Source organism: Narcine bancroftii, chromosome 1 (assembly GCF_036971445.1).
Source record: "Narcine bancroftii isolate sNarBan1 chromosome 1, sNarBan1.hap1, whole genome shotgun sequence".
Classification (NCBI taxonomy): domain Eukaryota; kingdom Metazoa; phylum Chordata; class Chondrichthyes; order Torpediniformes; family Narcinidae; genus Narcine; species Narcine bancroftii.
In genome coordinates this window covers 249,039,186-250,123,796 of record NC_091469.1, presented here as the reverse complement: position 1 = coordinate 250,123,796, position 1,084,611 = coordinate 249,039,186, and the positions used below count along the sequence as shown (strand labels likewise).

The window sequence follows — 1,084,611 nt, the reverse complement described above, 5'->3', positions numbered from 1 at the left end:
CTCGCACCTTGATCATTCCAATTATGAAAGTAATCTATAAATGGAGCCCAAGTCTTATTAAAAGAGATCGTAATCTTCCTAACATTATTTCTGATTGTTTTTTCAAACTTAGAAAGGACATTATATCAATATTCCACTTCTCGCCAGTAATATAGAAAATGATAAGACCTATTTTTGGTTCGACATTAAATATGCATTAACATCACTGGAAACATTGGTTCTAGATCAATCCCAAAAATAGCCAAAAATATTCTGCTAAATTGGGACAAAACCAAAACATTTGTATTGTTACAAGATCAAACCAGCAACCACAAAGAAGGCATATCACACAGGGGTAAAGATGAACAATTACTTTATTAACAAAAAATCACCTTCAAACTTTAATTCAAAATCCCCCCTTTTATAACAATGCCCACTGGTGACTATGCAAATCTCTATAACAGTGTAAAACTAATACATTCTCCAGCCTAACTCTAACATATGTAATTAAAGTCTAAGTTATATTTCCAACCAGCCCACAGATAAAAACTTAGACACAAAACACACAAGACTCACAAAACTTCGATCTCAACTGAAGCAAATATCATAAACAAAATTCAGTTTGTTTGGTAAACTGAAGCCAAAAGATCTTTGAGCGAGAGAGAGCACAAAATTCGAAGTTGTCTGATGTTGCTTGCAGAGAGACGAACCACTGGCTTGGTCCGGATCTTTCTGGCTGCCTTCAGAATGTTCATCCTTTTTGAAATTCCAACATTCTAAACTTTCTTCCAGACCATGACTCATGCTCTGGGCCTTCTTCCACTCCACAGCACCCCCAGTGGTGGTTTATCATCCAAGTCCAGAAATTTTTAGATCATTTTCTGCACATGCCCAGTCTGTCTCCCACTCTCTCAGCAGTCCACCTTCACCCTGGCTCTCTCAGGCAAACTGTCACTTTTTAACAGAAAACTACACAACCCATAGGCAATACACAACACAGAACTCTGTAATACCTCCCCTGCTTAAAAAATTGGTCCACAAGAACAAATTTTTAACAATGAATGAAAGTATTACATAAAAATAATAAAATAAACACTCCATTTTTTTTTACAATAAGTATGTGATTAGATTCATATCTATCCAGATTAACATCTTGACAAACAATCTGGTATTACATTATGTGTGTAATAATTAAATCATACTCTTGTAATAGTAAGCTCCAATTCAATAACCGTCTGTTCTTATTTTTCATTTTAGACAGAAAAACTAATGGATTATGATCAGTATATATTATTAATGGTTTTTGAGCAGTACAAATATACACATCAAAATGTTGCAATGCTGGGGAGGAGTCACGTGATGGAGTAGTGGCCAGACGGTGAACTCCAGCCCTCTCCAGAAAAGTCGGGAAAAACAAGAGAAAATACAAAGGCACAGAAATACAAGTTAAAGAAAAGTGAGTATAAAGGTGGAAAGAAGATGGAGACAAAAGGAGAAAAATCAAAATCAACGGAAAGAAGAGAGGAAGAGAAGACAACGGAGGAAAAAGGTGAAGGCCTTACCTGTCCGAAGAGGCCCGCTGTGGTGAGAAGACCCCACTACCTCAGGTTGGTAGAAAGAGAACTACAACAATGGCTCACAGAGCCGAGTAAAAGTGCGCAACCGCGCATGAAAAAAAACACACCGACGGGAGGGGGGACCAGCTGGGGAGTCGATCTCCACAGCCGGCAACGACAGCTGCAGAACACCTGCAGCAAGAAGAGACCACAGAAGACAATGGAAACAAGAAAGAAGAGGAGGAAAGGGCAGCAAAGAAACAACAGATGGTCAACCTAGAGGAAGAAGAAGAGGAAGAATACAGTGAAATAGATAAAGGGAAAGGCAAGGTAAAGGATATACTTGCTCTTGTTAGAGGATACATGGAGTCATTTAAAGAATGGCAAACACAGGAATTCAATGATTTAAGAAGAAGAATAAACAACACAGAAAAGAAAATAAATAAAATGGATATGACCTTAACAGAAATGGGGAAAAAAATGGACAAGATGGAAGAACGGGCAATAGCAGCAGAAATGGAGGTAGAAGACTTAAAAAAGAAATTGGAGGAATCTAATAAAAAAACTAAAGAGACACAAGAATTACTAGCCCAAAAAATAGATATAATGGAAAATTATAACAGAAGAAATAACATAAAGATAGTGGGCCTTAAGGAAGATGTAGAAGGCAAGAATATGAGGGAGTTTATAAAAGAATGGATCCCTAAGGCCCTAGGATGTCCAGAACTACAGCAAGAAATGGAAATAGAAAGGGCACATAGAGCATTGGCCCCTAAACCACAACCACAACAAAAACCAAGATCTATTGTAGTAAAATTCCTAAGATATACTACAAGAGAAAAGGTACTGGAGAAGACAATGGAAAAAGTAAGAGAGGGCAACAAACCACTGGAGTATAAAGGGCAAAAAATCTTCATTTATCCAGATATAAGCTTTGAACTCCTAAAGAAGAGAAAAGAGTTCAATGCAGCAAAAGCGATTTTATGGAAGAAAGGATATAAATTTACACTGAAGCATCCTGCGGTATTGAAAATATTTATTCCAGGACAACAAAACAGACTATTCTCGGATCCAGAAGAAGCACGAAAATTTGCAGAACAATTACAAAAATAGACTGAGGGATGAAGACGGGTAATGAGAGCAAAAATCATCACGATTGATATGTATGTGGGTAAAGACAAAAATAGACTGAGGGATGAAGACGGGTAAGGAGGGTAAAAATGACCACGATTGATATGTATGCGGGTAAAGAGGTATAAGAGTGAATAGAGACAATGGGCATATGTGAAAGTATCTGTAATTAGAGGAAAACATAGAGAGTATAGACAAGAATTAATAAGGGAAGGTAATGGAATAGAGAGAATAAAGAGGGAATTAAAAGAGTGACCTTTGTGACATATAAAAAGCGAAATCTTTTCTGGGGGGGGCTGGGTGGGGGAAAAGAGCGGTCACTGCAAAATCAGTTGACGCTTGCGAGGGGATTCGCAAATCCAAATGGAGAGGGGAGATGTGGTTGTCCGACAAGGGATAAAGGGCAACTCAGGAGGGGAAGGGGAGATTGGGGATAAAGAAGATAGAAATAGGAGAATAAGGAAAATGTTGGATGTTGTAGGAATGTTGTCTGGTAAAGAGTTGAAAATAAGAAAACAGAAATGGAAAAGGAGGAAAGGTAATGATGGAAAAACGGAAAGAGAAGATAAACAAAATATAAAATGGCTACGCTGAACTATATGACTCTAAATATTAATGGAATACATAACCAAATTAAAAGGAAGAAACTACTAAATTTACTGAAAAAGGAAAAAATAGATATAGCATTTGTCCAAGAAACACACTTAACTGAATTGGAGCACAAGGAATTAAAGAGAGATTGGGTAGGACATGTAACAGCAGCATCGTATAATTCAAAAGCAAGAGGAGTGGCTATATTAATTAGCAAAAATGTGCCATTTAAAATAGAAGAGGAAATAATAGATCCAGCAGGGAGATATGTTATGATAAAATGTCAGATATATTCAGAGCTTTGGAATCTACTTAATATATATTCACCTAACGAAGAAGATCAAAAGTTTATGCAAGATATCTTTTTGAAGGTAGCTAATACGCAAGGGAACATACTAATAGGAGGGGATTTCAATCTGAATTTGGATCCAAATATGGATAAAACGGGGAAAAAAATTAACAGGAAGAACAAAGTAACCAAATTTATAATTAAATCAATGCAAGAAATGAAACTTGTGGACATATGGAGGAAACAAAACCCAAAAGAAAAGGAATACTCATACTACTCGACTAGACATAAAACATACTCAAGGATAGACCTATTCCTGTTATCAGCCCACATTCAAGGGAGAGTTAGGAAAACGGAATATAAAGCTAGACTATTATCGGACCACTCACCCCTGTTATTGGCAATAGAGCTAGAGGACATCCCTCCAAGAATGTATAGATGGAGATTAAACCCCATGCTACTTAAAAGACAGGATTTTAGAGAATTTATTGAAAAACAATTAAAAATGTACTTTGAAGTAAATACGGAATCAGTGGAAGATAAGTTTATACTATGGGACGCAATGAAAGCATTCATTAGAGGGCAAATAATAAGTTATGCAACCAAGATGAAGAAGGACTATAATCAGGAAACAGAGCAGTTGGAAAGGGAAATAATAAACATAGAAAAAAAATTAGCAATAAAGGAAGATACAACCAAAAGAAGAGAATTGGCAGATAAAAAAATAAAATATGAAACATTACAAACATATAAGGTGGAGAAGAATATAATGAAGACAAAACAGAAATATTATGAACTAGGGGAAAAAACACACAAAATCCTAGCATGGCAGCTTAAGACAGAGCAAACTAAGAAAATGGTATTGGCAACAAGGAAAAAAGACAAACAAATTACATATAATCCAAAAGAAATTAAGGAAAACTTCAGAGAATTCTATGAACAATTATACCGAACCGAAAACGAAGGGAAAGAAGGGAAAATAGATGAATTTTTGACTAAAATTGAACTACCAAAACTACAAATAGAGGAACAAAATAAATTAACAGAACCATTTGGAACAGTAGAAATACAAGAGATAATAAAAAATTTACCAAATAATAAGACACCAGGAGAGGATGGACTCCCAATAGAATTCTACAAAACATTTAAAGACCTAATAATACCGCCCCTCCTGGATGTAATCAACCAGATTGATGAGACACAAAACTTACCAGATTCATGTAAAACAGCAATAATTACAGTGATACTAAAACAAGGGAAAGATCCACTCTCACCAGCGTCATACAGACCAATATCTCTGCTAAACACAGATTATAAGATAATAGCTAAACTATTAGCGAACAGATTAGCAGAACAGGTACCGAAAATGGTAAATTTAGACCAAACTGGATTTATCAAAAAAAGACGCACAACAGACAATATTTGTAAATTTATTAACTTAATTCATGCAGTAGAAGGAAATAAAGCACCGGCAGTAGCAGTTGCTTTAGACGCAGAGAAGGCCTTCGACAGAGTAGAATGGAATTACTTGTTCAAAGTATTGCAAAAATTCAGTTTACCGGAGAAGTATATTAATTGGATTAAAGCATTATATAAGGGACCGTTAGCGAAAGTGACAGTAAATGGACATGTATCAAAGCAATTTAACTTAAGCAGGTCAACGCGGCAGGGATGTCCACTATCACCATTATTGTTTGCGCTAGCTATAGAACCACTAGCAGAATCGATAAGAAGAGATAATAATATAAAAGGAATAAAAATAAAAGACAGGGAATATAAAATCAGTCTGTTTGCGGATGATGTGATAGTGTACTTAACAGAACCAGAACTATCAATAAAAGAACTATATAAGAAATTGAAGGAATATGGAGAAGTGTCGGGATACAAGATAAACGTAAATAAAAGTGAAGCAATGCCTATGAATAACGCGGATTTCTCAAAATTTAAGGAGGAATCCCCATTCAGATGGCAAACGCAGGCAATAAGATACCTAGGTGTGCAAATAAACAAAAATCTAGACCAATTATATAAACTCAATTACAATCCACTAATGAAAAAATTACAGGACGATTTAGAGCATTGGAAAGAGCTACCACTAACACTGATAGGAAGGATAAACTGTATTAAAATGAACATTTTTCCAAGGATACTATACTTATTTCAGGCATTGCCAATACAACTGACAGAAAAATTCTTCAAAGAGTTAAAGAAAATAATAAGGAGATTTTTATGGAGAGGGGGGAAACCGAGGATAGCACTAGATAAATTAACAGAATGGTATAAACAAGGAGGCTTACAATTGCCAAACTTCAAAAATTATTATAGAGCCGCACAATTAAGGTACCTATCAGATTTTTATCAAACAAGGGAAAAACCAGACTGGACGAGACTAGAATTAGATAAAATAGGGGAAAAGATACCTGAACACATATTATATAAATGGGACGAAAAATTGGTACAACATAGAACTTCTCCAGTATTACACCATCTCCTCAATATATGGAAGAAGATTCATGTAGAAAGAAATAAAATAAATTACCAAATACCAAAACTAATATTGACGCAAAATAAGCTACTCCCTTTTACAATAGACAACCTTGCCTTTAGAAAATGGGAAAAAAAAGGGATTAAAAGAATAGAAAATTGTTTTTCAGGAAGTAGATTCTTATCCTTTGAACAAATGAGAGATAAGTACAATATAACTGGAGATACAGCACTGGCATATTACCAACTGAGATCCTACTTGAAAGATAAATTAGGAAGCAACTTGAGTTTACCAGAGGGAAGTAACCTTGAATATGTGATTACAGATACAATGTTAATCAAAAGATTTATAAAAAATATGTATATTAAACTGCAAGAAAAGGAAAATGAGGAAACAAATGGTAAAACTAAACAAAAATGGGAACAAGATTTAAATATAAAGATAAAAAAGGAAACATGGGAGAAGTTATGCTCTGGAACGATGAGAAATACAATAAATACGAGGCTGCGTATGATACAATATAATTGGTTACACAGACTATACATTACACCGCAAAAGTTAAATAAATGGGACCCAACAGTATCTGATAGATGTTTTCGATGTAAAAAAGAAAGGGGAACAACAATTCATGCAATCTGGACATGTGAGAGAGTAGAAAAATTTTGGGATGATCTCAATCAGATATTAAATAAAATAACAGAAAACAATATACCAAAGAATCCAGAGATCTTTCTCCTAAGTAACATAAAAAATAAAGAATTTGGAATTGACTTGGAAGATGCACAAAAAAGATTTGTCAAGATAGCCCTAGCCGTAGCAAAAAAATGTATTATGTCAACCTGGAAATTGGAAGATAATTTGAAAATACAACAATGGTATATAGAAATGAATAAATGTATTCCATTAGAAAAAATAACATATAGTTTAAGAAATAATATTGAAATATTCGAACAAGTATGGGAGCCTTACATTAAATACAATAGCGAAAACCTACCGGGAACAAACATTACCTAAGTTGATGGAAGGAGAAGAAAAGAAAAGAATGGACTCAGTAGAATTTCTGGTGTATTTTTGTTGAATGACAACATTGTCTAACTGAATTAATGCAACCTAGATTGTATACCTAAAATGGATGAGAGGGGGGGGGGGGGTGGGGGGGTGGCTTGGGAGGAGGGAGAAAAAGTCACTGTAAATGTGTGGAAAAGAAAAAGTGTATATCATGGCTATTGTGATTTATGGTGTGAAAAATAAAAAATTTTAAAAAAAAAATGTTGCAATGCTAAAACAAGTGATAATAACTCCTTCTCAATGGTCGAGTAATTTCGTTGATGGTCATTAAAACTTTTTGAGAAGTACGAAATAGGATGTTCTACTCCATCACTATCCTTCTTCTGTAACAGTACAGCACCAACCGCTTCGTCACTGGCGTCCATGGCTAAAAAGAATGGCTTTTCAAAGTTAGGGGACAAAAGTACAGGCTGATGGCATAAAATGGCCTTTAACTTCAGAAATGCTTCCTGGCATGCATCTGACCAGAAAAATTTTTCTTTCTTTCCAAGTAGTTTTGTTAATGGGAGTGCAATTTCTGCAAAGTTTTTTCAAAATCTACGATAGTAGCCAATCATACCTAGAAATCTCCGAAGAGCTTTCTTATTACCTGGGATAGGGAACGCAGTGATAGCCAATACTTTCACTCCAACCAGTACCACATGTCCCTGTCCTACAACATAACCCAGATAAATTACAGTGGTATGTCCAAACTCACTCTTGTGCAAATTCACTGTGAGGTGTGCTTCCAACAGTTTCTGAAATAACTCCTGTAATTAGTGCTCTGTACTAATTACTAAATCATCGATATAAGATCCTGTGTGCTCTAAACCCCGAATTACTGCATTAATTATTCTCTGAAATGTGCCAGGTGCATTTTTCATACAATCCCGAAGGTGTAACAAATGCAGAAATCTCCCTGCCTTTTTCTGTCAAAGGAACACACCAGTATCCTTTTAAGAGATCAATCTTTGTAAGAAACTTAGCCTTCCCCACCTTATCGATACAATCATCTATTCTGGGAATAGGGAACGGATCAGTCTTTGTCACCATGTTTACCTTTTGATAATCTGTACAAAACCTAATTGAGCCATCTGGCTTAGGCACCAGAACACAGGGTGAACTCCAATTTGAACTTGATTTTCGTTAATGAATTTATGGACAAGTAAATTACATAAAATGGGACTGAAAAATAAGTGGTCGGGAAGATTACCATTATATAATAATCAACTTGTTCCTTTCACGGTATCTAATACTATTTTGAAACAATGGGAGGAGAAAGGAATACATAATTTATCTGACTGTTTTTTAGAAGGTCATTTTTGTTCTTTTGTAGAATTGCAAAAGAGATTTGATATAAGTGGTTATTCTATATTTGTGTATTATCAGTTAAGATCTTTTGTAAAACAGGTATGCGGTCGTCAAATGAATTTACTGTCTGAAACTGATTTTGAGAAATATGTGCTCTCATTTCCAAAAAAGGGTTATATATCAGGTTTGTATCGTATTTTGTTGGAAAGTGAAAGTAAAATAGATTGGGATAAAGATAAAATGAAATGGGAAAAAGATTTAAGTTTAACAATAACTGAAGAAGATTGGTCTGAAATCTGCCGTAATAGTGTTCGAAAATTGATTAATGCTAGATTGGCAATGATTAATTATAGTTTTATACATCAATTATATTTAACACCTGAAAAATTAAAAAAATTTGGTTTTAGTAAGTCAGATCTTTGTTTTCGTTGTGATCAGGTTTCTGGTACTTTTTTTACATGCTGTTTGGTTGTGTGATCGGTTACAACAATTTTGGAAAGATATTCAATCTGTATTTAATAATCTATATAATCTTCATATTGTATTAGACCCTGATATATTTTTATTAGCGAATATGCAACCGTTGATTGATTTAGAATTAGATAATTACCAATTCTCTTTTATTTACTTAGCGCTGGCAGTGGCCAAGAAATGAATAGCGATTACTTGGAAGAATAGAAATGTATTGTCTTTAGAAAGGTGGTATTCAGAGATGAAGTTTTGTTTGGTTATGGAAAGAATATCTTTTTCTATACAAGATAAGATGTCTTTTTATGAGTTAAAGTCGACCCCATTTATTGATTATATACAATTTAAATAAGTTTGAATTAATCATTTTTATTTCTTTAAAAAAACTTTTTTTAATTATATATTTTTTCCATATATATGTTTTCTTTTTTCTTTTTTTTCTTTTTCTTAGTTTTTTTTATTATTAGTTTTTTTTCATTTAAGTTCTTTTTGTTTTTGTTTTTTCATATATTATATAATAAAATTTTTTTGGATTAATAATTAATACTTAATTAATTTTTTGTTTTTTTATATATATATCAATCTTTTTTTAAGATATATTTTTTATTTTTTTTATTATACTAATAATATTAATTCTTCACTCTTTATCGTGGGGGTGGGGGGGGTTTAGGGGTTAAAAATATTTTTTTTTTAGTCTTCGTTTTTAGTTGTTAGGGGGAGATGCCGAGATTGGTATTGTATTAACTATGTTACTTTGTACTTGTATTACTTTATTTTGTATTTTTTCTGTACGTGAATTACTTACTTTCTTCATATGTTAAAATTAATAAATAAAGTTTCGAAAAAAAAAAAAAAGAACTTGATTTTCGGATGATGTCATTTTTGAGCATATAATCCACCTCTTGATCCAATAATCTGCTCTTTTCCTGAGTAACTCAGTAAGTATGCTGCTTAATAGGTTTAGCATCACTGACCACATCATGACAAGCCAAGGTAGTTCTTCTTGGAACATCTGGGAATATATCCTTAAATTTCATAAGTAATGTCTTCATTTCTTCCCTTTCTGATTTATTCAAATGCATTAACTTGGTGTCTAAGTTTTGCAAAACTATAGAATTTTCCAGCCTGGGGCTTATCACTTTCTGTGCTCCATGACCTTCCACAAAACTTATCTCCTCCTTACTTTCCTCTATAACTAGCACCTTGGTTGGAATTCTAGTCTCCTCCTCAGTCATTTTCTCAAAGTAAGGTTCAAGCATGTTCACATGACAGACCTGTGTTTCTCTTCGTATATCAGGCATTTCAATGACATAAAACTACACAACCCATAGGCAATACACAACACAGAACTCTGTAATACCTCCCCTGCTTAAAAATTGGTCAACAAGAACAAATTTTTAACAATTAATGAAAGTATTACATAAAAATAATAAAATAAACACTCCATTGGAGTTCACCCTGTGTTCTGTTGCCTAAGCCAGATGGTTCAATTAGGTTTTGTACAGATTATCAAAAGGTAAACCAGGTAACCTGGTTAATTTTTGATTTCACCTTATATGGTCCTGAAAACTGACCTTTCAAAGGGTTTGACTGCATTGGAAACAAAACCAATACTTTGTCGCCAGGTTTAATGTCCCTAATTTTTGCTTTTTGATCATACCGAATTTTCATTTTTCTCTGAGCAGTTTTTAAATTTTTCCTTCCCATCTCGCAATTCTGATGTAATCTGTTTTTAAATTTGAAAACATAATCCAACAGATTTAATTGTATATCATTATGTATCCACTGTTCCTTCAACAATAGTAATGGACCCCTGACTTCATGATCAAACACCAACTCAAATGGACCAAAGCCAAGAGATTCCTGAGTTGCCTCTCTAACAGCAAACATTAACAAATAGATTCCTTCATCACAATCCTTATTATTTTCCATGCAATAAGCCCTCATCATATTTTTCACAGTTAAATGGAACCTTTCCATGGCCCCTTGACTTTGAGGATGATAGGTTTGATGGGTTTCCAATTCATACATCATCTGTTGAAATATTCCAGACATTAAATTACTCCCTTGGTCCGATTGAATTTCCCTTGGTAGGCCAAGCAGTGTGAAAAATTTTAGCATAGCCTTCACAATCGTCTTCGCTTTAATGTTTCTCAGGGGAATAGCCTCTGGAATCCTTGAGGCCGTACACGTGAGTGTTAACAAATATTCATTTCCTGCTTTGGTTTTTGGCAATGGGCCAACACAATCCACTATCACTTTTAAGAAGGGCTCCCCGAAAGCAGGGATGGGTTGTAAAGGTTCCACTGGTGGTCCTTGATTAGGCTTGCCCACTAGTTGACAAGTGTGACAGGTTCTACAAATTTCAGCCAATAAAACTGTTTCCTTATCTTTTCTACTGTCTTCTTCACTCCAAGATGACCTCCTAAAGGTGTACTATGAGCCAACTTTAATATTTCATTCCTGTAAATTTTGGGAATTACAACTTGCCATACTACTGCGCAGTTTTCACTGGCAGGATTCATTTGTGGTCTCCACTTTCTCATCAATATTCCATCTTGAACAAAGTAACCTACTGGCATTGTTTCAATTTCCAGGTTAGACAGAATCTTATCTCTTATCCCAGCAAGATCAAGATCATGCTTTCGTCTACCTATTAATTCTTCTCTTGACAACAGCAAAGGTGGATCCTTAGGTTTGTCCTCAATGCTTGCCTCCATTACAGGATCATCACAGACTTTGTCTACCTCTACCTTTTTTCTAGACATGGCTCTAGTAATGGCACATGGAGGGTAGATTTCCAAATCCTTTTCGGACTCATAAACCAATGTCTTACTTGTGAGTTTCACCGCAGGTATGACTTTAACCTCTGCTAAATCATTCCCTAACAAAAGAGAAACTCCATCCACCGGTAGACTTGATCTTATCCCTATTGTAACCGGGCCATTAACTAAGTCTGATTTCATCACTATTCTAAGCAAAGGTATAGTCTCTGGTTCACCACCAATCCCTTTAATTAAATTTACATCTCCAGTATCGGCCTCCTCATCAAAATTCAAAACTTTGCTTAATACAAGCAATTGGGCTGCTCCGGTATCCTGCAGGATTTTTACTGGCACTTGATTGGATCCTTCTTTAACCGAAATGAAACCTTCAGTCATGAATGGTTTAAAAATATCCCTAACTTTCTCACTCTGAGCACAAGCAGTTGGTACCACCCCTTTCTCTTTCTTCCTTTTCAGTACAGGACAATTTGCTATTATATGCCCTGGCTTCTTACAGTAGTGGCAAATAACACTCAAAAATTTTTCCTTCACCCATTTCTCTTCCACTCTTCCTTTAACCTCACTTCTCGATTTTCTGTCTACTCTACTTGGATTATCAGCAGTATTCCTTTGAAAGGTTTTCCCTGGTGTCCACTTAGGCTTGCGAATTTAGCCAATTCTTGCCAAGTTTTTATATTTTTCTCTGCTGAGTACAATTGAATATCATCAGGAACACAATTTTTAATCTCAGTCAGAATGATTTCCCTCAATTAATCAAAGTTATTTTCTACTTTCATTGCGACACACCACTGATCAAAACACACAACCTTCCTATAAGCAAAATCCAGGTCAAATTGGGTTGCTGCTTTTTTAAACTCCTGAACTTTTGTCTATAAGCCTCTGGAACTCGTTCATAAGATTGGAGTATAGTCTGCTTTACAAATTCGTAATCAGCTGCTTGTTGTTCAGTGAGACATGAGTACACCTGTTGGGCTTTCCCTTTAAGAACACTTTGTAGCAGGAGTGACCACTAGTCTGGTGGCCATTTTAAATTTACAGCTACTTTCTCAAAATGCTGAAAATACTGGACTATTTCAGTTTCCTCAAATGGAGGAACTAACCTCACTTCTCTACTGACCAGAAACCTCTCCTCCTGACCAGCACATGGGTTTTGGGCTTCTCGCTCTCCTTGCATTAGGGTCAGCTTTAGTTTAGCTAGTTCTAACTCATGCTTCCGTTCTTTCTCTCTCTCCTCCATTTCTGCCTGCCTTACTGCTTCCTATTTGGCTTTCCTTTCTGCCTCTCTTTTATCCTCTCTCTTCCCTTTCTGCCTGCCTTACTGCTTCCCGTTCGGCTTTCCTTTCTACCTCTCTTTTTTCCTCTAACTCTCGTTTTCTCAAAGCCAACTTTACTTCCTCTGAAGTTTTCTCCTTTGGAAACTGTTCTAATGCAGCTTTTTCAAATACCTCCTTTCTTACATAGTGCTTAATAATCTTTAGGGTAATTTCCTTTTTTTTCATCCCAGTTCTTACTGTAAGAAGTTTTAACTTGCCAACTATAACCATCAGTTCTAACTTTTTAGCCATTTTTAAATTAACCACTGAAGGGTTAGCGATGAACTGGTCAATATTCATAGTTGCTGTTTTTTCTGCTGGTGATTTATACACTCACCGTTTATTTTTTATTTCAAGCTGGAGGTTGAGTCAAACTCAGATGACCGATAACTAAGCTCCAGTCAATCGCCCCTAAAGTTTCCAAATTGGTGGTTGTCCGACAAGGGATAAAGGACAACTCAGGAGGTGAAGGGGAGGTTGGGGATAAATAAGATAGAAATAGGAGAATAAGGAAAATGTTAGATGTTGTAGGAATGTTGTCTTATAAAGAGTTGAAAATAAGAAAACAGAAATGGAAAAGGAGGAAAGGTAATGATGGAAAAACGGAAAGAGAAGATAAACAAAATATAAAAGGGCTACGCTGAACTATATGTCTTTAAATATTAATGGAATACATAACCAAATTAAAAGGAAGAAACTACCAAATTTAAATGAATAAATGTATTCCATTAGAAAGAATAACATATTGGTTAAGAAATAATATTGAAATATTCGAACAAGTATAGGAGCCTTACATTAAATACAATAGCGAAAACCTACCGGGGACAAACATTACCTAAGTTGATGGAAGGAGAAGGAAAGAAAAGAATGGACTCAGTAGAATTTCTGGTGTAATTTTGTTGAATGACAACATTGTCTGACTGGCTTAATGCAACCTAGATTGTATACCTAAAATGGATGAGAGGGGGGGGTGGGGGGGTGGTTTGGGAGGAAAGGGGGGGGGGAGAAAAAGTCACTGTATATGTGTGAAAAGAAATAGTGTATATCATGGCTAATGTGATTTATGGTGTGAAAAATAAAAAAAATTAAAAAAAAAAAAAAAGTTTCCAAATTGGTTTGATCTTGGACGATGTCCCCAAATTATGTTACAAGATCAAACCAGCAACCACAAAGAAGGGATATCACACAGGAGTAAAAATGAACAATTACTTTATTAACAAAAAATCACCTTCAAACTTTAATTCAAAATCCCCCCTATTATAACAATGCCCACTGGTTACTATGCAAATCTCTATACATTCTCCAGCCTAAATATAACATATGCAATTAAAGTCTAAGTTATATTTATAACCATCCCACAGAAAAAACTTAGACACAAAACACACAAGACTCACAAAACTTCGATCTCAACTGAAGCAAAGATCATAAACAAAATTCAGTTTGTTTGGTAAACTGAAGCCAAAAGATCTTTGAGCGAAAGAGAGCACAAAATTCGAAGTTGCTTTATGTTGCTTGCAGAGAGATGAACCACTGGCTTGGTCCGGATCCTTCTGGCTGCCTTCGGAATGTTCATCCCTTTTGAAATCCCAACATTCTAAACTGTCCTCCAGACCATGACTCATGCTCTGGGCCTTCTTCCACTTTACTCCACAGCACCCCCAGTGATGGTTTATCATCCAAGTCCAGAAATGTTTTGATCATTTTTCTGCACATGCACAGTCTGTCTCCCACTCTCTCAGCAGTCCACCTTCACCTTGGCTCTCTAAGGCAAACTGTCACTTTTTAACATAAAACCACACAACACATAGGCCAATACACAACACAGAACTCTGTTGCGGTATCAAAGAGGCTTCAAATCTTTTGTCACACAGTTGATATCTGGGAAGATTCAAGCGAGCTTAACTTTAGAAAATGTATTCTAAGCACCACTTTAAATTGAATCAAACTGTGCTGAGCACATAGAGATGAGTCATGGATAAGAGCCAAAATTGAAATCCAATCTTCTTCTGAAATAGACATATTCAGATCATTGTCCCATTCGGTTTTTAAATTCAATATTTTATAATATAAGGCAGATATTATACCTTTATGTACAATTTGTAATTTAAAAAGTTTGTCGATGAAATTCAGATCCAGAAGATATGGAAATACTGAAAGTTTAAAATGAATAAAATGTCTAATTTGATAATATCTAAAAAAATGTCTGCTTGGCATTTAAATTTCAGCATCAATTGTTGTAAAGATGGGGGAGTCATGTGATGCAGAGGACGTAGGATATGGGATCCTAAAACTCCTAGGAAAATAGAAAATGAATATTTAGCTAAAGTGAACAGAGATTAAAATACGAAGGAAGAAGATAAGAATAGTCCATTTACTTTTTTAAATGCCTTTGAAGAAAGGAATTGTTGTTGCTGGAGTGGATGAAGGTGTTGTTCCTTGATATGAAAAGAGGCCTCTAACGCAGAGAAATCCCAGATCTGGAGTGACAACTAAGGCCCGTCAGAGAGTTGAGTTGCTGGGAGTAGCAGTGAGCGTGACCAGCCTTTTGGCTGGCGAAGATGGCATCGGGCCAAAGAAAACAGATTCTTTAAGCAAACTCAGAATGTTGAGTTCGAGTGAAATGATTTATTTCAGTGGTGAATTAGCAAGTGTTTGTCTTGGGTAAACTTGTACCTCTCACTTTGTTCATTTTAGATTGATCACAGTGTTTGAGCTACCGAAAGAAAATAGACACACACACACCGAGAGCAGTTCAGTTTATACAAATGTTTATTACAAATTCAAAAGCTGATTTCACACTACAATATGCAAGCCCTTCCCAACGCTTGGACTGTTCCCAACTGCCGAAGCGAGGCAACGACTGCACACTTGTAGTTGGTTGTCAGGGCGCCGGTAGCAGCTTCTCCACCTCCCCTGACCGGGACGTTGGCTGGACTCTAGAAGTTCTTCTTCTTGCTGAGAGATGTTGCCACCTCTCGGAAAGTCTCTCTCTTCAGCAGAGGGACCATGGCTTATATTACCCAAAAACTGCTTACCCAAGCACCTATTCCCAGCACAGCAAGAAAGATAAGCAAGCAAGCTAGCATGCTAGGCTATTAACGAATAACATAATTTTCAGCTTATCACTTTGAATACAATGATTTATTTTGCATCAAGGCTAGGTCTCTGACAGTCTGTGATCAAAACAAGCAGGAAGATTAAATGTTCTTGATACACAGATGTCCTTTCTTCAGATAACAGCATCTCTGGCCCCTTGGTGGAATTTAGCTTATGTCTGCTGATTCTAAAACATAAGCAGGTTCTCAGCCTTGCAAAACCAAGAGCAGCAAATTAAAAAACAGGTTAGAATCTTCCATTACAGTGTTGTAGAACAAAGACAGACAAGATTTAGAGAAGTTACTTCAGTCTATGAATATGTTAAGTTAAATATAAAACTAAGGCTATACAAAAGGATAAAGAGAACTCTGATGGTGAACTGCAACAAATAGTATGGGAAATGTGGGATTATATTAAAATAATGTGAAAAGAAATAAATTATTTTAGATTTGAAGTTAAAGATATGAATGAAAAATACAAGCAGTTATCAACAAATATGGAAGTACAAGAACAACAGAATGAGGAAAATCAGAATATTATGAAAGTTTATGAATTTAAGGTCCAATTGAAATTGATAAAGCACATACAGCCCTCAGACAATGACCTCAGTCAAATGAGAAACCTTGCTCTATAGTAATTAAGTATTCAAAATATCAAGACAGGAAAAGCAAAAAAAGTCCACCTGAATATCATGGTTCAAAGGTTTTTTTTTAACCTGGATATTACTGTACAGCAGTTGGCAAAGAGGAGACAGTTTAATGAAGTCAAGAGAAGTCTTTGGGAAAAGGTATACAAGTTTACATTACGTTATCCAGCAATGATGAAGATTGTATTACCGGATGGCAAAAATAATTTTTTTATGGATTACAAACAAGCATCAGATTTTGTGGAAACTTTGCCTTCTAATAGGTCGAATAAATGTGAAGGAATTATTTGCAATGAAACAATGGACGAGTAAATCAGAGACTGTTTTGATGTAACCCCTGGGAGGTGGAGGGTGACGGAGTCCATCGGCTGCTGTTCATAGGCTCATTTGTGGCAATGAGCCACATCCCGTACAATAGAGGGGGGTGGTGCTTTTTTCCTTATTGTAAATGGGGAGAGGGAAGGGGAGGAAGTTCCACTATTATATATAGATATATATATAGATAGATAGATAGATATATATAGATATCTATATCTATATATATATAGATATATATATATCTATATATATAGATATATAGATATCTATATAGATATCTATATAGATATCTATCTATATATCTAGATATATCTAGATATATATCTAGATATATATGTCCATGAGTGGAGTTGTATTGATATTTTATTTTACTTTACTTTAGAGAATTGATTCAATATGGAATTTAAATTGGATGTTGGAGAGATGTGAGATTTTTAATGGATATATGATTAATTAGGATTATTGTTAGATATATTGGAATATAACATTTAGAACTGATTTAAAATATAAGAGGTCCAATTGAAATGGAAAAGCACATAGAACTCTCAGACCACGGCTGTAATCAAATAAGATTTGGTGGAAACTTTGCCTTTTAATAGGCTGAGTAAATGAGAAGGAAATATTTGGAATGGGGCAATGGACTAGTAAATTAGAGACTTTGTTCTAATGTAATATTTGGGAGGTGAAAGGTGCCGGAGTCCATCGGACACTGTTTAAGGGCTTGTTTGTGGCAATGAGCCACATCTCGTATGATGGGGGGGTTGGGGGGAGTGGTGCTATGGAGGGAGTTGGGGGGAGTGGTGCTTAGTGCCATGGAGGGAGTTCTATTATTATTAAATATATGTTTATGAATGGAGTTATATTGATACATTGATGTTTTATTTTACTTTAGAGAATTGATTTAATATAGAATTTAAATTGGATGTTGGAAGAGATATGAGATTCTTAATAAATATATGATTAATTAGGAGTAATGTTAGATATTTTGATATTTAACATTTAGAATTGATTTAAAATATAAGATTTATGTGTTTGGATATGTTACAATATGTTGGTTAATGTAATCTCTAAAAAAAATCCACTCCATTTTTTTTTTTCTTTTGTGCTTTCTTTCTTCCTTTTTGGGTGGAAGGGGGAATAAAAACAAAATTATGCATAATTTTGCATTGCTTCTATTGTATTGTTCAAGACGAAGAAATATATGTTTATGTTTGAAAAAAATTGTAAAGATGCAAAATTTTGTTGGATAAAAAGATCGTTTAAAGTTTTAATTTTCCATTCTTCATAGTTTGCTTCTAAAATGGCGGGTTGGAATAAATGATCGAATAGGACTGGTAAATATTAATCCCATTATTCAAAAAAAATCCTAAATTGAGTCCAAATCTTTTCTCTATGTCTCATTATTAAATTCGTTGTTAGTTTTGGAATAGAGAGAGGTAAAGGTAAGTCGAATACTGCCCGTAAGAAAGTATTCTTAAGAGATTTCAATTCTATTTCCATCTAATTGGGGCAGACATCCCTATTATCAAATTGTAAGAACAGTAACATATTCCTTATATTCATTGCCCAATGGTAAAATCTATAATGAGGTTATGACGGTCCTTCATTATTTCTTGTGTTCTGAGATAACTTATTTATTCATGGTTTCTTTCCTTGCTATATATATATATATATATATATATGTGTGTGTGTGTGTGTGTGTGTGTGTGTGTGTATATATATATATATATATATATATACATTTGATATAATGGATGATTCCAATGTGTCAAAGAAAGACTTGGAAAGAAAAATTGGTAATGATTGAAATAAATATAAAAACTTTGGTAAAATATTTATTTTAATTGAATTAATACCCTCGTTATGTTTTTTAATTGCCTTCTACAGTTTTTAAAAACTTCACAATCCTCTATCTTCCCTCGAATTTTTGCTTCCTTCTATGCCCTCTCTTTTGCTTTTACATTGGCTTTGACTTCCCTTGACAGCCACAGTTGAAACATTTTTCCACTTGAATATTTCCTCTTTTTTGGTCTGTATTTATCCTGCATCTTCCTCATTTCTTGTAGAAACTCCACCCATTGCTGCTCTGCCATTGTTGCTAGTGCCAATCAACTTTGGCCATTTCCTCTCTCATGCCACTGTAATCTCCTTTACTCCACTGAATAGTTTTTACTTGTTACATCTCAAATTGAGCTCAATTATAATGTGATCAGCTGGAGGTCATGGTACAGTGACATAGGCAGGAGTGGGGAATAGATCCTTCAAAGTAGGTTTAGGGAGTTAGGAAAGAGGCTCAAGAGCAGGACCTCCAAGTTAATCATCTCTGGATTCTCCCAGTACCATGAATTAGGGAAGGTCAGAACAGGAAGATAGCGCTGACAAATGAGTGGCTGAAGAGATGGTGTAGGGGTCATGGTTTCAAGTTCTTGGATTATTGGAACCTTTTCTGGAGAAGGGTGACTTGTACAAGTGACATGGGTTGCACCTGAACTGGAGGGGAAAAAATATCCTGGCAGGGAGGTTGGTTCATCCCTTTGGGCAGAGTAGGGGAGGGGGATTAAACTAGATTCGCAGGGGGGTGGGAACCAAAGTGGAGACGAAGGAAGAGGTGGTTGACGCACAAGTATAGATCAGCTGGTAGGGAGTTTATGTGGAGGATAGACAGACCTTATTCTAAGGTCTCCAATCCCCTATGGTGCATTATATAACACCCAATCCAGTACAGCCGATCACCTCAGAATCAGAATCAGAATATATTGTCACGAACAAGTTACAAAATTCTGTGTTTTGTGGCAGCATCATTGTGCAAACGTTCATATTATAAACCACCTTACAACAAAATTAAAAAATATATAATAATAGTGATTATTCAGGAATCTGATGGCAGCGGGGAAGAAGCTGTTCTTGTGCCGTTGAGTGCTCATCTTTAGGCTCCTGTACCTTTTCCCTAATGGTAGTAGAATGAAGAGGGGCTGGCCTGGATTGTGGGGGTGTTTGAGGATAGAGGCTACTCATGGGTTCATCAACAAGCTGCTATAAGGGAGTCACGTGATGGAGTAGTGGCCGGTAGGGGAACTCCAGCCCTCTCCAGAAAAGTTAAAAAAAAGATAGAGAAAAAGCAAAGGCACAAACTTAAAAACCAAAACAAAGTGAAAGTAAAAGTGTGAAGAAAATGGCAGCAAAGAAAGAAAAACCAAAAATAACGGGAAGAAAAGAAAAAGGAAAGACGTCGGAAGAAGAAGGTGAAGGCCTTACCTGTCTGAAGAGGCCCGCTGCGGAGAGAGAGGCCCGCTCCCACAGGTCAGTGGAGGTCCCGGGCTCGGGACTACAAAAATGGCTCGCAGAGCCGAGTAAAAGTGAGCAACCGCGCATGAAAAAAAACACACTGACGGGAGGGGGGAACAGCTGCGGAGTCGATCTCCACAGCTGAGAGAGACACCTGCAGCACAGCAGCAGGTGCAGAACACAGACAATAATGACAACAAGAAAGAAGAGGGTTCTTTTTTTAAAGAATATATGGAATCAGTGAAAGAATGGCAATTACAAGAATTTAATGAGATAAAAAGAATTAAGAATGCAGAAGAAAGAATGAATAAAATGGAAGTGGCCATATCAGAATTGGCAAAAAGAGTGGAAAATATGGAAAAACGAGAAACATTTGTAGATATGGAAGTAAAAGACTTAAAAGAGAAATTAGAAGAATCTAATAAAAAAGCTAAAGAGGCACAGGAGCTGTTAGCTCAGAAGATAGATATAATAGAAAACTATAATAGAAGAAATAATATAAAGATAGTGGGCCTTAAGGAAGATGAAGAAGGCAAGAATATGAGAGAATTTATAAAAGATTGGATCCCCAGGGTCCTAGGAAGACCAGAATTACAGGAAGAAATGGAAATAGAGAGGGCACATAGAACTTTAGCCCCGAAACCACAACCGCAGCAAAAACCAAGATCCATTTTAGTAAAATTCTTAAGATATACAACAAGAGAAAATATATTGGAGAAAGCAATGAAAAAAGTAAGAGAGGACAAAAAGCCACTGGAATATAAGGTCAAAAAATTTTTTTCTATCCAGACATAAGTTTTGAATTCCTGAAGAAGAGGAAGGAGTTCAATACAGCAAAAATGATCTTATGGAAAAAAGGATATAAATTTATGTTAAGGTACCCAGCGGTACTTAAAATAATTATTCCAGGGAAACAAAACAGACTATTCTCGGATCCAGAGGAAGCAAGGAAATTTGCAGAACAACTACAAAACAAGCAGAGATGAAGACATGTAATAAGAGTAAAAATGACCATGATCTATATGTATGTGTGTAAAGGGGTATACGTGTGTATATATATAGTGTGCATATATGAATGTATCCGTATTTAGAGGAAAATATATAGAGTATAGACAAGAATTAATAAGGGAGGGAAATGGAATAGAGGGAATAAGGAGGGAATTAAAAGAGTGACCTTTGTTACATATGAAAATTGAAATCTTTTCTGCGGGGGGCTGGGTGGGGAGGAGTTACGGTCACTGCAAAATCAGCTGACGTTTGCGAGTGAATTCGCAAATCCAAATGGAGAGGGGAGATGAGGTTGTCCGACAAGGGATAAAGGACAACTCAGGAGGGGGAGGGGAGAATGGGGTTAAAGAAGTTTTAAATAGGAGAATAGGGAAAATGTTTGATGTTTTAGAAATGTTGTCTTATAAAGTGTTCAAAACAAGAAAGCAGAAATGGATAAGAAGGAAAGGTAATGATGGAGAAACGGAAAGGGAAGATAAACAAAGTATAAAATGGCTACGCTGAACTATATGACTTTAAATATTAACGGAATACATAACCAAATTAAAAGGAAGAAACTGCTAAATTTACTGAAAAAAGAAAAAATTGATATAGCATTTGTGCAAGAAACACATTTAACTGAATTGGAGCACAAGAAATTAAAGAGAGATTGGGTAGGACACGTAACAGCAGCGTCGTATAATTCAAAAGCAAGAGGAGTAGCTATATTAATTAGTAAAAATGTGCCAATTAAAATAGAAGAGGAAATAATAGATCCAGCAGGGAGATATGTAATGATAAAATGTCAGATATATTCGGAGTTTTGGAATCTACTCAATGTATATTCACCTAACGAAGAAGATCAAAAGTTTATGCAAGATATTTTTTTGAAGATAGCAGATACGCAAGGGAACATATTAATAGGAGGGGATTTCAACCTGAATTTGGATTCAAACATGGACAAAACTGGGAAAAAAATTAACAGAAAGAACAAAGTAACCAAATTTATAATTAAATCGATGGAAGAAATGCAACTTTTGGATATATGGAGGAAACAACACCCAAAGGAAAAGGAATATTCATATTACTCGGCTAGACATAAAACATACTCAAGAATAGACCTATTTTTGTTATCAGCTCGTATGCAAGATAGAGTAAGAAAAACAGAATATAAAGCTAGAATATTATCGGACCATTCACCCTTAATATTGACAATAAAGTTAGAGGACATCCCTCCAAGAATGTATAGATGGAGATTAAACTCCATGTTACTCAAAAGGCAGGATTTTAGAGAATTCATTGAAAGACAAATTAAAATGTATTTTGAAATAAACACGGAATCAGTGAAAGATAAGTTTATACTATGGGATGCAATGAAAGCGTTCATTAGAGGGCAAATAATAAGTTATATAACCAAGATGAAGAAGGACTATAATCAGGAAACAGAGCAGTTGGAAAGGGAAATAGTAAATATAGAAAAAGAATTAGCAATGAAGGAAGATACAACTAAAAGAAGAGAATTGGCAGATAAAAAAATAAAATATGAAACACTACAAACATATAAGGTGGAGAAGAATATAATGAAGACAAAACAGAAAAATTATGAACTGGGGAAAAAAACGCACAAAATTCTAGCATGGCTGCTTAAGACAGAACAAGCTAAGAAAATGGTATTGGCATCAAGGAAAAAAGACAAACAAATCACATATAATCCAAAGGAGATCAAGGAAAACGTTAGAGAATTCCATGAACAATTATACCAAACTGAAAACGAAGGGAAAGAAGGGAAAATAGATGAATTTCTAACTATTGAACTACCAAAACTACAAATAGAGAATCAAAATAAATTAACAGAACCATTTGGAATAGTAGAAATACAAGAGATAATAAAAAAATTACCAAATAATAAAACACCAGGAGAGGATGGATTCCCAATAGAATTCTATAAAACATTTAAAGATTTATTAATTCCTCCCCTCCTGGAAGTAATCAACCAGATTGATAAAACACAAAGCTTACCAGATTCATGTAAAACAGCAATAATTACAGTAATACTAAAGCAAGGGAAAGATCCACGTGCACCAGCGTCATAGAGACCAATATCTTTACTTAACACAGATTATAAGATAATAGCTAAACTATTAGCAAACAGATTAGCAGAGTATGTACCGAAAATGGTAAATCTAGACCAAACTAGATTTATTAAAAAAAGACGCACAACAGACAATATTTGTAAATTTATTAACTTAATTCATGCAGTAGAAGGGAGTAAAGCGCCTACAGTAGCAGTTGCTTTAAACGCAGAGAAGGCCTTTGACAGAGTAGAATGGAATTATTTATTCAAAGTATTGCAAAAATTCAGTTTACCAGAAAAGTATATTAATTGGATTAAAGCATTATATAAGGGACCATTGGTGAAAGTGACAGTAAATGGATATATATCAAAGCAATTTAACTTAAGCAGGTCAACACGGCAGGGATGCCCACTATCACCTTTATTGTTCGCGTTCAGCATGATGCTGAACCAAGCCATGAAAGACCCCAACAATGAAGACCCTGTTTACATCCGGTACCGCACGGATGGCAGTCTCTTCAATCTGAGGCGCCTGCAAGCTCACACCAAGACACAAGAGAAACTTGTCCGTGAACTACTCTTTGCAGACGATGCCGCTTTAGTTGCCCATTCAGAGCCAGCTCTTCAGCGCTTGACGTCCTGCTTTGCGGAAACTGCCAAAATGTTTGGGCTGGAAGTCAGCCTGAAGAAAACTGAGGTCCTCCATCAGCCAGCTCCCCACCATGATTACCAGCCCCCCCACATCTCCATCGGGCACACAAAACTCAAAACGGTCAACCAGTTTACCTATCTCGGCTGCACCATTTCATCAGATGCAAGGATCGACAATGAGATAGACAACAGACTCGCCAAGGCAAATAGCGCCTTTGGAAGACTACACAAAAGAGTCTGGAAAAACAACCAACTGAAAAACCTCACAAAGATAAGCGTATACAGAGCCGTTGTCATACCCACACTCCTGTTCGGCTCCGAATCATGGTTCTCTACCGGCACCACCTACGGCTCCTAGAACGCTTCCACCAGCGTTGTCTCCGCTCCATCCTCAACATCCATTGGAGCGCTCACATCCCTAACGTCGAAGTACTCGAGATGGCAGAGGTCGACAGCATCGAGTCCACGCTGCTGAAGATCCAGCTGCGCTGGATGGGTCACGTCTCCAGAATGGAGGACCATCGCCTTCCCAAAATTGTGTTATATGGCGAGCTCTCCACTGGCCACCGTGACAGAGGTGCACCAAAGAAAAGGTACAAGGACTGCCTAAAGAAATCTCTTGGTGCCTGCCACATTGACCACCGCCAGTGGACTGATATCGCCTCAAACCGTGCATCTTGGCGCCTCACAGTTTGGCGGGCAGCAACCTCCTTTGAAGAAGACCGCAGAGCCTACCTCACTGACAAAAGGCAAAGGAGGAAAAACCCAACACCCATCCCCAACCAACCAATTTTCCCCTGCAACCGCTGCAATCGTGTCTGCCTGTCCCGCATCGGACTTGTCAGCCACAAACGAGTCTGCAGCTGACGTGGACTTTTTACCCCCTCCATAAATCTTCGTCCGCGAAGCCAAGCCAAAGAAGAAGAGCTATAGAACCACTAGCAGAATTGATAAGAACAGAAAATAATATAAAAGGGATAAAAATAAAAGGCAAGGAATATAAAATCAGTTTATTTGCGGATGATGTTATAGTATACTTAACAGAACCATAACTATCAATAAAAGAATTATATAAGAAATTGAAGGAATATGGAGAAGTGTCGGGTTACAAGATTAACGTAAATAAAAGTGAAGCAATGCCTATGAATAATGCGGATTTCTCAAAATTTAAGAAGGAATCACCATTCAGATGGCAAATGCAAGCAATAAAATACCTAGGTATACAAATAAATAAAAATCTTGGCCAACTATATAAACTCAATTATTATCCACTAATGAAAAAATTACAGGACGATTTAGAGCATTGGAAAGATTTACCACTAACACTAATAGGAAGGATAAACTGTATTAAAATGAACATTTTCCCAAGGATATTATACCTATTTCAGGCATTGCCAATACACTTGACAGAGAAATTCTTCAAGGAGTTAAAGAAAATAATAAGGAAATTTTTATGGAAAGGGGGGAAACCGAGGATAGCACTAGATAAATTAACAGAATGGTATAAACAAGGAGGCTTACAACTGCCAAACTTTAAAAATTATTATAGAGCCACACAATTAAGATACCTATCAGATTTTTATCAAACAAGGGAAAAGCCAGATTGGACTAGATTAGAACTAGATAAAATAGGGGAAAAGATACCTGAACACATATAAATGGGATGAAAAATTGGTACAACATAGAACTTCTCCAGTATTACATCATCTACTCAATATTTGGAAGAAGGTTCATGTAGAAAGAAATAAAACAAATTATCAATTACCAAAACTAATATTGACACAAAATAAGTTACTCCCTTTTACAATAGATAACCTTTCCTTTAGAGAATGGGAGAAAAAAGGGATCAAAAGAATAGAAAATTGTTTTTCAGGAAATAGATTATTATCCTTTGAACAAATGAAAGATAAATACAATATAACTCAAGATACAGTGCTGGCATATTACCAATTGGGATCCTACTTGAAGGACAAATTAGGAAGCAGTCTGAGTTTACCAGAGGGAAGTAACTTTGAATATGTGATTACAGATACAATGATAATTAAAAGATTTATAACAAATATGTATATTAAACTGCAAGAAAAGGAGAATGAGGAAACAAATGGTAAAACTAAACAAAAATGGGAACAAGATTTAAATATAAAGATAAAAAAGGAAACATGGGAGAAGTTATGTTCTGGAACAATGAGAAATACAATAAATACGAGGTTACGTATGATACAATATAACTGGATACACAGGCTATACATTACACCTCAAAAGTTAAATAAATGGGACCCAACAGTATCTGATAGATGTTTTCGATGTAAAAAAGAAATGGGAACAACAATTCATGCAATCTGGACATGTGAGAAAGTAGAAAAATTTTGGGAAGACCTAAACCAAATATTAAATAAAATTACAGAAAACAATATACCAAAGAATCCAGAGATCTTCCTCCTAAGTAACATTAAAAACAAAGAATTTGGAATTGATTTGGATGATGCACAAAAAAGATTTGTTAAGATAGCGCTAGCCGTAGCAAAAAAATGTATTATGTCAACCTGGAAATCGGAAGATAATTTGAAAATACAACAATGGTATATAGAAATGAATAAATGTATTCCATTAGAAAAAATAACATATAGTTTAAGAAATAATATTGAAATATTTGAACAAATATGGGAGCCTTACATGAAACACAATAGCGAAAACCTACCGGGGACATTCACTACCTAAATTAACAAAAGGAGAAGGAAATGAAAAGAATTGACTCAGTGGAATTTCTTGTTTATTTTTATTGAATGACAACATTGTTTGACTGGTTTAATGTATCCTAGATTTTGTACTTTAAATGGACGGGAGGGGGGAGGTATGGAGGGTGGGATGGGAGGAGGGGGGGGGGAAGAAAATGGCACTGTATATATTTGAAAAGGAAAAAGTATGTATCATGGTTAATGTGGTTTATGGTGTGAAAAAAAAAAAATAAAAAAAAAAACAAGCTGCTATAAAAAGCCATTTTGTTGGCATTCTAAAAATTCTATCCCTTGAGATCCAGTCCCAACCAGGTTTCCCAATCTACTTGCATGTTAAAATCCTCCGTGACTACCAAAACATTTCCCTTCTGAATCACCTTTTCTATTTGCTGTTGTAATTTGTTGTCCACATCCTGGCTTCTGTTTGGAGGTCTATTTACAACTGCCAATAGTGTTTTTTTTTTACCCTTGCCATTTCTTAACTCAACCCACAATTGTTCTATATCCTCAGAGCCTATGTCACCTCTTTCTAATGATTTAATGTTATTCCTTAACCAACAGAGCCACACCCTCTCACACTCCCTTGGCTTACCTGCTTAACTTTTAGGTACACTGTGTATTCTTGGACATTTAGTTCCAAATAATATCCATCCTTTAGCCACAACTCTGTGATAGCCACAACATCATACCTGCCAATCAGTGGCTGGACAACAAGGTCATCCACTCTATTTCTTAAGCTGAATGCATTTAAATATTAAACTTTTACTTTTTTATTTGATACTTTTTTTTGACTCTGTGTCCCTGTTGCATTGCAACACATCCCAATGGCTGCAATTTTGCCCGATCTGTCTGTCCTCCACACAAACTCCCTACCAGCTGATCTATAGTTATGCACCAACCACCTCTTCCTTTGTCTCCACTTTGGTTCCCACCCCCCTGCGAATCTAGTTTAATCCCCCTCCCCTTCTCTGCCCAAAGTGATTAACCAACCTCCCTGCCAGGATATTTTTTCCCCTCCAGTTCAGGTGCAACCCATGTCACTTGTACAAGTCACCCTTCTCCAGAAAAGGTTCCAATAATCCAAGAACTTGAAACCCTGACCCCTACACCATCTCTTCAGCCACTCATTTGTCAGCGCTATCTTCCTGTTCTGACCTTCCCTAATTCATGGTACTGGGAGTAATCCAGAGATGACCACCTTGGAGGTCCTGCTCTTGAGCCTCTTTCCTAACTCCCTAAACCTACTTTGAAGGATCTATTCCCCACTCCTACCTATGTCACTGTACCATGACCTCCAGCTGAACCAGCTGACATGAGCACCCATGAGGCCAAATACTATCCTAGAGTCTCTTTAGCCACCACAAAATCTCCTTTATATGTTCCCTATGACTATTGCTGTACCTGCCTCCACCCTTCCCTTCTGGGGCACAGAGCTGACTACGGTGCTATTGGTCTGTGTAAGGGTTTAAATTGATTGCAAATTTGCAAACGTTTCTGTTTGTGGCTTTCAAGATGTTGTTTACATATTTTTTCAGTCTTCTAGCAACATCTTCGAGCCAAGGTGTCGGCAATGTTAAAGATTACATGTTCTTAGTTTAGTTCCTTTCTTCTATGAAATGGTAAGGAATTAGAATGTTCCAACAACTTCTATTGATTGTTTAACAAAGTTTTAGCACCATCTAATAATGTTTAATGGCTTGTAATAATGTATAGCAACTGATAATAATGTTAACAATGTTTACTAAACTTTGGAAAACTCAACTTTAGTATGGATTTTTTTGAACGAGTCATAGACACTAAAACATTCTGATATCCTCCAAGTAATTATAAAGGAAAATAGTTGCTACAATTTTAGTCAATAAAATATGGGAATTTAAGACAATAGAAAGTTGGAAATCAGATTTGGAATTTGGATTGGATTGATTGGGCTCTGTTTTGAGCATTTCAAACTCAAGGAGGCACAATTGTCAACAGCCCCACCAAGGCCATTGAAAAAGCTGTAAATCTTGCTAAAGGATTCCTTCTGTGTGTTTATTTCAAGTTAGAACACAACTTGGAAAAACTACTGCTTGTCCTTTGAGGACTGTTTGGTTTTGGCGTTATTGTTGTGCATGTTTGATGTCTGAGTGCGATGGTTGGCTGAATGGATAATCTGGCAGCCGCCACTGAAGCTGCTGCCCCTGAGGTCACAGAATTTAAAGAAGAATTACAATTTCAGGGATTAGATTCAAATGGAGCCAAACTACTCCAAGTAAAAAACCAATAGAAACTAAGATCAGCCACATGGAAATGGCTGAAAATGTACCACAAGATGGTGGTGAAGGAGGATGGTCAATTGAGAGTGGAGACAAAGTCAGATATTAAGACGACATCTGACATACAGGATGACATATGACCAGAAGATAGTACATCAAATACTGGTAGCAGGAGAAGCAAGAGGAGTTCCAGAGCAAGCTCCAGTGTTTCAAGTACTGCATGTACAGGTGTAAAAGTTCAGAGTGAAAAGGCCACTCTTAAAGCAGAACAAGAATGGCTTTAGCATAAATATTGCCTGAGAAGAACTAGAGGAAGAGCAGGAGGAGCAGCTACAAAGAGAAGAGAAGCAGCTATGGAGAGAAGAGGAGCTGAAACGGGAGCAGCTAAGGAAGAAAGAGCAGCAGCTAAGAAGGAAAAAGGAGCAACAGGAACTGAGAGAAAAAAATAGCTGTAAATGAGTCCAAGTCGAGGGTACTAGAAGGTGTCTGGTGCTCAAAGTAAATTATCTAAAGCATCTAATGTTTTGGAGTCATGTTTTGAGGAAGGACAACATAAAAATAAAATATTTAATACCAAAGAAAAGCCAGTGATACGGTTACGAGACTTGTATGGACCTGACCAAGCCATGTTAAGGCACGGTGCTTCCAAATCTCAAACCCCAATAGTGACCCCAGTGGACAGAGATGTGAACCTACTGCCATCTTACGAAGCAGAATACTACCTGTTCCCAACAGGTAATAGAAATCCAGGTCAACAAAGTAATTTACGACCAGGCATGAGAAGACCAGATGAAATGGCTGCACCGTTAATTCAATTACAGACATTCTCTTCCCTGTCCAAGAGAAAGATTCCAGTTTTTGATGGTGACCAACTTCAATTCCAAGTGTTGCGATAAACTTTGAATGCAGTATTGAAATTAAGAACCAAAATTTGGAGGATTGTCTATATTATTTGAAACTGTTCATGAGTGGACAACCACAAGAACTTGTAAAGACTTGCCTTCATTTAAGGATGAAGGATTCAAAAAGACTAAGTTTTTACTAAAGAAGTATTTTGGCAACAAGCATAAAAATGCAACTTCCATGGTTGTCAATAAAACTGGATGACACAAAGAGATTACAAGCTTACTCCCTCTTTGTCCTGTAATAATAAGCATGATTTGGAAAAAGTGTGCACAGTTGGAAAAGAAGACGCATAATGAGAAAATTGCCTTTTTTGAAGGAAAATAGAGTAAAGGACACATCAGCAAAAACTGCAAAAAGTGACTCAGCTGTGACTTATGTAGTCAAAAACATCTCAAAATGCTACATATCTTCCAGGAAAAGAAGAATATGGAAAAGGAACAAACGGAAGGAAAGAAGCAGATGTAAACAGAGCTGAAGCCCAGTGGCATATCAAGAGAAAATAGTGCCCATGGCAAGCACTGAAATTGTGCCTCCCATTAAAACTTACTTCAACCTTTCACCCCTCAACCATCTCTTGCTGCCACCACCCCATCTATTTCACCTTCCCTACCTGTCCTTGCTGCAGTAGAATCCTAAAATAGTCATATCCAACATTGTGATGGATATTTTGAGATATTGGAAAACAATCTACACCTTAAAAAAATTATGACAGTTTCAATTAAAAAAGTCCTCTGCCTACTTCAAAGGCCAGCCTTTTCTGAATGAAAGAAGTGAATGGAGCGGAATAGCCAAAATTAAAGGTGTTGAGTGATTGTCACCGTCCCCACGAGCGACTTGTCTTACCTTTCGTGGAAAGGTGACTCTCGGTGCTGAGCACCCGGTGGGCGAGAAGCAGGATGATCCCAAAGTCCATGCTGAAACTCATCCTTCAGCGCATACCCCTCCTCAGCCCTGGCTCCAAGACAAGTGACTGGGCTCCACTCACTCTGGCTGAGACAGGAAGGCACCAGGTCAGCCTGCCAACTGTCAAAAATTAAAAAAAATACGAGAGGAATAACCAAAGAAGTGAATTAATGTTGCTGCCCTCCTCTAGTCATCAGCTCACATCCAGAGTGAGAGAGCCATCCTCTGGGAATTGTAGTCACCATTCACACCTCTGTTCATCCAGTGAGTGCCTTCTTCATTTACATTAGCTACAAGCCACTGAACAAACGCTTCAAACCAACAACATGCTGCTCTCGTGAACAATACAAATAATTTTTTTCATGTTCATTTTACAAGTGTTTAGAGGATAGTGGCAGAAGGTGTATTCAATGTCCTTATGATTTTCGCAGTTAAATAAAACTTCATTTGGAACAACATTTTTTCGCAAGTTGTCACATTGATGCTGTGTCACAGACTTGTAAAACAAGGCAGTGTATTAATGCTGGATCAGGATGGTTTATCGCCAGTCATTTAGCTAGCTACCTTTTGTGCAGGAGATGACATCGTTGAGCAGATGAAATGGAAACTTTCGAGGGGGGTGGGTCACGTGATACTCTGGGTCTCCTCAGAAGAATTCAGTTAAACACCATTAAAAAAAACACTCAAAAGTGCCTTTAAACTAGCTGAACAGCTAAACCAAGAGCAAGAAATGAAGAATCAAGCAAAGAAATACAGGTACTGACCAGAATTCAACCGAAATAGTGAAGTTCAACTCGGCAACGGGATGTCGGCAAAACAGCAAAATCTCCTTTAAACTAATTACATACCTAGAGTGTGAGCAAAAAAATGAGAACTTAAACAAAGAATCCAACCTTGATAGTGGAATCCTTCTCAGCAAAGAGACTTCGGCAAAACAGCAAGATGGTAGCTGCAAACAAGGTCTGCAGAGAGATCCATCCCTGGTACAGGGCCAGCTCAGGAGGAACCACTGAAGGAGGGAGATTGACATGACCTCCTTCAGGAGGTTCAAGGAGGTAACAAAGCCCCCTCTAATAAGTTACAGGAGGAGATTAACAAGTCCAACTCAGGACCTAAAGTCATATTCAATCAGTTGGCCACCCGAGTGGCTGCACGGACGGTAGAGGACCAAGTAACAGAGATGGACTCCTCCCTTGAGATGATAAGGAAGGAAACTGACTTTCTGCTTGGAAAGATAGACCAACTGGAAAATTACAGTAGGGAGGTTATGATGAAATTGTACAAGGCATTGGTGAGGCCAAATTTGGAGTAAAGATATAAACAAAATAGAGAGAGTGCAGAGAAGGTTCACGAGAATGTTGACAGGATTTCAGGGTCTGAGTTACAGGGAAAGGTTGTGCAGACTGGGGCTTTTTTCTCTGGAGCGTAGAAGATTGAGAGGGGACTTGATAGAGGTGTTTAAGATTTTAAAAGGGACAGACAGAGTAAATGTGGATAGGCTTTTTCAATTAAGAAAGGGGGAGATTCAAACTAGAGGACATGGTTTAAGATTGAAGGGGGAACATGAGGGGAAATTTCTTTACGCAGAGGGTGGTGGGGATGTGGAATGAGCTTCCGGCAGACGTGGTCGAGGCGGGATCATTGGAAAGACTGGATCGTTTAATGGATAGGAGGGGACTAGAGGGGTATGGACCAGGTGCTGGTCAGTGGGACTAGGAGGGTGGGGATTTGCTACGGCATGGACTAGTAGGGCCGAACTGGCCTGTTCTGTGCTGTAAGTGGTTATATGGTTATATGTCGATATTTTTAACCTGAAGGAAGGCTCTGAGGGAAAGGATTCCACAGAATTTTTTAAAGGCTGGATCCCAGACATTCTGGGATGAGAACACTTTAGTGAACCAATAGTGATTGAAAGGGCCCATTGAGTCTCTGTCTGTGGATCAGAGATCACGACATGTCCTGATACATCTGGTTTGGTATCAGGACTGGGATAAAATCCTGCACACTGCTGCGTGGCGAGTGAGAGAGGACAAGGATCCTGTGGTGATACACCACTAACCTACTCCAGGGGACAACCTGTGTACCTGAAGGAAGAGCACTGGAGGACAAGGCAACACCTGAATGGACCAAGCCCCACCCGGTCGGCTGCCAATCACCCTTCGGGATATAAGCTATATCCGGCCCTAGAGGTCAGTCTCAGAGCCAGCACGGCTACTCTCACAGCCAGCTCTGTGGACATTTGTGTGGAATATAGCCTGTTGAACAGTCTTTATGATTTGTGTCTGCTTTTCTGGTTGATAGTGCATCACAATTTATTCCACACAAAATTTGAAGCTGTAATGGAGAAGCTCCCAAGCGCCAGGAACTCGAAGTCGACCCACGTCATCCGGAAGCACAGGCACACTTCGAAATCTGGAAGCACACGGATGAAGCGACCATCGAGGCACACGCCGATGACATCCTAGATTCCAACAGGAAAAGGCTCATCTTACTCCACTCGAAGCTGGGTCCCCAAGCCTTCCAGGCCCTCAAAGACTGCACTGTGTATTCTGAAGCAATGAACACCCTAGAAACCATGTACAAACCTCCCACAAACGTGGTCTTCGCGAGTATTCGTGTCCAGCAGCCCAGAGAAACAGCTGAGTCCTAACTGGGAGCGCTACATGAATTAGCCCAACCATGCTTGGTAAAACTCGGGGTGACCGAAAGGGAGATCAGGGACGCCTGCATCTGGGGTCTACACTCGAGAGCCATCAGGCAGAAGCTGCTGGAGGATCATATTTACTCCCTGGCCAAACAAGTGGAGGTAGTCCGAGCCCTGGAGGCAGCAGTCCTGCACACCAAAGCCTTTGACTCCAGCCTTCCCCAGATCTTCACGTGGTTAGCACAAACCGCAGCTGTGGCCCAAAATCAGATGGTGGACGAGAACATTACTGCTGTGGGTGCCACAAGCCCTTGTAAGTATTGTGGGTCCCGGTGTGGGTCAGATCGACGATCACGCCAAAACTGCCCAGCCAGAAATCAGTACTGCTCAAGATGTGGCAAGAAAGGTCATTTCAATAAAGTATGCCTTTCGAAGCCTGTCGGTAGCTCAGTGGCCCTCTATGACCTGCCCCCCTCCCACCTGTTCCTGGCCACATGTGATTGCCGGGCGACACCATTGCCCCTGCACCAACTTCCGACCTCCCCAACCTTGGCAGCCCTACTTCTGGCCTCGCCGGCAATGATCGCTGCGTGCTCACCATGCGCCCGGACCAGCCCTTGACCACGCCAGCGCCACCCCGCTAAGACGCCATGTCCACGGACTACAATGACATCACTTCCAGTCCACAGAGTGACATCACTTATGCTGCCCACGATGACGTCACCAGCACTGTCGGCCAACGGCGTGACGTCACTTCTCCTGACATAACCAGCGCAACCGGGGAGGAAGGCCAGCCATGCCACCACCACGCACCCCCACGTGGCGCTGCCATCTTGTGCCGGGCAGACTCAGGCACCACAGCCACACGGGCCCTCCCATGCCTACAATGAGCACAGCACCAATGACGATTATGACGTGGTCAACACGGGCACTGAGCAGGTTGCCCTACTGAAGCACCCCATGCCTCCTGCACCACCAATTGCCACCTGATACACCCCAAGCCTCCGGACACCGTCGATCGCCACCCACCGCACCCCACACCTATGGAAGCACCTCCGGCCCACATTCACCTCTCGCGACACAGCCCATGCTTGCACTCTTCTCACACCTCACGCCAGACTGCAAGCTGATAGCCACCAGAAGTAGGCTCTATTGTGCCGCAGACAGAGACTTCATCAGGGCAGAGGTGCAGAGGCTTCTGACGGAAGGTGTCATAGAGCCCAGCAATAGCCCATGGAGAGCCCAAGTCCTGGTAGTCAAGGGGGGGAAAACAAGCCAAGGATGGCCATGGATTAGTCAGACCATCAACCAGTACACCCAGCTGGATGCCTACCCCTTACTGAGGATAGCCAAGATGGTCAACGAGGTAGCCCGCTACAGGGTCTTCTCCACGAATGACCTGAAGTCAGCCTATCACCAACTCCCCATCCACCCGCGGGACAAGCTTTACACGGCCTTCGAGGTGGATGGGCACCTCTACCAGTTCCTCCGAGTTCCATGTGAGGCGACTTTCCCATTTCTGGATAATGTCATCACCTGAGGCCACGACCAGCAGGACTACGATGCCAACCTGGAGAAATTTCTCCAGAAGGCCAAGGAGCTGAACCTCAGAACAAAGAGAAGTGGGTGTTCAGCACTACCCGCCTCGCCATCCTGGGGATGTGGTACATTGTGGCACATGGTGTCATCGGCCCAGATCCAGAACAGATGTGCCCATTAATGGAGATGCCCCACCTCCCCACGTTCAAAGCCCTCCACAGGTGCCTTGGCTTATTCTCTTATTCACAGTGGGTTTCCCGCTTCTCAGATAAGGTCCACCCACCGGCCCAGGCCACAACTTTCCCTCTCCCACCTGAGGCGCAGGCAGCCTTCACACGCATCAGACAGGATATCACAGACATCACGATGCATGCCATGGATAAGGACTTCCCCTTCCAGGTGGAGACGATGCCTCCGATATAGCCCTCGCCGCTACCCTCAACCAAGGGGGAGGGGGGCGCCCAGTCGCCTTCTTCTCCAGGACTCTCCACGGTTCCAAGCTAGGGCACTCCGCCGTTGAAAAGGAGGCCCAGGTGATCGTGGAAGCAGTCTGTCTCTGGCACCACTACCTGGCTGGTAGGAGGTTCACCCTCCTCACCAACCAGCCAGTGGCATTCATGTTTAGCACCACCCACAAAGGCAAGATCAGGAGTGATAAGATCTTGCACTGGAGATTCGAGCTGCCAACATACAGCTTATGACATCCAGTACCAACCAGGGAAATTTAACGACTCACCTCTCCCAGACCTGTGCGTTGTTCCACGCCCTGCACGAGTCCCTCTGCCACCCGGGCGTCACCCGCTTCAACCACTTTATCATGTCCCAAAGCCTCCCGTACACCGTCAGGGACATCAGGACCATGACTGAGGTGTGCTGGGTCTGCACGGAATGCAAGCCCCGCTTCTTCCTCCCATTGCAAGCCCACGTCGTAAAGATCATTTGGCCCTTCAAGCACCTCAGCATAGACTTCAAGGCCCCCCACCTTACACGAATCGGAATGTCTATTTTCTTGCAGTCATAGACGAATACTCCCACTTCCTTTTCGCCATCCCATGCCTAGACACCTCTACGGCCACTGTCATCAGGGCACTGATGCAGATCTTCACCATGTTTGGCTACCCAACATTCATCTACAGTGACCAGGGGGTTGAGCTTCATGAGTGAGGAACTGCGCCAGTACTTGACAGCAAGGGACATTGAAACTAGTCGCATGACAAGTTACATCCTGAGAGGTAATGGACAGGTGGAGCATGAAAACAGGGTAATCTGGAAGGCAGTCCTTCTGGCCCTTAAGCCTAAAGAGTGGTCCGTAGAGTACTCTCAGGACACCCTCCCCAAGGCGCTCCATGCCACTCCTGAGCATGGCTACCAAGAAGACTCCTCACGAACACCTGTTTTCGTTCCCCAGAAAATAGGCAATGGGAACATCCCTCTCAGCATGGCTCACGTCCCTGGGACTGGTGCTCCTCCATAGACACATGCAGGCCCACAAGGCCAATCCCCTGGTTGAGCAGGTGTTCCTCCTACACTCAAACCATAACTACACCTACATTATGTTTAGCAGCGGCAGGGAGGACACTGTCTCAACTAGGGACCTGGCATCAGCAGGAGCACTCACCTCAACACAACAGCATCCTTCATCCCCCAACCCTGGACAGCAGTGGGCACCCAAGACCATGCTGGCCTGCGCGCCTTCCCCATCCTGCTCCAACCGTGGGGGATGAACCCGCCCCCCCCCCCCACACATCCAATGCCTCACATGCACTGCACCACGCCAGCCGCTCTGGCCCCCACCCCTGCTCCCCCCTGATTATCCCCCGCTTACCCTCGCCAACCTTTGACCAGGAGCCAACCTTGCAATGGTTGCAGAAACTCCAACGGCTGCCGGACTGTCTAAACTTTTAAATAATGTACATATATTTGGGGCTTTGTAGAATATGGAATGTAACCTCCCCGCCCGCCCCCCCCCCCCCGGGACAATTTTAAAGAAGGGGGTGAATGTGGTGATATACCACTAGCCTACTGCAGGGGGAAACCTGTGTACTTGCAGGAAGAGTACTGGAGGACACCTGGCTGGCTGTCAATCACCCTCCGGGATATAAGCTACATCTGGCCCCTCAAGGTTAGTCTCAGAGCCAGCACAGCTACTCTCACAGCCGTTTATGTGGAATAAAGTCTGTTGAACAGTCTTTATTTTTGTGTCTGCTTTTCTGCTCTCAGGTCCCATTACGTATGACAGTTATTTTTTTCCTGACTTGAGTGCAGGTCGAATGAAGAATAGGAAGAATATGGAGGGAGTTCGATCAGGTAAAGAAGGAACTCTAGTCTAAGAATATCCCATTTGCCTTGCTTCACCCAGCAACACTGACGGTTGTACTCCTTGATGGAAGGAAGAGTTTCTCCAAGGTGCCCAGGGAAGTGATGACACTCTCGTGCAATTGGCCAGGAGGAAAATTAAATCTCAAGCAAGAGAAGGTGGAGGAAAATGGGATAAACAGTCATGGTCTTCATGAACCTCTGAGGATGTGTGCCTTAAACACTGGTCACTTTTTCCACCTATAATAGATAAGCGAGTTCCTATTTAAACTGTCTAGTTTTTTATGACCACTAGTTTTCACAGTTACTGTTTCTGAGCTGAGCATTTTTTAAAAACAAACCATGTTGCATTCAAAATTGAATAATCTTATATGATAGTTTATATTTGTTTTGAATATATTATTTAAAATTTTTAAAAAGCACAATTGCATTCAATTAACAACCCCCCTCCCTCCTATCTACTCCCTAAAAAGAAAGAGATTATTAAAATAGAAATACAAATTCAAATCAATTGCTGTGAAACCGAGAACCACCACCAAGATGAGTTATTGAGAGCTTAAATTTTCAGACCAACATATTGTAAATATGGGCTCCATATTTTCAGAAAAAAAAATATTTATCACATAAACTATATTTTTACATAGGAGCCCTGGACCAGGAAAATGTTTGAGTTAGTTAAATATGAGGTACTTAGTGAGAGCAGGATGTACATCTCAGCTTAATGAGGGAGGTAATGCAGAATGTTCAGAGGTTGGCATTGGGAGGGGGGAGGGAGGGCTCTTTATATTTATTTTTATTCTTAGTCTTATTTTTAAATTTGTCAACTATGTCAGTGCCTTATTCAATTTTTTTGCTTCTTTGTCACTGGAGACACATTTTTACTTGTATGTTGATTTTACATGCCATAGCAATTCAGTGTATATATATTATATATATATGATTATTATTAATGAATAAGGTAGTGAAATATGTTAACGTTAATGTGAATGGGCGGAATGGTCTGGTTAAAAGGAAATGAGTCTTGGCACACTTGTAATCCACAGAACATTAGAATCTGAATACCTATCTAGAACCCTGTTGGATCCCTCACCTCTGACTCTATTCTGCTGCCAGAAAAATTAACTTTGTAAAGATGGAGTCTGAATCCTACCCTACTCTGAAAACCATTAGAGACTAGATAAAGCTGTTTTGTGAGATAAACTATCCTTCTGCTCCCAAAAGTTTTATTTTATGGGATGCTAAAAGCCTGCCTTATGGGACAGATAATCTCATATACAAAAAGTGTTAAGAAGAAATACATGGCAGACATAGAAGGACTGGAAACAGAAATTCTGAAATTGGAAAAAGAGTTACACAGTCCAGCTCCAAAGAAACATATAAAGTGCTTGTAAACAAAAAACTCAAGTATAGCACACTGCACACTTATAAAACTGATTCTAAGAACTAAACAAAGATATTATGAACTGGGAGAAAAAAACACATAAAATCTTTGTTCTGACAATTGAGGGCACAGGAGAGTTCGAGAACAATAAATTAAAACCAGACTGAAATGGGCTCAATTTCACATAATCCAACATAAATCAATAATACGTTTAAACAGTTTTATACAAACCTATATACATCGGAATCCCCAGAAGACCTGACTAAGATTGATGAATTTTTATCCACTGTTGAACTGTCCAAACTTGACCAAGATATGAAAAAAATTTGGACCTCTCTTTACTTCAAAAGAAATTGAAAAAGCCTTTGGCTCACTGCAGTCCAATAAATCACCAAGGGAGGATGGTTTCCCACCAGAATTTTACCAAGAATTTAAGGATCATCTTATACCCCTGTGGTGATCCTTGGTATTGCATGCATGTATGTAGAATGTAGTTGCTTGTAGTTGCTCACTGCTAGCTGGTATGGAGGACCAGCGCTATAGGCTGATGAGCGGCAAGTAGCCCCCTTGCTTGCACATAAGTGTTCCCGTCCACTGCTCTCAGCTCAAATTGGGACTAGCCTTGTAGATGGCCAAAACTGCCATGCTCTTGCTAATAATAGCCTATGTTATTCATATAACTCCTGTCTCATGAGTTATTGCCTGCGGTTCAATTTTATTAGTAATGTTTGTTTGAGATGACTTCAAAAGCAGTGCCCGATCCGAAAACAGAGTCGGGGGATGAAGACAGTGGGGTAGTCAGAGGAGCATGGGCTCACTGATTGGAGGCTCAATAACCACCTCCTCTGCCTCTGCTCCCTCCTCTGGAGGCTGCAGGACTGGTGCATGTTTAAGCCCCACAGCCAATGCAGCCTCCTGAACTGCCAGAACAGATACCTGACCTCTGGTAAGAATGGAACAAATTATTAAACCTGACAGGCTTGAGCTCGACCCATGAGCCATGGAGGCTGCGACTCACTTTGAGTATTGGCTGTGGTTCCTGGAAACATTTTTAAATGTGGCTGGGATAGTGGAAAATGAGCAGAAGCTACTCCTACTTCTCTCCCGGATGGGCACCAAGGCTGATAAGAGACAAAGGGACTTATTCGGCTACTATCGCTGCTCTGAGAGAAAAACTATATGAGCTGGCGGAAAGAAATGCATGCCAGACACTTGGTGGCTACACGCAAGCAGCAGCCAGGGGAGTCGATCAGTGGCTTTATCCTGACCCTTCATGATCTGGGGAGAGGATGCTTAAGGAAAGTGGAGTCTGCTGAAGAATTTGTTGATATACTGGTCCTGGACTCATTGGTCTCAAGTGAAATCAAACTCTGTGAGACTGCGGCTGCTAGAGACAGACAAGCTGGATTTAAATCAAGCTATAAGAATCGTTGAGTCCCTAAACCTTGCGCTTAGAAGGGGGACATCTACTCGTCTGAACCAGCAGCTGAATCATGGCCACGTGCCCCTACTCTACTTGATACTCTGCTGAACCGCCTGAACGGCTGGACTCAAGACTCGGCTGTTGACCCTGTCGTGGCTGCAGCACCACAAAATCAGTTGAAATGCTACTTCTGTGGATGAGCAAAGCATCCGAGATCCCGATGCGCTATTAGAGAGGCCATGTGCATTAAATGTGGTAAGAGGGGTCATTACAGAAAGGTCTGCAGAGGGCTCTCTAAAAGGACTGCCCAAACTGCTGTTATCTCAGGCAAAGAGTGGGAACAGCCATCAATCCCTCCTACCTGCTTATCTCAAAATCTTCCACTGGCTCACAATGCTTTGTGTGAGTCTTGTTGGACAGCGCCCCCTGGAGACGAGTGACGTGAAGAACAGGATGATGCAACACTGACAACGCTGGCCTCGCTGGAACTAAATCAAGCAAGTAGCCATGATTTAACCTGTTCCATGCTGAATGTAAATGGACACTCTACGAACTGCCTGTTCGACAGTGGAAGCATCAAGAATTTTAACCACCCTCGTGTGGCTGCCCTCTGCGCTCTCAAAGAGTGAAACATGGATCGTAAAATTCGCCTAGACTCTTGCTCTCACACTGCAGAGGTACATGGCTACTGTCTTGCCGACCTGTCAATCAAGGGCACTGAATATAAAGATTTCCGATTGCTCATCCTACCCAATCTCTGCACCAGCACAAAAGTGTAACCCTAGATTCCAATGGACCTCATCCACCTCTGGGAGTCGGACAACCCTCCTCCAATCTCTCGATGCTGAGAGTGTCCCTGTTGCGACTATTCACCAATCTCTCGCCCGATTGCAGACCCATAGCAACCAAGAGCCAGCTCTACTCTGCTGCCGACTGGTCATCCATCAAATTAGAGGTACAACGACTACTACAGGAAGACGTTATTGAACTCAGCACCAGTCCCTGGCGTACTCAAGTCGTGGTCTTAAAACAAGGGACAAAGAATCGGATGGTTGTCGATTACAGCCAAACTATAAACAAATTCACTCAATTGGATGCTTATCCCTTACCAAGAATAAATGACATGTTGAACAAAATAGCCCACTACAAGGTTTTCTCCACCATAGACCAATCAGCAGCTGCCATCCATGAAAGTGACTGTATTTATATGGCTTTCGAAGCTGATGGTAGGCGGTATCAATTTATCCATGTCCTTTTTGGGGTCACTAACAGAGTGCCTGCATTCCAGAGAGAGATGGACTGCATGGTGATGGTGGATAACAATAACCTAACCACCAGCTATCCCTACTTAAACAACGTCACAATATGCAGTCACAACCTATAGGACCACATTGCTAACCTTGACAAATTTCTCAAAGTTTCCCAGAATCTAAATCTCACGTACAATAAGCAAAAGTGCATTTTCCATGCAATCAAATTTTCCATCCTGGGCGATGTGGTCAAAAGGGGTATGATCAGCCCAGATCCAGGCCAGATGCACCCTCTCACGGAACAACTGGTCCCTACAACTCATAAAGCCGTTAAAAGATGTCTGGGATTTTTCTCCTACTCTGCCCAGTCGGTACCTCGCTATGACGACAAAGCCCAACCTCTTATCAAAACTTCCTCTTTCCCCTCTCAGAACAAACTCTTGCTGCTTTCACTAATATCAAGCAAGATATTGCCTGAGCCTCCATGCATGCTATCGACAACTCTAAGCTATTCTAAGTTGAAAGCGACACCTCAGATTTTGCCCTGGCCGCTACCTTGAATCAAGTGGACAGACCCATTGCTGCCTTCTCCTGCACCCTGCAGGGCCCTGAAATATGACACTCCTCAGTTGAGAAAGAGGCTCAGGCAATTGTCGAAGCTATTAGGCACTGACGACATTATCTAGCAGGAAGACGATTCACCGTAGTCACTGACCAACAACAAAATACTTCGCTGGAGATCAGAACTATCCACCTTCAACTACAACATTCTATACCACCTGGGCAAACTCAATGAACCCTCTGATGCCCTATCCAGAGGTACTTGTGCCTCTGTAAATTGCGCTCAACTCCAAACATTATACAACCAATTATGCCACCCTGGGATAATAAAGTACCACTTTGTAAAATCCCGCAACTTCCCTTACTCTGTTGATGAGGTTCGCAAAGTCACTTGCAATTGCCAAACCTGCACAAAGTGCAAACCACAGTTTTAATGACCACCATCCACCAACCTCATCAAATCCACCTGTCTCTTCGAACGCCTCAGTATTGACTTCAAAGGGCTTCTACCTTCCACTAATCCCAACATATACATCCTCACCATTATTGATGAATTCTCCTGTTTCCCTTTCATAATTCCCTGCAAAGACACTTCCTCCTCTGTAGTGATCACCTGTTCTCCCTCTTTGGTTATCCAGTGACAGGGGAATCCTCCTTCATGAGTGATGAACTCTGCCAGTACCTACTGGCCAGAGGCATTGTCAGCAGCCAGACTACTAGCTACAACCCACAAGGTAATGGACAAGTAAAGAAATAAAACTTCACAATCTGGAAGCCCATACTCCTTACTCTCAAAACTAAACGCCTTCCTGTCTCCCACTGACAGGAATTTCTCCCAACCGTCCTATGTTCCATCCGCTCCCTCCTTTACATGGCCACCAATGTAACGCCCCACAAACATATGTTTTCTTTCCCAAGGAAATCGACTACTGGAACAAGTATGCCCAGCTGGCTCACTACCCCTGGAACTGTGCTGCTCAAGCGTCATATCAGACCCCACAAATCAGATCCATTAGTCGATCCAGTTCAACGCCTTCATGCTAACCCACATTATGCTTTTGTCATTTTCCCAGACAGATGGAGGACACCATGTCTGTCCAATACCTTGCATCAGCTGGGGCCAAGGGGATGAACAATTGTCGACCCCACTGAAGGGCCCTTCACCCCACCAAGAATCTTCCACAAGAATCTAACCATACTCCTACAGATGGCGGCACTGGACATCCACCTATGACACCATAATTTCCACTATCCCCTATGACACTGACCATTGGACCTTCTCCAATCACCACCACAAGAGTCTCCAACTCCAATCTCACCACAGCAGGAGGTGAGATAGTCCAAATGTCACATCAAGCCTCCGGACAGACTCAACTTGTTGATGTAACTACTAATACTCCACTTGTGTTTAGCCTTTAGCCCATTATTTTACTAGTCTGTCATGGCTGAGTTTTGTTTTTTTTTTAAAAATGGGGGGGGGTGAGGGGGAGTGATCCTTGGTGTTGCATGCTTGTATGTAGAATGTAGTTGCTTGCTGCTAGCTGGTATGGAGGACCAGTGCTACAGGCTGACTAGGAGTAGCCCCTTTCCTTGCACATAAGTGTTCCCGTCCACTGCTCTCAGCTCAGATTGGGGCTAGCCTTGTAGATGGCCAACATTGTCATGTTCTTGCAAATAATAGCCGATGTTATTCACATAATGCCTGTCGCATGAGTTAATGACTACGGTTCAACACCTCACCATGGATGTAATTAACCCAAACTCTCCCTGAATCATTTTCTACTGCCACAATTACTGTAATTCATAAAAAGAACAGGGACCCATTGAATTGCTCCTCATTTCGGCCATTTCTTTACTAAACTCAGATTACAAATTGATTTCAAGGCCTTACCTAACAGGCTTGGCCAGTACTTGCTGAAATTAAGAAATCCAGAGCAGAGTGGCTTTATTTTGAAACACTGGTCAGCCAACGACCTCTCTCGGCTCTTCATTATTATCCACTATGCAAAGTATAAGGCTGAACTGAGTGTCATTGTGTCCCTGGAAGCTGAGAAAGTCTTTGACAGGCTGGAATGGCTATATTTATTTAGCAACTTGGCCAAGCTTAGATTTGGGGAACTGTTTGTTAATTGGGCAAAAACTTTTTATTACAGACCCAAAGCTAGGGTTGCCAGTAATGGACACATCTCAGCAGGGTTTCCATTGAGCAAATTGAGCTGACAGGGTTGCCCCTTGTCTCCGGGACCTTTTGTCTTGTCTATTGAGCTCTTGGCAGAGGCAATTAGACAAGACCTGAAGATAAAGGGTTTTATGGTGGGTCAGACAAGCCACAAAATTAATCTAAAAGCAGACAATATAATCCTATATTTAACATCTGATCAATTCCCTTACTAAATTACAGACCTTATTAAAAGCTTATGGCCAATTTTCAGGATACAAGGTAAACTGGGGAAAAAGTAAAATCATCCCACTAACAAATTTTGATCACACTGAGCACCAGCAAACAAGTTCATTCAATGGTCTTTGTGTGGCATTCAATACCTTGGAATAATGGTGGATAATCGTCTTCAGAATTTATACAAACTTAATTACCTCCCACTACTTAATAAAATTGAGGAAGACTTAAATAGGTGGCTGAACCTGCCCATCACTCTAATTGGTAGAGTCAACTGTGTAAAGATGAATATATTGCTGAGACTGCAGTACTTTTTCCAGTCCTTGTCAATTCCACTACCTCAAACCTTTTCTAAAACCCTTAATACACTGCTGGAATCATGTGGGGGATTATGGGTAAGAAAGATGGCCATTGCTCCCGCACTTCCATGTTAAGCCATCACCGTGAACAGGACTGATGTTCACAGCAGCGGCACATCGCAGCTCCCCCACTCTCACCCTGATCACAGTAGTGACCATTTCCCCCCCTTCAATTGTGGCAGTGACCTCTCTCCCCCTGATCACAGCAACAACCACTCTCCCCCATTGCAGTAGCGACCTCTCCCCCCCCCCCCCCCGATCACGGCAGTGACCTCTCCCTCCAATCATGGCAGTAATCTCTCTTTCCCCCCCGATCACAGCAGCGACCTCTCTCCCATGATTACAGCAGTGACCTCTCTCTCCCCCACACCCCCCCCTGATTGCAGCAGCGACCTCTCTCCCCCAATCATGGCAGTGACCTCCCTACCCCTGATTGCAGCAATGACCTCTCCCTGATCGCGGCAGTGACCTCTCCCCTGATCATGGCAGTGACCCTCCTATCCCCGATCGCAGCATTGACCTCTCTCCCACCTATTGCAGCAGCAGTCTTTCTTTTCCTAATTGTGGCAGCGGCCACTATTCCTCCCCTCACCCCCGGTTGAAGCAGCAACATCTCTTCCCCCAATCGCGGCAGTGGCACTTCAGCCCTGTGACGCGTGGACGCAAGCACTGATGTCACCAGAGTACCTGGGTCAGCCATTTCCCCTTTCAAATCACCACAACAGGACGCCTGGGTAAGTTTAACTGGGTTCAAGAAACGCTTTCAAGTTGCCATGTAACTGGGTCGCTAACCATGAAATTTGCAGTTTGAAAGGGCCTTCTGTGGTGGTGAACTGCAAGCTTGTATCTCATTAAATTTAAGGAATGCCATGGACTGAAATCATTTAAAAAAATGTTTTTTCTGTACAGTATGTGGAGTGACAGCTTCACATCCTTCCTGTATTCTCTGCCTACCTGCAGTCTGAAAGACCTGGGGACTGGAAGTGATTGAGTTTATGCGCCAAGAGCTTTTAAGGACGTCTGAGTTAATCACCTCTATTCTCAGGTAACCACGAAACCAGAGAGGTGGAGACAGGAAGTTTCTTGTTCACATTACTGACTTCCCCATTGATTTGGGTTTATCGTGAAGTTCAAGCAAATCCCATTTGTGGGGGGTGGGCACTTGTCAAGTAAGAATGATGCAGGGCCTGTCTAAGGGTGGACATGGGAAGGTACAGGATGGTGAAGTATGCCTTCTGTCTATGCAGGATGCAGTGTACATATAGAGTGGAAACAAGCTCTAGGACTCATTTACACAGAGTGGTGTGGAGATTCTGTCTCAAAGTGGGGAAGAACATAGCTGTCAAAGAGCCACATGCAGGTGGCCAATCAGAAAGAGATCTGGTGGAAAGGTCTGGAGAGTCACATGGGAAAGAACCTTCTATCCGTTGCAGACATCCATGTGAGGTGCTACCTCAAGAAGACAGCCAACCTCATCAAGTACCCTCATCACCCTGGTCACAACTTCTTCTCACTGTGAACTTTGGGGAGAAGGTACAGGGGTGGCATGGTTGGTATAGCAGTTAGTGTAATGCCTTTACAATGCCAGTGATCAGGACCAAGGTTTAAATCCCATGCTGTCTGTAAGGAGCTTATATGTTCTCCCTGGGTCTGCTTGGGTCTGCTTGGGTTTTCGCCGGTGGGAGGGCTCCAGTTTCTTCCCACCAGTCAAAATGTACCTGGAGTTAATTGGGTGTAAATTAGGTGTCATGGACTCGTGGACTGAAATGACCTGTTACCGTGCTGTAAAATAGGTTCTGTGTATGTGTGATAGAGAGAGAGATTAGGACAGCCATAGAGGATGCTATTGCCCTTTCTGTCTCTGGGCCTGTGAATCACAATGGGACAGACAATGAACAGATGTTTCTTGGTGAGTTCATGATAGACATGTGCCCTAAATGAAAGTTGTGCCATTCAAGGCAAGAAGTGCAGTAGCCGGCTGATTTGGTTATGACATCAGTGAGCTAAACCCCTGCACATAATCTGCAGATTTGAGGTCAAATCCAAAGGTGGGGGGGGGATTTCTGAAAATGTTCAATTCAGTTCATTTAATCTTTTAAAATAAAGGTAAGCACCACTAAAAAGTATCAACTGATTCACCAATACCATTTAGAGATGGAAATATATCACTTGCAAATGGGCTAGTCCAGCCATTCACAATGTTTTTATGGTTATGCCCCCCCTCCTTTAGGACTCTGTTTCAAGTTTATGGGCCCCCTTCCCTGTGAAGCAGTCAAGTTTAGTTTGTTTTCTGTACTTCTCTCCTACTGATTATAGAAAAAACAATTTTTTAAATGATTTCAGTCCATGGCACTCCTTAAATTTGTTGTAACATAAGCCTACAGAACATCATGGCCTGAAGGCCTGTACTATATTGGAATGATGTACTGTGACAGATTATAGATATGTTTTTTGGGAGATAGATTTTGGGCAGGTTTTTTTAGTGTAGGTCACATAAAAACTCTTCAAAAACGATCTCATTTAAAATGCTGAAACTCTGCTCAAACCAGACAGGCCGGATCCAAGAGCCTTTGCAAAAGCTTTGGATTGTTATTTTGAAAAGCAACAGATAAAAGAACTTGGAGCTGCAGGCTGTCTGGGAGTGCTGCTTGCACTAAGAGGGTCATGTGGTTTTAGCAGCAGAGAGGGAGTAAAACTGTTTTTCTCACAGAGAGGGAGAAAGAGAGAGAGAGAGAGAGATTAGTTCTACAGTGTTACAGTCAGTAGCAGCAGCAGCTGGGACTGGAACAGGACAAACTGGCAAGCTTGTGGAAAAAACCCCATTTGGAAGACAGTTTGTGATTGCATAGTTCAGGCTGGTCAAAAGCCCTTGAGGTCCATACAAGAAGAAAGGACTGGCTGTCTAATGTTTCACTTGAAATAAGACCTGAAAGAAAGTAGTTATCATCTGGAGAACCCTGAAGAGGCAGGTTTCTTCGGCAAGACACTGAAGTGGCTAATTAAAAAGAATCAGTGTTGGGTGTCTAGCAAACAACCAATCTCTCTCTGACAACTGACAAGAACCTTCCTGAGCGGTAACCATTTGCCTTTCAAGCACCAAAGCCTGGTGAAATTCATAAATGTTAAATTCTGTGCACAGTATAAGAATTGCCTGCAACCAGTAAACTCGGAGGATTGAGAAGTGAGATTGGTCTGTGAATCTAACACACACACATTAAATACACCTGCGCTTAGAATTAGAAGGGGTTTAAGTAAGTTGAGAGTAATAAGTTAAAGTTTGATCCTGTTTTCATGTTTAAAGATCATTAAAAGTAACTTTGTTTAAGTAATTATCTGTCTTGGTAAATATCTATTGCTGCTGGGTTTTGAGGTCTTCTGGACTCATAAAAATTTTGGGGTCTCGTATTGAAAATCAGGGTTTTGGGACCTAAAAACTTTTGGAGTTTTTGTAATTTATTAATTAATTGGTTTTTTCCAAGCTAATTTAAAGCTTGTGTGTGTGGAAAAAGAGCAGCAATGGATGTTGATAGATTTTTGTCACAACCATCACCTGCAGAGCTGCAGAGCAAAAGAGGAACTGATGATTATTTCTAAAGCATTAAAGTTGACTGAAGTCAAGCATTGGTTGGGGAAAATACAAATACAGAGGATTATAGTGAAATATTATATAGGTGAGGGAAAATTTGTTGAGAAAGGCTTAGATAATTTTCCAGAGAATAGATCTTTTGAATTGCATTGGAATTGGAGAAATTGAGGGAGTTGGAGGCTGAGAAACAGAGAGAAGAGGCTGAGAAACAGAGAGAAGAGGCTGAAAAACAAAGAGAAGAGGCTGAAAAACAAGGATGAGGCTGAAAAACAGGAAATATAATGCAGAGGAAACTGAAAAATAGAGGAAATATGAGTCAGATGAAGCTGATAAATGGAGGGAGGATGATGAAAGACAAAGAAAATATGACTTGGAAAAGATTGAAAGAGACAGACGGTTTCAATTAGTGAAGTTAAAAATTGAGATGGAGGGAGGTAAGAGAATTGAGGCTGTAACTCCTGGGGAGAGATTTTTGGCTAGTAGAGAGGTACATCTAGTTCCTCCTTTTGATAAAGGAGATATAGATACCTATTTCAGCTTTTTGAAAAGGTTGCTTTTTGCAAGGTGGCCAAACAAAAACAAAGTCTATTGCTCCAAAGTCTATTGAAAGGAAAAGCACAATTTTCATACTTTAGTTTGAATTCAGAGCAAGTGATAAGAGCAAGTGATACTGATAAACAAGCAGTATTGAAAGCATATGAGTTGGTTCCAGAAACATTTAGGCAAAAATTTAGGAGTCTGGTGAAATCATGGAACCAAACTTATATGGATTTTCCTCATGGAAAATCTGTATATTTTCACCATTGATGCGCCTCAAAAGGAATAAATAATGTTTTGACAGATTGAGAGAATTGATATTAATTGAAAAGATTAAAAGGTGTGTTCCAAATGAGATTAAATTATATCTGGATGAGAGATGTGGGGACGTGGCAGCAAATGGCAAGATTAGTGGACAAATTTGCCCTAATATACAAAAATAAAATTCAGAATAATAATCATTTTCAGAGAATTAATGCGGAACAGATTAGTCAGACTGATCAGAGGGTTAATCTGGGGCAGACGAGTGAGCCTGATATTAAGTCTGGGGAGAATGTTAAGAGAAAAGATGAAGCTAAGGTGGGAAAGGATGGCATGTCTGGATTTGTATGTTATTTTTTAAGAATCGGTCATTTTATTGCGAATTGTCAAGTGTTGAAAAAGAGATGAGAAAAGAAGACAGTTTTACATTCAGACAGTTGAATTTAAGGAGAGCAGGTGTTCCAAACCTGGTAAGGGTGACATTGATGTTTCTAATCCTTTTGTGTCAGAGGGCTTGGTTTCAGTAAAGGAGGGAGAATCATAGGTACCAGTTAAAATTCTTAGAGATACTGGGACTGCTCAGTCACTTTTGTTGGAAAATGTTTTAATTCTTGCTCAAAAGACTGACATAGGGAAGATGACTTTAAAGATTTTGGAGGTGAGATAGAGTCAATATATCTTCACAACATAGTGCTGAATTCAGAATTAGTTAAAGAACCTGTTGTAGTTGGAGTAATTTCAAAGTTACCCATGCAAGATGTCTCATATTTATTAGGGAATAATTTGGCAAGGATAAAGTTGGGTCAGTTTTGTGATTAACAAATTGACCTAATAAGGATGAGGTTGAAGAGGGTTGTGAGATATATCCTGGATGTGCTGTAACAAGGTCTTTGTCTAAGAAAATGATGAGAGCTGAGGAATATCCAGTTGACAGAGACTTGCCCAGTGCTTCTGAAATAGTTATGAAAGAGTAGGGTAATTGTGAGAGGAAGGATTTCTCTTTGTCAAGGAAAGAGTCAATTCAGCAACAGAAAACAGATACAGATCTTAGTGACTTAAGGGACAAAGCAGTAAGTGAACAGGAAATTAAAGAAATGGCTGGTGGATATTACTTGAAGGGTGAATTGTTAATGAAACTTTATTATGAGGATAAGGGTAGTGGAGAACAATCTGTGTCAGAGGTGTTAGTTGTTGACAGGGTTGAGGAAGTTATGGGTCATAAGATTATGGAAACAGAATCTTGTGAGGGTAACCTTAAAGAAACCATGGTTCCTGAGAGCCTGTCTAACTCAGCAATTTTGAAATATCTGGAGGAAAATTTAAACCATCGTAAGTCACAAGAACAGATGCAGTTGAAAGAATTAATTTTGAAATATACAAATTTGTTTCCTGATCTGTCAAAAAGTGCATCAGTGACATGGGAGCAGCAAGTCCCATAAAAGAACACCCATATAGAATAAACATTCAGAAGAGTAAAATCATGGATCAGGAGGTTATTATTCAACCTTCGAACTCAGATTGGAGTTCTCCTTGTGTTCTGGTACCTAAACCAGATGGAACTGTTAGGTTCTGTACAGATTACAGGAAGGTTAATTCAGTAACTCAAACAGATGCTTATCCTACTCTGAGAATAGATGACTGTATTGATAAAATTGAGAAAGCAAAATTTCTTACTAAGTTGGATTTGTTGAAGGGTTACTGGTGTGTGCCTTTAACTGAGAGAGGAAGGAATATTTCAGCTTTTGTAACTCCATCCGGTTTATACAAGTATAATGTGTTATCTTTTGGCATGAAAAATGCTCCTGCAACATTCCAAAGGATGATTAATTTGGTAATCCAAGGGTTAACTCATACAGATGCTTATATTGATGACTTGGTCAAAAAAGTGACATATGGGAAGAACGTCTAAGGGAATTGAACAAATTGTTTGCAAGATTATCCAAAACAAACTTAACTGTAAAGTTAGCAAAAAGTCAATTTACAAATGCAACTGTAACATATAGTTGGCCATGGCAAAGTTGCACTTATTCAAGCTAAGGTGAATGCAATTTCTGAGTTTGCTATTCCTAATGGCAAGAAAGCAGTGAGATGGTTTTTAGGAATAGCAGGATATTATAGGAAATTTTGCTGAGTTTGCTCTTCCTTTAACCAATCTTTTGAAGAAGGGGGAGAAATCTTTGTGGACTAAAGTTTGTCAGACAGCTTTTGAAAATTTAAAGGAGATGCCATGCCATTACCCTGTGTTTAAAATCTCCTGATTTTGACAGACCTTTTTTTTTTAGCAGTGGATGCCAGTGAGAGAGCTGCAGGTGCAGTTTTATTACAAAAACACAATGAAATTGACCATCTATTTGCCTACTTTTCAAAAAATTTCAATGTTCATCAAGGAAATATTCCACTATTGAGAAGGAACTGTTGTCTATAATACTTGCTCTGCAGAATTTTGATATATATCTCGGTTCCTCTCATGAACCAATTGTGATATTTACTTACCACAATCCTCTGGTGTTTTGAATAAAATGAAGCATAAAAATAGAAGATTGTTAAACTGGAGTTTAATATTGCAAGAATATAATCTGCAAATTAATATATCAGAGGTGCAAATAATGTGATAGCAGATTGTTTGTCAAGATGTTAAAATTGATCATGTATAGAATATATACACTCAACATTGAGGTACATTATTATAACATGTTATATATTATGTATTGTTATCACTTTACAAAAAGGCAACAGATGAAAGAACTCGTTGGAGCCACAGGCTGTCTGGAGTGGAACTTGCTGTTCTAAGAGGGTCATGTGATTTTTGCAAGCAGAGAGAGTAAAACAGGCTTTTCTCTGAGAGAGAGAGAGATCAGTTCTGCAGTTTTACAGTCAGCAACAGCAGCTGGGACTGGAACAGGACAAGCTGGAAAGCTTGTGGAAAAACCCTATTTGGAAGGTGGGTTGTGAGTGCTTAGTTCAGCCTGGTCAAAGCCCTGTGGTTCATACAAGAGGAGAGGACTGGCTGGCTAATGTTTCCCTTGAAATAAGAGAAACAAAAAGGAACTCTGTGGTGACCTGAAAGAAAGTGGTTATCACCTGGAAAACCCTGATGGGGCAATTTCTTTGGCATCAGTTGTGGGTGTCCAGTGAAATCTCTCTCTGAAAACCAACAAGAACCTTCCTGAGCAGTAAAATTCATAAATGTTAAATTCTGTGCACAGTGTAAGAATTGCCTGCAACCAGTAAACTTGGAGGAATGAGAAGTGAGATTGGACTGTGAATCAAAGAACATTTCTAAACTTGCACACACACATTACATACATGTGTGCTTAGAATTAGAAGGGGGTTAAGTGAGGTTAAGTAAGTTAATAGTGATAAGTTAAAGTGTGATTCCATTTTCATGTTTAAAGATAATTAAAAGCAACTTTTGTTTAAGTAACCATTTGTCTGGGTGCTAGGTTTTGGGGTCTTATGGGCTCGTAACTACGTTTAATGTATCATCAAAGCACTGACATTTCCACATGCTTTCAGGATGATGCAGGCCTGCTGGAGACCAGATTGCTCCTTCTCTGTAAGTGCTGAGGAAGGCCAGACCATGAGGGAAAGAAAAGAACCCTTCATTTCCAGTAGTTCACCTTTGGTTTTAAATGTTCTGTGAGGTGGAGTGGCCATCGTGTGAATGGGCCAGAGTTGTTGGGAAGGGGGGGGGGAGGGTGGTGGGGGAAACCAGGCACTGAGCCGGGTCCTGTGGCACTAAAGGGAAGGAGAAAAGGTAGTGTGATAGTGATAGGAAATTCAGTAGATAGAAGGTCTGTGCCAAATGAAAACTCTGCTACTAGCTTGTGATCCATATGCCTCCATCTCCTACATATTCATGGGTCTATCTGGAAGCCTCTAAACATTACTATTATATCTGCTTCCACCACTGCTCCTGGCAGCCCATTCCAATCACCCAGCACTCTTTGTGTAAAAGCCCTACCCGTCCCCCCCCCACCTTAAATGCATATCCTCTAATATGTATTCCGATCAACCCATAGTACCACCGAACATACAAACAGGCCCTTTGACCCATCAATTCTACCATGATCTGCAGCCACGTTTTGACACTAAGTCATTTTATTTATTTATTTTATAATTTTAGAGACAACACGGTAACAAGCCCTTCTAGTCCTGAGCTCGTGCTGCCCAAATACACCCCTGTGACCAATTAAACCTACAAACCCCGTATGTGTTTGGAATGCGGGGGGGGGGGGGGGGGCGGAACTGGAGCACTTGGAGAAAACCTATGCACGTCATGGGAAAAAGGTACAAACCCCTTGCAGCCAGCAGTGGATTTTAACCTGGGTAGCTAGCACTGTTATAACATTGCACTAAGCTTTATGGTAACCATGCCAACCCAAATTCCCTCATCCCCATATTCCTATCAACTCCCTCTAGGCTCTACGTCTCATCAATACACAGCAGCCAATTAATCAACCAACCCTTGAGGAAATCCATGCAGACACAGGGAGAAGATGCAAACTAGATGCAGAGGTTGGAAATGAAGCTAGATAGCTGGACCTGTGAGGAGGAGTCCCTGCTAGCTGCTCTATGTGTTTGTAGCGTTGATAAAAGCTCTCATGACTGGAGGGGGAGCATATGCTTTTATTAGCTTATAACTGAGGGTCTTCAGAGGGGCTCAGGGTTTAGATGGGAACCAGTGTGATATATGGGTAGATGGGGGCGAGCCAGCCATCAGTGTAACACACCACCAGTGAATCTCAGTTCATTGCAGTGTTGTAACACACCAGGAATCTGCCCTATCCTTTCTCCCATTGCTCCCAAACCATCACTGCAGAATTCCCTTGGCACTGCCACTTGTTCCTGTGATGACAGAATTTTATCTGCAGGATGGTCATTGGTTCACCTGGAAGCTGATCTGACATTTTGAGTGCCAGTCTCCCCCTGATGCCGAACCCCAGATGGGCAGACGTGCCTTTATGATCCATCCTGTACCCCTCACCAGGTGTCAGACGCTGATGGTGTGCCTGGCAGGGTACGGAAAATCTGTGCCAACCAGTTAGCCAGAGTCCTCACATACATCTTCATTCTCTCATTGCTTCAGTTGGGCATTCCCATCTGCTTCAAAAGGGCATTAATTCTCCCAGTGCTGAAGAAGAACAGAGTGAGCTGCCTCAGTAGCTCTCACACCCCCTGTGATGAAATGCTTTGAGAGGCTGGTCATAGCCAGAATTAACTCGTACCTAAGTAAAGATCTAAACCCACTACAATTCACCCACCGTCACAATTGCTCCACAGTAGATGCCATCTCACAGGACCTCCACTCAGCTCTGGATCATCAAGACAGCAGCAACACATACATCAGCTGGCCTCTGTCCTCAAAGACCCTCACCATCTAGGCCATGCCTTCTGCACTCTGCTACCAACAGGAAGGAGCCTGAAGGTGAACACCCAATGGTACAAAAACAGCCTCTTGCCCTCCTCCTTCAGATCCCTGAATGGACCATGAACCACAGACACTGCCTCACTTTCTTTGCACTCGTTTTTTAATTGTAACTTATGGCAATTTTGCACGTGCAATGCTGCCACAACAATGAATTTCATAACACATGCACTTGATAATAACTTCTGAGTTTACCGATTACATACTCATTAAACTGGTCTGTCTGGGGGAGAATGTTGCTAGGTCAGACTTCAAAACCATAAGCAGTCAAAGAATTACTGGAGGAACTCAGCAGGACAGGCGGAATCCATGGGTGGAAATGGCCACTTAATTTCTGGGTCATTTCTCCCTGTGGATGTTGCCTGACTTGCTGAGCTCCTCCAGTAACTTGTTGGTTCAGACCAGATCCAGAATCCCCCTGCCAGTTCTCAAGCTGCAGTACAATTAATGGTGAGTAACCTTCATTCTCCCAAAATGGTGATTTCTCTATTTATATACAAAGGAAGCAAACGAAGGCTAGAGTGCTGCTTGAGCTCAGACTGTGTGGTTAGTGATTTAATCACAGCTGCAGGGAAAATCTGAGGACAATTCTGGAGCTTAAATTCACCACTTAAATCCCAGGATATCCTGTGGTTTGATTTCAACAGGAGAGTGATCAAGAACACCAAGATCAGAGCAAGAATGAGGGAGTGCGAGATAGAGGGGGGGGGGGGGGGGGAGAGAGAGAGAGAGAGAGAGAGGAAAAAGAGGGAGGACTGTGGGTGTGATGGAGAGAGAGAGAAAGAGGGAGAGATGAAGCGAGAGATAGAGGAGGAGAGGGGGGACTGTGGGTGTGATGGAGAGAGAAAGAGGGAGAGAAGAAGGAAGAGATAGAGGAGGAGAGGGGGGACTGTGGGTGTGATGGAGAGAGAGAGAGGGAGAGATGAAGCGAGAGATAGAGTAGGAGAGGGGAGACTGTGGGTGTGATGGAGAGAGGGAGAGATGAAGCGAGAGATAGAGGAGGAGAGGGGGGACTGTGGGTGAAGGAGAGAGAGAAAAAGAGGGAAAGAAGAAGCGAGAGATAGAGGAGGAGTGGGAGGAATGTGGGTATGATGGAGAGAGAGAGAAAGAGGGAGAGATGAAGCGAGAGATAGAGGAGGAAATGGGGGACTGTGGGTGTGACGGAGAGAGAGAGAAAGAGGGAGAGATGAAGTGAGAGATAGAGTAGGAGAGGGGAGACTGTGGGTGTGATGGAGAGAGAGAGAAAGAGTGAGAGATGAAGCGACAGATAGAGGAGGAGAGGGGGACCGTGGGTGTGATGGAGAAAGAGAGAAAGGGAGAGATGAAGCGAGAGATAGAGGAGGAGAGGGGGACTGGGTATGATGGAGAGATGAAGTGAGAGAGAGGAGGAGAGGGGATACTGTGGGTGTGATGTAGAGAGAGAAAAAGAGGGAGAGATGAAGAAAGAGATAGAGGAGGAGAGGGGGACTGTGGGTGTGATGGAGAGAGAGAGAAAGAGGGAGAGATGAAGGAAGAGATAGAGGAGGAGAATGGGGGCCTGTGGGTGTGATGGAGATTGAGAGGGAGAGATGAAGCGAGAGATAGAGGAGGAGGGGGGGACTGCGTGTGATGGAGAGAGAGAGAGAAAGAGGGAGACAGCAAGCGAGAGATAGAGGAGGAGAGGGAGGACTGTGGGTGTGATGGAGAGAGAGAGAAAGACAGAGAGATGAAGCGAGAGATGGAGGAGAGGGGTGACTGTGGGTGTGATGGAGAGAAAGAGGGAGAGATGAAGTGAAAGATAGAGGAGGAGAGGGGGGGACTGTGGGTGTGATGGAAAGAGGGAGAGATGAAGAGAGAGATAGGGGAGGAGACGGGAGACTGGGTGTGATGGAGAGAGAGAGAGTAACAGGGAGAGAAGGAGCGAGAGATTGAGGAGGAGAGGGAACTGTGGGTGTGATGGAGAAAGAGAGAAAGAGGGAGAGATGAAGCGACAGATAGAGGAGGAGAGGGGGACTGTGGTTTTGATGGAGAGAAAGAAAAAGAGGGAGAGATGAAGTGAGAGATAGAGGAGGAGAGGGGGGACTGTGGGTGTGATGGAGAGATGAAATGAGTGATAGAGGAGGAGAGGGGGGGTGTGATGGAAAGAGAAAGAGTGAGAGATGAAGCGACAGATAGAGGATGAGAGGGGGACTGTGGGTGTGATGGAGAAAGAGAGAAAGGGAGAGATGAAGCGAGAGATAGAGGAGGAGAGGGGGGACTGTGGGTGTATTGGAGAGAGAAAAAGAGGGAGAGATGAAGTGAGAGATAGAGGAGGAGAGGGGGGATGATGGGAGTGATTTAGAGAGAGAGAGTGGCAGAGATGAAGCGAGAGATAGAGGAGGAGAGGGGGGACAGTGGGTGTGATGGAGAGAGAGAGGGAGAGATGAAGCGAGAGATAGAGTAGGAGAGGGGAGACTGTGGGTGTGATGGAGAGAGGGAGAGATGAAGCGAGAGATAGAGGAGGAGAGGGGGGGATTGTGGACGTGATGGAGAGAGAGAGAAAGAGGGAGAGATGAAGCGAGAGATAGAGGAGGAGTGGGGGACTTGGAATGATGGAGAGAGAGAGAAAGGGAGAGATGAAGCGAGAGATAGAGGAGGAGAGGGGGGACTGTGGGTGTGATGGAGAGAGAAAAAGAGGGAGAGATGAAGTGAGAGAGAGGAGGAGAGTGGGGACTGTTGGTGTGATGGAGAGAGAGAGAGGGACAGATGAAATGAGTGATTAAGGAGGAGGGGGGACTGTGGGTGTGATGGAGAGACAGAGAAAGAGGGAGAGATGAAGCGAGAGAGAGGAGGAGAGGGGAGTCTGTGGGTGTGATGGAGAGAGAGAGGGAGAGATGAAGCGAGAGATAGAGGAGGAGAGGGGGGACTGTGGGTGTGATGGAGAGAGAGAGAGGGAGAGATGATGTGAGATAGAGACGGAGAGGGGTACTGTGGGTGTGATGGAGAGAGAGAAAGAGGGAGAGATAAAGCGAGAGATAGAGGAGGAGAGGGGGACTGTGGGTGTGATGGAGAGAGAGAGGGAGAGATAAAGCGAGAGATGGAGGAGGAGAAGGGGGACTGTGAGTGTGATGGGGAGAGGGAGAGATGAAGCGAGAGATAGAGGAGGAGAGGGGGGCCTGTGGGTGTGATGGAGAGTGAGAGGGAGAGATGAAGCGAGAGATAGAGGAGGAGAGGGGGACTGGGTGTGATGGAGAGATGAATCGAGAGATAGAGGAGGAGAGGGGGAACTGCGTGTGATGGAGAGAGAGAGAGAAAGAGGGAGACAGGAAGCGAGAGATAGAGGAGGAGAGGGGGGACTGTGGGTGTGATGGAGAGATGAAATGAGTGATAGAGGAGGAGAGGGCGGGTGTGATGGAAAGAGAAAGAGTGAGAGATGAAGCGACAGATAGAGGATGAGAGGGGGACTGTGGGTGTGATGGAGAAAGAGAGAAAGGGAGAGATGAAGCGAGAGATAGTGGAGGAAAGTGGTGACTGTGGGTGTGACAGAGAGAGAGAGAAATTGGGAGAGATGAAGCGAGACATAGAGGAGGAGAGGGAGGATTGTTGGTGTGATGGAGAGAGAGTGAAAAACGGAGTGTAGAAGCAAGAGATAGAGGAGGAGAGGGGGTCTGTGGGTGTGATGGAGAGACAGAGGAAGAGGGAGAGATGAAGCGAGAGATAGAGGAGGAGAGGGCGGAGTGTGGGTGTGATGGAGAGACAGAGAGAGAGGGAGAGATGAAGCAAGAGATTGAAGAGGAGACGGGGACTGTGGGTGTGATGGAGAGAGACACAAAAGGGAGAGATGAAGCGAGAGAGAGGAGGAGTGTGTAGACTGTAGGTGTGATGGAGAGATAGAATGAGGGAGAGATGAAGCGAGAGATAGAGGAGGAGAGTTGGAACTGTGGGTGTGATGGAGAGAGAGAATGAGGGAGAGATGAAGCGAGAGATAGAGGACGGGAGGAGGAACTGTTTGTGTGATGGAAAGAAGGAAAGAGGGAGAGATGAAGTGAGACATAGAGGAGGTGAGGGAGGATTGTTGGTGTGATGGAGAGAGAGAGAAGGACGGAGTGTAGAAGCAAGAGATAGAGGAGGAGAGGGGGTCTGTGGGTGTGATGGAGAGACAGAGGAAGAGGGAGAGATGAAGCAAGAGATTGAAGAGGAGACGGGGACTGTGGGTGTGATGGAGAGAGACACAAAAAGGGAGAGAGGATGCGAGAGAGAGGAGGAGTGTGGAGACTGTGGGTGTGATGGAGGGATAGAATGAGGGAGAGATGAAGCGAGAGATAGAGGAGGAGAGTTGGAACTGTGGGTGTGATGGAGAGAGAGAATGAGGGAGAGATGAAGCGAGAGATAGAGGAGGGGAGGAGGAACTGTTTGTGTGATGGAAAGAAGGAAAGAGGGAGAGATGAAGCGAGACATAGAGGAGGTGAGGGGGGATTGTTGGTGTGATGGAGAGAGAGAGAAGGACGGAGTGTGGAAGCGAGAGATAGAGGAGGAGATGGGGTCTGTGGGTGTGATGGAGAGGGAGAGAAAGAGAGAGATGAAGTGAGAGTTATAGGAGGAGAGTGGGGACTGTGTGTGTGACAGAGAGAGAGAGAGAAAGAGTGAGAGAGGAAGTGAGAGATAGAGGAGGAGAGGGGGGACAGTGGGTGTGATGGAGAGAGTGAAAAGAGGGAGAGATGAAGCGAGAGATAGAGGAGGAGAGGGCGGAGTGTGGGTGTGATGGAGAGACAGAGAGAGAGGGAGAGATGAAGCAAGAGATTGAAGAGGAGACGGGGACTGTGGGTGTGATGGAGAGAGACACAAAAGGGAGAGATGAAGCGAGAGAGAGGAGGAGTGTGTAGACTGTAGGTGTGATGGAGAGATAGAATGAGGGAGAGATGAAGCGAGAGATAGAGGAGGAGAGTTGGAACTGTGGGTGTGATGGAGAGAGAGAATGAGGGAGAGATGAAGCGAGAGATAGAGGACGGGAGGAGGAACTGTTTGTGTGATGGAAAGAAGGAAAGAGGGAGAGATGAAGTGAGACATAGAGGAGGTGAGGGAGGATTGTTGGTGTGATGGAGAGAGAGAGAAGGACGTAGTGTAGAAGCGAGAGATAGAGGAGGAGAGGGGGTCTGTGGGTGTGATGGAGAGGGAGAGAAAGAGAGAGATGAAGCGAGAGTTATAGGAGGAGAGTGGGGACTGTGTGTGTGACAGAGAGAGAGAGAGAAAGAGGGAGAGAGGAAGTGAGAGATAGAGGAGGAGAGGGGGGACAGTGGGTGTGATGGAGAGAGAGAAAAAGAAGGAGAGATGAAGCGAGAGATGGAGGAGGAGAGGGGGGACTGTGGGTGTGATGGAGAGAGACACAAAAAGGGAGAGATGAAGGGAGAGAGAGGAGGAGTGTGGAGACTGTGGGTGTGATGGAGAGATAGAATGAGGGAGAGATGAAGCGAGAGATAGAGGAGGAGAGGGGGGACTGTGGGTGTGATGGAGAGAGAGAGAGAAATTGGGAGAGAGGAAGTGAGAGATAGAGGAGGAGAGGGGGGACAGTGGGTGTGATGGAGAGAGAGAAAAAGAGGGAGAGATGAAGCAAGAGATTGAAGAGGAGACGGGGACTGTGGGTGTGATGGAGAGAGACACAAAAAGGGAGAGAGGATGCGAGAGAGAGGAGGAGTGTGGAGACTGTGGGTGTGATGGAGGGATAGAATGAGGGAGAGATGAAGCGAGAGATAGAGGAGGAGAGTTGGAACTGTGGGTGTGATGGAGAGAGAGAATGAGGGAGAGATGAAGCGAGAGATAGAGGAGGGGAGGAGGAACTGTTTGTGTGATGGAAAGAAGGAAAGAGGGAGAGATGAAGCGAGACATAGAGGAGGTGAGGGGGGATTGTTGGTGTGATGGAGAGAGAGAGAAGGATGGAGTGTAGAAGCGAGAGATAGAGGAGGAGATGGGGTCTGTGGGTGTGATGGAGAGGGAGAGAAAGAGAGAGATGAAGCGAGAGTTATAGGAGGAGAGTGGGGACTGTGTGTGTGACAGAGAGAGAGAGAGAAAGAGTGAGAGAGGAAGTGAGAGATAGAGGAGGAGAGGGGGGACAGTGGGTGTGATGGAGAGAGTGAAAAGAGGGAGAGATGAAGCGAGAGATAGAGGAGGAGAGGGCGGAGTGTGGGTGTGATGGAGAGACAGAGAGAGAGGGAGAGATGAAGCAAGAGATTGAAGAGGAGACGGGGACTGTGGGTGTGATGGAGAGAGACACAAAAGGGAGAGATGAAGCGAGAGAGAGGAGGAGTGTGTAGACTGTAGGTGTGATGGAGAGATAGAATGAGGGAGAGATGAAGCGAGAGATAGAGGAGGAGAGTTGGAACTGTGGGTGTGATGGAGAGAGAGAATGAGGGAGAGATGAAGCGAGAGATAGAGGACGGGAGGAGGAACTGTTTGTGTGATGGAAAGAAGGAAAGAGGGAGAGATGAAGTGAGACATAGAGGAGGTGAGGGAGGATTGTTGGTGTGATGGAGAGAGAGAGAAGGACGGAGTGTAGAAGCAAGAGATAGAGGAGGAGAGGGGGTCTGTGGGTGTGATGGAGAGACAGAGGAAGAGGGAGAGATGAAGCAAGAGATTGAAGAGGAGACGGGGACTGTGGGTGTGATGAAGAGAGACACAAAAAGGGAGAGAGGATGCGAGAGAGAGGAGGAGTGTGGAGACTGTGGGTGTGATGGAGGGATAGAATGAGGGAGAGATGAAGCGAGAGATAGAGGAGGAGAGTTGGAACTGTGGGTGTGATGGAGAGAGAGAATGAGGGAGAGATGAAGCGAGAGATAGAGGAGGGGAGGAGGAACTGTTTGTGTGATGGAAAGAAGGAAAGAGGGAGAGATGAAGCGAGACATAGAGGAGGTGAGGGGGGATTGTTGGTGTGATGGAGAGAGAGAGAAGGATGGAGTGTAGAAGCGAGAGATAGAGGAGGAGATGGGGTCTGTGGGTGTGATGGAGAGGGAGAGAAAGAGAGAGATGAAGCGAGAGTTATAGGAGGAGAGTGGGGACTGTGTGTGTGACAGAGAGAGAGAGAGAAAGAGTGAGAGATGAAGCGAGAGATAGAGGAGGAGAGGGGGGACTGTGGGTGTGATGGAGAGAGAGAGAGAAATTGGGAGAGAGGAAGTGAGAGATAGAGGAGGAGAGGGGGGACAGTGGGTGTGATGGAGAGAGAAAAAAAGAGGGAGAGATGAAGCGAGAGATGGAGGAGGAGAGGGGGGACTGTGGGTGTGATGGAGAGAGACACAAAAAGGGAGAGATGAAGGGAGAGAGAGGAGGAGTGTGGAGACTGTGGGTGTGATGGAGAGATAGAATGAGGGAGAGATGAAGCGAGAGATAGAGGAGGAGAGGGGGGACTGTGGGTGTGATGGAGAGAGAGAGAGCCGGAGAGATGAATCGAGAGATAGAGGAGGAGAGGGGTGTCTGTGGGTGTGATGGAGATAGGTGGGAGAGATGAAGTGAGAGATAGAGGAGGAGAGGGGGGACAGTGGGTGTGATGGAGAGAGAGAAAAAGAGGGAGAGATGAAGCGAGAGATGGAGGAGGAGAGGGGGGACTGTGGGTGTGATGGAGAGAGACACAAAAAGGGAGAGATGAAGGGAGAGAGAGGAGGAGTGTGGAGACTGTGGGTGTGATGGAGAGATAGAATGAGGGAGAGATGAAGCGAGAGATAGAGGAGGAGAGGGGGGACTGTGGGTGTGATGGAGAGAGAGAGAGCCGGAGAGATGAATCGAGAGATAGAGGAGGAGAGGGGTGTCTGTGGGTGTGATGGAGATAGGTGGGAGAGATGAAGTGAGAGATAGAGGAGGAGAGGGGGGACAGTGGGTGTGATGGAAAGAAGGAAAGAGGGAGAGATGAAGCGAGACATAGAGGAGGAGAGGGAGGATTGTTGGTGTGATGGAGAGAGAGAGAAAGACGGAGTGTAGAAGCGAGAGATAGAGGAGGAGAGGGGGTCTGTTGGTGTGATGGAGAGGGAGAGAAAGAGGGAGAGATGAAGCAAGAGATTGAAGAGGAGATGGGGACTGTGGGTGTGATGAAGAGAGACACAAAAAGGGAGAGATGAAGCGAGAGAGAGGAGGAGTGTGGAGTCTGTGGGTGTGATGGAGAGATAGAATGAGGGAGAGTTGAAGCGAGAGATAGAGGAGGAGAGTTGGAACTGTGGGTGTGATGGAGAGAGAGGAAGAGGGAGAGAGGAAGTGAGAGATAGAGGAGGAGAGGGGGGACAGTGGGTGTGATGGAAAGAAGGAAAGAGGAAGAGATGAAGCGAGAGATAGAGGAGGAGAGGGGGGCCTGTGGGTGTGATGGAGAGTGAGAGGGAGAGATGAAGCGAGAGATAGAGGAGGAGAGGGGGGACTGTGGGTGTGATTGAGAGAGAGAGAAAGAGGGTGATATGAATCGAGAGAGTGGAGGAAAGGGGGTCTGGGTGCGATGGAGAGAGAGAGAAAGAGGAAGAGATGAAGTGAGAGATAGAGGGGGACTGGGTGTGATGGAGAGATGAATCGAGAGATAGAGGAGGAGAGGGGGGACTGCGTGTGATGGAGAGAGAGAGAGAAAGAGGGAGACAGGAAGCGAGAGATAGAGGAGGAGAGGGGGGACTGTGGGTGTGATGGAGAGATGAAATGAGTGATAGAGGAGGAGAGGGCGGGTGTGATGGAAAGAGAAAGTGTGAGAGATGAAGCGACAGATAGAGGATGAGAGGGGGACTGTGGGTGTGATGGAGAAAGAAAGAAAGGGAGAGATGAAGCGAGAGATAGAGGAGGAGAGGTGGGACTGTGGGTGTGATGGAGAGAGAGAAAAAGAGGGAGAGATGAAGCGACAGATAGAGGAGGAGAGGGGGACCGTGTGTGTGATGGAGAAAGAGAGAAAGGGAGAGATGAAGCGAGAGATAGTGGAGGAAAGTGGTGACTGTGGGTGTGACAGAGAGAGAGAGAAATTGGGAGAGATAAAGCGAGACATAGAGGAGGAGAGGGAGGATTGTTGGTGTGATGGAGAGAGAGTGAAAAACGGAGTGTAGAAGCGAGAGATAGAGGAGGAGAGGGGGTCTGTGGGTGTGATGGAGAGACAGAGGAAGAGGGAGAGATGAAGCAAGAGATTGAAGAGGAGACGGGGACTGTGGGTGTGATGGAGAGAGACACAAAAAGGGAGAGAGGATGCGAGAGAGAGGAGGAGTGTGGAGACTGTGGGTGTGATGGAGGGATAGAATGAGGGAGAGATGAAGCGAGAGATAGAGGAGGAGAGTTGGAACTGTGGGTGTGATGGAGAGAGAGAATGAGGGAGAGATGAAGCGAGAGATAGAGGAGGGGAGGAGGAACTGTTTGTGTGATGGAAAGAAGGAAAGAGGGAGAGATGAAGCGAGACATAGAGGAGGTGAGGGGGGATTGTTGGTGTGATGGAGAGAGAGAGAAGGATGGAGTGTAGAAGCGAGAGATAGAGGAGGAGATGGGGTCTGTGGGTGTGATGGAGAGGGAGAGAAAGAGAGAGATGAAGCGAGAGTTATAGGAGGAGAGTGGGGACTGTGTGTGTGACAGAGAGAGAGAGAGAAAGAGTGAGAGAGGAAGTGAGAGATAGAGGAGGAGAGGGGGACAGTGGGTGTGATGGAGAGAGTGAAAAGAGGGAGAGATGAAGCGAGAGATAGAGGAGGAGAGGGCGGAGTGTGGGTGTGATGGAGATACAGAGAGAGAGGGAGAGATGAAGCAAGAGATTGAAGAGGAGACGGGGACTGTGGGTGTGATGTAGAGAGACACAAAAAGGGAGAGATCAAGCGAGAGAGAGGAGGAGTGTGTAGACTGTGGGTGTGATGGAGAGATAGAATGAGGGAGAGATGAAGTGAGAGATAGAGGAGGAGAGTTGGAACTGTGGGTGTGATGGAGAGAGAGAATGAGGGAGAGATGAAGCGAGAGATAGAGGACGGGAGGAGAAACTGTTTGTGTGATGGAAAGAAGGAAAGAGGGAGAGATGAAGTGAGACATAGAGGAGGTGAGGGAGGATTGTTGGTGTGATGGAGAGAGAGAGAAGGACGGAGTGTAGAAGCGAGAGATAGAGGAGGAGAGGGGGGGTCTGTGGGTGTGATGGAGAGGGAGAGAAAGAGAGAGATGAAGCGAGAGTTATAGGAGGAGAGTGGGGACTGTGTGTGTGACAGAGAGAGAGAGAGAAAGAGGGAGAGAGGAAGTGAGAGATAGAGGAGGAGAGGGGGGACAGTGGGTGTGATGGAGAGAGTGAAAAGAGGGAGAGATGAAGCGAGAGATAGAGGAGGAGAGGGCGGAGTGTGGTTGTAATGGAGAGACAGAGAAAGAGGGAGAGATGAAGCAAGAGATTGAAGAGGAGACGGGGACTGTGGGTGTGATGGAGAGAGACACAAAAAGGGAGAGATGAAGCGAGAGAGGAGGAGTGTGGAGACTGTGGGTGTGATGGAGAGATAGAATGAGGGAGAGATGAAGCAAGAGATAGAGGAGGAGAGTTGGAACTGTGGGTGTGATGGAGAGAGAGAATGAGGGAGAGATGAAGCGAGAGATAGAGGAGGGGAGGAGAACTGTTTGTGTGATGGAAAGAAGGAATGAGGGAGAGATGAAGCAAGACATAGAGGAGGAGTGGGAGGATTGTAGGTGTGATGGAGAGAGAGAGAAAGACGAGTGTAGAAGCGAGATATAGAGGAGGAGAGGGGGTCTGTGTGTGTGATGGAGAGGGAGAGAAAGAGGGAGAGATGAAGTGAGAGATAGAGGAGGAGAGGGGGGGACTGGGTGTGATGGAGAGAGAGAGAAAGAGGGAGTGAAGAAGTGTGAGATAGAGGAGGAGAGGGGGACTGTGTGTGTGATGGAGAGGGAGAGAAAGAGGGAGAGATGAAACGAGAGATAGTGGAGGAAAGTGGTGACTGTGGGTGTGACAGAGAGAGAGAGAGAAATTGGGAGAGAGGAAGTGAGAGATAGAGGAGGAGAGGGGGGACAGTGGGTGTGATGGAGAGAGAGAAAAAGAGGGAGAGATGAAGCAAGAGATTGAAGAGGAGACGGGGACTGTGGGTGTGATGAAGAGAGACACAAAAAGGGAGAGATGAAGCGAGAGAGAGGAGGAGTGTGGAGACTGTGGGTGTGATGGAGAGATAGAATGAGGGAGAGTTGAAGCGAGAGATAGAGGAGGAGAGTTGGAACTGTGGGTGTGATGGAGAGAGAGAAAGAGGGAGAGAGGAAGTGAGAGATAGAGGAGGAGAGGGGGGACAGTGGGTGTGATGGAAAGAAGGAAAGAGGAAGAGATGAAGCGAGAGATAGAGGAGGAGAGGTGGGCCTGTGGGTGTGATGGAGAGTGAGAGGGAGAGATGAAGCGAGAGATAGAGGAGGAGAGGGGGGACTGTGGGTGTGATTGAGAGAGAGAGAAAGAGGGTGATATGAATCGAGAGAGTGGAGGAAAGGGCGTCTGGGTGCGATGGAGAGAGAGAGAAAGAGGAAGAGATGAAGCGAGAGATAGAGGAGGAGAGGGGGACTGGGTGTGATGGAGAGATGAATCGAGAGATAGAGGAGGAGAGGGGGGACTGCGTGTGATGGAGAGAGAGAGAGAAAGAGGGAGACAGGAAGCGAGAGATAGAGGAGGAGAGGGGGGACTGTGGGTGTGATGGAGAGATGAAATGAGTGATAGAGGAGGAGAGGGCGGGTGTGATGGAAAGAGAAAGTGTGAGAGATGAAGCGACAGATAGAGGATGAGAGGGGGACTGTGGGTGTGATGGAGAAAGAGAGAAAGGGAGAGATGAAGCGAGAGATAGAGGAGGAGAGGTGGGACTGTGGGTGTGATGGAGAGAGAGAAAAAGAGGGAGAGATGAAGCGACAGATAGAGGAGGAGAGGGGGACCGTGTGTGTGATGGAGAAAGAGAGAAAGGGAGAGATGAAGCGAGAGATAGTGGAGGAAAGTGGTGACTGTGGGTGTGACAGAGAGAGAGAGAGAAATTGGGAGAGATGAAGCGAGACATAGAGGAGGAGAGGGAGGATTGTTGGTGTGATGGAGAGAGAGTGAAAAACGGAGTGTAGAAGCGAGAGATAGAGGAGGAGAGGGGGTCTGTGGGTGTGATGGAGAGACAGAGGAAGAGGGAGAGATGAAGCAAGAGATTGAAGAGGAGACGGGGACTGTGGGTGTGATGGAGAGAGACACAAAAAGGGAGAGAGGATGCGAGAGAGAAGAGGAGTGTGGAGACTGTGGGTGTGATGGAGGGATAGAATGAGGGAGAGATGAAGCGAGAGATAGAGGAGGAGAGTTGGAACTGTGGGTGTGATGGAGAGAGAGAATGAGGGAGAGATGAAGCGAGAGATAGACGGGAGGAGGAACTGTTTGTGTGATGGAAAGAAGGAAAGAGGGAGAGATGAAGTGAGACATAGAGGAGGTGAGGGAGGATTGTTGGTGTGATGGAGAGAGAGAGAAGGACGGAGTGTAGAAGCGAGAGATAGAAGAGGAGAGGGGGGTTTGTGGGTGTGATGGAGGGAGAGAAAGAGAGAGATGAAGCGAGAGTTATAGGAGGAGAGTGGGGACTGTGTGTGTGACAGAGAGAGAGAGAGAAAGAGGGAGAGAGGAAGTGAGAGATAGAGGAGGAGAGTGGGGACAGTGGGTGTGATGGAGAGAGTGAAAAGAGGGAGAGATGAAGCGAGAGATAGAGGAGGAGAGGGCGGAGTGTGGTTGTAATGGAGAGACAGAGAAAGAGGGAGAGATGAAGCAAGAGATTGAAGAGGAGACGGGGACTGTGGGTGTGATGGAGAGAGACACAAAAAGGGAGAGATGAAGCGAGAGAGGAGGAGTGTGGAGACTGTGGGTGTGATGGAGAGATAGAATAAGGGAGAGATGAAGCAAGAGATAGAGGAGGAGAGTTGGAACTGTGGGTGTGATGGAGAGAGAGAATGAGGGAGAGATGAAGCGAGAGATAGAGGAGGGGAGGAGAACTGTTTGTGTGATGGAAAGAAGGAATGAGGGAGAGATGAAGCGAGACATAGAGGAGGTGAGGGGGGATTGTTGGTGTGATGGAGAGAGAGAGAAGGATGGAGTGTAGAAGCGAGAGATAGAGGAGGAGATGGGGTCTGTGGGTGTGATGGAGAGGGAGAGAAAGAGAGAGATGAAGCGAGAGTTATAGGAGGAGAGTGGGGACTGTGTGTGTGACAGAGAGAGAGAGAGAAAGAGTGAGAGATGAAGCGAGAGATAGAGGAGGAGAGGGGGGACTGTGGGTGTGATGGAGAGAGAGAGAGAAATTGGGAGAGAGGAAGTGAGAGATAGAGGAGGAGAGGGGGGACAGTGGGTGTGATGGAGAGAGAGAAAAAGAGGGAGAGATGAAGCGAGAGATGGAGGAGGAGAGGGGGGACTGTGGGTGTGATGGAGAGAGACACAAAAAGGGAGAGATGAAGGGAGAGAGAGGAGGAGTGTGGAGACTGTGGGTGTGATGGAGAGATAGAATGAGGGAGAGATGAAGCGAGAGATAGAGGAGGAGAGGGGGGACTGTGGGTGTGATGGAGAGAGAGAGAGCCGGAGAGATGAATCGAGAGATAGAGGAGGAGAGGGGTGTCTGTGGGTGTGATGGAGATAGGTGGGAGAGATGAAGTGAGAGATAGAGGAGGAGAGGGGGGACAGTGGGTGTGATGGAGAGAGAGAAAAAGAGGGAGAGATGAAGCGAGAGATGGAGGAGGAGAGGGGGGACTGTGGGTGTGATGGAGAGAGACACAAAAAGGGAGAGATGAAGGGAGAGAGAGGAGGAGTGTGGAGACTGTGGGTGTGATGGAGAGATAGAATGAGGGAGAGATGAAGCGAGAGATAGAGGAGGAGAGGGGGGACTGTGGGTGTGATGGAGAGAGAGAGAGCCGGAGAGATGAATCGAGAGATAGAGGAGGAGAGGGGTGTCTGTGGGTGTGATGGAGATAGGTGGGAGAGATGAAGTGAGAGATAGAGGAGGAGAGGGGGGACAGTGGGTGTGATGGAAAGAAGGAAAGAGGGAGAGATGAAGCGAGACATAGAGGAGGAGAGGGAGGATTGTTGGTGTGATGGAGAGAGAGAGAAAGACGGAGTGTAGAAGCGAGAGATAGAGGAGGAGAGGGGGTCTGTTGGTGTGATGGAGAGGGAGAGAAAGAGGGAGAGATGAAGCAAGAGATTGAAGAGGAGATGGGGACTGTGGGTGTGATGAAGAGAGACACAAAAAGGGAGAGATGAAGCGAGAGAGAGGAGGAGTGTGGAGACTGTGGGTGTGATGGAGAGATAGAATGAGGGAGAGTTGAAGCGAGAGATAGAGGAGGAGAGTTGGAACTGTGGGTGTGATGGAGAGAGAGGAAGAGGGAGAGAGGAAGTGAGAGATAGAGGAGGAGAGGGGGGACAGTGGGTGTGATGGAAAGAAGGAAAGAGGAAGAGATGAAGCGAGAGATAGAGGAGGAGAGGGGGGCCTGTGGGTGTGATGGAGAGTGAGAGGGAGAGATGAAGCGAGAGATAGAGGAGGAGAGGGGGGACTGTGGGTGTGATTGAGAGAGAGAGAAAGAGGGTGATATGAATCGAGAGAGTGGAGGAAAGGGGGTCTGGGTGCGATGGAGAGAGAGAGAAAGAGGAAGGGATGAAGCGAGAGATAGAGGAGGAGAGGGGGACTGGGTGTGATGGAGAGATGAATCGAGAGAGGAGGAGAGGGGGGACTGCGTGTGATGGAGAGAGAGAGAGAAAGAGGGAGACAGGAAGCGAGAGATAGAGGAGGAGAGGGGGGACTGTGGGTGTGATGGAGAGATGAAATGAGTGATAGAGGAGGAAAGGGCGGGTGTGATGGAAAGAGAAAGTGTGAGAGATGAAGCGACAGATAGAGGATGAGAGGGGGACTGTGGGTGTGATGGAGAAAGAAAGAAAGGGAGAGATGAAGCGAGAGATAGAGGAGGAGAGGTGGGACTGTGGGTGTGATGGAGAGAGAGAAAAAGAGGGAGAGATGAAGCGACAGATAGAGGAGGAGAGGGGGACCGTGTGTGTGATGGAGAAAGAGAGAAAGGGAGAGATGAAGCGAGAGATAGTGGAGGAAAGTGGTGACTGTGGGTGTGACAGAGAGAGAGAGAAATTGGGAGAGATGAAGCGAGACATAGAGGAGGAGAGGGAGGATTGTTGGTGTGATGGAGAGAGAGTGAAAAACGGAGTGTAGAAGCGAGAGATAGAGGAGGAGAGGGGGTCTGTGGGTGTGATGGAGAGACAGAGGAAGAGGGAGAGATGAAGCAAGAGATTGAAGAGGAGACGGGGACTGTGGGTGTGATGGAGAGAGACACAAAAAGGGAGAGAGGATGCGAGAGAGAGGAGGAGTGTGGAGACTGTGGGTGTGATGGAGGGATAGAATGAGGGAGAGATGAAGCGAGAGATAGAGGAGGAGAGTTGGAACTGTGGGTGTGATGGAGAGAGAGAATGAGGGAGAGATGAAGCGAGAGATAGAGGAGGGGAGGAGGAACTGTTTGTGTGATGGAAAGAAGGAAAGAGGGAGAGATGAAGCGAGACATAGAGGAGGTGAGGGGGGATTGTTGGTGTGATGGAGAGAGAGAGAAGGATGGAGTGTAGAAGCGAGAGATAGAGGAGGAGATGGGGTCTGTGGGTGTGATGGAGAGGGAGAGAAAGAGAGAGATGAAGCGAGAGTTATAGGAGGAGAGTGGGGACTGTGTGTGTGACAGAGAGAGAGAGAGAAAGAGTGAGAGAGGAAGTGAGAGATAGAGGAGGAGAGGGGGGACAGTGGGTGTGATGGAGAGAGTGAAAAGAGGGAGAGATGAAGCGAGAGATAGAGGAGGAGAGGGCGGAGTGTGGGTGTGATGGAGATACAGAGAGAGAGGGAGAGATGAAGCAAGAGATTGAAGAGGAGACGGGGACTGTGGGTGTGATGGAGAGAGACACAAAAAGGGAGAGATGAAGCGAGAGAGAGGAGGAGTGTGTAGACTGTGGGTGTGATGGAGAGATAGAATGAGGGAGAGATGAAGCGAGAGATAGAGGAGGAGAGTTGGAACTGTGGGTGTGATGGAGAGAGAGAATGAGGGAGAGATGAAGCGAGAGATAGACGGGAGGAGGAACTGTTTGTGTGATGGAAAGAAGGAAAGAGGGAGAGATGAAGTGAGACATAGAGGAGGTGAGGGAGGATTGTTGGTGTGATGGAGAGAGAGAGAAGGACGGAGTGTAGAAGCGAGAGATAGAAGAGGAGAGGGGGGTTTGTGGGTGTGATGGAGGGAGAGAAAGAGAGAGATGAAGCGAGAGTTATAGGAGGATAGTGGGGACTGTGTGTGTGACAGAGAGAGAGAGAGAGAAAGAGGGAGAGAGGAAGTGAGAGATAGAGGAGGAGAGTGGGGACAGTGGGTGTGATGGAGAGAGTGAAAAGAGGGAGAGATGAAGCGAGAGATAGAGGAGGAGAGGGCGGAGTGTGGTTGTAATGGAGAGACAGAGAAAGAGGGAGAGATGAAGCAAGAGATTGAAGAGGAGACGGGGACTGTGGGTGTGATGGAGAGAGACACAAAAAGGGAGAGATGAAGCGAGAGAGGAGGAGTGTGGAGACTGTGGGTGTGATGGAGAGATAGAATAAGGGAGAGATGAAGCAAGAGATAGAGGAGGAGAGTTGGAACTGTGGGTGTGATGGAGAGAGAGAATGAGGGAGAGATGAAGCGAGAGATAGAGGAGGGGAGGAGAACTGTTTGTGTGATGGAAAGAAGGAATGAGGGAGAGATGAAGCGAGACATAGAGGAGGTGAGGGGGGATTGTTGGTGTGATGGAGAGAGAGAGAAGGATGGAGTGTAGAAGCGAGAGATAGAGGAGGAGATGGGGTCTGTGGGTGTGATGGAGAGGGAGAGAAAGAGAGAGATGAAGCGAGAGTTATAGGAGGAGAGTGGGGACTGTGTGTGTGACAGAGAGAGAGAGAGAAAGAGTGAGAGATGAAGCGAGAGATAGAGGAGGAGAGGGGGGACTGTGGGTGTGATGGAGAGAGAGAGAGAAATTGGGAGAGAGGAAGTGAGAGATAGAGGAGGAGAGGGGGGACAGTGGGTGTGATGGAGAGAGAGAAAAAGAGGGAGAGATGAAGCGAGAGATGGAGGAGGAGAGGGGGGAATGTGGGTGTGATGGAGAGAGACACAAAAAGGGAGAGATGAAGGGAGAGAGAGGAGGAGTGTGGAGACTGTGGGTGTGATGGAGAGATAGAATGAGGGAGAGATGAAGCGAGAGATAGAGGAGGAGAGGGGGGACTGTGGGTGTGATGGAGAGAGAGAGAGCCGGAGAGATGAATCGAGAGATAGAGGAGGAGAGGGGTGTCTGTGGGTGTGATGGAGATAGGTGGGAGAGATGAAGTGAGAGATAGAGGAGGAGAGGGGGGACAGTGGGTGTGATGGAGAGAGAGAAAAAGAGGGAGAGATGAAGCGAGAGATGGAGGAGGAGAGGGGGGACTGTGGGTGTGATGGAGAGAGACACAAAAAGGGAGAGATGAAGGGAGAGAGAGGAGGAGTGTGGAGACTGTGGGTGTGATGGAGAGATAGAATGAGGGAGAGATGAAGCGAGAGATAGAGGAGGAGAGGGGGGACTGTGGGTGTGATGGAGAGAGAGAGAGCCGGAGAGATGAATCGAGAGATAGAGGAGGAGAGGGGTGTCTGTGGGTGTGATGGAGATAGGTGGGAGAGATGAAGTGAGAGATAGAGGAGGAGAGGGGGGACAGTGGGTGTGATGGAAAGAAGGAAAGAGGGAGAGATGAAGCGAGACATAGAGGAGGAGAGGGAGATTGTTGGTGTGATGGAGAGAGAGAGAAAGACGGAGTGTAGAAGCGAGAGATAGAGGAGGAGAGGGGGTCTGTTGGTGTGATGGAGAGGGAGAGAAAGAGGGAGAGATGAAGCAAGAGATTGAAGAGGAGATGGGGACTGTGGGTGTGATGAAGAGAGACACAAAAAGGGAGAGATGAAGCGAGAGAGAGGAGGAGTGTGGAGACTGTGGGTGTGATGGAGAGATAGAATGAGGGAGAGTTGAAGCGAGAGATAGAGGAGGAGAGTTGGAACTGTGGGTGTGATGGAGAGAGAGGAAGAGGGAGAGAGGAAGTGAGAGATAGAGGAGGAGAGGGGGGACAGTGGGTGTGATGGAAAGAAGGAAAGAGGAAGAGATGAAGCGAGAGATAGAGGAGGAGAGGGGGGCCTGTGGGTGTGATGGAGAGTGAGAGGGAGAGATGAAGCGAGAGATAGAGGAGGAGAGGGGGGACTGTGGGTGTGATTGAGAGAGAGAGAAAGAGGGTGATATGAATCGAGAGAGTGGAGGAAAGGGGGTCTGGGTGCGATGGAGAGAGAGAGAAAGAGGAAGAGATGAAGCGAGAGATAGAGGAGGAGAGGGGGACTGGGTGTGATGGAGAGATGAATCGAGAGATAGAGGAGGAGAGGGGGGACTGCGTGTGATGGAGAGAGAGAGAGAAAGAGGGAGACAGGAAGCGAGAGATAGAGGAGGAGAGGGGGGACTGTGGGTGTGATGGAGAGATGAAATGAGTGATAGAGGAGGAGAGGGCGGGTGTGATGGAAAGAGAAAGTGTGAGAGATGAAGCGACAGATAGAGGATGAGAGGGGGACTGTGGGTGTGATGGAGAAAGAAAGAAAGGGAGAGATGAAGCGAGAGATAGAGGAGGAGAGGTGGGACTGTGGGTGTGATGGAGAGAGAGAGAAAGGGAGAGATGAAGCGAGAGATAGTGGAGGAAAGTGGTGACTGTGGGTGTGACAGAGAGAGAGAGAAATTGGGAGAGATAAAGCGAGACATAGAGGAGGAGAGGGAGGATTGTTGGTGTGATGGAGAGAGAGTGAAAAACGGAGTGTAGAAGCGAGAGATAGAGGAGGAGAGGGGGTCTGTGGGTGTGATGGAGAGACAGAGGAAGAGGGAGAGATGAAGCAAGAGATTGAAGAGGAGACGGGGACTGTGGGTGTGATGGAGAGAGACACAAAAAGGGAGAGAGGATGCGAGAGAGAGGAGGAGTGTGGAGACTGTGGGTGTGATGGAGGGATAGAATGAGGGAGAGATGAAGCGAGAGATAGAGGAGGAGAGTTGGAACTGTGGGTGTGATGGAGAGAGAGAATGAGGGAGAGATGAAGCGAGAGATAGAGGAGGGGAGGAGGAACTGTTTGTGTGATGGAAAGAAGGAAAGAGGGAGAGATGAAGCGAGACATAGAGGAGGTGAGGGGGGATTGTTGGTGTGATGGAGAGAGAGAGAAGGATGGAGTGTAGAAGCGAGAGATAGAGGAGGAGATGGGGTCTGTGGGTGTGATGGAGAGGGAGAGAAAGAGAGAGATGAAGCGAGAGTTATAGGAGGAGAGTGGGGACTGTGTGTGTGACAGAGAGAGAGAGAGAAAGAGTGAGAGAGGAAGTGAGAGATAGAGGAGGAGAGGGGGACAGTGGGTGTGATGGAGAGAGTGAAAAGAGGGAGAGATGAAGCGAGAGATAGAGGAGGAGAGGGCGGAGTGTGGGTGTGATGGAGATACAGAGAGAGAGGGAGAGATGAAGCAAGAGATTGAAGAGGAGACGGGGACTGTGGGTGTGATGTAGAGAGACACAAAAAGGGAGAGATCAAGCGAGAGAGAGGAGGAGTGTGTAGACTGTGGGTGTGATGGAGAGATAGAATGAGGGAGAGATGAAGTGAGAGATAGAGGAGGAGAGTTGGAACTGTGGGTGTGATGGAGAGAGAGAATGAGGGAGAGATGAAGCGAGAGATAGAGGACGGGAGGAGGAACTGTTTGTGTGATGGAATGAAGGAAAGAGGGAGAGATGAAGTGAGACATAGAGGAGGTGAGGGAGGATTGTTGGTGTGATGGAGAGAGAGAGAAGGACGGAGTGTAGAAGCGAGAGATAGAGGAGGAGAGGGGGGGTCTGTGGGTGTGATGGAGAGGGAGAGAAAGAGAGAGATGAAGCGAGAGTTATAGGAGGAGAGTGGGGACTGTGTGTGTGACAGAGAGAGAGAGAGAAAGAGGGAGAGAGGAAGTGAGAGATAGAGGAGGAGAGGGGGGACAGTGGGTGTGATGGAGAGAGAGAAAAAGAGGGAGAGATGAAGCGAGAGATGGAGGAGGAGAGGGGGGACTGTGGGTGTGATGGAGAGAGACACAAAAAGGGAGAGATGAAGGGAGAGAGAGGAGGAGTGTGGAGACTGTGGGTGTGATGGAGAGATAGAATGAGGGAGAGATGAAGCGAGAGATAGAGGAGGAGAGGGGGGACTGTGGGTGTGATGGAGAGAGAGAGAGCCGGAGAGATGAATCGAGAGATAGAGGAGGAGAGGGGGGACAGTGGGTGTGATGGAAAGAAGGAAAGAGGGAGAGATGAAGCGAGAGATAGAGGAGGAGAGGGGGTCTGTTGGTGTGATGGAGAGGGAGAGAAAGAGGGAGAGATGAAGCAAGAGATTGAAGAGGAGACGGGGACTGTGGGTGTGATGAAGAGAGACACAAAAAGGGAGAGATGAAGCGAGAGAGAGGAGGAGTGTGGAGACTGTGGGTGTGATGGAGAGATAGAATGAGGGAGAGTTGAAGCGAGAGATAGAGGAGGAGAGTTGGAACTGTGGGTGTGATGGAGAGAGAGAAAGAGGGAGAGAGGAAGTGAGAGATAGAGGAGGAGAGGGGGGACAGTGGGTGTGATGGAAAGAAGGAAAGAGGAAGAGATGAAGCGAGAGATAGAGGAGGAGAGGTGGGCCTGTGGGTGTGATGGAGAGTGAGAGGGAGAGATGAAGCGAGAGATAGAGGAGGAGAGGGGGGACTGTGGGTGTGATTGAGAGAGAGAGAAAGAGGGTGATATGAATCGAGAGAGTGGAGGAAAGGGGGTCTGGGTGCGATGGAGAGAGAGAGAAAGAGGAAGAGATGAAGCGAGAGATAGAGGAGGAGAGGGGGACTGGGTGTGATGGAGAGATGAATCGAGAGATAGAGGAGGAGAGGGGGGACTGCGTGTGATGGAGAGAGAGAGAGAAAGAGGGAGACAGGAAGCGAGAGATAGAGGAGGAGAGGGGGGACTGTGGGTGTGATGGAGAGATGAAATGAGTGATAGAGGAGGAGAGGGCGGGTGTGATGGAAAGAGAAAGTGTGAGAGATGAAGCGACAGATAGAGGATGAGAGGGGGACTGTGGGTGTGATGGAGAAAGAGAGAAAGGGAGAGATGAAGCGAGAGATAGAGGAGGAGAGGTGGGACTGTGGGTGTGATGGAGAGAGAGAAAAAGAGGGAGAGATGAAGCGACAGATAGAGGAGGAGAGGGGGACCGTGGTGTGATGGAGAAAGAGAGAAAGGGAGAGATGAAGCGAGAGATAGTGGAGGAAAGTGGTGACTGTGGGTGTGACAGAGAGAGAGAGAGAAATTGGGAGAGATGAAGCGAGACATAGAGGAGGAGAGGGAGGATTGTTGGTGTGATGGAGAGAGAGTGAAAAACGGAGTGTAGAAGCGAGAGATAGAGGAGGAGAGGGGGTCTGTGGGTGTGATGGAGAGACAGAGGAAGAGGGAGAGATGAAGCAAGAGATTGAAGAGGAGACGGGGACTGTGGGTGTGATGGAGAGAGACACAAAAAGGGAGAGAGGATGCGAGAGAGAAGAGGAGTGTGGAGACTGTGGGTGTGATGGAGGGATAGAATGAGGGAGAGATGAAGCGAGAGATAGAGGAGGAGAGTTGGAACTGTGGGTGTGATGGAGAGAGAGAATGAGGGAGAGATGAAGCGAGAGATAGAGGAGGGGAGGAGGAACTGTTTGTGTGATGGAAAGAAGGAAAGAGGGAGAGATGAAGCGAGACATAGAGGAGGTGAGGGGGGATTGTTGGTGTGATGGAGAGAGAGAGAAGGATGGAGTGTAGAAGCGAGAGATAGAGGAGGAGATGGGGTCTGTGGGTGTGATGGAGAGGGAGAGAAAGAGAGAGATGAAGCGAGAGTTATAGGAGGAGAGTGGGGACTGTGTGTGTGACAGAGAGAGAGAGAGAAAGAGTGAGAGAGGAAGTGAGAGATAGAGGAGGAGAGGGGGGACAGTGGGTGTGATGGAGAGAGTGAAAAGAGGGAGAGATGAAGCGAGAGATAGAGGAGGAGAGGGCGGAGTGTGGGTGTGATGGAGATACAGAGAGAGAGGGAGAGATGAAGCAAGAGATTGAAGAGGAGACGGGGACTGTGGGTGTGATGGAGAGAGACACAAAAAGGGAGAGATGAAGCGAGAGAGAGGAGGAGTGTGTAGACTGTGGGTGTGATGGAGAGATAGAATGAGGGAGAGATGAAGCGAGAGATAGAGGAGGAGAGTTGGAACTGTGGGTGTGATGGAGAGAGAGAATGAGGGAGAGATGAAGCGAGAGATAGACGGGAGGAGGAACTGTTTGTGTGATGGAAAGAAGGAAAGAGGGAGAGATGAAGTGAGACATAGAGGAGGTGAGGGAGGATTGTTGGTGTGATGGAGAGAGAGAGAAGGACGGAGTGTAGAAGCGAGAGATACAAGAGGAGAGGGGGGTTTGTGGGTGTGATGGAGGGAGAGAAAGAGAGAGATGAAGCGAGAGTTATAGGAGGAGAGTGGGGACTGTGTGTGTGACAGAGAGAGAGAGAGAAAGAGGGAGAGAGGAAGTGGGAGATAGAGGAGGAGAGTGGGGACAGTGGGTGTGATGGAGAGAGTGAAAAGAGGGAGAGATGAAGCGAGAGATAGAGGAGGAGAGGGCGGAGTGTGGTTGTAATGGAGAGACAGAGAAAGAGGGAGAGATGAAGCAAGAGATTGAAGAGGAGACGGGGACTGTGGGTGTGATGGAGAGAGACACAAAAAGGGAGAGATGAAGCGAGAGAGGAGGAGTGTGGAGACTGTGGGTGTGATGGAGAGATAGAATAAGGGAGAGATGAAGCAAGAGATAGAGGAGGAGAGTTGGAACTGTGGGTGTGATGGAGAGAGAGAATGAGGGAGAGATGAAGCGAGAGATAGAGGAGGGGAGGAGAACTGTTTGTGTGATGGAAAGAAGGAATGAGGGAGAGATGAAGCGAGACATAGAGGAGGTGAGGGGGGATTGTTGGTGTGATGGAGAGAGAGAGAAGGATGGAGTGTAGAAGCGAGAGATAGAGGAGGAGATGGGGTCTGTGGGTGTGATGGAGAGGGAGAGAAAGAGAGAGATGAAGCGAGAGTTATAGGAGGAGAATGGGGACTGTGTGTGTGACAGAGAGAGAGAGAGAAAGAGTGAGAGAGGAAGTGAGAGGTAGAGGAGGAGAGGGGGGACAGTGGGTGTGATGGAGAGAGTGAAAAGAGGGAGAGATGAAGCGAGAGATAGAGGAGGAGAGGGCGGAGTGTGGGTGTGATGGAGAGACAGAGAGAGAGGGAGAGATGAAGCAAGAGATTGAAGAGGAGACGGGGACTGTGGGTGTGATGGAGAGAGACACAAAAAGGGAGAGAGGATGCGAGAGAGAGGAGGAGTGTGGAGACTGTGGGTGTGATGGAGGGATAGAATGAGGGAGAGATGAAGCGAGAGATAGAGGAGGAGAGTTGGAACTGTGGGTGTGATGGAGAGAGAGAATGAGGGAGAGATGAAGCCAGAGATAGAGGAGGGGAGGAGGAACTGTTTGTGTGATGGAAAGAAGGAAAGAGGGAGAGATGAAGCGAGACATAGAGGAGGTGAGGGGGGATTGTTGGTGTGATGGAGAGAGAGAGAAGGATGGAGTGTAGAAGCGATAGATTGAGGAGGAGATGGGGTCTGTGGGTGTGATGGAGAGGGAGAGAAAGAGAGAGATGAAGCGAGAGTTATAGGAGGAGAGTGGGGACTGTGTGTGTGACAGAGAGAGAGAGAGAAAGAGTGAGAGAGGAAGCGAGAGATAGAGGAGGAGAGGGGGGACTGTGGGTGTGATGGAGAGAGAGAGAGAAATTGGGAGAGAGGAAGTGAGAGATAGAGGAGGAGAGGGGGGACAGTGGGTGTGATGGAGAGAGAGAAAAAGAGGGAGAGATGAAGCGAGAGATGGAGGAGGAGAGGGGGGACTGTGGGTGTGATGGAGAGAGACACAAAAAGGGAGAGATGAAGGGAGAGAGAGGAGGAGTGTGGAGACTGTGGGTGTGATGGAGAGATAGAATGAGGGAGAGATGAAGCGAGAGATAGAGGAGGAGAGGGGGGACTGTGGGTGTGATGGAGAGAGAGAGAGCCGGAGAGATGAATCGAGAGATAGAGGAGGAGAGGGGTGTCTGTGGGTGTGATGGAGATAGGTGGGAGAGATGAAGTGAGAGATAGAGGAGGAGAGGGGGGACAGTGGGTGTGATGGAGAGAGAGAAAAAGAGGGAGAGATGAAGCGAGAGATGGAGGAGGAGAGGGGGGACTGTGGGTGTGATGGAGAGAGACACAAAAAGGGAGAGATGAAGGGAGAGAGAGGAGGAGTGTGGAGACTGTGGGTGTGATGGAGAGATAGAATGAGGGAGAGATGAAGCGAGAGATAGAGGAGGAGAGGGGGGACTGTGGGTGTGATGGAGAGAGAGAGAGCCGGAGAGATGAATCGAGAGATAGAGGAGGAGAGGGGTGTCTGTGGGTGTGATGGAGATAGGTGGGAGAGATGAAGTGAGAGATAGAGGAGGAGAGGGGGGACAGTGGGTGTGATGGAAAGAAGGAAAGAGGGAGAGATGAAGCGAGACATAGAGGAGGAGAGGGAGGATTGTTGGTGTGATGGAGAGAGAGAGAAAGACGGAGTGTAGAAGCGAGAGATAGAGGAGGAGAGGGGGTCTGTTGGTGTGATGGAGAGGGAGAGAAAGAGGGAGAGATGAAGCAAGAGATTGAAGAGGAGATGGGGACTGTGGGTGTGATGAAGAGAGACACAAAAAGGGAGAGATGAAGCGAGAGAGAGGAGGAGTGTGGAGACTGTGGGTGTGATGGAGAGATAGAATGAGGGAGAGTTGAAGCGAGAGATAGAGGAGGAGAGTTGGAACTGTGGGTGTGATGGAGAGAGAGGAAGAGGGAGAGAGGAAGTGAGAGATAGAGGAGGAGAGGGGGGACAGTGGGTGTGATGGAAAGAAGGAAAGAGGAAGAGATGAAGCGAGAGATAGAGGAGGAGAGGGGGGCCTGTGGGTGTGATGGAGAGTGAGAGGGAGAGATGAAGCGAGAGATAGAGGAGGAGAGGGGGGACTGTGGGTGTGATTGAGAGAGAGAGAAAGAGGGTGATATGAATCGAGAGAGTGGAGGAAAGGGGGTCTGGGTGCGATGGAGAGAGAGAGAAAGAGGAAGAGATGAAGCGAGAGATAGAGGAGGAGAGGGGGACTGGGTGTGATGGAGAGATGAATCGAGAGATAGAGGAGGAGAGGGGGGACTGCGTGTGATGGAGAGAGAGAGAGAAAGAGGGAGACAGGAAGCGAGAGATAGAGGAGGAGAGGGGGGAACTGTGGGTGTGATGGAGAGATGAAATGAGTGATAGAGGAGGAGAGGGCGGGTGTGATGGAAAGAGAAAGTGTGAGAGATGAAGCGACAGATAGAGGATGAGAGGGGGACTGTGGGTGTGATGGAGAAAGAAAGAAAGGGAGAGATGAAGCGAGAGATAGAGGAGGAGAGGTGGGACTGTGGGTGTGATGGAGGGATAGAATGAGGGAGAGATGAAGCGAGAGATAGAGGAGGAGAGTTGGAACTGTGGGTGTGATGGAGAGAGAGAATGAGGGAGAGATGAAGCGAGAGATAGAGGAGGGGAGGAGGAACTGTTTGTGTGATGGAAAGAAGGAAAGAGGGAGAGATGAAGCGAGACATAGAGGAGGTGAGGGGGGATTGTTGGTGTGATGGAGAGAGAGAGAAGGATGGAGTGTAGAAGCGAGAGATAGAGGAGGAGATGGGGTCTGTGGGTGTGATGGAGAGGGAGAGAAAGAGAGAGATGAAGCGAGAGTTATAGGAGGAGAGTGGGGACTGTGTGTGTGACAGAGAGAGAGAGAGAAAGAGTGAGAGAGGAAGTGAGAGATAGAGGAGGAGAGGGGGGACAGTGGGTGTGATGGAGAGAGTGAAAAGAGGGAGAGATGAAGCGAGAGATAGAGGAGGAGAGGGCGGAGTGTGGGTGTGATGGAGATACAGAGAGAGAGGGAGAGATGAAGCAAGAGATTGAAGAGGAGACGGGGACTGTGGGTGTGATGGAGAGAGACACAAAAAGGGAGAGATGAAGCGAGAGAGAGGAGGAGTGTGTAGACTGTGGGTGTGATGGAGAGATAGAATGAGGGAGAGATGAAGCGAGAGATAGAGGAGGAGAGTTGGAACTGTGGGTGTGATGGAGAGAGAGAATGAGGGAGAGATGAAGCGAGAGATAGACGGGAGGAGGAACTGTTTGTGTGATGGAAAGAAGGAAAGAGGGAGAGATGAAGTGAGACATAGAGGAGGTGAGGGAGGATTGTTGGTGTGATGGAGAGAGAGAGAAGGACGGAGTGTAGAAGCGAGAGATACAAGAGGAGAGGGGGGTTTGTGGGTGTGATGGAGGGAGAGAAAGAGAGAGATGAAGCGAGAGTTATAGGAGGAGAGTGGGGACTGTGTGTGTAACAGAGAGAGAGAGAGAAAGAGGGAGAGAGGAAGTGGGAGATAGAGGAGGAGAGTGGGGACAGTGGGTGTGATGGAGAGAGTGAAAAGAGGGAGAGATGAAGCGAGAGATAGAGGAGGAGAGGGCGGAGTGTGGTTGTAATGGAGAGACAGAGAAAGAGGGAGAGATGAAGCAAGAGATTGAAGAGGAGACGGGGACTGTGGGTGTGATGGAGAGAGACACAAAAAGGGAGAGATGAAGCGAGAGAGGAGGAGTGTGGAGACTGTGGGTGTGATGGAGAGATAGAATAAGGGAGAGATGAAGCAAGAGATAGAGGAGGAGAGTTGGAACTGTGGGTGTGATGGAGAGAGAGAATGAGGGAGAGATGAAGCGAGAGATAGAGGAGGGGAGGAGAACTGTTTGTGTGATGGAAAGAAGGAATGAGGGAGAGATGAAGCGAGACATAGAGGAGGTGAGGGGGGATTGTTGGTGTGATGGAGAGAGAGAGAAGGATGGAGTGTAGAAGCGAGAGATAGAGGAGGAGATGGGGTCTGTGGGTGTGATGGAGAGGGAGAGAAAGAGAGAGATGAAGCGAGAGTTATAGGAGGAGAATGGGGACTGTGTGTGTGACAGAGAGAGAGAGAGAAAGAGTGAGAGAGGAAGTGAGAGGTAGAGGAGGAGAGGGGGGACAGTGGGTGTGATGGAGAGAGTGAAAAGAGGGAGAGATGAAGCGAGAGATAGAGGAGGAGAGGGCGGAGTGTGGGTGTGATGGAGAGACAGAGAGAGAGGGAGAGATGAAGCAAGAGATTGAAGAGGAGACGGGGACTGTGGGTGTGATGGAGAGAGACACAAAAGGGAGAGATGAAGCGAGAGAGAGGAGGAGTGTGTAGACTGTAGGTGTGATGGAGAGATAGAATGAGGGAGAGATGAAGCGAGAGATAGAGGAGGAGAGTTGGAACTGTGGGTGTGATGGAGAGAGAGAATGAGGGAGAGATGAAGCGAGAGATAGAGGACGGGAGGAGGAACTGTTTGTGTGATGGAAAGAAGGAAAGAGGGAGAGATGAAGTGAGACATAGAGGAGGTGAGGGAGGATTGTTGGTGTGATGGAGAGAGAGAGAAGGACGGAGTGTAGAAGCAAGAGATAGAGGAGGAGAGGGGGTCTGTGGGTGTGATGGAGAGACAGAGGAAGAGGGAGAGATGAAGCAAGAGATTGAAGAGGAGACGGGGACTGTGGGTGTGATGGAGAGAGACACAAAAAGGGAGAGAGGATGCGAGAGAGAGGAGGAGTGTGGAGACTGTGGGTGTGATGGAGGGATAGAATGAGGGAGAGATGAAGCGAGAGATAGAGGAGGAGAGTTGGAACTGTGGGTGTGATGGAGAGAGAGAATGAGGGAGAGATGAAGCGAGAGATAGAGGAGGGGAGGAGGAACTGTTTGTGTGATGGAAAGAAGGAAAGAGGGAGAGATGAAGCGAGACATAGAGGAGGTGAGGGGGGATTGTTGGTGTGATGGAGAGAGAGAGAAGGATGGAGTGTAGAAGCGAGAGATAGAGGAGGAGATGGGGTCTGTGGGTGTGATGGAGAGGGAGAGAAAGAGAGAGATGAAGCGAGAGTTATAGGAGGAGAGTGGGGACTGTGTGTGTGACAGAGAGAGAGAGAGAAAGAGTGAGAGAGGAAGCGAGAGATAGAGGAGGAGAGGGGGGACTGTGGGTGTGATGGAGAGAGAGAGAGAAATTGGGAGAGAGGAAGTGAGAGATAGAGGAGGAGAGGGGGGACAGTGGGTGTGATGGAGAGAGAGAAAAAGAGGGAGAGATGAAGCGAGAGATGGAGGAGGAGAGGGGGGACTGTGGGTGTGATGGAGAGAGACACAAAAAGGGAGAGATGAAGGGAGAGAGAGGAGGAGTGTGGAGACTGTGGGTGTGATGGAGAGATAGAATGAGGGAGAGATGAAGCGAGAGATAGAGGAGGAGAGGGGGGACTGTGGGTGTGATGGAGAGAGAGAGAGCCGGAGAGATGAATCGAGAGATAGAGGAGGAGAGGGGTGTCTGTGGGTGTGATGGAGATAGGTGGGAGAGATGAAGTGAGAGATAGAGGAGGAGAGGGGGGACAGTGGGTGTGATGGAGAGAGAGAAAAAGAGGGAGAGATGAAGCGAGAGATGGAGGAGGAGAGGGGGGACTGTGGGTGTGATGGAGAGAGACACAAAAAGGGAATGAAGGGAGAGAGAGGAGGAGTGTGGAGACTGTGGGTGTGATGGAGAGATAGAATGAGGGAGAGATGAAGCGAGAGATAGAGGAGGAGAGGGGGGACTGTGGGTGTGATGGAGAGAGAGAGAGCCGGAGAGATGAATCGAGAGATAGAGGAGGAGAGGGGTGTCTGTGGGTGTGATGGAGATAGGTGGGAGAGATGAAGTGAGAGATAGAGGAGGAGAGGGGGGACAGTGGGTGTGATGGAAAGAAGGAAAGAGGGAGAGATGAAGCGAGACATAGAGGAGGAGAGGGAGGATTGTTGGTGTGATGGAGAGAGAGAGAAAGACGGAGTGTAGAAGCGAGAGATAGAGGAGGAGAGGGGGTCTGTTGGTGTGATGGAGAGGGAGAGAAAGAGGGAGAGATGAAGCAAGAGATTGAAGAGGAGATGGGGACTGTGGGTGTGATGAAGAGAGACACAAAAAGGGAGAGATGAAGCGAGAGAGAGGAGGAGTGTGGAGTCTGTGGGTGTGATGGAGAGATAGAATGAGGGAGAGTTGAAGCGAGAGATAGAGGAGGAGAGTTGGAACTGTGGGTGTGATGGAGAGAGAGGAAGAGGGAGAGAGGAAGTGAGAGATAGAGGAGGAGAGGGGGGACAGTGGGTGTGATGGAAAGAAGGAAAGAGGAAGAGATGAAGCGAGAGATAGAGGAGGAGAGGGGGGCCTGTGGGTGTGATGGAGAGTGAGAGGGAGAGATGAAGCGAGAGATAGAGGAGGAGAGGGGGGACTGTGGGTGTGATTGAGAGAGAGAGAAAGAGGGTGATATGAATCGAGAGAGTGGAGGAAAGGGGGTCTGGGTGCGATGGAGAGAGAGAGAAAGAGGAAGAGATGAAGCGAGAGATAGAGGAGGAGAGGGGGACTGGGTGTGATGGAGAGATGAATCGAGAGATAGAGGAGGAGAGGGGGGACTGCGTGTGATGGAGAGAGAGAGAGAAAGAGGGAGACAGGAAGCGAGAGATAGAGGAGGAGAGGGGGGAACTGTGGGTGTGATGGAGAGATGAAATGAGTGATAGAGGAGGAGAGGGCGGGTGTGATGGAAAGAGAAAGTGTGAGAGATGAAGCGACAGATAGAGGATGAGAGGGGGACTGTGGGTGTGATGGAGAAAGAAAGAAAGGGAGAGATGAAGCGAGAGATGGAGGAGGAGAGGTGGGACTGTGGGTGTGATGGAGAGAGAGAAAAAGAGGGAGAGATGAAGCGACAGATAGAGGAGGAGAGGGGGACCGTGTGTGTGATGGAGAAAGAGAGAAAGGGAGAGATGAAGCGAGAGATAGTGGAGGAAAGTGGTGACTGTGGGTGTGACAGAGAGAGAGAGAAATTGGGAGAGATAAAGCGAGACATAGAGGAGGAGAGGGAGGATTGTTGGTGTGATGGAGAGAGAGTGAAAAACGGAGTGTAGAAGCGAGAGATAGAGGAGGAGAGGGGGTCTGTGGGTGTGATGGAGAGACAGAGGAAGAGGGAGAGATGAAGCAAGAGATTGAAGAGGAGACGGGGACTGTGGGTGTGATGGAGAGAGACACAAAAAGGGAGAGAGGATGCGAGAGAGAGGAGGAGTGTGGAGACTGTGGGTGTGATGGAGGGATAGAATGAGGGAGAGATGAAGCGAGAGATAGAGGAGGAGAGTTGGAACTGTGGGTGTGATGGAGAGAGAGAATGAGGGAGAGATGAAGCGAGAGATAGAGGAGGGGAGGAGGAACTGTTTGTGTGATGGAAAGAAGGAAAGAGGGAGAGATGAAGCGAGACATAGAGGAGGTGAGGGGGGATTGTTGGTGTGATGGAGAGAGAGAGAAGGATGGAGTGTAGAAGCGAGAGATAGAGGAGGAGATGGGGTCTGTGGGTGTGATGGAGAGGGAGAGAAAGAGAGAGATGAAGCGAGAGTTATAGGAGGAGAGTGGGGACTGTGTGTGTGACAGAGAGAGAGAGAGAAAGAGTGAGAGAGGAAGTGAGAGATAGAGGAGGAGAGGGGGACAGTGGGTGTGATGGAGAGAGTGAAAAGAGGGAGAGATGAAGCGAGAGATAGAGGAGGAGAGGGCGGAGTGTGGGTGTGATGGAGATACAGAGAGAGAGGGAGAGATGAAGCAAGAGATTGAAGAGGAGACGGGGACTGTGGGTGTGATGTAGAGAGACACAAAAAGGGAGAGATCAAGCGAGAGAGAGGAGGAGTGTGTAGACTGTGGGTGTGATGGAGAGATAGAATGAGGGAGAGATGAAGTGAGAGATAGAGGAGGAGAGTTGGAACTGTGGGTGTGATGGAGAGAGAGAATGAGGGAGAGATGAAGCGAGAGATAGACGGGAGGAGGAACTGTTTGTGTGATGGAAAGAAGGAAAGAGGGAGAGATGAAGTGAGACATAGAGGAGGTGAGGGAGGATTGTTGGTGTGATGGAGAGAGAGAGAAGGACAGAGTGTAGAAGCGAGAGATAGAGGAGGAGAGGGGGGTCTGTGGGTGTGATGGAGAGGGAGAGAAAGAGAGAGATGAAGCGAGAGTTATAGGAGGAGAGTGGGGACTGTGTGTGTGACAGAGAGAGAGAGAGAAAGAGGGAGAGAGGAAGTGAGAGATAGAGGAGGAGAGGGGGGACAGTGGGTGTGATGGAGAGAGTGAAAAGAGGGAGAGATGAAGCGAGAGATAGAGGAGGAGAGGGCGGAGTGTGGTTGTAATGGAGAGACAGAGAAAGAGGGAGAGATGAAGCAAGAGATTGAAGAGGAGACGGGGACTGTGGGTGTGATGGAGAGAGACACAAAAAGGGAGAGATGAAGCGAGAGAGGAGGAGTGTGGAGACTGTGGGTGTGATGGAGAGATAGAATGAGGGAGAGATGAAGCAAGAGATAGAGGAGGAGAGTTGGAACTGTGGGTGTGATGGAGAGAGAGAATGAGGGAGAGATGAAGCGAGAGATAGAGGAGGGGAGGAGAACTGTTTGTGTGATGGAAAGAAGGAATGAGGGAGAGATGAAGCAAGACATAGAGGAGGAGTGGGAGGATTGTAGGTGTGATGGAGAGAGAGAGAAAGACGAGTGTAGAAGCGAGATATAGAGGAGGAGAGGGGGTCTGTGTGTGTGATGGAGAGGGAGAGAAAGAGGGAGAGATGAAGTGAGAGATAGAGGAGGAGAGGGGGGGACTGGGTGTGATGGAGAGAGAGAGAAAGAGGGAGTGAAGAAGTGTGAGATAGAGGAGGAGAGGGGGACTGTGTGTGTGATGGAGAGGGAGAGAAAGAGGGAGAGATGAAACGAGAGATAGTGGAGGAAAGTGGTGACTGTGGGTGTGACAGAGAGAGAGAGAGAAATTGGGAGAGAGGAAGTGAGAGATAGAGGAGGAGAGGGGGGACAGTGGGTGTGATGGAGAGAGAGAAAAAGAGGGAGAGATGAAGCGAGAGATGGAGGAGGAGAGGGGGGACTGTGGGTGTGATGGAGAGAGACACAAAAAGGGAGAGATGAAGGGAGAGAGAGGAGGAGTGTGGAGACTGTGGGTGTGATGGAGAGATAGAATGAGGGAGAGATGAAGCGAGAGATAGAGGAGGAGAGGGGGGACTGTGGGTGTGATGGAGAGAGAGAGAGCCGGAGAGATGAATCTAGAGATAGAGGAGGAGAGGGGGGACAGTGGGTGTGATGGAAAGAAGGAAAGAGGGAGAGATGAAGCGAGACATAGAGGAGGAGAGGGAGGATTGTTGGTGTGATGGAGAGAGAGAGAATGACGGAGTGTAGAAGCGAGAGATAAAGGAGGAGAGGGGGTCTGTTGGTGTGATGGAGAGGGAGAGAAAGAGGGAGAGATGAAGCAAGAGATTGAAGAGGAGACGGGGACTGTGGGTGTGATGAAGAGAGACACAAAAAGGGAGAGATGAAGCGAGAGAGAGGAGGAGTGTGGAGACTGTGGGTGTGATGGAGAGATAGAATGAGGGAGAGTTGAAGCGAGAGATGGAGGAGGAGAGTTGGAACTGTGGGTGTGATGGAGAGAGAGAAAGAGGGAGAGAGGAAGTGAGAGATAGAGGAGGAGAGGGGGACAGTGGGTGTGATGGAAAGAAGGAAAGAGGAAGAGATGAAGCGAGAGATAGAGGAGGAGAGGTGGGCCTGTGGGTGTGATGGAGAGTGAGAGGGAGAGATGAAGCGAGAGATAGAGGAGGAGAGGGGGGACTGTGGGTGTGATTGAGAGAGAGAGAAAGAGGGTGATATGAATCGAGAGAGTGGAGGAAAGGGGGTCTGGGTGCGATGGAGAGAGAGAGAAAGAGGAAGAGATGAAGCGAGAGATAGAGGAGGAGAGGGGGACTGGGTGTGATGGAGAGATGAATCGAGAGATAGAGGAGGAGAGGGGGGACTGCGTGTGATGGAGAGAGAGAGAGAAAGAGGGAGACAGGAAGCGAGAGATAGAGGAGGAGAGGGGGGACTGTGGGTGTGATGGAGAGATGAAATGAGTGATAGAGGAGGAGAGGGCGGGTGTGATGGAAAGAGAAAGTGTGAGAGATGAAGCGACAGATAGAGGATGAGAGGGGGACTGTGGGTGTGATGGAGAAAGAGAGAAAGGGAGAGATGAAGCGAGAGATAGAGGAGGAGAGGTGGGACTGTGGGTGTGATGGAGAGAGAGAAAAAGAGGGAGAGATGAAGCGACAGATAGAGGAGGAGAGGGGGACCGTGTGTGTGATGGAGAAAGAGAGAAAGGGAGAGATGAAGCGAGAGATAGTGGAGGAAAGTGGTGACTGTGGGTGTGACAGAGAGAGAGAGAGAAATTGGGAGAGATGAAGCGAGACATAGAGGAGGAGAGGGAGGATTGTTAGTGTGATGGAGAGAGAGTGAAAAACGGAGTGTAGAAGCGAGAGATAGAGGAGGAGAGGGGGTCTGTGGGTGTGATGGAGAGACAGAGGAAGAGGGAGAGATGAAGCAAGAGATTGAAGAGGAGACGGGGACTGTGGGTGTGATGGAGAGAGACACAAAAAGGGAGAGAGGATGCGAGAGAGAAGAGGAGTGTGGAGACTGTGGGTGTGATGGAGGGATAGAATGAGGGAGAGATGAAGCGAGAGATAGAGGAGGAGAGTTGGAACTGTGGGTGTGATGGAGAGAGAGAATGAGGGAGAGATGAAGCGAGAGATAGAGGAGGGGAGGAGGAACTGTTTGTGTGATGGAAAGAAGGAAAGAGGGAGAGATGAAGCGAGACATAGAGGAGGTGAGGGGGGATTGTTGGTGTGATGGAGAGAGAGAGAAGGATGGAGTGTAGAAGCGAGAGATAGAGGAGGAGATGGGGTCTTTGGGTGTGATGGAGAGGGAGAGAAAGAGAGAGATGAAGCGAGAGTTATAGGAGGAGAGTGGGGACTGTGTGTGTGACAGAGAGAGAGAGAGAAAGAGTGAGAGAGGAAGTGAGAGATAGAGGAGGAGAGGGGGACAGTGGGTGTGATGGAGAGAGTGAAAAGAGGGAGAGATGAAGCGAGAGATAGAGGAGGAGAGGGCGGAGTGTGGGTGTGATGGAGATACAGAGAGAGAGGGAGAGATGAAGCAAGAGATTGAAGAGGAGACGGGGACTGTGGGTGTGATGGAGAGAGACACAAAAAGGGAGAGATGAAGCGAGAGAGAGGAGGAGTGTGTAGACTGTGGGTGTGATGGAGAGATAGAATGAGGGAGAGATGAAGCGAGAGATAGAGGAGGAGAGTTGGAACTGTGGGTGTGATGGAGAGAGAGAATGAGGGAGAGATGAAGCGAGAGATAGACGGGAGGAGGAACTGTTTGTGTGATGGAAAGAAGGAAAGAGGGAGAGATGAAGTGAGACATAGAGGAGGTGAGGGAGGATTGTTGGTGTGATGGAGAGAGAGAGAAGGACGGAGTGTAGAAGCGAGAGATAGAAGAGGAGAGGGGGGTTTGTGGGTGTGATGGAGGGAGAGAAAGAGAGAGATGAAGCGAGAGTTATAGGAGGAGAGTAGGAGGAGAGTGGGGACTGTGTGTGTGACAGAGAGAGAGAGAGAAAGAGGGAGAGAGGAAGTGAGAGATAGAGGAGGAGAGTGGGGACAGTGGGTGTGATGGAGAGAGTGAAAAGAGGGAGAGATGAAGCGAGAGATAGAGGAGGAGAGGGCGGAGTGTGGTTGTAATGGAGAGACAGAGAAAGAGGGAGAGATGAAGCAAGAGATTGGAGAGGAGACGGGGACTGTGGGTGTGATGGAGAGAGACACAAAAAGGGAGAGATGAAGCGAGAGAGGAGGAGTGTGGAGACTGTGGGTGTGATGGAGAGATAGAATAAGGGAGAGATGAAGCAAGAGATAGAGGAGGAGAGTTGGAACTGTGGGTGTGATGGAGAGAGAGAATGAGGGAGAGATGAAGCGAGAGATAGAGGAGGGGAGGAGAACTGTTTGTGTGATGGAAAGAAGGAATGAGGGAGAGATGAAGCAAGACATAGAGGAGGAGTGGGAGGATTGTAGGTGTGATGGAGAGAGAGAGAAAGACGAGTGTAGAAGCGAGATATAGAGGAGGAGAGGGGGTCTGTGTGTGTGATGGAGAGGGAGAGAAAGAGGGAGAGATGAAGTGAGAGATAGAGGAGGAGAGGGGGGGGACTGGGTGTGATGGAGAGAGAGAGAAAGAGGGAGTGAAGAAGCGTGAGATAGAGGAGGAGAGGGGGACTGTGGGTGTGATGGAGAGGGAGAGAAAGAGGGAGAGATGAAACGAGAGATAGTGGAGGAAAGTGGTGACTGTGGGTGTGACAGAGAGAGAGAGAGAAATTGGGAGAGAGGAAGTGAGAGATAGAGGAGGAGAGGTGGGACTGTGGGTGTGATGGAGAGAGAGAAAAAGAGGGAGAGATGAAACGAGAGATAGTGGAGGAAAGTGGTGACTGTGGGTGTGACAGAGAGAGAGAGAGAAATTGGGAGAGAGGAAGTGAGAGATAGAGGAGGAGAGGGGGGACAGTGGGTGTGATGGAGAGAGAGAAAAAGAGGGAGAGATGAAGCGAGAGATGGAGGAGGATAGGGGGGACTGTGGGTGTGATGGAGAGAGACACAAAAAGGGAGTGATGAAGGGAGAGAGAGGAGGAGTTTGGAGACTGTGGGTGTGATGGAGAGATAGAATGAGGGAGAGATGAAGCGAGAGATAGAGGAGGAGAGGTGGGACTGTGGGTGTGATGGAGAGAGAGAGAGCCGGAGAGATGAATCGAGAGATAGAGGAGGAGAGGGGTGTCTGTGGGTGTGATGGAGATAGGTGGGAGAGATGAAGTGAGAGATAGAGGAGGAGAGGGGGGACAGTGGGTGTGATGGAAAGAAGGAAAGAGGGAGAGATGAAGCGAGACATAGAGGAGGAGAGGGAGGATTGTTGGTGTGATGGAGAGAGAGAGAAAGACGGAGTGTAGAAGCGAGAGATAGAGGAGGAGAGGGGGTCTGTTGGTGTGATGGAGAGGGAGAGAAAGAGGGAGAGATGAAGCAAGAGATTGAAGAGGAGACGGGGACTGTGGGTGTGATGAAGAGAGACACAAAAAGGGAGAGATGAAGCGAGAGAGTGGAGGAGTGTGGAGACTGTGGGTGTGATGGAGAGATAGAATGAGGGAGAGTTGAAGCGAGAGATAGAGGAGGAGAGTTGGAACTCTGGGTGTGATGGAGAGAGAGAAAGAGGGAGAGAGGAAGTGAGAGATAGAGGAGGAGAGGGGGGACAGTGGGTGTGATGGAAAGAAGGAAAGAGGAAGAGATGAAGCGAGACAGAGGAGAGAGGGAGGATTGTTGGTGTGATGGAGAGAGAAAAAGACGGAGTGCAGAAGTGAGAGATAGAGGAGGAGAGGGGGGACAGTGGGTGTGATAGAGAGAGAGAGAGGGAGCGAAGAAGCAAGAGATTGATGAGGAGAGGGGACTGTGGGTGTGATGGAGAGAGAGAGAAAGAGGGAGAGATGAAGTGAGAGATAGAGGAGGAGAGGGGTGTCTGGGTGTGATGGAGAGAGAGAAAGTGGGAGATATGAAGCGAGAGATAGAGAGGGAGAGGGGGACTGTGGGTGTGATGGAGAGAGAGTGGGTCGGATGAAGCGAGAGATGGAGGAGGAGAGGGAGGACTGTGGGTGTGATGGAGAGAGAGAGCAGGAGAGATGAAGCGAGAGATTGAAGAGGAGAGGGGGGACTGTGGGTGTGATGGAGAGAGAGAGAGAAAGAGGGACAGATGAAGTTAGAGACAGAGGAGGAGAGGGGGTCCGTATGTGTGATGGAGAGACGAAGCGAGAGATAGAAGAGGAGAGGGGTACTGTGGGTAAGATGGAGAGAGAGGGACAGATGAAGTGAGAGAGAGTGGTGCGGAGGGGGGGGGACTGTGGGTGTGATGAAGAGAGAGAGAAAGAGGGAGAGATAAAGCAAGAGAGATGAGGAGAGGGTGACTGTGGGTGTGATGGAGAGAGAGAGGGAGAGATGAAGCGATAGATAAAGGAGGAGAGGCGGGACCGTGGGTGTGATGGAGAGAGATAGAGCGGGAGAGATGAAGCGAGAGATAGAGGAGGAGAGAGGTGACTGAGGGTGTGATGGTGAGAGAGAGGGAGAGATGAAGCGAGAGATAGAGGAAGAGTGGGGGTTCTGTGGGTGTGATGGAGAGAGAGAGGGAGAGATGTATCGAGAGATACAGGAGGAGAGGAGGACTGTGGGTGTGATGGAGAGAGAGAGAGGGTGAGATGAAGGAAGAGATCGAGGAGGAGAGGGGGGACTGTGAGTGTGATGGAGAGAGAGAGAGAGAAAGAGGGACAGATCAAGTGAGAGAGAGGAGGAGAGGGGGGAAAGTAGGTGTGATGCAGAGATGAAGCGAGAGATAGGAGAGGAGAGGGGTACTGTGGGAGAGATGGAGAGAGAGAGGGACAGATGAAATGAGAGATAGAGGAGGAGAGGACGGACTGTGGGTGTGATGGAGAGAGAGAGAGTGGGAGAGATGTAGCGAGAGAGAGGGGTGGAGAGGGGGGACTGTGGGTGTGATGTAGAGAGAGAGAAAGAGGGAGAGATAAAGCGAGAGATAGAGGAGGAGAAGGGGACTGTGGGTGTGATGGAGAGAGAGGGAAAGAGGGAGAGATAAAGTGAGAGATAGAGGAGGAGAGGGGGACTGTGAGTGTGATGGAGAGAGATAGGGAGAGATGAAGCGAGAGATAGAGGAGGAGAGGGGGGACTGTGGGTTTGATGGAGTAAGAGAGCGGGAGAGATGAAGCGAGAGATAGAAGAGGAGAGAGGCGCCTGTGGGTGCGATGGTGAGAGAGAGGGAGAGATGAAGCGAGAGATAGAGAAGGAGTGGGGGGTCTGTGGGTGTGATGGAGAGAGAGAGGGAGAGATGAGGCTAGAGATAGAGGAGAGGGCGGACTGTTGGTGTGATGGAGAGAGAGAAAAAGAGTGAGAGATGAAGCGACAGATAGAGGAGGAGAGGGGGACCGTGTGTGTGATGGAGAAAGAGAGATAGGGAGAGATGAAGCGAGAGATAGTGGAGGAAAGTGGTGACTGTGGGTGTGACAGAGAGAGAGAGAAATTGGGAGAGAGGAAGTGAGAGATAGAGGAGGAGAGGGGGGACAGTGGGTGTGATGGAGAGAGAGAAAAAGAGGGAGAGATGAAGCGACAGATAGAGGAGGAGAGGGGGACCGTGTGTGTGATGGAGAAAGAGAGAAAGGGAGAGATGAAGCGAGAGATAGTGGAGGAAAGTGGTGACTGTGGGTGTGACAGAGAGAGAGAGAAATTGGGAGAGATGAAGCGAGACATAGAGGAGGAGAGGGAGGATTGTTGGTGTGATGGAGAGAGAGTGAAAAACGGAGTGTAGAAGCGAGAGATAAAGGAGGAGAGGGGGTCTGTGGGTGTGATGGAGAGACAGAGGAAGAGGGAGAGATGAAGCAAGAGATTGAAGAGGAGACGGGGACTGTGGGTGTGATGGAGAGAGACACAAAAAGGGAGAGAGGATGCGAGAGAGAGGAGGAGTGTGGAGACCGTGGGTGTGATGGAGGGATAGAATGAGGGAGAGATGAAGCGAGAGATAGAGGAGGAGAGTTGGAACTGTGGGTGTGATGGAGAGAGAGAATGAGGGAGAGATGAAGCGAGAGATAGAGGAGGGGAGGAGGAACTGTTTGTGTGATGGAAAGAAGGAAAGAAGGAGAGATGAAGCGAGACATAGAGGAGGTGAGGGGGGATTGTTGGTGTGATGGAGAGAGAGAGAAGGACGGAGTGTAGAAGCGAGAGATAGAGGAGGAGATGGGGTCTGTGGGTGTGATGGAGAGGGAGAGAAAGAGAGAGATGAAGCGAGAGTTATAGGAGGAGAGTGGGGACTGTGTGTGTGACAGAGAGAGAGAGAGAAAGAGTGAGAGAGGAAGTGAGAGATAGAGGAGGAGAGGGGGGACGGTGGGTGTGATGGAGAGAGTGAAAAGAGGGAGAGATGAAGCGAGAGATAGAGGAGGTGAGGGCGGAGTGTGGGTGTGATGGAGAGACAGAGAGAGAGGGAGAGATGAAGCAAGAGATTGAAGAAGAGACGGGGACTGTGGGTGTGATGGAGAGAGACACAAAAAGGGAGAGATGAAGCGAGAGAGAGGAGGAGTGTGTAGACTGTGGGTGTGATGGAGAGATAGAATGAGGGAGAGATGAAGCGAGAGATAGAGGAGGAGAGTTGGAACTGTGGGTGTGATGGAGAGAGAGAATGAGGGAGAGATGAAGCGAGAGATAGAGGACGGGAGGAGGAACTGTTTGTGTGATGGAAAGAAGGAAAGAGGGAGAGATGAAGTGAGACATAGAGGAGGTGAGGGAGGATTGTTGATGTGATGGAGAGAGAGAGAAGGACGGTGTGTAGAAGCGAGAGATAGAGGAGGAGAGGGGGTCTGTGGGTGTGATGGAGAGGGAGAGAAAGAGAGAGATGAAGCGAGAGTTATAGGAGGAGAGTGGGGACTGTGTGTGTGACAGAGAGAGAGAGAGAAAGAGGGAGAGAGGAAGTGAGAGATAGAGGAGGAGAGGGGGGACAGTGGGTGTGATGGAGAGAGTGAAAAGAGGGAGAGATGAAGCGAGAGATAGAGGAGGAGAGGGCGGAGTGTGGTTGTAATGGAGAGACAGAGAAAGAGGGAGAGATGAAGCAAGAGATTGAAGAGGAGACGGGGACTGTGGGTGTGATGGAGAGAGACACAAAAAGGGAGAGATGAAGCGAGAGAGGAGGAGTGTGGAGACTGTGGGTGTGATGGAGAGATAGAATGAGGGAGAGATGAAGCAAGAGATAGAGGAGGAGAGTTGGAACTGTGGGTGTGATGGAGAGAGAGAATGAGGGAGAGATGAAGCGAGAGATAGAGGAGGGGTGGAGAACTGTTTGTGTGATGGAAAGAAGGAATGAGGGAGAGATGAAGCAAGACATAGAGGAGGAGAGGGAGGATTGTTGGTGTGATGGAGAGAGAGAGAAAGACGGAGTGTAGAAGCGAGATATAGAGGAGGAGAGGGGGTCTGTGTGTGTGATGGAGAGGGAGAGAAAGAGGGAGAGATGAAGTGAGAGATAGAGGAGGAGAGGGGGGGACTGGGTGTGATGGAGAGAGAGAGAAAGAGGGAGTGAAGAAGCGTGAGATAGAGGAGGAGAGGGGGACTGTGGGTGTGATGGAGAGGGAGAGAAAGAGGGAGAGATGAAGCGAGAGATAGTGGAGGAAAGTGGTGACTGTGGGTGTGACAGAGAGAGAGAGAGAAATTGGGAGAGAGGAAGTGAGAGATAGAGGGGGGACAGTGGGTGTGATGGAGAGAGAGAAAAAGAGGGAGAGATGAAGTGAGAGATGGAGGAGGAGAGGGGGGACTGTGGGTGTGATGGAGAGAGACACAAAAAGGGAGAGATGAAGGGAGAGAGAGGAGGAGTGTGGAGACTGTGGGTGTGATGGAGAGATAGAATGAGGGAGAGATGAAGCAAGAGATAGAGGAGGAGAGGGGGGACAGTGGGTGTGATAGAGAGAGAGAGAGGGAGCGAAGAAGCAAGAGATTGATGAGGAGAGGGGACTGTGGGTGTGATGGAGAGAGAGAGAAAGAGGGAGAGATGAAGTGAGAGATAGAGGAGGAGAGGGGTGTCTGGGTGTGATGGAGAGAGAGAAAGTGGGAGATATGAAGCGAGAGATAGAGAGGGAGAGGGGGACTGTGGGTGTGATGGAGAGAGAGGGGGTCGGATGAAGCGAGAGATGGAGGAGGAGAGGGAGGACTGTGGGTGTGATGGAGAGAGAGAGCAGGAGAGATGAAGCGAGAGATTGAAGAGGAGAGTGGGGACTGTGGGTGTGATGGAGAGAGAGAGAGAAAGAGGGACAGATGAAGTTAGAGACAGAGGAGGAGAGGGGGGACCGTATGTGTGATGGAGAGACGAAGCGAGAGATAGAAGAGGAGAGGGGTACTGTGGGTAAGATGGAGAGAGAGGGACAGATGAAGTGAGAGAGAGTGGTGCGGAGGGGGGGGGGACTGTGGGTGTGATGAAGAGAGAGAGAAAGAGGGAGAGATAAAGCAAGAGAGATGAGGAGAGGGTGACTGTGGGTGTGATGGAGAGAGAGAGGGAGAGATGAAGCGATAGATAAAGGAGGAGAGGCGGGACCGTGGGTGTGATGGAGAGAGATAGAGCGGGAGAGATGAAGCGAGAGATAGAGGAGGAGAGAGGTGACTGAGGGTGTGATGGTGAGAGAGAGGGAGAGATGAAGCGAGAGATAGAGGAAGAGTGGGGGTTCTGTGGGTGTGATGGAGAGAGAGAGGGAGAGATGTATCGAGAGATACAGGAGGAGAGGAGGACTGTGGGTGTGATGGAGAGAGAGAGAGGGTGAGATGAAGGAAGAGATCGAGGAGGAGAGGGGGGACTGTGAGTGTGATGGAGAGAGAGAGAGAGAAAGAGGGACAGATCAAGTGAGAGAGAGGAGGAGAGGGGGGAAAGTAGGTGTGATGCAGAGATGAAGCGAGAGATAGGAGAGGAGAGGGGTACTGTGGGAGAGATGGAGAGAGAGAGGGACAGATGAAATGAGAGATAGAGGAGGAGAGGACGGACTGTGGGTGTGATGGAGAGAGAGAGAGTGGGAGAGATGTAGCGAGAGAGAGGGGTGGAGAGGGGGGACTGTGGGTGTGATGTAGAGAGAGAGAAAGAGGGAGAGATAAAGCGAGAGATAGAGGAGGAGAAGGGGACTGTGGGTGTGATGGAGAGAGAGGGAAAGAGGGAGAGATAAAGTGAGAGATAGAGGAGGAGAGGGGGACTGTGAGTGTGATGGAGAGAGATAGGGAGAGATGAAGCGAGAGATAGAGGAGGAGAGGGGGGACTGTGGGTTTGATGGAGTAAGAGAGCGGGAGAGATGAAGCGAGAGATAGAAGAGGAGAGAGGCGCCTGTGGGTGCGATGGCGAGAGAGAGGGAGAGATGAAGCGAGAGATAGAGAAGGAGTGGGGGGTCTGTGGGTGTGATGGAGAGAGAGAGGGAGAGATGAGGCTAGAGATAGAGGAGAGGGGGGACTGTTGGTGTGATGGAGAGAGAGAAAAAGAGTGAGAGATGAAGCGACAGATAGAGGAGGAGAGGGGGACCGTGTGTGTGATGGAGAAAGAGAGATAGGGAGAGATGAAGCGAGAGATAGTGGAGGAAAGTGGTGACTGTGGGTGTGACAGAGAGAGAGAGAAATTGGGAGAGAGGAAGTGAGAGATAGAGGAGGAGAGGGGGGAAAGTGGGTGTGATGGAGAGAGAGAAAAAGAGGGAGAGATGAAGCGACAGATAGAGGAGGAGAGGGGGACCGTGTGTGTGATGGAGAAAGAGAGAAAGGGAGAGATGAAGCGAGAGATAGTGGAGGAAAGTGGTGACTGTGGGTGTGACAGAGAGAGAGAGAAATTGGGAGAGATGAAGCGAGACATAGAGGAGGAGAGGGAGGATTGTTGGTGTGATGGAGAGAGAGTGAAAAACGGAGTGTAGAAGCGAGAGATAGAGGAGGAGAGGGGGTCTGTGGGTGTGATGGAGAGACAGAGGAAGAGGGAGAGATGAAGCAAGAGATTGAAGAGGAGACGGGGACTGTGGGTGTGATGGAGAGAGACACAAAAAGGGAGAGAGGATGCGAGAGAGAGGAGGAGTGTGGAGACTGTGGGTGTGATGGAGGGATAGAATGAGGGAGAGATGAAGCGAGAGATAGAGGAGGAGAGTTGGAACTGTGGGTGTGATGGAGAGAGAGAATGAGGGAGAGATGAAGCGAGAGATAGAGGAGGGGAGGAGGAACTGTTTGTGTGATGGAAAGAAGGAAAGAGGGAGAGATGAAGCGAGACATAGAGGAGGTGAGGGGGGATTGTTGGTGTGATGGAGAGAGAGAGAAGGATGGAGTGTAGAAGCGAGAGATAGAGGAGGAGATGGGGTCTGTGGGTGTGATGGAGAGACAGAGGAAGAGGGAGAGATGAAGCAAGAGATTGAAGAGGAGACGGGGACTGTGGGTGTGATGGAGAGAGACACAAAAAGGGAGAGAGGATGCGAGAGAGAGGAGGAGTGTGGAGACTGTGGGTGTGATGGAGGGATAGAATGAGGGAGAGATGAAGCGAGAGATAGAGGAGGAGAGTTGGAACTGTGGGTGTGATGGAAAGAAGGAAAGAAGGAGAGATGAAGCGAGACATAGAGGAGGTGAGGGGGGATTGTTGGTGTGATGGAGAGAGAGAGAAGGACGGAGTGTAGAAGCGAGAGATAGAGGAGGAGATGGGGTCTGTGGGTGTGATGGAGAGGGAGAGAAAGAGAGACATGAAGCGAGAGTTATAGGAGGAGAGTGGGGACTGTGTGTGTGACAGAGAGAGAGAGAGAAAGAGTGAGAGAGGAAGTGAGAGATAGAGGAGGAGAGGGGGGACGGTGGGTGTGATGGAGAGAGTGAAAAGAGGGAGAGATGAAGCGAGAGATAGAGGAGGAGAGGGCGGAGTGTGGGTGTGATGGAGAGACAGAGAGAGAGGGAGAGATGAAGCAAGAGATTGAAGAAGAGACGGGGACTGTGGGTGTGATGGAGAGAGACACAAAAAGGGAGAGATGAAGCGAGAGAGAGGAGGAGTGTGTAGACTGTGGGTGTGATGGAGAGATAGAATGAGGGAGAGATGAAGCGAGAGATAGAGGAGGAGAGTTGGAACTGTGGGTGTGATGAAGAGAGAGAATGAGGGAGAGATGAAGCGAGAGATAGAGGACGGGAGGAGGAACTGTTTGTGTGATGGAAAGAAGGAAAGAGGGAGAGATGAAGTGAGACATAGAGGAGGTGAGGGAGGATTGTTGATGTGATGGAGAGAGAGAGAAGGACGGTGTGTAGAAGCGAGAGATAGAGGAGGAGAGGGGGTCTGTGGGTGTGATGGAGAGGGAGAGAAAGAGAGAGATGAAGCGAGAGTTATAGGAGGAGAGTGGGGACTGTGTGTGTGACAGAGAGAGAGAGAGAAAGAGGGAGAGAGGAAGTGAGAGATAGAGGAGGAGAGGGGGGACAGTGGGTGTGATGGAGAGAGTGAAAAGAGGGAGAGATGAAGCGAGAGATAGAGGAGGAGAGGGCGGAGTGTGGTTGTAATGGAGAGACAGAGAAAGAGGGAGAGATGAAGCAAGAGATTGAAGAGGAGACGGGGACTGTGGGTGTGATGGAGAGAGACACAAAAAGGGAGAGATGAAGCGAGAGAGGAGGAGTGTGGAGACTGTGGGTGTGATGGAGAGATAGAATGAGGGAGAGATGAAGCAAGAGATAGAGGAGGAGAGTTGGAACTGTGGGTGTGATGGAGAGAGAGAATGAGGGAGAGATGAAGCGAGAGATAGAGGAGGGGTGGAGAACTGTTTGTGTGATGGAAAGAAGGAATGAGGGAGAGATGAAGCAAGACATAGAGGAGGAGAGGGAGGATTGTTGGTGTGATGGAGATAGAGAGAAAGACGGAGTGTAGAAGCGAGATATAGAGGAGGAGAGGGGGTCTGGGTGTGTGATGGAGAGGGAGAGAAAGAGGGAGAGATGAAGTGAGAGATAGAGGAGGAGAGGGGGGGACTGGGTGTGATGGAGAGAGAGAGAAAGAGGGAGTGAAGAAGCGTGAGATAGAGGAGGAGAGGGGGACTGTGGGTGTGATGGAGAGGGAGAGAAAGAGGGAGAGATGAAGCGAGAGATAGTGGAGGAAAGTGGTGACTGTGGGTGTGACAGAGAGAGAGAGAGAAATTGGGAGAGAGGAAGTGAGAGATAGAGGGGGGACAGTGGGTGTGATGGAGAGAGAGAAAAAGAGGGAGAGATGAAGTGAGAGATGGAGGAGGAGAGGGGGGACTGTGGGTGTGATGGAGAGAGAGAGAGCCGGAGAGATGAATCGAGAGATAGAGGAGGAGAGGGGTGTCTGTGGGTGTGATAGAGATAGGTGGGAGTGATGAAGTGAGAGATAGAGGAGAAGAGGGGGGACAGTGGGTGTGATGGAAAGAAGGAAAGAGGGAGAGATGAAGCGAGACATAGAGGAGGAGAGGGAGGATTGTTGGTGTGATGGAGAGAGAGAGAAAGACGGAGTGTAGAAGCGAGAGATAGAGGAGGAGAGGGGGTCTGTTGGTGTGATGGAGAGGGAGAGAAAGAGGGAGAGATGAAGCAAGAGATTGAAGAGGAGACGGGGACTGTGGGTGTGATGAAGAGAGACACAAAAAGGGAGAGATGAAGCGAGAGAGAGGAGGAGTGTGGAGACTGTGGGTGTGATGGAGAGATAGAATGAGGGAGAGTTGAAGCGAGAGATAGAGGAGGAGAGTTGGAACTGTGGGTGTGATGGAGAGAGAGAAAGAGGGAGAGAGGAAGTGAGAGATAGAGGAGGAGAGGGGGGACAGTGGGTGTGATGGAAAGAAGGAAAGAGGGAGAGATGAAGCGAGACATAGAGGAGGAGAGGGAGGATTGTTGGTGTGATGGAGAGAGAGAAAGACGGAGTGCAGAAGCGAGAGATAGAGGAGGAGAGGCGGGACCGTGGGTGTGATGGAGAGAGATAGAGCGGGAGAGATGAAGCGAGAGATAGAGGAGGAGAGAGGTGACTGAGGGTGTGATGGTGAGAGAGAGGGAGAGATGAAGCGAGAGATAGAGGAAGAGTGGGGGTTCTGTGGGTGTGATGGAGAGATAGAATGAGGGAGAGTTGAAGCGAGAGATAGAGGAGGAGAGTTGGAACTGTGGGTGTGATGGAGAGAGAGAAAGAGGGAGAGAGGAAGTGAGAGATAGAGGAGGAGAGGGGGGACAGTGGGTGTGATGGAAAGAAGGAAAGAGGGAGAGATGAAGCGAGACATAGAGGAGGAGAGGGAGGATTGTTGGTGTGATGGAGAGAGAGAAAGACGGAGTGCAGAAGCGAGAGATAGAGGAGGAGAGGGGGGACAGTGGGTGTGATAGAGAGAGAGAGAGGGAGCGAAGAAGCAAGAGATTGATGAGGAGAGGGGACTGTGGGTGTGATGGAGAGAGAGAGAAAGAGGGAGAGATGAAGTGAGAGATAGAGGAGGAGAGGGGTGTCTGGGTGTGATGGAGAGAGAGAAAGTGGGAGATATGAAGCGAGAGATAGAGAGGGAGAGGGGGACTGTGGGTGTGATGGAGAGAGAGGGGGTCGGATGAAGCGAGAGATAGAGGAGGAGAGGGAGGACTGTGGGTGTGATGGAGAGAGAGAGCAGGAGAGATGAAGCGAGAGATTGAAGAGGAGAGGGGGGACTGTGGGTGTGATGGAGAGAGAGAGAGAAAGAGGGACAGATGAAGTTAGAGATAGAGGAGGAGAGGGGGGACCGTATGTGTGATGGAGAGACAAAGCGAGAGATAGAAGAGGAGAGGGGTACTGTGGGTAAGATGGAGAGAGAGCGACAGATGAAGTGAGAGAGAGTGGTGCGGAGGGGGGGGGACTGTGGGTGTGAAGAAGAGAGAGAGAAAGAGGGAGAGATAAAGCAAGAGAGATGAGGAGAGGGGGACTGTGGGTGTGATGGAGAGAGAGAGGGAGAGATGAAGCGAGAGATAAAGGAGGAGAGGCGGGACCGTGGGTGTGATGGAGAGAGATAGAGCGGGAGAGATGAAGCGAGAGATAGAGGAGGAGAGAGGTGACTGAGGGTGTGATGGTGAGAGAGAGGGAGAGATGAAGCGAGAGATAGAGGAAGAGTGGGGGTTCAGTGGGTGTGATGGAGAGAGAGAGGGAGAGATGTATCGAGAGATAGAGGAGGAGAGGGGGACTGTGGGTGTGATGGAGAGAGAGAGAGGGTGAGATGAAGGAAGAGATCGAGGAGGAGAGGGGGGACTGTGAGTGTGATGGAGAGAGAGAGAGAAAGAGGGACAGATCAAGTGAGAGAGAGGAGGAGAGGGGGGAAAGTAGGTGTGATGCAGAGATGAAGCGAGAGATAGGAGAGGACAGGGGTACTGTGGGAGAGATGGAGAGAGAGAGGGACAGATGAAATGAGAGATAGAGGAGGAGAGGTCGGACTGTGGGTGTGATGGAGAGAGAGAGAGAGTGGGAGAGATGTAGCGCGAGAGAGTGGTGGAGAGGGGGGACTGTGGGTGTGATGTAGAGAGAGAGAAAGAGGGAGAGATAAAGCGAGAGATAGAGGAGGAGAAGGGGACTGTGGGTGTGATGGAGAGAGAGGGAAAGAGGGAGAGATAAAGTGAGAGATAGAGGAGGAGAGGGGGACTGTGAGTGTGATGGAGAGAGATAGGGAGAGATGAAGCGAGAGATAGAGGAGGAGAGGGGGGACTGTGGGTTTGATGGAGTAAGAGAGCGGGAGAGATGAAGCGAGAGATAGAAGAGGAGAGAGGGGCCTGTGGGTGCGATGGCGAGAGAGAGGGAGAGATGAAGCGAGAGATAGAGAAGGAGTGGGGGGTCTGTGGGTGTGATGGAGAGAGAGAGGGAGAGATGAGGCTAGAGATAGAGGAGAGGGGGGACTGTTGGTGTGATGGAGAGAGAGAAAAGAGGGAGAGATGAAGCGAGAGATAGAGGAGGAGAGGGGGGACAGTGGGTGTGATGGAGAGAGTGAAAAGAGGGAGAGATGAAGCGAGAGATAGAGGAGGAGAGGGCGGAGTGTGGGTGTGATGGAGATACAGAGAGAGAGGGAGAGATGAAGCAAGAGATTGAAGAGGAGACGGGGACTGTGGGTGTGATGGAGAGAGACACAAAAAGGGAGAGATGAAGCGAGAGAGAGGAGGAGTGTGTAGACTGTGGGTGTGATGGAGAGATAGAATGAGGGAGAGATGAAGCGAGAGATAGAGGAGGAGAGTTGGAACTGTGGGTGTGATGGAGAGAGAGAATGAGGGAGAGATGAAGCGAGAGATAGACGGGTGGAGGAACTGTTTGTGTGATGGAAAGAAGGAAAGAGGGAGAGATGAAGTGAGACATAGAGGAGGTGAGGGAGGATTGTTGGTGTGATGGAGAGAGAGAGAAGGACGGAGTGTAGAAGCGAGAGATAGAAGAGGAGAGGGGGGTTTGTGGGTGTGATGGAGGGAGAGAAAGAGAGAGATGAAGCGAGAGTTATAGGAGGAGAGTAGGAGGAGAGTGGGGACTGTGTGTGTGACAGAGAGAGAGAGAGAAAGAGGGAGAGAGGAAGTGAGAGATAGAGGAGGAGAGTGGGGACAGTGGGTGTGATGGAGAGAGTGAAAAGAGGGAGAGATGAAGCGAGAGATAGAGGAGGAGAGGGCGGAGTGTGGTTGTAATGGAGAGACAGAGAAAGAGGGAGAGATGAAGCAAGAGATTGGAGAGGAGACGGGGACTGTGGGTGTGATGGAGAGAGACACAAAAAGGGAGAGATGAAGCGAGAGAGGAGGAGTGTGGAGACTGTGGGTGTGATGGAGAGATAGAATAAGGGAGAGATGAAGCAAGAGATAGAGGAGGAGAGTTGGAACTGTGGGTGTGATGGAGAGAGAGAATGAGGGAGAGATGAAGCGAGAGATAGAGGAGGGGAGGAGAACTGTTTGTGTGATGGAAAGAAGGAATGAGGGAGAGATGAAGCAAGACATAGAGGAGGAGTGGGAGGATTGTAGGTGTGATGGAGAGAGAGAGAAAGACGAGTGTAGAAGCGAGATATAGAGGAGGAGAGGGGGTCTGTGTGTGTGATGGAGAGGGAGAGAAAGAGGGAGAGATGAAGTGAGAGATAGAGGAGGAGAGGGGGGGGACTGGGTGTGATGGAGAGAGAGAGAAAGAGGGAGTGAAGAAGCGTGAGATAGAGGAGGAGAGGGGGACTGTGGGTGTGATGGAGAGGGAGAGAAAGAGGGAGAGATGAAACGAGAGATAGTGGAGGAAAGTGGTGACTGTGGGTGTGACAGAGAGAGAGAGAGAAATTGGGAGAGAGGAAGTGAGAGATAGAGGAGGAGAGGGGGGACAGTGGGTGTGATGGAGAGAGAGAAAAAGAGGGAGAGATGAAGCGAGAGATGGAGGAGGATAGGGGGGACTGTGGGTGTGATGGAGAGAGACACAAAAAGGGAGTGATGAAGGGAGAGAGAGGAGGAGTGTGGAGACTGTGGGTGTGATGGAGAGATAGAATGAGGGAGAGATGAAGCGAGAGATAGAGGAGGAGAGGTGGGACTGTGGGTGTGATGGAGAGAGAGAGAGCCGGAGAGATGAATCGAGAGATAGAGGAGGAGAGGGGTGTCTGTGGGTGTGATGGAGATAGGTGGGAGAGATGAAGTGAGAGATAGAGGAGGAGAGGGGGGACAGTGGGTGTGATGGAAAGAAGGAAAGAGGGAGAGATGAAGCGAGACATAGAGGAGGAGAGGGAGGATTGTTGGTGTGATGGAGAGAGAGAGAAAGACGGAGTGTAGAAGCGAGAGATAGAGGAGGAGAGGGGGTCTGTTGGTGTGATGGAGAGGGAGAGAAAGAGGGAGAGATGAAGCAAGAGATTGAAGAGGAGACGGGGACTGTGGGTGTGATGAAGAGAGACACAAAAAGGGAGAGATGAAGCGAGAGAGTGGAGGAGTGTGGAGACTGTGGGTGTGATGGAGAGATAGAATGAGGGAGAGTTGAAGCGAGAGATAGAGGAGGAGAGTTGGAACTCTGGGTGTGATGGAGAGAGAGAAAGAGGGAGAGAGGAAGTGAGAGATAGAGGAGGAGAGGGGGGACAGTGGGTGTGATGGAAAGAAGGAAAGAGGAAGAGATGAAGCGAGACATAGAGGAGAGAGGGAGGATTGTTGGTGTGATGGAGAGAGAAAAAGACGGAGTGCAGAAGTGAGAGATAGAGGAGGAGAGGGGGGACAGTGGGTGTGATAGAGAGAGAGAGAGGGAGCGAAGAAGCAAGAGATTGATGAGGAGAGGGGACTGTGGGTGTGATGGAGAGAGAGAGAAAGAGGGAGAGATGAAGTGAGAGATAGAGGAGGAGAGGGGTGTCTGGGTGTGATGGAGAGAGAGAAAGTGGGAGATATGAAGCGAGAGATAGAGAGGGAGAGGGGGACTGTGGGTGTGATGGAGAGAGAGTGGGTCGGATGAAGCGAGAGATGGAGGAGGAGAGGGAGGACTGTGGGTGTGATGGAGAGAGAGAGCAGGAGAGATGAAGCGAGAGATTGAAGAGGAGAGGGGGGACTGTGGGTGTGATGGAGAGAGAGAGAGAAAGAGGGACAGATGAAGTTAGAGACAGAGGAGGAGAGGGGGTCCGTATGTGTGATGGAGAGACGAAGCGAGAGATAGAAGAGGAGAGGGGTACTGTGGGTAAGATGGAGAGAGAGGGACAGATGAAGTGAGAGAGAGTGGTGCGGAGGGGGGGGGGACTGTGGGTGTGATGAAGAGAGAGAGAAAGAGGGAGAGATAAAGCAAGAGAGATTAGGAGAGGGTGACTGTGGGTGTGATGGAGAGAGAGAGGGAGAGATGAAGCGATAGATAAAGGAGGAGAGGCGGGACCGTGGGTGTGATGGAGAGAGATAGAGCGGGAGAGATGAAGCGAGAGATAGAGGAGGAGAGAGGTGACTGAGGGTGTGATGGTGAGAGAGAGGGAGAGATGAAGCGAGAGATAGAGGAAGAGTGGGGGTTCTGTGGGTGTGATGGAGAGAGAGAGGGAGAGATGTATCGAGAGATACAGGAGGAGAGGAGGACTGTGGGTGTGATGGAGAGAGAGAGAGGGTGAGATGAAGGAAGAGATCGAGGAGGAGAGGGGGGACTGTGAGTGTGATGGAGAGAGAGAGAGAGAAAGAGGGACAGATCAAGTGAGAGAGAGGAGGAGAGGGGGGAAAGTAGGTGTGATGCAGAGATGAAGCGAGAGATAGGAGAGGAGAGGGGTACTGTGGGAGAGATGGAGAGAGAGAGGGACAGATGAAATGAGAGATAGAGGAGGAGAGGACGGACTGTGGGTGTGATGGAGAGAGAGAGAGTGGGAGAGATGTAGCGAGAGAGGGGTGGAGAGGGGGGACTGTGGGTGTGATGTAGAGAGAGAGAAAGAGGGAGAGATAAAGCGAGAGATAGAGGAGGAGAAGGGGACTGTGGGTGTGATGGAGAGAGAGGGAAAGAGGGAGAGATAAAGTGAGAGATAGAGGAGGAGAGGGGGACTGTGAGTGTGATGGAGAGAGATAGGGAGAGATGAAGCGAGAGATAGAGGAGGAGAGGGGGGACTGTGGGTTTGATGGAGTAAGAGAGCGGGAGAGATGAAGCGAGAGATAGAAGAGGAGAGAGGCGCCTGTGGGTGCGATGGCGAGAGAGAGGGAGAGATGAAGCGAGAGATAGAGAAGGAGTGGGGGGTCTGTGGGTGTGATGGAGAGAGAGAGGGAGAGATGAGGCTAGAGATAGAGGAGAGGGGGGACTGTTGGTGTGATGGAGAGAGAGAAAAAGAGTGAGAGATGAAGCGACAGATAGAGGAGGAGAGGGGGACCGTGTGTGTGATGGAGAAAGAGAGATAGGGAGAGATGAAGCGAGAGATAGTGGAGGAAAGTGGTGACTGTGGGTGTGACAGAGAGAGAGAGAAATTGGGAGAGAGGAAGTGAGAGATAGAGGAGGAGAGGGGGGACAGTGGGTGTGATGGAGAGAGAGAAAAAGAGGGAGAGATGAAGCGACAGATAGAGGAGGAGAGGGGGACCGTGTGTGTGATGGAGAAAGAGAGAAAGGGAGAGATGAAGCGAGAGATAGTGGAGGAAAGTGGTGACTGTGGGTGTGACAGAGAGAGAGAGAAATTGGGAGAGATGAAGCGAGACATAGAGGAGGAGAGGGAGGATTGTTGGTGTGATGGAGAGAGAGTGAAAAACGGAGTGTAGAAGCGAGAGATAAAGGAGGAGAGGGGGTCTGTGGGTGTGATGGAGAGACAGAGGAAGAGGGAGAGATGAAGCAAGAGATTGAAGAGGAGACGGGGACTGTGGGTGTGATGGAGAGAGACACAAAAAGGGAGAGAGGATGCGAGAGAGAGGAGGAGTGTGGAGACTGTGGGTGTGATGGAGGGATAGAATGAGGGAGAGATGAAGCGAGAGATAGAGGAGGAGAGTTGGAACTGTGGGTGTGATGGAGAGAGTGAAAAGAGGGAGAGATGAAGCGAGAGATAGAGGAGGTGAGGGCGGAGTGTGGGTGTGATGGAGAGACAGAGAGAGAGGGAGAGATGAAGCAAGAGATTGAAGAAGAGACGGGGACTGTGGGTGTGATGGAGAGAGACACAAAAAGGGAGAGATGAAGCGAGAGAGAGGAGGAGTGTGTAGACTGTGGGTGTGATGGAGAGATAGAATGAGGGAGAGATGAAGCGAGAGATAGAGGAGGAGAGTTGGAACTGTGGGTGTGATGGAGAGAGAGAATGAGGGAGAGATGAAGCGAGAGATAGAGGACGGGAGGTGGAACTGTTTGTGTGATGGAAAGAAGGAAAGAGGGAGAGATGAAGTGAGACATAGAGGAGGTGAGGGAGGATTGTTGATGTGATGGAGAGAGAGAGAAGGACGGTGTGTAGAAGCGAGAGATAGAGGAGGAGAGGGGGTCTGTGGGTGTGATGGAGAGGGAGAGAAAGAGAGAGATGAAGCGAGAGTTATAGGAGGAGAGTGGGGACTGTGTGTGTGACAGAGAGAGAGAGAAAGAGGGAGAGAGGAAGTGAGAGATAGAGGAGGAGAGGGGGGACAGTGGGTGTGATGGAGAGAGTGAAAAGAGGGAGAGATGAAGCGAGAGATAGAGGAGGAGAGGGCGGAGTGTGGTTGTAATGGAGAGACAGAGAAAGAGGGAGAGATGAAGCAAGAGATTGAAGAGGAGACGGGGACTGTGGGTGTGATGGAGAGAGACACAAAAAGGGAGAGATGAAGCGAGAGAGGAGGAGTGTGGAGACTGTGGGTGTGATGGAGAGATAGAATGAGGGAGAGATGAAGCAAGAGATAGAGGAGGAGAGTTGGAACTGTGGGTGTGATGGAGAGAGAGAATGAGGGAGAGATGAAGCGAGAGATAGAGGAGGGGTGGAGAACTGTTTGTCTGATGGAAAGAAGGAATGAGGGAGAGATGAAGCAAGACATAGAGGAGGAGAGGGAGGATTGTTGGTGTGATGGAGAGAGAGAGAAAGACGGAGTGTAGAAGCGAGATATAGAGGAGGAGAGGGGGTCTGTGTGTGTGATGGAGAGGGAGAGAAAGAGGGAGAGATGAAGTGAGAGATAGAGGAGGAGAGGGGGGGACTGGGTGTGATGGAGAGAGAGAGAAAGAGGGAGTGAAGAAGCGTGAGATAGAGGAGGAGAGGGGGACTGTGGGTGTGATGGAGAGGGAGAGAAAGAGGGAGAGATGAAGCGAGAGATAGTGGAGGAAAGTGGTGACTGTGGGTGTGACAGAGAGAGAGAGAGAAATTGGGAGAGAGGAAGTGAGAGATAGAGGGGGGACAGTGGGTGTGATGGAGAGAGAGAAAAAGAGGGAGAGATGAAGTGAGAGATGGAGGAGGAGAGGGGGGACTGTGGGTGTGATGGAGAGAGACACAAAAAGGGAGAGATGAAGGGAGAGAGAGGAGGAGTGTGGAGACTGTGGGTGTGATGGAGAGATAGAATGAGGGAGAGATGAAGCAAGAGATAGAGGAGGAGAGGGGGGACAGTGGGTGTGATAGAGAGAGAGAGAGGGAGCGAAGAAGCAAGAGATTGATGAGGAGAGGGGACTGTGGGTGTGATGGAGAGAGAGAGAAAGAGGGAGAGATGAAGTGAGAGATAGAGGAGGAGAGGGGTGTCTGGGTGTGATGGAGAGAGAGAAAGTGGGAGATATGAAGCGAGAGATAGAGAGGGAGAGGGGGACTGTGGGTGTGATGGAGAGAGAGGGGGTCGGATGAAGCGAGAGATGGAGGAGGAGAGTGAGGACTGTGGGTGTGATGGAGAGAGAGAGCAGGAGAGATGAAGCGAGAGATTGAAGAGGAGAGGGGGGACTGTGGGTGTGATGGAGAGAGAGAGAGAAAGAGGGACAGATGAAGTTAGAGACAGAGGAGGAGAGGGGGGACCGTATGTGTGATGGAGAGACGAAGCGAGAGATAGAAGAGGAGAGGGGTACTGTGGGTAAGATGGAGAGAGAGGGACAGATGAAGTGAGAGAGAGTGGTGCGGAGGGGGGGGGGACTGTGGGTGTGATGAAGAGAGAGAGAAAGAGGGAGAGATAAAGCAAGAGAGATGAGGAGAGGGTGACTGTGGGTGTGATGGAGAGAGAGAGGGAGAGATGAAGCGATAGATAAAGGAGGAGAGGCGGGACCGTGGGTGTGATGGAGAGAGATAGAGCGGGAGAGATGAAGTGAGAGATAGAGGAGGAGAGAGGTGACTGAGGGTGTGATGGTGAGAGAGAGGGAGAGATGAAGCGAGAGATAGAGGAAGAGTGGGGGTTCTGTGGGTGTGATGGAGAGAGAGAGGGAGAGATGTATCGAGAGATACAGGAGGAGAGGAGGACTGTGGGTGTGATGGAGAGAGAGAGAGGGTGAGATGAAGGAAGAGATCGAGGAGGAGAGGGGGGACTGTGAGTGTGATGGAGAGAGAGAGAGAGAAAGAGGGACAGATCAAGTGAGAGAGAGGAGGAGAGGGGGGAAAGTAGGTGTGATGCAGAGATGAAGCGAGAGATAGGAGAGGAGAGGGGTACTGTGGGAGAGATGGAGAGAGAGAGGGACAGATGAAATGAGAGATAGAGGAGGAGAGGACGGACTGTGGGTGTGATGGAGAGAGAGAGAGTGGGAGAGATGTAGCGAGAGAGAGGGGTGGAGAGGGGGGACTGTGGGTGTGATGTAGAGAGAGAGAAAGAGGGAGAGATAAAGCGAGAGATAGAGGAGGAGAAGGGGACTGTGGGTGTGATGGAGAGAGAGGGAAAGAGGGAGAGATAAAGTGAGAGATAGAGGAGGAGAGGGGGACTGTGAGTGTGATGGAGAGAGATAGGGAGAGATGAAGCGAGAGATAGAGGAGGAGAGGGGGGACTGTGGGTTTGATGGAGTAAGAGAGCGGGAGAGATGAAGCGAGAGATAGAAGAGGAGAGAGGCGCCTGTGGGTGCGATGGCGAGAGAGAGGGAGAGATGAAGCGAGAGATAGAGAAGGAGTGGGGGGTCTGTGGGTGTGATGGAGAGAGAGAGGGAGAGATGAGGCTAGAGATAGAGGAGAGGGGGGACTGTTGGTGTGATGGAGAGAGAGAAAAAGAGTGAGAGATGAAGCGACAGATAGAGGAGGAGAGGGGGACCGTGTGTGTGATGGAGAAAGAGAGATAGGGAGAGATGAAGCGAGAGATAGTGGAGGAAAGTGGTGACTGTGGGTGTGACAGAGAGAGAGAGAAATTGGGAGAGAGGAAGTGAGAGATAGAGGAGGAGAGGGGGGAAAGTGGGTGTGATGGAGAGAGAGAAAAAGAGGGAGAGATGAAGCGACAGATAGAGGAGGAGAGGGGGACCGTGTGTGTGATGGAGAAAGAGAGAAAGGGAGAGATGAAGCGAGAGATAGTGGAGGAAAGTGGTGACTGTGGGTGTGACAGAGAGAGAGAGAAATTGGGAGAGATGAAGCGAGACATAGAGGAGGAGAGGGAGGATTGTTGGTGTGATGGAGAGAGAGTGAAAAACGGAGTGTAGAAGCGAGAGATAGAGGAGGAGAGGGGGTCTGTGGGTGTGATGGAGAGACAGAGGAAGAGGGAGAGATGAAGCAAGAGATTGAAGAGGAGACGGGGACTGTGGGTGTGATGGAGAGAGACACAAAAAGGGAGAGAGGATGCGAGATAGAGGAGGAGAGGGGGGAAAGTGGGTGTGATGGAGAGAGAGAAAAAGAGGGAGAGATGAAGCGACAGATAGAGGAGGAGAGGGGGACCGTGTGTGTGATGGAGAAAGAGAGAAAGGGAGAGATGAAGCGAGAGATAGTGGAGGAAAGTGGTGACTGTGGGTGTGACAGAGAGAGAGAGAAATTGGGAGAGATGAAGCGAGACATAGAGGAGGAGAGGGAGGATTGTTGGTGTGATGGAGAGAGAGTGAAAAACGGAGTGTAGAAGCGAGAGATAGAGGAGGAGAGGGGGTCTGTGGGTGTGATGGAGAGACAGAGGAAGAGGGAGAGATGAAGCAAGAGATTGAAGAGGAGACGGGGACTGTGGGTGTGATGGAGAGAGACACAAAAAGGGAGAGAGGATGCGAGAGAGAGGAGGAGTGTGGAGACTGTGGGTGTGATGGAGGGATAGAATGAGGGAGAGATGAAGCGAGAGATAGAGGAGGAGAGTTGGAACTGTGGGTGTGATGGAGAGAGAGAATGAGGGAGAGATGAAGCGAGAGATAGAGGAGGGGAGGAGGAACTGTTTGTGTGATGGAAAGAAGGAAAGAAGGAGAGATGAAGCGAGACATAGAGGAGGTGAGGGGGGATTGTTGGTGTGATGGAGAGAGAGAGAAGGACGGAGTGTAGAAGCGAGAGATAGAGGAGGAGATGGGGTCTGTGGGTGTGATGGAGAGGGAGAGAAAGAGAGAGATGAAGCGAGAGTTATAGGAGGAGAGTGGGGACTGTGTGTGTGACAGAGAGAGAGAGAGAAAGAGTGAGAGAGGAAGTGAGAGATAGAGGAGGAGAGGGGGGACGGTGGGTGTGATGGAGAGAGTGAAAAGAGGGAGAGATGAAGCGAGAGATAGAGGAGGAGAGGGCGGAGTGTGGGTGTGATGGAGAGACAGAGAGAGAGGGAGAGATGAAGCAAGAGATTGAAGAAGAGACGGGGACTGTGGGTGTGATGGAGAGAGACACAAAAAGGGAGAGATGAAGCGAGAGAGAGGAGGAGTGTGTAGACTGTGGGTGTGATGGAGAGATAGAATGAGGGAGAGATGAAGCGAGAGATAGAGGAGGAGAGTTGGAACTGTGGGTGTGATGAAGAGAGAGAATGAGGGAGAGATGAAGCGAGAGATAGAGGACGGGAGGAGGAACTGTTTGTGTGATGGAAAGAAGGAAAGAGGGAGAGATGAAGTGAGACATAGAGGAGGTGAGGGAGGATTGTTGATGTGATGGAGAGAGAGAGAAGGACGGTGTGTAGAAGCGAGAGATAGAGGAGGAGAGGGGGTCTGTGGGTGTGATGGAGAGGGAGAGAAAGAGAGAGATGAAGCGAGAGTTATAGGAGGAGAGTGGGGACTGTGTGTGTGACAGAGAGAGAGAGAGAAAGAGGGAGAGAGGAAGTGAGAGATAGAGGAGGAGAGGGGGGACAGTGGGTGTGATGGAGAGAGTGAAAAGAGGGAGAGATGAAGCGAGAGATAGAGGAGGAGAGGGCGGAGTGTGGTTGTAATGGAGAGACAGAGAAAGAGGGAGAGATGAAGCAAGAGATTGAAGAGGAGACGGGGACTGTGGGTGTGATGGAGAGAGACACAAAAAGGGAGAGATGAAGCGAGAGAGGAGGAGTGTGGAGACTGTGGGTGTGATGGAGAGATAGAATGAGGGAGAGATGAAGCAAGAGATAGAGGAGGAGAGTTGGAACTGTGGGTGTGATGGAGAGAGAGAATGAGGGAGAGATGAAGCGAGAGATAGAGGAGGGGTGGAGAACTGTTTGTGTGATGGAAAGAAGGAATGAGGGAGAGATGAAGCAAGACATAGAGGAGGAGAGGGAGGATTGTTGGTGTGATGGAGAGAGAGAGAAAGACGGAGTGTAGAAGCGAGATATAGAGGAGGAGAGGGGGTCTGTGTGTGTGATGGAGAGGGAGAGAAAGAGGGAGAGATGAAGTGAGAGATAGAGGAGGAGAGGGGGGGACTGGGTGTGATGGAGAGAGAGAGAAAGAGGGAGTGAAGAAGCGTGAGATAGAGGAGGAGAGGGGGACTGTGGGTGTGATGGAGAGGGAGAGAAAGAGGGAGAGATGAAGCGAGAGATAGTGGAGGAAAGTGGTGACTGTGGGTGTGACAGAGAGAGAGAGAGAAATTGGGAGAGAGGAAGTGAGAGATAGAGGGGGGACAGTGGGTGTGATGGAGAGAGAGAAAAAGAGGGAGAGATGAAGTGAGAGATGGAGGAGGAGAGGGGGGACTGTGGGTGTGATGGAGAGAGAGAGAGCCGGAGAGATGAATCGAGAGATAGAGGAGGAGAGGGGTGTCTGTGGGTGTGATAGAGATAGGTGGGAGTGATGAAGTGAGAGATAGAGGAGAAGAGGGGGCACAGTGGGTGTGATGGAAAGAAGGAAAGAGGGAGAGATGAAGCGAGACATAGAGGAGGAGAGGGAGGATTGTTGGTGTGATGGAGAGAGAGAGAAAGACGGAGTGTAGAAGCGAGAGATAGAGGAGGAGAGGGGGTCTGTTGGTGTGATGGAGAGGGAGAGAAAGAGGGAGAGATGAAGCAAGAGATTGAAGAGGAGACGGGGACTGTGGGTGTGATGAAGAGAGACACAAAAAGGGAGAGATGAAGCGAGAGAGAGGAGGAGTGTGGAGACTGTGGGTGTGATGGAGAGATAGAATGAGGGAGAGTTGAAGCGAGAGATAGAGGAGGAGAGTTGGAACTGTGGGTGTGATGGAGAGAGAGAAAGAGGGAGAGTGGAAGTGAGAGATAGAGGAGGAGAGGGGGGACAGTGGGTGTGATGGAAAGAAGGAAAGAGGGAGAGATGAAGCGAGACATAGAGGAGGAGAGGGAGGATTGTTGGTGTGATGGAGAGAGAGAAAGACGGAGTGCAGAAGCGAGAGATAGAGGAGGAGAGGGGGGACAGTGGGTGTGATAGAGAGAGAGAGAGGGAGCGAAGAAGCAAGAGATTGATGAGGAGAGGGGACTGTGGGTGTGATGGAGAGAGAGAGAAAGAGGGAGAGATGAAGTGAGAGATAGAGGAGGAGAGGGGTGTCTGGGTGTGATGGAGAGAGAGAAAGTGGGAGATATGAAGCGAGAGATAGAGAGGGAGAGGGGGACTGTGGGTGTGATGGAGAGAGAGGGGGTCGGATGAAGCGAGAGATAGAGGAGGAGAGGGAGGACTGTGGGTGTGATGGAGAGAGAGAGCAGGAGAGATGAAGCGAGAGATTGAAGAGGAGAGGGGGGACTGTGGGTGTGATGGAGAGAGAGAGAGAAAGAGGGACAGATGAAGTTAGAGATAGAGGAGGAGAGGGGGGACCGTATGTGTGATGGAGAGACAAAGCGAGAGATAGAAGAGGAGAGGGGTACTGTGGGTAAGATGGAGAGAGAGCGACAGATGAAGTGAGAGAGAGTGGTGCGGAGGGGGGGGGGACTGTGGGTGTGAAGAAGAGAGAGAGAAAGAGGGAGAGATAAAGCAAGAGAGATGAGGAGAGGGGGACTGTGGGTGTGATGGAGAGAGAGAGGGAGAGATGAAGCGAGAGATAAAGGAGGAGAGGCGGGACCGTGGGTGTGATGGAGAGAGATAGAGCGGGAGAGATGAAGCGAGAGATAGAGGAGGAGAGAGGTGACTGAGGGTGTGATGGTGAGAGAGAGGGAGAGATGAAGCGAGAGATAGAGGAAGAGTGGGGGTTCAGTGGGTGTGATGGAGAGATAGAATGAGGGAGAGTTGAAGCGAGAGATAGAGGAGGAGAGTTGGAACTGTGGGTGTGATGGAGAGAGAGAAAGAGGGAGAGAGGAAGTGAGAGATAGAGGAGGAGAGGGGGGACAGTGGGTGTGATGGAAAGAAGGAAAGAGGGAGAGATGAAGCGAGACATAGAGGAGGAGAGGGAGGATTGTTGGTGTGATGGAGAGAGAGAAAGACGGAGTGCAGAAGCGAGAGATAGAGGAGGAGAGGGGGGACAGTGGGTGTGATAGAGAGAGAGAGAGGGAGCGAAGAAGCAAGAGATTGATGAGGAGAGGGGACTGTGGGTGTGATGGAGAGAGAGAGAAAGAGGGAGAGATGAAGTGAGAGATAGAGGAGGAGAGGGGTGTCTGGGTGTGATGGAGAGAGAGAAAGTGGGAGATATGAAGCGAGAGATAGAGAGGGAGAGGGGGACTGTGGGTGTGATGGAGAGAGAGGGGGTCGGATGAAGCGAGAGATAGAGGAGGAGAGGGAGGACTGTGGGTGTGATGGAGAGAGAGAGCAGGAGAGATGAAGCGAGAGATTGAAGAGGAGAGGGGGGACTGTGGGTGTGATGGAGAGAGAGAGCAGGAGAGATGAAGCGAGAGATTGAAGAGGAGAGGGGGGACTGTGGGTGTGATGGAGAGAGAGAGAGAAAGAGGGACAGATGAAGTTAGAGATAGAGGAGGAGAGGGGGGACCGTATGTGTGATGGAGAGACAAAGCGAGAGATAGAAGAGGAGAGGGGTACTGTGGGTAAGATGGAGAGAGAGCGACAGATGAAGTGAGAGAGAGTGGTGCGGAGGGGGGGGACTGTGGGTGTGAAGAAGAGAGAGAGAAAGAGGGAGAGATAAAGCAAGAGAGATGAGGAGAGGGGGACTGTGGGTGTGATGGAGAGAGAGAGGGAGAGATGAAGCGAGAGATAAAGGAGGAGAGGCGGGACCGTGGGTGTGATGGAGAGAGATAGAGCGGGAGAGATGAAGCGAGAGATAGAGGAGGAGAGAGGTGACTGAGGGTGTGATGGTGAGAGAGAGGGAGAGATGAAGCGAGAGATAGAGGAAGAGTGGGGGTTCAGTGGGTGTGATGGAGAGAGAGAGGGAGAGATGTATCGAGAGATAGAGGAGGAGAGGGGGACTGTGGGTGTGATGGAGAGAGAGAGAGGGTGAGATGAAGGAAGAGATCGAGGAGGAGAGGGGGGACTGTGAGTGTGATGGAGAGAGAGAGAGAAAGAGGGACAGATCAAGTGAGAGAGAGGAGGAGAGGGGGGAAAGTAGGTGTGATGCAGAGATGAAGCGAGAGATAGGAGAGGACAGGGGTACTGTGGGAGAGATGGAGAGATAGAGGGACAGATGAAATGAGAGATAGAGGAGGAGAGGACGGACTGTGGGTGTGATGGAGAGAGAGAGAGAGTGGGAGAGATGTAGCGCGAGAGAGTGGTGGAGAGGGGGGACTGTGGGTGTGATGTAGAGAGAGAGAAAGAGGGAGAGATAAAGCGAGAGATAGAGGAGGAGAAGGGGACTGTGGGTGTGATGGAGAGAGAGGGAAAGAGGGAGAGATAAAGTGAGAGATAGAGGAGGAGAGGGGGACTGTGAGTGTGATGGAGAGAGATAGGGAGAGATGAAGCGAGAGATAGAGGAGGAGAGGGGGGACTGTGGGTTTGATGGAGTAAGAGAGCGGGAGAGATGAAGCGAGAGATAGAAGAGGAGAGAGGGGCCTGTGGGTGCGATGGCGAGAGAGAGGGAGAGATGAAGCGAGAGATAGAGAAGGAGTGGGGGGTCTGTGGGTGTGATGGAGAGAGAGAGGGAGAGATGAGGCTAGAGATAGAGGAGAGGGGGGACTGTTGGTGTGATGGAGAGAGAGAAAAAGAGTGAGAGATGAAGCGACAGATAGAGGAGGAGAGGGGGACCGTGTGTGTGATGGAGAAAGAGAGAAAGGGAGAGATGAAGCGAGAGATAGTGGAGGAAAGTGGTGACTGTGGGTGTGACAGAGAGAGAGAGAAATTGGGAGAGAGGAAGTGAGAGATAGAGGAGGAGAGGGGGGACAGTGGGTGTGATGGAGAGAGAGAAAAAGAGGGAGAGATGAAGCAAGAGATTGAAGAGGAGACGGGGACTGTGGGTGTGATGGAGAGAGACACAAAAAGGGAGAGAGGATGCGAGAGAGAGGAGGAGTGTGGAGACTGTGGGTGTGATGGAGGGATAGAATGAGGGAGAGATGAAGCGAGAGATAGAGGAGGAGAGTTGGAACTGTGGGTGTGATGGAGAGAGAGAATGAGGGAGAGATGAAGCGAGAGATAGAGGAGGGGAGGAGGAACTGTTTGTGTGATGGATAGAAGGAAAGAGGGAGAGATGAAGCGAGACATAGAGGAGGTGAGGGGGGATTGTTGGTGTGATGGAGAGAGAGAGAAGGACGGAGTGTAGAAGCGAGAGATAGAGGAGGAGATGGGGTCTGTGGGTGTGATGGAGAGGGAGAGAAAGAGAGAGATGAAGCGAGAGTTATAGGAGGAGAGTGGGGACTGTGTGTGTGACAGAGAGAGAGAGAAAGAGTGAGAGAGGAAGTGAGAGATAGAGGAGGAGAGGGGGGACAGTGGGTGTGATGGAGAGAGTGAAAAGAGGGAGAGATGAAGCGAGAGATAGAGGAGGAGAGGGCGGAGTGTGGGTGTGATGGAGAGACAGAGAGAGAGGGAGAGATGAAGCAAGAGATTGAAGAGGAGACGGGGACTGTGGGTGTGATGGAGAGAGACACAAAAAGGGAGAGATGAAGCGAGAGAGAGGAGGAGTGTGTAGACTGTGGGTGTGATGGAGAGATAGAATGAGGGAGAGATGAAGCGAGAGATAGAGGAGGAGAGTTGGAACTGTGGGTGTGATGTAGAGAGAAAATGAGGGAGAGATGAAGCGAGAGATAGAGGACGGGAGGAGGAACTGTTTGTGTGATGGAAAGAAGGAAAGAGGGAGAGATGAAGTGAGACATAGAGGAGGTGAGGGAGGATTGTTGGTGTGATGGAGAGGGAGAGAAGGACGGAGTGTAGAAGCGAGAGATAGAGGAGGAGAGGGGGTCTGTGGGTGTGATGGAGAGGGAGAGAAAGAGAGAGATGAAGCGAGAGTTATAGGAGGAGAGTGGGGACTGTGTGTGTGACAGAGAGAGAGAGAGAAAGAGAGAGAGAGGAAGTGAGAGATAGAGGAGGAGAGGGGGACAGTGGGTGTGATGGAGAGAGTGAAAAGAGGGAGAGATGAAGCGAGAGATAGAGGAGGAGAGGGCGGAGTGTGGTTGTAATGGAGAGAAAGAGAAAGAGGGAGAGATGAAGCAAGAGATTGAAGAGGAGACGGGGACTGTGGGTGTGATGGAGAGAGACACAAAAAGGGAGAGATGAAGCGAGAGAGGAGGAGTGTGGAGACTGTGGGTGTGATGGAGAGATAGAATGAGGGAGAGATGAAGCAAGAGATAGAGGAGGAGAGTTGGAACTGTGGGTGTGATGGAGAGAGAGAATGAGGGAGAGATGAAGCGAGAGATAGAGGAGGGGTGGAGAACTGTTTGTGTGATGGAAAGAAGGAATGAGGGAGAGATGAAGCAAGACATAGAGGAGGAGAGGGAGGATTGTTGGTGTGATGGAGAGAGAGAGAAAGACGGAGTGTAGAAGCGAGATATAGAGGAGGAGAGGGGGTCTGTGTGTGTGATGGAGAGGGAGAGAAAGAGGTAGAGATGAAGTGAGAGATAGAGGAGGGGGGGGACTGGGTGTGATGGAGAGAGAGAGAAAGAGGGAGTGAAGAAGTGTGAGATAGAGGAGGAGAGGGGGACTGTGGGTGTGATGGAGAGGGAGAGAAAGATGGAGAGATGAAGCGAGAGATAGTGGAGGAAAGTGGTGACTGTGGGTGTGACAGAGAGAGAGAGAGAAATTGGGAGAGAGGAAGTGAGAGATAGAGGGGGGACAGTGGGTGTGATGGAGAGAGAGAAAAAGAGGGAGAGATGAAGCGAAAGATGGAGGAGGAGAGGGGGGACTGTGGGTGTGATGGAGAGAGACACAAAAAGGGAGAGATGAAGGGAGAGAGAGGAGGAGTGTGGAGACTGTGGGTGTGATGGAGAGATAGAATGAGGGAGAGATGAAGCAAGAGATAGAGGAGGAGAGGGGGGACTGTGGGTGTGATGGAGAGAGAGAGAGCCGGAGAGATGAATCGAGAGATAGAGGAGGAGAGGGGTGTCTGTGGGTGTGATGGAGATAGGTGGGAGAGATGAAGTGAGAGATAGAGGAGAAGAGGGGGGACAGTGGGTGTGATGGAAAGAATGAAAGAGGGAGAGATGAAGCGAGACATAGAGGAGGAGAGGGAGGATTGTTGGTGTGATGGAGAGAGAGAGAAAGACGGAGTGTAGAAGCGAGAGATAGAGGAGGAGAGGGGGTCTGTTGGTGTGATGGAGAGGGAGAGAAAGAGGGAGAGATGAAGCAAGAGATTGAAGAGGAGACGGGGACTGTGGGTGTGATGAAGAGATACACAAAAAGGGAGAGATGAAGCGAGAGAGAGGAGGAGTGTGGAGACTGTGGGTGTGATGGAGAGATAGAATGAGGGAGAGTTGAAGCGAGAGATAGAGGAGGAGAGTTGGAACTGTGGGTGTGATGGAGAGAGAGAAAGAGGGAGAGAGGAAGTGAGAGATAGAGGAGGAGAGGGGGGACAGTGGGTGTGATGGAAAGAAGGAAAGAGGGAGAGATGAAGCGAGACATAGAGGAGGAGAGGGAGGATTGTTGGTGTGATGGAGAGAGAGAAAGACGGAGTGCAGAAGCGAGAGATAGAGGAGGAGAGGGGGGACAGTGGGTGTGATAGAGAGAGAGAGAGGGAGCGAAGAAGCAAGAGATTGATGAGGAGAGGGGACTGTGGGTGTGATGGAGAGAGAGAAAGAGGGAGAGATGAAGTGAGAGATAGAGGTGGAGAGGGGTGTCTGGGTGTGATGGAGAGAGAGAAAGTGGGAGATATGAAGCGAGAGATAGAGAGGGAGAGGGGGACTGTGGGTGTGATGGAGAGAGAGGGGGTCGGATGAAGCGAGAGATAGAGGAGGAGAGGGAGGACTGTGGGTGTGATGGAGAGAGAGAGCAGGAGAGATGAAGCGAGAGATTGAAGAGGAGAGGGGGGACTGTGGGTGTGATGGAGAGAGAGAGAGAAAGAGGGACAGATGAAGTTAGAGATAGAGGAGGAGAGGGGGGACCGTATGTGTGATGGAGATACGAAGCGAGAGATAGAAGAGGAGAGGGGTACTGTGGGTAAGATGGAGAGAGAGGGACAGATGAAGTGAGAGAGAGTGGTGCGGAGGGGGGGGGACTGTGGGTGTGAAGAAGAGAGAGAGAAAGAGGGAGAGATAAAGCAAGAGAGATGAGGAGAGGGGAACTGTGGGTGTGATGGAGAGAGAGAGGGAGAGATGAAGCGAGAGATAAAGGAGGAGAGGCGGGACGGTGGGTGTGATGGAGAGAGATAGAGCGGGAGAGATGAAGCGAGAGATAGAGGAGGAGAGAGGTGACTGAGGGTGTGATGGTGAGAGAGAGGGAGAGATGAAGCGAGAGATAGAGGAAGAGTGGTGGTTCTGTGGGTGTGATGGAGAGAGAGAGGGAGAGATGTATCGAGAGATAGAGGAGGAGAGGGGGACTGTGGGTGTGATGGAGAGAGAGAGAGGGTGAGATGAAGGAAGAGATTGAGGAGGAGAGGGGGGACTGTGAGTGTGATGGAGAGAGAGAGAGAAAGAGGGACAGATCAAGTGAGAGAGAGGAGGAGAGGGGGGAAAGTAGGTGTGATGCAGAGATGAAGCGAGAGATAGGAGAGGAGAGGGGTACTGTGGGAGAGATGGAGAGAGAGAGGGACAGATCAAATGAGAGATAGAGGAGGAGAGGACGGACTGTGGGTGTGATGGAGAGAGAGAGAGTGGGAGAGATGTAGCGAGAGAGAGTGGTGGAGAGGGGGGACTGTGGGTGTGATGTAGAGAGAGAGAAAGAGGGAGAGATAAAGCGAGAGATAGAGGAGGAGAAGGGGACTGTGGGTGTGATGGAGAGAGAGGGAAAGAGGGAGAGATAAAGTGAGAGATAGAGGAGGAGAGGGGGACTGTGAGTGTGATGGAGAGAGATAGGGAGAGATGAAGAGAGAGATAGAGGAGGAGAGGGTGGACTGTGGGTTTGATGGAGTAAGAGAGCGGGAGAGATGAAGCGAGAGATAGAAGAGGAGAGAGGCGCCTGTGGGTGCGATGGCGAGAGAGAGGGAGAGATGAAGCGAGAGATAGAGAAGGAGTGGGGGGTCTGTGGGTGTGATGGAGAGAGAGAGGGAGAGATGAGGCTAGAGATAGAGGAGAGGGGGGACTGTTGGTGTGATGGAGAGAGAGAAAAAGAGTGAGCGATGAAGCGACAGATAGAGGAGGAGAGGGGGACCGTGTGTGTGCTGGAGAAAGAGAGAAAGGGAGAGATGAAGCGAGAGATAGTGGAGGAAAGTGGTGACTGTGGGTGTGACAGAGAGAGAGAGAAATTGGGGGAGAGGAAGTGAGAGATAAAGGAGGAGAGGGGGGACAGTGGGTGTGATGGAGAGAGAAAAAGAGGGAGAGATGAAGCGACAGATAGAGGAGAAGAGGGGGACCATGTGTGTGATGGAGAAAGAGAGAAAGGGAGAGATGAAGCGAGAGATAGTGGAGGAAAGTGGTGACTGTGGGTGTGACAGAGAGAGAGAGAAATTGGCAGAGATGAAGCGCGACATAGAGGAGGAGAGGGAGGATTGTTGGTGTGATGGAGAGAGAGTGAAAAACGGAGTGTAGAAGTGAGAGATAGAGGAGGAGAGGGGGTCTGTGGGTGTGATGGAGAGACAGAGGAAGCGGGAGAGATGAAGCAAGAGATTGAAGAGGAGACGGGGACTGTGGGTGTGATGGAGAGAGACACAAAAAGGGAGAGATGAAGCGAGAGAGAGGAGGAGTGTGTAGACTGTGGGTGTGATGGACAGATAGAATGAGGTAGAGATGAAGCGAGAGATAGAGGAGGAGAGTTGGAATTGTGGGTGTGATGGAGAAGAGAGAATGAGGGAGAGATGAAGCGAGAGATAGAGGACGGGAGGAAGAACTGTTTGTGTGATGGAAAGAAGGAAAGAGGGAGAGATGAAGTGAGACATAGAGGAGGTGAGGGAGGATTCTTGGTGTGATGGAGAGAGAGAGAAGGACGGAGTGTAGAAGCGAGAGATAGAGGAGGAGAGGGGGTCTGTGGGTGTGATGGAGAGGGAGAGAAAGAGAGAGATGAAGCGAGAGTTATAGGAGGAGAGTGGGGACTGTGTGTGTGACAGAGAGAGAGAGAGAAAGAGTGAGAGAGGAAGTGAGAGATAGAGGAGGAGAGGGGGGACAGTGGGTGTGATGGAGAGAGTGAAAAGAGGGAGAGATGAAGCGAGGGATAGAGGAGGAGAGGGCGGAGTGTGGTTGTAATGGAGAGACAGAGAGAGGGAGAGATGAAGCAAGAGATTGAAGAGGACACGGGGACTGTGGGTGTGATGGAGAGAGACACAAAAAGGGAGAGATGAAGCGAGAGAGGAGGAGTGTGGAGACTGTGGGTGTGATGGAGAGATAGAATGAGGGAGAGATGAAGCAAGAGATAGAGGAGGAGAGTTGGAACTGTGGGTGTGATGGAGAGAGAGAATGAGGGAGAGATGAAGCGAGAGATAGAGGAGGGGAGGAGAACTGTTTGTGTGATGGAAAGAAGGAATGAGGGAGAGATGAAGCAAGACATAGAGGAGGAGAGGGAGGATTGTTGGTGTGATGGAGAGAGAGAGAAAGACGGAGTGTAGAAGCGAGATATAGAGGAGGAGAGGGGGTCTGTGTGTGTGATGGAGAGGGAGAGAAAGAGGGAGAGATGAAGTGAGAGATAGAGGAGGAGAGGGGGGACTGGGTGTGATGGAGAGAGAGAGAAAGAGGGAGTGAAGAAGTGTGAGATAGGAGGAGAGGGGGACTGTGGGTGTGATGGAGAGGGAGAGAAAGAGGGAGAGATGAAGCGAGAGATAGTGGAGGAAAGTGGTGACTGTGGGTGTGACAGAGAGAGAGAGAGAAATTGGGAGAGAGGAAGTGAGAGATAGAGGAGGAGAGGGGGGACAGTGGGTGTGATGGAGAGAGAGAAAAAGAGGGAGAATGAAGCGAGAGATGGAGCAGGAGAGGGGGGACTGTGGGTGTGATGGAGAGAGACACAAAAAGGGAGAGATGAAGGGAGAGAGAGGAGGAGTGTGGAGACTGTGGGTGTGATGGAGAGATAGAATGAGTGAGAGATGAATCGAGAGATAGAGGAGGAGAGGGGGGACTGTGGGTGTGATGGAGAGAGAGAGAGCCGGACAGATGAATCGAGAGATAGAGGAGGAGAGGGGTGTCTGTGGGTGTGATGGAGATAGGTGGGAGAGATGAAGTGAGAGATAGAGGAGGAGTGGGGGGACAGTGGGTGTGATGGAAAGAAGGAAAGAGGGAGAGATGAAGCGAGACATAGAGGAGGAGAGGGAGGATTGTTGGTGTGATGGAGAGAGTGAAAAGAGGGAGAGATGAAGCGAGAGATAGAGGAGGAGAGTGCGGAGTGTGGGTGTGATGGAGAGACTGAGAAAGAGGGAGAGATGAAGCAAGAGATTGAAGAGGAGACGGGGACTGTGGGTGTGATGGAGAGAGACACAAAAAGGGAGAGATGAAGCGAGAGAGAGGAGGAGTGTGGAGACTGTGGGTGTGATGGAGAGATAGAATGAGGGAGAGATGAAGCGAGAGATAGAGGAGGAGAGTTGGAACTGTGGGTGTGATGGAGAGAGAGAATGAGGGAGAGATGAAGCGAGAGATAGAGGAGGGGAGGAGGAACTGTTTGTGTGATGGAAAGAAGGAAAGAGGGAGAGATGAAGCGAGACAGAGGAGGTGAGGGAGGATTGTTGGTGTGATGGAGAGAGAGAGAAAGACGGAGTGTAGAAGCGAGAGATAGAGGAGGAGAGGGGGTATGTGGGTGTGATGGAGAGGGAGAGAAAGAGAGAGATGAAGCGAGAGTTATAGGAGGAGAGTGGGGACTGTGTGTGTGACAGAGAGAGAGAGAGAAAGAGGGAGAGAGGAAGTGAGAGATAGAGGAGGAGAGGGGGGACAGTGGGTGTGATGGAGAGAGTGAAAAGAGGGAGAGATGAAGCGAGAGATAGAGGAGGAGAGGGCGGAGTGTGGGTGTGATGGAGAGACAGAGGAAGAGGGAGAGATGAAGCAAGAGATTGAAGAGGAGACGGGGACTGTGGGTGTGATGGAGAGAGACACAAAAAGGGAGAGATGAAGCGAGAGAGAGGAGGAGTGTGGAGACTGTGGGTGTGATGGAGAGATAGAATGAGGGAGAGATGAAGCGAGAGATAGAGGAGGAGAGTTGGAACTGTGGTCGTGATGGAGAGAGAGAATGAGGGAGAGATGAAGCGAGAGATAGAGGAGGGGAGGAGGAACTGTTTGTGTGATGGAAAGAGGGAAAGAGGGAGAGATGAAGCGAGACATAGAGGAGGAGAGGGAGGATTGTTGGTGTGATGGAGAGAGAGAGAAAGACGGAGTGTAGAATCGAGAGATAGAGGAGGAGAGGGGGTCTGTGTGTGTGATGGAGAGGGAGAGTGGGAGAGATGAAGTGAGAGATAGAGGAGGAGAGGGGGGGACGGTGTGATGGAGAGAGAGAGAAAGAGGGAGTGAAGAAGCGTGAGATAGAGGAGGAGAGGGGGACTGTGGGTGTGATGGAGAGGGAGAGAAAGAGGGAGAGATTAAGCGAGAGATAGTGGAGGAAAGTGGTGACTGTGGGTGTGATGGAGAGAGAGAGAGCCGGAGAGATGAATCGAGAGATAGAGGAGGAGAGGGGTGTCTGTGGGTGTGATGGAGAGTTGTGGGAGAGATGAAGTGAGAGATAGAAGGGGAGAGGGGGGACTGTGTGTGTGATGGAGAGAGAGCAAGAATGAGGGTGAGATTAAGCGAGAGATAGAGGAGGAGAGGGGGACTGTGGGTGTGATCAAGAGAGAGAGAGGGAGAGATGAAGGACGAGATAGAGGAGGAGAGGGGTGACTGTGGGTGTGATAGAGAGAGAGAGGGAGAGATGAAGTGAGAGATAGAGGAGGAGAGGGGTGACTGTGGGTGTGATGGAGATTAAGAGAAAGAGGGAGAGATGAAGTGAGAGATAGAGGAGGAGAGGGGGGGACTGTGGGTGTGATGGTAAGAGGGAGAGATGAAACAAGTGATAGAGGAGGAGAGGGGGGACTGGGTGTGATGGAGAGAGAGAGAACGAGGGAGTGAAGAAGCGAGAGATAGAGGAGGAGAGTGGGACTGTGGGTGTGATGGAGAGGGAGAGATGAAGTGAGAGATAGAGGAGGAGAGGGGAGACTCTGGGTGTGATGGAAAGAGGGAGAGATGAAACGAGAGATAGAGGAGGAGAGGGGGGACTGGGTGTAATGGAGTGAGAGAGAAAGAGGGAGTGAAGAAGCGAGAGATAGAGGAGGAGATGGGGACTGTGGGTGTGATGGAGAGGGAGGGAAAGAGGGAGAGATGAAGTGAGAGATAGAGTAGGAGAGGGGAGACTGTGGGTGTGATGGAGAGAGTGAGAAAGAGTGAGAGATGAAGCGACAGATAGAGGAGGAGAGGGGGACCGTAGGTGTGATGGAGAAAGAGAGAAAGGGAGAGATGAAGCGAGAGATAGAGGAGGAGAGTGGGGACTGTGGGTGTGTCAGAGAGAGAGAGATAGAGGGAGAGAGGAAGTTAGAGATAGAGGAGGAGAGGGGGGACTGTGGGTGTGATGGAGAGAGAAAAGAGGGAGAGATGAAGTGAGAGATAGAGGAGGAGGGGGGACTGTGGGTGTGATGGAGAGAGAGAATGAGGGAGAGATGAAGCGAGAGATAGAGGAGGGGAGGAGGAACTGTGGGTGTGATGGAAAGAAGGAAAGAGGGAGAGATGAAGCGAGACATAGAGGAGGAGAGGGAGGATTGTTGGTGTGATGGAGAGAGAGAGAAAGTGGGAGAGAGTAAGTGAGAGATAGAGGAGGAGAGGGGGGACAGTGGGTGTGATGGAGAGAGAGAAAAAGAGGGAGAGATGAAGCGAGAGATAGAGGAGGAGAGGGGTGACTGTGGGTGTGATGGAGAGAGAGAGAGCCGGAGAGATGAATCGAGAAATAGAGGAGGAGAGGTGGACTGCGGGTGTGATGGAGAGGGAGACAAAGAGGGAGAGATGAAGTGAGAGATAGAGGAGGAGAGGGGGGACTGGGTGTGATGGAGAGGGAGAGAAAGAGTGAGAGATGAAGCGATAGATAGAGGAGGAGAGGGGGACCGTGGGTGTGATGGAGAACGAGAGAAAGGGAGAGATGAAGTGAAGGATAGAGGAGGAGAGTGGAGAATGTGGGTGTGACAGAGAGAGAGAATAAGAGTGAGAGATGAAGCGACAGATAGAGGTGGAGAGGGGGGACTGTGGGTGTGATGGAGAGAAAGAGGGAGAAAGGAAGTGAGAGATAGAGTATGAGAGGGGAGACTGTGGGTGTGATGGAGAGTGAGAGAAACAGTGAGAGATGAAGCGACAGATAGAGGAGGAGAGGGGGACCGTGGGTGTGATGGAGAATGAGAGAAAGGGAGAGATGAAGCGAGAGATAGAGGAGGAGAGTGGAGACTGTGGGTGTGACAGAGAGAGAGAGTAAGAGTGAGAGATGAAGTGACAGATAGAGGAGGAGAGGGGGGACTGTGGGTGTGATGGAAAGAGGGAGAGATGAAACGAGAGATAGAGGAGGAGAGGGGGGACTGGGTGGAATGGAGTGAGAGAGAAAGAGGGAGTGAAGAAGCGAGAGATAGAGGAGGAGATGGGGACTGTGGGTGTGATGGAGAGGGAGACAAAGAGGGAGAGATGAAGTGAGAGATAGAGGAGGAGAGGGGGGACAGTGGGTGTGATGGAGAGAGAGAAAAAGAGGGAGAGATGAAGCGAGAGATAGAGGAGGAGAGGTGGACTGCGGGTGTGATGGAGAGGGATACAAAGAGGGAGAGATGAAGTGAGAGATAGAGGAGGAGAGGGGGGGACTGTTGGTGTGATGGAGAGAGAGAGAAAGAGGGAGAGATGAAGTGAGAGATACAGTAGGAGAGGGGAGACTGGGTGTGATGGAGAGGGAGAGAAGGAGTGAGAGATGAAGCGACAGATAGAGGAGGAGAGGGGGACCGTGGGTGTGATGGAGAACGAGAGAAAGGGAGAGATGTAGCGAGAGATAGAGGAGGAGAGTGGGGACTGTGGGTGTGACAGAGAGAGAGAGAAAGATGGAGAGAGGAAGTGAGAGATAGAGGAGGAGAGGGGGGACTCTGGGTGTGATGGAAAGAGGGAGAGATGAAACGGGAGATAGAGGAGGAGAGGGGGGACTGGGTGGAATGGAGTGAGAGAGAAAGAGGGAGTGAAGAAGCGAGAGATAGAGGAGGAGATGGGGACTGTGGGTGTGATGGAGAGGGAGAGAAAGAGGGAGAGATGAAGTGAGAGATAGAGGAGGAGAGGGTGATACTGTTGGTGTGATGGAGTGAGAGAGAAAGAGGGAGAGATGAAGTGAGAGATAGAGTAGGAGAGGGGAGACTGTGGGTGTGATGGAGAGAGTGAGAAAGAGTGAGAGATGAAGCGACAGATAGAGGAGGAGAGGGGGACCGTAGGTGTGATGGAGAAAGGGAGAGATGAAGCGAGAGATAGAGGAGGAGAGTGGGGACTGTGGGTGTGTCAGAGAGAGAGAGATAGAGGGAGAGAGGAAGTTAGAGATAGAGGAGGAGAGGGGGGACTGTGGGTGTGATGGAGAGAGAAAAGAGGGAGAGATGAAGTGAGAGATAGAGGAGGAGGGGGGACTGTGGGTGTGATGGAGAGAGAGAATGAGGGAGAGATGAAGCGAGAGATAGAGGAGGGGAGGAGGAACTGTGGGTGTGATGGAAAGAAGGAAAGAGGGAGAGATGAAGCGAGACATATAGGAGGAGAGGGAGGATTGTTGGTGTGATGGAGAGAGAGAGAAAGTGGGAGAGAGTAAGTGAGAGATAGAGGAGGAGAGGGGGGACAGTGGGTGTGATGGAGAGAGAGAAAAAGAGGGAGAGATGAAGTGAAAGATAGAAGAGGAGACGGGGGACTCTGGGTGTGATGGAGATAGACACAAAAAGGGAGAGATGAAGCGAGAGAGAGGAGGAGTATGGAGACTGTGGGTGTGATGGAGGGATAGAATGAGGGAGAGATGAAGTGAGAGATAGCGGAGGAGGGGGGTACTGTGGGTGTGATGGAGAGAGAGAGGGATAGATGAAGCGAGAGTTAGAGGAGGAGAGGGGGGACTGGGTGTGATGGAGAGATGAAGCAAGAGATAGAGGAGGAGAGTGGGAACTGTGGGTGTGATGGAGAGAGCGAGAGAGAGGGAGAGATGAAGTGAGAGACAGAGAAGGAGAGGGGGACTGTGGGTGTTATGGAAAGACAGAGAAAGAATGAGAAATGATGCGAGAGATGGAAGAGGAGATGGTCCACTCTGGGTGTGATGGAGAGAGTGACAAAAAGGGAGAGATGAAATGAGAGAGAGGAGGAGAGGGGGACTGTGGGTGTGATGGAGAGAAAGAGAAAGAAGGAGAGAAGAAGCGTGTGATAGAGGAGGAGAGGGGGGACTGGGTGTGATGGAGTGGGAGAGAAAGAGGGAAAGATGAATGAGAGATAGAGGAGGAGAGGGGGGACTGTGGGTGTGATGGAGAGAGAGAGGGGGAGAGATGAGGCAAGAGCTAGAGGAGGAGCAGGGGGACTGTGGGTGTGATGGAGAGAGAGAGAAAGAGGGAGAGATGAAGTGAGAGATAGAGGAGGAGAGGGGGACTGTGGGTGTTATGGAAAGACAGAGAATGAATGAGAAATGATGCGAGAGATGGAAGAGGAGATGGTCCACTCTGGGTGTGATGGAGAGAGTGACAAAAAGGGAGAGATGAAATGAGAGAGAGGAGGAGAGGGGGACTGTGGGTGTGATAGAGAGAAAGAGAAAGAAGGAGAGAAGAAGCGTGTGATAGAGGAGGAGAGGGGGGACTGGGTGTGATGGAGTGGGAGAGAAAGAGGGAAAGATGAACGAGAGATAGAGGAGGAGAGGGGGGACTGTGGGTGTGATGTAGAGGAGAATGTGGGAGAGATGAAGCGAGAGATAGAGGAGGGGAGGAGGAACTGTGGGTGTGATGGAAAGAAGGAAAGAGGGAGAGATGAAGCGAGACATAGCGGAGGAGAGGGAGGATTGTTGGTGTGATGGAGAGAGAGAAAGAGGGAGTGAAGAAGCGAGAGATAGAGGAGGAGAGGGGAGAATGTGGGTGTGATGGAGAGAGAGAGAAAGAGTGAGAGATGAAGCGACAGATAGAGGAGGAGACGGGGACTGTGGGTGTGATGGAGAAAGAGAGTAAAGGAGAGATGAAGCGAGAGATAGAAGAGTAGACGAGGGATTGTTGGTGTGATGGAGAGAGACACAAAAAGGGAGAGATGAAGCGAGAGAGAAGAGGAGTGTGGAGACTGTGGGTGTGATGGAGAGATAGAATGAGGGAGATAAGAAGCGAGAGATAGAGGAGGAGAGGGGGGACTGTGGGTGTGATGGAGAGAGAGAATGAGGGAGAGATGAAGCGAGAGATAGAGGAGGGGAGGAGGAACTGTGGGTGTGATGGAAAGAAGGAAAGAGGGAGAGATGAAGCGAGACATTGAGGAGGAGAAGGAGGATTGTTGGTGTGATGGATAGAGAGAGAAAGAGGGAGAGATGAGGCAAGAGATAGAGGAGGAGCGGGGGGACTGTGGGTGTGATGGAGAGAGAGAGAAAGAGGGAGAGATGAAGTTAGAGATAGAGGAGGAGAGGGGGGACTGTGGGTGTTATGGGGAGACAGAGAAAGAATGAGAAATGATGCGAGAGATGGTAGAGGAGAGGGGCGACTCTGGGTGTGATGGAGAGAGTGACAAAAAGGGAGAGATGAAATGAGAGAGAGGAGGAGAGGGGGACTGTGGGTGTGATGGAGAGAAAGAGAAAGAAGGAGTGAAGATGCGAGTGATAGAGGAGGAGAGGGGGGACTGGGTGTGATGGAGTGGGAGAGAAAGAGGTAAAGATGAACGAGAGATAGAGGAGGAGAGGGGGGACTGTGGGTGTGATGGAGAGAGAGAATGAGGCAGAAATGAAGCAAGAGAGAGGAGGATAGAGGTGACTGTGGGTGTGATGGAAAGAGAGAGAAAGAGGGCGAGATGAAGCAAGAGATAGAGGTGGAGACGGGGGCCTATGGGTGTGATGTAGAGAGAGAGAGAGAGGGAGAGATGAATCTGGAGATAGAGGAAGATAGGGGGTACTGTGTGTGTGATGGAGAGAGAGGGAAAGAGGGAGAAATGAAGTGAGAGATAGAGGAAGAGAGGGGGACTGTGGGTGTGATGGAGAGAGAGAGGGACAGATGAAGCGAGAGATAGCGGAGGATGGGGGAACTGTGGGTGTGATGGAGAGAGAGAGAGAGAGGGATAGATGAAGCGAGAGTTCGAGGAGGAGAGGGGGGACTGGGTGTGATGGAGAGAGATAGAGTGGCAGTGATGAAGCGAGAGATAGAGGAGGAGAGGGGGATTTGGTGTGATGGAGAGATGAAGCAAGAGATAGAGGAGGAGAGGGGGAACTGTGGGTGTGATGGAGAGAGAGAGAGGGAGAGATGAAGCAAGAGATAGAGGAGGAGAGGGGGACTGTGGCTTCGATGGAGAGGGAGAGAAAGAGGGAGAGATGAAGTGAGAGATAGCGGAGGAGAGGGGTGACTGTGGGTGTGATGGAGAGAGCGTGAAAGAGAGAGACACAGTGAGAGATAGAGGAGGAGAGGGGGACTGTGGGTGTGATGGAGAGAGAGAGGGACAGATGAAGTGAGAGATACAGGAGGAGAGGGGGGACTGTGGGTTTGATGGAGAGAGAGAGAGCGGGAGAGATGAAGCGAGAGATAGAGGAGGAGAGGGGTGACTGTGGGTGTGATGGAAAGAGAGAGAAAGAGGGGGAGATGAAGCGAGAGATAGAGGAGGAATTGGGGGCTGTGGCTGTGATGGAGAGAGAGAGAGAGAGGGAGGGTAATAGAAATCTGAGATAGAATGAAAGATTGAGAGAAGGGAAAATAACGGGGGGGGGGAGTGAGAGGGAGAGAGCGAGCAGAGAGCGCAAAATGATCAGAAAGAAAGAACAGTGAGAAATTGAGTGAGAGAACTACAGGAGAAGTTAAAAACAATGGTGGAGAAGTTCTGCTGGTCAAACAGTGCTTTATATTAAGGTACATGATGCACCATCATTCACGACAAAAGAGTGAGGTGGTGAAACTGATCGGCCGCAGCGTAGATAAAAGCCCACCCTCAACTGGAGGGACAACTAACACTTTTATCAGCTCACAACACAGGTCGGTTTCATGAACAGGCTTCAGAGGGGCTCAGGTCTTAGGCAGGAAACCAGGGTTATTTATGGGCTTCCGGGGGAGGAGCCAGCAGGCGGGGCCAGTCGTCATTACAGCACACTTCAAGTGAATCCCAGTTCACTTTGTTTACCCCTTCCTTCAGAATTAAGGGTCTGTGGATAAAGAGAGCAAGGATCAGAAGCCGGTAATTGACTCAGAAGGGGAATATTTACAATTCTATTTATAGATTCAAGTGGTCTGGGGATCTGGAGATCCTGGTGGAGTGCCTTAACTCCGGGGGGCCTAGGGCTCCTTGATTCTCCTGGTCCACCTGTGATAGAAGGTTAGTGGGCTGGTGTTTCGGGTTGACGATAGAGGGGGATTCACTCTCCTCCTGAACCAGGTCCCCTGAGACCCTGAGCAGGGGTGGGGTAAAAAACCTCAGTAGCTTGTGGGGCACATGAGGCAACAGATCCTCTGTTGTGGTGGGTTCCAGGTCACTGATGGAGACGATGTCCTCCCTGCCATCTGGGTACTCCAGGTAGGCGTATGTGGGTTTGGCATGAAGCAATTTCACCCTTTCCACCAGGGTGTCAGTCTTACTCCTTGTCACATGCTTCTTGTGAGCCAGGCTGGTTATGTAGTTCCTGATGCTGATCTTCTGTTGAATGTAAACATGAGCTCATGAAGAGTAGCATTGGTCGCTGTGCAGAGTAGCGACTAAATTGAGTGGAGCGTGATGGGGAGGACATCCTGCCAGCGAGAGACTGGAAGGCCTTTTGCTTCAGTGCAAGTTTGACAGCCTTCTTGTTCTCTTTTTCAACCTGTCCATTCCCCCGGGGGTTGTAGTTAGTAGTCCTGCTGGATGCGATGCCCCTCACCAGCAGGTACTGACGCAGCTCGTCATTCATGAAGGAAGGTCACTATGAATATAGCTGGGATACCCGAACGGGGTTAAAGTAGAGTCTAGGGCCTTCATAACGAATGAGGCAGATGTGTCTGGGCACGGGATGGCAAAAGGGAAGCAGGAGTGCTCATCAATGACCGAGAGAAAGTAGATGTTCCTGTTCGTGGAGAGGAGAGGTCCCTTAAAATCGACGCTGAGCCATTCAAAGGGCCTGGATGATTTAATCAGATGCGCTTCTGCGGGACAAAAATAGTGCAGCTTGCACTCAGCGCAGACCTGACATGACCTGGTCATTTCCCTGACGTTTTCTATTGAGTAGGGCAAATTGCAGAACTTGACAAAATGAGCCATGTGGGTGATACCTGGATGGCAGAGCTCATTATGTACGGACCGCAGTTGGCTGGTGAGTGCGAGACACAGCATCCCCTGGACAAGGCATCTGGAGGGTGATTGAGGGCTTATAGCTGATGTCATAATTGTAGGTGGCGAGTTCAATCCTCCACCTAGCAATTTTGTCATTCTTGATTTTGCCCTTCTTGGCATTGCTGAACATGAATGCGACCGAGCGCTGGTCCATGAGGAGCATAAATCTTCTACCACCCAGGTAGTGCCTCCAGTTCCTTACGGCTTCTACAATGGCCTGAGCTTCCTTTTCTGGAGCTCGTGGCCTTGACGCATATGTGAGAAAAAGGCTACCGGCCTACCTGCCTGATTGAAGGTAGCTGACAGGGCTTTGTCCAAAGTGTCAATTTCCACTTGGAAAGGTACATTCTAGTCTACAGCTGCATGGCGGCTTCGGAGGTAATTGAAAGCCGTCTGGGCTTCAGCCGAGAGGGAGAAAGTAGTGGCCTTTAAAAATGGGCGAACCTTGTCTGTTTATTGGGCGTAATATGAGAAAAATCCCAGGCATCTCCTCAAAGTGTTTGTGTTCCCAGGGAGGGGGCACTCTAACAGGGGATGCATCCTATTGGGATCGGGGCCAATCATGCCATTCTGCACCACTTAGCCAAGGATAGCCAGTTGTGTAGTCCTGAATACACACTTGGAATTGTTGGTGAGATTCAGGGCTCTTGCTGTGTGGAAAAAGCTCTGGAGATTGTCATCATGGTCTTCCATGGTGTGGCCATAGATGGTGACATTATCGAGGTCAGGGAAGGTAGCCTTCAACCCATACTCGCCCACCATCCTGTCCATCTGCTGCTGGAAGATAGACACCCCCGTTGGTAACACCAAAAGGGACCCTCCAGAACTGATAGAGTCGACCGCTAGCCTCAAATGCCGTATACAGGTGGTCCTCAGAATGGATTGGCAGCTGGTGATAGGCAGCTTTCAGGTTGATGGTCGAATAGACCTGATACTGTGCGATATCATTCACCATATCCGAAATACGAGGGAGGGGGTATGCGTCCAGGAGTGTGTATCGGTTATATAGTCAATTACTAGCCCGGACTTGTTTTCCCCCTTTACTACCACCACGTGCTCTCCACGGGCTGGTGCTCTGGTCGATGATCCTCTCCTCCAGTAGGCACTGGGACTCCATCTTTATGAACTCCCTATCTGCCGTGCTGAACCTCCTGCTCTTGGTGGTGATGGGCTTACAATCGGCAGACAGGTTTGGGAACAAAAGGTGGGGGGGGGGGTCGATGTTCAGCGTGGAGAGGCTACAAGTGGGTTCTTGTTTTGAGGGCCCTCTGTTCCGAACCGTTACAGGGGGAAGGGGACCAGAAAACTCCAAGGTCATGTTTTTAAGGTGACACAGGACATCCAGACCCAACAATACTGGAGCACACAATTAATCTAAAATGTACATGTGAAATTTACAAACCCTCCCCCCTTAAAATGACAGATGAACTGTACAATGTTTCTGTACATGCACTGAATAGAACTCGGACGCTAGGAAGATTCAGTAATTAGATGGGTACATTTATAGGTTATATTTTTGCAGAGCCCATGAAGCTATGAAACTTTCCGTGGAGCCTGTGTCAATCAGGCACTTGGTTGAATGTCCGTTTACCTTCACGGTCACCATCAAGTTGCTGAGCTGGTGAGGTCTATTCTGGTCAAGGACCAGCGATGCCTGGTCGCCGTAGGCACCATGTTCTTCCCTTGAGTGGCCCTCTCCATTCTGAGTCGACCTGTGCAGGTAAGATGGTGCCAACCTTGCGGCACAGCAAGATGACCGCCCTCCTTCCTCCTCTGACGATGGCGCTGAATTCAAAATCAGGCTGCTGCAAGATGGCAACCGAGCCTTTATGCACCGTTTCTGGAGGCAGCGGGTTGCACAGCAATCGATATCGGGTGAGTCCAGCACAGATGACTTGAGGCTGGAATCAGATCCAGGAGCAATACAGGCCATAGACTTCCCCAGTCCTCCCTTCATGCGGCAGATCCTTGGCCAATGCCCCTTCTTCTCACAGCTGGAGCATGTAGTGTCTTTGGCTGGGGAATGGGCACAGGGGTGCTGTGCCTTGCCGCAGATAAAGCACTCCTGGGAAGCGGCAGCCATTAGAGTGGGGGCCACTGTAGCGAGATCAGCTGGTCCTTGGAGGTGCTCACCCGAGAGCGTGAGTTCACTGGCCTCAAGGTCGTCATTCTGAGACTGGCCTGTTCCAGCAATTTGGCCAGCTCGATGTGACTAGCGAGGTCCTTCCTTCCCAACTCGTGCAGTCACTGCCTCACGAACCTCAAGCGGACCCCTGCAACTAGGGTGTCCCAGATCTGTTCACCTTCCTGGACGTGGCCCAAAGCGGCCTCATACCTGCCCTGAGCCAGTGTCCGCAGATCAGCAGATAGTTTCAATCGACTCTCCAGGCCATTGGTGGCGTAGGGTGAGCCGTGCCTCATTAGGACCTCATTCAGGGCCTTTATGTAGCCGGCCTTCAGCACCTCGATGGGGGCTTTGTATGTCAGGCAGTCTCAGACGACTGCGTACCCCTTCGTCTCTACCCTGGAGATGAGCACCAACCTCCAGAACTCATCTGTATGGAAGATGTCCCTGGTCGCATGTAGATAGGTCTGGAAGCAGAACTTCCATGAAGTTCAGATTAAATATGTGGGGAAGGGGGTATTGGTTAACTAGATCAAATACACGGGGGAGGGGCTACTAGTTAACCAGATTGGATATGCAGGGCAGAGGTACTAGTCTTAGTTGGTTAACTAGATCAAATACACGGGGGAGGGGCTACTAGTTAACCAGATCGGATATGCAGGGCAGAGGTTCAATGCGAACTCCTCAGCCGCATTGGGGGACTGGGGGGAGGGGGTCTATGAACAGCAAACTGGGCTTGAGCAACACCTCCATCCTTGTTTGTAAGCTAATAAAATTATAGCATAGATAAAAGCTCACACTCGACTGGAGGGAGAACTAACACTTTTATTAGCTTACAACACAGGTAGGATTCACGAACAGGCTTCAGATGGGTTCAGGGTTTAAGTGGGAAACCAGGGTTATGCAGGTCAGTGGGACCAGGCAAAAAAAAATTGTTTGACACAGACTGGAGGGGCCAAGGTGGCCTGTTTCTGTGTTGTAATTGTAATATGGTTTGTAATATATGAACCCCCAGGAGAGGATCTGGGAGGCGGGACCAGTCATCACTTCTAGTGAATCCGTTCACTACACAGGCTTTTTAGTGACTGTAGACTGGGGCAGTAACCAACCCTATCGACTGATCGTGGCGGGAAGAGTGGGGAGCTGCAAAGGGTTATGGGTAGGATCAGCCTTGGGAGGCATGTTCAGGTGGCAGTAGCCAATCCAGTATCACAATGGTTTACCACATTCGCCCCTCCTTTTTAAGAAGAGTCCTGCGGGGTGAGAGACGCCTCTGCCGCAGCGAATGATGTGGTAATGGTTGGGGTGTTGCCCATGATGCCCCAGGCAGCTTGTGTGGCTGGTTTGTCATCACTAGTTACAGTTCACCGGTGGTGGGGGGAGGGACAGGTGAAGGGAGTATGGTGCTGCTGCATTATGGGTGACAACAGTTGCTGAGAGTGGAGTGTGGTGGGCAGCAGGTTCAGGGACTCCCAAAATGGCAGTGGAGGAGTGTTTGTTGGTGGTTGATAGCGGTCAGAAGGGCTCCTGATAGTGCCAAATCCTGGATGGAGACCGTGTTCTCGCACCCATCAGTGAAGGCCACGTAGGCACGTTGAGGATTTGTGTGGAGAAGGTGGACCCTCTCGACCAGTGAGTCAGTCTTAGATGGCCTGGCCTGCTTCTGAAGAAGGACCAGTCCTAGGGAGGCCAGCCAGGAAGGCAGCATAGGCCCTGATGTTGACATCCTAGGGAAGGGAAACATTTCATGAGGCATATTGTTAGTGGTCGTACATAAGAGCGACTGTACAGAGTGGAGCGTGTCTGGGAGGACCTCCTGCCAGCAGGAAATAGGGAGGCTTGTGACCTCAGGGCCAGGAGGATAGTGTTCCAGACTGTGGCATTCTCCCTTTCTACCCGCCCATTTCCTATGGGATTGTAGCTGGTGGTCCTGCTCATGGCGATGCCCCTGGCCAGCAGGTCACTCGTGAATGAGGTACCCCAGTCGCTGTGGATGAAACAGGGTTACCCAAAGAGTGGGCAGACTTTGTGGGTGGCTTTGATACCTGTAGCTGTGGTCATGTCCGGGGAGGGGATGGTGAAAGGGAAGCGAGAATACTCATTGACAATGATGAGGAAGTAGACGTTCTGATTCGAGGAAGGGAGAGGCCCCTTGAAGTTGATGCTCAGGTGCTCGACGGGGCGAGCAGCTTTGATCAGGTGCACCTTGTCCAAAAGGTAGAAATGTGGTTTGCACTCAGTGCCGACCTGGCATTTTTCGGTCATTGTTCCAACTTCCTCGATGGAGTACGGTAGGTTTCAGGCTTAACTAAAATGGGAGAACCTCATCCCCCCGGGGTGGCAGAGGTTGTTGTGGAAGGTCTGAAATCTGTCCATTTGGATGCTGGCATGTCCTGTGGGAGAAGGTGTCTGAGGGCTCTTGAGTTTGCCAGGCTGGTACAGGATATCGTAGTTACAGGTGGACAGTTCGATTCGCCACCTGAGGATTTTATCATTCTTGATTTTCACCCTCTTCTTGTTGTTGAACATGAAGTTGACCGCCCACTGGCCCGTGAGGAGGGTGAAGTGTTTGCCAGCGAGGTAGTGCTTTCAGTGATGTACTGCCTCCACGATGGCCTGGGGCTCCTTTCTGACTGAGGAATGGTGGACTTCAGGGCTTTGGAAGGTGCGTGAGAAGAAGACGATGGGTCTGTCCACTTGACAGGTGGCTTTACTAATAGACGAGCCTTGTCCATAAGGTTAGGGAGCCACTGAGCGTAGTACAAGAAGAAACCCAGGCATTTTTTCAGGGCTCTGAGGGTGTGGGGGAGGGAGAGCTCCAGTAGAGGGTGCATACGGTCAGGGTCAGGCCCATTGACACCATTTACAACCACGCAGCCAAGAATGGCTCTTTGAGTAATCTGGAGCACACATTTCTCTTTGTAATAAGTAAGGTTTAGGAGCATCGCAGCCCAGAGGAATTTTCAAAGGTTGGCATCATGGCCCTGCAGGTCTTGGCCACTAATGATCACATTGTCAAGCTATGGAAAAGTGGCCTGCAGGTTATAGCGGTCCATCTCCCACTGGCAAACGGAGACCCCGTTGGTGACACCAAAGGAGACCTGGAGGAAATTGTAGAGAATACTATCTGCCTCAAATGCAGTGTATTGGTGGTCCTCAGGGCAGATCAGGAGCTGAAGATAGGCTGACTTCAGGTCAATCATGGAGAATACCCGATGTTGCACAATCTGGTTAACCAGATCAGATATGCGGGGGAGGGGGTACTGGTTAACCAGATTGGATACGTGGGGGAGGGATATTAGTTAACCAGATTGGATACGAAGGGAAGGGGTACTGGTTAACCAGATCAAATACACGGGGGAGGGGCTACTAGTTAACCAGATCGGATATGCGGGGATGTGTCGGAAGGGGGTACTGGTTAATCAGATTGAATATGTGGGGAAGGGGGTATTGGTTAACTAGATCAAATACACGGGGGAGGGGCTACTAGTTAACCAGATCGGATATGCGGGGAAGGGGGTACTGGTTAACCAGATTGGATATGCGGGGAAGGGGTACTGGTTAACCAGATTGGATGTGTGGGAAGGGGGTACTGGTTAATCAGATTAAATATGTGGGGAAGGGGGTATTGGTTAACTAGATCAAATATACGGGGGAGGGGCTACTAGTTAACCAGATCGGATATGCAGGGCAGAGGTACTAGTTAACCAGATCAGATACTCGGGGATGGGGTACTGGTTAACCAGATTGGATATGTGGGGGAGGGTGTACTGGTTAACCAGATTGGATATGCGGGGGAGGGGGTACTGGTTAACCAGATTGGATACGTGGGGGAGGGATATTAGTTAACCAGATTGGATACGAAGGGAAAGGGTACTGGTTAACCAGATCAAATACACGGGGGAGGGGCTACTAGTTAACCAGATCGGATATGCGGGGAAGGGGTACTGGTTAACCAGATTGGATGTGTGGGAAGGGGGTACTGGTTAATCAGATTGAATATGTAGGGAAGGGGGTATTGGTTAACTAGATCAAATACACGGGGGAGGTGCTACTAGTTAACCAGATCGGATATGCGGGGAAGGGGGTACTGGTTAACCAGATTGGATACGTGGGGCGAGGGTACTGGTTAACTAGATTGGATATTCGGGGAGGGGGTACTAGTTAACCAGATTGGATACGCGGGGAAGGGGTTACCTGTTAACCAGATCGGATATTGTGGAGGGGTTACTGGTTAACCAGATTGGATATGCGGGGAAGGGGGTACTGGTTAACTAGATCGGATATGTGGGGAGGGGGTACTGGTTAACCAGATTGGATACATAGGGAAGGAGTACACCTCGAGGTGCATTTACTGGTTTATGATCTGACTCTAATCTATGACCATTCTGTTCTTTTTCCCGCTTTTCACTACGACCACCTGGGCCCTCGAGGATCTATTGCTGACCTCGATGATGAGCCTCTGACTTGATGAATACTCTGTCTGTGGTGCAGTATCACCTGTTCCTGGTGAGATTCATGAACAGCAGTGGAGGGGTGATCTTTAGGGTCAAGAGCCCTCAGTTCATGTGCAGAGGGCCATCTGTGAACTGCTCATTACAAACGGTGAGGAGGGATGAGGCCCATCGAACTCCAATGTAACATTTGTAAGTTGGCCCTGGAAGGCCAGCCCCAGCAGCGAGGGGGCACAGAGCGGTGGCACAACAAGGAACTGGAAGTGTTTGTAACCCATGCCTCCAATGGTCAAAGTCACTATACAGGACCCGTGAACGTCTGTTGTGTGGGATTTGGACGTGAGTGATATCTTGTGGCTGACTGGCTGCACTCCGAGGGATAGGCGCTTAGTGGTATTGGGGTGACTAAAGCCTTCCGTACTCCTGCTATCAAACAAACAGTTCGTTATGCGCCCGTTCACCTGGACGTCCATCTTTGGCCTGGTGAGTTCGTGTGGACCCTCTTGCTTCAGGGTGATGGAGTCCAGTATAGACTCTCTGTCCGTGTTTCCCCATGGTGATGCAGGCCCGAAAAGATGATGCCTTTGCGTGGTCCAAAATGGTGGCCCCCATGATTTGCATGTGGCATTGCTGGTCCACAGAGGAGATGGTGCCAATCATGCTGCCCGGATGGCAGTTATCCACATGCAGTGCTGCTAGGTTTTGAGGGTGAGCTAGATTGGCAGACTCTTGTGTGATGTCCTCATTTCCCACATCTAGTGTATACTGCCATCTTGGCAGGGCAGTGTTTCCTCTAGTGCTTGCCATGCCCGCAGAAGTAACATTTGATGCGATCACCTGCTATGGCAGCCAAGGTCATATCACTAGAGGAGTGCGATGATGCCTGTGACCATTTGCTCACAGTGCGAGTCCCCTGTCCCAAGATAGCAGTGCCCACGGTGGCTAAGAGGTGGTCGAGTAGTCGTTCAAGTTTTGGACGGCCACCTCCCATGTCTCCTGCTCCAGGAGTTGCTGTTTCATGTATTCAGACCAGATGCCGGCCACGTTGGCATCCTGGATGAGGTTCTCCGCATTCTGGGTAGCCCACACAGCTTTACAGTTGCACGCCCCGTAGAGGGCCCATAAGTACTCAGCTCACCAGGTGGCTGCTTCCTGGTGGGCAGGAAGTGCCTTGCGTGGACCTCATTCACCCTTCTGGCATATTGGACTTTCAGTGTAGCCATGGCCTCCACATACGGTTTGGCATCGTTGATCATTGGGAAGACCAGGGTCCGATGTGAAAAGCGGAGCTTCAGCCTGTCCTTGTCCACATTAACAACATTCACGGTCACCATCAGGAAGTCCTCAAAGCAGTGTAGCCAGAGTTCGAATGTGTTTGGGGTGTCAGATGATTGAGGGTCGACATTGAGTCTCTCTGTTTTCAGATATTGGTCCATTTTATTTGAAAAATATAGTCAATAAAATTGATGCACCATCGATTACCATAAAAGACTGAGGTGGTGAAACTGACAGGCTTTTAGTGACTGTAGACTGAAGCCACAACCAACTTTATTGACTGATCATGGCGGGAAGATTGGGGAACATGTAAGGGGTTATGGATAGGATTGGTCTCATGTGGTGTGTCCAGCCGGCAGTAGCCAATCACAGTATCACAGTGGTTTACCACAATACATAACCAATGTTTTGGGATTGAGCCCTCCATTAAGGTATGGAAAAATGTTGGCAGGCTCCCGAAAAAAAGGTTAAGGGGGAGGGGATAGATGGGGGAGGAGCACAGGCCTAAAGGCAGGAGGTAATAGGTGGAGAAGGGAGGGAGGACATAGCAGCAAGAGGGGGAGGAGGGGGAACAACAGGAGAAAAAGAGAGAGGGAAGAAATATCAGAGGAGGAGAGCACGTCAGAGGGAGTGAGAGACGTCAGTAGGAGAGAGCTGTGAGCTGACATCTCTGCAGATTCATCCCAGGGTCCCAGCAGATGTGGTTGTATTGGTTTTAATTTTTCAAAACTCCCTTGATTCAGGGAACGTTTCATTAGGTTAAAAATAGTCAATGTTGCTGCTTTATTCAGGAAACCTCAGACCGAATAGCTTGACATCTTTGAGGGGTGGGGGAGGGGAGTTGATTGAAGGAAGTGATAGTGATGTTGTAGGGGACACAGACAAATAGCAAGATTATGAGAGCAGGCCAAAGTGAATTTGTGAAAAGGAAGCCATGCTGGACCAATTGAATTGAATTCTGAAGAAGAAGGTGGTGGGGCAGCTCAGTGGTGCAATGGGTTGAGGTGCTGCCACAGAGCTCCAGGGACCCAGGTCCGATCCTGACCTCAGGCATTGTCCTTGAGGAGTTTGCACATCCTTGCTGAGTTTCAACTCTGGGTGGTCTGGTTTCCTTCCACATCCTAAATCTGGGTAGGTTGGTAGGTTAGCAGGCTGTTGTAACATCTCTTGGTGGTTAGTGGAACCTGGTGGGGGGGGTGGGGTGGTGGGGGGAGTTGGTGCAAGTGCGAGAAAAATAAATTGGGAGTCGTGTAGGACGTGTGTAAATGGAGAAACACAATAGCTGCAACGGCTGGAAAGTTGAACAAAGAGTCACTGGAGGAACTCAGTAGGTCCCACAGAATCCATGGATAGAAATGGCCAGTCAATGTTACGAGTTGAAAGGTTTCAACTGTAAACATTGATGGATAATTTCTACCCATAGTTATTGTCTGACCTGCTGAGTTCCTCTGGCGATTCTTCGTTTTTGAATATTGTTACGGGTTATATTATTATGGTTATGGATAAATATGTATTTAAAGAAGATAGATTATGGGGGGTTTAGTGTAGGTCACTTCACAAAAGCTATCTCATTTAAAATGCAAGAGCTTTGCTGAAGCCAGGCATTCAGGCTCTGGTTGGCCTTGCAAAAGACCATTGCAAATGGAAAGGTCCGGGCTCAAGTGCTGATAAGATCATTCAAGATTGAGTTTGGAGCTTTGGGGGAGAGGTTTTGGTTTTTACAAGCAGAGAAAGGAAAGAACAAACAGGGTTCTTCTCTGAGAGAGGGAGAGAGAGGAGTCAGTTCTACAATAGCAGTTGAGTCTGTAACATGTCAAGCTGGCAGGTTTGTTGAAAGACCCCATTTTGAAGACAGGTTGTGAGTTCTGAGTTCAGCCTGTTGAAAAACCCTTGTAGTCCTTACAAGAGGAAATATCTGACTGGAGTGTTTCTCCTGAAATAAGGGAAACAAGAGGAACTTTGTGATGCCCTGGAAGAAAAGGGTATTTGGAAAACCCATGTTGGGGGAAGTTTCTCCAGCAAGACACTGAAGTGACTGATCATGGGAAATTAGTTTGTGTGTGTCCAATGAGCAACAAATTTCTCTATGAAAACAACAAGAAACTTCCTGAGTGGTATCCATTTAACTTTAAACACCAGTGCCTGGTGAAGATTCATAAATGTTAAATTCTGCGCACAGTATAAAAATTGTCTGATACAAGTGAACTCGGAGGAGTAAGAAGTGACATCGGACTGTGAATCAAATAACTTGCTGAACATATACACATTACATACACATGCGCTTAGAATTAGAAGGGGGTGTTAGGTTAAATTAAGTTAATAGTAATAAGTTAAAGTTTGATTTTTGTTTTTATGTTTAATGAAAATTAAAAGCAACTTTGTTTAAGTAAATATTTGTCTTAGTTAATTTCTATTGCTGCTAGGTTTTGGAGTCCACTGGGCTTGTAACAAAGTGGGGGATCATCTTTTTGGATTGAAATATTTGGAATTTTGGGATCTTAAACTCTTAGAGTTTTTGAGGTTAGAGAGGATTGTGATATATATCTTGCATGTGCTGTAACAAGGTCTTTGTCTCAGAAAATGATGAGAATAGAGGAAGATCCAGTTGATAGAGACTTGCCCAGTAATTCTGAAATAGTTCAGAAGGAGCAGGTTAAATTTGAGTGTCAGGATTTGTCTTAATCAAGGAAAGAGTTAATTGAGCAGCAAAAGACAGTTAATTGTTTTTTCAAGCTAATTTTAAGCTTGTGTGTGGAAAATACCACCAATGGATGTTAGTACATTTTTGTTGCAACCATTACCTGCAGATCTGCAGAGCAAGAGAAAAGAGGAACTGATGGTTATTTCCAAGGCATTAAAGCTGACTGAAGTCAAGCATTGGTTGGGGAAAATACAAATACAGAGAATTATAGTGAAATATTATATAGGTGAGGGAAAATTTGTTGAGAAAGACAGACAATTTTCTGGAGGACAGATCTTTTGAATTGCAATTGGAGTTGGAGAAACTGAGGGTGGAAGAAGAAAGAGAGAAATGGAATTTTTGGAGTTGCAGAGACAACAAAATGATGCAGATGAAGCTGAAAAATGGAGAGAGGATGATGAAAGACAAAGGAAATATGATTTGGAAAAGATTGAAAGGAACAGACGGTTTCAATTAGAGAAGTTAAAAATTGAGATGGAGGGAGGTAAGAGAATTGAGGCTGTAACTCCTGGAGAGAGGTTTTTGGCTAGTAGAAAGGTAAATCTAGTTCCTCCTTTTGATAAAGGAGATATAGATACCTACTTTCAACTTTTTGAAGTTGCTGAGAGCTCAAGATGGCCAAAAAAAATGGCCTCTTATGCTCCAAAGTGTATTGAAGGAAAAAGTACAAATTGCATACTCTAGCTTGACTGCAGAGCAAGTGGCAAATTATAATGCTGTTAAACAAGCACTATTAAAAATCTTATGAGTTGTTTCCAGAAGCATATAGACAAAAAATTAAGAGTTTGGTGAAAACATGGAACCAATCTTATATGGATTTTGCTCGAGGAAAATCTGTATGTTTTGACCATTGGTGCGCCTCAGAAGGAATAAATAATGATTTTGACAGATTAAGAGAATTGATATTGAGGAAATTAAAAGGTGTGTTCCCAATGAGATTAAATTATAACTAGATGAGAAAAACGTGGGGATATAGCAACAAATGGCTAGGTTAGCAGATGAATATGCCCTGATTCACAAAAGCAAATTTCAGTATAGGAAGCCTTTTCAGAAGGTTAATGTGGAGCAGACTAGTAAACCTGAAATTAAGTCTGGGGAGAATATTAATAAAAAGATGAAGGTAATGTGGGAAAGGACAGAACTTCTGGATTTGTATGTCATTTTTGTGGGAAACCTGGTCATCTTATTGCGAATTGTCTAGTATTGAAAAATAGATGGAAAAACGTTTTACCAGAAATGGGGTTTCAGACAGTTGAATTGAATGAGAGCAGATGTTCTAAACCTGGTAAGGGTGCTATGGATGTTTTCAAATCTTTTGTGTCAGAGGGCTTGGCTTTAGTAAAGGATGGACATTTCCAGGTTCCATTTAAAATTCTTAGAGATACTGGGGCTGCTCAGTTATTGTTGTTGGAGAATGTTTTAACATGATCAAAAGACGGACCCAGGGGAGACAATTTTGATTAAAGGTGTTGGAGGTGAGGTGGAGTCAATATCTCTTCACAACATAGTGCTAAATTCAGAATTAGTTGGAGTAATTTCAAAGTTACCCATGCAGGGTGTCTCATTTTTATTAGGGAATGATTTGGCAGAAGATAAAGTTGGGTCAGTTTTGAGATGAAAAAATCGGCCTAGTAAGGATGAGGTAAGAGAGGATTGTGATATATATCTTGCATGTGCTATAACAAGGTCTTTGTCTAAGAAAATGATGAGAATAGAGGAAGATCCAGTTGATAGAGACTTGCCCAGTAATTCTGAAATAGTTCAGAAGGAGCAGGTTAAATTTGAGTGTCTGGATTTGTCTTCATCAAGGAAAGAGTTAATTGAGCAGCAAAAGACAGATTCTGATCTTGTAGACATAAGGGAGAAAGCTGTGAATAAGGAGATTAAGGAAATGCCCTGTGGATATTACTTGAAGGGTGAATTGTTAATGAGGAAATGGAGGCCTCGTGATGTTCCTGCAAATGAAGAGTGGGAAGAGATTCATCAGGTGGTCATTCCTAGAATTTACTAGAATGACATTTTAAATTTGGCCCATTGTACAACTTTGGGTGGTCATCTTGGTGTAAAGAAAACCATGAATAAAATTTTGAAACAATTTTTTGGCCTGGTTTGAGGAAGGATGTTGTAAATTGGTGCCAGACATATCACCTTTGTCAGGTTGTGGGGAAACCTAACCAGGGTCCTCCAGTAGCTCCATTACCATATAAACATATAACCATATAACCGTTTATGATGCGGAAACAGGCCATGTCAGCCCTTCAAGTCCGCACCGGTTCACTAGAACAACTCCTTTAGCTCAACCCTCTACCTATAACCTGCCAACCCCCTCACCTCCATGAGGTTCACTAGAACAACTCCTTTAGCTCAACCCTCTACCTATAACCTGCCAACCCCCTCACCTCCATGAGGTTTATTTGACTAACCTTCTCTTAAATGACAGAAGGGACCCTGCTACAACTATCTCATTTGGAAGATTATTCCATTCTGCCACCACTCGCTGAGTGAAAGAGCATCCTCTAATATTTCTCCTAAAGTTTTTCCCCCTTACCCTTAACTCATGCCCTCTTGTTTCAACCTCCCCTGACCTCAGGGGAAAGAGTCTGTTTATGTCTAGTCTATCTATTCCTTTCATAATTTTAAATACATCTATCAAGTCCCCTCTCAGTTGTCTACATTCCAAAGAATAAAGTCCCAGTCTCCTTAATCTCTCCCAGATGCTGCAAGCCAGGCAACATCCTTGTAATCCTTCTCTGCACCCTCTCCACTTTTTCTATATCCTTTCTATAATTTGGAAACCAGAAATGAGCACAGTACTCCAATCCTGGCCTCACCAACAGCTGCAGCATCACTTCCCAGCTCCTATACGCTATACTATGATTTATGAAGGCCAGCATACCATATGCCTTCTTAACCACCCAGTCTACATGGGAATCCACCTTCAGTGAACTCTGTATCATAACCCCCAGGCCCTTCTGCTCCTCTGCGTGCCCCAATGCCCTCCCCATAACTGCATATGTCCTATTCTGGTTATTTTTACCAAAATGCAGCACCTTGCATTTGTCTACATTGCATTCCATCTGCCATCTTTCAGCCCACTCTTCCAAACAAACCAAATCCTTCTGTAATCCAAGAAAACCTTCCTCACTATACACCACTCCCCCTATTTTCATATTATCCGCATATTTGCTTACCCAGTTAACCACATCCTCCTCTAAATCATTAATATAAATTATAAACAACAAGGGACCCAGCACCAATCCCTGAGGCACCCCGCTTGTAACAGGCTTCCAACCTGACAGACAGTTTTCCACCATGACTCTCTGCTGTCTATCTCCCAGCCACCTCTGAACCCATGTCACAATCTCTCTACTAATTCCTAGTGACTGAACCTTCCTTATTAATCTTCCATGCGGAACCTTATCAAAAGCCTTACTAAAATCCAACCTATTCCTGTTGTTGGTGAACCTTTCATAAGGGTTATTGTGGATTGTGTAGGTCCCCTGCCAAAAACTAAGACTGGGAATCAGTACTTATTAACAATTATGTGTACAGCGTCGAGATTTCCAGAAGCTGTACCTTTGCGGAATATTAAAACAAAAATTGTGGTAAGGGCTTTGTAAAAATTTTCACAGTTTTTGGATTACCTAAAGCGATCCAGAGTGATCAAGGATCTAACTTTATGTCTAGATTGTTTCAACAGTTGATCTATGAGTTGGGAATAAAACAGATCACTTCATCTGCGTACCATCCTGAAACTCAGGGAGCTTTGGAAAGATTTCATTCTACTCTTAAAAATATGATGATGATTTATTGTCTGGAGAATGGAAAAGATTGGGATGAAGGTATTCATTTATTGTTATTTGCACCAAGGGAGGCTGTGCAGGAGTCATTAGGTTTCAGCCCCTTTGAAATTGTGTTTGGACATCAGTTTAGAGGACCGTTAATGTTGATAAAAGAACATTAGGTTAATGAGGATGTGGAGTTAAATTTGCTGGATTATGTTTCTAAATTTAAAGATAGGTTTTAAAAAGTGGGGACTTTGGCTCAAGAGGATTTAGAAATGGCGCAGGGTAAAATGAAGCGTTTATTTGACAGGAAAGCTCAAGTGAGGAATTTTAAGACAGGAAGTAAAGTGTTAATTTTGTTCCCAACACATGACAATCCTCTTAGAGCAAAGTTTTCTGGACAATACGAAGTGAAATCAAAATTGAATGATGTTAACTATGTTGTTAACGGTCCAGATCATAGGAATAAAACTCAGGTTTGTCGCATAAATATGTTGAAATCTTATTATGAGGAAAAAAGTAGTAGAGAACAGTTTATATCAGAGGTGTTAGTTGTTGATCGGGTTGAGAAATTTATGGATCATAAGATTATGGAAACAGAATCTTGTGAGGGTAATCAATGAAACCATGATTCCTGTGCACCTGTCTAACTCAGCAATTTTGGAAAATCTGAAGGAACAGATGGGTCATCTTAAATCACAAGAACAGAACCAGTTGAAGCAGTTGCATTTGAAATATGCAAATTTGTTTCCTGATGTGCCAAAAAGGACATCAGTGATTTATCACAATGTGGATGTGGGAGAAGCAAGTCCCATAAAACAACACCCCTATCTCAAAAACATTCAGAAAAGTAAAATCATTGATCAGGAGGTAGAATATATGTTGAAAAATGATATTATTAGACCTTCAAACTCAGATTGGAGTTCTCCTTGTGTTCTGGTACCTAAACCAGATGAAACTGTTAGCTTTTGTACAGATTACAGGAAGGTTAATTCAGTAACTAAATCAGATGCTTATCCTATTCCTACAATAGATGACTGTATTGATAAAATTGAGAAAGCTACATTTCTTACTAAAATGAATTTGTTGAAGGGTTACTGGTGTTGTCACTAACAGACAGAGGAAGGATTATTTCTGCTTTTGTGACACCATCTGGTTTATATGAGCATAATGAGTTGCCTTTTGGCATGAAAAATGCCCCTGCAACATTCCAAAGGATATTTAATTCGGTAATCCAAGGGTTAACACATACAGATGCTTATATTGATGACTTGGTCACAGAAAGTGACACATGGGAAGAACATCTGAAGGAATTGGACAAATTGTTTGCAAGATTATCCAAAGCAAACATAATTAGCTAAAAGTGAGTTTGGACATGTTACTGTGACATACTTAGGTCATATAGTTGGTCATGGCAAAGTTGCACCTATTCAAGCTAAGGTGAATGCAATTTCTGAGTTTGCTATTCCTAATAGCAAGAAAGCAGTGAGATGGTTTTGCAAAATTTTCCTTTAACCAATCTTTTGAAGAAAGGGGAGAAATTTGTGTGGACTAAAGTTTGCCAGACAGATTTAGAAAATTTAAAGGAGATGCTAAGCCCTGTGTTAAAATCTCCTGATTTTTACAGACCATTTTGTTTAGCAGTGGATGCCAGTGAAGGAGCTTCAGGTGCAGTTTTGTTACAGAAACATGATGAAATTGACCATCCAGTTGCCTACTTTTCAAAAAAAAATTCAATGTTCATCAAAGGAACTGTTCCACCATTGAAAAAGAATTGTTGTCTATACTATTTGCTCTGCAGTATTTTGATGTGTATCTTGGTACCTCTCATGAACCAATTGTGATATTTACTGACCACAATCCTTTGGTGTTTTTGAATAAAATGAAGAATAAAAACAGAAGATTGTAAAAATGGATTTAATTGTACAAGAATATAATCTGCAAATTTATCATATCAGAGATACAAATAATGTAATAGCAGATTGTTTGTCAAGATGTTAAATTTGATCATGTATAGAAATATAACAATGTAATCCAATGTTGAGAGTGTAGCGGCTGCTACACACACAGAAACACACCACAGGACATGGTTTAGGTTTCAGTTGAACTGTATATTCAAACTACGTGCGCGCCCTTTAAGGGCGGTGTGAGCTCCGCCCCTGCACTGGCGGTGACATCATCATGTTCATCCAGGCACGCACTTTGGCCTAAGCCATGAGGCACTGAGGTCACCTGATGGTGCCATCTTCTCGTGGCTGCCCCGCCGGTGCGGCAATACAAGTGGGACCGATTCACCACAAGCAATGTGTGCCGCCACACAACCCTCCTCCCCCAGAACCGCCTCGTGTGTCTCGCCGCTTGGGCAACTGACCTCGTCATTTTAGTTGGGCCATCAGTATTGTGCTGTGTTGAGTCTGTCAACTGTGAATATCTTCTCCCTGCCCCCAATGTTCAAAGTGAATGTCTTGTCTGAGCATTTCAGGACTTTGTAGAGGCTCTTGTAGGAGCGCTGCAGGAGCGCAGGATGTGGGCCTCGCCAGACTATAATGAAGTCAGTTATGGTCAGTTCCTTGGAGATGCAAGATGGACAGTTGCCATGGTGGGTTGGTAGTGGGGGTGCTAGTGAGTTGAGCTTACGCCACAAGTCTGCCAGTAAGGACCGATTCTTGGTCGCGGAACCAGGTAGTGACAACGGTGCACCGTAGACCAACGCCGTGGATGATATCTGTAGATGTTCCTTTGGAGCCATTCTGTTGCCGAGCAGGTCCCAGGGTAATTCGTCCATCCATTTGGGGCTGGTGAGGTGAGCCATGTGTGCTGACTTGAAGTGCTGGTGGAAACACTCCACTAGACTGTTAGCCTGCGGATGTTATGTGGTAGTTTGGTGGAGCTTTATCCCCAAGAGGGCACCCCTGTCACCATGTGTGCTGGGACTCTGAATCTGGTGATCCAGTGGGCAAGTAAATTTCTGGTTCAGGACTCAGCAGAAGTGTCTTTCAGTGGGATGGCTTCCAGCCACCTCATTGTGTAGTTGACCACAGTCAACAAGTAGCGGGCATCCCTGGACACCGGTAGGGGGCCTACGATGATGATGTGTATGTGCTCGAACCTCTTGGCCGTGGAGTCAAACTGCTGTACTGGGGTCTTAACACAGCACTGGACTTTGGAGGCCTGGCACCGCATGCAGTTTCTCGCCATCTGGGTTACCTGCTTCTTGAGGCTGTGCCACATGAATCATTCTGCCACCATGAGCACTGAGCCAAGTCGTGGACCATGCTAAAAACCTGCGGCTTCCATTGCTGTGGGACTACTGGGTGCGGTGAGCCGGTGGAGATGTCACAGAGCAACATGTCGGGGCTGTCTGGCAATTTGAGGACCTTAAGTCGGAGGCCCGTGATAGCGGTGTAGAAAGCTTATGTTTCTGTGTCCCCCTTCTGCACCTGTGCAGGCTAGGCATAGTCCAGGTCGTGGGTGAGGCTGTGGATGGTGGATCTTGAGAGCGCGTCTGTAACGACATTGTCCTTACCTGCTCGGTGTCAGATGTTGGTGGTGATCCGATACGTAGGACAGATGCCACTGCTGGCGTGCTGACCAGGGATCCCTGGACATGGCGAGGGCCTAAGTGAGCAGTTTGTGGTCAGTGTAAACCATGAATGACCTGCCCTCCAGGAAGTACTGGAAGTATCTGATGGCCAGATACAGGGCCAGAAGCTTCTTGTCGAAGGCGCTGTACTTTTGTTCCGGGGGGCAGAGGAGCTTGATAAAGAATGCAAGTGGGCGCCACTGGCCATTGACTGATTGCTCCAGGACGCCCCCGACGGCCGTGGCCAAAGCATCGACTGAGAGTGCAGTGTGGGCGTCAGGCTACGGGTGGGTCAGTAGGGTCATGCTCACCAGGGGATCCTTCATCACGGCAAAAGCATTCTCAGCCTCTTCCGTCCACTCCAGGGTCTTGTTTTTGGTGGCAATCACTGTGAACAACAGTCGGATGATGCAAGCTGCCCTAGGGATGAAACAGTGGTAGAAATTGACCGTCCTGTGAATTCTTGTAGACCCTTGAGGGTGTCAGGCTTCGGGAACTGGTGTATGGCTGCAACCTTCTTGTGTGATGGGGTAGCTCCATCCACAGAGATGGTTCGCAAGAACTGCAGGGACTCCTTGCTGAACTGGCACTTGGCTACATTGATGGTGAGGCTGAATTCTGCCAGGCGAATGAATAGTACAAGGAGATGAACTTTGTGTTCATCGTGGTCCCAACTGGCAATGAGGATGTCTTTGAGATAGATAAACACAAAATTCAGGTCCATCACCCGTTGAAATGTGTTTTTAAGGCCGAAAGGCATCCGCAGGAACTCAAACAGGCCAAAAGGGGTGATGATGGTGGTCTTGCCAATGTCGTCAGGATGGACTGGGATTTGATGGCACCCCCATATCAGGTTGACCTTTGAGAACACTCGGGCACCATGCAAGTTGGCCGTAAAGTCCTGTATATGTGGGTTGGGGTATTGGTTCGGTTTGGTTGCATCATTGAGACAACAGTAGTCCCCGCATGGGTGCCAACCCCTGGAAGCCTTCGGGATCATGTGGAGGGGGGCGTCCCAAGGGCTATCCAACCTGCGGATGATCCCCAGCTCCTGTAGTTAGGAAAACGTTTCCTTTGCCAGTTGTAGCTTCTCAAGGGGCAAATGCCTGGCTTTGGCATGGAGTTGTGGGGGGGCCTTGGGTCAAAATGTGGTGGTGGACGCCTTGTTGGGACATGGCGGAAGTGAAATGTGGCTGCAGGATGGTGGGGAATTCATTGAGTATGTGAGAATACTCATCCTTGGGGGCACTGATGGAAGCTATTCCTGGGTTGCATGTGTCTGTTGAATTGAGGTGGATGGATTAGAAAGTGCGGGCATGTACCAACTGCTTGCCTTTGATGTCCACCAACAGGCTGTGCGCCGGAGGAAATCAGCTCCCAGCAGCGCTGTGCCCACCGAGGCCAGTATGAACTTCCAGTGAAACTTGTCCTTGCCAAGCTGAATCTGTGCGCTGCGTGTGCCAAAAGTCTTGATGGAGGATCCATTGCCTGCCCGTAGAGTTGGGCCTCCTGCATGGGTGCGGGTCTCGAGGGTGGTTGGGGGAAGCACACATAGCTCTGCTCTGGTGTTTTCCAGGAAACATTAGCCACTGGACTTCTCAATCACGTGCTGGAGGCCGTTTGTGCGGCCAGCCATTGCACCCATTAACAGTAGCTGGCCGGGTCATTTTCCTGAAACAAACAGGGCTGCCTTCACTTGTGGGCTTGGGTCCCCAGCATTGATGGTAGAAACACCAGGTGGGGTGGTGCTCTTCTGGTTTGTGCTTGGTGGGCACCTGCAACTGGCTGGATCCCGGGTGGATAACCTGGCTGAGGGCGGCCTTGTTTTCTCACTTGGTCTGCCAGAGCACATCCGTGCGAGCCGTGACTGTCAATGGATTTGAGAAATCCTCATCTGCCAGCAGGAGTTGGATGTCTTCAGGCATCTGCTAGAGGAAGGCCTGTTCGAACTTAAAGCAGGGCCTGTGGCCCTCTGCCAGCATGAGCATCTCATCCATGAGGGCAAATGTGGTTCTGTCACCCAGGCTGTCCAGGTGTAGGAGTCTGGCGGCTCGCTGCTGACAGGAGAGGCCAAAGGTCCCGAGGAGGAGGCTTTTAAGAGAGAGGTATTTAACTTCCTCCGGTGGGTTGTGGATCAAGTCATCCACCCAAGCTGAAGTTACTTCATCGAGTGTGTTCACGACTTGGTAGTACATCGTGGTGTCTGAGGTGAAACTGTGCCTCCACCTGTCTGAACCAAGTGATGTGTCCGAGGGGCAGGGGTGGGGGGAGTTTCACCACGACCATGTTGACTGCTGTGGATATCTTGAGGCCAGAAAACCATCTGGGCTTGCTGAGTTCACCAATGTAGCAGCTGCCACACACGCAGAAACACACCACAGGAGCCAGGTGGAGGTTTCAGTTGAACTGTTTCGTCAAACTTCGCGCGTGCCATTTAAGGGCAGCGTGAGCTCTGCCCTGCACTGGTGGTGACATCATCATGTTTGCCCGAGGCACATGCTTTGGCCTAAGCCATGAGGCGTTGACGTTCCCTGTCAGTGCTATCTTCTTGCTGCTGCCCCGCAGAAATACAAACGGGGCCAGTTCACCATAAGCGATGTGTGCCACCACAAGAGTATATATTGTGTATTGTTATCACTGTAGTGATTATAAAGGCAGGTTAGTTATATGACAAGTTATATTACTATGGTTATGGATAAACATCTCTTTAAAAGAGATAGATTTGGGGGGTTTAATGTAGGTTACTTCTCAAGCAGACTTACACATCTCATTTAAAATGCAAGAGCTTTGCTGAAGCGAAAGGTTCAGGCTCTGGCTGGCTTTGCAAAAGACAATGGAACTGCTTTGGAAAGAACTTCAAAAGAAGGAGCAAATAAAAAGGTCTGATAAGGATATGTCCAAGATAAGGTTTGGACCATTTGGAGAGGTTTTGGTTTTTACAAGCAGAGAGAGGAAAGAACAAACAGGATTCTACTCTGTCAGAGAGAGAGAGAGGAGTCAATTCTACAACAGCAGTTGAGGCTGTAACATGACAAGATGGCAGCTTCTTGAAAGACCCCATTTTGAAGAGAGGTTGTGAGTTCTTAGTTCAGCCTGTTCAAAACCCTTGTAGTCCTTACAAGAGGAAATATCTGGCTAGAATGTTTCTCAGGAAATGAGGAACTCTGTGGTGACCTGGAAGAGGAGGTTATCATTTGGAAAACCCATGATAGGGAAGTTTCTTTGGCAAGAAGCTGAAGTGACTGATTGGAGGAAATCAGTTTGTGTGTGTCCAATAAGCAACAAATTTCTCTCTGAAACCAACAAGATCTTTCCTGAATGGTAACCATTTATCATTAAGCACCAGAGCCTGATGAAAATTTAACATTTATAAATTATGTGCAGAGTGTAAGAATTTCCTGATACCTGGTGAACTTGGAGAAGTGAGATTGGACTGTGAAACAAAGAACGTTCCTGAACTTACACACACATTACATACACATGTGCTTAGAATTAGAAGGGGGTTAAGTTAGTTAAGTTGTTAATAGTAATAAGTTAAAGTTTGATTCTGTTTTTATGTTTAAAGAAAATCAAAAACAACTTTTGTTTAAGTAACCATTTGTCTTGGTGAATATCTATTGCTGCTGGGTTTTGGGGTCCTCTGGGCTTGTAACAGGACAAACAACTGCTGCTGGATAAAAATTATCATGGAAAACTTTAGCAGAAGGACCCCTCTCCAAATCATTGGGCTAAAAGAAGGGACTAAAGGGAATGACCTGGCGGGGTCACTGAAGAATGGATTCAACAAATGTTGGGAACAGAAAAATTCAAAAACAACTTCTGGAGAGAGCCAACCTGACCCTTGGCCCCAGAAGACCAGATGATCAAAGATCACGACTGGTATTAGTAAGGTTTCTGTGCTACTGGGATCAGGAAGCAACATTAAGAGCCGCAGTTGATTATGCCTGGGAACATAATGGCCCAGTCAAGTTGGATGGTGGAAAAGTGCTGTTTTATCAAGACCTTAGTGAGAACTTGGGCGAACTAAGAAAGGAGTCTGATGGTATCAAGCAACAATTGTGAACATAAATACTCAATGTTTTACCCAACAATATTGAGGATTGATGTGTTGGAGGGACCCTGAAGAGATATTTACAAGGACAATATGGGTGACTTCAAGATGGATTTGAGGGGGGGCGTGGCAAGATGGCGTAAGTAACAGACATGCCTTCCAGTCCTCTCCTGACTCTGAGTTATTGTTTTGTTTATAAGTGCCCGTTAAAATTCTTTAAAAAGTCTATAAATAGTAAGAGGTGCTGAATTAATATCTAATGGTACATTTGCTAAAAACAAGTGAAAGAAAACGCCAACAGATCGTTAAAAAATTACATTTCCCGAAATTATCTGAGCCTACCTGTTTACAAGAAGTCAGGACTCAGCGTGGAATGGATCCAGGAGAAGAAGTGCAGGATTCGGCATTGGAACTTCGTTCTGTACCAGTAGGGCTCTTTAAAGATGACGCCCGGCAGCCTTTGGAACAAAGGGCTGGCCGGGCGCGTGTATTTCAAACAACGCCCGCTGTGAGCGCTGTCACTGAGAGTTTGACAGCTGAATCAGCTGGGACACCACCAGCTGGAGAGTTAAAGAGCTGACCTCCGATTGATATAGCGGTGGCGCTGCGAAATGCACCACCAGTTATGACGGTTTCTCCAGGTTTAGATATAATGAAGGCTTTTGCTGAGATATGGCTTAAAGATAACCCTGACTATCAGCCTCCTGATATTGTTGAGGGGGCTGTGGCAGGGGTTTCTACAAGGAGCCATACTGCAAGAAAAGCTGCTAAACCAAGGGAAGGGACAGAAGATCCTTTGGTCTCTCAGAAACAGCAGGATCCTACTATGTCTGAATCTACTTTTGCTGATATGCTTATCAAGAATCTTGAATTTAAGTTATATTCTTCAATGAAACAGCTAGACCCAGGTCTATTCCAAGCTTAATACATTGGTGGATATTAACACTCAACAGATGGCTGACTATGGAGCTTTTAAACTTGAAACTAATGAAAGACTTGATATGTGTGATCAAGGTTTAGTCGATGTACAAGATCAATTGCAAGATGTAAACAAAACAATTGAAACATTGCAGATTCAGAATAAAAATTTAGCAAAAAAGGTTGATTATTTGGAGAATCAATCTAGATGGAACAACGTAAAAATTGTTGGTTTGCCAGAAGACATAGAAGGGCCAGATCCAAGAAAATTTTTTACTGAATGGATTCCACAAGTTCCCCGAAGGTTTAATATTGGAACGTGCTCATAGAGCTTTGAGAAGGAAACCTTTTTCAGGACAGAATCCAAGACCTGTTCTGGTCCGTTGTTTAAACTATTGTGATAGAGAGACAATTTTACGTGTGGCTATTAGAAACGCACAGCAAAATAGATCTCCTTTGATGGTTCAGAACAATTGTGTTTTTTTTAATCCGGATCTGAGTCAAGAAATTATGTTTCAATGACGTGTATTTAATTCCGTGAAAGAGTTGTTGTGGAAAAAAGGATATAAGGCAAAATTTAGGTATTGAAGATTTTTCAGGATGGATATCAGCCAAAGTTTTTTGATAATCCTAAATAAGCTATGGACTTTGCTCAATCTTTACCGATTATGCAATTTCAGGAACGACATAGTCCTCCACAGTCTCCAAACAGAGTGGAGATACAAGATGGGAATCAGATTTCAAGAAGAAATGGAAGCAATGGTGGTTGAAGTGGCAAAGTTGATTAAAAAAAAACAAATCTTTTACTATTTTTTTGAGAAGATTTCAGATAATGTTGATAGTTTAATACGAAATGGGAGTTGGGAGAGGGAACTGGGTGGGCACTATTTTCCAGAAGTCATCAGCTACGTGTGAGTTATCTCACACCCTGTACTTTGTGGGAGTTACCGCATTGTGCGGTTTAAACAGGAGGAGGTAGTTGACCTATTGCCTGTTTTTTTTTTCCTTAATATTTGGGTTAAGGAGTGAAGTTTTTTTTTCTATTACTTTTTTTTAAATATTTTTTTTCTTTTCCTTTTTTTTGTGTTTGATTGTAGTTTTAAGAGGGAATACGGCGAGGGGTTTTTCCTTTATTTTTCTTTTTTTTGGGGGTTTCTTTTTTTTTCTCTTTTTCTTTTTTTTCTTTTTTCTTTTTTTTGTTGAGTTGTTGTAAGGAATGTCTAAATTGAAGTTTGTTTCTTTTAATGTCCAGGGTTTAAATAATCCTATTAAGCATAAGAAAGTACTTGCTTACTGAAAAAAATTAAAAGTTGATGTGGCTTTTTTGCAGGAAACTCATTTAACAGATAAGGAACATTTGAAACTCAAACGTGAATGGGTTGGACAAGTTTTTTATTCTTCATTTAATTCAAAGGCAAAAGGAGTGGCAATTTTGGTGCACAAGAATTTACCATTTCAGTTACAGAATGAAGAGAAAAATGTTGGAAGATTATTAAAATTGAACTGTACAATTTTTAATGAAGCTTGGACTTTGCTTGATGTTTATGCTCCGAATGTTGAGGATACAGCTTTTGTTGTGGATATGTCTTTATTACTTAGACAATCAAATTCTAATGTGATGATTGGGAGAGATTTAAACGTGGTATTGGAGCCTTTATTGGACAAGTATCCAAGAGTAATTAAGAAATCTAAGATGGCAGGTCAAGTAACTAATATGATGTCAGATTTGAATTTAGTTGATATTTGGCGAAGATTTAATCCTACAGAGAAAGATTTTTCTTTTTATTCTTCGTTCCATAATTATTTTTCTAGAATTGATTATTTTTTAATTTCAACACATTTGCAGGTTAGGGTTATATCAGTGGATTATAAGGCAAGACTGGTTTCGGACCATTCTTTATTATTATTAGAATATCAGAGTTCACAAGATGTTCAGAGAGCTCCAAGATGGAGATTTAATACTATGTTATTACAAAAACCAGAATTTATTAGTTATTTAAAACAACAAGTTGAAGTTTTTATTAGTAATAATACTAATTCTGTTTCTAGTCATTTTGTTTTATGGGATGCAATGAAAGCTTTTTTACGAGGTCAAATTATTAGTTATGCTTCTAAAGTAAAGAGAGAGAGAATTAAAGAGATTGAAGATTTAGAGAAAAAGATAACTGCTACTGAAAAAGAATTTCAAAAAAGCGCTACTGAAATGCAAAAGAATCGGTTAACTAATTTAAAATTTAAATATAATGAATTACAAACTTATCGGTTGGAATGTTTAATGAACCGAACTAAACATAAGTTTTATGAATGGGGTGAGAAAGCCCATAAAGTTTTGTCATGGCAGTTAAAAAAGGAACAATTATCCAGGATTATAGCAGCAATTAGAAAGAAATCGGGTATTACTTTTAGCCAAAAGGAAATTAATGAGGAATTTTTAAATTTCTATAAAAAATTATATACTTCGGAATGTAAAGATGTTATTGAAGATGTTATAGATTCTTTTTTGAAAAATATTAAATTGCCACAATTGAATCAAGAAGACAGACAAGAGTTAGATAAATCCTTTACAGAAAATGAAATAGAAATGGCGATAAGAGATATGCCAAATGGAAAGGCACCTGGTGAAGATGGGTTTTCTATAGTTTTATAAAACTTTTTATGCTGATATATCTCTTATTTATAAGGATGTATTACAACAAATTTATAATACTTTTCAATTACCTGAGTCTTGCTCTAATGCAATAATTACAGTTATACCAAAAAAAGATATAGATCCTTTATAGGTTTCTTCTTATAGACCAATATCGCTGTTAAATGTAGATTATAAAATTGTAGCTAAAGTTATGGCTAATCAATTAGCTCAATATTTGCCAAAAATAATACATAGTGACCAAACGGGATTTATAAAAAATAGATATGCGTCAGATAACATTTTGCATTTAATAACTTTGATAAACAAATCTAAATCTCAGATGAATTATCCAATAGTGGTTTCATTGGATGCAGAGAAGGTTTTTGATAGAGTGGAATGGAAGTTTTTGTTTAAAGTACATGAGAAATTTTGTTTTGGTTCTTCATTTATTGGATTGATAAAGGCTTTATATAATAGTCCGAAGGCTAGAATTGCTGTCAATGGGCGGATTTCAGAATCTTTTAATTTACCAAGGTCTACTAGACAAGGATGCCCATTGTCACCTGCTTTATTCGCTATAGTTATTGAGCCTTTGGCACAATTAATACGCCAAAACGAAAATGTTAAAGGTATGAGAGTTTTGAATGAGGAATATAAGATTAATTTATTTGCTGATGATGTTTTATTATACTTGGTGGATCCGGGTATTTCTTTACCAGCAATTCAAGAATGTGTAGAAAATTATGGTCAATTATCTGGTTATAAAGTAAATTGGGCCAAAAGTGAAATTCTATCAATTTGTAAAGATGATTATTCAATATATAAAAGTATTACCAATTTGAAGTGGACTACACAAATTAAATATTTAGGAATTAATGTTAATACGGAATTTCAAGATTTATATTCAATTAGTTATCTTCCTTTAATAAAAAGGATTAAATTAGATTTGATTAGGTGGAAGGATTTACCTTTGGGTTTATTAGGGAGGATTAATACTATAAAAATGAATATCTTTCCTCGAATGCAATATTTGTTTCAATCAATTCCTTATTTTTTAAACAAAAGTTTTTTTAAGGATTTATATAAAGCAATTCGAGACTTCTTATGGAAGGGAAAATTTCCGAGGGTAGCAATGAGAAAGTTGATGTGGGATTTCCAATTTGGAGGTTTAAGATTACCGAATTTTCAGCATTATTATGAAGCAGCTCAATTTAAATTTCTTAGTGCATTAATGAATATGGATGATCCGCCCAGCTGGGCAAAGGTAGAAATGGCGGTTATTTTAGAAAAATTTCCTCATGAGTTTTTGTTTCGATGGAATAAAAATTTATTACGAACTTATGATGTACCAATATTGAAGCATTTATTGAATCTATGGACAAGTAAACTTAACAAATTGGGGCTCAAAAATAAATGGTCTGGATGATTGCCATTATATAATGTTGTTCCTTTTAAACTTGATTAAACTTGTTGATTTAAACTTGTTCCTTTTACAGTCTCCAATATCACCTTGAAACAATGGGAAAGGAAGGGAATAAAAAAATTATCTGATTGTTTTTCTGAGGGATGTTTTTGTTCTTTTGATGAATTACAAAGGAAATTCAGTATTAGTGGAAATTAAGATGTTTTGTAAAACAGATATGTGATCGTCATATGATCTTACTGCCTGATTCTAATTTTGAGGAATATGTACTTTCAATACCACAAAAGGGATATATATCTGATTTGTATTGTATTTTACAAGAAACTGAAAGTAAAAAAGATTGGGATAAAGATAAGTTGAAATGGGAAAAAGATTTAGGTTTTACAATAGCTGAAGAAGCCTGGATGGAAATTTGCCAGAATAGTATTCGGAAATTGATTAATGCTAGATTAGCGATGATTAATTATAATTTTATACATCAGTTATATTTAACACCGGAGAAACTAAAAAAGTTTGGCCTTAGTAAGTCGGATTGCTGTTTTCGTTGTGACCAGATGGCTAATACTTTTTTGCACACTGACAAGTGCGAACCTGACAAGTGTTCACGTATGGTGTGTTGCCTCCCAGGAGCCAGGGTGCGAGACGTCTCGGATAGGGTTCAGAGTATCCTGGGGGGGGGGGAAGGTGAACAGCCAGAAGTCCTGATACACGTGGGTACAAATGACGTGGATAAGATGAAGGAGGAGATTCTGAAGAGGGACTACCGTGAGCTCGGAAGGAGGTTAAGTAGCAGGACCTCCAGGATTGTAATCTCGAGGCTGCTACCTGTGCGTGGGTGGGGGCAAAAATAATAAAATCAGGAGGTTAAATGTGTGGCTGGAGGAATGGTGCAGAGTGCAGGGATTCAGGTTCATTGACCATTGGGATTTCTTCTGGGGAAGACAAGACCTCTACAGGAGGGATGGTTTACACCTGAATGCAACGGGGGCCAATATACTGGCAGTTAGGTTTAATAATGTTGTCGGATTTGATTTAAACTAATTTGGCAGGGGGAAGGGAACAGGACTGATAGGGAAGCAGATAGGAGAGTGAATATAGGGGTGGCTCCGTTAGACGGTGAAACAATAAGGAAAAAGGGAACTATAAGTGATAGGAGAGTCGGGGCAAGTGCATCGAGAACAAAGGTGGAGGGAGAAAGGAGATATGGTATCAAGGTATTGTGTATGAATGCATGGAGTGTAAGGAATAAAATGGATGAGCTTGAGGCGCAAATGGCAATGGGAGGTTATGAAATTGTCGGAGTAATGGAGACATGGCTGCGGGAAGGGCAGGATTGGGAAATAAATGTTCCCGGGTACACGTCCTATAGAAAAGATAGAAAGTTAGGAAGAGGAGGTGGGGTAGCTCTGTTGGTAAGAAATAAAATTCAAGTGTTTGAAAGGAAAAACATTGAAACAGGTGGGGTAGAGTCTGTTTGGATAGAATTAAGAAATTTTAAAGGCATGAGGACCATAATGGGGGTCATTTACAGGCCTCCGAAAAGTAGCTCAGATATTGGTAGAAGTATAAATCAGGAATTAAGAGTGGCATGTCAAAGTGGTAGCAATACAGTAGTTATGGGGGACTTCAACATGAAGGTGGACTGGGATAATCAGACGGGGGCAGGAACACAAGAGAGTGAGTTTATTGAATGTCTACGAGATACTTTCTTGGAGCAGCTAGTGGAGGAACCTACCAGGGGGAAGTCGATTCTGTGCAGCGACGCAGAGTTAATAAGTGACCTCGATGTAGGGGAGCCATTAGGGAATAGTGACCATGGTATGGTTACTTTTGAGCTGCAATTAGAAAGGGAAAAAGAAAGGAAGTCGGAAGGATCTGTACTGCAGTTAAATAAAGGGGATTATGCAGCTATGAGGGAGGAGTTAGCCAAAATAAAATGGAAAGATACATTAGCTGGGAGGACAACTGGAGAAAAATGGCAGGTATTTTTGGACATTTTTCACAGGATTCAGGACAAATTTATTCCAAAGTGGAGGAAAGGCTCTAGGAGACGCAAATGGCAGCCGTGGCTAACTAATGAAATCAAGTGTAATATCAAATCCAAAGGGAGTAAGTATAAGATAGCGAAGCGGAGTGGGAAGTTGGAGGATTGGGAAACCTTCAAAGAGCATTAGAGGGTAACTAAGAAAGTCATAAGAGAGGGGAAAATGAAGTACGAGAGGAAATTAGCAAATAATATAATGGAGGATAGCAAAAATTTTTTTAAATATGTGAAGAGGAAGAAATTGGTTCGGTCTAAAATTGGTCCATTAAGAATGGAAAAGGGTGGAATTATTACCGGAAACAAAGGAGGATGGCTGAGGAATTTAACAAATACTTTGCAACTGTCTTCACCAAGGAGGATATAGGTTATGGTCAGTTAGGGGGTAGTGGTCATGCGGTATCAATAGACTTGGGGAACTTTACTGGGGAAGTAGGGGATCTAATGGATATCCAGATCCAGAAGCAGGAGGTTGTGAGTAAATTGTTGGGACTGAGGGCTGATAAATCCCCAGGGCCTGATGGGCTGCATCCCAGGGTGCTTAAAGAAGTTGCTATGGAAATTGTGGAGGCCCTGGTCGACATTTTCCAAAGTTCCATAGATTCGGGGGAGGTTCCTGAGGATTGGAGAGTGGCTGATGTGGTGCCGACTTTTAAGAAGGGAGGGAGGGAGAAAACGGGAAATTATAGACCGGTCAGCCTGACGTCAGTGGTGGGGAAGATATTGGAATCTATCATAAAAGGAGTAATAGCAGAACACTTAGGCAGAAATAATAGTATAAGGGCTAGTCAGCATGGATTCCTTAAGGGTAAGTCATGCTTGACTAACCTTCTGGAATTTTTTGAGGATGTGACAAAGAGGGTGGACTTGGGAGAGCCAGTGGATGTGGTGTATTTGGACTTCCAGAAGGCCTTTAATAAGGTACCGCACGAGAGAAGAGTGGGCAAGATCAGGGAGCATGGTATTGGAGGTAAGGTGCTGACATGGATAGGAAATTGGTTAAGAAATAGGAATCAAAGGGTTGGAGTAAGCGGGTCTTTTTCAGGATGGCATGATGTGACGAGTGGAGTGCCGTAGGGATCGGTATTGGGTCCTCAGTTGTTTGTAATTTATGTAAATAATTTGGATGAGGGGATTATTAATAACATGAGCAAATTTGCAGATGACACTAAACTGGGTGGCGGTGTGGGGTGTGAGGAGGATGTCAGGAAAATGCAGAGGGACCTGGACAGGTTGGGGGAGTGGGCTGCTGAATGGAAGATGACGTTCAATGTGAGCAAATGTGAGGTTATCCATTTTGGGGGCAATAATAGGAAAGCTGAGTATTATTTAAATGGAGACAAACTAGGGAGTGGGGAGGTGCAAATGGATCTGGGTGTACTTGTTCACCGGTCACTGAAGGCTAACATGCAGGTTCAGAAAGCTGTGAAGAAGGCAAATGACATGTTGGCTTTCATAAAGAGGGGATTGGTGTATAGGAATAGAGACGCCCTTCTGCAGTTGTACAGGGCCCTGGTGAGACCCCAACTGGAATATTGCATCCAGTTCTGGTCTCCAATTTTGAGGAAGGACATACTAGCTATAGAGGGTGTGCAGCGCAGATTTACAAGGTTAGTTCCAGGGATGGCGGGGTTGACATATGCTGAAAGGCTAGAAAAACTGGACTTGTATCCGATGAAGTTTAGAAGGATGAGGGAGGACATGATTGAGGTATACAAAATTATCAGGGGGATAGACAGGGTGAAGTTGGATTACTTGTTCCCAATGATGGGGGAGACGAGGACTAGAGGGCATAGTTTATGAATACAGGGTAGGCCCTTTAGGACGGAGATGACAAAACATTTTTTTTACCCAGAGAAGTGTGAATCTGTGGAATGCTCTGCCACAGAGGGTGGTAGAGGCAGATTCGCTGATTATGTTCAAAAGAAAGTTAGATAAGACTCTAGTGGGCAAAGGAGTTAAGGGTTATGGGGATGGCTGGAAAGGGGTACTGATAGTAGTGATCAGCCACGATCTGTAAAATGGCGGTGCTGGCTCGACGGTCCGAAGGGCCTACTCCAGCTCCTATTGTCTATTGTCTATTGTCTGGCTTTGTGATCGATTGCAACAGTTTTGGAAAGGTATTCAATCTATACTTAATAGTTTATATAATATCTGTCTTGTATTAGATCCTGATATATTTTTATTAGGGAATATGCAATCACTATTTGATTTAGTTTTAAAGGATTATCAGATTTCTTTTATCTATTTAGCTTTAGCTGTGGCCAAGAAATGTATAGCACTTACTTGGAAAGACAGAAATATATTAACTTTAGATAGGTGGCATTTGGAGATGAAATCCTGTTTGACCATGGAAAGGATATCTTTTTCAATTCAGGATAGGATGTCTTTTTATAGGTTAAAGTGGACTCCGTTTGTTAAATATTTGCATTTAAGTTTGATTTGAATATGTTTTTAAGTGTGATATTTTAGTATTGATAACTTTTTTTTTGTTAGTATCTTTACTTGTTATGTTTTATCTTTTTTTTGTAAGTGGGCTTTTTTTTCTTATATATAATATTTTTCACTTTATTAACTCTTCACTCTTTATTTTGGGGGGGTTAGACTAATTTTAAGTTAGGTTATTAATGTTGTGTAATAATTATTGGGGGGTGGTTAGTTTATTTAGTTTACCGATGTGGTACTGTAATTTTATTATCTTACTTTTATTCTTTTTAAATGTAATCTTTTATTTTATTCATGTTATAAAATCTTAAATAAAGTTTAAAAAAAAGATGGATTTGAGGAAGAAGAATGAGGAAAAAGAAGTGAACTGTGAATTTTAAAAATCTGGATAAAAGTAAAAACAGTAATATTTTGAATCATCTTTCATCAGCTTAATTAAAGTAGTATTGAAATGTATAAGGAAAGCTCGAGAGAGAGGGCTAATACTTAGTAAAACAGTAGCAGGGCATATACCCAGGTTTAAGGGGGTCAATGGCACTGGAGAAGAAGATATTTTTACAAAATGGCGCTGAAGTTAAGGGGAAGATTCTCAGATAATACTGCAGGCTTTTTTCAGGCTTTCGGGGTTTCTTGTTTACATCACCATCCATGTAGGGGCATCATGTGTGATTTTTAAAAGGGAAAAATCACTGTATTGTATGAATAAGCAGAAGGGTCATAGGTTAGAGCTTGATATGTGTAAATATGAATACGAGTAAAATGTTAAAATTAATTAGTTATAATATTAATAGTATAAATGGAATTATAAAGAGGAAAATAGTCTTTGGCACACTTAAAAATTTTAAAGGCAGTCATAGTTTTCCTACAGGAAACACACATCACTCTTAATCAAAGATGAGCTCCAGGCAGTAGTGAGGAATGATATAAGATCTAAAGAGCATAATGTTGAGTCCATTTGGGTAGAGATAAAGAATAACAAAGGGAAAAAATTATTGGTGGGTGTTATCTATCGCCCATCAAATAACAGCTTAGTCGAAGCCAAGCCAAACAAAAGAAAGAAGTGGCACAGGAAATAAATAGAGAGATAAGTGAGGCATGTAATAATGATACGGCAGTAGTCATGGGGGACTTTAACTTCCACATAGATTGAGAAAATCAAGTTGGTCGTGGGAGTCTAGAAGAGGACTTCAAAGAATGCATCCACGATAGCTTTCTTGAGCAGCATGTTAAGGAACCCATAAGAGAAAATGCTCTCCTGGATCTGGTGTTGTGCAATGAGATAGGTAGAGTAAATGATGTAATAGTCAGAGACCATCTGGGAAATAGCGATCATAGTATGATTGAATTTCTCATTCAGATGGAAGGGGAAATAGTTAGATCTAAAACTAATATATCATGCTTAAACAGGGGTGACTACCATAGGATGAGGGAGGAATTGGGCAGAGTGGACTGGGAGCACAGACTAATTGATGAAACAGTTGAGGAACAGTGGAAGATTTTCAAAGAAATATTTTGTAATGCTCAACAAAAATATATTCCAGTCAGGAAAAAGGGCAGCAAGGGAGGGAAAAATCAACCAAGGTTAACAAAGGAAATAAAGGAGAGTATAAAATTGAAGGCGCAGGTGTACAAAGCTGCAAAGAGCAGTGGGAAACTGGAAGATTGGGAAAACTTTAAGAGACAACAAGGGGTTACAAAGCGGGTAATAAGAAATGGGAAAAAGGATTATGAAAGTAAATTGGCACAAAATATAAAAACAGAAAGCAAAAAATTTTATAAATATATAAAACGGAAGAGGGTGGCCAAGTTAACATTGGATCCTTGGAGGATGAGAAAGGAAAACTGGTAGCAAAAAATGAGGAAATGGCCGAGGCATTAAACAAATATTTTGTGTCAGTCTTCATGGTGGAAGACACGTCCAGCATTCCCAAGTGCGGAGTTAAGGATGCGAATGTTGGGGAGGGCCTTGATAAAATAGTTGTTACAAAGGAAGTAGTGATGGAGAAACTAATGGGACTAAAGCCAGACAAATCACCTGGTCCTGATGATATGCATCCAAGGGTTCTGAAGGAAATGGCAGAAGTTATAGTTGATGCATTGGTGGTCATATACCAAAATTCCTTGGATTCTGGGCAGGTCCCGGCAGACTGGAAGACAGCAAATGGTCACGCCACTTTTTAAGAAGGGATGTAGGGAGAAGACTGGAAATTATCGGCCAATTAGCTTGGCATCTGTAGTTGGAAAAATGCTTGAAGCCGTCATTAAAGATGAAATAGTGAAACTTTTGGAACGTAAGGGTTCAATCAGGCAGACGCAGCATGGTTTTAGAAAGGGAAGATCTTATTTGACAAACTTGTTAGGATTCTTTGAGGATATAATGGTTGCGGTGGATAGAGGGGAACAGGTTGATGTATATTTGGATTTCCAGAAAGAGTTTGATAAGGTGCCACACTAGAGACTTCTCAGTAAGTTACAGGAAAGTGGAGTCCGTGGAAGTATATTGGCCTGGATTGAAAATTGGTTGTCTGACTGGAGGCAGAGAGTCGGGATAAATGGGAGTTTTTCAGGTTGGCAGAGAGTGGTAAGTGGGGTGCTGCAGGGGTCAGTGTTAGGCCCACAACTGTTCATTATTTACATTGATGACTTGGAGGAGTGGACAAAATGTGGTGTAGCCAAGTTTGCAGATGACACCAAATTGAGTGGAAGAGCAAATTGTAATGAGGATGTGGAGAGTCTGCAGAGGGATATAGTTAAGCTGGATGAGTGGGCAAAAGTCTGGCAGATGGAGTACAATGTTAGTAAGTGTGAGGTTATCCACTTTGGCAAAAAAAATAAAAGAGTTGAATATTATTTAAAGGGTGAAAAACTACAGCATGCTGTTGTGCAGAGGGACTTGGGAGTGCTTGTGCATGAATCGCAAAAAGTTAGGTTGCAGGTGCAGCAGGTTATTAAAAAGGCAAATGGAATGTTGGCCTTCATCGCTAGAGGAATTGAATTCAGGAGTAGGGAGGTAATGTTGCAACTGTATAAGGTACTAGTGAGACCGCACCTGGAGTACTGTGTCCAGTTCTGGACTCCATATTTGAAGAAGGATATACTGGCTTTGGAGACAGTCCAAAGGAGGTTTACTAAGTTGATCCCTGGGATGAAGGGGTTGACTTATGTTGAAAGATTAAATCATCTAGGATTGTATTCGCTTGAGTTCAGAAGAATGAGAGGAGATCTTATAGAAACATATAGGATTATGAAGGGTATGGATAGGATAGATGTAGGAAGGTTTTTTTAGCTGGCCGGGGAAACTAAAATGAGAGGACACAGTCTCAAGATTCGGGGGAATAGATTTGGGATAGAGATGAGGAAAAATAGTTTTTCCCAGAGAGTAGTGAATGTTTGGAATTCTCTAACCAGGGAAATGGTTGAGGCTGCCTCATTAAACATATTTAAAATTCGGTTAGATAAATTTTTACATGATAGAGGAATTAGGGGATATGGGGAGAAGGCAGGTAGGTGGAGTTAGGTCATAAACTAGATCAGCCATGATCGTATTGAATGGCAGAGCAGGCTCGATGGGCCATTTTTGGCCTACTCCTGTTCCTACTTCCTATGTTCCTATGTTCTTATGGAACATAATAAATTAAAAAGGGACTGCATTGGACAAGTTATTTCATCTTATTTCCATTCCAAACTAAAGGAGGAGGGGTAGTAATTTTAATTAATAAAAATATGCTGGTGTAGGTCAAAGACATCCATTGATCCAGCAAGAAGGTTTATAATGTTGGGATATATGCAGAATCCTGGATACCTTTGAATATTTATGTTCCAAATTTTGATGATGAATCCTTTATGCAGAATGTCTTCTTAAAAACAGTGGAAGGAAGACAAAATATATTGGTTGGGGGAGATTATAACTTTTGCATGGACCCCATCCTTGATAAATCAGTGAATACAGTGACAAAAGCTAAGAGCTGCAAAAGTAACTTTATCTTTTATGAAGGATTTAAATCTGATAGATGTATGGAGACAGTCACATGCCAGGGTGAGAGATTATTCATTCTACTCAAAGGTTCACAACTCTTATACGAGAACTGATCTTTTTTTTAAATGTCTGCACAATTAAAAAACACAGTGGTTTCAATGGAGTATCTGATCGTGTACTGCTGACTTTAATGATAGCAATTCCAGAAAAACAAGACAGTGTTTATAGATGGTGTCTTAATTTTAATCTGTTGAGAAGGACAGAGTTCTGTTAGTAGGGGACAAATAGAATTGTTTTGTGAAACGAACTTCCCCTCTACTAATGATAGGTTTTTTTAAAATATGGATATTATCAATGTTTATCTAAGGGGACAGATAATTTCATATACTAAAAAAATAAAGAAGGTATACACGGCAGAGACCAATGGTCTGGAGAAAGAAATAATAGAGCTGGGAAAAGAGTATCAGAGAATGGGAGAGAAAGATAAATACAAAAAAAAAATTGAAATACAATATATTGCAAACATATAAAATAGAAAAAAATTAAAAATCAAAAGAGAAATATTATGAATTGGGAGATAAAGCGCATGAAGTTCTATCATGACAATTAAAAGTGGAGGAGACACCAAGAATAATTATTGCAATCCAAACAGAGCCTAACAAATTAACATATAATTAGAAAAATTAACAAAACGTATAACAATATTATACAAGACTGTATAAAACAGAACTGCTAGGGGATTCTTGTAAGATAGATGAATTTCTCTCAGAGATTGAATTTCCAGAATTGGAAAATAACAATCAGATGGAATTGGATGCCCCATTTTGAAAAATCCTTGAATATATTACAAGCAAATAAATAACCAGGGGAAGATGGTGTCCCACCTGAGGTTTACAGAAAATTTAAAGACCTTCTGATGCCTCTTATTATGGATGTGCTAAACCAGGCGGCAGAAACCCAGACTCTCCTGGAATCCTTCTCAACAGCTATTGTCATGGTGCTACCGAAAAAGAACAAAGATCCACTAAAACTATCCTCATATAGGCTTATTTCCTTGTTAAATGCAGATGATAAGATTCTGGCTAAAATGTTAGCTGATCAACTAGGGCAATATTTACCTAAATTGATAAATCCAGACCTGATAGGCTTCATTACAAAAAGACACTCTGTGCATAATTAAGACACATTATTCATCTGGCTAAATCTAGAGTTTAACTGTATCTTTGGATGCAGAAAAGGCTCTTGAACAGTTTGAGTGGCCATTTCTATTTAAAGTATTAGAAAAGTTTGGAATGGGCTGAAATGGATAAAACCCCCTCTATTATAAACATGAGCTAAAATTATGACTAATGGTTTTATGTTGTTGATGTTTCCTTTGAGTAGATCCAGCAGACAAAGGTGACCATTGTCTCCAGGTCAATTTAATTTGGTGATTGAACCACTAGCAGAGGTTATAAGGAGGGATCTAGACATAAAGGGATTCGGAGTTGATCAAGAAGAGATAAAAATCAAGCTGTTTGCAGACAAAGTGCTGTTGCATTAATCAGATCCTGATGAGTCTTTGGCCAAACTACAGACCACACTGGAGAAATATGGAAGGGTCTCTGGTTACAAAATTAAGTTGGAAAAAAGCAAAATTATGCCACTAACAAATTTTGATTATGGAAGATATCAAAAAGAAAGTCGATTTAAATGGAAACTGGAAGAAATTAAATATTTAGGAAAAAGGTTATATTATCTCCCTTTGCTTGAAGAGATAGAAGGGAAGGAGTCACGTGATGGAGTAGTGGCTGGACGGTGAACTCCAGCCCTCTCCAGAAAAGTCGGGAAAAACAAAGGAAAATACAAAGGTACAAAAATAAAAATTAAAGAAAAGTGAGTATAAAGGTGGAAAGAAGATAGCGACGAAAAAAGAAAAATTGAAGTCAACGGTAAGAAGAGAGGAAGAGAAGACAACGGAAGAAGAAGGAGAAGGCCTTACCTGCTCGAAGAGGCCCGCGGTGGAGAGAGAAACCCGCTCCCTCAGGTCGGTAAAAAGTGGACTACAAAAATGGCTCGCTGAGCCGAGTAAAAGTGCGCAACCGCGCATGCAAAAAAACACACTGTCGGGAGGGGTGACCAGCTGGGGAGTCGATCTCCACAGCCGGCAATGACACCTGCAGAACACCTGCAGCAAGAGGAGAACATAGAAGACAACGGAAACAAGAAAGAAGAGAGGAACAGGGCAACAAAGAAACAACAGATGGCCAACCCAGAGGAAGAAGAAGAGGAAGAGGAAGAGTACAGTGAAATAGAAGAAGAAGGGAAAGGCAAGATAAAGGATATACTTTCTCTTATTAAAGAATACATGGAGTCATTTAAAGAATGGCAAACGCAGGAATTTAATGATTTAAGAAAAAGAATAAACAACACAGAAGAGAAAATGAATAAAATAGATATGACCTTAACAGAAATGGGAAAGAAAATGGACAAGATGGAAGAGCGGGAAGCAGCAGTAGAAATGGAGGTAGAGGACTTAAAAAAGAAATTAGAGGAATCTAATAAAAAAGTTATAGAGACACAAGAACTGTTAGCTCAGAAAATAGATATAATGGAAAATTATAACAGAAGAAATAACATAAAGATAGTGGGCCTTAAAGAAGATGAAGAAGGCAAGAATATGAGAGAGTTTATAAAAGATTGGATCCCCAGGATCCTTGGATGTCCAGAACTACAGCAAGATATGGAAATAGAAAGGGCACATAGAGCATTGGCATTTAAACCACAACCACAACAAAGGCCAAGATCTATTTTAGTAAAATTCCTAAGATATACTACAAGAGAAAAGGTACTGGAGAAGACAATGGAAAAAGTAAGAGAGGGCAACAAGCCACTGGAGTACAAAGGGCAAAAAATCTTCATTTATCCAGATATAAGTTTTGAACTCCTGAAGAGGAGAAAGGAGTTCAATACAGCAAAGGCGATTTTATGGAAGAAAGGGTATAAATTTATACTAAAGCATCTAGCGGTATTGAAAATATTTATTCCAGGACAACAAAACAGACTATTCTCGGATCCAGAGGAAGCACGAAAATTTGCAGAACAATTACAAAATAGACTGAGGGTTGAAGACGTGTAACGAGAGTACAAAAGACTGAGAACTAAAAAGACACATAAGTTTTGAACTCCTGAAGAAGAGAAAGGAGTTCAATACATCGAAAACGACCTTATGGGAAGAAAAAAAACTATTCTCGGATCCAGAGGAAGCAAGGAAATTTGCAGAACAACTACAAAACAACCAGAGACATGAAGATATGTAATAAGAGTAAAAATGACCACGATTTATATGTATGTGGGTAAAGAGGTATTTGTGTGTATATGTACAATGTGCATACATGAATGTATCCGTATTTAGAGGAAAATATAGATAGTATAGACAAGAATTAATAAGGGAAGGAAATGGAATAGAGGGAATAAAGAGGGAAATAAAAGAGTGACCTTTGTTATATATGAAAAGTGAAATCTTTTCTGGGGGGGGTCTGGGTGGGGAGGAGTTGCGGTCACTGCAAAATCAGCTGACGCTTGCGAGTGAATTCGCAAATCCAAATGGAGAGGGGAGATGTGGTTGTCCGACAAGGGATAAAGGACAACTCAGGAGGGGAAGGGGAGATTGGGGCTAAAGAAGTTTTAAATAGGAGAATAAGGAAAATGTTTGATGTTTTAGGAATGTTGTCTTATAAAGGGTTCAAAACAAGAAAACAGAAATGGATAAGAAGGAAAGGTAATGATGGAGAAACGGAAAGGGAAGATAAACAAAGTATAAAATGGCTACGTTGAACTATATGACTTTAAATATTAATGGAATACATAACCAAATTAAAAGGAAGAAACTGCTAAATTTACTGAAAAAAGAAAAAATTGATATAGCATTTGTGCAAGAAACACACTTAACTGAATTGGAGCACAAGAAATTAAAGAGAGATTGGGTAGGACATGTAACAGCAGCATCGTATAATTCAAAAGCAAGAGGAGTAGCTATATTAATTAGTAAAAATGTGCCATTTAAAATAGAAGAGGAAATAATAGATCCAGCAGGGAGATATGTAATGATAAAATGTCAGATATATTCGGAGTTTTGGAATCTACTCAATGTATATTCACCTAACGAAGAAGATCAAAAGTTTATGCAAGGTATCTTTTTGAAGGTAGCAGATACGCAAGGGAACATATTAATAGGAGGGGACTTCAACCTGAATTTGGATTCAAATATGGACAAAACTGGGAAAAAAATTAACAGAAAGAACAAAGTAACCAAATTTATAATTAAATCGATGGAAGAAATGCAACTTTTGGATATATGGAGGAAGCAACACCCAAAGGAAAAGGAATATTCATATTACTCGGCTAGACATAAAACATACTCAAGAATAGACCTATTTTTGTTATCAGCTCGTATGCAAGATAGAGTAAGAAAAACAGAATATAAAGCTAGAATACTATCGGACCATTCACCCTTAATATTGACAGTAAAGTTAGAAGACATCCCTCCAAGAATGTATAGATGGAGATTAAACCCCATGTTACTTAAAAGGCAGGATTTTAGAGAATTTATTGAAAAACAAATAAAAATGTATTTTGAAATAAATACGGAATCAGTGGAAGATAAGTTTATACTATGGGATGCAATGAAAGCATTCATTAGAGGGCAAATAATAAGTTATGTAACCAAGATGAAGAAGGACTATAACCAGGAAACAGAGCAGTTGGAAAGGGAAATAGTAAATATAGAAAAAGAATTAGCAATGAAGGAAGATACAACTAAAAGAAGAGAATTGGCGGATAAAAAAATAAAATATGAAACACTACAAACATATAAGGTGGAGAAGAATATAATGAAGACAAAACAGAAATATTATGAACAAGGGGAAAAAACGCACAAAATCCTAGCATGGCAGCTTAGGACAGAACAAGCTAAGAAAATGGTATTGGCATCAAGGAAAAAAGACAAACAAATTACATATAATCCAAAAGAAATTAAGGAAAACTTTAGAGAATTCTATGAACAATTATACCGAACTGAAAACGAAGGGAAAGAAGGGAAAATAGATGAATTTCTGACTAAAATTGAACTACCAAAACTACAAATAGGGGAACAAAATAAATTAACAGAGCCATTTGGAATAGTAGAAATACAAGAGATAATAAAAAAATTACCAAATAATAAGACACCAGGAGAGGATGGATTCCCAATAGAATTCTATAAAACATTTAAAGACTTATTAATTCCGCCCCTCCTGGAAGTAATCAACCAGATTGATAAAACACAAAGCTTACCAGATTCATGTAAAACAGCAATAATTACAGTAATACTAAAGCAAGGGAAAGATCCACTCTCACCAGCGTCATATAGACTAATATCTTTACTTAACACAGAGTATAAGATAATAGCTAAACTATTGGCAAACAGATTAGCAGAGTATGTACCAAAAATGGCAAATTTAGACCAAACTGGATTTATCAAAAAAAGACGCACAACAGACAATATTTGTAAATTTATTAACTTAATTCATGCAGTAGAAGGGAATACTGTACTGTATTAGCAGTTGCTTTAGATGCAGAGAAGGCCTTTGACAGAGTAGAATGGAATTATTTGTTCAAAGTATTGCAAAAATTCAGTTTACCGGATAAGTATATTAATTGGATTAAAGCATTATATAAGGGACCGTTAGTGAAAGTGACAGTAAATGGACATGTATCAAAGCAATTTAACTTTAGCAGGTCAACACGGCAGGGATGCCCACTATCACCTTTATTGTTTGTGTTAGCTATAGAACCACAAGCAGAATTGATAAGAACAGATAATAATATAAAAGGAATAAAAATAAAAGACAAGGAATATAAAATCAGTTTATTTGCGGATGATGTTATAGTGTACTTAACAGAACCAGAACTATCAATAAAAGAATTATATAAGAAATTGAAGGAATATGGAGAAGTGTCGGGTTACAAGATAAACGTAAATAAAAGTGAAGCAATGCCTATGAATAATGCGGATTTCTCAAAATTTAAGAAGGAATCACCATTTAGATGGGAAATGCAAGCAATAAGATACCTAGGTGTACAAATAAACAAAAATCTCGGCCAACTATATAAACTCAATTATTATCCACTAATGAAAAAAATTACAGGACGATTTAGAGCATTGGAAAGATTTACCACTAACACTAATAGGAAGGATAAACTGTATTAAAATGAACATTTTTCCAAGGATATTATACTTATTTCAGGCATTGCCAATACAACTGACAGAGAAATTCTTCAAGGAGTTAAAGAAAATAATAAGGAAATTTTTATGGAGAGGGGGGAAACCGAGGATAGCACTAGATAAATTAACAGAATGGTATAAACAAGGAGGCTTACAACTGCCAAACTTTAAGAATTATTATAGAGCAGCACAATTAAGATACCTATCAGATTTTTATCAAACAAGTGAAAAACCAGATTGGACCAGATTAGAGCTAGATAAAATAGGGGAGAAGATACCTGAGCATATACTAGGAGAGTAGGGAGAGTGGGATGGGAGGAGGGGGGGGGGGATGAAAATGGCACTGTATATGTGTGAAAAGTAAAAAGTGTGTACCATGGTTAATGTGATTTATGGTGTGAAAAATAAAAAAATAAAAAATAAAATAAAAAAAAAGAGATAGAAGAAGATTAACAAAGATGGAAGAACTTGTCTATTACCTTAATTGGGAGACTTAAATGTGTGAAAATGAAATTGATGCTGAGACTGCAACACCTCTTTTCCAGTCGTTGCCGATTCCTTTGTCCTTGAATATTTTAAAAGTTACTCAATGGACATATAAGACAGTTTCTTTGGAATAATGAAGTGCCTAGGATCTCCATTGAGAAACTGAAGTGGGAATATAAATGGGGGGATTAAGACTGCCAGATTAAAAAAAAATATTATCTAGCAGCCCATGTCAAGTTCCTTTCATCCTTCTTTGAAGAGGAAAGCTCTCCCTCATGGATCCAAGTAGGATCACATACAGTGAGTGAGGGGGCAGCAAAGAATTTTATTTACAAATAGAATGTTAAATTAATAACAAAAAATCAGGATAACCCCATTTTAATACATATGATTAAAATTTTGCATGAGATTAATGAGTGTATTGGGGGAAAATAAGTGGGGATATCATTAAAACACCACTGTGTCAAAATGAATTATTGCCCATGAATTTGGGTAATAAAATTCTTGGTATTAGACATAATGAAGACTTTGAACAATTAAAACAGAAATATGATTTGTCTAATGGAACCTTCACTGCTTCCTTCAATTAAGATCCTTCTTGTGAGAAAGTTCAGGTTCACAATGGCCCCATCCTGAGGTGGAAGGAATGCTTCGGCTGGGAAATGCACCCAAATTTATAACTAGCATATATTTTGTCCTCCAAGGTGAAAGTGCTAAGCCAGGCCTAAAAAGATTGAGAGAGAGATGAGAGTTGGGCCTCTGGGGTGTTGGTCTGACTGGCGTTTGGACAGTACTACATCAATGATCGTTGCGAGATATGGATTGGTTCAATACAATTTTCGACATCAGTTATATCTCACACCACAAAAACTACATAAATCAAAATCTGAAATATCTGAAATGTGTTTTAGATGTGGCATTGAAATAGGAACCTTTTTACATTCTATCTGGTTACGTGCAAAGGTAAGACCATTCTAGCAAGATATCGCTGAAACACTAACAGGAGTGACCTTTCCATGCGACCAGAGCTGTATATGGACGTGAGCTACAAATTTGCTTTGTTAAAGTAGCTCTGGCTGTGGCCAAGAATTTTTTAGCAATCACCTGGAAATCCGACTCTCCCCTTCTTATTGCCCATCAGACTTGGAGTTACGTAGTTTTTTACCCATGGAGAAAATTACTTACAATTTAAAGAATAAATATGATATATTCATCAAGATATGGCAACTGTACATGGATTATGTAGGGGTCCAATTATAAATTTGACCCTTCAATGGCTGTAACAATGTGATATCCCCAAAAAAGAATTTTGAAAAATGAGAGCTCTGATGGTACGCAAAGTTATATTTTTGTATTTGTGGGAGAGGGAGGGAAGGGGGGATCTTTGGAAACATAATATATTTGATGTGTGTAAATGTGTAAAGATTGTATGGAAAATGAAAAATAAAATCTATTTTTTAAAAATAAAATCTATTTTTTAAAAACCTGGCTGGAGTTTTTGCAGACCTTTTCAACCTCTCACTGCAGTGGAATGAGGTCCACATCGACTTAAAAAGTCTACCCATTGTTCCATGTCCAAGAAGAGCAAGGGGATATGCTTCGTTAACTATCGCCGGGTGCTACTGATGTCTCACGAGATGAAGAGCTTAGAGGAGGGAAGACCAAACTATTTTTAAGTGGCCCAGGGTGAGTTTTAAAAATAAAATGGAATATGGCCTGTTAAAATGTAGTCTCTAACAATAAATTGCATTGTATGTAAATTTAGATGTACAGCACAGTAACACAAGTCCATGCCATCCAATTTATGTCCAATTAACCTACACCCCTGGTGCATTTCAAATGGTGGGAGGAAACTGGAGAAATCCCACAGAGACATGGGGAGAACATGCAAACTCCTTACGGACAGCGCGGGATTCTAACCCCGGTGCTGATGGCTGGCACTGTTAAGGCATTGCACTAATCGCTATGCCAATCGTGTCACCCAGTTTCAACACTAGATGCCATTGGCATTTTGAACAACTACTAAACTGGCCGTTGAAATGTTACTCATCGATAAAAATGTGTACCTCGGTTTAAAAAAAACTTTTTACCTCAGTCAACTAAACATGGCAGAACTTAAAACAGAACATAGCAAGGGAGTGCTGAAAATTTTAGATGCAGTGGGAAAATGAATACTTTTTCACAGAAGTCAAGGAGAAGGGAGTTTGTTTGATTGGCTTGAACAGCCCATCGACAGATTTACACATTGCATCATAATCATTAAGGTGGACACTTGAACTGTATTCTTCGGAGGGTTGCAGAGGGATGATGGAGATGGCCTTGTCCCTTTCTTGATCTTTTCTCCTATTCTTATTTTGCACCTAGATTTTTATTTTGTACTATTTTTGAATGAGATTTAAAGAGTTTTATTGTATTCATTTGAATTAAATTTAAGAGCAGCAGATACAGAAATGCTGACTGTAATATGTGAACATATTAATAAATAGCTGTAATGCCAACAGTAAAATATGTAATTTTCCCAGTCTGGATCAAAGGAAAGGCTGGAAGTCATAGGGAGGCTTGGTTTTCGAGGAATATTGGAAATTTTGTTAGGAGAAAAAGGGAGGTGTATAAGAGGTATAAAGAGCAGGGAGGTGAGAAGTTGAAGGAGGACTACAGGGAGCGTAGAAGGAATCTTAAGAAAGAAATTAGAAAGGCCAAAAAAAGGCATGAAGAGGCTTTGGCTGACAGAGTAAAAATAAATCCAAAGGGTTTCTATAAGTACATTAAAAGTAAAAGATTAGTGAGAGATAAAATTGGACCCCTTGTAGATAGCGAGGGTAGGCTGAGTGAGAAGTCTGAGGAAATGGGGGAAATTTTGAATGATTTCTTTGCCTTGGTATTCACTAGGGAAAAAAATGTTGAACCAGTTGAAGTAAAGAAAAATAGTGGGGAGGTCATGAAGCATATAAGGATAACCGAGGAGGTAGTGATGGCTGTGTTAAAAAAGATAAAGGTGGATAAATCTTCCGGAACGGACAAAATATTCCCTAGGACACTCAGGGAGGCTAATGGACAGTTAGTGGGGCCATTAACAGAGATATTTAGGATGTCACTGGCCACGGGGGTGGTACCAAAGGATTGGAGGGTGGCGCATGTGGTTCCTCTGTTTAAGAAAGGGTCCAAATGCAAACCTGGGAATTTAAGTCTGACGTCTGTGGTGGGCAAGTTGATGGAAAGTGTTCTGAGGGATTCTATTTACAAATTTTTGGAGGTACAAGGATTGATAGGGAATAATCAGCATGGTTTTGTCAGGGGTAGATCATGCTTGACAAACCTGATTGAGTTCTTCGAGGGGGTTACAAAAAAGGTTGATGAAGGGAAAGCTGTGGATGTTGTCTATTTGGACTTTAGTAAAGCTTTTGACAAAGTTCCCCACAGGAGGTTAGGAAAAAAGGTGGAGGCATTAGGTATAAATAAGGAGGTAGTGAAATGGATTCAGCAGTGGTTGGATGGAAGGTGTCAGAGAGTAGTGGTAGAGAATTGTTTGTCCAATTGGAGGCCGGTGACTAGTGGAGTTCCTCGGGGTTCGGTCCTGGGTCCACTATTATTTCTTATATATATTAACGATCTGGATGTAGGGGTAGAGAATTGGATAAGCAAGTTTGCGGATGACACAAAGATTGGTGGTGTTGTGGACAGTGAGGTAGATTACTGTAGATTAAAAGGTGATTTAGGAAGGCTGGAGGTGTGGGCTGAGAAATGGCTGATGGAATTTAATACAGATAAGTGTGAGGTGTTACATTTTGGAAAGGCAAATCTAAATAGGTCATATGCATTGAATGGTAGACAATTGAGGAGTGCAGAGCAACAAAGTGATTTAGGAGTTATGGTAAATAGTACCCTCAAGGCTGATACTCAGGTAGATAGTGTGGTGAAGAAGGCATTTGGAATGTTGGCCTTCATAAATCGGAGTATTGAATTCAAGAGTAGGGATGTTATGATGAAATTGTACAAGGCATTGGTGAGGCCAAATCTGGAGTACTGTGTACAGTTTTGGTCACCAAATTATAGGAATGATATAAACAAAACAGAGAGAGGTTCACGAGAATGTTGACAGGATTTCAGGGTCTGAGTTACAGGGAAAGGTTGTGCAGACTGGGGCTTTTTTCTCTGGAGCGTAGAAGATTGAGAGGGGACTTGATAGAGGTGTTTAAGATTTTAAAAGGGACAGACAGAGTAAATGTGGATAGGCTTTTTCAATTAAGAAAGGGGGAGATTCAAACTAGAGGACATGGTTTAAGATTGAAGGGGGAACATGAGGGGAAATTTCTTTACGCAGAGGGTGGTGGGGATGTGGAATGAGCTTCCGGCAGACGTGGTCAAGGCGGGATCATTGGTTACATTTAAGGAAAGACTGGATCGTTACATGGATAGGAGGGGACTAGAGGGGTATGGACCGGGTGCTGGTCAATGGGACTAGGAGGGTGGGGATTTGCTACGGAATGGACTAGTAGGGCCGAACTGGCCTGTTCTGTGCTGTAAGTGGTTATATGGTTATATGGTTATATGGTTAAAACTGTTCAGTAGTGTCAGATAGTTATTTTGATAGAAAATGAATTTTCAATAGCACAGGGGAGTTTTGGTTTAACTGGTTGAAAACTGTCGGGTTTGGTATTATTCGGCCCTCGACTCCTTATATTTTTCTGTATAACAAAACAAGTTTGGTTTTGGAGGGGAAATAACTTCTGTCTCATGAAGAACCTGGACCCATTTTAGTTCCCTTAACATCACAACAGGTAAAGGACAGACACAAGCTCTTCATTTCATTGACCACACTTTGGCCTTCTACAGCATCATTATCAGCTGGACATGACCAAGCTAAAGGACTTCTGCAGCATCCTCGACTTCCTCACTGGCAGACCCTGATCAGTGCAGACCAGCAACACCGCCTGCCCTTTGCTGACCATCAGCACAGGAACATACTGAGGTTCCGGCCCCTACTCCACTCCCTGTACGTTCATGACTGCGTAGCCAGATTCAGCTCCAACTCATTCTTGAAACTCACTGATGACACCACTGCATACATACCTGGAAATTTTGAGTCAGAATACAGAATGCAGATCAAGAACCTGGCTGGGGGGGGGTGGGGGTGACAGAACAACAATCTTGCTTGCAATGTCACCAAGTCCAAGAACCCAGTCACAACCTCTTCTCACTGCTACCTTTGGGCAGAAGGTATCAAGTCCTGAAGACCAACACCTCAGGAAGAATTTCTTTCCATCAGTGATCAGGCTTTTGTTGGTCCAACACCACAAAGGATGGCCTGCACTATTGCAAAGTCACTATTTTGCACTTAGATAATGGAGAATATTTATTATCTATCTTTTGTTGTATTTATTGCCTCATTGTAATTGAATTAAGTATACGATTGTAGTTATTTACATTGTGGATTTATTTTACAAAGACCTGTTTGGCTGCAGCAAATAAGAATTCACATCCCTGTCTATATTAATGGGATTGAAGTCAAAAGAGTAGATCGCTTCAAGTTCTTAGGAATAAATATCTCCAGTGACCTGACCTGGGACAAGGAAATCGATGTGACAGCCAAGAAAGCACCAGCACCACTACTTCTGTGGAAGATGGCGGAGCATGTGCCTCAACAACTTCTGCAGGGGGACACGCCGGATGCATCACAGTGTGGAACCGGAGCTGCCCTGCTCAAGAAGCTTCGGGTGACAGCAAATGCAGCTCAGAGCATAATACAAACTTCCACCTACTCCACCTACATCCCCCGCTGCCCAGGAAAGGAAGGCACCCCAGGCAGACGCTCTTCCCTTTCCTCCTTCAGGGAGAAGGCTGAAGGTGTACAGTAATGGCAGTTTCTTCCCCATGGCCATCAGGCTCCAGGATGAACCCCACAACAATGTTCTCCTGCTGCCCTTGCTTGGTGCTCATTGGTCTTCCTTTTCATAACAATCCCACACTCTGAAAAATGCTCTTTACACGGCTGTCAGAGATAACCTTGCAGAACCCTTTGCAGTGGACTGGGTATTTTGTTACAAGTAAAGATTACAGAGAAATCCTGATGGTTAAGTGAGTGGGCACAGCTCTGGCACAGGGAAAAATATGTAATTATCCATTTTAGCTGAAACAATAAAAAGAATTAAAAAGCAAGAGATTACAGACTTCCGAGGAGCAGAGGGATCAAGCAACCTTTATGGGAACTGAACCCATGTTCTCATTTATTGGTGAGAGCTTGGATGCAAAAGACGGGAGAGTCCACTTCTATTGTACAGTCCCGCATCAGTTGGAGTTTGGGAGAGGGCACTTGATTAAAACATATAATATCCTGAGGGGTCTTGACATGTTGGGAGAATCTAGAACTAGATTAAACAGAAGGGGGGGTCACCTAGTTAAGGTGGAGAAGGAGTGAAAGTATTTATCTTCAAGTCTTCTGAGTTTACTGGGAAGTCACATGATGGAGTAGTGACCGGTAAAAAAATACCAGCCCTCTCCAGAAAAGTTTTTAAAAAGTAAAGAAAAAGCAAAGCTACAAACACAGAAACCATAACAAATTAAAAATAAAAGTGTGGAGAAAATGGCAGCAAAGAAAGAAAAATCAAAAACAACAGGAAGAAAAGAAGAAGGAAAGACGTCAGCAGAGAAAGGTGAAGGCCTTACCTGTACGAGTTGGCCTGCCGTGGAGAGAGAAGCCCGCTCCCTGAGGTCAGTGGAAACCCCGAATCAGGACTACAAAAATGGGTCACGGAGCCAAACAAAAGTGCGCAACTGCAAGACAAAAACAACACCTATGGGAGGGGGGACCAGCTGAGGAGTAAATCTTCACAGCTTAAACAGACAACTACAACACAACAGGAAGACTCTCAACAGGAAAACATAGAAAATAACGGGAACAAGAAGGAAGAGAATAAAAATAAGAAATCAAAGAAACAACAGATGACCAACCCAGAGGAAGAGGACCAACACCAAGACACCTTTAATAAAAATAAGAAGAACAAAAATACCCAACAAAATAAGATAAACAACCCAACAAGAAAATCAGATGAGACAGAGGTTAAGGACACAGATCCTGGAGTGGACTCAGAAGGAGAGGAGGGAGAACATCAAACTCTACACAGAGAAATGGAAGATGAAGGGAGGGGACAGTACATGGATAAAAAATTCTTTAAAGAATATATGGAAACATTAAAAGAATGGCTGACACAAGAATTCAATGAAATAAAAAGAAGAATAAAAGGTACAGAAGAAAAAGTGAGTAGATTAGAGATGGTCATGACAGAAATAGGGAAAAGAATAGACAAGGTGGAAGAGCGAGAAACAGCCATAGAAATGGAGGTAGATGACTTAAAAAATAAATTAGAAGAATCTGATAAAAAAGAAAGAAACACAGGAACTGTTAGCTCAGAAGATAGATATAATGGAAAACTATAATAGAAGAAACAATATAAAGATAGTAGGCCTTAAGGAAGATGAAAAAGGCAAAGATATGAAAGAATTTATAAAAGAATGGATCCCCAGGGTCCTAGGAAGACCAGAATTACAGGAAGGAATGGAAATAGAAAGGGCACACAGAACATTAGCCCCTAAACCACAACCACAACAAAAACCAAGATCCATTCTAGTAAAATTCCTAAGTTATACGACAAGAGAAAATATATTGGAGAAAGCAATGAAAAAAATAAGAGAAGACAAAAAGCCACTGGAATACAAAGGTCAAAAAATTTTTTTCTATCCAGATATAAGTTTTGAACTCCTGAAGAAGAGGAAGGAGTTTAACACAGCAAAAACGACCCTATGGAAAAAAGGTTATAAATTTATGTTAAAATATCCAGCGGTGCTTAAAATAGTTATCCTGGGGCAGCAAAGCAGACTGTTCTCGGATCCGGAAAAAAATCACGAAAATTTGCAGAACACCTACAAAACAGACAGAGAGATGAAGAGATATAACAAGAACAAAAATGACAACAAACTATATATAAAGAAGAATAAAGTATAAGTAAGAACTAAGAAAAGAAAGAAAGGGAAGAAAGGAAGTAAGGAGGGAATTAAGAGAGTGAGCTTTATTATATATGAAAATTAAAATCTTTTCTGGGGGGGCTGGGTGGGGAAAAATAATAGTACTGCGAAATCAGTTGATGCTTGCGAGCAGGTTCGCAAATCCAAATGAAGAGGGGAGATGTGGTTGCCCGACAAGGGACAAAGGGCAACTCAGAGAGGGGAGGGACTATTGGGGTTAAAGGAACTTTAGATATGGGAATAGTGGAAATATTTTATGTTTTAGAAATGTTGTCTTACAATGTGTTCAAAAAAAGAAAACAGAAATGGATAAGAAGGGAAGATGGTGATGAGGAAATGGAAAGGAAAGATAAACAAAGTATGAAATGGCCATGTTGAACGATATGACTTTAAATATTAATGGAATACATAACCAAATCAAAAGGAAGAAGCTGTTAAATTTATTGAAGAAAGAAAAAATTGATATAGCATTCGTGCAATAAACACATTTAACTGAAGTGGAACAGAAGAAATTAAAGAGAGATTGGACAGGACATGTAACAGCAGCATCATATAATTCAAAAGCCAGAGGAGTAGCTATATTAATCAATAAAAATGTACCAATCAAAATAGAAGAGGAAATAATAGATCCAGCAGGGAGGTATGTAATGTTAAAATGTCAGATATATTCAGAATTTCGGAATTTACTCAATGTATACATACCTAATGAAGAAGATCAAAAATTTATGCAAGATATCTTTTTGAAGATCACAGATACGCAAGGGAATATACTAATAGGAGGGGATTTTAACCTTAATTTGGACTCAAAGATGGATAAAACTGGAAAAAAGACTAACAGAAAGAACAAAGTAATCAAATTTATAATTAAATCGATGCAGGAAATGCATCTTTTGGATATATGGAGGAAACAACACCCAAAGGAAAAGGAATATTCATATTATTCGAGTAGACATAAAACATACTCAAGGATAGACCTATTCCTGTTATCAGCCCACATTCAAAGAAGAGTTAAGAAAACGGAATATAAAGCTAGATTGTTATCAGATCACTCACCCCTGTTATTGGCAATAAAGCTAGAGGACATCCCACCAAGAATGTATAGATGGAGATTCAACTCCATGCTACTTAAAAGACAGGATTTTAGAAAATTCATTGAGCGACAAATTAAAATGTACTTTGAAATAAATATGGAATCAGTGAAAAATAAATTTATACTATGGGATGCAATGAAAGCATTAATCAGAGGACAGATAATAAGTTACGTAACTAAAATGAAGAAGAACTAAAATTGAGAAATTGAACAGTTGGAAAGGGAAATAACAAATACAGAAAAAGAATTAGCAATAAAGGAAGATACAACTAAAAGAAGAGAATTGACAGACAAGAAAATAAAATATGAAACACTACAAACATATAAGGTGGAGAAGAACATAATGAAGACAAAACAGAAATATTATGAGCTAGGAGAAAAAACGCACAAAATACTAACGTGGCAGCTTAAGACAGAACAAACTAAAAGAACGCTATTGGCATCAAGGAAAAAGCACAAACAAATTACATATAACCCAACGGAGATCAATGAAAACTTCAGGGAATTCTACGATCAATTATATCAAACTGAAAACGAAGGGAAAGAAGACAAAGTAGATGAATTTCTAACTAAAATTGAACTACCGAAATTACAAACAGAGGAGCAAAATAAATTAATAAAACCATTTGAAATAGAAGAAATACAAGAGATATTAAAAAAAACTACCGAACGATAAAACACCGGGAGAGGATGGACTCCCAATAGAATTCTATAAAACATTCAAAGACTTATTAATTCCTCCTCTCCTGGAAGTAATGAACCAGATTGAAAAAACACAAAACATACCAGATTCATGCAAAACAGCAATAATTACAGTAATACCAAAGACAGGGAAAGATCCATTAACACCAGCATTGTATAGACCAATATCTCTACTTAACACAGATTATAAGGTAATAGCTAAACTATTAGCAAACAGATTAGCCGACTGTGTACCAAAAATAGTAAAACTAGACCAAACTGGATTTAATAAAAGATGAACAATGGACAATATCTGTAAATTCATTAACTTAATCCATGCAGTACAAGGAAACAAAACTCCAACAGTAGCGGTTGCTTTAGACACAGAGAAAGCCTTTTACAGAGTAGAATGGAATTATTTATTCAAAGTACTACAAAAATTCAACCAACCAGAGAAATATATTAATTGGATTAAAGCATTATATAAGGGACCATTGGCGAAAGTGACAGTAAATGGATATATATCAAACCAATTTAAATTAAGCAGATCAACAAGGCAGGGATGTCCACTATCTCCCTCACTGTTCGTGTTAGCTATAGAACCACTAGCAGAACTGATAAGAACAGAAAATAAAATATGAGGGATAAAAATAAAAGAGAAGGAATATAAAATCAGTCTATTTGCAGATGACGTTATAATATACTTAACAGAACCAGAAATATCAATAAAAGAATTACATAAGAAATTGAAGGAATATGGAGAAGTATCGGGGTACAAGATCAACGCAAATAAAAGTGAAGCAATGCCAATGAATAATGCGGATTTCACAAAGTTTAAGGAAGAATCACCATTTAAATGGCAAACACAAGCAATTCGATACCTAGGTATACAACTAAATAATAATCTCGGCCATCTATATAAACTAAATTATCAGCCATTAATGAAAGAATTACAAAATTACAAATTGGAAAGACTTACCCCTAACACTGATAGGAAGGATAAACTGTATTAAAATGAACATCTTCCCAAGGATACAATACCTATTTCAATCATTACCAATTCACCTAACAGAGAAATTCTTCAAGGAGCTAAAGAAAATAATAAGGAAATTCTTATGGAAAGGGGGGAAACCGAGGATAGCACTAGATAAATTAACAGAATGGTACAAACAAGGAGGCTTACAACTACCAAACTTTAAGAATTATTATAGAGCAGCACAATTAAGATACCTATCAGATTTTTATCAAACAAGTGAAAAACCAGATTGGACCAGATTAGAGCTAGATAAAATAGGGGAGAAGATACCTGAGCATATACCCTATAAGTGGGATGAAAAATTGGTGCAACATAGGAATTCACCAGTATTACACCATCTGCTCAACATTTGGAAGAAGATTCACGTAGAAAGGAATAAAATAAATTACCAATTACCAAAATTAATATTGACACAAGATCAACTAATCCCTTTTACAATAAATAACCTTTCCTTCAGTGAATGGGAGAGAAAAGGGATCAAAAGAATAGAAAATTGTTTTTCGAGAAATAAATTATTATCTTTTGAACAAATGAAGGATAAATATAATATAACTCACGATACAAGGTTTACATACCACCAACTGAAAACCTACTTGAAGGACAAATTGGGAAACAGTCTGAGGTTACCAGAAGGAAGCAATTTTGAATATGTAATTACAGACACAATGATAATTAAAAAATTTATAACAAACATGTACATCAAACTGCAAGAAAAGGAGAACGAGAAAACAAACTGAAAACCTAAACAAAAATGGGAACAAGATCTAAACATAAAGATAAAGAATGAAACATGGGAAAAGCTATGCTCCGGAACTATGATAAATACAATAAACACGAGGTTACGCATGATACAATATAATTGGTTACACAGGCCCAAAAGTTAAATAAATGGGACCCCAAAAGTTAAATAAATGGGACCCAACAGTATCAGACAGATGTTTTCGCTGTAAAAAGGAAATGGGAACAACAATACATGCAATTTGGACATGTGAGAAAGTGGAAAAATTTGGGAAGATCTAAACCAGATATTAAATAAAATCACAAAAAGCAATATACCAAAAAAACCCAGAGATCTTCCTCCTAAGTAATATAAGAAACAAAGAATTTGGACTCAATTTGGATGGAGCACAAAAAAGATTTGTTATGATAGCCCTAGCTGTAGCAAAAAAATGTATTATGTCAACCTGGAAATTAGAAGACAACTTGAGAATACAACAATGGTACATAGAAATAAATAAATGTATTCCATTAGAAAAAATAACATATAATTTAAGAAATAACATCACAATATTCGAACAAATATGGGAACCATACATGAAATATAATAAGGAAATCCTACCATGAACCTCCACCACCTAAAATGACAGAAGAGGAAGACAACGAAATGAACTGACTCAGTATATAAAAGTTAAATATAAAAAATTCTTGTTTATTTTATTAAGTGACAACATTGTTTACTGGATTTAATGTATCTTATAGATTCAACTTTGAATAAATGGGAAGGGGAAGAGGGAGGGAGGGAAGGGAGGGGGGAAAAGGGGAGAAAATGACACTATATATTCAAGAGAAAAATGTCTGTATGTATTTTGGTCAGTATGGTTTATTGTGTGAAAAATTTAAAAAAATTAAAAAAATGTCTTCTGAGTTTTCAGATCTCTTCCTCAGAACGGTGGTGGAAGCTGAGTATATGAATATTTATTTGGCAGAGGTTGATGGATTTGCAAGGGGGTGGAAGGTTACCGTGTGTCAGAGGAGTCAGTAAATGGAGGAATAGGTTTGAGGGGATAAATGGCCTCCTGCTAATTCACATCTTCAATAACACTATCAGTGGGTGGGGGAGGGGGAGAGAACATCAGAGGAAGAAACAAAGAGAGGGAGATAGAGAGGGAGAGAGGTATAGAGAGAGAGGAAGAGAGAAATAGAGATAGAGAGGGAAATAGAGGAGAGAGGGGGTAGAGGGAGAGAGAGAGAGAGAAAAAAGGGAGAGAGAGAGACAGGGTGGGAGAAAGAGAAAGAGAAAGAGAGAGAGAGAGAGAGAGAGAGAGAGAGAGAGAGAGAGAGAGAGAGAGAGATCATCAGCTTGAATAAAAGAAGAAAGGCCTGAGGAAAAGAGGGAAAATTAGATTTAAACCAGTCATGGGGGAAAATCAAGATGTCAGAGGAAGGGAGAGAGAGAGTGGTGTGTGTGCGGGGGGGGGGGGGAGAGAGAGAGAGAGAGAGAGAGAGAGAGAGTGGTGTGGGGAGAGAGAGAGTGGTGTGGGGAGTGAGAGAGAGTGGTGTGGGGAGAGAGAGTGATGTGGGGAGTGTGGGGGAGTGAGAGAGAGTGGTGTGAGGAGAGAGAGAGAGAGTGGCGTGGGAGGAGAGAGAGAGAGAGTGGTGTGGGGGGAGAGAGAGTGGTGTAGGGAGAGAGTGGTGTGGGGAGAGAGTGGTGTGGGGAGAGAGTGGTGTGGGGAGAGAGAGAGAGTGGTGTGGAGAGAGAGAGAGTGGTGTGGGGAGTAAGAGTGGTGTGGGGAGTGATTAAGAGTGGTGTGGGGAGAGAGAGAGAGAGTGGTGTGGGGAGTAAGAGTGGTGTGGGGAGTGATTAAGAGTGGTGTGGGGAAAGAGAGAGTGGTGTGGGGAGAGAACACGAGAGGGAGGGAGTGTGCCAATGAGGAAACTTCAAAGGGCCTGAGAAATATAGAGTGGGGGGGGGGGGCAAAATGGAGATAAAAGGGAAAGAGAGGGAAATGTAAAGAATGAGTGGAAAGAGGTGGAGGGAGGGAGCAGGAGAGGTAAAAGGAGAGCAAGGAAGGATGAAAGAGAAAATGGAGAAAGAGAGCAGGGCCAATGGAAAGGGAGGAGCACCGAGGTCAAGAGAGGCAGTGTGTAACAGAAAGGGGATAGATAGAGAGATTGAACAGAGAGAATGATAGATGGGTGTGAGGAAAAGGTAATATTGAGGAAGATGGAGGAGAGAGGGAGAGAGAAAAATGAGGGAGAGAGCAGAGACATGTCTAAAAGGGATGAAGGCAGAGAGCAATGGGGGGGGTGGGAAGGGAGGTAAATGTGGAAAAAGATCATTGAAAGTGGTTGAGCAGGTTGATAAAGGGATTAAAGAACAAGGCTAAGCTTTATCAACAGAGTGCAGAACTGTGATAATGCTTCTGCCACAAGTGGAGTTTTGTCTCCAGCTCTGACTCCAAACCTTGTGAAGGAATCCAACACAGAGAGGCTGGAGGGGCTCAATGGGTCAGGCACCACCGATGGTCAATCAGTGTTTCGGGTTTGGACCTTTTCTGAAGGATATGAAGACTTTGGAGAAGGTGGAGAGAGATTTACTACAATAATCCCAGGGACAATGGACCTCAGATTTGTATAGGGGCAGGATAAGCTCAGTTCAGAGATGGCAGTGAGGGGATCCAATAGGTAGAGTTAAAATCATGAAGGGAACGGACATAGAGAGTGTGCTTGCACTGGGGGAGTGGAACGGAAGGGATTGGAAGGAGTTACTTTATTTGGTAAGCTATCCTGTGACATTTAAAAGGGAGCTGTGTCCAACACAACATTGTTTGCTGGGCCATGGAAAGAAGGTGGGCTTTCTGGTTTGCTCTCACGTGGAGTTGTTACAGACTCAATGAGCTGAATTTCTCTAGCCACTCTGTGATGGGATGAGAAACCACCAGAGACAGGAAAAGGAAGAGGGAACTTAGCTCAGCAAATCCATTGGATTCTGGATTGAGTGAACTTGGAGAAGATGTTTCCAATCGTGGCACAGCCTCAGAGTAAAAGGATGTCCCTTTGGAACAGAGCTGAGGAGAATTTTCTTAGCCAGAGGATGGTGAATCTTTTGCCATATGTGCAGGACATCGTTGGGTAAATAGATTTAAAGCAGAGATGGATCGCTTTTTGATCAGAAAGGGTGTCAAACAGAGAGACGGCAGAAGAGTGCAGTTGGAAGGGAAAATACATCAGCCATGATTCGAATGGTGGAGCAGAGTTGATGGGCTGAATGGCCTAATTCTGCCCTGAGGGGTCAGATTTGGAGAGTGAGTGGACCAAATGACAGCAGATTGGAGTGGAGGGCACCAGCAGAGGATGCCTCAGAGTTGCCAATGGCAACCTGGGGAAACATCACCACCTTCTGTCATCCCTTCCCTCCAGTCCCTAAATCAAGGGCAGATCCACCCGTCTAATCCTTTGTGTACATTATCTTTCCACCTTGTTCGCAAACAGGCCCTTCAGCTCACTGACACTGTGTTGACCAAAAACTCCCATTTTCATCTGTCCCTCTTTATTCCCTCCCTCCCTACTTTCCAGTTAACTCACCTCCCCCCCCCACAACCCCCAATTCTATCCCTTAAAGCACACACACGCAATTCACAGTGGCCAATTAAAGCTCTCCACACGCACACCTTTGGGACACGGGAAGAAACCGGGCTGCTCAGGCAGAGTGTGCAAACTCCACACAGACAACACCAGAAGTTGGGGAATGGACCGAGGCATTTGGGGCAGTGAGGCAGCTTCCCTGTCCAAAATGAACCTTGTGCAGCCCATGGCTTCAGAAAGCATTTGCTGAAGGTTGGTGCCGTGAAGGTTGAACACGGAGCAGAGTCATTGGTCCAGGTGAAGACCTCAGCAAAAAGGCCGTGGCTGGGGCAGAGGGCGACATGACTTAGGCACCATGCATTCTGGGGGGGGCTTTTAATGAACAGGAAGATGAGAGACTAAGAGACCCAAACCCACTGTAGATGGAACACAATGCTGTCCTGGCGAAAAATACCAGAAGCTTAAATGTCAAATCTAATGGGTGCAGGAAAATCAGGGATCAGAACTTAAAAGGATAAAACAGAGCAATTGAGTTTGAGAACAGAGACTATTCCAGCACAGTACACCTCCTTCCGTTCACAATGAGCCCACATTATCCTACTCTACAACCCTTCCCCACCTCACACCTACAACCCTCCATGTGCCTGCCTAAGAGTCTTTGACTGTCCCTGTGGTACCAGCCACCACCACCACCCCCTGGCAATGCATTCCAGGCCCCCACCCCTCTCTGAGTAAAAGGTCTATCTCTGACATCTCCCCTAAATTTTCCTTCACTCAGTTCTGCTATTTGCTATTATTGCCCCGGGATGAAAGGTGCTGGCTATCCAACTGAACTAAGTCCCTTAACATTAAAGCAATTCCATTGTTGGATTGGATGAGGAGAACCAGACTCTGAAATGGTTATGGCTGGCTCAACTAAAGACCGTCGACCTGAAATGTTTGCGCTGATACCTTCCCCTCAGATGCTCCCCTGACCTGCTGAGTATTCTCAATTTGTTTTCAATTTGCAGCAGCTGGAATGTTTTTTTTTAGTTTCCTTGTTTCTGGAGCTGGCTTTGATGAGAAGGATGTGACTCAACGTGTCCTTTTCCCTTCATTCGGGTTATAATGGCACCCACTACAGGCTTTGCACCATGCAGAAAGGTTCCCCGAAGCCACCACCTTAGTATTTTTGGACAAACTTCTGCTTTCTTTGGAAGTACAAGGTTTGGCTCAGACCCTGCAGTCACTGGGGGGAAGGACTGAGACCTGTTCTCTCTGATCCAGCTCCCACTCTGAGAGTGGAAGACGCCAGCGGTGGAGTCCAGGCCGTCCAACCTGCAGAAGGCATTCCCTCTGCCCCGAACCAGTGAGCTGCTCCTTCACCCTTCATCACAGGGGAGGAAGGAAGAAAGACCATGGTGCTCAGAGTGCCAGCACTGGCTTCTGTCTGTGTGGAGTATGCATGCTCTCTCTGTGACTCCCCCATGGACCCCAGTTTCCTCCTATGTATGCGTGCGGGGTGCTGGGTTAGTTGTTATCCTCCCAGTGTGTAGGTGAGTGTTGGGGGGAGTTAGTATGCTTGTGGGAAAATAAAATGGAATCAGTGTGGGGTCACCAGAGGGTATGAGGTCACGAGGTCGAGGGGCCTCTTTTTTGAGACTCTATGGTTGGAGGGGGTCCCGTTGAAATAGATCCAGATAACGATGAGTTTCCTCTGGGGTGCAGTGGGGTCAAGGGTGATATTTAAATGCTGTGTGGGAGGAGGCTCCCTGATGTTACTTACAGTCAACTTCTAGAGTCATCAGACTTATTTTGAGGTGATTGGGGATCGATAAGGAAGGAGGTTAGGGTCATAGAGCGAGCTCACAGCTCTGGGCCCAGGCACCAGATCACCAGGTCATTGGGTCATCAGGTCATCAAGTCATGGGGCATCATGTCACCAGTTTAGCAGGCCATCCAGTCATCAGGACATCTGAATCATCAGGTCACTAGATCATCAAATCACTTGGTCCCCAGGTCACTAGGTTACTAGGTCAAGTAGTCACCAGGTCATAAAGTCACCCAGTCATCTTGTCATCAGGACACCTGGTCACCTGGTCATCTGGTCCTCAGGACATTTGGTAATTAGGACACCTGGTCAACTGATCACCCAGTCATCTGGTCATCAGGGCACCTGGTCATTGGGTCACCTGGTCATCTGATCACCCAGACATCTGGTCATCAGGACACCTGGTCATATGGTCACCTGGTCTTCAGGACATGTGGTCATCAGGTCATCTGGTTATTAGGACACCTGGTCATCTGGTCATCAGGACACCTGGTCATATGGTCACCTGGTCATCAGGACATGTGGTCATCAGGTCACCTGGTCATCAGGACACCTGGTCATCAGGTCATTAGGTTACCAAGTCACCTGGTAATCAGATCAGATTTCAGATTTATTGTCAGAGTGTATACTTGACATAACATACAACCCTGAGTTTCTTTTACTGAATTTCTACATATCGGTAGTGAAAAAAAATCAAGCCTGTATTAATTGAACATGTAAACAAATAAAGAATGTAAAGAACCTTCAATAAAGAGAGAAAAAAACAAAACTGTGCAAAAGTCAGAGTCCTTAAACGAGCCCCTGATTGAGTTTGTTCTTGAGGAGTCTGCTGGTGGAAGGAGAGCAGCTGTTCCTAAACCTGGTGGTGCAAGTCTTGTTTGCAAACCTCTTTCTGCAAACTGGAGTGGCAGTTCATGTCCCTCCCACACTCACCCCTGCAGTAACGAACTCTTCCCCCCAACCCCCAGCAATGTCCCTTCCCCCCCCATGGCAGTGACCCTCTCCCCACCATGACAGTGACCCCTCTCCCCACTGTGGCAGTGATCCCTCTCCCATTGTGGCAGCAACCCCTCTCCCCCACCCCCAGCAGTGACCCCTCCCCCCACGTCAGTGACACCCCTCTCCCTGTGGCAGCGACCCCGCTCTTCCAATGCAGCAACTCCTCTGCCTCCCGTGGCAGTGACCCCTACCCCCCCTGCAGCAGCGACCCCTCTTTCTCTCTCTCCCATCGTGGCAGGCACTTCTGCCAGGGGTTTCCCTGTGATGCCAGCGTGCAAGCCCTAATGTCACCGGAATAACCGGGTTGGCCATTATCCTGTTCAAGTCACTGGTCGACGCAACCTAGGTAAGTTTAACTTGGTTTCCTGACTACCTCTGAGGTAGGTCAGGGAATCAGTTGGATTCCGACGGGGTTGACCTGGTCTGACCCTTTCTAGCTGCAGTGCAACTGGAGCACAAACCAGGAAAATTGCCCGGTTACCCCATTTACATGGCAGTTTGAAAGGGCCTAGTGACTGATGTGTGTGTGTGTGTGTGTGTGTGTGTGTGTGTGTGTGTGTGTGTGTGTGTGTGTGTGTGTGTGTGTGTGTGTGTGTGTGTGTGTGTGTGTGTGTGTGTGTGTAGGATTGCTGTTTCCCAGCCACAAGAACCTGAAGTCAACTGGGACGGAAGGTGCTGAAGAGAGAGAGGAACTAACTGCTTTTAATAATCCCGATTTCAAAGTCTCTGGCTTCCAGCAAAGCCACAGGGGCTGGAGACATCCTGCTGAGAGCAGAACTTTGGGTGCGGGCGATTCAGCAAAGGGGAAGAGTCAGTGAGCATGAGGTTCTCCCAGGGAGAGAATGGCTGGGAATGTGGTGAGGCCAGGTTGTCAGTGGACCACTGGAAGCCAGAGACTTTGAAATCGGGATTATTAAAAGCAGTTAGTTCCTCTCTCTCTTCAGCACCTTCCGTCCCAGTTGACTTCAGGTTCTTGTGGCTGGGAAACAGCAATCCTGGTCAGGGATGGGTATTTGTGCTGACGCCTTTAGCCCAGCCCTTCCACCTATGCTCCAACACTGCTATTCCTCTCAGACACGTCCAGTACAAGCTCTCGAAGCAGGTGGAAGCTGTTTGGCCCCTCATGCTTATTCCATTGATCAATGATCATAGCTGACCTTTAACCTCTACCCTCTTTCCTAACTCTTGAGCCTGAAAAGAATCTCTCCCTCTCTCTCCTTCATGTAGTGACTCTGGGTGAGGGAATTATGTCTCCTCTCTGAATGTCCATTATCAGGCTGTGCCTCATGGTTCAAAGCTTCGTTGACATGTGGTTAGCAGAAGATCGCTGAACGAAAGACTGTGGGCTCAGGGCATTGAACCTTTGCTCATTGCACCACCCCGCGGTGCCGTGTTACTCGCACAAGTGAAGTATTACTTGGAACTCTTTATTGCCATCATCATCATTATGGCCCATCCCTTCGTGAGCGAAGATGAACACGGTGCCTTGTACCTCTTCTTCCCTCACAGAACTTTTTGTAGTTGTTGGGACATTGTGATGTGCCACTGCAAATCGCGCAACGCCATGCAGTGTGATTTTTTGTGGGGACCTTCCAGTCAGTATGGTTGACATGGAATGACTGGAGATCGCACTTGATTACATCCCTGTAGTGAAGACGTGGACGGCCAACAGGGCAGGGAGCATTTGGAAGCCCACTGTAGAGGGCAATTGGCCGTCCTCCATACGGACAATGTGGCCAGCTCACCGCAGGGGACGAGTGCGGATTATTGAGTAGAGGTCCGTACTTCCAGTCTTCTCCAAGACTTGGACGTTTGTGACGGTGTCGTGCCATGAGTAGCCTAGGATGGATCTGAGGCAGAGGAAATGGAATGCGTTAAGGCGGTGTCTTTGCTTTTTGTATGTGACCCAGGATTCACAGCCATAGAGAAGAGTATTCAGCAGACAGGCCTCATAGACTCAGATCTTAAAATTGGTGGAGAGGTGGCAGTTATCCCATACGTGTACACAGAGGTGTCCGAAGGTAGTGAATGCTTTAACAGGCGTCTGTCCAGTTCTGCCTCGAGTGAGTTCGTTGTTGTCATGGTGGAGCCCAAGTAGCAGAATTTCTCTATGTTGGCGAGCACTGACCCATTGATGGGAATTGATGGAGTGTCGTGAGTTTGTTGGCTAAAGACGACTGTCTTGCTCAGGTTGATTTTCAGACCAAATTCACTGCAGGCAGATGCAAATGCATGGATAGGTACATGGATGGGAAGGATATAAAGGGTTAGGGTCCAGGTACAGGTCAAGGACACTGATTCAGCACAAACTAGATGGGCTGAAGGGCCTGTTTCTGTGCTGCAGTATTCTGTGGTTCTAACAGTATAAATAATTGAGTTAAAAAGAGATGATTGGTGTGCACAGTTAACATATTAGAGTGCCAGCAACCTGGGGTTTGAACTCAATGCTGCCAGTTTGTACCTCCTCCCTATGACCCACGTAGGGTTTTCCCAATGCTCTGGTTTCCTCCAAAATCATACAGGGTTTGAAGGTTCATTGGGTGTAATTGGGCTGCCCAAATTTTGTGGGCCGGAAAGGCTTCTGCTGCACCGGGTCTAATAAGAAATATTCGTGTTCATCCTAATTCAGGAAAGAAAAGTGACAGCAATAGTGCAGACAGACCTTTTGTGGTATTGGAGCAGTTCCTAATTATGCATCAAGGGGAGATTCAAGGAATTGCTCTTGAACCTTGAGGTTTCGGTAGCTTCTTCCCAAAGGTAGCAGTGAGACGAGGTGGTGATCTGGGAGATTGGGGTGCTTTGGGATGTTGGCTGCCTTCTTGAGGCAGCGCCTCACAGAGATGTCTGCTGAGACGGAAGGTCAGAGCCTGTGATGGACCTGGCTATGTTTGCAACCTTCTGCATTCCTGTGCACTTGAATTCCCAAACTAGGCTGAGATGCAACCAATCAGTATTCTGCATTGGTGGACATTTGATGGAGACGTGTCAAATCTCCACAGACACTTTAGAGGTGTTTGTGTGCCTTCTTCCCAGTTGCCTTGATGTGTTGGCTCCAGGAGAGGTCCTCTGACTTGTGGACTCCCAGCATCTTGAAGGTTTTAGCTCTCTCCATTAATTTAGGGAGGGACATAATCCCCCAGACTTCCCTTCCACAAATCGAGAAGAAGATCCTTGGCCTTGGTAACGTTGAGAGTGAGATTGATGTTCTGGGATGACCCAACCAGGTTCTCGATCTCCATCCTGTATTCTGATTCATTATTTTCAGTTATTTGGTCAGCGGATTTATGATAGAAGTTGGTGATGCAGTCCTGGGGGCAGAAGGAGTAGATCAGGGGACGAAGCACACAGCAATGATGGCAGCGAGGAGTGTCCACCACCAGCACTGTTTCCCTGAGGATCTACCCTTTTCTTGTTCTTCTCCACGATGAACCTTGCTCTGGAAACACAGCGCGGGTTTTAACGGGGACAGCAGTCCTCACCCTTAACTCTTCAGGCACAGTGGGACCAAATGATGGAGATGTCTGGCGGCGATGCCAGTAATTCCAGACACCAGCGACAGTCCATCTCTTTGCACTGACTCTACCTCCCTTCCCACTCACTGCCTGACATTGGACCAGACCTAGAGCCAGCGATGAATTCTGCAACTCTAGACCGTGCTTTGAATGTCTGCCTGCTTCACTTCCCATCACACCAACCTCTCCCCCTCTGAAAATGATGAATCTTCTGAGAAAATCCTCCTGGCACTCTCCAACAGTCAGCTGGTATATTACTGCAGCTAATGCCAAGTTCCTGCCCGATCACTTTCACTATCAACGCCTATAATAACCATGAACCATGTTGCACCCTTCATTAACCGTGCCAATCTGACATTAACCGTGGCCATCTTAAAATAACAGTGGGACTGACATTAACTGTTCTGCCTCCTGCACTAACCATGTCCCCGACATTAACTGTGTCTCCCTATGGTAACTTTGTCCCCTACATTATCTGTGTCCCCTACAATAACCATGTCCCCTACACTAACTGTGTCCCCTTCACTAACCGTGTCCCCTACACTAACCATGTCCACCTACACTAACCGTTTCCCCTACAATAACCGTGTCCCCTTACACTAACCGTGTCCCCTACACTAACCATGTCCCCGACATTCACCATGCAGTGTCCCCGACACTAACCGTGTCCCCCTTACACTAACTGTGTCCACTACACTAACCATATCCCCTACAATAACTGTGTCCACTACACTAACTGTGTCCACATACACTAACCGTGTCCCCTACACTAACCGTATCCCATACAATAATCGTGTCCACTACACTAACTGTGTCCCCATACACTAACAGTGTCCCATGCACTAACCGTGTCCGCCTACACTAACTGATTCTCCTACACTAACCGTGTTCCCCTTACACTAACCGTGTCACCTACACGAACCGTGTCCCCTACACTAACCGTGTCCACCCTACACTAACCATGTCCCTGACACTAACCATCACCCCGTACACTAACGATATGCCGTACACAAATTGTGTCCCCCCATTACAATAACCGTGACCACCTACACCAGGGGTGTCAAACTCAAATTCACGGAGGGCCAAAATTTAAAACTTGGACTAAGTCGAGGGCCGAACTAAATATTTATTGAAAATTTTCAACAACATCTGCATCTTTTCTCTTCTTTCAACATATGTAATGTTAAACTTTAGGATATAACTTTAGGAGGATAATGTTACAGGTCAGGAGTAGGTAGCTCAAGTTCACCCCTTGCTTGACCTGAGGGGAACCTATTTGGTCCCTGTGGAGATGTAGTCAGCATTCACAGGCTGTGTCCATTTTGGCCTGCATCAGGACTCAGCATTTCCTGCTCACTCCTCAGGCTCTAGGCCTCTATTCACCCTCGACCCACCATCCCTCTACCTGACCAGTCCTTTACCCAACCTCTACTCACCCCTCACTCCACTCGCTCTGCCTCTACCCACCCCATCCTATACACGCCCCTCTACTGCCTCTCCCCTCAACCTGTTCCTCCCTCTACCCGTCTCTCACCCTCTAATCACCCCTCCCCTACTCGCCCTGGCCCTTCCCTTTTACCTCTTCCCTATCCACCCCTCCTTCTACTCATCCCTCCCTCTAACTGCCCCTCGCACCACCATAACTTCCCCTGCCCATTACTCCTCACCTACATCCTCTGCCCACCCCTGCTTACTCACCCACTCAGGCCCAGCGCACTGCCGATCAGCCTTTGTGGAACAGCGGGGGCCGTGCGCAGCCTGCCATGTCCGTCGCGCCGACAGGAAATCACAGGCGCTCGCCAATCCGCCGCACCGCTCGACAGGTGGGAGAAGTGACTGGTTGTGCGGGGAGCCTTCTAACTGGCTTGCCGGCTGATGACATCGACAGACTTCTTGTGTTACAATTTTGTTTTCCCCATTCTCAAAGTTTGCACGGTCAACCTGCAACACTCTTGCTCCCTCCGCGTCCCGTGGATCTGATGCCCGGGTGTTGTTAGGATTCCCAGCAGAAGGTTTGTGGAACTTTACCATTCTGGATTCCTTTTTGAGAATATTCTGGCCATCTTTTAAGGGGGGTGGTTTTAGGGGGGAGGGGATAGTTAGGGGGTGGGGAAGGATGTGCAATGAAGGGGGAGGATGGTGGGGGTGACATTACCAAAAAACAGCATCAGCTCTCGCTTCAGGGCGGGCCACCTCTAGTACATTTTTGAAATGATCTGTGGGCCAAATTTAATTATATCTGGGCCAGAGTTTGACATGTGTGACCTACACGAACCGCGTCCCCTACACTAACCATGTCCCCCTTACACTAACCGTGTCCCCATACACTAACCATATCCCAAACATTAACCGTGTCCCCTACATTAACAGTGTCCCCTACACTAACCGTGTCCCCTACACTAACTGTATGCCCGTACAGTAACCATGTCCCCTACACTAACTGTGTCCTCCTAACAATAACATTGAGCCCTTACACTAACCGTGTCCCCTACACTAATCGTGTCACCATTAAACTAATTGTGTCCCCTACAACAACTGTGTCCGCTACACTAAACATGTCCACCTACACTAACCGTTACCCCCACACTAACCATGTGCCCCATACACTAACCGTGTCCCCTACACTAACAGTGTCCCCTACACTAACCGTGACCCCCTACACTAACTGTGTCCCCATTACACTAACTTTGTCCCCATTACACTAACCATGTTCCCCTGCACTAACAGTGTTCCATACACTAAATGTGTCCCCTACACTAACTGTATCTCCATTACACTAACCGGATCCACCTAATGTCCCCGACATTAGCCGTGTCCCCACTACACTAACTGTGTCCCCCTACGCTAACCATGTCCCCTACACTAATCATGTACACCCTACACCACACATGTCAAACTCAGGCCCTTGGGCCAAATTTGGCCCGTGATATAATTATATTTGGCCCGCAAGATCATATCAAATATGTATTAGAGCTGGTCCACTAACCGCTGCGCCAGTATAGCGTATGCACAGCAAATACTACAAATCCCAGAATGCATTGCAAATGCATTGGCGTCAGCCCGCTAATCGCCCCCACCTCCTCTCTTTACTTTCATTTGCATCTGCGGCCTGTCGCCTCACTCACATGTAATAAACCCCTTACGAAAAATGGCCAAACCAAAGACAGAAAACAGGACCTTTCAAGACAGGTGGGAGGCAGACTATATGTTCATCATTTTAAAAGACAAACCAGTTTGTCATTGAAGCAAGTTGGTATTTTTTTGACTTGTTGGCTTGTGAAAAAAAACTACATTTAAAAGGAGCTTAAAGGCTATAGAGAAATATTATTTATTAAATATTTTATTTCTTATTTGTTAATGCTTCTTCTGGAAAGAGTTTAACCAAAACTATTATTAAACATTTATTTTAATAAGAAAAAGTTTAACATTACATATGTTGAAAGAAGAGAAAACATGCAGATGTTGTTGAAAATTTTCAATAAATATTTAGTTTGGCCCACGACTTAGTCCAAGTTTTGAATTTTGGCCCTCCGTGTATTTGAGTTTGACACCCCTGGTGTAGAGAGTCACATTTAGTAGATGGGGACATGGTTAGTGAAGTGGGACATGGTTAGTGCAGGGGGACACGGTTAGTGTAGGGGACATGGTTAGTGTATTCCAACTCGGTTAGTGTAGGGGGACAGTTAGTGTAGTGGGTCATGGTTAGTGTAGGGGACATGGTTAATAGACAGGAACAATGTTAGTATAGGGGGACATGGTTAGTGTAGGTGGACACAGTTATTGTAGGGGACACGGTTAGTGTAGTGCGACTTGGTTAGTGTAGGGGGACACGATTAGTGCAGTGGGACACGTTTAGGGTAAGGGGGCACAGTTAGTGTCGGTGACAAGGTTAGTGTATAGGACACAGTTAGTGTAGGGGGCATGGTTAGTAGACATGGACAATGTTAGTGTAGCAGGGACAGGGTTATTGTATTTGGACATGGTTAGTGTAGGAGACACGTTTTGTGTTGTGCGACACGGTTAATGTAGGGAGTACACGGTAATTGGAGGGGGACATGGCTAGTCTAGGGGCACTTGGTTAGTGTAAGGGGGACACAGTTAGTGTAGGCGACATGGTTAGTGTAGGGGACACAGTTATTGTAGAGAACACAGTTAGTGTAGCGGACAAGGTTATTGTAGAGGACATGGTTAGTGTAGGGGGATGGGTATTGTAGGGGACATGGTTAGTGTAGGGGACATGGTTAATGTAGGGACATGGTTGGTGTAGGGGGACACTGTTAGTGTAGGGGTACACAGTTAGTGTAGAGGACATGGTTAGTGTAGGGGACATGGTTAGTGTAGGGAACATGGTTAGTGTAATGGGGACACGGCTAATGAAGGAGACATGGATAATGTAGGGGATCACGGTTATTGTTAGGAGGACTCAGTTAGTGTAGGGGATATGGTTACCATACGGGAACATGGTTAGTGTAGGGGACACGGTTAGTGTAGGGGACACGTTTTGTGTAGTGCGACACGGTTAGTGTAGCGAGTACATGGTAAATGGAGGGGGTCATGGCTAGTGTAGGGGCACATGGTTAGTAAGGGGGACACAGTTATTGTAGAGAACACAGTTAGTGTAGCGGACAAGGTTATTGTAGAGGACATGGTTAGTGTAGGGGGATGGGTATTGTAGGGGACATGGTTAGTGTAGGGGACACGGTTAATGTAGGGACATGGTTGGTGTAGGGGGACACTGTTAGTGTAGGGGTACACAGTTAGTGTAGAGGACATGGTTAGTGTAGGGGACATGGTTAGTGTAGGGAACATGGTTAGTGTAATGGGGACACGGCTAATGAAGGAGACATGGATAATGTAGGGGATCACGGTTATTGTTAGGAGGACTCAGTTAGTGTAGGGGATATGGTTACCACACGGGAACATGGTTAGTGTAGGGGACACGGTTAGTGTAGGGGACACGTTTTGTGTAGTGCGACACGGTTAGTGTAGCGAGTACATGGTAAATGGAGGGGGTCATGGCTAGTGTAGGGGCACATGGTTAGTAAGGGGGACACAGTTAGTGTAGGTGACACGGTTAGTTTAGGGGACATGGTTAGTTTAGGGGACACGGTTCATGTAGGGGACATGGTTAGTGTAGGGGGACACTGTTAGTGTAGGGGTACACAGTTAGTGTAGGGGATGTGGTTAATGTAGGTGACACGGTTAGTCTAATGGGGACACGGCTAATGTAGGGGACATGGTTAGTGTAGGGGGGTCACGGTTAGTGTAGGGGTCACAGTTAGTGTAGGGGACAAGGTTAGTGTAGGGGACAAGTTAGTGTATGGGGACACGGATAGTGTGGGGACACGGTTGTTGTAGGGGACACAGTTAGTGTAGGGGATCACGGTTATTGTTAGGAGGACTCAGTTAGTGTAGGGGATATGGTTACCATACGGGGACGTGGTTAGTGTTGGGGACACAGTTAGTGTAATGGGGGGCAAGGTTAGTGTAGGGGACACAGTTAGTGTAGGGGACACAGTTAGTATAGGGTACACAGTTAATGTAGGGGACACACTTATTGTAAGGGCACATGGTTAGTGTAAGGGGGACACAGTTAGTGTAGGGGACATGGTTATGTAGGGGATATGGTTAGGAGAGGGGGACACTGTAAATGTTGGTGACATGGGTAGTGAAGGGGATATGGTTAGTGTAGGGGACACGGTTAGTGTAAGGGGACACCGTTAGTGTAGGGGACAGAGTTAATGTAAGGGGACATGGTTAGTGTAACGGACATGATTAGTGTAGGGGACACTGTTAGTGTAGGTGGAACCAGTTAGTGTAGGGGACACGGTTAGTGTCAGGGGTCATGGTTAGTGTAGGGGTACTGATTTAGTATAGGAGACACGGTTTGAGTAGGGGACACAGTTAGTTTTAGAGGACATGGTTAGTATGGAGGTACACAGTTAGTGTAGAGTACACGGTTAGTGTACTTGACACTGTTAGTGTAGTCGCTCACAGTTATTGTAGGGGACAGGGTTAGTGTAGGGGATATGGTTGGTGTAGTGGGGACACAGTTAATGTAGGATGTGCATGGTTAGTGTAGGGGACATGGTTAGTGAAGGTGACACAGTTAATGACGAGGTCAGAGGTAGTGTAGGGGGACATGATTCGTGTAGGAGGAGAGTGTTAGCATAAAGGACATGGTTAGTATAGGAGACAAAAGCTTAGTTCGGGGAACATGGTTAGTCTAGGGAACACAGATAGTGTAGGGGACATGCTTAATGTATTAGGACACAGTTAGTGCAGTTGGAAATGGTTATTGTAGGGTAAAAGGTTAATGAAGGATAAGGTTAGTGTAGAGGGAAACAGATAGTGTAAGGGTTATTGATAGTGTAGGGGCAAGGATTATTGTAGTGGGACACAGTTAGTCTTAGGGACATGGTGAGTGTAGGGGAAAAGGTTAGAGTAAGGGAAATGGATAGTCTAGGGAATACAGTTAGTGTAGGGGGAAATGGTTAATGTAGGGGACATGATAAGTGCCGGGGAAAATGGTTAGTGTAGGGGTGACATGGTTAGTGTAGGGGAAAAAGGTTAGTGTAGGTGGTACACGGTTAGTGTAGGTGAAATCAATTAGTGTAGGGGACATGATTAGTGTAGGGGACATGGTTGGTGTAGTGGGGACACAGTTAATGTCGGATGTACATGGTTAGTGTAGGGGAAATGCTTAGTGTAGAGGGGACATGGTTAGTGGAGGAGATATGGTCAGTGTAGGGGAAATGGTTAGTGCAGAGGATACCTTGTTAGTTTAGGTGTAAAAGGTTAGTGTAAGAGGGCATGGTTAATGTAGGGGAAAGCGGTTAGTGTAGGGGTACACAGGTAGTGTAGGGGACACAGTTAGTGAAGGGGAACACTGTTAGTGTAGGGGACATGGTTGTTGTGGGTGAAATGGTTAGTGTAGGCATACACTTTTATTGTAGGGGACGCAGTTGTTGCACGGGACACGGTTAGTGTAGAGGGACTCGGTTAGTGTAATTGGGACACGGTTAGTGTAAGGGACATGGTTAGTGTAGGGGTCATGGTTATGGTAAGGGGGACACAGTTAGTGTCGGGCACATCGTTAGTGTATGGGATCATGGTTAGTGCTGGGGACATGGTTAGTGTATGGTGGACACCGTTAGAGTAGGGGACATGGTTAATGTAGGGACTCACAGTTAGTGTATGGAGGATACGGTTAGTGAAGGGTTCACTTTTAGTGTAGGGGGGTCACAGTTATTGTAAGGGGAACACTGTTAATGTATGGGATCATGGTTAGTGCTGGGGACATGATTAGTGTATGGTGGACACCGTTAGAGTAGGGGACATGGTTAATGTAGGGACTCACAGTCAGTGTAAGGAGGATACGGTTAGTGCAGGGGTCACTTTTAGTGTAGGGGGTCACGGTTATTGTAAGGGGAACACTGTTAATGTACGGGACATGGTTTGTGTAGTGGACATGGTTAGTGTCAGGGACATGGTTAGTGTAGAGTGTCACTGTTATTGTAAGGGTGACACAGTTAGTTTAGGGGACATGGTTAGTCTACGGGGACAATGTTAGTATCAAGGACATGGTTAGAGTAGGGTGTACATGGTTAATGTAGGTGACATGGTTAGTATAGGGGTCATGGGTAGTGGAGGTGACCCGGCTAGTGTCGGGGACACGGTTAGTGTAAGGAGGACACGGTTAGTGTAGGGGACATGGTTAGTGTAGGGGTCACGGTTATGGTAAGGGGGACACAGTTAGTGTAGGGTAAATTGTTAGTGTATGGGATCATGGTTAGTGCCGGGGACATGGTTAGTGTAGGCTGTCACAGTTATTGTCAGGGTGACACAGTTAGTTTTGGGGACATGGTTTGTCTACAAGGACAATGTTAGTGTCCAGGACATGGTTACTGTAGGGTGTACATGGTTATGCAACTGTACGAAAACCAACAAGGTCGGGTCAGATACAGCAATGAGCTCTCTGAACCCTTCTCCATTAACAATGGCGTGAAGCAAGGCTGCGTTCTCCCACCAACCCTCTTTTCAATCTTCTTCAGCATGATGCTGAACCAAGCCATGAAAGACCTCAACAATGAAAACGCTGTTTACATCCAGTACCGCACGGATGGCAGTCTCTTCAATCTGAGGCGCCTGCAAGCTCACAGCATCGAATCCACCCTGCTGAAGATCCAACTGTGCTGGGTAGGTCACATCTCCAGAATGGAGGACCATCGCCTTCCCAAGACCGTGTTATATGGCGAGCTCTCCACTGGCCACCGTGACAGAGGTGCACCAAAAAAGAGGTACAAGGACTGCCTAAAGAAATCTCTTGGTGCCTGCCACATTTTCCACCGCCAGTGGGCTGATATCACCACAAACCGTGCATCTTGGCGCCTCACAGTTCGGCGGGCAGCAACCTCCTTTGAAGAAGACCACAGAGCCCACCTCACTGACAAAAGACAAAGGAGGAAAAACCCAACCCCAACCAACCAATTTTCCCTTCCATCCGCTGCAACCGTGCCTGCCTTTCCCACATCGGACTTGTCAGCCACAAACGAGCCTGCAGCTGACGTGGACATTACCCCTCCATAAATCTTCATCTGCAAAGCCAAGCCAAAGAAAGACATGGTTAATGTAGGTGACATGGTTAGTATAGGGGACATGGGTAGTGTAGGGGACACGGTTAGTCTCAGGAACACGGTTAGTGTACGGAGGACATGGTTAGTTTTGGGGACATGGTTAGTGTAGGGGGGGCCACGGTTATTGTAAGGGGCACACAATTAGTGTAGGGGACCCCGTTACTGTATGTTGACACATTTAGTATCGGGGACATGGTTAGTGTCGGGGGGACCCGGTTAGTGTAGTTGACACAATTAGTTTAGGGGACACATTTAGTATAAATAGATATGGTTACTGTAGGAGATGCAGTTAATTTATGGGTACAGTGTTAGTAGAGGGCTGCACAGTATAGTGTAGCAGGACAATGTTGGTGTATGGTGACACGTTAAGTGTAGGGATATATGGTTGGTGTAGGCCGACAATTTTAGTGTAGGGGGAACACGGAGAGTAGAGATGGGTATCGTTAGTAGAGGGGGGACACAGTTAGTGTAGAGGTGCACAGTTAGTGTAATGGACACGGTTAGTGTAGGAAGACACGTTTGGTGTAGTGCGACACGGTTAGTGTTGGGGGACACAGTTCGTTTAGAGGTACACAGTTAGTGTAGTGGTCACGGTTAGTGTAGGAAGACATGTTTGGTGTAGTGCAACACGGTTAGTGTAGGGGACAAGTTAGTATATGGGGGACACAGTTAGTGTAGGGGACATGGTTAGTGTATGGAACACGGTTAGTGTAATGGGGACACGGTTAGTGTTGGGGGACTCAGTTTGTTTAGAGGTACACAGTTAGTGTAGTGCGACACGGTTAGTGTAGGGGCCAAGTTAGTATATGAGGGACACATTTAATGCGGGGGACATGGTTAGTGTAGGGTGGACACCGTTAGAGTAGGGGACATGGTTAATGTAGGGACTCAAAGTTAGTGTAAGGAGGATACGGTTAGTGCAGGGGTCAATTTTAGTGTAGGGGGGTCACAATTATTGTAAGGGGAACACAGTTAATGTAGGGGACATGGTTTGTGTAGTGGAAACGGTTAGTGTCTGGGACATGGTTAGTGTAAAGTGTCACAGTTATTGTCAGGGTGACACAGTTAGTTTTGGGGACATGGTTTGTCTACGAGGACAATGTTAGTGTCCAGGACATGGTTACTGTAGGGTGTACATGGTTAATGTACATGGTTATGCAACTGTACGAAAACCAACAAGGTCGGGTCAGATACAGCAATGAGCTCTCTGAACCCTTCTCCATTAACAATGGCGTGAAGGAAGGCTGTGTTCTCGCACCAACCCTCTTTTCAATCTTCTTCAGCATGATGCTGAACCAAGCCATGAAAAACCTCAACAATGAAGACGCTGTTTACATCCGGTACCGCACGGATGGCAGTTTCTTCAATCTGAGGCGCCTGCAAGCTCACACCAAGACACAAGAGCAACTTGTCCGTGAACTACTCTTTGCAGACGATGCCGCTTTAGTTGCCCATTCAGAGCCAGCTCTTCAGCGCTTGATGTCCTGTTTTGCGGTAACTGCCAAAATGTTTGGCCTGGAAGTCAGCCTGAAGAAAACTGAGGTCCTCCATCAGCCGGCTATCCACCATGACTACCAGCCCCCCCACATCTCCAACCCCAACCAACCAATTTTCCCTTGCAACCACTGCAACCATGTCTGCCTTTCCCGTATCGGACTTGTCAGCCACAAACGAGGCTTCAGCTGACGTGGACATTACCCCTCCATAAATCTTCATCCGCAAAGCCAAGCCAAAGAAAGACATGGTTAATGTAGGTGACATGGATAGTGTAGGGGACATGTGTAGTGTAGGGGACACGGTTAGTGTCGGGAACACTGTTAGTGTATGTGGGACATGGTTAGTGTTGGGGACATGGTTAGTGTAGTGGGGGCCACGGTTATTGTAAGGGACACACAATTAGTGTAGGGGACCCCGTTACTGTATGGTGACACATTTAGTATCGGGGACATGGTTAGTGTCGGGGGGACCCGGTTAGTGTAGTTGACACGATTAGTTTAGCGAACACGGTTAGTGTCGGGGAAATATTTAGTATAAATAGATATGGTTACTGTAGGAGATGCAGTTAATTTATGGATACAGTGTTAGTAGAGGGCTGCACAGTTAGTGTAGCGGGACACGATTGGTGTAGGGTGGCACGGTTAGTGTAGGGGGATACGGTTGTTGTAGGCCGACAAGTGTAGTGAAGGGGGAACACAGAGAGTAGAAATGGGTATCGTTAGTAAAGGGTGGACACAGTTAGTGTAGAGGTGAACAGTTAGTGTAGTGGACACGGTTAGTATATGGAACACGGTTAGTGTAATGGGGACACGGTTAGTGTTGGGGGACTCAGTTTGTTTGGAGGTACACAGTTAGTGTAGTGGTCACGGTGATTGTAGGAAGACACGTTTGGTGTAGTGTGACACGGTTAGTGTAGGGGACAAGTTAGTGTAGGGGGGACAAGGTTAGTGTAGGGGACACGGTTAGTATATGGAACACGGTTAGTGTAATGGGGACACGGTTAGTGTTGGGGGACTCAGTTTGTTTGGAGGTACACAGTTAGTGTAGTGGTCACGGTGATTGTAGGAAGACACGTTTGGTGTAGTGTGACACGGTTAGTGTAGGGGACAAGTTAGTGTAGGGGGGACAAGGTTAGTGTAGGGGACATGTTTAGTGTAGGGAGACTCGGTTAATGTAGGGGACATGGTTAGTGTAGGGGGTCATGGTAATTGTTAGTAGGGCACAGTTAGTGTTGTGGACCTGGTTACCGTACAGGGACATGGCTAGCGTCGGGGACACGGTTAGTGTAGGGGGGACAAGGTTAGTGTAGGGGTCACGGTTGGTGTAGGTGGACGCAGTTAGTGTAGGGTACAAAGTTAACGTAAGGGACACAGTTAGAGTCGGGTACTCAGTTTTTGTAGGGGACACGGTTAATGTATGGGGACACGGTTAGTGTAAGGGGGTCACGGTTAGTGTAGGGGAAATGGTTGTTGTGTGTGAAATGGTTAGTGTAGGCGTGCACTTTTAGTGTAGGGGATGCAGTTGTTGCACGGGACATGGTTAGTGTAGGGGACTCGGTTAGTGTAATTGAGTCACTGTTAATGTAGGGGACATGGTTAGTGAATGGGTTCACGTTTATTGTTAGGAGGACACAGTTAGTGTTGGGGACCTGGTTACCGTACGGGGACATGGTTAGTGTAGGGTACACGGTTGGTGTAGGTGGACACAGTTAGTGTAGGGTACACAGTTAATCTAGGGGACACAGTTAGAGTAGGGGACACAGTTTTAGAAGGGGACATGGTTAGTGTATGGTGACACAGTTAGTGTAAGGGGGACATGGTTAGTGTTGGTTAAATGGTTACTGTAGGGGTCACATGTTATTGTTAGGGGGACACAGTTAGTGTAGGGCACATCATTAGTGTAATGCACACATGTCAAATTCCGGCCCACGGGCCAAATTTGACCCACGATAAAATTATATTTGGCCCGCAAGATCATATTAAATATATATTAGATTTGGCCCGCTGGCCGCTACGCCAGTATAGCGCATGCACACTGAAGGTGAAAATGAAGATGCCGGAGGTGTGGAGGGATCTTAGAGTCCCGAATCCCGGGGATCGGAGCGCCGCACTCAGCCCGCCCGGCTCCCGGACACACAAACGCGGCTGGAGTTGTGGACTATCCTCATTGGGTCTGCGCTTCAGCAGCGACGCCAGACCGAACGTCTCATTGGCGATGCCTTCCCCCTCGCTCCGTGCGCGGTGGACTGTGCCTCCCGCTCCTTTTGTTGGAGACGAGCCCGGCGCCGTGAGATCGGTGTTTAATCCCTCTCCAACATGGGAGGGGGGTGGGAGCAATGCGCTCTTCTCAGCCAATTCCTCCACCGTCCTGGATGCCGGCGTTTCAACGAGGGGTTCGGGTGCCTTCGTCAGGCGACCAACCTGTTGGTCCAAGACAAGGGGAGAGTGTACAAACTCCACACAGACAGCACCTGAACTCGGGTGAACGTTGAGCTGCGACCCCACATTCCACATCAGGACTGTGTGTAAGATTGGGAGCAGTGAGATGGAAGCTTATTTTGTTCCTGTGATTTAAGCCTTTCTTGGGGTGTGGGGGGGGGGTCCTTCTCTGACCACTTGCCTAACAATAGTTTCATGTCACAGTGATAAATATATTCCTGGTTAAAAATGGTCCTGCACCTGGATACAAGCTCATTAGGCATAAAACTTGAAAAGTGTGTAAATCAAAGGATATCTGTACCAATGGAAAAAGGGCATGGCAAATAACCCTGCTAGAGTTCATGCCCACAATCAGTCACCCATTTGATTGTTTCAGGAATCATGTTATTCTCCCACATTCTCAATAGCCCTCAGATTTTACTATTCGACAGCACACCAGCAACATTTGACAAATCCTCTATAGAGAAATATTATTTATTGAATATTTTATTTCTCATTTGTTAATGCTTCTGGAAAGAGTTTATCCAAAACTATTATTAAACATTTATTTTAATAAGAAAAAATTTAACATTACATATGTTGAAAGAAGAGAAAACATGCAGATGTTGTTGAAAATTTTCAATAAATATTTAGTTCGGCCCTCGACTTAGTCCAAGTTTTAAATTTTGGCCCTCCGTGAATTTGAGTTTGACACCCCTGGTGTAATGGATCATGGTTAGTGCCGGGGACATGGTTAGTGTCGAGTGGACACTGTTAGAGTAGGGGACATGGTTAATGTAGGGGCTCACAGTTAGTGTAAGGGGGATACGGTTGTGTAGCGGTCATTTTTAGTGTAGGGGTCACGGTTCTTGTAAGGGTGACACAGTTAGTTTAGGGGACGTGGTTAGTCTACAGGGACAAGGTTAGTGTCCAGGACATGGTTAGTGTAGGGGGTACATGGTTCATGTAGGGGACATGGTTGGTATAGGGGACATGTTTAGTGTAGTGGACATGGTTTGTGTAGGGGTCACTGTTAGTGTAGGGGGACAAATTTATTGTAAGGGGGACACAATTAGTGTAGGGGTCACTGTTACTGTATGGTGACACATTTAGTGTCGGGGACATGGTTATTGTAGGGTGGACACCGTTAGAGTAGGGGACATGGTTAATGTAGGGACTCACAGTTAGTGTAAGGAGGATACGGTTAGTGTAGGGTCAATTTTAATATAGGGGGTCATGTTTATTGTAAAGGGAACACAGTTAGTGTAGGGGACATGGTTAGTGTAGGGTGTCACGGTTATTGTTAAGGGTGACACAGTTAGTTTAGGGGACATGGTTAGTCTACGGGGACAAGGTTTGTGTCCAGGACATAGTTAGTGTAGGGGGGACATGGTTAATGTAGGTGACATGGTTAGTATAGCGGACATGGGTAGTGTAGGGGCCACGGTTAGTGTAGGGTCCTCGGTTAGTGTACGGGGAACATGGTTAGTGTTGGGTACACGGTTAATGTAGGGGAGGTGCTACAGTAATTGTAAGGGGGACACAATTAGTGTAGGGGACACCGTTACTTTATGGTGACACATTTAGTATCGGGGACATGGTTAGTGTAGGGGGGGCCCGGTTAGTGTAGTTGACATGGTTAGTTTAGGGGACACGGTTAGTGTAGTGGACACAGTTAGTATAAATAGATATGGTTACTGTAGGAGATGCCGTTAGTTTATTGGTACACTGTTAGTAGAGGGCTGCACAGTTAGTGTAGCGGGACACAATTGGTGTAGGGTGACACGGTTAGTGTAGGGGGATACGGTTGGTGTAGGCTGACAATTTTAGTGTAGCGGGAACACGGAGAGTAGAGGTGGATATCAATAGTAGAGTGGGGACACAGTTAGTGTAGAGGTGCACAGTTAGTGTAGGGAACATTGCTCGTGTAGGTGGACATATTTAGTGTAGGAGACACGGTTAGTGTTGGGGGACACAGTTACTTTAGAGGAACACAGTTAGTGTAGTGGATACGGTTAGTGTAGGTGGACACGTTTGGTGTAGTGTGACACAGTTAGTGTAGGGGACAAGTTAGTATTGGGGACAGTTAGTGTAGGGGACACAGTTAGTGTAGGGAACACGGTTAGTGTAATGGGGACACGGTTAATGTTGGGGGACACCGTTAGTTTAGAGGTACACAGTTAGTGTAGTGGTCACGGTTAGTGAAGGAAGACACATTTGGTGTAGTGCGACACGATTAGTGTAGGGGACAAGTTAGTACATGGGATCAGAGTTAGTGTAGGGGACATGGTTAGTGTAGGGGACTTAGTTAGTTTAATTGGGACACGGTTAATGTATGGGACATGGTTAGTGTAGGGGTAATGGTTATTGTAAAGGCGACAGAGTTAGTTTAGGGGACATGGTTAGTCTACGGGGACAAGGTTAGTGTCCAGGACATGGTTAGTGAAGGGTACTTGGTTAATGTAGGGGACATGGTTAGTATAGGGGACATGGTTAGTGTAGTGGACACGGGTCGTGGAGAGGACACTGTTAGTGTAAGGGGGAAATGGTTAGTGTTGGGGACACTGTTAGTGTAGGGGACACGTTTATTTTAAGGGGGACACAATTAATGTAGGGGACACTGTTACTGTATGGTGACACATTTAGTGTTGGGGACATGGGTAGTGTAGGGGGAACTGGTTAGTGTAGTTGACAAGATTAGTTTTGGGGACACGGTCCGTGTAGGGGACACAGTTAGTATAGGTGGATCTGGTTACTGTGGGAGAGGCAGTTAGTTTATGGGTACTGGGTTAGGCGAGGGCTGCTCAGTTAGTGCAGCGGGACACGGTTGGTGTAAGGTGACACGGTTAGTGTAGGGGGATACGGTTGGTGTAGGCCGACAATTTTAGTGTAGAGGAACACGAAGGGCAGAGGTGGATATCGTTAGTAGAGGGGGGACACAGTTAGTGTAGAGGTGCACAGTTAGTGTAGGGAACATTGTTAGTGTAGGTGGGCATATTTAGCGTAGGGGACAAGTTAGTATATGGGGGACACAATGAGTGTAGGGTAGGGGACACAGTTAGTGTAATGTGGACACGGTTAGTGTTGGGGGACACAGTTAGTTTAGAAGTACACAGTTAGTGTAGTGGTCACGGTTAGTGTAGGAAGACACATTTGGTGTAGTGCGACACGTTTAGTGTAGGGGACAAGTTAGTATATGGGGTCACAATGATTGTAGGGGACACGGTTAGTGTAGGGGGATGCAGTTAGTGTAGGGTACACAGTTAATGTAGGGGACACAGTTAGAGTCGGGGACACAGCTTTTGATGGAGACACTGTTAGTGTATGGGGACACGGTTAGTGTAAGGGGGTCACGGTTTGTGTAGGCGGATATGGTTGGTGTAGTGAGACAATTTTAGTGTAGGGGAACACGGAGAGTAGAGGCGGATATCGTTAGTAGAGGGGGACACAGTTAGTGTAGGGGTGCACAGTTAGCGTAGGGAACACTGTTAGTGTAGGTGGACACATTTAGTGTAGGCGACACGGTTCATGGAGGGCACATGGTTAAGGTGGGTGAAATGGTTAGTGTAGGTGTACACTTTTAGTGTAGGGGACACGGTTGTTGCAGGGGACACAGTAGTGTAGGGGGACTCGGTTAGTGTAATTGGGACACTGTTAATGTAGGGGACATGGTTAGTGTAGGTGTTCACGGTTATTTCTAGGAGGACACAGTTAGTGTTGGGGACCAGGTTACCGTACGGGGACATGGTTAGTGTCGGGGACACGGTTAGTGTAGGGCGGACAAGGTTAGTGTAGGGTACACGGTTGGTGTAGGAGGACACAGTTAGTATAGGGTACCCAGTTAATCTAGGGGACACAGTTAGAGTAGGGGACACAGTTTTTGATGGAGACACGGTTAGTGTATGGGGACACGGTTAGTGTAAGGGGGTCACGGTTTGTGTAGGGGAAATGGTTGTTGTGGGTGGAATGGTTAGTGTAGGTGAACACTTTTAGTGTAGGGGACGCAGTTGCTGCACGGGACATGCTTAGTGCAGGGGGACTCGGTTAGTGTAATTGGGACACGGTTAATGTCGGGGACATGGTTAGTCTAGTGGTTCAAGTTTATTGTTAGGAGGACACAGTTAGTGTTGGGGACCTGGTTACCATACGGGGACATGGTTAGTGTCGGGGACACGGGCTCGTCTCCAACAAAAGGAGCGGGAGGCAGGGTCCGCCGCGCATGGAGTGAGGGGGAAGGCATCGCCAACGAGACGTTCGGTCCGGCGTTGCCGCTGAAGCGCAGACCCAGCGAGGATGGTCCCCAACTCCAGACGCGTCTGTGTGTCCGGGAGCTAGGCGGGCTGAGGGCGGCGCTCCGATCCCCGGGGTTCGGGATTCTGAGATCCCTCTACACCCCTTGGCGTCTTCATTTTCACCTTCAGTGTGCATGCGCTATACCGGCGCGGCGGCCAGTGAGCCAACTCAAATATATATTTAATATGATCTTGCGGCCAAATATAATTATATCGCGGGCCAAATTATCAGAGTTTGACATGTGTGGTCTACGGGGACAAGGTTAGTGTCCAGGACATGGTTAGTGTAGGGGGTACATGGTCCATGTAGGGGACATGGTTAGATTAGGGGACATGGGTAGTGCAGAGGACACGGTTAGTGTTGGGGACATGGTTAGTGTAGGGGGGCCATGGTTATTGTAAGGGGGACACAATTAGTGTAGGATGATGACACATTACTGCATGATGACACATTTAGTGTCGGAGGCACGGTTTGTGTAGTGGGGACCCGGTTAGTATAGTTGACACGGTTACTTTAGGTGACATGTTTAGTGTAGGGGACACAGTTAGTATAAATAGATATGGTTACTTGAGGAGTTGCAGTTAGTTTCTGGGTAGAGGGTTAGTAGAGGGCTGCACAATTAGTGTGGCGGGACACGGTTGGTGTAGTGTGACATGGTTAGATAAGGGGATACGGTTGGTGTCGGCTGACAATTTTAGAGTAGGGGAACACGGAGAGTAGAGGTGGATATCGATATTAGAGGGGGACACAGTTAGTCTAGAGGTGCACAGTTAGTGTAGGGAACATTGTTAGTGTAGGTGGACATATTTAATGTAGGAGACATAGTCAGTGTTGGGGACACAGTTAGTTTAGAGGTACACAGTTAGTGTAATGGACACGGTTAGTGTAGGAAGACACATTTGGTGTAGTGCGACATGGTTAGTGTAGGGGACAAGTTGGTACATGGGGGACACAGTTAGTGTAGGGGACATGGTTAGTACAGGGAACACGGTTAGTGTAATGGGAACACGGTTAATGTCGAGGACATATTTAGTGTAGGGGGTCATGGTTATTATTAGGAGGGCTCAGTTAGTGCTGTGGACCTTGTTACTGTACGGGGACATGGTTAATGTCAAGGTCACGGTTAGTGTCATGGGGACAAGGTTAGTGTAGGGGGGACAAGGTTAGTGTAGGGTACACAGTTAATCTAGGGGACACAGTTTGAGTAGGGGACACAGTTTTTGAAGGGGACATGGTTAGTGTATGGGGACACAGTTAGTGTAAGGGGGACATGGATAAGTGTAGGGGACATGGTTAGTGTAGGGGTCACAGTTATGGTAAGGGGGACACAGTTAGTGTAGGGCACATCATTAGTGTATGGGATCATGGTTAGTATCAGGGACATGGTTAGTGGAGAGTGGACACCGTTAGAGTAAGGGACATGGTTAATGTAGGGGCATACAGTTAGTGTAAGGGGGATACGGTTAGTGTAGGGGTCACTTTTCGTGTAGGGGGTCATGGTTCTTGTAAGGGGAACACAGTTAGTGTAGGGGACATGGTTTGTGTAGTGGACACGGTTAGTGTCAGGGACATGGTTAGAGTAGGGTGTCACGGTTATTGTAAAGGCGACACAGGTAGTGTAGGGGACATGGTTAGTCTATGGGGACAAGGTTAGTGTCCAGGACATGGTTAGTGTAGGGGTACATGGTTAATGTAGGGGACATGGTTAGTATAGGGGACATGGTTAATGTAGGGGACATTGTTAGTGTAGGGGGTCACGGTTATTTCTAGGAGGACACAGTTAGTGTTGGGGACCTGGTTACCATACGGGGACATGGTTAGAGTAGGGGACATGGTTAGTGTAGGGAACACGGTTAGTTTAATGGGGACACGGTTAATGTAGGGGACATGGTTAGTGTAGCGGATAAGTTAGTATATGGGGACAAAGCTAATGTAGGGTACATGGTTAGTGTAGGTGGTCACGGTTATTGTTAGGAGGGCACAGATAGTGTTGTGGACCTGGTTACCATACAGGGACATGGTTAGTATCGGGGACACGATTAGTGTAGGGGGGGGGACAAGGTTAGTGTAGGGGGGACACAGTTAGAGTCGGGGACACAGTTTTTGTAGGGGACACGGTTAGTGTATGGGGCCATGATTAGTGTAAGGGGGACACGGTTAGTGTTGGGGAAATGCTTATTGTGGGTGAAATGGTTAGTGTAGGTGCACACTTTTAGAGTAGGGGACGCAGTTGTTGCACGGGACATGCTTAGTTCAGGGGGACTCGGTTAGTGTAATTGGGACACGGTTAATGTAGGGGACATGGTTAGTGTAGGAGGTTATGGTTATTGTTAGGAGGGCACAGTTAGTTTTGTGGACTTGGTTTACTGTACAGGGACATGGTTAGTGTCGGGGACACGGTTAGTGTAGGGGGACAAGGTTAGTGTAGGGGGGACACAGTTAGAGTCGGGGACACGGTTAGTGTATGGGGCCACGTTTAGTGTAAGGGGGTAACGGTTAGTGTAGGGGAAATGCTTATTGTGGGTGAAATGGTTAGTGTAGGTGCACACTTTTAGTGTAGGGGATGCAGTTGTTGCACGGGACATGCTTAGTGCAGGGGGACTCGGTTAGTGTGATTGGGACAAGGTTAATGTAGGGGACACGGTTAGTGTAGGGGTTCAAGTTTATTGTTAGGAGGACACAGTTAGTGTTGGGTAACCATGTTACTGTATGGGGAAATGGTTAGTGTCGGGGACACGGTTAGTGTAGAGGGGACAAGGTTAGTGTTGGGTACACAGTTAATCGAGGGGACACAGTTTGAGTAGGGGACACGGTTTTTGAAGGGGACATGGTTTGTATATGGGGACACAGTTAGTGTAAGGGGGACACGGATAGTGTAGGGGTCATGGTTAGTTTTGGGTCAGGTTTAGTGTAGGGTGGACACCATTAGAGTAGGGGACACAGTTAACGTAGGGGCACACAGTTTGTGTAAGGGGGATATGGTTAGTGTAGGGGTCACTTTTAGTGTAGGGGGGTCACAGTTATTGTCAGGGGAACACAGTTAGTATAGGGGATATGGTTTGTGCAGTCGATGAGGTTAATGTTGGAGACATGGTTAGTGTAGGGTGTCACGGTTATTGTAAGGGCGACACAGTTAGTTTAGGGGACATGGTTAATCTTCAGGGAAAAGGCTAATGTCCGGGACACAGTTAGTGCAGGGTGGACACGGTTAATGTAGTTGACACGGTTAGTGTAGGGGACATGTTTAGTGTAGGGGAAACGGTTAGTGTACGGGGAAGGGTTAGTGTAGGGGGCATAGTTAATGTAGGGGACATAGTTAGTGTAGGGGGTCACGGTTATTGTTAGGAGGGCACAGTTAGTGTTTTGGACCTGGTTACCGTACGGGGACATGGTTAGTATCGAGGACACGGTTAGTGTCGGGGGGACAAGGTTAGTGTAGGGTACACAGTTAATCTAGGGGACACAGTTAGTGTAGAGGGCACGGTTAGTGTTGGGGGACACAGTTAGTTTAGAGGTACACAGTTAGTGTAGGGGACACATCTAGTGCAGGGGGATACGTTTGGTGTAGGGCAACATGGTTAGTGTAGGGGACAAGTTAGTATCTGGGGGATAAAGTTAGTGTAGGGAACACGGTTAGTTTAATGGGGACACGCTTAGTGTGGGAAAAACGGTTGCATAGGCAGACACATTTAATATATGGGGCATGGTTATTGTAGGGGACACGGTTAGTGTAGGGGACACATTTAGTGTAAAGGGAACACAATTAATGTAGGGGACATGGTTATTGAAGGGGTTCACAGTTATTTCTAGGAGGACACAGTTAGTGTTGGGGACATGGTTACCATACGGGTACATGGCTAGTGTCGGGGACATGGCTGGTGTAGAGGGTCACGGTTAGTTTTGGGGACGTTAGTATATGGGGGACAAAGTTAATGTAGGGGACATGGTTAGTGTAGGGGACACGGTTAGTGTAGGGAACACAGTTAGTTTAATGGGGACACGGTTAATGTAGGGGACATGGTTAGTGTACAGAAAACAGTTAGTGTAGGGGGACATATTTAAGGTAGGGGACATTGTTAGTATAGGTGACATAATTAGTGTAGGGGACACCATTACTGTACAGTGACACAGTTAGTGTTGGGGTCACGGATAGTGTAGGGGGTTCCCAGTTAGTGTAGTGGTCATGGTTAGTCTAGGGGACACGGTTAGTTTATGGTACACGGTTAGTGTAGGGGAAACAGTTAGTATAGGTGGACATGGTTACTCTAGGAAATGTAGTTAGTTTATGGATACAAGGTTAGTGGAGGGGTACACGGTTAGTGTAGAGGGACACGGTTGATGTAGGGTGACACGGTTAATGTAGCAGGATACGGTTGGTGTAGGGCAACAATTTCAGTGTAGGGGAACACGGTTAGTAGGGGCAGATATCGTTAGGAGAGAGGGACACAGTTAGTGTAGGGGTGCACAGTTATTGTAGGGAACACTATTAGTTTAGGTGGACACAGTTAGTGTAGGGGGCACGGTTAGTTTTGGGGATACAGTTAGTTTAGAGGTACACAGTTAGTGTAGGGGTCACGTCTAGTGTAGGTGGACACATTTGGTGTAGGGCGACGTGTTAGTGTAGGGGACAAGTTAGTATATGTGGGACAAAGTTAGTGTTGGGAACACGGTTAGTTTAATGGGGACATGGTTAGTATGTGAAAAATGGTTGTTTAGGCAAACCCATTTAATATAGGGGACATGTTTGTTGTAGGGGACACGGTTAGTGTAGGGGGACACATTTAGTGTAATGGGAACACAGTTAATGTAGGAGACATGGTTAGTGGAGGGGTTCACGGTTATTTCTAGGAGGACACAGTTAGTGTTGGGGACCTGGTTACCGTTTGGGGACATGATTAGTGTCGGGGACACGGTTAGTGTAGGGGGTCACGGTTAGTTTTGGGGACAAGTTAGCGTATGGGGGACAAATTTAATGTTGGGGATGTGGTTAGTGTAGGGGACACGGTTAGTGTAGGTTGGAAACCGTTAGAGTAGGGGACATAGTTAATGTAGGGACTCACAGTTAGTGTAAGGAGGATACGGTTAATGTAGGGGTCAATTTTAGGGTAGTGTGTCAAGGTTATTGTAAGTGGAACACAGTTAGTGTAGGGGACATGGTTTGTGTAGTGGACAAGGTTAGTGTCAGGGACATGGTTAGTGTAGGGCATCACGGTTATTGTAAGGGTGACACAGTTAGTTTAGAGGACATGGTTAGTCTACGGGGACAAGATTAGTGTCCAGGACATGGTTAGTGTAGGGGGTACATGGTCCATGTAGGGGACATGGTTAGTATAGGGAACATGGGTATTGGAGGGGACACGGTTAATGTAGGGTCCACGGTTAGTGTATGGGGAACATGGTTAGTGTTGGGTACACGGTTAATGTGGGGGGGGGGTGTGCTACGGTTATTGTAAGAGGGACACAATTAGTGTAGGAGACACCGTTACTGCATGACGACACATTTAGTGTCGGAGGCACGGTTTGTGTAGGGGGGACCCAGTTAGTGTAGTTGACACGGTTACTTTAGGTGACATGTTTAGTGTAGGGGACACAGTTAGTATAAATAGATATGGTTACTCTAGGAGTTGCAGTTAGTTTCTGGGTAGAGGGTTAGTAGAGGGCTGCACAGTTAGTGTAGAGGGACACGGTTGGTGTAGGGTGACACGGTTAGTGTAGGGGATACGGTTGGTGTACGCCGACAATTTTAGTGTAGGTGGAACTCGGAGAGTAGTGGTGGATATGGTTATTCGAGGGGGGACACAGTTAGTGTAGAGGTGCACAGTTAGTGTAGGGAACATTGCTAGTGTAGGTGGACATATTTAGTGTAGGGGACATGGTTATTGTTGGGGGACACAGTTAGTTTAGAGGTACCCAGTTAGGGTAGTGGACACGGTTAGTGTAGGGGACACGGATAGTGTAGGGAACACGGTTAGTGTAATGTGGACACGGTTAGTGTTGGGGGACACAGTTAGTTTAGAGGTACACAGTTAGTTTAATGGGGACACGGTTAATGTAGGGGACATGGTTAGTGTAGGGGACAAGTTAGTATATGGGGGATAAAGTTAGTGTAGGGAACATGGTTAGTTTAATGGGGACACGGTTAGTGTTTGGAAAAACGGTTGTATAGGCAGACACATTTAATATAGGGGACATGGTTGTTGTAGGGGACACGGTTAGTGTAGGGAACACGGTTAGTTTAATGGGGACACGGTTAATGTAGGGGACATGGTTAGTGTACGGGAAACAGTTAGTGTAGGGGGACATATTTAAGGTAGGGGACATTGTTAGTATAGGTGACATAATTAGTGTAGGGGACACCCTTACTGTAAAGTGACACAGTTAGTGTTGGGTTCACAGTTAGTGTAGGGGGTTCCCAGTTAGTGTAGTGGACATGGTTAGTCTAGGGGACATGGTTAATTTATGGTACCCGGTTAGTGTAGGGGACACAGTTAGTATAGGTGGATATGGTTACTCTAGGAAATGTAGTTAGTTTATGGGTACAAGGTTAGTGGAGGGGTACACGGTTAGTGTAGAGGGACATGGTTGATGTAGGGTGACACGGTTAATGTAGCAGGATATGGTTGATGTAGGGCAACAATTTCAGTGTAGGGGAACACGGTTAGTAGGGGCAGATATCGTTAGGAGAGAGGGACACAGTTAGTGTAGGGGTGCACAGTTATTGTAGGGAACACTATTAGTTTAGGTGGACACAGTTAGTGTAAGGGGCACGGTTAGTGTTGGGGATACAGTTAGTTTAGAGCCACACAGTTAGTGTAGAGGACACGTCTAGTGTAGGGGGACACGTTTGATGTAGGGCGACATGATTAGTGTAGGGGACAAGTTAGTATATGTGGGACAAAGTTAGTGTAGGGAACGGTTAATTTAATGGGGACATGGTTAGTGTGGGAAAAATAGTTGTGTAGGGAGACACATTTAATATAGGGGACATGGTTGTTGTAGGGGACACGGTAAGTGTAGGGGGACACATTTAGTGTAATGGGGACACAGTTAATGTAGGGGACATGGTTAGTGGAGGGGTTCACGGTTATTTCTAGGAGGACACAGTTAGTGTTGGGGACCTGGTTACCGTATGGGGACATGGTTAGTGTCGGGGACATGGTTAGTGTAGGGGGTCACAGTTAGTTTTGGGGACAAGTTAGTATATAGGGGACAAAGTTAATGTAGGGGACATGGTTAGTGTAGGGGACACAGTTAGTGTAGGGGACATGGTTAGTGTAGGGGGTCTCGGTTAGTGTAGCAGACAAGTTAGTATATAAGGACAAAGTTAATGTAGGGGACATGGTTAGTGTAGTGCAAACGGTTAGTGTAGGGGGTCATAGTTAATGTACGGGACATGGTTAGTATAGGGGACACAGTTAGTGTAGGGTGACACATTTAGTGCATTGGGAAGACAGTTAATGTAGAGGAAATGGTTAGTGTAGGGGACACAGTTAGTGTAGGGAACACGGTTAGAGTAGGGGACAAGTTAGTATATGGGGACAAAGTTAATGTTGGGTACATGGTTAGTGTACGGGGTCACAGTTATTGTTAGGAGGGCACAGTTAGTGTTGTGGACCTGGTTACCATACAGGGACATGGTTAGTGTCAGGGACACGATTAGTGTAGGGGGGACAAGGTTAGTGCAGGGGGGACAAGGTTAGTGTAGGGTACACAGTTCATGTAGGGGACACAGTTCGATTAGGGGACACAGTTTTTGAAGGGGACATGATTAGTGTATGGGGACATGGTTAGTGTAAGAGGGACACGAATAGTGTAGGGGTCATGTTTAGTGTTGGGGTCAGGTTTAGTGTAGGGTGGACACCGTTAGAGTAGGGGACACAGTTAATGTAGGGGCACTCAGTTAGTGTAAGGGGGATACGGTTAGTGTAGGGGTCACTTTTAGTGTAGGGAATCACAGTTATTGTCAGTGGAACTCAATTAGTATAGGGGATATGGTTTGTGCAGTCGATGCGGTTAATGTTGGGGACATGGTTAGTGTAGGGTGCCACGGTTATTGTAAGGGCGACACAGTTAGTTTAGGGAACATGGTTAATCTTCAGGGAATAGGCTAATGTCCGGGACACAGTTAGTGCAGGGGGGACACGGTTAATGTAGGGGACACGGTTAGTGTCGGGGACAATTTTTTGTAGGGGGGATCTGGTTAGTGTAGTTGACATGGTTAGTGTAGGGGACATGTTTAGTGTAAGGGAAATGGTCAGTGTACAGGAAACGGTTAGTTTAGGGGGACATAGTTAAGGTAGGGGACATTGTTAGTATAGGTGACATAATTAGTGTAGATGACACCGTTATTGTACAGTGACATAGTTAGTGTTTGGGTGACGGTTAGTGTAGGGGGTTCTCCGTTAGTGTAGTGGACACGGTTAGTGTAGGGGACGTGGTTAGTTTATGGTACACGGTTAGTTTAGTGGACATAGTTAGTATAGGTGGATATTCTTACTGTAGGAAATTCAGTTAATTTATGGGTACAAGGTTAGTGGAAGTGTACACGGTTAGTGTAGAGGGACACGGTTGATGTAGGGTGACATGGTTAATGTAGCAGGATACGGTTGGTGTAGGGCAACAATTTCAGTGTAGGGGAACACGGTTAGTTAAGGCAGATATCATTAGGAGAGAAGGACACATTTAGTGTAGGGGTGCACAATTATTGTAGGGAACACTGTTAGTTTTGGTGGACACTGTTAGTGTAGGCGGCACGATTAGTTTTGGGGGATACAGTTAGTTTAGAGGTACACAGTTAGTGTAGGGGACACATCTAGTGTACGGGGACAAGTTAGTAAAAGTGGGACAAAGTCAGTGTAGGTAACACGGTTAGTTTAATGGGGACACGGTTAGTGTGGGAAAACAGTTGTGTAAGCAGACACATTTAATATAGGGGAAATGGTTGTTGTAGGGGACACAGTTTGTGTAGGGGGACACATTTAGTGTAATGGGAACACAGTTAATGTAGCGGACATGGTTAGTGTAGGGGTTCACGGTTATTTCTAGGAGTACACAGTTAGTGTTGGGGATCTGGTTACTGTACGGGGATATGGTTAGTGTCGGGGACACGGTTAGTGTAGCAGACAAGTTAGTATATGAGAACAAAGTTAATGTAGGGGACGTGGTTGGTGTAGTGCAAACGGTTAGTGTAGGGGGTCATAGTTAATGTTGGGGACATTGTTAGTATAGGGACACAGTTAGTGTAGGGTGACACATTTAGTGCAATGGGAAGACAGTTAATGTAGGGGAAATGGTTAGTGCAGGGGACACGGTTAGTGTAGGGAACACGGTTAGTGTAGGGGAGAAGTTAGTATATGGGGACAAAGTTAATGTAGGGTACATGGTTAATGTAGGGGGTCACGGTTATTGTTAGGAGGGCACAGTTAGTGTTGTGGACCTGGTTACCATACGGGGAGATGGTTAGTGTCGAGGACACAGTTAGTGTTGTGGGGAAAATGTTGATGTAGGGGACACGGTTGGTGTAGGAGGACGCAGTTAGTGTAGGGTACACAGTTCTTGTAGGGGACACAGTTAGAGTCGGTGACACAGTTTTTGTAGGGACGACGGTTAGTGCATGGGGACACGGTTAGTGTAAGGGGGTCACGGTTAGTGTAGGGGAAATGCTTATTGTGGGTGAAATGGTTAGTGTAGGTGCACACTTTTAGTGTAGGGGACGCAGTTGTTGCACGGGACATGGTTAGTGTAGGGGGACTCGGTTAGTGTAATTGGGACACTGTGTAACAACTGCGTCCCCTACACTAAAAGTGTGCACCTACAAGTTAGTATATGGGGGACAAAGTTAATGTAGGGGACATCGTTAGTGTAGGGGACACGTTTAGTGTAGGGAACACGGTTAGTTTAATGGGGACACGGTTAATGTTGGGAACATGATTAGTGAAGGGGAGAAGTTAGTATATGGGAACAAAGTTAATATAGGGGACATGGTTAGTGTAGAGGACACGGTTAGTGTAGGGGACATGTTACTATGTGGGACAAAGTTAATGTAGGGGACATGGTTAGTGTAGGGGATATGGTTAGTATAGGGAACACGGTTAATTAATGGGAACACAGTTAATGTAGGGGAAATGGTTAGTGTATTGGACACAGTTAATGTAGGGAACATGGTTAGTGTAGGGGAGAAGTTAATATATGGGGACAAAGTTAACGTAGGGGACATTGTTAGTGTATGGGACACAGTTAGTGTAGGGAACACGGTTAGTTTAATGGGGACACGGTTAATATAGGGGACATGATTAGTGTAGGGCAGGGGTGTCAAACTCAAATTCACGGAGGGCCAAATTTAAAAACTTGGACTAATTCGAGGGACGAACTAAATATTTATTGAAAATTTTCAACAACATCTGCATGTTTTCTCTTCTTTCAACATATGTAATGTTAAACCATGTCCCTGACACTAACCGTGTCCACTACACAAACCATGTCCCCTACACTAACTGTGTTCCCCTTACAATAACCTTGACACCCTACACTAAAAGTGATCCCTACACTAACCGTATTCTCCTTACACTAACTGTGAGCCCCTACATTAACTATGTCCCCTACTCTAACGGTGTCCACCCTACACTAAACATGACCCCGGCACTAACCATGATCCCATACTCTAACGATGTGCCCGACACTAACTGTGTCCCCCTTACCATAACCCTGACCCCTACACTAACCGTGTCCCCCTTACACTAACCGTGTCTCCATCAAAAACTGTGTCCCCTACTCTAACTGTGTCCCCTAAATTAACTGTGTATCCTACACTAACTGTGTCCTCCTACACCAACCATTTACCCTACACTAACCTTGTCCCCCCTACACTAACCATGTCCCCATCCAGTAACCAGATCCCCAACACTAACTGTGTTCTCCTAGAAATAACCGGGAACCCCTACACTAACCATGTCCACTATATTAACAGTGTCCCAATTACACTAACCGAGTCCCCCTACACTAACCATGTCCCCTACACTAAAAGTGTACACCTACACTAACCATTTCACCCACAATAAGCATTTCCCCTACACTAACCGTGACCCCCTTACACTAACCCTGTCCTCATACACTAACCGTGTCCCCTACAAAAACTGTGTCCCCGACTCTAACTGTGTCCCCTACATGAACTGTGTACCCTACACTAACTGCGTCCCCCTACACCAAACGTGTCCTCTACACTAACCTTTTCCCCCCAACACTAACTGTGTACTCGACACTAACCATGTCCCTGTACGGTAACCAGATCCACAACACTAAATGTGCCCTCCTAACAATAACTGTGACCCCCTACACTAACCATTTCCCCTACGTTAACTGTCTTCCCATTGCACTAAATCTGTCACCCTACACTAACCATGACCCCAGCACTAACCATGATCCCATACACTAATGATGTGCCCTACACTAACTGTGTCCCCTTACCATAACCGTGAACCCTACATTAAACATGTCCCCTACACCATCCGTGTCCCCCTTACACTAACCGTGTCCCCATACACTAACCATTTCCCCTTCAAAAACTGTGTCCCCTACTCTAACTGTGTCCCCTAGATTAACTGTGTACCCTACACTAACCTTGTCCCCCCTACACTAACCTTGTCCCCCCGACACTAACCGTGTCCTCGACACTAATCATGTCCCCGTACGGTAACCTGATCCACAACACTAACTGTGCCCTCCCAACAATAACCATGACGCCCTGCACTAACCATGTCCTCTACATTAATCGTGTCGCCATAACACTAACCAAGTCCCCCTACACTAACCATATCCCCTACACTAACCATGTCCCTGTACGGTAACCAGATCCACAACACTAACTGTGCCCTCCTAACAATAACTGTGACTCCCTACACTAACCATTTCCCCTACGTTAACTGTCTTCCCATTGCACTAAATGTGTCACCCTACACTAACCATGACCCCAGCACTAACCATGATCCCATACACTAATGATGTGCCCTACACTAACTGTGTCCCCTTACCATAACCGTGAACCCTACACTAAACATGTCCCCTACACCATCTGTGTCCCCCTTACACTAACCGTGTCCCCATACACTAACCATTTCCCCTTCAAAAACTGTGTCCCCTACTCTAACTGTGTCCCCTAGATTAACTGTGTACCCTACACTAACCTTGTCCCCCCTACACTAACCTTGTCCCCCCGACACTAACCGTGTCCTCGACACTAACCATGTCCCCGTACGGTAACCTGGTCCACAACACTAACTGTGCCCTCCTAACAATAACCATGACGCCCTAAACTAACCATGTCCTCTACATTAACCGTGTCACCATAACACTAACCAAGTCCCCCTACACTAACCATATCCCCTACACTAACTGTGTTCCCTATATACTAACTTGTCCCCTACACTAACCGTGTCGCTCTACACCAAACGTGTCTTCCTACATTAACTGTGACCACTAGTCTAACTGTGTACCTCTAAACTAATTGTGACCCCCAACACTAACCGTGTCCACATTACACTAACCGTGTTCTCTATACTAACCATGTCCCTAACTCTAACAGTCCCCAATACTAACTTGTCCGCTACACTAACCGTTTTGCACTACACTAAACGTGTCTTCCTACACTAACTGTGTCCCCTACACTAACCGTGTCCCCTACACTAAATATGTCCACCTTCACTAACAATGTTCCCTACACTAACTGTGCACCTCTACACTAACTGCCCCCTCTACTAACAATATCCACCTCTACTCTCCGTGTTCCCCCTACACTAAAATTGTTGGCCTACACCAACCGTATCCCCTACACTAACCGTGACCCCCTTACACTAACCGTGTCCCCATGCACTAACCGTCATCCCTACAAAAACTGTGTCACCGACTCTAACTGTGTCCCCTACATGAACTGTGTACCCTACACTAACTGCGTCCTCCTACACCAACCGTGTCCCCTACATCAACATTTTCCCCACAACACTAACTGTGTCCTCGACACTAACCATCTCCCCATATGGTAACCAGGTCCACAACACTAACTGTGCCCTCCTAACAATAACCGTGACCCCCTACATTAACCATGTACCCTACATTAAATTTGTCCCCCATATACTAACTTCTCCCCTACACTAACTGTGTCCCCTACACTAACCGTGTCCCCGACACTAAATATGTCCACCTTCACTAACAATGTTCCCTACACTAACTGTGCACCTCTACACTAACTGCCCCCTCTACTAACGATATCCACCTCTACTCTCCGTGTTCCCCCTACACTAAAATTGTTGGGCTACACCAACCGTATCCCCTACACTAACCGTGCCACCCTACACCAACCGTGTCCCGCTACACTAACTGTGCAGCCCTCTACTAAGCCTCTACCCTAGAAATTAACTGCATCTCCTAGAGTAACCATATCTATTTATACTAACTATTTCCCCTACACTAAACATGTCACCTAAAGTAACCATGTCAACTACACTAATTGTGTCCCCCTACACAAACCGTGCCTCCGACACTAAATGTGTCACCATACAGTAATGGAGTCCCCTACACTAATTGTGTCCCCCTTACAATAACCGTGTCCCCCCAACACTAACCGTGTCCCCAACACTAACCTTGTTCCCCATACACTAACCGTGTCCCCTACACTAACCATGTCCCCTACACTAACCGTGTCCCTTCCACTACCCATGTCCCCTATACTAACCATGTCCCCTACATGGACCATGTACTCCCTACACTAACCATCTCCTGGACACTAAACTTGTCGCCGTAGACTAACCATGTCCCCTAAACAAACAGTGTCACCCTTACAATACCCGTGACGCCCTACACTAACCATGTCCCTGACACTAACATTGTCCACTACACAAACCATGTCCCCTACACTAACTGTGTTCCCCTTACAATAACCTTGACTCCCTACACTAAAAGTGATCCCTACACTAACCGTATTCTCCTTACACTAACTGTGAGCCCCTACATTAACTATGTCCCCTACTCTAACGGTGTCCACCCTACACTAACCATGACCCCGGCACTAACCATGATTCCATACACTGACAATGTGCCCTACACTAACTGTGTCCCCCTTACCATAACTGTGACCCCCTACACTAACCGTGTCCCCCTTACATTAACCGTGTCCCCATACACTAACCGTGTCTCCATCAAAAACTGTGTCCCCTACTCTAACTGTGTCCACTAGATTAACCGTGTATCCTACACTAACTGTGTCCTCCTACACCAACCGTGTACCCTACACTAACCTTGTCCAACCTACACTAACCATGTCCCCATACGGTAACCCGATCCCCAACACTAACTGTGTCCTCCTAGAAATAACCGGGATCCCCTACACTAACCATGTCCCCTATATTAACAGTGTCCCAATTGCACTAACCGAGTCCCCCTACACTAACTGTATCCCCTGCAACAACCGTGTCCCCTACACTAAAAGTGTACGCCTGCACTAACCATTTCACCCACACTAACCGTGTGCCCTCCACTAACCGTGTCCACTACACTAAAAGTGTACACCTACACTAACCATTTCACCCACAATAAGCATTTCCCCTACACTAACCGTGTCCCCCTTACACTAACCATGTCCCCATACACTAACCATGTCCCCTTCAGAAACTTTATCCCCTACTCTAACTGTGTCCCCTAGATTAACTGGGTACCCTATACTAACTGTGTCCTCCTACACCAACCGTGTACCCTACACTAACCTTGTCCCCCCCTACACTAACCGTGTCCCCGACACTAACCATGTCCCCGTACGGTAACCAGGTCCCCAACACTAACTGTGTCCTCCTAGAAATAACCATGAACCCCTACACTAACCATGTCCCCTACATTAACAGTGTCCCAATTACACTAACCGAGTCCCCCTACACTACTGTGTCCCCTGCAACAACCGTGTCCCCTACACCAAAAGTGTACGCCTACACTAACCATTTCACCCACCTTAACCGTGTGCCCTTCACGAACCGTGTCACCTACACTAAATGTGTCCACCTACACTAGCAGTGTTCCCTACGCTAACTGTGCACCCCTGCACTAACTGTGTCCCCCTCTACTAACAATATCCGCCTCTACACTAAAATTGTCTTACTACACCAACCATAGCCGCCTACACAAACCGTGACCCCCTTACGCTAACCGTGTCCCCATACACTAACCGTGTCTCCATCAAAAATTGTGTCCCTGACTCTAACTGTGTTCCCTACATGAACTGTGTACCCTAAACTAACTGCATCCCCCTACACTAACTGTGTCCCCTACACTCATTGTGACCCCATATACTAACTTGTCCCCTACACTAAACATGTCACACTACACCAAACGTGTCTTCCTACACTAACCGTGACCACTACACTAACTGTGTACCTCTAAACTAATTGTGTCCCCCAACACTAAGCATGTCCACATTACACTAACCGTGTTCCCTACACTAACTGTGTCCCCTACACTCATTGTGTCCCCCATATACTAACTTGTCCCCTACACTAAATATGCCCACCTACACTAACAATGTTCCCTACACTAACTGTGCACCTCTACACTAACTGTGTCCCCCCTCTACTAACGATATCCACCTCTGCTCTTCGTGTTCCTCTACACTAAAATTGTCGGCCTACACCAACCGTATCCCCCTACATTAACCGTGTCACCCTACACCAACCATGTCCCGCTACACTAACTGAACAGCCCTCGACTAACCCAGTACCTATAAACTAACTGCATCTCCCACAGTAACCATATCTATTTATATTAACTGTGTCTACTACACTAACCGTGTCCCCTAAACTAACCATGTCAACTACACTAACTGGATCCCCCCTACACTAACAGTGTCCCCGATACTAAATGTGTCACCATAAAGTAACGGTGTCCCCTACACTAATTGTGTCCCCCTTACAATAACCGGGGCACCCCCCTACATTAACCGTGTACCCAACACTAACCATGTTCCCCGTACACTAACTGTGGACCCTACACTAACCGTGGCCCCTACACTACCCATGTCCGCTATACTAACCATGTCACCTACATTAACCATGTACCCCCTACACGAACTATGTCCTGGACACAAACCTTGTCCCCGTAGACTAACCATGTTCCCTAAACTAACTGTGTCACCCTTACTATAACCGTGACACCCTACACTAACCATGTCCCTGACACTAACCGTGTCCACTACACTAACCATGTCCCATACACTAACTGTGTTCCCTTTACAATAAACGTGACCCCCTATATTAAAATTGACCCTACACTAACCGTATCCTCCTAATACTAACTGTGAGTCCCTACATTAACCATGTCCACTACTCTAACGGTGTCCACCCTACACTAACCATATCCCTGGCACTAACCATGATCCCATACACTAACGATGTTCCCTACACTAACTGTGTCCCCCTTACCATAACCGTGACCCCTACACTAACCGTATCCTCCTTACACTAACTGTGAGCCCTTACATTAACTATGTCCCCTACTCTAACGGTGTAGGGAACATGGTTAGTTAATGGGGACATGGTTAATGTAGAGGACATCATTAGTGTAGGGGGACACATTTAGTGCAATGGGAACGCAGTTAATGTAGGGGACATGGTTAGTGTAGAGATTCACAGTTAGTGTAGGGGACACTGTTAGTGTTGGGTACAAGTTAGTGTATGGGAGACATGGTTAGTGTGGGGGAAACAGTTAGTGTAGGGGGACACATTTAGTGTAATGGGGACATGGTTAATGTAGGGGACATGGTTAGTGTAGAGATTCACAGTTAGTGTAGGGGACACTGTTAGTGTTGGGTACAAGTTAGTGTATGGGAGACATGGTTAGTGTGGGGGAAACAGTTAGTGTAGGGGGACACATTTAGTGTAATGGGGACACAGTTAATGTAGGGGACATGGTTAGTGTAGAGATTCACAGTTAGTGTAGGGGACACTGTTAGTGTTGGGTACAAGTTAGTGTATGGGAGACATGGTTAGTGTGGGGGAAACAGTTAGTGTAGGGGACACATTTAGTGTAATGGGGACACAGTTAATGTAGGGGACATGGTTGGTGTAGGAGGTCACGGTTAGTGACGTGTACATGGTTAGTGTGGGTGAAATGGTTAGTGTAGGTGTACAATTTTAGCGTAGGGGGCACGGTTGTTGCAGGGGACACGGTTAGTGTAGGGGGACTCAGTGTAATTGGGACACGGTTAATGTAGGGGACATGGTTAGTGTAGGGGTTCACGGTTATTTCTAGGAGGACACATTTAGTGTTGGGGACCTGGTTACTGTACGGGGACATGGTTAGTGTCTGGGACATGGTTAGTGTAGGGGGAAAAGGTTAGTGTAGGGTACACATTTGGTGTAGGGGAAACAGTTACCTTAGAGTACACAGTTAATCTAGGGGACACAGTTAGAGTAGGGGACACAGTTTTTGAAGGGGACATGGTTAATGTATGGGGACACAGTTAGTGTAAGAGGGACATGGTTAGTGTAGGAGACATGGTTAGTGTAGGGGTCACTTTTAGTGCAGTGGGTCACAGTTATTGTAAGGGGAGCACAGTTAGTGTAGGGGACATGGTTTGTCTAGTGGTCATGGTTAGTGTCAGGGACATTAATGTAGGGTGTCACGGTTATTGTAAGGGCGACACAGTTCGTTTCGGGTATACGGTTAGTCTACGGCGACAAGGTTAGTGTCCAGCAAATGGTTAGTGCTGGGGGTACATGGTTAATGTAGGGGACGTGGTTGGTATAGGGGACATGGTTAGTGTTGGGGACATAGTTAGTGTAGGGGGGCCACGGTCATTGTAGATGGGCCACGGTCATTGTAAGGGGTACACACTTAGTGTAGGGGACACTGTTACTGTATGGTGACACATTTAGTGCCGGGGACATGGTTAGTTTAGGGGGGACACGGTTTGTTTAGGGTAAACGGTAGTGTAGGGGACACAGTTAGTATCGGTGTATATGGTTACTGTAGGAGATACAGTTAGTTTTTGGGTACAGGGTTAGTAGTGGGTTACATGGTTACTGCAGGAGGACATGGTTGGTGTAGGGCGACACGGTTAGTGTAGGGGGTACGGTTGGTGTAGGGTGACAATTTAAGTGTTGGGGGAACTCGTTGAGTAGAGGTGTATATTGTTAGTAGAGGGGGAACACAGATAGTGTAGAGGTGCACAGTTAGTGTAGGGAACAATGTTAGTGTAGGTGGGCATATTTAGTGTAGTGGACACGGTTAGTGTAGGAAGACATGTTTGGTGTAGTGCGACACGTTTAGTGTAGGGGACAAGTTAGTACATGGGGAACACAGTTAGTGTAGTGGACATGGTTAGTGTAGTGAACAAAGTTAGTGTTATGGGGACACGGTTGGTGTAGGGGACATAGTTAGTGTAGGGGGTCACAGTTAGTGTAGGGGACACTGTTAGTGTTGGGGACAATTTAGTGTATAGGGAAACGGTTAATGTGGGGGAAACAGTTAGTGTTGGGGGACACATTTAGTGTAATGGGGACACAGATAATGTAGGGGACATAGTTAGTGTAGAGGGTCATGGTTAGTGTGGGGGAAACGGTTATTGTGGGTGAAATGGTTAGTGTAGGCGTACACTTTTAGTGTAGGGGACGCAGTTGTTGCACGGGACTCGGTTAGTGTAGGGCGACTCGGTTAGTGCAATGTGGACACAGTTTATGTAGGTTTACATGGTTAGTGAAGGCGTTCACGGTTATTGTTAGGAAGACACAGTTAGTTTTGGGGACTTGGTTAGTGTTGGGCACATGGATAGTGTAGGGGACACGGTTAGTGTAGGGGTGACAAGGTTAGTGTAGGGGACACAGTTAAAGCAGGGTACACAGTTAGTGTAGGGGACACAGTTAAAGCAGGGTACACAGTTAGTGTAGGGGACACAGTTTTTGTAGGGGACATAGTTAGTGTATGGGGAAGTGGTTAGTGTAATGGGGACACGGTTAGAGTAGGGGATGTGCTTAGTTTAGGTGACACGGTTATTGTAGGGGGCCACTGTTAGTGTAGTGGTAAACGGTTAGTTTAGTGGACACGTTTAGTGTAGGGGACACGGTTAGTATTGGTGGATATGGTTACTCTAAGGGATGCCGTTAGTTTATGAGTACAGGTTTATTGGAGGGGTACAAGATTAGTGTAGAGGGACACAGTTGGTTTAGGGTGACACGGTTAGTGTAGGGGGATCCGGTTGGTGTCGGGTGACAATTTTAGTGTCGCAGGAACATGGTTAGTAGAGGCAGATATCATTAGTAGAGTGGGACACAGTTAGTGAAGAGGTGCACAGTTGGTGTAGGAAACACTGTTAGTGTAGGGGATATGGTCAGTTTTGTGGGACACAGTTAGTTTTGAGGTACACAGTTAGTGTAGGGGACACGTCTAGTGTAGGGGGACACGTTTGATGTAAGGCAACATGGTTAGTGTAGGGGACAAGTTAGTATATGGGGACACAGTTAGTGTAGGGAACACGGTTAGTTTAATCAGGACACGGTTAATGTAGGGGACATGGTTAGTGTCGGGAGTCATGGTTAGTGTAGGGGACATGTTCCTATATGGGGGACAAAGTTAATGTAGGGGACATGGTTAGTGTAGGGGACATGGTTAGTATAGGGAACACGGTTAGTTTAATGGGGACACAGTTAGTGTAGGGCATATCATTAATGTATGCGATCATGGTTAGTGCTGGGGACATGGTTAGTGTAGGGAACACGGTTAGTTTAATGGGGACACACTTAATGTAGGGGACATGATTAGTGTAGGGGGGTCACGTTTAGTGTAGCGGACAAGTTAGTATATGGGGACAATGTCAATGTAGGGGACATAGTTAGTGTAGGGGACATGGTTAGTGTAGGGAACATGGTTAGTTTAATGGGGACATGGTTAATGTAGAGGACATCGTTAGTGTAGCGGGACACATTTAGTGCAATGGGAACACAGTTAGTGTAGGGGACACTGTTAGTGTTGTGTACAGTTTAGTGTATGGGGGACATGGTTAGTATGGGGGAAACAGTTAGTGTAGGGGGACACATTTAGTGTAATGGAGACACAGTTAATGTAGGGGACATGGTTGGTGTAGGAGGTCACGGTTAGTGTAGTGTACACGGTTAGTGTGGGTGATATGGTTAGTGTAGGCGTACAATTTTAGCACAGGGGACACAGTTGTTGCAGGGGACACGGTTAGTGTAGGGGGACTCAGTGTAATTGGGACACGGTTAATGTAGGGGACATGGTTAGTGTAGGGGTTCATGGTTATTTCTAGGAGGACACATTTAGTGTTGGGGACCTGGTTACCATATGGGGACATGGTTAGTGTCGGGGACATGGTTAGTGTAGAGGGGACAAGGTTAGTGTAGGGTACATGTTTGGTGCAGGGGGACACATAGAAACATAGAAACATAGAAGATAGGAGCAGGAGTAGGTCATTCGACCCTTCGAGCCTGCTCCGCCATTCAACGAGATCATGGCTGATCTTAAAGTTCAGTACCCCGTCCCCGCCTTCTCTCCGTAACCTTTAATACCCTTGTACTGAAGAAATAGATCTAATTCCCTCTTAAATATATTTAAAGAACCTGCCTCTACTGCCCTCTGTGGCAATGAATTCCACAGATTCACCACCCTCTGGGTATAGAAATTCCTCCTCATCTCGGTCCTAAATGGTTTGCCTATTATCCTCAAACCATGGCCCCGGGTTCTGGATTTTCCCATCCTTGGAAACATCCCATCTACATCCATTCTGTCCAGTCCTGCCAGAATTTTATATGTCTCTATGAGATCCCCTCTCTATCTTCTAAACTCCAGCGAGTACAATCCCAATTTGCGCAATCTTTCCTCATAAGTCATTCCTGCCATTCCAGGTATCAGCCTGGTGAATCGCCTCTGCATTCCCTCCATTGCAAGAACATCCTTCCTTAGATCAAGTGACCAAAACTGCACACAATACTCCAGGTGGGGTCTCACCAAGGCCCTGTACAGCTGCAGTAAGGTATCCTTGTTCCTATACTCAAACCCTCTTGATATGAAGGCCAACATACCATTTGCCTTTTTAACCGCCTGCTGTACCTGCATGCTCGCCATCAGTGACTGGTGCACAAGTACCCCTAGGTCTCTCTGCACTTCCCCATCTCTTAATCTATTGCCATTCAAATAGTAATCTGCCCTCCGGTTTGTATTACCAAAGTGGATAACCTCACATTTATCCACATTGTAGTGCATTTGCCATGTATCTGCCCAGTCCCTCAATTTATCCAAATCACACTGGAGCTTCCTGACCCCCTCTTCTGTGGACACAACCCCTCCTAGCTTAGTGTCATCTGCAAATTTGGAGATATTACATCCAATCCCCTCATCCAGATCATTAATGTAAATTGTGAACAGCTGGGGTCCCAGTACAGATCCCTGTGGCATCCCACTAGTCACCACCTGCCACTCAGAAAATGAGCCATTTATCCCAACTCTCTGTCTTCTACCTGCCAGCCAGTTCTCAATCCACATCAATACTTTGCCCCCAATCCCATGAGCCTTGATTTTGGAAGCCAGTTATTTATGCGGGACCTTATCAAAGGCCTTTTGGAAGTCCAGGTACACCATATTCACTGGCTCTCCCCCATCTATTTTACCTGTCACCATCTCAAAGAATTCCAATAGATTTGTCAAGCACGATTTACCTTTTGTAAATCCATGTTGACTCCGTCCGATCCCTTCTCTGCTAGTCATATGCTCCGCTATTACATCCTTAATAATGGATTCCATCATTTTTCCCACTACTGATGTAAGGCTCACCGGCCGATAATTCCCCGCTTTTTCTCTACCCCCCTTTTTAAATCGTGGGGTAACATTAACTACCCTCCAATCCATGGGTACTGATCCTGAGTCTATCGAGTACTGGAAAATAATTCTTAAAGCATCTGCTATCTGAATGGCCACTTCCTTGAGTACCCTAGGATGTAGATTATCAGGCCCTTGGGATTTATCTGCCTTCAATCCCATCAATTTCCCCAAGACCATGTCCTGAGAGATACTGATTTCTTTCAGTTCCTCCCTTGCATTAGTCTCTACCTTAACTCACAGTTACTTTAGGGTACACAGTTAATCAAGGGGGACACAGTTAGAGTAGGGGACAAAGTTTTTGAAGGGGACATGGTTGGTATAGGGGATATGGTTAGTGTTGGGGACACAGTTAGTGTAGGAGACAAGTTAGTATATGAGGGACACAGTTAGTGTAGGGGATATGGTTAGTGTAGGAGGACTGGGTTAGTGTAATGGGGACACGGTTAATGTAGAGGACATGGTTAGTGTAGGGGGGTCACGGTTATTGTTAGGAGGGCACAGTTAGTGTTGTGGACCTGGTTACCATATGGGGACATGGTTAGTGTCGAGGACACGGTTAGTGTCGGGGGGCAAGGTTAGTGTAGGGGGAACAAGGTTAGTGTAGGGTACACAGTTAATCTAGGGGATACATTTAGAGTAGGGGACACAGTTTTTGAAGGGGACATGGTTAGTTTATGGGGACATGGTTAGTGTAAGGGGGACACGGATAGTGTAGGGGACATGGTTAGTGTCAGGGACATGGTTAGTCTAGGGTGTCATGGTTATTGTTCGGGCAACACTGTTAGTTTAGGGAACATGGTTAGTCTACGGGGACAAGGTTAGTGTCCAGGACGTGGTTGGTGTAGGGGTACATGGTTAATGTAGGGGCTCACATTTAGTGTAAGGGAGATACGGTTAGTGTAGTGGTCACTTTTAGTGTAGGGGGTACATGGTTATTGTAAGGGGAGCACAGTTAGTGTAGGGGACATGGTTTGTGAAGTGGACATGGTTAGTGTGAGGGACATGGTTAGTGTAGGGTGTCACGGTTATTGTAAGGGCGACAAAGTTAGTTTCAGGGACATGGTTAGTCTACGGGGACAGGGTGAGTGTCCAGGAAATGGTTAGTGTAGGGGGTACATGGTTAATGTAGCGGACATGGTTGGTATAAGGGACATGGTTAGTGTTTTGGGACACAGTTAGTGTAGGGGACACGGTTAGTGCATGGGGGACATAGTTAATGTTGGGGACATGGTTAGTGTAGGGGGGCCACAGTCATTGTAAGGGGTACACACTTAGTGTAAGGGACACTGTTACTCTATGGTGACACATTTAGTGTCGGGGACACGGTTAGTTTAGGGGGGACCCAGTTAGTGTATTTGACATGGTTTGTTTAGGAGACACGGTTAGTGTAGGGGTCACAGTTAGTATCGGTGTATATGGTTACTGTAGGAGATGCAGTTAGTTTATGGGTACAGGGTTAGTATTGGGTTACCTGGTTAGTGCAGTAGGACACGGTTGGTGTAGGGTGACATGGTTAGTGTAGGGGCTACGGTTGGAGTAGGGTGACAATTTTAGTGTAGGGGAACTCGTTGAGTAGAGGTGTATATTGTTAGTAGAGGGGGGACACAGTTAGTGTAGAGGTGCACAGTTAGTGGAAGTTTAATCGGGACATTGTTAGCGTAGGTGGGCATATTTAGTGTAGGGGACACGGTCAGTGTTGGGGACACAGTTAGTTTAGAGGTACACAGTTAGTTTAGTGGACACGGTTAGTGTAGGAAGACACGTTTGGTGTAGTGCGACACGTTTAGTGTAGGGGACAAGTTAGTACATGGGGAACACAGTTAGTGTAGGGGACATGGTTAGTGTAGTGAACACAATTAGTGTAGGGGACACTGTTAGTGTTGGGGACAATTTAGTGTATAGGGACATGGTTAGTGTGGGGGAAACAGTTAGTGTTGGGGGACACATTCAGTGTAATGGGGACACAGATAATGTAGGGGACATAGTTAGTGTAGAGGGTCACGGTTAGTGTAGGGGAAACGGTTATTGTGGGTGAAATGGTTAGTGTAGGTGTACACTTTTAGTGTAGGGGACACAGTTGTTGCACGGGACACTGTTAGTGTAGCGCAACTCCGTTAGTGCAATGTGGACACGGTTTATGTAGGGGACATGGTTAGTGTAGGGGTTCACGGTTATTGTTAGGAAGATACAGTTAGTTTTGGGGACTTGGTTACCGTACAGGGACATGGTTAGTGTCGGGGACACGCTTAGTGTAGGGGACATGGTTAGTGTAGGGTACACAGTTAGTGTAGGGTACACAGTTAAAGCAGGGGACAAGGTTAGTTTAGGGGACATGGTTAGTATAGGTGGATATAGTTACTCTAAGGGATGCACTTAATTTATGAGTACAGGTTTAGTGGAGGGGTACACGGTTGGTGTAGATTCACACAGTTGGTGTAGGGTGACAATTTTAGTGTCGCAGGAACATGGTTAGTAGAGGCAGATATCGTTAGTAGAGAGGGACACAGTTAGTGTAGAGGAGAACAGTTGGTGTAGGGAACACTGTTAGTGTAAGGGACATGGTCAGTGTTGGGGGACACAGTTAGTTTTGAGGTACACAGTTAGTGTAGGCGACACGTCTAGTGTAGGGGGTCACATTTGGTGTAGGGCGACATGGTTAGTGTAGGGGACAAGTTAGTATATGGGGACACAGTTAATGTAGGGAACACGGTTAGTTTAATCGGGACATGGTTAGTATGGGGAAAACGGTTGTGTAGGCAGACACATTTAGTATAGGGGACATGGTTGTTGTAGGTGACACGGTTAGTGTAGGAGGACATATTTAGTGTAATGGGAACACAGTTAATGTAGGGGACATGGTTAGTGTAGGGGTTCACGGTTATTTGTAGGAGGACACAGTTAGTGTTGGGGACCTGCTTAACGTACGGGGACATGGTTAGTGCTGGGGACACGGTTAGTGTAGGGGGTCACGTTTAGTTTAGGGGACAAGTTAGTAAATGGGGGACAAAGTTAATGTAGGGGATATGGTTAGTATAGGGGTTCACGGTTATTTGTAGGAGGACACAGTTAGTGTTGGGGACCTGCTTATTGTACGGGACATGGTTAGTGCTGGGGACATGGTTAGTGTAGGGGGTCACATTTAGTTTAGGGGACAAGTTAGTATATGGGGGACAAAGTTAATGTAGGGGACATGGTTAGTGTAGGGGACACGGTTAGTGCAGCGAACATAGTTAGTTTAATGGGGACACAGTTAATTTAGGGGACATGGTTAGTGTCGGGGGTCACGGTTAGTGTAGGGGACAAGTTAGTATATGGGGGACAAAGTTAATGTAGGAGACATGGTTAGTGTAGGGGACATGGTTAGTGTAGGGAACACGGTTAGTTTAATGGGGGCATGGTTAATGTAGGGGACATCGTTAGTGTCGGGTGACACATTTAGTGCAATGGGAAGACAGTTAATGTAGGGGAAATGGTTAGTGTAGGGGACACGGTTAGTGTAGAGAACACGGTTAGTTTAATGGGGACACGGTTAATGTAGGGAACATGGTTAGTGTAGGGCAAACGGTTAGTGTAGGGGGTCATAGTTAATGTTGGGGACATTGTTAGTATTGGAGACACAGTTAGTGTAGGGGACACAGTTAGTGTTGGGGACATGGTTAGTGTAGGGCAAACGGTTAGAGTAGGGTGGCATAGTTAATGTAGGGGTCATTGTTAGAATAGGGGACACAATTGGTATAGGGGACACCGTTACTGTACAGTGACAAAGTTAGTGTTGGTGTCATGGTTAGTGTAGGGGGTTCCCAGTTAGTGTAGTGTGACACGGTTAGTGTAGGGGGATACGGTTGGTGTAGGCCGACAATTTTAGTGTAGTGGAAACACCGAGAGTAGAGGTGTATATCATTATTAGAGGGGGGACACAGTTAGTTTAGAGCTATACAGTTAGTGTAGTTGTCACGGTTAGTGTAGGAAGACACGTTTGGTGTAGTGCGACATGTTTAGTGTAGGGGACAAGTTAGTATTAGGGTCAGAGTTAGTGTAGGGGACATGGTTAATGTAGGGAACATGGTTAGTGTAATGGGGACACAGTTAGTGTTGTGGGACACAGTTAGTTTAGAGGTACACAATTAGACTAGTGGTCGCGGTTAGTGTAGGAAGACACGTTTGGTGTAGTGCGACACCTTTAGTGTATGGGACAAGTTAGTACATGGGGAACACAGTTAGTGTAGTGGACATGGTTAGTGTAGTGAACACAGTTAGTGTAATGGGGACACGGTTAATGTAGGAGACATAGTTAGTGTAGGGGGTCACACTTAGTGCAGGGGACACTGTTAGTGTTGGGAACAATTTAGTGTATAGGGACACAGTTAGTGTGGGGGAAACAGTTCATGTTGGGGGACACATTTAGTATAATGGGGACACAGATATTGTAGGGACATAGGTAGTGTAGAGGGTCACGGTTAATGTAGGGGAAACGGTTATTGTGGGTGAAATGGTTAGTGTAGGCATACACTTTTAGTGTAGGGGACGCAGTTGTTGCACGGGACACGGTTAGTGTAGGGCGACTCGGTTAGTGCAATGTGGACACGGTTTATGTAGGGGACATGGTTAGTGTAGGGGTTCACGGTTATTGTTAGGAAGACACGGTTAGTTTTGCGGACTTTGTTACCATACAGGGACATGGTTAGTGTCGGGGACACGGTTAGTGTAGGGGACACGGTTAGTGTAGGGGGCCAAGGTTAGTGTAGGAGACACGGTTTGCGTAGTGGGACACAGTTAGTGTAGGGTAGACAGTTAGTGTACGGGACACAGTTAAAGCAGGGGACACAGTTAGTGTAGGGGACACAGTTTTTGTAGAGGACATGGTTAGTGTATGGGGAAATGGTTAGTGTAATGGGGACACGGTTAGAGTAGGGGATGCGCTTAGTTTAGGTGACATGGTTATTGTACGGGGCCACTGTTAGTGTAGGGGTAAATGGTTAGTTTAGTGGACACGTTTAATGTAGGGGACACGGTTAGTATTGGTGAATATGGTTACTCTAAGTGATGCAGTTAGTTTATGAGTACAGGTTTAGTGGAGGGGTACATGGTTAGTGTAGAGGGACACAGTTGGTTTAGGGTGACACGGTTAGTGTAGGGGATACGGTTGGTGTCGGGTGACAATTTTAGTGTCACAGGAACATGGTTAATAGAGGCAGATATCGTTAGTAGAGTGGGACACAGTTTGTGTAGAGGTGCACAGTTGGTGTAGGGAACACTGTTAGTGTAGGGGACATGGTCAGTGTTGGGGGAAACAGTTAGTTTTGAGGTACACAAGTTAGTGTAGGGGACACGTCTAGTGTAGGGGGACACGTTTGGTTTAGGGTGACATGGTTAGTGTAGGCGACAAGTTAGTATATGGGGACACAGTTAGTGTAGGGAACACGGTTAGTTTAATCGGGACACGGTTAGTGTGGGGAAAATGGTTGTGTAGGCAGACACATTTAGTATAGGGGACATGGTTGTTGTAGGGGACACGGTTAGTGTAGGAGGACATATTTAGTGTAATGGGTACACAGTTAGTGTAGGGGATGTGCATAGTGTGGGTCACACGGTTAGTATAGGTGAATATGGTTACTGTAGGGGATGCAGTTAGTTTATGGGTACAGAGTTAGTGGAGGGGTACACAGTTAGTGTAGAGGGACACAGTTGGTGTAGGGCGACATTGTTAGTGTTGGTGTAGGGTGACAATTTTAGTGTAGGGAGAACATGGTTAGTAGAGGTGGATATTGTTAGTAGAGGGGGACACAGTTAGTGTTGGGGTGCACAGTTGGTGTAGGGGACACAGTTAGTGTAGGGGGACACGTTTGGTGTAGGACGACACGGTTAGTGTAGGGGACAATTTAGTATATGGGGACACAGTTAGTGTAGGGAACACCGTTAGTGTAGGGGACATGGATAGTGTAGGGGGTCATGGTTAGTGTAGGGGACCCGGTTAGTGTGGAGGAAACGTTTAGTGTAAGCGTACACTTTTATTGTAGGGGACACGGTTGTTGCAGGGTTCACAGTTAGTGTTGGGGGACTCGGTTAGTATAATGGGGACCTGGTTAGTATAGTTGACATGGTTAGTGTCGGGGACACGGTTAGTGTAGGGGAAACATTTAGTCTAGGGGGACATGGTTAATGTCGAGGACTTTGTTAGTATAGGGGACACGATTAGTGTAGGGGACACGGTTAGTTCAGGCTACTCGGTTAGTGTAGGGGTCATGGTTAATTTAATGGGGACATGGTTATTGTTGAGGACACGGTTAGTGTATGGTACACGGTTAGTTTAGTGGGTCACAGTTATTGTAAGGTGAACACAGTTAGTGTAGTGGGTCATGGTTAGTGTTGGGGACACGGTTATTGTAGGGGGACATGGTTAGTGTACGGGTCACGGTTAGTATAAGGGAGACGGTTAGTGTAAGGGGACATGGTTTGTGTAGGGGAATCGGTTAGTGTTAGGAGACACAGTTAGTGTAGGGGACATGGTTAATGTATGGGACATAGTTAGTGTAGGGGCATGGTAATTGTTGGGGACACTGTGTGCATGGGGACATGGTTAGTGTAGGGGACATGGTTAGTGTACAGGGTCATGGTTAGTGTTGGGGACATGGTTATTGTAAGGGGACATGGTTTGTGTAGGGAAATCGGTTAGTGTAGGGAGACACAGTTAATGTAGGGGACACGGTTATTGTAAGGGACACAGTTAGTGAAGGGGTACATGGTTTGTGTATGGGACATGGTTAGTAGAGTGAGACACAGTTAGTCTAGGTGCCCACGGTTAGTGTAGTGTGACAGTTATTTTAGGGGGTTCACGTTTAGTAGAGGGTGACATGTTTAGTGTAGGGCAACACAGTTATTGTAGGGGGTACACAGTTACTGTAGGGGACACGGTTCTTGTAGGGAGACTCGGTTATTGTAGGAGACATGGTTAGTGTAGGAGGTAAATGTATGGGACATGGTTAGTGTAGGGGAAATGGTTAGTCTTAGGGACCTGGTTAGTGTAGGGCAGGGGTGTCAAACTCAAATTCACAGAGGGCCAAAATTATAAACTTGGACTGAGTCGTGGGCCAAACTAAATATTTATTGAAAACTTTCAACAACATCTGCATGTTTTCTCTTCTTTCAACATATGTAATGTTAAACTTTTTCTTATTAAAATAAATGTTTAATAATAGTTTTGGTTAAACTCTTTCCAGAAGAAGCATTAACAAATGAGAAATAAAATATTCAATAAATAATATTTCTCTATAGCCTTTAAGCTCCTTTTAAATGTATTTTTTTTCAAAAGCCAATAAGTCAAAATAATACCGACTTGCTTCAATGACAAACAGGTTTGACTTTTAAAATGATGAACATATAGTCTGCCTCCCACCTGTCTTGAAAGGTGCTGTTTTCTGTCTTTGGTTTGGCCATTTTTCGTAAGGGGTTTATGACACGTGAGTTAGGCGACAGATGCCTAATGAAAGTAAAGAGAGGAGGTGGGGGCGATTAGCGGGCTGACGGGCCGGCGCCAACGCATTTGCAAAGCATTCTGGGATTTGTAGTATTAGCTGTGCATTTGCTATACTGGTGCGGCGGCCAGCGGGCCAGCTCTAATACATATTTGATATGATTTTGCGGGCCAAATATAATTATATCACGGGCCAAATTTGGCCTGCGGGCCTGAGTTTGACATGTGTGTCCTACACTATCTGTATTCCCCTACACTAACCATTTCCCCATACACTAATCATGTCCTGCTACACTAACCATCTCCCACTACACTAACCATGTCCTCCTACATTAACCATGTCTCCTATGCTATCCATGCCCTCCTACATTAACCATATCTCCTACACTAACCGTGTCCTCCCACATTAACTAAGTCACCTCCAATAAACATGTCCCCCATACTAACCATGTGTCCCCTACACTAACCATGTCCCCGATGCTAACCGTGTCCTCCTACATTAAGCACATGTCCCCTACACTAAGTGCATGACCCCTACACTAAGCGTGTCCTCCTACATTAACCAAGTCCCTTGCAATAACCATGTCCCCATGCACTAACCGTGTCCTCTACACTAACCATATCCCCCTACATTCACCAGGTCCCTAAGACTAACCATGTCCCACTACACTAATCATTGCCCCCTACACTAACAATGACCCCATACACTAACTGTTTCCCTCTACACTAATCTTGTTCTTCATTAATCTTTTCCCCTCTAATAACCTTTTCCAACTAGACTAACAATATCCTCATACATAAACCATGTCCCCTACACTAACTGTGTCCCCTAGACTAACCATGTCCCCCTTCACTAAGCTTGGGTCTCGTACTCTAACCGTGACCCTTACACTAAACATATCCTCCTACACGAATCATGTCCTCCCTACAATAACTGGGTCCCCTACACTACCCGTGTCCCCTTCACTAACCATGTCCACTTCACTAACCATGTCCTCCTATACAAACAGTGTCCTCCTACACTAACCATGTCCTCTACAATAACTGCGTCCTCCCTACACTAACCATTCCCCTACACTAATTGTGTTCCCTACACGAACCATGTTCCCTACACTAAGTGTCCTCCTACAATAAACATGTCCTCTACAATAAATGTGTTCCCCTATACTAACCGTGTTCCCTTAACTAACTTTGTCCATTACACTAACCTTGTCCCTTACACTAACTGTTTTCCCTTACACTAACCGTGTACCCACTACACTAAATATTTTCCCCTACACTAATCTTTTACACCTACACTAACTGTGTACCCTCTATATTAACCGTTTCCCCTAAATAAACCATGTCCCCTACATTAACCATGTCCCCTCTACACTAACCATTTTCCCTACACTAACCTTCCCCCTACACTAACCGTGTTTCCCCTACACTAAACATTTCCCCTACACTAACTCTGTCCCCTACACTACCCATGTCCCCCTAACATTATCCATCCCCCTACACTAACCTTTTATCCTACACTCACCGTATCCCTGTCTACTAACCATTTCCTCCTACACTAATTGTGCACCAACACTTACCATGTCCCCTCTACTAACCATGTACCCCCCTCTACTAACCATGTTGCCCTACATCAACAGTGACCCCTACACTAACTGTGTACTCTTACACTAACTGTTTCCCCTACACTAACCGTGTCTTCCTACACCAACTGTCTCCCTATACAACAACCGTGTACCCCTACACCAACTGTGACCCCTACACTCACTGTCCCTGAGACTAACCATGTCCCACTACACGAATTGTTGCCCCTACACTAACAATGACCCCAGCACTAACTGTTTCGTGCTGCACTAACTTGGTCCTTCATTAACTTTTACAATAACCATTTCCAACTACACTACAATGTCCTCAGACATTACCCATGTCTCCTACACTAACCTCGTCCCCTAGACTAACCATGTCCCCCTTCACTAAGCTTGTGTCTCCTACACTAACTGTGGCCCGTATGCTAACCCTATCCTCCTACATGAATCATGTCCCCCTACACTAACCATGTGGCCTACACTACCCGTGTTCCCTTCACTAATCGTGTCCCCTTCACTAACCATGCCCTCCTACACTAACCTTGTTCTCATTCATTAACCAAGTCGGCTAAAATAGCCATGTCCTCAACACTAACCTTTTTCCCCTACACTAACCTTTTACCCCTACACTAACAATGTATCCTCTGCACTAACCATATCCCCTACACTAACTATGCCCCTACACTAACCGTGTGCCCTCTACACTAAGCAATTCTCTCTACACGAACCATGTACACCCTACATTAACTGTGTCCTCACTCCACTAACGATGTCCCCCTGCACTAATTGTGTCCCCTACACTAATCTTTTCCCCTACATTAACCATTTCCCCTACACTAACTCTGTCCCCTGCACTAACCGTGCCCCTAAACTAACAAATCCCCAAAATCTAACAATATCCCCTACACAAACTGTCTACCCCTACACTAACCATGTCCACTTACACTAACTGTATCCTACTACTCTAGCCATGCCCCTATCTACTAACCATACGCACCCTATACTAACTGTGTACCCTACACTAGTTGTGTGCCCCAACACTAACCGTGTCCCGCTCTACTAACCATATATCCCCTCTACTAACTGTGTCATCCTACACTAACCTTTTACCCCTACACTAACCGTTTCCCAGTCTACTAACTGTGTCCTCCTACACTAACCGTGCCCAACACTTACCGTGTCCCCAAAACTAACCGTTTACCCTACACTAACCATTTCCCGTACACTACCCATATCTCCTACACTAACCGTGTCCCCTACACTAATCATTTTCCACTACACTAACCGTGTCTCCCTACACTGACTGTGACCTTCCACAATAACCATGTGCCTACATTAACCATGTCCCCAACACTAACTGTGTCCCCTAGACTATCCATGTCACCTACACTAACCTTTACCCCCTGCACTAACCATATCCTTCTATACTAACCATGCCCCCTACACTCACCATGTCCCTAAGACTAACCATATCCCGCTACTCTAATCGTTGCCCCTACACTAACAATGACCCCTACACTAACTGTTCCCTTTACACTAACCTTGTTCTTTATTAACCTTTTCCCCTACAATAACTATTTCCTACTACACTAACCATGTACATTAACTGTGACTCCCTACACTAACCATGTCCTCTACCATTATTAGTGTCGGGGAAAAGGTTAGTGTTGGGAAGATGGTTAGTATAGGGGGATGGATATTGTTAGGGAGACACGGGTAGTTTAGTGGACACGGTTAGTGTAGGGGACATGGCTAGTATAGGGGGGACTCAGTTATTGTAGAGGACATGGTTATTGTAGGAGGACACATTTAGTGTAGGGGACACGGTTAGTAAAGGGGACGTGGTAAGTGAAAGGGACACGGGTTGTGTAGGGAACACGGTTATTGTTGAAGACAACGTTAGTAGAGGGGGACATGGTTAGTGTAGGGGTACACAGTTTGTGTAGGGGACATGGTTAGTGTAGGGGGACATGGTTAGTTTAAGGGACACGGTTAGTGTAGTGGGACACAGTTAGTGTAGGGGATACAGTTAGTGGACACAGTAAGTAGACTGTGTAGGGGAAACGGTTAATGTAGGGGGGACACGGTTAATGTAGGGGGATGGTTACTGTAGGGAAAATGGTTAGTGAGAGGGGACACAGTTAGTGTAGGCGACACGGTTAGTAAAGGGGGACATGGTTAGTGTTGGGGGACACGGTTAGTGTCTGGGATATGGTAAGCAGAAGGGGTCATGGGTAGTGTTGGGACATGGGTAGTGTTGGGGACATGGTTAGTGTTGGGGAAATGGTTGGTGTAGGGGTACACGGTTGATGTAGGGGAGACAGTTGATGTAGGGGGACAGGGTTAGTATAGGAGACACGGCTAGTGTAGGGGGACACAGTTAGTGTAGGGGACATGTTAGGGTAGGGGAACATGGTTGGTGTAGGGCGACACGGTTATTAGAGGGGATACACAGTTAGTAGAGGGGAACATGGTTAGTGTAGAGGACACGGTTAGTGTCAAAGATAAGGTTAGTAGAGGGGGTCACGGTTAGTGTAGGTGACACTGTTAGTATAGGGGGTGTACGGTTAGTAGATGGGGGCACGGTTAGTGCAGTGCGATACAGTTCTTGTAGGGGGACATGGTTAGTATAGGGGTACACATTTTGTGTAGGGTACATGGTTAGTGTTGGGAAACGGTTAGTTTAGGGGATATGGTAAGTGTAGGGGAAAATGGTTAGTATAGGGGTGACATGGTTAGTGTAGGGGAAAATAGTTAGTGAAGGGGGACACGGGGAGTGTAGGGGAGACAGTTAGTGAAGGGAACATGATTAGTGTAGGGGTGGTTATTTTTAGGGAGATATGGGTAGTTTATGGGGACATGGTTAGTGTAGGGGACATGGTTAGTGTATGAGAAACGGTTAGTTTAGGGGACACGGTTAGTGTAGGGGAAAATGGTTAGTGTAGTAGGAAATGCTTATTGTAGGGGAAAAGGTTAATGAAGGAGAGGGTTAGTGTATAGGGAACAGTTAGTGTAGGTGTCAATGTTAGTGTAGGGGGCACTGATTAGTGTAGCGGGACATGGTTAGTCTTAGGGACATGGTGAGTGTAGGGGGCACGATTAGTGTAGAAGGACACTGTTAATGCAGGGGGTAAAGGTTAGTCCTGAGGCAGCTTTCCTTGGTCCCAGCAGAGCATGAAAAACTCATGCAGTTTGTTATGCAGAGCTTTGCCGCCAGCCTTCCAGACCTCTGGGGGGGGGGGGGGGGGGATTCCTTCCATACCTGCTGCTTTGCCACTTTTCAGTTGTTCAATTGCCTTGTATGTCTCTTCCCGGGTAAGGACCTCATCCAGCTCTAGCCTCAAGGGTTGTTGAGGGAGCTGGAGCAGGGCGGATTCTTGGACTGAGTGGTTGGGACTGAAAAGGGATTGGAAGTGTTCTGACCATCGATTGAGGATGGAGATCTTGTCGCTGAGGAGGAATTCACCATCTGAGCTGCGCAGAGGGCTTTGGACTTGGGGTGTTTGGCCTGGAAGTCAGCCTGAAGAAAACTGAGGTCCTCCATCAGCCAGCTCCCGACCATGACCACCAGCCCCCCCCCCCCACATCTCCATCAGGCATACTGAACTCAAAACAGTCAGCCAGTTTACCTACCTCGGCTGCACCATTTCATCTGATGCAAGGAATGACAAAGAGGTAGACAACAGACTTTCCAAGGCAAATAGCGCCTTTGGAAGACTACACAAAAGAGTCTGGAAAAACAACCACCTGAAGAAACACAAAAAGATCAGCGTGTACAGATCCGTTGTCGTACCCACGCTCCTGTTCGACTCCGAATCATGGGTCCTCTACCGGCATCACCTATGGCTCCTAGAACGCTTCTATCAGCCCTGTCTCTGCTCCATCCTCAACATTCATTGGAATGACTTCATCACCAACATCGAAGTACTCGAGCTGGCAGAGTCCGCAAGCATCGAATCCATGCTGCTGAAGACCAAACTACACTGGGTGGGTCACATCTCCAGAATGTACGACCATCGCCATCCCAAGATAGTGTTCTATGGCGAGCTCTCCACTGGCCACCAAGACAGAGGTGCACCAAAGAAGAGGTACAAGGACTGCTTAAAGAAATCTCTTGATGCCTGCCACATTGACCACCGCCAGTGGGCTGATATCACCTCCAACCGTGCATCTTGGCGCCTCACAGTTTGGCGGGCAGCAACCTCCTTTGAAGAAGACCGCAGAGCCAACCTCACAGACAAAAGACAAAGGAGGAAATACCCAACACCCAACCCCAACCAACCAATTTTCCCTTGCAACCGCTGCAACCATCCCTGCCTGTCTCGCATCGGACTTGTCAGTCACCAACGAGCCTGCAGCAGATATGGACATACCCCTCCATAAATCTTCGTCTGCGAAGCCAAGCCAAAGAAGAAGAAAGGTTAGTGTAAGGGACATGGATAGTCTAGGGGTCACAGATAGCATTGGGGGACACAGTTAATGTAGAGGGTACAATAACATGGTTATTGTGGACACTACCCATTACCCCCTAAACTAAATGTGTGCCCTAGACTAACCATGTCCCTTACACTATCTGTATCCTCCTACATTAACCATGTCCCCTACACTAACCATGTCCTCCTGCACTAATCGTGTCCTCCTACATTAAGCACGTGCCCTCCTACACTAAGCATTCCCCTACACTAACCATGTTACACCTACATAAACTCTCCCCACTACATTATCCATGTCCCCCTACACTAACTGTGTCTGCTACACTACCAGTGTCCCCTTAACACTATCCATCACCCTACACTTACCATTTCCCCCTACACTACGCATGTCCCCTACACTAATCGTCTCCCCCTAAACTACTCGTGTCTTCTTAACAATAACCATCCCCCTACACTAACAGTTTTCCCTACACTAATCATGTCCCCTACACTACCCATGTCCAGCTACACTAAACATGTCCCCTAGACAAACCATGTTCCCTAGACCATCCTTGACCCCTATACTAACCATGTCCCCGTACACTAACCGTTTTCCCCTACACTTACCATGTCCTCTTACATTAACCTTATCCTCCTTCAATAACCAAGTCCCCTACAATAACCATGTCCCTTACACTAACCTTTTACATTTGCACTAACCGTGTATCATCTGCATTAACTGTTTCCCCAACACTAATAATGTACCATAAACTAATCGTGTCCCCTCTACTCTAACCGTGTCCCCTACACTAACCATGTCCCCCTCTACTAACCATTTCCTCCTACACTAACCGTGTCAACCTACATGAAATGTATCCCACTACATTAATCATGCCCCCATCTACTAACCGTACACCCTCTGTACTAACCGTGTCCTCCTACACTAACTGTATCCTCCTACAGTAAGCGTGTGTCCCCTACAATAAGCAATTCTCCTACACGAATCATGTACCCCATACATTAACTGTGTCCCCACTACACTAACCACATCCCCGTTCATTAACCATGTTCCCTACACTAACCATTTCCCCTACACTCACTCTGTCCCCTACACTACCAGTCTCCCCTTAACAATGACCATCACTCTACACTTACCATTTCCCCCTACACGAACCATGTCTCATACACTAACCATGTCCCCTACACTACCCATGTCCCCTACACTAACCATTTTCCCTAAACTACCCGTGTCTCCTTAACAATAACCATCCCCTACACTAACCATTTTCCCTACACTAATCCTGTCCCCTACTCTACCCATGTCCTCTACACGTGTCCCTAGACTAACCATGTCCCCTAGACTATCCATGTCCCCCTATACTAACTGTGTCACCCTCTTCTAACCGTGTAACCCCTCTACTAACCATGTCACCTACACCAACCATGTCCCCCTACACTAACTGTGTTCCCTACACTAACCGTGTCCACTACAATAACCGTGTACCCTACACCAACCATCGTGCCTACAACTGTGTACCCCTACACCACTGTGACCCCTACACTAAACTAGTGTCCCCTACACCAACCGTTCCCCAAACACTAACCGTGTCCCCTACACTAACCGTGTCCCTCTACACCAACCGTGTACCCTAACACTAACCTTTTTCCCTACACTAAACTTTTATATCTACACTAACCATGTATCCTCTATACTAACCGTTTCCCCTAAACTAACCATGTCCCCTACACTAACTGTATTCCCTCTACACTAACCGTTTTCCCCACACTAAATGTTCCCCCTACACTAACCATGTACCCCCTACACTAACCGTGTTCCTTCTACACTTACCATGTCCTCTTACATTAACCTTATCCCCCTTCAATAACCAAGTCCCCTACAATAACCATGTCCCTTACACCATCCTTTTACATTTACACTAACCGTGTATCATCTGCATTAACCATTTCCCCTACACTATGTACCATACACTTACCGAGTCCCCTCTACACTAACCGTGTCCCCCTACACTAACCATATTCCTTACACTAACTGTCTCCCCTACACTACCCTTGTCCCCATACACTATCTGTATTCCCCTACACTAAACGTTTCCCCATACACTAACCATGTCCTGCTACACTAACCGTCTCCAATACACTAATTGTGTCCTCCTATATTAACTGTGTCCCCTACACTATCCATGTCCTCCTACATTAACTATGTCTCCTACACTAACCGTGTCCCCATACACTAACCGTGTCCTCCCACATTAACCAAGACCACCCCAATAACCATGTCCCCCTATACTAACTGTGTGGACCCTACACTAACTGTGTCCCCTACGCTAACCGTTTCCTCCTACATTAACAGTGTCCTCCTACACTAAGCGCGTGTCCCCTACACTAAGCATTTCCCCTACACTAACCATATAACACCTACATTAATTGTGTCCCCACGACACTAACCATGTCCCCCTACACTAACATGTCCCCTACACTAACCGTTTTCTCTACACTAACCATCCCCTACACTAACCATGTCCACCTATGCTAACTGTGTCCCCTAGACTATCCACGTCCACTACACTAATCTTTTCCCCTACACTCACCATGTCCTTAAGACTAACCATGTCCCGCTACACTAATCGTTGCCCCCTACACTAACAATGACCCCTACACTAACTGTTTCCCTCTATACTAATCTTGTCCTTCATTAACCTTTTCCTTACAATAACCATTTCCAACTATAGTAACCATGTCTTTGTACATTAACTATTTCCCCTACACTAGCTGTGTCCCCTAGACTAACCATGTCCCCTTTCACTAAGATTTTGTCTTCTTCACTAACCATGTCCCCTATGCCAGATCGTTAATATATATAATGAACACTATCTGTGTCCTCCTACATTAACCATGTCTCCTACACTAACCATGTCCCCATACACTAACCATATCCTCCCACATTAAACAAGTCCCATATAACCATATACAGCACAGAACAGGGCAGTTTGGCCCGACTAGTACATGCCGGAACAAATCCCCACCCTGCTAGTCCCACTGACCAGCACCTGGTCCATACCCCTCCAATCCTCTCCCCTCCATGTAATTATCCAATCTTTCCTTAAATGTTAATAACATTCTTGCTTGAACCACCTCTGCCGGAAGCTTATTCCACATCACAACCACCATTTGCATGAAAGAATTTTCCCTCATGTTCCCCTTATAATTTTCCTCCTGCAATCTGAAACCATGGCCTCTGGTTTGAATAACTCTCACTCTTAATTGAAAAAGCCTATCCACATTGACTCTCTCTGTTCCTTTTAAAATCTTGAACATCTCCATCAAATCCACCCTCAATCTTCTACGCTCCAGAGAAAAAATCCCCAGGCTGGTTAACCTTTCTCTGTAGCTCAAACCCTGACATCCTGTCAACATTCTCGTGAACCTTCTCTGCACTCTCTCTATTTTTTTATATATCCTTCCTATAATTTGATCACCAAAACTGCACACAGTATTCCAAACATGGCCTCACCAATGTGTTGTACAATTCCATCATAACATCCCAACTCTTGAATTCAATACTCCGATTTATGAAGGCCAATGTTCCAAATGCCTTCTTCACCACTCTATCTACCTGAGTATCAACTTTGAGGGTACTATTTACCATAAATCCTAAATCCCTTTGCTGCTCTGCACTCCTCAATTGTCTATCATTCAATGTATATGACCGATTTAGATTTGCCTTTCCAAAATGCAACACTTCACACTTATCTGTATTAAATTCCATCAGCCATTTCTCAGACCACTCCTCTAGCTTTCCTATATCTCTTTTTAAGCTAAGGTAATCTTGCTCACTGTCCACAATACCAACCATCTTTGTATCATCTGCAAATTTACTTACCCAATTCATCACCCCTTCTTCCAGATCGTTAATATATATAATGAACAATAATGGACCCAGGACCGATCACTGAGGAACTCCACTAATCACCGGCCTCCAATTTGACAAACAATTTTCTACCAGTACTCTCTGACATCTCCCATCCAACCATTGCTGAATCCATTTAACTACCTCCTTATTTATACCTAATTCCTTCACCTTTTTTCCTATCCTCCTGTGGGCAACTTTGTCAAAAGCTTTACTAAAGTCTAAATAGACAACATCCACAGCCTTCTCTTCATCAATCTTTTTTGTAACCCCCTCAAAAAACTCTATAAGGTTTGTTAAGCATGATCTACCCCTGAAAAAACCATGCTGACTACTACCTATCAATCCCTGTTCTTCCAAATATTTGTAAATGCCATCCCTCAGAACACTTACCCACCGCAGATGTCAGACTCACAGGTCTATAATTTCCAGGCTTACATTTGGACCCTTTCTTAAACAGTAGAACAACATGAGCCACCCTCCAATCTTCTGGCACTACCCCATGACCAGTGACATCCTAAATATCTCTGTTAATGGCCCCACTATCTGTATACTAGCCTCCCTGAGTGTCCTTGGGAATACTTTGTCCAGACCTGGAGATTTGTCCACCTTTATCTTTTTTAACACTGCCATCACTACCTCCTCGGTCATCCTTATATGATTCATGACCTCTCCACTATTTTTATTTACATCAACTGGTACAATATATTTTCCCTAGTGAATTCCGAGGAAAAGAAATCATTTAAAAATTCCCCCATCTCATCTGACTTTTCACATACCCTACCCTCCCTATCTACAAGGGGTCCAATTCTATCCCTCACTAATCTTTTACTTTTAATATACCTATAGAAACCCTTTGGATTTATTCTTACTCTGTCTGCCAAAGCCTCTTCGTGCCTCTTATTGGCCTTTCTAATTTCTTTCTTAAGATTTTATCTCCACTCCTTGTAGTCCTCTTTCAATTTCTCAGCACCCTGCTGTTTATACCTCTTGTACACCTCCCTCTTTCTCCTAACCTCCCTCTTTTCAATCTTCTTCAGCATGATGCTGAACCAAGCCATGAAAGACCCCAACAATGAAGACGCTGTTTACATCCGGTACCGCACGGATGGCAGTCTCTTCAATCTGAGGCGCCTGCAAGCTCACACCAAGACACAAGAGAAACTTGTCCGTGAACTACTCTTTGCAGATGATGCTGCTTTAGTTGCCCATTCAGAGCCAGCTCTTCAGCGCTTGACGTCCTGCTTTGCGGAAACTGCCAAAGTGTTTGGCCTGGAAGTCAGCCTGAAGAAAACTGAGGTCCTCCATCAGCCAGCTCCCCACCATGACTACCAGCCCCCCCACATCTCCATCGGGCACACAAAACTCAAAACGGTCAACCAGTTTACCTATCTCGGCTGCACCATATCATCAGATGCAAGGATCGACAATGAGATAGACAACAGACTCGCCAAGGCAAATAGTGCCTTTGGAAGACTACACAAAAGAGTCTGGAAAAACAACCAACTGAAAAACCTCACAAAGATAAGCGTATACAGAGCCGTTGTCATACCCACACTCCTGTTCGGCTCCGAATCATGGGTCCTCTACCGGCATCACCTACGGCTCCTAGAACGCTTCCACCAGCGTTGTCTCCGCTCCATCCTCAACATCCATTGGAGCGCTTTCATCCCTAACGTCGAAGTACTCGAGATGGCAGAGGTCGACAGCATCGAGTCCACGCTGCTGAAGATCCAGCTGCGCTGGGTGGGTCACGTCTCCAGAATGGAGGACCATTGCCTTCCCAAGATCGTGTTATATGGCGAGCTCTCCACTGGCCACCGTGACAGAGGTGCATCAAAGAAAAGGTACAAGGACTGCCTAAAGAAATCTCTTGGTGCCTGCCACATTGACCACCGCCAGTGGGCTGATATCGCCTCAAACCGTGCATCTTGGCGCCTCACAGTTTGGCGGGCAGCAACCTCCTTTGAAGAAGACCGCAGAGCCCACCTCACTGACAAAAGGCAAAGGAGGAAAAACCCAACACCCAACCCCAACCAACCATTTTTCCCCTGCAGCCGCTGCAACCGTGTCTGCCTGTCCCGCATCGGACTTGTCAGCCACAAATGAGCCTGCAGCTGACGTGGACTTTTACCCCCTCCATAAATCTTCGTCCGTGAAGCCAAGCCAAAAGACACCTCCCTCTTTCTCCTAACCAAATTTCTAATATTCCTCAAAAACCAAGCCTCCCTATGACTTCCAGCCTTTCCTTTGATCCTCACTGGGACATATCTACTCTGTACTCTCAAAATTTCTTTGAATATTCTCCATTTTTCATTTACATCCTTTCCTGAAAAAAATCAGGTCCCACTCAATACTCCCCAAATCCATTCTCATTCCTTCGAAATTTGCTTTTCTCCAATCCAGAACCTCAACTTTAGGCCCTTCTTTGTTATTCCCTAAAACTACCCTAAAACTAATAGAGTTGTGATCACTAGACCCAATTTGTTCTCCAACATTAACCTCAGACACCTGACCTATCTCGTTCCCTTACAGGAGATCCAGTATTACACCGTCCTGAGTCAGTTCCTCTATGTATTGATTAAGAAAACTATCTTGCACACATATGACAAACTCTAGCCCATCTAGCCCTCTTACTGTATGGGTATCCCAATCAATGTGAGGGAAGTTAAAATCTCCCATGATCACTAGCTTATGTTTATTACACATATATGCTATCTCCTTACAGATTTGTTCTTCCAATTTTCTTGGCCCATTTGGTGGTCAATACCCCTCAATTCCACCCAAACAGCCTCACTGAACGATCCCTCCAAACCATCCTGCCACCTCATGGCAGTAATGTCCTCCTTAAAAAGCAGAGCAACTCCTCCCCCTTTTTTACCCCCTGTTCTATCACATCTAAAACATTTGTATTCTGGAATATTTAGTTGCCAGTCCTGATTCTCCTGTAACCTCTCCAATAAACATGTCCCCCATACTAACCATGTGTCCCCTACACTAACCATGTCCTCTACACTAACCGTGTCCCCTACATTCACCATGTCCCAAAGACTAACCATTTCCCGCTACACTAATCATTGCTCCCTACACTAACACTGACCCCTAAACTAACTGTTTCCCTCTACACTAACCTTGTCCTTCATTAACCTTTTCCCCTACAATAACCATTTCCAACTATACTAACCATGTACTCATACATAAACCATGTCCCCTACACTAATCGCATCCCCTAGACTAACCTGCACTAACAGTGTCCTCCTACAGTAAACATGTCCTCTACAATAACTGTGTCCTCCTTCACTATCCGTGTTCCCTTTACTAACTTTGTCCCTTACACTAACCGTGTCCCCTACACTAACTGTTTTCCCCTACATTAACCGTGTATCCCCTATATTAAATTATTTCCCCTACACTAACCTTTTACCCCTACACTAACTGTGTATCCTCTATACTAACAGTTTCCCCTTAACTAACCATGTCCCCTACACTAACTGTGTCCCCTCTACACTAACCATTTTCCTAACACTAACCTTCCCCCCTACATTAACCATGTCCTCCTACACCAGGGGTGTCAAACTCAAATTCGCAGAGGGCCAAAATTAAAAACTTGGACTGAGTCGTGGGCCAAACTAAATATTTATTGAAAATTTTCAACAACATCTGCATGTTTTCTCTTCTTTCAACATATGTAATGTTAAACTTTTTCTTATTAAAGTAAATGTTTAATAATAGTTTTGGTTAAACTCTTTCCAGAAGAAGCATTAACAAATGAGAAATAAAATATTCAATAAATAATATTTCTCTATAGCCTTTAAGCTCCTTTTAAATGTATTTTTTTTCACAAGCCAACAAGTCAAAAAAATACCAACTTGCTTCAATGACAAACAGGTTTGTCTTTTAAAATGATGAACATATAGTCTGCCTCCCACCTGTCTTGAAAGGTGCTGTTTTCTGTCTTTCGTTTGGCCATTTTTTGTAAGGGGTTTATTACACGTGAGTTAGGCGACAGGGCACAGATGCAAATGAAAGTAAAGAGAGGAAGTGGGGGCGATAGCGGGCTGATGGGCCGGCGCCAATGCATTTGCAAAGCATTCTGGGATTTATCGTATTAGCTGTGCATGGGCTATACTGCCATGGCAGCCAGTGGGCCAGCTCTAGTATATATTTGATATGATTTTGCGGGCCAAATATAACTATATCATGGGCCAAATTTGGCCCGCAGGCCTGAGTTTGACATGTGTGTCCTACACTAACCGTGTCCCCTACACTAAACATTATCCACTACACTAACAATGTCTCCCTACACTGACTGTAAACCTCCACAATAACCATGTCCCCTACATTAACCATGTCCCCCAACACTAACTGTGTCCCCTAGACTATCCATGTCCCCTACACTAACCTTTACCCTCTGGACTAACTGTGTCCTTCTACATTAACCGTGCCCCCTACACTCACCATGTCCCTAAGACTAACCATGTCCTGCTACACTAATGGTTGCCTCCTACACTTACAATGACCCCTACACTAACCTTGTCCTTCATTAACCTTTTCCCCTACAATAACCATTTCCAAATACACTAACCATGTCCTCGTACGTTACCCATGTCCCCTACATTAACTGTGTCCCCTATGCTAACCCTATCCTCCTACATGAATCAAGTCCCCCTACACTAACCATATTCACTACACTACCCGTGTCCCCTTCACTATGTTCCCTTCAGTAACCGTGTCCTCCTACAATAACCATGTCCTCTACAATAACTGCGTCCCCCCTACACTAGCCATATCCCCTACACTAACTGTTCCCTTCACTAACTTTATCCCGTACACTACCCGTGTCCCCTACACTAACCATTGTCCCCTACACTAACTATGTCACCCCTATACTAACCATTTTCCCCTACACTTACCATGTTGTCTTACACTAACCTTGTCCTCCTTCATTAGTAAAGTCGCCTACAATAACGATGTACCCTAAACTAACCATTTTCCCCTACACTAACCATGTCCCCTACACTAACCATGTCCCCTAAACTAACCATTTCTTGTACACTAACCATGTCCGCTACACTACCCATGTCCACTACACTAACCGTGTCCCCTAAACTACCTATGTCTCCCTAACAATGACCACCTCCCTACAGTAACCATTTTCCCTACACTAATCATGTCGCCTACACTACCCATGTTCCCCTACACTAAATGTGTCCTGCTAGACTAACCGCCCCTATAATATCCTTGTCCCCTACATTAATCATGTTCCCTTCACTAACTGTGTCCTATACACTACCCGTGTTCCCTACACTACAAATGTCCCCCTACACTATCCATATCACCCCCTACACTAACCCTTTTCCCCTACACTTACCGTGACCTCTTACATTAACCTTATCCTCCTTCAATAACCAAGTCCCCTACAATAACCATGTCCCTTACACCAACCTTTTACATTTACACTAACCATGTATCATCTGCATTAACCGTTTCCTCTACACTAACAATGTACCCTACACTAATCGTGTCCCCTCTACACTAACCGTGTATCCCCTCTACTAACCATGTTGCCCTACACCAACCATGTCCCCCTACACTACCGTTATCCCTACACTAACCATCCCCCTATTCTAACCGTGTTCACTACAGTACCCATGTCCCCTACACTAAACATGTAACCCCTACACTAACCATTTTCCCCTTCACTTCCCGTGTCCTCTTACACTAACCTTATCCTCCTTCATTAATCAAGTCCCGTCCAATAACCATGTCCCCGACACTAAACGTTTCCCCTGCACTAACTGTGTCCTCCTACATTAATCATGTCCCCTACCCTACCCGTGTCCTCTACACTAAATGTGTCCCCTAGACTAACCATGTTCCCTAGACTATCCTTGTCCCCCTACACTAACCATGTTCCCTTCACTAACTGTGTCCTATACACTACCCGTGTTCCCTACACTACCAATGTCCCCCTACACTATCCATATCACTAACCCTTTTTCCCTATACTTACCGTGTCCTCATACATTATCCTCCTTCAATAACCAAGTCCCCTAATAACCATGACCCCGACACTAAACTTTTCCCCCTGCACTAACCGTGTCCTCCTACACTAATCATGTCCCCCTACACTTCCCGTGTCCTCTTACACTAACCTTATCCTACTTCATTAACCAAGTCCTCTCCAATAACCATGTCCCCGACACTAAACTTTGTCCCCTGTACTAACCATGTCCCCCTACACTAACCGTGTCCTCCCACATTAACGAAGTCCCCTCCAGTGACTATGTCCCCCTATACTAACTGTGTGGACCCTACACTAACCGTGTCCCCTACGCTAACTGTGTCCTCCTACACTAACGTGTCCTGCTACACTAAGCGCATGTCCCCCTACACTAAGCATTTCCCCTACACTAACCATGTAATGCCTACATTAACTGTGTCTCCACTACACTAACCATGTCCCCCTACACTAACTCTGTCCCCTACACTACCTGTGTTCCCTTAACTCTAACCATCTGTGCTGGGTAAACCTGTACCTTTCACTTTGTTCGTTTTAGATTGGTCACAGTGTTTGAGCTACCAAAAGAAAATAGACACACACACCGAGAGCAGTTCAGTTTATACAAATGTTTATTACAAATTCAAAAGCTGATTTCAAACTACAATATACAAGCCCTTTCTAATTATACTTATAAATGCCTGGACTGGTCCCAACTGCCGAAGCGAGGCAACGACCACACATTTGTAGATTGTTGTCGGGGCGCTGGTAGCAGCTTCTCCACCTCCCTCGACCGGGATGTTGGCTGGACTCTAGAAGTTCTTCTTCTTCCCCCTATGCTAACCATATCCAGGTACACTAACCATGTCTCCCTACTCTACCTGTGTCCCCTACACTAACCGTGTCCCCTACGCTACCCATGTCCCCAACACTACTTGTGTCCCCCTCTACTAACCATATCCCCTACACTAACCGAGTCCCCTACACTACACTTGTCTCCTACACTACCCGTGTCCCGCTCCAATAACTGTGTACCCCTACACTAACCTTTTTTCTCTACACTAACCTTTTACCCCTACACTAACCATGTATCCTCTATGCTAACCGTTTCTCCTATACTATCCATGTCCCCTAAACTAACCGTGTACCCTCTACACTAACCATGTCCCTCTACACTAAACATGTCCCCTACACTACCCATGTCCCCAGCACTACCTGTGTCCCCCTCTACTAACCATATCCCCTACACTAACCATGTTTCCTCTACACCAACCATGTCCCCCTACACTAATAGTTTAACCTACACTAATGGTTTGCCCCTCGACTGACTGTGTCCCCTACACTAATCATTTCCAATACACTAAACATTGCCCCTACACTAACCATGACCCATACACTACTCATGTCCCCCTCAACTAAACATGTCCCCTACACTAACCATTTTCCCCTACACTAACCATGTCCCCTACACTGAACATGTTCCCTACACTACCCATTTCCCCTAGACTAACCATGTCCCCCTACACTAACCATTTTCCCCTACACATCCCGTGTCCTCTTACACTAACCTCCTCCTCCTTCATTAATCAAGTCCACTCCAATAACCATGTCCCCAACACTAACCATGTCCCCTACACCAACCGTCTCCCCTACAATAACCATGTACCCCTACACCAACTGTGACCCCTACACTAAACATGTGTCATCCAACACCAACCGTTTCCCCAACACTAACCATGTCCCCTACGCTACCCATGTCCCCAACACTACTTGTGTCCCCCTCTACTAACCATATCCCCCACACTAACCGAGTCCCCTACACTACCCTTGTCTCCTACACTACCGTGTCCCACTCCAATAACTGTGTACCCCTATATTAACCGTATCCCCTACACTAACCATTTACCCCTACACTAACCTTTTTTCTCTACACTAACTTTTACCCCTACACTAACCATGTATCCTCTATGCTAACCGTTTCTCCCATACTATCTGTCCCCTAAACTAGCCATGTCCCCTCTACACTAACCATGTCCCTCTACACTAACCATGTCCCCTACACTACTCATGTCCCTAGCACTACCCATGTTCCCCACTATTAACCATATCCCCTACACTAACCATGTCCCTCAACACCAACCATGTCCACCACTATGAACAGTGTACCCCCTACACTAACCATGTCCCCCTACACTAATAGTTTAACCTACACTAATGGTTTGCACCTTGACTGAATGTGTCCCCTACACTAATCATTTCCAATACACTAAACATTGCCCCTACACTAACCATGACCCACACACTACTCATGCCCCCCTCAACTAAACATGTCCCCTACACTAACCATTTTCCCCTACACTAACCATGTCCCCTACATGAACCATGTCCCCTATACTGAACATGTACCCTACACTACCCATTTCCCCTAGACTATGCATGTCCCCTACACTAACCGTTTCCCCCTACACTTCCCATGTCCTCTTACACTAACCTTATCCTCCTTCATTAACCAAATCCCCTCAAATAACCATGTCCCTGACTCTAAACTTTTCCCCTACACTAACCATGTCCCCTACACTAACCGTGTTCCCCCTCACCAACTGTCTCCCCTACAATAACAGTGTACCCCTACACCAACTGTGACCCTTACACTAAATGTGTGTCACCCTACACCAACCATTTCCCCAACACTAACAATGTCCCCTACACTAACCGTGTCCATGTACATTAACCTTGTCCCCCAACACTAACTGTATCCCCCTACACTATCCATGTTCCCTATGCTACCCATGTCCCCAACACTACTTGTGTCCCCCTGTACTAACATATCCCCTACACTACCCTGGTCTCCTACACTACCCGTGTCCCCCTCCAAATACCGTGTTCCCTACATTAACCGTATCCCCCTACACCAACCGTGTACCCCTACACTAATCTATTTTCTCTACACTAACCTTTTCCCCTACACTAACCATGTCCCACTACAGTAAACGTGTCCCCCTGTACTAATCGTGTCCCCTACACCAACCATTTCCCCTACACTAACAATTTCCCCCTACACTGACCATGTCCTCTACACTTACCATTTCCCCAACACTAACTCTTTCCCTTACACTACCCATGTCCCCATAACACTAACCATCCCCTACACTAAATGTGTTCCCTACACTAATCGTGTTGCATTCTACTAACCATTTCCTCCTCCACTAATCGTGTCCCCAACACTTAGAGTGTCCTCCTACAGTAACCATGACCTCTGCAATAAGTGTGTCCCCTTTCACTAATCATGTCCCCATTACTAACTGTGTCACCTACATTAACCATGTCCCCTACACTAACAGTTTTCCCCTACACTAAACATTGCACCCCAACACTAACCATTTTCCCCTACACTTACCATGTCATCTTACACTAACCTTATCCTCCTTCATTCACCAAGACCCCTACAATAACCATGTTCCCATCATTAACCTTTTTCCCCTACACTAACCTTTTACCCTTACACTAACTGTGTATCCTCCATACTAACCATTTCCCCTAAACTAACCATGTCCCCTACACTAACTTTGTCCCCTCTACACTAACCGTGTCCCGTCTACACTAACCGTGTCCCCTGACATGAACCATTTCCCCTACACTAATGGGTTCCCCTACATTGACCTTGTCCCCTACACCAACTGTTTCCCCTACACCAACCGTTTCCCCTACACTAATTCTTTCCCCTACACTAATTCTTGCCCCTACACAACCTCTGTCCCCTACACAGTTAGTGTCCCCGTCTACTAACAATGTTCCCCTACACTAACCATTTACCCGACACTATATGTATCCCCCTATTAACAGTGTTCCCCTACACTTTTCTTGTCCCCCCCATAGAAACCATTTGTCCTACACTAACCATGTCACCCTAAACATATCATGTCCCCCAACACTAACTGTAGCCCCTCCACTACCCGTGACCCCTACACTAACCTTGTCCCCTACACTAACCATGTCCTCCTACACTAATCATGTCCTCTACAGTAACTGCGTCCCCCTTCATTAGCCATGTCCCTTACACTAACTGTGTTGCCTTCACTAACTGTGTCCCCTACACTACCCGTGTTACCCAACACTAACCGTTTTCCCCTACACTATCCACTATCCGTCACAACTACACTAACTCTGTACCCCCTACACTAACCTTTTACCCCTACACTAACCATGTATCCTGTAGACTAACCATTTACCCTAAACTAACCATCTCCCCATTGAACTCTGTCCCCAACACTACCTGTGTCCCCTTAATACTAACCATCCACCTACACCAACCATATCCCCAACACTTACCGTGTCCCCCTACACTAACCGTTTCTCAAACACTAACCATGTCCCCGACACTACCTATGTCTCCCTACACTAAACGTGTCCCCTACGCTAACTGTGTTCCCTACACTAACCGTGTCCCCCACTACTAATCATGTCCTCCTACACTACCCCGGTCCCCAACACTTAGCTTCCCCTACACTAACCGTTGCTCCACACACTAACCATGTCCTGCTGCACTAACCATCTCCCCTACACTAACATGTCCTCCCACATTAACTGTCCCACTACACTAACCGTGTCCTCATACATTAATCATGTCCCCTACACTAACCGTGTCCTCCCACATTAACCAAGTCCCCTCCAATAACCATGTCCCCATATACTAACCGTGTGTCCCCTACACTAACCATGTCCCCAATGCTAATTATGTCCTCCTACACTAACCGTGTCCTCCTACACTATGCGTGTGTACCCCAACACTAAGTGTGTGTCCCTTACACTAAGCGTGTCCTCCTACATTAACCAAGACCCCTGCAATAAACATGTCCCCTGCACTAACTGTGTCCCCTACACTAACCGTGTCCTCTACACTAACTATTTTTCCCTACACTAACCGCGTCTCCCTACACTGACTGTGACCCCCCCACAATAAACATGTCCCCTATGTTAACCATGTCCCCCTACACTAGCTGTGTCCCCAAGACTATCTGTGTCCCCTACAAATACCATTTCCCCCCCTGCACTAACCGTGTCTGCCTACAACAACTGTGCCACCCTACATCCACCATGTCCCTACGACTAATTGTGTCCCGCTATACTAATCGTTGCTCCCTACACTAACAATGACACCTACACTAACGGTTTCCCTCTACACTAACCTTGTCCTTCATACACCTTTTCCCCTACAATAACCATTTCCAACTACACTAACCATGTTCTCATACATTACTCATGACCCCTACACTAACCTCGTCCCTAGACTAACCATGTCCCCCTTCACTAAACGTGTCCCCTATGCTAAGCCTATCCTCATAAATGAATCATGTCCCCTCTACACTAACCATGTCCCCTACACTACCAGTGTCCTAATGACCAAATGTGTCCACTACACTAACCGTGTCCTCCTACACTAACTGTGTTCACCTACACTAACCATGTCCTCTACAATAACTGCACCCCCTACACTAGCCATGTCCCCTTCACTAACTTTTTCCCCTACAATAACCATTTCCCCTACACTAACTCTGTCCCCTATACTACTTGTGACCCCTTAACACTAACCATCCCCCTACACTAACTGTGTTCCCTACAGTAACCATGTCCCACTCTACTAACCATCCTAACCAATTCCCCAACACTTACTAACCATTTCTCAAATGCTAACGATGTCCCCTACACTACCCATTTCCCCCTACATTAACTGTGTCCCCTAAACTATCCATGTCCCCTAACAATAACAATCCCCCTACACAAACTGTTTTCCCTTAGACTAACCATGTTCTCTACACTATCCGTGTCCCCTACACTAACCATTTTCCATTCATTAACCATGTCCCCTACGTATCCATGTCCCCTTCTCCAACAGTGGCCCATTCACTAAATGTGTCCTGCTACAATAACAGTGTCCACCTACACTAACCATGTCCTCTACAATAACTGCGTCCTTCCTACACTAACCACCCCCTACACTAATTGTGTTCCCTACACTAACCGTCCCCCCTACACTAACCGTGTCCCCACAACACTAACCTTGTTCCCTCTACACTAAACATGTCCCCCTACACCACACATGTCAAACTCTGGCCCGCGGGCCAAATTTGGCCCGCGATATAATTATATTTGGCCCGCAAGATCATATCAAAAATGAATTAGAAGTGGCCCGCTGGCCGCCGCGCCAGTATAGCGCATGGACAGTAACCGCTGTGTCCCAGAGTGAGAGAGAGAGAGAAAAATCCTGGTCCTTGAAAAGTAGTGGTGGGTGGTTTTATAAACACCCTGTCATGTCCCCCCGCCCACGCCCCCACCGCAGCGCGGCCTGGCCGGTGTCAGGTGAAGCCAAGGCTGCTTCCCAGCGCCCGGAACTCCAGTGGCACAGCGTTTCTTGGAGCTGTAGATGGAGTAGGGACGCCGGAGGGAAGATTGGGGCTCCCCGCTGGGCGATGGGGGCGCCGGCCACCGGCCACCCTGCGCTTTCCCACCGGACCAGCGGCAGGTGCCCTGAGTACATGTGGAGAGCGAGGCTGGTCGGGCAGGTAGGGTGGAACCCCCCCGCCAATCTCGGGAGTGGCATGGGCTGGATCGGGATTAGCCGCGCTCACCTGCTCCTCCACCGCTGACCGGGATCCCAGCGCGGTCCTGAGCGCGGAGACTGCCCTGGAAAGGTCCTGGGACACCGGCACGGAAAGAAAAGGGGGTCTGGGAGAAACTCAGCAGGTCAAGGGAGGTCCGGGAGAAACTCAGCAGGTCAAGGGGGGTCTGGGAGAAACTCAGCAGTCAAAAGGGGATCCGGGAGAAACTCAGCAGGTCAAAGGGGGATCCGGGAGAAACTCAGCAGGTCAAAGAGGGGTCTGGGAGAAATTCAGCAGGTCAAAGGAGGTCCGGGAGAACCTCAGCAGGTCAAAGGGGAATCCGGGAGAAACTCAGCAGGTCAAGGGAGGTCCGAGAGAAACTCAGCAGGTCAAGGGGGGTCCGGCAGAAACTCGGGGGGGGGCCTGACCTCGCCAGGACCGTTGCCCACTCCCCCTCCCTGCTGCAGGCCGACCCGCGACTCATAGTGACGGGGCCGCTGATCTGCCGAGATGCCGCCCTGCAGCGAGAGCCGATGCCCCCGCACTGTCGTTGTCCAACCCGATCGCCTGCAAACCCCGCCCTCCTGTACACAGGCCTGAGTAAGGATTATGAACTTTAATCTCAGGATAAAACGATCTTCCAATAGTTTCATGTCACAGTGATAAATATATTCCTGGTTAAAAATGGTCCTGCACCTGGATACAAGCTCATTAGGCATAAAACTTGAAAAGTGTTACCCCCTCCATAAATCTTCGTCCGCGAAGCCAAGCCAAAGATCTGTACCAATGGAAAAAGGGCATGGCAAATAACCCTGCTAGAGTTCATGCCCACAATCAGTCACCCATTTGATTGTTTCAGGAATCATGTTATTCTCCCACATTCTCAATAGCCCTCAGATTTTACTATTCGACAGCACACTAGCAACATTTGACAAATCCTCTATAGAGAAATATTATTTATTGAATATTTTATTTCTCATTTGTTAATGCTTCTGGAAAGAATTTATACAAAACTATTATTAAACATTTATTTTAATAAGAAAAAGTTTAACATTATATATGTTGAAAGAAGAGAAAACATGCAGATGTTGTTGAAAAGTTTCAATAAATATTTAGTTCGGCCCTCGACTTAGTCCAAGTTTTAAATTTTGGCCCTCCGTGAATTTGAGTTTGACACCCCTGCCCTACACTAACCTTGTATCTTCTACACTAACTGTGTCCCCTATCCTCCTACATGAATCATGTCCCACCTACACTATCCATGTCCCCTACACTAACTGTGTTCCCTTCAGTAACTGTGTCTCCTAAACTACCCGTGTCCTCTACACTAACTGTTTTTCCCTACACTAACCATGTCACCCCTACTCTAACCGTTTTCCCCTATGCCATGTCCTCTTACACTAACCTTATCCTTCATTAACCAAGTCGCCTACAATAACCATGTCTCTGACACTAAACTTTTTCCCCTACACTAACCTTTTACCCCTACACTAACAATGTAAACTCTGCAATAACCAGTTCCCCTACACTAACCATGTCCCCTCTACACTAAGCATTTCCACTACACTAACCATATACCCCTACATTAATTGTGTCCCCACTACATTACCCCTCCATAAATCTTCGTCCATGAAGCCAAGCCAAAAAGAACTACACTAAGTGTGCCCCCTACACTCGCCGTCCCTAATACTAACCGTGTCCTGCTACATTAATCGTTGCACCCTACACTAATAATGATCCCTACACTAGCTGTTTCCCTCTACACTAACCTTGTCCTTCATTAACCTTTTCCCCTACACTAACCATTTCCCTTACACTAACCATGTCCTGTATACTACCTCTATCCCCTACACTAACCGTGTCTCCCTACAGTGACTGTGACCCTCCACAATACCATGTCCCCTACATAAACAGTGTCCCCTTATATTAACTGTCTCCCCTAGACTATCCATGACCCCTACACTAACCTTTTCCCCCTGCACTAACCATGTCCTCCTGCACTAACCATGCCACCAACACTCACCATGTCGCTAAGACTAACCATGTCCCACTACACTAATCATTGCCATTACACTATGACCCCTAAACTGTTTCCCTCTACACTAACCTTGTACTTCATTAACCTTTTCCCCTACAATAACCATTTCCAACTACACTAACCATGTCCTTGTACATTAACCATCTCCACTACACTAACCATGTCCCCTAGACTAACCATATCCCCCTTCACTAAGCTTGTGCCTCCTACACTAACCATGTCCCCTATCCTAACAGTTTTTCCCTACACTAACCATGTCCCCCCTACATTAACCGTGTCCCCCTCTACTAATCTTGTCCTCCTGCACTAACACTGTCCCCAACACTTAGTGTCTCCATAAATTAACCTTTTCCCCTACACTAACCGTCTCCCCTACACCACCCTTGTACCTGCACACTATCTGTGTTCCCCTACACTAACTGTTTCCCCATACACTAACCATGTCCTGCTACACTAACCATCTCCCCTACACTATCCATGTCCTCCTACATTAACTGTGTCCCCTAAACCATCCATGTCCTCCAACATTAACCATGTCCCCTACACTAACCGTGTCCCCTCTAAACTAAGCATTTCCCATACACTAACCCTATAGCCCTACATTAACTATGTCCTCACTACACTAACCGTGCCCCCTACACTCACCGTCCCGAAGACTAACTGTGTCCTGTACACTAAGCTTGTACTCCTACATTAACCAAGTCCCCTGCACTAACCGTGTCCTCCTACATTAACCTAGTTCCCTATAATAATCGTGTTCTCCTACATTAACCCAGTCCACTACAATAACCCTGCTGTCACCTATATGTAATGTACTGTCCCTACAAAAAACTGTTCCCTTCTACCAACTCTGTTACCTCAGCTGTTCTGACACTAGTGTCCCGTGTGTTAACCATGCTGCTCCCTGCACATGATGTGCTCTCCCTCCCCTTCGTACAGCCCTTCACTGACTGTCATTCCCTTTGTCTGGTGATAGTCTGAATCCACCCAGTACTGAACAAAGGTTAGTTCTTTCCGTACATATGAGTCCTTCAGAAACTGTGGCTGGGGATTTGGCGATGAGGAATAAGGAAATGGCATGATATGAACCATATCCTTTTCTTGACTTTGCGGCTGAAGGCACGATGAAACATCTAAAATAGCAGTTTAATAAAATGCAAAATAAAATGAGGAACTTTAAACCCAATCTCATCAGAAATAGAGCTAGGCAAACTCATGGCTGAACAAGGGGCAACAAAAAACATGTTGCCTCGTTTCAAATTTCATTCCTTCTGGAATGCTGCATCTGGCTGGAAAAAAGTAAATGCAACACCTGTATGTTTATAAACCTAAATGTTTATAAGGGCTCATTCAATCAAGATGGAGACAGAGACAATGTTCTTCTCTTTTTCTGTGAGACTCCAACTCTGTTGATCAAGGGCAATGGAAGCAGAGTCTTTGGATGTTTTCTAAGACAGACATGGACATTTAGGCCAAAGGTAACCTGGAAGATGGGAGGGATGCAGAGTTGAGGTTACATTCTACTGAGAACTGATCCTATCAAAATGAAATGTTGCACCATGAGACCAGTTGGGCCAGATAATCTATTTCCGAGCTCTGAAATGAACTGGTGATCTGTCGAACTTGGAGTGATTCTATTCATTTCGGGGCATCTGAAGGAAGGGAATATAGGTGACAGACCAAATGTCCTCAGCCTTCTGATGAAGTAGAGGTGCTGGTGCCCTATCAGTTGGGAAGGTATGTAGGTGAAGAAGTAGCAGAAGGAATTTCACTCTGACCAGTGCGATGTGACGGTGAGTCAAACGAGGGCAGAGCTGACACGGTGAATGGTATGGCCCTGTGGTAGAACAGAGAGGCCTCAGGATACAGGTCATATTTCCTTCAAATTGGCATCTCAGGTGGACAAGGTGGTGAAGAAGTCATCTGGCCTTCATTGGGCAAGGTATTGAATACAGATGTTGGGAATTCATAATCCAGCTGTGAAGGATTGGTGAGACAACACTTGTAAGAGGACTATGTATATTTCTGGTCACCCAGTTACAGGAAGGGCAGCATTAAATTTGAAGAGTTGCAGAGGACATTCACCAGGATATTGCTAGGTCTGGAGGGCTTGAGTTATTGTAGGGAGAGATTGAGTAAGTTGTGTCTTTATTACCAAGAGTGAAGGAGGCTGACAGGTGATCTTATAGATGTTTATGAAATCACAAGGCATGTGGACCAAGCATATGCTCACAGTCTTTTTCTTCCCTAGTGTGGATGAATCTGGAACTGGAGGGCATGGGTTTAAGGTGAGAGGAGTGAAGTTTAAGAGGGACCTGACCACCCAGAGAGTCATCCATATCTGGAAACTATAGAATTTTGATGTTCAATTGACATTTGAATAGATTTATAGGTTAGAAAGGTTAGAACAGTATGAGCCAAATGCACTGGCCCAAAAAGGCAATGTGGCTGCCGTGGTTAAGTTGGGCTGAAGCCGTGTCTGATGCTACATGGTGGTGAGATTCATGGCGATGTTGTTGGGATGGAGGCCCGAGGGAGAGATTGGATAGGTTGGCAACTCAGAGGTTATTGGGGCATCGAACAGAGGTTTATGAAATGATGAGGGGCACAGAGAAGGTGAATGGTCAAAGCCTTTTCCTTGGGAGAAGGGAGTCGAGAACTGGAGGAAATAGATTTGAGGTGAGAGGGAAAAGATTAAAAGGGGGGACCTTCAATACACAGGGTGTGGAATGAGCTGCCAGAGGAAGCGTGAGAGATGGGGACTATTGTAACGTTCAAAAAACATTTAGACTGGTACATGAGGTTTGGAGGGACATGGGCTACATGCAGGCAAATGGGACGAGTTTGGTCAGCATTGATGAGATAGGCTAAGTAGAACTCAGTGACGATCACCCTCTGCTTTGTGCCACTGAGCTCATTTCTGCCCTGAGTTGCCTCTTCAGTGGATCCTACACACTGCTTTGACCAGCCTGCCTAGTCCCACCCCTTGAATAAATCCAGAAGGAGAAATAGAAGCAGTGGGAGGCCATTTGACCATTCATACCTGTCCAGCATCCAACAAAATCACAGTTAACCTTTTACCCGGCTCCATTTCTTGCACTAACCTCAAGTCCCACAATTCCCCTAGTACTAAATATTCATCCATTTTTAAAAATGTAGACATACAGCCATTTCAGCCCATGGTCCATGCTGCCCAACCTTCAACCTCTGGTATGCTTTGAACAGTGGGAGGAAACCGGAGCCCCAGTGGAAAACCCATGCAGACAAGGGGAGAGTGTACAAACTCCTTATAGACAGTGCAGGATTCAAACCCAGGTCACGATCGCTGGCGCTGTGAAGGCGTTGCGCTAACTGCTGCACCAACCGTGCCACCTGCCTGAAACATACTCAGTGACTGAGCCTCCACAGCCCTGGGTTCACAAGGTTTGCGGTGAAAACGTATCTTCTCATCCCTGCCCTGAACGGCCAATCCCTTATTCTGATGCCAGACCTCCCCAGCGTATGACTACACTCTGGAGACATGTGGTGTCTTCAACCAGGGGAACCCTCATCCCTGCATCTGCAGAGCCAAACCCTGTAAGAATTTGGCACATTAATCCTGCCCCAGCACTCTCCAACCAGGTAGCATTACCAGACTACTCCAATCCTGGTGAACCCTCCCTTCCCATTTCACTTTATTCTCTCCCTCCTTGCTTTCTCTCACCCATCTAATTTCCTTCTCTTTCTCCTGCCTATCACCCATACCTTCCTCCACCCCTCTTTCCCCTTCACCTCTCAGTGCCCTTCTTTCCCCAGTCTGCTCGCCTGAGCTCCTCCCCCTTCTCCCTTTTCCCTCCAATTGGCTGCTCGATCTTTGGCATCTCTAAGGGCTCAGGCCTGAAATGTTGACTGTCTCGGTTTCCACGGGACCTGTTTGCCCTGCTGAGCTCCTCCAGCAATTGTGTTAACTTTCACTGGGTAACTGTCAAATTCAGATCTGAAACCCTGAGTAAAACATGCTCACACTAGTCATGGGAACCCCTCAGTACTAAAGGACATGCAGGGTGCTCCCTCCACAGCCTGACTCAAAGCAAAACTTTCAGTTCCCATCTGTGGGATTGGGGGATGAGTTATTCAGTGGATGAAACTCGCTGGTGGAGGTTCAGGCAGTTTCTTTTTAGGACAGAGTGCATCTCCTGCCCCCACAATTCCTGTCAGCAGCCCAGATCATGGGGGAAGAGCAGCTTGCTACCAAAAAGCCAAGGAAACTCAACAGGTCTCACAGGCCATGCTATCAGAAGTGCCTGGCCTCCAGTTCAAAGGTCAAGCCCTGTGGACCTCACTGGGAGAGTGCAGCCAGGAACCAACTCAGTGAATAGTCACCGGTGACTGTCATGAGATTGCAAGTTTGACTACAATAATGGGAACACTGTAATAACAGCCAGATTAGAACAGCTGGAGGACAGTTACAGGTGGGGATGTAACAAGTTAAAAGTAAAACACAAAACTCCGCACACACTGTGGTTGAAGTTAAAAACTCAGTGCTGGAGAAACACAGCAGGTCAAAGGTGTCCTTTAGATAAAGACACATACCCAACGTCTCGCCTTGAGCCCATACCTTGATGAAGGGCTCAAGCCCAAAATGTTGGTTCTGTATCTTTATCTTTGCTGCATAAAGGGCACCGTTTGACCTGCTGTGTTTCTCCAGCACTGAGTTTTTATGTAACAACAGGTTGACTGCAGTAAGGGAAAGGTTGTAGTAACTGGATTAGTGCCTGTAATAAAAGGGAACTTTAAGCATTAACAGGATGTTAAACATCAGGATTGTAATAAGAGCTCATTTATAGCATCACAATTACAATAACCGAATGAAGGTGAGTGTCGGTAATACAACCGTGACGAGAAGTGGAGGCAACAGCAGGATGAGAGCAGTTTAAGGAATCTGTCACAATAGCTGGTGGCTTGTAACAGTGGACAGGGGTGAGACACCTGATCATGATAGCAAATTGTAAAGTGTTGCAGCAGAAAGGTTGAGATGATCTTAATATCAGGAACACAGGAATGAGATGGGAATAATAAAAGTGCAGCATAACCAGACTCAGAACAAGCAGGAAAGGGTGATTTTGCAAAACGGCAGCAATTAGCAATCAGAGGAATAAAAGCGGGAGGAGTAATAACCATGGCCATTTGGCCCATCAATCAGAGGGTGGCAAAATTGCAATGCTCAAGCTGTTGTCCAATAGGTGGATGGTAAAGCGAAAGGCAACAGTCAGCCATGTGTCACTGGTCAGAATGGTATGATGCAGAACAGCATCCTGAAACAGAAGGGAGATAACAGCAGCAACGGGGGAGGGAAAATAACAATAGGGAGAAATAGTGACAATGGGGAAGGAGAGTAACAATGGGGATGGGAGAGTAACAATAGGGAGACACAGTAACAATTGAGAAGGGAGAGTAACAATGGGGAAGGGAGAGTAACAATGGGGAAGGGAGAGTAACAATGGGGATGGGAGAGTAACAATGGGGAAGGGAGAGTGACAATGTGGAAGGGAGAGTGACAATGTGGAAGGGAGAGTAACAATGTGGAAGGAAGAGGAACAATGGGGAGACATAGTAAAATGGGGAAGGGAGATTAACAATGGGGAGACATTGTAACATTGGGGAAGGAGAGTAACAATGGGGAGACATAGTAACATTGGGGAAGGGAGAGTAACATTGGAGAAGGGAGAGTAACATTGGGGAAGGGAGAGTAACAATGGGAAGACATAGTAACAATGGGGAAGGAGAGTAACAATGGGGAAGGGAGAGTAACAATGGGGAAGAGTAACAATGGGGAGTCATAGTAACCATGAGGAAGGGAGGGTAACAATGGGGAGACATAGTGACATTGGGGAAGGAGAGTAACAATGGGGAGACATAGTAACATTGGGGAAGGTAGAGTAACATTGGGGAAGGGAGAGAAACAATGGGGAGACATAGTGACATTGGGGAAGGGAGAGTAACAATGGGGAGACAGTAACATTGGGGAAGGTAGAGTAACATTGGGGAAGGGAGAGAAACAATGGGGAGACATAGTAACAATGGGGAAGGAGAGTAACAATGGGAAGACATACTAACAATGGGGAAGGGAGAGTAACAATAGGGAGACATAGTAACATTGGGGAAGGTAGAGTAACATTGGGGAAGGGAGAGAAACAATGGGGAGACATAGTGACATTGGGGAAGGGAGAGTAACAATGGGGAGACATAGTAACAATGGGGAAGGAGAGTAACAATGGGAAGACATACTAACAATGGGGAAGGGAGAGTAACAATAGGGAGACATAGTAACATTGGGGAAGCGAGAGTAACATTGCAGAAGGGAGAGAAACAATGGGGAGACATAGTGACATTGGGGAAGGGAGAGTAACAATGGGGAGACATAGTAACAATGGGGAAGGAGAGTAACAATGGGAAGACATACTAACAATGGGGAAGGGAGAGTAACAATAGGGAGACATAGTAACATTGGGGAAGCGAGAGTAACATTGCAGAAGGGAGAGTAACAATGGGAAAACATAGTAACATTGGGGAAGGGAGACTAACAATGAGGAGACAGTAACAATGGGGAGGGAGAGTAACAATAGGGAGACATAATATCATTGGGGAAGGGAGAGTAACAATAGGGAGACATAGTAACATTGGGGAAGGGAGAGTAACAATGAGGAGACATAGTAACAATGGGGAAGGGAGAGTAACAATAGGGAGACATAGTAACATTGGGGAAGGGAGAGTAACAATAGGGAGGCATAGTAACATTGGGGAAGCAAGAGTAACATTGCGGAAGGGAGAGTAACAATGGGAAAACATAGTAACATTGGGAAGGGAGACTAACAATGAGGAGACAGTAACAATGGGGAGGGAGAGTAACAATAGGGAGACACAGTAACAATGGGGAAGGGAGAGTAACAATAGGGAGACATAATATCATTGGGGAAGGGAGAGTAACAATAGGGAGACAGCAACTTTGGGGAAGGGAGTGTAACAATGGGGAGACATAGTAACATTGTGGAAGGGAGAGTAACAATAAGAGAGGTATACTGTAATGGGAGAGATAAAAATGGGGATGTATAGTAACATCGGAAAGGAAGAGTAACAAGGATGGCAGAGTAATAAATGGGAGGGAGAGTAAAGATGTGGAAGAGTAACAATAGGTGAGAAAAGCCACCAGGAAGGGTGGGGGCAGAAGAGGGAGGATATCCAGGGCCGGGGTGGGTTGCGGGCGGCTGCAGCAACCCGCCGGAGGAAGACCCTCGCCAGTGTGAACGACCCCGGTGTGTCTGTCCCACCTGGCGCCTGGGCCACGTGGCGAGGACTCTCCCTGCCGGCGCCGTCCTGACTCCCCCATCTCCGTCCCGGTCTGCTGCCAAAAATGTATCCGTCCATAGGTCTGCACGTCAGCAGCGGGGTCCCCGCAAACCCAGAGGGAAGCGGTACCTGGCTCATCGAGATGGTAAAGCGGCGCTACAGAAATGCAGCCCGCTGCGTGTCCCGGGGGACAAGCACCAGGTGTATCACGCACCGCTGTCAAATGCCAAACTTTCCCGAGGGTCCTGTCCGTCGGGGCGAGTCCCGAGTCCTGGACTGGCTGCGCTTAGGGGTGGAGTCCGGGGCAGAAACTCCGATCAGGAGGTTCCTGTTTATCTGCCGGTCGGTGCTGACCCAAGTGTCAGACGCACCCAAGCCCCGTGCCTGCCTCGACTCGTCCGCTCCTTCCACGGTAGGACGTTGGGGATGTTCTCGGTGGCCTGAACTAGCCCGACCCCTGCCCCGTCCGCCCTGCGATCGGGAAGAGCTATGGAAGGTTATCTCATCGCGCCGGTAAGCAAGGGCTGCTTTGGCTCGGTGGCATTCTTCAAGACTTGTCCTGGCACAGCGCTGGTTTTGAGTGTGTCTCTTCCCACTTGCAGTACCCCGAGGAAATTGTCAGCGACGTGTACAGGCAGCCGGAGTACTACACCTACCTGGGCAGCGATGGAGAGAGCCGCGGCGGTGAGTTGCGATCCAGCGGGCGGAGGCGGCCAACTTTCCCAACCATGTGCGGGGAGAGAGAAGGTCCAGGGATCCTTCCTGGAGACAACTGAGCCCACTCTTCCCGCTCGACCTGCTGACTTCCTCCAACAAACTGGGGGCTGCATCTTAGTAATGAATGGTTACATTGCCCAGGGCCAGGGAATTATTCACGACGGGAACACTCTCACTTCCAAAAACAGTATTGTTGGCTTTCAAGGGGAGAGGACTCTGATCAGTGTGGTCAGGATGGGCAGGTGGGCGGCAAGGGGAGAGAACTCTGATCAGTGTGGCCAGGAGGGGCAAGTGGGCAGTAAGGGGAGAGGACTCTGATCAGTGTGGTCAGGATGGGCAGGTGGGCGGCAAGGGGAGAGAACTCTGATCAGTGTGGCCAGGAGGGGCAAGTGGGTGGTAAGGGGAGAGGACTCTGATCAGTGTGGCCAGGAGGGGCAAGTGGGTGGTAAGGGGAGAGGACTCTGATCAGTGTGGCCAGGAGGGGCAAGTCGGTGGTAAGGGGAGAGGACTCTGATCAGTGTGGCCAGGAGGGGCAAGTGGGCGGTAAGGGGAGAGGACTCTGATCAGTGTGGTCAGGACGGGCAGGTAGGCGGCAAGGAGAGAGGACTCTGATCAGTGTGGTCAGGACGGGCAGGTGGGCTGCAAGGGGAAGGGTTTAGTGGGAGAGAGATGGAGAAGGCGAAGGAGAATGATGGGGAGAGAGAGGAAGATAGAAAGGGGAGAGAGGAGAGGGAAGAGAAGCAGAGAGGGAGGGAGAGGGAGACACAATAGGAGAGGGGAGTGATGGGGAGAGAAAGGGGAGGGGAAAGGAAAAAAAGGGTAGGAAACAAAAAGGAGGGAAGGAAGGAGATGGAAAGAAAGAAAAGGGTAGGATATAGGGTGTGAGAGAGGCAGAGAGAGGGAGAGATAGAGATGGGGAGAGAGGGGAAAAGAAAGAGAGATTGAGACAGAGGGAGAGAGATGGGGAGAGAGAGAAAGCAGAGGGATCTGGGGGTCCCTGTCTATTGTTCATTGATAATGGTCACACAAGTAGATCAGGTGGCAAAAAAGGTGCATGGTGCACTGGGCAGGGCATTGAGTTAAGAGCTCCTGTGCAGATCTATAAATATTTGGTTAAGCCACACTTGGAATACTGTTTGCAATTGTGATTGCCCCATCACAGGAAGGATGTGGAGGCTTTAGAAAGAGGGGAAAAGAGGTTTACTAGGATGTTGCCTGGTTTGGAGGGTACGAGTTATGGGGAAAAATTGAACAGTTGGGTTGTTTTCTCTGGAGTGCAGTAGGTTGAGGGGAGACCTGAGAGAGGTGGATAAAATCATGAGGGGCAGCAATAGGGTGGACAGTCAGGATTTTTTCCCCAGGTAGAAAGAATTGCACACTTTTCTTTTAATGGGGTAGGAAGTTTAAAAGAGAAGCATCGGGCAACTATTTTACATGAAAAGTGGTGGGTGCGAGGATTGGGGTGCCAGGAGGAGTGGTGGAAGCAGATTAATAGTGCCATTGAAAATAGACACATGGAAATGAGATTAGAGGAATATCTATCAGCTGCATAAAACATAGTTTTAGTTTAATTTGGAAGCTATAGAGGGATGGGGGCGGGGGGCAGGGGTAGAGAAGGAGAGAGAGAGAGAGAGAGCTTCCGCAGACATCCAGGCATCACAACAATCTCCATAAGATGATGACAAACAACTCCCCTGAAGTGGTAGGAAGCAGACTGTCCTATCCAGCTCAGAGGACATGAGGAAAAAGAGTGGTGGACCCTACCTCCACCATCATAGCATCCCTTCCAAGTGTGCACATAAAGATGAGACCCTCTGCACCAGATGCGAGACTCAGAGCCTAGGAGAGGAGGGGACAAACTCACAAAGAGGAATCGGAAGGAACGTTAAAGGCAGCCACTTACGGAACAGGATTGGGGGCGGCGAGAGAAGTGGGAGATGAAGCTTTGCCAGTCGACAGAGGTTGACCTCACCAAGATAGGGCCCACTGGAGAGATGGCTGGTGTCTCAAAGAGGCACTGAAAAAGTCAGGATGGCTGACAATTCCACCGCTGAAGCTGATGAGGCTACCGGAGTTCTGTTTCCCTTACATATGTGTTGGTAAATTTTGCAAGTCAAAGCTGCTGATTGGATTACAGGCCAGAGGTGTACACAGCTGACTTGGAAGGTGTGTGGGGGGAGGGTGGTAAATACAGAGGAACCTGCCTCCAAGAAGTAAACTGTTATCCTCTGAAACCAGCCTGCTGCAGAGAGGTCTGGCCACATGCTGGTGAACAACAAAAGGGCTCAGCAACATCGATCCCACCATCACATATCCCACCAGCACCGATCCCACCAACACTGATCCTACCAACATCAATCCCACCAGCACTGATCTCACCAACACCGATCCTACCAACACTGATCCCACCAAAACTAATCCCACCAACACTGATCCCACCAACACCGATCTCACCAACACCGATCCCAGCAGCATTGATGTTACCAACACCGATCTCATAAACACCGATCCCATGAACACCGATCACACAAATACTGATCCTACCAATACTGATCCCACCAGCACCAATCTCAGCAACACTGATCTCACCAACCGATCTCACCAACAATAATCCCACCAAAACTGTTTGCACCAACACTGATCCCACCAACACTCATCTCACCAACACTGATTCCACCTGCACTGATCCCACCAACATCAATCAGACCACACTCTTCCCACCAACACTGATCCCACTCAAACCGATCCCACCAACACTGATCCCACCAACACCAATCCCACAAACACCTATCCCACAAACACCTATCTCAACAACACTTATTTCACCAACACCGATCACAGCAACACTCATCTCACCACCACTCATCTCACCAACACTTATCCCTCCAACATCAATCCTTCCAACACCGATCCCACCAACATTGATCCCACAAACACCGATCTCACCAACACTGATCCCACCAACACCGATCTCACCAACGCTCATCCCACCAACACCAATCTCACCAACACTGTTCCCACCAACACCAATCCCACTAACACTGATTTCGCCAACACTGATACCTCCAACAACGATCCCTCAAACACTGATCCCACAAATATCGATCCCACCATTCGCACAAATACCTATCTCAACAACACTAATCCCACTAACACTAATCCCACACAAACCAATCCCACAAACTCTGATCCCACCAGCACCGATCCTACCAACACCAATCCAACTAACACCATTCCCACCAATAGTGCTCCCACCAACTTCGATCTCACCAACACAGATCCCAAAAACACCATTCTCACCGATCCCACCAACACTGAATCCACCAGCAATTATCATACCAACACTGATTCCACAAATCCTAATTCCACCAACATTGATCCCTCCAACACCGATCATACCAACACTCATCTCACCACCACTCATCTCACCAACACACATCTAACCAACACTTATCCCTCCAACATCAATCCCTCCAACACTGATCCCACAAACACCGATCTCACCAACACTGATCCCACCCACACTGATCTCACCAATGCTCATCTCACCAACACTGATCCCAACAACACCAATCTCACCAACACTGTTCCCACCAACACCAATCCCACTAACACTGATTTCACCAACATTAATACCTCCAACATCAATCCCTCAAACACTGATCCCACACTCATCTCACCAACACCGATCCCACAAACACCAATCTAATCAACACTGATCCCACCAATACTGTTCCATAAACACCGAACATACCAACATCCCTCCATCCAGCTCAGATCCTAACACCACCGATCCCTCCAGCACTAATTCCACCAGCACCGATCCCACCAAAACTGTTGCCACCAGCACCGATACCACAATCAATAATCCCACTAGGCCTGTTCTCACCAGCACGGATCCTACCAGCAATGATCCCACCAACACCGATCCCACCTGCACCAATCCCACCAACACCATTTCCACCAACACTGATCTCACTAACACCAATCTCACTAACAATGATCCTACCAACATCGATTCCACCAACACAGACCTAACCAGCACCGATCCCACCAACACTGATCCCACCAACTCCAATCCCACCAACACCAATCCTATCAAAACCAATCCCACGAACACTGATCCCACCAACAATGATCCCACCAACACCGTTCCCACCAACACAAATCCCACTAACACTAATCCCACCCAAACCAATCCCACCAACACTGATCCCACCAACACCAATCCCACCAACACCAATCCCAGCAACACCAATCCTATCAAAACCAATCCCACGAACTCTGATCCAACCAACAATGATCCCACCAACACCGATCCCACCAACACTATTCCCACTAACACTAATCCCACCCAAACCAATCCCACCAACACTGATCCCACCAACACCATTCCCACCAACAGTGCTCCCACCAACTTCGATCTCACCACCACAGATCTCACCAACACTGATCCCAAAAAACACCATTTCCACAAACACTAAATCCATCAGCAACTATCATACCAACACTGATTCCACAATCCCCAATTCCACCAACATCAATCCCTCCAACACCGATTCCACCAACACACATCCCACCAACACTGATCCCACAAACACTGATCTCACCCGCATTCATCTCACCAACACTGATCCGATGAACGTTGATTCCACCAACATTGATCTCTCCAACACTGAGCCCACCAATACCAATCCCACCAACAATGATCCCACCAACACCAATCCCATCAAAATGAATCCCACAAACTCTGATCCCATCAACAATGATCCCACCAACACCGATCCCACCAACACTAATCCCACTAACACTAATCCCACCCAAACCAATCCCACGAACTCTGATCCCACCAGCACCAATCCCATCAACACCGATCCCACCCAAACCAATCCCACAAACTCTGATCCCACCAACACCATTTCCCACCAACACCGATCCCACCAACACTAATCCCAGTAACACTAATCCCACCCAAACCAATCCCACAATCTCTGATCCAACCAACACCATTTCCCACCAACACTGATCTCACCAACCCGCATATTACCAACACCAATACCAACACTGATCCCACCAGCATTGATCTCACCAACACTGATGCCACCAACACCGATCTCACCAACATTGGTCCCATCAACACCATCACACCAGCTCTGATCCTAACAGCACCGATCCCAACTGCACCAATTCTTCCACCATTAATGATCCAAGTAGGACTGATCTCACCAGCACCGATCCCACCAGCAACAATCCTACCAACACTGATACCTCCTGAACTGATCCCACCAGAACCAGTCTCACCAACACTGATCCTACCAACACTGATCCCACCAACACTGTTCCCACCAACAGTGCTCCCACCAACTTTGATCTCACCAATACCGATCTCACCAACACTGATCCCAAAAACACCATTCCCACCAACACCGATCCCACCAACACTGAATCCACCAGCAACTATCATAACAACAGTGATTCCACAAACCCCAATTTCACCAACATCGATCCCTCCATCACCGATTCCACCAACACACATCCCACCAAAACTGATCCCATAAACACTGATCTCACCCGCACTCATCTCACCAACACTGATCCTACGAACCTTGATTCCACCAACATCAATCTCTCCAACACTGAGCCCACCAATACCAAACCCACCAACAATGATCCCACCAACACCAATCCCACCAACACCAATCCCATCAAAGCGAATCCCACGAACTCCGATCCCACCAAAAATGATCCCACCAACACTAATCCCACTGACACTAATCCCACCCAAACCTATCCCATGAACTCTGATCCCACCAGCACCAATCCTACCAACACCAATCCCACCAACATTATTCCCATCAACAGTGCTCCCACCAACTTCAATCTCACCAACACCGATCTCACCAACACTGATCCCAAAAACACCATTCCCACCAACACCGATCCCACCAACACTGAATCAACCAGCAACTATCATACCAACACTGATTCCACAAACCCTAATTCCACCAACATTGAACCCTCCAACACTGATTCCACCAACACACATCCCACCAACACTGATCCCACAAACAATGATCTCACCCACACTCATCTCACCAACACTGATCCCACGAACATTGATTCCACCAACATTGATCTCTCCAATACTGAGCCCACCAATATCAATCCCACCAACAATGGTCCCACCAACAATAATCCCACTAACACTAATCCCACCCAAACCAATCCCTCGAACTCTGATCCCACCAACACCATTTCCCACCAACACCGATCCCTTCAACATGGATTCCACCAACACCAATCCCTCCAGCACTGATCCCACCAGCACTGATCTCACCAACACTGATCCCACCAGCACCAATCCCACCAGCACTGATCCCTTGTGCACCGATCCCAACAGCACCGATCACACCATCACTGATCCCATAAGCACCGATCTCACTAACAGCAATTCTGACAGCACCAAACCCACCAGCAATGATCCCTTGAGCACTGATCCCACCAGCACTGATCTCACCAACACCGATCCCACTTACACTGATCACAACCCTATTCTCACCAAAACTGATCCCAGCAACACTGAATTTACCAACAACGATCATACCAACTCTGATTCCACAAACCCCAATTCCACTAACATCGATCCCTCCAACACCAATTTCACAAACACACATCCCACCAACACCGATCCCACAAACACTTACCTCACTTGCACTCATCTAACCAACACTGATCCCATGAACAATGATTCCACCAACATCAATCTCTCCAACTCTGATCCCACCAACACCAATTCCACCAACACCGATCCCACCAGCACCAAACCCACCAACACTGATCCCACTAACACTGATCCCACCCAAACCAATCTCACAAACACTGATCACATCAACCATGAGCCCACTAACACTGATTGCACCAAGACCATTTCCCACCAACACTGAACCCTCCAACATGGATCCCACCAACACCAATCCCTCCTGTCTGATCGCATCAGCACTCATCTCACCAACACTGATGTCACCTGCACCTATTACATCAGCATCATTTCCACCAACATTGATCCCACCAAAACCAATCCCATCAAAACCAATCCAACCTATATCAATCCCACTAGCACTGAACCCACCAACATCAATGCCACCAACACTGATCCCACCAACATTGATCTCACCAACACTGATCTCACCAACACCGATCCCATCAACACTGATCCAAAAAATGCCGTTCCCAACATCAACAATCCCAGCAACACCGATCCCTCCAACATGGATTCCACCAACACCAATCCCTCCAGCACTGATCCCTTGAGCACCAATCCCAACAGCACCGATCCCAACAGCACCAATCACACCAGCACTGATCCCATAAGTACCGATCTCACTAACACCAATTCCGACAGCACCAAACCCACCAGCAATGATCCCTTGAGCACCGATTCCTTGAGCACCGATCACACCATTACTGATCTCACCAACACCGATCCCACTTACACTGATCACAACCCCATTCCCACCAAAACTAATCCCAGCAACACTGAATTTACCAACAACGATCATACCAACTCTGATTTCACAAACCCCAATTCCACTAACATCGATCCCTCCAACACCGATTTCACAAACACACATCCCACCAACACTGATCCCACAAACACTTACCTCACTTGCACTCATCTAACCAACACTGATCCCATGAACAATGATTCCACCAACATCAATCTCTCCAAATCTGATCCCACCAACACCAATTCCACCAACACCGATCTCACCAGCACCAAACCCACCAACACTGATCCCACTAACACTGATCCCACCCAAACCAATCTCACAAACACTGATCACATCAACCATGAGCCCAATAACACTGATTGCAACAACACCATTTCCCACCAACACTGATCCCTCCAACATGGATCCCACCAACAACAATCCCTCCTGTCCGATCGCATCAGCACTCATCTCACCAACACTGATGTCACCTGCACCTATTACATCAGCATCATTTCCACCAACATTGATCCCACCAAAACCAATCCCATCAAAACCAATCCAACCTATATCAATCCCACTAGCACTGAACCCACCAACATCAATGCCACCAACACTGATCCCACCAACATTGATCTCACCAACACTGATCTCACCAACACCGATTCCACCAACACTGATCCAAAAAATGCCGATCCCAACATCACCAATCCCACCAACACCGATCCCTCTTACATGGATTCCACCGACACCAATCCCTCCAGCACTGATCCCTTGAGCACTGATCCCAACAGCACCGATCACACCAGCACTGATCCCATAAGTACCGATCTCACTAACACCAATTCCGACAGCACCAAACCCACCAGCAATGATCCCTTGAGCACCGATCCCTTGAGCACCGATCACACCATTACTGATCTCACCAACACCGATCCCACTTACACTGATCACAACCCCATTCCCACCAAAACTAATCCCAGCAACACTGAATTTACCAACAACGATCATACCAACTCTGATTCCACAAACCCCAATTCCACTAACATCGATCCCTCCAACACCGATTTCACAAACACACATCCCACCAACACTGATCCCACAAACACTTACCTCACTTGCACTCATCTAACCAACACTGATCCCATGAACAATGATTCCACCAACATCAATATCTACAACTCTGATCCCACCAACACCAATTCCACCAACACCGATCCCACCAGCACCAAACCCACCAACACTGATCCCACTAACACTGATCCCACCCAAACCAATCTCACAAACACTGATCACATCAACCATGAGCCCAATAACACTGATTGCAACAACACCATTTCCCACCAACACTGATCCCTCCAACATGGATCCCACCAACACCAATCCCTCCTGTCCGATCGCATCAGCACTCATCTCACCAACACTGATGTCACCTGCACCTATTACATCAGCATCATTTCCACCAACATTGATCCCACCAAAACCAATCCCATCAAAACCAATCCAACCTATATCAATCCCACTAGCACTGAACCCACAAACATCAATGCCACCAACACTGATCCCATCAACAATGATCCCACCAACATTGATCCCACCAACATTGATCCCACCAACACTGATCTCACCAACACCGATCCCACTAACACTGATCCAAAAAATGTTGATCCTAACGTCACCAATCCCACCAACAGCGTTCCTACCAACTCCGATATCACCAAAACCGATCGCACCAACACCGATTTTACCAACACAAATCTCATCAAAAATGATCCCACCAGCACTGATCCCACAAAACCTGATGCTACAAACACCAATTCCATCAACACTGTTCCCACAAACACTAATCTCACCAACTCCGATCTCACCAACAATGAACCAACCAACACTGATCACAAAAACACCAATCCCAGGTACACTGTTCCTACCATCACCAATCTAACCAACAACAATCTAACCAACACAAATCTCATTAACAATTATCCCACCAGCACAGATCCCACCAACACTGATGCTACGAACACGATCCCTCCAACATGGCAGCCACCAACACTGATCCCACAAGGACTGAACCCACCATCGTCGATCCCACCAACACTCTTCCCACCAACACTGATCCCACCAACACAAATCCCACAACACTCATCCTTCAAAAACTGTTTCCACCAGAATTGATCCCACCAAAACCAATACCATCAAAACCAATCCAACCTATATCAATCCCACTAGCACTGAACTCACAAACATCAATGCCACCAACATTGATCCCACCAACACTGATCTCAGCAACACTGATCCCACCAACACTGATCCAAAAAATGCTGTTCCCAAAATCACCAATCCCACCAACACCGGTCCTACCAACTCCAATATCACCAACTCCGATTTCACCAACACAAATCTCATCAAAAATGATCCCACCAGCACTGATCCCACAAAACCTGATGCTACCAACACTGATTCCACCAACACTGTTCCCACCAACACTAATCTCACCAACTCCGATCTCACCAACAATGAACCAACTAACACTGATCCCACAAACACTAATCCCAGCTACAATGTTCCTATCAACACCAATATCACCAAAAACGATCTAACCAACACAATCTCATTAACAATGATCCCACCAGCACCGATCTCACCAACAATGATGCTACCAGCACCGATCCCATCAACACCAATCCCACCAAAACTGATCCTTCAAAAACTGTTTCCACCAGCATTGATCCCACCAAAACCAATCCCATCAAAACCAATCCAACCTATATCAATCCCACTAGCAAAGAACTCACCAACAACATTGCCACCAACACTGATCCCACCAACATTGATCCCACCAACATTGATCCCACCAACACTGATCCAAACAATGCTGATCCCAACATCACGAATCCCACCAACACCATTCCTACCAACTCCAATATCACCAACACCGTTCTCACCAACACTGAGTTTACCAACACAAATCTCATCAAAAATGATCCCTCCAGCACTGATCCCACAAAACCTGATGCTACTAACACCGTTTCCACCAACACTGTTCCCAACAAGCTTAATCTCACTAACTCCGATCTCATAAAACAATGAACCAACCAACACTGATCCCACAAACACCAATCCCAGCTACACTGTAACTACCATCACCAATCTCACCACCAACGATCTAACCAACACAAATCTCATTAACAATGATCCCACCAGCACCGATCCCACCAACACTGATGCTACCAACATCAATCCCTCCAACATGGCTGCCACCAACACTTATCCCACAAGGACTGATCCCACCAACACCAATCCCACCAACACTGATCCTTCAAAAACTGTTTCCACCAGAATTGATCCCACCAACACCAATCACACCAGCACTGATCCTTCAAAAACTGTTTCCACCAGAATTGATCCCACCAAAACCAATTCCATCAAAACCAATACAACCTATATAAATCCCACTAGCACTGAACTCACCAACATCAATGCCACCAACACTGATCCCACCAACATTGATCCCACCAACAATGATCCCACCAACATTGATCCCTCCAACACTGATCCAAAAAATACTGATCCCAATATCACCAATCCCACCAACACCGTTCCTACCAACTCCGATATCACCAACCCTGATCTCACCAACACCGATTTCACCAACACAAATCTCATCAAAAATGATCCCACCAGCACTGATCCCACAAAATCTGATGCTACCAACACCGATTCTACCAACACTGCTCCCACCAACACTAATCTCACCAACTCCGATCTCACCAACAATGAACCAACCAACACTGAGCCCACAAACACCAATCCCAGCTACACTGTTCCTACCATCACCAATCTCACCAACAACGATGTAACCAATACAAATCTCATTAACAATGATCCCACCAGCACCGATCCCACCAACACTGATGCTACCAACACCGATCTCTCCAACATGGCTGACACCAACACTGATCCCACAAGGACTGATCCCACCAACTTCGATCCCACCCACACTCTTCCCACCAACACTGATCCCACCAACACATATCCCACCAACACTGATCCTTCAAAAACTGTTTCCACCAGAATTGATCCCATCAAAACCAATCCCATCAAAACCAATCCAACCTATATCAATCCCACTAACACTGAACTCACCAACATTAATGCCACGAACAATGATCCCACCAACATTGATCCCACTAAAATTGATCCCATCAACACTGATCTCACCAACACCGATCCCACCAACACTCATCCAAAAAATGCTGATCCCAACACAAATTTCATTAACAATGATCCCACCAACAATGATCCCACTAAAATTGATCCCATCAACACTGATCCCACCAGCACCGATCCCACCAACACTGATGCTACCAACACCGATCCCTCCAACATGGCTGCCACCAACACTGCCACCACATGACTGATCCCACCACAAGGACTGATCCCACCAACATCGATCCCACCAACACTCTTCCCACCAACACTGATCCCACCAACACCAATCCCACCAACACTGATCCTTCAAAAACTGTTTCCACCAGAATTGATCCCACCAAAACCAATCCCATCAAAACCAATCCAACCTATATCAATCCCTCTAGCACTGAACTCACCAACATCAATGCCACCAACACTGATCCCACCAACAGTATTCCCACCAACATTGATCCCACCAACATTGATCCCACCAACATTGATCCCACCAACACCAATCCCACCAACACTGATCCTTCAAAAACTGTTTCCACCAGAATTGATCCCACCAAAACCAATCCCATCAAAACCAATCCAACCTATATCAATCCCTCTAGCACTGAACTCACCAACATCAATGCCACCAACACTGATCCCACCAACAGTGATCCCACCAACATTGATCCCACCAACATTGATCCCACCAACATTGATCCCACCAACACTGATCTCACCAACACCAATCCCACCAACACTGATCCTTCAAAAACTGTTTCCACCAGAATTGATCCCATCAAAACCAATCCTATAAAACCAATCCAACCTATATCAATCCAACTAGCACTGAACTCAACAACATCATTGCCACCAACACTGATCCCACCAACATTGATCCCACCAACACTGATCACACCAACACTGATCCCACCAACACTGATCCAAAAAATGCTGATCCCAACATCACCAATCCCACCAATACTGTTCCTACCAACTCCGATATCACTAACACCGATCTCACCAACACCGATTTCACCAACACAAATCTCATCAAAAATGATCCCACCAGCAATGATCCCACAAAACCTGATGCTACCTACACCAATTCCAACAACACTATTCCCACCAACACTAATCTCACCAACACCGATCCCACCAACACTGATCCAAAAAACGTTGATCCCAACATCACCAATCCCACCACCACCGTTCCTACCAACTCCGATATCACCAACACCGATCTCATCAACACCGATTTCACCAACACAAATCTCATCAAAAATGATCCCACCTGCACTGATCCCACAAAACCTGATGCTACCAACAGTGATTCCACCAGCACTGTTCCCACCAACACTAATCTCACCAACTCCGATCTCACCAACAATGAACCAACCAACACTGATCCCACAAACACCAATCCCAGCTACACTGTTCCTACCATCACCAATCTCACCAACAAAGATCTAACCTACACAAATCTCATTAACAATGATCCCACCAGCACACATCCCACCAACACTGATGCTACCAACACCGATCCCTCCAACATGAATGCCACCAACAGTGATCCCACAAGGACTGATCCCACCAACATCGATCTCACCAACACTCTTCCCACCAACACTGATCCCACCAACACCAATCCCACCAACACTGATCCTTCAAAAACTGTTTCCATCAGAATTGATCCCACCAAAACCAATCCAACCTATATCAATCCCACTAGCACTGAACTCACCAACATCAATGCAACCAACACTGATCCCAACAACATTGATCCCACCAACATTGATTCCACCAACACTGATCTCACCAACACCGATCCCACCAACACTGATCCAAAAAACGTTGATCCCAACATCACCAATCCCACCACCACCGTTCCTACCAACTCCGATATCACCAACACCGATCTCATCAACACCGATTTCACCAACACAAATCTCATCAAAAATGATCCCACCTGCACTGATCCCACAAAACCTGATGCTACCAACAGTGATTCCACCAGCACTGTTCCCACCAACACTAATCTCACCAACTCCGATCTCTCCAACAATGAACCAACCAACACTGATCCGACTAACACCAATCCCAGCTACACTGTTCCTACCATCACCAATCTCACCAACAACGATCTAACCAACACAAATCTCATTAACAATGATCCCACCAGCACCGATCCCACCAACACTGATGCTACCAACACCGATCCCTCCAACATGGCTGACACCAACACTGATCCCACAAGGACTGATCCCACCAACATCGATCCCACCAACACGCTTCCCACCAACACTGATCCCACCAACACCAATCCCACCAACACTGATCCTTCAAAAACTGTTTCAACCAGAATTCATCCCACCAAAACCAATCCCATAAAATCAATCCAATCTATATCAATCCAACTAGCACTGAACTCACCAACATCAATGCCACCAACACTGATCCCACCAACATTGATCCCACCAACACTGATCACACCAACACTGATCCCACCAACACTGATCCAAAAAATGCTGATCCCAACATCACCAATCCCACCAATACTGTTCCTACCAACTCCGATATCACTAACACCGATCTCACCAACACCGATTTCACCAACACAAATCTCATCAAAAATGATCCCACCAGCAATGATCCCACAAAACCTGATGCTACCTACACCGATTCCAACAACACTATTCCCACCAACACTAATCTCACCAACACCGATCCCACCAACACTGATCCAAAAAACGTTGATCCCAACATCACCAATCCCACAACCACCGTTCCTACCAACTCCGATATCACCAACACCGATCTCATCAACACCGATTTCACCAACACAAATCTCATCAAAAATGATCCCACCTGCACTGATCCCACAAAACCTGATGCTACCAACAGTGATTCCACCAGCACTGTTCCCACCAACACTAATCTCACCAACTCCGATCTCACCAACAATGAACCAACCAACACTGATCCCACAAACACCAATCCCAGCTACACTGTTCCTACCATCACCAATCTCACCAACAAAGATCTAACCTACACAAATCTCATTAACAATGATCCCACCAGCACACATCCCACCAACACTGATGCTACCAACACCGATCCCTCCAACATGAATGCCACCAACAGTGATCCCACAAGGACTGATCCCACCAACATCGATCTCACCAACACTCTTCCCACCAACACTGATCCCACCAACACCAATCCCACCAACACTGATCCTTCAAAAACTGTTTCCATCAGAATTGATCCCACCAAAACCAATCCAACCTATATCAATCCCACTAGCACTGAACTCACCAACATCAATGCAACCAACACTGATCCCAACAACATTGATCCCACCAACATTGATTCCACCAACACTGATCTCACCAACACCGATCCCACCAACACTGATCCAAAAAACGTTGATCCCAACATCACCAATCCCACCACCACCGTTCCTACCAACTCCGATATCACCAACACCGATCTCATCAACACCGATTTCACCAACACAAATCTCATCAAAAATGATCCCACCTGCACTGATCCCACAAAACCTGATGCTACCAACAGTGATTCCACCAGCACTGTTCCCACCAACACTAATCTCACCAACTCCGATCTCTCCAACAATGAACCAACCAACACTGATCCGACTAACACCAATCCCAGCTACACTGTTCCTACCATCACCAATCTCACCAACAACGATCTAACCAACACAAATCTCATTAACAATGATCCCACCAGCACCGATCCCACCAACACTGATGCTACCAACACCGATCCCTCCAACATGGCTGACACCAACACTGATCCCACAAGGACTGATCCCACCAACATCGATCCCACCAACACGCTTCCCACCAACACTGATCCCACCAACACCAATCCCACCAACACTGATCCTTCAAAAACTGTTTCAACCAGAATTCATCCCACCAAAACCAATCCCATAAAATCAATCCAATCTATATCAATCCAACTAGCACTGAACTCACCAACATCAATGCCACCAACACTGATCCCACCAACATTGATCCCACCAACACTGATCTCACCTACACTGATCCCACCAACACCAATCCCACCAACACTGATCCTTCAAAAACTGTTTCCATCAGAATTGATCCCACCAAAACCAATCCAACCTATATCAATCCCACTAGCACTGAATTCACCAACATCAATGCAACCAATACTGATCCCAACAACATTGATCCCACCAACATTGATCCCACCAACACTGATCTCACCAACACCGATCCCACCAACACTGATCCAAAAAACGTTGATCCCAACATCACCAATCCCACCACCACCGTTCCTACCAACTCCGATATCACCAACACCGATCTCACCAGCACCGATTTCACCAACACAAATCTCATCAAAAATGATCCCACCAGCACTGATCCCACAAAACCTGATGTTACCAACAGTGATTCCACCAGCACTGTTCCCACCAACACTAATCTCACCAACTCCGATCTCACCAACAATGAACCAACCAACACTGATCCGACAAACACCAATCCCAGCTACACTGTTCCTACCATCACCAATCTCACCAACAACGATCTAACCAACACAAATCTCATTAACAATGATCCCACCAGCACCGATCCCACCAACGCTGATGCTACCAACACCGATCCCTCCAACATGGCTGACACCAACACTGATCCCACAAGGACTGATCCCACCAACTTCGATCCCACCCACACTCTTTCCACCAACACTGATCCCACCAACATTGATCCCACCAAAACTGATCTCACCAACACCGATCCCACCAACACTGATCCAAAAAACGCTGATCCCAACATCACCAATACCACCAACACCATTCCTACCAACTCCGATATCACCAACACCGATCTCACCAACACCGATTTCACCAACACAAATCTCATCAAAAATGATCCCACCAGCACTGATCGCACAAAACCTGATGTTACCAACACCGATTCCACCAACACTGTTCCCTGCAACACTAATCTCACCAACTCCGATCTCGCCAACAATGAACCAACCAACATTGATCCCACAAACACCAATCCCAGCTACACTGTTCCTACCATCACCAATCTCACCAACAATGATCTAACCAACACAAATCTCATTAACAATGATCCCACCATCACCGATCCCACCAACACTGATGCTACCAACACCGATCTCTCCAACACGGCTGACACCAACACTGATCCCACAAGGACTGATCCCACCAACTTCGATCCCACCACACTCTTCCCACCAACACTGATCCCACCAACATTGATCCCACCAAAACTGATCTCACCAACACCGATCCCACCAACACTGATCCAAAAAACGCTGATCCCAACATCACCAATACCACCAACACCATTCCTACCAACTCCGATATCACCAACACCGATCTCACCAACACCGATTTCACCAACACAAATCTCATCAAAAATGATCCCACCAGCACTGATCCCACAAAACCTGATGTTACCAACACCGATTCCACCAACACTGTTCCCTGCAACACTAATCTCACCAACTCCGATCTCGCCAACAATGAACCAACCAACATTGATCCCACAAACACCAATCCCAGGTACACTGTTCCTACCATCACCAATCTCACCAACAATGATCTAACCAACACAAATCTCATTAACAATGATCCCACCAGCACCGATCCCACCAACACTGATGCTACCAACACCGATCTCTCCAACACGGCTGACACCAGCACTGATCCCACAAGGACTGATCCCACCAACTTCGATCCCACCCACACTCTTCCCACCAACACTGATCCCACCAACACCAATCCCACCAACACTGATCCTTCAAAAACTGTTTCCACCAGAATTGATCCCATCAAAACCAATCCAACCTATATCAATCCAACTAGCACTGAACTCACCAACATCAATGCCACCAACAATGATCCCATCAACATTGATCCCACCAACATTGATCCCACCAACATTGATCCCACCAACACTGATCCAACAAACGCTGATCCCAACATCACCAATCCAACCAACACCGTTCCTACCAACTCCTATATCACCAACACCGATCTCACCAACACCGATTTCACCAACACAATTCTCATCAAAAATGATCCCACCAGCACTGATCCCACAAAACCTGATGCTACCAACACCGATTCCACCAACACTGTTCCCTGCAACACTAATCTCACCAACTCCGATCTCACCAACAATGAACCAACCAACATTGATCCCACAAACACCAATCCCAGCTACACTGTTCCTACCATCACCAATCTCACCAACAATGATCTAACCAACACAAATCTCATTAACAATGATCCCACCAGCACCGATCCCACCAACACTGATGCTACCAACACCGATCCCTCCAACATTGATCCCACCCACACCGATCCCTCCTGTCTGATCACACCAGCATTCATCCCACCAGTACCGACCTCACCAGCACCGATCTGAACAGCACCAATGCCACCAACACTGTTCTCACCAATGCTGATCTCATGAATACTGATCTCACCAACAATGAATCAGCCAACACTGATTCCACCAACAATGAATCAACCAACACTGTTTCCACCAACATAGATCCAACCAACACTGTTCCTATCAACACCGATCACACCAACACTGATCCCAACAACACCAATCCCACCTACACTGTTCCTTCTAATTCCAATCTCACCAAAACAAATCTCATCATCAATGATCCCACCAACACTGATCTCACCAACACCGATCCCACCAACACTGATCCAAAAAATGCTGATCCCAACATCACCAATCCCACCAACACTGTTCCTACCAACTCCGATATCACCAACACCGATCTCACCAACACCGATTTCACCAACACAAATCTCATCAAAAATAATCCCACCAGCACTGATCCCACAAAACCTGATGCTACCAACACCGATTCCAACTACACTGTTCCCACCAACACTAATCTCACCAACTCCGATCTCACCAACAATGAACCAACTAACACTGATCCCACAAACACCAATCCAAGCTACACTGTTCCTACCATCACCAATCTCACCAACAAAGATCTAACCTACACAAATCTCATTAACAATGATCCCACCAGCACCGATCGCACCAACACTGATGCTACCATCCCTCCAACATGAATGCCACCAACACTGATCCCACAAGGACTGATCCCACCAACATCGATCCCACCAACACTCTTCCCACCAACACTGATCCCACCAACACCAATCCCACCAACACTGATCCTTCAAAAACTGTTTCCACCAGAATTGATCCCACCAGAACCAATCCCATCAAAACCAATCCAACCTATATCAATCCCTCTAGCACTGAACTCACCAACATCAATGCCACCAACACTGATCCCACCAACATTGATCCTACCAACATTGATCCCACCAACACTGATCTCTCCAACACCGATCCCACCAACACTGATCCAAAAAATGCTTATCCCAACATCACCAATCCCACCAACACCGTTCCTACCAACTCCGATATCACCAACACCAATTTTACCAACACCGATTTCACCAACACAAATCTCATTAAAAATGATCCCACCAGCACTGATCCCACAAAACCTGATGCTACCAACACCAATCCCTCCAACATGGATCGCACCAACACCGATCCCTCCTGTCTGATCACACCAGCATTCATCCCACCAACACCGATCCCACCAACACTGATCCAACCAACATCAATCCCACCAGCACCGACACCACCAGCACCAATCCCACCAGCACCGATCCCACCAACACTGATCCCACCAGCACCAATGCCACCAACACTGTTCTCACCATTGCCGATCTCATGAACACTGATCTCACCAACAATGAATCAGCCAACACTGATTCTACCAACAATGAATCAACCAACACTGATTCCACCAACATAGATCCAACCAACACTGTTCCCATCAACACCGATCACACCAACACTGATCCCAACAACACCAATCCCACCTACACTGTTCCTACCAATTCCAATCTCACCAAAACAAATCTCATCATCAATGATCACACCAACATCGATCCCACCAGCACTGATCTCACCAAAACCAATCTCACTAATAATGATCCCACCAGCACCGATCCTACCAATAAAAATGCTACCAACACCATTCCCACCAACACCAATCACACCAAAACCGATCTCACCAACACTGATCACACCAACCATGATCCCATCAGCACCGATCCCACCAACACAAATTCCACCAACCTCGAACTCTCCAACACCGATCCTACCAAAGTTGATCCAACTACACCGATGTCACCATCACTGGTCCCACCAACACTGATCTCACCAACACTCATCAAGTCTGATCCCATGAACACCGAGCAAACAAACACCAAACCTACCATCACTGTTCAAATCAACACCGATTCCACCAACGTTGATCTCACTTGCACAGATACCACCAGCACCAATCTCATCAACACCGATCTCACAAACACTGATCCCACCAACACCATTCCCACCAATATCGATCCCACCAACACCGATCCCTCCAACATGGATCCCACCAACACCGATCCCTCCAGTCCCAACCTACCAGCACTCATCTCACCATCACCAATGCCAACTGCACCAATCGCATTAGCACCGATCCCATCAACACCGTTCCCACAAACACTGATCTCATTGACACCGATCTGACCAACTCCAATCCTAACAACACTGATCACACCAACATCAATCCATCCAGCACTGATCCCACCTACATCAATCTCATCAACACTGATCCTACCAACACCAATCCCACCAACACCGATCTCAGCAAATCCTATCCCACCAACTCTAATCCCACCAACAATGATCCCTCCAACACTATTAATGAGTAAGAGACTTTATTGACAAACAACATAAAGATGCACCAAAATTCTTACTTGCTGCAGGTACACATCTACAACAGTTAAATTGCCACAAGAGTGAAAAAGAGAAAAAATATAATGAAAGAGAAATAATTATTCACAGTTGCAGTTGACAAAAGAAAAAAAAGATCTTTCAATAATTAAAAATAGTTTGGGGATTGCAGTTAAGTTTATGTTTAGGTAAGAGTCATACATGGAGGTACAAGGGCCTGCCAGCTGTTAGAAAAAAACTATTCTTGAACGTCAAAGTGATGGACCAGGCTTCTACACTTCCTGCCTGAAGTTAGCAGAGAGAAGAGGTTGCAACCAGAGTCTTTGGGGTTCCTAATGATGTTGGCTTCTTTGAGGCAGCGTCTCACCTGAATGTCTGAAATGGATGTGAAGTCAGAGCCTGTATTGGATGTGGCTACATTTGCCACTTAGTTACCACTCCAGTCTGTGATGCAACTAGTCCATCCACATTCTACAGTGCAGCTGGAGGTTTGATAGAATATTGGATGATGCCAAATTTGCTCAGACCCCTGAAAATGTAGAGGAATGGTTGCTTGGACGTGTTGCCACCAGGAGAGGGCCTGGCTGTTGGTGCAGTGCTGATTGTGGGATCCTGCTGTACACCTTAACTGGCACCTTTCTCACACAACATAGACCACAATCATCAATGGATCAACAGACGCATCAGAGGGAAGGAATGGTCACTGATTGCGGCCACAACTTTGCATCAGTTCCCACAATGAACTATGGGATGAGGTGAGAGTAAACACAAGAAAATGCAGCCCTTTCTTTCCTAGGGATCAGAGACTGGGGAATTATTTCCCACACTAATGTGGTGATTGAATTTTAAAACATTGTACTACAGAATTGACAAAGGTTCAGGGTCAGAAGTAAAAGGTCTAGTTGGGAGAAGAGGAAGATTAATTTTAACTCATTGGGTACAGGTCTAGCCTCCTCATGTGGATAATGAGTCTGCACCGTCTTAAATCCCAGGATGGGAGATTGTCAAATCGAGGGAGATTAAACTGACTGATCCTGCCATCTCCAACACTGGAATAAAGGAGTGGATCACATGTAAAAGAGCATGGAATTGAAGATGAAGATAGTCCCATGGTTGATGAACCCACAAAAGATGTTTCAAAACAAGGTGAAGGGTAGGACAGTGGTGTAGGACAGGACAGTGGTGTGGGACTGGTCACTGGTGTGGGACAGATCAGTGGTGTAGGACATGTCAGTGGTGTGGGACAGGTCAGAATAGGACTAGCTAGTGGTGTGAAACTGGTCAGTGGTGTGGAATTGGTCAATGGAATAGGACAGGTCAGTGGAGTGGGACAGGTCAGTGTAGGACAAGTCAGAGGTGCTGGATGGGTCAATTGTGTGGGAGAGATCAGTGCTGTTTTACTGGTCAGTTGTGTGGGACTGTTCAGATGTGAAGGACATGTCAGTGTGGCACTGGTCAATGGAGTAGGAAAGTGGTGTGGGCCAGGTAAGTGGTGTAGGACAGGACAGTATGGGACTGGTCAGGGGTTTGGAACTAGTCAGTGGTGTGAGACAAGTCAGTGGCGTGGCACTGGTCAGTGTATGATAGGTCATTGGTGTGGGGCAGGTCAGTGGTGTGGGACAGGTTAGTGGTGTGGACCAGATAAGTGGGGTAGGACAGGACAGTGTGGAACTGGTCAGGGGTTTGGAACTAGTCAGTGGTGTGAGAAAACTCAGTGATGTCAGACTGGTTAGTGTAGTATGTCTGTCCAGTGATGTGGGACAGGTCAATGGTGTGGTACAGATCAGTGGTGTGCGACATGTCAGTGGTGTGGAACTGGTCAGTGTGGGAATGGTCAATGGTGTGGTGCAGGTCATTGGTGCATGACAGGTCATTGGTGCGGGACAGCTCAGTGGTGTTGGATGGTTCATTGGTGTGGGACTGATCATTGGTGTGGGACTGGTCATTGGTGTGGGACTGGTCATTGGTGTAGGAAAGGTCAGTGGTGTGGGACTGGTCAGTGTTGTAGGACAGGTCAGTGTGGGGCTGGTCAATCAAGTAGGACTGGTCAGTGGTGTGAGATTGGTCAATGGTGTAGGACATGTCAGAGTTGCTGGACAGGTCAATGGTGTGGGACGGATCAGTGCTGATGGACTGATCAGTGGTGTGAAACTGTACAGTGGTGTTGGACAGTTCAGTATGGGACTGTCAATCAAGTAGGACAGGTCAGTGGTGTGGGTCTGGTCAGTGGTGTGAAACTGGTCAGTGATGTGGGATAGGTCAGTTGTATGTGACACGGTAATGGTGTGGAATAGGTCAGTGGTGTGGCACTGGTCATTGTATGATAGGTCATTTGTGTGGGGCAGGGCAGTGGTGTGGGACAGGTTAGTGGTGTGCAACAGATCAGTGGTGTAGGACACGTCAGTGTGGTTCTGGTCAGGTGTGTGGAATTATCCAGTGGTGTGCGGCAAGTCAATGGTGTGAGATAGCTCACTGGTGTCGGTCTTGTCAGTGTTGTACAGTGATGTGGGACAGGTCAATGAAGTGGGAAAGATCAGTGTTGTGGGACTTGTCAGTGGTGTGGGACTGGTCAGTGTGGGATAGGTCAGTGGTGTTGGACTTGTTAGTGATGTGGGACAGGTCAGTGTGAGACAGGTTAATGGTGGGCGACTGGTCAGTGTGGGACAGGTCATTGATGCGGTACTGGTCAATGGAGTCGGACAGGTCATTGATGCGGGTCTGGTCATTGGTGCGGGACTGGTCATTGGTGTAGGACGTCATTGGTGCAGGACAAGTCAGTGGTGTGGGAATGGTCATTGGTGTGTGACTGGTTATTGGTGTGGTACTGGTCAGTGTATGATAGGTCATTGGTGTGGGGCATGTCAGTGGTATTGGACAGGACAGTGTGGGACTGGTCAGGGTTTTGGAACTAGTCAGTGGTGTGCGACAAGTCAGTGGTGTGAGAAAACTCAGTGTTGTCAGACTGGTTAGTGTAGTATGTCTGTACAGTGATGTGGGACAGGTCAATGGTGTGGTACAGATCAGTGGTGTGGGATTTGTCAATGGTGTGGTACAGGTCAGTAGTGTGCTACTGGTCAGTGTGGGATAGGTCAGTGGTGTTGGAGTTTTTACTGGTGTGTGAAGGTCAGTATGGGACAGGTCAGAGTTGTGGGACTGGTCAGTGGTGTGGGACATGACTGTATAGGGTAGGTCAGTAGTGCGGGCTTTGTAAGGTGGGACTAGTCAGGGGTGTTGAACTGGGTAGTGGTGTGGGACTGGTCAATGGAGTAGGACAAGTCAGTGATGTGGGACAGTTCAGTTTTGTGGAACTTGTCAGTGTGGGATGGATAGTGTGTGATTGGTCAGTGTTGTCGGACAGTTCAGTGTTGGATTGCTCGATGTAGTAGGTTAGGTCAGTGGTGAGGCACTGGTCAGTGGTGTGGGTCTGGTCAGTGGTGCGATACTGGTCAGTGATTTGGGACATGTCAGTGGTGTGGAACTGGTCAGTGAGGGAAAGGTAAAAGGTGTGGTGCAGGTTATTGGTGCATGAAAGGTCATTGGAGCGGGACAGATGAGTGGTGTTGGATGATTCATTGGTGTGGGTATGATCATTGGTGCGGGACTGGTCATTGGTGTAGGAAAGGTCAGTGGTGTGCGACTGGTCCGTGGTGTAGGACAGGTCAGTGTGGAGCTGGTCAATCATGTAGGACAGGTCAGTGGTGTGAGACTGGTCAATGGTGTAGAACAAGTCTCTGGTGTTGGACTGGTCAAAGGTGTGGGACTGATCAGTGGAGTGGGACAGGTCAGTCGTGTGGAAATGGTCAATAGTGTAGGACAGGTCAGTTTGGGAGAGGTCATTGTAGGAGGATAGGTCAGTGGTATGGGACTGGTCAGTGGTGTAGGACATGTCAGAGGTGCTGGACAGGTCAATGGTATGGGACTGATCAGTGTTGATGGACTGGTCAGTGGTGTGGAACTGTACAGTGGTTTTGGACTGGTCAGTGTAGTAATTCCATTCAGTGATTTTGGACAGGTTAATGGTGTGGGGCAGATCAGTGGTGTGGGATTGGTCAGTGATGTTGGACTTGATAGTAGTGTGACACAGGTCAGTGGTGTGGATCATGTCAGTATAGGATAATTCAGTGGTGAAAGACTTGTAAGTGTGGGACTGTCAGGGTGTGGAACTGGGTAGTGGTGTGGGACTGGTCAATGGTGTAGGACATGTCAGAGATTTTGTACAGGTCAGTGGTGTAGGACTGATCAGAGCAGGATGGTCAGTGATGTGGGACAGGTCAGTGGTGTGGAACTGGTCAATGTTGTGGGATAGATCAGTTGTATGTGACAGGAGATGGTGTGGGATAGGTCAGTGGTGTGGGACAGGGCAGTGGTGTGAGATAGCTCAGTGATGTCAGACTGGTCAGTGTATTAGGCCTGTTCAGTTATGTGGGACCGGTCAATTGTGTGCGAAAGGTAATTGGTGTGGGATGTCAGTGGTGTTGGACAGGTCAGTGTGGGACCGGTCATTGATGCGGTACTGGTCAATGGAGTAGGACAGGTCAGTGGTGTGGAACTGTTCATTGGTGCATGACTGGTCATTGGTGCGAGACAGGTCAGTGGTGTGGGATGGTTTGTTGATGTGGAACTGGTCATTGGTGCGGGTATGGTCAATGTTGTGGGAAAGGTCTGTGGTGTGCGACTGGTCAGTGGTGTGAGTCTGGTCAATGGAGTAAGAAAAGTCAGTGGTGCTGGACTGGTCAGTTATGGGGATAAGGCTGGAAAGGGGTACTGATGGTAATGATTAGCCATGATCTAAAATGGCGGTGCTGGCCCGACGGGCCAAATGGCCTACTCCAGCTCCTATTGTCTATTGTCTATTGTCTATTGTGTGGGACTGATCAGTGGAGTGGGACAGGTAAGTGGTGTGGAACAGGTCAGTGGTGTAGGGTAGGTCAAGGTGGGACTGGTCAATGTAGTAGGATTGGTCAGTGGTGTGGGAATGGTCAGTGGTGTAGGACAAGTCAGAGGTGTCAGACGGGTCAATGGTGTGGGACAGATCATTGATGTTGGACTGGCCAATGTAGTGGGACTGTTCAGTGGTGTAGGGCAGGTCAGTGTGGGACTGGTCAATGGAGTAGGACAGGTCAGTGGTATGGAACTGGTCAGTGATGTGGGACTGGTAAGTAGTGTGGAAATGGTCCATGGAGTAGGACACGTTAGTGGCGTGGGAGAGGTAAATTGTGTATGACAGGTCAGTGGTGTGGGATAGGTCAGTGGTGTGAGACAGGGTAGAGGTGTGGGACTAGTCAGTGTATGATAGGTCATTTGTTTGGGGCATGTCAGTGGTGTGGGACTGGTTAGTGGTGTGCAACAGGTCAATGGTGTAGGACAGGTCAGTGTGGTTCTGGTCAAATGTGTGGAATTATCCAGTGGTGTGCGGCAAGTCAATGGTGTGAGATAGCTCACTGCTGTCGGTCTTGTCAGTGTTGTAGGTCTGTACAGTGATGTGGGACAGGTCAGTGTGGGATAGATCAGTGGTGTGGGACTTGTTAGTGGTGTGGGACAGGTCTGTGTGATATAGGTCATTGGTGTGGGACTGGTCATTGGTGCAGGATGTCATTGGTGAGGGACAGGTCAGTGGTGTGGGAATGTTCATTGGTGTGGGACTGGTTATTGGTGTGGAACTTGGTCAATGGTGTAGGTCAGGTCATTGGTGTGCCACTGGTCAGTGTATGATAGGTCATTGGTGTGGGGCAGGTCAGTGGTGTGGGACAGGACAGTGTTGGACTGGTCAGGTGTTTGGAACTAGTCAGTGGTGTGCGACAAGTCAGTGGTGTGAGAAAACTGAGTGTTGTCAGACTGGTTAGTGTAGAATGTCTGTACAGTCATGTGGGACAGGTCATTGGTGTTGTACATATCAGTGGTGTTGGTCTTTTCAATGGTGTGGTACAGGTCAGTGGTGTGCTACTTGTCAGTGTGGGATAGGTCAGTGGTGTTGGAATTTTTACTGGTGTGTGAAGGTCAGTATGGGACAGGTCAGTGGTGTGGGACTGTTTAGTGGTGTGTGACATGTCTGTATAGGGTAGGTGAGTAGTGGTGGATTCGTAAGGTTGGACTCATCAGGGGTGTTGAACTGGGTCGTGGTGTGGGACTGGTGAATGGAGTAGGACAAGTCAGTGATGTGGGACAGGTCAGTGTTGTTGGAACTGGTCAGTGTGGGATGGATAGTGTTGTGTGACTGGTCAGTATTGTAGGACAGTTCAGTGTTGGACTGGTTGATGTAGTAGGTTAGGCCAGTGGTGTGGCACTGGTAAGTGGTGTGGGTCTGGTTAGTGGTGTGAGACTGGTCAGTGATTTGGGACATGTCAGTGGTGTAGAACTGGTCAGTGAGGTAAAGGTCAAAGGTGCAGGACTGGTCATTGGTGTGGGATTGGTTATTGGTGTGGTACTTGTTTAATTGAGTAGGACAGGTCAGTGGTTGGCACTGGTCAGTGTATATAGGTTATTGGTGTGGGGCAGGTCAGTGGTGTGGGACAGGTTAGTGGTGTGGCCCAGGTAAGTGGTGTAGGACAGGACAGTGTAGGATTGGTCAGGGGTTTGGAACTAGTCAGTGGTGTGCGACAAGTTAGTGGTGTGAGAAAACTCAGTGTTGTCAGACTGGTTAGTGTAGTATGTCTGTCCAGTGATGTGGGACAGGTCAATGGTGTGGTACAGATTAGTGGTGTGCGACATGTCAGAGGTGTGGAACTGGTCAGTGTGGGAATGGTCAATGGTGTGGTGCAGGTCATTGGTGCATGACAGGTCATTCATGCGGGAAAGCTCAGTGGTGTTGGATGGTTCATTGATGTGGGACTGATCATTTGTGCAGGACTGGTCATTAGTGTTGGAAGGGTCAGTGGTGTGGGACTGGTCAGTGGTATAGGACAGGTCAGTGTGGGGCTGGTCAATCAAGTAGGACTGGTAAGTGGTGTGAGATTGGTCAATGGTGTAGGACATGTCAGAGTTGCTGGACAGGTCAATGGTGTGGGACGGATCAGTGCTGATGGACTGATCAGTGGTGTGGAACAGTACAGTGGTGTCGGACAGTTCAGTATGGGACAGTGAATGGAGTAGGACAGGTCAGTGGTGTGGGTCTGGTCAGTGTATGATAGGTCATTTGTGTGGGGCAGGGCAGTAGTGTGGGACAAGTTAGTGGTGTGCGCCATGTCAGTTGTGTAGGACAGGTCAGTGTGGTTCTGGTCAGGTGTGTGAAATTAGCCAGTGGTGCGGGACAAGTTAGTGGTGTCAGATAGCTCTCTGGTGTAGGTTTTGTCAGTGCAGTAACTCTGTACAGTGATGTGGGACAGGTCAATGAAGTGGGAAAGATCAGTGGTGTGGAACTGATCAGTGTGGGATAGGTCAGTGGTGTTGGACTTGTTAGTGATGTGTGACAGGTCAGTGTGGGATAGATCAGTGGTGTAGGATTTGTTAGTGGTGTAGGACAGGTCAGTGTGGGGCTGGTCAATCAAGTAGGACTGGTCAGTGGTGTGAGATTGGTCAATGGTGTAGGACATGTCAGAGTTGCTGGACAGGTCAACGGTGTGGAACGGATCAGTGCTGATGGACTGATCAGTGGTGTGGAACTGTACAGTGGTGTTGGACAGTTCAGTATGGGACTGTCAATCGAGTAGGACAGGTCAGTGGTGTGGGTCTGGTCAGTGGTGTGAAACTGGTCAGTGATGTGGGATAGGTCAGTTGTATGTGACAGGGTAATGGTGTGGAATAGGTCAGTGGTGTGGCACTGGTCAGTGTATGATAGGTCATTTGTGTGGCGCAGGGCAGTGGTGTGGGACAGGTTAGTGGTGTGCAACAGATCAGTGGTGTAGGACACGTCAGTGTGGTTCTGGTCAGATGTGTGGAATTATCCAGTGGTGTGCGGCAAGCCAATGGTGTGAGATAGATCACTGGTGTCGGTTTTGTCAGTGTTGTACAGTGATGTGGGACAGGTCAATGAAGTGGGAAAGATCAGTGTTGTGGGACTTGTCAGTGGTGTGGGGCTGGTCAGTGTGGGATAGGTCAGTGGTGTTGGACTTGTTAGTGATGTGGGACAGGTCAGTGTGGGATAGATCAGTGGTGTGGGACTTGTTAGTGGCATGGGACAGGTCGGTGTGAGACAGGTTAGTGGTGGGCGACTGGTCAGTGTGGGACAGGTCATTGATGCGGTACTGGTCAATGGAGTCGGACAGGTCATTGGTGCGGGTCTGGTCATTGGTGCGGGACTGGTCATTGGTGTAGGACGTCATTGGTGCAGGACAAGTCAGTGGTGTGGGAATGGTCATTGGTGTGTGACTGGTTATTGGTGTGGTACTGGTCAGTGTATGATAGGTCATTGGTGTGGGGCATGTCAGTGGTATTGGACAGGACAGTGTGGGACTTGTCAGGGTTTTGGAACTAGTCAGTGGTGTGCGACAAGTCAGTGGTGTGAGAAAACTCAGTGTTGTCAGACTGGTTAGTGTAGTATGTCTGTACAGTGATGTGGGACAGGTCAATGGTGTGGTACAGATCAGTGGTGTGGGATTTGTCAATGGTGTGGTACAGGTCAGTAGTGTGCTACTGGTCAGTGTGGGATAGGTCAGTGGTGTTGGAGTTTTTACTGGTGTGTGAAGGTCAGTATGGGACAGGTCAGAGTTGTGGGACTGGTCAGTGGTGTGGGACATGACTGTATAGGGTAGGTCAGTAGTGCGGGCTTTGTAAGGTGGGACTAGTCAGGGGTGTTGAACTGGGTAGTGGTGTGGGACTGGTCAATGGAGTAGGACAAGTCAGTGATGTGGGACAGTTCAGTTTTGTGGAACTTGTCAGTGTGGGATGGATAGTGTGTGATTGGTCAGTGTTGTCGGACAGTTCAGTGTTGGATTGCTCGATGTAGTAGGTTAGGTCAGTGGTGAGGCACTGGTCAGTGGTGTGGGTCTGGTCAGTGGTGCGATACTGGTCAGTGATTTGGGACATGTCAGTGGTGTGGAACTGGTCAGTGAGGGAAAGGTAAAAGGTGTGGTGCAGGTTATTGGTGCATGAAAGGTCATTGGAGCGGGACAGATGAGTGGTGTTGGATGATTCATTGGTGTGGGTATGATCATTGGTGCGGGACTGGTCATTGGTGTAGGAAAGGTCAGTGGTGTGCGACTGGTCCGTGGTGTAGGACAGGTCAGTGTGGAGCTGGTCAATCATGTAGGACAGGTCAGTGGTGTGAGACTGGTCAATGGTGTAGAACAAGTCTCTGGTGTTGGACTGGTCAAAGGTGTGGGACTGATCAGTGGAGTGGGACAGGTCAGTCGTGTGGAAATGGTCAATAGTGTAGGACAGGTCAGTTTGGGAGAGGTCATTGTAGGAGGATAGGTCAGTGGTATGGGACTGGTCAGTGGTGTAGGACATGTCAGAGGTGCTGGACAGGTCAATGGTATGGGACTGATCAGTGTTGATGGACTGGTCAGTGGTGTGGAACTGTACAGTGGTTTTGGACTGGTCAGTGTAGTAATTCCATTCAGTGATTTTGGACAGGTTAATGGTGTGGGGCAGATCAGTGGTGTGGGATTGGTCAGTGATGTTGGACTTGATAGTAGTGTGACACAGGTCAGTGGTGTGGATCATGTCAGTATAGGATAATTCAGTGGTGAAAGACTTGTAAGTGTGGGACTGTCAGGGTGTGGAACTGGGTAGTGGTGTGGGACTGGTCAATGGTGTAGGACATGTCAGAGATTTTGTACAGGTCAGTGGTGTAGGACTGATCAGAGCAGGATGGTCAGTGATGTGGGACAGGTCAGTGGTGTGGAACTGGTCAATGTTGTGGGATAGATCAGTTGTATGTGACAGGAGATGGTGTGGGATAGGTCAGTGGTGTGGGACAGGGCAGTGGTGTGAGATAGCTCAGTGATGTCAGACTGGTCAGTGTATTAGGCCTGTTCAGTTATGTGGGACCGGTCAATTGTGTGCGAAAGGTAATTGGTGTGGGATGTCAGTGGTGTTGGACAGGTCAGTGTGGGACCGGTCATTGATGCGGTACTGGTCAATGGAGTAGGACAGGTCAGTGGTGTGGAACTGTTCATTGGTGCATGACTGGTCATTGGTGCGAGACAGGTCAGTGGTGTGGGATGGTTTGTTGATGTGGAACTGGTCATTGGTGCGGGTATGGTCAATGTTGTGGGAAAGGTCTGTGGTGTGCGACTGGTCAGTGGTGTGAGTCTGGTCAATGGAGTAAGAAAAGTCAGTGGTGCTGGACTGGTCAGTTATGGGGATAAGGCTGGAAAGGGGTACTGATGGTAATGATTAGCCATGATCTAAAATGGCGGTGCTGGCCCGACGGGCCAAATGGCCTACTCCAGCTCCTATTGTCTATTGTCTATTGTCTATTGTGTGGGACTGATCAGTGGAGTGGGACAGGTAAGTGGTGTGGAACAGGTCAGTGGTGTAGGGTAGGTCAAGGTGGGACTGGTCAATGTAGTAGGATTGGTCAGTGGTGTGGGAATGGTCAGTGGTGTAGGACAAGTCAGAGGTGTCAGACGGGTCAATGGTGTGGGACAGATCATTGATGTTGGACTGGCCAATGTAGTGGGACTGTTCAGTGGTGTAGGGCAGGTCAGTGTGGGACTGGTCAATGGAGTAGGACAGGTCAGTGGTATGGAACTGGTCAGTGATGTGGGACTGGTAAGTAGTGTGGAAATGGTCCATGGAGTAGGACACGTTAGTGGCGTGGGAGAGGTAAATTGTGTATGACAGGTCAGTGGTGTGGGATAGGTCAGTGGTGTGAGACAGGGTAGAGGTGTGGGACTAGTCAGTGTATGATAGGTCATTTGTTTGGGGCATGTCAGTGGTGTGGGACTGGTTAGTGGTGTGCAACAGGTCAATGGTGTAGGACAGGTCAGTGTGGTTCTGGTCAAATGTGTGGAATTATCCAGTGGTGTGCGGCAAGTCAATGGTGTGAGATAGCTCACTGCTGTCGGTCTTGTCAGTGTTGTAGGTCTGTACAGTGATGTGGGACAGGTCAGTGTGGGATAGATCAGTGGTGTGGGACTTGTTAGTGGTGTGGGACAGGTCTGTGTGATATAGGTCATTGGTGTGGGACTGGTCATTGGTGCAGGATGTCATTGGTGAGGGACAGGTCAGTGGTGTGGGAATGTTCATTGGTGTGGGACTGGTTATTGGTGTGGAACTTGGTCAATGGTGTAGGTCAGGTCATTGGTGTGCCACTGGTCAGTGTATGATAGGTCATTGGTGTGGGGCAGGTCAGTGGTGTGGGACAGGACAGTGTTGGACTGGTCAGGTGTTTGGAACTAGTCAGTGGTGTGCGACAAGTCAGTGGTGTGAGAAAACTGAGTGTTGTCAGACTGGTTAGTGTAGAATGTCTGTACAGTCATGTGGGACAGGTCATTGGTGTTGTACATATCAGTGGTGTTGGTCTTTTCAATGGTGTGGTACAGGTCAGTGGTGTGCTACTTGTCAGTGTGGGATAGGTCAGTGGTGTTGGAATTTTTACTGGTGTGTGAAGGTCAGTATGGGACAGGTCAGTGGTGTGGGACTGTTTAGTGGTGTGTGACATGTCTGTATAGGGTAGGTGAGTAGTGGTGGATTCGTAAGGTTGGACTCATCAGGGGTGTTGAACTGGGTCGTGGTGTGGGACTGGTGAATGGAGTAGGACAAGTCAGTGATGTGGGACAGGTCAGTGTTGTTGGAACTGGTCAGTGTGGGATGGATAGTGTTGTGTGACTGGTCAGTATTGTAGGACAGTTCAGTGTTGGACTGGTTGATGTAGTAGGTTAGGCCAGTGGTGTGGCACTGGTAAGTGGTGTGGGTCTGGTTAGTGGTGTGAGACTGGTCAGTGATTTGGGACATGTCAGTGGTGTAGAACTGGTCAGTGAGGTAAAGGTCAAAGGTGCAGGACTGGTCATTGGTGTGGGATTGGTTATTGGTGTGGTACTTGTTTAATTGAGTAGGACAGGTCAGTGGTTGGCACTGGTCAGTGTATATAGGTTATTGGTGTGGGGCAGGTCAGTGGTGTGGGACAGGTTAGTGGTGTGGCCCAGGTAAGTGGTGTAGGACAGGACAGTGTAGGATTGGTCAGGGGTTTGGAACTAGTCAGTGGTGTGCGACAAGTTAGTGGTGTGAGAAAACTCAGTGTTGTCAGACTGGTTAGTGTAGTATGTCTGTCCAGTGATGTGGGACAGGTCAATGGTGTGGTACAGATTAGTGGTGTGCGACATGTCAGAGGTGTGGAACTGGTCAGTGTGGGAATGGTCAATGGTGTGGTGCAGGTCATTGGTGCATGACAGGTCATTCATGCGGGAAAGCTCAGTGGTGTTGGATGGTTCATTGATGTGGGACTGATCATTTGTGCAGGACTGGTCATTAGTGTTGGAAGGGTCAGTGGTGTGGGACTGGTCAGTGGTATAGGACAGGTCAGTGTGGGGCTGGTCAATCAAGTAGGACTGGTAAGTGGTGTGAGATTGGTCAATGGTGTAGGACATGTCAGAGTTGCTGGACAGGTCAATGGTGTGGGACGGATCAGTGCTGATGGACTGATCAGTGGTGTGGAACAGTACAGTGGTGTCGGACAGTTCAGTATGGGACAGTGAATGGAGTAGGACAGGTCAGTGGTGTGGGTCTGGTCAGTGTATGATAGGTCATTTGTGTGGGGCAGGGCAGTAGTGTGGGACAAGTTAGTGGTGTGCGCCATGTCAGTTGTGTAGGACAGGTCAGTGTGGTTCTGGTCAGGTGTGTGAAATTAGCCAGTGGTGCGGGACAAGTTAGTGGTGTCAGATAGCTCTCTGGTGTAGGTTTTGTCAGTGCAGTAACTCTGTACAGTGATGTGGGACAGGTCAATGAAGTGGGAAAGATCAGTGGTGTGGAACTGATCAGTGTGGGATAGGTCAGTGGTGTTGGACTTGTTAGTGATGTGTGACAGGTCAGTGTGGGATAGATCAGTGGTGTAGGATTTGTTAGTGGTGTAGGACAGGTCAGTGTGGGGCTGGTCAATCAAGTAGGACTGGTCAGTGGTGTGAGATTGGTCAATGGTGTAGGACATGTCAGAGTTGCTGGACAGGTCAACGGTGTGGAACGGATCAGTGCTGATGGACTGATCAGTGGTGTGGAACTGTACAGTGGTGTTGGACAGTTCAGTATGGGACTGTCAATCGAGTAGGACAGGTCAGTGGTGTGGGTCTGGTCAGTGGTGTGAAACTGGTCAGTGATGTGGGATAGGTCAGTTGTATGTGACAGGGTAATGGTGTGGAATAGGTCAGTGGTGTGGCACTGGTCAGTGTATGATAGGTCATTTGTGTGGCGCAGGGCAGTGGTGTGGGACAGGTTAGTGGTGTGCAACAGATCAGTGGTGTAGGACACGTCAGTGTGGTTCTGGTCAGATGTGTGGAATTATCCAGTGGTGTGCGGCAAGCCAATGGTGTGAGATAGATCACTGGTGTCGGTTTTGTCAGTGTTGTACAGTGATGTGGGACAGGTCAATGAAGTGGGAAAGATCAGTGTTGTGGGACTTGTCAGTGGTGTGGGGCTGGTCAGTGTGGGATAGGTCAGTGGTGTTGGACTTGTTAGTGATGTGGGACAGGTCAGTGTGGGATAGATCAGTGGTGTGGGACTTGTTAGTGGCATGGGACAGGTCGGTGTGAGACAGGTTAGTGGTGGGCGACTGGTCAGTGTGGGACAGGTCATTGATGCGGTACTGGTCAATGGAGTCGGACAGGTCATTGGTGCGGGTCTGGTCATTGGTGCGGGACTGGTCATTGGTGTAGGACGTCATTGGTGCAGGACAAGTCAGTGGTGTGGGAATGGTCATTGGTGTGTGACTGGTTATTGGTGTGGTACTGGTCAGTGTATGATAGGTCATTGGTGTGGGGCATGTCAGTGGTATTGGACAGGACAGTGTGGGACTTGTCAGGGTTTTGGAACTAGTCAGTGGTGTGCGACAAGTCAGTGGTGTGAGAAAACTCAGTGTTGTCAGACTGGTTAGTGTAGTATGTCTGTACAGTGATGTGGGACAGGTCAATGGTGTGGTACAGATCAGTGGTGTGGGATTTGTCAATGGTGTGGTACAGGTCAGTAGTGTGCTACTGGTCAGTGTGGGATAGGTCAGTGGTGTTGGAGATTTTACTGGTGTGTGAAGGTCAGTATGGGACAGGTCAGAGTTGTGGGACTGGTCAGTGGTGTGGGACATGACTGTATAGGGTAGGTCAGTAGTGCGGGCTTTGTAAGGTGGGACGAGTCAGGGGTGTTGAACTGGGTAGTGGTGTGGGACTGGTCAATGGAGTATGACAAGTCAGTGATGTGGGACAGTTCAGTTTTGTGGAACTTGTCAGTGTGGGATGGATAGTGTTGTGTGACTGGTCAGTGTTGTCGGACAGTTCAGTGTTGGATTGCTCGATGTAGTAGGTTAGGTCAGTGGTGAGGCACTGGTCAGTGGTGTGGGTCTGGTCAGTGGTGTGATACTGGTCAGTGATTTGGGACATGTCAGTGGTGTGGAACTGGTCAGTGAGGGAAAGGTAAAAGGTGTGGTGCAGGTTATTGGTGCATGAAAGGTCATTGGAGCGGGACAGATGAGTGGTGTTGGATGATTCATTGGTGTGGGTATGATCATTGGTGCGGGACTGGTCATTGGTGTAGGAAAGGTAAGTGGTGTGCGACTGGTCCGTGGTGTAGGACAGGTCAGTGTGGAGCTGGTCAATCATGTAGGACAGGTCAGTGGTGTGAGACTGGTCAATGGTGTAGAACAAGTCTCTGGTGTTGGACTGGTCAAAGGTGTGGGACTGATCAGTGGAGTGGGACAGGTCAGTCGTGTGGAAATGGTCAATAGTGTAGGACAGGTCAGTTTGGGAGAGGTCATTGTAGGAGGATAGGTCAGTGGTATGGGACTGGTCAGTGGTGTAGGACATGTCAGAGGTGCTGGACAGGTCAATGGTATGGGACTGATCAGTGTTGATGGACTGGTCAGTGGTGTGGAACTGTACAGTGGTTTTGGACTGGTCAGTGTAGTAATTCCATTCAGTGATTTTGGACAGGTTAATGGTGTGGGGCAGATCAGTGGTGTGGGATTGGTCAGTGATGTTGGACTTGATAGTAGTGTGACATAGGTCAGTGGTGTGGATCATGTCAGTATAGGATAATTCAGTGGTGTGAGACTTGTAAGTGTGGGACTGGTCAGGGTGTGGATCTGGGTAGTGGTGTGGGACTGGTCAATGGTGTAGGACATGTCAGAGATTTTGTACAGGTCAGTGGTGTAGGACTGATCAGTGCAGGATGGTCAGTGATGTGGGACAGGTCAGTGGTGTGGAACTGGTCAATGTTGTGGGATAGATCAGTTGTATGTGACAGGAGATGGTGTGGGATAGGTCAGTGGTGTGGGACAGGGCAGTGGTGTGGGACTGGTCAGTTTATGATAGGTTATTGGTGTGGGGCTAGTCAGTGGTATGGGACAGATTAGTGGTGTGGGCCAGGTCAGTGGTGTTGGACAGGTCATTGTGGAACTGGTCGGGTGTGTGGAATTAGTCAGTTGTGTGGGACAGGTCAGTGTTGTGAGATAGCTCAGTGATGTCGAACTGGTCAGTGTATTAGGCCTGTTCAGTTATGTGGGACCGGTCAATTGTGTGCGAAAGGTAATTGGTGTGGGATGTCAGTGGTGTTGGACAAGTCAGTGTGGGACCGGTCATTGATGCGGTACTGGTCAATGGAGTAGGACAGGTCAGTGGTGTGGAACTGTTCATTGGTGCATGACTGGTCATTGGTGCGAGACAGGCCAGTGGTGTGGGATGGTTTGTTGATGTGGAACTGGTCATTGGTGCGGGTATGGTCAATGTTGTGGGAAAGGTCTGTGGTGTGCGACTGGTCAGTGGTGTGAGTCTGGTCAATGGAGTAAGAAAAGTCAGTGGTGCTGGACTGGTCAGTTATGGGGATAAGGCTGGAAAGGGGTACTGATGGTAATGATTAGCCATGATCTAAAATGGCGGTGCTGGCCCGACGGGCCAAATGGCCTACTCCAGCTCCTATTGTCTATTGTCTATTGTCTATTGTGTGGGACTGATCAGTGGAGTGGGACAGGTAAGTGGTGTGGAACAGGTCAGTGGTGTAGGGTAGGTCAAGGTGGGACTGGTCAATGTAGTAGGATTGGTCAGTGGTGTGGGAATGGTCAGTGGTGTAGGACAAGTCAGAGGTGTCAGACGGGTCAATGGTGTGGGACAGATCATTGATGTTGGACTGGTCAATGTGGTGGGACTGTTCAGTGGTGTAGGGCAGGTCAGTGTGGGACTGGTCAGGTGTGTGAAATTAGCCAGTGGTGCGGGACAAGTCAGTGGTGTGAGATAGCTCACTGGTGTAGGTTTTGTCAGTGCAGTAACTCTGTACAGTGATGTGGGACAGGTCAATGAAGTGGGAAAGATCAGTGGTGTGGAACTGATCAGTGTGGGATAGGTCAGTGGTGTCGGACTTGTTAGTGATGTGTGACAGCTCAGTGTGGGATAGATCAGTGGTGTAGGATTTGTTAGTGGTGTTGGACAGGTCAGTGTGGTACTAGTTAATGGAGTAGGATAGGTCAGTTGTGTGGGATTAGTCAGTGATGTAGGAATGGTCAGTGGTTTGGAAATAGTCCATGGAGTAGGACACGTCAGTGGCGTGGGAGAGGTAAATTGTGTATGACATGTCAGTGGTGTGGGTTAGGTCAGTGGTGTGAGACAGGGCAGATGTGTGGGACTGGTCAGTGGTGTGCAACAGGTCAGTGGTGTAGGACAGGTCAGTGTGGTTCTGGTCAGGTGTGTGGAATTAGCCAGTGGTGCGGGACAAGCCAGTGGTGTGAGATAGCTCACTGGTGTCGGCCTTGTCAGTGCAGTAGGTTTGAACAGTGATGTGGGACAGGTCAATGAAGTGGGAAAGATCAGTGTTGTGGGACTTGCCAGTGGTGTCGATCTGGTCAGTGTGGGATAGGTCAGTGGTTTTGGACTGGTCAGTGTGGGACAGGTCATTGATGTGGTACTGGTCAATGGAGTAGGACATCATTGGTGCGGGACAGGTCAGTGGTGTGGGAATGGTCATTGGTGTGGTTCCGTTTATTGGTGTGGTATGTCTGTCCAGTGATGTGGGACAGGTCAGTGTGGTACTGGTTAATGGAGTAGGATAGGTCAGTGGTGTGGGACTGGTCAGTGATGTGGGATTGGTCAGTGGTGTGGAAATGGTCCATGGAGTAGGACACGTCAGTGGCGTGGGAGAGGTAAATTGTGAATGACAGGTCAGTGGTGTGGGATAGGTCAGTGGTGTAAGACAGGGCAGATGTGTGGGACTGGTCAGTATATGATAGGTCATTTGTGTGGGGCAGGTCAGTGGTGTGGGACTGGTCAGTGTGGGATAGGTCAGTGGTGTTGGACTTGTTAGTGATGTGGGACATGTCAGTGTGGGATAGATCAGTGGTGTGGGACTTGTTAGTGGCATGGGACAGGTCAGTGTGAGACAAGTTAGTGGTGTGCGACTGGTCAGTGTGGGACAGGTCATTGATGTGGTACTGGTCAATGGAGTAGGACAGGTCATTGGTGCAGGACTGGTCATCAGTGCGGGGCTGGTCATTGGTGCAGGACATCATTGGTGCAGGACAAGTCAGTGGTGTGGGAATGGTCATTGGTGTGTGACTGGTTATTGGTGTGCTACTGGTCAGTGTGGGATAGGTCAGTGGTGTTGGAATTTTTACTGGTGTGTGAATGTCAGTATGGGATAGGTCAGTGGTGTGGGATTGGTTAGTGGTGTGGGAGATGACTGTATAGGTTAGGTCAGTAGTGCAGGCTTTGTAAGGTGGGACTAGTCAGGAGTGTTGAACTGGGTAGTTGTGTGGGACTGGTCAATGGGGTAGGACAAGTCAGTGATGTGGGACAGGTCAGTGTTGTGGAACTTGTCAGTGTGGGATGGATAGAGTTGTGTGACTGGTCAGTGTTGTCGGACAGTTCAGTGTTGGACTGGTCGATGTAGTAGGTCAGGTCAGTGGTGAGGCACTGGTCAGCGGTGTGGGTCTGGTCAATGTTGTGAGACTGGTCAGTGATGTGGGACATGTCAGTGGTGTGCAACTGGTCAGTGAGGGAAAGGTAATAGGTGTGGTGCAGGTTATTGGTGCGGGACAGCTGAGTGGTGTTGGATGATTCATTGGTGTGGGTCTGATCATTGGTGCAGGACTGGTCATTGGTGTAGGAAAGGTCAATGTTGTGGGACAGGTCAGTGTGGGAGAGGTCATTGTAGGAGCACAGGTCAATGGTATGGGACTGATCAGTGTTGATGGACTGGTCAGTGGTGTGGAACTGTACAGTGGTTTTGGACTGGTCAGTGTAGTAATTCCATTCAGTGATTTTGGACAGGTTAATGGTGTGGGGCAGATCAGTGGTGTGGGACTGGTCAGTGATGTTGGACTTGATAGTAGTGTGACACAGGTCAGTGGTGTGGGTCATGTCAGTATATGATAATTCAGTGGTGTAAGACTTGTAAGTGTGGGACTGGTCAGGGTGTGGAACTGGGTAGTGGTGTGGGACTGGTCAGTGGAGTAGGACTGATCAGTGCAGGATGGTCAGTGATGTGGGACAGGTCAGTGGTTTGGAACTGGTCAGTGTTGTGGGATAGATCAGTTGCATGTGACAGGAGATGGTGTGGGATAGGTCAGTGGTGTGGGACAAGGCAGTGGTGTGGGACTGGTCAGTTTATGATAGGTCATTGGTGTGGGGCAAGTCAGTGGTGTGGGACAGATTAGTGGTGTGGGCCAGGTCAGTGGTGTTGGACAGGTCGGTGTGGAACTGGTCAGGAGTGTGGAATTAATCAGTTGTGTGGAACAGGTCAGTGTTGTGAGATAGCTCAGTGGTGTCAGACTGGTCAGTGTATTAGGCCTGTTCAGTGATGTCGGACAGGTCAATTGTGTGTGAAAGGTAAATGATGTGGGATGTCAGTGGTGTTGGACAGGTCAGTGTGGGATACGTTAGTGGTATTGGACAGGTCATTGATATGGGATTGGTGAATGGAGTAGGACAGGTCAGTGGTGTGGAACTGGTCATTGGTGCATGACTGGTCATTGGTGTGAGACAGGTCAGTGGTGTGGGATGGTTTGTTGATGTAGGACTGGTCATTGGTGCGGATCTGGTCAATGTTGTGGGAAAGGTCTGTGGTGTGCGACTGGTCAGTGGCATTAGACAGGTCAGTGTGGGACTGGCCAATCAATTAGGACTGGTCAGTGGTGTGGGACTGGTCAGTGGTGTGTGTCTGGTCAATGGAGTAAGAAAAGTCAGTGGTGCTGGACTGGTCAATGGTGTGGGCCTGATCAGTGGAGTGGGACAGGTAAGTGGTGTGGAAGAGGTCAGTGGTGTAGGATAGGTCAATGTGCGACTGGTCAATGTAGTAGGATTGGTCAGTGGTGTGGGAATGGTCAGTGGTGTAGGACAAGTCAGAGGTGTCAGACGGGTGGGACAGATCATTGATGTTGGACTGGTCAATGGTGTAGGGCAGGTCAGTGTGGGACTGGTCAATGGAGTAGGACAGGTCAGTGGTATGGAACTGGTCAGTGATGTGGGACTGGTAAGTGGTGTGGAAATGGTCCATGGAGTAGGACACGTTAGTGGCGTGGGAGAGGTAAATTGTGTATGACAGGTCAGTGGTGTGGGATACGTCAGTGGTGTGAGACAGGGCAGAGATGTGGGACTGGTCAGTGTATGATAGGTCATTTGTGTGGGACAGGTCAGTGGTGTGGGACAAGTTAGTGGTGTGCAACAGGTCAGTGATGTAGGACAGGTCAGTGTGGTTCTGGTCAGGTGTGTGGAATTATCCAGTGGTGTGCAGCGTCAATGGTGTGAGATAACTCACTGGTGTCGGTTTTGTCAGTGTTGTAGGTCTGTACAGTGATGTGGGACAGGTCAGTGTGGGATAGATCAGTGGTGTGGGACTTGTTAGTGGTGTGGGACAGGTCTGTGTGATATTGGTCAGTGGTGTGGGACTCGTCAATGTGGGACAGGTAATGGATGCAAGACATCATTGGTGAGGGACAGGTCAGTGGTGTGGGAATGTTCATTGGTGTGGGACTGGTTATTGGTGTGGAACTTGGTCAATGGTGTAGGTCAGGTCATTGGTGTGCCACTGGTCAGTGTATGATAGGTCATTGGTGTGGGGGAGGTCAGTGGTGTGGGACAGGACAGTGTGGGGCTGGTTAGGAGTTTGGAATTAGTCAGTGGTGTGCGACAAGTCAGTGGTGTGAGAAAACTCAGTGTTGTCAGACAGGTTAGTGTAGTATGTCTGTACAGTGATGTGGGACAGGTCAATGGTGTGGTACAGATCAGTGGTGTGTGACTTGTCAATGGTGTGGTACAGGTCAGTGGTGTGCTACTTGTCAGTGTGGGATAGGTCAGTGGTGTTGGAGTTTTTACTGGTGTGTGAAGGTCAGTATGGGACAGGTCAGTGGTGTGGGACTGGTCAGTGGTGTGTGACATGTCTGTATAGGGTAGGTGAGTAGTGGAGTATTCATAAGGAGGGACTAGTCAGGGGTGTTCAACTGGGTAGTGGTGTGGGACTGGTCAATGGAGTAGGACAAGTCAGTGATTTTGGTCAGGTCATAGGTGTGGAACTGGTCAGTTGGGATGGTTAGTGTTGTGGGACTTGTGAGTGGTGTAGGACATGTCAGTGTGTGACTGGTAAATATACTAGGTCAGGTCAGTGGTGTTGCACTGGTCAGTGGTATGTGACTGCTCAGCGTTGTAGGACAAGTCAGAGGTGCCGGATGGGTCAATGATGTGGGACTTATCAGTGCTGTTTTACTGGTCAGTTGTGTGGGACTGTTCAATTGTGTAAGATAGGTCAGTGTGGGACTGGTCAATGGAGTAGGACAGGTCAGTGGCATGGGACTGGTCAGTGATGTGGGATGGGTCAGTGGCATGGAAATGATCCATGGAGTAGGACACGTTAGTGGTGTGGGAGAGGTAAATGGTGTATGACAGGTCAGTGGTGTGGGATAGGTCAGTGGTGTGAGACAGGGCAGAGGTGTGGGACTGGTCAGTGTATGATAGGTCATTTGTGTGGGGCAGGTCAGTGGTGTGGGACAGGTTAGTGGTGTGCACCAGCTCAGAGGTATAGGACAGGTCAGTGTGGTTCTGGTCAGGTGTGTGGAATTACCCAGTGGTGTGCGGCAAGTCAATCGTGTGAGATAGCTCACTGGTATCAGTCTTGTCAGTGTTGTAGGTCTGTACAGTGATGTGGGACAGGTCAATGAATTGTGAAAGATCAGTGGTATGGGACTTGTCAGTGGTGTGGGACTGGTCAGTGTTGGATAGGTCAGTGGTGTTGGACTTTTTAGTGATGTAGGACAGGTCAGTGTGGGATAGATCAGTGGTGTGGAACTTATTAGGGGTGTGGGACAGGTCTGTGTGGGATAGGTCAGTGGTGTGGGACTGGTCAGTGTTGGACAGGTCATTGATGCAGTACTGGTCAATGGAGTAGGACTGGTCATTTGTGTGGGACTGGTCATTGGTGTGGGACTTGTCAGTGGTGTGGGACTGTCATTGTTATGGGACTGGTTATTGGTGTGGTACTTGGTCAATGGAGTAGGACAGGTCATTAGTGTGGCACTGGTCAGTGTATAATAGGTCATTGGTGTGGGGCAGGTCAGTGGTGTGGGACAGGTTAGTGGTGTCGGCCAGGTAGGTGGTGTAGGACAGGACAGTGTGGGACTGGTCAGGGGTTTGAAACTTGTTAGTGGTGTGCGACAATTCTGTGGTGTGAGAAAACTCAGTGTTGTCAGACTGGCTAATGTAATATGTCTGTACAGTGATGTGGGACAGGTCAAAGGTGTGGTACATATCAGTGGTGTGGGACTTTTCAATGGTGTAGTACAGGTCAGTGGTGTGCGACTGCTCAGTGTGTGATAGGTCAGTGGTGTTGGAATTTTTAGTGGTGTGTGAAGGTCATTATGGGATATGTCAGTGGTGTGGGACTGGTCAGTGGTGTGGGACTGGTCAGTGGTGTGGGACATGTCTGTAAAGGGTAGGTCAGTAGGGCAAGATTTGTAAGGTGGGACTAGTCAAGGGTGTTGAACTGGGTAGTGGTGTGGGACTGGTCAATGTGGGATGGATAGTGTTGTGTGACTGGTCAGTGTTGTAGGACAGTTCAGTGTTCGACTCGTCAATGTAGTAGGTCAGGTCAGTGGTTTGAGACTGTTCAGTGAGGGAAATGTCAATGATGTGGTGCAGGTCATTGGTGCATGACAGGTCATTGGTGCAGAACAGCTCAGTGGTGTTGGATGATTCATTAGTGTGGGACTGATCATTGGTGCAGGACTGGTCATTGGTGTATGAAAGATCAGTGGTGTGGGACTGGTCAGTGGTGTAGAACAGGTCAGTGTGGGGCTGGTCAATTGGATAGGACAGGTCAATGGTGTGAGACTGGTCACTGGTATAGAACAAGTCTCTGGTGCTGGACTGGTCAAAGGTGTGGGACTGATCAGTGGAGTGAGACAGGTCAGTAGTGTGGAAATGGTCAGTGGTGTAGGGCAGGTTAGTGTGGGAGAGGTCATTGTAGGAGGACAGGTCAGTGGTGTAGAACATGTCAGAGGTGCTGGACAGGTCAATGGTGTGGGACTGATCAGTGTTGATGGACTGGTCAGTGGTATAGAACTGTACAGTGGTGTAGGACAGGTCAATGGTGTGCTTCTGGTCAGTGGTGTGGGATGGTCAGTAATGTGCGACGTCCGAGGTATTGGACAGGTTAGTGGCGTGGGCCAGGTCAGTCGTCTAGGACAAGTCAGTGTTGGATTGGTCAGGGTTGTGCAACATGTCAGTGTGGGACTGGTCAATATACTAGGTCAGTTCAGTGGTGTGGGACAAGTAAGTGGTGTGAGATAGCTCAGTGGTGTTGGACTGGTCAGTGTAGTAGGTCCGTTAAGTAATTTTAGACAGGTCTGTGGTGTGGGACTGGTCAGTGGTGTGGAAATTGTCAATGGAGTAGGAAAAGTCAGTGGTGTGGGATAGGTCAGTGGTGTGTGACAGGGCTGAGGTGTGGGACTGCTCAGTGTATGATAGGTCATTGGTGTGGGGCTGGTCAGTGGTATGGGACAGGTTAGTGGTGTGGGCCAGGACAGTGGTGTAGGACAGGTCAGTGTGGGACTGGCCAGGGGTGTGAAACCAGTCTGTGGTGTGGGACAAGTAAGTGGTATGAGAGAGTTCAGTGGTGTTGGACTGGTCTGTGAAGTAAGTCTGTTCAGTGATTTGGGACAGGTCAGTGGTGTGGGAGAGATCAGTGGTGTGGGACTTGTCAGTGGTGTTGGACTTGATAGTGGTGTGGGACAGGGCAGTGTGGGACAGCTCAGTATAGGATAGGTCAGTGGTGTAAGACTTGTAAGTGTGGGACTGGTCAAGGGTGTAGAACTGGGTTGTGGTGTGCGACTGTTGAATGGAGTAGGACAAGTCAGTGATGTGGGACAGGTCAGTGATGTAGGAATGATCAGTGTGGGATGGTCAGTGATGTGGGACAGGTCAGTAGTGTGGAACTGGTCAGTTGGGATGGTTAGTGTTGTGGGACAGGTCAGTGGTGTGGAACTGGTCAGTTGGGATGGTTAGTGTTGTGGGACTGGTAAGTATTGTAGGACATGTCAGTGTGGGACTGGTCAATGGAGAAGGATAGGTCAGTGGTATGCGTAAGGTCAGTGGTGTGAAACTGGTCAGTGATGTGGGATAGGTCAGTTGTATGGGAGAGGGTAGTGGTGTGAGATAGGTCAGTGGTGTGGGACTGGTCAGTGTATGATAGGTCATTGGTGTGGGGCAAGTCAGTGGTGTGGGACAGGTTAGTGGTGTGCGCCACGTCAGTGGTGTCGGACTAGTCAGTGTATTTGGTCTGTTCAGTAATGTGGGATAGGTCAATTGTGTGCGAAAGATAAGTGGTGTGGGATGTCAGTGTTGTGGAACAGGTCAGTGTGGGATAGGTCAGTGGTGTGGGACAGCTCATTGATGCAGGACTGGTAAATGGAGTAGGACAGGTCCATGGTGTGGCACTGGTCATTGGTGCATGACTGGTCATTGGTGTGAGACAGGTCAGTAGTGTGGGATGGTTTGTTGGTGTGGGACTAGTCATTGGTGTGGGTCTGGTCTTTGGTGTAGGAAAGGTCTGTGGTGTGCAACTGATGAGTGGTGTAGGACATGTCAGTGTGGGACTGGTCAATATACTAGGTCAGTTCAGTGGTGTGGCACTGGTCAGTGGTGTGAGACTAGTCAGTGTTGTAGGACAATCAGAGGTGCTGGACGGGTCAATGTTGTGGGACTGATCAGTGCTGTTTTAATGGTCATTTGTGTGGGACTGTTCAGTTGTGTAAGACAGGTCAGTGAGGCACTGGTCATTGGTGAAGGACAGGTCAGTGGTATGGGTCTGGTCAGTGGTGTGAAACTGGTCAGTGATGTGGGATAGGTCAGTTGTATGTGACGGGGTAGTGGTGTCGGATAGGTCAATGTTGTGGGATAGGTCATTGATGTGTGACTGGTCAATGGAGTGGGTCAGGTCAGTGGTGTGGCACTGTCATTGGTGAAAGAGTGGTCAATGGTGTGGGACGTCATTGGTGTAGGAAAGGTTTGTGGTGTGTGACTGGTCAGTGGTGTAGGACAGGTCAGTGTGGGACTGGTCAATTGAGTAGGACTTTTCAGTGGTGTGGGACTGGTCAGTGGTGACAGACTGGTCAATGCTGTAGGACAAATCAGTATTGCTGGACTGGTCAATGGTGTGGGACTGATCACTGGAGTGGGACAGGTCAGTGGTGTGGAACTGGTCAGAGGTGTATGATAGGTTAGTGTGGGACTGGTCAATGTAGGAGGACAGGTCAGTGGAGTGGGACTAGTCAATGGTGTAGGACAAGTCAGAGGTGTTGGATGGGTCAATGGTGTGGGACAGGTCAGTGGTGTGTGACTGGTCAGTGTATGATAGATCATTGCTGTGGGGCAGGTCATTGTTATGGGTCAGGTTAGTGGTGTGGGTGAGGTCAGTGGTGTAGGACAGGTCAGTGTGGGACTGGGCAGGAGTGTGGAACTAGTCAGTGGTATGCGACAAGTAAGTGGTGTGAGATAGCTCAGTGGTGTTGGACTGGTCAGTGTAGTAAGTCTGTTCAGTGATTTTGGACAGTTCAGTGTTGTGGGAGAGATCAGTGATGTGGGACTTGTCAATGGTGTTGGACTTGATAGTGGTGTGGGACAGGTCAGTGTGGGACAGGTCAGTCTAGGATAGGTCAGTGGTGTAAGACTTGTATGTGTGGGACTTGACAGGGGTGTGGAACTGAGTAGTGGTGTGGGACTGGTTAATGGAGTAGGACAAGTCAGTAATGTGGGACAGGTCAGTCGCATGGAACTGGTCAGTTGGGATGGTTAGTGTTGTGGGACTGGTGAGTGGTATAGGACATGTCAGTGTGGGACTGGTCAATATACTAGGTCAGGTCAGTGGTGTGGGACTGTTCAGTTGTGTAAGACAGGTCAGTGTGGCACTGGTCAATGGAGTAGGACAGGTAAGTGGTATGGGTTTGGTCAGTGGCCTGAAACTGGTCAGTGATGTGGGATAGGTCAGTTGTATGTGACGGGGTAGTCGTGTGGGATATGTCACTGGTGTGGGATCGGTCAATGGTGTGGAACAGGGCAGTGGTGTGGGACATCAGTGCTGCAGGACTGGTCAGTGTGGGATAGGTCAGTGGTGTTGGACTTGTTAGAGGTGTGGGATAGGTCAGTGTGGGATAGGTCAATGGTGTGAGACAGGTTATTGATGCAAGACTGGTCCATGGAGTAGGACAGGTCAATGGTGTGGCACTGGTCATTGGTGTATGACTGGCCATTGGTGCAGGACAGGTCAGTGGCGTGGGATGGTTTGTTGGTGTGGACGTCATTGGTGCAGGACTGGTCATTGGTATAGGAAAGGTTTGTGGTGTGCGACTGGTCAGTGGTGTAGGACAGGTCAGTATGGGACTGGTCAATTGAGTAAGACTGGTCAGTGGTGTGGGATGGGTCAATGGTGTGAGACTGATCAATGGTGTAGGGCAAGTCAGTGGTGCTGGACTGGTCAATGGTGTTGGACTGATCAATGGAGTGGGATAGGTTAATGGTTCAGAGCTGGTAAGTGATGTAGGATAGGTCAGTGTGGGACTGGTCATTGGTGCAAGACTGGTCATTGGTGTAGGAAAGGTCTGTGGTATGCGACTGGTCAGTGGTGTAGGACAGGTCAGTGTGGGACTGGTCAATCGAGTAGGACTGATCAGTGGAGTGGGATAGGTTAATGGTTCAGAGCTGGTCAGTGATGTAGTATAGGTCAGTGTGGGACTGGTCAAAGTAGGAGGACAGGTTAGTGGTGTGGGCTGGTCAGTGGTGTAGGACAAATCAGAGCTGTCTGACAGTTCAATGGTGTGGGACAGATCTGTGATGTTGGACTGTTCAGTGGTGTAGGCCTGGTCTGTGTGGGACTGGTCAATATACAAAGTCAGGTCAGTGGTGTGGCACTGGTCAGTGGTATGAGACTGGTTAGTGTTGTAGGACAAGTCAGAGATGCCAGACGGGTCAATGGTGTGGGACTGATCAGTGCTGTTTTACTGGTCAGTTTTGTGGGACTGTTCAGTTGTGTAAGACAGGTCAGTGTTGCACTGGCCAATGGAGTAGGACAGGTCAGTGGTGTGGGACATGTCTGTATAGGATAGGTCAGTAGTGCAGCATTGGTAAAGAGGGACAAGTCTGTGGTGTTGGACTGGTCAAAAGTGTGGGATTGATCAGTGGAGTGGGACAGGTCAATGGTGTGGAACCTGTCAGTGGTGTACGGCAGGTCAGTGTGGGATGGGTCATTATAGGAGGTCAGGTCAGATGTGTGGGACTGCTCAGTGGTGTAGGACATGTCAGAAGTGCTGGACAGGTCAATGGTGTGGGACTGATCAGTCCTGTTGGACTGGTCAGTGGTGTGGAACTGTACAGTGGTGTAGGACGGGTCAGAGTGGGACTCGTCAATGGAGTAGGACTGGTCAGTGGTGTGGGTTCGTTCAGTGGTGTGGGACTGGTCAGTTATGTGGGACATGTCAGAGGTATGAGACAGGTTAGTGGTGTAGGCCAGGTCAGTAGTGTGGGTCAGTGGTGTGGGACAGGGCTGTGATGTGGGACTGGTCAGTGTATGATAGGTCATTTGTGAGGGGCAGATCAGTGGAGCGAGACAAGTTAGTGCTGTAGGACAGGTCAGTGTGGAACTGGTCGTGGGTGTGCAACTAGTCAGTGGTGTGGGACAAGTAAGTGGTGTGAGTTAGCTCAGTAGTGTTGGACTGTTGAGTGATTTTGGACAGGTCAGTGGTGTGGGACACATCAGTATGTAATAGGTCATTGGGGTGGGGCAGGTCAGTGGTATGGGACAGGTTAGTGTTGTGGGCCAGGTCAGTGGTGTAGGACAAGTAAGTGGTGTGAGATAGCTCAGTGGAGTTGGACTGGTCAGTATAGTAAGTCCATTCAGTGATTTGGGACCAGTCAGTGGTGTAGGACTTGTCAGTCGTGTTGGACTTGATATTTCTGTGGGACAGTTTAGTGTGGGACAGCTCAGTATAGGATAGGTCAGTGGTGTAAGACTTGTAAGTGTGGGACTGGTCAGGGGTGTGGAACTGGGTGCTGGTGTGGGACTGATCAATGGAGTAGGACAGGTTAGTGATGTGGGACAGGTCAGTGGTGTAGGACTGATCAGTGTGGGATGGTCAGTGATGTGGGACAGGTTAGTTGTGTGGAACTGGTCAGTTGGGATGGTTAGTGTTGTTGGTCTGGTGAATGGTGTCGGACATGTCAGTGTGGGACTGGTCAATATAGTAGGTCAGTTCAGTGGTGTGTCACTGGTCGGTGGTATGAGATTGGTCACTGTTGTAGGACAAGTCAGAGGTGCCAGATTGGTTCATAGTATGGGACTGATCAGTGCTGTTTTATTGGTCAGTTGTGTGGGACTGTTCAGGTCAGTGTGGCACTGGTCAATGGAGTAGGACAGGTCAGTGTTATGGGTCTGTTCAGTGATTTGGGACCGGTCAGTGATGTGGGATAGGTCAGTTGTATGTGACAGGTTAGTGGTGTGTTCCAGGTCAGTGGTGTAGGACAGGTCAGTGTGGTTCTGGTCAGGGGTGTGGAATTAGTCAGTGGTGTGGGAAAGGGCAGTGGTGTGGGACTGGTCATTGTATGATAGGTCATTGATGTGGGGCATCAGTGGTGTTGGACAGGTTAGTGGTGTGGGACAGGTCAGTGGTGTAGGACAGGTCAGTGTGGGACTGGTCAGGGGTGTGAAATTGATCAGTTGTGTGGGACGTCAGTGTTGTGAGATAGCTCAGTGGTGTCAGACTGGTCAGTGTAGTTGGTCTGTTCAGTGATGTGGGACATCTCAATGGTGTGTGAAATATCAGTGATGTGGGACATCAGTGCTGTGGGACTGTTCAGTGTGGGATATATGAGTGGTGTTGGACTTGTTAGAGGTGTGGGACAGGTCAGTGTGGGATAGGTCAGTGGTGTGGGATAGGTAATTGATGTGGGACTGGTCAATGGAGGACAGGTCAGTGGTGTGGCACTGGTGATTGGTGTGGGACTTGTCAGTGGCATGGAAATGATCCATGGAGTAGGACATGTTAGTGGCGTGGGAGAGGTAAATGGTGTATGACAGGTCAGTGGTGTGGGATAGGTCAGTGGTGTGAGACAGGGCAGAGGTGTAGGACTGGTCAGTGTATGATAGGTCATTTGAGTGGGGCAGGTCAGTAGTGTGGGACAGGTTTGTGGTGTGCACCAGCTCAGTGGTATAGGACAGGTCAGTGTGGTTCTGGTCAGGTGTGTGGAATTACCCAGTGGTGTGCGGCAAGTCAATCGTGTGAGATAGCTCACTGGTGTCAGTCTTGTCAGTGTTGTAGGTCTGAACAGTGATGTGGGACAGGTCAATGAATTGGGAAAGATCAGTGGTGTGTGTCTTGTCAGTGGTGTGGGACTGGTCAGTGTTGAATAGGTCAGTGGTGTTGGACTTGTTAGTGATGTAGGACAGGTCAGTGTGGGATAGATCAGTGGTGTGGGACTTGTTAGGGGTGTGGGACAGGTCTGTGTGGGATAGGTCAGTGGTGTGGGACTGGACAGTGTGGGGCAGGTCATTGATGCAGTACTGGTCAATGGAGTAGGACTGGTCATTTGTGTGGGATTGGTCATTGGTGTGGGACTGGTCAGTGGTGTGGGACGGTCATTGTTATGGGACTGGTTATTGGTGTGGTATTTGGTCAATCGAGTAGGACAGGTCATTGGTGGTCATTCGTGTGGGGCAGGTCAGTGGTGTGGGACAGGTAGGTGGTGTAGGACAGGACAGTGTGGGACTGGTCAGGAGTTTGAAACTTGTCAGTGGTGTGCGACAATTCTCTGGTGTGAGAAAACTCAGTGTTGTCAGACTGGTTAGTGTAGTATGTCTGTACAGTGATGTGGGACAGGTCAAAGGTGTGGTACATATCAGTGGTGTGGGACTTTTCAATGGTGTAGTACAGGTCAGTGGTGTGCGACTGCTCAGTGTGTGATAGGTCAGTGGTGTTGGAATTTTTAGTGGTGTGTGAAGGTCATTATGGGACATGTCAGTGGTGTGGGACTGGTCAGTGGTGTGGGACATGTCTGTAAAGGGTAGGTCAGTAGGGCATGATTCGTAAGGTGAGACTAGTCAAGGGAGTTGAACTGGGTAGTGGTGTGGGACTGGTCAATGGAGTAGGACAATTCAGTGATGTGGGACAGGTCAGTGTTGTGGAACTGGTCAGTGTGGGATAGATAGTGTTGTGTGACTGGTCAGTGTTGTAGGACAGTTCAGTGTTCGACTCGTCAATGTAGTAGGTCAGGTCAGTGGTTTGAGACTGTTCAGTGAGGGAAATGTCAATGGTGTGGTGCAGGTCATTGGTGCATGACAGGTCATTGGTGCAGAACAGCTCAGTGGTGTTGGATGATTCATTAGTGTGGGACTGATCATTGGTGCAGGTCTGGTCATTGGTGTATGAAAGGTCAGTGGTGTGGGACTGGTCAGTGGTGTAGGACAGCTCAGTGTGGGGCTGGTCAATTGGGTAGGACAGGTCAATGGTGTGAGACTGGTCAATGGTATAGAACAAGTCTCTGGTGCTGGACTGGTCAAAGGTGTGGGACTGATCAGTGGAGTGGGACAGGTCAGTAGTGTGGAAATGGTCAGTGGTGTAGGGCAGGTCAGTGTGGGAGAGGTCATTGTAGGAGGACAGGTCAGTGGTGTAGGACATGTCAGAGGTGCTGGACAGGTCAATGGTGTGGGACTGATCAGTGTTGATGGACTGGTCAGTGGTATGGAACTGTACAGTGGTGTAGGACAGGTCAATGGTGTGCTTCTGGTCAGTGGTGTGGGATGGTCAGTGATGTGCGACGTCAGAGGTATTGGACAGGTTAATTGCATGGGCCAGGTCTGTCGTGTAGGACAAGTCAGTGTGGGATTGGTCAGGGTTGTGCAACATGTCAGTGTGGGACTGGTCAATATACTAGGTCAGTTCAGTGTTGTGGGACTGGTGAGTGGAGTAGGACATGTCAGTCTGCGACTGGTCAATATACTAGGTCAGTTCAGTGGTGTGTGACAAGTAAGTGGTGTGATATAGCTCAGTGGTGTTGGACTGGTCAGTGTAGTAGGTCCGTTAAGTAATTTTAGACAGGTCCGTGGTGTGGGACTGGTCAGTGGTGTGGAAATTGTCAATGGAGTAGGAAAAGTCAGTGGCGTGGGAGAGGTAATTGGTGTGGGACAGGTCTGTGGCGTGGGACAAGTCAGTGGTGTGGGATATGTCAGTGGTGTGGGATAGGTCAGTGGTGTGGGATAGGTCAGTGGTGTGGGATAGGTCAGTGGTGTGTGACAGGGCTGAGGTGTGGGACTGCTCAGTGTATGATAGGTCATTGGTGTGGGGCTGGTCAGTGGTATGGGACAGGTTAGTGGTGTGGGCCAGGACAGTGGTGTAGGACAGGTCAGTGTGGGACTGGCCAGGGGTGTGAAAACAGTCTGTGGTGTGGGACAAGTAAGTGGTGTGAGAGAGCTCAGTGGTGTTGGACTGGTCTGTGAAGTAAGTCCATTCAGTGATTTTGGACAGTTCAGTGTTGTGGGAGAGATCAGTGGTGTGGGACTTGTCAGTGGTGTTAGACTTGATAGTGGTGTGGGACAGGGAAGTGTGGGACAGCTCAGTATAGGATAGGTCAGTGGTGTAAGATTTGTAAGTGTGGGACTGGTCAAGGGTGTGGAACTGGGTTGTGGTGTGGGTCTGTTGAATGGAGTAGGACAAGTCAGTGATGTGGGACAGGTCAGTGATGTAGGAATGATCAGCGTGGGATGGTCAGTGATGTGGGACAGGTCAGTGATGTAGGAATGATCAGTGTGGGATGGTCAGTGATGTGGGACAGGTCAGTGGTGTGGAACTGGTCAGTTGGGATGGTTAGTGTTGTGGGACTGGTGAGTGGAGTAGGACATGTCAGTGTGGGACTGTTCAATATACTAGGTCAGTTCAGTGGTATGGCACTGGTCAGTGGTGTGAGACTAGTCAGTGTTGTAGGACAATCAGAGGTGCCGGATGGGTTAATGGTGTGTGACTGATCAGTTCTGTTTTAATGGTCAGTTGTGTGGGACTGTTCAGTTGTGTAAGACAGGTCAGTGTGGCACTGGTCAGTGGAGTAGGACAGGTCAGTGGTGTGGGTCTGGTCAGTGGTGTGAAACTGGTCAGTGATGTGGGATAGGTCAGTGGTGTGGGGCAGGTGCGTGGTGTGGGATAGGTTAGTGGTGTGGGCCAGGTCAGTGGTGTTCGGCAGGTCAGTGTGGTTCAGGTCAGGGGTGTGGAATTAGTCAATGGTGTGGGATAAGTCAGTGGTGTGAGATAGCTCACTGGTGTCAGTCTTGTCAGCGCAGTAGGTCTGTACAGTGATGTGGGACAGGTCAATGGTGTTGGAAAGAACAGTGGTGTGGGATTTCTCAGTGGTGTGGGACAGGTCATTGATGCGGGACTGGTCAATGGAGTAGGACAGGTCATTGGTGTGGGACTGGTCATTGGTGTGGTACTGATCATTGGTGTAGGAAGGGTCAGTGGTGTGGGACTGGTCAGTGGTGTAGGGCATGTCAGTGTGGGACTAGTCAATCGAGTAGGACTGGTTAGTGTTGTGGGACTGGTCAATGGAGTAGGACAAGTCAGTGATGTGGGACAGGTCAGCAGTGTAGGACTGATCAGTATGGTATGGTCAGTGATGTGGGCAGGTCAGTGTTGGGGAACTGCTCAGTTGGGATGGTTATTGTTGTGGGACTGGTCAGTGGTGTAGGACAGGTCAGTGAGTGACTGGACAATCGATTAGGACAGGTCAGTGGTGTGGGACTGGTAAGTGGTGTGGGTCATGTCTGTCTAGGTTAGGTCAGTAGTGCAGGATTGGTAAGGTGGGATAGGTCAGGTGTGTGGAACTAGGTAGTGGTGTGGGACTGGTCAATGGAGTAGGAGAAGACAGTGTTTTGGGACAGGTCAGTGGTGTAGGACTGATCAGTGTGGGATTGTCAGTGATGTGGGAAAGGTCAGTGGTGTGGAACTGGCCAGTTGGAATGGTGAGTGTTGTGGGACTGGTAAGTATTGTAGGACATGTCAGTGTGGGACTGGTCAATGGAGAAGGATAGGTCAGTGGTATGCGTAAGGTCAGTGGTGTAAAACTGGTCAGTGATGTGGGATAGGTCAGTTGTATGGGAGAGGGTAGTGGTGTGAGATAGGTCAGTGGTGTGGGACTGGTCAGTGTATGATAGGTCATTGGTGTGGGGAAAGTCAGTGTTGTGGGACAGGTTAGTGGTGTGGGCCACGTCAGTGGTGTTGTACTAGTCAGTGTATTTGGTCTGTTCAGTAATGTGGGATAGGTCAATTGTATGCGAAAGATAAGTGGTGTGGGATGTCAGTGTTGTGGAACAGGTCAGTGTGGGATAGGCCAGTGGTGTGGGACAGGTCATTGATGCGGGACTGGTAAATGGAGTAGGACATGTCCATGGTGTGGCACTGGTCATTGGTGCATGACTGGTCATTGGTGTGAGACAGGTCAGTAGTGTGGGATGGTTTGTTGGTGTGGGACTGGTCATTGGTATGGGTCTGGTCTTTGGTGTAGGAAAGGTCTGTGGTGTGCGACTGATGAGTGATGTAGGACATGTCAGTGTGGGACTGGTCAATATACTAGGTCAGTTCAGTGGTGTGGCACTGGTCAGTGGTGTGAGACTAGTCAGTGTTGTAGGACAATCAGAGGTGCTGGACAGGTCAATGTTGTGGGACTGATCAGTGCTGTCTTTATGGCCATTTGTGTGGGACTGTTCAGTTGTGTAAGACAGGTCAGTGAGGCACTGGTCATTGGTGAAGGACAGGTCAGTGGTATGGAACTGGTCAGTGGTGTGAAACTGGTCAGTGATGTGGGATAGGTCAGTTGTATGTGTCAGGGTAGTGGTGTCAGATAGGTCAGTGTTGTGGGATAGGTCATTGATGTGTGACTGGTCAATGGAGTGGGTCAGGTCAGTGGTGTGGCACTGTCATTGGTGAATGTGGTCAATGGTGTGGGACGTCATTGGTGTAGGAAAGGTCTGTGGTGTGTAACTGGTCAGTGGTGTAGGACAGGTCAGTGTGGGACTGGTCAATTGAGTAGGACTTTTCAGTGGTGTGGGACTGGTCAGTGGTGATAGACTGGTCAATGCTGTAGGACAAATCAGTATTGCTGGACTGGTCAATGGTGTGGGACTGATCACTGGAGTGGGATAGGTCAGTGGTGTGGAACTGGACAGAGGTGTAGGATAGGTTAGTGTGGGACTGGTCAATGTAGGAGGACAGGTCAGTGGAGTGGGAGAAGTCAATGGTGTAGGACAAGTCAGAGGTGTTGGACGGGTCAATGGTGTGGGACAGGTCAGTGGTGTGGGACTGGTCAGTATATGATAGATCATTGCTGTGGGGCAGGTCATTGTTATGGGTCAGGTTAGTGGTGTGGGTGAGGTCAGTGGTGTAGGACAGGTCAGTGTGGGACTGGGCAGGAGTGTGGAACTAGTCAGTGGTATGCGACAAGTAAGTGGTGTGAGATAGCTCAGTGGTGTTGGACTGGTCAGTGTAGTAAGTCTGTTCAGTGATTTTGGACAGTTCAGTGTTGTGGGAGAGATCAGTGATGTGGGACTTGTCAATGGTGTTGGACTTGATAGTGGTGTGGGACAGGTCAGTGTGGGACAGGTCAGTCTAGGATAGGTCAGTGGTGTAAGAATTGTATGTGTAGGACTTGACAGGGGTGTGGAACTGAGTAGTGGTGTGGGACTGGTTAATGGAGTAGGACAAGTCAGTAATGTGGGACAGGTCAGTCGTGTGGAACTGGTCAGTTGGGATGGTTAGTGTTGTGGAACTGGTGAGTGGTATAGGACATGTCAGTATGGGACTGGTCAATATACTAGGTCAGGTCAGTGGTGTGGGACTGTTCAGTTGTGTAAGACAGGTCAGTGTGGCACTGGTCAATGGAGTAGGACAGGTAAGTGGTATGGGTTTGGTCAGTGGCCTGAAACTGGTCAGTGATGTGGGATAGGTCAGTTGTATGTGACGGGGTAGTCGTGTGGGATATGTCACTGGTGTGGGATCAGTCAATGGTGTGGAACAGGGCAGTGGTGTGGGACATCAGTGCTGCAGGACTGGTCAGTGTGGGATAGGTCAGTCGTGTTGGACTTGTTAGAGGTGTGGGATAGGTCAGTGGTGTGAGACAGGTTATTGATGTGAGACTGGTCAATGGAGTAGGACAGGTCAATGGTGTGGCACTGGTCATTGGTGTATGACTGGCCATTGGTGCAGGACAGGTCAGTGGTGTGGGATGGTTTGTTGGTGTGGACTAGTCATTAGTGCCGGACTGGTCATTGGTGTAGGAAAGGTCTGTGGTGTGCGACTGGTCAGTGGTGTAGGACAGGTCAGTGTGGGACTGGTCAATCGAGTAGGATTGATCAGTGGAGTGGGATAGGTTAATGGTTCAGAGCTGGTCAGTGATGTAGGATAGGTCAGTGTGGGACTGGTCAAAGTAGGAGGACAGGTTAGTGGTGTTGGCTGGTCAGTGGTGTAGGACAAATCAGAGCTGTCTGACAGGTCAATGGTGTGGGACAGATCTGTGATGTTGGACTGTTCAGTGGTGTAGGCCTGGTCTGTCTGGGACTGGTCAATATACAAAGTCAGGTCAGTGGTGTGGCACTGGTCAGTGGTATGAGACTGGTTAGTGTTGTAGGACAAGTCAGAGATGCCAGACGGGTCAATGGTGTGGGACTGATCAGTGCTGTTTTACTGGTCAGTTTTGTGGGACTGTTCAGTTGTGTAAGACAGGTCAGTGTTGCACTGGCCAATGGAGTAGGACAGGCCAGTGGTGTGGGACATGTCTGTATAGGATAGGTCAGTAGTGCAGCATTGGTAAAGAGGGACAAGTCTGTGGTGTTGGACTGGTCAAAAGTGTGGGATTGATCAGTGGAGTGGGACAGGTCAATGGTGTGGAACCTGTCAGTGGTGTACGGCAGGTCAGTGTGGGATGGGTGATTATAGGAGGTCAAGTCAGATGTGTGGGACTTGTCAGTGGTGTAGGACATGTCAGAAGTGCTGGACAGGTCAATGGTGTGGTACTGATCAGTCCTGTTGGACTGGTCAGTGGTGTGGAACTGTGCAGTGGTGTAGGACAGGTCAGAGTGGGACTCGTCAATGGACTGGTCAGTGGTGTGGGTTCGGTCAGTGGTGTGGGAATGGTCAGTAATGTGGGACATGTCAGAGGTATGGGACAGGTTAGTGGTGTAGGCCAGGTCAGTAGTGTGGGTCAGTGATGTGGGACAGGGCTGTGATGTGGGACTGGTCAGTGTATGATAGGTCATTTGTGAGGGGAAGATCAGTGGAGTGAGACAGATTAGTGCTGTAGGACAGGTCAGTATGGAACTGATCGTGGGTGTGGAACTAGTCAGTGGTGTGGGACAAGTAAGTGGTGTGAGTTAGCTCAGTAGTGTTGGACTGTTCAGTGAAGTAAGTCTGTTCAGTGATTTTGGACAGGTCAGTGGTGTGGGACACATCAGTCTGTATTAGGTCATTGGGGTGGGGCAGGTCAGTGGTATGGGACAGGTTAGTGTTGTGGGCCAGGTCAGTGGTGTAGGACAGGTTAGTGTGGGACGGGTCAAGGGTGTGGAACTAGTCAGTGGTGTGGGACAAGTGGTGTGGGACAAGTAAGTGGTGTGAGATAGCTCAGTGGAGTTGGACTGGTCAGTATAGTAAGTCCATTCAGTGATTTGGGACCAGTCAGTGGTGTAGGACTTGTCAGTGGTGTTGGACTTGATATTGGTGTGTGACAGTTTAGTGTGGGACAGGTCAGTATACGATAAATCACTGGTGTAAGACATGTATGTGTGGGACTGGTCAGGGGTGTGGAACTGGGTGCTGGTGTGGGACTGATCAATGGAGTAGGACAGGTTAGTGATGTGGGACAGGTCAGTGGTGTAGGACTGATCAGTGTGGGATGGTCAGTGATGTGGGACAGGTTAGTTGTGTGGAACTGGTCAGTTGGGATGGTTAGTGTTGTTGGTCTGGTGAATGGTGTCGGACATGTCAGTGTGGGACTGGTCAATATAGTAGGTCAGTTCAGTGGTGTGGCACTGGTCGGTGGTATGAGATTGGTCACTGTTGTAGGACAAGTCAGAGGTGCCAGATTGGTCAATGGTATGGGACTGATCAGTGCTGTTTTACTGGTCAGTTGTGTGGGACTGTTCAGTTGTGCAGGACAGGTCAGTGTGGCACTGGTCAATGGAGTAGGACAGGTCAGTGTTATGGGTCTGTTCAATGATTTGGGACCGGTCAGTGATGTGGGATAGGTCAGTTGTATGTGACAGGTTAGTGGTGTGTGCCAGGTCAGTAGTGTAGGACAGGTCAGTGTGGTTCTGGTCAGGGGTGTGGAATTAGTCAGTGGTGTGGGACAAGTAAGTGGTGTGAGATAGCTCACTGGTGTCGGTCTTGTCAGTGTAGTAGGTCTGTACATTGATGTGTTACAGGTCAATGGTGTGGGAAAAATCAGTGGTGTGGGACTGGTCAATGTGGAACAGGTCATTGATGTGGGACTGGTCAATGGAGTAGGACAGGTCATTGGTGCAGGATGTAATCAGTGTGGGACTGGTCAGTGGTGTGGGACTGGTCATTGGTTTGGGACTGGTTATTGGTGTCGGACTGGTCAATGGAGTAGGACAGGTCAGTGGTGTGGGACAGGTTAGTGGTTTGGGCCAGGTAAGTGGTGTAGGACAGGACAGTGTGGGACTGGTCAGGGGTTTGGAACTAGTCAGTGGTGTGCGACAAGTCAATGGTGTGAGATAACTCAGTGTTGTCAGACTTGTTAGTGTAGTATGTCTCTTCAGTGATGTGGGACAGGTAAATTGTGTGGTACAGATCAGTGGTGTGGGATTTGTCAATGTTGTGAGATAGGTCAGTGGTGTCGGACTGGTCAGTGTGGGTTAGGTCAGTGATGTTGGAATTTTTTGTGTGGGAAGGTCAGTATGGGACAGGTCAGTGGTGTGGAACATGTCTGATAGGTCAGTAGTGCAGGATTGGTAAGGTGGGACTGGTCAGGGGTGTGGAACTGGGTAGTGGTGTGGGACTGGTCAATGGAGTAGGACAAGGCAGTGATGTGGGACAGGTCAGTGGTGTGGAACTGGCCAGTGTGGGACTGCTCAATGTAGTTGGTCGGGTAAGTGGTGTGGCACTGGTCAGTGATGTGGAACTTGTAATTGGTGTGGAACTGGTCAGTATGGGCAAATTGTGTTGGGCAATGGTGTGGGACTGATCAGTCCTGTTGGACTGGTCAGTGGTGTGGAACTGTACAGTGGTGTAGGACAGGTCAGAGTGGGACTCGTCAATGGACTGGTCAGTGGTGTGGACTGGTCATTGGTGTGGGACAGGTCAATGGTGTGGGATGGTTCAGTCATGTGGGACTGGTTATTGGTGCATGATAGGTCATTGGTGTTGGAAAGGTCAGTGGTGTGGGACTGGTCAGTGATGTAGGGCATGTCAGATTGTGAAAGGTCAATCGAGTAGGATTGGGTAGTGGTGTGGGACTGGTCAATGGAGTAAGACAGTCAGTGATGTGGGACGGGTCTGCAGTGTAGGACTGATCAGTGTGGGATGGTCAATGATGTGGGCAGGCCAGTGGTGTGGAACTGGTCAGTTTGGGTGTTTATTGTTATGGGAATGATGAGTGGTGTAGGACATGTCTGTGTGGAACTGCCCAATATACTTGGTCTGGTCAGTGGTGTGGCACTGTTCAGTGGTGTGAGACTGGTCAGTGTTGTTGGATGTCAGAGGTGCCGGATGGGTCAATGGTGTGGGTCAGATCAGTGCTGTTTTACTTGTCAGTTGTGTGGGACTGTTCAGTTGTATAGGACAGGTCCTCTGTGGCACTGACCAATGGAGTCGGACAGGTCAGTGGTGTGGGTGTGGTCAGTGGTGTGAAATTGGTCAGTGATGTGAGATAGGTCAGTTGTATGGAACAGGGTAGCGGTGTGGGCATGGGTCAGTGGTGTGGGATAGGTCAGTTGTGTGGGACAGGTTAGTGGTGTGGGACAGGTCAGTGGTGTAGGACAGGTCAGTGTGGGACTGGTCAGGGGTGTGGAATTGATCAGTTGTGTGGGACGTCAGTGTTGTGAGATAGCTCAGTGGTGTCAGACTGGTCAGTGTAGTTGGTCTGTTCAGTGATGTGGGACATCTCAATGGTGTGTGAAATATCAGTGATGTGGGACATCAGTGCTGTGGGACTGTTCAGTGTGGGATATATGAGTGGTGTTGGACTTGTTAGAGGTGTGGGACAGGTCAGTGTGGGATAGGTCAGTCGTGTGGGATAGGTAATTGATGTGGGACTGGTCAATGGAGGACAGGTCAGTGGTGTGGCACTGGTCATTGGTTTATGACCAGCCATTGGTGCAGGACAGGACAGTGGTATGGGATGGTTTGTTGGTGTGGGACTGGTCATTGGTGCGGGACTGGTCTTTGGTGTAGGAAAGGTCTGTGGTGTGTGACTGGTCAGTGGTGTAGGACAGGTCAGTGCTGGATTGGTCAATTGTGTGGGACTGATCAGTGGAGTGGGATAGGTCAGTGTGGGACTGGTCAATGTAGGAGGACAGGTGAGTGGTGTGGGACTGGTCAGTGGTGTAGGACATGTCAGAGCTGTCAGACAGGTCACTGACTTGGGACAGATCAGTGATGTTGGACTGTTCAGTGGTGTAGGGCTGGTCTGTGTGGAACTGGTCAATGGAGTGGGACAGGTCAGTGATGTGGGACTGGTCAGTGGTGTGGAACTGGTCAGTTGGGATGGTTAGTGCTGTTGGACTTATGAGTGATGTAGGACAGGTCAGTGTGGCACTGGTCAATGGAGTAGGACAGATCAGTGGTATGTGTCTGGACAGTGGTGTGAAACTGGTCAGTGATGTGGGATATGTCAGTTGTATGTCGTGGTGTAGGATAGGTCACTGGTGTGGGATAGATCAGTGTTGTGGGACAGGGCAGTTGTGTGGGACTGGTCAGTGTATGATAGGTCATTTGTGTTGGGCAGGTCAGTGGTATGGGATAGTTTAGTAGTGTGGGCCACCTCAGTGTACAAGACAGGTCTGTGTGGGTCTGGTCAGGTGTGTGGAATTAGTCAGTGGTGCGGGATAAGTCAGTGGTGTGAGATAGCTCAATGATGTTGGACTGGTCAGTGTAATAGGTCTGTACTGTGAGTTGTGACAGGTCAATGGTGTGGGAAAGATCAGTGGTGTGTGACTGGTCATTCATGTGGGATGGGTCAATGGATTTGGGCATGTCAGTGGTGTGGAACAGGTCATTGGTGCAGGACTGGTCATTGGTTTGGGGAAGATCAGTAGTGTGAGACTGCTCTTTGGTGTGGGACTAGCTATTGGTGTGGGACTGGTCATAGGTGCATGACTCGTCATTGGTGCCAGACTGGTTACTGGTGTGGGACTGATCAGTGCTGTTGGACTGGTCAATGGTGTGGGACTGTTCAATGGAGTGGGACAGGTCATTGGTGTGGGATTTGTTAGTTGTGTAGGATAGGTCACTGTGGCACTCATCAATGGAGTAGGACAAGTCAGTGGTGTGGATCTGGTCAGTTGTGAAGTACAGCTCAGTGTGGCACTGGTCAATTGAGTAGGACAGGTCAGGTGTGTGTTTCTGGTAAATGGTGTGAAACTGGTCAGTGGTGTGGGATAGGTCAGTTGTATGGGACAGGGTAGTCGTGTGAGATGGGTCAGTGGTATGGAGCTGGTCAATTTTGTGAGAGGTGAGTGGTGTGGGGCAGGTCAGTGTGTTGGGAGAGGTCAGTGGTATGGACAGGGTAGTGTTGTGGGTCAGTGGTGTAGGACGGAGGAGTGGTGAGGAATAAGTCAGTGGTGTGGGACAGGGCAGTGGTGTGGGATTAGTCAGTGTGGGACTAGTCAATCAAGTAGGACAGTTCACTTGTGTGGGACTAATCAGTGGTGTGAGACTCATGAGTGGTGTAGGACAATCAGTTGTGCCAGATTGGTCAATGGTGTGGGACAGGTCAGCAGTGTGGTTCACGTCAGTGATGTGAGACTCGTCGGTGTGGCCCAATTAATGTAGTAGGACAGGTGTGTGTTGTGGGACTGATCAGTAGTGTGGGACAGGTCAATGTAGGACAGGTCAGTGATGTGGAACTGGTCATTGATGAGGGACTGGTCATTGGAGTAGGAAAGTTCAGTGGTGTGGGTCTGGTCAGTGGTGTAGGACAAGTCATTGTATGTCTGGTCAATGGATTAGGGCAGGTCAGTGGTTTTCTGCTGGTCAGTGATGTGGGACAGGTCAGTGGTCTGGAACTGGTCAATGGAGTAGGACAAGTGAGTGGTGTGGGAAAGGTCAGTGTGGGACTGGTCAATCAAGTAGGACAGGTCAGTGGTGTGGGACATGTCTGTGTTATGGAGAGGGCAGTGGTGTTGGATAGGTCAGAGAGGTGGGACAAGCATGTGGGGCAGTTTAGTTCCATTATGTGGGACGTGTCAGTGTGGGATAGGTCATTGGTGTGGGGCAGGTCAGTGGTGTGGGACAGGTCACTGTGGGACAGGTCACTGGTATGGGATAGGTCAGTGGTGTAGGACTGCTCAGTGTGGAACTGGTCAGTAGTGTGGAACTTATCAGTGGTGTGGGACAGGTCAGTGGACTGGGACTGGTCAACATGGGGTAGGTCACTGTTATGGGACAGGTCAGTGTTGTGGAACTGGTCAGTGGTGTGGGACAGTTCAGTGGTGTTGGACTGGTCATTGTGGATAGGTCAGTCGTGTGGAACTGGTCAGTGGTGTGGAACTTTTCAGTGGTATGGGACAGGTCATTGGTGTAGGACTGCTCAGTTTGGAACCAGTCAGTGGTGATGGACAGGTCAGTTTTGGACATATCAATGGAGTAGGTCAAGACAGTGGTGTGGGGATGGTCAGTAGTGTGGGACTGGTCATTGGAGTAGAACAGTTCAGTGGTGTGGCACCTGTGATTGGTGTGGGACTGATCATTGGTGCGGAACATGTCAGTGGTGTGGGATGGGTCATTGGTGTGGGCTGGTCAATGGATTAAGACGGGTCAGAGGTGTGTGACTGTTCATTTGTGCAGGACTGGTCGGTGGTGCGGGAATGGTCAGTGTTGTAGGAAACATCATTGGTGTTGGACAGATCAGTAGTGTAGGACAGGTCAGTGTGGGACTGGTCAATGGTGTAGGCCAGGTCAGTGGTGTAGGAGTTGTAAGTAGTGTGAGAATGGTCAGTGATGTAAGACAAGTCAGTGGTGCCAGACTCGTTAATGGTGTGGGACTGATCAGTGGTGTGGGCAGGTCAGTGGTATGGGACTAGTCAGTGGAGTAGGACAAGTCATTGTGGTCTTGTCAATGGAGTAGGACAGGTCAGTGGTGTTCAGCTGGTCAGTGATGTGTGATCTCTTGGTGCCTGCCACATTGACCACCGCCAGTGGGCTGATAACGCCTCAAACCGTGCATCTTGGCGCCTCACAGTTTGGCGGGCAGCAGCCTCCTTTGAAGAAGACCGCAGAGCCCACCTCACTGACAAAAGGCAAAGGAGGAAAAACCCAACACCCAACCCCAACCAACCAATTTTCCCTTGCAACCGCTGCAATCGTGTCTGCCTGTCCCGCATCGGACTGGTCAGCCACAAACGAGCCTGCAGCTGACGTGGACTTTTTTACCCCCTCCATAAATCTTCGTCCGCGAAGCCAAGCCAAAGAAAAGAAAAGATGTGTGACTGGTCAGTGGTGTGGAACTAGTAAATTTTGTGAGAGAGGTGAGTGGTGTGGGGCAGGTCAGTGTAGTGGGGTAGGTCAGTGTTGTGGGACAGGTCAGTGGTACGATACATCAGTGGTGTAGTACAGAGAAGTGGTGAGGAATAAGTCAGTGGTGTGGGACTGTTCAGTGTGGGACTGGTCAATCAAGTAGGACAGTTCAGTTGTGTGGGACTGGTCAGTGGTGTGAGACTCATGAGTGGTGTAGGACAATCAGTTGTGCCAGACTGGTCAATGGTGTGGGACAGGTCAGTGGTGTGGTTCAGGTCAGTGGTGTGAGACTGGTCAGTGTGGGCCAATGAATGGAGTAAGACAGGTGAGTGGTGTAGGACTGGTCAGTAGTGTGGGACAGGTCAATGTAGGACATGTCAGTGGAGTGAAACTGGTCATTGGTGAGGGACTGGTCATTGGAGTAGGAAAGATCAGTGGTGTGGGTCTAGTCAGTGGTATAGGACAAGTCATTGTGGGTCTGGTCAATGGAGTAGGATAGTTCAGTACTTTTCTGCTGGTCAGTGATATGGGACAGGTCAATGGTGTGGAGCTGGTCAATGGAGTAAGTCAGGTGAGTAGTTTGGAACAGGTCAATGTGGGACTGGTCAATCAGGTAGGACAGTTCAGTGGTGTGGGACTGGTCAGTGGTGTGGGACATGTCTGTGTTATGGACAGGACAGAGGTGTTGGATAGGTCAGAGGAGTGGGACAGAAGTGTTGTGTGGAATAGTTCTGTGGTGTGGGACTGGTCAGTTTGGGATAGGTCATTGGTGTGGGGCAGGTCAGTGGTGTGGGACAGGTCACTGTGGGACAGGTCACTGGTATGGGACTTGTCAGTATTGGATAGGTCAGTGGTGTAGGACTGCTCAGTGTGGAATTGGTCAGTAGTGCGGAACATCAGTGGTGTGGGACAGGTCAGTGGTGTGGGACAGTTCTGAAATGTTGGACTGGTCATTGTGGGGTGGTCAGTGTTGTGGGACAGGTCAGTGGTGTGGAACTTGTCAGTGTTGTGGGACAGGTCGTTGGTATAGGACTGGTCAATGTGGATAGGTCAGTCGTGTGGGATAGGTCAGTGGTATGAAACTGTTCAGTAGTTTGGGACATGTCAGTTTGGGACTTGTCAGTGGTGCAGGACAAGTCAGTGGTGCCAGAATGGTCAATGGTGTGGGACTGATCAGTGGTGTGGGACAGGTCAGTGGTGTGACATTTGTCAATGGTGTAGGTCAAGTCAATGGTGCTGCACTTGTTAATGATGTGGGACTGCTTAGTGGTGTGGGTCAGGTCAGTGGTGTGGGACAGGTCACTGTGGGACAGGTCACTGGTATGGGACTTGTCAGTATTGGATAGGTCAGTGGTGTAGGACTCCTCAGTGTGGAACTGGTCAGTTGTGTGGAACATCAGTTGTGTTGGACCGGTCAGTGCTGTAGGACTGGTCAACATGGGACAGGTCACTGTTATGGGACAGGTCAGTGGTGTGGAACTGGTCAGTGGTGTGGGACAGTTCATTGGTGTGGGACTGGTCACTGTGGGGTGGTCAGTAATGTTGGACATGTCAGTAGTGTGGTACTGGTCAGTGGTGTGGGACAGGTCATTGGTGTAGGTCTGGTCAGTTTGGAACTGGTCAGTGTTGTGTAACCTGTCAGTGGTGTGGGACAGGTAATTGGTGTAGGACTGGTCAGTGTGCAATAGGTCAGTGGTGTGGGACAGGACAATGGTGTGGAACTATTCAGTGGTTTGGGACAGTTCAGTTTGGGACTGGTCAGTGGTGTAGGACATGTCAGTGGTGCCAAACTGGTCAATGGTGTGGGACTGATCATTGTGTGGGAGAGGTCAGTGGTGTGGAACTGGTTAGTAGTTTAGGAAAAGTCATTGTGGTCTGGTCAATGGAGTATGACAGGTCATTGGTGTGCACAGGTCAGTGTTGTGGGACAGGTGAGTGGTGTGGGGCAGGTCAATGTGGGACTGGTCAATTAAGTAGGACAAGTCTGTGGTGCTAGACAGGTCAATGTTGTGGGACTGATCAGTGGTGTGGGACAAGTAATTTTGTGTCTGGTGAATGGAGAAGGACATTGTAGTGGTGTTCAGCTGGTCAATGATGTGGGACTGGTCACTTGTGTGGAACTGATCAATTGAGTAGGATAAGTCATTGGTGTGGGACAAATCAATTGTGTGGGACAGGTGAGTGGTGTGGGACAGATCAGTGGTCTAAGACAGGTCAGTGTGGGACTGGTCAATCAAGAGGGACAGGTCAGTGGTGTGGGACAGGTCAGTGATGTGACACTTGTCAGTGGTGTAGGTCAAGTCAATGGTGCTGCACTTGTTAATGGTGTGGGACTGCTTAGTGGTGTGGGACAGGTCAGTGGTGTGGGACTGTTAAGTAGTATGGGTCTTGTCAGTGGTGTGAGACTGGTCAGTGATGTGGGACTGGTCAGTGGTGTGGAAATGGTCAATGGAATATGACAAGTCACTGGTGTGGGACAGGTCAATATTGTGGGACAGGTGAGTGGTGTGGGAGAGGTCAGTTGTATGAACAGGACAGTGGTGAGGAATAGGTCAGTGGTGTGTGAAAGAAGTGGTGTGGAATAGGAGAGTGGTGTGGGACAGGGCAGTGGTGTGGGACTGATCAGTATGGGAAAGGTCATTGGTGTGGGGCTGGTCAGTGGTGTGGGGCTGGTCAGTGGTGTGGGACAAGTCAGTGGAGTGAACAGGGCAGTGGAGTGGGATAGGTCAGTCATGTTGGAAAGGGGAGTCGTGTGGAATAGGTCAGTGGTATTTGACAGTGGAGTGGTGAGTGACTGGTCAGTGTGGGATAGGTCATTTTTGTGGGTCAGTGGTGTGGGACAGGTCAGTGATGTGGGACGTTTCAGTATAAGATAGGTCAGTGGTGTAGGACTGGTAAGCATGGAACTGGTCAGGGGTGTGGATCTGGGTAGTGGTGTGGGACTGGTCATTGGAATGGGGCAAGTGAATGATGTGGGACAGGTCAGTTTTGTAGGACTGGTCACTGTGGGATGGTCATTGTTGTGGGACTGGTCAATGGTGTGGGACTTGTCAGTATGGGACAGATCAGTTGTGCTGGGACTGGTCAGGGTTGGAAGGTCAGTGCTGTGGGGCAGGTGATTGGTGTGGGACATTTTAGTGTAGGATTGGTCAGTGGTATGTGACTGGTCAGTGTGGGACAATGAATGGATTAGAACAGGTGAGTGGTGTGGGACTGGCCAGTAGTGTGGGACAGGCCAATGTAGGACAGGACAGTTGTGTGGGACTGGCCATTGGTGAGGGATTGGTCATTGGAGTAGGACTGTTCAGTGGTGTGGGACTGGTCAGTGGTGTAGGCCAAGTCATTGTGGATCTGGTCAATGGAGTAGGACAGCTCAGTGGTGTGGAACAGGTCAATGATGTGGGACAGGTGAGTGGTGTGGGGCAGGTCAGTGGTGTAGGACAGGTCAGTGTGGGACTGGTCAATGTGGTAGGAGAGATCAGTGGTGTGGAACTGGTCAGTGGTGTGGGACATGTCTGTGCTTTGGACAGGGCAGTTGTGTTGGATAGGTCACAGTGGTGGGACAGGGGTGTTGTGTGGAATATTTCAGTGGTGTGGGATGTGTCAGTGTGGGAGAGGTCATTGGTGTGGGGAATGTCAGTGGTGTGGGACAGGTCACTGTAGGTCAGGTCACTGGTATGGGACTTGTCAGTATTGGATAGGTCAGTGGTGTAGGACTGCTCAGTGTGGAACTGGTCAGAAGTGTGGAACATCAGTGGTGTGGGACAGGTCAGTGGTGTACGACTGGTGAATGTGGGACAGGTCACTGGTATGGGTCAGATAAGTGGTGTGGAACTGTCCAGTGGTGTGGGACAGTTCAGTGGTGTGGGACTGGTCACTGTGGGGTGGTCAGTGTTGTGGGATAGGTCAGTGGTGTGGAACTGTTCAATGGTTTGGGCCAGTTCAGTTTGGGTCTGGTCAGTCAGTGATGCCAGACTGGTCAGTGGTGTGGGACTGATCATTGGTGTGGGACAGGTCAGTGGTGTGGGTCTGGTTAGTGGTGTAGGAAAAGTCATTGTGGTCTGGTCAATGGAGTATGACAGGTCAGTGGTGTCCAGCTGGTCAGTCATGTTGGACTGGTCAGTGGTGTTGAACTTGTAAATGGAGTAGTACAATCAGTGATGTGCACAGGTCAGTGTTGTGGGACAGGTGAGTGGTGTGGGACAGGTGAGTGGTGTAGGGCAGGTCACTGTGGAACTAGTCAATTAATTAGGACATGTCCGTAGTGCATACTGGTCAATGTTGTGGGACTGATCAGTGGTTTGTACAGGTCAGTGGTGTGGGACTGGTCAGTGGTGTAGGACAAGTCATTTTGTGTCTAGTGAATGGAGTAGGACATGTCAGTGGTGTTCAGCTGGTCAGTGATGTGGGACAGGTCAGTGGTGTGGAATCGGTCAATGGAGTAGGACAAGTCATTGGTGTGGGACTGGTGAGTGGTGTGGGACAGGTCACTGGTGTAGGACAGGTCAGTGTGGGACTGGTCAATCAAGACAGACAGATCAGTGGTGTGGGACAGGTCAGTGGTGTGACACTTGTCAGTGGTGTAGGACAGGTCAGTGGTGCTGCACTGGTTAATGGTGTGGGACTCCTTAGTGGTGTGGGACAGGTCAGTGGTGTGGAACTGTTCAGTGGTATGATTCTTGTCAGTGGTGTGAGACTGGTAAGTCGTATGGGAATAGTCAGTGGTGTGGAACTGGTCAATGGAATACGACATGTCAGTGGTGTGGACAGATCAATGTTGTGGGACAGGTGAGTGGTGTGGGAAATGTCAGTGATGTGTGAGAGATCAGTTGTATGGACAGGGCAGTGGTTTGGGATAGGTCAGTGGTGTGGGACATGGAAGTGGTGTGGAATTGGTCAGTGGTGTGGGACATGTCAGTGGAGTAAACAAGGCTGTGGAGTGGGATAGGTCAATCATGTTGGAAAGGGGAGTGGTGTGAAATAAGTCAGTGGTGTTGGACAGGGCAGAGGTGTGGGATAGGTCACTTTTGTGGGTCAGTGCTGTGGGACAGGTCAGTGGTGTGGGACTTTTCAACATAGGACAGGTCAGTGGTGTAGGACTGGTAAGTGTGGGTCTGGTCAGGGATGTGCATCTCGGTAGTGGTTTGGGACTGGTCATTGGAGTAGGCCAAGTCAATGATGTGGGACAGTTCAGTTTTGTAGGAGTGGTCAGTGTGGGATGGTCATTGTTGTGGGACTGGTCAATGATGTGGGTCAGGTCACTGGTGTGGGATTTGTCAGTGTGGGACAGATCAGTTGTGTGTGACTGGTCAGTGTGGGACTGGTCTGTGGTGTGGTTCTGGTCAGTGGTGTGAGACTGGTCAGTGATGTGTGACCAGTCAGTGGTTTGGAACTAGCCAATGAAGTAGGACAAGTCTGTGGTGTGGTACAGCTCAGTGGTGTGGGACAGGTCAGTGGTGTGGTATTCATCAGTAGTATTGGACAGGGCAGTGGTGAGGGATAGGTCAGTGGTGTGGGCCAGGGCATTGGTGTGGGAAGTTCAGTGTTGGATATGTCAGTGATGTGGGGCAGGTCAGTGTGGGACTCATCAATCAAGTAGGACAGGTCAGTGGTGTGGGACTGGTTAGTGATGTGGGACATGTCTGTGTTATGGAGAGGGCAGTGGTGTTGGATATGTCAGAGGGGTGGGACAGGGGTGTTACGTGGAATAGTTCAGTGGTGTGGGACAGGTCACTGTGGGACAGGTCACTGTGTGACAGGTCACTGGTATGGGACTTGTCAGTATTAGATAGGTCAGTGGTGTAGGACTGCTCAGTGTGGAAATGGTCAGTAGTGTGGAACATCAGTGGTGTGGGACAGGTCAGTGGTGTAGGATTGGTCAATATGGGATGGGTCACTGGTATGGGTCAGGTCAGTGGTGTGGGACAGTTCTGTGGTGTGGGACAGTTCAGTTTGGGACAGGTCATTGGTGTAGGACTGGTCAGTTTGGAACTGGTCAGTGGTGTGGAACTTGTCAGTGGTGTGGGACAGGTAATTGGTGTAGCACTGGTCAATGTGGGATAGGTCAGTGGTGTGGGACAGGTCTTGGTTGTGGAACTGGTCAATGTGGGATAGGTCAGTGGTGTGGGACAGGACAGTGGTGTGGAACTGTTCAGTGGTGTAGGACAAGTCATTTTGTGTCTGGTGAATGGAGTAGGACATGTCAGTGGTGTTCCGCTGGTCAGTGATGTAAGACTGGTCAGTGGTGTGGAACTGGTCAATGGAGTAGGACAAGTCATTGGTGTGGGACAGGTCAATGGTGTGGGACAGGTTAGTGGTGTGGGACAGGTCAGTGGTTTAGAACAGGTCTGTGTGGGACTGGTCCATCAAGATGGACAGGTCAGTGGTGTGCAACAGGTCAGTGGTGTGACACTTATCAGTGGTGTAGGACAAGTCAGTGGAGCTGCACTGGTTAATGGTGTGGGACTGCTTAGTGGTGTGGGATTGTTCAGTGGTATGGGTCTTGTCAGTGGTGTGAGACTTGTCAGTGATGTGGGACTGGTCAGTGGTGTGGAACTGGTCAATGGAATATGACAAGTTAGTGGTGTGGGACATGTCAGTGGTGTGGGAGAGGTCAGTTGTATGTATAGGGCAGTGGTGTGGGATAGGTCAGTGGTGTGGGACACAGATGTGGTGTGGAATAGGTCAGTGGTGTGAGACAGGGCAGTGGTGTGGGACTGGTCAGTGTGGGAAAGGTCATTGGTGTGGGGCTGGTCAGTGGTGTGGGACAGGTCAGTAGTTTGGAACTTGTCAGTGTGGGCCAGGGCAGTGGTGTGGGATAGGTCAGTGGTTTGGGTCAGAGCAGTGGTGTGGGAAGTTCAATGTGGGATAGGTCAGTAGTGTGGGACAGGTTATTGGTGTAGGACAGGTCAGTGGTGCCGGACTTGTCTGGGGTGTGGAACTAGGTAGTGTTGTGGGACAAGTCAATTGAGATAGCTCAGTTGTGTCGGACTGGTCAGTGAAGTAAGTATGTTCAGTGGTGTGGGGCAGGTTAGTGGTGTGGGACAGGTCAGTGGTTTGGGACTGGTCAGTGTGGGATAGGTCAGTGTGGGGCAGATCAGTGGTGTGGGACTTTTCAGTATAGGATTGTTCAGTGGTGTAGTACTGATCAGTGTGTGTAAAATGTGGTCAGTGTGGTCAGAGGTGTGGATCTGGGTAGTGGTGTGTGACTGGTCATTAGAGTAGGACAGGTCAGTGATGTGGTACAGAACAATTTTGTAGGACTGGTCAGTGTGGGATGGTCATTGTTGTGGGACTGGTCAATGTGGGCCAGGTTAGTGGTGTGGGACTGTTCATTGGTGTGGGCCTGGTCAGTGGTGTGAGACTGGTCAATGTAGGACAGGTCAGTATGGGATTGATCAATGGTGTAGGACAAGTCAGTGTTGTGGTACTGGTCAGTAGTGTGGGACAGGGCAGTGTAGGAGAGGTCAGTTGTGTGGGATTGGTCATTGCTGTTGGATTGGTCAATGGTGTGGGACAGGTCAGTGGTGTGGGACTGCTCATTCGTGGGGGACTGGTCAATGGAGTAGGACAGGTCAGTTGTGTAGAACTGGTCATTGGCATGTGTCTGGTCATTGGTGTGGGATAGGTCAGTGGCGTGGTACTGTTTGTTGGTGCCGGACTGGTCATTGGTGTAGGTAATTATATTTGTGCGGGACTGAGTAGTGGTGTAGGACAGTTCAGTGTGGGACAGGTCAATAGAGTAGGACAGGTCAGTTGTGTAGGTCTGGTCAGTGTTGTGAAACTTGTTAGTGGTGTAGGACATGTCAATGTTGCAGGACTGGTCAATTTTGTGGGACTTATCAGTGGTGAGGGACACATCAGTGATGTGGAACTGGTCAGTGGTGTAGGACTGGTCAATGTGGGACAGGTCAGTGGTGTGGGACAGGGCAGTGGTGTGGGACAGGTTAGTGGTGTGGGACAGGTCAGTGGTTTGGGACTGGTCAGTGTTGTGAGACTGGTCAGTGGTGTAGTACACGTCAGTGGTGCCAGACTGTTCAATTTTGTGGGACTGATCAGTGGTGTGGAACAGGTCAGTGATGTGGAACTGGTCAGTGGTGTAGGACAGGTCAGTGTGGGACTGGTCAATAGAGTAGGACACATAAGTGATGTGGACTGGTCAGTGGTGTAGGACTGGTCAATGTGGGACAGGTCAGTGGTGTGGGACTGGTCAGTGTGGGATGGCCAGTTGTGTGGAACTGGTCAGTGGTGTGGAACTTGTCAGTGTTGTTGGATAGGTCAGTGGTGTAGTTTGTGGGACTGGTTAGTGGTGTAGTACAGGTCAGTGGTGTGGAACTGGTCAGTGGTGTAGGACTGTTCATTGGTGTTGGAGTGGTCAGTGGTGTGAGATTGGTCAGTGTAGGACTGGCCAGTGTGGGACTGGTCAATGGAGTTGGACAGGTCAGTGGTGTGGGCCTGGTCAATGGTGTGAGACTGGTCAGTGTGGGACTGATCAATGGAGTAGTACAAGTCAGTGTTGTGGGACTGGTCAGTAGTGTGGGACAGGTCAGTGTAGGAGGGGTCAGTTGTGTGGGACTAGTCATTGGTGTGGGATTGGTCAATGGAGTAGGACAGGTCAGTGGTTTGGTACTGGTCATTGTTGTGGGACTGGTCAATGGTGTGGGACAGGTCAGTGGTGTGGGACTGCTCATTTGTAGGGGACTGGTCAATGGAATAGGATGGGTCAGTGGTGTGGGACTGGTCACTGGTGCGGTATACGTCAGTGGTGTGGGATTGTTTGTTGGTGCAGGACTGATCATTGGTGCAGGTAATGGTAGTTTTGTGGGTCTGGTTAATGATGTAGGACAGTTCAGTGTGGGACTGGTCAATCGAGTAGGGCAGGTCAGTTGTCTGGGTCTGGTCAGTGTTGTGAGACTGGTCAGTGGTGTAGGACACGTCAGTGGTGCCGGACTGTTCAATTTTGTGGGACTGATCAGTGGTGTGGAACAGGTCAGTGATGTGGAACTGATCAGTGGTGAAGGACAGGTCAGTGTGGGACTGGTCAATAGAGTAGGACAGGTAAGTGATGTTGGACTGGTCAGTGGTATAGGACTGGTCAATGTGGGACAGGTCAGTGGTGAGGGACAGGCAGTGGTGTGGGACAGGTTAGTGGTGTGGGCCAGATTAGTGGTGTAGGACAGGTCAGTGTGGAATTTGTCTGGGGTATGGAACTAGGAAGTTTTGTGGGACAAGTCAAATCTGTGAGATAGCTCAGTTGTTTCGGACTGGTCATTGTAGTAAGTCTGTTCAGTGATGAGGGGCAGGTCAGTGATGTTGGACAGGAGAGAGGTGTGGGACTGGTTAGTGTGGGATAGGTCACTGGTATGGGACTTGTCAGTATAGGATAGGTCAGTGGTGTAGGACTGGTCAGCGTGGAACTAATCAGGGTTGTGAAATTGGGTAGTGGTGTCAGACTGGTCCATGGAGTGGGACAAATCAGTGGTGTGGGACAGGTCAGTGTTGGATGGTCAGTGGTGTGGAACAGGTCAGTGGTGTGGAACTGGTCAGTGGTGTGGGATAGGTCAGTGGTGTAGGACTGGTCAGTGTTGGATGGTCAGTTGTGTGGGACTGGTCAGTGGTGTGGGATTGTTCATTATTGTGGGAGTGGTCAGTTGTGTGAGATTGGTCAGTGTGGGACTGGTGAATGGAGTAGGACAGGTCATTGGTGTGGTTCAGGAGAGTGCTGTGAGACTGGTCTGTGTGGGACGGATCAATAGAGTAGGAGAAGTCAGTGTTGTGGGACTGGTCAGTAGTGTGGGACAGGTCAGTGTAGGAGAGGTCAGTTGTGTGGGACTGGTCATTGGTGTGGGATTGATCAATTGAGTAGGACAGCTCAGTGGTGTAGCACTGGTCATTGGCATGGGACTGTCATTAGTGTTGGACAGGTCAGTATTTTGGGACTGTTTGTTGGTGCAGGGCTGGTCATTGGTGTAGGAAAGGTCAGTGGTGTGGGACAGGTTTGTGGTGTAGGACAGTTCAGTGTGGTACTGGTCAATCGAGTAGGACAGGTCAGTTGTGTGGGTCTGGTCAGTGTTGTGAGACTGGGCATTGGTGTAGGACATCAGTGGTGCCGGACTGGTCAATATTGTGGGACTGATCAGAGGTGTGGGACAGGTCAGTGATGTGGGACAGGTCAGTGGTGTGGGACAAGTCAGTGGTGCTGGATGGTCAATGGTGTGGGACCGATCAGTGGTGTGGGACAGGTCAGTGTAGGACAGGTAATTGTGGGACTGGACAATGGAGTAGGACTGGTCAGTGATGTGAGACTGGTCAGTGGTGTAGGACAAGTCAGTGGTGCTGGATGTCAATGGTGTGGGACTGGTCAGTGGTGTGGGACTGGTCATTGGTGTGGGACTGGTCATTGTTGTGGGACTGGTCATTGGTGTAGGACTGGTCATTGGTGTAGGACTGGTCATTGGTGTAGGACTGGTCATTGGTGTGGGACTGGCCATTGGTGTGGGACTGGTCATTGGTGTGGGACTGGTCAGTGGTGTGGGACTGGTCATTGGTGTGGGACTGGTCATTGGTGTGGGACTGGCCATTGGTGTGGGACTGGTCATTGGTGTGGGACTGGTCATTGGTGTGGGACTGGTCATTGGTGTGAGACTGGTCAGTGGTGTGGGACTGGTCATTGGTGTGGGACTGGTCATTGGTGTGGGACTGCTCAGTGGTGTGGGACTGGTCATTGGTGTAGGACTGGTCATTTGTGTAGGACTGGTCATTGGTATGGGACTGCTCAGTGGTGTAGTACAGGTCAGTGTGGGACTGGTCAGCCCAGGTCAGTAGTCTTGGTTGTTTTTGGCGAAAGTTCTGTGAGCTGAGATCTGAATTCTGCACATACCCACCTTATCCAGCTCCTGTGTCAACAGATCTTTACACTATGATAGTTCTATCGAACCGGGAACACTTTAGTCAAGTCAGGTTTATATTCATCTGATTGCACAAATACAACCCGTCGAAACAGTATTCTCCGGTCCTCAATGCACCCAGACATAACAGATTATCAATACATTTGCAGGACAAGTACAACATAATAAATAAATATTGTTTTCAATCTGTCCATGTACCTGAGTCTCAGATGGCTAGTGTGAACAGTTCTTTTCGTCATTCCACATTCTCACTCCCCATGAGGTTATTCCACAGCCTGGTGGTGCTGACCTGATCCTCCTGTATCCCTTTCCCAACGGGAACAGCTGAAAAGTGTTGTGTGCAGGATGGAAGGGATCTTCAACGATTTTGCATGTCCTCATCGGACATTGATCCTAGTTGATCACGTCAATGGGGGGAGGAGGGTGGGAAGGGAACTCTAGTGATCCTCTCTGCCACACTGAATGCTCTGTGGATTGATCTCTGATCCAATTCTCTGCAGCAACTGTACCCCACTGTGATGCAGCCGGCCAGGATGCCCTCGTTAGTCCTCCTGTAGAAGGTTAACATAATGGTGGCCGGTGACCTTCCCACTTCAGTCTTCTCAGTAAGTTCAGTTGTTGTTGCGCCTTCCTGATGAGTGAGGAGATGTTGAGTGTCCACAATAGGACACTAGTTAAGTGGACTCCAAGGAACTTGGTATTCTCTTCTATTTCCAATACTGAGTTATTGATACATAGCAGAGACTCAAAGAAGCAGGCCCTTCAGCCCTTCTAGTGTGTGCTGAACTATGCTCTCTCGTCCTACTGACCTGCTCACAGACCATATCCCTCCATACCCCTTCTATCCATGTACCTAACCAATTTGTTTCTTACATGTCAGAATTGAGCCTGCATTTACCAATTCATTTGGCAGCTCATTCCACACTTTCACCACTCTCTGCGTGAAGAAGGTTCCTCTAATATTCTCTTTAAAATTCTCCCCTTTCACACTCGATCCGTGTCCTCTCGTTATAATTTCACCTAACCTCAGTGGAAAATGCCTACTTGCATTTACTTTGTACTTTCCCATCATATGCATCTCTCAAATCTTATGTGCTTCAGGGAATAAAGTTGTTACCTCTTTAACTTTTCCCTGTAATTCAGTTCTTCAAGCCCTGGCAACATACATGTAAATCTCCTCTGCACTCTTTCAATCTTACTGAAATTCTTCCAGTAGTTGTGACTAAAACTGCACATAATACTTCATATTTGACCTCACCAACTTCACTATAACATCCCTTCTCCACTTCTCAATGCTTTGATTTCTGAGCGCCAATGTTCCAAAAGCTCTCTTCTGTGAGTCTCCGCTATGTATCAACCACTTGAGGTTCCAATACGTAAGTGGTTAGAGCAGTGGTCTTGTAAGCCAGAGGTTGTGAGTTCATTCCTCACTTGGGCCTCATTTCTGTGAGGGGGTACTGGACCAATGTGGTGACTCTTGTCTTTCTTATGATAGAAAAAGTTAAATAATTTTGTGTATGTTACAGTCAAAATGTAGTATTAGGTGACAATAATGGATCCTTTCATGGAATTATGTATCAGAATTTTCCTAAATTCCTCCATTCTACCTTACTCCTCAGCGCTGATCCGTAAACACAATGTGTATGTCCTATTTTGGTTTGTCCTTCCAAAGTGCAACGCCCCACATTTGTCTGCATTAACTTCCCCTTTTCCTAGCTGAGCTAGATCCCTCTGCAAGTTTTGAAAGCCTCCCTTGCTGTCCACTACACCCTTAATCTATGGGTCATTTCCTCTGCTTTCTTTGCAGCTCATCCCCTCCTTCCAATGATGTGGTGATCAGACCTACACAGTAGACCAGCTGTGGATTATCTAATAGCTAGAACCTCCCTCCTCCTGGGCTCTGTGCATTGCCAAAGATTCCCAAGATCTACTTCACCTTACCTACATCTGCCACCATCTTCAGTCCTCCTCAGACTGGTGCACCAAACTCTGTTCCCCAACACTTCCTCACACTCCTCAATTCACTGTGACACACCCTGGAGATGTGAGAACCTGAAGCAGGACAATCTGATGGATGAACGCTATGGGTCAAGCAGCTTCAATTTGCTAAGGGCACCACCATCCCTGATGATCCTTGAAACATCGATCATGCTTTTCCTCCTACTGAGCCTGCTCGGCCCACTGAGCTCCTCCTGCAGCCTGTTCCCTCCCATTGATCTGCCCATCTCACAAATTAATCGATCTCCACCTCACTATCTCATTCTGCCTGGAAGTCAAAGTCTCATGGTGTTCCGCTAGCGTAGAAGGTCATCGTAGGTTACAACAGGATACACATGGGATGCAGGGTTGGCTGGAGGAGTAGCAGATGTAATTCTATCCGGATAAGTGTGAAGTGATGCAGTTTGGAAGGTTGAACCTGTGGTTAATGGGAGGATTTTTAACTGTGGAGGAACAGTGAGACCTTGGGGTCCAGGTCCATAGATCCGGCAAAGTTGTCAGCCAAGTTGATATGGTGGTTAAGAAGGCGTATGGTGTTCTGGCCTTCCTCAGTCGTGGGATTGAATCCAAGAGCTGTGAGGTAATGTTGCAGCTCTATAAAACCCTGGTTAGACTGCACTTGGAGAAGTGCATTTAGTTCTGGTCACCTCATTAAGGGAAGGATGTGGGTGCTTTACAGGGTGTTCAGAGAAGACTTACCTGGATTAGAGAACATGCTTCATGAAGTAAGGTTGGAACAACAAAGGATGAGAGGTGACTTAATCATTTTTTTTCTCCTGGTGTAACAATAGCAAATGCTGGAGGACATTGGTTAAAGTGAGAGGAGGAAAGTTTAGGGGAGACATCAGAGTTTATTTATTCAGAGAATGGTGAGTGCCTGGAATGCATCGCCGGGGGCGGTGGTGGAGGCCGGTACAATAGGGACATTCAAAGGACTCTCGAATAGGCACATGGATGTGAGAAGAGTAGAGGGTTATGGGTGTGAGGTAGGGAAGGTTTGGATTGTTGTGGAGTAGGTTAACATAGGTCAGCACAATATTGTGGACTGAAGGGCCTGTACTGTGCTGTAACATCAGTTGTACATCCTACATTAATATCCAAGTCAATAATGTACCTATTATTAAGACCCCAGTGTTAATCTTTATGGTACACCATTTGTCACAGACTTCCAATCACAGCAACAAGCCCCGCCATCACCCCCACCTCCTATGACCAAGCCAACTTTTAACCTGGGATCACGAGGGAATGTAATATTGGACTAGGTCTCCCATTTGGCCTTTATTGAAGTCCACATAGACAAGGCCAACCCTCACCAATGGGACCTGTTACCTCTTTGGAAATTAGAGAGGATCTTTTCCTTTGCGATCATTGTTGACTCTCTCCTGTTCAAGTGTGGAGTGATCCTATCCCTCAGAACTTTTTTCCAATAATTCCCCTCCCATTGATTTTGGTCTCCTACCCCAGTAATTAGAATAATATTCCAGAGGGCTGCAGGAACTCAGCTGGTGAAGCAGCGCCCATGGAAAGCAACAGGCAATCACCATTTCGGGCACGAGCCAAAGATCGGATGGACATTCGAATAAGATTCAAGATTATTTTATCGCCGTGTAATAAAACAGAAAATGAGATACCTGAAATTTCCTTTAGTCTATTTTAAGGCAGACAAAGATTCGCCAGGAGAAATTGCCAAGCGACCCTTACAGCCAGAGAAAGAGAAGCAAAGAGAGTCATCCCAGTCACTAAATATCTATGGATTTGCTGCCATCACTCCCGCAGCCTCCACAGTCACACAGACTTCAGTCTGAACCATCAGTAGCCCAAGCTCCCGATGCACACCCCTGACAGAATCAGGAAACCTCCAGTGCCCTGTTGCATCTTGGTCCTGATACCTGGTGCCCCTTCAGCCAATCTCAAACTGGTCTCCAGCTGTCCGCAGCCTGGTGCGAGTCCCTTGACTGCAGCCACCAATAGCCCACAGCCTGCGTGGGTTCCTTGCCTCGAGTCACCGACGGCCCACTGCGCGCGTGTTCTTCAGCCACAGAGCCCCCTCATTGGTCTGCCGCTGTGCTCACCATCCTGTGCATCATCTCCTCCTCTCAGATGGGGGGGGGCTGGTGGTGGTGGTCTTCCTGAGACAGTCCTCTGCTTCCCCAGAGTCTGTAACCCCCTCGGGGCTGCTGCTGATCATAGGTGCCGCCATCTTGGGCGCAGACCCCAAGAAGAAGGAGTAGGGGGTGGAGGAGCACAGGCCTGTAGACAATAGATAATTGGATGCAAGGTGCGGGGAGGAAGGATAGAAACGAGCAAGGAGGTGAAAGGGGAAGGGGCAGAGGGCTGTGAAAGATGCTCTGGGGTAGGAGGAATGGAAGGGAAGGGATAGAGAGCTGGAGGAAGGGAGGGGTGGGTAATGGCAGAGAGAAGAGGACAGGAGCCAGACAGAGGAGGGAAGATGAGGGGGGAAATCTGTGCTGCCTGTGAGGAGTTTGCAGGATCTCCCCGTGACTGCCTGGGTCTCTTCCAGGTGGCTCCAGTTTCCTCCATGTTTCAAAGGTGTACGGGGTGAAGGGGGTAATTGCTCATATTGGTCTATCTGGGCAGCTTGTGGGCTGGAAGGGCCTGTTACTGTGAGGTATCTCTGAATTTAGTTAAAAATTAAAAATGGAACAAAAATTCAGGACAACAAGATGAGACTTAAATTTTGTATCAAATAAGTTTCAAAAATACAAGAAAGGACAACAAAATGGGGCAAGATGATGGGGCAGGTAGTAGAATGTCCTGAAGGTAGAAGTGGGAACAAACTGGAGCTCATATCCAGGCTAAACCCAGGTCAGCTAAGTTCAAAGCAAAACAACACAGGTCAGTTTAAGGCACAGTTCACGTGGTATCAATACAGACAGGGGCAAAAATAAGCTGGATATAGAGCAGGACTACAATGTATAGGGCAGGCTTATTAATAGTCGTTAGCACCGTGAAGGAGGGGCCATTGATGGAACATCCGCTGAGCAATAACCTGCTGACGGGAGCTCAGATTGGATTCTGCTGAAGTCACTCAGCTTCCAACGTCACTGCACCCTCGATCCAGGCATTGGACAGAAGACCTGAACCCCACAGGTGTGAGAGTGTGGCATCAGGGAGCCCTGGTTAAAATAGTCGGAGTCAAGGGATCCACTGGTTGGAATCGTACCCGTCCCCGTCCCAGGAGTCAAAGGGCAATCCTCTCAACTCCAGGAGCTGCTCAGGCGATGTTCTGGGCCCAGCCATCTCTGGCTGTTTCATCAACATCTCCAGGATCAGAGGTAGGGGTGTTCACGGATAATGGTGCAGTGTTCGGTGCCCTTCGCCATTCCGAAGACATTCACGTCCAAACACACCAAGGCCTGGCCAACCTCCAGTCAGGCCTAGAGGTGGAAAATGACATTCACCCCACACCAAGTGTTAGGTGATGGCGATATCCAATAGAGGAGAGCCCAGCTCTCAACCCCTGACATTCAGTGGCCATGCCCATCACTGGACCCACCATTGCCATCATCCTTGGGGTTATCCCTGATCAGAAACACATAGATGATGCAGTTACAAGATCAGATCAGAGGCTTTGATCTTTAAACCGCCGCCATGGCCAGGGGCTCTTGGGAATGTCAAGGTAAGGCAAGTAGGAACCCTGAGTTTGGGTTTGAAAGGGAGTATTAAAGATTTCGACCAGAAGCACCCAGCTAGGGTGCTGAACTGAGGCCCGTCCACCCTCTCCAAGGCTCAGGTCAGGGATGTGAGGGAACACCATCCAGTTGCCTGGGTGAGGACAGGTTCAACAACACAAGAAACCTGACACCAGCTGGCTTGATAGACACCCCATGCACCTTAGAGTACAGGAGGATGAGGGGTGATCTCATAGAGGTGTAAAACACGATGAGATGTATAGATCACAGAGTAGGGGACTTGGTAACCAGAGGACGTGGGTTTAAGGTGAAGGGGAGAGATCTAACAGGAACTTGAGGGGTAACTCTTTTTACGTGGTGTATGGAACAGGCTGCTGGTTCGATAAGGCAGGTACTATTGCAAGTTGGACAGATACATTGATAGGATGGGCTCGGACAGGGTTGGTATCATGGCATTCACGGACCTGCCCTCCAAATGGGTAATTGTGCCCCACCCACCCACAGTGTCACCAGGGGATTGCGAAGTGCAAATGAATCACGTGGTTTCGTCTCCACGCCCTATAAGTACGCCCATTTGTCTGAAATGCCAGAGGAATGGGAAGATGTGACAGTGGCGAATGAAGGAGGTCTATGACAGGTTTGGCTCTCAACCCACCCCACCCCTGCTGAGTGAGTTCTCAAATGGCAGTTTGTGCCCCCTCCCCCCCAACCCTTGTGGTTACCCTAATCCCCCCCACCCACCCCGATTAGATCACTTCTGATGCTGATTCTGGGTTCCGAGAGGTGGGGGCCAAATGCAGGCAGTGGGCTAGGGTGGGTGGGACATTTTGGTCGGTTTTGGCAAGCTGGGCTGAGGGGCACAGGGTGACTAGATAACCAATAACTCATTCCACCACCCACACACAGTGGATGGTGTTTGTACCGTCCACAGGATCCACTGTAGCAACGCTCCAAGACTGTCCTGTATTGTAGAGGACCTTCCAAACCCACCACCTCCACCCACTGGAAGATTAAGACACCCCACCTACAAGCTACCCTTCAAGCCACACACTGTCCTGTCTTGAGAATATATCATCATTCCTTCCTAAATGGATAATAGACGTCGTAACAGGCCCCTTCAGCCCGTGTTGCCTAATTAACCTACAACCGCCTGCACGTTTCAAATGGTGGGAGTAAATCCACTCAGATACGGGGAGAATGTACAAACTCTTTACGGAAAGTGCAGGATTCGAACCCTGGTCACGATCGCTGGTGCTATAACAGCATTGCACTGACCTCTACGCCAATCGTGCTGCCCCCAATATTCACAGGTATCACACTGCAATAAAATGTAACTGGCAAAACAGTTTAGGCAGTCGTTTTATGGGGTCAAGCAGTTCCTAATCAGAGGTTCAAAATCCTGATAGCTGTTGAAATGAAACCGTCCTTGAACTGTGTGTGCTGGTCTTCGGGTTCCTATACCTTCTGCCCGAAGGTAGCAGTGAGAAGTTGTGACCAGGGTGATGGGGGTCTTTTATGATGTTGGCTGCCTTCTTGAGGCAGCCCCTCGCGTAGGTGGCTCTCCATCTGTCTTTCGGCCTTGTTGTTGCCTCTCCCATTATCTCTCACTCCACCACTCTTCCTCCCCATCACCTGCCTCTGCTCCCCTCTTGTAGGTTCTCTGAGTGTGTAATCAGTGCCCTCTCTCTCCTCTTCCAGTCGCTGACCATTTCTGGGAAGACTCCGCCAACCACTTCTACCGAGACTTGGAGCCCTTTACGGACAGTCACTTCACGGAGCTGCAGAACGTGCAGCCTCCGCAGCTGCAGCAGCTGTACCGTCACATGGAGATCCAGCAACTTCACAGCCTGGAGCCCCTGCCCATCACAGGCAACTGCATTAGCACCCCCGCCCATTACACCAAAGCACAGTCGTTGGCGACCGCCAGCTTCGCGGCTCCCCAGGTAGGACACGGGCCAATCCCTGCCCAGTGGGCACTGAGGGGGTCAGGGTAAGCCTGATGCAGTGATCATTCCCACAAGTCAACGTCAACCAGAGGCCGGTCCTGACGTGGCGCAGGCTGACAAAGAAACAGAAGACGTTTGGACAGGTTTAAGGATGGGAGGCGCTCAGTGGGGTATAAACCAAATGGAACTGGCCCCGAATGCCAATGGGTGAATGCATGGATGAATTGGGCCGCAGGACCTGTTCAAATGATTCAACTGTATGAAGTAGAAGGGCCTGGCCACATTTCAGTGTGTGATGTGATAGAGGCAAGGCCAAAATGAGAGCATTGCTGTGGATTTCCTTCACGAGCCTAATAGCTGCAGGAAAGACGCTGCCTTCAAGCCCACGGTGGGCAATTTCATCCTCGGGCTCCTCCCCAATGGCAAGAGGGAGCACATCCAACATGGGATAGGTCTGTTGGTACATTGGCTGCCTTTCCAAGGCAGCCAGCTGGGGAATGGGGGGGGTTGGGTGGATTTGAGGGATTGAGTATAGACGGAGTGTTGGGGGGTGGTGGTAGGTTTGCATGTCAGTCTGAGAACCTTCCACCACCTCCTGCAGCTTCTACCCATCTTGGGTGCCTCACTGTGACAGCTCCAAACAGGATGCTTGGCCACACGTTGTCATGATCGAGCTGAGCCAGCGAGACAGCCCAGGAGGCAGGCAGGAGGGGGCCTGAGAGGACAGGCAGTTCCTTCACTCAGTGCATGTTGCTCAAGCCCAGGAAGTGTTGCACTCACACTCAGCCCAGGAAGTTCTCACCAACGGTTAAAATTCTTCCCCAGATCTCTAGCTTTTGGAACGCTGCTGTGTAATACCAACATTGCGACACACCATGGGCCTGAATATCCTTTACCGTGCCATGGGGAACAAGCAAGTCTCGTCAGCATAATCTTCTCCTTCTTGGTGATTGAAACAGACCACGCCACTCCATCAGTAGTGGATCAGCACAAGGCTTTGCTCCCGATGCTCTCGCTTCCTCTTTCCCCCAGGACAGACAGCAACTTGCTGAATCTGTGTGTGCCTCCATCATCAGTCACAGGGAGTGCAGTCTAGGAATAGGCGCATCGGTCCTAACCATTAAACACTGTGGTTCCTATTTTACACCCTCTCACAATCTACCCCTCGGGGATGGGGGGGTGGGGTAGGCCGGCGATTTAACTCCTCAGTCACTGGCATGTGGAAAGAAATCAAATAGCTTTTTATTGTCATTGTACAAGTTATACAACGAGATTTATGACAGCAGTAACCACAGGCAGCACCACAGAAGTTAAATAAAAAATTTAATTCACAATTCCGTATATGTCCTTTATGTGAATGGAGGGGGTGTGTCGGCTGTATGTATAATAGATGTGGAGGACAGAGAGGGGAATTTGTGGATATGTATGTTCAGTGTAGTGACAGCCTGGGGGAAAAAGCTTTTTCTGAGTCTGTTTGTTCTTGTCTTGATTGACCTGTAGCGTCTGCCAGAGGGTAGTAGGTCAAACAGATGCAGGGCAGGGTGGGTGGGATCCTTTATTATTGCTTGTGCTCTACTGAGGCAACGAGAGGTGTTGAGATCCTTCAGGGAGGGTAGGGGACATCCAATGATCTTTTCTGCTGCCCTCACCCCCCATTGAAGTCTTTGCCGCTCTTCTTCAGTGCAATGGGAGAACCATACTGTGCTGCAGTACAGCAGGATGCTCTGTACGGTGGAACTGTAGAAGGTCATCAGCAGCTTCTGACCCACCTTGCTCTTTTTGGCATTCTCAGGAAGTACAGGCGCCTCTGGGCCTTTTTGATGACTGCTGAAGTGTTTACAGTCCAGGAGAGGTCGTCTGAGATATTGATGCCCAGGAGGGTGAAGCTGTGGACCCTCGTCACACAGTCACCATCTATGTAGAGGGGGAGCGGGTCAGACCTGTGCTTCCTGAAGTCCAGAATGATTTCCTTTGTTTTTGTGGTGTTAGGATCAGGTTATGAGCCCGGCACCACTCGGTCAGATTCAGGATTTCATTCCTGTAGGCAGACTCATCTCCCCCTGTGATCAACCCCACCACCGTGGTGTCATCTGCAAACTTCGCCACGGTGTTACTGGCGTGGACAGGTCTGCAGTCGGCGGTGTAAAGAGTGAAGAGCAAAGGGCTCAGCACACAGCCCTGTTTAGTCTGGAGCACACAGAGGAGGACCCACTCAGTCACAGGGAGAACATGCAAACTCCACACAGACAGAGTCAGCCATCCTTTTGTTGAACATTAGAGCACAGTGCAATCTGTCAGCACTTCCCATTTCCTCAGCCCTTCTATTTGCCTGCCTGTTGGTGATTTCACATTGGACTATATCTATCGAGTGCAAGGTCAATCCTGCAGCTTATTTAAGTTCAAGTTTGTTATTATCTGACTGTATATGTATTTATTTAGTTTTTCATTGGGAAGAGGCCCAGGGTTATAGGATACTGTTCATCAATCTCACAGCCTGCAGGAAGGAGCTATCTCCCAGCCAGTCAGTCCTGATTTTTGATGCTCATCTACCACTTTCTTGATGGTACTGGGCCAAGGTTCCTATGTGCTGGGTAGAAAGGTTCTTCTAACATCCTTTGAGCCCTATTTAACCACCCAGTGAATGTTTTCAATGGAGGAGCAGTGATCAATCCTGGTTCTTTTGATGATCCTCTGTTTTTCCTCCTAGTCCAACATTTTACTGCTACCAGACCCCACAATGATGCAGCCAGACAGGACACTCTCAATTGGCCTCCTGTAAAATGTATTCAGGATGTGGGCCAGTAGCCTTGGCCTCCTGGGGAAGTGGAGGCAGTGCTGCACCTTCTTGACTAATGAGGAGGTATTGTGGATGCAGATAGGTCACCACCCTGCATACAGATTGGCCAGCTTTGTGTCATTATTCAGTCCGGGCATCCAGACCATTCATTGTTGTGGCTCCGACTTGGCCACACTTGTAATATTGTGTGCAATTTTGGTCATCACACTGCAGAGGGGACATGATAATGTTGGGAAGGGTAGAGAAGTGGTTCACGATATTTATTGCGATGTTAGGGAAGTTGAGCTATGGTGAGAGACTGGAAATACCAGGCCTGTGTTCTAGGCCTGGGTTGAGAGGGGATCTTATTGAGGTCTTAAAAAATGTGAGGGGCATAGACAAGGTGAACAGTGACAGTCTGTTTCTTAGAATGGGAGAATTTAAGATGAGAAGGTGGCATTAAAAAATGAGGATGTGGATTTCAGAAGAGATGTGTGGGGCATTCAGAGTATGGTGGGGACATGGAATTAGCTGACAGACAAAGTGATGGAGGCAGCAAGTTCAGCTTCCTTTGAGAGAGACTTGATAACTTCTGAACGGGAGGGGATTGGAGGCAAGTGGGCCTAATGTAGATAAGTAGGACTAAACATGGATGTTGTGCCTGGAGAAGCTGGGCCTATGGTGCTCCTTCTGACCTGCTGGAGCTATGACTCCCAGCATTGACCCCAGAGATACCCCACAGGTCACTGCACTGACCCCTGAGATACCCCACAGGTCATTGTACTGACCCCTGAGATACCCCACAGGTCACTGCAGAGATACCCAACAGGTTACTGCACTGACCCCTGAGATACTCCACTGGTCATTGTACTGATCCCTGAGATACCCCACTGGTCACTGCACCACTGATCCCAGAGATACCCTACAGGTTACTGCACTGACCCCTGAGATACCCCACTGGTCACTGAAATTTTAGTGTCATCACTGATCTTTTGATGAAACCAAAGTCCTCATTTCTATGATGTGACATGGAACCTCTCCTTCTCTATGATCCCTGTTTTCAGATCTCATGGCTTCCAACTTGGTATTACAGTACTGGAACCATAGTTTTACAGCATAGAAACAACCTCTGGCCCACCTTGTCTGTGTCACCCAACTTGCCAACACTAGCTGGTCCCATTTATCAGCTGAGATACCCCTTGAAAGCTTTCCTGTCGATTGGGCCCCACATCTAATGAAGGATGTGCTGGCATTGGAAAGTGTCCAGAGGAGGTTCACGATCATGATGCTGGGGATAAGAACATTAAGGTTTGAGAAATATTGATGTCTCTGGAGTTTAGAATGATGAGGATCTCATTGAAACATACTGAATATTGAAAGGGAATGGAGAAGCCATTTCCAGTAGTGGGAGAGTCTGGGCCCAGACTTCCTTTAGAACCAAGATGGAGGAATTTCTTCAGCAGAGTATGGGGAATGTGTGGAATTCATTGCCACAGACACCTGGGGGCGCTATGTCATTCGGTAGATTTAAAGTGGAAGTTGGTAGGTTCTTGATCAGTAAGGATGTCAAAGGTTACGTGGAGGAGGCAGGAGAATGGGCTGGGCAGGAGAATATGTCAATTATGATTTGATTGTGGGGCAGACTTGAAAGCCTGAATGGCCTAATTCTGCTTCACCATCTACTGGTTTTATCATGTTGCCATTTAAAGTTTTTAAAATGTTAAAATTCTCCACCACCCTCTGCATGAAAAAGGGCCCTCTTAAATCTTCTCACCTTAACGCTATGGTGTCACGCCCTCTAGTCCCAGACTCCCACCCCCTGGTCAAAACACCTTGTCTGGGCCCCTGATGATTTGACAAACCCACGTAATGGGCGTGTAGCTCAGGGGATGAGCATCTGATAGCAAATCAAGAGGCTTCCTTGTTCGAAACTGGGTCCCTTCTCTGAGGAAGCACAGTCAGTGCTCTGCTGTAACTGCACGGCAACCTAGGTTCAAATCTGCTGCTGTCTGTAGAGAATTTATCTGTGTGGGGTCCCTCTGGGTGCTGTGGTTTCCTCCCCACCATCCAAACACATGCAGGGTCAATGGGTCACATGGGTGTATTTGGGCAACACAGGCTCTTGGGCCGGAAGGGCCTGTTACCATGCTGTGTCTAAATTAAATTAAAATATATTAAATCGAAGGTCCCCCTTTATTTGACAAGACCCTTGCAGAGGCTCTCCAAGTTAGAAGGGTTTGTCACTGCCGGAGAGTTGATGCTCAGTGATACCTACAGATGTCTCTTTGTGACAATTGCCCTTTCTGACCCAGGTGCCCTACATGCCGCACTGGTGCCCACAGTACACACACTTGACGGATCACACTTCTGACGAGGAGACCCTGGACAGGCAGAGCCCCCCGCTTGAGGTGTCTGATGGAGAGTTGGAGCCTGCCAATGCCCCTTCGCTGATGTCCAGAGCAGAAGCAGGCAAGTACCAGGTGCATTGGGCAGGCAACTGCAGGAAGAATCAAGGCAGAGAGTAGAAGATGGGGACAGAGGCAGAGACGAGGAGATGGGAAGGGCATGTAGGTGGGGAGTGCAAGGATTGGAAAATAGATAGGAACAGACTAGAAAGGCTGAAAGGCCTGTTTCTATGCTGTAATATTCTATGTGTCCAGAGCACCTTCCTCAACTTGCCCTGCCACCCAGCAAAGCTGGTGCAGGTTGATTTACTCTGCGTGTTCCAGGTTCCGACCCCATCCCCGAGGGTCACAAGTCACTGCCAATTGCGCCAGTGGAGGGGTGGTTGAAAAGGAGGCTGGAACTGATGGGCTGCTGGGAGATCTACCATTGCCTTGACAGACCAAATGCCCTCCTTCTCCACTCACTCCAATGGCCCTTTTCACATTGTATGTCACCATACCACTTCACCTGCCATCAGCTAGGACTGGAACCATCCACTGGCCTCTCAGGGCACAGGTCACTCATTTCACCCTGTGTCCTTGACCTGGACACCCCACAACTGGGCCAAATCCATGGAACCAGATTCAGGCTGGGCTGGTTATGCCACAGTAAATGAAGTGGTGACACACATGTGGGAGAATCTCCACCGGTCACACAACATCCACAGGGAGTGAAGGGTGAACAACGTTTCAGGCCTGAGCTCCTCGTCAAGTTTATTATCCAACTGCGCTGGATGGGTCACGTCTCCAGAATGGAGGACCATCGCCTTCCCAAGATCGTGTTATATGGCGAGCTCTCCACTGGCCACCGTGACAGAGGTGCACCAAAGAAAAGGTACAAGGACTGCCTAAAGAAATCTCTTGGTGCCTGCCACATTGACCACCGCCAGTGGGCTGATAACGCCTCAAACCGTGCATCTTGGCGCCTCACAGTTTGGCGGGCAGCAACCTCCTTTGAAGAAGACCGCAGAGCCCACCTCACTGACAAAAGGCAAAGGAGGAAAAACCCAACACCCAACCCCAACCAACCAATTTTCCCCTGCAACCGCTGCAACCGTGTCTGCCTGTCCCGCATCGGACTTGTCAGCCACAAACGAGCCTGCAGCTGACGTGGGCTTTTTTACCCCCTCCATAAATCTTCGTCCGCGAAGCCAAGCCAAAGAAGAAGATTACAACCAATGATCTGGATTTGAAACCGGCACTGTTTGTAAGGAGTTTATATGTTCTCACTGTGTCTGCGTGGTTTCCTCTGGGTGCACTGGTTACCTCCCACTGTTCAAAATGTAATGGGGTGTAGGTTAATTGGGGAAGCAGAGTGGAACAGACTCGTGGATGGAAGGTCATGTTATGGTGGAGTATGTATAAATTCAATTCAATTCAAACCGATCTGACCCACTCACACCTGTAGTGACCCAGTAATAAACTCGCAGTCACACCTGCAGAGGTGGGATAAATGGGTGGTGTTGCTCTAGTTGTAGTCCGTGGAGAGCAGAGTGTCACAGAAGGTCAGTGCTGGGCCCACTACTGTTCGCGAGTTATGTTCATGATGTGGAAGAGGGTGGTGTATCTCATACTGTAAGGGGCGCTAGGCCACAGAAATGGCAACTCTTTGTCTGGCTCACAGCAAGCAGAAGGCAAACCCTCGTCATATTACATTTTATGTACTATTATATGACAGAAAAGAAATCTTGAATCTTCACTCTAAGCTTGCCGATGACACGAGATTGAGTGGAAAAGCAAATTGTGAAGTGGCTGCAGAGGGTCTCCAGCGAAGTACAGAAAGGTAAAGGAAAGGGAAAGGGTCTGATAATTGGAGAACAATCTTGAATAATATTCAAGTGGCGAAAGATTGCAGTGTGCTGTTGTGCAGAGGGACTTGTGCATGAATCACAAAAGGATGGTTTGCAGGTGCAACAGGTAATGTGGCCCTTCATCGCTAGAGGGATTATATTTCAGAGCAGAGAGTTTGGCTGCAACTGTACAAGGTACTGGTCTCCTTACTTGAGAAAGGATAAACTTGCTTTGGAGGTGGTGCAGAGGAAGTTCACCGGGTTGGTTGTGGAGATGAGGGGCTTAGTCTGTGAGGAGAGATTGACTAGCCTGGGACTGTACTCACTGGAATAAAATCATGAAAGGGGATTGATCAGAGAGAGGTTGGGAGCTTTTCCACTGGCAGGTATGACTAGAACTGGGGGATATTGCCTCAGGATTCAGGGGAGAAGGGAAGTAGATTTAGGACGGAGATGAGACAGAACTGCTTCTTCCAGAGTGTGTTGTATCTGCTCAAGGAAGCAGTAGAGGCGGCCTCATTAAATATATTTCAGACATAGTTGGATAGACTTTTGCATAGTTAGGGAACTAAGGATTATGGGGAACGGGCATGTTGATGGTGCTGTCCATGGTCAGATCTGCCGTGGGGAATGGGCAGATGGGTGGAGCTGTTCGTGGTCAGATCTGCCGTGGAGAACTGGGTTATGGGGAACTGGCAGATGGGCAGAGCTGCCAATGGTCAGATCTGCTGTGGGGAACTGGGTTATGGGGAAGATACACAAATGGTCCAGTCAGTTGGCCAGAGAGTAATAATGTTTAAACTAGAGAAGTGGGAGATGATACTTTTGCAAAGACACAGCAATATATGGGGGACCCTCCCCCCAAGTACACCCCATGCAACTGTGACCCCAACCCATGCAGGAAGAGATCAAGGCATCAAGACAGGGTAACAGATGTATATGTTCTTTCCTCCTGGAGTTCTTTCCTTGATTGGTGAGATTGTCAGAACTGAGGTTGGGTAAGACAGGAACGAAAGGAGATGGGTTCATGTAAAACCACAGAACCCTAGAACACTACAGCACAGAATCAGGTCCTTCGACCCATCTAATCTGTGCTGAACGATTATGCTGCTTAGTCCCACTGACCTCACCCAGTCCATATCCATCAATTCCTCTCCCATCCATTCACCTGTCCAAATTGATCTTAAATGTTAAAATTGAGCCTGCATTCATCACTTAAACTGACAGCTCGTTCCACCCTCTCCTCTCCACCCCGCACATTTATCCTTTTAAACATTTCATCTTTGACCTGGAACCCATTTCCTACACCCTTCTGTATCCCCCAGTGATGCACCAGCACAGTTCAGGAAACATAAAGAGGGACAAAGGAACTTCACGTGGCCGTTGCCACAGCTGGAACAGTTCAGCAGTGAGGCAAGATTGGTGGTGTTTTTTTCTGAACAGAGGAAGCCAGGGAATAGGGGAGGGAGAAGACATATCTGAGAGGACACCCAGAGAATATTTGTTCCTTTACCTGAGTGGTCACAAGCCAGAGAACTGAATTTTAAAGTAATTGGTAGAAGGATTAGTGGGGAGATGCAGAAAACATTGACGCAGTAGGCAGTGGGAATCTGAGGGTCATTGTCTGAAACAGCAGGAGAGGCAGAGTTAGATCACAGTTTTTATGGTGTACTTGAGTTCTGAGCTGCAGGGCAACAGACCCAGTTTTGGAAGGTGGGGGTTAGGACGAGCAAGTAGCTGAATGGCCTCCTCTCTTGTTATTGAGGTTCTGGGTGACATGAACCATCTCAGGAAAGGGGAAATGTCAACTAGGTGACAGGTTGAAAGAAGCTTAGGTGGGAGGGGGGAGGGAGGGAGGTTGATTTGGATCTCCCCTTCTCGGTTTAGTGAGAGGATCTGACCTGAAAGGTTGACTGTCTCTCTCTCTCCATTACGATGTCTGTCCCGCTCACATCCCCTCCCACTTTCTCATTGTTTGCTCAAGATTCCAGCAACCTGGCGAACATTTTCCATTTACTTAGATCTTTAATTTAATTTGGAGAGCTCTTCTGATACACCTACACGTCCAATTAACCCACCCATCCCCATACACCTTTGGAAACCGGGTCATCCAGAGGAAACCCATGCAGGTCATGGAGAGAACGTACAAACTCCTTACAGATAGTGAAGGATTCGAACCCAGATCGCTGGAGATTCTAGCCCCGCCTCGCCCCTCCCGTCTCCTTTCCAAAGCCTGTACCATCCTTCTTGTAGTGGGGCACAAGTTGGTCAAAGGTTTGCATGGTTGCAACATGGAGAATGGCTCTGGTCTGAGAAATCCCCCCACCCCCCCCCCCCCCCCACTCTCACCCAACTGAACCTGAGCTTCTGTCGTTTCAGGAGGAAACAAGAAGAAGATCCGACTGTACCAGTTCCTCCTGGATCTTCTCCATAGCGGAGACATGAAGGAGAGCATCTGGTGGGTGGACAAGGACAAGGGGACCTTCCAGTTCTCATCCAAGCACAAGGAAGTGCTGGCACATCGCTGGGGGGTGCAGAAGGGCAACCGGAAGAAGATGACCTACCAGAAGATGGCCAGGGCTCTGCGCAACTACGGCAAGACTGGAGAGGTGCAGAAGATCAAGAAAAAGCTGACCTACCAGTTCAGTGAAGAAGTTATGGGGAGAGGGGAGTGGAAACATTACGCCCATTGAACAGAGCCACCCCTCCCTCTTCCCCGCCAAGGGAAGTCCATGGGTCCGGGTCACAAGCTGCAGGGGTGGTGGGGAAATGTTCATCCAGGTGGCTTCCTCCCTTACTCTTCACCCACTCCCCTCCAACACATTCCCTTGACCCTTGCCCTCTAGCCTCTTGCTCCTCACCCCTCCCTGCCACTCCTCCCTCATCATCCTCCCTCCAACACCTTCCCTGTCCTCCCCTGCCTCTTTCCTCCCTTGCTCTCTCCTCCCCCTCCTCCCCCTCCCCTAAGACACTGCCCCACCCCCCCCATCTGCCTCATCTCCCCCCTCCCTGCCAGCTGACTGCACACAGCCTCCTGCCCCCACTAAGCTCAGTTCTCCGCACTGACCCAAGCACAACCACAGCCACTGTGGCCAAAACCCGGGCTCTGTGTGGGGTGGGTCAGATTTAGAGTGGGAGACAAATGACGTGGTGTCTGGGCCATAGGGAAGGGTTTGGGTGGGGAGTGGGTTGTGTGGGTCTCTCTGTTCCTTTGTTTGTGCCTACCCTCAGTAATTGGGTGGGAGGGATCTCTGTCACCTGATTGTGTCCAGTGGTTTATCTGGGATAATGTCCTCTTCCTTGCGTCAAGTACCACCAACCTCTCTCACTTCCCCCCAAGTCTTACAGGCCCCGGACTGCACCCCCCCCACCCACCCCAGGACACAGTGTGGGGCTTCCCCCAGAGGGAAGAGGATGAGTCTCGCCACACTCCCGGAAACCCTCCCATTCACTCCGGGCCCTCCCCCAGAGCTCTGCGGAACGAATTGGTGGCTGCGATTGAAGCCCAGGCAGGGTGCGGCTGCGGTACAAAAGGTGGGCCCATGGAGAGAGGGGGATAATTCGAGGTGGGGCTATTTTACACAGCCTGATGAGGCAGCAATTTAGCTTTTTCTCTGTATTTATGAACATTTTGTTTTGAATAAACTACTGAAAATCAGTGTGACCCAGGTGTGTTCATATGAAGGAAAAAAAGATCATAAGCCACAGGAACAGAATTAGGCCTAACAGCTCATTGAGCCTGCTCTGTCGTTCGAACCATGGCTGATGTATTCTTCCTCCCAGCCCCATTCTTAATCCCTGTAAACTTTGACAACCTTACCTAGTAAGAAGCTGCTTTGATTCTCCCCAATGACTTGGCCTCTGCAATCTGAGCTCCACCAACTCGCCACCCTCTGGCTGGAGAAGCTTCTCCTCATCTCTGTTCTAAAGAGATGTGTTTGTGTAACCTGAGCCTGTGCTCTCTGGTTACAGGCTCTCCCTCCAGAGTGGCTGCAGGGAATGGGAGCATGAGGAGGCTATTCAGCCCAACATCCAATAGAACACAGAACAGTACAGGCCCTTCGGCCCACAGTGTTGGGCTGACCTAATGACCTCACCATGTCTATCCAGTTCTTTCAATATTCGGGAGGCTTCAATGAAATTCTGCCTCATCCAGTGAGCACAGGCCTGGAGAGTCATCAAACATTAACCTTCTCATTCCCAGGAAGATTCTCGTGAACCTTTTCTGCACCCTCTTCAACACTAGCACCCCCCTTCCTCAGATATGGGGCTCAAAGCTGCTTGCAATACTCCAAATGCAATCTGACCACCTCCTTGTGAAGCCTCAGCATTATTTTTTTTAAAGGCGTCCTGCCTGTTACATGCGACTAAAATACACTCGTGTGGCAGCCTCTCGATGCACCAACTCCCAGAGACCCCGATGACCAATGTTATTCCCAGCTGGATACTGCCGCTGTTGCAGTTTAATTAGATGGGTGAAACTCCCATGTGGTCCAGTGAGATCACAATGGAAACCAGTAAATGAAGATCTCAGTCTGTCGAGTATTCTTGAAGGAGACTTGTTCGGCATCCTGCGATGGGTGAGGGGCCTGTCTGAAGGTCTAGGTCAAGTTCAGACACTATCTGGGTGTGTGGTGGACCTAGCGCCCAAGGGATCCTCCCGCAGAACTTCCCCGGCCAGAGCTTCGATGCGACGGATAGTTTCATGTCTTTGGGGCTCCAGAGACCCAAGGTCGGTCTTGTCCTCCATCACTGCCTGAGTGGAGCTTGCCCACTCTCCCCAGGCTTCCTCCCCCGACCCACCACCCCGTAGAGGCTCCTGCCCTGTGCAGGAGGATCTGCCAGACCCTCAGCTTGGCTGGGCCACAGGCTGCCCCTGTGGGGTAGAATCCAGGGACGTGGCTGCCGGGAGCTTAGTGTCACAGAGAATGGGAGCACGAGGAGGCCATTCAGCCCAGCATCCAATAGGACACATATGCACAGTACAGCCCCTTTAGCCCACAGTGTTAGGCTGACCTAATGAGCTACTCTAACAAGGGTTGAGAATTTCTCCATTGCATAGCCCTCCATTGTTCTCAGTTCCATGTACCTATCTAATGGTCTCTTAAATAGCTCCTACCTCCACCACCATTTCCAGCAGCACATTCCATGCACCAACCACTCTCTGTCATGGCTGATCATGCCTTCTTTCCACACCCCTTTAGCCATAAGGGCCACATCCATCTCCCTTTGAAATCTAGCTAACAAACTGGCCTCAGCCACTCTGGGCAGGGAAGTGCTGTGAGTTCCCAGCTCTCTTGGTCCTCACCTCGTTCTGACATGGCTTCCCCTTTGCCTTGGACTGTGACACCCACCCCCCACCCCCCTCACAGTGCTGAATCGGCTAATCTAACATGTTCGTTCCCAGTAATCGTGCGGTGTGAAACGTCCCAACCTGGCAGGGCGTTAAATTCAACCTGGTGGGGGCAAGTGTCAGAGCCTGGCTGAGTTTAATCACTAATCGCCTTTTGGCAGTGTGAAAGCACAACCTGCTCTCGGATTGTCACCACTGGAGATGAGACCCCCCCCTTAAAGTGCTGGGTGCCGATTAACCAGGTAAATCACAGCTCGGTGGGAAAGGCTCCCGAGTGCAGCATGCCTAGTAAGTTTACCTGCTTTCGAGGAGGGTTGGCAGTGTGATTGATGGTCAGCTCAGGCCCTGTAAGTCCCGGCGACTCCTGAGTCTGGTCCTGGTGACGAGATGGTTAAATGAGAGTCCGCAGGAGCCGGGGTTGAGGGCTATGTGCAGGCGTGCTGGAGAAAGTCAGCAGGTCATGCACAGGAAGCAAAGGGTGACCAGTGTTTCGGGCCTAGTGAAGGGGACGGTGCAGTTAGCCCAATGCCGTTACAGCGCCAGTGATCAGGATTGGGATATGCTGGGTCTGAGCTGACCATTAAATTAAAAACAGGCAGATGGTGGGGGGGGGGGGGGGGAGGGAGGAAGGGGGCAAGGGGAGGAGCACAGACTGACTGGTAAGAGGTGGAGGTTGGAAGGACAGTTCTATGGGAGCAGGGCTAGGTGGTCACATGGTGGTAGAGCTTGCGAGCAGGGAGGTAACCGAGGGCAAGCAGTGAGAGAGATTCCCACAGAACTCCCTTTGCAGCAGGACGAGAACCTCATGGAGCAGCAGCTGAGTGGGGTTACAAGTCCTTCCCCACTCCGTTTCCATGCTGCCCTTCAGGTCATGTCCCACGAACACCTCAGCCACTGTGGAGCCATGGGCTTTGTGGGGATTTGTTTCCCCCAGCCCCTCTCTTTTCCCCTCCCCCAAAGTCTCTCTGTCTCCGTACAGTGTGGTTGAGATCTTCCTTTTGGTTTTGGAATGAGGGTGGGGTTCCTCTTTTATAGGTCAGACTTGCGGTGCAGAGTCAAAGGAAATGTTTCCAATCAGCCCTCTGAGAAACGGTTCACTCACTTCCTTCTAAAGTGTGGAGTCTTCAAAAATTCAGCAGCTACTTCAACACAGCCAGATTTAGCTCAGCTTCTAACTGAAGAGCATGATTAAAAAAAGATTCTCAAGGAGTGGGCATCGATCAGTGGGCTCACAGACAGAACACATCTGTGAGGGGGTGGGGATGTGGGCTGGGATCGACTCAGTCCGAGGATTCCACCAGGCCCAGCTTGTCCCACTTGGAGTGGCTGGGATGGAAGTGTTATATGCACCAGCAGTTGAGGGAGGGGAAATGGGAGGGTCTCTCATTCTCCCCCACCTTTCTAGTGCCCCTCACTAGAGTGACCTGTGCCACCCCCCCCCCCCCCCCCCCACCAAATACCGGCAATTCAGGAAGCACATCCCCTTCACTTGTCCATATAAACATGCCAGCTCGGGGCTGGTGACCAACCTTTGCCTGCATCTGGAACAAACAGTCTGGAAGCTGGGGGTGGGGATGTGGGCTGGGATCGACTCAGTCCGAGGATTCCACCAGGCCCAGCTTGTCCCACTTGGAGTGGCTGGGATGGAAGTGTTATATGCACCAGCAGTTGAGGGAGGGGAAATGGGAGGGTCTCTCATTCCCCCCCACCTTTCTAGTGCCCCTCACTAGAGTGACCTGTGCCACCCCCCCCCCCCCCCCCACCAAATACCGGCAATTCAGGAAGCACATCCCCTTCACTTGTCCATATAAACATGCCAGCTCGGGGCTGGTGACCAACCTTTGCCTGCATCTGGAACAAACAGTCTGGAAGCTGGGGGTGGGGATGTGGGCTGGGATCGACTCAGTCCGAGGATTCCACCAGGCCCAGCTTGTCCCACTTGGAGTGGCTGGGATGGAAGTGTTATATGCACCAGCAGTTGAGGGAGGGGAAATGGGAGGGTCTCTCATTCCCCCCCACCTTTCTAGTGCCCCTCACTAGAGTGACCTGTGCCACCCCCCCCCCCCACCAAATACCGGCAATTCAGGAAGCACATCCCCTTCACTTGTCCATATAAACATGCCAGCTCGGGGCTGGTGACCAACCTTTGCCTGCATCTGGAACAAACAGTCTGGAAGCTGGGGGTGGGGGTGGGGGGGGGGACAACTGTCTGGTCTTGTCTGGTGTCTGGGTCTGGGCCCAGTGTCTGAGACTGGGCTTGGTGACAGAGTCTGGGCCTAGTGACCTGTTGGGCACTATCTGTAGTCCCAATAATGACACAGACAAAAGGATGAGGGGAACGATAGACTTTATTATACTAGAGACTGCTGGCCTGGGTCCAAGTCTCGGAAATAAGTGGTAAGGAGAGGGGACTCGACCTTTATGTCCCGGGATTACATGGGCAGGACCAGGGAGGAGTCAAGGACAGGGAGACACCTGGAGGATGGGCCACCCAGTGCACATAATCATAATCATGTCTGAGACTGTGCCCAGTGTCTGAGCCTGGGCCTAGTGACCCGTGTCTGAGACTGGGCTTGATGACTGAGTCTGGGCCTGGTAACCGGTGACTGAGTCTGGGCTTGGTGTCAGTCTGTGTCTAGTGACTGTCTGGCCCTGGTGTCCGAATCTGGGCTTAGTGCCCTGTGTCTGAGTCTAGTCCAGGTGTCTGAGTCTGAGTCGGGGCCTGGTAACTGGTGTCTGGTATCTGGGCCTTGTGACTGATGACTGAGCCTGGGCCTGGTTTCTAAGTTAGGGCCTGGTGTCTGGTGCCTGAATCTGGGCCTCATTTTTGAGTCTGGGCCTGGTGTCCGGTGTCTTTCTGGGCCTGTTGACTGATGTATGAGTCAGGGCCTGCAGTGTGAGTCTAGGCCTGGTGTCCGGTGTCTGAGTCTGGATCTGGTGTCCTGTGTCTGGTGACTGGTGTTCAAGATTCAAGATTATTTTATTGTCATCTAATAAAACAGATGTAATATTGCACAAAATATTACATGGGTAAACAGTTAGAGTAGCGGTAGTGCTCAGTGTCAGTGATAGGGGTTTGAATCCCATGTTCTCTGTAAGGAGTTTGTACATTCACCCTGTGTCTGCGTGGGTTTCTCCTTGGTGCTGCAGTTTTCTCCCACCATTCAAAATGTACCAGGGATTGTAGGTTAAGTACACAGACAATTTAATAAAACACATGCACACAGTATATAAAAGAGTGTGGGAAAATACAGATAATTTAATAAAACATATGCACACAATTTATAAAGGAATGTGGGAAAATACATGGAAAATTTAATAAAACATACGCACAAATTTAAAAAAGAACGTGGGAAAATACACAGTCAATTTAATAAGGCATTCGCACACAATTTATAAAAGACTGAGGGAAAATACACGGACAATTTAATAAAATATGCACGCACAATTTATAAAAGAGTGTGGGAAAATACACGGACAATTTGATGAAACACAGTGGAGTGAGGAGACCAGTGAACATAAGAGGGATGATTATCCTGCTGCCTGCATATTGACAAACTAACCTGAATCCTAACATACCTAAAGAGATACGAGGCCAACAGAGGCGAGAAACAGACACAGTGTAATGAAAACATGGGCCAGCACAAAGTGGCAGTTCAGAGTGACACAGAACCCCAGAGAGGGGAAACATGTGAACACAAGGGGGATGATTATCCTGCTGCCCGCATATTGACAACCTAATCATAGATATGACACTAGGTCTGCCAGATTGGGTGTAATTGAGTGCAGGCCGAAAGGGCCTGTTACCATGCTGTATGTTTAAATTAAATTAAGTTAAAAATAGAGCTTGTTCAGAGTTACTGAGTGTCAGTGGATTCACCTCCAGCTCTCCCACAGCCTCTGCAGCCACACAGACTCCAGTCCAAACCATCGGCAACTCGAACTCTAGATCCAAACCTCTGAGAAGCCTCCAGCGCTCTCGACAGCCTCTTGCATCCTGCTTACAATACCTGGCACCCCTTCAGCCAGTCTCCAGCCAGTCTGCAATTATGGTCTCCTCTAGCTGGTCTTTAGGTATGTCCCCACCTCCCCGCTACCCCACCGATAGCCCGCTACCAGCCCACTGTGACAGATAGTGGTGATTGGTAAGGGATTAATTAAAATGGTTTCTGAGTGGAAAAAAATTTTTCCATTAGTTTCAATCAATACTTGCTGTAGATTATCCCACGCTCTTTAATAAATTGTGTGTGCATATTTTATTAAATTGTCCGTGTATTTTCCCTCAGTCTTTTATAAATTGTGTGCATATATTTTATTAAATTGTCCGTGTATTTTCCCACGCTCTTTTTAAAATTTGTGCGTGTTTTATTAAATTGTGCATATATTTTCGCACACTCTTTTATAAATTGTGTGCATATGTTTTATTAAATTATCTGTATTTTCCCACACTCTTTTATACACTGTGTGCATGTGTTTTATTAAATTGTCCGTGTAAACATAGAAACATAGAAGATAGGAGCAGGAGCAGGTAATTCGGCCCTTCGAGCCATTCAATGAGATCATGGCTGATCTTAAAGTTCAGTACCCTGCCCCCGCCTTCTCTCCGTAACCCCTAATTCCCTTATACTGAAGAAATATATCTAATTCCCTCTTAAATATATTCAATGAACCTGCCTCTACTGCTCTCTGTGGCAATGAATTCCACAGATTCACCACCCTCTGAGTAAAGAAATTCCTCCTCATCTTGGTTCTAAACGTTTTGCCTATTATCCTCGAACCATGGCCCCAGGTTCTGGACTCCCCCACCATTGGAAACATCCCTTCCGCATCCATTCTGTCCAGTCCTGCCAGAATTTTATATGTCTCTAGGAGATCCCCTCTCAATCTTCTAAACTCCAACGAGTACAATCCCAAATTGCGCAATCTTTCCTCATAAGTTATTCCTGCCATTCCAGGTATCAGCCTGGTGAATCGCCTTTGCACTCCCTCCATTGCAAGAACATCCTTCCTCAGATAAGGTGACCAAAACTGCACACAATACTCCAGGTGTGGTCTCATCAAGGCTCTGTACAGTTGCAGTAAGGTTTCCTTATTCCTATACTCAAACCCTCTTGATATGAAGGCCAACATACCATTTGCCTTTTTAACCGCCTGCTGTACCTGCATGCTCACCTTCAGTGAATGGTGCACAAGAACCCCTAGGTCTCTCTGCACTTCTCCATCTCCCAATCTATTGCCATTCAAATAGTAATCTGCTCTCTGCTTTGTATTACCAAAGTGGATAACCTCACATTTATCCACATTGTAGTGCATTTGCCATGTATCTGCCCAGTCCCCCAATTTATCCAAATCACACTGGAGCTTCCTGACCCCCTCTTCAGTGCACAGAGCCCCTTGTAGCTTAGTGTCATCTGCAAATTTGGAGATATTACATCCAATCCCCTCATCTAGATCATTAATGTAAATTGTAAACAGCTGGGGTCCCAGTACAGATCTCTTTGGCACCCCACTGGTCACCGCCTGCCACTCAGAAAATGAGCCATTTATCCCAACTCTCTGTTTTCTATCTGCCAGCCAGTTCTCAATCCACATCAATACTTTGCCCCCAATCCATGAGCCTTGATTCTGCATGCCAGTCATTTATGAGGGACCTTATCGAAGGCCTTTTGGAAGTCCAGGTACACCACATCCACTGGCTTTCCCCCATCTATTTTACCTGTCACCATCTCAAAGAATTCCAATAGATTTGTCAAGCACGATTTATCTTTTGTAAATCCATGTTGACTCCGTCCGATCCCTTCTCTGCTAGTCATATGCTCCGCTATTATATCCTTAATAATGGATTCCCTCATTTTGCCCACTACTGATGTAAGGCTCACCGGTCTATAATTCCCCACTTTTTCTCTACCCCCCTTTTTATATAGTGGGGTAACATTAGCTACCCTCCAATCCATGGGTACTGATCCTGAGTCTATCGAGTTCTGGAAAATAATTCTTAAAGCATCTGCTATCTGAATGCCCACTTCTTTAAGTACCCTAGGATGTAGATTATCAGGCCCCTGGAATTTATCGGCCTTCAATCCCTTCAATTTCTCCAAAACCATGTCCTTAGAGATACTGATTTCTTTCAGCTCCTTCCTTGCATTAGTCTCTATGTTTCCCAACATCCTTGGGAGGTTATTTGTATCCCCTCTTGTGAAAAAAGAATTAAAGTAAGAATTTAATTGGTCTGCCATTTCCTTATTCCCCTGATTCTGACTGCAAGGAACCTACTCTGGATTTCACCATTCTTTTCCTCTAGACATATCTATAAAAGCTTACCCACACTCTTTTGTAAATTATGTGCGTCTGTTTTATTAAATTTTCTGTCTATTTTACCACACTCTTTTATACATTGATTGTGAATATTTTATTCAATTATATGTGTATATTTTGCCATCCTCTTTTATACATTTTGTGTGTATGTTAAATTAAATTGTCTATGTTTTTTCCCACACTCTTTTATACACTGTGTGGTATGTTTTATTAAAATATCCATATACTTTCCCACGCTCTTTTATAAATTGAATGCATATATTTTATTAAATAGTACGTGTATTTTCCTACGCTCTACTATAAATTGTATGTGTATGTTTCCGTATATTTTCTCACACTGTTTTCTATATTGTGTGCATATGTTTTATTAAATTGTCTGTATTTTCCTACTCTCTTTATACACTGGGTGCATATATTTTATTAAATTGTTGGTGTATTGAAGGAGTCACGTGATGGAGTAGTGGCCGGACGGTGAACTCCAGCCCTCTCCAGAAAAGTCGGGAAAAACAAGAGAAAATACAAAGGCACAGAAATACAAGTTAAAGAAAAGTGAGTATAAAGGTGGAAAGAAGATGGAGACAAAAGGAGAAAAATCAAAATCAACGGAAAGAAGAGAGGAAGAGAAGACAACGGAGGAAAAAGGTGAAGGCCTTACCTGTCCGAAGAGGCCCGCTGTGGAGAGAAGACCCCACTACCTCAGGTCGGTAGAAAGAGAACTACAACAATGGCTCACAGAGCCGAGTAAAAGTGCGCAACCGCGCATGCGCGAGGAGTCGCGCATGCGCGAGGAGTCGCGCATGCGCGATGCGCATGAAAAAAAACACACCGACGGGAGGGGGGACCAGCTGGGGAGTCGATCTCCACAGCCGGCAACGACAGCTGCAGAACACCTGCAGCAAGAAGAGACCACAGAAGACAATAGAAACAAGAAAGAAGAGGAGGAAAGGGCAGCAAAGAAACAACAGATGGTCAACCTAGAGGAAGAAGAAGAGGAAGAGGAAGAGTACAGGGAAATAGAAGAAGAAAAGATAGGCAAGGTAAAGGAGGTACTTGCTCTTGTTAGAGGATACATGGAGTCATTTAAAGAATGGCAAACACAGGAATTCAATGATTTAAGAAGAAGAATAAACAACACAGAAAAGAAAATAAATAAAATGGATATGACCTTAACAGAAATGGGGAAAAAAATGGACAAGATGGAAGAACGGGCAATAGCAGCAGAAATGGAGGTAGAAGACTTAAAAAAGAAATTGGAGGAATCTAATAAAAAAACTAAAGAGACACAAGAATTACTAGCCCAAAAAATAGATATAATGGAAAATTATAACAGAAGAAATAACATAAAGATAGTGGGCCTTAAGGAAGATGTAGAAGGCAAGAATATGAGGGAGTTTATAAAAGAATGGATCCCTAAGGCCCTAGGATGTCCAGAACTACAGCAAGAAATGGAAATAGAAAGGGCACATAGAGCATTGGCCCCTAAACCACAACCACAACAAAAACCAAGATCTATTGTAGTAAAATTCCTAAGATATACTACAAGAGAAAAGGTACTGGAGAAGACAATGGAAAAAGTAAGAGAGGGCAACAAACCACTGGAGTATAAAGGGCAAAAAATCTTCATTTATCCAGATATAAGCTTTGAACTCCTAAAGAAGAGAAAAGAGTTCAATGCAGCAAAAGCGATTTTATGGAAGAAAGGATATAAATTTACACTGAAGCATCCTGCGGTATTGAAAATATTTATTCCAGGACAACAAAACAGACTATTCTCGGATCCAGAAGAAGCACGAAAATTTGCAGAACAATTACAAAAATAGACTGAGGGATGAAGACGGGTAATGAGAGCAAAAATTATCACGATTGATATGTATGTGGGTAAAGACAAAAATAGACTGAGGGATGAAGACGGGTAAGGAGGGTAAAAATGACCACGATTGATATGTATGCGGGTAAAGAGGTATAAGAGTGAATAGAGACAATGGGCATATGTGAAAGTATCTGTAATTAGAGGAAAACATAGAAAGTATAGACAAGAATTAATAAGGGAAGGTAATGGAATAGAGAGAATAAGGAGGGAACTAAAAGAGTAACCTTTGTGACATATAAAAAACGAAATCTTTTCTGGGGGGGGCTGGGTGGGGGGAAAAGAGCGGTCACTGCAAAATCAGTTGACGCTTGCGAGTGGATTCGCAAATCCAAATGGAGAGGGGAGATGTGGTTGTCCGACAAGGGATAAAGGGCAACTCAGGAGGGGAAGGGGAGATTGGGGATAAAGAAGATAGAAATAGGAGAATAAGGAAAATGTTGGATGTTGTAGGAATGTTGTCTGGTAAAGAGTTGAAAATAAGAAAACAGAAATGGAAAAGGAGGAAAGGTAATGATGGAAAAACGGAAAGAGAAGATAAACAAAATATAAAATGGCTACGCTGAACTATATGACTCTAAATATTAATGGAATACATAACCAAATTAAAAGGAAGAAACTACTAAATTTACTGAAAAAGGAAAAAATAGATATAGCATTTGTCCAAGAAACACATTTAACTGAATTGGAGCACAAGAAATTAAAGAGAGATTGGGTAGGACATGTAACAGCAGCATCGTATAATTCAAAAGCAAGAGGAGTGGCTATATTAATTAGCAAAAATGTGCCATTTAAAATAGAAGAGGAAATAATAGATCCAGCAGGGAGATATGTTATGATAAAATGTCAGATATATTCAGAGCTTTGGAATCTACTTAATATATATTCACCTAACGAAGAAGATCAAAAGTTTATGCAAGATATCTTTTTGAAGGTAGCTAATACGCAAGGGAACATACTAATAGGAGGGGATTTCAATCTGAATTTGGATCCAAATATGGATAAAACGGGGAAAAAAATTAAAAGTAACCAAATTTATAATTAAATCAATGCAAGAAATGAAACTTGTGGACATATGGAGGAAACAAAACCCAAAAGAAAAGGAATACTCATACTACTCGACTAGACATAAAACATACTCAAGGATAGACCTATTCCTGTTATCAGCCCACATACAAGGAAGAGTTAGGAAAACGGAATATAAAGCTAGACTATTATCGGACCACTCACCCCTGTTATTGGCAATAGAGCTAGAAGACATCCCTCCAAGAATGTATAGATGGAGATTAAACCCCATGCTACTTAAAAGACAGGATTTTAGAGAATTTATTGAAAAACAATTAAAAATGTACTTTGAAGTAAATACGGAATCAGTGGAAGATAAGTTTATACTATGGGACGCAATGAAAGCATTCATTAGAGGGCAAATAATAAGTTATGCAACCAAGATGAAGAAGGACTATAATCAGGAAACAGAGCAGTTGGAAAGGGAAATAATAAACATAGAAAAAAAATTAGCAATAAAGGAAGATACAACCAAAAGAAGAGAATTGGCGGATAAAAAAATAAAATATGAAACATTACAAACATATAAGGTGGAGAAGAATATAATGAAGACAAAACAGAAATATTATGAACTAGGGGAAAAAACACACAAAATCCTAGCATGGCAGCTTAAGACAGAGCAAACTAAGAAAATGGTATTGGCAACAAGGAAAAAAGACAAACAAATTACATATAATCCAAAAGAAATTAAGGAAAACTTCAGAGAATTCTATGAACAATTATACCGAACCGAAAACGAAGGGAAAGAAGGGAAAATAGATGAATTTTTGACTAAAATTGAACTACCAAAACTACAAATAGAGGAACAAAATAAATTAACAGAACCATTTGGAACAGTAGAAATACAAGAGATAATAAAAAATTTACCAAATAATAAGACACCAGGAGAGGATGGACTCCCAATAGAATTCTACAAAACATTTAAAGACCTAATAATACCGCCCCTCCTGGATGTAATCAACCAGATTGATGAGACACAAAACTTACCAGATTCATGTAAAACAGCAATAATTACAGTGATACTAAAACAAGGGAAAGATCCACTCTCACCAGCGTCATATAGACCAATATCTTTGCTAAACACAGATTATAAGATAATAGCTAAACTATTAGCGAACAGATTAGCAGAACAGGTACCGAAAATGGTAAATTTAGACCAAACTGGATTTATCAAAAAAAGACGCACAACAGACAATATTTGTAAATTTATTAACTTAATTCATGCAGTAGAAGGAAATAAAGCACCGGCAGTAGCAGTTGCTTTAGACGCAGAGAAGGCCTTCGACAGAGTAGAATGGAATTACTTGTTCAAAGTATTGCAAAAATTCAGTTTACCGGAGAAGTATATTAATTGGATTAAAGCATTATATAAGGGACCGTTAGCGAAAGTGACAGTAAATGGACATGTATCAAAGCAATTTAACTTAAGCAGGTCAACGCGGCAGGGATGCCCACTATCACCATTATTGTTTGCGCTAGCTATAGAACCACTAGCAGAATCGATAAGAAGAGATAATAATATAAAAGGAATAAAAATAAAAGACAGGGAATATAAAATCAGTCTGTTTGCGGATGATGTGATAGTGTACTTAACAGAACCAGAACTATCAATAAAAGAACTATATAAGAAATTGAAGGAATATGGAGAAGTGTCGGGATACAAGATAAACGTAAATAAAAGTGAAGCAATGCCTATGAATAACGCGGATTTCTCAAAATTTAAGGAGGAATCCCCATTCAGATGGCAAACGCAGGCAATAAGATACCTAGGTGTGCAAATAAACAAAAATCTAGGCCAATTATATAAACTCAATTACAATCCACTAATGAAAAAATTACAGGACGATTTAGAGCATTGGAAAGAGCTACCACTAACACTGATAGGAAGGATAAACTGTATTAAAATGAACATTTTTCCAAGGATACTATACTTATTTCAGGCATTGCCAATACAACTGACAGAAAAATTCTTCAAAGAGTTAAAGAAAATAATAAGGAGATTTTTATGGAGAGGGGGGAAACCGAGGATAGCACTAGACAAATTAACAGAATGGTATAAACAAGGAGGCTTACAATTGCCAAACTTCAAAAATTATTATAGAGCCGCACAATTAAGGTACCTATCAGATTTTTATCAAACAAGGGAAAAACCAGACTGGACGAGACTAGAATTAGATAAAATAGGGGAAAAGATACCTGAACACATATTATATAAATGGGACGAAAAATTGGTACAACATAGAACTTCTCCAGTATTACACCATCTCCTCAATATATGGAAGAAGATTCATGTAGAAAGAAATAAAATAAATTACCAAATACCAAAACTAATATTGACGCAAAATAAGCTACTCCCTTTTACAATAGACAACCTTGCCTTTAGAAAATGGGAAAAAAAGGGATTAAAAGAATAGAAAATTGTTTTTCAGGAAGTAGATTCTTATCCTTTGAACAAATGAGAGATAAGTACAATATAACGGGAGATACAGCGCTGGCATATTACCAACTGAGATCCTACTTGAAAGATAAATTAGGAAGCAACTTGAGTTTACCAGAGGGAAGTAACCTTGAATATGTGATTACAGATACAATGTTAATCAAAAGATTTATAAAAAATATGTATATTAAACTGCAAGAAAAGGAAAATGAGGAAACAAATGGTAAAACTAAACAAAAATGGGAACAAGATTTAAATATAAAGATAAAAAAGGAAACATGGGAGAAGTTATGCTCTGGAATGATGAGAAATACAATAAATACGAGGCTGCGTATGATACAATATAATTGGTTACACAGACTATACATTACACCGCAAAAGTTAAATAAATGGGACCCAACAGTATCTGATAGATGTTTTCGATGTAAAAAAGAAAGGGGAACAACAATTCATGCAATCTGGACATGTGAGAGAGTAGAAAAATTTTGGGATGATCTCAATCAGATATTAAATAAAATAACAGAAAACAATATACCAAAGAATCCAGAGATCTTTCTCCTAAGTAACATAAAAAATAAAGAATTTGGAATTGACTTGGAGGATGCACAAAAAAGATTTGTTAAGATAGCCCTAGCTGTAGCAAAAAAATGTATTATGTCAACCTGGAAATTGGAAGATAATTTGAAAATACAACAATGGTATATAGAAATGAATAAATGTATTCCATTAGAAAAAATAACATATAGTTTAAGAAATAATATTGAAATATTCGAACAAGTATGGGAGCCTTACATTAAATACAATAGCGAAAACCTACCGGGAACAAACATTACCTAAGTTGATGGAAGGAGAAGAGAAGAAAAGAATGGACTCAGTAGAATTTCTGGTGTATTTTTGTTGAATGACAACATTGTCTAACTGAATTAATGCAACCTAGATTGTATAACTAAAATGGATGAGAGGGGGGGGGGATGGGGGGGTGGCTTGGGAGGAGGGAGGGGGGAGGGAGAAAAAGTCACTGTAAATGTGTGGAAAAGAAAAAGTGTATATCATGGCTATTGTGATTTATGGTGTGAAAAATAAAAAATTAAAAAAAAAAAAAAAAAAATTGTTGGTGTATTTTCCCCATGCTCTTTTATCCATTGTGTGCGTATGTTTTATTAAATTGTCTCTGTATTTACCCACACTCCTTTATGAATTTTATGTGTATGTGCTTTTTCTCACTATGATTTTTTAACACTCTTCTATTAATTTTTGTGTTAATATAAGTAACATTTGATAGCAAATTTGTCTCTCATGGACCTGACTGTTTCTCAACACACCAATGACCAGTGGGGGGACGGACAGCATTATTGCTGGCATTATTTACCACAATCACCGTGATTTCAACCTTGCATATAAAACCAGGGGGATTTTCTTGCAAAAATCAATTGGGTCTAATATGCTATCAAATACAATATGTTATAGGTGATACTAGATGCAGACGCCGACCCTGTTGAGTTACACATCCCGCACCTTTTATTTGCAGAATGTTGGTGTGCTATATAAAAAGACAGACTTATGTGGAAAATTGCAAGTTTAGGTTGTTTCAGTGTGAATGACCAATGCTAACATATCAGAAGTTATTCATAATGGAAAAATCCCTTGAATGCTCTGTAAAAGATACATCGATATTACTGATGTTTCAGGCCTGAGCTCTTCCTCAAGCAACAATCAGAAAAGGTGTCTCAGAATTCAAACAATGGGGGAGGAATCCAGACCAACAGAAGGTGTTAATTGGATAAGTGATAAGGGACCAGGTAGAATTAATCAAGTCTGTGCGAAAGGACACAGAATGAAGAGACAATGGGGGAAGAAATGGGATGGGTTGGGTTAGGATTAGGGTTAGGGCCAGAGGAGTCAATGTTAATTTCATCCGGCTGGAGTATGCCCAGTCGGAAGATGAGGTCTTGTTCCTCCAATTTACATGTGGTCTCAGTCTGGCCGTGCATGTGACCATGGACAGACATGTTGGTATGGGAATGGGGTGGAGAATTGAAATGGGTGGCCACTGGGAGATCCACACTATTGTGGTGGACAGAGCCGAGGTGCTCAACAAAGTGATCTCCCAGTCTGTGTCCAGTCTCTCCGATGTAGAGGAGACCACAGCAGGAGCACTGGATGCAGTAGATTCCCCCTGTAGTTTCACAAGTGAAATGTTGCTTCACTTGGAAGGGTTGTTTGGGGCCCCGAATGGTGTTGAGGGAAGAGGGGACAAGGGAGTCATGGAGGGAGTGGTCCTTGTGGAAGGCAGAGATGGGAGGTAAGTGTCTAGTGGTGGGATCACATAGTTGATGGTGGAAATGATGAAGGAGTATGTGTTGGATGTGGAGAACGGTGGGGTGTTAAGTGAGGACAAGAGGAGCCTGTCTTTGTTGCTCATTGGGGGCAGAAGGGCCCAGGATAGATGTGCAGCTAATGGTATTCCATTGCTGACATCTCTGTCCGTGGTCTCATGTCTTTCTCTTTGGCTTGGCTTCGCGGACAAAGATTTATGAAGGGGTATGACCACGTCTGCTGCAGGCTCGTTGGTGACTGACAAGTCCGATGTGGGACAGGCAGGCACGGTTGCAGCGGTTGCAAGGGAAAATTGGTTGGTTGGGGTTGGGTGTTGGGTTTTTCTTCCTTTGTCTTTTATCAGAGGTGGGCTCTGTGGTCTTCTTCAAAGGAGGTTACTGCCCGTCAAACTGTGAGGTGCCAAGATGCACGGTTGGAGGCGATATTAGCCCACTGATGGTGGTCAATGTGGCAGGCACCAAGAGATTTCTTTAAGCAGTCCTTGTACCTCTTCTTTGGTGGACCTCTGTCTCAGTGGCCAGTGGAGAGCTCGCCATAGAACACGATCTTGGGAAGGCGATGGTCCTCCATTCTGGAGACGCGACCTACCCAGTGCAGTTGGGTCTTCAGCAGCATGGATTTGATGCTTGCGGACTCTGCCAGCTCGAGAACTTTGATTTTGGTGATGAAGTCATTCCATTGAATGTTGAGGATGGAGCGGAGACTGCACTGATGGAAGCTTTCTAGGAGCCATAGGTGATGCCGGTAGAGGACCCATGATTTGGAGCCGAACAGGAGCGTGGGTATGACAACGGCTCTGTACGCGCTGATCTTTGTGTGTTTCTTCAGGTGGTTGTTTTTCCAGACTCTTTTGTGTAGTCTTCCAAAGGCGCTATTTGCCTTGGCGAGTCTGTTGTCTATCTCTTTGTCGATCCTTGCATCAGATGAAATGGTGCAGCCGAGGTAGGTAAACTGGTTGACCGTTTTGAGTTCTGTGTGCCCGATGGAGATATGGGGGGGATGGTAGTCATGGTGGGGAGCTGGCTGATGGAGGACCTCAGTTTTCTTCAGGCTGACTTCCAGGCCAAACATTTTGGCAGTTTCCGCAAAACAGGACGTCATGCGCTGGCGAGCTGGCTCTGAATGGGTCTCATGTACTGCCAGAATAACCCATTTGTTGTATTTGGAGGAAACGAGGTCTCCCTGCCTGTCTGGAATGTGTGGATAGTGGGTGGTCACATGTCCTCCCCTCGTCTGAACTTATTCGGAAGTCATATCACCTGTCAATTAAGGTGGGCTTAGCCACTAATTAGAGCACATCTTGCATTGGCTAATTTAAATGACAGTGGGTCATTATTGGCCAGAAGGCCAGATTAGCACAGTTTATAACACCAATGGAGAGCAGATTTTTGCTCACTGTCTCGTGTGTCAAGCCCCAGACATCACTCCAAGCCAGGTCAACTGTGGACTTCACTGGAAGTGTCGCGGGTAAGGTGTATCAGAGTCCAACCTAAGTCCGAGGTGAATATCTGTAAGGTCACTTAAGTGAAATAGCAATTGAGTACCGTTTAATGTTCTCCACTGTTTGTCTCCAGTGTGTTGATAAAAGTTACCATATAACCATATAACAATTACAGAACAGAAAAAGGCCATCTTGGCCCCTCGAGTCCGCCCCGATCTAAGTGATCTCCTCTAGTCCCACCTATCTCCAACCTGTCTATAACACTCTAATCCCCTTATCTCTCATCCAACCTTCTCTTAAATGACAAAATTGACCCCGCTGCAACCACCTCTTCCGGAAGGACATTCCACTCAGCCACCACTCTCTAGTGAAAAAGTTTCCCCTCATATTACTACTAAAACTTTTGCCCCCTAACCCTTAACTTATGATCCTTCACACCAATCTCACCTATCCTCAATGGGAAGAGCCTCTTCACATCTACAGCATTTATAACACTTGTGTCCAGATTCATCTCTCTGTGAACCCATCGACCCCAATATTCTTCCCAACCTGACAATTGGCGCTGCGAGCTGCTCACTGGTCTGGCTCGCAGCTTGACCCAGGGAAAGTCCAAGCCATTGTCCAATGGGGGGAGGGGATTAACACATAGTTGGAGGATAGGTATGTGTGGATGGATGGTGATAACGCTGAGGGAACTGAGTCCCTGCATCCCCGAGCCTTTACAAGCCCAACCAGTGACCACGCACTCCCAGTTCTGCCACAAGGGCACCCCGTCAACCCTTCAAAGCGTGGTTGTAGCTGGAAACAGGATGGACCTCAGGTGGGCAGGTAGGTGGTCACGGTGAGATAATGGAATCTGGGACCACTCTGCTAAGGGGTTAACTGGGCAAGGGGACCAAAACTACCAGTGGCCAGACAAACACCTAGCCATGCCGCTGCTTCATTTGGGAGACAAGGGGTCCCCCATAACCTTCTCTCTCATAGGTAAGCTAGTGCCCTGGGTGGTTTGTCTGACCAACAGATGATTACCAACGCCTTGCGGGCGCTGCCAGAAGGGGTCATTGATGGCACCACCCTTTGGGAACAGGTGGAGACTGCAGTTCAGGCCAGGTACCCTGCCCTCCTAGAATTGGGCCAACACAGCTAGCCACTGGCACACCATTGCATTGGGACATGGGTTGGAAGGGAGTGTGCATTGATTGTGGGTATCTACAGGGGTGCCCACGAGCACCATTTCCCAGGGAACACGAACGTGACTGGTGCCTTGGTGGGCTATTTAAGTCACCACTGTAAGCCCTGACCTTAGAGCGGTGATCTTGCCCTTCATGGGACTGGTGACCAGATTGGTGGTCCAGGAAGCCATTACCCTTCTGGAGGGAGTGGAGTACATGTAGCGGAGAGTTTCCACTCAAGTTTGCAGGGCTGAGGGGACGTTTGGTGACATCACCCTGTGGGTGACTCATGTGTGCTCTCTGGAGAGAACACTGTGGTGGGAAGCCCCGTAGATGTGAAGCTTCCCATGTGTTGCCCACTCTGACTTGGTCCCACCTCCTCTCCAGTCCTCCCCCACCGGAGGTGGCCTCTGACTAATCTATCTTGTGAGCCCCATACCACCCCAATCAGGAGAAGACTACCCTTCAAGCTGTTCCTCTTCTAGATGTGAGGGACTTCAAAATGCTCATCTCAACAAACTGCTGCAATCCCATCATTTTATTTTTGAAAACTTTATTTATAATCAATAATAAATGATACCTACAAAATATAATGCAATGCATATTTTATCCCATACAACCCCCCATCCCCCCATCCCTATCCCTCCCACCCCACCCAACCTCCCAAAGAAAAAGAAAGAAGAAAAGAAAAATGGAGGAGAGTAATTAAAGCAGTACATTCAGGTACATGTTGTGGATTGGGACCACACCACCCCTGTATGGGAAAATATTTTAACAATTAGAATGCATCCAATCCACGTACAGGCTCCAAACTTTAACAAAAAAAAAGGATAATTATTTCGTAGGTTATATGTCATCTTCTCTAACAGGATACATTACCTCACCTCCACATGCCATTGTTGAATATTCAATTGAATCTCATTCTTCCATGTAATTGCAAGACATTTCATAGCTACTGCTAAGGCCAACCTCAAAAATGCAATTTGAAATTTATCTAATTTTAACTCTAAACACAATGATTTAATATTACCCAATAAAGATATCATAGGGTCAAATGGAATTTTAAATTTAAACATAACTTCTAGAAATTCTTTAATTTTATTCCAACAAGGTTTAACCATCTCACATAGCCAAACCAAATGTAAGAAGGTTCCTACTTCCTTATTACATCTAAAATATAAATCTGAAGTAACATATTTAAATTTCATCAATTTCTCCGGAGTCAAATATAATTGATGAGTAAAATTATAATGAACAAATCTGTTTCGCACATTCACATTTTCGGTTATACTGTCTTCACATATCGACATCCACTCATCTGGGGAGATGGAGTCTTTCTTCCATTTCACTCTACTCTTACTACATCTGGCTTAGGCATTTTAACCTGCAATAAATTATACATGTTCAATATTTTCCTCCCACCATCAATAATTAAACTCTCAAATTTAGATAGGAAGGCACAAAGTACGCCCAAAATTATCTAACAGTAAAGCTTTAACCTGGTAATAGGTAAAGAGAGCACTCGAACATACATCATATTTCTCTCTAATTCTTTGGAAAGAAATAAAATATCCTGCCTCATAACAATCTTCTACCAATTTCACGCCTTTTTGTTCCCATAACTTCAAAAGTTGATTATTGATGGTAAACGGTAAAAGCCTATGTCTTGGGTAAACTTATACCTCTCATTTTGTTCATTTTAGATTGGTCACAGTGTTTGAGCTACCGGAAGAAAATAGACACACACACCGAGAGCAGTTCAGTTTATACAAATGTTTATTACTAATTCAAAAGCTGATTTCACACTACAATATGCAAGCCCTTCCCAACTATACTTATCAACGCTTGGACTGGTCCCAACTGCCGAAGCGAGGCAACGACTGCACACTTGTAGTAGGTTGTCAGGGCACCGGTAGCAGCTTCTCCACCTCCCCCGACCGGGACGTTGCTCGGACTCTGGCTGTTCTTCCTTCTTGACAAGGGGTGTTCCCACCCCTCGGAGAGTCTAAACTTCAGCAGCAGGACCACAGGCTTATATACCCCAAAAACAATTAATCATGCGCCTACTCCTTCTACCATTTGTCAGTCAAAATCAAAACTGAACATGCTATTCTACAATTTAGAAGATTAATTATTATGGAACCAGGATGTTATGATTTCCTGGTTTATCTCGTAGATACAAAGACTTATTAAAACTTCTCGAGCAAGACAGGTTGTGACCAATTCGTCAATTTCAGAGTGTCGCATTTGACAACTGCTTTCCCTGGGCCTCACAGTGGAATTCCATTTCAAAGTGTATCTTCAGATAAATCCCTATGGCTGAGTTTAATTACATCTGCTAGTTCTGAAAGTAACGTGACCTGAGTGTGGACCCAGTGTCGTCAGTTCCACATAAGCAAAAAGCATCTGGGCACATGGTTTTAATCCTCCATTACAGTCTATTTTGAAATAAAGGTGTCTTTGCTGAAATTTTACCTTCCATCCCTAAAAGTTCATTCTTATCTGCCAATAACAAAAACAAATGTTTCAATACCGGTAAATTATAACTAAGTAATAACTGAGAATTCCATCGATAAATAAATTGATCCATTTTCTTTTCACCAATCTGAGATAATTCAATAGTGGCCCAAATCCACTTAAAACATCCTATTTATAAATTTTAACTGAGCTGATTCATAATAATTTTTAAAATTCAGTAGTTGTAAACCTCCTAATGCACATTTCCATGTTAATTTTTGTAATGAATCTCTCGCCATTTTATCTTTCCACAGAAACTTTCTTACCAAAGAATTTAAATCCTTAAAAAAAAAATTATAAGGTATCTTACATGGAATAGATTGAAACAAATACTGAATTCAAGGAAAGATATTCATCTTAATGCAATTCACCCATCCCACCAACATTATTGGTAAATCCTTCCACCTATTGAAGTCATCTTTAATTCTAGCCAGTAATGGTAAATAATTCAATGTGAATAAATGATCATAATTATTATCAATAATAATACCCAAATATTTAATATGATCAGACCATCTAAACTTCACAATCTGTCTGCACGACAAATAATCCATCTCCACCAAAGACATAATCTCCCTCTTCTCCCAATTTACTTTATAACCAGATAACACTCCATACTGTTCCAAATGTTCATGTAAGATCTCCAAAGACTGTGAATAATGTGTTAAATATATCAACACATCATCTGCAAACATATTTATCTTGTATTCATTAGAATTCACCCTAATACCTGCTTTAGCTTTATCCTGCCTGATCATCTACACCAGTAATAACTAATGCAAACAGAGCTGGTGACAAAGGACAACCCTGTCTAGTTGATCTAGATCATGCAAAAGGTAAAGATATTTGTCCATTTGTCACCATTCTCACTGTAGGATTTTTATATAAAGCCTTAACCCAACCAGTAAAAAGAGGCCCAAAATTAAACTTTTCAAGACCTTAAACAAAAAATTCCACTCAACTCTATCAAAGGCCTTTTCAGAATCCAAAGAAATTACCATCGGTTGGTCAGATTGCGCTGCTGTGAAGTATTAATCAAAGAACTCAATTTTACTACATTATCTGTTGAATAATGGTTCTTAATAAAAGCTATCTGATTCACGAACCAAATCAGGTAGATATTTTGCCAATCTATTAGCCAGAATCTTGGCTTCTATCTTATAATCCACATTTAACAAAGAAATAGGTCTATATGATCCCACATTCAAAGGATCCCTATCCTTCTTAGGAATAACAGTAATATAGGTACACAATCCTTTATCTGGAACTCTTGGGGGGGGCAGTGTTTTTCAAATTTTGGATTTTTCCGGATTTCAGAAATCCAGATTTAAGCCCACCTGAATTATGCTGCCGTATCCACATCACCCCCTTCCAGTCATGCCTCCGTTTCCACCCACCTGCCTGACTCATGCTACCGGTCTCTTGCCCACCTGACTTGCGCTGCTGGTCTCTCGCCATCGCCTGCCTGACTTGTGCTGCCATCTCTCTCCCCACTTGCCAGTTTTTGGAGCTTTCCAGATTTTAGATATCCAGATAAAGGATTATGTACCTGTAATTGCTTTAGAGTAAGGAACAAACTTTACCCACTTGATCTAGAATCTCCATCAACAAAGGGACTAATAAATTTTGAAACTCCTTATAAAATTCAGAGGTTAAACCCATCATCGCCTGGAGACTTACCACTCGGCATATTTTGAAGTGCCTCTGTTAATTCATTAACAGTAAAATGAGCATCTAAATCCTTAACATCCCTATCATTTAAAGAAGGCAAAGTTAAACCAGATAAAAATTCTTCAATAGCTACCATATCCTGCCCTACCTCAGATGTGTACAACTTCTCAAAAATCTACAAAACTCATCATTAATTTCTTGAAGTTTATGTAATTTTTGACTGATATCGAATAGCATTTATTGTCCTAGATGCCTGTTCTGTTTTCAATTGCCATACTAAGACCTTATGGGCTCTCTCCCCTAACTCATAATACCATTGTTTAATCCTCTGTAAAAGCCTTTCATATTTATAAATTTGTAACGAATTATACTGAAATTTTCAATTAACTAATTGTATATTTTGTTTTATCTTCCATTGAACCACATTGTAAATCTTTCTCCAGAACTTCAATCTCCTTCTCCAACTTATCAGCTTCAGTCTTTTGCCATTTCTTAACTTTAACTATATAACTAATGATTTGTCCCCATAAATAAGCTTTCAAAGCATCCCACAAAACAAATTTATTGTCAAATGAACCCACGTTTATCTTCACAAAAACTTTGAATGCGATCCCGTATGAATTTACAAAACTCGGGATCTTTAAGTAAGAAGGAATTAAATCATCACCGGTACACATTATCCATCCTCTCTGAAACACTACAAGAAATCAACAACAGACAAAATCCTAGGTTTATACACAGCTTCCATAATTCGACCTTGCAACTGCACCGACACTAAGAACAAATCTATTCGTGAGAAGGAATCATGCTGAATTGAATAAAATGAAAAATCTTTATTTTCAGGATTTAATATCCTCTATATATCTACTAAATTCAACTCCTTCATTAACACCATCAACTGTTTAGCCATTTTAGTTCTAATTACCATTTTTCAAAATTTATCCAGTAATAGATCTAAACAACAATTAAAATCACCTCCTATAATTTTATCATAAGCCTGATTCAAATTAAGAAAAGAATCCACCATAAATTGTTTATCATCAGTATTTGGGGCATAAACATTCATGAAAGTCCAAGATTCAGAAAAATTTTACAATTAACAATCAAAAGTTAATAACTGATTCCAGTTTAATTATTAATCAAAATAATGGCCCCTCTTGCTTTAGAATTAAAAGAAGATGATACTACCTGCCCAACCCAATCTCTTTTCAATTTCTGATGCTCTTTATCGGTCAAATGAGTTTCCTGCCAAAAAGCTACGTCAACCTTCAATTTTTAAAGATATTCCAATACCCTCTTTATTTTTATGGGGTTATTTAGCCCGTTAACATTAATAGTAACAAAATTTAAATGACCCATTTAAGAATTCTTCATTCCTCCTACCATAAATGGTGAAGTGCCTCCCCACAACATCAATACACAAAAAATTAAAACTCTCCTCCAAAAAGAATAGAAAGAAAAGAATGTCCCCATTAAAAAAAGAATTCCCAATGGTATTACCTCCTTCAATTTTTCGGGAGTGACAAATGCCACAAAGTGGCCGACGACTTCAGAAGGATCTATAGTTGGACCCCATCCTGAACAGAACATCAAAAAAAAAATACAGATATTCATCTCCAGTATGAAATGCTTCTTCTAAATCCCGGTTAACTTGATCATCATCAATACCAATATCAATCATCTGCCGAGATTTCATCTCTCGTTTACCATTCTTCCCCTTCAGAGAAGCCACAAGCTGCTGAGAAAATTTATTTGAATTTTGGCCCTGCTTATTATCACGTAATGAATGAACAAATTCCAAAGCTTCTTCATCATCCGAAAAAAATTGAGACTGATAATCCCCATAAATGTTTTTAACACAGTTGGGTAACGAAAGGCAAATTTATACCCTTTCCTCCAACAGACAGCTTTAGCCGAATTAAATTCTTTATGGCCTTTAATCACCGGTTGTCTCAAATCAGCATTAAAAAAGACCCTGTTATTTTTAACAAGCAAAGGCCCTCTGATTATTTCTCACATTCTGCATCGCAAGTTTCAAAATCAGTTCTCTATCTTGATAACGTAAACAACGTATCAGAATAGACCGTGGTGCTAGGCCAAAGAATAGCTTCCTCCGTATTGCTTGATGAGCTCTGTTCAGCTCCAATTCAGTCAGAAAATGTGCTGGTCCCAAAGCCTTTGGAATCTACTTTTGGAAAAACTGGACTAGATCCGGTCCCTCAAAATCCTCCGGAAAACCAACTACCTTAACATTATTCCTCCAACTTTGGTTCTCCAAAAGACCAATCTTCTTTAAGAAACCACTCTTTTGTATTTCCCAACCAGTAAATGAATCTTCCATCTGTCCCATCTTCTCTTTACAAAAGTCAACATCATCTTTACAATTAATAAACTCTTCTTCAATCTTTTTGAATTTATCCTTAACATTATCCACAGCTTTCAGACATTTAGCCACATCCATTTTAATTGTTGCTATTTCCCCTTTCATCTCTGCAAATTGATCCTTCATAATAGAGAAATCTTGATTAGAAGGTGAATCTAACAGGTGGGAGCCAGACTCAAACTTAGTAGCCTGGTTCACCATAGGCCAACCCTGAAATGTAGCAGTTTCTTCTTCTATTAAAAAATTGATCCTCTTCCTCTTCCAGCTCGACAAGGTCTTCCTCCTGCTCTGTTGGGAAAACAGCCGATTTGACCCGACTGCGGGTATGGATGTGTTCCCCCCCCCCTCACACCAGCCCAGGTTCACTGGTCCAATGGAGATCGGGTTTCCCCCCCCCTCCCCCAGCAGCCTGGGCCTTGTTGGGCATTGTGTGCATGTGTGAAAGTTCGTGCATGTGCAGTTGATCTTCTTGTTCCGAAGTCGATCGACACTGCACACCAGTGCCACCTTGCGCGACTGTACGTGAGATTGATGCTGTTGTAGAGAAGGCCTTACTGAAAGACTGCCTCTGAGGTCTGGGCTGTAAAGAAATGGAGTCCCCAGGCTTCACGGGTGAGGTAGGCCGCGTTGCATCCGACATTGTAGCCCATTTGGTTGCCATTTTCTTAGTTGCTTAAGCTTTAGTTTTCCTCATTATTGATAGTTTGATATTTGGATGCTCACACAAAGAAGGCTTATGGATTGCAACGCCATTTTTTTATGGAGATGAGCTAAACAGCGACATGGTGGAACTAGAAGGGCACACAGAATGGCAGTAGTGATGTGTAAAAGTAAAGGGGTAGTTTATTCATCTATGTGAATTGATCACGGTGCAATAACTCTACCATTACTTACTGCTCTGTGGATCTGGGACACCTGATTGTTAAGTGTAGACCTTTTTATCAGTATCAAGTTTACACATATCAATGCTGTCACAGTTTATGTACCTCCAGATGCTAAAGACCTCAGTGCTGCAGACCTTGCATCCAGACAGAACTTTTATTGTGGCTAGCGACTTTACTCATTGCAACCTACGTATCGTACTTCCAAGATTTTACCAAAATGTACCATGAGAGGAAATAAAACCTTTGATCATGTCTACAAAAATGTGGCTGATGCTTACAAAGCTATTACTCTCCCCCCAGGACAGTCTAAGGGTGTTGACTCTGTTCTTCAGGAACAATTCCAGCACACAGATTGGCGTGTGTTTGCTACCACTGACTCTCAGATTTAAATTGACTGTCCTCAAGTACTTCAACAAGCATCTAGACAGAGTGACATCACAAGAACAAATAAAACATTTCCCCAGTCAAAAACCATGGAGGAACAGGGAGATATGACGTCTGCTCAAAGACAGAGATTTAGCCTTCAGATCTGGAGACTGGAAGACATAGCTCAGCCAGGGCCAACCTGAGGAGGGGATCCTCTCCGGCTAAATACACACAAAGGATTGAGGAGCATTTCAACTCCTCGGATCCCCAGCGCGTGCGGCATGGCATACAGATCCTGTGCCCCCTTCCAGCTGTGCTTCCCTCCTTGAGGAGCTCAATTACTTCTGTGCTTGCATTGACTGAGGGAACAAGGAGGGGATCTTCCATCTGGTGAAATGCCACTCTCACTTTTCATCTCAGAGGTTTGCGCCACCAATAAGGGTGAATGTGCAGAAGGCATCTGGTCCGTATGGTATACCTGGCCATGTGCTCAGAGTCTGTGCAGGCCCGTTGGCCGGGGTCTTCACGGGCATTTGCAATCTGTCCCTGGCCCAGGCAGTCATCGTCACAAACCAAGATTGCCACCATCATGCCAGTGCCGAACCATCCTGTCCAGTTGCCCTCACCCCTGTCATTGCAAAGAGCTTTGAGAGACTGGTTCTATCACATTTGAAATCCTGTTTGCCTATCACCCTGCCTCTCGCACAAACAGGTCAAGTGAGGCTGCCATCTCCACGGCACTTCCCTCTGCCCTGACCCACATGGACAGCCCCAACTCTTATGTCAGAATGCAGTGCATTGACTTTACTTCTTCATTCAATGCTCTCATTCCCTCCAAGCCAATCGCCAAACTTGATATCATCTCATCCCTCTGCAATTGGACCTTGGGCTTTCTGACTAAAGACCCCAATCTGTTAAGTTAGACAACCTCTCCTCCTCCATTCTCACCCTGAGCCTCAGGGTGTGTGCTGAGCCCTCTTCACCCATGACTAATTACTTAATCAAGTTCTCTGACGACACCACTGTGGTTGGCCTGATCAGAGGGGATGATGAGACGGCCTACAGGGATGAGGTCCAGCACCTGGCCGCATGGTGCACTGACAATAACCTGGCCCTTAACGCTCAGAAGACCAAGGAGATTAGGCGTGCCCCTATCTACATCAATGGAGGCTGGTGTCCACATTTCTGATGATCTCACCTGTACCCCAAACTTTCCCCCACCCATCCTGATCAAAAAAACACAACAGTTACTTTATTTCATGTCTTTTCTTTTTTCCAGAACTCGATAGACTCAGGATCAGTACCCATGGATTGGAGGGTAGCTAATGTTACCCCACTATTTAAAAAGGGGGGTAGAGAAAAAGCGGGGAATTATAGGCCGGTGAGCCTTACATCAGTAGTGGGCAAAATGATGGAATCCATTATTAAGGATGTAATAGCGGAGCATATGACTAGCAGAGAAGGGATCGGACAGAGTCAACGTGGATTTACAAAAGGTAAATCGTGCTTGACAAATCTATTGGAATTCTTTGAGATGGTGACAGGTAAAATAGATGGGGGAGAGCCAGTGGATGTGGTGTACCTGGACTTCCAAAAGGCCTTTGATAAGGTCCCGCATAAATGACTGGCTTACAAAATCAAGGCTCATGGGATTGGGGGCAAAGTATTGATGTGGATTGAGAACTGGCTGGCAGGGAGAAGACAGAGAGTTGGGATAAATGGCTCATTTTCTGAGTGGCAGGCGGTGACCAGTGGGGTGCCACAGGGATCTGTACTGGGACCCCAGCTGTTTACAATTTACATTAATGATCTAGATGAGGGGATTGGATGTAATATCTCCAAATTTGCAGACGACACTAAGCTAGGAGGGGTTGTGTGCACGGAAGAGGGGGTCAGGAAGCTCCAGTGTGATTTGGATAAATTGAGGGACTGGGCAGATACATGGCAAATGCACTACAATGTGGATAAATGTGAGGTTATCCACTTTGGTAATACAAACCGGAGGGCAGATTACTATTTGAATGGCAATAGATTAAGAGATGGGGAAGTGCAGAGAGACCTAGGGGTACTTGTACACCAGTCTCTGAAGGCGAGCATGCAGGTACAGCAGGCGGTTAAAAAAGCAAATGGTATGTTGGCCTTCATATCAAGAGGGTTTGAGTATAGGAACAAGGATACCTTACTGCAGCTGTACAGGGCCTTAGTGAGACCACACCTGGAGTATTGTGTGCAGTTTTGGTCACCTTATCTAAGGAAGGATGTTCTTGCAATGGAGGGAGTGCAGAGGCGATTCACAAGGCTGATACCTGCAGTGGCAGGAATGACTTATGAGGAAAGATTGCGCAAATTGGGATTGTACTCGCTGGAGTTTAGAAGATTGAGAGGGGATCTCATAGAGACATATAAAATTCTGGCAGGACTGGACAGAATGGATGCGGAAGGGATGTTTCCAATGGTGGGGGAGTCCAGAACCTGGGGCCATGGTTTGAGGATAATAGGCAAACCATTTAGGACAGAGATGAGGAGGAATTTCTTTACTCAGAGGGTGGTGAATCTGTGGAATTCATTGCCACAGAGGGCAGTAGAAGCAGGTTCATTAAATATATTTAAGAGGGAATTAGATACATTTCTTCAGTATAAGGGTATTAAAGGTTACGGAGAGAAGGTGGGGACGGGGTACTGAACTTTAAGATCAGCCACGATCTCGTTGAAGGGTCGAATGACCTACTCCTGCTCCTATCTTCTATGTTTCTATGTTTCTATGTTTCTTTGGCTTGGCTTCGCAGATGAAGATTTATGGCGGGGTAATGTCCACGTCGGCTGCAGGCTCGTTTGTGGCTGACAAGTCCGATGCGGGACAGGCAGACACGGTTGCAGCGGTTGCAAGGGAAAATTGGTTGGTTGGGATTGGGTGTTGGGTTTTTCCTCCTTTGTCTTTTGTCAATGAGGTGGGCTCTGCGGTCTTCTTCAAAGGAGGTTACTGCCTGCCGAACTGTGAGGTGCCAAGATGAACGGTTGGAGGCGATATCAGCCCACTGGCGGTGGTCAATGTGGCAGGCACCGAGATTTCTTTAGGCAGTCCTTGTCCCTCTTCTTTGGTGCACCTCTGTCTCGGTGGCCAGTGGAGAGCTCGCCATATAACACGATCTTGGGAAGGCGATGGTCCTCCATTCTGGGGATGTGACCTACCCAGCACAGTTTGATCTTCAGCAGCGTGGATTCGATGCTGTCGGCCTCTGCCATCTCGAGTACTTCGATATTGGAGATGAAGTCACTCCAATGAATGTTGAGGATGGAGCGGAGACAATGCTGGTGGAAGCATTCTAGGAGCCGTAAGTGATGCCGGTAGAGGATACATAATTCGGAGCCGAACAGGAGTGTGGGTATGACAACGGCTCTATATACGCTAATCTTTGTGAAGTTTTTCAGTTGGTTGTTTTTCGAGACTTTTTTGTGTAGTCTTCCAAAGGCGCTATTTGCCTTGGCGAGTCTGTTGTCTATCTCGTTGTCGATCCTTGCATCCGATGAAATGGTGCAGCCAAAATAGGTAAACTGGTTGACCGTTTTGAGTTTTTAGTTTCATGTAGAGCATCGAGAAAGGTCCCCTTTGTCCCAGGATACTGATGGATTTTTACTGCTGTACCATTGGGAGCAGACTCACCTACGGCATCTCAGAGTGGTTGGCAACTGTCCCCTATCGGACCGTAAAGCACTCCAGTGGGTGGCGAAAACAGCCTAGTGGATTATTGGCTCCCAATCACCCACCATTCTTTATTGAGCACTTTATTTAAAGTTTTCCTCCACGATGCAGTCAATTGCAAGTCTATAAATACATATATCAATATTAATCCTATATATACTACATTGTGTTTGATTTCTCTCCTACCCCACCAAAACCCCAAAAAGAAAAAAAGGTAAGAAATAGAAAGATTAGAATAGATATAGGAAAAAAAGAAAAAAGCGAGGCTTTCCTTGTCTTCACAACACAATGCCACATATGTATATATATTCCTTAAGGAGGATCACATATATATAAAAAAAGTCTCTAAATTGTGAAAGATTATGTAATATTTTATATTGTATATAGATATATTTTTAAGGATATAAATTGTGGCAGGTTTTTTTAGTGCAGGTCACAAACAAATACTTCACAATGCAGATCTCATTTAAAATACCAGTGCTCTGCTCAATCCAGGCTCCGAGTGCTTTTGCACAAACATTGAAGGATGCCTATAGAGACTTCACAAGTAGGTGTTAATTAGACATGCTGTGGAGTAGTGGATTATTGCTTTGGAAAGCAACAGATGAATGAACTCAGAAGATCAGGTGTGTAACCGGAGTTTGTCTGAGTGCAGAGTGCTGTTCTAAGACGGTTATGTGATTTTCTCTGAGTGAGTGAGTGAGTGAGTGAGTGAGTGAGTGAGTGAGAGAGTGAGAGAGTGAGAGAGTGAGTGTGAGTGAGTGAGTGAGTGAGTGAGTGAGTGAGTGAGTGAGTGAGTGAGTGAGTGAGTGAGATCAGTTCTACAGTTGTGACAGATTATATAGATATGTTTTTGGGAGATAAATTGGGAAAGGTTTGTTAGATTAGGTCACATACAAACACTTGAAAACAGATCTTATTTGAATTACTGGAGCTCTGCCCCATGCTAGACATATCAGGGCCTCAGAGCTTTTGCAAGAGCTTTGAAAAATGCTCAAGAGACTTCACTAGTGGATTGTTGTTTACAAAAGGCAACAGATGAAAGATCTTGCTAGAGCCGCAGATTGTCTGGAAGAGACCTTGTTATTCTAGGAGGATCATGTGGTTTTGCAAGCAGAGAGAGTCAAACAGGCTTTCTCTCAGAGGGAGAGAGAGACACACACACACAGATCACTGGTACAATATTACAGCCAGCAGAAGCAACTGGTTCTAAAACAGGACAAGCTGAAAAGCTTATGGAAAGTCCCGTTTTGGAAAGATGGCCTGGTCAAAGCCCTTGTAGTTCATGCAAGAGGAGAGGACTGGCCGTCTAATGTTTCACTTGAAATAAGGGAAACAAAAGGAACTCTGTGGTGACCTGAAAGAAAGAGGTTATCATCTGGAAAACCATGAAGAGGCAAGTTTCTTCATCAAGATACTGAAGTGGCTTATCAGAAGGAATCAGTTGTGGAGGTCCAGCAAACAACAAATCTCTCTCTGAAAACTGACAAGAATCTTCCTTAGTAGTAACCATTTACCTTTAAATCACCAAAGCCTGGTGAACTTTATAAATGTTAAATTCTGTGCACAGTATAAGAACTTGGAGGAGTGAGAAGTGAAATTAGACTGTGAATCAAATAATTTTTCTGAACTTACACACACATTACACACACGTGTGCTTAAAATTAGAAAGGGGTTAAGTAAGTTAAAGTTTGATTCTATTTTCATGTTTAAAGATAATTTAAAGATAATTTGTTGCTGAATTTCTATTGCTGCTGGGTTTTGGTGTCCTCTGGGCCTGTAACAAAATTAATATTGTTTTTGTAAATTTTATTTATTAATCACAATAAGTCATACAATAAAATTACAAGTAAATACATGATATTTTACCCTATATAATCCCCCACCGCCCAATCCTAACCCACCCACCCCTCCCACCAGCCCTCCTCTAAACTTCCCCAAAAGAATAGACTTACATAATAATCTTCAGTTATTGCCATGGTGCAACCCCACCAACTGTGGAAAAGAAAAACTATTATAAATACAAACCTATATATCTCATATACGGGCTCCAAACTTTAATTAAAAAAAAGAATAATTATTACATAAATTATACATTATTTTTTCCAATGGAATACAAGACCTCATTTCCAAATGCCACCACTGAATACTCAAATCAGTCTAATTTTTCCAAGTAATTGCCAAACATTTTTTTAGCCACAGGTAATACCAATCTCAAAAAAATCAATTTGAAACTTATCTAGTTTTAATTCCAGACTCAATTTCTTAATATAACTCAATAAAAATACCATAGGATCAAGCAAGATTTTAAATTTAAACAAACCTTCTAAACATTCCTTAATTCTATTCCAAAAATGTTTCACTGCCCTCACATAAAGTCATCCATTCATCTTGAGAAATAGATATAGGCAAATCTTTTTCCCATTTTAATTTAGAATGGGAAATTTAGCTCAGAAAGGGAGGGAAAGGAAGAGGAGGGCAATTGTGGTAGGAGACTCCATAGTTAAGAGGACGGATAGGGGATTCTGCGGACGCAGCAAGGAGAACCGGATGGTGGTTTGCCTCCCTGGTGCCAGGGTCCGGGATGTTGCTGCTCGTGTCCCGGATATCCTAAAGTGGGAGGGACAGGAGCCAGAGGTCGTGGTACATGTAGGTACCAATGACATAGGGAGAATTAGAGAAGAGGTCCTAAAAAGTGAGTACAGGCAGTTAGGTAGGGAGTTAAAAAGAAGGACCGCAAAGGGGGTAATCTCTGGATTACTCCCTGTGCCACGTGACAGTGTGAATAGAAATAGGATGAGGTGGAGGATTAACACGTGGCTGAAGGGGTGAAGTAAGGGGCAGGGCTTTAAGTTTCTGGATAACTGGGACCTTTTTTGGGGGAGATGTGACCTGTACAGTAAGGACGGGTTACACTTAAATCCCAGGGGGACCAGAATCCTGGCAGAGGTATTTGCTAGGGCTACTCAGGATCCTTTAAACTAGAATGGTTGGGGGGAGGGAACAAAATAGTACAGAGCAGTAAGGAGAAGGTTAGAATGCAAACAAAGTTTGTAGTAAGTATTTGAATATGGATGGGCAGGTGATAGAGAAGGGAAATGCTCTGGAAGAAGATGAAGGGCAATTGGCAGGAAAAGTAAATAATGTTGTTATTAAAGATGAGGGAAAACAGGGATTAAAAATTGGGAAATCTCTGAAATTCATATATTTTAATGCCAGGAGTATTGTAAAAAAGGTGGATGAGCTGAAGGTGTGGATTGATAGTTGGAAGTATGATGTGGTAGCGATTAGTGAGACATGGTTGCAGGAGGGATGTGATTGGCAACTGAATATCCCTGGGTTTCGTTGTTTTAGGTGTGATAGAGTCGGAGGGGCAAGAGGAGGTGGGGTTGCATTGCTTGACAGGGAGAATATTACAGCGGTGCCTAGGAAGGATAGATTAGAGGGCACATCCACGGAGGCTATTTGGGTGGAACTGAGGAGCAGGAAAGGAGAGGTTACACTTGTAGGGGTGTATTATAGACCACCCGGAGGGGACCGAGACCTAGAGGAGCAAATCTGTAGGGAGATAGTAGATATTTGTGATAAGCACAGGGTTGTAATTATGGGAGATTTTAATTTTCCACATATAGATTGGGAAACACATTCTGTGAAAGGACTGGATGGGTTAGAGTTTGTGAAATGTGTGCAAGATAGTTTTTTACAACAATATGTAGAGGTGCCGACCAGAGAAGGAGCAGTGTTAGATCTACTGTTGGCAAATGGGATGGGTCAAGTGACGGAGGTTAGTGTTGGCGAGCACTTCGGGTCCAGTGATCATAATGCCATCAGCTTCAATGTCATTATGGAAAGAGAGAAATCAGGGCCAAGGATTGAGGTTTTTGATTGGGGAAAAGCTAGATTTGAGGAGATGCGAAAGGACTTGCAGGGTGTGTATTGGGACAATTTGTTTTATGGGCAGGATGTAGTAGAGAGATGGAAGTCTTTTAAAGATCAGATTTTGAGAGTGCAAAAGCTTTATGTTCCTGTTAGGTTAAAAGGAGGGGCAAAAGGTTTGAGAGAGCCGTGGTTTTCAAGGAATATTGGAAACTTGGTTCGAAGAAAAAGGGAGGCGTACATTAGATATAAGAAGCATGGAGTTAAGGAGATGTTTGAAAGATACATTGAATGTAAGAGGAATCTTAAGAGAGGAATTAGGAAAGCTAAAAGAAGGTACGAGAAAACTATGGCAAGCAGGGTGAAAACTAATCCAAAAGAGTTCTACAAATATGTTAATGGTAAGAGAAAAGCTAGAGACAAAATTGGTCCCTTAGAAAATCAGAGCGGAAAACTGTGTGTGGAGCCTAGAGAAATGGGGGAGATATTGAACAGTTTCTTTTCTTCGGTATTCACTAAGGAGAAGGATATTGGGAGATGTGAAATAAAAAAAGCAAATTGGGTAAATATGGGGAATATAGAGATTACAAAAGGTGTAGTTTTAAGGCTTTTGAAAAATATAAAGGTGGATAAGTCTCCGGGACCAGACGGGATCTTACCCAGGACATTGAGAGAAGTGAAGGAGGAAATAGCAGAGGCTCTGGCGGTAATTTTCCAAATGTCATTAGATATGGGGATAGTGCCGGAGGATTGGCGCATTGCGCCTGTGATTCCGTTATTTAAAAAGGGTTCAAGGAGGAAGCCTGGCAACTATCGGCCTGTAAGTTTGACATCTGTGGTAGGTAAATTAATGGAGAAAATTCTTAGAGATAGTACTTATAAACATCTGGATAGACAGGGTCTGATCAGGAGCACTCAACATGGATTTGTGGGAGGAAGGTCATGTTTGACCAATCTGATTGAATTTTTTGAAGAGGTGACTAGGAATGTGGATGAGGGTAGCGCAGTGGATGTTGTCTATATGGACTTCAGTAAGGCCTTCGATAAGGTACCACATGTTAGGAAGGTGCAGTCTTTAGGTATAAATTTTAAGATAGTCAAATGGATTGAACATTGGCTGAAAGGGAGAGGCCAGAGAGTGGTAGTGGATAATTGTCTGTCAGGTTGGAGGCCGGTGACCAGTGGTGTGCCTCAAGGATCTGTATTGGACCCATTGTTGTTCGTTATATACATTAATGATCTAGATGATGGGGTGGTGAATTGGATTAGTAAATATGCAGACGATACTAAGATAGGTGGAATAGTGGATAATGAAGAAGGTTTTCAAGGATTGCAGAGGGATTTGGGCTGCTTAGAAAAGTGGGCTGAAAAATGGCAGATGGAATTTAATGCTGATAAGTGTGAGGTGCTTCATTTTGGTAAGAAGAATCAGAATAGGACATATGTGGTAAATGGGAGAGCATTGAGGAATACAGAAGAGCAAAAAGATTTAGGAGTAACGGTACATCGTTCCCTGAAGGTAGAAATTCACGTGAATAGGGTGGTGAAGAAGGCTTTTAGTATGCTGGGCTTTATCAATCATTGCATGGAATATAGGAGTTGGGAGGTGATGTTGAGATTGTATAAGACGTTGGTGCGGCCTAATTTGGAGTTCTGTGTGCAGTTCTGGTCGCCTAATTATAGGAAGGATATAAACAGAGTGGAGAGAGTGCAGAGAAGGTTTACCAGAATGTTGCCTGGGTTTAAGCATCTGGAGTATGGGGAGAGATTGGACAGATTGGGTCTTTATTCTTTGGAGCGTAGAAGGTTGAGAGGGGATTTGATAGAAGTATTTAAGATTATGAAAGGGATAGACAGAATGGATGTGGATAGACTATTTCCGTTAAGAGGAGGAAAGTTTAAAACAAGAGGACATGAGTTAAGAATTAAGGGGCAGAGGTTTAGAGGTAACATGAGGGGGAACTTCTTTACTCAGAGAGTGGTAGCTGTGTGGAATGATCTTCCGGGAGAAATAGTGGCGGCGGAGTCAATTGTATTATTTAAGAAAAGGTTGGACAGGTATATGGATGAGAAGAAGATGGAGGGTTATGGGCATTGTGCAGGGAGGTGGGACTAGAAAGGGGTGTTTGGTTCGGTGCGGACTAGAAGGGCCTAATGGCCTGTTTCCATGCTGTAATTGTTATGTTATGTTATGTTAATATCTGGTTTAAGCATTTTCTTCTGTAATAAAGCATACATCTCAGATATAAAATCCTCTCTTGCCACCTTCAGTAAGTAAACTTTCAAATTTAGACTGCCTAGGGAACTGTAACGTATGCCCAAAATTATCTAATAATAAGGCAAAAACTTGATAATAAGTAAACAAAGTATTTGAAGAAATTTCATATTTCTCTTTCATTCTTTGAAATGAAATAAAATACCCAGCTTCATAACAATCCTCTACCAATCTAATTCCTTTCTGTTCCCACAATTTCAAAAGTTGATTATTTAATGTAAAAGAAAAAAACTTATTTTGAAACAAAGTTTTAGCCGAGATTTTGCTTTCTGTACCTATAATTCCATTCTTCCTAGTCCATAACTCCATTAAATGCTTCAACACCAGTAAATTATAACTCTGTAAAAGCTGAGAATTCCATTTATAAAAAAAATGATCATCCTCTTCTCATCAATCTGAGATAATTTAATCTTGGCCCAAACCAAAGGTTTATCCCATTAATAAATTTCAACTGCACCGATTCATAATAATTCAGAAAATGAGGAAGTTGCAGTCCTCCTAAAGCCTATTTCCAAGTAGGTTTCTGCAACGACACCCTCGACATTTTACCTTTCCACAAAAATTTCCTCACCGAAGCATTCAAATCTTTAAAATAATGTTGGGGAATCCTACAAGGAATAGACTGAAAAAGATATTGAATATGGGGAAAGACATTAATTTTCACACAATTAACATGTCCTATTAATGTTATTGGTAAATCTTTCCACCAATTTAAATCATATTTAATTTTAGACAACAAGGGTAAATAATTCAATTTATACAAATTATTATAATTCTTTCTTTCTTTGACTTGGCTTCGCGGACGAAGATTTATGGAGGGGTAAGGTCTACGTCAGCTGCAGGCTCATTTGTGGCTGACAAGTCCGATGCGGGACAGGCAGACACGGTTGCAGCAGCTGCAGGGGAAAATTGGTTGGTTGGGGTTGGGTGTTGGGTTTTTCCTCCTTTGTCTTTTGTCAGTGAGGTGGGCTCTGAGGTCTTCTTCAAAGGAGGTTGCTGCCCGCCAAACTGTGAGGCGCCAAGATGCACGGTTTGATGCGATATCAGCCCACTGGCGGTGGCCATTGTGGCAGGCACCAAGAGATTTCTTTAGGCATTCCTTGTACCTCTTCTTTGGTGCACCTCTGTCACGGTGGCCAGTGGAGAGCTCGCCATATAACCTAAATATTTAATTTGATCAGACCACTTGAAATTTGCAATGTGCCTACAAAACGAATAATTGACATCAGCCAGAGGCATAATTTCACTCTTATCCTAGTAAATCTTATATCCTGATACTTCACCCTACTAGCATGCAGACTCCCCAAAGATTGCCTGGGTTGTGTAAATATATCAAAACATCGTCTGCAAATAAATTTATTTTATATTCATTCGCTTTCAACCCAATACCCTTAATATTGCTATCTAACTGACCAAAGATACAAAATTAACATTTGACTTATAAATATAGGCACCCCTTTTAGAGTATTCTTCCATTAATCTCTTCATTTCCTAGTATTCCTTATGAATTAATTAAAATTAATGTAAATAAACTACTTCCCATTTATTAATGTATTCCTTTCTATCTGCCCAAATGGACCTCCAATAGATTAAATCTTACTTCTGCATTGCTCCCAACTTGTCTTGAAATCCAAAAGGTAAGCAAGAAAAGGAAAAAAATTCCCCCCTAGTGGCACTGTTTAATATATGGCCCCACCCCCACCTCCTCTATTGTTTGGGGTACGGCATCTGCCACAGAAAAGCCCATGATCAGAGGCTCCCAGACCCTGACACCCCTAACCTCCCAGGTATATACTTCTTTTAACAAAGTATCAAGCTTAATTACACCAACAATTGAAATAAACACATCTTATTCCCTTGATTTGTTGATAGGTAATGTCTCCACAAATTCTGCTGCTTGTTTACAATCTGTAAAAAATTTCTTGTTGCTGCCAGTTGAGAATGTTTATCGGAAACGCTGCCTGGGCAGGGCGTAAAGTATTATCAAGGATGTTTTATTATAAAACAGCTCCATTCATATTCTTGTCCTCCTGTTATCAGATTGGAGAGAAAAGTAATGTGGGTTCAGATTGAAATGGATAAAAATAGGAGAAATTAATTAAGTGTATTTTTTGTATAAATGGAACCATGTGTTATTGAAAAAGAAGACAGAAGTACTGATTTTAAGGCATTTGCTTAAGGTATAGAACGGAATCCACATGGAAAGAGGAATTAAAAATGATCAAATACATAAGATGATGTTAAAACCAAACCAACTTAGTCCTTTTTCTTTGAATAATTCTTTATTCGATACTGGGTGCAGTAGAGTTATACAGAAGATGAAAGATTGGTTTTTTTTGGGATCTTTTTTGACTTTTGAACAAATGAAAGAGAAATATGAAATATAACATCATACAATTTTTAATATTATCAACAAACCATATTTAAAAGGGAAATTAGGCATGAATTTAAGACTCCCGGAACAAAGTCAATTCGTATATTTAATTACGGATACATTTATTGAGAAATTCATCACTAATATGTACATAAAATTACAAGATACTATGGGATAATAGACATATGCATCAAAACAAAGATGGGAAAAATATTTAATTATGCAAATTCAAGAAGAACTTTGGTCAATGTTGTGCCAAGAGAGTGTAACAAGAGAATGCATCTCACCTGAAATCTCCCTCCATCCAGTAGGGGTTACAGGAACCTCCGCTCCCGAACCAGCAGGCTCAGGAAGGCTGTGACCCTGCTGACCCTTACATAACAGCCCTGAGTGGCATTGCACCATATTGTATTGTCAGTACTTTTATACGTGTTTGCTTGCTGGAGCGTTTGCTTTTATTCGCAGTTGCTTGTAAATAACTTTGTTCTTTGCACCTCTGGTTAGATGCTAATCGCATTTCATTGGCTTTGAATCTGTACTTGCCACAAGGACAATAAAGTTGAGTCTTAATGTCAATGAGCAACTGTTGTTGGTCTGGATTCCTCCCCCATTGTTTGAATTCTGAGACTTTCTTATATATCCTGCTTCTGCCCTTTCTGATTGTTCCGTGAAGAGGGGCTCAGGCCCGAAACGTCGGTGATATATCTGTGGTGCGCTGTTAGCCAGAATCAGACACACACAAGGTAAAGACTGGACAACAGGCTTTAATCCACAAAGACTTCCACAGAGCCAGGATGGCTGTGGCTGCAGCAACTCTGAGTGAGGCTTCAGGAGGCCGGCACAGGCTTATATCCCGGAGGGTGATTGACATCCGACCGGGTGGGGCTTGATCCATTCAGGCTGACTGATTGGGAGCCGGCCAGGTGTTTTCCTGTCCCCTTACACTCCTGCAGGTACAGAAGTTGCCCCCTGCAGTAGGCCGGTGGTGTACCACCACATTCACCCCTTCTTTAAAATGTCCCAGGGGGGTGGTGGCAGTAACAAGGAATCTCACCCATTATGTACATACAATATTTACAGGTTGAAACGATTCGGCAGCCACCGGGGTCTCTGTGACCGTCGTAGGACTGGCTCCTGGTCATTGGTCAGAGGGGAAGTGGGGGGGGGGCTGGCGGCAGGGGTGTGTGTGGCTGGTGTGATGCCATGTGGAGGGGTGGCCAGGGGGGCTGGGGTTGACGTATGTGGGTAGTATTGGATGGGTGGGGGGGGGCTTGTTCATCTCCTAAGGCTGAAGCGGGCCCCTGGTGGTCAAGGAGGCCCTGCGTGCCCCATAGCTGCCTGGGGCAGCGTCATCCTGGATTGGAGGGTGGCGTGATGTGGTGGGTGCTCCTGCTGGTGCCAGGTCCCTGGTTGAGATGGTGTCCTCCCTGCCACTGCTGAACCTAACATAAGCGTAGTTATGGTTTGCATGAAGGAGGAAAACCTGCTCTACCAGGGCTTCGGCCTTGTGTATCCATACATGCTTACGCAGAAGCACGTCCCGGGGATGTGAGCCATGCTGGGAGTGACATTCCAGTCGCCGATCTCCTGGGGAATGAGATCAGGCGTTCGTGAGGGGTCTCATTGGTAGCCGTGCACAGCAGGGACCGAATGGCATGGAGCGCCTCGGGCAGGGCGTCCTGCCAGTACTCAATGGCCCACCCTTTTGACCTGAGAGCTAGGAGGACTGCCTTTCAGACCACCCCATTCTTGTGTTCCACTTGCCCATTGCCTCTCGGGTTATAGCTTGTCGTGTGACTGGTCACGATGCCCCTCACCATCAGGTACTGGCGCAGCTCATCGCTCATGAAACTAGACTCCCTATGAATGAAGGCGGGGTAGCCAAACATGGTGAAAATCTGCCCCAAGGCCCTGATGACGATGGCCGTGGAGGTGTCCGGACAAGGGATGGTGAAAGGAAAGCGTGAGTACTCATCCACTACTGTGAGGAAGTAGATGTTTCGGTTCGTGGAAGGGAGGAGCCCTTTGAAGTCCATGCCGAGAGGCTCGAAAGGCTGAGTAGCCTTTATAAAGTGGGCCTGGGGGGAGTGGAAGGTGGGGTTTACACTCCGCACAGACCCGACAGGCCTTGGTCATGTCCCTGACGTCCCTGATGGTGTACGGCAGATTTCGGGACTTAACGAAATGGTACCACCAGGTGATGCCCGGATAGCAGAGGGACTCATGCAATGCCTGCAACCTGTCATCATGCATAGACACGCAGGTGCGAGAGACGACATCAGGGGAGTTGCTAAACTTCCCGGGGCGGTACTGGATGTCATAGCTGTAGGTTGCCAGCTCGACTCTCCAGCGCAGGAGCTTGTCATTCATGATCTTGCTCTTGTGGGAAGTGTTAGACATGAACACCACAGGCTGCTGGTCCATAAAGAGGGTGAATCTCCTGCCGTCCAGGTAGTGGCACCAGTGGCGGACCACTTCCACAATCACCTGGGCCTTTTCAATGGCGGAATGCCCTAGCTTGGAGCCGTGGAGGGTCCTGGAGGAAAAAGCGACAGGGTGACCCTCTTGATTGAGGGTAGCGGCGAGGGCTACCTCAGAGAAATCGCTCTCCACCTGGAAGGGGGAGTCCTCATCCACAGCCTGCATCGTGGCATCCGCGATGTCTTGCCTGATCAGGGTGAAGGGTGCCTGCGCCTCAGGTGGGAGGGGAAGTGTTTTGGCTTTGGCCAGTGGGCGGACCTTGTCTGAGAAGCGAAGGACCCACTGTGAGTAATAAGAAAACAGGCCCAGGCACCTGTGGAGGCACTTTAGTGTTGGGGGGAGGGTTAACTCCATTAATAGGTGCATTCTTTCCGGATCTGGGCCGACGACTCTATGGGCCACGATGTACCCCAGGATGGCGAGGCGAGTGATGCTGAACACAAACTTCTTGTTGTAAATGAGGTTGACCTCCCTGGCCGTCTGGAAGAATTTTTCCAGGTTAGCATTGTGGTCCTGCTGGTCATGGCCGCAGATAGTGACATTATCCAGATATGGGAACGTCGCCTTCAGCTTGTGCCAGTCTACAATGCGATCCATCTCCTGCTGGAAGATGGAGACCCAGTTCGTGACTCCAAAAGGAACTTGGCGGAACTGGTACAGGTGCCCGTCCACCTCAAAGGCGGTGTAGGGCTTGTCCTTCGGATGAATAGGGATTTGGTAATATGCCGACTTCAGGTCAATCGTGGAGAAAGCCTGGTAGTGGGCTATCTCATTGACCATGTCAGCGATCCTCGGCAGGGGTAGGCATCCAGCTGAGTGTACCGATTAATTGTCTGGCTGTAATCCATGACCATCCTCAATTTACTTCCCCCTTTGACCACCAGGACTTGGGCTCTCCCAGGGCTGTTACTGAGGTCTAAAACACCTTCCACCAGGAGTCACCACACCTTCGCCTTGATGAAATCCTTGTCTGCAGTGCAATAGCACCTACTTCTGGCAGCGATCGGCTTGCAGCTTAGCGCAAGATGTGGAAAGGGCACCAGTGGGGTGATGTGCAGTGTGGAGAGCCCACAGGTCAGCTGGGGCTGGTAGGTTGGTGTGCCGTGCAATGTGAGTGGAGGTTGGGCCCCCCCCAAAGGCAAGGGTGACACTCTGCAGGTGGCACTGAAAATCCAGGCCCAGGAGGAGTGGTGCGCAGAGTTTGGGCATGACCAGGAACCTAAATCCTGTGTAAGTCTCCCCTCCCACTATTATATCGACCAAGCTGCGCCCGAGCATACCAACATTCTTATGGCGAGGGTGATCGAGCAGGTGGTGGGGTGGACCTTTAACCTTAGGGAGTGGGCCATGCTTGGGTGAATGAAGCTCTCGGTGCCGCCACTGTCCAACAAGCACTTTGTTACCTGCCCGTTGACTCACACATCCATCATCGAGCGCCCGAGATCGTGGGGGATGTACCTGGTCAGCATGATGGTGGCCAGGACCATCTCGGAGTCGTCACTATCAGGAGGGATGGGGAGCTTCAGTAGGGTGACCTGATCAACACCCGTGTTGACCATGTTGATATCGGTCATGAGGTGGAGCATGTGGTAGCTGATGGCCTCCGGAGGCGTGGGGAGCATCGATAGGGCAGCCTGGTCATCACCCGAGTTGACCACGTCATTCTCAATGTCGTCAGGGGCCTTCTGTGTCTGGCGCTGCCTGGCCCAAGATGGCGGCAGCACATGGGGAGCCACTACGTGGTTGGCCTCCTTCCCCAGCTGTGTCCGCTGTGCTGGAAAAGTGACGTCATCACGGCCGGCGGCAGTTACGTCGTTGGGTCAGCCGGAAGTCACATCACGCCATGAGCCAGCCGGAATTGATGTCACTAGTTCTCAGTGAGTGGTGCCGGCGAGGGCAGGGGCTGGTGCAGATGCTCGTGGCACATGCTGTGATGGTCGCTGGTGGGGCCGGATGTTGCGCAGTCGAAGTCGGGGAAGGGGGAAGTCGACGTGGGGACAATAGTGCCACCCGGCACGTGCATGTGGGGGGGTCCGCGGGAGAGGTGGGGAGGTCATAGAGGGCTGCTGAGCTGCCGGCAAGTTGAGAGAGGCAAACGTTTGAAAAGTGGCCTTTCTTGCCGCATCGGGAGCAATACTGGTTCCTAGCTGGGCAGTTTTGGCGTGATCGTCGATCTGACTCACACCAGAACCCACAGTACTTACAGGGGCACTGGGGACCTGCCAGAGCGACGTTCTTCTCCACAGCTCAGCCTGGGGCTGCAGCTGCAGCGTGAGAGGGCCATGAGGGGGCCTGGGGGAACCTGAAATTGAAGGCTTTGACGTGCAGGGCTGCAGCTTCCAGGGTTCGGACCACTTCCACTGTCTTGGTTAGGGCATAGATGTTGTCCTCAAGCGTAGCCCTCAGACGAAGGCATCCTAGATCAACCTTTTGACATCCTCTACACCTACCCTGGGTTCAGCCAGACACGGTCGGGCCAACTCTCGCAAGTGTCCCTGGCAAGATTCAGCTGTCTCCCCGGGTTCACTGGGCTTGGGTGTTGAGGAGTTACCTTGCACAGACCACATTCTTGGGGGGCCTGTACAAGTTCTCGAGAGTGTCCATTGTGCTCTTGTACGTGGAGCAGTGTTTGGTTATCTGGAAGGCGCGGGGACCCAGCTTTGACCGGAGTAGGACCAACCTCTTCTGATCAGAGTCCACGATGTAGCCCTCGTGTGCCTCGATGATTGTCTTGACTGCGTGCTGCCAGATCTCGAAGCATGTCTGGGCTTCTGGGTGGCGTGGGTCGACTTCGAGGCTCTCTGCGGACAGGAATTTTTCCAGCCGTAGGAAAAATTTTGTGGATTAAATTGTGGTGTGCTATTGGACAGAATCAGACACACACAAGGTAAAGATTGTTCAACAGGCTTTAATCCACAAAGACTTCCACAGAGCCAGGCTGGCTGTGGCTGCAATAACTCTGAGTGAGGCCTCGCGAGGCCAGCACAGGCTTATATATCCCAGAGGGTGATTGACACCCGACTGGGTAGGGCTTGATCCATTCAGACCGACTGATTGACAGCCGGCCAGGTGTTGTACTGTCCCCTTACACTCCTGCAGGTACAGAGGTTGCCCCCTGCAGTAGGCCGGTGGTGTACCACCACAATGTCTTTGTCTCCTATAGATACTGAAAAGACCAGCTGACTTCCTTCAGCATCTCTGTGTGTTTACTACAATCACAGTGTCTGCAGCCGACTGTGTTTCACTCTTTTAAATAGGTGCCTGCCTGCTTTTTTACTCATTCATTGAGGAAAGGCTCAGGCCTGAAGTGTCAGTAACATATCTTTACCTCCTATGGGTGTGGAGAGTCCGGCTGACTTCCTCCAGCATTTCTGTTTTTTCACTACAATCATAGCATCTGCAGATTTTCATATTTCATTCCATCAGACTGCAGCCTGGTGTGGGTCCCTTGACCGCAGTCACCAGCAGTCCGCAACCTGGTGTGGGTCCTCTGACTGCCGTCTCCAGCAGTCCGCACCCTGCTGTAGATCTCTTGACTACAGTCTCCAGCACCCTGCAGCCTGCTATGGGTTCCTTGACTGCAGTCTCCAGCAGTCCGCAGCCTGGTGTGGGTTCTTTTACCGCAGTTTCCAGCAGCCCGCAGCCTGGTGTGAGTCCCTTGACTGCAACCTCCAGCAGTCCGCAACCTGGTGTGGGTCCCTTGACTGCAATATCCAGCAGTCCGCAACCTAGTGTGGGTCTCTTGACCGCAGTCTCCAGCAGCCCGCAGCCTGGTGTGGGTCCCTTTTCGTTCCAGCCTGTGCCAATTAAGGCAAGATAATCTGGACATTTAAAGTCAATTTGATATAATTAAAAACATAAATTAAATTGTTAATTAGTATCTGACTATTAAGAGTGAGTGTGGGTATGACAACGGCTCTGTATACGCTTATCTTTGTGAGGTTTTTCAGTTGGTTGTTTTTCCAGACTCTTTTGTGTAGTCTTCCAAAGGCGCTATTTCCCTTGGCGAGTCTGTTGTCTATCTCATTGTCGATCCTTGCATCTGATGAAATGGTGCAGCCGAGATAGGTAAACTGGTTGACCGTTTTGAGTTTTGTGTGCCCGATGGAGATGTGGGGGGGCTGGTAGTCATGGTGGGGAGCTGGCTGATGGAGGACCTCAGTTTTCTTCAGGCTGACTTCCAGGCCAAACATTTTGGCAGTTTCCGCAAAGCAGGACGTCAAGCGCTGAAGAGCTGGCTCTGAATGGGCAACTAAAGCGGCATCATCTGCAAAGAGTAGTTCACGGACAAGTTTCTCTTGTGTCTTGGTGTGAGCTTGCAGGCGCCTCAGATTGAAGAGCTCCGAATCATGGGTCCTCTACCGGCACCACCTACGGCTCCTAGAACGCTTCCACCAGCGTTGTCTCCGCTCCATCCTCAACATCCATTGGAGCGCTTACACCCCTAACGTCGAAGTACTCGAGATGGCAGAGGTCGACAGCATCGAGTCCACGCTTATGAAGATCCAGCTGCGCTGGATGGGTCACGTCTCCAGAATGGAGGACCATCGCCTTCCCAAGATCGTATTATATGGCGAGCTCTCCACTGGCCACCGTGACAGAGGTGCACCAAAGAAAAGGTACAAGGACTGCCTAAAGAAATCTCTTGGTGCCTGCCACATTGACCACCGCCAGTGGGCTGATAACGCCTCAAACCGTGCATCTTGGCGCCTCACAGTTTGGCGGGCAGCAACCTCCTTTGAAGAAGACCGCAGAGCCCACCTCACTGACAAAAGGCAAAGGAGGAAAAACCCAACACCCAACACCAACCAACCAATTTTCCCTTGTAACCGCTGCAATCGTGTCTGCCTGTCCCGCATCGGACTTGTCAGCCACAAACGAGCCTGCAGCTGACGTGGACTTTTTACCCCCTCCATAAATCTTCGTCCGCGAAGCCAAGCCAAAGAAGAGATTAAGAGTGAAGTCTTGCATCTAGTGCCCACACAGTTAGAACAAAATATGTAGGAAAATTGTGTCTGGTGTGGGTGTTGATGTATGTGTCTGGGGTGGGTGTTGGCGTCTCTGTCAGGGGTGGGTATTGGTGTTGTGTCTAAGGTGGGTGTTGGCTTTTGGGTCTGGGGTGGGTGCAGGCATCTCTCTCTGGGGTGGGTGTTGGTACCTGTGTCTGGGGTGGGTGTTGGCACCTGTGTCTCGGGTGGGTGTTGGTATCTGTGTCTGGGGTGGGTGTTGGTGTCTGTGTCTTGGCTGGGTGTTGGTATCTGTGTCTGGAGTGGGTGTTGGTGTCTGTGTCTGCGATGGGTATTGGTGTCTGGGTCTCGGGTGGGTGGGTGTTGGTGTCTGTGTCTCAGGTGGGTGTTGGCATTTGTGTCTGGGGTGGGTGTTCACATCTGTGTCTGGTGTGGGTGTTGATGTCTGTGTCAGGGGTGGGTGTTGGCGTCTGTGTCTTGGGTGGGTGTTGGTGTCTGTGTTTGTGGTGGGCTTTGGTGTCTGTGTCTGGGGTGGGTGTTGGTGTCTGTGTCTCAGGTGGGAGTTGGCATTTGTATCTGGGGTGGGTATTCACATCTGTGTCTGCTGTGGGTGTTGATGTCTGTGTCAGGGGTGGGTGTTGGCATCTGTATCTTGGGTGGGTGTTGGCGTCTCTGTCTGGGGTGGGTGTTGGTGTCTCTGTCTGGGGTGGGATTTGGTGTCTGTGTCTGGGGTGGGTGTTGGCGTCTGTGTCTGGAGTGGGTGTTGGCATCTGTGTCTGTTGTGGGTGTTGGCGTCTGTCTCTCAGGTGGGTGTTTGTGTCTGTGTCTGGGGTCGGTGTTGGCGTCTGTGTCTCAGGTGGGTGTTGGTATCTGTGTCCGGGGTGGATGTTGACGTCTATGTCTTGGGTGGGTGTTGGTATCTGTGTCCGGTGTGGGTGTTGACGTCTGTGTCTTGGGTGGGTATTGGTGTCTGTGTCTGGGGTGGGTGTTGGCGTCTGTGTCTCGGGTGGGTGTTTGCATTTTTGTCTGGGGTGAATGTTCACATCTTTGTCTGGGGTGTGTGTTGACGTCTGTGTCTCAGGTGGGTGTTGGTATCTGTGTCTTGGGTGGTTGTTGGTGTCTGTGTCTGGGGTGGGTGTTGGAGTCTGTGACTCGGGTGGTTGTTGGTACTGTGTCTGGAGAGGGTTTTGGCATCTCTGTCTGGGGTTGGTGTTGATTCCTGTGTCTGGGGTGGGTGTTGGCGTCTGTGTCTGGCGTGGGTGTTGGTGTCTGTGTCTCGGGTAGGTGCTGGTGTCTGCGTCTTGGGTGGGTGTTGGTGTCTGTGTCTTTGGTGGATGTTGGTGTCTGTGTCTGGAGTGGTTGTTGGCATCTGTGTCATTTGTAGGTGTTGGCGTCTGTCTCTCAGGTGGGTGTTGGTATCTGTGTCTTGGGTGGTTGTTGGTGTCTGTGTCTGGGGTGGGTGTTGGTGTCTGTGTCTGGGGTGGGTGTTGGCGTCTGTGTCTGGGGTGGGTGCTGGTGTCTGTGTCTCGGGTGGTTGTTGGTGTCTGTGTCTGGGGTGGGTTTTGCCGTCTGTCTCTCAGGTGGGTGTTGGTATCTGTGTCTTGGGTGGGTGTTGGTGTCTCTGTCTGGGGTGGGTGTTGGCGTCTGTGTCTCGGGTGGGTGTTGGTGTCTGTGACTCGGGTGGGAGTTGGTGTCTGTGTCTTGGGTGGGTGTTGGTGTCTGTGTCTGGAGTGGCTGTTGGTGTCTATGTCTGGGTGGGTGTTGGCGTCTGTCTCTCAGGTGGGTGTTGGTGTCTGTGTCTGGGGTGGGTGTTGGCATTTGTGTCTGGGTGGGTGTTGGCCTCTGTGTCTTTGGTGGTTGTTGGTGTCTGTGTCGGGTGGGTGTTTGCATCTGTGTCTGGGGTGGGTGTTGGTGTCTGTGTCTTGGGTAGGTGTTGGTGTCTGCGTCTTGGGTGGATGTTGGTGTCTGTGTCTGGAGTGGTTGTTGACATCTGTGTCTTTTGTGGGTGTTGGCGTCTGTCTCTCAGGTGGTTGTTGGTGTCTATGTCTGGGTGGGTGTTGGCGTCTGTCTCTCAGGTGGGTGTTGGTGTCTGTGTCTGGGTTGGGTGTTGGCATTTGTGTCTGGGTGGGTGTTGGCATCTGTGTCTTGGGTGGTTGTTGGTGTCTGTGTCGGGTGGGTGTTGGTGTCTGTGTCTCGGGTAGGTGTTGGTGTTTGCGTCTTGGGTGGGTTTTGGTGTCTGTGTCTTTGGTGGATGTTGGTATCTGTGTCCGGGGTGGGTGTTGACGTCTGTGTCTTGGGTGGGTGTTGGTATCTGTGTCCGGTGTGGGTGTTGACGTCTGTGACTTGGGTGGGTGTTGGTGTCTGTGTCTGGGGTGGGTGTTGGCGTCTATGTCTCGGGTGGGTGTTTGCATTTTTGTCTGGGGTGAGTGTTCACATCTGTGTCTGGGGTGTGTGTTGACGTCTGTGTCTCAGGTGGGTGTTGATGTCTGTGTCTCGGGTGGTTGTTGGTATTATGTCTGGGGTGGGTGTTGGCGTCTGTCTCTCAGTTGGGTGTTGGTGTCTGTGTCTGGGGTGGGTGTTGGCATTTGTGTCTGGGTGGGTGTTGGCATCTGTGTCTTTTGTGGTTGTTGGTGTCTGTGTCGGGTGGGTGTTGGCATCTGTGTCTGGGGTGGGTGTTGGTGTCTGTGTCTTGGGTAGGTGTTGGTGTCTGCGTCTGTGGTGGGTGTTGGTGTCTGTGTCTTTGGTGGATGTTGGTGTCTGTGTCTGGAGTGGTTGTTGACATCTGTGTCTTTTGTGGGTGTTGGCGTCTGTCTCTCAGGTGGTTGTTGGTGTCTATGTCTGGGTGGGTGTTGGCGTCTGTCTCTCAGGTGGGTGTTGGTGTCTGTGTCTGGGGTGGGTGTTGGCATTTGTGTCTGGGTGGGTGTTGGCATCTGTGTCTTGGGTGGTTGTTGGTGTCTGTGTCGGGTGGGTGTTGGCGTCTGTGTCTGGGGTGGGTGTTGGTGTCTGTGTCTCGGGTAGGTGTTGGTGTTTGCGTCTTGGGTGGGTGTTGGTGTCTGTGTCTTTGGTGGATGTTGGTGTCTGTGTCTGGAGTGGTTGTTGACATCTGTGTCTTTTGTGGGTGTTGGCGTCTGTCTCTCAGGTGGTTGTTGGTATCTGTATCTGGGCTGGGTGTTGGCGTCTGTGTCTTGGGTGGGTGTTGGTATCTGTGTTCGGTGTGGGTGTTGAAGTCTGTGTCTTGGGTGGGTGTTGGTGTCTGTGTCTGGGGTGGGTGCTGGTGTCTGTGTCTGTTGTGTGTGTTGGCGTCTGTCTTTTGGGTGGGTGTTGGCATTTGTGTCTGGGTGGGTGTTGGCATCTGTGTCTGGGGTTGGTGTTGGTATCTGTGTCTGGGGTGGGTGTTGGTGTCTGTGTCTTGGGTGGGTGTTGGTGTCTGTGTCTTTGGTGGATGTTGGTGTCTGAGTCTGGAGTGGATGTTGGCATATGTGTCTGTTGTGGGTGTTAGCATCTGTCTCTCAGGTGGGTGTTGGTGTCTGTGTCTGGGGTGGGTGTTGCCGTCTGTGTCTCAGGTGGGTGTTGTTATCTGTGTCTTGTGTGGTTGTTGGTATCTGTGTCGGGTGGGTGTTGGCGTCTGTGTCTGGGGTGGGTTTTGGTGTCTGTGTCTTGGGTAGGTGTTGGTGTCTGCGTCTTGGGTGGGTGTTGGTGTCTGTGTCTTTGGTGGATGTTGGTGTCTGTGTCTGGAGTGGTTGTTAGCATCTGTGTCTTTTGTGGGTGTTGGCGTCTGTCTCTCAGGTGGTTGTTGGTATCTGTATCTGGGCTGGGTGTTGGCATCTGTGTCTTGGGTCGGTGTTGGTATCTGTGTTCGGTGTGGGTGTTGACGTCTGTGTCTTGGTTGGGTGTTGGTGTCTGTGTCTGGGGTGGGTGTTGGTGTCTGTGTCTGGTGCGGTTGTTGGTGTCTATGTCTTGGATGGGTGTTGCCGTCTATGTCTGTTGTGTGTGTTGGCGTCTGTCTTTTGTGTGGGTGTAGGCATTTGTGTCTGGGTTGGTGTTGGCATCTGTGTCTGGGGTTGGTGTTGGTATCTGTGTCTGGGGAGGGTGTTGCCGTCTGTGTCTCAGGTGGGTGTTGTTATCTGTGTCTTGTGTGGTTGTTGGTATCTGTGTCGGGTGGGTGTTGGCGTCTGTGTCTGGGGTGGGTTTTGGTGTCTGTGTCTTGGGTAGGTGTTGGTGTCTGCGTCTTGGGTGGGTGTTGGTGTCTGTGTCTTTGGTGGATGTTGGTGTCTGTGTCTGGAGTGGTTGTTGGCATCTGTGTCTTTTGTGGGTGTTGGCGTCTGTCTCTCAGGTGGTTGTTGGTATCTGTATCTGGGCTGGGTGTTGGCATCTGTGTCTTGGGTCGGTGTTGGTATCTGTGTTCGGTGTGGGTGTTGACGTCTGTGTCTTGGTTGGGTGTTGGTGTCTGTGTCTGGGGTGGGTGTTGGTGTCTGTGTCTGGTGCGGTAGTTGGTGTCTATGTCTTGGATGGGTGTTGCCGTCTATGTCTGTTGTGTGTGTTGGCGTCTGTCTTTTGTGTGGGTGTAGGCATTTGTGTCTGGGTTGGTGTTGGCATCTGTGTCTGGGGTTGGTGTTGGTATCTGTGTCTGGGGAGGGTGTTGGTGTCTGTGTCTTGGGTGGGTGTTGGTGTCTGTGTCTTTGGTGGATGTTGGTGTCTGAGTCTGGAGTGGGTGTTGGCATCTGTGTCTGTTGTGGGTGTTAGCATCTGTCTCTCAGGTGGGTGTTTGTGTCTGTGTCTGGGGTGGGTTTTGGCGTCTGTGTCTCAGGTGGGTGTTGGTATCTGTGTCCGGGGTGGGTGATGACGTCTGTGTCTTGGGTGGGTGTTGGTATCTGTGTCCGGTGTGGGTGTTGACGTCTGTGTCTTGGGTGGGTGTTGGTGTCTGTGTCTGGCGTGGGTGTTGGCGTCTGTGTCTTTGGTGGATGTTGGTGTCTGTGTCTGGAGTGGTTGTTGGCATCTGTGTCTTTTGTGGGCGTTGGCGTCTGTCTCTCAGGTGGTTGTTGGTATCTGTATCTGGGCTGGGTGTTGGCATCTGTGTCTTGGGTCGGTGTTGGTATCTGTGTTCGGTGTGGGTGTTGACGTCTGTGTCTTGGTTGGGTGTTGGTGTCTGTGTCTGGGGTGGGTGTTGGTGTCTGTGTCTGGTGCGGTTGTTGGTGTCTATGTCTTGGATGGGTGTTGCCGTCTGTGTCTGTTGTGTGTGTTGGCGTCTGTCTTTTGTGTGGGTGTAGGCATTTGTGTCTGGGTTGGTGTTGGCATCTGTGTCTGGGGTTGGTGTTGGTATCTGTGTCTGGGGTGGGTGTTGGTGTCTGTGTCTTGGGTGGGTGTTGGTGTCTGTGTCTTTGGTGGATGTTGGTGTGTGTGTCTGGAGTGTGTGTTGGCATCTGTGTCTGTTGTGGGTGTTAGCATCTGTCTCTCAGGTGGGTGTTGGTGTCTGTGTCTGGGGTGGGTGTTGGCGTCAGTGTCTCAGGTAGGTGTTGGTATCTGTGTCCGGGGTGGGTGTTGACGTCTGTGTCTTGGGTGGGTGTTGGTGTCTGTGTCTGGGGTGGGTGTTGGCGTCTGTGTCTCGGGTGGGTGTTTGCATTTTTGTCTGGGGTGAGTGTTCACATCTGTGTCTGGGGTGTGTGTTGACGTCTGTGTCTCAGGTGTGTGTTGGTATCTGTGTCTGGGGTGGGTGTTGGTGTCTGTGTCTTGGGTGGATGATGGTGTCTGTGTCTGGCGTGGGTGTTGATGTCTGTGTCTCGGGTGGTTGTTGGTATTCTGTCTGGGGTGGGTGTTGCCGTCTGTGTCTCAGGTGGGTGTTGTTATCTGTGTCTTGGGTGGTTGTTGGTGTCTGTGTCGGGTGGGTGTTGGCGTCTGTGTATGGGTTGGGTGTTGGTGTCTGTGTCTCGGGTATGTGTTGGTGTCTGCGTCTTGGGTGGGTGTTGGTGTCTGTGTCTTTGGTGGATGTTGGTGTCTGTGTCTGGAGTGGTTGTTGTCATCTCTGTCTTTTGTGGGTGTTGGCGTCTGTCTCTCAGGTGGTTGTTGGTATCTGTATCTGGGCTGGGTGTTGACGTCTGTGTCTTGGGTGGGTGTTGGTGTCTGTGTCTGGGGTGGGTGTTGGTGTCTGTGTCTGGTGTGGCTCTTGGTGTCTATGTCTTGGATGGGTGTTTGCGTCTGTGTCTGTTGTGTGTGTTGGCGTCTGTCTTTTGGGTGGGTGTTGGCATTTGTGTCTGGGTGGATGTTGGCATCTGTGTCTGGGGTTGGTGTTGGTATCTGTGACTGGGGTGGGTGTTGGCGTCTGTGTCTCGGGTGGGTGTTTGCATTTTTGTCTTGGGTGAGTGTTCACATCTGTGTCTGGGGTGTGTGTTGAAGTCTGTGTCTCAGGTGTGTGTTGGTATCTGTGTCTGGGATGGGTGTTGGTGTCTGTGTCTTGGGTGGATGATGGTGTCTGTGTGTGGCGTGGGTGCTGATGTCTGTGTCTCGGGTGGTTGTTGGTATTCTGTCTGTGGTGGATGTTGCCGTCTGTGTCTCAGGTGGGTGTTGTTATCTGTGTCTTGGGTGGTTGTTGGTGTCTGTGTCGGGTGGGTGTTGGCGTCTGTGTCTGGGGTGGGTGTTGGTGTCTGTGTCTCGTGTAGGTGTTGGTGTCTGCCTCTTGGGTGGGTGTTGGTGTCTGTGTCTTTGGTGGATGTTGGTGTCTGTGTCTGGAGTGGTTGTTGGCATCTGTGTCTTTTGTGGGCGTTGGCGTCTGTCTCTCAGGTGGTTGTTGGTATCTGTATCTGGGCTGGGTGTTGGCGTCTGTGTCTTGCGTGGGTGTTGGTATCTGTGTTCGGTGTGAGTTTTGACGTCTGTGTCTTGGGTGGGTATTGGTGTCTGTGTCTGGGGTGGGTGTTGGTGTCTGTGTCTGGTGTGGCTGTTGGTGTCTATGTCTTGGATGGGTGTTGGCGTCTGTGTCTGTTGTGTGTGTTGGCGTCTGTCTTTTGGGTGGGTGTTGGCATTTGTGTCTGGGTGGGTGTTGGCATCTGTGTCTGGGGTTGGTGTTGGTATCTGTGTCTGTGGTGGGTGTTGGCATGTGTGTCTTGGGTGGGTATTGGTGTCTGTGTCTCGGGTGGGTGTTGGTGTCTGTGTCTTTGATGGATGTTGGTGTCTGTCTGGAGTGGGTGTTAGTGTCTGTGTCTGGGTGGGTTTTGGCGTCTGTGTCTGTTGTGGGTGTTGGCGTCTGTCTCTCGGGTGGGTGTTGGCATTTGTGTCTAGGTGGGATTTGCTGTCTGTGTCTGGGGTGGGTGTTGGCATCTGTGTCTGGGGTTAGTGTTGATGTCTGTGTCTGTGGTGGATGTTAGCTTCTGTGTCTGGGGTGGGTGTTGGTGTCTGTGTCTGGTGTGAGTGTTGGTGTCTCAGTCTGAGATTGATGTTGGCGTCTGTCTCTGGGATGTTTGGTGGTGTCTGGGGTTGGTGTTGTCTGTGTCTGTGTTGGGTGTTGGTGTCTGTGTGTGGATTGGGTGTTGGCGTCTGTGTCTGGGGTGGGTGTTGCCGTCTGTGTCTGGGGTTGGTGTTGGTATCTGTGTCTGGGGTGGGTGTTGGCATGTGTGTCTTGGGTGGGTATTGGTGTCTGTGTCTCGGGTGGGTGTTGGTGTCTGTGTCTTTGATGGATGTTGGTGTCTGTCTGGAGTGGGTGTTAGTGTCTGTGTCTGGGTGGGTTTTGGCGTCTGTGTCTGTTGTGGGTGTTGGCGTCTGTCTCTCGGGTGGGTGTTGGCATTTGTGTCTAGGTGGGAGTTGCTGTCTGTGTCTGGGGTGGGTGTTGGCATCTGTGTCTGGGGTGGGTGTTGATGTCTGTGTCTGTGGTGGGTGTTAGCTTCTGTGTCTGGGGTGGGTGTTGGTGTCTGTATCTGGTGTGAGTGTTGGTGTCTCAGTCTGAGATTGATGTTGGCGTCTGTCTCTGGGATGTTTGGTGGTGTCTGGGGTTGGTGTTGTCTGTGTGTGGATTGGGTGTTGGCGTCTGTGTCTGGCATCTGTATCTGTGTTGGATTTTGGAGGGGAAGAGAGGGAATGACTTGTCCGTAGTGGGATCCTGTTGTATGTTCCTGGAGATTCTGGAGGAGAATGTGTTGGATATGGAGGCTGTTGGGTCTGTAGTTGAGGAGAAGGGGAATCCTGTGTTTGTTGTGTCTGGGGGAAGAGGGGACCAGGACAGGTGAGCGGGAAATGGAGGAGATGCGGGTGAGGGCTGAGTTGTGGAGGGGAAGCCATGTTTGTGGAAGGAGGCAGACAGTGTGGAAGATCTGGCCTGGAAGAGTCATTGAAGAGATGGAGAACGTATAAGGTATAGTGGATGTAGGTGGGGAAGGATTGGACCGGGGAGAAGAAATCTAGTCAAAGTGAAATAGTTTGCTGGGGCAAGAGGAAGAGGAAACAATGGGTCTACCCGGATGGTTGGGTGTGTGTATCCTGGGTAGAAAGTTAAAACAAGCATGTGGGAATGGGGGACAATGTGGTTGGTGGCTGTGGGAGGGAGGTGGCCAGAAGTAATGAGTTTGGAGATGTGCTATGGTGGGTTCTAGTGTAAGGGGTAGGTAGGAGAGGGTGACTAAGCTGCCGTCTGGCCTCGGCAAGGTAGGGGTCAGTGCGCCAGACCACAACACTCTGCGGTTTTGATGGTGAGGTGGGATTGTTGTAGAGAGATTGAAGTGTTCAGAGGGAGAATGATTAGAATACGAGGGGCAAGGGATGAAGTTGAGACAGTTGGTTTCTCGGCTCCAGTTGAAAATGAAAAGGTCCCGAGTCTGGAACTACAGTTTTACTTCCTGCCCCGTGGGGCTGATCTCCTCCCCCCACTTCCCCCCAACATTGTATTCAGGCACCTGTCCCACATTTTTCTCATACCTTGACGAAGGACTTAGGTTCTGTAATTGTATCTTCACTATATGTAGGGCCTGCTAAGTTTCTCTGGCATAGAGCTTTTCCTTCAACCGCAGTGTCTGCAGAATTTCGTGTTTTACTCCACAATTCTCCAAATGGGGCCTCATCAACATCTTTTAAAAACGTAACCTGTCCTCCCAACGTCTGCACCCAACACTTTGACTGTTGAAGACCACTGTGTCGAAGGCATGTTTGACCACCCTCTCTGCCTGTATCATCAGTTTCAAAGTAGGATGTGCCTGCAGTTCCTGATCCCTCTGCTCTACAACAGTCCCCAGATCCCCAGCATTTCACGTTAGAGGTCTACAGAACTGGGTTGGGGATGGGGGTGGGTGGTCATAGTCTAGAAGGTATAGGCAGGGAGTAAAAGGTTTTAAGGGGATCTGAGAAATAAATTTTCCAGTAGGAGGGTGGTTGATATTTGGAATATTCTGCCTGAAAGCTTGGTGACGACTCCTCCTGCAACACTGAAGAAGTATCCGGAGAAGTCCATGAAAGGACAAGGCCAGAAGTCAGGTAGTCCCTGTGCTGAAAGATTCCCTCTGCTTGGCTGGCTCTTTCTTCTCTGTTGCTGCATGTCTATCTGTCACTGAACTGTCCCGACATCTACGGGCATCTCACCCCATCTGTCTCTGTGATTATTTCTGTCTCTCTTTCTCAGTCCTTTCTGCCTGGTTATCTCTGGTTTGCTGATTTATGGTGACGTCTGTCAGTCTGGACTTTAAATGTTCGCAAGTCAGATCCTCAAGGTTATTGTGTGGGGAGCGTGTCAAAGGAGGGAGAGACGGTGGTCATAGGGACATCGAGTTGTTGGACACCAGAGTCTGGCAACTTGGACACAGGACATTCCACATCAGACACCAGAAGCCAGGACACCTGGACACCAACAAGCACAGGATGCCTGAACCTGGGAAGAAATCAGGTGAGGCAGGTGTGTGTGTGTGTGTGTGTGTGTGTGTGTGTGTGTGTGTGTGTGGGGGGGGGGGTGAGAGAGAGACTGTCTGTGTGGTAGGGGTGTACATGTGTGTGAGGGTTTGTGTGTGTGGGGGGTAGGTAGGGGTGTGTGTGAGTCTGTGAGGGAAGGGGTCTGCATGTGTGTGAGGGTATGTGTGCATTTGTGAGGATATGTGTGCGTGTGTGTGTCTGTGTGTGAGAGAGAGTCTGTATGGTATGAATATGCGTGTGTGTGAGTGTATGTGTGTATTTGTGTGTGTGTGGTGGAGGGTAGGGGGTTGTGTGTGAGTCTGTGAGGGGAGGGGTGCACCTGTGTGTGAGGGTATGTGTTTATTTGTGTGTGTGTGAGATGGGTAGGGTGTGTGTGTGAGCCCGTGAGGGTATGTGTGTATTTATGTGTGTGTGTGTGTGGGGTGGTGGTATGGGATGTCTGTGAGTCTGTGTGGGTCGGGTTGTGCTTGTGTGTGAGTGTATGTGTGTATTGGTGTGTGTGGGTGGTAAGGATTTGTGTGAGTCTGTGAGGGTAGGGGTGTGTGTGTGTGAGGGTATGTGTGTATTTGTGTGTGTGGGGGGTAGGGGTGTGTGTGAGTCTATGAGGGTAGGGGTGTGCGTGTGTGTGAGGGTATGTGTGTATTTGTGTGTGTGTGAGGGGGTAGGGGTGTGTGAGACTGAGGTTAGGGGTGTGCATCTGTGTGAGGGTATATGTCTATTTGTGTGTGTGTGGGGGTATGGGGATGTGCGAGTCTGAGGGGAGGTGTATGCGTGTGTGTCAGGGTATATGTGTATTTGTGTGTGTGTGTGTGGGGGGGCTAGGGGTTGCGTGTGAGTCTGTGATGGTAGGGGTGCATGTGTTCGTGAGGGCATGTATGTTTTTGTGTGTGTGTGGGGGGTATGGGGATGTGTGAGTCTGTGAGGATCGGGGTGCGCGTGTGTGTGAGTGTATGTGTGTATGTGTGTGTGTGTGGGTGGTAAGGATGTGTGTGAGTCTGTGAGGGTAGGGGTGTGCGTGTGTGTGAGGGTATGTGTGCATTTGTGTGTGTGTGTGTGAGGGGTAGGGGTGTGTGTGAGTCTGTGAAGTTAGGGTTGCGCGTCTGTGTGAGGGTATATGTCTATTTGTGTGTGTGGGTGGGTAGGGGTGTGTGAGTCTGTGAGGGGAGGGGTGTGTGTGTGTGTCAGGTTATATGTGTATTTGTCTGTGTATATGTGTGTGTGTGGGGGGGGTAGGGGGTGTCTATGAGTCTGAGAGTAGGGGTGCGCATGTGTGTGAGGATATGTGTGTATTGGTGTGTGTGTGTGTGTGTGTGTGTGTGTGTGTGTGGGGGGGGGGGTAGGGATGTGTGAGAGTCTGTGAGGGGAGGTAGGGGCTTGTGTATGTGTGGGGGGTATGGGTGTGCCTGTGTGTGAGGGTATGTGTTTGGATGTGTTTTTGGGTGTAGTGGGTTGGGGTGTGTATGAGGAAGGGTTGTGTTTGTGTGTTGGTGTCTGTATCTATGTGAATGTGCACATTTGGGTGAATGTGTGGGGGTGTGTATGAGGAGGAGGTTTGTGTCTGTGTGTGAGTGGGCAGGTGTGTGCTTGTGTTTCATGAGGAGGCGACTGTCTTTGTTTGCTTTGGGGTGGGTATGAGCTTTGGGTAAACTGTGTGTCATGTCCGTGTGCGTTGAGCTGTGTATCTGTGTGCGTGTGTGTTTGTGGCGGGGGGGTGGGTGTATGGGAGAAAGGGGTGTGGGGGGTGTGTGAGAGTGGGATAGTAGGGAGTGTGGGAGGGTTTGGGTGGTGTGAGTGTGCAGTGTGGTGTGAGGTGCAGGTATGTTTTATGGGGCATATGGGGGTGCGGTGGTGCTGTTGTATATGGGTGTATGGGGGTGTGGGGTGCTGGTATGGGTTGCATGGGGGTGTGGGGTGCAGGTGTGTGTGAGGTTGTGAGGGTGTATATGGGTGGGGATATGAGTGGGTTTGGATATGAGGACATATGGGGGTGTGGGTGCTGGTATGTGGGTCAATGGGGGTGTGAGTTGCGGGTATGATGTTGTATGGGGGTGTATGGGGGTGTGGAGTGCAGGTGTGATGTATTTGGGTGTATGGGGGTGTGGGGTGAGGGTATGGGGGTGTGTGGGGGTGTGGGGTGTGGGGGTGTGTGAGGTTGTGAGAGTGTATGGGGTGGGGTGTGGGGTATGGGGGCATATGGGTGTGTGGGCTGCTGGTATTGGGGTGTATAGTCGTGTATAGGGATGTGGGATGTGGGTATGAGGGTGTATGGGGGTATATGGGGGTGAGGCTGTGTATGAGGTTGTGATGGTGTATGGGGGTGGGGTGTGGGATGTGAGGTATGGGTATGGGAGCATATGGGGATGTGGGGGGCTGGTATGGGGTGTATGGTGGTGTATGAGGATGTGGGATGTGGGTGTGGGGATGTATGGGGGTGTGGGATGTTGAGTGCTGGTATGGGGGTATATGGGGTGTGGAATGCGGGTATGGGGGTGTATGGCATATGGGATGTGACTATGTGCATGTATAGGGTTATGGAATGCAGGTATGGGGGTGTGGGATGTAAGTATGTGGGTGTATGGGGGTGTGGGGTACAGGTATGGGGTTGTGGTGTGCCGGTATGTGTGAAGTTGTGGGGGTGTATGGGGTTGGGGTGTGAGGGTGTTGGGGAGGGTGTGAGGGGTATGTGTATATGGAGCCAGGGTTTGGGGTGAGGGGGTATATAGGGTAAGGGGTGCAGGTATGGGGGTGAGGGGTGCAGATATGGGGGTGTATGGGGGTATGGGGGTGTGGAATGTGAGTATGGGAATGTATGGGGGTGTGTGATGTGGGTATGGGGGTGTATGGGGGTGTGGGGTACAGGTATGGGGTTGTGGGGTCCAGGTATGTGTGTTGTGGGGGTGTATGGGGTTGGGGTGTGAGGTGTGAGGGAGGGTGTGAGGGATATGGGTATATGGGGGTGTGGGTTGGATTGTGGGGGTGTATGGGGGTGTGGTGGTGTATAGGAGAGTATGGGGTTTATGGGGTGTGAGTATGTATGAAGTTGTGGATGTGTATCGGGTGTGGGATGCAGCTATGGGGGTTATTGGGGGTGGGATTCTGGTCTGGGGGTGAATGGGGGTGTGGTATGGGTGTATGTAAGTTTGTGGGGGTGTAGAGTGCGGGTATGGAGTTGTATGGGGTGGGATGGGGTTGTGGGGTACAGATGTATGTGAGGTTGTGGGGTGTATGGGGGCGTAGAGTGCAGGTATGAGGGAGTATGGTGGTGTGAGATGCGGGTATGGGAGTGTATGGGGGTATGCGATGTGGGTCTGGGGGTTATTGGGGGCGTGGGGTGTGGGTGTGTGTGAGGTTGTGAGGGTGTATGGGGTGGGGTGTGGGGTGTAGGGTATGGGGGCATATGGGGGTGTGGGGTGCTGGTATGGTGGTGTATAGTGGTGTATAGGGATGTGAAATGTGGGTATGGGGGTGTATAGGGGGTAAGGGTGTGTATGAGGTTGTGAGGGTGTATGAGGGTGGGTTGTGGGATGTGAGGTATGGGTATGGGAGCATATGGGGATGTGGGATGCTGGTATGGGGTTGTATGGTGGTGTATGAGGTATATGGGGCTGGGGCTTGGGGTGTGGGGGTATATGGGGGTAAGGGGTGCAGGTATGGGGGTGTGGGGTGCAGATATGGGGGTGTATGGGGGTTTGGGGTACAGGTATGGGGTTGTGTGGTCCAGGTATGTGTGAAGTTGTGGGGTGTATGGGGTTGGGGTGTGAGGTGTGGGGGAGGGGGTGATGGGTATGGGTATATGGGGGTGTGGGTTGGGTTGTGTGGGTGTGGTGGTGTATAGGGGTGTATGGGGTTTGTGGGGTGTGGGTATGTATGAAGTTATGGGTGTGTATGAGGTGTGGGATGCGGCTATGGGGGTTATTGAGGGTGGGGTTCGGATCTGAGGGTGTATGGGGGTGTGGTGTATGTGTGCATGTAAGGTTGTGAGGGTGTATGGGGGTGTAGGGTGTGGGTATGGGGATGTAACGGTGTGTGGGATGGGGTTGTGGGGTGCAGGTGTATGTGAGGTTGTGGGTTGTATGGGGGTGTAGAGTGCAGGTATGGGGGTGTGTGGTGGTGTCCGATGCGGGTATGGGATGCGAGTCTGTGGGTTATTGGGGGATGGGGTGTGGGTTTAGGAGTAAATGGGGGTTGTGGGGTGTGGGTTTGTGTGAATTTGTGGGGTGTATGGGGGTGTGGGATGCGGATATGGGGTTTATTGGTGGTTGGGGTGCGGATAGGTGGGTGTATGAGGGTTGTCGGGTGCGGGTGTGTGTGAAGTTGTGGGGATGTATGGGGGTGGGGTGTGCGGGAGGGTGTGAGTGGTGGGGGTATATGGGTGTGTGGGTGGGGTGTGTGGTGTGGGAGGTATGAGCAGTGTGTAGGTGTTGGTTCCTGGTCCCATACCCTGAGCCCTGGTCACCCCCCACAGGCTCCTCGTTCAGCAGGAAGCCCCGGAGTGTGGTGGTGGACCTGGGCAGTGATGCCACCTTCCAGGCGGAGACGGAGCAGGGAGTGAGCAAGGTGAGGTGGATGCGAGAGGGAGTGGTCATGGGCCCTAGTGAACGGTGGACCATTGGAGCCGAGGGGAATAGACACTCACTCACTATCCATAAGGTCAGCTTCCTGGATGCCACAAACTACGCAATCATCGCAGGCAGCTCCAAGGTCAAGTTTGAGCTGAAAGTCAAGGAGCCAGGTGAGTGATGTGGATAGAGTGGTCAGCAGCTTTCCCTAACCAGGCAGATCAGTCTCGGGACATACCCCATGCCAGGAGTCCCCCAGGTCACAAACCTGCACCCTAGCAAGATATGGTTCCAAATATCTCACCCATCCTGAGAGACGAAGTTTTCCAGATTCAAGCAGAAGCCCAATTATCTTTAATGACCTTCCAACCCTCTCTGGTCACAGGCCCATGTTACTGGGACGAGGGAGATGGATTTTCATGTCTGTTCCTCCCCTCCCCTTTACCTGTTTCCCAGGGGTACACATAGTTGCTCTATCCCAGCCCCCCAGCTACTCTCCCCAATCCTGTTTTAGGTTGATTCAGAAACTGATGGTCTTGGTGCAGAGTTGTGGTAGTGCAGGTCTTCCCATCTCTCCTTGCTGCAGCTATTGTGCTCTCTCTCTCTCTCTTTTGCTCTACTTCTCTCCCTCTCCCCCTCCCTTTACCTCTGTCTCTCTCTCCCTCTCATACCTTCTCCTTCTCCCTTGGCCTCTCTTTCTTCCCCTTTCTCCCCCTCCCCCTCTCTTTTCTTCTGTCTCCCTCTCCCTCCCATTCCTTCTCCTTCTCTCTTGACCTCTCTTCCCCTTTCTCCCCTCCCCCTCTCTTTGTCTCCCTCTCCTTCTCTCTTGACCTCTCTTTCTTCCCCTTTCTCCCCCTCTCATCCCTCTCTCTGCCTTTTGTCCCTCTCTCTGTCAGCCCTCTCTCCCCTTCCCATCCTCTCTCATCCCTTTATCTCCCACCTCCTTTCTCCCCTTTTCTCTTTCCCTCTCTCCACCCCTCTGCCTTCTCTCCCCCTCATTCATCCTCTCCTCCTCACTTCCCCATCTTGCCCCTTCTCCCTTCACTCTTTCTCTCTCCTTCCAGCTTCCCTTTTCTCCCTCCCCTCTCTCCTCTCTTGCATTCTCTCTCTCTGTCCCTGTCTCCCCTCCTCTCACCCCTCTCTGTCCTCTTCCCCTTTCTGCAAACAGAATGGGAGACAGGAAACTGAGCTGGGGGAAAGGGAGGGATGAAAGGGCACACCAGTCTCAGGTCCAGGATCCGAGGGACTGGGTGGGATGAAAGGAGCAGCCAGAGGGACTCAGCACCACCGTGAAGGGGTTTAGAGAGGAGAGAGGGTGCATTTACAGGGAATACAGACTTGAAACCACTGAGAGGAGCAGGGGATAGAGACCAGGGCTTCAACAATGAGCTGGAATGTGTTCCTGAAAGGGCAGTGAAAGGCAAATGATAACCAGCATCCAAAAGATTAAATGGCGACTAAATGGTTGGGGACACTTGTGGGGGTGGGGAAATGAAGGAGAGGTGGTGATTGGAATGTGTGGATTTTCCAAGAAACCATCAGGGGTCCTGACAAGGGGATGACGATAGCTGGCAAGTGTCTGCAAGCAGCAGTGGTTATTTATAGATCAAACAATGGCCATTGACAGCTCAGTTGGAATCCTTGGGATTCTTTACAATTTTTAATTTAAACAATACATCACGGTACAAGGCCATGAAACCCGTGCTTCCCAATTAACCTACAAACGTGGGAGGAAACCAGAGCATCTGATGTAAACCAACGCAGGTCACAGGGAGAACACACAAACTCCTACAGGCAGCGCTGGATTCAAACATGCGTTGCTGGCGCTATAATGGCGTTGCTCCGAACGCGTAGCAGTTTTGGAAGCGCAACATTGCCGTGACATTGCCATAGGGGTCGGAAGAGTGAGAAGCAGCTGTTCGACAGAAGACGTGCTTAGGTCAGCTGTGGGACCATTGGCCTCTCTGCTGCTCCATGTCAATGATCCAGGGTGATGTCCCAGCTCTCACAGGTGCTGTGAACTTAGGAGTGAGTGTGTGCGAGCTGTCATGTCCTGCAGTGCAGCAACAGCAGGCAAGTGGAATGGGAGGCATGTGGGGACTGACCCTCAGCCAAGAGGCCTGTTGTTCAGTGAGACAGGTGGAGTAAAGCAACAGAGAGAGCCACAGTGGGATTCAAAGCTTTAAAGCTCCCTGGACAGTCTGTTTTAAAATTAAACTCGTCCCTCTGCGTGCCAGCAACTTGCAAGATTCAAGGATCCGTTCTTGTCATGTACAGAAATAAACCCAAGTTTCCCAGCCGTAAAGACATACAAAGAGGTGCCCTCGAGTCAGGTGTCCCCGCTAATAGGAGAAAGGGAAGCAAAAGAGAGTCCCTTTGGATGCATCGAGGGTTCACGGTCACTAGTCTCTTCCAGCAGTCAACCTGAGCCCTTGATTCCCGACCCCCAATACGATTAAGAAGCTGTCAGTAACCAAGGGGCTTCGGGAGACCTGCTCACCATCCTCACGGATCCCAGTCCTGATTACAGGTCAACACAAACCGGACTCGAGTAGAAGCAGCCTGGTGTAAGTTCTTCGGCCTCCTGCTGAGCCCCTCACCAGTCCGCTGCCTTGGTCTCCCACTCTGTGGGGCCCCTTCCCAGGATGGAGGAAGGGGGAGGGGGTTTCCTGCCCCGAGCCGAACTGCTGCTCTCCCAGAGCCTGCAACCCTTAAGGTCTGTCTGGGCCGCCGAGCGTAGACACTGCCATCTTGGACGTGGAGGCCCGTGGGTTCTCTGATGTTGAAAACCACCATCAGCACATAAACAGGCCTTTTAACCCTACAGGAGGCCATGGGATAATGAGAGGGCAGCAAGACTCTCTAGAAGAGCACTGTGTCCCTAGTTCCTGGTATGGAGCAGTCAGTGTGAAAGTGAGCAGTAGGACCATGCAGAGAGTGCTGTATCTCTACTCGCCAGCGGTCATCAGGGTAACAACAGGCAGTAAGACCCTGTGGAGGGGTGAAATGCATCCACTCCCCAGCGGTCATCAGGGTAACAATGGGCAGAAGGACACAGTAGAGGACTGATGTATCTCTACATCCCCAGGGTCATCAAGATAACAGTGGACAGTAGGACCCTGTAGAGGAGCACTGTGTCCACACTACCCTGCAGTCATCAGGATAACAGCGGGCAGTAGGACCCTGTGGAGGAGCGCTGTGTCCCCACTATCCCGCGGTCATCAAGGTAACAGAGGGCAAGAGAATCCTGTAGAGGAGCGCTGAGTCCTCACTCCCCTGTGGTCATCAGGATAACAGTGGACAGCAGGACACAGTGGAGGAGCGATGTATCTCTACACCCACAAAGTCATCAGGATAACAGTGGGCAGTAGGACCCTGCGGAGTAGTGCTGAGTCCCCACTCCTCCGCAAACATCAGGGTGACGGTGGGCAGTAGGACCCTGCGGAGGAGCGCTATGTACCCACTATCCCGCGGTCATCAGGGTAACAATGGGCAGGAGGACCCTGCAGAGGAGTGATGTGTTCCCACACCCCCATGGTCATCAGGATAACAGCGAGCAGGAGTACTCTGTGGAGGAGTACTGTATCCCCACTCCCCCAAGGCCATCACATTAACAATGGGCAGTAAGACCCTGTGGAGGAGTGCTGTGTCCCCGTTCATCCGTGATCATCAGGGTAACAGTGGGCAATAGGTTCCTGTAAAGGAGTGCTGTGGCCCCACTCCCCCATTGTCATCAGGGTAACAGCAGGCAGTAGGACCCTGCGGAGTTGTGCTGTGTCCCAACTATCCTGCGGTCATCAGGATAACAGTGGGCAGTAGGACCCAGTGGAGAAGCGAAGGGTTTCCACTCCCCAGGGGTCATGAGGGAGACAGTGGGCAGTATGACCCTGCAGAGGAGTGCTGTGTCCCACTCCCCTGTGGTTATCAGGGTAACAGTGGGTAGGAGGACCCTGCGGAGGAGCGCTGTGCCTCAACTCCCCCACGGTCAACGTGGTAACAGCGGGCAGGAGGACCCTGCGGAGTAGCACTGTGTACCCACTATCCCGCGGTCATCAGGTTAACAATGGACTGTAGGACGCTGTGGAGGAGTGCTGTGTCCCCTCTACACTGCAATCATAAGGGTGACAGTGGGCAGTGTCGGACTCTGGCTTTACCTTACTCTTAATTTAGTCTATGTGTGGTCTGAGTCCAGCGTGTTCTTTGAATGAAGTGATAGGAGAAGGTATTCGGTTCAACAGTCAGTTTATTACACAGCACAAGAATAAAACTTAACAGAGCTCTGGGTCAGTCGTTAGTTCATAGGTCACCTGCACAGTGAGCTATTCCCCAAGACTGACCCCTATTGTCCAGTTGGCTCAGTTTATATAGGTCAATCTTATCATACAGAAGAAAAGTTGTCTTCCTTTGCTAGATCTTTTTGCATAAGGGTTATCACAAGTCATCTCCTGTTTTGCAGATATCTGGGGTGTAGCACTCTCATCTTAATCCTCCAGGCCAGACTATCCTGTTGTGTTGATCAGAAATTAATTCATCCCCAGATATTTCTAATCACCATTCTGTTCTTGTCTGGCCAATTTCTGCTGTTCTCTTTAACACCTCCTCCTGCCTTAATCTTCCTCCTAGACTTGTTTTCCATTCCCTTTGTTTCTTACAGGCCATTCTTTGTTCTGATCTGGCCTGTGTCTCCTGTGCTACTCACCACCTCATTTAGTTTGAGCATTCCTCCTAAATTGTTTTATGCATTTCCTCTCCCTGTATTTTGGAGAGACAATTTTGCTCAGCCAACTTTGCTCCATGCTGTGATTGCCACTTAATCACATTCCTTTTTCCCTGAACCATGCAGTAAATATACACTTATTAATTAATCATTTATTTCATACTGTTTTAACCCCTAGATTCCAACAGTCCCCCTTTTGGTCTCATGAAAATGAGACCAACCACCAGTTAACTTATGGGACCAAGACCTCAGGAGTTTTTGCAAGGACCGGCATCTCCGACCCCTTGTTAAACTTAACCTCACAAACTTGGCCATTATGAACACACTTCAGTTCAGTGGGGGCCCCAACACAGTGTTCAGGAACGTCAGTCCAATCCGCAAAGTACTGTTTCGGTTCATTATGGGCCTCCCAGGCTGATCATAAACACTTTGTACAGTTGTTTCCTTCTCCAGATGCTTCAAGGGCTAGGAACAACATCACCCATAGTCCCCACATAGTATTCATCTCAGCTCCCTTCATTGTTTTGATGCCAATAAATTAATTATGCCGTCAACCACTGATACACAGTCACCGTAGTCCAATAGTCTCTTTAAAAAGGGACGTTAAGTGTTCTTAGTCCGTGGTTGCTTCACAGGTTCTCAGTCACCTCCGTTCGAATCTGTTCCAGTGTCCGTGTTGGTGGGTCCGTTGCTGCACACTGACTCCAATGATACCACGTCTCGCCTTTTCCTTGTAGTCGAACCGCGTGGGACGTCCTCTCCACCACTCTGTAGGGTCCTGTCCACCTGGGCTCCGACCACTTTCTTTTGATGACCTTTAGCAGAACCCACTCCGCGACTGAAGGTATCGGTGTTTCCCCTTCTCTGTTGGGACTTGTGACCTGTTGTGAAAAATCTGACACCAGAGCCGTTAGTTTTTCATAATAAAGCTTGCATCCCATTGAGCTTACCTCATTCTTCGTTGTCTGAATTCCGGCTCCCGGTCCTGGAAACTGGTGCCCTGTTTGTAGTTCATATGGAGTAAATCCTGTCACAGAACTTACCGAACTCCTTACTGACATTAATGCCAGGGGCAACGCATCCACCCAATTTAGTTTGGTCCGTGCCTGTACTTTCCCGATCTTACTTTTTATTGTTTGGTTCATCCTCTCCACTTTCCCTTGGGATTGCGGATGGTACACCGTTCCAAAGGCATGTTTCAATCCCAACATTGCTTCTACCTCCTGTAGATTATTATTCTTAAAATGACTTCCATTATCAGACCTGATTTTTCTAGGGAATCCGTGTCTCGGAATATACTGGTTGATCAGGAATTTACATACCGTCCTTGCATCTTCTCTTTTGGCAGGGATTGCCTCCGGCCACCCTGTGAACACACCTACTGCTACTAAGAGGTATCGATAGCCACTTACCCTCTCAATCATGTCCGTATAATCCAGTACGATTTCCTGCCCTGGTAACTTAGGTAGAGGGAACTGACCTTCATGTGGCTTTACAGTCGCCTTTACATTGAAAGCTATACATACATCACACTCTCTAATATGGTTCTCCACCATCGCCGGCAGGAAGGGGTGCCACCAATGTATCAAGTACCTTATCATCTGCTTCTTTCCACAGTGTGTTAGCCCATGCGCCTCCTCGAGGAGGGGTTTCATGAGTCCAGATGGTAAAACTGGCCTCCCGTCTATCGATCTCCATAGTCCTTGATCCTTGGTTGCCCCCCTTTCCTCCCATACCATCCTTTCCTGAGGTGATGCCTTTGCTTGTTCCTGTATTATTACTTCTACCCTACACGGTGGTAATAAGTCATGTGCTGTTCTGTCTGCCTGTATCATAATAAACTGAGGGCCGTATCCTGCTGCCCTTTTAGCGGCCATGTCCGCTTCCTGATTTCCCCGAGCCACCATCGTATCTGTTCTATCATGTCCTTGGTTTCAGGAGGGCCTCAGCCAGTTTCCTAACATCCTTCTCGTGTTTAATTGGGGTCATTGCTGCTGTTAAAAACCCACTTCTAATCCATTGACTAAGTTCGACCTGAATTGTCCCTACCACATATGCCGAGTCTGTATATATATTGACCTCCTTCCCTTCTGCCCATTCTAATGCTGCTATCATTCCCTGTAGTTCTGCGAGTTGTGCTGACTCCTTTCCTCTCACTGTCCCTGTAATGATTTCTTCAAATCCTCCTGTAGTTTTTCGTACCACCGCATAGGCAGCTTTCAATCCATCTGTGGGGTGTCTGTAACAGCACCCATCTGTAAACAAGGTTTCATCTGGTTCTCTTAAGGGTGTAGCCTGTAGGTCAGGTCTTATTTTAATATCCTTCACTACCCTCTTCACACAACAGTGTGGTTCTCCCTCTCCCATATTGTCTGCCATGTTAATGCCTTCATGGGTAAATGTAACATTTGGAGCATTCAGGATCTTTTCTAGTCTCGTCTGCCTTAGTGAAGTCATTGTAAATGCTGTCGAGCTCACAAATGCTACAATGCTATGTGTTGTTAATACCGTCAGGCCATGTCCCATTACTATGTGTGCCACCTTTTGTAAAATCTTTGCTACTCCCGCTGCATGTCTCGTACATGGTGGGTGTCTGTCTTCCGTTGGGTCTAGTGTGATACTCACATACATAAGCACACATTTTCCACCCCCTTTTTTCTGAAAAAGAACAGCATCAATTGTGTGTGCTTTTTCAGAAACATCCAAAAAGAAAGGTAGTTTATAATTTGGAATCGCCAAATCTGTAGCTGTTGTAAGAGCTTGCTTCAATAGAATAAAACTCATCTCAGCCTGTGCAGTCCAATCAAGTGTAGCTCCCAGGTTCCTCATCCCCTGCTCATTCACCAAAGTTCGCAGTGGATGTGTCAACTCACCATACGATGGGATAAACTGCCTACTATAACCTGACAAACCCAAAAACGAAAGCATCTCTTTAACTGTCTTTGGTTTTGTATGATGTAGTATCGCTGTTCGATGTGCAGGGGAAATCCCTGTGCCTTTCGCTGAGACCATTCCCCCTAAAAAGGTGACCACCTGCCTGCAGCATTGCAGCTTTGAGCGAGAGACTTTAAAGCCTGCCTTGAACAGCTGCACTAGCAGGAGACAGGTGGCCTCCAAACAGGAAGTATGATCAGGTGCTGCTAATAGGATGTCATCTACATACTGGATCAGAACTACCCCACCTGGCAGTGCTAGCCCCCCCAGCTGTTCTTTCAACACCTGATTGAAAATCCCTGGAGATAAAATAAAGCCCTGTGGAAGCCGAGTATACCGCAACTTTCTACCTCTATACGTGAACGAAAACACATCTCTTAATGGTTCTGCCAGCGGCAAGCAAAAGAAAGCATTCGCTAAATCTATGCAAGAGAACCACTTGTGGTTGGGGGTTAAAGCAGTCATGGCAGTATATGGGTTTGGTACTGGAACTGTGGGTGTACTCACAATACCATTGATGCGCCTTAAGTCATGGGCCATCCGATATTTGCCCGTGTCTTGTTTAGGAACCGGTAAAATGGGTGTATTCCAACTAGAACGCGAATGTTCCAACACCCCTGAATACATAAGGCCATCAATGGTCTTTGCCAAACCTTCCTCAGCATCAGGTTTGTGGGGATACTGCATCTGCCAAATAGGGGTGAAATCTGACAGTTCGAAGGTTATGGGATCAACCTGCTGATAAAAACCCACATTTGCTGGTCCCACTGACCACAGGTTCTCAGGGAGAGAATCTAGCATAGGGGCCGAGTCGGGGTGATCCATCTTCTCTCTACCATGAAAGCGTTCAATCTGTCTATGCTCAAGGAGGACTTGATCATATGTCGGAGACAAAATTCTGTATGCCTGACCAGATGAGGAGAACTGCACTGTCGGTATTTGGGTGTCAGACCAGTCCCTTAGGGACTTCAAGTTCCGACACATCGGTCCCAAATCTTTTGCCTGATGAGTAGTGCCAATTGCAAGGGTGACATGAGGAATGGCCTCACCTGCCATCTCATACCATTCCAGCTGTTCAGATGTCAGTGCCAGCGCAGCGGCCACTCCCTCCTTTCCTACCACTATGTAGTCCGAATTAATTTCCCATAGCATGCCCTCTACCTCTTCATAAAAGGCATGCTGATACATTTCATCCCCATCCCTATCGTAAAAGAGGGTCATATGGGGAGGGTCCGAGGGAGGGGTATACGGGTGTAACGTCTGGATCCACGGCTTCCATTGATTATAAAGTTTTAGCAGCCCCCCCTTCTGAGGGTCCTCTGGTTGCAACAACCCCCAGTAAATGTCAGCCCATTGTCCCTCAGACGCGGATCCTCCAGCTGCCGCCAACAACATCTGAGAACTGGAATGCAGTGTAGTTAATGAACAGTTCATAGAATATCCATTTGGAAAGGTGACCTCTATTCCGCTGGGTCCACAAAGGATCGATGCTCCGCACTTGACCAACAGGTCTCTGCCCAAGAGATTGGTAGGGCACCTGGCTAACAAAATATATTGATGTGTAAAAGTCTGTCCCGCCACAGAAGTGACTAGTGGTGTAGAAAACGGCAGATTTTCTGGTGTACCCGAGAACCCTATCAGCTGGACGCTAGAGGATGATGTTTTATCTTGAAATTCAGTGCCAGTGAGTGTTGAAAATCTGGCTCCCGTATCCACTAAAAAGGATACTTCCATGTCCATAACTTTAATCTGCAGGAAAGGGTCTGCCAACCTAGCCTGCTCGTGGGTGCTCGGGCTCCGTCACTGTGGGCAATATTGCTCCTCCTCTGTCAGCAAAGGGAATTGTCTCTTTGGAGCTAAAGCCGCATGGGGTGCCTGATGTACCGGGGGTGGCACTGACGATCTCTGGGGCTGGACCCAATGCTCATTTTGTGGTGGTCCATATCCCCTTCCCCCAGTGTCCCGAGGATCCCAAGCCAGGGGGCAGTCTCTCTTCCAGTGTCCTGGCTGACCGCATACAAAACATACGGCTGGTTGCATTCGTGGAGCACCCCGACCTCTCCCTCTTACTCGGAATCCCCCCATTGGACCTCCCATTCTGGCCACAAAGGTGGGACCCGGTGCCCAATATGGGGCCGGGTGCCAACTCATATTATTCCCTTGTGGTGGCTGCGTTGGCTGCTGAATCATCTGGTTCGCACCCTTTGAGGAAATCTTTTTTGCCTCGTTTGCCTTTTTTCTAGCCTCTTCCAATTGAAGCGTAAGGAGTTGCACTTGTGCCGACTCCATAGTATGTTTGTCCTCCTTTTGCTTAGCCCTGTAACGTTTCATGTGATGGGTCAAATGTTTTTCCCATTGCTCACTCGAGCAGCCAGGAATATCAGGGTTATTCTCTAATCCCTCCCTAACTACAGCTGGCAGTCCACTCGTTACTGCAGCCCTAAAGAGTGTAGTCTGCAAGGGATCTGTGGCTGGGTGTACTCCAGCTTTATCAGTCCAACTCTCCCTACACTGACTCAAAAAAGTCGAGATCTCCTCATCCTCCTTTATGGAAAAGGTCAGGGACTGCATGACACCGGGGGGAACGGGGAACTTATCTCTCATTGCCCCTCCTACTGCCGTAGCATGGTTGGCAAATGGCTCGGCATCGAGGCACCTAGTGATTCCTGCGATCATTTCTACCTGCTGTATCTCCCACAGCCCAAGCTGTTTACCCAATAATGCTCTCCAATCCCCTATGGCTATCTTATGTCCCATCGTATATTGGCAGAACTTTCCCATCCACGCTCCACCTCCCTCAGTCGGAGGTGGCATTTTATCCAAAATACAATTCATGTCAGTGAATGAGAAGGGTTGATACCTCTCCCCAATTTGCGGACCCTTATAAATTAGCGGCATCTGTCTATACCTTTCTGGAAGCCGTACTTCCTCCCTGTCCCGCAACGCATATCCCAAAGGGGAACGAGGGTAATCCTGACTCTGTCTTCTATGTGTGATCATGCTTCCCCTGATCGTGACTGGCTGTTCCTCCTCTTCATTCTCAACACTCACACTAGCTAGATCAGTATCCTCGTTCTGCTCTCTCTCCCGTTCCCATCAGACACTCGCTGGGTCATTTCCCTTCCTATTCTCCTCTTGTCCCAGCTCTCTCTCATCTGTACTTCCCAAGCCCCTACTATTTTTCCTTACTGCACATCTATCGTTCTGTACTTCGTGCACCCACTCTTTTGTTTCCTCCACTCTCTCCTGTGCAACTCTCTTCAGTCTCTCCTTCGCCTCATGTAGTTCTGGACCTGTTAACTCAGTGACATTCACTATTCCCTCACTTATCTGCATCGCTGGCATTTGGGGAATAGGATAAGGTGGTGGCAATGTCTCCGGTAACTCTGGATATAACAGGGCTGACGGCTTCACCTCCCCCGTATTCTCCTTAGTGTTATGGGATCCCTGTTTAATATCATGTTGAAGGTTCGCTTCCACAGCCATGCAAGCCAATGTCATAATGTGTAAATCTGCCCTTCTCTGTTCCTTCACTTCTCTCTGTTGTTTAAACCTTCTTCTATTCCATATAGATCCTTGTCCTTTTGCCTCATGTTCCTGTACCTCCTTGGCTGCTTCCCTCTCTGCTTCTCCTAAGTACAGTACCAGCCGGATTTTTTCAAACCCTCGTGGAACCTTCCCCTGATTCTGCAGCTCTCTCCATATCTGTTCGTACCGTGCCATAGCCTGTACCTCCTCTCCCTTCGGTAATCCTCCCAGTAATTGATTCCTTGTTTTCTCCCACTGTCGGTTTACAGATGGGGGAACCCCTCTGTCTCCCCCGAGCTCTTGCCCTACATCCCTATTTACTCCTTCCATCTCCGTTCTGATCTTTAACCCTTTAGACTTCGTGATTTTGACACCCTGCAATCTACTTCGTCCCTTCCCACGTTATTATAAACACCAGCAGCACACTACACACGATCCTTAAACAAATCCTTATTATAAAATATTATGATACACTAGACGATTCCTAAACAGATACTTAACCACTATAGAAGCAAATAACTATAAAACAATACACCTTATACAGATACTGATTATACACTACTATGGTATACGATCCTTAATCAAATACTTATTGCACACTATAAAAACAAATAACCATCACAATGCACCTTATACAGATACTTATACACTACTATGGCACACGATCCTTAATCAAATACTTATTACACACTATAGAAGCAAATAACCATCACCATACACCTTATTCTAATTGGCCAAGTGTCTAAAGCTATCTCTCGAGATCGCTACGAGGGGACTCCAACCCCGTTCTACTAGGAGGACTCCAACCCCCTTTCTACTAGGAGGACTCCAACCCCCTTTTTACTACAGGGGACTCCAACCCCGTTCTACTAGGAGGACTCCAACCCCCTTCTACTACAGGGGACTCCAACCCCCTTCTACTACAGGGGACTCCAACCCCGTTCTACTAGGGGGATTCTAACCCCCTTTTGTTTTATTCTTTGGCTTTAACGAGGGCTTTTGCAGAGTAGTGACAACACACAATTTATCTTTGCCAATAGCAGAACTTCGTTAAAACAGGCGTCTGCTTACCTCCCTTTGTAGGATGGTCACTTGTTGTTATCACCACACCACAATCGACCGGTGTTTCGTATCTTTTTCTTCCGTCACTTCTCCATCTTCATCACGTCGGGGTCACCAAATTGTCGGACTCTGGCTTTACCTTACTCTTAATTTAGTCTATGTGTGGTCTGAGTCCAGCGTGTTCTTTGAATGAAGTGATAGGAGAAGGTATTCGGTTCAACAGTCAGTTTATTACACAGCACAAGAATAAAACTTAACAGAGCTCTGGGTCAGTCGTTAGTTCATAGGTCACCTGCACAGTGAGCTATTCCCCAAGACTGACCCCTATTGTCCAGTTGGCTCAGTTTATATAGGTCAATCTTATCATACAGAAGAAAAGTTGTCTTCCTTTGCTAGATCTTTTTGCATAAGGGTTATCACAAGTCATCTCCTGTTTTGCAGATATCTGGGGTGTAGCACTCCCATTTTAATCCTCCAGGCCAGACTATCCTGTTGTGTTGATCAGAAATTAATTCATCCCCAGATATTTCTAATCACCATTCTGTTCTTGTCTGGCCAATTTCTGCTGTTCTCTTTAACACCTCCTCCTGCCTTAATCTTCCTCCTAGACTTGTTTTCCATTCCCTTTGTTTCTTACAGGCCATTCTTTGTTCTGATCTGGCCTGTGTCTCCTGTGCTACTCACCACCTCATTTAGTTTGAGCATTCCTCCTAAATTGTTTTATGCATTTCCTCTCCCTGTATTTTGGAGAGGACGTCAAGCGCTGAAGAGCTGGCTCTGAATGGGCAACTAAAGCGGCATCAACTGCAAAGAGTAGTTCACGGACAAGTTTCTCTTGTGTCTTGGTGTGAGCTTGCAGGCGCCTCAGATTGAAGAGACTGCCATCCGTGCGGTACCGGATGTAAACAGCGTCTTCATTGTTGGGGTCTTTCATGGCTTGGTTCAGCATCATGCTGAAGAAGATTGAAAAGAGGGTTGGTGCGAGAACACAGCCTTGCTTCACGCCATTGTTAATGGAGAAGGGTTCAGAGAGCTCATTGCTGTATCTGACCCGACCTTGTTGGTTTTCGTGCAGTTGGATAATCATGTTGAGGAACTTTGGGGGACATCCGATGCGCTCTAGTATTTGCCAAAGCCCTTTCCTGCTCACGGTGTCGAAGGCTTTGGTGAGGTCAACAAAGGTGATGTAGAGTCCTTTGTTTTGTTCTCTGCACTTTTCTTGGAGCTGTCTGAGGGCAAAGACCATGTCAGTGGTTCCTCTGTTTGCGCGAAAGCCGCACTGTGATTCTGGGAGAATATTCTCAGCGACACTAGGTATTATTCTATTTAGTAGAATCCTAGCGAAGATTTTGCCTGCAATGGAGAGCAACGTGATTCCCCTGTAGTTTGAGCAGTCTGCTTTGCGGAAACTGCCAAAATGTTTGGCCTGGAAGTCAGCCTGAAGAAAACTGAGGTCCTCCATCAGCCAGCTCCCCACCATGACTACCAGCCCCCCCACATCTCCATCGGGCACACAAAACTCAAAACGGTCAACCAGTTTACCTATCTCGGCTGCACCATTTCATCAGATGCAAGGATCGACAATGAGATAGACAACAGACTCGCCAAGGCAAATAGCGCCTTTGGAAGACTACACAAAAGAGTCTGGAAAAACAACCAACTGAAAAACCTCACAAAGATAAGCGTATACAGAGCCGTTGTCATACCCACACTCCTGTTCGGCTCCGAATCATGGGTCCTCTACCGGCACCACCTACGGCTCCTAGAACGCCTCCACCAGCGTTGTCTCCGCTCCATCCTCAACATCCATTGGAGCGCTCACACCCCTAACGTCGAGGTACTCGAGATGGCAGAGGTCGACAGCATCGAGTCCACGCTGCTGAAGATCCAGCTGCGCTGGATGGGTCACGTCTCCAGAATGGAGGACCATCGCCTTCCCAAGATCGTATTATATGGCGAGCTCTCCACTGGCCACCGTGACAGAGGTGCACCAAAGAAAAGGTACAAGGACTGCCTAAAGAAATCTCTTGGTGCCTGCCACATTGACCACCGCCAGTGGGCTGATAATGCCTCAAACCGTGCATCTTGGCGCCTCACAGTTTGGCGGGCAGCAGCCTCCTTTGAAGAAGACCGCAGAGCCCACCTCACTGACAAAAGGCAAAGGAGGAAAAACCCAACACCCAACCCCAACCAACCAATTTTCCCTTGCAACCGCTGCAATCGTGTCTGCCTGTCCCGCATCGGACTGGTCAGCCACAAACGAGCCTGCAGCTGACGTGGACTTTTTACCCCCTCCATAAATCTTCGTCCGCGAAGCCAAGCCAAAGAAAAAAAAAAAAAGATTTTGGAGAGACAATTTTGCTCAGCCAACTTTGCTCCATGCTGTGATTGCCACTTAATCACATTCCTTTTTCCCTGAACCATGCAGTAAATATACACTTATTAATTAATCATTTATTTCATACTGTTTTAACCCCTAGATTCCAACAGCAGTAAGACCCTGTGGAGGAGTGCTGTTTCTCCACTCACCTGTGGTCATCAGGGTAATAGTGGGCAGTAGGGCCCTGTAGAGGAGCGCTGTGTCTTTGCACACCCGCATGCATCGGAATAACAGTGGGCAATAGGACCCTGTGGAGGAGCGCTGTGTCCCCACTATCCCGTGGTCATCAGGTTAACAGTGGGCAGGAGGTTCCTGTTGAAGAGCGCTATGTCTCTACTCCTCAATGATCATCAGGGTAACGACGGGCAGTTGTGTCCCTACTCCCCTGCGATCGTCATATATGAGTGGGCATCAGAACCCTGTGGAGGGGCGTGGTGTCTCCACTTCCCTGCGGTCATCAGGGTAACATTGGGCAGCAGGACACAATGGAGGAGTGCTGTGTCTCCACTCCTCTGTGGTCATAAGGATAACAGTGGGCAGTAGGACCTTGTAGAGGAACGCTGTGTACCCACTCCCCCATGGCCATTGGGGTAACAGTGGGCTGTAGGACCCTGTGGAGGAGTGTTGTGTCCCCACTACCCCACAGTCATCAGGGTAACAATGGGTAGCAGGACCCTGTGGAGGATCACTGTTTCCCCACTCCCTCACGGTCATCGGGGTAACAGTGGGAAGTAGGACCCTGTGGAGGAGAACTGTGTCTCCACTCCTCAGCGATCATCAGGATAATATCAGGCAGGAGGACCCTGCGGTGCAGCGCTGTGTCCCCACTCCTCTGTGGTCATCAGGATAACAGTGGGTAGTAGGACCCAGTTGAGGAGCAAAGTGTCTCCACTCCTCAACAGCCATCAGGGTAACAGTGGGAAGCAGCACACAGCGGAGGAGTGATGTATCTCTACACCCTCAAGGTCATCAGGATAACAGCGGGCAGTAAGACCCTGTGGAGCAGTGCTGAGTCCCCACTCCCTGGCAGACATCAGGGTGAAAGTGGGCAGTTAGACCCTGTGGAGCAGTGCTGAGTCCCCACTCCCTGGCAGACACCAGGGTGAAAGTGGGCAGTTAGACCCTGCAGAGGAGCGCTGTGTACCAACTATCCCGCAGTCATCAGGATAACAATGGGCAGTAGGACCGTGCAGAAGAGCACTGTGTACCTACTATCCCACGGCCATCAGAATAGCAACAGGCAGGAGGACCCTGTGGAGGAGCGCTGTGTTCCCACTCCCCCATGGTCATCAGGTAACAGCGGACAGTAGGACACTGTGGAGGAGCGCTGTGTCCCCACTCCACTGTGGTCATCAGGATAACAGTGGGCACGAAGTCACTGTGGAGGAGCACTGTTTCCCCATTCCCCCATGGTCATCGGGGTAACAGTGGGATGTAGGACCCTGTGGAGGAGCGCTTTTTCCCCACTCCCCCATGGTCATCAGGTTAACAGTGGGTAGTGGGACCCTTTGGATGAGCGCTCTGTCCCCACTCCCCTCCGGTCATCAGGGTAACAGTGGACAGGAGGATCCTGTGGAGGAGCGCTGTTTCCCCACATCCCCACGTTCATCAGGGTAACGATGGGCAGCGGCGCCCTGCGGAGGAGTGATGTGATCCCACTCCCCCGTGGTCATCTGGGTGACAGTGTGCAGTAGGACCCTGTGGAAGAGCGCTGTGTCTCCATGCACCAGTGGGCTTCAGAGTAACAGTGGGCAGTTGGACCCTGTGGAGGAGTGCTGTGTCCCCACTCCCCCACAGTCATCAGGTTAACAATGTGCAGTAGAACCTTGTGGAGGTGCGCTGTGTGTTAACTCTCCCATGATCATCGGGGTAACAATGGGCAGCGGGGCCCTGCGTAGGAGTGCTGTGTCCCCACTACCCCACCGTCATCGGGGTAATAGTGGGCAGTAGGTCCCAGTGGAGGAGCACTGTGTCCTGGCTCCCTGGGACATGGGGCATTCGGTGTAACAGGTTGGTAGATACCTGTGGAGAACACTGTGTCTCTGCTTCCGAAGCCATTAGGGTAACGTGGCCAGAAGGATCCCCCTGTGGTGAAGCACTGTGGCCCTGTCCCTTCGGAACTGTCGGGGTAAGGCAACAAGAGACACGCAAACAAGTAATGTAACAATCATGTGCTTCAGATATAAACTAGATACTAGTGATGCAAGTCCTGATGGAACAACAGTACCTGCCACCCCTACCTCGACAAGCAAGCACGGATAGTCTCTCCTGGGTGTATTCCACAATTAACCCCCACCCCACACACCTTACAACTACATGGCTCGCAACCTGGAGTGGAGCTTAAGGATGGTCTGAAGGGAAAAGGAAAGAGAGTGAACTAGACCGTGCACTGGGTTTTATACTGGGTAGGTCCATGTGACTTGAGGTAAGGCAGGGAACCAACTGGAAGGTGTGGGTTGGTCTGACCCTGACAGACCTGGGGAAATGACTCCTGCCTGGGTGACTGTCCAGGCTGCAAGCATCCGTCCTTTGTTCTGGTTGGTGTTCTCTCTACCCTACTGGCCGGGTAACCCTCCGTGGCCTTTAATCCTTGGAGTGTAGGAGGACGAGGGGTGATCTCACAGAGGTGGACAAACCCACAAGGGGAACAGACCCTGTGAGCGCAGAGAGCCTTTTGCCCAAGAGTAGGGGAATCAGTAACCAGGGTTCAGAGGTTTAAGGTGAGGGACGGAGATCTAACAGCATCCTCGGGGGTATCATTATGGTGGGGGTATGGAACGGACTGTCAGGGGTTGAGGAGGGTGCTATTGCACTGTTTGGATGGATACATTTGGACAGATACATGGATAGGATGGGTGAAGAGGGCTTAAGGGCCAAATGCAGGCAGGAGGGACGAGCGTGGGAGGGACATTTTGGTCGGCATTGACCAGTTGGGCCGAAGGGCCTGTTTCCACGCTGTGTGGCTCTATAACTTCATCTTCCCCATCCCACACTTTCTGAGTGATAGAGCATTATAGACCATGGTGTGAGGCGATCTATGTAAACCTGCTCAACAATCTGAACTGACCACAACTCACACCCTTAATTTTCCATGAGCCTGTCTAAGAGTCCTTGGAATATCAGAATCAGGATTTATGGCAGCATCAGTACAAATATACATATTATAACCACCTTACGACATTACTGTATAAAAATTAATCGTGCATGAAAAGCAAGGCAGTGTCTTTGTTTCATTGATTATTCAGGAATCTGATGGCAGTGGGGAGGAAGCTGTCCTTGTGCCATTGAGTGCTCATCTTTACGCACCTGTACCTTTTTCTCCTGTGGTAGTAAAGTGAAGAGGGGTGGTCTGGGTCGTGGGGTCTTTGAGGATAGAGGCTGCCTTAAGATACCGCCTCATGTTGATGTCCTCGATGAAGTGGAGTCTGGTGCCCGTGATGTTGCACGCTGAGTTAACAACCCTCTGGAGGTCATTAGTCGGCGACTAAACTGGCTCCCCCACCAGGCTTGCCTAGTGCGGAGGGTGGCTAGACACCCTGCAGGATGAAAAACAAGACCTGTCAAAGTGTGGATGAACCCTCTTGTGGGGTCCACAGCCATCGAGCAAACACATGCCGTGAAGCGTGGAAAGGGCATCCCTTGTATCAAAGCCTTTCAATGCAACAGAACTTAGTCCCAGCCATCTCAGATCTCAGCCGCTGGATCTGGGAGGGGATGTCCAGAGAGTGGATTTGGACCTGTGCAAAACTATACTCACCTAAATCCATCCATGCATATGCTGTTCCTTTCTAAGGAGTGGGGTATCCTCACATCAAACCCACAAACTGACTGAAAGGAACCATCATCATCTGATGTGATGGAAAGTCTGAACCAGGTAGTGATGCAACCAGCCAGAATGCTCTGTAGACGTTTTCGAGAGTCTTCAGTGACATACCGAATCTCCTCAGACACCTCACAAAGTATAGCCACTGGCAAGCCTTCTTTGTGATTTTATCAACATGGAGGCTCCAGGACAGATGCTCGGAGATGTTGACACCCAGGAATTTGAAGTTCTTGACCCTCTCCACTACTGAGCCCTGAATGAGGACTGGGCCGTGTTCCCCTGACTTCCTCCTGAAGTCCACAATCATCTCGTTGGTTTTGCTGACGATGAGTGCCAGGTTGTTGTCGTGACACCACTCAACGAGTTGATCTGTCTCCCTCCTGTCGCTTCCTCATTGTCATTGATGATTCTACCGACCACTGTGGTGTTCATCAGCAAACTTGCAGATGGTTTTTGGAATTGTACCTGCCCAAACATGTGAGTGTGTAAGAAGTAGAGCAGTGGGCTTGATACGCACCCTTGGGGTGAGCCTGCGTCAATGATCAGTGAGGAGGAGACGTTGTTCCCAATTCATACTGACTGCGGTCTCCTGATGAGAAAGTCAAGGATCCAGTTGCAGGGGGTGGGGGGGGGGGTAGTGGTGGGAGGAGGGTACGGAGGCCTAGGGTTGACCAACAGTGAAGGAATGATGGTATTGAAGACCGAGCTGTAGTTTGTGAAGAGCAGCCGTGTGTATGAGCTGCTGTTTTCGAGGCGATCCAGAGCTGAGTGGATAGGCAGCGATATTGCATCTGCTGTGGAGGGATTGTGATGATAGGTGAACTGCAGCAGGTCCAGACCTTTCCTTAGGTCCATGTTAACTCTGGCCGTGACCAGCCTCTCAAAGCATTTCAACACAGTAGAAGTCAGTGCTACTGGATGGTAGTCATTGAGGAAGCTCACACACTCTTCTTGGGGATCGGGATGATTGATGCCTTTTTGAAGCAGGTGAAAATCTCTGACTGCAGCAATGAGAGGTTGAAAATGTCCATGTATGCTCCGGCGAGTTGGTTGGCTTAGATTTTCACTAATACTACATCACTGGTACAATATCACTATTACACCAGCATCTACTAGCATTCCCAGCAATGGAATCCAGGTGCCCACCACTCTCTGGTAACAAAATAAACCCCTGAACTTTCCTCCCTTCACCTGATGCAGATCAGCTTGTGCAAGAGTTTTTGGATGGGATTCAGAGATAGGGTCTTTCTGCATTTGGAATTAGGGGCAGTCAGCCTGGCTTTCTGCGTTGGAAGTTGGATTTGATTATCTTTTTGATGGAGTGACCAAGACAATTGTTAAGGGAGGTAGACATTGTCTACATGGACGATGCTGAGGCCTTTGATGAGGTTCCCACATGACAGGCTGGTCAGAAGCATATACATCAGCAAGTGCATTGAGGATGTCATTGAGATCAAATGCTTCACAACCAGGGTTAACCAGAAATCATGGTTGGATGCAGAGGTCAGGGCCCTTCTCAGAACTTGTGATGCTGCCTTCAGGACAGGTTGTAGGATGGCATTAAGATCAGCCAAGGCTGAACTCTCCCGTACTCTCTGGAAGGCAAAGTGAGGGCACTCCCAGAAGATCCACAGACAGCTGTGCAACACAGTTGACATGAGACACATGTGGCAAAGGATCAAGGATATAATGGATCACAATCAACCTTGCGAATTAAGGACAATGACGTCTCCCTTCTGGACAGATGGAACACCTTCTATGCACAGTTTAATGAGAAGAACAGGATGACGGCAAAGGAAGTTCCATGTCCCCTGATGAACTGGCCGCCGCATAGCCGTGGCTAAGATTCCTTGGACATCTTCAACATCTCACTTCAGCGGTCCATCATTCCCGCAGGTTTCAAGACAGCTACCATCATCCATTTGAGTTCCCCTATAGAAGAAACCATTCCACAGACGATGCTATTGCCTTGTCACTTCACTCCAACCTAGCCCAACTGGAGAACGATGCCTCATACGCCAGGCTGCTGTTCATTGATTTAAGCTTGGTGTTTAATACAATCATTCCCCAGAGGCTGGTGGAGAAGCTGTCCTCGCTGGGACTCAACACCCCTCTCGGTAACTGGATCCTGGACTTCTGAGTCAGTAGCAGAATGTCGAGCACCATCACACTGGCGTACCTCAGGGCTGTGTGCTCAGCCCACTCTTGTTCACATTACTGACCAACGACTGCATCGCCAGATTCAGTTCCAACAGTGTCATCAAGTATGTAGATGACACAACAGTCGTCGGCCTCATCAGCAACAACGATAAGTCGCACTGCAGAGAAGAGGTGGGAAATCCCGTGAAACGGTGCAAGAGAAACAACCTGTCTCTCTGTAGTGGAGAGAGTGGAGAGCACCAGGTTCCTTGGAGTTCACTTAACTATTGTGGACACTCAACATCTCCTCACTTGTCAGGAAGATGCCATAGCAACTGCACTTCCTGAGAAGACTGAAGCGGGCAAGGCTACTGGCCACCATGATGCCAACCTTCTACAGGAGCTCTACCGACACCGTCCTGGCCGACTGCATCACAGTGTGGGTACGGTTGCTGCAGAGAAATGGATTGGAGGTCAATCCACAGGACCATATGAGTTGCATAGAGGATCAGTAGAGTCTCCCTACCCCACCACCCCACCCCACCCATCGACGTGATCTACTAGGATCATTGTCTGAAAAGGATGTACAAAATCATTGAGACCCCTTCCACCCAGCAAACAGCATCTTTCAGCTAGTCCCATCGGCGAAGAGATACAGGGGTGTCAGAGCCAGAACCACCAGGCTGAGGAACAGCTTCTTCCCACGGGCAGTGAGAATGCTGAATGACCAATGTAATATAAGAAAACAAGGTGAAGGAACGGTTAACAAGGACATTGTTGGGACTGCAGTGTTTGATTTAGAACAGGAGACTGGGAGCGAGAGGTTTACAATATCAGGAGGGGGCTAGAGGGGGTTGGTCACAGTCTTTTCCCCAGGATAGGGGAGTCTAAAACCAGAGGTTTAATGAGCTGAAAAGGGAGCTGAGAGGCAGCTTGGCACGGGAATGGTGGGAGTGACCAGGGCAAGTGGGAGAGGCAGAGATAAATTATATATATGTAAAGCCATATAATAATTGCAGCATAGAAACAGGCCAACTTGGCCCTTCTAGTCCATGCTGAACACTTTCTCCCACCTAACCCCACTGAACTATACTCAACCTGTTCCTTTCCTGTCCGTATCCATATCCAACCTCTCCTTAAGTGCTAATATCAAGTGTGCAGGGGCAGAGGGAAAAATGGGACCAGGCCAGAGAACATGACAAGTTGTGCTGACAGACTCATTTCCGCACACCCCCACATTACTTTTACAATCACAACTTAACAACATTCCCACCAGTTCTCCATGGTGAACTGATCAAACCTCCTCCTTGGAACTGATTGGACCTCCTCCCTCGAACCGATCGAAGCTCCTCCCTCGAACCAATCGAACCTCCCTCAAGCTGATCAAACCTCCCTCAAACTGATCAAACCTTCTCCCTTGAACCGATTTAACCTCCTCACTGGAACTAATCAAACCTCCCTCAAACTGATCGAACCTCCTCCCTAAAACTGATCAAACCCCACTCAAACTGATAGAACCGTTTAACCATCTTGGGCATTCTCACTGTGTGTTGACCTTGCCACATGGCATGACCTGTATTCTTCCCTTCTTCTCAGCAGCCAGCATGGCAGAGAATGTTCCCAGAAGACCTGATGGGGAGAAAGTGTTAGTGGGGACCAATGGAGAGGTGGCGTCTGGAGATCCAGGGGAGAAGAAGGTTTTGGAGTCCCAGGGTGCAGGTCAGGTTGTGGGGGAAGACTGCAAGGAGCAGATTCCGATGGCCACAGGCAGCAGCACAGACCAAGGAGCTGGGAATGATGGGATCTGCTTGGCTGATGGCTTGTTCATGGAAAGACCACAGTCCGGAGCAGTGACGGTTGGTAAGGAATTCCAAAGTTCCCGTAAACCCCCTGACTCCTTGGCATGACACTCAAAGCCTCGATTCCTTATCCCCAATGACCCGTGCGATCGATGCCTCTGACGTAATTCCCACTGCCCCCATTAGCCCAGGACTCAGACTATCAGGCCCCATGCACCCGTGCGGTACTGGCAGGTGCTGCCATGTGACTTGCCTCTGGCTGTGCCTCTTGTCCAGGGTCGGACATCACCTTCATCGCACGGGTACTAAGCACCAACATCCTGAGGAAGCCCAACATCCGATGGTTCAAGGGCAAATGGATGGATCTCACCAGCAAAACTGGGACTCACTTGCAGTTAAAGGAGGCGTACGACCGGAAAACCAAGGTATGGGACAGTGCCCCAGCTGGAGGCTGGACCCTCCCCTCCCAAGGAGAGTAGGGGAATTGCAATTGCCCCTGTCATTGGGGATCCCCACCACTGTCCATAGAAAGGGGAAGCCTCCTCCTAACTCTTCCTGTTCATCATTCAGTGCATCCTCCCTTTCCTGTCAGTTGAAGGATGGGGTGAACTGTCTCCTGTGACATAAGTGATGGAGGGGCCTCCAGATGTTCTCACTGTTTTTTTGCTCTAGCCCGTGGCTATATGACCGCCGGGATGTGTCCATCTGGAGCAGCTGGAAGAATGGATGCTGGGGTATGCATGTATGTGGGAGGGCAATAAGGCAAGGGGGAAGAGCCCTATCCCTGCCATTTCCTGCCCTCCTCACTCCTCTGTCCTGTCCCTCCAGGTGTATACCTTTGAGATGCACATCCTCCAGGCCAAGACCAGTGATGCGGGCGGCTACCGGTGTGAGGTCAGCGACAAGGACAAGTTCGATTGCTGCAACTTTGAGCTGGCTGTTCGAGGTGGGTACTGAGCCATGTCTCCCCAAGAGACCGCTTCACACCACCCCCCCCCACCCCCGACCACCACCACCACTAAGTTCCTGACTACTCCATTACAGACCTCGGGAGAGTATTAACTCAGACAAGTCCCTTCACAAGCTCACGGAATCAGGATTGGTTCACCAATCGAAGGCAGGGGGTTGGGGTACAGGGGCGCTTCTCTGGCTGCCAGTCAGTGGTGGGCGGTGTGCCTCAGGGATCGGTGCTTGGTCTTCATCTGTTCATGACGTATGATTTGGAAGAGGGAACCGAGGTTAGTGCATTAAAGTGTGTTAGTGAAACGAACCTGTGTGGAAAAGCAAATTGTGCAGAGGATGCAGAGAGTCTGCAGAGATGGATGGATGGGTCAAGGGAGAGGGCAAAGGTCTGGAAGATGGAGAACAATGTTGGTAATTGTGAGGTTATCCACTTGGAAGGAAAAATAGTCAATCAGATGATTATTTAAATGGTGAATGATTGCAGTGTGTTGTGAAGAGGCACTTGGGAATGCTTGTGCATGGATCACAAAAGGCTGGGTTGCAGTTGCGAAGATAATATTGGGGTTAATGACTAGAGGGATTGATTTTAAGGCTAGGGAGATTCTGCTGCAACTGTATTGGGTATTGGTGAGGCCACACCTGCAGCTTGGTCTCCTGGCTTGAGCAAGGATAGACTGGCTTTGGAGGTGTTGCAGAGGAGGTTCACCGGGTTGATTCAAGAGATGAGTGTGGGGGGGGGGGGGGTGGTCATTCTTTGAAGAGTGATGGAGTTACCTGGGATTGTACGATGGAATTCAGAAGAATGAAAGGGGGATCGTAAGGAAACATTTAAAAATTATGACAAGGATAGATAAGGCAGAGTCAATTAGGGACGATTAAAACAGTGGTTTTCAAACTTTTCCTTTCCACCCACATACCCCCTTAAGCCATCGCTTACTAATCACAGAGCACTGAAGGCAGAGGGAATACTTAAAATGGTATGGGAGTGGAAAGAAAAAGTTTTAATCTGACCCAATCGACTCGTGATATGCAGAATTTCATAACTCCAAAGGAAATGGGCCAATGACAATTTTTCTCAAGCAAAATATTTCAGTAACAATTGGGTCTAGAGCAGTGGTTCTCAACCTTACCCTCCCATCCACGTCCCACCTTAAGCAATTGCTTACTAATCACAGAACACTGATGGCATAAGGATTACTTAAGGTGGAATGTGAGTTTTAAAAAATGTTGTCCATCTCTGTAATAGAGGCTACTTCATTAAATTTATTTAATTTATGTTAACATTCAGAGAGATTAAAGAAGCACTTAAATCTATGCTGAATGGGAAATCTCCTGGTGAAGATGGATTTACATTAGAATTTTATAAAAAGTTTCAAGATTTATTAATCCCTCTTTTGATGGGCATTTTGAAACAAACAATGAAGGTTCATTCTTTACTGGATTCCTTTTCTAATGCAATTATAACAGTTATACCTAAGAAAGATAGAGATCCATTAAAAACTGAATCCTATAGAGCTATTTCTTTATTAAATGTTGAATATAAAATTGAAGCAAAGGTTTTAGCAAATAGGTTGGCTAACTACTTACCAAAGTTAATTCATTTAGATCAGGTTGGATTTATTAAGAATTGTTATTCTGCAGATAATATTGCAAAATTAATTCGTTTAATTAATATTTCTCAGAATAAATCCAACGTGCTAATGGTCTTATCATTAAATGCTGAAAAGGCATTTGATAGGTTAGAATGGATTTTTCTAATTTAAAGTACTGGAAACATTTAGGTTTGGGCCAATGTTTATTAGTTTGATTGAATCTTTATATATAAGCCCTTCTTCCAGAGAGGTGACAAATGCCAAGTATCATCACCATTTTTATGAAATTAATATAATTTTTGAAGAGTAGAGGAACTAAGAGTTAGGGGGAACAGGCAGGTTGTTGGAGCTGAGGTCACAGCCAGATTAGCCATGATCTCATTGAATGGCAGAGCAGACTCAACTGGCCAGATGGCCGACTCTGGATCCTGTTTCTGATGGTTCTTAGTTTTCAAAGTTCGATCAGCTACAGGAAAGGAGAGATTAGACGATAAAAGCCAGGAACAGAGACATCGCCTGAATAATGAGGTAAAAAGTTCTCACCTGAGATGAGCTCAGAGTGTGGTGATAAACACTATGCTGTGTGACTGAAGGAGAGAGGTTCACTGTTCACTGTCCAGCGAACAGTGGGAACTGAACTACTGAGGGTTGCATGAGATCTTTGGGGGAGCGTGAGATGAAGTGGTCTGGGCAAAGATGAAGGAATATGAGGTCCAGCAGTCAGGGAGAAGAAAACATTGAGGGATGGCCCAGTCACCTCACTCAATCACGAGTCAGAGACTGGAGCTGGCAGAGTCCTGGAAACATGCAGAATGGAGACAGGCCATTTGGCCCACTGAGTCCATGTTGACACACTTGCACTAATCCAACCTATAATACTCTCTGCACATTCCCATTTGCACTGTGGTGGGTGGTGGGGAGAATTACACTAGATCCCTTTAGAAAACTCCTTCCTACCAACCTGTTGGGTGGTGTTCCTTCAGACCATTTTGTCCCTGCCAGACATTGCCCCAGTTCTATGAACTCGCAATGGGTGCGTCTGGTTGGATTTGGTTGAGTTGCTCTGTGATCCGAGCATGCATCTCTCTGGGAAATGGAAGGAAGCGGAGTGCTGGCCGGAGTTGGGAGAGGATTATGGAGTGGTGCAGGGAATGTGCTTGGATCAGGAGTTTACACATTTCCCTCATTTTGCTTGCAGAAGTGCCAATACAAGAGGAAGTGGACATCCTGTCTCAATTCAGACGCACGTGAGTGATTCTCTGTTATCCCATGCTATGAAGTATGTCATGACAATGTGGAACCCTTCGCATTAACCCTCAAACCCACTGCTTGGGGTTTGCATCAACACTCATGAGTCTCTGCACTTTCTGACCCAGTGTTCCCCAGCAACTGCTGATCCATGTGGCATCTTGTTGGCTAGATATGACACCATGTGGATTCAAGATGGCAGTCTGTTAAACCATACAACCATAGAACACTGCCACACAATCAGGCCCTTCAGCCCATCTAATCTGTGCCAAAATATTGACCTGCACCCAGACTATAGCCTTCCATACTCCTCCCATCCATTCATCAATTCAGCTGGTAGTTCGTTCCACACTCTCAGTGCTCCCACTGGTCTCAGTGTGAAGAGATTCCCTCAATGTTTCCTTTAAACATCTCACCTTTCACCCTCAACCCATGTCTTCTCATTCTTATCTCACCCAACCTCAGTGCAAAAACACTGCTTGTATTTAATCCATCTATACCTCTCATAATTTTAAATGATCAAATCTCCCCTCATTCTTCTACACGCCAGGGAATAAAGTCCTAGCCTGTTTAACCTGTCCCTGCAACTCAGTTCCTGAAGTCCCGGCAACATCCTAGTAAATCTTCTCTGCACTCTTTCAGTCTTATTGATATCTTTCCTGTGGACCAAAACTGTGCACAATATTCCACATAGAGCCTCACCAATGTCTTATAGATCTTTACCATAACATCCCAACTCCTGTACTCGATACTTTGATTTATGAAGACCAACATGCCAAAAACTCTCTTTACAACCCTATCTACCTGTGATGCCACTTTTGGGGAATTATGTATCTGTATTCCCAGATCCCTCTGCTCTACTGCATTCCTTAGAGCCCTGCCATTTCCCCAATCTCTCCTACCTTGGTTTGTCCTTCCACAATGCAACACCTCATGCTGTCTGCATTAAATTCCATCTGCCATTTTGCAGCCCATTTTTCCAGCTGGGTCCAGATCCCTCTGCAACCTTTGAAAGCCTTCCTTGGTGTCCACAATGCCTCCAATCTTAGTGTCATCTGCAAATTTGCTGATCCAATTTACCACATTATTATCCAGATCATTGATATAGACAACAAACAATGATGGTCCCAGCACCGATCCCTGAGGCCCACCACTAGTCACAGGCCTCCAGTCTGAGAAGCAGTCATCCACCACTACTCTCTGACTGCATTTTTATCCTAAAAGTAACCTTTATTCACTGTAAAAAATATATACAAAGGAAAACGGATTCACATATACATTTTGTTACTGGGCATTGCAGTTTAACCATTTAGAACATAGAACATCAAACATTCCAAAACAGTACAGGCCCTTTGGCCCATGATGTTGTACTGACTACATAAACCTACTCCACAACATTCTAACCCTTCCCTGCCTCACACTTATAACCCTCTCTTTTCCTTAGATCCATGTACCTATCTGGAAGTCTTTTGAGTGTCCCTGTTGCACCAGTCTCCACCAGGCCTCCACCACTCTCTGAGTAAAAAACATACCTCTGACAACTCACCTAAACGTTTCGCCACTCACCTTAAACCGATGTTCTCTGGCATATGCAGTTGTCACCCAAGGAAAGAGGCATTGGCTGTCCGTCCTATCTAATCCCTTCGTAATTTTATACACCTCTATTAAGTCACCCCTCATCCTTCATCTCTCCAAATAGAAAAGCCCTATCTCTGTCAACCTTGCTTTACAAAATATGCCCTCTGTTCCAGGCAACATCCTGGTAAATCTCCTCAGTACCCTCTCCAAAGCATCTACACTGTTCCTATAATGAGGCGACCAAAACTGAACACAATGTGCAAGGTGTGGTCTGACCAGGGTTTTATAGGGCTACAACGTTACCTCATGACTCAAACTCAAACCCCTGAATTTTGAAATTCACATTTTATTTCCAACATTATCGAAGTGAATTCCGGCCATTTAAACGCATGCTGGCCAATTACACTAAAATGAACCTACAAGTCCCTGCGTTTTGAAGGGTGGGCGGAAGCCGGAGCACCTGAAGAAAACCCACGCAGACACAGGGAAAACATACAAACTCCTTACAGACAGCACAGGATTTGAACCCAAGTTGATGCCGCTGTTACAGCGTTGGGCTATCCCCTACACTGCTGCCCTGAATGAACATAGCTGCCCCAAATGAAGGTCATTCAAGCCCTAATGAAGACTAACACACCATACACCTTTTAAAACTACCTGATCAATGCATAACAGTCTTGAGGGTTCTTTTGATCTGGAACCCGAGATCTCTCTCTCCTCCACACTGTTAAGAATCCTACCATTAACCAAAGTGCATCACGTCACATCTAGATGGAACTCCATCTGTTTCTTCTCCACCCAGCTCTGGATCTTGTCTATGTCCAGTTGTAACCTTCTACACTGTCCAAAACACCTCCAACCTTGGTATCCTCTGCAAACTCACTGACCACCCATCCAATGTTTCACATTATTCCCATAATGTGGTCCCCTGGGGTTGTTTGAGGGACTTCTCCTTGATCTCAGCCCCTCAATGTCCAGTGACAGAAAGATCCTCTCCACAGGGCCTTTGTGTTGGCTGTGCCAAGCCTCAGTGAGTCCCTCGGCACATACTCCCACAGCCTGGAATGTGCCAGTTTGGCAGCATGCCCTCACTGACATCTGCACGTGCTGTAAGACCAATGGGTTTCAGGCAGACTAAAGGGCATTTTTCACTGAGATGATGGTCTTCCAGCAGCTCTGGGTGTCTGTCTCTGCAAGTGTGTCTGGAAACAGCCTCAGTCACACTAACACTGGGAATGAACTGTGACAAAGACTTTTGCATCCTTCTCCACACAGTCTTAGTGAATTCTGCAGAGATGGGCCACCACTCCAGCGCAGTCATCTCACAGCCAGCGTACATTGTGGGTGATATTCCGGACGTACAGGTTGAATCTGACTGGGAGGTTCTCAAATCCTGGTGCTTATTCATGAGCTCTGATGATGAGGCATTCTCCCTTAAGCCCTGCTGACGGCTGTTGTCAGAAACAGAACCTTTGGCCCATCACGTTGCTGCTGACCACTGCACTTGTCCATTCCAGTTATATTAACCAGCATTTGGTTAGGGTTTGATTAGTGAGTCCATGAACAGGTGAGGGTGAGATGTCTGGGTACTGGGCTTGGCCCTGGCATCTGCCTTGTCTGCACCCAATAGCTTTAACCTATGCTTCACACCACCATCTAGGAGCCTGCCAGCAGTGGGAGCCCAGCGGTGGACGAGGACCGGTGGCAGGTAGTTCTGTTTGCAGCAGTGCTCAGAATCTCCCCTTTTCAGGGGGAGGTGGGAGCCTCAGCCCGGTGGGTCGGCCTCATTGGCTCTGAGCAACAATTGACCTGCTCCAGCAGAAGTTAACTCTTGCTCTGCACCCTGGCCACAGCTCCAACCTGCTAAAACAGCCAACTCAGAATCATTCCCAGCTTCCGGAATGTGCTGGAGTCATGGGCGCAGATTCTGAGTGATGCCCCAATGCTCACGATTCTCTGCACAGGCACCGGGGGGGGGGGGGGGGGGGCGGGGGAACTGATGGGACCTACGTGGGAAGGCATGTCACTTCTCAACCCTCTCTCAACCCCTCCCCTCCCACCCCTTATCCCCACCCCCTTCTCACTCCCATCCCCTCGCACCCCACATCCCTCATCCCCTCTCACCACAACCCTCCCCCACTCCCTCACACCCAACAGCCCCACCCCATCTCACCCACACTCTCCCTCACCCCCTCCCTCCCACTCCACATCTCCCACCTACCTCACCCCCACCTTCCCTCCCTCCCCACATCCCCCACCCCTCCAACCCCACCCTCCCCCTCACCTCCCACATCCCCACCAATTTCTCCCACCCTCCCTCACCCCCCTCTCTCCCTCCCCACATCCCCTAGCCCCACTCACCCCAACCTTCCTCCCCCTCTCACACCACATCCCCAACCCCTCTCACCCCCACCCTCCATCAACCCCTCCCTCCCCACATACCCCACCCAACCTCTTCACTCCCTCCCACCCAACATACCCCACCTCCTCTTCCCCACCCTCCCTCATCCCCTCCCTTCCCACATCCCCCACCCACTCTCACCCCCACCCTCTCTCTCTCCCTCCCCCCACCCCTCCTCGCTTCCACCCTCCCTCACTCCCTCCCTCCCCACCACCTCTCACCCCCACACTTACCCCCACCCTCCCTCACTCCCTCCCTACTACCCCCACAATCCTCCAGCCCCTCTCTTATCCCCACAGCTCCCACATCTGCACTCCCCCAGCTCCCCTCTCATCCCCACAGCTCCCAGCCCCTTTCTCACCATTATATTCCCGTCTGACCCAGTTCTACCCATTCCTGTCACGACTGCCTTCTCCCTATCCCACTGAATCTCCTCACATTCACCACACTCTGCCCTATTTTTCCCCTCTACTAACTCCCTTCCCCCTTAGATACTGCTGGGACCACATGCACCACCCATGGCTTTCACTGTTTGCTCACTGCACCAATTCATAAAGAAACATCCCCCACCCATCTTTGCTCCTCACTCCTGTCCCTTCAGAAAGACCTGTGATGCCCAAGTAATGCCTTTAGTGGAGGGGCCCGTGGTGGCCCAGGACAGACTGATCAACAGCACCCTTCCCTGATCTGGGAGTGACTCACCTTAATGTTAGCTCCCAGCTGCTCCACATAGACCACAGAATAGCACACCCCTATGATTGAGGATCCCCTCTTCCCTCATTCCTCTCCCTCCCAACTCTCCATTCCCTTCCCTCCTCCTCTCACCTTTATCCTTCCCCATCTTAGCCCCGCCCCCCCATCCCTCTGATTTCATTTTCCTCTCCTGTCCCATCACGTGTTCCCCAAGCAGGGACAACATGGGTCTGAACAGTCATTCTGTTCACACCCTGGGTTGTGGATCGGATGGTGCAGGGGGAGCTTCATTCTATTTAACCCTGCCCTGATTAGTGTGTGGGAAACAGAGTGGAGTATGGGGCTTCACTCTGACCCTGCCCTTATCAGTGTGTGGGGATAGAGGGGGTTTCACTGTGACCCTGCCCTGATCAGTGTGTGAGGAAAGAGGGTGCTTAACTCTGACCCTGAACTGATTAGTGTGTGGGGAACAGAGGGGAGGAGGGAGATATAATGTGGCACTGCCCTAATCAGTGTGAGGGGACAGAGGAGGATTCACTGTGACCCTGCCCTGATCAGTGTATGGGGACAGAAAGGGATTCACTGTGGCCCTGACCCAAACAGTGTATGTGGACAGAGGCTACTTTACTATGACCCTGCCCTGATCAGTGACTGGGGACAGAGGGGGATTCACTTTGATTCTGGCACCATCAGTGTATGATGAGAGAGTGGGATTTACTGCTACCCTGCCCCCACAAGTTTTTGGGGAACATATTAGGGGGAGGGGACTTCACTGTGTCCCTGTCCAGATTAGTGTGTTGAGACAGTGGGGGAATCACTGTAATATTGGTACCATCAGTCTATGGAGAATAGAGGGGGCCTCACTGTGACCCTGCCTGATCAATGTTTGGGGACAGAGGGGGCTTCACTGTTACCCTGCCCTGAATACTGAGGGTGGACAGAGTGGAATTCACTGTGACCCTGCCCCTATTAAGGTGTGGGGACAGATAGGAATTCACTGTGACCCTGCCCTGATCAGTTTGTGCGGACAGAGGGGGCTTAACTATGACGCTGTCCTGATCAGTGTGGGGGACATAGGGTGATTTACTGTGACCCTGCCCTGATAAATGTGTGGGGACAGAGGTGAGGGGGGGGGGCTTCACTGTGACCTTCCCTGATCAGTCTGTGGGGACCGTGGGGAATTCACTGTGACGCTGACCCGACATTTGTGTGGAGAACAGAAGAGGGCTGGGGGACTTCACTGTGATCCTGACCCGATCAGTGTATGGAGAACAGAGGGGGCTTCACTGTGACCCTGCCCTAAATACTGAGTGTGGACAGAGCGGAATTCACTGTGACCCTGCCCCTATTAAGGTGTGGGGATAGATGGGAATTCATTGTGATCCTGCCCTGATCAGTTTGTGTCGACAGAGGGGGCTTAACTATGACGCTGCTCTGATCAGTGTGGGGGCATAGGTGGATTTACTGTGACCCTGCCCTGATCAGTGTGTGGGGGTCAGAGGGAGCTTCACAGTGACAATTCCCTGATCATTATGTGGGGAACATATTAGGGGGAGGGGACTTCACTGTGTCCCTGACCCGATCAGTGTGTGGATACAGAGGGGGCTTCACTGTAACCCTGCCTGATCTGTGTGTGGGGACAGAGAGGGCTTAAATATGACGCTGCCCTGAGCAGTGTGTGGGGACATAGGGGGATTAACTGTGACTCTGCCCTGATAAATGTGTGGGGACAGAGGGGGATTCACTTAGACCCTGGCCCAATCAGTATCTGGGAAACAGAGGGGGCTTCACTGTGACCTTCCCTGATCAGTGTGTGGGGACAGAGGGGACAGACTGTGACCCCACCCCGACATTTGTGTGGGGAACAGATTAGTGTAGGAGACTTCACTGTGACCCAAACCCGATCAATGTATGGGGAAATGAGTGGGGCCTCACTGTGATCCTTCCCTGATCAATGTGTGGGGTGAGAGGGGATTTCACTGTGACTCTGCACTGTTCAGTTGGTGGGGACAGAAAGGGATTCACTGTTATCCTGCCCTGATCAGTGTTTGGGGACAGAGGAGGCTTCACTGTGACCCTACCCTGATCAATATGTGTGGACAGAGCAGAATTCACTGTGACCCTGCCCTCATTAGAGTATGGGGATAGTAGGGCACTCACTGTGACCCTTGCGCTATCTGTGTGTGGGACAGAGTGGAATTCACTGTGACAGTGGATCAATCAGTGTATGGGGAACAGAGGGAGCTTCACTATGACTCTGCCCTGATCAATGTGTGGGGACACAGGGGGATTCACTGTGACCCTATCCCTTTCAGTGTATGGGGAACAGAAGGGACTTCACTGTGTCCATGCCCTGATCAATGTGTGGTGACAGATGGGGCTTCACTGTGATCTTGCTCTGATCAGTGTGTGGTGACAGAGGGCATTCACTGTGTCCCTGCATCGACCAATGTGTGGGAAACAGATTAGGGGAGGGGACTTCACTGTGTCCCTGCCCTGATCAGTGACTGGGGACAGAGGGGGATTCACTTTGATACTGGCACCATTAGTGTATGGAGAATAGAGGGGGCTTCACTCTGTCCATCTCCTGATCAGTGTGTTGCAATAGAGGGGATGTCACTATGATGCTGGCACAATCAGGTTATGGGGAACTGAGGGAGCTTCACCTTGACTCTGCCCTGATCAGTGTGTGGCGACAGAAGGGGATTCTCTGTGGTCCTGGCCAAAGCAGTGTATGTGGTCAGAAGCTACTTCACTGTGACCATGCCCTGATCAGTGTGTGGGGATTGAGGGGGATGCACTTTGATTCTGACACCATCAGTGTATGGAGAATAGAGGGGGATTCACTGTGACCCTGTCCTTATCAATGTGACTCTTCCCCGATCAGTGTGTGGGGACAGAGGGTGATTCACTGCGGTCCTGCCCTAATCAGTGTGTGGGGACAGATGGGGATTCACTGTATCACAGGCCCAATCAGTGTATGGGGAACAGAGGGGGATTCACTGTGACCCTGCCCCGGCCAGTGTGTGGGGTACAGATTAGGGGTTCGGGACTTCACTGTGACCCTGCCCTGATCCGTGTGTAGGGACAGAGCGGATTCACTGTGACCCTGGCTCAATCAGTGTATGAGGAACAGAGGGAGCTTCACTGTGATCCTGTCCTGATCAGTGTTTGGGGACAGAGGGGTCTTAACTGTGACCATACCCTGATCAGTGTGTGGGAAATAAAGGGGACTTCATTCTACCCCAGGTAGTCCTGCCCTGTCTCGATTCATGAGAGAGTGGAGAGAGCTGGTCTCGGCACAAAACAAAATTTACAGGCCTTTCAGGTTTGAGTTCATGTGTTGAAGATGCGCCGGATATTGGTGTATACGATCCAGAGATTGATGCTGACTGCATCTTTTCCAGAGGTTCTGCTCCTGCAGCAGAGGATGTGTGCAGTGCTGACTGACACCTTATTCCAGGGGCTGACTGTGAATCCCTACACTATCCCAGGGACTGACTGAGTCTCCCCCATACTCCAGGGACTGACTGAGCCTCCTCCCACCCCCCCCCACCCCCCCACTACAGGAACTGACCAAGCCTTTAACCATATGGGCTGACTGAGCATGCACATCACCCCAGGGGCTGTCTCTCATACCCATCATCATCCCAGAAACTGACTGAGACTCATCCCCAAACCAGGGGCTGCACAAGACCTCCCCACCGCAGGTGCTGAGCGAGACCCCCTAGGGCTGACTATGACCCCGGCAGCCACAACCCCTGATTTAAACTGCTCCGTCTCTCTTTGCAGTAGCACTGATGTGGGCAAAGAAGCTGGTGAGCTGGACTTCAGTGGCCTCCTGAAAAAGAGGTGAGCTCTCAGAGGTTGGCCGTGATGCAGATCAGCTCTGTTATTGCTACAAACTCTAGACCATGGCTGGGTGGGGGGGGGAGGGGGGGGGGCAACAGGAGAAGGATTTGGCTAAAGAGCACACCAGGTGGGGTCCACCATCCAATGGGTGTACAGTGTGTCACAGAGTGAAAGGTAGGGTGTTACATTGTGACACAGAGTGCAGGGTGGGGTTTTACAGTGAGACACAAAGTGCAGGGTAGGGTGTTACGGTGTGTCACAGAGTGAAGGGTGGGGTTTTACAATGAGTCGTAGAGTGCAGGGAGGGGTGGTACTGTAAGACAGAGTGTAGGGTGGGTGTAACAGTGTGTCACAGAGTGAAGGGTGGGGTGTTACAGTGGGTCACAGAGTGTAGGGAGGGGTGACACAGTGATACAGAATGCAGGTGGAATGTTACACTGGGTTTCAACGTGTAGGGTGATACATTTCAGTAAGACAAGAGTGTAGGGTTGCGGTGATACAGGGTGTCACAGAATGTAGGTTGGGGTGATACAGTGAGACACAGTGCAGGGTGGGGTGTTACAATGTATCATAGAGTGCAGGGTGGGGTGTTACAGTGAGACAGAAGGTGAAGGATGGGGTGTTACAGTGCAGGGTTGGGATGTTACAGTGTGTCACAGAGTGCAGGGTGGGGTTTTACAGTGAGTTGCAGAGTGCAGGGTGGGGTGGTGCTGTAAGACAGAGTGAAGGGAGGGTGTTACAGTCTTTCAAGAGTGAAGGGTGGGGTGTTACATTGGATCACAGAGTGTAGGGTGGAGTGATACAGTGAGACACAGAGTGCAGGGTGGGGTACAGTTAGTCACAAGGTGTAGGGCAAATGTTACAGTAAGACATAGAGTGTAGGGTTGCGGTTTTACAATATATCACAGAGTGTAGGTTGGATGTTACAGTGAGACAGAGTGTAGGGTGGGGCATTTTATTGAGACTCAGAGTGCAGGGTGATGTGTTACAGAGTGACACAGAGTGCAGATTGGGGTGTTTCAGTGAGTTGCAGAGCGCAGGGTGGGGTGTTACAGTGAGACAGAGTGAAGGGTGGGGTGTTACAGTGGATCATAGAGTGAAGGGTGGGATGTTACAGTGGGTCACAGAGTGCAGGGTTGTGGTGTTTCAGAGTGACACAGAGTGCAGATTGGGGTGTTACAGTGTTTCACAGAGTGGAGGGTGGTGTTATAGTGAGACACAGACTGTAGGCTGAGGTGTCACCATGGGTCACAGAGTGCAAGGTGAGGTGTTACAGTGAGACAAAGAGTACAGGATGGGGTGTTACAGTGGGTCACAGGTTGTAGATGATGTGTTACAGTGAGTCGCAGAGTGCAGGGAGGGGTGATACTGTAAGACAGCGTGTAGGGAGGGTGTTACAGTGTGTCAAGAGTGAAGGGTGGGGTGTTACATTGGATCACAGAGTGTAGGGTGGGTGATACAGTGAGACACAGAGTAAAGGGTGGGGTGTTACAGTTGGTCACAAGGTGTAGGGTGGGGTTTTACAGTGAGTCGTAGAGTGGAGGGAGGGGTGGTACTGTTAGACAGCGTGTAGGGAGGGTGTTACAGTGTGTCAAGAGTGAAGGATGGGGTGTTACATTGGATCACAGAGTGTAGGGTGGGTGATACAGTGAGACACAGAGTGAAGGGTGGGGTGTTACAGTTGGTCACAAGGTGTAGGGTGGGGTTTTACAGTGAGTCATAGAGTGGAGGGAGGGGTGGTACTGTTAGACAGAGTGTAGGGTGGGTGTTACAGTGGGTCACACAGTGTTGGCTGGGGTGATACAGTGAGACATAGAGTTCAGGGTGGGGTATTACTACAAGAAAGAGTGTCAGGTGGGGCATTACAGTGAGACACTGACTGTACGGTGGAGTGTTACAGTGTGCCACAGAGTGCAGGGCCGGGTATTTCAGTCAGACAGAGTGTAGGTGGGTGTTACAGTGAGTCACAGAAGGCAGGGAGGGGGTGGTACTGTAATACAGAATGTAGGGAGGGTGTTACAGTGAGACACAGAGTGAAGGATGGGGTTTTACAGTGAGTCACAGAGTGCAGGGAAGCGTGATACTGTAAGACAGAATGTAGGGTAGGTGTTACAGTGTGTCACAGAGTGCAGGGTGGGATGTTACACTGGGTCACAGAGAGCAGATTGGGTTGTTACTGTATGTCACAGAGTGAAGGGTGGAGTGTTACAGTGACACACAGAGTGTAGGCTGAGGTTTCAGAATGTGTCATATAGTATATGGCGGAGTGTTACAGTGTGAGACAGAGTGAAGTGTGGGGTTTTACAGTGGGTCACAGAGTGTTGGCTGGGTGTTATAGTGTGTCACAGAGTGCAGTGTGGGGGATTACAATGAGATACTGAGTGTAGGATGGGTGTTACAGTGCTTCACAGAGTGAAGGGTGGGGTGTTACAGTGAGACACAAAATGGAGGGTAGGGTGTTGCAGTGTGCCAAAGAGTGAAGGGTGGGATTTTACCCTGTGTCGTAGAGAGCAAGGAGGGGTGGTACTGTAATACAGAGTGTTGTAAGGGTGTTACAATGTGTCACAGAGTATAGGGTGGTGTGTTACAATTTTTCACAGAGTGTAGGGTTTGGTGTTACAGTGAGACAGAGAGTGAAGTGTGGGGTGTTACATTTGGTCATAGAGTGCAGGTGGGGTTTACAGTGAGTCACAGAGTGCAGGGAGTGTTGATACACTATGATTGAGTGTAGGGAGGGTGTTACCGTGAGACAAAGATTGTAGAGTGGGGTGTTACATTGTGACACAGAGTGACGGGTGGGGTTTTACAATGAGCCGTAGAGTGCAGGTGGGGGTAGTACAGTAAGACAGAGTGTAGGGGGAGTATTACAGTGTGCCACAGAGTGAAGTGTGGGGGATTACAGTGAGATACAGAGAACAGGGTGGAGTGTTAGTGAGAAAGATAGTGTAGGGTGGGGTGTTACAGTGTGTCACAGAGTGCAGGGTGGGGTGTTACACTGTGTCGTAGAGGACAGGGAGGGGTGGTACTGTAATACAGAATGTAGGGAGGGTGTTACAGTGAGACACCGAGTGTAGAGTGGGGTTTTACAGTGAGTCACAGAGTGCAGGGAAGTTTGATACTGTAAGACAGAATGTAGGGTAGGTGTTACAGTGTGTCACAGAGTGCAGGGTGGGATGTTACACTGGGTCACAGAGAGCAGATTGGGTTGTTACTATATGTCATAGAGTGAAGGGTGGAGTGTTACAGTGACACACAGTGTGTAGGCTGAGGTTTCACATTGGGTCACATAATATAGGGTGGAGTGTTATGGTGTGAGACAGAGTTCAGCGTTGGTTTTTACAGTGAGATGTAGAGTGCAGGCAGGGGTGGTACTGTAAGACAGAGTGTGGGGTGAATGGTACCGTGTGAAACAGAGTGAAGGGTGGGGTTTTACAGCAGGTCACAGAGTGTTTGCTGGGTGCTATAGTATGTCACAGAGTGCAGTGTGGGGGATTACAGTGAGGTACAGAGTGTAGGATTGGTGTTGCAGTTTGTCACAGAGTGAAGTGTGCTGTGTTACAGTGAGGCACAGAATGTAGGCTGAGGTGTCACAGTGTGTCACATAGTGCAGGGTAGGGAGTTACAGTAAGACACAGAGTGCAGCGTGGGGTTTTACAGTGAGTTGTAGAGTGCAGGGAGGGGTGGTACTGTAAGACAGAGTGTAGAGTGTGTATTACAGTGTGTCACAGAGTGCAGTATGGGGGATTACAGTGAGATACAGAGTATGGGGTGGAACTGTAAGACAAAGTTTAGGTTGGTGCATTACAGTGAGACAGTGTGTAGGGTGGGTTGTTACTGTGTGTCACCGAATGCAGGGTGGGGTATTACTTCAAGACAGAGTGTAGTGTGGTTGTTACAGTGTTTCACAAGGTGCAGGGTGGGGTGATTTGCTGAGAAACCGAGGGGAGGGTGGGGTGTTTCAGTGAGTCACAGAGTGCAGGGAGGGTTGATACTCTATGATTGAGTGTAGGGAGGGTGTTACAGTGAGACAAAGATTGTAGTGTCAGGTGTTACATTGTGACACAGAGTGACTGTTGGGGCTTTACAATGAATCCTAGAGTGCAGGTGGGGGTAGTACAGTAAGACAGAGTGTAGGGGGAGTATTACAGTGTGTTACAGAGTGCAGTGTGGGGGATTACAGTGAGATTCAGAGAACAGGGTGGAGTGTTAGTGAGAAAGAGTGTGTAGGGTGGGGTATTACAGTGTGTCACAGAGTGCAGAGTGTTGTATTACAGTAAGACAGAGCGCAGGGTGATATGTTACAATCTGTCACACAGTGATGGGTGGGGCCGTACAGTGGGTCACGGAGTGTAGCGTGGGGTGTTACAGTGAGACAGAGAGTGCAGTGTGGCTTGTTACAATGTGATGCATAGTGCACAGTAGGGAGCTACAGTGACACACAGAGTGTAGGGTGGTGTCTTACAGTGGGTCACAGATTGTAGTGTGGGGTATACAGTGGGTCTCAGAGTGCATGGTGGGGTGTTACAGTGGGTCGCAGTGTGCAGTGTTGGGTGTTACATTGGGAAACAGTATGATGGGTGGTGTGTTACAGTGGGTCAGAGTAAATGGTTGGGTGTTATAGTGGGTCACAGAGTGCGAATAGGGTATACAGTGTGTCACAGAGGGAAGTGTGGGGTGTTACAGTGGGACACAGTGTGCTGTGTGGAGTGTTACAGGGGGTCATATAGTACTTGCTGGTGTGTTACAGTGAGTCATAGAGTGCAGGCTGGGGTGTTACAGTGAATAACAGAATGCAGGATGGGGTATTACAGGGGGTCATAGAGGGCGTGTTGGGGTGACCCAGTGGGTCATAGAGTGCAGGGTGTTGTTTTACGGTGGGTTTCAGTTTGCAGGGAGGGGTGTTACAGTGTGTCACAGAGTGAAGGGTGGGGTGTTACAGTGGGTCACAGAGTGCAGATTGAGTTGTTATAGTGGAACACAGAATGAAGGCTGAAGTGTTACTGTGAGACACAGAGTATAGAGTTGCGTGTTACATTGAGTCACAGAGTAAAGGGTGTGGTGTTACAGTCATTTACAGAGTGTAGGGTTGGATGTTATATTGGGTCATAGTGTACTTGGTGGGGTGTTACAGTGGGTCAGAATGAAGGCTGGGGTGTTACAGTGAGACACAGAGTATAGAGTGGGGTGTTACAGTTAGTCACAGATTGAAGGGCGCAGTGTTACAGTGGGTCACAGAGTGCAGGCTGTGGTGTTACAGTGGGTAATAGAGTACTTGGTGGGGTGTTACGGTGAGTCATAAAGTTCAGGGTGGTGTGTTGCAGTGGATCATAGTGTGCAGGCTTTGGTGTTACAGTGAGACACAGACAGTAATGTGGGGTGTTACAGTGGGTAACAGAGTGCAGGGTTGGTTTTTACTGTGGGTCACAGTGTTCAGTCTGGGATGTTACATTGGGACACAGAGTGAATGGTGGCGTGTTACAGCGTGACACAGTGTGCAGCATTGTGTGTTACCGTGTATCACTGAGTGAATGATGGGGTGTTGCAGAGTGACACATAGTTTAGGGTGGGGAGTTTCAGTGAGTCACAGAGTGGTGGTTGGTGTGTTACATTGTGTCAAAGAGTGTAGGGTCAGTTGTAACAGTGTGTCACAGAGTTCAGGGTGTTGTATTACAGTAAGACAGAGCGTAGGGTGGTGTGTTACCGTCTGTCACACAGTGATGTGTGGGGTCGTACAATGGGTCATGGAGTGTAAGGTGGGGTTTTACAGTGAGACAGAGAGTGTAGTGTGGGTTGTTACAGTGTGATGCAGAATGCAGGGTAGGGAGCTACAGTGACACACAGAGTGTAGGGTGGGGTCTTACAATGGGTCGAATATGGTGGTGTGGTGTCTACAGTGGGTCTCATATTGCATAGTGGGGTGTTACAGTGGGGCACAGAGTGAAGGCTGGGTGTTACAGTGGGTCAGAGAATGAAGGCTGTGGTGTTACAGTGAGACCGAGTATAGATTGGGGTGTTACAGTGACTCACAGTGTGAAGAGTGGGGTGTTATAGTGAGGCCCAGAGTGTAGGTTGGTGTGTTACAGTGGGGCACAGTGTGCTGTGTGGAGTGTTACAGTGAGTACCAAAGTGCATGGTGTGGATCTACAGTGGGTCACTGAGTGTTGGGTGAGGTGTTACCGTGTGTCACAGAGTGAAGGTTGGGTTGTTACAGTGGGACACAGAGTGAAGGGTGGGGTATTACTGTGAGAGACAGAGTATAGAGTTGCGTGTTACATTGAGTCACAGAGTAAAGGGTGGGGTGTTACAGTGATTTACAGAGTGTAGGGTTGGATGTTATATTGGGTCATAGTGTATATGGTGGGGTGTTACAGTGGGACAGAATGAAGGCTGGGGTGTTACAGTGAGACACAGAGTAAATGGTGCAGTGTTACAGTGCGTCACAGAGTGTAGGGTGGCATGTTACAATGAGACACAGAGTGGAGCGTTGTGTGTTACAGTGTGTCACAGAGTGCAGGTTGGTGTGTTACAGTGGGTAATAGAGTAATTGGTGGGGTGTTACAGTGAGTCATAAAGTGCAGGGTGGTGTGTTGCAGTGGATCATAGTGTGCAGGCTTTGGTGTTATAGTGAGACAGACAGTCGTATGGGATGTTACAGTGGGTAACAGAGAGCAGGGTTGGTTGTTACTGTGGGTCACAGAGTTCAGTCTGGGATTTTACATTGGGACACAGAGTGAATGGTGGGGTGTTACATTGAGACACAGTGTGCAGCATTGTGTGTTACCGTGTATCACTGAGTGAATGATGGGGTGTTACAGTATGACACAGAGTTCAGGGTGGGGGTTTCAGTGAGTCACAGTGTGCACATTGGGGTGTTACAGTGTGTCACAGAGTGCAGGGTGTTGTATTACAGTAAGAAAGAGCGCAAAATAATATGTTACAATCTGTCACACAGTGATGGGTGGGGTCGTACAGTGGGTCACGGATTGTAGCATGGGGTGTTACTGTGAGACATAGAGTGCAGTGTGGGTTGTTACAGTGTGATGCAGAGTGCAGGGTAGGGAACTACAGTGACACTCAGAGTGTAGGGTGGGGTCTTACAGTGGGTCACAGGGTGCAAGTATGATATACAGTGTGGGGTGTTACAGTGGACACATTGTGCTGTGTGGAGTGTTACAGATGGTCATATAGTAATTAGTGGTGTGTTACAGTGGGTTATCGAGTGCAGGGCATGGTGAGACAGTGAGATACAGCATTAAGGCTTGGTTGTTACAGTGGGTCACAGTGTGAATGATGGGGTTTTAGAATTTGACATAGAGTGTAGGGTGGGGAGTGACAGTAAGTCATAGAATGCAGGTTGCATGATACAGAGTGTCACAGTGTGCAGGCTTTGGTGTTACAGTGAGATACAGACAGTAGTGTGGGGTGTTACAGTGGGTAACAGAGTGCAGGGGCGGCTGCTACAGTGGGTCACAGAGTTCAGGCTGGGTTGTTACAGTGGGACACAGAGTGAAGAGTGGGATAGAGTGAGACACATTGTGCAGCATTGTGTGTTACCATGTATCACAGTGTGAATGATGGAGTGTTACAGTGTGACACAGAGTTTAGGGTGGGGAGTTTCAGTGAGTCACAGAGTGCAGGTTGGGGTGTTACAGTGTGTCAAATACTGTAGGTTTGGGTGTTACAGTGTGTCACAGAGTGCAGGGTATTGTATTTCAGTAAGACAGAGCGCAGGGTGGTGTGTTACAGTCTGTGTCACACAGTGATGTGTGGGGTCGTATAGTGGGTCATGGAGTGTAAGGTGAAGTTTTACAGTGAGACAGAGAGTGCAGTGTGGGTTGTTACAGTGTGATGCAGAGTGCAGGGTAGGGAACTACAGTGACACTCAGAGTGTAGGGTGGGGTCTTACAGTGGGTCAAATATGGTAGTGTGGGATCTACAGTGTATCTCAGGGTGCATGGTGGGGTGTTACAGTGGGTCAGAGCGTGCAGTTTTGGGTGTAACATTGGCAAACAGAGTGATGGGTGGGGTGTGAAGTTGTGTCACAGAGTGAATGGTTGGGTGTTAGAGTGGGTCTCAGTGTGCAGGCTGGGGTGTTACAGTGGGACACAGAGTGAAGGCTGTGTGTTACAGTGGGTCAGAGAATGAAGGCTGTGGTGTTACAGTGAGACATCGAGTATAGATTGGGGTGTTACAGTGACTCACAGTGTGAAAGGTGGGGTGTTATAGTGAGACCCAGAGTGTAGATTGGGGTGTTACATTGGGACACTGTGTGCTGTGTGGAGTGTTACAGTGAGTACCAAAGTGCATGGCGTGGAGCTACGGTGGGTCACTGAGTGTTGGATGAGGTGTTACAGTGTGTCACAGAGCGAAGAGTGGGTTGTTACAGTGAATCATCGAGTATAGAGTGGGGTGTTACAGTGACTCAAGTGTGAAGGCCGGGATGTTACAGTGGGACACACAGTGAAGGACGGGTTGTTACAGTTAGACACATTGTGCAGCATTGTGTGTTCCCGTGTGTCATAGAGTGAGGATACAGAATGAGGGCTGGGGTGTTGCTGTGAGACACAGAGTATAGAGTGGGGTGTAACGGTGAATCAGAGTGAAGGGTGGGGTGTTACAGTGCGTCATTGAGTGCAGGCTTTGGTGTTACAGAGAAACACAGACTGTTGTGTGGGATGTTACAGTGGGTAACAGAGTGCACGGTCAGCTGTTACAGTGGGTCACTCTGTGGAGTGTTACAGTGAGTACCAAAGTGCATGGTGTGGTGCTAAGGTGGGTCACCGAGTGTAGGGTGGGGTGTTACAGTGAGTCATAGAGTGCAGGGTGGTGTGTTGCAGCGGATCATACTGTGCAGGCTGTGGTGTTACAGTGAGACACAGACGTTAGTATGGGGTGTTACAGTGGGTAACAGAGTGCAGGGTCGGCTGTTACAGTGGGTCACAAAGTTTGGGTTGGATGTTACAGTAGGACACAGAGTGAATGGTGGGGTGTTACATTGAGACACAGTGTGCAGCATTTTGTGTTACCATGTGTCACTGAGTGAATGATGGGGTGTTACAATGTGACACAGAGTTTAGAGTGGGGTGTTACAGTGAGTCGTAGAGTGCAGGGTGGTGTGTTGCAGCGGACTATAGTGTGCAGGCTTTGGTGTTACAGTGGATATCAGTGTGCAGGGTCAGCTGTTACAGATGGTCACAGAGTTCAGGCTGGGATGTTACAGTGTATCACAGTGTGAATGATGGGGTGTTACAGTGTGAAACGGAGTTCTGCGTGGGGAGTTTCAGTGAGTCACAGAGTGCAGGTTGGTGTGTTACAGTGTGTCAAAGATTGTAGGGTCATGTGTCGCAGAGTGCAGGATTTTGTATTACAGTAAGACAGAGCACGGGATGATATGTTACAATCTGTCACACAGTGATGGGTAGGGTCGTTCCATCGGTCACGGAGTGTAGCGTGGGGTGTTACAGTGAGACGTAAAGTGCAGTGTGGGTTGTTACAGTGTGATGCAGAGTGCGGTATAGGGAGCTACAGTGACACACAGAGTTTAGGGTCGGGTCTTACAGTGGGTTACAGAGAGTAGTGTGGGCATCTACAGTGGGTCTCAGAGTACATGGTGGGGTGTTACAGTGGGTCAGAGTGTGCAGTGTTGGGTGTTACAGTGTGTTGGTGAATATTGGGTGTTCCAGTGGGTCACAGAGTGCGAATAGGGTATACAGTGTGTCACAGAGGGAAGTGTGGGGTGTTGAAGTTGGATACAGTGTGCTGTGAGTACTGTTACAGGAGGTCATATAGTACTTGGTGGTGTGTTACAGTGAGTCATAGAGTGTAGGATGGGGAGTTATAGTGGGTAACAGAGTGCAGGGTGGGATGTTACATTGAATCACAGAGTGCAGGCTGGGATATTACAGGGGGTCATAGAGTTCGGGTTTGGGTGACCCAGCAGGTCATAGATTGCAGGGTGTTGTGCTACTGTGGGTTTCAGTGTGCAGGGAGGGGTGTTACAGTGTAACACAGAATGAAGGCTGAGGTGTTACTGGGAGATACAGAGTATAGAGTGGGTTGTCACATTGAGTCACAGAATAAAGTGTGGGGTGTTACAGTGATTTATAGAATGTAGGGTTGGATGTTAGAGTGGGTCATAGAGTACAAGGTAGGGTTTTACAGTGGGACAGAATGAAGGTTGGGGTGATACAGTGAGAGTATTGAGTGGGGTGTTACAGTGAGTCACAGAATGAAGGGTGTGGTGTTACAGTGGGTAATAGAGTGCAGGCTTTGGTGTTACAGTGAGATAGACAGTAGTGTGGGATGTTACAGTGGGACACAGAGTGAATGGTAGGGTGTTACAGTGAGATACAGTGTGGAACATTGTGTGTTGCCGTGTGTCACAGAGTGAATGATGGGGTGTTACAGTGTGACACAGAGATTAGGGTGTTGAGTTACAGTGAGTCATTGAATGCCATTGGGATGTTACAGTGTGTCAGAGTGCAGGCTCGAGTGTTACAGTGGGTAATAGGGTACTTGGTGGGGTGTTACAGTGAGTCATAGAGTGCAGGGTGGTGTGTTGCAGTGGATCATAGTGCAGACTGTAGTGTTACAGTGACACACAGACAGTAGTGAGGTGTGTTACAGTGAGTAACAGAGTGCAGGATCAGCTGTTACAGTGGGTCACAGCGTTCAGGCTTGGATGTTACAGTGGGACACAGAGTGAAGGGTGGGGAGTGACAATGAGTCATAGAATGCAGGCTGGATGATACAGTGTGTCACAGTGTGCACACTTTGGTGTTACAGTGAGACACAGACAGTAATGTGGGGTGTTACAGTGGGTAACAGAGTGCAGGGTTGGCTGTTACAGTGGGTCATGGAGTGAATGGTGGGGTGTTGCAGCGAGACACATTGTGCAGCACTTTGTGTTAACATGTATCACAGTGTGAAAGATGGGGTGTTACAGTGTGACACAGAGTTTAGGGTGGGGAGTTTCAGTGAGTCACAGAGTGCAGGGTATTATATTACAGTAAGACAGAGTGCAGGGTGGTGTGTTACAGTCTGTAGCACAGTGATGGGTGGGGTCGTACAGTGGGTCATGGAGTATAAGGTGGGGTTTTACAGTGAGACAGAGAGTGCAGTGTGGGTTGTTACAGTGTGATTTAGAGTGCAGGGTAGGGAACTACAGTGACACACAGAGTGTAGGGAGGGATCTTACAGTGGGTCAAATATGGTAGTGTGGGATCTACAGTGGGTCTCAGGGTGCATGGTGGGGCGTTACAGTGGGTCAGAGTGTGCAGTTTTGGGTGTAACATTGGCAAACAGAGTGATGGGTGAGGTGTTACAATGTGTCACAGAGTGAAGGGTCTGGTGATACAGTGGGTCACAGAGTGAAGGCTGTAAATCATTGTAACATTTCAGATGTGTTACAGTGAGTCAGAGAAGGAAGGCTGTGGTGTTACAGTGAGACATCAAGTATATATTGGGGTGTTACAGTGACTCACAGTGTGAAAGGTGGGGTGTTACTGTGAGACCCAGAGTATAGAGTTGCGTGTTACATTGAGTCACAGAGTAAAGGGTGGGGTGTTACTGTGATTTACAGAGTGTAGGGTTGGGTGTTAGATTGGGTCATAGAGTACATGTTGGGGTGTTACAGTGGGACAGAATGAAGGCTGGGGTGTTACAGTGAGACACAGAGTATAGAGTGGGGTGTTACAGTGCGTCACAGACTGTGGGGTGGCATGTTACAATGAGACACAGAGTGGATCATTGTGTGTTACAGTGAGTCATAGATTGCAGACTTTGGTGTTACAGTGAGACAGACAGTAGTCTGGGATGTTACAGTGGGACACAGAGTTAAGGTTGGGATGTTACAGTGAGACACAGTGTGCAGCATTGTGTGTTACCGTGTGTCGCAGAGTGAATGATGGTGTGTTACAGTGTGACACAGAGTTCAGGGTGGGGAGTTACAGTGAGTCATAGAGTGCAGTTGATATGTAACAGTTTGTCACTGTGTGCTGGGTGGGTTTTTACAGTGAGATGCAGAGTGCAGTCTGGGGTGTTACAGTGAGTCCTAATGTGCATGGTGTGGAGCTATGTTGGGTCACAGAGTGCGGGCTGGTGTGTTACACGGGGTCATATAGTACTTGGTGGTGTGTTACAGTGAGACACAGAGTGTAGGGTGGGGAGTTACAGTGGGTAACAGAGTGCAGGGTGGGATGTTCCATTGGTCACAGAGTGCAGGCTGGGGTGTTACAGGGGGTAATAGAGTGCGGGGTGGGGTGTCCCAGTGGGTCATAGAGTGCAGGGTGTTGTGTTACAGTGGGTAATAGAGTGCAGGGTGGGGTGTCCCAGTGGGTCATAGAGTGCAGGGTGTTGTGTTACAGTGGGTAATAGAGTGCAGGGTGGGGTGTTACAGAGGGTAATAGAGTGCGGGGTGGGGTGTCCCAGTGGGTCATAGAGTGCAGGGTGTTGTGTTACAGTGGGTAATAGAGTGCAGTGTGGGGTGTTACGGTGAGACAAAGAGTGTAGAATAGGGTTTTACACTGAGGAACAGAGTGGAGTTTGGGATGTTACAGTGGGTCACAGAGTGCAGGGTGTTGTATTACAGTAAGACAGAGTGCAGGGTGGTGTGTTCCAAGATGTCACACAGTGATGGGTGGGGTCATACAGTGGATCATGGAGTGTAAGGTGGGGTTTTACAGTGAGACACAGAGTGCAGTATGGGTTGTTACAGTGTGATGCAGAGCGCAGGATAGGGAGCTACAGAGACACACAGAGTGTAGGGTGGGTCTTACAATGGTCTCAGATGGTAGTGTGTGGTCTACATTGGGTCTCAGAATGAAGGTAGGGTATTACAAGGTGTCACAGTGTGCAGTGTTGAGTGTAACATTGGAAAACAGTGTGATGGGTGGGGTGTTGCAGTGTTTCACAGAGTAAATGGTTGGGTGTTAGAGTGTGTCACAGAGCGCAGGTTGTTGTGTTACAGTGTGTCAAATACTGTAGGTTCACAGAGTGCATGTAGGGTGTTACAGTGGGACACAGAGTGAATGCTGGGTTGTTACAGTGGGTCACAGAATGCCGATTGTGTTGCTACAGTGGGACAGGGAATGAAGGCTGGGGTGTTACAGTGACTCAAGTGTGAAGGGTGGGGTGTTAAAGTGATTTGCAGGGTGTAGGGTTGTGTGTTACAGTGGGTTATAGACTGTATGGTGGGGTGTTACAGTGGGACACAGAATGAAGGCTGGGGCGTTACAGTGAGACACAGAGTATAGAGTGGGGTGTTACAGAGAGTCACAGAGTGAAGGGTGGGGTGTTACAGTGTGACACAGTTGTTTTTAAACATTTCGGATGAGCCCTTTTTAAATTTTTAAAAAAAATTTTCACACTATAAACCATATAAATACATACAGACATTTTTTCTCTTGAATATATAGTGTAATTTTCTCGCCTTTTGCACCCCTCCCTTCTCTCCCTCCCTCACCCCCCTTCCCATTTATTTAAAATTTAATCTATAAGATACATTAAACCCATTTAACAATGACGTCACTTAATAAAAATAAACAAGAAATTTTTATCTTTTACTTTTATATACTGAGTCAGTTCATTTCGTTGTCTTCTCCTGTCATTTTGGGTGGTAGATATCCACGGTAGGATTTCTCTATTGTATTTCATGTATGGTTCCCATATTTGTTCGAATATTGTGATGTTATTTCTTAAATTATATGTTATTTTTTATAATGGAATACATTTATTCATTTCGATGTACCATTGTTGTATTCTCAAGTTGTCTTCTAATTTCTAGGTTGACATAATACATTTTTTTGCTACAGCTAGGGCTATCATAATAAATCTTTTCTGTGCTCCATCCAAATCGAGTCCAAATTCTTTGTTTTTTATGTTACTTAGGAGGAAGATCTCTGGGTTTTTTGGTATATTGCTTTTTGTGATTTTATTTAATATCTGGTTTAGATCTTCCCAAAAATTTTTCACTTTCTCACATGCCCAAATTGCATGTATTGTTGTTCCCATTTCCTTTTTACAGCGAAAACATCTGTCTGATATTGTTGGGTCCCATTTATTTAACTTTTGGGGTGTAATGTATAACCTGTGTAACGAATTATATTGTATCATGCGTAACCTCGTGTTTATTGTATTTCTCATAGTTCTGGAGCATAGCTTTTCCCATGTTTCATTTTTTATCTTTATGCTTAGATCTTGTTCCCATTTTTGTTTAGGTTTACAGTTTGTTTCCTCGTTCTCCTTTTCTTGCAGTTTGATGTACATGTTTGTTAAAAATTTTTTAATTATCATTGTGTCTGTAATCACATATTCAAAATTGCTTCCTTCTGGTAACCTCAGACTGTTTCCCAATTTGTCGTTCAAGTAGGTTTTCAGTGGGTGGTATGCAAACCTTGTATCGTGAGTTATATTATATTTGTCCTTCATTTGTTCAAAAGATAATAATTTATTTCTTGAAAATAATTTTCTATTCTTTTGATCCCTTTTCTCTCCCATTCTCTGAAGGAAAGGTTATTTATTGTGAAAGGGATTAGTTGATTTTGTGTCAATATTAATTTTGGTAGTTGGTAATTTATTTTATTTCTTTCTACGTGAATCTTTTTCCAAATGTTGAGCAGATGGTGCAATATTGGTAAATTCCTACGTTGCACCAAAATATCATCCCACTTATAGAGTATATGTTCAGGTATCTTCTCCCCTATTTTATCTAGTTCTAATCTGGTCCAATCTGGTTTTTCCTTTGTTTGATAAAAATCTGATAGGTATCTTAATTGTGCTGCTCTATAATAATTCTTAAAGTTTGGTAGTTGTAAGCCTCCTTGTTTGTACCATTCTGTTAATTTATCTAGTACTATCCTCGGTTTCCCCCCTCTCCATAAGAATTTCCTTATTATTTTCTTTAGCTCCTTGAAGAATTTCTCTGTTAGGTGAATTGGTAATGATTGAAATAGGTATTGTATTCTTGGGAAGATGTTCATTTTAATACAGTTTATCCTTCCTATCAGTGTTAGGGGTAAGTCTTTCCAGTGCTCTAAGTCATCTTGTAATTTTTTCATTAATGGCTGATAATTTAGTTTATATAGATGGCCGAGATTATTATTTAGTTGTATACCTAGGTATCGAATTGCTTGTGTTTGCCATCTAAATGGTGATTCTTTCTTAAACTTTGTGAAATCTGCATTATTCATTGGCATTGCTTCACTTTTATTTGCGTTGATCTTGTACCCCGATACTTCTCCATATTCCTTCAATTTCTTATGTAATTCTTTTATTGATATTTTTGGTTCTGTTAAGTATATTATAACATCATCTGCAAATAGACTGATTTTATATTCCTTCTCTTTTATTTTTACCCCTCTTATTTTATTTTCTGTTCTTATCAGTTCTGCTAGTGGTTCTGTAGCTAATGCGAATAGTGAGGGAGATAGTGGACATCCCTACCTTGTTGATCTGCTTAAGTTAAATTGTTTTGATATATATCCATTTACTGTCACTTTCGCCAATGGTCCCTTATATAATGCTTTAATCCAATTAATATATTTCTCTGGTAGGTTGAATTTTTGTAATAATTCCATTCTACTCTGTAAAAGGCTTTCTCTGCGTCTAAAGCAACTGCTACTGTTGGAGTTTTGTTTCCTTGTACTGCATGGATTAAGTTAATGAATTTACAGATATTCTCTGTTGTTCGTCTTTTTTTAATAAATCCAGTTTGGTCTAGTTTTACTATTTTTGGTACACAGTAGGCCAATCTTTTTGCTAATAGTTTATCTATTATCTTATAATCTGTGTTAAGTAGAGATATTGGTCAATACGATGCTGGTGTTAGTGGATCTTTCAATAGACAATAGACAATAGGAGCTGGAGTAGGCCCTTCGGCCTGTCGAGCCAGCACCGCCATTTTACAGATCATGCCTGATCACTACTATCAGTATCCCTTTCCAGCCTTATCCCCATAACCCTTAACTCCTTTGTCCACTAGAGTCTTATCTAACTCTCTTTTGAACATAATCAGCGAATCTGCCTCTACCACCCTCTGTGGCAGAGCATTCCACAGATTCACACTTCTCTGGGTAAAAAAATGTTTTCTCATCTCCATCCTAAAGGGCCTACCCTGTATTCTTAAACTATGCCCTCTAGTCCTCGTCTCCCCCATCATTGGGAACAAGTAATCCGACTTCACCCTGTCTATCCCCCTGATAATTTTGTATACCTCAATTATGTCCCCCCTCATCCTTCTAAACTCCATCGGATACAAGTCCAGTTTTTCTAGCCTTTCATCATATGTCAACCCCGCCATCCCTGGAACTAACCTTGTAAATTTGCGCTGCACACCCTCTATAGCTAGTATGTCCTTCCTCAAAATTGGAGACCAAAACTGGACGCAATACTCAAGGTGGGGTCTCACCAGGGCCATGTACAACTGCAGAAGGGCGTCTCTGTTCCTATACTCCAATCCCCTCTTTATGAAAGCCAACATGCCATTTGCCTTCTTCACAGCTTTCTGAACCTGCATGTTAGCCTTCAGTGACCGGTGAACAAGTACACCCAGATCCATTTGCACCACCCCACTCCCTAGCTTGTCTCCATTTAAATAATACTCAGCTTTCCTATTATTGCCCCCAAAATGGATAACCTCACATTTGCTCACATTGAACGTCATCTTCCATTCAGCAGCCCACTCCCCCAACCTGTCCAAGTCCCTCTGCATTTTCCTGACATCCTCCTCACACCCCACACCGCCACCCAGTTTAGTGTCATCTGCAAATTTGCTCATGTTATTAATAATCCCCTCATCCAAATCATTTACATAAATTACAAACAACTGAGGACCCAATACCGATCCCTGCGGCACTCCACTCATCACATCCTGCCATCCTGAAAAAGACCCGCTTACTCCAACCCTTTATTTCCTATTTCTTAACCAATTTCCTATCCATGTCAGCACCTTACCTCCAATACCATGCTCCCTGATCTTGCCCACTAGTCTCCCATGCGGTACCTTATCAAAGGCCTTCTGGAAGTCCAAATACACCACATCCACTGGCTCTCCCAAGTCCACCCTCTTTGTCACATCCTTGAAAAATTCCAGAAGGTTAGTCAAGCATGACTTACCCTTAAGGAATCCATGCTGACTAGCCCTTATACTATTATTTCTGCCTAAGTGTTCTGCTATTACTCCTTTTATGATAGACTCCAATATCTTCCCCACCACCGACGTCAGGCTGACCGGTCTATAATTTCCCATTTTCTCCCTCCCTCCCTTCTTAAAAATCGGCACCACATCAGCCACTCTCCAATCCTCAGGGACCTCCCCTGAATCTATGGAACTTTGGAAAATGTCGACCAGTGCCTCCACAATTTCCATAGCAACGTCTTTAAGCACCCTGGGATGCAGCCCATCAGGCCCTGGGGATTTATCAGCCTTCAGTCCCAACAATTTATTCACAACCTCTTGCTTCTAGATCCGGATATCCATTAGATCCCCTACTTCCCCAGGAAAGTTCCCCAAGTCTCTTGATACCGCATGACCACTACCCCCTAACTGACCATAACCTATATCCTCCTTGGTGAAGACAGTTGCAAAGTATTTGTTAAATTTCTCAGCCATCTCCTTGTTTCCGGTAATAATTCCACCCTTTTCCATTCTTAATGGACCAATTTTGGACCGAACCAATTTCTTCCTCTTCACATATTTAAAAGAGCTTTTGCTATCCTCCATTATATTATTTGCTAATTTCCTCTCGTACTTCATTTTCCCCTCTCTTATGACTTTCTTAGTTACCCTCTGATGCTCTTTGAAGGTTTCCCAATCCTCTAACTTCCTACTCTGCTTCGCTATCTTATACTCACTTTAGATTTGATATTGCACTTGATTTCATTAGTTAGCCACGGCTGCCATTTGCATCTCCTAGAGCCTTTCCTCCACTTTGGAATAAATTTGTCCTGAATCCTGTGAAGAATGTCCAAAAATACCTGCCATTTTTCCCCAGTTGTCCTCCCAGATAGTGTATCTTTCCATTTTATTTTGGCTAGCTCCTCCCTCATAGCTGCATAATCCCCTTTATTTAACTGCAGTACAGATGCTTCCGACTTCCTTTCTTTTTCCCTTTCTAATTGCAGCTCAAAAGTAACCATAGCATGGTCACTATTCCCTAATGGCTCCCCTACATCGAGGTCACTTATTAACTCTGCGTTGCTGCACAGCACCAAGTCCAGAATCGACTTCCCCCTGGTAGGTTCCTCCACTAGCTGTTCCAAGAAAGTATCTCGTAGACATTCAATAAACTCACTCTCTTGTGTTCCTGCCCCCGTCTGATTATCCCAGTCCACCTTCATGTTGAAGTCCCACATAACTACCGTATTGCTACCACTTTGACATGCCACTCTTAATTCCTGATTTATACTTCTACCGATATCTGAGCTACTTCTCGGAGGCCTGTAAATGACTCCCATTATGGTCCTCATGCCTTTGCAATTTCTTAATTCTATCCAAACAGTCTCTACCCCACCTGTTTCAATGTCTTTCCTTTCAAACGCCTGAATTTCATTTCTTACCAACAGAGCTACCGCACCTCCTCTTCCTAACTTTCTGTCTTTTCTATAGGACGTGTACCCGGGAACATTTATTTCCCAATCCTGCCCTTCCCGCAGCCATGTCTCCGTTACTCCGACAATGTCATAACCTCCCATTGCCATTTGCGCCTCAAGCTCATCCATTTTATTCCTTACACTCCGTGCATTCATACACAATACCTTGATACCATATCTCCTTTCTCCCTCCACCTTTGTTCTCAATGCACTTGCCCCTACTCTCCTATTCTTTTTAGTTCCCTTTTTCCTTATTGTTTCACCGTCTAACGGAACCACCCCTATATTCACTCTCCTATCTGCTTCCCTATCAGTTCTGTTCCCTTCCCCCTGCCAAATTAGTTTAAATCAAATCCGACAGCATTTTTAAACCTAACTGCCAGTATATTGGCCCCCGTTGCATTCAGGTGTAAACCATCCCTCCTGTAGAGGTCTTGTCTTCCCCAGAAGAGATCCCAATGGTCAATGAACCTGAATCCCTGCACTCTGCACCATTCCTTCAGCCACACATTTAACCTCCTGATTTTATTATTTTTGCCCCCACCCACGCTCAGCACAGGTAGCAGCCCCGAGATTACAATCCTGGAGGTCCTGCTTCTTAACCTCCTTCCGAGCTCACAGTAGTCCTTCTTCAGGATCTCCTTCATCTTATCCACGTCATTTATACCCACGTGTATCAGGACTTCTGGCCGTTCACTTCCCCCCCCAGGATATTCTGAACCCTATCCGAGACGTCTCGCACCCTGGCTGCTGGGAGGCAACAAACTATACGGGAACACTTGTCAGGTTCGCAGAATCTTTTGTCTGTTCCCCTGACAATGGAGTCCCCAATGACCACCTTGTTCCCCTTCCTTCCTTTCCGCACCACTGATTCCCTTGGTGCTACCTCTGGCAGGTTCTCTTCCCCAACTACATCCAATGCACTATATTTGTTGCTAAGAGCAGTAGCCACCAGGGTGCTCACCACAGAGCTAGAAACTTTCCCCCCTCCCCTGACAGTAGTCCACTTACCTGACCCCCCCAATCCAGGGGTAAGCACTTCCCTGAGCGTTGTATCTATAATTTCTTCACTCTCCCTGATAAGCCTCAGATCATCAAGCTGCAACTCCTTTTCTTTAATTTTATTCTTTAATACTTGTGTCTCGTTACATCCCCTGCAGGTATGTCCTGTGGGAAGATTTAAGGTCCTGTCACTTACCTGCTCACTCTCTCTTGCGAGCCTAAGGTCATCAAGCTGGAGCTCCAGTTCATCAACTCGGCCCCTAAGGAACCCCACCTCTTCGCACCTGGCACAGATATGGTCATTTGGGAGGGTGGAGGTCACGCATGGCTCCCACATCTGGCAACTTGAGCAGAGCACTAACCCCATAGGCGTGGCTCAGCCTTTTAATGTAATGTACAGTGCACTCACCTAGGAAGGGCTAATAAAACAGCCAACCTTTCTCTCCGCCTGCTTTGGTATTACTGTAATTATTGCTGTTTTGCATGAATCTGGTATGTTTTGTGTTTTTTCAATCTGATTCATTACTTCCAGGAGAGGAGGAATTAATAAGTCTTTAAATGTTTTATAGAATTCTATTGGGAATCCATCCTCTCCAGGTGTTTTATAGTTCTGTAGTGACACAGAGTTTAGGGTGGGGAGTTACAGTGAGTCATAGAGTGCAGTTGGGATGTTACAGTGGGTCACAGAGTTCTGGCCGGAGTGTTACAGTGAGACACAATGTGTCGGGTGGTGTGTTACAGTGGGTCACAGAGTTCTGGCTGGAGTGTTACAGTGAGACACAGCGTGTAGGGTGGTGTGTTACAGTGGGTCGCAAAGTGCAGGTTGGTCGTACAGTGAGTCTCTCCCACCATCTCAACCCCATTCTCTCCCCATGTCTCTGCCCTCCTTTCTGCTCTCTCTACCTCCTAGCCTAACTGAGCTTAGTGAACTGGGTGTGACCCTGCCTCTGTCCTCTGCTGCAGGGAAGTGAAAATGGAGACCCAGCTCGAGGTTGATGTGTGGGATATCCTGCAGAAAGCGCCCTCCTCACAGTACGAGAAGATCGCGTTCCAGTACGGAATCACAGACCTGCGTGGCATGCTCAAACGGCTGAAACACATGAAGAAGGAGGAAAAGAAAAGCACAGGTCACAAACGCAGTGCACCCACGTGCACATTGTGTGTGTGGGGGGGGGGGGAAGCGGGGGTGTGTTGGGGCTATGTGTTGATGGGCAGGGTCTGTGCTCAGTCAGTGAATTACTGTAAAGGGTTCAGTGTGAGGGGGGGTCAGTGTGAGGGGAGTCAATATGAGGGGTTTGTGAGAGGGGGTCAGTTACAGACCTTGCTGCCCTTCACGTGCCCTGCAGCCTTCCTGAAGAAGCTGGATGCAGCCTATCAAGTGGACAAGGGCCATCGAATGCGTTTTGTGGTGGAGCTGGCCAACCCTGATGCCGATGTGAAATGGATGAAAAACGGCCAGGAGATCCAAGTCAGCGGCAGGTAAGCCACTACCTCCTTGCCCAAGGATGAGTAATGAAGGCAATCCAGGAGTAACAGGCCCCAGCCTCCGCTGGGGAGGTGTCTCCTTGGGGACTGTGAACGGGCGATGGGGAGAGGGGAAGGGAGCAGAGTGTCACTCGGTGGGTTTTGTGGAGTGAGGCAGGAGAAGGTTGAGTTGTGGAGCAGTGGGGTAGCAGGGTTTGAGGCTGCAGAGTGAGGAGAGTTTTGGAAGCTGAGAGACTGTCCTCTCCTAATTGGTTGAAATCTTGGGTGAAGGGTGCACCAACTCGAACCCTGCACCCAATTCCCCCCAAAACCGTGGCACGGATGGCGTAGTCGTTAGTGCAATGCCTATGCATTGCCAGCAATCAGGACCGAGTTTCGAATCCCGTGCTATCTGTAAGGAGTTTGCATGCTCTCCCCATGTCCCCGAGGGTTTCCCAGGGGGTTCTGGTTTCCTCCCACTGTTCGAAACATACCGGGGGGGTTAAATTTTTAATTTATTAAACCAAGGAGCTGATTGTTGACTTCAGGAAGGGAAAACCAGAGGTGTGTGATGCAGTGATCATCGGGGGATCAGAGGTGGGGAGGGTGAGTTCCTCAAAGTCACTATCTTGGAGGATCTTTCCTGGACCCAACACCCTAATGGCATCATGAAGAAAGCACGTCAGCCCATTTACTTCCTCAGGAGTTTGCGGAGGTTTGGTACGACATCAGAAATCTTGGCATATTTGTTCAGAGGTGTGGTGGTAATTGTGCTGACCGGCTGCATCACGGTCTGGTCTGGGGACACCAGTACCCCTGAGCATAAATCCCTGCAAAAGGTAATTGCCACAGCCCAGGACATCACAGGTAAATCCCTCCTCACCATAGAGAACATCTAGGGGGAACACTACCATCGGAGAGCAATAGCAATCAGCAAAGATCCACACCACCCAGCACACACTCTGTTCTTGCCATCAGGAAAGAGGTCTCGGTGCCATAAGACACTCACCACCAGCCAGGTTCAAGAACAGCTGCTCCCCCTCCACCATCAGACTCCTCAACAACAAACACAATCAGGGACTCGTTTAAGGACTATGACTTGTGTACTTTATTGTTTATTTTATCCTCTCTGTATTGCAGTTTGTTTATATCTGTTTATTTGTTTACATGCATACGCTGTGTACAGTTATTTTTGTACTACCAGTAAGTGGTGATTCTGCCTGGCTCGCAGGATAAGAAATCTCAGGGCTGTATCTGATGTCATGTATGTACTCTGATAAGAAACCTGAAATCTAATGTATTTCCCTCTCTCTCCCCTCTCTCTTGCCCCCCCCCTCCTGCTCACTCTCCATTTGCTATCTTGCTCTCTCTGCCCCTCTTCCCCTCATTCTCTCTCCCCTTTCTCTTCCCCCCTTCCTTAATCTCCCCCTCTCTACCCTTCCCACTCTACTTCCTCCCTCTCTCCTACCTTTTCATTTTCTCTTACCGTCTCTGTCCCCTTTCACTTTCTCTGCTTCCCATTCTTAACATCTCTCTTTACTCTGTCCCTCAACCACCCACCCCCCCCGTCTTCCTTCCTTTCCCCCTCTGCCGACCTGTGTTCGTACAACCACCCCTAAATGGCTCTAATCCGACAACCGATGCAGCAAGTATGTCGGCCCCATCTGATTCTCAGCATTGTGTACATTACCAAAACTGGTAGACTGTGTGTCATGTGTGAGTGTGTGCAATGTATGCGCATGTCTGTGTGTACTGTTTATACTGCGTGTATGTAAGTGGACATGAGTAAATGTGTGTGTGTGTGTGTGTGTGTGTGTGTGTGTGTGTGTGTGTGTGTGTGTGTGTGTGTGTGTGTGTGTGTGTGTGTGTGTGTGCGCATGTCTGGTTTGCAAATTGCCTGAGTTAGACAACAGTTGGTGTGTCTGGGGACCGTGTTTGGGGATGCGTCTGTGTTTATGGTGGGTGGGAGGGCCAGGTGGTGAGCAGTGGTTGCGGGTGGGTCAGCGGTTGACTGAGGTGGGCTGGGTGCTGATGGGATGGGGGGTGTGACCCTTTCTCACCACTGCACTGCTGCCTGCGGCCAGGTTTGACTTTGAGAAGGTGGGGAGCCGACGGGCCCTGACCATCCATCACTGCTCTCTGTCTGACGATGCTGCTTACCAGTGTGAGGTGGGGGACGAGAGGACCATCACAGAGCTCTTCGTCAGAGGTAGGTGGGTCCCTCACCCACCCTCCCTCATATCACCCTCACGCTCACCCCACTTTCATCCAAACCCCACCCTCCCTCACCTCACCCCACTCTCCCTCACTCCAACTCACCCTCACCTACCAGTGTGTGGATGGGGTTATGAGGAGTATGTGAGGGAAATGGGTGGGTGCGGGTGTGAGGGGTGAGTGGGGGAGAGGGTGGGTGGGGGAGGGGAGAGTGGTGCTGGAGGGGAGAGGAAAGAGAGTTGTTGAGGAGAGGAGTGGGTGAGTCTGGCTTAAAGGGTTGGGTGGGAGTCAGGGGATGATTGGGAAGAGAGAGATGATGGGGAGGAGTGGTATGAGTAGGGAGGACTAGGTGGGTGGGGGTGAGGTGTGGGTTGGAAGAAGGAGATGGGTGGGGAGAAATGTGGGGTTGGGGGTGAGTAGGTTACGTTGGGAAGGGATGGGGAGGACTGGGTGGGTGGGGTTAGAGTGGTGATGTGGTGGAAGGGAGGAGGTGGGGGATGATGAGGAAGACTGGAGAGATGGTCTAGGTGTGAAGCCTTGGGTCAGGGTGAGATGGTGGGATCAGCAGGGACCAGCTGTGTCTGGAGGAATGGGGCAGGGTCCAGCCAACCACCAGGCCAGGCTCACCCCATATTGTCTCACTGACAGAGCCTCCAGTGCTGATCACCCATGGCCTGGAGGACCAGGCAGTGATGGTGGGGCAGAGGGTGGAGTTCGAGCTCGAGGTCTCTGAAGAGGGGGCACTGGTGAAATGGTGAGTCCCTCTGACCCGTCACTGTGAAGGGAGCCTCGTCTGACAGCACAGCAACAAATGCAGTCCCCTGGGGTGTTCCCTGAGTGTGGGTGCTCTATGGGTGGGGGTAGGGTGAGGGTGTTCCCTGGGTGTGGGCAGTCCCTGGGTGGGGTGTGTATCCTGGATGTGAATGGTCCCTGGGTGTGGGTCTATGGGTGGGAGGTGGGGTGGGGGTGTCCTCTGGGTGGTGGTCCATGGGTGAGGTGTGTTCCCTGAGTGTGGGTCCTCTATGGGTGGGGGGTTGGGATGTGGGGTATTCCCTTGGTGTGAGTTCTCTATGGGTGGGGGATGTTCCCTAGGAGTGGGTGTCCATGGGAAGGGAGTGTTCCCTGGGTGGGGAGTGTTTCCTGAGTGTGGGTCCTCTAAGGGTGGGTGATGGAGTGGAGGTGTCCCTGGGTGTGGGTCCTCTATGTGTCAGGGGTGGGGTGTGGGTGGTCCCTGCATGTGGGTGGTCCCTGGGTAGGCGGTGGTCCCTGGATGTGGATGGTCCCTAGGTGGGGAGTGTTCCCTGGGTGTGGTTCCTCTACGGGTGTGTCATGTGGTGTGGGTGTTCCCTGGGTGTGGGTCCTCTGAGGATGGGGGGTGTTCCCTAGGTGTGGGTGGTCCTCGGATGGGGATTGTTCCCTGCGTGTGGGTGTCCCCTGGATGGGGGTGGTCCCTGGGTAGGGGTGGAGCATTAGGGGCATTTGGAAAGATCACTGGGGTTTGGAGGAAGAAGGGGGAATGGGGAGAATCTACGGCTTCCATCATTATTCCCTCCTCTTGTCTGCAGGGAGCGAGATGGACAGGAGCTGAAACGGGAGGAGACTTTCAAGTACCGCTTCAAGAAGGATGGCAAGAAGCACACTCTCTTCATCAATGATGTGGCCCTAGAGGATGCAGGCCACTACATCGCCAAGACGAGTGGTGGAGAATCGATGGCTCAACTGCTGGTGCAAGGTGAGTCATCAAACTGGGTGCCATATCTCCCACTCCCAGTGAGCCCCTCCCTCCACCAGTGCTGGATTCTAGGTTAATACTTGGCCTCTGGGTCTGAGCCACAATTCCATCTGACCAAGCATTTTAACTCCCCTGCCCTTGGCTGACCTTGGCCTTGTCCGCTGAAGAATGACAACTTGAGGAACAACACATCATCATCCGATTGCACAGTCTGAAATGTAACAGCATGATCATCGATTATTTTAAAGTGTATGGAACACCCCCACTTGGTTCCACTGTGCCTCCCCCAGTCCTGTTCTCAATTTAGTCAAGTGAAGTTTATCGTCATCCGATTGCACAGCTACGACCTGTTCTCCAGTCCTCAGTGCAATACATAGAGACACACAACCAGATATAACACACATACAGACAAACAATACACATGCAGGACAAGTATTTGATCAATAAAGATAAATAGATAAGTTTTGTTCTGTACAAATGAAAGTCTCAGATGGTGAGTGAGAGCAATTCCTTTGTTTGTTCACCATTCTCCCTTGCCTGTGGGAAGAAGCTGTTCCTCAGCCTGGTGGCACTGGCTCTGATACTCCTGTATCTGTTCCATGATGGGAGCAGCTGAAAGATGGTGTGTGCAGGCTGGAAGGGGGTCCTCAATGATTTGGCACAGTAGATCATGTCGATGATCTTTTCTGCCACTCATATGATCCTGTGGATTGACCTCCGATCCATTTCTCTGTAGCAACCAGACCACACTGTAATGCAGCTGGCCAGGACACTATCGATAGAGCTCCTGTAGAAGGCTGGCATCATGGTGGCCGGTAGCTTTGCCCGCTTTAGACTTCTCAGGAAGTTCAGTCACTGTGGTGCCTTCCTGACAAGTGAGGAGATGCTGAGTGTCCATGATAGGTCACTAGTTAAGTGAACTCCAAGGAACTTGGTGCTCTCCACTCTCTCCACTACAGAGTTGTTGATGTGTAGGGGAGGGTGGTCGTTCCTGGTCCACGATCATGTCCTTTGACCTGTCCACATTGAGATTCAGGTTGTTTCTCTCGCTGCATTTCACGAGATTTTACACCTCTTCTCTGTAGTGAAACTCATTATTGTTGATGATGGGGCAACGACTGCTGTGTCATCTACAAACTAGATGACTCTGTGGGATCTGGATTTGGCGATGCAATCGCCTGAGGTGGGCCAGTGCTCAGCGTGATGGTGACAGACTGTGGTCTTTCCATTAGGAAGTTCAGGATCCAATTGCAAAGATACTGTAATTTTCTCTCTAACTTGCCCCTCCCCACCCAGTAGACTCCCCTCCAACTATCTCTCCAGCACGGTCACCTTCACTCCAAATCTCTGTCACCTATTTATACCTTTACAGTTACTTGTTTCATTATATTCATTACCCCCACTTCCAGCAATGACCATGAGAGGGTTCCAGCCTGACTAGACAATGGACCATTTCTATCTGTGAACGCTGCAAATCCAATGAGTCCCTCCAGCAGCTCACAGTTTGCTCACAGTTTTTCTATTCTTCTTTGAATGCTGAATACTCTCATGTGTAATGCAATGCAGTGAAACCAAAACTTTGCTTTTTGTGCTATCCAAGCAAGGCAGCCCACAGTTAAGTGTTGTATGCAGTGAAATTATAAAATGAAAGTGTGGGATGGAATTTTACAGTGATTCACAGAGTGTAGGGTGGGATGGTACAGTCAGTCACAGCGTGCAGGATGGGGTGGTACAGTCGGTCACAGAGTGCAGAGTAGGGTGTTACAGTGAGACAGTGCATTGTGATGTGGTACAGTCGGTCACAGAGCACAGCGTGAGGTGGTACAGTCGGTCACAGAGTGCAGGGTGGGGTGTTACAGTGAGATACAGTGCAGGGTGGGCTATTACAGTGAGACAGAGTGCAGGTTGGGGTGTTATAGTGGGTCACAGTGTGCAGGGTGGGGTGTTACAGTGAGACCCAGAGTGTAGCATGGGGTGTTACAGTGAGTCACAGAGTGCAGGGTGGAGTGTTACAGTGAGACAGTGCTGAGTGTGGTGTTTACAGTGATTCGCTGTCTGCAATTGAGAGGTGCAGTTGAAGGTCTGCGAGCTTCTGGCGTGTCTGTGAAGCCGCTCATTGGCTGAAGTAGAGCAGTGTTGCTGTTGACTGCACTCTGAGATGCAGCTGTGCAAGCTGGAGTAGCGAATGCCTTATGCTCCTGGCGACCTGGTGTCCTGAAAGGTTTTTAATGTCCCAGAGGGATGGTTCATCAGTCCCCACCCAATGGTTGATCTGCCTTCCCTGTCTCCCGGTGTATCTGGCCACGTCCCCCAGCCCACTCTCCTTCAGGATGAAGGATGTGGATATTTTGGTTTTTTTTCTATTTAAATTTAGTCCTACAATACAGTAACAGGCCATTTGGCCCACAAGGTGGTGCTGCAGAATATACACCCAATTGACCTACAATGCCCCACATTTCAAATGGTTAGAGAAATCTGGAAAATTGTGCAGACCCTGGGAGAACATACAAACATCATAGAGACAGCTTGGGATTCAAACCCTGGTTCTGTAACAGTGTCATCTGGAACAGAGGCGTAGGCTTGGGGCCGATTCTCACACCATGGAGACTGTCTGTCGAGCTGGAGAGGAGGAGCGTGTCGTGATTGGAGCCCTGAACTTGCCACGACTACATTCCCTATCGCACTCCCCCCCTCCCCCAAACAATCCCAATGATGGGGCCTTGTATCGGTCGCAAAGGTCTACTCACCCATCTCTCCCTCCGCCATGCTTCGTCGATTCATATGCAACCATAGGGCCTCTAATTGGTTTGAAGGGTCCATTCACCCATCTCTCCCATCTGCTGTTCCCTCTTCTCCCCTCCCTCACCACAGAGAAGCAGCTGGAGGTGTACCAGAGCATGGCGGACCTGACGGTCAGAGCGAGGGAGCAGGGGGTGTTCAGGTGCGAGGTGTCTGATGAGATAGTGAAGGGGAAATGGTACAAGGATGGCAAGGAACTGACACCCAGCGACCGGCTGCAGATCACACACATCGGCAGGTGAGTGGGGAGAGAGGGTGGGGGAAAGACCCGGCACAGCAGCCTTGGGGGCAGGTGTGTGTCCGCAGACCAACAGTACTTTATGGGCCTAACAGTGATCACTGTGGACTGGATGGTCACTATGGTCTGGATGGTCACTATGGGTCTGATGGTCATTGTGGACTGGATGGTCACTGTGGTCTGAATGGTCACTGTGGGTCTGATGGTCATTGTGGGCTGGATGGTCACTGTGGTCTGAATGGTCACTGTGGGTCCGATGGTTACTATGATCCTGATGGTCTCTATGGGCCGGATGGTCACTGTGGGATGGATGGTCACAGTCAGCCATACAGTCACACTGGGCCAGATGGTCACTGTGGGATGGATGGTCATGGTAGGCCAGTCACCCTGGGCCAGAATGTCACTGTGGGCTAGATGGGCTCTTTAGCTGAGACTGTGTTTGGAGGGAGGGTGTCAGAAACACAAATTCTCACAAATGAGTCTCTTTAAGATCGGTGACACGACAAGCTTTATTCTCAAGTCTGCAGAGTTGGACTCAACCGGCTTCTTGCCAAGTCAAGCCCTGATACATACAGTGCATTGTTTTTTATACAATTTGCTTGTCCTTCGGCATCTCCACTACACTGCTTTAATTGGTTAGTTTTTGCAGAATCATCCTGATTACTGTTAGTCACGCACACCACGATCATTCATGACCTCTGCTCACACCAAATTCTGTTTTTCACTCTTTATCAATCTTTGGCTCCTGCATGTCTCTCTGTAGTTAAATCTGTTGCAAGTCTTTTGTAACATTTTCCAGCTAAACTCCAGTGGTTAGCCCCCTTTTATGACTAATCATCACATTTTAACTTAAACCCTTTTTAACCCAAATTCTCTATCTATAACAGAGGGTGTGGGGAAGTGCATCGCTGGGTTTAGGGTGTGCCAATGGGGCACTGCCTTGTACTTTGTCTGTGGGGATACAATGGGAGGGGGGGAAGGAAGCAGGGTTTCATGGCAGCTTTAATCCCACTGCTCCCAGAAGCTCCTCCGTGGTTTTGCCAGTTGTCTGAGAGGCAGCTCATGTGAACCTGGCTGTGGCCCAGCTACAGCTGTGTGTTCATCGTCAGATACACACTGACACTGACTGTACACTCCTGTCAATTTTACTGTTACGAGCGAAACAGAAAGCCTGCAGATGCTGTGATGGTGTAAAAACACAGCGAAATGGTAGAGGAACTCAGCCAGTCTCGCAGCGTCTATAGGAGGGAAAGATATATTACCGACCTTCGGGCCTGAGCCCTTCTTCAAGATTTCAGCAAAAAAGCAGGAGCTTCTCAATAAATCAATGAAGACTGAATGGGAACAGTTAAAGAATGGGAGGGGGAAGAATCCAGAAGGTGGGAATTGATTCTGGCTCTGTGAAAGGAGAGGAGGAGAGAGTGGGGGTGAGAGAGAGAGAGAGAGAGAGAGAGAGAGAGAAAGAGAGAGAGAGAGAGAGAGAGAATGGGGGGAGCGCGAGAGAGGGAGAGTAAGAGAGGGAGCGAGGTAGAGAGAGAGGGAGAGCGAAAGAGGGAGCGAGGTAGAGAGAGAGAGGAAGAGCAAGAGAGGGAGAGGGAGAGAGGGAGAGCGAGAGAGGGAGAGACCAAGAGAGAGAGAGAGGGGAGAGGGAGAGAGAGAGCACTAGAGGAAAGGAAGCAGGGGATGAAGATGGGTAAGGAGTTTTAATGGAAACTGGAGGAGTCGATGTTAATGCCATCCAGTTGGAGGGGTCCTAGATGAAAGTTGAGGCAGTATTCCTCCAATTTGTGGGTGGTCTCACTCTGGCAGTGCAGAAGACCACGTACAGACTTGGCAGCAAGGGAATGGGATGGAGAATTGAAATGGTGGCCACTGGAAGATCCACACTATTGCTATTGAGCTGAGATGCTCAAGAAAGCGATCTCCAAGTCTGTACCCAGTCTCTCCAATGCAGAGGAGACCACAGTGGGAGCACCGGATACAGCAGATGACCCCTGCAGATTCACAAGTGAAACATTGCTTCACTTGGAAAGACTATTTGGGGCCACGAATGGTGGTGAGGGAGAAGGTGTGGGCACAGGTGGAGCATCTCCTGCAGTTAGAGGTAAGTCTAACTGATTGGTGGGGAGGGAGGAGAGAGGTTCACGAAGGAAGCGGTGGAAATAGTGGAGGAGGATATGTTGGACATGTAGGCTGGGGGAGTGGTAGGTGAGGAGAAGGAGAAACCTGTCCCTGTGTATGTGGGAGTGGGGGGGAAGGTCGGATGGTGCCAGGGCAAATAAATGAATAATGTAGGATATGTCGAGGTGGCTGTGGGAGTTGGTGGGTTTGAAGAAGACGCCTGTTGAGCGTATGTCTCCTGATGCCAGACAGAGAACACCTGAAAATTTGATGAACAACACTTCATCTTCCGTCTTGGGCATCCTCCAACCGGATGGAATTGATATCAACTTCTCTGGTTTCCATTAATCCCCACCCCTCATCTTCGTCTCCAAGACATCCTTCCTCTAGTTTTCTCTTTCTCTCTCTCTCTCTCCCTTCCCTTTTCCCTGTCTCCCTTTACAGATCCAAAATCGATTCTCACCTCTCTATTTATATTGAATTAGCAACATTTGTCTGTTGGCCTGGGCTCTTTCACCTCTCATTCTTCCCCCTTTTTCTCCTTCACACCCTATTGAGGTGCCTGCCTGCTTTTGGCTAAAAGAAGGGTTCAGGTCCGAAACCTTGGTAATATATTATTACATCCTATGGATGCGGCGAGACTGTTACATTACAGTCAGGTCGATACGGTAGCTGACTGTGCACTCCTTTCAGTTCAACACTGTCACAACCTACTGCATAACAATCAGGTTCACACAATAACCGACAATGCACCCCTGTCATTTAAACATCATTACACCCTGCTACATTACAGTCAGGTCCACACGGTTACCAACTGTGCACTCCTGTCATTTAATCCTCATTACAACCTGCTACATTACAGTCAGGTCCACACTGTAACCGACTGCACACTCCTGTCGTTTAAACACTGTTACTACCTGCTGCATTACACTCAGATCCAGACTAATAGACTGTGCACTCCAGTCATTTAAATACTGTTAGAGCCTGGTGCAATACAGTTAGGTGCACACTGTGACTGACTGCAATCTCCAGTTATTTAAATGTTGTTACATCCTGCAGCATTACAATCAGGTCCACATTGTAGCTGACTGTGCACTCCAGTCATTTAAACACTGTTACAACCTGCTGCATAACAGTCAGGTCCACAAATAACTATGCACTTCTGTCATTTAAGCATTGTTACTACCTGCTGCATTATACTCAGGTCCAGACTAATGGACTGTGCACTCCATTCATTTAAATACTGTTAGAGCCTGGTGTAATACAGTTAGGTGCACACTGTAACTGACTACACAATCCTGTCATTTAAACACTGTTACAACCTGTGGATTACAGTCAGGTCCACTCCGTTACCGACTGTGCACTCCTGTCATTTAAACATCATTACATCCTGCTACATTACGGTCAGATCCACAAAAGTAAGTGATTATGCACTCCTGTTAGTTCAACATTGTTATAACCAACTACATTACAGTCAGTTCCACAATGTAACTGACTGTGCACTTCTGTTTGTTCAACACTATTACAACCTGCTGCATTACAATCAGGTCCACAGTGTAACTGACTGTGCACTATTGTTGTTTTAAGACTGTTACAATCTGCTGCATTTCTGTCAAGTCCACTCTGTAACTGACTGCAATCTCCAGTCATTAAAACACTGTAACAAACTGCGGCATTACAGTCAGGTCCAGACTAACAGACTGTGCACTCCAGTCATTTAAATACTGTTACAACCTACTGCAATACAGTCAGGTGCACACTGTAACTAACTGCACAATCCTTAAGTTTAAGCACTCTTACAACCTGCTGCATTACAGTCAGGACCACACTGTAGCCAACTGTCCACTCCTGTCATTTAAACATCGTCACAACCTGCTACATTACAATCAGATCCACAATGTAACCGAGAATGTACTCCTCTCATATAAATACTGTTAAAACTTGCTACATTACAGTAAAGTCCACACAGTAACTGACTGGGCACTCTTGTCGTTTAAAAACAGTTACAATCTGCTATGTTAAAGTCAGGGCCACACTGTAATCGACTGCACACTCTAGTCATTTAAACGTTGCTACAACCAGCTGAATTACAGTCAGGTCCACACTGTAATGGACTGCACACTCCTGACATTTGAATGTTGCTACAACAGCTGAATTATAGTCTGGTCCAGACTCCTGTCATTTAAACATCATTACACCCTGATACATTACAGTCAGGTCCACACTGTAACTGACTGCATACTCCTGTCACTTAGACACTATTGCTATCTGTTGCATTACAGTCAGTTCCAGACTAACCGATGGTGCATCCCTATCATTTAAACACTGTTACAAACTGCTGCATGAATGTCTGGTCCACACTTTAACCAACTGTTCACTACTGTAATTCAAATACAGTTACAATCTGCTACATTAAAGTTAGGTCCACACTGTAACTGACTGCACACTCCTGCTATTTTCACACTGTTACAACCTGCTGCTTTACAGTCAGGTGCACAATGCAACCGACTGCACACACCTGTTGTTTAAACACTGTTACAAACTGCTGCATTACAGTCAGATCAACTCTATAACTGACTGCACAGTCCAATCATTTCAACGTTGTTACAACCTGCTGCACTACAGTCAGGTCCACACTGTAACTGACTGCACACTCCTGTAGTTTAAACACTGTTACAACCTGCTGCATTACACGCAGGTCCAGACGAATGAACTGTGCACTCCAGTCATTTAAATACTGTTACAGCCTGTTGCAATACAGTTAGACGCACACTGTAACTGAATGCACACTCCTGTCATTTAAACACTGTTACAACCTGCTGCATGAATGTCAGGTCCAGACTAAACGATGGTGCACCCCTGTCATTTAAACACTGTTACATCCTGCTGCATGAATGTCTGAGCCACACTTTAACCAACTGTTCACTACTGTCATTCAAATACAGTTACAACCTGCTACATTACAGTCAGTTCCACACAGTAACCAACAATGCAATCCTGTCATTTATACATAATTACACCCTGCTACATTACAGTCAGTTCATACGGTTACCAACTGTGCACATCTGTCATTTAAACCTCATTACAACCTGCTACATTACAGTCAGGTCCACACTGTAACTGACTGCACACTCCTGTAGTTTAAACACTGTTACAATCTGCTTCGTTACAGTCAGGACCACACAGTAACGACTGTGAACTCCTGTCAATTCAACACTGTTACAACCTACTACATTACAGTCAGGTGCACATTAACTGAATGCATACTCCTGTCATTTAAATACTGTTACAACCAGCTGCATGAATGTCAGGTCCAGACTAAAGAATGGTGTACCCCTGTCATTTAAAAACTGTTACAACCTGCTGCATGATTGTTTGGTCCACACTTTAACCAACTGTTCACTACTATCATTCAAATACAGTTACAACCTGCTACATTAAAGTTAGGTTCACACTGTAACCGACTGCACACTCCTGTCAGTTCAACACTATTACAACCTGCTGCATTGAAGTGAGGTCACACAATACCCAACTGTGCACTCCTGTCAGTTCAACACTATTACAACCTGAAGCATTACAGTCAGGTCCACACTGTAACCGACTGTGCACTCCTGTCATTTAAGCACCATCACAATCTGTTGCATTACAGACAGGTCCACATGGTAACCAACTGTGCACTCCTGTTATTTATACATCGTAACAACCTGTTACATTACAGTCAGGTCGATACGGTAACTGACTGTGCACTCCTTTCAGTTCAACACTGTCACAACCTACTGCATAACAATCAGGTTCACACAATAACCGACAATGCATTCCTGTCATTTAAATATCATTACACCCTGCTACATTACAGTCAGGTCCACACGGTTACCAACTATGCACTCCTGTCATTTAAATACCATCACAATCTGTTGCATTACAGTCAAGTCCAAATGGTAACCAACTGTGCACTCCTGTTATTTATACATCGTAACAACCTGTTACATTACAGTCAGGTCGATACGGTAGCTGACTGTGCACTCCTTTCAGTTCAACACTGTCACAACCTACTGCATAACAATCAGGTTCACACAATAACCGACAATGCATTCCTGTCATTTAAATATCATTACACCCTGCTACATTACAGTCAGGTCCACACAGTTACCAACTGTGCACTCCTGTCATTTAAACCTCATAACACCGTGCTACATTACAGTCAGGTCCACACTGTATCCGACTGCACACTCCTATCATTTAAACATTGTTACTACCTGGTGCATTATACTCAGGTCCAGACTAATGGACTATGCACTCCAGTCATTTAAATACTGTTACAGCCTGGTGCAATACAGTTAGATGCACACTGTAACTGACTGCACAATCCTGTCATTTAAACACTGTTACAACCTGATGCATTATAGTCAGGTCCCGACCAACCAACTGTGCACTCCTTTCAGTTCAACACTGTTACAACCTGAAGCATTACAGTCAGGTCCACACTGTAATCGACTGTGGACTCTTGTCATTTAAACACTGTCACAACCTGTTGCATTACAGTCAGGTCCACATGGTAACCAACTGTGCACACCTGTTATTTATACATCATAACAACCTGCTACATTACAGTCAGTTCCACACAGTAACCGACAATGCAATCCTGTCATTTATACATAATTACACCCTGCTACATTACAGTCAGGTTCACACGGTTACCAACTGTGCACTCCTGTCATTTAAACCTCATTACAACCTGCTACATTACAGTCAGGTCCACTGTGTAACTGACTGCACACTCCTGTAGTTTAAACACTGTAACACCCTGCTGCATTACACTCAGGTCCAGAGTAATGGACTGTGCACTCCAGTCATTTAAATACTGTTCCAGCCTGCTGCAATACAGTTAGGTGCACACTGTAACTGAATTCACACTTCTGTCATTTAAACACTGTTACAACCTGCTGCATGAATGTCAGGTTCAGACTAACCGACGGTGTACTCCTGTCATTTAAACACTGTTATATATTGCTGCATGAATGTCTGATCCAAACTTTAAACAACTGTTCATTACTGTCATTCAAATACACTTACAACCTGCTACATTACAGTCAGTTCCACACAGTAACAGACAATGCACTCCTGTCATGTATACATAATTACACCCAGCTACATTACAGTCACGTTCATACGGTTATCAACTGTGCACTCCTGTCATTTAAACCTCATTACAACCTGCTACATTACAGTCAGGTCCATCCTGTAACTGATTGTGCACTCCTGTCAATTCAAAACTGTTACAACCTAGTACATTACAGTCAGGTCCATCCTGTAACTGATTGTGCACTCCTGTCATTTAAATACGGTCACAATCTGGTGCATTACAGTCAGGACCACACAGTAACGACTGTGCACTCCTGTCAATTCAACACTGTTACAACCTACTACATTACAGTCAAATCCACACAGAAAATGAATGCATACTCCTGTCATTTAAATACTGTTACAACCAGCTGCATGAATGCCAGGCCCAGACTAAATGATGGTGTACCCCTGTCATTTAAACACTGTTACAACCTGCTGCATGATTGTCTGGTCCACACTTTAACCAACTGTTCACTACTGTCATTCAAATACAGTTACAACCTGCTACATTAAAGTTAGGTCGACACTGTAACTGACTGCACACTCCTGTCAGTTCAACACTATTACAACCTGCTGCATTGAATTCAGGTTCACACAATACCCAACTGTGCACTCCTGTCAGTGCAACACTATTACAACCTGAAGCATTACAGTCAGGTCCACACTGTAACTGACTGTGGACTCCTGTCATTTAAACACGGTCACAATCTGTTGCATTACAGTCAGGTCCACATGGTACCCAACTGTGCACTCCTGTTATTTATACATCGTATCAACCTGTTACATTACAGTCAAGTTGACACGGTAACTAACTGTGCACTCCTTTCAGTTCAACACTGTCACAACCTACTGCATTACAATCAGGTTCACACCATAACCGACAATGTACTCCTGTCATTTAAACATCATTACACCCTGCTACATTACAGTCAGGTCCATACATTTACCAACTGTGCACTCCTGTCATTTAAACCTTATAACACCGTGCTACATTACAGTCAGGTCCACATTGTAGCTGACTGTGCACTCCAGTCATTTAAACACTGTTACAACCTGCTGCATTACTGTCAGGTCCACACTGTAACTGACTGCAATCTCCAGTCATTTAAATGTTGTTACATCCTGCAGCATTACAATCAGGTCCACATTGTAGCTGACTGTGCACTCCAGTCATTTAAACACTGTTACAACCTGCTGTATAACAGTCAGGTCCACAAATTACTGTGCACTTCTGTCATTTAAGCATTGTTACTACCTGCTGCATTATACTCAGGTCCAGACTAATAGACTGTACACTCCAGTCATTTAAATACTGTTAGAGCCTGGTGTAATACAGTTAGGTGCACACTGAAACTGATTGCACTATCCTGTCATTTAAACACTGTTACAACCTGCTGCATTACAGTCAGGTCCCGACCAACCAACTGTGCACTCCTGTCATTAAAGCACTGTTACAACCTGTGGATTACAGTCAGGTCCACACCGTTACCGACTGTGCACTCCTGTCATTTAAACATCATTACAACCTGCTACATTACAGTCAGATCCACAAAGGTAATTGATTATGCACTCCTGTTAGTTCAACATTGTTACATCCAACTACATTACAGTCAGTTCCACAATATAATTGACTGTGCACTTCTGTTTGTTCAACACTATTACAACTTGCTGCATTACAATCAGGTCCACAGTATAACTGACTGTGCACTCCTGTCAGTTCAACACTCTTACAACCTGATGTATTACAGACAAGTCTACACAGTAACTGACAGTGCACTACTGTTGTTTTAAGACTGTTACAACCTGCTGCATTTCTGTCAAGTCCACACTGTAACTGACTGCAATCTCCAGTCATTTAAATGTTATTACATCCTGCTGCATTACAGTCAGGTCCACATTATAGCTGACTGTGCACTCCTGTCATTTAAACACTGTTACAACCTGCTGCATTACAGTCACGTCCTGACCAACGAACTGTGAACTCCTGTCATTAAAGCACTGTTACAACCTGTGGATTACAGTCAGGTCCACTCCGTTACCGACTGTGCACTCCTGTCATTTAAACATCATTACAACCTGCTACATTACAGTCAGATCCACAAAGGTAACTGATTATGCACTCCTGTTAGTTCAACATTGTTACAACCAACTACATTACAGTCAGTTCCACAATGTAATTGGCTGTGCGCTTCTGTTTGTTAAACACTATTACAACTTGTTGCATTACCCTCAGGTCCACAGTGTAACTGACTGTGCACTTCCTGTCAGTTCAACACTCTTACAACCTGATGTTTTACAGGCAGGTGCACACAGTAACTGACTGTGCACAACTGTTGTTTTAAGACTGTTACAACCTGCTGCATTTCTGTCAAGTCCACACTGTAACTGACTGCAATCTCCAGTCATTTAAATGTTATTACATCCTGCTGCATTACAGTCAGGTCCACATTATAGCTGACTGTGCACTACAGTTGTTTTAAGATTGTTACAACCTGCTGCATTTCTGTCAAGTCCACATTGTAACCGACTGCACACTCCTGTGATTAAAACACTGTAACAAACTGTGGCATTACAGTCAGGTCCAGACTAACGGACTGTGCACTCCAGTCATTTAGATACTGTTACAACCTGCTGCAATACAGTCAGGTACACACTGTAACTGACTGCACAATCCTGAGGTTTAAACACTCTTACAACCTGGTGCATTACAGTCAGGACCACACTGTAGCCAACTGTTCACTCCTGTCATTTAAACATCGTTACATCCTGCTAAATTACAATCAGATCCACAAGGTAACCGAGAATGCACTCCTCTCATATAAATACTGTTAAAACTTGCTACATTACAGTAAAGTACACACAGTAACTGACCGGGCAGTCCTGTCATTTAAAAACAGTTACAATTTGCTATGTTAAAGTCAGGTAAACACTGTAATCGACTGCACACTCCAGTCATTTAAACGTTGTTACAACCAGCTGAATTACAGTCAGTTCCACACAGTAACCGACAATGCACTCGTGTCATTTAAACATCGTTACACCTTGCTACATTACAGTTAGGTCCACACTGTAATTGACTGTGCACTTCTGTCAGTTCAATACTGTTACAACCTGCTGCATAACAGTCAGGTCCACACTGTAACTGACTGCACACTCCTCTCATTTAAGCACTTTTGCAATCTGCTGCATTACACTCAATTCCAGACTAACCGATGGTGCACCCCTGTCATTTAAACACTGTTACATCCTGCTGCATGAATGTCTGATCCACACTTTAACCAACTGTTCACTGCTGTCATTCAAATGTAGTTGCAACCTGCTACATTACATTCAGTTCCACACAGTAACCGACAATGCACTCCTGTCATTTATGCATAATTACACCCTGCTACATTACAGTCAGGTTCACACGGTTACCAAAAGAGCACTCTTGTCATTTAAATCTCATTACAACCTGCTACATTACAGTCAGGCCCACCCTGTAACTGATTGTGCACTCCTGTCAGTTCAAAACTGTTACAACCTGCTGCATTACAGTCAGGACCACATGGTAACTGACTGTGCAGTCCTGTCAATTCAACACTGTTACAACCTACTTTATTACAGTCAGGTCCACACTGTAACTGAATGCACACTCCTGTCATTTAAAAACTGTTACAAGCAGCTGCATGAATGTCAGGTCCAGACTAAATGATGGTGTACCCCTGTCATTTAAACACTGTTACAACCTGCTGCATTACAGTCAGGTACACATTGTAGCTGACTGTGCACTCCTGTTGTTTTAACACTGTTACAACCAGATGCATTACAGTCAGGTCCACACTGTAACTGACTGCAATCTCCAGTCATTTAAATGTTGTTACATCTTGCTACATTACAGTCAGGTCCACATGGTTACCAACTGTGCACTCCTGTCATTTAAACCTCATTACAAACTGCTACATTACAGTCAGGTCCACCCTGTAACTGACTGTGCACTCCTGTCAGTTCAACACTGTTACAACCTGCTGCATTGCAGTCAGGACCACACTGTAACTGACTGCACACACCTGTCATTTAAACTCTGTTACAATCTGCTGCATGAATGTCTGGTCCACACTTTAACCAACTGTTCACTAATGTCATTCAAGTACAGTTACATCCTGCTACATTAAAGTTAGGTCTACACTGTAATTGACTACACACTCCAGTCATTTAAACACTGTTACAACCTGTGCATTACAGTCAGGTGCACATTGTAGCTGACTGTGCACTCCTGTTGTTTTAACACTGTTACAACCTGCTGGATCACTGTCAGGTCCACACTGTAATCGACTGCAATCACCAGTCATTTAAATGTTGCTACATCCTGCTGCATTACAGTCAGGTCCACATTGTAGCTGACTGTGCACTCCTGTTGTTTTAACACAGTTACAACCTGCTGCATTTCAGTCATGTCCACACTGTAACCGACTGCCAGTCCTGTTATTTAAACATTGTTACAACCAGATACAGTATAGTCAGTTGCACAATGTAACTGACTGTGCACTTCTGTTAGTTCAAATGTATTATAACCTGCTCCCTTACATTCAGGTCCACATTGTAATTGTCTGTCCTCTCCTGTCAGTTGAACACTGTTACAACATTCTCCATTACAGACAGGCCCTCATTTTAACCGACTGAATACTCCTGTCATTTAAAATCTGTTACAACCTGCTGCATTGTAGTCTGGTCCTACTTTGGCTTGGCTTCGCGGACGAAGATTTATGGAGGGGGTAAAAAGTCCACGTCAGCTGCAGGCTCGTTTGTGGCTCACAAGTCCGATGCGGGACAGGCAGACACGATTGCAGCGGTTGCAAGGGAAAATTGGTTGGTTGGGGTTGGGTGTTGGGTTTTTCCTCCTTTGCCTTTTGTCAGTGAGGTGGGCTCTGCGGTCTTCTTCAAAGGAGGTTGCTGCCCGCCAAACTGTGAGGCGCCAAGATGCACGGTTTGAGGCGATATCAGCCCACTGGCGGTGGTCAATGTGGCAGGCACCAAGAGATTTCTTTAGGCAGTTCTTGTACCTTTTCTTTGGTGCACCTCTGTCACGGTGGCCAGTGGAGAGCTCGCCATATAATACGATCTTGGGAAGGCGATGGTCCTCCATTCTGGAGACGTGACCCATCCAGCGCAGCTGGATCTTCAGCAGCGTGGACTCGATGCTGTCGACCTCTGCCATCTCGAGTACTTCGACGTTAGGGGTGTAAGCGCTCCAATGGATGTTGAGGATGGAGCGGAGACAACGCTGGTGGAAGCGTTCTAGGAGCCGTAGGTGGTGCCGGTAGAGGACCCATGATTCGGAGCCGAACAGGAGTGTGGGTATGACAACGGCTCTGTATACGCTTATCTTTGTGAGGTTTTTCAGTTGGTTGTTTTTCCAGACTCTTTTGTGTCGTCTTCCAAAGGCGCTATTTGCCTTGGCGAGTCTGTTGTCTATCTCATTGTCGATCCTTGCATCTGATGAAATGGTGCAGCCGAGATAGGTAAACTGGTTGACCGTTTTGAGTTTTGTGTGCCCGATGGAGATGTGGGGGGGGCTGGTAGTCATGGTGGGGAGCTGGCTGATGGAGGACCTCAGTTTTCTTCAGGCTGACTTCCAGGCCAAACATTTTGGCAGTTTCCGCAAAGCAGGACGTCAAGCGCTGAAGAGCTGGCTCTGAATGGGCAACTAAAGCGGCATCATCTGCAAAGAGTAGTTCATGGACAAGTTTCTCTTTTGTCTTGGTGTGAGCTTGCAGGCGCCTCAGATGAAGAGACTGCCATCCGTGCGGTACCGGATGTAAACAGCGTCTTCATTGTTGGGGTCTTTCAAGGCTTGGTTCAGCATCATGCTGAAGAAGATTGAAAAGAGGGTTGGTGCGAGAACACAGCCTTGCTTCACGCCATTGTTAATGGAGAAGGGTTCAGAGAGCTCATTGCTGTATCTGACCCGACCTTGTTGGTTTTCGTGCAGTTGGATAATCATGTTGAGGAACTTTGGGGGACATCCGATGCGCTCTAGTATTTGCCAAAGCCCTTTCCTGCTCACGGTGTCGAAGGCTTTGGCGGGGTCAACAAAGGTGATGTAGAGTCCTTTGTTTTGTTCTCTGCACTTTTCTTGGAGCTGTCATGGGGGCAAAGACCATGTCAGTGGTTCCTCTGTTTGCGCGAAAGCCGCACTGTGATTCTGGGAGAATATTCTCGGCGACACTAGGTATTATTCTATTTAGTAGAATCCTAGCGAAGATTTTGCCTGCAATGGAGAGCAACGTGATTCCCCTGTAGTTTGAGCAGTCTGATTTCTCGCCTTTGTTTTTGTACAGGGTGATGATGGTGGCATCACGAAGATCCTGAGGCAGTTTACCTTGGTCCCAACAAAGCTTGAAAAACTCATGGAGTTTGGCATGCAGAGTTTTGCCGCCAGCCTTCCAGACTTCTGGGGGGGATTCCATCCATACCTGCTGCTTTGCCACTTTTCAGTTGTTCGATTGCCTTATATGTCTCATCCAGGGTGGGAACCTCATCCAGCTCTAGCCTTAGGGGCTGTTGAGGGAGCTGGAGCAGGGCGGAATCTTGGACTGTGCACTCCTGTCATTTTAACACTGTTACAACCTGCTACATTACAGTCAGTTCCACAAAGTATACAACAATGCATTCCTGTCATTTATACATCATTACACCCTGCTACATTACAGTCAGGTCCACAAGGTTATCAACTGTGTACTCCTGTCATTTAAACCTCATTAGAACCTGCTACATTACAGTAAGATCCACCCTGTAACTGACGTGCTGTCCTGTCAGTTCAACACTCTTACAACCTGCCGCATGAATGTCTGGTCCACACTTTAACCAACTGTTCACTACTGTCATTCAAATACAGTTACATCCTGCTGTATTAAAGTTAGGTCCACACTGTAACTGATTGTGCACTCCTGTCAGTTCAAAACTGTTACAACCTGCTGCATTACAGTGAGGTCCACATTTTAGCTGACTGTGCACTCCTGTTGTTTTAACACTGCTACAACCTGCTGCATCACGGTAAGGACCACACTGTAACCGATTGCAATCTCCAGTCATTTAAACTTGTTATATCCTGATGCATTACCAGTTTACCTATCTCGGCTGCACCATTTCATCAGATGCAAGGATCGACAATGAGATAGACAACAGACTCGCCAAGGCAAATAGCGCCTTTGGAAGACTACACAAAAGAGTCTGGAAAAACAACCAACTAAAAAACCTCACAAAGATAAGCGTATACAGAGCCGTTGTAATACCCACACTCCTGTTCGGCTCCGAATCATGGGTCCTCTACCGGCATCACCTACGGCTCCTAGAACGCTTCCACCAGCGTTGTCTCCGCTCCATCCTCAACATCCATTGGAGCGCTTTCATCCCTAACGTCGAAGTACTCGAGATGGCAGAGGTCGACAGCATCGAGTCCACGCTGCTGAAGATCCAGCTGCGCTGGCTGGGTCACGTCTCCAGAATGGAGGACCATCACCTTCCCAAGATCGTGTTATATGGCGAGCTCTCCACTGGCCACCATGACAGAGGTGCACCAAAGAAAAGGTACAAGGACTGCCTAAAGAAATCTCTTGGTGCCTGCCACATTGACCACCGCCAGTGGGCTGATATCGCCTCAAACCGTGCATCTTGGCGCCTCACAGTTTGGCGGGCAGCAACCTCCTTTGAAGAAGACAGCATAGCCCACCTCACTGACAAAAGGCAAAGGAGGAAAAACCCAACACCCAACCCCAACCAACCAATTTTCCCCTGCAGCCGCTGCAACCGTGTCTGCCTGTCCCGCATCGGACTTGTCAGCCACAAACGAGCCTGCAGCTGACGTGGACTTTTACCCCCTCCATAAATCTTCGTCCGCAAAGCCAAGCCAAAGAAAAAGAAAACAGTCAGGTCCAGACTAACGGACTGTGCATGCTAGTCATTTAAATACTGTTACAACCTGCTGCATGAATGTCAGGTCCAGACTAACCGACGGTGTACCCCCTTCATTTAAACACTGTTACAAACTGCTGCATGAATGTCTGGTCCACACTTTAACCAACTGTTCACTACAGTCATTCAAATACAGAAACATCCTGCTATATTAAAGTTAGGTCCACACTGTAACTGACTACACACTCCAGTCATTTAAACATTGTTACAACCTGTGCATTACAGTGAGGTCCACATTGTAGCTGACTGTGCACTCCTGTTGTTTTAACACTGTTACAACCTGCTGCATCACAGTCAGGTCCACACTGTAATCGACTGCAATCTCCAGTCATTTAAATGTTGTTACAACCTGCTGCATTTCAGTCAGGTCCACACTGTAACCGACTGCCACTCCTGTCATTTAAACACTGTTACAACCAGATACAGTATAGTCAGTTCCCCAATGTAACTGACTGTGCACTTCTGTAGTTAAAATGTATTACAACCTGCATTACAGTGAGGTCCACACTGTAATCGACTATGCTCTCCTGTCGGTTGAACATTGTTACAACCTGCTGAATTACACTACGGACCACACTATAACCGACTGCGCACTCCTGTTATTTTCATACTGTGACAACCTGCTGCATTACAGTCAGATGCACACAGTAACTGACTGAACACTCCTGTCATTCTAATTCTGTTACAACCTGCTGTATTACAATCAGGTCCAAATTTTAACCAACTGCACACTCCTGTTGTTTAAACGTTGTTACAACTTGCTGCATTATAGTTTGGTCCACGCTGTAACTGACTGTGCACTCCTGTCATTTAAACACTGATAACACATACTGCATTAGAGTCAGGTTCACACTGTAACCATCTGTGCACTTCTGTCATTTAAACACGGTCACAACCTGCTGCATTACAGTGAGCTCCTCACTTTAACTGACTAAGCACGCCTGTCAGTTCAACACTTACAACCAGCTACATTACAGTCAGTTCCACAATGTAACTGACTGTGCACTTCTGTTAGTTCAACACTATTACAACCTGCTGCATTTCAGTCAGGTCCACCCTGTAACTGACTGTGGACTCCTGTCATTTAAACACTATTGCAACCTCCTGCATTACAGTCAGTTTCATACGTTAACTGACTGTGCACTTCTGTTAGTTCAAACTGTTACAACCTGCTGCTTTACAGTCAGATGCACAATGCAACCGATTGCACACTCCTGTAATTGAAACACTTTTACAAACTGCTGCATTACAGTCAATCAACTCTCTAAATGACTGCACACTCCAATCATTTCAACATTCTTACAACCTGCTGCATTACAGTCAGGTCCACACTGTAACCGACTGCACAAACCTGTAGTTTAAACACTGTTACAACCTGCTGCATTACACTCAGGTCCAGATTAATGGACTGTGCACTCCAGTCATTTAAATACTGTTATACCCTACTGCAATACAGTTAGGTGCACACTGTAACTGAATGCACACTCCTCTCATTTAAACACTGTTACATCATGCTGCATGAATATCTGATCCACACTTTAACCAACTGTTCACTACTGTCATTCAAATGCAGTTACAACCTGCTATATTACAGTCAGTTCCACACAGTAACCGACAATGCACTCCTGTCATTTATGCATAATTACACCCTGCTACATTACAGTCAGGTTCACACGGTTACCAACTGTGCACTCCTGTCATTTAAATCTCATTACAACCTGCTACATTACAGTCAGGCCCACCCTGTAACTGATTGTGCACTCCAGTCAGTTCTAAGTTGTTACAACCTGCTGCATTACAGTCAGGACCACACGCTAACTGACTGTGCACTCCTGTCAATTCAACACTTTTACAACCTACTGCATTACAGTCAGGTCCACACTGTAACTGAATGCACACTCCGGTCATTTAAAAACTGTTACAATCAGCTGCAAGAATGTCAGGTCCAGACTAAACGATGGTGTACCCCTGTCATTTAAACACTGTTACAACCTGTTGCATGATTGTCTGGTCCACACCTTAACCATCTGTTCACTACTGTCAATCAAATACAGTTACATGCTTCTACATTAAAGTTAGGTCCACGCTGTAACTGACTACACACTCCAGTCATTTAAACACTGTTACAACCTGTGGATTACAGTCAGGTCACATTGTAGCTGACTGTGCACTCCTGTTGTTTCATACATTAACTGACTGTGTACTTCTGTCAGTTCAACACTGTTACAACTTGCAGCACTGCAGTCAGGTCCACACTGTGACCAATTGTGCACTCCTGTCATTAAGACACTGTTACAACCTGCTGTATTACAGTCATGTCCACACAGTAACCGACAATGCACTCCTGTCATTTAAACCTCATTACAACCTGCAACATTAGTCAGGTCCACCCTGTAACTGACTGTGCACCCCTGTAAGTTCAACACTGTTACAACCAGATACAGTATAGTCAGTTCCACAATGTAACTGACTGTGCACGTCTGTAGTTCAAATGCATTACAACCTGCTGCATTACAGTGAGGTCCACACTGTAATCGACTGTGCTCTCCTGTCGGTTGAACATTGTTATAACCTGCTGAATTACACTACGGACCACACTATAACCGACTGCGCACTCCTGTTATTTTCACACTGTGACAACCTGCTGCATTACAGTCAGGTGCACACAGTAACTGACTGAACACTCCTGTCATTCTAATTCAGTTACAACCTGCTGTATTACAATCAGGTCCACATTTTAACCAACTGCACACTCCTGTTGTTTAAACATTGTTACAACTTGCTGCATTATAGTTTGGTCCACGCTGTAACTGACTGTGCACTCCTGTCATTTAAACACTATTACAACCTGCTGTATTACAGCCAGGTCCATCCTGTAACTGACTGTACACCCCTGTCATTTAAATACTGATAACACTTACTGCATTAGAGTCAGGTTCACACTGTAACCATCTGTGCACTTCTGTCATTTAAACACGGTCACAACCTGCTGCATTAGAGTGAGCTCCACACTTAAACTGACTAAGCACTCCTGTCAGTTCAACACTCTTACAATCAGCTACATTACAGTCAGTTCCACAATGTAACTGACTGTGCACTTCTGTCAGTTCAAACTGTTACAACCTGCTGCATCACTGTCAGGTCCACACTGTAACTGACTCTGCACTCCTGTCATTTAAACACTATTGCAACCTGCTGCATTACAGTCAGTTTCATACGTTAACTGACTGTGCGCTTCTGTCAGTTCAAACTGTTACAACCTGCTGCATCACTGTCAGGTCCAGACTGTAACCGGCTGCAATCTCCAGTCATTTAAATGTTGTTACATCCTGCTGCATTACAGTCAGGACCACACTGTAACTGACTACACACTCCTGTCATTTAAATACTCTTACAACCTGATACAGGAATGTTAGGTCCAGACTAACCAATAGTGCACCCCTGCCATTTAAACACTGTTACAACCTGCTGCATTGCAGTCAGGACCACACTTTAACCAACTGTTCACTACTGTCATTCAAATACAGTTAAAACCTGCAACATTAAAGTGAGGTCCACACTGTAACCGGCTGTGCACTCCTGTCAGTTCAACACTGTTACAACCTTCTGCATTGCAGTCAGGTTCACACTGTAACCTACTGCAATCTCCAGTCATTTAAACGTTGTTACATCCTGCTGCATTATAGTCAGGTCCAGCCTAAAGGACTGCGCACGCTAGTCATTTAAATACTGTTACAACCTGCTGCACGAATATCAGGTCCAGACTAACCGACGGTGTACCCCTGTCATTTAAACACTGTTACAGCCTGATGCATGAATGTCTGGTCCACACTTTAACTAACTGTTCACTAATGTCATTCAAGTACAGTTACATCCTGCTACATTATAGTTAGGTCTACACTGTAACTGACTACACACTCCAGTCATTTAAACACTGTTACAACCTGTGCATTACACTCAGGTCCACATTGTAGTTGACTGTGCACTCCTGTTGTTTTAACACTGTTACAACCTGAAGCATTACTGTCAGGTCCACACTGTAACTGACTGCAATCTCCTGTAATTTAAATGTTGTTACATCCTGCTACATTACAGTCAGTTCCACACAGTAACCGACAATGCACTCCTGTCATTTATGCATAATTACGCCCTGCTACATTACAGTCAGGTTCACACGGTTACCAACTGTGCACATCTGTCATTTAAATCTCATTACAACCTGCTACATTACAGTCAGTCCCACCCTGTAACTGATTTTGCACTCCAGTCCGTTCTAAATTGTTACAACCTGCTGCATTACAGTCAGGACCACACGCTAACTGACTGTGCACTCCTGTCAATTCAACACTTTTACAACCTACTGCATTACAGTCAGGTCCACACTGTAACTGAATGCACACTCCGGTCATTTAAAAACTGTTACAATCAGTTGCAAGAATGTCAGGTCCAGACTAAACGATGGTGTACCCCTGTTATTTAAACACTGTTACAACCTGTTGCATGATTGTCTGGTCCACACCTTAACCATCTGTTCACTACTGTCAATCAAATACAGTTACATGCTTCTACATTAAAGTTAGGTCCACGCTGTAACTGACTACACACTCCAGTCATTTAAACACTGTTACAACCTGTGGATAACAGTCAGGTCACATTGTAGCTGACTGTGTACTCCTGTTGTTTCATACATTAACTGACTGTGTACTTCTGTCAGTTCAACACTGTTAAACCCAGATACAGTATAGTCAGTTCCACAATGTAACTGACTGTGCACGTCTGTAGTTCAAATGCATTACAACCTGTTGCATTACAGTGAGGTCCACACTGTAATCGACTGTGCTCTCCTGTTGGTTGAACATTGTTACAACCTGCTGAATTACACTACGGACCACACTATGACCGACTGCGCACTCCTGTTATTTTCACACTGTGACAACCTGCTGCATTACAGTCAGGTGCACACAGTTACTGACTGAACACTCCTGTCATTCTAATTCTGTTACAACCTGCTGTATTACAATCAGGTCCACATTTTAACCAACTGCACACTCCTGTTGTTTAAACGTTGTTACAACTTGCTGCATTATAGTTTGGTCCACGCTGTAATTGACTGTGCACTCCTGTCATTTAAACACTATTACAACCTGCTGTATTACAGTCAGGTCCATACTGTAACTGACTGTACACCCCTGTCATTTAAACACTGATAACACATACTGCATTAGAGTCAGGTTCACACTGTAACCATCTGTGCACTTCTGTCATTTAAACACGGTCACAACCTGCTGCATTACAGTGAGCTCCACACTTTAACTGACTAAGCACGCCTGTCAGTTCAACACTTACAACCAGCTACATTACAGTCAGTTCCACAATGTAACTGACTGTGCACTTCTGCTTGTTCAACACTATTACAACCTGCTGCATTAGAGTGAGCTCCACACTTTAACTGACTAAGCACTCCTGTCAGTTCAACACTCTTACAATCAGCTACATTACAGTCAGGTCCACACTGTAACTGACTGTTCACTCCTGTCATTTAAATACTATTGCAACCTGCTGCATTACAGTCAGTTTCATACGTTAACTGACTGTGCGCTTCTGTCAGTTCAAACTGTTACAACCTGCTGCATCACTGTCAGGTCCAGACTGTAACTGGCTGCAATCTCCAGTCATTTAAATGTTGTTACATCCTGCTGCATTACAGTCAGGACCACACTGTAACTGACTACACACTCCTGTCATTTAAATACTCTTACAACCTGATGCAGGAATGTCAGGTCCAGACTAACCAATAGTGCACCCCTGCCATTTAAACACTGTTACAACCTGCTGCATTGCAATCAGGACCACACTTTAACCAACTGTTCACTACTGTCATTCAAATACAGTTAAAACCTGCAACATTAAAGTGAGGTCCACACTGTAACCGACTGTGCACTCCTGTCAGTTCAACACTGTTACAACCTGCTGCATTGCAGTCAGGTTCACACTGTAACCTACTGCAATCTCAAGTCATTTAAACGTTGTTACATCCTGCTGCATTACAGTCAGGTCCAGCCTAAAGGACTGCGCACGCTAGTCATTTAAATACTGTTACAACCTGCTGCATGAATGTCAGGTCCAGACTAACCGACGGTGTACCCCTGTCATTTACACACTGTTACAACCTGATGCATGAATGTCTGGTCCACACTTTAACTAACTGTTCACTAATGTCATTCAAGTACAGTTACATCCTGCTACATTAAAGTTAGGTCTACACTGTAATTGACTACACACTCCAGTCATTTAAACACTGTTACAACCTGTGCATTACAGTCAGGTCCACATTGTAGCTGACTGTGCACACCTGTTGTTTTAACACTGTTACAACCTGATGCATTACTGTCAGGTCCACACTGTAACTGACTGCAATCTCCAGTCATTTAAATGTTGTTACATCCTGCTACATTACAGTCAGGTCCACACGGTTACCAACTGTGCACTCCTGTCATTTAAACCTCATTACAACCTGCTACATTACAGTCAGGTCCACCCTATATCTGACTGTGCACTCCTGTCAGTTCAACACTGTTACAACCTGCTGCATTGCAGTCAGGACCACACTGTAACTGACTGCACACTCCTATCATTTAAACACTGTTACAACCTGCTGCATGAATGTTTGGTCCACACTTTAACCAACTGTTCACTACTGTCATACAAATACAGTTACAACCTACTACATTAAAGTTAGGCCCACACTGTAACAGACTACACTCTCCAGTCATTTAAACGTTGCTACAACCTTCTAAATTACAGTCATGTCCACACTGTGCTGCACACTCCTGTCATTTAGACACAGTTACAAACTGCTGCATTAAAGTCTGGTCCACATTGTAGCCGACTGCACACTCCTGTTGTTTTCACACTGTTACCACCAGCTGCATTACAGTCAGGTGCACAATGTAACTGACTACACACTCCTATCATTTTAACACTTTTACCACCTGCTGCATTACAGTCAGGTCCACACTGTAACCAACTGCAATCTCCAGTCATTTCAATGTTGTTACATCCTGCTGCATTACAGTCAGGTCCAGACTAATGGACTGTGCACTCTAGTCATTTAAATACTGTTACAACCTGCTGCATTACAGTCAGGTGCATACTGTAACAGAAAGTACACTCATGTCATTTAAACCTTGTTACAACCTGCCACATAACATTCAGGTCCACACTGTAACCAAATGCACACTCCAATCATTTAAAAGTTGTTATAACCTGCTGCATTACAGTCAGGTCCAATATATTAACTGACTGTGCATGCCTGTCAGTTCATCACTGTTACAACCTGCTACATTACAGTCATGTCCACACAGTAACTGACTGTGCACTCCTGTAATTTCAACACTTTTACAACCTCCTACGTTACAGCCAGGTCCACATTTTAACTGACTGTGTACTCCTGTCGTTTAAACACTGTTACAACCTACTGCATTACAGTAAGGACCACACCATAACTGACTCCGCACTACTTTTGTTTTCACACTGTAACAACCTGCTGCATTATATTTATGTCCACACAGTAACCGACTGAACACTTCTGTCATTCTAATTCTGTTACAACCTGCTGTATTATTACAGTCAGGTCCACATTTTAACCAACTGCACACTCCTGCTGTTTAAACGTTGTTACAACCTGCTGCATTTTAGTTTGGTCCACACTGTAACTGACTGTGCACTCCTGTCATTTAAACACTATTACAATCTGCTCTATTAAAGTCAGGTCCATCCTGTAACTGACTGTACACTCCTGTCATTTATACACTGATAACACATTAGAGTCAGGTTCACACTGTAACCATCTGTGCACTTCTGTCATTTAAACACGGTCACAACCTGCTGCATTACAGTGAGCTCCACACTTTAACTGACTAAGCAATTCTGTCAGTTCAACACTCTTGCAACCAGCTACATTACAGTCAGTTCCACAATGTAACTGACTGTGCACTTCTGTTTGTTCAACACTATTATAACCTGCTGCATTACAGTCAGGTCCACACTGTAATCAACTGTTCACTCCTGTTAGTTCAACACTCTTACAACCTGATGCATTAAAGACAGGTCCACACAGTAACTGACTGTTCACACCTGTCAGTTGACAGAGTTAGGTCCACACTGCATTAGAGTTAGCTCCACACTGTAACTGACTGTGCACTCCTGTCAGAAAACACTGTTAAAACTTGCTACATTACAGTCAGGTCCACACTGTAACTGACTGTGGACTCCTGTCATTTAAACACTATTGCAACCTGCTGCATTACAGTCAGTTTCATACGTTAACTGACTGTGCACTTCTGTCAGTTCAACACTGTTACAACCTGAAGCATTACAGTCAGGTCCACACTGTAACCTATTGTGCACTTCTGTCATTTAAACACTGTTACAACCTGCTGTATTACAGTCATGTCCACACAGTAACCGACAATGCACTCCTGCCATTTAAACATCATTACACCTTGCTACATTACAGTCAGGTCCACATTGTTACCAACTGTGCTCACCTGTTATTTAAACCTCATTACAACCTGCAGCATAACAATCAGGTCCACCCTGAACTGACTGTTCACTCCTGTCAGTTCAACACTCTTACAACCAGCTACAGTATAGTCAGTTCCACAATGTAACTGACTGTGCACTTCTGTTAGTCCAAATGTATTACAACCTGCTGAATTACAGTCAGGTCCACACTGTAATCGTCTGTGCTCTCCTGTCGGTTGAACACTGTTACAACTTGCTGCGTTAAAGTACGGACCACACTATAACCGACTACGCACTACTTTTGTTTTCACACTGTGACAACCTGCTACATTACATTTAGGTCCACACAGTAACCAACTGAACACTCCTGTCATTTAAACACTGTAACAAACTGCAGCATTACAGTCAGGTCCAGAATAGCCGACTGTGAACTTCTGTCATTTTAACACTGTTACCACCTGCTACATTATAGTCAGGTCCACACTATAAGCAACTGCGCACTCCTGTTGTTTTCACACTGTGACAACTTGCTACATTACAGTCAGGTGCACACAGTAACTGACTGAACACTCCTGTCATTCTAATTCTGTTACAACCTGCTGTATTACAGTCAGGTCCACATTTTAACCGACTGCACACTCCTGCTGTTTAAATGTTGTTACAACCTGCTGCATTAGAGTTAGGTCCACACTGTAATTGACTGTGCACTCCTGTCATTTAAATACTGATAAAACATACTGCATTAGAGTCAGATTTACACTGTAACCATCTGTGTAATTCTGTCTTTTAAACACTGATAAAACATACTGCATTAGAGTCAGGTTTACACTGTAACCGACTGTGCACTCCTGTCATTTTCACACCAGCTACAAGCATTAAATGCAGACTCCACATCATGCTGTCTTTCTCTCAGACACATTGTTAGATATATTTAAGCCCTCTGTGTCCCACCTCTATCTTCAGCCACATAGCCTGACCCACCATACAGCTTAGACTCATTGTTACCGTCGTAAACATAATGCTGCACCCTGTGTTTTACTGCTCGTCACACACTGTTATACCACTACACCTCACTATCTTACTGTCCGTCACAATCACTGCAGTGTCATTTACTGTAGGAAGCAGTAATGACCACTGTTCCTGGCCCATTGTTTTCCTGTCAGCTAGCTAAGTCAGAATCAGTCACACACAGCTACAGCCCACGGCATTCCTCCTTGAGCTTGTTGCAGCATTAATGATACAATCTGCCTTTTGATTGTCAAGCACAGTTGATGTATGTACTACAGTCAGACAGACAGTTACATCTCATACTGTTCCATGGGCAGGCACTGTTGCAACACAAAGCTTCAAAGTTCCTTTTTTATTGTCACATAATTTAATACATTAAAAACAAAGCCCAGTGGTCTTAACAGTGCGTGAAAGAGAAAGAAAAGAGAGTCCCTTCTGAATCCTTGAGTATCCCTGGATTCCCCTCCAGTGCTCCTGCAGTCTCTGCAGTTGTACCCACTCCTGGTCAATCCGTTAGCAGCCTGAGCTCCAGACCCAAACCTCCAATACGATCAGGGAGCCTTCAGCGCCGAGTCCCTTGCCCTCAGCACCTTCTCGAATTTGGGTTTTGATACCTGGTTCGCCCGAGCTTGCCTCCAGCAGCCCGCCGCCTGTGTGGGGCCTTCAGCTGCCAAGTCTCTCACTAGTCCGATGTCATAGTCACCTTTAGGATCATCTCCCATTTTTCTCTCTCTGAACAGGGGGGGAGTGTTCCCCCTGTTTCTGGTGCCCTGCGTCTGTCCGCTACTCTCTCAAAGTCTGCTCCACTCACGGTACTCTGCACAGCACAAGCGCCACCATCTGGGGCACAGACCTGCGGTTGCTGGATTTCCTTTATGGAGCTGTTGGCAGGAGGACTGGACAGTAGAGCCCTGTGGAGAAGCGTTGAATCTCTTCTCCCTACACGCCTATGTCTGCCCCAAGTGGCAGTACTGCTGTTCCAACAGCTCAATCTTGTTTTAAAGTATCCTGTGCACTGTTATAGCGTGTTGTAGTACAGTCAGACACTGGTCTGTATTGTTACAACCCATTGTCCTACAGTCAGATACCAATTGTTACAACCCATTGTTGACTTCAGTAAAGGGAAGCCAGAGGTGTACGATCCAGTGATCATTGGGGGATCAGAAGTGGAGAGGGTTAGCAAATTTGAGTTCACGGGAGTCACTATCTCGGAGGATCTTTCCTGGACTCAACACACTAATGACATCATGAAGAAAGCACGTCAGCGTCTCTACTTTCTCAGGAGTTTGTGGAGGTTCGGTACAACATTGGAAACCCTGGTATATTTCCACAGAGGTGTGCTGGACAGTGTGCTGATTGGCTGCATCACGGTCTGGTACAGGGACACCAATACCTGAGTGTAAATCTCTGCAAAAGGTAGTGGACACAGTGCAGTGATATTGCAGGTAAATCCCTCCCCATCATCGTGAACATCTACAGGGAATGCTGCCGTCAGAGGGCAGTGGCAATCATCAAAGACTCACACCACCCAGCACACGCTTTGTTCTCAGGAAAGAAGCCTCAGTGCCACAAGACTCACACCACCAGGCTCAGGGGCAGCTGCTACCCCTCCACCATCAAACTCCACAACGACAAACCCAATCAGGGACTCGTTTAATGACTCTGACCTTTTTACCTCTGCATTGCAGTCAATTGTTTACATTTCTTAATTTGTTTACATGTACACAATGAGCACAGTTTTTTTTGCAGTAACAATAAGCGGTAAGTCTGCCGCACCCGCAGGAAAAGAATCTCAGGGTTGTATGTGATGTGATGTACGTAATCTGACAAGAAATCTGAAACCATGCGCGTGTTTCTGCAGAATCCACAAGCTGGTGATTGACAGCGTGAAGCCGGAGGATGAGGGCGATTACACCTTTGTGCCTGATGGGTTTGCCTTCAATCTCTCGGCCAAGCTGAACTTCCTGGGTGAGGTGGCCTGATTGATGGGGTGTGGCTGGGAGTCAGCGCAGAGGAGCCATAGTCTGCACACAGGGGCCGCTTGTTACCCAATGAAGCAGCGGGTGAAGCTCACTCCAGCCCAGCCTGTCCCAACAGTGGGCATTGCCTGGCTGTGTAACAGGGATTTTTAAATTTTTTTAAATTTAAATTTAGACATTTTGGCCCCTGAATCCTTGCCACCCAATTCACACCCAATTAACCTACAACCCCCAGGACGTTTCAAATGGTGGGAGGAAACCAGAGCCCCTGGGGAAAACCCACACAGACACCGGGAGAACGTACAAACTCCTTACAGACAGCGCGGGATTCAAACCCCAGTTCTGATCACTGGCACTGTAAAGGCGTTGCGCTAACAATATGCTCACAGGAGGGGGGTAACATGTTTTCTGCACCAGGGGGCGGGGGGAGCAGCATAAGGAATGGGCTGCCGGAGAAGATAGTCGAGGCAGAAATTATTGCAACGTTGAAGGAATATTTGGATACATCCATGGATAGGATGGGTTTCAAGGGATATGGGGCAAATGCAGGCAGGTGCGACAGGTGTGGGTTGGCATGGGCAGGTTGGGCTGAATGGCTGTTTCATCATTGTGTAGAACAGAGACCTTTACAGGCCCTTCAGTCTACTCCACAAAAATGAAACCCTTCCCTCCCTCACACCCACAACCCTCTCATTTTCCTGCAGACATGTGCCTGTCTGAGAGCATTTGAATGCCCCTGTGGTAACAGCCTCCACCTCCACCCTGGCAATGATTTACCACTCTCTGTGTAAAAAAAAAACATACCTCTCCCCTGAACCTTCCTCCACTCCCTTTAAACTGGTGTCCTCAGGTATTTGCTGCTCTTGTCCTGGGTCTCACTGGAGTTTTATAGAGCTGTATCGTGACCTCACAGCTCTAGAACTCACTCCAGCTTTGATCCCTTCATTGTCTGTAATATAGTGCATGAAATTGTCTTCTGCCTGCCATTAGTATCACCCAGTGCCCTTTACAGAACGAGAGAAATAGAAGCAGAAGTGAGTCCCTTCAGGGTCACCCAGTGTCCGAGGATTCGCCCCCGCAGCCGTCCCGACTCCTGCTCGATTCATCGGCCACCCGAGTCCCAGATCCAAACTTCCGACATAATCAGGGCCCTTCGGGAGCCCTTCTTACTCTCAGCAGCCTCTCGAATCCCAGCTCCAACCCCTGGTTCCCATGAGCCAGACTCCAGCAGCCCACGGCCATTCACGTACCCAGACCGCAGGTAGCCTGGAGGCTGTGTGGGTCACTCAGCCGCTGAGCCCCTCATTGGTTCATCATCCATAGTCACTGTCCTGTAGGGTCCTCTCCTTCTTAATTGGGGGTGGGAGGTGTTCTCCCTGTTTCTGGTGCCCTGTGCTTGACTGGAATCTGCAACCACTTGTGATCGCTGCTGAACACCGGTCTAATGAAGGCGAACACACCATATATCTTGACCATCCTACTGAGTCCAGGAAGCACCCTTGTCAATCTCCTCTCACCCTCCCCAGCTTGACGATGTCTTTCATGCAGCAGGGTGTCCAAAACTGAATACAATGCTCCAAATTGGCCCTCACCTACCTCTTATACAAGGCATGACCTGTCACTTTTGTACTCAAAACCCTGACTGATGAAGGCCAATTTGCCAAAAACCTTTATACAGCACAGTAACAGGCCCTTTCGGCCCACAAACCCGTACTGCCCAATTACACCCTATCACCCTACAACCCCTGGTACATTTCGACCAGTAGGAGAAAACTGGAGCCTCTGGGGAAAACCCACGCACTAACCTCTACACTAACCCGGCTGCCCGTATCATTCTCAGGACCAATGGAAAGAGGATATGGGGAGAGCGCGGGTACAGGGTGTGAATGGTCAGGTGACTGGTTGCTCCTGCCTGTGTGTTAGGTGTAGAACCATGAATCAGCGGGCTGCTGGGGACTGTAAAGGGGATTCAGCTTTATTTTCACGCTGCATTCATTCTCTCCCTCTCTCTATGTTCCCCAGAGGTGAAAATAGACTACGTCCCCCGACAAGGTACAGTCCTTAACATTTTCCTGCTTTCACCCTTGCTGTGGCATCTGGCTCTCATATCCTGCTCACAGGAATCGCTCTGCTCTCCACAGATCCACCCAAGGTTCACCTGGACTGTCTGGGCCAAGTCCCTGATACGACCATTGTGGTGGTGGCTGGCAACAAGCTGCGGTTGGACGTGCCCATAAGCGGGGAGCCAGCTCCCACCGTGCTCTGGACTAAGGCTGACAAGGTAGGCTCTCTTGTGTGCTCCCCCTGTGCTGCCCCCAAGGCTCATGGTGGACCACAGGGAGCTTGCTATATGCGTGGGATGAGGGGTGTGCCAGTGCTACACTGGCCAGTTTGAGGCAGGACTGCTTTAGTTCCTCTGTCTCCATCGCATCTGCTCCCAGGACGAGGCCTTCCATGGCAGAACATCTGCGATGTCCTCCATCAGAAAACATGGCTTCCCTTCTACTCCCGTCATCTGACCCCATACCAGCATCACCTCTATTTTCTGTCCTGGCCCCTTCCGCCCCAAGGCACAACAAAAACAGGATTCCCTCAGTCCTCACCAACCATCCCACCTGCACCTGCATCCAACATATTATCCTCTGCAATTTTGGCCAAATGCAATGTGATCCCGCCACCAGATACATCTTCCCCTACTTCATGCAGGGACCACACTTTCTGTGACTCCCTTGTCCATTCCTTCCTTCTCACCAATCCCCCCTCCCCAAATAGCTACATTTTTGCCCACCCCTCCTCCCTCACCGCCACTCGGGGCCCCAAACAATCCTTCCGAATGAAGCAACACTTCACTTGACAATATGCAGATCATCTACACCAGTGTTCTTGACTCACATCCCACTTTAAGTAATACCTTAGTAAGGGGTTGCTTAAGGTGGGATGTAGGTAGGAAGGGAAGGTTGAGAATTACTGCTTTAGACCTGATTTTAACTGAAATATTTTGCTTGAGAAAAATGGTCACCGGCCCATTTCCTTTGGAGTTCTGAAACCTTGCACATAACGTGAAAATGAGGGTCGATTAAAACAGAGATTTTCAAACTTTTTCTTTCCACCCACACCCCACCATAAACAATCCCTCACTAATCACAGAAAACCAATGACATAGGGGATTCATAAGGTGGGATGTGAGTGGAAAGAAAATGGTTGAGACCCACTGCCTCTGGTGTTCCTGTTGTGGCCTCCTTGACATCGGGCAGAGTGGGAGATAATTTCGTTAAGCACCTTCACTCAATCTGCAACAATGGCGGAGATATCCCAGTGGCCAACCATTTCACTTCCGTGCCCCAATTCTGTGCCCATGAGTCTGACTGTGGCCTCATGCACTGCGAATCTGAGGCTACCTGCAAACTAGAAGAACAACTGTCCAACCATGCAGCATGAATCAAACTCCCCTGAGTATCCCTCTCTTTCCAGCCCCTCTGCCTCCATCCTGCCAGCTCCCCACCCCCTTCCCAATGAGAGGGCTACACACTTCTCCCATCTCAGCTTTTCTCTTCCACCCTCCCACTTATTTCCACCTCTGATTTCTATCCTGTCAGTCTGTGCACCTAGCCCTGTTCGTACCTCCCTCCCCTCCTCTTCTTCCCACCTTCCCTCCACCTTTTATATCCAGCTGCTGTCTGTTTTTGCTTGAACTGCACGAAGGGCCCAGACCCGAGAACCAGCTGACCCAACACTTCCAATGGGTGACTCGCTGAGTTTCTCCAGCAAGATTACATGTTGCACTGCTTCATATGTGGAGACTGACACCCTCCCTGGCTGGCCAGCACTCACTCAGATCCCAGAGAGGAGAAGCAGCCCTCCCTCACTTATCATCAGCTTCTGGGCCTTGTGCACAAGGGCTGAGCCCTGGGCTTTGATGGGAGCCTCAAATTCTCCATCCACCCAATCCCCTCTTCTCATGTTATCACACACACTTCCCTCGTGTACAGACACCCTCTTCTCTCATGTAAACACAGTCACTTCCCTCATGTAAACAATCCCATGTCTGTCGTGCAAACACACCCAATTTCCAAGTGTAAAAGTGCCCACATTTCATGTATAAACACTCCTGTTTCCGAAGACAGAAGAAACCAATAGAGTTGAGGATGGAGTTGAGAAGGGTTCTTCAGTGAATGAGGATGGCAGAGTGGGGACATGAATTGGGTGATGTTGAGATTTCCCTGGCAGACACTCATGGGTAATGCCCCTGTTTTGAGAAGTGTCAGTACGCTGAGAAAGGCCTATGCACAACTCCCACACCAACTGCCCATCTCTGCAATACATGGGACAAGTATTCAGCTATTCGTCCCCTTGAATTTGTTCCACCAGATTTCTTCCCAACCCCATTCTCCTGCCTTGTCACTGTACAACTTAACCAATCATATAAAGAACCTGCCAACATCTATTTTCAATCTAATCAATGATATGAGATCCACAACTGACTAATTCACATACACCTCCTTTCTGTTACAAAGAGTGTCTTTTAATTCCTTGGAAGGAGAGGCCATGCCCTCAGATCTCAGATATTCGCTGTGGAAAACCATCAGTCATTAACAGACCAAACACCGACCCGTGTTTAAAACCACTAGACACTGACAGACCCAACACAGATCCCTGTTTAAAACCACTAGTCACTGACAGACCCAACACTGACCCCTGTTTAAAACCACTAGTCACTGACAGACCCAACACTGACCCCTGTTTAAAACCACTAGTCACCGACAGACCCAACACTGACCCCTGTTTAAAACCACTAGTCACCGACAGACCCAACACTGACCGCTGTTTAAAACCACTAGTCACTGACAGAACCAACCATGACCCCTGTTTAAAACCACTAGTCACTGACAGACCCAACACTGACCCCTGTTTAAAACCACTAGTCACTGACAGACCCAACACTGACCCCTGTTTAAAACCACTAGTCACTGACAGACCCAACACTGACCCCTGTTTAAAACCACTAGAAACTGACAGACCAAACTCCGACCCCTGTTTAAAACCACTGGTCAAAGACAGACCCAACAGTGACCCCTGTTTAAAACGACTAGTCACTGACAGACCCAACACTGACCCCTGTTTAAAACCACTGGTCACTGACAGACCCAACTCCGACCCCTGTTTAAAATCACTGGTCACTGACAAACCCAACTCCGACCCCTGTTTAAAAACACTAGTCACTGACAGACCCAACACTGACCCCTGTTTAAAACCACTAGTCACCGACAGACCCAACGCTGACCCCTGTTTAAAACCACTAGTCACCGACAGACCCAACACTGACCCCTGTTTACAACCATTAGTCACTGACAGACCCAACACTGACCCCTGTTTAAAACCACTAGTCACTGACAGATCCAACACTGACCCCTGTTTAAAACCAGGGGTCACTGACAGACCCAACACTGACCCCTGTTTAAAACCACTAGTAACCGACAGACCAAACACCGACCCATGTTTAAAATCACTAGTCACTGACAGACCCAACACTGACCACTGTTTAAAACCATGAGTCACTGACAGACCCAACATCGACCCCTGTTTAAAACCACTAGTCACTGACAGACCCAACACTGACCACTGTTTAAAACCACTAGTCACTGACAGACCCAACACTGACCCCTGTTTAAAACCACTAGTCACTGACAGACCCAACACTGACCCCTGTTTAAAACCACTAGTCACTGACAGACCCAACACTGACCCCTGTTTAAAACCACTAGTCACTGACAGACCCAACACTGACCCCTGTTTATAACCACTAGTCACTGACAGAACCAACTCCGACCCCTGTTTAAAACCACTAGTCACTGACAGACCAAACTCCGACACCTGTTTAAAACCACTAGTCACTGACAGACCCAACACTGACCCCTGTTTAAACCACTAGTCACCGACAGACCCAACACTGACCCCTGTTTAAAACCACTAGTCACTGACAGACCCAACTCCGACCCCTGTTTAAAACCACTAGTCACTGACAGACCCAACACTGACCCCTGTTTAAAACCACTAATCACTGACAGACACAACACAGACCCCTGTTTAAAACCACTAGTCACTGACAGACCAAACTGCGACCCCTGTTTAAAACCACTAGTCATTGACAGACCCAACACTGACCCCTGTTTAAAACCACTAGTCACTGACAGACCCAACACTGACCCCTGTTTAAAACCACTAGTCACTGACAGATCGAACACTGACCCCTGTTTAAAACCACTAGTCACTGACAGACCCAACACTGACCCCTGTTTAAAACCACTAGTCACTGACAGACCCAATACTGACCACTATTTAAAACCACTAGTCACTGACAGACCCAACTCTGACCCCTTTTTAAAACCACTAGTCACTGACAGACCCAACACTGACCCCTGTTTAAAACCACTAGTCACTGACAGACCCAAATTCGATCCCTGTTTAAAACCACTAGTCACTGACAGATCCAACAATGACCCCTGTTTAAAACCACTAGTCACTGACAGACCCAACACTGACCCCTGTTTAAAACCACTTGTCACTGACAGACCCAACACTGACCCCTGTTTAAAACCACTAGTCACTGACAGACCCAACACTGACCCCTGTTTAAAACAACTAGTCACTGACAGACCCAACTCCGACCCCTGTTTAAAATCACTAGTCACTGACAAACCCAACTCCGACCCCTGTTTAAAAACACTAGTCACTGACAGACCCAACACTGACCCCTGTTTAAAACCACGAGTCACTGAGAGACCCAACACTGACCCCTGTTTAAAACCACTAGTCACTGACAGACCCAACACTGACCCCTGTTTAAAACCACTAGTCACTGACAGACCCAACACTGACCCCTGTTTATAACCACTAGTCACTGACAGAACCAACTCCGACCCCTGTTTAAAACCACTAGTCACTGACAGACCAAACTCCGACACATGTTTAAAACCACTAGTCACTGACAGACCCAACACTGACCCCTGTTTAAACCACTAGTCACCGACAGACCCAACACTGACCCCTGTTTAAAACCACTAGTCACTGACAGACCCAACTCCGAACCCTGTTTAAAACCACTAGTCACTGACAGACCCAACACTGACCCCTGTTTAAAACCACTAATCACTGACAGACCCAACTCCGACCCCTGTTTAAAACCACTAGTCACTGACAGACCCAACTCCGGCCCCTGTTTAAAACCACTAGTCACTGATACACCCAACACTGACCCCTGTTTAAAACCACTAGTCACTGACAGACCCAACTCCGACCCCTGTTTAAAACCACTAGTCACTGACAGACCCAACACTGACCCCTGTGTTAAACCACTAGTCACTGACAGACCCAACACTGACGCCTGTTTAAAATCACTAGACACTGACAGACCAAACTCCGACCCCTGTTTAAAACCACTGGTCAATGACAGACCCAACACTGACCCCTGTTTAAAACGACTAGTCACTGACAGACCCAACACTGACCCCTGTTTAAAACCACTAGTCACTGACAGACCCAACTCCGACCCCTGTTTAAAATCACTAGTCACTGACAGACCCAACTCCGACCCCTGTTTAAAAACACTAGTCACTGACAGACCCAACACTGACCCCTGTTTAAAACCACTAGTCACCGACAGACCCAACACTGACCCCTGTTTAAAACCACTAGACACTTACAAACCCAACACTGACCCCTGTTTAAAACCACTAGTCACTGACAGACCCAACACTGACCCCTGTTTAAAACCACTAGTTACTGACAGACCCAACACTGACCCCTGTTTAAAACCACGAGTCACTGACAGATCCAACACTGACCCCTGTTTAAAACCACTAGTCACTGACAGACCCAACACTGACCCGTGTTTAAAACCACTTGTCACTGACAGACCCAACACTGACCCCTGTTTAAAACCACAAGTCACTGACAGATCCAACACTGACCCCTGTTTAAAACGACTAGTCACTGACAGACCCAACACTGACCCCTGTTTAAAACCACTAGTCACTGACAGACCCAACTCGGACCCCTGTTTAAAAACACTAGTCACTGACAGACCCAACACTGACCCCTGTTTAAAACCACTAGTCACTGAGAGACCCAACACTGACCCCTGTTTAAAACCACTAGTCACTAACAGACCCAACACTGACCCCTGTTTAAAACCACTAGTCACTGACAGAACCAACTCCGACCCCTGTTTAAAACCACTAGTCACTGACAGACCAAACTCCGACACCTGTTTAAAACCACTAGTCACTGACAGACCCAACACTGACCCCTGTTTAAACCACTAGTCACCGACAGACCCAACACTGACCCCTGTTTAAAACCACTAGTCACTGACAGACCCAACTCCGACCCCTGTTTAAAACCACTAGTCACTGACAGACCCAACACTGACCCCTGTTTAAAACCACTAGTCACTGACAGACCCAACTCCGACCCCTGTTTAAAACCACTAGTCACTGACAGACCCAACACTGACCCCTGTTTAAAACCACTAGTCACCGACAGACCCAACTCCGACCCCTGTTTAAAACCACTAGTCACTGACAGACCCAACTCAGACCCCTGTTTAAAACCACTAGTCACTGAGAGACCCAACACTGACCCCTGTTTAAAACCACTAGTCACTAACAGACCCAACACTGACCCCTGTTTAAAACCACTAGTCACTGACAGAACCAACTCCGACCCCTGTTTAAAACCACTAGTCACTGACAGACCAAACTCCGACACCTGTTTAAAACCACTAGTCACTGACAGACCCAACACTGACCCCTGTTTAAACCACTAGTCACCGACAGACCCAACACTGACCCCTGTTTAAAACCACTAGTCACTGACAGACCCAACTCCGACCCCTGTTTAAAACCACTAGTCACTGACAGACCCAACACTGACCCCTGTTTAAAACCACTAGTCACTGACAGACCCAACTCCGACCCCTGTTTAAAACCACTAGTCACTGACAGACCCAACTCCGGCCCCTGTTTAAAACCACTAGTCACTGACAGACCCAACACTGACGCCTGTTTAAAACCACTAGTCACTGACAGACCCAACACTGACCCCTGTTTAAAACCACTAGAAACTGACAGACCAAACTCCGACCCCTGTTTAAAACCACTGGTCAATGACAGACCCAACAGTGACCCCTGTTTAAAACGACTAGTCACTGACAGACCCAACACTGACCCCTGTTTAAAACCACTGGTCACTGACAGACCCAACTCCGACCCCTGTTTAAAATCACTGGTCACTGACAGACCCAACTCCGACCCCTGTTTAAAAACACTAGTCACTGACAGACCCAACACTGACCCCTGTTTAAAACCACTAGTCACCGACAGACCCAACGCTGACCCCTGTTTAAAACCACTAGTCACCGACAGACCCAACACTGACCCCTGTTTACAACCATTAGTCACTGACAGACCCAACACTGACCCCTGTTTAAAACCACTAGTCACTGACAGATCCAACACTGACCCCTGTTTAAAACCAGGGGTCACTGACAGACCCAACACTGACCCCTGTTTAAAACCACTAGACACTAACAAACCCAACAATGACCCCTGTTTAAAACCACTAGTCACTGACAGACCCAACTCCGACCCCTGTTTAAAACCACTAGTCACTGACAGACCCAACTCCGACCCCTGTTTATAGTCACTGACAGACCCAACACTGACCCCTGTTTAAAACCACTAGTCACCGACAGACCCAACACTGACCCCTGTTTAAAACCACTAGACACTAACAAACCCAACAATGACCCCTGTTTAAAACCACTAGTCACTGACAGACCCAAAACTGACCCCTGTTTAAAACCACTAGTCACTGACAGACCCAACACTGACCACTATTTAAAACCACTAGTCACTGACAGACCCAACATCGATCCCTGTTTAAAACCACTGGTCACTGACAGACCCAACACTGACCCCTGTTTAAAACCACTAGTCACTGACAGACCCAACGCTGACCCCTGTTTAAAACCACTAGTCACCGACAGACCCAACACTGACCGCTGTTTAAAACCACTAGTCACTGACAGACCCAACACTGACCCCTGTTTAAAACCACTAGTCACTGACAGACCCAACACTGACCCCTGTTTAAAACCGCTAGTCACTGACACACCAAACACTGACCCCTGTTTAAAACCACTAGTCACTGACAGACCCAACACTGACCCCTTTTTAAAACCACTAGTCACCGACAGACCCAACACTGACCCCTGTTTAAAACCACTAGTCACCGACAGACCAAACACTGACCCCTGTTTAAAATCACTAGTCACTGACAGACCCAACTCCGACCCCTGTTTATAGTCACTGACAGACCCAACACTGACCCCTGTTTAAAACCACTAGTCACCGACAGACCCAACACTGACCCCTGTTTAAAACCACTAGACACTAACAAACCCAACAATGACCCCTGTTTAAAACCACTAGTCACTGACAGACCCAACTCCGACCCCTGTTTAAAACCACTAGTCACTGACAGACCCAACACTGACCCCTGTGTTAAACCACTAGTCACTGACAGACCCAACACTGACGCCTGTTTAAAATCACTAGACACTGACAGACCAAACTCCGACCCCTGTTTAAAACCACTGGTCAATGACAGACCCAACACTGACCCCTGTTTAAAACGACTAGTCACTGACAGACCCAACACTGACCCCTGTTTAAAACCACTAGTCACTGACAGACCCAACTCCGACCCCTGTTTAAAATCACTAGTCACTGACAGACCCAACTCCGACCCCTGTTTAAAAACACTAGTCACTGACAGATCCAACACTGACCCCTGTTTAAAACCACTAGTCACTGACAGACCCAACACTGACCCCTGTTTAAAACCACTTGTCACTGACAGACCCAACACTGACCCCTGTTTAAAACCACTAGTCACTGACAGACCCAACTCCGACCCCTGTTTAAAACCACTAGTCACTGACAGACCCAACACTGACCCCTGTTTAAAACCACTAGTCACTGACAGACCCAACTCCGACCCCTGTTTAAAACCACTAGTCACTGACAGACCCAACTCCGGCCCCTGTTTAAAACCACTAGTCACTGACAGACCCAACACTGACGCCTGTTTAAAACCACTAGTCACTGACAGACCCAACACTGACCCCTGTTTAAAACCACTAGAAACTGACAGACCAAACTCCGACCCCTGTTTAAAACCACTGGTCAAAGACAGACCCAACAGTGACCCCTGTTTAAAACGACTAGTCACTGACAGACCCAACACTGACCCCTGTTTAAAACCACTGGTCACTGACAGACCCAACTCCGACCCCTGTTTAAAATCACTGGTCACTGACAAACCCAACTCCGACCCCTGTTTAAAAACACTAGTCACTGACAGACCCAACACTGACCCCTGTTTAAAACCACTAGTCACCGACAGACCCAACGCTGACCCCTGTTTAAAACCACTAGTCACCGACAGACCCAACACTGACCCCTGTTTACAACCATTAGTCACTGACAGACCCAACACTGACCCCTGTTTAAAACCACTAGTCACTGACAGATCCAACACTGACCCCTGTTTAAAACCAGGGGTCACTGACAGACCCAACACTGACCCCTGTTTAAAACCACTAGTAACCGACAGACCAAACACCGACCCATGTTTAAAATCACTAGTCACTGACAGACCCAACACTGACCACTGTTTAAAACCATGAGTCACTGACAGACCCAACATCGACCCCTGTTTAAAACCACTAGTCACTGACAGACCCAACACTGACCACTGTTTAAAACCACTAGTCACTGACAGACCCAACACTGACCCCTGTTTAAAACCACTAGTCACTGACAGACCCAACACTGACCCCTGTTTAAAACCACTAGTCACTGACAGACCCAACACTGACCCCTGTTTAAAACCACTAGTCACTGACAGACCCAACTCCGACCCCTGTTTAAAACCACTAGTCACTGACAGACCCAACTCCGGCCCCTGTTTAAAACCACTAGTCACTGACAGACCCAACACTGACCCCTGTTTAAAACCACTAGTCACTGACAGACCCAACACTGACCCCTGTTTAAAACCACTAGAAACTGACAGACCAAACTCCGACCCCTGTTTAAAACCACTGGTCAATGACAGACCCAACACTGACCCCTGTTTAAAATGACTAGTCACTGACAGACCCAACACTGACCCCTGTTTAAAACCACTAGTCACTGACAGACCCAACTCCGACCCCTGTTTAAAATCACTAGTCACTGACAGACCCAACTCCGACCCCTGTTTATAGTCACTGACAGACCCAACACTGACCCCTGTTTAAAACCACTAGTCACCGACAGACCCAACACTGACCCCTGTTTAAAACCACTAGACACTAACAAACCCAACAATGACCCCTGTTTAAAACCACTAGTCACTGACAGACCCAAAACTGACCCCTGTTTAAAACCACTAGTCACTGACAGACCCAACACTGACCACTATTTAAAACCACTAGTCACTGACAGACCCAACATCGATCCCTGTTTAAAACCACTGGTCACTGACAGACCCAACACTGACCCCTGTTTAAAACCACTAGTCACTGACAGACCCAACGCTGACCCCTGTTTAAAACCACTAGTCACCGACAGACCCAACACTGACCGCTGTTTAAAACCACTAGTCACTGACAGACCCAACACTGACCCCTGTTTAAAACCACTAGTCACTGACAGACCCAACACTGACCCCTGTTTAAAACCGCTAGTCACTGACACACCAAACACTGACCCCTGTTTAAAACCACTAGTCACTGACAGACCCAACACTGACCCCTTTTTAAAACCACTAGTCACCGACAGACCCAACACTGACCCCTGTTTAAAACCACTAGTCACCGACAGACCAAACACTGACCCCTGTTTAAAATCACTAGTCACTGACAGACCCAACTCCGACCCCTGTTTATAGTCACTGACAGACCCAACACTGACCCCTGTTTAAAACCACTAGTCACCGACAGACCCAACACTGACCCCTGTTTAAAACCACTAGACACTAACAAACCCAACAATGACCCCTGTTTAAAACCACTAGTCACTGACAGACCCAAAACTGACCCCTGTTTAAATCCACTAGTCACTGACAGACCCAACACTGACCACTATTTAAAACCACTAGTCACTGACAGACCCAACATCGATCCCTGTTTAAAACCACTGGTCACTGACAGACCCAACACTGACCCCTGTTTAAAACCACTAGTCACTGACAGACCCAACGCTGACCCCTGTTTAAAACCACTAGTCACCGACAGACCCAACACTGACCGCTGTTTAAAACCACTAGTCACTGACAGACCCAACACTGACCCCTGTTTAAAACCACTAGTCACTGACAGACCCAACACTGACCCCTGTTTAAAACCGCTAGTCACTGACACACCAAACACTGACCCCTGTTTAAAACCACTAGTCACCGACAGACCCAACACTGACCGCTGTTTAAAACCACTAGTCACTGACAGACCCAACACTGACCCCTGTTTAAAACCACTAGTTACTGACAGACCCAACACTGACCCCTGTTTAAAACCAATAGTCACCGACAGACCAAACACTGACCCCTGTTTAAAACCATTAGTCACTGATAGACCCAACACTGACCCCTGTTTAAAACCACTAGTCACCGACAGACCCAACTCCGACCCCTGTTTAAAACCACTAGTCACTGACAGACCCAACTCCGGCCCCTGTTTAAAACCACTAGTCACTGATACACCCAACACTGACCCCTGTTTAAAACCACTAGTCACTGACAGACCCAACTCCGACCCCTGTTTAAAACCACTAGTCACTGACAGACCCAACACTGACCCCTGTGTTAAACCACTAGTCACTGACAGACCCAACACTGACGCCTGTTTAAAATCACTAGAAACTGACAGACCAAACTCCGACCCCTGTTTAAAACCACTGGTCAATGACAGACCCAACACTGACCCCTGTTTAAAACGACTAGTCACTGACAGACCCAACACTGACCCCTGTTTAAAACCACTAGTCACTGACAGACCCAACTCCGACCCCTGTTTAAAATCACTAGTCACTGACAGACCCAACTCCGACCCCTGTTTAAAAACACTAGTCACTGACAGATCCAACACTGACCCCTGTTTAAAACCACTAGTCACTGACAGACCCAACACTGACCCCTGTTTAAAACCACTTGTCACTGACAGACCCAACACTGACCCCTGTTTAAAACCACTAGTCACTGACAGACCCAACTCCGACCCCTGTTTAAAACCACTAGTCACTGACAGACCCAACACTGACCCCTGTTTAAAACCACTAGTCACTGACAGACCCAACTCCGACCCCTGTTTAAAACCACTAGTCACTGACAGACCCAACTCCGGCCCCTGTTTAAAACCACTAGTCACTGACAGACCCAACACTGACGCCTGTTTAAAACCACTAGTCACTGACAGACCCAACACTGACCCCTGTTTAAAACCACTAGAAACTGACAGACCAAACTCCGACCCCTGTTTAAAACCACTGGTCAAAGACAGACCCAACAGTGACCCCTGTTTAAAACGACTAGTCACTGACAGACCCAACACTGACCCCTGTTTAAAACCACTGGTCACTGACAGACCCAACTCCGACCCCTGTTTAAAATCACTGGTCACTGACAAACCCAACTCCGACCCCTGTTTAAAAACACTAGTCACTGACAGACCCAACACTGACCCCTGTTTAAAACCACTAGTCACCGACAGACCCAACGCTGACCCCTGTTTAAAACCACTAGTCACCGACAGACCCAACACTGACCCCTGTTTACAACCATTAGTCACTGACAGACCCAACACTGACCCCTGTTTAAAACCACTAGTCACTGACAGATCCAACACTGACCCCTGTTTAAAACCAGGGGTCACTGACAGACCCAACACTGACCCCTGTTTAAAACCACTAGTAACCGACAGACCAAACACCGACCCATGTTTAAAATCACTAGTCACTGACAGACCCAACACTGACCACTGTTTAAAACCATGAGTCACTGACAGACCCAACATCGACCCCTGTTTAAAACCACTAGTCACTGACAGACCCAACACTGACCACTGTTTAAAACCACTAGTCACTGACAGACCCAACACTGACCCCTGTTTAAAACCACTAGTCACTGACAGACCCAACACTGACCCCTGTTTAAAACCACTAGTCACTGACAGACCCAACACTGACCCCTGTTTAAAACCACTAGTCACTGACAGACCCAACTCCGACCCCTGTTTAAAACCACTAGTCACTGACAGACCCAACTCCGGCCCCTGTTTAAAACCACTAGTCACTGACAGACCCAACACTGACCCCTGTTTAAAACCACTAGTCACTGACAGACCCAACACTGACCCCTGTTTAAAACCACTAGAAACTGACAGACCAAACTCCGACCCCTGTTTAAAACCACTGGTCAATGACAGACCCAACACTGACCCCTGTTTAAAATGACTAGTCACTGACAGACCCAACACTGACCCCTGTTTAAAACCACTAGTCACTGACAGACCCAACTCCGACCACTGTTTAAAATCACTAGTCACTGACAGACCCAACTCCGACCCCTGTTTATAGTCACTGACAGACCCAACACTGACCCCTGTTTAAAACCACTAGTCACCGACAGACCCAACACTGACCCCTGTTTAAAACCACTAGACACTAACAAACCCAACAATGACCCCTGTTTAAAACCACTAGTCACTGACAGACCCAAAACTGACCCCTGTTTAAAACCACTAGTCACTGACAGACCCAACACTGACCACTATTTAAAACCACTAGTCACTGACAGACCCAACATCGATCCCTGTTTAAAACCACTGGTCACTGACAGACCCAACACTGACCCCTGTTTAAAACCACTAGTCACTGACAGACCCAACGCTGACCCCTGTTTAAAACCACTAGTCACCGACAGACCCAACACTGACCGCTGTTTAAAACCACTAGTCACTGACAGACCCAACACTGACCCCTGTTTAAAACCACTAGTCACTGACAGACCCAACACTGACCCCTGTTTAAAACCGCTAGTCACTGACACACCAAACACTGACCCCTGTTTAAAACCACTAGTCACTGACAGACCCAACACTGACCCCTTTTTAAAACCACTAGTCACCGACAGACCCAACACTGACCCCTGTTTAAAACCACTAGTCACCGACAGACCAAACACTGACCCCTGTTTAAAATCACTAGTCACTGACAGACCCAACTCCGACCCCTGTTTATAGTCACTGACAGACCCAACACTGACCCCTGTTTAAAACCACTAGTCACCGACAGACCCAACACTGACCCCTGTTTAAAACCACTAGACACTAACAAACCCAACAATGACCCCTGTTTAAAACCACTAGTCACTGACAGACCCAAAACTGACCCCTGTTTAAAACCACTAGTCACTGACAGACCCAACACTGACCACTATTTAAAACCACTAGTCACTGACAGACCCAACATCGATCCCTGTTTAAAACCACTGGTCACTGACAGACCCAACACTGACCCCTGTTTAAAACCACTAGTCACTGACAGACCCAACGCTGACCCCTGTTTAAAACCACTAGTCACCGACAGACCCAACACTGACCGCTGTTTAAAACCACTAGTCACTGACAGACCCAACACTGACCCCTGTTTAAAACCACTAGTCACTGACAGACCCAACACTGACCCCTGTTTAAAACCGCTAGTCACTGACACACCAAACACTGACCCCTGTTTAAAACCACTAGTCACCGACAGACCCAACACTGACCGCTGTTTAAAACCACTAGTCACTGACAGACCCAACACTGACCCCTGTTTAAAACCACTAGTTACTGACAGACCCAACACTGACCCCTGTTTAAAACCACTAGTCACCGACAGACCAAACACTGACCCCTGTTTAAAACCATTAGTCACTGATAGACCCAACACTGACCCCTGTTTAAAACCACTAGTCACCGACAGACCCAACTCCGACCCCTGTTTAAAAACACTAGTCACTGACAGACCCAACACTGACCCCTGTTTAAAACCACTAGTCACCGACAGACCCAACACTGACCCCTGTTTAAAACCACTAGTCACTGACAGATCGAACACTGACCCCTGTTTAAAACCACTAGTCACTGACAGACCCAACACTGACCCCTGTTTAAAACCACTAGTCACTGACAGATCCAACACTGACCCCTGTTTAAAACGACTAGTCACTGACAGACCCAACACTGACCCCTGTTTAAAACAACTAGTCACTGACAGACCCAACTCCGACCCCTGTTTAAAATCACTAGTCACTGACAAACCCAACTCCGACCCCTGTTTAAAACCACTAGTCACTGACAGACCCAACACTGACCCCTGTTTAAAACCACTAGTTACTGACAGACCCAACACTGACCCCTGTTTAAAACCACGAGTCACTGACAGATCCAACACTGACCCCTGTTTATAACCACTAGTCACTGACAGAACCAACTCCGACCCCTGTTTAAAACCACTAGTCACTGACAGACCAAACTCCGACACCTGTTTAAAACCACTAGTCACTGACAGACCCAACTCCGGCCCCTGTTTAAAACCACTAGTCACTGATGCACCCAACACTGACCCCTGTTTAAAACCACGAGTCACTGAGAGACCCAACACTGACCCCTGTTTAAAACCACTAGTCACTGACAGACCCAACACTGACCCCTGTTTAAAACCACTAGTCACTGACAGACCCAACACTGACCCCTGTTTATAACCACTAGTCACTGACAGAACCAACTCCGACCCCTGTTTAAAACCACTAGTCACTGACAGACCAAACTCCGACACATGTTTAAAACCACTAGTCACTGACAGACCCAACACTGACCCCTGTTTAAACCACTAGTCACCGACAGACCCAACACTGACCCCTGTTTAAAACCACTAGTCACTGACAGACCCAACTCCGAACCCTGTTTAAAACCACTAGTCACTGACAGACCCAACACTGACCCCTGTTTAAAACCACTAGTCACTGACAGACCCAACACTGACCCCTGTGTTAAACCACTAGTCACTGACAGACCCAACACTGACGCCTGTTTAAAATCACTAGACACTGACAGACCAAACTCCGACCCCTGTTTAAAACCACTGGTCAATGACAGACCCAACACTGACCCCTGTTTAAAACGACTAGTCACTGACAGACCCAACACTGACCCCTGTTTAAAACCACTAGTCACTGACAGACCCAACTCCGACCCCTGTTTAAAATCACTAGTCACTGACAGACCCAACTCCGACCCCTGTTTAAAAACACTAGTCACTGACAGACCCAACACTGACCCCTGTTTAAAACCACTAGTCACCGACAGACCCAACACTGACCCCTGTTTAAAACCACTAGACACTTACAAACCCAACACTGACCCCTGTTTAAAACCACTAGTCACTGACAGACCCAACACTGACCCCTGTTTAAAACCACTAGTTACTGACAGACCCAACACTGACCCCTGTTTAAAACCACGAGTCACTGACAGATCCAACACTGACCCCTGTTTAAAACCACTAGTCACTGACAGACCCAACACTGACCCGTGTTTAAAACCACTTGTCACTGACAGACCCAACACTGACCCCTGTTTAAAACCACAAGTCACTGACAGATCCAACACTGACCCCTGTTTAAAACGACTAGTCACTGACAGACCCAACACTGACCCCTGTTTAAAACCACTAGTCACTGACAGACCCAACTCGGACCCCTGTTTAAAAACACTAGTCACTGACAGACCCAACACTGACCCCTGTTTAAAACCACTAGTCACTGAGAGACCCAACACTGACCCCTGTTTAAAACCACTAGTCACTAACAGACCCAACACTGACCCCTGTTTAAAACCACTAGTCACTGACAGAACCAACTCCGGCCCCTGTTTAAAACCACTAGTCACTGATACACCCAACACTGACCCCTGTTTAAAACCACTAGTCACTGACAGACCCAACTCCGACCCCTGTTTAAAACCACTAGTCACTGACAGACCCAACACTGACCCCTGTGTTAAACCACTAGTCACTGACAGACCCAACACTGACGCCTGTTTAAAATCACTAGACACTGACAGACCAAACTCCGACCCCTGTTTAAAACCACTGGTCAATGACAGACCCAACACTGACCCCTGTTTAAAACCACTAGTCACTGACAGACCCAACTCCGACCCCTGTTTAAAACCACTAGTCAATGACAGACCCAACACTGACCCCTGTGTTAAACCACTAGTCACTGACAGACCCAACTCTGACGCCTGTTTAAAATCACTAGACACTGACAGACCAAACTCCGACCCCTGTTTAAAACCACTGGTCAATGACAGACCCAACACTGACCCCTGTTTATAACGACTAGTCACTGACAGACCCAACACTGACCCCTGTTTAAAACCACTAGTCACTGACAGACCCAACTCCGACCCCTGTTTAAAATCACTAGTCACTGACAGACCCAACTCCGACCCCTGTTTAAAAACACTAGTCACTGACAGACCCAACACTGACCCCTGTTTAAAACCACTAGTCACCGACAGACCCAACACTGACCCCTGTTTAAAACCACTAGACACTTACAAACCCAACACTGACCCCTGTTTAAAACCACTAGTCACTGACAGACCCAACACTGACCCCTGTTTAAAACCACTAGTTACTGACAGACCCAACACTGACCCCTGTTTAAAACCACGAGTCACTGACAGATCCAACACTGACCCCTGTTTAAAACCACTAGTCACTGACAGACCCAACACTGACCCGTGTTTAAAACCACTTGTCACTGACAGACCCAACACTGACCCCTGTTTAAAACCACTAGTCACTGACAGATCGAACACTGACCCCTGTTTAAAACGACTAGTCACTGACAGACCCAACACTGACCCCTGTTTAAAACCACTAGTCACTGACAGACCCAACTCGGACCCCTGTTTAAAAACACTAGTCACTGACAGACCCAACACTGACCCCTGTTTAAAACCACTAGTCACTGAGAGACCCAACACTGACCCCTGTTTAAAACCACTAGTCACAAACAGACCCAACACTGACCCCTGTTTAAAACCACTAGTCACTGACAGACCCAACACTGACCCCTGTTTATAACCACTAGTCACTGACAGAACCAACTCCGACCCCTGTTTAAAACCACTAGTCACTGACAGACCAAACTCCGACACCTGTTTAAAACCACTAGTCACTGACAGACCCAACACTGACCCCTGTTTAAACCACTAGTCACCGACAGACCCAACACTGACCCCTGTTTAAAACCACTAGTCACTGACAGACCCAACTCCGACCCCTGTTTAAAACCACTAGTCACTGACAGACCCAACACTGACCCCTGTTTAAAACCACTAGTCACTGACAGACCCAACTCCGACCCCTGTTTAAAACCACTAGTCACTGACAGACCCAACTCCGGCCCCTGTTTAAAACCACTAGTCACTGACAGACCCAACACTGACGCCTGTTTAAAACCACTTGTCACTGACAGACCCAACACTGACCCCTGTTTAAAACCACTAGAAACTGACAGACCAAACTCCGACCCCTGTTTAAAACCACTGGTCAATGACAGACCCAACAGTGACCCCTGTTTAAAACGACTAGTCACTGACAGACCCAACACTGACCCCTGTTTAAAACCACTGGTCACTGACAGACCCAACTCCGACCCCTGTTTAAAATCACTGGTCACTGACAGACCCAACTCCGACCCCTGTTTAAAAACACTAGTCACTGACAGACCCAACACTGACCCCTGTTTAAAACCACTAGTCACCGACAGACCCAACGCTGACCCCTGTTTAAAACCACTAGTCACCGACAGACCCAACACTGACCCCTGTTTACAACCATTAGTCACTGACAGACCCAACACTGACCCCTGTTTAAAACCACTAGTCACTGACAGATCCAACACTGACCCCTGTTTAAAACCAGGGGTCACTGACAGACCCAACACTGACCCCTGTTTAAAACCACTAGTAACCGACAGACCAAACACCGACCCATGTTTAAAATCACTAGTCACTGACAGACCCAACACTGACCACTGTTTAAAACCACTAGTCACTGACAGACCCAACACTGACCCCTGTTTAAAACCACTAGTCACTGACAGACCCAACACTGACCCCTGTTTAAAACCACTAGTCACTGACAGACCCAACACTGACCCCTGTTTAAAACCACTAGTCACTGACAGACCCAACTCCGACCCCTGTTTAAAACCACTAGTCACTGACAGACCCAACTCCGGCCCCTGTTTAAAACCACTAGTCACTGACAGACCCAACACTGACCCCTGTTTAAAACCACTAGTCACTGACAGACCCAACACTGACCCCTGTTTAAAACCACTAGAAACTGACAGACCAAACTCCGACCCCTGTTTAAAACCACTGGTCAATGACAGACCCAACACTGACCCCTGTTTAAAACGACTAGTCACTGACAGACCCAACACTGACCCCTGTTTAAAACCACTAGTCACTGACAGACCCAACTCCGACCCCTGTTTAAAATCACTAGTCACTGACAGACCCAACTCCGACCCCTGTTTATAGTCACTGACAGACCCAACACTGACCCCTGTTTAAAACCACTAGTCACCGACAGACCCAACACTGACCCCTGTTTAAAACCACTAGACACTAACAAACCCAACAATGACCCCTGTTTAAAACCACTAGTCACTGACAGACCCAAAACTGACCCCTGTTTAAAACCACTAGTCACTGACAGACCCAACACTGACCACTATTTAAAACCACTAGTCACTGACAGACCCAACATCGATCCCTGTTTAAAACCACTGGTCACTGACAGACCCAACACTGACCCCTGTTTAAAACCACTAGTCACTGACAGACCCAACGCTGACCCCTGTTTAAAACCACTAGTCACCGACAGACCCAACACTGACCGCTGTTTAAAACCACTAGTCACTGACAGACCCAACACTGACCCCTGTTTAAAACCACTAGTCACTGACAGACCCAACACTGACCCCTGTTTAAAACCGCTAGTCACTGACACACCAAACACTGACCCCTGTTTAAAACCACTAGTCACTGACAGACCCAACACTGACCCCTTTTTAAAACCACTAGTCACCGACAGACCCAACACTGACCCCTGTTTAAAACCACTAGTCACCGACAGACCAAACACTGACCCCTGTTTAAAATCACTAGTCACTGACAGACCCAACTCCGACCCCTGTTTATAGTCACTGACAGACCCAACACTGACCCCTGTTTAAAACCACTAGTCACCGACAGACCCAACACTGACCCCTGTTTAAAACCACTAGACACTAACAAACCCAACAATGACCCCTGTTTAAAACCACTAGTCACTGACAGACCCAAAACTGACCCCTGTTTAAAACCACTAGTCACCGACAGACCCAACGCTGACCCCTGTTTAAAACCACTAGTCACCGACAGACCCAACACTGACCCCTGTTTACAACCATTAGTCACTGACAGACCCAACACTGACCCCTGTTTAAAACCACTAGTCACTGACAGATCCAACACTGACCCCTGTTTAAAACGACTAGTCACTGACAGACCCAACACTGACCCCTGTTTAAAACCACTAGTCACTGACAGACCCAACATCGATCCCTGTTTAAAACCACTGGTCACTGACAGACCCAACACTGACCCCTGTTTAAAACCACTAGTCACTGACAGACCCAACGCTGACCCTTGTTTAAAACCACTAGTCACCGACAGACCCAACACTGACCGCTGTTTAAAACCACTAGTCACTGACAGACCCAACACTGACCCCTGTTTAAAACCACTAGTCACTGACAGACCCAACACTGACCCCTTTTTAAAACCACTAGTCACCGACAGACCCAACACTGACCCCTGTTTAAAACCACTAGTCACCGACAGACCAAACACTGACCCCTGTTTAAAACCATTAGTCACTGATAGACCCAACACTGACCCCTGTTTAAAACCACTAGTCACCGACAGACCCAACTCCGACCCCTGTTTAAAAACACTAGTCACTGACAGACCCAACACTGACCCCTGTTTAAAACCACTAGTCACCGACAGACCCAACACTGACCCCTGTTTAAAACCACTAGTCACTGACAGATCGAACACTGACCCCTGTTTAAAACCACTAGTCACTGACAGACCCAACACTGACCCCTGTTTAAAACCACTAGTCACTGACAGATCCAACACTGACCCCTGTTTAAAACGACTAGTCACTGACAGACCCAACACTGACCCCTGTTTAAAACAACTAGTCACTGACAGACCCAACTCCGACCCCTGTTTAAAATCACTAGTCACTGACAAACCCAACTCCGACCCCTGTTTAAAACCACTAGTCACTGACAGACCCAACACTGACCCCTGTTTAAAACCACTAGTTACTGACAGACCCAACACTGACCCCTGTTTAAAACGACGAGTCACTGACAGATCCAACACTGACCCCTGTTTATAACCACTAGTCACTGACAGAACCAACTCCGACCCCTGTTTAAAACCACTAGTCACTGACAGACCAAACTCCGACACCTGTTTAAAACCACTAGTCACTGACAGACCCAACACTGACCCCTGTTTAAACCACTAGTCACCGACAGACCCAACACTGACCCCTGTTTAAAACCACTAGTCACTGACAGACCCAACTCTGACCCCTGTTTAAAACCACTAGTCACTGACAGACCCAACACTGACCCCTGTTTAAAACCACTAATCACTGAAAGACACAACTCCGACCCCTGTTTAAAACCACTATTCACTGACAGACCCAACTCCGGCCCCTGTTTAAAACCACTAGTCACTGATGCACCCAACACTGACCCCTGTTTAAAACCACTAGTCACTGACAGACCCAACTCCGACCCCTGTTTAAAACCACTAGTCACTGACAGACCCAACACTGACCCCTGTGTTAAACCACTAGTCACTGACAGACCCAACACTGACGCCTGTTTAAAATCACTAGACACTGACAGACCAAACTCCGACCCCTGTTTAAAACCAGTGGTCAATGACAGACCCAACACTGACCCCTGTTTAAAACGACTAGTCACTGACAGACCCAACACTGACCCCTGTTTAAAACCACTAGTCAGTGACAGACCCAACTCCGACCCCTGTTTAAAATCACTAGTCACTGACAGACCCAACTCCGACCCCTGTTTAAAAACACTAGTCACTGACAGACCCAACACTGACCACTGTTTAAAACCACTAGTCACCGACAGACCCAACACTGACCCCTGTTTAAAACCACTAGACACTAACAAACCCAACACTGACCCCTGTTTAAAACCACTAGTCACTGACAGACCCAACACTGACCCCTGTTTAAAACCACTAGTTACTGACAGACCCAACACTGACCCCTGTTTAAAACCACGAGTCACTGACAGATCCAACACTGACCCCTGTTTAAAACCACTAGTCACTGACAGACCCAACACTGACCCGTGTTTAAAACCACTTGTCACTGACAGACCCAACACTGACCCCTGTTTAAAACCACTAGTCACTGACAGATCCAACACTGACCCCTGTTTAAAACGACTAGTCACTGACAGACCCAACACTGACCCCTGTTTAAAACCACTAGTCACTGACAGACCCAACTCCGACCCCTGTTTAAAAACACTAGTCACTGACAGACCCAACACTGACCCCTGTTTAAAACCACTAGTCACTGAGAGACCCAACACTGACCCCTGTTTAAAACCACTAGTCACTAACGGACCCAACACTGACCCCTGTTTAAAACCACTAGTCACTGACAGACCCAACACTGACCCCTGTTTATAACCACTAGTCACTGACAGAACCAACTCCGACCCCTGTTTAAAACCACTAGTCACTGACAGACCAAACTCCGACACCTGTTTAAAACCACTAGTCACTGACAGACCCAACACTGACCCCTGTTTAAACCACTAGTCACCGACAGACCCAACACTGACCCCTGTTTAAAACCACTAGTCACTGACAGACCCAACTCCGACCCCTGTTTAAAACCACTAGTCACTGACAGACCCAACACTGACCCCTGTTTAAAACCACTAGTCACTGACAGACCCAACTCCGACCCCTGTTTAAAACCACTAGTCACTGACAGACCCAACTCCGGCCCCTGTTTAAAACCACTAGTCACTGACAGACCCAACACTGACGCCTGTTTAAAACCACTAGTCACTGACAGACCCAACACTGACCCCTGTTTAAAACCACTAGAAACTGACAGACCAAACTCCGACCCCTGTTTAAAACCACTGGTCAATGACAGACCCAACAGTGACCCCTGTTTAAAACGACTAGTCACTGACAGACCCAACACTGACCCCTGTTTAAAACCACTGGTCACTGACAGACCAAACTCCGACCCCTGTTTAAAATCACTGGTCACTGACAGACCCAACTCCGACCCCTGTTTAAAAACACTAGTCACTGACAGACCCAACACTGACCCCTGTTTAAAACCACTAGTCACCGACAGACCCAACGCTGACCCCTGTTTAAAACCACTAGTCACCGACAGACCCAACACTGACCCCTGTTTACAACCATTAGTCACTGACAGACCCAACACTGACCCCTGTTTAAAACCACTAGTCACTGACAGATCCAACACTGACCCCTGTTTAAAACCAGGGGTCACTGACAGACCCAACACTGACCCCTGTTTAAAACCACTAGTAACCGACAGACCCAACACCGACCCATGTTTAAAATCACTAGTCACTGACAGACCCAACACTGACCACTGTTTAAAACCATGAGTCACTGACAGACCCAACATCGACCCCTGTTTAAAACCACTAGTCACTGACAGACCCAACACTGACCACTGTTTAAAACCACTAGTCACTGACAGACCCAACACTGACCCCTGTTTAAAACCACTAGTCACTGACAGACCCAACACTGACCCCTGTTTAAAACCACTAGTCACTGACAGACCCAACACTGACCCCTGTTTAAAACCACTAGTCACTGACAGACCCAACTCCGACCCCTGTTTAAAACCACTAGTCACTGACAGACCCAACTCCGGCCCCTGTTTAAAACCACGAGTCACTGACAGACCCAACACTGACCCCTGTTTAAAACCACTAGAAACTGACAGACCAAACTCCGACCCCTGTTTAAAACCACTGGTCAATGACAGACCCAACACTGACCCCTGTTTAAAACCACTAGTCACTGACAGACCCAACACTGACCCCTGTTTAAAACCACTAGACACTGACAGACCCAACTCCGACCCCTGTTTAAAATCACTAGTCACTGACAGACCCAACTCCGACCCCTGTTTATAGTCACTGACAGACCCAACACTGACCCCTGTTTAAAACCACTAGTCACCGACAGACCCAACACTGACCCCTGTTTAAAACCACTAGACACTAACAAACCCAACAATGACCCCTGTTTAAAACCACTAGTCACTGACAGACCCAAAACTGACCCCTGTTTAAAACCACTAGTCACTGACAGACCCAACACTGACCACTATTTAAAACCACTAGTCACTGACAGACCCAACATCGATCCCTGTTTAAAACCACTGGTCACTGACAGACCCAACACTGACCCCTGTTTAAAACCACTAGTCACTGACAGACCCAACGCTGACCCCTGTTTAAAACCACTAGTCACCGACAGACCCAACACTGACCGCTGTTTAAAACCACTAGTCACTGACAGAACCAACTCCGACCCCTGTTTAAAACCACTAGTCACTGACAGACCAAACTCCGACCCCTGTTTAAAATCACTAGTCACTGACAGACCCAACTCCGACCCCTGTTTAAAAACACTAGTCACTGACAGACCCAACACTGACCCCTGTTTAAAACCACTAGTCACCGACAGACCCAACACTGACCCCTGTTTAAAACCACTAGAAACTGACAGACCAAACTCCGACCCCTGTTTAAAACCACTTGTCACTGACAGACCCAACACTGACCCCTGTTTAAAACCACTAGAAACTGACAGACCAAACTCCGACCCCTGTTTAAAACCACTGGTCAATGACAGACCCAACAGTGACCCCTGTTTAAAACGACTAGTCACTGACAGACCCAACACTGACCCCTGTTTAAAACCACTGGTCACTGACAGACCCAACACCGACCCCTGTTTAAAATCACTGGTCACTGACAGACCCAACTCCGACCCCTGTTTAAAAACACTAGTCACTGACAGACCCAACACTGACCCCTGTTTAAAACCACTAGTCACCGACAGACCCAACGCTGACCCCTGTTTAAAACCACTAGTCACCGACAGACCCAACACTGACCCCTGTTTACAACCATTAGTCACTGACAGACCCAACACTGACCCCTGTTTAAAACCACTAGTCACTGACAGATCCAACACTGACCCCTGTTTAAAACCAGGGGTCACTGACAGACCCAACACTGACCCCTGTTTAAAACCACTAGTAACCGACAGACCAAACACCGACCCATGTTTAAAATCACTAGTCACTGACAGACCCAACACTGACCACTGTTTAAAACCATGAGTCACTGACAGACCCAACATCGACCCCTGTTTAAAACCACTAGTCACTGACAGACCCAACACTGACCACTGTTTAAAACCACTAGTCACTGACAGACCCAACACTGACCCCTGTTTAAAACCACTAGTCACTGACAGACCCAACACTGACCCCTGTTTAAAACCACTAGTCACTGACAGACCCAACACTGACCCCTGTTTAAAACCACTAGTCACTGACAGACCCAACTCCGACCCCTGTTTAAAACCACTAGTCACTGACAGACCCAACTCCGGCCCCTGTTTAAAACCACTAGTCACTGACAGACCCAACACTGACCCCTGTTTAAAACCACTAGTCACTGACAGACCCAACACTGACCCCTGTTTAAAACCACTAGAAACTGACAGACCAAACTCCGACCCCTGTTTAAAACCACTGGTCAATGACAGACCCAACACTGACCCCTGTTTAAAACGACTAGTCACTGACAGACCCAACACTGACCCCTGTTTAAAACCACTAGTCACTGACAGACCCAACTCCGACCCCTGTTTAAAATCACTAGTCACTGACAGACCCAACTCCGACCCCTGTTTATAGTCACTGACAGACCCAACACTGACCCCTGTTTAAAACCACTAGTCACCGACAGACCCAACACTGACCCCTGTTTAAAACCACTAGACACTAACAAACCCAACAATGACCCCTGTTTAAAACCACTAGTCACTGACAGACCCAAAACTGACCCCTGTTTAAAACCACTAGTCACTGACAGACCCAACACTGACCACTATTTAAAACCACTAGTCACTGACAGACCCAACATCGATCCCTGTTTAAAACCACTGGTCACTGACAGACCCAACACTGACCCCTGTTTAAAACCACTAGTCACTGACAGACCCAACGCTGACCCCTGTTTAAAACCACTAGTCACCGACAGACCCAACACTGACCGCTGTTTAAAACCACTAGTCACTGACAGACCCAACACTGACCCCTGTTTAAAACCACTAGTCACTGACAGACCCAACACTGACCCCTGTTTAAAACCGCTAGTCACTGACACACCAAACACTGACCCCTGTTTAAAACCACTAGTCACTGACAGACCCAACACTGACCCCTTTTTAAAACCACTAGTCACCGACAGACCCAACACTGACCCCTGTTTAAAACCACTAGTCACCGACAGACCAAACACTGACCCCTGTTTAAAATCACTAGTCACTGACAGACCCAACTCCGACCCCTGTTTATAGTCACTGACAGACCCAACACTGACCCCTGTTTAAAACCACTAGTCACCGACAGACCCAACACTGACCCCTGTTTAAAACCACTAGACACTAACAAACCCAACAATGACCCCTGTTTAAAACCACTAGTCACTGACAGACCCAAAACTGACCCCTGTTTAAAACCACTAGTCACTGACAGACCCAACACTGACCACTATTTAAAACCACTAGTCACTGACAGACCCAACATCGATCCCTGTTTAAAACCACTGGTCACTGACAGACCCAACACTGACCCCTGTTTAAAACCACTAGTCACTGACAGACCCAACGCTGACCCTTGTTTAAAACCACTAGTCACCGACAGACCCAACACTGACCGCTGTTTAAAACCACTAGTCACTGACAGACCCAACACTGACCCCTGTTTAAAACCACTAGTCACTGACAGACCCAACACTGACCCCTTTTTAAAACCACTAGTCACCGACAGACCCAACACTGACCCCTGTTTAAAACCACTAGTCACCGACAGACCAAACACTGACCCCTGTTTAAAACCATTAGTCACTGATAGACCCAACACTGACCCCTGTTTAAAACCACTAGTCACCGACAGACCCAACTCCGACCCCTGTTTAAAAACACTAGTCACTGACAGACCCAACACTGACCCCTGTTTAAAACCACTAGTCACCGACAGACCCAACACTGACCCCTGTTTAAAACCACTAGTCACTGACAGATCGAACACTGACCCCTGTTTAAAACCACTAGTCACTGACAGACCCAACACTGACCCCTGTTTAAAACCACTAGTCACTGACAGATCCAACACTGACCCCTGTTTAAAACGACTAGTCACTGACAGACCCAACACTGACCCCTGTTTAAAACAACTAGTCACTGACAGACCCAACTCCGACCCCTGTTTAAAATCACTAGTCACTGACAAACCCAACTCCGACCCCTGTTTAAAACCACTAGTCACTGACAGACCCAACACTGACCCCTGTTTAAAACCACTAGTTACTGACAGACCCAACACTGACCCCTGTTTAAAACCACGAGTCACTGACAGATCCAACACTGACCCCTGTTTATAACCACTAGTCACTGACAGAACCAACTCCGACCCCTGTTTAAAACCACTAGTCACTGACAGACCAAACTCCGACACCTGTTTAAAACCACTAGTCACTGACAGACCCAACACTGACCCCTGTTTAAACCACTAGTCACCGACAGACCCAACACTGACCCCTGTTTAAAACCACTAGTCACTGACAGACCCAACTCTGACCCCTGTTTAAAACCACTAGTCACTGACAGACCCAACACTGACCCCTGTTTAAAACCACTAATCACTGAAAGACCCAACTCCGACCCCTGTTTAAAACCACTATTCACTGACAGACCCAACTCCGGCCCCTGTTTAAAACCACTAGTCACTGATGCACCCAACACTGACCCCTGTTTAAAACCACTAGTCACTGACAGACCCAACTCCGACCCCTGTTTAAAACCACTAGTCACTGACAGACCCAACACTGACCCCTGTGTTAAACCACTAGTCACTGACAGACCCAACACTGACGCCTGTTTAAAATCACTAGACACTGACAGACCAAACTCCGACCCCTGTTTAAAACCACTGGTCAATGACAGACCCAACACTGACCCCTGTTTAAAACGACTAGTCACTGACAGACCCAACACTGACCCCTGTTTAAAACCACTAGTCACTGACAGACCCAACTCCGACCCCTGTTTAAAATCACTAGTCACTGACAGACCCAACTCCGACCCCTGTTTAAAAACACTAGTCACTGACAGACCCAACACTGACCACTGTTTAAAACCACTAGTCACCGACAGACCCAACACTGACCCCTGTTTAAAACCACTAGACACTAACAAACCCAACACTGACCCCTGTTTAAAACCACTAGTCACTGACAGACCCAACACTGACCCCTGTTTAAAACCACTAGTTACTGACAGACCCAACACTGACCCCTGTTTAAAACCACGAGTCACTGACAGATCCAACACTGACCCCTGTTTAAAACCACTAGTCACTGACAGACCCAACACTGACCCGTGTTTAAAACCACTTGTCACTGACAGACCCAACACTGACCCCTGTTTAAAACCACTAGTCACTGACAGATCCAACACTGACCCCTGTTTAAAACGACTAATCACTGACAGACCCAACACTGACCCCTGTTTAAAACCACTAGTCACTGACAGACCCAACTCCGACCCCTGTTTAAAAACACTAGTCACCGACAGACCCAACACTGACCCCTGTTTAAAACCACTAGTCACTGAGAGACCCAACACTGACCCCTGTTTAAAACCACTAGTCACTAACGGACCCAACACTGACCCCTGTTTAAAACCACTAGTCACTGACAGACCCAACACTGACCCCTGTTTATAACCACTAGTCACTGACAGAACCAACTCCGACCCCTGTTTAAAACCACTAGTCACTGACAGACCAAACTCCGACACCTGTTTAAAACCACTAGTCACTGACAGACCCAACACTGACCCCTGTTTAAACCACTAGTCACCGACAGACCCAACACTGACCCCTGTTTAAAACCACTAGTCACTGACAGACCCAACTCCGACCCCTGTTTAAAACCACTAGTCACTGACAGACCCAACACTGACCCCTGTTTAAAACCACTAGTCACTGACAGACCCAACTCCGACCCCTGTTTAAAACCACTAGTCACTGACAGACCCAACTCCGGCCCCTGTTTAAAACCACTAGTCACTGACAGACCCAACACTGACGCCTGTTTAAAACCACTAGTCACTGACAGACCCAACACTGACCCCTGTTTAAAACCACTAGAAACTGACAGACCAAACTCCGACCCCTGTTTAAAACCACTGGTCAATGACAGACCCAACAGTGACCCCTGTTTAAAACGACTAGTCACTGACAGACCCAACACTGACCCCTGTTTAAAACCACTGGTCACTGACAGACCCAACTCCGACCCCTGTTTAAAATCACTGGTCACTGACAGACCCAACTCCGACCCCTGTTTAAAAACACTAGTCACTGACAGACCCAACACTGACCCCTGTTTAAAACCACTAGTCACCGACAGACCCAACGCTGACCCCTGTTTAAAACCACTAGTCACCGACAGACCCAACACTGACCCCTGTTTACAACCATTAGTCACTGACAGACCCAACACTGACCCCTGTTTAAAACCACTAGTCACTGACAGATCCAACACTGACCCCTGTTTAAAACCAGGGGTCACTGACAGACCCAACACTGACCCCTGTTTAAAACCACTAGTAACCGACAGACCCAACACCGACCCATGTTTAAAATCACTAGTCACTGACAGACCCAACACTGACCACTGTTTAAAACCATGAGTCACTGACAGACCCAACATCGACCCCTGTTTAAAACCACTAGTCACTGACAGACCCAACACTGACCACTGTTTAAAACCACTAGTCACTGACAGACCCAACACTGACCCCTGTTTAAAACCACTAGTCACTGACAGACCCAACACTGACCCCTGTTTAAAACCACTAGTCACTGACAGACCCAACACTGACCCCTGTTTAAAACCACTAGTCACTGACAGACCCAACTCCGACCCCTGTTTAAAACCACTAGTCACTGACAGACCCAACTCCGGCCCCTGTTTAAAACCACGAGTCACTGACAGACCCAACACTGACCCCTGTTTAAAACCACTAGAAACTGACAGACCAAACTCCGACCCCTGTTTAAAACCACTGGTCAATGACAGACCCAACACTGACCCCTGTTTAAAACCACTAGTCACTGACAGACCAAACTCCGACCCCTGTTTAAAACCACTGGTCAATGACAGACCCAACACTGACCCCTGTTTAAAACCACTAGACACTAACAAACCCAACACTGACCCCTGTTTAAAACCACTAGTCACTGACAGACCCAACACTGACCCCTGTTTAAAACCACTAGTTACTGACAGACCCAACACTGACCCCTGTTTAAAACCACGAGTCACTGACAGATCCAACACTGACCCCTGTTTAAAACCACTAGTCACTGACAGACCCAACACTGACCCGTGTTTAAAACCACTTGTCACTGACAGACCCAACACTGACCCCTGTTTAAAACCACTAGTCACTGACAGATCCAACACTGACCCCTGTTTAAAACGACTAGTCACTGACAGACCCAACACTGACCCCTGTTTAAAACCACTAGTCACTGACAGACCCAACTCCGACCCCTGTTTAAAAACACTAGTCACCGACAGACCCAACACTGACCCCTGTTTAAAACCACTAGTCACTGAGAGACCCAACACTGACCCCTGTTTAAAACCACTAGACACTAACAAACCCAACAATGACCCCTGTTTAAAACCACTAGTCACTGACAGACCCAACACTGACCCCTGTTTAAAACCACTAGTCACTGACAGACCCAACACTGACCCCTGTTTAAAACCACTAGTCACTGACAGACCCAACTCCGACCCCTGTTTAAAACCACTAGTCACTGACAGACCCAACTCCGGCCCCTGTTTAAAACCACTAGTCACTGACAGACCCAACACTGACCCCTGTTTAAAACCACTAGTCACTGACAGACCCAACACTGACCCCTGTTTAAAACCACTAGAAACTGACAGACCAAACTCCGACCCCTGTTTAAAACCACTGGTCAATGACAGACCCAACACTGACCCCTGTTTAAAACGACTAGTCACTGACAGACCCAACACTGACCCCTGTTTAAAACCACTAGTCACTGACAGACCCAACTCCGACCCCTGTTTAAAATCACTAGTCACTGACAGACCCAACTCCGACCCCTGTTTATAGTCACTGACAGACCCAACACTGACCCCTGTTTAAAACCACTAGTCACCGACAGACCCAACACTGACCCCTGTTTAAAACCACTAGACACTAACAAACCCAACAATGACCCCTGTTTAAAACCACTAGTCACTGACAGACCCAAAACTGACCCCTGTTTAAAACCACTAGTCACTGACAGACCCAACACTGACCACTATTTAAAACCACTAGTCACTGACAGACCCAACATCGATCCCTGTTTAAAACCACTGGTCACTGACAGACCCAACACTGACCCCTGTTTAAAACCACTAGTCACTGACAGACCCAACGCTGACCCCTGTTTAAAACCACTAGTCACCGACAGACCCAACACTGACCGCTGTTTAAAACCACTAGTCACTGACAGACCCAACACTGACCCCTGTTTAAAACCACTAGTCACTGACAGACCCAACACTGACCCCTGTTTAAAACCGCTAGTCACTGACACACCAAACACTGACCCCTGTTTAAAACCACTAGTCACTGACAGACCCAACACTGACCCCTTTTTAAAACCACTAGTCACCGACAGACCCAACACTGACCCCTGTTTAAAACCACTAGTCACCGACAGACCAAACACTGACCCCTGTTTAAAATCACTAGTCACTGACAGACCCAACTCCGACCCCTGTTTATAGTCACTGACAGACCCAACACTGACCCCTGTTTAAAACCACTAGTCACCGACAGACCCAACACTGACCCCTGTTTAAAACCACTAGACACTAACAAACCCAACAATGACCCCTGTTTAAAACCACTAGTCACTGACAGACCCAAAACTGACCCCTGTTTAAAACCACTAGTCACTGACAGACCCAACACTGACCACTATTTAAAACCACTAGTCACTGACAGACCCAACATCGATCCCTGTTTAAAACCACTGGTCACTGACAGACCCAACACTGACCCCTGTTTAAAACCACTAGTCACTGACAGACCCAACGCTGACCCTTGTTTAAAACCACTAGTCACCGACAGACCCAACACTGACCGCTGTTTAAAACCACTAGTCACTGACAGACCCAACACTGACCCCTGTTTAAAACCACTAGTCACTGACAGACCCAACACTGACCCCTTTTTAAATCCACTAGTCACCGACAGACCCAACACTGACCCCTGTTTAAAACCACTAGTCACCGACAGACCAAACACTGACCCCTGTTTAAAACCATTAGTCACTGATAGACCCAACACTGACCCCTGTTTAAAACCACTAGTCACCGACAGACCCAACTCCGACCCCTGTTTAAAAACACTAGTCACTGACAGACCCAACACTGACCCCTGTTTAAAACCACTAGTCACCGACAGACCCAACACTGACCCCTGTTTAAAACCACTAGTCACTGACAGATTGAACACTGACCCCTGTTTAAAACCACTAGTCACTGACAGACCCAACACTGACCCCAGTTTAAAACCACTAGTCACTGACAGATCCAACACTGACCCCTGTTTAAAACGACTAGTCACTGACAGACCCAACACTGACCCCTGTTTAAAACAACTAGTCACTGACAGACCCAACTCCGACCCCTGTTTAAAATCACTAGTCACTGACAAACCCAACTCCGACCCCTGTTTAAAACCACTAGTCACTGACAGACCCAACACTGACCCCTGTTTAAAACCACTAGTTACTGACAGACCCAACACTGACCCCTGTTTAAAACCACGAGTCACTGACAGATCCAACACTGACCCCTGTTTATAACCACTAGTCACTGACAGAACCAACTCCGACCCCTGTTTAAAACCACTAGTCACTGACAGACCAAACTCCGACACCTGTTTAAAACCACTAGTCACTGACAGACCCAACACTGACCCCTGTTTAAACCACTAGTCACCGACAGACCCAACACTGACCCCTGTTTAAAACCACTAGTCACTGACAGACCCAACTCTGACCCCTGTTTAAAACCACTAGTCACTGACAGACCCAACACTGACCCCTGTTTAAAACCACTAATCACTGAAAGACCCAACTCCGACCCCTGTTTAAAACCACTATTCACTGACAGACCCAACTCCGGCCCCTGTTTAAAACCACTAGTCACTGATGCACCCAACACTGACCCCTGTTTAAAACCACTAGTCACTGACAGACCCAACTCCGACCCCTGTTTAAAACCACTAGTCACTGACAGACCCAACACTGACCCCTGTGTTAAACCACTAGTCACTGACAGACCCAACACTGACGCCTGTTTAAAATCACTAGACACTGACAGACCAAACTCCGACCCCTGTTTAAAACCACTGGTCAATGACAGACCCAACACTGACCCCTGTTTAAAACGACTAGTCACTGACAGACCCAACACTGACCCCTGTTTAAAACCACTAGTCACTGACAGACCCAACTCCGACCCCTGTTTAAAATCACTAGTCACTGACAGACCCAACTCCGACCCCTGTTTAAAAACACTAGTCACTGACAGACCCAACACTGACCACTGTTTAAAACCACTAGTCACCGACAGACCCAACACTGACCCCTGTTTAAAACCACTAGACACTAACAAACCCAACACTGACCCCTGTTTAAAACCACTAGTCACTGACAGACCCAACACTGACCCCTGTTTAAAACCACTAGTTACTGACAGACCCAACACTGACCCCTGTTTAAAACCACGAGTCACTGACAGATCCAACACTGACCCCTGTTTAAAACCACTAGTCACTGACAGACCCAACACTGACCCGTGTTTAAAACCACTTGTCACTGACAGACCCAACACTGACCCCTGTTTAAAACCACTAGTCACTGACAGATCCAACACTGACCCCTGTTTAAAACGACTAGTCACTGACAGACCCAACACTGACCCCTGTTTAAAACCACTAGTCACTGACAGACCCAACTCCGACCCCTGTTTAAAAACACTAGTCACCGACAGACCCAACACTGACCCCTGTTTAAAACCACTAGTCACTGAGAGACCCAACACTGACCCCTGTTTAAAACCACTAGTCACTAACGGACCCAACACTGACCCCTGTTTAAAACCACTAGTCACTGACAGACCCAACACTGACCCCTGTTTATAACCACTAGTCACTGACAGAACCAACTCCGACCCCTGTTTAAAACCACTAGTCACTGACAGACCAAACTCCGACACCTGTTTAAAACCACTAGTCACTGACAGACCCAACACTGACCCCTGTTTAAACCACTAGTCACCGACAGACCCAACACTGACCCCTGTTTAAAACCACTAGTCACTGACAGACCCAACTCCGACCCCTGTTTAAAACCACTAGTCACTGACAGACCCAACACTGACCCCTGTTTAAAACCACTAGTCACTGACAGACCCAACTCCGACCCCTGTTTAAAACCACTAGTCACTGACAGACCCAACTCCGGCCCCTGTTTAAAACCACTAGTCACTGACAGACCCAACACTGACGCCTGTTTAAAACCACTAGTCACTGACAGACCCAACACTGACCCCTGTTTAAAACCACTAGAAACTGACAGACCAAACTCCGACCCCTGTTTAAAACCACTGGTCAATGACAGACCCAACAGTGACCCCTGTTTAAAACGACTAGTCACTGACAGACCCAACACTGACCCCTGTTTAAAACCACTGGTCACTGACAGACCCAACTCCGACCCCTGTTTAAAATCACTGGTCACTGACAGACCCAACTCCGACCCCTGTTTAAAAACACTAGTCACTGACAGACCCAACACTGACCCCTGTTTAAAACCACTAGTCACCGACAGACCCAACGCTGACCCCTGTTTAAAACCACTAGTCACCGACAGACCCAACACTGACCCCTGTTTACAACCATTAGTCACTGACAGACCCAACACTGACCCCTGTTTAAAACCACTAGTCACTGACAGATCCAACACTGACCCCTGTTTAAAACCAGGGGTCACTGACAGACCCAACACTGACCCCTGTTTAAAACCACTAGTAACCGACAGACCCAACACCGACCCATGTTTAAAATCACTAGTCACTGACAGACCCAACACTGACCACTGTTTAAAACCATGAGTCACTGACAGACCCAACATCGACCCCTGTTTAAAACCACTAGTCACTGACAGACCCAACACTGACCACTGTTTAAAACCACTAGTCACTGACAGACCCAACACTGACCCCTGTTTAAAACCACTAGTCACTGACAGACCCAACACTGACCCCTGTTTAAAACCACTAGTCACTGACAGACCCAACACTGACCCCTGTTTAAAACCACTAGTCACTGACAGACCCAACTCCGACCCCTGTTTAAAACCACTAGTCACTGACAGACCCAACTCCGGCCCCTGTTTAAAACCACGAGTCACTGACAGACCCAACACTGACCCCTGTTTAAAACCACTAGAAACTGACAGACCAAACTCCGACCCCTGTTTAAAACCACTGGTCAATGACAGACCCAACACTGACCCCTGTTTAAAACCACTAGTCACTGACAGACCAAACTCCGACCCCTGTTTAAAACCACTGGTCAATGACAGACCCAACACTGACCCCTGTTTAAAACCACTAGACACTAACAAACCCAACACTGACCCCTGTTTAAAACCACTAGTCACTGACAGACCCAACACTGACCCCTGTTTAAAACCACTAGTTACTGACAGACCCAACACTGACCCCTGTTTAAAACCACGAGTCACTGACAGATCCAACACTGACCCCTGTTTAAAACCACTAGTCACTGACAGACCCAACACTGACCCGTGTTTAAAACCACTTGTCACTGACAGACCCAACACTGACCCCTGTTTAAAACCACTAGTCACTGACAGATCCAACACTGACCCCTGTTTAAAACGACTAGTCACTGACAGACCCAACACTGACCCCTGTTTAAAACCACTAGTCACTGACAGACCCAACTCCGACCCCTGTTTAAAAACACTAGTCACCGACAGACCCAACACTGACCCCTGTTTAAAACCACTAGTCACTGAGAGACCCAACACTGACCCCTGTTTAAAACCACTAGTCACTAACGGACCCAACACTGACCCCTGTTTAAAACCACTAGTCACTGACAGACCCAACACTGACCCCTGTTTATAACCACTAGTCACTGACAGAACCAACTCCGACCCCTGTTTAAAACCACTAGTCACTGACAGACCAAACTCCGACACCTGTTTAAAACCACTAGTCACTGACAGACCCAACACTGACCCCTGTTTAAACCACTAGTCACCGACAGACCCAACACTGACCCCTGTTTAAAACCACTAGTCACTGACAGACCCAACTCCGACCCCTGTTTAAAACCACTAGTCACTGACAGACCCAACACTGACCCCTGTTTAAAACCACTAGTCACTGACAGACCCAACTCCGACCCCTGTTTAAAACCACTAGTCACTGACAGACCCAACTCCGGCCCCTGTTTAAAACCACTAGTCACTGACAGACCCAACACTGACGCCTGTTTAAAACCACTAGTCACTGACAGACCCAACACTGACCCCTGTTTAAAACCACTAGAAACTGACAGACCAAACTCCGACCCCTGTTTAAAACCACTGGTCAATGACAGACCCAACAGTGACCCCTGTTTAAAACGACTAGTCACTGACAGACCCAACACTGACCCCTGTTTAAAACCACTGGTCACTGACAGACCCAACTCCGACCCCTGTTTAAAATCACTGGTCACTGACAGACCCAACTCCGACCCCTGTTTAAAAACACTAGTCACTGACAGACCCAACACTGACCCCTGTTTAAAACCACTAGTCACCGACAGACCCAACGCTGACCCCTGTTTAAAACCACTAGTCACCGACAGACCCAACACTGACCCCTGTTTACAACCATTAGTCACTGACAGACCCAACACTGACCCCTGTTTAAAACCACTAGTCACTGACAGATCCAACACTGACCCCTGTTTAAAACCAGGGGTCACTGACAGACCCAACACTGACCCCTGTTTAAAACCACTAGTAACCGACAGACCCAACACCGACCCATGTTTAAAATCACTAGTCACTGACAGACCCAACACTGACCACTGTTTAAAACCATGAGTCACTGACAGACCCAACATCGACCCCTGTTTAAAACCACTAGTCACTGACAGACCCAACACTGACCACTGTTTAAAACCACTAGTCACTGACAGACCCAACACTGACCCCTGTTTAAAACCACTAGTCACTGACAGACCCAACACTGACCCCTGTTTAAAACCACTAGTCACTGACAGACCCAACACTGACCCCTGTTTAAAACCACTAGTCACTGACAGACCCAACTCCGACCCCTGTTTAAAACCACTAGTCACTGACAGACCCAACTCCGGCCCCTGTTTAAAACCACGAGTCACTGACAGACCCAACACTGACCCCTGTTTAAAACCACTAGAAACTGACAGACCAAACTCCGACCCCTGTTTAAAACCACTGGTCAATGACAGACCCAACACTGACCCCTGTTTAAAACCACTAGTCACTGACAGACCCAACACTGACCCCTGTTTAAAACCACTAGACACTGACAGACCCAACTCCGACCCGTGTTTAAAATCACTAGTCACTGACAGACCCAACTCCGACCCCTGTTTATAGTCACTGACAGACCCAACACTGACCCCTGTTTAAAACCACTAGTCACCGACAGACCCAACACTGACCCCTGTTTAAAACCACTAGACACTAACAAACCCAACAATGACCCCTGTTTAAAACCACTAGTCACTGACAGACCCAAAACTGACCCCTGTTTAAAACCACTAGTCACTGACAGACCCAACACTGACCACTATTTAAAACCACTAGTCACTGACAGACCCAACATCGATCCCTGTTTAAAACCACTGGTCACTGACAGACCCAACACTGACCCCTGTTTAAAACCACTAGTCACTGACAGACCCAACGCTGACCCCTGTTTAAAACCACTAGTCACCGACAGACCCAACACTGACCGCTGTTTAAAACCACTAGTCACTGACAGAACCAACTCCGACCCCTGTTTAAAACCACTAGTCACTGACAGACCAAACTCCGACCCCTGTTTAAAATCACTAGTCACTGACAGACCCAACTCCGACCCCTGTTTAAAAACACTAGTCACTGACAGACCCAACACTGACCCCTGTTTAAAACCACTAGTCACCGACAGACCCAACACTGACCCCTGTTTAAAACCACTAGACACTTACAAACCCAACACTGACCCCTGTTTAAAACCACTAGTCACTGACAGACCCAACACTGACCCCTGTTTAAAACCACTAGTTACTGACAGACCCAACACTGACCCCTGTTTAAAACCACGAGTCACTGACAGATCCAACACTGACCCCTGTTTAAAACCACTAGTCACTGACAGACCCAACACTGACCCGTGTTTAAAACCACTTGTCACTGACAGACCCAACACTGACCCCTGTTTAAAACCACTAGTCACTGACAGATCCAACACTGACCCCTGTTTAAAACGACTAGTCACTGACAGACCCAACACTGACCCCTGTTTAAAACCACTAGTCACTGACAGACCCAACTCGGACCCCTGTTTAAAAACACTAGTCACTGACAGACCCAACACTGACCCCTGTTTAAAACCACTAGTCACTGAGAGACCCAACACTGACCCCTGTTTAAAACCACTAGTCACTAACAGACCCAACACTGACCCCTGTTTAAAACCACTAGTCACTGACACACCCAACACTGACCCCTGTTTATAACCACTAGTCACTGACAGAACCAACTCCGACCCCTGTTTAAAACCACTAGTCACTGACAGACCAAACTCCGACACCTGTTTAAAACCACTAGTCACTGACAGACCCAACACTGACCCCTGTTTAAACCACTAGTCACCGACAGACCCAACACTGACCCCTGTTTAAAACCACTAGTCACTGACAGACCCAACTCCGACCCCTGTTTAAAACCACTAGTCACTGACAGACCCAACACTGACCCCTGTTTAAAACCACTAGTCACTGACAGACCCAACTCCGACCCCTGTTTAAAACCACTAGTCACTGACAGACCCAACTCCGACCCCTGTTTAAAACCACTAGTCACTGACAGACCCAACACTGACGCCTGTTTTAAACCACTAGTCATTGACAGACCCAACACTGACCCCTGTTTAAAACCACTAGAAACTGACAGACCAAACTCCGACCCCTGTTTAAAACCACTGGTCAATGACAGACCCAACAGTGACCCCTGTTTAAAACGACTAGTCACTGACAGACCCAACACTGACCCTTGTTTAAAACCACTGGTCACTGACAGACCCAACTCCGACCCCTGTTTAAAATCACTGGTCACTGACAGACCCAACTCCGACCCCTGTTTAAAAACACTAGTCACTGACAGACCCAACACTGACCCCTGTTTAAAACCACTAGTCACCGACAGAGCCAACGCTGACCCCTGTTTAAAACCACTAGTCACCGACAGACCCAACACTGACCCCTGTTTACAACCATTAGTCACTGACAGACCCAACACTGACCCCTGTTTAAAACCACTAGTCACTGACAGATCCAACACTGACCCCTGTTTAAAACCAGGGGTCACTGACAGACCCAACACTGACCCCTGTTTAAAACCACTAGTAACCGACAGACCAAACACCGACCCATGTTTAAAGTCACTAGTCACTGACAGACCCAACACTGACCACTGTTTAAAACCATGAGTCACTGACAGAACCAACATCGACCCCTGTTTAAAACCACTAGTCACTGACAGACCCAACACTGACCACTGTTTGAAACCACTAGTCACTGACAGACCCAACACTGACCCCTGTTTAAAACCACTAGTCACTGACAGACCCAACACTGACCCCTGTTTAAAACCACTAGTCACTGACAGACCCAACACTGACCCCTGTTTAAAACCACTAGTCACTGACAGACCCAACTCCGACCCCTGTTTAAAACCACTAGTCACTGACAGACCCAACTCCGGCCCCTGTTTAAAACCACTAGTCACTGACAGACCCAACACTGACCCCTGTTTAAAACCACTAGTCACTGACAGACCCAACACTGACCCCTGTTTAAAACCACTAGAAACTGACAGACCAAACTCCGACCCCTGTTTAAAACCACTGGTCAATGACAGACCCAACACTGACCCCTGTTTAAAACGACTAGTCACTGACAGACCCAACACTGACCCCTGTTTAAAACCACTAGTCACTGACAGACCCAACTCCGACCCCTGTTTAAAATCACTAGTCACTGACAGACCCAACTCCGACCCCTGTTTATAGTCACTGACAGACCCAACACTGACACCTGTTTAAAACCACTAGTCACCGACAGACCCAACACTGACCCCTGTTTAAAACCACTAGACACTAACAAACCCAACAATGACCCCTGTTTAAAACCACTAGTCACTGACAGACCCAAAACTGACCCCTGTTTAAAACCACTAGTCACTGACAGACCCAACACTGACCACTATTTAAAACCACTAGTCACTGACAGACCCAACATCGATCCCTGTTTAAAACCACTGGTCACTGACAGACCCAACACTGACCCCTGTTTAAAACCACTAGTCACTGACAGACCCAACGCTGACCCCTGTTTAAAACCACTAGTCACCGACAGACCCAACACTGACCGCTGTTTAAAACCACTAGTCACCGACAGACCCAACACTGACCGCTGTTTAAAACCACTAGTCACTGACAGACCCAACACTGACCCCTGTTTAAAACCACTAGTCACTGACAGACCCAACACTGACCCCTGTTTAAAACCGCTAGTCACTGACACACCAAACACTGACCCCTGTTTAAAACCACTAGTCACTGACAGACCCAACACTGACCCCTTTTTAAAACCACTAGTCACCGACAGACCCAACACTGACCCCTGTTTAAAACCACTAGTCACCGACAGACCAAACACTGACCCCTGTTTAAAACCATTAGTCACTGATAGACCCAACACTGACCCCTGTTTAAAACCACTAGTCACCGACAGACCCAACTCCGACCCCTGTTTAAAAACACTAGTCACTGACAGACCCAACACTGACCCCTGTTTAAAACCACTAGTCACCGACAGACCCAACACTGACCCCTGTTTAAAACCACTAGTCACTGACAGATCGAACACTGACCCCTGTTTAAAACCACTAGTCACTGACAGACCCAACACTGACCCCTGTTTAAAACCACTAGTCACTGACAGATCCAACACTGACCCCTGTTTAAAACGACTAGTCACTGACAGACCCAACACTGACCCCTGTTTAAAACAACTAGTCACTGACAGACCCAACTCCGACCCCTGTTTAAAATCACTAGTCACTGACAAACCCAACTCCGACCCCTGTTTAAAACCACTAGTCACTGACAGACCCAACACTGACCCCTGTTTAAAACCACTAGTTACTGACAGACCCAACACTGACCCCTGTTTAAAACCACGAGTCACTGACAGATCCAACACTGACCCCTGTTTATAACCACTAGTCACTGACAGAACCAACTCCGACCCCTGTTTAAAACCACTAGTCACTGACAGACCAAACTCCGACACCTGTTTAAAACCACTAGTCACTGACAGACCCAACACTGACCCCTGTTTAAACCACTAGTCACCGACAGACCCAACACTGACCCCTGTTTAAAACCACTAGTCACTGACAGACCCAACTCTGACCCCTGTTTAAAACCACTAGTCACTGACAGACCCAACACTGACCCCTGTTTAAAACCACTAATCACTGACAGACCCAACTCCGACCCCTGTTTAAAACCACTATTCACTGACAGACCCAACTCCGGCCCCTGTTTAAAACCACTAGTCACTGATGCACCCAACACTGACCCCTGTTTAAAACCACTAGTCACTGACAGACCCAACTCCGACCCCTGTTTAAAACCACTAGTCACTGACAGACCCAACACTGACCCCTGTGTTAAACCACTAGTCACTGACAGACCCAACACTGACGCCTGTTTAAAATCACTAGACACTGACAGACCAAATTCCGACCCCTGTTTAAACCCACTGGTCAATGACAGACCCAACACTGACCCCTGTTTAAAACGACTAGTCACTGACAGACCCAACACTGACCCCTGTTTAAAACCACTAGTCACTGACAGACCCAACTCCGACCCCTGTTTAAAATCACTAGTCACTGACAGACCCAACTCCGACCCCTGTTTAAAAACACTAGTCACTGACAGACCCAACACTGACCACTGTTTAAAACCACTAGTCACCGACAGACCCAACACTGACCCCTGTTTAAAACCACTAGACACTAACAAACCCAACACTGACCCCTGTTTAAAACCACTAGTCACTGACAGACCCAACACTGACCCCTGTTTAAAACCACTAGTTACTGACAGACCCAACACTGACCCCTGTTTAAAACCACGAGTCACTGACAGATCCAACACTGACCCCTGTTTAAAACCACTAGTCACTGACAGACCCAACACTGACCCGTGTTTAAAACCACTTGTCACTGACAGACCCAACACTGACCCCTGTTTAAAACCACTAGTCACTGACAGATCCAACACTGACCCCTGTTTAAAACGACTAGTCACTGACAGACCCAACACTGACCCCTGTTTAAAACCACTAGTCACTGACAGACCCAACTCCGACCCCTGTTTAAAAACACTAGTCACTGACAGACCCAACACTGACCCCTGTTTAAAACCACTAGTCACTGAGAGACCCAACACTGACCCCTGTTTAAAACCACTAGTCACTAACGGACCCAACACTGACCCCTGTTTAAAACCACTAGTCACTGACAGACCCAACACTGACCCCTGTTTATAACCACTAGTCACTGACAGAACCAACTCCGACCCCTGTTTAAAACCACTAGTCACTGACAGACCAAACTCCGACACCTGTTTAAAACCACTAGTCACTGACAGACCCAACACTGACCCCTGTTTAAACCACTATTCACCGACAGACCCAACACTGACCCCTGTTTAAAACCACTAGTCACTGACAGACCCAACTCCGACCCCTGTTTAAAACCACTAGTCACTGACAGACCCAACACTGACCCCTGTTTAAAACCACTAGTCACTGACAGACCCAACTCCGACCCCTGTTTAAAACCACTAGTCACTGACAGACCCAACTCCGGCCCCTGTTTAAAACCACTAGTCACTGACAGACCCAACACTGACGCCTGTTTAAAACCACTAGTCACTGACAGACCCAACACTGACCCCTGTTTAAAACCACTAGAAACTGACAGACCAAACTCCGACCCCTGTTTAAAACCACTGGTCAATGACAGACCCAACAGTGACCCCTGTTTAAAACGACTAGTCACTGACAGACCCAACACTGACCCCTGTTTAAAACCACTGGTCACTGACAGACCCAACTCCGACCCCTGTTTAAAATCACTGGTCACTGACAGACCCAACTCCGACCCCTGTTTAAAAACACTAGTCACTGACAGACCCAACACTGACCCCTGTTTAAAACCACTAGTCACCGACAGACCCAACGCTGACCCCTGTTTAAAACCACTAGTCACCGACAGACCTAACACTGACCACTGTTTACAACCATTAGTCACTGACAGACCCAACACTGACCCCTGTTTAAAACCACTAGTCACTGACAGATCCAACACTGACCCCTGTTTAAAACCAGGGGTCACTGACAGACCCAACACTGACCCCTGTTTAAAACCACTAGTAACCGACAGACCCAACACCGACCCATGTTTAAAATCACTAGTCACTGACAGACCCAACACTGACCACTGTTTAAAACCATGAGTCACTGACAGACCCAACATCGACCCCTGTTTAAAACCACTAGTCACTGACAGACCCAACACTGACCACTGTTTAAAACCACTAGTCACTGACAGACCCAACACTGACCCCTGTTTAAAACCACTAGTCACTGACAGACCCAACACTGACCCCTGTTTAAAACCACTAGTCACCGACAGACCCAACGCTGACCCCTGTTTAAAACCACTAGTCACCGACAGACCCAACACTGACCCCTGTTTACAACCATTAGTCACTGACAGACCCAACACTGACCCCTGTTTAAAACCACTAGTCACTGACAGATCCAACACTGACCCCTGTTTAAAACCAGGGGTCACTGACAGACCCAACACTGACCCCTGTTTAAAACCACTAGTAACCGACAGACCAAACACCGACCCATGTTTAAAATCACTAGTCACTGACAGACCCAACACTGACCACTGTTTAAAACCATGAATCACTGACAGAACCAACATCGACCCCTGTTTAAAACCACTAGTCACTGACAGACCCAACACTGACCACTGTTTGAAACCACTAGTCACTGACAGACCCAACACTGACCCCTGTTTAAAACCACTAGTCACTGACAGACCCAACACTGACCCCTGTTTAAAACCACTAGTCACTGACAGACCCAACACTGACCCCTGTTTAAAACCACTAGTCACTGACAGACCCAACTCCGACCCCTGTTTAAAACCACTAGTCACTGACAGACCCAACTCCGGCCCCTGTTTAAAACCACTAGTCACTGACAGACCCAACACTGACCCCTGTTTAAAACCACTAGTCACTGACAGACCCAACACTGACCCCTGTTTAAAACCACTAGAAACTGACAGACCAAACTCCGACCCCTGTTTAAAACCACTGGTCAATGACAGACCCAACACTGACCCCTGTTTAAAACGACTAGTCACTGACAGACCCAACACTGACCCCTGTTTAAAACCACTAGTCACTGACAGACCCAACTCCGACCCCTGTTTAAAATCACTAGTCACTGACAGACCCAACTCCGACCCCTGTTTATAGTCACTGACAGACCCAACACTGACCCCTGTTTAAAACCACTAGTCACCGACAGACCCAACACTGACCCCTGTTTAAAACCACTAGACACTAACAAACCCAACAATGACCCCTGTTTAAAACCACTAGTCACTGACAGACCCAAAACTGACCCCTGTTTAAAACCACTAGTCACTGACAGACCCAACACTGACCACTATTTAAAACCACTAGTCACTGACAGACCCAACATCGATCCCTGTTTAAAACCACTGGTCACTGACAGACCCAACACTGACCCCTGTTTAAAACCACTAGTCACTGACAGACCCAACGCTGACCCCTGTTTAAAACCACTAGTCACCGACAGACCCAACACTGACCGCTGTTTAAAACCACTAGTCACTGACAGACCCAACACTGACCCCTGTTTAAAACCACTAGTCACTGACAGACCCAACACTGACCCCTGTTTAAAACCGCTAGTCACTGACACACCAAACACTGACCCCTGTTTAAAACCACTAGTCACTGACAGACCCAACACTGACCCCTTTTTAAAACCACTAGTCACCGACAGACCAAACACTGACCCCTGTTTAAAACCACTAGTCACCGACAGACCAAACACTGACCCCTGTTTAAAATCACTAGTCACTGACAGACCCAACTCCGACCCCTGTTTATAGTCACTGACAGACCCAACACTGACCCCTGTTTAAAACCACTAGTCACCGACAGACCCAACACTGACCCCTGTTTAAAACCACTAGACACTAACAAACCCAACAATGACCCCTGTTTAAAACCACTAGTCACTGACAGACCCAAAACTGACCCCTGTTTAAAACCACTAGTCACTGACAGACCCAACACTGACCACTATTTAAAACCACTAGTCACTGACAGACCCAACATCGATCCCTGTTTAAAACCACTGGTCACTGACAGACCCAACACTTACCCCTGTTTAAAACCACTATTCACCGACAGACCCAACACTGACCGCTGTTTAAAACCACTAGTCACTGACAGACCCAACACTGACCCCTGTTTAAAACCACTAGTCACTGACAGACCCAACACTGACCCCTGTTTAAAACCGCTAGTCACTGACACACCAAACACTGACCCCTGTTTAAAACCACTAGTCACTGACAGACCCAACACTGACCCCTTTTTAAAACCACTAGTCACCGACTGACCCAACACTGACCCCTGTTTAAAACCACTAGTCACCGACAGACCAAACACTGACCCCTGTTTAAAACCATTAGTCACTGATAGACCCAACATCGATCCCTGTTTAAAACCACTGGTCACTGACAGACCCAACACTGACCCCTGTTTAAAACCACTAGTCACTGACAGACCCAACGCTGACCCCTGTTTAAAACCACTAGTCACCGACAGACCCAACACTGACCGCTGTTTAAAACCACTAGTCACTGACAGACCCAACACTGACCCCTGTTTAAAACCACTAGTCACTGACAGACCCAACGCTGACCCCTGTTTAAAACCACTAGTCACCGACAGACCCAACACTGACCGCTGTTTAAAACCACTAGTCACTGACAGACCCAACACTGACCCCTTTTTAAAACCACTAGTCACCGACAGACCAAACACTGACCCCTGTTTAAAACCACGAGTCACTGACAGATCCAACACTGACCCCTGTTTATAACCACTAGTCACTGACAGAACCAACTCCGACCCCTGTTTAAAACCACTATTCACTGACAGACCCAACTCCGGCCCCTGTTTAAAACCACTAGTCACTGATGCACCCAACACTGACCCCTGTTTAAAACCACTAGTCACTGACAGACCCAACACTGACCCCTGTGTTAAACCACTAGTCACTGACAGACCCAACACTGACGCCTGTTTAAAATCACTAGACACTGACAGACCAAACTCCGACCCCTGTTTAAACCCACTGGTCAATGACAGACCCAACACTGACCCCTGTTTAAAACGACTAGTCACTGACAGACCCAACACTGACCCCTGTTTAAAACCACTAGTCACTGACAGACCCAACTCCGACCCCTGTTTATAGTCACTGACAGACCCAACACTGACCCCTGTTTAAAACCACTAGTCACCGACAGACCCAACACTGACCCCTGTTTACAACCATTAGTCACTGACAGACCCAACACTGACCCCTGTTTAAAACCACTAGTCACTGACAGACCCAACACTGACCCCTGTTTAAAACCACTAGTAACCGACAGACCAAACACCGACCCATGTTTAAAGTCACTAGTCACTGACAGACCCAACACTGACCACTGTTTAAAACCATGAATCACTGACAGAACCAACATCGACCCCTGTTTAAAACCACTAGTCACTGACAGACCCAACACTGACCACTGTTTGAAACCACTAGTCACTGACAGACCCAACACTGACCCCTGTTTAAAACCACTAGTCACTGACAGACCCAACACTGACCCCTGTTTAAAACCACTAGTCACTGACAGACCCAACACTGACCCCTGTTTAAAACCACTAGTCACTGACAGACCCAACTCCGACCCCTGTTTAAAACCACTAGTCACTGACAGACCCAACTCCGGCCCCTGTTTAAAACCACTAGTCACTGACAGACCCAACACTGACCCCTGTTTAAAACCACTAGTCACTGACAGACCCAACACTGACCCCTGTTTAAAACCACTAGAAACTGACAGACCAAACTCCGACCCCTGTTTAAAACCACTGGTCAATGACAGACCCAACACTGACCCCTGTTTAAAACGACTAGTCACTGACAGACCCAACACTGACCCCTGTTTAAAACCACTAGTCACTGACAGACCCAACTCCGACCCCAGTTTAAAATCACTAGTCACTGACAGACCCAACTCCGACCCCTGTTTATAGTCACTGACAGACCCAACACTGACACCTGTTTAAAACCACTAGTCACCGACAGACCCAACACTGACCCCTGTTTAAAACCACTAGACACTAACAAACCCAACAATGACCCCTGTTTAAAACCACTAGTCACTGACAGACCCAAAACTGACCCCTGTTTAAAACCACTAGTCACTGACAGACCCAACACTGACCACTATTTAAAACCACTAGTCACTGACAGACCCAACATCGATCCCTGTTTAAAACCACTGGTCACTGACAGACCCAACACTGACCCCTGTTTAAAACCACTAGTCACTGACAGACCCAACGCTGACCCCTGTTTAAAACCACTAGTCACCGACAGACCCAACACTGACCGCTGTTTAAAACCACTAGTCACTGACAGACCCAACACTGACCCCTGTTTAAAACCACTAGTCACTGACAGACCCAACACTGACCCCTGTTTAAAACCGCTAGTCACTGACACACCAAACACTGACCCCTGTTTAAAACCACTAGTCACTGACAGACCCAACACTGACCCCTTTTTAAAACCACTAGTCACCGACAGACCCAACACTGACCCCTGTTTAAAACCACTAGTCACCGACAGACCAAACACTGACCCCTGTTTAAAATCACTAGTCACTGACAGACCCAACTCCGACCCCTGTTTATAGTCACTGACAGACCCAACACTGACCCCTGTTTAAAACCACTAGTCACCGACAGACCCAACACTGACCCCTGTTTAAAACCACTAGACACTAACAAACCCAACAATGACCCCTGTTTAAAACCACTAGTCACTGACAGACCCAAAACTGACCCCTGTTTAAAACCACTAGTCACTGACAGACCCAACACTGACCACTATTTAAAACCACTAGTCACTGACAGACCCAACATCGATCCCTGTTTAAAACCACTGGTCACTGACAGACCCAACACTTACCCCTGTTTAAAACCACTAGTCACTGACAGACCCAACGCTGACACCTGTTTAAAACCACTAGTCACCGACAGACCCAACACTGACCGCTGTTTAAAACCACTAGTCACTGACAGACCCAACACTGACCCCTGTTTAAAACCACTAGTCACTGACAGACCCAACACTGACCCCTGTTTAAAACCGCTAGTCACTGACACACCAAACACTGACCCCTGTTTAAAACCACTAGTCACTGACAGACCCAACACTGACCCCTTTTTAAAACCACTAGTCACCGACAGACCCAACACTGACCCCTGTTTAAAACCACTAGTCACCGACAGACCAAACACTGACCCCTGTTTAAAACCATTAGTCACTGATAGACCCAACACTGACCCCTGTTTAAAACCACTAGTCACCGACAGACCCAACTCCGACCCCTGTTTAAAAACACTAGTCACTGACAGACCCAACACTGACCCCTGTTTAAAACCACTAGTCACCGACAGACCCAACACTGACCCCTGTTTAAAACCACTAGTCACTGACAGATCGAACACTGACCCCTGTTTAAAACCACTAGTCACTGACAGACCCAACACTGACCCCTGTTTAAAACCACTAGTCACTGACAGATCCAACACTGACCCCTGTTTAAAACGACTAGTCACTGACAGACCCAACACTGACCCCTGTTTAAAACAACTAGTCACTGACAGACCCAACTCCGACCCCTGTTTAAAATCACTAGTCACTGACAAACCCAACTCCGACCCCTGTTTAAAACCACTAGTCACTGACAGACCCAACACTGACCCCTGTTTAAAACCACTAGTTACTGACAGACCCAACACTGACCCCTGTTTAAAACCACGAGTCACTGACAGATCCAACACTGACCCCTGTTTATAACCACTAGTCACTGACAGAACCAACTCCGACCCCTGTTTAAAACCACTAGTCACTGACAGACCAAACTCCGACACCTGTTTAAAACCACTAGTCACTGACAGACCCAACACTGACCCCTGTTTAAACCACTAGTCACCGACAGACCCAACACTGACCCCTGTTTAAAACCACTAGTCACTGACAGACCCAACTCTGACCCCTGTTTAAAACCACTAGTCACTGACAGACCCAACACTGACCCCTGTTTAAAACCACTAATCACTGACAGACCCAACTCCGACCCCTGTTTAAAACCACTATTCACTGACAGACCCAACTCCGGCCCCTGTTTAAAACCACTAGTCACTGATGCACCCAACACTGACCCCTGTTTAAAACCACTAGTCACTGACAGACCCAACTCCGACCCCTGTTTAAAACCACTAGTCACTGACAGACCCAACACTGACCCCTGTGTTAAACCACTAGTCACTGACAGACCCAACACTGACGCCTGTTTAAAATCACTAGACACTGACAGACCAAACTCCGACCCCTGTTTAAACCCACTGGTCAATGACAGACCCAACACTGACCCCTGTTTAAAACGACTAGTCACTGACAGACCCAACACTGACCCCTGTTTAAAACCACTAGTCACTGACAGACCCAACTCCGACCCCTGTTTAAAATCACTAGTCACTGACAGACCCAACTCCGACCCCTGTTTAAAAACACTAGTCACTGACAGACCCAACACTGACCACTGTTTAAAACCACTAGTCACCGACAGACCCAACACTGACCCCTGTTTAAAACCACTAGACACTAACAAACCCAACACTGACCCCTGTTTAAAACCACTAGTCACTGACAGACCCAACACTGACCCCTGTTTAAAACCACTAGTTACTGACAGACCCAACACTGACCCCTGTTTAAAACCACAAGTCACTGACAGATCCAACACTGACCCCTGTTTAAAACCACTAGTCACTGACAGACCCAACACTGACCCGTGTTTAAAACCACTTGTCACTGACAGACCCAACACTGACCCCTGTTTAAAACCACTAGTCACTGACAGATCCAACACTGACCCCTGTTTAAAACGACTAGTCACTGACAGACCCAACACTGACCCCTGTTTAAAACCACTAGTCACTGACAGACCCAACTCCGACCCCTGTTTAAAAACACTAGTCACTGACAGACCCAACACTGACCCCTGTTTAAAACCACTAGTCACTGAGAGACCCAACACTGACCCCTGTTTAAAACCACTAGTCACTAACGGACCCAACACTGACCCCTGTTTAAAACCACTAGTCACTGACAGACCCAACACTGACCCCTGTTTATAACCACTAGTCACTGACAGAACCAACTCCGACCCCTGTTTAAAACCACTAGTCACTGACAGACCAAACTCCGACACCTGTTTAAAACCACTAGTCACTGACAGACCCAACACTGACCCCTGTTTAAACCACTATTCACCGACAGACCCAACACTGACCCCTGTTTAAAACCACTAGTCACTGACAGACCCAACTCCGACCCCTGTTTAAAACCACTAGTCACTGACAGACCCAACACTGACCCCTGTTTAAAACCACTAGTCACTGACAGACCCAACTCCGACCCCTGTTTAAAACCACTAGTCACTGACAGACCCAACTCCGGCCCCTGTTTAAAACCACTAGTCACTGACAGACCCAACACTGACGCCTGTTTAAAACCACTAGTCACTGACAGACCCAACACTGACCCCTGTTTAAAACCACTAGAAACTGACAGACCAAACTCCGACCCCTGTTTAAAACCACTGGTCAATGACAGACCCAACAGTGACCCCTGTTTAAAACGACTAGTCACTGACAGACCCAACACTGACCCCTGTTTAAAACCACTGGTCACTGACAGACCCAACTCCGACCCCTGTTTAAAATCACTGGTCACTGACAGACCCAACTCCGACCCCTGTTTAAAAACACTAGTCACTGACAGACCCAACACTGACCCCTGTTTAAAACCACTAGTCACCGACAGACCCAACGCTGACCCCTGTTTAAAACCACTAGTCACCGACAGACCTAACACTGACCACTGTTTACAACCATTAGTCACTGACAGACCCAACACTGACCCCTGTTTAAAACCACTAGTCACTGACAGATCCAACACTGACCCCTGTTTAAAACCAGGGGTCACTGACAGACCCAACACTGACCCCTGTTTAAAACCACTAGTAACCGACAGACCCAACACCGACCCATGTTTAAAATCACTAGTCACTGACAGACCCAACACTGACCACTGTTTAAAACCATGAGTCACTGACAGACCCAACATCGACCCCTGTTTAAAACCACTAGTCACTGACAGACCCAACACTGACCACTGTTTAAAACCACTAGTCACTGACAGACCCAACACTGACCCCTGTTTAAAACCACTAGTCACTGACAGACCCAACACTGACCCCTGTTTAAAACCACTAGTCACCGACAGACCCAACGCTGACCCCTGTTTAAAACCACTAGTCACCGACAGACCCAACACTGACCCCTGTTTACAACCATTAGTCACTGACAGACCCAACACTGACCCCTGTTTAAAACCACTAGTCACTGACAGATCCAACACTGACCCCTGTTTAAAACCAGGGGTCACTGACAGACCCAACACTGACCCCTGTTTAAAACCACTAGTAACCGACAGACCAAACACCGACCCATGTTTAAAATCACTAGTCACTGACAGACCCAACACTGACCACTGTTTAAAACCATGAATCACTGACAGAACCAACATCGACCCCTGTTTAAAACCACTAGTCACTGACAGACCCAACACTGACCACTGTTTGAAACCACTAGTCACTGACAGACCCAACACTGACCCCTGTTTAAAACCACTAGTCACTGACAGACCCAACACTGACCCCTGTTTAAAACCACTAGTCACTGACAGACCCAACACTGACCCCTGTTTAAAACCACTAGTCACTGACAGACCCAACTCCGACCCCTGTTTAAAACCACTAGTCACTGACAGACCCAACTCCGGCCCCTGTTTAAAACCACTAGTCACTGACAGACCCAACACTGACCCCTGTTTAAAACCACTAGTCACTGACAGACCCAACACTGACCCCTGTTTAAAACCACTAGAAACTGACAGACCAAACTCCGACCCCTGTTTAAAACCACTGGTCAATGACAGACCCAACACTGACCCCTGTTTAAAACGACTAGTCACTGACAGACCCAACACTGACCCCTGTTTAAAACCACTAGTCACTGACAGACCCAACTCCGACCCCTGTTTAAAATCACTAGTCACTGACAGACCCAACTCCGACCCCTGTTTATAGTCACTGACAGACCCAACACTGACCCCTGTTTAAAACCACTAGTCACCGACAGACCCAACACTGACCCCTGTTTAAAACCACTAGACACTAACAAACCCAACAATGACCCCTGTTTAAAACCACAAGTCACTGACAGACCCAAAACTGACCCCTGTTTAAAACCACTAGTCACTGACAGACCCAACACTGACCACTATTTAAAACCACTAGTCACTGACAGACCCAACATCGATCCCTGTTTAAAACCACTGGTCACTGACAGACCCAACACTGACCCCTGTTTAAAACCACTAGTCACTGACAGACCCAACGCTGACCCCTGTTTAAAACCACTAGTCACCGACAGACCCAACACTGACCGCTGTTTAAAACCACTAGTCACTGACAGACCCAACACTGACCCCTGTTTAAAACCACTAGTCACTGACAGACCCAACACTGACCCCTGTTTAAAACCGCTAGTCACTGACACACCAAACACTGACCCCTGTTTAAAACCACTAGTCACTGACAGACCCAACACTGACCCCTTTTTAAAACCACTAGTCACCGACAGACCAAACACTGACCCCTGTTTAAAACCACTAGTCACCGACAGACCAAACACTGACCCCTGTTTAAAATCACTAGTCACTGACAGACCCAACTCCGACCCCTGTTTATAGTCACTGACAGACCCAACACTGACCCCTGTTTAAAACCACTAGTAACCGACAGACCCAACACTGACCCCTGTTTAAAACCACTAGACACTAACAAACCCAACAATGACCCCTGTTTAAAACCACTAGTCACTGACAGACCCAAAACTGACCCCTGTTTAAAACCACTAGTCACTGACAGACCCAACACTGACCACTATTTAAAACCACTAGTCACTGACAGACCCAACATCGATCCCTGTTTAAAACCACTGGTCACTGACAGACCCAACACTTACCCCTGTTTAAAACCACTAGTCACCGACAGACCCAACACTGACCGCTGTTTAAAACCACTAGTCACTGACAGACCCAACACTGACCCCTGTTTAAAACCACTAGTCACTGACAGACCCAACACTGACCCCTGTTTAAAACCGCTAGTCACTGACACACCAAACACTGACCCCTGTTTAAAACCACTAGTCACTGACAGACCCAACACTGACCCCTTTTTAAAACCACTAGTCACCGACTGACCCAACACTGACCCCTGTTTAAAACCACTAGTCACCGACAGACCAAACACTGACCCCTGTTTAAAACCATTAGTCACTGATAGACCCAACATCGATCCCTGTTTAAAACCACTGGTCACTGACAGACCCAACACTGACCCCTGTTTAAAACCACTAGTCACTGACAGACCCAACGCTGACCCCTGTTTAAAACCACTAGTCACCGACAGACCCAACACTGACCGCTGTTTAAAACCACTAGTCACTGACAGACCCAACACTGACCCCTGTTTAAAACCACTAGTCACTGACAGACCCAACGCTGACCCCTGTTTAAAACCACTAGTCACCGACAGACCCAACACTGACCGCTGTTTAAAACCACTAGTCACTGACAGACCCAACACTGACCCCTTTTTAAAACCACTAGTCCCCGACAGACCAAACACTGATCCCTGTTTAAAACCACTAGTCACCGACAGACCAAACACTGACCCCTGTTTAAAATCACTAGTCACTGACAGACCCAACTCCGACCCCTGTTTATAGTCACTGACAGACCCAACACTGACCCCTGTTTAAAACCACTAGTCACCGACAGACCCAACACTGACCCCTGTTTAAAACCACTAGACACTAACAAACCCAACAATGACCCCTGTTTAAAACCACTAGTCACTGACAGACCCAAAACTGACCCCTGTTTAAAACCACTAGTCACTGACAGACCCAACACTGACCACTATTTAAAACCACTAGTCACTGACAGACCCAACATCGATCCCTGTTTAAAACCACTGGTCACTGACAGACCCAACACTTACCCCTGTTTAAAACCACTAGTCACCGACAGACCCAACACTGACCGCTGTTTAAAACCACTAGTCACTGACAGACCCAACACTGACCCCTGTTTAAAACCACTAGTCACTGACAGACCCAACACTGACCCCTGTTTAAAACCGCTAGTCACTGACACACCAAACACTGACCCCTGTTTAAAACCACTAGTCACTGACAGACCCAACACTGACCCCTTTTTAAAACCACTAGTCACCGACTGACCCAACACTGACCCCTGTTTAAAACCACTAGTCACCGACAGACCAAACACTGACCCCTGTTTAAAACCATTAGTCACTGATAGACCCAACACTGACCCCTGTTTAAAACCACTAGTCACCGACAGACCCAACTCCGACCACTGTTTAAAAACACTAGTCACTGACAGACCCAACACTGACCCCTGTTTAAAACCACTAGTCACCGACAGACCCAACACTGACCCCTGTTTAAAACCACTAGTCACTGACAGATCGAACACTGACCCCTGTTTAAAACCACTAGTCACTGACAGACCCAACACTGACCCCTGTTTAAAACCACTAGTCACTGACAGATCCAACACTGACCCCTGTTTAAAACGACTAGTCACTGACAGACCCAACACTGACCCCTGTTTAAAACAACTAGTCACTGACAGACCCAACTCCGACCCCTGCTTAAAATCACTAGTCACTGACAAACCCAACTCCGACCCCTGTTTAAAACCACTAGTCACTGACAGACCCAACACTGACCCCTGTTTAAAACCACTAGTTACTGACAGACCCAACACTGACCCCTGTTTAAAACCACGAGTCACTGACAGATCCAACACTGACCCCTGTTTATAACCACTAGTCACTGACAGAACCAACTCCGACCCCTGTTTAAAACCACTAGTCACTGACAGACCAAACTCCGACACCTGTTTAAAACCACTAGTCACTGACAGACCCAACACTGACCCCTGTTTAAACCACTAGTCACCGACAGACCCAACACTGACCCCTGTTTAAAACCACTAGTCACTGACAGACACAACTCTGACCCCTGTTTAAAACCACTAGTCACTGACAGACCCAACACTGACCCCTGTTTAAAACCACTAATCACTGACAGACCCAACACTGACCACTGTTTAAAACCACTAGTCACCGACAGACCCAACACTGACCCCTGTTTAAAACCACTAGACACTAACAAACCCAACACTGACCCCTGTTTAAAACCACTAGTCACTGACAGACCCAACACTGACCCCTGTTTAAAACCACTAGTTACTGACAGACCCAACACTGACCCCTGTTTAAAACCACGAGTCACTGACAGATCCAACACTGACCCCTGTTTAAAACCACTAGTCACTGACAGACCCAACACTGACCCGTGTTTAAAACCACTTGTCACTGACAGACCCAACACTGACCCCTGTTTAAAACCACTAGTCACTGACAGATCCAACACTGACCCCTGTTTAAAACGACTAGTCACTGACAGACCCAACACTGACCCCTGTTTAAAACCACTAGTCACTGACAGACCCAACTCCGACCCCTGTTTAAAAACACTAGTCACTGACAGACCCAACACTGATCCCTGTTTAAAACCACTAGTCACTGAGAGACCCAACACTGACCCCTGTTTAAAACCACTAGTCACTAACGGACCCAACACTGACCCCTGTTTAAAACCACTAGTCACTGACAGACCCAAAACTGACCCCTGTTTATAACCACTAGTCACTGACAGAACCAACTCCGACCCCTGTTTAAAACCACTAGTCACTGACAGACCAAACTCCGACACCTGTTTAAAACCACTAGTCACTGACAGACCCAACACTGACCCCTGTTTAAACCACTATTCACCGACAGACCCAACACTGACCCCTGTTTAAAACCACTAGTCACTGACAGACCCAACTCCGACCCCTGTTTAAAACCACTAGTCACTGACAGACCCAACACTGACCCCTGTTTAAAACCACTAGTCACTGACAGACCCAACTCCGACCCCTGTTTAAAACCACTAGTCACTGACAGACCCAACTCCGGCCCCTGTTTAAAACCACTAGTCACTGACAGACCCAACACTGACGCCTGTTTAAAACCACTAGTCACTGACAGACCCAACACTGACCCCTGTTTAAAACCACTAGAAACTGACAGACCAAACTCCGACCCCTGTTTAAAACCACTGGTCAATGACAGACCCAACAGTGACCCCTGTTTAAAACGACTAGTCACTGACAGACCCAACACTGACCCCTGTTTAAAACCACTGGTCACTGACAGACCCAACTCCGAACCCTGTTTAAAATCACTGGTCACTGACAGACCCAACTCCGACCCCTGTTTAAAAACACTAGTCACTGACAGACCCAACACTGACCCCTGTTTAAAACCACTAGTCACCGACAGACCCAACGCTGACCCCTGTTTAAAACCACTAGTCACCGACAGACCTAACACTGACCACTGTTTACAACCATTAGTCACTGACAGACCCAACACTGACCCCTGTTTAAAACCACTAGTCACTGACAGATCCAACACTGACCCCTGTTTAAAACCAGGGGTCACTGACAGACCCAACACTGACCCCTGTTTAAAACCACTAGTAACCGACAGACCCAACACCGACCCATGTTTAAAATCACTAGTCACTGACAGACCCAACACTGACCACTGTTTAAAACCATGAGTCACTGACAGACCCAACATCGACCCCTGTTTAAAACCACTAGTCACTGACAGACCCAACACTGACCACTGTTTAAAACCACTAGTCACTGACAGACCCAACACTGACCCCTGTTTAAAACCACTAGTCACTGACAGACCCAACACTGACCCCTGTTTAAAACCACTAGTCACTGACAGACCCAACACTGACCCCTGTTTAAAACCACTAGTCACTGACAGACCCAACTCCGACCCCTGTTTAAAACCACTAGTCACTGACAGACCCAACTCCGGCCCCTGTTTAAAACCACGAGTCACTGACAGACCCAACACTGACCCCTGTTTAAAACCACTAGTCACTGACAGACCCAACACTGACCCCTGTTTAAAACCACTAGAAACTGACAGACCAAACTCTGACCCCTGTTTAAAACCACTGGTCAATGACAGACCCAACACTGACCCCTGTTTAAAACCACTAGTCACTGACAGACCCAACACTGACCCCTGTTTAAAACCACTAGACACTGACAGACCCAACTCCGACCCCTGTTTAAAATCACTAGTCACTGACAGACCCAACTCCGACCCCTGTTTATAGTCACTGACAGACCCAACACTGACCCCTGTTTAAAACCACTAGTCACCGACAGACCCAACACTGACCCCTGTTTAAAACCACTAGACACTAACAAACCCAACAATGACCCCTGTTTAAAACCACTAGTCACTGACAGACCCAAAACTGACCCCTGTTTAAAACCACTAGTCACTGACAGACCCAACACTGACCACTATTTAAAACCACTAGTCACTGACAGACCCAACATCGATCCCTGTTTAAAACCACTGGTCACTGACAGACCCAACACTGACCCCTGTTTAAAACCACTAGTCACCGACAGACCCAACACTGACCGCTGTTTAAAACCACTAGTCACTGACAGACCCAACACTGACCCCTGTTTAAAACCACTAGTCACTGACAGACCCAACACTGACCCCTGTTTAAAAACGCTAGTCACTGACACACCAAACACTGACCCCTGTTTAAAACCACTAGTCACTGACAGACCCAACACTGACCCCTTTTTAAAACCACTAGTCACCGACAGACCCAACACTGACCCCTGTTTAAAACCACTAGTCACCGACAGACCAAACACTGACCCCTGTTTAAAACCATTAGTCACCGACAGACCCAACACTGACCCCTGTTTAAAACCACTCGTCACCGACAGACCCAACACTGACCCCTGTTTAAAACCACTAGTAAATGACAGATCGAACACTGACCCCTGTTTAAAACCACTAGTCACTGACAGACCCAACACTGACCCCTGTTTAAAACCACTAGTCACTGACAGACCCAACACTGACCACTATATAAACCACTAGTCACTGACAGACCCAACTCTGACCCCTTTTTAAAACCACTAGTCACTGACAGACCCAACACTGACCCCTGTTTAAAACCACTAGTCACTGACAGACCCAACACTGACCCCTGTTTAAAACCACTAGAAACTGACAGACCAAACTCCGACCCCTGTTTAAAACCACTGGTCAATGACAGACCCAACACTGACCCCTGTTTAAAACCACTAGTCACTGACAGACCCAACTCCGACCCCTGTTTAAAAACACTAGTCACTGACAGACCCAACACTGACCCCTGTTTAAAACCACTAGTCACTGAGAGACCCAACACTGACCCCTGTTTAAAACCACTAGTCACTAACGGACCCTACACTGACCCCTGTTTAAAACCACTAGTCACTGACAGACCCAAAACTGACCCCTGTTTATAACCACTAGTCACTGACAGAACCAACTCCGACCCCTGTTTAAAACCACTAGTCACTGACAGACCAAACTCCGACACCTGTTTAAAACCACTAGTCACTGACAGACCCAACACTGACCCCTGTTTAATCCACTATTCACCGACAGACCCAACACTGACCCCTGTTTAAAACCACTAGTCACTGACAGACCCAACTCCGACCCCTGTTTAAAACCACTAGTCACTGACAGACCCAACACTGACCCCTGTTTAAAACCACTAGTCACTGACAGACCCAACTCCGACCCCTGTTTAAAACCACTAGTCACTGACAGACCCAACTCCGGCCCCTGTTTAAAACCACTAGTCACTGACAGACCCAACACTGACGCCTGTTTAAAACCACTAGTCACTGACAGACCCAACACTGACCCCTGTTTAAAACCACTAGAAACTGACAGACCAAACTCCGACCCCTGTTTAAAACCACTGGTCAATGACAGACCCAACACTGACGCCTGTTTAAAATCACTAGACACTGACAGACCAAACTCCGACCCCTGTTTAAACCCACTGGTCAATGACAGACCCAACACTGACCCCTGTTTAAAACGACTAGTCACTGACAGACCCAACACTGACCCCTGTTTAAAACCACTAGTCACTGACAGACCCAACTCCGACCCCTGTTTAAAAACACTAGTCACTGACAGACCCAACAATGACCACTGTTTAAAACCACTAGTCACCGACAGACCCAACACTGACCCCTGTTTAAAACCACTAGACACTAACAAACCCAACACTGACCCCTGTTTAAAACCACTAGTCACTGACAGACCCAACACTGACCCCTGTTTAAAACCACTAGTTACTGACAGACCCAACACTGACCCCTGTTTAAAACCACGAGTCACTGACAGATCCAACACTGACCCCTGTTTAAAACCACTAGTCACTGACAGACCCAACACTGACCCGTGTTTAAAACCACTTGTCACTGACAGACCCAACACTGACCCCTGTTTAAAACCACTAGTCACTGACAGATCCAACACTGACCCCTGTTTAAAAAGACTAGTCACTGACAGACCCAACACTGACCCCTGTTTAAAACCACTAGTCACTGACAGACCCAACTCCGACCCCTGTTTAAAAACAGTAGTCACTGACAGACCCAACACTGACCCCTGTTTAAAACCACTAGTCACTGAGAGACCCAACACTGACCCCTGTTTAAAACCACTAGTCACTAACGGACCCAACACTGACCCCTGTTTAAAACCACTAGTCACTGACAGACCCAACACTGACCCCTGTTTATAACCACTAGTCACTGACAGAACCAACTCCGACCCCTGTTTAAAACCACTAGTCACTGACAGACCAAACTCCGACACCTGTTTAAAACCACTAGTCACTGACAGACCCAACACTGACCCCTGTTTAAACCACTATTCACCGACAGACCCAACACTGACCCCTGTTTAAAACCACTAGTCACTGACAGACCCAACTCCGACCCCTGTTTAAAACCACTAGTCACTGACAGACCCAACACTGACCCCTGTTTAAAACCACTAGTCACTGACAGACCCAACTCCGACCCCTGTTTAAAACCACTAGTCACTGACAGACCCAACTCCGGCCCCTGTTTAAAACCACTAGTCACTGACAGACCCAACACTGACGCCTGTTTAAAACCACTAGTCACTGACAGACCCAACACTGACCCCTGTTTAAAACCACTAGAAACTGACAGACCAAACTCCGACCCCTGTTTAAAACCACTGGTCAATGACGTACCCAACAGTGACCCCTGTTTAAAACGACTAGTCACTGACAGACCCAACACTGACCCCTGTTTAAAACCACTGGTCACTGACAGACCCAACTCCGACCCCTGTTTAAAATCACTGGTCACTGACAGACCCAACTCCGACCCCTGTTTAAAAACACTAGTCACTGACAGACCCAACACTGACCCCTGTTTAAAACCACTAGTCACCGACAGACCCAACGCTGACCCCTGTTTAAAACCACTAGTCACCGACAGACCTAACACTGACCACTGTTTACAACCATTAGTCACTGACAGACCCAACACTGACCCCTGTTTAAAACCACTAGTCACTGACAGATCCAACACTGACCCCTGTTTAAAACCAGGGGTCACTGACAGACCCAACACTGACCCCTGTTTAAAACCACTAGTAACCGACAGACCCAACACCGACCCATGTTTAAAATCACTAGTCACTGACAGACCCAACACTGACCACTGTTTAAAACCATGAGTCACTGACAGACCCAACATCGACCCCTGTTTAAAACCACTAGTCACTGACAGACCCAACACTGACCACTGTTTAAAACCACTAGTCACTGACAGACCCAACACTGACCCCTGTTTAAAACCACTAGTCACTGACAGACCCAACACTGACCCCTGTATAAAACCACTAGTCACCGACAGACCCAACGCTGACCCCTGTTTAAAACCACTAGTCACCGACAGACCCAACACTGACCCCTGTTTAAAACCACTAGTCACTGACAGACCCAACGCTGACCCCTGTTTAAAACCACTAGTCACCGACAGACCCAACACTGACCGCTGTTTAAAACCACTAGTCACTGACAGACCCAACACTGACCCCTTTTTAAAACCACTAGTCACCGACAGACCAAACACTGACCCCTGTTTAAAACCACTAGTCACCGACAGACCAAACACTGACCCCTGTTTAAAATCACTAGTCACTGACAGACCCAACTCCGACCCCTGTTTATAGTCACTGACAGACCCAACACTGACCCCTGTTTAAAACCACTAGTCACCGACAGACCCAACACTGACCCCTGTTTAAAACCACTAGACACTAACAAACCCAACAATGACCCCTGTTTAAAACCACTAGTCACTGACAGACCCAAAACTGACCCCTGTTTAAAACCACTAGTCACTGACAGACCCAACACTGACCACTATTTAAAACCACTAGTCACTGACAGACCCAACATCGATCCCTGTTTAAAACCACTGGTCACTGACAGACCCAACACTTACCCCTGTTTAAAACCACTAGTCACCGACAGACCCAACACTGACCGCTGTTTAAAACCACTAGTCACTGACAGACCCAACACTGACCCCTGTTTAAAACCACTAGTCACTGACAGACCCAACACTGACCCCTGTTTAAAACCGCTAGTCACTGACACACCAAACACTGACCCCTGTTTAAAACCACTAGTCACTGACAGACCCAACACTGACCCCTTTTTAAAACCACTAGTCACCGACTGACCCAACACTGACCCCTGTTTAAAACCACTAGTCACCGACAGACCAAACACTGACCCCTGTTTAAAACCATTAGTCACTGATAGACCCAACACTGACCCCTGTTTAAAACCACTAGTCACCGACAGACCCAACTCCGACCCCTGTTTAAAAACACTAGTCACTGACAGACCCAACACTGACCCCTGTTTAAAACCACTAGTCACCGACAGACCCAACACTGACCCCTGTTTAAAACCACTAGTCACTGACAGATCGAACACTGACCCCTGTTTAAAACCACTAGTCACTGACAGACCCAACACTGACCCCTGTTTAAAACCACTAGTCACTGACAGATCCAACACTGACCCCTGTTTAAAACGACTAGTCACTGACAGACCCAACACTGACCCCTGTTTAAAACAACTAGTCACTGACAGACCCAACTCCGACCCCTGTTTAAAATCACTAGTCACTGACAAACCCAACTCCGACCCCTGTTTAAAACCACTAGTCACTGACAGACCCAACACTGACCCCTGTTTAAAACCACTAGTTACTGACAGACCCAACACTGACCCCTGTTTAAAACCACGAGTCACTGACAGATCCAACACTGACCCCTGTTTATAACCGCTAGTCACTGACAGAACCAACTCCGACCCCTGTTTAAAACCACTAGTCACTGACAGACCAAACTCCGACACCTGTTTAAAACCACTAGTCACTGACAGACCCAACACTGACCCCTGTTTAAACCACTAGTCACCGACAGACCCAACACTGACCCCTGTTTAAAACCACTAGTCACTGACAGACACAACTCTGACCCCTGTTTAAAACCACTAGTCACTGACAGACCCAACACTGACCCCTGTTTAAAACCACTAATCACTGACAGACCCAACTCCGACCCCTGTTTAAAACCACTATTCACTGACAGACCCAACTCCGGCCCATGTTTAAAACCACTAGTCACTGATGCACCCAACACTGACCCCTGTTTAAAACCACTAGTCACTGACAGACCCAACTCCGACACCTGTTTAAAACCACTAGTCACTGACAGACCCAACACTGACCCCTGTGTTAAACCACTAGTCACTGACAGACCCAACACTGACGCCTGTTTAAAATCACTAGACACTGACAGACCAAACTCCGACCCCTGTTTAAACCCACTGGTCAATGACAGACCCAACACTGACCCCTGTTTAAAACGACTAGTCACTGACAGACCCAACACTGACCCCTGTTTAAAACCACTAGTCACTGACAGACCCAACTCCGACCCCTGTTTAAAATCACTAGTCACTGACAGACCCAACTCCGACCCCTGTTTAAAAACACTAGTCACTGACAGACCCAACACTGACCACTGTTTAAAACCACTAGTCACCGACAGACCCAACACTGACCCCTGTTTAAAACCACTAGACACTAACAAACCCAACACTGACCCCTGTTTAAAACCACTAGTCACTGACAGACCCAACACTGACCCCTGTTTAAAACCACTAGTTACTGACAGACCCAGCACTGACCCCTGTTTAAAACCACGAGTCACTGACAGATCCAACACTGACCCCTGTTTAAAACCACTAGTCACTGACAGACCCAACACTGACCCGTGTTTAAAACCACTTGTCACTGACAGACCCAACACTGACCCCTGTTTAAAACCACTAGTCACTGACAGATCCAACACTGACCCCTGTTTAAAACGACTAGTCACTGACAGACCCAACACTGACCCCTGTTTAAAACCACTAGTCACTGACAGACCCAACTCCGACCCCTGTTTAAAAACACTAGTCACTGACAGACCCAACACTGACCCCTGTTTAAAACCACTAGTCACTGAGAGACCCAACACTGACCCCTGTTTAAAACCACTAGTCACTAACGGACCCAACACTGACCCCTGTTTAAAACCACTAGTCACTGACAGACCCAAAACTGACCCCTGTTTATAACCACTAGTCACTGACAGAACCAACTCCGACCCCTGTTTAAAACCACTAGTCACTGACAGACCAAACTCCGACACCTGTTTAAAACCACTAGTCACTGACAGACCCAACACTGACCCCTGTTTAAACCACTATTCACCGACAGACCCAACACTGACCCCTGTTTAAAACCACTAGTCACTGACAGACCCAACTCCGACCCCTGTTTAAAACCACTAGTCACTGACAGACCCAACACTGACCCCTGTTTAAAACCACTAGTCACTGACAGACCCAACTCCGACCCCTGTTTAAAACCACTAGTCACTGACAGACCCAACTCCGGCCCCTGTTTAAAACCACTAGTCACTGACAGACCCAACACTGACGCCTGTTTAAAACCACTAGTCACTGACAGACCCAACACTGACCCCTGTTTAAAACCACTAGAAACTGACAGACCAAACTCCGACCCCTGTTTAAAACCACTGGTCAATGACAGACCCAACAGTGACCCCTGTTTAAAACGACTAGTCACTGACAGACCCAACACTGACCCCTGTTTAAAACCACTGGTCACTGACAGACCCAACTCCGACCCCTGTTTAAAATCACTGGTCACTGACAGACCCAACTCCGACCCCTGTTTAAAAACACTAGTCACTGACAGACCCAACACTGACCCCTGTTTAAAACCACTAGTCACCGACAGACCCAACGCTGACCCCTGTTTAAAACCACTAGTCACCGACAGACCTAACACTGACCACTGTTTACAACCATTAGTCACTGACAGACCCAACACTGACCCCTGTTTAAAACCACTAGTCACTGACAGATCCAACACTGACCCCTGTTTAAAACCAGGGGTCACTGACAGACCCAACACTGACCCCTGTTTAAAACCACTAGTAACCGACAGACCCAACACCGACCCATGTTTAAAATCACTAGTCACTGACAGACCCAACACTGACCACTGTTTAAAACCATGAGTCACTGACAGACCCAACATCGACCCCTGTTTAAAACCACTAGTCACTGACAGACCCAACACTGACCACTGTTTAAAACCACTAGTCACTGACAGACCCAACACTGACCCCTGTTTAAAACCACTAGTCACTGACAGACCCAACACTGACCCCTGTTTAAAACCACTAGTCACTGACAGACCCAACACTGACCCCTGTTTAAAACCACTAGTCACTGACAGACCCAACTCCGACCCCTGTTTAAAACCACTAGTCACTGACAGACCCAACTCCGGCCCCTGTTTAAAACCACGAGTCACTGACAGACCCAACACTGACCCCTGTTTAAAACCACTAGTCACTGACAGACCCAACACTGACCCCTGTTTAAAACCACTAGAAACTGACAGACCAAACTCCGACCCCTGTTTAAAACCACTGGTCAATGACAGACCCAACACTGACCCCTGTTTAAAACCACTAGTCACTGACAGACCCAACACTGACCCCTGTTTAAAACCACTAGACACTGACAGACCCAACTCCGACCCCTGTTTAAAATCACTAGTCACTGACAGACCCAACTCCGACCCCTGTTTATAGTCACTGACAGACCCAACACTGACCCCTGTTTAAAACCACTAGTCACCGACAGACCCAACACTGACCCCTGTTTAAAACCACTAGACACTAACAAACCCAACAATGACCCCTGTTTAAAACCACTAGTCACTGACAGACCCAAAACTGACCCCTGTTTAAAACCACTAGTCACTGACAGACCCAACACTGACCACTATTTAAAACCACTAGTCACTGACAGACCCAACATCGATCCCTGTTTAAAACCACTGGTCACTGACAGACCCAACACTGACCCCTGTTTAAAACCACTAGTCACTGACAGACCCAACGCTGACCCCTGTTTAAAACCACTAGTCACCGACAGACCCAACACTGACCGCTGTTTAAAACCACTAGTCACTGACAGACCCAACACTGACCCCTGTTTAAAACCACTAGTCACTGACAGACCCAACACTGACCCCTGTTTAAAAACGCTAGTCACTGACACACCAAACACTGACCCCTGTTTAAAACCACTAGTCACTGACAGACCCAACACTGACCCCTTTTTAAAACCACTAGTCACCGACAGACCCAACACTGACCCCTGTTTAAAACCACTAGTCACCGACAGACCAAACACTGACCCCTGTTTAAAACCATTAGTCACTGATAGACCCAACACTGACCCCTGTTTAAAACCACTAGTCACCGACAGACCCAACTCCGACCCCTGTTTAAAAACACTAGTCACTGACAGACCCAACACTGACCCCTGTTTAAAACCACTAGTCACCGACAGACCCAACACTGACCCCTGTTTAAAACCACTAGTAACTGACAGATCGAACACTGACCCCTGTTTAAAACCACTAGTCACTGACAGACCCAACACTGACCCCTGTTTAAAACCACTAGTCACTGACAGACCCAACACTGACCACTATATAAACCACTAGTCACTGACAGACCCAACTCTGACCCCTTTTTAAAACCACTAGTCACTGACAGACCCAACAGTGACCCCTGTTTAAAACCACTAGTCACTGACAGACCCAACACTGACCCCTGTTTAAAACCACTAGAAACTGACAGACCAAACTCCGACCCCTGTTTAAAACCACTGGTCAATGACAGACCCAACACTGACCCCTGTTTAAAACCACTAGTCACTGACAGACCCAACTCCGACCCCTGTTTAAAAACACTAGTCACTGACAGACCCAACACTGACCCCTGTTTAAAACCACTAGTCACTGAGAGACCCAACACTGACCCCTGTTTAAAACCACTAGTCACTAACGGACCCAACACTGACCCCTGTTTAAAACCACTAGTCACTGACAGACCCAAAACTGACCCCTGTTTATAACCACTAGTCACTGACAGAACCAACTCCGACCCCTGTTTAAAACCACTAGTCACTGACAGACCAAACTCCGACACCTGTTTAAAACCACTAGTCACTGACAGACCCAACACTGACCCCTGTTTAAACCACTATTCACCGACAGACCCAACACTGACCCCTGTTTAAAACCACTAGTCACTGACAGACCCAACTCCGACCCCTGTTTAAAACCACTAGTCACTGACAGACCCAACACTGACCCCTGTTTAAAACCACTAGTCACTGACAGACCCAACTCCGACCCCTGTTTAAAACCACTAGTCACTGACAGACCCAACTCCGGCCCCTGTTTAAAACCACTAGTCACTGACAGACCCAACACTGACGCCTGTTTAAAACCACTAGTCACTGACAGACCCAACACTGACCCCTGTTTAAAACCACTAGAAACTGACAGACCAAACTCCGACCCCTGTTTAAAACCACTGGTCAATGACAGACCCAACACTGACGCCTGTTTAAAATCACTAGACACTGACAGACCAAACTCCGACCCCTGTTTAAACCCACTGGTCAATGACAGACCCAACACTGACCCCTGTTTAAAACGACTAGTCACTGACAGACCCAACACTGACCCCTGTTTAAAACCACTAGTCACTGACAGACCCAACTCCGACCCCTGTTTAAAAACACTAGTCACTGACAGACCCAACACTGACCACTGTTTAAAACCACTAGTCACCGACAGACCCAACACTGACCCCTGTTTAAAACCACTAGACACTAACAAACCCAACACTGACCCCTGTTTAAAACCACTAGTCACTGACAGACCCAACACTGACCCCTGTTTAAAACCACTAGTTACTGACAGACCCAACACTGACCCCTGTTTAAAACCACGAGTCACTGACAGATCCAACACTGACCCCTGTTTAAAACCACTAGTCACTGACAGACCCAACACTGACCCGTGTTTAAAACCACTTGTCACTGACAGACCCAACACTGACCCCTGTTTAAAACCACTAGTCACTGACAGATCCAACACTGACCCCTGTTTAAAACGACTAGTCACTGACAGACCCAACACTGACCCCTGTTTAAAACCACTAGTCACTGACAGACCCAACTCCGACCCCTGTTTAAAAACACTAGTCACTGACAGACCCAACACTGACCCCTGTTTAAAACCACTAGTCACTGAGAGACCCAACACTGACCCCTGTTTAAAACCACTAGTCACTAACGGACCCAACACTGACCCCTGTTTAAAACCACTAGTCACTGACAGACCCAACACTGACCCCTGTTTATAACCACTAGTCACTGACAGAACCAACTCCGACCCCTGTTTAAAACCACTAGTCACTGACAGACCAAACTCCGACACCTGTTTAAAACCACTAGTCACTGACAGACCCAACACTGACCCCTGTTTAAACCACTATTCACCGACAGACCCAACACTGACCCCTGTTTAAAACCACTAGTCACTGACAGACCCAACTCCGACCCCTGTTTAAAACCACTAGTCACTGACAGACCCAACACTGACCCCTGTTTAAAACCACTAGTCACTGACAGACCCAACTCCGACCCCTGTTTAAAACCACTAGTCACTGACAGACCCAACTCCGGCCCCTGTTTAAAACCACTAGTCACTGACAGACCCAACACTGACGCCTGTTTAAAACCACTAGTCACTGACAGACCCAACACTGACCCCTGTTTAAAACCACTAGAAACTGACAGACCAAACTCCGACCCCTGTTTAAAACCACTGGTCAATGACAGACCCAACAGTGACCCCTGTTTAAAACGACTAGTCACTGACAGACCCAACACTGACCCCTGTTTAAAACCACTGGTCACTGACAGACCCAACTCCGACCCCTGTTTAAAATCACTGGTCACTGACAGACCCAACTCCGACCCCTGTTTAAAAACACTAGTCACTGACAGACCCAACACTGACCCCTGTTTAAAACCACTAGTCACCGACAGACCCAACGCTGACCCCTGTTTAAAACCACTAGTCACCGACAGACCTAACACTGACCACTGTTTACAACCATTAGTCACTGACAGACCCAACACTGACCCCTGTTTAAAACCACTAGTCACTGACAGATCCAACACTGACCCCTGTTTAAAACCAGGGGTCACTGACAGACCCAACACTGACCCCTGTTTAAAACCACTAGTAACCGACAGACCCAACACCGACCCATGTTTAAAATCACTAGTCACTGACAGACCCAACACTGACCACTGTTTAAAACCATGAGTCACTGACAGACCCAACATCGACCCCTGTTTAAAACCACTAGTCACTGACAGACCCAACACTGACCACTGTTTAAAACCACTAGTCACTGACAGACCCAACACTGACCCCTGTTTAAAACCACTAGTCACTGACAGACCCAACACTGACCCCTGTTTAAAACCACTAGTCACCGACAGACCCAACGCTGACCCCTGTTTAAAACCACTAGTCACCGACAGACCCAACACTGACCCCTGTTTACAACCATTAGTCACTGACAGACCCAACACTGACCCCTGTTTAAAACCACTAGTCACTGACAGATCCAACACTGACCCCTGTTTAAAACCAGGGGTCACTGACAGACCCAACACTGACCCCTGTTTAAAACCACTAGTAACCGACAGACCAAACACCGACCCATGTTTAAAATCACTAGTCACTGACAGACCCAACACTGACCACTGTTTAAAACCATGAGTCACTGACAGAACCAACATCGACCCCTGTTTAAAACCACTAGTCACTGACAGACCCAACACTGACCACTGTTTGAAACCACTAGTCACTGACAGACCCAACACTGACCCCTGTTTAAAACCACTAGTCACTGACAGACCCAACACTGACCCCTGTTTAAAACCACTAGTCACTGACAGACCCAACACTGACCCCTGTTTAAAACCACTAGTCACTGACAGACCCAACTCCGACCCCTGTTTAAAACCACTAGTCACTGACAGACCCAACTCCGGCCCCTGTTTAAAACCACTAGTCACTGACAGACCCAACACTGACCCCTGTTTAAAACCACTAGTCACTGACAGACCCAACACTGACCCCTGTTTAAAACCACTAGAAACTGACAGACCAAACTCCGACCCCTGTTTAAAACCACTGGTCAATGACAGACCCAACACTGACCCCTGTATAAAACCACTAGTCACTGACAGACCCAACACTGACCCCTGTTTAAAACCACTAGTCACTGACAGACCCAACACTGACCCCTGTTTAAAACCACTAGTCACTGACAGACCCAACTCCGACCCCTGTTTAAAACCACTAGTCACTGACAGACCCAACTCCGGCCCCTGTTTAAAACCACGAGTCACTGACAGACCCAACACTGACCCCTGTTTAAAACCACTAGTCACTGACAGACCCAACACTGACCCCTGTTTAAAACCACTAGAAACTGACAGACCAAACTCCGACCCCTGTTTAAAACCACTGGTCAATGACAGACCCAACACTGACCCCTGTTTAAAACCACTAGTCACTGACAGACCCAACACTGACCCCTGTTTAAAACCACTAGACACTGACAGACCCAACTCCGACCCCTGTTTAAAATCACTTGTCACTGACAGACCCAACTCCGACCCCTGTTTATAGTCACTGACAGACCCAACACTGACCCCTGTTTAAAACCACTAGTCACCGACAGACCCAACACTGACCCCTGTTTAAAACCACTAGACACTAACAAACCCAACAATGACCCCTGTTTAAAACCACTAGTCACTGACAGACCCAAAACTGACCCCTGTTTAAAACCACTAGTCACTGACAGACCCAACACTGACCACTATTTAAAACCACTAGTCACTGACAGACCCAACATCGATCCCTGTTTAAAACCACTGGTCACTGACAGACCCAACACTGACCCCTGTTTAAAACCACTAGTCACTGACAGACCCAACGCTGACCCCTGTTTAAAACCACTAGTCACCGACAGACCCAACACTGACCCCTGTTTAAAACCACTAGTCACCGACAGACCTAACACTGTCCACTGTTTACAACCATTAGTCACTGACAGACCCAACACTGACCCCTGTTTAAAACCACTAGTCACCGACAGACCCAACGCTGACCCCTGTTTAAAACCACTAGTCACCGACAGACCTAACACTGACCACTGTTTACAACCATTAGTCACTGACAGACCCAACACTGACCCCTGTTTAAAACCACTAGTCACTGACAGATCCAACACTGACCCCTGTTTAAAACCAGGGGTCACTGACAGACCCAACACTGACCCCTGTTTAAAACCACTAGTAACCGACAGACCCAACACCGACCCATGTTTAAAATCACTAGTCACTGACAGACCCAACACTGACCACTGTTTCAAACCATGAGTCACTGACAGACCCAACATCGACCCCTGTTTAAAACCACTAGTCACTGACAGACCCAACACTGACCACTGTTTAAAACCACTAGTCACTGACAGACCCAACACTGACCCCTGTTTAAAACCACTAGTCACTGACAGACCCAACACTGACCCCTGTTTAAAACCACTAGTCACTGACAGACCCAACACTGACCCCTGTTTAAAACCACTAGTCACTGACAGACCCAACTCCGACCCCTGTTTAAAACCACTAGTCACTGACAGACCCAACTCCGGCCCCTGTTTAAAACCACGAGTCACTGACAGACCCAACACTGACCCCTGTTTAAAACCACTAGTCACTGACAGACCCAACACTGACCCCTGTTTAAAACCACTAGAAACTGACAGACCAAACTCCGACCCCTGTTTAAAACCACTGGTCAATGACAGACCCAACACTGACCCCTGTTTAAAACCACTAGTCACTGACAGACCCAACACTGACCCCTGTTTAAAACCACTAGACACTGACAGACCCAACTCCGACCCCTGTTTAAAATCACTAGTCACTGACAGACCCAACTCCGACCCCTGTTTATAGTCACTGACAGACCCAACACTGACCCCTGTTTAAAACCACTAGTCACCGACAGACCCAACACTGACCCCTGTTTAAAACCACTAGACACTAACAAACCCAACAATGACCCCTGTTTAAAACCACTAGTCACTGACAGACCCAAAACTGACCCCTGTTTAAAACCACTAGTCACTGACAGACCCAACACTGACCACTATTTAAAACCACTAGTCACTGACAGACCCAACATCGATCCCTGTTTAAAACCACTGGTCACTGACAGACCCAACACTGACCCCTGTTTAAAACCACTTGTCACTGACAGACCCAACGCTGACCCCTGTTTAAAACCACTAGTCACCGACAGACCCAACACTGACCGCTGTTTAAAACCACTAGTCACTGACAGACCCAACACTGACCCCTGTTTAAAACCACTAGTCACTGACAGACCCAACACTGACCCCTGTTTAAAAACGCTAGTCACTGACACACCAAACACTGACCCCTGTTTAAAACCACTAGTCACTGACAGACCCAACACTGACCCCTTTTTAAAACCACTAGTCACCGACAGACCCAACACTGACCCCTGTTTAAAACCACTAGTCACCGACAGACCAAACACTGACCCCTGTTTAAAACCATTAGTCACTGATAGACCCAACACTGACCCCTGTTTAAAACCACTAGTCACCGACAGACCCAACTCCGACCCCTGTTTAAAAACACTAGTCACTGACAGACCCAACACTGACCCCTGTTTAAAACCACTAGTCACCGACAGACCCAACACTGACCCCTGTTTAAAACCACTAGTAACTGACAGATCGAACACTGACCCCTGTTTAAAACCACTAGTCACTGACAGACCCAACACTGACCCCTGTTTAAAACCACTAGTCACTGACAGACCCAACACTGACCACTATTTAAAACCACTAGTCACTGACAGACCCAACTCTGACCCCTTTTTAAAACCACTAGTCACTGACAGACCCAACACTGACCCCTGTTTAAAACCACTAGTCACTGACAGACCCAACACTGACCCCTGTTTAAAACCACTAGAAACTGACAGACCAAACTCCGACCCCTGTTTAAAACCACTGGTCAATGACAGACCCAACACTGACCCCTGTTTAAAACCACTAGTCACTGACAGACCCAACTCCGACCCCTGTTTAAAAACACTAGTCACTGACAGACCCAACACTGACCCCTGTTTAAAACCACTAGTCACTGAGAGACCCAACACTGACCCCTGTTTAAAACCACTAGTCACTAACGGACCCAACACTGACCCCTGTTTAAAACCACTAGTCACTGACAGACCCAAAACTGACCCCTGTTTATAACCACTAGTCACTGACAGAACCAACTCCGACCCCTGTTTAAAACCACTAGTCACTGACAGACCAAACTCCGACACCTGTTTAAAACCACTAGTCACTGACAGACCCAACACTGACCCCTGTTTAAACCACTATTCACCGACAGACCCAACACTGACCCCTGTTTAAAACCACTAGTCACTGACAGACCCAACTCCGACCCCTGTTTAAAATCACTAGTCACTGACAGACCCAACACTGACCCCTGTTTAAAACCACTAGTCACTGACAGACCCAACTCCGACCCCTGTTTAAAACCACTAGTCACTGACAGACCCAACTCCGGCCCCTGTTTAAAACCACTAGTCACTGACAGACCCAACACTGACGCCTGTTTAAAACCACTAGTCACTGACAGACCCAACACTGACCCCTGTTTAAAACCACTAGAAACTGACAGACCAAACTCCGACCCCTGTTTAAAACCACTGTTCAATGACAGACCCAACACTGACGCCTGTTTAAAATCACTAGACACTGACAGACCAAACTCCGACCCCTGTTTAAACCCACTGGTCAATGACAGACCCAACACTGACCCCTGTTTAAAACGACTAGTCACTGACAGACCCAACACTGACCCCTGTTTAAAACCACTAGTCACTGACAGACCCAACTCCGACCCCTGTTTAAAATCACTAGTCACTGACAGACCCAACTCCGACCCCTGTTTAAAAACACTAGTCACTGACAGACCCAACACTGACCACTGTTTAAAACCACTAGTCACCGACAGACCCAACACTGACCCCTGTTTAAAACCACTAGACACTAACAAACCCAACACTGACCCCTGTTTAAAACCACTAGTCACTGACAGACCCAACACTGACCCCTGTTTAAAACCACTAGTTACTGACAGACCCAACACTGACCCCTGTTTAAAACCACGAGTCAATGACAGATCCAACACTGACCCCTGTTTAAAACCACTGGTCACTGACAGACCCAACACTGACCCGTGTTTAAAACCACTTGTCACTGACAGACCCAACACTGACCCCTGTTTAAAACCACTAGTCACTGACAGATCCAACACTGACCCCTGTTTAAAACGACTAGTCACTGACAGACCCAACACTGACCCCTGTTTAAAACCACTAGTCACTGACAGACCCAACTCCGACCCCTGTTTAAAAACACTAGTCACTGACAGACCCAACACTGACCCCTGTTTAAAACCACTAGTCACTGAGAGACCCAACACTGACCCCTGTTTAAAACCACTAGTCACTAACGGACCCAACACTGACCCCTGTTTAAAACCACTAGTCACTGACAGACCCAACACTGACCCCTGTTTATAACCACTAGTCACTGACAGAACCAACTCCGACCCCTGTTTAAAACCACTAGTCACTGACAGACCAAACTCCGACACCTGTTTAAAACCACTAGTCACTGACAGACCCAACACTGACCCCTGTTTAAACCACTATTCACCGACAGACCCAACACTGACCCCTGTTTAAAACCACTAGTCACTGACAGACCCAACTCCGACCCCTGTTTAAAACCACTAGTCACTGACAGACCCAACACTGACCCCTGTTTAAAACCACTAGTCACTGACAGACCCAACTCCGACCCCTGTTTAAAACCACTAGTCACTGACAGACCCAACACTGACGCCTGTTTAAAACCACTAGTCACTGACAGACCCAACACTGACGCCTGTTTAAAACCACTAGTCACTGACAGACCCAACACTGACCCCTGTTTAAAACCACTAGAAACTGACAGACCAAACTCCGACCCCTGTTTAAAACCACTGGTCAATGACAGACCCAACAGTGACCCCTGTTTAAAACGACTAGTCACTGACAGACCCAACACTGACCCCTGTTTAAAACCACTGGTCACTGACAGACCCAACTCCGACCCCTGTTTAAAATCACTGGTCACTGACAGACCCAACTCCGACCCCTGTTTAAAAACACTAGTCACTGACAGACCCAACACTGACCCCTGTTTAAAACCACTAGTCACCGACAGACCCAACGCTGACCCCTGTTTAAAACCACTAGTCACCGACAGACCTAACACTGACCACTGTTTACAACCATTAGTCACTGACAGACCCAACACTGACCCCTGTTTAAAACCACTAGTCACTGACAGATCCAACACTGACCCCTGTTTAAAACCAGGGGTCACTGACAGACCCAACACTGACCCCTGTTTAAAACCACTAGTAACCGACAGACCCAACACCGACCCATGTTTAAAATCACTAGTCACTGACAGACCCAACACTGACCACTGTTTAAAACCATGAGTCACTGACAGACCCAACATCGACCCCTGTTTAAAACCACTAGTCACTGACAGACCCAACACTGACCACTGTTTAAAACCACTAGTCACTGACAGACCCAACACTGACCCCTGTTTAAAACCACTAGTCACTGACAGACCCAACACTGACCCCTGTTTAAAACCACTAGTCACCGACAGACCCAACGCTGACCCCTGTTTAAAACCACTAGTCACCGACAGACCCAACACTGACCCCTGTTTACAACCATTAGTCACTGACAGACCCAACACTGACCCCTGTTTAAAACCACTAGTCACTGACAGATCCAACACTGACCCCTGTTTAAAACCAGGGGTCACTGACAGACCCAACACTGACCCCTGTTTAAAACCACTAGTAACCGACAGACCAAACACCGACCCATGTTTAAAATCACTAGTCACTGACAGACCCAACACTGACCACTGTTTAAAACCATGAGTCACTGACAGAACCAACATCGACCCCTGTTTAAAACCACTAGTCACTGACAGACCCAACACTGACCACTGTTTGAAACCACTAGTCACTGACAGACCCAACACTGACCCCTGTTTAAAACCACTAGTCACTGACAGACCCAACACTGACCCCTGTTTAAAACCACTAGTCACTGACAGACCCAACACTGACCCCTGTTTAAAACCACTAGTCACTGACAGACCCAACTCCGACCCCTGTTTAAAACCACTAGTCACTGACAGACCCAACTCCGGCCCCTGTTTAAAACCACTAGTCACTGACAGACCCAACACTGACCCCTGTTTAAAACCACTAGTCACTGACAGACCCAACACTGACCCCTGTTTAAAACCACTAGAAACTGACAGACCAAACTCCGACCCCTGTTTAAAACCACTGGTCAATGACAGACCCAACACTGACCCCTGTTTAAAACGACTAGTCACTGACAGACCCAACACTGACCCCTGTTTAAAACCACTAGTCACTGACAGACCCAACTCCGACCCCTGTTTAAAATCACTAGTCACTGACAGACCCAACTCCGACACCTGTTTATAGTCACTGACAGACCCAACACTGACCCCTGTTTAAAACCACTAGTCACCGACAGACCCAACACTGACCCCTGTTTAAAACCACTAGACACTAACAAACCCAACAATGACCCCTGTTTAAAACCACTAGTCACTGACAGACCCAAAACTGACCCCTGTTTAAAACCACTAGTCACTGACAGACCCAACACTGACCACTATTTAAAACCACTAGTCACTGACAGACCCAACATCGATCCCTGTTTAAAACCACTGGTCACTGACAGACCCAACACTGACCCCTGTTTAAAACCACTAGTCACTGACAGACCCAACGCAGACCCCTGTTTAAAACCACTAGTCACCGACAGACCCAACACTGACCGCTGTTTAAAACCACTAGTCACTGACAGACCCAACACTGACCCCTGTTTAAAACCACTAGTCACTGACAGACCCAACACTGACCCCTGTTTAAAACCGCTAGTCACTGACACACCAAACACTGACCCCTGTTTAAAACCACTAGTCACTGACAGACCCAACACTGACCCCTTTTTAAAACCACTAGTCACCGACAGACCAAACACTGACCCCTGTTTAAAACCACTAGTCACCGACAGACCAAACACTGACCCCTGTTTAAAATCACTAGTCACTGACAGACCCAACTCCGACCCCTGTTTATAGTCACTGACAGACCCAACACTGACCCCTGTTTAAAACCACTAGTCACCGACAGACCCAACACTGACCCCTGTTTAAAACCACTAGACACTAACAAACCCAACAATGACCCCTGTTTAAAACCACTAGTCACTGACAGACCCAAAACTGACCCCTGTTTAAAACCACTAGTCACTGACAGACCCAACACTGACCACTATTTAAAACCACTAGTCACTGACAGACCCAACATCGATCCCTGTTTAAAACCACTGGTCACTGACAGACCCAACACTTACCCCTGTTTAAAACCACTAGTCACTGACAGACCCAACGCTGACCCCTGTTTAAAACCACTAGTCACCGACAGACCCAACACTGACCGCTGTTTAAAACCACTAGTCACTGACAGACCCAACACTGACCCCTGTTTAAAACCACTAGTCACTGACAGACCCAACACTGACCCCTGTTTAAAACCGCTAGTCACTGACACACCAAACACTGACCCCTGTTTAAAACCACTAGTCACTGACAGACCCAACACTGACCCCTTTTTAAAACCACTAGTCACCGACAGACCCAACACTGACCCCTGTTTAAAACCACTAGTCACTGACAGACCCAACTCCGACCCCTGTTTAAAACCACTAGTCACTGACAGACCCAACACTGACCCCTGTTTAAAACCACTAGTCACTGACAGACCCAACTCCGACCCCTGTTTAAAACCACTAGTCACTGACAGACCCAACTCCGGCCCCTGTTTAAAACCACTAGTCACTGACAGACCCAACACTGACGCCTGTTTAAAACCACTAGTCACTGACAGACCCAACACTGACCCCTGTTTAAAACCACTAGAAACTGACAGACCAAACTCCGACCCCTGTTTAAAACCACTGGTCAATGACAGACCCAACACTGACGCCTGTTTAAAATCACTAGACACTGACAGACCAAACTCCGACCCCTGTTTAAACCCACTGGTCAATGACAGACCCAACACTGACCCCTGTTTAAAACGACTAGTCACTGACAGACCCAACACTGACCCCTGTTTAAAACCACTAGTCACTGACAGACCCAACTCCGACCCCTGTTTAAAATCACTAGTCACTGACAGACCCAACTCCGACCCCTGTTTAAAAACACTAGTCACTGACAGACCCAACACTGACCACTGTTTAAAACCACTAGTCACCGACAGACCCAACACTGACCCCTGTTTAAAACCACTAGACACTAACAAACCCAACACTGACCCCTGTTTAAAACCACTAGTCACTGACAGACCCAACACTGACCCCTGTTTAAAACCACTAGTTACTGACAGACCCAACACTGACCCCTGTTTAAAACCACGAGTCACTGACAGATCCAACACTGACCCCTGTTTAAAACCACTAGTCACTGACAGACCCAACACTGACCCGTGTTTAAAACCACTTGTCACTGACAGACCCAACACTGACCCCTGTTTAAAACCACTAGTCACTGACAGATCCAACACTGACCCCTGTTTAAAACGACTAGTCACTGACAGACCCAACACTGACCCCTGTTTAAAACCACTAGTCACTGACAGACCCAACTCCGACCCCTGTTTAAAAACACTAGTCACTGACAGACCCAACACTGACCCCTGTTTAAAACCACTAGTCACTGAGAGACCCAACACTGACCCCTGTTTAAAACCACTAGTCACTAACGGACCCAACACTGACCCCTGTTTAAAACCACTAGTCACTGACAGACCCAACACTGACCCCTGTTTATAACCACTAGTCACTGACAGAACCAACTCCGACCCCTGTTTAAAACCACTAGTCACTGACAGACCAAACTCCGACACCTGTTTAAAACCACTAGTCACTGACAGACCCAACACTGACCCCTGTTTAAACCACTATTCACCGACAGACCCAACACTGACCCCTGTTTAAAACCACTAGTCACTGACAGACCCAACTCCGACCCCTGTTTAAAACCACTAGTCACTGACAGACCCAACACTGACCCCTGTTTAAAACCACTAGTCACTGACAGACCCAACTCCGACCCCTGTTTAAAACCACTAGTCACTGACAGACCCAACTCCGGCCCCTGTTTAAAACCACTAGTCACTGACAGACCCAACACTGACGCCTGTTTAAAACCACTAGTCACTGACAGACCCAACACTGACCCCTGTTTAAAACCACTAGAAACTGACAGACCAAACTCCGACCCCTGTTTAAAACCACTGGTCAATGACAGACCCAACAGTGACCCCTGTTTAAAACGACTAGTCACTGACAGACCCAACACTGACCCCTGTTTAAAACCACTGGTCACTGACAGACCCAACTCCGACCCCTGTTTAAAATCACTGGTCACTGACAGACCCAACTCCGACCCCTGTTTAAAAACACTAGTCACTGACAGACCCAACACTGACCCCTGTTTAAAACCACTAGTCACCGACAGACCCAACGCTGACCCCTGTTTAAAACCACTAGTCACCGACAGACCTAACACTGACCACTGTTTACAACTATTAGTCACTGACAGACCCAACACTGACCCCTGTTTAAAACCACTAGTCACTGACAGATCCAACACTGACCCCTGTTTAAAACCAGGGGTCACTGACAGACCCAACACTGACCCCTGTTTAAAACCACTAGTAACCGACAGACCCAACACCGACCCATGTTTAAAATCACTAGTCACTGACAGACCCAACACTGACCACTGTTTAAAACCATGAGTCACTGACAGACCCAACATCGACCCCTGTTTAAAACCACTAGTCACTGACAGACCCAACACTGACCACTGTTTAAAACCACTAGTCACTGACAGACCCAACACTGACCCCTGTTTAAAACCACTAGTCACTGACAGACCCAACACTGACCCCTGTTTAAAACCACTAGTCACCGACAGACCCAACGCTGACCCCTGTTTAAAACCACTAGTCACCGACAGACCCAACACTGACCCCTGTTTACAACCATTAGTCACTGACAGACCCAACACTGACCCCTGTTTAAAACCACTAGTCACTGACAGATCCAACACTGACCCCTGTTTAAAACCAGGGGTCACTGACAGACCCAACACTGACCCCTGTTTAAAACCACTAGTAACCGACAGACCAAACACCGACCCATGTTTAAAATCACTAGTCACTGACAGACCCAACACTGACCACTGTTTAAAACCATGAGTCACTGACAGAACCAACATCGACCCCTGTTTAAAACCACTAGTCACTGACAGACCCAACACTGACCACTGTTTGAAACCACTAGTCACTGACAGACCCAACACTGACCCCTGTTTAAAACCACTAGTCACTGACAGACCCAACACTGACCCCTGTTTAAAACCACTAGTCACTGACAGACCCAACACTGACCCCTTTTTAAAACCACTAGTCACCGACAGACCAAACACTGACCCCTGTTTAAAACCACTAGTCACCGACAGACCAAACACTGACCCCTGTTTAAAATCACTAGTCACTGACAGACCCAACTCCGACCCCTGTTTATAGTCACTGACAGACCCAACACTGACCCCTGTTTAAAACCACTAGTCACCGACAGACCCAACACTGACCCCTGTTTAAAACCACTAGACACTAACAAACCCAACAATGACCCCTGTTTAAAACCACTAGTCACTGACAGACCCAAAACTGACCCCTGTTTAAAACCACTAGTCACTGACAGACCCAACACTGACCACTATTTAAAACCACTAGTCACTGACAGACCCAACATCGATCCCTGTTTAAAACCACTGGTCACTGACAGACCCAACACTTACCCCTGTTTAAAACCACTAGTCACTGACAGACCCAACGCTGACCCCTGTTTAAAACCACTAGTCACCGACAGACCCAACACTGACCGCTGTTTAAAACCACTAGTCACTGACAGACCCAACACTGACCCCTGTTTAAAACCACTAGTCACTGACAGACCCAACACTGACCCCTGTTTAAAACCGCTAGTCACTGACACACCAAACACTGACCCCTGTTTAAAACCACTAGTCACTGACAGACCCAACACTGACCCCTTTTTAAAACCACTAGTCACCGACAGACCCAACACTGACCCCTGTTTAAAACCACTAGTCACTGACAGACCCAACTCCGACCCCTGTTTAAAACCACTAGTCACTGACAGACCCAACACTGACCCCTGTTTAAAACCACTAGTCACTGACAGACCCAACTCCGACCCCTGTTTAAAACCACTAGTCACTGACAGACCCAACTCCGGCCCCTGTTTAAAACCACTAGTCACTGACAGACCCAACACTGACGCCTGTTTAAAACCACTAGTCACTGACAGACCCAACACTGACCCCTGTTTAAAACCACTAGAAACTGACAGACCAAACTCCGACCCCTGTTTAAAACCACTGGTCAATGACAGACCCAACACTGACGCCTGTTTAAAATCACTAGACACTGACAGACCAAACTCCGACCCCTGTTTAAACCCACTGGTCAATGACAGACCCAACACTGACCCCTGTTTAAAACGACTAGTCACTGACAGACCCAACACTGACCCCTGTTTAAAACCACTAGTCACTGACAGACCCAACTCCGACCCCTGTTTAAAATCACTAGTCACTGACAGACCCAACTCCGACCCCTGTTTAAAAACACTAGTCACTGACAGACCCAACACTGACCACTGTTTAAAACCACTAGTCACCGACAGACCCAACACTGACCCCTGTTTAAAACCACTAGACACTAACAAACCCAACACTGACCCCTGTTTAAAACCACTAGTCACTGACAGACCCAACACTGACCCCTGTTTAAAACCACTAGTTACTGACAGACCCAACACTGACCCCTGTTTAAAACCACGAGTCACTGACAGATCCAACACTGACCCCTGTTTAAAACCACTAGTCACTGACAGACCCAACACTGACCCGTGTTTAAAACCACTTGTCACTGACAGACCCAACACTGACCCCTGTTTAAAACCACTAGTCACTGACAGATCCAACACTGACCCCTGTTTAAAACGACTAGTCACTGACAGACCCAACACTGACCCCTGTTTAAAACCACTAGTCACTGACAGACCCAACTCCGACCCCTGTTTAAAAACACTAGTCACTGACAGACCCAACACTGACCCCTGTTTAAAACCACTAGTCACTGAGAGACCCAACACTGACCCCTGTTTAAAACCACTAGTCACTAACGGACCCAACACTGACCCCTGTTTAAAACCACTAGTCACTGACAGACCCAACACTGACCCCTGTTTATAACCACTAGTCACTGACAGAACCAACTCCGACCCCTGTTTAAAACCACTAGTCACTGACAGACCAAACTCCGACACCTGTTTAAAACCACTAGTCACTGACAGACCCAACACTGACCCCTGTTTAAACCACTATTCACCGACAGACCCAACACTGACCCCTGTTTAAAACCACTAGTCACTGACAGACCCAACTCCGACCCCTGTTTAAAACCACTAGTCACTGACAGACCCAACACTGACCCCTGTTTAAAACCACTAGTCACTGACAGACCCAACTCCGACCCCTGTTTAAAACCACTAGTCACTGACAGACCCAACTCCGGCCCCTGTTTAAAACCACTAGTCACTGACAGACCCAACACTGACGCCTGTTTAAAACCACTAGTCACTGACAGACCCAACACTGACCCCTGTTTAAAACCACTAGAAACTGACAGACCAAACTCCGACCCCTGTTTAAAACCACTGGTCAATGACAGACCCAACAGTGACCCCTGTTTAAAACGACTAGTCACTGACAGACCCAACACTGACCCCTGTTTAAAACCACTGGTCACTGACAGACCCAACTCCGACCCCTGTTTAAAATCACTGGTCACTGACAGACCCAACTCCGACCCCTGTTTAAAAACACTAGTCACTGACAGACCCAACACTGACCCCTGTTTAAAACCACTAGTCACCGACAGACCCAACGCTGACCCCTGTTTAAAACCACTAGTCACCGACAGACCTAACACTGACCACTGTTTACAACCATTAGTCACTGACAGACCCAACACTGACCCCTGTTTAAAACCACTAGTCACTGACAGATCCAACACTGACCCCTGTTTAAAACCAGGGGTCACTGACAGACCCAACACTGACCCCTGTTTAAAACCACTAGTAACCGACAGACCCAACACCGACCCATGTTTAAAATCACTAGTCACTGACAGACCCAACACTGACCACTGTTTAAAACCATGAGTCACTGACAGACCCAACATCGACCCCTGTTTAAAACCACTAGTCACTGACAGACCCAACACTGACCACTGTTTAAAACCACTAGTCACTGACAGACCCAACACTGACCCCTGTTTAAAACCACTAGTCACTGACAGACCCAACACTGACCCCTGTTTAAAACCACTAGTCACCGACAGACCCAACGCTGACCCCTGTTTAAAACCACTAGTCACCGACAGACCCAACACTGACCCCTGTTTACAACCATTAGTCACTGACAGACCCAACACTGACCCCTGTTTAAAACCACTAGTCACTGACAGATCCAACACTGACCCCTGTTTAAAACCAGGGGTCACTGACAGACCCAACACTGACCCCTGTTTAAAACCACTAGTAACCGACAGACCAAACACCGACCCATGTTTAAAATCACTAGTCACTGACAGACCCAACACTGACCACTGTTTAAAACCATGAGTCACTGACAGAACCAACATCGACCCCTGTTTAAAACCACTAGTCACTGACAGACCCAACACTGACCACTGTTTGAAACCACTAGTCACTGACAGACCCAACACTGACCCCTGTTTAAAACCACTAGTCACTGACAGACCCAACACTGACCCCTGTTTAAAACCACTAGTCACTGACAGACCCAAAACTGACCCCTGTTTAAAACCACTAGTCACTGACAGACCCAACTCCGACCCCTGTTTAAAACCACTAGTCACTGACAGACCCAACTCCGGCCCCTGTTTAAAACCACTAGTCACTGACAGACCCAACACTGACCCCTGTTTAAAACCACTAGTCACTGACAGACCCAACACTGACCCCTGTTTAAAACCACTAGAAACTGACAGACCAAACTCCGACCCCTGTTTAAAACCACTGGTCAATGACAGACCCAACACTGACCCCTGTTTAAAACGACTAGAAACTGACAGACCAAACTCCGACCCCTGTTTAAAACGACTAGTCACTGACAGACCCAACACTGACCCCTGTTTAAAACCACTAGTCACTGACAGACCCAACTCCGACCCCTGTTTAAAATCACTAGTCACTGACAGACCCAACTCCGACACCTGTTTATAGTCACTGACAGACCCAACACTGACCCCTGTTTAAAACCACTAGTCACCGACAGACCCAACACTGACCCCTGTTTAAAACCACTAGACACTAACAAACCCAACAATGACCCCTGTTTAAAACCACTAGTCACTGACAGACCCAAAACTGACCCCTGTTTAAAACCACTAGTCACTGACAGACCCAACACTGACCACTATTTAAAACCACTAGTCACTGACAGACCCAACATCGATCCCTGTTTAAAACCACTGGTCACTGACAGACCCAACACTGACCCCTGTTTAAAACCACTAGTCACTGACAGACCCAACGCTGACCCCTGTTTAAAACCACTAGTCACCGACAGACCCAACACTGACCGCTGTTTAAAACCACTAGTCACTGACAGACCCAACACTGACCCCTGTTTAAAACCACTAGTCACTGACAGACCCAACACTGACCCCTGTTTAAAACCGCTAGTCACTGACACACCAAACACTGACCCCTGTTTAAAACCACTAGTCACTGACAGACCCAACACTGACCCCTTTTTAAAACCACTAGTCACCGACAGACCAAACACTGACCCCTGTTTAAAACCACTAGTCACCGACAGACCAAACACTGACCCCTGTTTAAAATCACTAGTCACTGACAGACCCAACTCCGACCCCTGTTTATAGTCACTGACAGACCCAACACTGACCCCTGTTTAAAACCACTAGTCACCGACAGACCCAACACTGACCCCTGTTTAAAACCACTAGACACTAACAAACCCAACAATGACCCCTGTTTAAAACCACTAGTCACTGACAGACCCAAAACTGACCCCTGTTTAAAACCACTAGTCACTGACAGACCCAACACTGACCACTATTTAAAACCACTAGTCACTGACAGACCCAACATCGATCCCTGTTTAAAACCACTGGTCACTGACAGACCCAACACTTACCCCTGTTTAAAACCACTAGTCACTGACAGACCCAACAATGACCCCTGTTTAAAACCACTAGTCACCGACAGACCCAACACTGACCGCTGTTTAAAACCACTAGTCACTGACAGACCCAACACTGACCCCTGTTTAAAACCACTAGTCACTGACAGACCCAACACTGACCCCTGTTTAAAACCGCTAGTCACTGACACACCAAACACTGACCCCTGTTTAAAACCACTAGTCACTGACAGACCCAACACTGACCCCTTTTTAAAACCACTAGTCACCGACAGACCCAACACTGACCCCTGTTTAAAACCACTAGTCACCGACAGACCAAACACTGACCCCTGTTTAAAACCATTAGTCACTGATAGACCCAACACTGACCCCTGTTTAAAACCACTAGTCACCGACAGACCCAACTCCGACCCCTGTTTAAAAACACTAGTCACTGACAGACCCAACACTGACCCCTGTTTAAAACCACTAGTCACCGACAGACCCAACACTGACCCCTGTTTAAAACCACTAGTCACTGACAGATCGAACACTGACCCCTGTTTAAAACCACTAGTCACTGACAGACCCAACACTGACCCCTGTTTAAAACCACTAGTCACTGACAGATCCAACACTGACCCCTGTTTAAAACGACTAGTCACTGACAGACCCAACACTGACCCCTGTTTAAAACAACTAGTCACTGACAGACCCAACTCCGACCCCTGTTTAAAATCACTAGTCACTGACAAACCCAACTCCGACCCCTGTTTAAAACCACTAGTCACTGACAGACCCAACACTGACCCCTGTTTAAAACCACTAGTTACTGACAGACCCAACACTGACCCCTGTTTAAAACCACGAGTCACTGACAGATCCAACACTGACCCCTGTTTAAAACCACTAGTCACTGACAGAACCAACTCCGACCCCTGTTTAAAACCACTAGTCACTGACAGACCAAACTCCGACACCTGTTTAAAACCACTAGTCACTGACAGACCCAACACTGACCCCTGTTTAAACCACTAGTCACCGACAGACCCAACACTGACCCCTGTTTAAAACCACTAGTCACTGACAGACACAACTCTGACCCCTGTTTAAAACCACTAGTCACTGACAGACCCAACACTGACCCCTGTTTAAAACCACTAATCACTGACAGACCCAACTCCGACCCCTGTTTAAAACCACTATTCACTGACAGACCCAACTCCGGCCCCTGTTTAAAACCACTAGTCACTGATGCACCCAACACTGACCCCTGTTTAAAACCACTAGTCACTGACAGACCCAACACTGACCCCTGTGTTAAACCACTAGTCACTGACAGACCCAACACTGACGCCTGTTTAAAATCACTAGACACTGACAGACCAAACTCCGACCCCTGTTTAAACCCACTGGTCAATGACAGACCCAACACTGACCCCTGTTTAAAACGACTAGTCACTGACAGACCCAACACTGACCCCTGTTTAAAACCACTAGTCACTGACAGACCCAACTCCGACCCCTGTTTAAAATCACTAGACACTGACAGACCCAACTCCGACCCCTGTTTAAAAACACTAGTCACTGACAGACCCAACACTGACCACTGTTTAAAACCACTAGTCACCGACAGACCCAACACTGACCCCTGTTTAAAACCACTAGACACTAACAAACCCAACACTGACCCCTGTTTAAAACCACTAGTCACTGACAGACCCAACACTGACCCCTGTTTAAAACCACTAGTTACTGACAGACCCAACACTGACCCCTGTTTAAAACCACGAGTCACTGACAGATCCAACACTGACCCCTGTTTAAAACCACTAGTCACTGACAGACCCAACACTGACCCGTGTTTAAAACCACTTGTCACTGACAGACCCAACACTGACCCCTGTTTAAAACCACTAGTCACTGACAGATCCAACACTGACCCCTGTTTAAAACGACTAGTCACTGACAGACCCAACACTGACCCCTGTTTAAAACCACTAGTCACTGACAGACCCAACTCCGACCCCTGTTTAAAAACACTAGTCACTGACAGACCCAACACTGACCCCTGTTTAAAACCACTAGTCACTGAGAGACCCAACACTGACCCCTGTTTAAAACCACTAGTCACTAACGGACCCAACACTGACCCCTGTTTAAAACCACTAGTCACTGACAGACCCAAAACTGACCCCTGTTTATAACCACTAGTCACTGACAGAACCAACTCCGACCCCTGTTTAAAACCACTAGTCACTGACAGACCAAACTCCGACCCCTGTTTAAAACCACTGGTCAATGACAGACCCAACACTGACTCCTGTTTAAAACGACTAGTCACTGACAGACCCAACACTGACCCCTGTTTAAAACCACTAGTCACTGACAGACCCAACTCCGACCCCTGTTTAAAATCACTAGTCACTGACAGACCCAACTCCGACACCTGTTTATAGTCACTGACAGACCCAACACTGACCCCTGTTTAAAACCACTAGTCACCGACAGACCCAACACTGACCCCTGTTTAAAACCACTAGACACTAACAAACCCAACAATGACCCCTGTTTAAAACCACTAGTCACTGACAGACCCAAAACTGACCCCTGTTTAAAACCACTAGTCACTGACAGACCCAACACTGACCACTATTTAAAACCACTAGTCACTGACAGACCCAACATCGATCCCTGTTTAAAACCACTGGTCACTGACAGACCCAACACTGACCCCTGTTTAAAACCACTAGTCACTGACAGACCCAACGCTGACCCCTGTTTAAAACCACTAGTCACCGACAGACCCAACACTGACCGCTGTTTAAAACCACTAGTCACTGACAGACCCAACACTGACCCCTGTTTAAAACCACTAGTCACTGACAGACCCAACACTGACCCCTGTTTAAAACCGCTAGTCACTGACACACCAAACACTGACCCCTGTTTAAAACCACTAGTCACTGACAGACCCAACACTGACCCCTTTTTAAAACCACTAGTCACCGACAGACCAAACACTGACCCCTGTTTAAAACCACTAGTCACCGACAGACCAAACACTGACCCCTGTTTAAAATCACAAGTCACTGACAGACCCAACTCCGACCCCTGTTTATAGTCACTGACAGACCCAACACTGACCCCTGTTTAAAACCACTAGTCACCGACAGACCCAACACTGACCCCTGTTTAAAACCACTAGACACTAACAAACCCAACAATGACCCCTGTTTAAAACCACTAGTCACTGACAGACACAAAACTGACCCCTGTTTAAAACCACTAGTCACTGACAGACCCAACACTGACCACTATTTAAAACCACTAGTCACTGACAGACCCAACATCGATCCCTGTTTAAAACCACTGGTCACTGACAGACCCAACACTTACCCCTGTTTAAAACCACTAGTCACTGACAGACCCAACGCTGACCCCTGTTTAAAACCACTAGTCACCGACAGACCCAACACTGACCGCTGTTTAAAACCACTAGTCACTGACAGACCCAACACTGACCCCTGTTTAAAACCACTAGTCACTGACAGACCCAACACTGACCCCTGTTTAAAACCGCTAGTCACTGACACACCAAACACTGACCCCTGTTTAAAACCACTAGTCACTGACAGACCCAACACTGACCCCTTTTTAAAACCACTAGTCACCGACAGACCCAACACTGACCCCTGTTTAAAACCACTAGTCACTGACAGACCCAACTCCGACCCCTGTTTAAAACCACTAGTCACTGACAGACCCAACACTGACCCCTGTTTAAAACCACTAGTCACTGACAGACCCAACTCCGACCCCTGTTTAAAACCACTAGTCACTGACAGACCCAACTCCGGCCCCTGTTTAAAACCACTAGTCACTGACAGACCCAACACTGACGCCTGTTTAAAACCACTAGTCACTGACAGACCCAACACTGACCACTGTTTAAAACCACTAGAAACTGACAGACCAAACTCCGACCCCTGTTTAAAACCACTGGTCAATGACAGACCCAACACTGACGCCTGTTTAAAATCACTAGACACTGACAGACCAAACTCCGACCCCTGTTTAAACCCACTGGTCAATGACAGACCCAACACTGACCCCTGTTTAAAACGACTAGTCACTGACAGACCCAACACTGACCCCTGTTTAAAACCACTAGTCACTGACAGACCCAACTCCGACCCCTGTTTAAAATCACTAGTCACTGACAGACCCAACTCCGACCCCTGTTTAAAAACACTAGTCACTGACAGACCCAACACTGACCACTGTTTAAAACCACTAGTCACCGACAGACCCAACACTGACCCCTGTTTAAAACCACTAGACACTAACAAACCCAACACTGACCCCTGTTTAAAACCACTAGTCACTGACAGACCCAACACTGACCCCTGTTTAAAACCACTAGTTACTGACAGACCCAACACTGACCCCTGTTTAAAACCACGAGTCACTGACAGATCCAACACTGACCCCTGTTTAAAACCACTAGTCACTGACAGACCCAACACTGACCCGTGTTTAAAACCACTTGTCACTGACAGACCCAACACTGACCCCTGTTTAAAACCACGAGTCACTGACAGATCCAACACTGACCCCTGTTTAAAACGACTAGTCACTGACAGACCCAACACTGACCCCTGTTTAAAACCACTAGTCACTGACAGACCCAACTCCGACCCCTGTTTAAAAACACTAGTCACTGACAGACCCAACACTGACCCCTGTTTAAAACCACTAGTCACTGAGAGACCCAACACTGACCCCTGTTTAAAACCACTAGTCACTAACGGACCCAACACTGACCCCTGTTTAAAACCACTAGTCACTGACAGACCCAACACTGACCCCTGTTTATAACCACTAGTCACTGACAGAACCAACTCCGACCCCTGTTTAAAACCACTAGTCACTGACAGACCAAACTCCGACACCTGTTTAAAACCACTAGTCACTGACAGACCCAACACTGACCCCTGTTTAAACCACTATTCACCGACAGACCCAACACTGACCCCTGTTTAAAACCACTAGTCACTGACAGACCCAACTCCGACCCCTGTTTAAAACCACTAGTCACTGACAGACCCAACACTGACCCCTGTTTAAAACCACTAGTCACTGACAGACCCAACTCCGACCCCTGTTTAAAACCACTAGTCACTGACAGACCCAACTCCGGCCCCTGTTTAAAACCACTAGTCACTGACAGACCCAACACTGACGCCTGTTTAAAACCACTAGTCACTGACAGACCCAACACTGACCCCTGTTTAAAACCACTAGAAACTGACAGACCAAACTCCGACCCCTGTTTAAAACCACTGGTCAATGACAGACCCAACAATGACCCCTGTTTGAAACGACTAGTCACTGACAGACCCAACACTGACCCCTGTTTAAAACCACTGGTCACTGACAGACCCAACTCCGACCCCTGTTTAAAATCACTGGTCACTGACAGACCCAACTCCGACCCCTGTTTAAAAACACTAGTCACTGACAGACCCAACACTGACCCCTGTTTAAAACCACTAGTCACCGACAGACCCAACGCTGACCCCTGTTTAAAACCACTAGTCACCGACAGACCTAACACTGACCACTGTTTACAACCATTAGTCACTGACAGACCCAACACTGACCCCTGTTTAAAACCACTAGTCACTGACAGATCCAACACTGACCCCTGTTTAAAACCAGGGGTCACTGACAGACCCAACACTGACCCCTGTTTAAAACCACTAGTAACCGACAGACCCAACACCGACCCATGTTTAAAATCACTAGTCACTGACAGACCCAACACTGACCACTGTTTAAAACCATGAGTCACTGACAGACCCAACATCGACCCCTGTTTAAAACCACTAGTCACTGACAGACCCAACACTGACCACTGTTTAAAACCACTAGTCACTGACAGACCCAACACTGACCCCTGTTTAAAACCACTAGTCACTGACAGACCCAACACTGACCCCTGTTTAAAACCACTAGTCACCGACAGACCCAACGCTGACCCCTGTTTAAAACCACTAGTCACCGACAGACCCAACACTGACCCCTGTTTACAACCATTAGTCACTGACAGACCCAACACTGACCCCTGTTTAAAACCACTAGTCACTGACAGATCCAACACTGACCCCTGTTTAAAACCAGGGGTCACTGACAGACCCAACACTGACCCCTGTTTAAAACCACTAGTAACCGACAGACCAAACACCGACCCATGTTTAAAATCACTAGTCACTGACAGACCCAACACTGACCACTGTTTAAAACCATGAGTCACTGACAGAACCAACATCGACCCCTGTTTAAAACCACTAGTCACTGACAGACCCAACACTGACCACTGTTTGAAACCACTAGTCACTGACAGACCCAACACTGACCCCTGTTTAAAACCACTAGTCACTGACAGACCCAACACTGACCCCTGTTTAAAACCACTAGTCACTGACAGACCCAACACTGACCCCTGTTTAAAACCACTAGTCACTGACAGACCCAACTCCGACCCCTGTTTAAAACCACTAGTCACTGACAGACCCAACTCCGGCCCCTGTTTAAAACCACTAGTCACTGACAGACCCAACACTGACCCCTGTTTAAAACCACTAGTCACTGACAGACCCAACACTGACCCCTGTTTAAAACCACTAGTCACTGACAGACCCAACTCCGACCCCTGTTTAAAATCACTAGTCACTGACAGACCCAACTCCGACACCTGTTTATAGTCACTGACAGACCCAACACTGACCCCTGTTTAAAACCACTAGTCACCGACAGACCCAACACTGACCCCTGTTTAAAACCACTAGACACTAACAAACCCAACAATGACCCCTGTTTAAAACCACTAGTCACTGACAGACCCAAAACTGACCCCTGTTTAAAACCACTAGTCACTGACAGACCCAACACTGACCACTATTTAAAACCACTAGTCACTGACAGACCCAACATCAATCCCTGTTTAAAACCACTGGTCACTGACAGACCCAACACTGACCCCTGTTTAAAACCACTAGTCACTGACAGATCCAACGCTGACCCCTGTTTAAAACCACTAGTCACCGACAGACCCAACACTGACCGCTGTTTAAAACCACTAGTCACTGACAGACCCAACACTGACCCCTGTTTAAAACCACTAGTCACTGACAGACCCAACACTGACCCCTGTTTAAAACCGCTAGTCACTGACACACCAAACACTGACCCCTGTTTAAAACCACTAGTCACTGACAGACCCAACACTGACCCTTTTTAAAACCACTAGTCACCGACAGACCAAACACTGACCCCTGTTTAAAACCACTAGTCACCGACAGACCAAACACTGACCCCTGTTTAAAATCACTAGTCACTGACAGACCCAACTCCGACCCCTGTTTATAGTCACTGACAGACCCAACACTGACCCCTGTTTAAAACCACTAGTCACCGACAGACCCAACACTGACCCCTGTTTAAAACCACTAGACACTAACAAACCCAACAATGACCCCTGTTTAAAACCACTAGTCACTGACAGACCCAAAACTGACCCCTGTTTAAAACCACTAGTCACTGACAGACCCAACACTGACCACTATTTAAAACCACTAGTCACTGACAGACCCAACATCGATCCCTGTTTAAAACCACTGGTCACTGACAGACCCAACACTTACCCCTGTTTAAAACCACTAGTCACTGACAGACCCAACGCTGACCCCTGTTTAAAACCACTAGTCACCGACAGACCCAACACTGACCGCTGTTTAAAACCACTAGTCACTGACAGACCCAACACTGACCCCTGTTTAAAACCACTAGTCACTGACAGACCCAACACTGACCCCTGTTTAAAACCGCTAGTCACTGACACACCAAACACTGACCCCTGTTTAAAACCACTAGTCACTGACAGACCCAACACTGACCCCTTTTTAAAACCACTAGTCACCGACAGACCCAACACTGACCCCTGTTTAAAACCACTAGTCACCGACAGACCAAACACTGACCCCTGTTTAAAACCATTAGTCACTGATAGACCCAACACTGACCCCTGTTTAAAACCACTAGTCACCGACAGACCCAACTCCGACCCCTGTTTAAAAACACTAGTCACTGACAGACCCAACACTGACCCCTGTTTAAAACCACTAGTCACCGACAGACCCAACACTGACCCCTGTTTAAAACCACTAGTCACTGACAGATCGAACACTGACCCCTGTTTAAAACCACTAGTCACTGACAGACCCAACACTGACCCCTGTTTAAAACCACTAGTCACTGACAGATCCAACACTGACCCCTGTTTAAAACGACTAGTCACTGACAGACCCAACACTGACCGCTGTTTAAAACAACTAGTCACTGACAGACCCAACTCCGACCCCTGTTTAAAATCACTAGTCACTGACAAACCCAACTCCGACCCCTGTTTAAAACCACTAGTCACTGACAGACCCAACACTGACCCCTGTTTAAAACCACTAGTTACTGACAGACCCAACACTGACCCCTGTTTAAAACCACGAGTCACTGACAGATCCAACACTGACCCCTGTTTATAACCACTAGTCACTGACAGAACCAACTCCGACCCCTGTTTAAAACCACTAGTCACTGACAGACCAAACTCCGACACCTGTTTAAAACCACTAGTCACTGACAGACCCAACACTGACCCCTGTTTAAACCACTAGTCACCGACAGACCCAACACTGACCCCTGTTTAAAACCACTAGTCACTGACAGACACAACTCTGACCCCTGTTTAAAACCACTAGTCACTGACAGACCCAACACTGACCCCTGTTTAAAACCACTAATCACTGACAGACCCAACTCCGACCCCTGTTTAAAACCACTATTCACTGACAGACCCAACTCCGGCCCCTGTTTAAAACCACTAGTCACTGATGCACCCAACACTGACCCCTGTTTAAAACCACTAGTCACTGACAGACCCAACTCCGACACCTGTTTAAAACCACTAGTCACTGACAGACCCAACACTGACCCCTGTGTTAAACCACTAGTCACTGACAGACCCAACACTGACGCCTGTTTAAAATCACTAGACACTGACAGACCAAACTCCGACCCCTGTTTAAACCCACTGGTCAATGACAGACCCAACACTGACCCCTGTTTAAAACGACTAGTCACTGACAGACCCAACACTGACCCCTGTTTAAAACCACTAGTCACTGACAGACCCAACTCCGACCCCTGTTTAAAATCACTAGTCACTGACAGACCCAACTCCGACCCCTGTTTAAAAACACTAGTCACTGACAGACCCAACACTGACCACTGTTTAAAACCACTAGTCACCGACAGACCCAACACTGACCCCTGTTTAAAACCACTAGACACTAACAAACCCAACACTGACCCCTGTTTAAAACCACTAGTCACTGACAGACCCAACACTGACCCCTGTTTAAAACCACTAGTTACTGACAGACCCAACACTGACCCCTGTTTAAAACCACGAGTCACTGACAGATCCAACACTGACCCCTGTTTAAAACCACTAGTCACTGACAGACCCAACACTGACCCGTGTTTAAAACCACTTGTCACTGACAGACCCAACACTGACCCCTGTTTAAAACCACTAGTCACTGACAGATCCAACATTGACCCCTGTTTAAAACGACTAGTCACTGACAGACCCAACACTGACCCCTGTTTAAAACCACTAGTCACTGACAGACCCAACTCCGACCCCTGTTTAAAAACACTAGTCACTGACAGACCCAACACTGACCCCTGTTTAAAACCACTAGTCACTGAGAGACCCAACACTGACCCCTGTTTAAAACCACTAGTCACTAACGGACCCAACACTGACCCCTGTTTAAAACCACTAGTCACTGACAGACCCAAAACTGACCCCTGTTTATAACCACTAGTCACTGACAGAACCAACTCCGACCCCTGTTTAAAACCACTAGTCACTGACAGACCAAACTCCGACACCTGTTTAAAACCACTAGTCACTGACAGACCCAACACTGACCCCTGTTTAAACCACTATTCACCGACAGACCCAACACTGACCCCTGTTTAAAACCACTAGTCACTGACAGACCCAACTCCGACCCCTGTTTAAAACCACTAGTCACTGACAGACCCAACACTGACCCCTGTTTAAAACCACTAGTCACTGACAGACCCAACTCCGACCCCTGTTTAAAACCACTAGTCACTGACAGACCCAACTCCGGCCCCTGTTTAAAACCACTAGTCACTGACAGACCCAACACTGACGCCTGTTTAAAACCACTAGTCACTGACAGACCCAACACTGACCCCTGTTTAAAACCACTAGAAACTGACAGACCAAACTCCGACCCCTGTTTAAAACCACTGGTCAATGACAGACCCAACAGTGACCCCTGTTTAAAACGACTAGTCACTGACAGACCCAACACTGACCCCTGTTTAAAACCACTGGTCACTGACAGACCCAACTCCGACCCCTGTTTAAAATCACTGGTCACTGACAGACCCAACTCCGACCCCTGTTTAAAAACACTAGTCACTGACAGACCCAACACTGACCCCTGTTTAAAACCACTAGTCACCGACAGACCCAACGCTGACCCCTGTTTAAAACCACTAGTCACCGACAGACCTAACACTGACCACTGTTTACAACCATTAGTCACTGACAGACCCAACACTGACCCCTGTTTAAAACCACTAGTCACTGACAGATCCAACACTGACCCCTGTTTAAAACCAGGGGTCACTGACAGACCCAACACTGACCCCTGTTTAAAACCACTAGTAACCGACAGACCCAACACCGACCCATGTTTAAAATCACTAGTCACTGACAGACCCAACACTGACCACTGTTTAAAACCATGAGTCACTGACAGACCCAACATCGACCCCTGTTTAAAACCACTAGTCACTGACAGACCCAACACTGACCACTGTTTAAAACCACTAGTCACTGACAGACCCAACACTGACCCCTGTTTAAAACCACTAGTCACTGACAGACCCAACACTGACCCCTGTTTAAAACCACTAGTCACTGACAGACCCAACACTGACCCCTGTTTAAAACCACTAGTCACTGACAGACCCAACTCCGACCCCTGTTTAAAACCACTAGTCACTGACAGACCCAACTCCGGCCCCTGTTTAAAACCACGAGTCACTGACAGACCCAACACTGACCCCTGTTTAAAACCACTAGTCACTGACAGACCCAACCCTGACCCCTGTTTAAAACCACTAGAAAGTGACAGACCAAACTCCGACCCCTGTTTAAAACCACTGGTCAATGACAGACCCAACACTGACCCCTGTTTAAAACCACTAGTCACTGACAGACCCAACACTGACCCCTGTTTAAAACCACTAGACACTGACAGACCCAACTCCGACCCCTGTTTAAAATCACTAGTCACTGACAGACCCAACTCCGACCCCTGTTTATAGTCACTGACAGACCCAACACTGACCCCTGTTTAAAACCACTAGTCACCGACAGACCCAACACTGACCCCTGTTTAAAACCACTAGACACTAACAAACCCAACAATGACCCCTGTTTAAAACCACTAGTCACTGACAGACCCAAAACTGACCCCTGTTTAAAACCACTAGTCACTGACAGACCCAACACTGACCACTGTTTAAAACCACTAGTCACTGACAGACCCAACACTGACCCCTGTTTAAAACCACTAGTCACTGACAGACCCAACACTGACCCCTGTTTAAAACCACTAGTCACCGACAGACCCAACGCTGACCCCTGTTTAAAACCACTAGTCACCGACAGACCCAACACTGACCCCTGTTTACAACCATTAGTCACTGACAGACCCAACACTGACCCCTGTTTAAAACCACTAGTCACTGACAGATCCAACACTGACCCCTGTTTAAAACCAGGGGTCACTGACAGACCCAACACTGACCCCTGTTTAAAACCACTAGTAACCGACAGACCAAACACCGACCCATGTTTAAAATCACTAGTCACTGACAGACCCAACACTGACCACTGTTTAAAACCATGAGTCACTGACAGAACCAACATCGACCCCTGTTTAAAACCACTAGTCACTGACAGACCCAACACTGACCACTGTTTGAAACCACTAGTCACTGACAGACCCAACACTGACCCCTGTTTAAAACCACTAGTCACTGACAGACCCAACACTGACCCCTGTTTAAAACCACTAGTCACTGACAGACCCAACACTGACCCCTGTTTAAAACCACTAGTCACTGACAGACCCAACTCCGACCCCTGTTTAAAACCACTAGTCACTGACAGACCCAACTCCGGCCCCTGTTTAAAACCACTAGTCACTGACAGACCCAACACTGACCCCTGTTTAAAACCACTAGTCACTGACAGACCCAACACTGACCCCTGTTTAAAACCACTATAAACTGACAGACCAAACTCCGACCCCTGTTTAAAACCACTGGTCAATGACAGACCCAACACTGACCCCTGTTTAAAACGACTAGTCACTGACAGACCCAACACTGACCCCTGTTTAAAACCACTAGTCACTGACAGACCCAACTCCGACCCCTGTTTAAAATCACTAGTCACTGACAGACCCAACTCCGACACCTGTTTATAGTCACTGACAGACCCAACACTGACCCCTGTTTAAAACCACTAGTCACCGACAGACCCAACACTGACCCCTGTTTAAAACCACTAGACACTAACAAACCCAACAATGACCCCTGTTTAAAACCACTAGTCACTGACAGACCCAAAACTGACCCCTGTTTAAAACCACTAGTCACTGACAGACCCAACACTGACCACTATTTAAAACCACTAGTCACTGACAGACCCAACATCGATCCCTGTTTAAAACCACTGGTCACTGACAGACCCAACACTGACCCCTGTTTAAAACCACTAGTCACTGACAGACCCAACGCTGACCCCTGTTTAAAACCACTAGTCACCGACAGACCCAACACTGACCGCTGTTTAAAACCACTAGTCACTGACAGACCCAACACTGACCCCTGTTTAAAACCACTAGTCACTGACAGACCCAACACTGACCCCTGTTTAAAACCGCTAGTCACTGACACACCAAACACTGACCCCTGTTTAAAACCACTAGTCACTGACAGACCCAACACTGACCCCTTTTTAAAACCACTAGTCACCGACAGACCAAACACTGACCCCTGTTTAAAACCACTAGTCACCGACAGACCAAACACTGACCCCTGTTTAAAATCACTAGTCACTGACAGACCCAACTCCGACCCCTGTTTATAGTCACTGACAGACCCAACACTGACCCCTGTTTAAAACCACTAGTCACCGACAGACCCAACACTGACCCCTGTTTAAAACCACTAGACACTAACAAACCCAACAATGACCCCTGTTTAAAACCACTAGTCACTGACAGACCCAAAACTGACCCCTGTTTAAAACCACTAGTCACTGACAGACCCAACACTGACCACTATTTAAAACCACTAGTCACTGACAGACCCAACATCGATCCCTGTTTAAAACCACTGGTCACTGACAGACCCAACACTTACCCCTTTTTAAAACCACTAGTCACTGACAGACCCAACGCTGACCCCTGTTTAAAACCACTAGTCACCGACAGACCCAACACTGACCGCTGTTTAAAACCACTAGTCACTGACAGACCCAACACTGACCCCTGTTTAAAACCACTAGTCACTGACAGACCCAACACTGACCCCTGTTTAAAACCGCTAGTCACTGACACACCAAACACTGACCCCTGTTTAAAACCACTAGTCACTGACAGACCCAACACTGACCCCTTTTTAAAACCACTAGTCACCGACAGACCCAACACTGACCCCTGTTTAAAACCACTAGTCACCGACAGACCAAACACTGACCCCTGTTTAAAACCATTAGTCACTGATAGACCCAACACTGACCCCTGTTTAAAACCACTAGTCACCGACAGACCCAACTCCGACCCCTGTTTAAAAACACTAGTCACTGACAGACCCAACACTGACCCCTGTTTAAAACCACTAGTCACCGACAGACCCAACACTGACCCCTGTTTAAAACCACTAGTCACTGACAGATCGAACACTGACCCCTGTTTAAAACCACTAGTCACTGACAGACCCAACACTGACCCCTGTTTAAAACCACTAGTCACTGACAGATCCAACACTGACCCCTGTTTAAAACGACTAGTCACTGACAGACCCAACACTGACCCCTGTTTAAAACAACTAGTCACTGACAGACCCAACTCCGACCCCTGTTTAAAATCACTAGTCACTGACAAACCCAACTCCGACCCCTGTTTAAAACCACTAGTCACTGACAGACCCAACACTGACCCCTGTTTAAAACCACTAGTTACTGACAGACCCAACACTGACCCCTGTTTAAAACCACGAGTCACTGACAGATCCAACACTGACCCCTGTTTATAACCACTAGTCACTGACAGAACCAACTCCGACCCCTGTTTAAAACCACTAGTCACTGACAGACCAAACTCCGACACCTGTTTAAAACCACTAGTCACTGACAGACCCAACACTGACCCCTGTTTAAACCACTAGTCACCGACAGACCCAACACTGACCCCTGTTTAAAACCACTAGTCACTGACAGACACAACTCTGACCCCTGTTTAAAACCACTAGTCACTGACAGACCCAACACTGACCCCTGTTTAAAACCACTAATCACTGACAGACCCAACTCCGACCCCTGTTTAAAACCACTATTCACTGACAGACCCAACTCCGGCCCCTGTTTAAAACCACTAGTCACTGATGCACCCAACACTGACCCCTGTTTAAAACCACTAGTCACTGACAGACCCAACTCCGACACCTGTTTAAAACCACTAGTCACTGACAGACCCAACACTGACCCCTGTGTTAAACCACTAGTCACTGACAGACCCAACACTGACGCCTGTTTAAAATCACTAGACACTGACAGACCAAACTCCGACCCCTGTTTAAACCCACTGGTCAATGACAGACCCAACACTGACCCCTGTTTAAAACGACTAGTCACTGACAGACCCAACACTGACCCCTGTTTAAAACCACTAGTCACTGACAGACCCAACTCCGACCCCTGTTTAAAATCACTAGTCACTGACAGACCCAACTCCGACCCCTGTTTAAAAACACTAGTCACTGACAGACCCAACACTGACCACTGTTTAAAACCACTAGTCACCGACAGACCCAACACTGACCCCTGTTTAAAACCACTAGACACTAACAAACCCAACACTGACCCCTGTTTAAAACCACTAGTCACTGACAGACCCAACACTGACCCCTGTTTAAAACCACTAGTTACTGACAGACCCAACACTGACCCCTGTTTAAAACCACGAGTCACTGACAGATCCAACACTGACCCCTGTTTAAAACCACTAGTCACTGACAGACCCAACACTGACCCGTGTTTAAAACCACTTGTCACTGACAGACCCAACACTGACCCCTGTTTAAAACCACTAGTCACTGACAGATCCAACACTGACCCCTGTTTAAAACGACTAGTCACTGACAGACCCAACACTGACCCCTGTTTAAAACCACTAGTCACTGACAGACCCAACTCCGACCCCTGTTTAAAAACACTAGTCACTGACAGACCCAACACTGACCCCTGTTTAAAACCACTAGTCACTGAGAGACCCAACACTGACCCCTGTTTAAAACCACTAGTCACTAACGGACCCAACACTGACCCCTGTTTAAAACCACTAGTCACTGACAGACCCAAAACTGACCCCTGTTTATAACCACTAGTCACTGACAGAACCAACTCCGACCCCTGTTTAAAACCACTAGTCACTGACAGACCAAACTCCGACACCTGTTTAAAACCACTAGTCACTGACAGACCCAACACTGACCCCTGTTTAAACCACTATTCACCGACAGACCCAACACTGACCCCTGTTTAAAACCACTAGTCACTGACAGACCCAACTCCGACCCCTGTTTAAAACCACTAGTCACTGACAGACCCAACACTGACCCCTGTTTAAAACCACTAGTCACTGACAGACCCAACTCCGACCCCTGTTTAAAACCACTAGTCACTGACAGACCCAACTCCGGCCCCTGTTTAAAACCACTAGTCACTGACAGACCCAACACTCACGCCTGTTTAAAACCACTAGTCACTGACAGACCCAACACTGACCCCTGTTTAAAACCACTAGAAACTGACAGACCAAACTCCGACCCCTGTTTAAAACCACTGGTCAATGACAGACCCAACAGTGACCCCTGTTTAAAACGACTAGTCACTGACAGACCCAACACTGACCCCTGTTTAAAACCACTGGTCACTGACAGACCCAACTCCGACCCCTGTTTAAAATCACTGGTCACTGACAGACCCAACTCCGACCCCTGTTTAAAAACACTAGTCACTGACAGACCCAACACTGACCCCTGTTTAAAACCACTAGTCACCGACAGACCCAACGCTGACCCCTGTTTAAAACCACTAGTCACCGACAGACCTAACACTGACCACTGTTTACAACCATTAGTCACTGACAGACCCAACACTGACCCCTGTTTAAAACCACTAGTCACTGACAGATCCAACACTGACCCCTGTTTAAAACCAGGGGTCACTGACAGACCCAACACTGACCCCTGTTTAAAACCACTAGTAACCGACAGACCCAACACCGACCCATGTTTAAAATCACTAGTCACTGACAGACCCAACACTGACCACTGTTTAAAACCATGAGTCACTGACAGACCCAACATCGACCCCTGTTTAAAACCACTAGTCACTGACAGACCCAACACTGACCACTGTTTAAAACCACTAGTCACTGACAGACCCAACACTGACCCCTGTTTAAAACCACTAGTCACTGACAGACCCAACACTGACCCCTGTTTAAAACCACTAGTCACTGACAGACCCAACACTGACCCCTGTTTAAAACCACTAGTCACTGACAGACCCAACTCCGACCCCTGTTTAAAACCACTAGTCACTGACAGACCCAACTCCGGCCCCTGTTTAAAACCACGAGTCACTGACAGACCCAACACTGACCCCTGTTTAAAACCACTAGTCACTGACAGACCCAACACTGACCCCTGTTTAAAACCACTAGAAACTGACAGACCAAACTCCGACCCCTGTTTAAAACCACTGGTCAATGACAGACCCAACACTGACCCCTGTTTAAAACCACTAGTCACCGACAGACCCAACACTGACCCCTGTTTAAAACCACTAGACACTGACAGACCCAACTCCGACCCCTGTTTAAAATCACTAGTCACTGACAGACCCAACTCCGACCCCTGTTTATAGCCACTGACAGACCCAACACTGACCCCTGTTTAAAACCACTAGTCACCGACAGACCCAACACTGACCCCTGTTTAAAACCACTAGACACTAACAAACCCAACAATGACCCCTGTTTAAAACCACTAGTCACTGACAGACCCAAAACTGACCCCTGTTTAAAACCACTAGTCACTGACAGACCCAACACTGACCACTATTTAAAACCACTAGTCACTGACAGACCCAACATCGATCCCTGTTTAAAACCACTGGTCACTGACAGACCCAACACTGACCCCTGTTTAAAACCACTAGTCACTGACAGACCCAACGCTGACCCCTGTTTAAAACCACTAGTCACCGACAGACCCAACACTGACCGCTGTTTAAAACCACTAGTCACTGACAGACCCAACACTGACCCCTGTTTAAAACCACTAGTCACTGACAGACCCAACACTGACCCCTGTTTAAAAACGCTAGTCACTGACACACCAAACACTGACCCCTGTTTAAAACCACTAGTCACTGACAGACCCAACACTGACCCCTTTTTAAAACCACTAGTCACCGACAGACCCAACACTGACCCCTGTTTAAAACCACTAGTCACCGACAGACCAAACACTGACCCCTGTTTAAAACCATTAGTCACTGATAGACCCAACACTGACCCCTGTTTAAAACCACTAGTCACCGACAGACCCAACTCCGACCCCTGTTTAAAAACACTAGTCACCGACAGACCCAACACTGACCCCTGTTTAAAACCACTAGTAACTGACAGATCGAACACTGACCCCTGTTTAAAACCACTAGTCACTGACAGACCCAACACTGACCCCTGTTTAAAACCACTAGTCACTGACAGACCCAACACTGACCACTATTTAAAACCACTAGTCACTGACAGACCCAACTCTGACCCCTTTTTAAAACCACTAGTCACTGACAGACCCAACACTGACCCCTGTTTAAAACCACTAGTCACTGACAGACCCAACACTGACCCCTGTTTAAAACCACTAGAAACTGACAGACCAAACTCCGACCCCTGTTTAAAACCACTAGTCAATGACAGACCCAACACTGACCCCTGTTTAAAACCACTAGTCACTGACAGACCCAACTCCGACCCCTGTTTAAAAACACTAGTCACTGACAGACCCAACACTGACCCCTGTTTAAAACCACTAGTCACTGAGAGACCCAACACTGACCCCTGTTTAAAACCACTAGTCACTAACGGACCCAACACTGACCCCTGTTTAAAACCACTAGTCACTGACAGACCCAAAACTGACCCCTGTTTATAACCACTAGTCACTGACAGAACCAACTCCGACCCCTGTTTAAAACCACTAGTCACTGACAGACCAAACTCCGACACCTGTTTAAAACCACTAGTCACTGACAGACCCAACACTGACCCCTGTTTAAACCACTATTCACCGACAGACCCAACACTGACCCCTGTTTAAAACCACTAGTCACTGACAGACCCAACTCCGACCCCTGTTTAAAACCACTAGTCACCGACAGACCCAACACTGACCCCTGTTTAAAACCACTAGTCACTGACAGACCCAACTCCGACCCCTGTTTAAAACCACTAGTCACTGACAGACCCAACACTGACCCCTGTTTAAAACCACTAGTCACCGACAGACCCAACACTGACCCCTGTTTAACACCACTAGACACTAACAAACCCAACACTGACCCCTGTTTAAAACCACTAGTCACTGACAGACCAAACTCCGACCCCTGTTTAAAACCACTAGTCACTGACAGACCCAACACTGACCACTATTTAAAACCACTAGTCACTGACAGACCCAACATCGATCCCTGTTTAAAACCACTGGTCACTGACAGACCCAACACTGACCCCTGTTTAAAACCACTAGTCACTGACAGACCCAACACTGACCCCTGTTTAAAACCACTAGTCACCGACAGACCCAACACTGACCACTGTTTAAAACCACTAGTCACTGACAGACCCAACTCCGACCCCTGTTTAAAAACACTAGTCACTGACAGACCCAACACTGACCCCTGTTTAAAACCACTAGTCACCGACAGACCCAACACTGACCCCTGTTTAAAACCACGAGACACTAACAAACCCAACACTGACCCCTGTTTAAAACCACTAGTCACTGACAGACCCAACACTGACCCATGTTTAAAACCACTAGTCACTGACAGACCCAACACTGACCACTATTTAAAACCACTAGTCACTGACAGACCCAACATCGATCCCTGTTTAAAACCACTAGTCATTGACAGACCCAACACTGACCACTGTTTAAAACCACTAGTCACTGACAGACCCAACACTGACCCCTGTTTAAAACCACTAGTCACAGACAGACCCAACACTGACCCCTGTTTAAAACCACTAGTCACTGACAGACCCAACACTGACCCCTGTTTAAAACCACTAGTCACTGATAGACCCAACTCCGACCCCTGTTTAAAACCACTAGTCACTGACAGACCCAACTCCGGCCCCTGTTTAAAACCACTAGTCACTGACAGACCCAACGCTGACCCCTGTTTAAAACCACTAGTCACTGACAGACCCAACACTGACCCCTGTTTAAAACCACTAGAAACTGACAGACCAAACTCCGACCCCTGTTTAAAACCACTGGTCAATGACAGACCCAACACTGACCCCTGTTTAAAACGACTAGTCACTGACAGACCCAACACTGACCCCTGTTTAAAACCACTAGTCACTGACAGACCCAACTCCGACCCCTGTTTAAAATCACTAGTCACTGACAGACCCAACTCCGACCCCTGTTTAAAAACACTAGTCACTGACAGATCCAACACTGACCCCTGTTTAAAACCAGTGGTCACTGACAGACCCAAAACTGACCCCTGTTTAAAACCACTAGTCACCGACAGACCCAAAACTCACCCCTGTTTAAAACCACTACTCACTGAGAGACCCAACACTGACCACTATTTAAAACCACTAGTCGCTGACAGACCCAACATCGATCCCTGTTTAAAACCACTGGTCACTGACAGACCCAACACTGACCCCTGTTTAAAACCACTAGTCACTGACAGACCCAACGCTGACCCCTGTTTAAAACCACTAGTCACCGACAGACCCAACAATGACCGCTGTTTAAAACCATTAGCCACTGACAGACCCAACACTGACCCCTGTGTAAAACCACTAGTCACTGACAGACCCAACCCTGACCCCTGTTTAAAACCGCTAGTCACTGACACACCAAACACTGACCCCTGTTTAAAACCACTAGTCACTGACAGACCCAACACTGACCCCTGTTTAAAACCACTAGTCACCGACAGACCCAACACTGACCCCTGTTTAAAACCACTAGTCACCGACAGACCAAACACTGACCCCTGTTTAAAACCATTAGTCACTGATAGGCCCAACACTGACCCCTGTTTAAAACCACTAGTCACCGACAGACCCAACTCCGACCCCTGTTTAAAAACACTAGTCACTGACAGACCCAACACTGACCCCTGTTTAAAACCACTAGTCACCGACAGACCCAACACTGACCCCTGTTTAAAACCACTAGACACTAACAAACCCAACACTGACCCCTGTTTAAAACCACTAGTCACTGACAGATCGAACACTGACCCCTGTTTAAAACCACTAGTCACTGACAGACCCAACACTGACCCCTGTTTAAAACCACAAGTCACTGACAGATCGAACACTGACCCCTGTTTAAAACCACTAGTCACTGACAGACCCAACACTGACCACTATTTAAAACCACTAGTCACTGACAGACCCAACTCTGACCCCTTTTTAAAACCACTAGTCACAGACAGACCCAACACTGACCCCTGTTTAAAACCACTAGTCACTGACAGACCCAAATCCGACCCCTGTTTAAAACCACGAGACACTGACAGACCCAACACTGACCACTGTTTAAAACCACTAGTCACTGACAGATCCAACACTGACCCCTGTTTAAAACCACTAGTCACTGACAGATCCAACACTGACCCCTGTTTAAAACCACTAGTCACTGACAGACCCAACACTGACCCCTGTTTAAAACCACTAGTCACCGACAGACCCAACACTGACCCCTGTTTAAAACCACTAGTCACCGACAGACCCAACACTGACCGCTGTTTAAAACCACTAGTCACTGACAGACCCAACATTGACCCCTGTTTAAAACCACTAGTCACTGACAGACCCAACACTGACCCCTGTTTAAAACCACTAGTCACTGACAGACCTAACTCCGACCCCTGTTTAAAAACACTAGGCACTGACAGACCCAACACTGACCCCTGTTTAAAACCACTAGTCACTGACAGACCCAACACTGACCCCTGTTTAAAACCACTAGACACTAACAAACCCAACACTGACCCCTGTTTAAAACCACTAGTCACTGACAGACCCAACACTGACCCCTGTTTAAAACCACTAGTTACTGACAGACCCAACACTGACCCCTGTTTACAACCACGAGTCACTGACAGATCCAACACTGACCTCTGTTTAAAACCACTAGTCACTGACAGACCCAACACTGACCCCTGTTTAAAACCACTTGTCACTGACAGACCCAACATCGATCCCTGTTTAAAACCACTGGTCGCTGACAGACCCAACACTGACCCCTGTTTAAAACCACTAGTCACTGACAGACCCAACACTGACCCCTGTTTAAAACCACTAGTCACTGACAGATCGAACACTGACCCCTGTTTAAAACCACTAGTCACTGACAGACCCAACACTGACCCCTGTTTAAAACCACTAGTCACTGACAGACCCAACACTGACCACTATTTAAAACCACTAGTCACTGACAGACCCAACTCTGACCCCTTTTTAAAACCACTAGTCACTGACAGACCCAACACTGACCCCTGTTTAAAACCACTAGTCACTGACAGACCCAAATCCGAACCCTGTTTAAAACCACTAGACACTGACAGACCCAACACTGACCACTGTTTAAAACCACTAGTCACTGACAGATCCAACACTGACCCCTGTTTAAAACCACTAGTCACTGACAGATCCAACACTGACCCCTGTTTAAAACCACTAGTCACTGACAGACCCAACACTGACCCCTGTTTAAAACCACTAGTCACCGACAGACCCAACACTGCCCCTGTTTAAAACCACTAGTCACCGACAGACCCAACACTGACCGCTGTTTAAAACAACTAGTCACTGACAGACCCAACACTGACCCCTGTTTAAAACCACTAGTCACTGACATACCCAACACTGACCCCTGTTTAAAACCACTAGTCACTGACAGACCCAACTCCGACCCCTGTTTAAAATCACTAGTCACTGACAGACCCAACTCCGACCCCTGTTTAAAAACACTAGTCACTGACAGACCCAACACTGACCCCTGTTTAAAACCACTAGTCACCGACAGACCCAACACTGACCCCTGTTTAAAACCACTAGACACTAACAAACCCAACATTGACCCCTGTTTAAAACCACTAGTCACTGACAGACCCAAAACTGACCCCTGTTTAAAACCACTAGTCACTGACAGACCCAACACTGACCACTATTTAAAACCACTAGTCACTGACAGACCCAACATCGATCCCTGTTTAAAACCACTGGTCACTGACAGACCCAACACTGACCCCTGTTTAAAACCACTAGTCACTGACAGACCCAACGCTGACCCCTGTTTAAAACCACTAGACACTAACAAACCCAACACTGACCCCTGTTTAAAACCACTAGTCACTGACAGACCCAACACTGACCACTATTTAAAACCACTAGTCACTGACAGACCCAACCCTGACCCCTGTTTAAAACCGCTAGTCACTGACACACCAAACACTGACCCCTGTTTAAAACCACTAGTCACTGACAGACCCAACACTGACCCCTGTTTAAAACCACTAGTCACCGACAGACCCAACACTGACCCCTGTTTAAAACCACTAGTCACCGACAGACCAAACACTGACCCCTGTTTAAAACCATTAGTCACTGATAGACCCAACACTGACCCCTGTTTAAAACCACTAGTCACCGACAGACCCAACTCCGACCCCTGTTTAAAAACACTAGTCACTGACAGACCCAACACTGACCCCTGTTTAAAACCACTAGTCACCGACAGACCCAACACTGACCTCTGTTTAAAACCACTAGACACTAACAAACCCAACACTGACCCCTGTTTACAACCACTAGTCACTGACAGACCCAACACTGACCACTATTTAAAACCACTAGTCACTGACTGACCCAACATCAATCCCTGTTTAAAACCACTGGTCGCTGACAGACCCAACACTGACCCCTGTTTAAAACCACTAGTCACTGACAGACCCAACACTGACCCCTGTTTAAAACCACTAGTCACTGACAGACCCAACACTGACCCCTGTTTAAAACCACTAGTCACCGACAGACCCAACACTGACCCCTGTTTAAAACCACTAGTCACCGACAGACCCAACACTGACCGCTGTTTAAAACCACTAGTCACTGACAGACCCAACATTGACCCCTGTTTAAAACCACTAGTCACTGACAGACCCAACACTGACCACTATTTAAAACCACTAGTCACTGACAGACCCAACTCTGACCCCTTTTTAAAACCACTAGTCACAGACAGACCCAACACTGACCCCTGTTTAAAACCACTAGTCACTGACAGACCCAAATCCGACCCCTGTTTAAAACCACGAGACACTGACAGATCCAACACTGACCACTGTTTAAAACCACTAGTCACTGACAGATCCAACACTGACCCCTGTTTAAAACCACTAGTCACTGACAGATCCAACACTGACCCCTGTTTAAAACCACTAGTCACTGACAGACCCAACACTGACCCCTGTTTAAAACCACTAGTCACCGACAGACCCAACACTGACCCCTGTTTAAAACCACTAGTCACCGACAGACCCAACACTGACCGCTGTTTAAAACCACTAGTCACTGACAGACCCAACATTGACCCCTGTTTAAAACCACTAGTCACTGACAGACCCAACACTGACCCCTGTTTAAAACCACTAGTCACTGACAGACCTAACTCCGACCCCTGTTTAAAAACACTAGGCACTGAGAGACCCAACACTGACCCCTGTTTAAAACCACTAGTCACTGACAGACCCAACACTGACCCCTGTTTAAAACCACTAGTTACTGACAGACCCAACACTGACCCCTGTTTACAACCACTTGTCACTGACAGACCCAACATCGATCCCTGTTTAAAACCACTGGTCGCTGACAGACCCAACACTGACCCCTGTTTAAAACCACTAGTCACTGACAGACCCAACACTGACCCCTGTTTAAAACCACTAGTCACTGACAGATCGAACACTGACCCCTGTTTAAAACCACTAGTCACTGACAGACCCAACACTGACCCCTGTTTAAAACCACTAGTCACTGACAGACACAACACTGACCACTATTTAAAACCACTAGTCACTGACAGACCCAACTCTGACCCCTTTTTAAAACCACTAGTCACTGACAGACCCAACACTGACCCCTGTTTAAAACCACTAGTCACTGACAGACCCAAATCCGAACCCTGTTTAAAACCACTAGTCACTGACAGATCCAACACTGACCCCTGTTTAAAACCACTAGTCACTGACAGATCCAACACTGACCCCTGTTTAAAACCACTAGTCACTGACAGACCCAACACTGACTCCTGTTTAAAACCACTAGTCACCGACAGACCCAACACTGACCCCTGTTTAAAACCACTAGTCACCGACAGACCCAACACTGACCGCTGTTTAAAACAACTAGTCACTGACTGACCCAACACTGACCCCTGTTTAAACCACTAGTGACTGACAGATCCAACACTGACCCCTGTTTAAAACCACTAGTCACTGACAGACCCAACTCCGACCCCTGTTTAAAATCACTAGTCACTGACAGACCCAACTCCGACCCCTGTTTAAAAACACTAGTCACTGACAGACCCAACACTGACCCCTGTTTAAAACCACTAGTCACCGACAGACCCAACACTGACCCCTGTTTAAAACCACTAGACACTAACAAACCCAGCACTGACCCCTGTTTATAACCATTAGTCACTGACAGACCCAAAACTGACCCCTGTTTAAAACTACTAGTCACTGACAGACCCAACACTGACCACTATTTAAAACCACTAGTCACTGACAGCCCCAACATCGATCCCTGTTTAAAACCACTGGTCACTGACAGACCCAACACTGACCCCTGTTTAAAACCACTAGTCACTGACAGACCCAACGCTGACCCCTGTTTAAAACCACTAGTCACCGACAGACCCAACTCTGACCGCTGTTTAAAACCACTAGTCAATGACAGACCCAACACTGACCCCTGTTTAAAACCACTAGTCACTGACAGACCCAACACTGACCCCTGTTTAAAACCGCTAGTCACTGACACACCAAACACTGACCCCTGTTTAAAACCACTAGTCACTGACAGACCCAACACTGACCCATGTTTAAAACCACTAGACACTGACAGACCAAACTCCGAGCCCTGTTTAAAACGACTGGTCACTGACAGACCCAACACTGACCCCTGTTTAAAACCACTAGTCACTGACAGACCCAACTCCGACCCCTGTTTAAAATCACTAGTCACTGACAGACCCAACTCCGACCCCTGTTTAAAAACACTAGTCACTGACAGACCCAACACTGACCCCTGTTTAAAACCACTAGTCACCGACAGACCCAACACTGACCCCTGTTTAAAACCACTAGACACTAACAAACCCAACACTGACCCCTGTTTAAAACCACTAGTCACTGACAGACCCAACACTGACCCCTGTTTAAAACCACTAGTCACTGACAGACCAAACACTGACCACTATTTAAAACCACTAGTCACTGACAGACCCAACACTGACCCCTGTTTAAAACCACTAGTCACCGACAGACCCAACGCTGACCCCTGTTTAAAACCACTAGTCACCGACAGTCCCAACACTGACCCCTGTTTAAAATCAATAGTAACTGACAGACCCAACTCCGACCCCTGTTTAAAAACACTAGTCACTGACAGACCCAACACTGACCCCTGTTTAAAACCACTAGTCACTGACAGACCCAACACTGACCCCTGTTTAAAACCACTAGTCACCGACAGACCCAACACTGACCCCTGTTAAAAACCACTAGACACTAACAAACCCAACACTGACCCCTGTTTAAAACCACTAGTCACTGACAGACCCAACACTGACCCCTGTTTAAAACCACTAGACACTGACAGACCAAACTACGACCCCTGTTTAAAACGACTGGTCACTGACAGACCCAACACTGACCCCTGTTTAAAACCACTAGTCACTGACAGACCCAACTCCGACCCCTGTTTAAAATCACTAGTCACTGACAGACCCAACTCCGACCCCTGTTTAAAAACACTATTCACTGACAGACCCAACACTGACCCCTGTTTAAAAGCACTAGTCACCGAAAGACCCAACACTGACCCCTGTTTAAAACCACTAGACACTAACAAACCCAACACTGACCCCTGTTTAAAACCACTAGTCACTGACAGACCCAACACTGACCACTATTTAAAACCACTAGTCACTGACAGACCCAACACTGACCCCTGTTTAAAACCAGTAGTCACCGACAGACCCAACGCTGACCCCTGTTTAAAACCACTAGTCACCGACAGACCCAACACTGACCCCTGTTTAAAATCACTAGTCACTGACAGACCCAACTCCGACCCCTGTTTAAAACCACGAGTCACTAACAGACCCAACATTGACCCCTGTTTAAAACCACTAGTCACTGACAGACCCAACTCCGACCCCTGTTTAAAACCACTTGTCACTGACAGACCCAACACTGACCCCTGTTTAAAACCACTAGTCACTGACAGACCCAACACTGACCACTATTTAAAACCACTAGTCACTGACAGATCCAACACTGACCCCTGTTTAAAACCACTAGTCACCGACAGACCCAACGCTGACCCCTGTTTAAAACCACTAGTCACCGACAGACCCAACACTGACCCCTGTTTAAAATCACTAGTCATTGACAGACGCAACTCCGACCCCTGTTTAAAAACACTAGTCACTGACAGACCCAACACTGACCCCTGTTTAAAACCACTAGTCACCGACAGTCCCAACGCTGACCCCTGTTTAAAACCACTAGTCACCGACAGACTCAACACTGACCCCTGTTTAAAACCACTAGTCACTGACAGACCCAACACTGACCACTATTTAAAACCACTAGTCACTGACGGACCCAACTCTGACCCCTTTTTAAAACCACTAGTCACTGACAGACCCAACACTGACCCCAGTTTAGAACCACTAGTCACTGACAGACCCAAATCCGACCCCTGTTTAAAACCACTAGACACTGACAGACCCAACACTGACCACTGTTTAAAACCACTAGTCACTGACAGATACAACACTGACCCCTGTTTAAAACCACTAGTCACTGACAGATCCAACACTGACCCCTGTTTAAAACCACTAGTCACTGACAGACCCAACTCCGACCCCTGTTTAAAATCACTAGTCACTGACAGACCCAACTCCGACCCCTGTTTAAAAACACTAGTCACTGACAGACCCAACACTGACCCCTGTTTAAAACCACTAGTCACCGACAGACCCAACGCTGACCCCTGTTTAAAAGCATTAGTCACCGACAGACCCAACACTGACCCCTGTTTACAACCATTAGTCACTGACAGACCCAACACTGACCCGTGTTTAAAACCACTAGTCACTGACAGATCCAACACTGACCCCTGTTTAAAACCAGTGGTCACTGACAGACCCAACACTGACCCCTGTTTAAAACCACTAGTAACCGACAGACCCAACACCGACCCATGTTTCAAACCACTAGTCACTGACAGACCCAACACTGACCACTGTTTAAAACCATGAGTCACCGACAGACCCAACATCGACCCCTGTTTAAAACCACTAGTCATTGACAGACCCACCACTGACCACTGTTTAAAACCACTAGTCACTGACAGACCCAACACTGACCCCTGTTTAAAACCATTAGTCACTTACAGACCCAACACTGACCCCTGTTTAAAACCACTAGTCACTGACAGACCCAACACTGACCCCTGTTTAAAACCACTAGTCACTGACAGACCCAACTCCGACCCCTGTTTAAAACCACTAGTCACTGACAGACCCAACTCCGGCCCCTGTTTAAAACCACTAGTCACTGACAGACCCAACACTGACCCCTGTTTAAAACCACTAGAAACTGACAGACCAAACTCCGACCCCTGTTTAAAACCACTGGTCAATGACAGACCCAACACTGACCCCTGTTTAAAACGACTAGTCACTGACAGACCCAACACTGACCCCTGTTTAAAACCACTAGTCACTGACAGACCCAACTCCGACCCCTGTTTAAAATCACTAGTCACTGACAGACCCAACTCCGACCCCTGTTTAAAATCACTAGTCACTGACAGACCCAACTCCGACCCCTGTTTAAAAACACTATTCACTGACAGACCCAACACTGACCCCTGTTTAAAACCACTAGTCACCGAAAGACCCAACACTGACCCCTGTTTAAAACCACTAGACACTAACAAACCCAACACTGACCCCTGTTTAAAACCACTAGTCACTGACAGACCCAACACTGACCACTATTTAAAACCACTAGTCACTGACAGACCCAACACTGACCCCTGTTTAAAACCACTAGTCACCGACAGACCCAACGCTGACCCCTGTTTAAAACCACTAGTCACCGACAGACCCAACACTGACCCCTGTTTAAAATCACTAGTCACTGACAGACCCAACTCCGACCCCTGTTTAAAACCACGAGTCACTGACAGACCCAACATTGACCCCTGTTTAAAACCACTAGTCACTGACAGACCCAACTCCGACCCATGTTTAAAACCACTTGTCACTGACAGACCCAACACTGACCCCTGTTTAAAACCACTAGTCACTGACAGACCCAACACTGACCACTATTTAAAACCACTAGTCACTGACAGATCCAACACTGACCCCTGTTTAAAACCACTAGTCACCGACAGACCCAACGCTGACCCCTGTTTAAAACCACTAGTCACCGACAGACCCAACACTGACCCCTGTTTAAAATCACTAGTCACTGACAGACCCAACTCCGACCCCTGTTTAAAAACACTAGTCACTGACAGACCCAACACTGACCCCTGTTTAAAACCACTAGTCACCGACAGACCCAACGCTGACCCCTGTTTAAAACCACTAGTCACCGACAGACCCAACACTGACCCCTGTTTAAAACCACTAGTCACTGACAGACCCAACAATGACCACTATTTAAAACCACTAGTCACTGACGGACCAAACTCTGACCCCTTTTTAAAACCACTAGTCACTGACAGACCCAACACTGACCCCAGTTTAAAACCACTAGTCACTGACAGACCCAAATCCGACCCCTGTTTAAAACCACTAGACGCTGACAGACCCAACACTGACCACTGTTTAAAACCACTAGTCACTGACAGATACAACACTGACCCCTGTTTAAAACCACTAGTCACTGACAGATCCAACACTGACCCCTGTTTAAAACCACTAGTCACTGACAGACCCAACTCCGACCCCTGTTTAAAATCGCTAGTCACTGACAGACCCAACTCCGACCCCTGTTTAAAAACACTAGTCACTGACAGACCCAACACTGACCCCTGTTTAAAACCACTAGTCACCGACAGACCCAACGCTGACCCCTGTTTAAAACCATTAGTCACCGACAGACCCAACACTGACCCCTGTTTACAACCATTAGTCACTGACAGACCCAACACTGACCCGTGTTTAAAACCACTAGTCACTGACAGATCCAACACTGACCCCTGTTTAAAACCAGTGGTCACTGACAGACCCAACACTGACCCCTGTTTAAAACCACTAGTAACCGACAGACCAAACACCGACCCATGTTTAAAACCACTAGTCACTGACAGACCCAACACTGACCACTGTTTAAAACCATGAGTCACCGAAAGACCCAACATCGACCCCTGTTTAAAACCACTAGTCATTGACAGACCCACCACTGACCACTGTTTAAAACCACTAGTCACTGACAGACCCAACACTGACCCCTGTTTAAAACCATTAGTCACTTACAGACCCAACACTGACCCCTGTTTAAAACCACTAGTCACTGACAGACCCAACACTGACCCCTGTTTAAAACCACTAGTCACTGACAGACCCAACTCCGACCCCTGTTTAAAACCACTAGTCACTGACGGACCCAACTCCGGCCCCTGTTTAAAACCACTAGTCACTGACAGACCCAACACTGACCCCTGTTTAAAACCACTAGAAACTGACAGACCAAACTCCGACCCCTGTTTAAAACCACTGGTCAATGACAGACCCAACACTGACCCCTGTTTAAAACGACTAGTCACTGACAGACCCAACACTGACCCCTGTTTAAAACCACTAGTCACTGACAGACCCAACTCCGACCCCTGTTTAAAATCACTAGTCACTGACAGACCCAACTCCGACCCCCGTTTAAAAACACTAGTCACTGACAGACCCAACACTGACCCCTGTTTAAAACCACTAGTCACCGACAGACCCAACACTGACCCCTGTTTAAAACCACTAGACACTAACAAACCCAACACTGACCCCTGTTTAAAACCACTAGTCACTGACAGACCCAACACTGACCCCTGTTTAAAACCACTAGTCACTGACAGACCCAACACTGACCACTATTTAAAACCACTAGTCACTGACAGACCCAACATCGATCCCTGTTTAAAACCACTGGTCACTGACAGACCCAACACTGACCCCTGTTTAAAACCACTAGTCACTGACAGACCCAACACTGACCACTGTTTAAAACCACTAGTCACCGACAGACCCAACACTGACCACTGTTTAAAACCACTAGTCACTGACAGACCCAACTCCGACCCCTGTTTAAAAACACTAGTCACTGACAGACCCAACACTGACCCCTGTTTAAAACCACTAGTCACCGACAGACCCAACACTGACCCCTGTTTAAAACCACGAGACACTAACAAACCCAACACTGACCCCTGTTTAAAACCACTAGTCACTGACAGACCCAACACTGACCCATGTTTAAAACCACTAGTCACTGACAGACCCAACACTGACCACTATTTAAAACCACTAGTCACTGACAGACCCAACATCGATCCCTGTTTAAAACCACTAGTCACTGACAGACCCAACACTGACCCCTGTTTAAAACCACTAGTCACTGACAGACCCAACACTGACCCCTGTTTAAAACCACTAGTCACTGACAGATCGAACACTGACCCCTGTTTAAAACCACTAGTCACTGACAGACCCAACACTGACCCCTGTTTAAAACCACTAGTCACTGACAGACCCAACAGTGACCCCTGTTTAAAACCACTAGTCACTGACAGACCCAAATCCGACCCCTGTTTAAAACTACTAGTCACTGACAGACCCAAATCCGACCCCTGTTTAAAACTACTAGACACTGACAGATCCAACACTGACCCCTGTTTAAAACCACTAGTCACTGACAGATCCAACACTGACCCCTGTTTAAAACCACTAGTCACTGACAGACCCAACACTGACCCCTGTTTAAAACCACTAGTCACCGACAGACCCAACACTGACCCCTGTTTAAAACCACTAGTCACTGACAGACCCAAATCCGACCCCTGTTTAAAACCACTAGACACTGACAGACCCAACACTGACCACTGTTTAAAACCACTAGTCACTGACAGATCCAACACTGACCCCTGTTTAAAACCACTAGTCACTGACAGATCCAACACTGACCCCTGTTTAAAACCACTAGTCACTGACAGACCCAACTCCGACCCTTGTTTAAAATCACTAGTCACTGACAGACCCAACTCCGACCCCTGTTTAAAAACACTAGTCACTGACAGACCCAACACTGACCCCTGTTTAAAACCACTAGTCACTGACAGACCCAACACTGACCCCTGTTTAAAACCACTAGTCACCGACAGACCCAATGCTGACCCCTGTTTAAAACCACTAGTCACCGACAGACCCAACACTGACCCCTGTTTACAACCATTACTCACTGACAGACCCAACACTGACCCCTGTTTAAAACCACTAGTCACTGACAGATCCAACACTGACACCTGTTTAAAACCACTAGTCACTGACAGACCCAACACTGACCCCTGTTTAAAACCACTTGTCACTGACAGACCCAACTCCGACCCCTGTTTAAAACCACTAGTCACTGACAGACCCAACACTGACCACTATTTAAAACCACTAGTCACTGACAGACCCAATATCGATCCCTGTTTAAAACCACTGGTCACTGACAGATCCAACACTGACCCCTGTTTAAAACCAGTGGTCACTGACAGACCCAACACTGACCCCTGTTTAAAACCACTAGTAACCGACAGACCCAACACCGACCCATGTTTAAAACCACTAGTCACTGACAGACCCAACACTGACCACTGTTTAAAACCATGAGTCACCGACAGACCCAACATCGACCCCTGTTTAAAACCACTAGTCATTGACAGACCCAACACTGACCACTGTTTAAAACCACTAGTCACTGACAGACCCAACACTGACCCCTGTTTAAAACCATTAGTCACTTACAGACCCAACACTGACCCCTGTTTAAAACCACTAGTCACTGACAGACCCAACACTGACCCCTGTTTAAAACCACTAGACACTGACAGACCAAACTCCGACCCCTGTTTAAAACGACTGGTCACTGACAGACCCAACACTGACCCCTGTTTAAAACCACTAGTCACTGACAGACCCAACTCCGACCCCTGTTTAAAATCACTAGTCACTGACAGACCCAACTCCGACCCCTGTTTAAAAACACTAGTCACCGACAGACCTAACACTGACCCCTGTTTAAAACCACTAGACACTAACAAACCCAACACTGACCCCTGTATAAACCCACTAGTCACTGACAGAACCAACACTGACCCCTGTTTAAAACCACTAGTCACTGACAGACCCAACACTGACCACTATTTAAAACCACTAGTCACTCACAGACCCAACACTGACCCCTGTTTAAAACCACTAGTCACCGACAGACCCAACGCTGACCCCTGTTTAAAACCACTAGTCACCGACAGACCCAACACTGACCCCTGTTTAAAATCACTAGTCACTGACAGACCCAACTCCGACCCCTGTTTAAAAACACTAGTCACTGACAGACCCAACACTCACCCCTGTTTAAAACCACTAGTCACCGACAGACCCAACGCTGACCCCTGTTTAAAACCACTAGTCACCGACAGACCCAACACTGACCCCTGTTTACAACCATTAGTCACTGACAGACCCAACACTGACCCGTGTTTAAAACCACTAGTCACTGACAGATCCAACACTGACCCCTGTTTAAAACCAGTGGTCACTGACAGACCCAACACTGACCCCTGTTTAAAACCACTAGTAACCGACAGACCCAACACCGACCCATATTTAAAACCACTAGTCACTGACAGACCCAACACTGACCACTGTTTAAAACCATGAGTCACCGACAGACCCAACATCGACCCCTGTTTAAAACCACTAGTCATTGACAGACCCAACACTGACCACTGTTTAAAACCACTAGTCACTGACAGACCCAACACTGACCCCTGTTTAAAACCATTAGTCACTTACAGACCCAACACTGACCCCTGTTTAAAACCACTAGTCACTGACAGACCCAACACTGACCCCTGTTTAAAACCACTAGTCACTGACAGACCCAACTCCGACCCCTGTTTAAAACCACTAGTCACTGACAGACCCAACTCCGGCCCCTGTTTAAAACCACTAGTCACTGACAGACCCAACACTGACCCCTGTTTAAAACCACTAGAAACTGACAGACCAAACTCCGACCCCTGTTTAAAACCACTGGTCAATGACAGACCCAACACTAACCCCTGTTTAAAACGACTAGTCACTGACAGACCCAACACTGACCCCTGTTTAAAACCACTAGTCACTGACAGACCCAACTCCGACCCCTGTTTAAAATCACTAGTCACTGACAGACCCAACTCCGACCCCTGTTTAAAAACACTAGTCACTGACAGACCCAACACTGACCCCTGTTTAAAACCACTAGTCACCGACAGACCCAACACTGACCCCTGTTTAACACCACTAGACACTAACAAACCCAACACTGACCCCTGTTTAAAACCAATAGTCACTGACAGACCCAACACTGACCCCTGTTTAAAACCACTAGTCACTGACAGACCCAACACTGACCACTATTTAAAACCACTAGTCACTGACAGACCCAACATCGATCCCTGTTTAAAACCACTGGTCACTGACAGACCCAACACTGACCCCTGTTTAAAACCACTAGTCACTGACAGACCCAACACTGACCCCTGTTTAAAACCACTAGTCACCGACAGACCCAACACTGACCACTGTTTAAAACCACTAGTCACTGACAGACCCAACTCCGACCCCTGTTTAAAAACACTAGTCACTGACAGACCCAACACTGACCCCTGTTTAAAACCACTAGTCACCGACAGACCCAACACTGACCCCTGTTTAAAACCACGAGACACTAACAAACCCAACACTGACCCCTGTTTAAAACCACTAGTCACTGACAGACCCAACACTGACCCATGTTTAAAACCACTAGTCACTGACAGACCCAACACTGACCACTATTTAAAACCACTAGTCACTGACAGACCCAACATCGATCCCTGTTTAAAACCACTGGTCTCTGACAGACCCAACACTGACCCCTGTTTAAAACCACTAGTCACTGACAGACCCAACACTGACCCCTGTTTAAAACCACTAGTCACTGACAGATCGAACACTGACCCCTGTTTAAAACCACTAGTCACTGACAGACCCAACACTGACCCCTGTTTAAAACCACTAGTCACTGACAGACCCAACACTGACCCCTGTTTAAAACCACTAGTCACTGACAGACCCAAATCCGACCCCTGTTTAAAACTACTAGACACTGACAGACCCAACACTGACCACTGTTTAAAACCACTAGTCAATGACAGATCCAACACTGACCCCTGTTTAAAACCACTAGTCACTGACAGATCCAACACTGACCCCTGTTTAAAACCACTAGTCACTGACAGATCTAACACTGACCCCTGTTTAAAACCACTAGTCACTGACAGATCCAACACTGACCCCTGTTTAAAACCACTAGTCACTGACAGACCCAACTACGACCCTTGTTTAAAATCACTAGTCACTGACAGACCCAACTCCGACCCCTGTTTAAAAACACTAGTCACTGACAGACCCAACACTGACCCCTGTTTAAACCACTAGTCACTGACAGACCCAACACTGACCCCTGTTTAAAACCACTAGTCACCGACAGACCCAATGCTGACCCCTGTTTAAAACCACTAGTCACCGACAGAACCAACACTGATCCCTGTTTACAACCATTACTCACTGACAGACCCAACACTGACCCCTGTTTAAAACCACTAGTCACTGACAGATCCAACACTGACACCTGTTTAAAACCACTAGTCACTGACAGACCCAACACTGACCCCTGTTTAAAAAACTTGTCACTGACAGACCCAACTCCGACCCCTGTTTAAAACCACTAGTCACTGACAGACCCAATATCGATCCCTGTTTAAAACCACTGGTCACTGACAGACCCAACACTGACCCCTGTTTAAAACCACTAGTCACTGACAGATCCAACACTGACCCCTGTTTAAAACCACTAGTCACTGACAGACCCAACACTGACCCCTGTTTAAAACCACTTGTCACTGATAGACCCAACACTGACCCCTGTTTAAAACCACTAGTCACTGACAGACCCAACACTGACCACTATTTAAAACCACTAGTCACTGACAGACCCAATATCGATCCCTGTTTAAAACCACTGGTCACTGACAGACCCAACACTGACCCCTGTTTAAAACCACTAGTCACTGACAGACCCAACACTGACCCCTGTTTAAAACCACTTGTCACTGATAGACCCAACACTGACCCCTGTTTAAAACCACTAGTCACTGACAGACCCAACACTGACCACTATTTAAAACCACTAGTCACTGACAGACCCAACATCGATCCCTGTTTAAAACCACTGGTCACTGACAGACCCAACTCCGACCCCTGTTTAAAAACACTAGTCACTGACAGACCCAACACTGACCCCTGTTTAAAACCACTAGTCACTGACAGACCCAACTCCGACCCCTGTTTAAAATCACTAGTCACTGACAGACCCAACTCCGACCCCTGTTTAAAAACACTAGTCACCGACAGACCCAACACTGACCCCTGTTTAAAACCACTAGACACTAACAAACCCAACACTGACCCCTGTTTAAACCCACTAGTCACTGACAGACCCAACACTGACCCCTGTTTAAAACCACTAGTCACTGACAGACCCAACACTGACCACTATTTAAAACCACTAGTCACTGACAGACCCAACTCCGACCCCTGTTTAAAACCACTAGTCACTGACAGACCCAACTCCGGCCCCTGTTTAAAACCACTAGTCACTGACAGACCCAACACTGACCCCTGTTTAAAACCACTAGTCACTGACAGATCCAACACTGACCCCTGTTTAAAACCACTAGTCACTGACAGACCCAACACTGACCCCTGTTTAAAACCACTTGTCACTGACAGACCCAACACTGACCCCTGTTTAAAACCACTAGTCACCGACAGACCCAACGCTGACCCCTGTTTAAAACCACTAGTCACCGACAGACCCAACACTGACCCCTGTTTAAAATCACTAGTCACTGACAGACCCAACTCCGACCCCTGTTTAAAAACACTAGTCACTGACAGACCCAACACTGACCCCTGTTTAAAACCACTAGTCACCGACAGACCCAACGCTGACCCCTGTTTAAAACCACTAGTCACCGACAGACCCAACACTGACCCCTGTTTACAACCATTAGTCACTGACAGACCCAACACTGACCCGTGTTTAAAACCACTAGTCACTGACAGATCCAACACTGACCCCTGTTTAAAACCAGTGGTCACTGACAGACCCAACACTGACCCCTGTTTAAAACCACTAGTAACCGACAGACCCAACACCGACCCATATTTAAAACCACTAGTCACTGACAGACCCAACACTGACCACTGTTTAAAACCATGAGTCACCGACAGACCCAACATCGACCCCTGTTTAAAACCACTAGTCATTGACAGACCCAACACTGACCACTGTTTAAAACCACTAGTCACTGACAGACCCAACACTGACCCCTGTTTAAAACCATTAGTCACTTACAGACCCAACACTGACCCCTGTTTAAAACCACTAGTCACTGACAGACCCAACACTGACCCCTGTTTAAAACCACTAGTCACTGACAGACCCAACTCCGACCCCTGTTTAAAACCACTAGTCACTGACAGACCCAACTCCGGCCCCTGTTTAAAACCACTAGTCACTGACAGACCCAACACTGACCCCTGTTTAAAACCACTAGAAACTGACAGACCAAACTCCGACCCCTGTTTAAAACCACTGGTCAATGACAGACCCAACACTGACCCCTGTTTAAAACGACTAGTCACTGACAGACCCAACACTGACCCCTGTTTAAAACCACTAGTCACTGACAGACCCAACTCCGACCCCTGTTTAAAATCACTAGTCACTGACAGACCCAACTCCGACCCCTGTTTAAAAACACTAGTCACTGACAGACCCAACACTGACCCCTGTTTAAAACCACTAGTCAACGACAGACCCAACACTGACCCCTGTTTAACACCACTAGACACTAACAAACCCAACACTGACCCCTGTTTAAAACCACTAGTCACTGACAGACCCAACACTGACCACTATTTAAAACCACTAGTCACTGACAGACCCAACATCGATCCCTGTTTAAAACCACTGGTCACTGACAGACCCAACACTGACCCCTGTTTAAAACCACTAGTCACTGACAGACCCAACACTGACCCCTGTTTAAAACCACTAGTCACCGACAGACCCAACAATGACCACTGTTTAAAACCACTAGTCACTGACAGACCCAACTCCGACCCCTGTTTAAAAACACTAGTCACTGACAGACCCAACACTGACCCCTGTTTAAAACCACTAGTCACCGACAGACCCAACACTGACCCCTGTTTAAAACCACGAGACACTAACAAACCCAACACTGACCCCTGTTTAAAACCACTAGTCACTGACAGACCCAACACTGACCCCTGTTTAAAACCACTAGTCACTGACAGACCCAACACTGACCACTATTTAAAACCACTAGTCACTGACAGACCCAACATCGATCCCTGTTTAAAACCACTGGTCTCTGACAGACCCAACACTGACCCCTGTTTAAAACCACTAGTCACTGACAGACCCAACACTGACCCCTGTTTAAAACCACTAGTCACAGACAGATCGAACACTGACCCCTGTTTAAAACCACTAGTCACTGACAGACCCAACACTGACCCCTGTTTAAAACCACTAGTCACTGACAGACCCAACACTGACCCCTGTTTAAAACCACTAGTCACTGACAGACCCAAATCCGACCCCTGTTTAAAACTACTAGACACTGACAGACCCAACACTGACCACTGTTTAAAACCACTAGTCACTGACAGATCCAACACTGACCCCTGTTTAAAACCATTAGTCACTGACAGATCCAACACTGACCCCTGTTTAAAACCACTAGTCACTGACAGATCTAACACTGACCCCTGTTTAAAACCACTAGTCACTGACAGATCCAACACTGACCCCTGTTTAAAACCACTAGTCACTGACAGACCGAACTCCGACCCTTGTTTAAAATCACTAGTCACTGACAGACCCAACTCCGACCCCTGTTTAAAAACACTAGTCACTGACAGACCCAACACTGACCCCTGTTTAAAACCACTAGTCACTGACAGACCCAACACTGACCCCTGTTTAAAACCACTAGTCACCGACAGACCCAACGCTGACCCCTGTTTAAAACCACTAGTCACCGACAGACCCAACACTGACCCCTGTTTACAACCATTAGTCACTGACAGACCCAACACTGACCCGTGTTTAAAACCACTAGTCACTGACAGATCCAACACTGACCCCTGTTTAAAACCAGTGGTCACTGACAGACCCAACACTGACCCCTGTTTAAAACCACTAGTAACCGACAGACCCAACACCGACCCATATTTAAAACCACTAGTCACTGACAGACCCAACACTGACCACTGTTTAAAACCATGAGTCACCGACAGACCCAACATCGACCCCTGTTTAAAACCACTAGTCATTGACAGACCCAACACTGACCACTGTTTAAAACCACTAGTCACTGACAGACCCAACACTGACCCCTGTTTAAAACCATTAGTCACTTACAGACCCAACACTGACCCCTGTTTAAAACCACTAGTCACTGACAGACCCAACTCCGACCCCTGTTTAAAACCACTAGTCACTGACAGACCCAACTCCGACCCCTGTTTAAAACCACTAGTCACTGACAGACCCAACACTGACCCCTGTTTAAAACCACTAGTCACTGACAGACCCAACTCCGACCCCTGTTTAAAACCACTAGTCACTGACAGACCCAACTCCGGCCCCTGTTTAAAACCACTAGTCACTGACAGACCCAACACTGACCCCTGTTTAAAACCACTAGAAACTGACAGACCAAACTCCGACCCCTGTTTAAAACCACTGGTCAATGACAGACCCAACACTGACCCCTGTTTAAAACGACTAGTCACTGACAGACCCAACACTGACCCCTGTTTAAAACCACTAGTCACTGACAGACCCAACTCCGACCCCTGTTTAAAATCACTAGTCACTGACAGACCCAACTCCGACCCCTGTTTAAAACCACTAGTCACTGACAGACCCAACACTGACCCCTGTTTAAAACCACTAGTCAACGACAGACCCAACACTGACCCCTGTTTAACACCACTAGACACTAACAAACCCAACACTGACCCCTGTTTAAAACCACTAGTCACTGACAGACCCAACACTGACCACTATTTAAAACCACTAGTCACTGACAGACCCAACATCGATCCCTGTTTAAAACCACTGGTCACTGACAGACCCAACACTGACCCCTGTTTAAAACCACTAGTCACTGACAGACCCAACACTGACCCCTGTTTAAAACCACTAGTCACCGACAGACCCAACACTGACCACTGTTTAAAACCACTAGTCACTGACAGACCCAACTCCGACCCCTGTTTAAAAACACTAGTCACTGACAGACCCAACACTGACCCCTGTTTAAAACCACTAGTCACCGACAGACCCAACACTGACCCCTGTTTAAAACCACGAGACACTAACAAACCCAACACTGACCCCTGTTTAAAACCACTAGTCACTGACAGACCCAACACTGACCCCTGTTTAAAACCACTAGTCACTGACAGACCCAACACTGACCACTATTTAAAACCACTAGTCACTGACAGACCCAACATCGATCCCTGTTTAAAACCACTGGTCTCTGACAGACCCAACACTGACCCCTGTTTAAAACCACTAGTCACTGACAGACCCAACACTGACCCCTGTTTAAAACCACTAGTCACTGACAGATCGAACACTGACCCCTGTTTAAAACCACTAGTCACTGACAGACCCAACACTGACCCCTGTTTAAAACCACTAGTCACTGACAGACCCAACACTGACCCCTGTTTAAAACCACTAGTCACTGACAGACCCAAATCCGACCCCTGTTTAAAACTACTAGACACTGACAGACCCAACACTGACCACTGTTTAAAACCACTAGTCACTGACAGATCCAACACTGACCCCTGTTTAAAACCACTAGTCACTGACAGATCCAACACTGACCCCTGTTTAAAACCACTAGTCACTGACAGATCTAACACTGACCCCTGTTTAAAACCACTAGTCACTGACAGATCCAACACTGACCCCTGTTTAAAACCACTAGTCACTGACAGACCCAACTCCGACCCTTGTTTAAAATCACTAGTCACTGACAGACCCAACTCCGACCCCTGTTTAAAAACACTAGTCACTGACAGACCCAACACTGACCCCTGTTTAAAACCACTAGTCACTGACAGACCCAACACTGACCCCTGTTTAAAACCACTTGTCACCGACAGACCCAATGCTGACCCCTGTTTAAAACCACTAGTCACCGACAGAACCAACACTGATCCCTGTTTACAACCATTACTCACTGACAGACCCAACACTGACCCCTGTTTAAAACCACTAGTCACTGACAGATCCAACACTGACACCTGTTTAAAACCACTAGTCACTGACAGACCCAACACTGACCCCTGTTTAAAAAACTTGTCACTGACAGACCCAACTCCGACCCCTGTTTAAAACCACTAGTCACTGACAGACCCAACACTGACCACTATTTAAAACCACTAGTCACTGACAGACCCAATATCGATCCCTGTTTAAAACCACTGGTCACTGACAGACCCAACACTGACCCCTGTTTAAAACCACTAGTCACTGACAGATCCAACACTGACCCCTGTTTAAAACCACTAGTCACTGACAGACCCAACTCTGACCCCTGTTTAAAACCACTTGTCACTGATAGACCCAACACTGACCCCTGTTTAAAACCACTAGTCACTGACAGACCCAACACTGACCACTATTTAAAACCACTAGTCACTGACAGACCCAACATCGATCCCTGTTTAAAACCACTGGTCACTGACAGACCCAACTCCGACCCCTGTTTAAAAACACTAGTCACTGACAGACCCAACACTGACCCCTGTTTAAAACCACTAGTCACTGACAGACCCAACACTGACCCCTGTTTAAAACCACTAGTCACCGACAGACCCAACACTGACCCCTGTTTAAAACCACTAGACACTAACAAACCCAACACTGACCCCTGTTTAAAACCACTAGTCATTGACACACCAAACACTGACCCCTGTTTAAAACCACTAGTCACTGACAGACCCAACAATGACTCCTGTTTATAACCACTAGACACTGACAGACCAAACTCCGACCCCTGTTTAAAACGACTGGTCACTGACAGACCCAACACTGACCCCTGTTTAAAACCACTAGTCACTGACAGACCCAACTCCGACCCCTGTTTAAAATCACTAGTCACTGACAGACCCAACTCCGACCCCTGTTTAAAAACACTAGTCACCGACAGACCCAACACTGACCCCTGTTTAAAACCACTAGACACTAACAAACCCAACACTGACCCCTGTTTAAACCCACTAGTCACTGACAGACCCAACACTGACCCCTGTTTAAAACCACGAGTCACTGACAGACCCAACACTGACCACTATTTAAAACCACTAGTCACTGACAGACCCAACACTGACCCCTGTTTAAAACCACTAGTCACCGACAGACCCAACGCTGACCCCTGTTTAAAACCACTAGTCACCGACAGACCCAACACTGACCCCTGTTTAAAATCACTAGTCACTGACAGACCCAACTCCGACCCCTGTTTAAAAACACTAGTCACTGACAGACCCAACACTGACCCCTGTTTAAAACCACTAGTCACCGAAAGACCCAACGCTGACCCCTGTTTAAAACCACTAGTCACCGACAGACCCAACACTGACCCCTGTTTAAAACCACTAGTCACTGACAGACCCAACACTGACCACTATTTAAAACCACTAGTCACTGACGGACCCAACTCTGAACCCTTTTAAAAACCACTAGTCACTGACAGACCCAACACTGACCCCTGTTTAAAACCACTAGTCACCGACAGACCCAATACTGACCACTATTTAAAACCACTAGTCACTGACAGACCCAACTCTGACCCCTTTTTAAAACCACTAGTCACTGACAGACCCAACACTGACCCCTGTTTAAAACCACTAGTCACTGACAGACCCAAATTCGATCCCTGTTTAAAACCACTAGACACTGACAGACCCAACACTGACCACTGTTTAAAACCACTAGTCACTGACAGATCCAACAATGACCCCTGTTTAAAACCACTAGTCACTGACAGACCCAACACTGACCCCTGTTTAAAACCACTAGTCACCGACAGACCCAACACTGACCCCTGTTTAAAACCACTAGTCACTGACAGATCCAACACTGACCCCTGTTTAAAACCACTAGTCACTGACAGACCCAACACTGACCCCTGTTTAAAACCACTTGTCACCGACAGACCCAACACTGACCCCTGTTTAAAACCACTAGTCACTGACAGATCCAACACTGACCCCTGTTTAAAACGACTAGTCATTGACAGACCCAACACTGACCCCTGTTTAAAACAACTAGTCACTGACAGACCCAACTCCGACCCCTGTTTAAAATCACTAGTCACTGACAAACCCAACTCCGAACCCTGTTTAAAAACACTAGTCACTGACAGACCCAACACTGACCACTGTTTAAAACCATGAGTCACTGAGAGACCTAACACTGACCCATGTTTAAAACCACTAGTCACTGACAGACCCAACACTGACCACTATTTAAAACCACTAGTCACTGACAGACCCAACATCGATCCCTGTTTAAAACCACTGGTCTCTGACAGACCCAACACTGACCCCTGTTTAAAACCACTAGTCACTGACAGACCCAACACTGACCCCTGTTTAAAACCACTAGTCACTGACAGATCGAACACTGACCCCTGTTTAAAACCACTAGTCACTGACAGACCCAACACTGACCCCTGTTTAAAACCACTAGTCACTGACAGACCCAACACTGACACCTGTTTAAAACCACTAGTCACTGACAGACCCAAATCCGACCCCTGTTTAAAACTACTAGACACTGACAGACCCAACACTGACCACTGTTTAAAACCACTAGTCACTGACAGATCCAACACTGACCCCTGTTTAAAATCACTAGTCACTGACAGACCCAACACTGACCCCTGTTTAAAACCACTAGTCACCGACAGACCCAACACTGACCCCTGTTTAAAACCACTAGTCACTGACAGACCCAAATCCGACCCCTGTTTAAAACCACTAGACACTGACAGACCCAACACTGACCACTGTTTAAAACCACTAGTCACTGACAGATCCAACACTGACCCCTGTTTAAAACCACTAGTCACTGACAGATCCAACACTGACCCCTGTTTAAAACCACTAGTCACTGACAGACCCAACTCCGACCCTTGTTTAAAATCACTAGTCACTGACAGACCCAACTCCGACCCCTGTTTAAAAACACTAGTCACTGACAGACCCAACACTGACCCCTGTTTAAAACCACTAGAAACTGACAGACCAAACTCCGACCCCTGTTTAAAACCACTGGTCAATGACAGACCCAACACTGACCCCTGTTTAAAACGACTAGTCACTGACAGACCCAACACTGACCCCTGTTTAAAACCACTAGTCACTGACAGACCCAACTCCGACCCCTGTTTAAAATCACTAGTCACTGACAGACCCAACTCCGACCCCTGTTTAAAAACACTAGTCACTGACAGACCCAACACTGACCCCTGTTTAAAACCACTAGTCACCGACAGACCCAACACTGACCCCTGTTTAACACCACTAGACACTAACAAACCCAACACTGACCCCTGTTTAAAACCACTAGTCACTGACAGACCCAACACTGACCCCTGTTTAAAACCACTAGTCACTGACAGACCCAACACTGACCACTATTTAAAACCACTAGTCACTGACAGACCCAACATCGATCCCTGTTTAAAACCACTGGTCACTGACAGACCCAACACTGACCCCTGTTTAAAACCACTAGTCACTGACAGACCCAACACTGACCCCTGTTTAAAACCACTAGTCACCGACAGACCCAACACTGACCACTGTTTAAAACCACTAGTCACTGACAGACCCAACTCCGACCCCTGTTTAAAAACACTAGTCACTGACAGACCCAACTCCGACCCCTGTTTAAAAACACTAGTCACCGACAGACCCAACACTGACCCCTGTTTAAAACCACTAGTCACTGACAGACCCAACACTGACCACTATTTAAAACCACTAGTCACTGACAGACCCAACATCGATCCCTGTTTAAAACCACTGGTCTCTGACAGACCCAACACTGACCCCTGTTTAAAACCACTAGTCACTGACAGACCCAACACTGACCCCTGTTTAAAACCACTAGTCACTGACAGATCGAACACTGACCCCTGTTTAAAACCACTAGTCACTGACAGACCCAACACTGACCCCTGTTTAAAACCACTAGTCACTGACAGACCCAACACTGACCCCTGTTTAAAACCACTAGTCACTGACAGACCCAAATCCGACCCCTGTTTAAAACTACTAGACACTGACAGACCCAACACTGACCACTGTTTAAAACCACTAGTCACTGACAGATCCAACACTGACCCCTGTTTAAAACCACTAGTCACTGACAGATCCAACACTGACCCCTGTTTAAAACCACTAGTCACTGACAGATCTAACACTGACCCCTGTTTAAAACCACTAGTCACTGACAGATCCAACACTGACCCCTGTTTAAAACCACTAGTCACTGACAGACCCAACTCCGACCCTTGTTTAAAATCACTAGTCACTGACAGACCCAACTCCGACCCCTGTTTAAAAACACTAGTCACTGACAGACCCAACACTGACCCCTGTTTAAAACCACTAGTCACTGACAGACCCAACACTGACCCCTGTTTAAAACCACTAGTCACCGACAGACCCAATGCTGACCCCTGTTTAAAACCACTAGTCACCGACAGAACCAACACTGATCCCTGTTTACAACCATTACTCACTGACAGACCCAACACTGACCCCTGTTTAAAACCACTAGTCACTGACAGATCCAACACTGACACCTGTTTAAAACCACTAGTCACTGACAGACCCAACACTGACCCCTGTTTAAAAAACTTGTCACTGACAGACCCAACTCCGACCCCTGTTTAAAACCACTAGTCACTGACAGACCCAACACTGACCACTATTTAAAACCACTAGTCACTGACAGACCCAATATCGATCCCTGTTTAAAACCACTGGTCACTGACAGACCCAACACTGACCCCTGTTTAAAACCACTAGTCACTGACAGATCCAACACTGACCCCTGTTTAAAACCACTAGTCACTGACAGACCCAACTCTGACCCCTGTTTAAAACCACTTGTCACTGATAGACCCAACACTGACCCCTGTTTAAAACCACTAGTCACTGACAGACCCAACACTGACCACTATTTAAAACCACTAGTCACTGACAGACCCAACATCGATCCCTGTTTAAAACCACTGGTCACTGACAGACCCAACTCCGACCCCTGTTTAAAAACACTAGTCACTGACAGACCCAACACTGACCCCTGTTTAAAACCACTAGTCACTGACAGACCCAACACTGACCCCTGTTTAAAACCACTAGTCACCGACAGACCCAACACTGACCCCTGTTTAAAACCACTAGACACTAACAAACCCAACACTGACCCCTGTTTAAAACCACTAGTCATTGACACACCAAACACTGACCCCTGTTTAAAACCACTAGTCACTGACAGACCCAACAATGACTCCTGTTTATAACCACTAGACACTGACAGACCAAACTCCGACCCCTGTTTAAAACGACTGGTCACTGACAGACCCAACACTGACCCCTGTTTAAAACCACTAGTCACTGACAGACCCAACTCCGACCCCTGTTTAAAATCACTAGTCACTGACAGACCCAACTCCGACCCCTGTTTAAAAACACTAGTCACCGACAGACCCAACACTGACCCCTGTTTAAAACCACTAGACACTAACAAACCCAACACTGACCCCTGTTTAAACCCACTAGTCACTGACAGACCCAACACTGACCCCTGTTTAAAACCACGAGTCACTGACAGACCCAACACTGACCACTATTTAAAACCACTAGTCACTGACAGACCCAACACTGACCCCTGTTTAAAACCACTAGTCACCGACAGACCCAACGCTGACCCCTGTTTAAAACCACTAGTCACCGACAGACCCAACACTGACCCCTGTTTAAAATCACTAGTCACTGACAGACCCAACTCCGACCCCTGTTTAAAAACACTAGTCACTGACAGACCCAACACTGACCCCTGTTTAAAACCACTAGTCACCGACAGACCCAACGCTGACCCCTGTTTAAAACCACTAGTCACCGACAGACCCAACACTGACCCCTGTTTAAAACCACTAGTCACTGACAGACCCAACACTGACCACTATTTAAAACCACTAGTCACTGACGGACCCAACTCTGAACCCTTTTAAAAACCACTAGTCACTGACAGACCCAACACTGACCCCTGTTTAAAACCACTAGTCACCGACAGACCCAATACTGACCACTATTTAAAACCACTAGTCACTGACAGACCCAACTCTGACCCCTTTTTAAAACCACTAGTCACTGACAGACACAACACTGACCCCTGTTTAAAACCACTAGTCACTGACAGACCCAAATTCGATCCCTGTTTAAAACCACTAGACACTGACAGACCCAACACTGACCACTGTTTAAAACCACTAGTCACTGACAGATCCAACAATGACCCCTGTTTAAAACCACTAGTCACTGACAGACCCAACACTGACCCCTGTTTAAAACCACTAGTCACCGACAGACCCAACACTGACCCCTGTTTAAAACCACTAGTCACTGACAGATCCAACACTGACCCCTGTTTAAAACCACTAGTCACTGACAGACCCAACACTGACCCCTGTTTAAAACCACTTGTCACCGACAGACCCAACACTGACCCCTGTTTAAAACCACTAGTCACTGACAGATCCAACACTGACCCCTGTTTAAAACGACTAGTCATTGACAGACCCAACACTGACCCCTGTTTAAAACAACTAGTCACTGACAGACCCAACTCCGACCCCTGTTTAAAATCACTAGTCACTGACAAACCCAACTCCGAACCCTGTTTAAAAACACTAGTCACTGACAGACCCAACACTGACCACTGTTTAAAACCATGAGTCACTGAGAGACCTAACACTGACCCATGTTTAAAACCACTAGTCACTGACAGACCCAACACTGACCACTATTTAAAACCACTAGTCACTGACAGACCCAACATCGATCCCTGTTTAAAACCACTGGTCTCTGACAGACCCAACACTGACCCCTGTTTAAAACCACTAGTCACTGACAGACCCAACACTGACCCCTGTTTAAAACCACTAGTCACTGACAGATCGAACACTGACCCCTGTTTAAAACCACTAGTCACTGACAGACCCAACACTGACCCCTGTTTAAAACCACTAGTCACTGACAGACCCAACACTGACCCCTGTTTAAAACCACTAGTCACTGACAGACCCAAATCCGACCCCTGTTTAAAACTACTAGACACTGACAGACCCAACACTGACCACTGTTTAAAACCACTAGTCACTGACAGATCCAACACTGACCCCTGTTTAAAATCACTAGTCACCGACAGACCCAACACTGACCCCTGTTTAAAACCACTAGTCACCGACAGACCCAACACTGACCCCTGTTTAAAACCACTAGTCACTGACAGACCCAAATCCGACCCCTGTTTAAAACCACTAGACACTGACAGACCCAACACTGACCACTGTTTAAAACCACTAGTCACTGACAGATCCAACACTGACCCCTGTTTAAAACCACTAGTCACTGACAGATCCAACACTGACCCCTGTTTAAAACCACTAGTCACTGACAGACCCAACTCCGACCCTTGTTTAAAATCACTAGTCACTGACAGACCCAACTCCGACCCCTGTTTAAAAACACTAGTCACTGACAGACCCAACACTGACCCCTGTTTAAAACCACTAGAAACTGACAGACCAAACTCCGACCCCTGTTTAAAACCACTGGTCAATGACAGACCCAACACTGACCCCTGTTTAAAACAACTAGTCACTGACAGACCCAACACTGACCCCTGTTTAAAACCACTAGTCACTGACAGACCCAACTCCGACCCCTGTTTAAAATCACTAGTCACTGACAGACCCAACTCCGACCCCTGTTTAAAAACACTAGTCACTGACAGACCCAACACTGACCCCTGTTTAAAACCACTAGTCACCGACAGACCCAACACTGACCCCTGTTTAACACCACTAGACACTAACAAACCCAACACTGACCCCTGTTTAAAACCACTAGTCACTGACAGACCCAACACTGACCCCTGTTTAAAACCACTAGTCACTGACAGACCCAACACTGACCACTATTTAAAACCACTAGTCACTGACAGACCCAACATCGATCCCTGTTTAAAACCACTGGTCACTGACAGACCCAACACTGACCCCTGTTTAAAACCACTAGTCACTGACAGACCCAACACTGACCCCTGTTTAAAACCACTAGTCACCGACAGACCCAACACTGACCACTGTTTAAAACCACTAGTCACTGACAGACCCAACTCCGACCCCTGTTTAAAAACACTAGTCACTGACAGACCCAACTCCGACCCCTGTTTAAAAACACTAGTCACCGACAGACCCAACACTGACCCCTGTTTAAAACCACTAGACACTAACAAACCCAACACTGACCCCTGTTTAAACCCACTAGTCACTGACAGACCCAACACTGACCCCTGTTTAAAACCACGAGTCACTGACAGACCCAACACTGACCACTATTTAAAACCACTAGTCACTGACAGACCCAACACTGACCCCTGTTTAAAACCACTAGTCACCGACAGACCCAACGCTGACCCCTGTTTAAAACCACTAGTCACCGACAGACCCAACACTGACCCCTGTTTAAAATCACTAGTCACTGACAGACCCAACTCCGACCCCTGTTTAAAAACACTAGTCACTGACAGACCCAACACTGACCCCTGTTTAAAACCACTAGTCACCGACAGACCCAACGCTGACCCCTGTTTAAAACCACTAGTCACCGACAGACCCAACACTGACCCCTGTTTAAAACCACTAGTCACTGACAGACCCAACACTGACCACTATTTAAAACCACTAGTCACTGACGGACCCAACTCTGAACCCTTTTAAAAACCACTAGTCACTGACAGACCCAACACTGACCACTATTTAAAACCACTAGTCACTGACAGACCCAACATCGATCCCTGTTTAAAACCACTGGTCTCTGACAGACCCAACACTGACCCCTGTTTAAAACCACTAGTCACTGACAGACCCAACACTGACCCCTGTTTAAAACCACTAGTCACTGACAGATCGAACACTGACCCCTGTTTAAAACCACTAGTCACTGACAGACCCAACACTGACCCCTGTTTAAAACCACTAGTCACTGACAGACCCAACACTGACCCCTGTTTAAAACCACTAGTCACTGACAGACCCAAATCCGACCCCTGTTTAAAACTACTAGACACTGACAGACCCAACACTGACCACTGTTTAAAACCACTAGTCAATGACAGATCCAACACTGACCCCTGTTTAAAACCACTAGTCACTGACAGATCCAACACTGACCCCTGTTTAAAACCACTAGTCACTGACAGATCTAACACTGACCCCTGTTTAAAACCACTAGTCACTGACAGATCCAACACTGACCCCTGTTTAAAACCACTAGTCACTGACAGACCAAACTCCGACCCTTGTTTAAAATCACTAGTCACTGACAGACCCAACTCCGACCCCTGTTTAAAAACACTAGTCACTGACAGACCCAACACTGACCCCTGTTTAAACCACTAGTCACTGACAGACCCAACACTGACCCCTGTTTAAAACCACTAGTCACCGACAGACCCAATGCTGACCCCTGTTTAAAACCACTAGTCACCGACAGAACCAACACTGATCCCTGTTTACAACCATTACTCACTGACAGACCCAACACTGACCCCTGTTTAAAACCACTAGTCACTGACAGATCCAACACTGACACCTGTTTAAAACCACTAGTCACTGACAGACCCAACACTGACCCCTGTTTAAAAAACTTGTCACTGACAGACCCAACTCCGACCCCTGTTTAAAACCACTAGTCACTGACAGACCCAACACTGACCACTATTTAAAACCACTAGTCACTGACAGACCCAATATCGATCCCTGTTTAAAACCACTGGTCACTGACAGACCCAACACTGACCCCTGTTTAAAACCACTAGTCACTGACAGATCCAACACTGACCCCTGTTTAAAACCACTAGTCACTGACAGACCCAACACTGACCCCTGTTTAAAACCACTTGTCACTGATAGACCCAACACTGACCCCTGTTTAAAACCACTAGTCACTGACAGACCCAACACTGACCACTATTTAAAACCACTAGTCACTGACAGACCCAACATCGATCCCTGTTTAAAACCACTGGTCACTGACAGACCCAACTCCGACCCCTGTTTAAAAACACTAGTCACTGACAGACCCAACACTGACCCCTGTTTAAAACCACTAGTCACTGACAGACCCAACTCCGACCCCTGTTTAAAATCACTAGTCACTGACAGACCCAACTCCGACCCCTGTTTAAAAACACTAGTCACCGACAGACCCAACACTGACCCCTGTTTAAAACCACTAGACACTAACAAACCCAACACTGACCCCTGTTTAAACCCACTAGTCACTGACAGACCCAACACTGACCCCTGTTTAAAACCACTAGTCACTGACAGACCCAACACTGACCACTATTTAAAACCACTAGTCACTGACAGACCCAACTCCGACCCCTGTTTAAAACCACTAGTCACTGACAGACCCAACTCCGGCCCCTGTTTAAAACCACTAGTCACTGACAGACCCAACACTGACCCCTGTTTAAAACCACTAGTCACTGACAGATCCAACACTGACCCCTGTTTAAAACCACTAGTCACTGACAGACCCAACACTGACCCCTGTTTAAAACCACTTGTCACTGACAGACCCAACACTGACCCCTGTTTAAAACCACTAGTCACCGACAGACCCAACGCTGACCCCTGTTTAAAACCACTAGTCACCGACAGACCCAACACTGACCCCTGTTTAAAATCACTAGTCACTGACAGACCCAACTCCAACCCCTGTTTAAAAACACTAGTCACTGACAGACCCAACACTGACCCCTGTTTAAAACCACTTGTCACCGACAGACCCAACGCTGACCCCTGTTTAAAACCACTAGTCACCGACAGACCCAACACTGACCCCTGTTTACAACCATTAGTCACTGACAGACCCAACACTGACCCGTGTTTAAAACCACTAGTCACTGACAGATCCAACACTGACCCCTGTTTAAAACCAGGGGTCACTGACAGACCCAACACTGACCCCTGTTTAAAACCACTAGTAACCGACAGACCCAACACCGACCCATATTTAAAACCACTAGTCACTGACAGACCCAACACTGACCACTGTTTAAAACCATGAGTCACCGACAGACCCAACATCGACCCCTGTTTAAAACCACTAGTCATTGACAGACCCAACACTGACCACTGTTTAAAACCACTAGTCACTGACAGACCCAACACTGACCCCTGTTTAAAACCATTAGTCACTTACAGACCCAACACTGACCCCTGTTTAAAACCACTAGTCACTGACAGACCCAACACTGACCCCTGTTTAAAACCACTAGTCACTGACAGACCCAACTCCGACCCCTGTTTAAAACCACTAGTCACTGACAGACCCAACTCCGGCCCCTGTTTAAAACCACTAGTCACTGACAGACCCAACACTGACCCCTGTTTAAAACCACTAGAAACTGACAGACCAAACTCCGACCCCTGTTTAAAACCACTGGTCAATGACAGACCCAACACTGACCCCTGTTTAAAACGACTAGTCACTGACAGACCCAACACTGACCCCTGTTTAAAACCGCTAGTCACTGACAGACCCAACTCCGACCCCTGTTTAAAATCACTAGTCACTGACAGACCCAACTCCGACCCCTGTTTAAAAACACTAGTCACTGACAGACCCAACACTGACCCCTGTTTAAAACCACTAGTCAACGACAGACCCAACACTGACCCCTGTTTAACACCACTAGAAACTAACAAACCCAACACTGACCCCTGTTTAAAACCACTAGTCACTGACAGACCCAACACTGACCACTATTTAAAACCACTAGTCACTGACAGACCCAACATCGATCCCTGTTTAAAACCACTGGTCACTGACAGACCCAACACTGACCCCTGTTTAAAACCACTAGTCACTGACAGACCCAACACTGACCCCTGTTTAAAACCACTAGTCACCGACAGACCCAACACTGACCACTGTTTAAAACCACTAGTCACTGACAGACCCAACTCCGACCCCTGTTTAAAAACACTAGTCACTGACAGACCCAACACTGACCCCTGTTTAAAACCACTAGTCACCGACAGACCCAACACTGACCCCTGTTTAAAACCACGAGACACTAACAAACCCAACACTGACCCCTGTTTAAAACCACTAGTCACTGACAGACCCAACACTGACCCCTGTTTAAATCCACTAGTCACTGACAGACCCAACACTGACCACTATTTAAAACCACTAGTCACTGACAGACCCAACATCGATCCCTGTTTAAAACCACTGGTCTCTGACAGACCCAACACTGACCCCTGTTTAAAACCACTAGTCACTGACAGACCCAACACTCACCCCTGTTTAAAACCACTAGTCACTGACAGATCGAACACTGACCCCTGTTTAAAACCACTAGTCACTGACAGACCCAACACTGACCCCTGTTTAAAACCACTAGTCACTGACAGACCCAACACTGACCCCTGTTTAAAACCACTAGTCACTGACAGACCCAAATCCGACCCCTGTTTAAAACTACTAGACACTGACAGACCCAACACTGACCACTGTTTAAAACCACTAGTCACTGACAGATCCAACACTGACCCCTGTTTAAAACCACTAGTCACTGACAGATCCAACACTGACCCCTGTTTAAAACCACTAGTCACTGACAGATCTAACACTGACCCCTGTTTAAAACCACTAGTCACTGACAGATCCAACACTGACCCCTGTTTAAAACCACTAGTCACTGACAGACCCAACTCCGACCCTTGTTTAAAATCACTAGTCACTGACAGACCCAACTCCGACCCCTGTTTAAAAACACTAGTCACTGACAGACCCAACACTGACCCCTGTTTAAAACCACTAGTCACTGACAGACCCAACACTGACCCCTGTTTAAAACCACTAGTCACCGACAGACCCAATGCTGACCCCTGTTTAAAACCACTAGTCACCGACAGAACCAACACTGATCCCTGTTTACAACCATTACTCACTGACAGACCCAACACTGACCCCTGTTTAAAACCACTAGTCACTGACAGATCCAACACTGACACCTGTTTAAAACCACTAGTCACTGACAGACCCAACACTGACCCCTGTTTAAAAAACTTGTCACTGACAGACCCAACTCCGACCCCTGTTTAAAACCACTAGTCACTGACAGACCCAACACTGACCACTATTTAAAACCACTAGTCACTGACAGACCCAATATCGATCCCTGTTTAAAACCACTGGTCACTGACAGACCCAACACTGACCCCTGTTTAAAACCACTAGTCACTGACAGATCCAACACTGACCCCTGTTTAAAACCACTAGTCACTGACAGACCCAACTCTGACCCCTGTTTAAAACCACTTGTCACTGATAGACCCAACACTGACCCCTGTTTAAAACCACTAGTCACTGACAGACCCAACACTGACCACTATTTAAAACCACTAGTCACTGACAGACCCAACATCGATCCCTGTTTAAAACCACTGGTCACTAACAGACCCAACTCCGACCCCTGTTTAAAAACACTAGTCACTGACAGACCCAACACTGACCCCTGTTTAAAACCACTAGTCACTGACAGACCCAACACTGACCCCTGTTTAAAACCACTAGTCACCGACAGACCCAACACTGACCCCTGTTTAAAACCACTAGACACTAACAAACCCAACACTGACCCCTGTTTAAAACCACTAGTCATTGACACACCAAACACTGACCCCTGTTTAAAACCACTAGTCACTGACAGACCCAACAATGACTCCTGTTTATAACCACTAGACACTGACAGACCAAACTCCGACCCCTGTTTAAAACGACTGGTCACTGACAGACCCAACACTGACCCCTGTTTAAAACCACTAGTCACTGACAGACCCAACTCCGACCCCTGTTTAAAATCACTAGTCACTGACAGACCCAACTCCGACCCCTGTTTAAAAACACTAGTCACCGACAGACCCAACACTGACCCCTGTTTAAAACCACTAGACACTAACAAACCCAACACTGACCCCTGTTTAAACCCACTAGTCACTGACAGACCCAACACTGACCCCTGTTTAAAACCACGAGTCACTGACAGACCCAACACTGACCACTATTTAAAACCACTAGTCACTGACAGACCCAACACTGACCCCTGTTTAAAACCACTAGTCACCGACAGACCCAACGCTGACCCCTGTTTAAAACCACTAGTCACCGACAGACCCAACACTGACCCCTGTTTAAAATCACCAGTCACTGACAGACCCAACTCCGACCCCTGTTTAAAAACACTAGTCACTGACAGACCCAACACTGACCCCTGTTTAAAACCACTAGTCACCGACAGACCCAACGCTGACCCCTGTTTAAAACCACTAGTCACCGACAGACCCAACACTGACCCCTGTTTAAAACCACTAGTCACTGACAGACCCAACACTGACCACTATTTAAAACCACTAGTCACTGACGGACCCAACTCTGAACCCTTTTAAAAACCACTAGTCACTGACAGACCCAACACTGACCCCTGTTTAAAACCACTAGTCACCGACAGACCCAATACTGACCACTATTTAAAACCACTAGTCACTGACAGACCCAACTCTGACCCCTTTTTAAAACCACTAGTCACTGACAGACACAACACTGACCCCTGTTTAAAACCACTAGTCACTGACAGACCCAAATTCGATCCCTGTTTAAAACCACTAGACACTGACAGACCCAACACTGACCACTGTTTAAAACCACTAGTCACTGACAGATCCAACAATGACCCCTGTTTAAAACCACTAGTCACTGACAGACCCAACACTGACCCCTGTTTAAAACCACTAGTCACCGACAGACCCAACACTGACCCCTGTTTAAAACCACTAGTCACTGACAGATCCAACACTGACCCCTGTTTAAAACCACTAGTCACTGACAGACCCAACACTGACCCCTGTTTAAAACCACTTGTCACCGACAGACCCAACACTGACCCCTGTTTAAAACCACTAGTCACTGACAGATCCAACACTGACCCCTGTTTAAAACGACTAGTCATTGACAGACCCAACACTGACCCCTGTTTAAAACAACTAGTCACTGACAGACCCAACTCCGACCCCTGTTTAAAATCACTAGTCACTGACAAACCCAACTCCGAACCCTGTTTAAAAACACTAGTCACTGACAGACCCAACACTGACCACTGTTTAAAACCATGAGTCACTGAGAGACCTAACACTGACCCCTGTTTAAAAACACTAGTCACTGACAGACCCAACACTGACCCATGTTTAAAACCACTAGTCACTGACAGACCCAACACTGACCACTATTTAAAACCACTAGTCACTGACAGACCCAACATCGATCCCTGTTTAAAACCACTGGTCTCTGACAGACCCAACACTGACCCCTGTTTAAAACCACTAGTCACTGACAGACCCAACACTGACCCCTGTTTAAAACCACTAGTCACTGACAGATCGAACACTGACCCCTGTTTAAAACCACTAGTCACTGACAGACCCAACACTGACCCCTGTTTAAAACCACTAGTCACTGACAGACCCAACACTGACCCCTGTTTAAAACCACTAGTCACTGACAGACCCAAATCCGACCCCTGTTTAAAACTACTAGACACTGACAGACCCAACACTGACCACTGTTTAAAACCACTAGTCACTGACAGATCCAACACTGACCCCTGTTTAAAACCACTAGTCACTGACAGACCCAACACTGACCCCTGTTTAAAACCACTAGTCACCGACAGACCCAACACTGACCCCTGTTTAAAACCACTAGTCACTGACAGACCCAAATCCGACCCCTGTTTAAAACCACTAGACACTGACAGACCCAACACTGACCACTGTTTAAAACCACTAGTCACTGACAGATCCAACACTGACCCCTGTTTAAAACCACTAGTCACTGACAGATCCAACACTGACCCCTGTTTAAAACCACTAGTCACTGACAGACCCAACTCCGACCCTTGTTTAAAATCACTAGTCACTGACAGACCCAACTCCGACCCCTGTTTAAAAACACTAGTCACTGACAGACCCAACACTGACCCCTGTTTAAAACCACTAGAAACTGACAGACCAAACTCCGACCCCTGTTTAAAACCACTGGTCAATGACAGACCCAACACTGACCCCTGTTTAAAACGACTAGTCACTGACAGACCCAACACTGACCCCTGTTTAAAACCACTAGTCACTGACAGACCCAACTCCGACCCCTGTTTAAAATCACTAGTCACTGACAGACCCAACTCCGACCCCTGTTTAAAAACACTAGTCACTGACAGACCCAACACTGACCCCTGTTTAAAACCACTAGTCACCGACAGACCCAACACTGACCCCTGTTTAACACCACTAGACACTAACAAACCCAACACTGACCCCTGTTTAAAACCACTAGTCACTGACAGACCCAACACTGACCCCTGTTTAAAACCACTAGTCACTGACAGACCCAACACTGACCACTATTTAAAACCACTAGTCACTGACAGACCCAACATCGATCCCTGTTTAAAACCACTGGTCACTGACAGACCCAACACTGACCCCTGTTTAAAACCACTAGTCACTGACAGACCCAACACTGACCCCTGTTTAAAACCACTAGTCACCGACAGACCCAACACTGACCACTGTTTAAAACCACTAGTCACTGACAGACCCAACTCCGACCCCTGTTTAAAAACACTAGTCACTGACAGACCCAACTCCGACCCCTGTTTAAAAACACTAGTCACCGACAGACCCAACACTGACCCCTGTTTAAAACCACTAGACACTAACAAACCCAACACTGACCCCTGTTTAAACCCACTAGTCACTGACAGACCCAACACTGACCCCTGTTTAAAACCACGAGTCACTGACAGACCCAACACTGACCACTATTTAAAACCACTAGTCACTGACAGACCCAACACTGACCCCTGTTTAAAACCACTAGTCACCGACAGACCCAACGCTGACCCCTGTTTAAAACCACTAGTCACCGACAGACCCAACACTGACCCCAGTTTAAAATCACTAGTCACTGACAGACCCAACTCCGACCCCTGTTTAAAAACACTAGTCACTGACAGACCCAACACTGACCCCTGTTTAAAACCACTAGTCACCGACAGACCCAACGCTGACCCCTGTTTAAAACCACTAGTCACCGACAGACCCAACACTGACCCCTGTTTAAAACCACTAGTCACTGACAGACCCAACACTGACCACTATTTAAAACCACTAGTCACTGACGGACCCAACTCTGAACCCTTTTAAAAACCACTAGTCACTGACAGACCCAACACTGACCCCTGTTTAAAACCACTAGTCACCGACAGACCCAATACTGACCACTATTTAAAACCACTAGTCACTGACAGACCCAACTCTGACCCCTTTTTAAAACCACTAGTCACTGACAGACCCAACACTGACCCCTGTTTAAAACCACTAGTCACTGACAGACCCAAATTCGATCCCTGTTTAAAACCACTAGACACTGACAGACCCAACACTGACCACTGTTTAAAACCACTAGTCACTGACAGATCCAACAATGACCCCTGTTTAAAACCACTAGTCACTGACAGACCCAACACTGACCCCTGTTTAAAACCACTAGTCATCGACAGACCCAACACTGACCCCTGTTTAAAACCACTAGTCACTGACAGATCCAACACTGACCCCTGTTTAAAACCACTAGTCACTGACAGACCCAAACCTGACCCCTGTTTAAAACCACTTGTCACCGACAGACCCAACACTGACCCCTGTTTAAAACCACTAGTCACTGACAGATCCAACACTGACCCCTGTTTAAAACGACTAGTCATTGACAGAACCAACACTGACCCCTGTTTAAAACAACTAGTCACTGACAGACCCAACTCCGACCCCTGTTTAAAATCACTAGTCACTGACAAACCCAACTCCGAACCCTGTTTAAAAACACTAGTCACTGACAGACCCAACACTGACCACTGTTTAAAACCATGAGTCACTGAGAGACCTAACACTGACCCCTGTTTAAAAACACTAGTCACTGACAGACCCAACACTGACCCATGTTTAAAACCACTAGTCACTGACAGACCCAACACTGACCACTATTTAAAACCACTAGTCACTGACAGACCCAACATCGATCCCTGTTTAAAACCACTGGTCTCTGACAGACCCAACACTGACCCCTGTTTAAAACCACTAGTCACTGACAGACCCAACACTGACCCCTGTTTAAAACCACTAGTCACTGACAGATCGAACACTGACCCCTGTTTAAAACCACTAGTCACTGACAGACCCAACACTGACCCCTGTTTAAAACCACTAGTCACTGACAGACCCAACACTGACCCCTGTTTAAAACCACTAGTCACTGACAGACCCAAATCCGACCCCTGTTTAAAACTACTAGACACTGACAGACCCAACACTGACCACTGTTTAAAACCACTAGTCACTGACAGATCCAACACTGACCCCTGTTTAAAACCACTAGTCACTGACAGACCCAACACTGACCCCTGTTTAAAACCACTAGTCACCGACAGACCCAACACTGACCCCTGTTTAAAACCACTAGTCACTGACAGACCCAAATCCGACCCCTGTTTAAAACCACTAGACACTGACAGACCCAACACTGACCACTGTTTAAAACCACTAGTCACTGACAGATCCAACACTGACCCCTGTTTAAAACCACTAGTCACTGACAGATCCAACACTGACCCCTGTTCAAAACCACTAGTCACTGACAGACCCAACTCCGACCCTTGTTTAAAATCACTAGTCACTGACAGACCCAACTCCGACCCCTGTTTAAAAACACTAGTCACTGACAGACCCAACACTGACCCCTGTTTAAAACCACTAGAAACTGACAGACCAAACTCCGACCCCTGTTTAAAACCACTGGTCAATGACAGACCCAACACTGACCCCTGTTTAAAACGACTAGTCACTGACAGACCCAACACTGACCCCTGTTTAAAACCACTAGTCACTGACAGACCCAACTCCGACCCCTGTTTAAAATCACTAGTCACTGACAGACCCAACTCCGACCCCTGTTTAAAAACACTAGTCACTGACAGACCCAACACTGACCCCTGTTTAAAACCACTAGTCACCGACAGACCCAACACTGACCCCTGTTTAACACCACTAGACACTAACAAACCCAACACTGACCCCTGTTTAAAACCACTAGTCACTGACAGACCCAACACTGACCCCTGTTTAAAACCACTAGTCACTGACAGACCCAACACTGACCACTATTTAAAACCACTAGTCACTGACAGACCCAACATCGATCCCTGTTTAAAACCACTGGTCACTGACAGACCCAACACTGACCCCTGTTTAAAACCACTAGTCACTGACAGACCCAACACTGACCCCTGTTTAAAACCACTAGTCACCGACAGACCCAACACTGACCACTGTTTAAAACCACTAGTCACTGACAGACCCAACTCCGACCCCTGTTTAAAAACACTAGTCACTGACAGACCCAACACTGACCCCTGTTTAAAACCACTAGTCACCGACAGACCCAACACTGACCCCTGTTTAAAACCACGAGACACTAACAAACCCAACACTGACCCCTGTTTAAAACCACTAGTCACTGACAGACCCAACACTGACCCATGTTTAAAACCACTAGTCACTGACAGACCCAACACTGACCACTATTTAAAACCACTAGTCACTGACAGACCCAACATCGATCCCTGTTTAAAACCACTGGTCTCTGACAGACCCAACACTGACCCCTGTTTAAAACCACTAGTCACTGACAGACCCAACACTGACCCCTGTTTAAAACCACTAGTCACTGACAGATCGAACACTGACCCCTGTTTAAAACCACTAGTCACTGACAGACCCAACACTGACCCCTGTTTAAAACCACTAGTCACTGACAGACCCAACACTGACCCCTGTTTAAAACCACTAGTCACTGACAGACCCAAATCCGACCCCTGTTTAAAACTACTAGACACTGACAGACCCAACACTGACCACTGTTTAAAACCACTAGTCACTGACAGATCCAACACTGACCCCTGTTTAAAACCACTAGTCACTGACAGATCCAACACTGACCCCTGTTTAAAACCACTAGTCACTGACAGATCTAACACTGACCCCTGTTTAAAACCACTAGTCACTGACAGATCCAACACTGACCCCTGTTTAAAACCACTAGTCACTGACAGACCTAACTCCGACCCTTCTTTAAAATCACTAGTCACTGACAGACCCAACTCCGACCCCTGTTTAAAAACACTAGTCACTGACAGACCCAACACTGACCCCTGTTTAAAACCACTAGTCACTGACAGACCCAACACTGACCCCTGTTTAAAACCACTAGTCACCGACAGACCCAATGCTGACCCCTGTTTAAAACCACTAGTCACCGACAGAACCAACACTGACCCCTGTTTACAACCATTACTCACTGACAGACCCAACACTGACCCCTGTTTAAAACCACTAGTCACTGACAGATCCAACACTGACACCTGTTTAAAACCACTAGTCACTGACAGACCCAACACTGACCCCTGTTTAAAAAACTTGTCACTGACAGACCCAACTCCGACCCCTGTTTAAAACCACTAGTCACTGACAGACCCAACACTGACCACTATTTAAAACCACTAGTCACTGACAGACCCAATATCGATCCCTGTTTAAAACCACTGGTCACTGACAGACCCAACACTGACCCCTGTTTAAAACCACTAGTCACTGACAGATCCAACACTGACCCCTGTTAAAAACCACTAGTCACTGACAGACCCAACACTGACCCCTGTTTAAAACCACTTGTCACTGATAGACCCAACACTGACCCCTGTTTAAAACCACTAGTCACTGACAGACCCAACACTGACCACTATTTAAAACCACTAGTCACTGACAGACCCAACATCGATCCCTGTTTAAAACCACTGGTTACTGACAGACCCAACTCCGACCCCTGTTTAAAAACACTAGTCACTGACAGACCCAACACTGACCCCTGTTTAAAACCACTAGTCACTGACAGACCCAACACTGACCCCTGTTTAAAACCACTAGTCACCGACAGACCCAACACTGACCCCTGTTTAAAACCACTAGACACTAACAAACCCAACACTGACCCCTGTTTAAAACCACTAGTCATTGACACACCAAACACTGACCCCTGTTTAAAACCACTAGTCACTGACAGACCCAACAATGACTGCTGTTTAAAACCACTAGACACTGACAGACCAAACTCCGACCCCTGTTTAAAACGACTGGTCACTGACAGACCCAACACTGACCCCTGTTTAAAACCACTAGTCACTGACAGACCCAACTCCGACCCCTGTTTAAAATCACTAGTCACTGACAGACCCAACTCCGACCCCTGTTTAAAAACACTAGTCACCGACAGACCCAACACTGACCCCTGTTTAAAACCACTAGACACTAACAAACCCAACACTGACCCCTGTTTAAACCCACTAGTCACTGACAGACCCAACACTGACCCCTGTTTAAAACCACTAGTCACTGACAGACCCAACACTGACCACTATTTAAAACCACTAGTCACTGACAGACCCAACACTGACCCCTGTTTAAAACCACTAGTCACCGACAGACCCAACGCTGACCCCTGTTTAAAACCACTAGTCACCGACAGACCCAACACTGACCCCTGTTTAAAATCACTAGTCACTGACAGACCCAACTCCGACCCCTGTTTAAAAACACTAGTCACTGACAGACCCAACACTGACCCCTGTTTAAAACCACTAGTCACCGACAGACCCAACGCTGACCCCTGTTTAAAACCACTAGTCACCGACAGACCCAACACTGACCTCTGTTTAAAACCACTAGTCACTGACAGACCCAACACTGACCACTATTTAAAACCACTAGTCACTGACGGACCCAACTCTGAACCCTTTTAAAAACCACTAGTCACTGACAGACCCAACACTGACCCCTGTTTAAAACCACTAGTCACCGACAGACCCAATACTGACCACTATTTAAAACCACTAGTCACTGACAGACCCAACTCTGACCCCTTTTTCAAACCACTAGTCACTGACAGACCCAACACTGACCCCTGTTTAAAACCACTAGTCACTGACAGACCCAAATTCGATCCCTGTTTAAAACCACTAGACACTGACAGACCCAACACTGACCACTGTTTAAAACCACTAGTCACTGACAGATCCAACAATGACCCCTGTTTAAAACCACTAGTCACTGACAGACCCAACACTGACCCCTGTTTAAAACCACTAGTCACCGACAGACCCAACACTGACCCCTGTTTAAAACCACTAGTCACTGACAGATCCAACACTGACCCCTGTTTAAAACCACTAGTCACTGACAGACCCAACACTGACCCCTGTTTAAAACCACTTGTCACCGACAGACCCAACACTGACCCCTGTTTAAAACCACTAGTCACTGACAGATCCAACACTGACCCCTGTTTAAAACGACTAGTCATTGACAGACCCAACACTGACCCCTGTTTAAAACAACTAGTCACTGACAGACCCAACTCCGACCCCTGTTTAAAATCACTAGTCACTGACAAACCCAACTCCGACCCCTGTTTAAAAACACTAGTCACTGAAAGACCCAACACTGACCACTGTTTAAAACCATGAGTCACTGAGAGACCTAACACTGACCCCTGTTTAAAAACACTAGTCACTGACAGACCCAACACTGACCCATGTTTAAAACCACTAGTCACTGACAGACCCAACACTGACCACTATTTAAAACCACTAGTCACTGACAGACCCAACATCGATCCCTGTTTAAAACCACTGGTCTCTGACAGACCCAACACTGACCCCTGTTTAAAACCACTAGTCACTGACAGACCCAACACTGAACCCTGTTTAAAACCACTAGTCACTGACAGATCGAACACTGACCCCTGTTTAAAACCACTAGTCACTGACAGACCCAACACTGACCCCTGTTTAAAACCACTAGTCACTGACAGACCCAACACTGACCCCTGTTTAAAACCACTAGTCACTGACAGACCCAAATCCGACCCCTGTTTAAAACTACTAGACACTGACAGACCCAACACTGACCACTGTTTAAAACCACTAGTCACTGACAGATCCAACACTGACCCCTGTTTAAAACCACTAGTCACTGACAGATCCAACACTGACCCCTGTTTAAAACCACTAGTCACTGACAGACCCAACACTGACCCCTGTTTAAAACCACTAGTCACCGACAGACCCAACACTGACCCCTGTTTAAAACCACTAGTCACTGACAGACCCAAATCCGACCCCTGTTTAAAACCACTAGACACTGACAGACCCAACACTGACCACTGTTTAAAACCACTAGTCACTGACAGATCCAACACTGACCCCTGTTTAAAACCACTAGTCACTGACAGATCCAACACTGACCCCTGTTTAAAACCACTAGTCACTGACAGACCCAACTCCGACCCTTGTTTAAAATCACTAGTCACTGACAGACCCAACTCCGACCCCTGTTTAAAAACACTAGTCACTGACAGACCCAACACTGACCCCTGTTTAAAACCACTAGTCACTGACAGACCCAACACTGACCCCTGTTTAAAACCACTAGTCACCGACAGACCCAATGCTGACCCCTGTTTAAAACCACTAGTCACCGACAGACCCAACACTGACCCCTGTTTACAACCATTACTCACTGACAGACCCAACACTGACCCCTGTTTAAAACCACTAGTCACTGACAGATCCAACACTGACACCTGTTTAAAACCACTAGTCACTGACAGACCCAACACTGACCTCTGTTTAAAACCACTTGTCACTGACAGACCCAACTCCGACCCCTGTTTAAAACCACTAGTCACTGACAGACCCAACACTGACCACTATTTAAAACCACTAGTCACTGACAGACCCAATATCGATCCCTGTTTAAAACCACTGGTCACTGACAGACCCAACACTGACCCCTGTTTAAAACCACTAGTCACTGACAGATCCAACACTGACCCCTGTTTAAAACCACTAGTCACTGACAGACCCAACACTGACCCCTGTTTAAAACCACTTGTCACTGATAGACCCAACACTGACCCCTGTTTAAAACCACTAGTCACTGACAGACCCAACACTGACCACTATTTAAAACCACTAGTCACTGACAGACCCAACATCGATCCCTGTTTAAAACCACTGGTCACTGACAGACCCAACTCCGACCCCTGTTTAAAAACACTAGTCACTGACAGACCCAAAACTGACCCCTGTTTAAAACCACTAGTCACTGACAGACCCAACACTGACCCCTGTTTAAAACCACTAGTCACCGACAGACCCAACACTGACCCCTGTTTAAAACCACTAGACACTAACAAACCCAACACTGACCCCTGTTTAAAACCACTCGTCACTGACACACCAAACACTGACCCCTGTTTAAAACCACTAGTCACTGACAGACCCAACACTGACCCCTGTTTAAAACCACTAGACACTGACAGACCAAACTCCGACCCCTGTTTAAAACGACTAGTCACTGACAGACCCAACACTGACCCCTGTTTAAAACCACTAGTCACTGACAGATCCAACACTGACCCCTGTTTAAAACCACTAGTCACTGACAGATCCAACACTGACCCCTGTTTAAAACCACTGGTCACTGACAGACCCAACTCCGACCCTTGTTTAAAATCACTAGTCACTGACAGACCCAACTCCGACCCCTGTTTAAAAACACTAGTCACTGACAGACCCAACACTGACCCCTGTTTAAAACCACTAGTCACTGACAGACCCAACACTGACCCCTGTTTAAAACCACTAGTCACCGACAGACCCAATGCTGACCCCTGTTTAAAACCACTAGTCACCGACAGACCCAACACTGACCCCTGTTTACAACCATTACTCACTGACAGACCCAACACTGACCCCTGTTTAAAACCACTAGTCACTGACAGATCCAACACTGACACCTGTTTAAAACCACTAGTCACTGACAGACCCAACACTGACCCCCGTTTAAAACCACTTGTCACTGACAGACCCAACTCCGACCCCTGTTTAAAACCACTAGTCACTGACAGACCCAACACTGACAACTATTTAAAACCACTAGTCACTGACAGACCCAATATCGATCCCTGTTTAAAACCACTGGTCACTGACAGACCCAACACTGACCCCTGTTTAAAACCACTAGTCACTGACAGATCCAACACTGACCCCTGTTTAAAACCACTAGTCACTGACAGACCCAACACTGACCCCTGTTTAAAACCACTTGTCACTGATAGACCCAACACTGACCCCTGTTTAAAACCACTAGTCACTGACAGACCCAACACTGACCACTATTTAAAACCACTAGTCACTGACAGACCCAACATCGATCCCTGTTTAAAACCACTGGTCACTGACAGACCCAACTCCGACCCCTGTTTAAAAACACTAGTCACTGCCAGACCCAAAACTGACCCCTGTTTAAAACCACTAGTCACTGACAGACCCAACACTGACCCCTGTTTAAAACCACTAGTCACCGACAGACCCAACACTGACCCCTGTTTAAAACCACTAGACACTAACAAACCCAACACTGACCCCTGTTTAAAACCACTAGTCACTGACACACCAAACACTGACCCCTGTTTAAAACCACTAGTCACCGACAGACCCAACACTGACCCCTGTTTAAAACCACTAGACTCTGACAGACCAAACTCCGACCCCTGTTTAAAACGACTGGTCACTGACAGACCCAACACTGACCCCTGTTTAAAACCACTAGTCACTGACAGACCCAACTCCGACCCCTGTTTAAAATCACTAGTCACTGACAGACCCAACTCCGACCCCTGTTTAAAAACACTAGTCACCGACAGACCCAACACTGACCCCTGTTTAAAACCACTAGACACTAACAAACCCAACACTGACCCCCGTTTAAACCCACTAGTCACTGACAGACCCAACACTGACCCCTGTTTAAAACCACTAGTCACTGACAGACCCAACACTGACCACTATTTAAAACCACTAGTCACTGACAGACCCAACACTGACCCCTGTTTAAAACCACTAGTCACCGACAGACCCAACGCTGACCCCTGTTTAAAACCACTAGTCACCGACAGACCCAACACTGACCCCTGTTTAAAATCACTAGTCACTGACAGACCCAACTCCGACCCCTGTTTAAAAACACTAGTCACTGACAGACCCAACACTGACCCCTGTTTAAAACCACTAGTCACCGACAGACCCAACGCTGACCCCTGTTTAAAACCACTAGTGACCGACAGACCCAACACTGACCCCTGTTTAAAACCACTAGTCACTGACAGACCCAACACTGACCACTATTTAAAACCACTAGTCACTGACGGACCCAACTCTGAACCCTTTTAAAAACCACTAGTCACTGACAGACCCAACACTGACCCCTGTTTAAAACCACTAGTCACCGACAGACCCAATACTGACCACTATTTAAAACCACTAGTCACTGACAGACCCAACTCTGACCCCTTTTTAAAACCACTAGTCACTGGCAGACCCAACACTGACCCCTGTTTAAAACCACTAGTCACTGACAGACCCAAATTCGATCCCTGTTTAAAACCACTAGACACTGACAGACCCAACACTGACCACTGTTTAAAACCACTAGTCACTGACAGATCCAACAATGACCCCTGTTTAAAACCACTAGTCACTGACAGACCCAACACTGACCCCTGTTTAAAACCACTAGTCACCGACAGACCCAACACTGACCCCTGTTTAAAACCACTAGTCACTGACAGATCCAACACTGACCCCTGTTTAAAACCACTAGTCACTGACAGACCCAACACTGACCCCTGTTTAAAACCACTAGTCACCGACAGACCCAACACTGACCCCTGTTTAAAACCACTAGTCACTGACAGATCCAACACTGACCCCTGCTTAAAACGACTAGTCACTGATAGACCCAACACTGACCCCTGTTTAAAACAACTAGTCACTGACAGACCCAACTCCGACCCCTGTTTAAAATCACTAGTCACTGACAAACCCAACTCCGACCCCTGTTTAAAAACACTAGTCACTGACAGACCCAACACTGACCACTGTTTAAAACCATGAGTCACTGAGAGACCCAACACTGACCCCTGTTTAAAACCACTAGTCACTGACAGACCCAACACTGACCCCTGTTTAAAACCACTAGTCACTGACAGACCCAACACTGACCCCTGTTTATAACCACTAGTCACTGACAGAACCAACTCCGACCCCTGTTTAAAACCACTAGTCACTGACAGACCAAACTCCGACACCTGTATAAAACCACTAGTCACTGACAGACCCAAAACTGACCCCTGTTTAAACCACTAGTCACCGACAGACCCAACACTGACCACTGTTTAAAACCACTAGTCACTGACAGACCCAACTCCGAGCCCTGTTTAAAACCACTAGTCACTGACAGACCCAACACTGACCCCTGTTTAAAACCACTAATCACTGACAGACCCAACTCCGACCCCTGTTTAAAACCACTAGTCACTGACAGACCCAAATCCGGTCCCTGTTTAAAACCACTAGTCACTGATACACCCAACACTGACCCCTGTTTAAAACCACTAGTCACTGACAGACCCAACTCCGACCCCTGTTTAAAACCACTAGTCACTGACAGACCCAACACTGACGCCTGTTTAAAATCACTAGACACTGACCGACCAAACTCCGACCCCTGTTTAAAACCACTGGTCAATGACAGACACAACACTGACCCCTGTTTAAAACGACTAGTCACTGACAGACCCAACACTGACCCCTGTTTAAAACAACTAGTCACTGACAGACCCAACTCCGACCCCTGTTTAAAATCACTAGTCACTGACAGACCCAACTCCGACCCCTGTTTAAAACCACTAGTCACCGACAGACCCAACACTGACCCCTGTTTAAAACCACTAGACACTAACAAACCCAACACTGACCCCTGTTTAAAACCACTAGTCACTGACAGACCCAACACTGACCCATGTTTAAAACCACTAGTCACTGACAGACCCAACACTGACCACTATTTAAAACCACTAGTCACTGACAGACCCAACATCGATCCCTGTTTAAAACCACTGGTCACTGACAGACCCAACACTGACCCCTGTTTAAAACCACTAGTCACTGACAGACCCAACACTGACCCCTGTTTAAAACCACTAGTCACTGACAGATCGAACACTGACCCCTGTTTAAAACCACTAGTCACTGACAGACCATAAATCCGACCCCTGTTTAAAACCACTAGACACTGACAGACCCAACACTGACCACTGTTTAAAACCACTAGTCACTGACAGATCCAACACTGACCCCTGTTTAAAACCACTAGTCACTGACAGATCGAACACTGACCCCTGTTTAAAACCACTAGTCACTGACAGACCCAACACTGACCCCTGTTTAAAACCACTAGTCACTGACAGACCCAACACTGACCCCTGTTTAAAACCACTAGTCACTGACAGACCATAAATCCGACCCCTGTTTAAAACCACTAGACACTGACAGACCCAACACTGACCACTGTTTAAAACCACTAGTCACTGACAGATCCAACACTGACCCCTGTTTAAAACCACTAGTCATTGACAGACCCAACACTGACCCCTGTTTAAAACCACTAGTCACCGACAGACCCAACACTGACCCCTGTTTAAAACCACTAGTCACTGACAGACCCAACACTGACCACTGTTTAAAACCACTAGTCACTGACAGATCCAACACTGACCCCTGTTTAAAACCACTAGTCACTGACAGATCCAACACTGACCCCTGTTTAAAACCACTAGTCACTGACAGACCCAACTCCGACCCTTGTTTAAAATCACTAGTCACTGACAGACCCAACTCCGACCCCTGTTTAAAAACACTAGTCACTGACAGACCCAACACTGACCCCTGTTTAAAACCACTAGTCACCGACAGACCCAACACTGACCCCTGTTTAACACCACTAGACACTAACAAACCCAACACTGACCCCTGTTTAAAACCACTAGTCACTGACAGACCCAACACTGACCCCTGTTTAAAACCACTAGTCACTGACAGACCCAACACTGACCACTATTTAAAACCACTAGTCACTGACAGACCCAACATCGATCCCTGTTTAAAACCACTGGTCACTGACAGACCCAACACTGACCCCTGTTTAAAACCACTAGTCACTGACAGACCCAACACTGACCCCTGTTTAAAACCACTAGTCACCGACAGACCCAACACTGACCACTGTTTAAAACCACTAGTCACTGACAGACCCAACTCCGACCCCTGTTTAAAAACACTAGTCACTGACAGACCCAACACTGACCCCTGTTTAAAACCACTAGTCACCGACAGACCCAACACTGACCCCTGTTTAAAACCACGAGACACTAACAAACCCAACACTGACCCCTGTTTAAAACCACTAGTCACTGACAGACCCAACACTGACCCATGTTTAAAACCACTAGTCACTGACAGACCCAACACTGACCACTATTTAAAACCACTAGTCACTGACAGACCCAACATCGATCCCTGTTTAAAACCACTGGTCTCTGACAGACCCAACACTGACCCCTGTTTAAAACCACTAGTCACTGACAGACCCAACACTGACCCCTGTTTAAAACCACTAGTCACTGACAGATCGAACACTGACCCCTGTTTAAAACCACTAGTCACTGACAGACCCAACACTGACCCCTGTTTAAAACCACTAGTCACTGACAGACCCAACACTGACCCCTGTTTAAAACCACTAGTCACTGACAGACCCAAATCCGACCCCTGTTTAAAACTACTAGACACTGACAGACCCAACACTGACCACTGTTTAAAACCACTAGTCACTGACAGATCCAACACTGACCCCTGTTTAAAACCACTAGTCACTGACAGATCCAACACTGACCCCTGTTTAAAACCACTAGTCACTGACAGATCTAACACTGACCCCTGTTTAAAACCACTAGTCACTGACAGATCCAACACTGACCCCTGTTTAAAACCACTAGTCACTGACAGACCTAACTCCGACCCTTCTTTAAAATCACTAGTCACTGACAGACCCAACTCCGACCCCTGTTTAAAAACACTAGTCACTGACAGACCCAACACTGACCCCTGTTTAAAACCACTAGTCACTGACAGACCCAACACTGACCCCTGTTTAAAACCACTAGTCACCGACAGACCCAATGCTGACCCCTGTTTAAAACCACTAGTCACCGACAGAACCAACACTGACCCCTGTTTACAACCATTACTCACTGACAGACCCAACACTGACCCCTGTTTAAAACCACTAGTCACTGACAGATCCAACACTGACACCTGTTTAAAACCACTAGTCACTGACAGACCCAACACTGACCCCTGTTTAAAAAACTTGTCACTGACAGACCCAACTCCGACCCCTGTTTAAAACCACTAGTCACTGACAGACCCAACACTGACCACTATTTAAAACCACTAGTCACTGACAGACCCAATATCGATCCCTGTTTAAAACCACTGGTCACTGACAGACCCAACACTGACCCCTGTTTAAAACCACTAGTCACTGACAGATCCAACACTGACCCCTGTTAAAAACCACTAGTCACTGACAGACCCAACACTGACCCCTGTTTAAAACCACTTGTCACTGATAGACCCAACACTGACCCCTGTTTAAAACCACTAGTCACTGACAGACCCAACACTGACCACTATTTAAAACCACTAGTCACTGACAGACCCAACATCGATCCCTGTTTAAAACCACTGGTTACTGACAGACCCAACTCCGACCCCTGTTTAAAAACACTAGTCACTGACAGACCCAACACTGACCCCTGTTTAAAACCACTAGTCACTGACAGACCCAACACTGACCCCTGTTTAAAACCACTAGTCACCGACAGACCCAACACTGACCCCTGTTTAAAACCACTAGACACTAACAAACCCAACACTGACCCCTGTTTAAAACCACTAGTCATTGACACACCAAACACTGACCCCTGTTTAAAACCACTAGTCACTGACAGACCCAACAATGACTGCTGTTTAAAACCACTAGACACTGACAGACCAAACTCCGACCCCTGTTTAAAACGACTGGTCACTGACAGACCCAACACTGACCCCTGTTTAAAACCACTAGTCACTGACAGACCCAACTCCGACCCCTGTTTAAAATCACTAGTCACTGACAGACCCAACTCCGACCCCTGTTTAAAAACACTAGTCACCGACAGACCCAACACTGACCCCTGTTTAAAACCACTAGACACTAACAAACCCAACACTGACCCCTGTTTAAACCCACTAGTCACTGACAGACCCAACACTGACCCCTGTTTAAAACCACTAGTCACTGACAGACCCAACACTGACCACTATTTAAAACCACTAGTCACTGACAGACCCAACACTGACCCCTGTTTAAAACCACTAGTCACCGACAGACCCAACGCTGACCCCTGTTTAAAACCACTAGTCACCGACAGACCCAACACTGACCCCTGTTTAAAATCACTAGTCACTGACAGACCCAACTCCGACCCCTGTTTAAAAACACTAGTCACTGACAGACCCAACACTGACCCCTGTTTAAAACCACTAGTCACCGACAGACCCAACGCTGACCCCTGTTTAAAACCACTAGTCACCGACAGACCCAACACTGACCTCTGTTTAAAACCACTAGTCACTGACAGACCCAACACTGACCACTATTTAAAACCACTAGTCACTGACGGACCCAACTCTGAACCCTTTTAAAAACCACTAGTCACTGACAGACCCAACACTGACCCCTGTTTAAAACCACTAGTCACCGACAGACCCAATACTGACCACTATTTAAAACCACTAGTCACTGACAGACCCAACTCTGACCCCTTTTTCAAACCACTAGTCACTGACAGACCCAACACTGACCCCTGTTTAAAACCACTAGTCACTGACAGACCCAAATTCGATCCCTGTTTAAAACCACTAGACACTGACAGACCCAACACTGACCACTGTTTAAAACCACTAGTCACTGACAGATCCAACAATGACCCCTGTTTAAAACCACTAGTCACTGACAGACCCAACACTGACCCCTGTTTAAAACCACTAGTCACCGACAGACCCAACACTGACCCCTGTTTAAAACCACTAGTCACTGACAGATCCAACACTGACCCCTGTTTAAAACCACTAGTCACTGACAGACCCAACACTGACCCCTGTTTAAAACCACTTGTCACCGACAGACCCAACACTGACCCCTGTTTAAAACCACTAGTCACTGACAGATCCAACACTGACCCCTGTTTAAAACGACTAGTCATTGACAGACCCAACACTGACCCCTGTTTAAAACAACTAGTCACTGACAGACCCAACTCCGACCCCTGTTTAAAATCACTAGTCACTGACAAACCCAACTCCGACCCCTGTTTAAAAACACTAGTCACTGAAAGACCCAACACTGACCACTGTTTAAAACCATGAGTCACTGAGAGACCTAACACTGACCCCTGTTTAAAAACACTAGTCACTGACAGACCCAACACTGACCCATGTTTAAAACCACTAGTCACTGACAGACCCAACACTGACCACTATTTAAAACCACTAGTCACTGACAGACCCAACATCGATCCCTGTTTAAAACCACTGGTCTCTGACAGACCCAACACTGACCCCTGTTTAAAACCACTAGTCACTGACAGACCCAACACTGAACCCTGTTTAAAACCACTAGTCACTGACAGATCGAACACTGACCCCTGTTTAAAACCACTAGTCACTGACAGACCCAACACTGACCCCTGTTTAAAACCACTAGTCACTGACAGACCCAACACTGACCCCTGTTTAAAACCACTAGTCACTGACAGACCCAAATCCGACCCCTGTTTAAAACTACTAGACACTGACAGACCCAACACTGACCACTGTTTAAAACCACTAGTCACTGACAGATCCAACACTGACCCCTGTTTAAAACCACTAGTCACTGACAGATCCAACACTGACCCCTGTTTAAAACCACTAGTCACTGACAGACCCAACACTGACCCCTGTTTAAAACCACTAGTCACCGACAGACCCAACACTGACCCCTGTTTAAAACCACTAGTCACTGACAGACCCAAATCCGACCCCTGTTTAAAACCACTAGACACTGACAGACCCAACACTGACCACTGTTTAAAACCACTAGTCACTGACAGATCCAACACTGACCCCTGTTTAAAACCACTAGTCACTGACAGATCCAACACTGACCCCTGTTTAAAACCACTAGTCACTGACAGACCCAACTCCGACCCTTGTTTAAAATCACTAGTCACTGACAGACCCAACTCCGACCCCTGTTTAAAAACACTAGTCACTGACAGACCCAACACTGACCCCTGTTTAAAACCACTAGTCACTGACAGACCCAACACTGACCCCTGTTTAAAACCACTAGTCACCGACAGACCCAATGCTGACCCCTGTTTAAAACCACTAGTCACCGACAGACCCAACACTGACCCCTGTTTACAACCATTACTCACTGACAGACCCAACACTGACCCCTGTTTAAAACCACTAGTCACTGACAGATCCAACACTGACACCTGTTTAAAACCACTAGTCACTGACAGACCCAACACTGACCTCTGTTTAAAACCACTTGTCACTGACTGACCCAACTCCGACCCCTGTTTAAAACCACTAGTCACTGACAGACCCAACACTGACCACTATTTAAAACCACTAGTCACTGACAGACCCAATATCGATCCCTGTTTAAAACCACTGGTCACTGACAGACCCAACACTGACCCCTGTTTAAAACCACTAGTCACTGACAGATCCAACACTGACCCCTGTTTAAAACCACTAGTCACTGACAGACCCAACACTGACCCCTGTTTAAAACCACTTGTCACTGATAGACCCAACACTGACCCCTGTTTAAAACCACTAGTCACTGACAGACCCAACACTGACCACTATTTAAAACCACTAGTCACTGACAGACCCAACATCGATCCCTGTTTAAAACCACTGGTCACTGACAGACCCAACTCCGACCCCTGTTTAAAAACACTAGTCACTGACAGACCCAAAACTGACCCCTGTTTAAAACCACTAGTCACTGACAGACCCAACACTGACCCCTGTTTAAAACCACTAGTCACCGACAGACCCAACACTGACCCCTGTTTAAAACCACTAGACACTAACAAACCCAACACTGACCCCTGTTTAAAACCACTCGTCACTGACACACCAAACACTGACCCCTGTTTAAAACCACTAGTCACTGACAGACCCAACACTGACCCCTGTTTAAAACCACTAGACACTGACAGACCAAACTCCGACCCCTGTTTAAAACGACTAGTCACTGACAGACCCAACACTGACCCCTGTTTAAAACCACTAGTCACTGACAGATCCAACACTGACCCCTGTTTAAAACCACTAGTCACTGACAGATCCAACACTGACCCCTGTTTAAAACCACTGGTCACTGACAGACCCAACTCCGACCCTTGTTTAAAATCACTAGTCACTGACAGACCCAACTCCGACCCCTGTTTAAAAACACTAGTCACTGACAGACCCAACACTGACCCCTGTTTAAAACCACTAGTCACTGACAGACCCAACACTGACCCCTGTTTAAAACCACTAGTCACCGACAGACCCAATGCTGACCCCTGTTTAAAACCACTAGTCACCGACAGACCCAACACTGACCCCTGTTTACAACCATTACTCACTGACAGACCCAACACTGACCCCTGTTTAAAACCACTAGTCACTGACAGATCCAACACTGACACCTGTTTAAAACCACTAGTCACTGACAGACCCAACACTGACCCCCGTTTAAAACCACTTGTCACTGACAGACCCAACTCCGACCCCTGTTTAAAACCACTAGTCACTGACAGACCCAACACTGACAACTATTTAAAACCACTAGTCACTGACAGACCCAATATCGATCCCTGTTTAAAACCACTGGTCACTGACAGACCCAACACTGACCCCTGTTTAAAACCACTAGTCACTGACAGATCCAACACTGACCCCTGTTTAAAACCACTAGTCACTGACAGACCCAACACTGACCCCTGTTTAAAACCACTTGTCACTGATAGACCCAACACTGACCCCTGTTTAAAACCACTAGTCACTGACAGACCCAACACTGACCACTATTTAAAACCACTAGTCACTGACAGACCCAACATCGATCCCTGTTTAAAACCACTGGTCACTGACAGACCCAACTCCGACCCCTGTTTAAAAACACTAGTCACTGCCAGACCCAAAACTGACCCCTGTTTAAAACCACTAGTCACTGACAGACCCAACACTGACCCCTGTTTAAAACCACTAGTCACCGACAGACCCAACACTGACCCCTGTTTAAAACCACTAGACACTAACAAACCCAACACTGACCCCTGTTTAAAACCACTAGTCACTGACACACCAAACACTGACCCCTGTTTAAAACCACTAGTCACCGACAGACCCAACACTGACCCCTGTTTAAAACCACTAGACTCTGACAGACCAAACTCCGACCCCTGTTTAAAACGACTGGTCACTGACAGACCCAACACTGACCCCTGTTTAAAACCACTAGTCACTGACAGACCCAACTCCGACCCCTGTTTAAAATCACTAGTCACTGACAGACCCAACTCCGACCCCTGTTTAAAAACACTAGTCACCGACAGACCCAACACTGACCCCTGTTTAAAACCACTAGACACTAACAAACCCAACACTGACCCCCGTTTAAACCCACTAGTCACTGACAGACCCAACACTGACCCCTGTTTAAAACCACTAGTCACTGACAGACCCAACACTGACCACTATTTAAAACCACTAGTCACTGACAGACCCAACACTGACCCCTGTTTAAAACCACTAGTCACCGACAGACCCAACGCTGACCCCTGTTTAAAACCACTAGTCACCGACAGACCCAACACTGACCCCTGTTTAAAATCACTAGTCACTGACAGACCCAACTCCGACCCCTGTTTAAAAACACTAGTCACTGACAGACCCAACACTGACCCCTGTTTAAAACCACTAGTCACCGACAGACCCAACGCTGACCCCTGTTTAAAACCACTAGTGACCGACAGACCCAACACTGACCCCTGTTTAAAACCACTAGTCACTGACAGACCCAACACTGACCACTATTTAAAACCACTAGTCACTGACGGACCCAACTCTGAACCCTTTTAAAAACCACTAGTCACTGACAGACCCAACACTGACCCCTGTTTAAAACCACTAGTCACCGACAGACCCAATACTGACCACTATTTAAAACCACTAGTCACTGACAGACCCAACTCTGACCCCTTTTTAAAACCACTAGTCACTGGCAGACCCAACACTGACCCCTGTTTAAAACCACTAGTCACTGACAGACCCAAATTCGATCCCTGTTTAAAACCACTAGACACTGACAGACCCAACACTGACCACTGTTTAAAACCACTAGTCACTGACAGATCCAACAATGACCCCTGTTTAAAACCACTAGTCACTGACAGACCCAACACTGACCCCTGTTTAAAACCACTAGTCACCGACAGACCCAACACTGACCCCTGTTTAAAACCACTAGTCACTGACAGATCCAACACTGACCCCTGTTTAAAACCACTAGTCACTGACAGACCCAACACTGACCCCTGTTTAAAACCACTTGTCACCGACAGACCCAACACTGACCCCTGTTTAAAACCACTAGTCACTGACAGATCCAACACTGACCCCTGCTTAAAACGACTAGTCACTGATAGACCCAACACTGACCCCTGTTTAAAACAACTAGTCACTGACAGACCCAACTCCGACCCCTGTTTAAAATCACTAGTCACTGACAAACCCAACTCCGACCCCTGTTTAAAAACACTAGTCACTGACAGACCCAACACTGACCACTGTTTAAAACCATGAGTCACTGAGAGACCCAACACTGACCCCTGTTTAAAACCACTAGTCACTGACAGACCCAACACTGACCCCTGTTTAAAACCACTAGTCACTGACAGACCCAACACTGACCCCTGTTTATAACCACTAGTCACTGACAGAACCAACTCCGACCCCTGTTTAAAACCACTAGTCACTGACAGACCAAACTCCGACACCTGTATAAAACCACTAGTCACTGACAGACCCAAAACTGACCCCTGTTTAAACCACTAGTCACCGACAGACCCAACACTGACCACTGTTTAAAACCACTAGTCACTGACAGACCCAACTCCGAGCCCTGTTTAAAACCACTAGTCACTGACAGACCCAACACTGACCCCTGTTTAAAACCACTAATCACTGACAGACCCAACTCCGACCCCTGTTTAAAACCACTAGTCACTGACAGACCCAAATCCGGTCCCTGTTTAAAACCACTAGTCACTGATACACCCAACACTGACCCCTGTTTAAAACCACTAGTCACTGACAGACCCAACTCCGACCCCTGTTTAAAACCACTAGTCACTGACAGACCCAACACTGACGCCTGTTTAAAATCACTAGACACTGACCGACCAAACTCCGACCCCTGTTTAAAACCACTGGTCAATGACAGACACAACACTGACCCCTGTTTAAAACGACTAGTCACTGACAGACCCAACACTGACCCCTGTTTAAAACAACTAGTCACTGACAGACCCAACTCCGACCCCTGTTTAAAATCACTAGTCACTGACAGACCCAACTCCGACCCCTGTTTAAAACCACTAGTCACCGACAGACCCAACACTGACCCCTGTTTAAAACCACTAGACACTAACAAACCCAACACTGACCCCTGTTTAAAACCACTAGTCACTGACAGACCCAACACTGACCCATGTTTAAAACCACTAGTCACTGACAGACCCAACACTGACCACTATTTAAAACCACTAGTCACTGACAGACCCAACATCGATCCCTGTTTAAAACCACTGGTCACTGACAGACCCAACACTGACCCCTGTTTAAAACCACTAGTCACTGACAGACCCAACACTGACCCCTGTTTAAAACCACTAGTCACTGACAGATCGAACACTGACCCCTGTTTAAAACCACTAGTCACTGACAGACCATAAATCCGACCCCTGTTTAAAACCACTAGACACTGACAGACCCAACACTGACCACTGTTTAAAACCACTAGTCACTGACAGATCCAACACTGACCCCTGTTTAAAACCACTAGTCACTGACAGATCGAACACTGACCCCTGTTTAAAACCACTAGTCACTGACAGACCCAACACTGACCCCTGTTTAAAACCACTAGTCACTGACAGACCCAACACTGACCCCTGTTTAAAACCACTAGTCACTGACAGACCATAAATCCGACCCCTGTTTAAAACCACTAGACACTGACAGACCCAACACTGACCACTGTTTAAAACCACTAGTCACTGACAGATCCAACACTGACCCCTGTTTAAAACCACTAGTCATTGACAGACCCAACACTGACCCCTGTTTAAAACCACTAGTCACCGACAGACCCAACACTGACCCCTGTTTAAAACCACTAGTCACTGACAGACCCAACACTGACCACTGTTTAAAACCACTAGTCACTGACAGATCCAACACTGACCCCTGTTTAAAACCACTAGTCACTGACAGATCCAACACTGACCCCTGTTTAAAACCACTAGTCACTGACAGACCCAACTCCGACCCTTGTTTAAAATCACTAGTCACTGACAGACCCAACTCCGACCCCTGTTTAAAACGACTGGTCACTGACAGACCCAACACTGACCCCTGTTTAAAACCACTAGTCACTGACAGACCCAACTCCGACCCCTGTTTAAAATCACTAGTCACTGACAGACCCAACTCCGACCCCTGTTTAAAAACACTAGTCACCGACAGACCCAACACTGACCCCTGTTTAAAACCACTAGACACTAACAAACCCAACACTGACCCCTGTTTAAACCCACTAGTCACTGACAGACCCAACACTGACCCCTGTTTAAAACCACTAGTCACTGACAGACCCAACACTGACCACTATTTAAAACCACTAGTCACTGACAGACCCAACACTGACCCCTGTTTAAAACCACTAGTCACCGACAGACCCAACGCTGACCCCTGTTTAAAACCACTAGTCACCGACAGACCCAACACTGACCCCTGTTTAAAATCACTAGTCACTGACAGACCCAACTCCGACCCCTGTTTAAAAACACTAGTCACTGACAGACCCAACACTGACCCCTGTTTAAAACCACTAGTCACCGACAGACCCAACGCTGACCCCTGTTTAAAACCACTAGTCACCGACAGACCCAACACTGACCTCTGTTTAAAACCACTAGTCACTGACAGACCCAACACTGACCACTATTTAAAACCACTAGTCACTGACGGACCCAACTCTGAACCCTTTTAAAAACCACTAGTCACTGACAGACCCAACACTGACCCCTGTTTAAAACCACTAGTCACCGACAGACCCAATACTGACCACTATTTAAAACCACTAGTCACTGACAGACCCAACTCTGACCCCTTTTTAAAACCACTAGTCACTGACAGACCCAACACTGACCCCTGTTTAAAACCACTAGTCACTGACAGACCCAAATTCGATCCCTGTTTAAAACCACTAGACACTGACAGACCCAACACTGACCACTGTTTAAAACCACTAGTCACTGACAGATCCAACAATGACCCCTGTTTAAAACCACTAGTCACTGACAGACCCAACACTGACCCCTGTTTAAAACCACTAGTCACCGACAGACCCAACACTGACCCCTGTTTAAAACCACTAGTCACTGACAGATCCAACACTGACCCCTGTTTAAAACCACTAGTCACTGACAGACCCAACACTGACCCCTGTTTAAAACCACTTGTCACCGACAGACCCAACACTGACCCCTGTTTAAAACCACTAGTCATTGACAGACCCAACACTGACCCCTGTTTAAAACAACTAGTCACTGACAGACCCAACTCCGACCCCTGTTTAAAATCACTAGTCACTGACAAACCCAACTGCGACCCCTGTTTAAAAACACTAGTCACTGACAGACCCAACACTGACCACTGTTTAAAACCATGAGTCACTGAGAGACCTAACACTGACCCCTGTTTAAAAACACTAGTCACTGACAGACCCAACACTGACCCATGTTTAAAACCACTAGTCACTGACAGACCCAACATCGATCCCTGTTTAAAACCACTGGTCTCTGACAGACCCAACACTGACCCCTGTTTAAAACCACTAGTCACTGACAGACCCAACACTGACCCCTGTTTAAAACCACTAGTCACTGACAGATCGAACACTGACCCCTGTTTAAAACCACTAGTCACTGACAGACCCAACACTGACCCCTGTTTAAAACCACTAGTCACCGACAGACCCAACACTGACCCCTGTTTAAAACCACTAGTCACTGACAGACCCAAATCCGACCCCTGTTTAAAACTACTAGACACTGACAGACCCAACACTGACCACTGTTTAAAACCACTAGTCACTGACAGATCCAACACTGACCCCTGTTTAAAACCACTAGTCACTGACAGATCCAACACTGACCCCTGTTTAAAACCACTAGTCACTGACAGACCCAACAGTGACCCCTGTTTAAAACCACTAGTCACTGACAGACCCAACTCCGACCCCTGTTTAAAACCACTAGTCACTGACAGATCGAACACTGACCCCTGTTTAAAACCACTAGTCACTGACAGACCCAACACTGACCCCTGTTTAAAACCACTAGTCACTGACAGACCCAACACTGACCCCTGTTTAAAACCACTAGTCACTGACAGACCATAAATCCGACCCCTGTTTAAAACCACTAGACACTGACAGACCCAACACTGACCACTGTTTAAAACCACTAGTCACTGACAGATCCAACACTGACCCCTGTTTAAAACCACTAGTCACTGACAGATCGAACACTGACCCCTGTTTAAAACCACTAGTCACTGACAGACCCAACACTGACCCCTGTTTAAAACCACTAGTCACTGACAGACCCAACACTGACCCCTGTTTAAAACCACTAGTCACTGACAGACCATAAATCCGACCCCTGTTTAAAACCACTAGACACTGACAGACCCAACACTGACCACTGTTTAAAACCACTAGTCACTGACAGATCCAACACTGACCCCTGTTTAAAACCACTAGTCATTGACAGACCCAACACTGACCCCTGTTTAAAACCACTAGTCACCGACAGACCCAACACTGACCCCTGTTTAAAACCACTAGTCACTGACAGACCCAAGTCCGACCCCTGTTTAAAACCACTAGACACTGACAGACCCAACACTGACCACTGTTTAAAACCACTAGTCACTGACAGATCCAACACTGACCCCTGTTTAAAACCACTAGTCACTGACAGATCCAACACTGACCCCTGTTTAAAACCACTAGTCACTGACAGACCCAACTCCGACCCTTGTTTAAAATCACTAGTCACTGACAGACCCAACTCCGACCCCTGTTTAAAACGACTGGTCACTGACAGACCCAACACTGACCCCTGTTTAAAACCACTAGTCACTGACAGACCCAACTCCGACCCCTGTTTAAAATCACTAGTCACTGACAGACCCAACTCCGACCCCTGTTTAAAAACACTAGTCACCGACAGACCCAACACTGACCCCTGTTTAAAACCACTAGACACTAACAAACCCAACACTGACCCCTGTTTAAACCCACTAGTCACTGACAGACCCAACACTGACCCCTGTTTAAAACCACTAGTCACTGACAGACCCAACACTGACCACTATTTAAAACCACTAGTCACTGACAGACCCAACACTGACCCCTGTTTAAAACCACTAGTCACCGACAGACCCAACGCTGACCCCTGTTTAAAACCACTAGTCACCGACAGACCCAACACTGACCCCTGTTTAAAATCACTAGTCACTGACAGACCCAACTCCGACCCCTGTTTAAAAACACTAGTCACTGACAGACCCAACACTGACCCCTGTTTAAAACCACTAGTCACCGACAGACCCAACGCTGACCCCTGTTTAAAACCACTAGTCACCGACAGACCCAACACTGACCTCTGTTTAAAACCACTAGTCACTGACAGACCCAACACTGACCACTATTTAAAACCACTAGTCACTGACGGACCCAACTCTGAACCCTTTTAAAAACCACTAGTCACTGACAGACCCAACACTGACCCCTGTTTAAAACCACTAGTCACCGACAGACCCAATACTGACCACTATTTAAAACCACTAGTCACTGACAGACCCAACTCTGACCCCTTTTTCAAACCACTAGTCACTGACAGACCCAACACTGACCCCTGTTTAAAACCACTAGTCACTGACAGACCCAAATTCGATCCCTGTTTAAAACCACTAGACACTGACAGACCCAACACTGACCACTGTTTAAAACCACTAGTCACTGACAGATCCAACAATGACCCCTGTTTAAAACCACTAGTCACTGACAGACCCAACACTGACCCCTGTTTAAAACCACTAGTCACCGACAGACCCAACACTGACCCCTGTTTAAAACCACTAGTCACTGACAGATCCAACACTGACCCCTGTTTAAAACCACTAGTCACTGACAGACCCAACACTGACCCCTGTTTAAAACCACTTGTCACCGACAGACCCAACACTGACCCCTGTTTAAAACCACTAGTCACTGACAGATCCAACACTGACCCCTGTTTAAAACGACTAGTCATTGACAGACCCAACACTGACCCCTGTTTAAAACAACTAGTCACTGACAGACCCAACTCCGACCCCTGTTTAAAATCACTAGTCACTGACAAACCCAACTCCGACCCCTGTTTAAGAACACTAGTCACTGACAGACCCAACACTGACCACTGTTTAAAACCATGAGTCACTGAGAGACCTAACACTGACCCCTGTTTAAAACCACTAGTCACTGACAGACCCAACACTGACCACTATTTAAAACCACTAGTCACTGACAGACCCAACATCGATCCCTGTTTAAAACCACTGGTCTCTGACAGACCCAACACTGACCCCTGTTTAAAACCACTAGTCACTGACAGACCCAACACTGACCCCTGTTTAAAACCACTAGTCACTGACAGATCGAACACTGACCCCTGTTTAAAACCACTAGTCACTGACAGACCCAACACTGACCCCTGTTTAAAACCACTAGTCACTGACAGACCCAACACTGACCCCTGTTTAAAACCACTAGTCACTGACAGACCCAAATCCGACCCCTGTTTAAAACTACTAGACACTGACAGACCCAACACTGACCACTGTTTAAAACCACTAGTCACTGACAGATCCAACACTGACCCCTGTTTAAAACCACTAGTCACTGACAGATCCAACACTGACCCCTGTTTAAAACCACTAGTCACTGACAGACCCAACACTGACCCCTGTTTAAAACCACTAGTCACCGACAGACCCAACACTGACCCCTGTTTAAAACCACTAGTCACTGACAGACCCAAATCCGACCCCTGTTTAAAACCACTAGACACTGACAGACCCAACACTGACCACTGTTTAAAACCACTAGTCACTGACAGATCCAACACTGACCCCTGTTTAAAACCACTAGTCACTGACAGATCCAACACTGACCCCTGTTTAAAACCACTAGTCACTGACAGACCCAACTCCGACCCTTGTTTAAAATCACTAGTCACTGACAGACCCAACTCCGACCCCTGTTTAAAAACACTAGTCACTGACAGACCCAACACTGACCCCTGTTTAAAACCACTAGTCACTGACAGACCCAACACTGACCCCTGTTTAAAACCACTAGTCACCGACAGACCCAATGCTGACCCCTGTTTAAAACCACTAGTCACCGACAGACCCAACACTGACCCCTGTTTACAACCATTACTCACTGACAGACCCAACACTGACCCCTGTTTAAAACCACTAGTCACTGACAGATCCAACACTGACACCTGTTTAAAACCACTAGTCACTGACAGACCCAACACTGACCTCTGTTTAAAACCACTTGTCACTGACAGACCCAACTCCGACCCCTGTTTAAAACCACTAGTCACTGACAGACCCAACACTGACCACTATTTAAAACCACTAGTCACTGACAGACCCAATATCGATCCCTGTTTAAAACCACTGGTCACTGACAGACCCAACACTGACCCCTGTTTAAAACCACTAGTCACTGACAGATCCAACACTGACCCCTGTTTAAAACCACTAGTCACTGACAGACCCAACACTGACCCCTGTTTAAAACCACTTGTCACTGATAGACCCAACACTGACCCCTGTTTAAAACCACTAGTCACTGACAGACCCAACACTGACCACTATTTAAAACCACTAGTCACTGACAGACCCAACATCGATCCCTGTTTAAAACCACTGGTCACTGACAGACCCAACTCCGACCCCTGTTTAAAAACACTAGTCACTGACAGACCCAAAACTGACCCCTGTTTAAAACCACTAGTCACTGACAGACCCAACACTGACCCCTGTTTAAAACCACTAGTCACCGACAGACCCAACACTGACCCCTGTTTAAAACCACTAGACACTAACAAACCCAACACTGACCCCTGTTTAAAACCACTCGTCACTGACACACCAAACACTGACCCCTGTTTAAAACCACTAGTCACTGACAGACCCAACACTGACCCCTGTTTAAAACCACTAGACACTGACAGACCAAACTCCGACCCCTGTTTAAAACGACTAGTCACTGACAGACCCAACACTGACCCCTGTTTAAAACCACTAGTCACTGACAGACCCAACACTGACCCCTGTTTAAAACCACTAGTCACTGACAGACCCAACACTGACCACTGTTTAAAACCACTAGTCACCGACAGACCCAATGCTGACCCCTGTTTAAAACCACTAGTCACCGACAGACCCAACACTGACCCCTGTTTACAACCATTACTCACTGACAGACCCAACACTGACCCCTGTTTAAAACCACTAGTCACTGACAGATCCAACACTGACACCTGTTTAAAACCACTAGTCACTGACAGACCCAACACTGACCCCCGTTTAAAACCACTTGTCACTGACAGACCCAACTCCGACCCCTGTTTAAAACCACTAGTCACTGACAGACCCAACACTGACAACTATTTAAAACCACTAGTCACTGACAGACCCAATATCGATCCCTGTTTAAAACCACTGGTCACTGACAGACCCAACACTGACCCCTGTTTAAAACCACTAGTCACTGACAGATCCAACACTGACCCCTGTTTAAAACCACTAGTCACTGACAGACCCAACACTGACCCCTGTTTAAAACCACTTGTCACTGATAGACCCAACACTGACCCCTGTTTAAAACCACTCGTCACTGACAGACCCAACACTGACCACTATTTAAAACCACTAGTCACTGACAGACCCAACATCGATCCCTGTTTAAAACCACTGGTCACTGACAGACCCAACTCGGACCCCTGTTTAAAAACACTAGTCACTGCCAGACCCAAAACTGACCCCTGTTTAAAACCACTAGTCACTGACAGACCCAACACTGACCCCTGTTTAAAACCACTAGTCACCGACAGACCCAACACTGACCCCTGTTTAAAACCACTAGTCACTGACAGACCCAACTCCGACCCCTGTTTAAAAACACTAGTCACTGACAGACCCAACACTGACCCCTGTTTAAAACCACTAGTCACTGAGAGACCCAACACTGACCCCTGTTTAAAACCACTAGTCACCGACAGACCCAACACTGACCCCTGTTTAAAACCACTAGACTCTGACAGACCAAACTCCGACCCCTGTTTAAAACGACTGGTCACTGACAGACCCAACACTGACCCCTGTTTAAAACCACTAGTCACTGACAGACCCAACTCCGACCCCTGTTTAAAATCACTAGTCACTGACAGACCCAACTCCGACCCCTGTTTAAAAACACTAGTCACCGACAGACCCAACACTGACCCCTGTTTAAAACCACTAGACACTAACAAACCCAACACTGACCCCCGTTTAAACCCACTAGTCACTGACAGACCCAACACTGACCCCTGTTTAAAACCACTAGTCACTGACAGACCCCACACTGACCACTATTTAAAACCACTAGTCACTGACAGACCCAACACTGACCCCTGTTTAAAACCACTAGTCACCGACAGACCCAACGCTGACCCCTGTTTAAAACCACTAGTCACCGACAGACCCAACACTGACCCCTGTTTAAAATCACTAGTCACTGACAGACCCAACTCCGACCCCTGTTTAAAAACACTAGTCACTGACAGACCCAACACTGACCCCTGTTTAAAACCACTAGTCACCGACAGACCCAACGCTGACCCCTGTTTAAAACCACTAGTCACCGACAGACCCAACACTGACCCCTGTTTAAAACGACTAGTCACTGACAGACCCAACACTGACCACTATTTAAAACCACTAGTCACTGACGGACCCAACTCTGAACCCTTTTAAAAACCACTAGTCACTGACAGACCCAACACTGACCCCTGTTTAAAACCACTAGTCACCGACAGACCCAATACTGACCACTATTTAAAACCACTAGTCACTGACAGACCCAACTCTGACCCCTTTTTAAAACCACTAGTCACTAGCAGACCCAACACTGACCCCTGTTTAAAACCACTAGTCACTGACAGACCCAAATTCGATCCCTGTTTAAAACCACTAGACACTGACAGACCCAACACTGACCACTGTTTAAAACCACTAGTCACTGACAGATCCAACAATGACCCCTGTTTAAAACCACTAGTCACTGACAGACCCAACACTGACCCCTGTTTAAAACCACTAGTCACCGACAGACCCAACACTGACCCCTGTTTAAAACCACTAGTCACTGACAGATCCAACACTGACCCCTGTTTAAAACCACTAGTCACTGACAGACCCAACACTGACCCCTGTTTAAAACCACTTGTCACCGACAGACCCAACACTGACCCCTGTTTAAAACCACTAGTCACTGACAGATCCAACACTGACCCCTGCTTAAAACGACTAGTCACTGATAGACCCAACACTGACCCCTGTTTAAAACAACTAGTCACTGACAGACCCAACTCCGACCCCTGTTTAAAATCACTAGTCACTGACAAACCCAACTCCGACTCCTGTTTAAAAACACTAGTCACTGACAGACCCAACACTGACCACTGTTTAAAACCATGAGTCACTGAGAGACCCAACACTGACCCCTGTTTAAAACCACTAGTCACTGACAGACCCAACACTGACCCCTGTTTAAAACCACTAGTCACTGACAGACCCAACACTGACCCCTGTTTATAACCACTAGTCACTGACAGAACCAACTCCGACCCCTGTTTAAAACCACTAGTCACTGACAGACCAAACTCCGACACCTGTATAAAACCACTAGTCACTGACAGACCCAAAACTGACCCCTGTTTAAACCACTAGTCACCGACAGACCCAACACTGACCACTGTTTAAAACCACTAGTCACTGACAGACCCAACTCCGAGCCCTGTTTAAAACCACTAGTCACTGACAGACCCAACACTGACCCCTGTTTAAAACCACTAATCACTGACAGACCCAACTCCGACCCCTGTTTAAAACCACTAGTCACTGACAGACCCAAATCCGGTCCCTGTTTAAAACCACTAGTCACTGATACACCCAACACTGACCCCTGTTTAAAACCACTAGTCATTGACAGACCCAACTCCGACCCCTGTTTAAAACCACTAGTCACTGACAGACCCAACACTGACCCCTGTGTTAAACCACTAGTCACTGACAGACCCAACACTGACGCCTGTTTAAAATCACTAGACACTGACCGACCAAACTCCGACCCCTGTTTAAAACCACTGGTCAATGACAGACCCAACACTGACCCCTGTTTAAAACGACTAGTCACTGACAGACCCAACACTGACCCCTGTTTAAAACAACTAGTCACTGACAGACCCAACTCCGACCCCTGTTTAAAATCACTAGTCACTGACAGACCCAACTCCGACCCCTGTTTAAAACCACTAGTCACCGACAGACCCAACACTGACCCCTGTTTAAAACCACTAGACACTAACAAACCCAACACTGACCCCTGTTTAAAACCACTAGTCACTGACAGACCCAACACTGACCCATGTTTAAAACCACTAGTCACTGACAGACCCAACACTGACCACTATTTAAAACCACTAGTCACTGACAGACCCAACATCGATCCCTGTTTAAAACCACTGGTCACTGACAGACCCAACACTGACCCCTGTTTAAAACCACTAGTCACTGACAGACCCAACACTGACCCCTGTTTAAAACCACTAGTCACTGACAGATCCAACACTGACCCCTGTTTAAAACCACTAGTCACTGACAGACCCAACACTGACCCCTGTTTAAAACCACTAGTCACTGACAGACCCAACACTGACCCCTGTTTAAAACCACTAGTCACTGACAGACCATAAATCCGACCCCTGTTTAAAACCACTAGACACTGACAGACCCAACACTGACCACTGCTTAAAACCACTAGTCACTGACAGATCCAACACTGACCCCTGTTTAAAACCACTAGTCACTGACAGATCGAACACTGACCCCTGTTTAAAACCACTAGTCACTGACAGACCCAACACTGACCCCTGTTTAAAACCACTAGTCACTGACAGACCCAACACTGACCCCTGTTTAAAACCACTAGTCACTGACAGACCATAAATCCGACCCCTGTTTAAAACCACTAGACACTGACAGACCCAACACTGACCACTGTTTAAAACCACTAGTCACTGACAGATCCAACACTGACCCCTGTTTAAAACCACTAGTCATTGACAGACCCAACACTGACCCCTGTTTAAAACCACTAGTCACCGACAGACCCAACACTGACCCCTGTTTAAAACCACTAGTCACTGACAGACCCAAATCCGACCCCTGTTTAAAACCACTAGACACTGACAGACCCAACACTGACCACTGTTTAAAACCACTAGTCACTGACAGATCCAACACTGACCCCTGTTTAAAACCACTAGTCACTGACAGATCCAACACTGACCCCTGTTTAAAACCACTAGTCACTGACAGACCCAACTCCGACCCTTGTTTAAAATCACTAGTCACTGACAGACCCAACTCCGACCCCTGTTTAAAAACACTAGTCACTGACAGACCCAACACTGACCCCTGTTTAAAACCACTAGTCACTGACAGACCCAACACTGACCCCTGTTTAAAACCACTAGTCACCGACAGACCCAATGCTGACCCCTGTTTAAAACCACTAGTCACCGACAGACCCAACACTGACCCCTGTTTACAACCATTACTCACTGACAGACCCAACACTGACCCCTGTTTAAAACCACTAGTCACTGACAGATCCAACACTGACACCTGTTTCAAACCACTAGTCACTGACAGACCCAACACTGACCCCTGTTTAAAACCACTTGTCACTGACAGACCCAACTCCGACCCCTGTTTAAAACCACTAGTCACTGACAGACCCAACACTGACCACTATTTAAAACCACTAGTCACTGACAGACCCAATATCGATCCCTGTTTAAAACCACTGGTCACTGACAGACCCAACACTGACCCCTGTTTAAAACCACTAGTCACTGACAGATCCAACACTGACCCCTGTTTAAAACCACTAGTCACTGACAGACCCAACACTGACCCCTGTTTAAAACCACTTGTTACTGATAGACCCAACACTGACCCCTGTTTAAAACCACTAGTCACTGACAGACCCAACACTGACCACTATTTAAAACCACTAGTCACTGACAGACCCAACATCGATCCCTGTTTAAAACCACTGGTCACTGACAGACCCAACTCCGACCCCTGTTTAAAAACACTAGTCACTGACAGGCCCAACACTGACCCCTGTTTAAAACCACTAGTCACCGACAGACCCAACGCTGACCCCTGTTTAAAACCATTAGTCACCGACAGACCCAAAACTGACCCCTGTTTACAACCATTAGTCACTGACAGACCCAACACTGACCCGTCTTTAAAACCACTAGTCACTGACAGATCCAACACTGACCCCTGTTTAAAACCAGTGGTCACTGACAGACCCAACACTGACCCCTGTTTAAAACCACTAGTAACCGACAGACCCAACACCGACCCATGTTTAAAACCACTAGTCACTGACAGACCCAACACTGACCCCTGTTTAAAACCATTAGTCACTTACAGACCCAACACTGACCCCTGTTTAAAACCACTAGTCACTGACAGACCCAACACTGACCCCTGTTTAAAACCACTTGTCACTGACAGACCCAACTCCGACCCCTGTTTAAAACCACTAGTCACTGACAGACCCAACTCCGGCCCCTGTTTAAAACCACTAGTCACTGACAGACCCAACACTGACCCCTGTTTAAAACCACTAGAAACTGACAGACCAAACTCCGACCCCTGTTTAAAACCACTGGTCAATGACAGACCCAACACTGACCCCTGTTTAAAACCACTAGTCACTGACAGACCCAACACTGACCCCTGTTTAAAACCACTAATCACTGACAGACCCAACTCCGACCCCTGTTTAAAACCACTAGTCACTGACAGACCCAAATCCGGTCCCTGTTTAAAACCACTAGTCACTGATACACCCAACACTGACCCCTGTTTAAAACCACTAGTCACTGACAGACCCAACTCCGACCCCTGTTTAAAACCACTAGTCACTGACAGACCAAACACTGACCCCTGTGTTACACCACTAGTCACTGACAGACCCAACACTGACTCCTGTTTAAAATCACTAGACACTGACCGACCAAACTCCGACCCCTGTTTAAAACCACTGGTCAATGACAGACCCAACACTGACCCCTGTTTAAAACGACGAGTCACTGACAGACCCAACACTGACCCCTGTTTAAAACCACTAGTCACTGACAGACCCAACTCCGACCCCTGTTTAAAATCACTAGTCACTGACAGACCCAACTCCGACCCCTGTTTAAAACCACTAGTCACCGACAGACCCAACACTGACCCCTGTTTAAAACCACTAGACACTAACAAACCCAACACTGACCCCTGTTTAAAACCACTAGTCACTGACAGACCCAACACTGACCCATGTTTAAAACCACTAGTCACTGACAGACCCAACACTGACCACTATTTAAAACCACTAGTCACTGACAGACCCAACATCGATTCCTGTTTAAAACCACTGGTCACTGACAGACCCAACACTGACCACTATTTAAAACCACTAGTCACTGACAGACCCAACATCGATCCCTGTTTAAAACCACTGGTCTCTGAAAGACCCAACACTGACCCCTGTTTAAAACCACTAGTCACTGACAGACCCAACACTGACCCCTGTTTAAAACCACTAGTCACTGACAGATCGAACACTGACCCCTGTTTAAAACCACTAGTCACTGACAGACCCAACACTGACCCCTGTTTAAAACCACTAGTCACTGACAGATCGAACACTGACCCCTGTTTAAAACCACTAGTCACTGACAGACCCAACACTGACCCCTGTTTAAAACCACTAGTCACTGACAGACCCAACACTGACCCCTGTTTAAAACCACTAGTCACTGACAGACCCAAATCCGACCCCTGTTTAAAACTACTAGACACTGACAGACCCAACACTGACCACTGTTTAAAACCACTAGTCACTGACAGATCCAACACTGACCCCTGTTTAAAACCACTAGTCACTGACAGATCCAACACTGACCCCTGTTTAAAACCACTAGTCACTGACAGACCCAACAGTGACCCCTGTTTAAAACCACTAGTCACTGACAGACCCAACTCCGACCCCTGTTTAAAACCACTAGTCACTGACAGATCGAACACTGACCCCTGTTTAAAACCACTAGTCACTGACAGACCCAACACTGACCCCTGTTTAAAACCACTAGTCACTGACAGACCCAACACTGACCCCTGTTTAAAACCACTAGTCACTGACAGACCATAAATCCGACCCCTGTTTAAAACCACTAGACACTGACAGACCCAACACTGACCACTGTTTAAAACCACTAGTCACTGACAGATCCAACACTGACCCCTGTTTAAAACCACTAGTCACTGACAGATCGAACACTGACCCCTGTTTAAAACCACTAGTCACTGACAGACCCAACACTGACCCCTGTTTAAAACCACTAGTCACTGACAGACCCAACACTGACCCCTGTTTAAAACCACTAGTCACTGACAGACCATAAATCCGACCCCTGTTTAAAACCACTAGACACTGACAGACCCAACACTGACCACTGTTTAAAACCACTAGTCACTGACAGATCCAACACTGACCCCTGTTTAAAACCACTAGTCATTGACAGACCCAACACTGACCCCTGTTTAAAACCACTAGTCACCGACAGACCCAACACTGACCCCTGTTTAAAACCACTAGTCACTGACAGACCCAAGTCCGACCCCTGTTTAAAACCACTAGACACTGACAGACCCAACACTGACCACTGTTTAAAACCACTAGTCACTGACAGATCCAACACTGACCCCTGTTTAAAACCACTAGTCACTGACAGATCCAACACTGACCCCTGTTTAAAACCACTAGTCACTGACAGACCCAACTCCGACCCTTGTTTAAAATCACTAGTCACTGACAGACCCAACTCCGACCCCTGTTTAAAACGACTGGTCACTGACAGACCCAACACTGACCCCTGTTTAAAACCACTAGTCACTGACAGACCCAACTCCGACCCCTGTTTAAAATCACTAGTCACTGACAGACCCAACTCCGACCCCTGTTTAAAAACACTAGTCACCGACAGACCCAACACTGACCCCTGTTTAAAACCACTAGACACTAACAAACCCAACACTGACCCCTGTTTAAACCCACTAGTCACTGACAGACCCAACACTGACCCCTGTTTAAAACCACTAGTCACTGACAGACCCAACACTGACCACTATTTAAAACCACTAGTCACTGACAGACCCAACACTGACCCCTGTTTAAAACCACTAGTCACCGACAGACCCAACGCTGACCCCTGTTTAAAACCACTAGTCACCGACAGACCCAACACTGACCCCTGTTTAAAATCACTAGTCACTGACAGACCCAACTCCGACCCCTGTTTAAAAACACTAGTCACTGACAGACCCAACACTGACCCCTGTTTAAAACCACTAGTCACCGACAGACCCAACGCTGACCCCTGTTTAAAACCACTAGTCACCGACAGACCCAACACTGACCTCTGTTTAAAACCACTAGTCACTGACAGACCCAACACTGACCACTATTTAAAACCACTAGTCACTGACGGACCCAACTCTGAACCCTTTTAAAAACCACTAGTCACTGACAGACCCAACACTGACCCCTGTTTAAAACCACTAGTCACCGACAGACCCAATACTGACCACTATTTAAAACCACTAGTCACTGACAGACCCAACTCTGACCCCTTTTTCAAACCACTAGTCACTGACAGACCCAACACTGACCCCTGTTTAAAACCACTAGTCACTGACAGACCCAAATTCGATCCCTGTTTAAAACCACTAGACACTGACAGACCCAACACTGACCACTGTTTAAAACCACTAGTCACTGACAGATCCAACAATGACCCCTGTTTAAAACCACTAGTCACTGACAGACCCAACACTGACCCCTGTTTAAAACCACTAGTCACCGACAGACCCAACACTGACCCCTGTTTAAAACCACTAGTCACTGACAGATCCAACACTGACCCCTGTTTAAAACCACTAGTCACTGACAGACCCAACACTGACCCCTGTTTAAAACCACTTGTCACCGACAGACCCAACACTGACCCCTGTTTAAAACCACTAGTCACTGACAGATCCAACACTGACCCCTGTTTAAAACGACTAGTCATTGACAGACCCAACACTGACCCCTGTTTAAAACAACTAGTCACTGACAGACCCAACTCCGACCCCTGTTTAAAATCACTAGTCACTGACAAACCCAACTCCGACCCCTGTTTAAGAACACTAGTCACTGACAGACCCAACACTGACCACTGTTTAAAACCATGAGTCACTGAGAGACCTAACACTGACCCCTGTTTAAAACCACTAGTCACTGACAGACCCAACACTGACCACTATTTAAAACCACTAGTCACTGACAGACCCAACATCGATCCCTGTTTAAAACCACTGGTCTCTGACAGACCCAACACTGACCCCTGTTTAAAACCACTAGTCACTGACAGACCCAACACTGACCCCTGTTTAAAACCACTAGTCACTGACAGATCGAACACTGACCCCTGTTTAAAACCACTAGTCACTGACAGACCCAACACTGACCCCTGTTTAAAACCACTAGTCACTGACAGACCCAACACTGACCCCTGTTTAAAACCACTAGTCACTGACAGACCCAAATCCGACCCCTGTTTAAAACTACTAGACACTGACAGACCCAACACTGACCACTGTTTAAAACCACTAGTCACTGACAGATCCAACACTGACCCCTGTTTAAAACCACTAGTCACTGACAGATCCAACACTGACCCCTGTTTAAAACCACTAGTCACTGACAGACCCAACACTGACCCCTGTTTAAAACCACTAGTCACCGACAGACCCAACACTGACCCCTGTTTAAAACCACTAGTCACTGACAGACCCAAATCCGACCCCTGTTTAAAACCACTAGACACTGACAGACCCAACACTGACCACTGTTTAAAACCACTAGTCACTGACAGATCCAACACTGACCCCTGTTTAAAACCACTAGTCACTGACAGATCCAACACTGACCCCTGTTTAAAACCACTAGTCACTGACAGACCCAACTCCGACCCTTGTTTAAAATCACTAGTCACTGACAGACCCAACTCCGACCCCTGTTTAAAAACACTAGTCACTGACAGACCCAACACTGACCCCTGTTTAAAACCACTAGTCACTGACAGACCCAACACTGACCCCTGTTTAAAACCACTAGTCACCGACAGACCCAATGCTGACCCCTGTTTAAAACCACTAGTCACCGACAGACCCAACACTGACCCCTGTTTACAACCATTACTCACTGACAGACCCAACACTGACCCCTGTTTAAAACCACTAGTCACTGACAGATCCAACACTGACACCTGTTTAAAACCACTAGTCACTGACAGACCCAACACTGACCTCTGTTTAAAACCACTTGTCACTGACAGACCCAACTCCGACCCCTGTTTAAAACCACTAGTCACTGACAGACCCAACACTGACCACTATTTAAAACCACTAGTCACTGACAGACCCAATATCGATCCCTGTTTAAAACCACTGGTCACTGACAGACCCAACACTGACCCCTGTTTAAAACCACTAGTCACTGACAGATCCAACACTGACCCCTGTTTAAAACCACTAGTCACTGACAGACCCAACACTGACCCCTGTTTAAAACCACTTGTCACTGATAGACCCAACACTGACCCCTGTTTAAAACCACTAGTCACTGACAGACCCAACACTGACCACTATTTAAAACCACTAGTCACTGACAGACCCAACATCGATCCCTGTTTAAAACCACTGGTCACTGACAGACCCAACTCCGACCCCTGTTTAAAAACACTAGTCACTGACAGACCCAAAACTGACCCCTGTTTAAAACCACTAGTCACTGACAGACCCAACACTGACCCCTGTTTAAAACCACTAGTCACCGACAGACCCAACACTGACCCCTGTTTAAAACCACTAGACACTAACAAACCCAACACTGACCCCTGTTTAAAACCACTCGTCACTGACACACCAAACACTGACCCCTGTTTAAAACCACTAGTCACTGACAGACCCAACACTGACCCCTGTTTAAAACCACTAGACACTGACAGACCAAACTCCGACCCCTGTTTAAAACGACTAGTCACTGACAGACCCAACACTGACCCCTGTTTAAAACCACTAGTCACTGACAGACCCAACACTGACCCCTGTTTAAAACCACTAGTCACTGACAGACCCAACACTGACCACTGTTTAAAACCACTAGTCACCGACAGACCCAATGCTGACCCCTGTTTAAAACCACTAGTCACCGACAGACCCAACACTGACCCCTGTTTACAACCATTACTCACTGACAGACCCAACACTGACCCCTGTTTAAAACCACTAGTCACTGACAGATCCAACACTGACACCTGTTTAAAACCACTAGTCACTGACAGACCCAACACTGACCCCCGTTTAAAACCACTTGTCACTGACAGACCCAACTCCGACCCCTGTTTAAAACCACTAGTCACTGACAGACCCAACACTGACAACTATTTAAAACCACTAGTCACTGACAGACCCAATATCGATCCCTGTTTAAAACCACTGGTCACTGACAGACCCAACACTGACCCCTGTTTAAAACCACTAGTCACTGACAGATCCAACACTGACCCCTGTTTAAAACCACTAGTCACTGACAGACCCAACACTGACCCCTGTTTAAAACCACTTGTCACTGATAGACCCAACACTGACCCCTGTTTAAAACCACTCGTCACTGACAGACCCAACACTGACCACTATTTAAAACCACTAGTCACTGACAGACCCAACATCGATCCCTGTTTAAAACCACTGGTCACTGACAGACCCAACTCGGACCCCTGTTTAAAAACACTAGTCACTGCCAGACCCAAAACTGACCCCTGTTTAAAACCACTAGTCACTGACAGACCCAACACTGACCCCTGTTTAAAACCACTAGTCACCGACAGACCCAACACTGACCCCTGTTTAAAACCACTAGTCACTGACAGACCCAACTCCGACCCCTGTTTAAAAACACTAGTCACTGACAGACCCAACACTGACCCCTGTTTAAAACCACTAGTCACTGAGAGACCCAACACTGACCCCTGTTTAAAACCACTAGTCACCGACAGACCCAACACTGACCCCTGTTTAAAACCACTAGACTCTGACAGACCAAACTCCGACCCCTGTTTAAAACGACTGGTCACTGACAGACCCAACACTGACCCCTGTTTAAAACCACTAGTCACTGACAGACCCAACTCCGACCCCTGTTTAAAATCACTAGTCACTGACAGACCCAACTCCGACCCCTGTTTAAAAACACTAGTCACCGACAGACCCAACACTGACCCCTGTTTAAAACCACTAGACACTAACAAACCCAACACTGACCCCCGTTTAAACCCACTAGTCACTGACAGACCCAACACTGACCCCTGTTTAAAACCACTAGTCACTGACAGACCCCACACTGACCACTATTTAAAACCACTAGTCACTGACAGACCCAACACTGACCCCTGTTTAAAACCACTAGTCACCGACAGACCCAACGCTGACCCCTGTTTAAAACCACTAGTCACCGACAGACCCAACACTGACCCCTGTTTAAAATCACTAGTCACTGACAGACCCAACTCCGACCCCTGTTTAAAAACACTAGTCACTGACAGACCCAACACTGACCCCTGTTTAAAACCACTAGTCACCGACAGACCCAACGCTGACCCCTGTTTAAAACCACTAGTCACCGACAGACCCAACACTGACCCCTGTTTAAAACGACTAGTCACTGACAGACCCAACACTGACCACTATTTAAAACCACTAGTCACTGACGGACCCAACTCTGAACCCTTTTAAAAACCACTAGTCACTGACAGACCCAACACTGACCCCTGTTTAAAACCACTAGTCACCGACAGACCCAATACTGACCACTATTTAAAACCACTAGTCACTGACAGACCCAACTCTGACCCCTTTTTAAAACCACTAGTCACTAGCAGACCCAACACTGACCCCTGTTTAAAACCACTAGTCACTGACAGACCCAAATTCGATCCCTGTTTAAAACCACTAGACACTGACAGACCCAACACTGACCACTGTTTAAAACCACTAGTCACTGACAGATCCAACAATGACCCCTGTTTAAAACCACTAGTCACTGACAGACCCAACACTGACCCCTGTTTAAAACCACTAGTCACCGACAGACCCAACACTGACCCCTGTTTAAAACCACTAGTCACTGACAGATCCAACACTGACCCCTGTTTAAAACCACTAGTCACTGACAGACCCAACACTGACCCCTGTTTAAAACCACTTGTCACCGACAGACCCAACACTGACCCCTGTTTAAAACCACTAGTCACTGACAGATCCAACACTGACCCCTGCTTAAAACGACTAGTCACTGATAGACCCAACACTGACCCCTGTTTAAAACAACTAGTCACTGACAGACCCAACTCCGACCCCTGTTTAAAATCACTAGTCACTGACAAACCCAACTCCGACTCCTGTTTAAAAACACTAGTCACTGACAGACCCAACACTGACCACTGTTTAAAACCATGAGTCACTGAGAGACCCAACACTGACCCCTGTTTAAAACCACTAGTCACTGACAGACCCAACACTGACCCCTGTTTAAAACCACTAGTCACTGACAGACCCAACACTGACCCCTGTTTATAACCACTAGTCACTGACAGAACCAACTCCGACCCCTGTTTAAAACCACTAGTCACTGACAGACCAAACTCCGACACCTGTATAAAACCACTAGTCACTGACAGACCCAAAACTGACCCCTGTTTAAACCACTAGTCACCGACAGACCCAACACTGACCACTGTTTAAAACCACTAGTCACTGACAGACCCAACTCCGAGCCCTGTTTAAAACCACTAGTCACTGACAGACCCAACACTGACCCCTGTTTAAAACCACTAATCACTGACAGACCCAACTCCGACCCCTGTTTAAAACCACTAGTCACTGACAGACCCAAATCCGGTCCCTGTTTAAAACCACTAGTCACTGATACACCCAACACTGACCCCTGTTTAAAACCACTAGTCATTGACAGACCCAACTCCGACCCCTGTTTAAAACCACTAGTCACTGACAGACCCAACACTGACCCCTGTGTTAAACCACTAGTCACTGACAGACCCAACACTGACGCCTGTTTAAAATCACTAGACACTGACCGACCAAACTCCGACCCCTGTTTAAAACCACTGGTCAATGACAGACCCAACACTGACCCCTGTTTAAAACGACTAGTCACTGACAGACCCAACACTGACCCCTGTTTAAAACAACTAGTCACTGACAGACCCAACTCCGACCCCTGTTTAAAATCACTAGTCACTGACAGACCCAACTCCGACCCCTGTTTAAAACCACTAGTCACCGACAGACCCAACACTGACCCCTGTTTAAAACCACTAGACACTAACAAACCCAACACTGACCCCTGTTTAAAACCACTAGTCACTGACAGACCCAACACTGACCCATGTTTAAAACCACTAGTCACTGACAGACCCAACACTGACCACTATTTAAAACCACTAGTCACTGACAGACCCAACATCGATCCCTGTTTAAAACCACTGGTCACTGACAGACCCAACACTGACCCCTGTTTAAAACCACTAGTCACTGACAGACCCAACACTGACCCCTGTTTAAAACCACTAGTCACTGACAGATCGAACACTGACCCCTGTTTAAAACCACTAGTCACTGACAGACCCAACACTGACCCCTGTTTAAAACCACTAGTCACTGACAGACCCAACACTGACCCCTGTTTAAAACCACTAGTCACTGACAGACCATAAATCCGACCCCTGTTTAAAACCACTAGACACTGACAGACCCAACACTGACCACTGCTTAAAACCACTAGTCACTGACAGATCCAACACTGACCCCTGTTTAAAACCACTAGTCACTGACAGATCGAACACTGACCCCTGTTTAAAACCACTAGTCACTGACAGACCCAACACTGACCCCTGTTTAAAACCACTAGTCACTGACAGACCCAACACTGACCCCTGTTTAAAACCACTAGTCACTGACAGACCATAAATCCGACCCCTGTTTAAAACCACTAGACACTGACAGACCCAACACTGACCACTGTTTAAAACCACTAGTCACTGACAGATCCAACACTGACCCCTGTTTAAAACCACTAGTCATTGACAGACCCAACACTGACCCCTGTTTAAAACCACTAGTCACCGACAGACCCAACACTGACCCCTGTTTAAAACCACTAGTCACTGACAGACCCAAATCCGACCCCTGTTTAAAACCACTAGACACTGACAGACCCAACACTGACCACTGTTTAAAACCACTAGTCACTGACAGATCCAACACTGACCCCTGTTTAAAACCACTAGTCACTGACAGATCCAACACTGACCCCTGTTTAAAACCACTAGTCACTGACAGACCCAACTCCGACCCTTGTTTAAAATCACTAGTCACTGACAGACCCAACTCCGACCCCTGTTTAAAAACACTAGTCACTGACAGACCCAACACTGACCCCTGTTTAAAACCACTAGTCACTGACAGACCCAACACTGACCCCTGTTTAAAACCACTAGTCACCGACAGACCCAATGCTGACCCCTGTTTAAAACCACTAGTCACCGACAGACCCAACACTGACCCCTGTTTACAACCATTACTCACTGACAGACCCAACACTGACCCCTGTTTAAAACCACTAGTCACTGACAGATCCAACACTGACACCTGTTTCAAACCACTAGTCACTGACAGACCCAACACTGACCCCTGTTTAAAACCACTTGTCACTGACAGACCCAACTCCGACCCCTGTTTAAAACCACTAGTCACTGACAGACCCAACACTGACCACTATTTAAAACCACTAGTCACTGACAGACCCAATATCGATCCCTGTTTAAAACCACTGGTCACTGACAGACCCAACACTGACCCCTGTTTAAAACCACTAGTCACTGACAGATCCAACACTGACCCCTGTTTAAAACCACTAGTCACTGACAGACCCAACACTGACCCCTGTTTAAAACCACTTGTTACTGATAGACCCAACACTGACCCCTGTTTAAAACCACTAGTCACTGACAGACCCAACACTGACCACTATTTAAAACCACTAGTCACTGACAGACCCAACATCGATCCCTGTTTAAAACCACTGGTCACTGACAGACCCAACTCCGACCCCTGTTTAAAAACACTAGTCACTGACAGGCCCAACACTGACCCCTGTTTAAAACCACTAGTCACCGACAGACCCAACGCTGACCCCTGTTTAAAACCATTAGTCACCGACAGACCCAAAACTGACCCCTGTTTACAACCATTAGTCACTGACAGACCCAACACTGACCCGTCTTTAAAACCACTAGTCACTGACAGATCCAACACTGACCCCTGTTTAAAACCAGTGGTCACTGACAGACCCAACACTGACCCCTGTTTAAAACCACTAGTAACCGACAGACCCAACACCGACCCATGTTTAAAACCACTAGTCACTGACAGACCCAACACTGACCCCTGTTTAAAACCATTAGTCACTTACAGACCCAACACTGACCCCTGTTTAAAACCACTAGTCACTGACAGACCCAACACTGACCCCTGTTTAAAACCACTTGTCACTGACAGACCCAACTCCGACCCCTGTTTAAAACCACTAGTCACTGACAGACCCAACTCCGGCCCCTGTTTAAAACCACTAGTCACTGACAGACCCAACACTGACCCCTGTTTAAAACCACTAGAAACTGACAGACCAAACTCCGACCCCTGTTTAAAACCACTGGTCAATGACAGACCCAACACTGACCCCTGTTTAAAACCACTAGTCACTGACAGACCCAACACTGACCCCTGTTTAAAACCACTAATCACTGACAGACCCAACTCCGACCCCTGTTTAAAACCACTAGTCACTGACAGACCCAAATCCGGTCCCTGTTTAAAACCACTAGTCACTGATACACCCAACACTGACCCCTGTTTAAAACCACTAGTCACTGACAGACCCAACTCCGACCCCTGTTTAAAACCACTAGTCACTGACAGACCAAACACTGACCCCTGTGTTACACCACTAGTCACTGACAGACCCAACACTGACTCCTGTTTAAAATCACTAGACACTGACCGACCAAACTCCGACCCCTGTTTAAAACCACTGGTCAATGACAGACCCAACACTGACCCCTGTTTAAAACGACGAGTCACTGACAGACCCAACACTGACCCCTGTTTAAAACCACTAGTCACTGACAGACCCAACTCCGACCCCTGTTTAAAATCACTAGTCACTGACAGACCCAACTCCGACCCCTGTTTAAAACCACTAGTCACCGACAGACCCAACACTGACCCCTGTTTAAAACCACTAGACACTAACAAACCCAACACTGACCCCTGTTTAAAACCACTAGTCACTGACAGACCCAACACTGACCCATGTTTAAAACCACTAGTCACTGACAGACCCAACACTGACCACTATTTAAAACCACTAGTCACTGACAGACCCAACATCGATTCCTGTTTAAAACCACTGGTCACTGACAGACCGAACACTGACCACTATTTAAAACCACTAGTCACTGACAGACCCAACATCGATCCCTGTTTAAAACCACTGGTCTCTGAAAGACCCAACACTGACCCCTGTTTAAAACCACTAGTCACTGACAGACCCAACACTGACCCCTGTTTAAAACCACTAGTCACTGACAGATCGAACACTGACCCCTGTTTAAAACCACTAGTCACTGACAGACCCAACACTGACCCCTGTTTAAAACCACTAGTCACTGACAGACCCAACACTGACCCCTGTTTAAAACCACTAGTCACTGACAGACCCAAATCCGACCCCTGTTTAAAACTACTAGACACTGACAGACCCAACACTGACCACTGTTTAAAAACACTAGTCACTGACAGATCCAACACTGACCCCTGTTTAAAACCACTAGTCACTGACAGATCCAACACTGACCCCTGTTTAAAACCACTAGTCACTGACAGACCCAACACTGACCCCTGTTTAAAACCACTAGTCACCGACAGACCCAACACTGACCCCTGTTTAAAACCACTAGTCACTGACAGACCCAAATCCGACCCCTGTTTAAAACCACTAGACACTGACAGACCCAACACTGACCACTGTTTAAAACCACTAGTCACTGACAGATCCAACACTGACCCCTGTTTAAAACCACTAGTCACTGACATTTCCAACACTGACCCCTGTTTAAAACCACTAGTCACTGACAGACCCAACTCCGACCCTTGTTTAAAATCACTAGTCACTGACAGACCCAACTCCGACCCCTGTTTAAAAACACTAGTCACTGACAGACCCAACACTGACCCCTGTTTAAAACCACTAGTCACTGACAGACCCAACACTGACCCCTGTTTAAAACCACTAGTCACCGACAGACCCAATGCTGACCCCTGTTTAAAACCACTAGTCACCGACAGACCCAACACTGACCCCTGTTTACAACCATTACTCACTGACAGACCCAACACTGACCCCTGTTTAAAACCACTAGTCACTGACAGATCCAACACTGACACCTGTTTAAAACGACTAGTCACTGACAGACCCAACTCCGACCCCTGTTTAAAACCACTGGTCAATGACAGACCCAACACTGACCCCTGTTTAAAACCACTAGTCACTGACAGACCCAACACTGACCCCTGTTTAAAACCACTAATCACTGACAGACCCAACTCCGATCCCTGTTTAAAACCACTAGTCACTGACAGACCCAAATCCGGTCCCTGTTTAAAACCACTAGTCACTGATACACCCAACACTGACCCCTGTTTAAAACCACTAGTCACTGACAGACCCAACTCCGACCCCTGTTTAAAACCACTAGTCACTGACAGACCCAACACTGACCCCTGTGTTACACCACTAGTCACTGACAGACCCAACACTGACGCCTGTTTAAAATCACTAGACACTGACCGACCAAACTCCGACCCCTGTTTAAAACCACTGGTCAATGACAGACCCAACACTGACCCCTGTTTAAAACGACTAGTCACTGACAGACCCAACACTGACCCCTGTTTAAAACCACTAGTCACTGACAGACCCAACTCCGACCCCTGTTTAAAATCACTAGTCACTGACAGACCCAACTCCGACCCCTGTTTAAAACCACTAGTCACCGACAGACCCAACACTGACCCCTGTTTAAAACCACTAGACACTAACAAACCCAACACTGACCCCTGTTTAAAACCACTAGTCACTGACAGACCCAACACTGACCCATGTTTAAAACCACTAGTCACTGACAGACCCAACACTGACCACTATTTAAAACCACTAGTCACTGACAGACCCAACATCGATCCCTGTTTAAAACCACTGGTCACTGACAGACCCAACACTGACCACTATTTAAAACCACTAGTCACTGACAGACCCAACATCGATCCCTGTTTAAAACCACTGGTCTCTGAAAGACCCAACACTGACCCCTGTTTAAAACCACTAGTCACTGACAGACCCAACACTGACCCCTGTTTAAAACCACTAGTCACTGACAGATCGAACACTGACCCCTGTTTAAAACCACTAGTCACTGACAGACCCAACACTGACCCCTGTTTAAAACCACTAGTCACTGACAGACCCAACACTGACCCCTGTTTAAAACCACTAGTCACTGACAGACCCAAATCCGACCCCTGTTTAAAACAACTAGACACTGACAGACCCAACACTGACCACTGTTTAAAAACACTAGTCACTGACAGATCCAACACTGACCCCTGTTTAAAACCACTAGTCACTGACAGATCCAACACTGACCCCTGTTTAAAACCACTAGTCACTGACAGACCCAACACTGACCCCTGTTTAAAACCACTAGTCACCGACAGACCCAACACTGACCCCTGTTTAAAACCACTAGTCACTGACAGACCCAAATCCGACCCCTGTTTAAAACCACTAGACACTGACAGACCCAACACTGACCACTGTTTAAAACCACTAGTCACTGACAGATCCAACACTGACCCCTGTTTAAAACCACTAGTCACTGACATTTCCAACACTGACCCCTGTTTAAAACCACTAGTCACTGACAGACCCAACTCCGACCCTTGTTTAAAATCACTAGTCACTGACAGACCCAACTCCGACCCCTGTTTAAAAACACTAGTCACTGACAGACCCAACACTGACCCCTGTTTAAAACCACTAGTCACTGACAGACCCAACACTGACCCCTGTTTAAAACCACTAGTCACCGACAGACCCAATGCTGACCCCTGTTTAAAACCACTAGTCACCGACAGACCCAACACTGACCCCTGTTTACAACCATTACTCACTGACAGACCCAACACTGACCCCTGTTTAAAACCACTAGTCACTGACAGATCCAACACTGACACCTGTTTAAAACGACTAGTCACTGACAGACCCAACTCCGACCCCTGTTTAAAACCACTAGTCACTGACAGACCCAACACTGACAACTATTTAAAACCACTAGTCACTGACAGACCCAAGATCGATCCCTGTTTAAAACCACTGGTCACTGACAGACCCAACACTGACCCCTGTTTAAAACCACTAGTCACTGACAGACCCAACACTGACCCCTGTTTAAAACCACTTGTCACTGATAGACCCAACACTGACCCCTGTTTAAAACCACTAGTCACTGACAGACCCAACACTGACCACTATTTAAAACCACTAGTCACTGACAGACCCAACATCGATCCCTGTTTAAAACCACTGGTCACTGACAGACCCAACTCCGACCCCTGTTTAAAAACACTAGTCACTGACAGACCCAAAACTGACCCCTGTTTAAAACCACTAGTCACTGACAGAACCAACACTGACCCCTGTTTAAAACCACTAGTCACCGACAGACCCAACACTGACCCCTGTTTAAAACCACTAGACACTAACAAACCCAACACTGACCCCTGTTTAAAACCACTAGTCACTGACACACCAAACACTGACCCCTGTTTAAAACCACTAGTCACCGACAGACCCAACACTGACCCCTGTTTAAAACCACTAGTCACTGACAGACCCAACACTGACCCCTGTTTGAAACCACTTGTCACCGACAGACCCAACACTGACCCCTGTTTAAAACCACTAGTCACTGACAGATCCAACACTGACCCCTGTTTAAAACGACTAGTCACTGATAGACCCAACACTGACCCCTGTTTAAAACAACTAGTCACTGACAGACCCAACTCCGACCCCTGTTTAAAATCACTAGTCACTGACAAACCCAACTCCGACCCCTGTTTAAAAACACTAGTCACTGACAGACCAAACTCCGACCCCTGTTTAAAACGACTGGTCACTGACAGACCCAACACTGACCCCTGTTTAAAACCACTAGTCACTGACAGACCCAACTCCGACCCCTGTTTAAAATCACTAGTCACTGACAGACCCAACTCCGACCCCTGTTTAAAAACACTAGTCACCGACAGACCCAACACTGACCCCTGTTTAAAACCACTAGACACTAACAAACCCAACACTGACCCCTGTTTAAACCCACTAGTCACTGACAGACCCAACACTGACCCCTGTTTAAAACCACTAGTCACTGACAGACCCAACACTGACCACTATTTAAAACCACTAGTCACTGACAGACCCAACACTGACCCCTGTTTAAAACCACTAGTCACCGACAGACCCAACGCTGACCCCTGTTTAAAACCACTAGTCACCGACAGACCCAACACTGACCCCTGTTTAAAATCACTAGTCACTGACAGACCCAACTCCGACCCCTGTTTAAAAACACTAGTCACTGACAGACCCAACACTGACCCCTGTTTAAAACCACTAGTCACCGACAGACCCAACGCTGACCCCTGTTTAAAACCACTAGTCACCGACAGACCCAACACTGACCCCTGTTTAAAACCACTAGTCACTGACAGACCCAACACTGACCACTATTTAAAACCACTAGTCACTGACGGACCCAACTCTGAACCCTTTTAAAAACCACTAGTCACTGACAGACCCAACACTGACCCCTGTTTAAAACAACTAGTCACCGACAGACCCAATACTGACCACTATTTAAAACCACTAGTCACTGACAGACCCAACTCTGACCCCTTTTTAAAACCACTAGTCACTGGCAGACCCAACACTGACCCCTGTTTAAAACCACTAGTCACTGACAGACCCAAATTCGATCCCTGTTTAAAACCACTAGACACTGACAGACCCAACACTGACCACTGTTTAAAACCACTAGTCACTGACAGATCCAACAATGACCCCTGTTTAAAACCACTAGTCACTGACAGACCCAACACTGACCCCTGTTTAAAACCACTAGTCACCGACAGACCCAACACTGACCCCTGTTTAAAACCACTAGTCACTGACAGATCCAACACTGACCCCTGTTTAAAACCACTAGTCACTGACAGACCCAACACTGACCCCTGTTTGAAACCACTTGTCACCGACAGACCCAACACTGACCCCTGTTTAAAACCACTAGTCACTGACAGATCCAACACTGACCCCTGTTTAAAACGACTAGTCACTGATAGACCCAACACTGACCCCTGTTTAAAACAACTAGTCACTGACAGACCCAACTCCGACCCCTGTTTAAAATCACTAGTCACTGACAAACCCAACTCCGACCCCTGTTTAAAAACACTAGTCACTGACAGACCCAACACTGACCACTGTTTAAAACCATGAGTCACTGAGAGACCCAACACTGACCCCTGTTTAAAACCACTAGTCACTGACAGACCCAACACTGACCCCTGTTTAAAACCACTAGTCACTGACAGACCCAACACTGACCCCTGTTTATAACCACTAGTCACTGACAGAACCAACTCCGACCCCTGTTTAAAACCACTAGTCACTGACAGACCAAACTCCGACACCTGTATAAAACCACTAGTCACTGACAGACCCAAAACTGACCCCTGTTTAAACCACTAGTCACCGACAGACCCAACACTGACCACTGTTTAAAACCACTAGTCACTGACAGACCCAACTCCGAGCCCTGTTTAAAACCACTAGTCACTGACAGACCCAACACTGACCCCTGTTTAAAACCACTAATCACTGACAGACCCAACTCCGACCCCTGTTTAAAACCACTAGTCACTGACAGACCCAAATCCGGTCCCTGTTTAAAACCACTAGTCACTGATACACCCAACACTGACCCCTGTTTAAAACCACTTGTCACTGACAGACCCAACTCCGACCCCTGTTTAAAACCACTAGTCACTGACAGACCCAACACTGACCCCTGTGTTAAACCACTAGTCACTGACAGACCCAACACTGACGCCTGTTTAAAATCACTAGACACTGACCGACCAAACTCCGACCCCTGTTTAAAACCACTGGTCAATGACAGACCCAACACTGACCCCTGTTTAAAACGACTAGTCACTGACAGACCCAACACTGACCCCTGTTTAAAACCACTAGTCACTGACAGACCCAACTCCGACCCCTGTTTAAAATCACTAGTCACTGACAGACCCAACTCCGACCCCTGTTTAAAACCACTAGTCACCGACAGACCCAACACTGACCCCTGTTTAAAACCACTAGACACTAACAAACTCAACACTGACCCCTGTTTAAAACCACTAGTCACTGACAGACCCAACACTGACCCATGTTTAAAACCACTAGTCACTGACAGACCCAACACTGACCACTATTTAAAACCACTAGTCACTGACAGACCCAACATCGATCCCTGTTTAAAACCACTGGTCACTGACAGACCCAACACTGACCCCTGTTTAAAACCACTAGTCACTGACAGACCCAACACTGACCCCTGTTTAAAACCACTAGTCACTGACAGATCGAACACTGACCCCTGTTTAAAACCACTAGTCACTGACAGACCCAACACTGACCCCTGTTTAAAACCACTAGTCACTGACAGACCCAACACTGACCCCTGTTTAAAACCACTAGTCACCGACAGACCCAACACTGACCCCTGTTTAAAACCACTAGTCACTGACAGACCCAAATCCGACCCCTGTTTAAAACCACTGGACACTGACAGACCCAACACTGACCACTGTTTAAAACCACTAGTCACTGACAGATCCAACACTGACCCCTGTTTAAAACCACTAGTCACTGACAGATCCAACACTGACCCCTGTTTAAAACCACTAGTCACTGACAGACCCAACTCCGACCCTTGTTTAAAATCACTAGTCACTGACAGACCCAACTCCGACCCCTGTTTAAAAACACTAGTCACTGACAGACCCAACACTGACCCCTGTTTAAAACCACTAGTCACTGACAGACCCAACACTGACCCCTGTTTAAAACCACTAGTCACCGACAGACCCAATGCTGACCCCTGTTTAAAACCACTAGTCACCGACAGACCCAACACTGACCCCTGTTTACAACCATTACTCACTGACAGACCCAACACTGACCCCTGTTTAAAACCACTAGTCACTGACAGATCCAACACTGACACCTGTTTCAAACCACTAGTCACTGACAGACCCAACACTGACCCCTGTTTAAAACCACTTGTCACTGACAGACCCAACTCCGACCCCTGTTTAAAACCACTAGTCACTGACAGACCCAACACTGACCACTATTTGAAACCACTAGTCACTGACAGACCCAATATCGATCCCTGTTTAAAACCACTGGTCACTGACAGACCCAACACTGACCCCTGTTTAAAACCACTAGTCACTGACAGATCCAACACTGACCCCTGTTTAAAACCACTAGTCACTGACAGACCCAACACTGACCCCTGTTTAAAACCACTTGTCACTGATAGACCCAACACTGACCCCTGTTTAAAACCACTAGTCACTGACAGACCCAACACTGACCACTATTTAAAACCACTAGTCACTGACAGACCCAACATCGATCCCTGTTTAAAACCACTGGTCACTGACAGACCCAACTCCGACCCCTGTTTAAAAACACTAGTCACTGACAGACCCAACACTGACCCCTGTTTAAAATCACTAGTCACCGACAGACCCAACGCTGACCCCTGTTTAAAACCATTAGTCACCGACAGACCCAACACTGACCCCTGTTTACAACCATTAGTCACTGACAGACCCAACACTGACCCGTGTTTAAAACCACTAGTCACTGACAGATCCAACACTGACCCCTGTTTAAAACCAGTGGTCACTGACAGACCCAACACTGACCCCTGTTTAAAACCACTAGTAACCGACAGACCCAACACCGACCCATGTTTAAAACCACTAGTCACTGACAGACCCAACACTGACCACTGTTTAAAACCATGAGTCACCGACAGACCCAACATCGACCCCTGTTTAAAACCACTAGTCATTGACAGACCCACCACTGACCACTGTTTAAAACCACTAGTCACTGACAGACCCAACACTGACCCCTGTTTAAAACCATTAGTCACTTACAGACCCAACACTGACCCCTGTTTAAAACCACTAGTCACTGACAGACCCAACACTGACCCCTGTTTAAAACCACTAGTCACTGACAGACCCAACTCCGACCACTGTTTAAAACCACTAGTCACTGACAGACCCAACTCCGGCCCCTGTTTAAAACCACTAGTCACTGACAGACCCAACACTGACCCCTGTTTAAAACCACTAGAAACTGACAGACCAAACTCCGACCCCTGTTTAAAACCACTGGTCAATGACAGACCCAACACTGACCCCTGTTTAAAACGACTAGTCACTGACAGACCCAACACTGACCCCTGTTTAAAACCACTAGTCACTGACAGACCCAACTCCGACCCCTGTTTAAAATCACTAGTCACTGACAGACCCAACTCCGACCCCTGTTTAAAATCACTAGTCACTGACAGACCCAACTCCGACCCCTGTTTAAAAACACTATTCACTGACAGACCCAACACTGACCCCTGTTTAAAACCACTAGTCACCGAAAGACCCAACACTGACCCCTGTTTAAAACCACTAGACACTAACAAACCCAACACTGACCCCTGTTTAAAACCACTAGTCACTGACAGACCCAACACTGACCACTATTTAAAACCACTAGTCACTGACAGACCCAACACTGACCCCTGTTTAAAACCACTAGTCACCGACAGACCCAACGCTGACCCCTGTTTAAAACCACTAGTCACCGACAGACCCAACACTGACCCCTGTTTAAAATCACTAGTCACTGACAGACCCAACTCCGACCCCTGTTTAAAACCACGAGTCACTGAAAGACCCAACATTGACCCCTGTTTAAAACCACTAGTCACTGACAGACCCAACTCCGACCCCTGTTTAAAACCACTTGTCACTGACAGACCCAACACTGACCCCTGTTTAAAACCACTAGTCACTGACAGACCCAACACTGACCACTATTTAAAACCACTAGTCACTGACAGATCCAACACTGACCCCTGTTTAAAACCACTAGTCACCGACAGACCCAACGCTGACCCCTGTTTAAAACCACTAGTCACCGACAGACCCAACACTGACCCCTGTTTAAAATCACTAGTCACTGACAGACCCAACTCCGACCCCTGTTTAAAAACACTAGTCACTGACAGACCCAACACTGACCCCTGTTTAAAACCACTAGTCACCGACAGACCCAACGCTGACCCCTGTTTAAAACCACTAGTCACCGACAGACCCAACACTGACCCCTGTTTAAAACCACTAGTCACTGACAGACCCAACAATGACCACTATTTAAAACCACTAGTCACTGACGGACCCAACTCTGACCCCTTTTTAAAACCACTAGTCACTGACAGACCCAACACTGACCCCAGTTTAAAACCACTAGTCACTGACAGACCCAAATCCGACCCCTGTTTAAAACCACTAGACACTGACAGACCCAACACTGACCACTGTTTAAAACCACTAGTCACTGACAGATACAACACTGACCCCTGTTTAAAACCACTAGTCACTGACAGATCCAACACTGACCCCTGTTTAAAACCACTAGTCACTGACAGACCCAACTCCGACCCCTGTTTAAAAACACTAGTCACTGACAGACCCAACACTGATCCCTGTTTAAAACCACTAGTCACCGACAGACCCAACACTGACCCCTGTTTAAAACCATTAGTCACCGACAGACCCAACACTGACCCCTGTTTACAACCATTAGTCACTGACAGACCCAACACTGACCCGTGTTTAAAACCACTAGTCACTGACAGATCCAACACTGACCCCTGTTTAAAACCAGTGGTCACTGACAGACCCAACACTGACCCCTGTTTAAAACCACTAGTAACCGACAGACCCAACACCGACCCATGTTTAAAACCACTAGTCACTGACAGACCCAACACTGACCACTGTTTAAAACCATGAGTCACCGACAGACCCAACATCGACCCCTGTTTAAAACCACTAGTCATTGACAGACCCACCACTGACCACTGTTTAAAACCACTAGTCACTGACAGACCCAACACTGACCCCTGTTTAAAACCATTAGTCACTTACAGACCCAACACTGACCCCTGTTTAAAACCACTAGTCACTGACAGACCCAACACTGACCCCTGTTTAAAACCACTAGTCACTAACAGACCCAACTCCGACCCCTGTTTAAAACCACTAGTCACTGACAGACCCAACTCCGGCCCCTGTTTAAAACCACTAGTCACTGACAGACCCAACACTGACCCCTGTTTAAAACCACTAGAAACTGACAGACCAAACTCCGACCCCTGTTTAAAACCACTGGTCAATGACAGACCCAACACTGACCCCTGTTTAAAACGACTAGTCACTGACAGACCCAACACTGACCCCTGTTTAAAACCACTAGTCACTGACAGACCCAACTCCGACCCCTGTTTAAAATCACTAGTCACTGACAGACCCAACTCCGACCCCTGTTTAAAAACACTAGTCACTGACAGACCCAACACTGACCCCTGTTTAAAACCACTAGTCACCGACAGACCCAACACTGACCCCTGTTTAAAACCACTAGACACTAACAAACCCAACACTGACCCCTGTTTAAAACCACTAGTCACTGACAGACCCAACACTGACCCCTGTTTAAAACCACTAGTCACTGACAGACCCAACACTGACCACTATTTAAAACCACTAGTCACTGACAGACCCAACATCGATCCCTGTTTAAAACCACTGGTCACTGACAGACCCAACACTGACCCCTGTTTAAAACCACTAGTCACTGACAGACCCAACACTGACCACTGTTTAAAACCACTAGTCACCGACAGACCCAACACTGACCACTGTTGAAAACCACTAGTCACTGACAGACCCAACTCCGACCCCTGTTTAAAAACACTAGTCACTGACAGACCCAACACTGACCCCTGTTTAAAACCACTAGTCACCGACAGACCCAACACTGACCCCTGTTTAAAACCACGAGACACTAACAAACCCAACACTGACCCCTGTTTAAAACCACTAGTCACTGACAGACCCAACACTGACCCATGTTTAAAACCACTAGTCACTGACAGACCCAACACTGACCACTATTTAAAACCACTAGTCACTGACAGACCCAACATCGATCCCTGTTTAAAACCACTGGTCTCTGACAGACCCAACACTGACCCCTGTTTAAAACCACTAGTCACTGACAGACCCAACACTGACCCCTGTTTAAAACCACTAGTCACTGACAGATCGAACACTGACCCCTGTTTAAAACCACTAGTCACTGACAGACCCAACACTGACCCCTGTTTAAAACCACTAGTCACTGACAGACCCAACAGTGACCCCTGTTTAAAACCACTAGTCACTGACAGACCCAAATCCGACCCCTGTTTAAAACTACTAGACACTGACAGACCCAACACTGACCACTGTTTAAAACCACTAGTCACTGACAGATCCAACACTGACCCCTGTTTAAAACCACTAGTCACTGACAGATCCAACACTGACCCCTGTTTAAAACCACTAGTCACTGACAGACCCAACACTGACCCCTGTTTAAAACCACTAGTCACCGACAGACCCAACACGGACCCCTGTTTAAAACCACTAGTCACTGACAGACCCAAATCCGACCCCTGTTTAAAACCACTAGACACTGACAGACCCAACACTGACCACTGTTTAAAACCACTAGTCACTGACAGATCCAACACTGACCCCTGTTTAAAACCACTAGTCACTGACAGATCCAACACTGACCCCTGTTTAAAACCACTAGTCACTGACAGACCCAACTCCGACCCTTGTTTAAAATCACTAGTCACTGACAGACCCAACTCCGACCCCTGTTTAAAAACACTAGTCACTGACAGACCCAACACTGACCCCTGTTTAAAACCACTAGTCACTGACGGACCCAACACTGACCCCTGTTTAAAACCACTAGTCACCGACAGACCCAATGCTGACCCCTGTTTAAAACCACTAGTCACCGACAGACCCAACACTGACCCCTGTTTACAACCATTACTCACTGACAGACCCAACACTGACCCCTGTTTAAAACCACTAGTCACTGACAGATCCAACACTGACACCTGTTTAAAACCACTAGTCACTGACAGACCCAACACTGACCCCTGTTTCAAACCACTTGTCACTGACAGACCCAACTCCGACCCCTGTTTAAAACCACTAGTCACTGACAGACCCAACACTGACCACTATTTAAAACCACTAGTCACTGACAGACCCAATATCGATCCCTGTTTAAAACCACTGGTCACTGACAGATCCAACACTGACCCCTGTTTAAAACCAGTGGTCACTGACAGACCCAACACTGACCCCTGTTTAAAACCACTAGTAACCGACAGACCGAACACCGACCCATGTTTAAAACCACTAGTCACTGACAGACCCAACACTGACCACTGTTTAAAACCATGAGTCACCGACAGACCCAACATCGACCCCTGTTTAAAACCACTAGTCATTGACAGACCCAACACTGACCACTGTTTAAAACCACTAGTCACTGACAGACCCAACACTGACCCCTGTTTAAAACAATTAGTCACTTACAGACCCAACACTGACCCCTGTTTAAAACCACTAGTCACTGACAGACCCAACACTGACCCCTGTTTAAAACCACTAGACACTGACAGACCAAACTCCGACCCCTGTTTAAAAAGACTGGTCACTGACAGACCCAACACTGACCCCTGTTTAAAACCACTAGTCACTGACAGACCCAACTCCGACCCCTGTTTAAAATCACTAGTCACTGACAGACCCAACTCCGACCCCTGTTTAAAAACACTAGTCACCGACAGACCCAACACTGACCCCTGTTTAAAACCACTAGACACTAACAAACCCAACACTGACCCCTGTTTAAACCCACTAGTCACAGACAGACCCAACACTGACCCCTGTTTAAAACCACTAGTCACTGACAGACCCAACACTGACCACTATTTAAAACCACTAGTCACTGACAGACCCAACACTGACCCCTGTTTAAAACCACTAGTCACCGACAGACCCAACGCTGACCCCTGTTTAAAACCACTAGTCACCGACAGACCCAACACTGACCCCTGTTTAAAATCACTAGTCACTGACAGACCCAACTCCGACCCCTGTTTAAAAACACTAGTCACTGACAGACCCAACACTGACCCCTGTTTAAAACCACTAGTCACCGACAGACCCAACGCTGACCCCTGTTTAAAACCACTAGTCACCGACAGACCCAACACTGACCCCTGTTTACAACCATTAGTCACTGACAGACCCAACACTGACCCGTGTTTAAAACCACTAGTCACTGACAGATCCAACACTGACCCCTGTTTAAAACCAGTGGTCACTGACAGACCCAACACTGACCCCTGTTTAAAACCACTAGTAACCGACAGACCCAACACCGACCCATGTTTAAAACCACTAGTCACTGACAGACCCAACACTGACCACTGTTTAAAACCATGAGTCACCGACAGACCCAACATCGACCCCTGTTTAAAACCACTAGTCATTGACAGACCCAACACTGACCACTGTTTAAAACCACTAGTCACTGAGAGACCCAACACTGACCCCTGTTTAAAACCATTAGTCACTTACAGACCCAACACTGACCCCTGTTTAAAACCACTAGTCACTGACAGACCCAACACTGACCCCTGTTTAAAACCACTAGTCACTGACAGACCCAACTCCGACCCCTGTTTAAAACCACTAGTCACTGACAGACCCAACTCCGGCCCCTGTTTAAAACCACTAGTCACTGACAGACCCAACACTGACCCCTGTTTAAAACCACTAGAAACTGACAGACCAAACTCCGACCCCTGTTTAAAACCACTGGTCAATGACAGACCCAACACTGACCCCTGTTTAAAACGACTAGTCACTGACAGACCCAACACTGACCACTGTTTAAATCCACTAGTCACTGACAGACCCAACTCCGACCCCTGTTTAAACAACTAGTCACCGACAGACCCAACTCCGACCCCTGTTTAAAACCACTAGTCACTGACAGACCCAACACTGACCACTGTTTAAAACCACTAGTCACTGACAGACCCAACACCGACCCCTGTTTAAAACCACTGGTCACTGACAGACCCAACACTGACCCCTGTTTAAAACCATTAGTCACTGACAGACCCAACACGGACCTCTGTTTAAAACCACTAGTCACTGACAGACCCAACTCCGGCCCCTGTTTAAAACTACTAGTCACTGATACACCCAACACTCTTCTTTTCTTTGGCTTGGCTTCGCGGACGAAGATTTATGGAGGGGGTAAAAAGTCCACGTCAGCTGCAGGCTCGTTTGTGGCTGATAAGTCCGATGCGGGACAGGCATACACGATTGCAGCGGTTGCAAGGGAAAATTGGTTGGTTGGGGTTGGGTGTTTGGTTTTTCCTCCTTTGCCTTTTGTCAGTGAGGTGGGCTCTGCGGTCTTCTTCAAAGGAGGTTGCTGCCCGCCAAACTGTGAGGCGCCAAGATGCACGGTTTGAGGTGTTATCAGCCCACTGGCGGTGATCAATGTGGCAGGCACCAAGAGATTTCTTTAGGCAGTCCTTGTACCTTTTCTTTGGTGCACCTCTGTCACGGTGGCCAGTGGAGAGCTCGCCATATAATACGATCTTGGGAAGGCGATGGTCCTCCATTCTGGAGACGTGACCCATCCAGCGCAGCTGGATCTTCAGCAGCGTGGACTCGATGCTGTCGACCTCTGCCATCTCGAGTACTTCGACGTTAGGGGTGTAAGCGCTCCAATGGATGTTGAGGATGGAGCGGAGACAACGCTGGTGGAAGCGTTCTAGGAGCCGTAGGTGGTGCCGGTAGAGGACCCATGATTCGGAGCCGAACAGGAGTGTGGGTATGACAACGGCTCTGTATATGCTTATCTTTGTGAGGTTTTTCAGTTGGTTGTTTTTCCAGACTCTTTTGTGTAGTCTTCCAAAGGCGCTATTTGCCTTGGCGAGTCTGTTGTCTATCTCATTGTCGATCCTTGCATCTGATGAAATGGTGCAGCCGAGATAGGTAAACTGGTTGACCGTTTTGAGTTTTGTGTGCCCGATGGAGATGTGGGGGGGCTGGTAGTCATGGTGGGGAGCCGGCTGATGGAGGACCTCAGTTTTCTTCAGGCTGACTTCCAGGCCAAACATTTTGGCAGTTTCCGCAAAGCAGGACGTCAAGCGCTGAAGAGCTGGCTCTGAATGGGCCCAACACCCAACACTGACCCCTGTTTAAAACCACTAGTCACTGACAGACCCAACTCCGACCCCTGTTTAAAACCACTAGTCACTGACAGACCCAACACTGACCCCTGTGTTAAACCACTAGTCACTGACAGACCCAACACTGACCCCTGTTTAAAACCACTAGACACTGACAGACCAAACTCCGACCCCTGTTTAAAACCACTGGTCACTGACAGACCCAACACTACCCCTTGTTTAAAACGACTAGTCACTGACAGACCCAACACTGACCCCTGTTTAAAACCACTAGTAACTGACAGACCCAACTCCGACCCCTGTTTAAAATCACTAGTCACTGACAGACCCAACTCCGACCCCTGTTTAAAAACACTAGTCACTGACAGACCCAACACTGACCCCTGTTTAAAACCACTAGTCACCGACAGACCCAACACTGACCCCTGTTTAAAACCACTAGACACTAACAAACCCAACACTGACCCCTGTTTAAAACAACTAGTCACTGACAGACCCAACACTGACCACTATTTAAAACCACTAGTCACTGACAGACCCAACATCGATCCCTGTTTAAAACCACTGGTCACTGACAGACCCAACACTGACCCCTGTTTAAAACCACTAGTCACTGACAGACCCAACACTGACCCCTGTTTAAAACCACTAGTCACCGTCAGACCCAACACTGACCACTGTTTAAAACCACTAGTCACTGACAGACCCAACACTGACCCCTGTTTAAAACCACTAGTCACCGACAGACCAAACACTGACCCCTGTTTACAACCATTAGTCACTGACAGACCCAACACTGACCCCTGTTTAAAACCACTAGTCACTGACAGATCCAACACTGACCCCTGTTTAAAACCAGTGGTCACTGACAGACCCAACACTGACCCCTGTTTAAAACCACTAGTAACCGACAGACCCAACACCGACCCATGTTTAAAACCACTAGTCACTGACAGACCCAACACTGACCACTGTTTAAAACCATGAGTCACTGACAGACCCAACATCGACCCCTGTTTAAAACCACTAGTCATTGACAGACCCAACACTGACCACTGTTTAAAACCACTAGTCACTGACAGACCCAACACTGACCCCTGTTTAAAACCACTAGTCACTGACAGACCCAACACTGACCCCTGTTTAAAACCACTAGTCACTGACAGACCCAACACTGACCCCTGTTTAAAACCACTAGTCACTGACAGACCCAACACTGACCCCTGTTTATAACCACTAGTCACTGACAGAACTAACTCCGACCCCTGTTTAAAACCATTAGTCACTGACAGTCCCAACTCCGACAACTATTTAAAACCACTTGTCACTGACAGACCCAACACTGACCCCTGTTTAAAACCACTAGTCACCGACAGACCCAACACTGACCCCTGTTTAAAACCACTAGTAACGGACAGACCCAACACCGACCCATGTTTAAAACCACTAGTCACTGACAGACCCAACACTGACCACTGTTTAAAACCACGAGTCACTGACAGACCCAACACTGACCCCTGTTTAAAACCACTAGTCACTGACAGACCCAACACTGACCCCTGTTTAAAACCGCTAGTCACTGACACACCAAACACTGACCCCTGTTTAAAACCACTAGTCACCGACAGACCCAACACTGACCCCTGTTTAAAACCACTAGTCACCGACAGACCCAACACTGACCCCTGTTTAAAACCACTAGTCACCGACAGACCCAACACTGACCCCTGTTTAAAACCACTAGTCACCGACAGACCAAACACTGACCCCTGTTTACAACCATTAGTCACCGACAGACCCAACACTGACCCCTGTTTAAAACCACTAGTCACTGACAGATCCAACACTGACCCCTGTTTAAAACCAGTGGTCACTGACAGACCCAACACTGACCCCTGTTTAAAACCACTAGTAACCGACAGACCCAACACCGACCCATGTTTAAAACCACTAGTCACTGACAGACCCAACACTGACCACTGTTTAAAACCATGAGTCACTGACGGACCCAACATCGACCCCTGTTTAAAACCACTAGTCACTGACAGACCCAACACTGACCACTGTTTAAAACCACTAGTCACTGACAGACCCAACACTGACCCCTGTTTAAAACCACTAGTCACTGACAGACCCAACACTGACCCCTGTTTAAAACCACTAGTCACTGACAGACCCAACACTGACCCCTGTTTAAAACCACTAGTCACTGACAGACCCAACACTGACCCCTGTTTAAAACCACTAGTCACCGACAGACCCAACACTGACCCCTGTTTAAAACCACTAGTAACGGACAGACCCAACACCGACCCATGTTTAAAACCACTAGTCACTGACAGACCCAACACTGACCACTGTTTAAAACCACGAGTCACTGACAGACCCAACATCGACCCCTGTTTAAAACCACTAGTCACTGACAGACCCAAAACTGACCCCTGTTTAAAACCACTAGTCACAGACAGACCCAACACTGACCCCTGTTTAAAACCACTAGTCACCGACAGACCCAACACTGACCCCTGTTTAAAACCACTAGTCACTGACAGACCCAACACTGACCCCTGTTTAAAACCATTAGTCACTGACAGACCCAACACTGACCCCTGTTTAAAACCACTAGTCACTGACAGATCCAACACTGACCCCTGTTTAAAACCACTTGTCACTGATAGACCCAACACTGACCCCTGTTTAAAACCACTAGTCACCTACAGACCCAACACTGACCACTGTTTAAAACCACTAGTCACTGACAGACCCAACACTGACCCCTGTTTAAAACCACTAGTCACTGACAGACCTAACACTGACCCCTGTTTATAATCACTAGTCACTGACAGACCCAACACTGACCCCTGTTTAAAACCACTAGTCACTGACAGACCCAACACTGACCCCTTTTTAAAACCACTAGTCACTGACAGACCCAACACTGACCCCTGTTTAAAACCACTAGTCACTGACAGACCCAACTCCGACCCCTGTTTAAAACCACTAGTCACTGACAGACCCAACACTGACCCCTGTTTAAAACCACTAGTCACTGACAGACCCAACACTGACCACTGTTTAAATCCACTAGTCACTGACAGACCCAACTCCGACCCCTGTTTAAACAACTAGTCACCGACAGACCCAACTCCGACCCCTGTTTAAAACCACTAGTCACTGACAGACCCAACACTGACCACTGTTTAAAACCACTAGTCACTGACAGACCCAACACCGACCCCTGTTTAAAACCACTGGTCACTGACAGACCCAACACTGACCCCTGTTTAAAACCTTTAGTCACTGACAGACCCAACACGGACCTCTGTTTAAATCCACTAGTCACTGAGAAACCCAACACCGACCCCTGTTTAAAACCACTACTCACCGACAGTCTCAAAACTGACTGCTGTGGAAAACCCCTTGTCCTTGACAAACCCAGCGCCAACTCCTGTTTCAAACCACGAGTCACTGACAGACCCAACACTGAACGCTAGGCAAAACTCCTAGTCAATGACAGACTCAACAGTGACCCCTCGGCAAAACCCCTAGTCAACGACAGACCCAACATCGACCCCTATTTAAAACCACTATCACCATCAGAGCCAACACCGACCCCTGTGCATAACAACTGGTCACTGACACCCAACACTGATCCCTGTTTGAAACCGTTAGTCACTGACAGTCTTAACACCAACCCCTGTTTGACTCTGGGTCCTAGATCCACACTCTGGGGCTTTGATCCGCACTCTGCATCTGCACTCTGTGTCCACATTCTGGGTCCTCGATCCGCATTCTGCATCCTTGTTCAGCACTCCTGGTCTGCATTCTGGGTCTTTTGGTCCTTGGAATGCAATCTGCCTCCTGGGTCCACACTCTGTGTCATTGTGCTGCACTCTGGGTCATGGGTCCACACTCTGGGTCCACATTCTGGGTCCACACTCTGGGTCCTAGGCCCACAGTCTGTGTCCATGTCCACACTCTGGGTCTGCACTCCTGGTCCTGGGTCCGCACTCTGGGTCTGCCCTCTTGGTCCTGGGTCCACACTCTGGGTCCTGGGTCCACGGTCTGGGTCCTAGTTCCAAGTTCCACACTCTGGGTCTGCACTCTGGTCCACACTCTGGGTCCTGGGTCTCCACTCTGGATCCACACACTGGGTCTACATTCTGGGTCCTGGATCTTTATTCTGGGTCCTTGTTCCGCACTCTGTGTCTGCACTCTGTGTCCTGGGTCGGGGGTCTGCACTCTGGGTCCTGGGTCCTGGGTCCAGGGTCTGCACTCTGGGTCCACACTCCAAGTCCGCACTCTGGGTCCTGGATCCGCACTCTGGGTTCTGGTTCTATACTTTGGGTCTGCACTCTGGGTCCACACACTGGGTCTACATTCTGAGTCCTGGATCCTTATTCTGGGTGCTTGTTCCGCACTCTGGGTCTGCACTCTGGGTCCTGGGTCCTGGGTCTGCACTCTGGTCCAAACACTGAGTCCTGGATCTGCAATCTGGGCCTTGGGTCTGCACCCTAAGTTCTGGTGTGCACTTTGGGTCCAGGTCCACACTCTGGGTCGTGGGCCTGCACTCTGTGTCCACACTCTAAGTCCGCACTTTGGGTCCAGGACCACACTCTGACTCTCCACTCTGGGTCCTGGGTCTGCACTCTGGGTCCTGGGTCTGCACTCTGGGTCCAGGACCAGACTCTGGTTCTACATTCTGGGTCCTGGATCTGCACTCTGGGTCCTGGTCTGCATTCTAGTTCTGCACTCTGGTTTCTGGGACCTCACTCTGAGTCCTGGGTCTGCATTCTAGGTCCACACTCTAAGTCCGCACTCTGGGTCCTGGATCCGCACTCTGGGTTCTGGTTCTATACTCTGGGTCCACACACTGGGTCTACATTCTGGGTCCTGGATCCTTATTCTGGGTCTTTGTTCTGCATTCTGGGTCTGCACTCTGGGTCCTGGGTCCTGGGTCTGCACCCTGGGTCCTGGGTCCGCACTCTGGTCCAAACACTGGGTCCTGGGTTTGCAATATTGGCCCTGGGTCTGCACTCTGGGTCCACACTCTTAAGTCCGCACTCTGGGTCCAGGACCACACTCTGACTCTCCACTCTTGGTCCTGGGTCTGCACTCTGGGTTCTGGGTCCGTACTCTGGGTACACACGCTGGGTCTGCACTCTGTGTCCTTGGTCTGCACTCTGGGCCCAGGTCCAGACTCTGGTTCTACACTCTGGGTCCTGGGTCTGCACTCTGGTCCACACTCTGGGTCCTGGGTCTGCACTCTGGGTCCTGGTCTGCATTCTGGGTCTGCACTCTGGGTCCTGGGTCCGCTCTCTGGGTCCTTGGTTTGCACTCTGGTTTCTGGGACCTCACTCTGAGTCCTGGGTCTGCACTCTAGGTCCACACTCTAAGTCCGCACTCTGGGTCCTGGATCCGCACTCTGGGTTCTGGTTCTATACTCTGGATCTGCACTCTGGGTCCACACACTGGGTCTACATTCTGGGTCATGGATCCTTATTCTGGGTCCGTGTTCCGCACTCTGGGTCTGCACTCTGGGTCCTGGGTCCTGGGTCTGCACTCTGGGTCCACACTAAGTCCGCACTCTGGGTCCAGGACCACACTCTGACTCTCCACTCTGTGACCTTGATCTGCACTCTGGGTCCAGGTCCAGACTCTGGTTCTACACTCTGGGTCCTGGGTCTGCACTCTGGTCTACACTCTGGGCCCTGGGTCTGCACTCTGGGTCCTGGTCTGCATTCTGGGTCTGCACTCTGGGTCCTGGGTCCTCTCTCTGGGTCCCTGGTTTGCACTCTGGTTTCTGGGTCCTCACTCTGAGCCCTGGGTCTGCACTCTGGGTCCAGGTCGACACTCTGGGTTTACACTCTGGGTCCTGGGTCTGCATTCTGGGTCCGGGTCTGCATTCTGGGTCTGCACTCTGGGTCCTGGGTCCACACTCTGGTCCAAACTCTGGGTCCTGGGTCTGCAATCTGGGCCCTGGGTCTGCACTCTGGGTCTGCACCCTGAGTTCTGGTCTGCACTTTGGGTCCAGGTCCACACTCTACGTCGTGGGTCTGCACTCTGGTCTACACTCTAGGTCCTTGGTCTACACTCTGGGTCTCCACTCTGAGTCAAGGACTGCACTCTGGGTCTGCACTCTGGGTCTTGGGACTACACTCTAGGTCCTTGGTCTACACTCTGGGTCTCCACTCTGAGTCAAGGACTGCACTCTGGGTCTGCACTCTGGGTCTTGGGACTACACTCTAGGTCCAGGTACACGATCTTGGCTCACAAACTGTCTATACTTCCTCTGCCCCACATTGTGGGGATCTCTGGAAGAGGGGAACTGTTGGCTATGGTCCGGAGGATAGGGTCCCCAGGGAGCAGCAGGTCCAGATGTTCAGGGAACAGAATGGAGAGGAGGTCTGGAGGGTCAGGGGGACTGGAGGATCAGGCAGTCCAGGGGCTCCAGGGTTGGGGTTCTGATAGGGTGGAAGTCCAGAGGCAGAAGGTCCTGAGGTTCAAGGATCAGAGGGGAGGGTTTTCCAGAGGGTGGTGGTCTGAATGTTCAGGGACCGGAGTGGAGGGGATCTAGAGGGTCAGGGGTTCTGGAAGATCAGGTGGTCCAGAGGGATGGGGGTCTGGGGGTGATGTTCTGATAGGGTGGAGGTTCTAGGGCAGGAGGTTCTAAGTTTCAGGGACCAAAGCAGAGTCGGATCCAGAGGGGCAGGTGTCAGGAGGGTCAGGGGTCCAGAGAATCGGTGATCCAGAGAGTCAGAGTGTTGAGGTCCGTAAGACCTTGTTGGGGAGGGGGCAGGAGATACTGAAGGGCAGGGTCCATAGTAATCCTCAATCTCCCCCTTCCCTCAGTTGATCTCGGAGATGGAGGGCCGACTGCACGTGGAGAATCACCCCGACCACTGCGTCTTCATTCTGGAGGGGGCTGAGCAGTCAGACCAGGGTGTCTACACAGTACTGGTGAGGAACCCTGCGGGTGAAGATCGCGCTGACATCACAGTCCGTGTCGTGGGTGAGTATCTAATCCCCCCCACCCCAGCCAGGGTGCAGGAGCCAGAGGCCTTCCCACCCTGACATCCCACCTGAGGCGTGGCCTGGTACATGATGATTTGTCCATGTGAGACGTCCCCTGAGGAAAGGCCCAATCAGAAACCAGTCAAACTCAGGAAGAACCCAATCCTCCTGCTCACAACGTCTCAGATCCACAGAAGCAGGCCCTTTGGCCCATCTAGTCTGTGCCAAACTATTCTTCTGTCTCATCCCATTGACCTGCACATGGACCATCGCCCTCTATCCACGCACATGTCTATGTTTTTTTTTCTCAGATGTGGAAATTGAGCCTTCACCCCTTCAGCTGTCAGCTCATTGAACACTCTCAATACTCCCTGTGTGGGGAAGGGGAGATGTCCCCCTTGATCTTCCGTGTGAACCTCTTCTTGCCACCACCTCTGGGGAGAAAATGCAGAAGCTTGAAGCCCAACACTTCTGGGTTTCATTTCAATAGCTCTTGTAACTTTGATGCAAAAAGTGTCTTCGTCAGAGTCACACAGCGAGGAAACAGCCCCTTTGGCCCAACCTGCCCAAGCTGACCAAAATGTCGCACTCACACTTCTCCCACCTGCCTACGTCTGGCCCATATCCCACTAAATCCATTCTATCTCTGTATCTGTCCAACTGTTTGCAATGAAGCTGCCTCAACCACCTGTCCGGAAGCCTGTTCGATGCACCCACCATCCCCTGTGTGTAGAGTGTCAGCTCCCCAGCCACATGAAAAACACTGACAGCATAGAATTCACAAAAAAAGAAAATAGATAATAAACGTGAAAAGGATAAAAAGAAATGTAAGGTGTTCACAGTTGACCTGCTGTGCAAAGGCTGTGCTGTGTCAGCAGGGGCAGGCAGGTCTTTGGGTTTTTCCTGATTGGCTTACGGTTGGGGCCAGGGAGCTTTAAGAATGGGCACTGTTCTTGAACCTGGAGATGCTGGTCTTCAGACTTCAGTGACTTCTCCCCGAAGGTAGCAGTGAGAAGAGGCTGTGACCAGGGTGAAGCGATCCTTCCTGGGGTACGCCATAAGATGAAGGAGCAGAAGTAGGCTGTTCAGCTCACTGAGTCCACTCTGCCATTCCATCATGAGCTAATCCATTCTCCCACTCGTCCCCACTCCCCTGGTCTTCTCCCCATAGCCTTTGATACCCTGACAACTCAAATGCCTATCAATCTCTGCCTTAAATACAGCCAATGACTAGGCCTCCATAGTTGCCCGTGGGCAGCAAATTCCAGAGGTTCTCCACTCTCTGGCTAAAGAAATTCCTCTGCATATATTTTAAAAGGGCACCTTCAATCTGAACTTGTGCCCTCTTGTCCTTGCCTCCTCCAGGGAAACCAACTTTGCCACATCTACTTTAGTCATGCTTTTCAACATTTGAAATACTTCTACAAGCCCCCCACCATTATTCTGAACTCCAACAGCCATCAAACATTCCTCAAACGCTAATCCATGCTAACACACACCCCCATTCACCCCTACTTCACACACACACACCCCTACTAAACACACATACATGCACCCCTGCTACACACACACACACACACACACACACACACACACACACACACACACAGAGCTTTAAGAATGGGCACTGTTCTTGAACCTGGAGATGCTGGTCTTCAGGCTTCAGTGACTTCTTCCCGAAGGTAGCAGTGAGAAGAGGCTGTGACCAGGGTGACGCAATCCTTCCTGGGGTACGCCATAAGATGAAGGAGCAGAAGTAGACCGCACCAGGATTCAATTCCCGTGCTCTCTGTAAGGAGCTTGTACGTTCTCCCTGTCTCTGCGTGGGTTTCCCCCCCAAGGCCTCCTGTTTCCTCCCACCCTTCAAAACGTACCAGGGGTGTAGGTTAATGGGATGTAAATTGGTCGGCACAGACTTAAAACAAAATAACATCCATTGCAATCTCCTTTGTCTCGTCTACTTGTAGTTTCCTCAAAAATGCTAACATCACATCCACCTTCTTCACCACTAACTCCACCTGGAGTTAACCTTCAGGGTATCCTGCACGAGGACCCGCAATTCCCTTTACACCTCTGATTCTTGAATTTTCTCCCCATCTAAATAACAGTCTATCCTTTTACCCACTGCTATTCACCTACCTTCACAACTGCTTCACCGCAGATGCAACCTGGCTCTCCACTCAGCCCTGGACCACCTCAGCCACAGCAACATGTACAGCAGGCTGCACAGCTCAGCTCTCAATACCGTCATCCCCTCAGTGCTGGTCAGCAAGCTCCAAAACCTGGGCCTCTGCATCTCCCTCTGAAACTGGATCCTTGACTTCCTCATCGGAAGACCACAGACAGTGTAAATCAGTAATGTCTCTCCCTCACTGGCAATCAACAGAGGTGCACCTCAAGGATGTGTGATCAGTCCACTGGTCTACTCTCCTTACACCCATGACTGCATGGTAGGCAGTGTTCAAATGCCATCTGCAAAGTTGCCGATGGCACTACAGTTGTCGGCAGAATCACAGACGGCAATGAGGAAGCGTACAGGAGGGAGGTAGACCAGCTCGTTGAGTGGTGTCACAACAACAACCTTGCACTCAACATTAGCAAAACTATGGAAGTGATTGTGGACTTCAGGAGGAAGTCAGGAGAACACAAACCAGTCCTCATCAAGAGGTCAGGAATGGAAAGAGATAAGAACTTCAAGATCCTGGGGCCTCCATGTTGATGCAGTAATGAAGAAGACTCGCCAGTGGCAATAGTTCATGAGGAGTTTTTGGTATGTCACTAAAGACTTGCACATTTCTAAAGGCATATGGAGAATGTGGAGAGCATTCTGACTGGTTGCATCACAGACTGGTAGGAGGTGCCGATGCAGGGGACAGGAAAAACTACGGAAAGTCGTGAACTCGGACAGCACCACCATGGGCATTGATCTTCACTCCATCGAGGACATCTACAAGAGGTGGTGACTTCAGAAAGCAGTCTCTAGCCTCAATGACCCTCACCATCCAGGTCAAGCCCTCTCTGCAACCAGTGGGAAGGAGGTACAGGAGCGTGAAGATGAAATACCAGCGAGACAAAAACAGGTCCTTCCCCTCGGCCATCAGATTTCTGTGTGGCCAGTGAACCACAGATGCTGCCTCACTTTCTTTTCTTTTGGTTTAATTTATTTGGTTTAAAATATAATTTCTAGCAATATTTCCACCTGTAGAAAATTTAAAAAGGTATTTGCATCTGCAAAACAGTGAATTTGGGGACATTTTCATGACATTTCCAACATAATACTTCTTTTGCCCATCTCTTTGCCCACTTTCCTCATCTAGCTGTCTCTCTGCAGCCTCTTTGTTTCCTCCTCACTACCTGCCCCTCCACCTACCTTGGTATCATCTTCAAACTTAGCCACAAATTCATTTATTCCACAATAAAAATCATTAGGCATACAACGTGAAAAGCTGGTCCCTGTGGAACACCACTGGTAACTGGGATCACTTTATTCCCACGATCCGTTTCCAGCATGCTGGTATCTTTCCTGTAATTCTATGGGCTCTCTTCTTCTCACACAGCCTCATGTGAACCTCCTTGTCAAAAATCCAAATATTTAACTATCAGCGCCAGCAATCAGGACCGCACCAGGATTCAATTCCTGCGCACTCTGTAAGGAGCTTGGACGTTCTCCCTGTTTCTGCGTGGGTTTTTCCCCCACCAAGGCCTCCTGTTTCCTCCCACCCTTCAAAACGTATCAGGGGTGTAGGTTAATGGGATGTAAATTGGCCGGCACGGACTAAAAACAAAATAACACCCATTGCATTCTCCTTTGTCTCGTCTGCTTGTGGTTTCCTCAAAAAATTGCAGTACATTTACCAGGCAAGATTTTCCTTTAATCCTTAAGTAGGATGCAGGTTAATTGGGCAGCACAGATTTGTGGGCTGAAATGGCCTGTGATGGTGCTGTGTGTCTAAATTAAAAATTAAAAGGGTGCCCACCCCTGCCTTAAGGAAACCAAGCTGACTTTGGCCTCTCTTGTCATAGCATCTCACATGGATGAATTTCTGTGGTAGTTACAGATGTAGGGTCATCTGTCACTCGTGTTAGCATTTGCTAACCCTTCCCTCAAGCTTCTGACCAGAGACCCTTGCGTGGGGTGTGTGTGTGTGTGTGTGTGTGTGTGTGTGTGTGTGTGTGTGTGTGTGTGTGTGTGTGTGTGTGAGTGTGTGTGTGTGTGTGTGTGTGTGTGTGTGTGTGTGTGTGAGTGTGTGTGTGTGTGTTGTAGTAGTAGTAGTAGTAGTAGGGGAGCGCGCGCGTGTGTGTGTTTGTGTGTGCAGTAGGGGTGTGTGTGTGTGTGTGTATGTGTGTGTGTAGTAGGGGTGTGTGTGTGTATAGTAGGGGTGCGTGTGTGCATGCATGTGTGTGTAGTAGGGGTGCGTGTGTGTGTGTAGTAGGGTGTGTGTGTAGTAGGGGTGCGCGTGTGTGTGTAGTAGGGGTGCGCGTGTGTGTGTAGTAGGGGTGCATGTGTGTGTGTAGAGAGGGGTGCATGTGTGTCTGTAGTAGGGGTGTGTAGTAGGAGTGCATGTGTGCGTGTGTAGTAGGGGTGCATGGGTGTGTGTGTAGTAGGAGTGCGTGTGTGTGTAGTAGGGGTGCATGTGTGTGTGTAGTAGGGGTGCATGTGTGTCTGTAGTAGGGGTGTGTAGTAGGAGTGCATGTGTGCGTGTGTAGTAGGGGTGCATGGGTGTGTGTGTAGTAGGGGAGTGTAGTAGGCAAGCGTGTGTGTGTGTGTGTAGTAGGGGTGCATGTGTGTGCAGTAGGGGTGCGTGTGTGTGTGTGTGCGCGTGTAGTAGGAGTGCATGTGTGTGTAGTAGGGGTGCATGTGTGTCTGTAGTAGGGGTGTGTAGTAGGAGTGCATGTGTGCGTGTGTAGTAGGGGTACATGGATGTGTGTGTGCAATAGGGGTGCATGTGTGTGTGTGTAGTAAGGGTGTGTAGTAGGTGTGTGTGTGTGTGTGTGAAGTAAGGGTGTATGTGTGTGTGAAGTAGGGGTGTATGTGTGTGTGTGTGTGTGTGTAGTAAGGGTGTGTAGTAGGGGTGCGAATGTATGTGTGTAGTAGGGGTGTATGTGTGTGTGTGTAGTAGGGGAGTGTAGTAGGCAAGCGTTTGTGTGTGTGTGTAATAGGGGTGCATGTGTGTGTAGTAGGGGTGCGTGGGTGTGTGTGTGTGCAGTAGGGGTGTGCAGTAGGGGTGCGCGTGTGTGTGTGTGTGTGTGCGTGTGTTGTAGGAGTGCATGTGTGTGTAGTAGTGGTGTGTAATAGGGGTGCGTGTGTGTGTAGTAGGGGTGTGTAGTAGGGGTGCGTGAGTGTGTAGTAGTGTGTGTGTGTAGTAGGGGTGTGTGTGTATAGTTGGGATGCATGTGTGTGTGTAATAGGGGTGCAGGTGTGTGTGTATTAGGGGTGTGTGTGTGTGTAGTAGGGGTGTGTGTGTGTAGTAGTAGGGGTGTGTGTGTGTGTGTGTAGTAGGGGTGCATGTGTGTGCATAGTAGGAGTGCATGTGTGTGTGTAGTAGGCATGTGTAGTAGGGGTGCATGTGTGTGTTAAGTAGGCATGTGTAGTAGGGGTGCGTGTGTGTGTGTAGTAGGGATGTGTGTGTGTTTAGTATGGGTGCATGTGTGTGTGTAGTTGGGGTGGGTGTGTGTGTGCATACAGCAGGGGTGCATGTGTATGTGTAGAAGGGGTGTGTGTGTGTGTTCAGTTGGTGTGCATGTGTGTGCATGGGTAGTAGGGGTGCATATGTGTGTAGTAGGGGTGCGCATGTGTGAGTGTGTAGTAGAGGTGCATGTGTGTGTGTAGTAGGGGAGTGTAGTAGGGTTGCATGTATGTATGAGTGTGTGTGTGTGTGTAGTAGGGGTGCATGTGTATGTGTAGAAAGGGTGTGTGTGTGTTTAGTTGGTGTGCATGTGTGTGCATGTGCAGTAGAGGTGCATGTGTGTGCATGTGTAGTAGGGGTGCATGTGTATGTGTGTGTAGTACGTGTGCGTGTGCGTGTGTGTGTGTAGTCGGCATGTGTAGTAGGGGAGTGTGTGTGAAGTAGGTGTGTGTAGTAGGGGTGCGTGTGTGTGTGTGTGTGTGTAGTAGGGATGTGTGTGTGAGTTTAGTATGGGTGCATGTGTGTGCGTAGTTGGGGTGCGTATGTGTGTGTGTATAGCAGGGGTGCATGTGTATATGTAGAAGGGGTGTGTGAGTGTGCTTAGTAGGTGTGCATGTGTGTGCATGTGTAGTAGGGGTGCATGTGTGTGTGTGTAGTAGGTGTGCGTGTGTGTGTGTGTGTAGTAGGTGTGCATGTGTGTGCATGTGTAGTAGGGGGTGCATGTGTGTGCATGTGTAGTAGGTGTGTGTGTGTGTTTAGCAGGGGTGCGTGTGTGAGCGTGTGTAGTAGGGGTGTGTGAGTGCATGTGTAGTAGGGTTGCTTGTGTGTGTGTGGTTAGTAAGGGTGCTTGTGTGTCTGTGTGTGTGTACTAGGGGTGTGTGTGTATTTAGTAGGGGTGCGTGTGTGTGCATGTGTAGTAGGGGTGCATGTGTGTCCGTGTGCAGTATGGTTCATGTGTGTTTGTGTGTGTGTGTGTGTGTGTGTGTGTGTGTGCGTGTGTGTGTGTGTGCGTGTGTGTGTGTGTGTGTGTGTGTAGTAGTAGGGGTGCGTGTGTGTGTGTGTGTAGTAGTAGGGGTGCGTGTGTGTGTGTGTATAGTAGGGGTGCATGTGTGTGCATAGTAGGGGTGCATGTGTGTGTGTGTAGTAGGCATGTGTAGTAGGGGTGCGTGTGTGTGTGAAGTAGGTGTGTGTAGTAGGGGTGCATGTGTGTGTGTGTGTGTAGTAGGGATGTGTGTGTGTTTAGTATGGGTGCATGTGTGTGTGTAGTTGGGGTGTGTGTGTAGTAGGGGTGCGTGGGTGTGTGTGTGTGTGAGCAGTAGGGGTGTGCAGTAGGGGTGCGTGTGTGTGTGTGCGTGTGTGTGTGTTGTAGGAGTGCATGTGTGAGTAGTAGTGGTGTGTAGTAGGGGTGCGTTTGTGTGTGTAGTAGGGGTGCGTGAGTGTGTAGTAGGGTGTGTGTGTAGTAGGGGTGTGTGTGTATAGTTGGGGTGCATGTGTGTGTGTAATAGGGGTGCAGGTGTGTGTGTATTAGGGGTGTGTGTGTGTGTAGTAGGGGTGTGTGTGTGTAGTAGGGGTGCATGTGTGTGCATAGTAGGAGTGCATGTGTAGTAGGGGTGCGTGTGTGTGTGTAGTAGGGATGTGTGTGTGTTTAGTATGGGTGCATGTGTGTGTGTAGTTGGGGTGCGAGTGTGTGTGCATATAGCAGGGGTGCATGTGTGTGTGTAGTAGGGGAGTGTAGTAGGGTTGCATGTGTGTGTGAAGTAGGCGTGTATAGTAGGGGTGCGTGTGTGTGTAGTAGGGATGTGTGTGTGTTTAGTATGGGTGCATGTGTGTGTGTGTAGTTGGGATGCATGTGTGTGTGCGTATAGCAGGGGTGCATGGGTGTGTGTGTAGTAGGGGAGTGTAGTAGGCAAGCGTGTGTGTGTGTGTGTGTGTAGTAGGGGTGCATGTGTGTGCAGTAGGGGTGCGTGTGTGTGTGTGTGCGCGTGTAGTAGGAGTGCATGTGTGTGTAGTAGGGGTGCATGTGTGTCTGTAGTAGGGGTGTGTAGTAGGAGTGCATGTGTGCGTGTGTAGTAGGGGTACATGGATGTGTGTGTGCAATAGGGGTGCATGTGTGTGTGTGTAGTAAGGGTGTGTAGTAGGTGTGTGTGTGTGTGTGTGAAGTAAGGGTGTATGTGTGTGTGAAGTAGGGGTGTATGTGTGTGTGTGTGTGTGTGTAGTAAGGGTGTGTAGTAGGGGTGCGAATGTATGTGTGTAGTAGGGGTGTATGTGTGTGTGTGTGTAGTAGGGGAGTGTAGTAGGCAAGCGTTTGTGTGTGTGTGTAATAGGGGTGCATGTGTGTGTAGTAGGGGTGCGTGGGTGTGTGTGTGTGCAGTAGGGGTGTGCAGTAGGGGTGCGCGTGTGTGTGTGTGTGTGCGTGTGTTGTAGGAGTGCATGTGTGTGTAGTAGTGGTGTGTAGTAGGGGTGCGTGGGTGTGTGTGTGTGCAGTAGGGGTGTGCAGTAGGGGTGCGCGTGTGTGTGTGTGTGTGCGTGTGTTGTAGGAGTGCATGTGTGTGTAGTAGTGGTGTGTAGTAGGGGTGCGTGTGTGTGTAGTAGGGGTGTGTAGTAGGGGTGCGTGAGTGTGTAGTAGGGTGTGTGTGTAGTAGGGGTGTGTGTGTATAGTTGGGATGCATGTGTGTGTGTAATAGGGGTGCAGGTGTGTGTGTATTAGGGGTGTGTGTGTGTGTAGTAGGGGTGTGTGTGTGTAGTAGGGGTGTGTGTGTGTGTGTAGTAGGGGTGCATGTGTGTGCATAGTAGGAGTGCATGTGTGTGTGTAGTAGGCATGTGTAGTAGGGGTGCATGTGTGTGTGAAGTAGGCATGTGTAGTAGGGGTGCGTGTGTGTGTGTAGTAGGGATGTGTGTGTGTGTTTAGTATGGGTGCATGTGTGTGTGTAGTTGGGGTGGGTGTGTGTGTGCATACAGCAGGGGTGCATGTGTATGTGTAGAAGGGGTGTGTGTGTGTGTTCAGTTGGTGTGCACGTGTGTGCATGGGTAGTAGGGGTGCATATGTGTGTAGTAGGGGTGCGCATGTGTGAGTGTGTAGTAGAGGTGCATGTGTGTGTGTAGTAGGGGAGTGTAGTAGGGTTGCATGTATGTATGAGTGTGTGTGTGTGTGTAGTAGGGGTGCATATGTATGTGTAGAAAGGGTGTGTGTGTGTTTAGTTGGTGTGCATGTGTGTGCATGTGCAGTAGAGGTGCATGTGTGTGCATGTGTAGTAGGGGTGCATGTGTATGTGTGTGTAGTACGTGTGCGTGTGTGTGTGTAGTAGGCATGTGTAGTAGGGGAGTGTGTGTGAAGTAGGTGTGTGTAGTAGGGGTGCGTGTGTGTGTGTGTGTAGTAGGGATGTGTGTGTGAGTTTAGTATGGGTGCATGTGTGTGCGTAGTTGGGGTGCGTATGTGTGTGTGTATAGCAGAGGTGCATGTGTATATGTAGAAGGGGTGTGTGAGTGTGCTTAGTAGGTGTGCATGTGTGTGCATGTGTAGTAGGGGTGCATGTGTGTGTGTGTAGTAGGTGTGCGTGTGTGTGTGTGTGTGTAGTAGGTGTGCATGTGTGTGCATGTGTAGTAGGGGGTGCATGTGTGTGCATGTGTAGTAGGTGTGTGTGTGTGTTTAGCAGGGGTGCGTGTGTGAGCATGTGTAGTAGGGGTGTGTGAGTGCATGTGTAGTAGGGGGTGCATGTGTGTGCATGTGTAGTAGGTGTGTGTGTGTGTTTAGCAGGGGTGCGTGTGTGAGCGTGTGTAGTAGGGGTGTGTGAGTGCATGTGTAGTAGGGTTGCTTGTGTGTGTGTGGTTAGTAAGGGTGCTTGTGTGTCTGTGTGTGTACTAGGGGTGTGTGTGTATTTAGTAGGGGTGCGTGTGTGTGCATGTGTAGTAGGGGTGCATGTGTGTCCGTGTGCAGTATGGTTCATGTGTGTTTGTGTGCGTGTGTGTGTGTGTGTGTGTGTGCGCGCGCGTGTGTGTGTGTGCGTGTGTGTGTGTGTGTGTGTGTGTGTGTGTGTGTGTGTGTGTGTGTGTAGTAGGGGTGCGTGTGTGTGTGTGTGTGTAGTAGTAGGGGTGCGTGTGTGTGTGTGTATAGTAGGGGTGCATGTGTGTGCATAGTAGGGGTGCATGTGTGTGTGTGTAGTAGGCATGTGTAGTAGGGGTGCGTGTGTGTGTGATGTAGGTGTGTGTAGTAGGGGTGCATGTGTGTGTGTGTAGTAGGGATGTGTGTGTGTTTAGTATGGGTGCATGTGTGTGTGTAGTTGGGGTGTGTGTGTAGTAGGGGTGCGTGGGTGTGTGTGTGTGTGAGCAGTAGGGGTGTGCAGTAGGGGTGCGTGTGTGTGTGAGCGTGTGCGTGTGTTGTAGGAGTGCATGTGTGAGTAGTAGTGGTGTGTAGTAGGGGTGCGTTTGTGTGTGTAGTAGGGGTGCGTGAGTGTGTAGTAGGGTGTGTGTGTAGTAGGGGTGTGTGTGTATAGTTGGGGTGCATGTGTGTGTGTAATAGGGGTGCAGGTGTGTGTGTATTAGGGGTGTGTGTGTGTGTAGTAGGGGTGTGTGTGTGTAGTAGGGGTGCATGTGTGTACATAGTAGGAGTGCATGTGTAGTAGGGGTGCGTGTGTGTGTGTAGTAGGGATGTGTGTGTGTTTAGTATGGGTGCATGTGTGTGTGTAGTTGGGGTGCGAGTGTGTGTGCATATAGCAGGGGTGCATGTGTGTGTGTAGTAGGGGAGTGTAGTAGGGTTGCATGTGTGTGTGAAGTAGGCGTGTATAGTAGGGGTGCGTGTGTGTGTAGTAGGGATGTGTGTGTGTTTAGTATGGGTGCATGTGTGTGTGTGTAGTTGGGATGCATGTGTGTGTGCGTATAGCAGGGGTGCATGTGTATGTGTAGAAGGGGTGTGTGTGTGTTCAGTAGGTGTGCATGTGTGTGCATGTGTAGTAGGGGTGCATGTGTGTGAGTCTGTAGTAGGGGTGCGTGTGTGTGTGAAGTAGGCATGTGTAGTAGGGGTGCGTGTGTGTGTAGTAGGGATGTGTGTGTGTTTAGTATGGGTGCATGTGTGTGTGTGTAGTTGGGATGCATGTGTGTGTGTGTGTATAGCAGGGGTGCATGTGTATGTGTAGAAGGGGTGTGTGTGTGTTCAGTAGGTGTGCATGTGTGTGCATGTGTAGTAGGGGTGCATGTGTGTGAGTCTGTAGTAGGGGTGCGTGTGTGTGTGTGTGTAGTAGGGGTGCAAGTGTGTGTATGTAGTATGGGTGTGTAGTAGGGTGCATGTGTGTATGTGTGTGTGTGTAGTAGGGGTGCGTGTGTGTGTGTAGTAGGGATGTGTGTGTGTGTTTAGTATGGGTGCAAGTGTGTGTGTAGTTGGGGTGTGTGTGTGTGTATAGCAGGGGTGCATGTGTATGTGTAGAAGGGGTGTGTGTGTGTTTAGTTGGTGTGCATGTGTGTGCATGTGCAGTAGAGGTGCATGTGTGTGCGTGTGTAGTAGGGGTGCATGTGTATTTGTGTGTAGTAGGGGTGCAAGTGTGTGTATGTAGTATGGGTGTGTAGTAGGGTGCATGTGTGTATGTGTGTGTGTGTAGTAGGGGTGTGTGTGTGTGTGTAGTAGGCATGTGTAGTAGGGGAGTGTGTGTGAAGTAGGTGTGTGTAGTAGGGGTGCGTGTGTGTGTGTGTAGTAGGGATGTGTGTGAGAGTTTAGTATGGGTGCATGTGTGTGCGTAGTTGGGGTGCGTATGTGTGTGTGTATAGCAGGGGTGCATGTGTATATGTAGAAGGGGTGTGTGTGTGCTTAGTAGGTGTGCAAGTGTGTGCATGTGTAGTAGGGGTGCATGTGTGTGTGTGTAGTAGGTGTGCGTGTGTGTGTGTGTAGTAGGTGTGCATGTGTGTGCATGTGTAGTAGGGGGTGCATGTGTGTGCATGTGTAGTAGGTGTGTGTGTGTGTTTAGCAGGGGTGCGTGTGTGAGCGTGTGTAGTAGGGGTGTGTGAGTGCATGTGTAGTAGGGTTGCTTGTGTGTGTGTGTTTAGTAAGGGTTCTTGTGTGTCTGTGTGTGTACTAGGGGTGTGTGTGTGTGTGTTTAGTAGGGGTGCGTGTGTGTGCATGTGTAGTAGGGGTGCATGTGTGTCCGTATGCAGTAGGGTTCATGTGTGTTTGTGTGTGTGTGTGTGTGTGTGTGTGTGTGTGTGTGTGTGTGTGTGTGGTGTAGTAGGGGTGTGTGTGTGTGTGTGTGTAGTAGTAGGGGTGCGTGTGTGTGTGTATAGTAGGGGTGCATGTGTGTGCATAGTAGGGGTGCATGTGTGTGTGTGTAGTAGGCATGTGTAGTAGGGGTGCGTGTGTGTGTGAAGTAGGTGTGTGTAGTAGGGGTGCATGTGTGTGTGTAGTAGGGATGTGTGTGTGTTTAGTATGGGTGCATGTGTGTGTGTAGTTGGGGTGTGTGTGTGTGCATATAGCAGGGGTGCATGTGTATGTGTAGAAGGGGTGTGTGTGTTCAGTAGGTGTGCATGAGTGTGTGTAGTAGGGGAGTGTAGTAGGGGTGCATGTATATATGTGTGTGTGTGTGTGTAGTAGGTGTGTGTGTAGTAGGTGTGTGTGTGTGTGTGTGTGTAGTAGGCGTGTGTAGTATGGGTGCATGTGTGTGTATGTAGTATGGGTGTGTAGTAGGGTGTATGTGTGTATGTGTGTGTGTGTGTAGTAGGGGTGTGTGTGTGTAGTAGGCGTGTGTAGTAGGGGTGCGTGTGTGTGTGAAGTAGGCGTGTGTAGTAGGGGGTGCGTGTGTGTGTGTGTAGTAGGGATATGTGTGTGTGTTTCGTATGGGTGCATGTGTGTGTGTAGTTGGGGTGCGTATGTGTGTGTGTATAGCAGGGGTGCATGTGTATATGTAGAAGGGGTGTGTATGTGCTTAGTAGGTGTGCATGTGTGTGCATCTGTAGTAGGGGTGCATGTGTGTGTGTGTGTAGTAGGGGTGCGTGTGTGTGTGTAATAGGTGTGTGTAGTAGGGGTGTGTGTGTGTGAAGTAGGCGTGTGTAGTAGGGGTGTGTGTGTGTGTAGTAGGGATGTGTGTGTGTGTGTGTTTAGTATGGGTGCATGTGTGTGTGTAGTAGGGGTGCGTGTGTGTGTGTGTAATAGGTGTGTGTAGTAGGGGTGAGTGTGTGTGAAGTAGGCGTGTGTAATAGGGATGTGTGTGTGTGTGTAGTAGGGATGTGTGTGTGTGTTTAGTATGGGTGAATGTATGTGTGTAGTAGGGGGTGCGTGTGTGTGTGTGTAGTAGGGATATGTGTGTGTGTTTCGTATGGGTGCATGTGTGTGTGTAGTTGGGGTGCGTATGTGTGTGTGTATAGCAGGGGTGCATGTGTATATGTAGAAGGGGTGTGTATGTGCTTAGTAGGTGTGCATGTGTGTGCATCTGTAGTAGGGGTGCATGTGTGTGTGTGTGTAGTAGGGGTGCGTGTGTGTGTGTAATAGGTGTGTGTAGTAGGGGTGTGTGTGTGTGAAGTAGGCGTGTGTAGTAGGGGTGTGTGTGTGTGTAGTAGGGATGTGTGTGTGTGTGTGTTTAGTATGGGTGCATGTGTGTGTGTAGTAGGGGTGCGTGTGTGTGTGTGTAATAGGTGTGTGTAGTAGGGGTGAGTGTGTGTGAAGTAGGCGTGTGTAATAGGGATGTGTGTGTGTGTGTAGTAGGGATGTGTGTGTGTGTTTAGTATGGGTGAATGTATGTGTGTAGTTGGGGTGCGTGTGTGTTTGTATAGCAGGGGTGCATGTGTATGTATAGAAGGGGTGTGTGTGTGTGTTTAGTAGGTGTGCATGTGTGTGCATGTGTAGTAGGGGTGCATGTGTGTGCGTGTGTAGTAGGGGTGCATGTGTATGTGTGTGTGTGTAGTAGGGGTGCATGTGTGTGCATGTGTAGTAGGTGTGCGTGTGTGTGTGTGTTTTGCAGGGGTGCGTTGTGAGCGTGTGTAGTAGAGCTGTGTGTGTGCATGTGTAGAAGGGGTGCTTGTGTGTGTGTGTTTAGTAAGGGTGCTTGTGTGTCTGTGTGTGTGTGTACTTGGGGTGCATGTGTGTGTAGTGGGGTGCATTTGTTTGTGTAGTAGGTGTGTGTGTGTGTGTGTGTGTGTGTGTGTGTGTGTGTGTGTGTGGTGTAGTAGGGGTGTGTGTGTGTGTGTGTGTAGTAGTAGGGGTGCGTGTGTGTGTGTATAGTAGGGGTGCATGTGTGTGCATAGTAGGGGTGCATGTGTGTGTGTGTAGTAGGCATGTGTAGTAGGGGTGCGTGTGTGTGTGAAGTAGGTGTGTGTAGTAGGGGTGCATGTGTGTGTGTAGTAGGGATGTGTGTGTGTTTAGTATGGGTGCATGTGTGTGTGTAGTTGGGGTGTGTGTGTGTGCATATAGCAGGGGTGCATGTGTATGTGTAGAAGGGGTGTGTGTGTTCAGTAGGTGTGCATGAGTGTGTGTAGTAGGGGAGTGTAGTAGGGGTGCATGTATATATGTGTGTGTGTGTGTGTAGTAGGTGTGTGTGTAGTAGGTGTGTGTGTGTGTGTGTGTGTGTAGTAGGCGTGTGTAGTATGGGTGCATGTGTGTGTATGTAGTATGGGTGTGTAGTAGGGTGTATGTGTGTATGTGTGTGTGTGTGTAGTAGGGGTGTGTGTGTGTAGTAGGCGTGTGTAGTAGGGGTGCGTGTGTGTGTGAAGTAGGCGTGTGTAGTAGGGGGTGCGTGTGTGTGTGTGTAGTAGGGATATGTGTGTGTGTTTCGTATGGGTGCATGTGTGTGTGTAGTTGGGGTGCGTATGTGTGTGTGTATAGCAGGGGTGCATGTGTATATGTAGAAGGGGTGTGTATGTGCTTAGTAGGTGTGCATGTGTGTGCATCTGTAGTAGGGGTGCATGTGTGTGTGTGTGTAGTAGGGGTGCGTGTGTGTGTGTAATAGGTGTGTGTAGTAGGGGTGTGTGTGTGAAGTAGGCGTGTGTAGTAGGGGTGTGTGTGTGTGTAGTAGGGATGTGTGTGTGTGTGTGTTTAGTATGGGTGCATGTGTGTGTGTAGTAGGGGTGCGTGTGTGTGTGTGTAATAGGTGTGTGTAGTAGGGGTGAGTGTGTGTGAAGTAGGCGTGTGTAATAGGGATGTGTGTGTGTGTGTAGTAGGGATGTGTGTGTGTGTTTAGTATGGGTGAATGTATGTGTGTAGTTGGGGTGCGTGTGTGTTTGTATAGCAGGGGTGCATGTGTATGTATAGAAGGGGTGTGTGTGTGTGTTTAGTAGGTGTGCATGTGTGTGCATGTGTAGTAGGGGTGCATGTGTGTGCGTGTGTAGTAGGGGTGCATGTGTATGTGTGTGTGTGTAGTAGGGGTGCATGTGTGTGCATGTGTAGTAGGTGTGCGTGTGTGTGTGTGTTTTGCAGGGGTGCGTGTGTGAGCGTGTGTAGTAGAGCTGTGTGTGTGCATGTGTAGAAGGGGTGCTTGTGTGTGTGTGTTTAGTAAGGGTGCTTGTGTGTCTGTGTGTGTGTGTACTTGGGGTGCATGTGTGTGTAGTGGGGTGCATTTGTTTGTGTAGTAGGTGTGTGTGTGTGTGTGTGTGTGTGTGTGTGTGTGTGTGTAGTAGGGGTGCGTGTGTGTGTGTGTGTGTAGTAGTAGGGGTGCGTGTGTGTGTGTGTATAGTAGGGGTGCATGTGTGTGCATAGTAGGGGTGCATGTGTGTGTGTGTAGTAGGCATGTGTAGTAGGGGTGCGTGTGTGTGTGATGTAGGTGTGTGTAGTAGGGGTGCATGTGTGTGTGTGTAGTAGGGATGTGTGTGTGTTTAGTATGGGTGCATGTGTGTGTGTAGTTGGGGTGTGTGTGTAGTAGGGGTGCGTGGGTGTGTGTGTGTGTGAGCAGTAGGGGTGTGCAGTAGGGGTGCGTGTGTGTGTGTGCGTGTGCGTGTGTTGTAGGAGTGCATGTGTGAGTAGTAGTGGTGTGTAGTAGGGGTGCGTTTGTGTGTGTAGTAGGGGTGCGTGAGTGTGTAGTAGGGTGTGTGTGTAGTAGGGGTGTGTGTGTATAGTTGGGGTGCATGTGTGTGTGTAATAGGGGTGCAGGTGTGTGTGTATTAGGGGTGTGTGTGTGTGTAGTAGGGGTGTGTGTGTGTAGTAGGGGTGCATGTGTGTGCATAGTAGGAGTGCATGTGTAGTAGGGGTGCGTGTGTGTGTGTAGTAGGGATGTGTGTGTGTTTAGTATGGGTGCATGTGTGTGTGTAGTTGGGGTGCGAGTGTGTGTGCATATAGCAGGGGTGCATGTGTGTGTGTAGTAGGGGAGTGTAGTAGGGTTGCATGTGTGTGTGAAGTAGGCGTGTATAGTAGGGGTGCGTGTGTGTGTAGTAGGGATGTGTGTGTGTTTAGTATGGGTGCATGTGTGTGTGTGTAGTTGGGATGCATGTGTGTGTGCGTATAGCAGGGGTGCATGTGTATGTGTAGAAGGGGTGTGTGTGTGTTCAGTAGGTGTGCATGTGTGTGCATGTGTAGTAGGGGTGCATGTGTGTGAGTCTGTAGTAGGGGTGCGTGTGTGTGTGAAGTAGGCATGTGTAGTAGGGGTGCGTGTGTGTGTAGTAGGGATGTGTGTGTGTTTAGTATGGGTGCATGTGTGTGTGTGTAGTTGGGATGCATGTGTGTGTGTGTGTATAGCAGGGGTGCATGTGTATGTGTAGAAGGGGTGTGTGTGTGTTCAGTAGGTGTGCATGTGTGTGCATGTGTAGTAGGGGTGCATGTGTGTGAGTCTGTAGTAGGGGTGCGTGTGTGTGTGTGTGTAGTAGGGGTGCAAGTGTGTGTATGTAGTATGGGTGTGTAGTAGGGTGCATGTGTGTATGTGTGTGTGTGTAGTAGGGGTGCGTGTGTGTGTGTAGTAGGGATGTGTGTGTGTGTTTAGTATGGGTGCAAGTGTGTGTGTAGTTGGGGTGTGTGTGTGTGTATAGCAGGGGTGCATGTGTATGTGTAGAAGGGGTGTGTGTGTGTTTAGTTGGTGTGCATGTGTGTGCATGTGCAGTAGAGGTGCATGTGTGTGCGTGTGTAGTAGGGGTGCATGTGTATTTGTGTGTAGTAGGGGTGCAAGTGTGTGTATGTAGTATGGGTGTGTAGTAGGGTGCATGTGTGTATGTGTGTGTGTGTAGTAGGGGTGTGTGTGTGTGTGTAGTAGGCATGTGTAGTAGGGGAGTGTGTGTGAAGTAGGTGTGTGTAGTAGGGGTGCGTGTGTGTGTGTGTAGTAGGGATGTGTGTGAGAGTTTAGTATGGGTGCATGTGTGTGCGTAGTTGGGGTGCGTATGTGTGTGTGTATAGCAGGGGTGCATGTGTATATGTAGAAGGGGTGTGTGTGTGCTTAGTAGGTGTGCAAGTGTGTGCATGTGTAGTAGGGGTGCATGTGTGTGTGTGTAGTAGGTGTGCGTGTGTGTGTGTGTAGTAGGTGTGCATGTGTGTGCATGTGTAGTAGGGGGTGCATGTGTGTGCATGTGTAGTAGGTGTGTGTGTGTGTTTAGCAGGGGTGCGTGTGTGAGCGTGTGTAGTAGGGGTGTGTGAGTGCATGTGTAGTAGGGTTGCTTGTGTGTGTGTGTTTAGTAAGGGTTCTTGTGTGTCTGTGTGTGTACTAGGGGTGTGTGTGTGTGTGTTTAGTAGGGGTGCGTGTGTGTGCATGTGTAGTAGGGGTGCATGTGTGTCCGTATGCAGTAGGGTTCATGTGTGTTTGTGTGTGTGTGTGTGTGTGTGTGTGTGTGTGTGTGTGTGTGTGTGTGTGTGGTGTAGTAGGGGTGTGTGTGTGTGTGTGTGTAGTAGTAGGGGTGCGTGTGTGTGTGTATAGTAGGGGTGCATGTGTGTGCATAGTAGGGGTGCATGTGTGTGTGTGTAGTAGGCATGTGTAGTAGGGGTGCGTGTGTGTGTGAAGTAGGTGTGTGTAGTAGGGGTGCATGTGTGTGTGTAGTAGGGATGTGTGTGTGTTTAGTATGGGTGCATGTGTGTGTGTAGTTGGGGTGTGTGTGTGTGCATATAGCAGGGGTGCATGTGTATGTGTAGAAGGGGTGTGTGTGTTCAGTAGGTGTGCATGAGTGTGTGTAGTAGGGGAGTGTAGTAGGGGTGCATGTATATATGTGTGTGTGTGTGTGTAGTAGGTGTGTGTGTAGTAGGTGTGTGTGTGTGTGTGTGTGTAGTAGGCGTGTGTAGTATGGGTGCATGTGTGTGTATGTAGTATGGGTGTGTAGTAGGGTGTATGTGTGTATGTGTGTGTGTGTGTAGTAGGGGTGTGTGTGTGTAGTAGGCGTGTGTAGTAGGGGTGCGTGTGTGTGTGAAGTAGGCGTGTGTAGTAGGGGGTGCGTGTGTGTGTGTGTAGTAGGGATATGTGTGTGTGTTTCGTATGGGTGCATGTGTGTGTGTAGTTGGGGTGCGTATGTGTGTGTGTATAGCAGGGGTGCATGTGTATATGTAGAAGGGGTGTGTATGTGCTTAGTAGGTGTGCATGTGTGTGCATCTGTAGTAGGGGTGCATGTGTGTGTGTGTGTAGTAGGGGTGCGTGTGTGTGTGTAATAGGTGTGTGTAGTAGGGGTGTGTGTGTGTGAAGTAGGCGTGTGTAGTAGGGGTGTGTGTGTGTGTAGTAGGGATGTGTGTGTGTGTGTGTTTAGTATGGGTGCATGTGTGTGTGTAGTAGGGGTGCGTGTGTGTGTGTGTAATAGGTGTGTGTAGTAGGGGTGAGTGTGTGTGAAGTAGGCGTGTGTAATAGGGATGTGTGTGTGTGTGTAGTAGGGATGTGTGTGTGTGTTTAGTATGGGTGAATGTATGTGTGTAGTTGGGGTGCGTGTGTGTTTGTATAGCAGGGGTGCATGTGTATGTATAGAAGGGGTGTGTGTGTGTGTTTAGTAGGTGTGCATGTGTGTGCATGTGTAGTAGGGGTGCATGTGTGTGCGTGTGTAGTAGGGGTGCATGTGTTGTGTGTGTGTGTAGTAGGGGTGCATGTGTGTGCATGTGTAGTAGGTGTGCGTGTGTGTGTGTGTTTTGCAGGGGTGCGTGTGTGAGCGTGTGTAGTAGAGCTGTGTGTGTGCATGTGTAGAAGGGGTGCTTGTGTGTGTGTGTTTAGTAAGGGTGCTTGTGTGTCTGTGTGTGTGTGTACTTGGGGTGCATGTGTGTGTAGTGGGGTGCATTTGTTTGTGTAGTAGGTGTGTGTGTGTGTGTGTGTGTGTGTGTGTGTGTGTGTGTGTGTGTGTGTGTGTGTGCGAACATCGCATTTCTCCCGGTTTACCTGCAGTTGCTGGCTCCCACTCCCATGGAAGAGACTCCAGTCTATCAGGAGCCATGAACCTTGGGTGTGACCTCACTCCAGGCCAGGGCCAGCGCTAAAGTGGGGGTTAATCGTGGGCATTTCCCCAAACCAAATGAAGTATTGAGAACCCCCCCACCTGCTCGCGGCCATTGCCCCCACCCAAAATGAGGTATCGTGACCTTGACCCACAGCACTCGCGTCACAACTCTCCACATGATATAAGCAGCGTGTTTGTCTGTTACATGGAGGTGGTCATGGTAGGAAGGCACCCAACCCCCCCTGCTGAGCGAGTTTTCTCACATCAGATTGTGCCCCTCGCAGTTATCTAATGCCCCCCAATTAGACGTTCTGACGCCTAGCCCTACTCCGGGTCACTCTGAACATTTCCATGGTCAAAGAGCTGCGCGGTTAACCTCGGGGTTTAGCACATCTCTATCACAAAGCCAGTGGCCTGGGTTCGGATCTGGTGCTGTCAGTAAGGTATTTGTTTGCCCTCCCTGTGACCAAAGTGGGTTTTCTCCCGCGTTCCAAAGACGGTCAGGGTTAATGGTTATTTGGTCACATGGGTGTGGGCTCGTGGAATGGCCTGTTACCGTGCCCTGTCTCTAAATGAACTGAACTATTACCCTTTGTTTCACCCTTGGTAAATTTGAAGGTTGTGTGGGAGATCCAGAGGGCAGATCATTTGTGGGGGTTGGAAGGTGGCAGTTCATCTCAAATGGAGCTGCTTTGTCAGTGAGGAGTGATGGTGCCTAATCACTAGGCAAACCTCAGCAGCTTATCCCTCACCTCACTCCAGCACTGTTGCTGCACAGGATCAGGCTCCCCTACCTGGTACTCATGCCCAGCACCTGCCCACTCTGCCCTTCACCCCCACTGTTCACCCGTGCCCCACATCCCCACCTCTCACCTTCTCCTTTGTCTTCCCAGATGTTCCCAACCCACCAGAAGCCCCGAGGGTTCTCAGCGTTGGGGAAGACAGCTGCACGATACAATGGGACCCACCAGTGTGCGACGGAGGACAGCCGGTGCTGGGTAAGGAGCTGTGTTAGGGATCCTGGATAGGGTTGGAGTGCACAGCCCAACCTTTCTCATCTTCCTTCCCTCATCACCCCTTCTTCTCGCCCGCTCTCCCTTCTCTCCTCTTATCTTCTCCACATTCTCCTCCATGCTCTCCCCTCTGTGCATTCTTCTCCCACTCTGGCCCCTCCCTCACTCCCTTCTCTCCCCTCACTTTCCCTTATGTCTCCCTCTCTATCTCCCTCTGCCCCCTCTTCTTCTGCTCCCCGTCTGCCCACCCTCCCTCTACCACATCTGTCCCTGCTGTCTCACCTTCCTCTCTCCACTTCCTTGCCTCGTTCTGCCTTCAACTCATTCTCTCTCCACATCACTCTCTCCCCCCTCACTATGCCCCTAACACTTTCACCCCCTTCCTTTTCCCCTCCCTCTCCCTCTCCCACTTCCAACTCCCCCTTCCCTTCCCTCTCCCCTCTCTCTCGGCCCCTCTCTGCCTATTCTTTCTCTCCCCCTCTCCTCCTCACAACCCCTCTCTCCCACTCTATCTCCTGCTTACCTCCCCCTCCCTCTCCCTGCTTCCAGTTCCCCCTCCCTCTACTCCTCTCTCTCTCCCCCTCCCTCATCCTCTCCCCTCTCTATGTCATCCTCCCACCTCCCCATCACTTCCTCTTTCCCACTTTCTCTCCTTCCTCTTCCCTCCCTCTCTCTCACCCTACCTCTATTTCCTGCCATGCTGACCCATCTCTCCTACTCTATTCCTCCCACTCAACCACCCTCCGCTTTGATAAGAACCAAATAGTGCTGACTAGAATCCCTGAAAATGCTGAACACCCTTTGATCTCTGTCTCTGAGGGCAATGTCTGAACATCATTCAAGAGGGTGAACCCTCGGAAGGCGTCATGCCTTGACGGCGTACCTGGCAGGGTACTGAAAATCTGTGCAAACCAACTGGCTGGAGTGTTCACGGACATTTTCCACCTGTCTTTGCTCCAGTCAGAGGTTCCCACCAGCTTCAAAAGGGCATCAATCATCCCGGTCCCCAAGAAGAGTCGTGTTGGCTGCCTCAACGTCTCTGTACCTCCCCTCTCCAACTGGATCCTTGACTTTCTCATCGGAATACCAATCAGTATTCTGGGAACAATGTTTCCTCCTCATTGATCATCAACACAGATGCATCCCAAAGGATGTATGCTTAGCCCACTGCTCTACCCATTATACACCCATGACGGTGTAGCCAGGTACAATTCCAATACTATCCACATTTGCTGATGACATCACAGGTGTCGGTAGAATCACAAACAGAAATGAGGAAGCGACAGGAGGGAGATAGATCAGCTCATTGAATGGTGTCACATCAACAACCTTGCGCTCAACGTCAGCAAAACCCAAGGAGCTGATTATGGAGTTCAGGAGGAAGTCATCAGGGGAACATGCCCCAGTCCTCAATGAGAGCTCAGTAGTGGAGAGGGTCAAGAACTTCAAATTCCTGGGTGTCAACATCTCCGACGATCTGTCCTGAAGCCTCCACGTTAATGTAATCACTAAGAAGGCTCGTCAGCAGTTATACATTGTGAGGTGTCTAAGGAGATTCAGTTTGTCACTGAAAATACTCGTAAACCTCTCTAGGTTTACCATGGAGAACATTTTGGCTGGTTGAATCACTGCCTGGTATGGAGGCACCAACTCTTAGGCCTGCAACATCACAGGCACCAGACTTCACTCCATCGAGGACATCTACATGAGCCGGTGTTTATAATAGCAGCCTCTATCCTCAAAGACCCTTCACTCAACTATCATCAGGGAAGAGGAACAGGAGTCTAAACACGAGCTCTCAGCGGCACAAGGACAGCTTCCTCCCCAATGCCATCAGATTCCTGAATAATCAATGAACCACAGACACTGCCCTACTTTTTGTGCTCTATTAATTTTTATATTTATTGTTGTAAGGTGGTTATAATATGAATGTTTACACTGTGATGCTGCCACAAAACATCGAATTTCATGACTTGTTCATGACAATAAATCCTGATTCTCTCTCTGCTCCCTCCATCTGTCTCTCTCTCACAACTCCCCATCTCTCTTCCCACCCCAACCTGATCTCTCGTCTTCTCCTTCTCTCCCCCCCACGCTTTCTATCATGCTTCCTCTCTCTCTCCTCTATCCTCTTTCCCTTTCCCTCCTTCCACCTTCCCTCTCTTTCCTCCCTCTTCCCTCACTCCCCCTCTCACTCCCCCTCTATCTGCCCTTCCTCTCCCACTCTACCTTCCTCATCCCTCTTCCCCACTCTCACCCACTTCCTCCTCCACACTCGTCCCTCATCTCTCTTCCCCTCTCTATCTCTTCCCTCTCTATCTCTTCCCTCTCTCTCCCCTCCCTTTCTTCCCATCCTCTCACCCCCCTCTCCCTGCTTCCTCTCTCGCCTTTGCCTCTCTCTTGTCCCTGCCCATCCCATACCCTCCATCTTCCCCCTCCATCTCTTCCCTTTTCCCCTCTCTTCCCCTACTCTTTCTCTCTCTCTCTCCCCTCCCACTCTGCCACTGCTCCTTCTCCACCACTCTGTCTCCACCCTCTCTCCCTTTCTCTCTCCATACCTTCCACCTTCATCCCATTCTCTCCCCTCTCCTTGTTTTCTCCTCCATTTTCTTTCCTCCCTCTCCCTTTGCCCTCCTTCCTCCCTCACAACTCTCTCCCCCTCAACACCCACTCTCCTCTCTACCCTCCTATTTTCTCTCCTGCTCTCTTCCCATCCTCTCTCCCCTCCCTATCAACCCCTCTCTTACACTATTACCCTCCCTCTCCACTTCCCCTTCTATCCACTCCCTTCCCCCCTCTCCCCTTCCTCCCTCCTCTTCCCTTCCCCCTCTCTCCCCCTCCCATCTCCATCCCCTCTCTCCCCACTCTCTCTCTCATACATATTCTCTTCCTCCACCTCCCCTCTCCTCACTCTCCCCCTCATATTGCTCCTCCTCTCCCCCACTTTCTACCCCATACCCCACCTCTCTCACTCCCTCATTCTCCCCTCTTTCCTCCACCTCCCTCTCCCACCTCTCCTCTCTCTCTCCCACTTCCATCTCTCTCCCCTCTTCTCCCACTCTCTCCCACCTCTCTCCATCATTCTTTTTGCCTCATTCTCCCACCTCTCTACTTTATTCTCTCCCCCTCTTGCCCTCTCCCCCTTTCTCCCCCCTCCCACCTCTCCCTCACTCCCCACTTGCCCTCTTTCTCCCCCCACTCTCTCCCACCTCTCTCACCCTCGCACTCTTCACCTCTCCCCCTCTCTCTCCACCCCCACCAACACCCCCCCCCCCCCACCTTCAATGACAGGTTACGTGCTGGAACGCAAGAAGAAGAAGAGCTATCGCTGGATGAGGTTGAACTTTGACCTGTGGAAGGAGACAACCTACGAAGCCAGGCAGATGATTGAAGGAGTTCCCTATGAGATGAGGGTATACGCTGTGAACGCCATCGGCATGTCCCGGCCCAGCCGTCCCTCTGAATCCTTCACTCCCATTGGTGAGTATGCCCGGGGAGCAGGTAGGAGTCTCCACCAAGTGACACCCAGCCCAGGGAGCCAATCTATCAACTGTCTCAGGCCCTTTGGCCCATTGAGGCCATGTCAATTCCTTTGCACTAATCCACCTGTCCCATGTTACTCCCCCATATTCCCAACCCCTCCACCCAGTTTAACTTCCACACCCACACATGGGCAGTTTACAGCAGCCAATGAACACTCCACCCACTTGCATGCCCTTTGGATGCGGGAGGCAGCCAGAGTGCCCTGGGGTAGCAGTCTCAGAGAAGCATGCAAAATCCACACAAAGAGTGCCAGAAGGTGGGGATTGGATCTGGAGCAAGGAGGCAGCAAATCTACCTGTTACAGTGACTATTGACACAAGGGCCTTGTCCCTCTATATCTGGTTCACAGTGACAGATTTCTCCCTCCACCTGTCTCTGGGTGTGGATCTACAGTGACAAGTTTCTCCCTCCGCCTGTCTCTGGGTGTGGATCTACAGTGACAGATTTCTCTCTCCATCTGTCTCTGGGTGTGGGTCTACAGTGACAAGTTTCTCCCTCTGCCTGTCTCTGGATGTGAATCTACAGTGACAGATTTCTCTCTCCATCTGTCTCTGGGTGTGGGTCTACAGTGACAAGTTTCTCCCTCCATCTGTCTCTACAGTGATGAATTCTCCCTCCACCCCTACCACACCTATTACTGTGTGTAGATCTACAATGACATGTTTCTCATTCCGTCTGTCTCTGGCTATGGATCTACAGTGACAGGTTACTACCTCCTCGTATCTCTGGGTGTAGATCTACAGTTACAGGTTTCTCCCCCACCCCCCCCCCCCCCCGCCTGTCTTTGCATGTGGACCTACAGTGACAAGTTTCTCCCTCTGCCTGTCTCTGGGTGTGGATCTACCGTGACAGGTTTCTCCCCCTGCCTGTCTCAGGGTGTGGATCTACAGTGAAAGGTTACTCCCACTGCCTGTCTCTGGGTATGGATCTACAGTGACAGGTTACTCCCTCTGCCTGTCTCTGGGTGTAGATGTATAGTGACATGTTTCTCTCCCACTCCACCCCCACCTGTCTCTGGGTATGGATCTATAGTTACAGGTTTCTCCCCTCGCCTGTCTCTGGGTGTGGATCTACAGTGACTGGTTCCCCCCCACCCCACCCCCACCGCACTGCCTGTCTCTGCGTGTAGATCTATAGTGACATGTTTCTCATTCCGTTTATCTATGGGTATGGATCTACAGTGACAGATTACTCATTCCGCCTGTCTCTGGGTGTGGATCTACAGTGACAGATTTCACCCCCCCCCCCCCCCCCCCCGCCGCCTGTCTCTGGGTGTGGATCTACAGTGACAGATTTCTCCTTCCACCTGTCTCTGGGTGTGGATCTACAGTGACAGATTTCTCCTTCCACCTGTCTCTGGGTGTGGATCTACAGTGACAGGTTTCTCCATCTGTCTGTCTCTGGGTGTGGATCTACAGTGACAGGTTTCTCTCTCTGCCTGTCTCTGGGTGTGGATCTACAGTGACAGGCTTCTCCCTCCGCCTGTCTCTATGTGTGTCGCTAGTAACCAGTGGCTCCCTCTGCCTGTCTTCGGGTTGGGGTGGTTTGCATTCATGAGTGAGAGGTGGTGGTCTCACATAGTCTGCTCTGCTCATCTCCATAGCTCCCACCAGTGAACCCACCATCCTGACCGTGGAGGACGTGACAGACACCACCATCAGCCTGAAGTGGAGACCTCCAGAGAGGATCGGGGCAGCAGGACTGGACGGGTACCTGGTGGAGTACTGCAAGGATGGAGGTATGTCCGGCAAACTCAGCCTGCCTGCTCTACACACACACACACACACACACACACACACACACACACACACACACACTCCACAAGGAAGACGCAGTGTGTATTCCCTGGTGAACAGGGCACACTCATGTCGCTACAGCACTGCTTGAACACTCTAATAGTCTGGTGTTCAGTAAGGTCCTGGTTTATGAGCAAACAAACTGCCAATTATTACAAAGGCTCTGTGGACAGGCCTGCCCATCAGAAGTGTGCAAGTGTGTAAGTTGGTACCTAACTACCTGTCAAATTAAAAGGCAGGAACATTGGATGTGGGCCACTCATTGTCAAGTGGGTGGATTCACATTAGATGTGCACACACACTCACAAACCTATCCCCCTCCCTTCCTTCCCTCCTCTCGCTCGCTGTCCTCTCTTTCTCTCTCTTTCTGTTTTCCTGCCATACTAGTGGAGGATTGTAGTTCAGCATTGTCAAGCGGAGTTGGTACTGCACATAATTGGGCTACCTTCCACGCGGATTCACATAATTCCAAACACATTATACCATGCTACCGTGTGAGAGCACATCCCAGGTGAGTGCTCAATTTCATGTTTATCTTCATCTGATTGTCCAAGTACAACCCAACCAAGCCGCGTTATCAAGTCCTCAGTGCAAAAACATGCAGACATACAACCAGACCTAGCACACGTGCAGGCAAGCAATACGTCCAGAGGACAAATATACAGATTTAAAAAAAAATAATGTTTAAATAAATAAGTTGAGTCTCAAGGGTTAGTGTGAGAGCTCTTGGTCTGGGGGTAGAAGATGTTTCCTAGCCTGCTGGTACAGGCCCTGTTACTCCTGTATCTCTTTCCAGTTTTTTTTGAAAATTGTATTTATTAAATCATGATGGATATGTTAAACATACAATAATGGATACAACTTAAAAAGGACAAAATACATACATGATATGTTTATATATATAAAATAAACTAAACCCCCACAATTCCCCCCCTCCCCTAATCCACCCCCCCTCTAATCTACCCCCAAAATTAAAGAAGAAAGAAGGAGGAGATCAAACAATATAAAATTCTTCAATTAATTCCCATGGTTTGGATCAACACTACTAACGTTTAATAATTCAACCCCATATAATCCAAATTCAGGCTCCAGGTTTTACTATAACAAAGATAATTATCATGTAAATTATATGTTTTCTTCTCCAACAGAATACAAGATCTCATTTCCAAATCCCATCTCTGAATACTCAAATCAGTCTCATTTTTCCTAGTAATTGCCAAACATTTTCTAGCCAAAGTCAATCTCAAAAATGCAATTTGTAACTATTTAATTTTAATTGAAGGATCTAATGAAAGTTTAACTTTGAAAGTAACTTCTAAAAGTTCCTTAAATCTATTCCAAAAGGATTTCACTGTCTTACATCAACCAAGTAGAATGTGAAAAAGAACCTACCTCCTTGTGACCTGTCTCTCTTTCCTGATGAGAATGGTTGAAAGATGCTGTGGGTGGGATGGAAGGGATCCTCAGTGATTTTGCACACCCTCTTCAGACAATGATCCTGGTTGATTAGGTTGATGGGGAGGAGGAAGACCCATTGATTCACTCTGCTGCTCTTATAGTCCTGAGAATTGACCTCGATAGGAACCATACCACCGGCCAGGACGCTCTCGATAGACCTCCTGTAGAAGGTTGACCTGATGGGGGCTGGTGACCCTGCCCACCTCAGTCTTCTCAGGAAGTGCAGTTGCTTTTGCATCTTCCTGACAAATGAGTCCAAGATAGTCACTAGTTAAGTGAATTCCGAGGAACTCTCACTGCTACCAAGTTATTAAGAAAGTGGTTAACATCTGGAACATTGCCAGAGGGGAGGTAGAATCGGATCCAATCAGCAAGTTAAGATACATGTGGTCTGGCACTTGCGAGAGCAGCTGGAGGAGGATATAGACCAAAGGTTGGCCAATTGGAGAGGACCAAGATGGCACTGTGAGGTGATGAGATGAAGGGCCAGATTCTGAATAACTGTGTATCTCTCTCCTCCCCCCTCCCCACCCACCTCCCTCTCACTCCCCCTATACTTCCACCTCCTTCCGCCTCTCTACCACTCACCATCTCCCCTACCCCTCTCCCTCCCTCTCTGCCACTCTCCCTCTGAATCTCCCTTCTCTCCCTTCCTCCCTCTTTCCCTTTCCCTCGCTCCCTCTCCCTGTCTCTTCCACTCTCTCCCCATTCACCCCAGAGCATGAGTGGATACCAGCCCAGCAAGGTTTAACCGACCGTAACTCCATCCTTATCTCCAGCCTTGCCACGGGAGAGAGGCTCCGATTCCGGGTCAGAGCGGTGAATGTGGCAGGTGTGAGTGGGGCAGCAGCTTTGGCCCAGCCTGTCACCATCAGGGAGATAGCCCGTGAGTATGAGTCGCAGAGACTCACCAGAAATTCCAACCTGTCAGCAATGCCACTCACCCGGTATCACTCACCTGGTAACACCCACACCTCCTCCCCCACAGCCGAGAATACCTGCTGGTGGGTCTACCCCCCCACCTGAGAACATTCCCCACCTTGTACCACCCCTCAGTGAAAACATCTCCCACCTAACCCTAACCCTCATCCCATCCGGGAACATCCCTCATCCAGACAAACCAGTAACCCAGGAACACCCATCACCAAGTCTGTCACTCAAAACTACCCATTACTCAGCACCCCCTCCGCACGTTCCTCGGTAAACACCCATCACCCACTCACCCGACTGTCTCAGGTACAGAAAAATCCCAACTACACCAGCAGCTGCTGAAAACCTGCTCCAAAAAGCAGAGACTGTCAGCCCTCAGCAGGGCAGGCAGCCTCTGTGGAGAGAGGAACAGCGTTAACGTTTTGAGTACACAGCTGTTTCCTCACTGAGGCTGCATGAGCTGCTGAAATTTCCCGGCGTTGTCTGCCGGTGAATGTGCTGGAAGGCGGAAGCAGAGACTCACAGCCACAGTTTGTGTCAGCACCTCCCTGGAACTACTTGATTGGGACATGGTGTCAGGCCCTTCCAGCACACCAGCCCTGTTTGTGGGCTCCGATTCCCTCAGCAGGAATCCTCCCACAACACTTCACAGCTGCCTGCACCTGGCCATGCTGCAGCCACCTTGCCCGCCAGCCTCTAAAGGGACCAGATCAGGTGCTGGGGACCACCCTTCTCAGCAGTTGGTTCCCAAGGGCAGGGAGCACACCTTGCCCTTTGATGGACAAACAATCTGGGGTGGTCACCGCATACAGGGAGAGACGGCATCTGCTCAGTGCAAGGTCATGGAGTTCTGGGGCTCAAATGGTGCCCTTCCCTGCCCCACCCATCCTCAGTGGGGTGGGAAGGAGTTGAATGTTTTGGTAAACTCATTAGTTCAGACAGTGCAAATGCAACACCTTTACAGTGCCAGTGATCAGGTCCAGACCGGGGTTAAAGTCCCGCGCTGTCTGTAAGGAGTTTGTACATTCTCCCTGTGTCTGCGTGGATTTCCTTGGGGGCTCCAGTTACCTCCCACCATTCAAAATGTACCGGGCTTGTAGGTTAATTGGGTGGCATGGACTTGTGGGCCGAAATGGCCTGTTACTGTCCTGTATGTCTAAAAAATTTTTTTAATTTAAAAAGGATAACATAACATAATATATATAATATATATATATATATATATATATATATAAAACAATTACAGCACGGAAACAGGCCATTAGGCCCTTCTAGTCCGCACCGAACCAAACACCCCTTTCTAGTCCCACCTCCCTGCACAATGCCCATAACCCTCCATCTTCTTCTCATCCATATACCTGTCCAACCTTTTCTTAAATAATACAATTGACTCCGCCGCCACTATTTCTCCCGGAAGATCATTCCACACAGCTACCACTCTCTGAGTAAAGAAGTTCCCCCTCATGTTACCTCTAAACCTCTGCCCCTTAATTCTTAACTCATGTCCTCTTGTTTTAAACTTTCCTCCTCTTAACGGAAATAGTCTATCCACATGCATTCTGTCTATCCCTTTCATAATCTTAAATACTTCTATCAAATCCCCTCTCAACCTTCTACGCTCCAAAGAATAAAGACCCAATGTGTCCAATCTCTCCCCATACTCCAGATGCTTAAACCCAGGCAACATTCTGGTAAACCTTCTCTGCACTCTCTCCACTCTGTTTATATCCTTCCTATAATTAGGCGACCAGAACTGAGAGATTGGCCAGGTGGGAAGAGTGTGGATGGGATATTTCAAGTTCGACTTTCAAACACAAACGTGCAGGAGAAACTCAATAGGATATGCCGCGTCCACATGAATTAAAGGGTGACTAACGTGTTGGGTCTTGGCACATCGTCAGGTGTCAGAGGAGGAGGAAGGTGTGTGGGAACCTACGACCTCTTCCCTGTTGGTCTGTGCTCCTTTCCCTGTCCCTTCCTCCCTCCACTTCATTACCCCTCACCCCACCTTGTTATTCAGATGCCTGTTTAACTCAAGTTCAAGCTTAGTGTTTTTAAAATTTAGGCGGAAAGCATGGTAACAGGCTATTTCAGCACACGAGCCCATGCTGCCCAATTAACCTACAATCCTGCAGAATGTTTTGAATGATGGGAGGTACCCAGAGCCCCCGGAGAAAACCCACGCAGACACAGGGAGAATGTACAGACAGCGTGGGATTCGAACCCAGTCCCGATCGCTGGCCCTGCAACAGTGTGACGCTGACCACTACACCAAGTGTACCACTCCTGCTGAAAACATACAATCAAACTAAATGTTTCTCTAGACCACTAATCATGCACGTATGCACCAATCGCGCACGTACTCACTAATCACACATGTATGAATTAATCACGCACGTATGCACTAATCACACACGGACACACTAATCATGCACATATGAATTAATCACTCACGTACACACTAATCACACACGTACAAACTTATCACGCACGTATAAATTAATCACTCACATATGCACTAATTATACACGTACACACTAATCACACACGTATGAATTAATAACTCATGTATGCACTAATCACACACGGACACACTAATCATGCACGCATGAATTAATCACTCACGTACACACTTATCATGCATGTACTCACTAATCACACACGTATGAATAAATAACTCATGTATGCACTAATCACACACATACACACTAATCATACATGTACTCACTAATCACACACGTATGAATTAATCACGCACATATGCACTAATCACACACGTGCACACTAATCACACAGATACACACTAATCACGCATGTACTCACTAATCACACATGTATGAATTAATCATGCACGTATGCACTAATCACACACGTACACACTAATCACACATGTACACACTAATCACACAAGTACGCACTAATCATGCACACATGCACTAATCACACATGTACACACTAATCACGCAAGTACACACTAATCACGCACACATGCACTAATCACGCACATACATACTAATCACACATGTATGCACTAATCACACACATACACACTATTCACACACATACATACTAATCATGCCCATACACACTAATCATGCACGTACACATTAATCACACACGTGCACACTAATCACACACATACATACTAATCACATACGCACTAATCACGCACACAATAATCATATACATGCAAATATAAATATTTTGTACTGAATTACAGTAATTAAAATAACAGGATACAGGGTATCAATCTCACAGCCATGGGGAAGAAGCTATTGCCCAGCCGGGCCGTCCTGATTTTGATGTACCTGCACCTCCTCCTTGATGGTGGTGGGTCAATGTGCTGGATGGTAGGGAATCTGTAAAGTTCACTCATCCCTATTATAGCAATGCTCCTGGTAAATATCATCAGTAGAGGAAAGGGAGACCCCAGTGATCATTGCGGCCAGATAGATAATCCTCTGCATTGAGTTCCGGCCTGACGCTTTGTAGCTGAGTGAGGATTGGAGGGCAAGAGGAGGACCCTGGTCAGTAGGGTCTGAGGAACACAGTATTGGTAAATGTCATCTTAGTGGCCCAGCAGCCATTGCTCCCCCAGCAAGGAAATGAATCCTTGCCCAAACTTTGCATCAACTCCCGATCTAACCAGTGCTCCATGCAGTTCCCATCTGGTCCAGTCCCCCTACCCGATCTCATTGGCAGCCCCTGGGACTGGGCAAAGACCCTTCATTAGTATCGGGCATGATTCAGCCTCCTTCTGCCGACAACCACCTGGCCTGCTAAATGTTTCCCAGATGCTCCGGTTTTATGTTGGGGTTCTAGCACCTGCAGGGTTCTGCCCTTCCCCACGAACCTCTGTCCTCTGCACCCTTTAACATAACATTCCCTTCCAGAGAGGCCAAGGATCTGCCTCCCTCGAGCTCTGCGCCAAAGGCTGGTGAAGGTGGTAGGAGAGACAGTAAACATCATGATCCCCTTCCAGGTGAGAGGGCAGACGTGAGGGAGGGAGGGGGGAGAGAGAGGATGGATGCAACACCCCACCTAACGTAGAGGAGGTGCATCTCCATTGTCCTGCCACCCATCAATCCACAGCTGTGGTCAAATGTGTGGGATGTTCCAGCTGTGGGTGGGATGTTGTGTGGGGTGTTCCAACGGTGGGTGGGATGTTGCGTGGGCTGTTCCTGCTGTGCGTGGGATGTCGTGTGTTCTGTTCCAGCTGTGGGTGGGATGTTGTATGGGATGTTCCAGCTGTGGGTGGGATGTTGCGTGGGGTGTTCCAGCTGTTGTTGGGATGTTATGTGGGATATTCCAGCTGTGGATAGGATGTTGTATGGGATGTTCCTGCTGTAGGTGGATGTCGTGTGGGCTGTTCCAGCTGTGGGTGGGATGTTGCAGCTGTGGGTGGAATGTTGTGTGGGCTGTTCCAGCTGTGGGTGGGATGTTGTGTGGGCTGTTCCTGCTGTAGGTGAGATGTTCTACACTGTGGGAGTGGTGGTGCAGAGTTGGGATTTGAATGGAAGGGAGGTTTTGTGTGTGTGGTGTGGGAGTTCTTGGACACTTCTTCAGTCGAAGTCTCTTGTTTGTGAGTAAAGCTCTGTTGTCTCCAACCACACAGTTCAAGCAATTGGCCATCATTTTCAAGGGTGGATTTGCTCCACTTTGGAACTACCATCTTTTGCCCAATTTGCTCGTTAAATGTGTTACGACCGTTTCATCACTGATTAGCTCGGCATTTAGTTGATGACAACTTTTCAACATTGCCTCAAAGATCTGTGAGCCTCGGCCTCACCTTCGAGGAGTTCAGGATGCTTTGGAAAATTGCCAGGCAGGCAGTTCGCAAAGCATCCAGGGATTTATATTCATAGCTCGGCTATCTCATCGCCTGGAAAAGGACTCACATCTCAGACTATACAAGATGCTGTGCTCTGTGGAGAACCGAGTTAGCACAACTTCAGTCAACATGAGACTTGTCCTTTCCTGTTTTGGATTATTGTTTTATTCAGTAGTCCAGCCTATTTGTTTTTCATAAATACGGCAGAACAGTCTTCCATAAGACCTGGACAGGAGTCACGCCGGACCAGTGACTTCAGTGACCCCAATGGCCAGTAATTCCTTTGGATCACTGGAAGAGGTGAATGCAGTCATGAAACATGTCCCCAACTATCACAGTTGGAAAATGCACAAAGGCGATGCTGGGGAGCGATGGCAGCTTGGCCATTCCAGCGAGTGGGGAAATCTGTGATTTGCCTACAAACCATGAAGGTGGTGGGCCTGGTCATGAGTTGAATCGATTCACAGACTCATCGGCCATCTGTCACTTCAACGGCTTGGTTGAGAGAGCGTTTCACAGAGATATGGAGTGCGCGAGGCTGCTGCCCCTGCTCGCGAGCTTGTGAAGGGATTGCTCCTTAAGTTCTGGCTGCATTTTAGCCTCATGCCCCTGACCTTTGGCCACCTGGTACGGAGGAGGGAGGGCCAGTCGAGGGTTGTCCTCATCGGTCTGGTACTGGGCCTGGCCAAGATGGCCATCCATGGGTCCAAACAGTCGAGGGTTCAGCTTGGGCTGACTGCCTACCCCTCTTCTGAGGACGTGCATCCCTGGAGAAGGAGCACTGAGTGCTCATGGGCAATTTGGAGGGTCTCCATGAATGGTTGGCTCCCCAAGGTTTTGACAAAGATAATTGTGTTTCACTTATATTTTGTGTGAATAGTCTGAATCATAGACTTATGCAGTCCCTGTAAGGATGATGTATAATAAAGGAGCAGTATTGATTTACCACCAAAAAAATAAACAAAAGGGGGTAGTGAGGATGTGTGCTGAGTGAATGGGAAGGAATGTAACACCGGACAACAATTTTTTTACTTCCTTTAAAAAATTTGGGCATTATGATGATCAACTTCAGGCTGAACACAAAGATATTTTCAGATTTGTTGTATCATGTAGGAGGTTGGAGAAACATGAAATTAACTTTTATTGAATTTAGCATGGTTTATCATATAATGATGCTGGCACATTGCGTTAGTTCAACTGACCTAAAAATGTTTTGCCGCTGATTTTCATTTGTACTCAGCTTCTGATAACTCTTACTAGTGTCCAACAATAGTTGGCCGGCACTGATGGATTCCAGTTGCCCTGATATCGCTTTTCCATGGTTGCAGTGTCCCGGTGAAACCATTCACTGTGTTTGTCATCGACAGCACCAAGATCAACAGGGAAGAAGGCCAAGTGCGAATGTAGAAAATGAATTTGCAATTATATGCTGCACTTTACGGATTTGTCTGGTTGAAGTGGACTTAAAATATGGCAGGAAATCACAAAAATAGGTTATACCTAAAAAAAACCACTATGTGATTAGAAAGTTTTAAGATGATTTTTGGTACCAGCAGCCCAAAATCCATAAAATACACCCAAAAGGGTCCAGAAAGCAAAATCTTTGTTATTCAGTGTAAATCAAGTCCATTCACCTTGGAGAACAGATCCAAATAGCAGATTATATGTTCAGTGTTGAGTTGAGCAGTGCTGATGGTGTTAGGGATCTGGTGGACTTCTGCTCCAGTCCCTGTAGGTGATGCCCCTGAAGGCCAGGAGGTGCTGTTAGCTTTTATAACAAAGAAATGTGATTACTGAAGTCAGGACATCAGAATATTGGGGCTGAGGGAGGATTCACCCTGTGCACAGACAACAGTTTTTGTTTCCTTATTCAAGAAAAGGGTTTACTTAACAGAGGGAGACGGCAGTGAAAATTCACTGCACTGGTCCTCAAGATGGCAACATTTTTGTGTGAGAAATTGAATACACTAGATCTGTATTCTGGAGCGATTAGAACTTGGAAAGATGATCCTGTTGAAACTTAGAAGACAGTTAAAAAGGTAGACAGGGATGATTGTCTGAGGAATTTATGGCCAGGAGATATGGTTTGAGAGAAATTAACTCACCAACAGAAGGCCGAGAGTTGGGATAAATGTGTGTTCCTCTGATTGACAATCAGTGGAGGGAGGAGTCCTACAGAGCACACAACGGTTCAAGGTTATTTCTAAAATAGAGACATACAGCACGGTAACAGGCTCTTCAAGTCCATGAGCCCAATTGACCTACAACCCTGGTACAGTTTGAAGGGTGGGAGGAAACCAGAGAAGACCGAGGAAACCCACACAGACATGGGGAGAACGTGCAAACTCCTTGCAGAAAGCGTGGGATTCGAACCCGTCGCTGGTGCTGCAGCACCATTACGCTAACTGTGCCACCATGTTAATGATTCAGAAGACTTTATGTAGCGTGTCTGAGTTTACTGATGACACAAAATTGTGCAGAGTATGCAGATACCCTGCAGAAGGGTATAGATAAAGTGAGCGGGCAAGTGTCTGGCAGATGCATGTCTGAATCTTTAAAAATATCGCAAGCAGCTGGTAAATGAGAGGAAGGAAATAATAATCAGTCGGCTTGTTTTTTTAAAGGTGAAGGATTGCAGCATGCTGCCTTACAGAGGGGCTTGGGAGTGCTTGTGCACGAATTGCAAAAGATTGGGGGCCAGGTGCAATAGGTGGTCAGGAAGGCAAATGGGATGTTGACCTTCATTGCTAGAGGAAGTGAGAGAAAGGATAGACCGGCTTTGGAAGTGGTGGAGAGGAGGTTCACCAGGGGATAATTCTATGATGGAAGATTGTACTTGCTGGAATTCAGAAAAATGAGACGGATATTTTATAAAATTATGAAAGAAATGGATAGAATAGAATCAGGGAGGTTGTTTCCACATACCTGAGAGTAGAACTTGAGGACAGAGCCTCAAGATTCAGAGAAGTAGATTTGGAATGGAGATGAGGAGGGTTGGGAATTCTCTGGCCAAGGACAGAGAAGAGGTTGCCTCACTGAATGTGTTGAAGAGAGTGAGATAGATTTTTGCACATTTGGGAAATTGAGGGTTGTGGAGAACAGGCAGGTGCCCACGGACAGATCAGCTGTGATACGATAGAACAGCAGAGCAGGCTTGATGGGCCGGATGGCCAATTCCTGCTGCATTTTCATGTGTGCTAACACAAGGGCTGGTCCGTTGAGGCAATTCTTCACTCAAAGGTTGCTGAATGTTCAGAACTCCATCCCCCAGAGAACTTTGAGGGCTCCATCCCCTTGGGCTATTCAGAATTGAGGCCAAAGGGTGTGTAAACCCTGGTGCATTGAGGGAGGTAGGAGAAGGTGGCACCATGACTCGGTGAATGGTTGAACTGGCTTGGACCCAGTTCCTGCCCCGGCTCTTGTGCTGGATGTCTGTGTGAGCTCCCATCACTCTGTGGTGGACAAGGCACTGACCATAACCACACTTCTTCTTTCAGGGCAAGCCCAGGCCAAAGGTCAGCTGGTTGAAAAATGATCAGCCCCTGGACGCCCAGACCATCAGCATCCGGAACAGTGACACGGACACTGTCCTGTTCATCCGCAATGCTCAACGCCAGCACTCGGGGCTCTACCAGCTGGAGGTGCAGATCGAGAACACCCAGGACAGGGCAGGCATCCACATTCAGGTTATAGGTACGGGGCTTCTGCTGCCTCTGCCTGCATCCCACACCTTTGTAACAATGGGTGTGGGGTGTGGCAAGCCCAGAGACAACCCATTCACTCCAAGCCTTGCACATTCTCACTCTAACTCCCATTCACTGACACGCACTATGCAGGCTATGGTTCCTGAACAGGGTGCTCTCTGCTGCCTCCACTGGCCATGGCAGTCCCGGCCTGTTCTCTGGCAGCAAGGACAAGAGTCCCTCCCCACACGAGGCCCTACCCCATTACATCAGGGAGCAGGGGCGGGGAAGAGTGCAGCAGGAGGTACATACACCTGCAATGTGTGGAGTCCAGGATCCAAATTCAGGACACAGCTTAGTACAGGCCCTTCACCCCAACCTATGTAACCCTTCCCTACCTCACACCCAGAATGCTCTATTTCTTCTTACATCCACGTGCCTGTCCAAGAGTTTTTTTGTCTGTCCCCATTGCACCAGCACCCCAGGCACCCACCACTCTCTGTGTGAACAAAACATACTACTGAGATCTCCCTGAACTTTGCTCCGCTCACCTTAAACAGATGTCCTCTGGTATTTGCTGGGGAAATGTGCTGGCTGTTCCACCTCAACTAAATCTCTCATAATCTTATATCAATAAGATCTCTATAAAGTCACCTCACATCCTTTATGTAGATTTAGACATACATCAGGGCAACAGGCCCTTTTGGCCCACAAGCCTGTGCCACCCAATTACACCCAATTGACCTACAGACATGGTACGATCTGAAGGGAAACCGGAGCCCCCGGGAAAACCCATGCAGTTATGGGGAGAAGGTACAAACTCCCGACAGACAGCGCGGGATTCAAACCCAGGTTGTTGGCGCTGTAATAGCATTGCGCTAACCTCCACGCTAACTTTGCCACCCTTCGTCACTCCAAAAAGAAAAGCTACATGAGACATTTTTAAATTTTAAATTTAGACATGCAGCCCAGTAACAGGATCTTTTGGCCCACAAGCCTATGCCACCCAATGACACCCAATTAACCTACAACAGACAGCGCGGGATTCAAACCCCGGTGGTTGGTGCTGGAAGTGTTGCGCTAACCGTGCAGCCCAAACTGTGTTCTCCAATCCAACAACATCCTGGAAAACCTCTTCTGCAGCATCTCTGAAGGATTCACACCCTTCCTGTAACTAAATGTAATAGTCCAAGCGTGGTCTTACCAGAACTTTCTAGAGCAGAAATGTTACCTCATGATCTTGAGATTAATTCCTTGACTAGTGAAGGCCAGACACCACATACCTTCTTGACCACCCTATCAACGTGTCTGTCAATCTTGAGGGATCTATAGACTTGGACCCTAAGACTGTCCCTCCACACGGTAAACAATCCTGTCATTAACCACGTGCTCCTCCTTCAAGTTCGAGGGACAGAGTGAATCTACTCCTCACTGTCCTATCACTCACTCCTGGGGTCCAACACAGAGAAAGACCCATCCTCATTGCCCCTTCATGCACTTCTGGGGTCAAACACTGTAAAGCCCCTCCTCACTAACCTGTCACGCACTCCCAGAGTCTGACACAATGAACCCCCTCCTCACTGTCCCATCACACACTCTCGGGCCAGGGTCAGACTGAAACCCAGTCCTCACTGCCCTATGACACACTTCTGAGCCAGGGACAGACTGAAGCCCCCTCCTCACTGTCCCATGACACATTCCTGGGCCAAGACAGACTGAAGCCCCCTCCTCACTGTCCCATCGCACACACCTGAGCCAGGGTCCGACTGAAGCCCCCTCATCACTGATCCATCACACACTCCAGGGCCAGGGACAGACTGAACCCCCCTCCTCACTGTCCCCTCACACACTCCTGAGCCAGGGACAGAGTGCAGCCGCATCCTGACTTTCCCCTCACACACTGCTGAGCCAAGGACAGACTGAAAACCCCTCCCACTGTCCCATCACACACTCCAGGGCCAGGGACAGGCTGAAAACCCCTCCTCACTGTCCTGTCACACAGTCCTAGGCCAGGGTCCGACTGAAGCCCTCTCCTCACTGGGAGCCCCTGTCGCCCAGTTTCTTAAACAATGGCACCAGCTTGGAGAGCTTTGCAGCTCCCCATTCTGTAACTGACTCTCACATGTGTTTGCTCCCCAGACAAGCCAGGACCCCCACTTTATGTCAAGGTGGCTGAGGTATGGGGGCTGAATGTTGCCTTGGCCTGGCAACCTCCCCAAGACAGCGGCAACTGCGAAGTCACTGGGTACACCATTCAGAAGGCTGACAGGAAGACAATGGTAAGAATGTAGGGGGGAGTGAAGAAGGCCACACCAGATATGGCCGTGCGGGGGTCAGCACACTCCAGAGCCACTGCTCCTCAGGCTGGGCAGAGTCTGGAGAACCCTCGGCTCCACACCTGATCAGTGGGATCAATCCAAAGGAATGGGGAGAGCTGTGGGAAAATTCCTGGAGTGGCAGGACTGATGTCCGAAGAAACTCTGGATGGACCAATGTTACGTTTATGGGAATGTTGACGAATGAGAGGGTCAGACATGTTAGATGCCGGAAGAGTGCTCTGGATTTTGGGAAAGTCTAGAACAAGTGGTCCGATGATCAGGATAAAGGAGGAAGAGATGAGGAGAAACTTCTTCACTCAGAGAGTTGGAAACTGTGGAACCCCTCACCACCACCCCATGACCCCCCTCCCCTGCCTCAGACAGATGTTGAGGCCAGTTAGTTTCATATATTCAGAGGGAGTTGGATGTTGCCCTTATAATTCAAGGGGTCAAAGGGTATGGAGAAAACAGGCATAGGGCATTTGGGTCAGGTGATTGGCTGTGACAGTACTGAATGGTAGAGCTGGCTTGGGCTGAATGGCCTCCTCCTAATCCTGGTTTCTATAACTGAGAGCAATGGAAGGAAGAAGAGGGGAAGAATGAAATGAAGGGAGACAGAGGAGTTGGGGAGAGAGGAGGGTTGGGGAGAGAGAGGAGAGTTGGGAAGAGAGGAGAGAGAGGATAGAGAGGGGATAGAGAGGGGAGTTGGGGAGAGAGGGGAGTTGGGGAGATGAGAGTTGGGGACAGAGGTGAGTTGGAGAGAGGAGAGTTGGGGAGAGGAGAATTGGGGAGAGGAGAGTTGGGGAGAGGAGAGTTGGGGAGAGGAGAGTTGGGGACAGGAGAGTTGGGGACAGGAGAGTTGGGGAGACAGGAGAGTTGGGGAGACAGGAGAGTTGGGGAGACAGGAGAGTTGGGGAGACAGGAGAGTTGGGGAGACAGGAGAGTTGGGGAGACAGGAGAGTTGGGGAGACAGGAGAGTTGGGGAGACAGGAGACTTGGGGAGACAGGAGACTTGGGGAGACAGGAGACTTGGGGAGACAGGAGACTTGGGGAGACAGGAGACTTGGAGAGACAGGAGACTTGGGGAGACAGGAGACTTGGGGAGACAGGAGACTTGGGGAGACAGGAGACTTGGGGAGACTGGAGACTTGGGGAGACTGGAGACTTGGGGAGACTGGAGACGGGGAGACTGGAGGCTTGAGGAGACAGGAGGCTTGAGGAGACAGGAGGCTTGAGGAGACAGGAGACGAGGAGACAGGAGAGTTGGGGAGACAGGAGACTTGGGGAGACAGGAGACTTGGGGAGAGGAGACTTGGGGAGACAGGAGACTTGGGGAGACAGGAGACTTGGGGAGACAGGAGACTTGGGGAGACAGGAGACTTGGGGAGACAGGAGACTTGGGGAGACAGGAGACTTGGGGAGACAGGAGACTTGGGGAGACAGGAGACTTGGGGAGACAGGAGACGGGGAGACAGGAGACTTGGGGAGACAGGAGACTTGGGGAGACAGGAGACTTGGGGAGACAGGAGACTTGGGGAGACAGGAGACTTGGGGAGACAGGAGACTTGGGGAGACAGGGGACTTGGGGAGACAGGAGACTTGGGGAGACAGGAGACTTGGGGAGACAGGAGACTTGGGGAGACAGGATACTTGGGGAGACAGGAGACTTGGGGAGACTGGAGACTTGGGGAGACAGGAGACTTGGGGAGACAGGAGACTTGGGGAGACAGGAGACTTGGGGAGACAGGAGACTTGGGGAGACTGGAGACTTGGGGAGACTGGAGACTTGGGGAGACTGGAGACTTGGGGAGACTGGAGACTTGGGGAGACTGGAGACTTGGGGAGACAGGAGACTTGGGGAGACTGGAGACTTGGGGAGACAGGAGACTTGGGGAGACAGGAGACTTGGGGAGACAGGAGACGGGGAGACAGAAGACGGGGAGACAGGAGACGGGGAGACAGGAGACTTGGGGAGACAGGAGACTTGGGGAGACAGGAGACTCGGGGATGGAAGAGTTGGGGTGAGAGGGGAGTTTGGGAGTGGAGAGTTGGGGAGAGAGGGGAGGAGGGGAGTTGGGGAGGAGAGTTAGGTAGAGTGGAGATGGAAAGAGGGGGGATGAGGGTAGAGAGGGGGGTTGGGGAGATTGGAGACTTGGGGAGACTGGAGACTTGGGGAGACTGGAGGCTTGGGGAGACAGGAGACTTGAGGAGACAGGAGAGTTGGGGAGACAGGACAGTTGAGGAAACAGGAGAGTTGGGGAAACAGGAGAGTTGGGGAGTGAAGAGTTGGGATGAGAGGGGAGTTTGGGAGAGAAGAGTTGGGGAGAGAGGGGAGGAGGGGAGTTGGGGAGGAGAGTTGGGTAGAGCGGAGATGGGGAGAGAGGGGGATGAGGGTAGAGAGGGGGTTTGGGGAGATGGGGGGAGAGAGGGGAGTGAAGGGAGAGACACGAGTTGGAGAGCAAGTGGAGGGAGGAGAGTTGGGGAGAGAGCGGAGAGAGAGAAGGTGGTGAGACAGGAGAGGAGAGAGTGTTGGAAGTGGAGAAATGGGAAAGGAAGGATTTAAAGAGAGGGAAGCAGCGTCAGAGAAGAATGGGCAAGGGAAAGGGTGAAGGAGAAGACCCTCACAGGTCAGGGGAAGTGGGGCAGGGTAGAAGCCCAGATGTCGTTGAGTCAGATGAAAGCCCATTGTGGTGGCATCTGCACATCTAGGGAAAGGGGTGCATTGAATGTGAGGGCAGAGTCCTACCACAGGAGAGCTGTGCATTAACCTTTACCATCCACCTGATTCTACAACCAGATGGACACACAATTCTCATCTTTAAAAATCTCTTTTTCTCTTCCTTTCCCATCTCTTTCTCCCTGTTCCCCCCACCTTCCTGTGCCTGTCCCCTGTCCCCATCCCTCCCTGTGTCCATCCCTCCTCACCTCCCTTCATCCATCTGCTCTTCCTGTCCTCCCTTTGTCCATTCCCTCTCCCCATCCCCTCCCCACCTCCCTCCCTGTCCCATCTCCCCATTGCTCCATGTCCATCCCCTCTCCCCATCCCTTACTTCCTGTCTGTGTATCTGTCCCCTCTCCCTGTCCCTTTCCACCTCCCTGTCACTTCCTGTATCCATCCCCTCTCCCTGTCCCTCCCTGTGTCTGTTCCTCCCCTCCTCCCCACTCCATGTCTCTCCAGGAATGGTTTACAGTTTATGAGCATTTCCAGCGCCCCCAATGCTTGGTGTCTGACCTGGTCATGGGGAACGAGTATTTCTTCCGGGTTTACACGGAGAATCTGTGTGGTCTAAGTGAGGAGGCCACTCAATACCAGGACAGCGTATACATCCAGAAACCAGGTAACCCATCCACCAGCTGCTCCCTCACTGGGCCCAGGTCCTTCAGACCACCATTTCTGTAGAACCATAGAACTTCACAGCAAACAAACAAGCCCTTCAGCCCATCTAATCCATGCCAAAGTATGATTCTGTCTAGTCCTACTAACCCACACCAAGTCTCTAACTCTCCCTACCCATGTAAACCAATGCACAAACTGTTGCTGCCATACTCAAATTGTACCCTGGATCCTTCCAGTTCCATGCATACCTCCTGACTCAAGGTCTTGCTGTGAGTGTGCAATTTCCTCTGTGACCACCAGGTTCCCACCCCCACTCAAAGACAAACTGGATAACTGGTCGCTGCAAATCGTGGCTGGCATAGTTGAAGGGCTATTACTTGAGAAAGGCTTTGGAAACACCCAGGACATTCACCAGGATAATTCGGAACTGAAGGGGATAACCTATGGAGCCACATACCGTGGAAACAGGCCGTTCGGCCCAACCTGCTCACGCTGACTAAAATGTCCCACCTGCACTAGTCCCACCTGCTTGTGTTTGGCCCACATCCCTCTAAACCCATTCTATCTATGTATTTGTCCAATTTCTTCTTAAACATTGCAATAGTACCTGCCTCATCCACCTCCAGCAGCCCGTTCCATACACCCACCACTCTCTGAGTCAAAAACAGTAATCCCCAGGTTGCTTTTAAATCCCACCTCCCACCCCCATCCTTCTTAAACCCATGTCCTCTGATTCCCTGATTCTGGGCAAAAGACTCTGCGTGTTCACTCTTCACTGCACCCTCCCCACTTGGCGGCATCTCTCCTGAAGTACTTGTGCATGTTCTCCTTTCTGACACCTTGGCTGGGTCTTGCTTGATGCTACTGAAATCTGCCTTTTTCTGACTTAACACCTGGATTTCCAAACTATACCTATCCCTTTTCACATCATAGTCTTCAAACTTACAGAATTATGATCACTCCTTCACGACTTCTCCAGACACCACTTCCCAAATAAGACCTCTCCAGCCTCATCTCTCATTCATTTTGTGTCCAAAAGCTCTCCTGGATGCGCTTTACAAAACTTATCACTGCCCTCACCCTGGAGCCATGCCAGGAAATTTTGGGAAGGTTCACATTGCCTCAACCTGCCTGCTCTTGCACCTCTCAGAGATGTTTCAACATATCTGCTCTTCTCTCCCACCCGTTATTGGGGCCTGCAGTTAAACCCAGCAAAGTGATCACCAGCTGCCTCCCAAGACACCCACTCTGACCAATGCAGTGATGGTCTCCCCAATCAATCTTGAGGTGTCCCCTCCTTTTCTCACTCTCCTTCATTCTGCATGAAAATTCTGCGGCCTGGAATCACCCTGTGCTTGGTTCTGGAACCACTGGAACCATTTCTGTTCTCTGGAATGACTTCTAGACTCTGGAATCACTTGTGCCCAAACCACTTCTGCACTCTGCAACTACCTAATCATTCTGGAAATCCCCGATGCCCTGAAATTATTTCTGCGGACTGGAACCACTTTTGCACTCTGGAACCACCTGTGCTCAAACCACTTCTGCGCTATGGAACATTGAGCTGTCAGTTCTTGAACCACACTGTGTTCTGGTGTGACACATTAAAGTGAGAAATGAGAGTTCAGAGCACAAGTATGGGCCATATTTTAACTCAGAGAATGGTGGGTGCCTATGATGCTCCATCAATCGTTTCCTCTCTGTAACTCTGCACTAACGTGTCTTACTTGCTGTATTCTGTATGAGATGTCTACGGTCTGTTTGCAAAACAACCTGTCACTGCATTTTGGGACATATGACAATAAACCAATATGCAGTAATGGTGATACAACAGCAGTGTTTAAGAGGCTTCCAGATAGACCCATGAACATGAAAGGGATGGAGGGATATCTATCAAGTGCAGGCAGCAGTTTTAATTTGATTTGGACATCATGTTTGGCACAAATACACGTGGGATGAAGGGCTTTTCCTGTGCTGTATTGTTCTGTGGTCTATGTTAGAACATAGATCACTACAGTACAGTACAGACCCTTTGGCCTTCAATGTTGTCCTGACCTATATATTTTGCTTCTGTCCATTCACGTGTCTGTCTAAGAGTCTAATGTTTCAGCCTCCACCACCATCCCAGCAATGCATTTTAGGCCCCCACAACTCTCTGTGTAAAAAGACCTACCCCTCATGTCTCCCCTAAACATCCCTCTCTTTACTTTGTACATATGCTCTCTGGTGTTTGCTGATCCTGCCCTGGGATAAAAATTGTCTCCTCTCATCCTTCTATGCTCCAAAGAGAAAAGTCCCAGCTCTGCTAATGTTGCCTCATAAGTCTTATTTTCCAATCCAGGTAACATCCTGGTAAATCTCCTCTGCAGCCCTCCAGAGCTTCCACATCCTTCCTATAATGAAGTGACCAGAACTGAACACGATACTCTGTGTGGTTTTACCAGAGATTTGTAGAGTTGCAACATGACCTCTTGACTTTTGAACTCTTGACTTTTAGGACTTCTTACCTATCTTATCAACCTGTGCGGCAACCTTGAGGAATGTATGGATTTGAACCCCAAGGTCCCTCTGTTCATCCACACTCTAATGTAACCGACCGTTAACCCTGTATTCAGCCTTCTTGTTTGTCTTTCCAAAATGCCTCACCTCACACTTATCCAGATTTAACTCCATCTGCCACTTTTCCACCCAACTCTGCATTCTGTCTATATCCCTTTGTAACCTACGACCTTCAGCACCATTCACAACTCCTCCAACCTCCATATCGTATGCAAGGTCACTGACCCATCCTTCCACCTTTTCATCCAGGTCATTTATAAAAATCACAAAGAGCAGGGGTCCCTGTGGATCCCCACCAGTCCACAACCTCCAGGCAGAATACTTTCCGTCCACTACTACTATCTGCTTTCTACATGCAAGTCAATTTTTATCCACGGCCAAGGTTCCATGGATCTCATACTTCATGACATTCTGAACAAGTCTCTCATGTGGAACCTTGTCAGATGCCTTACAAAAATCCATGTCGACCACATCTGGCGCCTGACCCTCATCAATTTCTTTTGTTACCTCCTCAAAAAACATAATTAGACTCGTGAGGCACAACCTTCCCTTCACAAAGCCTTGCTGATGGTCCTCAAGTCGACTGGACTTCTCCAAATGCTCATAGATCCTATCCTTAAGAATCACTGGTCTATAATTCCCAGGATTCTCCCTATTACCTTTTCTAAACAAGGGGACTATATTTGCTATTTTCAAATTGTCCAGCACAAAGAGGACTCAAACATCATAGCTACTGCCCCAGCTATCTCTTCTCTCACTTCCCACAGAAACCCGGGGTACATCGTGTCTGGCCCCGGAGCCCTATCAATCGATGTTTATAAGAAGATCCAACACTTCCTCTTCCTTAATCTCCACGTTGTCCAGCCACACAAGTCTGTTTTATATCAACCTCACCCTGATCAAATTCCTTTTCTCTTGTGAATACTGAAGCAAAATATTCATTTAGGACCTTCCCAACTTCCCCTGCCTCCAGGCATATGTTGCCTCCTTTATCCTTTAGTGGTCCCACCTTCACTCTCATCATCCATCTGTGCTTCACATACACTTATAACACCTTGGGGGTTCTCCTTAATCCTACATTCCAAGGCTTCATGCCCCCCTTGAGCTCTCCTGTCCTTTTTAAAACTCCTTCCTGGCTACCATATACCTCTCATGAGCTCTTCCTGTTTCCTGCTTCCTAAATCTAATCTGTGCGTCCTTCTTCCTCTCGATGTTGCATCACATGTTTCATTACCATGGTTCCCTTTTGCTACCACCTTTCCCTGAACCCAGCGCGAGGGGGGGGGGGTCCCTAAACTTCCACATTAGTTCCGTGCTTTCTCCCATGAACATGTTTCCAATTTATTCTCCCTAGTTTCCTACCTCAACCCCTCATCATTAGTCCTTTCCCATTTTATCCTTGTTCATAGCTATGCTGAATCTAAGAGAATTGTGATTTCTCTCACCAAAAAGCTCCCCCACTGCGAGGTCCGCCACCTGACCAAGTTAATTACCCAGAACCAGATCCCATATGGCCTCTCTTCTCATTGGCTGGTCCACACACTGTGTCAAGAATCCTTCTTGAACACACACCGGACAAATTCAGCCCCATCCATCCCTCTTGTAGTCAGGAGGTCCCTGTCAATATGACGGAAGTTGAAATCTCCCATAACTACAACCCTGTATTTCCTGCCCCTTTCTAAAATCATTGTCCTGAGAGTTATTTGGAGGCCTATTGAGTACTCCCAGCACAGTGATTGCGCCCTTCCTATTTCTGACTTCCATCCACACAGATTCAGAGGACACTCCCCCTGCAGCGTCCTCCCTTTCTATAGCTGAGATACTATCCCTGACCAAAAATGCTACTTCCCCCCCCACCTCAAATCCCCAACCTCAGCTCTTTTCCTATTCCTTTTAAAACACCTAAACCCCGGTACCTGCATCAGCCAGTCCTGGCCTTCCATCTGCCAAGTTTCAGTAACGGCCACATTATAGTTCCACATCCTGATCCATGCTCAAAGTTCATCTCCTTCATTCCTCATACTCCTGGCATTGAAATAGACACATTTCAAACCCTGTATCTGGCTGCATTTATGTTTTGTCCTCGGCCTGTCCGTCCCCACAAACACAGAACACGTAGTGTCATGCTTTTGATTTTCTGCCCTAATATGTGCACTAATATTCTGATTTCCATCCCCATGCCCCCCGCCAAACTAGTTTAAACCTGCCCCAAAAGCTCTAGCAAACCTGCCCGCCAGGATATTGGTACCTTTCCAGTCAGGTGCAGCTTGTCCTTTTTGTACAGGTTAGACCTTCCCTAGAACAGGTCCCAAAGATCCACAAATCTGAAACCCTGCCCTTTGCACCAACTCTTCCGCCAAACATTCATCTGCCACAACTTCCTATTCCTATCCTTTCTGGTGCATGACGCAGGCAGCCATCCTGAGATTACCACCCCTGAGCCCCTGCTTTTTAACTTAATTTTTTTTAAATTTAAATTTAAACGTGGACAAACAGCACGGTTACAGGCTTTGTCAGCCCACAAGTCCATGCCGCCCAATTTACACACCCCATTGATCTATACTCCCAGCATGATTCAAACAGTGGGAGTAAACTGGAGACCCAGGGGAAAACCCAAACAGACATGGGGAGAACGTACAGACTCCTTACAGACAGCGCAGGATTTTTTTGGTGGGGTAGCGTCTGTGGAGAGAGAAGTCATGTCAGTAACCCTTCCGACTGTTGGGGGACTGGGGTGATAGCCTGTGTTTAACAAGGGCCAGTGTAAGGTGTCCGACTGATCCCAACAAGTTCCGATATCGACAGATGTAATATTACCTGTGAAACTGCTGCTGCTCACGCCTAATGGTGGCTGGAGTGGTCACAAAGTTAAATGGGAAGGGGTCGAGAGCAACACACTAACGAGCTGGAGAAACTCACCAGGTCATGTAGCATCCACAGGGAGTAAAAACTGTGCTCCCGTTGTGGCCACCTCTCCAATGTGGAGACTGAGAGATCGTTTTGCTCTGCCCGCTGCAATAACGGCGATCTCTCTGTGGCCACACATTTTAATACCCTGCCTCATTCCCATGCTGTCCATGGTCTCATGCACTGTCAAGGGGAGAAACAACACCTAACATTTACTCTGGGCAATCTTCAACTGGGCGGCATTAACATTGAGTTCTCCAATTTCTGCTAATTGCACACCCCCCTCCAGTCTCTCTCAGTCCCCATTCAACTCTCCACCCCTTTCCTCACCCACCCCCCTGCCGCTTCTCTTCCCTCACCCACCCCCCCCTCATCTGTATCCACCTATGTATGACCTCTGACCTGCCGGCTCCTGCTCCTCCCCCTGCCCCTTCCTTCCTCCTCGCCTCTTCCCGCTCTTTTTAATTCAGGCACCTGCCTGTCTGCTCATCCCTGACGAAGGGCCCAGCTCTGAAACATTGGTTGCCCTTTACTCCCAGGTGTTCTGGGACTTGCATCGGAATGGCGAGCTTTGCTCCACTGCATAATGTGAAGGGCTGGGGTGCAGCTGTGAGTCCATGTCCCACTCCCCTTGCCTTGCCCCCCCCCCCATGTCCAGTTTGGGTCTTGGAGGTCACCAAGTTGAATTCAGCCACCAATCACATCTCTTCCCTCTGCCTCCTGCAGGAATGGACTACAAGCCACCCAGCTACAAGCAGCTGGACTTCACTGAGCCACCCAGGTTCACACACCCACTGGTGGATCGCTCTGTCATCTGTGGATACAACACCACCCTGAGCTGCGCCCTACGAGGGACCCCCAAGGTACTGCATGTAGTCCAAGCCCACCCTACACCAGAAGCATGGCCAAGAAGCTCAACACTCCCTACCTCTCCACCCTCATCCCTCTCTCTCTTCATCTTTCTCCCCCTCCATCTTCTTTGTCCCTCACTATCCTCTCTCTTTCTCTTGCTCTCCATCCTTCTTTCCCTCTCCATCCCTCTCCCTCATTCTCTTCCCCTTTTCATCGCTCCCTCACCATTCATCCCTCTTCCTATCTCATTCACCACTTCTCTTTCACTCCATCTCTTTCCCTCTCTTCTCTCTCAATCTCTATGAACTCTCTCCTTCTCTAAATCTCCCTCTCCTCTTTCCCTTTCTCCCATCTTTCTACCCCCTCCCAACCCCTCTCTCCGTCATTTCCTCACCATCCCCAGAAGCAAAATGTGAGCAGGTGGGACATGTGTGGGGGGGGGGGGTAGTATAGATGGCCTGGGCAGGTGGGATGTGTCAAGGGGGGGGGTAGTATAGATGGTCTTGGCAGGTGGAACAAGTGTGGGGGGGCACAGCATAGATGATCTGGGCAGGTGGGACATGTGTGGGGTGGGGGGAAGTATAGATGGCCTGGGCAGGTGGGATGTGTCAAGGGGGGGTAGTATAGATGGTCTTGGCAGGTGGAACAAGTGTGGGGGGGGCACAGCATAGATGGTCTGGGCAGGTGGGACATGTGTGGGGTGGGGGGGGAAGTATAGATGGCCTGGGCAGGTGGGATGTGTCAAGGTGGGGGGGCAGTATAGATGGTCTGGGCACGTGGAACATGTGGGGGGGGGGGACACTATAGATGGTCTGGGCAGGTGGAACATGTGGGGGGGACAGTATAGATGGTCTGGGCAGGTGGGACACGTGGGGGGAAGTATAGATGGTCTGGGCAAGTGGTACATGTGGGGGGAGAGAATAAATGGCCTGGGCAGGTGGGATGTGTCGGGGTGGGGGGGCAGTATAGATGGTCTGGGCAGGTGGAATGTGTGGGGGGGGACAGTATATATGGTCTGGGCAGGTGGAACATGTGGAGGGGGGTACAGTATAGATGGTCTGGGCACGTGGAACATGTGGGGGGGGGACACTATAGATGGTCTGGGCAGGTGGAACATGTGGGGGGGGCAGTATAGATGGTCTGGGCAGGTGGAACATGTGGAGGGGGGTACAGTATAGATGGTCTGGGCACGTGAAACATGTGGGGGGGGGACACTATAGATGGTCTGGGCAGGTGGAACATGTGGGGGGGGGCAGTATAGATGGTCTGGGCAGGTGGGACATGTGGGGGGAAGTATAGATGGTCTGGGCAGGTGGAATGTGTGGGGGGAGACAGTATAGATGGTTTGGGCAGGTGGAACATGTGGAGGGGGGACAGTATAGATGGTCTGGGCAGGTGGGACATGTGGGGGGAAGTATAGATGGTCCGGGCAGGTGGTATGTGGGGGGGCAGTATTGATGGTCTGGGCAGGTGGAACGTGTGGGGGGCAGTATAGATGGCCTAGGCAGGTGGGATGTGTAGGGGGGGCAGTATAGATGGCCTGGGCAGGTGGGACATGTGGGGGGCAGTATAGATGGTCTGGGCAGGTGGGACAAGTGTGGGGGCAGTATAGGTGGTCTGGGCAGGTGGGATGTGTGGGGGGGGGGCAGTATAGATGGCCTGGGCATGTGGGACAAAGAGTCTGTTTTCACTCTGTCCCTCTCTCTCCTTTGCTTTCTCCTCATCACTCCTATTTCCTTTGTTTTCCCTCGCTCTTCCACTCCCTCCCTCTGTTGCCCCACTTCTCCATTCTGCTCACCAACCACCCTCCTCCTTGCCCCCAGCCCAAGGTGACATGGTACAGGAACCAGGTAGATCTGTCAGGTGATGCACGCTTCAGGAGCTTCTGCAACCATGGAGTGCTGACACTGGAGATTCGGAAGCCCTGCCCTTTTGATGCCGGGACATACAGCTGCAGAGCCATCAATGCATTGGGGGAGGCAGAGAGTGAATGTCAGCTGGAAATCAGAGGTGAGGATACTCTTAGTGGAATGTTGCTGGAGCAGGGCAGGCAGAGGGCTCTTTCCTGTCCCCGAGAGCATTTCAGTGTACCTTGGAGCATTCCACTGTACCTCAGCTGCATCCCAGTGATCCCAGCTCCGTCCCACTGCATCCCAGTTCCTTCCTAGTGCATCCCACCTCCGTCCCGGTGCATCCCAGCTTCGACCCAATGTATCCCAGCTCTGACCCAGTGTATCCCAGCGCTATCTTTGAGATGCAGCTTGCCACGATGAAACATTTGCATTGAGTTATGACCCAACCCTGCTGATATGATACAGCTGCAAAGCGCATCATTAACGAGTCTCTCCAAAGAGCAGTGCAGATAAGGGAGTGCATCTGGTGTGAGCCTTCCCAGGAATGTCTGTGTTAAGACACTTCAGTGCCATTCCTCCCACCATGCAGTAAACAGATGTCTGCCTCTGGGTCAGTGTGATTCCTTCAGCCCCATGAGCCCAAGGAGCCATTGATACAAGTCTTCTCCCAGTTGTCGAGAATCCTCAGGTGGGAGGGACCCAGCTTCCACTGAAGTTAAGAAACAAGTCCTGGCGGGCCACTGCTGCTTGGATAGGCTCAGAACCTGGGCAGAGCAAAATCTTCCAAACCACCACAGCCTAAAATGAAGATGCACCTCCCCACTTTCAAGGACATCCACACATGCACTTTTGGAATTTTGACAACTACAAATTCTGGGCTGACTGACGAGAGAGAGCTCAATCAGTACTGCTGCTTGCACAGTGTGCCACTCTCTCAGCACTGTGGACTGGGACTCAGCCTGGGCTTTAGGCAATTTGCATCCCTGAGTGGCACAAGCAGTTCCTGGGGCTGTTAAGGCGAGTCCACACAGCTCCATAAGTGTCCTCTTGAATTGTACAGGTCAATGTGGGATCCAGTACTGTCTCAATCCCGACCTTTCCCACTTCCAGTTTACAAAATTTCACAATACCCACATTAAAATCAGTCCCCTCGAAGTCTTATCTAACACCCAATCAATGACTGTGAACAAAAGCTCTCAAAATCTACCCTCTTGATAATCTTGGGGTTTGCCGAAGTTGCTTCTCTTTGGAGTGAGTACAGGTCCATCCATACTGATACTTTGTTGGAGACACCTGCTCCTGAGATTCATTTGAGTGAATCTTTGCTGCCTGCCTTCATGGTTGGGCCACTGCCCCAGGTTTGCATCCAAATGCAGATATACTGGATCGACCACAGCTCCCTATTTAATTTAGATACAACACAGTAACAGGCCTTTCCAGCCTATGGGCCCATGCCACCCAAATACACCCATGTGACCAATGAACCTTCCATGCTCATTTGCCTCAAGATCGCGGGAGGAAACTGTAGCATCCAGAGAAAACCCACGAAGTTCATGAGGAGAACGAACTCCCTACAGACAGCACCAGATTCAAACCATTTGCTGGCACAGTAATGGTGTTGCGCCACTGCCATCCCAATCTGGGTTTATGGTCCCGTGGCAGGGTCCATCTAACCATGCTGAGCTGATCTCTCTCCCTCCCCAACTCCCCCCCGCCCTTCGATTTTTCGTTCATAGTCTCCTTTCATTGACTCTGGAATCTCGTTGTACTCTCCATTCTGTTGCCATGTTTTTAGAAGATCGAACACTCCTTCAAGCACATGATAATGTACCTGCTTACTGAAACCTACTTCACAACCATCAAACCCTTCCCTCCTTCACACCCATAACCCTTTACTGTTCTGTCATGCATGTGCCCATAATCCCTTTTAAATAAGGAGCCCAAAACTGTACCCCATACTCCAAGTGAGGCCTCACCAGAGCCTTATAAAGCCTCCACATCACATCCCTGCTCTTGTATCCTGTCCCTTTATGATGTCAACATTGCATTCACCTTCTTCACCACCGACTCAACCTGGAGGTTGACCTTCAGGGCATCATTTGCCTCAAGATCGCGGGAGGAAACTGTAGCATCCAGAGAAAACCCACGAAGTTCATGAGGAGAACGAAATCCCTACAGACACTTTGCATCTCCGAATTTTGAAGCTTCTCGCCATCCCAATAATAGTTTGCACTTTTATTCCTTCTACCAAAGTGCATGACCGTACATTTCCAACTTCTTTTCCCATTCTCCTCATCCATCCGTCTCTCTGCAGCCTCTATTACCTGCCCTTCCACCTATCTTTGTATCATCTGCAAAGCCATTTATTATACAATCCAAACCATTAGCATACAACATCAAAAGGGGACTTGGTGCTGGCCCCTGTGGAACACCACTGGTAACCGGTAGCCAAGCAGAGTAGGAAGATCCCCTATTCCCACACTCTGTTACCTGCTGATCAGCCAATGCTCTACCCGTGCAGGTATCTTCCCTATAATTCCACGGGCTTTCATCTTGTGAAGCAGCCTCATGTATCGCACTTTTTTGTCCACGGCCTTTTATTAGCTCACATTTCTCAGTTGATGCACAGACGTTTAGAGTTCGATTTTTTTTCCTCTCCTTATTTTGTGCAACTCTGTTACATTTAAGTCCACTGTGGATATTCTGGAATTTAAGGAATTCTGGAGGAGGGCTCCAACATAGCCACGATTTCTATGCATCTGAAGTACCTGGGGATCTGGACCTGGAGATTTGGAACCTGGCACCTTCTCCTTTACTAACCTCGATGACAAGGGGCTCTCTTTCTCATTTGTCCCTTGCTTTCCAAGATTTCCACTATGTTCCTTGTGCCTTCGACTTTTTCCCTCCTATCTGAGGGAAGTCCCCCTATTTCTAGCAGTGTTTTATTTCCATATCATTCGTGGGGAGGGTTTACACGAGCTGGAATTGGTGGGGTGGGCATTTCCAACAGAGAGATAAAGCGAGGCCAGGGAAGTAGCAGATGAGTTGAATAGTCAGGAACAAAGCCAGTAGCAGGTGGGTTGTGCAGAAGCACCAAAGACAGGTCAGGGAAGGAGTGATATCGGGACACGAGGTGGAGAAATTACAGCTCAAATAGAGTGAACAAGTGTGCTCTAATTGTGAAATTGTGCAGCTATCAGCTAATCAAAGCCAAAGGACAGTTAACCTTTAGGATGCTGGGTTTAATCTCATACACAATGATGCAGCTGAACTTCATGAAAATAGGTTGGGCCACAAGGAATGGGGTTAATCATTCTGGTTGACCAGTCCCAATAGTGGGCTCAGGAAATCCAAGGTGCAGGTGTAAAACAGAAATCTTTTAGGACTTGATCCTGCATGGGGACTGGATGGTGATGAGAGGATCAGACTCCAGAAAAGATTGCTTTAGAACATAGGACATAGACAGTTCTAGCCCTTTGGCCCACAATGTTGTGCCCACCTATGCAAGCCTACTCCACAATCTCATCCTTCCCTGCCTCACAGCCACACCCCGGCAATGCATTCCAGGCACCCATCACTCTCTGTGTAAAAGAATTTGCCTCAGACATCCCCCCATAAACTTCCCTCCACTCACCTTAAACCAATGCCCTCCAGTATTTGCTATTGTCATCCCAGGGTGAAGGCGGATAGATGGTCACCTCTCATCCTTCATGGCTTAAATATGAGGCAGAGACTCCTGGAGTTGTCTGGTGTAGAAGTAGGCCTTAGGGCACACGTTCAGACTCAGGGAGGACCAAGATATTGAGAATGAATGGGAAGAAAGGAAAGTGGCAGTGAACATAAAAGCCACAGATCTTCCTTGAGATGGAAAATGTGGAGAACTGATAATGGGCAGAAAGGAAGTGAGTCTGTGTCTGTCTTTCTCAAGGAAGGCACAGCAGTATCAAATGTTCTGGGTGGATGGATCCTGGATGAAGTCTCACCTCTCTGCCAGTGCTCTGAATGCCAATCATTAATGGGAGTCCTGTTCTCTTTCCCTACAGTGCCATAGGAGCCTCATCAGTGCCCTGCAGAGGTAAGTTTGTCTGAACAGAGGGGAGGGTGTGAGAGGATGGGGAGACCATGCCCCTCTGGCGAGATGGTGAAGCAACCAAGTTCATGTACCCCCTTGATTCCCAGCCGACAGTTTACTGAGGCAGTCAGGAAGGTGGCTGGAGAAATGGGTAGGGCAATGAGACCCGCTGTAGATCTGGCTGGGGAGTGACTGTGATCTTTCTTCTTGATTGCAGAGTGGAGCAAGGAGGCAGCGGTGAGCCCTGACCCTGCTGAGCCTTGGGCCTGAGTTCAGATGTGGAATTGCCCCCCCTCCCCCCACCCGCAGCCTGGACCAAGGCCACTCCTCACACAACCCACTCCACCAGCTCCTTAATGCTGTGTACTTATCCCAGTCCTACTGCTTCCCCTGATCTCTGTGAATGTGTGTGTAAGGGAGAGGGGCACTTGTTCTTGCTATCACAACTGCACACCGACTGTAGCAGGTGTGTTCTAGTTAGGAGTCTGTGTGCAATGTACTGGAATAAACTCTTCCCCTAACACCCACCTGCATGATTCTGCTGATGAGTTTTTGGACGTGAACAAGGAATTCTGCAGATGCTGGGATCTAGTGCAGGACTCAGAAGTGCTGGAGAAACTCAGCAGGTCATGCAGCATCCAACTGGAGCACTGCCCTTCTAAGGCCGCAGCCTTCTCAATGGAACACCTCAGCTTTTTCCCAACCACCCTCCCTCTTGTATCCATCATACCTGTTAGTCTGTGCTCCGCCCCTGCCCCTTCCCCCTTCCTCCTCACCCCATTCCCCACCTTCTTATTCATATGTCTGCCCGATTTCCAGCAGTTCTGAAGGGCCCCAGCCAGAAACTTCGACTGCCTTTCAGGGATCTGGGAAGACAGAGAATTTACTGAAAGTAGCATCGTAGGTTGATAGGGTCATAAAAAGGCCTTCATAAATCAAATTATTGAGTTTAGGAGTTGGGATGTTATGGTGAAGTTGTACAAGACATTGGTGAGGCCAAATTTGGAGTATTTTGTGCAGTTTTGGTCACCTAACTACAAGAAAGATATCAATAAAATTGAAAGAATACAGATTTACTAGAACGCTGCTGGGACTTCAGGAACTGAGTTACAGGGAAAGTTTATGATTTTATTCTCTGGAGCGTAGAAGAATGAGGGGAGATTTGCTTGAGGTATTTAAAATTATGAGGGCTGTAGATAAATGCAAGCAGACTTTTTCCACGACCTACCAAGGTCAAGTCATAGTGGTGAGATCTCTGGCACAGGCCTGTGGCTCAGAAGGGAAAAGAGGGGAGCTGCAGTGTTAGTGGATTTGTTGGGGCAACAGACAAGAGATTCTGTGGAAGAGATTGAGGATCCCGCATGGTGCCAGAGTTCAGGATGTCTCAGATCAAGTTCATGGTATTCTCAAGAGGGAAGGTGAGCAGCCTGATATCATGGATGTAGCCCTGCAAAGTGAGTTCTGGGAGTTAAGTGCTAAGTTCAAGGACAGGACATCCAAGGTTTTGATCTCAGGATTGCTACCCATGCCATGTCCCAGTGATGTCAAAAGATAGGAGAATGCAGCTTAACACGTGACTAAAGTGATGGCATGGGAGCGATGGCTTGAGATTTCTGGATCATTGGGCTCTCTTCCAGGGAAGGGAGAACCTGTACTAGTGGGATGGTTTGCATCTGAACTGGAGATGAACTGATATTCTTGTGGGAAGGTTTGCTGGTGCTGCTCTGGGACATTTAAACAAGATTTGCAGGGGGAGGGGAACCAGAGTGCCAGGGCAGATTTGGGACTGGTTATGGAAAAGGATGATGCAAAGCCTGCAGATAAAGACATGTCAACAGTGGACATGAGAGAGAGGGAAGGGGAGAAACAGGGGAGAGAAAGAGGGGGGAGAGGAGAGTGAGGGAGGGAGAGATAGAAAACAGACAAAGGAGAATGAGAGCGGAGAGGAGTGAGGCTGGGGTCAGTGATTCAGGATTGTACTGTGAATGGTGAAGGAGGGGGGGGGCAAGGAGAGGAATATGATGGGAGAGGGTGATGGAGAGGGGGCTGGAGTAGGGTGGAGAGGTGGCGGATAAGGAGGGGGGGAGAGGACAGTGGAGGGAATGGGTGGTGAGGGTGTGATGGAAAGGGGCTGGAGTGGGGTGATGGAGAAGGAGGTGGGGAGAGGGGAATGGAGAGATGTATGAGGGAGAATGAGAGGTCACAAACAATTGAGATCCAAGAACACATGTGAGAGAGCTCGAGTGGCCAAGAAGCTTCAGAGCCTTACTGCTGTGTTGAGAAAGGCAGACCAGATGGCATCAACCCAGGTACCAAATTCAGACACAGCAAATCCCCTCCCAATGCCATCAGCAAAACACGATGCTAGAAATCTGGGGAAAAAAACCCCAGAAAATGGTGGGATAAAAAAAACTCAGCAGAGAGATGTTAAACGTGTCGGATTGAAATCCTCACAGCTCTCTGGGCACGAGTGTGGACTGGTGGAACTGTCACAAAGACTGCTCGAACTGTCACAAAGACTGCTCAAGGAGCAGAGACACACCCCTCCAGCACCCACCCTGGGGTACTCTGTCCCACCAGTGGGACTCTTCACCAAAGGTGATGGTGTACAGGTGTGGGTGGAGGAGGGAGTAGTCTTGGGACTTCCCAACACTATATCCCAGGATAGGAAATCCTTTGCTCCCACTTCAGCTGACAGATCAGCTCTTCTCCCACAGAGGATGCACCCTGGGTGGGGTCTCAGTGTCCGTCACCAGAAGGGTTTCGGTCCCACTACCATGGACAGAGGCAGCAGGTGAACTGATCGCCAGTCCATGGCACCACCCGAGCAGCGACAATAGCCATGACCTCCTCCTCAGCTCAGGGCAATCTGGCCACTCAGATCTGGACATGGGCCAGGTGTTGCAGACCACTGGCAGAGGTGTAGCTGTTGCCCCCACGGTCTGAGACCACTCTCACATTGCCACCACCGGCAGCGGAGAGACAAGCTGCAATGACCTCAAACAACCAGTTATAGTCCGGTGAAGCTGCAACTTCTTGTGGTTCTCGTCATCAGGGATTTTGTCCGTGGGTCAATACAGCAGCCTCTTCCACAAGCAGGTCAGGGGGAGTCAGACCAAGAGGCTGCCATCACTGTAGGGGTCTTGGGCTCTCCAAACATCCCCCGAGGTTCTCAAAACCATTTTGAGTGCTCCTTCTGCGCAGAGCCGCTCACGTGTAGGTCCCACCCACAACAATCCCTCCCGTTTCTCTGTATTAAATTCCACCAAACATTCTTCAGGCCATCTACCCGGCCAATCAAGATCCTGCTGCAATCTTCGGCCACCGTCTTCACTATCTACAATGCCAGACACTATTGTGTCATCCACAAACTTGCTGATCACGCCATGTACATTTTCATCAAAGTCCCTGATATCGAGGACAAAGAGCAGTGAACCCTGTGGCACACCACTAATAACAGGCTTCTAGTCTGAAAAGCAACCTTCCACCATCACCCTCCGTTATCTTCCACAAAGCCAATTTTCTGAGTTTTCACCTTGGAATCCATGCGATCTCACCTTCTTGAGCAGCCCATTGTGTGGAACCTTGCAAAAGGCAGTCGTTTGTTGGCCTTCATTGAAAGAAGATTCAAGTGCAGGAGTAAAGATACTAAGGCCTTGATGAGATGACAAGTGGCATGTAATTTCCTGCATTCCTACGAGTCTGTGAACTACTGTCAGTGAACTTGGCTACATCTACAATTAATTCAACTGGAGGTGCCCCATCAGTTACTGAATGACAACTGGAAAATGACCCCCCCCCTCACCCCAACAAAATTTCCAACCCCTCTCCAGACATATATCAGAAGCATATTTCAGTTGGCACCTCATTAAAACTCTTTTGGAAAACAAAACACACTGCATCTTCTGTAGTATAGAGCTGGAGACCTGGGTTAGAATCCAGCATTATCTGTAAGGAGTTTATACAATCTCCTCGTGTCTGCGTGGGTTTCGTCCAGCTGTTCCGATTTGCTCCTACCCTTTAAAAACATACAGGGGTGGTAGGTTAATTGGCATATTTGTCGGACACAGGCTTGTCAGCTAGAAGGGCCTGTATTCATACTGTATGTCTATATTAAAAAAATACTTTGTCCTTCACCTACCCTCATTTCATTTATTAAAGAATTCTAATGCCATTTGTAAAACAACTTCCCCTTTCAAAAACCACAGCGAGTCTGTTTGAAGGTGATGATATTCTAAATATTTTGCTGTTACTCCCTTAATAATTGTCCCCAAGTAACAGTTTCTGCCCTCTCTTGAATCATGACGTTACATTTCTGGGTATCCATTGGTGGACAAAGGCAGAAGCTGTGGAACGTTGGAAGGTCACCACAGACTTTAAAAGCACTGGATATCGGGCAGACCAGCCTCCAGAGATTGCCTCATGCATTTCCAAAATGCAAACAGCTTCAGGTTTATCCCTTTCACTTGTCACTAGAATTTCCACTTCCTTTGGGATGATTTTCTGTGTCATTTATGAAGTCAAATTTTGACCATGTGCCAATAAGGCAGCAACCAAAAGAATCCCAGGGAATCAAAGGCAATGTTGTCTGTTCAGTAAAGAGGCCCTCAGGTTTTGTCGAATGGGGCACTGCTGACCAGCAACATCTGATCTTCCGTCCCTACCCAAAATGGTTTTCTTACTTCCTCTATCCCTTGGGTGCGAATGGTCATATGTGAGAGGGTGTGTAGGCATGGCCACTCGTACGTGGGTGTGTTACAGTGTGTATGTAAGGAAACCTGCACATGGATGTTGATTACAGTGTGTAAGGACAACCACACATGGGCGTGTTAATGTGTGTATGCAAGGTCACCCATACATGAATGTGGGCACCTGTGCATGCGTGTGGGTGTGCGCGCACATGTGTGTTACAGTATGTATGGGCACCTGTGCACGGGTGTGGGTGTATGTGTGTGTTACAGGATGTCTGGGCACCCGGACATGGGTGGATGTGTTGCAGTATGAATGTATGAGCAGCTGTGCATGGACCTATGTGAATGCAATTCTCCATGCACCTGTGCAGCTTTGTGCCTATGCAAGTACAGGTGATGGCAGCAGCAAAGCTAGCCTGCCCAGGTTACGTACCCAACTAATGCAGGATGGTCGAAGGACAGGTGTGACCGAATCAGCAATGGTAGCCAAGGACGAGAGTGAGACAGACACATGAACAGGATTTATTGCAACATTCAACAAACTGTACAGTGCTATAAATACACATAATACTGAATTATTTACACCAAAAATCCCAAACCTAGAACAGCAAGCGTCAAACACAAGAAAAATACCAACCCTGCTGGCAAACCAGAATATCGAACAAAAACACACACTACATAGAGGAGAGAGAGAGAGAGAGCGGTCACTAAGTGCCATTTTGGGGTAAAGCTGAAAATCCTGGCTGCTGGCACACTGCCAGGAGACTCTACGTCCAATATACGTGGCGGGTGGGAGAGGTCGATGGGGGGAGTCGGGACCTGGTGTGTGAAAGTCGGGAGAGATCGTGGCCCGGGACACAGGTCAGAGACAGCAGTGGGAAGATCAGTCAGCATATTCAACAAGGTAGCAAGATGATCACAGCTCAGACTCTGGGAATGGAGGAGTCTCCCCCTCTTACTGTACGGGGTGGGGGGGGGAAAGAGGGGTGGAACTCCTCCTCTCTCACTGTACACGGGGATGAAACTCTCATCTCTTACTGTATGGGGCAGGGGAGAGGGGTGGAACTCCTCACTCACCCCCTCACTCACTCTACGGATGTAGGGTCTTCCCCATCACTCACTGTGGAGGAGGGGGGGTAGGGGCTTGATCTCCTCCCTCTCTCACTGTGTACTGGAAGGACTGTGTTGGGGGGAGGGGAAGGGAGGTATGATGAACCGTGTTATTCTGCAGCACTCTGTGGGAAGAAAATTATATCTATGCACAAAAGAACCAAACTGTCAAACTGAAAAAAATCAGCAAGTGCTGCGTTCCCTCAGCAGGTCAGACAGTACTTGTGGAGGGGGTATCAGTGACCCTTCACTACACTCTGTTCCACCCCCCTCCCCTCCCCCCCATTCACAGCAGTTTGACCCTCTGTCATTGTAGGGGAAGGTAGATTCCCCTCTCACTCCAGGTCTCTGGTGGTGGGTTCACATAGGAATGGTTTCTCCCAGTTGGAGAAGACCAGACCTCCATCACCAGTGCCAATGCCCTCTCACACGGGGCGTGAGGAGGATTGTTCACTGGCACTGACCCTCACACTGGATGTGAGGATTGTTCACTGGCAGGGCGAGCCTCACTCCTGTCACTCAGGAGACTGGGAGAAACGCAGCTGCTGTGTGAGAATTACTCATCTGTCACACAGCCTATGGAGGAGAGGGATCCTTCTGCCACTGGGTGCTGGGAGGAGATGCCCCTCTGATTCTGGGGTGGAACATCCTGTTGTGTGAAGAACTGCACACCTGTTCCCTCACATGGGAGGATTACTCCTCTCCTGCACTGGCCTTGGAGTTGTTGTCAAGGACATGGTGTTGAAATCGCCCCCTCTCATTCGGTGGAGGGAGCAGATCTTCCCCGCCTGGCATTTGAAGTCTTAGCACGGATCAAATCATTAATGGTTGGTGGGGAAATGCGGGGGGGGAAAGAGAGGTGAGGACAGACACAAGTAGGGTTTGGGACAGTGTGATCCTTTCTTACAGCCTGGTAACCATGAGGCAGCAGGGCGAAGATACCTGGCTGGCGTCTAAAAAAGCATGGAGACTGCAGCTGCCTGAAGGTTGAGCAAATCGTGAGAAAGATGGGGATTATTCATTGGGTCACGCAGTGTCCAATGGAGAGAAATGGTCTGTCAACTTTTCGGGTTGGGACCCCTCATCAAGTCTCGAGAACAAGGAAAGGGTGTGATCCTGAACAGGAATGCTGAGGGCGGGTCATCTCGATCTGTGCCCTGCTGGGGCAGAGAGCACAGTCCACGAATGACACCATGGTTGGGAACTCACCCAGTCACCCAAATGCAGTTGCTGCCTTGCTCAAGCCTCTCTCCTACCCTGTGGCCTGAATGTGGTCAATCACCTTTACCATGCCGAGACACTGGGAGGGAGGGCGGAAGAGCGACAGCAGAGTGCAGTGTGAAGTCCAGAGAGCGCAAAGTGTGTGTCATCAGAGAAGGCCCCTTCGATGTACCCCGCATGATCCCACCCAACTTCCGCTGGGGACGGGGTTGTGAGGAGGGCCAGCGGGAGCAGTAGAACGACAGGAACCCTCTCAGTGCCATGACTCTATGGTGAAGGACAGGCAGCCCTGGAGGAAGGGGACCTCCTGTTGAGGGAGGTCTGTAACAAGTCCAGTGCGTGATTGCTCCTCAGCTGACATATCGTCTGGGGGGAGGGGGAGCGGTTATGGCTTGAGCAGGCCAACCTTCGACGTTGCCACACAATGGGAGTTGTTTCAGGGAATCCAGCTCAGAAGGGGAACATCTACTGAAGTGCTGTGATCCAGTGCACAGGACTTGGTTGATGAATTTGGAATTATTAAATGCAGTTTAGTCACCCTCAATGGAACATTGCGTTGATTCTGTGCAGTATTTGTCCCCAGTTGCTAAATATCCAGTGACATCAGTGCACGATGGGTAACTAATCCAGTGTGGGAGTGGTTCTTGACAGGAGGGTTTTCTGCGAATCCAGTATGGGAGTGGTCCTCCATAGGTTAGGTTGCAGAGAATGCATTGCAGTAGTGGTCCTCGATGGATAATTTTGCAGTGAATCCAGTGTATGTGTGGTCTTCAATGGATAGTTATGCAGTGGATCCAGTGTAGGAGGAGTCCTTAATGGATAGTTCTGCAGTGAATCCAGTGTAGGAGAGGTCTTCGATGGATAGCTATTCAGCGGATCCAGTGTAGGAGTGGTCCTCAATGGATAGCGATGCAGTGAATCCAGTGTGGGAGTGGTCCTTGATGTGCAGGGTTGCAATGAATCCAGTGAGTGGTCCTTGGTGCGTAGGTTTACAGTGAATCTAGTGCAAGTAGCCCTGATGCGCAGGTTTCCAGTGAATTCAGTGCAAGTGGCCCTTAATGCGTATAGGTTTCCAGTGAATCCAGTGGTTATGAATACAGTGTGGAGCTACCATTGAAGATTGTGCCCAGAGTTGCTTGTAGCAATGTAAAAGCTGGTATGGAATTGTATTCAGCAGGAGTACTTGGAAAAGGCCCTCCTGCACTGCGCAAGCTGGCAGCGAGTGAAGTGTTGGAAGTGGGCACGTGAAGCAGTGGTGACTTTCCAGGAACACAGCTGTTTCGGAGGTGCAGGGGTGCCAGACTGGTCATGCTGCCTGATGAGCTGGTGCCTTACCGTGCTGCCGTGACCTTGCTCCTGCTCTCCATCTCTTTTCCCCTCGCTGCCGCCATGTAGGAGAAGAGACACAGCACAGAGTAACAGATCTCATTTGCCTGCAACAAACAATGAAGGGGGATTGAAGACACCATAAGTCGCCCTTGCTCTCACTAACACGAAGCTGGCAGGCAGGAAAGAAATATACGTTCAAGCCCGAATCATGTGAGCCTCCTCTCCCCTATCAATCTCCTGAGCAGTAGTTGTCAAAGGGACTGGCATCACTATGGTTATCATAGCTGGGTCAGGTCAAGAGGTGGGCAGCAGACCAGCATGTCTGGGGACAGCGTTGTCACTGAAGGGTGAACAGGAATGCACTGGGATAAGGACAAGGAGGCCCAAAATGCTCAGACACTAAAGGAAGGCGCCTGCTTTGGTCCATGGTTTAATGTTTGTTTGACGAGTCTCTTGGCTTGAAGGTCAGGAGAAACTCCAGCCTTTTCTGGGGAAAAACCATCCAACGCACATCTTGCAGCTAACTTGGAGGGAGGAGAGTGACCAATTCAAACTTTCTTACTCTTCAAAAGGAAAGTTTTCAAACAATTTACACCTTCTAGATTTATTTTTTGATTTTGAGATGCTGCTAAATATATCCAATTAACCGATAAACCCACGTACATCATAAGGGACGACACTGTTAACGTTGCAGCCCCAATACCGGAGTTCAAATCTGGAGCAGTCTGCAAGGAGTTTGCACATTCTCCTCGTGTCTGGAAGGGTTTCCTCCGGGTGCTCAGGTTTCCTCCCACCATTCACAACATATGGAGGTAGTAGGTTATTGAGGGTATTAGGGTAACATGGGCTCGGGGGCTGGAAGGGGCTGTAACTGTGATGTATGCCTAAATATAGGGAGGAACCGTGCCTCTCCGTTTTATCATAGTTATAAAGGGAATCAAAGAATTTACACAGGCACAATTAGTGCAGTGGCTAGCACAACGCTATTACGTCGTTTTAAGTGCAAGAAGTTTGTCCATTCACCCCGTGGCCAGCGTGGGACTCAGCCAGATGTTCCGGGTCCCTCTTCCATTTGGACATGGTGTGGAATAAGCTGGATAATTGGCCGTGTGGCTTTATTTGGGAAGTGCAGACTCATAGGGCTCGAAGAGTCTGTTACTATGTTTAAAAATTCCAACCTACACAACCTTGGGGAAACCCATCCACAAGGTGCCCAAACTCAGACTTGTGCTCGAATACTGATAAACTCGATGGAGCTGTGAAAACTTTGGTGATACAGGCATGAAGTATAGTCGCATAAATCTCCCCAATGAAACCGACATCCAAACCCTGAAAATTATTTCCCAAAAAGCCTCCGTTTCTACAGCTATGGGCTCAATTAAATTAATTCATCGCAACGCCACCACTCACGCCGCTGCCCCTCACTACCGTTGCCCCTCATGCCCCCTGTAACACTGCCCCTCACACCCCCTGTAACGTTCCCCCTCACGCCCCCTGTAATGCTGCCCCTCACGCCACCCCGTAACACTGCCCCTCACGACCCCCCGTAACACTGCCCCTCACCCTCCCCTGTAACACTGCCCCTCACCCTCCCCTGTAACACTGCCCCTCACCCTCCCCTGTAACACTGCCCCTCACGCTCCCCTGTAACACTGCCCCTCACGCTCCCCTGTAACACTGCCACTCACACCCTATTACAGCTCTGGTTAAAAACTGCTAGGCTTCAAGTGAACTCAAAAGGGCACCTGCATGATTGAGAGGTGAAGTTCTATCATTTGGCACCATCAAAATGCAATTTTGCAAATAATTGAATATTTTGGTGGGGAATAGCAGGGTAGGATCAATCACATGACCAGCTGTACTAGGAGATAAAGAGCTTACTCACCATTGGGGTCTTGTACTTGTGAGTCACCACTTCGTTAGTTTGTGGAACTGAAACCGGACGAGCAAAGACAAAACAGAGAGTTTAACCCAGGAACAAAGCAAGAAACTTATTTCAAATGGAGACTATGGGTCCACATGCACACAAATACTGCCTTGCTTAAACTACACAAACATTCTCTGATCAACGAACACACAAACCGCCTCCCAAAATGTATACACACACTCCCTCCCACAAATGTACTTACCCCATCTCCCACAAGTGTACACATACAATATCGTACAAATGTACAAACACCGTCTCCCACAAGTGTACACACCCCGCCTCCTAGAAATGTACACACACAATATCGTACAAATGTACACACCCTGTCTCCCACAAGTGTACACACACATCGTACAAATGTACACACAATATCATACAAATGTACACACCTCATCTCCCACAAAAAATGTATACACACAATATCAAATGTACACACCCCGTCTCCCACAAGTGTACACACATTGTACAAATGTACACACCCCGCCTCCCACAAATGAACACACCACGCCTCCCACAAATGTACACACCCCATCTCCCACAAGTGTACACACACAATATCATACAAATATATACACCCTGCCTCCCACAAGTGTACACACACACAATATCATACAAATGTACTCACCCGTCGCCTACAAATGTACACACACCACCTCCCACAAATGTACACACATATCGTACAAATTTTTAAAATATGGTTTTAATGAATCAGATTTGTATTTTAGATGTGGTGATACGGTTGGAACTTTTTTTCATGCTGTTTGGTCATGTATACATATACAATCTTTTTGGAAGAAAATTAAATTGTTTTTAGAATACCTGTATAAGATTAAAATAGTTTTAGATCCTACAGTATTTTTATTGGGTAGTTTGCAATCTCTGAAAGGTTTGGGATTAGATAAATTCCAGCTTGCTTTTGTATATTTAGCTTTATCCGTAGCGAAAAAATGTATTGCTAGTTCGTGGAAAGATAAATATGATTGATATTAATAGATGGCATAATGAGATAAAATATTGTTTAATAATGGAAAAAACTACGTACGTTTTGCCTGATAATTATAATTTTTTTTATTAATAAGTGGCTGTTATACTCAGAATATTTACATTTCAATTTATATTGATTAGATTTTAATATGTATATTTAACTTTTTTAAATATTTTCTTTTTTCTTTTTTTATGGCTCTCCTTAGAAGAGTTGGCTGGGGGGGAGTGTTCTTTTCTTTTCTATATATATATATAAAAATGTTCATGTTCATGTTTAATTGCTGTATATGTCATATATTATTTGTTTGAACAAATAAATAAAGTTAAAAAAAAACAAATGCACACACACCATCTCCCACAAATCTACACACCCCGCATCCCACAAATGTACACACCCCGGCTCCCACAAATGTACACACACTGGCTCCCACGAATGTACACACTCCGTCTCCTACAAATGTACATACACTGCATCCCACAAATGTATTCACACCGTCTCCCACAAATATACACAGCCCGCCTCCCACAAAGTACGCACACTGCCTCCCACAAATCTACACTCACCGCCTCCCACAAATCTACACTCACCGCCTCCCACAAATCTACACTCATCGCCTCCCACAAATGTACACTCGCCGCCTCCCACAAATGTACACTCGCCGCCTGCCACAAATTTACACTCGCCGCCTGCCACAAATTTACACTCGCCGCCTCCCACAAATTTACACTCGCCGCCTCCCACAAATTTACACTCGCCGCCTCCCACAAATTTACACTCGCCGCCTCCCACAAATTTACACTCGCCGCCTCCCACAAATGTACACTCGCCGCCTCCCACAAATGAACACTCGCCGCCTCCCACAAATGTACACTTGCCGCCTCCCACAAATGTACACTCGCCGCCTCCCACAAATATACTACCTGCAAATGTACACACCCTGCCTCCCACAAATGTACACACACCGCCTCCCACAAATGTACACACACCATCTCCCACAAGTGTACACACACCATCTCCCACAAGTGTACACACACCATCTCCCACAAGTGTACACACACCATCTCCCACAAGTGTACACACACCATCTCCCACAAGTGTACACACACCATCTCCCACAAGTGTACACACACCATCTCCCACAAATGTACACACACCATCTCCCACAAATGTACACACTGATCTCCCACAAATGTACACACACACTTTGTGTGATGAAGGCTGTTGGCTTCTGAAAGCTGTCTATTGTTAACAAATTAAAAGGAGAGTCAGAGCACTGGCTCCATTTGACCAGATCCCAGTCACTACAATAGCTGTGCATTTCAGTAAATCCCCATAGCTTTTTGGACACCACTTTACTCCACCCTCCAGAGGGTAAAGGAGAGATGGGGACCCACATTGCTTTCCCATGACAGCCTGTAGATGTTGATGAAGGGTCTGGTGCTGCCTTCCCACGGACAATCCTGTATCTCCCTCTGCTTTCACTCTGAAGGCTAAGGGTGCTGACCATATGCCGGATGCAGTGTATGCTTTAGAGGCCATTAACCTGTCATGCAATGCTGACATCTACCTGTTAAAGTGAGAATGCCCAGGCAGATCGAATCAGGCTAATTAGAACAGAGAATATTACAGGCCCTTTGACCATCTTATGTAAACCTACTCCACAACAATTTAACCCTAACCTTCCTCACATCCATAACCTTTTATTTTTCTTACGTCCATGTGCCTATCTAAGAGTCTTTTGAAGGTCCCTATTGTCCCAACATCTACCACCACCTTCGACAATGCATTTCCGGCACCCACCACTCTGACTGAAAACTTACCTCTGACATTTACCCCGAACTTTACTCACCTTAAACCAATGTCCTCTGGTATTTGCCATTGTCACCCTGGGAATAAGGTATTGGTTGTCCATTATATCCAAGACCCTCAATCATATATAACTCCATTAAAGTCACCTCTCATCTTTCATTGCTCAAAAGAGAAAATCTCTAGCCCTGTCAACCTTGCTTCACTAGATATGCTCTCCAATCCAGGCAACATTCTGGTAAATCTGCTCTGTACCCTCTCCAAAACTCCTCCATCCTTCCTATAATGAGGTGACCAGAACTGAATGCAATACACCAAGTGGAGTTTAATTAGAGTTTCATAGAACTTACTGTTCCTTTATGATATTATATATAATTACTCTTCAGTCACCAGGAACAGGCTTGAAGATTGCACAGCACTGGCTCACCACACAGCTCTGGGTTAAGTCTGGGCCACACAGGGTCAGTGATTGTGCAGCACAGGTCAGGCCCTTCAACCCATCTTGTCCATGCTGACCAAGTCATGGAGTCACACAGTGTGGAAACAGGCTTGCCCACATCGACCAAAATGTCCCACCTATACTTGTCCCACCTGCCTGCATTTGGCTCACATCCCTCTAAACCCATTCTATCTGTGTATCTGTCTAAACGCTTCGATAGTTCCTGCCTCGACCACCTTCTCTGGCAGTCCATTCCATACACCCACCACCCTGTGTGTTTAAAAAAAGGTTACTCTTCGAGTTCCTGTTACATCTCTCCACCCCCTCCCCTCCTCCCACTAACTTGAACCCATGTCCTCTGGTTACTGATTTCCCCTACTCTGGGCAAAGGACTCTGCATTCATCTGATCTATTTCTTTCTTGATGTTGCCCATCTCTATGAGATCACCCTTCATCCTCCTATAATCCAAGGGATAAGGCCCCAGTCTGCTCAAAGTTTCCCTGTAGCTCAGACCCCCAAGTTCTGGCAACATCCTTGTGAATCTTCTCTGCACCCTCTCCAGTTTGATAACATTTCTCCTATAGAACAGTGAGCAATACAGAACATGATCCTTCAAATAAGTTGTCTAGCCAAGTTGGACACACTGGATGTCTTTGGCCCATGTGCCTCTGAACATTTCCCATCCACAAACCTGTCCCAATTCTCTTTCAGACCCTGTAATTGTAGCTGCCTCAACCACTTCCTCTGCCAGTTCCTCCCATGAGGTCGAATGCATGCATCCTCTCCGAAGCTTTTATCTGCAACTCCTGAGATCACCAAAAAAATTCTGTGCTTGCCTGCTGGACATAATCCAGCTGGACGTATTGCGACTGTCAAAACCATTGAAGGCTTGTGCGAGACTACAAATGCTGGTACCTGCAGCAAGCAGCTCAGACGCTGGCACCTGCAGCAAGCTGCTCAGACGCTGGCACCTGCAGCAAGCAGCAAGCTGCTCAGACACTGGCACCTGCAGCAAGCAGCAAGTGGCTCAGACGCTGGCACCTGCAGCAAGCAGCAAGCGGCTCAGACGCTGGCACCTGCAGCAAGCAGCAAGCTGCTCAGACGCTGGCACCTGCAGCAAGCAGCAAGCGGCTCAGACGCTGGCACCTGCAGCAAGCGGCTCAGACGCTGGCACCTGCAGCAAGCAGCAAGCGGCTCAGACGCTGGCACCTGCAGCAAGCAGCAAGCTGCTCAGACGCTGGCACCACACTTTCTCGGTGGGAAAGAACGAAATTCTGACGCAGGGACTTTGCGGCCAGACTCAACCCGCTGAGTTCTCCAGCTGATTGTTCTGTGAATCGGAGCAGACATATAAATGTGGCAATCACAAGAGCCAATCAGAAGCTGGGTGAGGACTCAGCTCCCAAACTACCCAACCCCACCCCCCTTCCCAGGATGGCTACAGCCCCAACAGTGAGGGTTCCAGAAAAAGCACCCATTTGATTGCAACCATATCCATCAACTTGAATCCTCCCAGCACCACTGCATGCGTGAAATGCACTGCAACTTATCAACACATGCTGGCAGCACCAACAAAACCTGCGACAAGGGCAGTTGAGGTGTGGAACAACAGCACCCATAAGCTCCCACTGCACAAGGACATTGGAGCAGGGGACCAGTTTGTCCCTCAGCTCCGGTCTGCCACTGAATGCTCTGCTCTCTTCTCCTGTTTCCCCAAATCTTTAAAACAATTACTAGGTGAAAAAGAAAGTTGGCGACGCTGAGGTCAAGTGCTGGAGAAACTCTGACTTTCTCCAGAATAATTATCAACTACTTTGAATACTACAGTGGTCTCCACAATCACCACTCTCTGCCAAAAGGATCTCAACACCCAGATAAGGAGCTCAAAGGTAGAAGGGGGCTTTGCCACCCTCACAAGGGCAACAATGCATGCCAGGCATGTCTGCATCAAACAAATCAATTAAAATATACGTAAACCTGAATTAAATACGCACACTTGCACAACCAAACGCAGACTATGCACACAACAGGCATGAACAATTGCACAAGGAGGTTGTCTGTTCGCAGTCTGCACAAAACACATCCCAAGGAGTGGAGGAGCCAAGCCGGTGCCATGCCAGCACAGAGGAACACAGTGTGCCTTATCAGCCGTGTCTCACTGGGTCAGAGAAGTGGAGAAGCAGGCAAAATGAGCAAAGTGGATTCAAGGTTCATTGGGGGTAAAATCGGGCAGCATGGGCTCGTGGGCTAAAACGGCCTGTTACTGTGACCGTGCTGTATGTCTAAAATAAAATAAAAACTCTCCACCTTCTATTGTTTACTCAGTCCTCTATCTGTGACAATGCATTACCTCAATTCCATGCATACTTATCCAATAAGGTTTTGTAAGGTACGTGATTGAATACCTTCTGGAAATTGAAATATGCACAGAACAACATTTCTCAGGAGAAAGTAGCAAAGTATAAAATGGGCCAGTTATCTGGGGGCGCAAAGAGCAAGATTAAAGTCAGTGCAGAGAAGGAGAGAGAAAATGGAAAGAAGTGGAAATACAATGAGATCGAGTGTTTCAGGAGAGGGGCAGCTAATGGATTAATGCAGACACGAGAGGGAACCAGAAGCAGAGAGGGGCTTGTTGTGATCCTTGAGAGCAGCAGAAAGAGAGCAGAGAGATGGAACAGGGCATTGGAGGGAGAAAGTTCAGCCACTGGAGGGAGGGAGGTGGTCGGTGATGGACGAAGGGAGGTGGCAGGCGGTCGCAGGTGATAGGGGAGGGTGGGTGATCGAGGGAGGCAATGACGGTGGGGGGATAGGTTGCAGATGGTTGAGGGAGGAAGGCCACAGGTGACAGAAAGAGTGAGGTTGGGGGAATGGTTGCGAGTAATGGAGAGAGGAGGGGTGGGGGAGTAGTTGCGGGTGATGAAGAGAGGGATGCAGTGAGTGACGGAGGGAGTGAAGGTAGGGGAGAGCTCGCCAGCACTGCTCGGATTGCATCTCGTGCCAGTGTAGAAACATAGAAGATAGGAGCAGGAGTAGGTCATTCGGCCCTTCGAGCCTGCTCCGCCATTCAATGAGATCATGGCTGATCTTAAAGTTCAGTACCCCGTCCCCGCCTTCTCTCCGTAACCCCTAATTCCCTTATACTGAAGAAATATATCTAATTCCTCTGTGGCAATGAATTCCACAGATTCACCACCCTCTGGGTAAAGAAATTCCTCCTCATCTCGATCCTAAATGGTTTGCCTATTATCCTCGAACCATGGCCCCAGGTTCTGGACTTCCCCACCATTGGAAACATCCCTTCCGCATCCATTCTGTCCAGTCCTGCCAGAATTTTATATGTCTCTATGAGATCCCCTCTCAATCTTCTAAACTCCAGCGAGTACAATCCCAATTTGCGCAATCTTTCCTCATAAGTTATTCCTGCCATTCCAGGTATCAGCCTGGTGAATCGCCTTTGAACTCCCTCCATTGCAAGAACATCCTTCCTTAGATAAGGCGACCAAAACTGCACACAATACTCCAGGTGGGGTCTCACCAAGGCCCTATACAGCTGCAGTAAGGTATCCTTATTTCTATACTCAAACCCTCTTGATATGAAGGCCAACATACCATTTGCCTTTTTAACCGCCTGCTGTACCTGCATGCTCGCCTTAAGTGACTGGTGCACAAGAACCCCTTGGTCTCTCTGCACTTCCCCATCTCCCAATCTATTGCCATTCAAATAGTAATCTGCCCTCCGGTTTGTATTACCAAAGTGAATAACCACACATTTATCCACATTGTAGTGCATTTGCCATGTATCAGCCCAGTCCCCCAATTTATTCAAATCACACTGGAGCTTCTTGACCCCCTCTTCAGTGCATACAACCCCTCCTAGCTTAGTGTCACCTGCAAATTTGGAAATATTACATCCAATCCCTTCATCTAGATCATTAATGTAAATTGTGAACAGCTGGGGTCCCAGTACAGATCCCTGTGGCACCCCACTGGTCACCGCCTGCCACTCAGAAAACGAGCCATTTATCCCAACTCTCTGTCTTCTATCTGCCAGCCAGTTCTCAATCCACTTCAATACCTTGCCAACAATCCCATGAGCCTTGATTTTGCATGCCAGTCGTTTATGTGTGACCTTATCGAAGGAAGTACTCATCCTCTCTAAGGTGCCACTCCCATCATTTCCGGCCCCATGCTGGTGAATCTGTCATAATGTGTACCAAGGATTTCCATTTCTCCATGAGGGGTGCACAACATTGTCACTGGAGTCCCATGAAGATCCTGTGTAAATGTTGTGCAAGAAGATGCAGAAGATGATTGAAGAAACCCAGGTGTTTGCAGAAGCCTCTTTCTCAGAAAGTTGGATCAAGCCTGCACTCAGGACTCCATCAACGCTGTCAGTGGACTGTACTGTCCTGTACACACATTTGCGGAGAGCCGGTGGACCGTGAGGGTCAAGTCTCTACATATTACACTGTACACACACTGGGGTAGATGTGGAGGGTTATGTCTCACACACTGGGGGAGGGGGGATGAAAGGGTCGGAAGAATTTGACACTGCCCTTGACACACACTCGGACAGAGGGGATAAACACTGTGGATTAAGTCTCTGCATACTGGATTGTACATAACCTGGGGGAGGGGAGTTAGACATTGAGGATCATCTCCACATTCATATGCTAGGGGAGAGGGGTTACAAGCTGAGGGTTAAGTCTCTACACTGCATTGCACTCAACGGGAGTGGGGGAGAGGGCATAAGTTAAGGCAAGGATTTGGTGAGAGTGTGAGGAAGAACGTTTGGGCTTTTTGGAATGTTGGGGACTACTCCTGAGACAGGTCCACCCACAACTAGGAAGCATTTCAATGAGCACTTGTTAAATAGACGGTTCTGATCCAAGTACTGTTGAACAGAATCAGAGTGGGTGGCTCTGGGAAAGTCAGTATGTGCAGGGTGTGCCCGCCGACCTGTTTCACTGTGTTTTGTCACCTATACCAACCCTCTCTCACACCTGTTCTGTCCATGGACTCTTGTGGCACACTTCACAAGCAGTGCGCATGATGCTCTGGAGTGCCAGCAGTGACAGAAATGAAGCAATGGGCCTATGCTTCAGTCCGTCCTCACAGGAGTTAGAGTAGCTCCACTCTCCCCTGCGGGTTACCATCACGTGTGCTTGTGTAGAAGGAGGGAAATGCGCGACGTGAACACCTCCAGTGTCATCCTCGACATCTCCAAACCACTGCAAGCATAGGAAGTGAACAAGTGGACACACAGGCACATTGCGCGACTGTGTAAAAGCTGGGGAAAGGTCAATCAAATACAAATGGTAAAGAGACCTGAGCGCTGTTACCAGTGGGATTCAAAGGGCTCCTTGTACATTAAATATGTGGGCATCATGATAAAATAGTTTGCAGAGGATACAAATATTTGTTGAGTTTTTAAACAGGGAGGAATACAACTTTAGACTTCAGTCAAATGATCTCACCAGAAGGGCAGAAAAAAATGGCAAATGGATTTTCATTGTGAGAAGGAAGGGGTAGTGTTGGGAAGATGCAGCAATGTGCAACAAATGGATGGATATTGACAAGTGTGAAGAGCAGGGGTGGCAAGGTAAGAGAACTTTGGACAATGAGAGGTCACAAATCTGGCCAAAAAGAGAAAGGACGCATATATAAAGTACAAGAAGCTAAAAATTGGACAGGGTCCTGGAGGAATACAAAGATTGGAAGAAAGAACTCAAGCAGGACAGGAGGAAGGCCAAAAGAAGCTATGAAATGTCCTTGGAGAGCAGGATTGAAAAGTATCCCAAGGCATTAAAAATGAGATGACTAGGGAGAGGATGAGACCACGCAAAGGAGGGAAGTTATTGGTTGGAGTCAGAGAAAATGGCGAGGGATAAAATGAGTACCTAAAGGAGAAGGGCATGGAGGATAGTGACATGGAGTACAGACTGGAGAATGATCATGTGTTGAGGGCATCTTGAGATTAAGAAAGATGGTGTTGGGTAATTTGAAGAGCATTAAGGTGAATAGATCCACAAAGTCTGATGGGATAGATATGCATTGAAGGAGGAAAGCAACAAGATTGCTGGGGCCTTGAAGATCTTTGCAAACTCATTTGTGACAGGTGAGATCCCAGGAGAGCATCTAAGGTTGTACCTTTGAACAAGAAGGGAATAAAAGGATAATCCTGGAAACGACAGACCAGCGAGCCTCACATTAGTGGGGTGGAAATTTGTAGGAGAAAATACTTAGGGAAAGAATTTATGCGTATTTAGAAAGTTGAATTAGGGACAGCCAGCATGGCTTAGTGAGGGACAGGTCATGTCTTACCAATCTGATTAAGTTTTTGAAGAGGAGACGCAGACAGTTGATGAGTGTAGTGGATAGTGGATGTTGACTGCATGGATAAATAGTAGTGGTGGAAGGATGTTATCCTGGATGGAGGCCTGTGACCACTGGTGTTCCACAGGTATCGGTGTTGGGATCTCTGCTGTTTGTGATGTTTATAAATGACATGGATAAAAAAAAGTAGGTGACTGGATTAGAAAATTTCCAGATGATATAAAGATTGGTAAAGTTGTGGACAATTTAGTGGGTCATCAAAAATATTACAGCATATAGATCAGTTACAGATATGGACTGAGAAATGGCAGATGGAGTTTAATATGCACAAGTGTGAGGTGCTGCACCTTGCAACGTCAAATCTAAGGGGAAAGAGTACAGTTAATGGTCGGGCTCTGAAAGTTTTGATGTGCAGAGGGATCTGGGGTCCATGTCCGTCACTCATTGAAAGTGGCCACACAAGTAGACCGAGTGGTAAAGGATGCTTCATTGGGCAGGGCACTGAATATAAAACTAAGGAGGTCAAGTTGCCACTCTCTTAAGCTTTGGTTAAGCCGGCACGTGGAATACCATGTACAATTCTGGTGGAGGCTTTGGAAAGGGGAAAGAAGAGGCTTACCAGGACATTGTGAAACACAAAAGTCTGCAGATGCTGTGATTGTAGTAAAAACACAGAAATGCTGGAAGAATTCAGCAGGTCACGCAGCGTCCATAGGAGGTCCATATGACTGATGTGTTGGGCCTGAGCCCTTCTTCAAGGCATGAGTAAAAAGATTTGAGGTGCCTGTCTGCTTTTTACTTTTGCTCAAATTGAGGGCCTCACCCCAACATGATCTTTATAATCAATACTCTGACAGATGAAGCTCTTTTGACCACCTGCAGCACCACTTTCAAGGTACTATGTATCCTTAATCCCTCTGCTCTACAGCATAGCCCAGATCCCCAACATTCATTTCGTAGGTCCTACGAAATGGACCTCCTAAAATTTAACAACTCACATTTCTCTGTCTTTAATTCTATCAACCATTCCTCTACCCACCTGATCGAGATCCTGCTGCAACCTTTGGCAACCATCTACATTGCAGACACGCACATACACAGAGTCCTGCTTGAACATACACATTCACCTTCTATCCCTCAGCTGTAGATTGACTAGGTGAAGGGCATTACACTTGGAATGCAAGTATTCCATTCCTCCTCTAGTGGAGAAGGTGACTGAAGAGGGAGATGTTTACCAAGTAGTCCCTACACCAACATCCTTCACCGCAATGAGTCACGGGTCACTACTGGAGAAAGACAGTGGTCTCCTTTCATGGCAATATCTGGAAGGAATGGGATTAGCAGCAGAATCTCCTCTCTCCAACACCTTAAGCTGCCAGCTGCAATGGTAAGCATCTGATTGGGCCACACGTCTCATTACGTAAGTAGAATGATCCCAACACAGAGTCACAGGGTCAAAAGGTAACACACTACTCCAAACCATCCTGAGGAGCTGCAACAAACTTGAGAAACAATCTTTCCTCATGGCAAAAATCTGTCATGGCTGCTAACTTGGGCCAATACCATTCCTCCAATGCTTCACTCTACCAAGACCATATTTGGAACCGACAGCAAAGTCCTTTAATTGAAACACCATGATCAGGGGCAGGTTATGAGGACAAACAATTCTCTTTCGCTGGGTTGAGAGAGGTGTGGGGACAAGGTTTGGAAACACTACCCTCATATTCCATTGCAGCCCTTTCGGGCATGGAAACCATGTGGAGGAAATGCTTTCACTACTCTTCCCTCAGGAGATTGTGGAGGCACCAATTACTGTGGGGTGGGGAGGTTGGCGCCAGGACACATTACCACTGATGAGTGGGTGGGGGGAGACCGGGACACTGTGGAGGCAGTGAGATGGGAGTGGGGGCACAAGACACTAATTACCATGGGGTCACTGAGGACCGTGGAGGGGGGTGGACCAATCACCGTGGGGGTCACTGGGACATTGGGGATGCACTGATCCTGCAGATGTTGGAGCACCATTTTGGGGGTGGGGGGAGAAAAAAATCAGGACACATTACTCTGCGGGTCATTGATCACCAGAGGGTGGGAGGGGAGCACTGGGACACCATGGGGGGGAGGGGGGGGTGCATTGAGACACTGATTACTGTGGCTATGTTTTATCAGTTAATGCTAGGAGGTTCAAGGAAGAGAATGGACTGCAGTCCATAGTGGTAAGGCAACCCAGTGAATATTAGGTGTGAACGACTAGTGCAAACACGTCTCCAAGCTGGGAGCGAGCCAAACTTGTGGGAAACACTCCCAAACCCACTCTTGCATCTTCCTGCGTTTTGACGTGGGACAACTTGGACGCAGCAGTTCTTTGCTCCCCAATTACTTGCAGGGGCCCTGGCCTGGGTGACTGCTCCACCACGGTGGAGGCAATGGCCTGACTGAACAGGGTCTGACCCCCCAGAGCAAACGCTAAGGGGATGGACCACCCACCCACCCAGCCTGTGCTGATCTCCCTGCGACCTCTTCGAACATCAGCCCAAATGTCGCACAGCATGGCAGAAGTCCGTCCCCGTCACCTGTGGCTTGTACGTCTCTCTGAGCTCACTCCCACCCTCCTGGAGGAGTGTCTCCGCCACTGCCATGTGTTTGTGATGCTTGAACCTGGCACGGAGCCAAAATTAAACATTTAATTACCAAATTCGTCCAGGACAAAGACTCCTTTGACTGTATTGCACTTTTTTATGTGACTCAGTTCAATGAAAACCTGAAAATAAACAAAAAGGAAAGGCCATTAGCCAAGATGGCAACCAAAATCCAGGAATAATGTCTTTATAGATAAATTAAAATGTTTAATGTCACAGATCGAGCGGAGCATATAATAAATAAAGATACAAATCCCACAATCTGCTACCACAAAGCAAAACTAAAAGAATGAGAAATTATCGCAAAGAAGCAAAGACAGCATTAGACTAGTACCTTCCACTCCTTGCAGGAGAGAAAGCATGGAAGAGAAATGGTCGGAATTAATATCGGATACAATTAGGAGACACTCACCCACACACAACACTCTCCTACTCTTGCTTACATTGTGCCAAGCACAGGGAGACAGTTTGCCAAGATTGAGACAAGCCAACTTCCTTCACTCACATAGAGCTTAGCTAAGTGGTCACATGCTGTACCAATATAAACTGTACTCAACCCAGACTCCAGCCATCCATACAGATGAAGGAAATGCTCCAGTACCCAAGAGTGCTATTTGCCAATTAACCTGTGCTGCTCTCTTGATACACAATCCATCCAGTTCCCCGACATCTCCCCAAATCTAACTGCCCACTCCTGCTGACATTACGCTTGGATCCAGAAGAGGCATTTATAGTGCTGGCAAGATGACGTGAGCTGGTGGATTCACTTGGCACGCCAAGCAGCATCCGCGGGTAGAGATAAAGAGTCAAAGTTTCTGGCAAAGGGTTCAGACCTGAAACTTTGAACCGAAGTATCAATAAAGGGTCCCAACCTGAAACGCAGACTGACCATTTCTAACCTGTTCAGTACCTCCAGCAGCTCTAGGTCCATATTCCAGAGTCTGCAGTTTTTGTGTTTTTCTCATTTGAACAAGTCACCTGGTTTGGATGGGAAATCCAAGCAGCAGAAGTTATTATGAGAGGCCATGGCCACAATCTTCTCTACACATACTGCAGTGAACTGGGATTCACTGGTAGCGTGTTGTTCTCATGGGCGGCTCCAACCCCATCTGCTCACATATAACCCTGGTTTCCCCCCTAAACTCAGAACCCTTCTGAAGATGACTGTGAAACCCTACTCATAGTTATAAGCTAATAAAAGCATTTGTTCTCCCTCCAGTTGTGAGAGCTTTTATTTATGTTACAATTTTATTAGCTTATTCCCTAAACGATGGAAGTGCTACTCAAGCCTGGTACATTGCTGATAGACTCTCTGTCCCTCGAAATGGCTGAGGAGATCACATACTGGCTAGACTCCTTGCAGGCCTACCTGAACGTGACCAGAGACGTCTTCCACACCAATGAACTCAGAAGGTCTGCACTAGTTTTGAGGGTTGGGACGAAAGGGTACGCAGTCATCAGGGACTGCACTACATATGATGCAGGCGTTGAAGGCTCTGTATCTGAAGTCGCAAAACGAGGTCCTAGCGAGGCACCGACTCGCTCTACGTCACCAACGGCCAGGAGAGACCATCGATGACTACCTGCTGGATCTGTGCACGCTTGCCAAGAAGTGCATGTATAAAGCAGTGTTCGTGAAGAAGAACAGATCCGGGACACTCTAGTCACGGGGGTTCGCTCGAGGTACGAGGCAGCAACTGGTCAAGTCAGGCAAGAAGGACCTGGCTAGCCACATTGAACTGGCCAAATTGTTGGAACAGGCCAAGCTCGAGAACTACAACCTCGAAGCCAGCGAGTTCGCTCACCCAGGTGACCAAGGAACTTCCAAGGACCAGTTGCTCCCACTACCTCTGCCCTAACAGCTGCCGCTTCCTGTGCGAGGGAGTGTTTTTTCTGTGCCAAGAGCCAGCATCCCCAATCTCATTGCCTGGCTGAAGACTGTGTGTTCCAACTGTGGCAAGAAAGGGCACTGGGCGAGGGTTTGCCGCGCGAGGGCAAACCCGGGGAGGTTCGCGAACTCCACCGCTCCCGGACCGATTCCAGCCTGAAATTCACCCAAGCCCACTTGCTGCGTTGTATGCCAATGGAGGGTGACAGTGAGGAAACCCCGGGAAAAGGCTTGGCGGCTATCTTGCTGTGACTCAAATTCAAACTTGGCACCATTATTGTCAGAGGAGGGCGGCCATCTTGCCGCGCCACGAGGTCAATGCCATCTTACCCATGCAGGGCAACCCAGGACACTGGGGTCCACTCAAGTGAGGAGTATGGAGTCTCCGGGGTCCTAGCCTCAATAGTCCTAGATCAGGACAGACCTCACCAGCTCAGCAACTCCATAGTGAATGTGAAGGTAAACGGACACTCTACTAAATGCCTAATTGACACAGGCTCTACTGAAAGCTTCATAGACTCACAGTCTGTACAAGCGTACAACCTAAAGATGTGTCCTTCCAATTATCGCATTTTCCTTGCAACTTAGTCATATTCTACAAGTGTTCAACAACATTGTATAGTACATCTGTCATTTGAAGGGGGGAATTTCACCTGTATATACTTGATGAATTGAGTGCTCTGGTATTGTTGGGTCTGGACTTCCTGGGTCACCTTGGAGTATTCTGGTCCACTCCCACCGTAACGGTTCGGAACAGAGAGCCCCTAAAATCAGAACCCACACGCAGCCTCTCCACACTGAATATCGCCCCCCACCCCCCCCACCTCTCTTCTTGAATCTGTCCTTGGTTTGCAAACCTATTGTTTCCAAGCAGACCAAGATTTCATAAAGTCTGAGACACAACGTCTGCTTGACGAAGGTATCACTGAACCTAGCACCAGCAAGTAGTTATGGTAAAAGGGGAAAACAAGTCCAGGCTAGTAATTAACTATAGCCAAACTGTTAATCGGTACACACTCCTGGACACATACCCCCTCCCTTGAATTTCTGACATAGTGAATGATATTGCACAGTATCAGGTCTATTCCACCATCAACCTGAAAGCTGCTTATCACCAGCTGCCAATCTGCCGGAGGACCGTCCATATACGGCATTTGAGGCTAACAGGCGTCTCTATCAATTCTGGAGGATCCCTTTTGGTATCACTAATGGGGTTTCTATCTTCCAGTGGCAGATTGACAGAATGGTGGATGAGTATGGATTGAAAGCTACCTTCCCCTACCTCGATAACATCACCATCTGTGGCTACATCTTGGAAGACCATGACACTAACCTCCAGCCCAGAACCTCACTTATAACTCTGACAGTGCGTGTTCAGGACTAAACGTCTGGCTATCCTTGGCTACGTGGTGAATGACATCATTGGCCTCGATCCCGATAGGATGCGTCCCCTGTTAGAGCTCCCCGTCCCCAGGACCACAAAGGCTTTGAGGAGATGCCTGGGGTTTTTCTCATATTACGCCCAGTGGATCCCTCAATACGCCGATAAGGTTCACCCTCTCTTAAAAGCCATTAATTCCCCCTCTTGGCTGAAGCCCAAACAACTTTTAACTACCTCCGGAATCACATTGCAAAAGCCGCCATGCACGCGGTGGACAAGAATGCACCTTTACAAGTGGAAAGCGACGCTTCAGATGTATCCCTGACCATAACCCTCAACCAGGTGGACAGACCGGTTGCAATTTTTTCCTCGGACATTACAAGGCCATGAGCTCCGGAACCCAGGCTCAAGCCACTGTAGAAGTCATGAGGCACTGGAGATGTTCCCTGGCTGGTAGGAAATTTACGCTCCTCATTGACCAGCGCTCGGTCGCATTCATGTTTAATACTGTCAAGGGGACAAAGTCAAAAATGACAAGATTGCTAGGTGGAGGATCGAGCTCTCCACCTCCAATTATGACATTGCCTATCGGCCTGGACCCTCCAGGTGCCTTATCCAGAGGAAGCTGTGCCTCTGCACACACCAGCCAACTGTGGTCTCTGCATAATGAGCTCTGCCATACAGGGGTTACCCCCAAGGCTCATTTTGTCAAGGCACGCCATCTGCTCTACTCCATGGAAGACATCAGGGAAATGACCAGGTCTTGCCAGGTCTGCGCGGAGTCCAAGCTGCCCTTCTACCTTCCCACAAAAGCGCACCTGATCAAGTCATCCAGGCCCTTCGAACAGCTCAGTGTCGATTTTAAGGGACCTCTCCCCTCCACGAACGGGCACACTTTCTTCCTCTCTGTCACTGATGAGTACTCCCACTTCCTGTTCACCATTCCATGTCCAGACACGTCCACTTCGTCAGTCATAAAGGGCCTAGATACCATTTTCATCCTGTTCGGGTATCCCAGTTATATTCATAGCGACCGGGGCTTATCCTTTATGAGTGACGAGCTACGTCAGTATCTGCTGCCGAGGGGCATCACATCCAGCAGGGCTACAAGCTACAACCCCCGGAAGAATAGGCAGGTTGAAAAGGAGAATCCCACGGTCTGGAAGGTGTCAAAATGGCCTTGAAGTCAAAAGGCCTTCCAGACTCACGCTGGCAGGAAGTCCTCCCTATGGCGCTCCATTCCATCTGGTCGCTACTACGTACCGCGACCAACGCTACTCCTCATGAGCTCCTATTCAATTTCGATAGCAGGTCGGCATTGGGAACTCCCAACCTCGCTCACCACTCCTGGTTCAGTCCTTCTCAGGAAACACGTGAGGAGAAGCAAGACCGACCCCCTGATGGAAAGGGTGAAACTGCTCCATGCCAATCCCACATACGCCTATGTGGAGTACCCGGATGGCAGGGAGGACACTGTCTCCATCAAGGACCTGGCACCCTGGAACAAGTGCCCTGCGAGCCACGGAGCTCATTCTCGCCACCCCCAGTCAGGCCCTCAAGGGATCTGGTTCAGGAGGAAAGTGCATCCCTTTCCACTGTTGAGCTGGAAACCCAGCCCACCTCTCCTCCTTCAAAACCAGACCAGGAGACCCAAGAAGTCCAAGACCCCTCCGGTGTTAAGGCACTCCACCAGGATCTCCAGAACACCGGACCACTTAAATATGTAAATTTGTAAATAACTGCATATTTTTCAACTTTTTTTTCCTGAATTAATGTTCTCTGTCTTCATTCACAGACCCCAAATTCTACAGGAAGGGGTGAATGCAGTGAACTGGGATTCACTGATAGTGTGCTGTGCTGATGGCTGGCTCCGCCCCCATCTGTTCACATATAACCCTGGTTTCCCACCCCAACCCTTCAGAAGACGACTGTGAAATCCGACCCTTAACTATAAGCTAATAAAAGCGTTTGTTCTCCCTCCAGTCATAAGAGCTTTTATTCGTGCTACACATACATTCAGATCTGTAAAACTGGAAATTTTGCACCATGTAGGGGTAAACCATGTAACAACAGACAGTCAATTCAGCAACAATGGTGGGGTAAGTTATAGAACCTTCACAGAGTTGGACATGAGGACTGATGACTGATTATAGAGTTCCCAGTTAAAGGCCAGACACAAACATGGTGGAGAAACTCAGCAGATCACGCAGCATCCATTGGATGCTAACGTTACGGGCTTGAGCCCTTCGTTGGGAATATTAGAAAAAAAACAGGTAGCTGCCTAAATAAAAACGTGGGCAGAGTAGGGAGGGGGAAGGGGCAGGAACACAGGCTAACAAGTGACAGGTAATAGGTGGGTACAGATGAGGGGGTAGAAGAGAAAGAAGCAAAAAGGACAGGGAGAGAGAGGGATAGGGAGAGGGCAGATGAGAGGAGAATTCAATATTGATGCCATCTGGTTGGAGACTGCCACGGCAAAAGGCAACTGTACCTGATAATTTGTGTGTTCTGATGAAATAACAGAGAGTCACTCAGGGAAATGCAGTTGCTATAATGTACATGGATTTACAAAATGCCTATCATCAAAAATGAAGTTCTTGGAACAAAAGGGATTGCATCAAAGGGGTAAAAAATGGGCTGAGTAACAGGAACCAACGTAATAAACAGTGGAAGGTTGTTTCGGGGAACGGAGGGAAGTGTGCAGTGGAGTTTCTCCAGGGGTCAGTCCTCTGGCCATTTCTTACATAAAAGAAAAAACACAAAGCTGGAGAAACATTTCCGACTTCTTTTCCATATATCGATGAGGGTGGACAGGACATAATATTCAACATTGCAAGTGACAAAACGGGGGCATGATGAAATGAGGGGCTTGTTAATAGATTTTAAAAGGACAAGAGATGGACAGGTGGAAGATGAAACTGAACATCTTAGAACAATCTTGTACAGGAACAGGTCCTTCAGCCCACGTGTGTGTACTGAACATGATGTCAAAATTATACATACAGCTGCTCTTTGTCGACTACAGCTCAGACTTCAACACCATCATTCCCTCTGGGCTGGTCAACAAGCTCCAAACCCTTGTGTGGTATTGGTTGACAATGTAATGAAATGAATGTGCTGTGTGTAAGAGTTAGATGTTATTATAACTGTATTATGAAAGATAGAGTAGACTTTTAAATGATTGCTGTGAATTACTAAGAAATGGGTATTGGGACACTCACAGAGGTTAGCTGCAACTAACAACATTCCAGACATCTATCCATTATCACCTCTTCCATAAAGCTATCTCCTGGTCCTCCACACAATAATATTTCTTCTTCTTCTTTGGCTTGGCTTCGCGGACGAAGATTAATGGAGAGGTAACGTCCACGTCAGCTGCAGGCTCGTTTGTGGCAGACACGGTTGCAAGGGAAAATTGGTTGGTTGGGGTTGGGTGTTGGGTTTTTCCTCCTTTGTCTTTTGTCAGTGAGGTGGGCTCTGTGGTCTTCTTCAAAGGAGGTTGCTGTCTGCTGAACTGTGAGGCGCCAATTTGCACGGTTTGAGGCGATATCAGCCCACTGGCGGTGGTCAATGTGGCAGGCATCAAGTGATTTCTTTAAGCAGTCCTTGTACCTCTTCTTTGGTGCACCTCTGTCTCGGTGGCCAGTGGAGAGCTTGCCATATAACACAATCTTGGGAAGGCGATGGTCCTCCATTCTGGAGACGTGACCTACCCAGCGCAGTTGGAACATGACCCAGTCCTCATTGAGGGCTCAGTAGTGGAGAGAGTCAAGAACTTCAAATTCCTGGGTGTCAACATCTCTGAGAATATGTCCCGGAGTTTCCATGTCGATGCAATCACAAAGAAAGCTCGCCAGTGGCTATACTTTGAGAGGTGTTTGAAAATCCGTGAGACACGAGTTCCCATTTACAAAGCCATTCTGACTATCCCTTAATTACTGTATTTGATGGCATAGAAGACCCACTGGCATTTAAAGTGAGCATTTAATGTAGCTACAGTATAGCAGAAAAAACTTGGACAAAACATGCAATTTGGACAAGAAAAATCTTTTAAATAATGATATCACTGTAATTTACAAAACAAAAACAACTTAGCTATAGCAGAAAACATTTTATAAAAACAAACTGCCCTTGTTGGTCCCCACATTGGTCCTGCTGTCTCGCTCTCTCCTGGAAGCCCGCTGTCAGTCCCTACACTGGTCCTGCTGCCCACTATTGGTCACAGTGCTGGTCCCACTCCCTCCCTCCGCTAGCCCACTCTCTCGCTCTCTCCTGGTGGCCCACTGACTCGCTCTTTCCCAGCAGCTCACTGTCAGTCCCTGCGCTGGTCCTGCGGCCCACTGTCTGTTCCTGTGTCGGTCCAACTGCACTGACCTCTCCTGGTGGCCCGCTGTCGGTTCCCACGCTGGTCCCGCTTCCCTGCTCTCTCATGGCAAGAGGGTCGGAGTGGTGTGGTGGGATCAGTGTTGGGACCGATAGTGCGCCACCAGACTTCTTCTGACAACCCGCCACCAATCCCCACACTTATCCCACCGTCCTGCTCCCCCCTCCCCCGACAGCCTGTCACCATCCCCCACACTGATTCACCCAGCTTCTCCCCCTGACAGCCCGTCTCCAGCCCCACACTGATTCCACCCACCTTCTCCCACCGACAGCCTGTCACCAGCCCCCACGATTCACTCGGCTTCTCCCCGATAGCCCGTCACCAGCCCCCACACTGATTTCATCCGCCTTCTCCCCCCAACAGCCTGTCACCAGCCCCCACACTGATCCCACCCGCCTTCTCCCCCCCCGACAGCCTGTCACCAGCCTGAACTAGAGGCTAAGGTCTCAGCCTGAAAGTCACTAACTTGCCAGATGGACATTTAACTGCAAACAGCTGCTCCCAGTCAACTTCTGAGAAGCCATCAAAAATGGTCTTCCCTCAATTCAGAACTTCAGCTTGAGGAACAGTGCATTTTTTATCATCATGGTCCTAAAACTAATACAAGGTTATTACGGCGCTGGCAAGGCAGGGTCGAACACCACCCCCCCCCCCCCCCCCCCCCCCCACCACGCTGTCTGTTAGGACCTTGTACATGCTTCACCAATATACAGGGTCCTCTCTGGGTGCTCCAGTTTCCTCCCACCCTTCGCTGGGTTTCATGCCTGAATGCAGTGTACTTCGACCATGCAAGCTCATCTGTCCTGCATCATTCAGGTAGCTTCTGCCATGGAACACTTCAGCACAGAAACAGGCCCTTCTGTGCCCAACTATTCACCTGCCTCGATCCATTCACTTCACAGCCCTCCATACACCTCCCATCCACGCACCTATCCAAATTGTTCTGGAATGTCAAAATCAAGCCTGCTTCCACCACTCGTTCCATATTCTGTGTGAATAAATTCCCCCTAATGTTCCTATTAAACGTTTCCCCTTTCACCCTTAAACTACATCTTCTGGTTCTTGTCCCATTGAACAGTGGAAAAAGCCTATTTACATTTACTCTATCTACACTCCTCATAATTTTATATACTATCAAATTTCCCCTCATTCTCTGACGCTCCAGGGAATAAAGTCCAAATCTGTTTAACCTTTCCTTGTAACTCAGTTCCTCAATTCCCAGCAACATTCTTGTAAATCTTCACTATATTCAAGGTGCGTGATATTCTTCTCCGGCTGGAATGATCAAGGTATATAGTGAGAAAGCTGGAAATTGGATAATTAATCCTGAATGCATAGAATGGTTCAAAAGGCTGATTGCCCTCCCCCTGCCCCTATTTTTGATGCTTCTGCATGGAGGAAGGGATGGAGTGAGCAGATTAACAGTGTTTTTAAACACACTATAGCTGGAATTCTGAATGCATTGCCTGCAGATGCGTTGGAGGCAGATTACAACGCAGTGTGGAGCAATTGGTGTAGACTTTGGGACAAATGCACGATGACAGTGACTACTCCAGTTCAGTTTCTGATCAGGGGTGACCCCCAGGATGATGGCAGTGGTGGGTCCAGTGATGGGCATGGCCACTGAATGTCAGGGGTTGAGAGCTGGGTTCTCCTCTGTTGGATACCATCATCACCTAACCCTTGGTGTGGGGTGAATGTCATTTTCCACCTCTAGGCCTGACTGGAGGTTGGCCAGGCCTTGCTGTGTTTGGATGTGAATGTCTTCGGAATGGCGAACTTCACCATTATCCGTGAACACCCCTATCTCTGACCCTGGGAATGAAGGATGTTGATGAAAAAGCCGGAGATGGCTGGGCCCAGGACATTGCCTGAGCCGAGAATCCTCTGGGCCGAGAGGATTGCCCTTTGACTTCCACAACCGTCTTCCTTTGGGACGGGTATGATTCCAACCAGTGGAGAGTGGATCCTCGATTCCCTGATACCACAACCCATCAGGCCAATGTCTGTGGGGTTCAGGTCTTTGGCATTTGGATCAAGGATACAGTGAGGTCGGGAACTGAGTGGCTTCAGCAGAATCCAATCTGAGCTCCTGTCCACAGGTTGTCAGATGATCCACTGGCTAAAAATTTGAATCTCAGCATTACCCAAAGTAAACTCTGGTTTCACCTTACATCAGTGATGAAGCTACTCAATGTCCAATAGAACAGCTTTTCTGTTCACCAAGTGGACAACCTTGAATTTTACCACTCAGCCAATCATTCATCTCGTCTATTAGGCTTTGAAGCCCTCCCTACCCACCTAGTTTGGTCTCACCAGAAAACTGGAAAATGTGACACTTGCTCTTTTAGCTAAACCTTTGAGAACAATTGTGAATAACTGAGGCAATGGGCTGGTGAACATATGATATGAAGCAAGGTTGAAAAAGCTAGGGTTTTTCTGTCAAGTTTATTGTCATCTGATTGTACAAATACAACCTGAGGAAACGGCGTTCTCCGGTCCTCGATGCAAAACACGCAGACACCCAACTAGTCATAACACACATGCAGACAAACAATACACTTGCAGGACAAGTATTTTATCTTTACAAATTGATAAATAAATCTTGTTTTGTACAGATGAGAGTCTCGGATGGTCAGTGTGAGCAGTTCTTTGGTCGTTCAGCAGTCTCACTGCCTGGTGGGTACTGGTTCTGATCCTCCTGAATCTCTTCCCCAACAGGAGCTGCTGAAAGAGGCTGCGTGCAGAGTGGAAGAGGTCCTCAATGATTTTGCACGCCCTTCTTCAGACAATGATCCCAGTAGATCATGTCGATATGGTGGGAGGGAGACTCCAGTGATCCTCTCTGTCACCCTTATGGTCCTGTGGATTGACCTCCGATCCACTTCTCTGCACACCATAATGCAGCCGGCCAAGACACTCTCAATAAAGCTCCTATAGAAGGTTGACATAATGGCGGCCGGTAGCCTTACCCACTTCTCAGGAAGTGCAGTTGCTGTTGCGCATTCCTGACAAGTGAGGAGATGTTGAGTGTCCACGATAGGTCACTAGTTAGTGAACTCCAAGGAACTTGGTGTTCTCCACTCTCTCCAATACAAAGTTGTTGATGTGTAGTGGAGGGTGACCATTCCTGGTTCTCCTGAAGTCCACGATCCTCTCCTTCGTCTTGTCCATGATGAGGCCTCAGATTGTTATTCTCACACGATTCATAAGCTTTTCCACTTCTTCTCTAGAGCAACAAAGGATGAGACTTCATGGAGGTACAGGTATACCCCGCTTTATGAATACTCGAATTATGAAGTTTGCTTTCACAAAGAAAAGCCACGTTCACTTTTACGAAAGGATTTGAATGGATTTTTCACTTTTACGAAAATAGCTCCAATAGTAACGAATGGTTTTTTGCTTTAAGAGATTTCAGCTTATGAAAGGTTTTCATAGGAACACTCTCGTTTTGTAAAGTGGCGTATATCCATATATAAGATTATGATGGGCTTAGACTAAGTGGGCAGCCAGCACCATTTTCCTGCAGCAACAATAGCAAATACCAGAGGACATCTGTTTAATGTGAGTGGGGAAGGTTTAGGAGAGACATCAGAAATGAGTCTTTCATCATAGGGAGTTGTGCGGGCCTGGAATGTATTGTCAGGGGTGATGGTGGATGCTGGAACAATAGGGACATCAAAAGTCTCTATGGATGCAAGGAAATAGAGAATTATGGGTGTGAGCATAGAAATACTAGATTGTTGTGGAGCAGGGGTACATAGGTTGGCTCAACATCATGTGGCGAAGGGCCTGTACTCTGCTGCAATGTTCTATGTTCCAAACAATGATTCCGGAAGCATTCCATGAGTCATATCTGGGAGAGAGCCCAGTCTTTGCCTCCCACCTGACGACCAGTTCTCTATTCACATCAGTGGATTACCAATGACTCCACAAGCGTCTTCAACCATAGCTCCCAAACTCACAACATTTCTCTGACAATGGTTACAGGAACCCCTTCAAGTCAAACACCATCCTGATGTTCAAGCCTGTTTGAGGAAGCACGCTCAGGAGTTCCCTCTCCAACAGCATCACAGAGCACTTTCCCTACTCCTCTGGGTGGAGAATGAAAGCCGACCATTAAATGTGACCATGAACTGCAGTCTATCACTTCACCTCCCAAAACTAGGGCTCGGCTCACAGTCACACCATCTAGTTAACCAACCTGTTCCCCCAGACACACAACTCTTGCCACCTACACTACCGCATTCACTCCTACATTACAGAAGTATGATGAAGGGCAAATCAGCCCCTACCGCAAATTGCCCAAGTGTGTGCATAGGGGAGTTGATGGGGGGAATCAGATGGGATGAAGGATTAGTGTAGATCGGTGGCTGATGGTTGGCACAGGCATGGTGGGCCAAGGGGCTGTCTTTAGCCAAGGAAACACACACACCCCTCCTATCAAGGTTGCAGCTTGTCATCACTCTGTCCACATGAACTGGTTACTGCTGCTCACTCCATGTCCCCAAATACATCACTGGAGTCCCCAAACATCTGCTTTCCCCCATCCCATCCCACATAACCTTTCTGTTCCTTGTATACACCCAGCCACACCATACACCATAGATGTAGGGGTGCGACAGGTACCCAGGCAGGAATGGTTTGAGGGAGCCCAGCAGGGTGTGGGAACACAGAAGGAGCAAGGAAATGGGCGAGATAATGGCAGGAGACCTGGTTTGGTAGGAGGCAGCAGGCCCTCCAAAGGGTGGGTGTCAAAGTTGTTTCACTGCCCCAGCCCTTGGCTTGGCTTTTTGATCTCTTAACTACCCACAAGGCCTAGCCTGCTGTGCCCAGGATGTGATGCATCGAGAGGGTGGAGATGGTAGGTTCTGCTCACTAGCATCTTGTCCAACAGTGAGCTTCTTCTGTCAGTCTCAGCCATCATGACCTCTATTGTAGGAAGTTGGAAGGAACCACCATTGGAAGGATGTAAGGACAGCAAGGCTACTGGCCCCCATCTTGACAACATTTTGCAGGAGCACAATTGAGAGTGTCCAGTCTGGCTGCATCTGTGTAGTCTGGTAGTTGCAAAGTATCGAACCAAAAGTCAATACAGAGGATCAGCCGAATGGTAGAGATGATCACTGGGGTCTCCCCTTCCTCTGTTGTTGACATTCACTTAAATAGGGCTCAAAGAATTGTTGCGGACCCGATCCATCCAGCACACAGCATCCTGGATCTACTACATCAGGAAGGAGTACAGGAGCATCAAAATCAGGACTGCCAGGCTGGGAAATAGCGTCTTCCCATAGACTGTGAGATTGATGAACTGTTTCTTCTATCTGAGTAAATCATCCAACATATTTATTTATATAGAACTAGATAGATAGGGCGAGAGAGTGGCGGGGGGTGCTGAGGGGCGTGAGGGGCAAGAGGCGGGGGGGGAGAGGTGGGGGGGCGAGGGGCGCGAGAGGTGGGGGGGCGAGAGGCGGGGGGGCGAGAGGCGGGGGGGCGAGAGGCGGGGGGGCGAGAGGCGGGGGGGCGAGAGGCGGGGGGGCGAGAGGCGGGGGGGCGAGAGGCGGGGGGGCGAGAGGCGGGTGGCGAGAGGCGGGGGGGCGAGAGGCGGGGGGCGAGAGGCGGGGGGGCGAGAGGCGGGGGGGCGAGAGGCGGGGGGGCGAGAGGGCAAGGGGGGAGAGGGCAAGGGGGGAGAGGCGGGGGGGCGAGAGGCGGGGGGCGAGAGGCGGGGGGCGAGAGGCGGGGGGCGAGAGGCGGGGGGCGAGAGGCGGGGGGCGAGAGGCGGGGGGGCGAGAGGCGGGGGGGCGAGAGGCGGGGGGGCGAGAGGCGGGGGGGCGAGAGGCGGGGGGGCGAGAGGCGGGGGGGGCGAGAGGCGGGGGGGCGAGAGGCGGGGGGGCGAGAGGCGGGGGGGCGAGAGGCGGGGGGGCGAGAGGCGGGGGGGCGAGAGGCGGGGGGGCGAGAGGCGGGGGGGCGAGAGGGCAAGGGGGGAGAGGCGGGGGGGCGAGAGGCGGGGGGCGAGAGGCGGGGGGCGAGAGGCGGGGGGCGAGAGGCGAGAGGCGGGGGGCGAGAGGCGGGGGGCGAGAGGCGGGGGGCGAGAGGCGGGGGGGCGAGAGGCGGGGGGCGAGAGGCGGGGGGCGAGAGGCGGGGGGCGAGAGGCGGGGGGCGAGAGGCGGGGGGCGAGAGGCGGGGGGCGAGAGGCGGGGGGCGAGAGGCGGGGGGCGAGAGGCAGGGGGCGAGAGGCGGGGGCGGGAGGCGAGAGGCGGGGGGCGAGAGGCGGGGGGCGAGAGGCGTGGGGCGAGGCAGGGGGGCGAGAGGCATGAGGCGAGAGGTGGGGGGGCGAGAGGCGGTTGACGAGAGGCGGGGGCGAGAGGCGAGAGGCGGGGGCGAGAGGCGAGAGGGCGAGGCAGGGGGCGAGAGGCGGGGGGCGAGAGGCGAGAGGCGGGGGGGAGAGATAGCGAGAGTGATAGAGATAAAATAAAGAGAGGTAGAGAGAAAGAGAGTGAGATAGAGAGGGAATGAGATAGATTGAGAGAGACAGATATGTGTATGTGCGTGGACACCGTGGTGTGGAGATATGCTGCTTGTCTAGTTGTTTACGTAGTCAGATAATAAAAAAACTTGAAATCTTGCAGTTAATCTCCCAAGGCCTTTCAAAGATTGAGGAACAAAATTGCGTGTTATTGCATGCTTTAAATAAACTTACCCCTTTTGCCAATCTAAAGTCTGCAAAGAAATAATCAAATCATCACACCACAGTGAACTAATTCTAGAGCACTTGAGGTAGCTCGTTGATGAATTAGGTCACACATACACACAGAACACTCTAAAACCACAGCACTACATCCCCACCACATCAAAACCTCTCTGTTCATACAGCAACAGAAACGAAAAAAGTGAAAACCGAGCAAATAAAACTGATCAGGGACACAGACACACGCTCGGTTGCCCAGATGAAGCCTTAAGCTGGTATTGTTCCCCACACCAAACTTCACTCTGCGGCCACTGCCCCTACCTGGCTCTGCATGAACTTTAAGTTGATCCCTTCTAGTGTCACCTGCAGCAGGCCCCCGTCACCTGTCTTCATATCCTGAACTGGGAACTCGCCACCAAGCTCGGGACCTGAAACAGAACATCAAAAATTACGGTGAGAATCACCCAGAGATTGCGAGCTTCGCTGCCTGAAGCACCACAGTCAAGCTCAGATTTATGGAAATGATAGGGAATAAAAATTCAAGGAACAGTTGCTGGCATCTCTGGAGGAATCATGGTCAGATCTCACGAGCAGTAATGTGGCTATGGGTTTGTTGTTGACTCAAAGTCTGGTTTATCAACCTCATGCCCCATTCCCAAAATTGTAGCATTATTTTAAATACTACTGGATCTGAATTAGGCCATTCTGCTCTTCAAGTGTGCTTCACCATTCAAATAGTTTTTTTAAAGATATATACAGTGAAGTAACAAGCCCTTCTGGCCCACAAGGTCATGCCGCCCAATTACACTCAATGAACCTACATCCCCAGTACGTTTTGAAGGGTGGGAGGAAACCCACATATAGACACAGGGAGAACGTACAAGCTCCTTACAGAATTCAACCTGGACCGCTGGGGCTATAACAGCATTGCACTAACCATGCTACCCAAAACTTCCATACCAGTTACCCCGGGCAGGCCTACTTCTCCCATAGTCAGCAGGATGCAAACCTATGCAGGGAGACCCCAATTGATTTTGAGTCCATTGTCACAACTGCCATGCTATCATGGATAATGTAGTTTTTCTCTCTATCCCATTCTCTTTCCTTCTCCTTGTAACCTATGACACTCTTACTAATTAAGATCCTATCAACCTCCACTTTAAATCGACCTCCACTTTAAATCGACTCAATGATTTGGCCTCCACAGCAGTCTGTGGCAACAAATTCCACAGATTCACCTTCCTCTGTGTGTAGGAGTATCTCCTGATCTCTGTTCTACTCTGAGGCTGTGCCCTTCTGATCCCATACTCTCCCACAACTGGAAACTCCTTCTCCTACGTCCAGCCTTTCAATATTAGGTAGGCTTCAAATCTGTCCTCCTCTGAGAGAGCAATGCTTGCCTGAGGATTGTACCAAGTATTAAGATGACCTTTTGTAGAAGTCTGGGGTTTGTGATGAGTAAGGAGCAAGGATTAAGGAACAATTTTCATGTGGAAACATCTGAAAGAACAATTTTCAACTGAAGGAGGCAATACCAAACTACGTGCAAGGACTTGAATTTAATCCGGGGATGACTGGTGGAACTACTGCCTCGTTTTCACTGCTTTGCAGGATGGTTTTAAAGTGACAAATAAAGGTATTTGAACTTGTAAAGGCTCTCAAAAGCATTTATGGAGTTTAGAATTGTTTAAAGGACTTTCCACATATATTAAAAAAGGGTGCCATGTAACAGGAGTGATGACAGACTTCATTGATTAAAGAATGGAGATGATCTTGAAAACCTGAGATGGAAGGAAGCAAAGGGTACGAGGAACTTTCAGAGAGCAGTACGCAATAGGAAAAGAATTCTATGAGATACGGGAGAATTATGATACAAGTTCCTTAAATTGAGGGAGAGGCAATATCACAAAGGTAATCTGCAAAACATCACACTTTTTATGGGTGAAAATTGAAAATGCAGGAAACACAGGACAGGCAGAGAAACGGTTAACATTTCAAGTCTGACCTTTCGCCAGAATACAGAGGGACTGAGAAAGATGGTGGGGTGATGGTAGAAGCAAAGAGACATGGGTTCAGGGGAGCACAGAGTGTAAAAGTGAAAAGAGGCAGAAAAAACCTGGGGAGGAAGAAATTAATTCACATTTAGGGTGGCACGGCTATTGTAGCACCAATGATGTAGCACCAATGATCCAGGTTCAAATATGCTGCAAGGAGGCTGTATGTTCTCCCTGTGATCGCATGAGTTGCCTCGGAGTGCTCTGGTTTCCTCCCACGTTCCAAAGATTTATCAGGTTAGTATGATAATTGGCCACATGGAAGGCACAGGCTCGTGCGCTGGAAGGGGCCTGTTACCATGCTGTATCTCCAAATTAAAATTTTATTTAATGACTCTCATCTTTTACCCCAAATGGTCAGGAATATAAAGGGGTAGTGGCCATATCACAAACTATTTAGATTTTTGTCAGATCACATCTGGAGCACTTTGGGCACTGTTTGTAGCATGTATTAACCAGTCTAACACAATGATCTACAGAGTGATGGAATGATTTTGAATAAACACAGTTTAATAGAGCAGTGCTATTTAACAACAAAGGGTATAACAGTCAGAAAGATAATGGGGAGTCCAGAACAAGAAGGCAAAACTTTAGCTCAGTCACACAGGAGAGTAATTATGCTGCTTTCTTGTGCACATAGTTTGTAGAATTCTGGAACCTTCCCCTCAACCTCTGAAAAGCTGCAAAAACTGGATGTGAAAAGCAGAGAATTACGATCCAGTGATCATTGCGGGATCAGAGGTGGGAAGGGTGAGCACATTTAAATTCCTGGGAGTCACTATCTCAGAGGATCTTTCCTGGACCCAACAAACCAAGGACATCATGAAGAAAGCATTGCTACTTCCTCAGGTGATTGCAGAGGTTTGGTATGACACCAAGAACCCTGGCAAGTTTCTACAGAGGTGTGGTGGAAAGTGTGCTGACTGGCTGCATCACGGTCTGGAATGGGGACACCAATATCCCTGAACATAAAGTCCTGCAAAAGTAGTGAACACAGACCAGAACATCACAGGCAAAACCCTCCCCACCCCAAAAATCGAGAACATCCAAGGGGAACGCTGCCGTCGGAGGGTAGCAGCAATCATTAAGGATCCACAGCACCCAGCACACGCTCTGTTCTCGCTGTTGCCATCAGGAAAAAGATAACGGTGCGACAAGACTCGCACCACCAGGTTCAGGAACAGTTGCTCCCCCTCCACCATCAAACTCCTCAACGACAAACTCAATCAGGGACTCATTTAAGGACACTGACTCATGCAGTTTTTTTTCTTTTTGTATTGCACAGTTTGTTTAATTTGTTGACATGTTTATCCTGTGTAGTTTTTTTTGCACTATCAGTAAGTGGTAATTCTGCCTCACCCGCAGGAAAAAGGGATCTCAGGGTTGTATGTGATGTCATGTCCAGAGACAATAAATGCAATAAAATAGATCCTAGATTTTCAAAGTAATCCTCATGATGTTTTGAAATTCAAACAAGATTTTAAAGGAGAGGGGATTTATGGGGACATCCCAATTTCAGTCAATGTTCCCCAAGCTCACGTTGCACAACATCTCCTCATTGGTCAGGAAGGTAACTCAAGGAGGTTAGGCAGGGCAAGGCTGCTGGCTCTCATCTTTACAGGAGCACAACTGAGAGTGTCCTGTCTGGCTGTATCAATGGTGGTGGGGGAGGAGCGTTATGGTATGGGTGGCATGTGTGCGCACTGTGGTCCAGAGAAAGGCTGTTTCATCAGGTTGTATATGTACAGTCTGATGATAATAAACTGGAATTTGATGCAATGAACTGAAACACTGTTCAGACCTGGCACAGCTCCCTGTAGTAAGGCTGCCTGTTGGATTTTCGTTCCAGAAATGACAATGGACTGAGGTTTCAGAGGGTATGGGCAATAGGGTTAAATGGCCACATCAGCTGAAGATATTGGGAACAACTGCATGGATCGAGGTTATCTTCGGGCTGGCACACACCACTGACACCCTTCCCTGCCCTTTTACAAGCATTAGTCCTAAAGCCATTGCAGTGTAGATGTCTGCTGGTGCCACAAAGCTGATGGATGCAAAGTCTGCAAGGAGCTACCACTAGGTTTACCAGCTGGGCAAGATGGCAGCAGATAGGAGGCAACGTTGGAAAATAAGATGTCATTCACAAGGGTTTGAAAATCAGAGAAACAGAATCATTGAAAATCCTGAGGCAATATCAAATGTTTAAATTGATCTGGATGTCACACAAGATGCAAACATGCAGATAAAAGTTATTCGGAGGGTAACATTGATGGAGCTTAAAGTGATCTGTTGCGGAGACAAGAAGGGGCTTTGGTGGGATTACATGTGGAGTGCTGCTTGGAGTTTTAGTCCCCATGCCCAAAATGTGAATGACACCTTTAGGGTAAATTAAAAGATTGACCTTGACAGAAATTAGATTGATTTTTGGAGGAGGAATGTTTTGGTCACCTAATTATTAGAAAGATATCAATAAGATTGAAAGAGTGCAGAGAAGATTTATAAGGATGTTATTGGGACTCAAAGTTACAAGGTTAAACAGGTTAGAACTTTATTCCCTTGAGCATTGGAGAATGAGGGAGATTTTGAAAGAGGGATACAAAATTATGTGGGGTATGAGGTGAGGTTAGATACAGAATTTATAGATGCAAACAGGCTTTTTCCATGGAGGTTAAGTGAGACAAGAACTTGAGGACATGGGCTAAGGGTGAAAGGTGAATTATTTAAAGGGAATATTAGTGGGAAGTTCATATGGAAGTGGTGAGAGTGGAACAAGCTACCAGATGAAGTGGGGGTGAGGGAGAAATTTTGATCTTTAAGAAATATTTGAACAGGTATGTGAATGGGAGGTCATGGTCATTGCAACTAGTTAGAATAATAGTTTGGCACAGACTAGATGGGCCAAAGAGCCTGTTTCTGGACGATAGTTTTCTATGGTTCTAATCAGACAAGTCTATTGTCACCGCATCTTAGAAGATGAGAGGGAACCTCGGTGAAACACAAAGATCCTGATCAGCACAAGTCACAAGAGACTCTTCTTTCGATGATAAACATCAGAAAAGGCCCAGCATCAGTACCAAGATAAAAGATTCCTTTGACCGTACAAGCCTCTGTAACTCTTCCTCACAGGGCTGTGGACACTCGGTCATTGAGCATGCTTCAGGGTGAGGTGGAAGTTGACGCAAAGCAAATCAGAGGATGTGGCTGAGAATCAATCATTAAACGGAGCACACTTAAGGAACTGGAGGACACATTTTAAGCTCCGACTGTGCTGTAAAACAGTAATATATCTGCACCCCCTTAAATATGGCATCACTGCCAAACCGGGGCCACCCACAAATTTGAGGAACTGCACATGAGCAGCAAGCAAACAGCATGGTAACAGGTCCTTATCGGCCCACGAACTTGTGCCGCCCAAACACACCCAATTGACCTACAACCCTCAGTTCATTTTTGAGTGATGGAGGGAAACCGAGACCCTGGGGAAAACCCACGCAGACACAGGGAGAACACACAAACTCCTTCCAACCCTGGTCCCGGTCACCGGTGCTGTAACAGCATTGGACCAATCGCTACGTTATCCGCGCTGCCCTCTCCAGTTTCTGTTAATCCCCTCCCTTAGTCTCTCTTTCTCAATCCCTGTCTCATTTTCTTCAGCTCACAATCCCATTCCCTTTCCTCTCAGGGAGCTACCCTCTCTGCCATCATTTCTCAGCTTTGGCATCCTCTACCCTTCCATCTGTATCCACCTGTTGGCCTGTGCTCCTCCCCCTGTCCCATCTTCCATCCTCCCCTACCTTTTAATTTAGGGGTTTGTCTGTTTCTGCTGATAGTTGATGGAGGGGCCCAGGCCTAGAACGTTGGTGATCATTTATTTCTATGGATGTGATGTGACCTGCTGCGCCCAGCACTTCTGTGTATTGCACTCGGCCCGAGCATCTGCAGATATTTGTGATGTTTCCTCAGTATGACACATTCCACCCCGCTTTATTTGCACGCCCAGCGACAGAGCGCCCCACCTGAAACCGGATCCTGTTCTGCTCACTAATCGCTGGGATCATCTACCTGGTTGGATGCTCTGTTGCCTTGCAGCTGCGCGCTCCATGCTGTCCTTCACACAATAGTACAACTCACGACACTGTCGGGGAACAAGGTAATAAGGTGTTAGATGCACTGGTAAAGGATGGTGGAGAGGGGAGAGCTGCTGGGAGATTGCAAGCAACAGTTCGGGTCACGAGAGTGGTATAGTGGAGGGAGGGGGAGAGCATCAGAGCAGGAAGGGGAGAAGGCAGTACCTTCTTGGTGTAGAATTTGTTGAGTTGGGTCTCCTGCCCATTACGCCTCCACAGGCACAGGACCTTGGTTTTGGGACAGTACGTCATGTTGATGAGTTTCTCGTACCACCATCGCTCATAGACTGTCCCGATGTTGCTGCGGAGCACGATGCAGTCGTCACACACCTGTGGCCGAGTGCAGAAGAGGGAGCCCCATCAACTGCAGCCAACGGCCACGCCACGTGGTGCTCCAACCACCCAACATGCCCCGCGGGGATGTAGATTCCATTGCTCACAACAAAACTGAGTGGCAGGGTTAGCTCCACACTATTCCAACCCCAGCAACTGGGGTTCGAATCTGTCCTCCGTACAAACATACAAATGTATGTTCTCCCCGTGACCTGCATGGGTTTCCTCTGGGTGATCCGGTTTCCTCCCACCCTCCAAAACAAACAGGGTTGGTTGGTTAGGCGGGTCGAATTGGGTGGCATGTGTTCTATGGGCTGGAAGGGCTTTCTATAGCGTTGTATTGTTAAATTAAAATAAGAGGGACCCTGGAGTCCAAATCCATAGATCTCTCAAGGTTGACGTGCATTTTGATAGGATTGTGAATGCTGGCCTTTGTTAGTTGGGGTAATGTCGCAGCTGTATAAAACTCTGGTTAGACCACACTTGGAATCGTAGTTCAGTTCTGGTCACCTCATTTCAGGAAGTAAGTGGAAGCGATGGAGAGAGTGCTGTTGCCTGGATTGGAGAACTTGTCTTATGAACAAGCAAGGTTAGTAGAGCTAGGGCTTTTCTCCTTGGAGCGAAGAGGACGAGAGGTGACTTCATAGAGGTCTGCAAGATTATTTGGGGCAGAGATAGGGTGGACAGCCAGCACCTTTATGTGACAGTAGCAAATACAAGAGGACATCTGTTCAAGGTGAGTGAAGGAAAGTTTAGGGGAGACATCAGGAGTATGTTTTTGAAACAGAGGGCGATGAGAACCTGGAATGCATTGCTGAGGGTGGTGGTGAAGGCTGGACATTCCAAAGTTCTTAGATCAGCACATGGATGCAAGAAAAATAGTGGGCTATGGGTGTGAGATAGGGAGGGTTTAGATTGTTGGGTAGATTTATATAGGTCATTGTGGGTCCAAGGGCCTGTAGTCTGCTGGAATGTTCCATAAAAATTAAATAAAAAAGCAAGAGCAGGACAGCGGCAGGAGTTGGAAGGATGCCTGGGGAGTGCCAGGATAGTCTTTGTGTGGGACAGAGGGGACCCCGCTCCAAAGTAGCACCAGCTCCTGTTCACATGTCCAAGCTGGACAGAGCAAGAGAGCTGTGCAGGAGCAGATGCTTGTGGTTCCTCTCTCCCTTTCCCTTCCTCTGCTGTGCACCGTGAACTGGGTTAGTCCCTACCTCCATGAAGAAAATTTCGCCGCTGGTGTCAGTTCCTGCGTGCACCACAAAGGTCTGCTTCTTGATGTGACGGCTACCACATGGTCGGATGTGCAGGTCATGGCTCTCCTGCGGACCAAGCACAGGGCTGCTGAGGGAGCAAGCTGGTGCCATTGACCCAGCTCCCCACCCTGGCTGAGCTTTACCCAGGGTACCTCAGATTCTCACACCTCACCCTCCCAGTTTGGGGGTGTGACAACCAGGCACACCCTCTGAGCTCAAATCTGACAGCATGCACCCAAGGAATGCATTCTGTTGTCACACCTCAACCCAATAGTTCATCACCCCTCTCTCCCTTGTTCTTCTATTACCCACTCACATGCATCCACCCTTTACCTACCCTCTGCTCCTCCCCCCTTTATATTCAGGCAATTGCCTGATTTTTGGCATTCCTGACAAAGGGCCCTGACCCAAAATGTCTTTTACTCCCTCTGGATGGTCCACGACCTGCTAAGTTTACCAACACTTTCTCCTGTCTAGGTACACAAGAAAATCTGCAGATGCTAGAGGCCAGCTCAATACACAAAAAAAGTGCTGGAGAAACTCAGCAGGTCATGCACATCCACAGCAAGTAAAAGGCAGTTGATCTTTCAACCTGGGCTCCCCTTTTAGAGCCAAAAATCAGGCATGTGCCTGAATAAAATGTGGGAGGGAACCTCACTGGGCTGCTCCCCTCGTCCCTCTGACCTGGGCCCTCCCTCATCCACTGCCACCTGCCTCCGTCTGCTCTGTGGCCATTCCCCTCCCTCTACCCTGGACTGCCCTCTGCCTCCCTCCATCCTGAGCCCATCTCCATCCCTCTGCCCTTGGCTGCCCCCTGCCTCCCTCCATCCTGGGCCCATCCCCCTCACTCCAACCTAGGGCCTGTCCCCTATGTCCTGGGAATGAGTCCCTCCCTTTGTTCTTGCTTCCCCCACTCTCTCTGGGGGCCTATCCCTCCCACCTTCCCCTCCCCTGCTGGACGCTGCACGGATCCCCTGCCCCCCAGTAGGCACTGTATGGATTTCCCTCCCTTGCTGGTGGACACTGCAGGGGTCATCCTGCTGATGTGCACTGGGTTTACCTCCAGTGGGTCCTGGGGGGTCCCCTCCCCACATGGCACTGCGGGGGCCTCCCCACAATGGGCACTGCAGGGATTCCCTTCATTCCCCCCATGGGCACTGCAGGGGATCCTCTCCTACTGGTGGGCACTACGGTGGCCTCTCCTTCCTGATGGGCATGGGGTGTTTCCCCACCCGACAGACACGGCGGGGGTTGCCCTCCTCCCTGATGGACACAGCAGGGATCTCATTCCCCCCTCCTTGGGCACTGTGGGTGTCACCTGATGGGTTGTGTGGGGGGGGGGGTCTCTCCCCTCTGATGAGTACTACAGTGGTCTATGCCCCACCCTTATGGCTACACTCACCAGCTCGGGCAAGCGGTCCAGCAGATCATTCACCTCGTGGCTGTGCAGCAGACCAATGTGAGACTTCCCCATCAGCCTCCTCACCTTCTTCCTGATGTCGTTCTTGTTCACCTGTAATGCGGAGTAGTCAGGGAACGGCTTCATCCCAGCCCCCCTCTATTCCTCTCCCCAGCCCAGACCCCCAACACCACCCCAGACCTCACCATCCCACAGCCAGTTCGCCCCATCCCTCAACTCAGCCCTCTCCCACCCCACCACCAGCCTTCCCTCATCCCACAGCCCAGTCTTCACCATTACAGCCTCTTAGCCCAGCCCCCTTTCCCATCCCCCCACACCCAGAGCAGCTGCAGTTTACGCCCACTCCCCAGCCTAGCCCCACCCCACCCGCCAGCTCCTGTACAAGTTCTGCACTTGGGTGGGCTCATGGATTGGAAATGGCACATTTCGCACTGGCCCTTGGAGAAGGGCTGACCTTGACCATCAGCATGTACACAATCATGTTGTAGAGCAGCGTGGACAAGAGCCGGTCCTCGTCATCTTCCAGTCTCTTTCGATCGTGATCCCCCAGCGACACGTACCTGTGTAGGGGTTGGGCGGAAGAAACAAGAGATCAACAGAGGGACAACCAACCACTCCCTTGACCCATGGTCCAGTCTCCACACCACCCTACCTGTCAATCATCTCTTGTGGGCCTTGGTCCATACCCATTCCTTCTCTCTCCAGCATCACGGCGTCGAGGAAGGTGTCCTCCCAGAACTGGATCTGGTCCCACAGCATCGAGCGCTCCTTGCCTAAGGAACAAAGGTGAGACCCTCAGAGACTGTGTACAACAGGAGCGTGTGCCGAGACCCCCCCTCCCCCCCACAACTACCTCAAGCATACACGTTGCTGGCGAGAGGACAGGGACACTGTCACTACACAAAAGCAGCACAGGACAGGGGAGCATGGAGGCATTCACCCCAGTGTTGGGAAAAAGGGGCAAAGACAGGAACATTCCAGCACAGTGCCCTTCAGTCCATGATTTTGTGCATGACCAATATAAACCTACTCCATAACAATCTAACCCTTCCCTCCCTCACACACACTGAAGCAGCCTCTATCGCCATCCCAGAAAATACATTCCCAGCGCCCACCACTCTGAGAATAAAAAAAAGCCTTTGATACTCAAAATCTTCCTCCATTCACCTTAAACCAATGATCCTCAACTTTTTTATGTCCACTCACATACCACCTTAAGGAATCTCTTACAAACCACAGAGCCCTGATGGAGACTTTAAATTTTTTTAAAAATTTCGGATAACAGGATTTTGGAGAATCTATATCCTTTCTACAATGAGGTGACCAGAACGGAATGCAATACTTTGGGTAGCCCTCCCACCAGAGAGGAGCAGAGTGGAGATATGACATTGGGGGAGTTGGGGGGGGGGGGGGGAGGAAATCAATGAACTAGATGGAGAAATGGGCCAGGCATACCCCAGCCAAAGAGTATAGCCACACTGGCTCCTCACTCCAGTCTTAAACACTCCCCATGAACATCATGCAGTGAAAAGCAAAGGAGCACTAACTAAACACTATGTGAACGTGCGACATCTCCAATGCGTCACACGTGATTCCTCACAGGTGACTTCCCAGCTTGTTCTCCCATATGCTGGCAGAGAGCAAACACAAATAGGTTAGAGCCCAGGAAAGAGGCAGAGGGCCAAGGGTGAATACATGTGGCAAGGATCCCTGGAAAATAGGTGTAGGGAATGGGAGAAAAGGGTAGAGTACAGGAATGGACATGATCAGTTGAGTGGCTGTAGAAGGGATGTATGCAGGTGAAGCAGCAGGAAGCACGGGCTCAGGAGAAGGGATGAAGTCTAGCGGGGCATGATGGGGTAGGGGGCTGGAAATAAGGTCCAATGGGGTTTTTTTGGTGGGGTGGGAGAGATGGAAGGGGGGAGGGAGAGATGGGGAAGAGCGAGGGAGGTGGAGGGGGGTAAAATGGGGAGGAGGAGAAGAGGGTGGAGAGGGGGCGGGGGCAGGGAGGGGGAGAGGGAAGAGGAGGGGAATGGGGAGGGGGAGAGGGGAAGGGGAAATGGGAGGGGGAAAGGGGAGGGGGAGGGGAGAGAGAGAAGGGGAGAGAGGGAAACAGAGGGTAGAGAGGGGGAGGGAGAGAGAAAGACAGACGGAGGAATGTAGAGACGTAGAGATATGGAGCAGTATATCAAATGTGTTCTGGCTAGCAGGCGAATGGCAGGATGACAGGAACACAAAGGATGGATTGAAGCAGAAAGAAGCGGAGCTGTGACGTTCACAAGGTTGGAACCGTTTGTGAATGATTGGAGATCATCCAGATTCATGCAGCGGCTAGTCATGCACAGCCATACGCAGGCAGTCAAAGAGATTTTTTACTCATAGATAAGGTTTCCATGGCCGCATCCTCCAGCTGGTCCCACATTGAGCTCTTGTCTCTCCCTGCAGGTATCCAGTACAAGCGAGCCAGGCAGCAGGCAGAAAGGAAAAGACTCCAGCATTTAGTTACATACATCAGGCAGGATCACACGTGGGGTTTTACTCCTTCATAAAGAATGCAACATAAACACCTCACACAATATCAGTTACATTGGAACAAAGGCACCATTTCATTAGAGGACACACGGCAAGTCTTGAATTGCTTCAGTGCAGGAAAATCCTCGATTTACTCTCTCAAGCACTCGCACCATTTACAGAGGAAGCACTCAGAAAGCGGAATCTGTTTGCGATCCCATTATATGCAACATAAACTCAATGCTGGGTACTCACACTCATTTTTTAACAGAAGCATCCTGCATATTTGTAAATGTTCCATCATAGACTGGAAGTGTGATAACTTTCCAATGTCACAGCAACCCAATTTCCTACCCCTGCCCCCATCCCCGGAATACAATCCCATCATTACCACCCTGTCCCCAGTACGAGCCCTGCATCTGACCCTTCCCTCCCCACCCCCAATGAGACAGCCTATAGGTTGACCCCCCACCTCTGTGCTCGCTCACCTCACCGCCCATTCACCATTACCTGCATGATGACACTGGACTTTAACCTAGATCATAGAACCATAGCACTGAAGCACAGAAAGGCTCTTCAGCCCATCATGACCTGCATCTGGACCACAGACCTACATTCTGCTCCCATCCATGTAACTTACATTTTACCTTTAGACATGCAGACAGTAACAGGCCCTTCCAGCCCATGAGCCCATGCAGTCCAAATACCCCGATTAACCTACAACCTCCATGCATTTTGAAGAGTGGGAGGAAACCAGAGCACCGGGATGGACCCTACACAGACATAGGAGAACAGAAACTCCTTACAGACAGGGCCAGATGGCACTATAATAACGTGCAACTATCCAAATTTTTCTTAATGTCAAAATTGAGCCCGCATTCACTATTTCAGCTGGCAGCTTGTTCCACACTCCCATGGCTCTGTGTGAAGTGCCCACAATGTTCCCTTTGAACATTTCACTATCCACCCTTAACCCATGTCCTCTAGTGCTTGTCTCACTCAAGCTCAGTGGAAAAAAACATGCTTGGATTTACTCTGCACTCTTGAAAAAATTTTGTATATCAAATCTCCCCTCATTCTCTTGGGAATAGTCCTAACCTATTTAACCTTTCCCCATTAACTCAGTTCCTCTTGTCACACCCAACCTCAGTGGGAAAAGATCCTTCATTTCCAGGATGACGAGGGGCAGGAGATATGCTTACATGCCTGCCCTGAAACCACACAGGTCTTGGGGCCCAGACAATAAAGAGCTGTTTGATTTCTCCCCGACTCAGCACTGATCATTTTAAACAGCAATGACAGGATTTGTCTTACCCAGTAGTCCTTCATACAGGTAGACTCTCTGGCTGGCATCTTCTGGGGGTCCAGGAGGCTGTGGACTCCCAATGCCACCTTTAGGTGGCTTGAATCCAGGTACCAGCATGTGTGACTTGCCCTGTGAGATGGCAGAGACTCCATTAGTGATAGGAGAGACTGGAGAGCACAAAATTCCTTAGTGTGCATATAACGGACGGCCTATCCTGGACCGACCCATACACTTCCTTAGTTAGGAAGGTGTACTTCCTACAGAGGTTGAGGAGGGCAAGTCGCCCTCATCTTGACAATATTTTACAGGAACACAATTAAGAGCGTCCTGTCTGGCTGCATCATTGTGTGATATGGTAGCTGCAAAGCATCAGACTGGAAGTCAACGCAGAGGATCATCAAAACAGCCAAAAAGATCACTGGATCTCCCTTTCCTTTATTTATGCCATTCACAAGGAGCTATGCTTAAATAGGGGTCAGAAAATTATTAAAGACATTTTCCATCCAGCAGACAGTATTTTTAACCTATTACCTGCTTGGGACCAGACCTATCTTAATTAAGCAGATTTTTCGGATATTCTGGAATTTTCTCTGAAGCAACCCACCAGTATCAGCAGAATACTTGTGTTGGCTGTTGCCGATCCCCAACACCTCCTCACGCAGGTCACTGATTCCCGACACCTCCCCACTGCCAATCCTGCCCGGGAGCCCGAGGTCTCATCTCAATGCAAGTTGTAGGAGATTGCACAGGAATTGTTCTTCAATTTCAGCAATGGCGCTGATAGGGTATTAGATGGAGAGACCGCGCGGCTCGGGCGGCTCAGGCAGGAGGGGAAGAGCGCACAGTATTTAATTCAAATTCTGAGAATGCCACGATGCAATTTAACACAAAGTTGCAGTAATTTATAAATAATCAGTGCTATCCTTTCCTTCAATGTGTAACCTGTGGACAAATGTCTCCTTCGTAAAACATTTCCTGTTGCCCCACTAGAGCCTGGTGGGTAAATTTATTTCAACTTTTTTTTCCAAATTGTGCCATTATTTCTCACCCGAAAAAAACTTTTGGATATTTGTAGTTTCGGTTGATTGGTTTTTGGTTAATTGGAAACATACAGGAGCATCAAAATCAAGACTGCTAGGCTGGGAAATAGCTTCTTCCTGCAGGCTGTGAGATTAATGATCCTGTAACCTTGGGTCTCTTAAAAATGAAACAATAAATTATTCAAGAATGTTTAAACATATTTATTTTATATTATGTTTTTATGTGATCGTTATGTGCTGGGTATCATGCACTGTAGTCTGGAGAAATGCTGCTTCATCTGGTTGTATATTCTAGGACCCCAATCCAGGGGCTGGGTTCTGATGGTGGGCTCCTCACCATCTGGTCCCATGTGTGAATTTGTTCCCAGACTTTACCCTGCAGTAAAGCTACTACATCGCAGGGAGTTGGAGGGACACTAATACTGAACTTCAAACCCAAAGATAGATAAGAAGGGATGGGTAAAGGGAATCAACTCAGGTCCCCATCGCAGAGCAGCTTCAACAGAGACTTACGAATATGTATCTGGTGTCGGTGCTGGTCTCAATTTCGCTATCAGAGAGAGTCCCTCTGGATGCTTTAGTCCCCAAGGTGTTTTTCCCCATTAAGCTTTCACCAGCAGTGCTGCTGTAGTCACTGTCAGCTCCCAAAGTCTCTCCAGAACTGTTACTGACCTAGGATAGCCAGATAGAAAATGGAAATCAGTGAGTTTCAATACCGAAATACTGTCAACAAAGAATAGAAGAGGGAAAAGGGAAAGTCATCTCTCCCACAGGGTCAGATAAACAATGGGATTGTAGGTAGAAAAATCCCTATGAATGACGCAGGTTAACAATGAGTGTGTAAGTAAACAAGCACCTGTATCGGGAGATTGGTCACCACATTATACAGCTTGCTTAAAATACTCTCAATGATCTGTGTGTGCTCTGAAGTATCCTTGAAGCATTAAGTGGAATTCCTTGGAGCAGTGAAGCACAAGACAACCAAAGGGCCATAGCTTCAACTGTTCTTTATTCCCAAATGATGTAGAAAGAATCAAGGCCAGGGGTGACACTGGAACAGCAGGAGCCACATGCAAGGAACCTGCCCTCCTTTAATTCAGATCATCTTCAGCCATAAGATGCAAGGCAGAACGACTGAAGCAGCGGCTGATGTATATGGAACATGCCTCCAGTGTTGGGCTAGAGTATTATCGGTGATCCCCATCAGCTGATGCCTCACAATCCCATCTGCTCAACCCAATGGCTTCACCCCATCTGCAAGGGCCTGGGTCTCTTGGCTAAATTAAGAAACTGAGTACCAGGGTGATCATACTACGACTTCGGATATATAAGCCCCTCATTATCTTATATACTTCTATTATGTCACCTTTAATCCTCTTCGTTGCTCCAAAGAGAAAAACTCGATCCATGTCAATCTTACTTCATAAGATATGCTCTCCAATCAAGGCAAAATCCTGGTAAATCTCCTCTGTACCCGCTCTAAAGCATCTACATCCTTCCTGTAATGAGGGGACCAGCACAGAATGCAATGCTCCAAGTGTAGTCTAATCAGAATTTTATTGAGCTGCATCATTACAAGTGTTCCCCCCACTAGGGGGTGCATTCTCCACATAGAAGTGCTGGAGAAACTTAACAGGTCAGGCAGCATCCACAGGAAGTAAAAGGCAACCAATGCTTCTGGCCTGGGCCCTTCATTGGGAAACGGATCCATTGTCCTGATATCCATCCAGCCAATGAAGTTCTGGCCACTCCTCCTTTCCCACAAATGCCTCTCAAGATTCCAGCGTCTGCAGTAGGGTGGCCGGACAGTCCTGCTTTTGAAGACTCTGTCCTCCGTCCGGCGCCACCTCGAGCCGGGCATTAATTTGTCCTCCATTTGGGGGAGTAGGCCTTACACCCCCCAAAATGGAGGGCAAATTAAGAGGCAGAAAGAGTAAGGGGGTGCCCTTAACTGTCAAATGCAGCGACATGAACAACCATGTTTCGTCTTGCACACGTGCGTGAGTGCCGGCTGGTGCATGAGCAGTGGGCTATTTTACTGGGCCAGTTGGCGCATGCACAGTGGGGCCACAGATGGGGTATTCACGAATGTTTAGCGCAGGGCACAGGTGCATAGTTCTGGTGCGATCTTCTGCAGACTGCTTCAGTGGACGTCGAGTGGAGTGTGGAGTAGTGGTGCGTGGTGGGCTTTGATCTTTGAAGGAGGGCAAGCAAGGCTCCTTCTAGTTTGTCAACCATTTCATAAACTTGCATTACGTTAATGCAGAGGAGAGTTGGAGACAGAAAGGTTGACTTTTTGTTCTTTATACTCTATTGTCTGTAATAATGCAGAATGATAAATCATTGAATAGGAAAAAGAGCTCAAGCAGATAATTTCTGATTGATGTTGATATAGCTCGGTTTTTGCTGGATTTATCAAGGCAAAAAAGTTTTGTGTTAGAATTTTTATTTAATAAAATAACTATCACCTGTTTGCATTTGTTGTTTTTGCAATACAGTTTAAACTTTATATCATTTTTTTTTGAAACACACTGTATATGACCATGTCCTCAGGGCCGATGTCAACAGGGGGCATTCGCGGGCATTGCCCCCTCCCCCATCCGCCGCATAAGCATCACCAGTGGCAGCACACGATATAAACACGACCCCCCTCCCCCCGACTGAGAGTCTTCCAACAGCAGTTTGTGCCCCCCAACCCCTGGTTACCCTAATACCCCCCATTATACTTGTTCTGACGCTGACCCTGTATGTCCACCATTTTGAAAATTTGGAAATGGCCACCTGAGTCTGCAGTCCTCTGTGTATCTCCTCTGTCTCTTCTGTTCTCCCGTAACTGTGAATCCTGCCAAGAGAACCAGACTTTCTGCTGCCTCCCCCCTTCGAGGGCTCAGCACTTTTGTGACTCGCAATGAACCCAAATGAATATTCAAAGCCTTTTCCAATGAAGTCAGCAACATCTGTCCTGGGACTTCCTGAATTACATTATGAGGTTCTGACAGCTTGCAGTTCAGCATCTCATTTGCTCAATCATTTCTCTATGCTTTTATTCTGCATCAATTTACTGTTTCTTCATACCAATGTCATTTTCTTATCAGTATCCAGAAATGTACAACTCATTGGCATTCTCTGCTTGTCCCATTAACAACCCTCTTTTTTAGCAATCCTGGTCTTAACCTCTCAACATCACACTTGCAACCACACTTCTTCCTCAGTTCTGACACCGCAACTCTGCTCTCTCTCTCTCTCCACCCATGTTGTCTATTTTCTCTTCTCGGTTTCCCAGCGTCTGCATGATTCCTCCGCTGCACCCACCTTCCCCTCCCCCCACTTTGCAGGAATTCCTGCACCAAGGGCGCTTCATGATGAAATTGTGTGAAAAGCAGCATATCAGACAGAGGTCAGCGTCATCTCTGATTTCGAGCTCCTCAAAGAAAACCGAGGGCCAGATTTATTTTTTGTCGCTGATGCTGACTTGCTTATTATTGAACAGAAAACCTGACTGCCGATAATAACATCTGCCATTCTCCTTATCGATGTGAACACCATTAACCTACCATTAACCTTTACTGCAAACACAGGGTGCAGCAGTTACAGATTTCTCGTGTTTTGACAATGGGATAAATCTGGTTCAGACCACACATGAACCTCACTGGCAAATTACTCTAAGCCAATGTCACAGAGGGAAAGTGGGGCCGGTCGCTGCTTCATCACGTCACACGGGACCAACACCATGCACATGCCCACCCCCCAGCTCCTCACTGCCCTACCACGGTGCTGCTTTCTGATTCTTGGCTGGTGCTCCTGGCGAGTGCTGGCGGCTCAGAGCTGGTGAGAGACTCGCTGTCACTCTTCTGGCGCAGTTGGAAGGTGGGGAAAAAATTGTTGAGAGGATGGGAAGGGGAGAGTGCAAGAGGCAGGAGGAAAAGAGAACAATGAATGGAGTATTACCAGCAACACCAAAGAGAATAACTGTTTAATTTGAAAAAAGTTCAAAGCAAGGCATTTCAACACATGAAAGGGCTATGGCTTTGAAGACCTTTTAATTAGTGCAGGAATAAGGTTCTCTTCATGCATGCATTTCATGTGTTGAAACACGTAGCCAAGTCCGGAATGCCAATTTCCAGAATCCTCTTCCAGCCATCCAGGATGTTTCGGCCTGCTTTGTAGGTTCTGTTTCATCACTCACCGTCCCCAATGCTAGATGATATCATGTAGTCAAGACAGAAGTTATTGTTGGAGAGATGAATAATGTTGGAATCGAAAATAGACTGGATTGAAGGCGAGATTTATAGCTCATGAAAACATCTCCAAAATACAGGAAAATGCCCCTCCCACAATATTAGGGGTAAAGAATTTTAACTGATAAACCATGCACGAAGCTGCAACTGAGGAGACGTTTCTGATGAGTCTGTGGAGGCCAAGTCAGTGGGTTGATGTAAAGTAAATGGTGACAGGTTCTTGATTGGTAAGGGTGTCAAAGGTTATGGGGAGAAGGCAGGAGAATGTGGTTGAGAGGAAAAATACATTAGCCACGATTTGAATGGCAGAGCAGACCCAATGGGCAGAATAGCCTAATTCTACTCGTGAATCTTTGCGTTTTGCTATTTACAGAGGCCCCAATGGCCCCTGCCTCTTTTACACCGTGAATCATTTGGGCCTCTGATCTCCGTATCACCCATCTACTCCTTCCAGGGTAAGTGAAATCCTATTTCCCAGCAGTGTGTCAGATGTCTAAGACATAATATTAAAAAATTAAGCAGCTTTGACTTCAATTCATGCAACATTCTGCTTGATCATACAAAACAGTAAGAATTTACACTAAGTGACTCCCTCAATGTGGGTTAACAGCAAAACAATGTATGAAAGAGAATTTAATAGTTACATTCAGGAGAGAAGCCATTATGGGGGCCAATGGACCAGAGAGATTCCTCTCAAGTCATTGCAAGTGCAAGAAATCTTATCCCACCTTTTCCAGTTTGCTGTCTGCCAACCTGAACAGGGAGGGTTTGGAGGGATGTGAGCCTTACCCCAAACCAGGCTTCACCACCCCCACATCACAATGAACTCCATTCACATTAAATTGAGAAACCATGCCACAATCCCCATGGAGGGACAGGGATCCACACTGTATTGCAATCCACTTGCACCTTTCTAACTTGGGATCGGTTCCATGTATTTAATACCATACATTTCTATTGACTTTACCAATGAGATCCAAGGACTAACCTGTAAGCTTGTTACACTCGTGCCACTGTCCGCGCTGATTTGTGACTTCTCATCGGGGTCGAAGTCTGGTAGGTGTTTGGGACTCTCAGTACCTACAGGCAATAGATGCAGGGAGATAAATGAATTGCACCGACTTGACCTTCAATCACTTACTCCACGCCTCTCACCTACAGCATCAGAGTGATAGAGCTTCTAAAGGAACCAGAGACTAAAGCTGTTTGTGTTCCAATGCGACAAATTTGGGGGGGGGCGACTTTTGCACCAGCTATCAGATTAGAGCAAATTATTATAATTGCTGAACCACTGGAATTTCAGCAAGTTCATCCACCCAACCAAACCACATTGCCCTATACAATCCCACCTCCATCATTGACCAAATCGGCAAGGGATGTCAATCTGTTAAGTAGATTTCACTGCCGACAATTGTTCAACCCAAAATGCATGGTCAGTCCAATTATGCCAAATAAAAGGGACAATTAACCACAAGAACTAAATAGCTCCATTTGGGACTGCCTTCCTACATATTATTCTTTTGTCACTTCCCTGTTATCTTCTACAATCCACATCTTTCTTTTGAAATGTTACAGGTAAAACATTCCACATTTTAACTACCCTCTGTGTAAATCACCTCACCCTCGTCCAGTGATCATCCAAAGTCTGTGCTCTACCACTGGGTCGCCAGTGACAGAGACAAATGCTCACTGATTTTTCCTCTTCAGAATTTGTTGAATTTTGCCAAAGGTGTTTCATTATCTGCTTCTCAACAGCACCCCAATCTCAGCTGCTACCTTCCCCCTCTGCTTCAATATTCCAAGACAGTTGCACTACTCTTGATTGCCAATTTAGTAATGATTTGCTGATGACATCAGCAGGAGCCATTCATTTGGAAAGAGCACCCCCAGAAAGTGAAGTGAAATCACTGGGCAGCAATGGAAGACAAAGAGCAGAACTCAGTACTGACATGTGGATCGACTGACCCACTGGCCGACTTGTATATAAGCATGCGGTGCAACTACACAGTAATGAGCCATCCCCACTCCACCACACCCGCATTTCAAGTTTAATGGGTGAGACAGAGTGTGAGAGAGGGAGGGAGGGAGAGAGAGAAAGAGAGACGAAGCTGGAAAGTGATGAAGAGGTACACAACCCTAACAGTGCGTCTACAGGTGGGAGGCAATGAGGCTACAGCACATTTCGAAAGACTATGGTTGAAAACAAGAGGCTAGGGCACCTAGCTAAAAAAAGTAAGTGCTTTGTACAACAAGCCTGAGTTATCAGATTCCTTACTCTGTTTTTCCAAAGCTTTTTGTTTTCTCACATCCTGGTGCTTGTTCCACAACTCTACAACCCAAGATGATTTGCAAGCAAGGAAAGAAAGACAGAGAGAGTCAGAGATTGGTAGGGCAGGCGGAATGGTGGACACAACACAACCAGGAAGGAGCCATTCCCAGGTGGAGACGATTTTGGTGACACATGAAAATCTCCAAAGCATGATTTCTCTGTGGGCCCCACAGGTGGTTTGAAGAATTTCTTCTCTGCTCTCCAAAGTTCCTGCTCTGTGGTGCTGACCTCAATGCAAGCAGAAGCACCCAGCATCCCTCACTCCTGGTACAGCCACAGCTTCAATGCAGCCCATCATCACATTCAACAGCTCCACTCATGTCAGCAGCGCCGAGCACCTCCATTTCCTTGGATACGTTGGAAGCTGATTCAGGGAACTGGGAAAGGCGAGAGGAAGAGGGAATTTCTACGGTACATTCTTCCTAGACCACAAAGAGTTCAGAAACAGAGTGGGTACCCTCTTTCCTAAGGGAGAGATGAAGCTCCCAACTAACTTACCAAGATGACAAAGGAAGCTTCAGAAAAGATTTAGCTCACAAATAAAGAAAATTAGATAAAGCACAGAAGGAAAGTGACAGATTAATATGGATAAGGGAAAGGCGTGACAAAAGAGTAAGAGAATGAACCCCAAAACATTGAACAAATATGTATAAAGATGCACTTACGGTGTTATTCATACCCTTTCTGGACTTTACAGCCAATGAACTACATTTGCAGTATGCAGCAATGATGATAAAACAGAATACATGCAGCCAATCCACACAATGAGCTTCCATGGTGAGAAAAAATATCAACTAAGCAATTCTTTTCATTGAAATATTATGGGGGCTTTTAAATCCACCAGAGGCAGCAGGTAGGGCCATGATTTAACATCTCATCCACATGGTGGCATCTCAGCCAGTACAGCAGCCCCTCAACACTGGGCTGGGACCCTCCTGCACTATGGTGTCCTGTTCTGCCCTCAACACTGGGCTGGGACCCTCCAGCACTATGGTGCCCTGTTCTGTCCTCATTACTGGGCTGGGGCCCTCCAGTACTATGGTGCCCTGCCTGTCCTCAACACTGGGCTGGGATCCTCCAGTACTATGGTGCCCTACCAGTCCTCAACACTGGGCTGGGACCCTCCAGTACTATGGTGCCCTGACCGTCCTCAACACTGGGCTGAGTCCCTTCAGTACTATGGTGGCCTGTACTGTCCTCAACACTGGGCTGGGACCCTCCAGTACTATGGTGCCCTGTTCTGTCCTCAACACTGGGCTGGGACCCTCCAGTACTATGGTGCCCTTTTCTCGTTCTCCTACATCTCAGCACTGGGCTCGAATTAATTTCTTTGGTGTCCTGTTCTAGTTCTCCACACAAGGTCGGTTTTAGAATGTGAAGTAGGACTTGAAATATGGTTGAAACACATATCCGATTACGGAGTTAAAAACTAAAAAGGCTGAGTTTGACGTGATGCAAAGGTACAGGGAGAGGCATGGCTAAAGATGGTGGAAGAGAACCAAGCATACCCTGAGAGGTGGAATGTGAACAAAGAGTGTCAAACTGGTTCACATTACTAGATGGAATACATTATGTTTTGGGGAAATGGACAAGGGCAGAGTCATCAGTCCCTTTCTTTGTTACAGGAAGAGTGCCAGAGGAATATGTCATTATTCGAGAATTTGCAAGGTAAACCAGGTAAACATAGCTCAGTCACCCTCTCGTTAGTGGTGACAAAACTATTTGAAATCAATGTAATGGACATAATACAACTTAAAATAGAACAAAATCCAACTGAAGCAACATTTCCAGGTGAGTCAACAGGGATCATTTACTGTATCCAATGGTCCTAATGTAGCTTCTTCTACATCAGAGAGTCTGGATGCAGATGGGAGATCATTTCATTGTCCTCGGTCCACTGCAACAGCAAGGACCACCCACTGGCCACCCATTTCAATTCCACACACCAGTGCCACACAGACATGTCTGCTTATGGCCTCACTCACTGCCAAACAGAGGCTACCAGTAAATGGGAGGAACAACACTATCTTCTATCTAGATGCATAAATATTCATTTCTCCAATTTCCATTAACTCCCCCTCTCGGTCTCTCCCTTTTCCTATCTCTCTGTCTCCTTTCTCCCTTTTCCTATCTTTCTGTCTCCTTTCCTCCGGCTCCCCAACCCCCCCCCCTTCCTTCCCTCTCCAATCAGGGAGCTACCCTCTCCCATCACCTCATCTTTTCTTCTCTTCTACCCTCCCACCTTTATCTACCTATGACTCTTTCCTGTTAGCCTGAGCTTCTCCCCCTGCCCCTTCCTCCCTTTCCCATTGTTTTTTTTGTACAGGCATTTGCCTGTTTTAGCTTATCTTCTGTAAGAAGTTTGTACCTTCTCGTATCTGAATGAGTTTGTCCCAGGGGCTCCGGTTTCCCTCCACCGTTCAAAGACGTAGTGGGGAGTAGGTTAATGGGGTGTAATTTGGGCGGCACGGATTCGTAGGGTCAAATTGGCCTGTTACTGTACTGTATGTCTAATTTTTAAAAAATTATACTGGATGAAGAGTCCAGGCCCAATACATTGGTTAGCCGTTGCCTCCTGTGGCTGCTCCGTACCCTGCTGAATTTCTTCAGAACATTTGTGCATTGGATTAAAATAGAGGCTTATGGGCTGTGAGATTGGAAAAGGTGAGACTGGAATAGGTTTACATAGATCAGCACTACAACTCAGCCTGTGTTCATTTATAAAGACATGAGCAAATTAGGTAGAATCTTAAAGGCAAAATACAGCTCACCAACTTTAATCTTTGATGAGGTACAGAGAACAATGAGTGAGGCAGCATATTGAATGGACTTCAACAAGGTAGCCTGACGAGACAGGATCCTGTGCATTACAGTGTAAATGCCAATGCAATACAGATGCTGGGTCAGAAGAGGAAATAAGGAAGATATGCAGCAGGTGAGGTCAACATTATCTTTGCTCCTCTCTGCTCAGACACTGAACGTTTTGCCAAGTATCTTCAGAATTGGCTCAATGACAGAGAGCAGAGGGTGATGGGTGACCCCATTACAGACTGGAGGGTAGCATCCAACATTCTGAGCAAAGTCTACCTAGAATCTGGGGAACTAAAGAGATGGATGAGAAAAGAGCAAAACCTGCCCATAGCTCATGCATAGATTGATAGAGTTGTTAAGAAGGCATATGGTGTGCTGGCCTTCAGTAACTATGGGATTGAGCCATGAGGTAATGTGACAGCTATACTAAACTCCAGTATGACCCCACTTGGAATATTGTGTTCCGTTCTAGGAACCTAACTACAGGAAGGATGAGGAGGTGAAAGAGAGGGTGCAGAGGAGATTTGCAAGAATGCTGCCTGGATTGGAGAACATGCCTCATGAGGATAGATTGAGTGATCTTTTTTCCTTGGACCAACAGAGGATGAGGGGTGACCAGATAGAGGTGTATGAGATGATAAGAGGCATTGAGGCTTTTTCCCTGGCTGGGGTGGGGTGCATAGTTTTAAGGTGCTTGGGAATAAGTACCAGGAGCATGGAGGGTGCATGCAATTCACTTTTGGCAACAATGGTGGAGGAAGGAACAGTAGGATCTGAGATAGATACACAGAACTGCGAAAAACGGAGGGTTACACAGTAGGGAAATTCTAGGCAATTGGTAGATCTGTTCGGCACAATACTGTGGGATAAAGGGTCTGATCGTGCAGTAGATTTCTATGGTCTATTTTCTCAGGGGATAGTAGAGACTGCAGGGCAGAAAGCAAATAGGTGGATGAACTCAGCAGGTCAGGCAGCATGTGGGGAGGTGGAAGGATGGTTGAGGTTTTCGGTCATGGAATGGCATGAGGGCTGAGAGTGGGAAGGGTAGGTAGCCAGGTGGGACAGGCACTGGTGATTGATCAGTGGGTCCATTTGAGGAGTAGGAGTGAGGTGGAGGAAGGAAGTAGTCAGAGGCCTGGGAGATGAGAAGTGGAGGCAAGAGGGTTGCGGCTCAGAGTGAAGGAAGGTGAGGAGTGCATCCAAATAAGGAATGGTGGGGCAGTGAGGTATGTGACGTCATGCAAGGATGCCAGAGAGCAAAATTACAAAATGTTCAACACAGACAATGCGAAATGCACTTTTGGAGGCCTAATTCTGAAAGAGCGCATTGTACGTGACAAATTCTCAGAATCAGGACAATAAATAGGAGGACCTCAGGACAGAGAGCACCTCCGTTTGGTCCACACTGCTGCTGCTGGGTAGGTAAAAGCCCAAGCCTCCTGCACTTGCCCCCCCCCCCACCCCCCGGAGCCTATCCCTCTTCACCCAGTGATGCCACCTGCCGGCCCAGCCTCAGACCAGAGAGCCCACTTGGTGTTAGCCCAACATCCTCATGCCTGCTGTCTCATTGCACATCCCCATCCCCGTCCTCAAGATAGTTTCGCTCCTGAGTGACGAGAAAATCTGCCTCCCTGCAGTCAAAAGCTCTTTTCCCTCTCCTCCACCACAGGGTCAACTTATTTAATCTGCAGACCTCCACATCACGCCCTCATACCAAGGCCTGAATGGGAACTGATCCCATAGTAGGAAGCCAAGGACCCTGTGGAACCCCGCAATGTAACAACCCTTTGATTACAGAGGGACCCTGTGGAACCCCACAATATAACAATCCTCTGATCACAGAAGGATCCTGTGGAACCCCTCAATGTAACAACTCTCTGATCACAGAGGGAACCTGTGGAACCCTTCAATGTGACAATTCTCTGATCACAGAGGGTCCCTGTGGAACCCCTCAATGTAACAACCCTTGGAACATAGAAGGACCCTTAAGATAGTAAGATATAGGAGCAGGAGGCCATTCGGCATTCCATATTCCATCATGAGCTGATCCATTCTTCCACTCAGCTCCACTCCCTTGCCTTCTCTGCATAGTCTTTGATGCCCTTCAGATGCCTATCAATCTCTGCCTTAAATAAACCCAATGACCTGACCACCACAGTCACCTGTGGGGAGCAAATTCCAGAGGTTCACCACTCTCTGGCTAAAGAAATCCCTCAACATCTTCGTATGAAATGGGCACCTTCAATTTGAAGTTGTGCCCTCATGTCTTTGACTCTCCTACCATGGGAAAGAACTTTGCTACACCTACTCTGTCCAGGCCTTTCCTCATTCAAAACGCTTCTATGAGGTCCCCCTTATTTTTCTGAACTCCAAGGAGTACAGTCCTAGAGCCGTCAAACCTTCCCCATATACTAATCCCTTATTTCCAGGAATCATTCTTGTATACCTTCTCTAAACCCTCTCCAAAGCCAGCACATCCTTCCTTAAATAAGGAGCCCAAAACTGTACCCTGGACTCCAAGTGAGGCCTCACCAGAGCCTTATAAAGCCTCCACATCATATCCCTGCTCCATTCTATCCCTCTACATATGATGCCAACATTGCATTTGGCTTTTTCACCACCGACTCAACCTAGAGGACAGCCTTTAAGGCATCCTACACGAATACTTCAAGACCCTTGGCACCTCCGAATTTTGACGTTTTTTGCCATCCAAGTAATAATCTGCTCTTCTATTCCTTCTCCCAAAGTGTGTACACTTTCCAACATCGGAGTTCATTTGCCTCTTCTTTGCCCATTCTCCTCATCTCTCCAAGTCTTGCTGCAGCCTCTCCGTTCCCCCCCCCCCCACTACCTGCCCCTCCACTAATCTTTGTGTCATCAGCAAACTGAGCCACCAAGCCATTTATTCCACAATATAAGTTATTAGCATACTTCCACTGGTAACCAACTGGAGTTGGATCCCTTTATTCTCCCTCTCTGTTTCCTGCTAATCAGCCAATGCTCTACCCATGCTGGTATCTTTCCTGTAATTCCAATGGGGACTCTGTGGAACCCACAAAGTGCCAGCCCTCTGATTAGAGGAGTCATCACACACCATCTTTATCTTCTTGCTGCAAACAACCTCAAGCTAGACAACCCAAGAAGCAAGCTCTCTTTGAACTCTGTGGGATTTTACTTTCTTTCTCCCCCCCCCCCCCCCACCCCACCCTTAAAAGTTGCACCTTGTCGAATACCTTGCTGTCACTTCGGAGAAACCTATGTGAAACTGCCTTTACTGTTCTCCTGCCAAAATTCAACTGTTAAATCAGACATTACCCACCTCCCCTGTTGACCATCCTTTGTTTCATCTGAGCCCCTTTCAATGAAGGTTTGTTCAAGATGGATTCCAATAGCTTGCTCATCATAGCAGCTAAACTAATTTGTGAGTAATTATTGAGTTGAGCCTATCCTTTCTAACAACAGTCCTTCAACCTGCTGGCACCCGTGCCCACTGACCAGTGATGGTGAATGCCTCTGAAATTTCTCTTTGAATGGCTGGCGACGCATTTTGTTGGGATGTGATGATTTATCCATTTCTGAAGACCCTATGTGCTCATCTGAATCAACATTTCACGCATTCTGAACTGCAAGATTCACACCAACAGTGGGTTGTGTAGCTAGTGCCACTGCATGAGGGCAGAGAGGCTTGTACACAGTGCTGCTTGGCTGGGTAAATACAGCCACAGCCTTCATGAAGAACCCATTCTCTGCCTCCCAACAAGTTAGTCCTTAGTTCCCTTAATTATCCCCTTGCTCGCTGTTGTATTGGCGAGAAATCCTACCCAGGTCCATACCCAGGTATCTGCAGGAGTGGGATCTGTACCCAATGCTGGTGACTCTGGGCAGTGGAGTCTGTACCCAGTGCCAAAGATTCTGGGGAGTGGACACAAAATACTACAAGTGGCAGGATGAGTCAAGAGGATGTACATGAAAACATCTGAGGTACTTGAATTAAGAAAATAAAGCTTAGAAAATCATATTATAAATCACTGGTTTGAGAGTAAAGGAGAGAGGCTAAATAAGGAAGGAAGACAGGAGCGGAATTGCTGGAAAGGGATTCAGCATGGAGTGCTTTACAATTAAGATCCTCTTTCGCCATATTGGTATTTGATTGACTAAAGGGGCTTATACGAAAGCTTTCTGACAATCTTTTCCTCTCCAATCTTCAGAATCACATAAAAGTCTGAAGCTTACTTTATAAGGATGACCCTCCCCCAGAGAATCTGTGCCTGGAAGTCCTGCCTGGAGAATCTGTGACGTACCACCCAAGTTCTGAACAGATTTGACATTTCACACTGACAATGAGGAACAAACCTCCAACACCAGGTCAACTGGGGACGGAAGCTGGAGTGTGAAGGAAGCCTTGCGTTATACTGAGATGCTACCAAATAAGCATGGTCAGGCAGGCATGGTGATTCAGCAGTGCCAGGCAAATAAACGCGGACCCGGCATGATACACATGCCCTCCTGGATATTCATCTCTGTCACCGAATACTTTGAGGCACTTGGGCCCAACATTTTTCTATCAAAGTCGTGTACAACAACATACACAAATGCAGTACACACCGATTGAAGCCAAAAAATTTTCTTCATTTAGACTCCGGGAGTCATACTCGCCCAGCCCCTTGTTAACGGTGGCTTTTGGTGGGAATTGCAGGTGGGACGTTGGCACGTCAGGGGGCTTGACCTCCGCCTTCGAAGGTATGGACTCCTTCCGAGCGAAGACGGGACCTCCCTCGGTCGGACTCCGCTTCTTCTTGTCAGGTTCTAAGTCAGAGGAAAGAGACACTAGTGAGTGCTGAATGGGAATTGAGAAGCCGTCAGCAGCAAATACAGAGACACTGGTGAATCACAAGAGGAAGTTGGCAGGCAGCAAAAGAGAACAATGTACCTGGAGATCATGGACAGGTACCATGTCAGGCTGCACAGAGTGGGGGCAATACCTGGCAAGGCTGCATGGCAGGGCAGTGGAGATCTGTACCCAGTGCAGGTATCTGCAGGCAGTGGGGTCCATACCCAGTGTCGATGTCTGCAGGAGTGGGGTCTGTACCCAATGCTGGTGACTCTGGGCAGTGGAGTCTGTACCCAATGCCAAAGATTCTGGGGAGTGGAGTCTGCACCTAATTGGGCAGTGTGGTCTGTACCCAGTGCTGCTGCCTCTGGGCAGTTAGGCCTGTACTTAATGGTGCTCTGCACTAAGGCAGGGGTGCATATATCTGCTGCCACACATAGGAGCAGTGGTGTCCATTGGAGCAATGATGTGTGACGTGTGTTCCTTTGTCAGGGCAGTGAGGCCACGATCTGCTGTTGCCGAGGGTTGTGAATGGGGTGCAGTTGCCTATCAGAGAACTGGTGTGTGTCCTACCCTCTCCTCTTACCTCCCTGTTCTTTTCCCCTTGCCTTTCTGATCCATCTCGCCCTTGACGCTGTGGATTCGGTGAGATGACGGTGTCTTAATTTAGACAGAGCATGATAACAGGCCCTTCTAGCCCATCAGCCCACCCATGAGACCAATTAGCCTACTAACTCCATACATCTTTGGAATGTAGGTGGAAACTGAAGTACCTGGAGCAAAGCCACACAGATACAGGGAGAATGTACAAACTCCTTTCACACAGTGGCAAATTTGACCTCAGGTCGCTGGTCTAAAATAACGTAGTGCTAACCATGGTGTCTTCTTACCTTTGTGGTAATAGTGGGTGTGGGCAATCTCCAGAAGGGTGAAGACACTGGCCATCCCTCCCAGGCCAGCATTGCTGTACGAGTGCTCCAGGCTGGCCACACAACACTTCAGCAGGTCCAGCATCCCCCGGTACACCTTCTTACTGATTTCCTGTAATCACAGTATAGCACAACACATCAGCAAAGAATAGAGCAGCACGCAGACTGTAAGGATGTTCCACCAAGACTCTAAAACAGTCAACATGAATCCAATCACAGCCATTTCAACAGTGGGAGATTGGGGATCATGATTACTACACAAAATCCATGGCCTGATTTAGATTGCATTACACATGTTGCATTCCATTTTAGGTAGGTGAGCCCATTTCACTGTGCTCAATTCCACGAAGCCTGCATTACTGCATGAAGTTGAGAATTTTGCACAACTGCAATATTCAAGTTCACAAGGACAGTGCCGTTGTTTGAATGACCATGATGAGAATGTTTAATGTAATACTTATCAGTACAATGTATGCAAATTCTTCCTCACTGCAGCCAAACAGGTACATTGTGTAAAAAAGAACACAGTGCATGAAATGACCCCTGTAAGAAATAGCAATAACGGGTGGCTAATGACAATGATGTCAACACCAAATTTATAGACTTCACGGTAATGCACAGGAAAGGGGTGATAGCTCCAGAATACAGGAAGTGTCATTGGAGGGAAGTCAAAGATGGGCGAGAAACACTCGATTCCCACTGACCACTGACAGTTGATGAACTGGTATTCCCCTCTGACCCGACCTTGTTGGTTTTCGTGCAGTTGGATAACCATGTTGAGGAACTTGGGGGGGCATCCGAGGCGCTCTAGTATTTGCCAAAGCCCTTTCCTGCTCATGGTGTCAAAGGCTTTGGTGAGGTCAACAAAGGTGATGTAGAGTCCTTTGTTTTGTTCTCTGCACTTTTCTTGGAGCTGTCTGAAGGCAAAGACCATGTCAGTAGTTCCTCTGTTTGCACGAAAGCCACACTGTGATTCTGGGAGGACAGCAATGGGCTCTCCGAACCCTTCTCCATTGACAACGGTGTGAAACAAGGCTGTGTCCTCGCACCAACCCTCTTTACTATCTTCTTCAGCATGATGCTGAAACAAACCATGAAAGACCTCAACAATGAAGACGCTGTTTACATCCGGTACCGCACGGTTGGCAGTCTCTTCAATCTGAGGCACCTGCAAGCTCACACCAAGACACAAGAGCAACTTGTCCGTGAACTACTCTGTGCAGACGATGCCGCTTTAGTTGCCCATTCAGAGCCAGCTCTCCAGCGCATGACGTCCTGTTTTGCAGAAACTGCCAAAATGTTTGGCCTGGAAGTCAGCCTGAAGAAAACTGAGGTCCTCCATCAGCCAGCTCCCCACCATGACTACCAGCCCCCCCAACATCTCCATCGGGCACACAGAACTCAAAACGGTCAACCAGTTTACCTACCTCGGCTGCACCATTTCATCTGATGCAAAGATCGACAAAGAGATAGACAACAGACTCGCCAAGGCAAATAGCGCCTTTGGAAGACTACACAAAAGTCTCGAAAAACAACCACCTTTAAGAAACACAGAGCCATTGTCATACCCACGCTCCTACTCGGCTCCGAATCATGGGTCCTCTACCGGCATCACTTACGGCTCCTAGAACGCTTCCATCAGTGCTGTCTCCGTTCCATCCTCAACATTCATTGGAATGACTTCATCACCAACATCGAAGTACTCGAGCTGGCAGAGTCTGCAAGCATCGAATCCATGCTGCTGAAGACCCAACTGCGCTGGGTGGGTCACATCTCCAGAATGGAGGACCATCGCCTTCCCAAGATCGTGTTATATGGCGAGCTCTCCACTGGCCACCGAGACAGAGGTGAACTAAAGAAGAGGTACAAGGACTGCTTTAAGAAATCTCTTGGTGCCTGCCATATTGACCACTGCCAGTGGGCTGATCTTGCCTCCAACCGTGCATCTTGGCGCCTCACAGTTTGGCGGGCAGCAACCTCCTTTGACAAAAGACAAAGGAGGAAAAACCCAACACCCAACTCCAACCAACCAATTTTCCCTTGCAACCGCTGCAACCATGCCTGCCTGTCCTGCATCGGACTTGTCAGTCACCAATGAGCCTGCAGCAGACGTGGACATACACCTCCATAAATCTTCATCCGCGAAGCCAAGCCAAAGAATTCCCCTCTACTGAACCACACTTAGAAGTGTATCATCAAATACAAAAAACAAAATGTACTGATGCATTCAAAAACTTACTTGCTGCAGCTTCCTAGTTATGTACAAGAAATGTACTTAAATATATGTGTCTATATTTTCCTTCATTTATGTTAGCGTGTTTCACGTAACACAGACATATACACATGCACAAACACACACACCTATACATGTACAAACATATCAAACATATACACATTATATACACATATATAGATACACACACACGTGTGCGCATATACAAGCATGTGCATTTATACATACACACACATATATATAAATAAAATAATTAAAGGAAGAGAAATTAAACTTTGTAGCGGCTGCTACACTGATAACTGAAGGATCGCACAACCAGACGGGTTGAGTTCAGTGAGCAAAACTGATTTATTGCAGGCTGCCTGACTGGTCTTATACTCTCAGCCCGAACCTGGCTGAGAACCGCGTTGGGGGGGCCCCCCAACATCACCAGGGCGTCATGTGAGTCCCCAAGCGCAGGCTTCTGAGCCCGGCGCAGAGGTCAGGAAGAAACCCCCGACATCGCCATTTTGGCCGGCTACTCTGCCGTGTGCGTGACAAGCGGGGCCGGTTCGCCTGCCTAAAGGCGTACTGCCACACAGCGCCCCTCGCCCAGAACTGACGCCAATGTCCTTTTTTGCCAGACGGCCTCGCTTCTTGGGTTGGGCCACAACTACTGGTTCGGTGGGATCGAGGTGGGCTGGCTTTAACCTGTCCACTGTAAACAGTTCCCTCTTACCACCGATGTCCAGTGTGAAAGTGGATCCTGAACGTTGGACGACTTTGTACGGCCCTTCGAATGGTCTTTGAAGAGCTGCTGTGGACGGGCCCAGCCTGATAAAAATGTACTCTGCCGAGTACAGCTCACTGGTGACAAAAGAGCCCCGTGAGCCAAGTCTGAGCAGCGGTGAGAGGGTGAAGGAGTCCAACTGGGTCCGGAGGCGGGGAAGTAGACCTTGTGGTGACTGCTGGGGGTTGTGAGGTGTGTTGATGAACTCACTGGGTGGGGCTAGCGGTGCACCGTAGACCAGCTCGGCTGATAACGCCTGTAGGTCTTCTTTGGGTGTCGAGCGGATGCCCAGGAGCACCCAAGGCAGCTCGCCCACCCAGTTGGGGCCGGTGAGGCGGGCCATAAGTGCCGACTTAAGGTTGCAGTGCAATCACTCGACTAGCCCATTGGCCTGTGGGTGATAGGCCGTGGTGTGATGTAGCTCGATACCCAGCTTGTTGGCGAGCTGTGCCCAGAGCGCAGAGGTGAACTGGGGGCCCCATCACTGGTGAGGTGGGTTGGTACGCCGAACTGGGAAACCCAGAAGCACTCGGGAGTAGGAGTCCGTGGAGGCATCTGGCATCGGGATCGCCTCGGGCCAACGAGTGGTGGGATCTACCACTGTGAAAAGGTAACGGTTTCCTCGGGAAACAGGTAAGGGTCCGACAATGTCCACACGTATGTGGCTGAACCGTTCCCGGACGTGTTCGAAATCTTGTACAGGTGCTCTGATGTGCCTGTGTACCTTGGTGCATGTCCTGGCCCAGTCCGCAATCTGCTTCCAAAGCCCGTGCCAGATGAAACGTTCTGCCACCATACGGACCTTGGACCTGATGGAAGGGTGGGAAAGGTCATGGATTTGGTGGAAGACTTGCCTGCGCCACTGCTGGGGAACCACTGGTCCCGGGGTGCCCATGGAGATATCGCACAGGACAGTGCCCTCACCATGAGGAGTCAGGAGGTCCCAGAACCGCAGGCCCATGATGGCAGTCCTGAAGGCCCATGTCTCCTTGTCGGACTTCTAGTCCAGGGTGAGCTGTTCGAAGTCGAGGCTGGGCATCAGCGCGCAAATAGCTGGTCGTGAGTGCGTCAGCGACCGTGTTGTCTTTCCCCGCCTTGTGCCGAATGTTGGTGGTGAACTCCGACATGGAGATGTGACGCTGTTGGCGGGCCAACCAGTGATCTCTTGCCATAGCAAGCGCCTGAGTGAGGGGTTTGCGGTCAGTAAAATTGGTGAAAGGCCTCCCCTCCGAGAAATTGCGGAAATGATGCACCGCCAGGTACATGCCCAGCAACTCATGATCAAAATCATTATACTTGGGCTCTGGCGGGCGAAGAAGTCGGCGAAAGAATGGCAGTAGTTTCCACTGTACGTTCACTTGCTGCTCCCAGATGGTGCTGATGGCTGTGGCAGAGGCATCGATGGAGAGCGCCACATGCAGGTCGGTGCGTGGGTGGACGAGCAGGGTAGCCTTCGTGAGGGCATCTTTCATGGTTTCGAATGCCCTCCTGGCCTCTGGATTCCAGGCGAGTGGCTTGTCTTTGGCCGCGATGAGGGCGAAGAGCAGCTGCATGATGTGCGCAGTGCCTGGAATTAAGTGGTTATAGAAATTGACCATACCTGCAAACTCCTGTAGTCCCTTGAGGTTGTCCAGGCGTGGGAACTCCCTGATTGCAGCGACCTTCGTAGCGGCAGGTGTGGCTCCTTCGGCCATGATGGTATGGCCCAGGAACTGCATGGACTCCTTCCCGAACTGGCACTTGGCTGGATTAATCGTTAGGCCAAAGTCGGCCACTTGGGAGAAGAGGGTGCGCAGGTGAGTCTTGTGTTGTGCCCGGACTCTGCTGGCGACAAGGATGTTGTCCAGGTCAATGAATACAAAATTCAAACCCCTCCCACTAAGGCACTGGAAGATCTGGGCGGCGTGCTTGAGCCCAAACGGCACGCGTAGGAACTCAAACAAGCCGAAGGGGGTGATGATGACTGTTTTGAGTATGTCCTCGGGGTGCACCTGGATTTGGTGATACCCACGCACTAGGTCGACCTTGGAGAATACCCTTGTGCCATGCAGGTTGGTCGTAAAGTCCTAGATGTGAGGGATCGGGTAACGGTCAGGTACCGTCACGTCATTAAGCAGTCGATAATCTCCGCAGGGGCGCTAGCCACCGGAGGATTTTGGGACCAGGTGGAGTGGTGAAGCCCAAGAACTGTCGGAGTGTCGAATGATCCCCAGCTCCTGCAGATGTGAGAACTCTTCCTTCGCTATCTGGAGCTTGTCTGGCTGGAGCCGGTGTGCCTTGGCGTGGACCGGCGGGCCTTTGGTGGCGGAGAACTGCAGCTTGAGGAGGGATGGGAACCCGTCCAGGATACGCTGTAACTCGTCCCTTGGCACGCTGACCGTGGCCATCTGCAGCTGCTCTGTGCGGGAGGCGTTCAGGCGAACGGATTGGAAGGTACGGACATCTACCAGTCGCCTACCTCGAATGTCGACCAGGAGTCCGTGGGAGAGGAGGAAGTCGACACCCAGGATGGTGGTTGGAAGGGACGAAACAGTGAACTTCCATGAGAACTTCCACTGGCCGATCTGGAAGTGGATGTCTTGTCTCCATACGTCCAGATCTCCGTCGAATTGGCTACAAGGGGAGGTCCACGAGGCCGGTTCCAGGACTCGATGGCTGTGGCCGGGATGACGCTGATCTAGGCCCCGGTGTCGATGAGGAAGCGTCGGCCACTGACTGAATCCCACAGGTAGAGAAGTTTGTGTTCTTGGCCAGCCGCCGCAGCCATTAACAGTGGCTGGCCTGCTCGTTTTCCTGGAACGAGCAGGGCTGACGACATTTCCAAGCCTTGGCTCCCCAGCGCTGGTGGAAGAAGCAGAGGCCTGCTTCTGGCTATGCTCTTTGAGGCCCCTTCAGGGGCCGTGTGTTCCATCGCAGCATTAGAGGAAGACTTGGCGTGGTCATGGCCGTGACTCGTAACCTGCTGGACTGCTGAGCACTCTGGGAATCATTCGAGCCATAGCTCCTGAGCATTTTGAGCGATCTTCCGAGGGTTGACAAAGCTCTCCTGGGACAGTAATGGCCAGATGTCTTCAGGCAGATGGTCGCAGAAGATGCGCTCAAAGAGTGGGCAGTTGGTGTGATCGCCCATGAGCCCGAGCATCTCGTCCATCAACTCGATGGGAGTTCTGTCCCCTAAGGCGTTGAGGCACAGCATCCAAGTGGCACGCTGGCATCTGGAAAGTCCGAAGGACCCAGTGAGCACCCTCTTGATGGTCGCGTACTTATCTTCCGCGGATGGGTGCTGAACGAGGTGCAGCACTCGTTTGGCGGTGACCTGCTCCAGGGTGGCGACCACATGGTAAAACTTGGTCGAATCCGATGAAATCTGACGGAGGTGAAACTGAGCCTCTGCGTGGCTGAACCCAGAAGTCAGGAAGCTTGATGGCTATAGGGTTGATCAAAGGGTCGTTCATGTTGGGTTCAAAGACGTTTGAACCTATTGGAGTCACCAATTTTAGCGGTGGCTACACTGCTAACTGAAGGATTGCACAACCAGATGGGTTGAGTTCAGTGAGCAAATCTAATTTATTGCAGGTCTTATATTCCCAGCCAGGACCTGGCTGAGAACCGCGCTGGGGGGCCCCGACGTCACGAGGGTGTCACGTGGGTCCCCAAGCGTGGGCTTCTGAGCCCGGTGCTGAGGTCAGGAGGAAACCCCCGACGGCACCATTTTGGCTGGCTGGCCCGCCGTGTGCGTGACAAGCGGGGCCGCTTCACCTGCCTATTGGCTTACCGCCACACAGCCACCTCCCAAACCTAATGGCGTACTGCCACAACTTAACAATAACTATTTATAGAAGTAAACAAAAAAAAAGCAGAAGGTGGGTTGATGCAATGCTCTAAAGTGCTGGAGAAACTCAGCCAGTCACACAGTATCGACAGGAAGTAAAAGGCAGTCGATGTTTTGACCTTGGGCATTTTATCCGCAATCCCACAGATCAGGGAGACACCCAAATAAAAAGGCAAGGGTGAGGGCAGGGGAAGGGAGATGAGGGGATGAGGTGGGGGAATCACGAGCTACACAGAATGTTGAGAGGGCATTCAGATAAAATAAGGTAAATGTGGAAGTGTGAAGGGCACTGTTTCAAAGGAACGTTGCTGCAGAGGAGTGGAGTAGATCCGGGATGGGAATCAGGGAGAAGCCTGGGTGGCAACAGATGGGGAGAGGTGCAATTCTCAACAGTAATACACTGACCTCAGCCAAGAGAGTGCACCAAATTGTCTGCTTCCTCAGAGAATTCAGCATGTGCCCAGAGTCCCTTATCAATTTTTGTCAATGCACCACAGATGGCATCACTGCATGGGATGAAAACTGCTCTATCCAAGACCGCAGAGCATTGTGAATGCAGCTCAGGCCATCAATCAAATCATATCCTCGTCCCCTCCATCTTTACCTATTGCTGACTCGGAAAAGCAGCCAACATGAAAGGACCCATCCGTGCCGTCAGGCAGCAGATGCACAAGTTTGAAAACACACACCTCCAGGTGCATGCTGTTATAAATCTTGAATGGACCTCTCACTACTATGTTTAGCTGTACATTTCACGATAACAGAAGACCCAGTAGTTTTTCATGATTCTAACACTGTTTTTGTACCTGCACTAACTGCTGTACTTCAGAGAGAAGTAAACAAAGAGTAAACTCTTTGTTATGCATGTCTGCATAACTGTCTCTGTACACACGACAATGAACAATTCGGGTTTGTTCTCATCAGGCGAGCTGAGGTTGTGGGGGTGGGGGGGGGGTTCACAGTTGCAGGAGTTGGAGGAGGGGATGGGGTTGCCAACACCAGGAATGGGATGGTGTGAAGAATATGGAGTGGGTACTGGGCAGGAGGGCTAAATGGGAGATATTTTTCCCAGGACACACAATTCTAAGATGAGTAGGGAGGGAACTCAAGGAGGTCTGGTGGGAAAGCATTTTCACCCAGACGATGGTCTGTCTCTGTAACGAGTTGCCAGAACTCCGTCGCTGTCTGTTAGGAATTTATCCATTCTCCCCATGACTCATTTGGGCTTCCTCAGGGTGATCCAGTTTCTTTCCATATTCCAAAAAGTATGGGATTGACAGGTTAATTGGGTTTAATTGGGCGGTACAAGTTTCATGAATCAGAAGGGCCTTCTATCGGGTTGATTTGTTAAATTCAATTTTAAAAAGGAAGCCGATACAATGATAGTCCTCAAGGCTTTGGGACAGATATATGGATTGAAAGGGATCTGAAGGACAAGGTTCAAGTGCATGGAACTGGGAATAGCCCAGAATTCCACCTTGGTCAGCATGGATGAATTGGGCTGAAGGGCCTGTTCCATGGTGCATGACACCGACTCCAAAAGAGGGTATTAAAGGAGCAGTAGCGGAAGATTGGTGTGCCTGTTAGGAAGGGAATCAAGTAGGTCATGTATTGCCAGGCAGGGGGATAAGTGATCAAACAGGCGACTGACATGACAAAATGTCTTCCACCACTCACCACATCCTTCAGGATATCCATCCGGGCATCCTCCTCCGACTGGATTGTCCTGTTGAGTTTGCTGAGGACAAACACACGAAGCTGCTCGTTTTCCAGGAGCCGCCGAACCTTTTTCATGTTTAACCAGCCGACTCCCTGACCTTCCAGGACATTCTGTACCAGTTCCTTCAGGAACTGCTGGTTCTCACTGCCAGACCAACACACTGAGAGTCAGAGCAAGAACAAGACCCTTCAAAGTAACTTCCATCTCCACAGCCTGACACTCGCCTCCCCCACCACCTCCAATCGGTCCCACCCCCCACTTCCCAACAATGTCTCAACAATCCCCATTCCCCACCTCCCATCACTCCCACCCCCCCCCACGATCCACCATGTCTGATCACTCCCCATCTCCCACAACCTCCTATCGCCCCTCCATCCCACCATATCTGACCACTCTCCCTCGCCTAAAACTTATCACCTCCTCTTTCCCACCCCATCCCACTCACTGTTCTCTGTCAATTCATTTAACACCCATCATTCCCCTTCTCTCGCTGCAGTCACCCTCCCGCAGCAGCTCCCCCTCCATTTGCAACCCCCTGCCCTCCCGCTGCATCCCACCCTCCCACTGTAGGATCCTCTCTCACTGTAGCACACTCCCACTCCCAATGGAGGTCCCACTGCAGCTCCCCCTCCAACTGGGGGTCCCAATGTAGCTTCCTCTTCTGGAAGGTCCCACTGTAGGTTCCTATCCCACTATAGCACACACTCCCACTATAGCTCCCTCCCCCAATAGGTCCCTCTCCCATTGTAGCACACACTCCCACTATAGCTCCCACCCCATTGTAGCACACAATCCCTCTATAGCTCCCCCCCATTGTTGCACACACTCCCACTATAGCTCCCTCTCCCATTAGGTCCCTCTCCCATTGTAGCACACACTCCCACTATAGCACCCTCCCCCATTGTAGCACACACTCTCACTATAGCATCCTCCCCCATTGTAGCACACACTCCCACTAGGTCCCTCCCCTATTGTAGCACACACTCCCATTAGGTCCCTCTTCCATTGTAGCACACACTCCCACTATAGCTCCCTCCTCCAATAGGTCCCTCTCCCATTGTAGCACACACTCCCACTATAGCTCCTCCCTCACTAGGTCCCTCTCCCATTGTAGCACACACTCCCACTATAGCTCCCTCTCCCATTGTAGCACATACTCCCACTCCCATTAGGTCCCTCTCCCATTGTAGCACACACTCCCATTATAGCTTCCTCCCCCATTGTAGCACACACTCACACTAGATCCCTCTCCCATTATAGCTCCCTCCCCCATTGTAGCACACACTCCTCCACTAGGTCCCTCTCCAACTGGAGGTCCCAGTGTAGCTTCTTTTCCCCCTGTAGCTCCCTCTCCCACTGGAGGTATGACTATTGCTTCCTCTCCCACTATACCTGCTGTTATTCGCTCTGCCCTGCGGTGACGGTGATTCCCTCTTCACAGTTGGGCTGTGCTTTATGACTGATGATTTTTGATCTATGAGAGCTCGCCTGGTGCCTGAATTAAGTGAAGCAATGTAGTGTCAGAGAGAGGCCTCAGATATCATCCAAGATGAAAATACATAGAAATTCTTACAATCAAATGAAAATGACGTTAAAGTATGAGTCAGACCAGGGTACAAGTGCGGCACCATACACAGACGGCCAAGATCAGGATGGAATGAAGTACATCTGATGGTGTGGCTGGTGCAATGTGAGGGCTGGATGGGTGAGAAAGTGAGGAAATGGCACCTGTGGGTGGGGTATAGGCAGGAAGCAGAGATGTCGTGGCCCTTATCCACAGGTGGGGAGGGAAGGGACGAGGCTGGGAAGGTGTGTGAGACTTGTGGAGAGGCGTGGGGAGGCAGTTCAGGAGAGGATGGTTCCTGTTGATGAACCGCAAAGAGAGGTGGAGCCTGGGAGAAGAATGATGTGTCGGAGAGGTTCCTGGGCTGGGGGAGGGAGGCAGGGGTACCAGAGGTGGTGACGAGAAGGGAGGTCAGAGCAGGATTAAAGGCAGGTGATTAAGTAACCAAGCTATGGCCTCTGGACAAAGAGCGCTGCCTGTATCAATCCCAGAATAATAGAAATTCATTGCAGAGGGTTCAGAGATTGGTCATGGATCTTGCAGGTTCCATGGAGTGCATCTTCAGTAACACACCAAATATTGAAAGACCTGCATAGAGTTGATGTGGAGAGAACAGTTCCAGTAGTGAGAGAGTCTGGGACCAGAGGGCACAGCTGCAGAATAAAGGATGTCCCTTTAGAACTGAGATGAGGGATTTCTTCAGCCAGAGGGTGAATCTGTACTATTCATTGCCACAGAGAGACGTGGAAGCCAAGTCATTGGGTAGATTTTAAGTGGAAGTTAATAGGCTCTTGATTAGCAAGGGTGTGAAAGGATAAGGGGAGAAGGCAGGAGGAAGGGATTGAGTGGAAAATACACCAGCCATGATTCAAATGGCAGAGCAGACCTGATGGGCCTAATGGCCCAATTCTGCTCCTACGTCCACTGGTCTAAAGACAGACATACCAGGAGGATTTCCACCGCTGCCTTCCTTGCAGGGAGCTGCAGCTCCCTACCAATGACCTAGTGACAAACTCTCAGGTCCTCCTGCACACCCCCTCACCAGAAAAGGATGATGCCGAGTCAGTGAAAGATGGGAGGAGATCATCATGAAGGATGATCTCCTCTTCACAGAGCTATCACAGGAGACAGACAGAGGTACCGGGGATTCTGAGGCCATGCTGATTTGGTGCACAGTAATGTGGGGAACGCAAAGCTGAGACCATTGGTCAAGTGCCAAAAATGAGAAAAGTCAGGAGACAGCTCAAAGCGGGCAGGGCTGAGTTCTGAGGCGGCAAGCATGGGACTGGGACAGGGATGCTAGAGAATTGGGGATGGGGGGGGGGGGGGGTCCTGAAGGGTAAGAGTGAGAACTATGACAGAGGTCAGGGCTAAACTGTGAAGGATCTGCCAGGAGGGACTGGGTGGGGAGTTTGGTGTAGGCAGGAGGGAGGAGGATGAGAGGGGAGGGAAGCCAGGCAAAGAAAAAGGGACCAAAGCCTTTGACCTCTCCCCCTCGCATGCAACAGCAGCAAAGCAGTAGGTGAACTGCGCACAAGAAGCAGACCAGCACTTGACAGCACCACGGGCTGAGATGGTTGATGGGGGGGGCACCATTGCCTAATGGATGGGGAGCGCAGTTCCAAGAGCTACACACAGCCCGATGAGGAAGGCAGAGCGTTCTGGGAAAGGGTATGACAACCCATGCAAGACACCCACCTTCGCCACCCACTCCAGCTTCGGTTATAATCTCCATTATAGTATTTAGCCCAAATACTGGGACACAAAATTACAGTTAGTGCTCAGTCAGCGAAACGTGAAAACAATCCAACACATGAGGAAGTCCAACAGTATTCCAGGGGCCTGAAAGGAGGTCAGTGCTCGATGAAGACCGCCCTCTCCTCCTCCAACTGTGCTGAGATCACCCCATTTTCCAGCTCGACATCACAAAGCTCCCATGTATGCCTGGACGTGCAAGGAGGTGAGGACCTCTGGCAAAGCAGGGAGATGGCGAGGCGATCAAAGATGCTTTAATAGGGTGGTACATTGGCCTGAAATGATGCTGCTGGCCTACATATCGTCAACTTGAGGCCAAACGGGTCCACCTCTCAGCAGGCTCACCTCTGTGAGTGACTGGCCTACCAACCAGCTCCATGGAATACTGATGGGGCAGAACTCCACAACAACAAAAGAGAACTGGGCTAGCTACACGGACACAGGAAGCCACCAACACAACAGCATCACAATTTCCAGATAACGTGCATCAGCAGGTAAACATCTTGCATCGGGATTAGAGCAGGCCAGTAGGGGTTGGGGGGCAGTAGGGTACTCACAAGGCACTGCACAGTATGGGGATAATGGATGGGCCACGCAGGGAGCAAACACAGGGTGAACCCAGGAAGGAAATGCGGGAAACAGAGGCTTAACTGGGGGTGGGGGAGGAGCAAACCAGCCACTAGTGTGGGCAACAGGGTGACGATGGGTAGTGCGGGGGGCACAAGGACAGAGCAGCACAGCATGAATAGTAGGAGGGCAGCTCAGGCAACAGGGCCACATCGTGGGGAGGAGTTCACTGCCCCGCAGGTGGGGCAGTGAACTCAAATCGGGGAGGATGGGAGTGCAGATCGTGGAGGGGTGGGCGAGAGCACAGACTGCAGGATGGGGTGAGAATGCAGACCACGAGGGTGGGGGAGGGCTGGGAGCACAGACTGTGGGGCTGAGGGGTTGGTGGGAACATAGACTGCAGTGGTGGGGAAGGAGGGGGGGGGGGGATGGTGGGAACACAGACCGCGGGGAGGGGCTGGGGGTGGTGAATGTAGTGCATGAGAACAGCACTGAGGAATGTGATGCAGTTGATGAAGGTAGATAACAGAATTTAGAAAGAGGAGCCCTCGAGGGACAGGGACGGTGAGTCAGGACTGAGGCAGTGCTCCATTAAGAGGGTCAGTAACAAGGGAGGGCTTACTCGAGGGGTCAGTGATGGGGGGGGTCAGGATCGAGGAAGTGCTCTTTGAAGGGTCAGTGACAGAGAGTCAGGGCTGAGGTAGAGCTCCCTCAAGGGGTCAGTGATGGAGGGAGGGTTCCCTCAAGGTATCAGTGATGGTGTCTGAGGTAAAGGAGGGCTCCCTTGAGGGATCAGTGATGGAAGGTAAGGCCCAAGGTAGGGCTCCCTCAAGGGGTCAGTGCCAGGAGGGCTTCCTTGAGGGGGTCAGTGACCAATGGTCAGGCCTGAGGTAGTGGAACCTTCGAGGGTCAAGCCAGAGGAGTGCTCCCTCACTGGGTCAGTGCTAACAGAGGGTCAGGGTCAAGGGAATGCTCCTGCAAGGTATCAATGAAGGGTCAGTGCCAAGTAGGTGCTCCTTGGGGGTCAGTGATGTCGGGTCAGTGATGAAGAAGTGGAGCCCCAATGGGTCAGTAGCAGAGGACCAGAGGTGGGGCAGTTTTTCCTGAGGGATTAGTGGTGACTGAGAGTAGGATTCTGAGGGTAGGATGCACTACTTGAGTTCAGTGACAGTGTGAGAGCTTCCTTGAGGCGACAGTGATGGAGGGTCATGGCTGAGGGAGTGCTTCCTTGAGGGATCAGCGGTAGCGGAGGGCTGCAGAGGGCTAGGTCCGAGTGAGTGGGGCCTCACAAGATATGGTGTACGCGGAATAAATACAAATTGTTCAATAATACTTAGAAACAGCTGGGAGTTGTGCTGGCCATAAAAGCTCAGGACTGTCACAGAGAACGATCGACTTCACTCGTGTGTGCTTTAGGGAGGAAAGTTTTTGCTTGTGCATTAATGGCTCAACAAATGGGTTGAAGTGGTCCCAGGGGATGGAAAATTCCTCCACTGATCAGAGTCTGAAGCACTGGCCAGTAACTTCCAAATCTCCTCCTCCAACTACCACTACTCCTAACCGTATCCATTATTCTCTTAAAACTCAGAATGATGATCACTGTTCTAAGATTGTGTCCCCACTGACTCTTCCATCTTCTGGCCAGGCTCACTTCTCCAGTCTAACCCTGTCCTGAGGTGGACTATCTACACATTGTTCCAAGTATATTGGATGACAAAGTGGAGGGGTGGGTCAGTAAGCTTGCAGATGACACAACGATAGGCGGTTATCGTAAGTTACAATGGGATGAAGACAGGATGCGGAGTTGGGGGGAGAAGTGGCAGATGGAGTTCAACCCAGCTAAGTGTAAAGTGATGCAGTTTGGAAGGTCAAACTTAAAGATTGAGTGCATGGTTAATGACAGGATTCTTTACAGTGTGGATGAAGAATGAATTCTTGGGGTCCAGATCCATAGACGTTCCAAGGTTGCCATGCATGTTGATGGAGTGGTTAAGAAGGCTTATGGTTTACTGGCCTTCATTAGACAAGGGGTTGAGTTCAAGAGCTATGAAGAACTGTTGTAGCTCCATAAAACACTGGTTAGACCACACTTGGAGCATTGCGTTCAGTTCTGGTTGCCTCATTACAGGAAGGATATGGAGGCTTTAGAAAAGGTGCAGAGAAGATTTTAGTCAAATCTTAATCAAGAGGGAAAAATCTGTCAGAACCATTTTTCACCATGCAATAGCACCTACACTTCCTGAGGAGGGCAAGGCTACCAGCCCCCATCAGGAGCACAATTGAGAGCGCCCTACCTGGTGAATAGAAGTCTATATAGATCAGCAAAATGGCCAAGATGATCATTGAGTTTTCCCTTTCTTCTACTGACAGCATTCACCAGAATCATTGCTAAAATAGGGCTCAAATAATTATTGCGGACTCCTGCCATCTAACACGCAGGATCTATGACCCATTACCATTAGGAAAGGAGGTACAGGAGCATCAAAATCAGGACTGCTAGGTGGATATAGCTTCTTCCCACAGGCTGTGGTTGATAAATGGTATACTATAAACTTGTGTCTCTCATAAATGAAACAGTAAATTATTCCAGAATATTTGTATTTTTATGTGAGTGTGAGAAATGAATGATGTGTGTTCCAGAGAAACATTGTTTTGTCTGGTTGTATATGTACAGTCAGATGATAAAAAAAACTTTAAAACTTTGGAATTCTTGACACAAAGAGCCATTGTTAGTCCATGAACATGATTAAGGCTGACAACAATCAAGTTTTGGGCATTTCAAATAACCCAAGCAATGTAAACTTGGGGGTTGATATGAATGCATTTGATTGAACAATGGTGCAAGATTAAGGATCTCATCAAGGCAATACCTTTTGTTTTGAAATTCTAGCTCAATGCCCTTGTATCGCAGGGCATTAACCAGATCACATACATCAGTGCTGCTTTGCAGGATGAGAACGTGAGCCTGGCGAGACAGGGCCCTGGGTCTGGCAAGACAAGAGGTCCCAGGCTCAGGGTCATGTGAGACATGGTCCTGGGCCAAGCAGGACATTATTGAGTCCAAGTATTATGACATCTTCTGGAACAAGAATCCAAATCGTTCTTTGAGAAGAACACTGATTCTCACTCCCAGTGCCACAACTAGCTATGCTGGTCAGTTGATTTGGTGCCTTTTCTTCTACGACCAGAGTTGATGCACACATAGATGGATCACACCAAGAAGCAGGAAACTAAGTGGAGAACTTTGCAGCATTGACACATGCTGAGTGGTAAGAGGCAGGTGAGAGCACACATGATGGGACATGCAGGAGAGAGAAGGAAGGGAACACAAGATCAAACCACCCTGTTTGAAGGAAGGATGGAGTGGGTTTGAACTCCTTGTTTTGCAATGGCCTATGATGGACAGATGGTCCTACAACCCTCCCACCCAGACGCAGCACATATAGGGAGGAAAATGAACCATGTTTCTTGGAAGCACCATCAAACAAGAATTTAACACTGTGCTGAGGATCAAAAACTTTGTCAAAGGATAGGCTCTTAATACATCTTAGAGGTGAGAGAAAGGGAGAGGGGCAGGTTCAGGGAACAAATACCAGCCGAAGTGGGGAACAAAGGGCAGACAGAGAAGCAGTGATATCTCAGAAAGTTGCAAGTCCAGAAAAGAGGACAGTTGATCAATTTTAAAACAAAGATGAGAAAGGATGTTAGCCAGGCATTCTTGAAATCAAGATACCAAATGCCTGCAGTTGAATGAGTTTCAACACTCCATATCAAACTGCAAGTCTCTGAAAGGACATCATACCTTTGAGGCTGGGGAAAGGTGTGATCTTGTCTCGCCCTACTTTGGTCGGCAACGCCAGGTTAGACAGGCTGAAGCTGCTGCCACGGCTCTTGTAGATGTTACCTGTGTGTCAAGGAACAGTGAATGAACACATCCCGTGTCACTGCATCAGGCCAACTTTGCTGTACTGGCTCAAACTTACTCTCTGTTCTCCATCCACACACATCATGACACACCCCAGCAGACTGAACCCAAATCTCGCCATTCATTTCCTTTGAACTGCATGACTGATCATGCCTTTAATCTCCTGATCTGAGGAAGGATGTGAGCACAAAAAAATCTTGCTGGAGTAAAGATATCGTCAGGAAAGGGTGCAGAGAAAGTTTATGAGGATGTTGTCAGGACTCGGGGGACTGAGCCCTAAGGAGTGGTTGGGCAGAGTGGGGCTTTATTCCTGAGAGTGAAACACAAAAGTCAGCAGATGCTGTGAATGAAGTAAAAATACACCAAGGAACTCAGCCAGTCTTTCAGTGTCTATAGGAGAAAAAGATATATCCCCAACGTTTCAGGCCTGAGCCTTTCTTCAGGGAATAAGCAGACTAAGCCAGAAGAAGGAAATCTCAGAATTCAAACAATGGGGGAGGAATCCAGACCAATAAAAGGTGTTCATTGGATATGATTATGATAAGGGACGAGGTAATAATTTATCATGTTTGCATGAATTGAGAGACAGAGATAGGGAAGGATGACGGAGGAAGCTAGAAAAGGCGATATTAATGCCATCTGGTTGGAGGGTCCCCAGTTGGAAGATGAGGTGTTGTTCCTCCAATTTATGGGTGGCCACAATAGTGGGGATCTCCCAGGGGCCACCCATTTCAATTCCCCATCCCATTCCTTTGCTGACATGTCTGTCCATGGTCTCATGTACTGCCAGACTGACACCACTCGTAAATTGGAGGAACAACTCCTCATCTTCCAATTGGGCACCATCCAACCAGAGGGCATTAATATTGACTTCTCTGGCTTTCGTTAAACTCTCTCTCCCCCCCCCCCCCTCCACCCCAATCGCCTCTGTCTCTTGATTAGCACAGACATGATAAATTCTTCCCTTCTCAGATCCAATGACAGATCCAATGAGCACCTTTTGTGGTCTGGATTCCTCCCCATTGTCTGAATTCTGAGACCTTCCAAGATTTCCTGCTTCTGGCTTATTCCTTGAAGAAGGGCTCAGGCCCTCTGTCTCCAATAGACACTGAAAAGACCAGCCAAATTCCTCCAGCATTTCGATGTGTTTTTACTTTATTCCTTGGAGCACAGGACGATGAAGGCTGATCTCATAGATATGTACAAAATCATGAGAGGGACAGACTGGGTGAATGCATAAAATATTTTGCCCAGAGTAAGGGAACTGGTAACCAGAGGACATAGGTTTCAGGTGAGGGGTTGGGTGGGGAGAAGAAATTTGATAGGAACCTGAGAGGTAACTTTTTTTTTATTGACAGAGTGGTGGGAATTTGGACATGCTGCCAGAGAAGGTGGATGAGGCAGGAATGTTGAAGTAAAAAATTGGACAGATACATGCATAGTCTCAATTCAGAGGAGCATGGGCCAAATCTAGGCAGGTGAGACTGGTGTGGGTGGGACAGTTTGGTCAGTAGGAGCAAGTTTGACCAGTTTCCACGCTGTGTGACTCAATGACTAAGAGCTCATGAATTCACTCCTGCAATGAGAGGTGGTCCACACGGGAAGAAACGGAGCAGAACGAGCCTGTGATGTTTGGAGCTTGTAAAGGATGAGGGGCATCAAAACTGATTCACAGGAGGTGCTCAGAAGGCTTAAGTGGCTGGTTACCAAGGGGCGGGCCTCCAGAATCAGGCACTGTTGCCTGATGTTAATGGTTAGGTTGGCTAAAACTGATATGGACTGTGAATCTTTGGAACACTTCTCAGTCAAGTGGATTCTCAGTCAATACACAAGCACACAGACAGAAATTGATAAATCTTTAGGAATTGGGAAAAACAAGTAATAAGAGAACCAGTCAACGAAACCAACACTAGATCCTCTGTCAAATTATTTTACACTCTTGCTTCAACTTCAGAAGATCCAGTGCAGCACCCATTATCCTCAACGTCTGGGTCTAATGCACTTTTACCACCTCTTAATGTACAACATACACATACAGAAAGGATTCACCACAATGTTCATGTTCAATAATTCATTTTAATTCCACACCCCATTCCCACACTGACATGTTTGACCATGGCCTCATCCTCTGCCAAACAAAGGCTACCTGCAAGTTGAAGGAACAACACCTTATACTCTGTCTGCGCACTCTCCAACCAGACTACTTTTAATTTTTAATTCTGGTCCATGGGCCTGCGCTGCCCAAATACACCAATTAACCAACTCACCTTGATGAAGGGTTCAGGCCCTAAAATGTTGGTTATACATCTTTACCTCCTCCTATGGATGCTGTGAGACCTGCTGGGTTTCTCCAGCATTTTTACATCGACAAACCCTAACGTTTTTGGAGAATGGGAGTAAACCAGGACACTTTGAGGAAACCCATGCAGACAGAGGGAGAACATACAAGAGTAAAACATGAAAGTCTACAGACTCTGTAATTGAAGTAAAAACTCAATGCTGGAGAAATTCAGCAGATCAGTGTACATTATATAGCAAAGATAAAGATACATAACCAATGTTCTGAGCTTGAGCCCTTCATCAAGGTATGAACAAAATATAGGCAATCATTCAAACAAAATGGTGGGGAGAAGGGGTAGGGGGAGGAGCACAGTCCTACAGGCAGGAGGTAATGGGTAGATAAGGGAGGGAGGGCGGAGAACATACAAAATCGTTATAGGCAGCAGCAGACTCTTGTTACTGTTAAATCCCTCCCTGCGTCTCTCTCTTTCCTTACCCCTCTTATCTCTCCCACCCCCCCCACCGGCTTCTCCACCCCCTTCCCTTCCCTCTGCTTTGATTTACCAAATGCAGCACTTTACCATTCCACCTGTATCCACCTATGACCTCCCCTGCCCCTTGCTCCCTCCCCCTCAACCCTAGGCACCTGCACATTTTCTGCTCACACCTCGATGAAGGGCTCAGGCCCAAAACATTGGTTCCCCTTTACTTCATACAGATGCTGCGTGACCTGCTGAGTTTCTCCAGCACATTTGTGGGGGGCCTGGACCATCTAGAAAAATAGACTGGAAAGTGGCAGATGGAATTTAATGCAGACATGTGTGAGGTGTTTCATTTTGGAAGGACCAACTAAGAAAGGATGTACACGGTAAATGATAGGACACTGAGGATTGCGGTGGAATAGAGGGACCTGGAAATAGGAAATACAGATACATCATTCCCTGAAAGTGGCATCACAGGGAGATAGGGTTGTGAAGAGAGCTTTTGATACATTGACCTTCAGAAATCAAAGTGTGAAGTTCAGGAGTTGGGATGTCATGGTAAAGTTGTATAAGATATTGGTGAGTCCAAATTTGGAGTATTTTGTGCAGTTTTGGTCACTTAACTACAGGAAAGATATCAATAAAATATAAAGAATGCAGAGAAGATTTACTAGGATGTGGTCCAGATTTCAGGAACTGAATTACAAGGAAAGATTAAACAAGTTAGGACTTTATTCCCTGGAGCATAGAAAAATGAGGGGAGATTTATAAAGGTATTTAAAATTATCAAGGGGGTAGTGAGAGTAAATGTAGATAGGCTTTTTCCATTGAGGGTAGGTGAGATACAGACCAGAGGACATGGGTTAAGGGTAAAAGTTTAGGGAGAAAATAAGGGGGAAACTTCTTCACACAGAGAGTGATGGGAGTGTGGAACAAGCTGCCAGCTTGTCAGGTGAATGAGGGCTCAATTTCAAAATTTAAGAAGAATTTGGACAGGTCCATGGATGGGAGAGGTATGGAGGTCAATGGATTGGAGGAAGGTCAGTGGAATTAAGCAGAAAAATTGTACAAGGCATTGGTGAGGCCAAATTTGGAGTACTGTGTACAGTTTTGGTCACCAAATTATAGGAAAGATATAAACAAAATAGAGAGAGTGCAGAGAAGGTTCACGAGAATGTTGACAGGATTTCAGGGTCTGAGTTACAGGGAAAGGTTGTACAGACTGGGGCTTTTTTCTCTGGAGCGTAGAAGATTGAGAGGGGACTTGATAGAGGTGTTTAAGATTTTAAAAGGGACAGACAGAGTAAATGTGGATAGGCTTTTTCAATTAAGAAAGGGGGAGATTCAAACTAGAGGACATGGTTTAAGATTGAAGGGGGAAAATTATAAGGGGAACATGAGGGGAAATTTCTTTACGCAGAGGGTGGTGGGGATGTGGAATGAGCTTCCGGCAGACGTGGTCGAGGCGGGATCATTGGTTACATTTAAGGAAAGACTGGATCGTTACATGGATGGGAGGGGACTAGAGGGGTATGGACCGGGTGCTGGTCAGTGGGACTAGGAGGGTGGGGATTTGCTACGGCATGGACTAGTAGGGCCGAACTGGCCTGTTCTGTGCTGTAAGTGGTTATATGGTTAATAGTTCAGCATGAACTAGAAGGGCCGAAAGGCCTGTTTCTCTGCTGTAATGTTTTATAGTTATATTGTACCCCAATAATCCATTGCCTGATGTTTGGAAAAACAGACATCTCAGTATTTGGTTCATGAGATATTGGTTCCCAGGCTGCCTCTGGATGTACTAGGGATGTGTTTCCCCATACTCCCCTTTTCCCAGAAACATGTGGTCCCTAGGAAATTTATTTCCCTGCTGGGTGACATCAAAGAGTGGATACTGAAAGAGGCAGCACCCTGAAGAGCAGAACATCTGCCAGCCCAGCACCTCAGGGTGCTAGGTTATCAGGGCCTTACTATGTCCATTCTCTCAGCAATATTGTGAAAATCACAGGACGGTGCAGGCCGCACGCATCACAGCAGACTTTCATCGGCATGGAGTCTGGGAAAACTGGACAAAGGAAATGAATTCAGGCAAACTCTTCCCGAGGCACCAAGCCCAGACCCAAGTCTGTAAATACTTACTGGCAAATGACATGAATCCTCCAATTCCCTCGCTGCTGTTGTTGGAGATGGTGGAGTTCGGAGAATTCGTCCGTGAATCTGATTCCATCTCAGAGTCGCTCGGGAGACTCAAACTGTTGGGACGTAGTAGCTTCAGGGGCCTGGAACATGACAGCCTGGTATGACACTTCACACTTCCTTGTTGAGGAACGCATCAGAGCAAATCGATCAATCCCACACCCCATTGCCACACTGACATGCCCATGGCTTACTGCAGTGCCAGGTGGAGACTATAAAAAAAATTGGAACAACACCACCTTATATTTATTCTCAGCATTCTCTAACCAGATGGCATTGACAGTGACACCTCAATTTTCCACTGACCTTTCCACATTTTCAACACCCCCCCTTTCTTTTCCCCATCCCTCTGAGTCAATTTCTTCTCCCCGTTTCTCAGCTGCCCTCTTGAGCTGTCCATCAGACACCTCATCCTTCCTCTAACTCCCCATCTCCTTCCCTGACCTAACATCCTCTCCAATCAAAGTGCATCTTCCTCAGCCCTCTGCTTCTTCCTTCCAACACCTCCTGTCTTCCTACTTTATTCTCAATTTGTCCCCTTACCCACCTTCTTCCCCTTCCCACCTGTATTCACCTCTCATCTGCCAGCTCATGCTCCTCCCCTGCCCCCACCCTTTTATTCTGGCTTCCACCCTCTTCCTTCCCAGTCGGAATGAAGGGTTCCAGCCCAAAATGCTGACAGTTTATTTCCTTCCCAGCAGCTCGTTAGTGGCTGCAGCTTTCCAGCATTTCTCTTGCTTATCCTTTACGCATCCCCCCTTATTTTCCTGTAACCTGTTCACTATTACATCAATTATCCTCATTCCTGTCTGCATATGGGCCAATTCACAGCAGTCAATTGGCACACCTGTGGGAATGTGAGAGGAAACCAGAACTGAAAGGAGATGGGTCGGGAAGACCCAAATCCTGCAAACTCCCCACAGACAGCGATCAAATTCTCTGGATCTGGGGCAGTAGCGCTACCTGATCTGCCACCCTGTGCACAAGGGCAGAAATGGACTCGCACAGAGATTTCAGATGTTGGAACCTTGAGCAACCGTGGAGCTGGAGGAGGAACTCAGCAGGTCAGGGAGCATCCGTGGGGAGAAACAGTCAGTCAGCGTTCTGAATTCCAGCCTGAAATGTCGACTGATCATTTCTGCCTACAGATGCCCCCAGCATCTTGTTGGTTGCCCTTTTGTAACATGCACAACTCTGCGCTAAACCTCTTGGCCACAATAATTTGAACACAAGTTCACTTGCTTTCAATACCATTACTCTGGAAAGGAATCCTGATTCCTGGGTTGGTTTTCATTGGCATATAAAAAAGGCATTATCGATTTCATTGGGTTGTACATCTATATCCCTAAATCCCTGTATTCTTCTAGTTGCACCCTCACTCCAGAGCAAGACATTCCTTGATTTTAAATTCTTTTTAAAATGTAGGCATACAGCACGGTAACAGGCCATTTCAGCCCACGAGTCCGTGCCACCCAATTTACACCCGATTAATCTACACCCCCAGTAAGTTTTTGAACAGTGGGAGGAAACCGGAGTCCCTGGGGAAATCCCATGCAAGACATAGGGAGAACATACAAACACGTCCAATGGAATACTGTCTGCAGTTTTGATTGCATAACCACAGGAAAGATATCAATAAGATAGAAAGAGTGCAGAGAAGATTTGCTAGGATGTTGCCAGGACTTTAGGAACTGAGTTACAGGAAAAGGTTAAGACTTAATTCCTGGAGCATAGAAGAATGAGGGGAGATTTGATAGGGGTATACACAATTATGAGTGGTAAAGACAGTAAATGTCGATAGGTTTTTTTCCACTGTGGTTAGGTGAGAGACAAACCAGAGGATATGGGTTCAGGGTAATTGGAGAAAAGTTTAGGGAGAACTTCTTCACACAGAGAGTGGTGGAAGTGTGGATAGAGCTGCCAGCTGAAGAGGTGAATGCATACATTCGGCATGGTAACAGGCCTTTCGGTCCTTGAGCCCGTGCCGCCCCACACCCGAATGACCTATACCCTCGGTACGTTTTGAAGGGTGGGAGGAAACCAGAGTCCCTGGGGAAAACCCATGCAAGACAATGGGGAGAATGTACAAACTCCTTACAGACAGCGCGGGATTCTAACCCAAATCCTGATCGCTGGCGCTGTAACAGCATTGAGCTAACTGCTATGCTAATAATTTTCACACAAGAAAAATTTGGGCAGGTACATGGAAGGAAGGGGTATGGACTCGGTGTAGGTCAGTGGGACATTAGGGTAATAGAGTAATAGTTTGGCACTATTAGAAGGATGAAGGGCCTGTGTTCTGTGCTGTAATGTTCTATGGTTCTATGATGAGTGTGAGACCTGAGCTGCACTTGGATCCCTATCTCAGTGGCACAGACCCTGAAAGCGACCAAGTCTTTCTGTTGTCCCATGTACCATCGTAGGAACTTCACATAGTTGATTATTCTGGATACTCCGTGGTTCTGAGACCAGGTATCCCAGAACAGTACAGTACTGATCCTTTGGTCTATGATATTGTTCTGGCCTACATAAACCTACCCCCACACAATCTAATCCTTCCCTCCTTCATTTCCATAACCCATATGCCTATTTAAGAGTCTCTTAGACGAGCCACCCTTCACTGCCTTACACAATGCCTGCTTGCTCCACCACCGTTCCTGGCAATGCCCGTTCGCTCTACCTCTGGCAATGTCCATTCACTCCACCACTACCCCCGGCACTGCCCATTCACTTCACCACTGCCCCTGGCAATGCCCGTGCACTCCACCACCGCCCCTGGCAATGCCAGTTCGCTCTACTCCTAGCAATGTCCATTCACTCCGCCACTACCCCCGGCGCTGCCCATTCACTCCACCACTGTCCCTGCCCATTCACTCCACCACTCCCCAGCAATGCCCATTCATTCCACCACTGCCCCTGTCAATGCCCATTCGCTCCATCATCACCCCCGGCACTGTCCATTCACTCCTGGCAATGCCTGTTCACTCCACCACCACTGTCCCCGCAATGCCTGTTCACTCCACCCCTGGCAATTCCCATTCACTTCATCACCATCGCCTCCCCAATTTAAGGGAGGCTCTTGCTGCAAAGAAGGAACCCCACTTGATCACCTTTCTCATGAAGGAAAGCATCACAGGCCCCCACACCATTCCCTTCCCATTCTATCCCAGCACCAAGCCCTCGACTGAGAACAGTCAGTGTATTTTCTCACCCATTCCCATTAATGGGTTGAATGAAGTTGGGGGTATAGCTCTCCCCTTGATCATCATCGCCTTCCTCAGTGGGGAACCCGTACTGAGGCTCAAAGTAGGGGTTGTCATAGTCCTTCAGCCGCCCTGCACTCTCAGACAAGGCATCACTCTCCCGTCGCTCCAAGTTGGCTTTAGCAAAGGCCTGAATCGAGGTCGCTGTGATGTGGTTGTGGGAGACCAGAGTCTTTTCATCAGCATCTGCTGAGTCGATGGGTTCCTGACAGGACAGAAGGAAAAAGACAGTGAATTCCGCAACCTCTTGCTAAAAGGGCTTGCTCCAACCTGAAAAGATGTGCAGGTGGGAGCAGGATCTGAGGCGGGGAGAAAGGAACCAGTGGGAGCTAGATAAGAGGACCCAGGGCATGCTCCACCTGGGCTTACCCGATTGTGATTACCTGGCAGCAAGAAAGTGAATGAGCATGGGCTCCCAGAGCTGGGAGATGGACAAAACTCTCTATGTGGCTGGAGAGTCAAGGCCAAAACATAGGGTTTGAGGGATGTGGGCCAAATGCAGGCAGATGGGACAAGTGTGGGTGAAATATTTTGGTTGGTATGAGCAGGCTGGGCCTGTATCCATGCACCTTGACTCTATGACAAATCGTTTATGGTAGAGCAACAACAGGATAGCTATTATTTTTACACCACAGTCATGCACTCTTCCGGCTCATGAGTCCGCGCCACCCAATTACCTCCCATGTGACCCATTTACCTTCTAACCCTGTCCTTCTTTGGAATGCGAGAAGAAACCGGAACAAATCCACACAGGCAAGGGAAAAAGGTGCATACTTCTTACAGGCAGCACCACCAGTCTGTACTGGGTCAATGGCACAGTAACAGCATTGCACTAACTGTGCCACCGGATATAAATCATAGACAAAAAACTTGGGAGCAAGTTAGGAAAGCAAAATTGCAGGAAGCCAGGAGGAGGGGAAAATGGTTTGAATGGGACCTTCCAAAATTCTGATACAAGTAGGGGCAGTCAAAACGTGGGATGGATTCCTGACACAGGCACAAAAACTTAAAATCAGAAAATGTTGACATGGGATTTTAAAATGCAAGAAAGTTAACTTGAGTTAAGAAAGTCCACAGATGCTGGGGTCGAGTGCAATACATAACCGTTCTGGAGAAACTCAGCAGGTCACGCAGCGTCCATAGGAAGTTAAAGGTAACCAATGTTTCAGGCCTGGGCCCTTCATCAGATACAAACAAAAACACAGGTATATATATATAAAAAGGTCGGGGGGAAGGGGAGGAGCATAGGCTAACAGGCAAGAGATTCTTAAAGATAGGATCTATGGGCATTTGGAGAAGTACAGTCTACTCAAGGATAATCGGCATGAGATTTTTGTGGAGGTAACAAAATAAATTGATGAGGGTAGGGCAGTAGATGAGCTTGATGTGGAATTTAGTAGGGCATTTGACAATGTCCCCTATATGAGACGTTCAGAAAGTCATGAGGCACAGGATCCATGGAACCTTAGCTGGATGGATAAAAAATTGGCTTGCATGTAGAAAACAGAGTAGTAGCAGAAGGAGGGTACTCTGCCTGGAGGTCAGTAACTAGTGGAATTTTGCAGAGATCTGTTCTGGGACCCCTGCCCTTTGTGATTTTTATAAATGACTTAGATGGGTCAGTAAATTTGCAGACTATATGAAGTTTGGAGGAGTTGTTGATGGTGCTGAAGGTTGCTGTAGGTCACATAAGGATATGGACTGGATGCAGATTTGGGCAGAAAAGTGGAGTTCTTCGGATAAATGTGAGATGATGCATTTTGGAAGGTTAAACAAAAAGGCTGAGAACGGGGTTAATGATCGGTTACTTAAGAGAGTGGGTGAACTGATGGGGTCCAAATCCATACATCTCTCAAGGTTGCCACGCAGCTTGATAGGATATTTAAGAAAGCCTATGAGATATTGGGATTCATTAATAGGGGGAATTGAGTTCAAGAGTCAAGAGGTCATGTTGCAACTCTACAAATCTCTGGTGAGAACACATTTGGGATATTGTGTTCACTTCTGGTCACCTCATTATAGGAAGGATGTGAAAGCAATGGAGAGGGTGCAGAGAAGATTTACCAGGATGTTGTCTGGATTGGAAAATAAGTCTTAAGAGGCAAGGTTAGCAGAGCTGGGCGTTTCTCTTTGGAGTGTAGAAGGATGAGAAGAGACTTAACAGAGATCTACAAGATTATGAGAGGCATAGATAGGGTGGACAGCCTGCACCTTTTTCCCAGGGCAGCAATAGCAAACACCGGAGGATGTGTGTACAGTGTGAAGGGAGGAAAGTTTAGGGGCGATGTCAGGTTTTTACAGAGTTGAGGGGGCCTGGAATGCATTGCCGGGGGTGGTGATGGAAGCGGAAACATTGGGGGCATTTAAGAGACTCTTAGGCACACGGATGAAAGAAAAGTAGAGGGGTTACAAAGTAGAGGGTTTAGTCCTTTTTTTAAGGAATATATGGATCGGCTCAACATCAAAGGCCAAAAAGCCTGAACTGTACTGTAGTGTTCTATGCTCAATCTCCAGGTGGGAGGGCAGCTGAGAAGTAATAGAGGGAGAAGATAGTACTGAATGGAGAGAGAAGGGAAAGGGGAACTGGAGGAAAAGAGATGGGGGTTAGGGAATGAGAGACACTCGGGTTAATGGAAACTGAAGTCGATGTTAATGCTGTCCGGTTGGAAATTGCTGAGACGCAATACAAGGTGCGTTGAATGAAAGTTAACCAAGTGCTGTACTGGTGCAAAAGGGAAAGAGTCAGAGGACAGCAAAGTTGAGATGTACTTTATAACTTCATAGGCAATGAAACAGAAGGCAGTTTTGCTGTTTCGATGGAGGTAGGAAACTGAGAACAGGATCCTACATGATGACATGAAGGCGACCAGCTGCAGCAGGAGCTGGGAGTCCTCACAGAGTCGGAAGAAAGCCAAGCTTCAGCTGCATGGTCGACAGGAACAGATGGTCTCCGCTCGGCACACTTACATGGTTGATGCCCTGTATGACTGTGCTTGGGCTGCTGCTTGCAGTGGTACTTGAGCTTGAACGAGGAGGATTAGTCTCCAGGGAGTTCTCACTGTCGATCCCCTGGTCGTGCAGATCTTCGCGATACTTCTGAAAACCCTGGAACTCTATCTCACTGGGATCACCAAGAGCAGCGTGGGTCAGAGGATCAATGTCTGCAATCAGAAGGCCATGCTCAGCACATACATGCAAACACGGTGAAAACCACCACAATGCCACTAAACTCAATTCCAACCTCAATTTTTAACTTCTCACTGAAAATCTCTACAAGGAACCGACTCTAAATACAAATCTGAGAGGCTGGGAGAAAAAGTTCATCATCCCATCTGCACCCTTCCACTCTTTCCTTCACCAACATCAATTCAGTTTTTCAACTTTCAGCACATTAAATAGAAGAAACACATAATCTCTCATGCCTTCCAAGATCCCAGCAGATCTTTTGCCTCAACATCACTTTCCTGAGTTTACTCTCAATGGCCATTGATTCCTCTAATTTCCAACATTCTATCATTGACGAAGATATTCAGTGAACAAGCCTCCAAAATAGTCCTCTTTGGATGAGAATTGTAGTCAATCCTCACTGGGTGAAGAGATTTCTTCTGGCCTGAGCACTGAAATTGGTGATCTGTGTATTCAGATACCTCAGCCAAGAGCAACATCATTTCTGCATTTACCTTGTCACCATTTCTCAATCTTCTATGGAGTCTTAGCCAAGTCAGCCAAACAGCTCAGAGGACAATCTCGCCCTCCCACAAATCAATCTTGTGAGCCTTTATTGTACTCCCTCTTGCACACAAACACTATTTCATCAGTAGCGAGAACAGACCCATACAGAAAGTTGCTAGTCCAATTGGATCAGCAACCCAAATATACGGTAAAGGGTCACATTCTTTATCTGACCCGGTTTGGTTTCTAATTGCTTGCTATTCCTGAATGTTCTCTCTGTGATTTATAGAACCCTACGGCCTAGTCCATGCCCTTCAGCCCACAACAATGTTCTGACTTATGTAAATCTATTCCACAATCTAACCCTTCCCTACTCACAACCATTACCCTCCATTTTTTCTCACATCCATGTGCTTATCTCAGAGTGTTTTTAATACCCTTTTTTAATTGCAAGTTCCGAGTCTCTCACAGGCTACTGGCACTGTATCACGAGTGACGTGACATGATACTATTTGATATGGTCACCATTCCAGGACAGCAGAATGCAGAGAATTCACTTCTTCCAGGTGCATCGAGTTCAAAGGGGATAAAGTTATCTCATTGGCTACTCACTGGGTGTGTCCCCTTTGATGTCACATTTCATCATCTCACTAACGAAGTCACCAAGGGAGGAGTAGGAAGAGCTGGAGTCGTTGTAATCTACACTGTCGCTCCCACTGAAATGAAGATATCACACAAGGTTAGATGACAAGAGTGAGCAGCAGTCAACAAGCAAATCTGTTCACAAAAGATTCTCAGCATCTCTGGATTGAGAGAGCAATGATAGAAGTCACAATTCTATCACCACTGGTCCTCCTGGCATGGATTTCACAAATATGAAGCATGAGTGTACAAGGCAGTGAAGGAGGCATTAATCAGGGCATAGAAAGTGGGGGTGGGGGGAGATTATGGTACACAACTGGAGCACTGTGTATGGTTCTCTTCACCATACTTGGAGAAGGACCTGATTACAGGGAGGGCACAGGGGATATTGGTCAGATATCACCTGGTTTTGAATGGCTTGGATGTGAAGAGAGGTCAGGTGGGCTGATATATTTTGAAGGTGGCTGATGGGAGAAGGAGAACTGAATGACGAGCCCTAAATTACAAGGGCCAAATGTGGTTCAGATCGGAGGAAACTTTTTCCAAACCAGAGGTGGATAAAAGTAGATTACATAACCTTAGAACAAGGGTAAATAGTTTACAGGGGATCTTTGGAAGAACTTTATTCTCTCTAAGGGTTGTTACAATCTTGAATGCACTGACTGAGGGGTGGTGTAGGCATTGACTCTCACAACATTTAAGTATCCAGATGAGCACTTCAACTACCAAGACATAGGTGGCTATGGATCAAATGCTGGTGAAGGGGATTGATATGAATAGGAATTTAATGGTTATCATGACTCAGTGGGTTGAAGGGCCTTTTTCTGCTTGGGCCAAACCAGTTCATCAGTGTGCGAATCATTCAAAACCATGAATGTACTGACCGTGAGAGAAGACAGTCCTAAGAAGCGGGCCATTTTTGGATTAGCGATCGGTAGCCCATAGAGCGCACCAGGGATCAGTTTGAGGACCACAATTTCTTGACTGAAGGGACAGCGTGGGCTATAATCATATGTGGCAATGATACAAAGATTGGTGTGTTGCAAGTAGTGAAGAGGACACAAAGAACATGCAAACTGACATAGAAAATGTGTAGAGTATAATGTGGGAAATGTGAGGTGATCTACTTTGAATAATAAAGCGGAATTACACTGAAGGAATGCAACAATAAAATGCTGCAGTACCAAGCAGTCTGGGGGCACAGGTACAGGGGACACTAAAAGGTGGTTTCAGGGTTGAGCTAGTGATTAGGAAGGCAAATGGAGTGTAGAACTTTAATTCAAAAGTTATGGAACATCAAAGCATAAGATCATATCTGGAGTGCAGCATAGAGCTAGTTCTTCATATTTAATTATAGTAGTCTCCCCTTATCCATGGTTTCGCTTTCCACAGTCCAAAAATATTAAGGGGGGGGGGAGGAGAGAGAGAAAATGAGCACATTCACATAACTTTTATTACTGTTATGTCGTTATAATTGTTCTTAATTATTATTGTGTCTAATTTATAAATTAAACTTTATCAAAGGTATATGAAAAAACAATATAGGTAGGAGAATCCAAAACCAGTCTTCAGAACAAAGAGTTTCCCATTTCTAACAAAAATGAGAAGTTTCTTTTCTCAAAGAAAAAGAATCGTAAGTCTGTCAATCACTTGACCAATTCCTGTTCCTTCTATTCTTGTAACCAAGCCTTAGGCCACTGTATGACATGATATTTGGTAATCTGTTTGATAGCAGATTGCCTGTTTTGTTTTCTTCAAGAGATGTGAGCCAGCACTTTAATATCCATCCTAAATTGCATTCAAGGTGGTGGCGTGGAGCTGCCTTCTTGAGCCGCTGCAGACCTGGAGTAATGGGTAGTGTGAGAGTTCCGGGATTTTAACCCAGCGACGGTGAAGGTGCATTAGTACAGGTTGTTGCAGTGAGGAAGAGACCAAGGAGGAAAAATTAGTCAATCTAGAATAAAAATTAAGCACACGAACAAAAAGTATCAAATCAGAAGGAAAGAATGAAGGGAATGGCTCAATTTAGAGACAGAAGAGTGGGCATTTACTAGCTCAAGGATCTGATGGGCTGAGCAGCCTCTAGCCAGAGAGAGGGTTGAGGAAGTGATAAATTCTCATTCTTATCCAAACTAACCTGTCATCGGTTGGCTCAGACCCATCGTCTTTCTCAATGGGTATGTTGAAGGCTTCAGCAAGCTGGGAGTTGCTGTCATACACCCGGTAGTAAATGGGTTGGAGTTGATGGGCATACCACTTGGGCTTGTCCCCAATAAGAGCTGGGTCAAATACACCTGTGAAGAAAAAACACCAAATCCATTGTAGTCTGTGCTGAAAGCCAGAATTAGAGCCAGAGTCCTCTGCACTTGCAAACCATAAATACTCACAAGTCCCTCTGCACAACAGCAGGATACAAATCCTTCACTATTTAAATAATAGTCTGATTCAGGATGAGTGAAGAGATACATTTTAGTTATAAAAGATTGGACAAGACTACTAGCAGGCTTCAAATGGGGCATGAGATTACATAAATCAAGTGAAGTGCAAATCTGAGCTTTGTACACAATACAGAGGATTGTCAAAATGGCTGAGAAGATCAGTGAGGTCTCCCTTTCCTCTACCGACTACATTCACTGGGAACATGGCTTAAATAGAGCTTAAAGAATTATTGAGGATCCTTTCCAACCAGCACATAGTATTTTTGACCCACTACCATCAGGAAGCATCAAAATGAAGAATGCCAAGGGGCGTGGCAAGATGGCGTAAAGTCTAGACGTGCAATCTCGACCTCTCTGGCCAGACTTTTAAATATCTGTTTTTTAACCCTTTGTTTTCAAGTTTAAACTTTTTAAATTTTAGTTTAAAGTATTAAGGAATTATTATGGCCACTAATGGCAAAAAGACTAAACCTCAAGTTCAAAAGAAGTTACATTTTCTGAAGATTTGGGGCCTAGACGACTTGATACAGCCCCAGGCTCAATCTCTTCATTGTCTAAACTCCAAAGATTGCCTGTAGGGGCTGAAAAAAAACCTATTACTCACCAAATGAAGGATGGCGCTGGAATTACCCGTTCTCTGGAAGAAGGTGCTGTTCCCAAGAAGTGGACCCCGATTTGGAAAGCCTTTTGATTTCAATGGAGGGAGCACACAGGAAGATAACTCCATTGTTGGAAATGCATCAGGTAGCATTTCAATCTGAAGAAATCGTTTTTCTTTGTGAATTGATGAAAAAACGAGATACGGGGGGAGACCAGCGTCGACTCCCTGAGGAAGTCGGAGTGCCGTCACTGGGAGTTCAGACCCGCAGTAAAATTTTTAAAATGCCTTCTGTTGAGTTGCAGCAGGAGCTGCAGTTACCTTGTTCTGCCACTATGTCAGAGAGAGCAGAGCTGAGCTTTACTGAATCACAGTGTATGCAATTAAATGAAGTTATTCAAGCTGTTATAAAACCTTTGTTGACATCTCAAATGAATGAAATGGCTCAAATGAATGCTGGTATAAGTTTAGAATTAAATATGTTTAAGACACGTGTGGATGCATCTTATGAAGAATTTAAAAAATTTCAGACTGGTTTTTTGGACTATAAACAACAAGTGACTTCTAACACAGAAAAAGTGTTGAAGGTGGAAAAATCAATCATAGAATTAGGAGAACGTGAGAAGGAACTAGAAAGAAGAATAGATTACTTGGAGAATCAAAGCAGAAGGAATAATGTGAAAATTGTTGGTTTGCCAGAAGGTATAAAAGGACAAAATCCTCTTTGTTTCTTGAAAGACTGGATTCTGCAAATATTAGGGCAAGAATTTTTCTCTGGGGGATTGGTACTGGAAAGAGCCCACAGAGCTTTAGGAAGAACACCTTCAGCTGGTCAACCACTGAGACCGGTAATAATTCGATGTTTGAGTTATTTGGATAGAGAAGCAATACTTTGACTTGCAGTACAAAATGCGAGACAACCACAAACCCCATTATTGATTCAGAATAGCAGAGTCTTTTTTTATCCTGATTTGAGTCAAGAGGTCATTCAATATCGACATTGATTCAATCCAGTTAAAGAAATTTTGTGGCGTAAAGGTTATAGATCAACTTTTCGTTACCCTGCAGTGTTGAAGGTGTTTTATGGAGACTATCAATTTCAGATTTTTGAAACTGGTCGTGAAGCAATGATTTTTGCTGATTCATTGCCAGATATAAGAGGACAAAGAAGTAGTCCACCATTATCTCTAAAGAAAAATCTGGTTGCTCTGGAAACAGAAGAAATGGCAGAAATGGGAAAAACGGGAATGGAAAGAGTCTACCTCCTTCTGAAATGAGATCTTCAAGATTGGAATCTTCTGGATGAAAAGAAGAATTTTCTTTTTTTTTGTTATTATGATATTTTGATGTTATTGACTCTTTGGCTGGGGAGGGAGAGATTTGCACTAAGTTCTTTACTAGTCATCTGCCACTGGTGGGTGATTCACACCCAATTTTTGTTTAGGGGATTACTACCTTTTGGTAGTTTTTTTTTGGGGGGGGTGATTTTCTTTCTTTTTTTCTTTCTTTTTTTTAGTTTTTTTTTTCATTTTTAATTTGTGATTTTTTTTCTACTGGACGTCCTATATACGTTGATTTGAGTTTTTATATAAAGATATTATTGGTATTTAGTAATAATAGTAGATATGTCAAAGTTGAAGGTTGCTACTTTTAATGTTCGAGGATTAAATAGTCGATTAAACATAAGCGAGTCTTGGCGTATATTAAGAAAATGAAAATTGTTATTGCCTTTTTACAAGAAACACATTTGAATGTGAAGGAAAGCGTAAAATTAAAAAGCGACTGGGTTGGGCATGTATATTCTTCTTCATTTAATTCTAGAGCTAAAGGTGTAGCAATTTTGATACATAAAAATTTATCTTTTGAATTACAATCAATGGAGAAAAAGGCAGGATGTATTCTTAAATTGAATTGTAAGATTTTTAGTGAATTTTGGACTTTACTTAATATTTATGCCCCAAATGCAGATGATGAAGTATTTATTTCAGATGCATTTTTATGTTTGGGTCAGGCTAATGATAATATTTTAGTTGGTGGTGATTTTAATTGTGTTTTGGAACCTTTATTAGATAAATCTCCGAAGAAAGTTAAAAAATCCATGATGGCAATTCAGGTCCAAGCGTCGATGAAAGATCTTAATTTAGTAGATATTTGGAGACGTCTTAATCCGACAGAGAAAGATTTTTCCTTTTATTCATCTAGACATGAATCGTTTTCAAGGATTGACTTCTTTTTAGTATCGGCACATTTACAAGGGAAAATACAAGCGTAATATAAAAGTAGGGTGATTTCTGATTATTCTCTGTTATATTTTACGTATGAAACTTCTGAGAAAATTCAAATAGCTTATCGTTGGAGATTTAATACAATGTTGTTAAAAAATATGGAATTAATTGATTTTTTGAAAAAACAAATTAATTTTTTTTGAAAGAAAATTCTAATTCTGTTCAAAGTAAGTTTGTCTTATGGGATGCTGTGAAAGTCTATTGGAGAGGACAAATAATTAGTTATACTTCTAAAATAAAAAAGCATCAATTAAATCAGAGTCTTGAATTAGAGAAACAGATCGATGAGTTAGAAAAGGAATTTCAGAAAGATGCTACAGAAGATCAGAAAATAGAATTATCTACACTGAAATTGAAATATAATACTTTGCAATCTTATCAATTTGAATGTGTGATTAATAGAACTAAACAACGGTATTACAAATGGGGAGAGAAAGCACATAAGGTATTGGCATGGCAATTAAAGAAAGAACAGATATCGAGGACTATTAATGCTGTTAGATGGAATTCTCTTATTACTTATAAGCCTCGTGAGATTAAAGATGAATTTTATTCATTGTATAAAAAGTTATATACATCTGAATGAAAGCAGGAAACTGGATCGATTGATTTTTTTTTTAATCACAGTTGAATTTACCGATATTAGAGGATGCAGATATACAGGAGTTAGAAGAACCATTTACTGATTCGGAAATTAAAATGGCTATGCTGGAAATGCCGAACGGTAAATTGCCTGGTGATGATGGATTTTCGGTGAATTTTATAAAATTTTTTATCATGATTTATCTACAGTGTTTGGGAATGTATTACGTCAAGTTGGAGAACATTATGAATTACCTGAGTCTTGTTCTAGTGCTTTAATTACAGTAATTCCTAAAAAAGATAGAGTTCCTTTGAAAGTATCTTCATATAGACCAATTTCGTTGTTAAATGTAGATTATAAAATAATAGCTAAAATATTAGCGAATAGATTGGCTAAATTTTTACCAAAGTTGATTCATATTGATCAAACAGGTTTTATAAAGAATAGATATCATTCAGATAACATTTTGCATGTGATTAGTTTGATTAATAGATTTCGACAATCTTTAGATCATCCGATGGTGATATCCTTAGATGCAGAAAAAGCATTTGATAGAGTTGAATGGAATTTTTTGTTTAAAGTTTTGGAGAAATTTAAGTTTGGTCCTTCTTTTATTGGTTGGATTAAGGCTCTATATAGTAAACTGGTAGCTAGAGTATTGACGAATGGTTTCATTTCGGAATCTTTTAAGTTAACTCGATCAACTCGTCAAGGTTGTCCTTTATCACCAGCTTTGTTTGCGTTAGTGAATGAACCTTTAGCACAGTTGATAAGACAAAATACACAGATACAAGGTATGAAAGTTTTAGATGAGGAGTATAAAATTAATTTATTTGCTGATGATGTATTGGTGTATTTAACAAACCCAGCTCAGTCACTTTTGCATTTGAAGGAATGTTTAATACAATATGGATGTCTTTCTGGATATAAAGTTAACTGGGAAAAAAGTGAAATATTACTGGTAAGTGAAGGAGATTATTCAGTTTATAAGAATATTATTAATTTGAAATGTACTGATCGAATTAAATATCTGGGTATAATTTTGAATGTTAATTATCAATCTTTATATAAATTAAATTATGCTCTGTTAATGAAAAAAATTAAAACTGATATGATTAACTGGAAAGATTTACCTATTAATTTAATGGGAAGGATAAATACAATTAAGATGAATATCTTTCTGCGTATACAATATTTGTTTCAATCTATTCCGTATTTACTTGATAAAAATTTTTTCGAGATTTGAATAAAATGGTTAGGGAGTTTTTATGGAGGGGTAAATTTTTGAGAGTAGCTTTGAATAAATTAACTTGGAAATATGAGTTAGGGGACTACGTTTACTACATTTTCAAAGTTATTATGAGGCTGAAAATTTATTAGTTAATTGATGGATTTGGTATGGCCTCCTAGTTGGGCTAAAATTGAGATGGCAAGTATTTCTGAATTTGAAATACATCAATTTTTGTTTAGGTGGAATATAAATTTGTTACAACAATATAATGTGCCTATACTAAAACATTTAATGAAGTTATGGATAAAGAAAAATAAAATGATAGGCTTTCAGGGTAAATTATTGGCTTTGACTCCGTTGTATAATAATCAACTTATTTCTTTTTCAAAACATAATCAAAGTTTATTGCATTGGAGATTTGAAGGTGTGAAAAATTTGGGAGTTTGTTTTAAAGAGGGTAAGTTTTTATCTTTTAATCAGATGAGGGAAGATTTTGGTATTGATAAGAATTCTTTATTTCTTTATTATCAAATTCAATCTTTGGTGAAATGTATGTTTGGTAGAGATATGATTTTACCTAAAATGCCTAAATTTGAGACTTTTCTTTTGAAGGTACCAGAGAAGGGTTATATTTCATTTATGTATCAAATATTACAGGATGGTATGGATAAAAAGGGTTGGGATGGATCTAAAATTAAATGGGAAGCGGATATTGGTTTTATTTTTTCTGAAGAGGATTGGTTAGATATCTGTTATGATAGTGTAACTAGATTGATAAATGCACATTATGCAATAATTAATTACAATTTTTTACATCAATTATATTTGACACCTGAAAAATTAAAAAAATATGGTTTTAATGAATCAGATTTGTGTTTTAGATGTGGTGATACAGTTGGAACTTTTTTTTCATGCTGTTTGGTTATGTATACATATACAATCTTTTTGGAAGAAAATACAATCGTTTTTAGAATACCTGTATAAGATTACAATAGTTTTAGATCCAACAGTATTTTTATTGGGTAGTTTGCAACCTCTGAAAGGTTTGGGATTAAATAAATTCCAGCTTGCTTTTGTATATTTAGCTTTATCCATAGCAAAAAAATGTATTGCTAGTATGTGGAAAGATACAAATATGATTGATATTAATAGATGGTATAATGAGATGAAATATTGTTTAATAATGGAAAAAATTACATATGTTTCACATGATAATTATAAATTTTTTATTAATGTGGCTGTTATACTTGGAATATTTACATTTCAATTTATATTGATTAGATTTTAATATGTATATTTAACTTTTTTTCAAATATTCTTTTTCTTTTTTTATGGCTCTCCTTAGGAGAGTTGGCTGAAGGGGGGGGGGTTCTTTTCTTTTTTTTCTATATAAAAAAAAGTTCATGTTCATGTTTAATTGCTGTATATGTCATATATTATTTGTTTTTTGAACGAATAAATAAAGTTTTGTTTAAAAATGAAGAATGCCCAACTTAGAAATGGCTTCTTCCCTCAGGCTGTGAGATTTTATTTTAACGTAGACGTTAGTTTGGATTGGCATTATCATCTCATCAACACAGGGGGCGCCCCAAGGTTGCATACTGAGACCCCTGATCTATTCCCCATACACCTACAACTGAGTAGCTAAGTTTAGTTCCAACTCAATCTATAAAATTGTTTACGACACCACTGTGGTTGGCTGAATAATTAGAAATGATGAGTCAGAGTTGAGGAAGGAGACTGGGAAGGTGGTTGGGTCATACTTATTGTGGACTCCAGGAACAGGAGGCTGAGGGATTATGCATCTGTCATCGTTGACAAAACGACAGCAGAGATTATTATTTACTTCAAGTTCTTCTTCTTCTTGCTGCTACCTTCAGGCAGAAAGTACAGAAGCTGAATTTCTTGAACCACCTCTCGTTTCAAGAACAGGTTTTATCCAAGAGCCATCAAGCTTTTGATCCTCTCTATACGACCCTGACCTCAAACTACTCCAGGACAACCAAAGTTCTGTTTTGCGTTATCAAAATGTCACTTTTTTGGCACAAATGGCAACTGTGAACATTTATCCTTCTTCTGTCTTGGCAAATTATAGCAATTTAATGTATACTATTGTTGTGTATCCAATATAGCTGTTTGGTGCATCTGTACGTTGTAAATTTTAATTTTTTTAAACATTTTAAATTTAGACATACAGCACGGCAACAAGCTAATTTGGTCTACCAGCCTGAATACACCCAATTGATCTACAACCCCCAGTATGTTTTGAACGGTGGGAGGAAACCGGAACCTCCAGGGAAAGTCTACGCAGATATGGGGAGAACGTACAAACTCCTTACAGATAGCTCAGGATTCGAACCCGCCTCGATCGCTGGACCTGTAACAGCTTTGTGCTAACCATGCTACCCACTTGGGTATATGACAATAAAGTCCCATTTCTCAGATGGGACAGATACAGCTGCAGGTTCGATACAACCTCGAGATTGCTGCTGCATACTGTGCTGAGAAGATGCCCACACAGCCTTCTGCAGAGCATCCCTCCCCACTTACTGTTATGGATCCGCTGGAAGGTGTAGTTGGTGGGATTCAATGACCACTCGCCAGAGTACTCCACGGCCTGAGTCCGAGCCAACTTCTCAGTGAACAGCGATGACTTGGGTCTGGACGCCAAGAAGGAGTTCACTTGGAAAGCGACTACAGGACGAGGGAAGAGTCTGAGGACCCTTGTGTGAGCCAAGAAGCCCTGCAACACGTTGGGGGAATTGAAGAACCGCACCATTGCCACCCTGAGAAGGAAAGGAGCATCCATTTAAAAGCAGTATGGTGGAAGGCCACGGGTCAGACATACAAAAAAGTTGCATGCAATACAAAAAGGTGCTGGAGAAACTCAGTAGGCCATGCAGCACCCATAGGAAGTCAACATTTCAGACCTCGGTCCTTCCTCAGATACAAGCAAAAATACAGACAGATACCGACATAAAAAAGTTGGGGGAAGGAGGGAAGAAGAGAAGGGGAGGAAAGGAAAAGACTGTAGGCTAGTAGATAAGAGGTGGGAGGGTAGAAGTGATGGAGGGAGAGTAACTCTGAATAGAGAGGGAAGGAAAAGGGGTGGGAAGCTGGAGGAAGGAGAGAGGGATAGGGAAAGGGAGGGAGTCAATGAAGGGGGGCTAATATTAATTGGAGAAGTCAACGTTAACGCTACCTGCTTGGAGAGTGCCCAGATGTTCCTCCAATTTGAGGATGGCCTCGGTTTGACAGTACATGAGGCCATGTGAAGACAAGTTGATGTGAAAAATTAAAATAATCGGACACTGGGACGTCCCTGCCGTTGCCACAGAATGTCTGGGAATGACGGGAACTGCAGACGGAACAGGAATATCTGGGAATTCGAGTGATGGGAATATCTGAGGATTCCAGTGATGGGGATTGTAGACTGAACGGGAATATCTGGGGATTCCAGTGACAGGAATATCTGAGATTCCAGTGATGGGGACTGTAGATGGAACGGGAATATCTGGGGATTCCAGTGATGGGGACTGTAGATGAAACGGGAATATCTGGGGGTTCCAGTGATGGGAATATCTGGGGATTCCTGTGACGCGAATGTCTGGGTATTCCCGTGACGCGAATATCTGGTGATTCCAGTGACGGGGACTGTAGACAGAACGGGAATATCTGGGGAATCCAGTGACCAACATATCTGAGCATTCCAGTGACAGGCATATTTGAGCATTCCAGTGATGGGGATTCTAGACGGAACGGGCATATCTGGGGATTCCAGTGATGGGGATTCTAGTGACGGGAATATCTGGGGCTTCCAGTGATGGGAATATCTGGGGCTTCCAGTGATGGGGATTCCAGTAACGGGAATATCTGGGGCTTCCAGTGATGGGGATTCTAGTGACGGGAATATCTGGGGCTTCCAGTGATGGGAATATCTGGGGCTTCCAGTGATGGGGATTCTAGTGACGGGAATACCTGGGGCTTCCAGTGTCGGGGACTGTAGACAGAACAGGAATATCTAGGCTTTCATAGAAACTCACCGGGTGGCAATATCCACAGAGTCAACATCATTGCCATAGATGAGGGGGTTGAACTCGGTGGACGGGGTAGACGTCTGCTCCTCCCGGCTCCTGCCGGTCAGCAGAGGCAGCTGTTGTGCTTCGTTGAACTTCTCCAGGTTGAGGATTGGCTGAGTGTTCAAGCTCATGCTGGCCAGTGCCTGTGGTGGGGCCATGCACAGGAGCAGCGTCAGCACAAGGTAACTCTGAATCCCCACTGACCAAGCAAAACCATCACAGCACCAGCCCCCTCTCCCTGCCCTACCATCCAACAGAGGCAGCCCTGCTCCCACCCCCAAGCTGAAGCACCATACTCTCTCTATATCTCCTGACATATCTACGACTCTTCTACAAACCCCATCAGAGAGGCCCACACCATCCACCATCCCATGTCATATGAAGCTCGTTGGAACAAAGCGAGAGGGCAATGAGAAGTGCTGATGACGACTTTGCTATCAGGCTTCATTTGTGGAGGGGGCATCACATCCATCTTTGCCATTGGCACAGGTTTAAATATTTTTTTTTAATTTAGACATACAGCACGATAACAGGCCCTTTCTGCTCAAAAGCCTGAGGCACCCAATTACACTAGGCACGATCCGAATGGTACCTTCAGAGGCAACATTGAAGCTGATGGAACAACACTTGGACAAGAACAATTTTCTGTTGAAAAAGCAGCCAGTCTGCAGAATGCCAACACTCCACATCAAGACCACAAAACTGCCCAGCAAAATTGGTCTCCTCTCCCCATCAACGAGAACAAGCTGCCATTTGTGGAGAATTGCTGGACAACATCCAAGAACCTCCCAGGTGTGGCGGTCAAATAAAGGTAGCTAAGTAACCTTCAGAAGGAGCACATTGCTGAGTTTAAAAAGGAAAGGCCTAGGGTCCACACACCTGTCCACATTGATGGGATGCAGTCCAAACCTTCAAGTTTCTGGGAATTCATACTTCAGAAGATGTCTCCTGGAGCTAGCACATCAAGGCAACCATGAAGATGCCACAATAAAACCATTACTTTAACAGGCTCTTCTGCTCATAAGTCAATGTGACCAAAACTGAAGATTCAATTTATTGTCATAGTAAGAAAGCAGTGTCATATTACATGGTTTCTTTTTGCCTGCTGCAAGGCAGACAGATTCATCACAGGCAGGATTGTCTAACCGCCTCTTTTAGTCAGACGTACAGTCAGAGAGAGCAAAGCAAAAGAGAGTCCTCCTCCCCCCCACCCCCCCCACCCACAGAGTTACCAAATGCCTGTAGATTCACTTCCGCAGCCCCTGCAACCACACAGAAAGTCCTGTCCAAACCATTGGCAACCTCAGCTCCAGATCCAAACCTCCGACACAGTCAGGAACCCTCCAGCCATTTCGAGGCAGTATCCAGCAGGCTTCAGTCTCCAGCAGCCCACAGCTTCTGTGGGTTCTATGCCTAGAGTCGCCAGCAGCCCGATGCATGCACTGGTCCCTCACCCACAGATCCCCTCATTGGTCCGCCACTATGGTCACCGTCCCCACCGATCATCTCCTCCGCTTCTCCCTCTCTGATAATGACTGATCTTCCTGTCCTCTGGTGCTTTGCTCCTGTCCTCCGCCTCCCCGGAGTCTGCAGCCCCTTGTGGTTGTTGCTGCTGCTTTAATAAGCACCACCATCTTGGGCGCAGACCCGTGGTCGCGGCATTTCAACTAAAACCACCATCAACCCCCTCAATAGGCCGTTCAAAGCCCGTGCCTGGGCCCTGTGGGAGCGCCGCATCACCACGGGTCCAAACCAGTGGCAGCGCTGCTGCTACAGCAACGCCACCATCTTCAATACGTTCAATGAATGGATTCAACAATACATTCAAGAGACCAAATAACTGACCCTGCCCATCTTTTTCCATAAAGCTCTGTGTAGGTGGGAACCACATCTCTCACCTGTTTCAGATGCTTCTTTAGCTCAGTGGCTTCAGGTTCGGGCATAAGAGGCAACACTTCTGCATTAGTGGGAGCAATAACCTGTAACATACAAAGACAGCATCAGAAAAAACTGGAGCATGATAAGCTGTCACTTGGATGGGAACTGATTGGACTTTAACAGATGTGGTTTGGGAATCACACAGATCTGATTGTAACTTCAAGTCTGCAGTTCCATATATCTGTCACCATTCTGCTCATCATCAGCTTCCTCCATAGTTCCAAAAAGCTCAAACAACTTTGCCTCACTTATCAAAAAAGGTGACAATTTCCTTTGAAACAGTGACACCAGTTCTCAATTGTACAACAAGAGGAAACTTCCTCTCCAAATCTACCCTGAGACCCTCAGGTTCTTGACTTTCAATCAAGTCTTCTCTCCTTTAAACTCCCTTAGGTACAAACCTAGCCTGACAAACTATGTTATTCCAGGCTTTAAACCAGTAATCCCAATCTCAACATTTTCATTAAACAAGGAAACCAATTCTGTACCCAGCATGCCATATATGGTTTCATCAATGCCCTACAAACCTAAAGAATAACCTCTGTACTTTTTAATTCAATCCTGGAAATGTGATGTGTTAGTTTTCCCAATATTTGCTTTATCTACAGAACAGCCTCTGCGTTTTGTCTCACCAGTGTAGAGAAAGCTATATTGGGAACACCAAACGGAGTCAGTGAGATGAGAGGAGGTGCACATGAACCTTTACCTCTCGTGGTAAACCTGTTTTGGTCCTTGGATGGGGTTGAGGGAGGAGGTGTCAGAGCAAATGTTGTACCTCCTGCAGTTGTACCAGAGGCAGGTGGTGAAGGATGAGCAGATTCATGGAGGGAGCTAGACAGTGGAAGAAGAAAACAGGTGGGAAGGGCCAGATGCGTCTGGTGGCACGGTTGATTTGCAACTGGCGGAAATGATAAACAATGATATGCTGAACGCAGAGGCTGGTGGGGTGAAAGGTGATAACAGGAGGAAGCCTATCCTTGTTCTGCTTGGGGGCTGAGGGTTGGATGAGCAGAAATTCTAGATGATAGAGATGGCTCTATTGACCACAGTAACAGGGGAAGTTGCTCTGCTTGATAGAGGAGGACGTTTCAGATGACCTGGAATGGATACCTCCTCCCGCTGACCCCTTCCTTTCTCTTGTCTGGCAGCTGCAACCTATTGCTTCTGCCCAATGCATTTCACCTCTATCTGGTTCACCAATCGAACACGGGGCCCATCCCACCCTGGCTTCTCCTATACATCTTCAGCCTTGATTAAGGGCTTTGGTTCGAAACATCAGCCATTTTTTTCTCCTACTGATGTTGGCTGGCATGGAATTTAGCTGACTTTGGAGCTGAATGACTGATACATTTCCCAAATTCACACCATCTGCCAGATCTTTATACCTTCGCTCGATCTGTTCATATTACTTCGTGGCCCATTTCTGTCCTCTTGGGAACTTGCTTCCTATCTTCGCCCCACAAACAAAGTTAATCTTCATCCTCGTCCTTGATAGCAATGGTTAAAAGTTAAGATTCCAGGACCAATCCCTCTGGCAATCTGTGCCCTAGCATTATCACACATGATTATTCAAACCACTGGGAAACATCCTCCCGATGGAGAACATAACAGAAAAAATAGCAAGAAGTGGCCATGTGGCCCATTGAGCCTGCTCACCCATTCAATAAGATCATAGCTGATATGGTCGTGGATATAGTTGCACTGACCCACCTGTTCCCCTTAATCCCTAATTCTTCTATGCTTCAAAAATCTGTGTCTTTAACACAGTTAATGAAAAAGATATAACCATATAATTACACCATAGAAACAGGCCAATTTGGCCCTTCTAGTCCACACTGATCCAAGTACCCTCCTCTAATCCCACTTACCAGCACTCTGCCCATATCCCTCCATCCCCCTCCCATCCATATACTTATCCAACTTTTTCTTAAATGACAAAATTGACCCTGCCTCCACCACCTTTCCCGGAAGCTCATTCCACACAGTAACCACTCTCTGAGTAAAGAAGTTCCCTCTCATGTTACTCCTAAACCTTTGCCCGTCAACTCTCAACCCATGACCTCTTGTATCCATCTCTCCTACTCTCAATGAGAAAAGCCTTTCCTCATCAACTCTATCTATCCCTCTCCTTATCTTAAACACCTCTAAAAAATCCCCTCTCAGCCTTCTACATTCCAAAGTCTCAAATTCAATCCCTCTGGCAATGAATGCTTCCACATAGCTTCATAAATATGAATGTTAGCCAAAGCTGGTAGGAAGCCATTGTTGATGGGCAGCCAACTAAGGGATTTTGTTACACTCACTATGAATAAATTTTACCAGTCTCAACCCACGAAAGCATCTCTCTGCAAAATTACTTGGAATAATTTTTTGTACTCCATGTTCTCACATTCTGGTATCTTACCTTATTAGCATCCAGATCAACAAGCCACACATCGTCTGGCATCCTGAAATCAGCCTTGTAAAGGAGGAAACTAGCAGGAATTCCAATGATGTAGGGGGTCGGAGCCAGCAGTAGCTTCAAAAATAATGGTTGATTGTTATTGGCAACTATTGCATGGACACTGATACAGTAGCAAACTGGCAGCATAACACAAGGTCTCAAACACAAAACATTGACGATTCTTCCCCCCACTCCTCGATGCTGCTCGATCTGCTGAGTTTCTCCAGCAGATTGCCTTCTGCTCCAGATCCTAGCCTCTGTACCACCAAGGTGGTGGATACAGCCCAGTACATCACAGGCAAAACCCTCCCCTTCATTGAGAAAATCTATATGGAACGCTGCCATCAGAAAACAGCACCAATTATCAAGGATTCGCATCACCCAGTATACGCTCTGTTCTCGTTGCTGCTATCAGGAAAAAGGTATAGATGGCACAAGACTCGCACCACTGGGTTCAGGAACAGTTGCTCCCCCTCCATCATCAGACTCCTGAACAACAAACTCAATCAGACTCATTTAAAATTCTAACTTGATGCATTATTTATTCTTGAAGATAATTTTTCTGTATTTGCAGTTTGTTTGCATTTCTCTATGCATCTTTTACTCGAGTACAGTTTACACTAGTAGAAATTCTGCCTGGCCTGCAGGATAAAGAATCTCAGGATTGTATGTGATATCGTGTACAGTGCCTTCCATAATGTTTGGAACAGACACTTTTTTCCTTTATTTGTTCCTGTGCTCCACAGTTTTCAATTTGTAATCAAACAATTCACATGTAATTAGAGTGCACATTCCAGATTTTATTCAAGGTTATTTGTATACATTTTGGTTTGACCATGTTGAAATTACAGCAATTTTTATATATAGAGTCCCCTCATTTAGAGCTCCATATTTGGGACATAGCACTGGTATATACTTTGGAGAAGTCACATTTAGTACTTTGTTGCATATCTCTTGCATGCAATGACTGCTTGAAGTCTGTGATTCATGGACATTACCAGGTGCTGAGCATCTTCTCTGGTGATGCTCTGCCAGGCCTCTACTGCAGCCGTCTTCAGCTCTTGCTTGTATCGGGGGCTTGTCCCCAAAGTTTTCTCTTCAGTACATGGAAGGCAAGCTCAAATGGATTTAGATCGGGTGACTGACTTGGCCATTTAAGAATGTTCCAGCCTTTAGCATTGAAAAACGCCTTTGTTGCTTTAGGAATATGTTTGGGATCATTGCCTTGCTGTAGGATGAAGCACCGTCCAATGAATTTGGAGGCATTTGCTTGAACTTGAGCAGATGTTTCCATACATCTCAGAATTAATTTTGCAACTGGCCTTCAGCAGTTAAATCATCAGTGATGATAAGTGTCCCAGTACCTGTGGCAGCCCTACATGCCCAGGCCATAACACCCCCACCACCATGTTTCACAGATGAGGTGACATGCTTTGGATCTTTGGCAATTCCTTTACACCTCCTTACTTTGCTCTTGCCATCACACTAATACAGGTTAATCTTGAACTCATCTGACAACAAGACCTTTTTCCAAATTCTGCAGGCTCTAATTTTAAATATTTCTTGGCCACTGTAATCTGGCTGTCCTGTTTCTGTGGCTAACTAGTGGTTTGCATCTTGCAGTGTAACCTTTTATGTCTGCTCACGGAGTCTTGCAGACAGTCGTCATTGGCATATCCATGCCTGCCTACTGAAGAGTGTTTCTGATATGTCAGATAGGCATATGGGGATTTATCTTCATTACAATATGAATTCTTCTGTCTTCAGTAGTGGAGGTCTTCCTTGGCTGACCAGTCCCTTTGCGATTACTGAGCTGGCCAGTACGCTTTCTTTTTAATGATGTTCCAAACAGTTGATTTTGATCACCCTAAAGTTTGAGTGATGTCTCTTAGTATTTTATTCTTGTCTTCCAGCCTCATAATGGTTTCTTTGACTCTTTACAAGGCTCTGGTCCTCGTGTTGAAAAATGGCAACTGCAGACACAAAGGTGATCAAAAGCTTAGAAGCAAGCCTAGCTCTCTTATACCTGCACCAATGAAGCGATTCAACATATCCTAGTAATCACAAACACTTGTGAAGCCCAATGTCCCAAATATTACGTTCCCCTGAAATGGGGGATCAGTATAAAAAGTGCTGTAATTTATACATGCTCAAGTCAAAATGTATACTAATAGCTTTGAATAAAATCGGGAAAGTGCACTTTCATCACGTGATTTGCTGGATTACAAATTTAAAACTGTGGAACACTGAGGAAAATAAAGAAAAAAGTGACTTTGTCCCAAACATTATGGAGGGCAGTGAGAATAAAATTGAACTTGAAATTTGAATGTAACAAATACATCCCTCAGTTGCAGGGCTCTGTCCTTTTCTCGGTTCATACCTAGGGAATAACTTCAGATCCAATGTACTTGAAACCATACGCCATTTAGTCACAAGCTTGTGTTGCTCAGTAATACAGAGTCTTGCTCATGAAGCTTCGATATCCGTAACCAAGTGAGCCCCGAACAAGGTCCAAGGCTGTTTCTATACATCAGTTGTCAGAAACACTTGCGTATTTCAGCCAGATACCCTTGATTAGGAGTTCACAGCTACCTCATGCTGCAGTATCTGACTTGACCTCAGCCTTGATCAGCTCAAGTAGTAATCAGGATTATACAGTCAATGTATTCATAATCTGAGACCATTATGCACATAATAGTTTGTTAAGCTGCTAATAGATAGTTCAAGGCTGTGAACAAGTTTAAGCATATCCCAATCCTTCCAGGTCTTTTACACAATTCCTCATAGTCCATACCATTCCTTTAAACTATCCCCGCTCAATTCACCCCTCCCCTATCCCATGGCCAGTTACAAACTGCTGCATTTATTCTCTGACCAGTTACAAATACCCCCCCCCTTTTCAGTGCCGTCCCTCCCCTTCCACCTCCAAGTGCAAATGTCCTTCTATTGCATCATCACAGGTGTTAGATTGAGTAGGTTCAGAGAACAACAAGGAGCTAGAGGGACTCAGCAGGTCAGGCAGCATCCACGGATGGAAATGGTTCGTCATTTTGTGTCGAGGCCTTTCTCAACACTGGCCAGATAGGGAGATATCAAGAATGACAAGGAGGGTAGAGTGGTCAAAAGTTGATAATATACTGCACAGAATTTGTGAGAGGTAAAGAGACAGGTAAAGGAAGAGCCCATGGGGAGGGGAGGAAAGTTGGAGAGAAAAGTGATGACAGGAGAAGGTTAAGATGAGATGGGAACAGTGGAACAGGGCAGACGTTGTAGGGGGGTTACATAAAGTTGGAAAAATCAATCCTCATGCCACATTTAGTCTCACATTGACAATGGGTCAGACATTGCTGTATAGGAATGGTGGGGAGTTTTGAAATGATAGGCAACTGAGATTTCTGTCTTAGATCTACAGAGTGTAGATGTTCAGCAAAGTGGTCACCCTATCTGTATTTGGTCTCACTAGCATAGAGGAGGCCACCCAAGTAAACAATAAATCAGGTTGGAAGGTGCATATTAAAGCTCTGCTTCACCTGGAAAGGCTGTTTGTGGCCTTGGATAGAATGGAAGGAGGAGATGTAGGGATATGTTTTGTACCTCCTGTGATTACAGCAAGACTTGCCCAAGCGTATGGAAGGGTTGGTGAGGAGAGAAAAGTGAATGAGGGAATCATGGAGAGACTGGTCCCTGTGAAATTCAGATCAGAGTAGGGTGAGGAAGATGTGGCTGGTGGTGAGATCACATTGAAGATAATTTGTCAGATGCAGAGGCTGCTGGGATGGAAAGCAAGGACCAACCTCTGTCCTTGTTCTGCTTGGGGGAAGATGAGTGAAAGCAGAAATGAGAAAGATAGAGTTGCGGGCAAGGGCTTTGATGACAGTGGGGAGAAGCCATACTTAAAGAAAGAGAACACTGTATTAATGTCCTACAGTGGAACATGAATCTGAAGTGGAACATGCATCTGAAGATAGAGAAATTAGGAGAATGGGACAGAAAGCATCCTTACAAGAAGGATGGAGGAGTCAGTGGGTTTGTTCAATATGTCTGTGGTGCAGAATGGAGAGGTGTCAGAAACAGTCCAGGTAAATTTAACGGCTGGATAGAAGTTGGCAGTGAAGTTAATGGCAATGAGTTTATTATCGTACAACATACACATCTTCTGACATTCTTATTTGTTGCAACTAAACAGGTACTGCAGAAGTTGGCGACCCTGTGATACCTGTTTCAGAGGCCAGCGTCAGAACATCTTTCAGGAGGATGAACCTTCGCAAGGTGTCAGGCCCTGAAGGTGCACCTAGCAGTGAGCTGAAAATCTATGTCAACCAACTAGCCGGAATGTTCACGAACATTTTCAAATCTTATATTTATCGAATTGTACTTGATAGCAATTTTGCACCTTGTTCTGCAGAATACTGCTGCCACTAAACAACAAATGATGTGACACATGGGACAGCACAGTTGACAGAGTGGTTATTGCAATGCTATTACAGCGCCAGTGATCGGGACTGGGGTTCGAATCCGGTGCTGGCTGGAAGGAGTTTATGTTCTCCTTATGTCTGCATGGATTTTCCTCGGGGGGCTTCGATATCTTTCCACCCTTCAAAGCGTACGGGGGGTGTAGGTTAATTGGGTGTAATTGGACAGCATGGGCTTATGGGCTGGAAGGGGCTGTTATCATGTTATTCGTCAACATTTTTAAACCTGATTCTGAAATTATAATAGTACATTACATGAATGAAATTAAAAGAGAAGGCAAATACATAAGATAGATAATATTCACAGTAATCTTCGTGCAAAAAAAGCAACACAATAGTGCAGACAGTCTTTTGTGGTGTCAGATCAGTCCCTGATTTGTGAACCAAAGGAGATTCAAGAGTTTCTGGTGTCTTTAACTGAGATTTCCTTGAGCTCCTTCTCCCAATGTACTGCTTTCACACCAACACAAGAGTGCATTTCTCCCATGTAATAATCATGGGGAAAGACGTGGGCTGGTGCGATGCCCCGAGGATAGGTGTGGTTGAAAGAACAACTCATACACTCCACACTGACACAGTTCAATGTTGACTAACTTCAACAACATACTATTCTGATGACGTTGGTTGGGCGTGATCACAAAGCAAATCTGAAGAATTAAATTTAAAATTTTAAATAAAATTTTAAAATTGCAGCGCAGTTGGCAAAACACCTTTACTTACAGCGCCAGCAATTGGGACTGGACCAGGGTACAAATCCCGCACCGTCTGTAAGGAGTTTGTATGTTTCTCCGTGTCTGTGTGGGTTTTCCCTGGGGCTCTGGTTTCCCCCCCACTGCTCAAAATGTACTGGAGGTGTTGGTCAAGTGGGTGTAAATTGAGCGGCACGGACTCGTGAGCCGAAAAAGCCTGTAACTGTCATGTATGTCTAAATTTAAATATAAAAAATTTAAAGAATGCAGAGGAACAGATGGAACCAAGCTGAGATTCAAGCACTCTGCCCACTCGCTTAATCTAAAAATGTTGCATCACTGTTTGCTTCTTGCAGACATACTAGAGGAGATCCAGCAAGTGGTAACTGGGTTCTTTGTGGCTGGGTGGTGGTGACAAGTAATTGCAGCACATTTCAGAAGACACATTCTCTTCCCACATGTAAAGCAGAGCAAATGAATATTTTGAGTAGTAGAGCCATGCCCATGTCAACCAAATTATCCCACCTACATCAGTCCCACCTTCCTGCATTTTGGCCCATAGCCCTCTAAACCCATCCTTATCCATGCATCTGGTCAAATGTTTTTTAAACATTGCAATAGCACCTTCCTCAACCACCTCCTATGGCAACATTCCATACCCCAACTACTCTAGGTGGACAAAGGTTATCCCACAAATTCCTGTTAACTCTCTCTCCCTTCACCTAAAATGTTTGGTTACTCATTTCCCAAACACTGGGCAAAAGACTCTTTGCTTTCACTCAATCTATTCCTCATTATTTTGTACATCTCTATGAGATCACACCTTGAGCTCCTGTGCTCCAAGGAATACAGCCCCATCCTGCTCAACCTCTGTCGACAGCTCAGGACCTCCCCCCCCCAGAGTCCTGCCAACTTTCTCGTTAATTCTCTCTACACTCTTTCCACTTGACAACATGTTTCCTGCAGCACTGTGACCAAAACTGAACACAGTACCGGCACCCAATCCTTGATCCGGAACCCTTGGGGGACACTGGATTCCAAATTCACATTTCCCCCCCGCCCCCACTCCAGTTGCGCTGCCGTCTCCACCTCCTGCACCCACCCGACTCGCGCTGCCAGTCTCCCACCCCCCCTCTGACTCGTGCTGCCGGTCTCCCTCCCCCCGACTCGCGCTGCTGGTCTCTCGCTTGCCCAACTTGTGCTGCCGGTCTCTCCCCACTTGCCAGCTTTTGAACCTTTCTGGATTTTAGATGTCCAGATAAATGATTGTGTACGTGTATTCCAAATGGGGCCCCACCAATGACTTATATAACTGCACAAGTAGGTGGGGTACCATAAAAGCACACCATTGTGGTTGTGGTGTTGAGCCTCAAGTATTGTTGGAGCTGCACTCAACTACAGTGAAAAGAATTCCATAAAACTGCCCAACTCTTGCAAGATCAGTCATGATCAGTTAGCACGATGCTGTTACTGCACCAGCAATAGGGACCGGAGTTTGAATCCTGTAGTAAGGAGGTTGAAGTTCTGCCCATGTCTGCATGGGTTTTCCCTGGGGCTCCAGTTTCCTCCCACCCTTCAAAACATAGCCAGGGATGATGGTCAATGAGATGTAATCAGGCGGCATGGCCTGTTACTGTGCTGTATGTCTAAAATAAATTAAAAATTAAAGATGGTCGAGTGGCTTAGGGGGGGTCTTCACAAACCATAGAAATCTACAGCACAGAAATCATGCCATTTGGCCCTTCTAGTCTGTGCTGAAACATCATTCCGCTAGTCCCACTGACCTGCACCCATTCAATAACCCTCCAAATTTCTCCCATCACATATATATCCAATTTATTCTTAAAGCCTGAATTGACCACATCTGGTGGTAGCTCATTCCACACTCCCACCACTCTCTGAGTGACGAAGTTCCCCCAAATTTTTCCCCTAAACCTTTCCCCTTTCACCCTAAAGCCATGTCCTCTCGCATTTATCTCTCCTAATCTAAGTGGAAAGAGCCTACTTGCATTTACTCTGCTTATACCTCTCACAAATTTGTAAACCTCAATCAAATTTCCCCTCATTCACCTATGCTCCAAGGGATAAAGTTCCAACCTGTTTAATCTTTCCCTGTTACTCAACTCCTGAAGACCCAGCAACATCCTAGTAAATCTTCTCTGCACTCTTTCAATCTTACTGAAACCTTCCTATAGTTTGGCGACCATAACTGCACACAATACTCCAAATTTGGCCTCACCTGTGTCTTGTACAACATTACCATAATATCCCAACTCCCATACTCAATACTTTGATTTATGAAGGCCAAGATGCCAAAAGATTTCTTTACAATCCTGTCTTCCTGTGACACTACTTTCAGGGAATTATGTATCTGTATTCCCAGATCTCTTTGTTCCTCCAAACTTCTCAGTGCCAAACCACTTACTGTGCATGTCCTACCTTGGTTGGCCCTTCCAAAATGCAACACCTCACATTCATCTGCATTCAATTCCATCTGCCATTTTCTGTCCCATTTTTTTCAATTGGTCCAGATTCCTCAGCAAGCTTAGAAACCCTTCCTCACTGTCCACAATGTCTCCAATCTTAGTGTCATCAGCAGACTTGATGATCCAATTTATCATCCAGATTATTGATAAAGACAACAAACAACAATGATCCCAGCACTGATCCCTGATGAACACCACTAACCATAGGCCTCCAGTCTGAGAATTAAACATCCACTACCATTCTCTGTCTTCTCCCATTCAGCCAATATTGAATTCAGTGTCTGAATATAGTATCCGAACCTTCAGAACTAACCTCCCATGTGGGACCTCGTGAAAGGTCTTACTAAAGTCCACAGCCTTTCCTTAATTTACTTTCTTGGTAGCCTCTTCGAAAAACTCTATAAGATTTGTTAAACATGACCTATCTCGCACAAAGCCATGCTGACTATTTTTAATCACCCCTTGGCTGTTCAAATACTTGATAACAAAATCTGAGAACACCTTCCAATAATTTCCCTACTATTAATGACAGCCTCACCAGTCTGTAATTTCCTGGTTCACTCTTGGAGCCTTTTTTTAAACAACGGAACAACACGAGTTACCCCCCAATTCTCTGGCACCTATGGCTAAGAACATGTTAAATATTTCTGCCAGGGGCCCTGCAATTTGTACACTAGTCTCCCTTAAGGCCCGAGGGAATATCATGTCAGGCCGGGCAGGGGCTTTATCTACCTTTATTTGCTGTAAGGCAGTAAGAACCTCCTCCTCCTTAATCTCTATATGTTCCACGCTACTCCTGCTTGTTTCCCTTCCTTCCTTATCCACTCTGCCAGTTTCCTGAGTAAATAATGATGCAAAAAAAAAATATTTAAGACCTCCCCATTTCCCGAGGCTCCACACATAGATGACCACTTTGATCTTCAAGGGGACCAATTTTTTACTCAACATATTTGTAGAAACCCTTTGGGTTTACCTTCACATTATCTGCCAGAGCAACCTCAAGATTTCTTTTTGCCTACCTGATTTCCTTCCAAAGTATTTTCTTACATTTTTTATACTCTTATAGTACTTCATTTGTTCCTGGTTGCCTATGCACTACTCTCTTCTTCTTAACCAGATCACCAATATTCCTTGAAAACCAATGTTCCCTCTGCCTGGTAACTTTGCCTTTTATCCTGACAGGAACATGGAAACTCTGTACTCTTAAAATTTCGCCTTTGAAGGTCTTCAATGTACCTCGCACATCCTTACCAGAAAACAACCTATCCCAATTCATGCATTCTAAATACTTTCTCATTTCTTCAAAATTGACCTTTCTCCAATTTAGATTCTCAACCCGAGACCCAGACCAATCCTTCTCCTTAATTAACTTGAAACTTAATGGCATTATGATCACTGAATCCAACATGTTCCCTTACACATACTTCTGTCACCTGTCCTGTCTCATTCCCTAATAGGAGATCCAGTATTGCACTCTCTCTAGTTGGTATCTCTATATATTGATTTAGAAAACTTTCCTGAACACATTGGACAAACTCCAAGCCAATCAGCCTTTTTACAGTATGGGAGCCCCAGTCAATATGTGGAAAGTTAAAATCTCCTACTATCACCTTTCTGTTTCTTACATCAGTCTGCTATCTCTCTATGGATTTGCTCCTCCAATTCTCTCAGACTATTGGGTGGTCTATAATGCAACTTTATCAAGAGTGGTCACACCTTTCCCATTCCTCAGCTCCACCCATATGGCCTCTGTAGATGAGCCCTCTTGATGATCTGTCTAAAACCAGCTGTGATATTTTCATTGACTGGCCATGCCACTCCTCCCCCTTTCATCCCTTCCCCTTTATCACATCTGAAACAATGGAACCCCAGAACATTAAGCTGCCAGACCTGCCCCTCCTGCAACCAAGTCTCATGTGCCAATCCATGCCCTACGATCGAATGCCTTTCCGACAATATTCCTTGCACTTGAATAAATACACTTGAGAACATTTCTATCACATACAAACAAGTCACTCGCTATGTGAGGGCCAGTTTCTGACCTACAACTACAACCACATACAAGGTTCTGGCCAGTGGTGACTCTTGCTATGGGGATGACAACAGCAATACTACTGTCCGAGTAGGGGATTGAACTCCATCAACCATCACCATCTTCATTAGAGGTATAACCCCAGCAGTCAAGCACTTACTCTCCAATACTTCAGCATCTTGACACAAAACTCAGTCAACATCAAATATAAAGCTCTGTGCTCAACCATCACCTCTGGACTTTGACTTGTCACTTCTGGAACACTGGGAGCTGCTGCTAAAGTGGACCTCATGTGGCTGGGGTGTGGGAATCTGAGCAGCAGGGAGGTGAGGGGATGGCAGATGCTGGTGCAAGTAAAGCCTGAGAGGAAGGAAAAGAAGAGGTGGATGAATGGTTACGGGTAGGCTGAGGGGGTGAACCGTTTAGTTTAATGCAAGTTGTATTGTGGGTGAGGCACATCAACTTAGAGTTTGCGTCGGCACTTGGAACTATAATGCAGTGGTCGTTACGGAGACATGACCGCAAGAGGGACCACATTGGCAGCTCAATGTCCCTGGGTTTCATTGCTTTAAGTGGGTTGTTTTATTCTAGGCAAAGAAAAATGCGGGGGGGGGGGGGGGGCGGCAATGCTGAACATGGAGGGTGCTCTGTGACTGCAGAGGCTGCGCAAACACTAGAGGCAAATTCAGGGACACTCTGTGTCTCTGAAGTGACTCGCGCTTTTCTTTCTAATAATGGAAGGAGAGCTGACCAATAATAAAAGTGATTATAAGGGTTAAAATTACTTCCAGACATATTTTTGCCCGTTTCTAGCAGCTAGAGGTTTCTAACAGTCTGCAGAAGATTTCTGACATTCTTTTGAGTGCCTCTATAGTTACAGCCTTCCATTCAATGTTAAAAGCTAGAGAAACAATTTTAGTTTTGAATTTGCTTTTGTGCTGTTAGAATCAAGATCATAGAGCTCATTCAGTTAATTTTTTTGACCGTTTACTTTTGAATGTATTAATATCTTACTGTCTGTTTATTAATTGGGGTAAGTATAGTTTACTGTTCATTTGGAGATGGCAGCATCCAAGAGAAAGAGATTACTCTTTTTATTCTAAACAATACGATTCCTACTCAAGGATTGATTTGTTCTTATTATCAGCTAAACTGGAAAGTAGGATCATCTAAACAGAATATGCTGCTAGACTGTTTTCTGATCACTCACCTTTAATTCTTTTAATTGAAATGCCTGATAAGCAAAAAAATTATATGATGGCATTTCAATCCAATGCTGTTGAAAAGACCAGAGTTCTGTATTTTTGTTGGAGCTTAGATTGGTTTGTTCTGTGAGAAAAACTCCCCCTCTACTGACATTAGCTTTCTACTCTGGGATACATTAAAAGCATATTTGAGAGGTCAAATAATTATGTTAAAATATAATAACACAAGACAAACATACAAAATTGAAAAAAAAATGATATTATGAACTAAAAAACAATATTATCAATTAGGAGAGAAATCTCAAAATATCTTGGCAACTGAGAGCAGAGGAAACTTCCAAATCTATAAATGCAATTCAAACAAGGGAAGGCAAGATTTCATATAAACCAAATGAAATCATGATATTTTTAAACAATTTTATTCTGAATTTTAGTCAGAATCATTGGGTGATCTACTCAAAACACATGATTTCTTGTCTAATTTATGGCTTCCGAAGTTGAATCATCAAGATCAAGTAAAATGGAATGCCCCTTTCTCTAGGGATGAAATTGAGAAAGTTCTCTACAGGCTAATAAATCATTGGGAGATGATGGATTTTCCCCTGAAGGTAATTCTTCATAAAGAATTTTTCTTTTTCTTTGGCTTGGCTTCGCGGACGAAGATTTATGGAGGGGGTAAATGTCCACGTCAGCTGCAGGCTCGTTTGTGGCTGACCAGTCCGATGCGGGACAGGCAGACACGGTTGCAGCAGTTGCAGGGGAAAATTGGTTGGTTGGGGTTGGGTGTTGGGTTTTTCGTCCTTTGCCTTTTGTCAGTGAGGTGGGCTCTGTGGTCTTCTTCAAAGGAGGTTGCTGCCCCCCAAACTGTGAGGCGCCAAGATGCACGGTTTGAGGCGATATCAGCCCACTGGCGGTGGTCAATGTGGCAGGCACCAAGAGATTTCTTTAGGCAGTCCTTGTACCTTTTCTTTGGTGCACCTCTGTCACGGTGGCCAGTGGAGAGCTCGCCATATAACACGATCTTGGGAAGGCGATGGTCCTCCATTCTGGAGACGTGACCCACCCAATACCCCTTTTTATTGGAGGACTGACTCAGGCTGAGGAGATCCATACTTTTTCAACACATTAATTTTGAAAAATGATAAAAAGCTGTTAAAACCAGCATCCTATAGGTCGATATCACTTTTAAATGCTGACTATAATAGAGAAAGCATTAGCTCACAGATTGGCTCAATATTGGTCAAAATTGGTTAAATGTGATAATGCTAGGGCACAGATTGCCAGAGAGATTGGTCCTGGAATCTTAACTTTTATAAATAGACAATCATCAGATAATATTTGCAGATTATTTACTGTATTACATTTAGCCAAGACAAAGGTTGTCCCTAGCAGAGCAGTGGCTTTGTATGCTGAAAAGGCTTTTGATAGGATTGAATCAGATTTTTTTTATTTAAAACAATGGAGAAATTCAGTTTAGGCCAAATATTTATTAATTGGGTAAGAGCACCCATCAGTCAAAAGCTAAAATAATTACTAATGGACAGATTTCATTAGTCATTTCATTGCATAGATCGAGTAGACAAGGATGTCCACTATCGCCATCTCTATTTGTTATGCTGAAGCTATCAGACAGGATTAGATCCAGCTGGCTGTCTGGTTAACCTTAAGACCACACTGGATAACTATGCGAAAGTCTCTGGATATAAAATAAACTGGGACAAGAGGGAGATTTTACCTTTAGGTAAAGGAAACTATACCCAATATCAATATGGAAGTCAGTTTAATTGGACCAAATCTGATATGAAGTATTTGGGGATTAAATTTAATAGTAATTTGAATGATCTATATCAGCTTACCTATCTCCCCTTGCTGCGGAAACTTGAGGAGGCCCTATATAGGTGGGAAAACCTGCCCATCACATTATTTGGGCTGAGTTAATTTTGCAAAAATTATGCCAAGACTTCAATACTTTTTTTCAATCCTTACCTATCCCACGACCAAATACATTTTTAAAAAATTCTTAATGGACATACTCGTTCATTCCTTTGGTCAGGAAAAGTTTCTCGAATTTCAATGGATAAATTGACATGGGATTATAAATTGGGAGGGTTAACATTGCCGGATTTTAAAAAATATATTATTTAGCTGCACAAATTTGTTGCTTCTTTTTTTAATGAGATGATTCCTTCCTTTTCTTTCGAATCTGGGGAGGGGGCATTAGTTTTGAATATCTGTTTGTGCTGTTAGAATCAAGATCATAGAGCTTGTACAGATAATTTATTTGACTGTTTATTTTTAAATATATTAATATTTTATTGACTGTTTATTAATTGGTTTAAGTATAACTTACTGTTTTCAAAGTTCAAATAGTGAAAAACTCTATGTTATTTTGGAACAGACTTTTCATTGTTTAACAAGTCAAAAATGACAATGCCTCCATCCTCTGCAAGCGATTTTAAAGGGAAATGGTCGCAATGGTGACTCTTTATCTGTCTTATGTCAGGCAAAAGTTAAAGTATATCATGTATGTCACATGTTTACATGTAAAAAGGAACCTTGAATATCACAGCTGTACTCAGAGAGGACCTATTGGTGGGATCAATACTGAGGCAGTGTGAAAAAAGATGAGAAATAAGACAGAGGTAATCACTCTGACAGGGCCACACTGTGTGCCTTCCAATAGTCAGAGAGGTGGAAGAACAGATATGTAGATAGATTATGGAAAGGTGCAAAAGAAACAGGGTTGTTGTAGTCATATTTTAAATTTTCCCATTGTTGACTGGGACATCCTTGGTGTCCGAGGTTTAGGTGGGGAAAAATTTGTTAAGTGTGTCCAGGAGTTTATTGATGCAGTGTGCAGATAGTCTAATTAGGAAGACCCTTATTAAATGTTTTTTTAGACAAACAGCATGGTAACAGGCCCTTCTGGTCCACTAGACTAAATACCCCAATTAACTTACAAACCCTGTATGTTTTTGAAGGGTGGGAGGAAACCGAAGCACCCAGGGAAATCCCATGAAGACATGGGGAGATGCCCAAACTCATTGCAGACTGTGCCAGATTTGAACCCATATCATTAGTGCTGTAATAGCATTGGGATAACTGCAATGCTGACTGTACCAACCTTGTATTGACAAGGGAGCCCTACCAGTGGGAGAGTATTCTGGGAATAGTGATCACTCTCCTTTAATTAACAAGATAGTTATGGACAAGTAGACGCTTGGGCCTTGCAGAAATATACAAAATTAGGGAAAGGCAAATTATGACATGATTAGACAGGAGATGGGAGCAGCTGTCAGTTATGGGCTTTCCCGATAATATAGCAATTGTTAAAGGACCAATTTGTTGGGCCATAGAAGACCATGTGGGCAGTGGTGGGAGGCTGTTATTTGGGCTGGAAGCCCGTAACCAGTTATATTCTCCAGGGATCAGTGTTGGGACTCCTGCTGTTTGTGACATATGTAACATATGTTACTTGGATGAAAATGTAGGTGAACGGATTAGTGGTGGGTGTCTCGAACTAGCTCCCAGGAGTAATGATGGAAGGAGATGCAATAGTGGTGTTTAAGAATGAATATGAAGAAGATGGAGGGATATCAGCAGAGGTATACTTTGATTTGGCCATCAAGTTCAACACAGACATATGGGCCAAAGAACCTGTTCCTGTGCTGTACTGCTCTAAGATCTATGAAACCCACACCAAGAAGATTATTAGTAAGTGGGAAATACTCCACATAGTTAGGGCAAAGGGAGAATAGGAATTGTACTGGGATTGCTTGGCTTGCATCTTTGGTCTCACTGAAGATAATATGGATCAACTGCATGGACTCCAATGCAGGAACAGTTACAACCAATTCAGCTGGTTTGCGAAGCTGTGGGGGAAGTCCTGTTGGAGTTCTGCAGTCCACGTCACTGACTGTGGCACTGATCCTGCAGGGGATAAATGTTTAAGATGGTGGATGACCAAATGTCCTTGAGGTTGCTGAAGCTCCATTCACTTCGACAGCAAGGCAACATTTTACAGGAGCACAAAATGAGAGTATCCTGCTTGGCTGAATCTTTGTTTGGCACATCAGTTGCAAACCATCAGATTGGAAGTCAATACAGAGAATCATCAAAATAGCTGAGAATATCTCTCAAATAGGGCTCAAAGAATTATTGAGGATCCTTTCCATCCAGCACACAGCATCTTTGGCTCACTACCATTAAGGAGGTGGTAATCAGGACTGCCAGGCTGGAAAATAGCTTTTCCCACAGGCTGTGAGATTATGACCATATCTCGTAACGGAGTAAATCATCCCAAAACATTTATAATTATATCTTTATGTATGTATGTTATTACTATGTGTTGTGTGTGCACATGCATGCGTTATGATCTGGAGAAATGCTGTTCATCCAGATGTACACGTACAGCCCACCTCACTGACAAAAGGCAAAGGAGGAAAAACCCAACACCCAACCCCAACCAACCAATTTTCCCCTGCAGCCGCTGCAACCGTGTCTGTATGTCCCGCATCGGACTTGTCAGCCACAAACGAGCCTGCAGCTGACGTGGACATTTACCCCCTCCATAAATCTTCGTCCGCGAAGCCAAGCCAAAGAAAAGAAGACATGTACAGACAGATGATAATAAATTTGAATTTTCTTGCAGCAGAATAAATTAGAAACCGTCAATGGATGAATATCAAGACAAACTGAGTGGATTGGCATTGAATCCATGAGTCAAAGACAACACTTTTAAAGTCACATATATGCCAAGTTGTTTAAAATCCCAGGATTCCTCCTATTAAGTACAGTGATGTTAGATTTATAAAGCAATCATGGTTGGTTTCATGGTAACTGCCAGAATCGTTGGCTTCCCTTTACTTCCCACGAAAGCAGTGTAAACTGCTGAGTTTTTCCAGCACGTTTGTGTATTACAACCACCACTAACATGAGGTTCCCATTTCACATTTTTCTCCAATCAAATTCAGACTCTTCAATGACTGCAATGGGTTTGCTCACCTCCAGTACATCGGACCTCTGGATCATAATTCAGGATATGTAACTATCATGTGGCCCTGCCCAATGCATTCCCTTCCACATCCCATGGAGGCTCAACCCAGAACTGGGGGTCCTTTAGGGCCCAGTTACTCGAGCTTCCACATTTCACTCCATACCTGTTCTGCTGAAGCCATGCAAGTTGGGAGTAAGGGAATAACTGGGAACATGTACTCCAATGGATAAATCATGGCAACAAAAGCCATAACACTCATGGAGAGTGCATTGTAGTCACGGGACTGCAACACCACCTGTGAACCAAACAAAAGGGTGGTCATCAAACAAGAATGCCAGCACATTGATCAACTTCTATGGGTAACAGTGCTATTAGAGAGCAGTCTGATTCAACAAAGGTTCTTGGAAAATAATACCATCATTATGAACAAAATTGCATAATTAGGATCATAGCCCCCATCTCCCCCCTCCCCCCATCAAGATAAATATTTTTAGACCCTCCACTCCCTTCCAGTAATGGGCCAATTAAAATTGCACGCAGTATTACAAGTGCGGCCTAATTTGTAACGTAACCTCCTTACTTTTATACTCAATGTCCGACCCAATGCACACCATTCTTTATCATGTCCTCTTTTTCAATGCCCATCCTACTTGTGTGGCCACTTTCAAGTGCTTATGATTCTGCACCCCTGGATCCCACTTCACTTCAGTGATTTTAAGATTTCTTCCGCTAATTGTATATTTCCCTCTTCCATTCAATCTCCCAAAAGGCAACATATCAGATATGGCCAGAATAAACTCCATCTGCCATTTCTTTGTCCATATCTGTAACTGATGTGGGAGATTTGATCAAGGTTTACAAGATGATGAGGTATAGGCAGGGTGGATGCGAATAGGCTTTTTCCACTTAAATTGGGGGAAATAAATACAAGAAGTCATAGTTTTAAGGTGAAAGGTTTAGGGGGAACATTAAGGGAAAGTTCTTCACTCAGAGGTGGTGGGAGTGTGGAATGAGCCGCCATCTGATGTGGTGGATGCGGCCTCGATCGTGTGTTTTAAGAATAAATTGGATAGATCTTTGGATGGAAGAGGACTGAAAGGTCAGTGGGACTAGGCAGATGTTGGTTGGCACAGACTAGAGGGGCCAAACAGCCTGTTTTCTGTGCTGTAACGTTCTACGGTTCTATGATCCATATCCGGTTGTAGTCTATGATAACCCTTGATATTGACCACAATCTTGCTAACCCACTCCCAACACTGACCCCTGTGCAACACCATTGGTCACGGACAACCAGCAAGAATAGCACCCTTCCTCTCCTACCCTGTTTTCTATAGGCAAACCAATTCCGATTCCAAACTATCAACTCACCACGGATCCCATGTATCTTTACATCCTGAACCAGCCTACCATGAAGGACGTGTTCGAATCTTTTACTAAAGTTCATGAAGGGAACATCCACTGCCTCATCAACCGCCTTTGTAAATTCCTATAAACATCCAAAATTTGTGAGGCATAGCGTGCTGGACTGATACCCAGGATCCAGCATTGGTTCAAAGGAATCAATGGCTTCATGTTGAAAGAATAATGTTCTTTTAGCTTGTCAAATACTTCCATTTCTCTCTGCATTCACATCCCTCTCTTACCGCCCAGCCTTGAATCATTGACAATTATCTATGTACATTAGTTCTGTGGATAATGTTACCCTGGCTCCACATCCTAATCATTAGGTTGCATTGTGATCAGTTCAGTGTCCCATTTGTCACAACCACCCAACCAGAAAATGACTTTAGAGCATAGAATACTCAAGCACAGTAGAGTCTTCCACCCACTATGTTCCTCATCAGGAAGCACAGTCAGTGCAACACCCTTCCAGCGCCAGCAACCAGGTTTTGAATCCAGTGCTGTATCTAAGGAGTTTGTAGGTTCTCCCCACGCCTGGGTGGGTTTCCTCCAGTGGTCTGGTTTCCTCCCACCCTTCAAAATGTACCAGGATTGTAGGTCAATTGGGTGGCACGAACTTAAGGGTCAAAAGTGCCGTGTGTACTTTTGCTATTGCTGTATGCCGAAATTTAAAAGAAACAAAACAATCTAACCCTTCCCTCCTTCACCCCCATAGTCCTCTATTTTTCTTACATCCTATATATGTCTTATTTAAGGACATACTTTTGCACTTTATTGTTTTTTCCTTTCTGTATTAGTTTGTTTACATTTATTTGTTTACATGTGTACATTATGTACAGTTTTTTTTTTGCACTACCAAGAAGAGGTCATTGTGCCTCACCCGTAGGAAAGGAAGCTCAGGGTTGTATGTACTCTGACAATAAATCTGAAGGTTCCTACTGTACCATCCACCACTCACTGTGTTAAAAAAAAAACATCTCAGACATCTCCTCTAAATTTTCCTCCACTCACCCTAAACAGGGTCAGGAAATAAAATGTGTGGGCTGTATCTAAGCCCTTTAATATTATACACCTCTCATCCTTGATTGCACCTGTCAAACTTCTTTCCTAAGACATGTTCTCCAATCCAGGCAACATTCTGGTATACCTCATTTGCACCCTCTCGAAAGTATCTCCATCCTTCCTGTAATGAGGCAACCCAAATTGTTTGCAACACTCCAAGTGCGGTCTAACCAGTTTTATAGAGCTGCAACATTACCTCAAGGCTTTTGAACTCAATCCCCTGACGGAAGAAAAAAAAACACATCATACACTTTCTTCACCGTCCTATCAACCTTTTTTATTTTTTTATTTCTTGCACCATGAATCATATCAATAACAACATTCACAAATGAACATCACTAAAATATACACAGTGACATTTACTCTTTCTCCCCCCTTTTCCCGCCCTTTCATCCCTCCCTTCAAAAACCAATACATAATAAAACACATAAAACAAAGAACTAACATAAAGTGAATAAGTCGAATCGTCCACTTTTACAAATTTAAATCTTATCGTGTTCATAATGATGTTGTTTTAAGAGATGGAGGTTTGTTCCCAAATTTGTTCAAATAATGTAGACTTGACTTTCAGATTGTATGTAATTTTTTTTAATGGAATACACTTGTTTATTTCTGGATATCACTGTTGTATTTTGATTCCATTTTCCAAGTTGTCATTATACACTTTTTTGCTACTGCTAGTCCTATCATAATAAATCTTTTTTGGGCTGTCTAATTTTTTGTCTCTTATATTATTTAACAGAATTTTTTTTTGGATCTTCTGGTATATTATTTTTTGTGATTTTGTTTATTATTAGGTTTAGATCTTCCCAGAAAGTTTTCACTTTTGAACATGTCCAAATTGCACATAATGTTGTTCCAGTCTTGTTTCCAGTGAAAGCACCTATCCGATGCTGTTGGGTCCACCTCTTTTAATTTCTGAAGAGAATTATATAATCTATGTAGCCAGTTATATTATATCATACGTAATCTACTATTTATCATGTTCCTCATTGTTCCTATACATAACTCCTCCCATGTTTCATTCTTTATGTTTAAATCTTTTTCCCAACTTTGTTTCGGTTTATACTTTGTTTCAGTTTATACTTTGTTTCATCCTCTTCCTTATATTGCAGTTTGATGTACATGTTGGTTATAAATTTTTTAACCATCATGTCTGTGATTAAATATTCATAGCTGCTACTTTCTGGGAATCTCAAGCTATTTCCCAGTTTAACTTTTAAATAAGTTTTCAAATGGTAATATGCAAACTTTGTACCTTGTGTACCACCCAATCAACCTTGAGATCTATGGACCGGAACCCCAAGATCTTAAGAATCCTGCCATTAAATATGTACTCCACCTTAAAGTTCGACCTTCCAAGATGTATCACTTCACCTTTACCCAGACTGAATTCCATCTGCAACTTCTCCGCCCAGCTGTGCGTACAACAACATTCTACATTATCCACAACACCCCCAAACTCCGTGTCATCGACCAACTGTTTTTTAAAACCTGTTAACAGATTGTGAATCCATATCTGTGTGTGCCCTTCCTTGGTTTAATGACCCTTTTCCCCCATCTCAGTGGTTGGTGGAAGCAGGTACTTTGACACCTTGCAAGTATCACGATAAGCATTTGAATCACTGAGAAAGAGAAAGCTACGGACCAATTGTTGGTACATGGGATTAGTAGAGGGTGTAATGGGTGGCAGTGATCAGGGAGGGTCAAAAGGCCTGTTTCTATGCTTTGTACTGGTTCTCCTTTGATATTCTGTTAGTTATAATTTCAAAAGCTTTTCTCTCACCCCTCTATCTCCCTTTCTTCCACCTCCCAATCTCCTTCCAAAAGTTCAAATGTTAAGGTTCCTTTCATTGTCACATATTAAAAATGTCACACACATGATACACCTCAACTTTTGTCTGCCGTAAGACAAAGAGGCACCATGAGCATTGACCAGTGCCCTGACAATAGGAAAAAAAGAACCAAAAAAAAGTCCCTTCAGAGACACTAGCTGCTTTCAGGTGGAATCGCCTGGAGAAAGTGGCTCCCTGTGTCTGCAAAGGGACAATCAGGTGGCATCACTGAAGGCGGTGTTCTGCTACCTGAAAGGTCCGCAGCGGGGACAGGGGCAGCCATCTGACAGCCCTCTCCTCGCTGCCTGGCAGCCCCGTGGCGCGGGACTACAGGGCTGGATCGGGACTACAGGGCTGGGAGGGTCAGCCGGTGCGGGACTGTCAGGCAGCAGGGACTTCTAGGCACCTGAAAGCTGCTAGCCGGCTTTGCCTGGTGTGGCTTTCAGGTGCAACGCCGGAGAATATACCTACAGGAGGAGACTTGGGTAAGTGCTCCTCCTGGCCAGGTTCTCCACCCGACAGCCACATTGGGGTAGAATAGGTGGATTTACAGTCGGGTATTCTGGCCACCTGAAAGCAGCTACTGAGTGTCCATAGATGGCCTCCAGCGCTCCTGCAGCCTCAGCACCCACACAGACTCCAGATCAAACCATTGACAACCTGAGCATCAGATTCAAGCCTCCAAAATGCTCAGAAAGCCTTCAGTGCCCGAAGCACTTCGTAAGCCATTTTTGCCCTCACCACCCTCTTGTTCCGTAGATCAATACCTGGTCCCCAAAAGCCAGTCTCCAGCAGCCCGCAGCCTGTGTGGGTCCGTCATCTGCTGAAACCCTCGTTGGTCGAATGCCATGGTCACCACCTCAAATAACAGGTTAAATCTCAACATGAGCTGCATTTGTTATTAACCAGACAGATTTTCCCCAAAATTGGCTTGAACAGAGGTAGGACATAACCTTCATTTCCTTCACTACATCTGCCCACTCCTCACCTTGTGTTCTAGCAGGATGCAACTAAGCACCTGCAGGCAAGGTTCCACTCCGAGTAGCTCAAGAGGCAGATGCAAAGGGAAGTCTACCAAGGAGAAGCGGGCGATGTCCGGCAGGGCAAAGGTGAGGGGTGGCTGGAGGTCCCTGGGTAGTATCTCCACATCTACTCTCTTCTGGCCTGGGACAGGCACAGGGGAGTGAAGGAGTCTGTAGATCCACGATTCGATCTCTCTGACATCATGCAGGATGATGCTTGACTTTTCGTCCACAGTTAGGGAGCCAGTGAAAAGCCTCCACATGGTGTCTCTATGAAAGAAAAGAACAACCATCAGCTTCCTATGGATGGTCTGTGACCAGCTGAGTTGCAACAACACGTTTGTGTACTGTACTTGACCACAGCCTTTGCAGATTTTCTTATTCAACAACCATCACCCTACATCACGCACAACCATTTCCTGAGGTTGAATGGAGAAGGCATCAACCTGTAGCTTTGTGCAAGCCAATGCCTTTCATCCAATGGAAGGTAAGAGCAGGAATACCAGAGTGTTCCATGTTCTTTAGAGAGGAACAATATCCCAAGATAATGAGGAGCTCCCAATCCAGGCGCAAAACGTGACCAAGGGGCTCAGGAGTATCTCCTGATTTGCACGCCTTGCTAGCTGTCAGCAAAATTTCCAGCAACAAATGCGGAGTTCCAGCAGCAGTGAGATTAATCGGTGTTAAATTAGATGATTTTTTTAAAATTAAAGATGCAGCATGGTAACAGGACCTTCTGGCCCACAAGCCTGTGCCACCCAAAGGTGACCAATTAACCGACTGACCCTTGGGAATGTAGGAGGAAACAAGAGCACCCAGAGAAAACCCACGCAGGTTACAGGGGAGATGGTACAAACTGCTTAGAGAGCGTGCCGGATTCGAGCCCAGTTCACTGCCGCTCTGAGAGTGTTGTGCTAACCGCTATACTAACCATGTCATTCAATGACAAAATGCACAGTCAGACCTACATGACTCGAGACTGTGGTTCCAAAGATCAATCCTCCGTCTTTTTAAACTCGACAACTAAAACTACTCCCCACCAAGCTGTTCAGCTAATCTCAGTGTCAGCCTCCCGAGGAGACCAGCTTCAACTCCCCCGTATGAGCAGAAGACAAAGCCATGCACACACATGGGGTGTGAGTCTTCCACAAAAGCTATAAATCCGCCTTTCCACTCTTCTCCCACTCCTTCACCCACCCCCCGTCCAATTTGCAGGAATTCGCGTACACCAACTCGGGGTCAAGGTCAAAGGAGGCAGAGAAATGACATCTGATGCAATTGAACAACCACTCAACACGCACCGCAATCAATGGCATTCACACAGCAGCATTCTACATGCACCAAAAACAATGCAACTCGTCAACAGCCCGCAGTGTCCAAACTTGCATTAAGGACTCAATCTCCAGAGAGGGCCTGGAAGAGCCTGCAGAAAGAGAAACACTGTGTGAAGCAGCACTCGTGCATGCAAAATGTTGCAGATTCTGGAAACCTAAAAGACTGGAAATGTTAGAGGTGGGTCTGCAACCTTCGTCAGAAGACTGACAAATTCAAATGAAGGAAGGATGAAAGCCAATTGTGATCTTTGCTCTCTCCACCGCACACCAATGACTGTGGCATGGAGAGAATGGAAAGCAAAATGCTCCTGGGTGTGCACATAACAGACCCACAAAACCTCATTAATCAGGAAGGCGCAGCAATGCCCATGCTTCCTCAGGAGGTTCAGGAGGGCAAGGTTACCGGCCCCCATCTTGACCACATTTCACTGAAAGACTACTGAGCGTGTTCTATCTGACTGCATCGTGTGGTTTTGTTGCTGCAAAGCATTGGACTGGAAGGCACAGCAGAGGATTGTCAAAACACTAAAGAGAGTGAAAGACAATGCTGTGATTGTAGTGAAAACAAAAAAATGCTGGAGGAACTCAGCAGGTCTCGCAGCGTCCATAGGAGACAAAGATATATTACCACTTCGGGCCTGAGCCCTTCTTCAAGGTATGAGCAAAAAGCAGACAGGCATCTGAATAAAAATATATTTTTTTATATTTTGTCATACAGCACGGTAATAGACCATTTCGGCCCACGTGTCTGTGCCGCCCAATTTACACTCCGTTAACCTACATTCCTTGTATGTTTTGAAGAGTGGGAAGAAACTGGAGCCCCCGGAGAAAACCCACGCAGTCACAAGGAGAACATACAAACTCCTTGCAGACAGTGCGGGAACCCAAATTTGGTCCTAACCGCTACGCCAACCGTGCCACCTTACACATTGAAATGCTGGAGGAGCTCAGCCACTCTTTTCAGCGTCCATAGGAGACTAAGATATATTGCCAACGTTTCAGGCCTGAGCCTTTCTTCAAGGAATAGGGAGGAAGAGCCAGAAGCAGGAAATCTGCGGGCTGGCTGGGGGGAAGGGATCCAGACCAACAAAAGATGTTAATTGGATATTAATTGGATAGGATTAATATCAACTTCTCTGGCTTTTGTTAAAACCTCCCCTCACTTTTTTTCCCAACACCCCCACCCCTGTAGCCTTCCCTCAGATCAGTCTTCCCTGTCTCCTTTTGCACAAACAAGATACATTCTTACCTCATTCCTTATCATATCCGATTAACACATTTTATTCCTCCCCCAGCCAGATTTGTTTATATTTGGGGGGGGGGGGGGAGAGAGAGAAACGTAGGGCAACAGACAAAAGGTGATAAGTGGAAATGGAAAGGAGTACTGGAGAGGGAAGGTGAGAATGGATCAGTGGAGGAGGTAGCTCTGTGAATTCAGAGCTAGAGGAAAAGAGACAGGGAAACCATGGACATCCAATCACTATACACTAGCCTACTAGCCTCCACACCCTTCACATTATCCTCTGCCATATCCGCCACCTATTATATGATCCTATCACATCTTCCCCTCAGTCCCTCTTCTCCCCTCCACCTTCTGCAGGAACTACTCCCTACATGAATCCCTCATCCACTCCTCCCTTCCCACCAGTTGTCCCCTCGGCACCTACCTCTGTGACCACAGCAAGTGCTACAACTGTTAATGCACCATCATTCGTGGATCTAAACAGTCCTTCCAAGTGAAGCAACATTCCCATTGTGGTCTCCTCAACATCAGAACACAGATTGGGAGATTGCTTCATTCAGCACCTTAGCTCTGCCCGCTGCTGTAGTGGGGATTTCCCACTGGCCACCCATTTCAATTCCCTGCCCCATTCCCACAGCCAGACTGAGCCACCCATAAATTGGAGGAACAACACCTCATGTTCCATCTTGACACCCTCCAACCAAATGGAATTAACATCGAGTTCTCCTGTTTCAATGAGCCCGCCCCTCCACCTCTCCCTTTCCCCTGTCCTTCTTTCCTCTAGCTTTGTTTCCCTTTCCCTCTGTCTCCTTTCCTTTTCCGCTGCCAGAGACTGAGACCAGTAGTCAGGTCTTGGCCTGGCTTGCTCTAGGAGGGTGATAGACAGGAATTACAGGGATGCAATCACGCCTAGGAGGCATTGGGAAGGTAGCTGGATAATAGGAGAGGGAAAGGGGACAAGCAGGAAGTGTAGGGTACCTATGTGGCCATTCCCCCTTGGGATAATGCAGTGGGGAGGGGATGATCTATCTGGACCAGGCAGCAGGAGCCAGAAGCTCTGAGCCTCAGAAGGGAAGGATGAAGTCAGCTAGAGTGATAGCCATTGAGGACACAATAGTCATGGGAACAAATAGGAGATTCTGCAGTCACAAAAGGGACTTCAGGCTAGTGTGTTACCTCCCAGGTGTTCAGGTCCAGAATGTCTCAGAGCAAGTGCAGAATATTCTTAAGGGGGAGAGTGAGCAGCCAGAAGTCACGGTACATATTGGTAGCAGTGATATAGGCAGGAATGGGGAGGAGATACTGCAAAGTAGGTTTAGGGGGTTAGAAAAGAAGCTGAAGAGCAGGACCTCCAAGGTGGTCATCTCTGGATTACTCCCAGTGCCACAAACTAAGAAAGGTCAGAAGAGGAAGATAGTGCAGACAAATGAGTGGCTGAGGAGATGGTGCATGGGGCACAGTTTCAAGTTATTGGATCATTGGAACCTTTTCTGGTGAAAGGGTGACCTGTACAAGTGGGATGGGTTGCACCTAAACTTGATAGGAAACAATATCCTGGCAGAGAGGTTGGTTAATGCTGTGGGTGGGGTTAAAACTAAATTTGTAAAGAGTTGGGAATGAAAGTGAAGAAGCAGAGGAAGAGGGATGTTGGTGTACAGGTAGGGATAGCTGGGAGGGAGTTTGTGTGAAAGGACAAGTATATGTGGCAAAATTGCAACCATGGAGATGCGTTGCAAATGCAACAGGGACACAAGAGTCAAATGTAACAAATAGTGGGCTAAAGGTTTTGTATTTAAATGCACACAGCATAAGAAATAAAGTGGTACGGCTACGCATCATCAGGCAGGTATGATGTGGTAAGGAGTAAAACACGAAAGTCTGCAGAGTAAAAACACAATGCTGGAAGAGGTCAGCAGGTCAGCAGAGTGCTTTATATCACAAAAATAAAAATACGTCAATTGACGTTTTGGGCTTGAGCCCTTCATCAAGGAATATAAAAATGTCAGCAGGCACCCGAACAAAAAGGGGAGAGGAGCATGGTTGCAAAGGCAGGAGGTAATAGGTGGGATTATGGAGTCGTCACTAAAAAATGGCTGTCATTTGGGAGCTATATGTCCAAGGATGCATAACGTATCAAATGGATAGGCTGGTAAGCAGAAGGGGCAACATGGCTCTTTTGGTAAGGAACAACATTAAATTATTGGGAACAGGTGACAAAGGATCAAAAGAAATGGAATCATTGTTAAGAAATGGCAAGGGTAAAAAGATACTGTTGGCTGCTATGTACAGACCTACAAACAGTGGCTGGGATGTGGACTACAATTCAACAATAGAAAAAGCATGTCAAAAGGGCATTTTAACATTCAAGTTGATGGGGAAAACCAGGATGGGACTGGATTTCAAGATATTTTGTAGAAAACCTAAAAGCTGGTTGATGAGCCCATGAGGGGTTCGGTACTACAGAATTGGGTGTTGTGAAATGCACCCGAGATGATTTGGGCTTAGGGTAAAGGAATGATTAGGGTACAGCGGGAAGGTACAAGATAAATACACGCTGAAAAAGAAGAAATATTTGAATGGAAAAATGTCACAACTGTGGCTGACAAGGGAAGTCAAAGCCGTCGTGAAAGTAAGAGGGCATACAAGGTGAAAAACCAGTGGGAAGATAAAGGATTGGGAAGTTTTTAAAAACTAAGGAAGTGTCTAAAAAAACTCCTCAGGAGGAAAAAGATGATTTATGAAAGTAGGTAAGCAAACAATATACAAAAAGCTTCTTCAAGTACATAGAAAAGAGGTGAGAGTAGATACTGGACCACTAGAAAATGATGCCAGAGAAATAATAATGGGAGATAGCAGAGGAACTAAATGAGCATTTTGCATTATTCTTCACTGAGGAAGACCAAATATCAAGGATATCAGGGAAGTGAGTGCAGTTACTATTTCAAGGGAGAAGGTGTTCAGAACACTGAATGGTTAAGGGGAGGAAAGTCTCCTGGACAAGATGGATTGGACCCATGGGCTCTGAAAAAGGTAATGGTAGAAATTGTGGAGACAATGGCAATAATTTTTCAGGAATCAATAGATTTTGGCATTGTCCCGAGGACTGGAAAATTGCAAATATTACCTCACTATTCAAGAAAGGAGGGAGGCAGGAGAAACAAAATTATAAGTTGGGGAGCCTGATGTCAGTGGTTGGGAAGATGTTAGAGTTGATTGTCAAGGGTGAGGTTTCAGAGAACTTGGAGATACATGACAGGATAGTCCAAAGCCAATTCTCAAATTTAAATTTCCTGAAGGGAAAATCTTGCTTCACAAACCTATTGAAATACTTTGAGGAAGTGACAAGCAGGCTGGATAAGGGAGATGCAGTGGATGCTGTGGTGTTGGATTTTCTGAAGGACTTTGACAAGGTGGCACACTTGAGGCTACTGAAGAAGATAAGAGCTAATGATGTAACGGGAAGTGCACTCGCAGGGGTAGAGCATTGGCAGATTGGTAGGAAGCAGAGAGTCCGAATACAGGGATCACATTCTGGTTGGCTGGCAGTTGCTAGTGGTGTTCCACAGGGGTCAGTGTTGGGGCCGCTTCTTATGTCATATATTAATGGAATCCATAGCTTTCTGGCCAAGTTTGCACATGATACAAAGGTAGGTGGAGGAGCAGGTAATTTAGAGGAAACACGGAGGCTGCAGAAGAATTAGGCAGATTAGGAGAATAGAAAGAGAAGTGGCAAATGAAATATGTCAGAAAGTCATGCACTTTGCTGGAAAAAAAATAAATGGGTAGCCTATTTTTTAAATGGGGGGAAAATTGAAAATACTCTGATCCAAAGGGACCTGGGTGTCTTCGTACCTGAAGGTGAACTTGCATGTGGTGAAGGCGGCAAAGGCAATGGTGGCATTGATTTCGAGAGGAACAGAATATAAAAGCAAGGGTGTGACGATGAGGCTCTCTAAGGCCCTGGTGAGACCTCACGTGGAGTACTGTGAGCAGTTTTAGGCTCCTCACAACAAAAGATGTTGGAGTGCTCAAAGGAGATTCACAAGTTTCTGGGAATGAAAGGGTTATCACATGACTGGTCTTGGCCTGTATTCATAGGAATTTAGAAAAAGGGGGGAATCTCATTGAAACATTTTGGATGTTGAAAGGGATGGACAGAGTAGATGTAGAAAGGTTGTTTCCCATGGTGAGAGAGTCCAGGAAGTGCTACATTTGATCCCTCTGTTAAATTTGAAGAAACGTCGTATAATATAATTTCTAACATTTTCTCTGATTTATTATCCCTTCCTGATACCATTACATTTCTCTTTTGGGTGGTGAGGACCAGGCTCCTTACATTTGATGAACGCTGATCTAAGGCTTTTTGTTTTTTGTTTTCTTTTCTTCATTAGATTAGTACAAGGGGTTTTACTATAATGTGAATATTTTCTTTGCTTTTTTTTTCCCTTTGATTGAGTATGGGGAGGCGAAGATACTATTATTATGTACTGATTGTTGTGTATTGTCATCTTTTTAATTATGTATTCTTATTCTCTCTGTCCATTGTTTATTGTATATTAAAATCAATAAAAAAGATTGAACAAGAGAGTCTAGCACAAGAGGGCACAACTTCAGGATTGAAGAGTGTCCACTTGCAACTAAAAGACGTCGGGGTTTCTTCAGCCAGAGGGTGGTAAATCTGTGGAATTTGTTGCCACAGGCAGTTGTGGAGGTCAGGTCATCGGGTGTATTTAAGACAGAGATTGCTAGGTTCTTGATTAGCCAAGGCATCAACGATTATGGGGAGAAGATTAGGCTGTGAGGCTGAGTGAGAAAATGGACCAGCTCATGATTAAATGGCGAAGACTCAATAATCTGAATACCGTATTGCTGCTCCTATTTTTGATGAACACAGTTGCCCACCTATTTGCAGAATGTGTGAAGAAGGATGCAAGGGTCCTTGTCGTGGTTCATCCCCAGCAGCTGCAGGACAGAGACTCTGATTTACAGGCTGTTCCCAGCAACACACACAGTCCAGTACTGCCAGAAAACCATCCACTTTGTGAAATAGGCACTGTCGGTCTGCCCTAAACCCACTGGTAGCAGTGAGCTAAGCACGCACCCTTGAGGTGCATCATTGAGATTGTCAATGAAGAGACGACGTTGTTTCCGATTCCTCACTTGGAGTATTGTGAGCAGTTTTGAGTTCCTCATTTAAGAAAGAATGTGCTGGTGTTGGAGGAAGTTCAGAGAAGGTTCACATGAACGATTCCATGAATGAAAGGGTCATCACATGAGAAGCATTTGACAGCTCCTGGTCGGTCGGTACTCATTGGAATTTAGGAGAATGAGGTGATTTCACTGAAACATTTTGAATGTTGAATGGCATAGACAGAGTAGATTCAGGAAGGTTGTTTCCCACAGAGGAGAACCTAGGACAAGAAGGCACAACTTTGAGATTGGAGGGCATCCTCTTAAAACAGAGAAAGAGGAATTTCTTTAGCCAAAAGGTGGTAAATCTGTAAAATTTGTTGCCACAGACAGTTGTGGAGGCCAATTCATTGGGTGTACTTAAGGGGGAGATTGCCAAGTTTTTGATTAGGTCAGGGCATCAAAGTTTATAGGGAGAAGGCTGAACAGCCCATTTCTGCTCCTGTCCTCTGGAATGTAACAATATAGAGTGATGGAAATGTATGGATAAAAACTAAGCATGGAGGAAACTTTGAACGGTTTTCCTTTTGTAAATCATTTATTGTGGATAGAGTCTATTTTTAGTAAAATATATTTACCTCCTAGGGCACTGCAAGACCTGCTGAGTTCCTCCAACTTTTTTGTGTTTTTATTAAAACAGCTGAGAAGATCACTGGGGTTTCCCTTTCCTCTCTTAACTACATTCCCTGGGAGAGCTGCTTAAATAGGGCTCAAAGAATAATCGAGGACGCTTTCCGTCTTGCACACAGCATCTCTGACCCACTACCATCAAGAAGGTAATAAAGCTCTAACCTGTTTAGACCTAACCCTGTAACTCAGTGCCTCATGTCCCTGCACTTTTTCAATCTTATTGAAATCTCTCCTGGAATTAGGAGACCAAAACTTCACGCAATGTTCCAAATTTTGCTTCACTAATGCCTTGTTACAATTTCACCACAACATCCCAAATCCTATACTCCGTCTCCTATACTAAACCATATGTGCAAGATACAATGGCAACTGTTGGGAGTATTAACTCTCGATGCCCATTGATAACACTGGCATCCACCCAACAATGAATAGAATTCTCCAGGGACGATCTGTTTACAAAAAGCATGACAAATTCAGGAGATTCATTTCCACCCAATTATTCTCTCAACCATCAATCTGGTCTGACCTTGATGTAATCTCCTTTTAGCAAATCAACAATGAGGAATCACGAGCTCAGTGGTCCTCAGTGGCAAACACCGTACTAGCTACTGATGGAAGCCATCAACAACAGTACTATCATTATTTTTTTTTGCTGATAATCAAGAGTGGAATGATTTACCAGTAATTAATAGGCCTGCAGATCCTGAGGTTTGGTGTACTGCAATTAATTGGTTAGGGTTTCTCCTGCTTCATTTGAGCAATTCTTGGCAATTTTCCACAACACTGGAGAGATTCCAGTATTGGAACTGTACTGGAATACCTAGGTTTGGGGCACAGTTTTGGAGCCCTGTCTTGAAGACTTTTTTTTACTTAATTCTTGCTCTCAGATGTCGCCGTCGTGTTGAGTAAATCAAATTGGGTGAACCTTGAAGTCAGAATTGAACAGCAAAGAAACAGGCCCTTCAGCTGAACCTGTCGAAGCCAAGCAAATTGTCCACCCAGTCCCATTGGCCTGCACTTGGCACATATCCCTGTAAACCTTCCTATCCATACACCCATCTAAATGTCTTTTAAATGTTCCTACTCCCTACCTCTCATTCCAGTGTGAAAAAGGTGCCTCCCAAGTCCCTTTTAAATCTTTCCCTTCTCAATGACCTGTGCCTTCCAGCCTCTTGGAAAAATTGACCATCTCCTTTATTTATGCCCCTAATGAATTTTTAAATCTCTATAAGATATCTCAACTTTCAATGCTCCAGGCAGAAATGTCCCAGCTTATTCAGCCTCTCTGTACAACTCTCTGTACATGTCTAAATTAAAATTAAAAGTACAAGTCCTTAAATGAGTCTCTGAATTAGTCTGTTGTTCAGGAATCTAATGGTTGAGAAGTAGCAACTATTCTTGAAACTGAAAGTGTGAGTCCTACGGCACCTGTGCCTCCTTCCTGATGGCAGCAGCAAGAACAAAGCATGTACTGGATACTGTTGATCCTTGATAACTGTTGCTGCTCTCTGACAGCAATGTTCCATGGAGATGTTCACCATGGTGGGGAGAGTTTTGCCCGTGAACGTTGGGCTGTATTCACTACCTCTGCTCAGAAGTATTGATATCCCCGTACCAGGCCGTGATGCAACCTGTCAGCTCAGGTTTCTGGAGACATCTGAGCCTCCATATACTCCTGAGAAAGTAGAGATGCTGCTTTCTCATGATGACATTAATACAATGGGTCCAGGAAAGATCCTCCGAGTTAGTGGCCCTAGTAGTTTAGTTGCTCATCCTCTCCACCTCTGAACTCCCAATGATCACTGAATTGTATATCTCTGATTTTCCTCTCGTAGAGTCGACAATGAGTGACATTGAAAGGTTGTTGTTAGTGCACCATTCAGCCAAGATTTCAATCTTCCTCCAGTATGCTGACTCATTGCCCCTTTTTTATAAATCCTTCTACAGTGGTATCGTTAGAAAATTTGTAAACGGTACTGTTGTTGTACTGAATCACACAGTCAAAGGTGTAAAGCAAGTAGAGCAGGGGGCTAAGCATGCAACTCAGGTGCGAATGGACATTGTGGAGATGTTCTTGCCAATTCTTACTGACTGGGGTCAGGAGGTGAGGTAATCCAGAATCCAACTGCACAGTGGGGTACTGACACCCAGGTCTTGGAGTTTGTTGATTAGTTTTGAGGGGATGATGTTGAATGCCGAGCTAAAGTCAATAAAGAGTATCCTAATTTCTGCTTCTTTGCTGTCCAGGTGTTGCAGGGTTTTGAGTCGAGCCAGTGAGATGGCATCTGCCATAGACCTGTTGGTGTAGTTGGCAAATTGGAATGGATCCATGTTGCTGCTCAGTCAAGAGCTGATAAGATTCAACACCAGCTTCCCAAAACTCTTCATTGTGGATGTAAGTGCCACATTTTGGTGGGTTACTACACACCTCTTGGGCATCAGTGCAATTTAAGCCTGTTTGAAACAGGTGGGAACTACACCCTATTGGAATGAGAGGTTGAAGGTATCTTGTCGTCCATTTCAGATGCTTTCCTTGGATTCACTCTCCTGAAGGCTGCCCGCATATCATCTTTGGATACTGACAGTGGAGGATTATCAGAGACATAGGAGTGTGCAATAGTTCCTTCTTGTTCTGGGTGGTCAAATCAGACATAGAAGGCATTGAGTTCACCCAGGGGTTAAGCTTTGCTGTTTCCTAGTTTTGCAGCAAATTATGTCATTTAGCTCCTGCCACAGCTGCTGTGCACCTTTGTTGCTTCCATTCTCATCAGGAATTTCCAGTTCACCCGGGAGATCGCCTTCTATCATACCTACAAAGCAACACCTCGCGCTTGTCAGAGTTTGCTACTCCAATACACATTTTCTCAGTTCATTGAGGTCCGGTTGTCCCAATGACACTGCTTTTGGCATTTCTGGGGTTCTCGGGAGGAAACCGAGATGACTTTGGACTTTCTGTTGAAGATGCTTTGATTCAAGATTTTGCACATGGGTGGGTGATGATGGACATCTTCTTGGAGACTCTTCCTCCCATTTGCTGTTTAGCAGATTACCATCTGGATGTGGCAGAACCCCAGGACTGTCTGTTAAGCACGGATTAAGTTCAAAAATAACCTGCTACTGCTTTCACAAGGAGGCTCCTTGTTTTATGCACACTTGATGCTATTGCCAGCATCTACGCTCATTAAGGCAAGAGTGATCCCCAGAGTCTCACACTGCACTGGTCTATAGATGTTCCTCAAGTACCTCTACTTCAGAGCTGCAATAAACCTGATGGACGTCAACAAACAAAAAACCTCAACGGTGCTCTTCAGGGATTGGCACCTGCTATCTTGTTTGTGGTGCTGGATCCTTGGCATTACACAGAATATTGAACAATACAGCACAGTGCAGGCCCTTCAGCCCACAATGTTGTGCCGTTCTATGTAAACCTAGTCCACCACAATGTAATCCTTCCCTCCCTCACACCTATAACCCTCTATTTTTCTTACATCCAAGCATGTTGAATGTCCTCATTTTACCAGCCTCCACCCTGGCAAATTCATTCACGGCACCCACTACTGTGTGTGGAAAAACTTACCACTGATATCCATTCCATTCACCTTAAACAAATGTCCTCTGGTATTGGTTATTGCCACTTCCCACCGTCCAAAACATATGGGATTGGTAGGTTAATTGGAGCAGCCAGGGGCATTCTACCATGCTGCATTATATTTTTAAATTTCAAAATAGAGGAAGAAAGGGATATGATTGGATGACAGGCACAAGTGTTAAAGGACAAGAAGTGACAATCCATGGGGTCATAAAGCAGAAATATCATCTGAAATTAATAAACAGATGTGGAAGGAAGAATTGAAACCTGAAAATAAAAGACCAAACTGTAAACGCTGATCATCAGGAAACATTGAATAATGTAGAGTTCTAGTGTCCACAAGGACAACAGAGTGCTGGCCCTGAAGGCTTTTGTTGAAGTCTGTTGGGACAGTGTTAAAAGGCCAAAGATCAGAATGGGAGAATTAAAGGGAAAGGCAGCTGGAAGCTCAGGGTCACGCTTGCAAACTGAACAGAGAGGTTCCATAAAGTGGGCCTCTTCTTTATACAGGCATAGAAATAGCATACAATGTCAGAAATAGCACAACTAAACCAATTCATGTAGAAGATGTGCTTGAGTTCCTGGGCAGTGATAAGGGAGGAGATGCATGACAGTAGTTTTGCCTGCTATTGCACAGTAAAATGTTGTGAGTAGGGGAGTGGTGGGGGAGGGGGCAGGGGTGGGGAGAGAAAGGAAGGAGAGTAAACCAGAATAGCCCAGAGAGAATGGAGCCATCGGAACGTGGAAAGAGGAAGGGGGATTGTGTTTCACCTTGGAACCCTTCAAAATTGCCAAAAAATGGGATGTAAAAAATGATCTGCAGAGACCAGGTAGCAAAGAGAAATTATACACCCTTCCTAGAGGTTGGGAGAGAAAAATCATAACCCATATGGGGAAAGGGGAAGAAAAAGCCACAAAACAGAGACAATCCGATTTCTCCTCACCAACTTCCCTATTATTTTTGTGTCTGTCCAGGACTCCACTGGAAAGCATAACCATTAACTATATTCCTTGTGCAAAATAGGAGCAGAAATAGGCTAATCACCCCATCGAGTCTGCCCTGCCATTAAATGAGCTGATCCATTGTCCCACTCAGCCGCACTGCCTGGCCTTCTCCCCATAACCTTAAACAGACCTAATGACTTGGCATCCACAAGACAACAAATTCCACAGATTTACCACACTCTGGCTGAAGAAATTACTCTGCCTCTCAATTCCAAGCGAACGCTTTTCAATCCTGAAGTTGTGCCCCCTTGTCCCAGCCTCTCCCACTATGGGAAACAACCTTTCTACATCTACTCTGACCACGCCTTTCAACATTCGAAATGTTACAATGAGATTTCCTCCTCATTCTCCTAAATTCCAATGAATACAGGCCAACACCTGTGAAATGCTGCACAAATGATAATCCTTTCATTCCCGGAATCATCCTTGTGAACCTCTTCTGAACTCTCTCCAACATCAGCTCATCCTTTCTTAAATGAGAAGCCCAAAACTGCTCACAGAGCTCCAAGTTAGGTCTCACCAGTGCCTTATAAAGCCTCAACATCACATCCCTCCTCTAATGTTTTGTTCCTCTTCCTTTCCCTTCACATACATCCTTCACTGTCCCTACTGCCATTGTAGATGGAATAATTTCAGAACATCTCAAAACTAGATTGTGGACTTTCAGAAGCAACAATTTTACCTTCCATAAATCACAATCTAGGTCTCTGCACGAATGTGCAAGAGAAACTCAGCAGATCACACAACATCCAAGGAGAGCTAACATTTCATTCTAGACCTTGGGTTCCCCTCCTATGTTGTTCACACTTTACTCGCTGACCTGTGAGTTTCTCCAGCATGTTTGTGCATTGCACTCGACCCCAGCATTTATAGACTTTCTTGTTTAATTTTTGAATGCACATTTCTCCTTAACCTTCAAGCCACCAGGCCAAAGCTGGCTCAGATGAAGGAGAACAGTTACATAAAGAGCAATATAAAAACCCCACCTAAACCAGTGCATTATAAATCTGCGGAGCCTTGACAACTATTCCACCTTTGAAGCCACTTTTAAAGAGGTATACCTCTATCCTGACATCTTTGTTTCCATGACAACAAAATAATAAAATCATACTGCACTGCCAATTCCACTAACCGGTAAATGCACACACTCACCTCTGAATGCCTTTCAAACTTACGGCCTTCTTAATAAGCAGACGCTCACTGCAACAGTCCACCAGTCGTTTGAGGGTGTAAAGACATTCACGGAAGGTGGAGAAGAATGGGTAGTGGCTAAGCATGCAGAGCGAAGTTAGAGTACTGTTCCGTGACCGAATCACACTCTTTAGATGGCGCTTCGCTCGGGGAGATCGGTTGATGTCAGGGGTGGAATCAGCACTGCATGTGGCCAGGGATGAGCCACTGTCAGAGTTACTGTGGTCATCTGTCGTCTCCAAGCTGCTACCCTTTGGATGATGTGAACCCCGGTCTGGCCTGTCCCGGCCTCGCTTCTGGAAGGAGCGATAAAAGTTGACGCAGATCCCATAGCGCACCACACCACTGTCCTTGTCTGTCAGGGTGAAGACGAACGAGGTGTCATCACGCAGGCTGGTGCGCTTCTGGCGCAAGCTGAGGCACCCTTCGGGCTGACAGAAGAAGACCACATCTGGCGGCAGGGGAAAGTCATGGTGATCCTCCAGCGGGTAGCGACGCAGCAGCTCAGGGGTCTGAGCAATACTATCACTGCTGGGCTGCCTACAAACACAAAATAGGACAGCATGAGCCACCGCCCCTGGAGCAGTCAGTCTTCAACATCCAGAGGGATCACGCCACATCTCAAACCTGCAATGCCAATCGGATGGAGAGTACCCAGACGGAAAATCAGGCATCATTCTTCCAATTTACGGGTAGTCTTGATGGGATAGAACATGAGGCCATGGACAAACATGTGAGTATGGTTGGCCACTGGGAGATCCCTGTCGCTGGTGCGGACAAAGCGAAGGTGCTCAGTGAAGCAATCTCCCAGAATGCACCCAGCCTTTGTGACCTTCTCTAGATCGGAGAGACTGGACACAGACTGGGAGATCACTTCACTTCAGGCACCTGCCAACATTTTTCCATACCTTGATGAAGGGCTCAAGCCTGAAATGTTCATTGTGTATCTTTACCTTTGCTATATAAAGGACACTGTTTGACCTGCTGAGTTTCTCCATTGTGTTTCGACTTCAAACATGTCTGCAGACCTTCATGTTTTACTCCCAAATTGTCTATCCTTTTCAACCCCATTCTCTTGCCTTCTCTCTGTAACCACTGATTCTCTTCTGAATTAAGAGCCTATCTACCTCCACTATAGCTATCCCTAATACCTTCAGAGCCATCTGCAATAACGTATTCCATAGATTTATAACCTTCCGAGTAAAGAAATTCCTCCATCTCTGTTTTAAAGGGATGTTGTTGTACTCGCGAGGCTGTGCTTAGCCACTCCTCCTCCCCCTGCTTGCTGCTATGTCCTCCTTCCCTTCTCCACCTATTACCTTGATAAAGAGGCTCAAGCCCAAAATGTTGGTAATGTATCTTTGCTATATAAAGGACACTGTTTGACATGTTGAGTTTCTCCAGCATTGTTTTCACTGGTTGGGTGGACTTGATGGGCTTGCCTAATTCCAAGTAAAAACACAATGCTGGAGAAACTCAGCATTGACCTGTTGAGTTTTTTAAGCATTGTGTTTTTACTTTAGTCACGGTGTCTACAGATTTTCATATTTTATCTTTGGCCTAATTCCAAGGCCCTGTGATGGTGCTCTCAGAGTTTGTCACTGAGCAAGCATTACATGAGGCAGAACAGCAGCTTGTGACCAGAGAAATATGAAATTCCAAATAATAATCTTTTTGATTATTATCAAGTTAAAGCTTTATTATTGGATAACTTTGGACATACTTTAAGGTTACCAAGGCAGTCAAATTTTGAAATCTTGCTTACGGAAGGTGGCAAGAAAAAAAAATTATTTCTGAAATATACAAGTTATTGCAAAATAAGATGCCTGAATTAGATATTTATAAATCAAGATTACAATGGGAAAAAGATTTGGGCATTGTAATCGAGCAAGATGATTGGAGATCTATATGTCAGGACAGTATGACTAAGATTACTAATGTTGGATATAGGTTAGCTCATTACAATTGTTTACAGCTAGTTCATTACAATTGTTTACATCCATTATACTCAACTCCTCAGAAATTAAAGAAATATAATTTAATATCTTCAGATTTATGTTTTTGATGTTTTAAAGAGGCAGGCTCTTTTTTTTTACATTCGATTTGGTTATGTGATAAAGACAAGGTTTTTTGGATACGACTTATTAACTTTTAGAGAATGTTTTAAAAATTCAATTACCTATGGATCCAACATTATTTTTGTTAGGTAATGTTAAAATGCTGAGTTTAATTTTGAGGTTGACTAAGTATCAAGTTGGGTTTGTAAGATTGGCAATGGCTGTAGCAAGAAAATGCATAGCTATTATTTGGAAAGATGAGATTAATGTGGGATTGCAGAAATGGCATACAGAATTGAGGTCATGTATTCCATTGGAAAGAATAAAATATAATTTATGAGATTTTTTTTCTAAAATGTGGAGCCCTAATTTGGATTTATATGAGGTTAAAATGTGGAGTTCCCTGATACTCGTTGTGGTGTTGCTTTGATACATAGTGATTCAGTGTAAAAATGTGTTTGATGGCTTAAATCTCTGGCTTCTTCTTTCCTACTCTGAGATTTTTATATATCTTTGGGGGATGGGAGGAGGGTGGGATTTGGGGGATGGGAGAGGAGGGAATGGGAGATTTATTTGTATTGTATATTAAAATTTTAAAATAAAGTATTCAAAAAAAAACCCCAATCAAGAATCAACAGTCAGAATCCAAACGCCAGAACCCCAGCCCCCTAACAGAAACATCACAGGGGTCATTACCTGGCGCCGATGATGACCAGATAGTCCACAAGGCGTGGACATACTCTTTTCTGAGACATCCTCCTCACTCCACCACTAGGTCATCTCTCTACCAGAGACCAATTTCAGCGGAGAGACACTGCATCACAGCTTGTGGAAAAAGTCTCACATGGGAGGCCACTTGGAACCTGCAAAACAATGATGTGAAGCTGCTTATTAGATATCACTGAGGGCATTCATCCCATGCCATTCAATGCACCATTAGACACGAAGTGCAAGCTTGTAGTCCTTTGGTCAGAAGACACAGGAACTGAATTAAGCCATTCGGCCCATCACATCTGCTTTGCCATTCGAATAAGGACTGAGGTAGTTTTCCTCCCAATCCCATTCTCCTGCCTTCTCCCCAAATTCTTTGAATCCCTTATGGTCAAGAATCCGTCATCCTTCACTTTCAATCTGCCCAATGACTTGGCCTCCACAGCCATATGTGGCAATGAATTCCACACATTCCCCATCCTCTGGTTGAAGAAAATTCTCCTCCTCTTCATTCTAAAGAGACGTCCTTTAATTCTGAGGCTGATCCCTCTGGTCCCAGACTCTCCACACCCACTTTATCCAGCCCTTTGAAAATATGGTAGGTAATATGATTTCCCAAAGAAAATCATGTCCTGTGGGATCATTATTCCTCTGATAATTATTCCTTAGGGCATTAGCTCATTGCAGCAGGAATGCTCCCTGGGAACTAGAAATCACGTCAAAATTTTGTGCGCAAAATTTGTTGTTTGGATTTGTTCCAACTGTGTATTTCCAAATGCGAAAGGGACAAATGCGATCACACAAACACGTGTCAGTGTGTGAAAGTGGAAGGATGTGTTCAGGGCAGGGTCTGGTCATAAAATCTAACCTTCCTCTTAAACATACACTCCATGAAGCAAGAAGGTGTGTGTCATAGCATCACTTCTCGGCCTTTTGGCTAAGATCAAGTGTAGGTGTGTGCCGTAGCAATTGCAGCAAACAGGAAAATGCTGATATCTTATTGAGGCAGCATGGTTGGCATAGTGGTTAGTGCATCGCCTTTACAGCTCCAGCAGTCAAGACTGGGGTTCGAATCTCATGCTCACTGTAAGGATTTTCTACCTTCTCCCCATGTCTGTGTGGGTTTTCCCCGGGGTTTCAGTTTCCTCCCACCATTTGAAACGGAACAGGGGTGTAAATTGGGCAGCACGATCTTGTGGGCCAAATGGCCTGTTACCGTGCTGTGTGCCTAAATTTGACTTAAAATTTAAATGTACCCAACTTCATTCCTCAAATGTTTTCCACAGAGAAAGTCATGCAGCATGGAACTGGCCCCTCTGCCAATATCAAACATCAAATGACCATCTATACTAAAGCCATTCACTTGGCCCATAGACTTCTGTGCATTGACTCATCAATATACTTGGACGTTCTGAGTGTACCCATCTCCAACCCCCACACAGTCAGCACATTCCAAATTCAACACACAAATGTGCTGGACTGGAAAACCTCAGCCAGCTATGTAGCATCTGCAGTGGTTTTCAAACTGCCCCCTTAAACTCACATTCCACCTTAATTAATCCCTATGCCATCGGTGTTCTGTGATTAGTTAGGGTTGCCTAAAGTATCCCATAATACAATCCCCAAAACCGTAATATGCATGAATAACAGTAATCAGGAATACCAACAATTTTATTATGCATTCAAGAACAGAGGACAGAGGCTTTCAGTTCCAGTCGTCTCACCCCAAAGTTACTAATGCTTTGGAGAGGATGTAGAATGTAGAGTAAATTCGCCAGGACCTTGTCTGGATTGGAGAATCTTATGGAGCAAGATTAACAGAGCTGAGGCTCTTCCCTTTGGATAAAAGGAGACTTAAAAGGGGTGCAATAGATTATGAGGGGCTTAGTCAGCAGCTTTTTCTTGAGGTGACTATAGCAAAATACCATAGGACATCTGTTTAAGCCAAGTGGAGGAAAGGAGAGAGAGGTAGGTTTTTTTTTCTCAGAATGGTGTGCCTGGAATGGATTGCTGAGGGTGGTGGCAAAAGGTTACATGGCATTGCAGAGCTGAGGTTATAATCAGATCAGGCTTGGACTCTGGAGAAAAAAATGATAATAGATGTCAGAGTTTCATCATCCTATTCCTGCTCTTAATTAGAAAGTTTGTCCCACAAGAGAAATGTTTGACATTTTTATTCATGATGGCAAGATATCAATCCCAGGCCTGGTTCTTCCTTAGTTGCACCATCCAACAGGGTCATTGCAGTCCATCCTCGTATCATTGAGTCTTGAAGCACACGTGGGCGAGACGAGGCAAGGTCAGACTAGGTTCCATGTAGACGAAGAGATTCAAAAACCAGTTTCTGTGATCTAATGAAGAAAGGCTGCTTCTTTTCTGGGTTTGGATTTAAACAACTTGGAAGGAGAGAGAGACAAAGCAGAAAACTGTAAAGGTTTATGGCAATACAATGGGGACATGCCTGAACCAGTTATTTATTGGATTGGAGTAATTAAAAACTAATACTCCTGCTCTACCTACAAACCTGCTCCATGGTGCACGTCATTCTGGTAATCATATTTGCTCTTTCACACACTCCATCCAATCCCAGCTAATTATAATCCAAGTATTTAAATAAATTAGAAGTCATCACATTGCATTCATAGTTAAACACTGCCACAATTTTGTCCCACCGCTCTGGGACACTGGTTACTTATATTACAAGTGATATTTTTTGTCCAAGTACAACAGCTCAGCAATCTGGAAAATCCTCCTCACTCCATATTCCAATGCTTCTTCAGAGAAGGAGAAACACTTGAGTTGACAAAGAGGGAGCTCTACTTAGTAAAAGGATATGCTGGTATCAGGGAGAGCAATTTAAGCTTGGCGAGAGTACGATAATTTACCAGCATTCTCGGCCTTGCTCTCAATGATTAAATCACAGCTATAAATAGCAACAGGCATAAATTACAGGCATAAATTACACACATTTTGTAGGCTTACAATGTAGAGTAATAAATCAACAAAGTACGGAAATCAATTCACGGAAGAGAAGATATAATGCATTTTGTAAATGGACTAAGCCTGCAGGGGAGCAGCAGCAGGTAGGAGTAGGGTGAAGGAAGCATGCTGGCAGGGTTCTCCACACCACCTCGGACGTTGCTGAATATGTGCAGCCACTTTGCCAACCCATTTTATCAATGAGAGAACATAATTGTTTTATTCTCATTCGTTAGATGATTTTGTTGATACATGATCGAACCTGTTCAGAATTAGATGTTGCCAGGGCCAGTGCCAGACCATTTTGCACCCTAGGCAAGGCCAACAACTTGCAACCCCCCCAAAAAATTTGGATTTTCAAAAGTAGGTGTTTTGTAGAAAAAAAATGAAAAGCACAACATTTGAAACTGCTAAATTTATTTTAAATTGTAAGAATACATCATAATTATCTTTCTCAAATACAAAAGAAAATATTTTGGCACACAAATCAATTTGAACTAAAGGGCACTCGGTGGAATGCATACCTCCGCCAAGGGCAACACAACATTCAAACCTTTTAGTTCACACCCCTTTAAGTCTATATACTTTTTAACGCTACTTGGTGTAACCAACCAGTCATATGAGGACAATATTTTGCTTATTTTGCTTATAGTCAGGCAGAGAAACAAACAAAAAATAGACCAACAGGGTTAAAAACTTAACCTCCTTGTCAGAAGTAATAATCTTGTGAATAGTGTTGTTAAAATTTAAGTCTCATAGAAGTTTCAATTTTGGGCACATCAAAATCTCATTTTGTGAGCGTTTTCCTTTGCAAATTTAGTCACCAATTCAATCAGATCCCATGCTGATACCTGGGCATGTTCAATTGATAGACCGTAGTTTCCAAGCCATCCAGTCTTAGTTGCAACATTGTTGAGCGAACCTAAGTTTTTATATTTGAGCTTTGAGAATTGTTTCACAGAAGCTAAACGTATACCCCTGCGCACAATTCCAACGAAGTGAAGACTGAAAACCTCAGGTTCTAATCTCCAAAGCTTAATGCTTGCCTTTTTGCACATCTAAGAGTGGGATATTTTCCCGGTGTATTTTTAATACGCATCCCAAAACACTGATTATTATCGATTGTTGCTTCTGCAATTGTTGTACTAGCAAAAATACCAAACAGAAATAAAACCCATTTTTCCTGTTCGATTATTTTAGTTCAGGAACACAGGGAACTTGTGCAAATGTAATTCAGGGGAAAGTTATTCTGAAGCTTGCTTACTTTGTGGCTTCAACGCCGGTTGTTCCCCGGTGCCTGGGGTGGTTCAGTGGAGCCTCCGAATTTGCGCCAACCAAACTACCCAACGCGGACCCACCAGTCATGCGCCAATTGACCCAGAATGCCAACCTACTGGGCATGCGCCAGCCGGCACTCAGGCATGTGCACAAGAATAAAAATGGCTGCACTCAGCCAAAAGATCCCAGGACACCGACCAATAGGGGAAGTAGACTTTTGCACATTTGGCCCCTACAATAGACATTGAGCCACCTTGACAGCACCCCTCTGAGGTCTATGCCCTAGGCGGCTGCCTAGTTGGCCTAATGGTAGTGTTGCCCTGGATGTAATAAAACCATTGAACACTACAGCACGGAAACAAGCCCTTGAGCCCATCTAGTCCATGCCAAGCTATTATTCTGCCTAGTCCCATCGACTTAATTATGTTTACTTAGTAATGTCAAGTAAATACATTCAGCCAAACCAACACACACTAATTTATCTCAGTGTTGTCTCTCAGAATTTGTGACTGAAAATAATCCTTGGTAGAAACCAATGCAGAGAAAAGATGGAGAATTTTATAAAAGTTTAAACAGACACCCCAAGTGCACGAGTACCATCTACTCTGAAGGCATCTGACAGAACTTTGAGAGCAGTCAGTGTCAGTAATAACAGGGCAACCCACTTGCAAAGCAAGAGCAACCATCCAGAATGTGGCACAATGCTACGCTAAATATCACACAATCTTCAAGCAGTGAGTATTTCATGTGTGCTGCTTTCATGATACAATTACTGCATCCCATTGCCCAATATTCCAACTGAAATGGCAATGTTTCTTTAACTCTCAGCAAGAAGGCCACTGTGGTAACATTCTTTATTTATTTGAAGGATCATTAGTAGTAATACAGAATACATTCCATAAAGAAAATTTTATATGAATATATATATTTTTAAAAAATTTTAAAAACAGAAAGAAAAAAAATAATTTAAAAAATTAAATCCCCATCCACTCTCCCACCCCATCAGCCAGCTCTCTTAAGGAGAGCCAAAAATATGTAAACAGAAAGAAACTAAGAATATATAATAAATCAAAATATATCTAAATGCATATATTCCAAATATGGTGACCAATTATTAACAAAAAAGATAATTATCATGTAGATTATATGTAATTTTTTCCATAACAATACAAGCTTTCATTTCATTCTGCCATCGCATTATATTAATCACTATATTATCTTTCCATGTACTTGCTACACATTTTCGAGCTACAGACAATCTTAAATATACAAATACAATTTGAAATTTATCTAATCCTAATCCCCTTAAAGAAATCATATAACCCATTAAAAAAATAGATGGATCTAATGGTAACATTAAGTTATATAATTTTTCCAAAATTAACTTAATTTCTTCCCAGAATGGTTGTACATGTACACAAGACCAAACAGCATGTAAAAAAGTTCCAGTACATACACATCTAAAACAAGAATCCAAATTACTAAAACTATATTTTTTTCCATTTCTCTGGGGTTAAATAAAACTGATGTAAAAAGTTATAATGAACCATTCCATACCGCACATTCATCAATTTAGTAACACTACCATGACACATATCTGCCCTGTAGTTTTCAGGAAAAACAAAGGCTAAATCATTTTCCCATTTAAGCTTAGACTTCTCCCATTCCGGTTTATCCATATTGTCTTGTAATATTTGGTACAAAACAGATATAACCCCTTTGGTATAGAAGGAATCAAAGACTCAAATTCTGTCAATACAGATAAAATCATCTCTCTACCATACATATTTTTCACCAAAGATCGAAGTTGATAATAAACAAATAAAGAATTTTCTGCAATATCAAAACACTCTTTCAATTGATTAAACAAAATAAACTGTCCTTCTACAAAACAATCCTGTAACGTTTTTATACCCTAGAATCCCAGCTCTTTAAATGACTATTAAACATTGAAAAAGAAATAAGCTGATTGATATATAGTGGAGTTAAAATTGACAATTTACCTTTTGATCCTAAAATCTTTTTTTTCGTCCATAGCCTAATAGATGTTTTAATATCGGCATGTTATATTCCCTCAACAAATTTAGATTCCATCAAAATATTAATTGATACACCTCAACTTCAGAAATACAAACCATCTCAACTTTAGCCCAACTCGGGAGTTGGTCCAAATCCATCAGTCTACTAATAAATTTCAACTAAGCTACTTCATAATAATTTTGAAAATGGCGTAGTTGAAGCCCACCTATCGCATACTTCCAAATAAGTTTATATAATGCTACCCACGGTAATTTACCTTTCCATAAAAATTCTCTCGTGACTTTATTTAAATCCAGAAAAAAACCCTTTGAAAGAGAACACAATATTGATTGAAATAAATATTGAATACAAGGAAAAATATTCATCTTAATACAATTAACTCGCCCAATTAAAGTTAACGGAAGATCTTTCCACTTAATTAAATCTGTTTTAATCTTTTTTAATAAAGGAACATAATTTAACTTGTATAAAGATTGATACTCAGTATTTACAATTATTCCTAAATATTAAATTTTATCAGACCACTTCAGCTTTATAATATTTTTATACTCTGAATAATCTCCTTCTCCAACTGGCAAAATTTCACTCTTGTCCCAATTAACTTTATATCCAGATAATGTTCTATATTGTAATAAACATTCCCCCAAATGTGGCAATGATTGTTCTGGCTTTGTTAAATATATCAATATTTAATCTTATACTCTTCATCCATAACTCTCATCCCTCTTATCTGTTCATTCTATCTAATTGTTTGAGCTAATGGTTCAAGAGCCAATGCAAACAGGGCTGGTGACAATGGACAGCCTTGTCAAGTTGAACGCGTCAATTTAAACGGTGATGAGACTTGACCACTTGTCACCACCCTAGAAATTGGGTTCATATATAAAGCTTTAACCCAACCAATAAAAAAAGGGTCAAATTTAAACTTCTCCAATACTTTAAATTAAAAAATCCCATTTGACCCTATCAAAGGCTTTTTCCACATCAAGCGCAACCACCAATGGATGGTTGGGCTGCTGTTGGTATGCATTGACCAAACTAATCAATCGAAGAATATTATCAGAAGCATTTCTATTTTTAATAAAACCTGTTTGATCAACATGCATCAATTTAGGTAAATACTTGGCAAGTTGATTTGCTAACATTTTTGCTATGATCGACATTCAGTAAAGAAATAGGTCTATACGAAGACACTTTCAACAGGTCTCTATCTTTTTTCAGGATTACAGTAATTAAAGCACTGGAGCAAGATTCTGGTAACTCATGCTGTTCAGTCACTTCTGTAATACCTCCTCAAACACTGAAGATAAATCTTCATTAAAAGTTCTATAAAATTCTACCGAAAACCCATTGACACCTGGTTACTTCCCATTGGGCATCTCCAACATAGCCACCTTAATCTCTAATTCTGTAAATGGAGCTTCCTCCTTTTCTAATGCTGGTAACGTTAACTTAGATAAATAAGAATCAATAGAACCACTATCCTGTTTCCCCCTCAGAAGTATATAATTTTTTATAAAATGAATAAAACTGGTCATTAATTTCCTGAGGTTTATAGGTAACTATTGAATTTTTTTTTTTACAGCATTAATAGTCCGTGAAACCTGTTCCATTTTTAGCTGCCATGCGTACCTCATAGTAATGCTGCTTAGATCGATTAATTAAATGTTCAAATTGATAAGTCTGCAACGTATTATAATGCAATTTCAGTTTAGCCCAAGCCACATTTTTTTTTAATCTTCTGTCACTTCCTTCTGAAATTCCTTCTCCAATTCATCAATTTGCTTTTCTAATTCCAAACTTTCTGCCATATACTGCTTCTTAACTTTAGTGGTATACCTAATAATCTGTCCTCTTAATTAAGCTTTTAACTCATCCCATAACACAAAACTACTTTCTACTGAATTAGCATTCTCAGACAAAAAAAGTAATCTGTTCTTTAACAAAGGTAACAAACTATGGTTTTTTTTCAACAACATTGTGTTAATTCTCCATCTAAGATGAATGTACCACTTCTGAACTTACGCAAGAAAAAAATAATGATCTGATATAACCCTGCTTTTACATTCCGCCTGTAGTACCCTTCCTTGTAAATGTGCCGACACTAAAAAAAAACTATTCTAGAAAATGAATCATGTCGAGACGAGCTAAAAGAAAAATCCTTCTCTGTAGGATTCTTCTTTCTTTGGCTTGGCTTCGCGGATGAAGATTTATGGAGGAGTAATGTCCACGTCAGCTGTAGGCTCGTTTGTGGCTGACAAGTCCAATGCGGGACAGGCAGACACGGTTGCAGCGGTTGCAAGGGAAAATTGGTTGGTTGGGGTTTTTCCTCCTTTGTCTTTTGTCAGTGAGGTGGGCTCTGCGGACTTCTTCAAAGGAGGTTGCTGCCTGCCAAACTGTGAGGCGCCAAGATGCACAGTTTGAGGCAATATCAGCCCACTGGCGGTGGTCAATGTGGCAGGCACCAAGAGATTTCTTTAGGCAGTCCTTGTACCTCTTCTTTGGTGCACCTCTGTCACGGTGGCCAGTGGAGAGCTCGCCATATAACACGATCTTGGGAAGGCGATGGTCCTCCATTCTGCAGACGTGACCTACCCAGCGCAATTGGATCTTCAGCAGCATGGATTCGATGCTGTCGGCCTCTGCCATCTTGAGTACTTCGATGTTAGGGATGAAGTCGCTCCAATGAATGTTGAGGATGGAGCGGAGACAACGCTGGTGGAAGCGTTCTAGGAGCCGTAGGTGATGGATTAACCCTTCTCCAAATATCTACCAAATTTAAATCCTGCATCAAGGCCCCAATTTGTATCACCATCTTTGATTTCTTTATACTTTTTGGGGATCTATCCAGCAAAGGATCCAAGACACAATTAAAATCTCTCCCAACTAAAATATTTTCATTAGCTTGATTTAATAACAAAAAAGCATCCGAAATAAAACACTCATCGTCCACATTAGGTGCATGAACATTAAGCAAAGTACAAGATACAGTAAAAACTTTACAATTCACCCTTAAAACACTTCCAGCATTCCCTTCCATAGTTTGCAATTCAAAAGGCAAATTCTTATGAATTAAAATTGCTACACCCATTGCCTTAAAATTAAATAAAGCAACAAAAAAAAACACATGTCCAACCCAATCTCTCTTTAATTTCAAATGTTCTTTTTCAGTCAAATGTGTTTCTTGTAAAAAGGCAATATCAATTTTAATTTTCTGGATATAAGCCAAAACGCGCTTTCGCTTAATCGGATTATTTAACCTCTTAACATTAAAAGTTGCACATTTCAAATTAGACATCCTTATAAACTAACAATATAATCACTTACTAGAAAATATCACTCCCCTTATAGTAACTTAAAACCACTCTCCCTCCACTAAATATTTTTTTTAAAGTATAAAAAAATTAATTATCCCAAAAAAACTACCCAAAGGTAGTAACGCCCTAAAAAAACTGGGTGTGATAAACCCCACTAGTGGCAGATGACTATCAAAGATTTCAGTGCTATCTACCCCCCCAGCCAGAAATACATCATTCACATCAATACAATCCAGTACTGTAAATATATTCAACCCAATGACTCCATTCCCAATTATTGTTCCGGATCTTTAACATCAATAAGACTGTGTTAAAACTTCTTTTTTTCCATTTTTCCCATTCTGCCCATTTCCATTTGCCCTCTTTTTAGGCGACGGTGGCGAAACTTTTCCATGTCCTCGTAAATCCGGTAATGAATTAACAAAAACTAATGCATCGTGATCATTCTCGAAAAATTGAGATTGAAAGTTGCCACAAAAGACTTTTAGTACAGCAAGATATCGAAAAGCAAATTTATAACCCTTCCGCCACAGTACTTCTTTAGCCAAATTAAATTCCCGTCGTTGCCCAATAATTTCCTGACTCAGATCTGCATAAAAAAATACACTGTTATTTTGGACCATCATTGGAGATTGACTTTGTCATGCCTTCTGTACCACCAACCGTAATATAATTTCTCTGTCCTGATGAATCAGGCACCGAACTAAGAGCGCTCGTGGCGGTTGTCCCAGTTACGGTTTCTTTCGTAACACTCTATGTGCCCTCTCCAATACTAAACCTTCTAAAAAAAAAACTTTGCTCAACACCTCAGGAAACCAATTCTTGAACAATTTTATTGGATCTGACCCTTCAATGTCTCTGGAAGACCCACAATTTTCACATCATTTCTCCAATTTTGATTTTCCAATTGTGATAGTACAGACCTATCACCAATGTATATAGTTACAGTATCTAGAGTGTAATGACTGTGCTTACAGCGATTGGCTGAGAGCTTAGCCACGCCTACTGTCTGGGCCTTAAAGGGTTGTGTCCCTAGCCAGGTCGGATCATTCCGGACTGGTCGGCCACCTGTGAAGAGTTTCTGTCTTTTGCTAATAAAAGCCTTGGTTTGGATCAACGAGCTCTACACCAATGAATCAATTTTTTTTCAGTAAGTCTTTCTTCTGGATTCCTCAATCCACAAATAAATCTTCTCCTTTCTCCATTTTTTCCTTGTTACGTTCAACTTGAATTTCACATTCAGAAAAAGCTATTTCAATTGTTTTTAATTTTCTTGCACTGTATCCACTGATTTAATACATTTACTGACATCCCTCTTAACTGTAGATATATCTTCAGACATATTCGATATTTTAGTTGTCATATTCAGAAATCCTTGAGTCATTTGTTTAAACATATTGTCCATTTGATAGGCAATCCCTTCCAAGACTGTGCAAACAGACTCCATTCCAGATTCCAGTTCCACATTTTGAGGCCTACCTTCTCGAGACTCCACCTCCAATAGTTCCCATGAACTGCTCATTAAAGGTAAGTGTTGTCGGTCCCTTCCCGGTGCGGCTGCGGGTCTGCACACCCAACGACCCACACACGGTTCAGTAGCTCACGGACCCTTAAAGCACTGTGCATGCCCAGCAAGGCCAGGGATTGCGCAGAGGTGGCTTCCGACGCCATTCTGCTCGTCCCCGGTCGACCCGATGGCAGCCCGGGCTCAAGGGCTCATCTCTCAGCCAGGTCGCCCGCGCACCCGACATCGCGAATGCGTGAATCAACTCTGGCCAAGCTTGTCATCATTCCGGAGCCATCTTGTGGAGACAAGATCGGCGCCAGTGTAATACTCAGCCTGGCAGGAGTTCTCTGTGCTTTGGAGGTTCCAAACGACAATTCCGTGACTTCAGTTGAACAGGTAGGCCTCAATTCTTCAGCACTTTTAAAAGGTCATTTCTTCTGTAATTGAACTTTCTTTTTTTAACATTAGTCGCCATTATGACCCACTAATGTTCCCAAAAATAAAAATACAACTTTTAATCACTTCTATAAACTTTAAAGACGTGTTCTTAAAAAACTGGTTGAGAAAGGGTGGGATCGCACGTCTGCCCTCCACGCCATCTTGCCACTGTGGAAACATTCTTGTTGCAATGTCATTTCACCATGTTCCTGCCCACAAGAATAGGCCATCACACCCAACTGTAAACCTGCCAGGGATGTCCAGTAGGAGATTGTTGTCCATCACAAATTCCAATTAGTTTCCACAGCCTTCATATCATTTTCTATCTGCATCAGCACAGACTCTTACATCAAGTTTCACTTAGCGACAGAAACATAGCACCTGAAAGATCAGAGGATCTGTGTCAGGTAGATCACTTCACGACTCTCTAAGAGGCACATTCCAGGTATGTGGGGGGGGAAAATACACCCTTAATTTGCACCTTCTAAAATATTCAAGAAGCTTCACAGCATTTGGGAAAGGGAGCCCTTGTGACCCATCTCCAGAGTCCAGAAAACCATTCTTCAAGGTACAAGTCAGCAATCCATCAAAACTCTCCACTTTGAAATTGATTTGAGCAGCCATTGTAACAGCATTGACATAAACCAAAAAATTCTGAGCAGCCATTGCGACCAACATGCTACTTTGGATGGCTGGGGTCCCTAAACCATTGCACCATGAGGGAGACGATTGAATTCTCACTTACAAGGTAATGTTGTAGTGAGCAAGCAAACATACCACACAGAGAAACTTACAGCATATTAGACTGGATTCTATGCAATGCTGTAAAAGTCAATTTGTATAACATGTACCATACATAATCTGGGTTACCATGGTGACTGAACCTTATCTGCTTTCTGAAGATACCAATCTGCCGTTATTTACAGAGCACCATCAATAGCTGAACAGCTGCAAGTGTAAAACCAGCAGAGCTGCACATCAGTAACTGTCCATATCCCTACATCAGACAGAACAGCGTTTCTCCAGACCACAGTGTGCACGCACACACACACACCACATAATAATCACACATATACATTCATAATATAAAAAAATTAGGTGGCAAGGTTGACGTAGCGATTAGCGCAACGCTGTTGCAGTGCCAGTGATTAGGACTGAGGTTCAAATCCCACACTGTCTGTAAGTAGTCAGTACATTTCTTCCCATGTCTGCGTGGGTTTCCTCCAGTTTCCTCCCATCCTTCAAAACGTACTAGATGTTGTAGGTCAATAGGATGCAATTGGGCAGCACGGACTCGTGGGTGGCCTGTTACCGTGCTGTGTGTCTAAATCAAATTAAATACTTGTAAATATTCTGGAATAACTTACTTTTGTATCATTTACAAGAGACCCAATGTCACAGAACTCTTTTCAGCAATCTCAGAGCCTGCAGGAAGAAGCTATTTCCCAGCCTGGCAGTCCTGATTTTGATGCTCCTGTACCTCCTTCCTGATGGTAGTGGGTCAAAGATTCTGTCTGATGGACGGTAAAGATCCTCAATAATTATTTGAGCCCAATTTAACCAATTTGTGAGAATGGAAAGAAAGGAACGATGATACCAATCAAATACAGAAAAGTTTTGTGCATCTTTACTGTATCCACTATGCCCCCAACAACAGATCACAGCTCCAAAGTAGTTCACGCAGTTATTGTTACACTCCACTGCAGATATTATAAAAACACACTGAAATGTTGGAGAAACTCAGTTGGTATTTCAGTGTCCATAGGAGACAAAGATATATCGCTGACATTTCAGGCCTTCTTCAAAGAATAAGGTGAATGAGCCAGTAGCAGGAAATCTCAGAATACAGACAGTGCCGGCTGGGGGCAGAATCTGGACCAACAAAAGGCGTTAACTTCACTACATTGATTCCTATTCCATATCCAATTAACGCCTTTTGTTGGTCCGGATTCCTCCCCCAGCCGGCACTGTCTGCATTCGGAGATTTCCTGTTTTTTTTTGCTCATTCATCTTATTCCTCGAAGAAGGGCTCAGGCCTGAAACATCAGTGATATATCTTTGTCTCCTATGGGCACCGAAAGACCGGCTGAGTTCCTCCAGCGTTTTGGTGTGTTTTTACTCCAAGTGCAGCGTTTGCAGACTTTTGTGTTTCACTCCACTGTGGTTACTGAACAATTCATTTGTGTTTCCCGGAGGAAGGGCTCAGGTCTGAAACACCGACTGCCTGTTGCTTTCCATGGCTGCTGCCTAGCCTGCTGAACTCCTCTGATTATTTTGTGTGTTGTTCACGTTCTCCAGCATCTGCAGACTCCTGGTTTACACACAATTCAGACAACAACCTGAAGTCCATTCACAAATTTGCCACATTTTTCCTTTTGGTTTACTATTGTAAGAACGATTTTTGCCTAATTTACCCCACTAAAATCCACACAATTTATAACACTTCACCAAATTTCTCCAAAAGGTTCCTTATCCAAAAACTCCAGGTTCTCAGCGTAATAAGCTCCATCATGCTTGTTTAGTTGTCGAGCTCTCTCACCTGACAATCTACATCGCTCCCTAGCATCCAGCAGGAGTCTTCCCTAGCAGACACCATGCTCATAGAACTGGCGGTACAACACATCCAGAAAGGTAGAGGAAGGGAGAGAGGGAGGCACTCCCTTGTTACGGCCATACAGGTTATGAAAATTCGCCCTTACAGAATTAACAAATTTCTGCCCCTCCCCAAAAAAAATTCACTCACAGAATTTGCAAAGAAACAAAAATAAATAAATCAACATCTTTATTTTCAACCTGCATTATTTGGCACATGCCAAATTTTGAATAATAGTGATCTAACCTGTTTGCTGGAAATATAACCTCACCTGCCCTCCCCCCACCACTCCACATATTGCTGGAGCTCCCTGCATTCAACAACCCCGTCTAAAAGTGTTGGACATTCTAGAACCCTCCTGGACATTGAATCATCGTCTTCGGGGTCAATGGCCAACTGTGCTAACCCACAGGATGGGTTCAAAGGGCTATGGGTCTAACAGAGAGGCAGGTGAGGCAAGTGTGGGTCAGACAGTTTGTTGGCGTGGCCAGGTTGGACTGAAGGGCCTGTTTCCACGCTGTGTGACACTATGACCTGGTTGTTTCCCTCAGTGTCAGAATCCAGAGCAATGACACCACCCCCACTCCCATCAGAGTACAATTCACAATTCCACCCTCTCACCTATTTTAAATTATTGAACAAACACTTAATTATTGATTTGGCTGGCACAGAAATGATTCAATATTAATCCTTGCTAATAATAGTAACCATTTTAAGGATTCAGTGAGAGGAGATCCAACAATACTTCCAGGCCTATTCTCTTGGGATTCTTTCTTCGCCTTCCACAGGATCAGAATCAGAGCACTGCTAGCTGCTAAACAGATAAAACTCTCTGATTATGCATTGACTTTCATTATTAAACTCATTCACAAGTGCAAAATGAAATCAGAGCACCAATGCAGAAATATTATACAAAACAGGCAATAATGGAGCAGGAAAGAGGTTTGAAGACCTGTACTGCTGATTGAGACTGTGATAAGAGCAGACCATGGCAACATCCATTATAAAAGCTCAAGGATGTTGAGATCAGGCAAGAGAATTCTCATTACATTCTTCATGTATACTTTTCCCCTGGTCCACTCTGCCCATTTCTCTCCACTTGTCCTCTCACATCCCCCCATCCATTCCCTATGTTCACTCCTCCACATCCGCACATTTGCGCCTGCCCCTCAATTATTAGATCCATTTTTGCTCTCACCCCATTCCTTCACTTTGATCCTCCTCTTCCCGACACAATGCTGCATCATTCCCATCCCCTTTCTGCTCAGCGTGCCTTCCTTCACACGTACACATCCCTCAAGCTCAGGATCAGTTCCCTCCTGATACGGCCACTGGCTCTGTCCTGTTCTGCCAGCCATGTTATGAAACATGATTCAGCACCTCGCAGTGTTCCAGAGTTGGTTCTTAAGAACCCAGTCAGGCCAGTCTGAAACTGCACAGTGAATGGAAGAAAAAGACAGGGATTTCCAATAGCACAGATGGGGCAGTATGGAAGAACAGTGAGAGGGTGGGGACAAAAGGAGAGGAGGTGGTGCCCTAGTATCCCACACCAACCAGGCAAAAACTAGAGGATTCCATTCCACCCTGTGGGCCGTTGCCATGACTGTCCCATCCCCAGATCCCAATGACACCACACTGTCCTTATTAGTGCAGATTCCAACTCTTTGCTGATAAAATAGGAAGCACAAATTAAATGTTGCCAAGGGCTGAGTACAGACATGTAGATAAAGGAACTACCCAGTGCTCCCTTGTCATTTCCTCTACAACAGAGAATGCATGCTTAGTTGAGCCAACCACTTCAATTCCACACACCATTCCCACATTGACATATCGATGTCGTGCACTGCCCCAAACCGAAGCTTCCCACATATTGGAGGAACCAAACCTGATTCTTCATCTGGGCACTCTCCAATACATTAACTTTTCCAGTTTCCATTAACCCCCTCCCCTGGTTTCTCTTTCCCTGCCCGTCTCCTTTCTTCCAGCTTCCCATCCCCTTCTCTTCCCTCTTGTATCAGGGAACTACTCCTCCCCCATCACTTCTAAACTTTATTCTCTTCTACCCTCCCACCTGTATCTACCTAGGTCTTATATGTTAGCCTATGCTCCTTCTACTTCCCTCCTTCTCAACTTCAACCATTTTATTCAGGTGCTCATACCTTGACAAAGGGCACAGGCCCAAAACTTTAGTTACCTGTTTGACCAGGTGAGTTTCTCTAGCATGTTTTTGTACTGATGTAGATAAAGGATCTAGTTTATGTATTTATTGGGTTTTTTCAATTTAATTAAGTTGCATATTGTAGTTTTTTTTTCCCCCACAAGTACTTGTTCAGCTGAAGCAAGTAAGAACTTTGGTGCAGATGTACATTCAACAATGTATATGACACTAAGCTCATTATCAACTCTTCCAAAAAGGACATGGGGATGGGACCAGAATGCTGAGGTAGCCTGTGATATCACCACTCTGCTTATCTGAAAGTCCCAGAATGGTTCAATGGCTCACCACTGTCTGCCAGACATCCATTCAGGTCTTGTCCTACCTCTTGGGTTGAAGTGGAGATTCAGGGACATATCCAGTTCTATACCCAAGATTTCCTTAATGGTGGGCACATATCTGGCAATGACCCTGAACAAACCCCACCCACAATCAAATGGAGGTAAACACTGTGGACAAATGCAGGTTTCCACCAGGGCACCAGTTAATAGGCCATCTCCTTTGGGGGAATGGGATGGAGAAAACCACTGGATGGGTGCTCACTTTAACATCTCCCGTGAGAGATAATGCACCACCCCAACAGCCCTGCCCACCTGCAAGAGGTGCTAACCTTCATTACTCAGGGGATTGAGTCAAGAGGCGTGAGGTAACATTGCAGCTCTATAAAACTCTGGTTAGAGCACATGGAGAATTGTGTTCAATTCTGGTTGCCTCATTACAGGAAGGATGTATATGCTTTGGAGATGGTGCAGAGAGATTTATCAGGATATTGCCTGGATTGGAGAATATGTTTTGTGAAGCATGGTTAATAAACCTAGGAGTTTTCTCTTTGGAGCAATGAAGGATGAGAGCTGATGTAATCGAGGTACACATGGCTATGAGGGGTTTAGATAGGGTGGGCAGCCAACACCATTTTCCAGGGCCAACAACAGCAAGTACCAGAGTGCATCTTTTGCCGGGGTGAAGGCTGGTACAATAGAGATATTCAAAAGACTCTTGGATAGTCATATGGATTGAAGAAAAATTGGTTTTGGATGTGAGTTAGAGAAATATTAGATTATCATAGAGTAGGTTTACATAGGTCGGCACAATGTCATGGGTCAAGGGGCCTACAGTGTGGAAATATTCAATCTTTATGTTTAAAGCCCATGGACATTATGACATACAGGTCTACCTGAGACAGGCATGTTCATGCAATTAGTTTCCAGTCTTTAAGTCTCTCTCAGCCATGCATTATTCCAGGCATGCATTATCCTATACAAGAAGGATTGATGGGGCAGAATTTGTCAGGAGTGTCCAAGAAGGACTCCTGACAGAATATATGTAACAGCCAATTTGAGGAGAGGTCATACTGGATCGAGTACTGGGCATGAACCTGGTCAGGTGACAGACCTCAGTGATAGTGACTCAGGAGAAAGCACAGAATTAATGTGGAGGATGTTTAGGGACCACCTGCGTGGGGTTCTGGATCGGTTTGTCCCACCTAGACAGGAAAAAGATGGTTGGAAAAAGGAACTATGGTTGACAAAACAGATGATGCAGCTAGTTAAAAGGAAAAAAAGGATGATTTAAGAAGCAAAACACAGGAAGCGCTCATGAGAATTATATGGTAGCCAGAAGGAAGTTACAAAAGGATTTAGGAGAGCCAGAAGGGGGCATGAGAAGGTCCTGGCAAGCAGGATTAAGGAAAACCCTAAGGTGTTCTGTGCTTGTGTGAAGAACAGAAGAATGAACATTAAAGTGGTTTAAGGATAAAAGAGGAAGCATGTGCCTGGAGGTTAAAGATGTTGGGGAGGTCCTAAGTTAATTCTTTGCTTCAGTATTCAGAGAAAAGGACCTTGATCAAGGTGAGGTCAAAATACATGTAGAAAATAAGAAAGTGGAAATGCTGGATCTTCTGAAAAACATTAGCATTGCTAAATCCTTGAGGCCGGGTGAGATATACACCAGGTTGCAATGGGAAAGGAGAGAAGAGATTTCTGGGGCTTTGGCAAAGATCTTTGTGCCCTCTTTGGCCGCAGGGGAGGTGCCAGAGGATTGTAGAATAACAAATATGGCCCCCTTCTTTAAAAAAGGTAATGGGAGAATCCTGGAAATTATTAGACTCCCTAACAAACTAATAGAGAGGATTCTTAAGGACAGGATTTATGAGTATTTTGAGAAGTACAGTCTTCTCAGGGATAGTCAGCGTGGTTTTGTGAGGGGAAGGTCGTGCCTCACGAGTCTAATTGTTTTTTGAGGAAGTAACTAAATAAAGTGTTGAAAAAAGGGCAGTAGATCCAGTGTCTATGGATTTTAGTAAGACATTTGAGAAAATCTCCCATGAGAGACTCGTTCAGGACGTCATGAGATCCATGGATGTGGATTTTTTAAAAATTGACTTGTATGTAGAAAGCAGAAAGCAACAGTGAATGGAAAGTATTCTGCCTGGATGCCAGTTACTAGTGGAGTTCCACAAGGATCAGTTTTAAATTTAAATTTAGGCATACAGCACGGTAACAGGCTATTTCGGCCCACAAACAAGTACCACCCAATTAATCTACAACCTCAACACATTTTGAATGGTGGAAGGAAACCGGAGCCCCTGCAAGAGACATGAGGATAATGTACAAACTCCTTACAGTGCCGGATTCAAGCCCCGGTCACTGGCGCTGTAATGGCATCGCACTAACCATGCTACGCCATGTTCTGAGACCCCTACTCTTAGTGATTTTAAAAATGACCTGGATAAAGAAGTAGAGGAATGGGTCAGTAAGTTGCAGATGATACGAAGGTTGGAGGGGTTGTGGATAGAGTTCAAGGCTGATGTAGTTACAACAGTATATGGACAGGATGCAGAGTTGGCCAGAAAAGTGGCAGATGGCTTCAATCCAGATAAGTGTGAGGTGATGCATTTTGATAGGTCAAGCTAGAAGGCAGAGGACATAATTAATGGTCGGATACTTAACAGTGTGAAACAGAGGGAAATCTACAGATCACTTTAGGTTCCTGTGCAGGTTCTTCGGACAGTAAAAAAGACCTGTGGGATGTGGGCTTCATCAATCGGGAGACTGAGATCAGGAGTTGTGAGGTAAAGTTGCAGCTCTATAAATCTCTGGTGAGAATATGGTGTTCAGTTCTGGTCACTTCATTACAGAAATGAGAGGGTGCAGAGGAGTTTTACCAGGATGTTGCCTGGATTGTAAAATATGTCCCAGGGCAGAAATAGCAAACACCAGAGAACATCTGTACAAAGTGACGGGATGAAAGTTTTGGGGGAGACATCCGGGGCTAGTTTCTTTTTTGCACAGAGTTGTGGGTGACTGGAAAGCGGTAGTAGTGGAGGCTGGAACAATAGGAGCATTTAAGAGACTCTTAAACAGGCACATGGATGAAAGAAAAATAGAATATGAGGTAGGGAGGGTTTAGCGTTTTTTTTAGTGGGTATTGTGGTGGCCCACCACTGTGGTGATCAAGCCGGGACTCTGAGTGGTGAGTGCAACCAAAGGCCAGCAGCCCGCTCAGCGGCAAGAGAATGGGCGGGTGAACGGCAAGGGCAGCTTCAAGGCCAGGGACAGCGCAAGGGGAAGAAGCACATTGTTATGCAGGAAAGTATCAATGCGTGGAAAACCTGTTTTTTTAATGCATGTGACGTCAGCCAAGGGGGGCCATGGCAGAAACAGTGCAAGTATAAAAGTTGGGCTTGAGCCCCAATAAAACTTCTTTTGAGTAGCGCGCAGCGACAATTGGTGACCCCAATGGTTTAGATGGCAACTAAACCTAGCGATGAGCGAACAGGCAGCAGTCAACATGATCGCTCTCAAGCTGCTGACCTTCTGGACAAATCAACCAAGCGTGTGGTTTGACCAGGCTGAGGCACAGTGCAGATCACAGCAGAATCCACCCGGTACAAGACTGCCATATTGGGACTGCAGCTCCAGGACATCCCAGTCGGCACAGGTAACACCACTCTCCTGTGCAACATGGCCACCGTTTAGGTCAGACCCATCGTCCTGGCGGCTTGGAGACGGCAGGTTTTCAACTCCATTCATGGACTGGCTCACCCAACCATCAGGACCACGGTCCAGCTGGTGGCCAGCAAATATGTGTGCCATGGATCGCGGAAACAGGTCAGCTGGTGGGTGAAGGCATGCACGCAGTGCCAAACAATCAGGGTACAGCAGCACACCAAGACCCCACCTCAGCACTTCTAGATCGCAGAACGAAGGTTCAACCACATCCATGTAGGACCGCTGCAGGTATCGCAGGCTTTCTGTTATCTGTTCACAATGGTTGTCCACTTCACTAAATAGCCAGAAACAGTCCCGCTGGCAGACACATCCACAAGCTCATATGCCAGAGCCCTCATCACATCCTCAGTGGCATGGTTCAGGTAACCATCCCACATTACATCCGACAGAGGGGCCCAGTTCACCTCCAGTCTATGGTCTGACCTCACCAGCCTGTGGGGTGCTCAGCTGCATTACATAACAACCTACCACCCACAGTCCAATTAGTTGGTTGAGTGCTTTCACAGAAACCTCAAATCCACGCTCATGACCAGACTCCAAAGACTCACGTGAGTAGACAAGCTACCACGGGTGCTGTTGGGCATCCACATGACACCCAAGGAGGACCTCAACACCTCTTCAGCTGAACTCATCTACAGAGCTCCACAGGTGGTCCCGGGAGAATTCATACCATCTCCAGGCAGACAACAGGATGACTCTGCAGTGTTCCTCAGCAGGCTAAGGGAAAGAGGCTGCAACCTGGCTCCAATTCCACCTTGGCATGGACACGCAAGGACGAACATACCCAAAGACCTACAGAACTGTGAATATGTTTCCATTCTCAGGGGTCAAAATCGTCCACCGCTTCAGAAGCCATACGAGGGTCCATTCTGGGTCATCTGCAACAATGGGGCCACGTTCAAGCTGGAAGTTGGAGGCAAGATGGAGGACTTCACAACAGACAGGCTGAAGCTGGCACACCTGGGCCTGGCATGCCCGGTCGAGACACCAGCACAATGCTGCAGAGACTTTGCCTTCAGGCACCAAGGTCAATAACAAGGACAATATGCTGGTAATTGGGTGAGGGGGGGGGGAATATCTGGCACTCTGGGTGGCAAACGCAACCAAAGGGCAGCAGCCTGCGCAGTGGCACTGGCCCAAACAAGCGAACGGGTGGGTGAACGGCAAGTGCAGCTTAAAGGCCAGTGACCCCAAATTGGCACTGGCCTTGCTGTGCAGCCAACAGACAGGGACAGCATACGGGGAAGGAGGGCATTGTTATTTCGGGAAGTATCCATACATGGGAAACCCGCTTTTGTTATACATGTTGTAACATCAGCCAAGGGGGACCACGGCGGGAATAGTGCAAGTTTAAAAGTCGGCTCCAAGCCCTAATAAAACTCAGAGCGCAACACTAGGTGCGTGTATCTCCTTTTGAATAGTGCACAGCTATCGTATACAGTATATGGATCAGCACAGCATCATGGGTGAAGGGCATGACCTCCATTAAGATGATACCTTAATATATGTTGTGCTGTCCATAGAATCCATAAATGAGCCAGTGTTGCTCCAATTCAATCTACAATGGTGCTTCATCACACTGGACCTGGTTTATTTGGTGTGTAATACAGTACATTTGGCATAGACAAAGACATATTTACATAATTATAGTTAAGCAGTACAAACAGCCAACATTTTTTCCATTGTGGTTCGTGAAAAAGCAATCTGAGCAAGCTTTTCACTTAAGGTGAACGAGGACGCAATGATGCTGACAAATACACACCAACACGGGCAGTCCAGTTGAAGACAAGCTCCAAGGTCGTCTGCAATAGATGCAACCAGACTGTTGTTCAATCAGGAAACAAATTATTGATCCAGCAGGATGAAAATGGCAGAAAAATAAATGAGATAAATTCATGAAAAAAGAGGGAATAACCTATGGCAAATCACAGATACAGGAAATATTGGTGGCTGAACTGCAATTAAAAGTATGATGTGGAAAGAATTATACCAGAAATTATAAAAGTATGTAGTAATAAACCCTCCTGCAGTTTCTGCCAAGGCAAGATGCGAATTCTATTTCTCAACCATGAAGACACCCGGATAATTTGACAACCTTTCATCAAGCCACTGTCAGTTACATGCACTTATCAGGTAGTTCACCAAGACCATCAGGTCCAAAACATTGGTCACCCATTACTTCCTCTGGACATTGCCTGACCTGCAGGTTTGTGAGTTGTACACGACCTCAGCATCTGCAAACTTCCTTCTTTTATGCTGACAGTTCCATTGCAGCAATGTTACAATTGAGGTCAAAAACTGAATTCTGGCTAGCTGACCTGATCACTCCAAGGGTGACATAAATGACAATAGCCATCACATCCCTAAACCAGGCTGGGGATGGATGGCTCAGGTTTGTTAATCAGCACCATTTTTACCTTTCCTCTTAGCTGTAATCAACATTCAAATATCTTTGCCATTCATTTATGTAGAATGTGAACTCTGCTTTATTTTCTACAGATGCAGCCTGACTGCTGAGCATTGCCAGTTTTCACTCCAGTGTTTGCTTTTTGATGCTCATTAATTTGAATTTAACTCAGAACACAGAGCAGTTCCAGCAGTGTGGGGGATTATGGGTAGGGAACACAGCCAATTTTTCCCATTGATCCTGCATTGAGCCTCTGGTGCCCAGGAGTGGCCCCAAAGGCCGAAGTAGCCCTGTGAGGTGCCGGAGGCCAGTGGAGCAGGCTATCACAGCCCACCCCAGCAGCCCACTGACGACTCTGCTGGCAGCTCCCTGACAGCCCCACCCCGATGACCCTGCCGACAGCCTGCCCCACCCCAGCCGCCCACTGAATGTCCTGCCGATAGCCGGCTCTGGCCGCCCTGACATCTCCCCTGACAGTCCGCCCTGGCGGCCACTGAGATTTTCCAATAAATAATCTGTGAATTGATGGGTGTTATTGTTATTTATTTATTTAGACATTGCAGCACCTAAAAATAAGAAATATTAATTGGCCTTTTATTTAATGGAAACACAAAGTGAACAAAATGTTAACTAAATTTGTTACTTCGTAGAGTTGCAACCTGTATCCACAACCTGTGTGCGCGGTGGCAATTATGTGCAATTTTTCCAAAACACAGGGGGAGGGGGGGAATCACCGATGTCAGTGGCAGCCCTAGGATACCAGTTGACCTAGATATGCCACTGTGTTGAGGGAGAGTAGCAAAGGTTCACCAGGCTGATATGGATTGCAGGATTGACACATGAAGAAAGACTGGATAGACCAGGGTGGAATTCATTGATATTTGGAATGACAGGGGATCTCAGAGATAAAATTAGAACATAGAACATTACAGCACATTACAGGCCCTTCAGCCCTTGATGTTGTCCAATCCTAACAGGGCTAGATGCAGGGAGAAGGGATGTCCAGAAGAAGGGTTCACAGTCTAAGGCAATGGTTTTCAAACTTTTTATTTCCACTCACATACCACTTTAAGTAATCCTTATGCCAAAGGTGCTCTGTGATTAGAAAGGGATTACTTAAGGTGGTGAGTGAGTGGAAAAAAAGTTTGAAAATCACTGTTTTAATCGTCCCTAATTGACTCGTTATGTGACTCCAAAGGAAATGGGCCAATGACAATTTTTTCCAGCAAAATATTTCAGTAACAATTGTGTCTAGAGCAATGATTCTCAACCTTCCCTTCCCACTCACATATCATCTTAAGCAATCCCTTACTAATCACAGAGCACTGATGGCTTAGGGATTACTTAAAATGGGATGTGCATGGAAAGAAAAAGGTTGAGAATCACTGGTCTACAGAGGAGGGAGAAGCTATTTAGGACTGAGATGCAGAGAAACCTTTCCACTCAGAGTTGTGAATCTGTAGTACTCCCAACCACAGAAAGTTGTTGACTCCAGTTATTAGATATACTCAAAATGGAGCTGGATGTGTCTCTTGTGCCTATAGGGTCAGAGAGAATGGAGAAAAATCAGAAATACTGATGTGGTGCGATTAGCCATGATTGTACTGAATCATCGAGCAGACTCAAGGGGCAAAATGACCTGCTCCTATGTTTTGACTGCACTTGAGCCAAGGCTACAATAAAGGATGGAACCGTGTTCCTGACAAAACCCAACGTGGATGTGCACGCAGATTGTCAATGAACATCGAGACACTCCACCCCTCTGCTGATGACCCAATAATGATTAGGCAGGAAGTAGCCATACGCATTATTTCTGCAGACAGGTCGTAGCGATCTCGTGTTCCACAATATCAGAAATTAGTACCAGGAGACCTTGACAAGAGCTCAGTCTCATTCTGAAGCACAAGTCTTCAATTACTGCCAGGAAACTATCTGATTGCAAAAGCTTTTGCTTTACCCAGTATTCCCAGTTGTCACTTAATACTATGTGCAGAAACCAAATTGGCTGAGACAGCTGTAAGTGATGAGATAGCGATGACCTTGAGGATCATTGACTCAGCACTTCTGGCTGAACGTGGCTGTCTTTCATCTTCAGCACCATCCTTGCTGGGATCCGCCTGGATTGAAAGGGGCAGGAATATTCCTGGAGCTGACTCCCGTTGTCCTTCGTGACCAGGTGTGCAGATCCACCGAAGGATCATTTAGCTTTACCCATTCCATGTTATTTCTGTGGTTCAACAAACGCATGGCAGCTTTCCGAAGGCACGTCTGGTTGTGGGTCTGCCTGACATGACTCTCACATTTGTCTTCCTCTTTAAACTGGAGTCAATCACCTTGCTCGACTGCAATGGGACTGGGAAGGACCTGCCAGGCCACAACGTCACAGGCTGCAGTAAGGGTTTCTATGATTGACAACATTTCATGCCTAATTTTAACCTCCCAGACTTGATACATCACAACAGCATTCCCAACTTATACACAAGTCTTTAAATGTGTGCAAGATTCTTGCAAGTTTAACTGGACCATGTTCATTTTAGTGCTAAGAATAATGTCAGGTTGTTTGATCGTTTTTTTTTCCCGTCTTAATGTAAGTTTTGATATAACTGAAAAGTTATTGCAAAGAACCAACCTTCTTTCCCCAACCTTTCCCTCCTCTTCCCTTTCCATACACAGTGAAACTGAAAACCAGCAGGTAGTCAAAATTTTCTGGATATTTTTAAGAGCACCCCCGACATGGTGTTAAACAAGAAAGTCTGGAGATGCTGGGGGTCTATAACCAACAGTGTGCATTGGTGGCAGCCTGACCTCCCGCATGCAACATAAGAATGTTTCAGCATGCAAAGAGGTCATTTGGCTCAAGGACTTGGCAGCTCTCAGGAAGAATCATTCAGTGATCCCAAATCCTTGCCTCACCCTGTTTCCCTGCAAATTTATTTATTTTCAATAGTTTATCCAGCTCCCTGTGCACATTCTAATTGGATCCATTTCCATTCCTATCCTCTTAGCACTGAACCCCACATCCAAACCATTCGCTGAACTGAACATTTTCTCCATCATTTTTTAGTCTTCTCCCAGATCTTAAAACATCTGCCAAAGGGAAATGTTTCTTTCAATCTACCCTGTGAAGACCTTTCATCACTTGCAATATCTGTCAGATGTCCTCTCAGCTGTTGTTCCAAGGAAAACCCCCATCCTTAAATTAAAAATTTAATTTTGAGATGGAGCAGAGTAGCCAGCCCTTCTGGCCTAAGAGCCCAAAAACACCCACGTGACCAATTATTGACAAACCCCTTACATCTTTGGAATGTTGGAGTGAACTGGAGCACAGAGAAAACCCACGTGTACATGGGAAGAACATACAAACTCCTGTCAGACAGCAGTGTATTCGAACCTGGGTCGCTGATTGCATTAACCATGCTGCCAATAGCTTCTTCGTACATCTACATAATTGTAGTCTTTCTTCCCTGAAATTCTCCTGCTAATTCTCTTCTGCACCACAAGGCCCTAACAGTTTACCTGATGTGTGTTTTCCACACATTCTAGTTGGAGACAAATCCATGTCATATGAAGATCCACTACGACTTCCTTTCTCGTGCACATCGAAATGATTTAGGAAAGATACAGCATTCTAAACAGATTCTACCTAGACACCTGATAGGCTCGGGTAAGCAAAATGTAAATGTGCCTGTGCAAAAATCATGCTCTGATTTGCTGCCAGATGCTAGTGGTGTCCCATAGGGGTCGGGGGCTGTTTCTTTGCATGTTATATATTAATAATTTGGATTATGGAATTAATGGCTTTGAGGCCAAGTTTCCAGATGATACAAAGGTAAATGGAGGAGAATCAGAATTTATTTTCATAAACAAGTCAGGAAAATGGATGTTTCTGTAGTGCAAGGAGGTAGTGTAGAGGGAACATGGACTTCTTAGCTTAGGAGAATGGGCAGTGAAGTGGGAAATTAAATTTCAGAAAGTGTATGGTCATGCACTTTGGTAGAAAAAAAAACAGGTAGACAATTTTTAAAATGGGGAGAATATTGAAAAATCCCAGATGCAAAGGTTCCTGGGAGTTCTTGTGTAGGATAGCCCGAAAATAAACTTGCATGTTGAGAAAAACTTGCATGTTGAGTCAGTGATGAAGAAGGCAATGCTGGCATTCATTTCAAGAGTAATAGAATGGATGAGTAGGGATGTGATGTTGAGGCTTTATCGGGGACTGGTGAGACCTCACGGAGTATTGAGAGCAGTTTTGGGCTCTTTATTTAAGAAAGGATGTTCTGACATTGGAGAGTGTTCAAAACAGGTTCACTGGGATGATTCCGGGAATGAAAGGGTTATTAGATTATTATATGAGGAGCATTTGATTGGGGGGAAATCTCATTGAAATATTTCGAATATGGAAAGGCATGGACAGAGCAGAAGCAGAAAGGTTGTTTCCCATATTCTAAGAGAGCACAACTTCAGGAATGAAGGACATCCATTTAGAACAGAAATTCGTAGTAATTTCTTCAGCCAAGTGAGTGGGGGGGTGGGTAGGGGGTGAATCTGTGGAATTTGTTGACACAGGTGGTAGTGGAGGACAGGGTCATTGATAGGTTCTTCATTAACCAGGGCATTAAAGGTCAAGGTGAAAAAGGATGGGCAGTGGGGCTGAGGGGAGAAATAATCAATCAGGTCATGATTAAATGGCGGTGCAGACTCATTGGGGTGAATAGTCTATTTCTGCTCCTATGTCTTCTAGTCTAAATGGCACCTTATCAATGACTTATACAACTCCAACATGACCTCCCATCTTCTATACTCAATGCTCTAACGGATGAAGGCCAATGTGCCAAAAGCCTTTTTCACCTCCCTGTCTATCTGTGATGCCACTTTCAAGGAACTATGTACCTGTAGTTCCAGATTATGTTCTCCCTATTAATATTGATTCCTAAAATTGTTCCATACCTCGTGATTCATGAAAGCACTGCACTAAAAAAAATGCAGTTTCCAAGTATACCAATTGCTGAATTGGAGGTGAAGCAATATGTGATTATCAATAAAACAGTCAGCCAAATAACCTGATTCAGTCACGTTTTGCTGAGAAAACAACCAACGCACAAGGACGAATGCCAAGCATCTTTCACTGGTGCCAGGAAGCTGTAGCACTCACCAAAGGAACCAAATCCTAACGTTTAGGTCTTCAATCTGATTTTTTTTTTAAAATCAGCTTATCAAACTACACTTCTTAACTTGTGGCATCCAATATTCCACAGGTCCCCGATTTAGCATTCCCATTGGAATGTTGGCAGGCAGGGAGCAGAGTGTGGCAAAATGGAAAGATTTTTGAGAGAGCAAAGAAGAGGGTGGCCTGGGAAAATAATATTTCAGTTAAATTATGGGATAAGAATCTGATCTGGGCAGGGGTAGGGGTGGTGAAATATAGACGTTTCACCAAAAGGACAGAGGATGGTGGAGGGTTGGGTGGGGAAGGGAGGGAGTGCCAATGAGGCAAGACATAACATGGGAAGATGGATGGGCAAGTCAGTAGAGGGGAAATGATGAAGGAAATAGGTCAGGGGGTTGCATGCTCAGAAGGGCTGGTGATGAGAGGGTCACACTAATGGGGTTGGTTAGCAATTAGAATGGTGGGTGGGGAAATTGCAACATCTACAATTATATGTACAGGAGGCATGGATGAGGGTGCAGGCTACTGGGTGGTAGGATCAAATTCAGAGTGTGTGATCCGTTAACTTCATCTAGAGCAGTGGTTTTCAAAGTGTCCCCCTAAACTCACATTCCACCTTAGAATGTAACATACATGAAATTCTTCAACTTTTGTCTACTAGAAGGCAGACAGTCACCACTTTGTCCAGTGGCCCTCACAGGAACCTACAACACCTGGTGTTCCTAGGCTGTCTCCCCTCCAAGTTAGATGTATTCAAGCTATTAGGGTTCTGCTCCTTAAGCAATCCCTATGCCATAAGTGTTCTGTGATTGGTAAGGGATTGCTTAAGGTGGTATGTGAGCGGGAAAGGTTGAGAACCACTCTTCTAGACCCAGATGTTACTGAAATATTTTGCTTGAGAAAAATTGTCATTGGCCCATTTCCTTTGGAGTTATGAAGCCGTGCACGTAACGAGTCAATTAGGTTTGATTAAAACAGTGGTTTTCAACATTTTTCTTTCCACTCATTTATCATCTTAAGTAAGAGTAGCTTAGTGTAGATTTACGGAACAGACTCGATGGGCCGAGTGGCCTGTTTCTGTCCTTTGTCTTGTGACTTTAACACATAGCACCCGATGGCATAGGAATTGCTTAAGGCGGAATGTGAGTTTGCAGGGCAGTTTGAAAACCACTGATCTTGAGCACCAGGCTGATGGAATCAAAGCACAATGAGTCTTCACCCACACAATTCTCACCTCCTCCTCTCTGTAATCTTCCGATCTGTCCCTCTACTATCATCACCCAACCTTAAGCTGAATTACAAGTTCAACTTCAAATTTATATTCCGACTGTACAGGGCAACACGCTTAACACCAACGACCAGAGTTCAAATCCGGGTTTCTCTGTAAGGAGTTTGTACAGTCTCCCTGTGCCTGCATGGGTTTCCTCTGGGTGCCCCCGTTTCCTCCCACCATTCAAAACATATCAGAGATTTAGGTGCATGGGTGTAATTGGGTAGAGCCAAAAGGGCCTGTAACCTTGCTGTATGTTAAAAAAAATTTAAAAATTATATTATATTGAACCAGATGAAACAGTGTTTGCCCAGGCCACAGTGGACACACACACTTCACAACACATCGTAATCACATATACAAGTAGATACAATTTTAAATAAATATTTTTAAAAATATTTTAGGATGATTTACTCAGTTACAAGATGCTATTCAATCTCACAGCCTGCAGGAAGAAGCTATTTGCCAGCATGGCAGCTCTGATTTTGATGCTCCTGTACCTCCTTCCTGATGGTAGTGGGTCTGGATTGAATGGGTCCCCAATAATTCTTTGTCATTGGAAAGCTCTGTAAAAGACTTGCATCTTTCATGACCACAGAGTTTTGGAGCTAATTAAGTACTTTCAAAGTGCTCTCATCTGCATGATCACAACATTTTGCCAGATCATCCTGTTCCATTTTACCTTTCCTGTCTGACCTGGCCTTTTGAACCATTCAGCGATTTGTACAGTGTTACTCTATGGGATGTCATCTTTGACTGCAATCACAGATGGAAGTCACACATTTGTTGCTTTAAGGGCACAAGCCATATCATTCGCACACTCCAGATTTCACAACCGTTCTGCTCTGTTCCATTTACACTGCTCACTTCCAATTACAAAAGCAACATCTCTTTGCCTCCAGCCTTCACTCATGGGTGTGACTGATGAAAGATCATCAGTTGCCTCACATCGGAATGCCACAAATCAAAGGTTGATTTCCTCAGCTCACATTTTAGTGTAAAATGTGAGAGCCACACATACCCAGGTTTTATTTTTCTCAACCTCTGGAGAGATTCCATTTGGCTCTCCCTCCACACAGCTCCAGCAACTCATTTCAGATGCTCCTCTGGTGGTGTATGCCAATCAAGGATGGCACACCACTTCCCCAGAATTTTCACTGGAACAGAATGCTGCAAAGATGAAAGAGCATTGATGCAAATCTCCAGTGTAAACCTGGTGATTCTGGTGTAATACTAAAGATAGTGCGACATTGCATGAGTAAGTTGTTCCCATCACAAACTATTTGCAATCCCAGAGACACAAACACACTATGATAGCACGTAGGTCTGGAGGGAAAAACTGAGGGATCCCCGAAGGTTGCATACGTAGTGAAGATGAGACAAGGAACACTTGCCGTCATTAGCCAGGGCACACCACAGGAATGTGATGGCACAATGTCACCTGGATTGGAGAATCCGTCATATCAAGCAAGGTTGACGGAGCTCAGACTTTTTCCGTTGGGAGCGACAAAGGGCTTAATAGAGGTACATAAGAATATGAGGAGCTTAGATAGGGAGGACAGCCAGCAACTATTTCCTGGAGCAACAATAGCAAATACCAGAGGACATTGGTCAAAGTGATGGAGAAAAGTTCGGGGATGAGGTCAGAAGCTTTTATTTTTAACTCAGAGGGTGATGGGTGCCTGAGGGAGGTGGTTGAGGCCACCATCATCCCATAACAGAGGGCAACAGTAGCATCACGGACTGACGGGCCTGTACTGTGTTGGAATGTTCTATGGAAATATTGGTTCATGGAGTACCATGCACGGTTCTGATCTCCGCGCTCTCAAAGGGAGGCCAATGCACTGGAGAGGGCACAAGCAGATTTGCCAGAATATACCATTTCAGTTATGAGGAGAGACCAGGAATGAAAAGGCTGCAGATACTGGAAACTAGCACAGCGATTAGCACAGAAATTTCTTGATATTCAGAATAGACATGGTGGGCTGAAGAGCCTGCTTCCATGCTGGACAGCTCTGTTTCCACATCAGAAGATGAGACTTATTGAGCCTGGTCCGTCATTCTGACCTGGCCATCAACCAAGCTCCACCTACATGCCCACAACCCTTTAGTCCCCTACAATTCAAACAACTACTTGTCTTAATTACATTTAATGAGGCAGCCTCTACTGCTTCCTTGGTGGATAATTCCAGAGTCACTACTCTCTGGAGTGATTAAGGGTGGCTTAGAGGTGGACTTTTACCCCCTCCATAAATCTTCGTCCGCGAAGCCAAGCCAAAGAAAGAAAAGAGGTGTACAAGATGGGCATAGATAGAGGACAGCCAGCAGTTCCTTCGTGGGGCAACAATAGCAAAACCAGACGACACATGTTTAAGGTGAGTGCAAGAAAGTTTAGGGGAGATGTTTTTTTTTTATAAACACACACTGTAGTGGAATGCATTGCCAGGGGCAATAGTGGAGGATGGTACAATAGGATCATTCAAAAGACTCTTAGATAGGCCTATGTATGTAAGAAAAATTGAGGGTTATGGTTGTGAGGTCGGGAAGGGTTAGATTATTGTTAAGTTATAGGTCACCACAACATCGTGGGCTCAAGGAGCTGTACTGCACTGCAATGTTTTATGAGAAGCAGTTCCTCATTATCAGTCCATTCTACTCCCAAATCCCGAGGTGATTTCCCCTAGACCTAGTCTCTCTTGTCAGGGGAAAAAACCTCTTTTTATCTCATCTACTCCAACGCATGCCTATGTTTTTGCTCTGCTTACAGCATAAAGATTTTAGGAATTCATCTCAGTGAAGGCTGCACTGAGGGGTTTCATCTTGCAGAAGTAATGATGAACAAATTTTCCCCTCAGAACATGAAAAAAACCCTGCAATTAAATTTGGAAACAGAACCGAGGCTTGTTCCTGCATGCTGGCCAAGGTTTATTTTTCAACCATCAAAATAAAAAATCCCTTGCTATGCAAAAATCCATCCAACCTTGTCTTAAATATTTTTACTGATGTAGCATTCACTGCTTCAATGGGCAGCATATTGCACAGATTCACCACCTTCAGCATCTCTGTCCTAAATTTACTACCCTGAATCTTAAGGCTATGTCCCCTAGTTCTGGTCTCCCCTACCAAAGAAAACAACATTTCTACCTCTATATCGCCTCTCATTCTTCTAATTTCCAGTGAGTACAGTCCCACACAACTTAATTTTTCCTCATTGGCCAACCTCTGATATACTGCATAGTACAAACAGACCATCAAAGAACCCTTCCCACCATTCTTTCAATATATAACATGCCAATTTTCAGACCTTCCAATATTAGGCTCAGTCTTGCATCTTCCCCATATGCCAGGATTAAGTGTGGTTTTCAGGACAAAGAACAGAAAAAAATTACCCAACCTATAAAATACCTCCACAGTTCAGAGGTCCTACTTGAATCATCCTGGACCCCTTGAGCTGAGCAGACAACAATCACACCAGATTGACACTCAATTCCAATGCAAATGGAAGTTGCTGGGACTTGAGGAGCCGAGTTACAGGGAAAGGTTAGGTCTTTATACCCTGGAGATATGGAGAATGTGGGAGATTTGGCCCAAATATACAAAAATGAGGTGTTTAGATAAATACAAGCAGGCTTTTCCCCATTTAGGTTGGATGAAAGATGAACTAGAGGACATGGGTTACAGGAGAAAGATGAAATAGTTAAACCGAACATATGGGGAAACTTCTTCACAGAGTGCTGGCAGTGTGGAATGAGCTGCCAGCTGAAGTGGTGAATGGGGCTAAAATTTGATATTTAAAAAAAATCTGGATAGGTACATGGATGGGAGTATGGAGGGTGCAAATTGATGAGATTAGGCAGAATAATAATTTGGCAGAGACTAGATGGGCCGAAAGGCCTGTTTACATGATAGTGTTCTGCAGTTCTTCAGTTCATTGCCTCATTTCCATCTTATTAACTATAAAGCATATTTACTGCTTTAAACCAAACTCTCCCATAAACACCGATAACCCTTAAGTAAAGAGAACCCACCTTGAATTACAAGCTAGCTTTCGTGATGGCAACACTCAATTCATTACCTGATGCTCTCTTCTGCACACAAGTCCCAAATGGTGGGGGGACACATCCCCATTTGCAGAGCACATGGTTCACTGGTAACCTGCGCTAAAGAGGTTCCCTTGTATTCTTGACGCTTGGTCAGGGAAGAAAGGCAAGGGGCAAATGACAGCATTGTACCATAGAGGCCAACCACATTAAAATCTTTCAGATGAGGCAATGGAGAAACTGGGATACACACTCACACCTTCCTTCAGAGAATATACCAAGCTACAGTCCCCTTTAAAAAGGGATGTAGTTGGATTAAACAAATTTCATATAATCCTCATTAGCCCGTGGTGCCAGTGCTCCAGCTTCACTTGTATTCAACACACAATAAGCCCAAAATCAACTGCAGAGGCAATCTGCATCTCAGCACAAGAAGCAAGAACACATTACTTGCATCTAAGCAATGGCTCAAACATTGCAAAACATTCTCAGGCACCCAAAACTCAAAATGTACTGGTGATTTAGGAAATCCTTTATCAGACCCTGACTCTATCACTCAGCCACCACCATGCTGTTGGGAGGAATGTGCCAATTCCTTCATGTAATGGCAGATAACAGAGCCGCTCACAATCACAAGCAGCACCTCGAATGAAGACTGAGGCAGTGCATTGTCAACATGATCCAAAACAACTGACAAAAATAGGTCTGCAGTTACCAAAATAACCAAACCGATGAGATAGAAAAGGCCACAACAAAGTGGAACCAAACAATACTTTAGGGCAGGAGATAGTGAGGGGATGTGTTCAGTTAGCACCCCACCTGGGGACCACCAAACCTACTGTCACCTTGCCTCCTTCTCCAGGGACTGACCCTCCCTCCTTCCTCAGAGTACAACCCTGCAACCCTTCCCAAAGACACACCCAGTCACCTCCCTGTCACAACTCCTCTCTCTAGAAGGGAGCTATCCATCATCACTTCTCCTCAGCGGGGGGATGGCACCCCTTCCCTCCCCTCCCCAGCGGGGGGGCCGTATCCCCTCCCCTCCCCTCCCCAGCGGGGGGGCCGTATCCCCTCCCCTCCCCAGCGGGGGGGCCGTATCCCTTCCCCTCCCCTCCCCTCCCCTCCCCTCCCCAGCGGGGGGGGCCGTCTCCCCTCCCCTCTTGGGGACCAGCACTGTCCCAGGCCTCGCTTCTGTTCCCCGGGCCCACCGAGCGAAGTGACAGCGCTGAGCTCATTCAGAGAGAAGCAGGAGCCGCCGCTGCGCAGAGGCCCGGTCGCAGCTGCGGCCTCGAACCGGAGTGACCGGCGCCCGCCCTCCTGATGCGCATCCCACTCACCGCGCTCCGGACCACCGGCCGCCGCAGCTTCCGCGCAGCGTCCAAACGCGCCTGCGCGCAGAACACCTCATCCCAACGCGCATGCGCGCCCCAAGCCCTTCCCCCCCCCCTCCAGCTGGTCGCGCACCCTCCACTGAGTCTATGGCCCCTCCCTTAATCTGAGCCCTTTGAGCCATGATCCTTTCAGCATCCGCCCCTTCGCATCCTGGAGGTCACCAGTGTCTGAGGAAGCCCTTTCCCTGGAGGTCACCAGTGTCTGAGGAAGCCCTTTCCCTGGTGGTCACCAGTGTCTGAGGAAGCCCTTTCCCTGGAGGTCACCAGTGTCTGAGGTAGCCCTTTCCCTGGAGGTCACCAGTGTCTGAGGAAGCCTTTTCCCTGGAGGTCACCAGTGTCTGAGAAGCCCTTTCCCTGGTGGTCACCAGTGTCTGAGGAAGCCCTTTCCCTGGAGGTCACCAGTGTCTGAGAAGCCCTTTCCCTGGAGGTCACCAGTGTCTGAGGAAGCCCTTTCCCTGGTGGTCACCAGTGTCTGAGGAAGCCCTTTCCCTGGAGGTCACCAGTGTCTGAGGTAGCCCTTTCCCTGGAGGTCACCAGTGTCTGAGGAAGCCTTTTCCCTGGAGGTCACCAGTGTCTGAGAAGCCCTTTCCCTGGTGGTCACCAGTGTCTGAGGAAGCCCTTTCCCTGGAGGTCACCAGTGCCTGAGAAGCCCTTTCCCTGGAGGTCACCAGTGTCTGATGAAGTCCTTTCCCTGGAGGTCACCAGTGTCTGAGGAAGTCCTTTCCCTGGAGGTCACCAGTGTCTGAGGAAGCCCTTTCCCTGGAGGTCACCAGTGTCTGAGGAAGCCCTTTCCCTGGAGGTCACCAGTGTCTGAGGTAGCCCTTTCCCTGGAGGTCACCAGTGTCTGAGGAAGCCTTTTCCCTGGAGGTCACCAGTGTCTGAGAAGCCCTTTCCCTGGTGGTCACCAGTGTCTGAGGAAGCCCTTTCCCTGGAGGTCACCAGTGCCTGAGAAGCCCTTTCCCTGGAGGTCACCAGTGTCTGATGAAGTCCTTTCCCTGGAGGTCACCAGTGTCTGAGGAAGTCCTTTCCCTGGAGGTCACCAGTGTCTGAGGAAGCCCTTTCCCTGGAGGTCACCAGTGTCTGAGGAAGCCCTTTCCCTGGAAGCCACCAGTGTCTGAGGAAGCCCTTTCCCTGGAGGTCACCAGTGTCTGAGGAAGCCCTTTCCCTGGAGGTCACATGTGTCTGAGTAAGCCCTTTCCCTGGGCTGCATTGTGTTGATGGTCAGCAAGGGGAAAGTGATGTTGCCGATCCTCACCGATTGTGGTCTGCTGATGAGGAACTCAAGGATCCAGTTGCAAATTGAGGAAGAGTGTGCTGGATCCCTGCCTTTGATGATGACGATAATAAACATCATGTAATCAATGACTGACAGTCTCTTAGCTCCCCTGTAATCTTTGCCCTTCTCATCTGAATCCCTTGCCCTCCAGTTTTATTGAAACAAATCTGCGGACGCTGTGAATGCAGTGTAATAATATTTATAAGGTATAGAGTAGGTCACATACATACACACATTTTTAAAACAGATCTTATCTGAAAGACTGAAGAATTCACATTGCAAGATCTCTGGAGAATGTAAGGATCTTTCACAGGTAGGTGTTAATTGAATACATAAAATGCTTGACCATTCTCTTTCTGGAGTCATGCTGTCTATCTGTACCCTTTCTGCAAAGTGCTCATAGAAAGGTCAATTCTGGATTGTTTACCTAATAACAACAAATGGGAGCAGAAGGAAGAACTCCTGTTTGCTGGAGAAGGTGGGGGTTTTGCAAGACATGAGTTGCATGCTCTCTTTGGAGTTTCAGTTGGAAAAGAGAGAGAGTTGAGTTAACAGCTCAGTCAGTCAGTCAGTCAGTGTGTGGGACATTGACAAGTAACTGAAAAATGCAATCCAGGGAAAACTGTTTGAAACTGATGAAAGCAAGTTCCAGAACAGGAGATGGCTGGAAGTGCTATCTGTCTGATGTTTCTCTTGAAATAGAGGAAGGAATGGAACTGTGGTAGCTTGAAGAAAGAGGTTACCATCTAGAAGACTGTGATGGGACAAGTTTCATCAGGGAGACCCTGAGGTGACTGGTGGTGGTACCTCAGTTGTGGAAATCCTGGAGCAACAAATATCTCTCTTTGCAAACCCTACAAGAACCTTCCTGAGCAGTAAACATTTACCTTTCAAGCATCAAGCCTGGTGAACTTTATACATGTTAAATTCTGTGCACAGTATAGTGATTGCCTGCAACCAGAGAACCTGGAAGAAGGAGAAGTGAGATTGAACTGTGAACCAAAGAACTTTTCTTGAATTTACACACACATTACATACACGTGCACTTAGAATTAGAAGGAGGTTAATTTGGGTAAAGTTAATGTTTGATTCTATTTTCATGTTTGAAGTTGATTAAAAATAAATTTTGTTTTAAAAGCCACTTGTCTTGGTGAATGTCTGTTGCTGCTGGGTTTTGGGGTCCTTTGGGCTCGTAACAGTAGTTAATGCAGAAAAGTGCTGGAATAACTTAGCAGGTCCCACAGTGTCCATAAGAGCCAACGATATGCACATGGGAGCAGTTGGAGAGACTCCTCAACCCTGTGAAAAAGAATATGACCATCACCTTATCTATGCTTCTTAAGATTTCATAGCTGTAAGGATATCCAGCCTTCTATACTCCATAAAACTGTCCCATTCTATCCATAAGATCTATTAGCAGAAATAAACCATTTAGTCCATCAAGTCCCTCCCCCTTCAATGCTGAAGTTGAGCCTAGAGTCTCCCATCATGGGAAACCACCTTTCTATACCTACTCTGTCCATGTCCCTCAACATTCAAAATGTTTAAATTGTTACAAGATCAAACCAGCAACCACAAAGAAGGCATATCACACAGGGGTAAAGATGAACAATTACTTTATTAACAAAAATTCACCTTCAAACTTTAATTCAAAATCCCCCCCCCCTTTTATAACAATGCCCACTGGTTAATATACAAATTTCTATAACAGTGTAAAACTAATAAATTCTCCAGCCTAAATATAACATATGTCTAAGTTATATTTCCAACCAGCCCACAGAAAAAAATTTGACACAAAATACACAAGACTCACAAAACTTCGATCTCAACCGAAGCAAAGATCATAAACAAAATTCAGTTTGTTTGGTAAACTGAAGCTAAAAGATCTTTGCGAGAGAGAGAGCACAAAATTCGAAGTTGTCTTATGTTGCTTGCAGAGAGAGGAACAAAGGTTTGGTCCGGATCCTTCTGGCTACCTTTGGAATCTTCATCCCTTTTAAAATGCCCAACATTCCAATCTGCCTCCCAGACATTGACTCTGCTTGGGCCTCCTTCCACTTCACAACCACACCCAGTGATGGTTTGTCTTCCAAGTCCAGAAATCTCTCGATCATCTTTTGCACATGCCCAGTCTGTTTCCCACTCTCTCTCACTCTCAGTCCACCTTCGCCTTGGCTCTCTAAGGCAAACCGTCACTTTCCAACACAAAACCGCACAACACATAGGCAAATACACATCACAGAACTCTGTAACACAATTATCTTCCCGCCTCATTATCCTAAATTCCAAGGAGTACAGGCCAAGAGCTGCAAAATGTTTTTCATATGATAAACCTTTCATTCCCCAAATCATCCTTATGAACCTTTTCTGAATTGTCAAAAGCACATCCTTTCTTAAATGAGGACACCAAAACTATTCACAATAGTCCCAGGTGAGATCTGACCAGTGCCTTATCTTCTTTGGCTTGGCTTCGCGGACGAAGATTTATGGAGGGGGTAAAAAGTCCACGTCAGCTGCAGACTCGTTTGTGGCTGACAAGTCCGATGCGGGACAGGCAGACACGATTGCAGCGGTTGCAGGGGAAAATTGGTTGGTTGGGGATGGGTGTTGGGTTTTTCCTCCTTTGCCTTTTGTCAGTGAGGTAGGCTCTGCGGTCTTCTTCAAAGGAGGTTGCTGCCCGCCAAACTGTGAGGCGCCAAGATGCACGGTTTGAGGCGATATCAGCCCACTGGCGGTGGTCAATGTGGCTTATAAAGTTCCAACAATCCCAGGAATGTGCTTGTGAAACTTTTCTTCACCCTCTTCAGCTTATTTGCATCTTTCCTTTATCACATGACCAGAAAAACGCACAATATTTCCAGTACAATACACAAGCGTGCTGGAGAACCTCAGCAAGTCACACAATATTTATATGATGTAAAAGAGTAACCAAAGTTTCTGGCATGAGCCCTTAAGAAGATTAAAAAAAACATCTTCTTATTCAGGTGTCTGCCTGTTTTTCTTATACCTTACGAAGGGCCCAGGCCCAAAACATTGGTTACCCTTTACTTCCTCTGGATGCTGCGTTATCTGCTGAGTTTCTCCAGCAAAATTGTGCAATACACTTGATCTCAGCACCTGCAGATTTCCTTATTTAAAACAATACTTCAAGTGCAGACTTTCTAGTGACTGTAACTTGACCATACGACTCCTGTACTCAAATGATAAAGGTAAGTGTGTCATAGGTCTTCTTTATTTCCTTGTCTACTGGTGTCACCACTTTATGGAATTAGTGTTAGGGCCATACTTAATGACCTAGGTGCAACTAATGCTTTCTAAATTTGTGATGGCAGAACATTTTGGGAGTTTAGTTACCGCAGTGGTTTGAAAGTAGTGATGTGGCAACTATGGTTATCATCTCTTAAAATCCATTGGTTCTAGAATGGTTTCTGAAGCGAACCAATGTAAGCCACCTATTTTAGAGTAGTGAGAGAGAGACTGGACAGGGGTTCAAATCCCACGGTGTTTGTAAGGAGTTTGTACGTTCACCCCGTATCTCCATGGGTTTTCTTTGGGGGCTCCGGTTTCCTCCCATTCTTCAAAAACATACTGGGGGGTGCAGGTTAATGGGGTCTAAATTGGGCGGCATGGACTCGTAGGGCAGAATTGGCCTGTTACTGTGCTGAATGTCTAAATTTTGTTTCATTAAAATTTTAAAAAACAGGGATCTGCTGACTGATAATACCAATATCACTAATGAGAGAAGTAGGGGAAATGCTAAAACTAGATATGCAAGGTGTAATTGCAGAATAGTTCTTCAAGGGTGTGACCAGAGAGTGCCAGTGTACATGGTGCATTCAGGTTGGTCATCAAGGTGGGAGCTGGGATGATGTGATCAAATAAATTGTGAACAGATATCAAAAAGTGAGAATAAATGAATCTTCCTCAGGCTGGGAGGCTGTGTCTGGACAGGTCAGTCTGGGAATGGGAAGGGGAGTTGGAATGGTGGCCATTGTCCTCTGTGAAATGGTCTCCAAGTCCACATTTAATCTCAGTGAGGTAGGGGAGGCCACATCAGGAACACTAAATGCAATGGATGGGTTCAAGGAAATGCATGTGAATCTTTGCCTCTTACCTCATTATGCTTGTCCTTGTTATACTAGCTATCTTCCCTCAGCACTTCAAACTTGAGGAGGAATTCCATCCAACACGTTGACCATTCTTTTTTCTCCCACTGATACTATTTGGTCCTCTGAATCCCTCAAGCAGAGTGTATTTTGTCCCATCAATCCATAGATTAGGGTCTTACAAGTACTAGTTCCCCAGCCTTTTAAATCTTATCAATGCCTCAATTAAGATACCCTTCCCTCCCCCCCCCCACCCACCTTGTCACCCTCTTCGTGTTAGGAAGAAGATTTACGAGCATTGTATCAGGCACTATGAGAATCGGGGACATCTAATTTTAGATTTTATTATTGGGCTGCTAATATTGGCTATCTAATATTTTAGATTTTTTGTTCTGAAAATCTATCCATTATGGACTGATATAGAAGTGAAATCTATGCAGCAGTATTCAGTGCCTCTTTATTGGGTACCTCTCTTCAATTTAGTTTTTCCTAGATCAATAAGGATATATCTAATACTCAAAGTTATATTGCAAATCTGGTTCCAATTTAGAAATGTTTTAATTTTAAAAACTTTATCTCATGCTATCTCTGATCATTTTTTTTTGACCATCAATAATTGATCAATCTTTCTCTATATGGAAAATCAAAAGTATTTTTCTTTTACAAATTTATTTAAGGAATGTTGTTGAACAGCTTGCAAGTAAATATTACTCTTTTTTTTAATTTACAGATTAGAAATTTCTTAAATACCTTATTGCTGGATTTTCCATTTGTATATCCACCAGATTTAGTTGATAATATTTTTCAATTGAATCCTTCTCAGAAAGGATTCGTTGGAATTATATATGAGAGATTAGTAAAATTGCATCCAGTATTTGTTGATAAGATTTAAAAGGCTGGGGAACTGGTACTTGTAAGACCCTAATCTATGGATCGATGGAACAAGATTTTTAAACTGGTGGCTACATCTTCTAAATGTGCCCGACATTCATTAATCCAATTCAAAGTGGTGCATCATGTTCACATGCCGAAAGATAAATTGGCTAGTATTTTTTTCTAATATTAACCCTATTTGTGACAGATGCAAAACTGAAATTGCTACTTTGACACACATCCTGAGAAAACTATTGGAAAAAAATATTTAAATCTTTTCAACTATCTTTGGCTTGGCTTCGCGGACGAAGATTTATGGAGGGGTAATGTCCACGTCAGCTGCAGGCTCATTTGTGGCTGACAAGTCCGATGTGGGACAGGCAGACACGCTTGCAGCGGTTGCAAGGGAAAATTGGTTGGTTGGGGTTGGGTGTTGGGTTTTTCCTCCTTTGTCTTTTGTCAGTGAGGTGGGCTCTGCGGACTTCTTCAAAGGAGGTTGCTGCCCGCCGAACTGTGAGGCGCCAAGATGCACGGTTTGAGGCGATATCAGCCCACTGGCGGTAGTCAATGTGGCAGGCACCAAGAGATGTTTTTAGGCAGTCCTTGTACCTCTTCTTTGGTGCACCTCTGTCATGGTGGCCAGTGGAGAGCTCGCCATATTACACGATCTTGGGAAGGCGATGGTCCTCCATTCTGGAGACGTGACCTACTCAGTGCAGTTTGATCTTCAGCAGCGTGGATTCGATGCTGTCGGCCTCTGCCACCTCGAGTACTTCGATGTTAGGGATGAAGTCGCTCCAATGAATGTTGAGGATGGAGCGGAGAGAACACTGGTGGAAGTGTTCTAGGAGCCGTAGGTGATGCCGGTAGAGGACCCATGATTCGGAGCCGAACAGGAGTGTGGGTATGACAACGGCTCTGTATACGCTAATCTTTGTGAGGTTTTTCAGTTGGTTGTTTTTCCAGACTCTTTTGTGTAGTCTTCCAAAGGCGCTATTTGCCTTGGCGAGTCTGTTGTCTAGCTCGTTGTCGATCCTTGCATCCGATGAAATGGTGCAGCCAAGATAGGTAAACTGGTTGACCGTTTTGAGTTTTGTGTGCCCGATGGAGATGTGGGGGGGGGCTGGTAGTCATGGTGGGGAGCTGGCTGATGGAGAACCTCAGTTTTCTTCAGGCTGACTTCCAGGCCAAACATTTTGGCAGTTTCCGCAAAACAGGACGTCAAGCGCTGAAGAGCTGGCTCTGAATGGGCAACTAATGCGGCATCATCTGCAAAGAGTAGTTCACGGACAAGTTGCTGTTGTGTCTTGGTGTGAGCTTGCAGGTGCCTCAGATTGAAGAGACTGCCATCCGTGCGGTACCGGATGTAAACAGTGTCTTCATTGTTGAGGTCTTTCATGGCTTGTTTCAGCATCATGCTGAAGAAGATTGAAAAGAGGGTTGGTGCGAGAACGCAGCCTTGCTTCACGCCACTGTTAATGGAGAAGGGTTCAGAGAGCTCATTGCTGTATCTGACCCGACCTTGTTGGTTTTCGTGCAGTTGGATAACCATGTTGAGGAACTTTGGGGGGCATCCGAGGCGCTCTAGTATTTGCCAAAGTCCTTTCCTACTCACGGTGTCGAAGGCTTTTCAACTATACTCCAGGTGAAACTACGGCCCAATCCAATAACTGCTCTTTTCAGGGTTATTGACCCAGACATAGGGAATTTTTTGTACCCGTTCATCACGTTTTTAATTTTTATTTTAACCCTGTGCAGTGGAGGGGGGAACCAAGTTTCTACTGTTTGAAGTTTTATATTTTCATAGAGATATATATATCACACATATGTAATGCTGTATTTTCAATTCCAGTACCTTTTCTTCATTGTTCTGTATTTCCTATAAAAACCAATAAAGAAGATTGAAAAGAAAGAGACTCAAGGGCAGTTTCTTTCCTGCCGTGAACAGACACAAGGTTGAAGATTCATGATTCCTTTATTGTCATGTATTAGTACATGCATCTCATGAAATTACCTCTGCCTGCCGTATGGCAGACAAAGAATCGCTATTAATGTCACCCGACTGCCCTTGCAGTAAGAGAGAAAAAGAAATAAAAGAAAGTCCTATCGGACACACTGAATGTCCGTGGACTCACCTCCAGCACAAACTCCTGTTCAATCCATCAGCCCCCAAGCTCCAGATACAAACCTCCGACATGAACAGGAAGCCTTCAGCACCCCAGGTCCTTTGGGAACCCTTCTTGCCCTCAGTAGCTTCTCGAATCCTGGCTCTGATACTTGATTCCCTTGAGTCAGTCTCCAGCAGCCCGCAGCCCATACAGGTCACCCGACCGCAAGCCACCCGCAACCTTTACTCTCATGTACCATGAGAGGGAAGACTCACTGGGTTGTTTGTGCAATAAACTCTCTCGGAGGAAATTGGAGAACCTGGGAAAACCGAGGAGTTCTATGAGCTGGGCTTCTGATCAGTAAGGCAAATGTAACATTGGCATTATTACTGGAGGGTTTGGGTCCAACTGATACCTCACTTGGAATGTCATGCACTGTTCATATCTTTTTACATTAAAAAATTATGAAGGCTAATGGGAGAACTCTAAGCAGTGCTGATGAACTGAGAGATCTTGGAGTTCGTGTCCATAGGACACTCAAAGCTGCTGCGCAGGTTGATAGTGTTAAGAAGGTGCACGGAGTGTTGGCTGTCATTAACTGTGGGATTGAGTTGAAGAGCTATATCAGACTTTAATTAGACTCCACTTGGAGAATTGTGTTCAGTTCTGATCACTTCAGTACAGGAAGGATGTCAATGCTCTAGAATACCAGATAACAGCAATAGAATTTAGCTCAGACACTGTTATATTTCAAATAATAAACCATAATATAACACTTTATCTAGTTTAACTAACTTATCTAAACTTCGCTACACTTATCTAACTAAACCCCCAGCTATGCTGGGTGTGTGGACTTCCCCAAGGCACTACAGCTCAGGGCCAATTCTTGGACGGTAGATCAAAGTTCAGTTTTGGAAGTTCAGTGATGTTGACAAGTGGGTTTGAAATTGATGTGACACGCAGGCTTTAATGTGGATGAGACACACAGGCATTAAATACAATTAGCAGTTCATGAGGTGGGTGGAAGATATGTTTATAGCTCATGAAACCCTTGTTGAGATGCTTCCAACAAAATGTACTTTTTGGACAAGAGCCAACCAAAACTCTCCTCTTCTTTGGCGTAGGGGACATGAAGCAAATGACATTCACAAAGCTTCCAGAAACCCTTTTCATGGGTGAGTGACTCTCGCTTTGGTCACCATCCAAGCACAGTATTTCTTCTGTAAGTAGAACCCTTTTCATGGGTCAGTCAAACAAAAGTGACCTTCATTCTTGGTCACAAAGTGGTATTCTCTATAACTAACTGTAGAGCTCGTCGAAAGAACCAAAGACTTGTTGATCCAAACCAAGGCTTTTATTAGCAAAAGACCGGAGCTCTTCACAGGTGGCTGACCAGTCCGGAATGATCCGACCTGGCTAGGGACACAACCCTTTAAGGCCCAGACAATAGGTGTGGCTTAGCTCTCAGCCAATCGCTGTAAGCACAGTCTAGATACAGTAACTATATTCACTATGTACATTGGTGATAGATGTACTATCACATTCACCCCTTCTTGGAGAATTGACCCTGGGAAAAAAAAACAAAAACGAGGGAGAGAATGAAAGGAAGGGGTAGGTCAAGGACTGTAGCGGTCAGGGGGTCTGACCATCCGGCTTGACCGCCGTGGTGCCGGGATTGGGGTCGCTGGAGTGGTGTCGCCAGCGGGCTCGTCGGGTGCGACTGCTCCGTCGCTCAATTCCCCAGTTGTGTTGTCGGCAGGGTTGCCCGGGTCATTGGGGTGCTGTTGGTCCTTCTGTTGCGGCAGGGGGCCTGGAGAATAAGGAGTTGGCGGATTTGCTGGGTCTACCCCGTCCTGACCTAGGTCCCGCACCGAAACAGTGTCCTCCCGCCCGTCTGGGAACTCAATGTAGGCGTAATGTGAGTTTGCGTGGAGTAGAGTCACTCGGTCGACCAAGGGGTCATTCTTTGAGTGCCGGACGTGGCGTCGCAAAAGGACGGGGCCAGGGACGGTGAGCCATGCCGGTACAGTGGTTCCTGATTCGGATTTCCTCGGGAAAAGGAACATCCTTTCGTGGGGGGTGGCATTTGTTACAGTACATAGAAGGGAGTGGATGGAGTGTAAGGCACTAGTGAGAACCTCCTGCCAGTGAGAGGTGGGGAGACCTTTAGACCGGAGAGCCAGTGTAACCGCTCTCCATATGGTGGCATTCTCCCTCTCGACCTGGCCGTTACCGCGTGGGTTATAGCTCATGGCCCTGCTTGAAGCAATACCACACTCCAGAAGGTACTGTCGCAGCTCTGCACTCATGAATGAGGACCCCCTATCACTGTGGATGGAATTGGGGTACCCGAAGATGGTGAAAATACTGTGAAGGGCCTGTATCACTGAGGTGGCAGTGGTGTCTGGGCAGGCCACAGCGAATGGGAAGCGGGAGTACTCGTCGATGGCTGTAAGGATGTAGGTATTACGGTTGGTCGACGGTAGGGGCCCCTTAAGGACTACGCTAAGACGCTCGAAGGGGCGGGTGGCTTTGATAACGTGGGAGTTATCCGGACGGAAGAAGAGGGGTTTGCATTCAGCACACACCGAACAGGCTCGGGTCATGGAGCGGATCTCCTCGACTGTGTAGGGTAAGTTGCGCGCCTTGACAAAGTGAGCAAACCTAGTGACCCCTGGATGACAGAGCGCCTCATGGAGTTTCCGTAGTCTGTCCATCTGTATGCTGGCGCACGTCCCCCTGGAGAGCGCGTCAGGTGGGTCATTGAGCTTACCAGGCCGGTACAGGATGTCATAGTTAAAGGTGGAGAGTTCGATTCTCCATCTGGCGATTTTGTTGTTTTTTATCTTACCACGCTGGGTGTTGCTGAACATGAAGGAGACCGCACGTTGATCAGTCAACAGTGTAAAGCACCTCCCAGCAAGGTAATGTCTCCAACGACGCACCGCTTCAACTATGGCCTGGGCCTCCTTCTCGATCGAGGAGTGTCTACTCTCCAGACCCTGGAGGGTTCTGGAGAAGAAGGCTACAGGCCGACCGGCCTGGTTCAAGGTGGCTGCCAGGGCGAAGTCGGATGCATCGCTCTCGACTTGAAACGGGACAGACTCATCGATCGCGTGCTGCTAATAAAAGCCTTGGTTTGGATCAACAAGTCTTTGGTTCTTTTGACGAGCTCTACAATTTTATTAGCAAAAGACCGGAGCTCTTCACAGGTGGCCGACCAGTCCGGAATGATCCGACCTGGCTAGGGACACAACCCTTTAAGGCTCAGACAATAGGTGTGGCTTAGCTCTCAGCCAATCGCTGTAAGCACAGTCTAGATACAGTAACTATATACACTATGTACATTGGTGATAGATGTACTATCACACTAACAGGAGAAAATCGGACAGATTGCCTATATATTCAATCATTTATAACTAACCAGAGGAAACTAGGCAGATTGTCTATAACCATGTATGAGACCAATCCAGCACAGTATTTATTCTTCAGAGAGCTGTTTGCTCCTGTGCTGTCTCCTTAAAATGGCCCCTGAGCAAAACAGTGTAATCAGTCTTTATCTGTTGGTCACATAGTCTCTGCACCTGGGTTTTAGGGACACTGCCTTAGTAAGGAAATATAAAGAATTGACAAGGACTTTTAATGAGGTCCTGCTTGCTAGGCTGGTCCAGAAGGGACACAGAATGAGCTGGTTCATTGGATACAACATTGAGTTGGTGGAAGGAGTCAGGATGGTAATGGAAGTTTGCTTTCCAGATTGGAGATCTATGATCTGTGGAATGCCACAGAGATCAGTACTGGATCCCCCACACTCTGTCATATCGATCAATGATAGGGATAAGAGTGCTGGTTGCATGATTAGTAATGTTGCATTAGGATAACTCCAAAATTGATGGCAGTGAAGAAAGTTGTCTAAGTTCACAATGGGATAAAGAACAACTGGGAAAGCGGGCAAAGGAACGGCAGATGGAATTTAACTTGGTGTAACATATCAGACAGCAGCAAAAGAAATGAGCCCAGATGGTGTTATATTTAAAATAATATTTTTAATTATAAATTAACAATGATATAACCCTTAATCTAATTTATTTACACTAACTTAAACTTAACGAAACTTATCTACATTTATCTAACAACCCCAACTTTGCGTGAATATGTCGGTGTATGTGTGGAACATCCCTAAGCCACCACAGCTCAAGGCACAATTCTCAAAAGGTAGTTCAAAGTTTAGTTTCAGAAATTCAGTGATGACACGTAGGCTCGAAATTGATGTGACACACAGGCCTTAGATGGATATGACACACAGGCTTTAGATGGAGATGACACGCAGGCTTTAGGTGAAATTAGCAGTTCATGAAGTGGGTGAAAGAGACCAGGGGGTGACAGAATGTTTATAACTCACAAACTCCTTGTTGAGGTGCTTCCAGCGAAATGTCCTTTTTAGACGAGTCCCAACTCAAATTCCCTCTCCTTTGGTGTAGGGGACACAAAGCAAGTGATGCTCACAAATCTTCCAGAATCCTTTTCATTGGTCATCTGAACTCAAGTGACTCTCATTTTGGTCTCTATTCAAGTTCAGTATTTCTTCTGCATTCAGAGCCATTTCCTTGGGTCAGCTGAACAAAAGTGACCTTCACTCTTTTGGTCACAAAATGGTATTCTCATTCCTCTATAATACACAAGAGAAAATCTGACAGATTTTCATACATGAGGTCAATTCAGCATAGTATTTCTTTCAAGAGCTTTTTGCTCCTGTGCTGTCTCCTTAAAATGGCCCCCTTAATAAACTGTGTACTCAGTCTTGCATCTATTGGTCACATGGTTTCTGAACCTTGTTTTCCTCTCTCTTCAAGATGTATCCAATTAAGGAACAAGCTGACTTCAACCTGCAGTCATTTCACAGACTTCAAAGCCTTCAGGGTTTTATTAAATCTGTTCTCTTAAAGTGACAGTCCCACACAAATTAAAATGGACTGAAAAATGGGAGCACGTAATACTTCGACATCATGTAACAATTGTGCAATGTTTTGGTGAGACCGTGCCTGGAATATTGTGTGCACTTCCGATTGCCGTACAACAGGAAGGATGTGATTAAGATCGAGAGAAGGTGTAGAAAAGATTCACAAGGAATATGCCAGGGCTGGAGGGCTTAAATTATAAGGAGAGTATGGACAAGCTGGGATTGTTTTCCTGGGAGCCAAGAAAGCTGAGTGGTGAATTTATAGGACACTTTCAAAATTAAGTTGGGCATGTTTAAGTGAATAGTCAGTCTTTTCCCCAGAATCAGGGAGATTAGAAGGAGAAGGCACAGTTGATATAACCCTTAATCTAATTAAGGGTGAGAGGGTAAATATTTACAAGATCCTGAGGGAACAGGTTTTTTACAAAGGAGTATATGGAACAAGCTTCCAGATGAAGCTCTGGATACAAGTACAATTACAATGACATTTAAATGACATTTAAACAGGTTCACAGATTAGAAATATTTGTGAGGCTTTAAAAAGCAGCAGGAGAGATAGGTGCTCTTCTAAATTACTCCATTGGCTAATTAGTTGTAGCCAATGAAAAGGAGAGAAGCTCGTGGAGTAGCCAGTGTAGCCAGTGTGTGAGAGGCTCAGAGAAGGAATGGGTCTTTGACTCGAGGTCCAAAGGTCAGCAAACTCCAAGACTCCACCATGTAACTGGATCCTGGACTTCCTGACCTCCAGATCATAATCAGTGAGGAGTGGTAAGAGTATCTCCTCCATAAACTCCAGCAGTACCAGAGCACCAAAGGGCTGCGTTCTTAGTCCTCTGCTCTACTCGCTATCTACCTATGACTATGTGGCTCAGTACGACAGTAACACCATCTACAAATTTGCTGACGATACCGTGGTGGTGGGTTGTACAAAGGAAGGGCATGAGTCAGCATACAGGAGGGAAAACTTAGATGAAAGGTGCACCAACAACAACCTCACTCTCAATGTCACCAAAACTAAGGAGCTTATTGTTGACTATGAAGGGAAGTCAGGGGTATACGATCCAGTGGTCATTGGGGAATCAGAGGTGGAGAGGGTGAGCAAATTTAGGCTCTTGTGGGTCACTATCTTGGATGATCTTTCCTGGAACCAACACACCAATGTTATCATGAGGAAAGCACATCAGCACCTCTACTTCCTCAGGTGTTTGCGGGCATTTGGTATGACATCACGGTCTGGAATGGAGACACCAATATCTCAGAGTGTAAACCCTTCCAAAAGCTAATGGACACAGCAGGCAAAATCCTCCCCACTATTGTGTACATCTACAAGGAGCGTTGCTGTCGGAGAGCAGCAGTAATCATCAAAGACCTTCAAAACCCAGCCCGTACTATGTTCTTGTTGCTGTCATCAGGAAAGAGGAATAAGTGGCACAAGACTCACACCACCAGGTTCAGGAACAGCTACTCCCCCTCCACCACCCGACTCCTCAATGACAAACTCAATCAGAGACTCATTTAAGGACTCTTGTGCAATTTATTGATTTTTAAAAATTCACTCTGTATTGCACAGTAAGTTTGTTTACATTTGTTATCTGTTTACATTTCTTTGTTTGTTTACATGTATATGCTGTGTACAGTTTTTTTTTGCACCAGCAGTAAGTGGTGATTCTGCCTCGCCCGCAGGAAAAAGAATCTCAGGGTTGTTTGTGATGTCATGTATGTACTCTGACAATAAATCTGAAATCTGAGAGACTTTGGCAAGGAGATACTGGTGAGGAGAAGATAAGGCTTTGTAGTGTTTATAAATTAGAAGTAATTAAATAAAGTGGTACCCAGGATCAGGTGATGTGTTGTAGCTGCATGATGTGGAGCAGGTGTGGTTCCCAATGACTACATCTACAGCAAGTGTTGGTTGCTCGAAGAATTCAGGCTCAAAATTGATGACCTGGAATCTGAGCTTCAAACAAATGAGACACATCAGGAAGGAGGAGAGGTACCTCATCACTTTGTTTCCATTAGATTAGCTGCCTCAAATTTGGCCTGTGGTCAAGGACAAGAGGGTGTGACTGTGAGTGAGACATGGAGTGGGATCCAAGACACGGAAAATACAAGCATTTGTTCTTGTCTCACAAGCCCGAGATTCTTGGTTCTTTTGTGGGGAAGAGTGAGGCTGTGGAGGAAGGATGAACAGGCTAACCATGGCACCGTGGTTCAGGAAGCCATTCAAGGAGGGGAAAGGGGTGATAAGAGAAATGTAGTGGTGATCGTGGGTGGTTGAGTTAGGGGAATGGACAAAGTTTTCTGTCACAGCATCCAAAAGGCTATGTTGCCTGCCTGGTGCCTGGGTTCAGGACTTTTTGTCTGTCCTGAAGAGGAATTTGCAGTGGGGGGGGGGGGGGGGAAGACCCAGTTGTCATGGTCCAAATGGGAACCAATGACATAAGTAGAACCAGGAAAGAGATTCTGCTAAGGGAATTTGAAGAGCTAAAGACCAAATTAAAAAGCCGAACCAAAAAGGTGGTAATCTCCGTTTTACCAGCTGAACAAATTGGCACAGGGTCAAGAAAATTAGAGAGTTAAATGTGTGGCTCAAGGGTAGGTGAGGGAGAAATGGGTTCCAATTCATGGGAAATTGGCACAAGTATGGGGGAAGGAAGGAGCTGTTCAAAGGGGATGGCCTCCAGCTGAACCATGACGGGACCTGGATCTTGGTGGATCACATCACAAGGACTGGTCAGGGCTTCAAACTAAATAGTGGAGTTGGGTTCAAAAGATTGGAGAGGGATGGATAAAGTCAAAGAAAAAGTTAAAAAAGAGAAAAGTAAGAGTAGAGGGGATAAAAGTCAGGTGCAAAAAAGGCAAAGATGACCAGGTTTTAAAAGCACAATAAGTATTAGGGCACTTTATCTGAATGCCCGTAGTATTCAAAACGAGGTCAGTGAACATGGCACAGATTGGTACAAAGGGAGTATGATATAGTGGCCATTACAGAAACATGGTGCAGGGTGTAGAGGATTGGGAATTAAATATTCAAGGATATCAGGTAACAAGGAAGGACAGACAGGAAGGTAAGGGAGGTGGGGAAGTGCTCTTAATTAAGGACATGATTAGAGATGATGTAAGATCTAAGGAGCAAAATGTTGAGTCTATTTGGGTAGAGATTAGGAATAGAAAAGGGAGAAAATGACTAGAGGGAGATACCTATCAGCCACATTACAGTGGCACAGGCTAATGAACCAAGAAATATTGGAGGCATGTAAAGATGGAACAGCAGTTATCATGGGGGACTATGTGCATGTAAATGCACATAGACTGGGTGAATCAGGTTGGTCGAGGGAATCTTGAGGAGGACTTCATAGAATGCATCCGCAATGGCTTTCTTGAACAGCGTGTCACTGAACCTTCAAGGGACCATGCTGTCTTGGATCTGGTCCTGTGCAATGAGACAGGTAAAAACAGGTAAAAAAACTCTTGGAAAGAGCGATCACAGTATGATTGATTTCTCATACAATTGAAGGGACAACAGTTTGGTCTAAACCCAGTGTGTTATGTCTAAACAAGGGAGACTACAAGGGGATGAGGGAGGAGTTGGCCAGGGTAGACTGGGAACAGAGGCGATATGGAGGGGCAGTTGAGCAACAGTGGAAGATTTTCAAAGAGATTATTCACAATGGTCAACAAAAGTACATTCCAGTTAAAAGCAAGGGCAGTGAGGATGGGACCAGTAAGGGCGGGGCCAGTAAGGGCAGTGAGGGTGGGGTTAGTAAGGGCAGTGAGGGTGGGGCCAGTAAGGGCAGTGAGGGTGGGGGTAGTAAGGGCAGTGAGGGTGGGACCAGTAAGGGCAGTGAGGGTGGGGGCTGCCAGCCTTGCATTAATGAGGAAATCAAGGAAGGCATAAAACTAAAACTTCTTCCGTACAAAGTCGGGAAGAGCAGTGGCAAACTAAAGATTGTTAAAAGTTTAAGAAACAACAAAGAACCACAAAGTGAGGAATAAAGAGGAAGGTAGACAATGAGAAAAGGGTTTTACAAAGTATAAAAACTGACAGTTTTTATACAACGCGAAACGGTGTCTAAAGTGAAGGTTGGTCCCTTGGAGGATGAGAAGGGGGAGTTGAGATTGGGTAATGAGGAATTGGCTGAGGCTTTGGATAACTATTTTGTGTCGATATTCACGGTGGAGAACATGCCAAACATGCCAAGAACAGATGTTATGGATGCGATGGGAGGAGAGGACCTGGATGCAATAACTATCATTAAAGAGGTCATACTCAGAAAACTTGACAGTCTAAAGATAGATAAATCCCTTGATCCTGATGGAATGCATCCCAGGGTACGGAAAGAAATGGCTTTGGTCCTGGATTCTGAGCAGGTCCGGTGCATTAGAAGACAACGAATGTCACACCACTATTCAAAAAGGATGCAGCAAAAGGCAGGGAACTATAGACCAATTAGTTCAACATCTGTAGTTGGGAAAATGCTTGAAGCCGTCATTAAAGAAGAAATAGCGAGGCATCTGGAGCAAAATGGATCCATCAGGCACACTTAGCATGGATTCAGCAAAGACAGGTCCTGTTTGACAAATTTACAGGAGTTCTTTGACGATATAATTAGTGTGGTCGATAGAAGGGAGCAGATGGTCATTGCTTACCTGGATTTCCAGGTCATTCGATAATATGGTGCTTAAAAGACTTGTATGGGATGCATTAGCATGGATAGAAAGATTGGTTAACCAATAGAAAGCAGACAGTTGTGGCACAAGGGTGTTTTCTGGTTGGCCATCCGTGGTGAGCAGTGTGCCGCAGGGGTCGGTGCTGGGCCAGCAACTTCTCATGGTATATGTAAAAGATCTGGAGGAGGGGACAGAGTGTGTTGTATCTAAGTTTGCTGATGACACTAAATTGAGTGGAAAAGCAAATTGTGCAGAGAATACGGAGAGTCTGCAGAGAGATAGAGATAGGTTAAGAGAGGGGACAAGGGTCTGGCAGATGGAGTACAAGGTTGGCAAATGTGAGGTTCTCCAGTGTGGAAGAAAAAATGGAAGATCATAGTATTATTAAAATGGCAAGTGATTGCAGCGAGCTGCCATTAAGAAGGACTTGGCAGTGCTTGTTCATGAATTGCCAAAGGTTGATTTGCAGGTGCCTATCAAGAAGACAAATGGAATGTTGGCCTTTATTGCTAGAGGGGTTGAATTTAGGAGCAGGGAGGCTATTCTGCAACTGTACAAGGTTTTGGTGAGGCCACATCTGGGGTCCTGGGTACAGTTCTGGTCTCCTCACCTGAGGAAGGATGTACTGGCTTTGGAGGTGGTGCCGAGGAGGTTCACCAGGTTGATTCCAGATATATGAGGGAGATTACAAGGAGAGATTGTGTGGTCTAGGACTGTACTCGCTGGAATGTGGAGGAATGAGAGAGGATTTTGTAGAAACATATAAAATTATGAAAGGCTTTGAGAATAAGTTAGAGGAAGGTAAGTTGTTTCCATTGGTGGGGAGACTAGAACTAGGGGACATAGCCTCAAGATTCAGGGTAGTAGATTTAAAAACTGACAGTAAAGCTGGCAGTGATCTGGAGGAACTGCTTTTCCCAGAGGGTAAAGAATCTGTTGAATTCACTGCCCAATGAAGCAGGGGAAGCTACCTCAGTAAATGTATTTAAGAGAAGGTTGGGTAGATTTTTGTATTGTAGCAGAATGAAGAGATGTGGGAAGAAGGCAGGTGGGTGGAAATGGGCGCATCATAGATCAGCCATGATCTCACTGAATGGCAGAGTGGGCTCGACGGGCCGGACGGCCGACTCCTGCTCCTATTTCTTAGGTTTAAATTTAGACATACAGCACGGTAACAGACTGTTTCAGCCCACAAGATCGTGCCACCCAATTAACCTACACCCCCATTACATTTCGAAGGGTGGAAGGAAGCCAGAGCAGCCTGGGGGAAACCCATGCAGACACAGGGATAGTACAAACTCCTTACAGCAAATCAACACACTGAAGGGATCAGTTCCTGGGTCGCATCATAACTGCCCGGTCGACACTTACAAACGCCTCATTCCTCTGTATCGTGGAAGTTGTGCATTTCATTGAATCACTGCTGACACATCTCCCTGGGTGCCTGCAAAAGTCTAAACAGCCCGGGTTTCATCCATCCTAACAATCTGCAACTTAAGCTAGCGCAGCCTCTCAAACTTTGGATCTCTTCCCGCAAGTATTAAATCTTGTCTAGTTTGCACTGTCCCAATTTTTCAAGCAGAAAATTGGACGTACAGTCCAGTTACTGACCATCCCCAGGCCAAATTCTTCTTTCCACTTAGCACATTTTCAATCTGGAAGACTTGTCCCAATCCTATGGCTTGTTACAAATCCATTAAGACAACTGGTTATTCTCCCAAAAGCTAGTTACCTTCAGCTTGGTACAACCAATTGAGGAGTAAAAATTATGATTTGGCCTCTGGCAATTACGAGATAATTGACTCGCCATTATGAAGGCTCCAGCATTGACATCCTAATTGGTTATATTGAGGTTTCATCTCCATGATCCTGAATGGTTATGCTTTTGGAGTCAAGATACATTACTGACATCAATGAGGCTACTGAATCTGTAAGAAAATACTGAGAGAACTTATTGTATCCCATTGCTTTAATGGGAACATTACAGGAAAAATAATCATCCAAGCAGCAAGATTCAAGATTTTATACTTAAAAATTTAAAAACTATTGAAAAGTGAGAAACATTGCTCAAACTCAGCTGTGTGTTTATTATGGGTCAAATGTAGACAAATAAAATTAACAGGAGGATACTGTAATGGAGGATTTAGGCCAGCTTATGCAAGAATGTATACATGTGAATCAGAAGACATGATCTAAATTCCACCATGGGGCCCAGAGATGCATATGAATCAGCAGAAATAATCTAATTTACACCATGAGGCCCAGAGATGCAGCTATGAGGCCCAGAGATGCAATTGTCTTTTGGTGGCAGACTATCAGGAGACCTTGAAGATAAGTAAACCATTTATTCAGGGTGATGGGCTATGAGTAAACAATTTTTGGGTAATATAAGCCATGGTCCCACTGCTGAAGTTTGAGACTCTCTGAGGGGTGGAAACATCTCTCAGCAAGAAGAAGAACTTCTAGAGTCCAACCAACGTCCCGGTCGGGGGAGGTGGAGAAGCTGCTACCGACACCCAGGCAACCTACTATAAGTGTGCGGTCATTGCCTCGCTTCGGCAGTTGGGACCAGTCCAGGTGTTGATAAGAATAATTGGGAAGGGCTTGCATATTGTAGTTTGAAATCAGCTTTAGATTTATTAATATAGATTTGTATAAACTGAAGTGCTCTTGGCGTGTGTCTCTGTTTTCTTTCGGTAGCTCAAACACTGTGACCAATCTAAAGTGAACAAAGTGAGAGGTACAAATTTACCAGGACAGACACTTGGTCAGAATGGACAAATGGGCCAAAGATCCTGTTTCCATAACTCTCTGACTGTGACAGAACCTATTAGAGATCAGCGCGACTTATGTCAGTGGTGGACAGTTGTGTGGATACTAAGGACAGGATTTTATGAGAATTTGGAGAAGTATAGTCTTGTCAGGGATAGTCAGCATGGCTTTATGAGAGGCAGGTCAATGCCTCACGAGCCTAATTGAGTTTTTTGATAAAGTAAGTAAAGGAAATGTTGAAGGTAGGACAGTAGATGTAGCATATATGGATTTTAGTAAGACATGGAATTGGAATAAGGAATAAGCCTTTGGAAATCAGAGCATAGTGTTGGGAGGTAGTGTTAAAATTGTACAAGGCATTGGTGAGGCCAAATTTGGAATACTGTGTTCCGTTCTGGTCACCAAATTATTGGAAGCATGTGAACAAAATAGAGAGAGGACAGAGAAGATTCACCAGAATGATGCCTGGGTTTCAGCACCTGATCTGGGGGAAAGGTTAAACAAGTTAGGTTTTCATTTCTTGGAGTGTAGAAGGCTGAGGGGGGATTTGATAGAGGTTTTAAAAAATTTGAGGTGGAGAGATAGAGTAGATGTGAATAGACTTTTTCCATTGAGAATAGGGGAGATTCAGACAAGAGGACATAGCTGAAAGTTAGGGGACAAAAGTTTAGGTGTTGCACAAAAGGGAGTTTCTTTACTCAGAGAGAGAGATGTCTGTGTGGAATGAGCTTCCAGTGGAAGTAGTGGAGGCTGGTCCAATATTATCTTTCAAGAAAAAAATTGAATAACTATAAGGATGGAAAGGGTATGGAGGGTTATGGGCAAAGTGCATGTCAGTGGGACTAGGAGAGTGTAAGAGTTTCGGCGCAGATTAGAATGTGATATGGTTATATGACAAGGACCCCCATGGTAGAAAGTAATCAGATTCAGAATCAGGTTTTATTGCCATTAAATTCATTGTTTTGCTGCAGCAGAATTGTGCAGAATAAGGTGCAAAATGTCTATAAACTACAATTTTTTTATTTAAAATTTAATTTTAAAAAATTTAGACAAACAGCAGTAACAGGCCATTTTCGGCCTATGAGCCCAATTACACCGAATTGATCTACAACCCTTCGTACATTTTGAAGGGTGGAAGGAAAACAGAGCACCCGGAGGAAGCCCATGTAGACACGGGGAAAACATACAAACTCCTTACAGACAGCACGGGAATCGTACTCTGGTCCCAATCGCTGGTGCCGTAACAACACCCCTCACTTTCGAAGGAGGGGTCAGTTACTTTGCAGATTACATGAAGATTGGAGATATTATGGATAGTTTGGAGTGTTGCCCAAGGTTACAATAGGATATAGACATGATGGACGGAAAAGTTGCAGATGGAGTTCAATCTGGATAAGTGTGAAGTGATGCATTTTGGATGATTGAAATTGAAGGTGGTTAATGGCAGAATTCATAACTGTGTGGAAGAATGGAGGTACCTTGGGATCCAAATCCATCGATCTCTCTTGGTTGCTGCACAGGTTGATAGGGTAGTTAAGAAGGCTCATGGTAGACTGGGCTTCATTGGTCAGGAGATTGAGGTAATATTGCAGCTCTTTAAAACTCTGGTTACATCACATGGTTGCCTCATTACAGGAAGAATATGGAAACTATAGAGAAGGTACAGAGGAAATTTCCCAGGAAGTTGTCTGGATTGGAGAATGTACTTTGAGGCAAAGCTAACAGGCTTTTCTCTTTGAAGTGAAGAAGGATGAGAGGCATAGATAGTGTAGTGAACCAGCAGCCATCTCCAGCGGAAATAGTAGCAAATACCAGAGTACATCTGTATCAGGTGAGGGAGGAAGAAAGTTTAGGGGAGATGTCAGACATATGTTTTTTAAATAGAGAGGGCTGGGTGCCTGGAAGGCATTGCCTGGGGCAGGCATGGAGGCTGGTATAATGGGGACATTTAAAAGACTCATAGGCATGCAAATGAATGTCAGGTCAGTATAATAGAGGCTGCAGGGAAGGTTTAGATTGTTGAGTAGATTTATATCTGTTGACACAACATCCTGGGATGAAGGACCTGTACTGTGTTGGATTCCCAGGCTCTAACGCATAGATGTCAGAGTACTTATAGATGTGGCCGCAGAAACAATGGATGCATTGGTGGACATTCGCAACACTTTTGAGTCATTTTTTATCTTCAAGGGATATAGTCTTGTTAACTAATGTAACCCCAATATTTAATGAAAGAGATAATGCAAAAGCAGGTGTACCAGGATAAGTTTAAAAGGGGGAAGAAGATTTGGTAGTTTTAGGTCACTTTTCACAAGCAAATATCACATTTTAAAAACAGAGACAGAGACAGAAAATGAAACAAAAAGAGGGAGATAGAAGGAGGGGAAGATAAAAAGCTCCAGTAGTAAGTGCAAGGCTGGCAAAGTGAAAAGCCTGCCAAAGACCCCATTTCAAGAAGGGTTTCAAGTTCTGAGTTCAGCCTATTCAAAACCTTGGTAGTGGCTGGCTATTATGTTTCTCCTCAAATAGGGGAAAAGAAGAACTCTTTGCGGTAACCTGGAAGAAAACATTATGTCTCTGCGTTATTTGGGAGGCTTCTTAAATAACTTAGATTGAAGATTCAAATAACAGAAGAGATTTTACTTACTGATGCCTTCCACCATCTCAGAAAACCGTTCACACACTCATACATATACATACGCCCCACAGTGGGGCACTTCAGTTACTACAGTGAGAAGGGTGTATTCTTACGCAGTTACAAAATAGTTCACATTATCCTGACTATATAACATCCTTCCTTCTCAAGATAAAGAAAAATTTAGTGTTCTTTATCACTTCCTTTCCAGTGCAACTTAAGTAACTGAGCTTGTACACTAGTTTATTTACACAATTATTTTTAAATGGTTCTTATCGATATCGCACTGGCGGCAATATGTTCCTTCGCCATCTTGTGGATTTGGCTGTGACCGTTGGGCTCTGTGTTGCTGGTCCACATGGAGGTGATTTGCTTGTTGTGCTTCATCTGATAACTGCTGTGTTTTTTTTTTTATTTTTTATTTTTCACACCATAAACCACATTAACCATGATACATACTTTTTCCTTTTCAAATATATACAGTGCCATTTTCTCCCCCCAACCCTCCTCCTATCCCACCCTCCCTACCTCCCCCCTCCCGTCCATTTAAAGTACAAAATCTAGGATACATTAAACCAGTCAAACAATGTTATCAATCAATAAAAATAAACAAGAAATTCCACTGAGTCAATTCTTTTCATTTCCTTCTTTCGTTAATTTAGGTAGTGAATGTCCCCGGTAGGTTTTCTCTATTGTGTTTCATGTAAGGCTCCCATATTTGTTCAAATATTTCAATATTATTTCTTAAACTTCATGTTATTTTTTCTAATGGAATATATTTATTCATTTCTATATACCATTGTTGTATTTTCAAATTATCTTCCGATTTCCAGGTTGACATAGTACATTTTTTTGCTACCGCTAGAGCTATCTTAACAAATCTTTTTTGTGCATCCTCCAAATCAATTCCAAATTCTTTGTTTTTTATGTTACTTAGGAGGAAGATCTCTGGATTCTTTGGTATATTGTTTTCTGTAATTTTATTTAATATTTGGTTTAGAGCTTCCCAAAATTTTTCTACATTCTCACATGTCCAGATTGCATGAATTGTTGTTCCCATTTCTTTTTTACATCGAAAACATCTATCAGATACTGTTGGGTCCCATTTATTTAACTTTTGAGGTGTAATGTATAGCCTGTGTATCCAGTTATATTGTATCATACATAACCTCGTATTTATTGTATTTCTCATTGTTCCAGAACATAACTTCTCCCATGTTTCCTTTTTTATCTTTATATTTAAATCTTGTTCCCATTTTTGTTTAGTTTTACCATTTGTTTCCTCATTCTCCTTTTCTTGCAGTTTAATATACATATTTGTTATAAATCTTTTGATTATCATTGTATCTGTAATCACATATTCAAAGTTACTTCCCTCTGGTAAACTCAGACTGCTTCCTAATTTGTCCTTCAAGTAGGATCTCAATTGGTAATATGCCAGCACTGTATCTTGAGTTATATTGTATTTATCTTTCATTTGTTCAAAGGATAATAATCTATTTCCTGAAAAACAATTTTCTATTCTTTTGATCCCTTTTTTCTCCCATTCTCTAAAGGAAAGGTTATCTTGTAAAAGGGAGTAACTTGTTTTGCATCAATATTAGTTTTGGTAATTGATAATTTGTTTTATTTCTTTCTACATGAATCTTCTTCCAAATATTGAGTAGATGATGTAATACTGGAGAACTTCTATATTGTACCAATTTTTCATCCCATTTATATAATATGTGTTCAGGTATCTTTTCCCCTATTTTATCTAATTCTAATCTAGTCCAATCTGGTTTTTCCCTTGTTTGATAAAAATCTGATAGGTATCTTAATTGTGCGGCTCTATAATAATTTTTAAAGTTTGGCAGTTGTAAGCCTCCTTGTTTATACCATTCTGTTAATTTATCTAGTGCTATCCTCGGTTTCCCCCCTTTCCATAAAAATTTCCTTATTATTTTCTTTAACTCCTTGAAGAATTTCTCTGTCCAGTGTATTGGCAATGCCTGAAATAGGTATAATATCCTTGGAAAAATGTTCATTTTAATATAGTTTATCCTTCCTATTAGTGTTAGTGGTAAATCTTTCCAAAGCTCTAAATCGTCCTGTAATTTTTTCATTAGTGGATAATAATTGAGTTTATATAGTTGGCCGAGATTTTTATTTATTTGTATACCTAGGTATCTTATTGCTTGCACTTGCCATCTGAATGGTGATTCCTTCTTAAATTTTGAGAAATCCGCATTATTCATAGGCATTGCTTCACTTTTATTTACGTTAATCTTGTAACCCGACACTTCTCCATATTCCTTCAATTTCTTATATAATTCCTTTATTGATAGTTCTGGTTCTGTTAAGTATACTATAACATCATCCGCAAATAAACTGATTTTATATTCCTTGTCTTTTATTTTTATCCCTTTTATATTATTTTCTGTTCTTATCAATTCTGCTAGTGGTTCTATAGCTAACGCGAACAATAAAGGTGATAGTGGGCATCCCTGCCGTGTTGACCTGCTTAAGTTAAATTGCTTTGATACATATCCATTTACTGTCACTTTCGCCAATGTTCCCTTATATAATGCTTTAATCCAATTAATATACTTCTCTGGTAAACTGAATTTTTGCAATACTTTGAATAAATAATTCCATTCTACTCTGTCAAAGGCCTAAAGCAACTGCTACTGTTGACGCTTTACTCCCTTCTACTGCATGAATTAAGTTAATAAATTTACAAATATTGTCTGTTGTGCGTCTTTTTTTAATAAATCCAGTTTGGTCTAGATTTATCATTTTCAGTAAATACTCTGCTAATCTGTTTGCTAATAGTTTAGCTATTATTTTATAATCTGTGTTAAGTAAAGATATTGGTCTATATGATGCTGTGCGAGTGGATCTTTCCCTTGCTTTAGTATTAATGTAATTGCTGTTTTACATGAATCTGGTAAGCTTTGTGTTTTATCAATCTGGTTGATTACTTCCAGGAGGGGAGGAATTAATAAATCTTTAAATGTTTTATAGAATTCTATTGGGAATCCATCCTCTCCTGGTGTCTTATTATTTGGTAATTTTTTTATTATCTCTTGTATTTCTACTATTCCAAATGGTTCTGTTAATTTATTTTGTTCCTCTATTTGTAGTTTTGGTAGTTAAATTTTAGTTAGAAATTCATCTATTTTCCCTTCTTTCCCTTTGTTTTCAGTTTGGTATAATTGTTCATAGAATTCTCTAAAGTTTTCCTTGATTATATGTGATTTGTTTGTCTTTTTTCCTTGATGCCAATACCATTTTCTTAGCTTGTTCTGTCTTAAGCTGCCATGCTAGAATTTTGTGCGTTTTTTCCCCTAGTTCATAATATTTCTGTTCTGTCTTCATTATATTCTTCTCCACCTTATATGTTTGTAGTGTTTCATATTTTATTTTTTTATCTGCCAATTCTCTTCTTTTAGTTGTATCTTCCTTCATTGCTAATTCTTTTTCTATATTTACTATTTCCCTTTCCAACTGCTCTGTTTCCTGATTATAGTCCTTCTTCATCTTGGTTACATAACTTATTATTTGCCCTCTAATGAACGCTTTCATTGCATCCCATAGTATAAACTTATCTTTCACTGATTTCGTGTTTATTTCAAAATACATTTTAATTTGTCTTTCAATGAATTCTCTAAAATCCTGCCTTTTGAGTAACATGGAGTTTAATTTCCATCTATACATTCTTGGAGGGATGTCCTCTAACTTTTGTCAATATTAAGGGTGAATGGTCCGATAATATTCTAGCTTTATATTCTGTTTTTCTTACTCTGTCTTGCATACGAGCTGATAACAAAAATAGGTCTATTCTTGAGTATGTTTTATGTCTAGCCGAGTAATATGAATATTCCTTTTCCTTTGGGTGTTGTTTCCTCCACATATCCAAAAGTTGCATTTCTTCCATCGATTTAATTATAAATTTGGTTACTTTGTTCTTTCTGTTAATTTTTTTTCCAAGTTTTGTCCATATTTGAATCCAAATTCAGGTTGAAATCCCCTCCTATTAATATGTTCCCTTGCGTATCTGCTATCTTCAAAAAAATATCTTGCATAAACTTTTGATCTTCTTCGTTAGGTGAATATACATTGAGTAGATTCCAAAACTCCGAATATATCTGACATTTTATCATTACATATCTCCCTGCTGGATCTATTATTTCCTCTTCTATTTTAATTGGCACATTTTTACTAATTAATATTGCTACCCCTCTTGCTTTTGAATTATTCGACGCTGCTGTTACGTGTCCTACCCAATCTCTCTTTAATTTCTTGTGCTCCAATTCAGTTAAATGTGTTTCTTGCACAAATGCTATATCAATTTTTTTCTTTTTTCAGTAAATTTAGCAGTTTTTTCCTTTTAATTTGGTTATGTATTCCGTTAATATTTAAAGTCATATAGTTCAGCGTAGCCATTTTATACTTTGTTTATCTTCCCTTTCCGTTTCTCCATCATCACCTTTCCTTCTTATCCATTTCTGCTTTCTTGTTTTGAACACTTTATAAGACAACATTTCTAAAACATCAAACATTTTCCCTATTCTCCTATTTAAAACTTCTTTAACCCCAATCTCCCCTCTCCCTCCTGAGTTGTCCTTTATCCCTTGTTGGACAACCACATCTCCCCTCTCCATTTGGATTTGCGAATTTACTCGCAAACGTCAGCTGATTTTGCAGTGACCGTAACTCCTCCCCACCCAGCCCCCCCCAGAAAAGATTTCAATTTTCATATGTAACAAAGGTCACTCTTTTAATTCCCTCCTTATTCCCTCTATTCCATTTCCCTCCCTTATTAATTCTTGTCTATACTCTATATATTTTCCTCTAAATACGGATACATTCATATATGCACACGTATACCCCTTTACACACATACATATAGATCGTGGTCATTTTTACTCTTGTTACATGTCTTCATCTCTCTGCTTGTATTGTAGTTGTTCTGCAAATTTCCTTGCTTCCTCTGGATCCGAGAATAGTCTGTTTTGTTGCCCTGGAATAATTATTTTAAGTACCGCTGGGTACCTTAACATAAATTTATATCCTTTTTTCCATAAGATCGTTTTCGCTGTATTGAACTCCTTCCTCTTCTTCAGAAGTTCAAAACTTATGTCTGGATAGAAAAATTTTTTTTGACCTTTATATTCCAGTGACTTTTTGTCCTCTCTTACTTTCTTCATTGCTTTCTCCAATATATTTTCTCTTGTTGTATATCTTAAGAATTTTACTAAAATGGATCTTAGTTTTTGCTGCAGTTGTGGTTTCGGGGCTAAAGTTCTATGTGCCCTCTCTATTTCCATTTCTTCCTATAATTCTGGTCTTCCCAGGACCCTGGGGATCCAATCTTTTATAAATTCTCTCATATTCTTGCCTTCTTCATCTTCCTTAAGGCCCACTATCTTTATATTATTTCTTCTATTATAGTTTTCTATCATATCTATCTTCTGAGCTAACAGCTCCTGTGCTTCTTTAGCTTTTTTATTAGATTCTTCTAATTTCTCTTTTAAGTCTTTTACTTCCATATCTACAAATGTTTCTCGTTTTTCCATATTTTCCACTCTTTTTGCCAATTCTGATATGGCCACTTCCATTTTATTCATTCTTTCTTCTGCATTCTTAATTCTTCTTTTTATCTCATTAAATTCTTGTAATTGCCATTCTTTCACTGATTCCATATATTCTTTAAAAAAAGATACATCCATTGTCTTGCTTTTCTCTTCTTCTTCCACTTCTTTCTGTTCTTCTTCTTCTTCTTCCTCTGGATTGACCATCTGTTGTTTCCTTGTTTTCTTTTTACCCTCTTCTTTCTTGTTGTCGTTATTGTCTGTGTTCTGCACCTGCTGCTGTGCTGCAGGTGTCTCTTTCAGCTGTGGAGATCGACTCCGCAGCTGTTCCCCCCTCCCGTCAGTGTGTTTTTTTTCATGCGCCTCGCGCATGCGTGGTTGCGCACTTTTACTCGGCTCTGCGAGCCATTTTTGTAGTCCCGAGCCCGGGACTTCCACTGACCTGTGGGAGCAGGCTTCTCTCTCCGCGGCGGGCCTCTTCGGACAGGTAAGGCCTTCACCTTCTTCTTCCGACGTCTTTCCTTCTTCTTTTCTTCCCGTTGTTTTTGGTTTTTCTTTCTTCACTGCCATTGTCTTCACACTTTTACTTTCACTTTGTTTTGGTTTTTAAGTTTGTCCCTTTGTTTTTTCTCTATCTTTTTTTAACTTTTCTGGAGAGGGCTGGAGTTCCCCGACCGGCCACTACTCCATCACGTGACTCCTCCCCGATAACTGCTATGTTGATGTTTTGTTATTAGTGGTTGTGGTCTCTTCACTTGATACCTCACTTGTATGGGTGTTGTAGGCTTTGCTGATATTAAAGCTTTCTGCTTCATCACATCTTGTGTCGGCTGGATGTGAATTCTGTTCCTCCTCAGCTGATGGCCAGATTCTGTCTTGACAATGTACGATCTGATGTCTCAGCTTCTCTGATGACCTTTGCTGGGGTCCATGTTTTCAACATCGGCTCTTGAATATGCACATGCTGCTCTCTGAAGAATTTTGGCAATGTTGGTGCATGTTTATTATAATGCTGGCATCCTGCTTCTTGTATGTCAGCCAGTCCTCTTCTGGTTTCCTCCTGGGCTTCTGGAGGGTGTATCTTGCTTGGCAGAGTTGTTTTATATCTCTTGCCATTTCGGAGTTCTGCTGGGGACTTCATGTCAGCCTTTAAAGGTGTTGCTCGTGACGATAGAAGAGCTGGGTCTTCTTTTGTTTCATGACACTTAACTAGTGTGCGTTTCAGTTTGCACTGGTCTTTCAATGAATCCATGACCTTTGGGGTAGAATGGGGATGATGTAGTGATAACAAACCCATACTCTGCAGCCAGCTCTCTGAATTCTTATGACGTGAACTGTGTTCCATTGTCACATATTACTTGCTCGGGGATTCCTTGTTCAGCAAGGAGGGCTCTCATTTCTGAGGTGATAGTTGACACTCTCAGGTCTTTCACCCTTTTGACAAATGGAAACTTAGAATAATAACAGGCTACTATTCTTGATTCAACTCTTGATTCTCAGTGAACAAGTCTGCTCCCAATGTGTGCCATAACCTGACAGGTACTTCTGTGGAAATCATTTCCTCTTTTTGTTGTGTTTCTGTTGATCCTGTTGGATATCTTCTTAGTCTGGATCCCATAATTGACAGATCCTAGGATTGCCAGTCCATCTCTATGTAGAATGTACAGAAGATGTTCTTTCCCTTATGGCAGCCATTGATCTTGGCTCTCCTGAGCTGCTTGATCATGGGTCCACCAAAGGCTGTTAATGTGGCATTCACTGCTTCCAATGCACCCTTTTATTATGTTCTCTGGGAATATCTGGCAATAGATTCTGAGTGGAAGGACATTGCTTTGTGATCCAGTATCCAGCTTCACCTTTAGGTTAAATATTGTAGGCTTGTTCTGGACTGTCCTCTGTATTTGGATCCTTGTGGGGAACTCGCTTCCTTCTTTTTATCTCACCCAACATCTCATGAAGGTATATGGATTCCATGTCCAGTATCTGCATGTCGGAGTCTTCATTGTTGTTTTCTTTTATCTTCTTCTTGTCTTTTTTCTTCGCTGGTATTACTGTTTTCTTTGTACCAGACTTCCACATTTTCTCCCATTAGTTGGCTTTACCACAGGCTCTCCATTCAGAACCACGTGCGTTTCAGTCGCATTTCCTGCAGATCTTGGGGGTTGGCATTTATTTGATTGTGTTCTTTATAGCATCAACCCTTCCTTCTCTTTTCTGTGGGTGGGTCTGCATAGATAGGGATTTCATGTGTGTCCTAGTGGCTTCGAGGCTCTGGCTGTATCTGTAGCTTCGGCCAGCTTCAAGATATCCTTCCCGATAAGAGACTTTTGCACTCGCCTATATTAGTTGATCAACAAATCTTTCCTCTATATCCTTAAATTTGCATTTTGCAACAACAATTTTTAGTCTAGTGAGGAAGTTATCAACAGTTTCATCAGTCTCTTGCATTAAGCCTTGAAATTCATAGTGTTTAATTCTATGATTAGACCCGGGTTCAAGATGAGAAGCAAACTTTGCAAGTATCTCCTCTGGATCATTTTTTTCCACCTCTGGAAGCTCACAGCTATTAAATAAGTCAAGGCTTCGCTCCCCTGTCCAGAGAAGTATATAACTGACCTTCTCCTCTGCTGTTGCATTTTAAAAATAGCTTTTGAATGCTAAATTGTACTTCTGCTGAAACCTTTTAAGCGATTCAACAATGTCTTCAGCCTCCCCTTCCCCTTTGTATTTCAGTGACTTACAATCAATTGTATGGCTTTATTCTTGTTCTCTTATACCGCTGCCACCATGTTATGTGGCTGAATTATTTGGGAGGCTTCTTAAATAACTTAGAGATGCAAATTTCAAATAACAGAGGAGATTTTACTTACTGCTGCCTTCCCCCATCTCGGGAAACTGTTCACACACACTCATATACATTTACATATGCCCAGATCATATTGGAGATTTGGATCTGGAGCTTGGGATGCCAAAGGTTTGAAATGGACAAGGGTCTGCGGCTCTGGGGGCTGTGGGAGGGCTGGAGGAAAATCCTCGGACACTCAGTGTCTCTGAAGGGATCCCTTTTGCTTCTCTTTCTCCTATTGTTCGGGGCACCAGGCAATGCTTGTGGTGATATTTTATTTGCCTTACGGTGGTCAAAAGTTGAAGTATATTGTGTATATTACATATTTAATGTATTATTACATGACAATAAAGGAATATTTGAAAGTCTGGAAAGTGGTTGAAGCCAAATCATGAAATATATTCAAGACGTTAGATATTGTTTTATGGCTAGAGGGATCAATGGAGATAGGGAGAAAGCTGGAATAAGGCTATAAATTTGGACGAACACAAAAGTTGGAATCTGGAACAAGCAAAGAATTGGCGGCGGAAGAGTCAGCAGGTCAGATAGCATCCATGGGTAGATATGTTGGGTCAATGATTTGGCCAGAAATGTTGACTGGCTGTACCCATGGACGCTGTCTGATCTTGCTGAGCTTCTCAGTGATGATCATATTGAATGGTGGTGTAGACTCAAAAGGCCAAGTGGACTACCCCTGCTTCTATTATCCATGCTGCTTCACAGCGGCACAGTTAACATAGCGGTTAGCGCGATGCTGTTGCAGCCCCAGTGATCAGGTCCAGGGCTCGAATCTCGTGCTGTCTGTAAGGAGTTTGTAGGTTCTCCCTGTGTCTGCTTGAGTTTTCCAGATTCCTCGTACCGTTCAAAATATACTGGGGGGTGTAGATTAATTGGGCAGCCTTGGTTTGTGGGCTGAAAGGGCCTTTTATCACGCTGTATGTCCAAAAAAAGATGCTTCAAATTTGTTGTTTGTTTTCAATAGTTTCAGTTTTTACTTTGGTTATGTATATCCCCTGGGAAACAGAAATCTACCATTCTAAATCACCTTTTATTAATTCACATAATGTGGTTGACTTTTTACAGTCCTTACATGTCACTCTGGTACATAAATCATTTCCAAGGCACAATGGGGATTTAAGGTAGCCTGGTATTTCAAGACAGGAATAAATGCAAACATCACATCCTGAATGACCAGTAATTTGATTTGATCCCAGGCACTGATCCTTCTATGTTTATACAATGGTTCTGCCAAATACACACCCTGCTATTGTAATCTTTTTCAGTTTTAACAAGCATTATTTAAATCAATAAAGCTTCTTGTCGTAAACAGGAAGACAAATTGAACAGTGACAGTGATCAGAACTGTTCTTCTGGATAAAATGATTATTCTTGGATGTAAAATGTCCCTTGTCAAGTGCAAATACATTGAAGTCTCCTGAAGCTGATGACAGTGTGGAGAAACTTATCCTGTGATCCAAGCTGAACATGTTCTGGGAGATGTCTCCTCAATTGATAATATTTACTGGGAGCAATGCTTAAATAGGACTCAATGAATTGCTGAGAATTCTTTTAATCCAACACGCAGGACCCACCACCATCAGGAAGGAGGTACAGGAGCATCAAAATCAGGACGGCCAGTCCAAGAACTAGCTTTTTCCCGTAGGTTGTGAGATTGATGAACTGTAACTGGGTAAATCGCCCTGAAACATTGATTTTACATTATTTCTTCGTGTATATATGTGATTATTTTGTGGAGTGTATGTGTGTGCTCCATTGTCTGGAGAAATGCTGTTCCGTCTGGCTGTATATGTACAGTCAGATGGTAATCAACTTGAACAGGCAATGCAGCAGGAGTTTACATTTTGTATTCAACCCTTCACCACTGGGGTATTCAATCCCTCAATGGTTCTGCCTCATTCTGTATCGAATTAGTTTATAGGGGCTCAGAGAAACTTTGCTTCCAAAACATGTTTCTATTCTTTAACATTAACAAATAATAAACCACCAGCGTAGCAAGAAATAGACAAGGAAGACATTCAAATAATTTTTAATTGCAATTAATCATCATAAAATTACCTTTAAATAAAGTTACTTCATCGTTCGAGGAATGTCTAAATTTTCTTTTTTTGGCTTGGCTTCGCGGACGAAGATTTATGGAGGGGGTAAATGTCCACGTCAGCTGCAGGCTTGTTTGTGGCTGACAAGTCCGATGCGGGACAGGCAGACACGGTTGCAGCAGTTGCAGGGGAAAATTGGTTGGTTGGGGTTGGGTGTTGGGTTTTTCCTCCTTCATTAAAACACTGTGGCAACGACATGAGTAATTTGGTTTGATAATTCCGGTTGTGTCTACACAGATTTATTGATTGATGTTGTTTGTGAAGAGCTTGTAATCACATTCACAGTCTTTCAATGGAGTGTATGTGGTGTTCCTGAAGCCCGCTTCACAGACTAGTTGTGCAGACCTCTCCTCAAAGGCTTTTGGCACACAGCAGCCACACCTGTGAATGGTTTGGTTTGTCATCACATTGTACCTACCAGTCAAAGCACAGAATGAGACATTAGACATTGCAATGGGAACAATTTTAGCTCCATGGTGATAACGCCTGCATTTTTCACAGGAGTGTGTCAGAGTTGACAACACACAATGGGGACAACTTAAACAGAGCCCCAAATCAGACCTTGTTAACCAAAGCCATTTGGTGAGGTTGAAAGGTGCAGGTTTGCACACAGTGGCTCCATGGATGAAACATGGCTCTAGACCAGGGGTGTCAAACTCAAATTCACGGAGGGCCAAAATTAAAAACTTGGACTAAGTCGAGGGCCGAACTAAATATTTATTGAAAATTTTCAACAACATCTGCATGTTTTCTCTTCTTTCAACATATGTAATGTTAAACTTTAGGATATAACTTTAGGAGGATAATGTTACAGGTCAGGAGTAGGTAGTTCAAGTTCACCCTTTGCTTGACCTGAGGGAAACATATTTGGTTCCTGTGGAGATGTAGTCAGCATTCACAGGCTGTGTCCATTTTGGCCTGCATCAGGACTCAGCATTTCCTGCTCACTCCTCAGGTTCTAGACCTCTATTCACCCTCGACCCACCATCCTTCTACCTGACCAGTCCTTTACCCAACCTCTACTCACCCCTCACTCCACTCGCTCTGCCTCTACCCACCCCATCCTATACACGCCCCTCTACTGTCTCTCCCCTCAACCTGTTCCTCCCTCTACCCATCTCTCACCCTCTAATCACCCCTCCCCTACTTGCCCTGCCCCTCCCCTTTTACCTCTTCCCTATCCACCCCTCCTTCTACTCATCCCTCCCTCTAACTGCCCCTTGCACCACCATAACTTCCCCTGCCCATTACTCCTCACCTACACCCTCTGCCCACCCCTGCTTACCCACCCACTCAGGCCCAGCGCGCTGCTGATCAGCCTTTGTGGACAGCCACCATCTCTCTCTTCACATGCAGGGCCGAACCAGCCGTCCCTGGGGTCCGCGAGGGTGCAAGCGCTGAAGGCCGTGGTGACCGGGAGAAGGGCGCTTGCGCTGTGGAAGGGCCGTCCGGTGCCAGTCGCGCGGGGCTCGCGCTGCCCAGGGGCCGTGCGCAGCCTGCCATGCACGTCGCGCCAACAGGAAATCACAGGCACTCGCCCATCCGCCGCACCGCTTGACAGGTGGGAGAAGTGACTGGTTGTGCGGGGAGCCTTCCAACCGGCTTGCCGGCTGATGACATCGACAGACTTCTCATGTTACAATTTCTCGTGTTACAATGGGGAAGGATGTGCAATGAAGGGGGAGGATGGTGGGGGTGACATTACCAAAAAACAGCATCGGCTCTTGCTGCAGGGTGGGCCACCTCTAATACATTTTTGAAATGATCTTGCGGGCCAAATATAATTATATCGCAGGCCAAATTTGGCCCGCGGGCCAGAGTTTGACATGTGTGCTCTAGACAAATCAGGACTGGGCCTTTCATACTCCAGTTTATTGAACAACACAATGACATTGTGGTAGAGCTAAAAAGTCCAGCAACCAAGGTTCAACACAGACTTTGCACATTCTCCCTATTCCCACATAGGATTTCCCTGGGTGCGTCAGCTTCCTCCAATATCCCAAAGACATTTGGGTTGGAAGATGAATTGGCCGCTATAAATCACCAGTAATGTCAGGTAGGATATGAGGAGAGTTGATGGGATAGTGAGGGTGTAACCGGGTGTTGATGGTCTTGTTCGGCCAAAGAACCTGTTTTTCTTTTGAAGCTGATTCCAGCCAATGAAACCTGTGCTGCCCATTACACCCCATTCACCTACCAGCCCCGTATGTATTTGGAACATGGGAGGAAACCAGGGTACCCTGAGGAAACCCATGCAGGTCACAGGGAGAACAAACAAACTCCTCACATGATTCGAACCCAAGTCACTGGCACAGCACCAGCAATGCACTAACCGTCACGCAAGCTGCTGCTCAGGAAGTGCTCAGAAAATGAAAGGAGCAGTCCAAGGAATATATAATAGAGCTGAGGAGAGCGGTCATTGAGGGGTTAGGGGTGGTGGAGGAGGCTGGTGCAATAGGGATATTCAGTGGGCCCATCGATGTAAGAAAAGTGGATGTGAAGGAGGGAAGTTTGTCTGTTGTGGAGTAGGTTAACACAGGGCAGTTGAACATCGTGACTGAAAGGCCTCTACTGTGCTGTAATGTTCTATGCCCTAATTGAGAAGGTGGAAGGGAGTCATAATTTTGAGTTGGGTGGGGGGTGGTATAGGAATGAGATCAGGTCTGCATGGGAGTTCCAGAGAGCTGGAAAAGGGCAACTATAATCTCCTTGCTCCAAATGGGGTTAAATGTACAGCAACTACAAACTGAGCAGTTTAACCTCAGTCAGGGGGAAGAACGATCAGGGAAATCATGAGCTTGGAGAAGATGAAAGGGTGTGGGAAAGATCTGAAAATGCAGCAAATGGTGTTTAAAGTATATCATGCCTGGCCTAATACAATTCTTTTAATGAGGTAACAGAAAAAGATTGTTGAGGGGAATGCAGTGTTTGGAGACTGCATGGATTTTGAGGAAGGGCTTTGACAAAGTCCCACAAAGAAGCTGGCAAAACTGAGTCCGCTGAAGAATTGTGATCAGAATGAAAATAGGGGAAAGGTCATTGAAGCCGTTTTGGACCGGGAACCTTTCCCTGAAGAACTACTGCTATTTCGTCCTATAGCTGGGCTGGTCGACTCTCAGCAACCACAAACACTTTTCTTTTGGGTGAGGCATGGAGATTTTGCCCCGTGATACCCACTGACTACAGGTTTATTGGGACTCTTGATGTGACACGTGATCAATGTTGGCTCAGTGTCAAACTGAGGGTACCCGTACATTGGAGGGACAACACCTTCTATTTCGTCTGGGCTCTCTCCAACCAGATGGAATTAATATCAACTAATTTCCTTTAATCTCCTCCCCTGAGTCTATCTCTTTCCTCTACCTGCCCACCCCCTTTCCTTCTTTCTCCTATCAGAGAGGTACCTACTCTGCTCTACCTCAGCATTTCTCCCCCCCCCCACCCCACCTATATTACCCGTTAGCCCAGTGGTTTTCCTTTCCACTCACAGACCACTTTAAATAAGCCCTGTGGCATTGATGCTCTGTGATTAGTAAGGGATTGATTAAGGCGGGATATGAGTGGGAAGGGAAGGTTGAGAATCACTGCTCTGGACCCAATTGTTACTGAAATATTTTGCTTGAGAAGAATTGTCATTGGCCCATTTCCTTTGGAGTTCTGAAACCGTGCACCTAACGAGTCAATTAGGATTGATTAAAACAGTAGTTTTCAAACTTTTTTCTTTCTACCCACATCCCACCTTAAGCAATCCCTGAGTAATCGCAGCACCGATGGCACAGGGAATATTTAAAGTGGTATGTGAGCAGAGAGAAACAGGTTGAGGACCTCTGCGTTAGCCTGTGCTCCTCCCCTGACCTCTTCCTCCGTCCTTTCCTCTCCTTCCCCTTACACCCACCTTTTTATTCAGGAACCAGTCTGGTTTTGTTTATTCCTGACAAAGGACCCAGGCCCAAAGTATTGGTCCCCTTTTCTTCCGATGGATGCTGCGTGACCTGCTGAGTTTCTCTGGCACTTTCTGCATTGCACTCGGCCCCAGCATCTGGGGACCTTCCTGTCCAAGTCATTGCCATTTCAAAAAATGTAGTTCTTCAGTTTACATTTGGACTGAGGCTGTGGAGATCTGGCCCTGGTAAAACCCAATCTGGAATCAATGAGTTGGCTTTGGGAGAGTAAGTGCCACTGGATAGATAGTCCTGTCATTGATACCTATCACTTTGTTGTCTGGGAGTACACAGGCTGTGCAGTGAGAAGCCAGACTGAATTTATGTTGCTTTGTGTGAACAGGACATATCTGGGCTACTTTTCACATTATCAGATGATGATGTTGATCGAGGGTTTATTGTCGTATACAGAAGTGCAATGCACAGATGCCCTGAAATTCCTACTTGCTGCAGGTACACCAACTATGAAAGCATAACTCAAATTTGCCATAAGTCAGAAAAATAAATAATAACTAGAAAAGGCAAGATAAAATTCACAGAAGTTACAGGCAAGCAATCGGGACTAGGGTTCGAATCCTGCACTGTCTGGAAGGAGTTTGTACTTTCTCCCCATGTCTGCATGGGTTTGAATTGCATTTTAAATTTAAATTTTAATATTTCAAAAATGTAGGCAGATCTTCTGGTTATCCTTGAATTTATAGATAGAGTCAGGGTAGTCCAGGCAGGATCAAGAACTGTTCTAGGAGAGAGGTGCTGATATTCGGGCTTGTGTACCTTCTCCTTGAAGGTAGCAGTAAGAAGCCATTGGGGCCAGGCTGATGGGAGTTGTCTATGATGTTGCCTGCCCTCTTGCAATGGCTCCTCACATAGGTGGTTGCCTGTGCTGGAGACAGTACTATTTCAGGAGTTCACGTTCGATACCACCGATTTGGCCTGTTCCCTGAACCTTTGACATCTCCAATGTTCTCTGCCATTTCTCGGCAGCCCATGGGACAGATCAAACTGGCAGGAGACCAGCTTTTCTGATGATAGAGGTCCCAGGAGGAAGGAAAAATGGATCGGCTAATCAGCACCTCTGGCTGAACATGGTTGGACATACTTCAGCTTTATCTCTGGCATTCACATGTTGGACCCTGCTCATATTGAGGATGGGGAGATTCTCGGTGCCCCTCCTCCCGTCAGCTGTTTAATTATACATTCATGACCAACTAAAATCAAAACCACTGTATCTGCTGGAAACACTTAGCAGCAGCGACTGTGGATGAAAAATGTTTCCGATTGCTTCCTGCTGTGCAGTGTTTCCTCGATCTTCTGTGATCATTCCTGGAGAGCTGGAGTGGGACTGCAGAGCTTTCAGCTGACCCACTGTTCATGAGACTGCATCTAGCTTTTGCTGCAGTTCGCAAGTGTGCTGGACAATCTCGCAGCATCCATGTTAAGTCAAAGGCATCGAACAACTTTGGCCAGAGCCCCTTCATGAGGAATGTAGAAAAAAACTTGAATGAAAATGTGAGGGGGTGAGGGGTAGGATCAGAAGGATTTTCCAGATTCCCAACAGAGGGTTCAGGCCCCAAAACAAACTGATAAGTTCTGTACTAACGTCTTCAATATCTCCTCGATTACTCACTCCTTTTATTCCCATGGATGACATCTGCATCTGCAGATCTTCATATTTAACCTATTGTTTTTGCTGTTTAATACACTTGTCACCAAATGCTGGCATCTCACTATTTTCGGTGTTCCCATGGTGCTCCTGGCATTAAACTCCTCCTTAAATCAGGATTGATCTGCCCTGATAATCTTTACATTTACATTTTAAATTTAGACATACAGCATGGAAACAGGCCATTTCAGCCCATTGAGTCCGTGCTACCCAATTTACACCCAATTAACTTTTACCCCTGGTACGTTTTGAACATACAGCAAATTTAGACCTACAGCATGGAAACAGGCCATTTCAGCTCATTAAGTCCATGCTACCCAATTTACACCCAATTAACTTTTACCCCTGATAAGTTTTGAACAGTGGGAGGAAACCGGAGTCCCAGGTGAAAACCCACGCAGACACGGGGAGAATGTACAAACTCCTTACAGACAGTGTGGGATTTGAACCCCTGTTCTGATCACTACACCAACCGCATGAGGGATATGCCATTCTCTGAGGCTATGATGATTGTGGTAGTGGGGATTTCTGCTGCAGTCGATCCACTGCAGTGCCTGATAGATGGATCGCTGGTTGTGGGCTGCCAGTTCTGTTCTGAGATCATCCCATTGAGCACACCCGTGGTGTCACACAACATGAGTATGTCCTTGGTGTGAAGACAGCCCTTTGCCTCCACTAGGACTTGCAATAGTCTCTCCTTTCAGTAGTAACATGGAAAGATTTACACTTGGGCACATCTGCAAATTTAGGATTGGGTTTAAATATTACTAGTGATTTCTTACTCAGTCGATGATTCACAATATCCTTCACAGCGGGTCATTGTGACATTTCGCTTGCATCCATTCTCAGTTAGAGTCTCTCTGTAATTCGTAAGTAAACATACGGCTGTGGAATAAAAAGGTTCCATTTAACATATAGGTGGAGATGCAATGCTCAATAGTTTCAGTAATCTGCATTTCAAATTGGAAACATTAGCCTGAAATGCAGTTGGTAAGTTTTACAAATACATGCTTTGGTCGCTATCCTTTTTGCTTCTGACCTAGTGGATGGGATATTGAATCAAGGACCAATCTACAGATCAATGTTGATAGTTTGGTCATAACTGAGGCAATTTTGCAACTATTTGTGGGGTAATGTGGCAGCTATAGAAGACCTTGGTTTGGCCTGACATGAAATATTGTGTTCAATTCTAGTGCGCAGGTGGTTTACAGGGATCCCGTCTGGATTGGAGAGCCTGCCCGATGAATATAGGTTGAGTTAAACCAGGCTTTTCTCCTTGGAGTGATGGAGGATGAGGGGTGACCTGATGGAGGTGTACAAGATAATGAGAGGCATTGATAGCATGGATGCCCAGAGGCTTTTTCCCAGGGCTGCAATGGCTAACATCAGGGGGCATAGTTTTAAAGTGCAGGGGTGGGGTGGGGGGTTGCAAGAGGTAAGATTTTCACACAGAGAGCACTGTGTGCATGAAATATGCTGCCAGCAATGATGGTGGAGGCAGGGACTATTGGATACTTTAAGAGACTATTGTTAAAGTAGGTTATCTAGAAGGCACAAGATTGTGGGCCAAAGTGTCTGTACTGTGCTGCAGATTCTATGTTCTACAAGCCCAATGTTTCCTGTTCAATTCAAGGTGGTAAAAGCACCTTAAAGCTTTGGATACCTACACATTTTTTGTCTACAGTCATATAACTTGCAGCAACCACTAGAATCGAGCCCAATGAATTTCTGAAAAGGGAAAGAGAATTGCTTAATGTGACTCAATTGTCCAATTACCTTAATTAAGTTGAGGTCTCTGCAAAAGTAGTTGTCAAATGTGTGTCTATTATTCCTTGGGAAAATTCCCATGATGGCATGCCGTGGCCTCATGCACTGCCAAACCAAAGCAATGCACAAATTCCAGGAACAACACTTAATATTCCACCTGGGCTCTCTTCAACCAAATGGTATTGGCAACAGCCTCTCCAATTTGTGTTAAGCCTCTTCCCCTGAGTTTCTCTCTTTCCCTTTCCTTCGGTCTCGTTTCTTCCAGCTTCCCACCCCTCTTCCGTCCCCTCTCCATTTAGAGCTACCCTCCCTCCATCACTTCTCAGCTTTTTCTATTCTACCTACCCACTTTTATCCATGCAGGATCTCTTAACTGCTAGTCTGTGCTCCTACCACTGCCCCTTCTTCCCTCTTTTCTCCTCCCCTCTGCCTCACATTTTCATTCCGGCGTTTGCCTGTCATTTGGCTCGTTCATTAACAAAGGGCCCAGACCTGAAATGTTGGCTACCCTTCCCATAAATGCTGCGTGACCTACTGAGTTTCTCCGGCACTTTTGTGTGTTGCAATCTCCTGAAGCTTTGAGTTTGGTTGATTTCACAATTTGCAAGTGCAACTATTCCTGGTGAATTTATTCCAATTATAAATTGTCCAGGACCAGTTCAAAGTTATTTTCAGAGTACACACATGACATCACATGCAACCCTGAGATTCTTTTTCCTGTGGGCCAGGCAGAATTTTTACTTATCGTTAACTGTAAACTGTACTCATGAAGAAAGATAGATACAAAAGAGGAAAATATAAACAAATAAAGAAATGTAAACAAACTGACTGTTCAAATGCATAAAAATTATTCTAATACTGGATACGCAAGTCTATTCCATGTATTTTCTACATATCCCATGTAAAGGTTGACCCTCCCCTATTCTTGGCTATTACCACCTGCCCATTCAAGCTCCCAATGCCCCGAATGCAGACTCTCGCCTAGGCTGTGGCCATCCATCGAACTCCTGACAGCCCGACTGTGGATCCTCTCCCCGTCCGCTCACCCTTCAGACCTCCCAACACTCCAACAGTGAATCTTTGCCCTGACTGCACGTTCATCTGTGCTCCAACGCCCCAATAGCCTGCCCATCTGAGCTACTGATAACCTGACCGTCCACCCATCTGAGCTCCCAACACCCACAACTGAAAACCCTCACCTCAGCCACCCGTCCATCTGAGCTCCCGATGCCCTGAATGCAGACTTACCACTCAGATCTGGCCATCTGAGCTCCCAACTGATGTAGGGTCTTAACTCAGTCAAAAGTAGTATCCATGTAAAAGTCGACCCATATAACCATATAACAAATACAGCATAGAAACAGGCCAACTTGGCCCTTCTAGTCCATGCTGAACACTTTCTCCCACCTAATCCCACTGACCTACACTCAACCCATAACCCTCCATTCCTTGCCTGTCCAACTTCTCCTTAAATGTTAATATTAAGCCTGCCTCCACCAATTTGTCTGGAAGCTCGTTTCACATACCCACCACGTTTCCTCTAAACGTTTGCCCCCTAACTCTCAGTTCACATCCTCTCATTTGTATCTCCCCTTTTCTTAAAGGAAAAAGCCTCTCCACGTCAATTCTATCTATACCCCTAATCATTTTAAATACTTCAATCAAATCCCCTCTCAACCTTCTATGTTCCAAAGAATAAATACTTAACTTATTTAATCTTTCCCTATAACTTAGATCCTGTAACCCCGACAACATTCTCGTAAATATCTGCACTCTCCAATTTGTTGATAACTTTCCTATACTTTGGTGACCAAAACTGGACACAATATTCCAAATTTGGCCTTGCCAATGCCTTGTACAATTTCAACATAGCATCCCAGCTCTTGTACTCAATGCTCTGATTTATAAAGGCCAACATACCGTAAGCTTTCTTCACCACCCTATCCACATGTGATTTCACCTTCAGGGAACTATGTACCATTATTCCTAGATCCCTCTGTTCTACAGCACACTTCAATGCCCCTCCATTCACCATATATGTCCTATTTTGATTAGCCCTACCAAATTGTAACACCTCACATAAATCTGCATTCAACTCCATTTGCCATCTTTCAGCCCACTCTTCTAACGGGCTTAAATCCCTCTGCAAACTTTGAAACCCTTCTTCACCTAGCTCCACCTATCTTAGTATCACCTGCATATTTACTAATTCAATTTACCACTTCATCACTTAGATCATTAATGTTCATGACAAACAAGAATAGGCCTCCCCCCCACCCCCCAATTTGACCTTGAAATTTGGTCGCTAAAATCCAACTGTTACATGGGTATTAAAGGAAATAATGAGTAAAGTAAAAGTCTGTTGTTAGGAATTTGATAGTTGAAGGGTTTCAATTGTTCCTGAACCTTGTGGCACAAGACCTTTAGCACCTGTACTTCTTTCCTGATGGCAGCAGTGAGAACGGGGCATATCTTGGATGGTGTGGATCCTTGATGATGGCTGCTGCCTCCGACAGTAGTGTTCCCTGTGGATGTTCTCGATGGTGGGGAGAGTATGTCTATAATGTACTGGGTTGTGCCCACTACCTTTAGCAGGGTTTTTTTCTCAGATGTAGTGGTACCCTCATACCAAGCTGTGATGCAGCTGGTCAGCACAGTTCCACTACACATCTGTAGAAATTTGCCAAGATTTCCAATGACAGAGTGAACCTCGCAACCTCCTGAGGATGTAGAGGCGCTGATGTGCTTTCTTTACAATTACTTTAGCATGTTGGGTCCAGGAAGGGTCCTCCGAGATAGTGACTCTCAGGAATTTAAATTTGCTCACTCTCTCCATCTCTGATCCCCTGATGATCACTGGATCATACACCTCTGGTTTTCCCTTCCTGAAGTCAACAATCAGCTCCTTGATTTGGTAACATTGAGTGTGAGGTTGTTGTTGGTGCACCATTCGGCCAACTTTTCAATCACTATCCTGTACACTGACTCATCACCCATTTTTATACAACCCACTACCATGGTATCGCCAGCAAATTTGTCGATGGTGCTATTGTCAGACCGAGCCACACAGTTGTAGGTGTAAAGTGAGTAGAGAGGGGTCTTAGATTGCAGCCCTGTGGTGCTCCAGTGCTGATGTTCCAATTATGTTCCAACTGTGAAATTTCAATTAGTATGGAGAACCTTAGAACTATAGAACATGAAAATAAACAAGCCCTCCTGTGTTCCACATCTTTTTAAAAAATATTTTAGTTATAATTTTTCACACAGGCCTGTACAATCATATTCCGTGTCATGCCAACAATGGCAGTTCACAATCTCATATACATGTATATGTATTCCTTTTCTCAATGACGGTATATACAAGCCCATGTCATTACCCACCCCTCTCTCCCCACCTATGAAACTAAACGATTCGTTCATACTACAATGTCAATAAAAATAACAAACACTAACATTAAGGAAATGAATAATAATAAAAAGAAATGAGAAAAGAAACAGGGACTATCACGGCTCAACACGCGGCTTCTGGGTCGGTGCTCACTCTTAAGGGAGAGAGGGAGCTGGAGCAGGGAACGGTAGAACAATCACTTCCATGCACCTATGTAGTGCATGTATGGCTGCCAAATCTTCCAAAAGGTGCTGTAATTGTTTCTCAGATTGTAAGTTATTTTCTCCAGGGGAACGCAACTTTGTATTTCCTTGTTCCATCGCTCGATACTAAGAATAGAGTCGGACTTCCAGGTCATTGCAATGCTCTTCCTGGGTACTGCCAATGCGATTAACACAAATTGGATTTGGAATTTGGACAGCTTCATTATAAGCCTTATGTCCAATATATATCCCATCTGGAAGAACTCCGGGTGTTGAGGGAATAGTTTACCTATAATTTTCTCCAGGACTTGGCCGAGATCTACCCAAAAGGGCCTCAACTTGGCACACGACCAGGTTGCATGCATGAACATCCCGGTTGCAACACCACACCTGAAGCATTGATCCAGGAGTTCTGGTTTTGATCTATTGATTTTCTGTGGCGTTATATACAACTGGATCAGCCTGTATCTTGCATTAATGACCATGGTCATGCTTTCCCGGCACAGGTCGGACCAGCACCTCTCATCAATTGTACTACCCAAGTCTGACTCCCATCTTCCTCTCGACCTATGAAGGCCCGGTTTGGGTCCCTCTGACTGGAACACTGTCAGTGGTATTAATTTATTTGGAGTCCAGAGCATTTTTGGTGACAACCCCATCTTAATATCCAAATACTGGTTGATTTTGCCCCAGATACTAATCACTTGATCTAACATGGGGCTGCGCTTCTTCCCTGTCAACAATTTAACGTCCCATTTATAAATAAAATGCTCTGCTATCTTCTCGCCCACCAGGTGCTGATCAATTTGTGCCCAGGATGGTACATCTCCTCCCTGAAAAATTGGGCAACCCAATAATATTTTTTGAAGTCCGGCAATCTCTATCCATCTGTTAATTTTTCCATAGAGACCCTTGGTACCTTACCATTCCAAAGAAACCTCATAACCATATGTGATAACTATTTGAAGAAACCCTGGGGCAATGACACAGGCAATGTTTGGAAAAGATGTTGGAATTTTGGCAACACATTAATTTTGACGCAGTTTACCTTGCCCACCGTAGGTGGTGCCGGTAGAGGACCCATGATTCGGAGCCGAACAGGAGTGTGGGTATGACAACGGCTCTGTATACGCTTATCTTTGTGAGGTTTTTCAGTTGGTTGTTTTTCCAGACTCTTGTCTCCAGAATGGAGGACCATCGCCTTCCCAAGATCGTGTTATATGGCGAGCTCTCCACTGGCCACCGTGACAGAGGTGCACCAAAGAAAAGGTACAAGGACTGCCTAAAGAAATCTCTTGGTGCCTGCCACATTGACCACCGCCAGTGGGCTGATAACGCCTCAAACCGTGCATCTTGGCGCCTCACAGTTTGGCGGGCAGCAACCTCCTTTGAAGAAGACCGCAGAGCCCACCTCTCTGACAAAAGGCAAAGGAGGAAAAACCCAACACCCAACCCCAACCAACCAATTTTCCCCTGCAACCGCTGCAATCGTGTCTGCCTGTCCCGCATCGGACTTGTCAGCCACAAACGAGCCTGCAGCTGACGTGGACTTTTTACCCCCTCCATAAATCTTCGTCCGCGAAGCCAAGCCAAAGAGAGAACCTTGCCCACCAGTGTGACAGGCAGGAGCATCCACCTCTTTAAGTCCTCTTCCCAGCAAGGGGGGCATAATTTAATGTATAAAAAAATTCAAATCACTATCAATTTTGACTCCTAGGTATTTGTTCCCCTTTTGTGGCAACTTTAATCTATAATTCCTTTAAATTGACTATAATTACCCTCAGTGAGTGGCATCGCCTCGCTCTTATCCCAATTGATCTTATATCCAGGAAGTTTCTGGATAGTCCTGCAGTATTTCTTGCAGTCTAGGCAGAGTAGTCGCAGGGTCTGTCAAATATATCAATGCATCATCAGTGAACAAGTTAATTTTATGTTCTTCCAGGCCCACTCTATTACTTTTGATGTCTGGATCCTGACGAATCGCTTCTGCCAATAGTTCCATTGCCAGCACAAAGAGAGCTGATGAGAGTGGGCACCCTTGCCTACTAGATCTGATAAGTGGGAAGGCTGAAGAGTCCTGCCCATTGGTTACAATTTTTGCCTTGGGCGCATGGTATAGCGCACTCATACAGTTTTGAAAAATTTGTCCCAGCCCTGCCTTCTCCAGCACCTTGAATAAAAATTCCCACTCCAGTCTATTTAAGGCCTATCTAAGGAGATGGCCAGACCCTTCTCATTTCTAGTTTGTGCCAGATGCATAACACTCAGCAATCTGCCAATATTATCTGCTGCCTGCCTTCCTTACACAAAGCCTGTCTGATCCTTATTTTATCAATTTTGGCAAATTCAGTGTCAATCTATTTGCCAGGGCTTTGGCTAGGATCTTGTAATTGGTATTCAGCAGAGAAATTGGCCTATAGGAAGAGGCCATAAGTGGATCCTTACCCTTCTTCAAAATAATCGTAACAATCGCCACTGTAAAAGATTCCGGCAGGAACCTTGTTTTCCTAGCCTGGTCTACCACTTCCATACACAGAGGCATTAAATTCTTGATAGAACTCAGGAGGGAACCTGATCTTCTGGGCTCATGCAGGGGAGGTCTAATCTGGCCAGGAACTTGTCCTCTTGATTGAGGTCCCCAGACCATTCAGATTTATATAATCCTTCATAAAATTCCCTGAAGGTCTCATTAATTTCCTTTGGTTTGTATGAGAACTGGCCATTCCTCATTTGTATTACATTAATTGTTCTAGAGACTTGTTCTGCCCTCAACTTCCATGCGAGTACCTTATGAGCTCTCGCCCCAACTCATAATATTTTTGATTCGACCTCATAATAGCCTTTTCCATACTATACATATTATGTATTATATTCCAATTTCTTATTTGTGAGTGCTCTGTAATGGTCTCTATGCCTGATTCCTGAAAATCCTTCTCTAATTGGGTAATGTTCTTTTCCACTTCCCTCATATAGTTTTTCTTGACCATCTTCATATACCCAATTATCTGACCCCTCAAGTATGCCTTGAGGGTGTCCCATAGAAGAAATTTATCTGGAGTAGAGGGGAAGTTGTCCTCACAAAACTGAGTTATTTGAGATCTTATAAAGCTACAACACTCCAGCTTTTTCAATAGTAAAGTGTTAAGACGCCACCTATATGCCATGTCCTCCTTAACTGGCATGTCTATAGTCAAGATCAGGGGGGAGTGGTCTGAGAGAAGTCTCGCTCTGTACTCGGCTTCCATGATCTTACCCTCTAAATGAGCTGAAGCCATAAAGAAATATATTCTAGAGTAGGAATCATGTTGTTTTGAGTAGAATGAGTAGTCTCTTTCTCTTGGATGCATTCTACACCACACATCTATTAAATTCAACTCCCTCATACTGTCATTGGTGGTTTTTGCCGCTCTAGTCCTAGTTATACATTTTGTGGACTTGTCCAATACAGGATCCAGGCATAAATTAAAGTTTCCCCCTATCAAAATATTTTCACTTTCCTCCGCCAAACATAGGGACATGTCCTGTATAAATTTTCATCATCAAAATTGGAGGTGAACACATTGACCAGGGTCCAGGACTCTGAGTATATTTGACAGTGCACCATTACGAATCTACCCATTTTGTCTGCAGTCACCCTCTGCACCTGCACTGGAACACTTTTCCATATTAAAAGTGCCATTCCCCTTGCTTTTGAGCCAAATAAGGAGGATATAACCTGGCCTACCCACTTTCATTTTAACTATCGATTTTCCTGCTCAATTAAGTGTGTCTCTTGAAGAAAAGTCAGATCCACCCCCATTTTCTTAATGTGTGCCAAGACCCTTTTCCGTTTCACCGGACTGTTTAGGCTGTTAGCATTAAAAGAGACTACCTTTATGCTCTTGGTCTTTATCTCCAGGTTCTTTCCCCTCATTGCCACCTCCTACCCTACGCACTCCCAATCTCTTACCGTCCGACCTTTGGTCCATTCCACCCAAGCCGTGAGAGTAAGGAAATAAAAAACAAGGGGGAGTCAAAGACAATAATTCAAATAACTGAGCAAAACAACATGAAACCAAATGCAAAAGACATTCACAGTCATACTTCCCCTTAATCCCATATAACCCTCTCAATGCAACCTCTGCCCCATACTACATCCACCCTCCCTTCCGTTTTGCTGACAGCCTCCTTTGGCTGTCAACCATTCCCCATAACAAAAGGGTTGTGCCACCGGCACCCATCTAATCCCCTTTCTATCACCTGAGCTCCCCGGGAATAATCATAGATAAACTATTATAGTTATTTAGGTTAATCCCTCTCTTAAAAAAAACGTACTTTAACAATTTAAATACCAAGAAAGGTAAGACAAAACATATAAGAATAATCTAGAACATCTTTCCTTCAAATTCTACTTTTCCTTTATGTTTCCCACTGCAGGTAAACCTTTGGCGAATTAATTTGCTTCCTTTAGATCTGCAATAAATTTTCTAGTAACATCCGGCAACAAATAGCTGGGTACATAGAAACATAGAAACATAGAAGATAGGAGCAGGAGTAGGTCATTCGACCCTTCGAGCCTGCTCCGCCATTCAACAAGATCATGGCTGATCTTAAAGTTCAGTACCCCGTCCCCGCCTTCTCTCCGTAACCTTTAATACCCTTTTTCTGAAGAAATATATCTAATTCCCTCTTAAATATATTTAATGAACCTGCCTCTACTGCCCTCTGTGGCAATGAATTCCACAGATTCACCACCCTCTGGGTATAGAAATTCCTCCTCATCTCGGTCTTAAATGGTTTACCTATTATCCTCAAACCATGGCCCCGGGTTCTGGATTTTCCCATAATTGGAAACATCCCATCTGCATCCATTCTGTCCAGTCCTGCCAGAATTTTATATGTCTCTATGAGATCCCCTTTCAATCTTCTAAACTCCAGCGAGTACAATCCCAATTTGCGCAATCTTTCCTCATAAGTCATTCCTGCCATTCCAGGTATCAGCCTAGTGAATTGCCTCTGCACTCCCTCCATTGCAAGAACATCCTTCCTTCGATAAGGTGACCAAAACTGCACACAATACTCCAGGTGTGGTCTCACCAAGGCCCTGTACAGCTGCAGTAAGGTATCCTTGTTCCTATACTCAAACCCTCTTGATATGAAGGCCAACATACCATTTGCCTTTTTAACCGCTTGCTGTACCTGCATGCTCGCCTTCAGAGACTGGTGTACAATTACCCCTAGGTCTCTCTGCACTTCCCCATCTCTTAATCTATTGCCATTCAAATAGTAATCTGCCCTTCGGTTTGTATTACCAAAGTGGATAACCTCTCTTTTATCCACACTGAAGTGCATTTGCCATGTATCTGCCCAGTCCCTCAATTTATCCAAATCACACTGGAGCTTCCTGACCCCCTCTTCCGTGCACACAACCCCTCCTACCTCAATACATAGTCGTAACCTTTTTGCTTTATTAATCTTTTAGCTGGTTCTAATGCTTTTCTTGCTTTCAGGAGGGTCGCGCTAATGTCCAGGTAGAAAAAAACTTTGTTGCCTTCTACCTCTAGGGGGGACTCTCTTCTTTTTGTACTCATCGCTGCTGCCCCCAGTATTTTTTTTCTCTGTCCTGGTAATGTAGTAGTCTCACCAGGACAGATCACGGCCTTTGTCTGGGACCAGGTCTGGGGAAAAGAGATCTGTGCATCCTTTCCACCTCGACCGTTTCTCCCAGCACTTCTCTACCCAGCACCTTAGGGATCTAAGTTTGGAAGAAATGTGTTGGATTTTGTCCTTTCACCCCTTCTTTTAACCCTACTATCGTAATGTTATTTCTTCTGCTAAAATTTTCAAGGGCATCCAATTTTATCCAATCATTTTCCCTTTCCTTTAATAATATTTCTACCTTATTTATACTGTGTATAGTATCCTCATTCTGGCTCACCCTTTCTTCCACCTACCCATTAGCCCAGATAGAGTTGTCCCCGTTGTTGGCATCGATGCTAACACCGATGCCCACTGCTCTGCGGGACTCGATCCTGGACCCACTTCTGGTGAAGTGGTGACTATCGGAGTCATCCCCGTTGTTGGCACTGACGCCTGCTGCTCTGTGGGACTCAATCCCTGACCCGCTACTAGGGAAGAGGTGAGTATTGGAGTTGTCCCCATTGTTGGCACCGATGCTGACACCAACGCCCGCTGCTCTGTAGGACTCGATCCTGGACCCGCTACTGGGGCAGAGGTAAGTATTAAACTCGCCCCCACTTGTTGGCACCGACGCCAATTTCCTGCCGGTTCCCCTTCTGTCAGGCTCTGATGTCTGTGGGGTTCAGCGCTGCGGCCCTGTGTCCATTGCCGATGCCGACTTCTTAGCGGGCCTCGCACTCCCCACGAACGCACCCGGTCCGACGGTCCCATTGAGGAAGGAGGGACCCGACCCTATCCCCATCCCCAAGGGCTTCAGGGAATTTTTCTTCAGGTACTTGCCAGCTATTTCCATCGGAGTCCTGCTCATCTTGTCTGGTAAGTTTTATGTTTGAAATTGCAGCGTACACTTCGGGCCCCAGGACAGCCCCGCCATTTTTCCCACCACGAGGCCTACCTTGCTTCGTCTCTTGTTCTTACTTAGCTGCCTGCTCGTTTTGATCATTCTGTATTTGAAACCTTTTCCAAAGCTCTTTCCTAGTATTTTAAATACTCAGTTGAGATTTTTAACCCTAATTTTACTTAAAAATCCTGGGAGCTCTCGGGTTCTGCTTCCTCCTACTGTCCCCACATCACCTGACCTACTGTTTTGCACTTCTTCAATCTTATTGATATCTTACCTGTAGTTTGGTGACCAAAACTGCGCATGCTACTCCAAATTTGGTCTCACTAATGTCTTGCACAATTTCATCATAACACCAAAATTCCTGTACTCTGTACTTTGATTTATGATCCTATCAACCGTGGCACCACTTTCAAGGAATTACTTATCTGTATTCCCAGATATCTCTGTTCTACTGTGTTGGACTTCGCCGCAGGTTTCGACTTGTTCAGGAAAAAAAAGGAATAATTAAAGGCTTTGTGCAGTGTAGCTCAACTGAAATCTAAAGATCATGCTGGTTTAATGACTCAAATAGCTGTTATGATTCATCTGGTTTCTGTCGAGTTTGGGGAGGAGCTTCACTCACTCATACCAAAATGCACATTTGCTCTGGGACTTTAAACCTGGGTATGTCAAGTGAAGGGGCTTCGCCTGTTGCACACAGGATCCATTTTAAAGGATTATAGAATCTCCAGCGTTTGTGATATAATGTTTGCTGGAAAAGAGTTGCCCAAACTCTCAGAAAAAGGGTGGTGTTGAAGAATGTAGGAGGATAAGGGAATGAAGGGAATGTGAGAAAATAGAAAACTCACGTTCATTGGGATGTAGACTACCCAGGTGGAATATGAGGTCTTATTCTAATTTTTCTTTGACCCTGCAGTGGAGAAAGCCAAGGCCAAATAGCCCAGTATAGGAATGAGAAGGGGAGTTGAAAATACAAACAATGGAGCTCAGGAAGACCATTGGGGATAAGACCACAAAATGATCATGTAATATACACTTTGTCTCACCAATACAGAGCAGGCTGTATCTCGACCATCAAATGCAGCAGATGAGGTTGGAGAAGGAGCATGGGAATCTTCACCTGACCTGTGTTTGTTGGTGGTTGTTGTCCAGGTGTAGGTATGCAAAGTGTTTAAAACCTTCCCCCGGACCTCTGCGCAATAGAGGTGGGTTCATAAGACCTTGTCTGCAGCTTTGATGATGAGGCTGGGATTCATCCAGACTATGCACGGAACGTTTTGAGGCTGGAGAGGGCAGGGTGAAGTTGCAGTCAAGGTGGTTGGCATCACGTCAACATTTGAAAATGAGAGGGTCAAGAGAGGGTAAATAGATAGAGGAGACAGCCAAGAGGAAGAGGAATTTTGGAATCGTGAGAAGGGGTCATTAGTATGGGGTGGGGGGGGGGGGGAGAGTGGAATAACAGCACCTTGCCAAAGAAATAGGCACAGAGGTGAGGTAATGAAAAAGCTTGATCACCCTGTGGTACGCCATTTCCATAAGACCAAGGAGCAAAAATGGGTGATTCAGCCTATTGTGTCTGTCCTGTCATTTAATGATCTATCCACTCAGCCACACATCTCTGGCCTTCTCCCTATAACCTTTGATGCCCTGGCTAATCAAGAACCTATTAATCTTTTCCTTAAATGCACCTAATGACTTAACCTCCACAAACACCTGTGGCAACAAATTCCACAGATCTATTACCCTCTGGCTAAAGAAATTCTCCACAACTCTGTTCCAAATCTACAGATTTACTATCCTCTGGCTAAAACAATTCCAATGCTTCTCTGTTCTACATGGACCCCCTTCAATCCTGAAGTTGTGCCCTCTTGTCCTAGACTCTCCAACCATGGCAAGCAACCTTATGTCTACAGCTTCCCTTCCTGATCTTACACTGACCTGTCAGTCCTCAGCCTTCACCATTGCTAGGGTGAGGCTGGGTTTCTGAAGTTACTGCTCCTCAAGAAGGTTAAAATAAAAGCTTTATATGCACAAGTAAAGTTTCAAGCTTCTAACATCGTTCACCTGTTTCTGCGCTTTATTATCTAGGACTGTGATTTCATGACTTCCAGACATATTAATGTGCTTCAGTAACTATTCACCAGCTCCATGTGACAACTCCACATTTTGCTTTTCTCAAGATGCTTCCTTAATCATTTAGTTCAAAGTTTTTCAGATTTCAGATTTATTGTCAGAGTACATAAATGACTTCACATATAACCCTGAGATTCTTTTTCCAGTGGGCCAGGCAGAATTACCACTTATTGGCAGTGCAAAAAAACTTGTAAAGAACAAAGAGGGGGACAGAACACAATCAATAAAGTGCTAAGTAAGAGTCCATAAATGAGTCCCTGATTGAGTTTGTTGTCAAGGAGTCTGATGGTGGAGAGGGAGCATCTGTTCCTGAACCTGGTGGGTGCAAGTCTTGTGGCACCGATACCTCTTTTTTGATGCCAGCAGCGGGAACAGAGCATGTGCTGGGTGGTGGGGATCCTTGATGATTGCTGCTGCTCTCCGATGTCATTGTTCCCTGAAGATGTTCTCGACAGTGGGAAGGGTTTTGCCTGTGATGACCTGGGGTGTCTCCATTACCTTTTGCAGGGCTTTACACTCAGGGGTAATAGAGTCCTCATACGAGATCGTGATGCAGCTGGTCAGCACACTTTCCACCACATATTGTTGAAATTTGCCAGGGTTTCCGGTGTTATTCCGATTCATTGCAGAATTCTCAACTGTGAACCCTGTGTCTAGTGTTCTACAAAGAGTACATGTTGAATCAATGTCTGTGACACACTTTGAAATTTCTGGGTAGAGTGCTGTACAGAATCAAATTACCAAAGATTCATGGTGGAATGGAGAAAATTAGTATCAAGACAAGCAAGGAAGTAATTCTGGGTAAAACAGTGGTACTGCTATTAACTTACAAGACGAACAATCCCAAAATCCCGGTTAAAATCCTGTCACAGAGATGGATTAATAGCCTGAAATTTGGACTCCACATTCTTCATAAAAATTATCACAAAAAGTATGGAATTACTGTAAAACTCATCAGTTTACGTAGTTAAGCCTGGCATAAATGTGACCCGAAGCCTGATTCACGTGGATACTCGAATATCCCTGAGATGACATGGCAAGCCAGCCAGTTCAGGATCAAACTGAGATGAGCATTAAAAATGCTGATCTTGCCAGAAATCCTGGAAAACAATATTTTGTAAAAACTCATTTTCATTTGCATGAATTTTGTAAATACAATCGAATGGAAATGATTTAGAAACATAAGCTAGTTTTTGAATGATTTGACTGAAGATCACGTTACAAACTATGATTTGACTGAAGATCACGTTACAAACTATGATTAGAATGGACTGGAATTTTATTATTTATTGGAGTGCACAAAATTTGGAAGATTAATATGAGAACAGGCACATGGTAAAATACTCACACAGGGATGATCTGGCGGGGGTTCGTTGAGACACGCGTAAACCTTACTTTGATTGAAGAGGAAAGTCTCATTGTTTTTGTCAAGACAAGTAACTGTCGCCTTCCGTGAGTTCCAGAACCTTTCCAAACTGCAGAGAGAGAGAGAGAGAGAGAGAGAGAAAGGGTGGGGGGAAACAGGGAAAGAAAGTGAGAGATATCCCTTTGATGGCCATGTATAATGAGAATCATGAAAATGAGTTTATTGTCATATACACTGCACAAGGTCTATATGCACCAACATTCTTACATGCTGCAACCAAATGTGTACTTCATGAAAGAAACTTCAAGAGTATTCAGTAACTAAAAGTAGATCATAAATACAAAAGATCGGTAGTTAATAAATAAGTGATTTTCTAATAGTGCAGATGGTTCTTTTGTGGTGTCAGAACATCAGAATCAGGATTTGTTGTCATGAACAAGTCATGAAATGTGTTGTTTTGTGGCAGTGTCACAGGGCAAACATTTATATAAACCACCTTACAACAATAAATCAAAATCATGCACCAGAAAGAAAACTTCAAAATAAGGCCGTGTCTTTGGTTTAGTGATCATTCAGGAATCAGATGGCAGTGGAGAAGAAGCTGTCCTTGTGCTGCTGAGTGCTCATCTTAAGGCTCCTGTAACTTTTTCCCCCGAGTGAAGAGGGCCTGGCCTGGGTGGCGGGGGTCCTTGAGGATAGAGGCTGCTTTCATAAGCCTCTCGTAGATATCCTCGATGGAGTAAATTCTGATGCCTGTGATGTTGCAGGCTGAGTTAACAACCTTCTGCAGTTTATTCTTGTTCAGTGCATTACATACCGGACAGCAATGCAACCAGCCAGAATGCTCTCCACAGTACAGCTGTAGAAGTTTTCGAGAGTCTTCGGTGACATACTGAATCTCCTCAAAGTATAGTTGCTGGCAAGCCTTTTTCATGATTGCATCGGCATGGTGGCTCCAGGACAGATCCTCGATGAGGAATGGTTCATGTTCCCCTAACTTCCTCTTGAAGTCAACAATCATCTCCTCAGTTTTTCTGACATTGAGTGGAAAGTTGTTGGTGTGACACCACTCAATGAGCTGATCTGTCTCCATCCTGGACGCTTCCTCATTGCTGTTTGTGATTCTGCCGACAATCATGGAGTCATCGGCAAATTTGTACAAAGCATTGGAATTGTGCCTGGCCCCACAGTCATGAGTGTATAATGACTAGAGGTAAGCTAAGCATACACCTGTGTTGATAATCAGAGAGGAGGAGACATTATTTCCAATTCATAATGACTGTGGTCTTCCGATGAGGAAGTCAAGGATCCATTTGCAGAGGTGCATGCAGAATTAGAATGATTCGTATAAGAAGGGAAAGTGCTGGAGCCTGATAGCTGTTGGAAAGAAAGACCTGTTCTTGAACCTGGAGTTGCTGGTCTACATTCTATCTAAAAGTAGCATTGAGTCATTTCAGTTAAAATTTACTTCAAATTGTATTATTAAAATGAACATTTTTCCAAGGATATTATACTTATTTCAGGCATTGCCAATACAACTGACAGAAAAATTCTTCAAAGAGTTAAAGAAAATAATAAGGAAATTTTTATGGAGAGGGGGGAAACCGAGGATAGCACTAGATAAATTAACAGAATGGTATAAACAAGGAGGCTTACAATTGCCAAATTTCAAAAATTATTATAGAGCCGCACAATTAAGATACCTATCAGATTTTTATCAAACAAGGGAAAAACCAGACTGGACGAGATTAGAATTAGATAAAATAGGGGAAAAGATACCTGAACACATATTATATAAATGGGACGAAAAATTGGTACAACATAGAACTTCTCCAGTATTACATCATCTCCTCAATATTTGGAAGAAGATTCATGTAGAAAGAAATAAAACAAATTATCAATTACCAAAACTAATATTGACGCAAAATAAGCTACTCCCTTTTACAATAGATAACCTTTCCTTTAGAGAATGGGAAAAAAAAGGGATTAAAAGAATAGAAAATTGTTTTTCAGGAAGTAGATTCTTATCCTTTGAACAAATGAGAGATAAGTACAATATAACTGGAGATACAGCGCTGGCATATTACCAACTGAGATCCTACTTGAAGGATAAATTAGGAAGCAATTTGAGTTTACCAGAGGGAAGTAACCTTGAATATGTGATTACAGATACAATGTTAATCAAAAGATTTATAACAAATATGTATATTAAACTGCAAGAAAAGGAGAATGAGGAAACAAATGGTAAAACTAAACAAAAATGGGAACAAGATTTAAATATAAAGATAAAAAAGGAAACATGGGAGAAATTATGTTCTGGAACGATGAGAAATACAATAAATACGAGGCTACGTATGATACAATATAATTGGTTACACAGACTATACATTACACCGCAAAAGTTAAATAAATGGGACCCAACAGTATCTGATAGATGTTTTCGATGTAAAAAAGAAATGGGAACAACAATTCATGCAATCTGGACATGTGAGAGAGTAGAAAAATTTTGGGATGATCTCAATCAGATATTAAATAAAATAACAGAAAACAATATACCAAAGAATCCAGAGATCTTTCTCCTAAGTAACATAAAAAACAAAGAATTTGGAATTGATTTGGAGGATGCACAAAAAAGATTTGTTAAGATAGCCCTAGCCGTAGCAAAAAAATGTATTATGTCAACCTGGAAATTGGAAGATAATTTGAAAATACAACAATGGTATATAGAAATGAATAAATGTATTCCATTAGAAAAAATAACATATAGTTTAAGAAATAATATTGAAATATTCGAACAAATATGGGAGCCTTACATTAAATACAATAGCGAAAACCTACCGGGGACAAACATTACCTAAGTTGATGGAAGGAGAAGGAAAGAAAAGAATGGACTCAGTAGAATTTCTGGTGTATTTTTGTTGAATGACAACATTGTCTGACTGGTTTAATGCAACCTAGATTGTATACCTAAAATGGATGAGGGGGGGGGGGGTGGGGGGTGGCCTGGGAGGAGGGAGGGGGGGAGAAAAAGTCACTGTATATGTGTGAAAAAGAAAAAGTGTATATCATGGCTAATGTGATTTATGGTGTGAAAAATAAAAAATAAAAAAAAATTAAAAAAATTGTATTTACCGGTAGAATGGTTCCATTTATTGCACAATTCATTTCTGCAAAAGAAAATAAGTAATTAATTTTAGGATATATAATTTAATTCATAACAAGATATGCTGAAGATGTCATCTGCTAAAGCTTTTAGATTTGGAAGAACCAGAAAAATGCATTATATGTCATAAAAAGCTGTTAAAATGATCTGATTCTCTCTGCATTCTAAGTGATAAGTTGAAAATAAAAAGGTTTGATATCTATTTATCTGACATGAATTGGAAGAATGTCCCCTAACAGGTAAATGCATCTGTACATATAAAATCATTTCTCCCATATAATCACACACACACACACACACACACACACACACACACACACACACACACACACACACACACACACACACACACACACACATACATATAGACACACGTGCATGCAAAGACACAGATGCATACAGGCACACACCCACACACACACACACACACACACACACACACACACACACACACATACAGACACAAACACACACAGACAGACACACACACACACAGGCACACACAAGCACACACACACATACACGTACACAAAGACAGTACAGACACACACATGCGCATGCAGACACAGACATGCGCACGCGTGCAGACACAGACAGACAGACAGACGGACACACACACACACACACACACACACACACACACACACACACATACATATAGACACACGTGCATGCAAAGACACAGATGCATACAGGCACACACACACACACACAGACACAAACACACACAGACAGACACACACACACACAGGCACACACAAGCACACACACACACACACGTACACAAAGACAGTACAGACACAGACATGCGCACGCGTGCAGACACAGACAGACAGACAGACGGACACACACACACACACACACACACACACACACACACACACACACACACACACACACTATAATATATAAATGGTGAATAGTTAGGGACAAAGCATCATTCTTGTCATCACCCACAAACATGTGACATCTGGGAAAACACCCGTTTCTTTTAACTTTTTTATTCTTTTTTAAAAATTTGGAAATGCAGCAGGGTAACAGCCTCTACTGGCCCATGGTCCCCAACACCCAAATACACCCATGTGACCAATTAACCCACTAGCCCCGTACATCTTTGGAATGTGGGAGAAAACTGGAGCACCCAGAGGAACATGGGAAGAACATATAAACTCTGTACAGACAGCGGTAGCTTCGAACCCAGGTGAATGGCCTTGACCCCTATGCTAACCATGCCAGCCAATCTTTCCCATCACCTTTAAGATCTGTACTCTAATTTTAGATTTCACTATCCTGGGAAAAAGACTATTACTGATGAAGGCAACCATGCAAACACCTTCTTTACCACTCTGTCCACCTACATGGTGACTTTCGTGGAATATGTACTCCAAGTCCTGTTGTTCTATGGCACTCTGCAGGGCCCTGCCATTTCCTGTGTAAGTCTTGCCCTGATTTAACCTTCCAAAGTGCAGCACCTCACACTTTCTGAATTAAATTCCACCTGCCTTACCTTGTCCAGGCACATCCACATCCTGACGTAATCTCACAGTTCAAAACCAGGCACAACTTTTGAACAAATGTGCTTACGGGGAGCGATCACTCCCTCTGCACCCCCCTAGTTACTCCACTGCCCCCTGAAAGATTCCCCTCTACTCCTTCTCTCCCGCGAGCCACCCTTTCGTGACTTCAGACATGCATTCCCAACACGTAGACTTCCTCCAACCCTTTTGCCCAAATCCGTTTGTTGCCCCACACCTTCTCCCGAAGTGTGGACAGTGCTGGAAAAGTCTATCTCCCTGCTTGTTGTTTCTAAATGTTCCCCATTGGTAACACATCCAACAGTTAAGTACAACCCTTAGCCACGGCCACTCAGGAGAGAGTTGTTCAATTGTTGCGGCAGCTGTACCTACTCAGCCTAATGGTTAGCCCACCACTGTGAAAAGGATGTTGTAAATAACCCGCTGTGGGCTGCAGCCACTGGGGTCACTCAGCTGCCTGGCCAGCGCTGGCCCAATGTAATGCGGCTCCAGGGAAGGAGGAATCTGGCTGGGTCCGAGTCTGAGTGGATTTTGTGCAGTTTCGCCCAGCAGTCTCGGGCGAACGAGGCAGTGAGCGCAAGTTGCCAGTTGTGTGCGGGGCTACAGACTCACAGACCCATTGGCATTATTACCACAAAATGCACTGCAAATGTGTTTCTGAAAATCTTAAGCACCCATTGCAACCAGTGACAGCAATGCTGCTAGCTCAGGTGCAGTTTGGAGGTCTCTCCCAATCTGGTAGGTTTAACAAATAAATATTGGCGAAATCCTGGCAGAGCCCCCGGGGAAAACTCACGCAGACATAGGGAGAACATATAAACTCCCTACAGACAGTGCGGTATCGAATCCCAGCCCCAATCACTGGTGCAGTAATCTGCCTGGGGTTAATGGACATTCTTTTAATAAACTGGCATGATTACAAGGGGTCAAATTTACATTTCTACAACCAGTGGCGGATTAATCATTAGGCTGAGTAATGAACCTCATTGTTTTTGGCAAGTCAGTTTAATCAGACCATAATGAGTCTTACCTTCCGGGCCCCTTACCTTTCGGCCTACTCAGCCTAATGGTAAATCTGCCACTGGGCAGAAGTGTGAAAAAGGTAGCTCTCTGATGGGAGAAGCTCCACAAATGCCAGGCTTCTCATTGGATCTGTAGAGTAATCTCTTTCCAGTCTCTTTCTTTCCCTCATCCGTTTGTCTCCCTCCCTCCAGCTCCCCATCTCCTTTCCTGGAACAATCCATGCTGCAAGCCTTCATGGGCAAGGCTCCTCAACTCTTCCATTATATTGTTGACTACATTAGTGCTGCCTCCAACACCCACGATGAACCTGTCAACTTTATCTGCTTTGCTGCCAGCTCCATGCTGACTCCAAATTCACTTAGTCCATCTCCTGTCACCCTTCCCCCTTTCTCAATCTCTCTCTCTCCATCTCGGGAGACAAACTAGCTGCAGACTTTGCCCGTTAACCCATTGACTCAACAGTTACCTTGACTACATCTCTTTCCATCCTCTATCCTGTAAGGATTCTCATCTCTTCTCTCAATTCCTCCATCTCCACCACATAGAACATAAATCATTACAGAAGGCAAAGCACAGGTTTAATATTTCAGCTGTGTGACACCGATGGCACAAGACACATGTGGCAAGGGATCAAAACTATAACCAGACCACACGACAACCTGCAAGTCAAAGACAATGATGCCACCCTTCCAGAAAGACTGAACATCTTCTCTGCATGGTTCAATGAGAAGGGCAGGTTGAGGTCGAAGAAAGCACTGCGTCCCCCTGATCAACCGACCCCCTGCATAACCTCGGCCGAGCGGAGGAGAACCCTCTCCAAGGTGCACCCACCAAGCCAGCAGGACAAGCTAATACTGGTGTACTGAAGGACTGCACAGAGCAATTGACAGATGTCTTCAACACATTTCTGCAGCAGTCTATCATCCCCATGGGTTTCAAGGCAGCCACCATCATCCCAGTACCAAAGAGGGCAACAGTAACAGGCCTCAACGACCACCAGAAAGTGCAACCGACCTTTTAAAATCTGGAAACCATGCCAGCATTACATAGGTACAAGGATATATTGCGGTCCCTTGCGCTTCACTCCCCGGACCCCACCCCCCATCACCATCTCATCCTTTCTCTCCTGGGGGGGTGGGGAGGGGTCCATTCCAATAAGGCAAAGTCAAGTTGAATGTAAAAGACCTGGTCGATGGGCGTTGAGCTCCACAGACCCTGTGGTGATTTGTTTTCATCATTTGTTATTTGTCTTTGGTTAGTGGCATCCTGTTTTTTTTATGTTAAATAAGCATTTTTGCCTTTTTCTGTATATATTAAGTTCCTTGATTTAAATGGCTAATGTTTTCTGTTTTTTTTGTTGTTATGGGGACTCAGTGGAAGAAATGAACTTGCTGAATGTGATGTTTGTTCTGTGAATGATTGGAACTGCCTGAGTTTGGAAAAATCATAAATAAGATATTCACAGAAAGTGGCACTGACCTTCACCATAATGAAATGCTTTGAGTGTCTGGTGATGGAACACATCAAAGCACCTCCCAGAGACACTGGACCCATTTTAATTCACCAACAGACAAAACCATTCCACTGATGATGCCATAGTCTTGTCCTTCCACTCCACCCTGGGCCACCTGGAAAATGACACCCCATACACCAGGCTGCTGTTTATCAATTACAGCTCGGCATCTAATATGATCATTCCCCATTGGTTGGTGGAAACTTTCCTCGCTGGGACTCCACACCCATCTCTGTAGCTGGATCCTGGACTTCCTAATGGAAAGACCACAGTCTGTCCGAGATGGTAGCAGAACATCATGCACCGTCACGCTGAGAACTGGCACATCTCAGGGCTACATGCTCAATCTGCTCCTGTTGAAGTTTCTGACTCATGACTGCAGCACTAGATCCAGCTCCAACAGAGTCCTCAAGTTTGCAGCTCATCAAGAACAATACTTGATCCAGTGGTGGAAAATCTTGTGCTATGGTGCAAGAATAACAACCTGAGTTTCAATGTGGAGAAGACAAAGGAGATGATTATGGATTTCGGGAGGACCAGGGATGACTATCCTTCACTACACATCAATAACTCTGTAGTGGAGAGAGTAAAAAGCATCAAGTTCCTTGGCGGCCACTTAAGTAGTGCTCGGTCGTGGACATTCAACATCTCCTCACCTGTCAGGAAGGTGCAAGAGCGACAGCACTTTCTGTGAAAACTTTAGGGGCAAGTCTACCGGCCACCATCCTGTCAACTTTATACAGGAGCTCTACCAAGAGCGTCCTGGCCGGCTGCATCACAGTGTGGTACAGTTGCTGTAGAACATTGGATCAGAGATCAATCCACAGGGCTATAAGAGAGGTGGAGAAAATCACTGGGGTCTCTCCCCATTCCACCCCCCCCCTTACTGGTATTGTTGTCTAAAGATGGTTCACAAAGTTATTGAGGACTTCAACCACCCCACACACAGCTACTCCTGTTGGGAAAGAGATTTACAGAGGTTAGTGCTGGGAACTCTTTTCACAAATAATTTGGATTGACAGCTTTGTGGCCAACTTTTGCAGACGATACAACAATAAGAAGAGGAGTAACCGTGTTGAGGAAGTACTGAGTGTACAAAAGAACATAGACAAGTTGGGAAAGAGGGCAAGGAAATGGCAGATGGGGTATAGTGCAGAGAAGCCCAAGATCATGAAGTTTGCTGAAGGAATAATGGTGTAGACTCTTTTCTAAATGGGCAACAAGTTCAGAAATTGGAGATGCAGAGGGACTGGGAGTCCTGGAGCAAGATTCATTTTGAGAGGGCTAGAATATGAAAGCAGAAATGTAATTTGAGCCTTTATAACACATTGGTCAGACCAAACGTAGCAGTTTTGGCCTCCATATCTAAGAAAGGATGTGTGGGCATTAGAGAGGATCCAGAGAATGATCCTGGAATGAAAGCATTTTCATATGATGGCTTGGGGACCAAACGCACTGGAGTTTAGAAGACTGAAGGTGGAGGTGGTGGGGGTGGGGGGGGGTTTGAAGGGAATCAAGGGTTGTGGGGAGAAGGCAGGAGAATGGGGTGGAAAAGAAGAGTGGATCGATCATGATAGAATGGTGGGGGCACACTCGATGGGCCACATTTCATTCCTACTTCTCATAGTCTTACGTCTGCATTCTGCTGATATCACACAATCAGCACATCTTACAAAATCAGTTTGTGTCTGACTATCAGACAATTTCCTGTTGAAGACCTCCAAAGAGAAATAATGATTATATGGAGCACATTATTTCCTAGGAAAATACCCCTTCAGTGACTGTTCTGTTGTGTCTGTGAATGTAGAGAATCAGACTCGTGTTGCTGATATAGAAACTCTGTGTGCAGGGGCAGCTGATCTCTGCAGACGTTTGCTTGGCGAGGCAGTGGCTTCCTTTAGGTCAGCCAGTTGCAGATGCCTGTGAAAAAGGCAGTGGCACCCAGGGACAATGATGTCGGGACCTAGGGGGTCCCATCTGGCACCTACACTGAACCTGGTTATTCAGCCTCTGTCCAAACACAATCACTGAAGGAATCTGCTTACTGGGTTTTGTGGGTCTTGGCAGGAGATGGGTTTTCTTCCTTGGAGGAAATTAAAATACAAGGAAATTAAGAATTAAGAGCAGGTGTTGGCCCAATCCATCAGTTTCTTGCTAGTTTTTGCAATACTGTGTGCCCTCTCTATTGCTTTAATGCTAGTTGTGACTTTTCTCGTCATTCACAGCTCCTCGCCTTCCCTTGAGAGTTCTTCAATAGCACACATGTCAAACTCTGGCCCGCGGGCCAAATTTGGCCCGCGATATAATTATATTTGACCTGCAAGATCATATTAAATATATATTAGAGTTGGCCCACTGGCCGCCGCGCCAGTATAGCACATGCACAGTAATACAACAAATCCCAGAATGCATTGGCGTCAGCCCGCTAATCTCCCCCACCTCCTCTGTTTATGTTGCAGGGTCTCACTGTGGACTCTGGTTTTGGGGCCTGGCTGGTGTCAGGGGAAGCCAAGGCCGCTTCCCAGCGCCCGGAACCGGAGGCCTCGGGCCTGACCTCGCCAGGACCGTTGCCCACTGCCCCTCCCTGCCGCAGGCCGACCCGCGACTCATGGTGACGGGGCCGTTGATCCGCCGAGATGCCGCCCTGAAGCGAGAGCCGATGCCCCCGCACTGTCGTTGTCCAACCCGATCGCCCGCAAACCCCGCCCTCCCGCACACAGGCCTGAGTATCTCAGGATAAAACAATCTTCCAATAGTTTCATGTCACAGTGATAAATATATTCCTGGTTAAAAATGGACCTGCACCTGGATACAAGCTCATTAGGCATAAAACTTGAAAAGTGTGTCAATCAAAGGATATCTGTACCAATGGAAAAAGGGCATGGCAAATAACCCTGCTAGAGTTCATGCCCACAATCAGTCACTCATTTGATTGTTTCAGGAATCATGTTATTCTCCCACATTCTCAATAGCCCTCAGATTTTACTATTCGACAGCACACTAGCAACATTTGACAAATCCTCTATAGAGAAATATTATTTATTGAATATTTTATTTTTCATTTGTTAATGCTTCTGGAAAGAGTTTATCCAAAACTATTATTAAACATTTATTTTAATAAGAAAAAGTTTAACATTACATATGTTGAAAGAAGAGAAAACATGCAGATGTTGTTGAAAATTTTCAATAAATATTTAGTTCGGCCCTCGACTTAGTCCAAGTTTTTAATTTTGGCCCTCCGTGAATTTGAGTTTGACACCCCTGTTCTATAGGATGAAATTATCCAAATTACTCCCAGAAAATCCTGCTATTGTTGCTCTACTGTCAAGCCTGCTGGGGTCCCGTTCCCATCAACTTTGGCCAGCTCCTCTCTCATTCCTCTGTAGTTACCTTTACTCAACTGCAATACTGATGCATCTGAATTTAGCGTCTCCCTCTCAAACTGCAGAGTGAATTCTCTCATATTATGATGACTCCCTTCCATGGATTCCTTTACCTTGTTCCATAATCAAATCTGATTCATTGCACAGAAAATTCAGAATTTCCCAAGTGTTCTCTCATAACCTCCATACCTGGGGTAGATCTTGATGTTGTTGACTCTGGAAAGGAAGCAGTTCAAGATGTAACTGTGGAGACTACAGAACAAAACAGTCCCCAAAGAATGCAGAACAGCAGTTATCGCGCACTGGATAAAACCCACGCAGGTCAGGGGAGAACGTCCAAAGTCCTTACAAGCAGTGGCAGATTCATACCTTTGAACCTGGGATGCTGGTGCTGTAATAGAGTTACACTAAACATGCTGACCACGCATGTAGAATCAGAATGTTGTCCAATTGGGATCCATGTGGCTGTTGGCAGTCATGATGCCCAGGGACACATCAATGTGGCAGTGGGGTGGAATTACTGATTGTCAACATGCACAGGGTGTTATTATTATTAAAGAACAGCTTATACCTGATGCAGTGGCAGTTGATGTTGACCTTGGAGAAGGGAGTTGCAACCAAGAGTGAAATTCACCCAAGATTATCAGGCCATAGGTGGAGTCAGGAAGCATCCATGGGTAGAAATGGCCCTTCATCAATGATGGGTAGAAATGGCCCTTCATTAACCATGGGGAGAAATGGCTCCATGGTACAAATAGCCCTTCATCAGCCATAGTATAAATAGTCTTTCATCACCCATGGTACAAATGGACCTTCATCACCCATGGTAGAAATGGTCTTTCATCACCCATGGTACAAATGGACCTTCATCAACAATGGTAGAAATGGACCTTCATTACCCATGGTAGAAATGGTCTTTCATTACCCATGGTAGAAATGGACCTTCATCACCCATGGTACAAATGGTCCTTCTTCATCCATGGTTGAAATGGACCTTCATCACCCATGGTACAAATGGCCTGACATCAACCATGGTAGAATTGGCCATTCATCAAGCCTAGTGGAAATGGTTCTTCACCAAGGGGAGAATAAGCTGAGTAGGAGCTAATTATTGTATAGAAAGTGGGAGAGGTGGAGGGATAGGTAGAAGGAGTGACAGTGGGAGACATTTCCTACTTTCTGCCTAATCACCTTCCCAGCCTTTCCCCATGTTTCCCTTTTCCCCTTGAAATGCCTGATCGCTCCCCTTTCCATTTATCTTGATAAAGTGTCCACATCTGAAATTCTGATGGACCATTTCTCTCCATGAATGCATTGAGTCCCTCCAGCTTCTCGTTGTTTGGTCAAGATTCTGGAGAATGGTTGTTCCCATATTCACGGGGAGTTTGATTGTCAACACGTTTCTCATCAGGTACCCGTTGTTGAAGTTGTAGATGATGTTGATGCTGGAAGGAACACAGTAGTTGGTGTGAATAGGCTGACTGGAGCATTATCCCATCATTCCCCAGTCAATGCATAGACCCGGTTCTCAGACCATTGACTTGCAGACTTCATGCATGGATTGTAAAAATTTTACTTCATTTCCTACCTGTTGTGGAAGTTTTAGTTGATGTTTCTGGAAGAATAGATGGAAAATAAATGTGTGATAGGGACAGAAACACCGTTTCTATTTTTTCTATTTTTTCACCTTCCAACCATAAATATATTCTTGTCAATATTATGATGTCACAAGAGATGGCAGATTAAATGGAAACTGGAACAAATGGACAAACTACAGGAGTCAGCCAGCAGGTCAAGGAGCACCCATGGAGGTAAAGGAATTGTCCATGTTTTGGTTTGGGACCCTGCATCACGATGATTCAGTCACCACTGCCCAGGTGGCCCAAATTAGCAGCTTTTATAAACTTTTCCATATGTTCCCATCTGTCCATCATTGGCTCCCATTTTGAATAGTGGCATATTAGTAGGCCATTTTACAAACTGCCGAGCATGTTCTTGCATCAGGGGAACTTTGTTAAATGAGCTCCAATGCAGCCACTATTTCTACAGACACTTCCTTCAGTTTCTATTCATGGATTGGAATCATTTGCTATAAACCAAACTTACAAGCTCTCACTGATAGATAAAGAAATCTGTACTTAGCTGTGGAAAGCATGTATTATTCAACAGTTCAATCTGTAAAGCATCTTAATATTGTGCATTATTTGGATGGAGTAAAATTAATTTCTGATTACATGGTATTGAAACGCCACAAAAAATACTGAACAAAAGATGGGAATTTGCAATGAGAGGGGATCTGACCACACTGGTAAGATCATTATTTAGAGATGGACCCAACCTTCCTTGAGGCGCAGTCAGGGAGTCAGCATCTTGCCGATTGCACTTCATCAGTTTGAGTATGCTGTTCACAGCATGTCCTGCACCCTCACAGGCCTCATCCCCTTGACTGATCATAGAGTTAGAGTGAGACATGAGGTTCTATATCCTATTGTTGTTGACAGTCCACAGCACCTCTGATGTGTTGGGAGCTAACCTGACTGTTTGGGGTCTGAACCTTGTAGTGGAGGATCTCACAATGCATGACCCTGACACCGTCTGAATTACAGCAAATGGAACCTACTTCAGAGAAAGGAATAAAGACCTGTGATTCACTTTACACTGTAACAGGGTATTTAGAGGTGGTTTTGGAGGAATTGCTCGAGCAGCTTGTACACACACATTTTAAAACATGGAATATTTGCAGGACTTTTGCAGAATGCTTTTTGCAGGAGGCAACAAAGTATCGACAGTGCTTGCCTGAGAGACCATGTGATCTTTGCAGGCAGAGGAGAAGAGTTTTGCTCTCAGGGAGGGATGGTATGAAACAGAGAGGAGAGAGACAGAAATCCATTCCAGAGGGACAAGCTGGCAAACTTTGGAAGGCTGCCTGGTCACAGGAGAAGACTGGCGGTCTGAAAGGTGACCTGAAAAAAAGAGGATCATCTGGAGAACCCTGAAGGGAGCAAGTTTAATCAGCAAGACTGATTGAGAAGGAATCAGTTGCGGATGTCCTGGAAAAGGTATCTGAAAACCAACAAGAATCCTCCTGAGTGGTAACCATTTGCCTGTTAAGCACCAAAGACTAGAGAACTTTGTTCATGCTAACTTCTGTGCACAGTACAAGAATTGTCTGCAACGAGTGAGATTGGACTGTGATCCAAAGAACTTTTCTAATCTTAAATATACATTACACACATCTGCGCTTAGTATTGGGGGGGGGGGGGGATTAAGTAGGTTAGGTAGGTTAAGTAAGTAGGTTAAGTTTAATTCTGTTTTCTTGTTCAAGTATAATTAAAAACTACTTTTGTTTAAATAACCCTGTGTTGTGGTTCATATCTATTGCTGATGGTTTTTGTGGTCCTCTAAACTTTGTAACACATGCCAGTGAATTAGCTCTGCAGTACTGATGTGTTTGGCGTCGTCCTGTACAATGCACATCCCTGCCAACCTCTGAAGAAATGTTACGGATGGACAGTAAATGGAGCCCTCTTCAGAGAAAGGGATAAAGAGAAATCATTCACTTTACACCCAGAGTTGCTGCAGACTCTGATCTTGCTGCTGTTGAAGGTGCAGTGAGGTGATGGGGGTGTATATATAGATCTTAGATCATGGTGAAATGTACTACAGGCAAAGGGAGAACATCAGTCAGAGCCCCCAAAGGGCAGGATGTGTTGATCCTGTGTGGATGGGGTCAGACTGTTGAAGAAATGTGACTCTGATCAGACCCATGGTCGCTGATGTGGTTCTTGACATTGGGGGGATACATTTGAAGGTGTGAGTTTGGGGATGACTGAATAAACGTTGTGACATTGAAAGGAGGGAGTGATTTGTCAAATCATCAAATGTCGTCTCATAACATCCGTACCTGGGGTTGATGTCGGTGTTGTTGACTCTGGAAAGGAAACAGTTCAAGATGTAACTTTGGGGACTGTTACAGGAAGCAATCTCCAGAGAATGTTGAATATCAGTTAACGTGACCTGGAGAAATTAAATATCTCAAAGTACATTTGTTCACAGAACTGTTCATTTGGCCATTTCTAACTCAGTGCTGGGCACAGAATGAATAGAACAAAGCTCTAGTCTGTCTATTTTGGGGAGATAATAATTAACATTGACTATTGAGTGAAAACAGAGTGGTGATGTCCTTTGGCATGTCTGCCTGCATTGGTTTGAGATTGAGTGTAGGTGTTAAGATGTCATGTTGCAACAGAATAAATGTGGCACACACTTCTCAACAACCTGCTATTGGAAAAATATTATAAATTGGAAAGATCCCAAGAACAGTGCTGTGATGGGTTTGTTTGAATAATAAGTAGAGGTGGTTGCGCTGGGACATTTCGCCCTGAAGTGCTGGAGGCTGAGGGGTGAACACATGAAGGTAAACATAAATGATGATGTTATCTCTGGGGGATACATTTGAAGGTGTGAGTTTGGGGATGACTGAATAAATGTTGTGACATTGAAAGGAGGGAGTGATTTGTCAAATCATCAAATGTCGTCTCATAACATCCGTACCTGGGGTTGATGTCGGTGTTGTTGACTTTGGAAAGGAAACAGTTCAAGATGTAACTTTGGAGTCTGTGGTACAAAGTAGTCTTCAGGCAATGCATAATAACAGTTATGGCCTGGACATGCTGTACATCTGATCACGGAACTGTTCATTTGGCCATTTCAAACTCAGTCTCCCTGCACATTATTAATGGGAGCAATCTCAAGTCTTGCATATATCTGGATGACAATGAGTGATATTGACTAGAGTGGTGAAGATGGCTTTTGGCATGTCTTCATTTATTGGTTAGGGATTGAGTGTAGCAGAACTTTGAGACATAGAGCAGGATAACATGCCCTTTTGACCCATGAGCCTTTGTCACCAAAATATAATCAATGAACCTACAACCCCCGTATGTTTTGAAACTGAAACACCCACACAGACACAAGGAGAACATCCAAAGTCCTTCCAGACAGTGATGGATTTGATGCCAGGGGTTGGCTCTGTATTAGTGTTGCACTAACTGTGTTGCACCCTGCTCTAGTCTCCCTGCTGTTGGAGAACTATTTTAAACTGTAAAGGGTGTAGAATAGATCCCCAAGAATATTTCTGTGATGGGTGAATTATAAGGAGAGGCGGTTGGGCTGGGACATTTCGCACTGGAGACGAGGAGTGACATATGAAGGGTAGAAATTAAAGTGTGGCATTGACAAGATAGACAATCATTCGCTTCTTCCTACAATCTAAAACTGGAGGGCAGAGATTGAAGTTGAGAACTGATTTTTGGGAATTTTCTCACAGAAAGAGAAAAGTAGGTCTGTGGAAGCATGAAGAAAGGCTCAAGTCCGAAACATCGGTTACGCATTTTTACCTTTGCTATATAAAGTACACTACTTGGCCTGCTGAGTTTCTCCAGCTTTGCATTTTTACTTAAATCACTGTGTCTACAGATAATCATGTCCTACTTCTATCTGTTTGAGGTGTTTAACTGTAATATTTCAAACACAAGACATGAAATTGGAAATAATCAACGAAGACATCTTGGTCAGTGTGAGCTTTCTCAATAAAGGGGCGGTTAACATGCAGGATGACTCCATGAATCAACATACATCTCCCACAGGAACTGATTCTTGTGATCTATTATCTGACATATCAATGCCATTAATAATATTCGGTATTGTCACAGTCAAGACGGTTCATTACCATCTCACTTCTGAGAATTCCCCAGCTTCTCCCCCCACCCATTTTTACCCTGCTTGTGACATATGGAATCACCTCTTCCTACTTTAGCCTCGATAGAGGGTCCAGACCCAAGATGCTGACTGAACAGTTTGACCCAGAGACGTGACCAACCCCTTTCAGCCCTTCCAGCTTCTCATTGCTGAAGATCTGGGAGGGATTCAGTGGGTCCGGCAGCACCTGCTGTTTTTGTTTTTTTCCGACTCCATCAATGATTAAATGACGATCAATGGGTGATCGTGGGCTCCCATCAAACCTGGGAGAATTAGGGACTGATATTATTGTGATAATTTTCTTGCCACCTTGACTTTCTGCCCAACAACATCGAGAACAATAAGTTTACATCCTGGGAATGGTTGTTTCCACGTTCACAGAGAGTTTGATCGTCAACATGTTGCTCATCAGGTACCTGTTGTTGAAGTTGTGGCCCATGTTGGTGCTGGAAGGAACACAGTAGTGGTTTGAATAGACAGACTGGAACATTATCCCATCATCCCCCAGTCAATGCATGGACCCGGTTCTCAGACCATTGACTTACAGACTTCATGCATGGATCGTAAAAATGTTACTTCATTTCCTACCTGTTCTTGATGTTGCTGGAAAAAAATGAAGTGGATTATGAGAGTGATAGCGATAGAAACCAGTTGACAAATCATCTGATGTCCCATCTCTGACATTTAGTTTCATCTAGAAGTAATTTATATTATTTCACCTTTTACCTGGAATAGATTCACTCAGATCCATCCCCACATCATAGTTTTTGGAGCTTTACAATTAAATGTATCCATTCTCCTTACATTTAAAGCCCCAATGCGCCAAACCTCACACTTGTCCGGATGAATCTCCATCTGTCATTTTTCTGCCCATATCTGTAATGGATCCATATCCTGTCGTATTCTCTGACATCCCTCCCTATAGTCCACGGATTCACCAATCTTTATCACCTCCTTAAAGACGCAAACTACATGGGAAGACATGACTTCACAACACTCTGCTGATGGTCTGTAATCTGATCCTGACTTTCCAAATGGATAAAAATCCCACATTTGTGTATCTTTTCCCATGATTTCCCACCATGGACATAAGTCTCACTGACCTAAAATTTCCTTCTTTCTCTTTATCGCACTTTTGAACAGAGGCCCAACAGGAGCCTCTCACTTGTGAAGATGCAATGATATTTATCATGACCCAGTAAACTCTACACTTGCCTCTTTCAATAAAGGGGGATTATCCCATCATTTCCACCTTAATGTTCCTCAAAACACCACGACTGAACGTTTAATCAGTGTCAATCTGTTCACTCTTGGGACAATCTATGATTCATTCCTGCTTACAAGGTAATATCACTGCAATGAAAAATTAAAAGAAAAGATCAGATTTCGGACTGAGAAAATAAATAATGATTGTCTTCTATTTTAGGGAATGTGTCCACGTGGGTAAGATTATTATTTATGTGTCCGCATGGGTAAGATTGCTATTTATGCGTCTACGTGGTTAAGATTGTATTTATGTGTCCACGTGGGTAAGACCGTTATTTATTGACTATTCCCACCTCCCTGGAGATGCAGACGGGGAGTCAGCATCTTGACTGACTACAGTCCATCAGTTTGGGTATCATGTTCCCAGAATATCCCATACCCTTCACATTGGGGGTGTTTCTACTGAGCCGGGAAAAGCGCGGTGATGCGAGGTAATGTGATGTGAACCGCGGTGACACCTCGAATCTGGCCGCACTGTAAACACATCCGGTTGTGGCCGATGTGCGGCAATTCGAGGTGCTCCGGCGTCCTACTTTTGAGGTGGTCGATGCGGGGTGATGCGAGGGACGACCTCACAGTGGAAATACCGCGGGTGACTCACCGGAAGTCGTGATTTTTCACCCGCAGTTTTCAATTGCTCATCGGACTTCCTGGTCACCTCGCATCGCCCTGCATCACCTCGCATTCCTCGCATCGCCTTGCATCACCGCATATTCATCACTCGGTCGAAACTGTTTGGGTAGTCCTAAAATGCGCGGTGATGCGAGGGACAAAAAATCGCGGTGATGCGAGGTGTCCTTAGTATAAACACACACATTGACCCAGGCCTGGGCCCCTTGACTGATCATAGAGTTAAAGTGAACTATGAGGTTACAATCTGAGGGGAACTACATCCTGTTGTTGCCAACAGTCCATAGCACCTCACTTGGTCACAGTTGGCGAATTTAAATCTGGGGGATATATATTTTAGGTGAGATTTGAATGCTGGGTAAATTTTCACACAAAGAATGTTTGGTCTGTGGAAGGCTGTCTCAGGGAAAATGGTGGAGGCCGGTTCAATGGTAACTTTTCCAAGATGGATACATGGATAGGAAAGGCTTAGAAGGTTTTTCCCATGTAAAAGGAAACTGCTCAGTAAGGTAAGATGGTCGGCATGAACAAGTTGGCCGTATGGGTTTATCTGATGGAGAAGTTGAGGACTGTGCATCTGCTAATAAGAAATGTTTCTTGTTATCTATCATTAAACATATGAATGTTGTTCATAACTTAGAGACACTCTACAGCATCCCACCATCTGTCCGTTACCCTGCCACCTATTAGAATTCCCCAGCTTCTTCCCCACCCCCTTTTTCACCTGTTTATAATATATGGAATTACCTCTTCCTACTTTAGCCTTGATAGAGTGTCCAGACCCAAGACGCTGTCTGACCATTTTGACCAAGGGATGTGACCAGTCCCGTTGAGCCCCTCCAGCTTCTCATTGTTGCTGAAGATCTGGGAGGGACTCAGCGGGTCCGGACGCATGATTTTCATCAATTTTAGGGAATGTGTCCACGTGGGTAATCTGTCTTTTCTAAGACAGATAAATGGGTAGAAAAAGTTTAAAAGGGTTTTCCCATGTAAATGGGAGCAGCTCAGTAGGATTACATGGTCATCATGAACAAGTTGTGCCAGATGGGTTTATCTGGTTTAGAAGTTCTGGACTCTGTACATCTGCTAATAAGAAATGATTCTTATTATGTATCAGCAAACATATAAATGCTGTTCATAACTTAGTGACCCTGTACAGCCTCCTTGTCTGTTCCAACCTCCCTGGAGATGCAGACAGGCAGACGGATTCGATGCTGTCGGCCTCTGCCATCTCGAGTACTTCGATGTTAGGGATGAAGTCGCTCCAATGAATGTTGAGGATGGAGCGGAGACAACGCTGGTGAAAGCGTTCTAGGAGCCGTAGGTGATGCCGGTAGAGGACCCATGATTCGGAGCCGAACAGGAGCATGGGTATGACAACGGCTCTGTACATGCTGATCTTTGTGTGTTTCTTCAGGTGGTTGTTTTTCCAGACTCTTTTGTGTAGTCTTCCAAAGGCGCTATTTGCCTTGGCGAGTCTGTTGTGTATCTCTTTGTCGATCCTTGCATCAGATGAAATGGTGCAGCCGAGGTAGGTAAACAGGTTGACCGTTTTGAATTCAGTGTGCCCAATGGAGATGTGGGGGGGCTGGTAGTCATGGTGGGGAGATGGCTGATGGAGGACTTCAGTTTTCTTCAGGCTGACTTCCAGGCCAAACTTTTGGCAGTTTCTGCAAAACAGGACGTCAAGCGCTGAAGAGCTGGCTCTGAATGGGCAACTAAAGCAGCATTGTCTGCAAAGAGTAGTTCACGGACAAGTTGCTCTTGTGTCTTGGTGTGAGCTTGCAGGCGCCTCAGATTGAAGAGACTGCCATCCGTGCGGTACCGGATGTAAACAGCGTCTTCATCGTTGAGGTCTTTCATGGCTTGGTTCAGCATCATGCTGAAGAAGATTGAAAAGAGGGTTGGTGCGAGAACGCAGCCTTGCTTCACGCCATTGTTAATGGAGAAGGGTTCAGAGAGCTCATTGCTGCATCTGACCCGACCTTGTTGGTTTTCGTGCAGTTGGATAACCATGTTGAGGAACTTTGGGGGGCATCTGAGGCGCTCTAGTATTTGCCAAAGCCCTTTCCTGCTCACGGTGTCAAAGGCTTTGGTGAGGTCAACAAAGGTGATGTAGAGTCCTTTGTTTTGTTCTCTGCACTTTTCTTGGAGCTGTCTGAGGCCAAAGTCCATGTCAGTAGTTCCTCTGTTTGCGCGAAAGCCGCACTGTGATTCTGGGAGAACATTCTCGGCGACACTAAGTATTATTCTATTTAGGAGAATCTTAGCGAAGATTTTGCCTGCGATGGATGGGCAGGAAATGGACAGAGATAGGGATAAAGAGAAATAATTCACTTTGCACCCAGAGTTACTGCAGACTCTGATCTTGCTGCTGTTGAAGGTGCAGTGAGGTGATGGGGGTGTATATATAGATCTTACATCATGGTGAAATGTACTGCAGGCAAAGGGAGAACATCAGTCAGAGCCAATGTACCAATCTTCCCACTACCGATGTCAGGCTAACCTATCTATCATTCCCTGTTTAATCACTGCCTCATTTTTTATTGATCATTTGTAAACCGTTGGAACTGTCCCAGACTCTGAGCAATGTTGTATCTTGAGCTCCTGTCCAACATTATTTCATAATTGCTTTGATCCTTTCGGATGAATGAATACCTTTGAGCCTCCGTTGGATTAGCTGTTCCATTTTCCTCATAACGGTGATTTCACTTTTTGCCTCTTCGTGTTTCTGACATTTCTGAAGAAGGAACCCAGTATTTATCTAATTGGCCTGTCCAACGTTAGTGCGAATTGGACAGAGATAATGTGTGGAAATGAATGGATCCTTCTCATGTTGACAGGCTGTGAGTAGGAGGAGGTCCCTTTTCATCTTCTCATTTCAAAAATTTGAATCGAATAAGGGATTCACTCATCATCTGGCAGTGGTACCATCCCTGGAAGAGGCTGGTGAAACTTTACTTTCGATGACAATTGTTTCTCAGTAAGGAGGTCAAAATTGTACATGGTAATCTCAGCACAAGCCCCCGCATAGTTGTGGTTGGACATCTTTATGCTTGCATTGGAATCCTCTTGCATTAAATCAAACTCAAAGCCTCCAATGTTCAATTAAGAACGCTGTATTGAACAAGGAACATAGAACACTACAGCACAGTACAGGCCCTTTGGCCCTCTACGTTGTGCTGACCTATATATTCCTATCAAAAACAACTGAACCCTTCCAAGCTCGTAGCCCTCTATTTTCCTTTCACCCATGCACTTGTCTAAGAGTCTCTGAAATGCTCTTGAAATTTCAGCCTCCACCACCATTCCTAGCAAGGCAGACAAGGCCCCCACCATTCTCTGTGTGGAAAAAAAACTTTACCCCTGATGGCTTCCCCAGATTTTCCTCCCTTCACTTTGTAGATATGTCCTCTGCTGTTTGCATTACTGACTTGGGACAAAGGCGCTGCCTGTCCTCCTTATGTATGCCTCTCAGAATCTTGTAGCTCTCTATTAAGTCAGATCTCATCCTTCTTCACTCCAGAGAGAAAAGTCCCAACTTGCCTCAAAAGACATTTCCCAATCCAGGCAATATCCTGGTAAATCTTCTCTGCACCCTCTCCACAGCTTCCACATCCTGCCGATAATGAGGGTCCAGAGATTTGCAAACATGTTGCAAAGTTGCAACATGACCTCTCGACACCTGAACTCAATCCCCCGACTTATGAAGCCCAGCATCCCATAGGCCTTCTTAACTAACCTATCAACCTGCTTGACAATCTTGAGAGATGTATGAATTTGGACCCCAAGGTTCCCCTGTTCATCCACACTGTTAAGCATCCAACCATTAACCCTGTACTCAGCCGTCAGTTTTGATCTTCCAAAATTCATCACCTGCAGACTGATCCGGATTGAACTCCATCTACTGGATGCAGTAGATAAGCCCTGTGGGTGCACAAATGAAGAGTGTCTCATGTGAAAGGCCTGTTTGGGGCCCTGGACCGTGGTGAGGGAGGAGGTGTGGGCGCAAGTATTGCACCTCCTGTGGGTACGGGGAAGGTGTTGGGGGTGCGATGGGTGGGGAGGGACGAGAGCATGAGGGAATTGCGGAGGGAGCAGTTCCTATGGAAGGCCAAGAGGGAGTAAGTGCTGGAAATTCCAGCAGATGGTGTGTTGGATGCGAAGACTGGGTGGGGTGGTAGGTGAGGATGATGGGGATTCTATGTTGGTTGCGTGTGGGGCAGAGGAGGCCAGAGCAGATGAGCAGGAAATGGAGGAGATACCAATTTGTGGAAGAAGGCAGACAGTTCATAAGATCTGGACTGGAAGACCTCATCTTGGGAACAGATGCAGCAAAGATGGAGAAATTGAGAGAAGGGGATGGAATCCTTGCAGGGGGGAGGGTGAGATGAAATTTTTAACCTGGACTCCACTTCGCAGCCTATTTCCACCCCGATCTCAAACTCATCTGGTCCATCTTCGATAACGCTCTCCCCTTCCTGGATCTCCCTGCCTCTATCTGGGGAGACATGCCTTCTACCAACATATTCTACAAGCCTTCCAACTCCGACAATCACTTGGACTACAGAGCTGGAGCATGACTGGCGCATGTGTAATTGCTGTGGTGGCAGTGGCTTCAGCTAGGGCTGGCATGCACTGAGTCGACGCGTGTGCCCTTGATTCAGGCCCAGCAGTGAACGGCTGCGATAGGGAGCAATGGTTGGAGCCTGGGCCAGCAAATGCACAAGGGAGCACACGCAGGTGGAATCTTCATGCATTTAAAAGGAGATTCTACAGCCAGTGTGGACATTTGGAGCCAGGAGTAGGGTGAGTTATGGGTTGACGGTTTCTGTTGACCATCTCGCTACTCAATGTTAAATAACAGGTCACTGTATATGGACTGTTAAATACAACATTATAGGGATTTTATAATGGAAACTTGTTAAGATAAATTAATATTGTACAGACATTATCCCTTTTGTGTTTAACATTAAAGGTTGTGTAAGAAAATCCAACTGGACTTTATTACTAGTTAATGCAAGAAACACGTCGCAGACAAAACCTTAACTTATCCTAGAATTGAGTATATAGGTGAATCAGAAGTAAGTCGCTGCACGCAGTGTTCCGGCAGGGTTTGGACCTCGTGTGCCAGTGAATTAATGGGATTTTTTGTTGTTGAAATAACCTGTGAGTTGCAAATATGTTTTTGAAGTTTAAGTTGATGTTGAAAAGAAATGAATTATGTCGTGTGTTACTATTCAGCATTGTCATTGAAAAGGAGCAGAAATGAACACTTAGAAACTCTAAATTCAAACTGTGCACATTGATCGTAATTGCAAATGTCCTTGTTGACAATAAAATTAATGGATTAGTTTGGGAATGTGCTTCAGTCTCAATTATGTCATGGGAGGCCCGATCAAGCTGCATGGGCAGAAGACAGCACTCAGCAGGGATGGGGCCAAGAACCAACCATGCTGACATATAACTTCTACGAACAAGGAAGCAATCCTATTTCCCTGTGTATCTCTGCACTGGGTCCGTGACCAATGGGGTCAGATTTCCTCGTGTAACACCGCACTGGGGCTGTGACCAGTAGGATCAAATTTCCACGTGTATCTCTGCACAAGGACTATGACAAGTGCTGTCAGATTACCCCGTGTATCTCTGCACTGGGACTATGACCAGTGTGATCAGATTTCCCTGTGTATCTCTGCACTGGGTCCGTGACCAGTGGGGTCAGATTTCCACGTGTATCTCTGCACAAGGACTATGACAAGTGCGGTCAGATTTCCCTGTGTATCTCTGCACTGGGCCCGTGACCATTGAGGGTCAGAATTCCCCATTTAACACCACACTGGGACTGTGACCAGTAGGGTCAGATTTTCCTGTGTATCTCTGCACTGGGTCCATGACCAGTGGGGTCAGATTTCCCCATGTAACACTGCACTGGGACTGTGACCAGTGGGCTCAGATTTCCCCGTGAAACACCGCACTGGGGCTGTGACCAGTAGGGTCAGATTTCCCCGTGTAACACTGCACTGGGACTGTGACCAGTGGCCAGATTTCCCCGTGTAACACCGCACTGGGGCTGTGACCAGTAGGGTCAGATTTCCCCATGTATCTCTGCACTGGGTCCGTGACCAGTGGGGTCAGATTTTCCCGTGTAACACTGCACTGGGACTGTGACCAGTGGGCTCAGATTTCCCCATGTATCTCTGCACTGGGACTGCGGACAGTGGGGTCATTATTCCCCGTGTAACACCGCACTGGGACTGTGACCAGTGGGGTCAATGTGTCTCTGCAGTGGGTGAAAAATGAAAGTTAGGAGGTACTGTGATTGTGGTAAAAATCCACCAAAATGTTGGTGGAAGTCAGCCGGTCTTTCAGCATCCATAGGAGACAAAGATAATTTGCCAACGTTTTGGGCCTGAGCCCTTCTTCAAGGAGCAAGCAGAATGAGCACAAAACAGGAAATCTCAGAAAACAGGAGCTTGTTTCACACTTGCAACTGGTCCAAGGAATTAACAGCCAATTGGTCTAAGAAGGATCCAGTGGGAAAGAAAAATCTTCTCGACGACTGTGTTAGATGACATGAGATACACAGTATCAACCCCTAGAACAATCCCCGACATCTGCAGACGCGGGTGTTTGAATCAGGCAAGTGTAGAACAGGCAATTTCATTGTAGGATAGAAATGACCCAAGCTTTTTGCATGTGTGCAGGAACGTGAAGGAAGTAGAGATTAAAATGGGAAAGCCATAATGGGGGAGAGAGAGGAAATAAATAGTAATGAATAGCGGACAATTTTTAAACAGCGTGGGAAAGTTGGTAGCTCTATAAGCGCACAATTTATAAAGACCATGGGGAAAATCGATAGCAGACCTGAGTTCCCAGAATGCCATATGGCAGGGAAACCCCTCTCTGAATGCTCCGTGAATGCAGCCAGGCATACAGCCCTTTCTTTGCCGCACGGCATTCTGGAAGGGCAGGTCCGCCATTGCTTTTTCCCATGGTCTTTATAAATTGTATGTAATAGCACTACCAACTTTCCCACACTGTATAAATTGTGCATTATAACGCTACAAACTTTCCAACACTGTATAAATTGAGCAATATAGCACTACCAACTTTCCCGCCATGTTTAAACATTGTCCGCAATTGCTATTTATTGGCAGCACTTTCCCACGTTCCCTTATAAAGGTTTATATAGGTGGGCACAGCAAGAACAAGGGCTGAAGGGCTTATACTGTGCTGTACATAAAGCTTAGGCATGATTAAATTTTGTTCAAATATAAGATCATAATACATTGATCAGGATTTAGAGCAGGTCCACCATCACTCAATGCTTCATGATGTCATTGGTAGAAGGTAGAACAGTCCTGACCCCAGAGATGGCTCCTTGCAAGTGTGAAAGCGTGCAGTATCTCAATCAAGAGTGATCAATTGTGAACAGCAAAAACACCATTCCTATCCTGGGACACTGAATGGCCAATTAAGCATAAAAGGGGCTAGACAGTGCTGGCTGGGGTGGAGTCCAAACCAATAAAAGGTGTTAATTGGAGATAATAAGGGGAGAGGTGAGAATTGATTATGTCTGTGTTAAAGGAGACAGGGTAAAGGGAGAGAGACAGAGGCAGGAGAAGGCAACAAGGGAGGAAGTGGTGGGGGGGGAATGGGTGGTTTAATGAAAGCTGGAGAAGTCAATGTTAATGCCATCTGGTTGGAGGGTGTCCAGTCAGAAGATGAGGTGTTGTTCCTCCAATTTGCTGGTGGTCTCAGTCTGGCAGTGCACGAGACCATGGACAGATATGTCAGCGAGGAAATGGGATGGGGAATTGAAAAGATCGCCACTGGGAGATCCACGTTATCATGGTACAGAGCTGAGGTGCACAACAAAGCAATCTCCCAGTTTGCGTCTAGTGTCTCCGAGGTAGAGGAAATCACAGTGGGAGCAGTATGCAGTAGATGAACCCTGCAGATTCTCAAGAGAAGGGTTGCTTCACTTGGAAGGAGTGTTTGGAGAGTGAGGGAGGAGATGTGGGTGTAAGTGGAGCATCTCCTGTGGTCACAGCGGTAGGTCCCAAGGGGACGATTGGTGAGGAGGGAGGAGTGGACAAGAGAGTCATGGAGGGAGTGGTATCTGCGGATCGCAGAGAGGGGAAGAGAAGTGTCTAGTGGTGGGATCATGAAGTAGGTGGCAGAAATGGTGGAGGAGAATGTGTTGGATGTGGAACCTGATGGAGTGGTAGGTGAGGACGAGGAATCCTGTCCTTGTTGCGCGTGGGGGAGGAGGGGGCCAGGGCAGATGTGTGGGTAATGGAGGATATGTGGGTGAGCACCAAGTTGATGGTGGTAGAGGGAAAGCCTCTAGACATCAGAGAAGGAGATATCTCTGTTGTCTAGAATGGACATCCTCATCCTGGGTGCAGATGCGACAGAGACGGAGGAATTGAGAGAATGGAATGGAATCCTGACAGGGAACAGTATGTGAAGAGGTGTAGTCAAGGTAGCTGTGGGAGCTGGTTGGTTTGTAGAAGGTGCCTTTCCTTGGTATCTCTGTCTTCATCTTGGGAGACAAACTCTCGACAGACATCTTCTACAAACCCACCAACTGCAACTCACCTTTAACCCATGTCATTCAGTTCTTGTCTCACCCAACCTCAGTGGGAAAAGGCCTGCTTGCATTTACTCTATCTACTCCCCTCATAATTCTGTACACCTCCATCAAATCTCCCCTCAGTCTTCAACGCTCCAGGGAATAAAGTTCTGACTTGTTTAACCTTTCTCTTAACAATTCCTCAAGTCCTGGCAACGTAAATCTTCTCTGGATTCTTTCAATCTTTTTTACATCTTTCCAAAGGGCGCAGGCCCAAAATGCTGGTGTATATCTTTGTCTCCTATGGACGCTGCGGGACCTGCTGAATTTCTCCAGAAGTTTTGTGTATAACTATAATACTCCACAGTTAACCTCACCAATGCTTTATACAACTTTACCATAACATCCCAACTCCTGTTCTCAATACTTTGATTTGTGAAGATTATGTGTCAAAAGCTCTCTTTGCCACTCTGTGAATGGCACTTTCAGGGAATTATGTATCTGTATTCCCAGACCCCTCTTTCCACTGCAATCCTCAGTGCCCTCCCATCTACTGTGTGCATCTAATCTTGGTTAGTACCCACCTCTTCCACTGACACCTTATTCCATCTAGTGACTGCCACATTTGGGGAAACATGTCCCTTAGGTTTCCTTTAAATCTTTCCCCTTTCCCCTCAAATGTTATCCTCTTGTTTTAAGACCATAAGATATAGGAGCAGAAAGAGATTATTCACCCCTTCAAGTTGGCCCTGCCATTTAATCAAAAGCTGATCCATTCCCCCACTCGACCCCAATGCCCAGCCTTTGAAGCCCTGGCTAATACAGAACCTGTCAATCTCTGCCTGAAATCCACCCAATGACATAACCTCCACCTACAGCAAGAAATTCCATACATTTACCAGACTTTGGCTGAAGACATTCCAACACATCTCTGTTCTAAGCGGATGCCCTTCAATCCTAATGTTATGTCCTCGTCCGAGACTCTCCTTCCATGAGAAACAACTTTTCCACATCTCCTCTGTCAATGACTCAACATTTGAAATTCCAGTGAGATCCCTAATTCTCCTAAATTCCAATGAAAATTCAGGACAAGAGACATCAAATGCTCCTCCTATGATAACCATTTCTTTTCTGGAATCATCCAAGTGAAGCTCCTTTCAACCTTTCCAATGTTAGCACATCCTTGCTTAAATGAGCCCAAAACTGCTCCAAATACTCCAGGTGAGGGCATTAGAAAGCCTCAGCATCACATCCCTGCTTCTATATTCTATTTCTCTTGAAATGAATGCCAGCAATATATTTGCCTTCTTCACCACCAACTCAAGATGTAAGTTTACCTTCAAGCATGAGGACTCCCCTTTCATTTTTCTCCCCATTTAAAAAAATAGTATAGCTGTTTAGTTTCTCTAAAGTGCATGACTGTGCACTTTCTGACATTGAATTTCATTTGCTACTTCTCTGCCCATTCTCCTAACCTGTCAAAGTCCTTCTGCCTATCCTCGTATCACATGAAAAACTGGCCACAAACCCATTCATTCCATAATCCAAATCATTAATATACAACACAGAAGCGGTCCCAACACAGACCCCCTGTGAAATACCATTGGCGACTGGCAGCCAATCAGAATATGATCCTTGTGTTCCAACTCTCTGCTTCCTGCCAATCAACCAATGATCAACCCTCGCGAGCATACTTCCTGTTATATACCATGTTAAGTAGCCTCATCAAATGTCTTCTGAAAATCCAAATACACAACATCCACCCAGCTTGTCACTTCCTCGTGGAATTCCAATTGGTTTGTCATGCAAGATTTTCCCTTAAGGAATTCATGTTGGTTTTGGCCTCTACTACCATGTGTCTCCAAGTACTCTGTGACCTAATCCTTTACAATCAATGGCCACATCTTCCCAAGCACTGACGTCAGGCTCACTGGCCTATAATTTCCTTTTTGGTGGTTCGGAATAGTGAGGTTGCAATTTTCCAATCCTCTGGGAACATGCCAGAATCTATTGATTCTGGAAAGATCATTACCAATGCCTCCATAATCTCCACTATTACTTTATCCTGGTCCTTCCTCATTTCTAGCAGAAAGTTCATTCATTGCGACTCTGTCACATTCCCAACTAGAGCCCCCTTCCAATCATCTTTGGCCAGTTCCTCACTATAATTTCCTTTACTCCACTAAATTACTGACACATCTGACTTTAGATTCTACTTGTTAAATCTCAAATTGAACTCAATCATTTTATGATCGCTGCCCCCTAACGGCTCATTTAATTGAAGCTCTCTAATTAACTTTGGTTCATTACGCAGCACACAATCCATTAGATCTGATCCCCTCATGGCCTCATCAAGCAGCTGCTCTAAAAATCCATCTCGTAGGCTTTCTTCAAAATCTTTCTTTTAAGGTTCAGTCCCAACCTGGTTTTCCCCATCTTCTTGCATGTTAAAATCCCCCATGACTACCACAGCATTACCCTTCTGACACGCCATTTCTACCTGCTGCTACTATTTGTTGTCCACATCCAGCCTTCTTTTTACCCTTGCCTTTTCTTAACTCACAATGATTCTATATCTTCTGATCCTATGTCCCCTCTTTCTAGTAATTTAATGTTGTTCCTTACCTGCCTATCCTTTTTATACACTGTGTATCCTTGGACACTCAGCTCTCAATGACATCCATCCTTCAGCCATGACCCCGTGATGGCCACAGCATCATACCTGCCAATCTGTAGCTCTACTACTTGGTCATCCACTTTATTTCTTAAACTTTGAGACACTCCCTATTCTAGGTAAAAGACTGTGATTAGGCAGCTTACATTTGCCTCACATGATTTAAGAAGGTTATCCCTTTGACTTCTTTCTGCCAGGATAAACAGTGCCAGCCTATCGAGTCTCTCCTCATAATTCAAGGCCTGCAGCCCTGACAGAATCCTTGGGTTTTTTTTCTGCAGTCTCTCTAGCTTAGTCAAATCATTCTGATAGCACAACAATCTGTACTGCAAACCATGTCGCAGATGTGACCTCTCGCTGGTCTTATACAGGATGTCCTGACCCATGTACTCAACACCTCATTCATTGAAATCAAGCATGAACAATGCCTGTATCACCACCTAGAGAGATTGTAGAAGCATTGCACCACTTCCACCCACACCACCTACCTCACCCCCATTCGGGGCCCTAAACAGTCCTTCCATGTGAAGCAGTACTCCACTTCTGAATCTGCAGGGATCATCTACTGCATTCGGTGGCCTCCGCTCATGGGCGAGACTGGATGCAGACAGGGATATCAGTTCACTGAGCACTTTCACTCTCCGCTGTAATAGTGGCCTGCCCAGTGGCAGACATCTCAATTCCCCACCCCATTCCCATGCTGACATGTCTTCCCATGGACTCTGATTGAGACCCCCCCTGCAAACTGGAGGAACAACACCTCATATTCTGTCTGGGCACCCTCCAACCAGATGGATTTAACATTAATAACACCCCTAATTCTCTTTATCCTCCATCTTCTTCCCTCCAGTTCTGCATTCACAGAGCCACCCTCCTCCCTGATCAATTCTCAGCTTTTCTCTCCTGCCCTCCTATGCACATCCACCTATGTCCTCTTGGCTACTGGCTGTGCTCCCCACCTGTTCCTTCTTCCAACAACACCCTTGAAGAAGGGCTCAGGCCCGAAACATTGGTCACTTATTTTTACCTCCTTTGGACACTGTGAGACCTGCTGAATTCCTCCAGGGTTTTTGTGTTTTTAACTTATCACCACTAAGACGACCTGTTTTACCAAATTCATGGAACTATGTGGTAACTATACTGTTGCCTTCTTAATTATTTTCTGTATCTGTGCACTAGAACTTACAGATCATCTATGAGGATGTCCAGAACACGCCCCCCCCCCCCCACCTGTGTCTCTGAAGAGTTTCAATGTTAATTTTGCCTGCCCAAATGGTCAACTTCACATTGAACTTGGTCATGTTCCATTGATCCATTCACTTAACCATTCTCTGGACAGATGTGGGAAGCAGAATTATTCATAGGGAGGATTTAATTAAGAATACTAAAGGTCAAAGTTTCAAATCAACTTTCTCAAGGGTACCACCACGCAAATGTGTACACAAAAATGTTATTAATTTTAATTTATAAATTTTCATAATTTGCTTCTGGCCCATGAAGTCAGTGTTGCCCAATTACACCCAATTAATCTACCAACTTGGTACATTTTGTAGGGTGAGAGGAAATCAAAGGACCTGGGTCATGGGAGAACGTATAAACTCCTTACAGACAGCAGGGAGAACGTACAAACTCCTTACAGACAGCAGTGGACACTACTCAGCACCAGGCAAAGCCAATTTTCAATGTAACTTTGAGTTTTGTAACGATATGTAAGTTGGGCGGCCCGGGATCATGGGCTGAAATGCCTGTTACCGTGGTGCATTTCTAAATTAAAAATGAAAAATGAAAATAAATTAAAAATAAAAATGAAATATTTCTCTGCTCTCTATACTTCAGTGTTAATTTTCACAAATAATTATTGTTTGTGTTGTTCCTGTTTGCAACATGTCCCTATTTAATAGATGTGAATGAAAGATTTCAAGTTTTTTTTAAATTTAAGTTTTAGATATACAGCACGGTAACAGGCCATTTTGGCTCTCGAGCCCGCACCACCCAATTACCTACATCCCCCGGTACATTTCAAAGAGTGGGAGGAAACCAGAGTCCCCGGGGAAAACCCACACAGACACAGGGAGAACGTACAAACAGCACAGGATTTAAACCCTGGTCCCCATTGCTGGTGCTGTAACAGTGTTATACTAACCATGCCAAAAAAAAATCTGTGTTTAATTTGGACCAATGAAAGATAAATTATGCTTATAACTGACATCATATTTTTAAATATACAATTATCTGCAAAGAGAAACACAGACCACAGGTGCTGGAATCGAACAAACACTGAGAAGCTGGGAGGGCTCAACAGGTCAGGTAGTGTCCATGGGTAGAAATGGTGGGGATCTTTTATTCAGATTAAAGTAAATCGAGGGTGACATATGGAAAAGGAAATGTCCTGGGACAGGGCCAAAAGCTGATTGGGTATTGGGCAACAAGTGTGAGAGGTGGAGAGACAGGAAGAGACCAATGGGGTGGAATTTGAGAGAAAAGTAAGAAGGTGAGTGGGAAAGAGAAGATGGAAAGAGTGGAACGAAATAATGGTGGGTTGTGGTTACCTAAAAGTAGAAAAAAATGTACCTGCCGTTATCCGGGGAGAATATGAAGTGTTGCTCCTCACGTTCATGTTTGTCCCAACCCTGAATCCAAGGACAGACGTGTCTTTTTTTTTGAAACTTTATTTATTAATTTTAACATATGAAGAAAGTAAGTAATTCATGTACAGAAAAAATACAAAATAAAGTAATACAAGTACAAAGTAACATAGTTAATACAATACCAACCTCGGCATCTCCCCCTAACAACTAAAAACTAAGACTAAAAAAAAATCTATTTTTAACCCCTAAACCCCCCCTCCCCACCCCCACGATAAAGAGCGAAGAATTAATACTATTAGTATAATAAAAAAATAAAAAATATATATCTTAAGAAAAAGATCGATATATATAAAAAAACAAAAAAAATTAATTAAGTATTAATTATTAATCCAAAAAATTTTTATTATATAAGAATATATATGAAAAAACAAAAACAAAAAGAATTTAAACAAAAAAAAACTAATTAAAAAAAACTAAAAAAAGAAAAAAAACGAAAAAAAACATATATATAGAAAAAATATAATAAAAAAAAGTTTTTTTAAAGAAAAAAAATGATTAATTCAAACTTATTTAAATTGTATATAATCAATAAATGGGGTCGACTTTAACTCATAAAAAGACATCTTATCTTGTATAGAAAAAGATATTCTTTCCATAACCAAACATAACTTCATCTCTGAATACCACCTTTCTAAAGACAATACATTTCTATTCTTCCAAGTAATCGCTATACATTTCTTGGCCACTGCCAGCGCTAAGTAAATAAAAGTGTTCTGGTAATTATCCAATTCTAAATCAATCAACGGTTGTATATTCCCTAATAAAAATATATCAGGGTCTAATACAATATGAAGATTATATAGATTATTAAATACAGATTGAATACCTTTCCAAAATTGTTGTAACCGATCACACAACCAAACAGCATGTAAAAAAGTACCAGAAACCTGATCACAACGAAAACAAATATCTGACTTACTAAAACCAAATTTTTAAAATTTTTCGGGTGTTAAATATAATTGATGTATAAAACTATAATTAATCATCGCCAATCTAGCATTAATCAATTTTCGAACACTATTACGGCAGATTTCAGACCAATCTTCAGTTATTGTTAAACTTAAATCTTTTTCCCATTTCATTTTATCTTTATCCCAATCTATTTTACTTTCACTTTCCAACAAAATACGATACAAACCTGATATATAACCCTTTTTTGGAAATGAGAGCACATATTTCTCAAAATCAGTTTCAGACAGTAAATTCATTTGACGACCACATACCTGTTTTACAAAAGATCTTAACTGATAATACACAAATATAGAATAGCCACTTATATCATTGAATAATCATCTTTACTAATTGATAAAATTTCACTTTTAGTCCAATTAACCTTATAACCAGATAATTGACCATAAATCTCTAAGGAATCTTGAAGTGCTGGCAGAGAAACATCAGGATCCACCAAATACAGCAAAACGTCATCCGCAAATAAATTTATTTTATAATCTTCATTCAAGACTCTTATACCTTTGATACTATCATTCTGACGTATTAATTGTGCTAGAGGTTCAATAACTAAAGCAAACAAGGCGGGTGATAATGGACATCTTTGTCTAGTAGATCTTGTTAAATTAAAGGATTCTGAAAGCAAACCATTAGTAACAACTCTAGCTTTCAGATCATTATACAGAGCCCTAATCATACCAATAAATGAGAGACCAAACGAAAACTTTTCAAGTACTTTAAATACAAACTTCCATTCTACTCTATCGAATGCCTTTTCTGCATCAAATGAAACCACCATTGGATAATTCTTCTGAGATTTAGATCTATTTATCAAAGTAATTAATCATAGAATATTATCCGAAGCATACCTATTTTTTATAAAACCTGTTTGATCACGATGTATTATCTTTGGTAAATACTGAGCCAACCTATTAGCCATAACTTTAACCACTATTTTATAGTCTACATTTAACAAAGATATAGGATGGTAAGAAGCTACCTGTAAGGGATCTTTATCTTTTTTTGGTATAACTGTAATTATAGCATTAGAACAGGACTCAGGTAATTGAAAAGTATCATAAAGTTGTTGTATTACATTCTTAAATAAAGAAGATATAGCAACATAAAAAGTCTTGTAAAACTCAATAGAAAAACCATCTCCACCAGGCGCTTTTCCATTTGGCATATCTTTTATAACCATTTCAATTTCACTATCCGTAAAAGGTTTATCTAACTCTTGTCTGTCTTCTTGAGATAACTGTGGTAAATTAATATTTTTCAAAAAAGAGTCTATTGCATCTTCTTTTATCTCTTTACATTCAGTCAAATAAAGTTTTTTGTAAAAATTACAAAATTCATCGTTAATTTCTTTTTGACTAAAAGTAATACCCGATTAATTTCTAATAGCTGGTATAATCCTAGATAACTGTTCTTTTTTTAATTGCCAAGCTAATACTTTATGTGCTTTCTCACCCCATTCATAAAATTTATTTTTTGAACGATTCAACAAACATTCAAATTGATATGACTGTAACTTATTATACTTCAACTTTAAATTAGTTAATTGGATCTTTTGGAATTCAGTAGCTTTCTTTTGAAATTCTTTTTCACAGATTGTTATTTTCTTCTCCAAATCCTCAGTTTCTCTAACTCTCTCTTTCTTCAGTTTGGATGCATAACTGATAATTTGACCTCGTAAAAAAGCTTTCATTGCGTCCCACAAAACAAACTGATCAGAAACAGAGTGAACATTATTAGCAATGAAATCCTCAATTTGTTTTCTCAAATAAACAATAAATTCTGGCTTTTGTAGTAACATAGTATTAAATCTCCATCTTAAAGTATGTTGTGTAACTTGAGAACTTTGATATTCCAGTAATAACAATGAATGGTCCGAGACTAACCTTGCCTTATAATCCACAGATATAACCTTATCCTGTAAATGTGCCGAAATTAAAAAATAATCAAGTCTTGAAAAAGAATTATGTCGAGAAGAATAAAAAGAAAAGTCTTTATGTGTAGGATTAAATCTACGCCAAATATCAACTAAATTCAAATCTTTCATCATATTAGCCATATGTATCGCCATCTTAGATTTCTTAATTACCTTTGGATACTTATCCAATAATGGTTCTAATACCATATTTAAATCCAATCATCATATTGGAATTAGCTTGTCCCAATAATAAATATATTTCTGTAATAAAAGCAGTGTCTTCAACATTTGGAGCATAAACATCAATCAAAGTCCAGGCTTCATTAGAGATCATACAATTCAACTTAAGTAGTCTTCCTCCATTTTTCTCCTCGTCTTGCAATTGAAACGGTAAATTCTTATGTACCAAAACCGCAACTCCTTTTGCCTTTGAATTAAATGAAGAATAGAAGACTTGTCCAACCCAGTCCCGCTTAAGTTTCAAATGTTCTTTATCTGTCAAATGAGTTTCCTGTAAAAAGGCCACATCTACTTTAAATTTTTTTAAATAAGCAAGTACTTTCTTACACTTTATAGGATTATTCAAACCCTGAACATTAAGAGAAGCAAATTTAAATTTTGACATGTCTTACAACAGTTAGAAAAAAACCCCCAACTCTTACCCCTTACCCTCTCTTAATACGATCAAAAAAAAAGAAAAAAAGAAAGAAGAGAAAAAAAAATAAAAAAATAATAATTTTTAAAAAATTATTTAAACAAAAAAACCCCCTTCTCTCTTTAATCTAATAATACAAAAAAAAAGAAAAAAATGGGTAGGAGGTTAAAAATACCCCCTCCCGTCTAAACCGCGCAATATGGTAACTCCCAAAAAAAATGGGTGTGAGATAACTCACATGTAGCAGATGACTTTCAGAAAATAGTGCCTATCCAGTTCTCTCCCCAAACTCTCACTTCATCTTAAACTAACATCATCATTATTTAATATCCCTTTTTTTAAAAAAAAAGCATTAGAAAAGAAAATGGACAACTCTTCTTTTAATCAGCTCCAACTGCCGAGACACCATTACGACCATTCCTGCTTGGAGCACGACTCTTTTCTTCCATCTCTTGTCTCCTTGGAGATCGCGGCGGACTGTATCTCTGTTGAAACTGAGTGATTGGCAGCTCTTGAGCAAATGCTATAGCTTCCTTTGGAGAATCAAAGAACTTTGGTTGGTAACCATCTTGAAAAACCTTCAAAACATCTCGATATCTAAAGGTTGCCTTATAACCTTTCTTCCACAACAACTCTTTAGCAGGGTTGAATTCCCGTCGTTGGAACATAACCTCTTGACTCAAATCCGCATAGAAGAAAACTCGATTATTTTGAATCATCAAGGGTGATTTTCTCTGTTGTGCATTTCTAATAGCCACTCGTAAAATTATTTCTCTGTCATAATAATTCAAGCAACGAACCAAAACAGGTCTTGGACTTTGACCTGAAATAGGTCTTCTCTGTGAGCACGTTCCAGTATTATACCTTCCGGGAAATGTTCTTGACCCAGCACCTGCAGAATCCATTCAGTAAAAAATTTTCTTGGGTCTGGTCCCTCCATACCTTCCGGCAAACCAGTAATCTTTATATTGTTCTGTCTGGATTGGTTTTCTAAATAATCAATCTTTTTCACCAAATTTTTATTTTGAGTTTGTAAGTCTTCAACCATTTTGGTCACATCAAGAACTTGATCCCGTATTTCATCTATATCTTCTTCACACGAATTAAATTTATCTCTCACTTCAAGCTTAAAAGCTCCAAACTCAGCCATCTGTTGAGAATGTATTTTCATCAGGGTATTAAACCTAGTATCAAGTTCAGTCACTCCCTGCATTGTATAAGATAATTTAGATTCAAGATTCACAAGAATCTTTTCAATTGGAAGAGATTCTGGCTCAACAGATTCCTGCTTCTTCTGCATAACCAAAGGATCTTCTGTTCCTTCCTTCATTCTGGTTGCCTTCCTTGTAGTATGACTGCGTGTGGAAACCCCAGCCACAGCCTCTCCAGCAATGACTGGAGGACGCTGGCCGGGGTTTTCCCCAGTCCATAATGTATTAAGTTCTCCCAGTACATCAAATTGTATAGGTTCTTCTATCTCAAGAGGTGCAGTTTGCAGCGCCACCACTATAGTTGACAAATGCCTTTCCCCAGCCGGTGATGATACTACAAGCGGTTCATTCATAACATTGCCGTCAGGTGCTACTGCGCATGTGCGAACCTGAGTAACTCTTTGTTCTAAAGGCTGTTTGGTGCCCTCTTGAGGGGGCTCTGCATCCGAACACTGTACCTCTCTCCCGGGATCCATTTCACGCTGAGTCCCGGTGCCTTTTCTATAGGTAGGCTCCAAAACTTTAACTTTTGGAAAATGTAGTTTTTTGATGATCTGTTGTGTTTTTTTTTGCTCTTTTTCACCAATTGTACCATCAGAAGTTAAATTAACAGCACTGAAGTTATCTAAACTTTTAAAGAATTTTAACGGGCATTTCTAGACAAAACAATAAGATAGAGACAGGAGAGGACTGGAAGGCACGTCTGATCCTTACACCATCTTGCCACACCCCCCAGGACAGACGTGTCTGTGTGGAAATGGTGAGAGAGTTGAGAAACTAGATGGAGGTAAGGAAGCGAGATGTAGGGACAATCTTGCACTTCTTGCAATTATAGCAGGTTGGTGGGGAGGGTAGAGTCGACCAGGGATCCTGCGGACATCGATCGCTGCAGAAAGCAGAGTGGGTTGTAATCACAGAGAGTGCAAAACTTGTCCCGACATCTCCCCTTGTCCTTACCTCCGTCCAGGGCCACAGACCATCCAGGTGAGGCAGAGCTTCATCGTCCAACCTGATCTAGTACCTTTGGTGTACCTGGTGTGGTCCCCTCTACGTCGATGAGACCAAACACGGTTTGGGTGACCACTTTGCTGGAAACCTACAGTCTGTGGATCCAAACTTGAGTTTCCTGTAGGAGGCCATTTCAATTCCCCTCACCATTCCCACACAGAATGTCCTTGGCTTCGCCCATTGTTGGGGTGAGGCCAAGTATAAACTTGAGGAACAACACATCATATTTTCCCTGGACAGCCTTAAAACCAAGAGCATGGTTATTAATTTTATCAAATTTTTGATAACTCCCTACCTCGTTCTGTTTCCATCTCTTCTTTAACCATAGCTGCTCTTATTGTTTTCTCTATTACCCCCATCCCCACACGCACACATTCGCCTCTCCCTTTTCCCGTGTCTGCACTCTTCCACTTTTAGTCCCAGATCTTATCATTCCTTGGCCCTTTTGCAGCTTCATTCCCCTTTCATCTACAGTAATATCACTCCCTTTCTACCTTAAGGGACCCAAATCGAAATGCTGTCTGCCCATTTCTACCCATGGACTCCACCTGACCCACTGGGCTCTCCCAAGCTTGGTCACCTATTATCTCGGCCAGAACCCGATGGTTATACTCACCACATGGCAGACAGCGCTTCTGGCCAGCATCATAGAACTCATCTATGCTACAGTTGTAGCAACCTAGTCAAAAAGAAACCACTGGACAGTCAAATGGTTTATCTTAATTAATAGCTGGAATATTTAATCATCAATGCTGTTGAAGCCCACTGAATTAGCAACACTGGTTATAAATTATTTTCAGCAGGAATTTATTTCCAGTAAATGACACATCTGTCAGTCTCAACAAAATGTAACTGAACCAAGAAGATGACGATCACTGTACCTTCCATGTTGATCTTGGGGAAGATCCATGGGGCCCTGGGACATAAACAGGGCTGATAGTGCCACTTGCAATTGATGTCCCCCTCGTATTTATAACTGTTGGTTTCTTGTTCATGAGTATTGTAAAAATCACAGTTCACAGCTGGAAGAGAGTTCAAGAGATGATTATTACGACTTATTGTCTTCCTTTGGCTTGGCTTCGCGGATGAAGATTTATGGAGGGGGTAAAAAGTCCACGTCAGCTGCAGGCTCGTTTGTGGCTGACAAGTCCGATGCGGGACAGGCAGACACGGTTGCAGCGGTTGCAGGGGAAAATTGGTTGGTTGGGGTTGGGTGTTGGGTTTTTCCTCCTTTGCCTTTTGTCAGTGAGGTGGGCTTTGCGGTCTTCTTCAAAGGAGGTTGCTGCCCGCCAAACTGTGAGGCGCCAAGATGCACGGTTTGAGGCGTTATCAGCCCACTGGCGGTGGTCAATGTGGCAGGCACCAAGAGATTTCTTTAGGCAGTCCTTGTACCTTTTCTTTGATGCACCTCTGTCACGGTGGCCAGTGGAGAGCTCGCCATATAACACGATCTTGGGAAGGCGATGGTCCTCCATTCAGGTGATGTGACCCATCCAGCGCAGCTGGATCTTCAGCAGCTTGGACTCGATGCTGTCGACCTCTGCCATCTCGAGTACTTCGACGTTAGGGATGAAAGCGCTCCAATGAATGTTGAGGATGGAGCGGAGACAACGCTGGTGGAAGCATTCTAGGAGCCGTAGGTGATGCCGGTAGAGGACCCATGATTCGGAGCCGAACAGGAGTGTGGGTATGACAACGGCTCTGTATACGCTTATCTTTGTGAGGTTTTTTTCGGGCTTCACCAATGTAGGAAAGAATATAGGTAGGTTCCTGAACAAAATGGTGGGGGTAGGGGCAGGGTGAGCAGCCCAGTCCTAAGGTAGGAGGTAACAAGTTTATCATGGCTCTGTATACACTTATCTTTGTGAGGTTTTTCAAAGCAAAGCTCAACGATGCAACCCGCCTCACGGACCCGTCCCCTGAAACCCTCTGGGATCAGTTGAAGACTACCATACTGCAATCCACTGAAGAGGTACTGGGCTTCTCCTCCAGGAAAAACAAGGACTGGTTTGACGAAAACAGCCAGGAAATCCAGGAGCTGCTGGCAAAGAAGCGAGCTGCCCACCAGGCTCACCTTACAAAGCCGTCCTGTCCAGAGAAGAAACAAGCCTTCCATCGCGCATGCAGCCATCTTCAGCGTAAACTCCGGGAGATCCAAAATGAGTGGTGGACTAGCCTCGCCAAACGAACCCAGCTCAGCGCGGACATTGGCAACTTCAGGGGTTTCTACGAGGCTCTAAAGGCTGTGTACGGCCCCTCACCCCAAGTCCAAAGCCCGCTGCGCAGCTCAGACGGCAAAGACCTCCTCAGCGACAAGATCTCCATCCTCAACCGATGGTCAGAACACTTCCAATCTCTTTTCAGTGCCAACCGCTCAGTCCAAGATTCCGCCCTGCTCCAGCTCCCTCAACAGCCCCTAAGGCTAGAGCTGGATGAGGTTCTCACCCTGGATGAGACATATAAGGCAATCGAACAACTGAAAAGTGGCAAAGCAGCAGGTATGGATGGAATCCCCCCAGAGCTCTGGAAGGCTGGCGGCAAAACTCTGCATGCCAAACTGCATGAGTTTTTCAAGCTTTGTTGGGACCAAGGAAAACTGCCTCAGGATCTTCGTGACGACTTATTGTAGTATTTGTTTAAATGGAGCAATGGAAAGAGGCCCTTCAGTCCAGCTTGTCTGAGCTGACCAAGCTCATCCTGCTTGCCAGCATTCGGCCCCTATCCCTTTCCTATCATTATCCAAGTATCTTTTAAACCGTAATTTTCTTCCACTTCCCCCGGAAGCTCGCTCCACTCACCCACCACCCTCCATGTGAAGAAGGTGCCTCTCAGGGTCCTTCCCCTCTGCCCTGAAATCTATGCCCTCCATGTTTTGGACTCCTCTCCCCCTAGGCTATGACTATTTTCCTATTCTTTGTCTCTCAACATCTTATAAACCTCTACAAGGTCTCCATATAGCCCACTATGTTCCAGGAAGCAAAGTAGGTGAGATATTTTGGTCTGTGTGGGCAGGTTGGGTCGAGTACCTGTTTCCAAGCTGTGTGACTATGACTCTATCCATACTCTCTTTAAAATTCAATAAAAGGCTTATATTATTAATGCTCTTTCCTGCATCCTTTCCAGCTATGAATGATATCTTCTCAGTAGCTGAGTGACCAGAACTGTGCACAATTTTCTGAGTGCAATCTCACCAATGTCATGTATACTTGCAACTTGTCCCTTCTCCTGCACTCATTGCCCTGACCGATGAAAGAAAACATGCCAAACACTTTCTTCACCACCCTGCTAATCCATGTTCATGGAACTTTAGCTGTGTCCCCATATCTCTTTGTTCTACAACACTCCCCAGCTCCCCAGGGCCATACTGTTTTCTGTGCAAGTTCTGACCTGGTTTAATCTCCTAAGGTGCAGCACCTGGCAGTGGTCAGAGTTAAAATCCATCCACCCAATCCCTTGGTCCACTTTCCCAGTTGATCTCAATCCTGTTGTAATGTTAGACAACCTTCTTCATTGTCCACTATAACACCAATCTTGGTGTCATCTGCAAATTTACAAACCATTAACTACATTGTCATCTGAATCACTAACATAGATGATAGATAACAGTGGACCCAGCCTTGATCTCTGTAGCATACCACTGGTCACAGGCCTACCACCCTCCGTTTCCTACCATAAGCCAATTATTTATCCAAATGTTCAGCTCCCCCTGGATGCCATACAACCTGTCCTGCCACACCTGACTATATGGGATCTTGTCAAAAGCCTTGCGAAAGTCCATTTAGAGTTTAAACAATGTTCACCACCCTGCCTTGATCAGTCTTCTTGGTTACCTTTTCAAAAACCTCAATTCATTTTGTAAGATTTCCCATGCACAAAATCAAGTGGACAATCCCTCATCAGTCCTTACCTTTCCAAACACGTCGAACCTCTCTCTCAGAATCCCATCCAGTAACTTACTCACATCTGAAGTTGAGCTCACTGGTCCGTATCTCCCTGCCTGAACCTTACAGCACAAAGAAGCTCAGCACAACAGCATCATTAATTTATGTTCATGAATGGATTTAGTGCAATGTGGTTACAGCAGCAGCGACCCAGGGTGAACTGTTGCTCTCTGTAAGGAGCTTGTGACCACATGGGTTTCATCCAGGAGCTCCAGTTCCATCCTCCCCTCCAAATATGGATAGAGTTGGTAGATTAATTGGGTGTAATTGGGCAGGATGGGTTTCAATGGCTGGAAGTGACTTCTACCTGGTCTTCGTAACCTGGTGTGACTTCACGCAACAACAAGGGTAGGAGATGATCTCAGAGAGCCGATTCTGTCTTTGGCTTCATCTCCCCTTTTCTCCCTGATCTCCTGCCATCCAAAACCTCAGTCCTTAATAGCTCGGTGACTTTGTGACTCCATTCTCAGAAGGATTGTTCCTCTGCCAAAATGATTGAGGAAACCTTTCCAGAAATCCGCACCAAACTGATAATAACATACCCTGGTATATTACATGGTTCATGTTTATTGTCACAGTTCATTGAACTGTCCAGCTCGACACACCGTATGTAAGACAGTGCAGAAGCTCAGTTGCAGGAGACATCAGCTGGTGCAGAGCAAAGGCAGCTAAATTCTGGCATTCATTCAGGGAGTCTGATGAGGGTGAGAAAGAAACTGCCCTGAACTGTGATGGTGTGTGAGGTTGAAGAGAATGTGGCTCCGGTGGGACGGATGAGTCTCTTAATATGGCAGCTGCTTTTCCAAGCCAGAGGGAGTTATGAATGGAGCCAATGGAGGTGGGGGTGGTGTGTTTGGTCAGAACCACGCTCACAACCCTCTGCAGTTTCTTGCGGTCTTGGGCAGAGCAGTCTCTGCCCCATGCATGATGCCCCCGTAGAAGCTGTTAAGGGATGCAGGTGACATGCCAAATGTCCTCAGGCTCCTGAGGAAGTAGAGATGCTGGCGCACATGCACCTTCTGTGCCATCGTGTTAGTGTGGGGGGACTTCAGTTCAAGTTTATTATCATCTCACTGTACATAGACCACCAGTCGAAAGAGGATTTCTCTGGATCACAATACTCAAGGACCCACACAATGAACAGCACATAATAATTCCACATGCACATATACATAAATAATTTGGGATGATTTATTCGATTACAGGACACTGTTCATCAATCCCACAGCCTGTGGGAAGAAGCTATTTCCCAGCCTAGCAGCTGATTTTGATGCTCCTGTACCTCCTTCCTGAAGGTAGTGGGTCATTGATATTGTGTGCTGGATGGAAAGAGTTCTCAATAATTCTTTGAGCTCTATTTTAGCACCCTCCGGTGAATTTCATCAGTAGAGGAAAGGGAGAATTTGTTGGCCACTTTGATGATCTTCTGTATTGAAACTTAAAGGTGCCATCTGTCTCCACCTCAATACCATTGATGCAGACCAAGGAGTGAGCTCCAACCCTCCTCCGATGTTGAGAACCAGCTCCTTGATCTTGCTGACACTGAGGGAGAGGTTTACATCCTGGCACTAACCAACTCAATCCAACTTATCTATGAATTTACAGGTGTTTGGAGCTGTGTCTGGTCAGATAGTGTGGGCGCAGGGGGTATTAAAGGGCATAGTGCATGACCTTGTGAGACCCAATTGTTAATGGTGATGTGCAGAGGAAATTCTGTCATAAATCCTCATTGATTGAAGGCTGTGGGGTAGTAAACCATGGATCCATCTGTAGAGGGATATGCTGAGGCCAATGACATGGATCTATCTGTGAGGGCGGGAGTCTGTGACCAAGATCATGGATCTATTTGTAGAGGAGGGTGCTGAGGCCAAGGTTATGTAACCATTTGCAGAGTGATACCAAAATGGTGGATCCATCTGTAGAGAGGGGTAGATACTGTGACCAAGGTCGTAGATTGATTTGTAGGGGGGGGGGGTAGTATGACCCAGGTCATGGATTCATCTGTGGAGGGGGGTGTTGAGGCCAAGGTCATGGATCCATCTGTAGAAGGGGGTGTTGAGGCCAAGGTATGGGTCCATCTGTTGAGTGGGGTTTGTGCCAATGTATGGATCCATCTGTTTAGGGGCGTGTTGAGGCCAAGGTCATGGATCCATCTGTTGAGGGGGGTGTTGAGGCCAAGGTATGGATCCATCTGTTGAGTGGGGTATTGTGGCCAATGTATGGATCCAGTTGTTGAGGGGTGTGTTGAGGCCAAGGTCATGGATCCATCCGTAGAGGGGGTTGTTGAGGCCAGGGTATGGGTCTATCTGTAGAGGGGGGTGTTGAGGCCAAAGTATGGATCCATCTGTTGAGGGGGATACTGTGACTAATGTCGTGGATCCCTCTGCTGAGGGTAGTGCTAATAAAGCTAAATTCATGGGTCCTGTGGATGGGTTTGTTTGGTACCACTGGGTTGAAGCAGAGCTACAGTCAATTATAGTGGTCTGACATAGGACTGAACAGAAATTTGTTAACAATAATCTTTTTTTTTAACCCATGAAAGTTAGACATGTCACTGACAATTTGGAAAGTGAGCTGAGGATGTTCACCAGGATGTTACCAGGACCTGAATGCTTGAGTTATCGGCTGAGGTTGGATAGTCATCGGTTTTATTCCCTGGATCATAGGAAGAGATGGGACAGAAGCATCCTGTTGAAGGGCACAGCCTGAAATGTTGGTTCCCCTTTACTTGCTGTGGGGTTCTGCCTGATATGTGGAGTTTCTCCAGCACTTCTGTGAATTGCATTGGACCTTAGCAACTGCGGTCTTGGTTGCTTATCTCTGAGAGGTGAACTTGTAGATGTTTAGTTTAGAAGTATGGCAAAAAATGTTCCATTGAATTTGCATTTGCAATGAAAGAATCAAATGTTAATGTTAATTAAATGGATTTTAATGCTTTTTGAAGCCATTATTCTTTGATTTCTCTGGTTAGTCAAAAGTTCAGCAAGGATTCTCGATGTAGAAGAGTGACTCGTGCTTTCTTTCAAATCAACACCACCAAGAAATGTGGCCTTCACATTTGCAGTAATGCAATTCTGCTGAGAGAAAACTGACCATAATCAAGAGTATATTCAGAAGGGAACTCTGATCAAACTGCCAACACTCTGCTGCACAGCCAGCCTTTGAAGTCATGGATCCCATGGCAATCAGGTAGTGTCAACAGCCTGTGATGAATAGAATGGAGGCCACTCACAAAGGGGTAGTGCAGACCTGATCTCTTCACCTTACTGTGCTGAAGGAGACATCAGACACAGTAGGAGTTGATTATCCAGCCTGTCGAGCCTCTCCGCTCTGTAATCAGATCATGACTGATCTGGCCATGGACTCAGCTCCACCTACCTGCCCGTTTGCTTTTACTCTTAATTCCCACAATATGCAAAAATTGACTTGTGTCTAAAATATACCCAGTGAGGCAGCCTCTAAAATATACCCAGTGAGGCAGCCTCGAAAATATACCCAGTGAGGCAGCCTCAAAAATATCTGTAGAGGGGGGCATTGAAGCCAAGGTATGGATCTATCTGTAGAGGGGGGTGTTGAGGCCAAGGTTATGGATCCATCTGTAGAGGGGGCCAAGATATCGATCTAATCTGTAAAGGGGGGTGTTGAGGCCAAGGTTATGGATCTATCTGTAGAGGGGGGTGTTGAAGCCAAGGTATGGATCTATCTGTAGAGGGGGGTGTTGAAGCCAAGGTTATGGATCCACCTGTAGAGGGAGCCATGGTATGGATCTAATCTGTAAAGGGGGGTGTTGAGGCCAAGGTTATGGATCTGTAGAGGGGGGTGTATACTCAGTGAGGCAGCGTCTACCACCTCCTTGGGCAGAGATTTCCACAGTTCCTCCATCTCTGTGTAATGCACAACTGCACTGGAGAATCTCAGCAGATCATGCAGCATCCGTTGAAAGTAAAGGGGAACCAAAGTATCTTTGTCAAGCAGAAGGAAAAACAGCAGGAATGAAAAGGTGGGGTTCTTGTGGATTCTGCGTGACCTGATGGGTTTCTCCACCACCTTTGTGCACTGCACTGGGAGTTAAGCAAGAAAGCCTGCAGATGCTGGGGTAGAGGGCAATACACAAATATTTGAGAGCAGCAGGGTGAAGTAGTAAGAGTGTGTTACACTCAACCCCAGCATCTGCAGATGCTCTTGTTTAGCTCTTCTACATTTCTCTCTTAAACCTACTTCACTGAACCTTGGGACTATTCCCATCGTTCTAAAACAAATGACGGTGTTGGTGGATTTGCTGTAACAGCAGTGCTGCCACAGGCCTGGGAGTCTGAGGAGCAGAGACCCGCACTGCTCCTCAGTGTCCTACAGCCTAGTGCTGATTTTGATGGCTCCATATATGTTTTAAATGGCCTGTTAAGAAGTCAATAGAGTTTTCTTTTAAAATATTATAACCATGGACATCTGAGCCCAAGATGGTGGCATCTGTGCTGGGCAGCAGAACACGAGGGATTGCGCACTGTGGGGGAGCAGTGGACTGACGCAAGGCACCAGAAACAAGGGAACAAGCTTGGGAGATGACCCAACAGGGAAGGTGACCTCGGCAGTGGACCAGCAAGGAGTTCAGTGGCTAAAGGATGCACACAGGCTGCAGGCAACTTTCAGGCGAAAGACCCTCGCAGGCTACAGGAGACTGGCTCATGGGAACCAGTATTTGAGAGGGTGCCTTGGGCTCTGAAGGCTTCTTAATCACATTGGTTTGGATCTGTTGCTTGAGTTGCTGATCGTTCTTGAGCAGGAGGCCGCAGAAGCTGCAGGAGTGAGGGAGGGGACTCACCTTTGCTTCTCTTTCTCTTACTGTTAGGGCGCTCATGGTGACTTATGCAGGCAAATGTTGAAGCATATCCTTGAGCCTTCTAGTCTCACGTACCAGTGGAAACAACATTCCTGCTCCTGCCTTATCCATTCCATTCAGAATTTTATGTTTCTTTAAGATCCCCATTTGGAGTGCCCACTGAGACAGGAAGTGTCACCTTTGTTCTGATTCCCACACCCAATGTAGTCAGTGCACAGACCTTCTTTGTGGTGTTGGTGTATCACCAGGCCACTGTCCTGCCACACCTATCTCCTAATTTGCCTTTGTAGGATAGGAGCACAGACCCTTGCTTCCTCTCAAAAGAATGGTGGAATCCCTAGTTCTGGAGACACAAAGTTTGAGCTTATAATGCTTCCCATTCGCTCTGATCTGGTTTATTGCCTCAAAGGAGCAGCCCAAGTCTCTTCAGCCACTGAGAGAGGACACCAAGGGGCAGCAAGGTGAGCTCATTCTGCAGTGAGATGCCTTGTGTCTGCGGGTTGGATGCAGGATCAGAAGGATGCAACACATGTGCAGATGGCTTATGCCTTTAGCAACCCTGACCTTGGAGTAACCTGGACAAAGATATGTGGAGGGATGAGTCAGTAATTGTGGATAGTGTTAAAGATTGTCGTAGGCAACAATAGGTTGGAGACAAGTGTGATGCGGGGTTAGGCAGAAAAGAGGCAGATGGAGTTCAATCCGAATGAGTGTGAGGTGATGCATTTTGGAAGGTCAAACTTGAAGGCAGAGGACAGGATTAATGGTAGAATACTTGACAGTGTGGAAGAACAGAAGGACCTTGAGTCCAAATCCATAGAATTTTCAAGGCTGTTACGCAGGTTGATAGGATAGTTAAGGCGGCCTATGGGATGCTAGGGGATTGAGTTCAGAAGCTATGAGGTGCTGTTGCAGCTCCACAAATCTCTGTTGACACCACACTGAGAACACTGTGTTCAGTTCTGGTCACCTCATTACAGGAAGGATGTGGAAGCTCTGGGGAGGGTGCAGAGGAGATTTACCAGAGGAGATGTTGCCTGGATTTGAAAATATCTCAAGATGCAAGGTTAACAGAGTTTTTCTCTTTGGAGCGAAGAAGGATGAGAGGTGACTTAATAAAGGTCTACAAGATTATGAGAGACACAGATAAGGTGGGCTGCCAGCACCTTTTCTCGCAGGGCGGGACTAACAAACACCATCTGTACAAAGTGAAGGAAGGAAAGTTTAGCGGAGATAGTGGTACGTCTTTTGCACAGAGAATTATGGGTGCCTGGAATGCATTGCCAGGGCGATTGTGGAGGTTGGAACAATAGAGGCATTTAAGAGACTCTTGGACAGGCACATGGATGAAAGGAAAATAGAGGGTAATGAGATAGGGAGGGTTTCATTTCTTTTATGTATATATAGGTCAGCATAACATCATGGGCTGAAGGCCCTGTACTGTGCTGCAATGTTCTATGTTCTTCCGTATTAAATGTCAATGGTTTTGGGCTCCTTATCAGAAAACAGATAGAGATTTAGATTCACCAGAAATCAAGCAGATAAGTCTTCTCGAGACTTTGGAAGATCTTATTCAAACTGAGTAAAATTCATGCAGGACATGGCAACCTACATGCAAGGAGTCAAACAGGAAAGTCCACAGGTGCTGGGGTCGAGTGCAGCACACAAATGTGCTGGAGAAACTCAGCAGGTCACATAGCGTTCACAGAAAGTAAAGGGTGACCACCGTCTCGGACGTGAGCCCCTTGACAAAGTACGTTTTCCTTTGAATAGCCTAGAATCTGAGGCTAATGTGAAGCACTGGGTAAAAGTTAAAACTTACAAAAACATGCAGTTTGACTGGGTCCCGATAGCAAGGTAATTATTTCCAAAATTCCCTGTGGTGCCATGCAAAGTGACCCAAAGCAGTATGTTTCCAAACTGCTCGTGTCATATTTCCACTTTTATTAAAAGCAGTTCTATTTTCTCACAATCCTTCATAATGTTGGTAATGAGACTTACGACAAAAGTCGGGGGTTCTTCAGTCGATGCAGACTCCTGCATCCAAGCAGTCTTTTGCAAAGGCTGCAACAGCATCACAGAGGCACTCACAGTTGCCAGCCAGCTCACAGCTGCACGCATCTCTGCTACCTTTATCGTAGTACGGAAACCAGTGGAGCTGTAACACAAGTTGAAAAAAGCATAGAGAGGTATATTTACTGCAACACTGGGACCCACGATCCTCCAGACTGGGAGGCCAGGAAATGGAGCGAGAAACCTCATGGAAAGAGAGCAGTTTCCAGCTCTATTTCCAAGCCCCATCAGCTATGTGTCCTTCCTGGCGCAATCTCACGCCACGAAGTTTCCTGCTCTGTTTCCATTATCGCCTAATTTAAGTTGAAAAGCTCATTTGAAACTTTCTCCCAAACCACATGAAAACAGTGATTTTTAGTTTTTTAAATCCTTTGTTGTCACATTTAGGTGGCACAGTTAGTGTTGTAGTTAGAACGATGCTATCACACCACCAGCGACCCAGATTCAAATCTGCTGCTGTCTGCAAGGAGTTTGTATGTTCTCCCTTTGACCTGCATAGCTCTCCTCCGGGTATGAGGTTAGTAGGTCAAATGATCACGAGAATGCATTTGCGCAGCATGGGCTCATAGACCAGAAGGGACTGTTACCACACTGTATCTTCAAATTTTAATAAACATTTTAAAATATGACATTTTAATTCAGATTTACAGTAAAAAAAATGTTACATTTTGTTTCTAGTTTTCAGGAATATTTCATAATAAATTGCTTTTTTTTAATACGGGTGATTTTGGGCAGTATGGGCTCGTGGCACACAAGGGCCTATTACCATGCTGTATCTCTAAAATAAAAACAAAATACCTCATTCTCAGCATGTTTCTGTAAGGGGTCAAGTCAAATGATACTCCCTCCACTGCAGCATTCAGAAGTACCTATGGCATTTCGGAACAGATCCGGTTGCAGCACTCCATAGGGTATTCATACGAGGAGCACTTGGCCTCTATTCATTGGAATTTAGGAGAATGGGGGGGGGGGGGAATCTTATTGAAACTTTATGAATGTTGAACACAGTAGATGTAGAAAGGACAAGAGGGCACAAGTTCAGGATTGAAGAGCGATTTCTTAGAACAGAGATGTATAGGAATTTCTTCAGGCCAAGGGTGGGAATTCTGTGGAATTTGTTGCCATTGGCAGTCTTGAAGGCCAGGATATTGGGTGTATTTAAGGCAGAGATTGATGGGTTCTTGATTAGCCAGGGCATCAAAGGTTATGGGGAGAAGGCTGGGCAGTGGGGCTGAGTGAAAATATGGATCAGCTCACGATTAAATGGTAGGGCAGACTTGATGGGCTGAACAGCCTATTTTTGCTCCTATTTCTTATGGTCTATTTTAAGAAGACGGGCCATTGTTAGTTTCCCCAATCTGAATTTTGCCTGGTGACTTCTGCCTCTGAACTTAAAGCAGAAGAAACTTGGTGAAACTTGGTGAAATGAAACATACCATTTTAAAATTTAAATTAAGAGATCCAGCACAGTAACAAGCCCACGCTGCCCAAATACACCAAGTAAGGCACAGTCTCTGTATGTTTCTGGAAAACGGAAGGAAACCCATGCAGGTCATGCGGAGCATGCTGGATTTGAACCTGGGGTTACTGGCACTGTAATAGTGTTGTGCCAACATCTGCCTTTATTTTGCTGAATTCCCCAAACTAGAGGCAACCTTACTCAAATTTAAGCCACAGCATTGAGTTTATTACCCATCCACGGCATTACTTCACGTGCAATACATTTCCAATCATCAGGTGTACTTACCAACTTGTGACACAGTTGGAAGACATCACTGGGAATGATTTTGCATCGCTTCTCCGCCCACGATTTCTGGTATGGATTTTTGGCACATGGGTACACAACTTCAGTCACATCCTCGCACATGGGATCATCTCTCCAAGAGTTTACAAAGCTCATTACAGTGAACGCTGAATAGTGGGTCTGGGTGGTGAGCTCATCTTTGATATTGCCATTGGTGTTGCCACAGAGTCCACACACTGAAAACTAACGATGTGGTGGAATGTCAGTCTCTTTTGATGTTCATAGAAACCTAGAGCACGGTACAGGCCCTTCGGCCCACTGTGTGGTGCCAATCTAATAACTGCCTAGAATTTCCCCACAGTTCCATGTACCTTTGTAATGGTCTCTTAAAAGAGCCTATTGTCCCCGCCTCCACCACTGTTGCCGGCAGTGTATTCCATGCACCCACCACTAGGTGTGAAAACTTTACCTCTTACACTCCTCCTATACTTGTTCCAAAGCACCCCTCATGTTAGCCATTTCAGCCCTGGGGAAAAAGCCTCTGTCCATCCATATGGTCAATTCCTCTCATCATCTTATACAACTCCATCAGGTTAAATGATATTGAGGTTATATAATATATTTTGAATTTCTTCTGAGTCATTGGGTCATAGAGTTGTGGTCATTTTGGCTCAACTTGTCCATGCCAGCAAAGGTGTCTACCTGAGAAAGTGCTATTTGCCAGCATTTCACCCATATCCCTCCACTAATCTATGAACCTGCACAAATTTATATTGAAAGTTGGAATCGTACCCACCTCAAACACATCCTCCAGCAGTTCTCTCAAACTACCCAGCAATCACCTTATGGAAAGGTATGCCCCTCAGGTCCCCTTAACACATTTCCCCTCTCACCTCTAATTTTAGTCATTTCAACTGGCAGTGAGGAGGGCGAATGGTATGTTGGTGTTCATAGCGAGAAGATTTGAGTCCAGGAGTAGGGAGATCCTGCTGTAGCTGTACAGGGCCTTGGTGAGTGAGACCACACCTGGAGTACTGTGTGCAGTTTTGGTTGCCTTATCTGAGGAAGGATATCCTTACCTTGGAGGGGGTGCAGAGAAGGTTCACTAGGCGGATACTGGGGATGGAGGGACTTGCCTAAGAACAAAGGTTGGATAGAGTAGGCTTGTACTCGCTGGAATTTAGAAGATTGAGGGGGGATCTTATAGAAACATAAAATTCTTAAGGGTTTAGACAGACTAGATGCAGGAAGGTTGTTTCCAATGCTGGAAAAACCAGGGCCATAGTTTAAGGATCAGGGGGAGTTTTTTAGTTCTGAGATGAGGAAAAAAATCCTTCTCTCAGAGAGAGGTAAATGTGTGGAATTCTTTGCCACAGGAAGTAGTTGAGGCCAGTTCCCTGTCAATATTTAAGTGTAGGTTAGATTTGGCCCTTGCCATCAAGGAGATTAGGGTGTATGGGGAGAAAGCAGGAACCGGGTACGGATCAGCCATGATCATAATGAATGGAGGTGTAGGCTTGAAGGGCCAAATGGCCTACTCCTGCACCTATTTTCTGTGTTTCTATAGAGAGATAACAAACAGCTGCAGGAAACACAAGGTTTTTTTAGTTGGAGATTTTAACTTTCCACTTCAATATTTCTAAATCTTTATAAACTTTCTAAATCAATATATAGAGGTACCAAATAGAGAGAATGCAATACTGGATCTCCTATAATGGAACGAGACAGGACAGGTGACAGAAGTACGTGTAGGGGAGCATTTTGGGTCCAGTGATCATAATGCCATTAGTTTCAAGACAATTTTGGAGAAGGATAGGTCTGGGCCTTGGGTTGAGAAAGGATCTAGAGTGTGTGGATTGGAATAAGTTGTTTGCAGGCAAGGATGTGCGAGGTAAGTGGAGGACCTTCAAAGGTGAAATTTTGAGAGTACAGAGTTTGTATGTTCTGTCAGGATCAAAGGCAAGTTAACAGGCAGAGGGAACCTAGGTTTTCAAGATAGATTGGGGATCTGGTTCGGGAGAAGAGAGATCTATATAGCAGGTATAGGTAACATGGAGCAAATGAGGTACTTGAGAAGTATAAAAACCTCAAGAAAGAAATCAGGAAGGCTAAAAGAAGATGTGAAATTGCTTTGGGAGACAATGTGAAGGAAAATCCTAAGGGTTTCTACAGGTATATTAAAAGGATAATGTGGCAAAATTGATCCCCTCGAAGGTCAGAATGGTCGGTTTTTTAAGGAGTCAAAAGAGATGGGCAAGGTTTTAAATGGGGTTTTTACGTGTGCTTCTAGATTCAGAAAACCCAATGTTTTAAACCCAAAAATTGCATTTGTTCAACACAGAACATAGAATATTCCAGCCCTTTGACCCACAATATAAACCAATCCACATCAAACCATCCCTTCCCTCCCTAAATACCCATATCCCTTGATTTTTCTAATTCACATGTCTTTTCAATGTCTCTATTGCACCTGGCTCCACCACCACCCCTGATAATGCATTCCTGATGCCTAGAGCTGTCTGTGTAAAATACCTACCTCTGGTGTCTCCCGCTACTCATGTGCAGGTGTCCTCTGGTATTTACTATTGTCCCAGGGAAAAGACGCTGGCTTTCTATCCTATCTAAGCCTCTCAATAATGTTATATTCCTCTATACATTTCATGTTTTTGTTAATATGGTAACACATAGAGCCATAAAACAATACAATACAGAAACAGACCATTTGGCCCATCGAGTCTGTGCTGAAGTATTATTCTCTTTAGTCCCATTGACTTGCACCTGGATCATAGTCCTCCCATTCATGTACCAATCCATTTTTTTTCTTAGATGTTGAAATTGAGCCCACATTCACCACCTCAGCTGGCAGCTCATTCCACACTCCCGTGTGAAGAAGTTCTCCCTAATGTTCCACTTAAACATTTCACCCTTAACCCTCTAGTTCTTGTCTCATCTAACGTCAGTGGGAAAAGTTTGCTTCCATTTAATCTACAAAGTAGCACATGTCTAATAAGCATAAACATCTTTTGGAGAAGGTACCTTTGAGGAACCACCAATCTGTATGTATATATTCATCCTTAAGTTCCAGGTAACAATCAGCTGAAGAGTTCCAGGATCTCCAAAGTAAAACATGAGATACATCTGATTATGAATCACAGAGAATTTACCAACAGCACTTTCAGGTATGACCTTATAGGTGGCATCTGTCATCTTGATTAGAAAATCCTGGAAAAAAGATAACAATCGTCGATACTTGTTTACCTGACCATATAACCATATAACCATATACAGCACAGAACAGGCCAGTTTGGCCCTACTAGTCCATGCCAGAACAAATCCCCACCCTCCTAGTCCCACTGACCAGCACTTGCTCCATACCCCTCCAATCCTCTCCCCTCCATGTAATTATCTAGTCTTTCCTTAAATGTAAATAATGTTCCTGCTTCAACCACCCCTGCTGGAAGCTTATATCACATCCCAACCACCCTTTGTGTGAAGAAATTTCCCCTCATGTTCCCCTTATAATTTTCCCCTTTCAATCTCAAACCATGGCCTCTGGTTTGAATATCCCCCACTCTTAATTGAAAAAGCCTATCCACGTTGACTCTCTCTGTCCCTTTTAAAATCTTGAACACCTCCATCAAATCTCCCCTCAATCTTCTACACTCCAGAGAAAAAAAGCCCCAGGCTCCTCAACCTTTCTCTGTAACACAAACCCTGACATTCTGTCAACATTCTCATGAACCTTCTCTGCACTCTCTCTATTTTGTTTATATCCTTCCTATAATTTGGTGACCAAAACTGCACACAGTATTCCAAATTTGGCCTCACCAATGCTTTGTACAATTTCATCATAACATCCCAACTCTTGAATTCAATACTCTGATTTATGAAGGCCAACATTCCAAATGCCTTCTTCACCACACCATCTACCTGAGTATCAACTTTGAGGGTACGGTTTACCATAACTCCTAAATCCCTTTGTTGCTCAGCACTCCTCAATTGTCTTTCATTCAATGTATATGACCTATTTAGATTTGCCTTTCCAAAATTCAACATTTCACACTTATCCGTATTAAATTCCATCAGCCATTTCTCAGCCCACTCCTCTAGCTTTCCTATATCTCTTTTTAAGCTATGGCAATCTTTCTCACTGTTCACAATACCACCAATCTTTGTATCATCTGCAAACTTACTTATCCAATTCACCACCCCTTCTTCCAGATCGTTAATATATATAACAAACAATAGTGGACCCAGGACCGATCCCTGAGGAACTCCTCTAGTCACCAGCCTCCAATTTGACAAACAATTTTCTACCAGTACTCTCTGACATCTCCCATCAAACCATTGCTGAATCCATTTCACTACCTCCTTATTTATACCTAATGCCTCCACCTTTTTTTCCTAACCTCCTGTGGGGAACTTTGTCAAAAGCTTTACTAAAGTCTAAATAGACAACATCCACAGCCTTCCCTTCATCAAATTTTTTTGTAATCCCCTCGAAAAACTCTATAAGGTTTGTTAAGCATGATCTACCCCTGACAAAACCATGCTGACTACTACCTATCAATCCCTGTTCATCCAAATATTTGTAAATGCCATCCCTCAGAACACTTTCCATCAACTTACCCACCACAGACGTCAGACTCACAGGTCTATAATTTCCAGGCTTACATTTGGACCCTTTCTTAAACAGCGGAACAACATTTGCCACCCTCCAATCTTCTGGCACTACCCTCATGACCAGTGACATCCTAAATATCTCTGTTAATGGCCCCACTATCTGTACACTAGCCTCCCTGAGTGTCCTTGGGAATACTTTGTCTGGACCAGGAGATTTGTCTACCTTTATCTTGCCATCACTACCTCCTCAGTTATCCTTAAATGATTCATGACCTCCCCACTATTTTTCTTTACTTTAACTGGTACAATATTTTTTTTCCCTAGTGAATACCGAGGAAAAGAAATCATTTAAAATTTCCCCCATCTCCTCTGACTTTTCACATAGCCTACCCTCCCTATCTACAAGGGGTCCAATATTATCCCTCACTAATCATTTACTTTTAATATACCTATAGAAACCCTTTGGATTTATTCTTACTCTTCCTAATATGTACACATTTCAAAAGTTGTGTCTTTTGCTGTACAATGTGATTATCTCAATCAAATTTATGAAATTAACTTCAACACCTTTAAAACTAACATGAATAAAATAAGGTGTATCAAATATCTACAGTTTCAACATTATAAATTAGAACCAGACAAAAAAAAAGAGCATCCCTCTGAGAATGAGAAACTGGATGATATTTGACTTCCGGCCATTGACGATCACCGAAGATTACTCAGTTTTCCTTTCCCGTATAAAAATTCTTAACTTTAATTTTTTGGTAGCATAAGTGACACTGGGAATGTTCAGTTTGTTCACTGAAAACAGTGAGTTGAGTAATGGCATACCAATCCATCTTTCAATGTTATCCATAAAGTAAATTTGTTACAAAAGAACCCAAGTTTCTTTATTACAATAAAAGAAACATCGCAATAGTCATGTGGGATTTCAATATGCAGGTTCATGGGGAAAACCAAGAGAAGGAATTTCTAGAATGTTTTTTAGGATGACTTCCTGGAATAGCCTGTGGCTAAGCTGTGCAGGGAAAATGGCAACTCTCAATTGGGGATTGTGCATTGAACCAAAGTTGATAAAGGAGCTGAAGGCGAAGGAACCCTGAGGAGGCCGTGATCATAACACGATAGAATTCGCCCTGCAGTTTGAGAGGGAGTAACTAAAATCAAAATTGTCAGCATATTAGTGGAATAAAGGAGACGACAGAGGTATAAGAGAGGAGCTGGTCACAGATGAGTGGAAGTGGACAGGGATGGCAGTAGAGCAACAGAGACACTGGACAAATTCATCCCAAGTATGAAGAAGTGTTGTAAAGGGAGGACGAGGCAACCGTGGCTGATAAGGGAGGCCAAAGACAGCACCAGAGCAACAGGCAAAAATGAGTGAGAAGAGAATTGGGAAGCTTTTAAAAACCAACAGATGGCAATTAAAAAAGCAATAAGGAGAGAAAAGATGAAAATGTGAAGGTTGGCTAGCCAGCAACATAAAAAAGGATGTGAAAATTTTAGTCAGGTACATAAAGGGCAAAGAGAGGCAAAAAACTACACTGGGGCGGGATAGTAAAAATCGACAAAGAAATGGTGGATGAACTTTTATATCTTTCTTCACTGTGGAAGACAACAGCAGAGTGCCAGAAGTGCATTAAGGGGAAGAAGTGCATGTAGTTGGTATTGCCAAGGAGGTGCTGGGAAACGCGAAAGGTCTGAAGGTGGATAAATATCCTGGACCAGATGAACTGCACCCTAGGGTTTTGTGAGAGGTTCGCTGAAGAAATTGTGGAGATATTGGTCATGGTTTTTCAGGAATCGATAGATTTCGGAGGATTTGAAAATTGCAAATGTTTCAAACTGCATTTCAAGAACACGATTTGTGCTCAGTTCAATAAGATCTTCCTTCAGCTCTTCAGCATCCAACATATTATCCAAACTGAAGGAGTATGGATTTATAATCCATTCTTCAGAAGTTTCCAGTTCTCCTCCTCCAAAATATCCATCAAATGACTTTGATAGTATTTCCAAATGATCCACAATTTCTTCACACACACTTGGAATTAGGGACTCAATGTCATCAACCATTTCTTCGAGTGTTGGAAAATTTGAAAGATTCCCTCTTTTAACTCGTTGACACCAAAGATGTAACTTTTCTTTGAAAGCATTTAACTTTTCGCAGCATTTCAATATGTTTATGTTTTTCCCTTGAATAGATACACTCAGGTCATTCATACAAGTGAAAATATCACTCAAATAGCTAGCATTTGGTTGAATTCTTGTGATTCCATTTCTCTGGGCAGATCATAGTCACGTTCCTTCAGAAAAGCTTTGACTTCTTCTCACAGTTCGAAGAAGTGCGCTAAAGCTCTCCCATGTGACAGCCAGCGGACTTCCATGTGGAAAACCAAAACTGAATGCTCACTTCCAAAATCTTCACAAAGCGACTTCAGAGCACGACCCCTAATCCAGTTGATGGTCTTCACAGAAGTGTCAAGGACCTTTTTCAACTTTGGAGGCAATGTTTTTGATGCCAAAGCATGTCGATGAAGAAAACAGTGGGTACCTTGCAAGTGCGGAATCTCTTGTTTCATCAGTACAAACAATCCTGATTTATTTCCTAGCATAGGAGGGGCACCGTCAGTACACACAGAACCAGTAATTTGGATATCTAAGTCATATTTTGCCGAGAAGTCCTTCACATACTGGAAGATATCTTTTCCTTTTGTGGTTGTTTTCAGATCTTCACAGATCAGGAAATCTTCCATTATGACCCCATCATGGACATACCTCACTAATGCGATGAGTTGACTGCAATTTGCAACATCAGTTGTTTCGTCCAACTGGAGAGAGATTTTCAAGGGACTAGTGCGATAACTTGGTGCAAAATATCCAAACTCAAATCACCAATTCAGCTCTGAATAACATTATTTGATAATGGCACTAATTTAAGCTTGTTTGAGGCTTCTTTTCCCAGAACAATTGTTGCCATTTCTAATGCACACGGTTTTATCACCTCTTCTGCAATTGCATGGGGCTTCTTGGATTTGGCTACTTTATACGCCATGTGGTATGAAGCCATCAGCAGTGGTTTGTCAGCAGATATAAAACCTAATTTTGGAAGGGTTGCTCGAGAATCAAAGCGGGCCCTTTTACCTTTCAATGATTCAACATCATGGCCTGCACCATCTGCTCCACCATGCCGGTTGTTGAATGTTCCTGCAGCTTAAATGGCTTCAAATTTGCATTTAAAAGACAGCATCACAAAGCAGGCACTGGGGTTTTTACAGATCCTCAGTTGTTCCCGTGCAAGTGAAACCAAACTGCACATAATCATAATTCCATTTGCTTTTCTTTGACATAATGAAGGGTTCATTAATAATTTACATAACACAAATAAATAATAAGAAATAAAAATCGAATGTAATTCGCTACAAAACACGAAACAACAAGTTTGGCCCCCATTTTAAATGTCCCAATTAAAAAAAAGTTATAGGGCGATGTAATTTAAAAGGAAACAGTGCATCGAAACACACTAAAATTCATAGAGAATCTCATTCTATTGAATAGAGAAAAAAGAGGACATCCCATCTTTAATTTGGACTTTAAAAAAAAATCGGTATTTTTATCTTGAATATATATATAGTGCCCTTAACATAAACAAAAAAACTGAAATGTTATCTAGCACCCTCTGGAATGCTATCTCGCACCCCTGGTTGGGAAACCCTGAAGTAAATACACAACACTGGAGTTCTTCTTCTTTGGCTTGGCTTCGCGGACGAAGATTTATGGAGGGGGTAAAAAGTCCACGTCAGCTGCAGACTCGTTTGTGGCTGACAAGTCCGATGCGGGACAGGCAGACACGATTGCAGCGGTTGCAGGGGAAAATTGGTTGGTTGGGGATGGGTGTTGGGTTTTTCCTCCTTTGCCTTTTGTCAGTGAGGTAGGCTCTGCGGTCTTCTTCAAAGGAGGTTGCTGCCCGCCAAACTGTGAGGCGCCAAGATGCACGGTTTGAGGCGATATCAGCCCACTGGCGGTGGTCAATGTGGCAGGCACCAAGAGATTTCTTTAGGCAGTCCTTGTACCTTTTCTTTGGTGCACCTCTGTCACGGTGGCCAGTGGAGAGCTCGCCATATAACACGATCTTGGGAAGGCGATGGTCCTCCATTCTGGAGACGTGACCCATCCAGCGCAGCTGGATCTTCAGCAGCGTGGACTCGATGCTGTCGACCTCTGCCATCTCGAGTACTTCGACGTTAGGGATGTAAGCGCTCCAATGGATGTTGAGGATGGAGCGGAGACAACGCTGGTGGAAGCGTTCTAGGAGCCGTAGGTGGTGCCGGTAGAGGACCCATGATTCGGAGCCGAACAGGAGTGTGGGTATGACAACGGCTCTGTATACGCTTATCTTTGTGAGGTTTTTCAGTTGGTTGTTTTTCCAGACTCTTTTGTGTAGTCTTCCAAAGGCGCTATTTGCCTTGGCGAGTCTGTTGTCTATCTCATTGTCGATCCTTGCATCTGATGAAATGGTGCAGCCGAGATAGGTAAACTGGTTGACCGTTTTGAGTTTTGTGTGCCCGATGGAGATGTGGGGGGGCTGGTAATCATGGTGGGGAGCTGGCTGATGGAGGACCTCAGTTTTCTTCAGGCTGACTTCCAGGCCAAACATTTTGGCAGTTTCCGCAAAGCAGGACGTCAAGCGCTGAAGAGCTGGCTCTGAATGGGCAACTAAAGCGGCATCGTCTGCAAAGAGTAGTTCACGGACAAGTTTCTCTTGTGTCTTGGTGTGAGCTTGCAGGCGCCTCAGATTGAAGAGACTGCCATCCGTGCGGTACCGGATGTAAACAGCGTCTTCATTGTTGGGGTCTTTCATGGTCTTTCATGGCTTGGTTCAGCATCATGCTGAAGAAGATTGAAAAGAGGGTTGGTGCCAGAGTTATAGAGTAAAGATAAAGATAACATAACCGAGGTTTCGGGCTAAAGCCCTTCATTGAGGACCTGCTGAGATTCTTCAGTTGTTGGAAAGAAACTGCTCTTGAACCTCACCTTGTTCAACTGTACTTTTTTTTTTGAATATTTTATTTAAAATTTGCCTACATGTATTCATGTCAAAATACAAAATATATTAATGTCATCATGTCAATCCATTCTACATGATGGTTTGATAGAACCCAAAATAGAACCCCCCACCAAACCCCTCCCCCACAAATAATAACCCCAATAGAGATAGAAGAAAGAAAGAACAAGAAAAGGAAAAAGAATACAATTAGTAAAGAGAGAAAAAAAGTAGAAGGCCTGGTTGTCTTTCACTGGATTCTAACCTTATTCAATTTTATTTGTTTATTAATTCCAAGGAGTTAACAAGGTTTCACAGGGTTTAGGGAAAGTCATTTATAAAGTTATACCTACAATGTGTAAATATGGGCACCAAATTTTCAAAAAAGTACCATATTTATTTCTTAAGTTATGTGCAATCATCTCAAGAGGTACCCAGCTGGACACGGGTTGGGGGGGTATCACTGTATACCCCCTCTGTTCCAGAATAACTTGATACCCTTTTCCCAGACAATACATTTTTGAAATTATGGCATGATAAAGGAGTTAAGAGAATAGAAAACTGTTAAGAACAAGGTCACTTAATGTCTTTTATTCAATTGAGGGATAAAAATGAAAAATCTGGAAATATACTTTTTTGTTATTTTCAAATAAAGGACATTTAAGGGACAAATTGGGACCAGAAAGTTTATTACCACCGTGTAGATATATGTTTGGGCTCCATATTTGTAGATATGTGTTATGTTTATTTCTCAAATTCTAAGTAATCATTTTCCAATGGGAAAGATTTTTGTTTTTCTGCATGCAGTCTATCGATGCCCAAGAATGAATCTGAATTCCAAGTAATTACAATACATTTTCTTGCCACTGCCAGTACTAATATCACAGACAGCTGTGCGACACCGGAAACATGAGGTGCATGTTGCAAGGGATCAAGACTGT

At 46.5% G+C, this 1,084,611-nt stretch overlaps 7 protein-coding genes across 12 annotated transcripts; 4 read left to right on the top strand and 3 right to left on the bottom strand.

Moving 5' to 3' along the window:
* The first annotated feature begins 273,438 nt into the window (after window positions 1–273,438).
* On the top strand, window positions 273,439–365,749 carry spi1b (Spi-1 proto-oncogene b). Its single transcript, XM_069894374.1, has 5 exons — window positions 273,439–273,554; window positions 273,644–273,725; window positions 354,834–355,078; window positions 360,170–360,326; window positions 364,471–365,749. Exons 1-5 carry the CDS (start codon window positions 273,531–273,533, stop codon window positions 364,782–364,784), a joined length of 822 nt encoding a protein of 273 aa, XP_069750475.1. The 5' UTR covers window positions 273,439–273,530; the 3' UTR covers window positions 364,785–365,749.
* Window positions 279,935–284,338, top strand: LOC138754093 (mucin-2-like). The gene is made up of 6 exons (XM_069917916.1): window positions 279,935–280,656; window positions 280,756–281,613; window positions 281,713–282,555; window positions 282,655–283,329; window positions 283,418–283,721; window positions 283,805–284,338. Exons 1-6 carry the CDS (start codon window positions 279,935–279,937, stop codon window positions 284,336–284,338), a joined length of 3,936 nt encoding a protein of 1,311 aa, XP_069774017.1.
* A 46,200-nt stretch (window positions 365,750–411,949) lies between the features above and the next one.
* Window positions 411,950–413,983, bottom strand: LOC138755283 (mucin-2-like). Its single transcript, XM_069921035.1, has 2 exons — window positions 413,461–413,983; window positions 411,950–413,322 (listed from the first exon to the last, which is right to left on the bottom strand). The coding sequence occupies exons 1-2, from the start codon at window positions 413,981–413,983 to the stop codon at window positions 411,950–411,952; spliced, it is 1,896 nt and encodes a 631-aa protein (XP_069777136.1).
* Window positions 413,984–418,133: 4,150 nt separating this feature from the next.
* LOC138755241 (putative uncharacterized protein DDB_G0290521) lies at window positions 418,134–418,880 on the bottom strand. Its single transcript, XM_069920907.1, has one exon. The coding sequence runs from the start codon at window positions 418,878–418,880 to the stop codon at window positions 418,134–418,136; it is 747 nt and encodes a 248-aa protein (XP_069777008.1).
* Window positions 418,881–421,270: 2,390 nt separating this feature from the next.
* LOC138755211 (myosin-binding protein C, cardiac-type-like) lies at window positions 421,271–427,195 on the top strand. Its single transcript, XM_069920806.1, has 3 exons — window positions 421,271–421,425; window positions 425,914–426,180; window positions 427,176–427,195. The coding sequence occupies exons 1-3, from the start codon at window positions 421,401–421,403 to the stop codon at window positions 427,193–427,195; spliced, it is 312 nt and encodes a 103-aa protein (XP_069776907.1). The 5' UTR covers window positions 421,271–421,400.
* Window positions 427,196–448,192: 20,997 nt separating this feature from the next.
* LOC138740976 (myosin-binding protein C, cardiac-type-like) lies at window positions 448,193–785,770 on the top strand. The gene is made up of 27 exons (XM_069894359.1): window positions 448,193–448,450; window positions 448,666–448,814; window positions 449,218–449,335; window positions 452,143–452,191; window positions 460,657–460,716; window positions 481,270–481,433; window positions 481,653–481,785; window positions 482,975–482,977; window positions 483,855–483,979; window positions 484,633–484,738; window positions 485,550–485,716; window positions 488,588–488,753; window positions 515,347–515,453; window positions 517,487–517,516; window positions 517,606–517,745; window positions 731,029–731,188; window positions 750,995–751,099; window positions 754,406–754,594; window positions 756,261–756,395; window positions 758,630–758,797; window positions 762,735–762,823; window positions 767,170–767,365; window positions 769,495–769,634; window positions 772,852–773,011; window positions 779,203–779,339; window positions 781,152–781,338; window positions 785,471–785,770. The coding sequence occupies exons 1-27, from the start codon at window positions 448,195–448,197 to the stop codon at window positions 785,521–785,523; spliced, it is 3,492 nt and encodes a 1,163-aa protein (XP_069750460.1). The 5' UTR covers window positions 448,193–448,194; the 3' UTR covers window positions 785,524–785,770.
* Window positions 785,771–790,443: 4,673 nt separating this feature from the next.
* On the bottom strand, window positions 790,444–968,572 carry madd (MAP-kinase activating death domain). 6 transcript variants are annotated; one of them, XM_069894319.1, is made up of 34 exons: window positions 968,504–968,572; window positions 933,891–934,057; window positions 931,099–931,677; window positions 916,922–917,225; window positions 911,799–911,930; window positions 895,717–895,830; window positions 893,273–893,353; window positions 891,339–891,517; window positions 889,846–890,081; window positions 882,298–882,454; window positions 880,131–880,234; window positions 878,814–879,007; window positions 875,795–876,051; window positions 872,527–872,666; window positions 867,506–867,607; window positions 861,210–861,312; window positions 859,775–859,961; window positions 851,225–851,375; window positions 850,109–850,309; window positions 841,352–841,443; window positions 839,893–839,976; window positions 836,639–836,797; window positions 835,094–835,214; window positions 833,645–833,707; window positions 831,921–832,041; window positions 831,723–831,828; window positions 831,251–831,361; window positions 829,807–829,914; window positions 828,425–828,589; window positions 828,195–828,267; window positions 822,400–822,506; window positions 807,790–807,859; window positions 795,490–795,536; window positions 790,444–793,708 (listed from the first exon to the last, which is right to left on the bottom strand). In XM_069894319.1, the coding sequence occupies exons 2-34, from the start codon at window positions 933,947–933,949 to the stop codon at window positions 793,607–793,609; spliced, it is 4,809 nt and encodes a 1,602-aa protein (XP_069750420.1). In that variant the 5' UTR covers window positions 933,950–934,057; window positions 968,504–968,572; the 3' UTR covers window positions 790,444–793,606. The 6 variants fall into 6 exon arrangements, with proteins under 6 accessions (XP_069750420.1, XP_069750425.1, XP_069750428.1 ...); XM_069894324.1 differs by having other exon boundaries at window positions 839,896–839,976; XM_069894327.1 differs by having other exon boundaries at window positions 839,893–839,973.
* Between the last annotated feature and the right edge of the window lie 116,039 nt (window positions 968,573–1,084,611).

What these genes read in the sequence shown, in the direction of transcription:
- spi1b (XM_069894374.1), top strand. Translation starts at nt 273,531, where the DNA reads ATGGAAGGTTATCTCATCGCGCCG. An exon ending in AAGGTTATCTCATCGCGCCG is followed by an intron (nt 273,555 to 273,643) that starts GTAAGCAAGGGC and finishes TCCCACTTGCAG; the next exon opens with TACCCCGAGGAAATTGTCAG. An exon ending in CGATGGAGAGAGCCGCGGCG is followed by an intron (nt 273,726 to 354,833) that starts GTGAGTTGCGAT and finishes CTCCTCTTCCAG; the next exon opens with TCGCTGACCATTTCTGGGAA.
- LOC138754093 (XM_069917916.1), top strand. Translation starts at nt 279,935, where the DNA reads ATGGTCCCACCAACAATAATCCCACTAACACTAATCCCACCCAAACCA. An exon ending in ACTGATCACATCAACCATGA is followed by an intron (nt 280,657 to 280,755) that starts GCCCACTAACAC and finishes TGATCGCATCAG; the next exon opens with CACTCATCTCACCAACACTG. An exon ending in CAAGGACTGAACCCACCATC is followed by an intron (nt 283,330 to 283,417) that starts GTCGATCCCACC and finishes TGTTTCCACCAG; the next exon opens with AATTGATCCCACCAAAACCA.
- LOC138755283 (XM_069921035.1), bottom strand. Translation starts at nt 413,983, where the DNA reads ATGCAAACACCCACCCGAGACATAGACGCCAACACCCACCCCAGACAC. An exon ending in CACCCACCCCAGACACAGAT is followed by an intron (nt 413,323 to 413,460) that starts GCAAACACCCAC and finishes ACACCCACCCAG; the next exon opens with ACATAGACACCAACAGCCAC.
- LOC138755241 (XM_069920907.1), bottom strand. Translation starts at nt 418,880, where the DNA reads ATGCCAACACCCACCCCAGACACAGACAGCAAATCCCACCTAGACACA.
- LOC138755211 (XM_069920806.1), top strand. Translation starts at nt 421,401, where the DNA reads ATGCCTGAACCTGGGAAGAAATCAG. An exon ending in TGAACCTGGGAAGAAATCAG is followed by an intron (nt 421,426 to 425,913) that starts GTGAGGCAGGTG and finishes CACCCCCCACAG; the next exon opens with GCTCCTCGTTCAGCAGGAAG. An exon ending in GCTGAAAGTCAAGGAGCCAG is followed by an intron (nt 426,181 to 427,175) that starts GTGAGTGATGTG and finishes TTCTGCAAACAG; the next exon opens with AATGGGAGACAGGAAACTGA.
- LOC138740976 (XM_069894359.1), top strand. Translation starts at nt 448,195, where the DNA reads ATGGCAGAGAATGTTCCCAGAAGACCTGATGGGGAGAAAGTGTTAGTG. An exon ending in CGTACGACCGGAAAACCAAG is followed by an intron (nt 448,815 to 449,217) that starts GTATGGGACAGT and finishes CTGTCCCTCCAG; the next exon opens with GTGTATACCTTTGAGATGCA. An exon ending in AGGCTGACAGGAAGACAATG is followed by an intron (nt 769,635 to 772,851) that starts GTAAGAATGTAG and finishes ATGTCTCTCCAG; the next exon opens with GAATGGTTTACAGTTTATGA.
- madd (XM_069894319.1), bottom strand. Translation starts at nt 933,949, where the DNA reads ATGTCTCAGAAAAGAGTATGTCCACGCCTTGTGGACTATCTGGTCATC. An exon ending in GGCAGAGCGAATAACAGCAG is followed by an intron (nt 859,962 to 861,209) that starts GTATAGTGGGAG and finishes TTGGTCTGGCAG; the next exon opens with TGAGAACCAGCAGTTCCTGA. An exon ending in ACAAATTCTACACCAAGAAG is followed by an intron (nt 828,268 to 828,424) that starts GTACTGCCTTCT and finishes GTTCCCCGACAG; the next exon opens with TGTCGTGAGTTGTACTATTG.